The sequence below is a fragment of the Drosophila bipectinata genome, chromosome 2R (assembly GCF_030179905.1).
Source record: "Drosophila bipectinata strain 14024-0381.07 chromosome 2R, DbipHiC1v2, whole genome shotgun sequence".
NCBI lineage: Eukaryota > Metazoa > Arthropoda > Insecta > Diptera > Drosophilidae > Drosophila > Drosophila bipectinata.
This window is the reverse complement of record NC_091737.1, coordinates 6,754,364-7,845,623: the sequence shown is the minus strand read 5'-3', so window position 1 is coordinate 7,845,623 and position 1,091,260 is coordinate 6,754,364. Positions and strand designations below refer to the sequence as shown.

The window sequence follows — 1,091,260 nt, the reverse complement described above, 5'->3', positions numbered from 1 at the left end:
GAGCTCGAAGACAACTTTACTTTATTCGCATTTAAATGTTTCTGCCATTGTCTCTGGCTTTCTGGCCAAAGGAGGAGTGGAAGAAGGTGGCTAGCCAAGGAGGGACTAAGCCAGTCAATGGCATTACTGTCCCCAGCTTTGCTGGTACAGTAAATAATGCTTAAGCACTGATCCCTGTTTACGCATGCAAATCGTGAAAGTTTTCCCCCGATCGACCCCATTAAGTATGATGCGTCCAATATGCTTTTGGTTTCGATAGCTTCTGATTTCTGGGGCTCTTAGGTGGCGCCCACTGTGCCCTGTAATTGCTATGGAAAATTGAATTTCCACGGAGACAACGCCCTGACAACACTGTGGTCATCTAGAAGCCGGCTCTTATTCCTTCGTCCTTCGTCCTCTGCCTCCCAGCCTCCTTGTCCTGGCATTAGGATTAATCAGTAGACTTGACATTTAATTGTTGCTCTCAAAGGGCGGCCGTCGAAAAAGGGCAAAAGGGGGTCCTCGAGGGTCTGGCTAGGTAGTTCATCATTTTCACAGACCAGAGGCGTAGTCTTGAGTATACCTTGGCTGGTAGGAGTTACTAAAGAGTAAGCTGGCTAAGTGGTAATTTTTAATAATAAGTGTTAATGGTAAAAAATTGCTTACTTTGGGTTTATTGTGAAAAATGTTATTTAAAGTTTTGTAGGTTATGGTGTTAAAACGGTTGACGTAACTAAAGTCCAAGAAAAATAAAGTTCATTAATCAATAACATTTTTTTATAATTTTTAAACCTGGTAGCAATTGTGGAAGCTTTTTTCGCAATTTATATTAAAAACGGGTTTTTAAGTTAAGGGGAAACTAAAAGCTAGATGAGTTTCGGGTATGGTATAGTCTTTTTGATTATCATAAATAGTATATATACCATAAATAAGTTCAGTAATTATTGAAAATATTTAAAATTTTTTTATTTTGTAATTGTATACTTATTATTTAAATATTGTGACCTTTTAAAATATTTATAGAGAAATAGGTATTTACGTTTAAGTTTCTTACATTTTAGTTTCCAACCCATTGAAGCTTCTTATTGAAAAAGTTACCTTTATTAGGTCACATTTTTTTCCAGTGTATTTGTGGGTGTTTTGGGGAATTCGTTACTGAACGATGGCCTGTGCATTTGGCAGACTTGGGCTTTATGTGCATTCTGTGTGCGCATGTTAATTGCATGGGATCGAGGCAACGACAGCAGGCCCGCAGCAACATCTTTCAATTTGTCTTTTACAATGTGATTTATATGCTAACAGGGAGTGGCCAATTTGTTGTAGTAGAAGGAAGTTTTTCCATCCATTGTTCATGTTATCCTGGCTGCTGCCCGTGTCAACTTGAAGGCATTTTTTTAGGTGTTTGATTGTGTGAGTGTATGTACATATGAGTGTTGGGGTTTCCGGTTTTGTTTTCGTTTGCCGTAGTACGGGTATTTGTTCGACTGCTGCGTGTGCATGCAAATGACTTGTCAGCTGACAAGCAAAATTGCTGACCATGTAGCAGAGTGTATATGCGTACGTGTGTCTGTATGTGTTTCTGTGGGAATTGTGTATCTTGCCAAACCAAAATTTGCACATAAAGTATCTCTGACAGCAAAGTTTTCACTTGTAAACTTGCACGCAACACCCTCTATCTCCGACTCTGTGTCTTTCTGGTGTTTTTGCGGTTTTCCCTGCAAGTGCGTTGAAATAAATTTGACTTAGGAAACAACAGTAATAGCAATGACTCAATTAAACACGCACAGGCACACAGACACTTTAAGGACACGCCTCCCGACCCTCCCTACTCTGACATCTATTTTCTACATCCTTCAGGCATCATTTCTCACTCGGTTGTTGACAATTTAAATCGACTTTTCTTGCATTTAAGCCGCTCTACGGTGGCACACACGCCCCTTCCGAAGTTGTTTATTTGTTTATTGATTTCCATCAACCAGCCAACCATCCGCCGAACCAGCCCGATCATCTCACGGTATTTTTATCGACACTTTGCCAAGCAAAATAATCAACGTGGACGTTTTTTCTGCCATTTTCCCTGTCACTTGGCGCCGGCTCTTTCTGCGTGTGGCCTGCAATTGGAGGTGACACTGAAATTTGCATAATTCTGTTGTCACATGTCGCATACGCCAAATATGATAGCCACAAGGGGTAATCGAAAAAAAATAAAATACGAAAATATCAGCCACAGAGGCGATCCAATTGACAATTGGCAGCCCAATGCGTTGGGAAAGTCCTCGGAAGGGCTTTAAAAATCTGGAATTCAGTACTTTATTTCTTTTAAGATGCAAAAGCTTCAGGCTTCTATTAAATAAAGAAATATTGTCATTTCCTATTAAAAAAAATATACTATTTGCTTTATTTGAAAGTAAATGAGCTTGTTTTCTGGGAAAAATTGATGTCTCTCCTCGGGCAACTACTCCCAGCACCAGCCCTGACTTTAATGGCCTTTTAAATTCGTAGGCCGTTTTGGCAGGGCCATTATTAAATTGTACTTTATAGATACACGATACCCTTAACTTTTGCTGACTCAACAGTTCAATTGAATTTTATGTTGTTGCTTCAAGTTGGCCGCACTTGTCGCCTTCGCGGCCTTCATGGCTTTTGACTATGAAATCTAGATTACAACTTTTGGCAACAACTTGTGGCAAACATAATTACAAGCTGCCAAATGACAACCATAACATTAACAGCCAGCAACAACACAAGAAGCAAGGATGTCGACAAACGACTGACTGACTCAGGGACTGACTGGCAGGATGACTGACAGAAGAGTGGCAATGTCCTGGCAACGCTCGTCTTTGTTGTCCTGTTCCCATAATGAAGCCATAAATTTCAAAAGCAAAGGAGATTAGCGAAAGTGGTCGCCGTCTGTCAGCCAGTCCCGAATGTCAGCCAGTCTCAGCCAAGTATGTATTTATTTATATTGCCACCGAATTTAAGGCAATTATTTAGACGTCACTGGGCGTTGGCAATGGGAAACTATGGCAAAAGTTAATGCACTTTCGATGCTGACAGGACCTTGGTAGTTGGCTGGAATAGCACTTGCCAGCATTTATTATTTACTCTTGTAAATAAATATGGCTGTTTGGATGTGTGAGCATCGGAGGGGCTGGTCACTTGCCAGCGAGAATTGCACATACATTCGCATTTACACTCCAGTTAACACCCCAGGGACACTTTCCTGGCACTAGCAATTTTGCACAGAGAAAGAATAGCAGTCTGATCTCGAAATTTCATCTGAATTATAACAATTGAATTACAAATAAGATAATAAATTAATTTAAAAGTAATTAATATTTTCCAAAGGGTATAAAGAGATAGTTATAGGAATTAAAGTTAATTTAAATTATGTTTCATTATGTATAATAATCCCAACTTTCCCAAGTTTGGAAAGCATTGTAGTTGACTTTCGTCATTGCTCTCGATTACTCACTATAAAGACTGAAATTCGAAATACAAGTTTGGGAATATGAAATTCATAAAATGATTCAGTAGAAACATACATTTTATTCTTTTCAATAATTGACTAATAATTATCAATTATATTTATGGAACAAAAATCGTTCTTACTTTGGTATACTGGTATAAGAAAACCAGAAAGGCATTCACAAAAAGCTTTCATAAATAAAAAAACAGATTTAATCTTTTTTGAAAAATGAATCAGAGCCTAAGACGTATTTTATTTTAGAAATTAAGAATACTTAATTGTTTAATTGGCATCCAATGTACAATCTTTACTAAGAAAATAAAAACTCTAATCGTTTATAATGGATTAACTCTGCTCGGTTCGTCGTATTTCATTTTAAAACGATATACATTTAGAAAATGTTGTACTATTTGGTACTACTTACACTTTCTCTTTTATAATAAAACCCATTTAGATATATTTTCCGTGTACTTCTTTCTGGCAAAGCATCTACGCAATTTTACAAATGCCACGTTGCACTTTTCCGCCTCACACATGTAGATGTACTGGCACTCTTGTGCAGTTTATATAGATTATATACATGGATTTGTAAAGCAAATTTGTATTTATGTTGATGGCAAGGCACCCATGACATTCGCTCTGGCCCTGGGACTTGGGGCTTGGGACTCTCAGTTTTCCGATCTCCCGACTCCTTCCGACCACCGACTACTGGGTGTACTGCTGGGTAGTGACTCCTGACTCGCAGCACATTATGTGCCCCATTTAATGCCAGTGTGTGTGGCACACACAGTACAACACCCACTTGCACGCCCAGTGAACGTCAAGTGGCAATTTACATTAGTTTTATTGTATACGAAATTAGCAGCATTTAGCATTTAGCAGAAGATTCAGTTCCAGGCCCTGGCCTGGCAGAAGTTTTGCCTTTCGGCTTTTCGTGTGTGTGCGAGATTTGTTTGCTCCTTTGGCTGCACTGTCGCACTCGGCATATCAATTTTCCCCCCAGCCTGCCCATCAGGATGTGCCAAGGTGGGCGGCAGGCTGGCAACATCAAATCGATTTTGTTAATGAAAACGAAGGAAAACTTCAAGGGAAAACCAATCCAGCCCATGGGAGTGGCCGGCAAGACTGTATGGATTGTAGCAAAAGTTTGACGTTTGTTAGAGAGTGTAACAATGGCCAATCTGCATGGTAATGGCATTCCCGAAGGTTTATTATCCAACCAAAGAGATTTCTATTTATTCCAAGGTTATTTTTGCCAAAGAAGAAAGTCTTTAGTTTGTGTGTGTAGTTTTATTTTTATAATTCCCCTCCAAAAAGTTGTGGTTATGAAAAACTGGAAAATACAGAACATGAACATAAACATTTAACAATTTAAGCTCGACCTTGCCTAATATTACGCCCAGGGACCAAACAGAAAAACCTAAAAATTTAGAAAAACCTTTGATCGAAAAAAACTGCTCCATATACCAAGTACCCCATATAACCCATTCCTTAACCCTAACTTAGACCACATGACATTCGTTAACCAGAACCACCTCGTCGTCGACCATGTCTCCATCGCGGTTTGGATGAATTTCATGGTGAATGGGGCAGCTGACCAATAGCTCGTCCTGCACCTCGTTTGGGATGAACATGTCCTTCTTGTACTCCTCCTTCTTGGTTTTCTTTCCATTAAGTTTGTCCTTGGCATTTCTCTTAGGCTCCATCTCCTTCTCGTGCTCGAGCTCCAGGTGATCTCCCAGGAGGTGCTCCAGGACCAGGTCCTGGTTGTTGCGCAAGGCTACGTCCATTGCTCCGTCGAGGAACTGGTAAAGAGGCGAGTTCATCCTGTTGCGTGGTTCCTTTGGTGGCTCCACCACCATGTCGTTACCCTCAAGAGCAGGCTGCAAGAGCTGCTGCAGCATGTACAGCATTGGCGGCAGGGCCTGCGAAGACTTGTGCTTATGGTGATGCTTTGAGCCACCAGAGTGGGCGTGTGGTACGTTCTCCGCTGCATTCAGCAGGAGCACTCCGGCCAGCTCAGGCGGCAGCACCTCTGGTCCGTAGTTCATCTCCTGTTGCACACTCTCGATCACCATGTTGGGAGCCAGCAGCTCGAACTCTTTCACTTCGTGTTGGCCGTCCGGCGAGACCATCTTGTTGTAGTAGACAAAGGGCGATGGTGGCGGAGAGGGGGACATAGGCGCATCCAGGGGGACAGCAAGTGGAGTGCCATGGGCAACCGCGCCTGCGTCTGCCACACCCTGGTGGCGACGCTTGTGGTGGGGCTTGCGTGGCTCGTCCAGCTCCATGCGGCGCTTTGGGCGATGCAGCTCGACCTTTCCAGAGGCCCTGGTCTTGTTCACAGGGACGATTTTGATCGGCACCGCTGTGGCGATCTTTGGAGTAGTGGAGTTGTCATCCTTTGACATGATGGTAGTGGTTGAGTTGATAGCAACCGCTTGAATGGTCTCTACCTTCGGTGGCTCTGTGGTAAGAGCGGCAGTGGTAAGAGCGACAGTGGTCTGGTTGCATGTAGATGCGTTCTGAGAACGCTGCAATGTCAGGCACTGACCGGGAAAGGGGCTCATCGTTACCAAGACGATACCTGTTATGAAAATAAATCCAGCATTTGGGATGAATTATCGAGAATGTACTTACTAACTAATAACACCAGCATTTTATTAATATCAGCCATTGTTACAGGACTATTTGCGGTTTATTTGCTTCTTGAAAGGCTTTTGGAAGGCAGCAATCTGCAGGATCAAAAAGAATTGAAAAGGTTAACCGAAAGCTCACAAAAACTATTTTCACTTTCTTTTTTTTTTCACTTTTTTTTTATTTCATTTTTATGAAATTTTATTTTTTTTACTTATGAAATTTTACTTTTTTATATATTTTTTTTCATTTTTTTTTTGTTTTTTTTTTCAGATTTTTAAACTTACTTTTTTTTGGAGGGGGATGTGTGCTCGGCACAAGGTTTCTATTTCGAATGACTAGAAACGTTTCCGGCCTTAGGGCTATGCTTTGACAGACAGCTGGGAGTTGGCAAAAGGTTACTATGACCCGGGCTAAAAAAAATGGTATTTCAATATTTTTCTGATTGGAAATTTACCATGCACACAGTCACACTCACAGCTGTGGCGACCTTTTCAAGTGCTGCAAATGGCAGCCACAAAAAACCGCACACCAAACCAACGAAAAAAAAGTTTGTTTCGTGAGCCGCAAACAAAAGCAAACAGTGGAAAAAGTTTAGCTTATAAATTTCCAATCAATTTTTCGTGCAAAAATCAAGAGCTCCTGGTAGCGGCAACCCACCACCCACCAATAATAACGACACACACGCACACCCACATATCGGGCGGCAGGAGGAGACTCAAGTGTTCGATAGCTATTACTTGATTAATAAATATTAGCAGCAAAAATTGGAAAACTCTCAGCGAAGCGTAAAAGTGCAAACATTGAAACGGAAAACGGGAAACGGAAATGCGATACATTTGCGAAATGGCTGAAGAATTTTCCAAATAAACCCAGACACCGGGCCCACACTAACATATTCGTGCATACGCACTTGTAAACACTCTGGAATCCCCCATTACTCTGTCTAATTTTGATACCCAGTAGTGCTCAGGTGTGTGTTTGTTTTAAGAAAGTTAAAAAACTAAGCAGGCATTCTTTAAGGAAATACAAACATCTGCTTACTTTGATGGAATTTTAAAATATAATCAAGCTATTAGTCTATGCCTATATGGGATTAATATTTAATACTTTATTTTGAAAGACTTATTGTTATCAGAATTCTTCAACCCATTTTGTATTAAGTTTTTAGGATTTTCACCATTTAGTTGGTGATGGAAGCATTGTAACGAATTTTAATATTAACAATTATAATATAATATCAAGGAAAAATGAGTTAAACTCATCCCATCAATTAAGGGATACTTTACCTTCGAATCCCATTAAAATGTCTCTGATTTCGCTTTTCCAGCCGCCTTCGGCCTGGGGCATTAATAATGTAAAGTGCGTGCGTCAAATGTAAATTCCTGGCTGGCAGCTCACGCCATTTCATAAACTTGCGACATTTTGAACAAACAATTTTTTCTGCCGCACCACGCCGTTCTGTCGATACGTGTGGCATACTTCAAGGCGACTTAACGCTCAGGTGAGAGGCGCAGGCGGGAACTTAACCAGGACACGCTGCTGGAGGGGCGAGGGCACTTTTGCTTATCAGCTTAAATGTAAATGCCAAGCGAGTGCAGCAAGGAACGGGGCAAGGAATTGGAAGGGTCTAAGAGACTGGCGGCATGGGGCAGGGACAGCAGCTGTTGCTGCATTGGGGATTTGCACATTTATACTCGCATATTGCTGAAGCTCCCGCCCCCACACCCACTCCATTCTCTGACCATCCTCTTATCTCGATTCACGATTTTTTCGAGATGATTTTCCAAGTGTATTGAATAAAAGTCGATTTTCCCCCACTGGCTTTGCGCGCTCGACAAGCGGCTTAAATACGTTTGGGTAATATACTCACCCATGTCCTGTATCCTTTCTGCATATGTCTGGGTTATGACTCCGCAATGGGTGTGAGCGTGTCTCTTTTCGCCTTTGATGTACAGGTCGTGGCTTATAAAGGGTCCGAACCCTTCTCCGGAGTGCATCACCATCATCTCGATGGGATTTACACGCAGACACGGGGCTCCCCTGACGATCGACTACAATTCAACCCCAATCGCTTAGAATGCCACCCAATGAGCACTGTAACTAAAAATATTATGAATATTTTGTACTCTACACTATATTACTATAAGGTAGTAATATATAGAAGGCTCCTATAGTCTTTCCTAGTCTTAACCAAATAACACTTAGCAACAATACATGGTACTTCTCTTGACACAAAAAAGGCAAGGGACACGAAAGGCAATTCATTTTAAATTTTATATTATATTTATTTATATTTTAACTTTTTTGATTTTTAGTTTTTATTTAATAAATTCAGATAAGGGCTTTGAAAACATAAACTAAGTTTTCAGATTAGGGTTTTGAAACCATAAACTAAGTTTTCAGATTTTTCCCTGTGCACCTCAAGTAGTAGGAGGCTTCGAGTTCTCTAGTTTTGAATTTGATTTGCTTTGGCAGACTGGCTTTAGCCAGGACTGTTGGGCTTTGATCTTGGCCAAAATCAGAAACAAAGGCGTTTATTAAATGTTTCGCTTTCGATGCTGGGAATTTGGAGAAAGGTGGGAGTAGGTGGAACCGCGTGGTGGAGCGAGTGTCTTTGTAAAGTTTCATTAGTTGGCTCGTTAATATTCCAATTGTTGACACACAAAAGGAAGGCGATGGAGGTTACTGGCTTAACCTGTGTATAAAGGAATTTAATTAATAACGTCCTTGGTCCTTTTGCGTGTGCAGTGCGGCGTAAACTTAATTAAATGCGCGAGTGGCAAGTAGCGAGTGGCAAATGACAAGTGGCGATGCAGGAACAGGAGCCAAGTAGTCAGGGGAGCCAAGGAAACTCAGCTCAAAAAGTGGCAACACCTGGCCTGGTTCGGGCCAAGTTTCCAGAGTCGGTATGGTAGTTTCAATCGTAAAAAACTCCGTCCTGTGTCACATGTCAAAAATTTTATTGGCCCAAACGTTTGACTGCTGCTCTGGCACTTTTACGGGCCCAGTTAATAGTGAAAAATGATGCAACAAAAGTAGAAATGATGGCCGACGCTTAGACAAAACCAGATGGAAATGGGGGTCGGAGTTTCGAGAGTTTGCATAGTTTCCAGAAAGTCGAGTGGTGAAGGGCTTGAGCTTCCTTTTTGGCCATAAAACAACGAGTTGTGGTTCAGCGACTTTAATGCGTTTTCATGTTTACGAGTTTAGTGCGCCGGGTTTATAACCTGTAACCGGGAGTGCGGGTGTTTATTAAGTTCCAAGGGCCAAGTGCATCAAATATGCAAAACCTCTAGACTTAATCATATTTCTTAGATCAGCGAGAAGATGTACATATATATTTTTTAAGATTATAGTATACTTAAGCTAGTGCTATTAGGAGGATTAGTAATAATTTTTTGCGGTAAGTCTTGTCGGATTTTATGGATTTCACAAAAGACCTGTGTTTTTTCAGCTTGCCAGTAAAGTTTGTGAATTTTTTCAATAAGATTTCGTACTTTGAAGAACATGGCGACACATATGTAGCTTTAAGCTCACCCCAGTCTCTATGACTTTTTAAAAGGTATTGCATGCCCTGCATGTGAAATACCTAACTTACGGCTTCGGGCCCCAAACTTTACTCGAGGGACTGGGCAATCGATGAAATGCACTGACGTTTCAGACACTTTCCCCGGTACCCACTTGACAGACGACAAAAGGCAGCCACGCCCCGCTCAACCCGAAATTCTAAATCAATTTCAGTCGAACGCCTTTCGCCGTTCTCGGCCGCCTGCCCCAGTCATTGATTTATAGTCCACGTCCAAACAACATACAAGTGTAAGTGGAAAAGCCGAAATTCGGGCGAATTATATTTCAATTTGGCAGCGAAAATGAAACAGAGCAATACAAAAGGGGCTGCCCCGAAGAAGGAGGGGCCTGGCGGTGGCCGTGTTAAAAACTTTTTTGACAATTGACTTAAAAAGTTTTCTCAAGCTGGCAGAAATTGACTGCCTTTTGTATACAAATAGGCCGAAATCAGACACTCACACACATACACCTAGTGGACGGGAGGAGAGTCCTTGAGGGGTGGTGGATCGGAGGGCCATGGAGCGGAAGTAAACACATAAAACGGAAATGAAAATTCAATTATTTCGTTACGATTGTTCAACTTTTTGTTGTTTTCGGGACGAGAGTGTGCGAGTGTGTGTCTGTTCCCATTTCAGAGAAGGGCAGAAAAAGTTTAAAATTAAGTTAACGTGCAACTCGGTTCGTGGGTCAGCGCATGCAATTCGGCGCCCGTTTTGGCCAAATTCAATTTTTGCCGCCTGCCTGCTTGCCACATATATATTTTTTGTTCCTCTTTTTCCATTTTGACATATGACTGGAAGCGGAGCGGAAGCGCCGCACATTTAAATGCGATTCTCAACAGTTTTGGTTCACGCACAATTGGCCTGTCGAATCGATTTGGCCAAAAACTAGAGGGGGTGGAGAGGACTTAGTCGACTGTGTGATACCTGGTAGTTTGAGGGAAGGGGCCTTTATTCTGTATAATTTCGTTGTTAATCATTTAACGTATATGCCCCCGTACTGTCATACCCTGTAGCTACCGCTTAAAAAATGCCTTTACTCCAAATCCAGTTAGTTGGATGCCACCATGGCGAGAACAGAAACTGTATTTCTCGCCCTCATTGCCGGATTGGGAATTCTGGTAACTCTCGTCACATATTACAGCCTCTATCAGGACCTGGAAGCTATGCGTTGGCGCCTAAAGGTATTATCCCTGACGGTCAAGGACACTTTTGGACAGCCCATTAGCCTCAGCCAATTTGCGGGCCAAGTGCTGCTGGTCGTGAATATAGCTTCCAGGTGGATGCAATCATTAAATTTTAAACTCAAATAATAATAGTATTCTATCAGATGCGGATTAACCTCTTCACAATATGCTGGCCTACACGAACTTAGGGAAAAGTATGAGAAACGCGGCCTAACAATCCTGAACTTCCCTTGCAACCAATTCGGAGCACAGATGCCGGAGGCCGATGGCCAGGAAATGCTAGAACATCTCCGCCAAAAGGAAGCCAATATAGGACATATTTTTGCAAAAATCAAAGTAAACGGACGCAGTGCAGATCCTCTCTATAAGCTTCTAACCCGACAGGCACCGGCGATAGAGTGGAATTTTGTCAAGTTTCTGATCGATCGGAGGGGAAATATCCGGGGCCGCTATGGCGCGGAAAAGGAGCCAGCTTTCCTGGCAAATGACATTGAGAGGTTGCTGCTGGAAGCCAAATAAATATGAGAAACAGCAGCGTTTTTACCCCCACGCCCGCTGGCATAAATGTGACAACGTCATGCGTTATCGTTGGGGATTACTGGTGACGGTCGCCGGGCATGTCAGGCGATTTCTTTTCGAAACTCTTACCTGTGTTTCGCCTCTTCTGTTTCATCGCCTCACCTGTCACCTCGCCGCTGACTCCTGTCAGTTGCAAATGGCCAAATGACCTTTTGGTCTGCTGCACTTGTCACTTCGCTTTATCAAAATGCAGTTACCACTGCAGCTTGGCTCACGTCACATCAAACATCTACCCCGTGGCCCATGGCGGCCAACCAGCTCCTGAAAGCCAATCGAATGCTTTGTGTCCTTGGTTGGTCCCTCTGCAGGAATCTCTGAACGAGAGAAAGAACATTACAATTTCTTTGAAACGAAACTTCTTTTTTGTCTCCCAGCTGAACGTGATCTGAAAACCTGTTGAGAATCAGAAGAGTCTTCTTTTGTGAGAAAAGCTTCAAGACTTTGTTAATTTTAATAAATGGATTTCAAAAGTTGCAACAAAAGGAAATTTCTTATATCCTTCTACTTCTTTTGTTGTTAAAAATAATTAAATTATTGTGCCAGGCTCAGCTCTTGTCCCAAAAATGCCAAAAATTTATCAGAAAACATCGACACCACTGCGTATGAGTAATATTGTAATTATAACAAAGCATTATTTCACACAATATTATTTCAACTTAAACTCTTTCTCTAAAAAGTGGCTTTAATATCTAAAACCTAAATCCTTATCTCAAAAATGCAAAATATTTTCCAGAAAAAAAAAACCAAAAATACAGAAAATATGTGTGTTAAAATGCCAAAAAATTGTGGAAACTCGGAATGCAGTTAGGCCAGGTTGAAACGGAATTGGGCTGGCCAGGACAACTTCCTGCTGCATTCCCCTCGGCTCGACTCGGCTCGGCTCTGCTTCCCTCTATCCGTTTGCCAAAACCGCAAAGGATCCTGACTCCGGGCGAGTGGTGGCTTCTGTTTCTGGCTCGGTTCCTGCTATTCTCCGTTTTCTGTTTTGGTAGCCACTCCTTGTTGGCATGCAAACAAGCTTTCTGCCTCCACCGGCTCTTCCAGCTCCTCCAGATCCCCTGGCTGCTCTGGCTCCTCGGCCTGGCTGCTTGCAACATAAAAACGTGCCTGCACATTTGCCACATGCCTCTGCACGAGTTTGCGTGTATGTGTGAGGGCGTTCAACGTTGACAGTAACCGAAATTGCCACAATTTGCGGCTGTGTACAATTTGGCCACTCATCAATCTGTGCGCATGTTAAACAAAAAACCATTACAAACAAGTCTGACAATATCATGAAAAGAGTGGCAAGAAAGGGGGGCGGCACAAGGGGGTGTTCAGCATACACTTCCGGTTACGCACACATTTTCTTTCCGTTTTTTGCCCTCCACATAAAATAGTTTTTTTTTTCCCTGGTTTTTATTTAAGAGGCAGCATCAGTTGGGTAATTTTATTTGATGAGGACATTACTTTTGCATTTTGCATGCCGGCTGCGGCTGCCGACTGCCGACTAGCGTCTACTGGCTGCTGGCTGACAAGGCGTATGCGTAATAAGCTTCAAATGGAAAGCCCCTCGACCAATTTAATTTTTCAAGAGAAATGGGTTCCTCAACCCCGTCGCCGCTGTCGCCGAAGTCGAGGAGAACCCTTCGCGAAAAAGTTGGTTTGTTAGTTGGTTTGGCATTTCAGTTCGGTTGCCTGAGTTGAAACTTAATTAACATTTGATTGATAAAGGTAGCACACCCCCCGTGTGTGTGTGAGTGCGTGTTGTCTGCATGCAAATGAAAATTTTCAATGCCGACGGCGCATTCTCCATTCTCCGGTGATTATTTATGCCTGTGTGTGCGAGTGCGTGCTCCAAATTTTAATTAGTATTATAAATTATTGCCAACGGTGTAGTAATTAAATGTGTGCGGCACCGGGGCAGATAAAGCTAAATATTAGCCAATTAAACTTGTATGACAGGCAGGAGATCTGAACCCCTTTATCTCCGGCAAAGGGGTCTGATTTGGGGGAACTGGCAAAATATTTCGTTTAAATTTGCATGCTGAAATCACCGAAATTTAGTGGCATTTTCCATTGATTCGCTTTTGATTTGATTTGGTCAACGTCAATTGAATTTGGCGACTTGGTCCTTTTCTCCTCATCCTGGCTAAGCAGCTTAGACCCCCCCGCCCCTTTCTGTAGAGCCCTCTTTGTCGCATATGTGTCTGCTGTAGCTGCTGCTGTAGTGGGAATTGCAATTTTCTTATCGTTTCTGCAGTCTATTTTTCTCTTTTTTGCATGCCAGTCAAATGCAAATGGCAAATCGCAAATGGCAGATGGCAGAGAGCGTGCAAAAAAGGGAGCTCGGATGGCACAAAGGCCACAAGAAAGCCATGGAGAACTGAATTCAATTTGTGCACTGAAAATACTGCAAAATGAACAAAGTCTCGGCACGGAGTGGAGTGTAATGGTGAAAGTGAAAGTGGAGGACAAAAAAAGAGACAAAGGGACAAGCCAACCTGATCTGGATAAGCAATGTGAATTCAAGGCTCGATTTCAATCATCATTTGACTCACTTTATCATATTAAAAATTTATTGATATTCGCCCAAAAGACCCATAAAATACTTCAACACATTTTCCCCTCACAAGAAACAAAAAAAAAAAAAAAGCACAAGAAGACCCAAAATCGAAGCAGAAACGTAGAAGAAGAAAATTCAATAAATTGCTTGGCTCGACATAAAATAATGCTGCATTATAGACTTAGCCGCTCGCGGGCAAGTAACCGCCAAATGTTGCCCTGGAGAGCAACCAGCAAACACAACAATAATGACAACAGCAACACCAACAACAATGGCTACAACAACAGCGACAGGAAAGTACAGCGTAAAATCGTAAAACATACAACAACCTTGACTGTCTATATCCTTGAAAAGGATACATGCGAGCGCCCTTGACGTTGCTACCTATGGCATTGTGTTTTTCACTTTTTTTACATCAACCCTATGTTGAAATTGGAAAGAAAAATATATTTAATATTTTAAATAATTATTCTAAACATAAAATAATCGAATAGGGGAAAAAGAAAGTAAATAAACAGTTTAAATAATAAAATGATGCATGAAATATAAACATTTATTAAAAAACCTACAAATCATGGCTTCATTTAAAAAGCAAATATTTTTAGTAAATATATAAACACGTACATATGTACATGCATTTGTGTTTAGACTAATTTGTCTGCTGGGCAAAATTAGTTTATTTAAAAAAATTCTGGGAAATATCTATTCCAGTCTTTGTTTACTTTTCGTTGGGGGAATGCCCGCGTCTGAAATTCCAACGAGTCAGTAAGAGTATGCCAGAATCGTGTTAGAGACCTCGAGTTCGAATTCGGAGGCTTTATCTCTGCCAAGGGTAATTCAAATTGTCGCCGACGAAACAATGAGTGTGCGGGAAGGTAGGAAGCGCCCGGAGTGAAGCCGCCGACTTGAGGGACCCCTTCACGAATCGATTGCTATTTATGTTTTATGAGACGTAAAATGATTGAGCCAAACGGAAGGCGGCAATCCAAAAAATGCCAAATAAAAGGCGGCTGTGGCGGTGTGGGGCCGCGTGGCGGAGATAGGAGGCAGAACTGGGCCCGAGACAGCTGCAAAAGTTTATCGCCAAGGCAGACCGCATTAAATGCGGGACACACGCTCATTCACGCACTTTACGTTCGTCCGCATCTTGACGTAAGATAAAGGCGTATTGCGTATACGCCTAGTGTGCACTGCTCGGGGAGGATGTCCGCTATCAGGAAAAGCGTTTGTCTGACGTTGATGTGGGACAGGCGCAGGCGGAGGGGGACGAGGTGGCCTGGGTGGAGGGAAAAGCGTGTAAATTACAGCCGCCATACAGCCACCCAGTTCCCCGCTTTTTTGGGCCTGGGTTCTCTCCTTTTTTTCGGCTGCCTTTGTGTATCTTGAAAAGTTTGGCGTGTGTTGTTGTCATGACGGCTATCATCTTAACTTGATGTGGTGTTAAGCATTGTTGGTGTTGTTGTTGCACTTGAAATGATGAACTGACAGATTTCAGAGTGCCACTGCCCCCATGCTCCCTCTCTTATGTTTTGTGTACTTTCCTTTAAGTTTCTTTAAGACTGACCCGAGACCGAAATCGTAATTGAAAATTCCGTTTCACTAATTAATCTTAATTAGTAGACTCCGTCTTGTCCACTGCCATCGATCAAACAAATTCCACGCACACGCCTAGTGGGTTATTGTAACGCTAATGACTAAATAATTGATCGGAAAGTAATCCCGGCTGAGAAGCGTTTTAATTTTTTCTAGACCAAAAATTCCGCTAAGCGGCTTATGGTCTCGCATGCGAGTGTCCTTGTGTGTGTCCCTATGTGTGTCTGCCGGGCTAAGTGAATAAAAATCTTTTTGCACAATTCATTAAACGCAAATTATGCCCCAGAGATAGTCCCCACGGTGATGGTACTGCATTGTGGCTGTCTTTGTGCCTTTTTTCGCATTTGTTTCCCCAACACACGCGAGCCATGCGAAATTAATATCCACTCCACAGTCCCAAAAAGGATTCCCACACACACGCGCAGGAATACAATGTCCTTTGATAGACCGGGAGGGAGAGAAAAAGTGCTGCGGGATACAATGAACCTGAAGGGCAGCAAAAAAGCATGCCACCGCACCAAGGTAATAAAGCGGGCCTCCTTTTTTCGCCAACACCTGCCACTTTCCACTCGCCACTCACTACTCACACCCACCACACAACGTTGTTGTTGTAGCGGCGCCTAACAAAACTTTCACCCGCCGGGACAGGAAATGGTCACGATATAGATAAATACAAGTTGACGGCACAATTTATTGTCACACTTAGCGCCCAGGCGAAATGCTATTGTTATGTAAAAGAGCCGAATACCGGGCGGACTACTTTCTGACATTGCGTATACGCAACGTTGGCAGCCACATCGAAACGCATTCGCATTGACGTCACATGCACTGCGTGTTTGCACAAGTGTGAGTGAGTATGAGGGTGCGTGTTCCAGTGTATGTGAGTGGATTTTCCGACAGCAGGTGTACCTATTGCGTTGCAAGCTACACTTTAAAGTTTACCCAACAAGAAAAAAAGAAAATTCACTCTTGAAATACGCTTTTGAACTTTTCAAATGTAATATTTCAATATGTAAAAAATCCTACCTAAAATTAATGTAAAACATAAAAACTGGTTTGAATTTAAGTGTGGTTTTGAGAAATAATTGTTAAAACTTATTTTATATTATTATTTATTATTTAGGGTTTGAGATTCCAACTTCAGGTATTAAATTTAGCTTTTTTAGAGGATAAATATGTATATGTAACCTTAATATTATAAACGAATTTTTTGAAATTTTATAAAAATTTGGACCTTAAAAACGCAAAAAATTTTTTTCATCTTTTGACAGCGTTAGTCTTTTTTCGTTCTAAGAAGTAAAAAATTTACTTTATTTGTCTTGGTGGCGGTGGGCAAATCTCAACGTTATCGTCTTAAATCTTCATTATGCTTAAGCTTATATTGCAACAGTGCTTTTCGTTAAAAATATTCACAAGGTGTACTTATTTAGAATTTTAACTATGCTTAGGTATATTTTGTAGAAGCAAAAAGCTTAAACAAATAATTTACAAACTCTTTATTTTACTTTAATAAATCTAAGACTTTACTATTGTTTATTGTTCACTGTACAAACAATTTAAGACTATTAGAATTTTTCTAGGTGTTCCAGTTCTTTTGCCGAGCTGTCATTGTGCCCATCGTGCAGTGGGCACGTGCGAGGATAAGCAGTCCGGCGTCGTCTGAAGGACACGCAGCTCCTGCTACTGCTCCTGGTTCTGGTCTTGTTTGGTATGAGTGTGTGGGTAAGTGCGTTGGGAATGGAAATGGTTTTATTGCAGCCTGGCCATGCAATATGTATAAGCTGATTGCTGGCAAAAAAGAGCCGAGGAACAAACAACCGACACAATTACGGCGGCAATCTTAAACGATCATTGACAGCCTCCGGACTGCGGACTGTGGACCCCAAACTGTGGACTCCGGAACACTCCTATTGCCCGTGGGGTCAGAGCCGTAACTATTTTTCAACAGGTAGGACTACCCTTGCACCGCTCCTCGCCATTGTTGTCTTTGCATGTCAAAGGCCTGGCCCAAAGATAAAAGCTCAAATTGAAATTCCAATCGGGTGCTCTGCACTCTGGATATGGCCGTTCTATGGGTTCTTCGGTTTGCTTTTTATTCGCCTTTTGTTGCCCCAGTCGCCGGTCGTCAGTCGTTGTTCTTGTTTATTGAAACAACGGAGCAACAATAAATTTTGCAGCGCATACTTCAGATGTCAAATGCGGCAGCGATAAAAATTTCTTTATTGTGCCACAGCCAAGCGCACACACATGCCACATCTGCCACAAGTAGTCAGAGTGTGTGCGGCTATAGGAATTGCTTTGGCCCATTGCATTCCCCTTTTGGCCAGCTCGAGCTCGGACTTTTCAAACCGTTTTGGCTTTGACAGTTTTTTGCAATTTATATTTATTTCAAGGGCTGCACAAACCGCCCGATACGCATAAGTAATCCCTAGAACCCATCCCATCCCGTTCCTGACCCTGCATAAATTAAGATAATCGCGTTTACTCCTAGTTTCCTTACGTCCAAGTTTCGGTCTCAGTTTCGATTTCGGCTCCGGCTGTCAGATCCTCGAATGCATAATTTATGGTGCCACGAAGTGGCGGAACCTTTCAACCATCCGGGACTTTAATTTTGTGTAATTGAACTCCAGCTGCGGTATTCCCATAATCAATGTCGACAACTTCAATGGGTTGATGATGTCGAGCTGTCCGCTTAATGAGTTAATGGCCTAGCCGCCCGTTGGCCAAGCTGACTGCTACACTAAGCGAAATGGATTATTAAAAATTAAACGTATTTTCTAAGGGGGATAGTAGACTTAGAGATAAATTGATACATTTCAGGGAAAACAGACCCAGCTTTGCTTTTTTCCGTAAACTCTTGCAAAACTGGAAAGACAAACAATTTTTCGCTGGTGTCCTTCTAATCTGGGTCAGCGGTTGACAGGAAATTAAATCTGCTGGCCATTAAAACCCGTTGGCTCTTTGGAACTCCCTGGGAGGCCATGTTCGTTCGATCATTGAATTGCAATTCCAAAATGGAACTTCCCGACTAGAACCGGACAGGACCAGCAAGGGATTATTTGCATAAGTATGTTGCAGGGTCCTGGCGATGGAGTCTATTGGAGCACGTGCTGTCCATGCTTAAGCACACATTGTGGTCTCGGCCAGCCCCTCAGCCGAGCCTCTGACCTTTGGCCGAAACATGTCGGACCTTGGTCTGGACTGGTTATTATTTTAATGGCTATCCGAAGTGGCTGCTGCTGTTACTGCTATTGGCAATGACCAGGCCATGATTTTAATGCCAATTTAATATAATTTTTATGCTCGGCCCTTGGCCAATGGCCAATAGCCAGGCTCTAAATACGTGCCGACTTGAACCAAATCGAATGCCACCCAAATTGCCACAATGATTTGGCATATTTACTCGTGAGCCCCGGGAAAATGCCGGCATAATATGTCGGAGATATTAAACGGAAATCGATCGATGGGAGCTCAGAATGACAGGGAGCTGAGACTGCTTTTTCACATTTTCTTTTAGGCCACAAATAAAGCCGAATAATTTATGCCGGAAAATATATTTTCTTGCGACCACAAGGCTGGAATAATTATTGAAGTCGAATGTAAGTTGGACCTTTTTCCATGCTAATTAAAGGCGGATGAAAACAAAAAAAAGTAACATTGTCCCTCCTCAAGAAGCTGAGTGCAAATTGACAAACTTTTCCCAAAACTTTTCGAGTGGCAAGTGGCAACTGGTGGCAGCGGAGGCAACAACATGTGGATGGAGCATTTTTTAATTAAAAATTTCTCACATAAGAGTACAGCCAGTTTCCAGTTCCGTGAGCCAGTTCCACTTGTAGTTAGTTTCCACTGTAATTAGCCCAGTTGGTACTCGAATCCAGCCACAGTGTTCCCCCTCCACTAATTAACATATCCATTCCGCCAATTACCGCCTCGAACTTCATCCGTCTGAGGAGTTTATTTCAGCAAAAAGTTACTCACTTAGAAAGCCAGTAATTTTTCATCGGCTTTACCAATCCAACAGGTTCAGGGGAGAAACTTTAGTGGAAAAACTTATAAAATAGCAATAGAAATTTCTGATCTATATAGGACAATACAATACCTTTGATGATGGCGAACGGATAATCCATTTTCATCAAACAACAATTTGGTTAAGAATTTCAAGAAGCTTGATTTATTCATTTTATCGTTTATACTTCTTTCGTTAGGTTGGGAAATGATTTCTCACCTATCTGTTTGAGTAAATGACAAAGGTTATATTTTTAAACCATTTCCACTTTAAGGCTCTCGGCTACCTTAGGGGTTTCCCGTTCGTTATAAGGAGGTGGCTTGACACTTGTGACATCCTCTGAATGTTCTTCCACTTTGGTCAAGCTGACGTTAATACGATAAATCCACAACATCAGCCCAATGTGGAGAACACCTTAAGAAACATTACGATTAAAATAAATTTTTAAAAGAAAAGAATAAGTAAAACTAACCTGCGCATGCAAGTGGTAGCACGAGGTACGGAATGTAACTTCTGTAAAATTGATTATTAACCAGGTTGATCGTTGTGGCCAAAAAGACTACCGATGACAGTAGCCAAAAAATTTGAATCTTTATCCTGTGATCCTTTTTCGCCGCCACAGCGCCGAATACCAACAACGCAGAGGCAGATGCCATCAGAACTTTGCCAAATCTGGCCGAAGGTTCCTTATCTATAGGGATAAGGTCCTTAAAACTAAAACTAACAGCAAAAGATTCGTCTTACAGTCATCCAATATGAGACCACCACTAGCCGAAAAGACCAATAATACTAGGCCAATGGCCGCTTCTATTTTTTGTTCTTTGTCCAACATTACTCTGAAGCAGATCATTCCGAACTGAATCGATTCATAGAAGTTCCTTCTTCGCCAAAATCAAATTCTTAAAAGTAAACAAAAAATGGTTTTCTGTAAACAGAGACCCAGAGTACATACCCAAAAACACTTTAAAGAAGAGTTGATTCAGTTTGTGAACCGGAATGTCGTAGGGCAACTAAATGAATGAATAACTAATTTGAATACATATTCACATACACGCACTCAGAAACGCATTCATGTTTATTTGATGGATGAACTTTTCGACACTTTGTGCATTAGAAAGTTTTCCTAGTTTGGACTTTAGTGGCAATTATATTTACATTCAGCCAGCTTTCTGGCCCTGGCTCTCGTCCTGGCTCTAGCTCTGACTCTTTGGCTCGGAGCACTTAGGTAGTTCGGCTTTGACGCCTCGACCCGGCTTAAACAGGTGCCAAACAGGTTTGTGAAGATTCCCGGGCCAAAAACTTTTCCAACTTTGAGTTTTTAATTAGAATTTGTTTCCACCACCGGAAGGAATGCTCTAACATTGCCACGGGACATCCTTAAATGCAAGTTATCCATAAATAACGCACTTCCCAGCACATTCCTTCGAGCATTGAGTGGATAATTTATGAATATTTTCTAATTAACAGGCGAGAAATTTATCATAAATTTTCATCTAATTGCATTTTTATGGCATCAAGTTTTAGGCATCTCTCCTCAAAGCCATTATAAATAAACGTGACTTTTGGGAGGATGGGTGGACATATAACTCAGTTTGTTTTGTCAAGCAGTTGATTCTCTGAAACAAGTACTAATAGGTATCGCCCAGTCGATTTCCCGAAAATTCTCCAAGCTTGTTTATTTTTAGAGAGTGTATTTTCAGAGGGGATTTTTTCGGGGGCTCTCTGCTTGTCTGTGGCCTGATTGTATATTAATTTGGTAGTTTATTGGGCGTGAATATGAAAATTGCAATGAACTTTGGCCATTAGGTGCGCAGTTATTCGTCTTTCGGATGATTCATGTTGTCAGAAGTTGAGGCAACGCCCTTTTTTCGCGAAACTGATTCGAAAACTTGGCCTTGTGGCCCTGTTTCCCCGTGGCTCTGTGCTCTTGCGGGCCTTTGGCAATCAAAGCCATGAAAGTACAGTGTCAAGCTGAGTGCGGTGAAATGTTGCTCATTTATTTCATTTAAATGCGCATTTAAATCTATTTAAAACTCCACATGAGCCAGCCAGCCAGCCAGTCGCTCAGTTAGTCAGCCCCAAAAGCCGCACAGTATGGCCAAAAAAAAAAATGGGAACATAAAGGGCAAATAAAAGGCAACTGACAAGAGGACTGTCTCCAGTTGAGGGACTTTCTCTCGCTTGCCTCGTCCTTCGTCCTGTGTCCTTACCGCTCAGCATGATTTAACGATAATGAAGGTATTTACGAGTTTAGCCTTAGCCTGGGAACACCCAGCCAGTGAGTCCTGTGCAGAAGCCAAAGCCAAAGTGAAGGCAAAAGCAAAACTCATCATAATCCAAAGCCGGCAAAAGGTTATCCCGAAAAAAAAAAAACCACAGGCACACATTTGGGCTCTGACTCTGACTTGTTGTATCTACGTGTGTCCTGGCACTTGCGAGATGTTCCTGGCAAACTTTTTTGTTGACGCCGTTGATAAGGACACCAAAAACAACGACAACTACTCAAAGCCAGCTCAGATTCAAAGCCAAAGCCGGTGGCCCACTCCTAGCCTTAGCCAGAACCTGAATCCAAATCTGAGCCGTAGGCTCTATATACGTGTATTTATGGATACACGATATGAGGCATTCTGGCATGATGTATGAGCTGGCTAGGCAGGGCACATTGCTTGCCAATAAAACTCAATTTGCCATAAAATTGTTTCACAGTCAACATAATTACAACAGCAGCGGCATAAATTTGATTTTCCAATTTACGATTAGGCGTCGCACAATTTTCAGTGCCTTTTAATATTCGAGCTGCGAGTTACTGGCTTCTGAATACCAAAATATGCACAAAAATATTAATATCTAAGCCAGTCAAATTTAATCTTATTTCTGGAGGCAAACACCTTTCGTTCATCACCTCCTTGCAGCCTCGTTTCCACTCACTTACATGCAATTTTTATTACACTCCCGCTCCTGGCGTTGCTCCTGCTCCTTCCATCTACGGCACGGAGATCCACTTGCCAGTGCGCGGATTTTATTGTCCTGCCAAGGCTGAAGGACCAGGCCAATGCCACCTGGAAAGGGGGATGCTGTGCCACGGAGCTTACTGCTAGTTAGCGGGAACAAAAGCAACTTAACCTGGCCAAAATCGCCTTATGCGGTGGCCGACCTTCACTGCGAGGGGTTGTCTTTTACACAAAGAGAAATGGTCTGATATTTCAAATATAAATTGTCCATAAAAGCTTGTTTTATGTAAGTCTTTTAATAACTAAAAGCTTTTATTTATCGTTTGAATTTATTGGTTAAAACCTTAAAGGCCAAAACAAAATGTATGTCACAGTGTCCTTCCATTCACTGCCATCAAGTGCAATTCGTCACAAAATTTGTCGCTGGGGAAAAGTTTGGAATTATGAAAATGAACCAAAGTGGGTGGCAAGTTAATTGCACGTCCTTGGAATGCTCTCAGAATCGAAGTAGAGGGTAGGGGTTCGAAAAAGTGGAAAACAAATGAAATGGAAACACCAACCAGCCCTCAAAGACAATGGCTTACTTACGGTTCGTTTTAACGTGCCTGGGACGGTTCTTTCGGTTGGTATTTTGGCAGTTGGCCAGAATGCATCTGAGCCCAGGCAAGGAAATCCCCAGCTGATTGGCGCTTTGCTTTGAGGCGTTGCATTATTCGAATAATCGCAATCACCAGAAATGCACCGGCATACGTTGCGTATACGCAATGTTATCCAGAAATGGCTCCCAGGCATTGCTCAGTGCGTTTTCCCAGTTCGCCTCGTTTGTGTTGCACATTTTCAATTATAATTATTAACGGATTGTTGTTCGACTTTGTTTGAGTGGGATTCGGGGCGGGCAGGAGGGGATTGTTGGGTGTTGTGGGAATTGTTTGCATTTGCAGGCATTTGTTTTGTTTTTTGCTTCTGTTTGGCGAAATCACCTGAGTAATGCACTTGATGCTTGCGCAATTTCCCTTTCTGCATTCTGCATTGTCCTTGCGCGTTCTTCATTTATTTTTTTGATATTTCTGTATATTTTTTTTGTACTTTAGCAACCTGCCCCCTTGCTTGTCGATGGGTTTTTGTTGTTTTAAGTGGTTGTAGCCGAGGCTGGGCACTTGTAGTTGCGATTGCTGTTCTCCCTCCAGTCCGCCAGCGGCAACTTTTAACATTTAATGATGCTGCTTTGTATTTTAATACGCTTTGCTTGCTTGGCATGCTCATGCTCATGCTCTTCCTGCTGCCTCCTGCCACCCACCGAGCACCCTTTCTCCACCCAACCACCTCCTCCTGGCTCTCTGGCCAGCACGTGCCATAAGCAGCGCTTTGAAAACTTTTAAGTAGACAAGCAATGTCCCCATTCCCCCACGTCCTTTCTCCCTGTCTCTACCTTTCTTTACTACTTTCTCTCTTTCAACATCTTCTATTACTCGTCCTGCCTTTTGCGCTTTAAGCTGTCGGTTCAGTTCCAATCTTTCCACCAGCCTGCCAAGGTGTTTGAAGCAATTTGCGTCGCCCGTCTCATGTTGCACAGTTCTCCTCTTCCTCTTTGTCGCTCTCTCTCACTCCCGTGTCCGGTTGTCCTAGCCGCCACGTCCTTGACAACAAGTCCTACACCTCCTGGCATCCACAGGCAAGACTCTGCTCCTCTTCACCGGCTTTGATCCTTCGTGGCGTGCGGTGTGCAGATTGCGCCAATTTCAACCTGTTGCCAACAGCGGCAGCTGACAATACAAATGCATGGAAATTACTCGAAAAGCTATACTCAATATTATATTTCCCATTTTTCATCAATAGTTTGTGGTATACTGGGACATTCACTTGGTTTATGAGGAGTATTTGAAAGAATGTTCTAGATTTTATTATGTGTTTTAGTAGATAATATATTTTTTTAAACCTTTTATAATTTGTGATAGAACTGAATTTTTAAATATATTTTATCAAAACAATAACATGAAGTTTGCAATTTGAATCTTTGAACCCACAACTCTTATTAGAAAAATATTTTTGAGCTTAAAAAAACATTATATTTAAAGAAAAAGTAAACCTTACAGTTAACTTAAAAATGATTTATTTTTAATAAATTTTAATTTCTTTCAGTGCCATTAGAATCATATGGGAAAAGTTTCACGAAGGTTTCTGTGGTGGGGACCTTAATTTTTAGGAGGCCAGCCACCTTCTGGCCAAGTATTTTTCACTGAGCCACAAATGAACTGAATGTTGTGAGCCTGCCTGCTTTTAATGAATTTCCAATTTAACTTGGCCGCAGCTCAAATGCATTTTAAATCACACTCGCAACCCGCATCCAAACGTTGCAGAAATGAAATCAGTGGAAAGTTTGCACCATTTCCAAAATCACAAAGTAATTGCAATTCGAGCTGCAAGAATTTGCGAACAATTTACGAAATTAAGTTTCAGACAAAGTTCCCGAAAGGTTTAATACGCCCGCTGACTAGTGGGCGTTGAAGGCGTGATAGGGGTGGCCTTTGGTCCAAGCTCGACGGGCCACTAACAACTTTTTGGAAGAAGGCCCTTGGAAGTAAGGAACAAAGTTCCTGTTTTCCTGAACCGTTTAAACCGATTGCCATTTTCGTGCTGGGGTCAATCAGCATCACGCCGGAAAATGCAGCAAGCCCCGGAGACAGCAGGCGGGGGGCGAGAAGGGAAAATGCAAATGACAGTGCATGGAACACATAGTCATTACAAATTAATTTCACACGTGAGTAAGTCGCACTGGCAGCAGATGAAACATCAGCTCGGGCTGAGGAAAATCAGCCAAGACATTTCAGGCTGAACAGCAGGGAAGCGATGGGGGAAAGCTGGGAAATTGGGAGCTGCTATGGCAGCACATCGCACATCGCACATTGGGCATAATGTCAGTCATATGACATTCAATTAGGAAAGTTGTTGCATCTTGATGAGTAAATGTGCCATATAATGTGCGCCAAGCTACCCACCTAGCCATTCTCTCCCCAGGACATATCCACTTCGATCGACTACTTCAGGACGATGACGTGGATGCTGAGAGAATTACTTGCACTCGAAGGAAAATAGTAGTAGCAGTAGTAATTAAATAGGAACCTAGGTATTTCACCATTATTTTGTTCACTTTGTGTTTTAATGTGTTAATATGCAAGTATCAATCCCGTTAAGAAAAATATTTTTAAAACAAAATAAAAACAAAGGAAAACAAAGGATTTATTGAAGGAATCAGGACTTCCTTGCGTCCCTATTTGCGTCCATATTCCTTTGGGATACGATGCTTTTTTTATATTCTTATATTTTATCCGATGTCCTTATCATGATATCTAATTTTTATTAAATTATATAGCGATTCCTATTACTTTTTTTTTACTGACCTCGGGTCTTTCTCTTCTTGGACTTCTTTCTTCAGTTTTTCTATTCTTGTAGTACAAGTTGTACGTAATTTTCAATTTTGATTCTTCAGTTTCATTTTAAATTTTTCAAAATCTTCAATTTTACAAAGTAACTTCTTATTTTTATATTGTGTTTTACGTTTTTATGTATTATTATTTTTAGTTGCTTCACCTATAAAAGTTGATCATCTTGAAAGTCGATGGAATATTATACAAGCGGCGTTTGAAGATTAAAATAACATACATTTTTCATAAAATTTTATGTTTGAAATTCGCGCAACTTCAGTTATTTTCCAGAAGTCTTTAGTTTTTTTACACAAACTTTTGTCACTGCAATGTGATGCAAGAGGAAAGAATCCATAAATGTGACATAAGTCAGGGAGCCATATGGTTACACTTTGAGCCAGTTCCTAGAGGTGAGTTATCGCATCCCTGGTCGCACTTCCGCACCTGCTTTTGGCCTGGAGAGGTGGTGCTAGTAGTGGGTGAGGGAGTGTGGCTGTGAACAAAGGCACTGGCCAGCGGTAAATCTGCTTCACTCACCTAAATTGCAGCTGCAACAAAGCACCGATGTCCTCCTGCCCCATCCGCTTTGAGTTGCAAGCCATCACAATAGCAATGTGGATGTGCAAGTGGGAGTGGATGTGGTGGTCAGGATGGGTGTCCCTGCTGAAATTTAATTGTTGCATTTGGCCAGGGACATGGAGAAGTGCGTTAGTTGATGGCCAGACACCTGCTTAGCTGGCACTTCATTTATCCTGTGCGATATCCCATTGCTTTTCCTCAGCGTTTCGGCTCCTGGGCTTCTGGCTCAATCAACTGGCAATTTTTTGTGCACTGTGCTGATGCTGCTGAAGGACTGGGGATTTTCGGGCGAAATGAAAATGCCAAGACTATATCCACTCGTTAAATATTACACATCAGTACCAGCAGCAGCAGAAGCATCCCAGGCAAAAGCAGAAGCAGTTTCAGCTTCAGTTTCCTGTAGAAAATGGGCAAAAAAAATAAACAGGAGCCAGAGCAGCTTTCACAGCTATGAAAACAACGCGAATCGTTTTTATTAAAAATTTCATTTTCATTTGCAAAAGCGAAAATGTGGCAAATATGAAATATGAGCAATAAATGGGCGAACGTCCATCAAAGTCCTTGAGCCCGATCCGCTCATTCCATCCGCCATCCTCTATGTATATATTTTCCCGATTTCCCCGAGTGCGACTGGACAGCACTTGCAATAATGCTCTTTTCGCCGGCGGTCAGAAATAATAATACAAAAATAAACGAGCCAAATATTAAAAAACAAAAATATCCGAAAGAAAATGAAGACAAATAAGCGGCAGAGTTCGAGGAATTAAAATTACACAGAACAGTCGAAGGGGAAAAATATGCGAAAGTCAAGGCGAATGGAACGGAACGGAACCAAAAAAACTAAAGAAAATATAGAGCTGGAAAAATTATTATGGCCAGCAGGAAGTGCCAGCAGGATTGTATTGGAGTCCAAGGGCTATAAGGATTCGCACGTAATTAAATGAAAACCCGGTACCACCGAGAGAAGAAAGCAATGCTACCTTGCACTGTTCGTACATAAGTATGTAAGTATGTATGTACATATATACGAATTTATTATCATATAAATAAAAATAAAAACATTGTATACTCTTAAATACCATCTTTGAGAAAAAAAAACAAGAAAGGAAAGCTAACTTCGCGCAGAGCCGAAGTTTATATACCCTTGTAGCTAAAACCGGATATACATTGATCGCCAAAATTGGATACATTTGGGTCAATCTTTTTGAGATCATAATATAACCAATTTATTACAATGAAAAATATAAAAAAGAAGTCCCAAGCTTCTATCTTCAAAAATACCAAGTATATCTGAGGCAATTCCCGATCGTTTAGTTATATGGCAGCTATAAGATATAGTCGGTTGATCCCTATGAAATTTGGTAAGCCTTATTATTTTGGCAAAAATGCCATTAGTATGGCAGCTATAGGATATAGTCGGCCGATCCCTGCTGTTCCAACTTATATACAAGTACACCCTTCTTATTGCAAAGGAATGAAGGGTGTGTAAAGTTTTTAAGTCGATTTCTGAGAGACTAGTTCGCGTAGAAACAGAATATATGAATATACTTTATGGGTCGGAGATGTCTCCTTCACTGCGTTGCACACTTTTGAACAAAATTATAATACCCTCTGTAAGGGTATAAAAACCATATAATTTATATTTTAATTTTAACAATTTCTGTTATTCTTTCCCTAAAGTGCAGCTCGCCTTCAAAAATGTCTGCCAGCCAAGCAAAATGGAAGAAAAATTTTTGATTAATTTAGAGCCGCAGGCAAGGCTCAATTTCCGCTGCACCCTCAGTAGAACATACACACCCATACTAGGACACACTCAAGCACACCCACGCCAGCGTGGAAAAAGTGGCGGATGAAACTCGAGTGAGCTCGAAGCGCCAAGGACCGCATTCTGAGCGCAATTAGCCTCACAATGGCCAGCGCGTCGAGTGACTGACTGACTCTTTGGCAGCCTGGTTAACTGGCTGGCGGGACGTCGCCAACAGGTAGCAGCTGCATCAGCACCTGCGACACACCAGCCAGCGTACACCCCAACCCCGAGCCCGAACCCAGACCCAAAACCCACAGCACATACTCGGGCAGCACTTAAAATTTAAAGCGTTTCGAGTGTAATTGCGCGGTTGCCGTTAACGAGCCGCTTGTTAAAGTCCAGCGATGCCAAAAAAGGGGCAAGAAAAATCCCTGAGAAGGTGAAAAAATGGAGGGACACTAAGTACATGGAATTCGGAAATACTCTTAGGAGAGAAAAAGGATAAACAAATAAATCATGTATACATGACCTTAAGGACTTGCATTTATTTAGTTCTTAGGTAAAACTCTGATCGTTTTTTGTCAAAAAAATCTTTATTAACCTCAAATGTGGCTTGAAAATTTAAGCTCAAGGTAAAAATTTTTTTTTTTTTTTTTTTTTTTTAACTCTTCATTTATTTACAATCTGTTTTTATAAACAATAAGTAAATTTTATAATTAATATTAAATAACAGGAATAGCAGTTTTCCAGTGAACCCTGCTATTATATACAACATCGTTTCTGTTAATTGAATTTATCTATCTGGAAGATCTAGTATGTGGTATCTTTTTAGTCTTCTTAATGATAAGCTGTTATCTACTAAGCTTAAGGCTAAATTATTTTCATGATTATGGAGTCTGTCGATATATTTTTTACTAATTTTATTTATTTCTTCTCTTATGGTTGGGATATTGAGATCCTTGTGGATGTTTGCATTAGTTACATAAAAAGGAGCATTGACAATTTGTCGCAAAGTTTTTGACTGGTAGCGCTGTAGTATCTCAATATTTGAGTTGCTGGCAGTTCCCCAAAGCTGTATAGCGTAAGTCCAAACAGGCTTTAATATAGCTTTGTAGAGGCGAATTTTGTTTTCCAATGAGGTTCCCGATTTTCGACTTATCAACCAGGACATTTTTAGTGTTTTAAGTCTGAGCTGCTGACATTTGGCTTTTATGTGATTTTTCCACGTTAATCTGCGGTCGAGATGCAAGCCCAGATACTTGACACAGGTACTTTGTGGAATTGGCGAGCCGTAAAGTGACACATTTGGGCAATTACCTGGTCTCAATGAAAAGGTTATTTGGACAGATTTTAGGGAGTTAATTCTAATTTTCCATCGAAGGAACCAGTCTTCAATTAGGCTTAGCTCACGCTGCAGAAGTTCAGAAGCTTCATTTCTATAATAGCTTGTGGCCAAAACGGCTGTATCATCAGCGTATGTTGCAACAGTGCAGTTGTTTGTGACTGGCATATCCGCCGTATATAGAGTGTAGAGAATTGGTCCCAGTACACTTCCTTGTGGGACGCCTGCATTAATAAGAAGTAACGTAGATGAATCGTTTTTCTGCTGCACGTAAAAGCATCTTTTATTAAGATATGATTTAATTATTAAGTAATACGGAGCAGGTAGCAATTTTTTTATCTTGTACAATAATCCTTTGTGCCAGACTCGATCAAACGCTTGTTGAACGTCAAGAAATGCAGCTGTGCAGTATTTTTTGTTCTCAAATGCAGTAATTATATCATTAATGACCCTGTGGCACTGCTCGGGGGTCCCGTGGCCTCTCCTGAATCCGAATTGGTATTCAGGAATTATGGAAAGTTCGTCCAAAATTGGCAACATTCTCTTCAGGAGTATTTTTTCAAACACTTTCGAGAATATTGTCAGCAGACTAATGGGACGATATGATGTTAATTCTGTTTCCACTTTGTTTGGCTTTAGGATCATTATGATCTCTGCACATTTCCATTGACTTGGAAAGTGGTCTAATCTGAGAATCGCGTTGAATATAAGGGTGATAAACTGTATGCATTTTTTTGGTAAGCTTTTTAGGGTGATGCCGTTTATTTTATCAGGACCTGGTGCTTTTTTATTGTTCAATTCTTTGATTTCTGTTACGACTTCTTCATATTTGATGCTTTTTATAGGTAAACTCATTTGGCAGGGTGACTCAAGAAATTTTTCTACTTCGGTCTCTGTTATAGAATTATTAATATCGTTGGGCTGGAAGACAGATTGCAGATGTTGTGCAAATGCTTCCGCTTGTTCGGTATTAGACCTACACCAATTTCCATTGCTATTACGAATATTCGTGTTTCGTTTAGCTGGTCTCTTTAGGTATTTAGTCGCCCTCCATAGGTTGTGTTCGTTGTTGCAGGAATTAGGATCTAAATTTCTCAGATACGCAGCTAGAGATTCATTGCGTAAGTTCGACAAAAGTTGACTAAGCTCAGATGCAGCCTTGTTGTATAATCTTTTGTCAGGAGGGTAGTGAGTTTCTTGCCACCGTTTACGCAGTTTTCTTTTATTTTCTACTTTCTGTCGAATCTCGATAGACAGGTACAATTGGTTTGACGGTTGATGATTAAGAGCATGATCCGTATTTCTGTAGCTCGCTTTATGAATTGTGTTTGTGAAAAGCTCCACAGCATAGTCTATCTCCTCTCCTGTTTTTAACGAAATATCCAGGCTTATAACTGAGTCTAAATAGCTCTTGAATGCGTTAATGTCTGTAGAAGCTGAAATGACTGTGTAGGGCTTTTCCAACATATGGGCTATTGTGCTGTAAGTAGCTATTATTGGAGAATGATCTGAGTCAAGGTCAAAGCTTTCCATTACTCGCATATGTGATTGTGGAATTCCAGAGAATACAACGAAATCAATCAAGTCTGGGATTTTCTGACTATCAGATGGCCAGTATGTAGGCTTACCAGTTGACAAAGTGTGTATATTATTGTTTCGTATGCATTTGTATAACTCCGATCCCTTCGGGTTAGTCAGTCTGGAACCCCACCATGGATGTTTAGCATTGAAGTCTCCTGCTACAATAAACTTTGTGCCCAGTCTCTGGAAAAAGTTTTGAAAATCAAGCTCTTTTATTGTGAATCTGGGAGGGAGGTAAATCGCTGTTATTGATACATCCGCGTGCATACATTTTATCTTAATTGTGGCAGCCTGCATTGCGTTTTCCCTCGTACTGTCCATGATTTGAAACTTAAGGCCCTGCTTGACAATAATTGCAGCACCCCCATGAGCTCTATCTGACGGATGATCAGCTCTTACTGTATCATATCCAATAATTCTAAAATAAGATTTGCTAGTGAAGTGTGTTTCTGAGATAAGCATGACGTCAATTTCATTCGTTTTTAAAAATAAGGATATTTCATTTACATGGTTGGAAAGCCCATTGGCATTCCATATTCCTAAGTTTAGGTTTATTTGCATAGCTTGTTTACAAGTAACATTATCATATTAAGTAAATTATTCGTAAGTTCAAATTGTTTTTCCAGAAGCTGTTCTATTCTTTCTAGGGACGTGTTTGTGATACTTTTTCCTGCAGCAGCTTGAGCGTATGATTGATAATCCTTGGGTTGTTGAGTCGAATTATTAGACGGAGCAAATGATTGAGTTGTAGCATAGTCATTTCCTTTATTGTCATCTTTGGTGTTTTTTAGGTGGTTGCGTCCGCTTACTATTTTTTTAGATATAAGTTCCTGATAAACTTTACACCCTTTGTAGCTAGCAGCATGATCTTCATTGCAGTTGGCACATTTTGGTGGTTGTTCTTTGTCTTTTGGACAAATGTTACTGGGATGACTAAGAGAGCATTTTACACATTTGTGAGTTTTGGAACAGTATGACTTTGTGTGTCCAAATTCCTGGCAACGATAGCACTGTACGATTTCTTTGGTTTTATGGGGGGGTTCTATATTAACAACTGCGTTACCAATGTGTTTAACTTTGTATATATCTAAGTTCTTATTGTTGGGCTCAATATCTAAGAAGAACAAGTTCAATGGCTCTTTGGTTACACGACTTTTAATGTTACTAATGTTTCTAACAGTGTGGCCTTTGGACTCCACATCTTGTTTGATTAAGTCGATATCCGTTGAGAAGTGCAAATTCTTAATTACTACTCTAAATGCCCTCTCATGTTTGAGCTGATAAGTGTGAAATTTGACAAAATCTCCAGAAAGTGTTTTAACAAGTTTCCTGTATTCTTCAATAGACTTAACCATTAATCTTACTTGACCATCGCGTTGAACTTTATAAAAGAAAAGCTCTTTTTTGATTTTTGTCTCGAGATAAGCTAGCATTCCTTTTATATTATTGACTTCAGATAAGAATATAGGTGGCGGCTTGGCAGAATCATCTAAAGTGTCTTCAGTTATCAAGTCCAGTGCTTCGCTTTCGTCTTCAATTCCATTATTTGGCGTGTTGTCGCTTAGGAGGGCGTACTGATTGGAGCTCGTGCTGGGTGCATGGGCCAGGGCAATTTTTTTCTTGAGGAGGATCGGAGACACTTGGTTTTGCCTCTTGATTGCCTTCGGCTTCGGTTTTACTGTCTGCCAGCTCCAAACCGATGTGTCATCTTCGTCGTTGTTCATGTTAACAACAACGATTTTTTAGTGCTTATCAGCAACCACTGTTTTGTTACGTTTTTGTTGTAAATCGAATAATAATAACTTTAGCTTCCGCTTAACTTTTAGGCACGTCTTAACTCGGGGAGTGTTTGATCGCGACTCAAGGTAAAAATAATCTAAAAATAATATAATCTAAAACTAAAACTAATCTAAATAAACAAATTCTAAAACTTCCTCAACTTTATTTAAGCGATTTAACGACGCATTTTATTTCTTTCTATGGAAAGTTTCCTTAACCTCATATGAATCGACCTGGCAACTCTATTTTTGTGGCTATCGGAAATCCTGAGTTTCGATTTGTGGGAACTAGCCAACACTAAAACATTGTAAAACTCTATATAAGGCGAGTTCAAGCTAGTACCAATGGCTTAGTGTGATTCTAGGCTCCGTGGGACTTGTTTCTCTTAATTCCATATTATTTCATAATATCTTATTTTTTTCGAATAGCACCTGATTTTTTTTAATTGATCTCTTCTTATCGTTACGTTACCTTAGAGAGCTGGGGTATTTTTTTTGTTTTTTTACTTTTGAGAATAATTATATCTTTTATATATGTTTAATATTCTATGGAGTCTTTGAAGGCAACGGTCTATTATCATTCCATAAAAAAAAAATTCAATATCATATATTTTATTTAATTATTAATTTACTTATTACTTTCTTTTTTCAATTTACAAATCAACTAAAAAAAGTGGCACCTTATTGGTGTTGACATTGGCGCTGATTCTTGAACTTGATTTTTGTTTAAAGTTGGTTGCTAATATTTTTGTTCCTCAATTAATAATCGACAATACCAAGACATAGACATAAACATCGTACTGCCTAAATCGATAAAAAAAAAGAGCTAAACTTTTGTAAAAACTAATTTTAAAACCATCAAAATGTATTGAATAAAAAAATGATTTTTTTTTATTTACATTTTTGTAATTTAATTTTTATAATGTTTTATTATTATATTCGGGTTCTATTATTATTATTACATGTCGCTAATACTCGACGTATAAATAGCCAATTCCTTCTAAAGACTTTTTTTTTTTTTAAATCAAATCGGTTTTTTGTCGGATCGAGACATCTTGTGTTATTTTTATTTTCTTTTTATGATTGTTCAATGACGTTATTTATCAGCTTTTCTCAGCCACTCTTGTTCCATTGTTGAGGCTGATTAATGATACGCAGAATGATAACTGATCCTACTTTTAACTGCAAATTGTGAAATTATAATACAGGCAATAATACAGAATTTAAAAACTCCGTGGGAAAAATAAAAAATATAACAGAAAACAGGGAAAAATAACAGCGTTATCCTGGTTTATAACCAGGACTTGTCAACTGATTTAAAGGAAACTGTTCTGGAAGAAAGTTCTGAATGATCGCATTGAGAGCCTTGGTAATTTTATGGGTCTCAAAATCATTCTCATCTCTTTTTCCCCCTTTTAGTTAAATACTTATACTTTTTTTATGTATGGAACTTAGTATGAACAGAAAATTTTAAATTTGTAACTAGGCCCTGAAAGAGTATGAGGAAATCTGCTGAGCAAAGCCGTTCAGTAGAAGGCGGACCAGTAAAATTTTAAACGCACTGATGAAGATGAGGCTATAAACCGGATTGGAGCCGCAGTTGCGGAAGCTGTTGCTGCCCCGCTGCGTTGAATGCTGTGGCACAAAAACGCATCAAACAAGGACCTGCATCAGCATCAGCCGCCACATTCAGGTTCCACAACAGAATCCTTCGAAGCTTGCCAGTGACCAAGGCATTATTTGAGGCTCGTCCTGCTGGCTGCCTGAGCATTAATTAACATTTCAATGGGCCACCGAGGTGGAAGAATAATTTCATTGCATTTAACTGAACGACCTTAAAGTGCTCTGGGAAATGGCTGTGGCAGTGGCAGTTGCACATTTTTTTTTGTTTTCGTCTAGGGGATTTCGAGGGGCAGGTCTCGGCAGGGGCATGTGCAATTTCGACGGAAATTAAAGCAGGAAGCTGGCAGAAAAAAATCTGCATCTCGCGGTTTCCATGAACGGAAACCGCAGAATGTGTAGCCGTGTGTCTGGTCGCAGTTTGGCAGGCGTAAGAGACAACATCTGGGCAAATTATTCGCAAATTGGAGCGGCTAATTGACACCTGGCCACAGGGCCGAAAGCAATTGGGCCCAAAGCCATCGGTCAGTCAGCAAAATGGCCGCAGGACCGCAGCCTAAACAAACAGAAAGACGAGCCGCAGACATCCCAGAGATACAAGGACAGCTAGGGTAAGGGTTTCGTTAAGGACACAAAAAATGTGTACAAAAAAAGTATGTACGATGTGCAACTGGCTCAAAGGGGGCAAATGGAAAATAAACAAGGTTTATACTGAATCAACAAAGACTAAGGGCTGGCTTAAGTTCTGGGCCACAGCTTCGATCTGCCTTTTTTTGTTTGGAACTCCCTTTTTCCAGACCAAACTGATTGATAGCCTTATTGATAGATGGTCCAAGTGAAGTCATTTTATAGCCGGCCATTTCGAAGAAGTGTAATTAATATTTACCTCGCTGAGCGAATTGTTTCAAAGGCTTTTCCTTCCACTTAGCCGAGCGGCTTTCTTTTCTTTCTTCAACTTACAAATTACGCACTAATTAAGCAGCTTTCGTCCGTTGCCATTTTTCAAAGTCATTCGCGCACATTGCCGGACTTGGGTCACTCATTCAGGATCCTGGAATCGGTCCCGCCGAGTCCTTCGCTCACCTTCCCAGTCGGAGTCGGAGAGTTGGCAGCGCATTAAGCGGCAAAAGTTAATGTGCATAATTAATTCGCTTTTGCACTTTGCCGAGTCCTCATTTTGTTAGCGGTTGCCTTTGTTTGCTTCCCCCACTTTTGCATATAAATCAAGCCGAACCGTCAACTGCCACTCGACAGTATTCAAGGTCACGCCCATCCACCCAAGCACAAAAAAAAACACAGAAGCAACCAGAAGAGAAGAACCAAAAATATTCATCATACGACCCGTGTAATGTTTTTTAATTGCCTGCCAAAGGAAATTGTATTTTTGTGTTGTTCTGGCACCTTACACAGGGGAAAAGGATACCCGTCGAGGAGTTTGAGTTTCAAATTCAATTGGCATAGCATCAGGCACAATAAACAACTTCATTTGCAATATTTACTGCCAGATAATTGAATTGTTTTCTGCAAAGATGCCAAAAGATGCTTGCACTAAAAAAAGTATGAAGAACTTGCAGGTATTCTTGGTTTTCAAAACGCATTGCTCTAATAATACATGAATACATAGAACGAATCAAAATCATTAAGAATTTGAGACCGAAATTTAGAGCAAAATATTATTTACTTTTCTCAGTGTATGGATGCTGGCATATCATGTACTAGGGGGTTTATTCTGTTTGTCTAGAGGGGGGTTTCAGCGGGTATCATAGGCTCACATGCGCGACAGGACTCGTCTAACATGCAAATGCCAAATTCAATAAACCCAATGGCAGGCAACAAATAGACCAAATTATTACATAAGCGCACGCACAAACACACGTGGAAACGGGGATGGTATTTATGGGGAGGGGTTGGTTAAGCAGTATGGGCCCCATTGAGCCGCAACCGCTGAGCTACTTAGCCAGCCCCGAAAAAAGTAGAAAAAATGGCCCTGCCAAAGGGAAAACAAGAGCCTTTCGACCGAAATTGAACGACAAAAATGCGTGCAATTGGCAGCCATATTGCGCAACCACCCAGTCACACACTCAACCCACACAGATCCACCCACCCACCACTCACCCACTGAGTGGAATATACTTCCACTTATTTTGGCCATAAGTCGCCGGGTCGTATGCGTGATATGAGTGTAAGTTAAACAGAATTTCGGTCCCCCTGAAAAAAGGGAGCACCGGATACCACTCTTAAACTGCAGGGCTCTTGGGAATTCCGGACTCATTTCTTGGCCAACAAAAATTCATTTTGGCCTCAACGTGCATATACCAGGGCACTTGGACAACTTGAATTTCTGCATTTCAGACATGAATATTCCACAACTTGACTCTGTTTTTATTTCCAGATTGCTTTTGTTTGCTGTTTTTTTAGCTCGGACCTGGGGCTGTGCCTTGTCCCGGGCTATTAATAAATTTTTCATCTGGGAATTAACATTTACAGTTAGCTGACCGAACCGAACAACTTGGCCAAACAAACTTCAATTGCGTCGCATTTGTCAAATGGTGAGGCTGAGACCCTCGGATGTCGTCGGACGTTTAAGCGCCGCCTGGGGAATTGGTTATTTGGGAATTGGAAATGGGCCGCCTCTCCATCTCAGTTCTACTCTGTTATTGTTTTTGTTTTTATTTTTATGCCTCTTATTCTGGCTTATCTGCAAGTTTTGAGACTTTTTGACTTTCAAACCAAGTGATTTGTTTCATGGAGAATGATGTGATAAAATGGAACATTTGTGTGCACCATATTGACGTATGCATATCTAGAGTCTAGATACTTCTCTAGATTTTAATTCATACTACAAGGTAATAAAACATGTTTATGGAATAATATATATCTGAGCCTATATATAATTATTTTAGGGTTTCTACAAAGTATTTCAAAAAAAGCTATTTAAAAAAAGAGAATATTAAGAATATCTATTCATTCTTTTTTTCAAATAAAGGTTGTACCATAGGTAAAGATTTCTGATTCAATTTCACATTATAAGAAGTGATAAACGACTATTTTTCTTAGTGTTTTTTTAATGCTTTTATATTTCAAAAAAATAAGCATGATTGAAGTTATTCGACTAGACTTGTTTTGTCAAAGGAAATAATTAAAATTACAATATGCTACATTTAATACAAGCTTTGGCTTCATTTATTTAATATAATTACTATAATAAATGGAAAACTAAATCAAAACTTTAATTTATATTTCTAGGTCACTAGTTTGTTAGTTAAATTTTTGCATATTTAGAATGAAAGTGCCCAAATGAAGAGTTTTAAAACTTTAAGTTGCATGCCAGTTTCGGTGGCAACTCATAAATAATTCAAATAATTTACACTCTTACTAGGACGCTGCGTGCGTGTGTGTTTGTGCTTTGTTGTCCGTCTGTGTGCGTGGGTGTTTGTGCGAGGGTGAGCCGCATTATGTGGTTCATTGGTTTGGGCCAAAAAGTGCAGAAACTGCGAGCAGTAAGCAGCGCCAGAGCAATCAACTGCGTACGAGGGACTGCTGCTACTGCTGCTGCAGTTAACTAAACTGAACTCAACTAAACTTTTCACTGCACACACACACACACACTCACTTATGTGCAGCAGCCACACCAACACAAACAGCCATACAGGACTCTTGGTGGTTACTGCGGTTTGCATTTTCATATCGTTCCCTCTAATATTTCACAACAAAATTTCTGTTGTTGCTGCTGCTGCTGTGGCACATAAAAAGGCGAAGCTGCTGCATTTTATGTTGTCACGTTGGCTTCAAGTGCCCCAAAGGGGAGAGCTCTTCCACACACATCCACACACTCCCCAAAACACGCACCCCAGTGCAGCACATACAAGTTTATGGATTAAGTAAACACAAAGAGCGCAAATGAACTTTCTCGACTGGCTCGGGCACAAAATGTTTCAGTTTTAATTTTTGATTTCACTCGAAAGGCGATGTGAGGACTTCCATGCGCATTAGGGTGGCAATTTTGGATTTTATTTCTAAATATTTTTCGGGTCAACAAGTGATTTTTAATTTCATTCATATTTCATGCTATCGAGTCTTAAAGTTTAAGCTGGAATTCCAGTGACCTCTCTTTCAAAAGTGAGTTTCGGAAATAAATTGTGGTAGCTAGTCCACCTCAATGGCCTCACAACTTTTAGCTATGGGATTTCCTGGATCACTTCATATATAGTACATATAACGAACTGGTGATAACGATTTTCTCAATAAACTCGACTTTAGCCTCAATGGGCAGTCCGACGGAGGCGTTCAAACCAAATGGATGGAGCTTATTTGAGGTTCATGATGTGCCAGTGCCTGCTGAACCGAGCGGACTGGGGACTGGCCATCGGATGCACCAACTGTGTCCTGTCGTTCTGCCTGTTCCAGTTCTGGCTGGTGGAGTTCTTCAAGTCGATGGAGAGTACGCTGCAATTGTATTCAAATAATTAAGGATTGATTTTGAATAAATTCCAGCAGATTATCCTGCGAAATGGGTGGTGCTGTACGGCTGCTATGCCATGTTCAATGTGATAACCATGATGCGGATTGTGAAGAGGGAGAGCATCTCGGTGTTCTATTGGATTTGTGGGACAGTTGCTGTTTTGATTTTCCGGATTCATTACCTGTACGTTGAGGAAGACGATTTCTGGCTGGCCAAGAGGTGTATTTACAGAATCTCCAATATTGTGGCGGATGGTGAGTGAAGCCACTTACTTTCAAGTGTATTTTTTACTAATTTAAGTTCAGTGTACTTTTTTGTGTCCCTTCTGGTTATGGTTTATGTGATGTGGGGTCTGCACTTAGAGTCTGACTCCCATAGACTGTATCCCAAAGAAGAAAAGGTCAATAATTACAAATACGATCGGGAAGCCGCAACGAAAACTATGCAGAATCAGAATAATGACATGGAAGAGGATGAGGAACCAGAAATAAGGACCAGAGCTTATAAACACAATCCGGAGAAGGATCAAGAGGATACTTGTGTAGAAGAGGATCAAAAGCAGCTGAATAACGATCTGGAAATGGAGGAACTGAATGAGAGGGCCAACCAGAAATTGGCCAGCATTTTAGAGCAAGTGGAATCATTCCAAGACCGAGAGGTAATAGCCCCCACAGCTCCAGAAGACTTTGCTTCCCTGGAAATTTATGAGGCCTCCGCTCCCCCGGAAAGCAGTTACTCCTTCGAGATCGACTTTAATGATCAAATAGTCGACATTTCTTACGAGGAATAGATAGCTGTGAAGTTTAGTTTGTAAGCAGATTCCACTTGGCCGGCAACATAAACAATCTAAATGAAAGTAAATAACATTTTCACTTGACCCCCACAAGTCCGGCCGCAACTTTTTGGTAACAAAACCCCGAAACAGAGAAACAACAAACAAACAAATGGAGGAAAAACTTGACTTGACTTTGATATGGACATGGGCATGGGCCAAGGGGTACGGGGGATTAAAGGGGGTTGGTTTTGTTGGAAAAGGGATTACGATCAAAGCGTTCGATTGAGTGTGTCAATAAATTCCTGCCAGTCGACCGAGTGTAGAACATTTGTCCGGCATCGGCGATAAATAGTTGCCACACGCTCTTGCTCGCAAAATGGCCAAAAGCAGGCAAGAGGCCGAGAGAGATGGAGCGAGGGAGACGGAGAGAGATCCCTTTTGGCCGGAAAGTTTCGTGTGAATTTAGTGCGGCTCATTAAGCCGGCCAGTGTCAGTCATGTGTGCGAGTCCTGGCTACTGTCCTCAGTGCTTGCTCCAATGGCTTTTTGTTCAAACTTCATTAAGTTGGAAGTGATGAAGATTAGGCGACATGGCTGGCTCGGGGGTAGCGGAAATTGACAATGGGCCAACCATTGTCATTCGCACTGTCATTGCAGTATAATAATGGCCTGCCAGACATTTGTCAACTGGATGCTTTTTCCTCTTCAACCGGCAACTGGCGACTGGCAGCTACTAGGCTTTAAATGGGCGCGCTCATTAAGAAAATTAATGTTTGGGATTCATTAAAAGTGTCAAAGTGCGCACATTAAAAATATATAAAACGGCGAAAGGCAGCCGGCTGTTGGCTGTTGGCTGTTGGCTGCTAGCTGTTGGCTTCTAGCTGGGGAATAATGTTAGCCTGCCTGGTAACGAAGCCAACGTCTTGGTCCTCGCCAATTTTATTAACAAACAAAACATTAAAGGCGCATAAAATGTTGACACAGCAGAGAGCGTGGCTTCGGCGTTGGCTACGCGGCTTTGTTCTTGGCTGCTCATAAAACTGTCTCATATTGACGGCTCAGGAACTGCCACAAAATCCAGACATCACACACACACACACACGAGTTCTTGTGTACATATATACATATTGTTTATCTTGTCGGGGCATCTCATAAAACTAAACCGCAATTCATCAGTAAATTCCTTTCTGCTCTTTTCTCGTCATTTTTTTTTTTGCTCCCGTCTCTGCGCCTTGGAATATGCTACAATTTTATGCGCTCATAAAATGCGTAAAAATTGTTTTTATTATAATTATTATGTTATGCATGGTGACATGGCAAGTTTATTGCTCCGGCCCATAAAACTCGACTTCAAAACCGACCTCAATAGAGTACATATGAAGTGACGATGGCTTCGAACTTTAGCTTCCACTTTGGCTACTATTTGGTTTCCCCTCAAAAAACACGCTTATCTCCGTGCCATTTATAATAGCAAATTATTTGAGATTTTCGCTTAACTTTTAGCGTTTTTTTTGCCTTTTTGGGCCATTTGAAACAATGACACACGCATCGAGCCAAGTCAACAACCTTCCGGGCTTTAACTGCAGAGTGTCCTTGCATTATCCTGCCACAGATGCACAGAAAGAATATTTTATATCTCTAAGGACGGGAAAAAAGTGTTTTGAAGTCCTAGAAGCAGTTTCTTTTTATTAGATTCAAAACTTAAATATAGTTTCAATTCCTAGAACCACTCTTTTTCCCTCAGTGTGCTGATTCAGCTTCATGGGGCTGCATGTCACGCACTGGAAACTGCTCAACGCTCCCCAACGGAAGAGGGGACACACTCTAAGGTCCTTTTACGTGATGGCAGCTGCCAAGGACATCGCAGCGTTTTCAGTTAAAGTTTCTGGCTCATTAGTATGATGCTTAAAAATATTAAATGTGTGCGACTGGAGGGTCTGGTAAGCGCACAAAGATAGCTCCTTAAGCGCGCATAAAGATAGTTTATACTCAGAGATACTGCCACGTTGCACCCCTTGCGGTGATGCGGTTTCAGCAATCGAGGCGATGCGAATGTTTCAATCACAGCCCACACGTCGTATGCGCAATGCTGACCGAGAAATTGCTGGGCAATTGCAACAATCAATGTTTTATTGTCGGATGGGTGGCTTGGAAACCACAAGTTGAAAGACAATCGATGGGGAAAGCCAGTCAGTAGAAGCGTCGGCGAGGAACAACCGAGCCAAGCAGGCAAATAAATGAAGGCCGTAATTATTGTTGAGGCCAATGCTAGAACTCCGGAACGGGGCCAAAATGTCACGTACTGGCAATAAACCGCTGCTAATTTACGATGCCCCGGACTGGCCAGGGTCCGTGTCTTGGTCTAAGGTCCTGGTCTTAGTCCTGGTGCTGCTCCTTGGTCCTTGGTCCTGGCCAAGTTCTGATCCAGTAACAAAAGACGGCGGAAGTCAAAAGGCAAACGCCTAAGCAGTTTGACCAACTCGAAAAGTTGTTGGCCGGAATACTTCGCATTACGGCCGTTGCATAGAAATGGCCATCAAATTGACGGCCAGTGGCTGTGGTGGCGGGATCTATCGAAAATGCCAATGGCCAAAGGACCAAAGGACCGAGGCCTAATGCGCATTAGCCAGTCGGCCTGGTGGGACGTGCATTAGATATATTAAACCTGTTCCAGGTCCCGATTCTTGAATGCAGCATTGTCCCGCTGTTTGCATCCATTAGCCGCCGAAACCCACTGGGCCAGAACAAAATATTTCCCAAATTCCCCCCAAAAAACCCGTCTAAAGCAAACAATTAGGTTGAAAACTCAACAGGCAGGCGGAAGAGAGTGGCGTTCGAAAAGCGTACTTTTTTGTAGATTCGAGTTCGAAAAGGCTCTCTTAAATTGGCGGTGCTTGGAGACTTGCCACACGGAACCCGTATAAGAGAGCCGATGCAAGGCGCCTGCGTCGCTTTGGGGCAAGTCTACAAGAAAATCAGCTGGTGGCTCGGCGAGTCCACCTACTTGAAACGGCCACATTGAAGCAGTTTGTCAATAGTTACGCTCAAGACGCGACGCGTCTGCCGACCGATTAAAGCCAAATAATTGAGATATTTAAACTCGAGGCGAAGACTGACAGCCGCCGCAGAATCAAGTCGTAGCGCCGAACATTTAAGTGCATCAGCGGCTACTCTCGTGTGTAAATGACCTTTTTTTTGGCTTGAATAATTAATTAATTAACTGACAAAAAAGTGAGAGGATCCCGCATAATTAGACGGCAAACAAGACAAAAAGGCGAGGCTGGAAACAAAATCAAAAAAAGATAAACACAAATCACCCATCGACATCCTCACACACACACTAACCGAGCGGGGGGAGGCTGTCTGTGTATGCGCGAGTGTATGGAGTATTCGTGTGTGTGTGTGTGTGTGTAAGAGGTCCTGAGAAACATCATTATTATCATCGTAATCATCAGCAGGAGCAGCGTCCGACGCCGTTGTCACAGCGCGGCATAAATATTTATGTTGACGAATTTACCTGCGGCAGAGCGTCGCTAATGAAGCGAGAAAAATGAAAATGAAAGGACATAATTATGCTTATGTGTGAGTATAATGAATACGAATTTCATTTCAACCGCCAAGGTCAGGCGGGCTTCAAGCACTTCCCACCGGCAGCTGCACTTTTTTCAGGCTCGTTTTTTTGTTCCGTTTGTTTGTTGCATGCAACCCGCCAGAGAAATGCTTAATGTTTTTTTTATGCTTTTAAAGGGCAGTCGATACACTGTTGAATAATTGAGGTTTATTAAAGGTTTAAATAGGAAATTTTTGTAATACATATAAGATGACTTAAATATCATTTAGAGGCTTTTAGTAGCTTTTAAAAACTATTACTTCTTATAGTGTAGAAGGGAAGGTGGCAGCTCTCTCTTTAAAAGCAATTGCTTTCATTTATTGTATAATGATTTTTTTAATGATTTATTGCCTTTTTAACTGTAATATTTTTTATTCATTATTCTCATTACTTTTCTCAATGTGTAGCCTGCTTTTGTTGCTGACCAGGATGCCTTGCGGCATCGAGTTGTTTGGCTGCCATTGTGCACTCAACTAATGGAAAATTGCATTGCGACTGCCAGCAATCGGTCCGAGTCTTGGAGCAAGTTTTATTGGCTCGCCATGTGGCTGGCAACTTGATTAGTTCGATACCTGGCAGCCCAGGCTCCGTTGGGGCTGTGGCAAGTGCCCCGAATGGGCGAAGGGGCGCCATTGCTGGCACAACCTGTGCGAGTCGTGGCAATTAGGCGACTGCATTAGTGAAAAGTTTCAACGAGCTTCGACCTGAGTGCAAATTGCTGTCGTTCAATTATCTTCATAAACTGGCCCCAACAAGTAAAGACGTTAACTCGGTTATAAATCCTTTTGTACCTAGTATTCCGTATTCTATATTCATGCAGCCGGATCTGAGCCCGGCTAATTGGTATATTGTAGCACTGCGCTCGCCGGGCTAAATGGAATTAGAAAATGGGACTCTGAATCAAAACGAAAAGGCTGCTAAGAGATTACGCTGACACAGCACCAGAACGAGAACCAGAACCAGCACCAGCACCAGCACCAGCAGCAATAGCAACAGCAACAAAGAAAGCAATGCCAACAGCAGACATTCAACAGAACTTTTTGTATATTTATTAGAGTATGAATTATAATTCCAGCAACTGTATGGGTGTGTGTGGCAAGCTGGGAAAGAGTTAAGCCTTCGGGGCAGATTCTGATTCAGATTCATGAAAGCAGGGGCCAAGGGATGGGCGGTTCAGGAGCAACCGCAGACCAGCGCGATTCTCCTCCTTCTTGCCATTTTTTTCGACTATCCCCTAAGGCGAATTTTGTTGCAAACGTTAGCACATTTTTTTTTTCCACTCCACCCACTGCGTGTGGCGTGTGTAATTCATGTACACGGCCTTGGTACATAACGCAAAAAATACATGCATTCATGTGCCACAAACGAAGGCAACAACTCGCTTTTCGTAATTAAAAAGCTGCGAGACATGGCCCAGGGTAGGGACCTTAAGATACCCAGTTGAGTTCTCAAGAAGTGTGTGATTATTCACACAAAACGATTGATTTTCAAAAGGTTCGTTGATCTTGCAGTCACTCTGGGCTGAAATATTCAAGAGTACCGTGCCACAAGGACACGGAAAATGCGGTGGCATCCTTGAACTCCAACGACTTGAAACATTTTTAGTGCCTTTATTAATAGCAGCTTCCACTGGGACGGATGACGATTACCTTGACTATGAAAATATTTCTCACACATGAGCTGCTTGGCTTTGGTTCTAGCCACTCCTGCCTTCCATTTCCGGCGCCTCTCATTAGCATTTCAGGCAAAAGCCAAAACCAAAGGCAACGACGAGAAACTATTCACCGAGGGCCGCCACAGGACTTCCTGCCGTGCCGCCGGCGATGTGGAGCCCTGGGAGCTGCAGGCTGCCGGCAGGATGCATTTCATGTGGCAACCTTCGCGATGCCTCAGACTAGTTAACTGCCTGCACCTGGGGACACCTTGGCAAACACACACAGACAAAGGTCAGGCAGTGTGTCGGGCGCACAAAGGCCAAGTGGCAATACCACTCGCCAGGCGACACCCAGTCACCCCGCCACTAGCCACCCTGGCACTCTGGCACCTTGCCACTTTGCCACTCACAACGCCCTTTGTGAGTGAATTAAGCGAGAATGCAAATGTTCCAGCTTTTCGCTGCTTTATTGTTTCTGCCACTACATTCTCAACCGTAGATGGGCGGAGATCTCAGCTCTGATCGAAATTCCCTCGGCGACTCGTAGGGAAGGCGGCGAGAGTCCTCACGATAACCATACAGCTCAGAGTTTCCAGGATGCGGCAGCATCATCATCCACAGTAGCGAGGAAAGAAAAAGCGCGAGATGCATCTGAAAGCCAAGTGTTGGCAGCCACATTTCGAATGAAACTGAGGAAGCTTAGGTGACTGAGCTTATATAGCGAATAGACGACTTAAATTTTAAACGGAAAAGCAAACAAAGGCGACAGAGAGAAAAGTATTCTGTAATTATAGTATTAAATCAAATAATATCTTTTATATACTATATGATTACTAGAGAAACTACTTTGTAGACAATAGATCTTGAAGAGCTTTGTTGAATGAAACACTTTCTACAATAGTACCGGGTATAACTACATATATTGAATAGTATACATATTTTATTACTCATTTTTATAAATTTTGTTTCTAGGAAAGTCTTAGTTATATTATATTTTAAAATAACTATATATTTTGTTTACTGTTCGGGGACTTTCCTAGCCGAAAATCAGATAAGGTACTGGAGGTCGGTGGGGAGATTAGACCCACAGTGGGCTGGGGGCTCGTAAAAAACTTGTGAAAGAGTTCGCTCGATTGAAATGATTAATTAATTGGGGGATTCGAGGTAAACTGAGCCAGAGCCAGAGCCATAGCCAGATGAGATGACCATCATTTATCACGATGTGAACTTAATTTGAAGCACTTCAGCTTCACTGGAGGGGAATAAAAAGGGAAATTGTGTTATTTTGGGGCGCAACATTATGATACGAGTACTCGTCTAAACGGAGCAAGGCTTTTATTTCTTGTTTGTTTCATGGCACCTACTATACAGATTTTTTTGTGCAGATTTTGTGTTTTTTGCTTTTCTACATTTGCCTCTATGTGCTGAGAGCTGTGTGTGTGTTGTGTGTGTTTTGCCATTCATCTCTGACTCCCCATTGACTCTCGAACCGCCCTGTATTTTGCAGTTTACGTGTTAAGTGCTTGGCAAGCACGATTAAGGCGCTTTATCACCCGCAACAACGGCAGCAACACGAACGGCAGGCACGCCAGCAACAGCAACACCAGAAACGGCAGCAACGGCAACAGCAACAGCTGCGACAGCAACACAAGCAGCAACACCAAATGCTTTAGACTAACACACACACTCTGACACGCCCCAAAAAAAACCGAAAAGCATTTATACACACAATACCATACACACAGACATACAGTACATGCGACATGCTTAAAGCAGCAGCAACATTGTCCACCATGGCTGAGGGAAATGTGAATTTGGATGTGGATGTCGACGTCCCAGCGAGCATTTTGGAAATAGAACTGCCAGCCATTTTGCTCAACGACAGCCTCTTCATCGAGCTGAATGGCAATCTCACCCAGCTGGAGGACACCATCGGCACCAATCTCAGCCAAATCATCTGGAATAGCAGCAGCACCGGCAGCAACATCAACCCCAACAGCAGCATCTTCGATTTGGAAGCCGAGCAGCGGGCGGCCATGGAGTTCTGGCTGCTGGTCAAGATGATCGTCATGGCCGTCGTTCTGGGTCTCATGATACTCGTCACCATCATAGGCAAGTACTTAATCAAAATCAAATCCAAATTTAAATTACACCACTCCCTCTCTGACACAAAAAAAAAAAAAATAATAAAAAAAAAGGGGCGGAGGAAGTGCCAGCGGGTGGGTGCTGAGAACTGGGTACTGGGATAGGCATTAAATTATTCTCAAATTTATGCCGCCGGGATGTATAACCAGGACTGGGGACCGGGGACTGGGGATATGGAAAAAGTTTCCATATCGCCGCCAAACTGAACTGTAAATGAAGTAAAATTTATGATGCAGAAGATTTTTATTGCGCCCTCTTGGAAGATTTTATTGATTTTTGGGCTTACGAAGATGATTTGCTACCGCCGGCTCTAAGCGCTAAAAATGGAAAATTAGAAGTGCGAACTGGGGAGTGTGGCGCTTTGGGTGTCTGCTCCTTAGGGGTGGCTGATTGTTTTGCATGGCTGGATGATGTACGAGGAGTCCTTTGCGCTTAAACGCCGCAAAGGCGGCCAGAAGCAAGCAAAAGTTTCCAAAAATGTTTGCCGCGGCACGTGAAAAGCTATTAAAACCGCGCCAAGGCGTCAAATGCAAATTACGATAAACACACTGCCACACACACACATATCAGACACGATTTTTAGGTCCTACTACACGGGGAGAAATTGAAGAAACGATTTGTAATTGATTTCTGAAGTAAGCACACTAGGCGTATGCGCAATGTTTTTGTTTTTCTTCATAAAAGAAAGTTATTCCTTCAAGTCTTATTAAGCCTAATGGGGTTAAAATAAAAGTCTAAAATCTTTCACAAAGTATAATATTTTTGGTGCAATATCAGTTGGTGTGTGGTACCACACGTCGTATGCGCAACATTTCCCCGGCAAAGACATATGCAAATGCACTTTCTGGCCCCGGCCGAGCGACGACAAAACGTTTTGACAACCCTGTCCTCGCTGTCTCGGCAGCCGCCACTGCTGCGCTGTCCCCAGAGCAGAGACAGCCGAAAATGGGACGGCAGGAGGGTTGGGGAGTGTGGCAGGATGCTAGGATGGAGTGTAGGTGAGTCGAGGTGGCACTGCGGCAATTACAATTTGCCAAGTTGCATGCGCTTAATCAAAGCAAGCAACGACAATGATGATGGCTACGAGCTAGCTGCCAGCCAGTTCTCATTTGCATCCCACAGGGAGACAGAAAAGAAAGGAGAAAGCACCTTTGAGGGTGTGGGTGAGTGTGTGCTTGTAGAGAGTGGAAAGTAAGAGAGTAAGTGTGGGTGGTTGACTGAAAGGCACATGCACGATTGCCTGCAATTAGGCTGGAAAATGAAAACTCCTTTGACACGAAGCCTTTGCCACTGATTGATTTTGCACAACTTCATTCAAAGTTTGCCTTCTCAGTCCAAAAAGGACACTATCACACACACACTCTAACAGCTGCTTAATGGATGCCATTCCTGTTTCCAATTAACTGCCCTCGACAAACCACTTACCGATTCAATGGAAAATTAAATGACCCATCACATAATATAAAATTTGTCAATTTGCATTCATCATGGCTTTCCGTTGTTGCAGGCAACGTCTTTGTAATTGCCGCCATTATCCTGGAGAGGAACTTGCAGAACGTTGCCAATTACTTGGTTGCATCTCTGGCAGTGGCTGATTTATTTGTTGCCTGTCTTGTCATGCCACTTGGCGCCGTCTACGAGGTAAGTTTGTTAGTGTCTTTGCATCACTGAGAGATGGTAATGCTTAAATCAGGATAAGGATGAGTTACAAATCATTTCACATAAAAGCATTCATTCGATTGACAATCAAAGCCTGTTTGGGGGCAAGTGAAACGTGGCTTAAATATTTTGAGCAATAAAGTAGAGTTCGGTATTCAGTGAGCTATAAACACAATTTAAACTTCAACTGGCTGCCTTTTTCTCCGCCTGCTGTTATTGTCCTTGCCGTTGCTCAACTAACTCGATTACCCTAATGGAAACTTGAGCAGGAATGCCGGCAAATGAAATTAGGCGCCAAAGAGTTGACACTTTTGCCGAGGCCGAGCTGCCTCGTTGGGCCGTGCTAATTGTTTCAATTGCATCATCACTGGCAAACAATGTGTTGCTGAAGGTCCTTGGTCCTTTCCGCTGCTCATCGCCCGTGCCAATCCTTTTTCAGATAAGTAATGGCTGGATATTGGGCCCGGAACTGTGTGACATTTGGACGTCTTGCGATGTCCTCTGCTGCACGGCATCCATTCTGCACTTGGTGGCCATTGCGGCGGACAGGTGAGTGCAGTGCCGCCTGATGGCGACAAAAAACAAGGACTTCCTCTACTGCTTCCTTTCTGACAGATACTGGACGGTGACCAACATTGACTACAACAATCTGCGAACTCCGCGGCGCGTCTTCCTCATGATTTTCTGCGTCTGGTTTGCGGCACTGATTGTCTCCCTTGCCCCGCAGTTCGGCTGGAAGGATCCGGATTACATGAAGCGCATCGAGGAGCAGCACTGCATGGTGTCACAGGATGTGGCCTATCAGGTAACCAAGACGGATGCCCCAAGTCCAAGGACTCGGATCTGACTCTTACTCGCTCTCTATTCCTGTTCAATTGACAGATCTTTGCCACCTGTTGTACCTTCTACGTGCCGCTGCTGGTGATTCTGTTCCTGTACTGGAAAATTTATATAATTGCCAGAAAGCGCATTCAGCGGCGAGCCCAGAAGTCCTTCAACGTCACTCTCACCGAGACAGATGTAAGTAAATCAATAAAGTCAAGTGATAAATGCCAAGTGGCCACTTAGGCCCGACCTCCGACTTATCGCTCATACGCCCGGTTGAGCCATTAATGAAATTCCACAAGTATTCTAATATTCTATTCTTCTATTCTCCTATTTCCCTCACTTTCACTTTCACTTCCACATCCCACTTCCATTTCCCAGTGTTTGTATATTTTTTTTTCGGGGGCTCCATCGAGTGGATGTTGATGCTGCTCGAGAAGTGTATTTGCTTGCCTGCCATAATGAGTATGTCATTAACAGAAACAATAATGCGAATGGGTATGGCTATGGCTCTGGGAAGTGGCTATGACTATGGCTATGTGGTTTCTGCCCGTGCCGTTGCCGTTGCTGTAGGGAAGTCCTCGTCCCGGCTGCTCATTAGCATGCCCAAGTGAGCACTCGAAGCGAGCCGCTGCGGCGAAAGCCAAACAAATGCCAGCCGAGATTTATGATCGCCCCGATGTGTGGCCCTGTGTCAGGGGCAGATTGCTGCACTGAAAACAATCGGGTATTAGTTTGACATTAAAAAAGACATTTAGGAATTAAAAAGCATTTTAAAGGTTCCCAAAATAAAGTACAAAACTAAACTAATATGTAAAAAAGAGAAATATTGTTTCTCTCAGTGCTTCCATAGAATAATTAGAGCAATATGCGAAGGTCAGAGTCATTTCCATTTCGCATTTGATTTGTTTTTGTTCCGTTGACAAGACACAAGCCAAATGTGCTCTCCCGAACCGCTTTCATCAAGTTCATAAACAAGCCGTTTCCCATTAACAACTCAGCTAACACCTTTCGGCCACTTTCCGTTTTTTGTATCGACCGACAGTGTGATTCCACAGTGCGGGAGCTGAAGAAGGAGCGGGGCAAGCGGCGGGCCCTGCGGAAGCGCCAGGAGGCGGAGGAACAGCGCGGCATCGGTAAAGACGGAGAGGCCAACGATTCCCAGCTGCAGCGGCGACCTCGGAAAAGGATGCGCATCTGCTTCGGGCGCAACACAAACACGGCCAACATCTGCGCGGGATCGGAGGGGGCGGTGGCCAGGTCGGTGGCCGCCATCGCCGTGGACTTCGCCAGCCTGGCCATCACCCGCGAGGAGACGGAGTTCAGCACCAGCAACTACGACAACAAGAGCCACGCGGGCACCGAACTGACCACCGTGTCCAGCGATGCTGATGATGTAAGTTAAGTCTTTAATTCGGCCAAAAAGTTATCTCTGCCCCCAGACTCAAAGTATTACCTCATTATCATTGTTCGTTTGCCCTTTGTTCTGTGACTAATTAACCCTTGACCCGCCCTCCCATTAGTACCGAACCAGCAACGCGAACGAAATCATCACCCTGTCGCAGCAGGTGGCACATGCCACACAGCACCACCTGATAGCCTCGCATTTGAACGCCATCACGCCACTGGCCCAGTCCATCGCCATGGGCGGTGGCTGCTTGACACCGGCCACGCCCTCCGATGGCGGCGAGAGCGTGGGCGCTGACGGAGGACTCGAGAAGGGCGGCGGGGGAGGTCTGGAGGGCTGTAGTCCTGGCAAGAACGCCGGCGTGGGCATCGGCGGGGTGCTGGCCAGCATCGCCAATCCACATCAGAAACTGGCCAAAAGGCGGCAGCTCCTGGAGGCGAAACGGGAGCGGAAGGCAGCTCAGACCCTGGCCATAATCACCGGCGCCTTCGTCATCTGCTGGCTGCCATTCTTCGTCATGGCTCTGACAATGAGCCTGTGCAAGGAGTGCGAGATCCACACGGCGGTGGCCTCGCTTTTCCTCTGGCTGGGATATTTCAACTCGACCCTGAATCCGGTGGGTAAATCTATAAGCATTTTAATTAATATATCAAATAGTACAGAAAAAAATGATTCAATAATTTTAATTTTTAATCACAATTTTATTTCAAACAAAAGAAATTAAAAAATCATCATTAGCTCATCATAATGCGTAATTTATACGTAAATGAAAACAAAATAACAATGCTAATATAAAGTAGCTAATAAATGCTCAAAATTTGTTTCGTTAAGCTTAACAATAGCACGAAATAATTGTTTTGATAATCGAATATTAATATGTTAATTAATATTATTAGTTATGGGCCAAAAAATATCAATATATTCATAAGGGGTGAGGTATTTAGTCAAGAGTGGTGTTCTTTAGGAGTAGCTAATGCTATCGTCAATCAAAAGATAGGTTTTTTTCTCAAAAGAATTTATTGAATTTTACAAAATAAAAATCCAAAATATCTGCTTAAAATATTTGATAAAATATTATAAATATACATACATTTAAAAAAAACCTCTTGAATATTAACAAGGCTATTTATTTATTGACTTTTCATTTAGTTTAGTTTTCAAATATTTCTGTTTCAGTAACTCATGAATAAAAATATCTTTCACAGGTCATCTATACCATTTTCAATCCAGAATTTCGAAGAGCCTTCAAGAGGATCCTCTTCGGTCGGAAACATGCGGCCCGGGCCCGCAGTGCAAAGATTTGATTTCAACTGAAGGATAACGAGGACCAGTATCTGTAATAGCGGGCCAGGGCTTGAGGATCTGAGGCTGAAGTTATCCGCAACATACTGCTGGAATATGCTACGGAATTGGCAGTGCATTATGAGAGAAACTAGAAAGTAGAGGCGATGTTTTTAGCAGAGACAATCCTAACTAGTTTTAAAAAACTAACTACAACTCCTCACCACACACACGTGCCCCAAAAGACAACCGAAAAGATTAATATCGATGAACCCCAGAGATTTGTAAGCGCTTAAAAATACGGGAATACGGAATTAAATATCTGTTAGCTGATACTCATTAGGGCTAAGTTATGTATGTACGCCATTTATGATTAGATTTCTAAAGTCTTCCCTGTGTCTTAAAGAAAACCACGATAGTACGAGTAGATACCCTAGAGTCCTAAGAGTGTTGGATGAATTGCGATCGGAGATCGATACAAGAAGGCTGGGTCCAAGGAAATTCTTACGCTTTCATCTTCTGTGTTAGTTTCGTTTTTAGTAGCTTAGGCAGCGGAAAATGCTCAATTATTTCAACATAATCTGCATGCGAGTACCAACTAAAAGTTAAAAATTGAAAACAAAAAATAAACAAACAAGTCAATATATTAAAATTTAAACGAATTTACACCGAAACGCAAGAGAACGAGCAAATCCAAATCCAAAATGTTATTTCACGGCTAATTAGGCAAGTTAACCAAACTACGAGTACGTTCAGTAAAATTAGCATAAATTCAAAACGGAAAGTTGAACTTTTGTTGGCAATTTTGGGATCCAGGCTCCACCCTCTGACAGTAACTGCAAACCAGGAAACCGCAACAAAAAGTTTAAGCCATGAAATATGATATCCACACATGCATTCGTTATATATATACATATATGTGTGTCTATTTGGTATATTTATGGTTCAATTTTTGAAAAGTTTTCTTGTAAATAAATGGACTTACAGTTTTAGAAAATAGCAACCACCAAGCAGCAACAACTATAGCAATAACCACTCGAAAAAAAGAACTACTAAACTATACTATAGTGCATATTGGGTATACCGTGTTGGTTATACTCGTGTGCGTCAGGACCTTATGGCTATTAAGTCGAAATGCTGCAGTTGAAATCTAATACGCTTCAGTATGCACATCCATACATACAATGTGTATTTTTGTGTACAAGTGTGTGTCTGTGTTTATGCAACTTCTCGATGTGTACTTGATGTCAAAGTTATTAAAATTGTGTTTTATCAAAAGCATACGCCTGCACTCTATATTTTATTCATGGATGTGGGATGGGAGGATGTGGTGTGGGCCCTGTACTTTCCAGGGGGAGAGTGAGGTTTAGGGGGGCTATTTTGGCCCTCAACTCGAAATTGACAAACTTTTCAGGCCAATGCCGACCAACCAACCGACCGCACGCACGCTCCAATTGTATCTAGCTAAGCAAAATGTCAGCGCAATGAAATGTCAAAGTTCAAGTGCACTCACAACACGCACAAGGTGAAGTGGGCTGGCCGTGTTTTCGGGGCGTGGTCGACAGCAACAGAAAACAACAGAGGCAGAGGAGATGGATTACGCATCGGCATTATCAACGCCGGAACAGGCGAAAGCCGACAAATGGCCCAGAATGAACGGCTGCCTGCAAAAAATCAATACATCATGCAGGATCCGGGTCTATCGGCCGGGGAATTCGTGTAATACATTTGGGCTCTGCCTTCCCAGCCTCTACCCCCGTAAAGACCCCCCTTAAATTCTCCCAAATAGTCTCCGGCTGCAAGTTAGCTTATTAGAAGTACCACTACCTTCCGCAGATGAAAAATCAAATGTTGAGCACACGTTGCGTGTTCAAGAGGCGACAGTGTAGCCTCGAAAGTCTTCGGATTATGGTCTGGCTACAAACCTTGGCTAGAAATCTGTCATTAATAAATATGAACTAAAATCAACTTTGTTTAAAATTTGTTAATTCTTATAAAACAAATAATTCTGTTAAAAAAATAATCCAAATTAAAAGAAGAAGAAAAAAATATATATATATATTCAACATTTTAAATCACTTTCAATTTTGTGTAACCTTTCGCTCTAGTACAAAACAAATATTATTTCAAAATATGTATCGATTTTTAATTACAAACCTTAAACCTTAAGCAAAACCTTAAGCAAAACCATGTATTATAAAATTTAAAAAATTATTGATTTTTTTTAAATTGGTCTTAGTCTCTTCTACTGTTTCTATCTGGAAAAAAATTGCACTCGAACATCCTAGCATCTACTTCTGCTTACGCTTGTTTGTTGGACTTAGTTTTCTAAATTAGGATTTAATTTAAAAATAATTAGACAAATTAATCATAATATATAACAGAACATATTTTTTAATAGTGCACAAAATTCTATATAAAATAAAACATCATACATAAAACATAAGCATCATAAACATCATAATATAATTTAAGTCCCTCATAATCTTTACCAAAATTTTGCACGTTTCAAGTCCACTGTGCAGCCAAACACACTCACACACTCGCAGGCAAAATAATATTTACCAACACTTTTAATTTCCTGTTGGCCTCAAAGGAAATGCCCCTGCGGCCGATTCATAATAAAGGCAGCAAAGAATTACAAAATCGGCTCGCAATGAAGTTGAATTTTCAGCTCGGAGCCAGTTCCATGATAATGAAAAATTAAATAGCAAAAACTTGGCAGTCGGGCGGCCATGCAAATGCAAATAATAATAAAGCCACTCGACAAACTTTTCAATTTTCAATGTAAAAGGACAAATGAAGCGGGAGGGACGAGCCAAAGGACAAGTGTGCCCAAAAGTGTCACATCATCGATATCCATACACATATCCATTCTCGCACACACGCATATGCACTGTGTGGAGGTGCGTGCCTGTGTGCTCGTCCTTTATTAGCCTAGTAGCATTATTAATTTCCTCTCAGGCACACAGCAATGGCAATAGCTGCAGGATAATGCCAATAAAATTCGTTTTATTAAAAAATTCTTTTGCCAAAAAATTCCATAAATCGAATAAATATCGAGTGCCACTCCAGTACAAACGCAAGGGATGAGGCAGTCGACAGAGGACCAGGATCTGTGGCAGGAGCAGTTAATATGCCACATGAGGGGCGGAGTGGGCGAGCAGGACCCTTCCTCCCGGAAAAAAAAAAAAATATCCAGCTCTGTTTGCTTCGGCATCAATTTTTGAAGGCTCCTTGAGCCGCACGGAGCAAACTTTGTGGCAAGCAATTCAAAAGGTATTAAAAGTATTAAAACAGAAATGAGTGTGGACAAAGTATCTATCAGAGGTCCGTATTAGGGATTTGGAGCCTGGGGGAGGAGGTAACTTTTAATTGAATTGCATTGAGAGTGTGCAAATAGCTTGAAATGATTAAGGGCTTAGGGCAAGGTCCTGTGGCCAAGGGGCACACATCTTGGCTCAGACGAAAAAAAACTGGAAAGTGCATTTACCTTATTGATTTTTTTATACAATTAGGACTTTAAAGAAGAGTAGTTTCTATTTTTAAGGAGTTGGGTAAATAATTCATACAACTTTGATTTCTTTCCTTCTAAGACCCACAATCAAAGACCAATTTCTTGATTTATGTAACATCATTACTGTACTGTACCCTAATAGAGCTGCTGAAAGCTACTCCTCTATTCATTAAACAGAGGCCTGCAGGTGAGACAGCTCGTAAGATCGCGTTAGAATGAAGGAAGTAACCAGAATGGACGGAGCAAAATATTTACAGGTGCTGGCCGGAGGCAAACTCATTGCCAAGTTGTTGACACCACCGCGGTTCCGTGGTTAGGCGGTTCGGTGGCTGGCCATTCTATTTCCATTCAATGGCCCAAGTCCCGGACACAAAAGGACGAGAGTCCGAGTACACGGACCAAGCAACTTGGGGACTTGGCTTGGAAAACTTCGAGTTGCAGAGACTTTTTGCAAATTGCGGCCAAGTGCACTTTTCGTTGCCTTCGAATCTGATGCCGCATTGTGGTGGTGCCTGCTCTTTCAAATCCAGACAGTTGACAGAAGCAGTTAGGGGGGGCTCTGGCCAGGCGATTGTGAGGGTTTCTGGCAGCTAATAATACTTTCCTGAAAGGCCAGGTGAGCTCTGCATCTTCCTCGGCTGCAACCCGTCTGCACTAATTACAAAATAATTGAAATAATTACGCAGAACGAGTGCAAGTAAGTTAAAGTTCTCTGTCTAAGGTTTCAGTTAATGAAAGTCAGTGCCCCACCGGGTAGTCTCTCGATATTTCAGCAAATTGTGACGCGAAATATAAAAATAAGCGAGGAAGCTATAGTTTCAAGTAGTTGGTTTCCTTCGAGCAGCTGTCGTGACAGCAGTTGAGAGGAGATCCCAACAACAGCTCACTTAAGCTATTTCAGACAGTGATGGCTGTTTAAAACACATATTTTTTAAGGCTTAAAAATATTTGAACTAATTAACATGGCTGACAAACATTAAAAACTACTTGGTATTAGCACTTATATCTTAAAATTCGGAACACCAATTTATTCGGGCAATCAAAATCTTTCATACCGGATATCCTACTGTATAGAGGCGTGGCCAAAATAAGTTTCAAGTTCGCTATCGTGTCTGTGCAGCTTATTCTTTTGGCCAGCAGCTTTTGGCGCTGACAACTAGCACAAAATGCCAAAAAGGACACGTACGTAACGAACACAAACACGTACGCCGGAGCAGCAGGACTTGGCCCAGAGATAGGGCCGTGCAAGACTTGGCCGGGCTTAAAGTTTCAGCTAGCGAAAGTTGCAACAACGCTGCACAGCCAGCTGAGGCTGATGAGGCAGATGAGGCGAGTGGCAGCCCTCGGCTGAGCACGAACAGCGGAAGAAAAAACTCAAACTTGCTTGGCAAAAGTTTTGCACTTGCATTTGTTGCTATTGTTGTCCTCATCCGAAGGGTGTCCAGGATGGCTGGGGATTGGTTTAGGGTCCTCCCCCAGCAAGGGGGCATCGAGGATGTGCAGCCGGCGTGAAGCTCAACGCCCAGCGGAAGTTGCCGCTCGTCCTGTCGACTGTTGCATTTTGGGAAACTGCTAAAAGTTGCAACTAAGAGTCGCAAGTTGCACAGGAAAAATTTAATTTCTTATCCTTTTTTATTAAAAAATTTAGCTTTTGTCATTAAAGCTGAAAGATATGATGTCTGCCGTAGGCTACTTTAGCTGTATTCTCTACTCCATGAGCTTCATGACAATACTATTTGAAATACCAATAGCTCTTAATTTTTTCCAGTGTATAAGTTAGAAAACGGTGGTACTTGTTGTTGTTACTGTCTCTGTTGCCGCTGGCATTGTTGCTGTCCTTCTTGTTGCCAGTTACAAGTGCCGTTTGCTTAATTTTTATGCACTCGCAAGTGTGCGTGTGTATCTTGTGCGGAGCAGTTATTGCTCTTGTTGGTTTTCTGCATATTTACTAGGATCGTGGGGGATATACCCTTGCATATACATACGCTGTGTTACGGGAGAGAGCGAGGTGAGTGGAAGTGGAAGGACTTGCGTAAACGTGGCTGGGAACCGCCAAGTTTCGCACAGTTGAAGGGTAAACTTTTCGCCCTGCCGGGCTGCCTTGGCGGCCTTGGCTAAGTTCAGGCACTGACATTGTGACTTCCGTGCCAGCCGCCCACAGCCACGATAAATGAACCCGAAATTGAAATTTAATGTGTATGTAGCATCATCATCAGCTGCAACAAAAACAACACCACTCGCAACACATCTGCCTGCTCCACGATTTGCATATGGCAGCCGCTGGGACTTATTGCAATTTACCATCGCGCCGAATTTGATGATGTGGGAATTAACACTTTTATCGAACTGATTTTGCAACGGCTGAACTTTGACTTTTTACATCAGGAGACAGGTTATTGATGATGTATATTTAAAATTATTAAACAAATAATTGAATGGATTTTAATTGTTTTCTTGTTGGAAAATATTATTTTAATATTGCTTCAAGTATTACTTTAGTTTAAGACATCATGACTACCAGTTGGATGTAAAATTCGAGCAGTTTCAATATCGTATTTTAAACTTTAAGCCAATTTAAAACAATAACAAAAATATCAAAAACATGCAAAACGTCTACTTTAATTTCTACTTTTTAAAATGCCAAAATTAAATATGACCCAAGAACATTTAATGGGACGTTTTATTAAATTAAATTAACAGCCTTTCCGAGTAGTACTGTGAATGGAATAATGGAAAAAACTGAGAGATATTTTTAGAATTGGCATAGGTTCCAATTGTTTTTTATAATTTAAGTATCATGCAAAAAAAAATGCAATTGAAGCGGCACATTGCTACTACATTTTTCAAGTGGAAAGAATCCAACGTCCATCCATAAAATAAAAAAACTTTTTATAAATAAGAAATATAAATAACAAAACCTTCAGTTCCAACAATGTATGTATCATGTACCTTTAAATACCATGGAACCATGGTTAGCAAATAATTATTTTGCGACTTTCAAAAAAAAAATCCAGATACAGGATTTAAGTTCCAGCTAAGAGCTTAGAAGAAATAAAATAAATTAAATTTACCGAATTAATTTGTGTGAAATTTGAAAAGATGTGAAATTAATTGTGGTAAAAATGATAAAAACAGAACGAAAATATTTAAATATAAGTTGGTATACTATAGTAATAGGTGTTATAATATATATATAGTTGTAATATAACAAATTTATTGTATTTATTAAATTATCAAAAAATTTAGCAACTGACATTTTTAATGCCATTGTGAACGCAAATAAGATGCCATTTATATTTTAGTTTATTGGTAAACTGAAGAAAGAAAGTAATAAAAAATGTAATAATTTAATTAAATATCAATGATTGTCAATGGTTGTCAATGATAACATTTTTCACAGACCCCATAGAATAAAAAATATAAAAGATGTAATTATTCTCAAAAGTAAAAAAAAATACCCCATCTTTCTACATTCGAAAAAAAAATAAACAAATAAGAAAATATAAAATAATATAGAATTAAGAGAAACGAGTCCCACGGAGCCTAGAATCAGTCTAGGCCATTTGTACTAGCTTTAACTCGCCTTATATAGTATTTTACGACGTGTTAGTGTTGACTAAATTCCACAAATGAAACCAATGATTGTTGCCACAAAAGTAGAGTGGCCAGGTAATAATGTGTTTAATATCGATAAACACACATTTTAATATAATTAGTAATGATCCTGATCAAGAAAATGTATTCGACTGCGTGGCAAACTTTATTGGCGAATTCATTGCGCATTATAATGTCAAAATGTCGCAAATATAACTAATAAAATATGGTTTATGTATTTTTAATATGATTTTATTGTTAAGAGTTAAAAGTTAATTCCATTTTATTGCAATATAATATATGAAATACCAAGAAGTCCCCATTAAAACGAATATTAAAGTTACTATTTTACGAGTAAAATTATGTAAATCAATCATTTGCGAAAAAAAAAGTCCATATTAAATCAAAGCTAATTCCATTATGGCCGAGCCCTGTGAATCTGGGAATGATCTCATTGAGTAAGTAATTGTTTGCGTTAGTGGCCCTTATCGGATGGAACCTTGTTGGTGGACGTCCTGTTGGAGGTCCTTGCATGTTGTTGCCGCCACTGGCACTTGCCACCTCCATCCTACCACGCCTTTTTCGCACCTTTCTGGCTTTACGCGCCGTTTGCGTGTTTGTTACAGTTACCGTTTGTTTTTTGTTTTCGGTTTCGTCTCGATTTTGGTTTCGGCCGCCTTCTTGCCTTTTTTCCCAACTTGCCATTTCCCAAATGAAAGTCTACACGCGGCCGAAGAGAGCTCGTTTGTGGATTAAAGCGCTGATTTTCTGTTAGCCTTTGAAAGTGAAAACGCACGGGACTCTTATACGCCAGCGTCTCTTATACCTCGCGAACATCACGTATACGCAGCGTGGCCGTGTGGAATTGGACCAATCTTATCAGCCCTATTATGGGAAAATGGTTGAAAGGGTGGAGGAAGCAGGGTGGGGTATTGCATTTGCCGGTAACCTCGTGCTGTCACGTACCTTTTGGCAGCGACTGTAACCAGTTTCCCTCATTATTATGAACTCTTTTTCCTACGAACTTCCTCAGCTCGTTTATCTACACCCATTTCGCCCCTCGACACCCTGGAACTGGGTGCCACACCGTGGCAACAAACACTGTGGCAAATAAACAAAACCGAAATAACCGTTGCACTGAAACACTGAACACTTTAAGGCCTTCTGCTCGCACCGGCATCCGGCGAACCTTAATTAGCGGTTATCATATTTCTGGCCCAGTGCAACTTCCATTTAAGGTGCAACTGCCACGGCACTTGTTTTCAGTTTTTATTGGAATTTATGGCGTGCCACGCCAATCGAAATGGAAAGCCAGCTAGCACGCCAACTCCAAATTCAAGCTCTGCACTGGCATTTCCGGCCAGGTCCTGTCCGAAAAGGACCTCGCCCCTATTCCTAAGCCCCTTCCCAGCCAGCTGGGGCCTGGGCGTTGCGTGCCATTTAGCCGCAAGCTGTCATTTTATTGTTAGCCAAATACAAATCAAAGTGCGCTAATAACAGTCAACAGCAGCCACAGGACTCTTCCTTGGCAGTGGGCGTGGCAGCAGGCCACCACGCCTGTGCCACTGTGCCACTTGGCCATGGCATGCAAGGCGAAAGTTGACACCTACCGCCCACTCGAAAGCGGTGGGCGGATCTGGGGCTGCGGCCGACTCGGCCAACTGGATGGCGGCTAATTCCCACTGATTGCAGTGCAAAAGTGTGAAATTAAAATTCAGCGCGTGCGAATCCTTTTGTCCAAACAATAGTTTTCTATGAGAGGACCCACTGCAGAAAATGGGGGTACAGATTATTAAGATTTCAAGAAATATTTAGATAATTTAAATAATAAATTAATGGCATGCAAAACTACAGCTCGCGCCCCTGTTACATCAGTTTTAAGAAATAAGCTTTTGCTTTAATAAATTTATTTTTACAACTTTTTATTTTCTTTCTGTGCTTTTGTTTTTGTTTATGCTGCGCCGACGCTGTTGTTTGTGACCATTTTCGGGATTTTGTTAATTTCTGGCACGTCCCTGAGCTGGCTCGCTGGCTCGCTGCATTCATCTCTTCATTGGCAGAGAAGTGCTGGCCATGTTAATGAAGTGACTAATGGCCGGCACGAGCTGCTCAAAATGGCAAACAGCCAAAATGGAGAGATTTTGCAGCAACTCGACATCCGTGGCTTTAAGTGGCGAAACGGCCACAGTGCCACATGTGGCAGACCTCACCCTGAGGACTCAAAGGACTTGAACGCCGGCAATTACACATGCTGGAAAAGCACAGAAAGGAAACCAAATCCCCGCCGGAACAGCTAGAGTTACAAAGGAATCCGCATGTTGCAGCTGTCGAGAGGTCTCCATGCCAATATATCAAATGTCAGTCCGGCTTTGGCAGCATTTGAAATGTCCGGCGAGTCCTGTGCGTCCTGCTCTTCCAGACAGGCGAGCCGGAGAACATAAATTTTATCTGCAACTACACACCAGCTCACCCCCAGTCGATATCCCTGGGCTTGGTAGACGGGGGTCCTGTGTGATTGTGATGTATGCCAACAGCAGGTATCAAAGTACGGACAAACGGACACACGGACACGCGGACACAGGGGTATCATGTGTGCCAGTCAGGCGGGCAAAGGCAAAACAAATAGACGCAAAATCCCAAATTAATTTGCAGTGACCGAGCGGCCACAACAGGCACATTTCTTGCACAATCAGCAGGCATAACAAATGGCGGTGCATATATCAGAGCCACACTACAAGACCCGGCCATTACACGGCCAGAAACCCCAACGAGAGAAGGCCCAAACCTTCTCCCAAGCCAAGCAACTCTGGCTAATAAAATGCCCTCATTATGCAGGTAAACGAACCAGAGCCATTTGATGTTTTTATGCCAAAGCATTTAATATCAATTTTCAGCTCGGACATGCAACAGGACCCGGTACCTGAACATGAACCGGAACTGACCCACCAACTGACCTCATCTAGTCCCCCACTAACCAATCTGAGTTGGCTTTCGTGTGTCTAATCGCTAAATGGCCACAACAAACTAACAAAAACACGAGAAAAAAGCAGCACAAAATAATGTCTGCTCCAATTGTTGCACGCCACATGCAACTCCAGTTCTATATACACATTACACCAACTGGCCACGCCCCTAAATTGCATGCTCTCACGATAATAGCTTACTTTGCATACAAATTGTTGGCAGCGCCTCCACCACAAACCAGAGTCCTGCACTTGGGGAAAGGATTTAAGGATATTGTAATTCATGAAATGGGAGGAACAGAGAAAGTCTGTTATTAAATATAAGTAACAAGTTTTCAAAATTTATATTTGATGTCATATAGGATACCCGAAACAAGATACCCTATTTTCTAATAAATAATATTATAAAACAAGAAAGGAAAGCTAACTTCGGGCGGAGCCGAAGTTTATATACCCTTGCAGTTAAAACCGGATATATATCGCAAACATCGGATATAGTTGGCAGATCCTTATGATTACATCATAATAAAACCAATTTACTAAAATACAAAATCTAAAATAAGTCCCAAACTTCTATCTTCAAAAATACGAAAGTTGATATTTCTACCAAGTACCATTTCCGATCGTTCAGTTATATGGCAGCTATAGGATATAGTCGACCGATCCTAATGAAATTTGGTAGGTCGGATCAACTGGCCAATAATAGAATCTGTATTAAGTTTCAGCTTTCTATCTTTAAAAACACGAAAGTTAGGTCATTTCCGATCGTTCAGTTATATGGCAGCTATAAGATATAGTCGGCCGATCCTTATGAAATTTGGCATGTCACAAAAATTTGCCAAAAATAGCTCTCATGTCAAATTTGAACTCTCTAACTCTAAAAACACCAAAGTTATACCATTTCCGATCAATCAGTTATATGGCAGCTATAGGATATAGTCGGCCGATCCGGCTTATTCCGACTTATATACTGCGTGCAAAGAAAAGAAGGGTGTGTGCAAAGTTTCAAGACGATAGCTTCAAAACTGAGAGACTAGTTCGCGTAGAAACGGACAGACAGACAGACAGACAGACGGACAGACGGACAGACGGACAGACGGACAGACGGACATGCTCATATCAACTCAGGAGGTGATCCTGATCAAGAATATATATACTTTATAGGGTCGGAGATGTCTCCTTCACTGCGTTGCACACTTTTGGACAAAATTATAATACCCTCTGCAAGGGTATAAATATAATAAAAAATATATTTTAAATTCCTCCCGTTCTTTAGTTTTTGTATTTAAGACCTCTTTTCCCTCCGTGCATTACGGACGTGGCTCAAAATAGCAACGTCTCGTGTCAAAGTTGGCCATAAATTTGTTATACTTGCCAAAAGGCGAGCAAGCTGGGCGGTTTCGGCCAAGCCCCCATACACACCACCGAAACAGGACAACGGAGAACGAGTTAACAAAGCCACCACCTTGGAGAATTTATTGTGCTCGACCATAAATTATGTCTGCCGCACAAAATAAAATTCCTTTGGCCCTGATGCCCCATAACCGGCAAACCAAAATATTGACAAGAGCTCGAACTACTCGAACAAATTTTAATTGCCATGCAGCCACAGTCATGGAGGAGGCAAGTCCTGAGCCGTCAAGCAAAACCAATAGGATTTGCGTATGGCTAAAGAGGTCTTTAAGTTAGAGCCTTTTGGGCCGTGACCGCAGTGGGCCTGGCCGGGACTCGGCGTCGGAACACAATGGGGAATTTCAATTTAACACCAAAGGACGCTCTATGATAAATTGCGCCAGCGGTTGGCATCGATACAAAGAGTTATGAACACGAGGTGACCCCAATAGGCATTTAAATATAAATCAAATGGCCGCAATGAACCCCCCACAGCCAGACAAACGACCATTGTCAAGGTCAACAGATATCCAGATACCCAGAAAGCCAGAGCTAGGATGCCCCAGCGAGTCCTTCCTGTTGCCTGTTATTCTGCCCTTGTCTGTTTTTATTAACATACTTGCGAGGTGGGGCGTGTGATGCCGCTTTGATGAATCGGGCCTGAACCCAAATAGGAATAATATCAATGCGATTTCTCTGCTGATTTGCCACGTCTTTGTTTTTGTGCAACATCGCAGGGAATAAGGATTGGAAATGGGAATGAGGATGAGGATGGGGGATTCCTTGATAAATGGATTTCACGTGGCGCATGATAAATGTTAATTCGTCAACAAAAGCCAAGCAGCTGCTGATTCTGTTTCTGCTTTTATTTTCTGTCGGCCAGGCCGAGACATTGACCTTTGCCTGATGCCTGATGCCTGCTCCCACTTTCATGGGCCTAAGCACATATGGCTTATATCCAATATCCTTATAGCCTTTAGCATCCGAAGGACACAGGCAAAACAAACTTGACCCCAGGTAAGGGGTGGGCAAGCAATCAATGTAATTACTTAATGCAGGTCCTGAAAACACCGCCTTTGATTGTCCAACTGCAATTTAATTAACTTAACAAGCATCTGAAGCAATTGCCTAACAATTAAAAGACCTCTTCTTAAAAACATTAGCCAACGTTCGATTTCAACATGAAAGTTTAAACGAATAATGTTGCTCGATATTTCTTTGGAACTGGAACTACTCTTATAGAGTTTTTCCATTTAATCCGATCATTATGCATACACCTTTCGAAAGAAAACCCTCTTGCCTGAGCAAACATCCAGAAATAGTGCCATTGAATGTCAAAATCCATTAGGAGCCCCATGCAAGCTGTAAGCAGCTTTCGGCTTGAAGTTTAATTTTCTCTCACTTTGATTTACGAAAACTAAAAAGCACTTCACAATGTGCACCTAGGGCCTTTGGAATGGGTGGGGGGCGGTGCCTACTCTATTTATTCAGCCCTCTTCACAAAGTTTCTGGATGCGAGTGTGCCCTTCTATCAGTTGCAGTGGTATTTACACAGGTTTCCCACTGAGCCGGCTCAGAGTCCTTGCTCTGCAGACTTGGTCTACTCTTGTGCGATTAACACAAGTTTTTCATTCAATTTTCTATTAACTTGACGCAAATGAATTTTTCGTTTGCCATTCGGAAAACGGTTTCTCGGCAAATGGCTCCATCTGTGGCCACAGCCAGAGCTGACCATTTTATTTATTAAAATATTTATTTAAATGCAACCAACAGCTGTTGGCCCTCACCAGCCTGGCAGGCACTCTTTGTTTTTGTTTTTTTGCAAGCTAGCCATCATTCAGCAAGCTAGGAAAATATGAAAACAAAAGCCGGTTCAAAATGGAAATAATACGAGTAGAAGTGAAAAGTTTTCGCTGTTGCTGGATGCATATAAAAATGTCTGACACGTTGCCAAAACAACAACTACACAAAAAAAGGATGCGAGGCAAAAATGGCTAAAAAACACAAACTAAAATCTAAAAAACAACAAAAAATACGGGCAAAAACTAACAAACGGCGGACAAATGGCAAGGCTAAGTCCAAATGAACACAAAAACAAAACAAACCAACGAAATACCAGGCTCACACACACACACGCACGAAAGAGGGCCCCAACACACACATGAGTGCCCGCCTGGCCATAAAAAGTCACTCAAGTGGTATTAAATGTACCACCAAGTGCAGTCGGCATCGGGAAATGGCAAGTGGCAACTGAAACTGGAAACGGAAAACTGGGAAACTGGGCAACGGTAGATGGAAACTTCGAGGAGAGCACCTGCCACAAAAGGTTAAGGACATAGCCCCCACATACCCATCCACACATGCTGTGGCAATAGAGAAATCTGGCTTTCCTGAAATCGAATTTTTTCCGTTTGCGTGTAATTTTTGATTGAAACTGAGTGGTCCACTCGAAGAACACGCCCGCCCACTTATTTATTTGGTAACTTGTTGTGCGGCTGTCCGAGGCATTAGGCATGCTTTTACACTTAACTGCCAAAAAGGTGGCCAGCTGTTGCTTCTGGCCTCCGGCCAATCTCAAGGAGCCCGAATGGTTCCGGCTTTTTGCAAAAATTTTTATTGTGCACTGGTACGGAGACAAAAGCCCAAAAAAAAATGAAAAATTCTCGCTGCATCCCTCTCAAGACTAACTGAAAGAAAATAAGTCGTCTGTTCTCCGATTATATGATACCCGGTACAAGAGTACTTATAAGGGAAGTCTTGAAAGGTAAATAATTTCTTCCGATGCATACTTTTGGACATTCGGGATTAGAATAAAAATATTAGAGGATTTCAGTAAGGTATTTGATAGTGTTTTCTATATATTTATAAAAAAAACGAATACCGATTAAAAATTTATAATTTTGGAATCCCAAATGTTACATAAGCATCCTGAAACACAATATACCATTCATCTATCAAACTAACAGGTATAAAAAATGGACATAAAAAAGAAGAGCAGCACACAACGGCAACTCAAAATAAAAGTAATAAGCGAAAAGGGTTTTTCATTTTGACCAACATAACAGCTCACAGCTGGGGCCAGCAACAATGGAAATGTTTAGAGAAATTAAACCAGGACACGACTATTGCGGTGCACCGAAGCCTGCAATACCCTTGAAAAATAAAAACGAGAGAGGAGAAAGTGAGGCGAGCCGACTGAATGGATGAGGACATGAGGGAGAAAGTGGGAAGACGCACCTGGCCACGACAGCTCTTAACTGGGTCAATTCAAGTGGCCAATTTAAGAGGGTAAGCAAGTATTTTCAATTCTAAGCAGCCACTTATGTTCATAAAGTACTTAAGAACTGATTATGGAGTGAAAACTTTACGGTTTATCCGAAAAGAGGCTTTAAATTAAATGGAATGTGTTATGCTACAGATGCATCTGTAACTCAGGTAAAAAAACAAAAACCAAAAACTCTTACATTCATTTGGAAATTTAATTGATTATAAAAACTATGACAAATTGCATGGAATACTTTAATATTTATTTTAATAGAGGCTCGTTTATTTATTCATTTTGTTGTAAGGAAATACTATACCATTTATCAGTTGTAAGCCCTTGAAGCTCTATCATAAACAAAATTCATCAAAATTGACAGCGACTTTGTAAAAAGATACTGGAAACCAATTTAAGGATTTTCCATGTGAATGAATAGAATAACTAATTGATCCTTTTTGCGTTTTGTGAGGGACTTTACGTCAGAAAACATTGAATAACTAATTGATCCCTTTGCCACATTCCAGGCCACTGAGTATGTGTTGTTTGTAAACTTGTTGAACAAGCCAAAAATTGCTGCCAATATTTATATGTGGCACGTTGCCGTTGCATGTATAAATATATAACAGAAAAAAATCCATTTGCCATTCCATTTACCATAAATCTAAAACTATTTTGGCGCTGAAATGTAAGCCAAAAAACCGAAAGCCCGGCTGCCCAGTTGAACGGCTGCCCGGCTGCCTGGTTGCCTGCCAAATGAAAGCAAACAATGGAAATGAATTTCCACCATGAACAATTTTCACTTTTATGCAACTTTCCTTTAAAGCGAATATATATATGGATATGTGTGTGGGGAGAGCTGCATAAACTTTTACCAGCTCATAAAACGCTCAGAAACAAGCGAACAAAATCGAATGGCCATAAAAATTGCACAGCGGGGTCAGCTTCAGTTAAATGGCGATGGAAGCAGGGCGCTGTAGCCAGTTTGGCCTGTACGGAGCGACTCGAGATGGATTGGACTGATTTCCTATCGCCTTGGCCAGAGTCGTCGTGTTGCCAAAGTCCTGTTGCAAGTGCAAACAAATGAAAATCAAACGCCAGGCGTTGAAAATCAAAAGTAACGGCCACCTTGCCACTTGGCCAACTTGCCGCGGCGATAGTAAAAAGATTAAGCTTTCCTAAAAGTTGCTTAGAACCCCTGTTCCCCTTTTGTCTGTTGAAAGTTTTCAGTTTTCAGTTTTCCGTTTCGCCAACGCATACTTTACTGCGTTCAAAGTTGTTCTTGGCTTGGCGCTTTTTATGGCAACTCCCTGCCATTTGGCTGTCGTAAAATAGAAGCCCGATGGCAAACGTGTTCCAATTAAACGCTGCCACGCCCCGACCCAGCACGCCCAGTATAGTTAATTTAAATGAAATTTGTAAATTTCAGTTGAAGGCACGTGACACATGCAAATATGGCAAATAAAAATTACAACTCATAAAAATTGACTCCCCTCCCAGCCGTCATCATTTCGCTCATGAAACAGTGTAGTAAAATATGTGAGGGGAGTGGGTGGGGGTACTCTCATACAAAAGCTCCAAAAATGTCGCTACTTGTAGCTGCTACACAGCTGCCACGCCCATACGCGCCATAAAATTGCAGAAAACACCGAAAACATGAAATAAGGCTAGGCGAGGTGATGGCTGAGGAGGGTCATGGTTTGGGGCACGCTCATGAGGCATGGGGCACTTTAACAAATTGTTTCTGCCCTTTAAATTCAACAAACACACAGAAAGCATTTCGACTTTGTCCTTCAATGATGCGAAAAGTTGATTAAAATGTTGCAATCCCTATTCGCTAATTGAAAGGCAAAACTGTCACATTACACAAAACCAAATTGGCCAGGGGGGTGTGGCTGTGCATCTATGCGTGGGTATGTGTGTGCGGCATATCTAGGCCTCATCAAAGAATTTACGTGCCTCAATCAAAGGTTAATTGCAAATTGTTGCAAATCAAAGAATTTTATTGGCGAGGTGGGGGGAAAGCCAGCGGTGGAACTCGCTACTTGAAGGGTGCCATAAGTTGTAGTAAGTAAGCCATAAACTTTCATCGCAACTCGAACGCACTCGCTTTAACACACACAGGGGCACACCGGGGCACCCTCATTGCCGCCCACACACTCACATGCATTTTAATCACATAAAACTCACTTATCCCGGCAACATTTTGCGTCATTTGTATGAGGCAAGTGTGGATGTGATAGAAGCCAGCGACGGATGTGAGCACTTTTGAGGAGTCTGGCATATTAACTAGAGTATAATGCCTGGGAGATGAAGCTCAGCACTTAGGCATAAAAACTGTGAAAAAGAGTTTAAACTTTTAAAGTTAATATATTTCAATAATAAACAAAAGTTAACCAATGGATTCTCTTCCTATAATCTATTTTGTAATTATTACGTTATCGCTTGACAAATTAATGGAATTACCCTCATAAAATGCAATGTGGACACAGCATACATGGCGTATACGCAATGTGCCTCATACCTGGCGTATACGCAATATTAAATAAACAGACCAGGCATATACGAAAATAATACTTCAATAAAATTTGAATTCATGAATTGATTTTAATATAGGCGAACATTTGATTTAAACTTGTATTCAAACTATTTATTCTGAAGGATTGAATTTATTTTTAAATTTAAAGCACCTTTTGTATCCAAAAGGGTATAAGCTATTCCTGATTTGAAATTAGTTGACTTCCTTCCCGTTCCATACGTTTTTTTAGCGCCAGCACTTTTTTGGGAGGAGGACGAGTACATAAATACATGGCGTATGCGCAACATTTGTCGGCAAACAAATTTATGCGGCAGCATATAAATCGTGTAACTGTAACTGTAGCTGGCACAGTTGCCGCTACTACCGAACAGGACACAGTTGTTGTGTTTGCAACACAGTTACACACGCCACACGCATCTGGCAACGGCAGCAGCGGCAGTGGTAGTGGCAACTTGCGGAGGCAAATAGTTTATGCGAAAAGCTGAGGCAAAAAAAAGTTTCCAATTTGCTGGCACAGAACATCTTAATTTAATAAAGTGCCCGGGGCGGCAGCAAATTTGGAAATTGTTGGTCTGAAGGCAGATAAATCTCAATTAGGGAATACTTGAATGCAGCAATAAACAGTTGGGCGCTAGGCCTCTTATATACTGAAAAGCCCAATATAGAGAGAAAAGAGCAGGCATATTTCACTCAAACTCTGACGAGTTTTCGCTTTTTTTTATTTAAAGGTTTCTTTTTTTTCGCTTTAGTTTAACAAAAAGTTTTCGATTTTTTTCTCAGCTTTTCTCTTGGTTAATTGGCAGAATTTCTGGGCGCAGAAATAGAGACAATAATTGCCTTGGCACTTCCGAACAAATAATAATTAATGACAAAATGAGATAATGCAATTGTTTTCTGAAGACTCCCTGAATCAGAAGACTTGGACGCGGTGATTCTCGCGGTCGCACACCAAAATGTTGCCGTTCGACATGATGGCCACGCCCTCGAGTCCTTTGAACTCCGAGTCGCCGGAGCCCCAGGAGCCGAAGGTCTTCAGGAAGCTGCCATCCGGATTGAAGATCTGTATGCGATTGTTGCCCGAATCGGCCACGAAAATATATCCCAGATCGTCCACGGCCACTCCGCTGAAGGAAATATTATTTGTGAATTATATTCCCGGCAAGGATAATTCGATTTGCTTACCGTGGAAACTTGAACTGGCCATCGTCGGATCCCTCGCCGCCTACCGTGGACAGCACCTTGCCATTGACGTCGAAAATCTGCGGAAAGGAAAAGAAGACCGGGTCAGATAAATTGCGAACGAATCTCGGCGGTGAGCATATTTTAATTAAAATTGTTCACATGGCCAGACAGGCATGAAAAGTGGGTGGGGCAGTAGATAGGTAGATTGGTGGCTCACCTGAATCCTGTGGTTATTCGAATCGGAAACAATCACACGATTCGTGTTCGATACGGCTATATAATGCGGATGCTCAAGTTGTCCCTCGCCACGGCCGCAGGTACCGAATTTGCCAACGAAGGAGCCATCGGATTGGAAAACCTGACGAATGCGAATATTCACGATATATAAGTTTACAAATTGAAATGGGCACAGGAGCTCTCGAAAGGATGGACAAGGGACCGTCCTTGCCAATGCATATACATATACTCCAGTTAAGCTCATGAAAATTTGCTGTTCTGGCATTTGCCAGGTGCCAGTGGGAGGCAGGGGGTTGTGTGCGCGCAGCTCAAGTGTGACAAATTGGGCAGGACTCGAGCCTTGCACCCACCAGCCCAGCCCCCCACCCGATCCACTGAATATATAAATATTTGCATGCAAATCGAGATTGAAGATGGAGGCAAACTGGAAAAGGTTGTGAATAGTGAGAGAGATTGAAGGTGGGCGATGGGTGGCTGGCGGTGGGTTGTCGGCGATGGGTGGTGGCAGGTGGTCGATGGGTGAGAGTGGACTGGAAAGCTGAAATGGAGACAGAACACCCTCAACCCGCTTCTCACCTGCACTCTGTGGTTCTCCTTATCGCACACGTAAATGAAGCCGAGTGCATCGGTTGTTACGCCCCAAGGATAATTGAATTTGCCATCTGCGGTGCCCTGCGAACCGAAGGCGCGCAGGAATCGTCCTTGGGGATCGAGCACTTGTATGCGATGATTGTATCTGTAAAATAAAAAACAAAAAGAAGTCTCAGTGTCACAGAAAACCATTTCAATCCATATTACACCTTCGATGTATAATACTTTTCCGTCATTCAAGTGCAGCTTAAATAAATACAGATTTTTCTCAAAAGAACATTTGTCTTGTGTGTTTTAAAAAAAAGTCCTTATTTGGATATCCTTTCTAATTCTTAAAAGTGCCCAAGTATTTATTAGTTTTTCAACTGGGTTTTTTTATATTCATTGTCCAAACTGAAGCAGTAGCCAAGTATTTTTCCGACTTAAAGTCCTGTTGCCAATTTATAGGGCCATTGAATCGACGGATTCCCGGTTAATTGCGAGCCGTAACGAAGAGAGATCTTATTACGGGTTCCCGAAAATAAAATAAAAACCTGCGAGGGTTGTCAACCAGAGCGCGACGCCTTGGAATGCGAAAAGGTGTCGGCCGTGGGTTTTCAGCCCGTGGCTGTGCGGATGGGTGTTGGGCTTAGCTCTAAGCCGCTTAACGTGCAAAATCAAAGTTGACTCCTACAATGAGCTGGCGGCCCCCTCCAGATCCGGGTGCTTAACGAGATTTTGCGTCAAACAATGACAGCACTCGTAAAAAGGTTACAGATAACATGTGCAGGAGCGCCAGAAACTCTCCGAAAAGCCGTCCGCTGGATGCCCTGGCCCAGCCCAGCCCGGGCAAGCCAAGCCCTGCCAAGTCTGGCACATGTTTCTCATTAACGCGGCTATTATGCGCTTAGCCCTGCCAATTAGAAGCCCGAGAAGCCAGGCCGGGAATTAATCATGCGCCTTTGTTTGCGCTTAATTAAAACGCAGACTGACCGCTGCCAGGAGCTCAGCCACTTGGAGATAAAATATCATTCCCGAAAGTGAATGCAATATCAATTTTGTGCTCCTATGGGATCTACTTAGGGTCTTCTGGAAGTCCCTAAGTTGGTTATGGAAGAGTTGTATCGAGTTATAAAGAAACATCGTTAATTTTAATGTAAGAAATAAAGCGCCTTTTCATTTGTTTAAAGAAAATTGTAAGGCAATGCTATAAGAGCGATCTACGAGCCTTACTGTCGACATTACTATTTTTATGAAACATATAATCTAGTCCATTAATAAGTGCTTATAATTTTAATAAAATTATCTATTGCAGCCCCAGTTTTATTATAAATTCTAGAAATCTTGGCAGATTTGGGAAACATAATCGGATGGAATTTTAGTTTTTGGATGGAATTAGCCAACACTAAAACATTGTACATAACGCGAATTCATGCCAGTACTTCTATCTTACCATAGTCTGATTCTCTGATTCTAGAACCCATTGAACTTATTTCTTTTAATTTCATTTTATTTTCTTATTTCTTACTTGTATATTTTTTTAAATGTCGCATAAATTTTATCTGCTTCTTGGTATCCTAATCTCAATCGAGGTGTTATTTTCTTGATACTTGATATTAATTTTATGTTGCATTTAATATTTTAACGCTCAATGTGAATTCAAACAGTACAAACATTTATGCCTCCTCGCTACAAACCCTGATCTGTGCGCATAATAAATATTTTCAAAAATTAAACAATTCATTTAAATATTTTAGAATTTAGAAATAAACAATTAAGCAATTGGATGCCTAGGATCAAGGAAATTATACGGAATCAAATTGACTTTTTTGCAAATATCTGTTAACCGTTTCTACCAGTAAAAAAATAAATGGGAAAGTTTAAATTGAAAATGAAGGTAAAATTAAGCGACATATCATTATTCTATCTTTGGATTTTTTGGATATTTCACGTCGATGGATTTTAAATCCTTCAATTTAAATAATTATGCGTTTGGTTCGAATATTTCTGATCACTTTCATTACATCAATCTATTTTTGTTAAATTAAACAGACATTTGATACAAAAAAAAACTCATTTTAATCATGAAACTAATAAAATGAAGGATGCACTTTTTAAATAAAATTTGTGTAGCATACTTTTTTGGAAATCGATGTCGTTCGCCTCGTAAGTTAAAAATGGTTTGTTAACATGATTATCTTAAATTTTATAATATGTTATAGAAGGTCACTCACCTATCGGCAATGATGTACTGGCCGATGCGATTGACGGCCACCCCGGCCAGGCAGTCGAACTCGCCCTCGCCGTTGCCGTACTCGCCGAACTCCTTGACGAAGATGCCATTGGAGTCGAAGACCTGCACCCGGTGGTTGCTGGAATCAGCCACCACGATGCTGTTGTCCGGGCCGACGGCCAAGCCGCGCGGCCACGTGAAGGATCCGGGCTCGCTCCCCCGGCCCCCCAGCTGGAACAGCTGCTGACGCTTGCGAAGGTATATCTGTTTAGGGATAGTACCTGCCGCTCCGGTTATACCGGCTGCTGCTGCTACCGTAGGGGACGTAGGGGAGCCTAGCCCGTTTTTTGACCCGTCATCATCGGAGGAGGCCAGTTCGTTGGCCTGCCGCAGAGGGAGACCCAGACTGAGGCGCCGCGACACGTCGCTGGCGGTGCTGCGTCCACTCCCGCTGCCGGCGCCACTGCCGCTGGTACCGCTGCCGTAGCCGTGCGCATGCGACGACGTCGACGACGACGCTCCCGTCGAGGAGGTGCCGGCGTGCGTGTCGCGTGCGCTGCCACTGCTCCCGGCAGAGTCCTTGCTGCTCTTGTTGCCGTACTTGTTCTTGAGGTAGCGCGCCCAAGAGCTAAGGGCCTCGCCGTCCTTGCTGTCCGTCGCGGAACTGCCGGCGCTCAGGCCGCCGGAGCGGGAGGAACCCGCACCCCCGCGGTCCGTGATCGGGGAGTTGTCGCGCGACTTAAGGGCGTGCGAGGAGCGGCTGCGGGAGAGGTCGCTGCTACCGTAGCCGCTGTACCTGCAAAGGAAACCAGAGGATTAGCCGGCAGGACCCATGGGTCATTGTTGGGTGGGCAATGGGTGGATGGGGCTATGAAGTTCTGGCTGATTTCGAAAGTCATGAGGCGCTGGCAAGCGGAACAAAGTGGCTATTGATTTAAATTTTAAATAGTTTAGGATTGTTTTCAACCATCTTTAAGATTTCTAACCCAGCACTAGGTTTCTGATAAATTTTTTGGCTATATATAGCTTGTAATTCAATAGAAAACCTTAAGAAATATTAAAAATTTTCCAATTACATCTTTGAATATAAATTCTTGATTCTAGTTTCAAATCTAATAGCCACTTTCTTCGCTTTTCTGATTTAAATGAGACGTGTGACTGAAAACTAATAAGAGAAAAGGGGGAAACTTCTTGACATGATGTCCAGTTAATTTCGGTTAATTTAAAAAACGCGTATAGTTTTTTTCATCTTTTTACCACAATTAATTGACTAATAAGAACCAATAAGAAATACAAATTAAAATAACCAAAAAAATTAATTCCAAAAAAGTTGAATTAGTGTAGAGTGCAACATAAACGAGAACGAAACGTGGCGAGAACGTTGGACGTGGCACGCACAGAAACTCAACTAAAAAATAATTAAAAACTATAGAAATTAAATATAAATTAAAGTTAAATTCGATAATTTTGGTAAAAAATTTCGGTGGGGGACAGCACACGCACAATTAAAGCGCCCAGCGCACCAAAAAAAATAACACTTTTATTTTTTTCGACGGGATATATACAGCCGATAACCTTTGAGTATTTACAGGGCGGGGGCTTCAGATAAGGGGGGTCTGAGATCAGATGGCTCACTGAAGGGGGGCGCACCTTGAGGCCAGGTAAGCGGACGGCGAGACGGTGGTGGGGGACACCGGCTCATCCAGGTCGTCGTCGTCGTTGCCAAATTGGTGGGAGGAGCGACTGCGCGCCAGCCGGGTGCGGCGCTCCTTCATTGCCAGATAACGGGATCTGCCCGTGCCGTAGCGACCGTCCGAGTCGTCGCCCGTTCCGGTGGCGTCCTCATCAAAGGAGGCGGTGGGCGTGGATAGCGAGGGTTGCGTTACAATGGCGCTGCTCTTGCTTTTGTTTAGAAAGCGGCTTGTGTAGCTGCAAAAATGTTGATTCGGTTCGGTTTTCGGTTTGGTTTGGCTTCATTTCTTTACACTTTACATTTTTTTTTAATAATTGATGTGTTTTTTTCTGTTTTTCTGTAGGTTATTTTTTATATGCCTGTGCTGTAGCTGTTGCTTTGTGTGTCTCGTTTTTCAATTTTCAAGCTAATCCCTTGCCCTGTGGACGACCACCGCTTAATTAACTAACTTTTAACTAGCTTAGGTCCGGGTCGGGTGTCGGCGTGTCGGGGTGTCGGCGTGTGTGGGGGTGTCTCATTTATTAGCCATTAAATTATATTAAAATACAAGGCGTGGCACAAAATATATAAAATACAACAAAGTGCTGCCACCAAAGAGCTGAGCTGAAAGTTTCTAATTAAATTCACATTTCGCATTATCGAAAGTTACACAAAGTAGTTGGGAAAAGTTCGGTTAAGTACGTGAAATTATGGTGCCGATTGGCGTCCTTACTGCTGTATCTGTGTAAGTGTCTTTGTGTGTCTCGGTGGGTGGTTCAGTGGTTGGGCGGGTTAAGTAACACGAAAGAGGAGGCAGAAGCAACAACTACTACAAAAGCCTTCAAAATACATAAAAATACAAAAAGCTCAAAAAGGGCGTAAATTTAATTCTTAAATCTAGGTGAGTTCATAAGTGCAAGCAAAAAATTCTGAAATAAAATCCAGGGAAGCAAAAGCAACAGGCAGTGTGGCAGTGAGGCAGGCAACACTTATTGCTGCTCTTTGAACTTACAAAAAAAACTTTTTAAAAAGTGTAATTACAACAAAAGCACAAGGTCAGTGCATGTGTGTTGTTCTGCTTTAATTATTAAAAAAATAAGTCCTTAATCAGTGGCAGTGATACTTTCGTTTGAGGCCTCGCCACTGCGATTCCCAGAACTTGAGTTATAAAATCTATGTCATTTAACTCCAAACTGAATATAACTATTATGAGATTTTACTATAACCTTACGAGGTTTAAGTTCTATAAAAAAAAATGCAGTTTAATGAAAAATTTTGTTTAAAAGAACAAAATAATAAGTCTTCCTTTAATTTGTATGGCTTTTGATTTTAATATAATACAAAATAAAGTTTAAATCATGTAGTTGAAAAGTACAACCATTCGATACCCCACTTTCGTGGAAGATGACTAAATGAAAGCCCCGATTAAATTCAAACCAGCTCTTGATGGGCAAACTTTATCAATACGCCACCATTAAAGCGCCAATTAAATGAGGATTAAAATTGGCAATAAAAGTAGGTTTCAGTCAGTTTTGCTTTTCAAATAGTCTCATTCATTTTGAAAACTATATATCCCAATTCAGGAAACTCTTTTGATGCCTTTAAGCTACAGATAATTACTGGCTGCCACAATTTCTACAGGACTTGGCAAACTGATAAAATTCAACTGAAAATTTATGCAACTGAAAGTGCGAGCTGTCTCCGCAAAGCATAAATTCAGCTCACTAAACAAATACCTTTAGTAAATACTCCGCGATAAACCGACTGTCTGACTGACTGATGAACTCTGAAATCGGAACCGGGAAGACTGGATCTATGCCTCTGCCAGATGGCAAATTATATGCCGGGAAAGGGCCTGATAACAGATACCAATTTATAGCATTTTGGAACGAAGGTACAAATGCGAATAAAATGGGGAATGGAAGTAGGCGCTTTTGGGGGGAGACTGGGCCTGTGCTGTAATTACATTACACTAGATTTGTTGCAAAGTGGAAAGGGTTGTTCAAGTTGTTCGGCATTTGTTGTCGTGCAAAAGTAAAATTAAAGAACTTTTTGTCGCCAAAGCACAAAGGAAAGTGGGTACGGGAAGGGAAAGGACATCGCAGTGTATTGAGCCCAGAGCGAGCCGCATTGATCCCTTTGAAAAGGGTATTGACAGAAGGACATAAGGACAGTTGGAAAACAGACAGAAAGCGTAGAAGTAAAGTTAATTTCCAGCCCTTTGAGTGGCTCTCTCTTTTTTTTTATTTTGTGAACCATTCACCATCATCACGGTTCTATTTGCCCATTGAAGGTGACTCCAAGTACTCCGGAATACGGCCAACTTGTTCAATTTTATTTCCAGAGAACATTCAAATATTTAATCAATAGGGTTAAGCTGTTAGACGGTGGAACATTCAACGTTATGGGTTAACAAACACAAACTGAAACTGAACTATGAGTATGAAATTGAATTGGATTCGAGACGATTCGGCCTGGGCGACTTATAGAATATTGTATTTGATATTGTATAGATAGAGTCGGGCTAGACATCGGCAAGACGTTTCGTTCGGTAGCGAGCCCGGCCGGGTCTGCTGATGTACGGGATGCTATAGGGCAGTGCACTGCAAAGATCAACAAATAGAAAACATTGTGTTTGTGTGTTTACCTATTTTGTTCGTGTGTGAGTGTCTTGGTGCTGTGTCTTAGTAGGTGTGAGAGCACTGGGTGCTATGTAAAGGTTATGAACTTGACAATTAGACGCCACACGAGGCGCATGAGCAACAAAGTGGCCAGTGCCAGGTTAATGCCAGCGCGGAGCACTTGCACAAAGCTAAATAGTAAATAGTAAAAGAGAGTTTTGTGAATCTAAAGTAAGTCTAATACATCGGGGTGTAGAAACCAAACCAAACCAAACGCAATTATTCATTAGGCATATCGATTAAAGCCACTCGGCAGTATTCATTAGGCATATCGATTAAAGCCACTCTGCAGTTGTGTGTGCATATTGTGTTCCTAATTAAAAATTTAAATTAATTGCAGGCACTGTTTTTTGCATGTAACTCAATTAGTGTGTGTGGCACGCAAACGAGGAAAACAAATTACCCCGCAGCCATATTTGACACATAATTTATAAATCTATATCGTATGCCATGCTCATCAGATACATATGTGCTTTTAGGCCCGTATCTTTTACCAACTGTATCTAATAAGCCTATGCACAGAGAAAAAAGTTTTTATAAGCATAAAAAATCTTTTTTGGTCAGTTATCATATTGACTTTATTGCCAATTAAGATAAAATTAAAGACCATTAAACAATTTTTGTGTTTTTTTTTCGAATAAAAAATACTCTCAACTTCAGTTATAGGTGATCATACTCTTTGAATCACAACTAAAGTTGTTTTTGAATTACAAATAATTTGCAAGGCATTTTAAGGCTTTTCCTTACAATAATATATAATTTCTACTTTAATTTGAATTTTTAAGAAAATTTCATGAGTTTTTCTTAGTCAAAGTTATGTTTTTTTATATTTATGTACTTTGAATACAATTTAAATGTTAGTTTTGGTGGCATTTAAATATAGTTTTAGGGGAAAATTATGGAAACTTTGAATATTTTATACTTTTTCTCTGTGCAGATAATCTCTTATATTTATTTTTCTATTATACGCCTAATTAGCCATGCAAATTAGTTCGGTTATAGAGAACCAGAAAAAATACACTCAAAAACGCTAGACCAAAATTTTGGAGCTGCGGGAAGGAAGGTTTTGGAAATACCTGCTGCCTGCTCCGCTGCCATAGCGGTCTTCGCTCTCGCTGGTGTGGTGGGGGGCTGGTACCGCCCGGGTGCGGGTGGTACTGCTGCTGCCATAGCCGCTGCTCGAGGGCGTGGCATAGCTGCTGCGTCCCGCCGTCGTGGAGCTGTCGTCCCGAGAGGCGCGGCGGGCCTCCAGGCGATCCCTGTACGAGGAGCTGGAGGAACCACTGGCCGCGGTGGTGGAACTAGTGGCACTACTTGGCGTGGATTTGGTGTTTGTGCTGCTGCTAGCCGCACTCGTCTTGGGCTTGCTCTCCGTCTCGGACTCGGATTCAGACTCGGAGCTGGTCTCCTCTTCGCTGCTGGAGCTGGACTCGGCCTTTTTCTTGTCCGCCGAGCCGTTCGAGCTTCCGGCATTGTTGTGCTGCGGCAGGAAACGGCTAACAAAAGGCTTCTTTTCAGGGGCCGCAGTAGTTTCCTTGGCGGTTGAATAGCGGGCTGAGCTGCCGGCCTTCTGCTGTTGCTGCGAGGTTGCGGTGCTGCTGCCACTGGGCGTGGCATTTGCCGAGGCGGTTGCCGCAGCCGCCGTGGCTGCCGCCGAGCTGGCCGAACTCTCCGTGGAGGCGCTGCTGTCGCTGCTTCCGGATCGCTGGGTCTTCTTCACGGCCGCCACCTGAGCGGAAACGGGTGGTTTCGACTGTTGGTAAAGTGTGGGTAGAGCATTGGGAGTTGCATCAAAATCTGTGGCTGTGGCGATGGCCGTCTTAGTTAGTTGAGTTGGGGGTTTGCCTCGAAACATAACGCAACGAAACGAGCAAGGAACGCAATGCAAATGCAAGGATATACAGAGAAATGCTAAGATGTATGTGTGTGGAAATGACGGTGTGGCAAAGGTTAAAGGTTGCTGTGGTGGAGCTGGGCTTTGAAGTTGGGGTCTTGGCGAAAACGATTTCTTGCAGCGTCTTTGGGAACAGTAACTCTTTAAAAATTTCGTACTAAACTATTTTTGTATCCTTCTAGAGTGCAGTATTATACCCAACAAATATCCTCTTCTCTGTTATTCCCATTTTTTTACAATTAAATATTAATAAATTCTTTTTGGAAGCTATAAAATTTACTTTATGCATTTAAAAAAATGGTTCCACCTCAATAAACTAGCAAATAAAGAACGTCAAACAAAGAGAAGGCGTCAATTACATCCTCAAGTAAACTCTAAAAGGACATCATGCATATTCCCGACAATAATAACTCGGGTCTGGCAAAGGACCCTTTTCAAGTTTTATGATATTTCATCAAGTTGCTTTGATGTTGCCCTAATTGATCGAACAACCTTTTCCTATTTCCATTTTCTAAATGCCAGCAGCAGGACAAATATGCAGCGCCCGTGCATATGTCACTACCACACACACACTCTCACTCGCACACAACACTATCACCCACACAGACACACGGTCGATGGGAACTGGAAACATTGTTAAACTGACGGAAACAGCCGCATCGCTGACAGTCGCATGATGGTGAAATACTCGCCATTGAACCCGGCTCTGTCTGGTATTTTTCAGGGGCGTAGGTGGGCACGGGGGGGCGTGCAACAATGTGTGAATACATAAGAGTGGTGTGAAGGGAGGGGAGGCGGGATGAGGAGCCAAAAACGAAAGAAAAATATACACAACAGAAATATTTACAGCGGACATCAGAAATTGCAAAACAACAAAACGGGCAAAGAAAAAACACAACAAACAAAAGATTGACAGAAAAAAAAGTATTGGAAACGATGAAGGAAAGCGACAGAGATACAGAGCGAGATAGAGTGATAGAATCATAGAGAAAATGTCGTATAGTTGATCGGGTTTTGTGGTTTATTCATCTCGACAGCAATGACCAAACAAATTTAGTAAGATTTAAGCAAATTAACATCACTACCACATCGTTTGTCCACTTTCAGTATATAAATAGATGTAAAGATTGATAGAAAGAGACAGACAGAGACACGGAGAGATAGAGAGAGAGATATGTAGAGAGAAAGAGAAAAGGAGAAACAAAAAGAATCGAAAGAAAATACTTGTTATTTTAGAATTTAAATGCATTTTGTAGTTTTTGGTTGCTTTATTGGTTGTAACTTGTTTTTGCAGTCTCTAACTAACGATAAGGTAAAAGATGTTAAGCTACTACATTAGAAAGTATATATATATAGGTATATATATCCATATATCGGTATATAAGTAATGAATGTCTACAATATTGTACAATTCTGATTTCTGATGTCCGAGTTTTGGGCCGAAACTTTGCTTTCTGTATTGTATTGTTGTTTTTTGCGGCCGGAGGGGAAAAAGGTTTTGACCCAAAACAGCATTAGGTTAAAGGCGCTCACAAGACAATAAACGTAAGTAAATAAAAATGAAAGAATAAAGAAACAATCGGGATAAAATAAAACAAAGAGACACGAACTTACAAAAATAAATGACATAAAAAACAGGATGGTAAAAATAAATATAAAACAAAACGGGGAAAAAAAGGGACAAATTTCGGGAGAATGCTTATTTCATTTGTTGGTTAGGTAAGATTAACGGTAAAAGTAACGGTAAACGGTGAACGATAACAGTTAACGGTTATTGGTTGCTCTCGTTTTCGGCTGATTTGGTTCGACAAATACAAAGAAACACTTACGGAGCGGAGGGGAAGTGTGAACGATGGAGCACAAATAAGAACGAAGCACACATGGCGTATACGTAATTATATATTTCTTTCGGCGGGATATTTATTTCGGTTTAAGGCAAAACATGGGTAAAATACTGAGCCAGCTTAGAGTGACAGCGAGTGCTAACTAAAGTCTTCTAACAACTGTATATTCTGTAATATCTGTTTTCTGGAACACAAACTATCCTACTAGACAAACCACAATTTTTAAGGCATATTCTGAAGAGTAATATTGAATTTTTTAGTTTTCTTCTTTACTTTGGATTGGCCCTCTTGCCCTCAAACATTGGCATTGATCTGTCGTGTCCCTTTCCTTGACCTTAATCTTCTTCCTCCTCATCTTCATCATCATCCGTGACCTCTTCTTCTATATACTCGTACTCGCTGCTCGATTCTTCCGCAGCTTCTTCCCTGGGTGCTGCCAACTCTTCCTTGGATTTTTGAGCTTCTTCTTCACTTTTTTGACTATCTTCTTCGGGATTTTCGGATATATTCTCTGAAGGACTTTCATCTACTTTGTGGTTAAGGTCACTTTCAGGCGGAAGTACATTTATCTCTGGAGGCGTTATTCTTTGAAGAGATTCTTCTTCCTTTGGCTGCTCAGTTTGTGCTGTTTCTCCCGATTCTTCTTCCCCCTCCCCTTCTTCTTCGCTTTCGGTGGCTGTTTCTTCTTCGTATTCAGAAGAGGATTCTTCCTCCTCTGTAACCTCGGAAGCCGACGAGGCATCCTGGCTAGCTTCCGGCACATCAAGATGGTCCTGTGGCCTTAGACCTGCCTCCTGTTCTACTTCACTTTCTTCAGACTCATCTGTATCTTCTTCCTCTTCTTCGCTGTCACTGCTTTCGCTGGCTAGGGCTTCTTCTTCTGTATTTGTCTCATTCACACTTACCTCGGCCCGCGTCGCGGATGCTGCACTGTTACGCACTGGAGACGCCGCCTGATTGGAGCTGCCGTCGCTGTCCTCGCCGCCGCGGTTCTTCAAGGCTGCCACGCGCTGGTCACCGGCAGTCTCCGCACTTCCGGAGGCACCAGATCCTGCACCGGACCCGGAGCCCGCTGCGTTCTTTCGCTTCTGGCGGGCCAGTTCCTCCTCGTCGGCGGCTGCTTGCTGGTTCTTCTGCTGCTGCCTTTGCATGGCCGTCTTTTGGGCCTGAATGGCCGCCTGAATCGCTGCCTGGGCTGCTGCCGCGCCATCGGACTTCTTCTCGGGTTTCTCCTTGCCAATGTCCGCCAAGCGCTGGACAACGCGGGCGCAGTCGCTCAAGCGGATAATGCCGCTGAGCTGGCCGCGGGACACATCTTCGCTGTCGAGGACACGGTCCTTTCGCTCCTTCAGCTCCTGCTGGCGCTGCTGTTGCTGCTGCTCCGAGTCGGAGTCGTCGTTCTGATGGGATCGCACAAAGCGGGAGCGGAAGCGCGAGGACTTGCCAGCCCTGCCCGAGGAACCATCGTTCTCATAGTCGTTCTCGTAGTCGTAGTCTCCACCCCGACCGTAGCGATCGTTGTTGGCATGGGTGGCACTGCGCTGCGGGCGTTCTCCGAACTTTCGGCCACCGAGGACAGGCTCGTCGTTGTAGCCGCCCCGCTCCTCCTGCTGTCGGAACTGGGTGGCCAAGCGGTGGTCGCTCTTGGACCGCATCAGGCCCGGTTGAAGGGCACTGGGCGGAGCCAGGTGAGAGCTGCTCACCGAGCCACCGCTAGGCGTCGAGTGCGGGGCAATGTTCAGATCCCCGAAGGTGGCCAGGTTCATCACCAACTGGTTCGGGTCAATCGACACCAGGAACCTCACCCTCCTACTGTAGTCATTGTTCTCGTACTCGAAGTGACGCAGGAACTCCACCGTCTTTAGGAATATCTCCTTGGTGTCCATTAGCTCGCAATCGTCCCACTCGACGGTCTCGTTCATGTACTTGTCCACAATGTCACAGTTGCTGCTGATATTGGTGATTTCCAGATCGAGATTCTCCTTCAGGGTGGTGAGGTTGCGCAGTTCCACGGCCAAGTAGCGATCGATCTCGCCCTTCAGCTGATCAGAGCGGTCCTTGATGGCCTTGGTGATCCTGCGGTAGATCTCGTCGATCTCCTCCGTTACGCTAATGGCGTTGGTCTGCAGGCTCAGTGTGTTCTTCTCGATAATGGCCAAAGAGTCCTGGAGACGGTGCAAGCTGCGACGAATCTGTAAATAAATATTTTATTAATCTCGGTCGGGGTCACCAATTGTGGTTTCTTACCTGTGAGTTAAATCGCGTAATCTCTCGCCTTAGAATGTCCATGTGGGCACTCTTGCAGTCCTCGCAGATTTTCTTCTCGCAATGCGCACAATGGGACAAGTAGGCCTTTTCCGAGCAGACACCGCATCGTTCCATAATTTGACCTGCAACGATGTCAAGGGGGGAGAGGGGGCAATTACTAATCACTGCTGGCAGCCAAATATACACTTCCAAATGGGCCTCACAAACGACTTCCTGGCCGGGTCGAGTTGAACAATAAAATGCCAGCAATGCCGACACCAGCAGCTCATCAATTTGCACTTTTGGCAACAATGTCATGCCACATGCCAAGTGGAGTAGTTGGAGAATGTCTGTTGCATTCACTAATGCGATTTCAAGAGCACGAAATCAACTGCACCTAAGCGGCTGTTATGCAGCTATGCACTGAGAACAATAAGGAGATTTTGTATGAATATCTACGGGGTATGAAAACTTGTTCATTTAAGAAAGTGAAACCATATGAAATCTAATTATTTCAAGTGTTTTAATCTCGAGTGCTGACAGACTTCAAGTATTTCCAGTGTATGTGTGTCACATCCTTTTGACTCGAGATCCTTTGGCTCGTTGTCGACGGGATGCTGATGCCTGCGCTGTGGCAATGCAAATAACGAGCCTCAGCAATGGGGCAACAATGCAAACATGGAGAAGATGTTGTCGTTACTAGTGCCGCCTCGGCTTCGGCAGAAGAAGCAGGAGCAGCAGTCACAGCTTGAAAAAGTAAACTTTTCTGCATCAATTGCTGGCATTGGCAATGCCTGATGAACACTGCTCAGCTGCTTTCACCGCTTTCTCCGCCCCAGCCGCCTGAGCTTGGCAATAAACTGGCAGGGGCACGGGCAGGGGAAAATATGTTGTGTGTGCCAATAGTTGGCTTCTGTATTTTCTCGTGTAATCATATGGAAAAGTGAATTTGCAAATTCCACATGAAAGTTGTACGAGTGCTCGTTGTCCCTGCTATATCCATAACACAAAAAGGATTCCTTTGTTTCGCACATTTGCATAGCTAAGGAGAATTTGTGTAGCTAGAAAAATTGAAGAGGTGCACTTGGAGAAAAAAGACAAACACCTAATAAGAGGCCTCCTGAGAAATACTTAATATGTGGATCTATCTAGGAAGGACTAGGATTCTGCCGTATTCTGTGGCTAATGAGTATGTAAACAGCTAGGGAAGATATCCTCTCTGTGTCTGAGATTTCGGAACGCTTCGTCTGCCTTATTAACTCGCTCTCGAACCTGATTGCAGCTCGAAAGTTGCAAGCCATTTGCATACCGTCCCCCTGCCAGAATTCACCCCAAAATAATTGCGTAGTCATCGGAGCTCAGGAGCCGGGTCCTGGGACAGGCCAAATGCAAATTGCTCAAAGGAAATCAATTTGGTTTTGCTTAGTTTTAATTGCTATCAGCTGGGGTCGAGTGGGGCCGTGACTTTTTAATTGGAAAGCCAAACATAATGGAAAAATGCTAGTTTTTGTGTTGGCATCACTGCATTCCTAAAATGCTGTTCGGTCTCCGTTTTTAATGGAATTTAATTAAAGTTACAGAAATGATTACAGGGCAATATTTTTATAAATAACATTTTTGCTTGCCTTTTGGCTTTGTGCCCTCAAAGAGTTTCGTTTTAATTGCACCGAAAATGCAACTTATTTTTGGCATGAATCGGAAAACGAAAAGTGCAGATTGCGAGTTGGAATTCATGGCAAATATTTCACAAACACGCTCAAAGGAAAAATGGAAATCAAACGAAATTGTAATCATTTTTTTTACCTGAAGTGGGATCGGGCAGTTCTCCGGTTATTTCGATGTGCAGCTCCAGGAATCTCTGCAGGGTGACGTTGGTGGGGAAGGCCTGCACGCCGTTGTAGGGTATCCGGTGTTCGGCACGGCATTCCGGGCACTTGACCTGCAAATCAAACAATCATTAGTTTAACCAGAATTAGTTCTCCCCGGGCGCTGAATTAATAATAATACGATTGCAACCGCTCAAGGCTAGACAGTTGAAACGACTTTGTTTTTGACACTTTTCTTTTAATAACATTTTCCGGCTTAAGGCCATTAGCAGCCATTGGATTAGTAATTAAACGATAACTGTACAAACTGATTGGCACTTAACTTGATTATGGTTTTAGAAACTATTAGGATTTAAACTATTAAGCTGTTCGCAACTTTAAAAACCTTTCACGTCAGGAAGACATCATGGAAAGGCATCTTGAGTGCGATTGAGTTGTTCTCCTGTCGGTTCGCAAATATTTCCACAAAGATCTATTTCATTTTGAGGACTTTATTTTCTGCACGACAGGTAATGCAACTTTCCCTCCTCCTCCTTACTCCCCTACGTTTCTGTATATATCATTTTTATTTCCCTTTTTACCTTAGTTTGGCCAACACAATGAAAATGCTTACCAATTATTTGCGTGGCACTGGCTGAAAGCCAAAACAGAATTTATAAATACACGCAGACACAGGCGTTCTCCGCTTCTGAGACTATAAGTAGCCCACCACACAGATACACACCATCACCCTGACGGCACTCTGATGGGTCCATGTTAGCCCACATATATGCCTTTCTATATAATTTTTCAACACGATATCTACGCAAATGCGCCGCGAGCCTCAAGATACACAGATAAATACAGCATTTTCGGGGGCGTCTTGTTGGGCGCCTTTTTGTTTTTCCTCTCATTTTATTTGGTTTCATTTCCCAAGCGAGATTTTCCTCACAGAGGCTAAGCAGCTACTACACTCGACTCGCAATATTTTTAATCTCATACAGTTATTACTGAGTATGATCATTTATAAAGATTATTGAGTGGAGAAAATATTATCCAATTAATTTTTAAATATTATTAGAAATTTTTATTAATTATTTTTCACAAAAATGTTAAATAAGTTCTATAAGTTGGGTGCACTTTTTTCAACAAAATTTATAGGAATATCTTCGAAATCATTTATCGTAAAAGTAGTGGCCTTAATTTCATTTAAATTCTATAAGCATACATACGTAGCTTTAATACATACGTATATATTACGATTTTTGATTCAAAACTGTGCAAAAATTCTATAAACAAATTCTGTGTCAATATTTTCATAAAATGAAAGAAAATTTATTGGGAAAATAACAATTAAAGTGAAATATCAGAAAACCAATTTCTTTTCTTTTGAGTAAATTTTGGAAGCAATATGTGCAATGAATTATAATACAAAATTGAATCAAAAAGTATAAATAGTTACAGCTCAAGGATAACTGAATCCATTAACAGAAATAAGTATTTAACCAATTTCTTAAACGTTTATATCTAGAAAGGTTTTCAATAAAATAATCTTAAAGTTATTTAATAAAGCTTTAATTAATGCTTATCACAGGTAATAATTAACTTTAACTTGAAACATTGTTTTTTTTTTTGTAAATTTCAAATGCTAAGCCCGATAGTTCTTTCCAAATAATGTCTCATGAAGCCTTTTCATTGTTATTCCTTCAGGATCTTATTTTGCCGAGTGTTAACCTGCGATGCATGACGTCCGGGGGCATTAACCAAATTGCCACACGCACGCCGCACAAAGAAAACCGGCTCCCGCTCCTGACTCTGCCCCTGCTCCTTTCCCGGCTACTGCTACTAACTTATATTTGCTACATAGCCCTGGCTGGCGGGATGATTAATGATGATCGCCTCACCTGTCGCCGCACGTAGTCCACCAGACCCTCCATGCAGGGCTCCATGCAGAAGGAGTGCTGGCATGGCAGCAGCTTCGGGATGCGGTACCTGTCCAGGCAGACGCAGCACGTCAGCAGCTGCTCAAATTGCTCCATGGCTCACTGAAATGGGAAACAGAAAATTAGAAGCCCGAGAGTCAAACACAAATATAGAATTCGAATCAGATGCAAAACAATCATTAGGCCTGATTCGATTATACCGCAGAAGCGCTGTCAATTTGATATTCATATCATTATAAATTCCGCCCGATTCCCGCCCAGTGCCACCCACTCTTAAGCTCATCATAAGACGACAGACAGGCAGTAAGCTCCGCCAACCGAAAAAGCCAAAATAAAAAAGGAAGGAAAAATCCGATTGCCACGAAATTCTTTCATTTGAATGAACACACAGCCAAACACACACAGGGAGGGCACCCAAGGACCCAAGACGGCAAAAGTCATACAATAAATTGACCATTTCGTCGTCGTAAGTCGCGAGCCGACTTCATTTGGCCTGGGTAAATACACTAAGCCACAAATCTGCTTATGGCTGCTTCATTAAAAGCGGCTCTGACAAGTTTATTTGGACGAGCCCCGAACCGTATTTGATATGCCTTCGTAGCTCCTGCTCCGAATCATTGTTGTAACAGGGAGAATGTGACTCTTTGAGGCCAGAAATCCTATATGTTTAGATTTTGTAGTAGGAACTGCAGTTTATGGAGAAATGTGATATTAACTTGCGTTTATCAAGTTTCTCAAACCTTAAACCTCAACCTCAAATATTTATAAACTTGTTGCAACATCATTTGAGAAGTTGCAATATATTCTGGCATTAATGGCAAAGGGAGCGCTGTCGCAGTTGGGATTTTAATAATAAAAGTGACACACATTTCGTATGAAGAGTGCTGTGCTGGCCGAGAATATTTCGGCTGATGCCCGCATATACAAGTATGAAGTATAAATATAAATACGATTTTTGGCTGACTGGCTGGCCGGCTGACTAGCTGGCTGGCTGGCGATATGCATCGCGTATACGCCGCGTGTGCCGTACCAGTGCGCACTTCCTGCCCGTAAATAAACACGGAATGTGGGAGGATACAGCCATGGCAGCGACGGTGAAAGCGGTCCATGGCTAATTGTCGGGTGCCTGTTTGCCATTATTGTCCCGCCAGCTCGCATAAATTTAAGCCATCAATTTAATGCGGCCAAAAGTTCACAGTGCTATCGCAAAACCAACCAAAAAACCAACGAAAAAAGCAAAATAAAGTGGATATTCTCGATGTATGGTATGCGAGCATATGCGAGTGAAGTGCAATTAACTGGAAAATGCGCTTAAAATCAAATTGAATAGAAATTTTGTCGCTGGCTCAAATTGTGCGTGCTGAATAGGGACGTTCGGGTATGAGCTGGAGTGTGTCCTTTAAAGGACGCCCATGTGTGTGCCAGAGCCTGTGCCTGTGTCTGTGTGTTTGCTGAATCTAATTTAGCCATTGCATTTGTGAATCGCTGCTGAAAGGATTAAAGTGAATAGCACAGCTTGCTGGGCAGCATAATGAAAACCACGGAAACCCGAAAAGTACCCTTCCGCTCCTCTGCTTTCAGTTAAATGTTGGTCCGGCTTTTTGGCCATGCTGGTTGGCAGTGAATGGAAGAAAGCGAGTTAGTTGGTTTCCATCCTGTCCTTGAATGCGTTCTGCGGCATTCGGTGAATAAAATTGCGAAATACCAAACCAATAACCCGTGTGAATCTTAAATGCATTCCAAATGCATCGAATGGGCCAGAAAATTGCAAACTGGAGCTGAAAATGCCAATTTCTAGTGGTTGTGATCGTTTAAATATACTTGCGAAGGCGAAGGCTAGAGCGTCTGATTTTCGCCAATATATAAACAGCTCTTTGTTTTCTTTCGAAAGCTAGATTGATGGCGACAGTTGTTCAATGTTTTGTTTACAGACACGGCGAAACGGCCAGAAAATAATTAACCTTGAGGGGGTTAAAATTAAGTCGCGTTATGTGACCACACGCAAGCCGGAAGAGCTAGTAAATGGTGAACAGGAAACGGAAATGCCTGAAACACACACCCAAACACTTGACCCTGAGCAAATTGGCAAGCCGTGGCACACAATGAGCTGCCAAAAAAATCAAAAATAAGTGAAACCCAAAAATGGGTCAAACTTTTAGCTGGGTGACGGAAAATCGTCAACGCAAAGTACTGAAAATTGAAATCAACACAAATAAATTGAAATGAATGCGATGAAATTTGGGTCACTGGCTGTCGCCACTAAACCGCAACGCGGGGGAGAAGCCCAACTCACCAATAGAAATGGGAAACTGTTTGGCAATCGTAGCTAGAGCTGCTGCTGTCAAAGCGCCACTCAAAGGCAATCATAAAATGCAATTGGTTTTTGGCAATGCGAGAATCCTTAAAACTTCGAAACCGAAACGTTTACAACTCGAGAGCGACCCGGGCACTTTTTTCAATATTTTTCATTAAATATGTACGCTTACGCTGCGGACTCAATCGATTTCCGTTCGCTTTATTTTACTTTGTTTCTATAAATCTATATCTGTACAATTCTCTATATATATTATAATGATTTTTTTCTTCTTTTTTTCCTGGGGGGGATTTAATTTTTATTTTAGTGGGCAACGCGCCTCGTAGAATTCGATTGGAAATGTAAAAAGCGACTGAGGGCAAGTGAAAATTGCCAAGCACATGAGCCAATGAGCCAACAAGCAAAACAAGAGCAGTCCATATTATTTTAAATATATACAATCGCGGCAGACTTCTCACTTTTCGGGCCCGCTCTCTTTTTTCGCTGTGTATCTTGCAGATACTTATTATGTATATCGCTGGCAGGCGAGAGCGAAACAAAACAAAATGCGCGATCGCAAGACAAACGCAAAAAATATTCTTGTGTATATTCTTGGTCTCTTGGGACGGTTCTGTGTGTGTGTTGTATCTACGTAGCAGGGTGCAGGCTGCAGGCCATTAATGAGATACAAAGATACAAATACTTTACACAGCATGTGGCTTGCAAATGAAGTTCTCACAAGGCGAATCGACGGCAACTTATTTGCTCATACCGGAGTCTTACCAAAATTTGTATTTACGGGTTGTGAATAGGTATATATAGATGTATAGATACTTTTCTGTATGTACGCACACTCTTTGACGTCATCAAATGAGCTTGTATTCCCATTTGGACGTACATCGGCATTTTCCATCTATATCCCATTGCTGGGCTATTTGTGTGCGCTTTTGTGTATCTCGCTGTAACGGGCCCTAAAAATAAACTTCATTGAAAATTGGAGCGAGCATCGGTCCGATTCGCTGTTTTCTCCTTAGCACCCTTTCAGCCCCTCTCTTCCCCAGGTTTCCGATTCATCAGCAAACTAGTCAAACATTCCGCCGGGCTAATTGAAAAGTTTTCACTTCCATCAAGGGTTAAGCCCGGCACTTCAGACTCACACAATTTTTCGGGAGCCTTTTCAAAAATGTTGCAGTTTAAAAAATACATGGTTCTTTTGAAGTAATAATAAAGTTTTATGACTTATATTTAATTTTAAAATAGTTTACTTTAGTTTTTAATTTTAGAAAATAAATAAAAACAAACTATGTACATATTTCTTCAATAAATTTCCAAATACAATCGATAGGATCTCTCTTTCTCCCTATTGACTCTTCTCAAGGTCAGAACTCTGCATCTCCCTTATGGGAGTGGAATTGAAAATAGAACTTCACTTGCCCGGAATCCACAGACTGCTCTGCACTGGGCCAAAGATAGAACTGCAGAATATTCGAGGGCTATAAATAAGCGAAGCAGACAAAACAGCAGATGCAATCGAAACTTTTTCGGAAAACAAAAAATACGAAGGGAATATTTTAGCACCACTGTCTATGGCAAGAACCGAAAACTTTAAACTGAAAAGTATTTTGACGTTCGAATTACGTTGGTGATTGCTTACCGTTACTTCTGCTTTTCTTCCTTTTCCTCTTCCTCTGGCTCTGGGTGCCGACTTCCGGCTAACGGTATCCGAGGCGCCCTTGAGCGGGGCCTGTTTCTTGGCTGTTAACTGTTCTGGCTGAAAAGTAACGCAAAAAACGGGTTTATTTTTGAGATGTACTTTAAATTGTAAAGAAAACTAAAATTATTTATAGACAAAAAATATCAAAATATAAAAATAAATTTAATATAAATAGAAAACAATACAACATTTATGCAAAAAAAACCTACAAATTCATATAAATGGAAATATTTCAGAATATTCAAAAATATGCTACACAATGTAATATAAGGTAATGGTATTTAAGGAATTTCTGTATATAATATTCTTAATATTAATCAATTTTTGTCAACAAAAAAAAATAAAGAGAAGGACCTTGTCTATAAGTTTAAGGTTCAAAGTAATTTTCCGAGTGCAGCAATACAAGAGTCGATTGAAGCAATTGATGCTGCCAAATGCGATGATTAATCGATTGAGTTTTTGGCTGGCGAACAACAGGAAACAGGTCGAAAAAATTCGAATGCCATAGAGACAACCTGGCGAGCACCTTTACGGCAGATCGATTTCATGCAAAGTGGGGAGAGAGGGACAGTCATATCCGTTAACCTGGTCATTAACAACCAGCAAATGGCGAATAAGCCGCATGATGCCGACTTAATTACTTTCCCTCAAAGGCTCGGCCGGGCAAAACAATGACAAGTCCGCGCGGGTGGCAATGTCCTGGCAGGTGAGATATATATGGCAGTTAAGCACATACAGCGGGTAATGAAGTTCGAGTATTGTGCATTCGGACAGATAAGCTCCTTGGCTTCACACACTTGGCCGGCTTAATGAATAGATTGCGGGCTGGCTCCGGGGCCTTCGGAGGGCATATGCATTCCACCAATTGCCTCAAAGCTCATCAGTTTAATTAACTCGGACAGTTCGCGGCGAAATAATGTTCAATTAAACGAAACAATAAGACAATGGAGAAACAATTTCCGCGAAAACAAAGACATCATTACAGATAAAGTTTTATTATTCCAATACTATTAAGTTTTTGCCCAAAGTTTGTACTTTTTTCAGTTGTGAATTTATTTTTCCCACAAAAACTTAGTAAACAAACTATTTAAAGTTCTTCACAAAAAGCACCAGGGTTTTAAGGTAATTATGGACTTAAATTATGGTGAAAAAAAATACTTAAACTTTTGCAAAAAAACTTTGAATTCTTTCTACTACTACTTTGAAAATAAAGGTATTTTTTTAATACCTACCTATAAGTTATAATGGAAATTTATATACAAATCGAATCATAAAATCTTAATACTTAAAATACAGTTTTGCCTATATGTTCCCTATTATTAAGATCAACACAATATTTTTGGCTATAGATCTCAAACTTTAAGAACTTTAAGGTCTAGCTCTATAAATATATTCCTAACAAACTTATGTATGCCTCTGTTTGTTGCCAAAATATAGTACCAGTTCTAAATTCCAACTTTCAAAAGACCCTTCCTGTTCATATACTTAGTCCTTGGTATATTTCTATTTTGTTTTCTTCAAGGATAGTCCAATAAAAACCATTCATTAAGATTCCATGAAGATAAACCTCTACTTAGTTGGATTTTTGAAATATACTTGGTAGTTCTCTAGTTCCAATTATTTTCTAAAATGAAAACCAACACCAGTTGTTCCAAAGCAATAACTTTAAAAAGTAGTTCGAGTTCAACTTTATGTTAGACACTTCATGAGAACATTAATTCAAATACGAATCTGCGGCAAGGAAAGTGCAGTGTTGGCTTTCTATGCTGCCAGCGACCTTGAACTTCCACTGAAAACTGAAGCACTCGCCAATAAAGAGCGAAGGTTAGAGTGGGATAAACAAAGACTAGGAAAGTGGCAGCGGGGGAGGGCGAGAGGTCCGGTCCAATAAGGCTAAAAGGAAAAGTGGAAAAACTGTTGCCTACTTTCGGGCGGCTCATAAATTCAACCTCACAGCTTTCCCGTTTAATCTTTGGCATTATTTTTGCATTTTTCGGAAATGAAAAATTAAATGATATACAACACACAGTTTGCAGTACACGGCACTGTGCGTTTGTTTTGGGCGAGAGGTGTGAAAATTAAAATAAATATGAGAAAAGCACCGCAAACATTCGTGAAACAAGAGAGAAGCAGAAAGGGATGCTAGAAAGGGCAAAAATGGCAAATGGAAAATGAAGAATGGAAATCGGGGGAAAAAGTGGACAAAATAAAAAGGCGAAATCGAAACAAAATAAGAGCAAACAAAGCAATCAATGATAAGCAATGAGCAGCGGGCAAAAGACAAACACAAACAGCAAACAGCAACACGGAATGGAAATAGAAAATCTCTGAAAATGTCGCTGATTGAATCGAACTAAAAATAAGGCAGGCAACGCGGCGTATGAGCAATGTGCGTCGCCAAGTGTGTGTGTTTGCGTTCGCGTTTGTGTTTGTGTTTTGGGTGAACAAATTATTGTCATGCTTTTTGATGAGCTGACTACACACACACACATCGACACAACAAACGCACACTAAAATACATATCAATTCAAAAGCCTAAAGAAGATCCCCCCATCTACATATTTGAGATTCGAATACATGATTATGTCAAAATGTGTTAATAAATTTCAACGACCACAACAAGCAACGCTACGAAAGATGAAAATAATTTTTGACAGCTTTTCACGAATGTGGGGGCGTGATGGCGAGGGTGTTGATGGGAAACCAGGTGACATTTTCAGGCTCTCCCCCGCGACGTTTTCTTTTTTTTACATAATCAGCAGCCATTGAATGAGGCGAAGCTCATCTCCATTTGAATGCCCCGCCAAAAACGGGTTGAAAACGAGGCTTAAATCGAGGATATATCCCTCCACACCCACCCACACCGTCTTTCACTCACTTGGGTTGGACTCGGCAGTTCGCTGATGATTCACGTAACTTTTGCAAATTTATTCGCATGCCTTGGCGGCAAGTCCTTTCACTCTCTGGCTCTTTCTTCACAAAAACAGATTTCAAAACTGATTTTCGCTATTTTGTAGAATATTTTGGTGGCTTTGGGGGATTAATCAGGACACTCGCGCTGCGCTTACTGATGCTAAGCCTTCGGCACAACAAACTTTGCACCCTCACGCCCGGCGCGACAGGTGAAAGATCTTCGATCAGATCTTTTCACCTTTCTATATATATTATATATATGTGTGTATTATATATAGGTGTATATCGAACTGGGACTATGGCTATTATCGGGGTATCCGCACGTCCACTCGCGAGCGTGCCAGAAATGAAAATGAATGTTTTCCTCTCAGCCAGTTGATGATCAGCCGTTTCGTTCTTGAGGTGAAATTTTATAAATATAACCTGCTGAGCAGAGCCAGCAACAACAATCACAAATATTTCTGTGTCTTCTTGCCACTTTCACGTAGAACTTTTGTTGTTTCTCATCTTCACCCGACCCCAACGAACCTGTATGGAAATCATACCATATATACTCGCATACTATATAAAATATTTCTGCCATAATTATCTGAAAGAATTCCGCTTTTTACAATGTCGCCCAGAGAGTCCAAGAGCACATATACAGTATCCTTGGTGCACCCATGGAAACTAATTACCTGCTATTCCGCAGTTTCTTTGTTGCAGTTTCACTTTTCTCAGGTCCAGGAAAAAATGGAAAGCTAAGAAAAACACCTCCCACGCGATTATCCGCTGGCATGAATCATTTTAGCCATTTCCTAAATATTTATAGATTTAAAAAAGCCTTTAATGATGGCTTTATATGAGCTACGGGAATTTATGTGTCGGGCAATGTGGGGAGACTTTTTATGAAAATCGCATTAGACTCTAAATGAGTGTGGTAATGAGTGAAGCATCTGCATTTAATAATATTTATATATGGTATGTATTCTATGAATAGTCCTCTCTATCGCCTCTTTTAGTCTAATTGGTCGCCATTCTGCCTTTCTTGCCAGACAGTTGGTCTTTTGTCTGGCTTTTTGGCCATCTCCCATGACGGTCTCCCATGACAGTCTCCTGTCAATCGGCGACTGATGAATTGAGTTTACCACAGAGACATTTTCCGGCCAAAGAGTGCCACTGGCAGAACAAAGCCACAGCACCACAACAACGGACAAAACGAAAACAAAAACAAACCAAAATAATTGCGATTTATGAACGGGCCAAAACAAAGATGTCAACGCATTCGGAGAAGTTGTTGACGGTCTCTAGGTCAGTCCCCATTAACATCGCCATAGCCTTCAGAGCATATATCCTCGGGAACACTGTGGCAAAATATACATCGCAAAGGAATATTCCATTGTTGCTCAAAAAGCTTTATGCGTTTTCTTTTGAAATTTAAAATAAAACTATATTGGATCGGATGGTTTAAATAGCAAAAGTGCCTAAAAGTATGAAGTACTTCGAGCCATGTCTGCATGTTTTCTTCGACTGCATTAATGGCTTTCTGAGTTGGATTTTTGCGCAGTTTTTAGCTCGTGTTCGTGATATTGAAATTGAAATTGCGTAGTGCTGCAGAGTGCATTGTGGATGCAACAATACACACGCTATGCTACGTCTCCGGCTCCTGCTCCCGTTCCGGAGACAATTGTATCGCATGAACTGACAACCACTTCCATTAGAGCAGGGTCGCAATCCATTCACAGGATATTCGAGAGCGAGTCATTAGGCACGAGAGCATGATTAATTAGAATCGATGGATGGCCAATTGACAGATGGCATAACGAGCAAGGAGCCGGAATCCATTATTGATGGACGTGCATGCATCAGGAGAGCCCGAGGCTTACTGTGCGAATCCGTGCGCCCCGTGTGCCCCCGAAAACCAGGACACTTGGCTAATTGCTCAAGGAATGTGTTCAAGGTGGGAAACATAGCATTTCGGGCCGGGCCAATACAGGCAGCTAAAGTGGCAATAATAACGAATTAGCCAGCAATTTCAAGTATTGGGCTGGCCGAGGTAATAGAGAGGCTGGCCACGAGAGTTGCTAGAAAATCGATTGGAATTTCACAGTGCTTCCCAGACTTTAATTGAAGAATATTGCTCTTGGACTAAATTGAATTTAAATGCCGCGCGTCTTTCTTTTAGGCTTGTGTATGGACTCCTAATACTTTGTTTCCTTCGACAAAACTAACTAAACACACCTCCCAGAAGGATCATCAACAGGGGGGCCCCGAGAACAAACTATTTCCAGTCAGACAAATGGCGTTAAGCACATAATAACCAATTTCTCTAAATACGGCCATAATTATGAACGCCTACACCAACTCACCCACACTCTGGCCCACTTCAACATGCACAAACACATGTACACTTGTGCTCAAAGGATCCTTCCTAAGTATTGTTGTTTTTTCTCCTTATTTTTGTTTCTGTTGTTGCCTGCTTCATTTGGGCGCGCTTGTTCTCGCGAACTAAGTTTTGGCTAAAAAGAGAAGGCGGGATAGCAAGTGTGAGCGAAAGTTGGCAGGACGCGGTGGCAAGGGCAAGGATTTATCGTAATTAGGCATGCATGAGCATATGCTGTCGTCTAGGCTCAAGGATGACTCTCATCCTTTTCCATTTACTCCGCACTGAAAACATAATAAAGTTTTTAAGAAATATGCTTACAAAAGGGAGTCCTATTAAAGACACTTTTAGTCTATTTAGTTAAGCATCCACCTGTTTGCTTTGGTTTGGTAAATATTATTCAGAATAAACATTTGTTTTCTCTCAGTGTCGGCAAACACAGACTAAGGCAAACACTGAAGGAAGAGCACGAATGTATGAAAGGGCCGGAGGTGGGGTTGAGGCCGGGTAAGGGGCCAAGGAGCCCCCAATGTACATAATTAATTGTGCTGCTGTGTTGGCAAACACGCGGGCGCCGGAAAGTAGGCAACACGCTTTTTTCGGCAAACCGTCCGCCATAATTGATTGCCTCATGCACGTCACACAGAGCCGTTGCGAAGCCAAAGCGGTATGTCATTGTTTGTGTATTGGTGTGGGTGTGTAGATGTGTGTGTAATTTCCGTCAGAGCTACAAGTATTTTTAAACGAATATTTCTTTAATTAGTTCGCTGCTGGCAGAGCTATTTGCTGTGGCTCAAAAGGGGTTATAGCCTGGTCCCTGCTTGGCTATGTGTGGCTGTGTGTACTGGTGATATCCTTAAAAGGCCAAGCCACAAAAGACTTGACCGCAAATAATAATGCACAAATGTTGCCGCACCGCAAGTGTTTCCAGGCAACACATACACACACACTCCCACATGGCCGTTGCCGAAATATTTTCTTAAATTAACATTAGCAACATTTGGAGCTGCCATTAAGACGGTCGCCAGGCAGCCATTTCAAGAATCTCCTTCTAGGTTTGCGGACCCCAAAAAGGGCATTCCGGCCATACAGTCCAGACCCTCTAACTTCAACTTTTCAAGGTCATATTCCAAGAGTTTAAAGTTCCATATACCTCAGATATAAAGATATCTTTACTAAAGATTCTTTAGTCTATAACTTTTAGTCTAAATATATTTAAAAACATTTCAAATAACTAATGATTTTAATAAGTTTTAATAATTATTATAACTATTTAATGTTTCCCTATTAGACGTGGCTTTCCTTTTTGGGAATCTCAACTGTACCGCTTCGGGCCAACTCCATTTAGTGACCAAAACCAGTTAAGCGTCAACATTGTCGTTTTTGGCAGTGTTTAGTTTGGCTTCTTTAAATTATGGCCGGCAGCCTAAGCAAACTACCTTTTGGCAACATCCTGAGGAGGGGGTGGAGCATTATTACCTGCCGCCAGTCAAATTAGCAAGAGCATAAAAAATTACGTATACGCAGCAAGGACCTTTAGGTTGGTTTGCTTTCTCGGCTGCCGGCTGTCGGTTGTCGCACGTGTTCATAACCCGTTGCTTTGTAGCTTCTAAAACAAAACGTCAAATGTTTGCATAATGGCGAACATTAACATTTAACCTTGGAGCACAAATTACCGGATTCTTGTCACCTCCACACGCACCACTGTGTCCCAGAGTCCCGGCCAAAAAGGAGCGAGAAAAGTTTGTTGTTGTCCGCAACTTTTTTACCTCAGCAGGCGGCCTGCCGCTCTGGCACACCCATAAAAAATCCTGCGGAGAGACATCAACAGCTATGGAACATATGCGCCACCACTGCGGATGCCTTCGGGGGCGGCGGCACCCCCGCCCCGACCACTTCGATGATGATAAGAGTAGAGTGCTGTACATCGTGGTATCGCGGCTTTCTGCCGTTCTACCATGTTTCCATTCTGCCATTCCGGCATCTTGGCATCCAGATACCCCACTACAATGGTATCCCGGTGTCCTGGCATCCTGGCATGCTAGCATCCTAGCATCCCGGCCGCCACCGCAGCAGCATGACGTCGTCGTCCTCTCGTCGGCGGCGCCTCGTGATAAATAGCTTGATTTTAAGCGAAAGGCGCGGGAGTAGATTTATGACACACGCATTTTCCGCTCAGAAAGCTCGCAAAGTAAGTGGAAAGTCAGCTTGGATGTGAAGGCTTCCTTCAGGAAGGGAAAGCGCACGCAGATCGAATGTCACGCAACAGGCAAGAACACAAAGTAATGTATCGGAAAATCGGCCATTTGCGGTATAATCATGTTTATTTTGCCTTTAAATCCTTGACATTTTGAATGTTAAAGTTTTCCAGAAAATATCTGACTTGAATCGGAATCCATATAGAGTTGATTGATTGACTCAAGGCTTAAAAATAGATTTGTTTAAAACACTTTCATAAATCCATCAAGTTTGTAAATACTTGTATCTCTTTTGAACCACTGGAAGTGGCAACAGTTTCTGAAAAATTGAATCATGAATCCTTGAAGGAGAGTAGGAAAATGCAGAAGTTTTTGATTGAGCATTTAAAGAAATACCGCGATTGGGTTTCGTGTTCGCGTCCGGATTTGATTTGGAATCGCGTCGCGGTAGCCATGGCATTCAAGGCAATTTCCTCGCTACTGCCATCCTTCGAGGGACTCGGCTAAGCTGCTTACACCGGCACACCCACACACCCACACATCGCCAAACACGGCGAAGCAACCTCAACAATTTCAACATCCGGCTTCCGCTGCAATGTAATGGAAACTCGAGGAGGAAGCCCGCGCCTTCGAGCTGTGCCAACATATTAAAGTTGGCGAATGCCGAAAGGGGCAACGGCAGGACGACAGAATATACGAGAATATTACAAAAAAATATTAAAATATAAATAAGCTTTTGTAAAAGCTTAATCTTTAAGATTTATCACGAGTGTACATGATTTCATATTTTAAATTATAAATGGTCTATTTAAATTAATAAAATTTTAACTTTTGAAAAACGACAAGGGTAAAATCCCAAACCCCAATAATCTCAATACTTTTTTTCTTGTGCAGAAAGAGGATCCAAAGGATAAGGACTCCATACCCCCAAAAATAGTCCCGGAAAGTGTCGGGTCCGGAAATCTCAGTAACGGGCGCAAAAATAAACCGAAAGTGACACATTGCAGCTGGATATCGAGAGGGGTGATGAGCAGATTGTCGAGCCATTTGAGAGGGTTAAGGAGCTAAGGACATCGCGGAGAATGAAGGTAAAGGCCCAGAATGTGCCCCGTGGAGTATTCAGCGGGCGACAGGTGGCCCGGAATCCTCACATAAATCAGAACCAGAAAACCCGGCCCGAAACAAACCGCCCAAATGCGTGCTCATAACTCCCGGACCGCATATCAGTTTGGGGGGGGCGGTCTTGATTAATTGCTCGCTGCGGCGAATGTGGAAATTATTTTAATTTTGCAAAGCCACGCGCATAATTCGAGATATGCTCGGAAGTGAACACTTATGCGAGATAATTCGCTGGGGTCGGGAATCTCGACCCTAAACAGAGGTATATATAAATATTTTATGCAGATCGAGTCAGTCATTTTCATGAAATGCACATTAAACTCGCAGGATAAGAGGCGCCGACGAGCCAGCGGTGCGTATACGTGATATCTAAAACGTTTAATTCAAAACGTCGTCGGGGAGGAGGCGGCGTGGCGTAATTTGCAACTCAAACTTAAATCCGGGAAGGCAAACTACTCTCAAGCAGCCCAATATACCAAAATGCAATCCAAACTGGCTGGCTGGGCCGACTGCGGAGGTGGGAGAAAGTTTTGAATCGTCTCGCTTTTATTTCTTTGGCCTGGCTTTTGGGCCAAGTCAGCAAGTCAAATAAAAAGTTTTCCGTCAACATTACGCAAATTAGTTTGTCAGCCGACAAAACCCTAATGACATTTCAGACCGAGGAGCAACTTTTTCCACCAGGAAGACTAAGGCTAAGTCAAGCCAAAATCCAGGCGATGATAGAGTCCTCCAACTGCAGCATCCCACTTCGCTTCCAAAGGGGGCCCCTGGCAATTATGATGCGGGCCCGAAACTTAATTCGATTCGATTGAGTTCGGTTCGATTTCAAGACCTCATTCTATATGCATTAATGCTTCTTTCCGCCGACGAATCATAAAATCAAATATGCATTGAATTACCATGTACGGCCAGGACAATTATATTATACCATACCTTTTCAGCCGAGCGCCCACAGCCCAGAGCCCAAAGCCCAGAAAACAAAAGTATGATGAGGGCAAGCCAAGTAAGCCGTCGAACCAAAAGCACAAAAAAAGGAATATTTAACTCAATTTGCTGGCCGTAAATTTGGTACCACAAGCAGCTGTGTTGCCGAGGACGAACCAACGTAATTTTCCCCCCCAGACCCCATCCAGTAAAAACCCTAAATCGGCCGCATTTTTCACTCAACATTTTCCTGGGGAACATTTTTTGTTGCGTTCCGTTCGTTTTCATTTTTTGCTTTTGGTTTTTTTTTTATTTTATTATTTTAGCTCTCGTTTATGCGCAAAAGTGCGTGTAATTCAATTTTTCATGCGCTGCCAACCATCGGGGTCCGCAGCCATGTGACAGGGGATGGGGAGTGGGAAAGCGCAGGATATGGACCTGGCGGGGGATACGGCCACGACAGTAGCCGTGCTACCTTTTCTGACGAAATTAAGACAAAGGAAAGTATGCGCTAAAGGCATATTTGGCACGCAATTTCCACGGCATGTCCTTATTGATGGGCAATCCCTTTTCAGTTATCCAATACCATTGGCATTATCAATTTTTGATGTCTTTTTTGCATTGTTTTGAACCCTTTGGAGAGCATTACTCGGCTGCTGTATTATAAATGAGAACTTAAAAAGAATAAAGTCTTAGCTGGAAACAAATTATGGCCGAACGGTCCTGGTCCTAGAGGTTGGATTGGCGAGAGCGAATGGCGGCATTGCGACGACGACGAGCGGCACGCTGGGCTGCACTCGCCGATAGAATGTTTTGGATCAAAACCGACGAAGTGGCGGGTCTTCTTGACGATGTAAGAGGATTGGGCGGCACAACTCCGCCTCCGGATGCGGCTCCCGCTACGATTGACACACCGCGTGGCAACTGATTTGGCAACATAAAGGAACGCCCTCCGTGCAGTAAGCCAAGGTCCCTATTGGCACCACCTGTATCGAACAGGCTGCGCTCGATGGCCAATTCCAGGTCTAGGTCATTCCCTGGCACACTGTTTGCTGTTGCACGTGGTATCCAAGTTCTATCGCCATGCAAGGCCGGCAACGTAATAGGTGTCTGCCGAGCCTGTGAATTGGATTGCGGTGGCTGTGGTTGCTGTTGCTGTTCAGTAGATGGCTGCTGGGTCGCCGGCGGCGGTTCTAGTCGCGGAGATGATATTCCTGCTGGATTCGATACAGAGGTCTGATTTGTTCCTTCTGCTGGTGGCGTAGTTGGCGTAAGTGGTATTCCGCCAACAATGGTGTCTTCCATCTCTCCGAACAGCATACGATTAAAATAATCCATGAGCAATGCATCCAGTTCCCAGGCATCCTCGTCCTCCAACATAAGTTCCGCTCCAAAGATGGAGCAGTCGTCGGGATTAACGCAACGCGAAAATTCGACAAAGTTCAAAAAGGTCGGAGGCAGTTTCTGGCGCTCCTTCGCCGCTGCCGAGGTACTCGGGCCATCCTCATCCTCAGGAAGGAACTTGTACTGGACATTGCACTCGTAGGACATGAGGCTGTCGTACGGCGAGCGGGCAAAGTTGATCAGCTCGTGGATAAATTGATTGGTCTTGGGACCAAAGTAGCTCTCCAGAGCATTGTAGAATTCCGAGCTCTTGATGCTCACCCGCGTGATCAGACTCACAATGGTCTCGTAAATATTCAGCACGGAGCCCTTGCTGGCCCTCATCAAGATGGATATATCCCGATTGACAAAGTCCATGACCCTGTGCAGCTCAAAGGGATTGTGACTGCAAGAAAGAAACTTGTCTTACACAAAGCCATTCTTCACGGAAGACTCACCTGAAGTACCGCGGCGAGTACTCACGAAATCCGCGTGTTTCCAAACCGGGCAAGGAATACAAGCCATTGTTGTAGACATAGACCCGCCAGTGGATCATGTGACGGGGCACCATTGTTGTTCGTCGGGGGCTTACTACTAAATGAAGTATATTAATGCGAAAACTTTTCAGATCAGCAATAGGCAAGTGTCGATTCAAATGAAAATTCTTCGAAACGACAATTGACAGTTTCAAGCCTCATTTTCCAGGTAACTTCGTTGTTTTTTTTATCGTAACTTGTACCTTGCACTGAATCTTCTCAATCCAGATGTATGTATATATTTACCTTAAGAAAATGAAGCTAGGTTTACAATTTCACAGAACTTGCAAACTCACCAAGAATGTGTGGAAAGGGAAACAGAAAATATGGTGATGGACTGGTACACACGGTACTGTAAGGTAGCCATCTTTAGGGATGCATCACACGACGAGAGAAGAGTCAAGCTTATGAGTTTTATTATATTATTATATTATTATTGTTTAAAAAAATCAACTTGACTCTTTAATCAGCTTTATTGTTTATTAAAACTTTTATCTTACCTTTATTAAATAAAAAATATTTGCTTTTAATAATATACTGCCAACTGTACGAAGCCCTCGTAAGGGAAGCTCACACGACGAGGGAAGTATTAAGTTTATAGGTTTTAATTATTATTATTAATACATGAGATCAACATAACTCATCTATTACATTTTTTTATCCAAAACCCCTTTTCATACGTTCGAATAAACATGGATATTTACCAATAATTATTTTTGTTTATATATGCTGCTGCAAACCGTGATGAAGGAGTTTGGGAGCTTACAAACGTCGATATACTCAAGCCTACTTTAGGGATGATGCACACGACGGAAGACGAACAACCGGCCTTTTTTTTTAATTTCAACCAAAAATTACCACACAAAAAATAAAATTTAGACATTTTTACATTTAATCATTACATTTATTATGCATTTGATCTGTATTATGTATGTTTTTGTTTTCAAATTTCTTTGTATATATCGAGTACACTAAAATCTTAACTGGCCACGCCCTTCCATGCAAAAAACATTAACACTCGCCACAAAAATGATCGGTGTGCTATATCTATGGTTTATAAGCTACGAACTGTAAAGATACTTGCAGTTAAGTTTAGTTATTTCATATGTTTTAAATGGATAATCCTAAATAAATACATTTACAAATCGATGTGGGGATAGGGGCGATCTTCAGAGTTATAAATGGGTATTATTGGAAGGTGGGAGTAGGGGTTTATATGCAAGAACATGTTGCGGCTACATTTATATATGTATGTATGAATGCATATTAGAATAGACGTGAATATGTACAACTTAAAATGGCAATCCTAGCGCTAGGATACAACTACGACCTTAAGATTAGACCTTACTTACAAGCAACTTAAGTTACTTTTGAAACATATACAATCTATATGTACTTCCTTTTGTTTTTGGGTATGGTTTAGGATTCGGAACACGACAAGACGGAAACCAGTTAAAAAACGTTTACAAATAACTTTAAAAGAGGTTAGCCTATTCCAGAGACGCCAGGAGGGCGTACACACCGTCGGGATCAGAGTTCTCCGAGTTCTGATCCTCCTCTTCTTCATTATCATCGTCATCCTCGCCCTCGCCCTCGCCGTCGTCGTCGCCGTTGTCCTCCTCCTCCTCCTCCTCATCAGCTTCACCTGCATTGTCTTCTTTATCTTCATCTTCGTCACCGGTATTCTGCTTTTCGTCCTCATCTACATTTGTCTGCTGATCTTCTCCTGCATTCGGTTCTTCATTTTCCTCGTCGTCATCCTCATCTTGCTCTTCGTTGGCCGTTGCCGTATCCTCGGCGGTCTCAACTTCCGCTTCTCCTACCACGTCAATAGGTGCATCCAAGGGCATTGGTTCTTGGCTAACCTCCGTTTCAACTGCATCGTCAGAATAGAGCCCCAGAGGGGAATCTGCTCTTTCCAAATTGCTTTCTCCGCGCGGCAAGTCGTTGCTTAAGAAACTTATGGAATCTTCCGCGCCATCGGATTGAACGTTAAAAATTTCATCCATTTCCCGACGTGCCTCACTAGAGAGCGGAGCAAGCTCGATCAGCGAGTTGGCTATGTCGAGCTCCTCAACTGCCGCTCCACGAACCAGTGGATCCTTTCCATATTTCGATGGGGGCCAAATAAAGGAGTTTACTGGAGCCGAGCTGGTACTTTCCGTTGAGCTACTGTAACTGTAGTTGGACAGATTGCTATTGCTGCAGCTGCGTCGTCGCTTCGGTTCACTGCATCCTGGTTCGATGTCCTCCTGACGGGACAATGCCTGATGGGAAAAAGTCGGCTCTAGCTGCTGATTCTCCACCTCGTCCTCGGGAAGCTGCAGCTCTCGTTTGAGTGGTTTCCGATCTTCCAAAGTGGCCTCCGCTTTCAAAGTTGCTCTCAAGGCGCTGAGCTGCAGGTTCTCCGTGCTGTCGTCATCCGAATCGTCGCTACTGGAGGTGTCCTTGTTTGCGTTGCTGTTGCTAGGACCTGTAAAAAGTGAGAGAATGAGACAATTGCTCCAAAATGCTTGCAACTAATAAGGGCAAGTAATAACAAAAATTCAGAACTGCATGCGCCGAACATGAATCACAATAGCTGATAAATATTCTGACTCATGAATCACAACTGCAGGCATATACATTGTAGTTATTGGTAATTGTACGCTAGAAACAAGCGTACCTAATACCATACGTACGTGATTCTAAAAAATAAACATTGAAAACTGATGGGTTTCCACAAAGGATTAGTTTTCTTTCTTGGAACTTACGCAAGGTTCCGCTACTGTCGGCGGCGGACTCATCATCACTTGAGCTGCCCGAGTCACTGCTGCTCTCCAGCGGCATCTGCGGCTGCTCCGGGGGCAGATCCTGCTCATGCTCCTCCTGCTTTGGACTAAGTTTCCTTCTAGCCGTCTGACGGCGACTGCGCTTGCGGCGGGGTCTTTGTGCAGCTTTGGCAGGACGCTTTCTAGACGCCTTGGGCCGGCGGCGCTTTTTCTTTCTGCCCTCAGAGTCGGAACTGCTGGAGCTGGAGTCGTCACTGTCGCTGGAGAAGTTAAAACTAGAGCTGCTGTTGCTGCTGGGATTGCTGGCGCTTCTGGCTCCGAAGTAGTTTAGTTGGCGGACTCGAGTGGCCCGTCTCTGGTCTTTCCGGCGCACCTCTTCCAGCACCAGCTCCCAGTTTTTGCCACCCTTGGCCGCCGCACTCGTACTTGGTCCCATAAACAGGCCCTGATCCCTGGTAGCCGCTTCCGCTGTGGATGGCGCCTCAGGATTGGCGGTAGCTGGATTTTCTCGCTGCTCGTCAACGAAAACCACGTCGGAGTCGCTGTTGGAGTCCAGGCTCACTTGCTCCGGGGTGCGCAGGTGTGGGGGTTTCAGCTCCAGGACAAATACGCATTCATCTTCATCGCCGGAGCTGCTGCTGCTCTGGAGCTCAATGTGGGCGCTGACCGGCAGAGCTGCGCCTGCATTCCGCCGGCTGGAACTGCTACCATCCGTGATGGCAGCCACTTCGGCATTGGCGGCCGCATCGCCATCATCGATTTCGATAACCTCTGACTCCGCCTCCACCTGCTCTGCCGGACGCCGCATGCTGAGGTTGATGGCCACAGTCTGGGAGCCTACATTGGAAGTTGCGGTGCGGCGGATGGATATGCCTGGCAGCTCACTGCCATCACTGGCCATCGTCACACTGAAGGAATGTGTGGCACTGGGATTGGTCACAATCACGCTCGTGGAGGGGCGGCCGCTGGCAGCGCTCCAATCGTTCGATGACTCTGCATTTCCGGCCTCGCCGTCTCCGTCGCCATCGCCCACGTCCAGATGGAGTTCACTTCCATTAGAGGATTGGGTCTCCACCATGTCGAGGAGGTCGACTTCCACCTCCTCGGCTACGCGGGCAGAGTACTGAACCACATGGTCGTAGCCAATCATGTCGAAGGGCGAGCGAGCAAAGTTGAACAGCTCGTGGATGAAGTGACTGGTGCGGTCGCCCAGGTATGGCGTCAAGCGGCGCCGGAATGTGGGGCCGAGTATGTTCGTCATCGGCAGGATGTCGTTCATTAGCTGCATCACGGTACTGACGCTGTGCGCCGCATTCCTCAAGAGACAAATGATGTCGCGCTGGATCCACGGCATCAGACGATGCATCTGGGCGGGATTATTTCTGTAACATAGAAGCCATTAAAGAGATTGTATAGAAGTGGACCCAAAAACGTACCTGTAGAACCGGGCACTCCACTGGCGAAAGTGTCCCGTGCTGCTGTCGCTCACTGGCAGCGCGTAGAGCTTTCTGTCGTAGACATACCGTCGCCACAGCTGGCTGAGGGAGGTGTTCGGGGAGGCCGCTTCCTGGTCTTGTCGGTAAAAGTTCATCAGCTCCATGCGGTAGGGCTCGAACCGGCTGTAGGTGTGTCGGCTCCCAACTACCTCCTCTGCTACTGCCCGCAGTATCCCATCCTCTCCAGCAGCCACTCCGCCTGCAGCTACCAAGACGCCACCACCTATCTCCGCTCCAGCATCTATGTCGTTAGTCATCACGGCTTGATTTTGGACCAGTGGCACGTATCTGGGACGACGAACGATGTGGAAACGCAGGGAGGAGTGTTCCTGCATGGAGGGCGATGTGGTCTGCACCGGATATCGGTCATAATCATCCAGAGTCCGCACATTGTGGATGATGGTCTTGAAGGGCTGCTTGCACAGCGGGCACTCCGGTTTGATCTGTAATGCAAAAGGAATGTGTAAGCAGATGCATCTATCTGAAGATAGATCTAAAAGCCTTACCTTGCTCCACTCGCACAGGCACTTGAAGCAGAACTGGTGCATGCAGGAATCTGTGAAGCACTTGCGCCGGCAGCGCGACAGACAAATAGCGCAATTGGGCGGCGGTGAGGATCTGCCACTGGCCGATGCAGACACGGATGCGGAGGCGCTGGTCCCTGGTTGTCCGCCAGCTTCCCCGTCGCCCGACTCGCTACCACTCTCTGTTAGGTCTGCGAACTTCATGGCCGCCGCTGGCAGTGTCAGTGTTCCTGGGGTGGTCGGAGGTAAGGCTCCGGGTTCCACGATCACAGAGCCGCCCACGTCCTCCGCAAAGAATGTCGGAGCCGGAGCCACCTCCTCGGCAACCTCGGCCATGTTGGGAGCAATTCGATGGCAAACGAAATATGATTGGAAAATGTGGAAAAGTCGGAGTTTTGTGTCTACTCTGGCCTGCTCTTCTTCTCCTCTCTCTCTTCACCGTCTTCGTCGCCTCTCTTTGCCTCTCGCACGCTATATCATCTGGTTCGCAATTCGTTCTCGGGCTGTCTCATGCGTCGTTTTTGTGAGGCCTTTTCTGGGCCAGCGGCCACATATTCTGACTATTTTCCAATCCTCGACGATGGCCAAGAGTCTTAGCTTCCGGCCTGCACTATTTTCAGCCCTTAAAATACACAATAACACGTATATTTTCACGCCTGAAAATGCAGGAAACTCGATTTTTCTGCACTACTATGTTACCGTCCGTTGTATGCTGAAAAATACCAGACACAAATTTTTACCTGAATGAGAATTTTTTTAAATCAAAATTAGTTATTAGGTTAGCAAGCCTAGTCTAGCTATCAAGTTTCTTAGAGTTGCGAAATAGGCAATCGTCTTGTTTTCTTCTAGGAATGATAGGAAGTTTCTAGAATTTTTTCATGTAACCAACCCTAGGGTATATTTTGGTACATTTCAACAATGATAGAAAACACAAAACATTTTGTAAGCAAATACTAGTATTTAGTAATTAATTTACCTTTTATAATACTTTTAAATAAATTCCCTGTTCCATATTTGCAATTTTGATTACATATCTTGCAATGTCCCATGACAATTTTAAATGGGCCGCGCATTGTTTGCATCTTATTCTTTTTGTTGTTAGCGTCAAATCGAAAATGGTCACACTACTCGCATTATTGTTGGCGTCCCTTTTAACTTTGTTTGTTTTGTTTTCGGGTTCAAATTGTCGAAATCGCGATGAACCGGCGCAGCAAACGCACATCGTACTACCAGTATGAAGTCTTTCTTAACACCATGGAGGCCAATCCATTGCTGGCGGCCAACAAACTGACTCGAACCCAGGATTCTGCCAAGTGGAAGGAACTGAGCGATGAGCTGAACAAGTGCCCAAGTGGTCCTACCTTAGCTCCCGAAGAATGGCGAAAGGTGAATTTAAAAGACATTGTTTTCATGTCGCAACTTCATACCGATTCTATTTCCACAAAACAGCGTCTATACGACTGGAAGAATACCACCCGCTCCAAATATAAGCGAAGTCTACTTGCTACCGATAAAAGGATGTATTCGATCACGCTTTTAGAGAATCGAGCCCTGAAGATTTTCTACGCACAGCAATTGAAAGAAGAGCAATCCGCAGAGTACTTGGGAGATGACGGTCAGGAAGACGAGGATGTGAAGGAGCAGGAAGAGGAAGAGTATCAAGAGGTGGAGGAGGAAGAGGAGTTTGAGGAGCCGCAGGAGGTGTATCCCCAAACGGAGCCTATTGTTATAAATAGTGAATTGGCATCCACTCAACGATTGCACATCGATGGAATCGGAGCCATTCTGTATGAAGGTAAGAAGGTTATTATTGTAAGAATCAAATAACAATTTCCTCCTCATGTTTATCTTCTAGTGACGAACATTCCTCTCAGTGAAAAATCTCCCAAAGAAGAAGTTCCTGCCCCCGACTTCAATCAGCAAATTGAAATTCAGCTGAAAAGAATATGTGACATTCAGGAGGCCGCCTTGCAGTTCAAAATAGCTAGTTTTAAGTATAACAACCCCGGATTCGACTTCATTTCGGGGTTATAGTACCATATACCTGCAAAAGTATCTTTAAAAACTGTTAAAAATATTAACAATTTTAATATTAAAAGGTGCTTTTACTAAAGCATAGAAGAGAGGAATAGTTTATATGTAAAGAATATATGACCAATATACAAAACATTATTGAAAAAACAATCATATTTTAATGTAATTTAATTTTTTTAAATTTATATCATTACAATTTAATTAAAATTATAGCTTACAATATCTGCAACTAATTTCTTGTGTTAAGTTAAATGATGGCATTGTTTAAATATATTAAATTAAAACTATCGTTTGTCCAAACTATCGGCAACATCATGGACCAAAATGTTTATTGCCCACAGGGTGATTTGTGCATCTTTTAAGGGGTTGTTTCGATTAACAACACTAAAAAAACATCCACCACTTTACAATACTTGCGTATTTACCTGAACACTTCGCTTGGTGGCGTCGATTTGCTTTTTTTCGCTTTTGCCTGTACCCTATCTGAGAAAAGACTTCAAGAACGCCAACAGAGGCAACTAACGTGACCATCGCATGAACGGCAAGATGGACCGTCGCAAAAAGCGCACCTCCTCCGAGCAATACCAGATGTACATAGATATGATGGAGTCCGACCCTATTTTCGCCACCGGGCGGCTTCCACGCGATTGCGATGTCAGTTACTTGACCAAGAAGTGGAAGGAGCTCTCCGACAAGCTTAACAAATGCAGCTCCGGTCCCACACTCACGGCAGAGGAGTGGCGAAAGGTAAACAAATGCTGCAGACCCTTGAACGACAGCCCCAATTTCTCCCTCCAAAATATTTCCTTAGCGCCTGAATGACTGGAAGAACACCACCCGCTGCAAGTACAGACGCAGTCTTCAGTCAACGGACAAGGACATATCAATGACGACCCTAGAGATCCGGGCTCTGGACCTGTTTGGCAAAGTCCCCAGCACCACCGGCGATGCTCTGGTAAACCTAAAGTCCGAGAAGGATGAAAACGACGACGAAATGGAGGAACTGGGTCAACGCACATCGGCAGCCTTCCAAAAGGAGCTACAGGCAGCTGTAGAGGAGGCCATTAACGAGGAGGACGAGGATGAGATGGTAGAAGAGCACGTAGATCAGGAGGACATGCTGGACGATGGCCTGGCGGACAATGGCGGCGGCATCGAAGGTGCTGCAGGGGCCACCACAGCAGTGAACACAGGCGGCGGCACTTATCGTACCATTGTCGTGGACAACACCTCCTACGAATCCGTGGAAGACGAAGGGCAGGAGGTGATCCATCATCCCGTAGAGTTTGTTACCACGAGACGCCAAGCATCTGCGGTTATCAACGCCGGAACAGCCACCTCCGCTAGCAAGCTGATCAATGGAGAGCTGCCCGCAAAAAGGATGCGCACACAGGCCCGGGATCAGATCATCTACGAAGGTAACTCAACTATTTTCTCATCTAAAGAATCCTTTTAACTTTTGTTTATATTTAATTTTTCAGTTAAAAACGCGCCGCGTTGTATTTCGAACATGCAGGCGGTGCCGCCGTTGCACAACACAAAGCTGGATCGGGAACGAGAGCCCAGCTCGCTGACCTCCGCGCTAACCAGCAACGATGCCCAACAGATTGCGCAACAGCTGAAGCGGCTGGCCGATATCAATAACGAAACACTGCAGTTTGAGATAGCGCGCTTCAAGTTCAACAATCCCGGTTTCCAGTACAACGCGCCATCGTTATAGTGCTTTGGGCAGCAGGCCAGAAAGTCTCAACAGTCCGCAACGCTGCAGCAACAGCCGCAGGAGTAGTCGAAACGGATTCAGTAGCGAATAGAGCAGATCAGGAGGAGCTATATAAGACGGAATATCTCGAATTGTATTGTGTAGATGTGGAATAAAGGTCGCCGACAATGTGTATCCATCTCCTGCATGGTCTCTGCCGGAAGCAGAATCGTAATTTATAGTAGCCAGATTAGATTAAAATTTACAAATAGTCTTTTAAAAGTGTACTCGATTTATTATCCTTCACAACACATTGCATTACGATATCCATATGTGTAAGTTTGAAAATGAATTAAAAAAAGTAAATTGGACAAGTAATTTTAACACGTTTTATGTAAATGTAAAGAATAAAGTTTACCAATGATAAATATTCAGAGCAGGGGCGTCCTGCTCCACCTTTTCCTTGTTGCCTGTTGAATTTTTAGGCTTATTTATGACGCCACAGCGCCCAGACTTTGGAGCCATGGCCAACACGAAAAGTCCATTAATCAAAGATGCGAGATGGCGTCGACAACGCATATGCATTGTATTTTGCCGGCTTTGGCTTTGGCTTTGGCTCTGACTTTGGCTATAGCTGTGGCTCTGGGTTTGGTTGGGTCATTTAACCTGACCGCCAACTAGTGGGCGCACTTTGTAACTGTCAGGCAGGAGGGCCCAAGGCACCGATGCGAAAGAAATCACTTGTGGCTGTTACAAAGCTGATGCAACAAGTGCCGATCCAAGTCCTCCTCCACCTCCACCTCCACCTCTGCCTCCTACTCCTCCTCGTCCGGGATAACTGCAATGGGCAATAGATCATTTGCAGGCCGTGCGCTACGAATCATAAATTACCGAAGAGCCAGACCTCCGTCATGAAACTGCGACGACGACGCATGGCGTTCCGTTAGGAATCGTTGCCATCTCGATGATAACTGCACAACACGTCGTATACTTAATCGGTTCTGCTGGAGGTTCACTTGAAACTATAATGCTATTATTAAAGTGATAAATAATATTAATATGATTAGGTTTTAAAAAAAATGTATGTTTTAAAATGTACCTTTATGGACATTTATAAAAAAAACCTTTTTCAGCAAATATTTAAGCTTTTTCCTCTTCTTTTCGATGATTTCTAGATCCTAGGAAGAAACCTTTTCCATAAGAAAAATTCATATATTTTAGAGAGTTATATTTAAAATATATTTTTGGGTTTTTTGTCAGTGCCATCTCGTCGTGGGTGCCGCTTCACAATTTGATGAAAAGCTGGCTGGCAAAGCTGATTAACCCACACTCGCACACCAGCACCGGCACTCCATACATCGCGGGAAACGTGTGCCTGGGACCCAGATGTCTTCTTCTCACATGGCCGTGAAACCACGAGATGGGCTCCATCTGGGCCTGAAACCCAGTCCGAGGAACCCGACCTGGAGTGAGTGCATGGCCAGTCCATTAAACAGTTCGTGTTGCACTCGTTTCGCGGTGCCAGGCATAGGTGCATGTATATGCGTTCAGAATTTTGGTTTAAGGTTTGGGCTTGGGCTTGGACCAGGGCACACATGAAGGCAAGCGTGCAGAATTGACCCCGTGGGCCAGTGCTATAAAAATTCACAAAGAGAAACGGAACAAAATGAAACTAAATAGGCTTTTTTTGGACGCCACAGGGTCGAACTTTTAAATACCCATTACAGTACAGGAAACCCCTTTCTAGAAGGCTTGGGAGTTTCATTCCTATAGGCTAGTCTCTCCATATTGAACCTCCTTCATTAGTCGAAAAGGAACGCGTTAGGTACGAAATAAACATCAACAAAACACAGCATTTTCACAAAATTAGATTAAAAAAAATATTACAATTAATACAATCCTTGGAGCATGACCCGTATAGACTTAAGGGTTCGCTGTCCGAGCCAAAGACAAGTGGATTTTCATATCTCAGTCAAGATGCCGCTGCAGAAGATGATGAAGGCCTACACTGACTATTGTAAGATACCCTACGACCGTACTGTGTTTCGAGTTCGTGGTCTCCGGATCGAGGACACTGACACGGCTGAGGTCCTCAGTCTCCGGAACAATGATGTCGTTCATGTGACCGAGATGAAGAGACTCAGGTCAGCCAAAGGGAAACCAAAACTCGCTTAGAACTATTTGATGTTTCTTTTCGAAATTTAGAACAAACATGGGATCGGGTGTTTCAATTTATTTTCCTTGGGTAGTATTTATGGTATCGTATTAAATTTGTATTAACATTGTAAGGCTTTGCTTTAATCTCTAAAACACACTCTAGCAGAAATGGTCGTGTCCTTAGTGCTGGGAATCTCTAACTTGCAACTGTGACTACTTTTGCGAAAATCTCTATGCCCCACTCTGTGGCTGCGGTTGCCCTTGTGGGCGCAAATGTGAAAAGCGTTTTTATGCCGGCGATTATTACGCTTGATCCTGAAGCACCAAAGGGTCAATTGATGTTTGTGATGACGCTGACTTGTGTTGATGTTGATGTTGCTGTGGCCTCTGCTGATGCTGATGCTGTTCCTGTTTCTGTTGCTGTTGCTGTGGGTACCAGCGAGTACCAGCAACATGCAACAAAGTTTTGATCGCTTGCCCGCAATTTGCGTTGGAATTTTAAGCAGCACCGCAGCATTTCTTTATATTTTGTACTATTTTTTTTGTTGCGGCCGAAAATTGCATTTCTTGGCCCCAAGCAATAAAACGTCAGCAACAATATGTATATGTGTAGTAATAGTATATTGTCTACACGAGTAGTGTGTGGAGTCCCCAGAGATATATCACTGGGCTGAGAGCCGAGCTCTCCGATAGTGCCCCACGGCTGAATCTGGCCATCATCAAAGCCGGCTTTTGATATAGAAATTATTTATAGTCTTGTGCCGGGCGGCGGCAGCGGTTAGCAATCGTAAATCTAAAGATCCTTTTCTTAAAAGCTTAATTCTGAACAATTATTATGGGGCAGCTCGATCTCTTCCTCATATCAAATTTGATAGGTCCCAGTCCCAGTCGCAGTTCCAGTCCAAGTTGCAGTCTTAGTACAAGTCACAGTCTTGGCCATGTTGCGTCCAGCGTGTAATTATATTAGCATGATCTATGCCATTACCGCGCACACACATCGATATGCGGCAATTAGTGCTGCGGCAGAACAAGTAGAACTGAACTATCGGCTAAACAGTATGGCCAGCGGGCGTTTATGGCCAACGACAGGCCATTATTGACGCCACTCGATGGACTGGCCATCATCGATTGCTGCTGCTGCTGCTGGTGCTGGTGCTGCTGCTGCGGTTCCTCTATGTTGCTGCTTGTCCCTGGCGTTTCTGGCTGGACGTTGCAAGTTGCTGTCGCATGCAAATTGTCGGCATATCCCAAAAGTGACGGGGGTATTAAGTGGCCAAACTAAGCTGCAAAAAATATTGAGCGCTGAAATGGCGCCCTCTCAGCTGAAAGTCGTAAACACGCACTAATTGCAGCCATGATTTGTTGCACATTCCACTAATGGCGTTCGCAGGACCAACAGATGCACCATTTCCACCAGGAATAGGAGCAACAGCGACTCAAATCGATGCCTAATTGCCCATAAATGGTAGTTCTCGTTGGCGACATGTACAATAAGAAAAAATAAAACTAAGAAATATGTGAAGAGTCTTAAACTTCTTTTTAAAGAATGACTAGTTATTTTTAACCTTTTAAAAAATTATATAAAGTTTTTAAATTTTAGATAAACTATTTTTGTAAGTGTACAGCTTTCAGCAACAAGCAAAACAGGCATTTCTGATTTATAAACAAAATTTAACAACCGAACGGCGATTTAGGGCATTAAAAATGATGTAGTTGCTGCTGTTGCCATGTTGTTATTGCTCCTGTTGCGGCAGCAGCCCCCCGATGTGGCTCCTGGGCCTGCAATTAGGCGCCACTCCTGGCGGGGTGGTCCACCATGTCGCCATGAATCGATCGATCCCGTCGATATACAAATCGATTGCTTGATCTCTCACTTGCCACAGCCCCAGCAGCAGCAGCATCGGGAGCAACAGCAACTTCAAGATTCTACAGCAGCAACAAAATAACGAAAAGTTGCTCGCGTGGTCAGCGCCAATTACTTAGAGCATATCAATTATATTACGGCAATGCATTGTAAAATAAATGCCTCAGAATGATAGCCAGTTGCAGTGGTTGCTGCTGCTGCCGCCGCTCCACTGTTGCTGCCTCCACTGGTTGTAATTGTAATTGAACTGCGCGTATTGCGAAATTATTATTTTGTGCATTTGCGATTGCAAGTGCCTACTGCGGGGGTATACCATGCACATTGGTTCATCCTTTGGTTCACTTTGCTGCACTCCGCTTCAGTGGAGTGCACTCCAGGCCCAAAGCCAGAGCCAGAGCCACAGCCAGGTCCAGGGCCAGGGCCAGGGCCAGGGCCATCCTGCGTGTCTGTTCATATGTTTTCATTACTTTTGCCCATTATGCGTGTACGTGACGCACAATTTGAAATTGGCAGAGTCAGGCCAAAGGCAGAGAGCTCATAAGCCGGATACCCGGCGTCCAAATGCGCACAGTTCCAGCATTGGCTTGCACCTCATCGCTCCAGCGGTTCCAGCAGCTCCTATTCCGCCTCCTGACCCGCCGCCACTCCTCCAATCCGGCCCCGGATCGTCGTCTGTTTGTGGCTTTTGTTTGCTGTTCAAGTTTACAATTTTAATGCACTGCCACTTGACTGTTGACAGTGGTCAACAGTGGTTGTTGTGGCACACTTAAAAAAATGATATACTATAGGTGTGTAAATATTTATTTTATTGCAAAAATGTTGAAAAAAGTTTTTCTGAAATTTTAAAACAATCTGTTTTCCTTGGCGCTCTATAAACAGTTTTGGGTTTTAGTTTTCCGTGTGGCAGCGTGTTTGGTTTATTGATTTTATTCTGGGCATGTGAGTGCAACCTTGCCGGTAGTCGTCCATGTTGCTGCGGCTGCTGTTGCAGCGCTTGGCTCTCATCTCGCACATGCCCCAAAATGAAATGCATGTTTATGTTTCCGTTTCTGTGGAAGCCATCGTATGCTGATTCATAGTGTTGAGAGCACCGCTTGAGTCTTTAAGTCTCATTTTCCTCACCAGCCAAGGTTAGGTAAACATAAGAAGACTTTTAAGCAGATATTGCATAAGTTTTAAAAAAAAAATATATATTTTTTTTCTTTTTCTCTTTTTGGAATCTAGGTGACCCACGCCCCATTAAGGCCAACACAAATCGATGCAACAAAGGGCCAATAAAGGATGCCAGTTATTCCAGCTGACATCGTTAGGGTGCCACAATTGCCCGATATGATTGAAGTACTTCGGAGGTAACGAGGCAGCACCGAACATGGCCTCCATATCAAACTGCCATCAAACAATTTCAAATGGATCGAATGGGAAATCGGCAGAGCCAGCCAATTGCTCTGGCTCTTGCTGTTCCTGTTGCTGCTGCTGCTGCAGTTGCTGATGTTGCACTTACAGCTGCTGATGTTGCTGCTTTGTATGCATGCAATGAACGTGATCGGCTGCAATTTCAGCGACCTGAGAACAAAGTGGGCACAACCGGAGGAGTCAAGCCGATTGCGATTGGAGCGACAATGTTGCCATGTTGCAAGACGCACGGGAGCAACAGTTGCTGTTGCTTTTGTTGCTGCTGCTGCTTCTACTGCCACATTTCACCAGGTCCCGATCCGATGATTGAAATTCTAAGACCAGCAACTGAAACTGAATCCGATTCCGACTGAAAGACTGACCTTTTCGCATGAGAATCATCGACGGCAGCCGATGATGGATGCACTGCCGCAGCCAAGCTGAGATCTGGCCCTGGAGCCAGGGAGGGCGATATGGCTGCGATGGGTGCCATGTCAGTTGGAGTCAGCTGAAAGCTGTCAGTACGTGCAACTCCTCATGGGGAATGTGAGTGCAAGGAAAGTGGCTTTTTCTCATCGATACAAATGTACATACACTGTTTTTGGAATGAGAACATCAAATCGGGCATGTTAAAAAATGTTTAATCCTTAATTATTACTGCTATATACTGCAATATCTGGAAAGTTAGCTGTGTTAGATGTTCAGTTTATTGTTCTAAAAAGATATAATAATATTGTATAATATTGTATTTAATATTGTATTATTAAGTTTGGATCAAATTAGATAGATAGGGAAGTCTTGGTAATCGATGTTTACGATTATATGATACCCGATACTCTTGCTGCATACATTTATGATTCACGGTATGATTTTTTAATTTTATATTTTGAAAATTTCTTCCATGAAGATCAATTACAATTGTATTATAATATTTCTCTTTTAGAAATTAAAATACAATTTCAAACCTTTATTATTCTTCTCAGCCCGGATTAGATTACGTTTTAGATCGCTACTATCTTTGTGAAATATTTTCAAAGCTCTTAATAGTTTTTTATTTAAGAGGACGGTTATTACGAATATAAATATATTTTGACATTTTATTTGCTCACTTTATCCAAGTTCAATACATAAGAGTCTATAATGTAATCTAAGGGGTTTCACGTATTCCAAGCTCTCCCTGATAAGGATAAAGTATAAACTTATTTTGATGTAAGGTTTGTTTTTAAGATAATTGAAAAAAAGTATTACAATTTTAATAACGTTGAAATTTACAAAATATTTAATTTTTAATACTTTAAGAGTTTTAAAGTAAATTTAGCAGGGACAGTAATCATTATGAGTTTCATTTTAAAAATCACAAAATAATCATAATTTTCTGAGCGAAAAAAAAAAATCAGAAATAATCATTATTCATTATTCTATGATCGAAAAATAAAAATCATGAATAATCATTATTTTTAATTATTATTATAATTATAATTATTATTTATTGATTTTTTTCGCTCAAAAATGTCACTCAATTCATGATTTCTCGCTAGGTATTAGTTTTTTGTAAATATGACTGCATATCTCATTAGACAACATATACAGGTACCATTTAGTACCATGATTTTTTTTTAATAACAGCCTTCCGTACCATCAAAAATTGGGAAAAACTGAACATGAAGATTTTTTACATTGAAAGATACTTTATCCTAAAGCTTCAGATTTTGATTTTTCAATTAAAGTAGCATATTCGGCAAGGACTCGTTTTGAGGATTACACATTTGGATAATTTCCAAGTTAAAAACAAGTCTCTTTAAAAGCTCGGTTCAGAAAATCAGTCTGAATTTAATTTAGACTTAGGCCCTTTTCAATCAAATTAAAATATTTTCAGAATTACAAAATATTACTAATTAAGTTTTCGTGGTAAGCAAAAATTGCATAATGCGACGGATAATAACGCTGATCCATCGAAAAGAAAAAGCAGAAAGATCAGAGCCACAGGAGGGGGGCACACACTCATCTTGGCATCCCAACTTCTTTGAGTCGTCCCTGTCTTCGTCGTTCCAGCCATTCCATCGCGGAATTTCACAGCGAATCATGGAAATTTGTTCGACGGCCTGTCCTTCTTCCGCCCCCTCTCCATTCTGTGTTTGTTTGTTTGATTGGGATTTGGATTTGATTTGATTTTGCCAGCATAGCAGTTCTGTGTTAGCTTCTCCTCCGGCGTTCTTCACTCTCTCCTGGCCAGGCCAGCTGCCCCACCACTCCTCCCACGACTCTGTTGGAGCTATTCAAATGTTCTGTGAGCACAGTTTCTTGACCCCGTCGTGTGACGCAGGCGCTGTCGCTCGCAATTGTAACTGCACATGCGCGCGCCTTGTTCCTCTGCCTGGCCTGGCTGCTTGGATCCCCCACAGATCCCCCTTCTCCCACCGCCCCCAATTGGCCGTTTGGCAATTTTGCAACTCCTTCGCCGATGTTGCTGTTGCTGTTGTTGTTCTTTCTGCTGCTATTGCGGGAAATGCGATTGACGGTAATTGGTTGACGTTTGTCTTATTTAAATTTGTTTTCTTTGGGATTTTTTCTACTCGACTGCCTCTGTCGCCGCCGCCGTTGCTGCTGGTTCTGCTACTCCCGCCTGCACGCTTTCATGATCCCTGTATACTCTACCCAATGGGAGGTCATATGTGTTATACCAATTCCATTAAGAATAAGGCTTGTAAAAATAAATATTACTCATACGACCTGTATGACAATATCTTTTTGAAATTCATTTTTTATAAAACAAATATATTAAATTTAAACAAAAAATTTAGATTTATTTAATAAAATATTAAAAATACATATTAATGTTATATTTTATTAATTACCAATATTGGCAGCCCTGTGCGTAAGGGAAGAAAGTTCAGACCTACAGGGTGTTTAAAATTCGACCTATTGCCCACATTTCCATCTCTATTTTTCTTTTCCTTTATGGACTTTTCTCAAGCTGTTCCTACTCCACCTCCTACTCCCCAACCATGCCCCATCTGCCCCAATCCCTGCCACTTATAGTCCGTTCTATTCCATGGCGCGCGGCGTGCAACTTTAATTGAAATGAAATGAGTTTCGTCGATTTGTGTTCTAGGAATTTGTTTTTTGATTGTTTTCTTGTAAATTTGAATGATTATCGAGCCAGTTGCAGCAGTTGCAGTTGCTTGTGCCGCATTTGTTGCAGCAGTTGCGCAATTGCAGCAGACGAGCAGCAAAAGCAGAAAAAAAGGCAAAATAAACAAGCCGACGAGCGGAGCGTAATTGCAGATCACATGGATCAAAGACCTTAGCTTTCAGGATTTGCGTCTGTCTGTGGGTTAGTGTGTGTGTACAAGGGAAGTTTGCATTTTTCAGCTCCTCCTCCTCTGCCTCTTGCCCTGCTCCCCCCCGTCTTTTCTGATCGATAGCCAGGTAATTGAGCTGCGAGAACTTTTAATTGTGTGTTTGTGTCGCGGAAGCGTTTTTCAAACTGGGCCAGAATTTCCAAAGCAAAGCCAATTTGTTACCGCTATATCGCCACGTATCGCTTCCATCGCGATAAAGCTGCCACGCTAAACGCAGTCACTTCCTCGAGTAAATACTGCAGTGCAGGTAGAGAAATAGGGGTATGCTATTTAAATAAATTTGACCAATAATATAATAACTTGTAATAAATACTATTACATCATTCAATGGATTAAATAGTATAATTTCCGTACAAATTATATATAGCGAATTTTCTCTCAGTGCATAAGCATAAACAACAGGATGGGGAGTACAGCCTGAGATTGAAACCGAAACTGATGCGTAGTTTAGGGCGATTTACACACAGTTTAAACAGACATCCAGATACAAATCGCAGGTTCTGAGGATGGGGGCTAGTGTTTCAGGTAGGAACTATGGGTTGGGGGCGGCAGGGGGTAGAGCAGCTGGCCATCCAGTCTTCCTGGTGCCATAACTGTAGCAAATGGCCGGCCAACATGCAGGACCCAACCAGTCGCAGACGCAATCTCGGTTCTTGGTTTTCAAGCATCTAGGGCTTAACCTTCTAAATATTTCGGATTTATGTTTAGATTTTAAAATATTAGGATAATTTAGGAAAAATAAATAAAAATAAAAATACATACATGTATATTTTAATATTTAAGAAAATATGATATAATCAGAGAGATCAGTTGGGAATTTGCGATATTTAGGTATATATTTTAGTAAATAGAAGTCTAAGGTAAATAGTATTTTGGTAAAGAGTATAATTAAATGCTCCTTTTAAAAATTATATACACAGATAAATTTATACATATGCTATGCATATATGTCATAATTTAAAGAAAAATACCTTAAATGTGGCATAATATAAAGTCTTTAAAACTCAGCATTTAAAGGGTTAAACCTTTCGAGTCCCCAGTCTGATCCCCACTCGCAGCTCTAAAGATCTCCGGCGTGGGCGTCTGTTGTGGTTATAAATTGCACATTTGATGAGCAGAGAATCGTTTATGGTTCTCCCCGATTTACAGGCTCTATCCGCATCCCTGTGTGCCCCGGCCAGAGTTTCCCAGTCCCCGGAATCTCCTCTGGCTTTTAGCGCTTGCATGCGGCTGATTAATTGTGCCAACGTCATAAACGTGATGATATCGCAATGCAAGCGCATTTTTCATGTTATTCAATTCGTTGCCCCCAGCTCCAGCTCTATAGGTCCGAAGCTCCCAAGCTCCAGTTCCTGCCACAGCTGCAGCACCATGCAGAGAAAAAAACTATAGGGATATATATTACAAAATACGATAAAGACTTGACCGTATTTTTTTGGCAGTGCCTCTTCCGGCTACAATGTATTTGCATAGCGCTATCGAGCGGCAATACGAAAGACTCAAGCAGCGAACTCGCGTGGCAGTACCCCGATATTGCAACTAATTACCAGCATTAACGCAATTTCGTCTTCATAAAGACGCGGTTCCGCATTGCCTCCACCCACTCCACCCCCTGCCATCAGCCGTTCAGATTTAATTCGATTCTTTGCCCAAACACAGTCAGGTGTCTGTGGGGCAGGTGTTTCGGCCAGGAAGCATTCGGCGTGCGATCATTTATTTGAGCGAATTATTTCTCTGCGTTTTTCCTTCCTTCGATTTTAGAAAAACTGCGCAATTTTCACTTATTTTGGTCATAGCTGGTTTGTTGTTTCTGTTGTTATTGCCACCTTTTACGGAATGCTATGGTATTGGATTAAAACAAGTGAGATCACATCGCATTTTATAGGGGCTACGTGTCGGGAATCTATAATTTACATTGATTTCCTTTGATACTATGAGATTTTCTGTTGTTTATTCAGATTATAGAGATATTTTGTAATTATTCTGACTGAATCTTAATGAGTTACCTCATAATTGATGGGAAAAGCAAACCATTTCTATGATATTTTAAGTTCCATTCCCTTTCTTTCACTTTTCACCTGTTTACGAGTTCCATTAGTAAGATCGTTTTTGGCCAGATCAAGTAATTATCGAATGGATTTCCAGGCCGTCAAGCTTTCGATGGATAGTTTCCCGCCCACACACTGCAGAACCGATAGAGCCCCGACAACTTTCGACGCTTGATACTATTTTGCATATACATTTATTTTTCTGAGACATTTATTTAGACACAAATACAAGTTACATATATATCAGTATATAGTTAAATCATGTACGTATAGATACTCGCTATTTATAGGCTATGTAAGCTGGATAATACAACTAAAATGTACAGGCTAAACGACTAAGACAATGCAATTGCGAGCAAATTGTGGGACAAGCTGGGGATTCGGGCTGGGGTGGAGTGTCTTGCTCTGAGCAAACTAATTACTAATTACTTCGATTATGGATCAATTGCATTCAATCAACAGTTTGCACAACATCTAAATTATGAGGAGGAAATTCATTGCATTAATTTATAAATTCATTTTAGCTAGATTTAGTTGCTGGTGCTGCATAATGTGCGTTATGAGCTGCGTTGCATAACGTTCTCTAAATGATTGATATACGGTTGATTGATAATATTGCTTACACTTAGTTACAAGTTTTCCTTTCGATTTCGCTATCCTGTTTACATACAGTATGGTTTTACGGTTAACATATATATCAAGTATCATGTCTCTCTTTAATGGACAACTAATATTTCTCTGACATTTTTTAACATTTGAACGTGAAATTTTTTGACTGAATAGCATAAATGGCTTTTCATCTACATAGAAAATGATTTGCAATAATTATTTAAATTAAACATAAAATTAAAATCACAATTTTATAGACTTGATGTGTGTGTTTGTGTGTATGGTATGTGGCATGTGGGTTTGAGTTTCTCCAATGCTGTGTGTGTGGCAGCGTAGCTCCTTCTTAAATCCATCCATCCATCCATCCAATCATCCAGTAAAAATATTCTCGTCGAATATTTCAGTGGAATTAGTTGTTCGGTTTGTTGTTCGATTTGTTGAGATTTTTTGGGATGCAAAGCGTAATTCTGGGCATAGCAGGGAAAGGCACAATTCAATGTTAATTAAAATTGCTGCTGCAAGCTAAATGGTGAAAGCTGCAACACAGAGATGTACGGAGAGGGAAGAGCCATTAGTTGCCAGTTTGGAAAATTGGTTTAGTTTTGTTGCACGAATTTAATAAGCAAACGAACAAAAAATCATCAAAACGCAGCACGATTTGCATTTTTATTTTTGTATCTTTTTTTGTTTTTTTTTTTTTTGAGTAACTCACCTGCAGGAACACACACAGCGTGCCAAATGTTGTTGTTATTGTTTCGTAGTTATGTTTCTGTTGCTCTTCTTCTTGTTTTTGTTGTTGTGGGGTGTTGTTGTTGTTGTTGTTCTGTTTGTTGTGGGGGTCGATGGCAGCTAGAAACGAGTTGGCAACGAATCATCATCATCATCATTATCATCATCATCGTCGTGCTGCTACTTCCTCGTCATCGTCGTCGTCGTCGTCATCCTCGAGATACAGTGCATCCTACAGATACAGCGTAGCCTGCTGCCGCTGGTCGAAATGATGGATGTAGAGCTTCTTCTTCGACTTCTCCTTCGACGGCCGCAGGTCCCAGACCAAGTTCGAGAGGCTCCGGGGCCGGGACAGGCGGCGGGTCTTCTTCTCCGGCAGCTTGTTCGAGTCGCCGGATGTCCGTCCGCCACTCCGCGACGAGTCCAGGGTGCCCTCGCGCGGATTGTGGTGGTTGTTGCTGCTGGAGCTCCGGCTGTGGGACAGGGGCATGGGCAGGGGATGCGGACTGGACAGGTAGCCGTGCACGTTGAGGATGCTCCCGCACTTGAGCACCACGTCGGGCGGTGTGCCCGGGGTGCCAGGCGCGGCTCCACTTCCTGCGCCGCTCGCTCCACCCGCTACGGATGACTTGCCGTGGGCTGAGATCGTCGGCGGCGTCACCGAGGAGCAGTTGTTGTTGTCCGGCGTCAGTTGCAGGCTGCTGAGGCTCTTGTATCTAATTAGATTAAGGAATTAAGGAGGAGTATGAATTAGTTTACAAAAACATACTCCAACTCCAAGGCTCAAAAGGAAGAGGTCTTGGCCAGAAGCCGCTTACCTTATGTGAAACAGTGGCGATTGCGGCTCCAGCGCCTCCTTGGCCGGCAGATGGTTGTTCGGCGTGAGCACCTTGCCGTGATGGGGATGCGGAAGGGGATGCGGATGCGAGTGCTGATGAGGATGCGGATGCGAGCCGTGATGGGAGTGGGCATGGGCGTGGTTATGGGCTGCTGCCACTGCGGCAGCTGCTGCATTCGCCACCGCGTTCGCAGTATTCCCGTTCGGAGTGGGCGGCTGCTGCTGTGCCTGCTGCTGGCTGTGACTGTGACTGTGGGCATGACTGTGACTATGGCTGTGACTGTGACTCTGACTGTGACTGTGGCTCTGACTGTGACTGTTGCTGTGGGTGGTGCCCGTGGAGTTGCCGTTGCTGCTGCTCCCAGCACTGTGGGCATTCTTGATGTAAAGCTTTGGTAGAGTGGGACGCTGGCGCTTCTCCGCCGGCTTCTTGCCGGGTATGGTCTCGATGGGCGGCGGCACCGGCTTGATGTCCTCCTGAATATGGCCATGATGGTAGTGGTTCACCAGGTGGTGGTGGTGATGGTGCTGCTGCGACGACTGCTGCTGGGGCTGGGTGGCGTGATGGTTGCCGCCGTTGCTGCTGCTGTGCTTGTTGGACTCCAGGCTGCTGTAGTTGTTGTTGTTGTTGCCCGAAGTGGTGGCCTGCTGGTGCACTGGGGCACGGATGAGGCTGCAGTAGTTGCCGCTGCCGCTGTCTGTGTGATGGGACCGTAGCGTGGGCGACTCGCAGATAGGCTCGAAGCGCGCCAGTCCCTTCGAGAGCGGCGTCAGGCCCCGCACATAGTCGTATATATGATCGATCTCGTTATACTCCTCTGCTATTTCGCTGCTGCTCAGGATCTGCTGCTTGGACCACGAGTCGCAGCTGGCACTCTTCCGCAGTACGTAACCACTCTCCGCCAGCCCGCTGGCTACCCCCGCCGCCGACGGCAGCATCACCACCGGCAGCCTGCCATTCCGACTGCTGAACTTGGAGTCCTTTTTCTCCTTCTCGCTCAGCTTGAGATCCACGATCTGCAGCCGATCGCGTGCGTCCGCCAGCAGGCGCTGGGCCTTGTCCAGGAACCGCGTGTACTCGATGAAGTGCTCCAGCTGCTCCATGTTCTTGGCCCGCTGCAGCTTTATCTTCGCGTTCAGCGGCACCGGCACCAGGTCCGTGTCCTTCTGCAGGGGCAGGGCAAAGATCCTGTCGATCTCCACGCACCCCAGCAGCCGGAGCTCTGGGACGAATGGCTGCTTCAGGCCCTTGGGCGCACTCCCATGGACAAGTCTGTTAGGAAGAGTTAGGAAATAGGAATGGTTAGAGGAGGACTTGGGTGTATCTTTCTTAGACTTGTGAGATTTTTGAAGAATAGGTTCTTAAATAAGAAGACGTCAAGACTCACCTCACAATGACTGGCATCCGCTTGAGCAGCAGATTCTTGACGGTGTGCACACCGCTGATGCTGTCCTCCCGGGCGATCGGCGAGAACTTGGCTTTGGTATCGAGTGGCAGATTGATGATCTCGTCCTTGATGTTCCGGCACTGCAGGTACTTCCCATTGTCGTTCATCGTCGTGAGAAGTTCGCCGGCGTGGATGGTGCGGTTCATTTGCTGGCAACGGAACGTCTCCCGGACCAGAACCCGGGCGTTGCGGCGCCTGGACAGCTCCAGCACCGAGTCGATGCATCGCGTGGAGCGGCCATCTTCACTGAGTAGCTCGAAGTAGCCGCCGTAGGTTTCCGGGATGAGCACCTTGGCGCCCACATTGGTGGGCTTGCGACCCTCCTTGATCTTGATCGGCTGGGCCAGGATCTGGTACTTCTTGCCGGCGCTCAGAAACAGGGCCGTGCTCTGGAGCGAGGGGGCCGACAGGGTGGGCACTCCTAGCGCCTGGTGCTGGCCCTTGAGGATCTTGGCCACCGCCGGCAGGGGCTGTTTGGAGAAGTCGCGCAGGTAGACGGGCGTGGAGTCGCCGAAGCGGGAGGCGGCCAGAATGATTTGGCCATCGGTGGCGGCCATGTCGCGGTTAAAGAACGAAAGCAGTTTGCTGCGCGCCAGTTGCACATTAAATGAGAGTAAGTTTCATTGGACTGGCTGCTGCGGCAGATGCTCCCCGCCCACGGCACCCTGATCCGACTCTGGATCCTGCTCTTGCTCCTGTCCCTGGCTGTGCTCCGTCTCCTCCTCTTCCTCCTGCTCCTCGTTCTGCTGGTTGGCGTTGATCTGGTCCTCGAGAGCGCGCCGCTTGGCCAGCTCCCGTTGGCGCAGTCTCAGCAGCTGGGCGCCGCGGCTGCAGCAGGCGTGGGCGATCTCCTCCTCGTGGGCGGTGGCAGGCCGTCCGGCAGGATACAGGTCCTGGTTGCTCTGGTTGTGGTGGCCCTGGTACGTCAGCAGTCGCGTGGATGTCTGCAGCGCGTAGTTGAGATACTGCATTCGGTTCGATTTGGTTTTACCTTCCTGGCCACAGTGTGCGAATGGATTTTTCTATTTTTTCGTCCTTTTTCAGCTTTTGCTTTGCCAAAAGTCGTCCTGAAGCTGAGCTGCTAGTGTCCTCCAGATGACTTACAAGTCCTGCAAAATGCAGAGAAGAGAGAATTAATTAATGTTGGAATTACAAATAAAGGAATAAAAAGCTATTCATTTGTGGGATAAGCTTGCCGAAGTTTGAATTATGGGTTGTACATAGAATGTATAAAGATTTCGCGCATAATAAGCACTAATATCCTTCCAAGTATCTCTATCTCCCACTAACTGCAACTTGTAGTACCAGAACCACTTCGCTTTCAACCCAATGGACATTAGGAAAATGAAATGTTGGCTACAAACTGCACCTCCCTCTTTTCGGCTCAAAGTTGAAATATTCCAGTGTCCGCGGATCAGCTCTTCGAGTTCGCACACTCCGCAGATATATGTATGAATAGTAAGCCATAGAGCCCCGATACACACCGATACAGTGACAGGGTGTTATTTATGAGGGCCATAAAGTAGGAAGACGTCGCTGGCCAAGAAATGGCAAAGTGCACAGAATGAAAATGCAAGCAGCGTGCATATAGAATAGACAGGAGACGACTCTGCGACAATGGCCAGAAACATGCCATTAACAGCGAGGAGGGCCAGGGGCAGCGGCGGGGGAGGACTTGGCCGTGGGCCAACAGCCTGCGGGCCAACAAATGACAAGACATTAAAAGTACTTAAAGGATATTTGCATATTTTATGGCCAAACATAAATGCGGCTGATTACGAGCGACAGTTGGAGTCGGACGTCTGTGAAGTGGGAGGCTAGGAATGGCCTGTAGTGCTGTCGGCCGGAATATTAGGTTCAGGTAAGATAGGGTACATAATGGCTAAAGGTACATAACTCAAAAAGACAAGAACTCCAAGACAAACAGAAGACAAGTGTCTGGAAAGGTTCGACTTGCCGATACTAAAAGTCCAAAAGCTATTCCAAAAACGGGCTTCAAGCTGGCTTTAGGCCAAATAAGAAGCCAATCCAGCATTACCAACGACTACCCATGTAAATAGCCATTTGCATACATGTGCCAGGGGGGAGTCAATGATGGCGGAGAGTGTGTGGGATTCACTTCACTAAATTAGTTGGCAATTAGCAAAGTGACCGCACCTGCCACTCCAGCTGATTCCGAAGGCTAATGCCAGCTGCTCCTGGCCATTGTCCACAGCCTCCTCGGCCCGGAAGAGCATCCATCTCTAATTGCTTTCCTATGCCAATCGGAGCGTGGCTGGAAGTCAGTAGCCGCATCTGAATACCCGGCCCACAACAACAGCCGTTTGGGCCATAAAGAGTCGGGTCGTAAAGCATTTAACGAGTCCTGGGGGGAAGATCCCTACGGGCGGAGAGTGTCGGCCGCCTCCCCCTTAACGGGCCCGAAATAAAATGCATCTGCAGTTATTATTGGGTCATATATATTAGCCCGTAAATTCTGTTGGCCAGCAAAAGGTTATTAAATCTTTTTTAGCCCCGCGGCAAAGGCATGCGAAGATTTAATTGATTTTTTAGTGCAAAACGGAGGAAGAAACTTTTCCGGGATTATAACTGAGGGGCAACTATAGCTGTGCCTTTGGAATTCCTAGATATTTTGGGCCAACAGTAATGTGTTTGGCTTTGTCTAGCAAAACACCTTTGGAGTCGCTTTTGTTTAGGGGATCTGCTTTCCAATTAATTGCCAGACAAAAAGCCAGACTGCAACACGGCCGGCAATTAATTTTCACCATGGAAAGTACCTTTTCCTGGATCAGGAAAGCTCTGGAGGAAGGAGGCCCACTGCTCGCCGCTAGTGCCACTGCCAGTTGCCAATTCTCACGCTCAACGTGGCCGAAAGCCTTTGTAACTTATGTGGAAACGTGACATTTTCTCGGCTACTGGACAAAAATTGATGCCGCCGTCTTGAGTCTTCTCAGCTGAAGCTGGAAAACAGTAAAGCTGGATAGCTGGAGAGGATTGGTCCAGCATCTAGCAACTACAGCAACTGTCTTGTTTCCTGGCCCGTACGTGTCTGGACTTTTTTTCTTGGCTTTGCAGTATTGCTGCCCCTGTTGGCTGCTTTTTGTTGGCCTGTTGGCTCGGATGTCACACAATGACACAGTTTTTCACGTGCGGACCGCTCGTAATTTGTATTTGGCCCCGTCTCGCATTCAAGTTGATCTCATCGAAAATGTCTTAATTAATTTGCGCTGGAAAGTGGCACAAAAGCAGCTGCCCCAAGATCCAGAAAAAAGATCCATGTATGTTTGCACTGAGGCTGAACTGAAGAAGCTGGTGAAAAAAAAAACTTACTTAATTTATGACTGACACGACACAAGATGACTTGGCATGAAGCCACACAAAAGGTTTATGATTTTTTTCCTGTTCAGTTTCGGTTTTTTTCGCTTTTCGTTCGCCGAGTCCTTTTCAACATCCTGTCTGCCTGTTGCTATTTGTTGCTGCTGTTTCCTGCCCATCACCGCGACGCCACGCCCCCGGGGAAAGGAAGCGAGGAGCCAGCGCCCCCGGGGGCCTCAAAAAACACTTGAGCAAATGAAGCCCCCAAAGAGTCAATATGTGCCAGCAAGGGGAGTCGAGAGCTATGTGTGCTTATGAAAAATATGTAACCCAAGACGGAGCTCGAGCACATAATGAGATACAAAAAAACACAAAATAAGGGAAGCCCAAAGCACCGGGGAATGAAACGGAAAGCACCAAGAAAAAAAGGAAAGGCCTGGAATTTTCAAAAATGATGGACTTTAAGATACTCTGTTGGGAGGAACTACAAGCATGGCTAGCTTCTCAGGGTATAAGCTTTAGCTTTAAAATTAAATTCAAACAGGAAAGTATATAGGTTTTTAGAGTTAAAAGATCAACAAGAATCAATAGATTTCCCAGATTTCCTTTCCTAATTTTCGGAGGAAAATAATCCTGAATCCTTCTTGCTACCCTTTGGGCCAAAAGCTGCAGGCGAAACAAGCAGGCAAGTGCGATAAAAGCAACGTCAAAAGGATTAGGGCATTGCAGCTTGCAAAAACACGGGTCTCTGTGTTAGTGTGTATCTGTGTGAGCCCCGAGTATCTGGGTGTGTGAGTGTGAGCAAACAGAACATGTCTGCGTGTGAAGGTGTGGGTGGCTCGCTTTTGTTTGTCCCAACAAAAGCCCAGAACTAGCAGGGATACTAGAAAAAAACGAATAAAAAATAAAATAAAGTCGAAGGGGCAAGGAGCGCAGGAAAAAAGGAAAAGTGTAAGGAACACGACCTGCTTGAAAACCAAAGAGCTCATAAAAGGAAACGCACATATGCACGAGCGTGTGGCACATTAATCACACTAAAGAGTTCTACAAAATGCATCGCAGCTCGCCGCCCGACTCTGGCCAAAAGAGCCAAAGCCAAGAGTTGCTTTACTTGTAGCTGTGCTCCGGCTGGCAGTTGTTGTTGTCACCACTTTAAGCCATGGCTTAAAAATTGTAGCCGTCTCTCGCGGAAAGCGGCTTAAAAAATGGAGCTTAGGCGGCCAAGAATCCGCGTCGTCCGCCAACGCCAACACTTGATGCCACAGTACAGCTTTAAAACAACAACAAAATATAAAAAATGTATGAAGTTTGAATAATTCTTAAGTATATTTTTGTATCTAGAATCTTGTAGATATTTAATCTCAAAAATTAACAGACCATCTAACGAGTGTCTACTGTACTTTTCGAATATAAATGCAATATTCCTGCCTGGCGATGCTTTTTGTGAGCTTCGTTTTCTTTATTTGATTTCATTTTTTCTTTGTGAGGCGCTTTTCCTGTGAAAGAAACACCTTCAGCTCCAGTGCTTCCCCCTACCACCCCTCTGCCTACTTGGTCACCCCCTTCTTGGCCAAGTTCTTCCTCTTCTTATGGCTCTGAGTCGCCTTATTATGTCGTTCTTAGCACTTTTGATTACTTTTTATCCGCTTTGGCCGCGGGTTTCATAGCTCACAGCTTTTTGCTTTCCGTGTTTGCCATCGCCGGCTTATATCCTATCCGACTATATATTCATATATATATATCCTCCCCCCGTGCCTCGTCGCTGTCTGTCCAGCCCACCACTTGGTGTGACTAATGACATTGTGGAGCTCGGACAGCGTTTTCGTTTGTTTAGACCCTCTCAGCCAGATCCACATCCGAATCAGAAAGCGAATTCGAGTCCCCATCTCCGTGGATGTGATGTAAATAAATGAAATAATATTCCTCTGCTGTTGTGTCCCGGCATGAAAAATTAATGCTGACCACTCTTGACTTATTTTTTTGTGGATTATTGTTATCTTTGGATTTTATCCGCTGCGGACAGTTTTGGGCTGGTGCTTTCATTTGTCAAGTGGCCAAGGCTACAGACTTAGAACTCATTTTGCGGCTAATATTATACCAATAAGAGCTCTTACAACGCTATAATATATGCCTTTTTAAAATTATTTAATAAAAAAAAGCAATGGTAGTATTACGTAGTTCCAATTGTCTCAGAAGAGACTCTTCCCTGGAATTAATTTAATTTATCACAATGGAGAGGAAATGGAACCTTGTTGGCCAAGGGAAGTGGAAAAGTCGCTATTTGAAAAGCATTAATCACAAGCATCCATAAAATTCCAAGTGCTTGGCTGGAAAAAAGAAGATAAATGGCAGGTAAATAGATTTCCCCCATCGATGACGGCAATGGAATAAGAACAGAGACCGTCTGGCATGCCAAAAATAGTCAAATGATTAAGCAGTTTGCTTTTGCATTACACATGCCTGCGAAATGCCCTCGAAAGTCGTAAGCCCAGTGAATAAATTCCAGGGTCGAGTCATTCATACAGGAGCCATAAAATCGAAACTCTGGGAGAATACCTATGCGAAACTGGTATGTAAATAGTGCATTGTTTCCCCTAGCCGAGTGACAAATGTGGCTCAATGTAATGTAGTTTTCGTATGGGAAGTGCGTTGTGCGAATAAAGTAATAAGACCTCTAGACAACAGACGAATAGTATAAGCATGTTCCTTCTACGAATTTCAAACAAACATTATGAAGCCAAAATGTATACCTTTTTTCGCTTTGATGGCAAATCGAAGAGACGCGCCCAGTTCCCCGATTCATAATCATCGACAGCGGGGGCAGCCCATCAATATCAAAAGCAATTAAAATGCAAAGCCACAGATGCCGTCTCATAGGGTAGAAATGTGACGTTGATGAGGAGTTGCCCCCGCTGATGATTTTTATTTTATACTGCCTTTTTTTCGTGTGTGTCGTTTTGGATTTTTTTATTGAAATGTCGACATGCTTACTAATCAACGAAACGGTCAGAGAGGGGGAAAGACTCGAAAAGAATCAGTAGAACTTGTCATCCGCTGGTTCTCCTTTATTAATCATGCGCTGAATGCACAATCAAAAGATAGGTATCGTCAATACAAGGGGGTTCTTCCATCATATACACCGGTGTACCTATATGGGTGCCTGGGCACAGGAAATCGAATCCCCAGCATATTTGGTTCGATATTACCGCTCTTTTAATCGTCAAAGAACCGTTGGCTTGGGCCAAGTCGGATACAAAATGCTCATTGAGGCTTCAATGGCCAATGGACTTTAATTTATGCCCTACGAGTGTTTATTGTTCTGTCGACCTGACACTTTTCTTCGGCTTTCGGTTCTGTTCTGTAGTTCTGTATGGCAATGAAAGTTTTCCGTTGGATGGCTTATAAAATATAAAAGGGAAATCCCTTTTTTGGCATCTGATGCAGCTCCACGCCGTTTAGGGCTGGGCTGCGGCTCTTCGTGGGCTTGGCCATCCATCCATCCCGGCCATCCTCTCTATTGACCCAGAAAAATGAAATACAATGAGAAAATGTTGAGCCCGCCTTTTTCTATTTATTTTTTTCGTTTGTTTGTAAGTGAAATTTTTGAGGAAAAAAATAGAAAAATGAATAGACGCTAAACAGTCAAAATGTCTTTCGAAGATAGTTTCCACGCGTTGGCGTTGACTGATGGGAAAAGTCTGGGAAGTCTGAGAAGAGGTCCGAAGAAGGGACACATCTGCATTAAGTTGTCAGTTAATGAAACCGATAATGAATGGGTTAATAGATCTTTCTTAAGAAGGCGAGGCTTCAATGAAGGCCTCTTTACTAATTATGGGGTTACATGCGGTGTTACTTTTTTTAAGGTTTGATAAAGAGAGGATCTATGTATAAATGTAAAGTTTCAAGTGAAGAATTTTACTGTTTATCATACAGTACCTTTTATTGGAAAATAGTATTAAATACACTAATTTAACACTTATATTAAATAGGGTAGGCTTTAATGAAAACATCTTTACTAATTGAGTGATATTATCGAGGTAAGCAGAAAACCTTTTGTAAAGGAGACGAGCTATAAACGACTATTTTTAAAATAGTATTTTGAAACAAGGAACATAACTCAGTATATTGAGATATCAGATTATCAGATAATAAGTATTTTTTGCTTTTTTTTCTTGAAACAAACACTATTGAAATAATTGAAATATTTTATTTAAATTATTTATCCAATTTCTCTAATTTTCTTTAGCGATATTCTACAACAATATTATAAAATAAACAATTCAAATATTTCAGGTTATCATGATTCATGAATTTGCATAATTGATTAAAAGAAATGATTTTATTTATTAGTTGGTCAATAAATTGGTGTATAAACGTTTTCCCACAATCAAGGGCCTTTGAAATGCCCAGTTCCAATACCTTGATTCTCCAGTCCCCCGATCTGACCTCAATTCCGAGCCCTTAATTCGATTACATCTCCCACAAAACCAAATCTAATTTAGCGATCAGAAATGTGACATTCAATGGGAAACTGATTTCCGAGCTGGCCCAACCAACTGGCCAAAAACAAAATTACAAAAACACTTTATTAATATCCGATATTTAACCCAATTTCTAGAGCATGACGCTAATTGTATTTTAAATATTATGGTCAGCAAACACACACACGATGGATGGCTCACCTCTGGCTCCAAAAACGGGCGAAAAGAAGAAGAAATCCGACAGAAATCCACAATTTGCCGTTAAATTTAACAAATACAAAAATGTACACTTCCCAGTTGTGGTTGTTTTTGTTGTTGTTGTTGTTAATGGTTTTGGAAATTCGAATCAATTAACACGCACACACAAAAAGCAAAACTCTTTTCTATTTGCTCCTCAAACACTTTGTATTCTTATCTCTTTCCCTTGATGGCTCAGAGTAGCAACGTAAGTATTTCGTAATATCGGGGCAACTGGGGAAATTTCTATTTTTTTTGCACAAAGAACCTTTTTTTACTTTCACACTGTGACGAAACGCGATACGTATTTCTTCTCCATTTGCCAATTTGCATAAAAAACGAAACGAATTTCAGAGCTGGACGATCAAAGCCGCGCAGCATCAGCTCAGCAGCAGGCAGCCTAAGAAATATCTCGCGTGGGACGTTGCGCACGCGCACAGATCTAAGCTCGCTCGTGTTGTTGTCTGGGGCTTGTAATATGTATCGGATATATTATTCTATTGGATCGCGTAAGAGAGAAACCGAACCGGTCGGAGCGACGAGCTCCAAGCTAATGAAAAGTAGGGTTCTTGATGATATCCAACTTTTGTATTTCACATTTTGGGCGGTTTTTTTTCGAGTGTTTCGTGGTTTGTTCGTGCCTTCGGCTCGCATCGAACCTGTTCTGAGCCGAACTTAAGTGGCCAGAACCCCGCTTAAGCCAACATGTCGAATCTGCCGCAGTCGGCTTCGCTGTTAAGTAACAGGCCTCTGTTAAACCGGTTCACTGTGTGTGTGAGGCTTGTGTGTTTTTTGTTAAATCCATTTTTTGTCCACCTCCCGCTCTGGTTGGGGCTCTAATTTCTAAGCAAATGCTAAAAGATTCGTTTTTTGTTGGGATTCTACGAGAGATTCCCTAAGATAAACAACAAACAGTTGTTTAATAGTTTTCTTTGAATTTTGAGCATTTTTACGATGCCACTACGGGCGAGCGTTTGATTTGTTTGCTGAGAAAGGCGACTCTGCGTTTGTTAGCAGGTATTTAAGTTTCATTAACATTTCGCCCCTCGGAGGACAGTAGACGGAGGACTGAGGACGGAGGGCCGAAGAAAGGTCTGTGTCACCTTTATTCGGTGGCATCGTTATATTTTGTCGCTGCTTCTTTGTGCGTGTGAATTTTTTATGGTTCATTAAAATTAAAAGCAGAGTTTCTTCCCCTTCGTAGTTTATTTATAGCGGCAGATTGGCATTTAGAATGGGGAGGGGCAAATGGGGCGACTGGCCCGCTGGAAGACTGAAAGACTGTGGGAGACGAATTTGATTCTTGGTCCGAATCTTAGTCGCAAGGCAATGAACTCACTGGGCTTAAACCATTGGGCATCGCGATTTGCGTTGCAGGCCTTACGGCCTTAAGGCCTGGAGATTTCCGCGAGAGAAAGAGGCAGCAGAAACTGTCACAGGTATGATTTACGACAAGTAAACTTTAGAATATTCAATCACATAACACACATACACTCACTGACACACACTTCGTCGCGGACATGAAAACCTTTCAAAATGCCGCAAGGCCAAAGCCATCAAAAGACCCATAAAAAAAGGCAAAGCATGAAATATGAGCACAAATTATGAACAGACATCACGTCAAAGGATTAACAAGACCGAAAAGTCTGAAATGCTGAAATCTTGCAGATTTCAAGGAAGTCAGTCCGTCACTCCGCCAGTCTGCGGTCAATTTCTTCAGCTGCTTCTTCTTCATTCTCGAAGCGATAAAAATCTAACAAAGTTTCTCGTATACTATATGGTACGGCATGTATATGGTTGAGTTCTCAGCCGGGCGCGTTAAATGGTCAACACCCATTTTTGAGCAAAGGGCCTTTGAAGTCTGTGTTTAAAATGCAGATTATGTGCGTTGATTAAATATTGTTTTTTAATTTCTCTTCCTTCTGCCTCTGAGCTGTCTAAAATTAAAAATGCACAGGCGTGGGGAGAAATGCATAGGAAAAGATTTGATTTTTTACTGGCTGCCAGTATTTGTTGGATTGCATATGCCGACCACGTTGGCCTGCATAATAAAATGAAAACACACACTTACTTTATGTAGGGAGAATGAAAATTTCAAACAATAATGGTAAGGGAAGACGGGAAAATTCTGAAAGGCGTGGCCAGAAAGACAGCCAACACACATGCGTCGCTTATCAGCGCAAGTTCGTTGCCTGAGTCTTTCGTTTTGTGGGCCTTATCAGCTCTGTGGAAATCGCTTGGAACGAACGGTAAAAGGGATTTATCAGGAAACTGCTGATGCTGCTGCTGCAGATTTGCATAACACATACTGGGATGGGGATCGGACAGAAAAATAAATCTCTCCGGATTTTGTTCGCCTTTGTGCGTGCGCCAATTCGGAACACTTAAAAAAAACTTTGAATTTGAAACCTTTGAATGTTCTCGTGTACAAAGATTTTCTGAAACAGAGTTTCTTGCAGTGCAGACAACCCACACAGTCCTGATCATCTCGGAACCACTCTGCTCCCCACTCGCTCATGCAAATGAAGCAATCTAAAATTAGCTGCAACTTTTGTTAGGCTTCAGTGACTCTGCTTGCACTTTTTGTCGTTGCCTTGTTATTTTTTTGTTGTCTTATTTCAGTTTTTTTTTATACACATACTCTTTTTATTTCATTTTTGAGCGTTTTTTTCTTGCCGCTGCCTTTCTTTGGAAAGCTTGTCCGCCCGTTGATTGATTGCCGCTGCAGATGCGGGCTGGGTCTTCCCTGAATGGCGACTCCGGGATCTGGAGTCCGTAGCCTCCACTGCGGGCTTAACCTTTGTGCACTCTCTTCCTACTTCGTCTCGTTCTCTTCGCCCCCCTGTTCCAGTCGGACTCCATCTTTGCTTTACATTTGACTGCGGCTTGGCCTCAGCTCTTTGATTTTTACGCTTAATTTGGCTTTGATTGATGTTTTAGAGTTTGATTCGTACGAAAAGTTAGTTGGAGCGGCGGTTCACTGAACCTGCCAACTGCACTGGTCAAGCGAGGGGGGTTTTAAAAATTCTTATTGCCTATAACCGAATATATTTATGATGAAAAACAATTTTATGTGGTTTAAATGATTTATTTATTTAGGCTTTTCTTTGATTTTTTTCGAAAGAAAAATAAAAGTTGATATTTTAAATCAAAACTTTTAAATCCAACCTCGCTCTGCCCTCTATTTTCATAACTCATACGAAAGCTCCCCTGATGGCTGACAAGTCAACTTGCATTCTTTGGCTTCCTATCTCCATCGACACATCAGCCACTACCTGTGGAGGTAGAAACCACCGCACCACCAGACATATAAATAAGACACATTCATCAACCAAACAGCTGACCCACTTTGCTGCTGGAACTGTTGACTGCCCTTTTGTGATTTGGACACAGGTTGGAAAGCAATTAATTACATTACAACGTGGCCACCAGCAGCACCACTGCTGCCCCTGCCACCAATACCAGGAATACCAACACCACCACTGCCATTTCGGCCAAAACAACAACAGGCACTTTGAAAATTGTTAACAGCTGAAAAGGCGGCGTCAATCAATCAGCAAACATTTTGCCAGTCAATGGCCTCAGTCGGAGTCAAAAGCAAAATATATAGATGGGTGTACGTGGAGGTTCTATGCTGGGAGCAGGAATCGGAATCCCGACTTCACGCTCCGAGTGCCATTATCATTATTTATTTGGTGCGACAATCGTTTCGCCACCAATTAGGGCGAGAAACGCGAACATTTTTCATTCTCTACGGCAGCGCAGGAATGGCGGAAAGTTGCCAATTTGGCTTTCGTTTTCGGTTCACTTATGGCCATGTTCTGAGGCGACTTTCGGTTCTATGCACGTTAGATACAGTAAGCAATAGCTAAAGGAGAATGGATCTTCCTTTCATTTCATAGAGTTTTTAGGAAATCATTTTAAAGAGAAGGAGTTTCTTAAAATTGAAAATAAACTTTGTGCTTTTATTTGAGGCCTTTCATTTGAGTGATGCCTGTGGTTCTCCATTTCTATTTCCGCGCCTTAATGGGGCTGCAAGTTCAAATGGCTGCAAACTGAAACTGGCTAAAACAATGCCCTGTTATGGATCCGCTTAACAAGGATGATGGCTTCCAGCCAGCGGCAGTAAAGTCAACCGGCAGAGAGGCGGTGGATTCCATATTCAAATGCGAGCAAACATGCACAGCATCCGCACAGCATCCTGCAGCACCAAAAACCAAGGGCAGCTCCGCCAAATTCGACAAGAAAACAAAAAGAAAACTCCGCGAAACAGGAAAAAAATATAGCAAAAAAAAGAGAGACACGGGCGAAGAAACGACTTTCGGCATCACGTTTCACGAATTCGCAGCAGAACACGGCTCCGACTTCTGGCACATTAAAAGAAAACAAAAGCAGTGAAACACCCAGGCTAAAAACACAAAAAAGGGGCAACAACAAAGCCCCAAACCACACACAAAAAGATTGAAATAAGCCTGGCTTAGAGCCGGAGCAATAAGTAAAAGTTGGAGAACTGGCGAAGAAGCTGCTGCAGCTCCAGAAGCAATCTTTGTAATGTATGCTCCTCCTGGATGCGATTCATTGTTCGACTCCTCCGCTTCCGCCACCGCCCACACTTTTCTTGGTAGGCATAGTATATATATATAGATTTATATATATTTCCCCCGCTTTCATGATCGGCGGTTCTGCACGCGCTCACGTTTGGGAGCATCGGGAGCAGCGCAGTATTGAAAGAAAATTGCAAATAGAGGAAAATAAATCCAAGACTTGGTAAGAACCTTTAGTGACTGGCTAATGCTCTGGAAAATTGATTGAACTCAGTATGAAAAATTTGAAAAATAAAACTATTTGTATTTTTGAAAAAAATAATAATTTGATGACAAAAAACCAATTTTTAAACAATTTTAATTCAAATTGGAGAATATATGAGTTTTAAACAAAACGAATTTATAATAAAATTTACAAGAATATCTCCTATCTAAGAAGTTTGAATTTATTCCCTTTTTTTTATAAATATGTAATGTTTAAAATATTCAATTCTATTTTCCAACCTGCCCTGTAAAAATCGTACAAATTCCCAAAAGTATCAGAATCGGAAAATGCAATCAATTGAAACTTTGTATATAAATCCCATTGCAGGGCATTCAGCCAAGCAACCAATGCTCATGCATTTTCCTTTTTAATTTCTCCAACGGATAAAGTGAAAATTCCCCAGTCTGTTCTTGCGACTTTCCCCCGGAAAGCCTCTCATACCCGGGGCCAGCCCCCTTTCTCCCATTTCCCTGGCTCGGTGGGTTCACTTTTTCGTCGCCTCCAATTGACATTTGGGCAGTCATGCACTTCCTTTTCCTTTTTGCTAATTTATCGCAAGCATATGTGTGTGTGTGTGAGTGTGTGTGTTAGCCTTCTTTAAGCCTTCGACGGTGCTTCTTCTTTCAGTGAGGCTGCAGCTATAGAGCTACCGAGTGCAACTGCAGTTGCATTCTTATCGAAACCGCACAATCAGCAAAACGGGAGGGGAAAAAAGGGAAAAAGCCAATCACTGGTAATGATGACGACGACGATGATGATGATGATGATGATGTGAATGTGGCTGCCACGGAGGTGGCTGCTGCAGCTTCAGCAGCGAATGCGGGATGCGCGGTGCGGATGAGTGCAAAAGTTACAATTTCAAAACAAATAAATTCATGCTGCAGGCTAAAAAGGGCAGCCCCAAATGGACCGAGGATGGGGGACGATACAGCCCTTCTCAGCCCAAGGCAAACAAATCAAGGAGCGACAGGGACAACCACTCGGCGACCAGAGCTGCATCTGCAACTGCAACGGCAGCTTCAGCTTCAGTGGCGAGGCGACTCTCTTTTTGCCCGAAGTTAAGTGCAATGGGGCTTGACTTCAATTGTTCTGCTGAAGCCAGAAGGAGCTCAAATAATAAAAACAAAAGCTAAAACTAAAATAGTAATTACCCGACAGCGCTAAAGGTTCTTGAAAGGTTTAGGTTTCAAATTAAATTTCCCTTAAAATTAGAAACTTTAAAGTTTAAACACTTTTGGTTTTTAAGAAAGTTTTGAGGATGCACTTTTAGTGGATCATAAATACTTCTTTAGAAAAAAGTGTGTTTTTGTTTAAAGTTTTACGAATACTGTGATTTTTCTATACTTGATGGTATTTCTTTTAAGAAATAAAAAACATACAAAATAATTTAATTTCTAAATGGCATAAAGACTAAAAAGTTTTAATAAACATAGGTAATATTTTGAAGACCTAATTTAATTTTAAATAATAGAAACTAAGATGTTAGATATAAACCGAGCTGAAGGCTCTTGGATGCACTTTACTCTCAAGTTTTTCTTTAAGAAAAATTTGCTTTATTATCTATATTAAAAATAATAAAATAAAAAACTGTGCACATTTTAGAAATAAAAAGGAGCTCATTAAAAAAGCGTATTTGTAACATTTGTAAATTAAGCGACATGTTGCAATCTTTTGCAAATTTACTGAAATTAATTCAATATTTTCCAGTACTAAGATTCATAGACCAGAAATTCTATCTCTGCTCAAAGATGTCTTTTTTTTTACAGTGTACTACTCCTTGTGCTTTTCTTGTATAGCTTCTACAACAATAATCCATTCCCAACGCCCACATCTTGGCTGACTCTCTCATTTGACCCCCTCGGTCTTGCCATTTGTTTGCTCATTTGCTTATTTGCATGGAAGCTGGCAATGTCGTGCTTAGCCCCCTCCGGGCCCACCCATGTCCTGCCACCTCCCGCCCCTGGCTATCAGTCCTGGTGCTTATGTGAGGCTTCCTGGCCAAGACTCCTTTCGAACGCCCGGCATCCATATGCATGTTTTGATTTCGTTTTCAATTTCAGTTTCATTTGTGGGACTTCGGCAGGCTTTCTCAGCATGCAATTGTTCTGTGCCTGCCTGACAACTTTTGTTCTATTTATACAATACTAGTATTCGTATTTGTTTTCAGCCGTTGCCAAAGTCAGCACATTGAACTTGGCCAAAAGGCAACGGGGCACAAATATAAGTTCTAGCACGCTGACAGGGCATTCAAACAATATTTTGCCTTTTGACTTTGGTCTTTTTGTCCCCAGCTGGCTGGATGGTTGTTTGGTTATCGTTTGTTTTAGCCACGCCTATCCCCCACCCCTGGCGCCCTCTTTCACCTTAGGTTTTGTTGGCTAAGAGAAAGTTTTACGGCAATAGGGGCTTAAAAAAGGATGATATGCAAAATGGTATAAACAAAGAATATCTTATGGATAAAGTCAAGTTAATAGTTAAATTGAATAAATGCTATTGCCAATCAAAGTTCATTAAAGTCAACAGCTCCTAACCTTGAACTTGGACAATGTGAAGAAGAATCTGCGGTCTTACCACCTCGATTGGCAAGGTCAGCTAAGCAAATGCAGAAAAATAACTAAACCAAACCAGTCGGGCAACCCACTCCCTCCTCTAAGGGGCCACCCACTCCCTACCTGACCAAAGCTTAGACTAACGTAATTTAATAAAACGTTTAGCCGATTAGATACGTTCGGTGTATGCACTAAAATGTATCCATTAGATACGCTATCTGGACCCAGCGCCCAGACACCGCGATACAGATACAGATGCTGATATAGGCGGCATCCAGCATGCAGCAAGTGCAACGAACGTTGCCAAAGCGTCTGCGGCAGCAAAAGTGGTAACAAAAGTGGCAGCAAAAGCGGCAGCTGCACTTGCACCGAGGCCCAAAACCCAAAACGCTAACGAGACTTTGGCCACGCTCGCCACGGCCGTCTTGGCCAAAACAAAACCAAACAACAACAACCAAAGCCAATGCAACATGGTCTCTGGACGCTCCCTTTTACCACGAGACGTTTTTACTTTTGGCCGATCGTGGCTCTTACTCTCAGCTCTTGGCCGTTGGCTCTTGGCAGTTGGCTCTTGGCCATGGTAAATCTGCGCTGCCAATCGCTGAAATTATTGCGCTCAATCTTTGTTATTAGATTAACTTCTATTTTGTTTTCCTATTTGACTTTGCCATAAAAGCGAATCGGCTGAGGTTGGCCTGCCTGCCTGGCTGAAGTAACTACCAAAAAGGGTATTTATGACTTGGCCATAATGTTTGCCCAGCAGACCAAAGAAAAAAGGGAAAGGAACTGCAGAGGGCCGGGAAATTGGTTGCAGTTTGGGCATTCCAACTGATTGGACTATGACGGCGCACATTCGGGCCGGCAAGATGGGCCTAATGATGTTTACGTTTGAAATATGATAACAAATTTTGTTTGCCTTGAGATTCTGGCCATGGCAGGGGGATTCTTGCCAACAAGGAATCCTGAACAAAGAGATGGTCAGTCCATCTTGGCCAAGTGCGTTCTTCTTTATCATTTAAATCAGAATAATATTTGTTTTGGTGTCTTATAACATATGTGGGAAGAAAATTTCATTTAATTTTTAAGCACAATTCTTTACCCATAAATTTTTTAATTTTTAAAAAAGAGTATATAGAATGCGATGTTAGTTCTTGGCCAGATCAACTTTCTTGTTATATGCTGCCGCCGCATTGGCCATTTGAAAACTGAAAGTGCGCCCGGTCAGCGTCTAAGTCGGAACGTGGTCGGAACGAGAGGGTTATATGGCTATATCCATAGCCAGGGCCATTGAATTAGCCATGCCCAGACATGCTCTCTTCCTCAGTTTTGGCTTCATTTGTTTTTACTGCCTGGCATTTTGTAGTCATGTCCATTACAAAAGCGGCTGCGGTTTTTCGTAGCCTCCAAGCCACCGATCCTTTTGACCATCTTCTGCCTCTGGTTTATCAGTCTGGAGTGCAGTTTCGCCTGTTTTGGGCCTTTTAAATTGGTTTTGTGTACGCTGCCTCCCAACCTGACTGCCTGGCCTGCCAAACTTGTGGCTCATCAATTGCAATTGCATTGGCAATTCCAGTTGCCAGTCGCAAGTTGCAAGTTGCCAGTCTCTATTCTACATAACATTTGTGGCATTTAGAAAGGCCAACTTTCCTCGGTTACCCCTGGAGTCGGAACTGTGATGCAACTTTCGTTGTCAGCCAGCCAGCTTACGTCATTAGCAATTAGATTCTTCAATGATTTGAAAAGAAAGCTGTCTTTCAAGGGGCTAATAAATTGGGGAAGGTATTTCGCAACGTTTTTATTTCTCTCTCTGTATACGTGTGACAAGTGCGGCTTAATTGAAAGAAATTAAAGAAATAAAAAAAGACAAGTCCCCCGTCCAGACTGCAGCGACAACAATAATCATGATGCTCGGGCTGATGACGATAATGTGGCACGGAAGTGGGTTAAGCCGCTTAAATGTTCTGCCCCCGCCTGGCTGCTCCTCTTACCATTTCGCATTCTTACCAACTTTTTGTACGTGCACTGCCGTCGCCGAAATGTCTGAAAATCCGGCCAAAAAGTAAAGCAAAGGCAGGAGGGGAGGATTTCTTCTTTCCTGAATTTAAATTGCAGACGCATCAAAATTAAGCTGGTCGCAATTAAAAGCAGAGAAAGTGAATCCCGGCCCGGCCGGGTCTCTTCAGATTTATCTCTTAACCGCTCTTGATGGCCATTTCGAAGCTTTTACTCACGCGTGCCACGGTTCTACCAGTTTTTTGTTTTCGGGTTTATGGGGTCAGCTGCCCTTCCATAGCTACCTCGGTGGCTTTTTCAACTTACCTGCAAATAGATAGAAATCCCAGATAAGCATTAACAACATTTATGTGTAATTTGTTTTAACAACAGCCACAGAAAAAAGAAACTGATTTATAATGGCTGGACTAATGTTTAATGTTTTTATTAAGTGAAAATTATTAAAACCATTTTTATCTCTTACCAGCCCAGATGCTTGATGGCCCACAAAAATATAATTCAGGTTTAGTGGCTCAAAGTGGCACTTGGAAAGTGAACCATTTAAGCCAATTATTCTTTGCCTATTTAGGTTCTGAGGTTTGTAAATGTTCTTAGATGAGAGACTTTCCTCATTAGGTATTCCACTCACAGGCTTATCGACATGAAAATGGTATCAACAAATTATGGATTTTTCAAACAATTTCACTCGGTTCCCACATTTGAAGAGCAGGTGCCAGCCGGGTCTAAACAAGTTTTCAGTATTAATTCCTGGCCTAAACACACAAGTCCCAGTCCGGTCAGGTACGATCCGATGATCATCTTTTTCAGGTCTAGACGTCGCCAGTACCAGAGCCGATTCCTTAATGAAAACTTGGCGCCTGCTGCACCACCCATTTTCCAGCCACTTCCTAACATCTCATTGGAAGGCGTCAAGTGCTGTAAATTGGAAATTTAATTAAAGAACTTTCCTGCACTTGGCCTAATGCCTAGTCCCGGCTGTTATCTTGGCCAACGGCATTGCATAAATTAGCCAAACAAAAGCTTATCGAACCGCAGGCACCGAACCGCCTTCATGGCCAACAAATCAACGCAAATCGCTGTCAATAATAATACATCGAGCCGCCAAACCAGACCGTCACAAAAGCTTAATTTTGTAGACCACAAAATAACAAACAACAAAAACAAAATCAAATCAAATAATTTGGTTCTCTTTTTTATTCGTATTTTGTTTTGATTCACACGCTTTTTGATTTCAAACAATCGCCCAACGTGGACGTCAATGTCCCCCACAGTCCAGTTGGGTCTGTCATTTGTCGTTCACGCTTGTGGCCAGCAAATTTGTTAAGGAAAAAATGGCCAAAATAGACACAGCGTAATATTAGCCATAAGGTCAGAAAATGTAAATGTGGGGGAGTTGGGGACGCAGAGGACAGACTTGTAGATTAACATGGTTAACAGTTATGGGTCCCAGAGTTGAATGGCCTTTTTGGCGATTAGAGTGGTTATTCTTTTTGGGTTCTATAAGAACTCCTAACTTCATATCTTTTAGAGGAATATGTCTAGATCAATAATTTTATTGCCTGTTTTGATTTAAGCCCATAAAGCCATCAACAGTTGTCAGGCAGAAATCGAAAGCCCATAACTATTGGGAGCCAAATAATTGGCTATTCCCATTAAACTAGATGACATAGGCACAAAGATTTACGCACTGGCATAGAAACCAGAAATCAAAAGTTGTCAGCCAAAGCGTCAAATTCGTAATGAGACACAAGTTGGCCCACACACTTGGCCAACAGGCGGGGAGGGCTTAGGGGGTGAGGGGGCATAAGTTGATGACCACGCCCAGGTCGCTTTGAAAACGTTTTCGATTAAAGAAGTTGTCACAGTTGTTTAAAGCGAAAAAAAAAGCTGTCGGCGAACAAAAGCGGTTGGATAATTGCGCGTGGGCGCCCTCTGCCCGCCCACCCCTGCCCTTGCCCCCCAGCACCCCCGTGTCGCAGTTCCCATTTATTGGGTTTGCCAGCCATCGTCTATTTGCATAGCTCTCCTCCGTTTAAGCCTTGAATCAAATTGTGCGCCCTGACTTCGTGCCCGTGTATTATTGTAAAGACTTATATTCCACGGATACAGATACAGATTCAGATACTGCCGTATAGATACAGATACAAAGAGTATCTGAGACGACCGTTAAGTTTAAAGCTCACAGCAGTGACCTTGCCTTGGCTCATAGAGAAATCTCTTTGAATGCAGCGAACAATGGGGACGAGGCGCCGAAATCTGAGCGTCGAACGCCGAGCGCCGCCGAGATTGCAGCAATAAATAATTAATAAATTTCTCTTGTCAATTCGCCGAAAAAAGCAACAAAATTTAACAAAAGAGCGTACGAAATAGGCGAGGGAGTAGTGGGTGGGCAAAGGGGGTTGTGGCTGGGGGAGTGGGGTGTAGGCCAACCCACGTGCAGCTTCAATTATTTTCAACCGGGAAGCAATTACCGTTATGTCGTCGAAAAGCCATCAAGATATTTACCCATACATATGATGTGAGCAAATGAGCTACAGTGCGTATCCTAAATACAAGAACTTCAAGTCTTTTTATTTAAATATTAAATTTATTAAACAAGTAATACCTATTTTATTTATTCGGAGTCTTAAATATTATATACATTTAGATATACATTTATGTAAAGTGGTGTAGTAATTCTAGTCCCCACTGTATTTGCTTATGCACTTCCAATTAATAAGAGCGAGAGCAACTAAGAGCAAAAAAAGGCAGCAGGAGTGCAAGTGAGACAGCGGTGTGGGAGCAGGAAGCACTGAGCGTGGGCGCCGAGGATATAACTTTCATTGGCCGCCTTCACTCAGAATAATCAAAAGCTTAAATAAAATGCAATCGCAATCAGGTAAGAGTAATGACCTGGCTTTTGTTTTTATTTTTTTCACAACCACTCTTTAAGAGCACACTGATTAAGAATTTATATAAACTCTTAAATAAATTTATTATAAAAACCATAAAATTATACTTTTCCTGGGGCCTTGATTTTAAAAGTTCGTACGATAACAGTTTTTAAAAATTAGTTTATATTCTTAAAATTTGTATTCGAAAATTTTTTGTATATATTAAAAAACTACTAAATTTGTCTTCATTTTTTTAAATGGCATCCATTTGATAACTCTATACATACATATGTATATCGCTCTAACACATTTTCAACGATTTTTTTGTAACAAACAGAATACGATTTTAGTGAATTTGGTTGTTGTAATTCATAGATCATAGAACTAAAAAACATCTATTTGTTGTCAATAAAAGTCATGATATTATATTAATAATACAAAGAAGAATCATCTTCGTTACTAAACCCTTCAAAAGGCAAAGATTTATGATAATAGAAATATAAATTTTAATTGTCTTGACTGACTCCTTAAAAATCTACAAAATTAAATAGTATTCTAAAAAAGTATTTCCTTGGATAACATTTATGATCAGTAGTATTAACCAGTACCACATTCCGACCCGGAAGAATCAAAAACAAAGGGTCCTAAAAAGAGAGGAGTACCGGATATTGTGTAGTCAAGAAACTATACACCTATATTCCTTAGTCCTCAAAAAAAGGAAAAAAATAAATATGCATTAAAAAAAAGATTATATAAGACCTAAACCAAATACTTTTAAGTTTGCCATGCAGCTTGTGTTTCTTAGAAACGTGGGCTTGGTGGCGGCAACTTTTGATGCCCTTTGCCAAAAGTGTCGGCGTAGGTGTTGTCGCCTGTCTGGGGCTTGAATTAGGGTTTTAGGGTCTTGGGAGCTCCCAGGCTGCGCCCCTTGGCACCTTGGCCCCCTGGCCCTCCAACGGCCACGCCTTCGATTGCCCGACTGCGATGGGAGGGGGCCGGGATTTCCGCTCGTTTGGGCGGCCGATTAAGTGTGTTGGCAAATGAAGAAGACAAATAATGCTAAGTGTGCGAGACATTTTTGTCGGGCAATTAGCGGATCTCTGGCTTTTGTTTTTGTTCTGTTCTGGGAGGCTGTTGCTGCTGCTGTTGCTGCTGCTGTTGCTGATGCGCTCTCTCCGCTGACAGTTAAATAATAGAAACGTGCCAAGTTGCAACTGCTTGTTGCAATTGCTGCTGGCTGTTGTTGTGCCGCCGAGCACGTAACTCAATAATGCGCACATTCTAACAGCCAGAACAACAACAACAATTAAGCTAACAATGTACCACACGCTACCAGAAATGGCGGCGGGCAAGTAAAAGTTGTTGTTAGTGTCGACTCGACATAATGAAAATCTGCAGCTTCTGCTTCTGCCTCTGCCTCGGCTCTGGCTTAGCTGGCTTTGGCTGATTCGGATTCTGCCAACTGCTTCTGCCTGCATTTTCCACTTCCTCCCCCCTTGGGAAATTGTCTAATGAAAAGCTGCTGTCGACACAAGCGAAGCGTGGAGAAGAAGTGTAAAAACGAGCACTGAGAATTGCGATTGCAGCGATTTTAGAGTGCGACTGATGGAGTGGAAGGGACGGGGCGGGGTAAGTGGTATCGATTAAGCCTTAAACTTGATGCATCGCCGCCAACATGCGAGTATGTTGTCAACTTTTTAGCGGCCAGCGGGCCAGCGAGACAGTTGGGATGAAAAGCCTTTCATCAATTTGGCGCTCTTCGGGGATTGCGCCATTATAGCCCAAAAAGAGGACTTTAATAAGCCATCAAGCACATACTCTGTCAATCAAAAGGGCGGCTGCGGCATTAAACACACCCACTGGCGATTAAAGGGGCAGTTAAAACCGTTATTTGAGAGGCGAACGACAGTCATTTTCAGTACATACAGGACTTGGCCTTAAAGGATGTTTAAACTAATGGAAAGTATGAGTTCATTTGTCATAAAACGGTTTAAAAAGAGTTTTATTTTTTCGATGGTCTAAATATTTGTTTTATTATTTTCAATTTTTAAAATAATAATAATTTCCCAAAATGTACAAATATTGGCACTTTATTTATACTTTTGATTTTAAGTTATATTATATATTTTTGATTTTTTATAACTATCTTCATAGTATTTCATAGTACTTTTTTTTATATAATAGTATTATAACATTATGGCATATTAACTATCGTATATCCATTAAATTATCTTAACATTCTCTTATCTTGTAAGGATTAAAAAAATTGTATATGGTTTTAAACAATATGTTGCATTTAATAAAAACTATTAAATTTATCCATTTATTAAAAACCATGTCAGATTCTTAGGTCTTTTGTATTTAATTTTAACATTTTGTAATTTTTGTATGAAAGCACTTTGACGTACATACATATATAGTAAGTATTCAAGAAGTTCCTCTTATTCAACTACCATTTTATTTGTAAATAAAAAAAAACAAATTGTATCTTTCGTCACCTTTATAACTTAACATTAGTTGTTTCCAATAAGGGTTTAGCTTTTTTAAAGCTTGAAAATCCACCTATCAAAGATTTAGCTTGACTTCGCCTTTTTTTTAGAAAAAAAGAAACAATTGTGGGCTGCCAATTGATAATGGGCCAAAGAAAAAAAAACTGAAATCCAGCTGGAAGGCCAAAAGTATTAAGAGGTCGTGCTGGAATTGCCGCTGTGTCAGCTGCCAAGTGTTAATTACATGGTCTGGCACTTCAATTGCCAATTTTCCTAGGCCGCTCCCTTTAAATGGCTGCCAATTCTTGGTATTTTTGCATTCAGCTCAGAACTGCAAGCTACCAACTGCAACCGGCAAACGGCTGTCTTGGCCATCATAATAGAATAGAGAAATTATTATTTTGGCCAAATGAAATTGGCTTTTTTAGCCCGCATTTAAGCTGGATTTCTCTCTCTCCGCCAACGGTGGCTGACTTATGTCCATGTTTTTCATTTCGGCTAAACTTTTTTCTCATTTCGCAGCCGCAATGAATTATAGAACATTACGAGGCAAGTTCCATTTAACTGCAGAGACAGCATATTACAGTTGGCCCAAAAGCGGCGGGGAGGTAGCCCAGAGATTTGCTTGGGTTATTTGTGGCAAAGCTGCATTCTTCTGGGGCGGCGGGGCAACTTCTGGGGCGATGTCTTTGGCGTATGCAAACAAGCTTTTTCTTGCGGGGGAGAGCTGCCGGCAACTGGCAACTTGCAACCTGGAGTGAGTTCGTTGCACCCACTAGCCCAGAGATTGCCCCAAACTCCAGTTCCACTACCACCATCCACTGCCCCTTCTGCCACACCACCAAGTTGTGGGATGACTAGGAAGTGGCAGTATTCTTCTTTAACTCCCGCGGACGATAAATTGATTGATTTATGCCTCAGACTCGCCGACTGCTTTGAGATTGTAGCCCCTCTTGCCCTAAGTTTGGGATACTCTTTTTGGGGATACATGTATTTTCTTGAAAAGTTTAGAAGACAGGGGATCTATTTTGATTTTATACGGAAAAAGAAAAAGATAAAAATTCCATTTCCAAATAACTAATTTTTTGAACCTAAGTCTGTAAGTCTAGCCTAGTACCGGGTATCACAAATCCCTTGTTGCAAGAGTATCCTCCACTTCGTTCTTCAAACCGTATAGAACCTTTCTGGTTCCCCTTGAGCTGGTCATGGTTTTATTGTGCTTTTTTGGCGTTGTACTTCTTGTTGCTTTTAATTATGGGCGTTGCAACGGGGAAGAGTAGAACTCTGTGGCCGCAAGCCATTAGCAATTTTAATTTATTTATGTATGCGACCAACTAACTCGAAGTCTAACTCGCGGTTCCGATGGAGAGTCTGGGAGTCGCAGAGTCTCCCAGCAAGGAGGAGTCGAAGTTCTTGCAACTTGTGCTCGTCATGTCTCGGAACGAATGCTGGCATAAATTAATTTCAAATGCACACAAAACATGGTCTAGAACACAAGTTGGCTAACAACCGAGACACTCGAATGCTACGACGAGGGCATATTGAAGCAATTTTAATTACGATTTACATTGCATTATCATCGTGATTATCGGGCCCCGACTTGCTGGTGGTCCGTCCTAAACAAATTTCATGCACTTGACCCTCAAGCGACTAAGTTTTTTGTTTGTTTGTTATATATTTTGTATTAGGCTTTAGTTTTTTTTTGGCAAATCATCGAACATAAGCGGGGAGACTCTGCAAATATTACGCATTCGCTTAATTATGGCGTTCAAGCGTGATGAAAGTGAAAAATCCACAACAACGGGTTATTTAACTTTGACTTGTACCGCTTTGTCCGCAGCTTCTTCACAGTTTGGTTTAGGCCACAGACACTGGCTCGGTCTTAGCCTCAGCCTCCGCCAAAAACAAACAAAAAGCATCATTCAACCTTGGCTTAGAGCTCTCAGGTTTATGTTCTTGCCAAACATGGGATAAGCTGATAATTATCTGAGCGATCATTATCGTATATTCTGACCGTGGACCATGGCTTTTTGTGCTGGGCTTTATTAGCTAATTTACATGTTGATTGCACTAGCCACGTCAGTAGATATGTATGTTTATTTGGCCAATCGATTTGATTGGGGCACGTGTTGCATTCTTTTCCAGACAATTACTCAATTACTCCCGACTTTCTTTTGTTTCCACACACTCGGTTCGGAAAGTGGAAACTCTCGCGTTGCAATCAATTATAATATTGAATGCTCAATCTTGGCTGCATTTCCCTGACAGATATTCCGGCACGCCCCCACACCTTCCGGGCCACGACGTGCAATTGAAATGTCCATTAACTGTCTGCCCCTCCACCGCAGCCACAGCTTCAGCGATAAAAATCAACGGGAAAAGAGAAACTTACGGGCATATTGGTGGAATTCTTTATGGACCATTAAGGTCTCAGATGGAGAAGCTTTTGAGAACTGGAGATGACTTCACTGACCTTGGAGCTCGCTCGGCGTTCTTCCAAATCATCAATACACCGCACAGTATGCGTATATCGTGTAGCCTTCAACTTGATCCGACATGAGCCTAAGCTGCAGAGCGGGGCTTAAAAACATATCTACGTATTCGACTGCCAGCCAAAATTTATGATTTCGGATTTAATGGCAAACACAGAAGAGTCCGGCGGGCCGATCATAAAGCAGATGGCTCCCAAGTCCCAGGCAAATGCTCTGCTTTGCTATGGCAGCGAGGTAATAATTAGAATTTAATTAAATTTTTTCTCCGATTACATTTATTGGATCATTAACATGTCTAGAGTCGTGTCCACCTGGCAATAGCTACACGATGACTTCACTGACCTTGTCGACCTTCTAACAACAGTGCTCGAGCCCTGACACTGGCCTTTCCTGCTCCCCAGATAAATTCTCCAACTCCGAGCCGCTTTTATTGTTTAATAGTTACATCAATCCGGCAAAAGTATGCGGCAATTCCAGCTCTTCGGATTGGCAATTAAGAGCCAAGTGCCCACCAGACAATTAACGATTAAGACCCAACATGTTTGCCTTTTGTTCTTGATGCTGTTCTCGGATTCCTCTTCGTTTTGTTTATATTATTATTTATTTATTTTTAGACATGCGCTAGACACCGGGCCAACAGCACACACCAAAAAGCCACAAATCGCACCTGAGTGGCTGGCTGCATGATTAACTATTTGCAAGCTGGCCGAGGTAAGCACGGTGGTTGCTTAAAAGGTAATTAATTTATTTAAAATACTAAGCATTGCGGGAGGAGGTGTGTGCGGTCGTGCCAGGAAGTACATTTGTTTATCAGCCAACGGACATGGGGTGTGAGTGGAATTTATGTTTCTAATATTGTTTTTACGAGTAAGTTCTTCCCCTGGTAATTAAGAGATTCAAAAGCACTGCGTTCAGTTAGTCATTTATTTTAGGATTATTATCAAGCTTTGGAGTTTTATTTAGGAATTTGCAAAACTACTAATTGATATTTTTTTCAATTATTTTTTTTTAAGAGGCATGAGGCTCTTTATTACTATAAGACTTGGGTCTCTATTTGTTCATCATATAAAGGAATTAAAATTGAATAGTTTGCATTCTGCTTTTTGTACAATGTTCAAATATTATAATGATTTAGTTTTTTCAACATTTTAACCCTTTTATTTATTATATAAATATATTTTAAATATATTCTAGTTTATTTACTATTGTTATCTTTTTTTGGAGAACTCTATTCATTTAATTAGGCCTATGTTTGGTTTTTATGGTTTTCAGGAATTATAATTCGTATGCCTTTTACATTGTTGCCTACCGGAAGAGTTGTTTTGTCTCTGTCCCCCCTACTCCCATCTCTTTCAAGCCTTGTCATCAAAGCTTTGACCCGTTAACCATAATTGAGCGTAATAACCAAAAGTTAAGAGGGAATGGCATTTCTTTTTTGTATTTTTCAGTCATTGTTGTGGCTTGCAGTGTGTCTGTGTTTTGGCCCCATCTCTCTTCATGTTAACCCACCGGCCCCCAACGACCCACTGCTCCCCCTCTATTGTCAACCCGCCCCGCATAACTCTCTCACGTCGCGAGCCGCAAATAAAACGTACGAAAAATTTAATTCAATTTAATAAGCGAATATGTTGCGTGCCTCGGATGCAGAGACATATCTGCGTCCATCTGTGTGAGTGGCTTGGTGGCTTCGGTGGGTAATGCGACGCATTCGTGCATGCTCCACCTCAACCTCAACCTTCTTGGCTTACTTGGCTCAGCTGGCTAGAAAGAGAGCCTAGGTGCACAACGAGAAAAAATGTAACTTTTACAAAAAGAATTCTACTCCTTTTCTACTACTTATTTTACTACTTCTTCTAATCCCTGTAATCGTAAAAATTATATCCCATATTTTCTCTCCCTGTAGTCATGCGTGCCTATAAGTACTGCGGGCCTGCAGGAAGAGCATCAAGCTCTCCGGCCCAAAGATCAGGGAGTGTGGATTAATGGGAGTAAAGTGGGGCGGGGAGAGGTTAGGCCAGGTTACACGAGGAGACCAACTTGGCTCAGTCCATGAGTTGGCCAAATGTGAAAATAATCATAAAAGGCAATTAGCGCAAAATAGCTTTGACACTCATTCAAGGCAGTTGGCCATGTAGGTTACTCTGCTTTGCCGCCTTCAAATCGTTGCTCTTGATTTTTCGTGTTTTTTTTTATTATTATTTTTGTGGCTCCATGTGTGCTTCTTTCTGGCCAATTTTCCTTGATTTAGTAGATTGTTTTATTAATCAAATGTGGGTCAGGTTGCCAGTGGCCTGAGGCTGAGAAGTCCCATGGTGGGTGCATATTTTAAATGTGTTCTACATATATTGGCCTGTAATTTAGCTTTATTTGTTATTTAATCGGCTTGATTAACTTAATTTTACATTTTATTATTTTTCTTTATTGGATTCCAATTTTTGGTATAAAGTGGGATGCCTAGAATTTTTAACCAACCAACAAAAAACCTATTTAATGGAACCCCCTCTGCGATTTTACTCTCCGACGAATCTTTTGCATATTTCAGGTGAGCAGAATATGGCCCAGAGGAGCTGAAACTGGCTGAAACGGGTGGCTGACAGCCCGACCGACAGACAGACTTTGGGGCAATTTTGATTGTGCGGCAACTTGAACCTGAGTCATGCGCGGCTGTTTCTCGTTTCGTTTGGGGCTATGGCGGCTGCTGGGGCACCTTCAACAGTGTCATAGTCATGCAACAAAATTGGGTCTGTTCCGTTTTGTATCGAGTGTTGCAGCACACCTGGGCAGCACCCCCAGAAACAACAAAAACAGAAACCACACAAAGCACACACGAAGTAAACAAAAAATTGAAATAAAAAACAAAACTGGCTGGCAATGACATGGTCGATGGCAGAGCCTGGATAACCGATTACTCAATCCGCCCCAAGCCCCTCTTTAAAACAAAAACAAAGCCTTATAAAAATTGATAGCGTCCGGCGAATGATTTCAGATTTTTGGATTTTTTTTGTATCTCTACCTATTGATTTTGATTTTTATTGAAATGTTTTCGTTGTTCTCGGTTATTGCTACGGCTGTTGTCGTACTGTTTATATTGACATATTTATGGGTCGGCTGCCATATGGATCGGCCTACCATAGCCACCCCGAAAAAATTGCATTTGAATGCATAGCATAAATCACGAGGTGCGCCACAGTCGTACAAAAAAAAGATACAAAACTTCAAACTTCGAAGTTCGAACACACCTTTTAACACATTTTGTTGCTCTTGTTTTTTTTTTTTTGGTTAATAAATGGATGTCAAGAACCTTAGTCCTGAATGGCTAAAATAAATTAAACAAACAAATACCCGTTGCCTTTTCGGGAACCCCAATTAATTACATAGAAGCAGGAAGGAAATAAAACAAACTTTTGTTTATATATTTCACTTTGTATGACGTCTTAGGCCAATTCCGTATAAATCAATGGCAATGTCAACGGGTGTCGAGTGGAAATGGAAAATATTGCCTACCTCTGGGTTGACAGTTCCACGTGAAAACTAGCGAAAATATGCTCCAGCCAAGCGTGGCAACCAATTTATGTTTTGCAGTCATAAATTTTCCAAAAAACCGAAAACACACAGCAATTCCCATAACCCAGCTGGGCTGGCGGTGCAGCTTGTTTATGGGCCACATTGTAGGCCAGGTTGGCGAATAATGAAAATGTTTTCCATTTCGATAGCCAATTTCCGCAATTTCTAAACGGTGCCACACAGCAGTCGTTACTGCGGTGGCATTTTCCACAAATTATTGAAATTGACTTCTCAAATGTGGCGTTCAGGGTTTTTTGTCTCGGCCGTTTTGCCGAGTTCCGAGTCATTTCCATTTTCCTGGCATTTCCTCCCTTCAAGCCCATTAGCGGTCTTTAATGGTGGAAACTCAACGGAAGATGCGCTTTGGAATTTGTGGAATGCTTTGAGCTTTTATGGTCAGAATAATTTTTGAGGTAATTGGGATGGGTTAACCGGAATGAAGCACAAGTAAATAATTTTTGAATTTAAATGCTATGCTGAGGCCTTATTTTCCAAATACCGGCAGTAATTAGGATATTTCTCACACCAACATTTTCACAAGAATGGATCCTATGTCATTTTATATTATTGCGGTGTAGAGTCCCCTCCTTAAATTAAAAAAAGCGCCACATATGTAACAAGTCAAGGAGATATTAAGTAAAAAATTTAAAACTCCAGGCCAGCCAACTCGGACTAGAAAGCCTAAAAAACCGCAGAGAAAGAAGAGGTGGGGGAGGCAACACAAGGGGCAAAAGGGGCATGCTACAAAAGGCTTATATTGTAGGGGAAAATGGCCGCAAGGCTTGTGAAATTTCTTAGTTGTCTGGATGGTTGGCTAGATGGCTGGCTGGATGGCTGGGGATATTGCCGTTGTTGTTATTGCTTTGGCTGTCTGCAGCTAAATTGAACAATGCCACTCAAAAAGTTAAAGTTCTGTGGGTCAGTAGAATTTTCTCAAGCCGCAATCAGCGCAAGCCAGCCAGCAAAGCGGGCCAGCCAGCAGACATGGCCAGCACAACACACACAGGCCAATGGAGTTGACTACGCATGCCCAGGCCACTGGAGTCAAGACTCGAGAGATTCTTCTTCAGGCCAGAAGAATCACAAGAAGAATCGGCAGAAGGGGCAAAAGACCCATGTGTGTGTGTGAGCCACTAATGAAACCATAAAAATCAACCACAGACCGAGAAAAGCAAAGATGAGCATCTTCAACTTACAGCCCCTACATGTCTTACATTGAGAAAAAAGTCTCGGTTTAATTTTAAAAATAAAATTATGTATTTTAAAAATTGTGAGATTTTGTCACTAGATTTTATATAAAATAATAAATTTGTATGTCTTCGAAATCTTCGAGTAGTATTTCAATTTTAAAACAAGAAAAGGCTTGGATAGAAAACAAGTAAATTCTTATTATTTGTTGTTTTAAATAACCCTTTTAAAAAACATAAAAAATTTATTTTAATTCTTTTTTCTTTGATATAGGATCTATGCAAGTGCCTTCGTCACTAAAACTAGTCCTTGCCAAAATAAAACACTTAAGATAATAGTATCAAGTCGTTTCAAATACCAACATATTTATTACAATAGATTTTAAGAAATTCTAAAAGGTGTTGAAATAAATAATTAGTTTACATTTTAGGGTGTAATGTTCGAAGCTTTTTTTTCTTTCAGTGCCCTTGTGTTATTAACGTGCCTTTGGCTTGGATCGGATCGGGTCAGAAAGTACATATATTTTTATATATGGGTAATTTGAGTGCGGGACTAGACCAGGGCTTAATGCTGACCACAAAATGGCCTGCACGAGTAGAGTTGCATGCAAATAATTACCAAAAGGAAACAGACTCTGAAGTCTGATGTCTGGGCCAGAAACAGAAAAAGAAACTGAAACAGAAACAGATGAGGGCACCACACATGGCTGGGAGTGGGCCCATGTGGAGTGGCCCAGAGATTGAATATTTCCTGCGTGCCCATCAGGTGAAATCCGTCAAAATCATCTTGCTCTCTGCTGTTGACACAGGTAATTAAGCTTAATTACAGCCTGAGAACTATGCTTCGTTGACAGCGTAACAAAAGTACATACAGAAAACTGAAAACAGTGTCGAAAAAAAACAAAACCCAAGTGTGTGAGCGACCTCCTACAAAAAATAAATATATGGGCCTCCATAGAGGCCCCCCGTAAAACGAGGCTAATATGCGTATTTATGATACACACTGTACACACCATACACACTCCACACTTTCTCACACCGAACGGCAATAATGTGTCATCATTTTCACTTTTTTTCACAGATTTATTTTTTTGTCTTTATTGTCGGTCGGGTGCTGTCACCGTTCTTTGGTTTAACTTTTCCTTTCTTCGGGTGGATTTTTTATTCATTTTCAGTTTTTTTTGCCTTTTTTTCTGGCTGGCGTTCATGACATAATTTTGTGGCTGCTGCATTTTCAGTCTGAAGTTTATCTTACTTCCAGCAGTTCACTTTCCTCGTGTTTCCTGCCTCACTTGAAAGTTTTCAGACACTTTTTGCGTTATGCAGAAAATTGCTTTATTTGGAATACTCTAAAAAGTGAGAGAAATTGAAATATTCGCTGAAATTTATAACAAATATTTTATGCGTTGAAAATGCGTTCTAGAACTCGGCAAGAGTCACTTTAAATTAAGAAGATAAAGAAATAAATACGAAATAGATTGTAAAGGTAACTGATTTCATCCTCAAAATGTTAAGGAACTATTAAGAAGTATTTTTTTCTATTTCATACGAGAAAAAACTAGGAATTAGGATTTTTAAAGTATAAATAGCTTGCTGTTATTTATTAACTAAAAATGGTGAATATTTTTCAGTATAACAAATGATTTGGCAAATGGAATTCAAGCATCTCTGACAGTCCCATTTCCTTTGCAATTTTTCTACAACATTTTCAAGGGCATCCGAGACTGGCATTCGAGTTCGAGTTCGTTTTATATTATTTTCTTTGTCGCCAGAAGGAATTATCATTGTGGCAAGAAGATCTGGCAAATCTTTGGACCGTGTCTGGGTCTGAGGTGCCTCCCGATGCGAAATTCCTCATGCCTTTATTTATTTTCTTTTTGCACCCATTGCTTTTGCCACATCAATGGATAATTTACAAGTCACGTGTGTGTATGAAATTGAAACAAAATGCGCATAAATTTTGTAACGAAGGCAAGTCCAGGGACAGGGACTGGGGCAGGGACTGGCATCTCCTCTATCCTGAGGCATCTGTCTGCCTGTCTCGCCACGATATTCCCTTTTTTCTGGCTGAGGGGCTTGTCTTCTTGGCACAGGCATTTAATATTAATGAGTTATAGCACATAGCCTGGTCTATATGTTTGACGATGCGTTTCTGCTGATGTTGCAGATGTTGCGGTGTTGCTGTTGTGTCCCTGGTCCTTTGCCCCGTTGAGAGTTGCATTTAGTCAGGGCTCTGCACTGCATTTTCAAGTGGCAACATCAACAACAACCGACTTACTGACTAACTTGGCCATTAAAGGATGTGGATGTCTTCTGTGGCTGGAGGCAGCTAGCCAGGCCTCTGCGCTTCGATTTCTATTTGCTTTATTAATGCAGATACATTTATGGATGTCGATGTCGATGGATATTCATACTCGCATTCGTATCTCCACACCCCGGAGCCAACAACTCGTGCACGCGTTTTAACCAAGTCATTTCCGTGACATACTTTGTTCGGGCCCCTTTAACTTTTACTCTTTTCGGCCTGGTTCTGTGTTGGTTTTGGCCTCAAGCAGCGGATGACATTAACCCCGGTCTGGTGTTTATGACACGGCATCAAGCTGCGATATCTGGAAACTCGATTAGGCCAAAAAGGATGCCTCGGGGCATACAAACACGTAGGTGAGTTATAAAGTGACTTAATTCCCGATCAACCCTCTGGCTAGAATAAAGCCAACTCTCCCCCTCTTGCCGCACAACCAGTGACATGGCGACAACTTGCAGACATGTCAGGCACTGTTTGCAATCGCAGTCGTTTTGGCCAAATGGCTAAAAGTTACCTGGCTCACCGCAGGTTTGTCAAACCGCAGTGCAGCGAACTCCGTTCAAGTCCAACTGCAGCTCAGCAGTTTGTCAGCCAGTCCGACAATCCGACAATCTGACAGTCGGACAAACGGACACCCGGACAGACGGACAAAGTCTCCGACTCTCCGACTGGCATGTGGAAACGATAAGCGACAGGCAGCGGCAGAGACGTAATTGACACAATTTGAATTTATATATTTTCAATGCGACAAAACGCCGGCAAGGTGACTAAGCCACGAACGATCCTGGCCGGGCCGGGCCGAGCCTCTGAAAGGCACTTGAAAAAAATTATAAACTTTTGTATAAAAAATATAAGTTTTTAAAGAGAAATAGACCTTCTTTAAGAAGCTTCATATTAAACAAGCAAATAAAATCAAAATCATGAAAATAGTTTATTGTATACTTTTAAAGGCCCTATTCTTCATAGTTATATAGTTTAAAATCTTTACATCAATCTTCTGAATATGTAAAATATTTTATAATTTTTACAAATTCTTTTGGGTATAATTTTTTAAAGTGCCATTTACTGGGCCTGTCCTTGGTGGTTGTCGCGGTCCATTAATCATCCATTGGCCAAAAAGGGTGTGTGTGTGTGTGCTGGGTTTTTGTTTTAGGCCAATTGCTGTTACCAAACACGTGGCATCCCCCTGGTCCCCTCATCCTAAATCTTGTAATTTACCCGTGAAATAACAAATTGAAATTGCAAACCTTTCTCTTTAGCCAAGCCAAGAAGACAATGAGGAAGTAAATGAGCCAAAACTAACAGCCCAGAAGATGAGCCAAAGGGCAGTGTGTCAGATACACTTATAGATTACGGATCATAGATAATAGATCTCGGATATCGATGCGGCGTGAAACATTAAGTGGTGCAAGCTAATTTTTTCATTTCATCGTCCAAACAATTGAATTGTAACGCCGAGACGCGTGAGCCGAGTAAGAGGCAAAAACGTAGAATAGAAAGGTGTTAACTTGGCCGAGAGTCCGGCAGTGGGCGTGGAGTTTGAAGGCTTGGGGAGGAGAAAATGTTTTGCCCAAAAGGTCGTTCACTTGTGGTCATGGTTCACTTTTCCCCAGTTCAAAGTCAAACAAATAAATCGATTTAGAGTTTGGATTCTCGTGACCTCTCTCGTTTGTATGCACTTTAGATATATCTTATCTGTCACTCGGAAATATCTATAAGCCATGTATCTCTCGTTTTGTCTCTGCTTCCGTTTCATATTTTGAGATATATTTCCCTGTCTGCCAGTGACAGATTTAAGATAAAAGTTTCCGTTTGTTTATTTTCTTTGGGCTTATACGTGAAGTGGAGTTTGATGTATGTACTTGACTTTATAGGGCCAACAACCTGTGTATCGCTCTAATTTTTAATCAGAACATCAAATAAATAAACAATATATTCAGTCAACTGTTTAATTGATGGGCTTCCATTTCATAGCAAGTGGCATTTAATTGATTTTTTCTCGGGTTTCTGTGAATATTTCATGTCACACCGAACACCCGACAAATGAAGAGGTATTTTATTTCAATTTAGGAGATAATAAATTGTTTTTGTCCCTTGCTTTGTGTTTATTTTGTTATTAAAATATTAAAATATTTGAAAATAGCGAACAAAAAGCTGTAAGCCAATATTAAGCCAAATCGTTTGGGGTTTTTACTACCGACTTTGTCCGCCCACCTGGTGGCGGGGCTTTGGGCATTGTAATGTTTTTTCAATTGTTCAATATATCTTTTTTTTGTCTTACACCGATTGTTATTTATGCGCATTTAAAGCTTGTTATTTTTTAATCACACGCCTACTTTTTTGCCGCCTGTGGAATTGCTTCATTCCCATTTTTTAGAGGCACAGTTTTTTGTCCGACTGCCCGCCAATTTTCCCATTGTTGTGCGAATTTTTAATGAATATCTTTTCAACACATTGCAATGTTTATGGGTCCTCCACGATTGTTACAGTTGGGCCCGGGCCCTGGTCCGGCAATCACCAATCATTGCGAATGGGAATCGCATATGTATTAATCAACATTGGTTCGATCTCGGTACGACCCAGTTAACAATTAAAATTATGACAGGTATGTTTGATGTTTCCGCTGCCAGTTGTCGGCTATCGTCGGTTTTTGGTTTTGGGTTTTTGGGTTTCTGGTCGGTGGGTCGGCCAATGAAGCGTAATTAAAATTAATATTTAATATCGCAACGAGCTGTGGCATGGGGCGTTGCCCCTTGACTATTTCATTTAGGTAAGCCCTGGCCTAATTGTATACACTTCCCTATTGATTAATGTTTTTTTTGTTCAGCTTACTGGGTCAATCCGACAGTGCCCCGTCTCCGACAATTGAGTCCCCGACAGCTGAGCTCTTTAGCATATAAATCGAGGAACTCCTTAGTCAATCAGCAGCCTCTGCCTCCGGCTGATTGTAATAAAGACATGGCAATCGAGTAACGCCCGCGCCATGTCAGCGATGTCAACGTTTTTGACGTCTCTAAAAACCAATCAGCTCTCAAACTAAATCAAAAATCATAAAATATTCCGGGCCTAGAGGAGGGGGAGGCATACAGACACCCCAGATGGTTGAATGGCTGGATGGATGGATGCACACATGAGGCGTAGGATGGCAACTGCAGCTGACAACATGAGGAGGAGTTACTCCCAAGGAGGAGGCACTGTATCGATGGGAGTTGGGGCTGGTTAGCCGACTGGCTTGCTGGCTGGCTGGCTCAGTGCCTTTTATAAATAAAATTTGCATAAATTTAATAAACCCTCGTAGCGCAGAGGCTACGTTTTGGCCACAAAAGGCAGCCAAGGCAGCACTTGTTGGGGGCCAAGGAGATTTTGTGATTTACCGATATAAGCCAGACCGTTGAAGCGGTTTGTCTCGGCAAACAAAACCCAAAAAGCCAAAAAATCTGAAAATCTGAAAATTCTGCAAAATGCAACATTGGTAGAAAAGAAAAACGCCGTTGTCTCACCCAGAGACCCATAAATAACCCGAGAACCCAAAAACTCCAACTCAGTGGCACAAATAATGATATGACATGGTCCGACGGCAGGAAAATGGACTTGGATTCGATTGGTTTGGATTGGATTGGATTGGCCTGGACGTGGAGATCCACGCATAAATCGATTGCAGCTTGTTAGTTGGCCCAATGACAATAACCAATACCCAGTGTCCAGTACCCAGTGCCCATCTCCTTTCCCAGTGGATTTGCATATGGAAAAATGAATGATGAATGCTCTTTCTATCGGAGCAGCACTTCCTGGTTTTTGGCCAACTGGCAGCCACACAAATTAATGTCAAAGTCAAAATGAAAATGGCATTTGGCAAGCATACAACGTGCTATGTGTAGCTTGCAACTTGCTGCCTTTGCCTTTGGCCAACTTGCTGCACACAAATCGCGCCATAAATTTCAGCCGCAAAAATGACAGAAATGCGTTTATTGACCAAATGTGCAGCGTACTCATCGATTACGAGGCCGAGACTTGCCTTGACCATAGCGCATGCGTTGCGGGCTCATTGCCTTTTGGGAATAGCAGGCTGGCAGAGAAAAATAAACACAAACGCATGACAAGATGCTGCTGTCCTCGTGGCGTATACGTAATATGTTGTAGTCTTTCTGCCTTTGTTGTTACTGCGTGTGTCGAACACAAATGTATCTCGCTGGCAATTTATTTATAAACATTTCCCCTGTTAAATGTCACAAAAAAGCAGGAAAATGCGATGCCACAATTGGTTTTTTGTTCATCAGTGATGGTGCATTGGAAAAACGCTGGATATTAGCTCTAGCCAGTAATAGGCTTTACTTTTTCACCATCAATAATTCCATTTGGAAAGAAAACAATTATTAATTCAAAATTGCCTATTTATAAAAATGTGATAATTAAAATTTTATTAAAATATGATACATTCAAATATTCTTATATGAGTTTTTCATTAGCCAGCCTTTCCCCAAAATGATTCCCTCAAAATCATTAAAAAATTCCTTGTATATCTTCGCGGCTTAGATTCTCTTTAGCCAGGCCTAATAACATTCTAGCCGTTTGGCGGTGGACTGGGCTGCGGCTGTCTGTTTTAGCCAGCATTGCCGGCACTTGGCCAATGGCATTTGGCCGGCTGGCTCTCCGTCTGACTGTCTGGCTGGTAGTGCCAAAAACGGGTATCTCTTAGCCATGCCAATCCGCGGGCTCCATGTCCAGGCTATTTCTGTGACTGCCAAGCGCTAAATGTGTGTTACTTCCGAGCCATGTCGTGAGTCGCAGCCTCAGACACACGGCCAAGCATGTGGCAGGGAGCAGGGAGCATGGGGCAAGGGGCCAGGGACCAGGCGGTCCAAAGGGGGTCCTAGCGGTATGAGGCAGAGCCAGCAGGCGACTCTAATGCATGATTTATAGTAAAATATTTATTTTTACTGTTAAGTACAGCCTCAAACAGTCCAGTGCGAGAAAAGTTTGCTTAGATTTAAAAAACGAGTGAAGAGCTGTGAGGTTCAAGGGACTAGAGGCTATAAATTCCAGTTTTCTTTCAGTGTGGCAAGACATGAGTTGTCGCATCTCTTGGGGTGGGTGCCCAGCCACATACGGACTGGGGACATGGAATGGGACTCGGAATGGGACTGGGACAGGTTGCCACTGATGCTGCCACTGCCACTAATGTTTTTGTTGTTGTTGTTGCTGTTGTTGCTGTGGTTGCAACTGCTGGCTGTCATTGTTTGTGGCCTTATCAGCGGGCATGCAAAGGCAAGAAGAGTTAGATGAAGTCTAACTGTTATTCCTCTCTGAAGATGGCAGCTTGTTAGCTGGGGGATTCAACGCTAATGTCACTCATACGACACGTTGCACAGAGGCAACTGCCAGAGCAGCACGGAGGCACGAAGCCACTAAGGCACACAGCAAGTGGCAAGAAGCAACGCTGCCAGATAAAATATGAATGTCAAATGCTGGGGCATATAAATCAGAATGCTATCAGCTGATGACCCCATTCAGCGCAAAAGAGGAGCTTTTCAATAAACCGTGTCAAGCATAAATCATTCAAGTTATCTCAATCAGCAAAAGGGAGAAAATCCAGCCAGAAGGGGGCACAAGGGGGCAGAGTACATGGCTAATATATCTCGAAGCTGGCTGGGAAAATTAAGCCAGAGAGGGTGGGGTTTGACAAGCGATAGGCATCAGAGCCATTGATTTTGCATTGAGGTTTCGTTGGATTTCGGCCAAGACAAAAGTGTCATAAATCTCCCAGCCCCGAGAAATGGTGGCAAGTGCATTGTGGCCGTGTGCGACAAAGGGATACTAATGCACGTAATACGTGCCACTTGAATTGGCTAGAAATTGCTGTGTTAACCGGGCCAGAAGGCAAGTTCGAGTACCCGTACGTGAGCCGGCCAAAAGGAACGATGTGACCTGAGAATAAGAAGCCGTTCGCACCCAAAAGATCCTCAATCTGTATCTGCGCCAACCCTTCACCAAATTGATTGTCTGACAAGCGACTTCCTGCCACATTCTCCTGTTAATCACAAAGCCCAAAATCAAAAACCAAGCTTGCGGCTGGAAAGGAAGATTAATGACAAACAGCAAATTGCGCCCAATGTCGCATTAATTGAGGCAATGAGCGCATGAATCAATTCATGAATTTACACGGCAAACAAAAAGCCAAAACAATGACAGAGCTCCGGCATCTAAGCCACAAAAATGCGCTTCGAGCCAAGGTCGCTGGCAACTTATGAGGCGTCTGATTGCGTGATAAAGATTTTCCAGCCATTGAGGCTGAAGCCAAAGCGATGAAAATCGCAAAGAATTACTCAAGCCATTCTCCAGTTAATTGTCTAAATGTTTTATTTATATGGAAAGTAATTAAGATCATTAAATGCTAATAAATGAATGGCGTACGACTGAAAAAAATATGCATTGACACTCTTGGTTTTTGAGGCTCTGAAAAAAGGGGCTTAAAGTGTTAAAAAGTAATTAGGTTTTTTTTTAAATATGTATTTTGAAAAATGCATTTAAATGCATCTCATGCACTTCCAGTATTTTAAATAATAACATACAAGCATCAGATTCCTTTTGAGCCAAATGCTTGCTCAGAAAATTTTTAACATTTTTTTGTAAACCATTATAGTACCCGTTTGTTTATGTAATATTTTACCCTAATAGCCACACATAGGTCACAGTCGATTTACTTAACACTTGCTTTTGGCCAACTCGAAGCTCTTCCGCCCGTATTTTCGGCTGGCGCGTGTTTCGAGGCGTTGGCCACCATTAAGTGTGGCCAAAAACAAAAATAAATCGGTTAACGGCTGAAAACCATCCATCCGAACAATCAGCCAACAGGCAGCGGCTAAATGCTGGCGGTGCAACGTGGCAACACACTGTGGCAACACACCCAATTTGGCTTTCGGGCCTCTTGGCTTTGACGCTGTCTATTAGCCGGGTTATGAGCAAATTACGGGAGCGCCGCAACCATAACCAATGCCATGCCCCACAGAAATCCGAAATCCGTGGTTTGGAAAACTAAAGGCGAACAAAAAAATACCAAAAACTAATTGCACCACAAACACACACGGTGGTTGTGCAGATGGTGGTGCTGATGGCGGTGGTGCTTTTTGGAGTGCGGCGGCCTACGCAGCCTGCGGTGGTTGTTTAATATGCATCAAATCAACGCGCCAATTGTGGCATAAAATATTTACATTGCAGCTCGCCGAGGGGTCTTTGAGCCTCCCCATCCTCGAAGCCACCGTTATTTTTTTTTTTTCAAATATAGCCTATTTGTTTTAACTTCCTGATTTTAAAACTGATATTATTAGGATGCATTTAAATCCTAATGGTCAGCTATAAAGTTTTAAATAATATCCACAGTGTTTCAAAATTTTTCAATCGACCCACATATATTAGCAATTCCCCCCTGTTTAATCCCCTGATTTGGTTTATTGCGTTTAATTTGTGAATTGTTTGTTTGGCTCTTTGGGGATAATTGCGGGAATCAGTTGCAGCGGCAGCCACAGTGGCAATCAAATTGCCATCGCAACCTCCAGTGGACAGTGGCAATCAGATTGCCACAGACTGGCTACTGACTACTGGCTGCTGGCTACTAGCACCCACATGGAGTGGCGGATAGGTTTTGGCTAAAACCACAAACTGTTCCGTTTGGCTCTCATTAAGTTTTCAGGCACAGCTACGTTGGTTTTTTATGCTCTATAATCAGCGTTCATTTCGTGGCAGCTCCCCCTGCCCACTGCCCCCTGACCCACCTAACCTTTTGGCCATTTGTTTGCTGTTTGTTTTTCGTTGGCCAACATGGATGGATGTGTGTTTGCATTTCACGCCCCAGTCCGAGTGTGTGTGTGCTTGTGATTAATCCCCGACATAGAACCAATCAAACATGAAACTCCAGAGTGAGGGGAAAAAACAAGAATTACACGAATAATACTGAAATGATGCCCCACTGTTATTGATGATGTGTTGATTAGGTTCTGACAAACCAATCGCGGTCATGTGAACAACAATCAAAGTACAGAATTTCACTTTGAACTCATGCCGCATGGTGTGAGGGGGCCAGCACTGGACGCCCTGCTGAGGGGGTGGTGCCACCTGGAATCGGATGCCTGGACCCCAATGCAGCGCCCGGCTATCTGGGTCATGTTTGCTCGCCCATATTGCCAAACTCAAACTCAACAAAAATGTGGGGAAACAAAACCCTAAGCCAAAATCATGCAAATGAATTGCCACCCATATATGGCCAAAGTGTACATACGTGTGTGCGGCAGTCTTTGGCCTATTGTAGTGGACCGAGTGGTCAAGATTTGAGGCTGCAACGCGGCGGCAGTTGCATACGCCGCCAGAACAACGCCAACTGTCTGTCAATTGTTCGATATTTATGGAACATAAATCCAAGCTGAAGGGTCATTCGCTAATTGGATTTTTCTTTTTTGGCCTAACGGGTGGCCTGCGGCTAAGAAATGGGAGAGTCCAATGCTCAGCAAAGATTTATGAGACGGTTTGGTAAGTACTACAGGAAACTTTAAGAAAAGCCACTTAGTTTAGCTCAATCTGGTTGAAGTTGAATATATGAGGAGATATTAGAGGTTATTTGGGGTGTATATGTGTAACTGGAAAGGGTATTCCCTGGAGGCTATAATGGAGTATCGGATATCATATATTTGAGAAGATTGTCTATTTTTGTTGATTCTTGGCTTATTTAGGAGATACATTGCACAGATAAGTACCGAGTATCATATTCATTAAAGAAACTTAGCTTTTTTTCCAGTAAACAAGAAAGCAAAGCTAACTTCGGGCGGAGCCGAAGTTTATATACCCTTGCAGCTATAACCGGATATATATCGCAAACATCGGATATAGTTGGCCGATCCTTATGATTACATCATAATAAAACCAATTAATTACAATAAAGAATCTAAAAAAAAGTCCCAAGCTTCTATCTTCAAAAATTCGAAAGTTGATATTTCTACCAAATACCATTTCCGATCGTTCAGTTATATGTCAGCTATAAGATATAGTCAACCGATCGTTATGAAATTTGGTAGATCGGATTGACTGACCAAAAATAGAATGTGTACCAAGTGCCAGCTTTCTATCTTCAAAAACACGAATGTTGGGTCATTTCCGATCGTTCAGTTATATGGCAGCTATAGGATATAGTCGGCCGATCCTAATGAAATTTTGTAGGTCGGATTAACTGGCCAAAAATATAATCTGTACCAAGTTCCAGCTTTCTATCTTCAAAAACACGAAAGTTGGGTCATTTCCGATCGTTCAGTTATATGGCAGCTATAAGATATAGTCGGCCGATCCTTATGAAATTTGGCATGTCGTATTATTTTGCCAAAAATAGCTCTCATGTCAAATTTGAACTCTCTAACTCTAAAAACACCAAAGTTATACCATTTCCGATCAATCAGTTATATGGCAGCTATAGGATATAGTCGGCCGATCCCGGCCGTTCCGACTTATATACTGCGTGCAAAGGAAAGAAGGGTGTGTGCAAAGTTTCAAGACGATAGCTTTAAAACTGAGAGACTAGTTTGCGTAGAAACAGACAGACGGACAGACGGACAGACGGACAGACGGACAGACGGACAGACGGACAGACGGACATGCTCATATCAACTCAGGAGGTGATCCTGATCAAGAATATATATACTTTATAGGGTCGGAGATGTCTCCTTCACTGCGTTGCACACTTTTGGACAAAATTATAATACCCTCTGCAAGGGTATAAAAAAAAGAATAAAAGAAAACTTGAGAGTCTATCTAAACACCTAAAAGAAAACAAAATCAAATATCCGGACTCAGACACTCAAAAACATAATGGTCCTTTTTATTATTATTTTTGATTTATATCATGGAGTTATGGACTTTAAATGTTGATTGATTTTTGTTAACCTTGTTTTATGCCATCAAGACAGATGTTTCCAATAAAAATGTTAAAGCCAATTTTATTACCAAGTTTCTATTACCAATCATTAAAATGGAGATTTCTACGATGAATGATATGGTTCCAATAATATGGTAGCTGCTAGATGCAAATTTTAATTTCTTTTGGTACATATGCATGTCAATAATGCTATGATCTAGAAAAAATAATGGTAAGGAAAAGATGAAATTATCCGTGAAGTTAAACCAAATCGTGTTTATAGGCCTGTAAAATCATTTAAAAAATAAATTGTTTATTTGTTATTGTTATTATTATTAAATAATTTGATTAAAATTTGGCAAAACCCATTACAGTTCGTAATTAAAAGTCAAATTTTAATTAAAACCATTAAGAAGGCCGTGATCTACAATTATATAATTTAATTTAAACCAAAACATCACCATGTAACCTTCTACATGTCAGATTTTCACAGCCCATCATTGACCTTTGATTTCTTTGAATTCGCACATAATTATTTCCTCCCATAAATAAAAATAAAAATCGCTTGCAATTAGCCAGAATTCAAATGAACTTCCGTAACAGCCCCCGATGCGGACAGTGCCCTTTTAGGAAAAAGACAACACAAGAGGAAAGATCTTTGCATTTATAATTTCATGGCAGAATTCCTCGATAAATTGATATATGTCTGTGTGCTTCGCTGGCCAGAGCCACGCCCCCTCCCGGCCCACCGAGAGCCCGGCTAATGGCCTGGCCAATTGTCGCAAATTAGTGGAGGCCAGCCCAACACGCACCAATACCGAAGAGAGCAAGAGGAAGGTAGAGACCAGGCCCAGACCAGACCAGACCTGCCAACACACATGCAAACAGGTGAAGTGGAGTCAAGACAAGACAAACACCTAAGGCCAATCCGTCCGTATGGGCAACCCGGCTAACGGTACCACCGCAAACAGTAGACCAAGACGCAGACCCGGCCGAAGGGGCGCAAGAACGGGAAGAAGGCTAAGAAGAGAGAAAGAACAGCTATAAAGAAGTTTACTGCTACAATTGGCAAATTGAAAATTGCTCGCTGGTGGCGGCGGCGTTGGAGTTCGTTTCGAGCCAAGGCGGAAGCTTTAGACCAGACCGGGTCTTGGCCAGACCCTGAGCGGGCCCAAAGCCACAGACCCCGTGCCACCCCAACCCCCCGCTATGCGTTTGTCTGGCCGGGATAAGCTGACATCCACAACGTGCCACAGACGATGATGCATTTGCCAAGGTTCTTGTACCCACCAGCGGTTGCACACTCTTCTCATACAACTGCCTCGGCCTCTAAGCTTGCCGCACCAGACAGAGACGTTTCAATTTCAAACGACCAAGTCTAGTCGAGGCGGCTTGGGAACAAGGAGATACCTCTTACAGATTTATAAGTTTAGGAGTCTTTAGTTTTAGTTTTATGTTTCTTTCGTCATTTAATCTAATATCATTTCCTTAAAAGTTACGTTTTATCGGAAAGAGATAAAACTAATTGGTAAAAAAAGTTTCAGCTTTGATACTATGTATTTTAGTATTTAGCCTTTAATTGCTCAACTTAATCCTATAACTTTTAAAATCTAGAACCTTAAATTTCATTATAAAAAAAAGATTCCGAAAACTTTACATAAGTTATACTTCTAAAAAATATTTTAGATTAATAAAATAATAATATATGTACTTTACAAAATATACCCCTAAAAAATGTGATCCTCGAAAAAGTCATAAGCATACCCCCTCCTTTATCGCAAAAATAGTAGGTTCTTTTTGAAAAGCAACAAAACGGTCTTGGCCAGGCTAATCTGCCAGGCAGACGTTTTAATGAAGCCGCCGTCAGGCAGCATTTGCGGCAGACACTTGCGGTCGTCTTCGTCTGGCTGGTAACGGTGCCAAGTCCACGGGTCCATCAAACTCTAAATGCGTATAGAATACTACAAATCCACGCACCGGTGTCTGAGAGCAAAACGAATGACTTAAGCGAAGAACTTGACGGGCTTAGCAAAATGTGTAAGACACGGCTAAGGGATTACCCAAGACGCTGACTTTATTAAACCGCCAGAAATATGCGTAATAGCTGGGCCCAAATAAAAGTGTCACTTTCAACTTTCGCTGCCAGCTACTGGCGTTTTCCCCACCAAACTTGACCCAATTCTGCGTCGGAGGGGGAACACCCACGCCAACTGGGCGATCTCTGACGGCATGGTTCTCTATAATTAAAAAATGAAATGTTAGCTTCAAAGTCCACTTGATTTGGGAGCCACGCACTTGATTGGCACTACGTCTGTTGGCAGTATGGGCTCTCAAGGGGGAGATGGAATATGCTCGTAAAATAACAAAACAACTGAAAAGAACTGGGCCCGCGGTCTGTTTAGGCGTTAATTGCGGGTTCTGGCAAATTACAGAGTTGGCCAAGACCGATAGTAACATGAAATGCACTTTCTCTTTGCCGCCCAGTGAAAAGTGAATGAGTCCAAATGGATTGTTGTTTTGAATTGGATTTGGATTTGGAATTGAGTCTGGGTATGTGTGGGAGGGCGTAATACAATCGATGGCAGCTGCTGCTTACCTTTTGTTTAGTCGTCTAATTGCTGCCGAAGATTGCCGATCACACTGCAAAAAATAAGAGGAAAGAGAGGCACACATGAGTAAGCAAAAGAGAAATGCAAATTAGTTTATGAAAATACTTGATCAGACAATGAACTCCCCCCGTTATGGACATGGCTCTTCAAAAGGCCCCTCGAACTCTCAGACCCGTCAGCTACAAATTGACATTGTTTTTGAGACACATACCCTCCTTACATTCATTTGGCTAAGAGAAACACGTGTTGGCCGCTTTGTTGGCCGATTTGGCAGTTCTTTAAACGACTTTGATTGCCATTTGATTTATTGCCTGCAATTGTCGCACTCGTTTCGGGAAAGTGAAAACTTTCTGGCTCAGTCCGGCTCTTTCATTCGAAACTTTCAGTTTGGTGACTTAATTTCTTTCCAGAGGGCTAATGAAATCGAACTGCCGGCTAACAATGGCCCAGGCACTCTTATTGTCAGGCTTTGCCAAAGAAATTATCAAGTGCAGTTCGGCGTCGCTGGCACTTTTACTTTCATTGTGCCAGCAACTCGAACAAAACGAACATTTTATGGCCAAAAGCAGTCTTGGCCACTCTGCTCCGAAAAACAATTTTCACTTGAGTGAGTGATGCCCATTTTCCTCTTAGCATCGGCTAATGAGCCGAAAAGTCTGTCTCAAAGGGCCAAAGAGTCGAAGAGCCCGAAATTACCAAACAATTTTAAAGTCTTTGAATTTGGATTCGATTTGTATGGGAAATTGAAACTCTCACTGAGTGTGACAAACAGGGGGTTTCATTTCGGGTTTATGTAAGAAAATTTATAACCAAAGCAGAAACAATAGCGCCACAGATGTCCAACTAAAACAAATGCTTTGTTTTTAAAACACGATTTTAAAACAAAAAGTAAATAGTAATTTATATAATATTCGTAAGATAATAAAACTACCGACTCTTGAGTTTATTTAAATTTATTCCCAAATTTCTGGCCTAATCTTCGCCATAAAACTAAATGGTCATAAAGTGATGCCGTAAATATTTATGCCTTTCTGTTGAATGTCAACAGAGTTTCTTTTCTTTGTTCCCTTAAGACCAATTTATGGCCTTGTTTTGGCCAAAACAAAACGGTTTGCCTTTGAGACCTCTAACTTGTTTGTATGATTTACTATTAATGCCAATTATCTGCAGTTCTAGGCATTCCACGTAATTGAAGTGAGAATTTCGTTATAAAAAGCCACTGAAGCATGAAATATTCTTGGTAATAAAATGATAATTTGTGGGAATTCCCACGTCTTCCAAGAGCTTCCCAGCCGCAGAAGACAAGGGCATAAATTGCAGTTGACCACTTTTCCACAGTTCACTGTAGCGTGGCAGCGGGGGCGGCGGCTGTGCTCGTTGTGGCATGGGCGTGGCGGAATGGTAACTGCAACAGCAACTAGTTTGCATGCAAGGCATGAAATTATCTTCAGTTGATCTCGAGCTGGGGCGCTTGGACCTGGACATGTTTGCTACTCGAATTAAATAAACAAAAAGCCAGAAGAAACCAAACAATAGGAGAGGCAGACAAACGTATCAATTAGCAGCAGACCAATACCCGAACAAAGTAAAAACTAAATAAAGTGGTTCGAGAAATTAGATACTTTGTTGGCTTGCCCAACCAAATGGCTTTAATTTGGCTTAAAATTAAATTGAGCAAGAAGTGATACTTATCGGAAGAAAAGCTGAAGTACCGGGTATCACACAGTCTAGATGTTCAGACTATGGTATCTTTCCAAACTTTGCTTTCTTCCTGGAGGACCGATTATTATGTAGCGCAGATTTTTCAACTAACGTTCCAAATAAAACGCTTTCTAGCTGGAATAAAGGGTGTAGATTTTGTGACTTAATTTCCAATCAGCCTGTAAATTTAGTAACTCATTTTTCAGAGTAGTTAGCTGGAGTACCAGTACCAGTATAGGTATCATATGGCCAGATTTTCAAACTAATATTCAGAGTAAATATAATGGTACTTAGTGGGAGTGCCAGCCTTTTCAGAAGACTTTAAAGAATTTCTGTATTTTTATTTTCTGTATTTTATTTATCAAGAGTTACAAATCTAGTGTTCCAAACAGAAGTCTTCATAGCTATATTCCGTGTCCTTAGCATGGTCTACACTAGCCTTCTTAGCTGAAATATTTAGTTTTTAAGTGTCAATATGCTGAGGTAAAATTATATAGTCTAGATTTCAGAATTCTTTTCCCAACACACCCCTTTATAGCTGTAGTAATATATCATATATATCTTATATTCAAGGCTTTCACACTAATTTTCAAATATAAGTCTTTTTAGCGTGAGTACCGGGTATCACATTTCCGAAAAAGTATCGTATGTTGAAAAGTCGAAAATTCCAGTATAAGCTTTTCTTGACAGAAGTTTGTTAGAATCTTTATTTTAACACAATTTTTGAATCTTTATTTTTAACACAACTTTAGCAATATTTTGTTAATGTTTGGCACATATAAAAGTTTTTTATAATAATTTGGTGTTTTGATAAAAAGCGACATGCTATACTTTCGTGCAAAGTAAGTTTCCAAACAGAAGCCTTCACAATACTGTCAAAAATCTTGGCTTTGGTTTTTATCCAACCAACAACACACTCTTCCGCATATATAAATAAAATCGGTCGATATATTTTTTAGTAGATAGCCTTATATATTGATTAACAGTGCCCACGAGTGACTGGTATAATGTTTGCCAAGAAACCAAATAAGTCAGAAACCCTTATCACCGTGAAGGAGCCGGATAACAAAAACAGAAAACCCGCAGACGAAGATGCTCCAGATGGTTCTACAACAAAGAAAAGGGGCAAGTCCCCCCAGAAGAAAGAACCTAAGAAGCCCAAGAAGCCGAAAAAATTTCGCACTATGAAGTCCTTCTTCCGCAGCGAGGACATGGAACTGTGCCAGCTACTGCTCCACGTGGACAACGCATTCGACTGCATCATGGAGCTGGGACACCAGGGCAAGGTGCAGTTCAACAACATCTACGACGAGGACAGGCTTCTGAACAACCTCTACTCACGGAAGATGACATCCTGCTACGAGCAGCTACGGCTGGTGGACAACCTACACCAGCAGATCATCCAGATGCAGGTCAAGGAGATCTTCTACCCGGCCGTCGACAAGGAGGAACGCCTCCTGGAGAAGGAGCTGGCCATGTACGGGGACCGCCTGCGTCGGTTGTACGTGGAGAGTGCCGCCCTGGTGGAGCACTCCCACCGTTTGGAGCAGCGACGCAACAAGATGATCGAGCAACGGTACGCCATCACCAAGGCCAACAAGTTCCTGGCCTCGGACATGGGCAGTGAATTGCTCTACTCGGAGAGCACCATGATTAGTCTGGTGCAGGACGCCACCGTGGCTCCGGTGAACACGCAGCTGAACTATGTGATTGGCACCATCCGGGCGGACAAGTTCTACAGCTTTGAGCTGCTGCTCTACAGAATGTGCGGCTTCAATCTGATCATCCGGTTTGCCGAGATACCCACCCCCGTCACGGAGCACCACCGCGAGAAGCGGTCGGAGAAGGTGCGCAAGTTTACGATTCTCATGATGGCCACCTCGGCGATCATCTGGACAAAGGTGCTAAAAATCTGCACCCACTACCATGTCAACATCTACGACTGTCCCCGTTCGTCTCGCTTGCGGGAGGAAAAGGTCCGGGAGCTGGCCAGCGAGGTCTCCAACATTGAAAAGGTGCTGGCCGAGGCGATGGCTATGCGCCGCCAGATCCTCGAGATGGCGGCCCAAGATCTCTTTATTGTGCGGGTGAATCTCCGGAAGGCCGCCAAGGTCTACGATGTCATGAATCGTCTGAGAATGATGGGTGGCTTGGAGGCGCCCAGGTAAGGCTACGACCGGATAGCACCAGTTGCCGTATAGCTCAGACCTTCATGTTTCTCTCCCTTCTTAGCTTCCTCTTAGCTGAATGCTATGTCCCAGCTTCAGATGTCCAGGTGGTCCGGAAATCTCTGCGCCAGGCCTCCCGACTAAGCGGCGGTGCTGATAAGAATGACCAGAAGGAAAACCCGCCCGCCAAGTCAGATCCGGATCAGCAAGGCGCACCATCGTCAGCTAAGGAGGATCCTGACGACGATGAGACCGAGACCGAACTGGGCAGCGTCAACTATAACGGAAAAACGGAAGACGATAGTGAAAACGAGACTGAATTGAAGGAGGACGCCAAGATGACACCCCATTGGGACCACGAAGACGTCGAGCGCGATTACTTCAACTTTGAGATGATAACTACCGAGGAGGTATCGTCGCGCCCCATCCTGATGAAGAAGCACCGCATGGTGAATCACATGCCGCCGACCTACTTTCGGGTCAACAAGTTCACCCGGGGCTTCCAGAACCTGATCGACGCTTACGGGATTGCGGATTACAAGGAGCTGAATCCGGCTCCGTACACCATCATCACGTTTCCCTTCCTGTTCGCCGTCATGTTCGGAGACGTCGGACATGGCATTCTGCTAGTCGTCTTTGCCGTGATTCTGATCTGGAACGAAGAGGCGATCGAGATCAACCAGATAAGCGCCGTGTCGGAGAACGAGATCCTCAACATCCTGTTTGCCGGCAGGTACATCGTCCTCCTCATGGGCTTCTTCTCCATCTACATGGGCTTCATATATAACGACTGCATGTCCAAGGCGATCAATCTGTTCGGCTCCAGCTGGAGCTGTCGCTACAACCAGGAGACCGTCTCGGATGCCATGAGCCAGTTGACCTTGGATCCCTCGGACAAGACTTTTTACACCGGGAATCCGTATCCCTTTGGACTGGACCCTGTGTGGCGCTATTGTGGCCAGGACTCCATCACCACCACCAACTCCCTGAAGATGAAGATGGCCATCATCATGGGCGTGACGCAAATGATGTTCGGCCTGTTCCTCTCAGCTGCCAACTGCGTTCTGATGCGCAAGAACGCGGATCTCTTCCTCGTGGTCATCCCGCAAATCATCTTCATGACCTGCCTCTTCGGCTACCTGGTGTTCCTTATCTTCTTCAAGTGGCTGACTTTCGGGGGCCACAAGGGAGCTCCCTACAACTCCAGCTGCGCCCCCTCGGTGCTCATCCGCTTCATCAACATGATGCTGATGAAGAAGGCCGAGGGGGTGGACGAGCATTGCCTGCCCGACATGTTCCCTGGCGAGCGTATGGTGGAGTATGTCCTGGTGGGTGTGGCTCTGTCGGCTGTTCCCATCCTCTTGGCCGGCAAGCCACTATTCCTCATGCGTCGCCGCAAGGTGCAGGCTGCCGAAGTCCGAGGATCCCATCGATCCCGAGATCAGCGCCGGCAGACCATCAAGGAGATGCGCTCCACCATGCACTACACCAACGACCTGGACGAGTCGATCAGCGAGTCTAGTCGGGCCCGGGTCGTAGTCACAGAGGAGGAGTTCGACATGTCTGAGATCTGGATTCACTCGGCCATTCACACGATCGAAACGGTCCTGGGCTCCATATCGCACACCGCCTCCTACCTCCGGCTCTGGGCGCTCTCCCTGGCCCACGACCAGCTGAGCGAGGTCCTGTGGCACATGATCCTGGACGAGGGCCTTGCTCACAAGGGCTCTCTTATCGCTTCGGTGCCCGTTCTCACCGCCGCCTTCTTCTTCTGGGCCATTCTTACTGTGGCCATTCTGGTGATGATGGAGGGCCTTAGTGCCTTCCTCCACACTCTCCGCCTGCACTGGGTGGAGTTTCAGTCCAAGTTCTTTGGCGGCGCCGGCGAGAACTTCAAGCCCTTCGCCTTTCCCCCGTCGAACCACCGCAGCTAGCTTTTACTTTTGTTTTTTTGGTAAAAGCGAGCCGAGTGCCTTGCAATTTTAAAATTTGTATATTGCTTACTAATATACGAGTATGGATAATGATTAACTAGAACGGCTTTATCTTCTAGGCTCTGGTAGATAGGATGGGCTTTGTCTAATAGACCTCTTCAGACCAGGAATTCATCTTCAAAAGGCTTAGCACTGAAACATGTCTTAAGCCTCCTCGAGAGGCGCTTTAAAAGAGCCTCAACTCTTCTTAATTTCTGGTCTTTTTCGGATGAACCCTTGGCTTTGGCTCCCCCCGTATCTTTTTGGCAATTAACTTTGGCCAACAGCCGGACAAGGTCTACCCACGCCCGCTACTGCGGGCTTGGACGCGGACATTCCTTTGCAATTAGCATTGGCCCGGCTCCATGCAAAAGGCCATAAACCAAAGCTGGCTTTAAACAATTTCCATTTGTTTGCTTTATGCCATTGCCAGCTGCTAAAGCTGTTGCAGTTACGACTGTGGCAGTTGTTGGTGTTGCAGTTGCCGTTGTTGTTGCAGTTGCCGTGGCTGCCGCTTTGCCAGGCTAACTTCCTTCGATGCGGGCGCTGGAAGTCGTCGACCCTTTTGTTGCCGGATTTCTCAGTTCTATTCCAGCCTTATGTTCTTTTTGCAATACCCTGTATTTTCCCAGGGAATGAGGGTAGATTATAGAGTGATGAGTTTTGTAGGATCTTTATTAGAAAACATAAGTAAATGCAAAAAGAAACAAAGCTGAAGTCCTCTCTTAAACAGGTATTGAGTTTTATCTAGAAAAAAACCAGCTTTAAAGTGATATTAAGTATTTCTTCTATCCTTTGGTCTTATCCTTTGGCATTCTTTTATCCTTTGGCATTCTTTCAAATACACTGGTATTTGATGGACACTTCAATTTAAATCTAAAGGACTTCCAAACTATTCAAGATAACTTTCTAGAAGATAAAGCAAGTTTTATTTGGATTTGCTATAATTTATATTAATTATTCCTGGATATTTTCCAATTCGAATAACAATTGTCTTCTTGTCTTGTCTGTTTTCCTCATACACCTCGGAGCACTTTTTTGTGAATATGCCGCTGTGGTTGCCGCTTGGCCTGCCATTAACACCCACGCCAGCAACTTTGGTTACTATTGTCGTTGCCGATGCAGTTGCTAGTTGGTTGTTGGCTGTGTCTTGTTGCTGGCTGGTGGCTGAGGAACAAGAGTTGGCATAAATTATGAACAGCAACCGATGACGCATGCAGGCCGGCCTAAGTAGACTGGCTCGTGCATAAATAACTTTCGTTGGCCACATGGCCCCGGTTGACTCGGCCTGGCTTTATTAGATCTCTGGTAAGCCGAGGCAAGGTACAATTGTGTGGTATGGAAACAAAGGCAGAACTAACTCAGTGCCCGTAATGTGCAGTAAGTTTCATGACCAGAGCAGGTTTTCTACGCAATTGCTGGCCCAAAACAGGCTTTGACTCTCTTTGGCTTTGGCTATAACTTTAAACCGCAGCACGCGCCATTGTTTAGGTGGTGCAGCAGCTTCAGCTTCAGCACCAGCAGCAGCATTAACAACAAAAACAATAGCAATAACAACGGGTGGGTCAAGTTTGTTGCCTAAGTCTTTTGTTTTTGCTTATACTTTCGTTGGATGAGGCCAATGTGCGTGGCTCTAATGCTGGGCCCAATGGCCAACTGCTTAGCACTTTTATGGCCAACAATTGTCAAGTCTCTAAGGGTCTGCTAGCCAGATTGCATTCATTGCAGCCTAACATTGATACAGTTAACAAAAGAGGTTGTTTTTGGTTAGTGTTATTGTTATATTATTAAACAAACAGGCAACAAAGTTTGTTAAAATAATGTATATTTAATAATTTCTTTAGTACTTCAGATTTGTTTTTATAATTTTATTAATCTAATTTTCAATATACTTTAGTAGTAGAAAACATTATTTCCATAAACAAAAATCGAAAGCCCTTCTAAGTTTGTTAAACCCTTATATAAGGAATAAAATCCTAGTTATCCAATCATTTTTTTCTGTGTACACCGCGAGAAAAGCAAGGTCGCATTGTTGTCTGGGGAGAATCAATTTGAGACTTAAATGCGGATGGCTGTCCGTTTGGTTTTCTGCTCGTCAGTCGCATCACGTCACGTCACAATACGCTCATGGGTCGTCAGTTTTTTTTCGAGGGCCCTGCCGCTGTCCTTTAAAGGGCCCTGCCGCTGTCCAGAGTCCCCTGCTAACTTAGTTGCTGCTCCCATGTTGCTGTTGTCATTGTTGCAGCAACATCAGCAGCTGCACTAGCAACAGCAAGAGCCACTGCAACTGCAACAGAAAAGAGCCATTGTTGGCTAGTTCTGCTTTTGGGCCTTTACATGCGCGGCCATAACAAAAAAGGTGTTAAATTCAGCCCATGCCTGGCCAAAGCCCAGGTAAAAAGCCTGGCCAAAAGCCAGGGCCCAGAAGAAAAGTCAATGTACGCTCAAGAATTTGTTGGTTCAGCAGAAGGACATTTCCAGCTCCAAACTTGGACACTGAAGCACCTCAAGTGCTGGCACACACTGCGAAAAAGTTCAGGGAATACGTTATTGCTAAATTAATGAAATACTTTATATTCGTTAAGATGTATTAGTAAGCAATGATTAGATCACCTTAATCTTTTAAATGAAATCATGACGAAATGTCAGCCACAATTTTAGCCAAAATAACAACTCAGACAACAACAATCAAGAAGTAGAAACAATAACAATCAGATACAACTGTAAACATCTGTGAACTGCCAAGGAAATTAATTAGCTGGCAACACAATTTGTTGGCTTTTGCACATTTTGGCCCATTCCGTTTGGCAAACGGGCTGTCAACTGGAAAAATGCCATTTAATTTGCTACAAATTGTGCATTGTTTTCGACTTTAATTAAAATTGTCTTTTGTTGATCTTCATCTTCTTTAGCTCTTGAATTTGCTTCTTTTTTTTGGAGAACGGAAGCTGACAATTGACCATTAAAAAATGAAGAAAAAACAGACAAGATCTTGCTAATGCGTAGGGGAAAAACTTTCACCCGGGCCACAAATGTTTTAATTAAAATTGGCTAAAAATAAACAGAGACAGGGCTGGAATGGCAAGGAAAAGAAATTAATTTAAACTAGGTATTTTTTGTGTAACCGGTTGGGATTTCGGAATTCGCAATGCTCGGCGGGAAAAGTGAAATTTCTCAGGCGAGTGTGGGGAGCTTGAGAACCCAATTTTGGCATTTAGCAGTTCATTAGCAGAATAGCAACAAAATATGCATAAAATTTAATCAGATAATGCCAAATACAGGCCATCAGTCGGAAAGTGAAAGACCACCTGACAAAAATAAAGCACGTACAAGTGGCCATAAATATTGAAAGAAATTTGGAAACATGAATAAATTCGAATGGAATTCGTGGGTCAAAAGGTAAAATTTCACAAGCAAGCGTTAGGTAAACAAACGAATTAAAAATGAATATTAATTAAAACAAACTACCTTGCTTAACAGTAGCTGGCTTTGTGTCGCACTGCCAAGATAAAATCTAAAAATTACAAGAAAAGCCCTTAGAATGCGACCCTCATTAAAAGTAAGTTCGTGTTTTAATTCTTTTGATCTTGAGGCGGCGACCACCGGAGAACTTTTTCTCAGCCAGTTTCCCGCTTTCTTATTCCTTTGTCTTTCTGGCCAAGAGTCATGCATAATGAGAACCTGATGTATGGATGGGGGATGTATAGTATATCCCCCGTATATATGTCAATTACGGCACGATCTTTTGGCAAATCGAGGGCCGCCGTCTGACACATTTCCAGTTCCACAGCCACTGCCAGAAGCCTGATACCGATATTTATGTCACCGGCGACAATAAATTTGTCAGCTTTTGTTAACCGTTAAGTAAACGCAATGCATGATTTGTGTTTTGTAATGAGGGCGAGCGAGCCAGCTCAGAAAACGCCAAAAAGCCAAAAACCGAGAATCGAAACGAAAATAACAAAACCAAGTCTGTCGGCGAAGATGAAGTCGAATTCGAGTGGGGGGAGTGAGGGCGAAATACAAACAAAACGGGTTTGCGTTCAGTTCATAAAATATTCATGATATGCCAAATGTTTTAGTTTTATTTGACTTTTTTTTTGGCATTTTTTTGCAAAGTAAAATTGCTAAAGATTGAGTCATGGAACTTTCAATGGGGACATCAATATTTACTGTCAATCCTGGCAAACAATTAATAAAAGATTAACAAAACTCATATTTTTTTTAATATTTACCAATATATTGATGTTTATCGTTACCCAATTGTTTAATTATTAACAAAACATTCGGAAGTGTAACCATTTAAGCGACATTGACCACTCGAGTGCTTTAACTCGAGGGCCCTTCAAAAACAATGTTTCGACTTGGACTTTTTGAATGCAATGGCAGCAGCAGCACCATTGGCCTGACCTTCAGTGGGCCACTTGCCACTTGAGGCGGATTGAACTGCCGCACAGCTTCTGCAACAAAAACATCAACAACTCCGTCTCGAATTCGAACACGAAGTTCGTTGGCTGTCAGCCAGCTGAGTGACTGACATGCAACACCAACAACTGCAACATCAGCAGCAGCACTAACAACAATAGCAATGCCAGCAACAATGGACAATAGCGTGCCACAAACACCCGAAAAACACCAATTGGTGTCAAAGCAACAAAATGCTACCGGATTGCAAACTGCAACTGCCAGCCAGCCCCTGCTTAGGGAATTTCTCGCTGTTGAAATTAGCAATAAATCAAAGATTGCTATTCGGAAGGCCCGGAAAGCCCCGGAAAGCGGGTAACTAATTTCACTAAAGAGGAACACGCGGCACTGGCGGAAATATTTGTTTAACTAGGTTTCACTGAAGAATTTATTCCATAAAATATTTAAAAGGCATTTGAAACATTCAACATTTTATATAAAGATTTTTTGAAAGTATATTTATTTATTGTAAAGTTGATTATATAAAATAATTAATACTAGATGTTTACGCTGCCTTAAAATTTTTCCGAAGTAAATAATATTTTTCTCGTTTCATTTATATAAGATATTTTATAAGTAGTATTTGCCTTTGTCACTGGATCATTACCTACCTTTTAAATATTATTAAAAATATTATTAAAAAATTAAAAAAATAAATAAAATTTGTACATATAATATTTTTTAATTATCTATATTTATTTATTAATTAATGCACATTGCTGTCGGCGTTAGTCCAAGTAGGTGACGAGTCGTATGTCTTAGCAGGGCGCGAGAATGCAACTTTATAGTTAGTTAGTTAGTTTATACAGTAAAGGATACAAACTACATTTTAATTAAAAATTCCTTTAGTTTTTTTTTTTGTAGCTTTTTTCTTTGTTTATCAAAAATACCATCATCGAACGAATAATTTTTATCCGTGTGTCCCAAGCCACTTTGCAACCGTTTTGGGCAAAATACAAAAAATCGCAGAAAAGGCAGCGAAATCCACTTGGATTGTCGTCGCTGGGAGCTGCCCACGCCACTTGAGAGTAACAAAAGACCAAAACAGAAACAGAAACTGAAACAGCAACAGCCAAATCTAAAGCTACAGCAGCCCGCCAGTCACATAAATAAGTCACCATCAGAGTCAGATTCAGATTTAGATTGAGAATGAGCGACGCAGACGCCGAGCGCACACTTGGCCATAAATCTCGAGAAGCGTGGGCAGGTCTCAGCCCCTGCAGCCGCTCCAGCCGCTCCTGACCCCTGGGCCACCACCCCAGTTCATCTACCAAAAAAGGCGTCAACGGCAAATGGGGCCACGCCTCGCCAAGTTGGCCAAGACTGAGGCTGAGGTGGCCACAAGTGCGTATTAAATGGTCTGTCAGAGCAATAATCAAGCTAATGCCATCTTATGACTCAACTAGGAGAGATTTCCCAAAAAAAAACCAAAGAAATAGAAAAAAAGTGAGCGCTAGTTGATAATCTGTTTATGGTCAACAGAACTAGGCCTCATTACCATATGAGCTGCAGACACAAATATGCCACAAAGTTTGCCGTTAAGCCAACGCACTTAGCACCAATCGAGCGAGATAGATATATCAAGAGCAGAAAGAGACAGCCAGAGAGAGCGAAGGGGGAATCTCCTCAATTGACACATTTGGCACAGAGTTGGTTTCTGGCTTTTGGTTTTGATTTGCATTTATTTTTAATAAATCGCCATGGAATGGAAATTCCAGAGAAATTGTGCCAACATACACTTTAGTGGGCAACATAAACTCAAAAACACTTAAAAATATTTACTTGAAATGGGAAAAGATTTAATTAAAATTTGAAATAATTGAATAATCTGAAAATCATGAAAAGTCTTGGCAGTTTAAGACCAATATAGCAAAATAATAACATAATCTTTTAGCAAAACTATCCCATAAAATTAACCATAATTTAAAATAAAAGCCTGGCCAAGTGACAGGCCATAAGAGTTTATCCATAACTTACCCAAAAAAACACGTTTAAATACAGCAAGTCGGGCCAATTCAAAGCTTCTGTAATGATGTGTTTCTGTAATGATTTAAGCATAACAAAAAATTTTGTTTTTAGTAATTTGAAAAGCATTCAATCAAAATTTTTACGCTAATGTGACACTAGTTATGAGAGGTAACAAAAACTAGGCATAACATTGATTTATACTTAAAGTCACGTCTGGTGTTGGACTCAAATTATCACTCGACTATCAGATGTACGACGAGTTGTTAGAGCAACACTTTCTATGACAAATTCGAGCTGGCCAGAACACTCCGACAACAATAAGCAACAACAGCAGCAGCAGCCACCTCATGTACGAGTCCGAGTACTCGTACTGTGGCTAGCTTGTTAACTCATCCAAAAAGTAAACCACATTCTTGAGAGCATTAGAAAAAAAAATGGCAACAAAAAGCGAATAAAAAAAGATGTATAAACTAGAGCCATGAATAGCAGAGCACAAAAAACATGCTCAGCGCGTGTACCAGCAGCAGCAGCAGCAGCAACATCAACACAGCAACACAGCAGCAGCAGCAACTTAAATAACAACAACGGCTGCCGCAACAGCAACATTAAAGGGGGGCGTTAGGCGTGGCCCGAGTGCAAAATGCAAAACAACATTGAAGACGAGAAAATCTGGCTACTGTAATTTGTCTGCCCACCAAAGACACGACCAGCCCTCCCCTGCCTCTCTATATGTGTATATGTGTGTGTGTAAGTATCTGCATGCCCCTAAACTTGGTTGCAATATGTAAGCTTGTTCGTTGCTGATCGCGTTTGGCCAGCTAGTTGTTGTTTTTGGTCGTTACTTCGACTTGGTCCGGGGCCAGTTTGCAATTGCTGCTCTACTTTTGAGTGTGCTCGCCCCCTCCAAGCCACTATGCCTCTGACTCTGACTCTGCCTCTGCCCCAGCCTCTGCCTCAGTGTGTTGTACTATTTGCTTCCTAAAGTTGCCGGCATCGTTGGCCGCCTTTTGTCGTTGAGGTCAATTTTTATGTTGCAGCCATTTTTCAGCGACACAGTAACAAAGAAACCCCACAGAAAAATTCATTATTTGTTGCACAAAAAGAAAATATTTCTGAAATAGATAAGAAGACCCTTTATAAAAGAACAAGCATAAAAATAGTTTTGTATCAAATATTTTTGAAAGACGGTTGAAGGAATTGCTCCCATTCATAATATTTTTTTGAGTCCTTAAATATTTATTTCACTGTATCTCCTTTGCTTTGGGTGATATCATACATTTTTAATATCTTACTTCTACATTTTTTCTACTATTTCTTCTTATTTCCAGAGGGTTACATTTTTTCAAACGCCCTACATGGCATCAAGGGGTGACTCTACTTAAATCTGAAAATATTCCTATTATTTCACAGGATGTTTCAGAACCCGTTCTTGGAAAAAACAAATCGAACCAAAGCTCTTTAGAGCTCCTCTTGAAAGTACATATTTGTATTTAATTTTGTGAACACTTTTTGCGACTCTTTTTCGGAATTGTGAGCACTCCACAGTGTCTACTGCACTTGGAGCTACGTACGAGTGTGTTTTGGATTGCAGACCAACTTTTTCCACTCGCCCCTCGAAAGAAGAGGACTCCAGAACAGAATGGCCTGACACTTACAGTTGGTAATTAGTTTTGTGGCCATGCATGTAAATTGCAATTTCGAGCTCAAGAAGACAAGAGCCATCCGTGAACACTCATTCATCTCTGTTTTGGTTAAAAATGCAGTCTAGACAATCGATAATCTAGCATTGAATTAAGTTGCTGCATGTTGTTTACTGGCAACCTTGAACTGTTGCAAGTTGCTAGCTGCGACTTCGGAAAGTGACTGGCAAATTATTTGGGGGCGACTTTCGAGTGTCTGTCAATCAAGTCGAATTTGTATTAAATCATTGACAAATAACAATAATCAGTAACAAGGCTGCAACCTGTGATGTCTGCTGTTTACTGCCTGCTGTTGCTTCTGTTTCTTTGTATTGCATGTTGCATGCAATGCTGCAACTGCAACTGCGGCAGCAATGAAAAGTGAAAATTCTTGGCTGAGTGAAATGCTGAAAGTTTTTCACCCAACCTGGCATACACATATGTATACTTTCGGCAAACAAATATGAAGAGTTGCCCTTTCCGCTGGCAATTTCTCCCTTTGTTGATTGCAAACTGTGCCGTCGTCATGTGCCACATTTGCACCCGAAAGCTGAAAGTAAAAATAACTGAAACAGAAACAGAAACTGAAACTGAGCATGCGGCTGTGGCATGGAGCATAAATATGCGAATAATGCATAAGCAACTAGAACACATTTCAGCAGCAACAGTTGCATGTTCACGAAACAAATATGAAAAAAGTCCATACAGTCGCTGAGAAAAGTTATTGCACAGGTAATTAGACTGCAAGTTTCGTTCTATTTGGGCAAAAAAAAAACGGACTTTAATTAAATTCTTTTCCCCCACAAGCTCGAATCAAACGCTCTTTGAGGCAAGTTGCAATTCATAATTTGAATGCCATGCCACAAAGCTGTTGGAGCCTCAAAAGGAAAGCCAAAGATAGCCAGCGAGTGGAAAATGCACTTGAAGTAAATAGAGGAAAAAATGATAGTAATAGTTAAACAAAAAAATCTGCAAGTTGCACAGAGGCGAGATAACTTTCTCAATTTCCCCGAGTAACCCATATACCTCGATATCTAGTTGCAACTCGGGTCATAGGGCAGGCCAAGGTATTGGGTAATAGGGCCAAACAGAAGGAATTTCACAGTTCCAACAAAGTTCATCAAAACAGCATAACTGCAGTTGCAGTTGCAGTTGCCTTTGCCACATTCAAAGCCAAAAGCCCAGAGCCACCCACTCGCCACTGAAGCGGGTAAATAGGCCAACCCAGGAGGGGCTGGCAGCGGGACAGAGCATGCGGGGACTTGGCCCAAGGGGCTCTTGGCTAACAATGCATATGACAAACTTTTGTCAATTTATTAAGAAGCGAAGAAATATAGCTTCCCATCCGGGCTAACCTGATTCCCAGGGGCCGAGTAACATGGTCAGCCGAAGGAAGAGTTTCCTGCTGGAGTTTCCCACTTGGAGCCTCCATCGATACTCATCATTATCTCCAACATAAAGCTCATCATCATCTCCAGTTGCAGTTGCAGTTGCACAAACACTCCACTCGCAATTCAAACAACTTTCGTCGCATAAACGGATGATAACAAAGGCCGGCAATCTCAGTTTTGTTACCAAAACTGGTTGCATTGACCGTTTATGGCACAGGGGAAAATAAAATTAAATTGTGGAAATAAAAAAGAGATTTTAATACGGCAGGAAGTCAAAATATTGGTCACAAAAATATATAAACAATAATAATTGGTTTTCTCAAAGAATGAGTTATAAAGCCGAAATAAATCCTAAAAGGAAATGCTTTAAAATTACTGACTTTTATGGTACTTTTGAAAATAAAATAAAATTGTGGATATAAAAAATATTATAGTTGGTACAATTATAAAAAAAATATATATGGTGACTTTCAAATTTAACGTTAAGATAATATACTTAAAAGAATAGATTTCTTATATAATTATATTTCTTGAGAATATTATATGGATATCGTAGCATATTACTTGTGGTTTAAAAAACAAACATTTACAAACAATATTATTGTTACTTTTTCACATATTATTATTTGAAATTATTTACTATAAATATAACATGATTTTTTATTATGTAACTTATAGAAATTTCCATTATTTCCATTATTACAAATCATATTTTCTTTCTGTGTAGTTTTTCCTCGGCAGTTATGAATTATGTCAAATGGCATAATTGCCAGTCCTGGCCAAGCTCCACAGCCAGCACATCGAACAGCTGCTGCCTGGAAAGTCGTTGGCGGTTTTTAAGTTTTTAGTTTTCTGTTTTCAGTTTTCGGTTTTGGCATCGCGCTAGCACCGGCAGGAAGCAATAAATTCTATGCATTGCACCCGATACAATTTGTAACTGATAGGATGAGATGTTGGCCATGGTACCTCGCGGATAGATAGATGGTAGTTGGCTGACTAGATGGCTACCTGGCTGACTGGCTGGCATAGAGGCGGAAATGCAAGAAGATGGCTAATGAAGCTTTTTGCTACCTTAACGGTTCTCGTTAAATTGTTGGTAATTTAGTTTTTTTTTTCAACTGGCCATGGCCGATCATCAATTCGTGCATTTATCTATGATACAGTTACGGCACGCATCTGGTTGGCCATCTATTTGCCTAACAATCTGTATCTTTCGAGCCAGGTCCAGAGCCGACTTTCCCTTGCTCGCTGGAGCTTTGCAAGCAGATTTGTACTGGCTTTAATTATGAGCTGGTCTACACACATGTTGGCTAGCATTTCACACCGCCCCCCGCTTAGCCCTCCCGCCACTTTAAGCCATTTTCCCCCGTCATGCATCCGAGGTGGAATCTGAGAACTCACATGGCGAAAAGTGAAACCGAAAAGGGAAAACTCTCCGAGCCAGAGAAACATGAGAAGCCCCGGAGACTTTTACCCTTTTAAGAGATTTTACAACAAAAACATCTGCCAGATGGCTAACACACACATACTCTCTGTGTATGTTTATGTGTGTGTGTAATTCATATTGAGGTTATTAGTAACAAGGCCAGATGCAAGCAACCCACACCCAACATGCCACATGGGGGGAAGTAGGAAGTTTGTTTTGTTTTTTGTTGCATTTGTTGATGGCTTCGCATGCACTCGGAATCACAAAATGATAATTTATGTTTGTTGGCGATATTTGAATACAATTGAAACTGCCAGAAGCCAGCCAGCCCGCCAGCCCGGCAACTGGTGAAGGCGAATTTCAAATTTTCAATTTCCCTTTTTCAGTAAACAATCGGAAAATTCACCAAATGTATGAATGTGGCATTTGAATTTGAATTTCAATTTGCAACAATAACTGTATAGCTGTCGGAGGAGAAAAACAAAAAATAATGGAAACCAAAATAAAACAAGGAAATCCATGGATTTACAAAACATTTTTGGAATTATCTGTCAAGCTGGGCCGAAACATTTATGTTTACTTTTTAAAAAATCTTTGTTTTCCGTTCCATGACTTCACGTTATGACATCAGAAGGCAAACACTGGGGAGGGGGATTCTTTGATACGGAGAATGACAATCAAAAACCCATAATTAAGAAAAATTAGCGTATAACAAAAGAAGCCCGATGGCTTAACAATAAATAACAACAAAATATGTATAGAACCAAACAAAAGCATAAATTTCGCGTTCGAGGGGACTATTAGTCGTGGGCTAAAAAATAAAATCAAAATTGTACTTAATTTGCATGTTTCCAGGGCGTTTTCGGAAGAAACTCAGCTCGAAGAGCCGCAACAAAAAGCCCAACAACAAAGCAAATAAATTATGCTGAGCATTTCGAAAGAACTTTTTGCAACAGAAAGGGGCTGGCCCCACAGACACGCCCACCATCAAGGCCAAATACCTTTATATTGTATTTAAGTTTTTTGTGTTTTGTTTTTGTTTTAATTCTGTTGTATTCTTGGCTCTGAGAATTTATTACGAAATTGATGCGGCCCAGCTTGTTGCAATTTTGGTTTTTAGCCATCTCTTTAGTTGTCGAGACATTGTTATTTGCGAACTGGAAGCACAGGCACTGAACGGGGCAACAATAAAAAATAAAACTCAAGTTGGCTCACTGACCAAACATTTAATTACAAAAAACGTCGCGACCTGCAATAAATTTCATTCCGCAGTTGCAATCGCCTTTTTTTCGGTTTGGTTTGGCTTGCCTCGGGGTACGGAGGCAAATAAATACATAAAAATTGCCACTTTGCCCGCAGACTCAATGGATGCTCCCCTACCCCGCCCACTCTCCAGTTGCCCCTTTGTTCTTGCGGCAAAAGTTGCTGCAACACTTATCCAGCCAGCCTCGAAAAGGATCATCCTTATCCTTGGTCTTAGCCTTGCATAAATATGTTTTTATTTATAAGATGGGCGGCAGGCCGGCCGGGACCGGCCTGAAACAAAAAGCCAACTTACTCAAAGCCAACAAAATTTGTAGCCCTGGTCGGGCTTTTGTTCCTGTCTTCCACACCACCCCTTCGCCCTTCTTTACCCTTTCGCACAAAAAAGAATTATTTTTATACAAAAAGAAGGCAAAAAAAAGATGAAACTGAAACTTTGTTGCCGCTCCGTTGCGCCTTTTTGCCGGACTTGGTAGCCCCTTTTTTCATTTCCCCTTTCTGTTAACAGAATTTTCCCCCAGCTTAGCCCTCAGCCCCTCCCGGACAATCTAAGTTACTGCACTGCAAGGATATCCATGTCGGTGGGAGGAATAACTAACTGATAAGAGTTTTAATCGGATCATCATCAACTTGCCCCGCGCATTCCCCAGCACTTGCAGCACGAATAAAGGATTTGTTTTTCCCGGAATCAGATGGCAATACGCTGCAAGTAGATATTTGTGAATGGTGTTGAAAACAGGGCTTGCCACACTTTGGAAGATAAGAGATTAAGTTAAAAGTTTATCGAATTCATTTTCGATAGATTCTACACAATTTTCAAATAAAATTTAGCAAATAGCTTGATTAAAAAATGAAAATAAAATCCTAAGTGTTGAAATTTGTATTATGTTTGAAAGCCATAAACCAACACTCAAACCACCATTGAGCAATAAAATACAGGATACAAATATGGCAGAAAAATATTACAAACTTTGCCTTGTCCCGAAAAGAAGAACCTATTATCGAAGAATCAATGCTTTTACAAAAAAAAAAAGGTTATGTTCGACATAAGTAAATGCCACGAATATTTAACATCCAAAAACTTGGAATAACCACTAAACCATTACTAAGTAATAAATAATTTATTCAAATGACTTGGGAGTCACTTGGAAATAGGCGTGTAATCAAGGACTCCGTTGAAAAAAAACTAAAAAGTGCCACTAAGTAAATAAATAAAAATTTAAATGCCCTTGGATCAGGAATATAAACGAACACACTGCGCTTTACCAGATTGGCGCCCCCAGTCTTTTTATTTTTTTCCTATTCGTATATAATTTTTATATACGACGTATACCCAATCCACATGTCGTGGAACATGATTCATAAGCTTCCAGGACTCCCTACACAAAATGTGTAAGGGAGTTACAAAATTTCAAATAAGATAACATTTTCGAAGGATCTTTTTCCTATGATTGGTAGGACGAAACGCAACGATCTAAATAAAAAAATATCATACAAAAATAAGCAAAGCAGATCCCAATCCGCATTGCGTGGAACATATCCCAAGAGCTTCCAGGACTCCCTATACAAAATGTGTAAGGGAGTTACAAAATTTCAAATAAGACAACATTTTCGAAGGATCTTTTTCCTATGGTTGGTAGGACGAAGGGCAACGATCAAAATAAAAAAATATTAAACAAAAAAAAAGCAAAGCAGATCCCAATCCACATGTCGTGGAACATGGTCCATGAACTTCCAGGAATCCCTATACAAAATGTGTAAGGGAGTTACAAAATTTAAAATAAGATAATATTTTCGAAGGATCTTTTTCCTATGGTTGGTAGGACGAAGGGCAACGATCAAAATAAAAAAATATCAAACAAAAAATAAGCAAAGCAGATCCCAATCCACATGTTGTGGAACATATCCCATGAGCTTCCAGGACTCCCTATACAAAATGTGTAAGGGAGTTACAAAATTTAAAATAAGACCAAATTTTCTAAGGATCTTTTTCCTATGGTTGGTAAAACGAAGGGCAACGATCAAAATAAAAAAATTTCAAACAAAAAAAAAGCAAAGCAGATCCCAATCCACATGTTGTGGAACATATCCCATGAGCTTCCAGGACTCCCTATACAAAATGTGTAAGGGAGTTACAAAATTTAAAATAAGACCAAATTTTCTAAGGATCTTTTTCCTATGGTTGGTAAAACGAAGGGCAACGATCAAAATAAAAAAATATCAAACAAAAAATAAGCAAAGCAGATCCCAATCCACATGTCGTGGAACATGGTCCATGAATTTCCAGGAATCCCTATACAAAATGTGTAAGGGAGTTACAAAATTTAAAATAAGACATCATTTTCGAAGGATCTTTTTCCTATGGTTGGTAGGACGAAGGGCAATGATCAAAATAAAAAAATATCAAACAAAAAATAAGCAAAGCAGATCCCAATCCACATGTCGTGGAACATATCCCATGAGCTTCCAGGTCTCCAAATACAAAATGTGTAAGGGAGTTACAAAATTTAAAATAAGACCAAATTTTCTAAGGATCTTTTTCCTATGATCGGTAAAACGAAGGGCAACGATCAAAATAAAAAAAATATCAAACAAAAAATAAGCAAAGCAGATCCCAATCCACATGTTGTGGAACATATCCCATGAGCTTCCAGGACTCCCTATACAAAATGTGTAAGGTTGTTACAAAATTTAAAATAAGACCAAATTTGCAAAGGATCTTTTTCCTATGGTTGGTAAAACGAAGAGCAACGATCAAAATAAAAAAATATCAAACAAAAAATAAGCAAAGCAGATCCCAATCCACATGTTGTGGAACATATCCCATGAGCTTCCAGGACTCCCTATACAAAATGTGTAAGGGAGTTACAAAATTTAAAATAAGACCAAATTTGCAAAGGATCTTTTTCCTATGGTTGGTAAAACGAAGGGCAACGATCAAAATAAAAAAATATCAAACAAAAAATAAGCAAAGCAGATCCCAATCCACATGTCGTGGAACATGGTCCATGAACTTCCAGGAATCCCTATACAAAATGTGTAAGGGAGTTACAAAATTTAAAAAAAGACATCATTTTCGAAGGATCTTTTTCCTATGGTTGGTAGGACGAAGGGCAACGATCAAAATAAAAAAATATCAAACAAAAAAAAAGCAAAGCAGATCCCAATCCACATGTCGTGGAACATGGTCCATGAACTTCCAGGAATCCCTATACAAAATGTGTAAGGGAGTTACAAAATTTAAAATAAGATAACATTTTCGAAGGATCTTTTTCCTATGGTTGGTAGGACGAAGGGCAACGATCAAAATAAAAAAATATCAAACAAAAAATAAGCAAAGCAGATCCCAATCCACATGTTGTGGAACATATCCCATGAGCTTCCAGGACTCCCTATACAAAATGTGTAAGGGAGTTACAAAATTTAAAATAAGACCAAATTTTCTAAGGATCTTTTTCCTATGGTTGGTAAAACGAAGGGCAACGATCAAAATAAAAAAATATCAAACAAAAAATAAGCAAAGCAGATCCCAATCCACATGTTGTGGAACATATCCCATGAGCTTCCAGGACTCCCTATACAAAATGTGTAAGGGAGTTACAAAATTTAAAATAAGACATCATTTTCGAAGGATCTTTTTCCTATGGTTGGTAGGACGAAGGGCAATGATCAAAATAAAAAAATATCAAACAAAAAATAAGCAAAGCAGATCCCAATCCACATGTCGTGGAACATATCCCATGAGCTTCCAGGTCTCCAAATACAAAATGTGTAAGGGAGTTACAAAATTTAAAATAATACCAAATTTTCTAAGGATCTTTTTCCTATGGTCGGTAAAACGAAGGGCAACGATCAAAATAAAAAAAATATCAAACAAAAAATAAGCAAAGCAGATCCCAATCCACATGTTGTGGAACATATCCCATGAGCTTCCAGGACTCCCTATACAAAATGTGTAAGGGAGTTACAAAATTTAAAATAAGACCAAATTTTCTAAGGATCTTTTTCCTATGGTTGGTAAAACGAAGGGCAACGATCAAAATAAAAAAATATCAAACAAAAAATAAGCAAAGCAGATCCCAATCCACATGTCGTGGAACATGGTCCATGAACTTCCAGGAATCCCTATACAAAATGTGTAAGGGAGTTACAAAATTTAAAATAAGACATCATTTTCGAAGGATCTTTTTCCTATGGTTGGTAGGACGAAGGGCAATGATCAAAATAAAAAAATATCAAACAAAAAATAAGCAAAGCAGATCCCAATCCACATGTCGTGGAACATATCCCATGAGCTTCCAGGTCTCCAAATACAAAATGTGTAAGGGAGTTACAAAATTTAAAATAATACCAAATTTTCTAAGGATCTTTTTCCTATGGTCGGTAAAACGAAGGGCAACGATCAAAATAAAAAAAATATCAAACAAAAAATAAGCAAAGCAGATCCCAATCCACATGTTGTGGAACATATCCCATGAGCTTCCAGGTCTCCAAATACAAAATGTGTAAGGGAGTTACAAAATTTAAAATAATACCAAATTTTCTAAGGATCTTTTTCCTATGGTCGGTAAAACGAAGGGCAACGATCAAAATAAAAAAAATATCAAACAAAAAATAAGCAAAGCAGATCCCAATCCACATGTCGTGGAACATATCCCATGAGCTTCCAGGTCTCCAAATACAAAATGTGTAAGGGAGTTACAAAATTTAAAATAAGACAACATTTTCTAAGGATCTTTTTCCTATGGTTGGTAGGACGAAGGGCAACGATCAAAATAAAAAAATATCAAACAAAAAAAAAGCAAAGCAGATCCCAATCCACATGTCGTGGAACATGGTCCATGAACTTCCAGGAATCCCTATACAAAATGTGTAAGGGAGTTACAAAATTTAAAATAAGATAACATTTTCGAAGGATCTTTTTCCTATGGTTGGTAGGACGAAGGGCAACGATCAAAATAAAAAAATATCAAACAAAAAATAAGCAAAGCAGATCCCAATCCACATGTTGTGGAACATATCCCATGAGCTTCCAGGACTCCCTATACAAAATGTGTAAGGGAGTTACAAAATTTAAAATAAGACCAAATTTTCTAAGGATCTTTTTCCTATGGTTGGTAAAACGAAGGGCAACGATCAAAATAAAAAAATATCAAACAAAAAATAAGCAAAGCAGATCCCAATCCACATGTTGTGGAACATATCCCATGAGCTTCCAGGACTCCCTATACAAAATGTGTAAGGGAGTTACAAAATTTAAAATAAGACCAAATTTTCTAAGGATCTTTTTCCTATGGTTGGTAAAACGAAGGGCAACGATCAAAATAAAAAAATATCAAACAAAAAATAAGCAAAGCAGATCCCAATCCACATGTCGTGGAACATGGTCCATGAACTTCCAGGAATCCCTATACAAAATGTGTAAGGGAGTTACAAAATTTAAAATAAGACATCATTTTCGAAGGATCTTTTTCCTATGGTTGGTAGGACGAAGGGCAATGATCAAAATAAAAAAATATCAAACAAAAAATAAGCAAAGCAGATCCCAATCCACATGTCGTGGAACATATCCCATGAGCTTCCAGGTCTCCAAATACAAAATGTGTAAGGGAGTTACAAAATTTAAAATAATACCAAATTTTCTAAGGATCTTTTTCCTATGGTCGGTAAAACGAAGAGCAACGATCAAAATAAAAAAATATCAAACAAAAAATAAGCAAAGCAGATCCCAATCCACATGTTGTGGAACATATCCCATGAGCTTCCAGGACTCCCTATACAAAATGTGTAAGGTTGTTACAAAATTTAAAATAAGACCAAATTTGCAAAGGATCTTTTTCCTATGGTTGGTAAAACGAAGAGCAACGATCAAAATAAAAAAATATCAAACAAAAAATAAGCAAAGCAGATCCCAATCCACATGTCGTGGAACATATCCCATGAGCTTCCAGGTCTCCAAATACAAAATGTGTAAGGGAGTTACAAAATTTAAAATAAGACAACATTTTCTAAGGATCTTTTTCCTATGGTTGGTAGAACGAAGGGCAACGATCAAAATAAAAAAATATCAAACAAAAAATAAGCAAAGCAGATCCCAATCCACATGTTGTGGAACATATCCCATGAGCTTCCAGGACTCCCTATACAAAATGTGTCAGGAAGTTACAAAATTTAAAATAAGACCAAATTTGCAATGGATCTTTTTCCTATGGTTGGTAAAACGAAGAGCAACGATCACAATAAAAAAATATCAAACAAAAAATAAGCAAAGCAGATCCCAATCCACATGTCGTGGAACATGGTCCATGAACTTCCAGGAATCCCTATACAAAATGTGTAAGGGAGTTACAAAATTTAAAATATAATAACATTTTCGAAGGATCTTTTTCCTATGGTTGGTAGGACGAAGGGCAACGATCAAAATAAAAAAATATCAAACAAAAAATAAGCAAAGCAGATCCCAATCCACATGTTGTGGAACATATCCCATGAGCTTCCAGGACTCCCTATACAAAATGTGTAAGGGAGTTACAAAATTTAAAATAAGACCAAATTTTCTAAGGATCTTTTTCCTATGGTTGGTAAAACGAAGGGCAACGATCAAAATAAAAAAATATCAAACAAAAAATAAGCAAAGCAGATCCCAATCCACATGTTGTGGAACATATCCCATGAGCTTCCAGGACTCCCTATACAAAATGTGTAAGGGAGTTACAAAATTTAAAATAAGACCAAATTTTCTAAGGATCTTTTTCCTATGGTTGGTAAAACGAAGGGCAACGATCAAAATAAAAAAATATCAAACAAAAAATAAGCAAAGCAGATCCCAATCCACATGTCGTGGAACATGGTCCATGAACTTCCAGGAATCCCTATACAAAATGTGTAAGGGAGTTACAAAATTTAAAATAAGACATCATTTTCGAAGGATCTTTTTCCTATGGTTGGTAGGACGAAGGGCAACGATCAAAATAAAAAAATATCAAACAAAAAATAAGCAAAGCAGATCCCAATCCACATGTTGTGGAACATATCCCATGAGCTTCCAGGACTCCCTATACAAAATGTGTAAGGGAGTTACAAAATTTAAAATAAGACCAAATTTTCTAAGGATCTTTTTCCTATGATCGGTAAAACGAAGGGCAACGATCAAAATAAAAAAAATATCAAACAAAAAATAAGCAAAGCAGATCCCAATCCACATGTTGTGGAACATATCCCATGAGCTTCCAGGACTCCCTATACAAAATGTGTAAGGTTGTTACAAAATTTAAAATAAGACCAAATTTGCAAAGGATCTTTTTCCTATGGTTGGTAAAACGAAGAGCAACGATCAAAATAAAAAAATATCAAACAAAAAATAAGCAAAGCAGATCCCAATCCACATGTTGTGGAACATATCCCATGAGCTTCCAGGAATCCCTATACAAAATGTGTAAGGGAGTTACAAAATTTAAAATATAATAACATTTTCGAAGGATCTTTTTCCTATGGTTGGTAAAACGAAGGGCAACGATCAAAATAAAAAAATATCAAACAAAAAATAAGCAAAGCAGATCCCAATCCACATGTCGTGGAACATGGTCCATGAACTTCCAGGAATCCCTATACAAAATGTGTAAGGGAGTTACAAAATTTAAAATAAGACATCATTTTCGAAGGATCTTTTTCCTATGGTTGGTAGGACGAAGGGCAACGATCAAAATAAAAAAATATCAAACAAAAAATAAGCAAAGCAGATCCCAATCCACATGTTGTGGAACATATCCCATGAGCTTCCAGGACTCCCTATACAAAATGTGTAAGGGAGTTACAAAATTTAAAATAAGACCAAATTTTCTAAGGATCTTTTTCCTATGGTTGGTAAAACGAAGGGCAACGATCAAAATAAAAAAATATCAAACAAAAAATAAGCAAAGCAGATCCCAATCCACATGTTGTGGAACATATCCCATGAGCTTCCAGGACTCCCTATACAAAATGTGTAAGGGAGTTACAAAATTTAAAATAAGACCAAATTTTCTAAGGATCTTTTTCCTATGGTTGGTAAAACGAAGGGCAACGATCAAAATAAAAAAATATCAAACAAAAAATAAGCAAAGCAGATCCCAATCCACATGTCGTGGAACATGGTCCATGAACTTCCAGGAATCCCTATACAAAATGTGTAAGGGAGTTACAAAATTTAAAATAAGACATCATTTTCGAAGGATCTTTTTCCTATGGTTGGTAGGACGAAGGGCAACGATCAAAATAAAAAAATATCAAACAAAAAATAAGCAAAGCAGATCCCAATCCACATGTTGTGGAACATATCCCATGAGCTTCCAGGACTCCCTATACAAAATGTGTAAGGGAGTTACAAAATTTAAAATAAGACCAAATTTTCTAAGGATCTTTTTCCTATGGTTGGTAAAACGAAGGGCAACGATCAAAATAAAAAAATATCAAACAAAAAATAAGCAAAGCAGATCCCAATCCACATGTTGTGGAACATATCCCATGAGCTTCCAGGACTCCCTATACAAAATGTGTAAGGGAGTTACAAAATTTAAAATAAGACCAAATTTTCTAAGGATCTTTTTCCTATGGTTGGTAAAACGAAGGGCAACGATCAAAATAAAAAAATATCAAACAAAAAATAAGCAAAGCAGATCCCAATCCACATGTCGTGGAACATGGTCCATGAACTTCCAGGAATCCCTATACAAAATGTGTAAGGGAGTTACAAAATTTAAAATAAGACATCATTTTCGAAGGATCTTTTTCCTATGGTCGGTAAAACGAAGGGCAACGATCAAAATAAAAAAAATATCAAACAAAAAATAAGCAAAGCAGATCCCAATCCACATGTTGTGGAACATATCCCATGAGCTTCCAGGACTCCCTATACAAAATGTGTAAGGTTGTTACAAAATTTAAAATAAGACCAAATTTGCAAAGGATCTTTTTCCTATGGTTGGTAAAACGAAGAGCAACGATCAAAATAAAAAAATATCAAACAAAAAATAAGCAAAGCAGATCCCAATCCACATGTCGTGGAACATATCCCATGAGCTTCCAGGTCTCCAAATACAAAATGTGTAAGGGAGTTACAAAATTTAAAATAAGACAACATTTTCTAAGGATCTTTTTCCTATGGTTGGTAAAACGAAGGGCAACGATCAAAATAAAAAAATATCAAACAAAAAATAAGCAAAGCAGATCCCAATCCACATGTTGTGGAACATATCCCATGAGCTTCCAGGACTCCCTATACAAAATGTGTCAGGAAGTTACAAAATTTAAAATATGGTTGGTAAAACGAAGGGCAACGATCAAAATAAAAAAATATCAAACAAAAAATAAGCAAAGCAGATCCCAATCCACATGTCGTGGAACATGGTCCATGAACTTCCAGGAATCCCTATACAAAATGTGTAAGGGAGTTACAAAATTTAAAATAAGACATCATTTTCGAAGGATCTTTTTCCTATGGTTGGTAGGACGAAGGGCAACGATCAAAATAAAAAAATATCAAACAAATAATAAGCAAAGCAGATCCCAATCCACATGTTGTGGAACATATCCCATGAGCTTCCAGGACTCCCTATACAAAATGTGTAAGGGAGTTACAAAATTTAAAATAAGACCAAATTTGCAAAGGATCTTTTTCCTATGGTTGGTAAAACGAAGGGCAACGATCAAAATAAAAAAATATCAAACAAAAAATAAGCAAAGCAGATCCCAATCCACATGTCGTGGAACATGGTCCATGAACTTCCAGGAATCCCTATACAAAATGTGTAAGGGAGTTACAAAATTTAAAATAAGACCAAATTTGCAAAGGATCTTTTTCCTATGGTTGGTAAAACGAAGGGCAACGATCAAAATAAAAAAATATCAAACAAAAAATAAGCAAAGCAGATCCCAATCCACATGTCGTAAAACATGGTCCATGAACTTCCATGAATCCCTACACAAAATGTGTAAGGGAGTTACAAAATTTAAAATAAGACCAAATCTGCAAAGGATCTTTTTCCTATGGTTGGTAAAACGAAGGGCAACGATCAAAATAAAAAAATATCAAACAAAAAATAAGCAAAGCAGATCCCAATCCACATGTCGTAAAACATGGTCCATGAACTTCCATGAATCCCTATACAAAATGTGTAAGGGAGTTACAAAATTTAAAATAAGACCAAATTTGCAAAGGATCTTTTTCCTATGGTTGGTAAAACGAAGGGCAACGATCAAAATAAAAAAATATCAAACAAAAAATAAGCAAAGCAGATCCCAATCCACATGTCGTAAAACATGGTCCATGAACTTCCATGAATCCCTATACAAAATGTGTAAGGGAGTTACAAAATTTAAATTAAGACCAAATTTGCAAAGGATCTTTTTCCTATGGTTGGTAAAACGAAGGGCAACAATCAAAATAAAATATCAAACAAAAAATAAGCAAAGCAGATCCCAATCCACATGTCGTGGAACATATCCCATGAGCTTCCAGGTCTCCATATACAAAATATGTAAGGGAGTTAAATTTTCTAAGGAACTTTGTCCTATGGTTGGTAAGACAGAGCGAAGCGTTCGAAATAAAAAAATATCAAACAAATAATAAGCATTACAGATCTGATTTAAACAAAAAAAAAAAACAAATAAATAAAATAATAAAATTCAAAATAAAAATTCAATAAATGAAAGCACTCCTTTCGGAATGGGCCTAAAATCAGACTGGCAAGTAGTAGTTGGCCGAACTCGCCTTTTATACAATTTTCTAGTGTTGACTAATTTCATAAAACGATACCTCTGTTACAGTGTTGCCAGGTATTGAGCTCGCAAATAGGCTAGATTTTGGGTAAAAATAGGCTAGAATGGGCTAAAATTCAGAAAAATATCTGAAAAATAAGCTATATATTCAAATCTAATAATATCTACCACATTAAAGTAATTTTCATGTTTTTATTATATTAAACACGTTAACAAACTTTCAATATCGTCATTCAAATAGCCTGCCCGTCAGGCTATTTACAAATTTTATAGGCTACATCATTAAAAAATAGGCTAGATCTAGCCTGAAATAGGCTAAAATGGCAACACTGCTCTGTTATTTGTAGGATTGCCGTGAATCTTAGGGCTGTCAGGTTTTGAATAGTTATGTTAATAGGGTTTTTGCAATTACTTGCATAGATTTTCAATTAAAATATAAAATTTTTTAATTTAAAGAATGAGTTGCAAATGTCAACTCAGACATGCCCTCAGAATTGTTTACCTCAAGACTTGTATATATTTTTATTTGAAATTCATTTATTTTCTGTCTTTCCGCAATCTTCCGGCCCTTAATTGCATTTCATCCACAACGCAATTTTAACTTATTACAATTTATATTAAAAATGTGGCTTACATCACCAAGGTGCTGGGCAGATTGGTGGCCAGAGTGGTCGGTTGGTTGGATTACCGCAAATATGCACGCCCCTTCTCGGCCACTTGCCACAAGTTAATTTCGTTTTAATTAAAACACCAAATGTGCAATGACAATGACAACATCAGGTCTCAAGGGAAGAGAGTTGTCCTTCGACTTGGGTGCTTTTCTTTTCCGCCACATGCCGCTTGCCACTTGGCCCGTGGCTCCTGGCAAGTTTCTGCTGACGACGCCCATGTGGCGTACACGTAATGTGTCTGCTGGCCATTAACGTTTTGTGGCTGCCACAGAATTACTTTACCTATGAACTTCGTGTTCGTGACCAAGCCCCCGAAAATGCCTCTTAGCCCCTTCCGAGCCCCTTTTCACCTACTTTTGGCATTAAAATCCCCAATCGCCGGTTCTTAGTCACTTTAATCAAGTGCACGGTGAGTTCTGTTCGCTGCTTACTGCTCACTCTGCTCTGCTCGCTTTATCGGGCCATGTTGTGTGCATGTTTATGGCAAAAACTGATGGGTAGGGGTAGAGAGGGCCAAAACAAAGGCCAAAAGCCAGCGAGAAAAAAGATGAAAAGGCGGAGAAAAAAACAGACAGCTTTGCATGCTGCCTTTTCGCCCGAGCTTAGCCTGATGTCAGCCAAAGTTTCATATGTCATAATTTTATCAGCCAACTCCGCACACGGCTCCTCACATATGGCTGTGTGGTGTGTCTCCATATGTGTGTGACTTTGTGTGTTCGGGCCAAGAGCCCTAAAGTGGAAACATTGCGATGCCATTCATGACACGCAGGCATTAAAGTCTGCCTCAGACAGCACAGGTGAGTGAGGAAGTCCAGGAAGGAAGACATGCCAGTCTTTTGTTAACCGAGGCAAGAAATGCCCTTGCAGCTCAGAGCCTCTTGATCTTTGGGAGTATAAAATTTGGATGATTCGGTTAGAAACCTTATAAAAGCTTAATATATCCTAGACTTCTCAAAAGACATTGTTAGGACTTATTGGACTAAACAGATCTCTTCAAAAAATAAAGTAATTATTTTTAAATTACCAAAGAACCATAATATAAGATCCTACTAAACAGATTCCAAAATATACCCTCAAGAAGCGGCACAAGTGACTCCTTGTGGCCGAAATGATAATACCCTTGGTTAGAGCAGAGTGACAGGCGGCAAAGTCAACTCGACTCAACCTCAAGACAGGTAAGTCTCGGGCAGGTGTACCTGTATCTGCGGGTATTTGTACACACGTGTGTGTGTCAGTGTGTGGCGGGACTAAGCATGCTAACAGGTACATTTGTGCTGTTGACTTTGATTATGGCCAAGGGAAACCCGAGGGGTAAGACGACGGGCTGGGGAGTACCTTTTAAAGCTCTAGCATTTTATTACCTATTAGCTTGAAGCGCCCCAAACCGCCTTAGACGCCTGCCCGCCCCTGGCGACACGCAAACTTGCAACATATTTCTTCAATTTAAGCGCAAAGTGCAACAGCAACAGCTCTAAGAAGTATGAAAAATATTATGTTATTTTTAACACACTGAAAGCGTGTGGAAAAGCTATTTTTAGATGAATCGCCATCGCCATGCCACAAATAAAAAGGAAAATGTGCAAAAAAAAGCGGAGAAGAAACAAGAAGTTAAAAGAAGAAGTTGCAGAAGGGGCAGCGCCAACAACACCAGCAAATTGTGGCAACTTGAGCAGCACAACCGCATCAGCCAGACTTTGGCTTTTTGATATTTTTCTCCAGCGGACATTTTCTTAGCATTTTTACCGCGCTGCCCCCTTTTTTTGTGTGGTTCATGTTTTATAATAAATATGGCCAATAAATTGCGCTTTCAAGTGTGTCCCTGGCTCGAATCAATAGCTTTAAGAAGCAAATTGCATTTTCGTTGGAAAAGGACTTTGATATTTATTTAACATATGCTTTTGGACCGGAAGCTAAAGCAAACAAGATATTATTTTTTGACCGAAATGGAAAATAAACTTCGGCATGGCCAAAGCTTGGCAAACACTGCCGCAAACACGTTGCACAAACAACAGTGCCACCAGAGGCACAAGCACCAGCAGCACCACCACCACTAACTTGTGACAAATGCAACTGCAAAAGAGCACAAAAAATTCAGAAAAGCAACGGAAAAAAAATCAACTTCCACCGCAAATGCATTTTGGTGAAGTTTTTAGTGCAACGCGTGGTGGCAAGAGGGAAAATCTAAATCGAAGTGTGGCATGTTTGGAAAACAACAGCAGCAGCCACGCTTAACGCATATTAAAACAAACACAGAATTGCACTGCGAGAAGCTTTGGCCCATAAAACAGCTGGCTACAAATTCGTAGAACCGTATCTGGTAGATAGATTTTTCGCAGTGCAACCCCTCGTGAATGCAATTTCATCGATGGATTAGAAAGAGACGGCGTGCCAGCGGGAGTAAGAGTGAGAGGTTGAAAGCCAAAGACATTGATTTGTTTCCCCGAGTTTCTTCGGGGCAGACAACTCACGTAACACGCCAAGATAAAGGTGCAAGAAACACACAAAATCGCACATACTGCCAGCCAGAAACAAAAACAAATAAGATTGAAAAATACACACTGTGATTTGAGTGCCAAAAACTTTTGAATAGAATTTACGACTCTGCATATTAAATCATTTGGAATACAGCTGTAAAAAACAAATCGGGAAAAAATCGAAATAAAAGAAGTTTTGGGGCCCGGAGAATGTGAAATTTATGGGCTGATAGGGGAGACAGCGGCAACAATTGCCAGTAAAATATTCATTGAAGGCAACGAAAGGAAATAAAATCGAGGGACAGGCAAACAGTGCAGCTACAGAATAAGTGAATAGTTTTTTTTTTTATTGCTTAGAAACCGTAATCAGAGTGATACATAAATAAGTAAATCAATATAAAAGGTTTGGACTTGAGATAAGTCATTAAAAATGAAACACAAATATTGCAGGAATAGGCTTTGCTAAATATACAGAATTAATAAACGAAGAAATTATTTCAGAATAATTTTTATTTAATTTCTTAAGTTTTATTTGCAAAATTCAATAATAACGTGTATGATTATGATTAAAGGATTATTAAATCCACCGAAATTGAAATTAAAGGTATTAAATACCATTGCTGTCTGGCAATCAATGAACACAATGCCTAGTAAAATATTTATATTAAAATTTCTTAGCAGGCCGCAAGGAATTCCGAGCTCATAAATTTTGTTAATTAATCTGGGCATAGCACAACCTTCGTTACGGCTTAAATTTCGTCGCTCCCTCAGCCTCAGCCCACAACCCCGGATCCGCCTTAATATTTCACTTTCCTTTCACTTAAATCCCTCTCCGGGAATCAGTCGGCTTGGCCCATACCCCACACCTCTCTGCCATTATCGGCCCGGTACTTCCGCAGACGCCTTTAAGCCATTTTTCATTGTAATCCAAAACCGAAACAACTCGCTTCTGCGGTTGCCACTTGGCTCAATGTGACAGTAACTGTTGCTGGCACCGTGGCAAGGCCGCAAGTCACAGAAAAAAGTGAAAAAGGTTTTTCACACTTAATTGGTAGCCCAGAAAAGCACAGCGTTATACATACACTTTACAAAAAAAATCAGTGTCTATATACCGAGTTACCCAACCCGCTGCCGAGGTGATAAATTAATGAATATGAACTGCAGCCGAGTGGGAGAGAACCGCAGTTGCCCAACTGCCTTTCTGGTTATGAAAACTCGTTTCTCGTTCCTACTCCCCAAAAGTGTATCGCTTAGATACAAAACAGCAAAAAACCGAAATGAAGCCAAAACAAAATATTTCAGTAATTTAAAACAGAATATCTAAGCCCAGTGACGTTCACGTTAGCTGAATAAATTTTCGGTTTTTTTTTTGATTTTTTTTTTGTAAAAATAAAGTCAAGTTGAGGCAGGTCAGTTGGTTTGGTTTACTTTTCGAGTGCTGAAAACTGAAATTATTTTGGAATGCAAGCTGCCGTCGAATAAATAATGTAATTTGTATTCTAAATAGACAAATTATTGACTAATAGTTAAGATGGAGTTTATATAGTAACTTCGTTAAAATAAATGTTGAATAGTATTAGGTAAATAGTATCTTTGAAAACTATTGTTAAAAGGCGCATATTGATGGGCAATCTATTAATAATTGTTTAATATTATATACTATACTATATATATTTTTGTCTACAAAAATTGTAAATGTAACTAATTTTAACTAAATAATTACGAGTAGAATAAAATATTTATTACTATGTTTATGCGATGGAAATCACGATTTCTTGAAAGCTCGATATAGAAATAACCCCTGTTTCTGCAAGACATATCATTTTTAGATTTTATTTTAGTACAAAAATAGCCAAAAAACTGTCATTTAAAGGCATACAATAATAAACCATTATTATATAATTGTTAATTTATAATACTATAATATAATATTTAAAATATTTCTGAAATTATTTTGAACCCAAAATAATATCTCAAAAATCTCAAAGAATTTTTTTAAGAACTTTCGACTAACAAATACTGTGATTGTTACCCCAAACTACCAAACTAATTCCTAATTTCAACTAATTCGCATTTAAGCCTCTAAACTGATTAACTAAAATGCCACTATTTGAAGGCAGCCTGATTTAATTGATTGTCTGATTAAATTTTCATTCAAATTAAGCAGATATTTTATAAGCTCTTAATGTCTTTAGACCATTTAACTAGAATTTCCACTTAGTAGAGGAGTAGAGTAGTAGTAGAGGAGAACCAAGGGTTCAAAGCCTGTTGACACTTCTACTCCTTGTCAGTCGTCTCGTTCTTTCCCTCTATCCTCTTACCCAGCACCCAAACAGATGGACAACAAATTGCATAATGGCATTTAAATGGCCCAGACGCATAAATGTCACAAAATGCTACAAATTGCCTTACCAAATGAACATCAATAAAAGCACTTTATGTCGCAAGTCACTTCCACAAACAAATACAAAGGCAGAGATGCCCGCAGATACACAGATACACACGCACACTGCCTCGGAGATAAGTAGCTGGCGGAAAGGGACACTGTTGGCTCTCGGACTGGTCAACAAACATGGCCAACATGTCCATTCAGCAGAAGAAAAAACTCAAGCTTGCCATCGGGAGTCAGCAGTCGCGCATCGGAATCGGGGCTAGTCAAATGGGAATGTGAACAAACCTGGTCTGCGGAGTCCTAACACAACCCAACGAATCGAAACGAAACTCAATCAATGATCAATGAAAAGACTCTGACAGGGGGTTGCAAAAAGGGTGGCCAAGGGGATGGATGTGGGGGCCGGGGGGTGCTGGCCCTGTTGCCTCTTGGCGGCATTTAACATTTCCGTTGTTCGGTCTTCGGGGAGGCCCCGAGCCACATTGAACAGAACCAAACAGACATCAACAGATACAGTTGCTGCACTGGAAAAAAATGCTTTACACACGTCATAACGGTATTAGCCTTAGTAGTACCTAGTACTACTTATTTAGTTAGTGTTTATAGCTTTATTCCTTTCCTTTTCTCTTTGAGACTAAGAGGAAAGTTTTATAATAAATGCCCCCTTTTTTTCGCAAAGTGCACCTGTTACCCTGCGGAAGCTGACGAGCAACGGATGTCACTTGCCACTTCCACCTCCCTCTGCCAATCACCACCCAACCCCCAACCCCCGCTGGAGGCATCCCCCTCCCTTGATTAATTCAGTTTTGTTTCAGCTGCATTGCTGCAATGGCAAATATTTTTATTGCTCTCGAATGCTCTTGCTGCTCGACACGAACTAATCGCTTTGGCAAATGCAAATTTGCATTTTATGCAGAGAGAGAGACGGGGCGACAATGAGGGACAGGGACAGCGGATGGGACGGTGGCGAGCTCTGTTGGCTTTTATAAATGGCTATATCCATGGCTGATTAGACTCATCTGGTCTGGTCTAGTCGATTATGAGCGGCAGTAACTTGTGCAGCATGCAGCGAGTATCGGCGTGTCTGCCACCGTATCCTGCCACTGCCATATATGATAAGTAATTAAGGGGATCTTCTGGCAGCCCCTGGGCCCCTTCTGCCGGGTCTGTCGGGTCTGCCGGCCAATTGCCAATTGCCAACTTCCTGCCGGCGAATTATGAGCCAGCTGCCAAACTGACGGCCTGAAACAGAAGACCAGGAGCCCCAGAAACGCGCCTCTTCCTCCAAACAAGTCCCATGGGATGTGTTTCGTTCCGATTCGTTTTGGCTGACTCTTTTTTTTTGTTTTTGTTGGCCTGGTTCAATGGGGAGCAATTTGTTGCGGCGACAGAAAAATATTTGCAAATTAAGCCGCTTGGGAGCCGATCAAATAGCAAATAGGCAACGTATGCTCTCCCATGGCGGCTAGTGATTAAATCTCATTTACGTTGAGTGCTCGGATTTTGGACAAAAGCATTTCGGAAGTGGAATTAAATGTTGTTGGAGGATTGCACAAATTTGGCTAAAAATGTTTTGGACGTACGATAATTTCATTAAAATGCCAAGTGTGTTTTATTTCATTTAAAACCCAGAAAACACTTCCTCTGATATCAACAGAATTGTCTCCATTTTCTAACGCTCTTTTCCAGAAAACCAAGCAATTTAATGTCTAGCCCAGCTGCTGTTTGTTTTCATGGAAAATCATAAGTATATATACCTCTTTCCTGATATCGAAACTGTCAAGCTGTAAACATATATCCGCTTACGAGTGGAAACCCTTTGCGAACGGAGGGAATCAATTTCGCTCGAGGTATTCTCCATAGAAATGCTTTTTCGATTGAACTCGCACAAGTGACAGCGAAGAAAAAAGTGCGCTGGAACACAAAATTTTCATCAGCGCCAGATGACAGCTGCTCGTCTGGGCTTAAGCTGATTTTGCCATCAACGGGCACTGGAGGCCAGTAAATAAATCACAAAAATAAAGGAGAAGTATATGTATATGTGTATCAAGGTATAGAGGGAGTATATCGCAAGTGGTCTTGTCGGGCTGGTCTTGAACTTGAAGCGAAAACTGCGAGTTGCGAGCTGCGAGTCTTAGCCATGTTGACAGCGCGAGTATCTCTGCCTCTCTTTGACCTTAAACTTCAACTTTAAAAAAGCGGAGAAGACACGCAAAGCCGGAGTAAAAAATGGTAAGAAAAAACAAATAGCCGGCAGCTTCAGCCAAGCTTGATGCGATCGTTGGCTGCCTCGCCAAACGACATGAGCAATTAAAAATTTGCAAAATTAATTTCTTCTCCTCTTCTTTTTTTTGCCCCTCTTATTTTTTTATTTTTTTGCTCAAACTTTAAATAATTTTTCATTCGTTGCGCTCTCCCGCATTTTGTTGTAATTCATTAGAAACGCTTCTTTGGCTTTTTGTTCCTTTCTAGTTGTGGTACGTTTTTTGGTTTTCGGGACAGATAGGAAGCTCTTGCCGTTTATTGCTACACTTGACATTTTGTCAGCCGAGTTGTGGAATATTTAATTTCATTTCGTTTTTATTAAATGCGGGCTTAGCTGCAGAACTCGACTAAAAGGATAAAGGGGCAGGGTACGGAGACGGGACGGGCCAGGCGAGGGGGCAGGCGCATCTAAGTTGACATTTATTTGTGCATATTGCGTATACGCCATGCATGCCAGCAGAACATGGAGCACGGAACATGGTACATGGAAACTCCAGCCATGGCGGTTAGCCAAGTTTGTCACAAGTTCTGGCAACCAAAGCCACACCCCCTGACCACCCACAACGCCCATGTGTGTAAACGTCGAGTGTTTATCTTCATTTCGGACTTCTGGCTTATGGGGTTTTTCAGAAAGTTTTCAGTCGGATTTCGTACGAGATTGGATTTCGGGCACTGCCAGTGCACAGATTCAATTAGAAGGCTGTCGAATTTATAATTAATTTAAGAAAATCATAAGCCCACTCCTCGTTGGCTGCCAGAAATGTTAATGACCAGGAAATGGCCCGAAGATGGAACGACGGCCGGCAAATTAAATAAGTTTCATTTGCTCGATTAGGCCCCTGAAGTGCAATTAGAACTTGGGACACGATCAAGAACCATGGAACCATGGGAAACCTGACAGCACGATTTAGTGACAGCAGAAAGGGCCAAAAGCTGGGCCAAATTATAGCCAATATTTTGTGGTTGCAGCAGCTGCAGTCGGACTGCGGATTGCGGATTGCGGCTCGTTGACAGTTGGCCCGGTCAAAATCGAAGCCGATTTCTAGCCCCAAGCAGCGGTCGCATTCCATGGAGAACAATAACAAAACCCGATGAAAATTGTGAGCATCGATCACGATCTGACAGACTGACAGACTAACTGACTGACTGACTGACTAACTGGCATCACCCGCGGCATGTTTATGAAGGGAAAAATCCGATTTTACGATTTTCTGATTTTCCGATTTTCCGATTTTGGCTAAGGTCGCTTGCATAAGTTTACCGCAAAATGTTTCAGCTTTTATCCTCCGGAATCCATAGATTCTCATCACACATAATCCGGCCTAAGCTTTCTTTTATTCGCCCAGTGGCGCAATTAAAACTCTGGAGATTGTTTCGGAAATTAATTCAGCTCATGCTGGCAAACAATTGACAATAATTTCCAAGAGCAGATAGTCAAAAAATGGGAAAAACGGAAAACAAACACCCAACAATTGCCACATGCAAGCCCAAAAGTTGAGTCACTTTTAAACCGATTATCAGGCTCCGAAACAAAAATGCTTTCAAGCCAAGTCCAGTTTCGGTCTAGACCGAACCCGAGTACGGGCCAGCAAACAATTAAACAATTGCAGCACCAACAGACAAATTTATGAGCAACTTACTCTCTTATTCTCGGTTTCCCCTATTTTTCCAGATAAGACCCAAACTTGCCATATGGAGAGGCCACAATGCCGGCCACAATTAAGCCTTATTTTGTGTTTGGGCCACATAACATGTCAAATGTCATTTGTCTGGCAATCACGATCCGTACATATTAGATAACTCGGAGAGTTGCAGAAACCGCATTAGAGGCATTCGAGATACACAAGTATTGGAGACACTGGAGTCAGACGGAGCTGAGAGGCGATTTGGCCGATCTAACGACTGCTTGTCAGCCAGCTGGCGTTGGCCTGGGTTTTGGGGCCTTAATTTGTTAATACGAAATCAATCAGCCAGACGACATGAATCAATTAAAGACTTATGCAAATCGAATGCCTGTATTGAATGGAGTAAGAGATTCAAATTTATGAAATGATAAAACGGATAAGATTTCATCTTTACTTTGAGATAATAGCCTGTTTATATAGATATTTTCGTGGTATTAATTCAGGGAAATATTTGAAGAGAAATGCAGACTTACTAAAGGTTTTTGTCTTTTTTATTAAAAGTTTCCAGTTTTTTTTTTATTTGTTGATTAATATTTTTAACCTAAAGGAAATAATGGCCATAGGTAAATTTCGTTTCTAACATTTAACCTACATAACTTTTAGTTACAGTTCCTAAAAAGTAATCAAATAAAGTAATAACCGAAAATACTGATGAACAAGCCAAATATTTAATCCAAATCTGCAGTATTACGTATACGCCCTGTTAGGCCTTGAGCAATATTCTTCCCCCTTTGATGAGCTTCATCATTGAGAAGCTCTCTGACTTTTCAGTTCCTGGCCCATTGAATGGCTTTGTAGAGCAGTGCACTCTGCAACCCTTTAACCCCCCACTATCGCAACCCCCTGGTAGCAATTGCTGACAAATCATTTGGCATTTGACTGCGCTGTAGGTTTCTTTTTCTGAGCCATTTTTTTGTGTCCTATTTGGTTGCTGTGGCATTTTTACGCTGCGGTTGCCATTTTGGCATGTGCCATGTGCCAAGCAGCATTTTTTGAGACCCATACGTCTGCCAGAGTCTGCAGTGTCGAGTATCTAACTGTCTGGCCATCTGTCTATAGACTCTTGTTGGATTTGTTGCCTTTGTTGCGCAACAACAATGCCAACAGGGCGAAGAATGGAAAACTTTACCTGTCGGTCCTGTATCGAGAGTATTTGTCACTTTTTGGGCCAATTTGATTGCACATTGTTGGTGTCGCTGCCAATGCAGTTGGCCATTTTTCACACATATCAATATGCATTTGCATGTGCCCCCACCTTCCTCTCACCCTCCCCCCTTTGGCCACCTCCACCTCCTTGCCCTCGTTTTGTGTCAGTTTGTATCTTTTTTTTATTTGTCCTCTCTGTGGGCGCGTGCCCCAAATTGCACGGCCATGTCCGGTGCAAAAACGCAAGAAAAAAAGTAATAAACTGGATTTATGCATAAAAATGCAGCTCATTTTTTTATAGCTTTTTTGCTAGCCAGCTAATGAAATTATTTACTTAGCAGCTGAGTAAAGTTTTTATATCCCGACATTTAAAAATTCACAAATTTTAGCAAGCTGTTGCCATGTGGCGCCTCCGGTGTCAATAAAGTATGTCAGAAACATTGCTCATACGCCATGTAGTACGTTGAAATTTGCAAAAAAATAGTTAGGAGAAGCGTACGGGCATCATTGGATAGAAAAATAATTGAATTTGTCGAAAACTTCTATGCAGCCCCGAGAGGCCTGTCCAAAAGCCATTTGTAATGTTTACATTGGCCGGCAGCTGCAGTCTGTTATTGGAAAACCAAAATCAGAGACGAAATGGCCACGATTTGGGCCTAAATTGTGCATTGCAAATATTACAACATAATTTCGCTGAATTTCTGCATTCGATTGTGAGTGAATGAAGCAATTCGGAATTGAGTTGTCTGGGTTTGTCAATAGAAGAAAAAATTATGTAAAATTTAGCAAAAAAAAAACTGATGATTTCAGTTCGTGCCCGAGTCATTGAAGCTCCTCGCTCGGAAATAGTTTGAAGTTTTTTACAAGTTTTTTCATTTGGTGCCAGCACTCCACTCCCTCTCCAGACTTGTCACCAATTGGTTTTTTGTTTTCATGACTTTATTATTATATTTTCTCCGCACAGTCTATTTCATAACTTAAAGACCAATTTCGGCAAGTTGGAAACTTTGGAGAGCAGCTTGCCAGAAAATTTGAAAATAATTGTCAAAGAATCAAGGTTTTCCGCACCATTAGGCCACAGTTTGTGGAATTTAAGGTTGGATAGTGGCTTATGTCTGGATTTTAGTTACATAACGCACTGTAGGCCCTGGATTCCGTAATTACAAAGTATCTTCATCCGTGTATCAGTGTGTCTGCATTTCTGAATTCAGTTCTTTCTTGGCAATTTGTTGGCCATAATTGATTTGGCAAAATCGCGATATGGCAGCTGGTAATTGAATATAATTTGTGGGCATCGATTGCGCTGACCTGGATCTAATCCCCGAGTGAATTTCGCCGGGCAACCGAATCCCTTAATTTGTGCCTGTTGTCTCCGGGATTTCTGTTCTTTTTTTTCGCCATATTCTTGAAGTTATTTCCTGGCGGAGCTAAAAATTCATTATCATTGCCGCGGGCCACTGATGGGGCGGGCAGACGGGTGGCCGGGTTGAAGGAAGTTGAAGAAGAACTTCACGATCTTTTGCAACCACAACAACAACGACATACTTGCCACATGCAACATGTTATTTAAGCGTAAATCATTTCTCAACGTTACTCGGTCTCGGGGCAGCAGCCAGCAACGTTGCAACTCGGAATTGGAATTTCGATTTTTCACAAGTTCACATGTTGCACCCCGCGCTCCAGTATCCAGTATCCACTATCCAGTCTCCATAAGATGCGTTGTTGTGTCTTGACCGTGGCAGAGCCAGTGGAGCGAGTTGCAAGATGATGATGAAGCCGCCAACGCCGCCGACTACAAGAAAACAGAAAACCCCAACACCAGAAAACCAGAAGAAGCACATTTTCCATTTTCATTTTCACACGCGGTCATTAGAGTTGAACCCACTTAAGAAGAGAGTGAGACTCGGCCCGGTGGAACTCGTCTTTATTTTTCTGTTTTCTGTTTTTTTCCCCCATTTTTCACACAACTATCCACCAACAATAGCAAAAAATAAACGAGCAAGTACTCTGGAGTACTAGGAGCGAGAAAAAATCAAGGGGGATACAAAATAAAGAACTCCTCTTGAAGCTCAGCAATCGCCGGAGAAATAAATTAAATTTAACTTGCATTTTTTCCACTTGCAGAAAGGGCCAAAGTCGTTCTCATTCGCATGTATCTTGCAGATACTTTGGTTCTAGCCCCGACTCGCCACGGCAGCTCCGCTCGAGCGCCTTCTGCCATATGCAAATTAAAATTAAAAGCCTTTTTGTACTGCTTAACTTTATTTTTTTGCCCGCCTGCCTGCTAGCCTGCCATTGCCTCAGAGCCCCACTCGAAAAGGAGTTGGAGTTGGTCATGGACTTGGACTTGGAGTTGGTCTTGGACTTGGTCTTGGTCTTTGGTCTGCACTATTGGAGTTGGTATTGGAGTTGCTCTTGGACTTGGCTCTGTGGCTTTGTGGCAATGTGGCTCTGCGGCCGGTCGCTTCTTTGCCTATGACTTTACAATTTGTTTGGCCTGCTGCGGCCGCCGATAGGCTCTCTGAAGTGTGAAACATGGCTTCACACAAATGCACAGTGAGAAACACTACTAGGTCCTATCTAAAAAATTTTATAAAAAAATATTTTAGATCCTTTTTGCTACATTCTACTCCTTTTCGTTAAACATACAAAATTCTATTATATTTTTAATAAACTATTTTTCAAACCAAATATGTAGATAATTTTTTACTTAAAGAGTTACATCTTCGGGATACAAAATAATGCTAATTGTTGAAGCTAGTTTAAGTTAAAACGAACAACCTTTAAACACAAAAAATTATTTTGTAAATACCGTCAGTTATAAAGTTTTAAAACTGGACAAAACAGGATTTAAAAATGAAAAACTGAGCTTGATTATTTTTTTAAACTCAATATTTAGGCTATAAATTAATAATTTTAAATTGTATAATATGTTCAAATTTATAATTGTTTTTATATTATATTTGTTTGTTTACTTTATAAATCGACCTATTTATAAAGTAGGTAAAGTAAAAATTGTAAAGCTTGATTATTTTTTTAAACTCAATATTTAGGCTATAAATTAATAATTTTAAATTGTATAATATGTTCAAATTTATAATTGTTTTTATATTATATTTGTTTGTTTACTTTATAAATCGACCTACGCTGTTAATTCTAACTGAAAAAATAGAAGATCTTTATTCTTTTTTAGCCCTTATTTCATAGTATCATATCATTTATTTTCTCTCCGTGTAACCCCATAAATGAAGATTCAGACTCACAGATACAACTCAGCACAAAATGACTGTGGACGAGTCTTCGTCTTCGTCTACGTCTTGGCTTGTCATTCCTCCACCTCCACCTCCCCCAACAGCTCCTCGCCCTCCCCGCCTCGCCAGGGCTTCTTCTTGGCCAAGAAAGCTAGCTAGCCAACTCTGACTTCATTGGTTCGGTCGGCGCTCTGAACTGAGCTGAACTTCTCGAAGCGGAAGTTCAAGGCGTTCACTCAATTGTATCGTGTAATGAAATGTTTTATAACACCAGATACCAAAACACCAGAGCTCTTTCGGGCCGTTTCTGATCTTGGCCCTCTCGGCGTTCTATCAATTCTGGCCGGTTGTGGGTCATTGGCTTCTGTCATTTGTCTGCGGCCCTTAATCGTTGATGCCTCATTAGCATTAATACGTATAAACAGATGTAATATTTATGCAAATATTTACAAATACATGCAGTCAGTGGAGCTGAAGTTCACATCATTTGTCATAGGAAAACCAATCAGTTTATAGTGGCTAATTATGCCTCAATAATTAAACTGAGGCAGTGAGTCTTGGGAGGCCGACTAGATGGATTCCCTTCAAACTCTGGGGCTCGATGTTCTTCGTTCTACATCAATGAAGTTCAAGTGACAGACAGCTCCAGTAAAACTGACTTAACCAAGGTTGTAGACCTCGTAGACGAAATACACAAAAAATAAACAAGAACTCATGATGGAGGGGCAGGAAGAACAAAAACGAAATGATAAAGTATTCCAAAGACCCAGGCAGGCGTACTCGTACACCAAAATTGACGTAACTTATTCGCATTTATATCACTCGGCTCATCGGGAGACCCTCTCAGATACACAATACCACAACATCGGACATGGCCGCATCGGACATGGCAGATCTCGGATACAGATACCATCATCAGTGTCGGCTCAGGCAACACACGCAACATCTGAGGCTGTTTCTGGCCAAAAACAACAACAGGGCCGGCCCGGCGCGTCAAAATTAATACGTTTTTAAATGCCAGAGCCACGCAGCTTCCTGCAGAGGAAAAGAGAGGCCACCAGCCGGGAGCATATGGGAGGGGGGCTACCTCCAAGTATGTACTTCGCAGCTCAAAGTCCCAAAGATCTTCGGGTCTCGAGTTGTGGGCCATCTACGAAGCTGGCCAAGAGTTGCCAAAGCTTTACGCACATGCGTGTAATTGTTTTTCATTCTTGCTCCACTCTGGTTTCCAGGTCGCGTTCAAAGTCATCTGATTTTGGCGAGGGTGGATCGAGGAGTTTATTTTAAGTCAATAACAAAATTAAAAATATTATTCTTTGAGATACTTTGAGATTGTTTCAACTTTAATATTGTTTTGTTATCTGCCTACATCTTTAATGAAAAACACTACATATTTTTTAAACATTTTTTAGCAGTTCATTAGCACAAATTTGTTTCGTATTCCAGATTATAATCGCTTTGAAGTTTTAAGTTAAAATACTGAATTCGAAACACCTCTTAAATTTAAAAAAAAAACGTGCAAAACCAAGAAACAAAAATCCATGACATGGGTTTGTGTCGAAAGACTAGTTAAAAAAATAAGTAAATTATACATGGTTATTCAAAGAGACTAAAAAACGCACAAAATTTATATAAAATATTTTTTAAAAACCTTATATGACACCTATTTTCTTAGTTTTGATTTCAAAACTTTTTCTAAAACCCTCGCCAGTTAATGATGCCGCTCCAAACTGGCCACCAAGCCGTAGTGAACCCTTTACGGAAAAGTAAAACCAAAATGTAAATTGAATTTTAAAAGGCAATTTAACGTGCGCGCTTGGCCCGACTGCGGCCATAATTAAAAATTATCTTCAATTTAACACTCGACAGGGCAGAAATGCTTCAATTTGTGTGATCTACGCAATTTATTCATTATTTTTCCCCAGCCTCTTGCTTTGTTGTGAGGGGTACTTTAAACGATTTTTTTCTTTAATTAAGCAAAGGCCGGATACAAATATGAGTTATGCACTGAATTTCGGATATGGGATTTACTGGCAACCGTTTTTCGTGTTGATTTATTGGCATTTGAGATAAGCCAGCAAATTGCATTAAAATTAATGCCAAATTAATTAGCTTCAAAAGGGAAAAGTATTCAGAGGATGAGAACTGGGTGGGTGGACCGATTGCAATGCCATTTGGACCGCCAACTGCTGCATTTAGTGGATTTTAATTGCATTTCTGGGCTGGCATTCAAGTGGAAAATGTTTTCGGTCCCCTTGGCTTGGGTTTGGGGTCTCCATTTTGTGGGGATTATGGAGGGATTATTTTGGCAAGCCAAAGTTTTCGGGAGAAACTAACTATTACCCCAAAATATATTCAAATTAGATATTTATAAGCCTCTATTTTTATTTTATTGTTGTTTTTCTAGACAAACAAATACAGAGGATTGAAAAATGCATTTTAATCTCGTCGCTCAATTATAACTTTGTTTTGCTATTCGGACGGTTTTCAATTTACATAAATCAAGTTGATTCCGACCTAAGCCAAGCGAAACCCACGTGAATCATTTGTAGGTGCTACAGTGTCGGGCAAAACTATAAGTCAATGGAAATACAAACTAAAAAGACTTGATTATTGGTATGTAAATGACTTCTGGTCCTACCATTTCCCCTTGATTTACATTCATGAATCGCACCTTTTGTGTCATATCGACAGCTGCCATATAAATGTTGTGCATAAAACTGTACGCCTTGTTTATGATTAATTCGCTGTCGTTTAATTGCCACAAAATGCGACAAAAACAGATAAAATGGCAACAAAAATTGTCAAATGAAAATATTTTCCGTTGCCGTATATTTGCATATTTTGCAAACCAAACAAAAACAAAACCCAAAAACGAAGAAAAAACTTTGCCCAATTGGCTTTTGAATATTCGGGAGTTCGGACGAAACATAAAACAATGAAAACACCGACAAACAAACAAACAAACAGCCAACGAACAATAAAGAGTGGCGCGAGTTTATGCAAATGTTGCACGCGTTTGTTTATATTGGCGTTTGTTGGTGGGAGTTATGGGGGGCGGGGCCCCTGAGATGGGCTTAAAGCGCCAGCCATCAGTTAGTTAGTGCGGCCAAGTCGTAAAATCCAAAGGCTTTAATTGATTTGGCCCGCTCCAGCATGGCGAGCACGTTCCGGCGGGCCAACGTGTCGTATGGGTGATATTTATGGGAGCTGCACTTTCAGTTTACGGGGTGCGAGAGTGTAAATATTATAGCTATTAAATAATGGAAAGATGCTGATTAGATAGCATGTGAGGTGCAAGGAGGGGGGAAACAGATGGCAAACAATTCCATTTAATTGCAAATTGAAATTGAAATTTTTGGAATTACTGAAAAGGCTCTCAAGGGTATTGAGACAGGAATTTAATTAACACTCTGTCCAAATATGTAATATATATTTGTCTATTGACTCACTTTGTTTGTCTGCGCCTCCTTCGTCACTAAATTGTCTTTTAATTGCCTGTCTTCACTTTTCAATTAGTAATGAAAACTACACAAAACGAAAACACTTTTTCCATATTTTCTGGTTAGACACTTTCATTCAAAAAACACAAAACACAAATATTTATGGAAATTATAAACCAAACAAGGTAAGCTAAGATTTTAATCCTTAATTTTTAGTGACTTTTCCGGTAAGAGTATGAGGAGTATACTGAAATGAAGAGAAAAACGAAAAGTGAATTAAAATTTAATGAAATGAAAAATGTAGAAGCCTGGCCGGCAAACAAAAATATGAGTTTTTTTTTGGGGGTACCATGGGGATTACAGCTGTATCTAGGGCTGGGGGTTCATAGGCTTAAACAAAAGGGACGCAGGGGGGGACAGTGGCTACTAAAACTGTCTCAAGTTAATCGCTTTTATTTATTTTCGCCCTGTGCTGAGTAAAAAAAATAAAAAACACACGCACACACACAAATAAAAGGAACCTTAACTGCAACCGGTTTTTCCACTCGCACACACACTCGCACATGAATAGGGATTTTTTGCGCGCTTTTAGCTATTTTCTTCTTCTTTTTAATATAAACTTTTTTTGTTTGTTTGCTTTTAAAGAATTTATGAAAATCATAAAACAAAAGCGAATTTCATTCCACACATGTGTGAGTTTGGGCCCCAGACTAAGGCCTGCAGTTTCTGTTTAGTTAGTGTATCTTGCTTTTTTTCGAGTGTGCCTGTATTAGTGTGTGGCGAGTGTGTGCTAGTGCTAGTATGTGCCTTGGCTGCAGCTTAGGTTGCAGTTGCAACAGATAGACACCACAAGCTTTCATGTCTAGCCAGGTAGCTGCTCTTGGCCAGGTTAACACGCCAAACCTGGCGACGTCATAAAGTCAGCTGCCGCTTCTGTTTTCTTTTGTTGTGACTTGCGATGCTTTTGTTGCAGCAGCATTAGTACTTGCTGTTGTTGTTGTTTTTGTTGATGTTGCTGCTGGTGCAGCAGCAACTATTCGGTTGACAGCAGAGGAGGCTTTCCAGCTTTCAAGGCTGTTCAGAAGGCAGCCATCTCAGACACATACTACATACGTTTATGCTATGCATTTCATGAATTATTTGGATGGAGAGAAATTTCACAAAAAGATCTATAGTTTTTAGAAAATATTGGTATCTTTCCCCTACGCTTCAAGGCTTGTTTTGGTTTTTGTTTAAAATTTCTTTCAATTTATTCCCAAAACAGGCTTTTGTTTAACGTCTGTATTTTTTTAATTAATTTAACTAATTTGAAGCATTCTGTTTTGGTTGTGTATTTTGCATTTTGTATATTTTTTTTATATCTTTTCTGTTTTGTTTTTGGGTTCAAATTACCGTTTTCAATGTGCGGGAGTAAAACGTGTTTTTTGAATTTTTTTTTGCTGCTGCTGCGATTGCTACTGCTGCTGCTACTTTTGCTGCTGATGCCGCTGCTGCTGTTGCTGATGTTTTTTTTCGGTTTCAGTACCGCGGACACGAACTAAGAGATTCGATTCGACTTGAAAGAAATCAACACGCTAACAAACGCAGCTTCGTATTCGACTTTATCGTTCGGCTGGCAAAGCTCAACTGAAAGGCCAAAACAGTCGCCAGCGCTGATGGCTAAAACGAGGAGGCAGAAGAAGAGCCAGCTGCCACGAACTGGTTTCGCCGGCATTTGCCGAAGTCTATGGCCTCCCCGCCCCCCAACACAACCGACCAAGAAATAGTAGTAGAAAATAGTAGTAGACGAGGTACAACCGAAAATTACAATCCCAAGGCAGTTCTTTTTTGGCCAAATCCAAACAAATGAAGACTGTTAGTTATTGGCCATGCGGGAGTTGCTTTTTTTGAAAATTTCAAAAACCCTTTTATGCGTTCAAGCCTCTCTTCGGCGCTCTCTTAAGGCCACATTACTGCTCTCTTGGACGGAAGTAAAACTGCAACAGCCGGTTTGTTTACCTTTTTTCTATGCTCTCAGCTGTTATACTGTTATACCCGCAAAACAGCTGTAGCTTGGCTAACACAGGCACGGACACACACACACCCATGCACTTACCAGAGCCACAAAACTTCCGTGGGCCGGTGGCTTGTCTTTTTTCCAGTTAGTGGGTGGTTGCCATGGCGTGTTGATAAATAAGCAAATAAATAAATAAACAGTTTCAAGTGTTTGCCCAAATTGAGTCAAATTTTCACTCTCTTCGACTGGCAGGGATCCTTTGTTGTTGGTTAGGTTGTTGGCTCTTTGGACTGTTGGCTTGCAGCGGATAAATTGAAATAGTTTCGCCCGATTGATGACTTCATTAAGTGCAAATGCAACAATTAGCCCAACTTTTGGCCACTTGGGTAGCTTCGCTTGATTGGCTTGCAGGTTTTCAGTTGGAGGAATGGTAATACAATATTGATTTGCTATTTTTCAAGTTGCCGAAGGAGTTTTACAAACTTATTTGGGGGTAAGGCTTCCAATATTACCATTTAAAGGGGAGCAATTTATTATAAAAGTTTGTATTTTAATAGAAAATGTTTATATTATTTCTATTTAAAACCTATAATTCCAGTGACGAAAGATCTTTCGCTTTATCTTTTCAAATATTTTTTTACACACACAAAATTTAATTGCTTGAAAGTTAATTGCTTACCATCCAACCAAGCTATTGAAAATTTATTGTTTTCATTTTTAAAAAAGATGGATTACCTGTGCAGTTTTTTTTTTATATCCATAAATTCCACTATATATGTATACATAAACATAATTCCATTATAAATGATAATTTCATATATTTTCTAAACTTTTCTAGGGTACATTATTTTTATGCTTAGTTTCAAAAATGGCTGAACAATGGATAACAAAATACATAATTCAACGCTTACATTTTTTTAAAGGAACTTGATAACATATCATTAAGCTTCCATAATTATAAAAATAAAAAACTAAACAATCAATCTATGTACTTTTTGCATTTGTATGAGTTATGAGGTTAAGTAATGTGGTTTACTAAAAATAGCTCCAAAACCCAATTGAATAAAATACAATATTAAATCACAAGATCCAAGACCAAGACAAATCTTGTCTTGACCCATTGAAATGGTAACAGTTAAACACACATAACGATTTCTCAAATGCCTGGCCTCAATTATTTTCACAAATTGTAATTACTTCATCGAAACAATTGAATTGTTTTCCGGCTACTGTTCACTACAAAGATATTTATGAAAAAACTAACCTCCACACCCAAAAATTGCACACAAAAAATGGTATTGAACATGGTTCGATCGCTCCTTCACCCCTGCCCCCAGCCTTTAGCCAATGAATCAATTGTGAACCTTTTTCTTAGCCATTTTTGGCGGTTTCATAACTTTATTAATTCATTTGTTTCATTGTTTCCTTTGATGGCTTTTCCCTGTTGTCTTTGCCTAGCCTTACGGGTGGCAATTCAAGCGCGACAAAAGACAAGAAGCCGAAGGAGGACCAGAAACTAGTTGCCACAAAGACCGGGGATTGAAGTTGGACCGAAGAAATTCCAATTAATGAAAATGAGAACGACGGAGGGGATTAAAGACCGGAGGGAGGAGAGGGTGATGGCCCCAAACAAGCTATAACATTATGCAAACAGCAGGTGTTGGCCATTAGCTTTTCCAGTATTTTGCTGCAGTCACCAATTTGGGTCATTAGCAGGTGTTGTCATCTCGACCAATTTCCATTTTTATTGCCATAAAAACCACCAACTTTTGCCTCGGGCTGTGCGCAACCAATCAAAGTTATTAAAACAAAAGGGGAACACAAGAATTTTTTCATGTTTTTTGGGGCGGAGGCATTCAAAGTGTAGAAAATTTAATTAACTGCTAAATTAAATACACTTTTCGACTCTCCCGACGGTACGCTTTTCGGTTGTTCTAACCTTCTTCAGTTGTTCACTTTTTTGGCCTTCCAATTTTGTGGTTCCCTCAAGAACTCGGAACTCAAAACTCAAAGCCAGAACGGGAACGAACCTCTTGACTAGAGCCAAGGGGCAGCGCCTTACACTGGAAGAAAATGCTTAAGAAATTGAATAGCAATTTATAAAAAAGAATTTAAATTTTGTTTTATATCTTTAAACAAGGTTTGTGTACAATGTTATATTATTTATGAAATCATTTATTTAATAAGGTAAAGAGTCCTCGTCCACCTTTTAATACATATTTGTACATATGTATTTTTATTCAGCATGCATAGCCAAGTCCATATAGCACTATTTTGTATGTCCATCTGTCTATAATATAGACTCTATATGACAAAGTGGATCTATGAGGGTAGTACTTATGACGGCAGACCACGTAGGTGACGAACCGCTTGATAAGATATTAGATATTGCTTGTGGACTTATAATCCTACTTTTCTAATACCCCTTATTCCTACATTAGGTTTTTAATAGAATTGCTGTACCCTTAAAAAATTCCAGCTCAAACCTTATCTCTATAAATAAAAATCGTGTAAAATTAGTTGAAAATGTCGTCATACAAAACTTACAAAAATAGGAAAAATATTATTGTGGTTGTTATATGTACACATGATTTAAGGTTACAAAGTCCGGTAAATATAGACCATTTTCTTAAAGCTTTTAGCCCTATTAAACAGTTAGTTAAAACTCAATATATTATATTACAATTAATTTAAAAATGATTTCTTTCTGTGCATTTCACCCGCAATGGAGCGTCCACTTTTGGGTGGTTCTTTCAATGTAGTTGCCGCTGTTGCTGCGATGTTGCTGCTGCTGTCGCTGTGTTGCTGGTGCTACTGTTGCTGGGTTTGTTACTTTTGTTTTTGTTGGTGTTGCCGCAGTGCGTCGGAAGTTGTCGCCGGCAATCAACAAACCATAACGCACAACAAACACCAAACACAGGCAACAACGGTACTATGGTCGCAGTGCCGAACTGCCAGGGAAGCATTTAACGCCGCTTTGATGGCGGCTCGTTCTTTCTCCAGCGCCCCTCTTTTTCCCACTCATTGTTTACTTATTTAACAGAAAGAAAGAGAGGGCTATGGAACCAAAAAAAATTTAAAGAAATTCATTAAAAATTTATTCAACTCGGCGTAGAACAAATTAGCTCGAGCTTGATAAGTGGCTGCCGAGAAATGGAAATGGAAAATAATTAGAACCACAAATGGGTGGGGAGTTGCCCAAGAATTGTGTTCTAAATGCATAAATTATAAATTAAAGAAGGTAAAAATATATTAATTGGAGGGAAATAAACCCACAAAGATAAAAATAAGTTTTAAATAATATATTACATTTATATTTTCATGTCAGTGACCATTTCTTGAATACTATTCCAACTTAAATATTTCTTATTATCTCCATTTAACCCAAATACGCCGGACGCTTCATACGTGCTCACAAATTTATCTCTCTGCCATTAAACAATCCACCTATTTACTGGAACCACTAATTTGTTTAATATAAACAACCGTTCTCATATTGCATCCAATATCAAAATTATCGATCATAATGAATAGGTTTAGTTCTGTTTAAATTGCCCATTGTATTTTATTCTTATCAATTTCCTAGCCATAAGCTGTCAATTTAATGGCCAAAAACGGCGCTTCTCTTTATGAGTTTCAACACCCATTCCACACACAAAGTCCCCTTCCTGCCACCAAAACCTACACCGCACACAGTTCCCTCCCCATTTTTTCCCCGACGCACTAAAACTAAATTTATGTTGATGATTTTGTGTACGACGGCCTATTGCCATAGTCAGAAACTCTTTTTTGTTATACCCTACAAGAGGGTATTATACATTTTTGAAGGAGAACGTCACACAGTAGAGGATGCATCTTTGAAAATATAAAGTTTTCTTCACTGAGTTTTCTTACTAAAACGATACTCTTAATTTTTAAGTTGGTTTCCTAAATCGGAATATACTCTTAGGAATATACATACATTGATCCATGTCTGTATTACAGTACAACTATTTCTACTCAGGGCAATCTCTTATTTTTACGAACATCCTTACCTCTACCTGTATAATACAAGTTTTATACAAATATATCTTGAAATATTACTATAATTAATTATTATCTTTTAACACTTTGGTACTTATAATAACGAAGCTCCTTAAATGAAGAGCATTCACAGGTCGATAATATCCGTTGCTAGCCTTCCTATTTTATTTTTTCGGCTTTTTTTTTTTGTAGCCAAAGTCATGGACGCGGACTATTGCTGGCGGCTCACGCAGACCGGGAGACTCAAATTGGAGTTTGGTTTGGAGTCGGGAGCTGATTTCTGATGGGGAGCTTCATTGGAGAAGGATGCGAGGCAGGGGGAGATCTGCAGACAATGCTGCTCGGACCGCGGTCATTGGACCTCTGCCCACCCAAAAAGGCGGCACTAAATTGCTTTGAAATGCCGTTAGAACAATAATTGCGCGCACACCACCACGAACAGCCAGCCAACATATGATTGGAGCTTATAGATAGAAGAGCCTTTGCCAATTTATTGAGTTGTAAAATTTAGCAGATGGCCATTAGGGAGGGGGCTGTATGGGCAGGGGGAAACGAGTCTACAACATATTAAAAATAAATAAATTCCGAGATGTAAGCCAGACGGAGGCTGGGCTCATTAGAAGCCAGTGGAAGGAGTCGGTACTAGGAACCAAAAAAGATGAAAACCCATGTTTCGGGCCAGGCTCCCGACTAATTACAAAACATAAATGGGCAGAAGAGTTCACACGAGATCTTTGGTAAGTGCACCTTAAGAAAATGTGTATATGATATGGAAATTTCAATCATAAGTTTATAATAAGAACCATGTACTTTTTAAATTTCAACCAAAAATTAAAAAAAAAATTTGTTATGAAACTATGCAATTTTTTATTATATATCTATAATCCAACAATTTTCTTCTCACTTTTTGAGTCCTTGTTAACACTTTAAAGCTAACTTTTAAACTGTCCAAGTTCTCGTTTGATTTATGAACCTCCCTTATATTTTTCCAGTGCATTTCCTTTGCTGGAACTTCTGCTGCGGACAGTGACGAATGCCACTTCCTTATTGCAAGGTCAGTTGGCAGCCAGCCATTGCAACTGCCACTGACCTCCAACCCTCCACCCGCGCCCACAGGCGGCAAGATGCAACTGCAACTGCAGCATCATTGATTGATGCTCTGCCAGCTGCCGTTAGTGGAGGCCGTGGCCGCCAAAGGAGCAAATGCAAAATTTCACACCGAATTGGAAATGGGAAAAGCCTAATCTGTCCCAGACCCACGATCCTGGTCCAAAAATAGTCAGCCAGGCCAATTGCGAATGTTTCTCTTTTTCTTTCCAACAATAAACATAAATTAATGAAATGCTAAAGCAGTCGCCGCAAAAAACCAGCATACGAGCAAATTGTTAGGGGACATATTTATGGGAAGCTTCCTGCGCCCCCCCAGTTGCCGCACCCAGTGCCCACAGTACAGGTCGGCGAGTTTTTCTCACCTTGTTCGGTACCATTTTGTGTGGCCATTTTGGGGGTAATTTGTTGCATCTCCCAATTTAATGTCAGCGAGTTTGCGGCTGTGTGTTGGCCATTTTTTGTTTGGTTTCTTGATTTCTGGGACCCAGCATTTAAATAATTAAAATATCCCGAGAAAGGAGGGAAACAAAAAATAAAACTGGAAATGAATGGAATTTTAACGACTCAATAAAGAGATTCAACCAAATGACACCTGTGGCAGAGGAAGATGCCCAAGTTGAGAAGAAACAATAAATTTACACGGAGAAATGTTTATTAACTAAATAGCTTATTATTAACTAAAATTAATAGGTTACTAGAAATTGTGGAAAAAACTGAAACATTGAAATAGTTTAATCAAATGTAAGTTGATTTAAAACCTTTCAGTCAATATTAAAAGTAAAAGTATTAGAAACACTAATTCTAAAAAATTTTTAATTATTCGGCTATATATAGGCTATATATATAGTATGCCTCTTCGCACCTACCGTCTATAGCAATATTTTCCCAAACTGCTTTAAGAACATACATATTATAAGGGTAAACTGCCAAGGATGTTACAATTGTTCTTTAAAATCAATAATGAATGAATGCATTTTTTTTTTTAATTTACGGACAAATTTTAATGTACTACCATTAACATTTGTAAAATTTAAAAAAAAAATACATAAAAGAATTAAATTGCACGAGCCGCTATTATAATTCCAAAGTGCAAAACCCATGACCTTGCTCGTCTTATAGACCTTAAAGATTTATTATTTTCGCAAAAGTACTTCATTGATCGTAAACATTTAAAATAAGCATTAAGCAAACCATTCATTACATAACATAACATGATGCTATTTAGCCTGCCCAAAAACTAGTTTGTTAAATACCTTATAAAATTCAGTAATTATGTCATACAAATCTTAAAAAGATACCTGCATTTTTTCACAGTACCGACTAGTACCCCTATGCTCCTCCTTGGGATGGCCAATGGCCATGCAAATCATTAGAATGTTTCAGCAGCCTCCGAGAAAAAAGATAAGCCACAGCACAGTAGTTGAAGCTCATCACTCGGATGTGATTAACTTAAATACACAAGACATAAATATTTAAACGCTTGAAGCCATGGAAAGCCTCGTCCCAGAGCCGACCATCCAACATTCAACAGCCTGGCCAAATGAAGCGTGTTAAGTGCGGTCAGGAATGAGGCCAAGAGGGACGAAGAGGCGGCATTAAATTGCTTTTAGCCGACAAAACGGTTAAACAGCTTTATGCAAATGCTTTGGCCAAGAAGACCAAGAGAAATTAACAGCAAAAAAAGTGCCACAAACCGAAGGAACAAAAATAAGGAATTAGAAGCCAGCGAGGATGCGGAGGAAGCCCTCCACTGTCCAACAGTATCCACCAGTACCCACCGGCCAATGGCCATGGCCATGGCCGATTGTGGCACCTTGTTGATCAATAATTGCCACACGACAGCTAAATGGGCTTTAATGCCACGTTGCAGCAACGCGTTGGAAGCCAAGGAGGCAGCAGTAAAAAAAATCAGCCGCAGCAGCCGCATCCCAAGGAAACGCAAATCAAATTCTAATGATGTTGTAACGCAGACACCCCTTAAATAATGGCTGAGCTCAAGAGTAGGGGGGCAGCCTTCTCAGACAATGGCCAGGCACGCAAATATTTCCGAAGCAGTGCAAAATAAAGGCCGGGGCTGGAGGAAGATTATATTATTATAACTTAACATGCAATCTGACAAGTGTTTTTGTGAAGGAACCAAAAGATGGAAAGCGTTTTTAATGAAGGTGGACTTGGCCAAAACGAATATGCAAATATACTTACTTATAAATTATAAATATTTTATTTCATACGATGTCCAATACATTAAAATAGCTGTCATGTATCGAAAGAATAAGTCATCTTGTTCCCTGATATAGTTTTTAAAGTCTACAAACTTAAAGTTTTATAAAAAAGTCTAGATAATGATAAATTATTTAACATTTAAAATTAAGAAACTTTTAAAAATTATTATACCACAGTTCTTGCATCAATTAAATTTTTTATTTATGTTATTGCAGGTGTTCATATCCTTTATTTTAAATAAAACAACCAGAAAGCATTTTCTGGCGTATATTATATTCTAATATATATACACTAACTTTTTAATAACATAATAATTAATCTTCACCTTATAACAAAAATATCATCATTCTAACTTTCACCAACCGTGCGTCAAAATTAGAATACCCCGTCTATGAAGCCCCAAAGAACAATCGCTTCCTGGTTGTGCCCAGATCTTAGCCCGGCTAATTGCCAAGCCATGAGCATAAACCTCCACCGATGGCGGAGGGATTGAGAATGGAAGTGGGAATGGGACAGGGCCTACTATGCGCCATGGCGATTTATGATTGCATTTCCTGTGACTGCTGGGCGCAGGCCGAAAACGCCAGAAACGCGAATTGATCAGTCACCGTTGGTTTGTCGCCCATGGTGGCACCATGGGACCAACCGGTGGTCCAACGGAAACGCCGCCGCGGTTTCGTTCTCATTGATATTCCATAGAGACGGATTCTGTTTGTCCGCATGTCCGTCAGTCCGCTCAACGACAACGACCCTTGTCTAATAAGGTATTAATAAGTTTTTGCCTTGGCCAAGAACCAGACAATTGCCGTTGCATTCTTGGGCATTCTTTGTTGGTTGTTAGACGATTGCCAGGTTTTCTTTTTTTTTTTTTATTTGATCGTGCTGCTGAATTTTAAATGCATGATTAACAGTCGACACTAGGCAGCAGCAATTTTTATGATTCTAGGAATGTTTGAAAATAAATCTCTGCCAATTAGCTTCTCAATTGTACATAGCTTTCTGGTATATGGGTTTCAGATATATTGTCCATAAATTTAAGTAATCAATAAACAAGTTGTAGGAGGTACGACAATGATTTTTATATTCTTAATTAACCATTTTTTATCTTGTTCTAAGATTTGTGACTATAGTTAATTGTATATGCTTTTATGTATGGGTTTATGTTTTAAGCTAAAATCCTCTTACTTGTTAACGATTTAATATTGTAGCTTGGCCAACTTTTGCAGTCAAGTGTAAACCAAAGACAATGACACATGCACTTTGACTGATGCAACAAGCTAAAATTAACGTATGAATGTCAGATTGCTGTTGTTGCTGCAAAGGTCAGCCAGCGCGTGCTGTTGCAGCTGCAGCTTTCAGTTGCAGTTGACCTCTTCGGATGGGTTGTCGGATCTGAGGGATGATTAATAGGACATGACAAGGATGCGTCAGGCTGTGGGAATCGAATGGAGACGACGACCTTAGCTGGAGGCTGCAAAGGCTGCGGGCCTTCAGATTCTCCATCGATTGGCAGCCACTTGCCGGAGTGGTCGGGCTTTCCGGACTCGCAGTGGTCATTTGTGACAAGCTGGGGAGAAATTGGGGAGAGAGTGGAGTGGCCGGAGACCAGAACTTAGCCTGCTGGAGATGCCAATCGGGAGATACCGACACACACAGCCACAATTTCAATAGAATATTCGAGATAATTGGCTACAAATCGTCATTGCAATGTTGGTGCTGCAGTTGCAGTTGCAGTGGCTGTTGCTGTTGCAGTTGCTGTGGCTGTGGCTGCGACTGCAGTTGCTGCCGATGTTGCTTCTAGGCCGCAAATTGTAGTTGGCTTGGGCTGACCTACGACACCATCCGCCATCTCCTCCATCTCCGCCCCCAAGAGGCCGCCTCAAATTACTATTGATACCGATAGCTGCAACTGCAACTGCATCACAAGTTGCAACAACATCAGTATCGTAGCTTTGTTCTTGTTCTCTTAATGCGTTACGGTAAATATTTTTGTCTTCATTTTTACTGTTAAGATCGAGATGAAGTTGAGGCATCATTCCTTGTTTCTGGCCAGGTTTTTGCAACTTGCTGCTGGACTCCAATTAGCCAACCACTCTAACAGCAACACATGCGGGCCTTGATGGGTTACAACAAAAAAAAGAATATTATGGGGGACTCGATGGGGTCTCTGGGGTCCTGGGGGAGCTAAGGGCCGTGGGGGCTTGGCCAGGTGCCAAGAACTCAATCATTGCATTTGCCGAAACAATTGACGGTTGCTTAATGCGCAAAACGTGAGTCCAATTTGCATGACAACAGCAACATCAATGGCACAGCAGCAACAACCACCATCTGCAACCTTCATTAGGGGGCCAACCAAATGGTGTTCTACGTTGAAAGATTTGTGCAGCTTTTGATGTCGATTTATTTTAAATCGAAGTCAAACAATTTATTAAACTATTGCCCATCGCAAGCTTGACGAAATCTTTAGTGGTGGCAGCGTGACTAAATAGAGGTTGCCAATTAACAGTATTTTGGAAAACGTTACTAAAGGTACTTATTCCTGTTAAAAATTTAGGAATTTTATGCTCAATATGTAACTACATATATTAAAAACCAATTTAAGCAACATATTTATAAATCATAATTGTCTATGATTGAGGAACAGAAAAATCTGGCATTAAATGAACAATGTGTTGGAGACCTTGAGGAGACCTTTGTACTCACATTTTTACATTTACTTTAATTTAGTTTATAAAAATATGTACTGTATAATAATGTATAATATTACTATATTCCTGTATAATATTGTATTAAAAGAAGAAATTGAGACACCAAATGTATATAAAAAAGAATTAATAATAGTTGCCTTACTTATATATGTCCGTTTAATTGAATTGAATTAAATATATGTCCGTTTAAAGTTTAAACTAAAAAAGACCTTGAAAAGCATAATAATATAACTTTTATATATAAAACTTTTATAAGAAAATAAGAAATTATTATAATTTTAGACAGTTATTTTATCAAATACAAAATACTTCTCGCACACGCCAATAAGCCTATATCTCAATTTTTCCTGCCCTGGTGACCCCGATTCCGCTCCTCTTTTCGTGTCACGCAACCATCGTCTGCTGCTTTGTTGCATAGGTCACGTGTTTCGTCGTGTGTCTGGCCAAAATATCAGCAATTGAACTATAGACATTTTGGCCAAATGCAGTAAGCAGGCCAAAATGCCGCGATCCCGCTTTTTTTCGTTTCGGCTAGACTCTTGAGGGAGTCACTGCATTTGCAGATTGCAACTTGCAACTTACAGTTTTCGGGGTTTCGGTTTGGCGCATCTTGGCAAATGTCAAATGCAAATGCGAAAAGCCAAAAGCCCGCCTGGCACCTGCTAACTTTTGCACTTTTCCACTCTGGCTCCAGCCCGGTCTCTGGCCATTTCTCTTCCATCCGCCCACTAACTACACAAATCCCTGCGGCTTAGTTTTCCACACCCAAGTCGCCAGTCATAATTAATTCGCTTAATTTGAGTTACTTAGTCTCACTTGAGGCTGACAAAATTGCCAAGTTCTGCCAAGTAGCGGCCTTCATTAAAAAGCCATTAGTGGCGGTGGATGGATTTTTAGTGCCCCTGTCAGCCGCCATCCGCCATCCGCCAACTGTCGACTGCCGACTTTCTTTAACCCACACACCCACTTGGGCTCATTAGAAACTTGGCTTATGGAGAGCATAAATTTTTGGCCATGTTTGTTCGGTTTCCGATACAATCAAAGACAAGAGCCGAGAGCCGAGTGTTGAGTGTGTCAAACAATTTAACTTGCTGCAATCTGAGCCAAGTCCACAAGGCAAGTTTGCGTGGGAAATGCCGTCGATCGTCACGATCAAACGGCAACGGGGAAAACTTCGCCGATTCGCCGGGAAAACTTCAAGTACATGGTAAATGCAAAGTAGATTTTATCGTCAACTCAGTCTTTTCTGGCTCTCCATCGCTGCATTCTGGCTATTCGGCTATATGGCTATATGGCTCTTTGGCCGCTTGGCTTTGGCCTAAACTGATTTGCCACTTGACAAATGAGTTGCATGCCACATGTGCAATTTGGAAAACAATCCACCCACCGTCATTCAATCCGTCTACCCCTCCTTCCAACGACGATGCTACAATTTTCGGAGCGGGGCCAATTTTCCCGCAAAGAAAAGCCAGACTGAAGCCAAACAAAAGAAGTTCCCTCGCTTTTGACTTTGACAATTTGCGCATTGATTTAGAAAATAGCTCTTCCACTCAAATTGGAGCACTCTCCATATGAAAATGACATGAAAAACAGAGGAGGAAAGCGCAGCAGCACCCTCTGAAGAAAAAGGGTTACTTTTGGAGTATATACTTCCAAGAAATACTCTTTAAATAGTTATTTTTTTAAGTCTTGCTATTTGCTAAGTTTTTGCTATTTAAGTTCGAAGCAAATGCTTTCTGATATTTTAATATTTTTTTGAAGAACCTGATAAAACAGTTTTTTATTTAAATTTTAAAGTAAATGAAACATTACAAATCTTTGCAGTTTACCTAAGACATCTCTAAATCCTTAATAAATTCCTTAAAAAACACTTAACCACTTACATAACTATACCCCATGAGCAGAGTATTAAAAGGAAAATTGGCCAGAAATTGAAGCTATCAGACAGCAACTTGCCCAGTTAAGCCAAGACAACACGGGTCAGGCTCGAAAAAAATGAATAAAAAAAAACAAAAACGGAGGCAAAAGCGCAACGAAATTTCTTGTTGGTTTCGGCTTTTTGCAGATATTTTCAGTTTTTTTTTCAGGATGGGGGGAAAAGTCATCATAGCCTGACCTTCATTGTTGTGTTGCTTCTAACATTTAAATTTGTTTTTCATTTATTTTTTCATTGGTGCTGTTATTGTTTGGATTCGTTGTGCTGGTTTTGTTTTGGCTTCTTTTCGATTTCAACAGAAAACGTGCCAAATTTGACTGCCAATTGCACGTTCCCCAAATTTAATACAGTTCATCTGGGTTTGGCACTCTGTCTGTTTTAGCTTTGACCTGGTCTCGGGTTTCAGCTCGGATCGGGCCTGGCCTGGTCTAGTCTTGGCTCTTGACACACATCCACTCGCCACCTTATCGGCCTCTTATCAGGTTTTGAAACTCAGGGTCATAGGCTTTTCGGTTTCAAAACGTGAATTCAGTCGGTCAGAGCATCTCCGGGCGGAATGTTGGGTCTACTGAGTGTCTGGTTTATTCTCTACATCTTTGACCTCATCCAAGGTCGATCTGTGGGCGGCTTGGATGACTTGGAAGGGGTGAGTTTTTAGTGATATCCCCATCCACTTGCTTTATCTTATTTGTTTGTTTCTAACTTTTTAGGTTTCAGTTCCCCGTCCCGATTCCACAATCTTTGTCTTCAATCAGACTGATAAGGAATTTAATTTTGATTATGCTTGGAACTAAATAAACAGTGACTTTCGGTTGAATATTTAATTTTTTCTTTCTTCAAACAATAAATAGTATTAAATTAGGGAAACACTTTCTAGAACCTGAAGGTATAGACTCCGCCAGCGCCCCATTGAGGGCGACTGTTGCCATAAGGACCGCCCAGATGCTGGCCGTACTGGCCCGTGGCGTCGAAGGAGTGGCGACCATTGTTGCTCTGCCAGACGGGGACCCGGGTGTTGAGGTTCAAGTCGAATCCCTGCTTGGGGCTGCCACCGCCGCCGCCGTTCAACTGAATCTGGCGGCGCACTCGGGGCATGGCCACGTTGTCAAAATCGGGGGAATACTGTACAATGAAATTCAAATAAAAATCTTACTCCATATATGTCTGTGCCCATGAACTTACCGCCAAGGGTTGAGGCTGCAGATCAATAGGTCCTTGAGGTTCCGGGTAAGGATAAGCCAGAGCACTGGAGATGAGGCAGACACAGGCCAGGCCAAGGAACAGGAAAGCGGTAGAGGAATGCATTTTGCTTCGATTTGACTTTGTCAGCTGAATGTGGCTGGAACCGCGGAGAGAGCTCTTTTATAGCAAGATTCGGTAGCTTATCAATATTGGCAGATGAATCCCCAACAGGGAATCCCGGCCGGTCTAGCTTAGACCTCAGAGGTCCAGTGGTTCACCCGTGGATCCCCTCATCTATTTGATAAGAGAACACACATCGTCCGTCTCAAATGATCTACAAATCTCAAGTCGGCAAAGTAAATCCCACACGAGAACAATGAATGAGGTGGAGTGACATTTTAAAGGTAATTTAAGACAAGGAATCATTCAAGCTTTTCTGTAATATCCATAAATTCTTGTAAACTAGCTAAGGGGAAGCCCACTTTTCGTCATAGCAGGTTAAATTTTTCATGACTTGTTAGCGAAATCCAAATATAAAGCTTTTTCCTTTGTTTTTTAATTTGTATAAATATTTAAAGTCTTTGTTAATAAGATCTGTTTTGTTATTTACTTTTGAGTTTTAAGTTTTAATTGAATATTGTTAATCTCGTCATTATTTTTTTAACTTTTTTTTTTAATTTATATATCTTTTTATAGCAAGATACCTAAAAATAATATCAATTATACAATATCAATCATTTTAACACAACATTTTTATTTTAATAAATGTGATAACCAAGTGTGGCAACCTACAGGTGTTTTTTTGAAATTCCATTTCCAAATATAAATATATAAATATGTAGATAGATATTTTAATATAATATTTTATATTTATTCCTTAATATATATTATGTAATATTAATAATATTTTATTCCTTAATTAATAATAAAAAAGAGTAGGGAGGCATTTGCCTCAATTATTAAAGCATACGGCTTTAAAAAATCTAGTAATCAGCATCTTACAAATTAAAGTATTTATATTATAAAAATTATAGTACATAGTTTATTTTTAATTTAATCAGTGCGACAAACACTTTCTTTGTTCATAATTTTATTAAATATATCTTCCGCTCTTCTACCTGTTGGTAAACTTTTTTGGCTTTTATCTGTTTCTTTTGGAAGATGTCTCTTCCAGAAAACCAAACAAGAAAACAACCTACAGGTTCCGGCTACTCAGGCAAAAATAGAGAACTTCAAACCCAAATCAATTCATCATCTTACAAGGTCAATCCAATTCGGATTTCCTTAGGGCAAATTAATGATGTGAAAAACTTTTGGTAATCCCCAAATATGACCAAAAAAAGTTTAGAACTCTGACCTCTTCATGAATCATTTTTTGGCAAACCTATTCGCTTTCGTTAGAGACATGGCGTAATAATTTGTATTTTTTTCGGGTTAGGCATGATAAATTTCCATCGAAGGTTCTTTCGACAGTTTACGCAATAAATCCAATTAGCAAAAAACACACTTTGTCTTGGCAGGTTTCATTAAGACCGCCTGTCATCGTAATTTGTTATTACCCAACGGAGATGGCCAAACAAGATGTATCCGACAATTAGCCAAAATGCAAGATCATCTGTGACCCGACCTGAGTTTCTGAGCAAAAAATACCTAATCGCATGTTCCGGGGTAAACAAACAACGTCAAGGACTCCGATGGCATTTCAGATAGGGAAACTATGGTCAGGCACACGTTATATTTGATAATGGTTATATTTCACATTCAATCAGATAATACAATGTGGACTTTATGGCCTAGAACCTGAAGCGGTAGTTGGCTCCAAACTGGTAGCTGGGGTCAGAATTTCCATAAGGTCCTCCCAGATGCTGGCCGTATTTTCCGTTCAAGTCGATCTCGTGGCGCCCATTGTCGCTCCTCCAGACATTCTCACTTCCGGAAACATGGAAGCCGAATCCATCACCCCTCTGACCACCACCCCCTCCCTCGAGATTGAGGGGATACTTGGGCGGTGGTGTGGCTTCCTCGGGCATCGGATAGGCCAGGATAGAGCCAATGATGCCGCAGAACAGGACAAGTATGATGGTAAACTGCATCTTGGTTGATTTTGTTTGGAGCGCTTCAGGTTTTTGACTGATATAGAAACCAGAAACTAGAGCCTCCTTTATAGGTAGACCAGGACGGTAGGTCGATCGAAAGAATCCCCAGTTAGGGTATCCCCTGTCATAAGTCATGAAGATGCATCTTTATCTGCAGTTCGAATCGGGGGATCCGAGAATCTTGATAGATGTCTATAGAGAAATGGATTTCATATTTTAAACATTCTATATATACTTACAAAAATTAATAAATTTACCTAATACATTTTTTAAATGTGTCGAATACTAAATATTTTCCCTTAAACAGGCGTTGAATGCTGCAACTGAGGTACATTGAATAATGTTCACCGGTACAGATAAGGCCGAGGGTTTGTAAATAAACACAAATAATACAAATATAAATATTAAATGAACTTTAATTGATTAAAAACAGAGCAGCCACGTAAACAGGAAAACAGTCGGCAAACAAAAGTCGAACGGCGAGGAAGTACAGAAAAATGCTGTTGAAATCAATATTTGTGACAATATTGGCCATTATTTTGGTCTGCTGGGTGAGTGTCCATACAAAATTATTTAAATGAGAGAAAAATGCCAAGAAAATGAATTCAATTTGCAGCTGGGACACGTCACCTGCCAGGCTGACGCAGAAACAATCGAATTTGAAATTGGACAAGCTGGCAATGATGAGCCTTCGAAAAATGAGTTTCCAGTGTGGGATGATGCCCAAGGAGAATGGACCGGCGTTGGGGATAATTTTAGCTAAGACTTAAACTTTGTTTAAGCATTTTAATGGGTTTAAAAAATTAATAAAATTTATTTGAAAACTAGGTTTTACTTATAAATAATAATCGACAAACGTGGCATATTTTTAGGCTGAAGAGAAACTCATATGAAACTTGGAAGAATTGCAACTCATATAACTAAAAATGTTTAGAAAAAATTACGAAAATACTATTTAAAGAATAGTTTTAGGAAATTTTTAATTTTAAGAAATAATGTTACTATTCAAAATCATTTTAGAATCAAAGAAAACATATGACAATCTTTTAGGCATTGAAAAAAATACATTTATTAAAAAAAAAACATAGAATTTTTTCCATTTTGTCAGCTAAAATAGAAACTCAGGGTCATCAGAGCCAGAGAAACATGAGTGACTATTGAAGAAAAAATAAAATAAATATATTGATATTAAATTATATTGAAAACTCACCAGCTATTGGCCATACAGGCAGGCTTGAAAAGGCAAAAGGTAAACAGAAAACTATTCCATAGATCAGAAACATATTCCTTGACTAATAAATAAATTAAATACATAAATTATACTATTTAGTCCTAAGAATATACCTCATCAAATGCAAAAACCAGAAACACAGTTGATAGTATCTGACAAAGCATTACCACTGATATTCCAATCACAACTTCATCGTTAATTCGCCCCTCAAATAAGTGATATTTGAACCGACGTCTTTCGTGGTTTTCGGGATAATTTACTAAAGTGAAATATTCTTAATACTTATCAAGAATTTCCTCTTCCGTTCCATTTCAACTTGACGAACCATAGGAGTCCAGGACATAGGCGTAGAACCCAAAGCCCCCCAAAATATTCCATGTCGCCAAAATACTGATGACCACCCGGCGAATATTTAGTTTAATTGGCAATGGCATACTTTTTCGTACGATTTCTTATAGAGCAATGAAGGTATAGATTAAATATTATTATTTTTTGTAGTTACAACTGTATTACTTTTGCCCGGCCTGCCCAAACGAAAATCAATTTGGACCAGGTTCAATGGACTTTACGACAAGTGCGTGTTGACTGAATGAAAAGCTAATTGCGGACATTAAGGCCACGCCCCCTAGACAGGTATAGCCTGGTGGGGGGCGGTTGCCACGGCACCAAAAATCCCAAACTTTAACCTGAAGTGTAACTGGAACAGTCGAGTTTTATTCCCGAGCACTCAATAAAATGGGAATTAGCCAGCCAGAAAGGGCATTAATGGCCACCGATTGGGATCCGGGCTAGGAACCTTTATATTTTATTTTTCCCCTCCCTGGAGGTGGCAGCTTTGACACGCTTCCAGGTATCAATGCGATTTGTTTGCGGCACGCGAGCAAACTTTTTTTATTTTTTGTTTGGTTTTTTGGTGCATCGGCGGAGTATACGGAATCGGAAGTGAATCAAGTCCTTTGGCTGCGGCACAGTAATTGCGTTAATTTCACTCGAATTACATTTCTCATCCTATTGTTTAAATTGTTTTTGCCACGAGACTACGCCCCCTTTTTTTAGGGTTTTGTCTTGCATGTTTGGCGGCACTTTTGTGGATTTTTTGAGGCCTTCTTTTCCCTCCAAGGGGTTCTGTGCAGAGAAAAAAACAATATTCTTGAAAGTTTATTTCTTATTACAAGAAATTAAAAAACTAAAATTATTTAAAAATATTTTATTAATGTTGAATCCTTGTCATACATTTACCACAGATCATCTTAAATGAAGATAAAACTTCATAAATATTATAACAGGTATGTTAATGAAATTTGGATTGATTCCTATAATAATTTCTTTAATAATAATATCCGGAACGAAAATTTAATTTCCAAAAATTACCAGAAGGGAAATTAGTTTGAAGATCAAGCTTTGATCCTATTCTTCTTTAATTATTATTATTATTTCTATCCTTCTTAGATTCTAATCCGAATATCTAAAAATAACTCTTCAGATTTTAGGTATGTCGAAAATCCCCTATAGAAATCATGCAAAGAAGTAAAAAAATAAATTTAATACATACCTATATTGTTGAAATTCTTTAAATCTCATTTTTGTACAGAGCCCTATCGTTCAAAGAGCCCTTTGAACTTAAATTTTATAATTACTTCATACTTATATTTTATCGTGTACTTGCATGTCGACAACATAATTGTTTTGCCTCACAATTTATACAAATTATCCGTGGTAGCGGCGACTTGGCTTTGATATGATGACAAGTGCATGGCGCCTGCCAAACCACAAAGGATTTCCTGCAACCACCCACTGACCAGCCAACAACCCAACCACCCACCACATGGCTACCCCAAAGCCCAACCACTTGGCCAAGTTCGTTGACTCAGTTCTACCATTTATCAAAAAACGTTACAAAAATTTATGCCCATCTGGTCACTTGGGGCCATCGCCGTAGCGGGTAATGTGAACGTGTACGAGATCGTCGTCCACCATGCCTAGGGAGTTGCAGGTGTCCCACTCCATGATCTGCTGCCCATCGAAGGTGAGCTTCATGCGGCCGCTCCATCGTCCCCTGCTCTTGCGGTATGTGTCCTTGAGCATGGTGGCCAGGGGTTGAAATCGATCCACTTTGCACGGCAGACGATATCCGTCCATGGATTGCATCCAAAGTTTAATTTTCTGGGTACAAGTTGCTCCAAACATGATGTGTGTAGTCTGGGGATTTTTGAAAAAGTATATGCTGAGTCTGAGGGTTTTTCCAAATTATTGTTTGAAGTATCCACGTGGCCTACTGATCTTTCATTCAGTTTTATTTTTTTGCAGCCACATCATCAGAGTAGCTGAAGGGCTGAGATTTACAATCGGTTGCCGGTGAAGCGGTTTCCCATAAATAAGTGCGCCCCGATAAGATAATGCTTACTTTTAAGTCGTCCGGGCTACTCCCCGGAGAATGGAGTCCCTCTCACGAATACTCGCAAAGGTTCCTCCAATGTGTGGGTCAGCGTATCTTGATTCAAATCAATAAGCCATTTGAGGTGCAGACGTAGGCTTGATTAAAGGCAGACGAACCTCGATGGGCACCTTGGGAGAAAGGGGTTTATAACATGCATTATTTAAAGCTTACTTGATACCATTTTTGAATTTAAATTTTAAATACATTAAAAAAGTTAGATATGATTGATTGGCTATTTTCCAAAATAAGCTGTTTACAAATTTCAATAATTAACTAATTTAAACCTCATGCATTTCATTTCTATGCTTCAGTTCATGATACAATTATATAATATAATATATATATATAATATATATATAATATAAGTATATTCAAAGTCTAAATTTCAAACCTTTTGAATCCAAAATTATATAATTGTATCATGCTTCAGTTAAATTTCTCATAAACATATTTGAAAAAAATGATTAATTTTCAAATAAATATGTAAAATAGCCTTAAGCAAAATACTCTTATATAATTTTGGATTCAAAAGGTTTGAAATTTAGACTTTGAATATACTTTAAAAAAAATGGTAAGTCTCCTAAAATGAAACCGAATTTTAAATTCTCGGAAGTTGTGTAAAATATCAATGTAAATGTTAAATATAAAAAAACAAATTGCTAAATAGCATCGGACTTTGTACACCCCATACCTCTACATACTAAGTATATTATGATGGTTTAGATACTATTTAATATTTCTGATCTAATAAAAAAATGTTATGTTCGAATAATATCTCATTTGTAGGTTTAATTTAAATATCATTTACATACTTATATTAAACATATACATATGTAAGTCGTTACTTTATATATAAATTATATTTACCTTGAAACATGATTCATAAAAATTAATTTAAGAATGTATTATTATATCACATTTTCATTAAAAAAAGCAATTACTCTTGATTGTTGAACAAATTTTCGCATGCCCCCGAAAAAAGTTCACAGATCAAAGTTTACTCATGACTCGACAAATTTGGACACACTGTACCTGATAGCCAGCGCCCCGTAGTGCTATCTAAACTGAATTTATAAATACTACAAAAAATACTTATACTATGAACTGGTGACAGTGAATTTTGATAGAGCTTTGCAACGATTTTACGGGTTTTCGGACCGTCAGTTCGTTAGCGGCATTTCGATCGAGTGGTTGCTTCTGCTCGTCTTCATTTGGATTCGGGCTCGGATCGGGAAAAGCATATGGGACTTGCTTATCGGCGTGGGAGAGCTCATTGAAATTCTAGACGCGAGAACTAATTGTGGTTGCGGCCAAGATGAAGTGCCTGATAGTCTTTGGACTGATTGTGGCCGCGTTTGCGGCGTTCGGTGGCTACGGCTACCTGGTGTTCACGGATCTCGTCAAGCCCCTGCCCAAGCCGGATTTTAATGACAAAACCTACTGGGGACCCGGAGAAGAGAAGGATTACAAGCCCGACACGAAGATCTACGAGTTCAAGCTGGACGTTCCCCAGTCCGAGATCGACGATCTCCGCCAGCAATTAAACCGCACCCTGAAACTGACGGAGCCCTTGGATGGCATCGCCTTCGAGTACGGATTCAACACCTACGCCCTGGAGCAGTTTGTGGATTACTGGCGGGACAAGTACCTGACCAAGTGGGACGAACGCCAGGAGCTCTTTAACTCCCTGAAGCAGTACACCACCGAGATTCAGGGGTATGTTTTTTATTTCTCACAACTCATTTGTTTTTTTTTAACATTAGTCATTAAAAATAAAGCAGATGGTTTTTTAATGACTTTTAAAACTAATATTAAACTAAAAATTTAGCTCATTATTGACTATTTCTTCAAAAAAGTTAATAATATCCATAGAACTTTTTAAAGCTAATATTTTTAGGAAAACATATTAAGTTTAAGATTTAAGAACATGGAATTTTCAAGATTTTTTAATAACATTTTAATGGAAATTTATTTACAAATTTAAAAACTTTGTTTCAGATTAAACATCCACTACATCTATGAAAAAGCCAGTGAGGAAGCAGCTGCCAGAAAGCATGTTTACCCAGTTCTCCTGCTCCACGGCTGGCCCGGATCGGTGAGGGAGTTCTACGACTTCATCCCCATGCTGACCAAGGATCAAAACATTTCCGACTATGCCTTCGACGTGGTGGCTCCCTCCCTAGTGGGCTATGGATGGTCTGATGTAAGCATTAAATGGTCATAATGTCCATCAAATATTTTAAAATACTTTCTCTTCCAGCCTGCCACACGTCCCGGATTCAATGCGGCAGAAATGGCTACCGTGATGCGCAACTTGATGCTCCGCTTGGGACACAAACAGTTCTTCATTCAGGGTGGCGATTGGGGCAGCATCATTGGCAGCAACCTGGCGACTCTCTATCCGGAGAACGTGATCGGTTACCACTCCAATATGTGTGTTCTTCACTCTCCCCTGGCCATCCTGAAAGGAATCTACGCAAGTTTCTACCCGGAAAAGTATCTGCCTTCGCGATTCTTCGTTGACCATCATTTCCCGGTGTGGGAGAAATATCAGGAGCTTCTGAAGGAGAGCGGTTACTTCCACATTCAGGCCACCAAGCCCGATACCATTGGAGCGGCGCTTACCTCCAGCCCGGTGGGCCTGGCCTCGTACATACTGGAGAAGTTCCAGACCTGCACCAATCCCGGCCTGCAGCAGGACTTTGGAGCCATTGTCACGGTATTCGGTCTGGAGGCTGTGCTGGATAACCTGATGGTCTACTATTTGACCAATTCCGCCACCACGGCGGCCCGTTTCTACCTGGAGAACGTGTCCAAGACCTACAGGGATCTGCAACTAGACCGAGTGCAGTCCCCGGTGCCAATGGGCTGTGCCCGTTTCCGGTTCGATCTGCCCTCCGTTACGGACTGGCAGCTGAGGGACAAGTTCCCCAACCTGAAGCACTCCATGTACTTCCAGCAGGGCAGCCACTTTGCTGCTCTGGAAATGCCGGCCATGTTGTACAATGACTTTACCACTTTTGCGAGGAAAGTAGGTCTGCATGGCGAAGAGAATATATAAATTGTTTTTATAAAATATTCTTAAACCAACCAAGTTTATTTTCTTTTCGGGTAGGGGTAATTACTATCAAAACAAGGGGAAATTTTAGAGATGTTATTGTAAGATGCATTTGAGTGTTAATTATTATTAATTGAGCAATTACTCCCAAGTCATGAATTCAGAGCATCTTTAATACTTCTCAGTCTAATTTTCTACTGATTGAATAATATCCATATTCAAACAATAAAAAGTATATGAGAAGGAGAAATATTTGCAAAATACGAATTTCATAAAAAGTCCCATTTTAATTCTATCCGTACAATGGTTTTGGTATATCCGATTGGTCCGTTTAACGGTTTCTATAAAGATATTTATTCTGTACTTATGATATTTTTAGATCAAATAAAAAATATTCCCATAGAAAGCACCTTTTAACTTATACAATAAAACATTTCGGATCGTTAAATACATTGTCGTGTGTTTGGGTTTAACAAACTTGTTTCTTAGTAGAAATAAAATCAAACATTTCTGCGATCTTATAATATATTATTTAATTTTAAAGCTTTGATCTCATCAAACCTTTCTATTATTTAATTTAAAAAGCTTTCTAACGTCGGTTTTCGTCTGATCATGCTTGCATTGCTGTGGATCGTGTATTTTAAGATCCACATTGTTTACAAACTTTGCGAGCCGGCTAAGCTTTCTTGTGCCGGTGGTTTGCAAACTCAAATCATTTGTATTTGGCTAACTAACTTTAACAGTTATAAAGGCTAATTATGGGTAAGATTGTAATAGGATTCATGGTGGGAGGCCCAGCATTGCTGGCAGCCATAGGCTCTAAGAAATTCAGCGATCTTCAGGCTCCAGGCGAACGCCCCTTGCTGGACATTAAAGCCTACTGGGGTCCAAAACTAAAAGAACCATATCGGGAGAATCAATCCATTCTACCTTTTGATATAAGTGTAAAACCAGAGGTAAGAAATACTAAAAAAATATATAATTTAGATATTAAATAAATTGTCTTATTGACAGATTATTGGGGATTTAAGGGCCCAACTAAGTCGTCCATTGAGGGCTCAGGAACCCCTAGAGGACGTAGGTTTTCAGTATGGTTTCAATGCCAAGGAACTGGGTAAAATGGTCAAATACTGGCGGGATATCTATCTAACCAAGTGGAGCGAACGGGAGGAGTACTTGAAAAAATTTGATCACTTCCAAACCGAAATTCAAGGGTAAGTTAATATAATATATGTATGTCCCTGTGGTGAATGATATCATCCTTTCCTTTTTTTGGCAGCTTAAAAATTCACTTTATCCATGCCAAGCCGAATCTGGACAAGAACCAAAATCCAAAGAAGGTCCTTCCGTTGCTCCTGATGCACGGTTGGCCCGGAACCGTTCGGGAGTTCTACGATTTCATACCTCTATTGACCACCCCTAGTGATAAAAGCGACTACGTCTTTGAAGTGATAGCTCCCAGTCTGCCGGGCTACGGATGGTCTCAGGTAAGCTTAAATATTTATCAGCTGAGTATATAATATACCCTGTATGTAATATACCTTCTATCTAAAATAGGGCTCTTCCAAAACAGGATTCGGTGTGGTCCAGATGGCTGTTGTGATGCGAAACCTAATGGTTCGTTTGGGATTTGAAAAGTTCCTGGTTCAGGGTGGCGATGCAGGCTCCGCCATTGGATCCAATTTAGCAGCCCTATTTCCCGAAAACGTTCTCGGTTACCACTCCAACATGTGTATGAATTCTAGTCCCTTGGGGTCCCTGAAGTTGGTGTTGTCCTCATTCTTCCCAAGTTGGTTTGTGGACACTGAGTACGCTGATTTTTACAAGGGACTGGGACACTTTTTCGGAGTCATACTGGAGGAGATGGGGTACTTTCACATCCAGGCCTCCAAGCCAGACACCATTGGCAACGCCCTGATCGACAATCCCGTTGGCTTGGCCTCCTACATCCTGGAAAAGTTCTCCACTTGGACCAATACGGAGTTCAAAATCCGGCCAGATGGGGGCCTTACCCAGAGATACACCTACGACCAGCTCCTGGACAACGTGATGATCTATTATGTGACCAACTCCATAACCACCTCCATGCGACTATACGCGGAATACGCGAGCAAGGATCAGTTTTCGACAAAGGTCGACTCGATCCCTATACTGGCCAAGGCTGGCTGCACCCGATTCCGCCACGAAATCAACCACTTCCCGGACTCGGTATTGGCCAACAAGTTCCCCAACCTGGTTCATAGTACCCACCACGCAGAGGGAGGACACTTCCCGGCCTTCGAGGTGCCCCAGAAGCTCTACGATGATTTTATTACCTTTTTTAAAAAAGCTAACTTTTAAACTTTTATTATTCGAATGAAAGTCTACAAATATTTTTCTTTATTTTAAAAACTAGACTAATTTTATAATGAAATTTTGTATTTTTGTAAAAAACATTATTAAAATCTTAAAAGAAAATATTATAAAAAAAAATAGTTTTACTCATGTTTACTCAACGAAAAATGAAAATAAACGCCACTATTATTTATTATTTAATCAAAGCTGTTTCTAAGCATCTGCTAAGCATGATTCTGAATAAAGTCTACCTGAAATACATCGCTGATAAATAAACAAACCAACTGATCATCTTCCCCTTCCTAATTTCAAAGCTCGTTTCGTATTCTAAGCATGAATTGGCGGCAAAATATTTCGATGGGAAAGCTTTCGTTTTGTGCCTCATCATGCTCGCACTGCAGTGCAGCTGTAGCGAAGATCCACATGCGATCCAAAAGCCGGCAAAGCTTTCTTTCGGCGGATCGTTCACAAAATAAAATTATTTCCATCAAGTTAACGAAACCGAGCAGTTGGCGTTAGGAATTAAGATTTGAAATGGCAAACATTTGGGTGCGGTTCCTGGTCGGAGGACTCGCCATGTTGGCGGCCATCGGTTACAAAAACTATCGGGATCTGCAGGCTCCGGGCAAGAGGCCCGATCTGGACAACAAGGCCTTCTGGGGTCCAAAGTCAAGGGAATCGGTGAAGGAGGCCACGGTTATTCTGCCCTTTGACATCAGCGTGAAGCCAGAGGTAATATATTGACAAAAATTAATAAATAAGTAATGTATTTATTAGACATTTGAGACAAAATATTTTTATTGTTTAAAACCTAAAGCTCAAGTGAACAAAAAAAGTATTTGAATTTTAATTGATTTTTATGATTGATAGCCACATAACAATCATGATATATTTTTGTGAAATTGATAAGATTAGAAAAGTGTACATTCCTATAATTCCAGATAATTGAAGATCTGAAGAATCAGCTAAGCCGTCCCCTGAAAGCCCAGGAGCCCCTGGAAGGAGTCGGATTTGAATATGGCTTCAACTCCAAGGAGCTGGCCAAGGTGGTGAAATACTGGAAGGATACCTATCTGGCCAACTGGGATAAAAGGGAGCAGTACCTCAAGAAGTTCGACCACTTCCGAACCGAAATCCAAGGGTAAGTTTTCGGTGACCCTTTCGATTAACCCTACATACTGACCTCATGTTCTAATTTGCAAAACAGCTTGCAAATTCACTTTATTCATGCCAAGCCCACCCAAGTGAAGGGCCAGGCCCCCAAGAAGGTTATTCCCCTGCTCCTCATGCACGGATGGCCCGGAACTGTCCGGGAGTTCTACGACTTCATTCCTCTGTTGACCACTCCTAGTGACAAGAGCGACTACGTCTTTGAGGTGATTGCTCCCAGTCTGCCGGGCTACGGATGGTCTCAGGTAAGATAGAACGTGCCTCCGAATCACATGATACCTAACTCAAAAAATCATCCATTTCAGGGCTCTTCAAAAACAGGATTCGGAGTGGCCCAAGTGGCGGTGGTCATGCGCAACCTGATGCTTCGACTGGGCTTTGAGAAGTTCCTGGTTCAGGGCGGCGATTGGGGATCCATTATTGGTTCCAATGTGGCTTCATTGTTCCCGGAGAACGTGCTGGGCTACCACTCCAACATGTGCACGAACAACAGCCCCTTGGCGAGCATCAAGTTAGTGTTGGCCTCGGTCTTCCCCAGCTGGTTTGTAGACCCCCAGTACAGCGATTTCTACAAGGGATTGGGTGATTTATTCGGCACCATACTGGAGGAGATGGGCTACGCCCACATTCAGGCCTCCAAGCCCGATACTATTGGCAACGCCCTGATCGACAATCCAGTGGGCTTGGCCTCCTACATACTCGAGAAGTTCTCCACCTGGACAAACACCGAGTACCGGAAGCTTCCCGATGGCGGCCTCACCAAGCGGTTCACCTACGACCAGCTCTTGGACAACGTGATGATCTACTATGTGACCAACTCAATCACCACCTCCATGCGTCTGTACTCCGAGTCGATGTACTCCAAGCAGTTTGCCTTAAACGTGGATTCGGTGCCCATTCAGGCCAAGGCCGGCTGCACCCACTTCATCAACGAAATCACCCACGTCCCGGAGGCCGCACTGACCAACAAGTTCCCGAATCTGGTGCACAACACCCACCACCGGGACGGAGGACACTTCCCGGCCTTTGAACTGCCCGAGCTCCTGTACGAAGACTTTGTTGCCTTTGTGAAGAAGGCGAACTTGTAAAAAAACCCATTATTTTCTAACCATTAGTTTTAGGAATTCAAAATCATTTTCGATTTAAAGAATGGTAATGTCTGTTAAAAATAAAATAAAATAAAAAAATTAACTTTTGATGTTCTGAGATAAGAAATCTCATTTAGAAACCGAAAGTTGAGGAGGTTTGTGATCAAAAAATAATAATTGATAAGCGTGATAGGGGAGAAAGAAAGGATAGGGTTTATTTACTTTCTTATGGGTTTGTTTGTCTCCATTCACATAAATATTTAAATAAAATCAAGCTTGCAATAAGCTTACGTAATAAAAAAAAGTTGTTTAATGGCTATTTTTGTATGCCCTATGTTTTATATAATTTTGAAAAATGTATATAGTAAGGAGCTATTTTTCTAAAAATCATTTTTAATATTTTGATATTTTTTATTTTAATAAGCATTTTGGGCTTTAAACTAGAATTGCAAATCTAAAATAAATTATTTATTATTTATCTATACACAGATACTATATAACTTATATTATAATTTTCCTGGGTATTATGATACTACCCTCATTCATAATAGGGTATTAAGGTATATGGAGCTACCTGAGTTTGAAACCCCAGATGCGTCGCAAAATATCAATAAACACCGGCGTTTCTTTTTTTTGCCTATGTATACTATATACCATCCTACATATATACATGCATATTGTATACATAGTATTATAGTAGAAATATAGATCCACAAATCTCCAAAAGCTCCAAACACAAAAAGCTCGCCGGGTAAATAAACAAACAGATCGCCAAGTTGAGCTCGTCATCTCTGACTTAAGAAGCCTCTACTAAGTGACTTGACGATCTGGGGAAACCAGAGCGGAATCTCAACCCGGCGATAAGCCATAACTGATCAACTGTAGAGCCGTCCGGAGACCGATCACTCAAAGTCGCTTATCATCGTGAGTGTGAACTTCGGAGCAGCCAAACTAAAGCCGTGCGGGCTGCCTACCCAGCCAGTTCGAGTGGAACCGCTGATACGGAAAGATGGGTGTGATTGTGAAAATTCTGGTGCTCCTGCTGGCCATCGGCGGGGGAATGGTGTACAAGAACGTGAGGCAACTGTGGGCGGACTTGCCGGCACCCCAACTAGATCCCCAACAGTGGTGGGGCGACGAGGCAGAGCCGGAGGACTATGCCGCCTATCTGGCGAATAGCTCGGAGGTTGTCGGCAATCGCCTGTCTTATCCGGAGCAGGTGAGAGGGGGCATATACTGGACATATACACACGTATGTGCATATAATAATTTAAATTTCCCCACCCAGACCATTGACGACTTAAAGAGCCGACTGAGCCGCCCCCTGAAGCTTACTCCTCCGCTGGAGGGTGTGGCCTTCGAGTACGGTTTCAATACGGATTACCTCAAGAAAGTGGTGGAATACTGGCGCGATGACTACCTGCCGCGTTGGCGCGAACGCGAGGTGTTCCTCTGGCAATTCAATCACTTCACCACCGATATTCAGGGGTGAGATAACGGGCACCCGCCACCCGGACCACTTATCATATCCATAGATAGTCCAGATAGTAACCGTATGGATTTCTAGGCTACGCATACACTTCCTCCATTTGATGGTCTACGACGAAAACAAGGTGGGCAAGCAGCACTACCCGGTGCTGCTGCTCCACGGCTGGCCGGGATCGGTTCGGGAGTTCTACGACTTTATCCATCTGCTGCACCAGAGCAATCTGGACAAGAACAACAAGTACATATTCAATGTCATTGTGCCTAGTTTGCCAGGCTACGGATGGTCACAGGTGGGTGTCCTTAAATCGACGTATGGATGAGACTGTTTATCAAAACCTCCATTTTCAGGGCACTTCTCGTCAGGGTCTGGGACCCGCCCAGGTGGCCGTGATCATGAGGAATCTCATGGTGCGCTTGGGTTACAACAAATTCTTCATCCAGGGCGGTGACTGGGGCAGTGTCATTGGCAGCAACATTGCCACCCTGTACCCCGATAGTGTCCTGGGCTACCACTCGAATATGTGCAATAACCTAAGCCCCAAATCCATGGTGAAGGGCTTCCTGGCAGGACTCTGGCCCAGTTTCTTTGCGCCCAAGGGCTTCGAGGACTTCTTCTTCCCGAAGTCTAATGAACTGAAATACCTCATGGAGGAGAGTGGCTACTTCCATATTCAGGCCACCAAGCCGGACACCATCGGCGCTGCTCTCACCGACAATCCTGTGGGCCTTGCTGCCTACATCCTGGAGAAGTTCTCTACGTGGACGAATGCCAGCTACCGATCTCTGCCGGACGGAGGACTCACCCAGCGCTACAAAATGGACGCCCTGCTGGACAATGTCATGATCTACTACCTGACCAATTCGATCACCACCTCGCAGCGTCTCTACGCGGAGCAGTATACCCAAGAGCAACGTGATCTGAAACTGGAGCGGGTTCCTACAGTGGTGCCCACGGGATGTGCCCGTTTCAAGAGCGACATCATGCAGTTTTTGGACACCCAGCTGCAGGATAAGTTCAAGAACCTGGTCCACAGCACCTACTACAAGAAGGGTGGCCACTTTGCGGCCCTCGAGGTGCCCAAAGTCCTCTACAAGGATTTCATCGATTTCGTCAAGACGGTGGAACGCAAGTTTAGAATTAAGACCCTGTAGATATTGCACTTGAATAAAAGCTCGTCCGCTGATATCGATAACAGAATACAATCCTGGGCTAGTGATGGAAAGGGATTCAATAGATAAGGGCTCATACCTAAAGGTACATGATGTCCTTTTGAGAGTAGAATGTACCTAGCTAGTTTTAGATACTTATACATTAAATAAAATTTAAAAAAAAATCAATTGTTTTTAGTTTTAAAATTTAATATCATAAATTTTTTAAAAGTTCACATTTACTCTTTTAAAAATATTTATAGCTTTAGGTACTTTATGGCTTACCATATCGGCTAGATAAAGGTAGGTATATATTTAGGTACAAAACGTATAAACCTCCCATCACTGATCCTGGAAACAATGGAACGCGAGCTGGGTTGCCGGCAGTGTGAAAGAAGAAGAGGACAAAGAAAGAAGTTTAAAAAATATTCAAGGCTTCAGAATTTACACTCCATTTATATTCTTCGTTTTGTAAGCCGCCGGCCGGTCTACCGAATCACAAATTCAAATAAAAAAACTGCCATAGATCGCATACATATTTAAAACTTGGATTTAAAAAAAAACGCAAGGGTTTTAAAAAAGAAAACGTAACAGTAAAGGGAGGACATTTTCTAGGGCATCATGACTGACCTCAAGCTAACTGTGGCCTTGACCAGCGTGAATGGAGAGAACATGTCGCGCCACGACATGCTCCAGTGGGTCAACGACATGGTCCAGGGTCAGTTCAAGAAGATCGAGGAGCTCTGTTCAGGTGGGTTGCGCAGCCAAGAAGATTGTTCCTGTTCACTTGAAAACTGGGTGCCTTTTCAGGATCCGCCTACTGTCAGATGATGGAGATGATCTTCCCCAACTGCATCAACTTAAAACGCGTCAAGATGAGCGCCAAGCTGGAGCACGAGTATCTGCACAACCTGAAACTGTTCCAGGGAGCCTTTAACCGCCTGAAACTGGACAAAACCGTGCCCATAGACCGCCTGATCAAGGGACGCTTCCAGGACAACTTTGAGTTTCTGCAGTGGTTCAAGAAGTTCTTCGACTCCCAAGCTCCTGGTCTCGAGAACATCAAGTCCATGGCCAATGCGCCCGTGGCAAAGCCCATCAAGCCACGAGTCTTTGCCAAGGCGGAGGAGCCACTGGCTGTTAAGGAACCAACCACCCCAGAGCACGAGGCAGAGGACGACAACAACAAGGCACTCAAGGAGCTCATGGAGGAGCGGCAGACAATGAACCTAAAGAGTGATAGAATGGTAGAGGAGCGCGATCAGTGCTACAACAAGCTGCGTCTGATCGAGGACCTTTTAGACGACATGATCAACAACAACCAGGAGGTGGAGTTCTGCAAGCGTGTCCAGGTTGTCCTCTACAAGACAATGGATAGTCAGAACCAGGAGGAAGTTGGCGAGCCTAAAGAGGAGGTCCCCAATGAGGGATTGTATTAGGATTTTCGTCCCAAGCATGTTGTTTGTTATTCTTAATTTATTGTCTAAAAAATAAATAAATCTATGGCGAATTCAATTAAGTTTCTTTCAAAGACAAGAGTGAGGACCAGAAGTCCTCCATAAAACTACGATTCTTCTGAGGACGAGGAGGAGGAATAGTCTCCAACTAAACTATGGGTGGCTGATTTTACTGTGGATGTTTCGGGCTGTGATTCTTTTAATTTTTTACGCCTTATTCCCAAATCTTCCAAGTGAAGGTGATTGTTTAGCGCTTTCTGCCGCTTGAGGCCGCCAAAAGTGGTGGCCGTGGCTCCTGGAAGGGCTGGTCGCATGAGCAGCTCCAGCCGCTGCTCTGATTGCTTTTCCAACGCCGACTTTGTTTGCAGCTTCATGAGAGCGGCCATCTCCCGGTCCTGACTCGTCTCCGGAAGAAGTTGAATGTCCAGACTGCTTTTGGCCAGCAGTTGACGATCCAGTTCCTGCTGACCCTTGATCTCCTGCTTTTGTTGCCGGAATTCGGCCCGCAGACGGCAGTTAGCCTCGTAGCTGTCGTCCCACACGCCCAAGTTACGCTCCACGAGCTTCTGCAGCACAGGTTTGGAGTCGGCGGCCACCTGGGCATCCTTAGCCTTGTGCTCAAGCTTGTACATGGCATCGTCAAACAGCCGCTTCTGCACCTCTTTGGTTTCGGGCACAACCTGCTCGTTTTGCAGCGGGTCCCATCGGTTTTCTTGCCGTCGAGCTCCGGATAGAATCACATAGTCCAGGTTGCCGGGATCCGTCTGGATCTCGAAGTGATTGTCACACAGGTGGCATTTCATCCGGAACTTGAAGATGGGCGTGGTGTAGTACATTCCTACTTTGGTCTTCTCGGCATTATAGCGCACCCCCATACCGATGTGGTTCTTGCAACCGTCGCACCAGATATTGTAAGGCATCTCAAATCTGATGATGATTATTCCAAGGTGGATCTTCCGGGCGCGTTCCCTCAAGGCATGGGTGCCCTGGAACTTGTTGAGACCACCCTTCTTCGGATCATAGTCCGGCGGATAGTACTTGTTTTGGCCTTTACGTTCACCCATTTTCAAGTATTATTTTTCCTTAAATTACGAGAAAAAACAAAAATAAGGCACAATTTGTTTTCTCTTCCAAATTGTAAATAAAGACAGTAGTGTTTCTCAAACTGTACGTCAAACAGCTGTTGCCGTTTTAAGACAGCTGCCAATAAGTGTTGACAAGCGCTGAACTTCTGGAAAAACTGGCAGCCACCAATACTATATATTTAAAAAAACCCAAATGCAAATTCCGAAAAAAACAATGTTTTAAGGTAAACTTGTAGTACGTAAAAAAATCATTTAAAATTTTCCATACAGGATGTGGCAATTTGTGGCAACGACAATAAAACGGTAGATCAAAAATCTGGCAGCCTCCTTGCAGACAGTGTTACAGGTCGCGGATGCGATGTATCGAGCGAGTTTTGCCATCACTAGCAAAATAAAGTTCTCGCGCGGCCGTAGATTTTTGTTAGGTTCTACCCCTTTTTGCCACGTAAATTGAATTAAAATTAGCCCCAAACGCCGGCACGATGATCATTTACACAAACGAGGGCAATCCGCTGGGGCTGCAGCTGCTGATGCTGGCGAAGTTTGCCAAGCAGGCGGTGAAGGTGCAGCTGGTTAACCTAAATGGTGAGTGGAATCTGCAAAATGTGTTTCCCCAACTGGAAACGCATTTTAGTGACTCATTTCTGATGCAATAACGGGTGGAAATTTCAGATGCCAAGTATAAGGACCTGCTGGTACTGCCCACCCTGGAACTGGACAATGGTCTTCGTCTATTCTCGCCCTCGGCCATTGCCAAGTATTTCTTGGTGGATGAGGGACAACTGCGGGACGAGGTGGGTAATGATGCCCAATTGGGGTGATGACCCCTGAAGGTTAAACTAATATCCATTCCCTTTGACTCTTCTCAGTGGCTCGAGTGGTCGGCCACGTTGCTGGCTCCAGCTCTGGCTCATCACATGGCCGTAGGACACAAGGCGGACGCCAACGCTCTGCCCGTTCTGAATGCCCTGGTAAAGAAACTGGACGACAGCCTGAAAGCCACTCCCTACCTCGCTGGCGACAAGCTCACCGCCGCCGACATTGCCGTGTGGTCGCTCCTGGCCCCCGATGGCACCTTGAAGGGCGCCCAGAACGTGGAGAGCCTGAGGGATTGGTATGGCCGCGTCAAAGCGCTACCGGAGGTCCAAGAGGTGCTTTCGGAACAGCCACTAAAGGATCTCAGCTTCAATGCCCTGCAGCAGTCGAACCGCTATGGCGGTTTGCATCACGTTCCTCTCAAGCGCCTCAGTCTGGCCGATGCGGGCAAGCTGCTGGTGGACACCACACTGGTGGACACCACAGTTGCCGATACGGTTACTGATGAGGAAATTAGCGCCGCCCAGGCTGCCTTCACTTACACAGCTCCCAAAGAGGTTAAGGAGGAGCGCACAATCCTCCCCAAGGCTGGCCAACGCAATGTGCTCATCACCTCTGCTCTGCCTTATGTCAACAACGTTCCTCACCTTGGCAACATTATCGGCTGCGTTCTGTCTGCGGACATCTTTGCCCGCTACTCCCGGTCGGCTGGCTACAACACCCTGCTGATCTGCGGCACGGATGAGTATGGCACGGCCACGGAAAACAAAGCTTTGGCCGAGAACCTAACTCCCCGCGAGATCTGCGACAAGTACTTTGAGCTGCACAACTCCATCTACCGCTGGTTTGGTATTGGCTTCGATTACTTTGGACGCACCACCACCCAGGAGCAAACAGAGTGAGTTCAGTGCTTGGAATCAGTGGAGTAATCGGTGACTAACTATCAATCTTTTATAGCATTGTACAAGAGGCTTTCAAGGACGTCCTGAGTGCTGGCTACATCATCACAGAGAGCGTGGAGCAGCTGCTTTGCCAAAAGTGTGATCGTTTCCTAGCTGATCGGTGGGTATTTCTTGTCTTATTTTATGAACTATATTTTAATAATCTTCTGATTAGATTTGTGGAGGGTACTTGCCCGCATCCTGGCTGCGGCTATGAAGATGCCCGCGGGGATCAGTGCGACAAGTGCGGCAAACTTGTGAACGCCACCGAACTGATCCGCCCGCGCTGCAAAGTGTGCAATAGCGCTCCCGTGCTTCGTTCCTCCGACCAGCTGTTCATCGATCTGCCCAAGGCTGAACCGCAACTGAAGGATTGGGTGGACAAGTCGGAGGGCGGCTGGACCAACAACGCTAAAGTCATCACAAGGGCGTGGCTGAAGGAGGGCCTGAAGCCACGTTGCATCACCCGTGACCTGAAATGGGGCATCCCAGTGCCCCACAAGGGCTTCGAAAAGAAGGTGTTCTACGTCTGGTTCGACGCTCCCTTCGGCTACGTCTCCATGACCAAGCGCTACACTAAGGAGTACCAGCAGTGGTGGCAGCCCGCAAAGGGAACCGATGTGGAGCTGTTCCAGTTCATGGCCAAGGACAACGTGCCCTTCCACTCCGTGGTGTGGCCCAGTGTGCTGCTGGCCATCAACAAAGGACACACCTTGGTCTCCCACATCATGGCCACGGAGTACTTGAACTACGAGGATGGCAAGTTCAGCAAGAGTCGAGGCATTGGAGTTTTCGGCAACGACGCTCAAGAAACAGGCATTCCGGCTGATGTCTGGCGTTTCTATCTCGCCTCCGCCCGCCCTGAAGGTCAGGATTCGAGCTTCAGTTGGAACGACCTGGCTGCTCGCAACAACTCGGAGCTGCTCAACAACCTAGGAAACTTTGTGAATCGCGCCTTGGTCTTCTGCGAAAAGAACTTCAACAGCACTGTTCCCGAAGTGGCGCTTACCCAGGACGAACTGATTCTGTTGGCCCTGATCAACCGTGAGCTCAAGGGTTACATTAACTCCCTGGAGAAGGCCAAGCTCCGCGACGGTATTCGTCACTTGTTGGCCATTTCGCGACACGGAAATGGTTACATGCAAACCCAGCAGCCGTGGGTGCTCCTCAAGGGCAGCGATGAGCAGAAGAAGCGCGCCGCGACCATCATCGGTCTGTCGGCCAACATAGCCTGCCTGCTGGCCAATCTCCTCTTCCCCTACATGCCGACCACAGCCAGGACGCTGTTCAGCCAGCTAAACGCCAAACAGACGCCACTCAATGCAGAGTAAGTGAATTACCAAGCCATTAATAGATTCATTCTAATCTTTGTTCACCACAGGAAACCTCTTGCCACTCTGCTGCTTCCTGCCGGCCACAAAATCGGCAAACCGGCTCCGCTTTTTGCCAAGCTGGAGCAGGCTTTCATCGATGAACTGAAGGGGAAATATGGAGGAGCCCAGGAGACCAAGGCTAGCCCGAAGACGCAGGCAAGTGCCGCTGACTTGGAACAGGCTGTGGCAGCTCAGGCGGACAAAGTGCGCCAGCTGAAGGCGAGCACCAAGGACAAGGCTCAGTGGCAGCCAGAGGTGAACAAGCTTCTCGACCTGAAGAAGCAACTGGAGGAGGCCAAAAAGACTGCACCAGCATCCACAGCTACTCCCGCTTCCGCTCCTACGAGCGGCTCTCAATCCGTGAAGGATCTGGAGAAGGCCATCCAAGAACAGGGCGACAAGGTGCGCAAACTCAAAGGCAGCACAAAAGACAAGTCCGTGTGGCAGCCGGAGGTGGATATTCTACTGAGTCTGAAGAAACAACTGGAGGCGGCACAAAAAGCTGCCAAGGCGGCACCTGCTCCCCCAGCTCCTGCTCCATCATCCGCGGCCAATCCTGCCCAAGTAAAAGCATTGGAAGACAAAATTGCTCAGCAGGGGGAAAAAGTGCGAACCCTGAAAGCCTCCGGCGATGCGTCCGTGTGGAAGCCTGAAGTTGATATACTCCTTGGCCTCAAGAATGAACTGGCGGCGCTGACTGGTGCACCGGCCGCCGGTGGACAAGGCAAAGGCAAAAAGAAGAAGTAGATCCGAGGCTCACGAACTATGATTCTATAGCTATACTGGACATTTTTACCTCAAACCTTCTAATCACCCATTCGATGGCGAATTCTTAGTCACGAACTGGCACAGTTCTATTAATTTCGTTTAATTTATTGCGTTTGCATTTAACGGATTTTGTATTTATTTGAAGTGGCAAAATATTCAGTTAGTAATTTATTGAAAGTTTGTGAAGGAAATATAAAATCTTTTGACCTTAAATAGATATTTGTATTTTAATTTAATACATTTCTGGTTCAGAACTGTCTTGGCTTCAGAACAATTTTGAAAAGAGCGGCAAAAACCAGTGCTGCCAGACCGATTAACATAGAGATGGAATGTAAGATAAGTCTTTGCAGGCACGACACGCAGATTAAAATTAAATTTGTCGTGATTGCAGCGAGTCACTAGCCCATCTCTAATACCATTGCAACTCTGCGAACAGCCAGTGCTACTCCTGGCGAAACAATAACAAATTTCGTTAATTAAGAAGATATTTTCGTCAAATCAACGCGAATTATACAAAAACGATGCTCTGGTAGACGTGGGATACGGTGAGCATTGGAGGATGTGAACAGAAAAGCCGGGACTTCGAGTTCAAAGCGCTGGAAAAAGTTTGTCTGCCCCCGTCACGCGCCTCCCACCCCCCCTGGTCTATACCAGTGCAAAATATTCGTCATCAGCTGGTCGAGCGCTCTCTATTTGCTCTCTTTTCTTGTTTGCTGCACTCGAGAGAAACGCGAAATGAATAAATATTCTGATTCCGAGTGCTATTCTTCTGCTCCTGCCACGCGACGATATAGTTTCAGTTCGATTTAAAAATTAAATACACACACAAGGGTCACGAGAGGTGATTTGTGCTTTGAATTGAATTGAAAATTCCTCCAATTAATGGGAAGAACGCGAGAGTGTGTGTGAAAGTGGCTGGAAACAAAGACTTCTGTCCGACCGATTCCCATTCCCATTTCTATTTTCAATTCCCAGTAACAAGCAGGTGCTCCGCAAGCCACACTTTTCAAATATGCAGCCCATATTGAAGCTGAGACACGAACGGTTTCAAGGACACCGACATCAACAAGTGTTTGCTCGCCTCTTTGCGTTCGCTAATTGCTATTGATTTTGTTTTCGCAGAGCCCACCCACCGAACCAAGTCAATATCGGATACCTTAGCCAGCCGGACAGCCAGGGGAGATCCACACACTACCATCATGGAGTCGGCGGACGCACTCGTCGAGGAGCAGAAGCTGATGGCCGAGGCCAAGTACCGGACCTACATGACCAACATCGACAAGGCGCTGCGCAGTTTCGAGTACTCCAGCGAGTGGGCGGATTTGATATCGGCCCTCGGAAAGCTTAGCAAGGTACGGAAACGGCTGGGATCGGTGCATGTGTGCTGTACTCCAGAGTAGTATTCATTTAATTCGCTCAATCGACTACTTTTATGGGCCAATGTAATAATGTTCATGCAGAAACCGACACGACCCATTAATTTTAAAACGCTTTGTGTGTTACATTGCCTATTACAAGGTTAAAATGATTTTTGTAAGGTATTAAATCGTTAGCGTTAGAATAGCTCTTTATTGCGAGAATGAATGTATATATGGCAAAATCACTAGGCTAAATAGGGTAGAATAGGTGCTAATGTGAGGGGCTCTAATTAATAATATTTATTATAGTATTTAGTCGAGTATATATTTCGTTTTATGCGCCAACGGAATATATTGTTTAAAAATGTACATTTCATTAGCTCTTGCCCCCAAAGGCAACGTTCTGGGAATATAGCTTCCCCCCAAGGACAAAAATGAACTAAATATTTAAGAACTGTTTCAGATTATTTTAATCAGAAAAAACTTAATGCGAATTCAAAAAATTATCATTAAAAAAATGTGGATAAATTCACTTAAGTATGAAGTGCGATAACAACCGCAAAAATATTAATTTTTGTCTGCTCATATTATTTCTGGTTATCACAAATAATATGTGGCAAAGGAGATAAGAGTTTGTTGAATTTGACTCACCGTAGGAGCCCTTATCGGTCCATTGTTTGTTTTCTGCTCTTGTAATGTGTCACTTCCCGTTTTCGACAGGCTATATTGAGCAATACGCAATACCAGGTCATTCCCAGGCGGCTGAAGATAGCGAAGCGTCTGGCCCAATGCATGCATCCCGCCCTGCCCTCCGGGGTGCATCTCAAGGCCCTGGAGACCTATTCGGTGATATTCAGTAAAACAGGACCAGAACGTCTGGCCACGGAATTTATCTATAGGTAAGTTATCACACCATGCATATTATGACTACTAATCGGATCTCGTACCTCCCTTAGCGCTGGTCTGTTTCCACTTCTGGGCTACGCTGCTATGAATGTTCGCCCACAGCTACTCACCATTTACGAGGACTATTTTGTACCCCTGGGCGACAAGCTGCGACCGGCTTTGAGCGGCTTCCTGAACGGAGTTCTTCCTGGCTACGACTGCGGCCTGGACCACTTCGAAAGAATAAGCATTCTGCTTAAGAATGTCTGCAACGCCGTCAACCCCATGCACTTTTATACGGTTCTCTGGGAATCGGTTGCCAAAAATGCGGCGATTCGCCTGCCCGCGATCACATACCTCCTGGAGCACTTCAACAAGCGGCTGGACATGCAGGAGCAAATATACATCATGGGCCACAACAGGGAGATCATGATGTCAGCCCTGTGCGCTTGCCTGAATGATTCTCTGATTCTGGTCCAGCGGAACACACTCGAGTTCCTGTTGCTTGGGTTTCCCATGCACACAGCGCTGCTTTCCGAAGATGAGCTGGTCAAGCTGGTCACCAACGGACTGAACACCATCCTTCGCAGGGATATGTCTCTAAACCGCCGGCTCTTCAGTTGGCTGCTTGGCAGCGAGGTAGCCAAGAACTCGCCCACATACGACACCCTATCATTGGACGCCTCAAACGCTCCCCCCGACGAGGAACCAGAGCCGTACTTCATAAAGCACTCAAGGCACATTCTAATAAGAGCTTTAATCACCACCCTCCGGCTTAGCCTGGAGTGTGCTCCCATGGACCTGAAGCCCTACAGGATTATGCTGTCCCTGCTCGACAAGGCGGATATTGGCAGCGCCGTGCTCGACTACGTACTCCATGACATAATGCGGGCCATGTACATCTCCAGTGGAAACGCGGAGGCCCTCAAGTCCGCCAATCTTCTGTTTGCCACCTTTGACCCGGCCTACATTTGGAGCTACATGACCAATATGTTCGAACGAGCCTGCCAGCAAGCGAACTCCTCCCAGGAGAAGCCCCTACCAACTACAGACCCTACTGCAAAATATCCCTGCGAGGTGGGATCCGGGGACCCCAGTGTGATGGAAATCTGCGTGCTAACCGAATTCCTGCTGGAGACGGTGTCGCTGGAAATGTATACGGAAACCACCCGGGTCTACCTTCCAAAGGTTTTCCTGGCCATCACCCAGCTGCTCTCCCTCCATATGGATCGCGTGAACAGCAACGAGATCACCGCCTCGCTCAAGCTGTGCATGAAGATCGTCTCCAGGGTGCAGCCCATGATAACGTAACTACAAACAAAAGAAGAATCATCCGATCGTCGGTTAATCTCTTTCTTATCCCACAGAAGCCCCATAAAGCTGAACAAGCTGATAGAACAAAGCGGGGGATCCTCTTCGGACGAAAAAATCACCGTGAACACTGCGACGAGCGATATCGGCAAAGTCGAGGGCGCTGGTTCGCTGGAGAAGAGCAAGTCCGACTCGCGGCTGAATCAGTTTGCGGAGAACTCACTGCACAGCTCGGACCCCAACGACGAGGATCTTATCCGACGCTCGGCATCCAATCAAAGCGTTGGCCGTCAGAGTCCCAGCAAGAAGAAGGCCAAGTCCGTATCCCGACTCTCAGAGCTAGACAAAGATGTAAGCGACTCATCCCCTTCTAAGATAAACCCTAATTATTCAATTTTAAACACAGATAAGCGCCTCGGATACCGGCCAGCAATCATCCTCTGACCTGGATACCCCCAGAAGCATAAAAAAGCTCAAGGCCAAGGCGAAGGTGCCCTTCATACGTAGCCCCAAAAAGCAAAGACCCAAGGACATCGTTCTAGTGCAATCGAACACCGCAGCTGACGTGAATGATGCCCCAAGTGAGGAGGAGCCCAAAAGTGCACCGCCGGATCAAACGGCGCAATTTCAACTGGACGAGGAGAGCCGGGCCACGCAGCAGCGGGGATTCTCCATCCTGGAGAAGTGCATCCGCCAGTATGAGATATTCTTCGAGGTGTACCTGGCCCGCAAACTGCTGCAGATTAAGTCTGAGCCGAAGGAGTGTGCCGTGCGGGTCCAACTGCAACGCACTATCAGCAACAGCACCAGCAATAGTCACGCCTCCAACCTATTCATGGTCGAGCAGGTGTTGGAGCACGAGTGTTCCGAGAGGGAGTCACAAATAGAGCGACTTTTCAATCTGCTTCGCGTGGATATCGTGCCGCGGTCCAAGCAGTTGCAGCGCCTGCTCAACAAGTCCCTGCCGCTGCCTGCCAGTGCCAGCGAGTTGAGCAGCGACAGCGAGGCCCAGGAGGACAAGCAGCAGAGCCTGCTCATCGACAATCAGACGCAGCGCAGTGTCCAACAGCTGTCCGAGCTCCAGCTGAGCCTGGCACTGCGCGGAGCCGTCAAACTGGCGGCTACCCTGTTAGTGGAGATGTCCACATTCCCCAACTGCAACAAGCACATAGTGCTGGACAAGAATGGTTTGTGAATTGAATATAACCTTGTATATCCCACCTGGTATTGAATCAGTTACCGTTTTAGAACCGGAGCTTCCCAACTGGCTGAAGGTTCTGTGCCTGGTGACTTGTTTTGCCCAAAGCGACAAGGAGCTGCAGGTGTCGGCCATCACCACGTTGTTTGATCTAATCAGGTAAGCTACTGTTGCTATCCAAATCCTGCCTCAACTTACCCTAACCTCCTGTGCAGCCTACTCCGTTCCCAAATCGAGCACACAACCAGCCCCGGAGTTACCTTTGTGGTGATGCTGCCGCTGCTAAAGTTCGGTCATGTCAGCTACATGGAGCAGCACACTCGCGTCTTTCAGCTTGTGAGCTCTATTCTGTGGGATTACCTGGGCGCTCCTGGCACGGATCCAGCTCAGATTGCTGCTCTGCTCCACCAACTGCATAGCTGTTTGGAGAGCGGCCTGGTGGAGACAGTGGTTGGAAACCGGATGCAGGCCCAGCACCTGCTGCAAATACAGTCCTCACCCCAGGCAGTGACCGGAAGGACAGCCCTGCGCCATTTCCAGATGGAACGTCTGGCGGATGCCCAACTGCTTTGTCCCACAGAGTCCACCGAAAGACTGCGAGAGAGTCAGGCCCGCAGCTTCAAGAAGTTCGAGCTGCTGTGGCACCTCGGTCGGGACAAGCAGTCGACGAGAGGATTCGAGAAGACCCTGCTCAAGGTGCTGGACACACTGGCTTTGCCGCACTACATGTCGGAGCGCACCTTTGTGACCAACTGGCTGCAGGCCTCGCTTCTTCGCGGGGACCTCGCCCGCTTGACCAAGCCCCTCTACAAAATCCTCCTGTCGGCCAACTCCAAGCGGGTGGGCATCGTCCACATGCAGCAGCTTTACCGGGAGGCGGACCACGAGTCGGCTCCAGTTTTCGAGCGGGATGTATACGCCATCAGCTCGGAGCAGGGAAATGTGAAGTACCACCACATGGAGACTACCAGCAGCGGCAAGAAGAAGAGCCCGATCCGGAACTTTCCCAAGAAAATCTTTGGGGTCACGCTAAGTGGCGGCAAGGCTAACAAGGTTTCAAACTTCGTGAGCGACAAAGCTGCAGTGGCGGCCGAGGCCTCCCAGGATGTGAATACCATTGGCCTGATCATCAATCCGTTGGAGAACGCCAATGATTTCGATGATGAAACGGATATGGAGGAGCCGCGCATTGAGGTGCCACACAAGGAGACGCCCCTGGAGCAAAAGCTGGCTAGCGCCATGGACGAAAGTGAGCAGCTGTCGCCGGAGAAACCAGAGCAGGCGGCCCAGGAGGATCAGAGCCAGCACTTTGATCAGGACATCACCGACAACTCGGAAAGCAGCGACTTCGAGTCGGATTCCGAGATGCGCGAGACGAGTTTGGAGAAGGAGGACAGCCTAACGGTGAGTTCCAGTGCCGGGGTCAGCGACGATGTGAAGCGCTTTGTGGGCGCATGCGAGCGTGTTACGGAGGCACTGACGCAGCACGAGAAGATCAAGAGCCGCAAGACTTACCGCCTAACCAGAGAGAAGACCCCCGGCGAGGTAAGCCTCAACTCCCTGGAGTCCAAGGACCAGGAGCAGGCTGTTCCTGACCTTCAGGCAGATGTCTTGCCGGCGGATGAGTATTTCGGGCACGACAAGAAGGTTGGGAAGCGCAAGAAACTACTGAATGCGGCGGACAAAAAGCGACTCAGTTGCATCTCGAAGACCTCCACGGACAGCAATATTAGTGGGTCCCATGCGGAGAATGCGGAGCAGGAAGAGGAGACGGAAGCGGGCACCGAGTCCACCATCAATGTCGAGGACAAGCGACGCAATCTCAGCCTGGAAACCAGCAAACTCCAGCCGGACATGCAGAAAACCCTCGAGAAGGGCAAACAGAATGTCGAGATCCTGCGGCAGAACGCCGCAGCTGCGGCTGCAGCGGCAGCAGCTGAGGAGCAGAGCAGCCTACGGAGCTCGGTAAAGAGCGGCGCATCCCTGACAGAGGCGGCACACCTCTACCACAACCACCTGCTGCTCTACCTGGCCATCTACGACACCCGCCAAACGCTGTACGCCCTGCAAACCCTGCGAAACATCATCTGCTGCGACCGCCGCACCTTCCTCTGCCTCTCCATCACTACATCCTTCTCCAGCGCCAGTCTGAAGCAGCTCCTGGTGCGCCACCGCAAGAGCATCTCCGGCAAGGGATTCGACGGAGGCGTCGGCAACTCCGAGTACGCCCAGGGATATCGCGGTTGCATGCAGCTGGAGTTGCTGGTCACCCTCTGCCTGTTCTACGCCCGGGGCTACTTCCAGAGAGAATCGCTGGATGCCCAGCGCCAGCCGCCCACGTTGCAGGACATCGTGAACAACCGACGAATACAGCTGGAGAGCATTGAGTTGCTCACCCTCATCTGCTCCGAACTGATTGAGATCGTCAAGGGCATGGGCCGGGGACTGGCTTGCTACATCGCAGACCTGTTGGCCCGCGCCAAGCTGCAGAAGGTGATGCTGCACTGCCTCAACAGCTCGGTGTGCAGCTACGGCCGGAAGGCCAACCCGAGCTCCACCAGCTATGCGGATCAGGTGCTCAGCTTTAATGATCCGCAGGACGATCAACTGCATGCGGACTGCTTCCAGCTGCAACTGTTGCGCCTGCTGCTGGCCGTGATCCGGCTGGAGCACGAGGTACACCAGCTGCGCCAGGACACGCCGCCCTCCGCCGGCGAGGAGCCGGCTGGGAACGCTTCTCCCACTAGATTGGCCGAGGGAGCGGCTGCCAATGTGAAGTACCTGCCTAACTGCCTCATCAGTCAACAGCCCATGTTCCTGGCCGCCGTTCTGGGTGCACTGCAGCAGGAGCGGTTGAGGCATCTCCACCGTAACTGGACGGATCTGGTGACCTCTTCCCTGAACTGTTTCTCCTTCGGATCCCTTACAAACATTGTGATCAGCGTGGTGCACCAACTGTGCAGCAATCTGGATCGCCTGGCCAAGATGCCGCTTCCCCAGCAGCGACACTTTCCGCCCGACTACGTGGTTTCCCAGCTGGAGGCACTGACCATCCTGTGCCATTACTGCCTCCTGGACAACACCCAGCAGACGGCGCTGTCGCACTTGTTTAACCAGGCCTATCCGCAGACCAGCTCCGCGGTGCAGAGCTCCAGCACTGGTCAGCTGCTCAATAGCATCGTGCACTCCTTCCTTTCGGCAAGCGAGTCCTCGACTTCGGCCCCAGCCCCTCGGAATCCTCAGCTGCAAGCGGCCAGGAATGCAGTGCTGTCGCATCTCCCGAGGATCATGAGCAGCGTGGCTGCCATATGGGACAGCGAACTGGGCCAACTGCGACCGGTGCGCTTGCAGCTGCTGGAGTTCCTATCGCCGGTGTCGCTGCATCATGGCTGCAACTTCCTGGCTGCCGTGGCAGTCACGTGGCAGCAGCGCGGCGTTTCCAACAACATGAGTGGCTTGAGTATTCCGGAGCAGTTCCAACGGAACTCCACCCTCCAGGCCTGTCCTGCCCAGCTCTCGTTGGTTTCGCTGGTCTCCAGCATCCGGGTGATGCCAATGGATTCGTTTGTGCTCACTCTCCACCAGGTGGTGCGATCTCCTCCACCGATTCATCGACCGCCGGCTCAACTCAGTATTGAGGTTAGCTCCCTGGAGCTCTTCTACTTCTACATGAAACAGGCGCCGGCTCCACACTTGGCGGACGCCTGGAGCTCGTTACTGGCCCTCATCCGCGATGGCTTGAACCTGACACCGCCGGCGCAGTTTGCTCTGCTGATGCTCCTGAACGAATTCGTGCAGAGGTGCCCCCAGATGCCGTTCCAGGACAAGAAGGAGGTGCGCGAGTTGCACGACGTTACCTCCCGATTGGTGGATTCGCTGTCCAGCGTGGCGGGATCCTGCCTGGAGCAGACAACCTGGCTGCGACGAAACCTGGCCGTCAAAGAGGACACCGATGGCCTCGCCAAGGACAACAGCGTCGGCGGCGGCGGAGCCCAGCAGTACTCCCTGCAGGCGCAGAGCGTCCTGGCAGCCATACTCTCCAACCTGCTGGACGTTGCCTACGGCTCGCAAGAGAAAGACAAGGTGGTCAACATTGTGACCCCGCTTCTGTACAACATAACCCCGTATCTGAAGAATCACACGGCGCGCAACGTCCCCTTCTTCTATGCCTGCTCGGCCCTCCTGGCCAGCCTCAGCGGCTACCAGTACACGAGGAAGGCGTGGCGCAAGGACATGCTCGACCTGCTGCTGGACAACGCCTTCTTCCAGATGCACCTGTCCTGCCTGCCCTTCTGGCGCATGATCATGGACAGCCTGATGACCTACGACAATACCACCTTCCGGGAGCTGATGACCCGGGTGTCGCTCTCCCAGGCGGGTAGCTTGAACATCTTCACCTCGCGAGACCAGGAGTACGAGCAGAGAGCCATGCTCCTCAAGCGCTTGGCCTTTGTTATCTACTGCAGTGAGTTCGACCAGCACAACAAGTACATGCCGGATATACAGGGTGAGTTGTTGAGTCTTTAGCTTCCGGAATTTCGGAAGGAAATAGCTCTTTCCCTTCATTCCTCTAAGACAGCTTAAGATTAAAACGGGGGTTGGTAAAGCCATTTCCTCGTTTCTGTGAAATTCCAAAGATAACTCCAAGGCTAAAGCCCTTTTAATCTGCATGAATCCAGACTCAGGCCCAGATAATCATTTTTCAAGCTTGACAACTATTTGCATTGTTTGCAAAAATACTTTAAGCGCGCTATTATGACGAAATAGTTCCCATTTCATAACAATGCATCGAACTATATTTAAGTGACATATTCTTTAAAATGCAACCATTGCTTTGTATGATCCCCAGAACAACTGGCCAACAGCTTGAGACTAGTACCCATGGGTCCTTCCGTCCAGGCGGCTGTGTTCCTGTGTTTCCGCGTGCTGCTCCTGCGCATGTCGCCCGACCACGTCACCTCGTTGTGGCCCATCATCATTGCGGAGATGGTGCAGGTGTTCCTTCAGATGGAGCAGGAGCTCAAGTCGGAGAGCGAGGAGAGGAGGTAAGTGCCAAATCCTCAAGCCTATGCAAGAGTTTATAAACAGTGTGTCCTGCAGCCAACAAATGCGCATGCCAACCGGCATTGATGTCTCCTGGACCTCCAACTCGGGAGCAATTAATGGCTACAACTCCCAGACACCCATGCAGCACTGGCGATCCGTGCAGCTGGAGGCCTGTAAACTGCTGGAGCTGGGGTGCGTGCTGCCAGCCACCAAGCTACCCCATTTCCAGATGTACCGCTGGGCCTTCGTGGGCACGGAGTTCGATGTGCACGAGGAGGAGGTGCGTCTGCCCAACGGCAGCACTGAGAACCTGGCCACGCTGCCCAGTGCTTTGTACGTGCCGCATGTGAGGCGCGTGGCCAGGCTGATGGACATGAAGTACACCAGCCACTCTCCTGTAAGTAGAAACGGGATGTCACTGTCTCCTCGGAATGAGCTAATCTCTTACCCTAGGTTCTCCAGCGCCCCAGCAACCGGCACTTGATGCTGAACTTCCAGCAGCTGCAGTCGCTGCAGGAGCTGTATGCTTTCTTCAGCACTTTGGGTATCAGTTGCCCGCAGCCAAGGAACTTTGCGGATACGGAACAGGATGTGGCAAACTGCCTGCAAGAGATCGAGGAGGTGCTGGCCAACGACTTCCTGGAGAAGCTGCCCAGCATCACTACGCCCAGATGAAGGCCGGTACTGCCCCAAAGGCAAGCGCAGTCAGAGATCCAAGCAAGTGGGTCTCAGTTTGAGCTCAAGTTGAATCTAAGTCTGAATCTGGGCGAGTCTGTCCTGGAGCCGGTTGGCAGTGCTGGACAAGCGGTTCGCATCCTAGCCGCCGTGCAGGCCAAGTTCACCAGCCAGAGTGCTGAGACGAGCTTCTCGCAGAGTCACAACATTAGCCACAAAAGCTCGAGCAGCTCCACCAGCAGCAACAGCAACAGCAACAATAATAAGAAGACCAACTTTCCATTTTATGTCTAAGTGAAGGAGGAGATGAAAATGCCGAGTATGATAGCTAGCTATATGCATAGATAGATAGAAATGTACGGGGTCCGAATGTGATCGATCGTTTTGACTGTTGAATGTTTAGAGGACCGCGGTAGCCCCATAGCCAATAGCAGCCTGTATGTAATGTAATCTGTAACCATTGTATTTAAAGTGTTAATAGTGTTGCCCCGATATCGATGTGAATAAGAGACGTGTTTAACGACAAAAGCTCATTTTATTGCAACAACTAGAGTACAAATGCTAAAAATCTCGACGGGACATCCATAATTTAAGGGACTATTGACTAAACCACGTTGGTGGGACGCGGTGCGCTGGATTCTCTGTTTTTCAGCTGGACGTAGTACGAGTAGATGAGGCGTGCGCAGAACGCCGCGATTACTGCAAGAAACATGGGGGAAAATATTGAACATGAACAAAGTCATGACCTGGTTAAAGAAAACACTTACAAATTGATATAATGTAGACGAGCAAGGCCCCGAAAATGTTATTGAATCCAGTGGCTTCCCGGTAGCCTCCATAGTGGAAGATTACTCCAAAAATAGCGAAGGGAAAGCCGATGGCCTGGATCAGGGCATAGATGAGCCAGCCAAGGAGTAGCAATCGTTTTTCCTGTAAAAAAAAAATATTGTATCGTGATTCAAACAAAACATTGACGGGTTTTGAACCTGAAATACTGAGAAAAGATAACACCTTTCTGATGGATTCATGTTTTTACCCAGAAATTTCATTTCTAAACAAGAAGTGCAAAATTGTTTGATTAATAAATAGGAAATGGATAACTTTATTATCCGTTTCCTGTTCTTTAATGAAAATTCTCAGTTTTTATTAAAAGAAAATACTTTTTGTTTTTCTATAAGATTTTTTCGTAAACGTATCTGTGAAAAAAGGTCATGCAGCTCCTAATAAAAGGACTATACTAAGGTGTCGTCCTTTATTCCTACGTCCTACGTTATATTCAAAGGTAAACAGGAATAGTTCTTCAAGAAATACATATTTTATCACTTAGTTTCGGAATTCATGAGATCATAAACAATCATAATATTTTAGTATATTCCAAATCTAAAAATATTTGATTATCTCAGTAAATAGCCATGAGGCTTAAATACTTAATCCCGCCAAAAGATGAGAAGGCTTGGTGTGTACATATACTCGTATCAACTTATGTGTATGTATGTATTTTTGATTATTTACCTTTAGGGTTCCGATCAGCAACAGAACATTGGCTACCACAGCAATCGTAAATCCCACAAAATTCACAACTGCAAATATACAAAACGAAAACATCAGTTTGCATATGTCATCGATGTCGTCACCGTGTCAAACTCAAAATGGAACGTGTTTTGCTCGAGGGGATTAGCTCATGGTTTTAATTTATACTTGGCGTATACACATAGGTTTGTTTTTTGAGACAATAGCCATAAAAGAACACAAACATAAACGGCTGGGGAAATGGATAAATGCCACGCCTAAATGCCACAGCACAGAAAAAAAAGATATTCGGAAAATTATTTTTTAAATGTGAAACAAAAGCGTGGCTAACGAATTCTCAAGCATATCAAATTTTTAGTTTTTCCAGAACGAAAATATTTAAGAAACCCGATGCAGTGTGAAGTTTTTAGCGGAAACTGCATGTGTATTTGGATAATTTTTCTGTATGTATGTACCCGTCGGAGCGAAGAGTACTCCGAATGTCATGGAGATGAGGGAGTAGACAGCGATGCCCAAACACCAGCTCCTTAGATCGGTGTTGCATGGTCCCTGGTCCACGACGAGATCGACTTTCATTGTGTATTCCTAGGTTTGGCGGCCAAAGATGTAAATTAGAATTTTCCCTAAAAACCGGTTTTAGAAGCGTCTAGATTCTAGAGCACGGCTAAGCTAAACACGACCGAAGCGGGCAAGAGTTAGATTTCAATTGAATGGATACGAAGAGCAACAGTTGGTTACAACCTGGCGAATGTATGCGTGCTCAGCGCTCAATCGAGTGAGTGGAGAGAGTACGAATGTTTGCGGTCGTTCTTTTAATTAAAAATAAATACAATTTGTAAAGATGCTCACATGAAATTTTTTTGAAATTTAATATGCATGCAGAATTAATATAATTAATTACATTTTTTCTTACATTTTTTGTTGTTTCTTTTTGCTTTTACTTGTTTTTAATTACCTTTTAATTACCTGTTAACTAACCTTTTACTAACTAAAAACAAAAATTTGAAACAAATGTTTTAAAAGGATTCCCCCTTTTCAGCTACTCAATTCAAAAAGTATGGAATATCCTCATTCCCTCAACAAATGAAAGCTTTTAACATGAAGTAACGGATTTTTTTTTATCAAAAATTTAACTTTAAACAGTGTGGCCAGCCCAATAAGAAAAAATCTATACCAGCCTTAGCTTTTTCAGCTAACTTGTGCCGCCAAACATTTTTTTAAGTTTGGAAATTATAAGTTAATAAAAAATGACTAAGCTATAAATTATACGTGTTTTTGGTATTTATAAGATTAATAGCTTATAAATAAAATTTATATGAAATAAAATAAATGTATTATAAATAAATGTTGTATCCCTGTAGAAGGTATTATAATTTAAAGTGAAGGAGACTTTCCCGACCCTATAAACAATGCTAATATTCTTGATTGATTTATCTCCCAATTTTTCTCGAATAGTTATCTGACCCCTATTTTTTAAGATTTCGATTTTATATTCTGTACGCGAACTTCTCTCCTTTGCACGCAGTTTGATGGTATTATTTCCATAAGGGTCGGTAAACTTCGGAAAAAAGAAAGGTTTTTTAACTAATCTCTCTCTATTGAAATATATTTTTTAAACTCATTTTTTTTATTTTACAGAATATTTTAAGGTATTTTTTATTTAATTTTCATTTTAATTTTTTTTTATTACAATTTTACATCCAGAAGATTCCAAGAATTATATTTATACATAAACCCTTAAGTATAATTTAAATTCCAGGTAACTTAGGTGTTAATTTAATTCATTGTTTACTTCTGACTCAAGATAAGAAAAGCTTTTTATTTATGATTGACAAGTTGACTTGTGTTGACACTTTTCATTCAGTTCTTCATCAAATAGCACAGCGCAACAAAGGCAATCTGAAAAAATGGGGGACAGAAAAGGACGTGTATTGTTTATCGGCCGTGTGGATATAATATTATCCTGTATTTTCATAATCCTCTCGGCTGTGGGCTTGCGGTTGGCAGGCGTGATCGGATCTCAAATAGCACAGTTTCTGAATTGCTCAAGTAGGAGTGCAGAGTCTGGTAAAGTTTTCTTTTATATGTATTTCACATATATCGTATAAAAATAAATCTTTTCTTTTAGATTTTCGATTTTTGATAACTCTTTTTTTTATCACAAAGGCAATAAATTTGGCAGCTTCGATTTTGTTGGTTCTTGGCACTGTTAAGGTAATAAAAGAATATTCAGATTATATTAGAAATGTTCAAAAAATTCTTCCTACAGGAAAAAATTAAATATATAGCGCCCTGGGTTGGCTTCAATATTTCATTCCTTATCATGGCCAGTATGATAGCTCTTTTGCAGTGGTCAAAAGTTCTTGATTCCACCGTTCCCTTATTTAGGGCTTTCGGGATAATTCTGATTTCAATAGTATTGCTGGGTAAGTTGAGTATGAATCAAAAACTAAAAACCCCGTACATTTATTTGCTCACCTTTTATTGACTTTCGTTAAACGATATCGACTTATCTGTGCATTCTTTCAGTCATCAGGGGTTATTTATGTTACGAAGTTTATTCCCTGGTGAGAGAAATGCGACAGTCGATGGAAGTCCTTCACACACTTATAGCGACGGCACCAGAGGTCCGGGAGGTTCGCGTAAACGCAGTTTTTGTACATGTGGAGGAACAATCAGAAACAGAAAGAAAATAATAACATATATATGTATGTTTTTTTGAATAGCTACTATATTATACCAATTGGCATACAGTTTCCATTCTTCAACGACTTTTTTTAAAAATGAACCAAAAATTTTCAAATTTTTCGGGAAACATTATTTAAAAAAAAAAGAAACTTTAACATTATGAACTGCTACATCTACGCAACATCTATGAATTTAATAAAAAAAATTTGTTTTAAGTCAATATCAACAAAAAATTTACTAAGTACTTAACAAATCATTACAAAAGAAACTTATATTAAAGCGTGTAAAATGTGTGTTTTCTTTTCAATAAACATTATTCTTAAAAAAAATTATTATTTGAAGGTTTAATTATTTTTATTTTTTCGAGTTTTAGCAAATTTAAATATTTAATAAATTTAAATTCTAACGGCTTAAAATTTAAGTGCAATTTTAAATTCATTTGAATCCAGGCCGCAGCCTGGCCACACTGCAGGAATAAAAGACAAGACAATATATATCGTTTTTAGTCAAGTATCGATATATTGATAATGTGACATATTGTCAACCCTAATTGCGACTTACTTTCAATTGCATTTCAATTGCAAAAAACTTGCTTTGCCGGCTAGACGTATTATTTCCAGAAAGCGAACAGAACAAAGCCCAGTGAAAATGCTACGAAGCGTCTTCTGCATGCGCCTCAACACCTATGGCATGGTGATTGGTTGGTTGGGAGCGATCTTCTCCTTCCTGGCCACCATTATCTTGGCCGTTGCTCTAGGATTCTCGAAGCAGATCGCTGAGGAGATCGTCAAACAACAAACGGATAAGGAAATGACAGTTGACCAAGTTCATTCCGGTAAGTAATTAAGTCAACCAGTAGGGAAAATCCCTTAAGCAGTTTTATTTTAATTTTTGTGTTTTGCGGTTTTTACGGCAGTACTTGTGATTCTTTTGAGCGTTTATTTGGCCTTCAAAGTGATTAATCTGCTGGCTTCTGTCATGTTGGTCGTTGGAACTGTAAAGGTAATTATATAACATGAAAATTTAAAGGATCTTTATAACAAGTGCTCCTGTTTTCTGCAGGAACGTCATCTTTTACTGCTGCCCTGGTTGATCAACAACGGAGCTCTCCTGGCCTTTGCCGTTGTCGCCCACATTGGACTCTGGGTCTCGGTGATCGCCGCCAAGCCTCCCTTCATGCAGGCGCTGCCAGTGATCCTGCTATCGGTGGCTCTGTTTGGTGAGTTGCATATGAGTCACCACTGCTCTCTGCCTTGTGCAAATATAGACAGCGTGCACTCGGTAATGGGATACATACACATTGCTCGCACTTGGTGTTTATTTATTGTGAAATTACTCGGTGTGGGGAACCACACTGTTCTTATCGCTCAACAATTAATCTGTTTTTTTTTTCGCTTTCCGCAGTTCTGGGATGGTATTTGTACTATGGCATCTACTCGCTTTTCAAGCAAATTCAGGCTTCCAGCGAACTCCAGCGCCCACTGATCCCCCCGCAGCCCGCACAGCAGGGCAACTCTTATCCCAGCTACACCAAAATCTAAAAGATCTGGTCAATCAAATGCGAAATTTTTCGAATCTTCCCATTGGAGCTTCCCGAATAATCATTTACATATATTAATCAAATACTTTATTATTTTATCTTTAAATTCGCATTAAACCCCAACATATTGAGGAGTCTAATGCTGGATTCGTATATAAGAAACGACTTTCCCAACTGAAAAGGAAACATTATTTCGATTCTATTTTTGCTCTATATACTTAGTAATACAATTATTCGGGCCCTTTGAAATATATATTTTGCTTACATACACACAATCGTTGATTTATTTTTGCAAAAAGTGTTATTCATACTACTTATCCGGTTTATGGTGTTTCATCTGGTATTTAAAATTACTAGGCTCTATTATTTCATCATAAAACGCGATTGTCGATTTTTAATTCGAATTATTTAATTAATACAAGTGAAAAAATTGTTAACAGGGCCCGGGAGAATTTGTTGCAGGTAGGTAGTTAGAGATCGATTAGGGGCGTTGAATATTCAGTGGGGGAGTGGGATTATTGACATTTTCCCATATGATGATTAGGGCCGTCGAGAGCCATGTCGGGTCCCGGGGCATAGATTCCTCACGTGCCCTTTTTCGTTTTCGACTCTCATTTAAATTACACTGAAGCGTTGCACATTACAGGCTAGTTGGATGATAAAGATAAAAATGACATTTTGAGACCGTTCCTTTCTCAATTTTGGCCATCTAAATTTACGAAAAAAAATTAGATCCCGCTGCCGGGGCCCTGTCCATTGCGGGCCCCGGGACAATTACCCGGCTGACCTCCCCTCTCATCGGGCCTGATTATGACATGATAACACATCATCAAAATGTTTAGGTAAGGATCCTCAAAATAAAGTTATAAAATTTCTTGGTAGCTCAGTTCCATTTGATTGCTTTTTATAATTAAATGCCAGAATATATTTTTAACAATATCCACCTTAACATACCTAAGTACATAAAAACATTTACTTTTTACAAGCACAAAATGCTAAAAAATTCTTTGAAATTAACTTTTTTTTTCATATTTAACTTATTTAAGTCCTCATACTGAAACATTTTTCAAAGTTTCAAACTCATTGCATTTTGGTTCCAAGCCCGATGAACCAGTTCCAAATACAGTTTAAATTGGCGGAAAATTTGATTTAAATGTTAAGTTGTTGAGCATATTGTACCATCTTTAAAATCCTTAAAATATTGTAATAATTTACTTTTACTAGGATTACAAAATATGCTCTGCAATGATATACAAATTATAAATGATTTCCTACATTTTGGAATGTAAATTACTAAAATTAAAGTTCTAATCCACTTTGAGGCGGATCTTAAGTTTTTTTGAAGCATCAGTTAACATTCTTCTAGTGGTTCTTGAACACAAAAGTTTCATTTAAACGCAATATGTAAGAAATAATTCTTTCGGTGGTCTTCGTTTATTAGATTTCTGAATCTTTCGGCTCCGTCCAAGAATCCTGCTGCCTTACAAAACGAGATGAAAGACGAATGCGCAGCTGTCTGTTATCCAATCGTAAAACCCCTGATCAGGGGCTCTGTTAGATGAAAGACATCAAAATGGCCGAGAGGTCAAAACCTCTCAGTATCAAAAAAAAGTACATTATAAACATTTGGGAGCTCAGATTAGGTATTCGGACTTGCAGAATAGATCATTTGAAATTACAAAACAAAGAAAGATCCAAAACTTAAGAATCTAGAAACTCAGATAATACAACCAAATATGTAAATTAGTCTATTAAAAGTCCTGTTGGTGTTCTGTAATTATCGGATGTACTATACTAATAACTAACAAAACTGTTCAGTAAAGAATTTTGAAAAGTAACAAGGCATACTAAAAAGTGGAGAGCTGTTCAAAAATCAATTATGTATCAAGTATTAAAACTACAATTTAAATCGAAATTTAAATAATAAAAAAAACATTCAACTGCTAATGTCCACGTGAAAGGCTGTTTTTTCTGGTGATTTTACCCTCAGATGTTTGTTCTTATATAATTTATTTGTTAATGCCTATAATAAAAAAGAAAGTGAAAACAATTTTTTAATAATTTATACGAATGTATATTATAGGAAAGTTCAATACTTACCAATTAAAATCAGAATACATTTTTGAAGTCCGATGAAGAAACCTCCGGTCTCTCCGCGACCATCCGTATACTCTATACGCAAAGGAAAAAATGTATTAAAAAAACAGAATGTTTATCAAAAACATATTCCGCCTAAATATCAGCTTACCTGAGTAACATGGCTCCTTCAAAGGAGCTGCTCCTGCGAGTCAGATTCCTTGAAGAGTTCTAATTTCGGGTGAAACTGATTTATTCGTTGTAGTTCGGTTCTTGAGCAACTCGCCTATCATTACACATTATGGCTCGTTTCCTTTCAAAATCTTTACTAAAAAGATTTGAGAGGTTTCCTAAGGACTTCGATATTTGCAAGACAACAATTTGATCGGTTAATTAAATCGTTTCCACAATTTTTCGTATTATATGAGCTTTTAGATTCGTATATTGCTGATCGATCCTTTGGTTGCAAAAAACGTTGAAAATATCCTTTGAAGCCGATTATTTATCCTGAACTTCCGATTTTTTATTCAAAATTTTTGAATGGCAAGTTTATCTGGCAAGTTTGAAACTATCTGAGCGATGGTTTCACTTTAGGATAGCAAACGGCTCCACATTCGTCTTCCATCTCTTTTAAAAGAGAGAAAATTCTGACGAATTAGAATATGTTTAATTTAATTTTCTATTTAAATATGTATATACACTTTATGTACTCTACCTCTAGGTTAGATCCAAAAGATACAAAATCAACTAAAGGAAGACCACCGAAAAAATCATTTTTAAGTTTTTGCGTTTAAAAGAAACATTCGTGTTCAAGATCCACTAGAAGAATTAAAACTGATGCTTCAATAGCTTTGGTTTCTGCTATATAATTCACTTCAACGGCTATGAGATGTTCTTATCAGCCCATTTGAGGTGACATTTAATATGTAGACTACATGAACATATTTATGTATGTATATTTATATGAAGAAATATTTATATTTAAAATATGGTCAACATGTTCCATAGGCACTGCGTACTAATGCGGATGCTCAAGTCAAAAGTCAAAAAAATTTGATTAGTAACAGGAAATTATATATAAATTTATTCATTTTTACCAAGTGCAAGTGGAAAGGGAATATTCTTTGACTTCAAATGTTTATCATGTATGTATTTATGTTCTGGATTACGTTCGTCAACCGAGTCGGTTTAATCCAGTTCTTTGTCTGTTTCTATACAAATGTGGTTCATGTTGCAATTCCTCGGAATATCGGATTGGACAACTATATACTTATATACTTACTTATATACAACCGTTTTTATTCCTGATAAATTGTAAATCGAACAGTATATATGTACATATAGGGATATATATATAGGGATCCTATACTTATGTATATATATGTATGTATTTCCGGCATTTCGAGCCCTAGTAAGTAAGCTCAGAACTAAAAAGTTATATTTTAGGTTCACAATTCAATGCTAGATTCGCAGATTTGCAAAGAATAAATAAATTAAATTAAATCAATAAATAAATTAAATCCAATATTTTTAATAACTAATCTTAAAAATTATTAAGATTAGTTTAGAACTTTTAGTTCCTATTAAGGGACCGTTAATTTCCACACGAAAGCAGTTATGGCGTCAAAAAAGCTCTCCCTATACTCGCAGTGTGGGCACACTCGCAGTCCGGACGAATAATCTCAAATTGCGATTATTTCAATTTGCCTTACGGTTCAGACGATTCGGTTTTGAAGAGCGCATTTAAAAAAAAACTATTTAAAATGTTGCAAGGCGTTTGTTGCATGAACCTGAACACCTATGGTATGGTGATTGGATGGCTGGGCGCGATCTCGTCCTTGATCGGAACGATTATCCTGTCCGTTGCTTTAGGATTCACAGATCATTTGATCCATCGACCTATATATGATCCCTATGATCCCTATGATTCATATAGTTCGAAGGAAACTGCTTGTGAGTACTCGAGTCAACAAAAAAGGGGAATCCCTTAATTTATTTGGGTTGCGTGTGTTTTTAATAGTGGCTGTGCTGCCTGTGGCTGCTCTAAGTGTTTTGTTGGTCTTCAAAGTGATCAACCTGCTGTCTTCGGTCTTGTTGATCGTCGGAACTGTTAAGGTAAATATACAATTAAAAAGAAAATTTAAGTGTTTAACAAGTTGAGCCCATCCTCCCGTAGCAACGTCATCTTCTGCTGCTGCCATGGATGATCAACTCTTCTGTGTTTTTGGTCATTGCATCCTTCGCTCACATGGCGATGTTCATCGGATTGATGAACACAAATGGTGCCTTTCCTCAAGCGCTGCTCCCGATCATGCTAATAGGGTCTTTTCTGGGTAAGTTGCAGATGAGTCAACACTGCACTCTGCGATATGAAAATATTCCAGTGGCCGGCAAAGACCAGACTCTCGAGTCTTCCCACGTACAGTATAAACGAAATAAACAACACACACGTATCCAAATTTTGCATATTTGGTACCCACACCAGGGCATTGCAAAAATGTTTAATTCGTGTGGTGCGGGCTATTGAAATATGGGGATTCGCATAAAGCTTATCGCTCTGGAAGTAATCTGTTTTTTTGTGTTCTTTACTTTCGACAGCTCTGGGATGGTATTTGTACTACGGCATATACTCGCTCTTCAAGCAAATTCAGGCTTCCAGCAAGATTGAGCGCCCGCTTAACCCTCCGCAGACCTTAATGCTCGAAAAAACTTCTCCCATCTACACCCAGTTCTGATAGGTCTGGACATCAAAATATGAAACATTTTTCGAATCTTCGAATCTTCTAAATATGATAACTATATTTCTTATATTTTAATAACTTACCCTTACGTGGTATTCAAACTCTATTTTTGAAATGTATATGGTTTGTATATTTGATACTTATTAAAGGAATATACAATATTAAAAATATATGTGCATTGATGATGTGTATTTAAAGCAATATGTGTATGCAAGATTTAAACCGGGGTTTTTCCGCGGTAAGCGTTCATTATACATATAATGAAATGTCAAATACTCTTAGAATTCTTTATAAATTAAAATGAATGGGCGAATTGTCTCCATCAAAATCTGCCCACCCTAATGTATGTAGTGTATAATTGTATTATATACTCATATACTTATGTACATATCAAGTCTTCAACCGCACTATCAGCGATTTCTTCGTAGAAAAATGTAATTGTGATCCGACTTGGGGGAATTTCACATAATTCTTAAAAGTTGTTAGTGCAGATTTAAACTGAGAGTCGTTTTTGACGGATGATTCTGATAAAGAATAGAATAGTAAATGTAGGGTCGGAGAAGACTCCTTTGTTGCGTCGGACCCTCAAAGTTAAAAGGGTATAAAATACAAATTATAAATAAACTCCTGTTGCAAATCCAATGTTAGTATCGGTGCCTAAGTGTTTTTGCCTTAGAATTTTGAAACTGTTTCTTAAATAAATGCAAAGTTACAGTTCCAATCTCCTAGCTCTTAGCCTCTATAAAGGGCTTAAGCCGAAGGTCAAATTTGTCAAGTGACTTACAAATATTAGTAAAAAAACATAATTTTTCTGATAGTTTGATTGCATTTTAATAATATTTTCTACACACACAAATATACACAAAAGGATTAAATTCTAAACGGGGCCAGAGCGTTCGTTGCAGCTACTCAGGTAGTGTTGGATGGAGGGTTGCGTTGAGTGTTTGGTGATTGGGATTACTGTCATTTGCCCAGACCCAGCCACATGTAGCTGGGATCGATGAACTGGGAGCCACGATAGCCTTGCGGGTTGCGCGACACCAGTGATCGAATCTTCTGCGAGGGCCTATAGGAGCGCAGGGCGTGCAACAGCTTGGATGTCTTGAGGTCCTGCTCCTCCTGCTGGGCGGCATCGATGGGGGCCTTGGTTGGCAGCACCTGCAGGACCATAGGATGCGGATGTTTGCCCTCCAGAAGGCGGGTCTCCGACTCGCCTAGTTGCGACTGCTCCGCAAAGCGCACGTTCGCCTCCAGTTGGTTGAAGAAGTCGCCCAGATTGGTCATGGCTCCTAGAAGAAGCAGCAATGGGCACTAACTATGGTGTTCAGGATTTAAATACAGGACAACATAGAAGCACATTAAAAGCTGTTGGAGGAAGGAAACCTAGGACCAGGTGGAGTGGAATCAGGGATATACTATTGCCTTACCATTACCCAATCCATATACCCACCAGCACTGATCGATGGCTTGTATCGGAGCTTCTGCGGTTGCGAGACCTGTTTACGTTTCCAGGGCAAAGTGTGGGCGTAGGCGAAAGGATATCGCGGTTCTCCCTCCGGAGGCTGCTGCTCCTCAGAGTCCTCCGGTGGAGGCCATTGAATAGGGGCTCGCTTGCCCAACGCTGCCGGCGGAGATTGCCACTTCTGCTGGACTTGCAGTTGCTTGAGATTCTGCAAATGCCATTGTCTATCGAGCAGCTCCGGATACGGCGGGAAATAGTCAGCGTCCAATTGGTTGTTTATTTCCGGGCCACTCGATTTCGGCAGGGGACTTCCGTCGGCGTCCGGGTAAAGGTCATCGAATTCGCGTGACGTCGTCTGCGGCGGCGGCTGAATCACCTTGGATTCCCACGCGGGATCCCACTCCCAGTAACGCCGCCACTCCGTCGGATTTTGGCGGTCACGGCTTGTCTGCTTTGGGTTTTGTGCTATCGCCACCTGTGCTCCTCTGAAAGGTGCGTTTCCCAGTGGACCTGGGAATGGAAAGAGTGTACATATCGGACGAATGGCCCATTAATTGTGGGTTCCCCAAGGATTTCGAGAGAGCGGGCGAGGAGGCACGGGGACGAAAACAAACATCCCAAAAAGGGTATGACATCCAATTTCCGCCACCGCCCTACAGATTTTAATTAGTGATAGGCGCAATGACTCCTGATCAAGGGTCAACTTTCAATTGGAAACAAATGTCGTGCCTTGTAATTGAAGGGAATAACTCATCTCATGTTGAACAGTTTGCCCGGAATGTGTCAGAAACTATTTTTAAATTTTATACAAAATGTTTGATAAGAAAACTTAGTAAAGGGTGGGGCATGATATTATTGTACTTCTATCTTGCCTTGGAGTCTGCTAGATTGGACTAATTCTCAATTCTCTCTTAATTCTCTTAAGTCTCTATAAATAAAATATATATGTATGAATTAAGTTTGCTTCTTTTATCTCTTAAATGACTTGAATAAAAAATAATAAACACGGCTTCTTTTGTAGTATGTTAGAAAGACGAATAATAAATTTGAAAACACAATATTCTCGAGATAAGACTGAGTGAATTAGAGATTATTCAACATCCACATTCGGAATTAAACTAAAAACCAATTAATTTTCGTTAAATATTGATGTAATGACTGAAGAGACTTTACTAATTTATCTAAACTACTACTACTACTACTACTACTAAAAAAGAACCCGACCGTATGCTTTCTGTATTTAAGTTATTTTAAACTTTGACAAAAAATGGATAGCGCATGTTTTACACCTTCGATTATTAAAACATTTCCTAATTTATATTTTTTATACAAGCATATTATAATATTTATTTCATATTACAATTTTATATAAAAATAAATAAATAGAACTATACATTTCTTATATTGAAATACTTTTCTTATAACTATTTTTTCATGGGTTGATGTTGATGATGTAAAAAAAATTACTCCAAATTTTAAATAGACTTTTTAATGGCTTTCAATGTTAATGGTAGTAGAAATAAAATACGCCACTGGTTATTGCTAAGAAATTTTAAAACTTTCTTAATTACTAAAAACTTACCCGAAAAAAGCAACACCAGCAGCAGGATACGTCGCTTTATCGAAAATAGCGACATTTTGTGTCTATTTTTTATGCGAATGCCGTCTTCGGGGTGTTGTTACATTTTATAGAAGGACACCAGCGCGGGCTAAATAGTTTTCAAACACATCTCAACCGAAAGTTACACAATTTCAAAGAATGGCCTTTGTTCCTGTTACTTTGCTCCCACGGCGGAGATCGAATTCCACGCCGGAGTCCGTGGCGAACGACTAACGTCCGGGCAGCTAGACCCGACTGCTTTTATAGGACCGCGATGGACGCGAACCCAGCCCAGGTCGACGGCAATCCTTTCGGACCACCCAACCGCCGGGAACCCACCTCATCCTCCGCCCACCTGCGAGCACCTGTTGCCCGACCGACGACGAAGAAACACAATGAAGGCAACTGCGGCACTGGGGACATGCGCACCTGTCCTCTGCTGGGTCTTGGCCCTGCTTGGGGTCCCGGTCTTGGTCTTGGCTTTTCAAGTGCGACTTGAGCTGCGAAAATGTTCTAATATGCACAGAAATGACGCTCGGCAGCACTGGAAATAGGAGTCAAGTATCCAAATCAGAGCACCACACCGCTTTGAATCCGATTCAGCTATTTACTCGCTAACGGGCCAATAAGGCTCAGGTGTGCCAAAGGACATGTGGATGCAATTATCCTGTCATATTGCGCAATTTCCCAGGCAACTGATATTGCCCGCTCGGATGCGCCATCCCTAGCCTTAGCTCCATCCTTAGACATCCATCCATCCGATGTGACGTCAAAGGATTATTTGCTTTGGAGTTTTGCCACTGAATTAGCATAATTGGGTCAGTGGATGGCTGGCTGGCTTTTGGTGGTTTTATCCTCACAATGGCCGGGATGGACATCCATTTGGCAGTAGCCGCGCGGACCTTGGCCTGCTCCAAACACTGCCGGCCAGTGTGCTCCTGCTTTTTTCCCCTAATTAGATTTGTGTACTGTGAGTGCCGGTGGCAGCATCTTTGTGGCACGCTGGGCGTCTAATGGCCCCTCGGTTCGATTCCCAACAACCTGCAACTGCAAAGGCAAAGGCATCTCCAGCGTGCAGCATCACCTCTTAGTCTTCAACGTTTTAAAAGTTTCCTGCACAAACTGTTTGTTAATTAGTCGGGAATTACAAGTTAGTTGACGTAAAGTTACGCACATCTGCATATTTATGAAGCGCCTTTGAGGACATCTAAGCACCTTACAGTCGAAACAATAAGGAATTTATACCATTTATTTTAGCACCGCAATATATGTTGAAATCTTAAGGAAGTATTTTTAACCATCAGACCCACAAGAAGACACCAAAATGTGTGAAAGAATAAGGCAAAGGTCCGATATTGAAACTCAAATATTAGTTTTGCCGAATACTTCTAATAGTTTCCATAAATCACACTTGTCTTTTGAACTTTTCAAGAAACTCGAATAAAAAGGAAAAAATAGTACTCCTTCATGGATTTAAAATATGTATATAAAATATTTAATTTACTCATATACCCTCGGGATTACGACATCATTTGTCACAAATTCCCAGTTCGATCGTTTGTGTGGGAGTTGAAATCGGTTTAGGAAGTTGAAGTCGATAATACTCAGTGTCGGGCGAATTCTGGAACCAACAGTATTTATACATATACACATATGATTCTTATCCGCCATGACGAGGCGGCTTGAGTGGTAATATCCCTTAGTTCTCCTGTGGACCTCATTGTGGGGTTGAATTGTGACATCCTATGAATCTCACTCTGATTACAGAGCTCGAATGCAGTTTAGAATGCTCCTTCATGCAGCTCACAAAAATCACAGAAATAATATTCTTGAACAGGATCACCTCCTGTGTTGATATGAGCATGTCCGTCCGTCTGTCTGTTTCTACTCAAACTAGTCTCTCAGTTTTAAAGCTATTGACTTGAAACTTGGCACACACCCTAATTTTTCTTTGCACGCAGTATATATATCGGAACACCGGAATCGGCTGACTATATCCTATAGCTGCCATATAACTGATTGATCGAAAATGCTGTAGCTTCGGTGTTTTTAGAGTTTGGATTTTGAATGCTATTTGGCAAAATAATACGACATACCAAATTTTATAAGGATCGGCTGTCATAAATGTTTATATCGGATATATCCTATAGCTGCCATATAACTGAACAATCGGAAATGACCCAACTTTCGTGTTTTTGAAGACAAATTGGAAATTCGTACAGATTATATCAAATTTCATAACAATCGGCCGACTATATCATATAGCTGTCATATAAGTGAACGATCGGAAATTTCGTTAGGTTTATTTGGTAAAAATACCAACATTGGTATTCTTGACGATAGAAACATGGGAATTTTTTTTTTTAGATTTTTTATTATAATATATAGTTATAAAATGATATTCTCGTAAGGATCGGTCGGATCGGATGTATACGGTTTTAACAGCAAGGGTATAATAATTAGACTTCGCGCAAAATTAGCTTTCCTTTTTTTTTTTTATTTATCTTAACGATTTTCAAACTACTAACAGATATCTCGTTTTATCTCATATACCTTACTTTAGGAGAGCAAATAAATAAATAAAAAAAATCAAAAGTATGTTTCAAGTTTCCATTATGTTCACTTTCATCTCTTTCAAATATTTCCTGCTGGAGCCAGCAGATTCCATTGAAAATCCATAAAAAAATGATAAAAACAAAGCAAATAAAAAAAATTACAGCACCAAAAGCGACAGCACCAAGAGATTCAAAAAACGATGTTAAGTCACTATAAATAAATCAGCATCAGTATATAATAAAAAAAAAAAATCAGTTGTTTTTAGATTCAGGTGTAAATATGTACGTCGGTAATAGAGTTCATAAAGGGTGATTTGGCGATCAAAATTAGGAGACCAATGATGATCACATTGAATAAATTTAATAATAAATAAGCAAAATTTAAAATAAAATCCTTTAATATAAATAAAAGTCAGAATTAGGAATGAAAGACGACCTTCCATATCCAGAAATCTATAGCAAATTTCATAAAAATTAATATGAACCATTATATAAATAAACAAAAAATCAGTTTCCAAAGATCATAATGAATATGCAAAATTTAAAATAAAATAAGAGAACTAAACCCAAACCAACAAAGGATAAGATCCCAGTAGTGCAGAGTAAAAAAACTAAATCTGATCAGAAAAAAAAATTAAAATTGGGTTTATTGCAGCAAATGTTTTTTAAAAATAGAGTAGCAACAAAGAAAACCAAACCCAAACCAACAAAGGATAAGATCCCAGTAGTAATTTAATAATAAATTAGCAAAATTTAAAATAAAATAATAATACCACACTTTAATACAAAATACAGCACCAAAGGCGACAGCACCAAGAGATTTAAAAAACGATGTTAAGTCACTATAAATAAATCAGCATCAGTATATAATAAAAAAAAAATCAGTTTTTAGATTCAGGTGTAAATATGTACGTCGGTAATAGAGTTCATAAAGAGTGATTTGGCGATCAAAATTAGGAGACCAATGATGATCACATTGAATAAATTTAATAATAAATAAGCAAAATTTAAAATAAAATCCACTCTTTAATATAAAATAAAAGTCAGAATTTGGAATAAAAGACGACCTTTCATATCCAGAAATCTATAGAAAATTTCATAAAAATTAATATGAACCACTATATAAATAAACAAAAAATCAGTTTCCAAAGATCATAATGAATATGCAAAATTTAAAATAAAATAAGAAAACTAAACCCAAACCAACAAAGGATAAGATCCCAGTAGTGCAGAGTAAAAAGACTAAATCTGATCAGAAAAAAAAAATTAAAATTGGGTTTATTGCAGCAAATGTTTTTTAAAAATAGAGTAGCAACAAAGAAAACCAAACCCAAACCAACAAAGGATAAGGTCCCAGTAGTAATTTAATAATAAATTAGCAAAATTTAAAATAAAATAATAATACCACACTTTAATACAAAATAAAAGTCAGAAATGAAAGACGACCTTCCATATCCAGAAATCTATAGCAAATTTAATAAAAATTAATATGAACCTCTATATAAAGTATCAAAAAATCAGTTTCCAAATTTCATAATGAATATGCAAAATTTAAAATAAAATAAGAAAATCAAACCCAAACTCAGACCCAATCCGAAACCCAATATAAAAGACTGAATCTGAACAGAAAAAAAATAAAATTGGCTTTATTGCAGCAAAGGTTTTTTAAAATTCGACTGTAACATCCGAATGTGAAATAAAATAAAAATATATAAATAAAATCAGAATAAATATCAGAAGGGGTCTAGAATCGAACTGGACCATAGCACTAGCCCGAACTCGCCTTATATACCATATATGGTCCAGTGTTGAGTAATTTCCGTTAACCAAAACTTTCAGTGTTCCTAGGATTGCTATCGATACTAGGGTTACCAGGTACTTTTATATTTATGTGAGGCATAAAACGAGAAAAGTGTTTTTTTTTTTTTAAATGAATATTTGTATAGATTTTCAAATAAAAACAAAATAACACACTGTATTGTTCTCTGTCTGTCACCCATACTTCTAGTTTCTATAATGGATATTTAGATTCTCAAACAAACATTTTGTTGCATACTTTTGTATGTTTTTAAAAAAAAGTCAAAAACTCTAAAAAGAATGACTGCGTATATTATATGTTCACCCGATGGCAATCACAATTTTTTGAAAGCGTGATATAGAAATAACGTCTGGTTTTGCGCCACATATCATAATTTGATTTTAGTAGAGAAGCCAGCCGAAAAATGGGGTATTTGGCTTCGCATCACTAATTCATGCTTGGGGCTGAAATCGTAGTCAACTTTCATGAGCTGCCAAATTCATAAACTGGCGTTTATGCATCACGAATCGGCTGATATCGTGAAATGAGTGTTTCAACTACATATTTGACATCTGATATTCATCACTTCCACTATGACTTTAGTGACTTCCACTATGAAAAATAAAAACAACATCAAAGAACTAAAACAATAAAATGTATGCGCCGACTTTATCCTATAGCTGCCAGATAACTGTTTGATCAAAAATGTTAGGATTTTGCATGCTATTTTTGGAAAAATAATACGACATACCAAATTTTATAAGGATCGGCTGTCATATATATTTATATCGGATATATCCTATAGCATTCGTGTTTTTAAAGACAGACAGTCGTACAGAAAGTCGTACTTGGAAAGTCCGAGCTACCGAATTTCATAACGATCGGCTTACAGTATCTTATAGCTGCCCATATACATGCCATGTAACTTATCGATCGGAAATGGTATTTGGTAAAAATTCAAACTTTTGTACTTCTGAAGATAGAAGCTTGGGACTTTTGTTCAGATATTGTATAGTAATAAATATGTTTTATTAAGACATCCGGTTTTTGGCTCCGCCCGAAAATAGCTTTCGTTTCTTGTTTTGTATTAAAATACAGTATTTATTTATTTTATTTCTAAAATATTGATGAAAGCTTAATTTTAAAACTAAGATTAATAAAGAAGTGTGTGCGAAACTAGATAAATTCTTTTAAGACAAAAGTATCTATTTATGTTCATATAATATATGGGACATTTTTTTGAGTTTTTTAGTTTGAATATATTTGCTAACGAATCGGTAATATCTGCCTACAAACTAATAATACTAATTTGATCCAAATCTGATGCTCGTAGACGGGAGTTTAAGAGCTAACGAACCTCATGCCAAGGAAGCTACTATATTTAGCAGAGGAGTTATTAATTTATGTTTGAATAAATGAATAAATCAAATACCAATCGAAAGGTATTGATGATGGGTAATGATAGTTATATTTAGAGGCCACTTTTTGATTCAACGTATGCTTATAAACTATAAAACTATCAAATGTACACATAGATTAAGAAGGTGTAAAACATAAGGCTTTAAAAATTTTGCCGGATGTTTGGGGTTAAAAATGAAATAACACACTCATATATATTTATATAAATATACCTTTATAAATTTAGCGCATCTGCCTGTCGCCCAAGCCGAACGAGCTTTTTCAACGTTTAACACCCCAGAGTTGCGCTCCACGTTTTGAAAGCTTTGGTCTTTGGAGCCCCACTTGGTTTTCAGTCAGTCGCTCTCGAGCTTTCGTGCCGCGAAGTTGACCACCGCCGGACTGTAGTGTCACTTGCGACCCCCCAATTGGCCACACAGCAGTTGAAATTCGTAGTGAAAAGTAGTGGAACTCCGCTCGCACCAAAGGGACTCACCTGGGAGCCATTAAAGTGATGAAGTGCAATTAAAATAATCAAAATATAAAGAAACCAAAGCAAAGGACCAGCCCAAGGAAGAAAACGCTAACAGAGGTGCGGAAACTCAAAAGTTGTCTATATTTTTCGAATTTTCTGGGGTGGAGGTTGTGCACACACATGCCGTTGCATCCTGCCAACTCCTTTGGGACCACCCCAGTGGAGTTTCGAAGCCAGTGCGCCGGCGCCATGGGGGAAAACGGCTGTTTTTCACATTTCCCGCGCTGGCTGGCAGGTTGAACGACCCGTTTTCCTCCCACACCCAAAAAATTGGAAAATGCCCGAAAATGCCGGTAGGCCGAGTGGCATTTTCCGGGCTTTCCACGCTCACTTTCGTTCAATGAGTCTCCCAAACTGTTCTCCACGTTCTGTTACCTTATTACGGCTTTTCCGCCGCTCTAATGTAACACATGGCTTATTGAATAAACCAATCTGTCGGCTTACGAGGCGTATACTCAATATGGGACCATTGACAACTGCCCAATGCTGGCTTTGGGCCGATTGTGTTTACTTGGCCCACATCCAGATGTAACCCTCGGCCAAATTCGGCGATGGGAACCTCTTCACCCGGCACGCACTGGCACTTGAATTTCGGTTTTTGGGCGCGGGCGTCTTCGAGAGGTTTTTGCTCTTTTGGGCCGAAGCTGAAAAAATGTGCTAAACATTTGATTCAATACCTCGATAAGCAAAATAATGGCCATTGGATGCTCTTTAGAAAAGTATGCAAAATTAAAATGATATTCAGGTGAATCACCTTACTAAAGTCACCTTAAGTTCTGAGAAAAAATGGACAAACGTTTAGACTAATTGACTTGGCACCGTCAGCTTCCATGAACCAACAAATGTGTGTCTCTTCTCGCTGGGAATAACCCATACTCTCCTCCTATAATTTGCATCTTATTCACCGATTTTTAGCTGTAACTAAAACTCGACTCTAATGCTCGATTTTCGCTTGATTGCAAAAGTAGTTGGCCTTGACGGGGCACAGAATATTGCATTGCACCAGCACGAAGCAGCAACAATAGCAGGTTAATCATCAATGAAGCGTGCAAGAAGAATGAATCCGAGATCTTAGCCATTTTAAGTTCTTTATTAAGCCAAGTCACGTGGAGGTCTATGCTCCAACAACAATCGAGCGAGTGTTCTTTTTGGCCTAAACAACCGGTTCAATGTTTGCACAATTTTCGTATGGAGCTCCGTGTGTTTTGGTTTTTTGTTGGCTTTTTTACTTTTTCTGCTTTGTCGCCAAAAGCATTAAATATTACTGAATGACTGCGGTCTGGCGGTAGCTTTACCCATTTTTTCTGGCTCTACGGGCTACGTGCGGAGCATGCTGGCCGCACAAGCTCATTTCGGGGGGCTGGCTTGTTAATTTGAATTTCACACTCAAACACTCGCCGGGAGCAGATGTTGCCAGGGGCCATGCAGCTTCTCTTTGGCTCTTTCGTTCCTTCTCTCGGTGCCCCTTTGATAATCATATTTTGTGTAAAGTTTGTTTTATATTTAGTGCCACCCCTTTTTCATATTGAGTCACCGTCGCCCCTGCTCTTTGTGTCCACATGGCAAGGTCAGCCGGAGTTACACCTTTCGTTAAAGCCCGCTTCCTGCTCCACCCTCGCCACTTCCGGTTCCTGCACCTTCGCGGCCTTCTCTAATTTTGTTCACTTGCGGTGTTGCGTGTTCAGAACACGCTGACATGCTTTCCCCCTAAGTTGCACACACAAGTCAACAATATATCTAAATTGACATGGTATTTTTTCAGGTTCATGTTTTTTTTTAAAGGATACTTTATAGTATACAAATTAAGGCGTTCGATGATTTTTTAAATATAAACTATTATTTTTAACACATGTTTATTGTTTATTTATCCACATTCTAATGGATAGTTTCCATTATTGATGGATATCCTGATCCTTTTTTCATTTCCTGGTGTTAAAACATATAAGTAACTGTAGTTTGTATTCTTAAAAAAAGGATGTAAATAAAACTAATTTTTAGAAAAAATTCAAAATAAAAATCTTTATTTTTATTGACATCTCAAGATTGTACACAGACTGTGGATACAATATACCCATTTAATCAGCAAGTACTGGGTAACAGAATTTCATACAAATTCTCTCCACCAGCATGCTCTCTCTGCCTTGCTAGTTCCCGCTACTAACTGGCAAATTAAGTTCACTTTTTTTAGCATAATTCCGTTGTTTCTCGTTGGCCACAAAACCGTTAGCTCAGTTACTGAAGCAACCGCAATGCATTCTGACCCTGGCTGGCTGCCTTTAGTTACTCATACGCCGTGTGTGACGAGGGAGGTGAGTGCTGAGTGCCGGCGCCGCCCAAAAAGAAGAGCCCAGGGGACTAGGCTGGCTGCCTCCACTTGGGGCAAGTGCATAATGCAGTGCGAAATGAGGGCTGTCCCACGATGGCAAACGAAAAAAAAGTGGCCTGCTCTGCTTTTGATTTGGCGGGGCAGTAAACATTTAGCCCGTTGGGGCTTCTTTTCCGAAGGGTGAGAGTTTTGCGTCGAGTACTCTCGGTGTCCGCCGCGGACGTTGCCCTCCAGCACAATTGCGCCCTCAAGCATGGCAAGCCAAGTCGCATATAAAAAAAAAAAAAACAAAACAAAACTAAAACCTACAACTAAACAAGAAGTAAAAAACAACAAAAAAAAACTAAAAACACAATCCGAAATTGTCGTTAATTCGTTTTGTGTGCAAAGTGAAATTTTGTATGTTTTAAGCTTAAGCTGTAACTGTTTTTATTTTTGTATTTTGTTTCGTATTTTTATTTTTCGCCGCCTCGTTTTGTTAATGCAGCGATAAATTCGTGACGTTAATTTTACACACATGAGCCAGGAGAGACACGTTTTGTTGACCCCAAAGAGAACTTTCCAAGCGTGATACGAAAGCTCCACTTTAGATACCCTTTTATAATCGTGGAGTACAAGGGTATATAGTGTTAGATCTTAATGTATGTGAGATTCAGGCATGTATACGGAATATATAGATTCTTGCTTTTAAGCACCCAAAATAATTTGTCTAAATGTAGTTGGAGAGAAGTGTATCGTGTATAACCTAGTCAGAAAGCTTAGCCATATCCTTCCCTTCCTGCTTTTTTTTACACAGAAAGAAAACCTCCTAATCATACCTTACCATTGTTTTTTTTTTCATGCCAACTCCCATAAATCGGTTGGCAAAATGCGCAAGTTGCATGCGACAAGCAATTTGGCGAGGCCACATCCTGCCCCATTTACAGGTCCTTCAGATCCTTCCAACCATTTCCACATCCTGACATCAAACAATGCTCTCTGATGTCGAGCCAACAATGGGCTATGACGACGTTGGCGGAGGCACTTAACCCAGTTTTTAGTTTCATTCGGATGCTTCCTTCACTTTGACATGCCAAAAAGCCGGAATGATATCATCCCCTAAAGCCCCGCCCCCAAACGACCTAAATTTCGTAGAACTCTCGTATATTCCATTCCAAGCCATGCGGGTGGCCACATCAATTGTCCCAGGTATTGATTTTCGGTCTTCATTACAGCCGGAGTTGGAGCTGGAGCTGAACTGCCAATGAATGACAGACAGGAACTGAAGACTGAACTCAACTAGAGACATCACCATCAACATCAACCAAGGACCAAAGGACGAGGAAATGTTTTAGGAGCCAGCAGCTGCAGGACTGCGATAAGGGAAGAAGCCGTACAAGCCCCACATCATTAACGAAAAAATAAACATTCTGCCAGACAGCGTCGCAATGTTTTTGCCCGTGAAACCCAACCAGTGAGTACACAGAAAGAAGAACTTTGACTTTAAGCTTATGATTGGTACCTTAAATATCTTCCAAAATGGTTTGGATATCCAATACCACCTGTATTTGTTTTCTGTGCATCAACCAAATCGCCATTTGAGTGGCGACTTGATGCTCCACGTTCGCTCCATTCAACCCCCAAAGCTGCGGGTTCCTTAGCATAACATAAACATGAAAACATGAGCACGAAGCATAAACAACCCCCGGATTTGGTATCCCGGAAAATTTTTTGATTCAATTTTGCCGACACGTTGTCGCCATCATTATCATTATGTTTACAAAGATTTGATTCGCCTTTTGCCGCCGAGAGTCGTGCGAGGTTCATTCACATTTTATGTCTACCGTTGCAGTTCTGGCGAGGCGAGTGGCAACAACGAGGATGTCACCACCACCAGCAACAATTCCACACAAACGCCCAGCGATCTGAGCCCACCGGGACCTAATGAGGAGGTCCTGCCGCAGGCGCATCATCAAAATCCGGGCCACTGCATCGCCTCATTTGCCGCCATTAACCAGATGAGAAACAACGCCCAGGTGAGTTGAAGGTGTTTTAATTTGGATTTGAGTTCTTAATTGGGGCGGTGTCTAGAACATTTTGTTTGTCATTTTACCTACCTTAATTATTTTAATAATTGTTGAAAAAAGAGTAAGGTACATATTATAACATTTCTCTCGAAATTTTGGCAATAAAAATTCCCTTTTCCAGCCGCAACTAATTAGTAACATTTCATGTTTTTCTGAATTTTTAAAATATTTTGCCACGTTAGGTAACAAAATAAACACTATAAACTTATCCAAGACATGCAATTGCCGAGTGATTTTAGGGTAAATATTTCAACTCTTTCATCCGCCTGAAAAGATCTGGGAATCTTTATTAAAAGATAAGTTAATTACGTTGATCATTAATTAATAATGATTCAAAATTAGAATTATTTTGTGAAGAAATAAAAAATAATACAATAGATTTGGGGTTTATATCAATATATTCATTATTTTTGCAATCTATCTGATTACATACGACAAATATTTAAAATACAAAATACATCCATCAAATATTTAAATTGCATTTCTAACAATATTTTGTTGCAAAATATACAATAAATTATCAAAATATACAAAAGAAAATCTGAAATTCTGATAAGTTTTAGAACCCCTTAGTTTCAAGGTGAAATTGCTTAATGAAACTGATATCATCTAACAAAAAAAAATCATATTTGGCAATTTGTTTCAAAGAACACATATTCTCCGCCAAATTAGGGAAATCTTTCGGGCAATTGACAGATCTTGATAGTGTCGTACTAATTGCATTAGGCGTGAGCATAATTAAAATATATTTATTTAGAATGGGCGCGTGATTGAGGTCGTGGCAAGTCCGCGGGCCCACATGGCGCATACTTAATGTCTTTCGTTCATTTCTCTTTTTTTTTTTTTGGGCGGCTAGTCGGCAACATTAATTGCGCCCCAGGTCCGCCTCCTCACCCCTAACCCCTTTATGGAGGCGGGTGCCTCCCGGAGAACCCGATAAGTTCAGCCGGGTGAGGCTATTAGAGCAAATTGCCGACCAGCGGGTGGGTGTCCGGGTTGAGCGACGATGAGTTGGCCTTAACCAGAAGCCAGCCATGATGTAAGCGACACTTTGCCATTTTTAAATGGCTCCTTTTCCTGTATCGAGGTCATTGACATCCTGGGCTCTGTCAAAAGTTATTGATGAAGGGCCCTTCTAAGGATTCGAGTGGGGTGTGCGGGATTTGGAGTGCAAATTGAGCACGTAGCCGGGTAGCCGGGCATTAATCGGATTTGTAAAGCGACACTTTGTCACCATCCGCCCCCCTCTCCGGTCCGGAGCAAGTCGACAAGTCTCAACAGCTTTTCTGGCTCCTTTCCTCTCTTCCAGCTCTGCGATGTTCGCCTGGAGGTGGGCGGAGACACCATCAACGCCCATCGAGTGGTCCTGGCCTCCGTGTCGCCCTATTTCTATGCGATGTTCAATGGTGAGTAAAGGGTCTTTGAAGAGGAGGGGCTTTTACCTTCTTTCAAAACCCTCCTTATACCAAGAGGATGGCTTTCAAAATTATTTTTTGTGCAGAATGTGATTCATTTGTTTTCCATTTAAAATTACAATGCGTTTTGATTAATATCTTAATAAATATACATATATAAATATGTATAAGGACAATATTTATCTTTTACAAATTTTCTTTATAGATTTTTTATAAATTAAAAATAAAATAAAATTGTAGATTGAAATAAAAATAAAAAAAATCCTAAGTATTAAAATTTTCAAATTTTTTTCTGAAATGGCTTGATGAATATAAACGTCCATAAATTATGAAAAATGGATATATTTTGTTTGATTTATTTTAGCGTATTTGTATATATATATAGAACCTACCTATTTGGTAGTTGTCTTATTTTGTTATACCCTTGCAGAGGGTATTATAATTTTGGTCAAAAGTGTGCAACGCAATGAAGGAGACATCTCCGACCCTATAAAGTATATATATTCTTGATCAGGATCACCTCCTGAGTTGATATGAGCATGTCCGTCTGTCCGTCTGTCTGTTTCTACGCGAACTAGTCTCCCAGTTTTAAAGCTATCGTCTTGAAACTTTGCACACACCCTTCTTTCCTTTGCACGCAGTATATAAGTCGGAACGGCCCGGATCGGCCGACTATATCCTATAGCTGCCATATAACTGAACGATCGGAAATGGTACTTGGTAGAAATATCAACTTTCGTATTTTCGAAGATAGAAGTTTGGGACTTTTTTTTTAGATTTTGTATTGTAATAAATTGGATTATATATTCCTATTCAGATAAGGATCGGCCAACTATATCCGATGTTTGCGATATATATCCGGTTTTAACTGCAAGGGTATATAAACTTCGGCTCCGCCCGAAGATAGCTTTCCTTTCTTGTTTTTGTTTTAACTTTTGGCTATTAAAATAAAATATATTCATGTTTGTTTTCAACACTTATATAACATCTGTAATACCCATAATACTTATCAAATATTATACCTTAACAATGGACTTCATTTGAAGGTTCTGCATAATTGATTTCGATTATTCAACTTATACCTTATTCTTCTTATAATATAAATATTTAATTTATAACTGATCCAATTACCATTCACATTCCATAACTAGACGACATGCTGGAGCGCACTCAGGGATTGGTGAGACTCCACGACGTGGACAGCATGGCTCTCAGGCAGCTTATCGATTACACCTACACCGGGGAGATCACCATCACCGAGCAGAACGTTCAGGTGCTGCTGCCCGCCTCCGGATTGCTGCAGATGCACTCGGTACGGGATGCGTGCTGCAAGTTCCTGCTCCGCCAGCTGCACCCCTCCAACTGCCTGGGCATAAGGAGCTTTGCCGATGCCCACTCCTGCAAGGAGCTGCACACCAGGTCCCACAAGTACGCGCTGCAGAACTTCCAGCAGGTGGTCGGCACGGAGGAGTTCCTGCTGCTGCCCTTCGAGGAGGTGCGCGAGCTGATCTCCAACAGCCAGCTGAACATCAGCTCGGAGGAGCGTGTCTTTGGCGCCGTCTTGAACTGGGTAAAGCACGACCTTCCGGCGCGTCGCATCCACACGGCGGAACTGATGTCTCACGTCCGACTACCGCTGGTCAGCAGGGATTTCCTCATGAGCTGCGTGGAGGCGGAGACCCTCATGCGAGATGACTCCGAGTGCAAGGAGCTCCTACTGGAGGCTATGAAGTACCACCTGCTGCCGGAGCAGCGCTCGCTGATGGGCAGCCAACGGACTCAGGAACGTCGGCCGGAGGGCATGAAGCCGTACGTGTTCGCCGTGGGCGGTGGAAGCCTCTTCGCCATCCACAACGAGTGCGAGGTCTACAACCCGCGGACCAACTGCTGGAGTCCAGTAGCACCGATGCTGTGGCGCCGGTCCCGCTCCGGAGTTACAGCCCTGCACAAGCAGCTGTATGTGGTGGGCGGATACGATGGCGTCAGCGATCTGGCCACGGCAGAGAGCTATAATCCCCTGACCAACAAGTGGAGCAACATTACCCCGATGGGCACCAAGCGCAGCTGCCTGGGCATATGCTCTTATGATGCTTTGATCTACGTTTGCGGCGGCTACGATGGAGCCTCCTGCCTGAGCAGCATGGAGCGCTATGATCCACTGACCGGAATCTGGAGCTCCTGTCCGGCGATGAGCACGCGACGCAGGTACTGCCGTCTGGCGGTGCTGGAGAACTGCATCTACAGCTTGGGCGGCTTTGATTCCACCAACTACCAGTCGAGTGTGGAGCGGTTCGACCCAAGAGTGGGTCGCTGGCAGCCGGTTCCGAGCATGACGGCTCGCCGCAGCAGCTGCGGGGTAGCCTCCACTGATGGCCATCTGTACTGCATTGGCGGCAATGACGGCACCATGTGCATGTCCAGCGGCGAACGTTTCAATCTGCGCAGGAACAGCTGGGAGCCCATCGCAGCCATGCACTCCAGGAGGTACGTTCGGATTACTTTTTGATTTTCTTCCTTGTACTGTAATCCATGTTTGTCTTTATAGATCCACCCACGAAGTGGTCGAGGTGGAGGGCGCCCTGTTTGCTCTGGGCGGCAACGATGGCAGCTCCTCCCTGAACTCCGTGGAGCGCTATGACCCGCGGCTGAATAAGTGGAACGTTGTGAACGCCATGGTGGCGCGACGCAGTTCCGTGGGAGCTGCCGTGCTGGAGTGCTTTCACCTTGAGCGGGGACTGGTCCAGACGACGAACTTATGACCCTTGGCCAGCATAACCGAGTCCTTCGCCGCAGCTGCAGCGAGCGGCGCTAGTAACGGCACCAGTGGGTCAGGACCTCCTCCCACGGGGTCCACAGCTGGAACCCTAACCGTGCCCAGCCGGGCAGAGGCGGCTGCCTTTACGGCCAACATTGCCCTGAGTAGTTCGGCTCCCTCGGCCAGCTCCACTTTGCGTCGCCATCGACGGGAGACTCCGGGCCTGGCCGAGAGCCGGCGGGCCAACAGCAACGCCAGCAGCAGCGGCAGCGAGAGCGGTGGCAGCACCAGCAGTGCCAGTACCGGAGGAGGCAAACCACCGGCGACAGCCTGATCCTGGTCCATGTCGCGTCGCTTTTGAGCAACCAAACAAAAACATTCAATAACAAAACAAAACACTTACAAAGCTAACCCCACGCGCCTAATGCAGGAATTTGATTGTTCGAGTTCGTTATTATGGATAGAAATAGGATAGATATATGACTACTAACTGAAGGAAGGAAGCCCCTGCGGACATTCGATTGCTCAACCAGGAGTCAACACCGCAGCTTTGAAGTGGAAGCAAGCCCATAACACACACGTACACACATTTCTAGTCAAGATCCTTCACACATTACATGGGATGCCGCTCGCGGGGCTGGGAGACAAAAGCAACCTAATCTGCCTACAATTTACATACATATATAAACCTCTATACACTTAAATTATATACTGTACACTCTTATGTACTATTCTTATGTATTTTATACAAGCAATTAAAACTATAAGTCAATGTTTCGTACTCGTATTCGGCGACGAATGCCAGCGTCAGATTCCTCGTTCTGTTCATTGCTTGGTGGATTTGTACTACGACTAGGATCTTGATCTTGAGGATGGCGGTGGCAGTGCGGGGCGACTCACATCATCCGTTGGGCCAAGTTGCTTGCCACCTTGCCCACGTTCTTCTCATCCTCCGGCGCGGCGACCATCTTACGGGCATTCAGCCAGTCCTTCGGCAGACCAGTGCCAACTGCAAAGACGGGTGGGGATTGGGATTAGTTGGAGTGGATCGCAGATGCGACGGCCCTTCGTTTTTTCACGCTAAAATCAATCTGCGAGATGGGAATGTAGAAACGGACAAAAAACGACGATCGACGTAGACAGTTATCAGTACGCATTTATTTCTTTATGACTCTCGATGATGGGACAGGGAAAGTTAAATGCTATGCGGCCATCTGCCCGCGCCGACTCATCGGTTCACGGTCTACGCCGCCGACCGCTTGCCGCCCGGAGAGCGGATGTGGGATGAAGCTGTCCCCAGCCGGCAAGGTCTCATATCGGAGCAGATCGTGAAAAAATGAAGCCGTCGCGCCGCTTGAGGGTGGTGTAAAACTAAACGGTACTTAGGCTCTAGCTCAAGGTGTTTTCTTTTCTTATATTTTGCCGTTTTCAGTGCAATACGAATTAATTAACAACGAATGTGGCTCGCCTCCTAGTCCAAGTCGTCGGGTACTGGGTGGCGCGATGGAATAGAGAAACGTTAACAAAACCAAATACGGTAGCAAAAAGAGAGTGAGAGAGATGGTTGAAGGAAAACGCGTTAGAAATTACTCAATTATTAAAGGCTATGTCTAAGTTTTGGCCAATGTGGGAATCGAACCAAAAGCACAATGGGTGTTTGTTTTCAACTTAAAAGTAAACTCTTTTTGTGTATCAAAACGAGAGCTATTTACTTTTGTAAACCTTCTCGGTCATGTCATCGAAGCCAGAGTCCTGGATGTTCAACATCAAGCTATCCGCCGACAGGTAGACCTTGTTCTGTGAGCTGGCGATCTGTTTAGGAATAAAAGTTTGTGGTTATTTGATAGAACTTTTGTATTGGAGAACTTTGGTCCTACCGTTCGGGCAATGCTTTGAGCGGCACGCAACTTGCGCAGCTTGAGGTAGGCAGGGTTCTGCTTCACGGCCAGACCTAAGTAAACATATCTATTAAGGAGAACCATTGCGGGGCAAAAAATAATGGCAAACTAATAAAGAAATATGGAAGTCTCTGAAAAGTGTTTGTTTGTAAAAGGATATCATTTTGGCAGCCTCGGCTTCTCCCTCGGCCTGGACAATCTTCTGCTGTTTCTCCTGCTTGGCGCGCTCCACGAAGAACACAGCACGCTGGGCCTCCTGCTGGGCCACCTGTTTGGCTTCAATAGCAGCGGTGTACTCCTTGCCAAAGCTCAACTCGGTAAGGGACACATCGTCCAGGATGATGTTGAAGTCACGGGCACGCTCCACCAATTCCTTGCGAATCAACAGGGAGACCTAATAGGTGAAGCAATAAAAGTTCATGAAATTCATTGAAGATAAATCCCCTAAGATGAGGCTCACCTGCTGACGCTGGGTAATCAGCTGCGAGGCATTGAACTTGGCAATCACACTCTTGAGCACTTCGTTGCAAATGGAGGGCAGCACCTTCTCGTCGTAGTCAACGCCCAACTGCTTATGCAGGAAGGGAAGGTTGAGGGAATCCGGACGCGACAGGACACGGAGCGAGATGTTGATCATCTGCAGATCCTTCGAGCCGGTGGGCGAGGAAATTTTGCGGGGACGCGAGCGAATGTCATAGATGATGGGGTACTGGAACCAGGGGATGCGCACATGCAGACCCTCGGAGTAAATGTCGTTCTGGATGCCACCAAGGCGGCTGAAGATGATGGCCCGGTGACCACCCTCGACTGTAAAAACAGAAATGGAGTTTGTTATGCAATCGTTGGGAGATGAAATCAAATAAACTCGGTTTCAGGGGATTTTAAATGAAAATATATGTAAAAGAAGATTATGTTGCAATAAAATCTAATCGATTTCATAAATAAAGTATTCCCTCTAGCATCGTGCAAGCCGGAATATTAGTTATGAAATCCGGAGACACCGCATACACCGTTTGAGGTTATGTAAGCTCGCCGCTTGATATTCCATGTTTTTGGTCATTTTTTGATTAATAAACGATATTTAAATATAATTATGTATTTACCGGTATACAAGGACTGGCTGACACCATAGGCAGCTGCTCCAACTGCGGCCAGGAGCTTCAATCCAATTCCCAGTCCCGGCGGACCACCTTTGCCCAGCTTGCCAGCCAAGTCATTCAATTTGCTCTGTGCCATTTTGCGCGTGTGCTATTCCGGAAAATTTGATACAAGTTCAATTAAACAATTAATTCAGAGTCGACTACGATAAATCCGGCAGAAATTGGCTTATTATTAATTTGTAAAATTGGGAAATAAGAGAAGCAGAAACGCACGTTCTATTTACCTGCAGATAAGTGTGACCGTTCGAGAAACCCTTCAAAAACCTCGACTTTTCTTTTAGTGTTGGTAAATGACCGGAGCTCAATGACAGTCTGGCAGCTCTTGGCGCGCTCTTCAAATTAAAATGTTATCACTGGGGTGAACCACTCTAATTACTTGCAACTGAACGGATAAGCTATAAATAAACCCACAAAAGCTAATGACGAAACCTGTCTGGTACTTTTTTTTTTAGTCAACACCTTTGAATTTGCGTGCAAAATTGCGACAATTACTAATTTTCAGTGCATAACTCTAGTTTGCTGGAGCGTAAAGGAATTTAAATCGGCGATGAGCGGGCTGTTTGCTAGAATTTATGCCCCTGCCATTATCTTATCGCTTCAGTTATTGGGAGTCGGTTTTATGTTTTCCCAATCTGATTTCTGGATTTACGCCCGGCGCTAATATTTATTGCTTAGCCCTGATACGGAAGTGGCCGATTTGCGGGTTATTGGTTTATGACTCCTTGTCGCAAATCGCTAACTGATGGATTTGTAATTAATTTTTTCGGCAGCATCGATTAGATAAGGGATGTGAAAGACTCTGTTTTGTGGCTGTCAACAGGCGTGGAAAATTCCTCGAATTAGTCGCGCTAAAAGCCGGAATTAGGATGCCTTCCAATGACGCATTTTTATCACCACCCGCCCACCTGCTCACCTGCCCACCAGTCACCTCATTTCATCTCACATATCACATTGCGTTAAGATGTTAACGAGTCCAAGTGCCCAAATAAATAACAATAGTTGCGAAATCTGGCTCATAGCTCTCGAAAACGGTGCCAATGGGTCTAAGACAACATATACCGGATCAATGGAAGCATTTTAATTCTTAATTCCCGGCTCCAAAGTGATAAAAAGCCAAAGCCGTTGACGTACGATTTCGCAATCGTAGGAATCCCCAAGGAAATTTGCATAGTGAGCTTCTTTACACTGAGAGAAAATTGGGATTATGATAAGATAGGAAATTAATAATTTACCATAGGTAGTTTATAGGGTTTTAATGGTGAATTGTTTATAAGAGATATAATAAAAGAACTCCTCTCTATCATAAAATCCGTGTTTGAAAAAATAGCAGCTTAAATGTTAATTATAATTTTAAGTCTCTATAGCAGTGTTAATTTTGAGTATAATTACAGACTTGAAGATACAGATTATATGGTTTGATATGGACTTTATGGTATTTATTATTTTTATTAAAGCTCATTAAATGGTCGTGCTTAAATTTAGTATTTATGGTGGGACTTTACGCTTAATAAAGGAATAAAATAATGATAATATTAATTTTAAGATGTAAGTATGTATACCTAAAATATATGATATTGAAAAACTTATATAAATAAAGGTAACTTTTTAGAATTTTTTTATCGAATCTGATGTCCAAATATAAGAGGCTTTGGAAAGCCTTTAAAAGTCAACCCATCGATGCTGCAATTTTTCCGTGTATCTGTATATTTAATGAGTTTGGTTGAAAGACCGCAAAAGTTCACCATTGGCATACCGAACTAATCCACAGAGCGGGCTGGGGGGTGGTTTGGCAGTGGGTGGAAGTACCCCAATCAATGTCATCTGTCCGCGTTAATCGCACAACCGAAATCGGCTATCAGGGGGCAATTAACATGCGCAACGGGCCGCTCAAAAGCGACCGACTATGTATGGCCCACAACAGCCGGCGGGTACTTAACTTGGCTTTAATATCGGCTTTGCCAATTTGGCCGGAGTTTGTTCGATTTCCATTTCCATTTCCACTGGCGCGAAGCGTCAGGCACTTGAACTTGAACATCCATGTGACCAGGAAAAGGGGCACTCGGGGCTGGGGCTGACTCACGCATCCGACTTGTCTGTGGCCAAGTTCAAGCCAGGCAGCACGTTTTGCATATTAAGAACCGCTGGCTCAGGGGGCACTGGGAGGCGCTTATGCAACTCATAGCCTCACAGCACTCGTGTTTGGCGAATCTAAAATGCATTACAAGCTGGGATGTTTATTTAGCTGGGATGTGTAACGGAATGTAATTGCCGGAATGTAATTTTATCCACTGTAATAAAATCCAGTGGAGGATGGGTAATTGCATTGACTGGCAATTATAGTTGAACCAATTCTCCGTCCCTTTGCCGCACCAAAAACTAAAACAATACAAAAAACATCATCGGAGTGTCTATCCAGTGGAGCATGGCGTGATCGGGCGGGATTTTCAGGCGGGGGATTTTCGGGGAGATGGGTTACTCGGAAAATGCCGCATCATCCGACGGCGGAAGAGTTGCCCTAGAGTTGACAGCGACCGGCACTGGGTAGACCTTTCCAATTTACATAAACCAATAATCGATTTGCATCCGACATGAAGAGTTATTTTAGTCACTGAGTGATCTATTAACAGGTATGCTCCGGGCTCTGTTTAAAACCTTTTGTGCCAAGCACGAGATCCGACGTCCGGCCATAGCCACACTACTGATTCGGTACCAGTCGATGAGGTATTAATAATTTATAAGGCGAAATAAAAGGTTTAATAAGCCATTACATAAGCCCGGCAAGTCAGTTAACAAAATAACAATATTATTTTTAAAAACGGCCTGGCTTTGACAGTAATGTGAGGCCTAAAATAATCATTTTGAATTCCCTCTGGGTTTTTATAATCTTTCACTAGTTTTATAATTGGCATTCGGTAATTGATTAAAAGGTTAGAAAGGTGATGTGTGGTTTGGGTTTTCAAGCCCCTAGAAGTATGCCCCGCACCAGGTAGCGTATTGAAGTTAAAGCTATACTAGATACAGCCCGATTGTCACTAAACAGCGGCATCATGACAAATGGATTAACTCCCCGACCAAATAGGATTTAAAATCGTTTAGCGGATCGGTTCTGGGGCATGCGTTCGTATTTATTTATTAGGTTTACTGTTCAAATCGATTGTTTAGCGTCTTTCTGTGGAGTCAAGATTAATCAGTTTGTTTTCATTTGGAGTGACATGAGACGGGCGTGTGTCGAAAAGTATCTCCAAGATACTTTACGTCAACTGTCGCCGAGCTATCTAAGGCACTTGTTAGCTCTTCAGCTCGGTGAATCGAACTTTCATTCGACGGGGGCCGTAAATTCGGCAAAAGTGCCAAGTGCCAGAGATTCAAGGCAATGCGATGTGTGTGTTTCTCTGTACCTACGTGGCTACGTCGGATAATTGCAAGAAATTCCAGTTATTGTCTCAAAAATAGCTACGATAAAACAACAATAAAAAATGCTCACAAAACACAATCGAATCGAGAGAGATCCGAGGCGAATTCCGTTGGGGCACTCGGCCATAAACTATGCATAACTAAGAATTCCAATCCCAACTGACTTTCAGGCGAGAACAATTGTAATTATGGGGCTGGGCTGGGCCGGGCTGGGTGAAAGTGAAAGTAATTCTTACGCTGCACTAATGTCAAGTGCTTGCCACTCACTCCTGGGCTTTTCTACAGATACTTTCAGATAGTTAGACAGATACTTGGTTCGGTCGCATCCACGAGTACGGCAAGTGATCGCTTAACCAGTTTTTTTGTCTGTTACCTCCACGAAGCTACGGAGCTACGCAGCTTTTTTCTCTTTTTAGTTTTGTTTTTTTTTTTTTATTTTGAATATATTTGTATGTACGTATCTATATGTTTTTGTTTTGGGTCGGGGTTTCCCTAGTCGGCCAATAACTCAATCTCCGATGTTTACCAAAAAGGTTTCATTCACATTCGTGGAAGCAAAGACCCCCATCGGGCAGTAAATTTTCCACTGGCCCATTTCGGACTTTACGGACTTTGCGGCCTGATATAGTATATATCATTATGTCAAGAGCATCATATGAATCTACTTTGCCACTTGTAGTACTACGGCCCTGACAAGACCCCGTGGTAATCTAGAGATGCGTACGCCTCCGATAAGATTCGATTTCACGGATATCTGTTGCCGCTACCACCCACCGCCCCACGGGCTGTTCACGGGCCGGGCAAGTGGTCTGGGTCGGGAATTCCTCCTCCTTTCGGCAGCCGTTGTCCGAGTGGATTTCTGGTTAGAGTGGAGTGGAGTGGAGACAAGTGCCGTGCCGCTCGGTGCCCTGGTGACGTACTACCGGTGGAGGCAGAGCGTCGGCGTGCGAGCATGGAGCTCGGAGTGTGGATCGTGGAGCACGGCGACCGGTGATCGGCCATCGGCGATCGCCGTATGGAATACGGAGCGTGTTTGAGTGGCGTTTAAAAAACGATCGGACGGCGTTCGAACAGCGTATAAATGGAGTCCCCAGACCAACTCAGCGTTCAGTCGTTTTCAAATCGCAACGGCGGCGAGAGCGTTTGAAAAAATACAATAGTTTCGATCTAACGACCCAACAGAAACGAAATCGGGCAGAAACGAAAGCGTTTGCAACAGTTGTGAATATGTATATGATAATTACCACGCCGCATTAAGAACGGCCACCCGTAAAGTTCAACCTACAACCTCTCTCCCGCAATCAGATCGAAAGGAGTTCTCCCCAACACCCTAAAAAATAAATATAATTAGCTAAATTAATAATAAAACCAAAAAAGAAACAACAAACCCGAAGATGAAGATCTTGTGCTGCGGTGGAAACAACGGATCCATGGAAATGGACTCCAAGAACCCCAAAAAGGGGGAGGAGGCAGTGGGCGAACGTAAGTGGAGCAGTGCGATAACAAAATACTGTCAACAGTGGTTAGATAACCCTCGAAAGTCCGGCCTCAAGTAACTATAGTCGATGGGAAATTACACAACCCCTTGAATGGTTTAGACAAATAGATTAGACACTCTCCAAAAAACACAGAATGATTAAATAGATAGAACGCTTGAAAGGAATTACCAGTCAGGACATAAATTTCCCTGAATGATTAGACCCAAACCTTGATCAACTTCACAAGTGCCTCGCCCATAAGAGCCCTAAAGCAATTAATTTTCGAGTGCCTCAAACCGCTAATTTTGTCAAAATATGATTAACTTTTGAATTGCTCGACGGTACATTATTTTTTGTGAGTAAATCTCAAGTGGAAGTGACGGTTCACTAAATAGTGGTGTGTTCTGTTTTTTGCGACTTATACAGGTGTTTGGCAGGTGCCGAAAATTAGTTTACGGCTTTAATGGCTGACGGAAGTGAGTGCAGGCTAATTACGCTTCAGGCCTGGGGAAATTATTAATACAAGCACTCGGGAGCTGACTCGGAAAATGGAAAATGATGGCGGGCAGACAGGAAGCTGCGGTCCACAAGTATAAATCATCAAAGTTCGTATGCAAATCGGGTCCCAGAACAAAACAAACCAACTATAATATCCGATTCACGTTTGTTTGGGTGGCCGACAACCGGGCGTATGTGGAATATATATCAACATACGGGTATTTTGTAGACAGAACACAACAAAGAGTGCTCCAATACTCGACTGACTGACTGTCTGACGTGAATCCAGTTTAGTACCGGCGGCTAATGAGCAACTAAAACAGCACAAAAATCTCAGATACTCGCTAGCCGACAGATACGTAGATACGTTCTTTGAACAATTAGAGTCAGGTCGGATAGCCGGTGGCGTATATGGCGAAAACATAAATCTCGCATATTTCCTATTATGTTCCTGCTTTGACAAAAAGTGGAGAACTCAGCTTTGATCTTTCCAATCTCCGCTAGAATGTCTGGCCCTTTGCCCTGGAAATAAAGGGATAAAGAGCCTTGCTAATTCCAAATGCAAACACGCCTTTAATATGTTTATTATCCATAAATCGCAAATCTTTATTTAGAGCCCGAATTCATTAGCACTCGATAAAGCTCTTCCGTCAGAGCATAAATTACACAAGTGCGCTCGAAATAAACAGACCAAGTTTGGATTACTTGTAATTGTATATTTAAATAATTTCACTAAATATTCAAATTGGCAAGGCAGGCGCCATGGCGCCCGCTAAAATATACAAAATACTGAAAACGAGACGCGAGGCTGACACGGAAAGTCAGGTCACAAATCACAGGTTGATCGGAAGGTTGACTCGCCAGGCCTATAGGCTCCAAAATGCACTTGGAGAAATTTTTTATAAAATAATCAATTTAAAGTTTTAGGATATTTTAGATAAAAAAGGAGTTCTAGAGGTGAAAAAGATACAATTCACTTAGATCACAAAAATTAAGAATAAATACTTTAGTATAAAGTAATTAAGGTAAAGATTTAATTAAGATACTTCATCTTTAAAGTATCTTTTTTTAAAATACTTTATTTATTATTTTAAACATTTAAACTTGACTTGAGACTAGAAAGCTAAATTACAAATTTTATATAATATTTCTTTGGCTCTTGAAATTTGTTAAGAAATAACAAAAAAAAAATATAATATTTCAATTCTGTAAGAAAACTGGTTTGTTCATAAGCAGATTGGTTTTTTTTTAGCTTATCAAGATAATGGATTGTGTGTTTCGTTTGGTACTTAAAATTGTACTTTATAGCTCATTACATTTTAGGTGCATTCTTTCTGAGTTTAATATTAAAATTCTTTAAACTGAAAGTTTACAAATTTCTTATTTGACAACTTTTATATGAAAGTATTTTTTTTGTAATTCAATGTGATCTTCAATTACTCTTCAATAATCAGTTTAAAAACCATTATTTTTAAACAAGAATGAGTATTTACTTTAGAAAATCTATTTAGTGTAGTATCACTTTGTTCCTTGAACTGATAACGGCCTATAAGTCGGCCAAAAAGCTGGCTTATCAGCTGTCGATCCGTCCATCCATCCATCCATCTACCCAGCGTTAACAAGGTTGGAAGGGTGGTGACGGGTGACTGGGCCGTTTCCGAGGCAGTTGTGACACCGCTGTCGAATTCGGAGCCACTTGACAAGCCACCCAGTGCCGCCCCTTCTGACAAAACTGTCATCAAGTGGCGCTCGCTATCTCAAAAAAAAGTGAAACAAAAAGATGGAAACCTTTCTGAAGTGCGTCCTGGACGTTTGAAAGTCATTGGTATTAACCTGTTGAGTGAAGGAAACTCCGCCTGCCTGAAATGGGCAATACCACTATCAGTCACGATAAGACCCATAATTCCCATAGGCCCTGATGTATTTACACTTAAAGCGTGTCAAGTCGTCGGCTGGCCCATTCATCAATGTGGGAACTCAAGAATCCAATTACAACCTGAAGTTGAGCTCAGAATTAGATGGTTGACTGATAATTGCTCCGCTAATTGCGTGACTTGTGGTTGGCGCTGGGTTGGGCTCTTCTTAGCGACTGTCCACCGTAGTAAACAATAACATTGCAGCTTTTTGGAAGCTTTCGAATGAAAAGCTTTCCGTTGCAAAGTGATCCAATTTCAAACCGCTTTCAAGTTCAAAGCTGCGGGCCAAACGATTTAAAATCAAAGATAGGAAATCGGATTTCTACCCCTTACATGACTTGGTCAAGTGATCGACCCGTAATACATTCCGGTCCCAAATTGGTTACATCAAGGGGAGCAGCAGATGACTTACGACTGATAAGCCAGCCCACCCCCCTGGGGGCACAAAAATATGCAAGGGGCCAGTGGGGGCTGCCAGTGGGTGGCCGACTCGTTTGCATTGGAGGGGCAACTGCCACGCGCTTTTACAACACAGTCAACAAATCACTCTAGCTAGCGGGACAACTAACGTCACTGCTACAGATACAGATACAATTACACATGCAGATAGAGATACAGATACTGCCACTCGGCGCTCGGATTAGGGGACGATGCTGCTGGTTAGGTGATCTGGCTGTTTGCGAAAAGCACCTGCGGATGCTCGGCCAAGAATCCATCAGTTAGTGAACAGGCTCCAAGCCGAACGGTAGTGATTTCTAATCAAGTCCTCTAGCTAATAATCTCTGTTGTTATTTCTCAAGAAGTGGAAGTTTAATTATGGTTACCACTGTGAAGAATCGTCGTTATGAAGATGAAGGTATGGTGTTCTTAAGGATTACTTTATTTTAAATGTCTCAAGTCTTGGTTTTTATTAAGCTCTTTAAAGAACCATAAATAATCATAAAAATATAAACCTTTTAGAGTGAGAATTAACTAATCAAGTTATTTTTATTTCTAAACATTCACTGATAAAGTTTATTTTTAAAATGTCGCTTACAAATTTTTTGAAAATCAAGAAAATAGAAAAATTAAAAATGTATAATCTATAGGTTTACCAAATGATATTCTAGAGGAAATTATCCTCCTTTGTGATTAATTTAATTTCTAATTTTCTAAAAAATTAAAAAATATAAAAAGGGTTAGATTTTTAAATTTATCCCCAAAAGCAGTTAGAAAATTCGAAGTTTTTCTGACCCCAAAATATTCCCAACCTGACCTCAGTTTTCTCCCAGAGCTCTGAAGGTCAAGCTAAAAATAAGTAGAGCACGAGACGATTTTCTCACCTGACCGCCAAGAAGAGTCATACAAAATCTCTTATCAGTCTTGATAAGAAAATATCCATAAAGACGAGCCCCCATTTCCAAAGTGCCTGAAGTGCAAAAACAAAGCAATGGGTGTGTTCCGGGCATAGAAATGCAAAAACACTTGTATTTTACAAGGACTGTAAAGTCATTTGAGTAAGCCCCTGTAACTGGCCTTTATGGTCTAGTTCACAGCTAGTTAATCACTGTCACTAAGAACGAGAATAAACAAACGAGGGATATTAGTTGTGAGAGACATACATATCTGACGAAATAGAGGGTTAAACGGGTTAGGCTAGTGGGTGGTTGGGAGCCAGACATCGGGAATGAAGTGTGGCCGGCACTTTGGCGCCATATCTATGAATGGAATTTTTTTAGCCGAAGCCCCGCGTCGGTAATCCAGGAACCAGAAACAGAAGCTGCCTCCCAAAATATATGTACTCGCAAATGGTTTGGCAAATAATTATATCTCCAGAGCTTGTCTGCCAGATGATAAGGGATGATAAATTCGGGGCGTAAATCGGGGTAAACATAGGAGAAAGATCCGCCACAGCTTGTACAGTGTCAGTCATAAATCCATTTCCAGTTATTTCTAGCCCACTTCTCTCAGGGGGCGCGTTATAGTCATTTTTTTTGTGGAAAACGCAAAATCTTAGCCACAAGCGACCTACAGGTGACCTACAGACATTACTAAAATATAGCTTCTCAACCAGGTATACGTATATTTTCTACGGACTTGTACCAATTCGAGCAGCTATTGATAACACGGCTGATAGCTGATAACCGTAACTAATCGATAGTGTCCGACCGCCCATTGATTGGGCTGAAGATCAAAACGGGATTCTGATTACACGGACTTACCTAATCGATTACGTTCTATTTTCAGATTCCGGGCTGGGCGTCCGTCACTTCCAGGTCTTCCTGCTCTTCTTCGCCCTCACGGTGGCCTATGCCCTCCGGGTGAATCTCTCCGTGGCCGTAGTGGCCATGACTGATGCTGCCTCCGCGAATCCCGATTTTCCCGTAAGTATACCAAAAGGCAGTTAGTATACGAGCATCTGAACTCCGATAATATTTTAATAATCCTTTATTTCTAAATTTAAATAAATTATTATTCGTCTAACATATTTTTTACATAAACATACAAAATTTTCAAAAAGTATCTCACAGATGACAGACCTTTTAAACACTCTATTATAAATTAAGAAAAGATAATTTTGTTAATAAAATAAATGTTAATAAATTATATAATTTTTTGTATTCAGGAGTACAATTGGTCGGAACAGACGAAATCCCTGCTACTGAGTAGTTTCTTCTGGGGCTATGTGATCACCCAAGTGCCAGCCGGTCAGTTGGCCCGCAAGTTCGGCGGCAAGATCATGATCCTCACCGGACTAACCATCTGCTCCGTCCTGACTGTTCTCACGCCTCTCTGCGCCAAGTGGGGTGGCTGGCAGCTGGTGTGCGCCCTCCGAGTGGTGGAGGGCCTGTGCCAGGGAGTGGTCTTCCCCTCGACCCACACGATCCTCTCGAAATGGGCGCCGCCCAAGGAGCGTGCCACTCTGGGAACTTGCGCCTACTCAGGAAACCAGTTCGGAACGATCATTATGCTGGCCACCAGTGGAGTGATTGCAGCCTCTCCTATCGGCTGGCCTAGCATCTTCTACATCTCGGGAGGAATCGGCTGTGTGTGGTCGGTGGTGTACTTCTTCTTTGGGGCCGGCTCGCCAGAGGAGTCCAAGAGCATTTCGGCGGAGGAGAAGAAGCTCATCGAGATGTCCCACGCCAGCGAGGTGAGCAACACCCCGGAGGTGCCCAAGGAGCAGCTGCCGACGCCATGGCTTGCGTTCTTCACCTCTCCCGCCTTCCTGGTGCTCATTGTGGCCCACTCCGTCCACAACTGGGGCTTCTGGACCCTGCTCACCGAGATTCCCAGCTACATGAAGAACATCCTCGGCAAGGACATCAAGTCCAATGCCCTGCTATCCTCGCTGCCTTACATCTGCATGTTCGCCATGTCCTTTGTGTTCTCGGCCATCTCCCAGCAGCTGAACAACCGCAACTGCATCTCCACCGTGACTAGCCGGAAGCTCTTCAACTCCATTGGCCTCTGGATCCCCATGGTCACCCTCATCGGCCTGGCCTACGTCGACCCCGAGCAGTCCGAGTTGGCGGTGGTGCTGCTCTGCTTCACCGTGGGCATGAACGGCGCCACGTACCTGGGCTACAACATGAACCACATCGACCTGTCGCCCAACTTTGCCGGCATTCTGATGGGCATCACCAACTGCGTGGCCAACATCATGAGCATCATTGCCCCACTTATCGTAGGATTCATTGTCACAAATGAGGTAGGATTAGTCAAGCCTTCCCTGATCGTTCAAATACTAAAAGCAATCCTCTCTTATTCCAGCATGATCCTTCGCAGTGGCGAATTGTGTTCTTCATCGCCTCCGGCTTCTACCTGGTGGGTAACACGCTCTATGTGCTCTTCGGCAAGGCGAATATCCAGCCCTGGAACGATCCCCCGGCCAAGCCCCGTCGCAACTCCACTCCCCAGATCGAGTCGCAGCATTAAATGCCTGCTCAGTGGGTTGCATTTAGTGATGACTGGGACAAGAAACTCCAAGTCCAAGTCCAAAACCAAGTCCAAATCCAAGTCCAAACTGTCAATCCTATACTATCCAGTGGCGATGCATTCTCGCATCGCCCGCGTGTATATTTGTAAATTGTATTTCTTTAAATGTAATCTTTGCATTCCCCCTAAGTGTTAAGTTTTAGTTAGTACCGAAATATATATATAAGGTCAACCAACCGAGAGAAGAACAATAAAAAGATATTCATGTTCAACATGTGGAAATGAAACCGCAGAACTTTTTTATTCCCACGTCAGATGGGAGATATTTTGTGGGTGGTTGTCATTCATCATTGATTCAAGTTTTAAAGGTTAAATCATTTCATTCAACAAATAAATATTCACTTAACTGGAACTATTTCAATTCATTATGATTTTAGCAATTACACTGTATTTCTGGTCTATTCAGAATTATATTTCTCAATAAAGGATTACCTAAAAATGAAATATGAATACTTTTTCTAAATTTCTAGGTAAGTTTTTGAATTAACTTATTTATTTTAAAATTTAAATCATAAAATTGGGAGAGTTTCATTCCTATTTTCCATTTTATTTAAATGAGTTAATCGTACGCCATATTTATATTCTAAAACTATTTATTTTTAATGCAGGTATTAATTAATTAATAAAGTTTTTTCATTCTTAAAAATAACCTACCACAAGAATCTATGAATGAAAACAATTAATCAATGAAATATTTAGCCTCTGAAACGCAAAAAAGTATGCTAACAAAAACGGTCGCACCCCGCCAATTCTACACTGTTCATTTTACACTGTAAAAACGAAGGGTAAAATACAATAGATGTCACGTAGAAAGATGTAGAAAACTTAAAAAGATACAATTCAAGCGAGACACGTGCGGAATCCAGAGATCTCTGAGATTGCTGATGTAGCAGAAAGGGTAGTAGACTCGAACTAGACACTTTTCCAACGGCTCCGCCTGCCAGATAAAGTTGGATCACCGAAATAAGTAGCGCTGGCAAATCAATTCTGCAATCATTTAATCCCCATTTCGAGCGTATCTCGTAGCGTAAGGAGGGTGCCGTGCACATTTTATAGCTTCGAACTCGGCGGTGAATCGAGGGCCTTGTGGAGGGCCGTGTGGGGGAGGGGGAAGGCCATGGAAAGACGCACATGGCAGTGGCGGGGCAAGCTTGTTGATAAGCGGAATTTGAATAAATGTGGGTTTATTTTTTTTCTTCTTTCCAGCACGCGATATGAACAAAGGCAGTATTATATGGCGCTGGGACTTAAAGTCATATGTATATAAATAAAATACATATGTATTTATAGTTGTCTGACTGGAATGCGAGAGTGTTTGACTCAACAACCTACATAGTTTGAATTCGATCCCCAGAAAAAGTGACATTTTAAATCGAATCTCGTTCGGGGTAAGTTCAGATTTTTATAACTTTCGACCACCACCCGTTTCATTCCCCAGCCACATGCTCTGATATCCCCAGAAGCCCCGTGATAACGGAATCCATTAAATGCCCATTTAAAAAGAGTTATTTGGAATCTGGCGAGATCTTATCGGGTCTCTATAAAACCATAAACCGTTGCTGTGTCCAGGGCCTGGGCACTTGTCCTATCGGTCTGCCACTTTCCTATAAATACAATATTTTTCTTTCACAGTAAATATTCTTTGTTTTTGCGAGAAGTACGGTTTTGAAAGCGATTTGCGTTCTTTAAATTAGAGGACTATAAATAAATGCCGTTAGTAGTAAATTAAAACATAAAACTTGGCGATATAACAAAACAAATTAAATTCCTCTTATATTAGTCATTAGTACACTAGTATTTATGGTATTTGCCTATTTTATTAAAGTGTTAAAATAATGAAATGGCAAAAAAATGAAATATTTTTCCCTCTAAATCTCTCGCTGTTGGAGTTCGTTTTGGCCCGGCCTCGGATTTCGGCCATCATCGTAAACTGGTTGACTGGGGGCCCAAAATATCGCACAAAGTAAAGTGTGCAAATCTCGGACGGAATGGGCAATGGGCAATGGGGGGTATGAGAAATGCGTGATAGTCGGCCGACTCAATGTGAGTCGGCAGTTTTCTGAGCACATCTCTCAACTGGCTCTCTTCGAAATGGTGAAATCATATAATGGGTGTGTGAGGCCCCAACTCCCCCCTGTTGCCACTATTTACGTCACACAACAAAAACAAAAATGGCAAACTCATTTTGTGACTCGTTTTCGAAGTGGAAGATGGAAGATAGCGGACGCAGCGGGAAGCAGGAGAGCGATACACATGGTTATCACGTGAACGGGGCGCCGAGCGTTCGACTCGGGTGCCTTCGTCGTGTGCGGGAAACGTGATCAAAGATCAACCGAGAGCGCGAGAGAGACTTGGGGCTCTTCACGCCTCTTCATGTGTGCAAAGTGTCCGTGTGGGCGAGTGTGTGTGTGTGAATTGGATTGGGGCCTGTGCGAAATGACAAAAACAATTAGCACAGTGTGGCGCTCTCTATCTGCTCTTCTCTATGCGATCGCATTCTTTGTCCCCTCAACCAGTGCCACCCCCAGCCCGCCCGCTCATAAGGTTATCGCTTGATCATTTTTGCACTGTTAACGCAAATACCCAGTGGTATACCGTATTCGTTGTTGTTTTTCCACAAATTATATTCGTTTTCGTTATTTTTGTATTTCGGAGCCGACTCTCCGCCTCGATAATGAATATAGTTAATTTTCATTTCACAACAAAATGCGAAAAGTCGTTTCCATTAAACCCAAACGCCTTTTTGCAAGTCACAATCCCAGGCCTAGTGCTCCGCCAGATAGATCTTAACGACCTTATGATGTCACTAAAGCTGCGATAAATCACCGCTACTGGCACTACGCTGCAAATGATAAGACAATAGAACGGGGTGTGCTCTGTTTTATAACCATCTTGAAATCTTCCATCTAGATAAGGTTTTAGGTGCTGCAGTGCGGACACGGGATTTGCCGAATGACTCAAGGCAAGCTTTTGGCCACCTCCGGCGGAAATAACTGCTCCGTGCCCGATTCCGTAGGATCTATTTTTAACGCCAAGCGACGCCAATTAAATTGAATCAAAATGAAAACGTTGTGTGCCGAAATAATAATATTTTCCGCAAATACTGCCGCGTCTTTGAGTGTTTGCCAAATGGCTGACCCAGAGACAGCTTCCTCCGCCGCTGCCTGACAGGGTGTTAATATTCCACCACGCCACGCCACGCCCACCTGTGCCACACCCACACAAATAATCCATAATCCCAGGCCCAGTCCGATAAAAGTTTCCAGGCCCGGACCCGCGCTAATTGAGACTGGCGGGTGGCAGGCCCATTCGCCGGACAATGGACAATTGGGTCTGATTGGACACAATTCAATTAGACCGCCAGTTGGTAACGCCAATATGCCCAAGGAATTCACACACTGGCCGCACAATGGACCTCCGCGGCGGTGTAATGAGCCATTTGCCCAAACATTTAGATGCCCCAGAGTTATAAATTCCTATATTGTGGATTATTCTGACTTATTTGCATGCAAAGCAATCAAAAGGCGCCACAAACCGATCTCCCATCGACCCGGGGATACTCTCTTCCAATTGCCCGGCCAATTGTGGGGCCTTTCAAACGGTAACCGATATTGATCAAAATTAATTACCGCTATCTCCGCCAACGGAAACTTTTGAAACGCTTTTCAAATGAGCGCCTCACGATTTTCGCACATGTCTTGATTGGATTCTATTAATAGCTGGAAGAATTCCTTTTCAAAGAGCTTGTAACGCCAACAGGCATTTTGTCTTTATCTTGTTGGTTTTGGAGGGCCAGATAATAATTGCTTACAAAGTTTCTATTACCTACAATATAAAATGATAATAAAGTTGTCTTTGAAATTCCAAGAATGGTTATGAGGCCTTTCAGATTTTTTTTTTTATAATTTGTACATCCTTTTTTAAGTGATGATTCCATTTTTATTACTCGTTGCGAAATTAATTTCGAAAGGTTCTTAAGTTCGAAGGTTAAAAACTGATCATGGTGGTCTCATCAAACTCATCACTCATCATAAGATGTTTATATTTTCCTTATATTTGCATTTGCTTTAATTTGCCAATTTATTTTCAAGGAGTATACAAAAAAAACAAAAATTAAATAAGCTCCTGTCTGGGTTGACAGAATTTAGACTCTTGAGTCACCTGAAAAAATTAAACTAAGATGAGTTCTCAATCTTGATTATCTTAATTACTTAATATTAAAAATGTTATATTTTTAATTCATTATAATATTCATACCAAATTTTAAGCAATTCATCTGGTTAGATTTGAGATATGGTCTCAAACGTATCGCAGGAAGTAATTTCGAGAAAAACGCTTTTATAGTTCCAGCTCAGCCGGTCTATTTCCACAAAACTCAAATAAAAATCATAAGGGATCAAATCATATCTAATAAATTATGAAAAAATTCGTTTCATTTCCTTAAATTTCTAGACTTAACTTGTATTATACTGATACTGATACTGATTTTAAACTAATAATATGTAAAAATTAATATTATTACTAATATAATTATATTTCAATAATCTGGGACTTATCCTTATATTACCTAATCCTTGTTATTTTTAATAAAAAATTTTTAATCTGGGACACACCCCAAAAATCGAATCGAATTAAATGCTATCGAATAAGCTCCCAAAATGTATATACCCTCCCCGAAGAGCATCAACAAAGAAAGAATCCAAATTTCCATAGACCAACATTGGCGATGGGAAAAAATAAAATAAGTGGCGGCGCCAACGCCTCAAACAATGTCCATTTGTCCGGGGACATTCGGATTAGCAGTGGAAAAAAACTCCCGGCAAACACCGGAGGAAAGGAGCCGAACCAGTACTCTCATCTGATACAGACCAGCACCTGATCAATGATCACAATTAGCCCCCCGTTTAGAGGGTTTTTGTTTGGTTACACCTGGCGTATACGTAATGCTGCGCAAATAATTTTCCACTCACAGATCGTACACTCTGTGTTTGAACAATTTGTGTAAGAACAAGGTTGCATATTAATTAGTCTGAGCCTCTGAGGGGGTGCGCCATAGAATGGGCTATACCATGCGTCTGGCATAGCCCCCAGTCATCCCCATAATTGCTCCTCATCCTGGTGATGACTGGACTGACGTCAAGCGGACAGACTGTTTGCCATTTGTCAAGTGATAAGCCACGGGTTCGCCGGTGCTGTAACACTCGCATCCATCAGTGCCACTGCCTGCTGGAGTGGGCGTGTCATCTGATTAGATTGCCATCAATGGGATTTTACGGTGGCCACTAAATATAGCCGGCCATTAATCCGAAATTCGGCCAAATCAATTCCCAAATATGTCCCATTAGAGGCGATGGTCAATACGTTTTGGTTTGGCAGATCCGGGCCTGATAAGCGGGTTGTGGATCGGCCCGGGGGCCGGCCTAAATATATAACTGCTCCCCGAAATCTGAAGATAAGCCCTCGATCGAACGTCTCGAGATCCGCCAACTTTCGCCATAGAATCGAACGTGCCTGCAAACGTGTCTGCCATGTGCCAGAATTGATTTGCCTTCGATGAAAATGCACTGTAATTAAATATTCCAAAGTGGCAAAGTTTCTAATTTATTGCATTTTTATGGGCAATAAAACTTAAGTAAGCTTCCCTGTATATATTGTTAAGTAATAAAGTTTGTTATTCAGAAAACACTTTTACTATTAGGAGGCGCTGCCCTGCAACGTACGGTTTTAAGAGAGAGATCCAAGTATATGGAAACTTGGCAGAGTTACGACAGAGAGTTTTTGTCAAAAAAGGATTGGTAGTCTTCCTTTTTTAAACTAGCTATATCTTATTTTCTATTATCTTTATTATTTGGGTTTCCCAACATTTTAATTATTTTTTTTTTTAAAGAAAACGACTACTTATGACTTGATTAAATATGAAGCGATGATTATGTTAAGTATGTTTGTATGATAGCTATTGTGAGTTTTATTCCATTCATTACATAAATAAATATCATGAATATCATTTATATTGATGTACTCATTTCTGAAAAATGGAAATTTTTTAAACGTGTGTTTATGGTCCTTAAAATTTCTCATAAAGTATCTTTATGTACTGGTTATATATTATTAGAACATACCTAATAATAGCTTATAAAAATTTTAATTTGTAGTAGAACACTTAAGAATTAAAAATTATACATATTTAGAATTTAGAATACATCAAATACCTTATAATAAAATTTAAAACAAATTATTTAAACAACATAAAAAGATGTATTAATTTTTTTCCATGTACAATTCGAAATAGAAATAGAAATGTGAATCGTTATCAGAGTTCGAACGGCTGTCGTCAGTGGCCTCCTGACACTTGCCCCTCTCCAGCCGCCCTGCCACCCCACCGCCCCACCAGTTCCCCGCTCCTCCCTCGGATGTTTGTCAAAATCAGAATGAATTTGCAGAGCGCTTCCTGGGGAAAAGCGGACGGGAGGAGCGGCGGAAGGGGGCTCGCCGTGCGATCGCCTGGTTGGCTCATTTAGTCGAGAAGCAAAGTCTGAAGTGTCGCCCGCTGATAAGCATAAATAATTTGTTTAAAACATTTCATTTTCAGCAATTATATTCTGATAAGCCGATGAGTGGGGGAAAAACAAGGAGGAAAGGAAGCCAAATAAACAAGTGAAGTAATTAAAGCCCAGTCCAAGTGGGGGAAGGGCTGGCGGGAGGGGATAACTCATGTCATCTTGAAATTGAAATTGCATTGATCAAAGGTCTCTGAATTGTTTTTCGTGTGCTATTCTTATGTAAGTGAGCAATCGATCAATCCAGAGCCTTGTTGCGGCCCTCCCGAGGCTTTGTTATGTCATTGCCCAGAGAGGTTCTACAAGGTGTCGGAGGGGGTGGGCAGGGAGCAGCGTCGGGGAGAAGAATCTCAAAGATGAGGTTGTGCTAGGCTGGTTATCAGGGGAAAACAACGACCTCGTCAGGGGTTTCATTATCTCGGAATACATTATTACAAAAATGCAACAAAATGAAAAATCGGTTTTCCACAGAATCCATTGGATTCGTATTCATGCCGTTATTTGTATCTGGAAGATACCAGAGTGCATTTCGCCAGCGAGTAGGAGGGAGCACGCATATCGGAGCCGTGGAGAGAGCGAGAACGCGTACTGTGACTAATTTTACAGCCTGCAACAACAACAACAACAACAACAACAGCAACAACGAAAAAAAAACAAGAGGACTAACGGGTGCAGGCAAAGCGGAGAAGGAGGAGAGTCGGCGATGAGGCGAGGAGAGTCGGAGGACGAGGAGGTAACCACTTGGCCCGAACTGATAACCATGTGCTGGCTGTGTTGGTGTTGTTTACTTACTCCCGTTCGCTGGTTCGGAGAGAGATCCGCACCCACACCAGTGCACTGCACAGAAAAAAAAGGGTATCTGTGTGTGCGGCGGAGTGCCAGCGTGTTCGGTTTGACTGATAGCGGCATTCACGCGATACACATGCTCTTGCTTTTATTTTTATTTTTTTTCCATTCGTTTTTGTTTTTGTTTTTGGCTCGAAGGTGCGCCAGTATTTGTGAGAGCGTTCGGGCAGCCGCTGCTGAGCACTCGAGCGGCCGAGTTCGATCTTATTTATAAAAGAATCGACCGCCGCCAGTTACTCAAGCAGTCGCAGTCGTTCGCCAGAACGTTCAAAACGTTACAGTCGCCGCTTAAATTTTCTGAAAATTAGTCAGTCAGTCTGCCAGTTCAGCCAGTCAGTCAGTCCTACGCCCATCAGATATCTCGGGATCTCTTGGACCGAGACCCGCGTGTCGATAATATCCCGAAAAAGAGAAAAGTCGCGTAGCAGGCACATGTTTCACAAAACTTCATAACGGAACCGGAACACGTTGCGCGATATATTCGGAAAATCGTATCCAGCAGAGATATATAACATTTTTCGAGAGACTCTCCAAAGTAAATACACACGTACCCGCGCCGCACACATGACCACCACATTGACCATGGTAAAGACGGGTGGAAAATACGCCAACGGTAAGTCACCAGGTGATCTCCCCATCCAACCCACTCAGTGGACCCCACCCTCCTCAGGCCTCTAGTCCGGTCCAGTCAATCCGTACAGCACGTGTCTTATGTAAGCGCCACGAGCGTCCGACTTGATCCGAGCTCTGAAAGCCAGAAACCGCCTAATTGACTCTCCAGCGTTAGCACGCCAGCACTCCCATATTTCTATCTGAATCTTGATCTCGACCGCCGCTCCATTTGTAGATACTTTTGTTATCCATTCGACTGGAAGCGATGCTTCAGCGGTTCAGAAATATAATTGCATTCTACGGCCATACATCAGCCAGTGTCTATAGCCTATAGAGTCTACAGTGTGTATAGAGTCTATAGACGACCTCCACTGCATCTGCATCCTTCGGACTCGGTTCGCTCTCCACGGCGAGATACAATTTAATTTTTCCTCAATTTATTTACGTTTTTTTCGACTTTTTTTTTTGGTTACGCTGACAAACAAAATAAAATCACATTTTAGCACTTTTCAACGTGATAAAAATAAACAAAAAGGAGGGAATCAAAGCGGAAATAGCGAGGAAAAGCGTGTGGGGCAGTGTTTCTGCGCCAATGAAATGAAAAACTTTAAATAGATCCCGTCGTCCCACTTGGGTGGGGGGTGGTTAATGGATGATGGTGGCTAGTGGATGGTGGAGGTGGCGGAGAACTGACAATTTAGTCAGCTGATAAGCTAATCCCAAAAACAAATTCGCCGCCGTTAATCACCACGTCCAAGAAGTCAACTATTTACACGTTCTAAATGCATGTGGGTGCCGCTCCTAACATTCGGTAAACAGTGGGATAGTGGGTGGTATACTAGTGCCCGCCTGGGTTGCTGTAACGCCCGATTATCTTATCGAATACAGAATGAGAATAATAACAAAGTGCGGGGACTTCTGTCCGCCGCGCCTGGAAAGCTCCAGCCGGGCAACCGAGGCAGCCGGGGCAGGCGGTGTTCCAGTTTTATCGGCAATCGGTTATCAATACGGCACACTTGACTCAGTTTTATGTGTGTGTCCTTCGCTTGTCCCGTTACCGGACAAAAGTACAGTCACCACTCGCAATCGGGATCCCTCCCTGCGTCCCCCCCCCCCCCCAACGGTGAGGTGCAATCAATCAAAATCTACGAAAATATACTATAAATGGCATCCAATAAACACTCCAAGCTCTGGTTTTATGGCGGCTCATAATTGCTGATTGATTCGGTACGATCAAGTCGGTGTATTCCGCAGAAAATTAGTTGGCAATCGCTATTTCGATATTCGGGCGGAGAACTGAGAACTCTCGGTTGCGAGACAAAAAGTTCTATATCTTGGCCATAAATTTCGGGCTGATACGCTACGCCCGCGGGGAAGACATTGCGCAAATAAATTTAAAAACGTGTCAGATAAAGCGTTCTCACACGACCACCAGTCATCGCGTTAAAAACCCGATAAACGCGGGCGGAGCAGAGACTGGGGAGGCCGCTGAGGCACCGAGAGAGTGGGGGCCAGAGGAAATGGAAGTGGAAGTGGGAGAGAGTGAGCTCAAAGTTCGAAACTCAAATGTGGGTTTCGACAAGGCATTTTTTTTATTTAAATTTAAAACTTAGGTGGAAAATGTGAAACCAAAAAAGAATTTCTCTGAGTCACACGTAACAATATTCGATATGCCTTTTAGTTCCTAACACTTAAGTATAGTTTCAAGAAGTCGAAGTGTAATTATAATTATGGGCTTTAGATTGAAACTCTGGCTTGGGGAGTTCAATAGACCCCAACGCCTTGTAAGGCCGCGTTGCAAGGTTGCCGGTGGTGAGGCGGTGTTGCAATATCTACCGTCTACCCTCCTCCGTCCACCATCCACCTCTGCGCACTCCTATTTATAAAGCCTAAGCCATTTATGGCCAGCCAAAGTCGGGTTTAAAAATAGCCAAACGCACAAATAACCGCCACAAATCCGCAAAAGGCCGCCAGCGGCCTAAAGAGAAGAGTAATGGGTCCACGACTACCAAACCATTAGCCAAGAAAGAGAGAGCTCACGTCACGTGAGGATCGGCCGAGCGCTTGATCGGCGAACAGGTAGTGTGGGCCACGGGAGGTACCTTACACTTTGTGGCCCGTGCATATTGGTGTAGTACAGCCCCGTCTTGTCACTGCTGTATTGCATTTTACACAATTGCAGTTGCAGTGGCCGATGCAGATGCAGATGTAGATGCAGATACAGATACAGATACAGCACCTGCAGCCGCCACAGATACATTTACATCAAGTCTCTCGATATTCGCTCGGGCGATGCTTGCGTCTCTGTCGCACGCATGTGCGTGAACAAGATTTTGACATAGTCACAGTGTTTTATAAATAAACGCGCCCCACATACTTACATGGCTACCAGTTTGGGCCTAGTCAGATCAGAGAGGGCCAGCCAGAGAGAGAGAGCCAGAAAGAGAGCTGATAAGACAGCGAATGAGAGGGGGCGCGAGAGTGGCGCATTCCGCCGGCGGTGTCTTACCAATTCACTAACCCGATCTCTTCCATTGCACTTCCAGAAAAATTCTTCGGAGTGCGGCATGTCCAGTGCGTCCTGTGCTTCTTCTGCCTGGCGATGAGCTACGCCTGGCGGGTGAACCTCAGTGTGGCACTGGTGGCCATGGCGCCGCCCAAATCGGACAACAGCACCACCGACTCGTTGGCTGATAATGGAACGCATAACTCAGCAGGACTCTTGGACGCCGACGTAAGTAACTTTCCATAATTTACAAAATTTTTAATTGGAATTTGACTGATATTTAAAGTTGGTTTCTTGAATAGAGAAAATATTAATTTTTAAAACATTTAAATAGTGCCTCAACTTGAAAATTAATTTACAATATTTTTGCGGTTTTTGGGGTTTTGAATGAACTTGGAGAAACCGCTAGTTTTAACCAGAAACCTCAAAACAACAGTTTCACGATGATTCCAGTTATTATCGAAATGAAAAAACAAATATTAAACAATTTATTAATATTATTATTTAACCCCACAGCAATACTACAACTTCACCGAAACGCAGAGTTCCACCATGCTGAGCAGCTTCTTCTTCGGCTACATCGTCACCCAGGTCCCTGGAGGATACATCGCCCAGCGCTACGGAGCCAAGATCCTGCTGATGTGGGGACTGGGAATCGCCGCCGTGATGACGATGATCTCGCCGTTCGCTCTGAAGTTCGGAGGATGGTTTGCTCTATGTGGTGTGCGATTCGCCATGGGCCTCAGCCAGGGTGCAGTGCATCCAGCCACTCACTCGCTGCTCTCGAAATGGTCGCCAGCGGAGGAACGAGGAATTCTGGGAACCATTTGCTACTCTGGTGCTCAGTTCGGAACTGTGGTGATGCTGGCCACTAGTGGATTCATTGCCGACTCCTTCCTGGGCTGGCCAAGCATCTTCTATTTGGGTGGAGCTTGCGGATTCATCTGGATATTGTTCTGGCACTTCTTCTCGGCGAGCACGCCCGAGGAGCACAAAATGATTTCCGAGGGAGAACTGAAGTTCATCACGGAGTCCCGCAGCGACGGAAAGATGCAGTCTGCCGAGAAACTAGCGCCCACTCCCTGGCTGGCCATCTTCAGCTCTATGCCCTTCATCTCGCTCTTGGTGGTGCACTGCACCCACATGTTCGGCTTCTGGCTGCTGCTCACCCAGATTCCCAGCTACATGAAGAACATCTACGACGTGAACATCAAAGAGAGTGCTCTACTGTCGTCTTTGCCCTACATGGTGATGCTGCTCATGAGCTTCTTCTTCGTGTGGCTGTCCAAGGTCCTGCAGCGCAAGGAGGGAGTATCCTTGTCCCTGAACCGGAAACTGTTCAACAGCATTGGCCACTGGATTCCGGTGTTCTCGTTGATCGCCCTGGGCTATGTGCCGCAGGAAGATGCCCCTCTGGCGGTGACTCTTCTCTGCCTGACGGTGGGCATTAGTGCAGCCACCTATCTGGGCTTCCAAGTGAACCACATTGATCTGTCCCCGAACTACGCCGGCACTCTGATGGGTCTCACGAACGGAGCTGCCAATGTGATGAGCGGTATTGCTCCTCTGGCTGTGGGCCAGATTGTCCAGGATAGGGTGAGTTTTATTACCGAAATACCGAAAGGAACTTTCTGTTTATTTTCGTCCTTCTATTTTTTAGTCGAGCGTCAGTGACTGGCGATTGGTATTCTTCCTGGCCGCCGCGTTCTATTTCGTGGGGAACTTGCTGTTCATCATCTTTGGACGCACGGAAGTCCAGTGGTGGGATTCTCCACGGGATCGGGAAAACCGCGAAGATGCCGAGCAGGGAACACCACTGGCTCCCAATGGCCACAACAAGTAGAAGGGCCTTCGGCCTCCAGGCATCCCAAATCCTGAAGAATCCATCATCGGGGCTGTTGTTTCGTAGTTTCTTAAGATTTAGTTAGTTAGTCACTAGATAAAAGCTGAAAGGTTAAATTTAGTGAGAATCGCGTGCTTCCATTAGCGATATTATACGGTAATTGATTAGTCGTAAGGCAGCGTAAATTATTATTGTTTGCAGTATTTTCCATTACATGTACATAAACAAAAAAATTAAACTTGCAACTCGAGAAAGCGTTCAGTGTAAATAGGCTGCTAAACAACACACCTCTAGTAATTGTTATGTTTTAGTTTTAAGCTAGGAGCTACGTTAACCAATCTTGTGATGAAACAAAGTAAACTAAAAAAGGCAAAAAGAAAACAAAATCAAAATATCAAGACAAGCCATGAATAAAACAGCTCATATGGTAGCTGAATTTAGTCAAACTGTAACAAAATCGTTCCTTGTTTTATTTCACTGGGATTTGAATTTGATAAAATGGCGCGCATATTATCGATATTCGATAGCTATCGTGTTTGTGTATCGGAGCCTATGTGGATTGATTTTGTTCAGTCACTTGGGAACATGACTTTTAAGATTATTATTTCATAAGAAATGCTCGCCATGTATATGTAAGAGAGATTTTGCAGTTTTTATAGGAAAAAAGATTTAAATATAATATACTGAATGAATGATTATAGTCTGAAACATAGCTATCTTAATCAAATAACATTGGTTAGATTAAAATTAGCAAAATGTGTTGTAAATCTAAATATTTTTTTAAAGAATATTAAATTGTTTTTGTTTAAAAATTTGGTTTGCTTAGCTTAAAAAGTTTTTTTAGTGTAAGCATTGCGTTCTCTAACAAACTATCGGTAACAAGCACTTGCTCCGATAGTTTTAATAGTTGTGGGAGTTATCTTAACTGGTACGATTCCATCAGCTGTGTTATGTTTGGGCGCTTGGGCGAACCCGTCAACCTCCTCCCCTCCGTGAACGCCCACTCCAGTCCGCTACGTGGAAGAGATCGACTTAAACTGCACCTGGAATATGGTGCTGGGATGTCTGCCCTGTTGCAACCGCAATGGCTACCAGCAGATTGGAAATACTGGTGTGTACCCCATGGGATATAAGGCCGTGGCCTTGCGTGGTCTTTGTTTCCGCTTTCTACATATTGCGTTGCATTTTTTGCAGGGCCTCGCTTTGGAGTGCGTCATCTCCAGTGCATCCTGGTTTTCTTTGGACTGGCAGTGGCCTTGTTTTATTTCACTGGGATTTGAATTTGATAAAATGGCGCGCATATTATCGATATTCGATAGCTATCGTGTTTGTGTATCGGAGCCTATGTGGATACATTGATTTTGTTCAGTTACTTGGGAACTTGACTTTTAAGATTATTATTTCATAAGAAATGCTCACCATGTATATGTAAGAGAGATTTTGCAGTTTTTATAGGAAAAAGGATTTAAATATAATATACTGAATGAATGATTATAGTCTGAAACATAGCTATCTTAATCAAATAACATTGGTTAGATTAAAATTAGCAAAGTGGCTTGTAATCTACATATTTTTTAAAGAATATTAAATTGTTTTTGTTTGAAAATTTGGTTTGCTTAGCTTAAAAAGTTTTTTCAGTGTAAGCATTGCGTTCTCTAACAAACTATCGGTAACAAGCACTTGCTACGATAGTTTTAATAGTTGTGGGAGTTATCTTAACTGGTACGATTCCATCAGCTGTGTTATGTTTGGGCGCTTGTTGGACCCGTCAGCCTCCTCCCCTCCGTGAACGCCCACTCCAGTCCGCTACGTGGAAGAGATCGACTTAAACTGCACCTGGAATATGGTGCTGGGATGTCTGCCCTGTTGCAACCGCAATGGCTACCAGCAGATTGGAAACACTGGTGTGTACCCATGGGATATAAGGCCGTGGCCTTGCGTGGTCTTTGTTTCCGCTTTCTACATATTGCGTTGCATTTATTGCAGGGCCTCGCTTTGGAGTGCGTCATCTGCAGTGCATCCTGGTTTTCTTTGGACTGGCAGTGGCCTATGCCCTGCGTGTAAATCTCTCAGTGGCCATTGTGGCCATGACGGATCGAAATGCCAGCAATCCCGATTTCCCGGTTAGTAACTTTAAGTGGTTACTTAATACGAAGTAATTGACTTTTGACATTTTTAGGAGTTTGACTGGAACGAGAGCACAAAGTCGTACCTGCTAAGCAGCTTCTTTTGGGGCTACGTGGTCACCCAGATTCCCGGAGGCTACCTGTCTGCAATTTACGGCGCCAAGTATATGCTCTTCTATGGCATTCTGATCTGCTCGTTTCTGGCTCTTCTGACACCCTTTTGTGCCATGACTGGAGGCTGGAAACTGGTGGTAGTGCTTCGTGCCGTTCAGGGTCTCTGCCAGGGCGTCATCTTTCCTTCAACGCATACATTCCTCTCAAAATGGGCTCCGGCAGAGGAGCGTGGTCGCCTCGTGGGCTACAGCTACTCGGGCTCACAGTTTGGCACTGTGGTGATGCTGTCAGTGAGTGGCTATATAGCCTCCTCCTCGTTGGGCTGGCCCAGCACCTTCTATGCGCCTGGTTGCGCCGGCATCCTGTGGGCTTTTGTGTGGTTCTACTACTGTTCCAGCACTCCGGCCCAGCATCCCACTATAACGCCTAGTGAAAGACGGTATATTGAATCCTCCGGACAGACAAGGAGACCCTCGGATGCGGGACGCGAGGAGCAGCAACCGAGGCCAAAGACACCCTGGTGTCGCATCTTGACGTCTGGCCCGTTCCTGGTCCTCGTTTTGTCCCATTGTGCAAATAATTGGGGCTTTTGGACGCTTCTAACAGAGATTCCCACCTTCATGAAGAATGTCCTGGGCATGGATATCAAGAGCAATGGCCCATTGTCGGCGCTGCCCTACTTTGCCATGATTCTGTTGACCTGCGTCTTCATCTGGCTATCGGATGCAATGAAGCGGAGGGGCACTGTGCTTCCCCTTGGATTCTCCCGCAAGTTTTTCAACACGCTGGGCATGTGGTTGCCAATGCTGGCATTGATCGGCTTGGGCTACATCACCGAGGGCGAAGCCAACGTCCGGCTGGCCATAGTGCTCTTAACCATGGCGGTGGCCACCAATGCGGCCACCTATCTGGGCTTCCATGTCAATCATATCGATTTGGCACCCAATTTCGCGGGCACTCTGATGGGGATAACCAATTGTGCTGCGAATTTCATGAGCATACTGGCACCTTTGATCGTGGGTCTTATTGTTTGGGATGAGGTAAGCTAACCCTCTTAAATATATTTAATCTTATTCTTAATTTCGTCCATCTTTTCAGACCAATCCGGCTCAATGGCGAATAGTTTTTTTCTTTACTGCTTTTGTTTACTTTATGGGCAACCTGCTTTTTATGCTTTTCGGAAGAACCAGTGTCCAATCCTGGAACACCCCCGCTGGAGCAAGGAATGGTTCGTCGGGATCTGTACCAGAAGCCGAGGCTGGGGAGGATCGAGAGCCGCTGATGGGTGCCTAGAGGCAAATATGTGAAAAGGTTGTTTGATAAATGTGAAACTTTTGTACCTAAAAGACGAAGCACATTCCATGGAATTGATTGATCGCAAATAGCTTCGTAGTGCTATTATTTATGTCTATTATATACCGAATATATATGTATATGTGTGTAACTATAGTGTATTTCAATTATTTATGTACAAATACAGCAAGCCAACTCGTTTTGAGTGTATTTTACGTTTCGTTTTATTGGTATTTGTATTTGTTAGTACATAGAGATGCACGTATGGTACAAGACTTAAGGTTGGCTATGTGGTATCCTGACATAAGGCTAATTCTAACGCCTATTCACTAAATTCTCTAAACGGAAATATCAAGGTTTATGCCGGGGAAGATCCTTGACAGGATTTCGTTCTCTCTTCACTTAATATTTAGGTATTTTCGTTACATCAAACCAGAAGTTCCCGGATAGGATCTTCGATATTTGTCCATCCTATCGAAGAACTTCCAGACTCTTAACATATTTGTAGTTAAAGCTAGGTAATTACAAGTGGATACGGCGGATTCCCACCACTATCCCCTCTGCCCCTATGTACATGGAAATGCTCCCCGTCATCGTCCTGCGCTGGAGGACTCTGCTCAGTGCAGCTTGTGGTTGGCGGGCAGATCCTCAGAGCGGATACAGCGTCCGCGGTAGCAGATCTCCGTCTCGGAGGTGACTTTGGTCGACGTCGAGGTGGCGTACACCACATGCTCCATCAGGTCCTTGTGGAAGCTATCCTTTTTGCTCTCCGCCACGGTTGCCTCCGTGGTGGTAGCAGCCTCCTCCTCCGCTGGTGCCTCAGTTGTCTTCTCCTCCGTCGGCGTGGCAGGGCTGGTGCGACGGATGCTTGTGTACTCCTGCCGGCGCTTGCCTACCGCTGCCAGGGCGGCGGTCACAGCCTCGTCCTCACTCTCCTCGATGGCGAAAAGATCATGCAGCTGCTTCTTAACTTCCGAGAAGATGCTGGGCTGCGATTCCAAGTCGTCCACATCCGCTGCCGTGTCCATCCGGCGCGTGGCACTCTCCTGGCTCATCGGGAACGTGGAGGTAATGGTGGCCTCTTCAGTGGCACGGGATGTGGTCACCTCGTACTCCTCCGGAGTGGTGGGCGAGGCCACTGTGGTGGTAATCGCCAGGGTTTCCGTCTGGGCTTCTGTGGATGGAGTCAAAGGCGTGGTTGTCTTGGGCAGCTCCTCCTTTTCGCCGGCTGCCTGAATTGCGTTCAACAACTGGGGACCCAGGTTCTGGGACTCGGCAGTCTCGAAGTTTTCGGAGTTGTCCGATGCTCCGGACACGCGCTTCTTACTCCACTTGCCACGGCGGCTGAGGCGACCCAGAGTGGTACTGCTGGGAGAGTCAGTGGACTGCTCCTCAGGAGCCTTTCCCATTACCTCCTCCAGGAGCTCGGCAAAGGACTTCTCGGGTCTGAAAAGAGTTCGTATTTAATAGGAGTTCGTCATGGAAGTGAGACCTCAGACTTACTTCAGATTTGGTGCCTTCAAGGTGGTGCGTTGACCCGAGGCGCCACTTAGGTCAGCTGCCACATTGAACTCGTAGGTCTCGGGCTGCTCCGTGGGTCCCATGGTCACAATTTCGGGTTCGTTCTCAAAATTGTGCGTCTCGGTTTTGGATTTGGGATTCAGAGGCTTGAAGCTGTTGGAGTTGGCATTGCTGTTAGCTGTTTCCGACGAAGGGGACCACTGGGACTCCTGGCCATCCAGCTGGAAGGGCTGTTTGTAGCGGCGTCGGTGGATGATGGGCGAAGTCTTCAGGAAGGTTCATGTGAATAAAAGTCAATAAAAACTCCCTCTCTAGCTTACCTCCTTTTCCCTGTTCTCCTGATTGCTGAAGCGACTCAGCTTACGAAGACTGGGCTTCTGGGTCACGGGTTCCGATTCCTCTTCAGGGGCCACAGTAGAAGACGAGGCTGGGTGGACAGGACGACGCTGGCGTTGGCGCACCTTTACAACTCGACGGGGTGGCAGACGAGAACGGATCTTTGGGGTATCAAAAGTATTAGAAATCTATCAGGGTAAAGGATATCAATTAACCTACCGAAGGCCTCTCCTCCGATGGCGTGGTGGTGGTCACGGGAGACTCTGTGGTCGTTGTGGTCCTTAACCTTGGATAGTTCCTCCTTACAAACGGTGATCGTCGCGTGGTTGTGGTGGTGGTTAATGGGGCCTCGGTGGTCGTGGTGGATGTGGTCGTCGAGGGCGTGGTCGTGGCCAGGGTGGTGAAAATGGGACTGATCTCGTTCCGGACAATAGCCTCTGTGGGATTCAGGTCCTCTTGGTTGGGGAAGTAGCCGGGACCGTAGTTGTCCTTGGAAAACTCCTGGTAGTGCTGAGCAATCTGCATAGGTTCCAAAAGATTCGCCGGGAAACCTCCTTGGTCAACGCTGCTTCCGTCGATGCTGTTGCTTGGAGTGACCGTGTAAACCTGCTGCGACTCGGAGGCTGGTCCTTCAGTGGTACCCTGGACATCGTAGCTGCTAGGAATGGCCGTTGGACTGGTGGGTCGCCTGGAGGAGGCCTTGAACACCGGGTAGTTCTGCTTCAACACATCCCGCTGGTAGTCCAAGTCCTGATCTTCGCTTGGCTTTCCGTTCTTTGAACCCTTCCTGGGCTTGGTCTTCAGGGTCTGGCGCTCCTCGGTGGTGGGCCTGTAGCGAATGCGATTGGGATTGCGGATCAGAGGATTCCTGGCGCTGGTGGGGCGACGAGTGGGGGTCGCAGCAGATTCCTCCCCTTCGGCAGCGGGGGCGGTGGTTCCTCGACTGCTGTACGGCCTCCTAATCCTGGTTGGGACCTTTGAGCCAGTCGACTCAGACTCGGAATATGACACGGCAGAAGAAACCTTGGTCACAGCCGGTTTCCTTGTGCGCAGAATAGGCCTCCTGGTGGGTCGGGTCTCCGGTTCCGGCTCAGCCAATGGCGTGGTGGTGGCCAGAGCCGGCTGGAGCTTGTCCTTCTCCTGCAGGTTGTTTACCAGTCCGGGAATATCCGGAGTCAGAGGAGGGAGCTCCGAGGGCACATGGTATGGGTTGGGTTCGTAATCCACGTTGCTGTTGTCCAGAATCTCATTTTGCACTTGATTGTAGCTGGGGCGGTGGTTCAGGGGGGCGTCCACATTGTTGTAGCCCACATCCGAGGTGGTCACTGGCACGGCGGCCGGGGTGTAGAGATTCAGCCTCTGCTTGGTCTTAATCCTCTGCGTGGTAGTTGTGGGAATAGCAGCAGCCTCGAAATCCAGGGAGCTGGGAGTATATTCGAAAGGCGGGTTGGTGGTGTGTGGCCTCTGCCGGAAGGCATCCTGCTGGCGGAAGTACTGCTTCATCCTTTGCTCCTCCTCCGCAGTGGTACTGGTGGGGGGTCGCGTCGTCAAACGGGGCAGCGGATCTTGAACAGGCTCCTGCACATACTGGGGATACAGTTGGCCACTGGAGCCAGGGAACTCCACCTGGGGTCGAGTGCTGTACGTGAACAGGGATTGCGGGGCAGCGGTAGTCGAAGTGGTGGACGACGTGGTGCTCGTCGTGGTGGTGGAGGTCGAGGTGCTGCTAGGCTTACTGATCAGAGACTTGAAGAAGTCGTCGCCTCCGATCTGGTTGAGGTTGTCGAACGGGCTTTGTGACTGGGGCTTGGTGGGACTGGGCCTGTAGACAGACTGATCCACCTGGACGCTCTGCGGCCGCTTCTTCTTGTGCCTTTCCTGCTTGGCGGGCACCTTCGGGGAGCTCACCTCCTGGATGCCGTCCTGGACGTAGTAATAGCTGAACTTGTTGCCCCTTCCAGGAACGCCGCCCTGAGATTGCGTGGTGGTCTCGAAGGGGTTCCGGGTGCTGCTAACCGTGGCATATGGCCGCTGGGCAGGTCGCTGGGGTGCCAGAGAGGCGCCACTGTCCTTGGCCCTGTTCACCACAATGGAGCCCACATGGGGCTCTGGCAGCAGGATCTTGTTGAAGCCATTCGGTGTTCGGTAACTCAGAGGAGCCACGAAGAAGGACACATCGCTGAGGTCTCGATTCTGTGTCAGCTGTGACAAATAGGGGAGGTCGAACTTGACATAGCCATCGGGAATTGGCATACCAGCCGGGCCCACAAAGATCTCGGGTGTCTGCTTGGTGGGTGAGTCAATCACGGAGATGCTGTGGGCATTCCTGAGGGCAGCCACCACATCGGAATGCGAGGGGCGGGAGCTGGACCGGAGCAGGAACATGGCCAGCGGAGGCTGGTGGGCCTTCGGTTTGGGCTTGGCGGTGGTGAACTGCGTCTGTGCCTGGGGCTGCGGCTGTCCGAAGCTCTGGAAGATGCTCTGGGGCTGACTGGTGGTGGTGCTTGGCCGGGTGGTGGTTCCCGTACTGAAAAAGTCACTGCCCACACTAGGATCCTGCGTGTAGAACTGGTTGATCTGGTAAGGATTCACGGCTGGCAGTCCGGGATTTACGTTGAACTTGTTAACCTCAAAGTTGGAGCTGCCTGATGATCCCGCTTGTTGGCGCTGCTGGTTGTACAGAGTGTCGTAGGGCACGTAGAGGAGCTGCACTTCCTGATCCCTGTTGGAGGAGGGAGCCGCCGAAGGAGCTGCCTTGTTCAGTCCGAAGAGCGACTCCGGCTCGGGGTCGACGGGAAAAACTTGTGGGGTCACGCTCTGCAATGAGGGCTGAGTGGGCAAGGGCTTCCCCAGGGTCTTCGGAGGCAGTATATCCTGCACATAGTTCTGCTGGTGGAGAGGCTTGTTCAGAGCCTGGGCCAAGGGCTTCTGGGAGCCCAGAAACTCGGACCCAAAGGACGGAGGTGACTGCTGTCCGAAGAGGGAGGGGGGACTAAACAGCGAAGAAGGAGCAGGGATTCCGCCAGCTCCTGCTCCGAAGGTGTGTTGGATTTGGTAGCCAGTTTGGAGAGTGGGTGGCGCCTGGGCCTGGCCCTCGTTGTTGCCGTTGTGGAAGGGCATCTCGAACTTGAAGAAGGACTGCGAAGTGGGCTCCTGACCTCCCTTGGGCGGCGGTGGCGGAGGAGGTCCCTGTCGCAGAGGCAACGCCTGGCCGGCTCCATTGGGGAACCGCTGGAACTGGTAGGGATAGTCGAACTGAGCGCCTCCGGCCTTGGTCAGATCTCCGAACCGAGCACTGGGAGGGAAGGTCTGGGAATAGGTCAGCACTCGTCCATTGCCAGAGCGGTCCTTGCTTCCGTCCAAGGGCTGGGCCAAGGGCACCCAATCTAGAGAGTCCGTATCGGCGGTGGCAACACTCTCCAGTTGGCGCGACCACTTGGCCGAGGACTCTTGGTTTTGGGCGAGACTAGCTGTGGCCAGGAGGCACAGCCAGGCGGCGGTAAGTTGCATGCCTCGCATTATAGCTGAAGTGCCTGTAAGGAAGCAATATTAATGAAGTTGATTAGATTTTTTGCGAGAAATTGAGGAAGCCAGGTGGCAAGGAGTGTCTGCATTAAAGTAAAACTTAATTTTTTATGATCCCCATAATTTCAAAATCAATTTCGCACCCATTTTTCGGAGCAAAGTATTTCCAACTACAATTAAAAATGTTGCAATAAAAATACTCCCCGCAACCAACCAAACGCTCATTATTTTTTTGGCCAATTAAAATTGAAAGAAAGGTCACCAGAGTTAGCCTTTGTTTTGGCCAAAAAATTAAAAACTGCCAGAACGCCAAGAAGTACCTAAACCAGAACACCCAGAACCGGTACTCGATTGTCAGTTGTAATTATAAGAAAATGCAAATGTTGGGAGTATCTTAAGGTATTAACTTGGCTTGAATGACTGCCAATGGGAGGCTTTGGCCAAGGTCGCTGCTGGCTCTGAATTGAATTCTGAGCCATTTGCATTTTTCATGATCGGCCACGACCGAGGGGCAAGTGAAAGGTTTCTCCCCGTAAATCAACGGATAATTGCCGGGTCTCGGGTCTCGGCTTGCTATTTTGGTCTCTGAGGTGGATGATAATTTAAATGGTGGTTTGCTGGCTGGCTGTTTGTTGGTATCTGGCGGTGTGGCAAGTGTAACTGTAAGTAACTGGTCGGGAGCGGGCCATAACTGCCAGCCAAGTGGCCATAATTGTGCGCTTGTTTTCATTTGGCCAATGCGAGAAATTGCAATACTTAAGGCGAAACCGACTCTGGGACTGCCGCTTGGTAATGCACCATTGAGTAGCCATGATCCATGAACCACGATCAATGATCGACGACAGATTTCCTCATTGCAGAAACGGTTTTGCATATGTCTGGGCAGCTCCACCTCTCCAAATTGCATCATCTGCGATTGCGGCTTGGACTTCGACTTGGAACTGGTAATCGCAATAATCATCCAGTTGGGCCTTATTTTCATTTATTTTTTCTTCGGAGCAAGTAGCAGCACCAGCAGCAGCCAGGGGCAGCCAGAAGATTCGCTTTATGAATATGAAAACGAAAGTGAAGCTGGCAAGTGACCAAACCTGAACCTGACCGACCACTGACCAAGCAACTTGCCACTGCAGCTTGCCCCGCCGATCCCCAATCGCCCATCTCCCATCTCCGACCGGAGCGGAGCGGAGCACTTTCGTTTTCACTTTTTCACTGAATTAATCGCACATATGCCTGCCTGGTTGGCCCCCTCCGAACGGATGCCGCATTAAATGGGTTAAACGAAAGCAAAAGTCCGCGAAAAAAATCGTAAAATAATGCGAAATATCGTAACAGCGAAAAACGGAACTTGCAGCGGTGCAACAAGTCGGGAGAGCACTGTCTACAGGTGGCACAGTGAAAGAAGAAAGTTCATTCAGCGGTCTCGCCGTTCAGTGGGCTATTAAAAGTGACACTGCGATAAATTGGACTGTAATTTGTTAAATGAGAGATAATTTGAACTTCTTATGTAATAAAAATTTACATTCATTCAGTTACCAAAAATTGAAATTATGGTGATATTACAAGTATAGATTTTGTGAAGACGTTTCTGATTTGTATTATTTTTATATTTTAATCTAAAGTAGTCAAAAAGATACAAAAGGTATTATAAATAATAGAAATACGAATTTTAACTAAAAATGATGCAAATTCAAAGAAGGTATGAGGTAAAATAAGAAGGTATAGGTACGATTCTTTGAATGGAACTTTCAATAGAATGATCTATAACTATTTTCAATAAATCGGAAATTTGGGAATATTTTTAAAATAAAAAGAGATGATAAAGACAACTCAAGCCACTTAAACCTTAATTATCCTAAAGTTGTGTTATCATTCCATCGAACTAGAGCTCTTTCATACCCCAAACCTTTACGATTAATTGCTTTACTTTTTCTCACTGTACTATAAAAAGAGATGGCTTGAAAATAATAGAAATTAGACACACTTGCGGTCAATATTTCGGACCGCCAATCCAAACCAGTTGTCTCGAAAAAACGAAAACGAAAAACCAAAAACCAACAGCACAACCCATTGTCACACCTCAGTGAATAGAGCAAAAAAAAAAAAATAAGACAAAAAAACTGAATAGAAATGGAGAAAGAGGTAATGGACATGGCAGTGCACTTGAAATCTCCGGCGATCACTGAAAGTGAAATGTGACAATGCCCTCAGAAAAGTCGGGAAGAGGTGGCGACTCGAGGGGAGGAGATGTCTGGGCCAGGTAACAGGCAATTTCCCTTTCATTTCGAACCAAAAACTGAAAGACATGCACACACATCTGGCGGAATCGAAGCGGACTTTCCTTGCTGGCGGGGGCGTGTATCTGTGTATCTTACAGATTAATTGCATGGCAGCCTGGGTCGTTGGACGTTGGTCGCTTGTTTTGGCCTGGCCGAAGCCACAGAGCCGGATGTAAACAACAGAGGGCTGAGTCGGCTTTCAATTAACCGCCAGATCTTGGCTGAAATCCATGAAGGGATTATGTTGTTTGGCATTGACATTGTTTCACCGCTTTGCTGATCATTTGGGTGCGAGGTTTAATTGGATTACCCGCGTCCACACCCAGGTGCGTACAGGCCGCGCCGACACACCCACCACGGACTCAGTTCGGTCTTGGGGGCGGCAAGGTTACCTCATTGTGCCCCAGACTCACCATAAACAGCGGCAGCAGATGACAGCAGACTGCTAACTCGGAATGGGCCCGAAAGATCGCTGAGGCAACAAGACTGCAAAGATACGTGTAGAGAAACAATGTGGCATTAGTTGGCGAGCAATTAAAAGGAATGCAAATACTGGGGATTACAAGATCTGGGGCTCTTGAGACGCTGTTTGCTTGCGATGTGGCAATGCCACCTGCAGATACATTTGTATCTCGTTATTTCTAGATCTCCAACGGCTCTGGCATTAATTGCATCTGGAGGCTGCAATGGCCACGCTCAGCTGGCCAAAACACACCCACTCCCCGCTCACTTTTGCTGTCTGCATTTGTTTTTATTGCTATTTTTGTATTTTTTTTGGTAACGCCTGCGGATCCGTGAGATACTCGTACTTGGGGCTGCAACTGAGTTATTAGAGCGCAGAGCCAGAAAAGAAACCCAAGACCCAGCGCCGTAGGAATGTGCGTGACCCGAACGGATCAATTTGGTGACTCACTTCACTCACTACTCACTATTGGTAATACATTTCGATTTCGGCAATCTGGCCAATCCACGCACTACCAAACTATGTCAAAGCGTGACACACACGACCCATGCGATACTTGCCCAATTCGCACATTAAATTATTAACTGATTGTGAGGCCAAATAGCCAAAAGACTGCCTTGCCAGCTGCACACACTAATTCAAAAACCATAACTTTAAATCGCTTTGAAAATTTCCAAGAAATTTGTCAATGGTATTGCCACAAAAAGTGATTTTAGATTTTCAGATTAATGAAATATAATAATCGGCAAATTTTTGTAAATAATAACTAATGTTTTTGTTAATTTTTGTTTAGTTTATAATTTATTTATCTTATTATTTATCTTATAATTCAGAATCTTATCTAAAATTAAAAGATTATTTCAACAATAGAAAGTGAGTTTTTACAATCACACACAACTCCCAAGACTTCCCTTTAGGAATTTATGGATTTCAAATAACTTAATTAATGGAAAATGTATCCAACTAATTCAAAGGTAAAAAACTATGTGTAAACATTAATACATAACATACTCGCAAACATTTTTTTTTTTAATATTAAACTGACAGTCATTTCATGTAACTTTTTTCTGGTGCAGTCCTCTTTGAATCACAGTTAAGGCCAATTAGCGTGACTGGCTAACAACTAAGCCTAGATTGATGACATCCGTAAATAATAAAAACATAAACACACAGAAAGAAAACAGGTACTTTAAGCAAAAAAAAAAGACATGATAACGACAGAGTAATTGAAAAGCTGAATGAAAATTAAAAGGTTTGAAAAATGAAAACAATTATTTTGATGCAAGTTATTTATGATTTTTTAATGATTTTTTACCCTTATCCAAATGCCAGTGGGCTGGCAACGCATAAATTATTCAAAGCCATTGAACTCGTCGTCCAAAACAAAAGCGATAAAAAAATAAAAACGAAAGCGACAATGAAATGCACTCTCGTGGGCCTGGCATTCAAAATTGGCTCGAACCTGTAGTATTCGGTTTCAGATTCAAGGGGCGTTCCTGCCCCCATGATGGCCATGGCTTGAAAGCTACCGGAAAGAGTCAACCTAACCAGAAGGAAAACAAGACACAAGGCAAGGAAAATGCCCATTTCTTGTTCGACTAATTCCTCAAATTTTATGCCACAGCGACCCCGAAGAAATGTTCGAAATTATTAAACGAAATGTAAATTTCACGCAACGAAGCTAAAAAACAAAAACTTTCATTTCTCGCTGCTTTCCAAATGAGGTAAGTGGCTGAGGTGGTGGAGGTGGCATAGCTATTGGCTTCGGTATTGGTGCCTCACCTGTTCAGCAAACCAAAACATGCCCCGGGGCCGTAGCCGTAGCTTGCGCAATCTCAAGAATTTATGCTCGAGCCTCGAGCATTTGAAAGCGAAAGCATTTCTCCAACGCTTCGATTTGGCATGCGGGGGAGCTAAGGTTGCGTAAGCTTTATGTTTCTTTTGTCTTTTGATTACCAACAAACTGCCAACAAACAAAAACCGGATGCTCTGGGCCGTTTGACGAACGGAATTCACAGTTAAATTGTTTTAAATGTTTAAACGCTTATCACACAGCTCATCGCAAATCGAAAGGCGACAATAATAATAATAGGAATAATAAAAATAATAATAATAATGAGGGAAAATTGCACAGCTCGGGCTAATTACAAAACTCCTAGGTTGCCAAATGTTTTTCTTAACTGGCCCAAAACAATGTGACAATTGCAACAGAGCGATACTTAAGCTACCTACTCCGTATACACTCCATATACAATGTATAAAGTATATGAAAAACCATAAACCAGGCTCTGACAAAACAAAGCAGCCGGCGAAGAAGAAAGCAAGAGTTGCTGGCAAAAGACTGAACACCCAAGTGCTACAAATAGTGGCTTATTCTGGTGGCCCAGAGTCAGAGCCACAGCCGGAGACAGACGACTTGTGCAAGAGGGTATCCACATAAATGCCCAGATGAACATTAGCAATCAATCCACATCCGTGACCAAGACAAGAGTGTGAGAAAAAATTCAGTAGGCCAAGACACTTCAACTTGTCGGGGTCTAGAAAACCAGCAAAAAAAATCAGACAAAAACAATGGCTAAACGGAGCAAAAAGGCTGAAATTGGTTGCCAGCCAGTCAGCCGGGTGCTGACTAATCAACTGTGTGGGTTTCAAGGGGAGACTGCCATGAGGGGGCCGAACATGCAACTGCAACTCACGATTTTGAGGCAGCAGACCAGCAATAAAAGGCCGGCCTGGAAGGCATTTCAATTGAATTTGTGGCTCAAATGTACTTTGGATCAGATATTGCCGAAGTCTGGCCGGGTAATTATTCACATTTAGAATTCAGTGCGTGTCACAAGTGCTGCGAGATAATTATTGTTTTGAAAGATCGCTGAGTCGATTTCAGATCGATTAGATGCATAAAAGTATTGATTTTTTAATGTTCTTATGGGTGCGGGTTTTTGTCTTGTTTATACATTTAATGTAGGACTGTAACAAATGGTTGTCTGGAATATTTATTACCATATTAAAGTGAATAATTTGCCATGGAGGTTAAAATTTAACACCATTCATTATTAATATTCATACCAAGAAGTTACCAGCTACAAATTCCTTGTAGAAACATTTTTTCAAGTCACACTAACTTTTAATAACTCAATTTCACAACTAATTTAGTGTTTAAGCTCCTAGAAAATGTCTTCTTACATTCTGCCCGCCATTTCACCGAACAAGACCAACTAATGAGGCAAGTTCGCGTCTTAAGTCTTTTGTTTTCGTCGGCCGCGCTGAGAAAGTCGTAATCGCCAGCTGAAAAAACTTGACAAATTGAACATTTTGCGGTTGAGTAATTGAAAGCCGCGAAAGAGGAGAGACCACTCTGGGGCTATATACATAGGCTTTATGGCGATATGGCTATGAGGCAGGGCACGTGCTGAAATGTTGGAAGCTTCTGCAACTACGCAGAGCCATTGGCACGTTTCACTTTCATTTGAGAAGGAGGAGGAGGATGAGGATGAGAAGGCCGCGGAGTTGGTGGCAAATAAACACATCAGGCGCCGCATTAAGACATGACAATAAAGAAAAAGTGAGTCTGAGCGGTATTATATTTTCTTGACACTTTCGCGAGTTTTGTCTTCTCGCTCTCACCCCCTCTTTGCCATTTGCGATATCTAGCCATCTCTCTGGCATCGGTTTATTGGCTGGCATTGGCCGACGCGGCGGCTACGTGATTTCAGCTTGCTGCCAAAGGCTACGAAGTGTATTTATAAATACATATACAGGTCTGGACATTGGCCGGCCGGCGGCCATCGCCTGCGTTTATTGTAATTAGAAAGTATTTAATTTCGAAAACGCTGACCGTTTTGTACGTACGAGCATAAAAATAAATAAAACCAAATCCAAGAAAAACATCAAACCGAATCGCGTAGGTTATGTATTTATCTTCCTCCCAGTGGCTGGCTTTCGACAAAGTCTTCTCGACAAACAAACGAATAAGTGCAGACATTAGTTCCGTTAAGATCAAGAGCCAGATCTCAGATAAGGCCAAAAGCGATTATGTCTGGCCCAGGGCGGAGAGCTCCGCGACTTACGTATGTAAATTGGCCCGATAAACAAGATTTTTCATGTTGGCCGAAACCAAGAAACCAAAAGTTTCTCCCGGTGAAAATTGGGTTAATGAAGTGCGGAGTGGAAAACCGAGCAAAGAATAGAGATGGACCAGTTTGGTCAGGGGTCTGCCCGTCCAGTGGTCAGTGGCCACCTTAACTTATCGTTCGTTTAATGAGGAAGTCTGCCCATAAAGCTTGACTTGGCCCGACTCTCTAGACTCCCGAGGATGGTTAGATGGATGAATGGTCGGTTGGTCGGTTGGGTTCGCTTGGTTAGGTGGATGGATGTGGTGGACCACAGCTCTTTGGGCAAACAAATTGCATGCCAGTTAACGACGAGCAAAAAAAAAAAACAAAATGAAATTTCCAAATAATTAGAGCATGAAAAAATAAATAGCAACCGCACATTGCCACACACATGCGTTTTTCTTATTTTTGTAGCGAAAAAAATTTCTATTCGCCTTTTTTGGCAAAAAACAGAAACCCCCACTTACCACTCTCGTCTTTCTCTTTCACTTGGCTTGAATTAATTCCAGCTAACAGCAATCCAATGCAACAATTTGTTTCTAACTGATTTGTTTCTTTTCTATGTTTTCTTAAAATTTCACTTGCAACACAATAATGGCAGGAAGCGCTAGCACTTTTGCACGGGAACACTGTGCGTATACTCGATATTCAGTTACTGATCAGGTCGGCCACAGTCTTGTGGGCCACAATCAAGAGTAAACAGTTAATAGTTAACAGTTAGCCGGAGCTGGAGCTGCGCCGCGTCTGCATCGTTGGCGTGCCGTTAACAGACTGAAGAAATGAAAAGCGTCTCGGCCCAAAGTAAGTAAGAGTGGTTCGCTCGTGGTTTTCTTCCAGACGTCGGCGCCGACGCTGCGGTTGCCGTTGCCGTTGCCGCCGCAGTCGCAGCTCGCAGAGGCAGAGACAGAAGCAGTGCAGTCAGCGCCCAAAGCTGAATGTGGCTTAAATATGAAAAAAACCACAAGTTGTTTGTAAAGCTTTTGTAACTATTTCAGGCCAACCAATGAGTGGTATGGCTTCCAGTCAAAAGATCCTCCATTGATCTCTTACGGCTAATTGAAATTAGCGGACAAAGGAGTGGGGGGGTGGGGAGGGGGATCTCAGCCATGTCCACAAGAATGCACTAAATGCAAATCAACTTGGCCATAAATGCTAACATGTTTTAGCATTAGTTGCGGCTATGGATGCTGTTCCAGTTTTGCAATCTGTGGGGGACAAGTTTTTTTTTTCATCGAGCTGCAGTGGGAAAATCTTTATGTTCGTGCAACACTCCACTCCCAACGGTTATGTACACCCGATCCAGCCTTAATTCTGACTCATTGCCAAGTGTTATTAGATCAGCTTTTAATTGGCTTTTTTAAGGCTTTCCGGAGACAAGGTCGCTGCCAGCTGATATTGTTACAGAAACTCCATAACGAGTTCAATTGAATTGTTTGTTTCCCCCTTTTCTTCGAGGTATTTCGAGTTAAGAAACCCGAAAATTGATTTACCAATTATAAGCATGCGTCTTAAAAACTGACCTTTTTCCAAATTAGTCAGGGCCCCAATTAAAACATTGGCAAGTTCGGTGTGTGATAAGCTTAAACGGTTAAATGTCTATGGTTAAGGTTTTAGCCATAATAAGCGGATGGCCAATACTGTTGGCAAACAGTTCGTGGCAAGCCGCGGCCTTAAAAGCGGCCTTTTCAATTCCCAAATGGCCACTAAAACATTCTCAGGCCAGGCGGCAAAGAATTTCCGCCAAGACACACAATTGTCTAACAATAAGTGAGACGTTTATGGATCGTGGAAATTGAGTTAATTAGCATATCCCCCATTATCCATTATCCACCATGCATTGGGTAACCCAGACAGACGATTTTCTTTCAACTGTATCTATAATACATACATATTTTTTTCAATTTTCCATCGGCAGTGGGGAGAGTGCATTGACAGGAGTAGGCATCGGCAGCCTCACCGCAAATCCAATCAGTCAACTTGTCATAACGCCTGCCCACCTGTCTAACCCGAAGGGGTCTCCTCTCCTGACAGGTGGGCGTGAGTTATGTGCCAACTGATGACGTACGAGGAAGGTTTCCACCTTACAACCTAAGTTATGCGATAGAGTTTTCAGTTTTTTTTGGAGGCGAAGCTTGAGGAGATCATTCAACCGTGAACACTCGGTACTTCCGCTGGCCACGACTGCCGGCCCCTAGAACAAAGCACTTTCACCTGCCGCAGAATCGAACGATTGAATTGCAATTGAATTCCAAGCCTCGCGCGCAATTAGGGCTGACCTTTTCACAGGTGTCTCGCCCAAGGCGGCCCCGGGCTAAATGGCAAATGGCAATAGACTAGACCACACCGTCCAGCACCAAATACCACTCGACCTTCAGGCCCGTTTATGAATGGCTTTTCCCAAGCCTCTAACCTCCGCTCCTCCAACATTTTCCACGACGTATGCGGAAAAGAGTCACCATATTTGCATAAAATTCAAGCCAATAGCTTGAGAGTTCCCACCAGATCCAGATAGATCAACTTAATTGATTGCGAGTCTGGCATAATTCAGTTTAATTACCTGTAGAATCTTTTTGACCCGCCTAGAGTGGCCAAGAGGCCCAGACTGTAGCCCAGACGGTAGCCCAGACGGGGGGACGAAGTCAACAGCGAGGCTGATGCAACATCGACAAGAAGACATAAATATCTCGGCCATTATGCAATGCACTCACCTGGCGGGATTTGGCCCGCTGGCGAGAGTTGGCCAAAACGCCAGAGCCTCAAATTGGAGGAGACATTTGTCGATGCGTCGACGCAATTTTTAGCTCACGAAAAGTAAGACAACTTTTTTCGCAGCCAAAGCCACTGGCGATGGCCAAAATCGCTTTGGCTTTCTGCGCTACCATATAGCACACAAAACGCTTCCTGCTCCATCGCCTGCTGCATCTCTGCCGACCACTGCAATGGTCGAAATGTGGTCGAAATCTAAACTGGATTGCCAGGGGAGAGCCTCTCCAGTTTGGCTCTGCCACTCGGATTCCTTCCTAGTGCTCGGATTTGGGTTAACCAAACATTTATCCGCCGCTGCAACTGTCGGCCGATGGCAGGCCGAGATTAGAGGCCCAAAAAAGAGGCGGAGTAGTGTATGCCGGACTAGTGGGTGAAAACCCCGGGAGCCTGGTCCAAACAATAGAGGTTTAATCAGTTCATTTACAGCTCTCTTTGGGAGTTTTTTCTGCAGCTATTTTTATTGAATTTAAATTAATTTATTTTCACTTCCTGTTGGTTTATGGCTTGATTTGAATTTTGTGTTGAAAAAGTAGTGTGTTGCATTTAAATAAATTATAATACGATTATTACAAGCACTAATACTATATTAGTTAGACCATAATTTAACTTAAAGTATAATGGTTGAACTTATTTTAAAACTTTTTTTAAAACGATCTTAAAGACACCTTTGTGATCTGTATTTTATTTTTTTAGAGTACATTTTTAAGTTAAGTATCATAATTTTATTGAAACATTTTTTTTCCCCCAAAAGAGTATCCATTCTGCGCTCTCCACTTTCGTCAACTCCACTTCTTTGGCTTTACTCCGCCGACTGCAATTAAAATTTTGTAATACGGTGACCAAAGAAACACATACAGACTACTTATAACCAAAAAACTGCTCAAAAAACATGGAACAACAACAACTCGATGAAGGAAAATTACGAGAAAAAAAACATTCGCTTTAAACGGTCATCTGGAATGTGTGTTTTGTCGGGCAGCGAATAACTCGCCACTTTCAAAAATGATTTTCAATTTCACTGAAACTATAGGCCATGGTGCCGACTAAGTGAGGTCTACGTAGTCGTACACCTCAAATGTGTGTTTCCATAATAATTATGCATGCGGCGTATTAAAAAGCGCGAACCTTAGAAACGATTCAAAAATCGAATGAAATCGAAATCGAAATTCGAATTGAATTGAAACACTCCAGTGACGCGGGGTGGGGCGGTGATGAATAATTTCACTTTCCTTTCCCAAATCAAACCTGATGCAGTGACTCCGTCGACTGCATTACAATTTTCCGTGTTTGTCTTGGCCAGTTTTTCATTTTCATATCGTTTTTGGAGTGGTCTCTTCAATCTGGCATGTTAATGTAGGTCCGAAAGTGTTATCGCGGCGAGTGGGGAGTGTGGAGAGTCGAGAGCGAAAGTCTGGAGGAAATACTTATAACATAATTAAAACCCCATGAATGTGATTATCGAACGCAATTTCACTGCCAAATTTTTCTGGCCAAATGTAATTTCAATTACGTGCTAGCCGGAAACGAAATCGAACACCGGCTAACTGACTGACTGCCTGACTGCCGGGACTGCCTGAAAATGTCAGTAGTCGCTCACGATGTCAAAGCCCATGGCTGGCGAATTGTACGTAAATTGTAAAGTGTTCCTCCGATCCGGTGAGTCACGGATCTACGCTCCGGCATGCAGATATTCAGACATATCCCATTAAACTTGTCTCATTCATCAAATTGCGTGCAAAGAGTTCAGGGCGGGTCAAGAAACCAGGCACGAAGCCACATACTTGCATTGCTGTTTGCGGGAAAAATTGCTTTACTTACAATGTTGGCTGAAAAGTTTTAAATAAGTTTCTACATAAATCTGAAATATACATAAATTTATTGGTTAAAGGTTTAATATTGAATACGTAATTTTATAAAATACATTTATAATATTACGGGGAATTTTGTTTCGTTTTTATACTCCATAGAAGGGTAGAGTCATCTCAACGGTCAAAATATTATTCTGTTGACTGTTTCTATAAAATAAACTAACAATTTTATAAACAATATGTTTTTTGAAATTATTTTTCAGAATTTTGAAATTAAATTAAATATACCCAGTGCTAAAAAATTAAATTTATGTTAAGTTTCACTTTTTGTACAAGTATTGAAATAATTACGATTTAAGGAACACATTTTTGTAAAAAGTCTATTCCCTGATTTCTATTCCATACGGTGTTCATTATTTTAGATTTCCAGAAGTTCTCTAAGATAGTAGGCTTTTTTCTCTTAATTTTTCCTTTGTATTAAAATCTAACCAATGAAGTGATAGTAATCTATCGGTACTACAAAACTTAAATATTTTATATTTAATCAGCCGGTATCGGTTTTTAATTTCCATTTTCAAAAGATGCCAATTTTTTTAACACGATGAAGACCTTACCTAGCACTTTTGTAAACACCTTATAGGAAGAATTAAATACACTGGTAGAAAACTTCTCAATAATTTTCATCCAACCAGATTCCTCGTTTTTTTAATGTTTTTTTGAAAATGTGTAGAACAGTTTATAAAGTTTAATATGAAAGTAACTATACAAACTGTAACTTAAAATATTTGGAAGAACTATAGTGTTGCTATTTTTTTATGTTACCTTTTTGAAAAGTTTCCAAAACCTTTCCGAGCTGTGTAAATGCGTGCTTATATTTCAATGATTTGCAAACAAAATTGAATCTTGAATTATTTCCCGGCACTGCAAAGGTGGGTGCGTTGCGAGTTGCTGTTGACTGACTCTGAGTGAAATTTCGTAGTCCGTCTGTTTGACATGGAAATTAGTGGCAACAACAAAGCCTGCGCTGTAGAGAAATGTTATAATGCCGGCCTAATGAGCTTGGCACACCGCTGCGTATACTTGATGTTTATGTCCACATGTATGGGAGTACAGTATGTACAAATGCCATGGACAAGCCCAAAAAGACGCACACTTCATGCTCGTAGTTTTTGCGCTTTAATGCTTCACTTGGTTGTGTCTTCTTTTTGGTGCCTGTGGCTTTTTGGGTTTTGGTATTTGGTTTTTTTTTGCTTGTAAATTGTAAATTGTTTCAAAGAGACGAGCTCTCCGCCATGAGTTTGTTGTGCTTCATATTGGTGTTAATCATTCGCTGAATTGCACTTTATGACGTTAGATAAGGTATTAGTCGCCGTGTGAGTGTGTGTTTGTGGATTTTGGACAATTGACAACCGATTATGTAACCCCTTGATGTCCCCTATTTTGATTTTTGCGCCTTTGTTGTCATCGCGATTCGTCGATTCGCTCCACTCCCCAAATTGAAATGCACTTAACCGACCGTCGTCACAATTTCACGTTGGCGGATGCTGCCGACTCACTGACACACATAAATCACCAAAAATATCAAAAAGAAAATCAAAGAAACCGAGAGATTGAATCCACTATAAGGCAGATATATTAACGTACCTCTTTTTACTGGTTCTCTTGGGCGAAATCGGGTTTAGTTAGGTGGTCGGCAAGGCACTAAGAAAAATGGATGGCTTTTATGTGAAAATAAATATACTTCATTTTAAAATTATTTACAAATCAAAGAGATCAAGTTCACGAAAAATTTTATCTTGAAAAAGTCACATACATACATAGTACATGTATGTTCAATAAAAAAATATTTCACCTAAGAAACCAAACCTTGGTTCTAAGTATCCACGTATGTATCTTTTTATTTCAAAACATTGTGATTTAAAAGCAATACCACCCCGACCCTAATAGCTGACTTTAGTTGATCTTTTTTTACTTCAAGTGTACTTCTGGTCTGTTTTCTTTTGATAAACCATAACCAGGTTGACGCCGAAACTGCGCTGACAGCCAGGTCCTGACTCCGGAGTCCGGATTGCGTAAGTTTCGGGCCACGACAGGCGGGTCGTAAATTGGCCGAGATTTTGCGAAACGCAGCAGTTCCAGCAGTTGCAATTTCATGCATGCCGATTTTAATGCGAACAGCAACAACATTAAGACAGCAACCACGATGGCAACAAACCTTATGACCATTGTAAACTGTTTGGGTGCAAAAACTATCTCCTTCAATTGAAGTTCGTATAGTATTGCTAAAAATAGCAAAAATAAACGTAAACAAAGAAGTAGAGACAATAACAGAAATCGCGAAAAGTCGCGAAACATCAAACTGTTTATTGTGGGATCAGATATTGGCAAAGCTCCAATGCAAGAAAGGTGCAAAAGAAAGGAATACGTTCCAAAAAAAACTTTAAAATAAACGAATTTTAAATGCTTTATTTTTAAGTAAAATATTTAATATTTAAGGTTGAACATTTTTAAGTACATGTTATCTTAAGAAATGTTATTTTAATATTTTAATATAACATAAACTTAACATAATTTTAATTTTAAATAACATATATTATAAATAACTTATAATATGAATTTAATTTCTTTTTTTAAATACCATTTGAATTTTCCAAATATTCAATAAATACCCTTTCTTCAAGTCCAAAATTAAACATTAGTTGAGAAATAATGCGTGCGAACTTAGTTATGCACGAAATTTAACGAAATTGAAGATAACCCTTAACTGTCATTCAAGCAACCAAATATTTCGTGAATTAAAAAAGCCAACAAAAATACAAAAATTAACTCTTTCAATTGAAATCAAAATCTAAAAGTCGGAAAGAATCTTGGAAAGCTTACAGTTTGGGAGCCACTGTCTGCCTCTTGACAGCAAGCTGACACACCCACAATTTTGTGGGCATTCTACAAACACAAGCCCCCAATTGGTTGAAGGTCAAGGAAAGTAAGTGAAATGAAATCGAAAGTTTTATATTCCCCCATTGATAAGCGAAACAACAACAAGGCGGCACGTGTATGCCAATTAGAACGTAAATAAAAAAAAAAGCATTGGAAATGACCAGAAGAGCTTTAGCGGCGGCACTGGAATATAATACACAGATATATGTACATAGCGAGATATACATATGTATATATACATGGGCATATGTACAATATTTATCAGGAGAGCCGAAAGAGAATGAGAGAGTAGTTTGCTTGGGAACTTGTTTTGATCAGACAGAGACGTTCGTTTAAGTACACTGAAAAAAATAAAATGGGTAATTGATTTGTAAATTAATTTAGTTCTTTAAGAGTATTTAATCCTATCCTTTTTTTAAGATATACAAATTAAAAAAGTTGGAAAAGATTTTGCCATTTTTTTAAAAACATTTTTCCCAGTGTACTTAGGCGCTCTCTGAAAAGCGTCGACAAGTGTTTTGGCCTCCCTGGAAGCAAATGAAATTACGTGACTCTGCGACTAGTGGAGCACTGTGCTTTTGGCTTCTGGTCCGATCAGAACTTTCAGATTCCCTCCGACGATTTCCTGCTCTACAGGTGGGTGAGATCGAGTGCCTTACATAACACGTTGGGTCAATAAGATATATTATTTTCCATTCAGCCATGTCGCTACGCTTGATGTCCCCCGCCCTCCTTAATGCCTGGAGCCAGACCCTCGTCCGGGCCATGTCCACCCAGGGCGGCTCCAAGAACATCGGCTTCGTGGGCCTGGGCAACATGGGCGCCAACATGGCCAACAACCTGATCAAGGCCGGACACAAGCTCCACGTCTTCGACATCTCCAAGCCGGCCTGCGACGGCCTGGCCGCCAAGGGAGCCACCGTCTACAGCAAGACCGCTGAGCTGGCCAAGAACTCGGACTTCGTCATCACCATGCTGCCCAACAACGCCATTGTGGAGTCCTCGTACGAGGAGATGACTGCCGACGGCGTCAACAAGAACACCATCTTCATCGACTCCTCGACGATCTCCCCCGAACTGGTGCAGAGCCTGCAGAAGAAGATCAGCGCCAAGGGAGCCCGCTTCATCGATGCCCCCGTCTCCGGAGGAGTTCCCGGCGCGGAGCAGGCCACCCTCACCTTCATGGTGGGCGGCACTGAAGCGGAATACAACGCCGTCAAGGCTGTCCTGGAGTGCATGGGAAAGAAGATCACCCACTGCGGTGTCTACGGCATGGGCCAGGCCGCCAAGCTGTGCAACAACATGATGCTGGGCATCGCCATGATCGGGGTCTCCGAGGCCATGAACCTGGCCATCCGCCAGGGCCTGGACGCCCAGGTGTTCGCCGACATCATCAACTCCTCCACCGGCCGCTGCTGGTCCTCGGAGGTGTACAACCCGGTGCCCGGCATCTGCCCCACTGCCCCCGCCAACAAGGACTACGCCGGCGGCTTCTCCTCGGCCCTGATCAACAAGGATCTTGGTCTGGCCGCCGGAGTGGCCAAGTCCACCAACACCCCGATCCCCCTGGGCTCCCTGGCCGGCAAGGTGTACACCAAGCTGGTGGAGGAGGGACTGGGCAACAAGGACTTCTCCGTGGTCTACGACCTCATGAAGAAGGAGAAGTTCAGCCTGTAAGGACCCACTCGACCAGAGCCAAACCAGTCTTGCATTTATAAATTAGGAAGTGACTGTGCAATTACCATGTTCTTGTATTTGTTTAAAATAGTATGCAAAAACCTTAAAAATATATGTATAAATACGTATTGTATAGAAAAAGTTCCATATGAGTGGCGTTGCATAATCGAGGGCTGGTCTGGCGATCGTCTGACAACCGAAGCCCGTCAAGTGATAAGCCCCACAGATGTTGGATTTGTTTTTAATAGCCACTTTTGCGACCCCAGCGAATTAGAATTATGACTGGGGCTTATCTCTCCCGCACTCGTGGCGGGTCGGGCTCCACATGGGTTTTTGTATATATTTTTTATTAACTCACAAAGCTTCCCAGGTAAACACAGTGAAATGAGCAAAACAAAGAGCATCGAAAGACACGGGCATGGAAATTCTTATGGCGTGTTCGCCGAAAGCTCACAGTTGAGGAGCTACTGGGAAGTATCAGTATTTAAAGGGCAAAACCTCTATACTTCAGGAGAAATATCTATAATAAATATAAATGCAAAGATTTCAATCAACAAGTAACAAGTGAATAATAAAACATGCTTTCCAGGTGTTTTAAAATAATACAACTAAAAACTTAGAATTTAGTGTCCTTTCCATGACTTCCAAAGTATTTTGAGATAGCCAGTCACAAAACTGACTGACCAAAGATCAGTCCTGTTTTCGAACCAAGCAAACTATTTTAAATAAATAGCAAACCAACCCGTATCTTAGTAAATTCTATTTCAATAATCAAGTAAAATATTTTAAACATTTTTCGGTTCAATTCCCATTATTCTGCCTCAAATATTTATCACAATTTAGCACAAATAAATGGTTTATAGAATAAAAATTACAAGATAAACTATTTAATTAACCCCAATTTTGATGTTTTTGAAAATAAAACAAAATATTCGATACAATTTCATTAGCTCAACCGAAAAAAAATCATAATTAAACAAATCAAAGTGAGTAAACAAAAGTGATACCCGAGATAAACATATACTATCAAATAATAAATAGTGCTGTGATTCAGAAAAATTCTGATAACTTTTTGATTTATTCATTATCTGTAAATGTTACCGCTACTGCAACTATAATTATATTTCAGATATAATGCAATCGATATATATTACAGAACCACTGGTATACAAATGAATCGACTTCTGCATCTCCCCGCCTGGCAGCCTACTCGGAATATGGCGAAAATCGGTTTTATAGGACTTGGCAATATGGGAGCACCTATGGACATAAATCTTCTAAAGGCAGGACATCGGCTTAATGTCTTTGACATTTCAAAGAAAGTCTGCAGAGATCTTCAGGAAAAAGGAGCTACAACTTGCACAGATGTAGCAGAGCTAGTGAGGAACTCGGAATATGTGATTTCTATGCTACCCAATAGTTCTACAGTGAAGACTGTCTATGAGGAAATAAGTAAGGATGATCTTAAAGAAAACATTACCTTCATTGATTGCTCTACCATTTCTCCGGACCTTGTTAGACAGCTGCAGGAAAAACTCGCCAAGAAAGGTATCCGTTTTATTGAGGCTCCCGTTTCCGGAGGAGTTCCAGCAGCGGAGAGGGCCACCCTCACATTTATGGTTGGAGCTTCCAAAGAAGATTTCAAGAAATCGGTAAATACCCTGAAGTGCATGGGTAAAAGGATAATACACTGTGGCGACCATGGAATGGCACAAACCGCCAAGCTTTGCAACAACATGATGCTGGCCATTTCAATGATCGGGGTGTCAGAATCCATGAACTTGGCCATCAACCAGGGCCTAAGTCCCAAACTATTTGCAGAAATTCTTAACTCCTCTACAGGATGTTCCTGGACCTCGGAATTCTATAATCCCGTCCCGGGTATTTCCGCCACAACTCAGATGCACAAAGTGCCCATTTCCCTGATCAACAAGGTCTGGATCTGGCTATCGGCTTGGCCAAGGATTCTAACTCAGTAATACCTATGGGTTCATTGACACACAAGATCTATAGTTCCCTGATTTCTCAGGGTCTTGGAGATAGGGATTTTTCAGATTTTTATGATTTAATGAAGAATAAAAGGTTTGTTTACTAAAATTAACCTTAACAACTATTTTTTTATCGCTTTGGGTGGAAAAGTTGGTTGACTTTGTATAATTCCATTGGGAACTGATAAGCAGTGCCAAAAAGTTTTGGTGTATTTTTAGTGACTAGTTAGAGCTTCATGACAAGATAATATTTTATACATTTCTTAAAAGCTTGATAAAAACAAACAATTTTAAAAATAAACGAAAATCCAAGAAAACTTTTAGTTTCGTAAAGCTTTTAAATAAAATAGCCATCTATAAAAGCTAAAAGTAAAAGGTACAATTAAACCTAAATAAAAATAAATATATAATATTTGAATTTTAGTAAAATTTAAGTAAAAACACAAGAACTATAACTTCGAATTTAATTCTAAATATATTTATATGGCAACTTCAATGGCCGCTTTTTTATACAAGAATTAATTAAATTTTTAAAAAATAAATTCTTAAAAATACACAAAAACTTGAACATAAGAGAGGTAAAATAAAATAATTATGTACTATTCCCCAGCATACTGTTTGAAAGCAGGCCTAGTTGCCACAGTTTCACAATTACCCTCCTAACAGTTTGACAATCACTCAAAGGTATATATTTTGAGCGAAATCCAAAAATATGTTTTTATTTTTGCCGCAATATATGTATACATATACATTTATATAAGTATATTGAAAAATAACAAACTTAACTTAGGTGCTAATTAGTTAATTGAGTTCGGTATGTATATAAAAACTTTGTTGTTGCTCATCTGTGGGGTACAAAATAGTTGAACTATCTAAATTTTATCAAATGGATCGATCGGAGAGGGTTTACAGTAGCAATTTAGTTTAATTGATTTAGTTATACATAAGTATGGCTGGGCCTGGGCCTCGACGAGCTGATTATCCTAGACATAGTTAATAAATATATGTATATATATAGACTTTAGCAAAAAATGTTTTGAACAATTCTCTTCTCTTTTTGGTTTTTGCCGAATGAAATAATTACAATAAATTAGATTTATTAAATTTAGTTAGAGGCTGGTTTAGGTATAACTATAGGTGTATATATAAACGTTATAAAGAAGCATCCTTAAACAATTCGAGTGCAATCGAGAGGTAAATGTTACAAATGTAAATGGAGTTTAGGGAAACTTCGGTGCGGTTGTGGAGCTTCCGTGGATTCGTAAGTCACATAAGTAGTTGTAAGCCTAGTTGCAAAATTCTTTGAAAATATCACAAATCGAAATATACAATACAAACAATTGGATCGCATTTGGAATCTGCATTTGGAGCTTAGCAATTTGACGTTTGGTAGATATTTGAATAGTTAAGAGATAGTTTTGAGAGATGGGGGTTAACCTTAGGTACATGCAATGTTTCAATTAGAGTCCTATATGCGGGCCATATCCTCGTGTATGTACAGTAGCTTTTTGTTGAGTGTAAATAGTTGGATCTCTCCATACATATATAGTACATTTATATTCTCTGGTATAGCTCTATATATATAGTTTTTAGGAAAATAAGTTAAGCAAACTTTGTGCTGCATAATTGAGTCGAGTTGGGTGGAGTTTGATGTTGAATGTGGTGTGTTGCCCTAATATCCTTAATTAACATTGGTGTCTAATTGAATTCGCTATGGCTCAGACTGAGGCTCTTGGCCTGGCCAAATTTGTGCTTCAGCTGGCTGGTATTGGCCCGGAAGCGTTGTATCAGCTGTTGGCCGCTCCCCCCTCCACTGGTGGCGCTGGACTGCGGCAAGGAGGCCGCATCCGCGCCGGTTATAGACTATGATCCTTTCAGTTTCTTTTTGGGATTGTTGCGAGTCTGATCGGTGGGCGCCGAAGGAGGCAGCTCTCGATATTGGTTCTACAAAACAGTCATTATTAGAAATCTTCAAGAATCTTTTGAAGAAAACTCACAATTTCCTCGTTGTCAGGCACCCTGGACAGAAAGTCCAATAGCTCGTTGTTGGGTATGGTGTTGGGTCGCAGCAGGCGCCTCGAAAACTTCATTAGGCCCCAAAAGAGCAGGAGCCAGCGGAGTGGCACGAAATGCAGGACCAGAATGGCACCCAAGAGTAAAACCACAGCCAGCCAGGTCAGTTCGGGGACGGAAAAGTTGAATGTGCTAATTGGAAACATTTTAATTTTTTATCAAAACTATTTGTTAACAAAACTCACTTGATGGTGCTCTCTCCCAGGGAGGCCAAATACCCAATGGTATTCTGCACTGTCTGAGAGACTTCCTGGATGGCCTGTAACCGCTCCTTGATGGACTTTTTCTCCTCCTTCTCCTTGTCATCGTCGTCGTCCTCATCGTACTCGTAGTCATAATGACCCGCAGAGGCATCTGTTGTTCCAGTTATCAGGCGAACAAGCCAGTTTCTAATTTAAAAATAAAATATTAATAGCTTTCTTTACATGACTAGTTAGGTCACTTGACTCACTTGAGTATGATGAGTAATAGTACTAGAGGAACTGTCTCCAAGTCGCCGTACACACAGGCCACTATCCACAGAACGAAAGCTATGCTAGAACGCACTGGGGATTCCCATTCAAAGCAGCTCCTGGAAGGGATACAAGTATGGATTATGTTAACGGATGAAGTCCTGGCTATAAAAATAAAAGCAACTCACTGAACATATCGGGCGGCATCTAGTATATCCATGATGATCTCCTTCAAGCGGTTGACGTTCCGCAAGAAGAGCTGTCTCTTGAACTTTGCCTCCTGCTGGATGAGTTTCTCCTCCTTGGGCTGCAGGGCTCTGCAAACAGCCCGTATCTCGTTCCAAACTACAGTCAATTCCAGTTGAATTTGCGGCGAGTTTCCCTTGGCTCGGACACACAGATTCTTGTCCTTGAGGGTGTACCATCTCTTGGCCCCGCTCTTGATCCTCAGCAGAGGAATTACAAGCTTGCCGAGAAACTCTACACGATGGTCGCGATCCTCATCGTAGACGGTGATCTCCAGCACCTGTGTGATGTCCTTGACATTGCTAGGAAGGGATTTCATTAAAAGATCTTTCAAAAAGGATCATCTATAAGCTCACAAAGTAAAAATCTTGTTCCAGTTTGGAGTCAGGGTCTTGTACTCGGTTTGGGTTTGCAGACGGGCGTTACCCAGTTCCAGGACACAAAAAGGATCCGATTTTCCGCCTATGTCTGCCGCCGCCAACCCTGTGGCTCCAAAGACCTTGACGGTTAAGTGGCCCACATCCCGCAGATTCTGCAGGCAGCGGATGAATTTGTATCGATCCTTCAGTTGCTGTGCCTCTCGGGGATCCTCCTTGAATGCCTTCAGGTCGCTGATTGTCTCCAGGGCCGTAGTGCCACTAATGGTGAGCATCAGGTGGACTTCACCTGGACAATCTTCGAGCGGTTTCCAGATGCCGTGCGTGGTTTCGCGCTGGAACACGCTCAAGTCGATGATGGCCCTGCCGTAGAGAGTGTTGCGGTTCCAGAGGGCCAGCTCCAGGTTCTGATCCTCATCGAAGAGGTGTAGGTCGAACTGCTCCAGCCAGCGCTCCGTCCAGGAGGTCTTGCTCTTGTACTTTTCGTTGCCCAATCTGAGGAGATGGTGGCTGTTTTCAAAACAAGAAATCAAAATCGATGAGCTACAAACCTGAATTTAAAATGTGTATCGTTCAGCTTGCTGCCATCCTCCGCCAGGGGCAGGTCCTTCGCCTTCACCAGGAGAATGGTGACCACCGAACTCCAGATCTGCGACTTCAAGCGCTTCGATGACTCAGCCAGCTTCGAGTTGCGCTGAAAGTGCTGCATCAATTCCGGAAAATGAGTCTCGGCCACATCTCTCAGGTCATCACAGCCCTGTTCCAACTGGTCCTTAAACTCCCCGTGCTGGCGCCGCACATGTTTCAAAACCATGCGAGGAGCCTTCTTATAACCAGGCCAATTGGTGCCCAACATGACCCGGTACAAAAAAAAACACCAAAAAAAAAATCGTAAACAAACAAAACTCAAGCCCGCACTTTGCTTTCGAAGACGCGATCGCCGACTAAAATCAGTCACAGAGGTCTTGTCTGGAGTCACAGTGAGATTGCGAGAAACATAAAGCTAACTATATATAGGGTATTGAGGTATGATGGGCTGGACTTTTAATTCATGATTATTACAGATTGGTTTAAAGCTCTATATATTTGGATCATAAAATGGAAGCTAACTTATTTTTGAGAATCTTCTTTAGTAAAATATTATGTATATATTTTCTGTTTTGGGTATAATATGAGCGATTCAAAAAGTTTCACATAAGTCATCATGTATTTCATGTATCATGTAAAACATTTATATTAAAAATTGTGTAAAACGATTCTCCAAGTGTTTTTATGATCTAGATTTTTATGTTTATAAGATTTCAACTAGGTGCAATTCTTTATTAAAATGAATATTTATTAAAATGACCACTATTTTATTCACTGACCAGATTAAAAGTAGTTTCACCTTTTTCAAATTATTTAAAGTTTTTATTAGCCTTTACTTTTAAAAATATTTAGTTATTATTTGCAAGGTATGAGACTGTGCGACTATCATCCCATTTCCACTTTCTCCCATTGTGTTTTCATGGAGTGTGTGTTTTGGTGCCGCCACCGTCCAGAGATAACATGTAATGAGAGCTTTTGAGCTTTTTTTGAGTCGCTACGATCATGCTAATCGTTGGGTTACTCACTCGCTCTAAAAAACCCTCGTAGTCACGATGAGTGCAACGTTAAAAAGCGGTCAACATTTTTCCGGTCAGACCCAACCACCCCCTCGAAAATAATACCCAGGGAAGTTAACAAGCTCTGTTGGGCCGTAAATAAAGATTTGGGGGCAAGCAATCGCTTATAAATAGGTGTATTCATGGAAAAGGTTCGACAATAGGCCGACCAGGGGTGGGAGGGTGCCGAAAGGCAATTAAGAGGCCCAGACAATGGGTCTGTCGGATTGGGAAGGGGCTGATTGATGGCCCAGACCGGCGGCTTCCGTCTTATGCCACCCCGCAAATCAGACACACAATAGACTCTATGGATTTATGAACGCCACTTACCATTTCCTTGTCCTCTTGGCTGCGCGGCCATAGCGTCAAATTGATGAGAATCTCGCCCATGCCACCCTCGCCGTTTCCGCCGGTATCGCACAGCCGCAGGTGGATGTCCTCGGCCTTGCCCAATTCCAATTGGGTTAAGTCCAGCTTGGCCGAGCCCATGAAATCGTCCTGCAGGCCCCAGTCGTAGTCGAAGACCTGTCGAGAGGGGCAGAGGACCAGGATAGAACGGAAATTCATTTTGATTCGTTTGCGGAGTGGAGATTTGAAGAGGTCCTTCTCAGTTTTCTGTCAGCCAGGGATTTTCATATTCAATGACTTTTCTTTAAATTGATTTTCAAATTGAATCTTTGAGCAGAAATCCAAAAGGAGCACCAAATAAAGGACCTGCGACTTATACTTGATGAATAATTTTAGTTCAATTTCATGCCTTTGGGTGGTATTTTTGATTTCGGGAATTGGGAAAAAAAAATACTCCCTTTATGGCAGCGGTGGGATTCGAACCCACGCCTCCGAGGAGACTGGTGCCTTAAACCAGCGCCTTAGACCGCTCGGCCACGCTACCAGCCAGTTTACAGTTAGCCTATTTTTTTCCGCTTATCATTGTTTTTTTTTTTTATCAAAATGGAAACTATTTTTGGAGGCCTACAAATTATGACCAAGCTTGGTATGAACAGAACTTTTTTAATTGAATTTACGCAATATATCCATTTATCTATCCATTTATATCAACTTAAAAAAAAATTTTTTTTTTATTAGACTATAGGTACAACTATTATATTATATGTACGTTCATTTATTGCTGCTATCCTTCTGATGATTAGTAACAAAAATAAGTACTTATTCATGTTTAAAATACTTTCAGTTATAAAGCAAAAAACCATTTTTAAAAGTCTCAAATTATTTAGAAGCCTAAATGTTTTTTTTTTTTCATAAACGCTAATAAACTAGTTATTTTTTTTTATTTTATTAAAACCTAATAAAAAATTGAACAGAGTTCTTAATAATGTGTTCTGTTAGGACTTAGATAGGAATTTCTATAGATATATGTATATTTTCTATTTTTGATCCACCGCTCTGATATATGCCTCAGCTGCCTATAGAAGCATGGTCCTTTATGGTATAAGGTAAGTAAACTAATAAATTATTTTGATAATGAGATTCTCATAGGAATTGGGCAACTATATGTTATATTTTCCATATATGTATGCCCTATCCTATATAAAAGTAGACAGAAAAGTGTAGTTTAGAAACAAAAAAAAACCAGTTTTTGCTGCTTTCCCTTTTTTTTTATTTAAGATTTATAAAAAGCTCTATATTTTTCCTTATATATACCATGTTTGGCTCACCTCAAATATACACAAGTGTTTTGTAAATGTAACCCCCACCCACCCATAACCCTCATAAATATGCAAAACTTACCTTAACAATAATCGGCTGAAAGGGGTCCTCAATGGGCACTATGAAGACCTCGTCCCACACAGGATTCAGGTCCCTGTGAATGGTGCGCGACTTGTGGAGGAGCCTGCCGCCGACCTTGAACTTTACATAAGGATCACTCAGACCTGCGGCATTGGGGTGGCAAGACAAAGGAAATTTCTCACTGCAGTGGCAAGTACTTGATTAGACACAAAGGGCCATGTGACGAGGGGATGCTGGGGCGGGCATGGGACTTCTTTTTGGGGCAAATAATGTGGTTTCTTTCTTACCATTCTTGTCCATGGCCACCAGGTCGCTGCCGGACTTGAGATGGACGCGCAGCTGAAAGAAGACGAATTGACGTAATTGGGCTTCGCGCTTGCGACGCTGTTCGTCGGCCTGATCAGTTGCAGTTGCAAGTTGCAATGTTGCATTGTTGCATAGTTGCATGGTTGCATTTTCATTTTCAGTTAGTTGTGCAGCACAGCAAGTCGTTGACAAAAGCGTAAAATGGAGATTTTTAGAATTTACCAAGTTAGTGCCATTGAAGGAAATAAAAAATTGCCGGTATTTTCTATTAAGGAAGCCAATGTTTAAGTTTAAAAGCTTGGCAACTAAAAAGCAGACAATTGGTATTATTTTAGTTTCCATTTTGAACCAAAATTGCCAGGGATTACGTAGCATAAGTAATATTTATTCTATGAGCAAAAAATCAATAAGAATTACCACGTATTATCGGTACTTCATGTATCATTAGTCCCCAAAATACTATTTGTAAACACATCCTGTGGCAATTTTTCAAAATGGAATCCCCAAACCCACATCCAAGCACCTAGAAACCACACCCACCTGCAAAGCCTCCAACTGCTGTTGGGTGGTTAGTTCCGGCGGAGGGCTGGCGGCGCCATTCTCCGGATGCTCATCAATCCGCCCCTCCATGGAGCCCCCGAACCGCTGGATGACCTGGGCCATTTTGGCCGTGGCCCGGAATTCTCGGGCCAGAGGTGAGCCACCGATGGTGGTGCTGCGATGGCGAGGACTCTGGGTTACGGAACTGCTCTCCGAGCTGTAGTCCGCCGCATAATCGGTGCTTTCCTCGAGGAAATCGCTGGGCGACTTGCGGCCCAAGCGGTCTTTGCTCTTCGCCCGACTCCACCGATGCCGGAGGTTGTTGAAGAATCCGTGCGTCTTCTGCAGCACGCCCACCCCGCTGGCCACGCCCCCCGCTCCGGGGGCACCGACTCCCTGGCCGGCTAGCTGCTGGGCCACGGCACTCTTGGCCCGCTTGGGTGATATGTGCGGCGATTCGTTGTGATGGCAATCGTGACCATTCAGCTCCGAGGCGGATTTGCTGAGGTGCTTGCCCAGGCGCTGCGACTGCTGCAGCTGGGGGGAGCCGTGCGGCGAGATCCGCGACGGGGGTGTGGAAACGCCGGAGTGCAGGTGCCGCAGGTCCTGGACCTCCTCCTCCGCCAACTCTCCGTGGTATTCCACCTGGTCAACGTAGTGGATGCGTGCTTCAAGAAAACAACCGAAAAAATCACAAATAAGCGAAAATGTGGAGGTGTTGCCGGTACTTTCCGGCAGACACGCAACTCCCCCAATCGATTTAACAACCTCGCCGATGATAAGCCATTCCACACTACATGCCACATCCATTTGCCAGTTGCCACCACCCGCCGACAATTCGCCACCCATGACATCACTTTAGTGATTGTCTTAATTATAAAAAATTTACGAAAAGCAAGAGCCATAATAAGCTGTCCGAGTGATTCTTGCCATTTGTCGATGTGGTCAGCAGAGCCAGAACAGTATAGGGGAAAATAAATATTTCAGCCGCAATAGGGGGCGACACGTAATTGCAATCTGGATTATATTTGTTGTCAGGCATGGAATCTTAATTTTTGCCAACCGTTTTCTGTCATATATCTTAGAAAATTAAAATATCAGAACAGGCCTAAATAAATGTGATTTTTGTAGCGGGATAAGATATTAAAATATATGGGCATATTAAAATAAATGGTCAACCAGGATCGAAAAAAAAAATATTGAATGCTTTGTAATCTTATAAAATAATATCCAAAACATTTAAAACACTCCCTATATTATTAAAAACCATTAAATTTTTCGCATGGAACACATATTATATGTTTGCAATCTTTATAACAAATCTCTTTATTTGCTGTCTTAAATTTAAAATAAAAGGCTTCTATTTTGTGTACCGATAGCGAAGCTTTGCTTTCCACAAATTACTTAAAAGGAATAAGCCCCCACATTTTGCCTTTTAGAATACAACTAGTACTGGAAACTGATATTATTTGAATGAATGTAATGTTTACGATCCTGGAAATGCCCATATATGTAGATAATACCCACTGATATTTTATTTTCATAAACATAATTGCCTAAACCAACCGTTGACATAAATGATATAACTAGAAATTCATTTAATAAATTAATAATGGGCATTATATTCTTAATCATTGTTTTCATGTCTTCAGAATTATCCATTAACTATGATACGTGTTCGTCTAAAACATTTCTTTTAATTCCTTTTCAAGAAAAACTAAAACTTCACAAACTCACAAACACTTTCTTTTCTTTCTTAATTTTCCCAAATGCTTTAATAAATTATTTATAGATAATCCTCCTTCATTTGTCTTGTCCCAAGCACTGAAAAACTGACAACCACTTGGACTATCTCAAGCGTTATGCATAATAAATATCCAACGGATTGTGGCTTGGTTCTTGCCACAATTTTTAACCTACATCACGTGCTTTTTGGCCCCTCGGGGATCCTGGACTGCTGCAACTGCCTTTACCTGTGGCTGGGAATATTCTATTAATTTTGTGGCACAACGCAAAGGTCGGTGGCTTCCTTGAGGAGCAGGAGGACTGCCTGGACGTGGCCCGGAGATGCAGCGGTTGCATGTCATGGCCAACGCCCGCGAATCCGTTTAAATTGAAACAAATAATTGATTACAGCACTTCTCGATTACAAGTCCAAGTTGGAAGTGAAAGTCTAAGCTTGTTTTGCTCTCGGCACGCGAAAAACAATGTAGATAAATATTTTTGGCAACTTGGTAGTTTCTTCCTTTCCCTTTATTGGTTTATGGCCATAAATCACTGGCTGGATGTTTTCCGCGAATTATTCGCCGAGCGGAGCGACCGAGCTGGCTGAACTGCACGCTGGCAGGGCCCCTAGAAGACTGCTTCGGATCCGGATCCGGACTCGCACTCGCTGTCTGTCGTTACAGTTTCGCCTCCCACCCCCTCGACCTTAGGAGCACCTACCCCGACCCACTCTTAGTGCTCTCTTTTGGCATTTTGTTATGGTTAACGGTACCGCACACCATTACGGAGGTGCACTTTGAAAAAAAGAGGGTTATAAAATGTGGGCATATCTTAATAATAATTTTGTTATTTTTTTATTTAATTAGATCTTTACAGATATAGTCTAAATTAAAGCTTTAATATTTAATATTTCCTCATTTAAATAGACTATTTTTGTTGAATGAAATTCATCAATAGGTATGCCTGGTACTTGGAGATGACAAAGTATACTAGTAGAGTAGTATAGGAAATATTTTAATAAATGAGGCTATAGACATCCTCAATATATCTTTTAATAAGCAAATCGATAAAATATTATTTTTTAATTTGCATGAAATTTAATACTATAGGTATTTTTAATGAATACATGAAAAAGGTAACTATTTGACTTAAAAATTAACAGAAACTTTAAAAAACTTGCATATTAAAACAAAATACATATTTATTTCCAAAAAAAAAAATTAAAACTATAAAACTCTATAAGCCAAACATAATTGTTTCGAGTGCACTGACACTGTTACAGTGCGTGTCATGAATAAAAAAATGCCAAAATTTGTGTTTGTGTGGTTGGTACTTGGCATTGAGTGGGTGGCTGTGGGTGGGTGGTTGTCTGGTGGGTGGCTGACTGCGGCTGTGCCGGTTTTTTACCCCTTTGCATTATTAATGCTCTGCGATGCTGCAGCTGGCCTTTATTTTCCTCTGATGCCGCGAAAATTGGAAAAGCATCCAACGATGGCGTCATAAAATCACATTCCCCCGACCGAGTCAGAGTGTTGTGGATAAACTACAAAGCTTTACGCAGCCCGAAACCGAGAGCTTTATTTTTTTAGGGGTACGATGTATTTTCTTCACTCCAGAGACGCTCTGCTTTAATGAATGAAAGCCCAGCCAGAGGGGGTGGGGGTATCCTATTGGGGCAAGGACGCGATTGCTGTAACAACAGTGGCTGCCAGTCAGACAGACAGGCTCTGACTTTCCACTCTTGCCTCGAATTTTAATTAATTTAATGCAAGTCCGACTCGGACCGGAAACTGCTGCAGATTCCACCAGGCGAGGTGTGCCACTATCCCCCACCACCTCTACCCTCCTACCCGCCGCACCCAAGTAATTCCGATTATTCCATGACTGGCAAAATATTCCCAGGGGGGCACTTTGTGGCATATTCGCCCCACACCACGCCCCCAAGTGGCGCATATGTTTCATCAACTTTTCCCTGTTTGCTTGCCTCTGCGAGCTGAACAGGAAAAGTTGTGTCCAATAGTTTGGACACCACTGTGTTCTGGCTTTTGCTTTCGGACTTTCGGTAGTTGCTGCCTACTTTTGGGCGGAGGAGTGCTTCCTGGCAGGTTTTTGGAAAGTAAATTGACTTGAGCCTTGGATGCGTTGCAATTAGCCAAGTTTTCGTTTAAGCCGTAAAGTTTCCACTGCTCCCCATAAACCTTGAATGTGGCTGGGCAGGAAAGTGCCTCCGAATTGTCGCTCATACGCCATGTGGGCCGCCTCATTTAATGCCATTAACGATGTCGAGTCGCATTTCGTTAGCCTAATGATCGCATCAGATGGCACGTGCTCTCCGTGTGCGTAAAAAAGGGAATGTTTTACCGCCGCTTTTACGGCCAAAATAATGAAATTTTATGCGGCAGACATATCCCTTTTTTATGCACCGATCAAAGAGGTTAATGAAAGGGCAAGTCATTATATCGTTTCGGCTCCGTTTCCATATCGGATGGCCTGCGTAATCGGGTAACATGAACAGCAACATCGGGTATTAATAATTCGATGGCCGCGCACGACACGGGCCTTTTATCGCAACTTTTTTCAATAAATCAAGCCCAGGGTCAGCCATCAATTATTTAGACATGGGTCAGCAAGTGTCATATGTCACTAATAGCTCCGTCTCTCTTTCACTTTCCTTTTGGCATTCGCCCGTCTGTCTGTCCTGCCTCGCGCTCACCTGTTGACTTTTTAGCTGACATTTGGCCAGTTCTATTTCCAGGTGACAGCACCGGAAAAAAAGAGTAGGGTTTGATATTAAATAATATATATAATAGATAGATATAATATATAATAATAATATAAATAATAAAATGTGCAACACAATTAAGTATATAAAGATATATGTAATTTATTGTATTTTTAAAAATAACGAATATAGTAATTTTGGTAATGCAGTTTGAGTTTACAGTTGCGTACAGTTACGCAGTTTTGAGCTTAGTGGTCCAATAATAATTAAAAAAAGTTGCTAGGAATCAGAAATTATAATAAATAAAGCATTGAATATTAATTTCCGGATAACAACAAAGCATACATTAAAATAATCATAAAATAATAACCCAACGTACATTTTTATGTTATCTTAGAACCTTGTTTTTGATAAATTCCTAACAAATCACTTACAATTTTTGAACAGTATCTTTGATTCTATGAACAATGAGATTGTAAAATCCTTGTATTCAAGATAAGATTGTATTCAAAACATAATAAACTAAGAAAACTATTTTAGAAAAATAAAAATAATATTTATAATAATAATATAAATAATAATAATAATTCAAAAAAAAACCTTAAAAAATCTAAATTAAATCAATATGTATTTTATAAATATTTTAAAAATTTTTTACTAACTACTACTACCCTGCAGTACTATCTTTCATACTTATTATCATCAAAAACCTGCAAGAAGTATAGAAAAGCAATTCTCCCACCAATTTCTCTCAGTGTGGCAAAAGTTTATTTTCCTACACGGGCGCTTTGAACTATTTTCGCCTTCTTTTGTTTGCGACAAGACTTTTTATGCCCTTTGGCGTGTTTGTCCATACATTTGTGTATATCTCCCCCCACATACACTATAGTATACCGCTGTTAGAAGTGACGTCACACATTCATGCGAAATTGGCTCCATGTAGCGGCTGTCTGGGAGCCCCGCTGTTCCCCAATTTAGCCGGTTGACGTTGCTGTTGGCGCTCTTAGGGACAGGCCACTGTAGGGGGGGGAACAGTGAGCTGGTTTGCTGTTTGTTGTGGTCTTGATTATCATGTTTACCGAACACGCAACGAACCGCAACTGAGCTTATCACAGGCCTAGGGTCTAATCGCTTGTCGCGGCTTTGGCGGGGAGCTACTTTTGGATTTCCAGGTGGGCGGCCAGGTGAGCGACAGAACGAATCAATGGAATCTATTGTGCCCCCTTGACAGCCTCCATATGGAGCGAAGAACTCATAATTAGCACACTGCCGTGCTGTCTGAAAAATAATATAAAAATTCAACATCTGCTTTCAGTTACTCGAATTTCGATGGGAAATTCCTCAACTTTGATTTGCATTTTGCGGGCCTCGCTGCACAGCTCTCGACTGCTCGAGTGCTTGGGGTCTTGGATAAATGATTTTTCCCCAATTCGTTGGCAACTTTGAATTATTCATGGGCCCTCTCTTTACATATAAAACACACAATATTTCCTTGGTCACCATCATACCCAGAAAACACCCAGCCCCCCAGCTGGCGATTTATTTGTTTTTTTATTTTGTTGCGTTCGGGGCTCAAGTGCTGAATTATGCATGGATTGTTTATGCGAATTTTGTCCTTATTTGAAGACCACACTCTTGAAAATGCACACAAAATTGCAGGGTCTTAGCCAGGAGACTGTAGACCGGGCGTATACTTTATGTAGATTGCGTATCCGCACTGTGGGCCGCTGATGGACAGCTCATAAATGCCGTCGAATGGCCAAACTGCGGCTTAATTAACTGCCAGGATAATGACGAAATTAAACGGGATTACGCCAGTCTTTTTTGATGGCCCGGCTTACACCATGATGCCACATAAGAGACTGTCTCTAAAGCGGGGATTATTCACCTCGCCAGTGCGGACGTGCGTTTCCATGTGTTTGCTCACGTGTGCGCGCCCCGGGGAGAGGGAATCAGAGAATCGGAGAGGCGACAGGAGAATCCAGGAGACAGGCTGGCATACCGGGAGTCACAATACTGGCCCGAAGCTGCCCTGAAGCTTTCATTTTAATTAACTGGGTTACCTGTGCGGGCCAACCATTTCGGAGCCAAGTAATTACAATTTGCCAACATAAACAGGGAGGGAGGGCTAGATACACAGGGATAATTATCCACTAATGAAAACACAATAAAGAGTGTTTAAGGCTGGAGGTTATTTCATTTAAAAAGCTCCTAAATCATGAACAATATTTATTTTGTATTTATTTTCAGAAATAATGAATAAAATACAAACTTTATAATAATTTATCTCTTGTTAGCTCTCGTCTAAAGACCTGAATTATTTCTCACAGTGCATCTTCTAAGAGATGCAATAAAAACAACTTGTCACTGCAGCGTGAAGTGCTCTCTGCGTTCTGCTCCTGCTGGCGCCTTGTTTTCCCAGACATCTGAGTGGAACTCGCCAAAATGTCCTCATTGGAAACTCTACACTGACTTTCTTCCTCCAGCTCCCAGCAGCAGGGGAACCCTACACTGACTTTCTTCCTTTGAGCCCGTCTGTCTGTTAGCCATCAATTTATGCGTTTATACTCGAATTGCTTTGTTCAATTTAACATTTTCTCGTTCCCATTCGCAGATGGCAGCTGCAATTTCAATCGAGAAACACACAAGCCGGGGGGCCCTAAAACAGCGGGGCATGAGGAGGACATAAAAGGGCAGACACCTCGAGGTCGCCACCAAGGGCGACAGATCCGCCCAGCCTCTTCTCGGCCCGGCCAAGATGTTGATTTGTCAAATGGCCGCATAAACAGAACAAAAATTAATCACGAGAAAGCCGAGCAACTGGCAAACGGGCGCCGGGCGATAATTAAAAACTATATCAAGCGAATAGCACGCGACATCTAGACAGAACGAGTACAGTCCGAATGGTTAAGCAATGGGTCGGCCATTCATCTGGCCGCGCCAAGTGCCATCGAGGGTACTTGCGTGTTTTTGTGAGTATCTGTGTGAGGCATTTGCATATGTGTGTTTGTGTGTCCACACCGGAAGCGCAGCGGCATGCAAAGACGCCATAACCGACATGACGAACAGCAGCAAGAAGTCGGAACATCCGCGTCGCGAACCTGTGCGTGCGATTCCCCCAGGGGTCTACTGGGGTTATCGGTCCTAACCCCTTTGCTGACATGGCGCCAAAATCATAGCGAGGGCTGGCCATCCAGTACTGACTAACTGAATATCTATTGAGGTCTTGTTACTATCTATTACTATCTCTTTTGGAAAAAAGGGAGTGGTATTATCATTTAAATTTTAATTATGAATAAGATGAACTTTTAGAATTTTTAACAATTTTTGAGATAGTGATATGTTAATCGGTACTTTTGAAGTTAATTTAAATTTTATTACAATCATAAAACTTTTTCGATTATATATTACTTATTTTTGAAACATACATAGTAAGAAATATAATAATACGCTATATGGGCATTTCCAGAAACACGTCCACAGTACCAAAAATTTTAAGTTTTAAGAAAATCAAGGAATAAAGAGTTGTCAAAATTCTTTTAATAGCATTATATAAAGTAGGGTTTAATAAAATACCTTAGTTGGTTTCATGGAAATATTGGCTCTTAAAAAGCCCAAAAAATTGAAACGAATTTTAAATATTTTTTGAAAAAATTTGAAATTTTTTTTGAAATTTTTTGAAAATTTTGTATTTATAAAACTGAACAAGACTATTTTTATACCCTTGCAGAGGGTATTATAATTTTGGTCAAAAGTGTGCAACGCAGTGAAGGAGACATCTCCGACCCTATAAAGTATATATATTCTTGATCAGGATCACCTCCTGAGTTGATATGAGCATGTCCGTCTGTCCGTCTGTCCGTCTGTCCGTCTGTCCGTCTGTCCGTCTGTCCGTCTGTCTGTCCGTCTGTCTGTTTCTACGCGAACTAGTCTCTCAGTTTTAAAGCTATCGTCTTGAAACTTTGCACACACCCTTCTTTCCTTTGCACGCAGTATATAAGTCGGAACGGCCCGGATCGGCCGACTATATCCTATAGCTGCCATATAACTGATTGATCGGAAATGGTATAACTTTGGTGTTTTTAGAGTTAGAGAGTTCAAATTTGACATGTGAGCTATTTTTGGCAAAACATTACGTCATGCCAAATTTCATAAGGATCGGCCGACTATATCCTATAGCTGCCATATAACTGAACGATCGGAAATGACCCAACTTTCGTGTTTTTGAAGATAGAAAGCTGGAACTTAGTACAGATTTAATTCTTGGTCAGTTGATCCAACCTACCAAATTTCATTAGGATCGGCCGACTATATCCCATAGCTGCCATATAACTGAACGATCGGAAATGGTATTTGGTAGAAATATCAACTTTCGTATTTTTGAAGATAGAAGTTTGGGACTTTTTTTAGATTTTGTATTGTAATAAATTGGATTATATATTCCTATTCCCATAAGGATCGGCCAACTATATCCGATGTTTGCGATATATATCCGGTTTTAACTGCAAGGGTATATAAACTTCGGCTCCGCCCGAAGTTAGCTTTCCTTTCTTGTTTTTTATAAATAACTCTTCTCTTTGAAGAATATTTACTATAAAACCGTAAAAATATAATATTCGTTACTTAGTATTCGTTGCTTCAAAACATAACAAATTAACACTGTGGATGTCAGTCTACGTAGGTGACGAAAAGAATGTATTCTTTAGTATTCGCAGAGTATTATTGAAAAAATATAATAATGGAGATTCAATTCAAAACTAAAGTGTAGTATATCATTAAATAATAATATATAATATATATTATACATAATAATATACCATATATGTTTATAAAATATTATCCATGTAACTTACTAATTTAAAATAAACTTTACTTAGTAAGCACATTCTTTTAATGACTTAAGGTACTATACTCCGAAAACTAAAACCAATAGCCTTAAAAATAATAAAACATTAGGATTTTACGTTTTAGTTTTATCCTTTGATAGCAGTCAAGTCTAAAATTAAAGCTTAAGTTACGGTATAGGTTCCTAATTAGAGTAAGTTTATTAGTGTAGTCTTCAAGACCTTATTCCTGAAGTAATTCCAGAAACTGGTCTTAATCAACCCAGATAACAAAACAATAGTTGACATCTAGCTTGGATTAATATTTAAACAGCTGACATGGAGAAAATTCTGCCAGTCATCATTTGACTTAAAGACGTTTCTAAACGACATGCTTTTCTTGCCATTTCACCCGGATCTCGTTGTAGGCTGCCACAGACTTGCCAATCCGCCCCGTCCGAGGGCTGTGGCAGATTTATGCGCCAACTAATTTGGCCAGAGCCGCACTCCACCCGCATAAAAATAGCAGGCCAAATTGTGCGGCGTCGTGGGCTTTTCAGAAACGGCTCGGCTTTTCGAGTGGCGGTGGAAGTGGTAATGGCGGGGCCTACCACCAGCCAGCATCAAAGGGAGTCGGCCTAGGACCCAAAGGATACAGGATAACGGATTTAAAAATACAAAAATGCAAAATACACGGAGAGAGCAGCTGTCGCTGGTGGAAACGAGTGGAGTTTATGGCGGCCAGGTGGATGGATGGTAACGTGGCTTATCATTGGCAACCGTGGAGGCCAAACATTTTTATTTCGGGCCAGGCACTTACACATCCTGAAAGCTAGCTGGGTCGCTGGTGTTTGTGTGTCGGCCTGTGTGTGTGTGGTGTGAGGTCACCAAGACAAGTGCATGGATATTCCGCGACTACATCCTCCTCGCAGCTCCTGTTACTCCTGGAGCTCGTTTTCCCACGTACTGGCTATGATTTCAATTGGAAAACACATTCAGCCTTTGCCCTGCTGCCTGCATTTGCATTCCTTTTATTTTATTTTCCGCACAAAACACACTACACACGGTTAAACACGCTTTCTATTTTATTTATTTATTTTTATTTTTATTTTTTGGTAGCACACACACACACACACGCGAGATGAATGGGTAAAAGTCGGGGAAATGGTTGTAGTTGTTCCAGAAATTGACGAAGAGGGCGGCGGGGGCGGTGCGGGCGGGAAAATCCACAGAATTTACAGAACGCGCGTGCCAGCGAGAGCAAAATGGAGGAACACGCGCTTCCGGATGTGTCCGTGTGCCGCCGTGGAGACAGAACCGTGGAGTGAACACTTTTTGGACAATATTTAATTCGACTCGAACTTTGCTTCGGTTCCTCTCCGCAACACACATCCGCTCTGAGCATTGGACAAAATTCAAGTTTCGTTCATTCGTACCTGTCTTCCCGGAAAACGAGAGCGCGAGCGTTTTCGCGCAACTGAGAGAGCTTTATAGCCGTGACAGGGCGAGAAAGCTTTCGCCTGAGCGAAATGCGAAAATTGAGTGGAACACGGTCGAGTGGCTCGTCAAAACTGCAGAAGGACCGGAGGACACTTCAAAACAGGATAAACAAACCAGGTAAACACGAATGTCATTGGCGATTGACTTTAAAACCAATAACGGGAGGCTTTAATGTGTTGATGTTTTCATTTGGGCTTCTGTTTTATTTTAATAATCGATGAAGGGCACCCTTTTAGCATTCCCTAATCCAATTACGGCCCTACTGTGCCCAGGGCTCTCTGAAGAGGCTCCAGAGCTTTTAAAGGACTCTTTAATTCGAATTAATTCACTTGCCGGAGTGATTTCACACTTGAAATACGATTATGTACATGTCTAATTACATTTTTAATTTTATTTTAATGAAAAGTTAGTTCGTAATGAATTTGGCAATCGAAACAAAATAAAAAGTTATTTTATGAATAAGAAATTTACAATTTTAAATGTGGGATATATGCTTTTAATAGCAAATTAATATACATTAATTGGGTTAATATTATGTAGTTATTATAATCAAAATTGTATTTGTATTCAAAAAGTAAGCTCAATTTGGGTCAATTTTTAAAGTAAGAACCATATTATCTTAGAATAAAGTAAGAATATCTTTCGGATATTGGAGAAACTATGGTATTGCTATAACTCCGAAGGTTTTATAGTAGTTATTATTTAAAGACATTTCATATAACTACGTTTTCATACATAATTACTCTGCATTCGTTTGTTTTCAGTTATATTTATTTTGTCAAAGTTATTAAACAAAATAAAATTTATTAAATGATGCAAATTTAGCAGAATATACGCGATTTTCTATATTTGGGTTATTTATCGTAAAAGTATTACCACCCTTTTAATGCTTTGCTTTTTTTATAATCCCTGCAGAAGAAACCCTATCTTTGGAGATTAGAGAGAGATTCTGGAAAGAGCGAGAGAATGACAGATGGAAAGATTGCTCGGATTGGTTGCCGATCATGTTCGGCTTCGGATGAGCGGCTCAGAAACCCGGACACCCAAAAGACTCGATCAGTCGCTCGGGAATTGTTTGTGAAGAAGAAAGCTTGAAGCTTGGAGCCGGATATTGTTGGCCTGGATTTTGGGAAAAGTGATTCTCCAAAGGGATTTTCAGTTTTGAAAACAACTTAGGACTAATTCGAAACTAGCGGCCGGAACGAGAGTTTCAAAAGTCGAATCAATAAAAAACCTTCAAAGTTACTGCAAAAGGAAATCCAAAAAAACACCGGTAAGTGGTCATGCTTGTTCCACTGCTCGGCGAGCGCCATTGCAGAAAAAGCGAAAACTACCGTTATCAGCCAGGGTTCCAGTGCCTTGCACTTTACACTTTCGTTCGCTGGCCACTGGCCTCTTTCCCCACATCTCGTCGCTGCATCCATCCATCCATCCCCTTCTTCGCAGGTCCACTCGCCGAGAACTTCTGCATTTCCATTTCTCGCTACAGTGATCCGTCCGTAGTGTGGACTCGTACTCGTGTGTATATTTTACTTCTGCTGCGCTATGTGCGAATTTTATGGGCGATACACTTTGATCCCGCCAACAAATTTTTTTGATAATTTTATTATGCTTTTTTCTTGTTGTTTAATTGAGGTTTTCGCGTATTTTGCTGGCCGATGCAATAAGCGCTATAAATATAAAATAAATAAATGTGATGCTTGTGTAACTTTATATTATATGCCAGATTTCTTTCATCCTTATGGATCGCAATGAATGGCTATCATCAAATTAAATTTATGCGAAATAACACAATAAAAAGCAAAATAGCTGTATTTTATTCGATTCGGTGATAGAGAATAATCGCCAACGAACTGTAAAAATCACTAATAACCCCAGCCGAATAACCTCACCCACACCACGCCTGCACGGAGAATTCCGAGACGGAGATCTCCCGTAATCACTCCCGAACACCGAGCAGAACTATTCCATCTCCTCCCGACGGAATCGAGCAAAGTTCATATGGTCTAATTTTATAATACTTAATTTGTTTTGATTTTTGTTGGTGCATCGCTTCTTAATTTTTTGCCGTTAGTCATTGTAGCTATATAGCGACTATAAGTTTTGCCAGACGGCAGCAACAAAAAACAAAAGCGTTCCTCCGTCCCGGGCTCGAATAAGTGCGAAGTGCCGATCTGTCCAGATAAGCGATCCACTTTCGGTTCCACTGGCAGACGACCTCGCCTCGTCAGGTTTATTAATATGGTATTACCGTGCTTCTCGTATTCCCGTGTTCCGGTACTCGGGTTGTTCAGCCGGTAATCACGCGCCTCATCCGCACGGATACCTTTACGGCGGAACTAACAATTTTCGACAATTAATTCGCAATAAACAATCGCAATAATTCGCAAAGATAGCATATGCCGACATTCGGTTTAAAAATCACGTTTGGTTAAGTATTAAATAAAAAGTATTAAAATGTTTATACATAGTTACTCGTTTAATTATGTATATGAATTAAAAAATTATACACTTTTAAATGGTAAATGATAAAAGTTAAGATTTTTAATATCTATTTTTTTGTTGGAAATATTTTTTTAGGAGGAATACCACTGACTTAGGCATTTCTAAATATCTTTCAGTTGTGTCGTTTATTTACATTGGAATCTTTTCTCTATTTTGAGTTATTATGGATTTTTTTAGGTTAATATTAGGCTAATATTACTTATTAAAAATTAAATTGTAAATTAGTTAAAAAAGTTAATAATTTGATGAGTTCAAAATTCTCAGGGGGGTTTTTACTTTCAAAATAAAATAGAATCGAGGGGGTGTTCAAATCTTTAAAGAAAAGATAAAAAATCGTATAGGCGACTAAATTTTAGACTAAAGTTAGGATACAAAATCCACCAGCTATTTTTATGGAAGCTGACTATCAATGGTATGATTATTGGAATATAGAGATTATTATATTATTATTTAATGTTATACATATTGAATAATTCTTAAATCCAAGCATTAATTAGTCATTTCTAGCTTTGTCTATTTTGTTTAAAATTTAACACTAAATATTATATTTATAAGAGAGTTTTTTTGTTTGCTTTCTTATCTAATTATCTTTTTTTTTTGTACTAAACTAAACTTTGTAAAGAAACTTAAAAAAATACAATAAAATCCAATAAAAACCGATTTATTTCAATCAGCAAGATGGCTCAGGAGACAAAGACGGTGGCGGGCGCCAAAGATAAGCATCAGATGCAGCTCCAGCAGCAGCAGCAGCCGCCGCAGCCCCAGAGGCAGCAGCGCACCGACCACATCGACGAGGATGAAGTCAGCGAACTGCAGATGCCGCGCAATTTCTACGACCGAGTCCGGGAGCAGGCGGAGCGGTTCGCCAGCACGTGGATTGGTCAGTTCGTGATCGAGCGCACCGACCGCGCCCTGCGGATGATCGAGGACACGGCCAAGTGGAGTCTGCCGCAGGGTGAGCTTAAGCGCCTCCAGCCAAAAAACATATATCCTCTATATCTATATCCAGAGAAAACATCCGCTCCCCTGGAACGCCCCCTGCCCTGGGGTCCCTTCCTGATGCTCATCATCTTGCTGCGTCTCACCCGGGTGTGGTTGTCGGTGGGCGCCCTGATGATCGGCAACGGTCCCATTGCGCCCTCGGACATGGTCTACTTCATCCAGACCAGGCGGCGTAAGCTGCGGGCCATCCGGGTGCACGGGTTGAAGGTTATGCGACAGCGCCAACAGGAACTGGCCTACAGCAGTGGCAAAGGACTCACCCAGAAGCTTACCCAGTGGCTGTCGAAGGCCATGTGTCGCCCTGGGGTCCAGCGGGCCAATAGTGGACGTCTCTTCGCCGTGAGGAATATGGAGCAGGTAGGTCTAGGGTATCTGTACTTTATGAGAAGGATTATTAATTATTATCCTTCTTTTTTGATTACCCAGACTACCCAAACCAGTCCGGCTGTCATGAAGCGCCCACGGGAAGAGGATCCTTGTGCCGATCCAGACCACAACCTGACCATCGACCAAATGCTGGCCAAGTACGCCAACGAGAACTCCGACAACGACTCCGACTTTGTGCCCAATCTGGAGGAGGAGGACTCCAGCAGCAATACCAGCAGCGATGAGAGCAGCTCGGAGTCGCACTCCAGCGATGAGATCAGCAGCGGCGAGCGCGAGGAGATGGCCAATCAGGTAAGTGGACTATCAGCCAGACAAGTAACCAGAAAGTAACCTTTATCTCCCAGGTGAAGCCAGTAAAGCCCGGAGTGGTGATGGAGAACGGAGTTCACAACAAGGCCGAGGAGAAGGAGAACGATAAGGGAAAACTGAACACCATCCCAGCACCCAATACCAATGGCAGCAACGACAAGGAGCAGGCGGAAGTTGGTAATGGACATTGAACTTGAACATTATTAGACTCTCGTGCATAGCCCCCTAAGATTAGGTTAATCCCAAGTATCGATTACCGATTTAAGCGTAGATGAAACACTGAACTTGAAACCTTGTCATGAAATACAATACAATACACTATGGTTACCACAAAACTCGAATGTATGCTCAGTAGTAGGAATTCAGATACTCTCTTGTGCCTTTTGGCCCCTGACCTCGAATCTCTCTCTGTTTCCCCCCCAAAGCCCCGGATCAAGCCCTTTCCGAGAAAGCAAAGCTAAGCCAGTTCATTGTTTCCGATGGATTTTCATCTTGTGAGTTTCGAACCCTGATCTTGCATCTGAACCGCCTGTATTTGCCCCTCTGGTTTCTTTCAGTGCCCATTGCCAAGCCGGAGAGTCAGTGGAAGTCGTCGCCAGGACCTGTGTGTGCCGCCAAACCGAATCCTGGCCACCTCAACAGCACCGCGGCTGCAGGTAACTCGAGAGAGATCGCTCCGCTCGGTCCTAATTAATATTTTAACGTTAGTATTCTGTCTCTGTTTCTGTTACTCCGTGCATGTCTTCAAACACAACAGCCTCCACTGATCCCGACCCAGATCCTGAAACCGAATCTGACCCCGAAACCGAAACCAAACCCGAATCCAGCGTTACCCCGATCCCAGATCCCCAGGTTCAACAAATCCTCGAACTTGCTGCTACACTAACCGCCCAACAAATGTCCAACTATCCCACAGTGGATACCCTCACTCCTGCCACCTCCTCGGAGGATATATTCTATAGCCCAATCGGTGGGTGTTACTATCCATGAATTCTTAAAAATTTTACATCATAAGTACTAGATCTAACTATAATTTTAAGAAATGTTTCAAATTCCTTAAAAAACAGGCTCCCCAACTTACTTCAATAGCAACCTAGGAACACAGGCTCCTCCGAAGACCAGCCTTCCATCTGCTCTGGGCAAGTAAATGCTTTAATTGGAAACTTATCTTCCAGAAGTAATAACTATTAAGAGTTCTTTGTAATGTAGCTCATTCCACCCCCGATTCGAAGCCCAATGACGGAGCCGACATCGAGTCAAGTGAGAACCAAAAGCATACCCACCAGCAGAAACAGAATCACCAGAACCATCAGCGACAGAATCATTCCCACCAACGCCATCGTGGCGGACGCAATCGGCGCTAGGAAATCGATACTCCAACTGTTCGATTTTCCCTTCCAATAATCCCCTTTTTTTTACAAAACTCCTTTTTACGTAATCCCATATTGTTAGTGAATACTGCGAGTAAAGCTCTGAATTCAATCGGTTGTCTGTACTTGAGCGTAGGATAAGTGTATCACATTTAGGAAATATAATGTTTTGAAACTCTGTAGCTAAGAATCCTGCACAGGTTCCAGCTTGAAGCGAATGTCGCCGCACGGCGCCAGGATAATAGTGCTCTCGTATTGCATTGGACTTTCTGGCAGCCAGCTGATCTTGTAGCTCCTCAGTAGGCGAACCAGGAGGGTCTCGATTTCCAGCTCGGCGATCCGCTTACCGATGCAGGTTCTTGGTCCAAAGCCGAAGGGCAGGTACACGAACGGATTCCGGGATCGGGCCTCGGGACAGGCCTGGACTCCGGGCGCTGAATCCGCTTTTAGCCAGCGTTCCGGCAGAAAGTCAGCGCTCTTTGCGAAGTACTCATCGCTATTGGACAGCTCCAGGACACCCATTAGTACACCGGTTCCGCGAGGCACTTGGTAACCCGACAGCACCAGGTCTTTTGTGGTTATGCGGAAGTTTCCAGGCGTAATAGAGGTGATGCGCAGACCCTCCTTGATGCAGGCCCTTAAGTATGGCATGTTCTTGGTGCTATCTTCGGAGAGAGATCCTTGGGGATCGGGTAGAACCCTTCGCAGTTCCCGACGCAGTTGCTCTTGCTTTTCGGGATTCCGGGAGAGGTGGTAGAGGATGGTGAGCAAGGACGAAGAGGTCTGAAGAATGGATTCAAGAGGGTTAAGATTCATGGAATTATTAGGGTATATTCCTCACCGTATCAATTCCAGCCATCAGCATGTCCATGACCATCACCACAGCTACTTGCTTGTTAAGACCCAAGAGCTGTTGGAGGACGCAATTGGTTTGACCCTCTTCCTGGCTCTGAAATCGTTTGATGGCCTCCTCTATGTAGTTGGTGGTAATCTCTGTAATATCGTCGTAGGTTTTCAGGAACTTCTTAAAGCCCGGTGTCTTGTAGTAGGGCCAGATGGAGGGCTGAACATCGTACTTGAAGCTGTAGTTGAAAAATTCACCCATATGGTGGGCCAGTCGGGAGGCATTCGGATCAGGTTGATCGGTCAGTAGGCCCATTCGAGTGTTCAAGGCCACAAAACTAATGCTTTCGAAGGCCCACATTTTCAGCTGATCATGGAAGTTATTATCGAGGTGATGGGTCTCGGGATTTCTTTGGGCTTCCAATCTATTTCAAGAGAAGGTGTTTTTGAAATATTTATAATTTGTGGTTTTAAGACAACTTACTTATCCACAAATTCCTTGGCTATCAGATCAAGTTGTGGCAGATTCTGCCTTACATTTTGAACCTTCATCAAAACGGGATTCACCTTGTTTCGAATATCTGCCCAGGCTTGGCCTTGTCTGAAAATTTAATTAATTATTTCTGAAGACATTCTGAATAGAAACAAATATACTTACTCTGAGACCAAACCTCCTATGCCTCCGAAAACGTCTGGTCTTTGGACTTTTCGGTAATAGCTGAAACTCTCCAGGCCAATTCGAATAGGCCAAAGGCCCTCGTTGCGATAGGTCACCTCAAAGTCCTCTGGATTGTAGGTGAAGACCACATTGGGTCTACCCATCAAGCCCGGCATACTATATATATCTCCGTACATCTCCCGCATACGTCGGTTCATTTGAATCAGATTCGTATTGTAAAGAACACCTGTGGATTCAAGAAAAGGAAAAAGGATTTAAAGTAAAAAAAAATTTGTCTATGTAGGTGACGAACTATTCACAAAATTAAATATAAAGAGAAAAGTGTAACAAGCACAAAAAAAAAATTTATTTAAATTCCGTATTAAAGTTATATTAAGATTTCAACACCAAAAATTCAAGGCAATTAAGGCAATTAATAGGCAATTAGAAGGAAATTAAATACTGAAATTAAAATTGGATTTTTTCTGATTCTTTGTTTTAAAAATCACTGCTAAGGATTCTAAAAACTGAGACTAACCTCCCGGCATAAAATAGGAAATCATACGCAAGCTACTAGGTCCTGGAATATCCTTATAGAGCTTAGCTTGCTGCCATTTTTCATCAGCTCGTGGTGCACTGGCTTCTGCATAGTCCAAATGGGTCTGATCAAAAAGAAAACACAAAAAAAATTTAAAATGTTTTTTGTTTGTAAACAATCGACATATACAACCGCGAATTTTATTGAAAGCTTTTCTTTTCTTCTCTCTCACTCACACACTCACCTGCTGATTGAAAATCCCACCCACCGAAAAATCCCTAACAAAACACAGCTGATAAGCAAACTGCCCTGGACCTTTGATAGTTTTTCCAGTGTTTTTCCACATCATGACCCTTGATACACGTAGTATCGATTTAAGAAACCTGAAACTAGTATATATTATAAATTATACTATAAACACTATTATAATTAGAAAATAATGAAAACCCACTGAAGCTTGTCAACCGATTGCGCGAAACGACAAATTGCAACTGGAATAGTGTCGAGCTATAGCAATAGTGAGCTTTTTTGATTTGAAAGCTTTTAATAGCCGGTGGTTGTCTTAACAATAACTTGTTTGAATAAAAATAAATACATTTTTTCATTTACTTGTCGATTTATTTGATAAATTCAAAAAATCATTCCTCTTCTAAAATGATAATTTAAAAGACTATCTGAAAAATTAAAGACACCTTTTCAGAAATGGTTCGTGTCAAAGCTAGCAATGGACTGTTATACCTATTGACTGTTAAATGTATGTAACATAGTTTCTACATGTATGTTACATCCCAAAAAATGCCACCCAATAAAAACCTCGAATTATTTTCGTTTTTTAATTACATTTATTTATTGCATGCGTAAAATTTCCATAGCTTAAAATGTTGATTTAGTTTCTTTGGTTTTATTACAATTTGTTGAATTTCTATTCGAATTTTTTTTTCGCTTTTCTTGTCCTTTTTGGGGATTGTTTTTAAATACACTTTTGTTATGTACATTGAAAGTTTTGAGTAAGTTGCAAGATTTGAGTTATCCGTAGAGTTAGAGTTAAAGAAATAGAGAGTTGATTTAAGGTACATTATAGTTGTTGAGTTTTGCACGTTCAATTTAATAAGTAGACAATACATCAATAATATCAATATCTCAATATCAATGAAGGATCTAGAGTCGAGTTAAACTTTTGATATGTATTTTGTATGCAATTGGCGTAGTTCGAGTTTCGAGTTCGAGTTTGAGGACAAAATGCAACTACAAATTGCTCTTTTGGATATATATTCATAATAATTATATAATTTCGCGTTACTTTAGTGTAATCTTCTTACTTTTCCATTCTGGATATCGGCTAATATTTAATTTAGTTTTTGTATAAAAATATAAACAAATTAAAAATGTTCGTTGTCTTCTGCTACAATATTCTTGTGGTTTCTGTTCGGTTTTCTAAATTAGAGTCACTGTTAAAAAATTTTGGAATTAAGGAAAAACAATTTGCGGAGGACCTTCAGTCTTGCTTTGACTTTATATTGCTTGGTTAGTTTCAATTCTTATATGGTTCCATTGTCGTTGAGAGATCATCTTGGTGTTCTTGTATATGAGGAGATTCACTGTAAAAATTAGGTTTATACACATTCCATAGTCTATTTTCTGTTTCATAGTTTCTGCGCTGAAGATCCCTAACAAAGGGGGGGAGGTATATGTCATGTATTTATCGAGTGGTAAACCGAAATTGGATGGATCGTCTCGGGGAGCATTAGCCTAGATTAAGTCTGATATGCATACGAAATATTTAAACTTTAGCCAAACAGCTGATAAGTATATACGTGTATATTCAATATTTATCTATAGGTAGAGTTTCCGTAATTGATTAGGGCTTAAAAAACAATCTCGCTTAAAAATGCTTTAAAAAAGTATCTCTGATAAAATTATGATCTAGGGGGTGCAGTATAATTATCTAATAGATATCTCATCTTTGAGTTTAGTTTAGGCAGTGCAGGATTAACCTAGGATATGGCTATATATGTATATTCAACTATAAGTTTGTCTATGACGATTCAGTGACACATCGCGCCCTACAAACTAGGTCAAAATCAAAGTCATTTACAACAAGTTTGATGCTCGACTTAGGCTCTAACAATGGGGCTTAGGTTTTAGGTCCTTGTATATATAATATATAGATATGCTTGTGTATAATTATGAGTTTTTGCCGACATTGCAGCTGATATGTTTCGATTTCATGTTGGTTGGTTGGTTTAGCGCCACCGGATATGTAACGTAAGTTTGAAATATTCGATTCTCGATATTCGAGTTGTATAATTGTGTATATTCTGGAGTAGATATTTATCTGATATGTTTAGTTTCCATGCACACTTTTTATTCAGCCGACTGTTAGTCTAAATACATTTTTAATTGCCTCCAAGTTTAGTATACTTCCCCTCTCCTCTCGACTCTCTCTCTCTCTCTCTGTCGATGAGCATCGCAATCATTTTCAATTTCTCCTAAGCTTACATGCTATAAAATCACATTTAGTTGCTTAATTAATTTTTATGCTCACAGACACTCGAGTTCAACAACACTCACATACACACACACACACACCCACGCATGGAGAGAGAGGAAATAAACATATGTAGAAAAGGTGTAACCTTCGAACATCGTGTAGATATTGCTTTCATTTCGCCCTATATACATATGTCCTGTTCAAACGATATATATATATAAGCGATTTTTGTGTCGCACACACACACACTTTCATGGCCTGCTGCACAGCGAAATGCGTGCAGTTTATTTCACTATTTATTTGTTTGTTTTTTATGCTTTTGTATCCTGCTCCTTGTTCTTGCTTTCCAGCTTCGGCTCCTGCTGGTGTAAAGGCAAATTTACATGTGGCCAGGAGGGGGTAGGGCGGCAGGGCGGGGCGCGGGCAAATAGGAATGCAATTTTTCAATACGCGCGCATAATTGAACTGTCAGACCTGCTCGACTCCGGCCAGGCAGAAATATTGCGCGCCGCCCTGAAAAGTATGCAACGCAAAATGGCTGCCCAGGTCCTGCCCAGGAAAAACTTTCTCACTTTTCCATTTTGCTCTCCCGGTTTCGCCTTGTAATTAAATCGGCTAGCGATTGACCACCATCAGATTTATTGGCTGCCCGCCTGCAGAGGCGTTTCCATTTTTCCGCTTCCTCCGCTTGTAAAGGTCCTGCTTCTTACTCCTCCGGCCAGCCCAGATCCTCGCCCACCAGCTCGTAGAAGCGCTGGTTGTACTCGGCGAAGAACTTGCGCAGCCTGGACACCACCACGGGGTCCACGTGCGGGTGCTTCCGGCCCTTGGTCTCTCTCAGGCACCGATCGCCGTTGTCGTAGCGCAGACAGTAGAACCCCTTCGTCTCGTTAAAGTAAAAGTGCTCGCTCTTTACACGGTGTTCGATACCTGGAAAGGAGTCATTTAAAAATATTAAAATTTATTAATATAAGCTACATATATATACATTCTACATTCTACATCATTCTAGATAAAAGCTTATTCATGAGTCTTATTTATGTAAGACTTCCGTCCACACTGATTTAAAACGGATATTAAATATGTAAAGATATAAGATTTGTTCTATAAAAAGCCCTATCACTTTTCTACTTATATTTCATTATAGGAATTAAATGTAATGTCCCTTAATGGCTTGTAAGCTATTATACAACTAACGCACATACTTTAGCTGCCAAGAGTGTTTAAAACATAAACTACCTATTGTGAAATGAAAAAAATAATACTATAAATGAAAAAAATAATATTGAAATCAATAAATAAATGCATACCCAGAAAAGCCTCGATGCGTTTTAGTTGCGAGACCGGGTCTTCGATCAGGCGATCCCCGTTGACGACCAGGAGCTGCTCGCGCGGAAAGACCTCCAGCCAGCGATGGAGGTGGACGTGGTACATGGAGATGCTGAGCGGTCGATAAGCCTCGTTAACAGTGCCGTTGGGAAATATGGCCAGCTCCTCGAAGGACCTGCAAACGAGGGAGTGAGTGGGTGTGAGTAGAAACAAAGGGTAAGTCCCGTATCGTGAGGGATGGCAAATTGAATGGCCAACAGCTGCAAATGAGCAGCTCCTCCTGGCAGCCCTTCACGACCATGTCAAGCCTTCAGGTCCTTGGCTCCTTTTCGCTCCTTTTCGCTCTGTCAACAAGTGATGCTGCCCCATCGGAGAGAGAGCAGGGTTGACAGAGCGAGAAGGAGTCGCATTTTGGGCAACTTTCATTTGCAGTTTGCATTTCATTTGCATGTCAAGCACTAAAGGATGGTCATGGTGATGGTGGTGTCCTTAACTTACTTGGCTGCCATTTGGGCGGCGCTTGCCAAGGGCGACAGAGTCGTCGTGGTCATGGCAGCTGTCCCTCCTGCTCCTCCTGCTGGCCGCCTGGCCACTGGTCCTGTCTTGGCTTTTGTCTCCTTGGCTCCGGCTCCGCTGCCCCCCAGGAGGGCATTGTCGTACCCACGGGCCGACTGCAGTTTCCCATAAAGCAGCGATTGCGATTGCAATGGCGATGGCATCTTGGCAGCTGCCGCTCCACTGGCGCCAGTGGCTCCTCCTCCGGAGCTCTCCCTGGGACTGGGGTTGGGACTCGCATTCTGGGGCTCGGCCAGGGGCAGGATGGCGGTGGCGGCATGGCTACGCAGCTGCGTGTAGTCGGAAATGGCCCGGGTCACCGGCTCCCGGACAATCAGCAGCAGTTTGATGCTCGCGTTCATGGCCCGCACTCTTTCCGGCACCTGCGAAATGGTACAAGTGGTTGGGTAAAGACTCTCCGAAAGATTATGAAGTGACATTTATGGGCTGTCTTGAAGTAAAATTCTTCCAAGACCGCAAAAGTCTTGAAACTTTGATTGAAAAGATGGAAAGGATAAAGGAGTCTGATAAATAGGTATATATGTTAAAGGACTTTTTAATTAAAAAAGAGCGTTTACTTTAAATATCTTTTAAAAGTTCATTAAATTGTTAAATTTTAAACAGATTTTTAAAAATTTTTCAACTAGAACCTTTTTTAAAATATCCCCCAAATAAATATCGGAATCGGAATAAATCAATGGCCTTTGTTGTCAAATACATTATCGCACTTGCGGCTTCGGTAATAAATTTACCTTTCTATAGCCTTAATAATTTTTAAAGATTTAATCACCTTCATAAAAGAGAAAAAACCAGTAAATAATGAAATGTAAAAATAATAAAAACACAAACTGCAAAAAGGTTGCAACGACAGCTGCAATAACAAAGACGTGGCTTCCATCTAATACAATGCAAATAATAAAATAATAAAACCCGGAATTTTAATTAACTTTTTTAAAGTTTTCACAGATATTTAAATTTCTGATAAATAAAGGTAGTTTTTTTTAACAAAGGAGCGTAAAGTAATATTTTTGTGGTAAACAGAAGCCGAGGGCTCGCAGACTTGGCCATCCAATTAATGGATTTATGCTTCTGGCCGACAATCGATAATAATTGCAAACTCTTGCCACTGCCACATTTTGAGGCAGCTCGAGTCTCCCTTTGTTGGCTTTAATTTACCGTGCTCCGTGCCACGCCCCCTAGCCACCCCACCTCCTCTAGCCTATCCGCCTATCTGCCCCCTGCTGTTGCACTTCCGCAGCAAGTGTGCTGTGAACAATTTAATTAAGCCGGAAAATATTGCCATACAATGTTGGCTGACACCCCGTGACCCCCCTGCTGCCCCCTTGGTGGATGGTGGTGGTGGCGCCTCCGACGGGGTCCTTGAATTTGCCACGTTGTATAAATAGCCTCGCAAATGGGCGAAACGAGCCGAGTAAATAAACTTAATCAATTTCAATAAGAGCCACCAGGCCGTGCAACAAGTTTAAAAGTTTTTCATTCTTATCTTGCTTTTTTATGAATATTATATTATTGGTTTTTTTTTTTGGCTGGCTGGTTGTGCCACCGTGTACTCAACCGTTTCAGAATTATTCACGTTGATGAACCATTTTCAGTTGAAGCGTGCCCCGGGGAGTATGCATTCCGCTGCATATTTAATGCGGCCAAAATGCATTTGAAGCAAATGAAAAGGAGCCCGGAAAATGTCATATCAGAATCAGAATCAGCATCAGAATATATCACAGGCGGGCAGAGGTCCCCGGGGGGCGGAGGAAATTGGGGCTTTAGGTTGAGGCCAAAAGTACGCCGTGGGGAGCTGCATTATTTATGGCCAAAATGGCAGTGGCAGAGGCGAGCTGGCTAATTTGACATTTTGCCGGCGAGTGGGATCCGCCTGAACAGCATTAGTTGATGTTGCATCTGCCACTTGCCACTGCCACTCTGCCCCCCCTGTCACGTCAATAAATATTAATAACAACATTAATGAAGATTTATCTTTCTGGTGCCGGTTGCAGGCTAGACCCCTTTTTTGTGGCATCCTTTTCCATTTGCCGGCTGCGACTCCTCCAAGTGGCTGACAAATTGAAACGCTGCATCAACTGCAGGCAGTTAAAATTGAAATGAAACTGGATAAAATATGAGTCTGTCAGCCAGGAAGCTGCACTCGAAAAAGTTACCTGCAAAATTCTGGGAAAGGACGTTTACGTTTGGGGCTAAAAATGGGGGAAGAACACATTTTACAATATTATTTCTTACATTTTTATTTACATACATATGTAAGTAAAATGTATCGTATTTATACCCGGTACTTTTGTGATTGTCGTAACATCATTTTATAAATTATTCTTAAAGGACGTATCCGAGCTTTAGGTTAAAGGTTAAAATTTAAGAAAACCAACAAAGAAAATATTATTTTTCTTTAATTTGTATATTCATATGTATGTAATGTGTATCGTATTTATACCCAGTACTTGTCGAATTGTAAAAACTACGTAAAAGGAGTAACGGGTATCGTATATATTTTTTATTTCTTTCGTTAATATGATGTTTAAACGAAGCAACTATTTATTTAAACTAAGATTTAAGGCAAGTAAGGTATATTTCTTGTATATTTCAATGAAAAATGTCCATAAGAACTTCAACCATAACCGGAAAACAGCTGATTAATAATATTAGAAACCTATCCAATATATATATTTCTCTCAGAAACAAATCTATACTTAAGAACTCATTTCTCCAATTTCAAAACCATATTTCACAGGGAAAGCCCCAATAACCCCATTTCTCATTTGAATGTTTTTTCTTACATCATTCTTTTTTTGTAATGAAGGATGTCAGGACCAGCCCAACGAGATGCTACAAACTCCCACCTCCCCACCCACATCACTCTGCCGTGTGACACATGCAACTTCCGGCTCGCAGCGAAATTGCATCAGCCCGAAAACCCAATTTTGTGACACTCTGCGGGCAAAGGCAACAACATTCGGCCGGAATGTAGAAACAATAATAAAACCCGGACCCAGAAAGGCAATTCAGTTGGGTGTTAGACGTAGCCGTTTGGCAAATGAATTTGCAAACATTTCCGCTACGGTTCCGACATGGTTACGGAAATTGGCTAGGACATGCTGGCCGGGCTAACGTTTCACTTTAATTTGATAGACGACGGATGGGCATTCATTGGGGAGGGAGGATGAAGGATGGAGTATAGAGCTTGGTGGCTGGAGGATGGACAGTTAATTAATAATTACTATGCCCAAGCAGAATGTGTGTGGAAAAGGCGCAATCTTAATTGCCAATTAGTGATCAAAGGTGAAGTCGAACAGGATGGGAGACTCACCTCCGGGGACACAAAGTAGCTGGGACTCTTCTCGATGGTGATTTGGCCGCGGAAGGAGTGAGGCATCTTCTTGCGGTACCACTCCAGGCCCTTCAGATAGTTCTCGTCGCGATCGAAGAAGTGCACCTCGCCGCCTGCTTTCTGAATCCTGGGATGCAGGTAGAGCATCTCCAGGAGGGCGCGGGTTCCGCACTTTCGCACTCCGATGATGAGAGCCTGTGGTCGGACATAAAACCATTTTTAATCAAATAAATTAAATCCTATTATCTTAAGTGTATGATTTACTCAATAATCGATTGGGAAACCCACTCACCTGTGGCAGCCGACGACTGGTTTTCGGGAAATGCACTCGACTCGAGGGAAAGACCATGGGATGGCTGAGCTGATTCGAACTCTGGACTGGCTTTACGAAAACGGGCTGATGATTGGAAGAGGATGACAGGGGGGATGCGGCAGCTGAGCCGGAGGAGGTCATTATTCCGGCGGACTGCGAGGAGGAGGGAAGGGCCGATGAGGAGGCGGCCAGGGAGAGGCGGTGCCGTTCGTGAACCGCCTGGGCAGCCTGGATGTTGTACACGGCACTGTCGTAGAGGACGTGGAAGGTGAGGAACAGAGAGATCAGCATGACCGTGAGGAAGACAACGGCCAGCTTTGGACGGGACACGCCCACCACCAGGATGCAGTCGGTGGGCGAGGTATCTGGTCCAGCCGGTCGCATGGCCGATTTCGGCAACCATCTGTGAAGAAACGGAAAGAAGAGACAATGACATCGATTAGATTTAGTAGAGAGTGTCCTGTTCCTAAGCTACGGCTTCCGTTTCGGCTAATTAGATTGCCATTTCGACTGTGTCGAGTAATTAACGATATCCTGCTACTCCTGTTCGGCTCCCGCTCCTGCTTCTGCCTCTACTCCTGCGAAATTAGCCAGACGACATGCTCAGGTTCCAGGCCCGCTCAGCCAGCCCCTCGCTTAAGCGAATTCCATTATAAACGCTTCCGTTTAGAACCCAACAAACACGGCCCGAATGGCAGCAGAAGAGCGGCATTATTATGAGCCACCACATTGCAGTGCATGGGTGCCGGCCCCACTAGGCGTATACGTAATATGGCGTATACGTAACGCTGCCTAATGGATGACTTCATTTGCAGCATGCCACAACGGTAGGCGTGGCACAGGTGACAGAGAGAGGCACCTGCCTGCCTCCTGGCACTGGCTAAGTGCATTTTCATAGAGCAGGCAAGGGGTGGGGGCAGCATGGTACGTAGCACAAGATGACTAGGACAGCTGGCAGCAAAGTGTGGCAACTGGTGGCTTACCCTGTCCCTGTCCCAGGCCCCGCCCCTCCCGCCACTTGTGCGAGCTTCGCATGCGACACCTCGTTAAAAGTAACGACACACTGGGCCGCAGGCCCGCAAGGAGTCGAGCACTTCAGTCGACGGCGCCGTTTGTGGCGCACAGTGCAACCTCAAACCAGGACCAGCCGACCGACTTCCTGACATCCTTGCTAGGACCCCCGGCCCTACACCCCTTACCCCCTACCCACTCCTCTAAGTTCCGCATTCCACTTTCCGCCAGTTGTCGACACGCTTTAAGTTCTTTTTATATTCCCAGCTGTTGTTTTTTTCATCGAGTTCCCCCTTAACCTATCCTATGTAGTAAGTCCTACTATATAGGAGGCGGTAGCTGCAGTAAAGGCAGTTTGAAAAATAAAGTGACGAGGTTTTTTTAATATTTACATTTATAAACTATTCTTCAATTCTCAAAACTAGTTTATAAAGTTAAAATCAACAAGTTTACTAAGAACTACAAAGCTTGTTGAATCTTTTGTGAAAAATTGTTTTAAAAAAATCTATAATTAAAAAATAAGTATTTAAAAAACCCTCTTATGTATATAAACCAGATATCTGAAAACTTATATCAAGAGCTAGATTGAAAGTTAATTATAAACGTTAAAAAACAATAAATATTAACAATAAATATTACCAATAAATAACTCTAAAAGACCTATAAAACATGTAATACATAGGATTTGAAATAAATATCAATATCATTTAAATATTTTGTGATTTTACAAATGGGGTTTGAGCTTAAAAGTACAATCTGTACTAAATAAATAATCAAAGCAACTAAAATAAGAAAAAAGCAAACGATATAAATATAAAAATAAATATAATAAATATAAAATAATATAGGAATAAAAATATGGATATTTTCAGAGAAAACAAAAGATTCCTGAAATTAGCTTTAAGAATGGGCACATATCTCTTGGCTTAAAAGTAATTTTATATAAAAGTCTGAATAGAAGAGTTATAAAGCCGATGTATTGCTTATTTGTTAATATTTTCTTGCTCTTAATAACATCTTAAATGTCAAGAAAGAAACCCTATTTCTCAGTGTAAAAGCCGGGCTGCGACTGGCCTCGTTTCACGGCCCACAGGACGACGGGTTGCCACTTGACTGCGATCTGCATAAACGCAGTGCCTGCTCCCCCCTCTTGATTTCCTCAAAGCCCCATACCAACACTCCACTCCACTACACTCCTGTCTGAGACCCTCTCAATACCACCCCCCTCCCGGCTGATACTTTCTAGTCCTTCTGGCCCGACTTAAAGCCAAATCCCCGCCGAGCGCAAAGCTTTAAAGACAGGCTCAGGCTCGCTAATCCTGACAAAACTGGAATAAGTTTCTTTTCCCAGCGCTAAGCATTTGAAACGCTTCATTTGTCCCTGTCTGCGGATTCATTTTTCGCACTTTTCCCACAGATCCTTATCCTCTATACCTTATGCCCTTATCCCTGCCATCCCCAGGACTACGCCTGGGCAAATATTTATAATTTTCTGATTCATTTTCCCCCTGTGCTGCTCCGTTCGAGTATCGAATCGACGAAATGTTGTGTCGTTAAAGTTAATGCAATTTTCATTTGCGTTGTTAAAATGTAAATTTTATTAAACCAGCTAGACGTGCCGGCAATCTCCCAGTCCTGACAGAGTATGACTTGACCTTTTTGCCGGCTGCTGTGTGCTATTGGCCTTCTTATGGGCCACGTGTAGAAGCCATATTGAAGCCAGAGATGGCAAAATAATTTGAATCAACGGGGATGCCTTTTTTATTTAAATAGGATTTGTTTAAAGTAAACTAATCAAACAGTATGTACTAGAGCTGGAGAAGACATCGACGATGTATCGATACATCGATGTTTTCTGAAACTCGAGAAACATCGAAGTTTTAAAACATCGATGTTCGATGTTTCCTCTTTACTCATCACTTCTTGGCTGGTATTTGGTAAGTGCACGAAAAATTATTATCAATTAAATGAAACAAACTTAACAATAAAATTGTTAAGTAATAAACAATAAAAGACTAATCTATAATTAGTCATAAAAAATGACTGGATTTAAATTAATTTTAATTTACTTTTTTATCTTTTTTTTTGTTGAGTAGAACCACTAACCATACAGTTATGGTTAGTGGTAGAACTCGTAGCTGCTTATTATTTTCGTTTCAATTGTTTTTTCATTTTAAGTTTTGCTTTCTATGAAAGACTAGCTTTAAGTTTCATTTTTAATATAAGAGTAGTATTTAAGAGTCATTTTGAATTTTGAAATATTATTAAAGAAAACTATGGATCTCACACAAAGCGTAATTTTTTATAAATAATTTACACTTTCTATTTATTTATTTTTAATAAATAAAAATATTTTAATATGATATGGTGTGAGAACAATTTTTTTAAGTGCACTCTAAGAAAGTTCGATGTATCGCGATACATCGATGTTTTTTTCTGAAAAACATCGAAACATCGATGTAGGTGAACATCGATGATTTTCCAGCTCTAGTATGTACACCTAAGACATGGATATTATTTACATTTTAAATACTTTTAGAGATGAGCAACGCTGTCTAATTAGCTTCAGTACGATCTATCGATAAAAGCTTTAAAGCGATAACAGCTAGATCTGCCTATCGCCATTATTAGAAATAAAGAACTGTTGTGGTAAGACAGTGCAAGATCGTATACTAAAGTTGTATTGTTTTATTCTGAGCTATAAACATCCCCATAGCCCAGGTCCTGGCCGACCTGTTTGCCATACTCACAGGATATCCAGTGGCAATTTGACAGAGCAATCGCGCAATGTCGCCTGATGCTGCTGGTGGTGGTGGTGCTGCTGCTGATGTTGCTGCTGTCTCTGGTGGTATTGCTGTGGGTGGCTGTTGGCCGAGTGGTTGTGCTGACCGTTGCTGCTGTAGTGCTGGTGGTAGTGGTGGTGCGGATGCTGCAGCAACTGCTGGTACTCCGGGTGGTGTTGGTGGGCCTGGTGTTGATGCTGCAGCTGGTGATGTTGCTGCTGGGACTGCTGGTCGTTGCTGCCATTGCTTCCACTGTTGCTGCCGCTGCTGCTTCCACTGCTGCTGCCACTGCTCCCCGCTCTTCTTTTGGCGGCAGTCATCAGTGTGGAGGCGGCTGTACGTTCAATGGGGCCCAAACGATTGCCGCTCTTGGCTGTTGCAGCAACTAATTGGCCAGTGGACGTGGGCCAGCTCGTTGGCAACGCGCAACGTGCAACTGCTGCCGCATGGGGGAGTGGATTTATGGTCCACCCGCCACCCCCGCCGCTGGGACTGGCACTCTTTTGTGCTTTAACCCTTCCCTGGCAACTCTTGAATTTTTGGTCTTTCTGGCTTTAATTAAATTCCAGGCAATACCTTTTGGGGCAATACCTATTCACGTGCTGCCGTCCAGCGGCTGGGTGAGTTATTAAGCCAAACAAAAAGCTGGTTTACCAGCAACAGCTCGGCCTTATTGTAGCTCTTTAATTGGATTTTTGGATCGGGTGGCTCCTGATCTGCCACAGCAACCTATGTTGTTGCCACAAGTTTCGTTAGCCAGCTCCATTCCGACGTGTTTGTAAAAAGTCCGCATCAGACACCTGTAATTGAAAAAGAACACAATTCGTGGTCAAGTTAGTCAAGACTGAGCAGTCGACGGCAATGATTAATTCAAAAAAATTACATCTAATTTGCCTAATGGTTGGCGAAACTTGAATTAAATACAAAACAATTAGTTGGTCTTTAGTTGGCGATAAAAAGAAACAGCAACCACGCGCTAGAATAGTTCATAAGTCAATGGATTGTAATAGAATGTACAACTAAACAAGTGTTCACACTTTGAGCGTTATGGTACTTTTTAAAGAACGGAAACCCAACGTGAAACACTCTTAAACATTGCAGTGCACATTCATTGTATCCCCGAAGTGACCCCTGATCATTCCGAATTTGAATTTCAAACCTACGCACCTCTCTGCCGGAAAAGCTATAACAACAGCATAGCTAATCAGGTGTCCGACGCAAATGGAATACTCGGCAAACGAATTCGAAAATAAAAAGCCGGCCACCAGCCCTGTGAGCAGTAGTAGCATATGGTCTCCGGAATAGCCACCATGAACTCGACAATATTGGATGTGTTTCAACGACAGCCAGCAGGTGGAATCTACATATCGACTTTAATACCCGAAATCTATAGTTTTTTGTTGCTCTCCCTGTAAAGATCCTGTACGACTGCCACTGTTGAGACCTTTGCCGGCCACTCTGATTGTTGCGGTCTATCTGCTGGTGGTGCTGAAGTGGGGCCCCCAATTTATGGCCAGCCGGAAGCCCTACAACGTGAGGAAGGCCATGCTGGTCTACAACTTATTCCAGGTTCTGATGAACCTAACTTTGTTTGTACTGGTAAGTTGGCGCACTCTCTCTTAAGTCATCTTTTGAAACCATACATCTTTAAGGCCTTCTACTACATGTTTGTGAAACAATCGTACGACCTTCGGTGTATGATCCTACCATCGGATCATCCGGACAAGGGAGTCGAACGATTGCTGTCCTACTCCTATTTCATCAATAAGATCCTGGACCTGATGGACACACTGTTCTTCGTGCTGAGAAAGAGCTACAAGCAGATCACCGTGCTCCACGTGTACCACCACGCCCTGATGGTTATGGCCACACCGATCGTGGTTCACTTCTACGGTCCCGGTGGGCAGTACAGCACGATGGGCATCCTCAATGTGTTTGTGCACGCGGTCATGTACGCTTACTACTTCGTGGCCGCCCTCCACCCCCAGATGAAGAACAAGCTGTGGTGGAAGAAGTACATCACCAAGCTGCAGATCGTCCAGTTCGTGATACTCTTCTGTCAGGCCATCCTGACCGTGTGGCTGAATCCCACTTGCAACGTGCCCATGCCCCTGCAGTATCTCCAGGTGGCGGTGTCGTCCTCTATGATGGCCATGTTTGGCAACTTCTACTACCAGACCTATGTGAAAGTCAAGAGCAAGCCGGAATGAGCAATAAACTGTAGACGATTCTCTTAATTTCGTTTAGAATTTAGAACGCGATCGCGGTTTCTCTTTGGGCGATCGCTAAAAAACTGGGTCAGACACTGCGGTTCAAAAAACTGAATAATACATTACTCGGATCGGACTTTTTAATTGCAGTGCCGTGGGCTACTTTCCCAAAAACAGTCGTAACGGATCCCTTGGACGACACACACCCCGACGCCAGCAGACATGCTCAACTTTTTACATATTCCCCAGGCCGATCCCGACCCGATACCCCTGGCGGGCTCACCCTGGCCCATCGTGACCATCGTCGTGGGGTACCTGCTGTTCGTCTTCAAGCTGGGGAGGGTGTTCATGAAGAACCGCCAGCCCTACGACTTGAGAAAGGTCCTGCTGGTCTACAACCTCTTTCAGGTGGCCTACAACGCGATATACTTCATTGTGGTAAGTAGGACAACCTCATTGGAGCTGACCGAGTGGAGTTATTTGTATTTTTTGTGTCAAACCAGATAGCCTACTACCTGGGCTACCGGGGCATCTGCAACCTGAAGTGCATCGAGAGCTTCCCCCAAGGCCACGAACACAAGACCCTGGAGCGGACCATGCACTTTGCCTACATCTTCAACAAGGTCATCGATCTGATGGACACCGTGTTCTTCGTCCTGCGGAAGAGCTACAAGCAGATCACCTTCCTGCACGTCTACCACCACGTCTTCATGGTCATGGGCGGCTATGTCCTGAGCAGGCTCTACGGCACCGGGGGCCACTTCAACGCCCTGGCGTTCCTCAACACCTTCGTCCACGTGGTTATGTACTTCTACTACTTCCTGTCCTCGCAGTACCCCGGCGTGAAGGCGAGCATCTGGTGGAAGAAGTACATAACCCTGGTCCAGCTGGCCCAGTTCGTGATCCTGCTGACCTACACAGCCTACGTGCGGTTCTTCTCACCGAACTGCGGTGTCCCGCGCCCCATTCTCTACATAAACATGCTCCAAGGACTCGTCTTCATCTACCTGTTCGGAAAGTTTTATGTTCGGGCGTACATGCGGCCAGCAAAGCCCCAATCCAAGGCCCAGTAATTGCCTATTTTTCTCTATTTTAAATTGAAATTGTTCGTTTTTCTAGCCAAATTAAAATGCGCATTCGTAATCACCCGGTCTGCGCATGCAACTCGGGTGTCGAGTGGAAAAAAGTGAAATAGTTGGACCTTGTACTCTAATACTCGTTAAATAAACCGAATAAGTAAAAGCTAAAAGCTCGTAGTATTATTTCCCATTTCAGACATAAATTTATTCCCAAGCATAGTAATCATATTCTCGATTCAAAGTCAAGGCCTTTGCGGACTGACCCTCCGAAAAATTCCACCCTGCGGAGAATAAAAGCAGCTCCAACAAAGCAAATCAATAGAATAGAATAAAATTATAGTATGTATCGCAAAGAAAGACGGGTAAGTAGACACCCTAATTTGTGTGAGTTTTTCAAAAAGTGTCATTAGGTAGATAGCACCAGTCTTGCCCAGAACTCGGGTGTATCGGATCGAGTACAAAAATTCAATTAGTATAATTAGACATCCTGCGACCGATATCTATATTCTCCTCACATCCATTTAGTGACTTTGTACAAAAACTGCTAATCAACTCCGAAGGACGCAGAACCTGTGACTATACCTCCAAAAAAAACACAGCTTAAAGAGTGTGGAAACTGCACGCCGGAAAAACATCTCCGAGCAATCAAGTGCACTCTCCGCTTTTATCCTTTTGGTTTTGCAACCGTTTTTGCTCGTTTGTCCTGGAAAGGCTCAGCTTTGCTTTGATAAGCATAAGAAATCGAGGCAGGCGGAGGAAACTAACCATGTGAGTATGTTTTTCTTCCTCCCGCCACGAAAGACTGCACATAACAAGCTTCTATCCTATCCCGTTTATGCTATTCCTTGCCAACTGATAGGAAAACCGGAGGCACTGCAGCCGTGGCCAAAGTCTGTTGCTCGAGTCAACCCGAAGACGTTTACGTGCAACAAGACTACACAGAGACCAAACTATTTCACAGAACGAGGTAAAAGGAACACTTTGCAAGTGGATAGAGTAAATTGTAGCCATTTAAAATTTGTATAAAGTCTTTCATAGGTTGTTTCTGGTAGGTGAAGCATACGTAGCCTTTCTCAAAGTGATTTGATTGCTTTGGCTCTCTCTGGGGTAATTAAATGTTTTCCTATAATGGGTTAAAAATGTTTTGAGAAACGCCTCTAGTTGTTAAAGACTCTTAGATCGATATGTTGTTAAATACTGATGAAATACTAAGGACATACTGGGAACCAACGGACGGACAACCGGACAAGAAGACCTACAGACACACAAGCGGACAGTCATACAACGAAAAGGACACCATTTTCTTTTAAATAAAAATTAAAAACAATATTATTCGTTTCAAACTTAGCCCCAATTTTTTGCAGTTCTTTCTGTATCCTGGTATACTGCATATAATACCTTCAAGATTCAGTTGCTGCAATTGTATTTACTGGCATGGAGGGATATAACGAAAACGAAAAACAATTGCCGCAAATATGGCAAATGGCAATTGAAAAACAAAAGTCCCTGGTGATACATACGAGACCAGAAATCCGGTCTCTCCAGCTACTTTCACACTTTCTTTTCACGCAGCCAAACACAAAAGGCTAAAATGGCAACAAGGACGTGGCAAAATGAAAGAAGTGGCAGGACGCAGGATGCAGGACGAAAAAATGCACTAAATTGGCTGTGAAATGAACGAGGCACAAGGAAAGCAAAGGCAAGACAAGGCGATGTCCTTTAGCGCCATTGAAAGGATAAACTCACACACAGGCCAATCTGAGGTCAACACTTTGCTTTGTGTGTGCGACAAAGTCAAATGGAAATCTGCATAAGACCCTCCAGTTGCAATGGCACACAAAGCCAAAGGATTGACAGGGTCCTTGAGATGTTTCCAGTCAAATTCACAGGGACACGCGATTAAAAAGATACTCAATACCGGATTCAATAGCATAAATTAAAGGCACTGGAAATAATGCCATACATTGTAAGTTTAAATTTCAATCATATTTAATTTTTTAGATTTTGTTTAATAAAAATATGAGTTTGAAGGACTTCATAAATTTTATAAGTAATGATTTTCTTTTTTAGTTTTAAATCTTACATTTTCTTCTGTTTTATATTTAGATGAATATTCTTCAGATTAATAATCTTATGTGGTAAAGTCTTAGAATGCGTTAAAAAAAAACAACTGATAATAATCATTTCAATGTTACAAATATTTCTTTTGTTACATGAAATAAAAAGGGAGAAGTATCTGTGTATTGAGTAAACGAGAAGTCAACAAAGGCCTATCCAAAATCAAGTGACTAGACTCTAATCACTGGAGTAACCATCCTTAGACTAAAAATACTTTTTAAAAATAATTTGTATCCTCCAATAGTTTTTTAGTCTTTGTTTTATTAAATTTTTTCCTCCCCGCGCATTCATTTTGTTGCCAATGTAGGTGGACTAAACTGAAACAAAAGAAGTACCTAAAATTTCCATATGTATAAATTATCATTTATTTTATGGTATGTTTCCTGAAACATAAGTTTGGGTTTGTTCTATTCTTAACTTAGTAATCTTTGAGTCTTTTTTAAGTCTTAGTGTTCCTGTGCAAACCAACAGAGAATCAAACCACTAACATTTTTTACGTTACCAAAATAAAAGTATCGGCAGAGGTATCGGGTATCTTATATTATCCGGAAGCACAATATTAACCTTTTCTGACCAAGAGCCTACACCGCCCTTAGATCAAAAATATGTAATTGTATATAGATAAGAAATATATGTCCTTTTAGACGTTTTAGTTTTCCTTTTACCCCTTTATATTTCTGCTTTGCCGTGCATATTACGAATGTCAGTATGCAAATGCAATTTGTTCAATTAACAATGCAAACTTCAAGCCCAGTGAGCACACAACGCACAAAAGACACATATTAAAGATATCAGAAATTATATGGCAAAAAGTAATTGGGTTAGGGATAGGTCGAGGGCGAGGGCTAGGGGGAGAGAGAAGGGACAGTGAAATTCCACAGGGAGCTGACCTGACCGGCCCGGCCCGGCCCGGCTTGCCAGTCTAGCTGTGTAGCCTGGCAACTTTCCCATAATTTACACTTTATCGAACGATAACAAACAACCTGCATAATGTATGGCTCGCTCGGTTGGCCCAACCCCACCCGGACTACCCGGCACACCTGGTGGGAGGGTGGAGATCCTGGGATGCAAAGCTTTGGCATTGACTGGCGTTTGAGGTCACAGGAGGGCCCTGCGTACAGAGCTACCATCCCCGACCCTCTCTTCAGTTTCAAACGCTTCTGGTATGCAAAATGCCCGTCAATCAGAAATGCCACAACTGCAACTCGTCGGTGCACACCTTTTGGCCAAAAGCAAAATCAGCAGTGTATGTGGTAGTGTGTGTGTTAACCCACATTTGGCCAGGTTACTTGGAAGTAAGAGCCACGACGATGACTCCGAGGATGAGGACGAAGATGACGACAAACCATTTGCATTCGAAACCCATAAAGGATACGACCCGTTCAAGATCGTTTGGGGAATATGGTATAATAAAATTTTAATTCGTTGCGATTGATGAAGATGGAGAAAGACTTTCACCCTCGCCGGCTGATATTCCAATACATTACATTTTACAAGCCCCCAACCGACCCGGCTAATTTACATAAACCATATCCTATGTAGAATGTGTGTTTGAATATGCCATTGATTGGATTTGTTTGACTTTTGCACTGGCTGATGGCATCAAGGATGGGCGGCAGGATGGGATTTTTTTGGAGTGGGAGCCAGAAGGGGGCTGTGGCCTAAGTGCCCGACATTTGCTAAATGGCAAAGGGCTACGTTTCACAGGCTTGTGCCGGGCTATATTCTCCCCATTTGCCCGACCGAAAATTGCACTTGGCTCGTTAGTCTGAATGGTCGGGTAATTACGAGCCATGGCCCCCCCACAACTCATCATCATCGGGCCTTTATAACCTTCAAAGTTCGGCCAACAAAAAATAAGGCAGCGAACTGTTGCCGCTTTAATGCCCATGATTTTGAACCAAAAACACCACTCCAAACGGGCGGCTTTAAATCCTCAATTAAATTATATGGCCAGCCCCAGATCAATCAGCAAACTGCAAATTAGTTTCAGTTCATTTGGTCTGTGTCAATTGTAAACCCACTACCCACTGTCCACTCTCCACATAAATACACAAATATCAGTGTGTGGCCAGTACAAATATGTACTGGGACATAAATAAATTAGCAATCAGAGTGTGCGGATAAATACACGGAAAAGTATAATTAATATGCCAGGATTAAATGGCGTAAACATCCACAATGAAGCTAAATCCTTTGTTTCGTTGACTCTTGAAATGGATCTTGACGAAGTCGCTCTGGGGCCCACCTGCCGTCAAATAGGCATAGCCACCTAGGCCTTCCCTCACCTGATCAGTAATCACAATTTGTGTGATGGTTCTGGCCAGCTTTGGCTTTAAAATAAATTTTAAAATTATTATTAAATATGACTTTTAAAAGAGTCAACCTACGTTTTGGGAAAACACAAAGTCCCTGGTAACCACTCGCAAGAACTTTGACTTCTCCGTGATAATCTCGCGTCGCACGTGCATGTCCCGGAAGGCTCGGGCTCCCCAAGTAACACTGTGGCTGGGACCTCGCCCATCTGCCTTCACGTAGGCGGCTAGTGATACCACTGCCAATACTATCCACAATTTCATTTTGGAAAATAGGTCCGTAAACGAAAAAATAAAGCTTTTATACCTAGAACCCCAGAAACATGTCTTTTGTTCAGAGACAGCTGCAAACTCAATAGTGAGTGAATCACTGCGGCTTTCAATATTTAATAATAGGATTTAGTAAAAAGAATAAATGTGATTTTTTAGCGATTTTAAAGGGGGTTTTATTTCAGTTAAATATGCTAGTTTCCCGTTGAAGACCAACATTAACAAAGTGTCTTCAAAGGGTAACTACTCTTGAACATAAAATGAGATTTCCGATACTTTTTAAAGTATCTTTTTCTTTAAAATATATTGAAGCTTAAGCCAGGATGGCTATAAAATATCCATACACATAGTTAATGCATAGTTAATATCCAAGCTGTTAAGTTAGTGTAATGCTTATATAATCCACTGAACACTAATTCCGTTTAATAAAATATTGTTTGATTGTCACACAAACCATTTAGAGAAACAAAAAAAATATAAATAAAAAAGTCATAATTAAGTGAATAATTGACTTCCTAACGACCAATACTAATTAAATTAAATATTCAGCGCTCTCATAAAAAACGATTGTGGGTAGTCATTAACCTAGAAGTCTCTATTATTCCCATTCCAATTGTAGTTTTGTGTTTATCTGCTTTAATTATTACCACAACTATTTATAATTAAAAAATAAATTATACAGGATTAGAGGTTTGCCGGATGGTTGCAAAAAATTAACTAAAATAAAGTGTTTTAATTGTCAATTTTAATTACAAGGACAACCAACTATTTCTATATTTTTTTATGGAAATAGAAAGCCATAAAGAATTCTCTACTCTTTATTTATAATGAAGGAGCTTTGAAAAAATGGCCAAACATAAATTCAGAATTTTATGGCCTGACAATAAAGCAAAGAAGAACCCTTTTTGGGGAAAGGCACCCCACCTTTCAACGCCCCCCGAAAAGCATCTGAGAGAGCTCCCCGAGCGGAAATACTTTTGCAAAGATTTCTGAGGGCCCCGTGGATACCAGAGACTTGAGACTCGAAGACTCGAGACTTTTGTTTCTGGCCCGGTTTCTGTTTCTGTTGTTGTGGTTGGCTGCTTTAAATACCGCTGTGTGGGTGTCTGGTTTCGCTTTTTTTGTAAGCCGCACCAGCAGCAGCGGCGGAGCTTTAAGGCAAATATTTATTTAATTTTAACATCAGCACCCCCTCATCCCATCCGCCGTGCCTTGTGGTCCGCTGCACAGATCCAATTTACTCAAGTACAAAGACCCTGTCGCGTATATTGTTGAAATTTTATTGTGCAAACATGAGAATGTCTCTATGCCGGGCCGGTTGTGGGCTGTGGGTTGCTGGGTGGGTGGGCGAGTGTGTTTTATGGTTGCCACGTTGGTTTTTCTCATTTATGCGAACAAACAAACAAACGCATAACGGCACACCACACCACACCAACACCAACAACAAAAACAAACGGCAAATGGCAGTAACACAAACAAAATGGCCGAGGAAACCGTTGTTAAGTGTCTCTTATAGCTGCGTTTGATATTGCCTTTATATCTATGTATTGGTAAGTGTGAGTCGGTGTGTGCTAGGTGGCTCTGCATTAGTGTGTGTGCTAGGGGTCCATGTGCTTACCGCAAAAAATGCAAATAAAAACCGATTCGTTGGCAAACAAATCAGCAAAACGAAATTTAGGTGGACAATAAAGTTCAGCAGCTGCGGGGCTCCATGCGGTGTGATGTGGTATGTTGTGGTACGGTGTGGCATGGTGCGGCACAAAAAAGAGGATCACAAATAGGCAAAAACCATAAGTATTTCTAACATTTCTAACGAAATGAAGTTGAAATACAAGTTGAAATGAAAATACAGTTGCTACCAAAATATAAAATATTATACGAATTTGTCTTTAAAAACTAGACATACGGCGCTAGAATAAGTCTAGATTATTTCCTAGATTTCCTAGAACGAGCTCTACTTTATCAATTTAATAATAGTTTCCATTAAGCTCTTTTATGATAAAAGTTTTATCACATGAAAATTTTTTTGGTAACAAACCTATTTTTAATCATTTTCTGTCGATTGCTAGATATGAACAATCGATAATATCGATGGATGCTGCACCATAAACTTTATAACTAAGATTTCAGGCGGTAACTAGTATATAAAAAAATAAACAAGTAGTTAAAGATATATTTAGATGTCAATGTTTAGCGACTTGATATTTTTTTTTGATCTTAAATATATAATGTTTTGATATGTTTCCTAAATGTTTAAGACCGAAATGTTAAAGGACTTTTTAACATTAGTAAAAATTTTCGTCACAATTTGTTTGTCACAAAAGACTACAATCTTCATAAGAATCATTCAAAGACTTAACTATTTGAAAGAGTTTTTTAGGATGGGATCCTTAAATAGAATTAAGTCTAAAAGCCTAAAAGCCTTTTCTGCTCATATCCCTGGTAACAAGTAGGGATGCAAAAACATCGATGTCACTATCGATAGTATCGAGGTTTTTTAAAAAGTCGATATATCGATGTATTTTTCAGAACATCGATGTTTTAGCATCTCTAACTTCACTAAGAAAAAAGACACCGAAAGTTAGAGAGGTAAGTAACTAAATGTTACAATTTTACAATTAAATTAATTAATTGAATTAATAATATGCATTGCCTTCATCATATTTACAGGTAATTTAAGATTTAACATAGTTGGGCGGTTCCTCTGCGAGGAAATTCTTAGTAAATATGGAAAGGTTCTTGCAAAAAACAAGTAAGTACACCGCACCGCAGTTGTTACTTTAGGCTTTGACTACGATTTTACTTTGCAGAATATGATCCTTCGTCTGCTCCCTCGTCTGCTGCTCCTGCGTCTGCTGCTACTGCGTCTGCTGCTCCTGCGTCTGCTGCTCCTGCGTCTGCTGCTCCAGCATCTGCTGCTCCTGCCTCTGCTGCTCCTGCGTCTGCTGCTTCGATCGCTGACCCTTTTGAATGTGAAATAGACTGTGAACCTCCAGGTAACAAAAAACCCAAAAAAAACGGATCAGACGTCTGGAAACATTTTGATAGATGCAAGAACAAATTGTTTGCGAAATGCCGTTTGTGTGGAAAGGAATACAAAACTTCCGGAAACACAACAAATTTGTATGATCATCTGAGGCGCCTTCACCCAATTAAAATAGATGAAAAAATAGCTAAAGTAGCGCCAATGGATGCATTTATACTCCGATCTCAATTGTACGATACCGCTTCAGCAAAAAAGATCCAATTGGATAGGGCCCTTACAAAAATGGTTTCATCTGATATACAACCTTTCAGTATTGTTGAAGATGAAGGTTTCAGAAATTTTGTAAAGTTACTTGACCCCAAATATGCTTTGCCCAGCCGCACTACTTTACAAAATGTACATGCAACAAAAATGTATGAAGAAACTATGGCAAAGTTAAAAAATAAGCTTCTCACGATTCCGTTTTGCTCTTTAACTACTGACTGTTGGACATCTAAGGCAAATGCCTGTTATCTTACATTGACATGTCACTTTATAGAAAATTTTGAGCTGAAAACAGTAGTACTGGCAACTCAGCCTCTCTTAGATGAGACAAATCATTGTAGCAACAATATTGCAGAAACCATCAAAGCAATATGTATTGATTTTGATATATTTAACAAAGTAAGCACTATTGTAACTGACAATGCAGCAGCCATGATAAAGGCTTGCGAAATTTTGAAAAAAAAACACCTTGGTTGTTTTGCCCATTCCATAAATTTAATTGTTCAGAGCTGTTTGGCTTTGAAAGATGTTCAAAGCGTTCTAAAGTCAGTAAAAAATATTGTTACCTTCTTTAAAAGCAGCGCAATTGCCTATGCAAAACTACGTTCCGCGCAAGGCGTTGAAAAGCCTTTAAATCTTGTACAAGAGGTTCCAACGCGTTGGAACAGCGCATTCTATATGCTGAAGCGGATTTTGGTCGTTCGAGAAGCAGTTTGCGGAGTTTTGCTGAAAACCTTAAAGGCTCCAACTCCTTTAACGGAGGAACAATTTTCTGTTATTGAAGATTTGTGTTGTCTCTTAGAGCCATTTGAAACGGCGACAGTTAATACATCAGCAGCAAAAAATGTGACAGTATCGTTGATAATTCCGACTGTTCTCGGCCTTATACTTAAAATGGACCAGTTTAAGTATCAAATGAAAACTGAAGTAGGCGTTGATACGTGCCTTTTTTTACAAACCCAACTACAGAGCAGATTACAAACCTATGAAACAAGAACTGTTCCTAGAATAACAACAATCCTTGATCCAAGGTTCAAGCGAGAAGGATTCCACAACCAAAAAAATGCAGAGCAAGCAGTCGCAGCTGTGGAAAACGAATTGAGCTTAGTTAAAGATTTGCAGAACATTTGTCCCAACGAGGAACCGCCCCTAGAAGTAGACAACCCGTCCGACTTATATGGATTTGTAGCAGAAAAAATAAAGAACAAACCCAGAACAAATAGATCAGATTCTATTGTAGAAATTAGGCAGTACTTAACCTACCAAAATGCCCCACAAAAAATGGACCCTCTGGAATATTGGAAGGTAAGATTGATGTATTTTTAATATTTTTTGATTAATAACTTTATATTGCTATAGATTAATTATCTCCAATGCGGTTCCCTTGCGCAATGCGCATTAAAGTACCTCTGTGTGCCGGCCACCTCAACCGAATCAGAGAGAACGTTTAGCAAAGCGGGCCAAATCGCAAATGAACGAAGATCTCGCCTTCAACCAAAGGCCATTAACAAATTACTATTTCTAAAACAAAATCAATGGCTTATTGATTAAGTCATAATTGTTACTATTTTTTAAGCAAAATGTTCCTTATAAATATTCTTTAAGCAAAAATTCCTTAATAAATATAAAAAAATTAAAATATAGATGTTATTCCTTTTTATTCAACTATGAAATAACTATTTTGCGCAAAAAATAGAAAAAACTAAAAAAAAATTTTAAAAATTTAAAAATTGTTCGATGTTTTCAGCGATATATCGATGTTTTCAGTAAAACATCGATGTTTTTAACATCGATGTTTGAAAACATCGATGTTGGAAAACATCGATGTACTCACTATCGATGTTTTTGCATCTCTAGTAACAAGCTATATGATAATAAATCTATAAATGCTAACTAATTATGGAAGCAAGTATAACAATTTATATTATTTTAAATAAGCATACCTATGAGAAACCAAAATAGTTTCATAAATCAGACTAAAAACGTTTAAAAGTTTAAACAAAAAGAGGCAAAGCCTCTCAAAACAAATAAACAAAGCACACATAAATTGTGCACCAAAAAGTTTCATAATTTATGGCCCCACAACAATGTTCCTTGAGTAATTAGAATTTATATGAAAAAAACATTTTCCATGCCATTCGACAAACATTTGGAATGCCAACAAAAATGCTTAGTTTTGAATATTTTCATCCAACTGAGAGAGCCATGACAGAGGCAATCATTTTACCTTTTCCCTTGAGTGACAAACTAATTGGATTAATTGGATAAACCTATCCACTATTACTCTCAAAGCGACAAATTCCCAAAACCTGACGCTTGATGGATGGCCCACCGAACTTGTGGCTTCCTTGAACCGAAATGTGTCATCCGGTTTCGGCCAAAATTCTTAGGTAGGCCAGACTCGAAAACTTAAACTGGTGCCTTGTCGCCACGTCGAACGACGCTCTTGAAGCTGAAAATGCTTTAAATAATTTTAATTAAAACAAATGACACTCGAAATAAAACACGCACATCAAATGGGAGGGCTGGGCTGGGTCTAGGAGCCTAGGTGGGTGTGGGTGTGGGTTTGGGTGCTGGTGGATGGCCCCTGAATGAAACAGACATGGCGTGTAATTACGCTTGACATAGCGACTAGAAAGAGACAGAAGGGCGGATGATGGAGAGAGACAGGACGAAGCTTGTATGTGCATTGAATCAAGTGGTTGTTGTTGTTGCTGTTGACAATGCACGGCAGTAACATCAGAGGCCATGACACCAACACCAACATTAAGCCCAACAACAACATTAACTCTAGAATTACATTGAAAAAATATTTTACAATGAAATAATGGTATTTTTATGAAGAGCTTGTTTATATTGGTATTTAAGTATTTATATAGAATTAAGAGAATTTATATACCCAATCTAAAGTATCTTTTTTTATATTTAAAAGTATATTGTTCTCTACGATCTGTGTCTTTATAAAAACAAATTAACGGACACACGGACTAACTTACGTGATTAAAATATGACAACCATTTCCCTTTAGAGTGACCAACTTTAAAAAACATGAAAATAGTAACCTTTAGTTAAAACGGATTATACTTTTGACGCGCTTTTGTTTCTTTTGATTTGATCTTTAATTAGCTTAGTTATCTTTATTTCGATAATACCTCCTACCTAAGGTAGGTTTCCCTTCTTGACAATAGTTTAAAAATAATTTCATCAGGCTGTTGATTTTATAAGAAAAGATTTTATTTGGAAAATACAAACATTTGATATTTTTTGTCAGTGCACCCATCCTTTTTCAGGAAGAGCTCCGGGACGCACTTTGTTCGTGACAAGTTCAGACAAAGAGCAAACATGAAGCGGACAACTAGCAAACAACTTCACTTTGGGGCGATACTGTTGGCGGAGTTCTCGCGGCACTTTTCACGCCTCCCGATGGCACCAGCTTGCACACAATCAAACGGGCCCAGAAAATTGGCCAACTCCTACGCACCCCATGGCAGGAAGCGACCAGGAAAGCCATCTAAGCCCCCAGCAAACTCCGGGGACAAAAAACACAAACCCAATTGTAATTAGAGTTGAGAGCTGCCCCCTGGGAGGAGGTGAACTTCCTAAAATTACATTTAATCATTGTTATTTTAGGCAATGCCTCTCTTTCCCACTCCCTGTCTCGTTCTCCCTCTCTCTTTTTGGGGCTTAAGTGCCCCCGATGACCACGCCCTCAGCCCCTGCACGTAGATGTCACAAAATCCAAACAAATGTAGGTCCATATATACATACTTTCGTATCCGGGAGACTAAGGACATTTGATAAAAAGCCACTTAGTGTGGCATTTTGGGCCTCCTGCTCGTGGGAGACCAGACTGGATGTGCTGGAAAATCTCGGGAAGCTCCGGAAACTTCTGCAGAACCTCATCTCATCCATAACCCATTTGGTTGGCCGACGGGATTGGGGAGGCAGATCGGGCTGGGAGATTTTATGCCAAAGCATTTAACACTTTGGGCGTGCTACAGCTTGACAATATCAAAGTTGAGTGGCACAAGTGACAGGACGAGGACGAGGAGCCAGGGCGAAGGGATATCCTGCAGACTGGCAGCTCGAGCGGCAAATAAATAACGTTTAAAGCGTAAATATGGTAAACGAAAACGACGTTAACGGGCGCCTCAAGTGTCGGTTGTCGGCTGTCAAAGCCACAAAGAGGCATTGGCTCTTGGCCCATGGCTTTCGGATTTCTGATTTCAGCTTATGGCCGTTCACCCCACATCCTACGGTTGGCCCAAAGCCAAGCCAAATGCCAAATAATTATAATCAAAGTCATGCCCATAAATAATCAAGTTTTTGGCAGTGTATGTGAGTGTCCTCACTCTGAATGATTTTCACAGCCAATTACGTTGCACAAATTTTTTTTGTAGCATCATTAAAGCGACACTTGTTGATGGGAGGGAGCAGGAGCAGCTCGGAAGACGCTGTCAACATCCATTTAAGTTCCATTCTCAGCTTCTCCCAGCTGCCAAAGACACTTTCAATGAAAAAGCCAAGTCAGTGCGGGTGGCACTCTGCTCTGAAATTATTTCTTGGCATGCAAATTGCATTCGGGATTTTCTTTTCTGTTCAGCTGTTCAGCTGTCATCGCAGAATGGCGGCTATGCCGGCCAGTTTCTCGTTTCAGTTTTTTGGCAAACATTGAAAATTACTTTTCATATTTAATTGCGGGGGCCCGAGGCCCGGAACATGTGGCCAAATAGCAGAGCCGGAGTGCAAGCCAAATGCCACATTAAATTACATCAAAGTCAAAGCGAAATTCCGACCAACTTGCAATTGAAATTTGTTTGCCAACTCAAACACGAACATGGTTGGGTCCTTAGTCCTTAGCCTGGGCCCCCGAGAAGTTGAAAGTCGGAATTAGACGTGGCAAGCAAGTAATGGAGACACCCGAAAGGAAATGCTTATTATTTGCATAAATTCCAAAAGCCATGCTGAGTGACAGGAGGGCGAGGCAGGCATGGAGGGCTTTCTTGAAAGAAAGAAATGCAAATTTTGTTGCCAAATTTAAATGTCAGTCAACAATTCAGTTGTTAAACTCGCATTATACACAAAGCCAGGGCCCTGGCTATGCAGCGTGCATATAAAAAACTTGTTACTTTCCACTTTTTATTGGGAACTGGGTACTGCCTGGGTAACTTGTTACTCATACGCCCTGTGGTGCGTGGCGACCGGAAAGCCATTCCGCTTGGACTTTTGTCTCTTCTTAATCGAAAATCGTGCGTGACTTCTTAGCTGGGCGGCCAGCTTATCATTTTCCTCAGCTGGCTTTTTATTTTCTTCGGAAAGTGCAAAAAGTGGAAACTTTTTCGGCAACTTTTCACTTTTGTTCGGTGTATTGGCGCTCAGCTTTCGGTTTTGCCATTGGATGTCAATTTAAAGTTTCCTACGCTCCTGCCTTTTCATCTAACATTTTCCTGCACACATTCCTGGGCTTCTTTTTTGCCATTCTGCCATTTTTATGCCTTTTGTGTGTGTCCCGAAATAAAAGTTTTGCGGCAAAGTTCTCGCAATTGTGCGATAGTTTGCCTGAATCCTGGCTTTCTCCTAGCTGGCTGCTGGCTGCTGCATCCGACATAATCGATTCGCTCTTGCCTCTTCCATTTTAATAACTTTTTCAGGAACGGCGGCGGGAAAATAACAAGCACTGCAACAATTACGTGCTGCAAGTGCAAGAGCAGCAAACAACCGGCAAACAACAAAGCAACAAACCAGCAGAGCAACAAAACAACAAAACCATCCAGCAAACCAACCAACCAACGCCAATCGACAACAATGGCAACAAAGGAAGCCACTAAAGCTGGATCAGGAGCTGTGCGCCAAACTGCGAACTGGGTTAAACACTTGGCCGGAGTTTCCACCTGGTCTCCTGCCCTCCAAGCCCTACACCCTACCTCCCAGCCACAGCCCCAGTCCCAATCCTAGCCCATCTCCCTTGACATTTGGCTGGGGCAACTATGTTGCCATTGGCGCGCTGCTTTCGCGGTGAACTCAAGTGGATGTTACCTTGGTCATAATTGAGGCACGCGCTAACCGAAACAAATAACAGGGGGTTCTGGGGCACCCGGGGCAGCAGTGGCAGAAGTGATTGCTGCCCGAGTTAGGAATCCCCATAACCCTTTAAAAGAAGTCTTATACTGTGAGGAAATATTGTGGGAAATAAAACTTGATTTCGTAAAACAATGTAGGTTTAATAGGATATTGATTAGGAAAAGGGGATTTAAAGAATGAATTGCTAAAGAATATCCCAAACTTGTTCCTTCCTAATTGGATTATAGTATAATTTTTATTGAAATCCTAAACCAAAACTATAAAGTTTATTTTACATAAAATATAAAATTTGAAACTTGCTTATAAAATAGACGGTTTTTATAAAATAAAGTTTTTTTAACTTTCAAATTCGAATGTTTATAAAATTTCCCATAAACGCTTTAGTTCTTCGTAATCCTCAAATATATAAAATATAGGGAGTAATTCTAAATATTTGTTTATGTAAACATTTTAGGATACACTTTTTGAATAAAACCCTTTATTTTATTCTATACTCTCATGAGATCATTTTTTTATCGATGGCATGTTATTCGGTACTTCGCCAATTCTCGGCACAGGTTACTTGTCAAGATTTATACTAATATATACATATGTTGTTTAATATAATATTTTTATGAATTATAAATAAGAAACAATCCTAAACTTTTCTAAAAATCGTCAGTTGAATTGTAAAACTTAGAATTCTTTCTTTTTTTAAACTTCAACTTCAATAATCAATATTTTTGCTTAGAATATTTAACCTTAAATATTTTTTCCTGTGTTAAAAATCCTATTAAAGGGCCTGGAAAAGCCCCACCCCTCATATCCAGAGTAAACACGTAACCAACTCATAAGCTAACACAACACATAGGTGGATATGGCATAGCACCAACACTTATTCCGGCAGTTCTACTCACCCAAAGTTAATTTCCGCTTGGGCATCGCATCTGCAACGAAAATGGAATGAATGGAACATGATTTATAATTAATATTAACGCATTTTCGATTCAATAATAAATGAGGCTAATTTATTTACGACACCACCGCCGCAGGACTATCGTCCTTCAGTTTTTGGGGGGCGGTGAGTGTTGGGAGGAAATCATAAGCCATAAGCCCGGCGAGGCAAAAAGTTTCCATTTTGCGAGCTGTCGCAGTCAACGCATTTTAATTCAATTGGAGTTGATTAAAAATTAATTTCAAATTAAATGTGAACTCAATGTGGAGTTGTAGTTAAAAATAGTGAGCCAGAGAAAGCGAAACCACGGGCGGGAAAAAGTGGAGAACTTGGCATTTGACAGACTGTGACATTTTAGCGGAGCTGTGGAGGGAATCGGAAAAGTTGATTGGATGGAAAATTGCGAAACTTGAACCTACAAGACACATATGTGTATGTGGGAGTGTGCGGGCGGATTACCAATACGTAGGCAGGTGAAGCGGAAACGGAAGTTGTTACAAAGTCCGTTGAAATCAATTTTAAAAGTAAACTTGTTACGTGGAAAACCGAAACAAAGAGGAGGTTTGAGGGACCCGTACAAGAAAAGGAAAACTAATTGCAGAGCTCATTTTTCTGTTTTTTTTTTTACTTGTTAATGGGCCTGCAAACGAGCTTCCAGTTGCCTGTTGGCGGCCTCCTTCTATCGATTTCCACTCCCCAGCAAGTGGAATCTGGCCCGGAACACGTAGTGCCCTCACATGCGTTCTGCTTGTGCCATCAAAAAACTTTTCCCCCAATTTTATTTGCCTCATTTTGCTGGCATTGTTGCTGTTTTTGTGGCGCCTGCGAAATCTGCGTGCCACAAGTAACAACGTTTTACAGCTGCAATTAAAGTTAGTGCAACGGGCTTGCCTCCACCTTCAGCCCTCACTCCGCAAACCGCTCTCTTCCTGCACCGCCTAATGCACTGCACTTTAATTAACCCAACACCCGGAGAACAAACCAGGAATTACACCCCACGAGCTCCTTGCGTCCTTCCGCCCCACTAATGGCAATTTATGTGCGATAATTTGCGGTATGAAAAATACAAAAACAAGTGCCACGATCCAGCATAACAATCAACTAAATAGCGAGACTTGCTGCCCCTCAAGTAACATTTAATGTTTGCTTTTTGAAGTATTTTTAGAGAAATTAATGGGGTTCTCTATTACATTTGCTTTTTTAGGTGTAAAAAAATTTAAATTGTTCATTAGAGTCTTTACTCGAATGATCTTAAAGAACTTATAAAGCATTTGAAAGTGCCTAACACAATAGTTCACAATGTGAACTATTTGAAGCATTTTGGGCATTTAGAGCTGAATTTATTATATAAATATATCTAATACAAATATTGAACTATTTTGAAACCGGTGTTGATTGTTATTCATCTATTATCTAGCGTTACCTAGGGCATTTATCTGAAAATCTTAAATAGATTCCCAGAACTGTGGAACTATTGTAGAACTCGAGTTATCATATTCTCGATGTTTATGATATAGTCATGACATACAAAAACTAAGAAATTCTCTCTTTAAGCTAAAGTTTTTGGTGCTAAATAAAGAATAAAGATAAAAAATCACTTCTCAAAAGAAACTCGTACACGAAATTATTTTTGTTCGAGGTTCGAAACTAGACATCAGACTGTTCTTTAGAACCAGAATAATTCCGCTCGATTAGCGTTTCCTAAAATGCAAAACATGTTCACGATTTAATAATTCTACATATCTGCTTACTGTGTTCATATACTGCATTTTATATTATAATAAATTTGTATTTTTTTCTTCACTTTTTTCTGATATTTTTAACGCTGTATGTGCATTTGTCACCAAAGTTATCATACAATGGGACTATGTTTTTAAAACGAGCAGACTCGTCACCTACATGCGAAACCTTCCGAACTGCTTCTATGCTATTATTACTATTATGTTGTATACTATAATGTGTTTATACCTAAAACGTACTATAGAAGTATTTTTTTTTTAAGATGAATATAAAAAGTATCTAAAAATGAGTAGTATCTAGTATCTCTACAGGAGTACCTTAAATTAGCCTTGTTCTCCCCGATCAATTACCCTATATAGTCTTATTCAGATCTCTTTATAAACTTTTCCAAAAATTCCACAGCACAAATCCCCTATTTTGTAATGATAAAGGGGGCATTCATTTGCATGGAAGTCAATTACCCCTGATTGCAAATGGCAATGGCAATTGCAATGGAAACGACGGGATGCGCCCACGCGTTCGGGCAGCCGGCGGCAATCAGCATTATCAAAGGCTTTTAATTGCCATAAATCAGGAAAAGTTGTTAAAAACCCATTTAAAATTGTCACCGTAATAGCGCACTCAGTTGGCTCAGTGGCATTTGCCCGACTATCAGCCACTTTCTTACTTTGGCAGAAGGACACAAGCCCAGACCCGGACCCGCACCCGAACTGGAGCCACCCTTTCTTGGGCAACTTCAGCTGGCAGTTGCGCTTTTCCGTTGCTGCAACTTGATGCCTGGCTGGGAGATGTTAATTAGAAAACTCTGGAAAATTATTAAAAACTTTGCCAAGCTGCCAGACAGACAGCCGGACCAGCAGATAGAAGGGGTGATATTGGAGTTAAGAGAGTTGCGAACTTACTGCAAAATGTTTTATGAAATTTTCCAGATTCCTCCTTTTGATGGCTTTTCAAAAATATCCCTCATCCACCGCCGTGGATGGAAACTTTCTGCGGAAGAGTTGCTGATTGAAAACCCCCACCCCTTCTATTTACATGTTTGGACTTTTATTTTACTTAATTGTGTAATGAATTCCTAATTTCACAATTTGTAACATTTCGTAGTCAATGACACTCAGTCTCTAATGGATCTCTGTTTTTCTGGCTGTGCATCCCACTTAGCACCTTCTATTAGTGCCAATTAAGAGCGATTTCATGCCACTTGTGTCGAGATTACAGATCCGAAACCGCCGTAAACCAGAATGCCTATGTATAGCTTGTGTGTCTGACATTGAATCGGATTGGAGGTCTACGAGGAAACCTAATATCTAGACTTGCGGTTAGTTAGAATCGCGGCCCCCAAGTGCACAGTTCCCGAAATGAAGCCGAAGCAAGCAGTACTAGAGATCTCCAGTCAGTCGGAAAAGCCGCCAGAAAAGTGGGGCAATGGACTGGAGTTCCTCTTCTCCTGCATCTCCCTCTCGGTGGGCCTGGGCAACATCTGGCGATTCCCCTACATAGCCTTCCAGAACGGGGGCGGCACCTTCGTCATTCCGTATCTGATTGCCCTTCTGGTGATTGGGCGTCCTGTCTACTACCTGGAGATATCCCTGGGCCAGTTTGTCGGTAGCGGCGTGGTCAAGGCTTTCGATATGGCTCCCATACTCAAGGGAGTGGCTGCGGGCCAGGTCCTGGCCACGGCTGCCTCCATCACCTACTACTCCAGCATCATGGCCCTGACTCTGCGCTTCCTGCTGGCCTCCTTCGGGGCCGAGCTGCCCTGGAGCCGTTGCTGGGAGAGCTGGGGCAGCGACTGCTACGACGGAGGCTCTAATCGGACCAGCGTGGGCAAGATGTCTCCAGCCCAGCTCTACTTCGAGTGAGTATTTCCAGCCCTAGAAGGTGACTTATTTTTATAAAAATATCCTTTATGTCCTGCAGACGCGAAGTCCTCCACGAGGTGCCCAACATAGACAATGGCCTGGGCATGCCAAATTGGCAGTTGGTGGCCTGCCTGGCGGTGGCCTGGCTCATAATCGGAGGAGTCCTGATCCGGGGCATCAAGAGCAGCGGCAAGGTGGCCTACTTCCTCGGCGTGTTCCCCTACGTGGTCCTGATCATCCTGCTAATCAGAGCCCTAACCCTGCCCGGTGCCATGGACGGGATTGTTTACTTCTTCAAGCCCCAGTGGCGGGAACTTTTCAACCCCTTGGTGTGGTACGCGGCCGTGACCCAGGTGTTCTTCTCGCTGGCCATTTGCTTCGGGACCCTGATCACCTATGCCAGCTACAACAACTTTAACCGGAATGTGTACAAGTAAGTTAAGAAACTAAGAGCTAAGAGATAAAAGTAAAAGGCACAGGAAAGGTACAACTCTGCTAATGACTTCCTGGAAGCCAGTGCCCCGAAAGTGTCCTTGAACCTCCTCCAGAGAAATCAAGCCTCTGCCAAAAATTCTCATCCGCCACCTCATTAACCTCGACTCCCGGAATACTCTCCCCCAGTGACATCGTGATAATCACCACCATGGACTCGTGCTCCTCCATCATCGCCGGGTGCATCACCTTCGGCATTCTGGGGAATCTGGCCCGCGAGACGGGCGTCTCGGACATTGGCAGCGTAGTGAAGGGTGGGGCGGGACTGGCCTTCATCTCCTACCCGGAGGCCATTGCCAAGTTCGAGTTTGTGCCACAGGTAAGGTATCGCGAACTGCGAGCGCCCTGGGCGCCCTAAAGCACAACTACCTAAAGATGTTCGCGGTCCTTTTCTTCCTCATGCTCTTCGTCCTAGGCATCGGCAGCACCGTGGGCATGGGCTCCTGCATCCTGCGCGTCATCCGGGATCAATTCGGACCTCGTTCGCCGCCCATCTGGAAGCTGGCCAGTGGCCTGGCCATTCTCGGCTTCAGCGTGAGCATCGTGTACATGACCCCGGGTGGTCAGTTTATCCTGAATCTGGTGGACTTTTACGGCGTGTCCTTTACCGCCTTGATCCTGGCCATTGGCGAGCTGCTGGCCGTGGCTTGGATTTATGGTAAGAGTTTTAAGAATTTCCTGTTCTTCCATGCCCAACTATGTTTCCAACTCACAGGTGTTCATCGCTTCTGTGCGGACATCAAGCTGATGATGGGCATTGAGACGGGCTGGTACTGGCGCCTTTGCTGGCGGTTCGTCACTCCTGGCCTGATGTTCGCCGTGCTCATCTACATGCTCCTGGACATGTCTGCCCTGACCTACAAGGGAGTGGCCTATCCTGGCCTAGCACACGGTAGGTTTTGTCCCATATGATGGTTATATCCCTAGTCCCCGACATTTATTCACGGATTTCCGTGCTCTATTTCCGCATTTAGCTTTCGGCTGTGTCCTGGCCGCCTTGGGACTCCTCCAACTGCCCGGCTGGGCCTGGTATGCCGTCTACAAGCAGCGTGGCCAACACGGCAGCTTCTGGCAGGTTAGTCTCCCTCCTGCTTCTCCCTGTTTTCAAGTCTGATTCCTGAACTGAACTTTTCCAGAGAGTACGTGCTGCCTGCAAGCCTGGAGACTCCTGGGGACCGGCCAACGTTCAGCTGGATGCCGCCATCTAGAAAATTAGCGTAGTCCCCACACTGCGTATACGTAATGGCCTAAGTCGGGGGCATTATTATTTGATATGGGCCAGGGATGGCCCGAGACGGACTAGCGACGGCCCAGAGAATGGGTGGAGAACAAAGTGTAATATATTAGAAGCCGAAAACATGCTGGCTTATTCCAGCGAAACAGTTTAATAGCCCGAAGGAGCTGGCTGGAAGTTGCAACTCCTGCTGCTGCAAGGACTTTTAATTACCCCGGAGCAGGGGAGCCAGTTGGGCGTGGCAGTTGCACTCTTTAGTTGCCTGAGTGCGTGAGTTTGTTTCTGTGTTTGTGTTTCTGTTTCTGTATTTGTGTTTGTTTTTTGTTTTCGTGTTTGTGTGGCAGTCTGCTTGGCATGTCAGACATGTCAGCAATGCGGAAATGCGCAAATACCTAATGAAAATGCTAGAAAATGAGGTTTCCAATAAGCATAACGACATGGGGATATCCTCCTTTTTAGAGAATATTATTTTTAATCAAGTTATTGCCTTAATTATTAGTTTAACTTTTAACAAAGTCTATTTTTCGGTCTCATAACAACTTGCTTGCCAAGAAACTGCTTTTGGAAATACACATTTTGTTAAAGAAGCTTCCATCTTCTTGATAAAAACAAACATATATAAAAACATGTTATAGACATAAGAACTAGTTTTTTAAGAACAATTTTGTTTTTTTATTTAGATTTTTATTATCTAGATATTTTAAAAACACCCTAGTAATCCTAAAACGAGGCATTGTTAAGGAAAACAAAGTGTAGTTTAGTACTAACAACAAATATTCTTATACAGTTTTTCTTAGATGTAACTTCAGTTTCTATTTTTAGCTTAAAACCCGTTTTAAAAATGACATATTTTGACACACAAATGTTATGTTCTTTAATACAAAACGAGCACATTTTAAAGTTTCAATAAATATTATTTCATAGGCCACAAGCTATATTTTAAAATGACAAGTTTCTAAACAATTAAGATGTTAACTTTTCATCGCAAAATATTTCCAAAAAACCCTTTCACGAGGATAGAGTCAACTGCAATACAGCAATATAGTACAGACCCCAACAAAAAGGTCGACTGGGAAGCAACATAAAGGGGTCCTGAGCGCAGCAGGGAGGGCACTGGCACTCTAAATAAAACATTCGGTTAGCTGCTGTGTTCGACATATTCATTTGGCGGGAATGTTGGCCCAAAAAAAGGGGCGAACGGGGGAGTGGCAGGAGCGAGGGGGTCTTCCAAATCAGAATCGCTGTGGCATGTGACAAAGTTGAAAAGTAAATATGCAAAAGCGCAGAAAAAAAGACAGAGTGCCGGGAATGGGTGGGGGAACAAGGTCTCCAGTCCCCAATTCGCTTTTGACTTTTTTCTCCGTCTGTTGCAGTGGCTCACACACATATGACAGCGCATTTATTTACCACACACACTATCACACTCGCAGGACGAAAAAAAGTGACAGTGTTAAATTTTTGGTTCATCCCCCGCAGCAGCTGAAATTGAAGTGTGTGTTGACTTTGACTGACGTGTCGTTAGTGCCGAAAAAACTGAAGAGCTGGCTAAAGTCCCGATTGCGTGCGCCACGCCTCCTAGGCAAGCCCACCAAGACTACCGCCCACCTAACACCCACATACACGTACTATCCAACACGGCAAACAACTTTCTTTCATTTCTTTCGTGCCTGCCATTGTTGTTTGTGTGGTTGTTGTTCTTGCTGTTGTTGTTGTTCGTTGCTCTAACGATGCGCGTAAATCTTGACATACTTTCACTGCCACAGGACGAGGAGGAGGACCTGGAGACAGGATAGCGGGCGGGCTCTCCAGCTCTCTTTAGGAGAGCTCTCCAGCCGCTCACACATTCCAGCCCATTATTAGTAATGGCCAGACGTCGCATCCGCCAAAAAAGGAGGGCATAGCGAAAAAAGTGTTAAATTATTAAAAATGCAAAACAAGCAAATTTATCCGGAAATAAATGGGGCTTGCACAAGAGAGGCTAATTTATCTTGAGAACGAATTTGTTGCTCAACTTGGCATTTAAAAACAAGTAAGGAAGAATATTGCTGATTGCTGGGTACTCTTCTCTTTGCCTTGAAAAAAAATTAAAAATACAAATATTAAAAAATAAAGTTTTTAGAAAATAGATTCTCAAATCTTATTGCATACTTTTTAATCCTTTAGGGAAACTTCTTGGCCTTTAGGAGAAAGGAGAAGGCAAGAGAAACCAGAGAAAGGATCGGTTCTAAGAAATTGTGATTTTTAAATAGATTTTTTGTATTTCGTTTTTTAAATATTCATTAATTTTTAAAACGATTTGGCATCAAAATTTAAAAAAATTAAACTCTTTTGTACCGTCCGACATATAAAAATATACATTTTAAACCTTTCTTCCTTCAAAGGGAATCCTATTCTTGCGATCCATGGATATAGACTCCATATAGCTATGTATAAGCTATATAGCTATTGTATTTTTAATGAAGACAGTTACTGAACTTTTCCCCAAAACTGAGCTTTTCCCCAAAATTTTCACTTAACTTAATAAATTAGTTTTTAAGTTTTCATTCCATTTCTTCATACAAGAAATTCCAATAAATGTTTTTTTTTTACTAATAACAGTACATTTTTACTTTAAATTAACTTTAAATTAAAGGGCCTATATATACAGTAAAATAAAAAGTTTAAATGAAATCAAAAAACAAAATTTTAAAAAGGTTCCCTCAAGAAAAAATTATCAAAAAGTAGTCTCCATGAAGAGTAGTCTCCATAAATATCTCAAAACCGCCCTAATTTAATCTGTAATTTTTCCTAATAAAAAGGATAATTTAATTTCAAACAAAGCCAAACCGAAAAAGTCCTTTTTTCCTTTTTGGTGACTAAAAAATACTGTTGGTAGCCAAGAAAACTTTTTCAACCGCCCACTCGTAGAATTCAAGTCCCACTTAGGTGACTGACTCCAGCCGGACATGGAAATCTCGACGAGTTGAGGGCTGGCACAGAATCCTCATCAGTCGCAACTCCGCCAGACTACATAACGTCATCATTATTTTCATTATTATAGTGCCCAACATGGGATGCAGGTGGAGCCTGTACCTGGAAGCTATTTTCATGCTCCGAATCCGGATTCCGGCACTAGAGAAGGCAAACACACACACTGCCACACCGAGGTACTTTGGGAGCGCACTCTTGAGTGACGGAAGCAGCTGCCAGCTGGTCTCTCTTGTCAAGGAGTAGAGTATCCTGGCAGGATACCCTCCGATGATTATAAATATGAGAAAGGAGGGGGCAGGGACTTGAAGAATCCGTTCCAACTTGCATGTCTGAGCTGTCAGCAGCGGCAACTAAGCGAATTTATAGCGATAGTTTATTTATGCTTTTTGATTTTTTTGTGCCTGTCTTTTTGCCGGGGAAACAACTTGATTCGATGACTTAAAACGTTTATCGTGTTTATGCCGAGTATCTGTCACAGCATTATGTCCTGGCGAGGGCCACCTGGCGTATACTTAACGTGTGTGCTCCTGGCTCCTGTGCACTTTCCCAGGACACTCCCGGGCGTTGCCAATAAATTGAAATTTAATTGTATCCTACAAGGGTTCGACTCCGGGAAAAAGGGTCTAAAAAAGGGAATTTGTTTCTAATGTTTAACTTTCTGTATGTATTTGGGTTACTGAGGGACAATTACTTAATGAATCGAATCGATACATTTTTGGGGGCCACCTCCTCCACCGCCTTCCCTCGTCAGAGTCTAGACGGCATAATTTTATTTATTCAGGCCACTGAGCGAGGGGGCGGGAAAATTTACTGATTCATCTTGAGGCATTGTCTTGGGTAATTTATGTCATTTACGAGCATTTGCTGCTTATCAAAGTCACAATAAATTAAAATTGAAATGATCTACCCCCGCACACAGTCCTCATCCCCGTCCCCGTCCGCGTCCGTGTCGGGCGAAGCCAATTACGCTTATTACATAATTCAGCAGCTGCCCACGCATCCAACAGATGAGATGAAAATGCCAGGACTGGGGCAGGTTTGGGGCAGAATGCCCCGAGATACAGATAACCTGGCAGGATAAACAGCAACAGCGGCATCAGCAAAAAAAAAAAGAATGCGAAAGCTGAAAAAACCGCGGTGGCCACAAGAAGACAAAGCGACTCGGTCTCAGGACTAAGGACTCACGACTCGGGCGGAAGGGAGAAAGGTGAAAAGCTGCGGGGGAGAAAGTCAAGTCAAACAATTAAGAAAGCGCCGGACGATGGACTAAAAGCCTTAAGAGTATGCCTTAGTATTTTTTTCCCCACCCTTTGGCGGAGCCACTCCCACTTGACTAGGGTTGGGTCCTGCATGGTTCTGGTAAGAGCCTGGAAATAGGCTCGAAATTCGAGTTTCATTAGCAGGCGGAAAGGAGTTCGCCTTCCGCCACCTGACAACATAATGCGAATGTCGAAACAATATTTTCCATGTCTGCTAATGTGTGTGTCCTTTTGTGAGTTCTGGTGTGTCTCCTGGTGCGTGAGAGAAAGTGGCGACAAGGTGCAGGGGAAATGTGAAAGCTGCGAGACAGTGAAATCCTATTAAGAAGTTTCTATCGCAAATTAAAATCTAAATACGCAAACAAAATGATGGTGACGTCTGCTCCCCGGGAAGCCAGACAGTCGAAAAAACGAAAAAGCGATGCACTGGCAGAAAATACTATATGTTTCAAAGATAAAAAAAGGCGAAGATAAGGATTTAGCACATTTTCATGATTTAGCACAAAAGGTATAAACATAAAGTAATGAAAAGGTATAATGAACATAAAGTAATGAGTATTGCTGATTTTTACTCAGAGAATAATGATTTTTTTGTGATTTTTAAATAAAAAAACTTATTATAAATAATTACGGTTCCTGGTAAAAATAAATATAATGAAATAAATGACTATTTTCTGAGTTTATAAATGTGGAACACTTAAGAAAAGTTTATAAAACAAAACCTAAATTATTTTTAATTGAGTAAACTTATTTTAAATTGATTGATGAAATGTTTAATACATATTAATTCAATACGCCATAAGTACGATTAAATTTAAATAAACAAAAATAGAGTTAGAGGTATTTCAATATTCATTTAGCTTCAAAGTATTTTTCTGACTAACTAATTTCTCTCAGTGCCTGCCAAAGACGCCAGGACAAAGGTAACCGCTCGCCAAGGCAGACAACCATGGCCACGCCCCGTATTTCCCTTTTATTTTTGCTGTCTGCTTACAGTTTGAATTATAAGCTAGCGAAAATTTAATAAAGCTTCCCCCCACCCCCGAAAAAGGACGCCAAAGGACGACCCGACTAGAGGAGTATTGGTGAGGCAGGACACGCTTGGCAAGGACATGAAACTCCGCCGCAGAAAAAGACTGACTATGACAATGTCAAAGAGTTTCGCTGCACGCAATGTGGGCGTGGCATTTGGCGACTGATGGCAGCCCCGAGGGGAGGACGCCGGGACGGGGGCGGGTCACCACCTGGGACAGCAATGCCAGAAACAAAAACAACAATGACAACAATTGACGGTAAAGTTTTTGGCCTGGAAATGGCCAAAGTTTTGTGCTGCCATCTCGGTGTTCTATATTCCTGGTGCTACCTTTTAACATTTATATTGAACCCTTTTTTTTTAATATAAAAAATATTAAGATATAACTTTAAACTTTGAACTAAAAAACTAAAGCTTAAGTATTCCATAACCCTTATACTTACCTCTTAATGCTAAGCCCCCAATCACTATTAACCCCCATAGGTATATCGTAGTCGTAAGTCCCAATGGCCCTTCCTTTTTCGTCCTTGCCACAACTTTAAGCCTTTATTAAATTGTGTGTCCAAAGTCAACAGGAACGGCAGCAGGCAGCAGGCAGCTGACAAAAGCAGAAGCGACAGGCAACAACAATTGACAGCAAAACAAACGATTGTCATTGCCAAGTGTGTGCGTCAACCTTTGAACCCGTCCCTGGGCCTCGATTCTGTGTCACAGTCCGCCCGCTCCCCAATCGGGCTCCTGGAAAATAGATGTCAAGCGGTTTTCCCTCTTCATTCGCTGGCCCCCAGTCCGTTTAAATTGAATTGTTAATTCGGCACAAAACCTTTTCCCTTTTCTTTTTTTACTTTTTTGCCTTTTGTGTGCCGTTTTCTATGAGAGTGTGTGCGTGTTGGCCATGTTTGGCATCAATGCGATTTGCTTGGCTCGTTCCGGGCGAAAATATTTATGTTGAACCCTTTTTGTGGCGGCTTTTGTTTTGGCTTTTGTTGCGTTATGCAAACATTCGACTGCCAGTGACAACAGAAGACCCAGGAAGAGAGCATCCCCCGCCCCACAGGTCCCAAACTAAAGCCAGTGGGGAATAGGTATAGCCAGGATATCTATATTTGTTACCTGCACTAGATGGCTCTGTTTCGAGAGTCGAGTTCTACGGTTCTGGCAGTCGATTCTATTATCTTTATGCCCCTGCCCCGTGCCACAGTCCCCGTCCTTGCCACCACCCCTGGCCAACCACCAACCAACATAATTTGCATAAAGCAACCGCAAGAGTCCAGCTTTCAGTTCGACTCCCGACAATCCGCCATTTCCATTCTCCCAGCACCCGCATTGTTTGCCATTTTCTATTTGCTTTTTGCCATTTGCTGCACCCCCTCCCCCCACCTGCCACCACCTCCTCGCCCGCTGCCCTGACTAAAGCATAAATCAAGCGCAAAGCACAAATATTTTTCAAGTGACAACAAATATATAATGACGACGGCTCCACGGCATTTCCCCGGCTCCTGGCCGGGAGCGGGACCGGGTCCGGGGCACCTGAACAGGACACCAGAATGGATGGACGCTGGCTAGAGCACCCCCACCACCACCCGAGGTATAACCTAGCATGTTGACTCGGGATGGAAAACAGTGAGCCCTCCCAGGTACTATACCCTATCGTATTTATGGGATATCCTCTCAGTAATTGGGAGAGAATGTAGTATATTATAGCCTCCAATTAACCATTGCTCATTCATCTCATGTATTTTCTTTTTAAAGAGTACCAGTTGCTTTTAATTAAATATGAAGTACTATAATGTATGATGTTTTAAAAGACGTTCATTGGAAAAATAATAAGGACAAAAAACAATTTAAAAGATGTATCCATTTATTAGGAATATTAGGAAACTATGATTCCCTTCTCCTTATCATAGGTATTTAATGCCCATAGATGGTACAAAAATAAAAACAAAGTGAAGAGAACTAAGTAGAAAATAAATAAATAAAAGATTAAAAGTGTATTTTAAGTTTCCATTTATATTTTTTTTATATTCATTTTTATTTTTTTTATATTTTTATTCCATTTTTAGTTTAAAAGAGATGGAACTTTCAAGTATTTCTTCCTGGAGCCGTAGATTCCAATGAGGATCAAACAAACCAAAAAACAAAAAATACCAAAAAAAAATAAAAATAAAAAAAATGTCAGAGAATCTATACGAAGTCAGGAGTAAATAAATAAAACGACGTTAAATAAAAAAAAATCAATATAAGTAAATCAGTGTCAGTATAAAATAAATAAAAAATCAGTTGTCTTTAGGTTCAGGTATATCCGAAACATTTTAAAGGATATATTCATTTATTACGATCCTTATCATGGGTATTTAAATGCCCATAGATAGCATAAAAATTTAAGAGAACTAAGTAGCATATCGAGCCAGCAGATTCCAATGAGGATCAAACAAAATAAAATAAAGTGCAAAAGAAATTCCGCAGACTTCCACGAAAACGATGTTAAATCAGTATAAATAAATCAGTATCAGTATAAAATATAAATAAAAAACAGTTGTCTTTAGATTCAGGGGAAAATATGTCGGTACAAAAAACAAGCGACCAAAAAGAAGAATGATGATGATTAATGACCAATGATGATCACTTTACATAAATTTAATAATAAATAAGCAAAATTTAAAATAAAATAATAATACCACACTTTAATATAAAATAAAAATCAGAATCAAGAATGAAAGACGAGCTTCTACAATAAGAAATCTATAGCAAATTTAATTAAAATGAATATGAACCGCTATTTAAATAAACAAAAAATCAGTTTCAAAATTTCATAATAAATATGAAAAAAATTAAAATAAAATAAGAAAACCCAAACCATCAATAAATTAGATCCCCTTCGAATGAAAATGTATGTATTATGTATTTAACATCCGAATGTAAAATAGAAAAAAAAATATATAAATTAAAAATAATTTTAAATAAAAACAGAATAAATATCAGAAGGGGTCTAGAATCGGACTGGACCATAGCACTAGCCCGAACTCGCCTTATATACCCTTTTGTGTCCAGTGCTGAGTAATTTCCGTTAACCGAAACTTTCAGTGTTTCTAGGATTGCCATAAAAACTAGGGTTACCAGGTACTTTTATATTTATTTGAGTTATGTATTTATGTGTATTTTATTTTTTAAATGAAAATATTTGTATAGATTCTCAAATAAAAACAAGTAACTGTATTTTTCTCTGTCTGTCATCCATACTTCTAGTTTCTATAATGGATATTTAGATTCCCAAACAAACATTTTGTTTCATACTTTTCTATGTTTTTAAAAAAAGTCTTCAACTCTAAAAAGAATGAGTGCGTATATTATATGTTTATGCGATTACAATCCCGATTTTTTGAAAGCCTGATTTAGAAATAACCTCTGGAAATAGAAAATGATTTAGAAATAACGTCAAATATCGCGATTTAGTGATTTCATTTTAGTAGAGATGCCAGGCGTCTAAAATGACGTATTTTAGTCTGGTCAGACTTTTACAAAAAATAAACAAACCCAGCAACGGGATGGATAAAAACAAATTCTTCTTTTACAATCAGCTTATAAGAACCGGGAAATTAATTTCCAAAGTCGCTAAGTGGCGGCAGGTTAATATTTTTTTTAATTTCAACTTTTATGCACGGCGCTGCCACCTGATTTGTATAGCGTTAAGTTGGTTGCGACTACATATATGATATCCGGTATTCATCACTTTTAAAGAATATCTCTAAATGTAACTAAATACAACTATAAAAACAGAAATACAAGAATAAAATCATGCGGTTTTAGATGTTTTATTTATATACGATTTGAAGATTTTTATACCCTTGCAGAGGTTATTATAATGCAGTAGGTCAAACGCAGTGAAGAAGACATCTCCGACCCTATAAAGTATATACATTCTGGATCAGGATCACCTCCTGAGTTAATATGAGCATGTCTGTCTGTCTGTTTCTACGCAAACTAGTCTCTCATTTTTAAAGCTATCGTCTTGATACTTTGCAAACCTCTTTCTTTCCTTTGAACGCAGTTCGGAACGCCGGAATCGGACTACTATATCCTATAGCTGCTATCCTATAGCTGAGTGATCGAAAATGCTATAGCTTCGGGGTTTTTTAGAGTTAGAGAGTTTGGAATTTGCATGCTATTTTTGGCAAAATAATACGACATACCAAATTTCATAAGGATCGGCTGTCATAGTTATTTCTATCGGCTATATCCAATAGCTGCCATAGAACTGAACAATCGGAAATGACCCAACTTTCGTGTTTTTGAAGCTAGAAAGTTGGAACTTCGTAGAGATTCTATGGTCAGATGAACCGAGCTACCAAATTTCATAACGATCGGCCGAGTTATATAGTATCTACTTAGCGATCGGAAATATCGTTAGGTATTTGGTAAAAATACCTACTTTAGTATTTTTGAAGATAGAAGCTTGAGACTTTTTTGGATTTTGTGTTGTAATAAATTGGTTATATTATAATATTCTCATAAGGATCGGCCAACTGTATCCGATTTTTGCGATTTATATCCGGTTTTAGCTGCAAGGGTATATAAACTTCGTCTCCGCCCAAAGTTAGTTTTTTTTTTATTTTTTATTGATCTTAACGATTTTTAAACTTTTAACAGATATTTAGTATTAGCAGAGATACCTTACTTTAGGAGAACATCTAAGGGTCGCTGTTTTCTAGAGACCTGCCCAGGAGTCCCCCACCCACAGTGGCCCACTTTCCGTTTTCCACTTTCCGCTGCGACGCTGCGGCCTGCGCTTTGCTGATTTCGTTTTGATTACGGAAAATTGTTTTTAGTTGGCCCGGTCGGCGTCCTATTCCTTTCTGCGATTTGTTTCGTGGCCAAGTTTGTATTGCGGCGTTTGTGCAGTTTGTGCCCAGTTCAGTGCTCAGGTTGCCCGGTTGCCTTGATTTGCATTTATAGCTGCGGTAATCACAGGTCAAGTCCCAAATTACATTTGGCCACTCGCACCCCATCAATGGGTACGATTCCCTAGCAGCTATACGATTCCTGACCTTAACTTCCATCAGAATAATTGACAGAGTCCCAGTCCGAAAGGGAGTTGCGTGTTGGCCCCATTAACAATTGATAAATGCTGCTGTTTGCTGAGTAATTTCTGGCCAACTTTGTGCAATACAAATGGCTCCATTTAAGCTCCAATATTTGTAAATTTATATATAGTTTATGAATTTGGTAAATACCAAATATTTGTACCTTGTTTTTCGTATATTTCGGGGCTGGTTTTTGTAATTTGCTGAAGGCGGCAATTAGCAAGTTTTTCGATGCACAACTTTTTAATGAAATTAACGTTCCCGCAGGACCTGCTGCCTCCGTGCACCAAATGTTAAGTGCAACTTCAACGCCCGACCGCAGACGTGCCACTGAGACGCGCTCCTAATGAGATGGTCTATGGCACAAATACTAAAAAAAAACTGTGGCTAAAAGGAGGAATTAATTCGCTGGGGAAGATGGATATTTCCGTTCTAGACTCGCATAACCGATTAGGTTGTGGGCGCGTCTTCGGGGGCGATCCTTCGCGATTACAGTAATAAGGCGTAACAGCTCTGCACTTATGTCATATCCCAGGGCCAGTAACAGTCGGAGGTTAACACGCACATGTGCCACGCCTACAGACCCCAGACAGCCGCCCACAAGCCCACACACGCTCCCACACTCGGAGTTGGCCGCGTTTCGATTAAACAAACCTTCTCAAATATGCAGTGACATTGAGGCAAAGGCAAGGGGAAGCCTAATGGGGCGAAATGGTACAGGGGGTGTGGGGGGTTACATATATGTAGGATTAGTGTATCCGTGTGTCATATATAGACAATAATGTATTGCATTTTATGGGGAGTTCGCGAGCTGCTTTGCATACAGGAGTACAGTAAAGCCCTTGCTGTTGCGACTGATTGAACTTTGAACTCTGAAAAAGGTTTCATATTTATTTAGGCTATCAAAAGCCCGTTTATAAATCCTTCAATTGTCCAAGGATATGGCGAGAGCAATAAATAAATGAATATCCAATGTAGGGGACTATGAAACATAAATTAATTAAAAGGATGACCCTGCCATCTCTCGTGAAATATTTGCAGATGAGAGAGGATTTGATTAATTTATTCAGCCATGAAGAGTAATTGACGTATCCAAAGGTTAAAGTACTCAGGATTAAATGGCTTGGCCAGCTAAATTTCCAACAGGACTAAAGCTTTGGCTGCGATTGCACAACCCCATTGCCAGGACTCACGAGTAGCTCGACTAATTAGGGAAAAACAGAGCGAAGGAAGTCGAGGAGAAGGAAACTAAAGGATTGCTAACGATTGCATAAGTCAGGCAAACACGAAAAAACTGTAAAAAATATATAGAGAGAGAGTGGGGAGTATGTGCGAGTGTGTGGGTATTGAGGGGCAACAGGACTTCAGCAGGCAGGGAAGAAAAATGTCAACGCGTCAACGACAACTCATGCAACATGCCCGGCGCCCAACTGACGCTCAAGGATACGCAAACACACACACTCTGCCTCATAAATGTGTGTGTGTGTGTGTCCTGTGTCTCTGTATGTGAGTGTGTTTGCAGTTGCTTGCGTAACGTAAAAATAGCCTTGAACTGCAACCGTGCGCTTTCAATGGATTTGCATGCCACCCACTGGGGCCACCCTCCCCGGCCCACGTCCAGTGCTCCCAGGCCCACGGCCCACTCCCGCCCACAGTCGTTCTCAAGGTCACGCGATGCCTACCACAAATGGAACAGTTGCAGCCACAAAGCTGACACAGGCATTATATAAGCCGGCGACAAATGCACCGAAAGCACAAATGCACAAAACTCAAGATCCTAGATCCTATATAATATGGATGGGAGTTTTTTGTGAGTCTGCTGGATGTTGCAACATCTAAAGAATTAAGAATTTCAACCCCAAGGACTCTAGAGGCCTTCCCTTTCAGAACTATTAAAGAATACCTTCGAATTTTTACTAATTCTCCCGAAAAACAAAGCTTAACCCCAGGATAACGTCATTAATTCCAATTTTTGGAAAATTTGGTGAAAAGCGAACGACTAGAAAAGCTAAATCTGAATGGCGACCCTAATGAATATTTATTTGTATTTGTTTGGCTTAATGTTTGGAGCTGCCCTCGCTGCCCCGGCTGCCACCGCTGGCCATTTAATGTCCCTATTCTGCAACTTCCCCTGGCTTCCTGGCCAACACTTTGCTCCATTCTGGTTTATTCCCGCCATATCCTTGCCATTTGCTTATGCTGGAAGCTCTTTCATTTCGCTTTTTGCTTTTGCCTTTCGCTCTGACCGAACGCCATCGTCGTGTGCAAGTTGGCCATAAAAATGGAGTAACATTTATGACCCACATCAGGGGCACACACAAACAGCTAGAAGGACTCGCGACGCAGAGCCGGCACCACAACAAAAATTACTTTATTTTTGGTACATTTTGAATTTAAATTAAAAATTTAAAGTTCCCTTCTTTTGCAAGTTTGGTTCTTTATGGGAACTGTAGGAATTTAAATAAAAATCTTACTTTTATAAGCATTTTAACGCTTTTTTTTGTCAGTGTGGCTTAAACCGAATTTCTGTGCGGGTGGGGGAGTGTGTGGGTGTGGATGAACATTAGGGAACTCCAGGGAAAGAGAGTATTGGAGCGACGCCTGCAAGCGCAACATTCACAAGGATATTTTATTTTACTGTTATTCCATTTCCCGCTTCTTGTTGCTGCTGCTGCTGTCCTTTTGTTATTGCTCCTTTCGGCATTTCGACATTTACTTTTCGACTGGCGGCGCGTATCCTTGAGCATTTTTGAACCACCGTCTAAGCCCGCCCCCTCTTGGTTTCACTTTCCCCTTACTCTCAGATAAAACAGAAACCAGGAACGAACCGCTTTCAAGGTTAAAGATGCGTGGCACATCTACAGTATATACAGGGGTTTTCACGGGCTGTGCGACATGGACACTTACCTCATGCGCTGGAAAGTATGCTAAACATTGGGTTGCAACACATGCAACATGGCGCCTCCTGGCCGCCCTCCTCGCTGCCTTGCTTACTGACCCAGTTTGCTTTGTTTTGCGTGTTTATCTTGCTCAGGTTGCTGCTGCGTTGGCGGCTGCTACTGCCGCCTGTTTTTGTTGCATGTTTTTATTTATTTTTGAGACCTGTTTTTGTTTCAACTATGACCGACTTTGGCACGCACACACACACACACACAAGCCACACGTGCCGAGAAGACGAAGAAGAAGCGGAGGAAGCGAAGAGCAAGAGCCAGAGAGCATTAAGAATTTAGCGCCCAGCTGAAAAGTGGGCAATGCAATATTTATATCGGCTACTTTTGACCCAAAACCCGAGTGCTACAGCTACCTCATCTGCCTTCTAAGCCTGTTTCTGTAAGTTTTTATCCCGTTGCTTGGGCACTCAACTTTCACTCACAATTGTGCTGCTAATTCCGTTACTTTCACTTGGTTAGACCTCCTGTATGCGTGTGTCCGTGCGCGAGTGTTGGTGTGTTTTGGCTTCGAGACACACGTGTGCGTTTGTGTGTATCTGTGCGTCAGTTAGCAGTTAACGGCATTGATTTTTCCTTAAACTCCACTCCAGTTTCACTGTCACTCGGTTTCGTTTTGATTTGTTTTCGTTAGTCGATTTTTGTGAACCGTTAATCGTGGATTTTTAACTAATTTTCGATTCGCCTGGCTTCATTCCTCGATTTGCGCGCGCGTGCTCAACATTTTTGCCCGCTCGAACCTTGCGACAGTGTTGGTGTGTACAGGTGTGCGTGTCTGGCTGTGTGTGTCAGTGTGTAGCTGTACTGGTAGTGGTATTAGCTGTCGACAGCGTATATTCTGCAGGAGCAGCGGCGCACGTCTGCTCGCCTCGACGCTTCACACAGTTCTAACGGTACCGAGACGCAAGTTAGTCGCACTAACTTATGCTAGTGGCTCTCCACGGCTCGACTAGAGAGCCACAAGGCTCTCCGCTCGAGCACAGGACCTTCACTCATATGTAGTCGCGTCCTCTCATTTCTTTACAAGCCTCTTCTCTTTCTCTCCTACAGTTCCTCCCCCCAGCGCTTTCTTTCCACACGTTCTTCTCGCTCTCGCAGCCAGCGGCGCCACAATGTCTACGCATAAATAATACGCACGTTGTGAATTAAGTGGAGCCGGAAGAGCACGGAGGAGAGCCAGTTGGAACTCATCTCCATGCAAACTCCAGCAGGCAGGTGCCAAGTGTGGAGTAGAGGGTATCCCAAGTTGGAACAGTATAATGTATACCCTTCATAAGTAATATTAATTATAAAAAGTTTTCTAAAATCTTGAAAGTCTCCAATCCACGCTTTGATACATCATTTGAAACCAAAATCCTTTCTTATTTTAATAAATTCGGCTATGCCTAGCATACCCTTTATTAAAAGCATACGTCATCATAGCGGTAAACAAAATTCGCTCGAGAGAAATTCCCATACAGCTAACAAATTATGGTGCTTTCCGCACTCTCTCTCTTTCTTTCTGTTTCTCATTGTCCTGCGCAGGCTCCACATTTCACTGGCGCTCCCGCGCAGCCTCTTGGGGTCGTCCTCTTTCTTTTTAGCCTACTCTCTCCTTTTCCCACTTACTGCTGTTATGCATGCGGAGCACGTGAATTTTTGTGTTTACTTTTTAATTTTCTTCCAGCTCTCAGCCTCTCGGTTAGGCGTCGGGTTCTGTTTTGTTGTTATTCCTACTAGTGATAGTTGTTGTTTTTACAGCTACATACCACCACCCACCTACCTCCTCCCGGCTTTTGTTTTTCTTTATAGCATGTGGGCCTTTGTTTTTCTTCTGGGCTTTGCCTAGCTTTGTTTTGTTTTGTTTTGTTTCATTCATACGAAGTTTCGTGGGACCAGGACGCCTTTCACATTTACGATCGACAGTTGGCCGAGAGTTGCGCTGGTGTGCGTGTGTGTGTGTGTGTAGAAAAAGGGGAAAATTTGTATGGAAATTGGCGCACAATATGCCCCAAAACTGAGAATTCAAGTCCCCAGTTAGTTATGTGCAGCGGTTTTCCGTTTTTCCATTCACATTTTGGGCGAAATGCATTCTGTATGGCAAAACAGCAGTGTTCTTGATTTCAAAATCGCCAAAAAATTAAAGCGTTTTGGGAACCGCATTCAATTATACGTGTATTTGACCAAAAACCCTTAAACTTCAGTTGGTAATTAGCGTATCACTTCTTAAAAATCTGTGAGAATAGTTAATCGTAAAAGCACCAATATAGTTTTTGAAGATTTCGCACACTGGAACACCCCTAATACGTATGCAATAGCATTTTTCATGTTTTCCGTTTTTCCATTCACATTTTGGGAGAAATGCATTCTGTATGGCAAAACACTAGCATTCATGATTTCAAAATCGCCAAAAAGGAAAACTGTTTTGGGAAAAGCATTTAATTATACGGGACTTTGCCTAAAATCCCTAAACTTCAGTTAGTAATTATATAATCATTCCTTAAAATTCTCTGAGAATAGTTAATCATAAAAGAACCAATATAGTTTTTAAAGATTTCACACACTGGAACACCCCTAATACGTATGCAATGGCATTTTTCATGTTCGCATTGGGGAAATGTTAAATCATGCATGCTGATTGTCCTGTGGCCTCAAGGATGCCAAATACACCAAAAGTGCACAGCATAAAACAGCAGCATAAGCACAGGCACACAATCGCAATCTGAATGGGAATCATATTCGATTCCGTTTACATTTTTAGTCCTGTTTTGAATTGCTGCCATGTTCAAAAGTGACGAGTGCAGAATGGGAGATAGAAAGTTGCAAATTATGTAGATGTACACTGAAAGAAAATCAAAGGGATTTTAATCCATCTTAACCAAACAACTTAAGGTGTTTGTAGTTACTCTGAAGAAACAATCCTCAACAAAGGACTCCACATAAACAGTTTGTTTATTATTTTCCCTTCAGTGTGTCATTGATAACGACCATTTTCCCCGATTTCCCTACTAACGGCTCCCTTTTGGCCTGGCTTGAAAATCAACAACTGAACAACGGCTGCAGCAACAGGAATCCTGATTTTGAGCAAACCGAGTGCAGGATAAACAAATAAACAAAGGGCTCCGAAGGGGGTGGAGCCGGGTTAGGAGATCCGTGGGGGCGGTTGGGAAGCGTTTCCCCAGCAACGGAAATCCTATCCGTAACTCATTCCCCCCCCCTCTCGATCTCCCCGCTCCCCTGGCTTTCCAAACTATTTTCATGAGTAATTGCCGTTGTGCATGCGCCTCTGTCTGGAAAATGGCAGGCCTCCTCCCCACACCCCTTCCAACACTTTCAGCCCCTGGCCTCATCATCGCCATCACCATCAGCTGTATTTGTTGTCAGTTTTGGTCGGGGTTTAAGCCATTTAGCCAGACCAACCTGCGGGCCAAAAGCAAAAGCACCCAACCAGGTAAACTGTTGATTCCATGTGGCGACGCGACTGCCAGGAATCTCTCACAGGACCTCCCCAACGCCATCCTCATGGCCCTGCCCAGGCCCCTCCCCAAACAGGATCCACGTGAGAACTTTGGCCTATTCCACCCATCTGCTATATGTCCACGTCGCATTATATGTTTGTACTCCGCTTACAGTGGAGCTTCTCCAAGGCGATAGGGTTTAATGGAAAATAAGATTTATATAAAAATAATTAAGTATAATTAAAACTAGAATACTACTCATTAGATAGATATTTAGAGATTATATTCGATATTTCCCTTAGTCAAGCCTCACTGTATATGTGAAACGTGCATACATTTTCCAGGACTTTGCTTTCAGCAGCATTACAGTCCTAATGGCATTTACCTTTATTAGCATGGAGACGGACACAAAAGATCCTTATCCATTCACAGCGAGAAGGATAATATTTTTTCTTGCCAAGCATTGCACTGAGTTTATCTACCCTTTGACCTCTGGCCGGACAAACGGCACACAGACCGTAGACTTTCTTTCAGTGGACAGGACATTTTTCGACTTTGAACGCAAATGGCAAGGATGCGAGTGCGAGTGTGAGTGTGAGTGCGAGGAGCCAGAAAAGTAAAGTGTAAACCAAATCGGGTCCCCAGATGGCAATAATTTCCAAGCGGACAAGTATAAAGCAATTCGCTCGAAAGTATGCTATAAAAATGCGGGACACGCGAACGGAGAAAGCAAATGGCGGGCAGGGTGACGAAAGACAGGACGACAGATACACACAAGCAGAGACATCGGGCTATCAATTCCGGCCTCTTAAGCTATTTTGGTCCGGCAGTCTGTAGCCTAATGCACCTAGAATTTGGCCCAACAACCCTTTATGTCGCCCCCAAAAATGTGGACGGCACAACCCTTCTAAATATAGCCATCAAATGCTGATTATCAGACCATAAAAGTTTTCATTTCGTTTCATTGCACTGGACTCCAAAATCCAAACTGTGGTCAGCAGTTGGCCAGCCGTGGGGTCTGCGGCTTGATTAGTTAGTTATTTTTGCAAAACCGCACAATTGTTATAAACATACTTTGGGGGCAATTTTAATTGCATAATGCGTGAAAATCATGGAACGCCCGGGATGCGAAATATGAAATGTAAATTTCCCAAAAAAGACCAACAAAACCGCAAAACTAATGCACAAACGTATCCGATTAAATTCATTCAAATTTTTTCATTTTCGCTTAGATGAGCACAACGACAGGAAAATGAGGTGGAGTTAGGAGGTGGAGATTGGAGAGGTAGAGATTTGAAAGGTGGAGATGGAGATGGAAATGGAAAAGCGCTGAAAAACCGGGATGAGTTCGGTTGATTGTCACTTGAATATTCCAAGCGTGATCGATGCGCAGCGCTTTCGCTTCCCTGAATTGAATTCGCCAAGCTCCCCACGTAAGCGGCTTGCCCTCTCTTTCTTTGGGGATGCCTCCATCTCTTTTCTCCTCTCGCGGGCAAAATTAATGTCAATTTTTATGCTTGATTTATGGCATCGCATTTATTCTGCTGGGGCATCTCCGCCTTTTTGGCCCCGGCTTCATTTGAATTCAATTGCTGGCGAAGATGCCACAGCGCTGATTTTGTCGCAGCAGAATGTGGCAAATGTTGGAGGAGCAGGTCGAGAGCGGCACGTGACCCGCTAACCTCGAAAGCGGCATCCGAATCCTCCCAGAGCTCGAAAACACACACAGCTGCCAAAGGGCAATAAAAAATTGACAACGCCAACGCCAACTGACAGAGGCAGAAAATGTGGGTGAGGGGATTCTTGATACACTGCACAAAAATAGTCTAGATCTAATCAGTTTATATATATTTAATAAATAGCTTAAAGCTTAAAGCTTGGACTATTTAACAGATTAATGTATTTTATTTAACATTAATTGTAATATCTATTATTACTCTGAATTTTTTTCAGTTTTAAGGACATCGTGTAACCTCGATTTTACAGCCATCCCTCACTTGCTAGGGAATAGTAGCCACATTACGCTGTGACCGCCTATCAGTTGCCACTGCCGCAAGATGCGGGTCATCCACAAAGTGGCACAGCCGCAATTCTTTTGCCTTGCGGCGGCCGTACCAGAGGCAGTTGCATTTGCATTGGCTGGCCCAGGATGCTTGCAGGCCCTTATTTGTGTCCCAACCCACAGGTAAACACCTGCGGCCGGCCCTTTAGCGATATTAAAGGGCCCCAGGACGAAGTGGAGCTACCAGGAGCTAGGAGGCAGCTGCGGTGGCGGAAGAGAAGCGTCAGCCATTTTGGGCTGGTAGGCCGGAAGCACTTTGCGTGCAGATTTATGGGAATTCTCCAAGCCCCCAATCCTCCGCTGGGACTGGCATACATCTGCATGCATTCCCGATTGTTTGCGCAAGTGTGTGGGTGTGTGGGCACACATCCTTTGGCTTACCACGCCACTCCGCGGTGCTTTTATTTTGTGAATGCATTTAAATTGCGTTTCTTTGGCGGCTGATAAACCTGTCAGCGCCTGACAACCTTATCGCGGCGCAGAAAGTGGAAAAAGCAATGCATCACAAAGGAGATGCACTTTTTTGGGGGATCCTTTCAGTACGAATTATCCTGCCAATATGTTTTTTCCCGAATTTATCAATACTCAGCAATATTATGCCTGAAAACACTCCTTAATACTAGTCCTTGTTTAACTTTAAACGCTGTTAGATTGCCTTTAAACAATTATCATTGAATATTCAGCTTTAAATGAAACCTATCAGTTTCCCATTTTGTGAATTTTCGTTCCATAAGAAGGACTTTCAAGTGTTAGCTGAAGCTTTAAGTGAAATCAGGCATGCCATTTGAGCCTCCCACCCACACCCACGCTCCAATCGCTTTGAGCCAACTGGCCACTACGTCCTGTTTCCTCTCTGACTTGGCTTTAAGTTGTGTGTGTTATGGCATTCGCCTTGTTTGCCATTCATTTGCTGTCCACTCACGCAGCCTCACTTCTCTTTGCGCGGCACTTGCCAGTAATCTCTGCCGCGGAAGCCAAAGCAGCTACCCCTGACCCATGGAACTTCCTTTTTTAAATCAGCCAACACCCATCTGCCATCACACTGAGAGAAATAAACAATATTTTATAGATAAGATACCGAATTTACAGAAGCAAGACTATCAAAAAATAATCACTCATACGCAGTGTTGCCACAAATTTTGCAATAAAATATATAAATAAATAGTGTTAAAATTTATATCTAAATATTAAGATAGAATCTAACTAATATGGAAATAGACCCTATTAAACATTTATGTATATGTTTAAATGGAACTAAATGGTTTTTTAGCTTTGATCTCTGATTACTCATACGCACTGGAGGCTCAGTCCTGATATTCGATTTGCAAGGAGTGAATGTTAAACTAAATAAAGTGTAAAAAACGCTTTAAAGTCTGAATATAAAATTTTAATAATATTTTGTATGAGCCAAATGGTTAAGGAGCTAAAAAATGTTCAACATATTACTCATTCGCAGCGTTAACCTCACTAGGATTAAAAAAAAAAACTCCTTCAAAAAAATGATTGATTTATTGATTAAAAAATGATTTTCCTAAAAATTTCCTTATTTTTCATTGTTTTAAACAGTCCAACTTACATTTTAATTTGCAACAAAAAGCGTTGTCTTGTATGTATTTTAAATATTTCATATATTTTCATATTAAAATATGGTAATAATTTAACCCGTTTATATTATTGTACCAATCATCTTAAATAAGTATACTCTATGAAATAAAAAAAATGGTTCCAAATATTTTTTAAAAAAATGTCATGAATACTTATAATTTTTTATGTATAATTGAAAAGAACTTAAGATTAGTTTATTTAATATTTTTACAGTGTACCCCCATCAATGCCGTGCACATAATCCGTTTAAAATGAGCGCTAGCTGTGCTCCAGTTTCCGCTGCTCCTGTCTTCTGAGTGCACTGAAATTAATTTAACGACTTGGCGCACTTCAAACTGCACAAGCACAAGCACATGAGGCGGAAGTGGAAGTGTGAAGGAGTAGGGGGTGGTGGGTGGTGGGTGGTGGAGAGTGGCATGTAGCGTCCCTGTTGCTCACACAATATGGAGCAGGACGGGAAAAATTGGAGGTGGGTGGTTGGGGGATGAAGGGATATACGGACAGAGACGACAATGGCAACTTGACTTGACCTTGACACGTTCGACGCTTGACGGTGCCTTCGTTCCCGTTTTTCAGTTTTCCTCACAATTTTTTTGTGACTTTCTCTCGGCTTACGTAAATTCAATTTTCAGTTTGATGAAAGCAAAGTTTGTGGCACACACCTGTGTGGGTGTGAGTCCTGTGTGCTTGGATTGCTATGGAATCCTCTGCCTGCAGGTATGCAACGACATATTCATACCCAGAACAGTACCTATATACAGAGCTAGGAATTTAGATCCCTATGAAATACCATAAAAATCCATTTTTAGAAATTCTTTCAAAATATACGAGTATATTGTGTACATAGTACACGCGTAAAGATGACCGGATGTACATATACTTCCACTGTCAAGGTGAATGGGAGATAAGAAGAGCAGCGTGTGATTTGCACAATCTGCACACAACTCGAAATTAAATTTGGCCCGGCGAGCAGCTCGAACTTTTTGCAAAAGGTCAAAATGTTAATGTATTTGAAATGAGCCGCCGCAAAGAAGGCAAAAACGAGTGTAGGGCTAAGGGAAAGTGTGGCCACAGCAGCCGAACAAGGCAAGGCTTCGGGGCGAGGCCCAACAGAGAAACTTTCTCCCCTCGGTAAGTGGCAAAAACTTGTCCATGTTCATTCAACTTGACACGGTCGCCAGCGGGCAGACAAACTCCCTCCAAAAAAGTTCCCTTCAAAAAAAAAATAAAAGAAATATGTCGATGGTAGTCGGGTGACCCGTGACGAGAGCGAAATGCCCTAGAAATAACATACATATAGGATAATAAATTTTGAAGAAAAAAAGTTATTCCGAAATATATTTTAAAATCAGGATACAAAGATTGACAATTTTGAAGGCCAAAAAGTTAGCTTTTAGTATAATATCCATTTCGAGGGTATCAAAATCAAAACAAATGGAATCCAAAAATTCCATCGTGAGCCTCTTACAACCAGGGGGCGTGGAATGTTTAATGCGATTTGCCACACGTTGCCAGGGCGGCCCCCTGTTGAATTACTTAGTATAAAGAAACTCACATCATGGTCCACTTTTGTACGTTATTGGCAAGATATACACGCGCTTATTTCCCCTGATTTGGATCCAATATGCACAGCATTGTCAGGGGGTCTGTCACACAATCTGTAAAATGACTAAATAATTACACAAATGTATCAATGAGAGTGATTTCAAGCAAGTACCTCCGGCGGCCACAGAATTCCAGAGAGCAATTATCAAGATTAAAATCAAACCAAAAAACTGCATGCTGTGAACGCTTTGAAGAACCTTTTGAAACTGATTTCCGAATCGAATTATAAATAAACAAGTTCCTCCTTCTTATCAGTCGAAAGTTTCAACCTTCGAATAAGCTGATATGAATGTTGCACTAAACCACATTTGTATAAATTAATTGAATACTTATAAAAACTTACAATAGAGTTTCCTTTAAAAACTACACATATATTTTACTGAATATTATTTAAAAGTAAATATTGTAACTTTTAGTGCTTAATTTTATGAAATCGAAAATATTATTACAAGGACAATTTCAAATAATGCGCCCATTTATCGATAGATCCCACGTAATCTGGCAGCATAATTTCTTACAGTGTTGAAAATCGAAGTAAATTTAAAATTTCAATTTGGCCAATAAAAATATTAGAATAAGGATAAAACGAAGAAAAGAATAGAGAAAACTAACAGTATTAATTTCATAAAACATTTTTCCAATTTACAAAAATGTTCTTTGTTTTTAACCATACTTAAATATCGATATGTGGACCTAAATATAATCAGCTGATGATTTGTTTTAAAATATCGATATTTTGATATATCAATTTTATATCAACAACCTAACCGAAACGGAGGATTTTTACTTATAATTTATTTTCTTAGGCTTAAGAGCTAGAACTGTGCAATGGGTGAAGCCAACGAGAATCCCTACGACATGGACAGCTCCAGCTTCGATTCGGAAATGTACCTGGAGAGGCTGCTAAAGGTATACGTGTTGGTGACCCAACCCAAGAACCCACCTTATGTTTCGTTTCTCTATTTATTTTTTTCAAGGACTGTTCGCTGAAACAAATTATGGACACGGAGGCAGCTGTGGTAAAGGATACCCAAACCCTTCACTCGGACATGCAAACCCTGGTCTACGAGAACTACAACAAGTTCATCTCCGCCACGGACACTATTCGCCGAATGAAGGACGATTTTAAGCAGATGGAGACGGATGTGAATCTTCTGATGACCAAAATGCAGTCCATCACCACCTTTAGTGAGCAGATCACGGGAACTCTCCAGGGAACCCGATCGCAGCTCTGTCGTCTGTCCGAGAAGCACTCTCTCCTCAAGCGGCTGCAGTTCCTCTCCACCCTCCCCGCCAAGCTGAAATCCCTCATCGAGGAACAGAACTACTCGCAAGCAGTGCAGGATTACCTCCACGCCCAGAAGGTGTTCGCTCAATATGGACGGCAACCCTCGTTCGACGGCATCCAAAAGGATTGCGATGCCATAATGGCGGATTTGAAGGAGCGCCTGCGGAAGGATTTTCAGAGGGCTGGGAATACGGCCCAATCGCTAACCGAAATCGGAGAGCTGCTCCTGCAGTTGGACGAGAAGACTTCGGACCTGGCCAGCGAGATGCTCACCTGCGCCGGAAAACGACTCCACGAGCAGATTGTCATGCTGCAGGACCAAACGGAGCGGGATATGCTGGAGTTTGTGGACATGGGCATCGACGGTTTCCTCAACGATTTGGCCTTGGTGGTGACCTCCTACTTTGACATGTTTGTTGCCAAGCACTACGAGCATGAGAGGTAAGGTTTCCTACCATGATTCCCAAAGACCATATATAGCTTCCTTTATCTTCAACAGAGATGACTTTCAGGAGAACGCCCTGCAGGAGCTGAATGTATTCCTCAACCAGAACATTGACAAGTATCTGACCCTCGTCCAGGACCGTGTTGAGTCTGATATTGGCTACGGCGACACCCAGGTGATGCTCCGCGCTCTGGATCGCCTTCACCGACGTCTGCAGGCCATGCGAAATATCTGCCGCGGCCTCGAGGTCCAACGCAACACTGTTTCCATCATTATTGGAGCTGCCCACCAGTTGTGCGATGCTCATTCGAAAAATCTCAAGGACCACTTTGCCGACAGCTTGAGTGCCGTGAGGTTGTCCTTGGTTTCGGCCAAGAGCGATACCGGTAGCCTGAATCTGAGCGATCTGATTAGCAATCTATACGTGGCCATGGTGGAAAAGATCAAGGGTGTGCTGCAGGATCTACTGATCTTTCTGCGCACCGATTGGTCCTTCAACATCAAGGCCGAGCACAAAGGCGCCCTGTGTGTGGAGGGCATACGGGAGAACCTGCTGATCGGCTTCCTGCGTCACATAGCCAAGGTTATGTGCGGTTTCGGTGACGCCTCCAGCTCCAGTCCCCCAAATCTACTGCTGGTTCTCTCCAAGACATGCCTGGAACTGGAGCAGCAAGGCGTTCACATTTTGGTGAGGATCTTCATCTTCATCGTCTTTAAATTTCCCTCCTTATTATTTTATAATCCAGATTGCTCTGGTGGATGACCTCTACGAGATCGACTCTGAGAACAGTGCCACTCTGACCCACGAAACCGAAATCTGTGCCGAGATGCGGGAAACGGCTCAGGCTCTCTTAGACGCCTATGTTCGGCTGCAGGGCACAAACATCTCACAGATGCTGCGGAAAAGCGTCGAAACGAGGGATTGGCTGAACTGCCTGGAGCCCAGATCCGTGCGCGCTGTGATGAAGCGGGTGGTCGAGGAGCTGGGCAGCATTGAGACCGTGGTGGCCAGTCTGTATGAGTCCACGGGCACCACAGCTTCCGGGTTCCGCACTACAGCCAGCAGTGATTCCAGCCGGAAGACCTACTTCAGCAACTTTGCCTCGGCATCGAAGCCGCAATATCGCTCCAATTGGTCCAACTACACGCCGTCGCAGCTGGAATCCAGTTACGTGTCCAACATACATCGACTGTTCTCCGAACGAGTGGAGATCTTCACGTCAGTGGACTTCACCAAGGCGTCCATTGTGATGGGCATTATCAAAATTGGTCTAAAGGTGGGTCTTTGGTTTCCTATGTTCCATCGCGATGTTTAAGTATCCTTTATTACAGACCCTCTTGGAGTGCGTGCGCCTGAGGACGTTTAGCAAGTTTGGACTTCAGCAAATCCAAGTGGATGCCCACTACCTGCAAATGAACCTCTGGCGGTTCGTGAGCGATGAAAAGTGAGTCAGCCATGAAACTAAAAGCTAGTTTGAATTTTAAGGACAGTCCTTGCAGCTTGGTGAACTTCCTCCTCGACGAAATCCTCGGCTCTGCTGTCCAGCGCTGCCTGGAGTCCGTTTTAATGGAGCCCAATGCTGTGGAAATAATTTGCGAAAGGGGTTAGTATTTGAAAACAAAAATCCACATTCCACTAAATACATGTATCCGTCTATTTTGTTGAACTCTGCTAGCTTAAGGATCTTTACAATAAATAGTTCTATTGACAAACCGATTTATTAATTTCGTCAGCTTGATATTCGAATTCTAAGGAATTATGTACATTGTACATACTTTGCATTAGATGCCACAAAATCTTCACCTTTCTTCAAAATCCAATTCCCAGATCCAAACACAATATTAATATTTAATCTGTCGCTTCTGGACTAAGACACAGAGTGAACTCGATACTGTCCGACTTGAGGTCCTCGTCGGTTTGGGTCAACAGAATGCTATGCGTTTCGCCACCCTCGCCAGCCGTCGTCGAAATGGTCAGGATACTGGTAGTCTCGTCCTCGGGGGCTTTTCTTTTTTCGGAGCGCGCTTGGCGCGCCTCTTCGAACTCCTTGGGATGGCACTTCCGTCTGTGGGTGTGCTGGTTGGCATTCGAGTTGAAGGTCTTTGGGCAGTGCGGGCACTTGTACAGAACCTCGCCCGTGTGCATGGTCATGTGTTCGCGCAGGGATATGCCCTTCTTGAAGCCCTTCCCGCACACACTGCACTCGTGCTTGCGATCCGTGAGGTGAACGTACCGCTGATGGCTCAACATTGCGCTCCGATTTGGCGACACTTTGCCGCATAGGTCGCAGGTGGCAGCGGTGCCATTGTGGCGGCGCACATGCTTCTTTAGACTGTGTTTGTTCTTGTGCCAGGACCCGCAGATGTCGCACTGCACCTTGGGCTCCGTCACGCCGGCGTGCTCCAGCTGATGCCGCTGGAAGGCGGCTCGACCACGGATGACCTGCGCGCAGATGTCGCACATAGTGCCATAGTTCCCGTGGACCAGTTTCACATGCGTACACAGCATCGATTCGTTGGGAAATCTGTAGAGATACAAATTTTAATATCTAGTACTAGAGGTATTGGAGTATCACCCACCTCCTTTCGCAAATATCGCAGACCACGTTGCGCTCCTTGTGTATGACACGATGCTGATCCAGCAAATACTGTTTGGTATATCTCTTTGGGCACTGCTCGCACATGAAGATCTTCTCCTCCTCCGGTTGGTGCTTCAGCAGCTCGTGGTTCCTCAGGCACTGCTTGTCCGCGAACCTCTTGTCGCACTGATTGCATCTACGAATATACAGTGTTAGTAAAGAAACTCCCACAAGTGCTGTTTTGTCAGATTGGTGGCCTCCACTTTACCACTCACTTGAACTTCTCGGGATCGGCGTGCCGATCGATATGGTCCGTCAGAAAGGAGCGCTTGTAAAACTTCTTATTGCAGCAGACGGCATAGCCCTTCCGATGGTGCGCCTGCATCATGTGCTTGCAAAGGAGCAGAAAGGTCTCCTGTCCCTCGTGACAAACGTCGCATGTTAGCCGCATGTGCGCCGCGATTTTGGCGTCAATGGCCAGCATGGACTGCTTGTAGTCCACATAGCGCTTGTTTTTGGTGAGGGTGGCCTCTGGTTTGCTGGAATTCTTCTTGGTTCTTTTTTTGGAAACTGGAACTTTGGTGACTGCAGGTGGAGGAAGTTCTTCCGGGACTTGAGATTTAATTTTGCTGGAGGATCGGGTCTCCCGGCGTTCCCCTGTAGCTATAGAAGCCACTTCCTTAGCCTCTGACTGGGTAGTTTCCTTCACTTCCTCCTGCTGAGTGATAACTTCGTTCAAGAACTGCTCGTTGCTAAAGGATTCCGTGCTCTCATCGTCACTAGGTAGTCCCCCCGCATGCTGGTCATCCTCGTCATCCTCATCCGCATCCTCGTCTGCCTCTTCCTGTTCCAGCAAAAGCTGCTCCTCCGGTGCCTCTGTTTTCGGCTGATCCTGTTCGGACTTCAGAGAGAACCGTTCCGTGAGCAGGCGATGCGCTTTCTCCACAGACTGGTAGAACTCGTGAAAGTTGCTCACTTTGTTCCAGCAGTTCACACAAATAACCGTCGATATCGGATCGTCGCTTTTTGGCTGGAATTCAACAAAACAAAGCCTTAAATTAAACTCAAACTGAGGATAAACAACCTTACCTCAAACCAGAAATATTTGGCCAATATATTGGCCACATTCAGGGATACCCCCATTGCCTCAAAAATGTCGATCGTATCAAAATCCGGAACGTTGTTACTTAGGCACAAACGGCAAATCATGATTTGTAATCAATGCATTTAAACTTTTAAACCAAAAAATGTTTGTTGATTTATTTTAATGCGCGTCAAGATAGCGGCGACTTTCACAACAGAAACATTGGATGAGGAACATGCGGTCTCTTTCGGTTATCATTGATTAGTTATCAATTAAAACAGTGTTATTTATTAAAAATAGCAAGTGCTTCCTTTTTGGATTACAATAAAATGCTGATAAGAATAAAAACTATTACCAAACCAAGTTTAAGTTCATTTTTATAATTGTAGGTGTAATATCTGGTTTGCCAGCCCTGAAAAGAGATTGATGTTGAAAAGTTTTTTACTTTATGGAGTATAATATAAAGATCTAGACGTAAATATTGTAAAAATAAACATCATAAATGATATTTTTTTTTTTAGTACTGTAGAAATACTCTGAAATTGAAATTGGCGCTCGATCTCTGTGATGGTTTGGCGTAAAAATAGTTCGATATAATTTCGCAGGTAAATATCGATATGTCGCGTAAATAAACATTTTTCACATCTCTACTTAATGGTCAGTGTTAAGAAACACCATTTCATACATAAAACAGAAATTTCGTAGCTTAAACGACGCATAGCAACTGCTCAAAGGTAATTATCTCGCCAAATCAAATCGCAGTCACTCAGTTCAGCAGCATTAAATGCAAATCAAAGCAAATTCATCTGCCAGAACGTCCCCAGAATCAAATTCATGGCCCCAGCTAAAAATTTTCTTCTCTGTGCGTCCGTGTATGCGTGCGACGTGTGTGTGCGTGCAGTTTCATGCATGTGTGCGAGAGGGAGAGAGAGAGAGTGCTGTGTTTGTGTATGTGGACAGTGACTCTTTGGTTAGAGGGAAAACAAAGAAAACTTCAGAAATGAACGACGTAAAAGGCATTTTCAATGAAAACATTGTTTAATTCCAAAAGCAAGAGTGCAGAAAACGTTGGCTAATTTTGATTGGTTATCGATTTTCCTTTTGCCTGCATGCAGTTTTGTAGCTGTAGTTGTTCCCGTTTGCTCTGGTTGTTCTTGTTGTTCTTGTTGTTTTTTTGGGGCTGCAGCTGCGCGTCGCAACTGTAAACTACACAGATGTTGTTGTTTTGCGTTGTACTTGTTGTTGTCGTTGTTGTTGTTTTATTTCCATGAATTGTTGCTGATGCATTTTGGGTCAGTGAGCGTGTGAGAAAGGTGAGAGTGCAGTAGAGAAAGAGAGTGAGAGAGAGAGTTGGACAGTGTAACGGACAAAGGACATTGCATCTTGGAGGTTGTTTGTGTTTCTGTGTGCTGGGCCGCCACCCCCGTCCTCTACCCCACTCCTCCCCCAGCGTCCTCATGTATACACAGCATCCGTGCGCTCACATTTCGCTCATCTGCTCAAAAATCGCTGCAGCCTCACTCACCCAATAGCGCTGCTCTCTAATCGTTCGCCTGACTCTTTCTCTCAGTCTCCTGTTTGCAACAAGAACGAAATAGCATCCAGAACAACAGCAACAACAACAAGAGCATCCATGGAGAACATCGAGGGCAGTGACAACAATTTTGAGCCTCCGCAGCTCTCCTCGGAGAGCAATAGCAACAACAGCAGCGCCAGCAGCAGCTCCCACCAGCTCTCCCAGTCGGGGGCCGCTGGAGCCCCCTCACCGTCGCACTCCCCCCATTCGCACTCGCACTCTCCCACTCCCTCCCCCTCGCCACCTGCCCTCTCGCCCGCCCCAGTTCCCGACCCATTCAATGCACCGTCTGATCTCGAGGGTCGCGACCAGCAACAATCATCATCGCATGATCACTCACCCACTCCTACTTTCCACCAGACTGCACCGCCACCCACGACTCCATCGACGGCACCTCAGCAGCAGCAGCAGCAGGAGCATGAGCAGCAGCTAGAGCAGTTGCCGTTTCCGCAGGATCAGCGAGATCAACCGGAACCAGTACAGGATCGAGAGCCGGACCTGCAGTTGGAGGAGCAGCAACAGCAACAGCCGCATCCGGAAGGCGAACAGCAGCCCCAACCAGAGGACGAACCGGAAGCTGAGCCACCGCCACCGCTGCTTCTGGAGGAGGAAGCGGAAGATCCGGACTCGGAGTCGCAGGAGCATCGGGAGGTTATAGACGCCAACGCCATTGCCGATACCATAGACGCCAACGCCGTGGAGCGCATCGACGACTACGAGGACGAAGAAGGCGAGGCGGAGGAGGAAGGAGGCGTCCGCGCAGGCGAAGGCGACGGAGAGGAGCAACCCCTCGCACCTGGCGTCCACCGGCTGCATTCTGTGGCCGTTCTGCCCCGCTACTCCACTACACCACTGCCCCAACAGCTGCGTGCTTCGCGCCACCACAACAACAACAACAATAACAATATAAACAACAACAACAGCAGCGGCAGCAGCAGCAGCAGCCGACGCACTCGCCACTTCTACAGCAACAACGGCAGTCACTTCAGCAACGACATGTTCCCGAGCCACTCGTCCCGCAGCAACGCCCAGGGCTCGCCCCGGGTCGGCAGTCGCCGCCAGCACTCGGCCCCGGCCGCCGCCTCCAATTCCCCGCAGCACCCGGGCGTGGATCCCCTGAGGGTGCTCTATCCCAATGTCAACGAGAATGAGACGCCGCTGCCGCGCTGCTGGAGTCCCCACGACAAGTGTCTGTCGATTGGATTGTCCCAAAACAATCTTCGAGTGACCTACAAGGGTGAGTCTTCAAGTTAATATTATTTCTAGTCTAGGAGGGAAGAGTATTTCTGTCGGTCTGGAAGTTTGGATTTTATTTCGTTGCTGGTGTCGGATGACCGACCAGACAGGTGACTAATATTTTCCTTCGAAACTGAGAGCTTTAACTGTTTAATCATCTGTTTCACAATAACTGTATACTGACTTAACCCTTAACCTAGTTTCGTTTTGGATACACAAAATGGAGGGAAACTGGAATGTAACTTTATCTTTAGTTGGAATTAAAACCTATTATCTGAAAGTCCAAAATTTGCCAAAAAAAAAAGAATGAATTTTTTATCAAAAGTTAAAATAGGATAGCTTAGAATTCTTAAAATAAATACCCTACAACGAAGGAGGGAAATAAATGGAGCAGGAGAAAGCAGTGGATGGGGAGTAGTGAGTGCACTTTGGGGGCCACTGGGTGTAGCTGCAGTTGTCCCGCTCTCTCCCCCACACATCTGCTCTCTCAGCTGTGGTCTGGTGGTTTTTGTTTTTCAGCGCTCATGCCTCCCACGCTCATTCGCGTGGCTGTTAACCATTTAACAGAGACTGCTTCCAGCACTGTTATACTGCTGACAAAATGTTAGGCACTTTGGAATTAAAAATTAAAACATTATTTAAAATATTTTCCGACCTTTGTAGGCGTTGGAAAGCAACACAGTGATGCCGCCTCGGTGCGCACCGCCTACCCGATACCGTCCTCCTGTGGACTCTACTACTTCGAAGTACGGATCATCTCCAGGGGTCGGAATGGCTACATGGGCATCGGACTGACTGCCCAGCAGTTCCGGATGAACCGCCTCCCAGGTTTGTTTTGCGTTGACGCTCGGCGAGATGCCTCCATGCTTCCTAATGACCACACACCCCTCAAGTAGGTTGGGACAAGCAATCATACGGCTATCATGGCGACGACGGCAACTCGTTCAGCTCGTCCGGCAACGGACAGACCTATGGGCCCACCTTCACCACCGGCGATGTCATCGGATGTTGCGTCAACTTTGTGAACAACACTTGCTTCTATACCAAGAACGGCGTGGATCTAGGCATAGCATTTAGGGACTTGCCGGTGGGTAATCCAAGAAATCCTTATTTTGTTCGAATCTATAACCTTTACCTTTATATTTCAGACCAAACTATATCCAACTGTGGGCTTGCAGACTCCCGGCGAGGAGGTGGACGCCAACTTCGGCCAGGAGCCGTTCAAGTTCGATAAGATAGTGGACATGATGAAGGAGATGCGCTCCAATGTGCTCCGCAAAATCGACAGATACCCTCATCTGCTGGAGACACCAGAGAACTTGATGAATCGGTGGGTCTCCCAAGCTAACACTTCTTTTAAATATATTTTAACTTCCCTTTGATTGCAGCCTGGTCTCCACGTATTTGGTGCATAATGGCTACAGCAAGACTGCCGAGGCCTTCAACGGCTATACAAACCAGTCCTTCGACGAAGATCTAAAGTCCATAAAGACACGCCAAAGTAAGTGAGAGACTCTTCGCTTGAAGGTGAAACAAGTAAATATTTGGTGCTTGCAGAGATCATTAAGCTAATACTGACGGGCAAAATGAGCCAGGCCATCGAACACACCCTACACTCATACCCCGGATTGCTAGAGAATAACAAGAACCTTTGGTTCGCCCTGAAGTGTCGTCAGTTCATCGAGATGGTCAACGGAGCTGATATTGAGGTGGGTTCTTCCCTCGGAAGTGAGCTTAGAGAGCTGCTATTTAATTCCTTTGTTATACAGCAAGCCAACAATAAAGTCACCGCCACCACCCAGACCATGCCCACAAACCAAACGTCCGTGATACAGTCGACCAAGGCGTTTAAGCACAGCAAGGGCAATGGCAACGCCAATAGCAACCAGCCACAACAACAGAACAACACTGCGACTCCAGCTGTGATAAAGCCACAAGGCGGCGATAAGCCCGATTTGAAAAAGTAATTCCTTGGGCGCCAATGGGGAGGATAATGTTCTAACAGTTTGGCTCTCTTGCAGCATGATAGTGGATGACAATTCCAACAAGTGCGTCGAGCACGACAGCAACAGCATGGACGTGGAGATGGAGCCCTGCCAAAGTCACTCCAACGGCGGAGGCGATTCCTGCTCCAATGGCAATGCCAGCGCAGTGCGCAACTCTCTAGATGCCATCGACGAGGAAATGGGTAGCTATAATTGGTTTATATTTCAAGAGATGTTTTAGAACAAATTCTATCTCGTTTCCAAGACGTAGATGTGTCCCCCTCGTCTCGCAACTGTGGCCGTGTCATTGAAAAGATCCTAGAGTTTGGAAAGGAGCTCTCCAGCATGGGCCAACAGCTGGAGAAGGAGAACCTCATGACTGAAGAGGAGCGTCAAATGTTGGAGGTTTGTGCTTCAATTTCTTAAACTGTTCAAGAGTCTAGCCCTTTTTGTGTCTTGTAGGATGCATTTAGCTTGATTGCCTACTCAAACCCGTGGTCCAGTCCGCTTGGGTGGCTGCTGTGTCCTTCGCGACGTGAGAACGTTTCCTCCACGCTCAACTCGGCCATATTAGGTGAGTCTCCAAGATAATCCTCTCTTTATGTCTTTTTCTAATGCGATGTGATTGCAGAGTCACTGAGCTTCGAGCGGCGCCCGCCGCTGGAGTATCTCGTGGCACACGCCTCCGAGCTAATCAAAATCATTGGACAGCACTCGCTGGGCGAGGACGCTTTCATCACCATCGACGATGTGTTCCCGCAAAATTGACCCAGTTCGCCGACGCTGCTGAAGATGTTCGAGACCACGCTGACTCTGCCGCGCACCAGTGTGGCCCTCACCGAAACGCTGGGCAGCGCCGGCGGCGGAGCCTCCACATCGACGGCTGCGGTCGCCGTGCAGACGAGCAAGCGTCGTCGCCGGCGGCGCAACAAGAGGCGACGCAAGTCCTCGCTCTCGAGCAGCACCGAGGCGCCCTCCTCCCGCACCTACGATCCAGTGATGACGGGGAGCGGCTTGCGTTCATCCGGTGTCTCAGCGGCTGGATCGGGATCAGTGCGTCGGGGACGGCATCGCAGCGGAGTCAGTTCATCTTCATCGGCGGCGGCGGCGGCGGCAGTGGCAGCAGCAGCAGCAGCAGCTGCAGCGGCGGAAGCAGAAGCAGACGCGGGTCCTCTGAGCGGCGGAAGTAGTCCCTCAATGTTCGTGGATCCGCAGGACTTCGTGGAGACGCTCGACTAAATCTAGATTATTTACAATTCGAAGTAGGTTAAATTTTGTTGTTACTTCCGTTCTGATTTTACCTGCGCTGGCCCTTCTTTTAACTGTTCGATTTTGCTTGAGATGCGACGACGTTTGGCGGCCTTTGATTTAGCGTGATTTTAATACCGTTTAACAAATATTTTATCTAGCCTCTGTAAGCATTCAAGTGTGTAATATTATGATGCAAAATTAAACTGCTAACTGTGCTGCGACACAAACCTTTCAACTGAATTCCCCCCCGCCTCGATTGTCTTATGTCTTCTGCGTATTGTTTCCACCCACAACACCCACAACGTCAGAATATAACCAACCCGCGCTTGTGAAGGGGATAGTTAAGTGAGAAACCGTTCAATCATCTAATTAGAATGTTAATAGCTAACTCCATAGTTAATTGGTATCAACGTACGTACGTAGCTCTCCGCGTTCAAGTTTCCAGTGTTTCTGCGATTTTCAATCGATTTCTCCAATTACGTGTTTGTGGCAAGACTAAGCAAATGGCAAATGAACATTTTAAGTGTAATATTCGCTATAGTGATTAAGCATATTAAATCTACCCTATATATACATACAAGATTGGTCATACACACCTACTGCAAGCATGAATTCAATTAACTGAATAACCGTTTAAATATATAGTATGGATGTGTATTTAAGGAAAGAATTGGTGTTTTTAATTGTTTGGGAAGCTGTTGGGTCTACCGGTCCCTTGAAGAATTTTGTCCAGGGATTTAAAAACTACATTATTTGGCTCAGGAATATAACATACAAATTATTTAATTAACTCTTCACATAAATATATACAATTTGATCATCTTCTTGGCCTACAGATCCGGCTGACGTATACGCTGCACTTTCTCCGCATTCTTAACGTGTTCCTTGAGCAACCGCATTATTTCCGTGTCGTATTCCGGGGGCGTGGGTTTGGTTTCAGTGGCCCAGTAGAAGATATCCCAGTCGTTGCTGACCCCATTAATCAGATCATCATATTGGGCGGTCTGGTCTGCCGTGAAATCCTTCAGGTGTTTGGCCACAAAGGTGCTCAGGAGCAGGTCGTTCTCCAGCATTCCGCGTTTACGGCTCTGGTACAAGAGGCTATAAGATATTTATGAATTATATTAAAGTTTGCTAAAATTTCGAGGAAGACCCACCGTTGCTTGCGCGTTTCAAGAGGTTCGTCGGGTCGGGAAGGGTATTCCGGCACTGGGATATGAGGTGGATCGTCGTAATCCACAATTTCCCCGGGTGTTGTGTATTCAGATTTATCAAGATTGCTGGCGCTACGAGTTTGGGCCATCGAAGGCACCACAAGTCGCCGCACAGCCGAGGACGCCTGTAGATTTTTGTATTAGCAGAAGTTTCTGATTGTTTAAATAGTAATAATTTACCAGAAATTGCCGCAACATGGTTTGGTAAACAATAATGCTTTTGGTAAATGATATAACTCGCTATCATAAATATCGATGTTTTAAATAAGATACTAAACGATATTGGTATCGATAATTTTTGTTCAAAATCGATTCCCTTATAAATTTTCCCGTTACAGATTTTTAAATTCAGATTTAGCGCCAAAAGTGTAATTCTTATAAGCTATAATTTTAAAAATGTTATTTATGAAATAAACTAATTGTTAATAAACCTAAGTGTATTCCCGCTACGTCTTGTATTGTTTCCAAAATAGAAAAGGCAATATGTTGATATATTCTGTAAAGGATTCTGGTCTTATTCAGAATACTGAATAATATCCTGATTTATTCGATTTCTTTCTAGCAAATAAAATAAAAATCGACATATTTATTTGAAAAAAATATATAATATATTTTTATTGATAACACTAAATCTTGGTATCCACCTTTTTACCCGTTTCGAAGAGCAAGAGTGCGAGATTCTCTCTCGAGAGAGCAAAAGAGCCATTGCGGACCGTGTCCAACACTGAATACCCACCATTTCTTCACAACACTGAAACTCCTAATATTTACCAGGCCGATTTTTCGCACACAGAAAAAAGTGCAATTTTCCATTTCCCTGCGGCCAAATTACAAGTGCAAGTGCTCGGCAAGTGCAACGGTAAATAGCTCGCGATCGGTGCGGATGCGGGATAGTGCGGAAAAAGGCGTGAAAACGGCGTTTGGGTGGGAAAAGCGAAAAGCAAACCAAAAAAGGAGAGAGCCAGGCCAGAGCCTCCTCCTGCACACGCATACAGGCGCAGGCGAAGAGACAGGGACACACACACAGTGGCAAGGCGCGGTGTGTATACGGCGCTGGGTGGGTGGGTGGTTGGTGGGTGGCCGAGTGGGCGGGGGTGGCGCCCGAGAGTGCGTAGTGTGTGCGTGAGTATCTGCGAGTGAGTGTGCGAGTGAAATAAGTGAAAATTTATACGAGAAACCCGAGAAAAGCCACGCACTGTTTGCATAAAAGGCGCATAAAAACTGCAATATTCTTTGCATAATTGAATTGGTAGAAGCATCGTCCCGCCGCCAGCCCCACTCGCCAGAGGCCACCATCCTCCTTGGCAGGCCGTTTTGCCGGCACTTTGCGCCTACGCCCACGCTTAATACATACACACGGGAAAAGCAACAAAAACGAAACGAAACGGCAATAAGTCACCCACCGAGGAGCGAAAGCAACGGCAGCAGGATCAGGCCGAAGGACCTTGTTGGGTTTTCACCAACTGCCTAATTCACTTACATGATAAATTACCAGTCGAGACCAGCCTTATCGAGATCGAGATAGTCGCCCCGATAAGATACGGCCGATTGATGAATTCGGTTTCCTATCAAAAGTACGCTCCATATGCAAATTAGCAGCTATCAATGCCTTTTCCCTGCCTTTGCTTTTTCCCTCAGCGACTGCGGCTGCTGCTGCTGCTGCTACTGATAACAAGAACAACAACAAATGAGAATATCTTTGGGGATGACCGAAGTCCGAATACCCTAGCCTAGTGTTCAGTGTGTCTAGTCCTTGTCCTGGTAGTAGTTTTCATAATTTAATGCACCACTTCCTCTGCCAGGGCCCAGCAGCAGCAGCAGCAGCATAATTGGGCGCAGACAGTGGCGGCCATAAAAGTGTACCCACCCACGTTCTGTGATACTGTTGTCCTTGTCCGTCTTGTCGCGTGAGTCACCCTCTGACCCCTGTGTGCATTTGTTATTGTTTATGGGCCTCTGTATCGTTTCAGTTTAAACCGTAAAACTGTACATAAACAAAAAAAAAAAGCAAGAAACCAGAAACAAAAGCGAGAAAATACGAAAATCCCAAAAACCGGATAGTCCCCGTGTAAAGTACCCCAAGTCCACTCAGTCACAAATCCAACAAAATCCGAACCCACAATGGGCTGCACCACCTCCGCCGAAGAACGCGCCGCCATACAGCGCTCCAAACAGATCGAGAAGAATCTCAAGGAGGACGGCATCCAGGCGGCCAAGGACATCAAGCTCCTGCTGCTAGGTAAGTGCACGCATCCCCCAACCCAACCCAAGCCAACCCCCAACCGGAAGCGGAAACACTCGCCGCCTACCTTTCCGTCCTGCGAGCGGTTTCTATTGTTCTATTTTGGAGGAAAATTGATGGTTTATCGCCGGCCAGATTCCCGGGCCACTTGAGTGCGTTGGAAAATTGTGTTTTTTGGGTTTTATGTGGCGATAGATAGGGGAATATTTATTGCGCACACTTTCCCCCGGGCCTGGAGCGGACTTTGCTCCCCACGCTGCACTTTAAATTGGTTTTTTGATTAATTCAAGGGCTGTTGTTTGCTACGGATTAAAAATATCAACGTGTTACGAAGTACTGGACCCCAGGTTCCGGGATTACAGATGCTTACGGATTTCCTATTGCGACCTTATGAGGGTTAAGGGGACTATTATGATATACTTTCCTATATATTCTTTCTTTTAGCGACCTGCGATCCATTCCGATAAGCTAGTTTACGTTTATTTTTACGACTCGGCCCAGAAAAACCCTGGCAAGGTCACTCCACTCGACCCGACTGACGGATGAGGCATCGCCGGCCTGACAAACCTATTCTTGGCGTGCCTTGTGGCCAAGGCGAGCCCCATCGAAAGCAATCACCAGCCACCGCAATTGGGTCATGTTTTCGGGTTGCATGTCGAGTTCCGAACAGAAGCCCCCAAAAATAAAGTCTCTCGAACCAATGTGCCACGACAATGGAACGCCCAAGTGCCACAGCAACAGTTGCATCTGCCTCTGCCTCTGCGGCTGAGTGTGAAAACTAAACACTTTAGTCGGGGGGTGGGGGTGGAGGAGCCATGTGGCGTGCATCTCGAGTGGCAACCAGCCTTATCCGCAGCGGCAGCCTTAGCCTTAGCCTCCGATTTGGCCAAGTGCGTCTGCATCCGCCGCAATCGACGCCACTTGGCATTGAAACAGTCGCACGTGTGTCACTGGGTGGGTGCCAGTGGTTGGGTGGTTGGTTGGGTGGTTTGGTTAGTGGGTGGTTTAGTGGCCTGGGCCCCTGACATTGAAATGTCAGTTAATCCTATTGACTTTGTCCTGCCAAAAAAAAGGATTCAAGCTGCAACATAGTCCCATGTTTCTGCTACACTTTGTCGTGCCACAGAGGCATGTAGAGGTAGCCTCATATATTATGTAGGGAACACTGAAAGAAAATACGGTAGCTTTAAATAAATTAGTACAAGACTATCTTGAGAATTATAAACTTCATTAAATGTATATATTATCCTTAATTTTATTTTTGATTAAATTTTAAAAATAATACCCCCAACAAACCCCCCTTTTTGGCTCAGTGCATTGACATTACTTCCCCCACAGTTCCTCGCTGTTGTCCTGTGCAATCAGGCACAACTTTTAAACGCCCCAACAAGCAACACGGAGCAGCGATTGCAGCTCATGTTGCCACAAGGCTCAAAGTGGTAGCAGGTCTGGCAGTGGGCTTGGACCAGGGTGGGGAGTGGCAGGCGGAAGCATCGAATGGCGGCCAGGAAACACTAACGAAACAATGGACGGCACAGGACGGAAGGCGGTGGAATAAAGCGACATGTACAAGTCCTGCTCGGGTGGACTTGTGGGTGTTGCAGGGCGGTGGCAAGTTGCAACATCGCAACAATTCCGTGCCGCCGTTGAGTGGCGCCTCCTGGCGGAAGTTTGAAGAAAACTGAACCACTTGAAGCATTCTTTCCCAGCCGTGAGGTTATTGAGGAAGTGTTCGAGGCTCGATTGTTGGTTTTCCCATTTTCCAGATTGTTTGCCTGTTTTGCAGGGCACTTGGGGGCGATCGGGAAAATTGATAGGAAAACTATCACAACGGGCAACTTTCTTGAGGAGCGTAAGAAAAATATCTCTTCTTTTAGTTGAAATATAAAATCCGATAATAAAAGTTTGAAATATGACTGGTTACAGCTGGTTACGTGGCGGAAGTCAGCATATTCGCGGAACTTTTCAAGTTTGCAAGATTTATCTTTAATGTAAAATATTTCTTAGGAGCCTTTGAGCCTAATTCTAAAAAATAAAACCTTTTTTAATGGATGAAATTAAAAATTAAAAACCTTAGCCTAAAACTAAAAAATAACACCTTTTTTTAATGATTGAAATTAAAAATTCCAATATAAAAATTATATTTCAGTTTGATTGTCAACCACTTAATTGACAATCGCATCGCTTATTCTAAGCTTTTATCTGCTATTTGGATTAATATTCATAAGATTGGATTCGATTAGATTTAATGGTTTAACATCATCATCAATATGTTCGATTGCCTTGTTAATTTTTAGATAATCTCTAGAATTATAGCCACAAATGTTACGTTATTCCGAGTATTATCTCCGAATAATAAGTATAAGTTCTCCGTAAAAACAAGTATTGTTATAAAACCTTTAAAGGCATTTTTCGGTTTCATTTCGATTGTTTCTATTCTATTTATCGTAAACTACTTAACCGATTTTGATAAAATTTTAAACCGACCTTTTAAACACAATGAGAGAATATATATATAGAACATAAGAGAGAATATATATATAGAACATAAGAGAGAATATATACATTTTTTTTAATTAAGCTACTTAAAAACTAATATTTGCGAATAAGGCCGATTTCTGTATTTTTTATTGAGAAGGTCTGCGAAAGATACAAAAGTTTTATACCCTCTTTGTTTCTTTTCTCCAAATACAGATTTAAGGTTTTTACTTAATACGATTTTTTTATTTAAAATAGGTTTTCGATTATACTACTCGAAGATATGCTTTCAAAGTTAAAGTATCTTATTTCCCGTAGAAATGATTCCAATTTGGCAGACTTCGAAATGTGTATTCCCAAAAATTTACTAAATCTATCATTAAATATATATCTTTCAAAATAAGTGTTTTAACTATATGTTTAACTTTTTTTTTATTAATTACTAGAAAAAGTGTGTTAGTATAAAGTTTGTTAATGAAACTTAAGCTCTTAAAAGAGGCCGATTTCAAAGCTCAATATCTCTAGATTTAAGATCTAATACCTCCAACTATTTGGATAATGTATCTTATAAGTCGCTCAAAATCCTTAGATTACAACCCAAAATGTCTAGAAACCGAAACTATTTTCTGAAACAAAGCCTGGAAGGTCAGACCCGCTTCTCGGAGATCGCAATCCTTTGGATTCTCGAGTCTCGAGATTCGAGAGGCAATTGCCGGGGAAATAAACATGCTCGTTAAGCGAACCATAAAAGATGCCAAACACAGCACAAATCGAACTTAATTGAGCAGAGTCAAATGTCGTCCAAGTGGCGAGAGGGCCGGGCCGCGACCTGTGCAACCCGTACAACGAAAACGTAAAACGGCACGCCAAATGGCAATGGACGGACGGATAGACAGGCACCCGGCTGTAGGGAGAACCGGAGAACCGGGAGGCATGAGGTGCAGATTGTTTCAGGAGGGCGACAAGTGCACAAGTGCTCCACTTTGCCGCTGTCTGTCATTCAAAGAGCGAAGAGTTCGCGTGATAAAAAAAAAAAAAAGTCAATTTGTTTGCCGTTTGTCGTTGAATGCGGTTTTGTGGTTGGGAGGTGGGAGCTGGGAGCTGGGGCCCCTCTTCGTGATGGCTGATGGCTCCCAATTCATTCAATAATTTCATTGCCTCATTCATTGTTTTCAGGTTTTTGTTTTCGGTCTGGACCGGAGACCTGGGACCTGGTCCATATTCGCACAGCGATAATTTAATAAAGCTCGTTAGGGGTCGGGTTGGGGTCCGGGTACGGGTCCGGGTACCCCTTTCGCATTCGAAATTGTGTCCAAAGGCCGTCAAACAAAATGATGAAAATGTGGAATGTCACCTATTTATGGATTTCACTGTAATACAGTGTTTAATTCACTCTAGAACAGGCACGCCATTCGCTCGTTGGAAGGCCAATTACCGTTCCGATGTGAACCCTTTCTTGCAACGGTAATTATGGCTGGAAATAGGAAAACGGCGAGATTTCTCAGAAAACCCTCGTTTGCATAGAACTCCTGACGGCCTGGCCCATGTCTGTGTCAGGATGTAATCTATTAGGGCTTTATTTATAAAACAAGCAAACGGGACATTTCAATATACCGTACAATGAACTATAATGGAAGTCCTCAAGACTGACTCCTCTGGAACTAGTTCCATTACCTCATATAATAAATGAGAACTATTACCGTGATTACAACCACGGCATCTGTAATTGAGGCTCAATGGAACCGTTAATTGATTTGGCCATTGGCCATAACCAATCGAGTCCTGCGGATGGATGAAGAGTCAATCAGAGCCCCACTGACGGAATCCTGGCAATCGAATCAATGCGATTGTTTTATCTTATGGCCGTTCCCCCCATTTTCCGCTGTCCCGTTACGTGAACGATGGCGATGGCTTTGAATGGCGGGAGTCCGTGTGCAGGGGGAAGGGGTTAGAACGATCCTGCTCTCGCTGCTGCTGGCCAACTGTTTTGTGCTAATGTGCTCTGGCTTGGCCCATAAACGTGGCAAAGTTCTAAAGCCGCTGACTTAATTGTGTGCGCGGGGGGAGCGCATGGGAGTCTCCATTTAAACTGCAAAGCCACTTTAAGTTGCCTCAAAAAGGGGCGAAAAGAAAGCAAAAGGAAAGCAGCTGGGAAGTGGGGAGAGTGAGGCCCCGCGTGGGCGCACTCGCCGATTCGTTTGTCCTTGTCTCACTGCCACTCGCCCAGTGCCTGCGCAGGCTCGTCGTCCCTCTCTGACTTTTGAACTTTCCAGTGGCGCGTGCGCATGCTCCCACTCTCTGCACTCCCGCTGGCTCTCTTTTTTCCTGGAGAGCTTTTCGTCGAGCACCGAGGAATGTGTGTGTACTGAAAACAGTGGCGTTGTCGAAGGATTCGGGCGGGGGGTTTTTTCCAGCCACCCCCTGCGGCAGGTGACGAGAGGTGCCATGGCGATGGAAAGCGTTTAACCCCCAAAGTCTACGCCACTGGTGGCGAAAGCTTCCGTGGTGTGCGTGGTGCGTTTTGGGCGGCTCCGTTCTAGAGAGAAACTGCTTCGAGAACATCCAGGCAAACGGTAGTTCAGTCGAGTTCCGTTAGTTCTTCAGCCAACTCGCACCGAATCGGTGTTGCAAAATGCAAATAATCGCTTAATTACAGTTTAGTGACGCCAATCGAAAACGTAGCAGTCTGTGTGTGAAAAAGATTTTCTGTAAAATGTAGAAAATTGCTGTGAAAATCATTTGCCATTTGTTGATGAACGAAAAGTATCTGGAGGCGCATCATTAACATGAAAATTCTATTCTATTTTCATTTTTACGGACTACGCATGAATCATTTAGCGTGCTGGAATATACACTGCCAGCAACAACAACAACAACTGAAGCAACAAAAACAAATAGGCCCCCCCTCCCTCCGAAAAGTGTACAAAAGAAAAGTTTTGTTTGTGCTTTTCTTATTTGGCTAAAACAACAATCGCCTCCTTTTGGCTGCTTTTTTGCGTCAGCATGTGCCCATTTTCCAGCTCTTCCCTACTCTGCTACTCCGCTGTCTTTCGTGCCCCTCGCGCTCTCTTGTTTATGGCCACTTGTAAGACAGCTAGCGAAAAAGGGGGCGCCCCAGTGGGAGTTGCAAACAATAGAGCTCTTAATCATATATCCACACAGATATTACCTATATATGCCATAAACGCGAACACCAACTGCTGGAGTTCCCGCAAAAAGGCAAAAAAAAAGAGTATATTGCCATAATTTATTGATTTTTCGCCTTGTTTATGGCCGCACATGCACAGGTGTTAGTGTGAGTGTTTGTGTGTTGATGTGTGTGTTTGTGGCCAAGGATTTTGGGCTGCATTGCCACGACTTGCCACGAATTTTGGTTAATGAAAAACAAGAATCTTGTGCAAGCTCCTTAATTACATTTTTTTTCCACGACTGTGAGTGGAAAAGCTCTTCCACTCGCTTCTTTCTACTATTTCTCTACTATCTCTCCGTCCCGTTCTCTTTCTCTCTCCATTTCCCCAATCCCGAATCCCCCTTTTCCATTTTCCCCATTTCCCTGAAGCGTTTCAGTTCGTTTCAGTTGGGCAAAGACAACAAAATTTCCCAGCGACGAGTAACGAATTTCCCCGCTCTCGGACACGCGGAACTTTTCAGTTTACAGTTGGACTTTACCGTTAGCGGTCAAAAGGCTGGCAGCGGTCCTCCAGCATCCTCCAGATGTTTATCAACAAAATGCGCAAATAAAAACAAAATCGATTTTGTGGCTTACTCTCATACGGTTTTTCAGTTAAAAAAATATTTCAAAATTAAGAAAAAGTAAACAATATCCTTTAAAAGCAAATCCCTGAAGAACCAAAGCAAGAGATCCAATAAAAACTGATTGTGAATCAAGAGGCCAAGTGCTGGATAAGTGATACCCTCGGATACCTCGATTTAAGTTAAGCCCCCTGATTTGTCCCTACGGAACGCGGTGCAGCACCTGTTATCCTGTTAGCCCGTTATACTGTTTTCGTTTTTCTTCGCTGGCAACGTAGTCGGCCATTGAGTTGGCCGATACCAAACGACCTTCAAAACGTTTTGCGTCGAGGCAATACGCACCATGGGCTGCGCACAGTCTGCCGAGGAGCGAGCCGCAGCCGCCCGGAGTCGCCTCATCGAGCGCAATCTCAAGGAGGACGGCATACAGGCGGCAAAGGACATCAAGCTCCTGCTGTTGGGTGAGTTCGCTTCGGAGTTGGAGCCGCAGTAGGCCCGTAAAACGGTGGCCCGGTGGCCATAAATATTTAATTCGAGCCTCTGCTAAAATTAGTGTAGCATACTTAGCGGCTGCCCGGTCCGAATTAATGCTCATTAATGCCCGGCATAGATGTCAGGGGTGGTGGCGGCACATTCTCCCTTATCGCCATCGAGTGAATTAGTTCCTGTCAGCTGCAGCCTTGGCATTTGACCGATGCTATTTGTGGTGGTTGGGAATCCTTTCTATTTTGTTCCTTCGAGCCACGAAAAGGCCATTTTTTTTAGAGCTTGCTGCCGGTTGTAGAACCTTTTAAACTGTTTTATTCGGATCTTATATTGGTTTTTTATTTGTTTATTAAAGTAAAAATAAATATAAAATAAACAAATCGTGCTCTAGGCTTACGTCACTTGAAAGAGGAAGGCAGTGATTTAAGACCTTTAGGAAATGGTTGGATTCCAAACTCTCTAAAGTCTAAACCACTTCTAAACCGCACTTATAATCACCTTAAAAAGTAGTTCAAGTTCTAAACTAAACTGTAACCGAACTTATCACAACAATCGTATCCAATCGAAACGGGTTATAGCTACTATCCTGATTAAAATCATGAATCATTCAGCCATTGATTACCTAATGGCATTTGGTTTGTAGACCCTCCTCGCCAAGAATAGCCCGCTTGGCGCAGTGCTCTCTCCAAGAGGGCTAAGTGCGAATGCAAATGGCCATAAATTTAATAATCAGAATAATATTTTTTGCAGCAGACGGCAAAGTTCAAGGTCAGTGGGTTGAATATTAGTGTGCGGTGGGTGGGTGGTTGATTGTAATTGCAATTGGATTCCAGTTCTGATAAGCAGACACAATAAACATGCCTGTCATGGATGGTAGATGGAAGTCATGTCTGGGGCTGATACACTCCCTACAGATGTACCTACTGCCCAAATTTGGCCTGTTAATCACTGCATTCAGTCGGAATTTGTACTTTTTCCGTTTACTAAATGAGAAATTTCATATTTTGGGCTCTCATCTCCGGCTGGCGGTGCATGTGCCTCCTACTGTACGGCCCCCCGAGCACCCGCCTCTGTGTAAACTGTTTACATTCCGGGTATTTCATTTAATTTCCTCTTTGCTGGCCCGAAAATGTTTGGCAAGGGGAGAGATTTCTGTTCAGATTTCAATTTCTGACAGTTTTGCGTGTATTTCGGTATAAAAATGTTAATTTTTTTCCACGGCTGCTACTCGGGCAACACCCACTGCTCGTGTTTGAATTGCGCGGCCGTGTGGGTTCGAGTGTGCTGGAAATGTTTATTTAAAAAAATTGTACTTTTTTTCGTTGCTTTTCAGAAGAGTGCTGTGCGCATCCAAGAATTCATAATAATAATCAGAGCAACACGTTCTACCAACTACGTATACCCGTGTACTCTGTGGCTGTGTATCTATTGTTTTCCTGCAATCCGTGAAGACATTAAATTTAAGCACTTTTCCTTCGATTTCCACACAAACAAAACATTAATCTCAGGTGCCCCCCGATCACTGCTCCTCTTGAGTTTTCGGGGCAATCTAAACATTTCTGTATAGGATTCTGGGTGGAGTTTTCCTTTTCCACTCAGTAGCACCTCAAGTGGTGGACAATGAACTCTTTGAGGATTTAATGTCTTCCAGGGACTGGAGGATGATTCAATGATTACATTGGGAGTGTAAACAGTAGCTTCTCCTTCAAGAGTTTCCAGAACTTTCACCCTGGATGCCATGACACAGTGTGGCTTCTCGGGAACCCATTTGTTTACCTCTATCGCCCGTCTATTAAGTCATTGCAGCTGTAATGGACTGGCTAAGCAGGTGAATGCCATTTCCATTCATCAATTATTAGCAATTCTATATCGCCAGCCTTCGAGGATGCCTGAGACTAGCAATTTTCCACTCGGAAGTCGCTCAATTAACAAATTGCATTCAATTGGATGGAAATCCTGCTGAAACTGCAGCAGGACTCGGGGCGGGGTCATCGAGGGGCTGGGCCAGGAGACACCCGCTGACCAGGGCCGAACAATTAATCCTTTGTTTGCCTTTTCTAGTGGCCCCCCTGCCACGGCCTCTTGGGCTCTGAGTTTCTCATTTCTTTTGGCCGACGGCATCTCGAGATGATGATGCACCGACGATGGTGCTGGGACGGCGATGGGATGATTATCGTAATGCCGACGATGATGGGCCTGGGCGGGGCTGTGTTCAAAGGCCATTAAGCTCTACTTGAGAAATACAAAGCACAGACATTTAGTGCTCGGCCACTACTACACCCACATATCGCAGCATAAATATTTGCGACCCCTCGGGCTCTTCTGTCCATGATGTCCATGTTCTCCCATCCCAGATAACCAAATAACCAAACCAGACCAGATCTATACGCGTCACTAACTTTTCTGTTATCCCCTTCTAGGTGCCGGTGAATCGGGCAAGAGCACAATAGTCAAACAGATGAAAATCATTCACGAGAGCGGCTTCACTGCGGAGGACTTTAAACAATATCGACCGGTTGTCTACAGCAACACAATACAATCATTAGTTGCAATACTGCGCGCGATGCCAAACCTAAGTATTCAGTACAGCAATAACGAGCGGGAGGTAAGCCCCAATGAGAGCTCCATTCAGTCTGATACACAGTGCGATATCAGGGGATTCCTACTTGGTTTTGAGTTGATTTTTTTTTTAATTTTTCATTTAGAGAACAGCGAGATTGTTAGGGATAGTACAGGCCATGGTAGAAACCTTTTTCTTGAAGAAAAATAGATGAAAATAATATTTATATTTTAAGGATTTACAGTAAATGGGAATTACTTACTTAAAGTTGAAAAACTAGTCCTTCTTTGTTCATTTTCTTCTAAGATACCGAAATATACCAATCTTCATAGCTAATTCAAGTTAAAGCAAAGTTGAAATAAATTGAAACAAATATTAATATATTTATTCATTTTTCAGAAATTTCATTTCTAAAATCTTCTTCTTGAAATCTTTAAATCAGTCTTTAATTCCTAGTTATTTAAATCCCTGAGTAAGAAATGAGTAATCAACTACATGACTTTGAAAGTACTGATTAGAAGCTTATTTGCTACATATTTCTTATACACTTTCCTTAAAAAACATGACTTAAAAACTTTATCTAAAGAACCAACATGATGTGTTTTCTGAAACCAAAACCATATGTTTTATAAAAAATATAATTTAAGACCAATATTCATTAATCAAATAGCTTATTGAAATGAAACTCTTTCTAACAAACTTTAAAAATAAATATTGCAAATAAAGATTATTATTTATATGTCCATTATTAATACCTATAGCCAAAGTACATATTACCATTAACTTATAGTATTTATAAAAGACCCTTAAGTGTACCATTTTCTTCTTGAGAGATCATTATAATAATTATTCATAATTATAATTATTATTTTTCGTCAATAAAATGAAACACCAGATTATTTCATCAATTAATGATTATTTCATGGTTTTAATTATGAACCTCATAATGACAATAGACTCTTATGAAATCAAAAAAAAAAAAACCTAAAAAGGAATCCCTTTCTCTCTGTGTAACAACCTGAATTTTATGCCCATTTGAACCTCAAACTCATCCAACTCCCCGTCTATCCGCAGAGCGATGCCAAGATGGTGTTCGACGTGTGCCAGCGAATGCACGACACCGAGCCCTTCTCGGAGGAGCTGCTGGCCGCCATGAAACGACTTTGGCAGGATGCCGGTGTCCAGGAGTGCTTCTCGCGCAGCAACGAATACCAACTGAACGATTCCGCTAAATAGTGAGTACAATCCGAGTATCTTTCAGCATATCCGAGTATCCGGCGAACGAAGTGCGATGTGATTCAGATGACAGACAGATGATGTGCGAATGGATGTGAATTAGTTTAAATAGTGTTGTTTGGATGAGTTGGCAAACAAGTGGTTAGCAGGGGAGGATTGTATTAAATGGAATAATAAAGGTTACGATTTGTTTGGGCCAAGTTCAAGCCTAAAGTAGGCAAGGATTCTCTGCCCACTTAGATGCATTCCTTCAAAAAAATGCTGCAGTAGGAGCGAGTAGACTACAATTACAGCCAAACTAATGGTACCCTCCATAAAGGCAATTAATCATGCGAGGATTGGCGTTCGCTTGACCTTAGCCATCACTTGCTGACCCCAAGCCCAGCCGCCTTTTGATGATTAATGATAATCCAAACCAAGTCAAACAAACAGGGCTTTATTAGGTACAATTATTCTTGGGAAAAACACCTACATCTAGCTATGGGATAACATAATGGGGCTATATACACATGGACAGTAGGAATATACACGATTATTCAGTGGCTAGTGCTCCGCTGCCGGGCTGCTCTGCTTCTGGGTACATTTGCTTAATTAAAAAGAGAAACATCGCAGCAGAACCGGCAGCTGGGCTCTGACTATAAATATCACACATCCGCCGTGTGTCGCTGCAGCTTGGAGCTCTCAGCGCTGAGGACTGAGTCCCGAGTCCCGAGTCTCGAGTCCCTCTGGTGAAATTATACACACATCTTGCCGGCGGATTACTCGTCCCTGAGCTTCAGCCTGAAATTCAGCGGCGACTGTGGAATGTACGTGGAGTTGACTCGGTACGAGAACTCCTCGGCGTCGTAGGAGACCTCGTACTTGCGGAAGATCTGTTCCAAAAAAAGAGAAACATTCTAAATTAGTAAAGTACCCAGCGGAGCAGGGGATTGTGGGATTGGGCTTTGGTTTTGGGTTCAGGGGCTTGTGCCCTCTGTTGCCAATTCCTGTTACCTTGGCCAGCAGCGTGTGCAACTCTATTTCTGCGAAGCGCCGGCCCACGCACATGCGACGCCCGAAGCCAAAGGGCAGACTGACAAACGGGTGTATCTTCTGGCCGGCATGGGGGCAGCCACCTGAAAAGGCAAAGGGAAACGTGGGTGAGGATGAGGCAGTCACTGAGTGGGGTGCACAGAAAAAAATTAAAGTTATTTGTTTAAGTAAGTTAAAGTTAGTAAGTTAAATTGTTTAAGTAAGTTTTAAAGCCGGAACCTGATACCCGGTACTCTTCTCTTTTACTTTCTTTCTAAAAATGGTGCATACTTTTGGGTCCTTTGGAACAATCAAATAGGCAAGAGGAAAAAATAGCCTTTAACTCTATTCTAAATGGTCTATTCTGAATTTTTGCTGGATTTCTGGATCAAAATTACGATTGAAAATAAAGAGGAATACCAAATTTAAGAAAAAATACTTTTCTATCCGGAATGTCTTACGAAAAGATTTTTTTTTTGAGCTAGGTAGTGTTGATATGAGTGTTGAGTTATTGGAGGACAGACTTTGCAAAATCTTATGGCTTAGATTCCTGTGCCTGTAGCTTCTAGTCCCTAAATAGTCATCTGTATAGTTACTGATAGACAGACAGACGGACATGGCTATATCGACAAGATACTTTATGAGGTCGGTGATGAGTTCTTCTCCCTGCTCTATAAACTTCTATACTCTATAACTACAAACTATAAAAATCACTGTAAATTCTTTAAAAATCCCAAATATTTTATCATTTAAGAACTGTAGTTTCAAGCCAATTTTTCTCCAAGTGTCCCCCAACTCACCGGCATCCGTGGCACTTGTCTGCTTCAGCCACCGCTCGGGCATAAAGCGTTTGGGTTCTGGGAAGTATGCGGGATCGTTTGACACCACCAGGTGTGGGAAGATAACATGAGTCTGAAAGGAGAAGCAAAAAAATGACCGTAAATTGGCTGTTCCAGGTACTGGGAAATGGGCACCGGGTACCGAGTCCCGGGTCACGCCCATTCCCGTGCGACAGACTTACGCCCTTGGGCACGTGGTAGCCGTTGATGACAGCGTCCGACTGAAGGCTTCGCCCGTTGGCAATCACCACAGGTCGCATCCTGAAACAAGGGTCAACACAGGGGGAGGAGGGGGAGAGGGGCACTCATTAAATACAAAAGGGTCGCCAATCAAAGAGAGTGCCGGGCTCACCGAAGGGTCTCCTTGACGCAGGCTCGCAGGAAGGGCATCTGCTCCAGGACACTCTGGTTGATCTCGGCCTCGCGGCTGGGAAACACCTTCTTGAGCTCCTCCAGGAGCTTCTGCTGCTTGTCGGGGTTCTTGGCCAGCTGGTAGATGGTGGAGGAGGCCGCCACGGATGTCTAAGTGGAAAGGAATTACAAAGTTACTCAAAAAACAGAAAAAAATATAAAATATTGACAGCTACCGTATCGACTCCCACCAGAAACAGGTCCAGGGCCAAGATGGCGGCCAACTTGCGGTTGCCGGTCTTGCGGACAATCCTCTCCACGATGGATATGTCCGCCTCGGATTTGGACAAGCCACTGGCCTCGTCGGCCTCAGCCTTGTCCATGGTCTTGCCAATATTCTTCATGCAAATGCTGCGGGAATAATGGGTCATAATTATACAGTCTTGAGAATCTCAATCCAGGGACTCACGCTGTGAACTGATCCAGGGCCTTGACGAAGCTGCGGTAGGCCTTGGTGGGATAGAAGCGCCACAGGGGCATTCGCAGCTCCAGCTCTGGAACGGCCCAGAAGAACGTGTTGATGGCCTCGATGATCTGCTGGGCCTCCTCGCTGCCCTCCGGCGAAAGGCAGCCCAGCCTGGTGTCCAGGGAAACGCGGCCCACAGCTGCAATTATTGGAGATTCAAAAGGCTAATAAGTCCCAATGTCACAGTCTCCGACTCAATAATGGAAATTGTCAAGCAAAGTGACTGGCACTGGCACTTGCCCCCACCCCAACCCGACTCACATTCCAAGGCCCATTTGTAGAGCTCGTGCAGGAAATTATCTGGCAGCTCGTCCTTTTCGTTGCGCATCAGCTCAATACTGCAGATGGATAAATGCATCTATAGTACACAGTTCAGATTGCATAACCCGCTTAGATGCTCCAACTTACCGGCCCATAAATTCGCTGGCAATGTCGTTCAGCGGCGGAATGTACTTCTTGGCTGTTTGCGGCTGCAGCAGGATGTGCTGCACCTCCTGTCTGAAGGCCTCCCACTTGGGACCGTGTCTGGGGGAAGGACAAATATGTATACTGTGTGCTGTGCATGCCTCCATAATATCCGTTATATAAGGACATTACTTACACGCCAATTAGGCCGGCCACGTCGCCGAAGAAGTCGCGTCGCAGGTCGCCCTTGTAGTGGCGCAGGGAGGGCATCGACGGCCTGCCCGGTTTGAAGAGCAAACAGAGAGGCACGAGGGTGAAGGGTTTCAATTAAATTATTGCACAGAGAGAAATAAATAAATAATTTAATTGAAAATAAAATTAAGGCATGTTTTTAATTTCATTTCTTTGAAAGAAAGGAGGCACTTGTCTCCCTTAAACCTTAAAGATGGAATATCTTATAATGTAGTTTGGCTATTTTGGCCAAGACTTTTTCTCTGCCTAGAGGTGGCCTGAGTTGGCCAAAAACCCCCGAATCCCTTCCACCTTGCCCCCCTTTTGAGGTCGCTTGCCCTCGCGTGCAGACAAACCGGCGACAACGACATCAAGCCCAACTTCAAAGCCCAAAACCCAAAGCCCAGAGCCACACACACTCTAAATATGAGGCGATTTCTCTTAATATTTTCCCCTCGCCACTCAGGCATTCAGTTAGGCAGTCGGTCCCCACATAATACAAACAAACTGGTATTTGCATTATACTTGTCTACTCGCATGTCACAGAATAAATAGAAGAAGCGTATTTATTGGCTTTTGTTTCAGGCAGTCCTCCTCCAGCCATGTCACAGAAAGCGGCTGCCACACAGAGGCATAGCTTCTCAGAGGCAGTTAACTAACTAGAATCTTATTGTTAATTTTTAAATGCCACCTTGAAACTCTATTTGCTTTGGTAAATAAATGTCTTAATATTTTCGCACAATTATGCAAAATACCTGCCACACCTTGGAGATTCTAACTCTTACCAGCTCCAAAGGAGGAGTTCCCTTAAAGTCCCAACTTGTTTGGTAATTTATTCACTTTTCGGAGATCTTCAAATGCATTCGTTTGGTCACAGCATTGACCTTGGAGTTGTGGATGAAACTGCATTTTATTTAAATAACTTGAATATCTTTAATTAGTATTTCCAAAAATAGATTCCAAATTCCGACCTTTTTGCTCCACTGACGTCATTGGAAACCGTCTAGAAACTTGTCCGAAACTCTCCAAGTGGGCCAAGATGGTCACGATCCGATCTCTGGCCTAACCCCACTGCTGTCCCCCACCACCAACTGGATTAGTTTTTCCCACACGCCGGAGACATTTCTCGGCGCTTTTTATGGGCCTCGTAAACAGCCAGAAAGCCAACGCCTCGGGCATATTTTGGCCAGACTTGCTCGGTCTTTCGGCCAAGATATCTTCATCAATCAGCAGGCGAGTTGGGCAGTCGGTCAGTCTGTCAGTCTTGACACTGCCTCGCTTCGTTCATTCATCAATCTGTTTAAGGGCGGAACGACTGACTGACTTACTGACTGGGCCAACATTACGTTAATGTTGTCTCATAGCCAATCTATTAGCGATTCTTTTCAGTCGTTTTAATGATGACTTGCCAAATGTGTTCGCCAAACACAAACAACGAGTGTTTGGCTTTGTTTTTTTGCCAAAGTCTGAGCCCTGGTACTGGAAACGTAACTTGTTAAATTTGGTTCATGGCCATGGCTCTGGGATGGGGAAAGGCGGCGAAAAGAAAGCTTATAAAAGTTATGAACACCGAGATCCGAGATCTGTGTGACTTTCGTTTTGTTTGCCTATTTTATTTCTCGTTTCTCGATTTTATTTATTTCTGTGATGCAAAAACCAAAATAAAAATACTCCCCGCTTGTCAGACGCTGAATAGATCGGACTGTCTTGTTTTCGAATCGTATCGGATGGATCTCTGGTTGCTAGGCCTATGAGAGGCCCTCGAAGAAGTGAAAGTTTCCACTAATATCGGTTTAATGGCAAAAAACGTATCTCTATTCAGTTGAATAATTTAGTTATCTATGCAGAAATTTAATTAAGGCCGTAAAGGATTATTTATTCAGAATTTTAATTAGAAATGGCGGTGGATCCGAGTCCTGACAGGAATCTGTCACAATATTTTCACACATTTTCACTACAAATCCCCACTCGATGCCAGCATCGCCAGTCGCTGCCTTCGATGGTTAATAATTTAATTTACGGGTCGAGTTCAATATGCGCATAAATAAACCGGAATTGCACTGCAATCGTGCATGCCAGGGGAGGAGGAGGAGGAGGTGGCCAGGACCGTGGGTGGATGTATCCATGCATGACTGATTCGCTGCGGATATTGTGTGTATATGTGCGAGGAGCTACTGCCAGTGCAGACCAAGTGCATCCAAGCACAACTCGGGCACTCAGATGGCTTCAAAGTGGATTTAATGAACACGTTTAGGCCTTCAATGACTAGTAAATTACCAAGTTAACGCAGTTGCATAAGAAACGACGGCATTTGGGATTATTTTTAAGTGTCTCTAGTCTATCACAGGGCTTGTTTGCCCAAAATTTGAGGGTTTAATGAGCCAGGGGTTGTATTATAACGATAGAGTACTTGTTTCCTTGTTTTGGAAGGGTGTTTATGTATTTTTGAAATGGTATTTAGGTATTTTACATTGTACATATTTATGCAGTTCAACAAATTACTCCAAAATGTCTTAAATACATATATAAAAGATGTGAAATATTTCTTGTTCAAACGTAGACAATTCAGAAAACATGTCGTATACGTAATATGCACTTAAAAAAGAAGTTCTAGAAGAATGGTAATATCCTTAGAAAGGTAACAAGTTATTAAAACTTTTGCAAGAAGTTTTCTCCAAATTGTTCCAAAATTCTTTAAAATATAGGAAAATTGTAATATTTTATGACCCAACATCTAGAAAATTCGGAACTCTTGTCGTATGCGTAATATTTTTAATAAATATAAGACCGAGCTTATGGAAGGCCTGTTAGAGTGCAAGAAGGGCAAAAATTGAAATATTATAAAGCTTTTTTTAGCAAAATTTAATTTCAAATACAAATACTTTAAAATGTACTGAAAATACTCTGAACAAATACTCTCTGAACCAGAAGTAGTACTACTACTATTACTACAATTCACTCGCAATACTCCGAATATACTTATAATACTTTGAAATACTAAGCATTCCAATGACGGTAACAAACAAATTATTAGAAATTTTGCAAAAAAATGCAATCAATTATTCGGAATTTATTTAAACAACAAGAAGCCTTACTTATGTCCCAACATGCAACCTATTCAGAACTCGTGTCGTATACGCAATATTTTTAATAAATACTTGAGCCCTTATGATAAAGTCCTTATGAAAGACTGGCTGAATTAGACTTACCGATGGGGCATGGTCTCCTCCTTCTTGAATATGTTGCGGATCTCGTCACCGTCGAAGACGAACAGCAGGTCCGGATGCCCGATGAGGCCCCCCACCTTGGCCATCTTGCCGTAGTTGACGTGCAGCTCGTTCATAACCTTGTCCAAATCGCTAATTTTATACTGTCCTGCGGAGGAAGGCTATTGAGTGACCAGGACTACGTCCAGAGGAATGGGAATCTCTTACCAATTAGTGGGGCGAAGCGCCAGGAGTTGCCAATCAGCGGCAGAGGATATGGACCGGGAACCTCCGAGTAAGGACGCACTGCAGTCGTCGAGGTGCAAGTGGTTGTTGTGGCTGCCACTGCAGTGGCACTCAGTGTTGTTGTTGTTGTTTGTGTGGCAGCTGCTTTCACGGCTTGTTGGCTGCCAATTAGTGAAAATGATGCAGAGAAAAAAATAAGTAGGAGATTTTAATTAAAAATCTTAGAAATTCAAGAAAGAAATTGAGTTAAAGAGTAGGCAAAGGTTTTAATTTTAGTATTATTATAAAATATTAATATAAGAGCATTATTTTTTCTCAGTGCCTTTGGGAGGGGGGTGTGGGAAAATCACTAACCTGACATTTAATTTCTTCATATTTGCCGGCTCTTCCTGCCGCAGTCGCTGCCTTGCAATTGATTTTTCAATTTCCGTGGCCACGCCCACTCCGCTGGTGGGCGGCGAGACCACCGGCCCGGCACCCCCCGCCCCGCCGTGAGGCAAGATGGCGGCAGAGCTGGGGGCCGACGAGTAAGTGGAGCGTCTCATCAGCGCCATGGAGGTTTTGCGTAATCCCGACGACATCTTCTGAGTTCCGAGTCGGTTCTGCTGGGAGCTGGGGAGGAAAAGCGAGGCTCTCAGTCCAAGTATTATGTAAAAGTTGCCCGGCCCCTGAATCTGGTCAGAACTTTTAATGCAATTGGAAGTTGGCCCGCCCGGAGGGACAAATCAATCAATACATGTGTATGGCCGCAGGATGGGCCACTAACTCGGTTATGCCGGCATGGAATTGCTGAAAGGTGTTTGCTTGGAGTGCAAATATTATTCACATTTATTGATCTGCCGCTGGGATCTGCCGCATTGTTTTTCCTTTCAACTCGGCGCCCTCCCACGAGAAACAGCACTTAGTTCGAGTTAGTTTGCAAAACAAAAGCCGAGCAAACACCAGCGACTATTGTCTCTGGCTGCCCTCGAGGGCAGTGGGGTTTGGGGCCTTGCTCGTTCCATTTTATGATCCATCCCGCCAGTCGATAATCGAGTCGGAGTTACAATACAAGTACTCGTCGCACTCGTAAAACGCGAATCCAAACAAAGAAACACAAATTGAAGAGTTATCGAAGTAGCCCCAGTGATGGCCAAGTGAGCCCTCGTAAGGCCAACAGCTTGCCAGCTTATTGAAAAACTATTAAACTAAACACATTGGAGTTTAGTTTCTAACAAGACATTACTGGAGGAATGCCAAGCAGGGCCAACCTTTGAGCCAAAAACTCAATATTAAAACCAATATCAAAAGGCAGGATGGAATAACTTCTCCCTTGATTGAATGGCTTTCTCCCCCCAGACCATTCCTCAGACCAAGACGCACGCACAATATGAGCATTCCAGCTCCCGCAGGCCCAGCCACTGGGGGGAGATTGCTCATACGCCGCGTACGCCACCGAACAATGGCACTCTGGCGACTCCTTGGGATGCTTGTGCGCCTGCTCCCCAAGGACAATATAATTTAAATGCCGAAAATTTGATGGAACAGAAATCTGGGCATACATCGCTGCTACATACAGAGCCTGCTGCTTGTTTTTTGTGTACACTCTGGCTACAATGCCAGAGCACAGCCGAGGAGCTTATCCTTGCCCTTGTCGCTAAAGCGGCGACCTTGAGCTTTTTAAGGAGCCCCACTACAGTGACTGGGGAAAATAAGAAAATGGAAAAGTGAAAAGGAAAACAGAACTATCCTTGTGGCGGATGCGAGCGCGGCTTTATCGCAAGTCGGTTATAATGAACTTGAGTGATAATCCTAGCGCCTGCGAGTAATGCTGCAGAAATGTCAAGCAGCCACTTGTCGTTGACTTTTATGGCCATTGTTCAAAATAGAAGCCAACCAGGCCCTAATGGGCCAAGACCGAGACTAAGAGGGGCCTGGCTGGCTGCCTTCACACTCGACTGGATGCGAAATTGAAACTGAAATTGAGTTTCAGGCGGGTTCTATTAGCATTTGGCTGCTAAATGAACAGCAACGGAAGGCCCAAACAGTTGGCCGACAACACAAATCTCGTCGTGCCGCGTTATGTCATAATTTTGGCCAAATCTTTGCTTTTATCGGCCCTCCGAACAAGGTGTGCCTGCCCTGCTTCGGAATTTGCAAATCAATCCATATTTTAAATGGGATTTCGCAGAGGCGAGTCACAGTTTCTGCATAATTATGCCTTTCTTAAATAAAACTATTCAATTACCAAATACCACTTGTTTCAGTTTCACTTGAATGGCATTTTTAATTTCCTTTTTTAGCTGCCATCAGCGACTTTCTTTGACAGGTGTTTTTGAAATGCAGCTCACTAGTTAGTCGTAACTAGTTTAACTCGTAACTTGGCTAAAAATAAGTAAAGCGAGTTTTAAAATGAATCTTTAAATGAAAATTTAAAAGCCATAAGTACTTAGGGTCTTTGGAAAACTCTCAAAGCCTTTCGAACAAATATTGATTTTTTCGAAAAGCATTTAAATCATTCGAAAATTTTGCCTTTCACACTTTTGGCCAACAGGCCACCTCTTTGACAGCCGTGTTAACTGAATGACGTTTTTGGGGCGCAACTAGTTTACCTGCCCCGCCCAAATTGTCTTCAAAACCTCACTTAGACGTTTGTTTTTCCCCCCTTTTTTTTAAACTATTTTTTCCGATTGGGTTTTCCTCGGCCTGCCACACCGGGTTTTCTGGAGAGTTTCAATCAACTTGCTGGCGATTTAGTTTTGGCTTTAATTTATTCGCGGTCTTGCTTTTCTTTCATGCCGACTTTCAAGCCGATCTTTTGTGCACAATTAAAACCGCTTTGGATGCCTTTTGTTGGGCATTTTGGATTTCTATTGTGTTTGGGCCAATTTCCCACCGAAACACTCACTCGCACACTCACTGGCTGTCGTTGCACGGATTTCGTGGTCGGAGATTCGCAAAATCTTTTGTCACGCAACGCGGAGCGTTGTGGGCTGTTTTCGTATTGTTTTAGTTGTTGTTGTTGTTGTTGCGGCAACTGCTGGTGTTGCCTCCAAGCGAAACAGAAACCGAAAGCTATGGAACTGGCGAGCTCTGGAGCTCTGTAAAGCTGCTGTCTCGTAGACCAACCGCGACGCACTAAACGCGATCGCCGGGCTTCTTACTCTACTTATACACCACACGTGTACACTGAGAGAAAAATAGATCTGCTTTCGTTGCGATTTGATGAGAAAAATGTAAAATGGTGGAGGTATTGATTGACAAACAGGGATACTTGTACTAGATCTGTCTGTACCAAATCGTGTTGTTTTTATAACAAATTAATGTTTTTTCAAAACATTGATTGATTGTTTTAACAAACATAAAACATTACTTAAATAATAAAATTTATAATTCTTTTGAAGTATTTTATAGAGCATCTCTAGTTTCTTTCAGATATAATATTTAATTTTTTTTCGTAGTTTATAAGGGAGTTATAACCCCTGATCACTGTGGGAGGCAGTCCACGTAGGTGACGAAATACTCAACAAAGTGTGCGAATAGGCTAATTTATGCATGTAGTCGGAGAATGAAAAAGATTCAGGGGTAATCCGCTTCAAATTAAATAACAGTTTAAAAACAATTAGGAAAAACAATTAACATAAATAATATCTACTTAAAAGTAAAACCTACTTATGGCCACTATCTTGACCTCCTTTGCTTTCCACCATTTTATGTTAGGCTTATTAAAAAGTTCTGGGCTAGTTCATATTTTGGTTATAACCATAATCTCTATATCTATACGGCAATCAACTTAGGTGACGAAACACTTGGCGTAGTGTGCGTGTTTACTAAGTATACATAGTATACAAACAATCAATGAATATTAAGCAAGTTTAAAAATAGTTTTGCAAACAATTAAACAAAATCATTGAATTTAATCATAACATAAAAATAAAATGGTTTGATAATATCAAATTGATATTACCTTATATTACCAAAAATAATACCTTATAGAGAATATGTATAAGAAATATTCCACCTACTATTATCACCTACTGTAGATTTTTCCTTCTCCAAAATACATTCCTGCTAAAAACTCTGCCCTAGTCACAATTCCTCTTCAAATCTCTAGATACAAGTGTAAGATACTGCACAGAAACCAGCTAATAAAATCATGTAAATATTTATTTCAAGTGTAAAGCCAAACAGCTGAAATTTGTCGGCTGTTGGCGCGCTATTGTTGGCTCTGTAGTTTAAGATCTTTCTGCTAATTTTTCTACTGCTGGCGCTCCACAGCAGTGGGTCTCTGTGTCGTGATTTGATCTAGACACGAAGTATACCACATATGAGACGAGATATGTTGGCCAAATGAAACCGAAAGTCCCATTGCTAATCAAAAAGCAAAAGTTTGTGTTAATATATAACGGATTATTCCATTGATTGACATTAATGAGGAAATTGGTGGGTTGGGGTGGTGGGCAGGAAAGGAGCTTTGCGGTACGTTTGCGGCTAAGGTTGGAGGTTATGTAAAGAAAATAAATTATTATAAAACGCTGGCGAACTCAACGAGGCATTTGTTGGCCAAATTGCACGCAAATGGCTTAATTGAAAAGGCCATAAGCTGGCTTGATGGCTCATCGCAGATTGCTCTGCAGATTGTAGTTATTTTGGGGATTTGGCCAAGCTGTGGGGATCAGGTTTTCAATTCACTGCCATTCTAACCTTGTCTTTGAAAAAAGATGCCCTATGATCCACATTCATTGTGGAGCTTGTGGAAAACCACAAGTTAGTGGTGGTTAGCCACTTGCCACTCATTGCAACACACATTTTCCGGACTCACAAATTACAGCTGCATGTGTGTCTGCGGTTTCTGGATCAGTCAACAAAAAAGAAAACTTTTATGACGGACGTGTTAAATAATAAGATCTCGGCATGCGAAGTGCTAACCAAACTGTTGCCCAATCGCTCCCAGTCCGGGCCATGCAACCAAATCCGCCTGCAGGGGCGTTGAAAACTGAACTTTTAAACAAACAATTGTATTACAAATATCGGGAGTTAGTTTCGATTACCGGCGAGTGCAAAATTTCTGGTTAAGGGCCCTTTCTGGTTGGGCAATTGTGCGTGTAATTTGGGTGAAAACCAGTTGGCCAATGAGTAAGATTTCCGACCAGAGATTGATGCGATAACCAGCAGCAGCAGGCAGTCAGCCGCAGATTCCTCCGAACAACAGAGGAAACCCTTAAGAAACTATTTATGACAGCGCGCCTGAAATAAAATTAGCTGGCCAGCAGCTCTTGGACACGGCCCTTTATTTTCAAAACCATTGCGTGCCTCAGGTTAATTACGGTCCAAAAAACGACAAAAAACCGAGGGGAATGGGGTAGGGGTATGGGGCATGTACGCCAGCAAAAAATTAACCAACGAGCTGGACACTTTGGTGCCACAATTTGATGACCTACTTGTTGACTCTCTTACGCGGACTCGCACGAGTATCTTTGCAACTTTGTATCTGGCCGATGGCGGGGTGTTGCACTTATACAACCGAACCGGAAAATAAAACTAATTACCAGCCACCGTGGACGGAAACTAGAACCAGAACCAGAGTGGCAGGACAGCTAGATGGTCACGGAAATGGGAATCATTTTGAATAGATAGTTTCCTCAGCAAAGGAGGGACGCTGGAGGCCGCTTGGCTTGAATAACCAAGTAATGTGTGTCCTTTTATGTGTGTCCTGTGCAAGCAGTCCTGTTCTCGGTTTGGACACACGCGCCTGCTTTTTTGTTTTTAATTGTTTGCTTAGTGCTCTGGCCTGCTTCTTAATTGTTTGCACAAGTCTCTGGATGATACATGCCCGGGGCGAGAGCGTGGGTGGGTGGGCCGGTTGGGCAAACATTGGTCTGGTCAAGCGAAATGAAACCCCCCCAGTACTATCTGCCCGGTTAGTAACAGCGGTCTTTGTTCTCTCTCCTTGCAGTTTCCTGGACGACTTGGATCGGTTAGGCGCCAAGGACTACCAGCCAACTGAACAGGACATCTTGCGCACTCGCGTCAAGACCACTGGCATCGTGGAGGTGCACTTCTCCTTCAAAAATCTCAACTTTAAGTGAGTGGATCATAGTCTCTCTCTATGATTGGTAATACTAATGCGACTATCCAACAGATTGTTCGACGTGGGCGGCCAGCGCTCGGAGCGTAAGAAGTGGATACACTGCTTCGAGGATGTCACAGCGATCATTTTCTGCGTGGCCATGTCCGAGTACGACCAGGTCTTGCATGAGGATGAAACCACGGTAGGTCTAGTCTTAAAGGTCACTACTTTTCATATAGTAATTCCATTTAATCTCCCTGCAGAACCGCATGCAAGAGTCGCTGAAGCTGTTCGATTCAATCTGTAACAATAAGTGGTTCACGGATACCTCGATCATTCTGTTCTTGAACAAGAAGGACTTGTTCGAGGAGAAGATCCGCAAGAGTCCTCTGACAATTTGCTTCCCCGAGTACACAGGTGAGTAGTGTATGGCTGGCTTTGCCCGAAGATTGTCCTTCAATCCACTCTCCTCTTGACGTTCCAGGCGGACAGGAGTACGGCGAGGCGGCTGCTTATATTCAGGCTCAATTTGAAGCGAAAAACAAATCAACCTCAAAAGAAATCTACTGCCACATGACGTGTGCCACAGATACCAACAACATTCAGTTTGTATTCGATGCTGTCACCGATGTCATCATTGCAAACAATCTGCGCGGCTGTGGACTGTACTAAGCTACTACTGGGACGGGAGTATACACGCCGACGATCCGCTTAATCGGAGCGGAGCGGAGCGGGATGGATGGATGGATGGATGGAATAGGGGCGTTAGCAGGGAACACCGTAACGGTATTAAAGAGCAGCGCGGGAGCACAACAACCCACCAGCATTGATCAAAACAAAACCAAACAATTTAAGAGCAAAACGATGATAGAACCAACAATCGCAACACAAAGGACACACAACACAGACTCTCACAGCACACACCATACACCCACGATGATTAAGCAAAGCCCAAAGAACTTTTATTTGTTTAACAAACGGCGAATGGCGGACGGCATGCGGCATGCGGCCGGGAATGCCCCAAAGTAACGACATGTCGAATAAGCCAGGCAGTACATAACATATTACATATTAAATATTGAAGCAGATACAATGCTAACGATGATCAGGATGAGATTAACACGAAAGGACACGCGAGGCAGTCGCATGAGAGCGATGGAAACAGCAGGCATTTTTGAGAAGCAGTTGATTGAAAAAGCATTTCCTATATACATACACATATACATGACACATACATATGCATAATGCAAAGCCACATGTACGACATGCCACAACCAACACACACACTCACACATGACAAGACACAGGCGCCAGGAGCATTGCATCCAGTTGTTGTTTGGTCTGAATAATTTTTGATAGAATTTCATAATTTACTTGTAGCTTAGTTTCCTCGTGTATTTATTAAACGAAAAGATAAAACAAAAGAGCGTATATATATATATACATATAGTTCTACACATATATATATATATATATAAATATATTAAATGTTTCCTGTTGCAATCTCTCTTTGAAATTATTCAAGCCATCAACGCTCTGCATTTGTCATCGCTTGTTTAGACCTAAGTTTGAAAGTTTCAATAGCATCCAACATCCGCAAACATCACAATTTAATATTGACTTGATTGCGTGTCAGCGTGTGGGCTAAAGTAAATATTACATAACATAAACATGAACAAACCAAAAACCAAATAACACACAAAACATAATGAAAGCAAATCCCTAATGTCTAAGTCTAATTTAAAGATAAACAACAAAGTGAAACGGATATAAAACTCTATCTATTGTATTTACAAGAACGAAACAAAAACAAAAACAACAAACAAAACCTAACTAAACAAAACCAATTTAAAAGTAAAGAGAGTATAAATTAAACGCATATGTGGCCACGTAACTAACTTGTGTAAAGAGCAGCATTGGTCGATTGGAACATTTCAATGTAAATTGTAATTTGTTGAACTTACGTGTATAGATGAAGTTTAGCTGGCAACACACACACGTACACAAACAATTGATAAAACACTGTAACATTCATTTATTTCAATTTGTAAGCTGAGTTGTAATTATTAATGATTTATTGCATTTATACGATGCTGCGCACAAAAGCATGCTATATATTTTTGCCATATCTCTGCGCACAGATATACACACACACGCACACAAGGAGGACGAGTTACCGAAACTAGTTTCGATTTTGGAAAATATTCTGAATGGAAATTGAAACGAGTTTCGGGAAACTCCAGCTCCACCATTTACAAATCAAAATTAACAAAAGTATGAACTTAACAAACGGGAACGCAGAACTCAAATCTACCACACTGAAAGCTATAAGGATTGTATGTATTAATATTTATAAATTGTACTTTAATGGTATCAACAAACTGTATTTAGTGAATGGCATTTAATCCCCCAAGTATGTTGAACTGTTTGGTTAGACTTATTATTATTATTATTATTATTATAATTATTACAATTGAGTGTATGTATTTGTATATGCTTTGTATGTGCGGCCTCCTGTGCATTTTGATTTTACACAAAACCGTTTTGCAATGAATTTATATTGTTATTTTTAAATAGTAATTTTTCCTATTTTTTGTATCTGCTCAGTCATATCCCCCCTTTTACCACCCTCCTCCCACTCCACTTTCACTGGAAATCTCTTTTATTGTGCTCTGGCTCGAGTTGGAAGGAATCCATTTATGTTTTATAGTTTTTAAGTCTAATTTATGTAAACGCACACGAAACACACAAAAACTTAAGCATCAACTAAGTAAGTTTATTAGCGAAATAAATATTATTTGACATTCGGTTCGCACAAAGCCCAACGAAATAATTTCGTTGGGAAGATTTTTGGGAAATCAAATCAGAATCCAGTGAATAAACTTTTCAAAAGTTGTTTTGTGTTGGCTATATCCCACAACAGATCCGTACAGTTTCTGAATCCCCAGCAAACCTCTCATTTCCAGGCATTTATTTAGGTCAGCCAACATGCCCTTTAACCCACACCCAACCCTCTCCTCTCTCTCTATCTCTACTATATCCTAGCCCAATAAAATACTGTAATATTTAATATGTATTTTCCATTCAACTTGTAAAATTCTACCAAAATGAAAAACAACAAAAAAAAAAACAAAAACAAACGCAAAAACCATTTTCAAATAAAACTATTTATTCAAAAACAAAACTATGATGATTTTGTTATTTTTATATTTTTAGTTGTTTGATTTTCTTACAGCCAGAATAAGGTTTTGTTGGCCATGTTGCACGAAATAGAGAAACAAAAAATTAAAAACAATGTTGCTGGAGTTGCTGATGGCTTCTTCGCATTTCGGGGTAACAGCATCCGGTCACAGAAAAGATAATGCTAACGATAATTGAATAATTGAATGATATTGATATGAAAAGTACAGTAGTCTCTCGACCAGTAGCAATGCAGAAATGAAATCAAGAACAAGAGAGTTTAATAATTGTATGTAATTATAAATAAATACAAATTCGATATATTTATTGACAATTTAATTAAGCCACAAATCAGAAAAACCGATAAAGATACAGAAACAGAAACAGAAAGTTATTCATTTACCCTCGTGACAATGGTCGGTCTACAAATATACAGATCTATACAGAATATATGAATTTAAATATATATGTATATTTAGTGAATGATGAATCAACAAATGGCTACATACAGACATACATATGTACTATATTTTTCTCGTAAATTATTATTAATCGAAGTAATCATACGGAAGCGACTATAATTTTCCTCCTCGTCGTAGCTCAACTTTTTGAATCAAGAATCAAGAGAATCGATCACAAAACTAAAGTAAATAAAGTAAAAAAAATTATGAAAGCAGTAAACATTCGTTCATATAGTACAGCATAGCATTAACCGCATTATAAAATATCGACTAAACACTTTGCATATTTTCAATAATTGAATATTTGACTTGAGTAGAGTGCAGAGTGGAATGGAAGGGAATGGAATCAAACATAATTCATATTTTTCTAAGCTCATACACCTCTTTGCTCCACACCAGTCACACCCAGAACCATTTAAGTCGTAAATCGTAAATCGTAAATCGTAAACAAAAGCATAAAGTCGCACCACTACTAAAAATTACTTTAATAGCAGTTAAAACATTTATGAAAGTCGATGAGTCGCTAAGAAGGGTAATGTTAATTAATTCAAATCAAATGTCGCCACAGACACTCAGACAGACAGGCACACGAATCCCCAGAATACAGAATGTATAAGGATACGAGGTATCGAGGCAGCGGAGACGAGGATTGGAGGACGTGGAAAGCGGAACCAAGTATATAGGTTAGACAAAGTTTTTGACATTGTATCTAATCTAATTTGTAGCCTAATTCAAATTGCTTTGGTTGTCCCATGCAGCAGCAGATTCGATTTGTTTAACTTGTATATGGCAAAAAAAAAGAAATAATAATAATAAAACAAAAGTATATTTATAAACTTATAGTGACGTACGAGTATGTGGAAATACAATTTTCCCAAGTCTTGAGCTCCTTTTCTCTCTCTAATGGCCCATGGAAAAGTTTTAGAACGAGCCAATAAAAACTCAGAAACTTACTAAGCTCGAGATCGAAGAAAGAAATTGAATCGTTGAATTGAAAATTTAATATAAAATATATATATATATATGAAAAATAAAACAGATACTAATGATATAATACGGAGGCATAAACAAAACGAAAATAAAACCAAAATGTTTGTATGTAAAAGAAACTCAAAACGTTAGAGATCATCTACAATTTAAATAAATATAAATAAAACAAAACTCAGTCGTTAATTTATTCATTGCACAACTTTTTCAGGCAATTGCATATTTCATTATCGTATCTGCTTAGTTTTTTTCGCTCTAGAAGGTCCCTATAGCTTCCCTGTTTTACCACTAATTGCTCTACAAATATGGTATGTGATAGGGAGAAGCAAATGGTTGCTTCGCAAACATCGCCTTCTTTAATAAACTCTCCAACTGTTTGCAGATCGAGGCTTTGCCAGGTCTCCTCTCCATTGAAAGGAATACAGCCCACCAGCCTTATGTCCAAGGCCGTAGGGGGAAGATTTTTAAGGTCCTCAGGTAGCTGTACCAGCTCCTGGGGCTTCACATGATATATGGCTGTATTGGAATCTAAATTTTTAACCCGAATGTCGGAATCTCTCGAGTTGTGGGGCAAAAATGTTATGGAAACTCTTTCAAATCTGCCATCAGAGCATTTGTAAGCACAGATATCCTGAAGAAGGGGTTCTCTTAATTCTTCGATGTTCTCCGGTTTGGAGTAATGCTTTTCTAATAGTTCTTGAACTTCCTTTTGTGGATATTTAACACAGACTGTACTTTCATCTGCTTTTAGGGTTAATAACCGACTTGCAAAGTGGGTTGGTGTGCAGATCTGAAAGAAACCCAAATTCCATTAAAAACTTCGACAAGGTAAAAGACCGCCCACCTTGAGCACTTTGAATTGAATTCGTCCTTCCTTTGGTACAGTCGAGAGTACACTTCTGTCAACTTCGCCCAACAAATGACGGTATTGGCAGGTAAGAGTCCTGCAGCGGCCGTAGAGTAGCAGAACTGGGCATATGACACATTGACGGCTGGCGCTCGATATTTCCCGATCCTGTCGCAACTGTACATGTTCGGCGGCGATTTTCTCGCTTATGACACCACCGTGTCTCTGCTGGAACTCTACGAGATGAGGTAAAAAATGTCTGGTTTCCTTGTCCAGCACAACTAGAGACTGAAGGGGCGGGTCCTCCTTAAAAACACCAAAGCGTTCCCTGAATTGGTTCCATGTCTTGGGCATGTCGAAGTGAACATTGCTTTCTATTTGGTCCAACTTGAGTTCGGGTGAGTGCTTTTCCAGCACCAGAACTTGGCCCTTGGTCTGAAAATATATGTTTTACTTTCACTTCACTTGAAAATAATAATCTTAAATTAATATACCTCCTCTTGCCAATTTTTAATCGCATTTTTACTCGCTCTACCTTGATGCTCAAGGGTTCTAATATTTGGCATTTTATTTGCCAATTCATTTGCATTCGCAGCATAAATTAGGGTGCGATATTGGGCCGGTCTGAAGGACTCCAGGTAGGAGTGCAGTAGCTGTACCTTTTCTGCTGAATCATTGGCCCACTCAATTGTCATGGCCAAGTCGGAATAGACAGCTGCTTCCAAAGCATCCTTTAAAATTACAAAATTCTGGTTGGAACGCTCTAGAAGACCACCCAAGAGGTTTCGATTCCAGCAGCCAGTGGTGACTATGAGTTGGGGATGACTAAGTGCGCTGAAAAGTTCCTGTTTTAATTCCTCAAATGTAGCGTCATTATATTCCACAAGTTTATCCAATTCGTGGAACACAAGGCTTCCAAAGCTATTTATATTGAGGGGTATTTGGTTCGGTCCTGTTTGGAGTTGGTCTTGTAACTGGGCCGGCGTTTCTATTAAAAGTTTTCTCTCTAAGAAGTTACTGGAACCTTTTTCCCTAAGCTCCTTGCAGATCAGTTCCCTCAGTTTAAGCTTCTGCTCCCGCGTAGCTACCAATATAAGAACTCCACTTTCCTTTTTCTCTAAAAGCTGAACAATTTCTGGAAATGGAAAATAATCCAGACTCCTTTTGCTTCCATAAATCACAAATACAGACTCGCCGGACAGTATTTTGTCGCCCAACAATGCCATTTCAATCTGAAAAAGTTAAGATATATAATACTTAAAGTAATATTATCTAAGTAAGATAAAAGTGTACTTTCTAAAACCTTGTCTTGTATTTTATTTTTGATATTTATAATTTGACTAATCTATAGGTTCCAGTCTACTCTAACAATTTCTTTTTTGATTTCGGTGTGGAAATTGTGCGCAAGGAGACGCGTCGCGGAGTTTTGTTGTTGGGCGAGGACGGCTTCGAGGCGGTGGGCTTGGATGGCGTGCTGGCCGCCTGCTCCTCCTGCGTATCCTCGTAGACGAGGCGAATGTCCTCGGTGCGTTCACACGTCGCCTCGCTGACCTCCAAAGGCACTGACTTCGACTCTTTCTTCTCCTTGACCTCTGGCTGAGGTGGATCCTGGGAGTCCTTTTGCGAAGACGGCAGCGGAGAGACGCCATCCTCTAAGGGCCAAGCGTCCATGGCCTCCTCTACGGGAACCACGGGCGAGTTGACCGGCATCTCCACGAGAACCCGTGGAGTTCTCCTCACAGCAATGGGCGTGGCTTGTTTGGCAGATTGGCTTTTCGGTGTGAGGTTGAAGCTGCTTGCGCTGCCGGGTGTGCGTGGCTGGCGACGCACCTGAATGGGTGTGGCCGGGCGGCATTTCTTCTCCGGCGACTCGAACTTCTCCTCCGAGCTGATGATCTCCTTGTCCAGCACCACAATGACTCCCCCTGCCAGCGGTGAAGGCTCCGCCTCCGTGCTGATCTTGCGCTTGAGGGTAGCAGGTGATGATGGAACAACAGCAGGCGCATCCTCTACCTTGCGAGGCGACCGACGAATTGCAATAGGCGTGGGCTTTTGACCATTGCCTTTGACTTCTTCCGGTTCCGTCTTCCGTGGGGAACGGCGTGTGGCAATTGGTGTGGGTGTCACTTTTCGGGGCGACCGCCGGAAGGCGATGGGCGTGGGCTTGATCTGAGTTTTCTCAGTTTTCGGACTGTTAGAGCTGGATCCAGAGCTGGCGCTGTGCATTGACGAGTCATTTTCAGCATCCAGATCTGTCTCACCCTCCTCCTTGAGCTCCGAGCCGGCGGCTGTCTTTCTGTCCTTTTGATTCGACTTGGTCTTGTCCTGCAGTGGCCGTCGTGGCAGTTCGTCAGATGACGGTTTCCGGACCTTTTGCTTCTTTTTCTTTGTCGGAGGCGCCACGTTCTCCGAAGACTTTAGAGTAGCACTCAGCACTGCCTCCATCTCCTCGTACTGCTCGCCCAGTTCATCCGGTTCGAAGGTCAACAGCGAACAAAAACCGTCGGTGCTGGAGACAATCAACACGTTCCCGTCACTTGACCAGGTGAGATCTGTTAGACGCGTATAGTGGATATTGGAGACAATAGCAAACGGCACCGATTGCTGGGTGTCGTAAAAGAACACGGAGTTCTTGGTGGCCACGGCATAGATCATTCGGTAGGGCAGGGAGATGACAGGAGGGTTCTTCTCGGCGTTGTACGGTCTCAGACGGTACAGAACCGGCGAACAGCGCACGGCCACGGCATACTCGTTGGGAAAGGGCAGCACAAAAGCGGGATGGGACAGATCGTAGCGACTAAATCCGTATGTGGTGTTCAGCGGTTTCATCACTCCGTCGTAGTCGGTGATGCCGGCGGGCGTGAGCAGGATCTTGCCATCAGGAGTAAAGCACAATCGGCGGAAAAAGGTCTGCAGGGTTCCGTCGTGGTACAGCCGGATGCCCCTGCCGTGCATCTCGTGATCCTCCTTCACAGGAAATGCACACTTGCTGACCCGGTGCAGTACCCGCTTGGTATTGACATCGAAGATGCGCATTTGCCTGCCAGGATAATAAATATTTAGAAAAATTTCGGTGTCAAATCTTAAAACAACAAATTCTTACCTATCTGTGCTCATGGTGGCAATGTATTGATTGCACGGATCCCAGGCGACGCCCTGCACATAGCCCTTATGATCGTCCAGAATGGCCAACGACTTGCCCTTGTACACGTCCCACATCATAGCCGTGTTGTCCACCGATCCGGTAACCAAGAACAGCGAATTGGGCGACCAGCTAAGATCATAGATATCCTCGCGGTGGCCGCGTAGCACCTTCAGAGTCGTCCACACCTCCTTATCCTGTTCGCTCTGCCCGTCCTCATCCACAATATTGATCACTTCATGGTCAGCCTTCTGTTTCCAAATAAAGACCACACTTTCGTCGTCGCCGGAGGCCAGCAGTTCGCCGTTTGGCGACCAGCGCACTGTGTTGACCGCCCGCTGATGCCGAGAAAGATCGACGGCCAGCTCCAGGTCCACCCCCTCACCCCCATCGTCCTTGGCTCGGTTCACATACCAGATGAGGACGTGAGCATCGGTCCCGCCCGAGGCCAGTCGACAGATGGTGGGATCCCGCAGACCTTGGCCGTTCTGCTGAATGTCCACGCTTAGAACAGGATCGCGGTTGTGCCACGAGATCTCAGGTATCTTGCACTTCATCCTTATTCACTTACTTTTCTACTGTTTGGGTGATCGTTGGGCTGGGAGGAATTATGCGGTAGATTTCCCGCGAAATTTTACAGTGTTGCAGAAAATTTCGAATCATACGTTGACCAACATTGGACATTATTCCCTCACAGTTTGAAAGCCACTGTAAGAAATGGCGCTGCCACATATTTAAACTCTTTCTCTGCTTAAAATTTTAAATTATATCTTACGTTTTCTTTACGTCCGAAACGTTTATCCGCCCGGAACCCTATTTTATTCGCAGTTTTCGTTTATGTTTATTGTTTTTCTCCTGATTTTTAAGGAGTTTTTTACTGAAATTGTATTTGTGACCCACAGATGGCGCTGAGATCACGATATTTAGGGAAAATTATATACCGATATAAACAATTATTTTCATAACAAGAATATCGATATATTAATACTTTGACAACCCTTTTTAATATTTACAAGAGCCCCACTAGAGGTGCAAAAACATCGATGTATGGAGACATCGATGTTTTTCGATGTTTTTCCCAAAACATCGATGAAACATCGATGTTTTTAAAAATTAAAAAAATATTTTTTAAATAAGTTAAATAGATAAATAGACATACGGTTGTAATAAAATTTTAAAATTTAAAATTAAAATTTTTAAATCTTTAAAATTTTTAAATTTAAAATTTAAAATTTACGTACCTCTTCTTTGCTTGTTCTCTTGATAGTGACGGCACAAAAACATCGATGGTCAAAAAAAAACATCGATGTTTTGGAAAATTCAAAAAACATCGATGCATCGATGTTTTCATCGATGTTTTTTGCACCTCTAAGCCCCACACTAAGGAAATGGTAAACAAAAGTCGGCGAATTTGTTATTTTACTGTTTAATAAGGAATTCCATCCAATTTTCAGTCTGTTACGTTGCATACTGACGTGGGCGACCTTAAGATCGAGCTCTTCTGCGACGCCTGCCCCAAGGCCTGCGAGAACTTCCTCGCCTTGTGCGCCAGCGACTACTACAGCGGATGTGTGTTTATCCGCAATATCAAAGGATTCATAGTCCAGACTGGTGATCCCACCAACACCGGAAAGAACGGACAGTCCATTTGGGGACAGAAGTTTGATGACGAGTTCAAAGAAACCATAAAGGTACGACTTGGAATACTTGAGGATTAAGAATCATCCAGGGCTGGAAAACTTAATTTTCTACCTAGCATTCAAAATCTCCAAATAATTATTAAATATTAATAGTATGAATAATGTTTTCCAGCACACGGATCGGGGAATGGTGTCCATGGCCAACAATGGTCCCAACGCCAATGCCAGCCAGTTCTTCATCACGTATGCAGCCCAACCGAATCTTGACCTGAAGTACACCCTCTTCGGCCGTGTTATAGATGGATTCGACGCCTTGGACGAGCTGGAAAAGCTGCCCGTGAATCCCAAAAACTACCGGCCCCATGTGGACAAAAAGATCAACGGCGTCACGATCCATGCGAATCCACTGGCTGCGTGATAAAGTACAAAACACAAACTATTTTTTTACGCTTAAATTGAAATATATATTTATAGCACTTAACTTACACGATTTCTTCGATTAAAAACTAATTGCTTGAGAAACATCAAATATTGTGCAAAAGTTTCTAACGACTACATCTTAAAATCAGCCAAGTCACAATAGTTTTTATAAAAAATTGCATTGTTTTTGCATAACTCTCTCAACGACTTTTGCACTTAATTTGGAACTTACAATCGACGGATGTATATGATGTGTTTGTTTGTTTGTTTGTTTAAAACGATCAACTAGAGAAGAGGAAAACAAATGCTAACAAGAATCTCGACTACATGGACTAAATAATATGGACTATGTGGATTATGTGGAGCCGTTTGTGAGTTTTTTGGCGGGCTTCGGATGGTCCTTCATATGCTGTTCGAACATGGTGCGGATATCGGCCAGAGCCTGTGAGATGTTCTGGGAGAATCGGTGGACATCCTAAAAATATATAATGTTGATCATCTTTAATTATTTTAAAATATATTTTTGGATACGCACCGTTTGCTGGCACGTTGTCTTCGCCGAGATGTGGAAGAAGATGAGGTTCTCGCCGGCAATGATGTACGACACACCATAGCCATCATCAGCCACTGGCCCGAAGCCACCGCCGGCACTGATGCAGTTCGGGTGCTTCTTCAGGTCCATCTTCGGCGTCTGGCCGTGCGGGGTCTGACTAGTGGACAGGCGCCAGGGTTCGCTGAGCACCTCGTTGAGGAAGGGAGAGTCCACCTCCAGGTACTTGGACACCACATACAGGCAGAAGAGATGCCTATCAATGCCACGACCGCACATGGCATCCTGGTAGCCCAGCTGGTGGCGATCACAAGCAGCCTGCATCATCTTCACACGCTCATCGTTCTGCAAAAACGAAAATATGAAAAATCAGACTTGAACATTGTTTTCACTTTAAATCGTAACTTACACTAGTGTTTGGATTCTGCATAGCCTTAACCCAGGCAGATGATTCAATGGTGCAGGGACGCACTGTCTCCGTTCGGCCTTCGCGGAAGAGACGCGTCATGGAAGCCTCATAGGTCAGCGAGAAGCGTCCCGCATCGCGGTAGTAGGCCAACTGCAGGGCCATTTGGATATAGGCGTCTGGGGAAATGCGGCACTTCTTCATGAAGCCCTTGCCGTACTCCTGGTGGACCAGGATGCGCAGGTTGACCTCGTTGATCAGCTTGGTCACGTCGATGGTGGCCTCCTCGATTTGGGTCAGACAGGGCGTCAGATCCCAGTTGAGGCGAGTTGGAGTGGGAGGCTGGAATTCAGGGGTGCCCTTCGTGTTACCAGACTCGTCATATCTACAGAAGTTTTAGGAATAAATTCATTAGCACCCATGATTAAGATTAATTGTTAGAAAAAAAAATTAAGGCAAGCAACGTAAACAAAAGGCTTTGGTTAATGTTGAGTCTAGTGAGTTAGTGACGGTGTAAAAAATAATAATGAATTTTGATGTGTCGTTTTTTTGGGTTGATCAGGAAAGACTTTTTTAATGTAATAATGATTAACTTTTTATATTATTTTTTTTTCTTAAATTTTGTATAAGTTTTCTTTGAGTCACACACAACCTATTAGTTTTAAAAACGATTTGTAAGCACTTTTCAAATATTTACAGAGACATCTTTAGAGACCCTCACTTTCAACCCAAAATCGACCGAATGAATTGCTTTGCTTTGTGCTTGTGTGCTTTGGAATAAGTGTTTACCCATATATATCATCACCAAATATATATTCCCATAGATGGCCCAAAACCGGTGCATCGGCCCTATAAAAAACGTGTATAGAATGGTGTAAATAAATCGTGAGGCCACAACCAAGTTAACAAATCAATAAGGGACAAAATAAATGGGAGGAATGGATAATCGAGAGAAGCAGCCAACCGACACCGTCGGGCAGTAGAATCGAAAATCATTACCCATCCGACTGGAGGTCATCGATGATCAGGTTTTCCCACATGTGAGAGGCAATGGCAGCGTCTGACCTTTTTTTGCAAATTAGTTTAGAATTTTGTTTAGATATATATTGATATAAAGTTTAAAATTTTAACAACTTTGCTTAATCGGGACTTTGAAACTGAAATATTTTCTTAATGGGTTTGGGTTCAGAGATCACACTTACCAGGTGTGCTCGGCGTTGAAGCCAACGCGTCCGTTGGTGCCCACGCATACGGTGAAGCACTTGTCGAACCAACGATTGTAGCCGTTGCCGTGGAGCAGTTTCTTGCCAAAGTTGTCCAACAGCTCTGGACGGGCCAGGTCGAACTCGAAGGGTTCGTCGTCCAGGGAGAGCACAAAGGCGGCGGACTCAATGGTGCGCAGGGACACATGATTGGCGCCCCTCGAGAAGAAGGTGTTGCGGGCCTCGGCCCATTTGGATCGGTTCCAGGCGGTCAGGGCAGCCAGGTGCTCCTCACCCGACAATGGAGTGGCCTTTGCCTTCAGAATCTCCTCGATTTGACTGGAATTAGGAGTTATTATTAAAAATTGTTGTTAGTTATAAATTTTGTTAATACTCACACTTGCAGCTCACAGGGACGGAGGGTGCGACCCTTGTAGTAGATGAGCATCTTGTAGTAGCAACCCTTGTGGAGGACAACAATGTGATTGGAGTCACGGTAGTGGACAATGCGATCGGTTTCCAGACCAGGAACACGGGCAGTGTTGAAGGTGCGCTCGTATTGCCAGGAGCAGAGGGGGATCATGCCCTGGACCATGATCTAAAAAAAAGGATTAAAAAAAGTTATAAAATACTTCATAAGTTTATTTTGATTACTTACTGGCTGAAGTTCTTGATGTTCAATTAATTTCCGGAAGTTAAGGAGAAGAGATACCACGTTGGCCGCACGAGCCGCCTGGATGCTGGTGAGGTTCATGAAAATAGCATCCGTGCCATAGAAGTTACTATTGACGCAGAGGGGACTGCGACCGCGCAGATAGACGTACTCCTCCCACCAATCGGACACGTAGTTGGTGGACCACCAGCTCTTGAGGATGAGGTACCACTGCAGCTTCTTGCCGATGGTCTGCTCGAACTCCTTGGCCAGGCGCTCCATTCGCGTGTAGTTATCATCGTCCAAAAGAGGTCGGACACTGCGCAAATACCGCGACATCGTGTCCTTCACCGAGGGCAGTGGCAGTCTAGGCAGGGAGCCCTGGAAACTGTACAATCCTGGCTTGTTCCAGCTGGAGAGTACCCGCACCACGGCCACCCACAACATAGTGGGCAACGAGACACGGCTTCCGGGAGCTCTGGACTCGTACATCCAGCCCTTGTACATAAGCAGGAGCTTCAGGGTGTACCGCATGGTGAAGCAAATGGAGAGCCAGACCACCAAGGCGGCCAGGAAAGAGGCGGTCACCTGCCAGTTGACCGTGTTGGAGGGCAGGTGTTCCAGTATCCGGTTGGTGAGATTGAAGGGTGCCTGATAGCCGGCGAAGTGCAGGCCCAGGGCAATGGCCGTAATCAGCCAAAGGCTCTGAATGTGGGCCGGATAGACACCATTGCGCACGCCGTTCTGGATAAATGAAACGAAGTGCGTGAGTCATCATTTGGGTTATTTCTTTGAATTAGACTCACCCGTGCGCGGGCCACACGCTTTTTCCAGGAGCGCACACCCGAGTTCCACACCAAGTTGAGCACCTCGTGGTCATAGTTGATGTCGAAGCCCTCGTGGGTGATGGCAAAGGAGAAGGCGACGGCGGCATGGGCTTCAGCCATACCTGCAGGCTACTGATGGTATCCGGGCCAATGGAAAAATTCTGTTAATAGAAAGGATGGAAGGTTAATCCGCAGTTGCTTATATAAGCACTTTCATCAAGATCGTAGCAGTTGTAAACCCTCTAATGATACAAAAACAACAGGTTAACGCCCACATTCGCCGTGATAATGGCCTTTGTGGTCTAGTGGCATTTAGACATAATATTCCCGAAACGATAAGATTTCTTTTAAAACATCCAGACACATTTAAGGCCGTGACTAATAATAAACGGGTATTATCTTGGTCAGTTAGCCCCTCGTATTTCGGGCTTATTGCGTTTTTGGACTAGCTGGAATCTACATACCACTTCACACTTAATATCTGTATCAAAAGGGGTTTGTTTGGACCTGGGCAATGTTCAATAATGCTGCCTTTTCTTCCATATATGAATTAAAATCACTCAGGGTAGTGTATTCGATGTCATAACATTGTACATGCAATTGACGTCACTGAGAGCGGTTTCATTCCGCGGCGATAACCCCAGGCGGGGGCTGCAGATAGATGGAGCAGAGTCTGGCTGGAAGATGCTGGATTCTAGGTCTAGGCAGCGGTTTCTAGAATGGGTTTGCAGTAAGCAGGCAAGTCAAAGTCCACTGTAGGACTTTTGAATTCCGCATTCGATCTGCGGATCGGATAAACCTACAGAGACAGCCTAAAACGGGGTTCTATAGATTCTCTGGAAATGCTTGGGCAATTGAGGCGCACAATTATTCGATTACTATTGTTTATTATTTTTATTTTTCTATTAAATGGCAGCTCGGCAGTCCGGTATATTAATTTCCATTGCATGCATAGACACACATGTGCACATACATATAAGTATTTTGTCTATCCAATTGGTTATTTATAGTCGGAACAGAGTAGTTCCAAAATAAAACTTCCGCAGCCACGAAGCTGGACAAGACAAAGTTATAAAAGCCTTGGTTTAATGCTTAAACACTATTGCCGAAGGTCGGCGCAGCTCCAACTCGAAATAGCCACAACAAGATACAATAAATTCAAGATACAGATTCGTTTTCGTTTGACCCAGTTCGAGGCGACGACTATGCGGCGTATGCCTAATAATTTTGAGCACCGACCGCCCTGCCGGCTTTTATTTGTTTGCGTACATATCGGCGAGAAGTCTAACAACAAATCGAAAAACTTGAACCGTAGACAAAAACAAGAAATACAAAAAATTAATATGTATGAGCGATTTGTTTGCCTCTTTTTTTTATACACAAGTTAGTCGCCGAACGATCTTTTTTTTTCGCTGGGCCCGAAGGTGCAAAGTCCACCAATGATGTTTTCCACTTTTTGCTCCTCTCTCTCTCTCGGTGTCTAGCCCCCACCAGTTCCTTCTATCGCATTAATTATATTGCAGAAAATATAAATTGATGTGTTTCTAGATTGAGCGGGCCTGACCTTGCGGTGTGTTGTGCAGGGGGGCGGGTCCACTGCCGGGTTTTATGTAACGACCACGAATTCGTCCCGGCTGATAACAGCCCAGCTATCTGAGAGTTAGTGGGGCCTATTATTTTAGTCAACTATCAAAAACATGTGCCCGAATTTGGGTCACTCGGCAAGTGTGGCGGCGATAAGGGGGGGCGGCCAGAAGGCAGAAGATCAGAGCGGACAAACAAGCCAAATGTGACAACGTAAGCCGCAAAAATGCAACCTTTGCAGTAGCATTTTCATTTATTTGCGGCGTTGTTTACGGTTTCCCCCTTTACACGACCTTCTGTGAAAACAAGAATAGAAGAACCGCAGAACGGAAAGACTAAACAAACCTTCGGTGAAAACTCTTTCCTCAATCGAAAATAAACGACGAATTAATTGCACTTTGGTGTGACGCAGGTGTATTTATAAAACTCTTGATGACAATTTCGAAATCCTAGCCAGCGATGCACACACACGAGTTACTTTCAGTCTTCGGGGGGCTTTGTGCCGGGGGTCTTTTTCAATTCTTTTTATATATTTTTTTGATCACAAAACGACTTGATCGCTTGAACGTCGAGCGCCAACTGAATCAATGTGGACAGAGCGAGTTCCCTTGGGTCTTAAAAACACCGAGCGCCGAGACTATGGGGCTTTTGCCTCTTCGTTTCTTCTCTTTTCTTTTTTTTTTTTTAGTTTCTTGTTTTATTTTGCTTTTGAGTGGGTGCGTCACGAGTCGAGGGGCTCGTTGCCCGAGTGGAAGGGGTGCCTGTGGAGTGTGTTGACCGTAGTACGGCTAATAATTCGCCCCCCTCCAGCCCCACGGACTCAGATCGATAGAGGGCTTATCACTCGCCCCGAGCCAAATGGATATACGATTGGACCCCACATAATACCAATATCAGCGAATGGCTAGACTGAATTCTGAGAAAGGGTAACCCCTTCAACCAAGTAGGTGAACGCAGGAGTACTCTTTTTAGGAATTGATAGAACTATTTCATGTTGTTTCGTAAACATGTTTTTTGAAAATCACTCGGTAGAGTCAAGTACGAGCTCTTCAATCAATCATTTAGTCCACTTTAGGAAGATTATACTAAATGTAATCGATAATCCAACAATGATTGAGATTTAAATATATCGAATTCGAATTCCTCTTAAAAATTAAATTATTTCAGTTAATTGAAGGTATAGTCGCAAAACTAGAAAGTATCAATTACCCCCTTTCGTATAATAAAATAAAAATGTACCATACATGATATGCCTGTCCCATATATCTTTCATCCTGCTATAAATATAGCATAAATTAGCGATAGCACACCCCATTTCGTAACATCGTATCGGGGGGGACGGCACAGTGGTCCGGCTTGTATGAAGAGAGCGGCCAAAAATACTTCTAGTTGAGGTAGGGACTGGAAACTTGGCACAAAATATTTATATTTTTATTCTAAAATAATATATTAAAATCAGCCAGATCGGGCAACTATATCATATAGCTGCCATATAACTGATTGATCGAAAATGCTATAACTTGGGTGTTTTTACAGTTAGAGAGTTCAATTTTTGTAAGAATGCTATATTTGACAAAATAACACGACCTACCAAATTTCATAAGGATCAGCCGACTATATCCTATAGCTGCCATATAACTGAAAAAACGGAAATTACCCAACTTTCATGTTAAGATGGTGTTAGTATTTTTACGATATTAGACACATAGGCAAATTTTGGCAAAAAATTTTTTCACATTTGTTACCCTTGGAGACCGACAAACACATTGGTATATAAACGAATTGTAGAATTTTGTGGTATCACTACTAAAACTTCAGCTAAACATGAAAAATACGTTCAAAATATAGGAAAAAAACATGCATTAGTTCATAGTAATATAATAATAACAATAATTATTATTAATATATCAAATTGTATCTCATTTTATAGAAAATACCTTCAACTTCAAAATCCATTACAAATAATTTGAATTTGAACACGTAAATAATGATCTGACCACTTCAAAGTGCGGTATAGTTGTGAAATATTCGTGATGCGCGCAGCCGCGCTTTACAAATGAGCATCTTCAAATCATTTTTTAGAAAATCCAGTTCGATTTTTAGAAAAATCTGGTTTGTCATGAAGAAGCTTGGACATTTTAGAGGCGATTTGTTTACTTTTCGATTATTTTTGTCGTTATCAATTTTTTTATTTTTGGCCTATGGGAGCAACCACTGTGGACGGGTGTCATAAAGATAGGAACATGAATGAACTTTAAATTCGGCAGATTGGGACTTTGACCTTTTCGCAGATTTCGGCAACACGGCGTCCCCGAGGCTTATGTAAGCCTCTTAGATTTTAAGAATCTGGCTCTCCAGAGCGTATCTTATCGGCGTTACACGGCTAGTTAGTCTGTTTACTTGTTGCGGTTGGCTAATATGAGAACACACACATGATAAATTAAAGTGAAAAACAAGTCTTATGTATATTATTTGATTTTATAACAGCCAGTGACCAATCACAGAGGAGCAGATAAGCAGCAATTGAGAGGTTCGGTTTTATCGCTCACTATTATTTATAGTTGAAAGTCCAACAAGTGCCAGGGGGGGCCTGCGAAATTTTCGTAGTACGCAATTTCGGGGAATTTATCAAGAGGGCTGGAGAGCCCCCGCTCCGATTAGATGGCACAAGTGCCTGCCAAAAAAATAATAACCTAGTGCAATCGGTGACGCGTCAAAAGTGTCTACTTGGCATAAATAAACCCGCTTATCGCCTCGCACCTGGCTTCGATCTGTACTCCCTGCCCAACAGAAGAGAGTCTGTCTAAGACATCCAGCCCCTTGTTTGGGTGGAGGGCAGGCGGGCTGCAGCCAGCTAACAGAGTTGCTCCGACTGCGTTCGTTTCGGTTGTATCTGTATCTTCGAGTTGGACTTTGAACCGCAGCAAACTTGAAATGTGCGACGTCGAGCGCGGCAGCGGATCGGCAGCGACGCATGTCTAACGAGAGCGAGACGCGGGACCCGAGACAAAGACTGCGTGCTGGGAGCAGGGAGCTGGGAACTGGCAACTGGCAACCAGTTGTATGTATGGGACCCCTCGCAAATCATTCACAGCTGCCAGAAAAATAAAAAAAATAGTGAATAAAATGAAGAGGAGAAGGTAGTGTGAGTAGCTCGACTTTGAGATACCTGTGATACGCAAAGCTCCATATCTTTATATTTAAAGATAATATGAAAGATACATATATAAAAATAATTTAAATTTAAGCAGCAAAGGTTTGTAGTTTTTTGATTTTTTAGGCAATAAAAGCTAACATTTAAGTACAAAACAAGTAATTTTTTTTTGGGAGCTTACTAAAGAAAACCACTTTTAATAATATATTTATAAGCGATGTTATATTTAAAGAAAATTACCTTAAAACTATTTTAGTTTATGCCGTTTATGTGGTTATATTATTAAAGTTTATTTTCATTAAAAAGCACAATAGAAAGTTGATTATTTTATTTAATTTATTATAATTTAATGGTTTTCTTTTCTTAAAATCACGAGTGCATCCATATTCATAAATGAAATTACTCTGAATTAAAATACTGTTTGTTACAAAATAATGAGAAAAACAATTTCTATGAGTGTATGGTACTATATGAAGCTAGTCATTTTCCTAATCGCTTGCAATTACACACCTTAAAACGGGTCACAAATATCAATAACTTAGCTATATTTATATTTAAATAAGCACCCATTATAGCTCAGAAACTGGTACGAATAGACTCATTGACTCGGTACCGTAAACAAGTCAAAGTAAGCCGTAAACAGTATCTTAAAAAATGGACGAGCACAAACTCCAAGTAAATAAAAAAAGTGCTTAGGATAAAGAATGCGATTTGCGAAAATCTTAGAGCGCATTTAACTATTTATTCAAATGTATCCGTTGCTATTGTAAACTTCAGGGGGTTCCGATACGCCTTATCTTGATTGCTTTGGCAACGCTTGTTACTCTTACATCGAATAGCTGCATAACAAGGCATAATATTGATAGTACTCGGTATACCCCTTCCATATACGATTGCCGGGTATGAAAACAAAACAATCAATGGAGAGGTCAATAGCTAGGGGTTCCGATGGATTCCTCTGCAGTTTTAGAGTGTTTGAAGTCTGGCTTGTTTTGTTTTTGCTTCGAGTTTGTTTTAAGCTTTTCTTTGGCATTTTTCCTACGAGTAGCGAGAGAAACAGGGTAGGGGGGACGACCACCTGCCCCAGTGTGGGTGTGTGTTTTTGGTTTACAGATGTTTACCAACGAAGCTCTCTCAGCTTTTGCGCAGCTTTGAGGGACGGAGAGAGAGAGAGCTGTGAGAGAGCGCCTCCGTTAAGCCCCAAGCACAGAAACCCGTTTCGGACTTTGAACCGCGGCGAGCCAAGCGTGTTTTGAAAAAAATGAAAACAACAACCAAATCATGGCACAAAAAATAAAACAAACAAACAACAACTAGCCCAAGTCACTTGGTTAGTGTTGTAACAAAATGCATTATCATTTGACTTTTTAGTGTCTAATTCAGGCAACAAGTTTTCACAAGATTTGTCGTTAGGCTAGTGACCCAATTATTGCAAACAGGTTCTGTGGTGACCTGTGCAACTGCCAACGGTGGGTGGGTGGTCGTTGGGGCAGTGTAATCACATACGTACTTCCTGCTAATATTAGAAAGGCTCGCAATTTCACACAGCTTCTTAGTACGAAATATAATTGACGAACGGAAATTACACTCGGGGAAAACAACTCAAAATGACGGTACGACCACGACGACGACGACGACAAACGGACAACGACAAAGACGCGCGCGCAAAGAGAGACTGATCGGAGCAACAGCAGCAGCCGTTCGCAGGCCTGGAACGCGGTGGTGGTTAAACCTCTTTTAGAGGGTTAAAGCTTGCCTGCACACAGACACAGCCCGAACGAAGTAAGCACAATTGTTGCGCCGAGTTAACGTCAAAACCGAAACGGGAATAAACTCATACTCGGCTACACTTTTCAAGATTTGTAATAACACCCACTGTAAATTGATTAGGTAATCTCTTAAAAAATTACTTTTACGGGTAATAAATTCAAGTTTTAAACGTTGCCCCAAATGCATTTGTAATTCCCAGGTGAAGAGTCAAGTTGCGTCTTCGAAGTGCATTTGCCTTGCATAATGAAATATTACCATAAAATATAGGTCAGTAATTTGGTTTATAAAGACTACCACAATGGAATGAAAGATATTATTATTGAGATATATTTTTACGAATATAAACATCTGCATTGAATGGAACTCATACTTCATTTACCAAAACTCGTTTCTTAAATAAATGGTCGCCTTATTCTACGTACAAAACGTTACTATTCAGATGCCGGCACTGCCGGTTCATCCTGTGTCTCCTTCTCCTTACTAGACAGACCGCGAATGCTCACATCGTATACAACTTCCTCGATCTTTTTGACGTCGTACTTCAAGGCATCGAAACGCTTGCGCAGGCCGTCGTTCTTCAGATTCAACAGGCGAAAGCCCGTGTTCAGGTCCCCAATAAAGTGGGAAATGTTAAGAGGGCGCTCGTAGTCACCCATGGTCACCGAATTGGTCGCGAACCGAGAGAGCTCAGAAGCCAGCTGCAATATGCCCAGCAAATAGTCCTCGACATCCAGGTGGAAGCCATCCGCGTGGTTAGTTTTTACTGTTGACAAAACTCAGTTAATAAATACTACAAAAGAAGTCTACTCTCTACTTACAACCAAGCACTTCGGCGACAGTTTCGCGCGTAACCAAAAATCCCGCCTCCAAGTAAATAACCAAAGCAATGATGAATATCAAGCGTTGGGTGATGTACGTCCAGTGGTCGGAATATCTATAGAAAGTGGAGCATTAGGCACCCACAAGGGTAACTATTGTAAATGGTTTCTGACTCACCGGTAGTACTGACCAGGTGGCACCAAATCGGCCAATTTCTTGTACTTTTCGGCACAGGCCTCGAAATGTTTGCGGGCAGAACCACATGCGCCACTAACTGCGTTTAAAGTATTTTCATTTAATAAAGACTATATACAGTTACTTTGACATACAACCACTTACTTTGACTCAAATCGCTGTGGATAACCTGTAGTTTGATTTGCGCTTCCTTGGCAAGTTGTTCGATTTCGCGCACTACAATGCGAATGTTCTGAAAGAACTCGATTAAGAAAGTTTACCATTAATTTTGGGTTTCACATACCTCCCGCAGCTCCTGCTCATTGTCTATGTACTTTTGGTAGTTCGAAAAAATGTCCATATTCACGAAATTCGACATGATGATAAATAAATAATGTTTTTAGTTTCTGCTTGTTTATGCCGGTCTAGAGATGCGCGCGAAGCGATTACTGTCAAAATACTTCGCAGTCGGCGTAAAATCAGTGTTGGCTAATGCTGTACAGGAGACAGCAAACATTTCGTGTCACGATCCAGCTGCCAGCTCTAGTCAATTCCCATCACTAACTGTATTAATTTTGTTTAGTCAATCAGTCTCCAATTAGAAATAATCAAACTCGTGACGAAATGTCGTATGTGAGTAATAAAATGTACAAAACTGAGTCCTACATGAGTCTAACATATTTCTCCTTCAGGGACAAGGTTATAATCCGTATGCCCAACCCGGAGGCTATGCCGCTCCGCCCGGAGCATTTCCGCCACAGAACGCCCAGGTGTCTCCCCAGGCGCAGCAATGGTTTGCCATGGTGGATCGCGATCGATCCGGAAAAATCAACTCCTCGGAGCTGCAAGCTGCTCTCGTCAATGGGCGCGGGGACCATTTCTCGGACAACGCCTGCAAACTTATGATAAGTAAGCGAAGCAACTGTGACGTCAATGGGCAGGGACTTTTCATGACTTCCGTGTTGCCTGTTTTTGGGTACACATTTAAATATTTAAATGGCTCACACATGGGTATTTGTTTAAAACACCTGGGGTGCACTATCTCTGCTATGTTTACCCTAAGTTTATGTGATGTGTTTATCGCTCCCTATGATTAATTTTTTCTTTGGATTTACTCAGGTATGTTTGACAGCGATGCCAGCGGCACCATTGATGTTTATGAGTTCGAGAAGCTCTACAACTATATCAACCAGTGGCTGCAGGTCTTCAAGACCTATGACCAGGACAACTCGGGACACATCGAAGAGCAGGAGCTGACCCAGGGTAACTAACCAGTTGATCACGTTGGATACCTTGTATTAATATTCGTTATATATCCCATTTCTCCATAGCCTTCACCCAAATGGGTTTCCGGTTCACTCCAGAATTTATTGGTTTCTTGGTAAAGAAGAGCGATCCGCAGACCCACAAGGAGATATCCGTGGATCAGTTCATAGTGCTTTGCGTGCAGATCCAGCGCTTTACGGAGGCCTTCAGGCAGCGCGACACCCAGCAAAATGGAACCATTACCATTGGCTTCGAGGACTTCTTGACCGTGGCCATTGGCTGCTCTTACTAAACTGAACCTACTGTTGGATAGCTACTCCAAGGGAAATCCACACTCTTGCACAGAACAGAGCTCTTAAAAGAATTACTCATAATTCCGTTGGTGGAGCATTTTAAAAATTTTACGGTGTTTGATAGCTTTTACGAAATGCATACTTCTTTAAACAGTCAAATGGCAATCTCCTCTCACTATCAGAATCCAATTTCAAAAGTATTTGTTAACGCAGTTCGACTTCATCATATAGTACAAAGTGTCTTGCGCCTAAAAATAAAGTATACACTCATATTTGTAATTTAAAAGTAAAATATAATCGTGTTTTATTTAAAGATTAAACATTGTAAAAGAAATATTAATAGTACAAATCGTGTCTTGTTTCAGCAGTCACACTGCCCTACAGAGTTCCTGGTAATCGTTGCGCTCCTTCCATCGGGAAGTGAGCTTGTGATATGCAGATATATAGGAATTATAATCATCTTAAGTATACAATCGTAAATTCATGGTGGGCGATACACATGTGACGGCACAAAAGCTTATCAGCTAAGATACAAACATCAATATCATAATAAACATTAGTCGTAATAAGTGTTTTGGTTTTTGGTTTGGGAATCGTATGGTGTTCCAGTATTTTTGGTCATAGGTGTATAATTTGTAAGATACATAAGTCAGTCTTAAGGTCCATAAGTATATGAAACGAATGTCTTCAGGGGAGGAATATTTTGTTTCTTTTCCAAATAATAATATCGAAAATAATCTCAACCTAAACTAAAATTCAGTCGTAAAAATCGATAGAGGAGATCGAAAAAGGGGTGGATGTCCGCCTTTGAGAGCTTGTTCAAGCCAAGTTAAGAGATCGTAAGATTGGCGGAAAAGCGCTTTCTGGGGCAAGAAGCTGGAAAATGTATCGGCGTTGGCCAGGAGTGCTAACCTAATACTTTTCTGGACACAATGATTTGAATCTCTTAGTTTTTAGATAACTTAAAAAAACAATATTCGAGTCTTTCTCAAGATTGCGGCATAAAAGTCCTATAATAATCATAAAATCGTGTATAAAAAATATATAATTGTCTGGCTCACAATATCAAGGTCGATCGAGGTCGACGAAAAAATGCTTTTGCTTTCGATTGTAAAATAAATTCCACGTTAGCTGCTCTCGCTCGAGGCCTTAAAAACTAGTTTGATTGATTGCTTGATTAGATTGGTTTACAATTGCTTAGAATACATAAATTACTACAAAGTAAACATTAAATATTTGGGATGACACATGAATGACAAGAAATAATAATTAGAAATTGACAAATTAAAAATCTCTCCAGTTCTTCGTCTTTCCTTTTTTTTGAGAATTTAAAATTAAATGGAAGCTTCACACGGTCGCCATAAAAAGTTTATGATATTTGGTATCGAGTCCAGAGTGCCATGTTGTCCGGCTCTCACTTATTGCAGTCGATGATCAGCTTGCCCTGGGAGTCGTCCGACAAGGATCCGCCGCTCATGGTAGTATCGCACTTCATCGAGTACTTGGAGCGCCTCTTGCTGGGCAACTGCGGTAGATCGGTGTGGTGCTTGCGGACATGCACCCCCAGGTTGCCCCTCTGCTTGGACTTGTACGGGCAGTAGGGGCACTGGTGGGACGGCTCCTTGCCGCCGCACTCCACGTTCTCGTGCCGGCGCAGGGTCGACTTCCAGCGGTACTTCTTGCCGCAGTGACGGCACTCGTACACCGGCTCTCCGTCCAGTCCGATGCCGTTGGGACTGGTAGTGCTGCCATTGCTGCTGCTGCCTCCGTAGTCGCTAAGAGAGAACTCCAGGTTACGGAAGGCCTGGGCCTGCGCCTCCAGAATCGAGTTGGCCGATCCGCCATGGTTACTGGCACTGAACATGCCGCCCAGTGAGTTATGGCCGAATTTGGCGCCACCGCCGGCGCCCTGATCCATCAGGTGTATGTCATCGAAGGCATGGAAGCGGCCCTCATCCTCGTCCTCTGTCGAGGAACCCGGCTCGTTCTCGCACTCAGAATTGCGGAGATCGCGCTCCTGTTGTTTTCTTAGCAGGTTCTCTAGTATTTTCGTGGGTGTTATATCGCTGGCCACTCCGACGTCGCGCTCCTCCTTGATGCGACGATGTGGGGTCTGCTGGCGGAGGATCTCCTGGACGCGCAACTGCTGCTGGAAGCTGTGCAGGCCGTTACGCATCAATGCCTCGGCAATGACGGCCGCCTGAGGCTTTTGGGCAGGCGCCACCGGGGGTTGGCCCGCTGCCACAGCACTATTGGCCACCAGCACCGAGGTGGGTATGGCCGTTATCCCGGTACCGGGAGATGCCGTCGCCGCCGCTGCGTTGATCGGGTATTTGAGCCTTGGATGAAATGAGGCGGCGGTGCCAGCGGCTGCACCCTGTGACCGCATCATTTCATCAGCATTCAAGTTTTTTGAGGCCGTCTCGGAGGCGGAGCCATAAACGGCAATGGCAGCCACGGCGGAGGGCTCCAGAATTTCGCCGGAAGTAGGCGACACCTGGCCGTACTTACCGCCGCCGCCGCCCATCTCGGCCTGATCTGGCTTGGGCACCTTGGCCGACTTGGACTTGTAGAACTCGAAGAGCATGTCGGACACCTCGGATACGGACAAGCGCTTGCGCCGGGACCCAGGCAACTGGATCTTCGGCTCATCCCGCTGCTTGCCGTTGAGGATGCTGCGCTGGAAAGTGGCCACATCGGGGGCGGTGTTCTCCTTCCTGCTTAGATCTGGAAAATGAAACATAGTCGTTGATTAATTTTAGTTACTTAAATTGGTTGCTTTTTTCAAGAATCTTTTCAAGAAGTTCCTTCGGTCTGAGCTTTGTCGAACGTTTTGATGGATCTGTGAGCAAATGAAAAAGCAAGTGAAAGTTCTCGGGTTGCTGGGGTAAAAATCAAAAAAATAATGTTAGAAAATATTAAGGTGAGGCATGCAATTAACTAAAGTTCCAAAAATACTAAAAATAAGCAACAAAATAATTTTCAAATAAAACACAATCCAATGTATATATTTTTAAATTAAGCAAACAAAAAAAAACACATAAATATAAGTTTTATTAATTTGGTAATCACACTGTTTTTTATTTATTCATTATTGAATTCTTTTCTTTTCTTGCATAAAAAAAAAACTCTTTTTTTGTGGTGATGATGGATGATGATGTGGTGGCATGATGTGTTGGTGGTTTTTTGTATGTGGTGAGTGGGTTTGTGGGAAACCGAAACCATTTTTAAATTGTAACTCATTACCTGAAGAATCTAGAAAACAGAGAAGAATAGGTTAGCGGGTTGCTTTTCGATCAGTAATGGTTATAATATTCTAGATGTTTCTTCAGGCACCTGTAAATTACAAAAAAAAAAGATTAATTATGTGATTTTATAATTTTTTTAGGGCAGGTTCTTGGTTGCCGTGTTTTGGCTTTGCTTTGCTGGCTTTTCTCAGCTTTTTAGTCACTCTTTAGGCTTTTAGTTTATTTGTTATTTAATTAAAGCACCTTTGAAGCTTATTCAGCTTTCTGTGGCTTTTTAATTTGCATTTTCACCCACGCACTGCACCAGCCAAGAAAAGCGTCCACACGGCAACACAATCGAAACTGCACTACTAGTCCCAGCTTACGGATATTCAATTTTTCAATTTCCAATCCAAGCCCGAAGCCGAGTCCTAAATCCGTCGAGTCCCTAACGCAGCTGCAGTGGAAATTTTCAGCCATCTCTCTCTAACTTAGATAAATCTAGCAGTTCGTGTGTATCTGTATCTGTAAATGTAAATGCATCTGTATCTGTTGCGCAGCAAGTGTAGAGCCTGCCTGCTTTTCGTTCGTACCGGATCCTTGATTTATTTTTGGGTTTTTCTACCTAACTCAACAGTTGTTGTTGCTGGTCTCCTTTTTCATTTTCCGAGCGGAGAAAACTTTCTCCCACTTAGAGAGAAAGAGAGTGAGGGCCGAAGAGAGCGGGGGATTTCCAAAGCGTAGATACATATAACCTAATGATCGTGTTTATGTTTACGCCCAGCTTCCGGTGGTGTGTTCATGTTTGGATTATGGGGACTGCCACGACACACCAGATGCATCTGTTCGATGTTCAAGGTCAGCAAAGTGGAAAAGTTAAGGGCGGCTAGTCGGCGCTCGAATCTCCAAAATGTATATACTAAGCAAGCAGAGCGCTGCTCATTCTCAGCATTTCCAGAATTCTCTCTAAATACACAAAATTATCCGACGAATTTCCCGGAATGGCCAGACAACAGCTTGAATACCAGGCCTAGGAACTTGTGTGTTTTGTGTCCTTTTCGGGCCAGGCTTTGCGAAGGTAAAGCCCAAAAGAGAGACCGATTGGCAGGCAGGCAAAAAAGGAAAATTCGGGAAAGATCACGTGGGAAGCCCGACTGCAAAAGCCGCTGTCTGGCAGACACAGATACAGATACAGGATACGGCAGGACTGCCCAGACACTGGATACACAAAGCAGGCAGCCAGGCAAAAGGGTCGTGGAAAGATGAAAACTTATTTTTAGAAAAACTCAGCGATCCTGATTTATGTGTGCGCAAATGTTTTCCGAAAACGCATTTGTGTGGGCGAGATACAATCGTTGCGGAGAGCGTATCCGAGAGATACAGCCCGACAAAAGGAGCCGTGAGTACAGTTAGCTTGTGGCTGGCCGAATCCCTACGGAATGGTTGTATCCTTTTCGCACTCCCGGCGCACTTTGCTCTTGAATTCGACCAACAACCATTGTTATCAAAACCTGTTTGGTTAAAGGATTATTATGAGTCCTTTTTGGCATCCTCTGATTGCTATCTACTCGTTGGAAATCCCAAATCCAAATGCAATTTCTCCAAGGATAACGATGTACTTGCCTGCTTTTGTATCTCCCAGACATTCTTTTGTTTAAAATATGTTTGCCAATTACGATTAACTGAGAATGAAATAAAAGAAACAGAAAAGAAAAATGTTAAATAAATAAAAAGTTAATAAACACAAAAATACTAACCTTATCAAGGTTTTAAATTCTCCAAAGATCACTTTAAATTAACTAAAAATTTAAAATAAATTAAACAGAATATTAAATACTCCTTATTACCAAAAAACAATCTAAATGGTTTAATATTTAGTATCCATTTATTAGAAATACGTATAAAAAGTTCTTAGATTGGACCATGTAGTATCTGTTAGACCTCCTAAAGTATTTAATCTATCATAGCTATCAAAAATATTTTGAAAGACTATTTCAAGGCAACTAAATGCTTTGCTGAATTATTATTTTAAGTTCTTAATATTCTCTCTTTAAAGCCCTCTTTGCGATTCCTACCTACAAGTGTATTTTTGGGTTAATATTTGTAAACCTATTATCTAAATGGTAATTTTAGAAAGAATTCTATGATTTTTGGTCTCTTCATTTCAATTTGGTAATATTTCTTTTATGGTAGTTCCAGAATTATTTTTGATGGAATCGTAGAAAAATAGTTTAATTAAACAAACTTGTGCTGCTTATCAAAAATATTTTAAAAAAGGTGTTTTAAGGCGCATGGTGAGCTAACTATTTGGCATTATTTCATAGAATTTGTATCTTTAAAGTTTAAATATTCAAAGGCTATTAAGATTCCATCAAACTAATCTAACATGATTTTGAAGATAGGCATTTGTATCCTAGTCATGGGCTTAAATGAGCACCGAGTGCTCCTTGCGCATGTGCTCGTTTAGGAAGGCCTGGGATCGATAGACCCTGGCGCACAAGGGACATCGGTTGGACTCGTAGGTCGGCGATCTCTTCGAGCTCTGACGCGGCAGCTTCGGGCCAATAATGAGGCTGTTGGTGTCCATGATGCCGCCCATGTTCTGGACGAGGTGCTGCAGCGAACGGGCCGTTGAAATGGACGCCAGCTGCTGGAGGGCAATCATGGCGTCCGACGTGGGCGGGGCGGTGCTCTTCTTGGAGCCTTTGGCGCTACCGTTGTCCGCCGCAGGCTCCTCGTTCTCGCTCTTTGGCTCGGAACTTTCGCCGGACTTTCGGGTCCTTGGCCTGGAAATGCTAGGATACTCCGATGCAGAGTCCTGCGTGCGCAGATTGTACTTTCTTGGAGCGGAGGGGCTGGCAGCTGCAATGAGAGAAAAAATCATGGAAAATCAAAATAAAAATTCAAAATCATAAAGGACAAAACAAAAAGCAGAATGAAATGAAATTTAAGACTAAACATTCAGCAAAGCACATTCACGTCCATACATTCGCACATTATTTACAAATTGAAACTTAGACTTAACGAAAAAAAAAGGGGAAATATTAATAGATTTTAATAAAAGTCTATGACTTCAGGATTTGAATAGGACAAGAGTCTCTCTTGCTTTTTTCTATTTATTTACAAAATCAATATCTTTTTGGCATTATTTGTTTTTTTGCTTGTTTTTCTTTTTTTGGCATCAACGAGAACTGGTCTAAGAATAAATATATCGTGTATTCTTCCAATAACAAAACTTAAATGAATTCAGATTCTTCGTGCTCCACTTTGATCTCCGACGTGTACAGAAACAGGGGCTCGAGATCGGTTTCTGACGCGACGGTGGGCTCCACCGGCAAGTGCTTTTCCGCCACCGATGCCGAGTGGCTCCTCTTCCGCTTCGATGACTTCGATGTCTGCTTGAGCACCGGCTCCAGGAGCAGCTCGGCGTCGTGGAGCTTCTTGTGGCGGTTGAGGTGGGAGCGCCGCTTGAACCACTTGAGGCAGAAGTCGCACTGGAAGCGCTTGAAGTCCTGGCACTCCTCCCGCTGGTGCAGCATCAGGCGGCTCATGGTGTTGTAGTAGCGTCCGCACTGGCACAGCAGCTGGTTCTTGGGGCCGTGGCGCACAAAATCTGGAGACAGACGGAGAAACAGAAACGAAAACAGCTTTGGTTTAGGCCATTCCATACAGAGAGGCTAGTCACACAAACAATACAAGTTATTCGCGAGTGGGTCTAGTTTGGTCTGAGGTGAGAGCATGGCGGATGAAATACAACAGATTCGTTTCAGTTTGACATTTTTATTGGCTGATAATGATTGGACTACTTAAGTGCTAGGCGAGTGCAATGCAAATGTATAGACCTTTTTCTTGGCGCCGGTCCAGGGCTCTCATCTTCTGCATCAAGTCCTTCCGTCATCCAGTGGGTTTCCTAGAAAAAGAAAAGCATATTAGTTCTTGTCTTTCCTCGGTTTGGGCCAAAACGACTCAATAACTCTCCCCTTTCGTTTCAATTGTAAACATTTATTTATTCGTAATTATAGTACTCGTTTCATATACATGGTAAGATACGCAATGATTGGGCTGTAGGTCTTTTAAAACGTCTCTAGGTAATGGTTGAGTTTAAAATACTTAATCTTACACTTGACTTTGAGCTGATTCAAAAATTTGATTCTACTGTTTACTAGTTTTTATATTGTAATTATATATTTTTGAGCAATTCAACTAGAACTTGACTTGACGGTTTGTGTTTCGAAATTCTTAGCCTAATGGGTTTTAGATTACACTTTGAGATCATAACTTTGGCTATATTACAAACAGTTTACGGACTATCCCGAGGGTTGCCCAGAGAATCCCAGAGATCTTAAAAAATACAAGATATACAAGATTTCATTTTGGTCTATAATAATTTTAACTAAACAACTTTTCAGGGAGCTTGGAATCTTTTTATAAATACCTCAAATATTGAGACTTGAATACTCCAAAGGTTGTTGATATTTAGGGCCGTTTTCTTAGATGGTTTAGGACGGTTTAGGTATTTTTTAAATTATCATAAATTGTCATAAGTTCTACATTCAATTATCAACTAATTTCTTACTATTAACGAAGATAAATAATAGAGAGAATTTTAATAATTCCTTGATTTCTCGAAACTCAATTTATCTTTCTAAATTTTTTTTTTAATATAAAGAAAATTGATTTTAAAGGCCCTTGACATAATGTTGGTTTAATTTTCTAAAATAATAGACTAGTTTCCCTGCATAAATTTGGTAAAAAATAGTGTATTTTGAAAATAGGATTCTAAATTGAAAAAATCAGTTGGAACTATAGCATTTATCTTAATAGTTTTTTCAAGACTTTTAGGATTATTAATGTTTAGAAAAATTAGTGGTTTGCACTTTGAAAAGCACTCTTTTTCAAATACATTTGAAAGCCTCTGGAAAACTCCGAGATCACCCTTGGCAATTGAATACATCAAGTAAGATTTGAGGTCATCACACATTATGGTAACTCACAACAACAAGTGTTTAGATGAGAATACTATCGCTACTCCATGCTAGGCCTAGTGGCTAAGGATGGAGTCCCCGGAGTCGGCGTGCTTCTGGTTCATGTGCTTCCGCAGATCCGACTTGTACTTGCACTTGTGCGGACAATGGGGACACTTCAGGTTGGGCTCCACGCCGCACTCGTAGTTCTTGTGGCGCTTCAGAGAGCCCTTGATCTTGTACGTCTTGCCGCAGACGTTGCAGGCGTACTTGCTCTCGTCCAGCGGATAGTCGCCAGAGACATGCTGCAGGGTCATGGTGGTGGTGCTGGCCGAGCTTATGGTGGTTGTGTGGTGCAGGTTGTGGCCCTCCAGAGCGTACAGCTTGTCCGGCTGTAGCTTCTCCACCACGTAGCCTTCATCGTCGAGCAGCTGGTCCTCCTCCTCCTCCTGCTGGTGGTGGTGATGCTGGTGAGGGTCATCGTCACCCTTCATGGCCGCCAGTTCCAGTTCCCGCTCAGCCTCGTCCGCATCGGTGAGGAGCAAGCCCGTCCCGTGGTGGTGATTGGTGACCACTGTGGCGGTGGTGGCACTTGTGACTACATTGTTGCTGTTGTTACTGTGCGGCGCCATCGTAATACTGGATGTCCCGTATTGCATTACGTCGCGGAGCAGCATCTTGTCCTCCAGCCGGGAAGTGTCTATCTTGATATATTCCTGTCTGGCCGGAGGATGCTGCTGGGGCTGGGTGTGCTGAATGGTCAGCTGCTGGCGTGGTGCCGCCGGATGCTGTTGCTGCTTCACAATCTGAATGGTGGTGGCCTGAGGCTTGTGCAGCAGGCTGGTGGTGTTCGTGTTCGTTGTGGCGTTCTTGGTCAGGGCAGGAATTGTGTACTGTATGTTGCCCACAGGGTTGCCCAAATCGTCGGGCGGGAGTTCGACCACCACGGTGGCGCCTGTTAGCAGCCCGGAGCCACCATTGCTCAGAGCTGGCGCAGAGCTGAGGGACTGATTCGGAGTAGCGTTGGCAATGGAGTAGGGCACCGTTTCCAGGATGGTCCAGTAGCCATCTGAAATTTCAGATTGGAAAAAAGTAACATTTTTTAATTAATCTTATACTTTATAGTTATGTTTTAATATTTACTTTTTAAGCATTAAGTGTGGGTTTGTGTGTGTAACTGCAGGGCCATCCAATTTGAGGGTTCTGGGTGTATATGGGGTTTGAACTGATATAATTTGGCTGAGATTGTAGACTGGTATTTTATGATTCGTACGCTTTATTCTTAAATCCTTGCGTTTACAATAGGTATGTATAAAAAATGTACACAAATTCTAGCATTGCTCTTGCTCTGCTTCGTAGAACACCAATAACTATAACTATTTTATGGGCGTATTATATTATCGTACTCGCACTCGTACTCTTCTTGTTTCTCTATGCAGATTTTAAAAATTATAACTGAGGAATATATATGCATGTAGTGTAGTGTACACTGTACAATATAGTATAGTATGTGTGCTTGAAATCGTGGCAAACTAATGGCGCTTTAAGTCTTTGATTGCTTTGCTTTGCTTGGCGAAGCCCTAAACGTTGGCAAGAATATTTGAGTTTTGAGAACACCAACCACAGGTAGTACAGGTATTACGGGTAGTACCAGTAGTACCACTAAGACTAAACAATTAAGTTTCTCTTTAAATCTTTATGTACGTATAAATAAGATGGTCTTGGACCAAGGCTTCTAAATTATGTATATTTTAAAGTAAAACTCAAACATCAAATACAAAAGAATTCAAAAAAACGAAGATAATATTTCAAAACGGAATGCGCTCATAGACAAATAGACAAATTTAAAATGAAAATTTATAAAAAAAAAACAAATGTTTTTTAAGTAATTTGTGCAGGAATGTGGACCAGCTATTGCCACAGAAGTTGCTAGGATCGGTAGGATTCGGTTGGTGGATAGATTGACTTATTGGTTGATGGTTTGATTGGTCGCTAGACTGATTGGAGGTAGCTACTATTTTGGACAAGCAACTATTGTCATTATTCATTTGGTAAACATTTCACATTACGCCTCTCGAATATATTTCTCTCTTCCCGCCTGATTGATTCCCGGACCTCCGGACCCCTAGCCATCCTCGTCGTACTCGTCGTCGTCGTCGTCGCTCTCCTTGTAGACCGGCACCGCCGTGATGGTCAGGTCCGGCGGCGGCCACATCTCGGACCATGCCACCGAGGCCCGTTCCTCGGCGTCGTCCGGGTCGACGTCCTCCTCGTCGTTGCTCAGGTTATCCTCGTTGCGTATCACATACAGGCTCTCCTCGTCGTCCTTGGACTGCTCGTACAGCATGCAGTGCTTGCGCTTGGCGTGCCGCAGGACGTGGTCCTTGCGCCGGGAGCGGTACTCGCACGACACGCACTTGTACTTCTTCTGCTTGAGGCAGTACTTGCGCACGTGCTCCTGCAGCTTTTGGTGCGACTTGTAGTAGCGACTGCAGTGCTTGCACTGCATGAACGAGTCCCGGGAGAGCCCTCCTCCTGCACTGGAATTCGGGCCGCCACGGGCGTGGTTGCTCTGCTGGCCGCTCCCGGACGTGGTGGTGTTCACCTGGCCAGTGCTGTTACTACCACTGCTGTTGTTATTGTTGTTGTTGTTGTTGGTGAGATTGTAGCCATAGAACTCGTCGCTGGCATTGGCACTGGCGTTGCCGCCGCTCGTCGTCGAGGTGTCCACCCCCAGGAGGCTTCCCAGGATGGGGTAGATGTCTGCTGGTCAACACACCCACAAGGACACAACAAGAACGGAAACAAAAAAGAGAGGGGGGGAGATAAAAACCAAAGGATAAATTAATAGTAATTCAATAACTAAGCAGACACTAACTTAATATAAAATAAAATGTATTTCAAAGGAAGAATGTATAAAACTTAGTGTGTTTGTTTCTAATACCCAAGAAACGCTGATGATGGATGTTGTTGTTGAATTGGTGAGCGTGGGTTGTTGAGTGGCGAGTTTGGAGTTTGATTCTTGTTGGTGAAGTTTTTAGCAGCGGTTGATGAGGTGTTTTTTGGTTTATGGTGATGAGTTGGTTTGGATGACACAATCCCCAGAAGAGTTACATTTATGCACCACACAAACAAAAGCCACTCAAGCAATCTCTAGACAAGAGCCTCGGTAAACATATATAATGTATATACAACGAAAAGAATGATGAGTTACGGATAATAAATCACAATTTGAGTGTGGTGTTGGTGTGAATTTCAGAAACTACAACAATACAGCAAATTAAATTACGTATGTTTATCATTTATATATATTTTGTTTCTTGTTTCGCATTTAAAACTAAGCTCAAATCACTTTTGGTACAAAAACATCGATTGATGACAAGGTCTCTCTCCGCTCAGGGATTCTTCCGTCTTCCCACTTGAATCTTCCATTTCCATTCCACCTAGAAAAAGAGAAAAATATATATTAGTTTGAGGTTTTTAAAGCAAATCGAAATCAATACTACTGGGAGCTCGGGAATTCCTGCAAAGAGAAAGATGATGAGGATGAGGTGTCGGGTGAATATTTCAAAACAGCATTGAAATCCTTTGACTTTTTTTCTGTATATATATTTTTAATATATATTTAATTTTAGTTTTTATTTGTTGGTTTTTGTTTTGCCTGTTTACTTATAACAATTAAATCGTTTTAATCTTTTAACATTTAAAATAGTTTTACAAATTGTTGTTTAAGGCGTTTTCTCGGCTTTATACACAAATTACATAATTAGATTTACTCTGAATTCGTTCTAACATTTCGTCGTTTCATTTGAAATCGGTTTAAGCACACTTTTCATAGTCTAACTGGCATTTTGAATGTCGTTTGTTTGTTAGATGTTTGTTTACTCATCGCTTTCATCATAAACATCGATGTCTATGTTCAATTTGTTAATCTAGATTGCAGTGCAAAAAGCAATGTGATTCATATATAATTTTATATAAATATAAATGGTTTTCAATTTTTAAACATTTTTTTTTGTTGTATCGCAACCTATGGTACAAACATTTCAACTCGAATCGGTTTCTATAATTATTTTTCGGCGCTTGCATTCATTTTTTAAACATTTTTAATTAGCTATTCGTGAAGCGTGCGTTAACAGCAATCAACATTCATATCTCACTTTCTTAAATGTTTTTCATTTTTTTTATTTTGTGTTAACTTAGGTCTAGGATTTACTTTTGTTTTTATTGTGTAGGCGTGTGTGTATTTAATTCCCCATTTGAATTATGATTAGTTCTTGCAGCTATTTTTAACGGAAATAATATTGAAACAAAAACGAAACAAAAATCAAACATAAATATCAGATTTCCCTAAAAAACATATTATTTTTTTTTTTAATTTTTATTGTTTGTGTTTGTGTATGTGTGTTGTGTGTGTGCTTGTGTTTGAAAAGAAAGCCTTTCTCACGTCCAAAACCCAACCTATTGCCCACCCACTTCTGCTCCGATCTACTCGTTTTTCAATCCGATCCGATCTGATCTGCGCTTCATTTCATTTCAATCACAATTAATCACATCGATTCCTTTATATGTTTGTATGCTTGTTTGTATCTATATATTAGATATTTTTCGTTACATATAATTTTACATTCACAGCTCCTTGTTTACAACTTTTTTTTTTGTTTAATGTTTTGTGTATTTTGTGTGTTTTTTGGGGTGTGTTATAAATCTTTGATATTGTTTATTTAACAGAATTAATAAGGATACATGTTAGTAGAAATAGAGTTATCATCTGTGTTAGTACAATTTCTCGAAAAATATTTCTTTATATTTTATTTTAAGCTTGGGTTGCCAAAAAACAAATTCAAACTCACATATATATCTATTTTTTCCCATATATGTAAATTCTCAATTGTTTTCTTTTGTGTTTGTGGGGGGTGTGGGCTAAATTGTTTTTTTTTTGTTTTGTTAGTAAATTTGTTTGTTAATCAAATTATATTGAAATTTATCACATGCTTTCCTTTAAATTTTAACTATACGACTCGAAAGTTTCGCCATTTTTGGACCAAAGAAATTGCTGGTATCGTGTCTTGAATTTTCAAACAATTTTCGTTTAGATTTTTGGTTCATTTCGAGTCCATCACATGCGCTGTTGATAAATTATAAAATAGGCATAGTTTTTTCTCTTGTTGTAACAAAAAATCAAATGTGTTTCACTTAGTCACTTAGAAAGGTAGTTAAAATTAATATTTGTATAGATAAATAAGAACCACAACCTTAGAAAAAAAACGGTTAAATAAATCGCGTTTAGATTATTACAGATTACAGATTACAGATTATATAAAAAAAAACGGATACACAAATATGTGAATTTCGTGTAGTGCACTTTGTTATTTTATATTTAAGGCCTAACAAAATGATAAGCAAACTTTCTACAGACTGACTAGCGCAAGAAAGCGATTATAAAATATACTTTATTATAAAATGTATGGATCAAAAAGCAGTTAGCCAATCGAGTTATTGTTTCCTCTACAAATGTACAACAAATTTAAAATTTTTTTAAATTTAAAATTTCCTCACCTAATTCGAATACTGACCGATAAGAATTTTGTTTTTTGTTTTCTTTGCAAAATTGAAACAATTTTTATTCGTACATATTTTGTGTGGATTTGTGCCAATTTGTTGCCTGTTGTTTAAATATTTTTTTTATCACATTTTTTGTGTGGCACAAACTTGAAAACTGACAACAAATAACGGTATGTTGCGCCCCATTATGTGGTTTTTTATGATTTTTTTAGTTGTCAACAATTGATTTTTTTTTTATGAAGTACCTAAGCAAGTTTGTTATACATTTAAGCTCTTTTTTCATTTTTCCTTTTTTTTTGTATACCAACAATTATCAAAACGTTAATTCGTGTTTTGTGTGTTCGTGTGTCTGAATGTGGGTTAAACAAAAGCTCATCAATATTATATATCTCCTATATATATACCATATATAATCGTTTCATAACTAGACTTCTTCTTCGTGTAACATTTCATGTTGCTTCTTCAATTTTGACAAGTGTTGTAAATTATTTTTAACAAGAAAAAATATACAATTAGGATTACGATTAATTACAATGAGGACTATATTCTTTATATCACATACCAATTTATTTTTCTGACTGTGACTCGATGCGAGTTCCCCCAACCCGTTAACATTGCCAATTCCTCCGAAACTCTACCATCCTACCTCTCCGCCTCACGCACTCACTTTAGTTTACGATTAATGTTATTTAAAAATAATTAATAACTGATTTAGTTTTCCTTTGTTTTGTTGTGGTCTATCCTCGCAACTGTTTGCCTTGTGTAGGGGCGCCTGAACCCAAAGCCACGCTAATTTTGATTCTCCTTGGTTTTTTTGGTCAAATTAAAATTCCCGCTATCACATATCGTGGTTCGTAATTAACAAATAATTTAAATTTAAAAAAAAACGTTCATGGAATGAGCACAAGATAAATTAATAAATTGTTTTGCTTTTTGTCGTTTTTGTTTTTAGAAAAAAGAGTAGACAGAGATCGTTGAGTTGTAACTACTAACTATAATTGGTTAAACATATGGATAATCCTTTATCATGCATTCCGGTGGCCTTTGGGGGTGCGTTCCTAAGCAAACTTGTAGCAACCTTCACTTTCAAACGGTGTGAGTTTGTGAATATCTCTATATATACCATATTACATAAAAAACGAACGAAATTAGAAATTAGAAACGTGAAATGGTAAAGAACGACGCTTGATTTCTTTCTATTTGTTTTGCTGTGGTGCCCGTTTCATATTGCACATGCTCTGCCAATTCCGATTTGGGGTCTTAACTTAAGCTCTATATACACATATATTATATAACTCTGACTCTTGACTCTAGACTGCTGACTTCTGACTTCTGACACCTCACTCCTGACTCCTTACTCCTGACTGTATTATATCATATTCTTTTATTTTTTTTTTATTTATCCTTGAAGAACGCGCGAGAGTGACCTGCACTAGAAATTACACTATAATTATGTGAATGTTACTTTTTTTTTTGTTTTGTTGCTGTTGCTGTTTGTTGGCTCTGCTGCTACAATAAAATGCATTTCTTTTCCCCATCATATTCCCCATACATTTTCACCACAATCAAGAAAAAAATTCGTTGAGATCATTGAGTTTGCCTAAGGATCTACCCACAGATATCATGCAACATGCGGTGGCGCCTCAACTCTCGCGCGCCCCTCCTCCACCTCCTGACTCTGACTGACGCTGACTTTGCCAATTTCCAAACAATGTTTTTTAGTTTTTACTTTAAGGGAGCCAAAAAAAAAAAACTAAATGTTAAATTTGAATTTGTTAGATTTCCCGCTTGTATATACAAATAGTTACGCGTTAGTATTACTTTTAGGCTGATACTTCTATATAGATAACTGTATGTGGGTGTTAAAAAAACGACTATATGTTTCAAGATCATTTGGAAAAGATTACATAAAACCACGCTCTGGACTGGACTGAACTGACTCGCTATTTCTTCTGGATTCTTGTTTAGGACTTGGGACTCTGACCTGGCGCTACACTCCGATTCTCAAACCTCATTCAAGCCCGCTTCTCGCTCGGATTGGTCGGATGCTCCTGGAGTGCCTGGCGTCGCCGTCGTCGTCTCGGTTGTTGATGGCCTTCGTCGGTGCAGCATTTGTTGTATCATCGATGTTGGTGGGTGCGCATGTGCAGCACGAGATTGTGTTTGTGCTTCGACTTCTTGTGACAAATGGGGCACTCGAACTTCGGCTCCACCCCGCACTCGAAGCGCACATGCCGGTTGAGGCTGTGGGGCCGGGCATAGGTGTTGCCGCATCTATCGCAGGCATAGGCTCCTCCGCCGCCGCCGCCGCCGCCACCGCCGGAGGAGGTGTTTCCTCCCACTCCGCCACTGGACACTCCTCCACCGGTGCCAGTCCAGCTGGTAGGTGCTGCTGCTGCTGCCATTGCTGCTGCAGCCGCCGCTGCCGCCGAGGTGGATGCCCCGCTTGCAGCGCCTCCTACGACCACGCTTCCGGCACCTCCAGCCGCTCCGACCACCGAGGCACTTGTATTGTTGACTGTCAGACCGGCTGCCGCTGCTGCAGCCGCAATCACCGCGGCGGCACTGCTCGTGGGGTCCTGGCCAGCGGCGGCTCCGGTCCCGGAAAAGATCAGATGCGGCCGGGCGCGGCTGGGGGGGTGATGCGTCCCGTGCTGCGACGACTGCTGCTGCTGGTGATGATGTTGGGCTTGGGAAAGGTGGTGGGGATGATGACCCAGGGCCAGGGCAACGGCCCCGTCTTGGCTGGCCGCGGCCAGCAGAGCCTTGGTCAGGTCTATGCGCAGGTCGCAGGGCTCCATGCTGTCCTCGTCGTTGCTGTCGTCGTCGTTGTCCCCGTTCCCGTGGCGCGGCTGGGCCTTGGGGACCATCAGGTGGCCGGTGCCGTAGGTCGGAGTGGTCCGGCCACTGTCCATCCGCTCGTGCTCGTTGTGGTCCTCCAGGCCGCCGGTGCCCGGCTCGAACTTGATGACTCCCGGCCCGGGAGTACCGATGGGACTCGTGTGGGGACTCGTCTTGATGCCCAGCAGGTGGTAGCTGCGGTGGACTGGGGACAGGCGGCCAAAGTCTGTGGAGATCAGGTCAGAGTGCGAGAGAAACAAACAAAAAATAAATTATTTTAAATCACTTTTTAAGGTTTTTTTCGAGAGGTTCTCTCTTTGGTTATCACTTTTTTTAATAGAAATTATAATGTTCCTAATACTAACTGGAAATAAATGAAATATATAAGTTTTTACCGTAGACGTTTATGGTTTAAATATTTTGTTTACTTCTTTCGAGTCTTTGAGTTAAAAATGTTGCTTAGTGATAGATGGTGCTATGGAGTGGACTGATCTGGAGTGGTGTGTGTCTGATGTGTGTGTCTGGAGTGTGTATCAGGTGTGTTTGTGGGGTGTGTGTGTGTGTGTGTGTTTGGTTGTGAGCTTGTGTAAGTAGGCTGCAAAAGTAAACTTTTCGATTAATTATTAAATTAAAAACACAATGAGTACATCATAGAATGCCATTTAGGACACTTTCTGGGGGCTATTTGTAAGCAAAAATAAACAATAATTTTCGATCAAGCTACAAGTGACAGATGATATAAATATACTCTTTTTTTTTAAATATAAAAAATGTGTTCTCGTAGTGGTTAGTGACAAAAAACACTTAAAAGTACGAAAAAAGTGGTTTGGAGGGGCAGGACACATTACTATTGGCACAAGGATACCCATAAGAAAATCACTTCCTGGTTTCCAAAGCCCAAAAAGGTATTATTTCTTCTTTTTTTTTGTAATAATACGCATGCAATTATTAAAATGTAAGAGAAATTATAGCATTAAGAAATAAGGATGTGTTTGGTTTCAAAATATAATTCTATACAAACTAAGTTTTTGGTTTTCGTTTTCATATTCATTTGTAATTAAAATTAAGACTAGGTTGTAGAGGTTCACAATCGCTAAGGAGGAGACAGGTATTCGTATATAGGGAGGAAAAGAAACTTAAAGATAAACCTTCGGCAATACAAACGAAACGCAAGAATGGAAATCAGAAAAAAAAAATCAGAACAAACTACAAATCTAATCGGTTTCATATATAGTTATAGTTACTTTTGTCTAACAAATACATAGATATATAGTTCATATAAAGTCTAGATAGAGGAATACATAGTTATGCATATTTATATCGTATAAATTGTAATTGATATGTTGAAGTAGTTAAGCATGCAAAACAACAATAAGAGAGGGAGAGGCAACACCGTGAACGCGCTGTTTCCGTCAGGACATCAGATACATCATCTGTACATCATCTCCATCATCATCATCATCATCATCACCATCACATCACATCCATCCACCTGAAATAGAAATCTGATTAGTATGGATTCTCAGCAAAATCAAACTCGTTTCTTGTAGTGTATCTGAAGGGGGGGAGCGGAAATAATAGGGATATGGATACGGATACGGATGTCGAGGTGGATGTGAGTTGGGATGATCGAGTGAGTTCTTCTGTAAAATGGAATGGATGACAATTGCTCCGGGGAGCAATCTGGAAAATAAGTACAACTGCTGGTTTTTGGTATTCGGTTTTTGACATTTGCTTTTAATTGTATTTCGAATTTTCTCTTTGGGTTTGGGTTTTTTTCTCAGTGTTTTCGGTTACCTCTTGGTTTTTAATACATTTAGCCGGCAATAATTTAATTACGATTTACGGTTTGTCAGTTTATGTGAGTTACATAGATCATAATCATAATAATGGTAATCTCTCTTGCAACTTCATAGAGGTATTTGTTATAATTTGTTGTATTTTTTTTTTTTTTGTGTATGTTTACATTACAAATCGCATTCAGTGCCGGTGTATCGTGGTTTGTGATTCTGTCTTTTTTTTTTCATTAAATCTAACAATTTTCAAAGCATATATGCACTGATGATATTTCAAATTGAAAATTTTTGCCTCGATTTTATAAACATTTTTTGTTTTTTGTTTTTTTTTAGGTTTTTCATTATTAATTATAATTATAATTTTTGTCTAAAATTGAAAATATTATCTCATTATCGATTTCTTTTTGACTAGATAATCATTCATAGTTAATAATTATTATATAAGCATAACTTAATGACCAGAAATAAATCGTTAATAATGTTTCTAACAAATTAAGGAATAGTTTATATTGCGAACCAAAATCATTATCATAATTATTATATTAAGTATCATTGGAGGGGCATTTGCTTTATGTTCATGCCATGCATATAGTTAGGGTTTATTTAATTATTACAAAAGTATCGTTTTGTCCTTGCAGTGTATTAATAGCACACTTAAAACAATTCTTTTTTTTTTGTTTGGTTTCTTTCTTTTAGCTGTGACTAGCGTTGTGTTTTCTCTGGGAAAAAAATGTACACATATTTATATGAAGATTAATTTTAGGGTTTCTTTTTTTTTTTAGATTTTTTCGGTTTTTTTTTTTGTTTTTTGTGAGAATTTGCTAAAGCATTACATTAATTTGTTTAATGCCTTTTTTCAGTGTATTGCCAACTACTCCCAGGCTTGCTCGTCCTTCTTTTTTCGGCTCCTGGCTTCGTTCAACGAAATCGAATATATTCGCGAAATGGATTCCCCTCCAAAACTTGAAGGATTAAAAAAAAAAAACATGGTGCAGCCACAGGATTCAAGCACATTTTTGGATTTTGTACAGGTCCAAGTCCAAGTCTCTCCTTACTCCGCACTCCGCCGCGCTTAGGCGCTCTCCTTCTGGAACACCAAGGTGTAGGTGCTGCTGCCAGTGCTGCTGCTGCTGTTGTTGTTGTTATTGCTGCTGGATGTGGTGACCACTGCGTTGGCGGAGGCACTGCCCCCGCTGGACACCACTGGCAAGGTGGGCAGCTGGCCGCCCGTTGACGGCTTCTTCTCCTCCTCGGCGTCCTTCTCGCGGTCCCGACACTTGGTGTTCAGGTGGCGCTTCAGATTGCTGTGGACATTGGTGGCGTAGCCGCACATCTTGCTGCAGAAGTAGCGCGGCGGCAGGCCGCACTCGTTCTTCAGGTGACACTTGAGGCTGTTCTTCCACTTGTAGGTGCGGTTGCAGTTGCGGCACACCCACGGCTTCTCGATGTCCGCGTTGTAGATCATGTCGGCTGAGTGCTCCAGCGACTCCTTGCGTGTGCGCTTGTTCTGGACCAGGATGCGGTAGCGGTTGTCGTCCGAGTGGGCCCAGTGCATGTTCAGGTTCTGGGCGTCCATTTGGCCGAGGCTCAGCTTGCTGCCCAGGATGCTGGAGGAGCCGCTGGTTCCCGGCTGACCACCGCTCAGTTGCTTGGGCGCCGAAATGGTGGTTATGGTGGCCGGAATCGCTGGCAGCTTGATTTGCAGCGACTGGCTGGTGGGTTGCAGTTGCAGGTGTTGCAGGTGCTGCTGCTGCTCCAGCAACTGCTGCTGCTGCTGGGCGCTCAGCACGATCTTCTTCACCGGCAGCGATCCGGCTCCGGATCCCGCCACCTGCTGCTTGTTGCCGGACTGCTTGGCGTGCTTCTGGCTGGCCGCGGCCGTGGTCAGCAGATCATCGTCGTCGTCGTCGTTGTCCATCAGATAGCTATCCTCAAACTCCTCGTTCTCGATCTTGACGGCGTCGTAGGTCCAGGACAGCGGGCTGGCCAGCTTCAGGTCGTAGTCGAAGGTGTTCTCGTCGTCGATGGCCTCGTTGCACACCGCCTCGCCGTCGTCCCCGTTCAGGGACATGTTGTCCGGGTTCTCGATCTTCACAATCACCTCCGTCATCGTGTCGTCGATGCTGTCCAGCTCCACCCCTGCAGCCGCCAGAGCAGCCGCCGAGGCGGCATCCACATTGCAGTTGCTGGCCGCGTTCTTGTTGCCGTTGTTCGCCGGCGTGATGCAGGCGATTGTTGTGCGTCCGATGCTGCCGATCCGGGTCACCGTTTGGGTCATCGTCTGGGTCACTCCGCCCTTGTTGCCGTTGGTGGTGCTGTTGTTGTTGTTCATATGGCCACTGGCCACGGCGGCGGCTGCCTGTTTGGCGGCAATGGTGGCCGACGCTACTGCCGAGGCTGATGCGGATGCGGATGCGGACACGGCGGCTGCTGCGGCGGCCTTCATCGACGACGATGTCTTGTTAGTGGTTTTAGCATCGCTTATGAGTGACTTTTTGGACTGAGTAGTTAGTTTGTCTGGAGGTTAGTTTGCATTCGTATCGATTGGTTAGTCATGAAATAGAAATTTGGAATGGTAAGTTAGTTGACTTTGTCAAATTGTATGGCATATTTCTATAAGAAACAATAATAAGCATAATAAAAATAAGATACTGGTGGTGTGTGCTCAGCAACATCACAAAATGTACGACTGTAAGGAGACAAAAGTATAAGAGAAGTTCAAAAACATGGAAAATAAATCGAGTATAAAATGCAATTTAAAAATGGACGAAAACAGAAGCTCGATAATAAAAAAACTCAAGAGTCAGAGACAGTGCAACCGAAATACCTGAGGTTTCCTCCGAGCTCTTGTCGATCCTCGACTGGTCGGCCAACATCAGCCAGTTTCGAACTCGAATCCTGGACTCGCCGCCCTCGAGCTGAGCATTATCATCTGAAAAATTGGAAGCAATTGGATTTTCAGTTAGTAAGTGGTATAGGTATTCATTTGAGAAAATCTATCAACTAGATGTGTACCTATGGATGACTCCCTACACCTTTTTAAATTTTTGATTTTTTTTTTCGATAATTTGTGTTGGTTTTTGGGCCTAAAATTGGGTCCAAAGATGAAATCAAAAGGTCGAGCTTATAATCATAATATTTAAAATAAAAATCAATACTTACAAGCAGAAATGAAAACGCTACAAAATCTGTGTGTAAAAAATAAAGTGTTTTTCTTTTTAGAACATAAAACATAAGCGGGTATATATAAAAATAAAATTACTTTCAAACGCTTCAGAGCAAACAACTTTTGTTTCTTTTGCGTTTTATTACATGGAATTGTATATTTTTCACATTGAAATTGGGGGTTTTATATATATCAATATATCAATTTACAAAAAGAGTTTTACAAACAATTCATAGAAAAATTAAATATATATATTATATATATAAGGGTATGCTAATTCTGTTTGTTTAATGAGTATTTGTTGTCTTATTAAGTGTTTTATTTAAAATTATTCTCTATGTGTAAATATTTTTACGTTTTCCTATTGTTCAACAATATTGTTTTAAGAAAATTTGAAATTTTCCAATTTTGCCATCATGTTTCGAAATAGAGCTTTTGAATTGTTTCGTTTATTCTTCATTTTATAAAGAGTTTGCTAATTTTAGCCCAACACCGTAATTTTAGAACCAATGTTTAATTTTTTTGTAATTTTTGCTTCTTAAAGAATTATTTAATATATAATAGATAAGCATTCGAGATTTCCTTCCTCCTCATCCTCCTCTGATGTGTTTTTTTTTTTTAGTTTTGTGATATAGTTCTAATCATATCTCTAAACATAGATTAGAAATAGTTTTTCTTGTTGCACAGTTACACTGGCCGCACATTTCTGTTGGGGTCTTGTCTTCTACTTTTCTGTTGTGAATGTTTGTCGTCGTTTTAATTAAAGCTTAATAAAATCATCTATGGAATGTATTTCGTTGTAGTGGAAAGCAAAGAAATAAAAATAAATTACACTTGACTACTTAAAGATGTGCAGCGTATAAATATAAAAAAATATATAATATAATAAGCACATACACATTCGTATCGATATTTATAAATTATTACAAAAATAATAAATAAAGTGCATGTGACGTATTTGTGGCGGTGTTTTGTTGGTTGTTGGTTTTTAATAGTTTTCCCTTTTTTTTCATTAATTTCTGTTGTGCTTTCTGTAGTAGCTCAGCTACTAAACTATCTTGCAATTTGGGTTTCGCCCTCACTAAGTACCTGAGTTTAAATGTCTAGAAAAGCATTTAAATCCGACCTCCTCGTCCGCTCCGACCTTGACTTTTGACTTAAATTCACTTCTTAACCTACTTCATATGGCTGTAAACAGTTACGAATATTTATAATCATGATTGGTTTTTAAAAATAAAAATGATAGCGAATTGCTTTCCGTTTTTCTACAATTTTCAAGGCACTTGCTCCCACCGTTGACTACCGAAAGGTACTGCCTCGCCTATACATTAAATTCTATAAAGATTGTTGGATTTGTCGCGTTCGTTCCTAGCCTAAGACATCATAGTAATAGCAAAATATTTCCACTTGAGGTAAAATGTTGTTTGAAGAGGCTGGTTGACTGACTTGCTGACTGACTGGCTATTTGGGAACCTAAATTGAATCTGTTTGGCACTCTGCACTGAATATCTGTCGATTAAATATCCCTTCCGGTTCTATAGAGTAATATCTTAATATGGTCTGAGTGTGTTTGTGTTTTCAACTGTTGCATCTTACATATCCACTGAGTTTGCTACTGTTACTGATTCTTTGTTATATCATTATATATATATTTCATACTATATATATTCTTTCAAAATTAAAACTAGACTACTATATAAACTATAAACCATTAAAAATTGTACAGTTTGTCTTTCATTTTGTTTGCATTTTGTGGAATGTTGCAATATCTAAAATGGTGTTTTTGCGTAAAATCATTTTACTGATCACTTTGCTGTTTGTTTCAAAAAATTAAAGAATCGGTCTCGTATAAACAATTAATAACAATAACAAAAAATATTATTTTATGTGAAATGGCGTTAAATTTCGTGCTTTGCAACAAATTGTTTTCGTTTTTGTTTTCATCTTCGTTTTGTTTCGAAACATCCAGGCATCTTAAAACACTATTTCATATATATTTTTTTATGTTTTTTATCCTTTTTTTTTTAGTTTTTTAGATGTTTGTTTAAAACTTAATTTGGCACACTGATTCCGTTTTCCCGAGAGCTTGGTGTGTGATTATCTTAATGTTTTTTTTTTTACTTTTTTATGTCATTTCCTTTCGTTTTAATAATCAATCCCTGATTCAGTTTTTAACTTTAGTTGCGTCACCTCCTGAACATTAATAATAACTTTTCAACGTCAACGTTTCATTTTTATACAACGGCTGGGCCTCCGTCCGCGGATCACCATATCCGTTCATATCATAGTTCTTTCATGAGAAGTGGGGATGCAGCTCAGCTGCCACTCCGCTGGCCAGGGCGGCTGCCGCCGCTGCCGCTGCCACAGAGGCCGCCGCCGACGAGGTCAGCGACACCCCTGCCAGGCCGGAACCTGCATCACCGTCCAGGGCTCCTTGGCCCGCAAACACCTTGACGTCCTCCTGCTCTAGCTTGAACTTCTCCTTGTGCATGCGCTCCATGTGGCGGCCGATGTGCATCTTTTGCTTGGCCCGGTAGACACAGAAGGGGCACTGGAACTGCGGCTCCTTGCCGCACTCCCACTTCTGGTGGTTGCGCAGCGAGGACTTCAGCTTGTAGACTCGTCCGCAGACAGGACACGGGTGTCCAGCACCATTGTCGCCTCCTCCGACACCTCCGAGGGCGTTGTTCAAGCTACTGTTCTGGCTCTGGGACGGGGACTGGCCCGAGGAGGAGCCCCCGTTGCCACCGCCACTGTTGCTGCCACTGATCAGGTTGTTCATGGCGCTGATGCTGTTCAGGATGTTGATGTGGCAGAGACCAGCTGCGCCGCCAACATCCGCGAAGGTCACGGCGCCGCTCAGCGTGGCGGGATAGTCGCTGCTGTTGCCATTTCCGCCTGAGCCCACCGGGTCGTCCGGGTAGCTCAGTTCCGATCCAGCGGCGGCTTTCTCGGCAACAGCTTTCATCATCAGGGCGGTGGCCTCCTCCTCGGTCAGGTGCTTCAGCTTGCCGCCACTGTTTGTCTTTGAGGATTTACTGCCATTACCTCCAGCACCGGAACTGGGTCCGTTGGATCCCCCGTTGCTGTTGCTGGCACTGCCACTGCTGTGGTTCCGAACATGGAGCGGCGTGGAGGCGGCCCGGGGTTCCGTTTTCACGCCCCCGATGCCGTCGATGGGTGTTTTCCTGCCGCCGGCTGCTGCGTCCTTGGCTGCTGCTATCGCCGCTTGCTGCTTGTCCACCGAGAGGTCGGTGGGGAAGACCAGGGGCGCCACTCCCTCCCGGAGGGTCACCAGGGGCATGGCCAGGCGGGCGTTCCACTCGTTCCAGGTGAGTCCGGCGATTCGCGTAATACTCAGATCTACTTGTTACATTTTTGTTCGATTTTGTTTGATTGGTTTTCGATTTAATTGGTGTTTGATTAACATTCGATTTGTTTGGGTGGTTTTTGGGGGTTTGTTGGTTTGTTTTTGTTTTGGGTGATGTGTCGTAGCAGCGCACAACATATGAAAATAAAACAAGAAAAGAAAAACAAAAGAAAAAAGAACGAAAAATGAATAGAATTACTTTTGACTGGACACAGGAGAACTGCAAAAGAACAAACTCGCTATTTATAATTCGAACTAAAAAAACGGCTAATTAAAAAATAAAGGTTGTAAGAATAAATTTAACACTTAGGGACTGAAGTGCTGTTAGGTCACACACACAAAATAATGAGAGTTTGGAGCTGGGGATTCTTTGGAGTCTGATGGAGGTGAGATTCTGGATGGATTGTGGAGTCTGGAGGTGGATGAGATGCTCACACTTATAGCGAAATTTTACAAAATTAGTCAAAGCAATGAGGGGGTGTACCAAATGTGTGTTTAGAAAGCATTAGTGGCATTGTGGAGGCATGGTTCCAAATTAAAATACAAATAATAAACATATATACAGTAAGGCAAATGAAAACTCTCTGCGTCGCCGTCGTCTCTTTGAGCAAAATTAAGGCCAATTAGTGCAGGGTGTAAACATATTTATTTAAAGAATAAATTCCAAAAACTAAAAAGAGGATAACTAAATTAATTGAACTGTAGCTGGAGTGCTGCTGGGTGGTGGGGGTTCATTTTGTTTCTTTCATTGTGGAATATAATATTATTTTTTGGTTTTGTTGAAACACATCGATAGACACGGCTGGGAGTTTGGTGGATAATCAGGTTCAGGTTCGGGTTCTGGTTACTTTTTAGTGGCATACAGAAACGAACGTTTAGATTTTGGGCTCTTAGTTATAATAAAATATATATATATGCATAGGAATGTCAATTGTTTCCTTTTACAATTCTACTTAAGGTTAGCGATGGAGCAGCTGTCCGAGGATTCTCAGGGCCTCTCCTTCAGATCTCTCTTCAGACTGGTGTCCCGGGCGGATCTAAAAGAAAAGAGAAATACATTAGGTGTGCTCGGACTAGGTATGATCGGGGGTCTCTTCGGGGGTCAATCGCGGTTCGAAGCCACATCAGTCACCTGGAAAGAGAAATATATTAGTGGGAATTCTTCGAAGCAACTTAATCTACCGATTAAGAAAAATAACAAAATACGTTTTTAGGTTTTTATTTTATTTTGACATCTTGTTTTTACAATTATTGTTCAAAATATAATTTCTATGTTTAAGTATACATAATAAATGTTTAATTTCAATCAAGTGAATGATTTACACACAAAACTGCAAAAGATATATATATATATATATATAGTTCATCTAATACATATTTATAAATGGTTTTTGTCGTTTTTTTTTTTTATTAAAGTTTATATGCGAAAATATGCTTCAAGTTCACGATTTATCCAAAGATGTACAATTTTACTAAGTGGGTAAGAATAAAACTTTCTTATTTTTTTCGTAATTTACAATTAACTTCCTCTCTTCAATTTTTTCGCACTTTTTGTAAAAAAAAATCTTTTTGAAAAGACACGTCTACAAAGTTGGGTTTGTAAGCCTCCAATACAGTTTACAATTCTTCTTCAATTTATTACAATTATTTTTATGGATTACTTTCGACTTAACTGGTTACTACGCCGAACATATTTGTGATATTTTTAAGGTAAAGTTTATGTGCATTCGTCTCCATTAATTCTCATTTAAGATTTTGCTAGTTGAAGTCTAGTTTTAATATTTTTTTTTTTGTGTTTTTTTGTTTTTTGAGAGCACGCACACATGTACAGATAATAAAGTTCTAATTAAAATTAGTTTATTCTTATTTTGCTTTAGAGGTTGTATGTATTCTTTTAGTTATTTCCAAGAAAATACTTGCACATTGATCATTTTCCGTCTGTTCTCGATGAAACTTTGTTGGGTAATTTTGGAAATTACTCTGAACCGAAAACAATATACACTTTCAATTATATTAGGTGTGAAGACATGTAAACTAAGCCTAATCAAGATAATTTGCTGCTTGAAGTGGCGAGCTTCGTGGAAACAAGGTAATAAAGTCAACTTAAAACTTAATAAAAATAATCAACAAATAAGAAGTTATAGCTTAAACGAGGATGCAAATTAAGAGTAGGGTCTCTCGAAAAGATAGAGCCATACGACTACCCTCAAGTGCTCATCTGATGGGGAACTGGTCCAAAACGTCTGTGTACTCACGCCTGCCCACTTCTGATCTCGTGTTTCCTAAAAGTTCTGCTCTGTCCTTAGATCTTGCGTCCGCGCTTGCTCTCCAGCTGCGGCTTCTCCGGATGATGCTTGCGGACGTGCACCCCGAGGTTGCCCCGCTGCTTGGCCTTGTAGGTGCAGTAGGGGCACGGGTGGCACGGTTCCTTGCCGCCGCACTCGACGTTCTCGTGGCGGCGCAGCGTCGACTTCCAGCGGTACTTCTTGCCACAGTGCCGGCACACGTACCGCGACTCCGGGTCGTCGCAGGGCCCCAGCGAGGAGTCGCTCAGCGAGAGTTCGTAGGTCATGCCGGAGTGGTCGCCGCCGGCATCAGACTCCTCCTTCATCGGCCGCGTCGTCAGGATGGTGTAGCTCTTGCTAGAGTCGTGCACGGCCAGCTCCTCGGGCATAATGGTCTCCACTCCGTCGTCCTCCTGCAGCTCGATCCTCTGGTGGTGGTGCTGCTGCTGATCGCTGGTGGTCTGCACCACCGTCTGGATGTGGTGCGTCTGCAGCTGGGTGGCGTGGATCGTGTGCTGTGACTGCGGCACCACCTGCAGCTCCTGCGGCTCGTGCTCAATGGTTGTGATGTGCGTCTCCCCGCCCGTGGTCTGCATGTGCTCCGTGATCTCCGAGGGAGCGAATCCGATGCCGATCTTGGTGCCGTCCGGCAGTTCGATGTCATCGATCTCGGCATACTTCACCAGGTCGCTGATGATCGCCGCCGAGTTGTTCGGGTTGTTCAGATCGATCTCGCTAATCTCGTACTTGGTGCCGTCGGCCAGCTCGTGGTGCTGGTGCTGGAGCGGCTCGTGCGTCTCCACGATCTGCAGGTTCTGCACCGTCGGGCCGATGATCTTGCCACGGGAATACCGGATCCGCGAGGTCATCGGCTTCTGCTCAGTGAGCTGCACATTCCGCAGACCCACCAGATTGATCGTCTGGCCGGGATGGGCGGTAATGATGCTTTGTACTTGAGTGTGCGTCGGTTGTGCGGTCTGCAACTGGTGGTGCTGCGGCTGGTGGTGGTGGTGCTGCTGCTGGTGGGACGTATGGGGCACCTCCTCGATGTGAATGGTCTGGTGCTGCTGCTGCTGGTGCTCCTGGTGGTGTGTTTCTTGCGGCACATGCTGGATGATGTGGTGTGGGTGGATAATGGTCGGGTGCGTGGCAATCGTGGTGGTGGCCGGGATAATCTTTTTGATGTTGATGAGCTCTGAAATAAGGAGAGGAATCCAAGAAAAGGTTTATTAGTGGAGGGGTTTTATTGGTGGCCTTTCTTAAGGTCTTTATTTATTTAAAATTAATTTATTTTAAATTTAAAACGTTTCTGCATACCTTTTGTTAAAAAAGACTTCTAAATTTCATTCAAAAATAAAAAAAACATCCCAAACAATTTAAAATATTCCTAATTAATTTTTTCTGATAAATTTAATCACAAATGAATATAAATATACTTTTTTGGCAAAAAATCCCTCCAGCTTGTAATAGTTTAACACTAAATCTAAAGTTAATAAAAATTTTAATTATTTTTACAAAGTATTTGTTCTGATTTTTCAAGATTTTGTTGAATCATATTATATGTTAGTTAGCTATGTACATAATTATTTATCTTTCTGGTTATTTTTCTCGTTATTTTTTAACCATTACTCATTTTTTTGATAAATCGTTACTTTGTAAATATAGTTAAATTCCCCCTGATATCATTCACTTGAAATCGTATATCAATTAAAGAATCAGAGCTTCAAATCATTATTTTTTATTTATAGACTTAATAGACTCCCAGTTACTATGAATTACTAAGTTGTTACTAGAATATTATTTGATTCTTTCATTTAGTTTCTGCTAGTGTAATTTAGTCATTTTATGACTTAAGAAGATCGGATGAATCCTCAAAATCCTTCCACTTTTCGCTACTCATTTATTTAAAGATACATTTTTATCTCAAAATAAATATTTAACCACATTTCATGCTATATTTTTTATATAATTTATTTTCTATAACTTTCCTATCAATAATTTTTTTTAAAAAAATTGACTGCGAGAATTTGTTTACTAACATGTCTCCCATAATTAAACCCCTATTTAGACACCTAGTGTATCTTGTATCTAAAAATTTAAGAATATATTCTATTTTTTTTTAGGAACTCACCGCATTCCGAAGAGGGCAACTTGATGGGCGTACTGCTGGTGAGGGGCGTCAGGGTGGCCTTGGGCTCCGAGTGGGAGGCGGCGGCGTTCAGGAGTTCGGTGATGGTGGGGGTGGGCTGACCGGCCGGGCCGGTGACGGTGACTGCCGCCGTGGTCTGGCCACTCACACCGGGCTGATCCTCGTCGGCGCTCAGCTTGGCGGCCGTGATGTTGCCCAGCTTCTTGACGTGCAGGACGAAACCGTCCTTGTTCTGGGTGATGACGATGTCGTTGCTCTCCAGGAGGCAGTCGTCCAGCTCGAACTCGTCCGGAGTGCCCTCGGTCTGTTCGCCCTTGTCCTGCTTGGAGGCTGCGGAAGTGAATGAGATCGGGGGTTAGTCAAGGCTCGGCGGGAAGCGAGTAAATTACCGGAGAAATTTACTGCAAGGATAAGCTCAGCTCTCTAAACGTGATGTATCCTTTCAACTCTTCTTCTTCTTCTTCTTCAATATTTCTTCTTCTTCTCTTATTTCGTCAAAAACAAGCAAACAACTTCCGCTTTTGTTTAGTTCTTAGATTAGGCTCTTAATGCGTACTTTTGGGATAATCTTAATGGGTGAGTGTGGGGGGGTTGTGTGTTGTTGTGGTGGCTGTACAGCACAGTAGATGAGAACCAAGGACAAAACAAAACACCACAGCCAAAAAAAGTATACATAGGATTTAGAAATAATAACCGTGCCCCTAATCGCAGCTTAACTAACTTACAACTAGGATAGAATTCAATAATGACACGTTTCAATTTTGGTTACAAAAAGGCATTTTTATTAAGGCTCGGTAAGGTTTCGGTCTGACTCGCTATTCTCTTCCGGCTTGCGACTTACCTGCCCGCAGAGATCAGTGTGGAAAGTAAGCTAATTAGATCAAGTGTCTTTGCCCCCCGAGGACGAGTCGAACAGAACCCGGTTGAAGCCCACGCCCTGACTCCCCTGCCTGCCCTCCACCATGGCCGGTCCCTGGCTGGGACCTTCGCTGAAGTGCTCCGGATGCTGGGTCTTGGTGTGCATGTTCAGGCTGTGCTTGTAGCGGGCCACGTAGGGGCAGTGCTGGCACTTCTCGGTGGGCAGGCGACCGCACTCGTAGCGCAGGTGCCGGGACAGGTTCTTCTTGTAGGTGTAGGCCTTCTCGCAGCGCGGGCAGATGTGCGAGCTGTTCGGGGTCACCACGTTGTTCAGCGAGGTCACCGACTTCACGGACAGCGTCCAGTTCTCTAAAAGAGTGGCGAAAAAGAAACAGAATAGGTTAGAGAATTGGTCACTTAAAGGCGATCGGGAAAACGAAACAAAAGGTTAACAAAATCAGTTATCGGGGTGATCGGGAGGTGATGGATGATGTATGATTTTAAGTATAACCGACTACCAGTTCGATTGAAGAGCGATAGATAGTTGATAGATTATTGTAGCGGAAAGTTACACATCGGTGGCTAAAAGAGAAGGACACAGTCTAGACTAGTCTAGTAGATACACAAATCTTACCGCTTTACACAAACACTGGCACTGGTTTTTTTTACAAAGTTTATAATAACAGAGGTATAAGTTTTGAGGCGAAAACTTGGCCCACAGTTGCAGGTAGTACCGTCTACTATGGCGTAACGGTAGCAATGGGTGGTAGCCATTGACCTGACTCTAGGGATCGTCCACCTGTAAGAGGAAAGTCTGATTATTTGCCCACAGCCCCCTTCCAGTAAATCAAGTTCAAGAGGATGATTTTCTTTTTTTTGGGGTTTCAACATTTCAATATCAATCTTTATTATTCTTGTTGTTTGCTGTTTTTTTTTTCTGTTACCACTTTCTTCAAACAATGTGTATATAAACGATTCCATATATAATGCCATTTGATCAGTTTTCTTTCGCAAAAATAACAATTTCTGGGTTAAATGGTTCCTCGAAAAATTAAAACATAATTCCAAATGGTCTTGGTTGGGTTACATAATTTCTCTGTCATTGTTCATTTTTTAAACCTACCGCTTGTTATTACAGTTATTAATAATTATTAATTGGTTTTTTTATCATTCATTATTTTCATGTGTTTTTAAGGTACTAACAATATCAGCTTCTTCGTCAATGAAAGTTTTCTTGCGTTACTTTAATTTTAGTTTTCATTCATTAATCTTCTTTTTGTATAAATTTGTTTCATAATTTCGCCTTTTCCGTGGTTTCGTTAACAATAAATATATGTATATATCATTTATCAATTTTTACTCGCTTTCATTGTTTTCTTGTTAAATATTACACTACAAAAAATAAACAACTTTCGTTACAATTAAACATTCCTCGCGGCTGCTCCTGCTCTATGTTCTTGGTTGTTCTTGGTAATTATTGTTTTGGTTTGATTATATATATAATATAATATATATATATATATCCTTCAATCCTTTTCGACTTTAGACTTTTATGGCAATTTCTTTGTTCCAAATACACTTTACTAAAACTCGATTTCTTGACTGGTTGTTCTTTTTCTTGTTCTTGTTTTTGCTTTGTTCAGTTTTTTTTTTGTCTAAAATATATATATATATAAGTATATATATATATATCGGTATATGTATATGTCCTTGTATATATGTGTGTATATATATATATATTTGGTTGGTTTCTTTGGAGTATATTTTGTTCATTATTTTGTAACTTACATAGTTAACACTAATCATATTTTTTTTTGTTGTTTTGTTTTTTTCGCAAACGGTTTTCTGCTCATCTCTTAGTGATAAATATTAATTAACAATATAACAAAAGTTAAAACATAAAAAGTTCTGTGGTTAAATTAGCGTGAAACAATATATATTTGTATGTGTAATAATATAGTAATAGTAATATTAAAGGTTAAAACTAATTAAAAGAAAAACGATTCAACAAAAAAGTGTTTTGAAAACATTTCATGTTTCATTCCTTTTCCCTAAACTTTAACAGCAAAAATAATAATAATTTAGCTACTCGCAACAAGGTCTTAGTGAATTAGTTTAACAAAAACATAAATTATACAAGAGTATATATATCGGATAATTCTCTGAATAAATTTCAACTAATTTAAAAGCGATTTCTATCTTCCTCCGCAGGGACCAACAATTTGTCTTGTTTGCTTCTTTTTTTTCTGGGGTTACAAAAGTGCGATTATTGTTTAAATATATATATAATTTTTTTTTTTAGCTTTTTTAGACTATTCATTTCAAAAATTGACTTTGGCAAATAGCCGCACAAGACAGATTGCTGAGAGGCCCGCGGAGACTATTTATTGCACTTGGTAGCAAAATTTAAAACAAAAATTGAAGTGAATCAATTAAAAATTTGCCTTTGGTATTGGTTATTTGCGGGCGGGGAGGGGAGGGGCGTGGCGTCGCAAGAACTATTTCGACCGATATAGCCAGTCTTGCCAGCCAGTAGTATTGGTTAGTATTTCGCTATAATTGATTCTTATTCGTTTCTCATTCCGCTCTCTGGTTTTTTTTTCTGTGTATAATTTGTCTAGTTCATTCGAGTTCATACAGTTTGCTCTATTGCTGTTTGGTTTCCGTATCTATATTTAATATTTGTTTATTGTACTGTCATATACATGTATGCATATATGCGTAGGTTTATTATCTGCAACCCAAAGATTAACAATCAACAAGCAACAAACAATATATATCCTTCTGTCGGTCCTTCTTTCGTTACTGCCTTTCTAACTAGAAATTATTTTAGTTGCCTCCAGCTTAGGTTAATATATATATCTATATATGTATTCTCGTACTCGTACTCGTATAATTTCAATAATTTATCATTTATATATATATATATATGTTTAAAAATTTGTTTGATAATGGCACTCTCATAGCATTTAGTTGTCACTTTTGCCGTTTGAAAAAATTTCGCTAAACAATCCTTCGAACTAACAACGAAATCTAACAGAATCTTGGTTCCGCCTCCTCGAATGCAACAACAAATCATATCGGTTTCCGTATATATCCTTCTCTATATTTCTGAGTATATTGTTCGATCTCGTTCTATGGCTTCCTCTAAGCAGAATTTTCCTTATTCAGTTTGGTGGAGAATTTCTAATGGCACAAAATGTTCTATTTTTTTTTGTTTTCTGTTTCTGGTACAAAAATCCTTCTTTTTTAACCGATTATTGGCACACACACACACATGGCATACTGACACACACACTCGCCCACGCACACACACACTGTTATATTATAGGGTATGTGAGTATAAGTTACAAACATCCTTCGGCCCTCCTCTAGCTTCCCAACAACTTGCCTAATATCCTTTCCTTTTTTTTTTAACAGACAACATTTTTGCTAATATAGCATTATATATAGATCTATATGTGTATATACTTTACTGCATGTATATGTAGATGTGGTTGTTCTTTAATTCTTCCTCATATGTATATGTTTTGTATATATGTATATAAACTCTTTTTTCTCTATTTTTTTTTGTTGTTCTTGGAACCATGTAACAAATCTTCCTGCAATCCCCAGCCACTCCAGACTGTCGAGCCTGCCTGTCCTGGTAACAACTTAGAAGTTACATAACATATTTAGTTATACTTTTTTGATAATCTGCCAACTCTGATCTCTGCTATTATTGTTGTTATTATTATTATTATCTCATCCACTCCTCAGGTCATACACTTCTATAGTCCTCGTGTGGTGTTTGGTGTTGTGTGGCATAACAAGAATCGCTTTAGTTATATATTATATATTAGAAATATATATAATAGATATATATTTGGCAACAAATAAACACAGTACGTTTTGTTATATGCATTTCTGTTTCTGTTTCTGCTTCTGTTATTATGCACTTTCTCTCATTTGTTAATTTCACTAAGTTTTGCTTGGTTTAGTTTCTATATTATATTATTAATATATATATTTTAACTAAAATTACGTAGTTTTGGTTAGTTTGACTAAAATTGTTTTGCTCTTAGCTTCCTTGCGTGTATGTTTTCTGGTTTTTTTTTGTTTTCTGTTCAACATGTGTTTTGTTATTTTGCCTCTGGGTTCTACTACTCCTTACTTATATTTTTTTTCTTTAGTTTTTTGTTTTTTTTTTGCTGGTTTTACATTTTACTAAAATCCTATAAAATGTTCACTGACTGCTTTCAATATATACTATATATATATTATGTGGTGTATATATTGTTGTTGTTTCTCTAGCTTGTTTAATATTTCGTTTTCACTTGCTTTCAGTTTTTTAACTAAGTATTCTGGTTTGTTTCTTTAATGCTCAGTTTCAACAATAATTCTCATCGTATATATATCTCTATATAGATTGGTTGGTTGTTTTTCCTCTTTATAAATGATGTGGCATCCAATAAATTCGTTTTGTTGTTTGTTATTTGTAATTGTTCTTGGTTTTGTTTTTTTTTTTTTTTTTTACTTTTTTTCTCATTTTTTTTTTGTTCTTTAACTAATTGTTCTATATATCATTTTGTTCATCATTGTTTGTGTGTTTTGGTGTGGTGTATATAATCGTGTTCATGTTTCTGGTACATAACTCGATGACCAATCAATCAGTTGATCATCGGCTGCTGCCTATGGGGATAACGCTTATTCTATTTGATTTTAAAGAAAACATTATCTCATAAGTAATATTTGACACAGACACCGGACTCAAGGTGTCGCTTTAGGTGGGAGCTTTGTGAAAATGCTTTGCCGCACATCAGACAGCGAAATTTTTTCTGTCCACCACATTCATATCTAAGAGTTGTAAAGAGTGGTAGAGAGTTATATATAGTATCAGTCATCAGACAGACGAACAAAAAATCAATCTCTCAGATTAAAAGAAACTGAATATTCAAAGAAGGGCGAACTCACCTGATATGTCGTTGCAACGAGCTGGCATCTTTGTAGCTCTTCAGGCAATTGAATCTCGGGCACTGGTAGCGTCCATCCGGATTGATGAACTTGAACAAGTCGGAGAACTTCAGCTCGTACCAGTAGTCCCGGATGAGGGAGTGGGCCGAGGAGTTGGCGGAGCTTCCGGTCGGCGGCGGTGTCTGGCTCGAGTTGGAGGCGTAGCTGCTTGGAGCTGCAAGTTAGTGGATCACATTCATATATAGAAGGAGAAGAAAACAGAGACATCCATGAGTATCGTATTGTTCAGGAGGCAAGGGCTTACTATAGCCTATGACCATTATTTTGAATTTGATTTTTGAAAAAGTAACAAGTTTTCAGAGATTTCAAGTGGAAAACATTAATTTTTTCTTTTTTTTTGAGTATTTTGAGTAAAAAAATTATAAAAAATAGTAATAAAAAATTGTGATATTTACAGTTAGTGTGTGTTGCGGGGTGTTTTTTTTTTTATTTGATTTGTTTGCTTGACTTAATTTTTGGTTTTGTGTGGGCGTGGCATGGTGAAGCGTGAGCAGAGCTAGCAGCAGTTGCAGAATTGGCTTTGGTTGGTTGGTTTGTCTTTTTATAGATTTTTAAATTAATGAGCGCTGTGGGATGATTGACTGATTGACTGACTGACTGACTGATTGACTGACTGAAGATGATGCGTATGATGATGAGGCTTGATATGGGTCTGCAATGAAACATGTTTAGTAATTCTGGACAGCAGAGAACAGTGAAGATGGCCGGTCGAAAAAATCGAGAATATACAAAACACTTGCTGGTTCAATACAATTTTATTCGAGTTACAAAAATATTTTTTGGAATTTTATGTTTTATGTATAATGGCGTATAAAAAATACTTAGTAGTGGCTCTGGCTCTGGCGTACAAAAATAGTTGATTTCTTGCGATTATATATAATATATATTTAGAAGATAAAATGCCTTACAATACTAGCTTATAGATCGTTATCCGTTCATTCACAAAATACGTGTTTCCTTGTAACTGCTGAGTTTTGGCTGCTTTTTGTTTTTGTTAATCTTTACTTTTTAGTGTAAATACATCTTTAAATATATCTTTATCTGTCTGAGGATTTAATATTTGAACTATTTGTTGGCGACTGCTTTGTAATTGTTGTTTAACTTGTACTGTTGGTTGCGCTTGTCTACTCGGTTAGTCGTAATCCTAGCTAGCAAAGGAACTTAGATTAAACCACAAAGGTGTTGGAGTTAGTTGGTTTTTGTTTTTTTTTTTTGGAAATTTCGCTGTTTTCGGCATTGCCTGGGTTCACTAATAACTAGATTAAATCGAAAGAGATTATGATTTTTGGTTTTTGTTTCTTAGGAATGCAAAGTGTGTGTCGGGTCGACGACCCTCGTAAACCTACTCTCAGTAGTTTAACCCTCCCTGACTTAGTTTCGTTTTTGGACTTTCAATTTGTTTTGGCTTATGATCTACTAATTTAAAACTTAAATTAACTTAGGAAATGACTAGCACTGAAGCATAAGTTATAATTGGGGAAAATTTCTGCGCTTAACTTAAGTCTAAAATACGAATCTGAAATACCAAATGAGGCCCGACTGCAATGATTGGAATTCCTAAGCAGGCCAGCCCGCTTTCGCATACCATTTACATGAATTAATCAAATTTATGCAAATCACACACAAAATAATCCAAAGTGAAAGCTGGACGGGAGCTGAGAGATGGGCGATGGGAGCTGGAGACCCAATCCCCCGCCTCTCCACTCAGTAGATCATTGCAGTCTGTCCTGGCTGGCTGGCTGGCCGGTTGGCTTCGCGAACGGAATGTAATACATAATACGTGCAAAAATGTCTAAAAACTAAATTCCAACAAAAGACTGGAGGAGACTGGACTGGATTTAATGGCGGTGGAGTTATGCGGTGGCCTCCCATTTGGTGGGCAGGCTGGAGGTCTGCATCTGGAAGGCCAGCGGCAGGAAGTCCTTTTTCATTTTGGCAAAGTGGGTCTTGATGTGCTTGGTGAGGTTGTCGCTCCGCTTGGCCGCGTAATTGCAGCTGGGGCACTGGAAGATGGGCCGTTCGGTGGTGAAGCGGCACTCGAACCTCCGGTGGCGGCTCAGACTCTTGCGGGTCTTGTACGACTTGCCGCACTGATCGCAGGCGTGCTGATACCAGGTTAGTACGAAATCTGAAAATGCAGAATGTGTGTGCACAGAAGGGTGGGGGGCGGGGATAGACAGAGATAGATAGAGAGAGAGAGAAGAAAGAAAGGGGGAGACACACAGGCGGATGGGTGGTGAGTGAGTGGGTGAAAGTGAGTAGGAATGAGATTTTACAATGATTTCTTCGCTTCCTGATCGTGTATGAGACTGACTGTATATATCTTCTTGTATTTTTTGTTTTTGTATATCTTTGAACAAGTCAAATTTGCAAAGCTACAAAAAATTTAATAAAAACATAATTAATTAAAAAATATACATATTTTTAAATATATAACTTTAAAGCATTCCAACAGAAAAAAAAATTGACGGGTAAAATAAAAAAAAAGAGTATTTGTAAAACATTTAGATTTCTTAGAATTAGAAAATAATGTCATCCCAGTTAAGAGTACAGTTTGTGATAAGAACCCAAGGTCGAACGACCTTCTTAAAAACTATGCATAGTCTGTGTAAGAATAAAAACATCGAGTGTTAAAAAATTTATTTAGGCACAAGTACATTATCAAATAGAGAAATAGAGCTAAAATATTAAATATTAAGAGTTTTAAGAAAAAGCTCTGCGAACGAGACACACAAAAGCACAAAGGACATTCGCGCGCACACACTCTCGTCGCTCACACACACACACTCGCATTCGCACACTCGCTCCACAATAAGCAGACACAAGGATAACCCAAGCAAAGAAGCTCGAAAAGGACATGAATTTTGTAGAGAACATGCTTTTCTTTAAGGACGATCCAGTGCGTAGAGGAGCTTTGGCTTAAAGTCCTTCACGCACTCTATCGCTTCGAGAAAACCCAGAGAGACAAAAACAATTCGAGGCGAGAGTTTACACAGAACAAGGATATATATCATAGTATAGTATAGTATAGATATATATATATATGTATTAAGTATATAAAAGAAGTATGTAAAATACGGTAAGCGACAGACTTTTCTTGTTAGGCAGATCGCTGCGTCCAGAGAGAGAGAGTCTTCCAGGAGAGGCCGGTCACAGAGTGGTGGATAGTGTGTGATAGTAGGTACTAGTAGATGGAGTAGTGGGAGTAACGGTAACACAAACTTTTTGATTGTTGAGATTGATCTAAAAGAAATTTAGTAATAAAATAGGTTAGTGAAAAGTTCGCACAATTTCCACAGAGCGTGAAAGTGAGGGTGTGGGTGAGGGGGAGAAAAAGAAAATCCAAATGGGGGGGATAATGGACAACGAACAGAAACAAAGGCGAAATGAAAAACAGTGATGATAATGGCGGAGGATAACGGATGAAGTGACAAAAAGCGAAATAAAATAAAACTTTCGATTTGGCTGCAATTGAATACATAAATATAATATATTTCCTTTTTTTAAATTGTATTTTTTTTTGTATTTGTATTTTTTTTTTTGTAATTTATTTAAATATAATTTTTGTCGTTCTTGCTTGGTTTGGACTTTGGATAAATTAGGCATTAATATTAGGTGTTACATGCTAGAGAATGTAATTTCTAGAAAAATAACTTAACTAGTCGTACAATTTGGTGGCATGTCATTTGGAATAAGTGCATTACAGTTCTAAGATCTACCTTCACTTCCTCCCACTCCCACTCGGGCTCGAGAGCGGGGACTAGGCTTGCCGATGAGTATTTCTTTCTTAATTCTCGTCTTTTTTTTTAAATCAAATGGAAATTACTCAGCTGGTAGTAAGATGATTTGATTCCTCTTTAAAAAAACATTATAGTTTTCTCTCGTTTTTGGTATCAACTTATATGGCTAACAATGATTTAGTTCGTAGTGCGGGACATTTCTGTCATGCAAATAAAATTCTTATACAAATACAAATTCGTGACGGTTCGAAATGATATTCCTCCATGGTTTCTTGGGGGTTTCTTTAGGATAGAGTCGGTTCAACATTGAAATAATATTGACAAATATTCTTTAAGACACATTTTGTCCATCTGGGGGGAGAGACTCACAAAAGTAGTACACAAAATAAGGTGTGGAATGTCTACGTTGAGATTCATACGGTTCAGATACGTATAGATACAAGTACGCATATACATGGATAAATAAAACACCAGCTCTGGCGCACAAATTAAAATAAATTAAGAGATTCAAGTTGCAATAAATAATTAAGTATAGTATGCAGGAGGATGGCTCCTTAGTTATTGTTGTAGGCGAAGGGCATCGTGTTCATCAGGCGCTCCTTGAGCAATGAATTCGATATGATCTGCAGGCCCAGCTTCATGTTCCACTCCTCGTTCAGCAGGTGCTGCACCTTGCCGGGCGTCACCGGCTCCGGCTTGATGCTCAGCTCTCCGGCAGCCTCGGCGGCCGCCTCCTCCTCGTCGTGTCCCGTAGACTTGCCTTCGCCACCAGCGGCCGCAGCTGCTGCGGCTGCGGCTGCCTGCTCCTCCACCACCGCTGCTGCTGCCGAGATGGCCGTGATGGCACCTGTCAGCCCGTAGGTGGGGATCGGCATGATGTGCGGCGGCAGTGGCGAGTTGCAGCGCGATCTCGGCTCGTTCTCGTAGTTCTCCTTGCGCAGCGACAGGTTCTCCGGGATGGGGCTCTCGCAGCCGTTGTGGGAGCTGCCCACACTGGCGCCGCAATCGCCGCCGCTGGAGCCGCCGCCGCCACCGCCTCCGCCGCCCAAGGACTGAAGACCCCCGAGACCGCCGCCCTTCATGTCCAGCGAGCTGCTGCCGCTGGAGGTGCGAGAGCCACTGCCGGTGGTCATCTGGGCAATGGCCGGAGGTATTCCGTGCTTGGAGACCAGGTGGCGCACCATGTGGTACTTGCGCCGGAAGCGGGAGCTGCAGAACTCGCAGTTGAAGCGCGGCGGAATGCCGATGCACTCGTCGCGCATGTGGCGCTGCAGGTGGCGCTTCCGGAGGTAGCTCTTGTTGCAAACGGCGCAGTGGAAGCGCTCCTTGTAGTCCTCCTTCCCGGCCATGTCCGCGTCGTCGCAGCTGCCAAAGACGCTGTGATTGAAGTCGTACCTCATGTCTATTTTTTTTTTTGATTAATTCGAGTCCCCGTGGTGATGGTTAGTGGGTGGTGTGGTGTGCGGTGGTTGTGTGTGTGATTGATCGATTGATTGTTTGATTGATTGATTGATCAAAATGGTTTTGGGGGAAGATTTTTCGAATTTCGATTTTTGATTTTGATGTTTTTGTTTGTTTGTGGTTTGTATGAAATGAAAATGAAAAGAAAATAAAAAGAACTGTGTGAAAAATCATAAACACAAGGTCCAGAATTAGGCTTAAACCTAAAATACGTAAACCCATTGAAGGAGCTTCAATTCTTCATCATAAACTTAACTTAAACTTAACTTTCAATATAAATCTTTCTTTTTTTTTGTTCTTTTGAGAAGTTGAAGGAAAACTAAAACAAATTATACAATTCCAAGTTCTAAACTAAACTAAATTAATTCTCATAAATAACAAAGGCTACAATAAGGAGGCTACAATAAACAAATACACTTTAAATACTTTCGCTAACAAAAATTACATTTTAAGGAAACTAATTAACAACAAATCGTAAATACTTCAAAAACAATAAGAGGTTAAATAAAATAAAACTTAAAACTCTTAAAATAAATCGTTTTTAGTACAAATCGTTTGGAGTTTCTTGTGAGTTTCTTTCTGGCGTGAGAAGGATTCTAAAAGAAGTCATTAGTTGGGATTCCTAAAACAAAAAAAAAGGTATGCTTTCTTTTCAATAAATATTCGTACACATATATTTAACTTCGGGTAGTGACTTAGCAGACTGACACACACAGAACAATAGAGCAACGGTGCTTAACTACGAAAACGGATGCGGATAACAGCCAGTGGTTGTGGTTGCGGTCGCGGGAATTCGATTCCCCCGAGCCCTCCTCCTCCTCCTAGTCCTAGTCCTAGAGCTTCTTCAGCTGGTGGATGCCGTGCTTCTGCCGGAGGTGCAGCTTCAGGTCGTACCGCCAGGAGCAGCTGAAGTTGCAGAACTCGCAGTGGAACTGCACGCTGGGCTTCTTCGGCGTCGAGTTGCTGCTGCTGTTGTTGCTGCCACTCGTGCTGTTGTTCCCAGTGGCGGCGGCCCGTTGCGGCTTGCGGATGCTGTTGTTGAGGAGGCTGGCTAGCTGGAAGGAGGCTGCTGCCGCGGACATTTGACAGCCACCGCAGTTTCTGGTGGTGCAGTGCAGCTGCTGGTGCGGTTGCTGCTTCCCGGTGACCACCGCCGTCGGTTGCAGGTGATTCACGATGGCCTCCGCCTGGCCGGCACTGCCGCACTTGTACATTCTCCGTATCGTGACCTCCGGCTCCGAAACGTCCGTCAACTGGCAGTTGTTGCCGCTGCTGTGGTGGTTCTGCTGGTGGCCGCCACTCTCCATCGGTGGCTTCTTGCTGGCCGCACTGGCCGCCGCTATAACTGCCGTGGCATAATTACAGTAAAGCGTCCTTAAATCTGTAAGAATTGTGATTGGGTTTGTCTAAGATTTGCTGAGACTGAGCGATTTCAGAGTAGGAGAGTTCAAGTTCAGAGATAGAGAGAGATGAGGGTGTGACTGTTTCTGTGGTTTCTTTCTGTCTGGTTTTCTGGTATTTTTTTACAGTGTACTGTTGGCTTAAATCTATAGTTGAGAGTCTGGTAGGTATATGCAGTATAAGTGTGGATTAGGTTAACCGACGCCGCCATTACATGGATATAAACATCTCGCCTGAGTTATTCAACTTAGGGCTAACTTAGAGGTAAACACAAAAGTCAACTTGGTCACCAAAACAAAAGGGTTCGCCGCCATCGACGCAAATCTTTCGCATAAATTAAGGTTATTTACCAAAAATAGTACAACTAAGATATCGTAAATTAATGTGAAAAGATTGCTGCCAGCGGCGGGTCTGGTCGTCATGCAGGGTCGAGAATTGAAAAACGCATTTTGTGGGTTTGGTTTGTAAAAACGTGGCTTTATTTTAGTTAGCATTCCTCCTCCTGGTTCTCTTCTTCTTTCCCTTCTTTCTCTTCTCTATTTTGTACAAAATATATTATATACTTTTGCTTCAGATTATTAGATTAGTTCTCAACTTTTGATTTGCGCTGGAAAAGAAATACTTATGACAGCCACACACCACCTCGGGGGGGGGCCTCTATATAGTAAATGCAGAACAGAAAAAATACATATAGAAAATGCAGGCCAGGGTGACCCCCAGCCACGGATCGCTCTTTGGTTAATTGATTAGTAAGTGATTGGTTCCCGGGCGCGTCTTTTACTCGATTCGGAGGTAGAGAGGGGAGCTGTGAGCGAAAGGGACTGGCTTGGCTTGGCTTGGCTTACAACCCCTCCCCCTTGAGCAGCTCCGCGGAGGAGCAGGACGAGCCGCTGGCCACCACGGCCGCCGCGGCTGCCACTTGTTGCAGGGCCTGCTGGAGCAGAGCCTGCTGCCGCAGCTGCTGGCGGTAGGAGGCCTCCATGAGATGCTGCTGCTGGTGCTCCTCTTCGTCGTCGTCCTCGACTAGGAAGGCGTTCTGGTGCTCCTCATCCTCCGCCCCGGCCTCGTCCATCATGTCCACCAGGTCCACGATCTCGGGCTCTGTCGCCGGGCCCTCCTCCGCGGTGCCCCCGCCTCGGGCTGCCCCTGCCGCCGCCGCTGCCCGCTGCTGGCGCTTGAAGAGCGACCTCATGGCTATCTCGGGGTGCTTTTTCCTCACGTGCTGGCGCAGGTGGTCCGCCCGCTTGGTGCGATGGCCGCACACGGAGCACACCATGCTCTTGCCCTTGCCGCACTCCTGCCTCAGGTGGCGCCTCAAGGTGCCGTGCCGGCGATAGGTGCGGTAGCACTGCGGACATGTGAAGCTCTCCTCCTGGCCACCAACTCCTGCGCCTCCTCCCACTCCCACACCCGCTGCCGAGGCCAGGATGCCGTGAAAGTGATCAAAGTGCGGTGGCTGAAAGTGCTGCAGTCCCTGCGGGTAGTCGTCGCTGCCGTCCGCCAGGTCCGGCTTGCAGCCATTCAGGTGGTTCTGGGCCTGGGTCTGGTTCTGGAGCGGATTCAGGGTCGGCTGGCTGGACGAGGAGTCGTCGATCGTGTGCAGCTGCAGGCCTGAAATTTGTTTTTGTTTTTCGTTGGGTTGATTGTGTCTCAGAATTTGAATGGCAAGCTTCAGTAAGGTTTAGTTCTCATCTCAGACCTCAGATCTTAGATCTCAGATCTCGGTTCTCAAATCGTTAATGGTTCTGTTGGTCAATCATGCGTTTGTGGGCAGTTTTGGGTTTAATTTTGTTTAGTTTTCGGTTTACTTCGTCAAGGCAGTGGCAAGCAGTGGTTATTGGAGTTCTCAAAATGCCGGATTAGTCGCGTTCTCGTTTAGGAAAGCATTAATTTTGGTTTAAAATTAATAAATTAATTCGGGTTTAATCGGGTGGCTCGCTTCTCAATCGCTTCTCAATCATCGTTTGTTTCAAACAAAAACAAATTTCAAACAGGCAAGTAGAAATCAGTATCAGTGGCACGGCAGCATGGCAGGGTGAGGAGAGCGGGTTAGGGTTAATCTTGGAAGGAAAGACACATAGCTGGGGGGGGAACTAGAGAGATCTGGTGGTCGAGTGTGACTGGGGGGAGGTGCAATGGGATGGATGTGGGGGGGCGTGTGTGTGTATCTCAGAGATATAGTTTCGGGATTTGGGTTTCTGGCAAGCACTATATACAGATATTCATTCATGGCTTAATATGATGGTTGATTGGGACTCTGGCACCGAACGTATTCCGCCGAAAACAACAAAGATATTGGTAGTAAGGTAGCCCTATATTTCATTTCTTAATCGTGTTCTTAATGGCTCTTCAGTATCAGTATCAGTATCAGCAGTAATCAGTCTAAAACATGTATTTGGTAATGTGCTTCTTGACCTTGCAGTGCCGGTTCAGCGAGTCCTTGCGCTTGAATCCCGCATCGCACACCTGGCACCGGAAGTTCTCCAGCATCCCGCACTCGAACTCCAGGTGCCGCTTCAGCGCCGACAGTCGCGTGTACGCGTTCGGGCACTGCGGGCACTGCAGCTTCCCGTCGTCCCGCAGCTCCGCGTTCCGCGCCAGCGTCGCCGCCGAGCTGCTCTGGACCGTCGGCGGTGGAATGCTTCGCTTCTTCGAAGCGCCGGACGAGGACGTGGAGGTTGTGGACTTCTTCTTGCGCGATCGCAGCTTACCGCGCCGCAACTGCACCACTGGAGCCATCGGCAGGAGCAGCTCCTCCTCCGCCTCCGCCTCCTCGGCCGGTGGCGACAGTGGCGGCGATTCCGGTGCGGAAGCGTGGGCCGCCGGCGGCGGGGGCGGCGGCATTTCGGCCTCATAGTAAAATATTTGGTTCAAGCTCAGCTCGAGACCTGCAATTAGATGTTTGAGCAAAGAGAGCAACAGATAGAGAATCGGGAAACACACAGGGAAACAGAGCATCGCAGAAACTGGCAGTCTGAGAATCTGAGAATCTAAGAGAGTGCAGCGAGCAAGCAACCAAAAGACCAAACTTTTCAAATGAATTCTTTTCTAAAATCCTAGCTTTGTTGCCAACTATTAAAAATACGGTGTCCTTGACCGTTGTCCTTTGATATAAAATATATTCGTGCAAAATCATTCATGACAAATATTCAAAGAATTCAAATACAATTCCAAAAACTTCAAATTAGGCTTTCAAACTATAAGTTTTTGAAAAATTCAAAAAGGTTTTTAAAAAACTCAAATTTTGAAAAATTCAAATAAAATATGAGGTTTGAATACATTTTCGAATAGTTTAAATAAGTTTTTGAATAACTAAAATAAAAGTTGAAAAACTTTCAAAATATTCAAATACTTTTCAGAACAATTTGAATTTAGGTTTGAAAACTCAAATATATTTTCGAAAAATTCAAAAAATATTTAAGAATTTAAAATCAATTTTTGATAAATTCAAAACAGTTTCAACAAATTTATATAGTTTTTGAAAAACTAAAACATAAATTTAAAAAGTTCAAAAACCTTCGAAAAATTTGAATATGGGGTTCAAAAAACTCAAATATAATTTCGAAAAAATCAATACGCTTTTAATCAATCCCAATCATTTATTGAAAAATTAAACTACGTTTTTGAAAAGCTCAAGTAAATTTTTTAAAAATTCAAATAAACTTCCAAAAATTTCAAATAATTTAAAAATGGGATTGAAATAAAATAGAACCTCAACTGGAAGTTCTCAAATACATTTTTTAGGTATTCGAATATTTTAACGAAAAAAACGCCAAGAACTTGAATAAATTGAAGTAAAAAGTACTTAGTTTTGAAAATTGAAATACAAGCACTACCAAAAAGACAATTTATTAAAAGGATGAATTACGGAAAAACTATCGAAAAATCGAAGAAGACTTGGAAAAAAAATACTATAAGAAAAGAGATTAGTTAAGTACGTATTTTGGAGTAAACCAATGTTAATCGTGTACTAAGAAAATTACTAATATATTTTCAACAAAATAGCTGGCAACACTCGATTAGCTACTCAAGCACACCCTAAAGAACCATCTGGCCTCTCTTGGCCACCTTGACGGCAGAAACCTTCACTTAAACCTTCACTGCAGCTCCTCCTCCGACCGAGAAGAACACAAAATGGAATTCTAGCCCAACTTTATTGTGGATTTCAAGTCACTTGACTCGGTTTAGTGGTTGGTGTGTGGGTAGATGATGATCGGGTATGGTGAGTGGGTCGTTTTTACATCGATTACGCTTATATCCTACGGAAACTCAGACATGGTCCTATCCGGACGCATCAGTCCCTCTTGACGGCGCCCTTGTGCACATAGTAGTAGTGATCTTGGAGCTTGAAATTGTAGTGGAAGCCGCGGCCGCACATGCGGCACACGTACTTCTTCGGCTGGTTGCACTCTTTGCGCAGGTGGCGCGTCAGGGTGCCCAGGACCTGGTAGCTGCGTCCGCACGTCTGGCACACATACGGACCACTACTCGCCGCCGCCGTTGCTTTGGACTTGGCCCTGGCCTTGGGTGGGGCTGACGTGGAGGCCGAGCCCGTCACTAGGGTGCCATCTCCTCCTGAACCACTGCTGGCTAGTCTGCAGAAAAGGGAAAGGAGGTTGGTGGGTATTGGCTTGGAAGACAGAGGACATATCCGAGAAGGACGAGGCGAAGCCCGTCATCTAGGTTTACCTGCGCGCCAGGGACGAGGACGTGGCCGAGGTGGAGGCCGCCACCACCTTGCGTTTGCGCCGGGCCGTCGTGAGCGTTGCCGGGGCGGAGGAGGAGGCGACGGCCGTTGGGAGGACCTTTCTTCTGGCCAAACGCTTAGAGCCGCCAACCGAGAGGGCTGCAACCAGGAGGATCAGGTTGTCAGTTGAGGAAAAGGGTCAGAAAAATAAGAAGAGCAACAACAAATGAAAAACCAAGTGTCCTAAAGACTCTTTTTAAAGTCTTTCTAAGTTCATCCTAAGTCATCATTCCTTATAAGGACTCTCTCTCTAAGAAACAAACTGTTGACCTTGAAAAAAGCTCTTAAAACCCTAAATAATAATCAACAATTATCCAAAAAATACTCTCTAAATGCAAGTTGATAAATTTTAAAGAAAAATAGACAAGAAAAGTGACGAAAGACCACTTAAAAGCAAATACCAACTACGGAATACGGGGGGGAATGGTGTGGAGGAGGAGCTCTGCATACCAACACTACATATAGAAAGCTTAAACTTTATTCCAAAAGGACACAGGTATTTAAATTTATGAACACACACACACACAAGCACACAAAGGACAGTGGGGCACCAGGACCTGCAAGTCAAGCTTGCGGCTGAAGGCTCTTTTTATCGAAAAAGCTTTTGACACATTTCTGTGAAAAAAAAACAACATTATCTTTCGCTGTTCTGGGTGTGTGTTGTTGTTCCTGCGTGTCGGTGGTGTGTGTGTGTGTGTTTGTGTGGCAGGGCTTTGAGCCAATTGTACGGTGAATTGGGTCAAGGCCATGCCAACAGCTTTCAACAGGGCCATAACCAGGAATAGGCAGTGGGCGGTGGGCTGGTAGGGTGGTGAGGTGTAGGGGTGGAATATAAATCATAGAACCACAATTTCAATACATTTTTGAAGAGGAAAATAATACAAAAGTGTAGGGAGAAAGGGCGAGCAACCGCATCTAGTTCCCACATCATCGTATTCCAAACCTCCATATCATTGTGGTTTCTTGAGAAGAATTCTATCTCCTATATCGTGGCTCTAAAAACACGTTCCATTATGCAAACCAATCGCCATTTCATCTAGTAGTGCAACTTTCTGCGACTGTACGATCGAAATTCCCATCAAAAATTCAAAGAAAAAAATCCCCAAAACCAGATTCTTTATGCAACCATAAAAAACAGACGTATTGTCTCGCTGGCATCATCATCGTCATGAGCTTACACGGATGCAGTGCGAATTTTTAAAAATAGCAAAGCGAGAAGCGATACATTCACAGAGATATGAACATTAATATTATTGCTTCACTCGCCGTGTGAATAATGCTGATTGAGGAGAGAAGAAGCGAAGAAAAAACTCACAATCGCACACATAGATACTCATTATATTTTTTTAGCCGACCTTGAACTTGAACGAACGAGCGAACGAATGACTGCCTGGGGGCTTCTTGTTATTGTTTTTATTTTTGTTTCTGCTGATTAACAATTAACAGAACGGGCATAGATAGCGACCGCACCAGGGAGGAGGAGGAGGAGCGTTTATGGAAATTAAAACAAGACATTTAAGACGCACCTGCCTCTCACCTGGCCAGCCGAAATCAAATCTCAAACGGGAAACTAATCCTAATTGTAGTTCTTTGTAGAATGTGTGTGACTTGGGGGGGTTCTTCTTGATTTCGGGATGTGTTTCAGAGTTTGGCAACGCTCCAAGCAACTTTGAGAAACAAACGCCAAACGCAAATGAAATTTTAAGTAAAATATATATTGAGAGAGAGGTGTGTGGGTGGGTGTGTGTATGTACAATGTCGAGTTCAAGGCGTACACACTTAGAGATAAAATGGAAAAAGAATAGAACTGGTGCATTACACTATAGCTTACCCAGGAGGCGGCGCATCGGACCGGACCGGGGGTTCGTTCAAGTCCTTTTCAGGAGAAAACGAACCACACACGCAGCTTCATTTTTTAGCGAGCCTTAAGCTTTGCTCGTTTTTTAAACATTACCTGATCTTTGCTGAAAGTTAGAAGGTTTCTTTGGTAGATGTGGGGATGATTTCGAGGGTTGGTAGGAATAATGAGGATTCGGGATTGGGGCGGGATTCAAACAAAAATGAACTTAAAATACAAAATTTATTTCATTTTTGTGCGGCACTCCGCCCAACCGATACCGTCGAGCGGAGCATACTCACCTGGAACACCTGGCCTCTCGTTTTGGTAGATCGTGGGGTCGACGTTACAGATGGGGTCTCGTCCAAGTGCCCAAAGCTGCGACTGTACCTCGCCATCCTTCGGATGACTACGTGCTTTGTTCTTGGCACTGACTCGACCTCTGGCGCTGCAGCTGCTGATCCTCTCCCAAGACGATGATCCTCGGCGTTCACGGGTGACCTCTTGGTTACACTTTGCACTTAACTTGATTTTATTTATTTTTTTTAATTTTCACACAAATACGCAGCTCCTTGCCAGGGAAGACTCGCTCCCCTGTCTTGGAGACTCAAAGCCCGAAAGTCGCGAACGAAAACGCCCGAAATTTTGGCTCAAAACTGACCAAATCGGAACCGGATACGCTTAGGAACTAGTTCTATGACTAAAAACAAAGTTCATAAGGAAAATAAAGATGGAAAAAAAAAGTCCCGTCAACCAAAATAAAGCAAAATATATATGTATATATAGGTATAGTACTAAAATACAATTTAAAAAACTGCATGCGTATTTCGTAATAATATATGTTTGGTAAAGAATAAAAAACTGTGTAAAAAACATTAGCACGCGCTGAGAGTTCTAAGAGACAATCAAAATGGATCGGCAGAATGGAAATGAAAATACGTGTGGGTGGGTGGGTGTGTGGGTGGTGGTATTGCCAAGGTCGTGGTGGAAAAATGCGAAAAAAGAAGGTTATGCGAAAAAACATAATTCCGCTTATGATCGCTCATTAAAAATTGCTGGAAGTGTGGCCAAACTTTTGACGCGACTGTACTGAGAGAGAGAGAGAGCTTTCTTTTTACGGGGGTGGTTTTGGGGGGTCTGGGGGGAAATCATTGCCAGAGCCCTGCACACATACACACAATGACAGCACACACGTACACAAACAGCAGCTTAGAGAGAGCGCAAGAGAGTGAGTGAAGGGGAGAGCGCTTTCCGGAAGTAAACACACTTGACACTCTTGATACGTAATTTTAATAACTAACTTAAGTGATAAGGGGGAGTGGTTGCTTTTGATTAGTTCCTAATCGACTGCCTAGGTGAAGCCGCAGTGTCTCTTGGAGATGTTTGTGTGTGTGTGTGTGTGATTGTGGGTGGGTGGGTGCTTGAACTATCATGAATGCATCTTTGCTCTGCAGCTGGCGGCTTAATGTCGGAAAGAGACAGGCTGAGTGGGGCGGAGGTGGACAGGTGGAAAGAGCAGGACAGTGGGGATAGAGCGAGCAACTTAAGAATGTGGGGATGTAGATCTATGCGATATATATATACAAAGTAAATAAGGCAAATCAAGAGTTAATCAAACACCAATTGTAAAAACATATTACGAATTCAACAACAAATGATCATACATTGAATCATACATATATATAGATAATGGTACAATGAGTATGTTAGAGGTGGGAGTGGTGGATGGGGTTGATATCTTTTTGTTTCGTTGGTGGAGGTGGTGGTGGTGGGGGTTGTATAGCAATTATAATGTTGTGTGTGAGTGGGTGGTGGTTGGGTAATGTTTCTTCTTGTGTTTTTTGGAAGTGTGTTAAAAATTAATAATAATAATTGATATGTACAAAAAAAATATTACTAGTGGTACGAATTATGTGTGTCGTAATTAAAAAATGATTAGTTTTTAAAAAATCATATTAAGTAAAGAAAGAGTTTAAGTAATACTTTCAACTTGCACAAATTATTCTTGTTCGGGTTAATTATTCTGTTTCTTTTCTCTCCGCTGCGAGAGCCCAGGCGCCGAGAGAAGGACAACCATATCTCGCATTCAAGTTCGAGTTCGAAATCATTACTTTCTTCTTTTTCTATTTTTTTTTTCGGTTGGTTTCTTCTTCTTCTCTGCACTGGCTCTCGCTCACAGATCTTGTTATTTTTGGTATTGTTTGTATTTGTACTTTTTCTTGTTGCTTGCTTTTTTTTTCTGCTATCTTGTTGAAAATTATATTCCAAAAAATTCTCTATGCAATGTTTCTTTCTTTTTTTTATCAACGTTTAAGAGCTTTTTTCGGAGCACGACTTTGGTTCACATTTAAATTTTTTAAAAATATAAGCATGTATGTATTTAAGTTTTAAGCTCTGTTTTTGAATGTATTGGTATTGGTATTGGTGTGGTAAAAAATGAAGTTGTGACCTTGAAGAGTTTAGATTCTTTAAGTGCTTTGGAATTTCAAATACAATCTTGTCGTCGTGCTCGCTGCTTTTGAAAAAAATCTCTCTTAAGCTTTCTTCTTTCTGTTTCTGATTCTGATTCTTTTTCTGTTTCAGTTTCTGTTTCTGTTTCAGTCTAACTTCTAGCTAAGCTGTACTTTTTGCTTTTTCATTTGTTCGTAGCTCATATTATCGAGTTTAGAGGCAACAAACACTCACCTTGGGGATCCCGTTGCTGTGCATCCTGTGCCATGAGTCCGAGTTCGTCCTGAGATCTGTCGTGCTGCCATGTTGCATATGCTACAAAAAAAATAAAGAAAAAAAATTAATAGACGCCCCATGGAAGGAGAGTATAGATTAACCTACTTTGACTAGATCCTTCGCCACCCTGGCTTGTGCCGGCCGTCTGGTCCAGCTCCTCCATTGTCATATCCTCCTCGTCCAAAGTCAAGTCCTCAACGTTCTCGTCGTGCGCATCATCATCGTACTCGGCCTTGGGTTCGATCACCATCTCGGAGCCCACGGACGACACGCTGTTGTCTTTGATCTTCTGTTTGTGATTCGACGACTTGTCCACGACGCTGGCCAGCTGCTTGACGACCACGCCAGTGTGAACGGCAGCAGCACCGGAAGCGGGAGCGGATCCACTGACGGCACCAACGCCGCCAGCACCGCTCGCCGAATCCATATCCTCGTCATCGCCTTGGACGCCTTGGGCGCCGCCTTGGCTCTGGGCTTGTACGTTCTCGGTGTTGATGGCATCGCTTGGGTTCTGCGCCTGGCCCTGTTGCCCGGAGCCCGCCGATGTGGCGGATCCGGTGGCAGGTGCGGCTGTCGAGGATGTTAGTTTAGCGCTTTCAGTCTTTTTGGTAACGTTGGTGCTGGTCAATGGCTGCTGCTGGGTCGACGAGGTTTGGCTGCTGGATCCGGCGGACGGTCCGCTGGCCAGCTGGGTGCTGACCAGAGCGGAGACGGCCAAACCGGCGCCTGACTGCTGGAGGATTGACTGATTCGAGGCGGCTTGCAACACGGACGAGTTGGAGTTGTCGTGGACATCTAAAACAAGAGACGATTTAGTTTTGTGGTTCTTTCAGAGGCCAATGTAGTGGATTACTCACCATTCTCCATGCTACGACGTCTGACTTTTCGACGACGACGCGACGGACTGGAGGAGCCCTCGCGAGATCCGGACACATCCCCAGAGACGTCCATCCCACTGGCGGTGCCAAGGCGGGCGCGCTTGGTCTGCTCCAGTGTGTAGGCGCCGCCCAGCTTGCCGCGATGGTGCTGCTGCGTGGCCTCTGGCTTGGGGGCTGAACCGCCGCCGGTGCGGTTATCCGACAGACCCTTGATCTGCAGCGACTCTGCGGCCTTGAGCAGAGCGGCCAGCTGGTCCTGCGAGATGTTCACCTCGCCGCGGTACATGTAGTCCATCATGGCGCGCAGCTCCTGGTACTTGACATCCTTGAGTATGAAGATGGGATGCTTGTCGTACTGTTCTTGTAGTAAGGTCTGATCGGGGAGAACGACACTGATTAGAGGAGGGCCCTGGACGGGAAGTTAGGGAGTGGGAATACTTACAGCAAAGTAGGGACTGCATGCTGATAACACCACCTTGTGGGCCTTGAGAAACTTGCCCTCGGCGGCTAGCGTGCAATCGACTAGAGTCTCGTTCTCCAGCAACGTGTCGAACACGCTGATCAGTGTGCTCTGGTGGTTGTTCCACCGCAGACAGAACTGCTGATCGTCATCCATGTTCGGGTTTGGACCTTGGGGGGGGCTGGGGGCTGGAAATGGAGGTTGGGTGGCCCACGTCCTAGACGTGGCTCGTCCCGATGGTTGTGCTCCCTCTCTGGTAATCTGTTTTTTGCTCCGCTCACTCGCTGATGGTCCAAATGGCAACTTAGGGGGTGTGGTGGTGGTACAGTAAGGTCAGAAACTACGAGCCCGCCTTCTTTTCACTTCTAGTTCTTTGCGTCAGCAGTTATGCTGTAAATGAAACAAAAAAGAAACACACAAAAAATTAGTAATGCTTGTGGAAAGAGTCTGAATAATGCATATTATATCGTTCCAAGGTCAAGTTCATGTTCATGTCAGCGCGGTAATAACAATATCTTTCATCTCTTTTGCGCGCACGCACACACACTCTCATACTCGCAGCACCAGCATGACAACTTGAAATTTAAGATTATTATTGTTGTTTGCATTCCACACACACATACACATACATATAAACATACACAGAATATGCAAATTTGCACAGAAAAGCGCCCTCTATGACGCCCAAACACAATTGCAAATGCAATTTTTTCGAGCGAGTTCTGGTTCTGCTTTTTGTTAATTTTTCAACTTTGCTCTTTCCAACGGAACACTCGCTCCCTCTCACTCTCTTGCTTTCGGACAATCGCTCGCTGGGAGAGCTAACGGATTTGTGTTACAGTTGCTGTTGCTGCTTCTACTTCTGCTTCCCGAATGGAGATCGATGGATACGATAAACGACGAAGAGGCTTCGCTGCGGCCGAAAAAAACGAAGCATGAAACATAAAGAGGGGAAGTTCGCAGTTGGCGTCGCTGCAGGCACACACACACACACACTCGAACGTATCTTTGCTTGTATGTGCGCCTTGAATTTTTTTTTTTTTGTATTTCCTTCGTTGTGGAAAATTTCACAAGTAGACACACTCACGCTCCACCAGACGAATATTTATGATGATTTTCTGTTTTTCCCCCCCCCGTCCGACACACACATCAGCGAGCTGATAATTTTTAAAGTTGAAGTGTGGAGCAATCGCCGCCACACATTACCGTTTCCATTTTTTATGGTGTGGTGCAGTTAAAAATAGAACGTTTTTCATTAGAATCACACACACACATGTACAAACACACAGGGTTTCGTCGCAGTTCGTTATGAACAAAAAATATATATGTACATAGATATGGACTATTTCACAATCGGCCGATTATGCTCCACTCCGCAGCACTTACTTTTTCTTTTCTTTTTTTTTTTTGGAAATAAATTAGCACTAGAGCACTGAAAGGTTTTCTATTCTAGCGTCGACTCCGTTCGCTGGTGTAGATGTGTTGTAGTATGTAGCAGTATCAGTGGATGTATTGTGGCCGTGTAGTCAGCAAACCGCACGCGTTGTCGCGATCTGCCGCACAACGCACGAAAACCAAACAAAAGCTCCAAGCGCACGAAATGAAATGAAACGACGAAGCGGACGAAGGCGACGAAGACGGTTTAGTTGGGAGAGACATAGAAACGCTGGCAGAGAGAGCGGCCAGGTAACGATATTTTCCGATTTTTCTCTGCTCACACAGTGGTGTTTTTTCCCGAACCGCCCTATGTGCATTCGCTTGCCAGTGCTCTCTCGCTGCGAAAAATGAGCGTAAAACGGAGCACGATAACCGTAACATAGCCTTTCTGCCGACGTCGGCAGAGCGAGAGAAGCTCTGCCAGCTCGATGCTCTCTCTCTCTTTGTGCGAGGATTTTCTCACCAATGGCCGCCCGCCCTGCAAACGAAGTTGCTGAAGGCAGAGGAAAAGCGAGAGGGAGACGGAGCTAGGGCGAGAGAGAGGAACAGCAAACGCTCGCTTTTGGGGGCACGTTATGAAATTGCCAAGTAGGCAGAGGCAGGTAGGCGGCGGCAGCGCTGCGACAGAGGCGTCGGCGTCGGCATCGACATCGGCATCAGCAAAAAGGAGCCTCAGCGAAAAGAAATGCAGCGCCGCAATCGTGCCAAGAGCAGAGCAAATATAACGGTAAATACACACTAAACACAGGTAGCAACTCTGCAATTCGGCGAATCGCAAATGCAAGGAAAACCTTGAAAAAGGGAATGGGGGAAAGGGAAACTTTTCCTAACGACTTTCCAGGAAATAGCTAGCTTAGTAACAAGATGCCACAGATCCAGTCTAACTGGAAATGTCTAACCCCCCGGGCGACCCTTCCGAGTACCGTTAGGCGAGGGATCAGTTTTAATGCTCTGCTCCGATTCTGTTATACACACACACATGGTCCATGGAAGGTGCAAGTCAAGACATGCGCACAACTAGAAGCACAACAACTCATACCCCAACCAACGATGATGCATTGGAGGGGTTTTCCACACTCACTCTACTCTCCAGTGCGACACAAAAGGGGATTTATTTAGTAGTTGAGCGCACACGCACACAGTGGCACGTACGCACGTACACAAACACAAAGAACAGTAGGTAGCAACTGCAGGGAGGCCGAGGAAAAGGATCTCTCTCGCGCGCTCTTTGCACATTGCAAGGTTTTATTTTTGCGCAGATGGTGGAGGATTATGAATTGGGATCCTGTGACCGACCGACCGACCGTCCGTCCGACAGACAGCGAACCCAAAAGAGAGTTTCGTGTGTGCGTGCGGAAAAGTACAGTTGGGTCCAAAGGCCCGCCGCCTGCTGGGCAACTTCTTTGGGGTTCGTTTTTCCCGCTGCCCCTGGGGCGGTCCTGGGTAGGGGAGGGGGCGGAGTAATTACTAATTAGAGACTGTGTTGAGGTCTACTATCAAACGATGTCCCAAGTGGTTCGGGGAGCATTGTTAGCGAAAATCTCAACTGGCTTATCATCTGGCAACGGCATGGGAGAGTGTCTGGCAAGGTGTTGATCCAAAGCACTGTTATAACTGCCGTTGCATAGAAGATGGAGGATGAAGGGGGCGCTTTTCGATGGATGATCCTGCCATGTAGTACTAGAAGTGTCCTTAAGGGTCCTGTGTTGAGATCTACTATCAAACTACGTTGAAAATTTTGAGATTACCAAACGTTGTTAGCGAAAAACTCAACTGGAAGTTGTTCTAAGCATCCTGGGGATTATATGGAGGTGTAAGAGCTTCCATACCTTATAAACAAGATGCTATAGATCGAATGATATAATACCCAAGAAGATAATGAGGTGACTGTATTGAGATCTACTATCAAACTACGTTCAAAGATGTCATTTTACGAACGTTGTTAGCGAAAAACCCAACTTGAGGTTGTTCTAAGCATCCTGGATGGCATGGAAGTACAAGAGCTTCCACACCTTATAAACAAGATGCTATAGATCTAATGTCTGCTGATATAATGCCTGCTGATATAATACCTGCTTTATGATTTATAACGATTGTATTGAGATCTACTATCAAACTACGTTCAAAATTAATATTTTAAGAAACGTTGTTAGCGAAAAACCCAACTGGAAGATGTTCTAAGCATCCTGAGGGCTGTATGGAGTTGCAAGAGCCTCCATACCTTATAAACAAGATGCTATAGATCCTAATCTATAATGAGATGACTGTGCTGAGATCTACTATCAAACTACGTCCAAAGATGTCATTTTACGAACGTTGTTAGCGAAAAACTCAGCTGTGGATTAGTTTTGGCAACCGCCTGGAAGTGCAGAAATACGAGATACCTTTCGCACTTGGAAGGGCGAATTGCCGCCCTGGAAACGCGCCAAGTCCCCGGTGTACAAAGTTAGTTACCCGCCACATCAGAAAACTCATTAATCCGACGTTGAATGGAGAGTGGCAGATGATGGAAATGGGGTAGTGGGATGCAGTCGACAGGATGGGGATGGAGGGCAGAGGACGGATAATAATGAAGGATGTCGGCGGTCCCTTTTCCCTAAGCACGCGCCAGACGGTGGCGGTAACCCCGGTAACCGGTTTCCAGAATAGTAAGTAGGAGGGCCTGTTTTTTGGGGTTGCAAGCAACCCCTAAACCTACCGAGATCCCCCCTCTCTCTAAACTCGGTCTTGCTGGCAGATGTTGGATCACAACTGTCGCCCTTGCCGCCATCGAGTCCTTTTCTCCCTTCGGGGCTCTCGACGCACAGGAAGTGGCCTCCAAAGTCTGGAAATTGGAAACGATAGCGACATCGGAGGAGAGTGAGAGCGGGAGCGGGAGAGACCCCCTGAGTGAAAATTCAGAGAGAGCTGAACTTGGGAATATTAATGGGGCTGGTTTGCTGGTTTTCTGTTCTGCAAAAGTCAAAAGAAAAACCGGTTCCGCAGAATACAAGAACTGTGCCATTTCGAAAATCAAATGGAGGAGCGGGTGGTCGGTTGGCTGGCTGGCTGGCAAGTCGGGTTTATAGTATATTTGTTGTTTTTGGGTTTTTAGAGAGATCCGAGATCAGAGATTCGAGATCCGATCGGACCGACTGGCAGAAAAACCAGTTTGAGAAACTCATTTCATTTCATTTCACATCGCAGCCAGAAAAATCGCCATGACACACACACACACACACACGCGCTGAAAAAAGCGAAAAAATTTAAAATGGAAATAACTCAACGAGGGGCAGAGGGGGGGAGTGGTGTGGAGGCCAAGAACCAAATATAAAACTTCCCCCACAACATTTGCATAAAGTGGAATCTTTTTCTGCTCGAACATCTGTGTCGATGTGTGAATGCGTGTGCCAGACATAAAATTTGTATATTTACGACGTAAAAATAAACTCGGCTCTGCTCGGTACGGTACGGTATGGCACGGTACGACTCTCCTCCTCTCGCACTGACTTTCAATAATTTAATTTCTGGCATCAGCAGCCAGCCAGCAGCCCCCTAGCTGAAAATGTTGCTGAATAGCAACAGACACCCAAGTCCGAAGCCGAAAAACAAAAAAAAAACACCTATTCCTCATGCCACTTACCTCTCCACCTATACCTATACCACCGCCTCTGAAAACCCACGTAGGCGGCGTCTGTCGCTCATTTATTTATTTTTACACCCTTTCTGGTTGTCGAAATACAGGGTATAGAGTGGCGGATTGGGAAAAGTTTTGATCACCAGAAACATCCAGACATCTGAGTCAATAATAGCTCAAAGTCCTCTAGATATAGGGGTTGCTATGGGGAGTAACTGGAAGAATTTGAAGATTTTTTTAAAATCTTTCTTAGGAGAGGTCTTTTAAGGTAGTTCTTTACTTTAGGACTAGGGTTCTTCATAATTTATCAAAATATTAAATATATTTCCTTTATTTTGTTTTATATATCATGATTTATACATCCTTTATGAGGACTTTCGAGTTCTAGAATTAGATCAGTATCTATTAGTAGAGTGGGATCTTATAGTCATATAGTTGAGTCTACTATAATATCTAGTAGTGTAGATCTCATATATAAATGAGATCCAGTACCATAAATGTGAGCCTTTAATAGCTGAAACTTTGCTGAAGTCCCCCAAAAATAGGGGTTCCTATAGGGTAGTTGCAATAAAAATAGAATAGCTCTTCTTGATAAGCGTTCTACTTTATTATTTTTTCTCAGGTTCTATAACTAAGGACTTAAGATCACTATAATATATTAAAATATGGATCATTTTTTCTATTTTTGTTATAAAACATTTTAATCTATTCATCCTTATTAGGACTTAAGCTTGATCAAGTTAGTTAGATCAAGAAAATAGTATTATAAAACCCCCTATCTGAGTCATTACAACCTGATATTTGGGTAAAGTCCCTTAAATTTTAGGGGGTTTTTAAGTGTAATTATCACAACAATTTAACAGTTTTCTTACAAAAAATTCCTAAAAATAGTTATATTTCGTAGTTCTTCTCATTTTTCTATACACAAGATCCAAGATTATTTACAATATAATAAAATATTGAATATAATCCCGATATTTTGAATAAATTAAGTTTTTTTTTTAAATCTACATACTTGTTTTCTATACTTCGAGACTAATGATGTAAATTATATACACTTTATTGATATTTTTCAAAAATTTTCGAAAATGTGTTCTCCTTGGTTAGTTTTTCTCTGGTTATAGAACCAGGTATAGACCTAAGCACTTGAATTCCTGATAATATATAAAGAATGATCATTATCCCTTTATTTTGTATCAAACATTTACACCCTTTATAAGGACTCTAATTTTTAAAGAGTATCGAACAGTTCGTTTTCCATTTCCATGCTTCTTTTCCTTTTCCGCTTCGCTTTTCTGTTCTGTTCGGTTCGGTTCGGTTTCTGGCCGCAGAAAATGTCGTTTTGCCATTAAAAGCAGCGAAAAATACAAAAACAAAGCCAGAAACGTCAACCACAAAACTTGTTTTCTCGAAAAGCTATTTAAAGTGAATGTTAAGGGCTTGTTATGCGCGGCGAGCGTATGTATCTGCGGTGGTGTGAGTGTATCTGCGATTGGGCGGCCCCGCTGGTGTTGGTGTAGTGTAGCAGTGGGAGCGGAGGAAGTGGCGGCTTTGGTGAGGTTATCTATATCTATCTATAGTGGGTACCGCTGGAGATTTGACTGTCAGTCAGGATGATGATACGATGATGTCGCCTTTTGGGGAATGTAGTTATAGATCTTTAACATCTAAGGGATGACCATACCATAACCAAGTTCCAACTTGGCCCATATCTGCAACTAATTCCAACCCAAGTGAAAGTGAAAAAGCCAAGCCGCCGAAAACAATCAGCAGAGGCACAATAAAACGCACAAGTTCAATGAACTTTTTCGCTAATGGGAATAGCCAAAGCCAAAGCGAAAAAGTAAATAAAAACTAACAAAAATAAAAGTCGAACAAAGCGGGCGGTGATAACGGCCAGAAAAGAGGTAGCAGTAGAGCTCTGCCCCACTCACCTTGTTCATTATATTTATTTTTTGCCATTTTTTTTTACCGAAAAAAGCTAAAAAGAAGTAGAATAAAGTGCGACATTTTGGCACACTGTGCGTGTGTAGGTCAGAAAACAGTGGCAAGGTCATCGGGTGGGCGGCGGGCGAAGCGTGCTTGGAAAGAAACAAAAAATTTGACGAGTCGAAATATAAATGGTAAACAAAGCATTCGAGAAACTTGCGGCCCAAAGAGGAGACTGAAAAGAACCGTGTTTCTGCGCTTTTGCGTTTTCCCTCTATTTCCGATTTCTACACTTGTTGCGCAAAAGCTTTTTTTTTCAGCGATTCTTTATTGTCGTCGTCGTCGCATTATTATTGTTATTATTCTGCACATGTGCGTAGAATGTAAACAAATGAAACTTTTCAAAGTTGCAGGTGAAATTTGGCAACGTCGCTCGCCCATCACTCACTCACCCCCTCACAATAGCCTGGCGTTGCCAGTACCAACAACACACATGTGTCAGCATGCAAAAGATTAAAGCAGAAATCGTATTTCTACGCGAGAGACACGAAAATATGAAAAATGAAAATGTAAACGTGTCTCTAGAGCAGACCAACAAAAAAAAAAAAAACACAAAAAGCAAAAAAACAAATACAACAACGACAGAAGTAGAAGTGTAGCACAAAGTGGAAACAAAAATATGTGGCGGGCGTGTGAAAGAGTGAGAGGGAGCAAGCGAGAGGGCTGACGGAGCGCCAACTTGGCGACTCTCTCGCCCGCTTTTTTCCATGTGTGTGTGAAAAGTGCAGAGAAAATTTCACGCTTTTTTTCTCGAACAAACATAAAACGAAAAGCAAACAGGCCACCAGTGAGAGGGAGTGTGGAGAGAGCGAACCAGCGAGAGCAGCATTGAACAAAATATTTTATGTGCGACTCGTTGGGGGGAAAAACCAAGATGGCGGCCACAGACTCTGGGGGGAATCTGTCCGAGGGAAAAACGTGCTTTTAAACAGGAGTTGAAAGCCAATTATGATATTTCAGCGTTTCCGTTACAATTTCAAGCCCCTTTGTTTACCCTGCATCCGAGCTTTCGGCTCCAGCGTTTTCCGACCCCCTCGAGTTAATTGGGGGAAAAAGCTTATGTAACGCAGCCAGACACTCACACTCGCACCAGTACCAGCACCAGGCAGGCATTTCCCACTGCAACACTTGACCTCATTTGCATGGAAAGTGAGGCAGTGTCGCTGTGTGCGTGCGTGGAAATTAATGAAAATGGCTCGTCATTTGACTTCGTCGATGCATTTGTAACGATGCGGGAAAGTGGCGGAAAGCTCTCACCGCACTCTCCCTCATTCTCGTGCCCAGGGAGCTTTCCACATAGAAAAATCGATAGGAGCAGCACTGGAAGTATTGATTCGATATGCAAAAACACCAAAAAACACACAGGCACACAGACACAAAGCTAACTAACAACAATTGCAAAGTACAGTTCGTTGCAGTGTCGCAGATATTTTAATAATATTACTATTTTACTAATTAGAGGTTTTCAGTTCTTTTTTTTTATTAATTTAATATACACACCGAAATAGAATCACAGGCAGCACGTAGTCGTCAAACTTTGCACATATCAAATTTTGGTGTTGCTTTTCCAAGGCATATATATATATACACACATGTACAACACACACACACACACGATAACGCGACGGGGAAAAGCAATAAAGTTGAATTTATTTTTACTGTATGGACGTCGATGTGTATGTGTATGTATTTTCCTTTCCTGCTGCGGAGAGCTAAGCAGAAAGAGCAGCAGCGACGCACCACAGAAATGTCGGACGCGCGGAGCCACTGAAGAAAAACTGACGACTGAACGATGGCGCACGGAAAGCGCACGCTGAAGCGAAAAATGGAAGGCGAAGCGACTGCCGAACGGAAAACACAAAATGAAACGAGCGAGCGAGTTCGAAGAGTGTGAGTGCGAGTTGACGTCGTCTGTTTGTCTCTCCCTCTTCATCGGGTGCTTTCGTCTCAATGTGTGTGTGTGTGTGTGTTGTGCTTTGTATGCTTGCCGCGCAGAGTTGCCAGCCAGGGTTGGCAACTGGGGCCAGATCGACCATTGCCAAGCTCAATTGGGGAGGCAATTTATTTCAGGCAAATGCTATTTAAATAATACAAACTAACCCCTATATCAACCCCTGCGATCGCAAACAAACGTGTTTTAAAAAACTTGCAACATCAACTATTATGCTTCGGCACTATGTTGGCAACTCTGTTTTCTGTGTGGCGGAGTTCGAAAATATCACTCGCAGTTGTTGTTGTGGTTTTCGTTTCCCATCGAGTGTTGTTGCTTTTTCTTGCTCGATTTTTATTTCTCAGGCGAAGCCATAATGTTCGCCAAAGCCGAACGCCGAATGGTAAAAACTACCGTTGCCGAGCAAGCTCTCCCGCTCACCCTCCATCCCGCTCTTTGGCGCTCCCTCCCACCCGCGCTAGCTGCATTGGTGTGTGCGAGCGTGAGGGGGATAGTGCATTTTCTACTAAAAAGCGCAAATTATTTTGTGCACTCTCCAACGCTTTTATGATCGCTGCTGATTTATTTTTGGCTTCCAGCATGACTTCATCGCGGCACACGGCGTTTTCCCCACCCCACACTCGCACTCACACTCGCACTCTCTAATTTTGTAAAATTATGTACCTTAATTTTTAACGGTTTAGCACACGGCTGGGAATTAACATTCCTGTGCGAAATTCTACACACCAAACGACTCTAACCAGCACTAATTGATCCAGAGGAGACGATTCTAGGAGTGCCCCTCAGAACATAAATTCAGCCCATCACAGATCTATTGACGGAGATATCCGTCAATGTCCCGGACATAGCGTCACGTACTCACCTGGCTTTCCAGCGGAGTTTTCATTGCAACTCGGTCACGTAGAAGCTTTTCCTTTCTCCCTCTGTCGCCTAGGAGGAGAGGCGGCAGCAGCCCCACACATACACAGCAGCAACACGAGTGAAACCCACTATTATCTATTTTGTCTCTCGGCAGTTGGACTTTAATTACAATAAATTATAGTTATGCATTTTTCACTCAAAACAGAATGTCAGGCGCTGCACTCCACTTGACTGTTTTTGTTTCGGTTTTCGGCAAGTGTTTCACATTCGGTTTTCTTTCTCATATTCCGCACTGTAATTTATGTAATGCGCGCTGCCTTAAAATTACTAACAAATTGTTTGTTTGGTTTTTTGCGCTGTGGGTGGGTGGGTTGGTGTTTGGTTGGAAGGTTGGAAACAACGAAACCGAAATCGTAACGAACGGAGCGACGACGATTTTATTCCTGAGAGTTGCCGTTTGTTTCTGAAAAATCGCTGCAAAAAAGTTTAGCGCGAGGCGCAAAGAATAAAAGTCAACGAAAAAAAAAAAGCAAAAACCTGCAAGTGTGTGCGTGTGTTTGTGTGAGAACACGAAGTTTCTGCTTTTGTTGTTCTTTCTGCTGCATTCGAAAGCCCGAAGATCGCTCGGGCGCTAGAACAAGTGAGTGCGAGCGGGCGAGCGCAATGGCTGCGAGAAACGATACAGTTGATTGCTTTTTGCAACTGCCATGGCAGAGTGAGAGAGAGGGCGAGAGAGTTGGGGCAGAAGAAACTGCGAACCGGGAAAGGGTTGTGGCGAAAGGAAGTCGTGCTAAATGAAAAGGCAAAGAAAATGTGGCGGCTGGTGGCACTCAACAAAAATATGTATGGAGTTTTGTGTACAAGATCGCAAAAATTATTAAAAGTTTGTCTTCTTACAGGTTCTGGTCACTGCTTGTTAGTTTAGGGGGTTTCCCTTCGGTGTTTTAGGGTGTTAGGGTGTTTTCAACACAAGTGCTTTTCTTCGGTTCTTCTTAGGGGAGTATCCTTCAAAATTTTATTTAAAATAAGTGTTGAAGCTTATTGAATGGGAAATTTGGGAATTAGCAGGAAAGGAGGATTTTTTAGTGGGTTTTTGGGCCTAATCGATAGGATTAAGAATTTACCAACACTGGCTTCCGGTCAAGTTGCGACGAGAAAGACGAAAGTTTAAAAAATCATATGCTGTTGTTCTTAAAATCCCAAACTTTTCAGAATAAGTACCCGTATTATATCCTAAATCTCTTTATTATATAATGCTATAATATATCATTACATCACTTAATCGCAACTTATACTTTCCATAAATTTAGTTAATGATTAAGAACATAATTCACAAGACACCACCTGTCATGTCATTACTAAACAAATATTTTTAGCATGGCAATTAAAATTCCCGGGAGGTGTGCTAGAAAGGTGTCAGTGGAGATTAACTTTCAATTTATGGATCCACTCTTTTTTTGCATATCTATTTGTTTTTGGCAATTGCTACTTTCTAATAAAATCGTCATTGTACAGGCACACAGACATACCGAGTGTTCATATAAATCTTTCCCATTTTTATACTCTTTTAGGGTATGTTCAATATGTATTGAAGTTTGTAGCGGATAATAGAATTTCTGATTCTAAAAGGTTTGGATTTCTTAAAACAGGACGACTTGGGAAATAAAATGAAGCATGTTCCTTTATGGATCTCTCTCTATGCTTTTTATGCTTTTTACTTGCAGATTTCTGATGGGACTAATGTATTTTATAGCTAGCATAGGAGTGATCGTAAAAATATTCCTATTTTTCAAAAATTAAAAGTTTAAAGATAATTTCTTAAATAAGAAAAATAATTTTCGATAAGAAAATCTCGATATTTTTCGATATTTTTGGTGGGTCTTGGAGTCGAACCTGCGTGTAATGTATATCGTAGTGTTGTAAGTCGCTGTTTGAAACTCTTCAAAAAAATACAGCAAGGGTATTAAACCATCATCTGAGTTCAAAATTAGCTTTTCTTTCTCGCATTTTTTTTCTGGCTTGCATTAGCAAATGCCAAAACTTGATTTTGATGCTTAAATATAAATGATTACCTGATTTGAGAAAAAAAAAGCAACCACAAGACCATAATTACACAAAAAGTCAAGAACAACAATAAAGCTGCGCTCGAAGAAATTAACAATAAGAGTTGGAAATTTTTTTTATCGTCTTATTTTCTGGCATGACGATGAAAATACTCACCGAAAGCCAGAAGAAGAAGCGGAGAACCAGAGTCCCAAAACTCGTTTGGCATTCGAAATATTAAGAGTGTGTGTGTGTTTGGATTTTTGGCAACACTTCTACGCCAGTCCAGCCACTGCTATTGTTGTTGTTGTTTTTGGCAAAGTGAAAATTTATGCCGCACCCCTCCAACAACAACCAAGTTGGAGTCCGTGATTTCACACAACACCACGGACACCAGAAATTCCAATCCATTTCAAAGCCGCCAACAATAAACAAAAGTCAATATGTAATTGAATTTTTTTTCCCCGTTTCTTTTGCCCAACAATTTTCGTGTCGAAGTGAACACATTTTTGTGGCTTTTCTTCGCACACACTTCGTTAGAGTTGCGTGGGTATTGGTGTTTGAGTTTCTTGAGTTGCTATTTTTGATTTCCATTATGATTTTGCGCCGCTCTTTTCACAGCTCCAGCAGCTCCCCAATTCTGGAACCGATTTTTGAGCTTCGTTTTCATTCGAACTCGAATTGGAATTAGCATGCTCTCTCTCTCTTGTTTGTTACTCTCTTCAAGTTGGCGAGTGTCGTCTGCTGGTATGGCTGTGTGTGGGTTTGAGTGATTGATGGGCTGTGCTTTTCAAAGAATGCTCGCTCGCAATCGCCAATTCCCCCCTGGCCAGCTTCCCCCAGCCCTTCCATCGTTTTCTTCACAACAATAACAGCAACAACAACAAAAGAAGAGAACACAAAAATTGAGGCTGCCAAAAATATTTGTTGTTAATGGAACTTTCTGGTTTTCTTTCGCTTGCAAATTTATGCTTATTTCTTTTCTTTTTTTCTGTAATTCTTTTCTTCTTTTGCTCATTACTTTTTGGGTCACCAATGGCCCAAGATAGAGACGACGAGAGAAAGAGGCAGGAAGAGCCCAAAATTGGTAACAAAAGCCAGTTAATCCAAGTGAAAGGAAACCTTGGACAGCAAACTCCCCCTTTTTGGAAACATCCAACATCATCATTATTATCGTCATCATCCAACATCATGAGCGACGGCGTCGAATTGCCAACTGCGCACATTTCCATTTCCGATCCGGCCGTGATTATCGATTTTCCTACCCTATCCGAAAATTGCATTCAAAATCACTCACAAGGGGTCACGTAGCCTTCCATACCTCCCGTTGAAGAATTACCCTACTGTTTGCTTAGAGTGAGATGATAATGTCACATTTAAGGGTTAAAGTTGCTTCATAGTGTTTAATGCACTGTTTTATTGGGAAAAAGGGTTATTTTGTAGTTTATGTCACGGCCTAATTTTCTTTTATCTATTTATGACCATGTCAAATTTTTTTTATAAAAAAATAGGTAATAACTTCATTAATTATTCCCCGTGTCTGGTTACAGTTCTGAATTTTAATATCTATCGTCAGAATCATCAAGTTTCCTTGATGAAAAGAACATAATTAAGATTTCATAAAAAACCACAATATCTTTATGATAATTAGGTTTTCAAAAATTTAAATATTAAAAAAAATGTAATAAAAGCGTGTTTCGACTTTCAATGAGATTTTAAAAAAATCCGTTTTGTGTAATTTTTTGAATGCCGTTTTCTCGAAACCATGATTTTTATGAAATGAATTTATTGATGAATTTGTTATTAAATTTTTTATAAAAAAAGCGATTAAATACCTTTTTGTTTATAAAATAATAATTTTTGTTCTACTAATTTTTGTTTTATTTGCTGGTCAAAAATATATTTTAAAGATAAAATATATAAATTTATGAATATATGAAACATGAAAAAATTTTCATTGTAATGTGACATAGAAAACTGGAGTATTTTTCTTTTTAGTTGAATCACATTAAACCTAAAACCTGTAGAGTTGCGAAAATATCGATAAAAACATCGATATATTTCAAATTTTCGAAATCATTGATGTTTCTCTTTGAACATCGATGTTTTTGTAATGTCACTTTCAAGAGGAAAACCTAAGGAAAGGTACCTTTCTGCGAGTCAAAAAGGGCCTTTAGCAAAGCTGGGCAAAGAATTTCCTAATTTCTTTCTTAATTTCTATAATTTCTTACCAAAAAAAAAATAAATTAATTTCTTCAGGACTTGCCTGAAGCCCAATATTGATGATAAGCTTGTGTTTATTAACAAAAACCACCATTTTTTGACTGTTGCACAATAACAATAAATATTTTGTTTTTCATTTTTAATACAACCATGAATTTGTATCTCAATAATTTTAAAAATTTTTACTTAAATTTTTATAAACATCGATGTTTTATCATCGATGATTGAAAAACATCTATGTGTCCAAACATCGATGTTTCTGCACCTCTAAAAACCTGTTGTTATTTTAATAAAATTAAAATTCGTAGTTATTCCTATAATACAAACTTAAAAACCTGCGTTTTTATATTTTGAATATCTGCTTTAGTTGAAAAGTTATTCTCACTTAAATTTGAATATACGAGATGGGTCAAATAAGCTGTAAGACACTGTATAAGACCTGATCCAAGTTTCAAACTTTTTTGGTTTAAAAATTCTGTAATTTTCTTAAATTTTTCGAATCTTATTTGATAGATTTTAGAATTACTTTATGGCTTTATTCAGCAAACATTTGGAACATTCATTCATTCATATGCATTCATTGTTCATTTGGTTGAAAAAATTTTTAAAATGGATTTTTAATAGTGTCGTGTTTCTTGATACGTTCGTATGTCTGTATGTCCATATGTTCACTTTTGTCGGTATTTTATTTTTAGTTTATTGCTTATTACTTTTAAAGTTTATGTTAAATTATTAAATCGTTTAACCGTTTATTGTTTAATAAGAACATTTCAATCAATATTGAATCTTTACTTTTCTATTAAAAGCTATAGAATTGGGTAAAATCATAAAAATGCGATCGTATGTGGACGTATCTAGATTTAGTTCTCTAGAAGGTTTCTAAACGACTTATGATGTAATAATGTAAAGTTTCTCTTACAGGTATCTCTCCCCTCAAAGAGGCTATTAATAAAGGATCTAATCAAACTCCATTAATTTTCTAATAATAATAAATTTTCCAAGTAAATGAGTAACAATGGCAGGGAAATACCTTTGAACGAAAGTCTTAAAGGATTTTCTTCGTATTTTCAATATTCCATTCAATATTTTTGCAATATTTAGAAGGGACATTGTAATCCCAGTTCCTGTGACCGCCTGAGATTAATGCGAATAAATGGCGTAGTTATTGGAACTTGGATTGGGAAAGTGGAAGTAGAGCCGAAATTCGCTCCCCTGTGTCCTGCTTTCGGTCCTGGGAAAGTTCACTAATGCCCTCTGAGCCCTCGAGAACAAGGACTCGCTGCGAGGGGTGGCGGGCAGAGGGCAGAGGGCGGCGGGTGGCTGGGGAGGGAGCAGATACAACAGATGCCGCGGGGGGTGGGAGGAGACCGTGTCCGACGTCCTGGGAGGGTGGCGGTCGGTCGTCTGGCAACGACAGGCTCTGAGCGGCAGCCAAGCATGATCCCCTCTGACCGCACAGTTGCAACCCTCCATCGTCCTCCCACCCCCCTCCTTTGCCATTTTCATTTCCATCGGCCGGATGTGGCCCTGCCCCCTCCTCCACCCTGCCGCTGTGCCCTGCCTTTTCCACTGGGGGGTTGCTCGCAGCTCGCATGGTCGGAGCAGCCGACAGAGCTTTTGCCGCTCTTGCCGATGACAAGGACGAAAACCAACCCCTAAACCCTAGCTGGGAGCGTGGAGCGACAGCCAGATCACGAACAGACGGCGGCGGGTGGTCGCATACTCGGATATTCCGGCTAGGTGGGCTGGAGGGTGTGAGGGTGGTGCCGCGGTGCCAGTTCTCGGGGTGGAATTGGACACACACACACATACAGACGCACTCGACATGTACTCGGAGATCCTGCCAAGGGTTGGTCCCAGGTCCTCGTAGCCCGAGCAGTCCCCCCATTTGGGTTTCCATGCAAACGCCAGCTGCGATCTCACAGGGGACTTTGCACTTTGCAAAAAAAAAAATACGAAAAAAAAAAAACAAGAAACACAAAAAGGAGTTTTCAAATGCAACCCCTGCACTGAGAAACTGAACTCTAGCCTTTGTCCTTGAAATGGATAGCGAAATGATGAGAGAGTTTTCAACTTCCAACATCAAGAGGGAGTGGGTTCTGCAAATCACTAGATGGACTTTGATAAAATTTGCATTGTTTGGGTTTCCGATTCTCAAATTTTGGCAACAATTTCATTTCGAAATTTCTAATCAAGATTTCACATTTTTTTGTAACATAGTTTTTAGAATGTATTCTGAAATTAAAAAGAGGGTTCTTGGATAAGATCTAAAGGGGAATAGATTGGAATTTCCAAATATTTATTGCAGAATAACTTCCTTGCAAATAAAAATACACAATAACATCCAACAAATGTTTAGTTTTTCCCATTTCCATTGCAGATTTCCTTAATATAATTTGTTAAATCCACAGAGTGATAACATTTCCAACATTAAAAGTTTTGTAAGTCCTAATAAATGCTTTATAATGCAAATATCATTAAAAGTTTTGTAAGTCCTAATAAATGCTTTATAATTTATCCATTGAATAAGGATATATTTTCGACATGAGACATGAAAATCTCTTTTGCTGCTTTAACCTGATATGCACATATGTAACTATATTCTTCTGTCCTGAAGGATCTGTTTTAAGAAACCTTATTATTTATCATCATTTTTTGAAAGCTTCAGTTGCATTATACATATATATATTTGTATGGAACCTTTTTCTGGTTGAAAATGGGGACCATATTTTATATTTTTAAAAGTTTATTAAGTAGATGTATGAAAATGCCTGTAAATAAAAGCTTAATAAGTATATTAATTTGTAATATATTAATATTATTTGTACTGGTACATTTAGTACAAATAATATTAATATATACAAATAATAATAATACAATACAATAATAATAATACAATAATACAAATACAATTAATACAAATAATAATATATATACTCACACAGTATTTTTACACCAAACATGTGGAACATTTTTGTACGCATATGTACTTATTGTGGCAAGTGTATAAGTCGTAAGAAATAAATATTGGAAGGTTATCAATATCGGTAGACTCAATATATGTTTGTTTTATGTACCTTCCCCCATAAAATATCCATAAAAAAAGTTGGGTTTTTTTTTCTTGAATATTTTTAAAATTTAAAGCATTTGTTTTTAATTCGATTTTATTTAAAAAGAACTGCTCCATTTTAGCAATTCTGTGAAGGATCTCAAGAATATACGTGTTTTGTTTTTTAAAATAGTAATTTGAGCCTTTTTGCTTAAATTTTGAGATTACGGGTTGTATGCTTTTATAAGATGAGTTGTTTTTTAATTCTTTTTCATTTAAATTTTAAAAGGTTCATCATTTTAATAAGGTAATTTTCATAAACCCTTTTCATAAGACATGAGCCCATCTACAAGGTCAAAAAGGGTTATAAGCATCCATGTATACACCCCCAAAAGGTTTCATTTTGACCTTCTTAAGTGAATAATAGGGATTTCATAGAAAGTGTAACAAAATATTGTTTATGCATAATAATAGACCAATTAGATATTAAAACTAAAGCTCCTTATGCATATGGCTCGTGCCTTTTTTTAAACCTTTGTATTTTAACCCTCTCTAACCATCTTACAATTGTAGAATTTTAAATATTTCCAGTCCAAGGAACAAATACACAGTGCACTATGGAAGTATGGAAAGAGGTGCATTGTCCCGAGCGAGTGAATTTTGGATCCAGCTGGTAAGATCAGGATCCGGATCAGGGATCCCCAAGGGTTGCTCGTGCTGCATTCAGGATTTTTCCTCCCCTCCCAGACCGACTGAAAAACACAACAGCTGCAGATCCAAGTTGGAAAAAAAATAAGTAAGGATGGGATCATGGGCTCCGACGAGGAAAACTACCCCTAACCGAGGAGGGCCGTTTATTATGCACACGAGATCGTTGCACGCTTCCCTGATCAACTTGATCGATCAATTCTGTTCCACCCTTGGAATACATACATATGCTCACATTTACGGTACACACTCTCTCACCCATACAGGCCGCCACTGGAAAGCAGTCCGCCACTCAACTCCATTAAATTCAATTGACAAAAGGAAATGAACATGAGCATGCAAAAAAAACACAACAAAAAACCAAAAAAAAATGTATGTTTGTATGTGTAGAGCACACACGAAAAACAGATTAATGGAGAACAAAAACAGAAACAGAACTGGAGGGGCGCATAAAATGGGAAAACCCAAGGCGAAGGGTTGGGGGAATGGGGTGGAGATCGGGCGAGGGAGCCCAACGCCGCACATCTGCTCTTCTGGGCCATAAATGCTCGTTTTCTCGTTTTTGGATGGAACGGAGGTACTTGTATGTATTCATGGATGGGTTTGGATGTATGGGATGGATGTCGGATGTATGGATATGCCACTGAGTGCATACTACGTGGTCTTGTGGGTTCTCTATAGAATTCGTGGCCATGTTGCCCGCTGGCTTTGCATTTCCCATTTGCATTCGCGTTCGTGTTTATTTTGCCGGAGGGGAGCCCCAGGGGTGTGCGAAACCCGAACATGGTGGGAATTTTCGAAAACGGATCGATACTAAGATACCCAAAAAAATGGATCTACAGAACTATAGTTATAATGATCTGTAAAATGAGATGGAGATTATTTTTAAACTAAGAGGTCATAAGAACTCGATAGATCTATAGGTTCTAACCTGTTGATCATCATAATAAGATTACTCTCTAACTAATTCATTTAAATAATTATTTAGAAAACACGGAGCAGTAAATTTTCAAAATACATGCTTAATTATGTTTATATATGTAATCCTTTAATTGACATCTTCATTACCAATCAGTGTTGAGTTACCTAAAATTTACAAAATATCCATGTAACAAGTTAGTTAAAGACCAAACGGTATTTTAATAACTATTCTGTTTTAGAAATAAAATAAGTTGCAGTTTTAGAATAATAACTTATGAAAAAAGCAGATTTAAGTTCAACCAAGGCTATTTATATGTACATATGTAGATCCTATGAGTTACTTTACCAAACTTCCATATTTAAAATTTTAAATGATTTTATTAAAAAACCAACATAAAGTACAAGTTTTTATGATATTTTTGAGGAGTAAGACTTAGGAGAAACCATAAGTCGCACCAGGAACACCAGGGCTTTCAAAGTTGGGGTTGTTCTGACCACTAATTACTAGAAAAAACAACCAAATATTAAAAAAAAATCAAAAATTTTGAAGGTACATATTTGTAAGGATTTTAGGACTAAGTCTTATTGCTTGTACAACTCATATACAACTGAAGAAAATAAATTTTCCTTTATTTGCTGTTTGTAACCACAAGATAACCATCTATCTGATCCGATCATAAAGATTTAACTCTTATTTATTTTACTAACAATTAAATCACTTTTTAATCACCTTTAAACATATAAAGATAGGATTCCTTATTTTAATAAATATGGTTTTAACATTTCCTTAGATGTTATTCCCCTAGAACTACCCTTAGATGTAATTAAACTTAAAATCATGGAAACTCTTTTATCTTAATTTGTCTTTACTTTTAGTTATAATAACCTAGAATAACAGATCATTGTTAATAATAATAATAAATAATAAATATTCCATATGTATATATACAGATTGTACATACATACATATGTTACTATCTAATTAAAGTATGTAATTTTTTGGTAATTCCATGTTTTATTGTGGTTTTTCCATGTTTAAATATGGCGAATTCATGTTTCATTTTAATTTCAAAAATATAGGAATAGAAAAGTGCTGATCTTATCTTGCAGTTGAGAGCTGAAGCAAAATCATTTATTTTGACTGAAAAACAAATATTTCAAGTTGAGCTCCCAGTGTACTGATACTCCCCACTCGCACGTCGTATGCTGGGAAGTAGCTCCATCAAGGTTAGTCCTACGAAAGTGCCCAGGGGTGTAGAGTTGGCGTCCCACGCATTTTGCCCGCTTCCTTTTAGGCTCTTCTTCGCTGCTTCTTGTCCTGTTTGGCGCTCTCAGGTTGCAAGTGTATGGGTATTGCACGTCAGTGTGTGTCTGTGTGAGTTTGGATGTAAATGAGTTTCGAGCACAATACAAAAATAAACATTTTTTGTTCTTGCACATTTCTTTTTGTTGTTTTCCTTCTTTTTTTTTTGTTTTCCTCGTGCAATTTCTGAGGCTAAAATTAAACGCGAAAAAAGGAATTTTTATGGAACAGCTGTGTTCGCCATTCTGTCGAAGGAGAAAACGGAGAAGGGATAGGCGGCGGCGGGGCAGGCAGGAGACGGTGAGCAGCGGGGGGGCAAGGTAAAAACCCATCAAAATCAACAACAAAAACATACTCATGCATCATTTATCGCTGTCCCGCTCGCACAGGTGACTCATTCGCATGTTAACTTGGCTAATTTCGCGAAAACTTCCAGGGGAAACTCAAACTTAAGTTGCGGTTACTCATATGGAATTTGCTCAAAAATTTCGGTAACTTTCCAGACTCGAATCTCAGCTCAAGCGGGTGCGGCTTTAATTTTCACTTTATCTCGGGGAAAAAGGTTTTAAAACGAGTTTTGGGCCTTTGATCTTTCAAAAGGTTATTTGTCAGATCTCAGCCAATATTTTCTTGCCCAAAAAAGCAACAATTTGCTCAAAATGTAAAAAAAATGTAGTATATTTTGTTTGTTCGTTTTTTAAATTAGAGGGTCAAAATGCTTTAAAATCCTAAAAGTTAATTCTTAGCTTATATTTCTTGTTTTATGGATGATTAATAAGAGATTCATACCATTTTTGTATAAAAATATTAGAAACGCTGTGACACGCTTCTTGACATTTTCTTTGACAATATGACATTGTGACGTCATTTCCGGCAAACATTGTCAAAAAAAAGTACTGTCCTCCTTGACAGATTTTATTAGGAACATTAAATATATTGAATAAAAATGTATTGTGTGTATTGTTAGGATATTAAACACGAATTTGGAGAAAAATTTGGATAGTAATAATTTTCGAAATGTACTTTCTTCAAGTAGTGGTAAATTTTATCTCGATAAACTATGAAAGACCAAGATAGGTCTAAGATAAGTTCGCGAAACTCGAAAAATCTTTTCAACCTATTTTTCACTTTTGAGAACTGTATCTCAGAAACAAAGATTCCTATCTTGATAACTTTCTGTGGTTTAACCTTTGAGCTACAAAGGATCCTACCTTTGGGGTTATTAGGATAATATTCTAAGGATGGTGTATAATTTAATAAGGCAATACATAAGAAAATGTATAAAATCCAATATGCATTCTAATAAATCATAACCCATTCTAATTTTATAATAAAACTTTGTTATTTTCTTACAAAAAAACTTTATTAAAGGTAGTTTGCTATCTAAATGTAATCACTTCTAATTAAATATACCCCCTGAGTTTTTTGCGATGACGTTTTCTACCTAATAATGTGCAGATTATTAAGAAGCGCAATTATAGTTTCCAAATGGCGAGTGGAGTCGGTCGGGTAATGCTTTGCTGCTGCGGTTGTTTGATGAAACACAGTTATCGTAAGCACTTATTTTCGTACAAGCCGAAAATCAAGTTTTTTGCAATTGTTATGGCAGCAAAAAAAATGAGAGAAAAAAAACAAAGCTACGAATAAAAGTTAATTACATTTAAAAAAGATTTATACACACATAGAAAGTTGCATGCGAAAAACAACAAAAAAAAAGGCAATGTTTTAAAAATCATTTTGATGTTGAGCTTTTTGACGATCCCATGACGGGATACAAAGGTAGCCATATACAGTGGGGTTTCCATAGCGTAAGCTTTGAGAACCCGAATCGGAAAAGGTGTAGAATAAACTCGGAAAGTATTAGATGTATTAAGAATCCTAGATCCTAGACTGGAAATCTCTTCTCTTTTAGGTTAATTTTTCTAAAAAACATTGAGTATTGAAAGAGGGGTTATCTTAGGAAAGTTGGACTGTATGGTCATAAGTATGTGTGGGGTGCTCATACATTTATGGAGATGGGTGTGGGCGCTTCACCGATTCGCCCCGAGGGCGCATCAGCGAAAAGTAATGCTTTGAAATGGAATACACGGACAGACAATAAAGTAAATTTCACGTTGTCATGTCGGCCCACAGCAACAACACCAAAACCAACAACAACAACAGCTAAGCAATAGCAAAATGGTGAAACCCTAAACAACAAAAAAAACCTAAAAGTTCGTCTGGTTTGGTTTATTTCGGTTCACAGTACACCGATGATGATGATGTAGCTGTATTAGTAGTAGTTGATGATGATCCCCGCCGATGCCGACACAATTTCCACCCTAAGCATATATGTATGTACACATTTCCACAGGGGGTGGTAGGTAGGCGGCTGTCTAGGGCGGTACGGGCCGCCTGGGGGGGGAGGGAAGGCGACATCGATTGAGGCAAATAGAGCTTCAGGGCCAAAGTGCTACACAGAAAAACTACCCTAATAACATTAAACGAGAGCGCCTCGTCGTTCCCGTTTTTCCACATTCCACACAAGAACAACGGAACAAGGCAACAACAAAAGCAACAGCAACAAAAAAAAAAAAACTGGGCCCAGATCGAAGGGATAAATGCATGTAGCGGCCCTCGCTCCCTCCCCCAGCCGTTTTGTGGGAGTGACACGAGAGAGAGCACGAGATCCACACGAGCCGAAATCGTGCCAAGGAGAGCCGGAAAGCCCGAGAACACAATACAGAGGGAGAGAAAGAACGGGTGCTTTGCGATGAGAGAGCGCAGGCGAAAGACCACGGAAGAGCGCCATGAAGTAGGCTTGGATTTTTTTTTGTTCCTTCTTTCAACATATTTCGCGTTGTCTTTTACTTTTACTTTGCGTGTTGCCAAGTGAGCTTTTCTTGGCGGGATGAGAGTTGGCGGTCGAATGAGGGGTTCCAAGGGGGAGTACGTAAAACCGACATATGTACATATGCTTGTAACAAGGATTTTGGAAGGATTTAGAGCTGCTTATGAGCTTAATATTCAACATGGCTATAAATGGCTTAATTTTACTGCCAAGCAAAGGTTTTTATTGGTCAAAAGGCAAATCAGTTTGTTGCAATTATTTTGTAAACAAAAGAATTAATCACTTTTAATTTCAAAAGAAACATAAAAGCCAGCTCTGAAGCAATTTAATTAAATCCACAATTAAATTTCAAGTGCAATTTGGCCAACTCTCTTCAGCTTGGCCAAGCACTGTCATAGCCAAGGTAGGAAGGCACAAAAAAAGAGTGAAGAAAAATATGGGGAAAGCAGGTAGGGGCGGCGAAGTGAGGGGTGCGGCGACACCTGCATGACACATCTGCCCGCATATGGTAATGGAATTCGGAGATTTGCTTTAGCAACTGAACTTTTTTGTTAAAAATGAGATGCTAACCATAGTCCACAGCACAGTGACTGCTATTATTATGACACCATTTGTTAAATATTCAAAAAAAAGAGGGAAAAAAATAAAACAAAAGATTTTTCATTGTTCTTAAAAGTAATTCTTGAAGATTGCATTCTAAACTTAGTAAATCAAGGATACCAATTTAAAAAATTGTTTCTGAAACTTTCGTAGGAAAATGTCCATTACTAATCCAAATATTTAGACCTAAGCTACGGAGATTGTTTCTATAGAACTCCTCGGGCATTCCAAATCATGCGGTTCGTCACCTACAGTTATTTTATTCCCTTGCAGATGTAGTATATGACAGCTTTTTCAACTTAGGCCCCAATGGTTCTGATCTAGGCTAAATCACTTGATATTCTGTGGCAGGACGAACACTTTTCAGTGATTTGAAATTATGTACATCTAGTGTTATCATTAGTGAAAACTAGTGTTTTCTGCAGCACCTCTGATTATTTTGAACCCAACCTCTTCGACCCTATAAAGTATACATATATATTTTCTTGATCAGCATCACCTCGATATTAGCATGTCCTTCTCTTTGTCCTATCCTTGTCCTAAACTATAGACTTCAAAAATTCGATTTTTGGTCAACTTAAAAAATGTCATATGGAACAACCGACTTTATCCAATAGCTGCCATTGAAAATAGTTGTCAAAAGTCCCAAATCTAGTGATTCTTATAGTGATCTATAGCTTTTTTTCATAGATTCTTAACTCTTTTTTCCGAAAATTTATTTTAGATACACATATATTCGATCTTAACTTTGATTAGTTAGCTTTTATTTCGTTTTTAAGGCGGATCTTTGAGCCAAATTTGAAATGTGCTATTTAGCTCTGTTGTTTTATTCTGAAAATCTTTCCGTTTTTTAAAAAAAAGTCAAAGTCGCCGATAGGTCCGCGATACTAAAATCCCGATAGGAATTATCGATAAGATAATCAAACATGAAAAGTCGTAACACACCATAAATTAATGTGGCCATTATGTAATTAAATTTTGGTATTATAGACTTGAGAACATGCAACCCATCTTTTTATTTCGGGGAACAGTATAAAAAGCCTCATTTCGATTTCGAACTTTCACTCTTCACTGAGCGTCAACAGTGAACAGTCATAATTTTCGGTTCAAGTTCTATTTTATTATATTTATTTTTTTATTTTATTCACATATGAATAAAATTGTTATTTTCTTGAATGGATCCTGATTTTCTTTTTATTTTCCAGTATAATTATTTTTTTTCTGAAACAGTTGACTCCGCATGCATGGATCCATAATACGAGGAGTTATATATGAATAATTTATAAAATATGAATAAAATTGTCATTTTCTTCGAATGGATCATGATTTTCTTTTTATTTCCCAATTTAATATTTGGTTGGAGGAAAATATTTGGAGGAGGTGGGTAATTAAATTAAATTATTCACATATGAATAAAATTGTCATTTTGTAATTTTTTCTTTTTAATGGAACCTGATTTTCTTTTTATTTTCCAATTCAATATTTTTTTTTCTGAAGCAATCGACGTAAAGTCTCAGGAATCACTTCACTTTTTTTCACTTCTCATATCAAATTATACACATATGAATAAAATTGTCATTTTGTCATTTTCTTCGAATGGAGCCTGATTTTCTTTTTATTTTCCAATTCAATATTTTTTTTTTTTTTGAAGTATTCGTCATTTTTATCATTTTCTTCGAATGGAGCCTGATTTTCTTTTTATTTTCCAATTCAATATTTTTTTTTTTTTCTGAAGCAATCGACTTAAAGTATTAGGATTGACTTGAGGTTTTCAGGGTGAACTCGCAATATTATAAAATGTATTATTAGAAAAACTTGATTACTTAGAAATCGTAGAATTTGATGGAAAATATGAACAAAATTCACATATAAAATTATACACATACGAATAAAATTGTCATTTTGTCATTTTCTTCGAATGGAGCCTGATTTTCTTTTTATTTTCGAATTTAATATTTTTTTTTCTGAAGCAATTGACTCGGTATTTTTTTGAAATTATATTTTGGGGACAAAATTATTCATATAATATGAATGGTTTATAAAATATGAACAAAACTGTCGTTTTCTTCGAATGGATCCTGGTTTTCTTTTTATTTTCCAATTTAATATTTTTTTTTCTGAAGCAATTGACTTAAGGTTTCAAGGTAAAACCCGGCCTGTGGTGGAAAATATGAATAAAATTCACAAATAAAACTTTTCACATATTAATAAAATTGTCATTTTGTAATTTTTTTTCGAATGGATCCTGATTTTGTTTTTTATTTTCCAATATAATAATTTTGTTCTGAAGCAGTTGACTCGGCATCCATGGATTATATTAGAAATTGTATTTTGGGGAACAAATTAGTCATATAATATGAATAATAACTAAAATATGAATAAAATTGTCATTTTCTTCGAATGAACCTGATTTTCTTTTTATTTTCCAATTCAATATTTCTTTTTCTGAAGCAATCGACTTTAAGTTTCAGGATTGACTTCAGTTTTCATATAATATGAATTGTTCATATAATATGAATAATTTATAAAATACGAATAAAATTGTCATTTTCTTCGAATGGACCTGATTTTCTTTTTATTTTCCAATTTAATATTTTATTGGAGGAGTATATTTGTGGATAATTGAATAAAATTATTCACATATGTGTAAAATTGTCATTTTGTAATTTTTTTTCGAATGAATCCTGATTTTTTTTTTATTTTCCAATATAATTATTTTTTATATTTTTTCATCTTCTTAATTTTTGACGTCATTATCTTTATCGAAGGCATTATAAAATCAAAAACATCTTAAGGCACATTTTCTGCAAAATTGGTTATTGGTTAACTAACTAATATTTGTTACAAATATTAGTTCCCACTTTATTTTTTTGAACAACAACAAAAAATGTTATTATTCTTAACAGTTTTAAACCCGTATTGAAGAATAGTTTTAATTCTGTAGACTTGAAGAATATAGTTCCACCATATTAGTGTCTAATCTGAATTTTTGTTATTAGACGTTTGTTAATTCAACTATTTGGTACGTTTGTATAATTTAATTATTTATATAGAATGTGTCTGAATCGCGTGCCTCTTAATTATAATTAGAAAACAAATGCATTCAACCTAATGATTGGGATTATCAATCAATCGACACATCAAATTTGGAAGGTGTGCCGCCTGCCTCCTTAATAGAGGTCTTACTCCTAATAGTGCTAATTTGTGGGCAATCGGTACTACAATTACTGATTAATCGTTCGATTTTTGATAGAGTTTGACGCTGGGAGGCGGTTTAGTCGAGGCGAATGTCAACGCATTCCATGACTCGTCTGAAAGGGCGGTGCAGGTTGTAAAAATCCAACACCTGTCGCTGGTTATGTACTTAGAAATGCATGTATATACATTTATAATATAATATATACAAGTGCCTACATGGACATATGCACGTGGATAATTCTAGGGGCTAGCTCTCTCTACCTTTGAGTTGCTTGATGGGTGTGTACTTGTGTGAGTGGGCATCCATTGAAGGGCTTCGTTGTGAAATTACACGTCAACCAAAACTGCAACTAGAACTGCAACTGAGATAGCCAATGCTAGTTACATAGCTACAACAGCGGCTAAAATAGTAGGTCTACTAAGGGTGAAGGCTCTAGGAAAAAAAGGAAGCTATTCTGTAGAAGATTCTTGAGGAATTGCAAGCTCAAGGTTCAAAACTCAAAGACTGTAAAAAAATGTATAATATATAATAAATAATAAATAAAAATAATAATATTCAAATGAATAATTTCAAATAATAGAAATATTACCCAAGTGATTACTAATAGTTTAATTGAAGACTATAAAGTTAATGTTAAATTAATTATAAAAAAAAATCTCTTTCCCTATAAAAAATTTCCAATTAAAATAAAGAATTCAATGGAAATAAAGCTAAAAATTCTCCATCTTAATATTTCGGGTGAACTCATAATATTATAAAATGTATTATTAGAAAAACTTGATTACTTAGAAATCTTAGAATTTGATGGAAAATATGAATAAATCTCACATATAAAATTATAAAAATATGAACAAAATTGTCATTTTGTCATTTTCTTCGAATGGAGCCTGATTTTCTTTTTATTTTCCAATTCAATATTTATTTTTTTTTCTGAAGCAATCGACGTAAAGTCTCCGGAATCACTTCACTTTTTTTCACTTCACATATCAAATTATACACATATGAATAAAATTGTCATTTTCTTCGAATGGAGCCTGATTTTCTTTTTATTTTCCAATTCAATATTTTTTTTTTTTCTGAAGCAATCGTCATTTTTATCATTTTCTTCGAATGGAGCCCGATTTTCTTTTTATTTTCCAATTCAATATTTTTTTTTTTTGAAGCAATCGTCATTTTTATCATTTTCTTCGAATGGAGCCTGATGTTCTTTTTATTTTCCAATTCAATATTTTTTTTTTTTTGAAGCAATCGTCATTTTTATCATTTTCTTCGAATGGAGCCTGATTTTCTTTTTATTTTCCAATTCAATATTTTTTTTTTTCTGAAGCAATCGACTTTAAGATTTAGGATTGACTTGAGGTTTTTAGGGTGAACTCGCAATATTATAAAATGTATTATTAGAAAACCTTGATTACTTAGAAATCGTAGAATTTGATGCAAAATATGAATAAAATTCACATATCAAATTATACACATATGAATAAAATTGTCATTTTGTCTTTTTCTTCGAATGGAGCCTGATTTTCTTTTTATTTTCCAATTCAATATTTTTTTTTTTCTGAAGCAATCGACCTTTCGTTTTGGGGTTGACTTCCCTTTTTATACCCTTGCAGAGGGTATTATAATTTTGTCCAAAAGTGTGCAACGCAGTGAAAGAGACATCTCCGACCCTATAAAGTATATATATTCTTCATCAGGATCACCTCCTGAGTTGATATGAGCATGTCCGTCTGTCCGTCTGTCCGTCTGTCTGTCTGTCTGTCTGTCCGTCTGTCTGCTTCTACGCAAACTAGTCTCTCAGTTTTAAAGCTATCGACTTGAAACTTTGCACACACCCTTCTTTCCTTTGCACGCAGTATATAAGTCGGAACGGCCGGGATCGGCCGACTATATCCTATAGCTGCCATATAACTGATTGATCGGAAATGGTATAACTTTGGTGTTTTTAGAGTTAGAGGGCTAAAAATTGACATGAGAGCTATTTTTGGCAAAATAATACGACATGCCAAATTTCATATGGATCGGCCGACTATATCTTATAGCTACCATATAACTGAACGATCGGAAATGTCCCAACTTTCGTGTTTTTTAAGATAGAAAGCTGGAACTTGGTACACATTCTATTTTTGGTCAGTTAATCCGACCTACAAAATTTCATTAGGATCGGCCGACTATATCCTATAGCTGTCATATAACTGAACGATCGGAAATGGTATTTGGTAGAAATATCAACTTTTGTATTTTTGAAGATAGAAGCTTGGGACTTTTTTTTTCGATTTTTTATTGTAATTGATTGGTTTTATTATGATGTAATCATAAGGATCGGCCAACTATATCCGATGTTTGCAATATATATCCGGTTTGAGCTGCAAGGGTATATCAACTTCGGCTCCGCCCGAAGTTAGCTTTGCTTTCTTGTTTCATGGTGATCTCGCAATATTATAAAATGTATTAATAGAAAAACTTGATTAGAAGGGCCATAAAATCATAACTGATAGCAGTTTATGGACCCATTTTTTGCAATAAAATAATAAAGAGATGTCTTGATTTCGTTAGCCATTGGGGGGCCGTACAGCGTGACTATTATTTTGACCGCAGGTGTGCTTACAACTGACTTTATCTACGCGTGTGTGCATAAGTTAGTGTGTAAAAAAAAAGTTCTAGGGCAGGTTATATTTATACCCTTGCAGAGGGTATTATAATTTTGTCCAAAAGTGTGCAACGCAGTGAAGGAGACATCTCCGACCCTATAAAGTATATATATTCTTGATCAGGATCACCTCCTGAGTTGATATGAGCATGTCCGTCTGTCCGTCTGTCCGTCTGTCTGTTTCTACGCAAACTAGTCTCTCAGTTTTAAAGCTATCGTCTTGAAACTTTGCACAAACCATTTTTTCCTTTGCACGCAGTATATAAGTCGGAACGGCCGGGATCGGCCGACTATATCCTATAGCTGCCATATAACTGATCGATCGGAAATGGTATAACTTTCGTGTTTTTAGAGTTAAAGAGTTCAAATTTGACATGAGAGCTACTTTTGGCAAAATAATACGACATGCCAAATTTTATAAGGATCAGCCGACTATATCCTATAGCTGCCATATAACTGAACGATCGGAAATGACCCAACTTTTGTGTTTTTGAAGATAGAAAGCTGGAACATGGTACAGATTATATTTTTGGTCAGTTGATCCAACCTACCAAATTTCATAAGGATCGGCCAACTATATCCGATGTTTGCTATATATATCCGGTTTTTTTTTAGCTGCAAGGGTATATAAACTTCGGCTCCGCCCGAAGTTAGCTTTCCTTTCTTGTTTATATTTTTTTTTGCAAAAAAAACCTCCAAAGTGAACATTAGATAATGAGTGGGTGGGGGTGTGGAGGGCAGTGGGAAGTGGAGATAGGCCAGTGAGAGGGGCATGGTGACAGCTCGCTAGCTTGACTGATAAATCTAATGTTTGCCTGGCTATCATGTGAAGCGAACCGCTTTTCAGGGCCTTGCAATTTTTATGCACTTATGACATGAAATTGCTGTGCACACAGCCGCAATTTCGCACACACACTCACACACTTACACTCATAAAAGCTTTCCGACTCCCTCGCTCTCTCTGTGGGGGAGGTGTGGTGGGGGGGTGGCTGAGTGCATGCGCACCATTCAAGAAATGCATTGCACTTGTCGCCCAGCACGCGCACTAATACCACCACCACACACACACACACATGCTGCCCACGGACTTACATAAACTTTTCCATAGAAAAAAAAAAAACAAAAACAATAACAAAAACAAAAAACCTTCCAATGACGTCAATCGCTCTGTAAATTGTGGCTTTTGTTAACTGGTTGTTGTTGTTGTTGTTGCTTTTCCATGCCAAAAACAGAAGTTTTTCGGGTCTGTGAGTGGGCCGGCTGAACGGCGATGTTCATTAGCATTTTTTGGGAATCGAGTTGCGGATCATTGGCTGTGAAATCAGCTCCGAAACGTACAGTTGACCTTCCAGCACCAACAATTTTCCAATTTCAAATATAATACTTCCACTCCGACCTTCCAGGGGTCCAAAGGTTTACATAGTTTCAAATGGAATAATAATGAAATAAAAGTGCTTAAATAGACAATATAAGATTATTATTTTAAAAGTACCTATAATAAATAATAAAACCTTGATATCCAAAAATCCTCATTTGTTCTCATTTCAAAAATAGGACTAATGGCGCCATCTAGCGGCCTCGTTTTCCAAAAAGAATGGAAAAAGGGAGCAGCAGTAGGGCAGCGTCGCTGGCTGACCTTAATATGCATTAATTGTTGCAGAAGTCTTGCTATTCTAATGCGCTCGCTCTCATTTTCCCCACACATTGGGGCTCTGCTCTCTTTTTCTTTCTCTCTCTCTCTTCGTTTCCCCCATGCGCTGCTTTACATTTTTTTGTGGAGCTGCCCGCTGCTTCCATTTCGATCCCAAAAATATTTCATTTCCGAACGAGAAACCCGAGCATAACCGAGCGTCGACGTCGACGCTGGCAGCGCTGCTTCTAAGCCGTTTTTTTTGTTTTTGTTTTTGTGTGTGTTTGCTTTGTGTTTTGCTTTTGCGGGGGAGGGGGATCTTTTGCTTTTGTTTGGTCTGTTTGCCCGTCTCTAATTGTGGAAGCGTGTGTGTTTGCCTTAGTGATGGCACGGCAAATAAAATCTAATAATCAGAGGAGTGTGAAATCAATATTAATTAGGTGGGATGAGGTGCTGGGATAGGATTTACCTTCTCTAAGGGGATATATATTAAGGAAAATGCTGATAAGTTTTCGTAGAATGTCTTAATCCAAATTCAAGGTCATCTAAAATCAAATACAATACTTTTAATTAATAAACGATAGGTGGCTCTGTTATCGTGACACGAAAAAGTTCTGGCTCACCACCGGCAGGGGCGCAAGTACCCAAATAATACTGGTCCGTGTACCATATATTATACGCAAACATACATACATACGTAACTGGCAACATGTGGGGTTGGGCCGAGTGGAGTAGGGCGGCCTATGTGCGCCTATAATTACATGTCTGTATGTACCTAGATATGTATGCTATTGTGGGAAGCACTGGGATACATACAGACATGCCAAGGTACGGAGCATACTGTGTGCTTCGGAGGGTAAATAGGTGCACACGTCAATTGCTGGAACGACCTCGCCGAGTTCTCCTCCGCCCCCTACCGCCCCCTAGGTGGCTCCCATCCGATCGATTTTTCCGAGCTGTTCATGCGCTGGAAAGTTGGAAAACGTCGAGATTAATTGCCGAGCGTGGAAATAACGAAACTCGATCATGCTACAATTATGTCCAGTGTGTGATGTGGGCTTTGTTTTCTACTCGCTCTTCGCTACGGAGCTAGAACATGCAATTATTTTAATGTATTCGGCCTTGGGACTCATGAATGTCAATTGGCGGCTCCGCTGGCACGTAAGCTCGCTATTAGCAGCTAGCTTTTACCCGCTCCACGCATCCGAATGCAAATGTATCTATGTATCTGGCGGATACGAGGGCTGCAAATCAGTCGCTTTGTATGCCGGGCGATCGATGGAGCCAATTTTTTATGGTGGCACCCCCACTCGCAGGTTGCTCCGCCACCCGCCCACGAACGATGGCAGAGGAAAAGTGCAACTCATTTGAATGGTTTCGCCTTCATTATGCAAATGCCGCGTCTTTGGTGGCGAATATTTATTTGCTCATTATAAATACATAAAGCGCTGACTTTTGCCAGATCGCCACCCAGCCATTTGAATTAATTTTCACCTGTTTTTTAGTTGAACGTTTGTGTTTGTGGCGCCTTTGAATTTGAATTTCGATAACTCATTCATTAGAGATGACACTTTCATCAGTTTCATAGCTGTTAGCTTTTGTCTAGGCACAATTTGAACCCAGGTGGCATTTTGTACATTTTTTTTAAAAGAGAATACATTTAATATATGTACTACTTTAAAGAATGAAATGGGTCTACAATTAGTTAAAGAATATAACAAAAAAATGATTTTAAACGCCTTAGCTTACTAAGAGATTGACTACATTTATGAGGGCTTACCAATTAGTACTTTTATAATAGTTTGTTAATAATAACCAAAATTCAAAAACTTTAAAATCTCTTTTGATTACATCAGCTTGATTACAATTATGTGAATTCTTTTCACTAAAAACGTTTCAAAATAAAATGGCAGCCCAGAAAATTTCCGTGCATAAGGCAACGCTAGCGATAAAAATCGATCTGGCAGCACCGGGCACAAAATGGCGAAATGGAATGATGGAAGTGAAGAGTGGAACGACGAGAATGTGGAACGAAGAGCTGAAAAAATAATTATTATTTTAAATTCCGTTTTGCCAGCGAAATTCCTCTCGCCTCTGCGTCCGTGTGCGGTGCGTGAAAAAGTGTGAAAAAGCGTGGCGAAACCCTGCCAACTATCGCCGAATGTGACAATGGAGCGGGCAAAGTGCAACGGAGGCAATAGTGCAGATGCAAAGAGCATGGCATGTCGTCAAATAGAATAAATTAAGTTTTTGCGAATTATGAAAAACCAATCGCTGTACTCTGGGGTGCGCGCGTATGCGTGTGTGTGCGCCCGTGCGCGTGTGTGTGAGCGAGCGTAAACGAGCCGAGCGGAGATAGAAACCGAAAAGCAAAAGCAAAAGCAGAACGAGGCGCAAGAATCTGGCAAAATAAAAATAAGAATTCGCCAAAAAAAAAAGAAAAACGGCCAACAAATTAATTAACCAAAATATACAGGGCACAAACCGTTAAATCTGGCGGCAAATACGCATGTTTTCGCATTCTTTTTGGGGCCCAGCAGTGTGTATAAGTGCAGTAAGTGCAGTGCAAACAACAACAACAACAACAAAACTAGAAAAACAACAACGCAACGTAATACGTAAGGCGGCAAAAGTCTCCTTACTTTTATTATTTTTTCTTGTATCTGCTGTTGACGTATTTGAGATATATGCTGTTGCGTGAGCTCTTTCGGATCGGAATCGGCTGGGAATTATGCAAAAGAGCAACAAATCGAAGGCGGGCGGCAAACTGCAGCAGCACCACTCAAATATAAATAGCGAAAAGGTAAAGCAAAAGCAACAACTAAAAATAAGAGCGGTTTAGCTTGCGGTTCGAGGGTGTAGGGGACCTAAACTTGGATATATCTACAAATAAAAAATACTGCTGAAAACCTTTCAATTGGTTTCAATTGGCAAATGCAATTGTTCAGCATTACATTTGCATTACATTGCCCGAGAGGGGAGTGCAGCAGGGGGGGGGAGTGCACCCCACTTGCACTTTTGCTGCCCTCTCCCAAGCGCCCACACTCTCGCTGCCTCTCCTCGCCCATTCCGCTTTACAAACTTTTGCGACGAACAAGAACAATAATAATCAAAACAAAAATGTTTAAAATCCATTTTCTTTCGCTTCTCCTTCACCCACCACTCATTTCGCACAGCGCCGCTGTCATTTGTCTTGCGCCTCCTCCTCTTCTTCGTACATCGGCTGCCCGCCTGGCTGCCTGTCCCCCCTTCTGCCCAGCCGCCCACAGCAACGTGAGCCAAACAGCTGTCTCGCTTCCTCGTGCACACAGGGCCAGAAGCCAGCCAAGAAGAGACGCAACGGAAACGAAGTTGCCTGGAACGCAACAGTGGGCTGAAATGGCTATGCCAAGGGCAAAAAAGAGAGGGTGTCTGGTGATTTCAACTGTTGCTCGGAGGCAGTCTCAGAGGCAAAGGCAGTTTAATTTTCATTACTGTTATTTTATGAGATGCTTTTATTTAAAGCCCTTAATTTATTTAATCGTTATGTTTTTTTCAAACATTTGTCATGGAAACCATTACTGATTAGTGACACCACAGAGAGCATAGTGATAACCTGTTGAATCATTTTTGTTTTTCAAAACCAGAATATCATAAAATAATACTTGAAACTTATTCTGAATATTAAACAATACATTTAAAATCTAAAAAAATTAGTAAGTGAAAAATTTTTTTTTTTTTTTTTAATAATTTTTGTGTTTAAAATAACCCTCTCTAAAAACTATTAGAGTGAAAAGTAAGTCTCCAATTGGAAGTTCCTGATGCGACCATGTGTGTGAAAGGGAAAGCACTGTGGGCCTAAAAATAAAAACCAACAACAAATACGCCGCTTTAAGTGCGATTGATGATAAGCTTTGCACCGAGAGAGCACCGATTCGGAGAGAGAGAGCAGAGCGTGCGAGAGAGAGCCTAATTTTTGAGTGGGCGGCCGACCTTTGCCAATTTCTTTTTATTTGTTTTTCTTCATGCCGTTTTGTTTTGATTTCGAATTTCTTATGCGGGCGCCTAAAATCCAAGACATTTCTGATTGAAATTTGGTATTTTTGTTTTGAAACCAAAGATTGTCTGAAAAAAAGGTAAAGTTTTCAATTAAAGATCTCTGTGGCTCTGTGGTTTGACCTTTGAACTGTAATCCCTCAGAAGTGCCACATTCTCATGCCTAAGCGGTTGTTGTTTGGAACTAAAGTTGTGGCTGCAGCTCTGGAAGTTGCAAGACCACCGACTCCCAAGTCTTCTTCCACCCCTTCTCCCTCCCTGTTCTATTTGCAGGGCAACTCGCCATCCTTTCAGCATTCCTCTGCTTGTTGTTGTTGTTGTTTTTTGGACAATACTTGCAAAAACTTGCAAAAAACAACTCGCAGGCACTAAAGGCTCTCCTCCAGCTCCAATACGTGCCATTGAAAAAAGACGTTTCCCTGGAACTGGTTTGGCTTTTAGGTTTCGGTTTGGTTTGGTTTGGTTTCCTTCCTCCGGGACGGACGCGGCCTTTACAAGAAAATGCCAACCAAATTAAACCCTTTCGGTATTGCCGGGTTTTGCCAACAAAAGTAATAAAAAAAAAACTGCACCACCCAAGGTTAAATGATAGTTTTGAAGATGCATTTTGAGTTGTGAATGAATCGAGTCCACGGAAGAAATTTAATAATAGGGATTCTGTAGAGAAAATACAAAAATAAGTGACATTATATAAAAGGTTTAGGTTTGAAAATTATAAAAAAGCTTAAACGAATAGCTTAATAGCTTTAAAATAATAAAGTTAAATATTAATTGATCTAAAACCATGTTTTAACGAGGAATTCTTAAGGATTCTCTTATAAAAAATACCTTTTATTAAAGGGGCCTACGGTTAGTGTGAAAAAATGCATATTAATGTAAAAGCCTTTTAATAGATACAGAAAAAAGAGTATTTTTAATAGTATTATCTTAATAAACTTAATTACTTTTTCACCTGAGTTTATAAAATATTAAAATTAAATATCAGTATCTATAAAATTAAATATCAGTCTATAAACAAGTTTCAAAAAAGCATATCCAAATGTTATCTTATTTCTTGAAAACCCATTCAAAGATATTTTTTTATTTAAGGTGAAACCCATCTTATTTGTAAAAAAAGTTCCCCTTATAGAACTATAGATAGTTTTTTATAGAACTTATAGAACTCTCTTTGTAGATAGTAATATAATATTTATAAACAATATACTATCTGAACCAAATAGGATTTTGAAACTAAAAGGTTCAACAAAAATCTTAAAAACCCTAAATCCTTAAAAGAAACCGCTAAAACCCCTATGAAAAAGGGTTAATAAGTTATTTCAGAAACATACTTTAATAATAAATATGTAGTCATTTATAACTATCATAACTAGTTATAATATTAATTATAACTAGTCAGTCACTATTAGATATATGTACATATATAACTCTCAGATAGTCAGTTATAAGGATCATATCCAAATATTATTATAATTATTCCAAACATTTTTAATTACCATAACTATGAACCCTGTTCCATTGGATAATTTTACCATAAACTCAAATAATTTTTTTGTTTTTAATTTTTAATTCTATTATACTTAGAGATACACTTATACGCTGTCTTATACGATGTGGGGCGCTGTCATATAATGTACGGCTTGAATTGCATGTACATAGATCCAAAGTAGAGAAATGTATAGAAGATTACGAGGAAGAAGACTAGAGTGTGGCTTATATAAGGCGTAAAAATAGAAGCTTAAGAACAGAAGCCACTAAAATGTAATTTATATAAAAGTGCTTAGGGAATATGTTACAAAATAAAGTGGACTATTAAACCCATATAAAATTAATTAAAATCAAGAAAAATGTTAAAATCTGTGACTAGAGGCACGCTTAGGTATGATGGATGTACCTGCAGGCTATTGGATACGACCATACGACCCACCTCCCAACGCCCCTACCCCCAGCGGCATAGTTTCTGCCTGGTGTCCCCACTCCTGCCACCTCCCCATTCTGCCAATTCCCTGCAATTCCCTCCAAACAATGGAGCGACTGGCTGGGACTCCTTTTTATTGCATCTCCAACATGTGGTTGGTGGTTAGCTTGTGGGCTGGTGGTGTTGGCGGCTTCGGGCCCCGTTTAGTTGCATCGGGAACCAAGACCAGGCTGGGGAGCGACGACAAGGAGCCTGGAAAACGGGGACCTGGGGCCCTGGGGACCGCAGAATGCAGCGGCATTACTTTTCTGTATTGATTGGCTCTCCGGGCCTAAGCCGACCACTGACCACTGACCGCATTCGACTAACGATTTTCACGCTTCTTTCCAGCAGGACACGCAACTTGGCTCCAAGCCTCTGACGCGTTGAACACGTCACTCCAGCAACAACAACAACAATAACAACGAAGACCTCATACACACATACTAAAGGTGTAGAATCTAAAAAAAAAACAGGAATTCCAACTCGTGAATAAAAAAATTAATATTATAAAAATGGCTGCCGTGCGAGGACATCAGTACTTCAGCCTGCGCTGGAACAACTACCAGAACACGATGACGTCGGTGTTCCAGCAACTGCGCGAGGATCTCTCCTTCGTGGACGTCACCCTGTCCTGCGAGCACGGATCCCTCAAGGCTCACAAGGTGAGTACTTGAGTACTATAATCGTTCTTTGGTACTAATGCTCTTGGTTCTTCCTCCCAAGGTCGTCCTCTCCGCCTGCTCCACGTACTTCCAGAAGCTCCTGCTGGAGAATCCCTGCAAGCACCCCACCATCATCCTGCCCGCCGACATCATCTTCACCGACCTCAAGACCATCATCGACTTTGTCTACCGCGGCGAGATCGACGTCACCGAATCGGAACTACAGGTGAGTCGGTGCCCACAAGGTGCTAATGCGGGAGACGCAGGAGTGGGTGGGGAATCAATATATAAGGAATATAGACTATATAGAATATAGTTCTAAGAAGCTGTACCAAGAGGGTTATTGTACAAACTGTTAGCGATGAGGTGCTTAGAAACATTCATGCATCTGTGTAGAGGTGCTGTGATCTTTTAGTATATAACCTATTAGATCTATAAATATTGGAAAATCTAGTAACACTATCATGGAATTTTTAAGGGCAAAGTAGGAAAAGATTTTGAAAACTGAATGGTAACCAAAAACCAGGCCTAAAGCGACCTGGTTATAAGCTTATTAAATTGAGGATAATGATTAATGGGGACAAGTATAATCTGAATAAGTATCACAGCCCTGCTTGCTGCTTGAATAAGTATCACAGCCCTGCTTGCAGGACACTGTAGAAAGAGGGCTCATCAGATGAAACTATGAACTAGGAAACTGCAGACTGATTCTGGGACATGAGAGCTTAGATGACTGTGCTCCGAAAGCATCTTCTACATATGAGTTCACGAGACATGGTAGACCCATCTAGAAGGCATTAGAAAGACGTCTTGCAAAGGAACTAAAAGCTATGATGAGGCGACAATGGGTCTGTTAAGTCGCTTGCAATAAAATCTCAGACATCTAAATGTTCTCTGCCAGTCAATAACTTTTAAAAATATGAGATATAGGGCCTCTCATAGAGAATCTAAGTAGAAAGTGTATATAATTGGCTAAGATTCATATAATTTCCTACATCTTATACCTGATTTTCATAAATTTCATCAATGAACTTAAAAACAATTTGGGAAAAATTAGAGAGATTCTCAAGTAGAGACTATTTTGAGGTTGCCTTGTTTTATAAACATAAAGGAACTTCCCCTTTAGAAAGTTTTGGATGTTCTCTTAAAAGGTTTATTGTAAATCTTTAAGGAACTTTACAAATAAATGTGTACGGAATTGATATAAAACGTTAGAATAGTGGATTTAAAAAGATGGATATATTTACAGAAACAGAACCGAAAGTAGACTTATAGAAAATTTTAAGAATAAATTAATAGGAAGGACTTTTATTAGAATTATTTGTTAGAAAAGAGTATTGGAAGAAGGGCAATTGCGCCTTTAAAGAAATGGTACACTTTCAGCTTAGTGCATTTTAATTGGTTCCATTTTAGAGCTAAGAAATATTTAGAAAACTAAGCTTATCTACCAATTATAGTCTCCATTTTCAAAGTAATGATATAGATCAAGATAGAGAAGATATAGACAGAGATATAGGAAACGCAATCAAAATGTTTATAGTAACATGTCATAAACCATGGAGACACAGAATTACAACATAAAAGCTAAAAAAAAACAAAAACTAATATTCTTGTCCGAGGGATATTTGGAGTAATGTTTTTTCCCTTCCCTACAATAGACTATCATATGAATCTATACCTAAACTCTATAATATGATAAATAATATAATGTTTTATTATAATATTACTACCACTCAATTTAATATTTACTATTATTTGAATACCTCTTTTAAAAAAAAAAACTCTATTTTTAAATATTGGTTTAACAATAGTATCTATCAAACTTCTTATCTAAGACCCATTTAAATCTATTTTTATTACCGGGTGGAGTAAACAATTTTGTACTTAAAAAAACAACCAGATATTATTATTACCAGGGTTCTGATTTTTCGATAAGATATCTTCAAATAGACACTATTTTTAGAATGTTTACTTTTCAAAATGAAGTGCATCTGCATCTTATAGAATATCAAATGATTTTTATCAAATATCAAGGTCAAATATCAACTTTGTGTTATAGTATCATATTTATTAATCTAAAGCTAACAAATAGTTTTAAACCAAGAGCTAACTTAGGGCCAAGAGTCATAGCAGCCAAGGCCTTCGGCTCGCAGTTCATCTTGGTTTATGGGTTATAGGTTTATACAATGAACCATATTTTTCAATGGATTGAGATTTACAATAACTGTTTGTGCATTTATAATTACTAGATAGATAATTAGTTACTAGATAATTACTAGATAATTACTAGATTTGTTAGCATTCATATTTTGTAAGAGATTTGGCAGCTGTCTAGAAACTTGAGAAAGTTTTCTGATTTTTTATTTGTGGGGTTGGCTATTGTGGTAATAGGGCTATGGAGGAGTACTGAACGTTGTATGGTAAGGGCGGGACAGGTACAGATTATATGTCGGATATTCACCTGTGCATTGTGCTATAATATATCCCATTATATATTAAAATAAATCATAGTTTGGTTTAAAAAAATATCAAAAACCAATAGTTTCTCTTCTAAAAGTCAAAGTCAAATCGTTTACTCTTTGCAATCTGGCTCTTTATTACCATATCTAGTATCATTATTTGACATCATTGATTCACAACTGGTAGTTCGCAAGTGCCTTCCAATTATGAAACACACTGTAGCCGCAATTACCACCTCCTAATCTCCTAATCGGTATGTCAACAAACAAAACATCCAGCCAGCTAGACCACGAATATGGTTCTTTTTTAAATTGGACCTCAAATATAAAGGCGTGTGTGTGGATACATAAATAGAGATTGGTTCGGACACAATTACTGTCAGGGTCGTCGGTTTATCTGGGCGCCGCCCCGCCCGATCTTTCCGCGGGCCACCCTGCCTCCCATATCTATTCGAATTCCACCCACTAAAAACCTGCCAGATACACCCAGAAAATGTGGGGCAGTTTTTGTAACGTGAATACTTTTTAAAGACACTATAACGATTTATATTGTCTTTCATGGAATTTTCTTGTCTAAAACAATATAATTAAATATAATATAGCATAGTGTAATGTTATATTAAGCTTTAATTTAAAATATGCTCTTGAACTGGGGATGAATTGATATTTTCTATAGTTTTGCTTTAATTACTTGCTTTAAATTATAAAAGGTCAATAAATACTGATTATCATAAATCATAACAAGATATAAAAACTCGATATATTTTAAATCTTTAAGAGAGTTTAAAAAAATCTATTTTTTGACTTTCTAGTAGTTATTTGTTTTATAATTACAAATATTATATACATATACACATTTATATCTTCGCCATCACAAACAAATTTTATAATTTTTGGTCGAAATCTTTCAAAAACTAGTCTTTAATTGGATTATTTAGTCATTTTCTAAGAAACTCACCTTTTGCGGTATACTTTTATATATTTTAATTCTTGATATTGATTTTATTTATTTTAAAATAAATCTTATATATAAGATTATATATAGTATATAAAGATTCTTGAATTTAAGACAATATGATCCAAGCTATATGACATGCTAAAAAGCAACATAATTGATATATTTTTATTAAATTAAAAGTTATTAATTATGTATAAATTAAAATGAAATATGAAATTAAAATAAATTGAACTCTACGACTGAATGTCATATATTATATATATGTATTCTTTATCAGAGTCGCAGTCCGAGGCAATATAATCATGTCGTTGGGTCCATGTTTAAGGTCCCTAAAACCATAAATAGCCAATCTAATTTATATCCTATACCTTTCATAAAAATAATCATACATAGTCTAAGTAAATCTAAGAAATACGCTAAATTGATTTAATAAATAGTTTTAATATCCTAAAGAAGGATATTATTAGAAGGACTATCCTAAAGAATCCTAAAAAGCATATTTCTGTACCAGAGGAGAGTATTTCTAACCTAATTGTCTCCCTAAAAGTATTTCTAGCTCTGGAGAGATGGAAATGGGTCTTTTTAGATCACCGAGAAAGAAGACACTATCGGGAAAGAACTCTATAAACTGACATCCTGCTAATTTTTGATATTACAAAAGCCTTAAATTTTTGCCAGTGCATCATTGTGCCTCCCAGCTTGTTGCCGGTGGCTTGCATTTGATGACAACGCCCCATTGTAATTGTCATTTGTGGGCTTCATTAACTCTCGTTGTCGCCGATTGCTCTGGGGCATTGGGCATCAGGCATTGGGCACTGGAATACCTCCAATAATGCACATACACCTCCATATACTTATCGGGGAGATGTCGCCAAGCCATTGATACGGAATTCCCTCCACGAATGCCATGGTTGTTGGTAATTATTATTGATTTGCCAGCTCGGCACTCGCAGCTTTTGCAAGTATATCGATTCAGTTGAATAATTAGCTATAGATAAGGTAAGGGGTGGAATGGGGTTTATTTTTGGTTGGAAATTGGGTTATATTTTCTAAATTATTGCGTGATTTTTAAAGAAATTCAATTATGAATTTAATTAATTATGTAATTTAGAATTCTTTACATTATTCAAATTATTATCGATTTTTTTGCGTTGAAATAATTTGGTTTTGAACTTAAAAAAAGTGTTTTTGAAAAACATGTTTGATTCTGAAACATTTTTCAAGCAAATTTTAAAGTTAAAAAAAAATCCAAAATTAAAAAAATATATTTTAAAATTAGAGAACATAATTATACATTGTTTTAATCACTAGAGTTTATTAAAACCTGTATGATATTTCAATTAATTTCCAAATAGCAGTAAACAGCATAAATCAGCAACACTGTTAGGGGTTAACATTAACATATTTAAGCAGGAACCGTTCCTAGCCGAGACAGCCACCACATTACAGCCGCGTCCGCGATTAACAGTGGTGGCCATTGGCAATGCCCCAGCTTGAGTCGCTTTCCCTTTCCTCCCACTTGCTGTGCTCCCTTCTTGGCACCAACGAGCAAATAAATGCTCAACTTGGTTCGCGCTCAAGTCGCTGCTGCTTTTCCTCAGCATATGAGGGAAAAAAATGGCTCAAGCTGACGCAACGCTCAAACGGCGGTCCAGGTCCACCCCCCCAGGCCCCAACCTCTTCTTCCGGTGGCACACACACACACGCGTACCTCTCTTTCCGCTTCTTCTTCTTCTTGCGGCGACTGGCAGACGACGACTTCCCATTCATGCTGCCGCTCTCAGCCCCCCATTCTGCACTCCCCATTCCCCCACCTCCCTCGCTCTTTCTCTTTCATTGCGCTTGTTGTTTTTGTCACAGACGTGCGCTCCATTTTTATATTTTCGCTGCAAAAGTTTTGCCGGCCATCTGTGATATCCAGCCAGCCGCCCACTGGCCCCCTCTTCGGTTTCCACAAGTTGCCGATTTTTTTTTCCGCTCCTATTTGGCGACTATGTTTGTGGGTGTTTGCTGGTGTGTGTGTGTGCGTGTTTGGTTGGCAGAGGGGGGATGGACGGGGGCCAGCTACAACTACAACGGTACGTGTTTGTTGTATCTCTTTCGTTGTCGCCGTTGTTTCTGCACATGTTCTTGGAGTTTCCTCCTGCTCCATCTCCACCTCCGTCTCCGTCTCCGGCCCCCTCCACCACTTTATGTATTAAAACTTTTTTCGCCCATTTTTATTTTGTGCTTCGCAGCCGCCGTTCTTGTTCTTGCTTTTGTTGTATTTGCCCTTGTACTTTTGTATGTTTTTGCGTCGTCGTCGCCGTCGACCGCAACTTCGCTGTCACTGTACTGCTTGTATGCATGTGTGTGTGTGTGTGAGTTGGAGCTTTGACGTTGACGTCGTCTTTGGCTTGGTGCGTATTTTGGCTTTACTTTTGTTCGCGCGTGTGTGTGTGAATGGGGATATTTTGTATTTTTTTTTGTCAGTGTGGTGGCCCCCTTTTTTTTTGGCGCGTCCGAGTCGCCTTGAAAAATTTGTATGGCTGCGACGGCGAGTGGACTTCAGATTGGCAATGCCAGTGGAAACGGGATTTGGGAATGGAAGTTCCCGATGGGCGGGCAACTTTCCGAACTGGCCGGCCATGTGCAGTGAAGTGTTCCCCCGAAAAAAAATTTGTTTTCAAAAAGTTACTCTTTGTCAGTGGGGAGGGGGGGGCTGCCGTCCAAGAAAATGAGTTCTTATTGAAACTTTTTAAAAACTATGTACTATACATAAATAAATTACAAAGTCAGCTTAATTAGTGAAATTAAAGCCGTACTTTAAGAATTTTTAGTTGAAAACTTTTGTGACGAAAGCTGTTTGTTGTTCTTTTCAAAAAAAAAAAAAAAGTGACTAGTTAGAGACTAAAAATTAAATTAGTCTGAAAGTCTTTTTAAAATTTAATTCCACAATTGGGATTGCTTACTGGGCGGGTTGGGTCCACCCCAAAAGTGCCACACCAAGAAAGCATATCTTGCACTTGTATGCAGGTCTCCAACGGTGCGCCGTCCCTTTCGCACAAACGCCCGCTGACCCCAGGGTTGCCACTCTTCCTTCGCTTATGCTCTCCGCTTCGTTTTTTGGGGTTAAGCTCAGATTCGATTTTCGCTAAGCGTTAATTAATGCTGGCGCTGCTTTAATGCTTTTAGCAAACGTGGTCAGCACATCACACGCACACCCGTGTGTGTGGGGGCATCACACAGGCACAGATGATTTAGTGTTGGGGCAGCCCCCACCCCACCACACCCCACCCCTTTGAATGCATGTGTCTGCCACGCCATGTGCTTTGGTTATATTTATTGCTATGTATTTTTTTCTTCTTCCTTTTTTTTGTTTTTTGCTGCATGCCAACACTTGAGGGTCTTCCCAATGCGTCGTGCCCCCAGCCCCACCCCCGCGTTGGCCTCATTGCATGTGTTACACCTCGCTGCCCCCGTTGCCTCTTCACCTTTATCTTTGGCCAACTATGTGAGCAGCTGAAACTGACACAAACACAAGTACAAACACAAGACAGAGACAGAGACGGAGGCGGAGGCGGAGACGGAGACAGCGAGAGGAGGCAAGGTGGACATCAGTTAATGGGGTGGCCCACCCGCCCGCACTCTCTCTTTCTCTCACCCCCCCCTGCGATGTTCGCCTGTATGTGTCGTTGCCTCTCTGTCTGAACCACTTGGCTTGCATTTTTTCCGATTTTTTCTTTCGTTCTTTCTTGCAAACAATTTTTATTTTTCTGTGCAGAATTACTTTTTTCTTTTCTCCGCCGCTCTCTGAGCATTTTTTTGCGCCCCACGGCACGTCGCCAATGTGTCTCAGTATGGGTGAACGGGGAGTATGGGCGGGTGTATGAGTGTGTGAGTGAGAGAGCGCGCTGGGCTTTGGGCTTGCAACTTTGAACTTTTCGAAGGAAACGGACCAACGGTGGATGTCGAAGGGGAGGCGAAGAAATAAAAGAAAAAATCGAAATTGAGTGAAGCGCAAAGAAAAAATTTTTTTGCTCGCCCTCGTTTGTGTGTGTGTGTGTGTGAGTACCCCCAACAATGGCCGCTACTCACACAGACACACTGAGGTATCCCCATACACTTTCGTTCTCAGTCCAAGTCGTAGCCTCGCCACCTCGCCTGCCCTCCACCCCCTCCCCGCCCTCGAAGCCAACCATTTCGTGGGGACGACGCTGCGTCTGTCCAGTTCCATCACGATTTTTTTCCTGTTCAACTTTTCGTCCTGCTTCTTGTCTTCGGATTCGCCTGCTAGGTGGAGCTCCTCTGGTTTCCTTCTCCTTCTCCTCCTCCTCCTGCTCGTGCTTGCTTCATTGTTGTTGCTGCTGTTTTGGCCAGAGAGCACCATTTTTTTCTGCGGCCTCACGAAACGTGCATTGTTTTTTCTGCACAGTGGGATGGAGTGGGTTTTTTTTTTCGATTAAGCATGGATGATGGAAAATTATTTAAAATCATAGATAAGTAAAGAAAATAAAATTATTTGATATATTTATAAATACTTATAGTTTATATCAGTAATATTAAATAATTAAAATAAAGAAGCTTTAATTAAAAATTAGATTTAATTAAAATGTCTAGTAATTATTTTTTGTTGTTTAGATTATTCAGAACTCCAAACCATTCAAGTTCTTGAAACAAAAGTCTTTATGATTGCTTTGATGTTTTCCGGAAATTATAAAGTCAACGGAAACGAAATCAAAAACAATTTCCCAGCTTTCGGTTGGCTTAGAATGTTAACCCTGGTCCAGGAACTGTTTCCAATTAGAAGGACCTCGCCAGATTCCGGGCCGAGGCTACCACCGAGCTGACCAGTTCGAATTTCCAATTCATTCGCGAAATGTCCACACCCATTTTTACATCCATGTTCCTTGTTCTCGCTTATGGCCATCCTCATCTAACAACAACAACAACCTGGACCCTGGACCGTTCATCAATTGCTGCACTATTTTTTTTATTCGGTGCTCATCTGTTTCATTGTTTTTGCTACTGGCAGCCACTGCTGCTGGTTCTTGGAGCTCCAAGTGGGGAGTATGTCTACGCGACAAACAAACACAAATCATGGCCAAGAGAATGGGAATTCATCTCCAGTTAATGGGCGTCGCGAGTCGGAAGTCTGAGTTTGAGTTTGAGCCGGATTCTAGTAGGATTCTAGTAGGGTGTGGGAGGGGGGGCATGGGAATTCTGTAGATTCGGTGTGTTGGTCAGTTTGCTGGTCATTTTCTAAGGGTGCTATGTACTGCGGCCGCCCCTATGTATTTGCTCGCGCGCTTTCTTCTTCTGTCGGTGTCGCCCTCCCTCTTTCGCACACACAAGTTTGTTAAGAAATGTGCTCTCATCAATAATGCAAATTGTTTTCGAGCGCTTTTTTTGCCGCTGCACCCCACTGTGCGCGTGCTGAGCCGCAATTTTTTTCCACCGCTTTCTTGCCCCCAGTTGGTGTTGTTGTTGTTGTCAGTTGGCGCTCAGGCTCAAAGTTTCTTCTCATTTTTTTCAGCCTCGCCTGCTGCTTGAGCACTTTTCTGAGCTGGTGAGTGTGTGTGTGTGAGTTGCGGCTTGTGCTTATGTTTTATTTTTTTTTCGTCTTCTTTTTACTTTTTTTTTTTTTATTTTTATGTGCAGAGAGCGTCGCTGCTCAGCCGCTCTGCCGGCTGGCTCTGCTCTGCATTTTTTTCCGATGGCGACCGATTTTTTCGCCACCGCTGTTCGCCTGCCTGTGTAGGTGAGTGTGTGTGAGTGCTTTTGCTCCTTGCTTTTGCTAATCGCTGGCGTTGTCGTCTTTTGGCATCATTCTTTTTATTTGTAATTCGGTTCATCATCATCGTTCATCGTTCTGTCGCATGTATGTAACTGTCTCCTCGCTAGCTCTCTCTCTTTCTGCGGATGTGTGTGTGTGTGTGATGTGGCGTCGCTGCTGCTGGCTTTCTTGTGTTGTTGTTGCTGTTGCTTTATATTTTTTTTTTTTTTGCCTGCCTCCTCCACCCATCTTCTTCCTTCGCCTTCTGCTGCTTCTTCTTCTTCTTGCTCTGCAGCGGCGGTGGCGGCGGCGGCGGCGGCAGCAGCGGCTACGGTCAATGCTGCCTGCGCTGCCTTGCCAGCCATCAGACAACATTTGTATTTGTGCTCGGTGGGTCTCGCGCTTTCGATCTCCCGGACTCGGACTCGGACACTCGACCGCCGCCGTAATTATTTCGCTGGCCATAGCCCTAGCCATAGCCATTCGCCGCGCAATCATCGAAAAACGCTGGCTGGCCCTGGCCACCACTGGCCTCCTTTAATTACCCAACAACACAGAGTCATACGATAATCGGAAAAACGGAAAATAGTGATTTCGCAAACCACCGACAACCGACAATCGAAAAATTAATCAAAAACTCACATGTGCTTAAAATAAAACCCGCCGTGTCAGTAGTCTCCCCACCTGATCCCGTTATTTGTGTGCTGCCGCTCTCGCGCGCTCTCTCCTCGCCCTCCTCTCCTCGTTGGCGCCTTGTTCGAAAATCAGAGTCAGACAGCCGGCTGCAGACGCATAAAAAATTCAAGCTGGCAAAAAGAAGAACAAAAAATACAAATAAAAACGAAAAGAAAAGCTTTACGCTTTGCATTACGTAGTAAAAGGCATTCCCTCGCACACACACACACACTAGCACACATATCCAAACAGGCGTCAAACACATGTCGCTGTGCTCTTGAGTGCCGGAAGAAAGTGTGCGTATGTGTGTGTAAAGGGTGCGGGGGGAGATTCGTATTTATGATTATTTTTTTTTATACAATATTTCGCGTGTATTTACTTTATGTGCATTCGCCTTTGGTCGCGCTATTCGCGTGTTTCGCTTCTCGCTTCTCCTCCACTTCTCCTTCGGTTTATTGAACTAGCCAGATTAATGTCGCGTTCTATTTGTTTACGCTTCTCTCTCGCTCTCTCTTTGCCTGCTTATTCCAATGCACTGATATCAGTTTCCTTTTTAGCGATTCTCCAAACATTCGAATTGTGGAAACTAATTAACAAAGTCACGTGTTGACAAACGACATTCAAAGACAACAAACACGAGAAGGAGACAGCAACAGCACTGTTGCCTATTCCCCTCTCTGTCCAACGATTGCGTCCTATTCGAAAAAAAAAAATAATACAAATAATTCATTTCGCGTGCTCCACTTAGCCCACTCTCATTATTGTTTGTGCCCCACACTCATCACACCACCTTGCACACAAACACACACACACACACGCAAACACCGAAAAAATATCTATAATTTTCACTAATTTGTTTTGGGTAAAAAAATAAACAGTTTTTTGTATGAAATTGATTCCGTCACGTCGTCTACTACAATTTGTCAACTGGAAAGACCGGTGAAACTGCAGCTAACGGCTCTCTTCCTCCCGCAAGGAATATCATCCAAAACTCTCCAATCAAGGTATGGAAAATCGAAAAAAGAATATCATTGCCTACCCGTAGGCGCATTTGGTTCGCCCTCCCTCCTGTGTGGCTTACCTCTTGAACTTTTGTATTTCTCTTTTAGGGCTAGGCCACATAAAATAATACCATTAATTAGATATACCTAACCCTCGAGTCTCGAGAACACACCCTCGCACGCACACTGACACGCTCGCAATTAGCGGCCATCAGAATAACGGCAAAACTGAGACGGCAACAAAAATCTACAAAAGCCCAAAGCCAAAGCTGTAGTTGTTGAAATTTTTCGCGATTCTTTCGCATGGGCGCACCCAGAATTGGTTTCGTCTTTTGCGTAGCTTTGTTTTCGGAGGATATATTGAATCGATAAGGTGTTATTTTAGGATATATTTTATCGATAAGGTATCGGGACTAGAAGGAGCTCTAGAGTTGTACAGGATTGCAAGGTTCTTTTGGGAAAGGGAAATACAATGTGTGTTATTTTAGTGTTGGCTAGTAGTGTGTGTGCAATTCTAGCCTTCAACTTGATTTAATCTTTTGGATTACTAATTATAAAATAATTTTACTTTCTTTTTTGCTAATTTCAAAGCTTAAATTGCAATTACAAAGACAAGAGTTGCAAAGACAAGAAAGAAATAAGGTTAAAATCTCTTATTTTACCGATAAATACTATTTTTATAGGTATACCTGACAATTAAAAACTTGAATATTCATTCCAGTATGTATATATTTGGTTTGAATTTCTTTTAAATAACTATTATAAAGCAGGATTTAACTTAAGGCCAACTCTTAAGAAAGATTTAAGGTTAAAATGTTATTTTTATTTCAAAAACTAATGATATAGGTATTCCTAACATTTACTTAAATATACTTGAGATTTGAATATTATTCTTATAGTCTTGTTGAGACTCTTAGACTTGAATCTTAATTATTATTTTGTTCTTAAGCTTTGAATAGCTTTTTTTCGAGTATTTTTTATTAACAATGAACTGTTATTTCTATATTATTATAACTAAGAGTAAGGATAAATTAAGTTAAAAGATATTCCATAATTTTGGATTTAATTACAACTAGGGATAGTTCAGGGGACATTAAATGGGATAACGAGTTATAATTTTTACAAATAACGCGGAATGGATCGTGTTCCGCAAAATTAGATCTATAAATTGGTAACCAAAGGGGTCGGAATGATCTAGTTACTATACATACATACATACATATTATGCATTTTTTTTAACTTTCTTGTATGTTAATTTTAACATTCTTCAACAAAAGTCTCATTTTCGTCATATCTGGTCATATAGCCCAATATCTGGTAACGATTCTAAGACATTTAGTTATCAAAATTAGACTTTAAGTAATATTTTAAACAAATTTGAGCAAACTTTTCATAGAATTGGAAATCTCAAGTCCTAAAAAATGAGGAAATACTTAAAATGTATGCCTTAAAAATGGGAGAATGGCTTTAGAACAGTGGTCGGCACGGCCCTATCCCACTGGCATAGCCTACTTTCGGCTATTTGTTACTAATACTAATGCGTTAAAGTCATATCAATGTATTGAGTGCCGACCACTGCTTTAGGAACTTAACTTGCCAAATTTTTTTTTAAAGAAAGATGGGTTAAAATAAAAGTTTTATATAATATTAAAAAGATAGATCGGGCTGTTTTATGTATATGATGTATAATATTAAAAGGATGTATAATATTATTATACATAAAAGTGAAAATAGTGACCTTTTCGCCACTGTTATTAACTAGAATTTATTAAAATTTGTAATACTTTCGTCTCTGTAATATTACCCCGTCAAGGTTTGTTTGTTGCCCGATCCATTAAAGCCAAGGATTTCCAGGCCCACTAAAAGCATGACCTGAAGAATGGGCACCTTTGATGCTGTTGGCCGTACTTGAAGTGCATAGTTGCATAGTTGCACTCGAGAACCAACTGCTGGCCAGCTCCGGAAGCCTCTACCAAAGTTTCTCCGGGCAACCAATCAATACCAATGGCCGTAGTGGCCAAGAGCCAAGAGCCGTCCGGCAAAAAGTTCACACATCAAGCAGTCCACAGAGCCCAAAGTTCGTCAAGTGGCTAAAACGGAATGGAGCTGCGTGGACAAAAGCACCTCATATTGGGCTGGGCAGCGATCGCGGAAAAAAGTAACGATGACGATGAGTAGGTCGATATAAGAACAAAAGCCTTTCAAATGATAAAGTCCGAGCTGGTGCCATTAGTGATTCTGGGGTGTAGTCGTCGTGGCAGTCGCAGATGTGCACTCGCAACCAGCAACATGGCTGGGCAGGGCCAACTATGACCCAAAACCCCTTTTCCTGGCTCTCGGCTCTTGGCCCTACTGTCATCTTTCCCCTCTTCCCCGCCGAGGAAGAAATCGGTGGAGAGCCACAACCGTCGACGGCGACGATTATGCGCCGGCTTGGCCTCACTTGTGTACAATGGCGGGTTATCAAGTCCAAACAGCGGGCCCCGACTGCTGGGCCCGGGCCCTTCTGGAGCCTCCACGTCTTCCTTTTGACCCCCCCGCTCTCTATAGGGCACTGCAAAAAATAGTCAATGAACTTTAATTGAAGGAGATGAGCATAGCAGGAAAGATAGTGTGGTTTCTCAGGGTATAATTTGGTAGAATATTGTTTCATAAATATAAATGATTTCTATAAATCTCAGCTAAGAATTTATTTTTATTTTTTTAGAATCTTAAATTAAAAAGTGGAAACAAATTAATGAATATTATAAGGTATGATTAAAATAATGAAAAAAGCTTCAATATTTCAATTCCTAAAAGAATTGATTTTTGATAAAAAGTCATATTCTGTTTAAAGAGCTATTTATTTCTGATGAAATTTAGTCAATATCTTGAAAATACGATGCATTTTCGAGCAGGTGGCAATAAATTCGAGATATTTTACATTTTTTGTTTAAAATGCTTCATTTTAGCTCTAATTAGTTAGACTTAAAATTGAAACAAGATCGTTTAGATACTAATATTGTGATGGCAAAGAACGATCTCATTCAAGTGTGAATTAAGGTTTCATTTTATTTGACCTTTTTTTAAATAACCAGTGTTGCTAGAACTTGAACTTAAAAAGAGAAGGTGTTTTAAAAACCTTTCTTTACTTAAGTAGTTTGATTTTGGATAGGTATTTCAATGGAATAACTGAAGTATTTTTACTGATTACTAATTTTAAAGACTTTGTGATGATACTTTTTTTTAAATACTATACTTATTTGTAGTTTTCGTTAGAACAATTTTGATTTCAATTATGGATCAAGATCTAATAAGGCTCCAAAAAAACCCGAAAGTCGATAAAATAATCTAATTTGTCGAATCTGAGCGATATCTAGGTTTCTTGGAATATTTAGGATTAAAAAAAAAAATCAGTTGGAAAATAAATACTTTATATTAGCAATAAAATTCTTTATATATAACAAAAAATGTAGTAGTTGTTTTAAAATGCTAGTGTTAAACTTGAATTCATTTGTAGGACATTTTACTTGTACTATTACTTTTTAAAGAAAATGTGATTTAATATATTTGGTCGAAAGGTATTTTATTACTATTTCTTTTGAATATTTATTGTTTTAACTTAAATATTGAAATACTTAAAACCTTCCTGCAGGAAAGAACAATAATGTAGTGTATAACTTTCGTAGAATTTCTCCAGAATTTAGAGTCCTCGAGTCTATTAACGTTATGTTGGGAGAACGAACTCGAATTGTAGGAGACCTTTGTGGGATTTTTGCAGTGTGGGTCGGGTCGGGTCCGAGTGTAGCCAAGTGTGGTTCAGCGGTGGTGCGGCGGTGGCTGTGGGTTGTGTGTGGAGCGGAGAAGTGGCAAGTTGGGTGCGGGTATGGGCAAGGGTGTGGTTGGTGGTGGGGGGTAGTGGGTGCATTGTGGACGGGAGGCTGAGAGGCTGAGCTCGCTCAAGCATTGCTTGCTTATCACAAGCCTATTGAGCGAGCGGCTCTTGCTGCTGCTGCTGTTGTTGCTGTAGTTGTCATGGTGGCAGAGGCAACCCTACTTCACCCCTCCCCCTGCCCGTCACACTCGCACAGTCACAGATAGCACTGTAATCAGGGTATTTCCGTGCTGTGATTTTTATATTTTTCAATTTGTTTCCTTTTTTTTTTTTTATTTTTCTGCCCCACGCTCCGTCCCATTTGCACCGCCAGTCTCTACATTTTCTCTTGCATTCATTTGCCACTTCTTAATTTCTTTTTAGTGCTCAAATGAGTCGCCAACCCGGCCCGTGGTGGGTGGAAAAAAAAATACAAAAAAAAAGGAGTGGAGTGGGGGGCGGGAAAGACCACCCCCTCGAGAAAAAGGCGAAAATTTACTGAAGAAAATCAGAAGAAAATGTAAAACAACTGGACAAGCATTTTCATTTCATTGCTCTCCTTTGGCCCGGGCCTGGTGCTTGTTTTTTAAGGGTGCCACTGCCACGTCTCCCTCTGTCTGTCTCCCTCTGACTGGCTTTTTTTTCTTAATCGATCGATTGTGACTCTGCCGGGCGACGTTAGCTCGCAATCCGCCGTCCAGGCACATCAATCACAGTCAGCGGCAGGTCAGCGAAAAGTATCCGAAAGATTCTCCTGCCGCGGCAGTCCTCCGCTCCAATCAGATAATAGAAATAAATAAACTTCTAAGCCGAAATGATGGTCGCAAATGCCTTCTGAGCAGCTTAAAGTTACCTCCGGCAGGTGTGTCTCTGACTTTTCCACTTTTTTTGGTCAAATGTGAAGAGTAAATGGTGGAAAAAATGCAAATTCTCGATTTATTTGCTGACTAAAGCGAATATTTTCGGAATTAGGCTGTGGGGAGTGGATGTTGTCGGTGGGGTGTGATTTTCAGGTAGTTTTTGAGCTCAATTATCTGTTAGTCTTGTTTTAATTAATCTATGTCTTTAAATATCTTCTTGAAATCACTTTAAATTTAATTTTCAAAATAGCTGTTTTCTTATTCATCTAGTATTTATTTATTTAAAGTTTTAGACTGAATATAGAGTGAATAGTGGATAATTTTAGGAAGAAGTTTGTTTTTTGCTCAATTTTGTTAGAGGAAATTTGAAAAAGGAGGGTTAGTTTGTGTGAAGAATTTCTTTATAAAACTGTTGGAATATATTTATGGTATAATGGGATATTAAAGCGCTAAGTTAAAAGAATCAATCAAGTAATTAAAAGAATCAAAAGTTAAAAAAGCCAAATTTTTTTACAAAAAAGTACGTAAATCATTGAAAACATTTTCCGGGTTTTAAGCCTCTGAAAAATAAGTGAAAGTCTGCGCCTTTTATAACTCAATGTTGTATTTTTTAAAAGTAATAAATTAAAACTTTATCGTATCTATTTTTATAGAATAACTTTTGTGAATCTAATGCATCTAAAATGGGTAAATACCCAGATAATACTGGAAATATATATTTCAATTTCAACTTTTAGAAACTCTAGAAAATAGAGCAAAAATAGAAAAAGCAAAAAGTAGGTTTATTTCTTATTTATAAGCTAAACCCAGTTTTCATTTGATAATAATCCAGTAAGGATAAACTGTAAAACCCCCTCTGAAGCTTAAGCTTGTTAATTATATTCATAGATTGTACTTAAAATTTATAAAATTATGTTTACAAACTCGATACTATGCTTAAAATTATGTTTGCTATTCGAAGCTATGGTGGCCTCGGCACTGAATTTGAAAAACATAAATTGTGGGAAGAAAGCCTTAAAGTTTCGAGTACTTACCATTACCAGTTCTTAGAATATTAAAAAATGTTATACAAAACATGAATAGTTTGAGTAACTTTACATACAAAATTCTTGAGATATCAATTTATTTGAAAATGAAAAAGAATATAAAATTCTGGTAGTTTTTGAGTTATGATGGGTTGGGTACTGACTTTGACAACCTTAATTGTGGGAAGAACCCTTAAAAGTTTCGAACAATTACCAAAAGAAACCCTTAAAAAATCCAATATAAAAATGGTGACAACTGCCTCAATTTAGAACCCAACTTTCTAGAGCTATTAGGAATTAATTTGAAATTAAAACATTTTCCAAATTAACAAAAATTTGAAACTCACCCCTCAAAGTTAAAAAAGAGTTCCTTTAATTAAAGACCAATAACCATGTATCTTTTTGGAAATGGCACATAATCTAAAGTTTAAGAGACTCTTCCGCCAATCGGATATTGGAATAACTTTATCCGATTGTTCTCTCCGAAAAGGTGGAGTGGGGGTGGGGAGTAGTCGGGCTTACTTTGTACATATCTCCGGGAAACAGAGCAGCAGCAGTGGTCGCCTCATCCCATGCATTACACAATTCCCACTTGGAATTCAAATTTCAAACGATTGCATTTATTTTTTCCCATCACGGAGGCAGAGACGGGCTATGGGAGATGGTTGCTGGTTGATGGGAGGAAGTATGGAACAACCACCCACCCCAATCACCCACCACCCCCTTCTCCCTTCAAAAACCTTCACCTACACCATTCATTGAACAATGCTATATAATTACATAAAAGTCAGCAGCTTGCTTGGTAGAAGAGCCAAATGGAAGGAAACAGAAGAACTCTCATCCTCCTCCATACCCCCCCAACACCCCCTTCATCAGCACTAGTGCCAAATGGAAAAAATGGAAAAATCCCTTGTTTTAATTTCTCTTTTTCCTTTCGTTTGTTTTTTTTTTTGTTTTTTCAAAGCACACCCAAAAAACAAAAAAAAAAAAAGTAAAATCCGCAAGGAGAAAAATATTCGCCCAGTACCGCCCACACAACTACTAAATAACCGATTCTTTTTTTTTCGGAACGTTTCCAACTCATCAGCAGTTTTTTTTTTTCGTCGATTTTTCCAGTTGCCTTGTTGTTGTTGTTGCCTTTTTTGGGTTGGCTTCGGGTTTTTATTTCTCAACTAATCCCACACCTCTCGGAACCACGGGGCACACCCAGTGATTTCGTGATGCCATTCCCACTCCCACTTCCCTCCCCAAAAAGTATCCCCTTTCTCTTCTTTTTTTTCTGACCGAACCTCTTCGTCTTCGTCCTTTCCTCGATAGAAGTTTCCTTTTTTTTTTTTTGTTGTTTTTGTCAAAAAGATATAGATTACAATTGGTGGTGTTGTTGTTGTTGGCGCACAGGACTACTGTTCAGAATGGTATATAGTTGTGTTTGTTGTTGGTGTGTCTGTATGTGTCAAGCCAGCGGCATATTATATAAAAGGAAAGGTTTAAGTTTTTGTTGTTTTTGTTTTTTTTTTTTTTATAAAATTTGTTGTTGGGTCTGTCCCATTTTCGCCGCGCTTCATTGGACCTGAAATCCTTCGCCCACAATCGCTGTGAAATTCTAGCAGACCTCCTCCTCCTCCCCCTGGCTATCCCTTTATTGAGACGAGTCCTTGAATCCTACCAGCAGATTCTTAGCTCTGGCACTAAATAAACTGAAATATTTCTACAAAATTAGTCATTTATTTAAAGGACATTATTTTAAAAAGCAAGTTATAGTAGAAGAACATCCTCTAAGAAGTGTAGCCCTCCAAGTTCCCCTTGTGGGTGGAGTTTGGATTTTATTTTCCATTCCGACCATGTTAGTCCATCAATCTATCCGTTTTTGTCCTTGTGGGTGTGGCCTGGTGCTTCATTTGCATTCCAAACACGCCCTGTCCTTGTTGGCCAAGTGAGGAATTGGCCAAAGGATTCGCCTTTTGAAAAGTGGCCGAAAAGTAGGCAATAGAAAGCCATCCAAACCGAAATTATGAAAAACGAAAGCAGCGGACGGACGACCAGCGACGACCTGCGCCAATGTTTGAAGTTCTTGAATCAAAATAAAAGCCACGAAAATAAAAGCGAAAAAGTCAAAGAATCAAAACACACACACACATTCAGGGCCAGATGGGATAAGGGAAAGCATAAGGGAGAAGAAAAGAAGAAGGAAAAGTAAAAGACAAAGTCGGATGCCGGCAGCGGAGAAAACTCCTCATGTGACCGAGCGACCGAGTAATAAAATGCGATGCCGTAGCATCTCTGCCAGCGCCGACGTTAGCGTCAGCAGCAGCTTCAACGTCAACATTGCGCACAATGTAAATAAAAGTAAAGCGTGAAAGGCAAAAGCTGCGGAAAAAGCAAAAGAGCCAAGAACCAAGGCCACATAACATAACATAAAATAATAATAAAAATGCCGGCCGCTTCAAGCGGCTGATTTCTGTTTCTTTCTATCCCATCCGTATCCGTATCCCCATCTCCATCTCCACCTCCACCTCCATCTATCCCCCTTTGTCGTAGCCCCTCCTCACACACACGCGCGAAAATTCGACTCTTTGCTTTGCTTTCTATCGCCGCTGCCGTCGCCGCGTACTATTTTCGTCAGTCAGCTGGGCTGCTACTTCTTCTACTTTTCCTTCTGCTTCTACTTCTGGTTTGAGCACCTCGTGCACGCCGTTCTCATATGTTTTTCGTCGTTGTCTGCTTCTCGCCCTCCGCCAGCCTTGCCTCCCCCCTTTTATTATGTATTTTGATAATGCCCCCCCAACAGCTCAACAAACTCCTTGAAAAGCCGGCAACGGCGACAGCTGCGCTTTTATTTTTTGTGCTTTCCTTGTCCTCGTCTTCCTTTTTCTTCACCTATGCCAATTTTTTACTGCAAGTTTAAGTAGAGGAAGAAGAGAATATGATCTTAAAGCTGAAAGGGTTTTCTATAAAGAGCAGTTCTAAGAAATATTAAGGTGCTAGTACGAACGTGTGATTCAACGTGTGAGGGTTTATGAAGCTTAAATATGTAGCTTCATACTATAGCTTCATGTTCAAAAGTTTGAAGGTTTAAGCCGAAGAAGGTTTAAGCCTTTATTATCCTTTTATGAAAGCATATTGTCTTAGTTAGACTGTATTCTATAAAGATAAGTTCTAAAAATATTAGGATGTTAGCTAGTAGTTGTGCCTGCATTTTATTACAGCCTATTAGGTTATAATAAGAGGTTTCAGAAAATAACCTACAATTTTCGTATAAAAATCATGTTTAATCATACAACATGATTTTTATACGAAAATTGTAGGTTATTTTTTTCGTCGTTGTTTAATCATACAACATGATTTTTATACGAAATTAAACTTAAATCATATAGAAATCTAAAAAGAAGATTAGACTTATAATTATTCTATCATTATACTAATATGGTTTAAGTTAGAACTACACCTGTATTCTACTAAGGTTTAATAAGCTTTAATACGAGAAAAAGGTTTTAGAAAATAACTCGTTCTACTATTGAAATATTAAGGTTTTTGTTAGTAACTACATGTATTTTAAGCATTCTATTTATTAATTTTTCAATAGTGGTTTTTATTAGAGGTTTCAGAAAATACATTTACATTTTCTAATAATCCTAATAACTATTAGAAATTGTCTGTTATTGTCTTTTTTGTTATTTATGTATTAATTTTAATTATCTTACATGTTTCAATGCATGATTTATCATGTTCTAATACAAAGATGTGTGTCAAAAATGTGTTCAAAAACATGTTCAATCATGCAAAAGACTGAGAAGCTTAAAGCCTATATTCCATTCCCCGCAAATCCCAGTAAAGAATGCTTAAGAAAAGTAATTAAATTATAATCATTTAAGAAAAGAATGTCAAACAATTAGCCAAAGAGAAGAGACAAACCTTATTATAGCAAACTTTCCTTTTTGGGTATGCACAGGTATTTTTTTTTTGGAGGTCCACCGCAACATTTTCTCATTTATCCTTGCTCTGCAGTCAAATTAAAAATATGTGGTCTACTTTTGGGTGGCATGCAGCTGAAGCAGCAAAATGGCAAACAACAAGAGTATTATTATTGGTTGGTTGGCAGTAGCAGTAGTAGCAGTTGCTGCGAAAAAAAAACAAAAGCACAGACAGATCCAAAAACGAAATGAAGCAGCAGAAGAGGAATGAAGAGAAACTGGGAAATTCACGAAGCAAGCACAAAGCGAATTTTGAAGAATTTTTAATTAAAATGCAAGGCAGCTCGGGCATCAAGCTTTCTTTCCTCCTGTTGTTGCCGTTGTTGTAGTTTTGTAAACTAAACTAACGGAATAGAGTGGCGAGCGGAGGGGCAAACTCTGCGGTTTCGGCCAAGAGCTGAGCGCGTAAAAGTAGTTAGTAAATTGCAAAAAATAGAGGTGAAAAAAAGCATAAAGAAAGATGCACATATGGACACCTGCAAAATACAGATGTGAAGTATGTGTCTGTGTGTGTGTGTGGAAACCCCAAGCACGTAGCCGGAAGTTCACGCAGCCAAAAGTCCACCACGGAAACGGACCACCACCCCACCATAGAAGAGAGCGAGAGAGTGGAAAGATGCCTATGCTGGTCCTGGACTGGGCCCTGGACCCTGGACCCTGGCATTTAAGCTAACATCATTCACAAACATCGGATCCTAGTCCCATAAGGGACACAATTCTCCAGGCTTCATTTCTTTTTTCCCTCCATGTTCATTCTTCTTCACTGTCTGCTGCTCCTCCTCCTCCGCCTCCTGACATTTCATTTCCGTAACTCAAATGCTGCTACCCCACGTCGCCCCATGTGCATCTGGATGTGGAGACAGTTTATAGCCCAAGCGAATCTTCATTTACTTCCGCGCCGCAGCATTCTCCGGCTGCTCCTTCGGCGTTTTTTGTTCGCCGTTGCCGTTGCCGTCGCCAACCAACAGATACTACTACTAGCTGGAAACAGCAACATGCAAAGTGCAATTTTCCCGCTCTGGACCTTGGCTGGGGAATGCCATCAGCATCATCAGCACACGAGGCAGCTGGGCCACTTTCAATTCTATGTCCTCAGTACACAGAGACACTTTTGGCTAATCATTTCTGGGGTTTCTTAGTTTTTTTGTTATTTAGGAATTAGCGGAAATTATTTCTGATGGTAATAAGGTTATATTTATGGCGACCGTGACTCGAGGCGACATCTAAAGACTAAAATTATATTTATTTAATCAATATTTTGTGTTAAATTCTTTATTTTAACGAGGAATCATTTAGGCAAAGATTTTACACTTTTTAATCGTTCCTTAATGGCCTAAGATTAGTTTATGGCGACCGTGACTCGAAATTTCAGGTATAGAGTTAAATAGAGTGAAAAGAGTATTCTACACTTATTATAATATAATTATAATATAATATAATATAATTTTACTCCATATACTGAGTAAAATACCAATTATTCAACTAATTTGTTACCTTACATGCTTTATGGAAGGAATCTTTAAACCTAAGATGGTTTTTGCATGATTTTTGCACTTTTAAACCTTTATATATGACGTATGCGACCTTGAATATTTATGGCGACCGTGACATAATGAGTATATATAGGCTAGTCTATTACAGACTAGAGTAGTCTATTCTAAGGGAGTATAGATAGTAGAGTACAGACCATTATAGAGTAGTATATTACTTTGCTTCCTGCTTTATCTGAACGAGTCCTTAATCGTTTACTTCATTTTTAAATAAAATTCCCCTTCTAACAGTGTAATCCTTGTACACTTTTACAAACACGCACACACCAACTGACAATCAATGTTTGGTTTAGCAGAAATTTTTCCTTTGCAATTTTTGTTGCACCAAACTTGAGGGTAAAACAAAACATTGCCAAAGCAACAAAGACAAAAAAAAAGCAAGAAAGCAACAAAAAAAAAAAAAGAGGGGGAAAGAAAAAGCAATGGAAATAGGAAGAATAAAAGAAAGGCAAAATGGAGCGGGCGAAAAAAAATGAAATTAATTTCTTTTGTGCTCCGACGTCGTGGTAGTCAGTCGTCGTCCCATAGAAACCGCCCAGGATTTCCCAGCAGCTCCCAGTAGTAGTTGCTAGCAGCTCTCTTGGATACCAGATCCTGGTCTGAAACTGAAACAGAAACAGAAACAGAACCAAAACCATAACCCAACTCCAATGTTCATTTCCGGCAGTCAAACTGCTCGTCCTGCCTGAACTCCCTATCCAATCCTTCGTCCGGGTCATTCTGTGCTGTCCTGGTCTCCTCCCAGGAACTCCACTCCTCTTTCTTCTGTTCGGCTGTGTGCTTTATCCTGCCATCCAGCCACACTTGTCATTTTAACAGTACAGGAAAAGGGGCAATTTTACTTATAAATCTAGTTACTACTATCGATAATTATCGATAAATGTAATTTAAGCTAAAAATGATGGAAATTATATATTTCTTGTTAAGAGCAAGGATCTTAGGGCCTTATTAGTGTCATATTAATGCAATTAAAGTGATTAGGAGCTCTAGGAACTTCTCAAAAAACCGATAACTTATTATAGATATATAAAATTATAATCAATTTTGTTGAATTTTCCTCAGTGTCTTTGCAAGTTGTTGCAGGTTGCTCAGGTGGCTTTTTCTGCCGTTTTTGGTGCCTGAAGTTGCGAGTTTGAGTTAGTGGCATCTTGCGCCCCCCAGAGGATACTCTATGCCGCCCCGCCTCCTTCTCCGTTTCCTGCCGCTTCCCGTATTTTTTTCTCTATCCGCAATATCCTTTCTTTTTTATTTCTGTATGCGCCAGCATCAGGACTAGAAGGCAACAGGAGCGTGAGGTGCATTCTTCTTGGCGTTTGTTCATTTGCCGCAACTGTAGCGAGGTGGTGGTAGTGGCAGCTGTTGGGATGGGGGTAGAGGGGGTTGCAGGGTGGTAGTGTGGTGAGCCTAGGAGGGGGATACATAAGCCGCACATGCAACGTCGCTCTACTTCGACTTGGCTTTGTTTTTTCTAACTATCTCCCATACCCTGTCAATATTTTAAAGAGTGGGGTATGACAAGTCTCTTGTAGAAGTGAGAACTTATCGGTAAATAAATCGATATTAATCGACTGGGGATCGTGAGTTTAAAGTGGGCATTTCATACAAAAGTATGTGAATATAGTTGGGGCTTTAAAGTTGTTTCAATACTTTAAAGATGAATAATCAGTTTTTGTTTGAAAATGTTGACTTGTAGATGGTCGAAAAAAAGAAAAAGTATATATAGATAGTAGTAGATAAGTAGATATATCCAAAATATAGACCTTTTCTTGTTAGAATGAAAAGTGGTTGAGGTACAAAAGGAGGAAATACAAGATTTATGAATAATTGGATTATAGTGTTTTAATATTAATTAATCTCTATTTTAATCTCTAATATTAAAAAAATTTAAATAATACTTAATATACTTAAAGTGATTTAAAAACGGAATTAAGACTTTATAAGTCAGATCCTAACTTTCTACACCTGGAAGACCTTTCTTTACTTCTATATCTCTCCCTACTTCAAACTTCCCGGGCCATAATCTCCAAGTTAAGATCTCCCTTATGACAAATATCACAAATTAAAGGGTATATCCGAGTCTGTGATCCCAAAACCACCGCATTTCCGCAGCTTTTTTTTCGCTCTTCCCCAGTTCTTTTCTCACCCGGGCGGCGCCCTCCTCCCCTGTCTTCTATGCTAATGAAGCCTCTTCTTTGGCCTCTGTATGCATAGATGTGTGCTGGTGTGTGGCTGGCAGTGCCATCATCATGGTTTCAATGGCTGGCCGAGAGCCTAAGCTCATGCCATTTGGCTCCGCTGTTAATCCCTGCCACTAAAGACCACTACCCCGGACCCAGACCCGGAATCGGACTCGGACTCAGACCCCGACGTGGATGTGGACGTGGACCCAGAGCCAAACCCAATCCAAAGTCTTAGTCCAGGCACCCGGCGAATCCTGCGCAGGCCCAGCTGAGCACCTCACCTCCCTTGGATCCACCACCACCACCTGCCCCCACTGGCGGACCCCTCCTGGAATTCCTTCTTGTTCTTCCAGTGCAATCTGCACGCCTTGTTGCGGTATTAGTTTGCTTTACGTGATTTCGTTGCATTTTTTTACTGCCCCCCTCTCTTCTTGCCCCTCCCTCGAGTGAGGAGGTGGTCCGCCTTCCGCCTTAGTCCTTTCCCTCCTTTGGCGTCCTGTGTGGAAAACCCCATAGATTTAATTACAGTTTTCCTCTCGCAGATAATCGAATTTTTTTCTGACTTTGCTTGCTTTCTACGCAATCCTCCCCCCGTCCTCCTCCTCCTTGTTATCCCTGCAACGCCCTTTTGGCCTGTCCATTTGGTTTGTGCAACTTCCTTTTAATCTGCATGTCGATTTCCTTTGCCGAGATTCCTTTTTTTTCACTCACATCCAACACCATCATCTGGCAGCTCCCCTGGCATTCCGTTTCCTTGGTTTTTCCACTTTTCTTTCACAGTTCTATGATTTTTTTTTCTTCTCAAACCCGACCCAGAGCTCCCACATAAATTTCAGCTCTTCTGTAATTAAAAATTGCTTTGAATCAGGCTTTGAAGGAGATTCTTACTCAAAATTAGTTTCTCCGGAGTTGTTGCAACCAGAAACCTTTAGGCTAAATTGTATTTGTGATGTGACTCGATTCTCCCCCAAAGAAAGGAAGCTTTATCCTTCAATCTTCAGAGCCAGGGCCAGAGCCCCGGGCCACGTAAACTCATTTAAGACCTATAAACGTTTGCACTAATTAGCCATAAGCATTTCGTAAGCCCCAGAGACCTGGAAACAAAACAACCTTTTACTAATGACCCCAATTCTATCTTTCTCTTTGCAGGTAAGCACCAAGCACCAAGAGCACCCCGCAAGTCGTGACAATGTAAAGTGCCCAGCAAAGTATTCCAAAAACAAAAGTAAAGCTGTAAGTTTCACTCATCGATGGCCGGCAGCGGATACGGCCAAAAATTGAATCCAATATCCAAAATGCTGAGCTGCTGAGCCAGACCCCGAATATTTTCGATAAATGCGCAAAAATGCAAGCTGAATCACAATGCAGTAAGAGCGGAGACTATATATATGTCTCTGATCGACTGCAAGAAGGTCGAATTGGGGATACTCTAAGACTGATGATAAGGAGAAGAAACCAGGATACTCTAACCAACTTTTCAAGTCAAAGTAGCAAGAAACTGGGAGTTCTAATCTTCAAGAATGTATCTTTAGCTTTTAGGGTTTTAAGAAGTGTATATCCATAATCACAATTGATACTCCAATTCCGTGTCAGAAATAAAAATCGCAGACGTTCGAAAAAAAATAAAAACGAAAGCAGCTGGACAGTTGGACAGCTGGACACTCCACAGCCATACACTCCCAAAAAAAGCACAAACCGATACACAAACTTATCTCGCAAATGTGTATACAATATATAGGGGCATGCGAGTTACCTGTTGAGCGGAGTGGACCACTTCCAAGGCATTCACTTCATGGGCGTGTCACCTCGAATCGCCCAAAAACCAAGCCCAAGCCCTTGCCTTTCGGTGGCTTGATATTTGTTGTTTGCATGATCAGTTTGGCGTTTTCCAGGAACCGGCGATTGCATTTGGCTCCCGAACATGTGTACTTGGGTTCTGGTGTTCTGGTCTTCTGGTGTTTGTCTGCCAGCCAAACTAAACTGTGGCAAGGTCCCAGAGGCAGGCAGGCAGGCGCCGCTGGGAGACGCTGCTCGGTCGGTGTGTTCCCACATCACGTTTACACGACGTGCTAATTGAGTTAGTGTGCATGATGCCAAACAGTCAGACAGATACATTTACAGATACAGATACAGAACTCATGCTTGCGAGTTTCGAAACAACGATCCAGAGCAGGTTAAAATTTGTGTCTCGTTAGCAACATCGGGTGGAATATAACACCATTATCCAAAACATAGGGCTGCTACGAACGGTACGATTCAGGGTTCCCAAATGCCATTTTTATGCAAAAATTCGGTTTAAAATTTCTTCTGGTGGCCGGCATATGGCATCGAAAACCGATAATTACCAGCGTATCTGTATCTGAGCCACTGACAGTATCTGTGTGTCTGGCGTTCTGGGCGAGTGTGAGTGCCTACCTGCAGCAGAAGCCTCTCAAGAGACACAACTGGACAACTGCCTCGCCGCGCCTCGATTATCCTCACTCCAATACACTTTGCAGCACAACACTCAATACTCAATACCCAATAGTCAACAAATTACTCACGCGCAAAAATCGCCATTCGTTATTATTTTTTTTTTGCCGCTTTGTTTGTTTGCTTGTTGTTGTTGTTGTCGCCTTGTATTTTTCCACATACAATTTCACTGTATGACGTATGCTTTCTTGCTGCTTATGTGTGGCTCTGCCTCTGCTTCTGGCTCTGCCTCTGTCTGCGTTCCATATGCATAAACGGTTGTTGTTGTTGCCCGTATGCGGGCAGGGGACATTAGGGTTACCCTATTCAGGTGTAAAGAATAGTGTTCTTTAAGTAGGTGATTTGAACCCTTTTAGTGTTGGCAAAATAGGGATGCTTATAGGGTTCTTAGAAACTTATTCGAATTTTAGGATCAATCTCTAAATTTTTGATAAATTCTTTTATTTAGAAATATTTACAATATTAAGTATTTTTTAATAAAGAATATATGTACGAATATACGAAGAATATATACATATGTTGTTGAATTATCAAAAACATGGATATTTTCGACAACTTTTCTGTGTTAGTATATTTTTTACCAGTAAATACTTTAAAATTCTTTATTATTTATTCTTTTTATTTCTCTTACTATTCTCTTATTTATTCTCTACTTATATTCTTTATTAAATTCTTTATACAGTATTACCATTAATACTTATAATTGAAATACATTTAAAAAAAATCGATTATATCGATAACTTTTAAAAATGATAGGAATTTGGACTTTGGAAAATGATAGGAAGTTATTTAAATACTAAGTTAATTTGCAAATCTGATCATTTTAAGTAGAAATGTATGCTTTTGTGCGTATTAATATTTGTAAACTTATAGAAAACACATTCATAATTGCGATTTTTTCTTTGAATGTTTTTTTTTTTTCAGAAATTCTTTAAACTTTGGGATATTCTTGGCTAATCTAAAGACCTTAAATAAAACTACCAGTCTTTTGAGTGGTATTCAAGGATTTTAACTTTCTAAAAATATTGATAATTTTAATTACTTTTTCAAATTTTAAACAAATTTGACCAGTCATTCTTAAATTACTAAAATATTTTTACAATTGTATCACTTGGGAGTTCATACTTTTTAAATTTTTTTTAAATTTAAACTGGTTACTCTTGAAAAATAAGTGGAAAATAATACTCTGGTTACTCTTGAGAAATAAGTAAGAAAAGTGTCTTCGACCTTCGACCTATTTACGTAAAAATATATCACTTATGACTCTCAATATGTTTTTTTTTTATATTTTTATAATGTTAAATAACTTTACTACTTAAAATAAGACTTATTACTCACGAATATTATGTAACAGATTAATAATATTATTTCTTCGAGTGTTAATCCCCACTTGGGACCTCCTCTCAAGATCCTAATTCTTCTACGCCATGTGCCCAGTGTTATCCTATTAACAAGGATTGTAAAATCCACACTTGCATTGTCTGGTAATCGCCGCATTATCCAGAAAGTCAATTTATTTGCAATAAGGTCTGAGGAGGAGAGTCACCCTAATGGCCTGACTTTTCGCTCGCTAGTGTCTTGTGAGTGTGTGAGTGAGGGTATGAATGTGTGAGCATTTAAGCCGCAAAAACGAAGTCGACGCCGCCGCTTGGTCGCTTCTGCCGGCGGTAAGCAGCGACCGGCATGTGAGCGGCAACGGCGACGGCGGCGGCGGCGGTCTACCTGTTCGCCGAAGTTGGACACATTTTCTTTTCTTACCTAAGGGACACACACACATGCGCACGAGCGGAGAAGAGGATCGAAGTGATGGCGCGCTCTCACTCGCACCTGTATCTCAAGCCAAGCTGAACGGACCACGCTAAGCTGAGCTGAGAGTGCACTGGAAAAAATGGGTGTTAATAAAAAAAATATATAATTTATTAAATGATAATTATTCTATTCTATTATTAAAAATTCTTTTTAATTTTTATGTATTATTTTGTTCTTCAAATTTTAATTTTTTGTTGTGTGATTTGTTGTTGTTGTTACCGCTTCGCCGGCGGCGTTAACCATACACCGACGACGCCGGCGTCGGCTTCTCCGTTGGCTTCGGCGTCGTCGTCGGCAGCAGAAAAGAAACCAAGCCGAGCCGAGCGCCGCCGTTGAAAGTCTTCGGTCTTCAGAGCGGCGGTCTACAGGTAAAAAAAAAATAGCAGCAGCACTAACAACAACAATAAGAAGAAGAAGAGCGGGGAGCACCGGCGACAGCGGCAGCAGCGGCGACGACGACGACAGCGACGGCGCGACAGGCAGCAGCGTCAAAACTTGGGTTTTGGAATTTTTTTCTTGCTCTTCTTTGGTTTCAGTTCAGTTCGATTTTTATGCACAGTCGCAACGTTACCTTACCTGTGTGTTACCTGTGCGCTTCGCTTTGCTTCTCTGCGTTTTCCCATTCGCTTCGTTTCGCCTCCGTTTTCGTCTCCTTCGCGGTCTTCTGACACATGTGGGTTCCGTTTTCCGAATTTTCGTAATCTCAAAAAAAAAAAAATAATCAAAAAAAGAAACAAAAACCCTAATTTTCGAAACGTCGCGAAAAAGCAACTAAAAAGTGCACCGAAAAGCGGAAGAATTGCTCAAAGTAAAAGTAGGAGAAGAAGATCCCAAAGAGGGAATCGAGAATTACTAACATATGACGAAATAATGCAAATTTGGATAAATTTTGGATAAAAATCAGAAAGAAAAGCAAAAGTTCCCCAAGAAAGCAAAGAAAAGAAACGGAAAGAGAGCGAAGAAAGTAAGTTGATCGATTGGTTTCTTTTTCGGGTCTTATTGCCAGATAATCGAGACTTATTGAGAGCATTGAGATTCTTCTGGGTATATTAGCCCGCTGAGGTTAAATCGGACCTTTCTCCTCCCCCTCGCCCCGTCGCCCGGCCCTCGACCCTTGGCCAGCACTGGTCACCGGATGTCTGTTTGTTCGGACTTAATGGGCTTATGTGTCGGCCATTTTGTATGCCCTGTCATTAGTTGAACGTTTCTCTCACTCGCCGTCTGGATTTGTCTTTCTGTCAATGTATTGGTGTATGCCGTATACATATACAGACACACATATACGCTATTGGAAGTGTGTGAGTGCCTGGGCTGCCTCAATTATTGATTGATTAATTATTGCTGACGCGTATGCGACTTCGCCGCGACGACTACCACGACCACGACTACGACGACCCTTTGCAAACCGGTTCGTTGACGCCTCTGTTTTTGTGCCTGCGTGTGGCACTCTCTCTTTTTGTTGCCCTCCTCCTCCCAGCCCACCGTCCCTGGGGCACCTCCTCCCCGGTCATCCTCCGCCATAATCCAATTGCCGATCATCGATTTATGGCCAGAGACCAGAGACCCGGTTCAAAGTTCATCATCAGTGGCACTAGAAGCCGAAGCCTCAACTGGCGCATGCGTTGGAAAGCTAAAGTGATCTGGAAATGTTCTTGGGCTTAGAAAAGGGGTTTTTAGTGGAGATTCCTTAGCTACCTCTCTTGAGAGGACAAGGTCTTAGATTTATGGGCCAGAGACACGGTTTAAAGTTCATAACTGGCATTAGAAGCTTGAACTAAGGGATGCATTGGAAATTTCAAACGTTTTGGAGGTGTTTTCAAACCCAGATATGGGGTTTATTTAGATACTCCCTCTCTTGGGCGGAAAAGGTTTTCCGATCATCGATTCATGACTAAAAGTACATCAGAAACCTCAACTGGGGCAAGTTTTAAACATTTGAAAAGATCTAGAAATGTTCTTAAACTCACATGTAGGGTTTATTTAGTTACTCCCTCTCTTAAGCGGACAAGATCTTTCAAACATTGATGTTATGATAAAAGTTCTTCATTATTGGCACTAGAAACCTCAACTGGAGAATTGGTTAGGCCTTTAAATAGATCTTGAAAGGTTCTTCACACCAGATATATGGCTAGTAAGTAACTTAGTAACTTCTTACTTCTTACTAACTTAACTTAGTAATAATTTAGTTACTTCCTCTCTGTAGAGGACAAGATGTAAGATTTATGGGTAGAAACACGGGTAACGGTTCATCATTGATGTTAAAAACCTATTGGGGCTTGGGTTGAAAAGCTTTTATACGATCTAGACATATTCTTAAACTCAAATACAAGATTTATTAAGTCACTCCCTCTCTTGAGCGGACAAGGCTTGCAAATGCATCAATTGCTTCCAATTTGACGGACTGACTGGACGATCGTTTAGCGGTAGTGTGTAGCATGCCCCACACGTATCTTTGCAACACCATAGAGCCCCCTTGCCACACCCCCCTCCCCACTGCACCACTTTGTTGGCCCCGTCACTGGCTTCTTGGTACATTTGCAATTAACACTTTTGTGTACGTGCTTGGCTTGATTTCGGTTTCGGTTTCGCTTTGCTGCCACTGCCACTGATGCCTAATCAGCATCCGTCCCGGGGATACAGATACTCTGTATCTTGTATCTACTGGCGACTAAAAACTACAAAACTCCTTAAGCTGCAGCCTCCTCGTTCGGCGGCAGCCACAAAGCTAATCAGCGTGCAACGACTTTCTCGTTATTTCCCATCTCGGCCTCAGTCTCAGTTCGGTTTGTAATTATTATTTTATAATAAACTTATTAGCGCAGTGGAGCTCCCCTCCGGTCGCCACTTTGTGGGCCGTTCGTGCTTTGGTCCAAATTCAATTAAGAAATCGAGTGCAGATGTGTCCGTGCCGCAGATGCACGGCCACAGCTACGGCTCTGGTATGTTGTGCCCCGCACGCACTGCCAGTGTCTTCACATTCTATTTCTCATCGGGGTCTGCAACTGCATCTCGAAACTAATAACAAAGATGCTCTTTTAGCTTCGCTTGTGGAGAGTATCTGTGAGATAGTTCTAGTATCTTTTCCCTATTTCGAAATGTCCCCATCCAAGAAACCATTAAGCAATTCAGTTCAAAGAACTCTGCCAGTTGAGGAAACCTAATGATGACACCGCCTGCCTGTCTGCCCCTATATTATATTTCAATATTTCAATATTCATATTATTTCAGTTTCGCCTCAAAACAAAAGTGAGCTCATCTCGGTCTTCGTCTTCAGTTCGGGTCCCCCGAAATATTCATTCACATTAAAGGGGCTTATGTAATCGGCTTACAATTTGCGATTTTCGTTGAATAAGCCAAGTCGGTTGTATAAGCCTTTCAAGCTTCATACATAGGTTTGTGAAACGCTCGCCGGGCGACATTGTAATTAACACTAATTAATCACAAATCGCAGAAAGCTTGCAAAAACGATCCAAAACCGAAAGCAAAATCACTTGCCAAATACCAGAGAGCCAAGTTATATCAAAGACCTTGAACTTTGGGTTGAACCGGATGGGAAGCCCATGGAGTTGATTGTTCCTGACAATTATTATAATGGGCCTAGAAGACAATTATGTTTGCTATAAGAACCAGAAATAAATCTACAAGGTGTCTAGGTTTTTAATATTATATTAGATTCCTACTCAAAACAAATCCTAGCAACTAGCCCTTAATCTAGTAGTTCTAATTATATTATTATAAAATTAGTTCTGTAATAATCGTTAGAGCTAAGTTTATGAAACGTACTGTTCTGTTGTTTCGGCAATTTAATCATTTATTTCAATGATGATTATAATTTTTCTTCGGCCAGGCTGCGGCCATTATAGCCCGGCTTGGTTGGTGGCAACAAACTCATTAGACCTTGAAAGCCCAGTGCGTGGATTCGGCTGGAAATTATGGCCATTGCGACATTGTTGGGCAAGTGCGTAGAATTAATTACCAAAAAATAAAACACAATTTCGGTATAAATCCAGAAACCGAACCGAACGGAACCGAAACCGAACCCGAAACCCCCCAGAAAGAACAGGGAAGTGACTGTGGAAGAGAATGCTTTCTGAGCTACGCTCCCATGACAATCAAGAATGTTGTGGTTTCTTCTGGGGAGAGGGCTCTAGGAAAATAAATAGACTCTCTATTCCCTATGGTCAGTAGTATACCCCCTGAGGATTACATCACAGACACCTTACCTTTGGAGGGGTGACTCGAGATATTTCAGCTCATTGACTTAACAATCTTCTTATGGGCAGGTGAGAGAGAGAGAGAGGAAGAGTTCTTCCAGATCGAACTTAGGGTTGGAGGGTCAAGCCAGGGTGACTTTTGGGTTAAGGCTGCAACAGGTAGCAGGCAGGTAGATGGCCAGCCATAAGAACCTGTTTCTCAGAGGTCCTTTGTCTAGAACCTTCAAGATTTGTATTCGAAAGATTAAAGATAATACACATTTTTGTGGCTATATGGCTTTAACAGGAAAGAGATGGCGATGGAGACCTTGACCTTGTCTTTGACTTTCACAGTCTGCTGGCTGGCTGGCTGGCGCTCTTCCTATTTTCTGTTCGGTGGCTCCTTTTTCTTTCGCTTCTCGGTGTCCTCCTTTGCCAGCGATTCGCGCTGTCTGCTCCATTTCTTGCATAATTTATGTCCGTAAATCTAGGCTAGACAATATGCACACACACACACACACACACACACACTTAACGGCGAGAGACAGGCACACGTGCACACTAGACAGAGACGACTGCAGACATAAGGAGGAGATAGCCATAGCCATAGCCCGTTATCAAACTGGCTTTACTCCACATTACGCGCACGTCGTCGTCGTCGTCTGCTCCTTCTCTCCTTTCTACTCCTTCTTTGGCACATTTTCAAACGTTTGCCTTTTGATTAAATTTTATGTTGTCCTCCCTCCCTCTCCCGCTCGAGCTAGCGAGCGAGAGTGAGTGAGAAGCAGGCGAAGAAGCAGGGAAGGAATAAAACTTACCTACATTTTGTTACTCGAGTTATTCCTGATTGCCGCCGCTCCACCTCCTCCTCCTCCTCCTCCTCCTCCATCTCCTTAACATTACCCTGTTTTGAAACGAGTTTTTCCTACACTTGCTTTTCACATCTCCTTTTCTGTGCTTATGTGTGTGTGTGTTGGTGTGTGTGTGCTGCCATCAAACAGGTCGCGTTTTCTTTGCCGTCTTGCTTCTTCTACTTTTACTTATTTTTTGTGCTTCGCTCTCCCCCATCTCCATCTTTGGCGGCATATGTGTGTCTGTTTACCTTGGCATACGTCCTTGAAGATTTGTCTTATATTTTGTTGGCTTTTTCTTGTTTTTGTTGTTGCAGCTCGCTGGCTGGTTGCTTTTATAGGTTTTTGTGCCTCTTGTGTCGTCACTTTCTTATTGCCATTTGCGCTTTTCATCTCGTTTTTGACATTTCCCAGCTGGATTTCCCCGCCGCTTCCACAGCTCAGCTGCTTTGTTTTCTTCTCTCTTTTTGGGAGGAAGTCCTTCTGGCCGTTTGCTTTGGCCGCTTTCTTGGCTTTATGTGTCGCCCCCCTTATGTGTTCATTCACTCCGACTTTACGCTTGATTACTCAATTGTGGCTCATAGAATTAAACAACAAATAATGCTATAAATAGCCACTTGCCGGCAAGTCTTGGGAGTTGCTTCCGACCGGGAGTATTATGGCCGAAACTTGAAGTGTCTCGAAGTGCTTTGGGCAGAAGATTAGGTTTTTTTCGGTAGCCCAACATGGCCAGAAGAGCTAGGAAATCTTTCTTGAAAAAAAAGTATTCAAAGTTTTAAGAGAAGAGTTCCAAAGATATGAAACTTAAGTTGTCTTCTTTTATTGCACATTGAAGTCTTTTGAATTTTAATATTTCTTCTTAGAACTTTAATAAAACACAACACAGAAAAATAAGACACTAGCCTTGACATTTGGTTATGTTTTTACTCCTTTAACGTCCAGTGTTGCGTAATGTAGACTACTCCTTACTCCTTTAACATCCAGGGTTGCAAAGTGTAAACTGATATGACATACAAATTGTAAAATATATTTAACCATTACTGTGTGTAAAAAATATTCACTTTTTCAAATTTTATATTGAATATATACAGTTTGGCTTAGATAAAGTTTTTTTTTAGCATTTTATACAGTTTCTCTTAAATGAACCATAGATTATAATGAAAATATTTCAGCAGATATTCCTAGAATAAATCAATATAGAAACATTTTATTTTTCTCCATTTAATAAATCAATATAGAAATATTTTATTTTTCTCCCTTCCAAAATTTATAAAAAATACAATTTATTTAGGATTCTAAATTTTCTGTACTAAAATAAAAACTGCGAATACTTTCAAATATAAACTAATTAAAAATGAAATTTTAGAAACATGTGGAGATAAATTTTGGAGAACTTTAGGTGTCATTATTAAAAAAGCCCATTTAATCCCTAGTCACCATTGAAGGGTTAACAACACTCGTGTTAGTCAACACTGTTTCACTCACAATCTGTCATTTTGTTAAAAGAATACTCAATTCTTGACAAGAATACCTTATAGTTCTTGTTTCAAGATCTATACATCTTAACACTAACCATAGAACAAAAAATCTAACAATGAAAAGCCTTTTTTTAAGCCAATTTTCCTCTGGCTTTCAGAGCACACCTCGTGTAAGCCATCGCTTGTTAGATGCCCTCTCTTTCCTGCGACTGACAGCCGTCTCTTTCGTCTCGCCCCTTTGGCAGAACCAGTATCGTTCTGGTTATTTTGCTGCCGGCATCTGATTCCGATTCCGATTCTGGCCGCTTGGCTTTAGCTTGTCTATTATTAACTTGGCTACCCGGCTTGCCTGCCCTGCTCCTCGTTTATGGCCCGGTACGACTTGGCCTGGCCATATAACCATGACTTGGCCCGTCTCCTCGCTTTGGCTTTAACTTTGGCTTTGACTCTGGCTTTGAGGTCAACAAACAGCTGGGAAAACGGCGCGTCAAAGTGTTTTTTGTGGTTCGCTGCTGAAGTCATGCGTGCTAGTAGCCCCCCTGGGCCTCCTCGCTCCTCTCCTTGTACCTCGTTTTTTATATCATTTTTTTCAGTTTTTTTTTTTACCGGCAATTGGAAACCAGTTTCTTGTCTCACCAACTCGTCGTCAGTCAGCCAAAAATTAAGTTTCTCAGCTCATGTCCGACCTGAGCCGGCATTTTCTGGTTGTTGTTGTTTGTAACTTTGGTTCGCACGTTTTTATTTTTACTTTTTTCTTATTTTTTTTTAGCTTTTGTTTCTCACACAAAATGCTTCCGCTCAGCTTGTTAGAGGCTTATTGAAAAATCTTCCAGAAGTAAGATTTTATTTTAGTTTCTGATAGAAAAATAAAAGTATTTTCGAAAACGGATGTTCGCATATCCATGTATGTGGCGATGGTTGTGCGTTTTTTGATCTTTTTTTAAATACATCTCTTGGGCAACGAAAATGATTCAGCTTGCCAAGTGGCCTGGCCCGGCCCGGCCCTCTCGTTGGCTTCTGTCGCACCCGAAATGAATTTCAATTTGTTTCATTTCGATTCGCATATGTACACCCATACATACATACATATGTATATCTTCGGGCAGGTCTGTACATAGTCCCCCAAACATACAATTGTTCAGAACTTGTAGAGCGAAGAGTGTAGTGTTTGTTTTATAATTTCATTTGAATACACTGGCCCCAAAAATCGGATCAAGAGTCTATTGAGGGGATTTAAAGGGAATACTACGGTATTATGTTTCTGCCACGAAATGAAGGTATAAACCTTACTAGCCTCCTCATAAGTGTGTCGCCATTTCGGCTTGCCAATATCGTTGTTGCTTTTATTTGCGAATTTGTCTGGGATTCGGGCCTGCTGGAGTGCTCCGGGACCGAGACCTGATACGGTGACAGTCGAAGAATACAATTAACATAATTTACTTACAAAGACATGCAAAGCCACCCCACTCACACTCGGGGGGACAGACACTGAAATTTCTACAGAAAATACCCATCACGACACGGCCATCAGCTTGTAAGTTTTGGCAAATTTGGCAAATCGTCTTGGCTGCCACTTCCCAGGCAAGGGGGGGCTGAAGGGTGGAGACGGTAGAGGTGTCGTTTCTACACACAAACACACACACAGTATTATAATACATCCCATTGTTGTTGGTTTGGGATTGCGAAATCGATTTCGATTATAGGGTTCGCCACTTTAGATTTTTTTTTTAGTTTGGGGTTCGTTTGGTTGGTTTGTTCTCATGCCGGCTACAAAGTTTCTTTTTATTTTTATTTATTTTTTTGTTAGTTATTTCTGGGATGTTGAATTGCAGCTGCCCCCCAAATACAAGCCACAAACTCTTCTGAAAACGATAAGAAAATAAGTCAAGTTGGCAACAAAAGTTATCAGCGGAGGAGACTCGCCGCAAAGTGCCCTGGCCCGGCCCTCATATCTCTCGCTGCCCGCCATATTGATGGATATTCTCTATATATGCTTTTTGCATAAAAATATTCCACTGACTCGGCCGGTCGGGCTGTTATCGCTTATAAATCGGACGGAAAAAGTTCCAATCACTTTTATTTTTATTCACTTTCAAAAAAAAAACCCCAGGAAAGAAAGAAAGTTTCACGGAATGGAGAGCTTTAAACTGGTGTGTGTGTGTATGTGTGTTTATGTGTTTTATGCATGCGTTTGGGTCCGAGTCCTAAAAACAAAAATAAAAATAAAATCAAACGAATTTGCATTGCAAAAAGCTGGAAAAGGGCGAGCGGGGGAGAGGCGTGGGCGGCGCTTGGCCCTGATACCGTCCAGTTATTTATATTTTATTCTTAAATTTTTTGCATATCTAAGTCTGAATGGGCACAGTGTGGTTCATGAATGTAAGATTGAGGTAAAAATACACGTTTAAAGGAGGAACTATAAGATATTATAATAATATTAAAATATTATACACATTATTTTAAAACTTTCTTAGCTACTAAAGATTTAAAATTACTTTAAGCTTCCTAGACCCTATGACACCAACTGTATCCAGTATATGCTTGTTCTGGGTTCTCCCTGTGGGTTTCCAGATAGGAGACAAATCACATACAGTCTCTCCCAAAAAAAAGACCCCCACCCCTGGAAAAAAACAGTCGCTATCAGTGCCTCGAAATCTGCATAAATGATGATGATTTTTGTGTGTGGCTGCGGGTGCCTCTTCCACCTCTTGGCTTTCGTCATCCAGAGTGTCTCTTTTTTTGGTTTCCCAAGTTTTGCATATAGAGGAGTCATCCTCACACACACACAGACATGAGCCAGCTGCCCAACTGCCCAAGGGAGAGCTCTGCCTTTGGATTTTGAAATTGAAATTTGGTAATTTTTTCCTCCGAATTCTTGCTTTCCGGCGAGAGGTAAAGTTTTGATTTGTACATAAAAAGCAAACACGTCTGGATGAGCATATAAATGCGGTATATGTCTTCTGGCTGGTATGTGTCTTTGTGCGGGTCTGCTGGCCATAATCTGTATTAAGTTTGCCTTATGAAAGTTCTCGGGACGGGACCAGGGAGGCGGGATGTGGGGGCTCTGGTTCGGTTTCTGTGTTTAGACTGTCCAGGCCAGGCCAAAGGCATGAAACCATAAAAATGGCAAATTAACCGTGTATTTCACTGCTATCAGTGTGTGTGTGTCAGCAGGGTGTGTGTGTGTGTGCAAGGGCTGGCGAAACCTTTGCCCGAGAGAAGCCACAAACAAAGCACTGGGCTGCAGAAAGCATACATTTATACGTAAGCATGCTTTTGAATTAGGGTGGACCTAGTATTTAAAAAAAATATAAAATATTTAAAAAAAAAAAATGAAAATTTTATTTCTTAGAAAGGCTTATACAATTTAGGACATTTTTAGTAAAATTTTTAATATTTTCCAACAAGAATTCCAGTTTTTATAGAGTGTAGGGCTCTACCAAGCTAGAATCTTATAAAATACCCTCTTAAATCCAAAAAAAATCTATATCTTTGGAATTTTATAATACTTCAAGCCTTATAACCTTACTCTCCCCATAGGTCCCCCCTTTACACTATTTACACCCCTTTACCTAAACCCTAGCCATCTCTTAGATTTCCCACGGCTTCCAGGGCCACCCTAATGTGCATATATCCAAGCTGGGAATCGGCACGTTTCGAGGTCCGTCCGAGTCCAATCAAGCAGACTCGCTGAGTGACTGACTGCCAGAGTCGCCATCGCCATCGTCGTCGCTGTCGTCTGAGACTGAGACTGGGACTGGGACTGGCACTGAGACTCAGACCGAGTCTGAAGCCGCCCCATGGCATGTTGTTCAATAACGGACAGCAGGGCTCAGCCCCTACACCAAGCCACCGGAGAAGCAACCCCCCTTTTTCGCCGCCCCATACCCTTGCAGAGTTCCGTTGAGCTGACGACTGCGACTGCGACTGGGACGACGACGACGACTGCCTTCAATCAGCAATGTTGGCGACGACTCCGGGCAGCCAGCAATTTATCCAGCCATGCATATTAAGCCTCACGATTTGTATTTGTGTTTTGGGTATACACCACCAGAGTGTGTGCGATGTGTGTGTGAGTCAGCCAGAAGGTGGAACCTATCTGCTGCCATCGCAATCCGAAATCCGAAATCCATACCCCCATCCCCAGACCCATCCCCAGACCCAGTCCAGATGCCTCTGCTCCCTTCAGCGTCGAGTTCAATTTCGTTTTAGGTTCCGTTTGATTCGATTTTATAAGTTTTCAATTTCAGCTGCAAGCCCCCCACCTCGTGTCCGTCCCCACCTGCCACTGGCCCTGGATGGATACCGCCGTATGTCCAATCAATATGCCGGCTCTCTGGTTCTGTCTCTGACCAAATGACCGACACTTCCTGTTCTGTCCGGCTGTCCGCTGTCCACTGTCCGGTGTCCGTCCTCCCCTCATTATGCTTAGTCTATTGTTTGCTGCTTTGTATCTGCCGATTTGTATCTGGATAATTCCACACTACCAGGCAGTTTGCAGGCAATTTGGAGGAGTGTATCCAAGGCGGAGTCGCCAATAGAAGATGGGAGTGGAATCGTTTAGCGGAGAAGTTGTGTCTGGACACAGATATTAGGCTTTCAGATTTGTTCTTAAGACTTTATAAGACTAATAATTCGTACTTAAATAATTTTCGTACTTTTTTTAAAATAAAAACGCTTTTGGAATTAAATTGTAATTAAGGCCTGTTTGCATGCCTGATCCCTGATAGATACATATGTATCTTTCCTAAGGAGTTAAAGTGTTAAATGAATTTGGTTCTTAAAGAAACACAATCGATAATAAAGTTATAGATAGAATCTCAATTTCTAGCTCGAAAATATGCCCGTAATACAGCAGGCATTAGTTAAGAAATCCTTTAGATTTTGGTAAGGAACATTCGTCACTGCAATTTTATGAAATAACCGATGCTTTCCAAATGCAAACTTACTGGCCAGAATACTGCAAAATCTACAGTTTTTTAATTCAATAAAAAATAATAAATTAAATATAAAATAAATACAAATTTTTGTCATGTAATCACACTATACTGATTAGGTCAGTTACAATAACTTACACAAAACTCACATTTTTATAATATATGTCGATTTTGACAAGAAATACGTTTTTGTATGATTTTTGGTTAAATCATTAATTAAAATTAAATATAATCATTAAATCGTTTACAAAAAAGAATTTTTAATTAAATTAAGGTCGATTTCATACAATTTTTAATTGTATTTGATGAATTGTAATAGATTTCTAAGAAGTGGTGTGATAATTTTGTTAAATTTTTTCATCATTACCAAATAAAATACATAATTATTCATTATTTCGGTTAAAAATCTTTTGTTTTTAGATACAATTTTGTTTTTTATTATTATATTTTGTTTAGTTTTAACAAAGTATTTGAGCTATATTTAAAAGCTATCTTGAGAATATAAAAGTCTTTAAGAAAACATCTTGGTCTACGTAAGCCAATAGAAAAATATCCTGCTATGTTTAGTAAATTGTAGTACCCAAAGACTATTACTATTACTCCACCAATGAAGGGTATTGTCCTTCGTCACCAACATTTCTTCATTGCTCCCTCGCATGTAAGCTCTGATTTCTTATCGCGGTTCATTGCCAGCTGTATCTGCTGCTGCATGTGGCCTCGATTCTTTGATATCTCACTTCCTGCTCTGTCGAGACTGTCTTCGCGAGGGGAGTGCATTCCCCAAAACGCGCAAGACACTTATCCCACCAGATTGCCGTTATTTCACCTGATTTCCAGGACCTCTCCCACGCCATGCAGATGCCAGCTGGTGGCTTGCGAGAACAGCTGCTTACATTTCTTCATCTCCTACTTGTAATAAGCCCCACTCTAGGCTACTCCGGTGGGGCATGTGGTGGAGTGGTGGTGTGTGTGTGTCGGCACTTGTGCAACTTCTTGGCTCACATGTTTCGTTGGCCAGGAGTGGTGGAGGGGGGCAGGACTCCCCCCTTTTTTTCATGGCTTTTGACTGAAAGTTGCTTCCTTTTTCCTTCGCTTTTTCCGTCTGAGACGTTTTCTATACTTCTTGTGCTGGTTTGTTGGTTTGTTGCCTTTCTTCCCTGGTCGTCGCGTAGACAGGGCCATAAAATGGCTGCTGCTGCTGCGCTGCTTCTGCTTCTGCTTCTGCTGCGTCTGCTTGTCTGACGCGTACTTGCGTCACACCTTCCCTTCCCTCCCGCCCTGTCCTGGCGATGGCGATGGCCCCCCTTTTTCTTGTCATATATTTTTCACCGACTCTACTTACTCTCCCACACGTTATTTGTTTTGTGTCTGCCCTCCGCTATTCCCCAATTCTCCTTTGCCCTCTCTCGCTCCCCCTCCCTCTCGCCTTGGTATTTTTATTATTATTATTTTTCGCGCAATTCTCTGTTTTGCTCTGCAGTTTCTTTGGAAAAATTCAACTTTTACTTTTTTGTTGTTTTCGTTGTCGTTTTCTTTTATTTGGTCTCCCTTCTCCTTCTATGTGTGTGCCTGTGTGTGTGTGTTAAGTATTTTTATGATTATTTTTTGTTACTTTGTGTTTCTGTTTTGCTCATGGAATTTAGCATTTACTTTGCTTTGCTCTGGCTCTTTACGTTCTGGGTCTATCAATTTATGTTGTTTTTTTTTTTTTTGTATGTTTTCATGCTTTTCCTTTGCACTCCTTTCCCCGTATTCCGTACTCACTCACTCACTACTCATTCATTCATTCGGTCTATTTCAATATCAAAAGTCGCGCCCCTAAGCACACATTGCGAGCGAGTGGGATGGCGAGTGTAAGAGCGGTTACCGTTCATTCATGCATTTTTCTGTTTTTACTTTGATGACGTGTGGGAGCATGTTCTCCCCTTGCATTTGTTTTGCTGAGATCTAGCCTGGATTTTTGTTACCGTTAAGTGAGTACTTTGGATTATCTCCCGATATTTGGCTGAGCTTTGAGTTTTTCTTTCCACCTCATTTCCAATAGGTTTTTTTTTGGCATTTTTTGTTGCCTCCGTTAATTGGCTATGAACATACCTTCCACACGCGCACTCACACAGTCGCGTCGCTTGCAAAGCTCATTAATATGCGTCAGTACGGTAGTTGTTGTTGTTGTTGTTAGCCGATTTTATAACTTTGGCGCACACCTTACCCAACCAAAAACAACAATACAATAACGACAAAAACAACATCTCTATAATGGAGCCATAATAAGAGCCAACGAAACGTCGAAAAAAGTTCAATAAACCTTTGTAGCTAGCGAATATTTGATTTTGTTTCTCTTTCTTTTCTTTGGACCTTATTGCTGGTCACTCACTCCCCGGGTCGCTGTCTCTCTTTAACACCTTTGTGTCAGTGTATTCCAATCAGCAATTTCGTAATTTACTTGCTCACCAATTTTCCTTTATTTCCACTCATCCTCCTCCTCCTCCGTTTTTGTTTTTCTGTGATTGAAGTTGCTCTTAAAAATCGCAAATCTCAGCGAAATTCTAGTTTATGTTTGATTTTACATTGACTTCTCAGCAAACATGCCGTAATTATTGGCAATTTGTTTGCTTTGTGGCAAGTATCTTTGGATGTCTATTGGCGGCCGAGGCAATTAGTCAAAGTTGTTAACTCCGAGTGGCTCTGGCATGGCCCGACTCCATTTTGTTTCCATATTGATGATCAGGCAGCAACTCAACCAACCATCAGATGAAGCGGCCCCAACTGGTTTGGTTCCGCTTTCGAAAAGTTTCCCCTTCCTAGTCTTCTTCATCGATTTCCCCTTTTCGCCTCCGGGGATCCATCCGTGTGCTATTCGTATTCTTTAAATATTATTACTGTCTTTTTCCCCCATCTTATCTGCTTTATAAATATTTTATAATTTTTACGAACCTAATTATACATTTGTACTAATTTGCAAATTTTCTCTTTTTTTCGTTGCAGGTAAATATCGAACGATTCGAAGCGAAATGGTTATTGGTAGTGAGTGGTCATCTTTGGTGTTGGGGGTTTGAGATTATACTGTAATGATTGGGATTTCGAATTGAAAAATAATAGGCGAACTATAGAAATAAACATAGGTTTTTCCATAAAAAGTCTTTCAAAATTAACATCATTGATCAAACAACTCGATTATCCTTATCTTTTCTTCAAATAGTACCTCACTTTACTATTAATTCCGAAAAATAATTGGTCGTGGTGGTAAGAATTATTATTCTTATTTTAATTGATTTACTCCCTAAAAAAATGTTTTCATGTATAAAAACTGAAGTCTATATTCCATTATTTTTTCTAATTATTGAGTGGGTTTCTCAATGGTTCCTACCGTATTACTCTTTATCAGTGGTGCCCACTCGATCCTATGGGGTTGGATTTTTCTGCCCAGCCTCTTTATGTACACCGACACATTTAGCACTGTAAAACGACTGAAAATGTTAGTTTACGGGAGAATTCTACCTTATCGAACAAAAAGGCAACTTTAACATGGGACTGTTTGTGTGAGCACCACTGTTCTATATCCTGATCCATATCGGTCTGAATATCCTATCCATATTCAGATCCATTCCATCCATTCCTTCCATTCAGATCTATAACTCTAACGATTTTAGCCGTATATAATAGAGCAGCGTCTATTAGTTTAGGGTGATTCCTGATTCAAACAAAGTTATAGCTTGGATAAGGTGTGTTGGAGTAAAGACAGTAAATCTTTGGTTCTTCAAGGACTTTAAGAAGTCTTTTTAGTTTAAAGAAGGAAAAAAAACACAACTTCTCTAAAATTTCTTGGTAACATTGAGGTTTATATGAAACAACTAGTACCAATGGTACCAAGTACCAATGGTAGACATATCAGAATGTCAATCATATAAATCCTTCATGAAATCAAGAGTTTCTATGGAATCAATTATACATACTATTTAACATGACCTATTTAAAATGATACTATTTAACATTATACTTTTGTTACAAAATCCCTAATATTAACTTCTAAAAAATGGGAACCAATTTAAGGGTAAATATTGCTATTAATCACCTAAGAAGGTTGAACTTTCCTGCCCTTATTGACTCATCGATGTGGACACAAATCCTACTTTGTAGCAGGAAACGTGTCAAAATGCAAATCCATGCAAGATTTCTGTATATCCCGGGATGCTTCTTCCCAGATACCGCACCCTCGTACCGCCACCTCTATCGGCATTGGTGGGATTATGTAGATGCCCGGGCAGCACGTCAGTGGCTCATTTGCATGCAATTATTTTGCTTCTCGACGCTTCAAAAACTTCAACCCTTGGGCGTGGGCGGCTGGGTCTGGGTCTCGATATAGACAAATGGTGACATGTACTTCAGATTCAGTTACAATCCTGCTGAGATGCCTCCTTGGCGTGTAATCTGCCTCTTGCCAGATCCAGCAAAGGCGACCAAAATCGTTCATCTTCAATGGGCATTTAATCAAGCTGCGATTCGACTCCCAAAAATTATACTTCACTCCAGTGACAAATGCAGCCAAAAAATGGGAAAAAAATGGGGAAGGGAAAAAATAATAAGGACCCAGATAAGGATAGAAATAAAAAATGGTAAATGAAATGAAATTACTGGGCGGCAGAGTGTGGACTGGGCCTGGGTTTGTACAGGATTCGAGGCGAAAAAAAAAATGCAAATGGTGAAATTTTAAACCCTTGAATGGGCCCGCCATTGTCTTTGATGGCAGTGGCTCGGGGTGTGGCCGGCCAGGGGCAGAAGCACGGGAAGAAGGTCCCTGGTATGGGTAGCATCCTGGGTTGCCCATTTGCCAACTGGGCTGTAAGTAAGCGCATTTTTTTCCGATTTTTTCCCTTGTACTTTTCACTCCCAGCGCCCACCGCCATCGTCATCCTCGATGTTGTTCTTCCTTCCGCTCATTTGTCTCTGTATGAGGCAGCCGCGATTTTCCCTTTTGTGTGCCATTTTTTTTTTGGGTTGTGCTTTTAATTGTATTTAGTTACATTAGTAATTATCGATTTTCCTGTTGGCTTTTTTTTTCCCGTTTTTGTGTTGTCCTGGCAGGCCCATGTTTGGCTAGAATCTCTGCCTGAGACTGTACCTGAGACATCCTGAGACCGAGGCTGGGCTCGGAAGCAAGGGCTTAAGTGTCCCATCGAGATTATTTGACGGCCGAATACGGGGATGCATAATAGAAAGGCGTTGTTCCAAGAAAGAGTCTCTTTCTTCAAAGAAAAAAACTGGAAAAGCTGATTACAGGGGTAACTAGTCCGAAGGATTTTAAATGGTTCGAAATGGTGTGGGGGGAGTATTTTTAGATGTTTTTCATTCATTTTTTGTAACAGTATTACATCACACTAAAAATCAATTAGATTTCGACATTTTTAAATGAGTTGATGATAGATAGAACAAAACAATCCTAAAGTTCTGGCCCAAAAATGTTGAAGGGGAGCAGAGGAGTACCGGGTGTCGTACAGTCAAGACGAAATAGTTTTAACTTTAAAGGATATATTGTTTTTTTAGGAAAGAGATTATATCAGAGGCCTAGAGATACTAGAGATATAGCCATTACAATAAAATTATAAGTTAAGATAAAAGGAGTCAATTTCAAGGATATAGTGAAGCTCCTTAAATGCATTCAAAGAAGGCAGAATCTGGAACTTAGCTTGCCGTAATTTGGGGAATCGTAACAGAGGAGTACCGGGTATTATATAGTTAATATTAAAAGGTGTACATTGAAGGGAAGTGTTGAAACTTTAAATACATACGTTATGGAACTCTAGAGGGGAGACTTTCTAAAGGGAATAAGGGAAGTAGCCGGTATTGAATAGTCAAATTTGAGACAAAAGGAATAATTTTTCTAGGAATTCTAGGTCAATAACGAAAAGTAACAAACAGGAACAAAATATTATAGTACCGGGTTTCTTGATAGTTAAAAATCGTTCAATTCAATTTTCAAAAAAAGCCAATAAAGTATATGGAAAAGCAAAATATACAAAATACATAGTTATAGAAAATAATAATGCATAAAAAAATATAATGTAATAGTAAAAAACGTAGGCCTTTATAATAGTAAAAAAAACGGCCTTTAGGCCCTAAATGTGCTCTTGAGGATGCCAGACCCTAGACCCTTGGTTAATTTGAAAAAATAAAAGTAAACTTTAACTCTTTAAAATTTAAACCTTAAAAAAGGCCTCCAAGGCCCTTGAAAAAGGTGCAAAATCTTGGAATCTATCATAAAATTTGTACTAAACTAGAAAGCGTAATGCCATTGATGCCAGCTTTTAATTGATTCTTAGGCAACGTCTTTTGTGCATTCATGGTCGCATTGATGCCTATCGGAGCCCGTTCGTTTATGGTTCAGACAGATTTTGCCTCTTTGATCAGCGTGGCTTGTGCCTTTTTGCATTTTGCCCCCTGCCCATGCCCCTTCCTCTGCTCCTGCCACTGGGGGGCAGTGGGTGTGCGATTTTTCTTTACCAACCATTTGATGGCTCATTTTTTTAGCTTTCATCTAGTTTTTGTTGTCGCTGTTGCCACTGTTGTTGTCAGCCTGAGACCAGCTTTTCAATTATGCCCGACTGGACTCTGTTTTAGCCAAGAGACAGGGTCCTGAGACCTGAGACCTGAACTGAGACTCCATTGTGGCTCTTAAGCTATATATCACTCATACGCAGCATTGGCGCTTTAGTTTCATGCACTAATTGCGTTAGAATTTCAATAGGAATGGGAATTGGCTGGCGGAGAAGCTTCTCTGGACTCTCTTCTCCTCCTGTTCTCCATCTCTCTGATTTGACTTTAGCACATGAAGAGTTTTTAATTGGAATCTGCAGTGGGGGATTATCAAAACCAGTCCAGAGTGGGTGGCGGTGGCGGTGGCTGTGATTTTTCTTCTGCCGTTTCCTTGGATCCTTTTTCCAGAGCTTGTTTTTTCGGCTTCATATATATGTATACCTGGTTGTGTGTGTGCTGGAGTGTGTGTGCACAGCCCAATGCCAATTTTTTTCTTCAACTTCCTTGGCAGGACTTGGCCACGCAGCCTTTTTTCCGGCGTACTCCTATATGTATTGCTTTACATAAGACCCGGACAGAGTCCGAAGTCCAAAGTCCGAAGTCCGGGTGAGCCCCTCACGGCCATTAGAGCGTCCTGTGTTCTCTCTCGTTGTCGTAATTAAAAACAAGGAAAAATTCTGCTTCGAAGATGAGAAAAAAAAAATGGAAACCCAGAGGCTGGAGAGGCAGTGGGAGTGGCAGTGGCAGTGGAAGGAAAAAAAAAATGTGCCAACAAGGATTGGGATCGGGATCGGGTCGCCTTGGGTTCGTGCCCCTGCCCCGCCCACTTCTGCCCACAATTTATTTAAATTTCTGAGCCGAACTCTTTGGCGCTGCTTCTTAATTTCTTGGGCCCTTCTACCCCCTTTCCTTCCTTTCTTTTTTTTTTTTTTTATTCCATTTCGCTTTTTGTTCTTGTTGTTTTTAATAAAGTGTGCGGCAAGGGCCAAGAAACGCTGCGAAAAAAGTTGCGTAAATTTGTTATGTACTTTTTTTCCTTCTTTTGAACTTAAATAAATAAATAGGAAGGGGGAGGAGGAGGTGGAGGTAGAGGAGGCGGTGGAGGGCAGGGGACGAAGGACGAAAGTCTTGGCGGCGTTGATGAGCAGAGCAAGTGGCGTTGGCGACCACAGCCCATGGTCCATGGTCCGAAATCCTCGCACACACACACTCCCATAGCCAAGCAATCATGCATCCTTTCCTGGCACACCCCCTCCTCGGCCCTCTCCGCCCTCGCCTTTGCAGTTCCGTTTCCGGCGCCTGCCATTTGCATCTACAGGAGGAAAAATTTTTCTTTCATTTATTCGAAGGATTCTTCATCTGCTGGACCTCCTCCCTCCTGTCGAAGAAGGAAAGATTTCTTTTCTTTTTTTTTTTTCTTTTTTTCTTTTCTTTTTTTTTACAACTGTAGGTGGACCCAAGGGGGAGTGGGCGGGGCGAGGGGTGACATTTCTTTGCGGCTTGAGCGAACCGAAGGAACGGGTACACAAATTTCAACCTACTCAATTTTTGCCTTAATTTCTTTTCTGTTTCGCCAGGAGACCTCGTCCGCCACCCAACCCCCACCCATCCCATCCCATCCCCCGCCCAACCCCCTTTCCATTTGCCAGCCAGGCGGTAATAAGAATTTTTTCTTCAGCAGCCTCCTCCTCCTCCTCCTCCGGAGACTGCTCTGCAGCTCCAGCGGAGTGTGCGTGAGCCGTAGTGTTTTTTCCGTATTTTTAATTTAAAATGCGAAGCATGGAAAAAAATATATATATGTATATGCATGGGGAGAGGGAGAGGGCGGTGGAGGGGAGGGCTGGGGCACTGCTTAAAAGAAAGAAGAACTTCTGAAGTAAATATTTGTCTGTCCAATTGCTGCGGCGACTGCCAACTGCAGTGGGGAGTGAGAGGAGAGGGTGCACTGTGAGAAAAATGTAATCAAAAAATGTATAAAAACTAGGTAGTTCGAGGAAGACACTCCTCAACCATCTCCCTAGTTAGGTTAAAAAAAAAAACTAGTTTTAATATCCGAAGGAAACCCCCGTTTTTCCACCGTGTACCAGTGGGCGGAGTCGCTGCTGCCGGCGGCGAAAGTGTTGCTGGCCGGGAAGGGTTGGCCAGCAGCTCTCCGGACACCAGTGGACACTGGTGGCCATGCCAAGACAAGCGACGCCGTAATGACTGTCACACAGCCCCACGGACAAACAGTCGCCCCGAAAAAAAGCACACACACTCCATGGTGTCCACCTAAGCTCTGCTTTGTATTCCCCTGGGTGTCTGGACATGGGCGTGGTCCTTGGAACTCTTTCATCTCTCCGAGAAATAGGCAATTTTTCAATCAAACCGATTGAAGCTCGATTCTATATTGAAAACGTGTGAATTGTCCAGGGAGATGACCACCGAATCTTATGTGAAAAGCTTACAAATTAGACTAATCGTGATCTTCTCCTTGGAATCCTTGCAGGGCCTCTTGCGCACCGCCGAGCAGCTGAAAATCAAAGGACTTTGCGAGACTGCGGAGAACGCGGATGACCTGAACGACGCAGCCACAGCGACGATAACCGTGTCGGAGAACATCCAGCAGGCGGTTGTTGGCAACATAGTGAATGCCACCATTGTTCCCGGGGCACCCTCGCCATCCCTCGAACAGCAGCAGCAACAGCAGCAGCAGCAGGCTCAGCTTCAGGAGCAACATCAGCAGCAGCAGCAGCAACAGCAGGTGCATGCCCAGCAGCAACTGAGTGGCGGCCTGTTGACGCAACACGGAGTGAGCAGCGGAGGCGCCATCCCCCTAGCCGGACAGCTACTGAGCTCCACGGCCAGCAGTGGCAGCTCTGCCGGCGGACAGTCAGCATCGGGCCTGCAGCCCACGCCTCGCAAGTCGCGGCTCAAGCGATCCAAGTCGCCCGACTTGCAGCTACCCCCCGGCGGATCTAGTTCCGGAGCGGGATCGAGCGGCTCGTCGCAACAGCAACCCCAGCCGGCGCACCACCACTCCCAAACGATTCTCATCCAGGGCCAGAACCAGGCATCCATTGTAAGCCTGCAGCAGACGGCCGACGGCAACTACATACCAGTGTCCGGGAACGGTGACGAATCGGACACCGAGAACGATCACGAGCACGGCGGACAAGGACAAGGACACGGACACGGCGGACACCAGCAGCACGGCGGACACGACCACGAACACTCGCACTCGCATTCGCATCCACACTCGCACGACCACGAGCACGAGAACAAGCCGAACAAGATCTGCAAGACGGAGCAGTCGGTGGCCTCGCCGGCATCCAATTCATCCGGCGCCTCGAACAATGCTGCGGGCGTGAGCGGCGTCACATCCTCCGGCCAAGCCATCGTCACACAAATTGTAGTAGCGCGCGACGGAAAAGATACAAAAAATATGACTAGTTTAGGCATGGGCATGGTAAGTTGGCTTCGTTAGTTGGATGCGAGAGCATCATATCCCAGTTACTCTCTCAGTTAGTTAGTCAGAGACCTCATCCCTCCTCCCCCCTATGTGGGGGGGAGGGCTCTAATCACTTGCTAACCAAACATTCCGCTTCTCTCTTTCCTTGAAATGCATTTCCATCCGTCTGCAGAACGGCGGCCTGTTGGGCGTGTCCATGGGATTCCTGGACTTCACACCCGAGCCACCAGCACCATCCGCCACCCCAGTCACCGTCACGGAACATGTCGATCTGTCCTGCAATCCTAGTACGGACACACGCGATCTATCAAGTGAGTAATTGGTAGTGTAGCCATTGGGTTTTTATACTATTGGGTTTCATGGATGTATGTATATTGGGTTTGGCTTTATAAAGGTTAAGGTTATATGGTAACAATACGGGAAGGAACTAGTAAGAAGAATAGTTGATTATTTTTGTTTTTTTATGAACTATTTTTTACTCCAATGAACATAATACATACAGAAGATAATGAAGGATAATATTAAATGAAGAAAAAATAGGGCTTGAAACTATAGTAAGATGTTCAGATTTTTGATTAGGGAACTATAAACGTTATTACGTTTAAACTTTCTTTTTACGTATGTTTTAACTTTCTTTATTAAAAGAACGCAACAAATAGACAAGATAATAAAAAAATACTCCATATATAAAGAAGGTCTTTTATGAGATTTAATTTCTTAGTTTTGGATAAAATATCATCATATTTTGGTAGAACTTTTTGTTTTTAAAAATGTATTTAAAGGTTTATGTTTGAGAGGATGTTCTTATAACTCCTGTAAGATAGATGATATGTCATAACCCATATTAGACCTGAAATCCATTATTTGTAAGTAAATTTGGTATAAAACAAGGTAGTGTGACCTTAGCTGAGTTTTTCGACTAAATAAATCCAGACACTAGTCCCGGGATAATATACAAAAACAATATTATTAGCCATATCGGTATAAGACTCGGGCTTTTTTATTTGTTAGTTTAGCTTGTTAATTGGCAAATATGTTAGTTTTATTATTTTTGTTAAAAAGCGAGAAAGTGTGACCTTAGTTGAGTTTTTCGACTAAAGATACCCGATACTTGCGCACGTATCCAAGTACCGGGCATGAATATAACAGTTTCATCCTGAAAAAGGGGGTTATTTTAAAAATAAAAGTATTTTATCTTCATCTTAACTATCTTTTAACAAATTTTATTAAATTTAAAGTCTTTAACTAATATATTTTATGAATTTTTCCCCTTAGACCCCACCGAACCGCTCGACATAGACAATCACCTGGCCCATCAGATCCACCGGCTCGACCAGTCCCCCATGCACTCCATTTCGCATCACCACGGCGACGAAAGCAACTCCAATCTGGTGCACATCAAGAGCGAGGTGATCGAGGCCAAGCACCTGGCCGCTGCCCAGCAGCATGCCCTCAACCAGGCCCAGCAGCAACACGCCCATCACCAGGCCCAGCAGCAGCAGCAACAGCAGCAGCAGCAACAACAACAGCAGCAGCAACACCTGCATGCCCAGCAGTTGTTGGCCCAGAGCCAGTTGCAGCAACAGCAGCAGCAGCACCACCAGCAACAGCAGCAGGCAGCAGCGGCGGCCGCAGCGGCAGCAGCAGCAGCGGCCGGAGTGCACGGCCAGCATGGGGGACATGTGTCGCACGCCGATATCGGAGGCGCCACCGTCATGGAGATCGACCCGAGCCAGATCAAGCACGAGCCGGGCATGATCATAACGCCAGAGATTGTCAACATGATGTCCACGGGGCACATGGGTGAGTGTTCGATATGAGGTTCTAATGATAGTGATGATTCTAACTATACCATCTTGATTGGCAGACATGTACAACTCGGACACGAGCGAGGACTCTATGATGATCGCCAACGGCTCGCCGCACGATCAAAAGGAGCCGCACTACACGAATTTGGATCAGCAGCACGGTGGTCTGGGGGGCAGCGTGTGCGGGCCGGGGCCCGGCGGTGCTGGTGGCGGTGGGGGCATGGGTGGTGGTGCTGGCTCTGGCTCTGGCGAGAAAGGTCAGTTTAATGGTCCCAAAGCTTGGACACAAGATGATATGAATTCAGCTTTAGATGCATTAAAGAACCAAAACATGAGCCTGACGAAAGCGTCCGCCATTTATGGCATCCCATCGACCACTTTGTGGCAACGCGCTCATCGGCTGGGCATCGAAACGCCCAAGAAGGAGGGCGGCACCAAGTCCTGGAACGAGGATGCTCTCCAGAATGCTTTGGAGGCGCTGCGTTCGGGTCAGATATCCGCGAACAAAGCGTCCAAGGCCTTCGGCATCCCCTCCTCGACGCTCTACAAGATCGCCCGGCGGGAGGGCATCCGCCTGGCGGCTCCCTTCAACGCCGCCCCAACCACGTGGACGCCCGATGATCTGGAGCGCGCCTTGGAGGCGATACGGGCGGGCAATACATCGGTCCAGAAAGCCAGTGCTGAGTTTGGCATACCTACAGGTGAGTCGCCCGGAAATCCAATCGTTGGATGTCGAAATCCAATCGTTGGATTCCCTTTCGTAACTTCCATTGCTTCTTCATCGTTGAATTGTTATCTACTCGGTGGGGGTTTTATTAACATTTTCCAGATGCTAAGAACTTTTAAGGATCTATGTATCTTTAAAAGAATTAATATTTAGGATAAACCTGCTTGCTTAAAAACATAGTTTAAAAATAGTAACTTGTCCTTATAAATTCAGTTCAATTCCTTATAGTTTTAAACAGCTTTTTGGGAAACTTTTGGATATTTTTAGTTGTAATCCAACTAAGATTATGTATTGTTGAGTTAAGACGGCAGCCAGGTTTCATCTAGAAACCGCCACATACTTAGAATGTGTTTTTATGTTACTGTATTTGTGCGTCTTTCCTAATAGACTAATCCTTAGGGGTCTTCCCTAGGTGGAGGCGAAGAAACCTAACAGACTAGCTCTGTTTCCTGTTTTGATCTGAGGCGGACACCTCCGAGATGTCGATAAAGAGTCTATTTTCTACTCTATATCCTAATCCAACTAATGCATATAATTATTTCTATAAGCTATTAGAGCAAGAGCCTTTAAAAAACTACCAATTTTATATACCTGAGATCCTAGCTCATGGCAAAAGACTTTTGATTAAAGGAGATGATCTTAAACTGAAACAACAAAAATAGCTATTATTTGTTTCCATGTATTCTTTTTAAATAAAATATCACTTAGTTTTATATTAATTCTCCTCTAATTTTGGTTAAATTGTTTAAATTTAATACAAAAACATTTAAACAGTCTATTTAAAATATTTGAAATTCTATAAAAAAAAATAATGTAAAATAATATGATTATTTGGCCTTTATAAGCATTGCTATGCAAAGGCCTCTTCATTTTGGCATCAATGGAGAGCCTTTTGTGTAAACTTTTAAGGCTATACCACTAATACATTGTTTTCACTCCAATCCCGAACAAAAGGAACACTTTACGGACGCTGCAAGCGGGAGGGCATCGAGCTATCGCGCTCGAATCCAACACCCTGGTCCGAGGATGCCATGAACGAGGCCCTGAACTCAGTGCGGTGAGTGTTTGTTTGACCTTTTGTGTGTGTGGAGTCTTTAACCGAAAGTGACCAACCCCCCGCAGCGTCGGCCAAATGTCCATCAACCAGGCGGCCATTCACTACAACCTGCCCTACAGCTCGCTATATGGACGCTTCAAGCGCGGCAAGTACGACGTGGTGGCCAACACGAGTGGCGTGGCGCTGCTCAACACCTCGGGCAACACCACCGGCAGCATTGAGATTATCGAGCACAGCCAGGAGAATTCGGTACGTATTCCAGCCAGAAGCTAAAGCCCAGCTGAAAGACCAAACACAAGCACAGACTTCAAACGCAGTCACACACTTGCTTTGTCTAAACACACAAGAACACACACAAATGCCAGCTTTGACTAACCTAGATAACCAATTTATTTATGCAAAGTTGCATATGTTGCAGCAACAGTTCCCGTACAGTCCCTCGCCGCATCCGCCAACGCCGCAGCATCACAGTACGCCGCAGCACCACAGCACGCCCCAGGGACCACCGACGCCGCAGCACATGCAGCAGCAGCACGTGGTCCACATGCAACAGCAGCAGCAGCAGTCTCCCCATCCGGGACACCATCCGCAACACATGCAACAGGACGTGGTTACATCGAGCAGTCAGGTGGTGCACAGCCAGCAGCAGCAGCTCCAGCAGATCTATCAGCACCACGGAACGCCGGAGCGTAGTTGAGAATCACTGCATGCTGCAGCACTAATGGGCAGCACTGCGGGCGGTGGTGGAGCAGGGGGAGGAGGTGGTCCTAGTACCAGTGGCAGCACGCCCTTTGCCAGCATCTCGGCGCTGGTGAGCGGGCCGTCCAGCAACGTTGCCCCACCACCGGCGGTGTCTGCCCCGACGGCGGCCACCGGCACCAGCAAGCGCAAGAAAGCCGGCAAGCAGAAGCGTTGAGAGCAGGTCCACCACGAGGAGCAGGCCGGGCCCAAGGACATCAAGTTTAGATTTAATTGCAAGCACTGGAAGCGGCAGCTGCGCCGATTCCATTTGCTGTTGTCCAAGCAGGAGTAGTAGTCAGTCAGTTAGAGGAGAGTTATCGACCCCCGAAGGGCAAGAGAAGATATAGTTTGCGATATAGAGAAGAAACCAACCAATCACAAAGGTTAAACTAGAGAAAAGGACATTACTTACACAGTCGAGATGTGTATAAAATGTAAATATTTAAACCGAGAGAAATATGCTTTATCTACATTATACGAAACTTAGATGTACTAGGTATAGGTTTTCAAAGTCCTTTGTTTTAGCCACGTAAGCGAAAAGATCAGTAAGTAGGAGAGAAGGATACACACACCCACACACACAACACACACACATACACATACCTTAGATCTGTAGGAGAAAAATGAATTTTGCTTTGCCTAGGCTCGAAAGATTTTGAATTAAGTTTTGGGCTCGCACTTTTGAGCAGCACCTTGTTATCGATGGACATACATATATAAATTATAAATGTATATTTAAATAGTTGTAATCCTCTGACTTGCGATTTTCGCCGAACATTGAATTCTAGTTTTCCTCCACCGCCCGCCCGCACGCCCGCCCCTCTTCTAATCAAGTTTTAGTGTCGTTTAGTGTGAGACTGAGAGTGCGCCTAAAACTGTCCAATGCCCAAGCCCGATGACATGAATCAAATGCTTTATAACCACCACACACTGTTTGAACATAGAGGAGGAGACAGGATAGAGGATAGAGGAGAGGAACAGGAGAATACCTTAAAAGTAGAATTAAACCAAATTATCAAGGTCGTAGCTATTAAAACCATTAGAAAGTAGGCAGAACCGACGGAGAGTTCGAGAAGAAGAGTTATTTGAATTTCACTGAAAGCGCCCTGAAGCAACCAACTATCGTTTGATTTGATTTCAACTGAATTAAGGAATAAATGTAGCCAATGCTAAGTGTAGATCTGAAGGAAAAGAAACAACACATGGAATGAAATGTATTTTTGATAAAACCAGAGCGACAACCAGGAACAGAAGCAGCCCAAGTTAGCCGCAATCGTTGTTAATGTTAAGCACTAAATATTGTCCTTTCGAAATCGCATTCAAAACAAAGATTTAGAACATATGTAAGAAAGCAAGCCCAATAAATACACACACGTATATAGATGGATACATAAAACCTGTACAATTTTCTTATAAATTAGTAAATTACAAAAAAAGGGGAAAATCAAATTAAAGTAATTACGATATTTGCGAAACACTTTCAAGCGGTTATAGATTCCCAAAAAAAAAAAAACAATTTAAAAACTGTATCAATGTCGAGAGAAGAAATTAAATATTTTGAATTTTGAAATATTGGAAATAAAAACGAAATTATGAAAAACATGTATAATAGCTTCCACTAGCGTAGCGAATATATATCTTTAGGATCCCCCATCTGAAGTAACTTCAACTAGTTTTGGTTTCATCTCCACGCCGAACACGTGTCCGAAGAAATAATATAAATTTGTTGTAAATACATTTGAATAGTTTCTTTATTGTTAGCCGAGGTAGCAGGGGACGAAAAGTATCTGAAATTTAAAAAATCAAATGTTTCAAATTAATTTATTTTAGCGTTATAGACCCGTAGAACTGAATGCAATATGCTTACCTTAAACTCAACATAATTTAATTCTATTCCTATTATTTTTAGTTGGATTCATTATGTTTTATAGCGAAACTGTATATCATTGTAAATTAATTAAAACCTACGAATTAGCATCTACAAGAGTTAAATCAACAACAAAACAAAATATCATAATAACTTTGTTAAAATTGTCGCCAGAGCAATTAAAAAATGAACCCAACCAGCTTAGAGTGGAAACTATGAGGAACGGAACGATGCGAAAAATGAAGGCAATTTCACAGAAGCGTAAAAATAATAAAATATTACATTTAAAATTTTAAGCTAAACTAAACGTGTAAGAGTAACCTTTAACCACACAATATTATAGCACATTTTGGATTATCAAATATGCGTATACTGCAAAAATATCTATTATAAACCGTAAATGTAAAACCCAAGACGATGAAGTACACCATACACACTGAGAAAAAATCCATGTAACATCCGGCAAATAGCGAAAACCCATGTAATAAACAAACATTTAATGTAATATTGGTATAACATAATTTTTAAAGTGAGGTACTATAAATAAAAATTATTAAATAATATAAAGCCATCATTGTTTTTATTGTGTCATTTCTTGCTCTGGCATTAAATCAAACAAATATTGTTCAATTATTATTTTGACAAATGAGCGCTCTCTACCTTCAGTGTACGCACTGCAAATTAAGGAAAATTAACTGAAAACAAGAATGGACGGCTATAGTAAAGTTTCCTGGCTATATTATACCCGGTACTCATCTCTTCCACCCTTAAATTAACAAAAATTAGCAATAGGAGTCTCCATGCGAAATCCTATAGCTCTATCTCTTTTAGTTTTTGAGATGCACTCGTTCATACGAAAAGACGGACATGGCTATATCGACTCGACTGTCGATACTGATCGAAAATATACATACATATATACTTCATTGGGTTGGAGCTTAGCGCTGGTCCCTTTTAAATATGTAACATACATTCTCTCGAGGACAATGTACCCTTGCACTCTACAAGAACCTGGTATACAAATGCAGAACGATTTAAACACATAATTAGATATGCATTTGAAAATATTGCATTTGCTCGGAATATTATATACAAATTAACCACAACATTTCTAATTAGAGTATTTTACTATAAAATTAAATGATTTCTTCCATTTTTTCATGAAGAAGAAATGAAGTACTTCGGTAAGTGGAAAACTAGTGTGATCCTTCGTTAGATATTCATTTATAGCTGGACCATTCTTCTCAGTTTTTCTATTTTTGGCCACGTCAGTGTCGGCTCGTTTTACCGACGATGTTTACCAGATCCTGGCCAAGGAGGATGCGGACAAAAACATAATATCCTCCCCTCTCTCCCTCGAAATTGTTATGGCCATGGTGTATATGGGAGCCAAAGGGAATACGGCTAAGGAAATGCAAACTGTTCTGAAACTGCCTGAAGATAGGAAAGAAGTAGCGAAGAAATACAGAGATTTCTTCACAAATCTTCATAATCGTGAGAGGGTTGCAATTCTTGAGCTGGCGAATCGCATTTATGTCAACGATAACAAGAAGTTATTGCCAGAGTTTAATAAGATCGTGGCTGACTCCTTCAAAGCCAAGGCAGTGCCCATTAGTGTAGTTAATCCCAAATCTGCGGCAGCGACTATTAACTCTTGGGTCTCTGAGCATACGCGGAAAAAAATAACTAAAATTATCGACCCTGACGATATAGATAGTGGTTTAGTAGCGGTTCTTATAAATGCCATTTACTTTAAAGGCGAATGGAAGTATGCATTTAACAAAACTTATACAAAGAAGAAAATTTTCCGTACTTCTAACCAAGAACTTCAGGTGGACATGATGTCTCTAAAAGGCAAGTTCAAGGCCAATACATTCGCCGACTTAGATGCCAAGGTTCTTGAACTTCCATATCGAAATTCAAGCCTCTCCATGCAAATATTCTTGCCAAACTCTATTAGCGGTCTCAGTAAATTGGAAAGCCAGATCGAAGGCTTCGACCGAGCTCTCCGTGAACAAGACGTGTACGTAGAAATTCCAAAATTTAAAATTGAGTTTGAAAAAAAACTCGTCAAGGTACTTCAAAAGGTTGGTAGTTACCTATGTGATTAATCATTTTTATGACATAGTTTCTTTTATTAGTTGGGAATTAAATCAGTATTTGACGGAACTGCTGACTTGAGTGACACGGTGTCAGAAGGTGCAAGAGTCAGTAAAGTTCTACAAAAAGCATTTCTGGAAGTGAACGAGGAAGGTGCCGAAGCATCTGCTGCAACTGGTAAATATTTAAAAAAAATATACAATGACAATAATTCATTTCCAACATTTATTGCAAGCTGTTATTGAAGGGACTCTTGCTGCCTGTGTGAGCTGTGAGAAAATGAGATTTACAGCCGATCATCCCTTTGCCTTTTTAATTCGCGATGAGAAGACTATTTATTTCCAAGGACATTTTGTTAAGCCTTAAAATATAATGTTAACATTATATGGAATGATGCAAAAATTAATTACTGTAAAAATTTCGATTTCTACAATAAATCTGTAAATTGGTTTTCAATGGTTTATTTTATGGTCCTCAATTAGGGCCCTATTCCAGGGGCATAGGAAATTACTCTGCCCGAGCTCTGAAACTACATTTTCTCAGCCTACTTTCGGCTATTAATGTATTTAGCTATTTCAGCTAAGACGTTCATCAACGTAATCATTTACTTTATCCTCCATTTAAGGTCAATTTAAAATAACCTTCAAAAAATAACAAGTTGAAGTTTCGGAAAAACAGTGACGATACCCATATTTTTGCCAATATTTACCCGATTCTTGAGCGGAGTATCTTAATGGATTTTTATATCGATTCTCCATCGATCTGCATCAAAATGAACAATCGATTACCATTTCCGATCGTTCAGTTATAAGGCAGCTGTAATATATAGTCGGCTTGCATAGCAAAAGAACTGGCTCGTATAGGCACCACTACACCACTCCAGCCCGAAATGAAGGGTGTTGATATTACCTTAGCCTCAAAAAAATTCGACTCTTATCTCAAATAAAAGAACATCCCAACTACTTAGCATGGATAGGACTCCAATCAGCACGGCAAACAGAGTCATCACGGGGCACTGGCTTGTGGGAACACATGCTAGGCAAATGAATTCATCCCATAATGACTACTGCCGCAGCTGCAGGAACGATCCAGTAAAACATCTTATTTTCCACTGCCCAGCAATTCAATCACTTAGACAGAAAACAGACTGTCTGTCTGTCTTTTTCATCTGGGAAACAGACTCCTCATACACCTATATCCCAACAGGGTGAGCAAACTACTAACCTAGAAATCTTCAAAACACGGCAAGGGAAGACACTATATCGCAAGGGACCGAATAGGGCCTAAGTGTGTTAAGCCTGACCAAACCTAAAGTGTGGGTGAAACAAATGAGTAACGGGTATAATATAGTCGGAAAACTCGACTAGAGCCATGCTTTCTTTTTTTATTTGATAATTGAACGATCGAAAATGATAAAATGTAGGATTTTGCGGACGTAGAAGCTTGGGACTTAAAACTGGTCTTGAGTTAAAGTTTTATTATATAAAAAATTATTTTCATAATGAAATTCTCACTAGAATTGTCTAATTACATACGATATTTGCGATATATATCTAATCCGATTTATGTATGTATATCTTATATTATAAGATCTTATAATATAAACTGCCACTTCACTATAAAGATTTATCAATTTCGGCTGCGCTAAAAAAAATTAATTTTTACTTTCCTTTCTCGTAGTTTATGAGCCTGATCTTTGAGTCAAATATAAAAAATTAAACTATTAAAATTTTTACATAATCCATAAAATTAATGTGGCCACTTTGAAATAATATTTTGGTATTTTGGACTTCGGAAAAAGCAACCAATTTTTTTTATGTGGAACAGTATAAAAAGGCCTCACTCTGAATACAATTTTCACTTGTCACTGAACTTTGACAAGGACAAGTCATCTCCTCTTTTTATTTTATTTATTTTTTTACCTTTTTAATTTTATTTTTTTCTTGTATTCATTTATTTTTAAAAATTTTAACTTAATATAAAACTCGATGGTGTTTTGCATTTTTGTGGAATTTTACATCCCAATTACGTTCTTCTTTGTCCTAATTTTTAAACAAATTTTGTTTTGTGATTTTTTCTTTTTTACGCGATATTTATTTTATTTTTGGCGTGTCTCATATTATTCATTATTGAATATTAACATTTAAATTAAAATTTTTTTTTTCAAAATCCTGAAAAAATTTGGAACATATTCGTCACTTGTGAACTTTTTTAATCATTTCGATCATTTTATTCATGTTGGACAATTTAATTCTATCAAGTTTCACCATTAAAGATTCCCAGCAAGTTTTTATTTTTATTTTTTTTAACATTTGAAAGTTTTATTTAAAATCTGTCCTCAGTTAGGGACAATAATTAAATTTTTTAAGTGAACCTTGACAATAGGAGTTTGATAAATACAAGCTATGAATCTAAAAAGTTAATTTAGTAAATCCAGTGGATGCTTCCACTTGAGTCTTCTGATGGTGGTGCTCCCGTCCAGCAAATTGGTGGCACATGTGTTGGGATGTTGTGTTAGTCTGTCCTTGTACTTAGCGGCGAATCTTCTAATTTCAGCGCTGACTGTAGGGATGCCCAGTTGAGCATGAATAGTCAAATTGTTAAGTTTACCATTAAAGATTCCCAGCAAGTGTCATAGTAGAAATTCATATGTCTTGTCATTTAAAATATTTGTGGTCTTTATACGTTATCTTATATAATATTAATCACAAAATGTTAAAGCATAAAGAACAAACATTCATAATTAAAATGAACCTGAAAAATTTTTTTAAGTGCAATATTATTTTATGTTTTACTTTCTATTTTTTTAATAGTCTGCTCTCTTTCATTTAAAAACATTATAATGTTCCGAGGTGTTATTGGGCTCACAGACACAACGAAGAAATTTAGATTAACTATTTCGTCAAATCCTTCACTTTTTGAAAATAAAAATGGCTTCCCATTCTTCGTTAAATGGGAATCCTTCTGCGATGGAATACTTAATGAATACGTGCAAGGGTTTTGGAGAAATTTGAATAGGGGCTTTGTAACTATAAAATAGCAGGTACAACCTTTTTTGATTGGTCGAATCGGAAAATTATCTCTCAAATTTGGGCTGAAAATATTCATAACGCCTAAATTTATATCAAAGCAGGGAACAGCTATATATATATAAAATGATTGTGATATGTCAAATGTATGTTATCCAACTCATAAATTGCTTCACTAAATAGGCAATGTAAACATTATTTGCAAAACGCAGTAGCCCCTGCTGAATGCGTCATGCCATTTCTTATCTTGTCTCCTAATTTCCCCTCACTCGTTTTTGATGACCCCCAAAAGATTATCCAGACTAAACATCAAGCTCTTCTTGTAAACATTCCCATAAATTTTCCATGGCCCAAGCCAGACATAAACATTAGAGCCGACTCGCCGTCACCAGTCCGAATTGGTTCGATCTTCCGATCTTATCACTCTTCACAAATGACTCAACTACTGCATCAGCAAATTGTCCCTTTCTCTTAGAATCTCTTAGGGCAATTTTTTATTCTCTCCAAGTACCCTTTTGGGTTATTTCTCTCAAGCCGAGGTTTGTTGGCTATCTGGAAATTAAAAATTGGCAGTCTTATTCCGGGAGCAAGCCTTTCACCTACAATCGGTCTAGCCTTAAGCGTTTAAATAAAGTTTGTAAAGTAAAAAAAAATACAAAAAAATAAAAAAGTTTTTTAAAATAAAAATTAAAAAATAAAAAAATTATTTTTTTAAAAAGTGAACTTTGGGATTAATTTAATTAGCGCCTAACGTGGGGCCATGTAAATAAAGGTGATTCTAAAAATTAATTAGAAAGAAAGCACCAGCGTGGCTCAAAAACTGATAAATATCCCAATTTATTCGCGATGAAAAGGCAAACCGAAGACCACTAGTCTTGGCAAAGACTCCAATAAAAATATATAAAAATCATTAAAAGAACCTTCTGTGTTCAAAAATTAAAAACCGTGGTCACTGAAAAACAAATTAACAAATGGAAAACAATCGTGGATACTGAAAAACAACACAAACAAAAACGAATCTAATAACACAGTGCGACCGTGATTTGGAACTTTTGAAGAGACCTGAATAAGCAAAAAAAAACAATAAAACAAAAAAAGTTTTATAAATAAATAAATAAAAAATAAATAAATAAATAAAGAAAAACAAAGAAAAAAATTTAATTAAATTCACAAGCTGATTAACTGATCCAACGGAAGAAGGAAGGAAGAAACCCAACAGGACATCTAACTAAGGAGAACTGGATACAGATAGCAGGAAGGAAGAAACCCAACAGGACATCTAATTAAGGACGACAGGATCATCGTGAGAAATTAAAGAAAAGCTTATCCTTAGTTACACATTAAATTTACATTACATTTAAAAAATACTAACATAATATCTCTTGAAAAATTAAAAACTTAACGATTAAACAATCTGGAAGATATAATAAATAATTTTTAAAAATTAAACATGGCAACCGGTAGTGGACCAAACATGGTAGGTAGTGGAATTGGATCCAGTTCTATTACAACAGAATTAAAAATAGATTGATAAACGTCCAGATAAATGAATTGACAACAAAAATTAATGAATTATCGGCAAAATTAGAAAGTGAGGAAAAAACGGTAGAAGATTATAAAATTCAGATAATTGATCCAAATATAAGTTGTGATACAACATTAGAAGTGATTAAAGCTCTGCCAAAATTTAATGGGGAACAAACTCAGTATGTAGGCTGGATGGAGGCTGCAGAGACAGCAATGAGTTTATACAAAATAAATAGTGAACCATATTTTATAGCATTAACCATACTTCCCAATAAAATCATGGGAGCGGCACATGACGCCCTGACCAACCATGGAACAGTTCTTAATTTCAATGCGATTTTGTCTAGATTTTTGTCATAGAAAAATGTTGTTATCTGCGTAAAATACATCAATATGAAAATTTTCACCTTCACTAGTTGGAATTGGTGCTTCACCTATCGAAATTTCTACTGGATGTCTGCAATATTTATTTTGGTTACAAATGACGCAATTTTTTATGTATTCTTTCAATTTTATAAATAATTTTGGCCAATAATAATGTCAAGATATTTGTTTGTAATTTTCGTCTAATCTACTATGGGCGCGACAATGAGTCTCTTCAATAATAATTGCCTTATCTTCCTCATTTTCTACGTCTTGTACAAAAATTCTTGTAAATAGGAATTTGTTTCCTTAATTTTATTTTAGTGATTTTTGCAATCAGTAAAGGTCTTCTAGGGTACAGTGCAGGCCTATGGTTATAGTTGGTGAAATATATTCCTTTAAATTCTCTGGAGTATCATACTCAATAATATGTCTAACATTATTGAGGACATTTATTGATTCGTGGACTGTTAATCTGCCAGTAGTGATTAAGAGTTGAATTTTGAATTGGTTAAGTGGTTTATTAGTTTCTTCGATTACATTTTCAAAGCTGCTTTCTGCAGAATGAATTGTATTTTCATCTGAACTATCCTCTGATATATCTGCGTCTGACAAATTGTTAATGGTTGTACCTGGTTTGTATTGAATTTTTGGTGTAAAACTTTGTATGAATGAATACCAACTTTTCATGTCAATATTTGGGTTTTTGTCAGATATTGAATACGCTAATGGTTAATGATCGGTGTAAATTTCCATTCCTACCACTCCAAATAAGTAGTTTCTTAGTTTTTTAATTCTTTTTTGTTTGTGGCGTATGCTTGTTCTGTTTTATTGAGGGTTTTTGATATAAAGGTTATAGGTTTACCCTCTTGTGACAGAACCGCTCCAAATGCTCCTATTTGAAGCGTCTGTTGTAAGAATGAATTTTTTACTATAATCTGGTTGTACTAACTCAAGTTGCTTAGCAAGGTTTTGCTTAAGTTCATTGAATGCTTTCACAGCTGGTTAGTTCAACTGTACCGACATTTTTTTCGACATATTTTTAGATATTTTACCATTATGACCTCCTAGATATGAGGTAAGTGGTTTTGCTATGTAAGCATAATTACGGACAAACTTTCTATAATAACCTGTTAGGCTCAGAAAGCTCCTAAGCTCTCTGATATTTTTTGGAATAGGGTGATTTTGTATTGTTGCGATTTTAACTGGGTCTGTTTTGATTGTATTATAAGAGACTACGTATCCAAGAAAGTTGGTTTCTTGCGAAAAAAATTTGGATTTTTCTAAAGAAATTTTCATATTTGCCTCTAAAATGATATTTATTATTCTATTTATTTACTATTCGATATTTATTTACCGTTATTTATTTAAAAATACGTTTTTTGAATGTCGAATTCTCTCATTAATATTTGATGAAAACCTGATTCCATGTCAATTGTGGAAAAAAATTTTGCTTTTCCCAGATTAGCTAATATAACAGATGGATCCTGCATAGGGTATCTATCGGGAATTGTATTTTCATTTAATTTTTTAAAATCAATGACAAGTCTTAGTTTTGAACTGCCATATTCATTGTATCCTTTTTTCGGAACTACAACAACTGGAGAATTATACGGACTCCTGCTGCGAACATTCTTTTAATTTCTTTATAAACAAATTCTGCTATGGATTGGGAATATGGGTACTGTTTACCATATATGGGTCTATCATGTTCTAAGTTTATTTCCCCTCTAATATCAGTGCGGAAAGGAATTTGCATATTTATTTTAGAGCTCTCATCTTTGATATGGTTTATTATTATATTTCTTAATTCTTCCATATAATTTTCTGATTTCAATTTTATGTTGTTTAGGCAATGTTTTTTATTTTTTTTGTTGCCTAAAGTAGATTGTGAGGTTATTGACCTTAGATCCTCATTTTTGGATTGGAAAGATTTTATTGAACTTAAATCTTTTGAACGCTCTGATTCGGAGCTGTAGTCATAGTCGCTTGTTTCGACGCAGACTGAATTTGATTTAAATGGTTTTAAGTTGTTAAAATATTTGTTTATTAAGAATTCGTTCAGAGGGTGACTACATTTTTCCTCGATGTGCCATAGATTTTCTTTACACACTTTATTGTGAAAAAGTAATTTTTCCTATTTCCCATGATGTTGTATCACTCCCTTTTTTGTGTCGATTATAGCCCCAATTTTTTAGTAGATTATAACCGACTAACAAGTCAGTTTCTAAACCCTCGATTTCATCAAAAGATATATTTAATATTGAAAATTGTTATCGTGTGATAATGTTTTATTATCGAATATCCGTTTACGGTTGAAGCCCTTTTATAAATAGGGAGTTCATTTTTATTTAAATATACTCCCTTTTTAATATAACAAGCGGTTGCGTCTGTATCAATTAGTACCTTGAATTCTCTATTTTCTTTTTTGTCAAATCGTATTAAGTAAGGTAATCCTACTTTTGCCCTTCCCCTAAAAAATGGTCCTTCTGAATATTTTTAATTTTTATGGTTTTATTTTGTGGTTGATTTACTGTGTTCTCATGCTCTCGCTTTACTGGAAAATTACTTGGGCCAGCTGCTTGATTTGCAAAGTTTTGTGGATTATTATTAGAAGGACGTCTATAATTTTGTTGATAATAGTTTGGTTGACCTGAATACGGACGATCTTGGTTTTGGTTTGTGCTAAAATTTTGGGTATATCCCTGACGATAATTATTATATTGCCCTTTTGGTCGGTTTACGAACTATAGGGAAGGATCGACTTCCATTGGTTCCGGGGTTTGCTGTCCCTGAACGTTATTCTGGTCGAAATTAGTCTGTTGGGCCAACTTTGGTTTTGGCCGTTTCCCCACTGATTTTTAGGTTCATTAAAATTTTGTTTTGGTTGGACCGAATTAAACCTTAGGTAATTATTTTGCCTTCGGTTTTCATTTTGAAAGCCGTAATATCTATTGGCGAATTGTGCTCTAAAATTATTAGATTCTAGTTCTTGCACTTTTGCTAAGGCGTTTGGAAGGTCGGGTGGATTTAGCGAGAAAAGCGTCTCTGCTATTGATCCGTTTAGACCAGAAATAAAGATTTTTAGAGCATTGCTCCTAATTACTTTATTAGTTTCTTTTGTAATTTCACTTTCTTTACCATATGTCATTATGGTTTTATTGATCCGTAATAGACAATTTACCTTGTCTAAGAATATTTAGTTCAGCTTCTAGAACGTGGATTGGTCTTCTATCATTATAGATAAAATCTAATCTAGACAAAATCGCATTGAAATTAAGAACTGTTCCATGGTTGGTCAGGGCGGCATGTGCCGCTCCCATGATTTTATTGCGAAGTATGATTAACGCTATAAAATATTGTTAACTGTTTATTTTATATAAACTCATTGCTTTCTCTGCAGCCTCCCTCCAGCCTACATGTTATCCAACTCATTAATTGCCTCACCAAATAGGCAATGTAAACATTATTTGCAAAACGCATTAGCCCCTGCTGAATGCGTCATGCCATTTCTTATCTTGTCTCCTAAGTTGGATCATTTCCGATCGTTCAGTTCTACGGCAGCTATAGGATATATTCGGCCGATCCTTACGAAATTGTGCATGTCGTATTATTTATGCCAAAAATAGACCTCATGTAAAATTTGAACTCTCTAACTCTAAAAACACCAAAGTTATACCATTTCCGATCAATCGGTTATATGGCAGCTATAGGATATAGTCGGCCGATCCCGGCCGTTCCGACTTACATATATACTGCGTGCAAAGGAAAGAAGGGTGTGTGCAATGTTTCAAGTCGATAGCTTTAAAACTGAGAGACTAGTTTGCGTAGAAACAGACAAAAGGACAGACGGACATGCTCATATCAACTCAGGAGGTGATCCTGATGAAGAATATATACATATACGTTATAGGGTCGGAGATGTCTCATTCACTGCGTTGCAAACTTTTGGACAAAATTATAATACCGTCTGCAAGGGTATAAAAATATTTGAATAAATTACAGCCGACAATTGTAATAATTTTGAAATATCCGAATATATAATATCCAACAATTCGGAACTATCATTTATAAAATAAATACCCTACATCGTTTTATTCAAATTAAACACACTAGAATACCACTAACATTAATTGTAATCACATTAATTTCAACATATATAATTTGTTTACTAATTTCTAAATTAAGAAAATATTGTGAAACCATTAAACCACGGCTTAGCCACATTTTAAAAACAAGTAATTTGTCCGATCAAGAAATCCCGCATGAAGAAATAATCAGAGCAGAATTAACAGCTCAATTAAACTCCATGACTGCACCACCATTTGAATCGGGACGCTTCAATTTAGAAAGGGGGGTGTTATCAAACTCATAAATTGCCTCACCAAATAGGCAATGTAAACATTATTTGCAAAACGCAGTAACCCCTGCTGAATGCGTCATGCCATTTCTTATCTTGTCTCCTAATTTCCCCTAACTCGTTTCTGATGATCCCCAAAAGATTATCCAGACTAAACATCAAGCTCTTCTTGTAAACATTCCCATAAATTTTCCATGGCCCAAGCCAGACCCAGACATAAACATTAGAGCCGACTCGCCGTCATCAGTCCGAATTTGATTGAGCTTCTGATCTTATCATTCTTCACCAATGACTCAACTATTGCATCAGCAAATTGTCCCTTTCTCTTAGAATTTCTTAGGGCAATTTTTTATTCTCTCCAAGTACCCTTTTGGGTTATTTCTCTTAAGCCGAGGTTTGTTGGTTATCTGGAAATTAAAAATTGGCAGTCTTATTCCGGGAGCAAGACTTTCACCTACAATCGGTCTAGCCGTAAGCGTTTAAATAAAGTTTGTGAAACAAATAAGAAATAATAAAAAAGTTTTTTAAAATAAAAATTAAAAAATAAAATAATTTTTTTTTTAAAAAGTGAACTTTGGGGTAATTTAATTTGTATTATTGTGATATAAAAATATATAAAATGATTGTGAATTTAATATAAAATTATGTTCTTAATATGCACAATAAACCATTGTTTTCAATTTTATTAAAAAGACGTCACTGAAGTATTTATAACAAGCTCGGCTGGTACACATCGTCTGCTCCAGCGTCTGATTTTTCACTTCTATGTACCTTTTGTACCTCTCATGTAAAATTTGGAAGTCAGGAAGGCGGTGCTGTCCGCGTAGGTGCCTGCCTTTATATTGGGGCTCCGCAGGACTGTGAGGTCGGCCTTGTAGGCGTTCCGAAAGAAGCCTCTCAGCATCTGATTGCAAACATGCTGTTCTTTAGAAATGATTCCAAGAAAAGGTAGAATGATCGGCAGTATTGTCTTGAGCTTAGGGAGACCGGTGTTGTCTTGAGCTATGGAGATCCGGTAAAAATTTTCCCTCGAATCTCGAATTGAAGACTTAACTTTTACATTTCCAGGTGCACCACGTTTTCCCCTTTTTGTGGGGACGAGAATAGCGTAAATGATGGGCGTCCTGTGCGTCCTTTTTTATCTGTGAACAAATCACGTCCATCAATATTGCAACATAAATATTTCAATATAATATTTCATGGTAAATAAGAAAAAAAGAAATTATTGCCTTCGCTTTGATAAGGTTAAGTCTTCCTTTACTTTTAAAGAAATGAGAGGAAGAGCGTCAGCTTTAAATTTTTGCCATTTTTCAGCGAATTATTCGAATAAATTCCGACGTAGTCTGCCACAATCTAAAAATTTATTCTATAAATGCATTAAATAAAACAAATTTAATGTATAAAAAACATTACCAATCTTTGCGCAAAAGTCAGCTCAAGAATGGGCAATTCCTCGAAAATGGAGCTAAGTGTAGCGTCCGAGGAAAAAAAACTTTTGCGCCTCTCAAAAGTAAGATCCAAAAGTAAGTTTGCCTCTTTACGAGGCTCAATATTGAACATCAGCCATATTTTGTTGGCCTCAAAATTTTAGTCTTGAAAAGTAAACGGTTTGGTAAGCGTATAACATTTTGCGATGGCCCTTGGAAAATCCAAAAATGGATTTTCAATTTTTAAGTAAAGCTTAAATACAAAATAAAGTTTTTCGTTTGTAAACTTCCAAATTGCAGTAGCTTCTGCAAGAATAAAAAAGTTTTTTTTAAAAAGTAGAGTTTTGAAAAAAATCGAAAATTTTTTTTTTCGCCTAAAAAATTCTTTAGGGTCTTAAAAATAACATATCAAAAGATAGAGTCCGGCCAAAGTGTCTAAGTGTCCAAATTTTCCATTCTGCGGCGATGTCTCACAGGTATATCCCACAGTACTTGAAACTTTAAACGCGTTTTTCTCGAAACCGCTTTTTTTGAGTCCGAACACATAACTCAAACAACTCTTAACCTATCGATCTAAAATTTTGACAGTATACTCAGAATACCTATGGCTATCGACACACGTAAGATTTTTTTTTTTTATTGCTTACTTTTTTTTATCAACAATTTTGTGACGTTTTTTGTTCGTGAAAATTGAAAATTTTGTTCAATCACTCACCATTTTGGGAAAAATCAATATATCGAAAAAATCCTACGTGTGTCGATAGCCGTTGATGTACAGAAACTAACCAAACTTGATTTTTTGTTTTAGATTAAAAATTAAGGACGTTAGGTGTTCGGCCATGGACCCCCTTTTAAAAAATAGGGCCTACGAATAAAGACGCAGAGCCGCCATTTTGTTTTCGATTTATTAAAAAAAAAATTTATTTTATACTTTAAATATAATATAATAAAACCTAATTTACAAATTTTCGATTGGCTTTTTCATTTGGCCAAAAAAAATTCCAGAAAATCCGTTTATTTCGCCTGTTACTCAGATGTCCCCCCTTAAATGATATGAATGAATGCATTTCTTTCTTAGTTTCCTTCTTACCTGAAATTTATTTGAGCAATTATTTTCAACGTTTGAAGTGGGGCGTAATTTACCTCCTGATAACTTTTTGTCCTTAGCCTTAAAATTATAAAATTTTCATTACAGCGAACCTCCTGCCTTTTTTCGGTGTTCTGCATATAATAGGTTTACTATAAATTAATATCTTTATTAATACCTTAATTTCTGTGTCAAACATCAGCTGATTTCCTCGGCTATTGCTGATAACAATTCATGCTTTGGTTGCACATTGTATAATAGAAAATATTCAGAACTCAACTATTTACTCAATACTTTGCGAAGCTCGTCTGATAATGTTTTAGTTTCCATAAAATATTTAATACCAGTCGCTTGTCCGGTGCTGTGAGGCAAGATTCTTGGTAAATCAATCTATTTATTATCAGATTAAAGTTACAAATTAAGATAAACGGAATTTGCAAATTATTCTTACATCATAATTGATGTAATCTGTGTTTATGCGAGGCTAAATTCACGCTTTCATTTCACGATTTCAGCCGATAAGCACGTGTGTGCATAACGCCATTCCGTGAAGTCGGCAACACACGAAACAGGGTTAGGGTTTTGAAAAACTATGGTAACGGCACAAAATATTAAAACTGAATACATTTTATGGTAAATTTTGCTAAACTTGTAAATTTAGAGAAGGATTAGTCATTTCGTTTCTATTTTTATTTCCAGGTCAAAAACATAAAATTTTACTTTAGTTTAATTTTTTAGCTAAATGAATAAAGCTATATGGATTTCTGTTTTCTAGTATGTACGATAGATGTATATATATTAAAGAAAAATTACAATTTTTACTCATTACCACGTTTTCTAATAAAAATACGTATTTGAACCCAAAGGAAAAATTCGTTTATATTATTTTTTCCATCACTGTATATACTTCATTGTGTTGGAGTTGAGTGCTTCTCCCTTTTACATATGTCTCTCGAGGACAATGTTTCCTTGTACTCTAGGAAAGCCTGGTATACGAATACAAAACGAATCTTAGTTTGATTGTTTCATTCCATTTAAACACATAATTAGATATGCATTTGAAAAGATTGTATTTACTCGGAATATTATCTACAAATTAAGCACAGCATTTCTAATTAGGGTATTTTGCTATAAAATTAAATGATTCTTTCAATTTGTAATTTTTTTTCAAAAAGAAGAAATGAAGTACTTCGGTAAGTGGAAAACTAGTGTGCTCCTTCGTTGGATATTCATTTATAGCTTGACCATTCTTCTCAGTTTTTCTATTTTTGGCCACGTCAGTGTCGGCTCGTTTTACCGACGATGTTTACCAGATCCTGGCCAAGGAGGATGCGGACAAAAACATAATATCCTCCCCTCTCTCCCTCGAAATTGTTATGGCCATGGTGTATATGGGAGCCAAAGGGAATACGGCTAAGGAAATGCAAACTGTTCTGAAACTGCCTGAAGATAGGAAAGAAGTGGCGAAGAAATACAGAGATTTCTTCACAAATCTTCATAATCGTGAGAGGGTTGCAATTCTTGAGCTGGCGAATCGCATTTATGTCAACGATAACAAGAAGTTATTGCCAGAGTTTAATAAGATCGTGGCTGACTCCTTCAAAGCCGAGGCAGTGCCCATTAGTGTACTTAATCCCAAATCTGCGGCAGCGACTATTAACTCTTGGGTCTCTGAGAATACGCGGAAAAAAATAACTGAAATTATCAATCCTGGCGATATAGATATGTATTTAATAGCGGTTCTTATAAATGCCATTTACTTTAAAGGCGAATGGAAGTATGCATTTAACAAAACTTATACTAAGAAGAAAATTTTCCGTACTTCTAACCAAGAACTTCAGGTGGATATGATGTCTCTAAAAGGCAAGTTCAAGGCCAATGCATTCGCCGACTTAGATGCCAAGGTTCTTGAACTTCCATATCGAAATTCAAGCCTCTCCATGCAAATATTCTTGCCAAACTCTATTAGCGGTCTCAGTAAATTGGAAAGCCAGATCGGAGGCTTCGACCGAGCTCTCCGTGAACAAGACGTGTACGTAGAAATTCCAAAATTTAAAATTGAGTTTGAAAAACAACTCGTCAAGGTACTTCAAAAGGTTGGTAGTTACCTATGTGATTAATCATTTTTATGACATAGTTTCTTTTATTAGTTGGGAATTAAATCAGTATTTGAAGAAACTGCTGACTTGAGTGGCATGGTGTCAGAAGGTGCAAGAGTCAGTAAAGTTCTACAAAAAGCATTTCTGGAAGTGAACGAGGAAGGTGCCGAAGCATCTGCTGCAACTGGTAAATATTTAAAAAAAATATACAATGACAATAATTCATTTTCAACATTTATTGCAAGCTGGTATTGTAAAGGGTCTTTCTTTGTGTGTGGGCTGTGAGACCACAATGAGATTTACAGCCGATCATCCCTTTGCCTTTTTAATTCGCGATGAGAAGACTATTTATTTCCAAGGACATTTTGTTAAGCCATAAAATATAAATAATGTTAACATTATATGGAATGATGCAAAAAGTAATTACTGTAAAAATTTCGATTTCTACAATAAATCTGTAAATTGGTTTTCAATGGTTTATTTTATGGTCCTCAATTAGGGCCCTATTCCAGGGGCATAGGAAATTACTCTGCCCGAGCTCTGAAACTACATTTTCTCAGCCTACTTTCGGCTATTAATGTATTTAGCTATTTCAGCTAAGACGTTCATCAACGTAATCATTTACTTTATCCTCCATTTAAGGTCAATTTAAAATAACCTTCAAAAAATAACAAGTTGAAGTTTCGGAAAAACAGTGACGATACCCATATTTTTGCCAATATTTACCCGATTCTTGAGCGGAGTATCTTAATGGATTTTTATATCGATTCTCCATCGATCTGCATCAAAATGAACAATCGATTACCATTTCCGATCGTTCAGTTATAAGGCAGCTGTAATATATAGTCGGCTTGCATAGCAAAAGAACTGGCTCGTATAGGCACCACTACACCACTCCAGCCCGAAATGAAGGGTGTTGATATTACCTTAGCCTCAAAAAAATTCGACTCTTATCTCAAATAAAAGAACATCCCAACTACTTAGCATGGATAGGACTCCAATCAGCACGGCAAACAGAGTCATCACGGGGCACTGGCTTGTGGGAACACATGCTAGGCAAATGAATTCATCCCATAATGACTACTGCCGCAGCTGCAGGAACGATCCAGTAAAACATCTTATTTTCCACTGCCCAGCAATTCAATCACTTAGACAGAAAACAGACTGTCTGTCTGTCTTTTTCATCTGGGAAACAGACTCCTCATACACCTATATCCCAACAGGGTGAGCAAACTACTAACCTAGAAATCTTCAAAACACGGCAAGGGAAGACACTATATCGCAAGGGACCGAATAGGGCCTAAGTGTGTTAAGCCTGACCAAACCTAAAGTGTGGGTGAAACAAATGAGTAACGGGTATAATATAGTCGGAAAACTCGACTAGAGCCATGCTTTCTTTTTTTATTTGATAATTGAACGATCGAAAATGATAAAATGTAGGATTTTGCGGACGTAGAAGCTTGGGACTTAAAACTGGTCTTGAGTTAAAGTTTTATTATATAAAAAATTATTTTCATAATGAAATTCTCACTAGAATTGTCTAATTACATACGATATTTGCGATATATATCTAATCCGATTTATGTATGTATATCTTATATTATAAGATCTTATAATATAAACTGCCACTTCACTATAAAGATTTATCAATTTCGGCTGCGCTAAAAAAAATTAATTTTTACTTTCCTTTCTCGTAGTTTATGAGCCTGATCTTTGAGTCAAATATAAAAAATTAAACTATTAAAATTTTTACATAATCCATAAAATTAATGTGGCCACTTTGAAATAATATTTTGGTATTTTGGACTTCGGAAAAAGCAACCAATTTTTTTTATGTGGAACAGTATAAAAAGGCCTCACTCTGAATACAATTTTCACTTGTCACTGAACTTTGACAAGGACAAGTCATCTCCTCTTTTTATTTTATTTATTTTTTTACCTTTTTAATTTTATTTTTTTCTTGTATTCATTTATTTTTAAAAATTTTAACTTAATATAAAACTCGATGGTTTTTTGCATTTTTGTGGAATTTTACATCCCAATAACGTTCTTCTTTGTCCTAATTTTTAAACAAATTTTTTTTTGTGATTTTATTTTTTCACACGATATTTATTTTATTTTTGGCGTGTGTCATTTAAACATTATTGAATAATAACATTTAAATTTAAATTTTTTTCAAATAAAGATTCCCAGCAAGTGTCAAGAAAGAAAGAAATTCATATGTCTTGTCATTTAAAATATTTGTGGTCTTTACACATTATCTTATATAATATTAATCACAAAATTATGAAGCATACAGAACAAACATTCATCATTTTAGTTTTTTTTTTTTTTTTAGCTTAATGGAATATTGAGTAATATGTTATAGTGTACTAATATTTTTTTGTGCTTGTCCTACGAACTACTTTTAACTTTAATTTTTGTTTAAGCCTTGACGTTTCAATTTGAATTTTATGGTGAACCCTTTAGTGGGCGTGGATAAATCTAGAAATGCAGCTCAGTCCCATTCGTTCGAGTGGCAAAGGTCCAGTGGGTGAGTCCGTTTCAGCCTCCTAGTGGTGTAGCTGTTGTCTAACAGGTTGATGGCCTCATGGTTGGGATGTCGATCCAGTCTCTCCACGTATCTGTTGGCGAATCGCTGAACTTCTGCTTTCACGGATGGGACTCGCAGTTGGGCGTGGATTGTTGCGTTATCGTGGTAGAGGTGAGCTCCGGTTATAGCTCTTAAAGCTTTGTTTTGGGCGATCTGGATGATATTTTGGCTGCTTAGACACGCCGTTCCCCATAGCTGGATACCATAGGTCCATACCATAGGCTTTACAATGGCTTTATATATAAGAAGCTTGACCCTTTGCTTCAGCCTGGACCTCCTTCCAATGAGCCAGTTGAGCTGACGTAGCTTGATCCGGATTTGCGTCCGTTTGCGCAGCAAGTGAGTTTTCCAGGTGAGCCCAGATATTTGGGTGTAGGGCTGGCTGGAATTGGGGTGCCTCCGAGACTGACTCCAGGACAGTCGCCTCTCCTCATTGTAAACGTCGTTTGGCCTGACTTCTCATGGTTGACGGCGATGTTCCACCTTCGAAGCCACGGGTCGAGGATGTCCAGCTGGCGTTGGAGTCGTGCAGAAGCCTCCTCTGGCAAGACTGAAGAGGCCAAAAATGCCGTGTCGTCGGCATATGTAGCCACTAGAAGGCCCTCCTCTTCAGCGACAGGCATGTCGGCTGTGTACATGGTGTACAGGATGGGACCAAGTACACTGCCCTGCGGAACTCCAGCTTCAATGGGCCTGTACTCCGATGTCGCATTTCCGCTTCTGACCCTGAACTTCCTGTCGGTCAAGTACGAGTTAAGGAAATCGTAATACTGTTGTGGCAGGTTCCTCTTGAGCTTCGCTTTTAGACCAGGGTGCCAGACCCTGTCAAACGCCTGCTTGACATCCAGGAAAACAGCACAGCAGTAATGTTTTCTTTCGAGGCTGTCCAGGATTTTTACCACGATCCTGTGGCATTGCTCGGGGGTGGAGTGGGAGCGCCTGAAACCAAACTGGTGATCTGGGATCAAACCAGCCTCGACCAGTACTGTCTGCAATCTGCGCAAAAATATTCTCTCGAGTATTTTGGAGATTACAGACAGTAAACTAATCGGCCTATGAGGCGAGATTAGTTTCAGGCTTTCCAGGCTTAGGGACCAGAATGACTTCCGCCTGTTTCCAGCAAGTGGGGAAGTGTCCACTCTCTAAGCACGCATTATAGATCCTTGTGAGCCTCCTTATTCCTGAAGGTGGGAGAAGCTTGACCGCGAGTGCCTCTATCCCATCTGCACCCGGAGATTTTTTGGCGTTGAGGCCTGACACCTCCTCCTTGACCTCTTCCTCCGATACGGGCTAAACTAACTTTTAGTAACTAAATTTTATCTGAAATATGTTTTTAAGTGTTCCCAGATGGTTTTCAAATGTTCAAATGTTTAAATGTTTTTAAATGTTCCGAGATGTTATTGGGCTCATAGACACAGCGAAGAAAATTAGATTAGCTATTTCGTCAAATCCTTCACTTTTTATACCCTTGCAGAGGGTATTATAATTTTGTTCAAAAGTGTGCAACGTAGTGAAGGAGACATCTCCGACCCTATAAAGTATATATAATATATAATATATATTATATATTCTTGATCAGGATCACCTCCTGAGTTGATATGAGCATGTCCGTCCGTCCGTCTGTCTGTCCGTTTCTACGCGAAGTAGTCTCTCAGTTTTGAAGCTATCGTCTTGAAACTTTGCACACACCCTTCTTTCCTTTGCACGCAGTATATAAGTCGGAACGGCCCGGATCGGCCGACTATATCTTATAGCTGCCATATAACTGAACGATCGAAAATGACCCAACTTTCGTGTTTTTGAAGATAGAAACTTAATACAGATTCTACTTTTGGCCAGTTGGTCCAACCTACCAAATTTCATTAGGATCGGCCGACTATATCCTATAGCTGCCATATAACTGAACGATCGGAAATGGTATTTAGTAGAAATATCAACTTTTGTGTTTTTGAAGATAGAAGCTTGGGACATTTTTTTAGATTTTTTATTTTAGTTAATTGGTTTTATTATGATGTAATCATAAGGATCGGCCAACTATATCCGATGTCTGCGATATATATCCGGTTTTAACTGCAAGGGTATATCAACTTCGGCTCCGCCCGAAGTTAGCTTTCCTTTCTTGTTTAAAATAAAAATGGCTTCCCATTCTTCGTTAAATGGGAATCCTTCTGCGATGGAATACTTAATGAATACGTGCAAGGGTTTTGAAGAAATTGGAATAGGGGCTTTGTAACTATAAAATAGCAGGTACTACCTTTTTTGATTGGTCGAATCGGAATAATAAATTTATATCACAGCAGCTAACAGATACACTACTGGCCAAAGTAATAAGTACACTCGTGTACGGTTTCTTTAACTTCTCGTAAAAGTCTTTTATTGATCATAAAGAAAAACTCTAATTTACATATAGCTTCTTTATATATATTAGATTATAAAAATAGTTAACATAGGCATTTTTCAATTCATTTATAAAGTTTGTGGTTGATTATATCTAAAAAACCTAAAAAAGGGTTGGTCAAAATAATAAGTACACCAATTCTACAAACTCAAAACTTAACAAACATTTTTTAACATTTTCTTGATTTCCTTAATCTATAACTAGTATCCAGTATATCCACCCTTATTTTGTACATCCTTGGCGATTCGTTTTGGCATACTAGCAATAAGCTTGCGACAAGTATCCACTGGAATGTCATACCAGGTTTTTTGGACCAATGTCCACAATTCTTCGGCATTTTGAAAAGTATTTGTTCCGATACGACGTTTTAAGTGCTTCCATAGGTTCTCTATCGGATTTAAGTCCGGAGACTGGCTTGGTCAACTCATAAGATTTCCTCCTATTTCGGTAAACCAAGCCTTGACCAGCTTTAAGACGTGTTTTGGGTCGTTGTCTTGTTGAAAGACCCATCTCAAAGGCATGTTTTCCTCAGAATATGGTAGCATAACGTCAGCGAGTATGCTTTTATACCCAAATCGGGTCATTATATCAGTTATGCGATGTATAGGACCAACGCCATGCCAAGAAGAACAGCCCCAAACCATTATGCATCCGCCTCCGTGCATAACGGTCTTCTTCGTGTACCTGGGGTCGAATTTTTTACCTTTTGGGGGTCGTACATAACGTCTAGAGTCGTTACCAAAAAGGTTTATTTTTGTTTTGTCGCTCCATAACACATTGTTCCATTTTTTAGAACCTTCTGGTCCAGACCATGCCAAATGATTTTGTGCAAGCTGGCGCCTCATCTGTGAATTTTTTTTCCGAAGTAAAGGAACTTTTCTGGCTATATGTCCTGTTAGGCCAGCACCTTTAAGTCTACGCCGAACCGTTCGAGATGATATTTCATTGCCGATTTCAGCGGCAAAGGACTTGGAAGACATAAAGGGATAATTTTTTGCCAGACTGACGATGCGGGTGTCCGTCGTTTGGGAAGATTTCTTCTTTCTTCCTCGTTTTTCGGTAGGATCTTTCGATTTTAAGGCATTCTGAACCAAACACACCGAGCGTCCAAGGCTTGTCGCAATTTCTCGTAGACTTTTTCCTTCTTGTTAAAGATTCAAGGCAATCTTCTTTTCTTCCAGGGTACAATGCTTTTTTCGGCCCATCTAAAGAATTTTTTGTAACCCAAATTTACTTAAAATGCAACAAATCATTAAAAATCAACATACCGTAGTCCAATTCTAAACTTAATCCTTTCAAATTTCTGAACAATGGAAGTGTACTTATTATTTTGACCAGACCAAAAACGACCATCCAGAACAAATTTGGGCTTAGCACTGGATAAAAAGGGTTCCCCATTTTCATTTTTGATTTAAATTTTTTACAAGACTATAACCTTTTAAAATATAATCAACTAGCAGCCCTGCATTCGATAGCTTTCATGCTATGGCTCAAGAAATGATAAATATACCTATGTACTTATTATTTTGGCCAGTAGTGTACATACAAGGGGTCGCAGCTTATTTCGTGCAGGTGATTAAAAAATGTTTAAGTCGTTATTGCCGCTAAACGAATAGGGATATTTCAAAAATTTAAACGCAATATTAACATATTTAATAACTAAAAAAAAACTTCATAAACATAAAAAAAAAGAATAACGTAACAAAAACAAAATCACAGTCATTTTCAAGGCCGCAGCTTATTTCGTGCACTTAATTAGACTTAACATAAAACTCTTATTTTTTAACTTAATATTTAGTGTGTCCTCCCTTCTGGTTCTGGACAGCCGTCAGTCGGGTTCGCATTGAAGAAACCAATTTCGTATAATATTATGTATATAAAACGATTGTGACATGTCAAATATATGATTGTGATATAAAAATATATAAAATTTTATGAAAATACTTACAATATCATTTTCTGGGCCGTCAACAAAACTGTTGATTCCATTGACCGAGAATTGTGTTTCATACAGAAAAGACATGTCACTGAAGTACTACAAGCTCGGCTGGTGCACATCGTCCGCTCCAGCGCCTGATTTTTCACTTCTATGTACCTCTCATGTAAAATTTTGAAGTCAGGAAGGCGGTGCTGTCCGTGTAGGTGGCTGCCTTTATATTGGGGCTCCGCAGGACTGGGAGGTCGGCCCTGTAGGCGCTCCGGAAGAAGCCTCTCAGCATCTGACCGCAAACATGTTGTCCTTTAGAAATGATTCCAAGAAAAGGTAGAATGATCGGCAGTATTGTCTTGAGCTTAGGGACACCAGTGTTGTCTTGAGCTAGGGAGACCCGGTAAAAATTTTCCCTCGAATTGTAGACATAACTTTTACATTTCCAAAAGCCTCACATTTTACCCTTTTGGTGGGGACAAGAATAGCGTAAATGATGTGCAAAATTGATGCGTCCTTTTTATCTGTAAACAAATTACGTCCATCAATATTGCGACATAAATACAATATCAATATAATATTTGATGGTAAATGAGAAAAAATGAAATTATTGCCTTTGTCTTCCTTTACTTTTAAACAAATGAGAGGAAGAGCGTAGGCTTTAAATTTTTGTCATTTTTTTCGGATTAAATTCCGACGTAGTCTGCCATAGTCTAAAAAATTTATTCTATAAATGCATTAAATAAAACAAAATTAATGTATAACAAACATTACCAATCTTTGTCCAAAAGTCAGCTTAAGAATGGGCAATTCCTCGAAAATTGAGTTACGTGTAGCGTCCGAGGAAAAAAAACTTTTGCGCCTCTCAAAAGTAAGATCCAAAAGTAAGTTTGCCTCTTTACGAGGCTCAATATTGAACATCAGCCATATTTTGTTGGTTTGGTAAGCGTATAACATTTTGCGATGACCCTTGGAATTTAAATCAAATCCAAAAAATGGATTTTCAATAAATAGATAAATAGATTTTCAAAATAATTTCAAATAATTTCAAAATAAAGTTTTTCGTTTGTCAACTTCCAAATTGCAATAGCTTCTGCAAGAATACAAAATATTTCATATACTTTCTTAAATGATATGAATGAATGAATTTCTTTCCTTATTTCTTTCTTAGTTTCCTTCTTACCTGAAATATATTTGGGCAATTATTTTCAACGTTTGAAGTGGGGTGTAATTTACCACCTGATAACTTTTTGTCCTTAGCCTTAAAATTATAAACTTTTCATTACAACAGACGTCCCGGCTTTTTGTTGTTGTTCTGCATATAATAGGTTTACTATAAACATATACTTAATTAATCTCAACATATTTTTTTGGTGTCTTTATTAATACCTTTATTTCTGTGTCAAACATCAGCTGAATTTCCCCGGCTATTGCTGATAAAATTTCTTGCTTTGGTTGCACATTGTACCATACAAAATATTGCGAAATAATATTACTTAATACTTTGCGAAGCTCCTATGATAACGTTTTAGTTTCCATAAAATATTTAATAACAGTGGCAGCTCCGATGCTGTCAGCCAAGGTTCTTGGTAACTCAATCTAATTATTATAAGACTAAAGTTACAGATGAAGCTAAACGCAATTTGCAAATTATTCTTACATCAATTACTGTATTCTATATCACGCTTTCAAGAATTCGTGATTGCCATCGCATAAAAATAGTAAATGTTACATACATCAGTAGTTGAAGTTGAAAAACTACAAAATGAATAATATAACAAAAGATTGTATGAAATAAAATAAGTTCAAAATTGGTTTATCTATTCATAAAAATGTAGGCAATAAAAAATAAATAATTTAGTTTTGTGTAAAATTTATTTGTGTAAGAGATATTAGAAATCGATCGCTACGTACGACAGTTAAAATTAAAATATTGATAGTTGCTTTTGCGAATTGGGCTAAGTGAAACAATTAGCATGTAGCCGTTATTAATGTACATATGTGTATACGTGTGTATTTCTTATTGAGTTACGGAATTACATTGGTCAATAGAGCAAGCTTTACGTTTTCTACATGTTCTTTACTTCATTTTTGAAATTACAGCACGGAATAAATACAATTCCTTGTAATGTGCAACTTACTCACTTGGCGTTTCCAAGTTTGAAGCTCTGATAAGAAAACTACTGCTTTCCCTAGTAATTCTTTGGGAATTTCTATTCTCAATCGCTCCCACGTTAAGTAGTTTAGGGTTTCTTCTCCAAAATTAAAATCTCCACAATTAACTCTAGTTAAATTAGATTATCGTTTTTAGTAACTTACCAGCGGCTAAGGAAGCAAACGCTTCTCCTTTTACCATTTTCAGCAAGGAATCTATTACCAATTGTTAAATAAACTTTTCCACCAAAAGAACGCAAATACGGCAGGTCTTAGAGATGGAAGACTCCGTTGCTTGTGCGATATTTGACAGCTCACGCAGGCAGAGATCGATAACACCAATGATAGAGATCGATATTTGGAAATATCTAGATATACATAAGGAAAAACACATTTATGACACATATTATTTATCCTAAATGACCAATTTCATAAAAAAAATTATGAAAATTGTAGGGTTGTTGGTTTTTGAAAAAATATTGTATTGATGATATTTGCTGTGAAAAAAATATCAATCGATAATATTAAGAAATATCACCAAAAAAAATCGATATATCGAGTATTTTTGATATTTTTTATGGTCAGCTAAAATTGAAAAAGGTCGTTTGTAAATTTAAAAAAAGGTTTTAATATGTGTTTTCATCCGCCATGAACTCCAAATAAGAGCTATTTTTTATTTAAAAAGTGAATTGAAAAACAACAAATATTTATACCCACTCTCAAGCAACTTTTATTTACGTTCTTTGAAATAAAAAATAACAAAATTATTAAGGACATAGTCTTCAAATTTATTTATAAAAAACATAATATAAAAAAAAAAGTTTTAAAAAAATTAATTCATGAAATATGTACTAAATAATGCTAATTACTTAATTCTCGTATTTAATGCTCCTAATTACTCTAAATTACAAAACAAATCTTTCTTCAATGATTTTAAAAAAACTCTTTCGGTTATATGCTGGTATGTCATTCGACTACGGGAGTCACAGACAACACATTTAATGGCAGAAGCCAACCGTTCAGATGGAACCGAACTTCCAGGCGTGATAAGATAACTTAATGCCAATTTCTGGCTTAAGAGTGACCAAACATAAAATATCGGAAATACCAACTCAAAAATATTATTATCGACTATTTTTGCCCAAAAAATATTCCGATAATAATATTTTTTTAAGAGAAAATATATCGATATATTGATATTTTGATATATTTCCGACATCCCTAGAAAATTGTTAAAGTTATAACGCTTTTCCCAAATCAAGTCAATTCAATCTTTTGCAACTTTTAACATATCAATAGAGGAAAAACATAGTAAAAAACCTAGGATTAGGTTTTTACTATGGATTATCTAGTAAGAAGATTTATCCGTTTGTTGTTTTTTTTTTTTTTTCAGAAATATGAAGTTGAAAATAACTTCGATTTTCATTTTTTACTTCACAGGCTTTTGAGTATGACCAGTTAAGTTTAGCTTCAAATTTCGCAAATATGGCCAAATCTTTGAAAGTTTTTGGTATGCAACATTATTGGTCAGTCATTTTTTAATAAAATGCGATCAAAATCACTTCGTTATTTTAACTTTTTAAAAATTGAATATTGCAACAATAGGGTTTGTCTGGATCATAGTACGTTAGCTGCGGCAATTTTTTCTTAAGAATGATATAAAACTGGCCATCGTTTTCTGATTACCCCTTTTAATGTGACCATTACGCAAGAATTTTTGGTATTTGAGATTGACATCTATGCTCTGACGGTATAAAAGGCAGACATCCAGAATCAAAAATCAGACGCTGCAAGCGTCCGACCTGAGCAGACTGCAGCTCTCACTCCTGATTTTCTGATTTTATTTTTAATTTTATCTATTTCTTCATTTAATTAAAATAGTTGAGGCCTGATTGTGTGCTTCTTAAATACAATTTTATTTGTTTTTTTATTTCTGACCCGAGGACCTACCTTTTTTGTTTATTTTTTTTGGTATTTGTTGTACCGGGGTTCCAAAACATAAGTTGGTTGTGTGGATCGTCTTCGCTTGTTGTCCTGCGTAGCCTTCGCTTTTTAACGGTTTAACTTGGAATGTGAATCAAATCCCAAAAATGGATTTTCTATTTTTAAGTAAAGCTTAAATACAAAATAAAGTTTTTCGTTTGTCAACTTCCAAATTGCAATGGCTTCTTCAAGAATACAAAATATTTCATACAATTTCTTAAATGAAATGAATGTTTCCTTCTTACCTGTAACGTATTTGTCTGGATCATAGTGCGTTGTTTAGAAAGAAAGATATAAAACTGGCCATCCTTTTCTGATTACCTCTTGTAATGTGACCATTACGCATAAATTTTTGGTATTTGAGATTGACATCTATGCTCTGGTCGTCCGCCCTGAGCAGACTGCAGCTCTCACACCTGATTTTCTGATTTTATTTTTAATTTTATCTATTTCTTCATGTAATGGTGAGGGCCTGATTGTGTGCTTCTTATATACAATTTTATTTTTTTTTATTTCTGACCCGAGGACCTACCTTTTTTGTTCATTTTTTTTTGTATTTGTCGTACCAGGGTTTTAACACATATTTTGGTTTCTTTTTGGGTTTTCTACTCTACCCTTCGTACCCCACCTAATCAATGGATTCTCCACTACTGGTGTCTCTCCCTTACACTTTCTACTCCTATCTTACGAAGTGGTTCTTATTAACAAAAAATCGTATTCTCCAACGTTTAAATTGATTGCCCTGGTTCCTTAAATTGTTTACCCTCATAGTACACCTATAATGGATAAAGAAATATCAATACATTTCAGATTCTTGCTTTTATTACTTATTTTAACTTTATTTTCACGGCGGTTATGTTTTTTTTTAGGACCATGTCGGTTAAGTGGCCAATCGATACATGAATCTGAGGTCAAACTCGCCTTTTTTCGGTATCGTTTCTAATGTGCTATCCTAATCCTAGGATAATCTAATTCTGCCAAAAGTGTGAAACGTAGTGAAGGAGATACTACGTTCCTATGGCAGCTATATGATATAGTCGTACGATATGGCCAATTTTTTTACTATGCATTTCAAATATTTTTTTTAGAATTTTGGTGTAAATTTCGTTACAATATGTGAACTAGAAGTACTTATGGCCGCGGCGCAATACAAGCCCAACCACTGTGCACAGTGGACCCCATATGGGAAAACCCCATTTTCAAGGGATCCCATTACGAAAAATGGACAAAAAATGTAAAAAATATTTAGTATGAGCAAGCCAATGACGCAATAAATTAGTGGTAAAAAAAATTCATACAGACGACAAGCAAAAAATATTGCTGCAAAAAAAACTGTGCAAGTTCTTTGTTTGCAGCAAAATGTTTTCACTCGTGTTTATACGAGCAAATTTGGTTGCAGCAATCAACTTGCTGCAAATTGTTTGCATCGTGTGTACCTAGCTTAAGGGGTTATATACCTTCTTTTTCGAAGAAAAAGAGGAAAGTTTGAATTTTTTTTTAGGTATGTAGCAATTATTTAATTACACGGATGTTTTAATATTTTAATAGTATACTTTATTAAGAATGTTTTTACAAAATTTGGTAAAAAAATATTGAATAGTTTTTAAGGGGTGGCTGTTTTCCTTAGAGGCCTTTTTTTTTTAGAGCCTTGCGGTGACAGTTCCCCAGGTCAAACAGGTCAACTTAAATCATAAAAGTAAAAAAATTTCATTAGTTTAGAGTAATCTCTTGTGCTTGAACGATCGATTTTAAAATTTTTTGTTTTTGCTTGGATATGGCAGCGTTTTATGCTAAAAATGAACGTTTTGGTCTCTAGAAATTTCACTGAAAAATTTATTTCGCCGAAAAAAATCGTTCAAGCACAAGAGAATTTCATTACGAACATTTTAAAAAAAATTTGAAGTAAATCGGTTCAGTAGTTTTCCGTCAATCATTGTCACCGCAAAGTCATTTTTCAAGAAACACCATTTCGAGATATTCGCGTTTAAAGTTTCAAGTTCAGTTCAAGGCCGCAATGAGGCGCGCGGTTAGGAGCGCTGTAACTTTTTTTCTACTGCTCCAATCTCTATGAAAATTTGGGAAAATGTTCTCAAGGAATTGTTCTTTAAGATAAAGCAATAAAAAAATTTTCGATTTTTTGAAAATAAAAAAGGTATATAACCCCTTAAGACTGCTTCCCTACTGAATCGGTAGTATGACCGTAGCGCTATGGGGAATTTGACCAGTTTTTGTCACATAACTCAATATCGGAGCAAGATATTTGACTTCTCTTTTTCGCATGGGGTTATATTGATCTTTTACCTTTTACCAATAGAAAAATAGAGGGGGTGGCACCGCCCCTTTTTTGTTAGCTAATGTAACTTTCTGCAGGTATGTACAAATAAACAAGTTATGTGACAGTATATGGTTTTATTTCATAGAAAATAGTGGGCGCGGCACGCCTTAAACAATGTATTATAGTTTTAAGAAGAAAGTCCATCTAAAGCATCGTGATGTTCAAAATGCACAATATCAAAAGAGCTTTCATCCTCACCCGCCGTGGTGTCATCGGGATTTGATGAGCCCTCTAATTCATAGGTTCAAAACCTCTAATGGAAGACACATTTTATTTTTGTCGCTGTATTCTTCTATCCAATTTCACTGACAAAGGATCGGATCAGAAGTATCTGTAGCTCGCTGAAATACGTCTGGACTACAAGACTCTGCAGCGTGCCTACTGCGAGATATTGTATGTATGGCCCTTCGCATGAAAATTTATAACAATTTTTGAATTCAGCCAAACTGCATGACAGATACAGATAATAAAATAAAAGTTTCTCCGAAAAAGCTGCCCACCCACCGAAAAAGCTGCCTTTTTATTTTTTTCATATCTGCTTTAGTTAAAAAGTTACAGCCACTTAAATTTTTTTTTACAAGGTGGGTCAAATAAACTGTGAGTTACTGTACCTCTTTCATATTTGCGTCAAGCGGTAGCAATATTTTTTACTCGCTTGGTCTACGATATTGCTGTACTTTTCAAAATTCACTCCTGAGAGTGAATTCAATTTAATAAAATGAAAGACAGCATTCTCCTTTGCGACTTTTCCCTTTGCTTCGAACCACTTCGCAAACAAATCTGTGTTTGCCAAATTGAGGTTATGTCTTAAAAATGAAAAATTCTCGTAAAATCGGAAAAAGTGGTATTTTAAATTACGTTCATTCGAACAAGAATTTAATATTCTACAACATACAATATGTTTCATTGATAGACTCTTCTAGACTCACATTAAATCCCTTATGGAACATGAGACTTTATCCAAAATATGCATTGAGAAGGCTACCTTCATTTTTGCTCGATTACGGGGACCACACGATTTTATTCTACAAATGACGATCACATACATATAAAACAAGACAAAAAGATTGGAATTCATTTCAAAAAATGTTGTATAAATCTAAACAATATATCTGTTTACTTCTGCCCGCTCAAACTTTGTAAACAAAACTTTATATTTCAGTCGCCTGCGCTTTGCAAATGCAACAGCTGTGTTTGTCAGCTGATTTCCTTGTTGTGGTGCCCTCTATCAAAATTTCTGTTATGCACCACTGAAGATTGGTGAATTTTCCAAATTCACGTTACGTTGAAACTTATTTTTATTCAGAAAATGGATTTTTGTCACAAAAACTGGTCGAATTCCCAATAGTGCGTAGGTTTGTTGTTGTTTTTTTCCCAAGCGCAAAAGTATGCAACAAGCATTTTTTCTTAGAATCCATACCTTTAAACTTTAAACTTTAAAGTTTAAACTATATGATTATTTGAATTGTGGATGGAAGAGATGAGTGTCGGGTATAATATAGTCGGGAAACTTGACTATAGCCGTCCTTTCTTATTTTGTGGCGGTGCTCTTGGCCATTGCACTATGGGCGATTAGTTGATTTTGGCGGCATAAAGTCCACACATAGAGCTAGGAGCTTAATTTTTTTTTTAAGGTTACTAATATTTTAGTTTGTTTTCGGATTTTTTTTTTTTTTTTAATTTGACCATGCCTTTATTTTCCGCCCCTTTATAGCCCCGGCACTTGTACAAAAATTTAAATTTTTATTATAAAGCAAAGCATAAAAATAGAAAAAATAATATTTTACCATGTTTTAACAATATTCTAAACTTAAAAAAACAAAAAGTTAATAATCTTCTTCATCTAAAATAAAAGAATTCTCATGTTTGTCATCGCTTTCGTTGTCTGATTCGGTGTCTTCATCATTAAAAAAATTGTATGAACTCAGCTCTGATGTTGGATGTTCAAGTGCATTTTTCTTTTAAAGGAACAAAAAAGAGCAAAAAACATGATTACTACAATAAACTAGACACTTTCGTTAGTAACTTGCCATTTTTAGTTGGATGTTTTGATATGCACTTTTCAAGAAATACTCCACGGAACACAATTAAAATTGTTAGATTTTTGCTAAAAATACAATCAACAATAACACTGGAAATTAAAAACACCACGAACATTTATACACATTTATCGTAAATAAAAGATTCTAAATACGTTGAGCTTTGCTATCCATATTACACTTATTAATTGAAACGAAGCCAATAATAATTTAGGTACTTTCAACAGCATGAAATTTTTTGTGCCAATTTATATAATTCGAGCATCAACAGATCATCTGGTTTTGAAGGGCTGCCACAAAAAGAGAGTTGCTACCCGATAAAAAAAAAAATTGTTTTTCAGCTAACTGAATTGTTTACTATTAATAAAAAAAAACATTTCCTTAATATTTCACCATAAATTTTATGACTTTATGCCGCCCATTATGAAAAATCGCCCATAGTGCATTGAGCGAAACACTTACAGCATCCAAAGGAGAGGGCATAGCGACATATCTCGGCTGGGCCAATAGCGACGTAACTCCGCGCGGAGATATGTCGTTTCAACCGCGACATTCACATTGTACTTCAGAGAGTGTGAGAGTGGCAGGAAAAACTTTTAAAGAGAGAGACAAATATAAAAGCTTCCTTCATATGAGCGAAAATCGAAAAATTAGTGGTGGGCAAAATTATGGTGATATCGATATGTAAAAAACTACTTTGACAGTGGCCAGCCGATCGCAACACAATGCCCCATTTTAATATAGCCAAAAGCGTTCTCAAAACACACATCTGCACACCCGTCGTTGTTGAACTCGAAGAAGGTTTCGGAGGCCAAGAAACTAACGAAAGTTAAATCTAAACATCACCTGGAGAATATTCGTATGTATTTCTTCAATAATTTTTAATCCAAATTTTAAAAGATATTCTCCTTTAGTCTTTCTTCTTAAATTCTTGTATCATTTTATGTAAATAATATTAGGAATTTTAAATATTAATGGTATTTCTATTTTTCGGCCGGAGTGTCATTTACCTGTTTTTTAATCAAAACTTTATGAATTATGTGAATTATTTAAATCACATATATTGTTTTTACATGGCGTAAAATGTAGATATCGTACATGAGAGGTAAAAGTTGTTGGGTTTTTATTCGGTAGCCCGTTATTTTCTCACGGCTTTCGGCTCTCAGCTAGCGCATGCTCTCCCACATGTTGGATTTATTTGGCTCCCCTAGAAGCGGAATATGATGCCATTCAGAGTTCTGCTCCCCGTTCAAACGGTGCTGTTTGGCATTTTCCGCGTTCCTATACTCTGCACTGCTGTCTCGTTTCGCTACGCAGAAGATTTTTTACCAACACACCACAAAAAAGGAGTAGCAGGCAGCGTTTTTCCAGAAAAGTAAACGTTCGAATTGCTTAATTTGCGAAACAAGGAACAATCAGGGAGGATTGCTGTTGAAGCGAGTTTGTAAGTTTAGCAAGTAAACAAGAGGCGTTAAAGTGGGGAATGGTGGGGAGCCTTCGTTATCAGTTTAATTGATTAATCAGCCCTATTTGGTCTACATTATCGGTTCAATTGCAAGTGAAAGTGATTCGGACGTGTGAATAATGTGCAAATCTGGTTTCACCCCTAGTAGGAAAAAATTAAATAATTTGTGTGTACTAATTCTACGGGTTCAACGGATGTGGCAATTGAAAATTTTATTAGAATTTGCAAAAATGAAATTTACCGTTTTGAATTATTAATTCGCAACCCCTAGGAATACACACATACATACATATACACATGTATGAGACAGGGGGTCAGATCGAAATCGGGACTCCGGGCACGAGAGCACGGCCCACAGTTAACTGCATAAACAGTTTATTTTTATATGCCAGAGGATAGCTGCAAGTTCAAGTGTACAAAACTCGTAACCCTCGTGAAATTACATTACGCATGATACACACACACAAACGCAACAAACACTTACACACACAAAACTCTTGTGTACATGGACGTGGTGTGCAAAACCCCAGCTAACGCTCGTCGCTCAACACGTTTTAAGATATTAACTTAAAAGATAACAACAAAAATAGCAAAAACACGGCCAGGAGAAGCAAACAACAAAAAATACGCAACAATAATAACAGCCATCAAACAACGTGCTTGTTAGGAGAGGAGCAGCGGGAGAGAGAACTAGCCAGCGGAGAGCCTAGAAACTGAGAGGGCGCCAAAAACCAGCCCCATTTCCGTGAGAGAAAGCTTTCTAGCTCTTCCGCTCTCTGCCACAGCTGATTGCCAGAAATTTTGTTGTGTTGGAATTCACACACACACCCATACATAAACACATTTTACAACAAGTGCGAAAATGTTTGCTGCTGTTTGCTCTGTTTTGCGCCATTTGAACTTGTCTTCAGATAAGTAGGTCTAGGGTACAGAGTGTGACCGAATTTCGCTATTCTTTTTTTAGTTTGACCTTGGGAGTTTTCGAATTTATTTCAATTTGTGGCAACTTAAAATAAACACGCAAAATGACACATTTTGATGAACCTTGTTAGCATAAAAACTTGAAGCAGCAAACAGCAATTGTAAAGTTATTTACCTTGAAAAAGTCGAGAAACGTAGAAACCTGACTGTCATGTAGTTACCTCCTCATCAGTTACTTTTTGGGAAGAAGATCTTTTGTATATAATATATTCATCAATTAAATACATATACACAAATGTATTTACTTTAAGGCCATTTTTTCATTATAACCATAATACTTGTCAAAAAGTCTCTCAATTTTAAACAGACAATACTCACTCGTACGCAAAATATTCGAATACCGACCTTAACACGAATAAAAACAGAGACAGCCACCCACAACAAGTGGGATCGAATCTTTGACTTTGAAATTTCAGTCACGGTCTGAAGTGGAAACCTCAGCAGCTGGTTTATTGCCTTTAACTAATAATATAAAAGCCAGTCAAGTGAAGGTGCGTGTATGGCTGCCATCCCGTGTGGCAGTGTGCGTGTAAAGTTGATACGAACTTGGTTTCCACAAAGAAAACTCAACTGGGTGGTGTGGGTGGCGCTGTGCCCCATAAAAATAGACTATCAATGGTGTTTTTGGGATAACATTCGAGCCAAATGAAGGATTGTGAAAACCTTTTAGCAGTAATCCACTGAATACAGTGGTATTTGTGGCTTTTACAAGTTTGCAAATAAGCATCTTTATTATAATTTCCTAAAAAAAATGGTCCTAAAGGAGGAGAAAACCTTTTAAGTTTTTCTTTTCAGTTTTAAAAGTTTGAAGTTAAAAAGTTTTCTTTGAGTGCAATAATGTATTATTTAGTGATGTTTTTTCTTTTTGCAGTGCACTTGCAGCTCCCGAAACGCAGTAACGGTTGCTAACGGTAACGGCTCTCCACTCAACACAAAAAAAAAGACAGCAGAGACAGGAGAGAGAGGAGGCGAAGCAACAGCGACGGGGAGTGTGGGCGAACCTTACACGCAAGTGAGTAAATAACGGTAACTGGCAGCCATTTGGGCGGCATTATCAATTATGCAATTAAAAGGGGTGGGAACTGTCCAAACCAAGTCGGGAGTCGGGAAAACTTTTGCCCTCGGCCAAGCCAAATGCCAAGGCTGAAGCCCGGTGGCTTTAAATAGTTTACAAACTGCGGCTAGAAAGTTAATTTCGATGTGAGGGAATTTATACTTAACCTTTCGAGTGAATGTTGAGGAGTGGGGTCCTTAATAATTTATTCCTGATTTGCTGTGTTTGTGTTTCCGTTTTTCTCATTACACTTTTCATTTCCGTTTTGGCCGAAACGAGCCAGTTTCGACGTATACGTAATATGCCAAAGGACTCTGCCGCAAATCCCGCCAACTGTTGCAAAAGTTGCCACCAAGTTCCCCCAGCATGTGTGAGTTCTTGTGTACACCAGTACGTATACCATATACAGTATACTGTATATGGAAATTTGTGTGCCTGGTCCCTTAACAACGGTTTGTCCTTAGGTTGTCGAAAAACAAGTCAGCCATGAGGTTGCTCACTTCATCGGCAGGCCCTGGGCAACTTGACCCCTAACCCTTCCTTGGGTTGTCTCTCAGGTGGCCAAGGCGGCCAGCCCTTGCCTTGTCGGCGAGTCAAGGACGCCCGCCAGCCCCTACAAATGGCATGCCTGATTTCACCAATTGATTGCATGCAATTGTTTCCCTCCTGGCCAACTTTCACCTGTCTGCCTGGGAGTGGGCGGGCGGTTGGTAGGCCCCTGGAAATGCTTAAAAATTATTCAAGAGCACACTGCCAGAGTTGTTGGCGGCGATGCCCCCTTGGAAATATCACTCGCATTTAGCTCCTGACAGCTCCGGACCCACTTCAACTGTTGCACGTGCCATGCATATTTCATGCCACTCATGTCAAATATTTATACCCTTACCGTGCAATCGAATAAGCTCATTACCGACGAAGTGGTTGCATCGATCAACCCACTAATTAAAAACTTTACCCATAAACTGCTCGGCGGAAGAGTAAACAATTCCCCGAAAGGATATTAGCAAGTTGGCTCTCTGCAGTTGGCATAATGTTTATGGTTTTTATTTCCCCCTTTTTGTGCTCGGTCTGTGCAAATACCGAAATGAGAATTTGCGGTTGCCACTTTGTATTCCGTTGCATGAGCCTGAATGCCACTGAAATGCCATTCCATTGAAAGACCACTTGGCTGAAATATGAAATTAATTAAGTTCCCGTAAACAAATGAGAATAAAGCGCGATATTTGCATAGCATGAGTATATTAGCCAGACTGGCATTGAAATCATCGAGTGCGTGCTTTCACGCAGCGTGGGATAATAAAATGTTGTGGCTGTAACCCAATTATTCTCACACAGAGCTCTGCGGCCAATTAAGCCAATAATTAATTTGATAGACTCATGATTGGCGCCAATTGTCGGCAAACAAACTGAGTCCAGTTCAAGCCGGGACTGGTCCAACCTGGTCACGTCCTAACAAATTGGGGCCATCGCAAATGGAAGCCATCTCTCAGGTCTTTCCGCTTCCTGTGCATTTCCTGCACAAATGCAACTCATTTCCTGTGTGTCCTGTCAGAATCCGCAGCTTAACTTTTTATGTCCTCCAGCTGACGCAGCTAAGTATGCAACTCCAAGAGGCTTAAATGCCACTGGCAGAAAATGGTTCAACTCTATTGTTCGTTTAGCATTTATTGTGCATATCATTCGTGCAAATAAATAATCTTATCAATTATACTATTAAAGACGCAATCTTGATTCAGTTCCGCAAAACTATACATTAAGATACCCCATGAATAAACCCTCTGGCATGTTTAAGAAAAATATTAACCTTATTGGAACAAATCCCTTTCTGGTTTTACCTCAATATTCCATCTTTTATACTCATATTTGTATATATCGTTAAGCCCTAAACGTGTCTGTTTGCGGCATAAAAGTGGTTCAGCCGACCAGCTATTGGGTGACTGACAAATTCTTATAGCCAGAGTCTTCATTAAAAAATACTAAATGTATTTAAAATTTGTAACGACTATAATTACCCTGTGACTGTGTGTGATAGGTAGATTTCCATTTGTGAGTAATAGGATCATAAATATAAATGTATTCGATACCGCTCCTTTTGCTTTTCAGCTAGCTTTATCGTAATATTTTATATTTCTTATATGTATGTATTACATATTTGTGAAAAAAGGAGAATGGAAGAATAAGTCATGGTATGATAAGTACCGGAACAAGTACCTGGTATGATATAGATTCGAATTCGAATTAGTAAGTAAATTTCGATTTTGATTTTATAAAAAAATAAAATTGTCTTATTGGGTGAATGAGTCCTTATTTACTCTCTTACTCTTCTTTACTGAGTAATACTGTTTTGACAATTATTGGCATAAAAATTCACCTTGGGCACGTATTTCGCTGAAGCAAGAAAATTAATCAATTGAAATATATTTCCACAGAAAAAACAATATCCTGACATAAGGTTAGTCTAGTTTCGTCTAGTGTAGTCACTAGTGACCAGCCTCAAACAAATCTGACCTTGCTCTTCTCGGCCAACGCTGCGTATGAGTGCTTTGTCGAGCTTGCTTGTTGCTTTCATTATCAATGTCAATGTGCCCGAACCGGGGACGCTCTCAGGAACCCCATCGCAGTCTACCTCAGAGATGCTTTAGAACACTAGTGTCGGCGCTCTCAATCGGACTTTATCTCCGATTGTGTTCTAGTCTAGCGTTCACCCTGAGTCAGGTTATTGGGGCATAGCCGAAGAAATGAGAAATTGCATTAAATGGGAAGAAATGGAGGTCGCGAAGGCGTCTACTTTGTTGCGATATTGCGATGAGCCAATAACACAAAATTGATTTCCTTTCGGGTTTTGTTTACTTTGTTATTTGTTCACCGCTCCGACCACTTTCACGCTCTCAGCCTTATCATTGTTTGTATATTTTTATATATTTTGCATCGCAGATGAAAATGTTTTCATTTCACTTAGGCAATTATTTGCATTCGCATTCGTTATTTGCAGTTCGAGCTGAGCGCGCGCCTTGTGTTTTTCTGTTATTTTTAGCGCCAAATTGTGATAAATTTTCTCGCCTTTTTATTTGGTTATTAATTGGTTGAAAATTGAAAATGCGTCTAAGTCGGGTTCGCAGTTTCCAAGGCATTTTGTAAGTCAAAAGCAAACTTTTCGCGATCTGAGAGGGGGTCTTCACAATACTTATTTTCTTTTTTTCAAGTGTTTATTTATGTTAATATTGGAAAGATAAGATTTTAGAAGTTGGAAATAATACCTGAGATCTAAAATAATTCTTTGGGTTTATTTAAAAGTACTTTGTTTCTGTTTATTGCTGAAAATGCAGTTGTGTAACTTGTTTGCATCTTTTGTTTTACATATTATTCATACTTATTTTAAAAACACCTAAAGGTACCTCATAGTTCTATTTTATTGTTTGAAATTTGAATCTTAATATTTATGCTTATCAACAAACTAAAGTTTTGTAGGCCAGCTATGATGCTATTTTTTGTAATTTATGAACTATACCATTATATAAAATATTAATTTAAAATTTAAATCAAAAAGCAATTACCTTAGTTAGTAGGCGCATTTTCAATAAAAAATCTCAATAATCAGATCGTGAAAACTATGCTCACTTTCATATCTCAAGTGGTGTACCATACGTCTACCAAAACTATCTTGTGTGCCATTTCCATTTCGATTTCTTGTCCATTAACAACCAAGCAGCGTCTGTAGGATGAGCAATGCGGGAACCGACGGAGGAGGAGGAGGCGGCGGAGGAACAGGAGCCGGAGTACCGCCCACAACGCCACCGCCCACTGGTCATGGATCCACTCGCCGACTGAGCCACCTATCCGGCAGCACTCGATCGGGAGGAGCCGCCGCCATGGGCAACGTGGTGGGCTGGCTGAAGCAGGTTCTGTCCAAACACAGTATTGATGTGAATTATCCACCCAGCACAAAAACAAAGTGTATTACAAAAACCCTAGAAACACCTGCACCCCCACCTTCTATATGTTTTTGTGATTTTGTGTTGCATCTCCCCGCCTGAATCTTCAGTTGCCCCTGGTTGTCCCCTGGATGTGGTTGTGCCGGAAATTGAAAAGACTCTTATTGGACGTTTTGTGTGTCTACTTTTAGGCTTCCATCGAAGTGCGTGACGCAGGCACCAGGACCCTGTCGATGCTGCAGAGCAGCAACCCCAACTTCCGGTCTCTGGACTTGTCCCTGGGCACGCCCACTTCCCTAACGCCCACCTCGAGCGACGCTCCCGTGACCACGGCCAGTGCCACCGCTTCCTTGAGCGGATCCACGTTGCAATTCGGTCCGGACGAAGTCGAGGACTCTAAGGGCAGTCAGTCTCTGACACCGCTGGACGCCCGTGAACTACTGACCCGGCCAACGCGAGCATACGCCTCCGTCAGCCAGCCACAAAGTCCGCGGCATCGCGGATCCGGTTCTGGTTCCCTATCCGGTATCGGCTTGAGAGGCACCACCCACGGCCTGACCGGACGCTCCACATCGATATCCTCGCAGCTGGAGAAGACCAAGAAGCTGCTGAAAATGACAGAGGGCGAGGACAAGCCCCTGACCATTCTGCACTATAACGATGTCTACAACATCGAGTCCATGGCGGAGACGGAGCCCGTTGGCGGAGCGGCAAGGTTCGCCACCGCCATCAAGAGCTACGCCCACCTGAATCCTCTGGTGCTCTTCAGCGGAGACGCCTTCTCGCCCAGCATGTGTGAGTATCCTAGGATGGGAGATGATAGAGAATGGCTATCCTTTCCTTATTTGCAGTGAGCACCTTCACCCAGGGCGAACAGATGATTCCAGTCCTCAACTCGGTGGGCACGCACTGCGCCGTCTTTGGAAACCACGATTTTGGTAAGTTAAGGATTAAGCTTTAATCTATGGACTTGGCATTATCCGGATAATTCTAGATCATGGTCTGGATGTGCTGGTTAAACTCATCAAACAGACAGAGTTCCCCTGGCTCATGTCCAACGTGGTGGACAACGAAACTGGACGTCCTCTGGGTGGCGGCAAAATCTCCCACTTCATCCTCCACAACCAGATCTCCATCGGTCTGATCGGGCTGGTGGAGCGCGAGTGGCTGGAAACGTTGCCCACCATCGACCCCAACGAGGTGACCTACATCGACTACGTGGAGGCGGGCAATCGGCTGGCCCGAGAGCTAAGGAACGAGGGCTGCGACCTGATCATAGCCCTCACCCACATGCGCACTCCCAACGACATAAATCTGGCCAAGAAGTGCATCGGCATCGACATCATCCTTGGTGGACACGACCATGTCCGGGAGGTAACCGAGATCAATGGCAAGATGATCGTGAAGTCGGGCACGGACTTCCAACAGTTCTCTGTGATCACCATGGAAAGGGACCCCGCCAACCGGGAGAAGTTCACCACGGACGTCAAGTGCGTGGATGTGACGGCCAAGATTCCCGAAGATCCGGACCTCAAACAGGAGCTGTCAAAATATGCCAGTGAGTGCCAGTACAGCTGGAAGCCAGAGTATTCATTATTATACTTTAATCCTTGGTTGCAGAGTTCATCGAAAGTAAGCTGTCGGATGTGATGGGAGTCTTCAGTGTGGAGCTGGACGGACGCTTCTCGCGGGTTCGCACCCAGGAAACGAATCTGGGCAACTGGGTGTGCGACGTGGTGCTGGCTGCCGTTGGCGCCGATGTGGTCATCCTGAATGGCGGCACCTTCCGGTCGGATCGCGTCCATCCAGTGGGAGCCTTTACCATGGGCGATCTGGTCAACGTTATTCCCATGCGGGATCCCCTGATCCTGCTCGAGGTGAGCGGCCGAGTCCTGTGGCAGGCGCTGGAGAATGGCGTGTCAGCGTATCCCAAGCTGGAGGGTCGCTTCCCCCAGGTGGCTGGTATCAGTTTCGCGTTCGATCCGCAGGCGGATCCTGGAAAGCGCATAGATCCGCAGTTGATCCAGGTGGGCGACGAGTACCTCAACCTGGACCAGACCTACAAGCTGTGCGTCAAGAGCTACATCTTCATGGGCTGCGATGGATACACCATGTTCAAGGATGCCACTGTGCTGGTAAGACTTACCTTTTCGCTGACAATTCTGTAGAATTACAAAGTAAACCCAATAATTTCCAGATGGATGACGATGCCTGTCCTGAGCTGGGCATCACGCTGCAGAATCACTTCAAGGCCATTAACTCCCGGAAGTGTGGCCAAAACACCAAGCATCGTCAGTCCTTGGTGACCCTGTCCCGGAGGCACAGTCTGGTGCAGTGCCTGGACAGCATGGATCTGGACGGACCTTCGCCCATTCGCAAGCTGTCGGTGGGTCATCACAACAAGTCCATGGATCTGACGCATGGCAATTCCCAAAAGGTAAGATTCCCATTGAAGGATTACATTGGGAAACAGTGTCATATTAATCCATTCTCAGATGCTTCGACGCGCCTCCCTGGACGACCTGGAGCAGTCCACCTGCGAATTGGCGCCCCAACTGGAGCACCGCATCATTATGATCCAAAACGAAGAGGTAGGTGGGCTGCATCTTTGGTCTAAACACGTAACACTCCATTCGCTATCCTCCCTGCAGCACCATCGCCAGTTGCTGTTCAAGAAGGAGACGCACATCATGAACTCCACAATCACCGAGGCGGAGGACGAGTAAAGACCTTATTGAAGACATTCGAGTCACGATTTGCATTTAATTTCCGTATTTTTCGTTTGTTTTTTCCTTTTCGTTTTCTAGTTACAAGAGAGTAAGACAACTTGATTGTAGGGCGGCAGGGTCCGATGAGGAGAGGAAGATTTGATCATGTCTTGAGCGACGTGAAGATATAGCAGTTAGATAGTTAGGTAGTTGCTCTATTTATTGCCGTTGTTGTTAGCCCTTTTTGTTCTGTTTGGCCATAAGTTTTGAACTCGCTATTCGGATATTGTAAGTACCGTAAGTGTATGTGTAGTGAGGACGTGTACCTAAGCCTACCACTAGTTTAATTTACCTTTAATTAGATAAATGATTTACACCGCCAACTGATTATAGTAATTACTGAATCGCCCATATGTTTTGTGATCTAGATAAACGAGTTTGAGCCGAGCTTTGAGGTTCCTTAGATACTTCGATCGAATAGCCGATTTTAATTACCCGAGTCCAGAGTTAGCCTAAGACCGCAGTCCAGCACTAAAGGTTGTACGGATAGGGACGCAACTGGGCCTCACTCAGCAAATGTAAAGTGAATGTAAAGCAATATTTTAGAGAATGCACCTGCAAAAGTTAAATCCCTGCCAAAGTGCGGGAGAACATGTATATTTTTATGGACACTTTTGGAGCGCTTGAACCACAGCAGAGCAGACATTATTTTTAGAGAAGAACCACTCATGGATACAATGGCTTTAATTCATAGAGTTCCTCGAACTTGAACCTCGTACCACACCCAGTACAGCCAGCACGCGAGCCGGAGGGAACGTGTTTGTCCAGTGAAGCAATCTGATTGATGACTGGAAGGCGGAAGCCAGGCAGAAGCCACCCATCTCAATTAAACAAAAGTTAAACAATAAGTAGAGGAAGCCTACCTATGTGTACTCCATGCTTAGACCGATTGTCCATGCTTAGAACGTATAGTTAACTAAAGTGAACAATATACAGGCTCAACTTGCACCTGATTATTAACAGAAACACACTAAAATTATAGAGGACACATGCGTATAAATATAGACACAAATATATATATAGATATCGTACATCTTTTCAATCTTCTCTCACAAGAACGCTTGCCAACTACGAAGACAAGAACTTCTAAACTTTCGTCTTTCAAACTATTTTGCAATGGAAAAAACGCATTTGTGTATATTGAACGAAGTACATTGTTTTATGTAAACATTTATTAAAATACATAAACTATATGTAACGGGACATTTAAGAATTGTTTCTTTCGGCGGAAGCACTGTGTTAGTCAGACGGGGGCACTAAGTCGGTTGGTTAATACTTTAATGAGGGAGTCAAGGGGTAAGCTTCTAGATTGTTTGTCCTCTTCAGTAGAACTGCAACACCAAGGTCTTTATGGCACTGGCGATGTGGAAGGCGCAGTCGCGCACCTCCAAGGTGTTTTTCTGGATGGCCTGCTTGTCGTCCGCCTCGATGGCCTTCTGCAAGCTCTCGCACTCGTGCTGGATCATTATGTTTTGGCGGGTGAGCTGCTTCAGGGTTTCTCGTGTGGTCTCGCTAGCATTGGGGGGCTACAAATAGTAAAGGACATTATAGTTAATTTAATTCTAAAGAACCTTTAACAATGAGGTATCAATTCCACTAATCTTACCAAGTTGGCATAGAGAGCAATTAAGTCAGTTACGGCGCTGCGTATGAGTTCGCCATGTGGAGCAATCGATTGCTTCTGATCCTCTGGCACTGGCTGCATGGCCCGAATGAGTTCCTTGAGGCAGCGAGTGACCAAGTCGGATCGCACCTTCACCTCCTCTCCGAAGGGCTTGCCATCGCCCGCCATTTGGTACATGCTCGTGGTGTTCCGGACATCTGTCTGGCCCTTGGCCACGACTGGTGCCAGCCTGCGTTCGTACATGCTGGCTGGCCGTTTGATAGTCGACTGGTTGGACGAGCCATTGGATGAGCCGCTCTCCTTGTTGGTAGTGCCACCTTCGGGTAGCGATAGGGGCTCGTGCTCAGTTTCCGGACTGCTCAAGCTCAGATCAATGCGACTAAATAACAAAATAATAAGATAAATAAAAATAAAAGTAACTAAAGTGTAAAGGAAAGTCTCACAGTGGCTCATCGTAGACGCTGTTGTTGGAGGCGCTGGAGAACTTGGACTTGAGCAGGGAGTTCTCGCTGGACAGCTTTTGGACCACGTTCTTCAGTTGGCTTATCTCGGACTGAGCTGAGCTGAGTTGTTTCCGCAGTGTTTCCATTTCATTCTGCGAGTTGGCACTGCGAGGTGGCGTGTGCACAACAGCCTATTTGAACAACATAAAAATAATGAAATTAAATTAAAAAACTAAAATGAAACAATACAAATCAACTAATTTAACATATACAAGAAAAGTATAGAAGGGACTCCACAAAACTACATTTAGTTAAACTACAATGTGACAGATAGTGGCTAACTTTATTTTAGCTTATAGTCTACATTTGGATCTCTACCATCTGAGGGTACATTGACTAAAAACAGGGACTATAGTGCCCTGGACTAAGGATGAACACAACGGGTAACTCATTCAGTCTTCGCTTACGCTGCTAGCCAAAGCTATTGTTCAGCTTGAGAATCTTTTGGCGCATAAGGTTTACCTGCTGGGCCATTGGCGGCACTGGTGCATAGTCATCATCGCTGGCCACCGGGTCGTAGATGGGTTCATCGTCCGACAGATTCGGATCGTGGCCGCCCTGCTCGAACAGCGAATTGTTTACGTATGGTAGCGATTGCAGCGAAGGCAGTTGATTGCCGCCCGCCAGCGGGGCGTCCAGTGGACGCAAGTTGGCCATGTTCTGACGCCGCATGGCATCCACAAGCACGTCGGTCAGCAGACCGGCAAACTCGGCGCGATTGAAGCGTGCCAGTTTCTGGCGGCCCTGCAAAACGAAACGATGTCAATAAATGAGGGTTTGGCGTTTACTCATTCAAAAATTGTCACAATGCCAACCTGATTGCGCGTTGCGCTCAAAAAGGGGTTAGCCGGAAGAAATGGCACAGTTGCATGATCAGCATTCAAGGTGCTCGTTGACCAGACTGCAAAGAATTAAACATTAGCTTATTATGAATAATAACAGCAGTTGCTGGAGTGCTTACTGGCTTCGCACTCTCGTCGGTCAACTTCGTCGTACAGATCCATTACCAGCTCCTCGAACATCTTGTTTGGAACAAGTTGCAACTTTCCACGAGCTATTTTCAGCTGTTCACTGATGTCGGCTCCACTGGCATCTGGTATGGTCAAGTGGCGGCCACTCTGAAAATAAAAAAACAAATTTAGAGGAAAATCATGAAAACAAATCACAGCAAGAAGCTGCATCTTATAGATACAAAAATGGCTCCCACTCCCCGGGGAGCTTCCGATGGCTTAAATTTAGAACTTACTGCATGGTCTGGCTTCTTGCCGCCCAAGAACATAATGATTCTGTCCGTGACATCATACATGGCATCCAGCAGACGCTCCGCTATGGTATTATGGTTGTTGGCCCTGGCCAACTCCAAGGGAGTCATGCCATTGCCATCCAAGGCGTTCACATCGGCCCCATAGATCAGCAGCATCTCGATCTGCGAGGCCTGGCCAAACTTGGCGGCCATGTGCAGTGGCGTCGACAGCTTGTCCTCGTGGTAATAGTTGGGATCGGCGCCCTGCACCACGAGGCGCAACGATGTCTCCAGATTGCTTGTACGCACGCTGGCATGGAGCTGCCTGCTCAGCTCCTGCTCCAGATTGCCACCATTACCACCGGCATCGTCGTCGTCCTGAAGACTGGGCTTCAAGACGAACGATAGATTGACGTGCTTGGCCTTGATGAAGTCCGACTTGGTGGGGTGCAGGGCATCTTTGGGAGAGGGCTTGCGCCAGCGGGGCAAGTGCTTTCCGCCCGATGAGTTGGAGCTGCCGTCCAGAAGATGATGTTCCCACACGCTATTTGCACCATGGGCGTTCAGGGAGTTGACAAAATTCAACACAGACGGTTCCCAGTTACCCTGGCGTAGGGACTTCACTATGGAGATGTGCCTTCCCAGGCTGCGGTGAACGGAGCAGCAGTCGGCGCAGAGAAGGATGCCTCGGTTGATGCTGGCCCAAGAGGGATCACTGGCCCCGCAATCCCCGCACACCTCCGTCTGGAGTCGCGACTTGCCCCTCGACATCTTGCTCCCACGAGTCGATTGCGTGGGCGGGGTCGTCGCGTTCTGATTTGAATGCTCCGGCGGCGCTATAAATAACTTCTTATGCGCTTCGATTATGCTGCTGGCGAAACACATTCAGCATTCCCGTCTGTGGTACCTGGGCGATAAAAAAAAAAAAATGGAATAAAGTAATTGCACGGGAGGTCGGAGCTAAATCCGTGTGAGTCAGTCGCGCAATCAGTTGCTACTGATTGGGAATAGACATATCGCAGGGTGGGGTGTTCCACGACCTGTTCCACCCTTGCAATCAATTATGTGAATTACTTTTAATTAAACGCTGCTGACTGCACTGCTAAACATTTTTTCTTTCGCTTTGTTTACAAGGTGTGACCATAGGACTTACGAGACAATTGGTCATACTAAGGGGTGGAAGTAATATGAGCAAAATATAAATAGTTTTCTAATATTTATTTCTACCATTAAAAAAACATAAACTATATAGTCCAAAAACTGTTATCAGAAAATCATGTCTGAATTTTTAAAAATATTTATACCTACAAAGTAATTAATCAAAAATTAAGCACCTCATTTACTGTACTTCCAGTAAGTGACCAAAATTCAAAAATTAAAAAAATTAAAAAATCATAGTTTTTTTTGAAGATTCAGAAAATTAAAAACAAAGTATCTTAACCATCAAGTGTTGCCAGAAATCGTACTCTATTTTTCAACCCTGTGGCAACTCTGTGCTTGCAGTCATATGTTTATCAACAGAGAGCAGCTGTTGAAAGCACACGTGCAAAACAATAACAAATAGAGTGCCGACTTCCAATTGGGTGTTTTTTTGTTTTTAATAAATTAAAGAATCTGTTAAAGTAATAGCATGAAAGTTGCCAACCTTTACACGTCGGTGGCCTGCAATCGCTGCATGGAATGTGCTGATTGGGGTCCAAGCGGCTTGATTGCTTATGGAGCCTGCAATGCTGTCGCTGTAATGAATCCAAAGGTAAGAATAATGTTTCTTAAGACATCCTCTATCATGTTTTTATTTTAGTACACGGGTAATTCGGCCAAGATAATTTACACTCTGGTGGAGCACACAAAACGAGTAAACACTGTCAAGTGGCTGGATACAAAGAAACTGCTCTCGGGTGCCGATGATTCAAATGCCATTTTATGGGAGCTGGATGAAACGGGGGCCACAAAGCAGATCCTATTAAAAGGACACAAGAGTGGAGTCAATGCAGTGGATGGTGTGCTAAGGAAGAATGGGTCCTGGCTACTGGCCACCGCGGCTGCCGATAACACCGTGAAGTTGTGGAACTACCAGGACGACACTGCCACCTGTTTCCAAACCATAGAACTAGCTGGAGGATTTTGCTTCTCCCTGCGACTCACACTTCTGCCCAACAGTGAAAATGTTTTGATGGCCTTCAGTGGCGACGATGAGACCATCTCATTGTGGGGAGAAAAGGCGCAAATCCTGGGAGGCGGGGATTCCCTAAGTCAGCAATTCCAGCAAGTACATAAACTTTCGGGCCACGAAGACTGGGTGAGGGGCCTCGACTTTGTGAAGGATGGCGAGGATCTTCTTCTGGCCAGTGGCTCGCAGGACAATTTTATACGTCTCTGGAGGATTGCGCCGCGCAGCGAAGACCAAATGAAAGAAAATCACGTCGATCTTCTTCAGATAAGCAAGATCGAGGATGACATTAAGGTGGAGGAGAAGATCCTACAGTTGGGGGAGCAGGCTTGGTTTGCAGTGAGCTTGGAGTCGGTTCTATATGGCCATGAAGGTTGGGTATACGGCGTTCACTGGCATAAAAACAAGGAGCAGGGTAAGTTATTGAGATATTACTTCTTATTTCTTCTAGTTAACTTTATTATTCTTACATTATCATTATTAGAGCTTCGTCTACTTTCTGCCTCCATTGACAAGACCCTGGTTGTGTGGGCCCAGACCGCGCAAGGAGTTTGGATGGAGAACGTGCGTGTCGGTGAGGTGGGCGGCAACTCCATGGGCTTCTTTGGCGGCAAGTTCTCTGCCGGTGGACATTCCATAATGGCCCATAGCTATCAGGGCGGCTTTCACATTTGGAATCAAGATCGCGAACGCCCACAGCTCTGGACGTCCAATGTCATAGTTGGCGGCCACTATGGCGAAGCTAGGGATCTGGCCTGGGAGCACGAAGGCGCCTATCTCATGACTGTCTCAGCGGATCAGACCACTCGTTTGCATGCTCCTTGGCTGCAAGATGCTGTCCAGGATTCCACATGGCATGAACTGGCGCGCCCGCAAGTCCATGGCTACGACATGCAAGCCTTGGCTCTGCTTTCTCGCTATAAATTCGCCAGCGGGGCGGAGGAGAAGATTGTACGAACTTTCCAGGCAACAGCGAACTTCATAGAGAACTTCCGTCATATCAGCAAAGTGGAGAATGATGTGGCGGGTGATGCCTTATTGGAGTGTAAGATATCTTTTGTTATAAATATTTGTCCCTTATAATCTAATGATTTTCTTTATTTTTAGCTCTGCCGAAAGGCGCTTCTGTGCCTTCCCTGGGACTGTCAAACAAAGCTGTTTACAAAGAGGAATCGCGCAGTGAGGAGTCTGGGAAGGCAAAAGATGACTATCCGGAAAACTACTTTGTTCCAATTACACTGGAAACTCCGCCGCAAGAGGAGACCTTGATGCAGAACACTTTGTGGCCGGAGCTGCAAAAGCTCTACGGGCATGGCTATGAAATCTTTGCCTTGGCAGCCACTAGAGATGGTTCCGTATTGGCCTCCTCCTGCAAGGCCAGCAACGCTGAGCATGCCCAAATAATACTCTGGTGAGGATAAAGAATGCTCTTAAACGGTAAAAAGCTAATAATAGTCTTTGCTTCTGCAGGAATCCTACCAATTGGAAGCAATTGCAAAAACTAAGTGGCCACCAGTTGACTGTTACCCAGATGAGTTTCTCTCCGGATGCTCGTTTCTTGCTGTCTGTTTCCAGAGATCGGCGTTGGTGTCTATACGAGAAGAAGGACGCTACTGTTGGCTACCAACTGGTGGCTAGCACGGACAAGACAAATGGAGTGCACACGCGCATCATTTGGTCCTGCGACTGGTCGCACGATGGCCAGCACTTTGTGACCAGTTCGCGGGATGGCAAGGTAGTGGTCTGGAAAAAGAGCGAGGAGGCAAAGGACTCATCTTCACTGAACGGCTGGCAGTCGGCGGGAGTTTTGGAGCTGAAAAATGAGTCAATCACAGCGGTGGCTTTTTCCAGAGATTACTTGAAGGGTACGGATGACACATACGTTATCGCTCTGGGCACGGAAAGTGGGCTCATCAAACTGTATCAGTTGGCGAGAGGAGAGTGGAAGGTGCTCAGCGAACTGAACAAGAGGTGGGTTTTTGTGTGTTTTGGAAGTTCCCAGCCTAAGATATCTTTCTTCAACAGCCAAGCCCACCATCTCACTGTTCGAAGGCTACAGTTTCGGCCTGGACAGCGCCGACTCCAGCTGGCAAGCTGTGGAGAGGATCATTTGGTGCGCATCTACGACATCGAGGAGACATGATTTTGACCATAATTCGAATAAAGTAGCCTTATTAACCCCAAACGTCTGAGTTTAATTATAAATCTGTAATATCGGCAGACAGCTTGGAAAGGGGATGGGTCCCGGCTCGACTGTTCTATCTGAAATATTGCTATCTAATCTGGGGCAATTACCCATGTTCTGGGTTTCCCGCGCCTCAAGTCTGCTTCTGTTTGCGATAACAAGTTATTGGCTCCTAATTAGGTGCGAATAATTCTCGACGAAGGAAACTTTGATTCCGGGTATTTAAGTCGGATCTCTCTAGTGGTTGGCATTCAGTATTCTGTAAGCGTTTCGAGATGAAGGCAGCTATTGTTTTGGCACTGATTAGCTCGGTTTTGGCCGCTCCGCCGGTTCGAGTGCAGCCCAGGCCAGGGTACGCAGCAAATGTTGACCAGTACGCTCACATTTTTGCCCAAGTTCGTCCGTCCGGGAATCACAAGGTGGAAGTGGAAGTGAAACCTGAGGAGTACCAGCCTCTAGCTAACTCTGCCAGCCATCTGGTGGAACTGGAAGTCCGGCCCGTGGACCAGAAGCCCCCTCAGTTGTTGGAGATTGAGATTAAGCAGGAACACCAGCCGCAGCACCAGAATCCCGCCCAAGGACATTTTGTGGAACTGGAGTTCCAACAGCAGTCCCCGCAGACGGAGGTGAAGTCTCCCAACCACTTGGTTGAGCTGGAAATCAAGCCTGTGGAGCCGAAGCCCACCCACTTGGAGATCGAGATTAAGCAGCAGCCGCAGCAGGAGAAGGAGCACCACCACCAGGATCAAAACCTTGCCCAAGGACACCTGGTGCCACTGAAATCGCACGTGCCTAAGGTGGAATTCGAGGCAGCCCATGATATGAGGCCCATGTCTTAACACTTCAGCAGCAGCACTACAATAGCAGTGGAAAACTGAAAAATGTAATACAAAAGTGCATTAAATATGTATAATTACAAAGAGAGCTTTTCACTGGCGGGTCCTCCCAAGGTGCTTGTAAAATGCGAAATAAATAAAAACTCCGGGCTTTGGAGGGGTTAGCCGCGGGAGAGCCGCAGTTTGCAATTTCCGTTTAGCTGCATAGTTACAGTTTTTTTGGAGGGGGCCACGTGACCAGGAGTCGAGAGCAAGGCCCAAGGAGGAGGAAGGAGCTGGAGCAAGGAGCTGAATTATGGCCAGAGCGTGCCACCTTTTCAACCGCAACTTGCAATTTCCGTGCGCCAACTGACTTTATGATTGCCATTGGCTTCTGGCTGCACAGCTTTTAGCTTCCAGCTTCAGTTTCAGCTCCAACGCCATTGTTGTCCAAAATTATAAGGGGGAGGAGGAGGCAGCAGGATCAGGGCAGGAACAGGAGCAGGAGCCAGAGCACGGTGTGGAGTAAATCTGGCAATGCGGTTAATTGGCTGGCGGCCATCTTTCTCTGGCGCTTTAATTATGTTTTCGTGCTGTCCACAACTGCACTTCTAGGGCCTCTATCTCGACATCTATTTCTATATCCTCGGAGTCCTGCTGTGTCGTTGAACCAAGGATACTCCCCGGATAGATAAGCGCATAAATCTGCATTGTTCCGAGTGGCACAATGGGGCAGAAAGTTAACTATTGAATTGCATTTAGGCCACGTCGGAGGTCGATTGTTCTCGCACCTATTCAGAGCCACCCGATATCCCGATGGGACTCGTCCGGGGGGCCGTTCACCATCCCGACTCTTCACTGTACTGAGCTGATGGCAAAAGCGAGTTAAAAATTCGCGATTCATGGTGTATTCATTCTTGAGATTACACTTGGAAAAGTGTATTGTCATGGGAGTTTGATAGACTTATTGGTGTCATAGAAAAAATTATTATTAATTCAAGTTTTTTAGTTAATTTATTATATTGTAAAACTTCTTATATTGTAAAACAAATAGATTGCTTTTTAAATAAAGCAATACACCTGTTTGTTCCTTAAAAAAAAATAAAACCATTAAAATAATATTAATTTAAACAATTTAATTATTTTTTAAAACATTTTTTCCTCAGCGTGCTCCTCGCAAAGCGTTTTATTTTTGAGCCAAATATTGGCAAACAAAGCGGCCATTGCAATGGCGCTACATGCGTTTCCGCTTCCGCCCAAAAGTTTCACAAAAACCCATATATTCATACATTTGTGCCGAAACTTTTGTTCAACTTGCATTGTGTTGTGGCACGATTCCGCGCGCACTCTTTATTTATTTTCTTAGTGCCCCAGCCATTTGTTATTGTTGCAACAATTTTGCATTTTGCGGAAAAAGTTTAAGTTTCAATTGCAGCGAACGTGCCCAAGAGTTGCTGACAGCCACTGCTCTGTTGCAACTGAAACTGAAGCCATTCTAGCCATAACATGTGTAAACATATTCAGTCCCTGCTCCCTTTACCACTTCTCCCACCGTCCCTTATGCAGGATCCGGCAGGCAACGTCCCAGCATCCGGCATCTCCCCGGAGGAGCCCGGCATTCCCGTGCATTTCCATATGTATGTCAGTAGTGGATTTCGCTTTGGTTGCGCTTTCTGTTTGCCTGCCATGGTTTTTTTCCTCTTTGTCTGACTTGGCGGTTGGCGGCCAATCATTCCTAAACTGGCAAAAAATTGCCATCATATTTTGTCTCAAGATTTCTCCTACTAGTAGGCGGCTCCTTCTCAACTCTTTTTCTTTAAGTAATTTATTTATAACTTTTTTTTCTTTTAATTAGGAATGGATAAAACTTGTACTTAAAAATATTTGATGATTATTTAAAATATTTCTTGAAACTAATTTAATTTTTTTGAAAGTAAGATAGGCACACTTAATAGGTTAAAATTAAATTTTCACACTATTCTTAATGAACTCTATATAATTCCTTTAAGTGGATATATCCAGAAATCCATTTCACCATATTTATGAGTATTTTTGTTTCATTTGTTATTGTTTGATATGATGAATACTTTGTTTTCAAACAGAACATAAAGGTTGACCATTTTTGAAAACCTTAAAAAAATATGTCACATACATATGGTACGTTTTGTGTTTTCAGTAAAATGCTTGCATAACATTGATGTGGAGTCCTTGATTTAATATGTTTTGTATTTTTAAAGTAAAGACTTGTTTATAAAAACTAACCATATATAAATTAAAACCTTCTGAAACTAGGAAAATTAAATAAATTATGGAAAATGTTAGAAACTAACCCATAAACCCAACTGCAAATTACAGTGTTCTGTCTGCCGGGAGTAGCCTTTGAACCAAAGTCTTCATAGAAGTCTGCGAAGGGCTTGATGGGATTGCACCCTCATACCGCCCTCATGGTGGCCATCTTGCCACAAAGTCCTTTGGAAATTAATTATTCCAGTGCTGGTGGGAGTGCGCCACGCCATGACCATACTTTTGCCCTGCTTTTCGCTGTCATAATTCTGCCCCCGGTTGCATGCACCATCATAAAGTAACACACATATTTGCCTGTGTATTGAAACCCGCACACAAACACCCACTGGTGCACACAGCTCATCCATGCATATGTTTCGCTCGCATTTCCGTTTTCTCTGGGACACTGTGGCAACAACATCAGCTATAGAAACAGCAACAAAGGCGTTCATGATTTGTGCATTTCCGTTTTTTGGCAGCACGCACACGCGGCGTATGAGCAATATGTGAGCGGGCGGCCGAACCGGATACTTGGTCGAGAGCTGCCAAAGCCGGAGCTGAAGTTGACCATTGCAACAAAGCCAATTGATGCACATTGAACAGCTGGCCTAGTTCGGCCATGTTGCTACAATTTTAAATCGTCAATTGATTCGCAGTGGCCCTCGCACTGGTTTTTTGGCGCATTTGCCCTAACAAGCCAAAGTTCGGATCGAAAACTTTCGGTTTGCGCCGGCTAAGCCCAAAAGCTGAAGCGTTCAAAGTTTTTCAATTACCTGACCATGGCCGGTTTGGCTCCACCAGTTCCGCTCAATTGCTTCGACTCGTGTCTCCTGTCTCGGGTTTCCCGTTTCTTCTTTCCAGGATCCCTGAGTCCTGTTTCTACAACAAATTTCATGTTGCCATAGTTATGTTTGTATTGCTGCACACCAAAAAAAAATATATATCGTTTTTTAAATTATAAATGGTTTTTATTAATATTTAATGAATATTTAATTATTTATGATTTTTTCCCATTTTGTGTAGGTTTTTTTTTTAAATCTCTGTGATATGTTGAGCTGTGCCTCAGGTGGTGTGTATACTAGTCTGGCTTAAAACCCACTCTTAAAAAATAACCTTTTAATTTATATGTACATCGTACCTGTCGTCACTTTGTGACGACTTATTTCGTAGGGATTTGATCCTGTTTTCATAACAAATAGATCCGAATCGTTATAAAAAAATTATAAAACCGTTCTCAATAATTTAATTAAAAACGAAACATCTCAGTAAATTTTGAAGTATTATAAAGCATTTCTTGCCTTATATTATTAAAAGGTAAGACGTAACCATTTTTTAAATTTATGTTTATATTAAAATACACTATCCTGTTAATTAATTAATTATTTAAAAATTTGTCTTTATCGCGCTGATAATATTGTGAGTTGTATTTTGGAATGATAACTTAAATGAGTTTTAGGGAGAGTTTCCCAAGAAAGATATATTTTCCCGAGTGCTGAAAAATAATCGAGAAAGGGCAAGAAAATTATAAAAACGACTCGATGCAGAGCGTTCCAACTTTAACAAGACAACGGGAAAAACTAGGGAAAAGTAGCACAAGTTGGGAGGGGAAAAATAGGGGGAGGGAGTGTGCATTTTGATTATAAATATTGTAATATAAACTTGGGTCCCAGACTCGGGGCTGCGGCGGCTCAATTTAGTGGGCCGGACTGGCCCGGCGCTTGATTCCGTTTTCATTCGTCTAGCACGCCTTTGAAAGTTGGTAAACCTTAATTGTTTTCCAATTAGTTTTGCAGCAAAAAGTTTGAAGTTCATTTAGCCTCCGAGTGAGCGATGTTTTTGCCTTGTACCCGCTTTATCTTCCTTCCCTGGCACTATTTTGTGTTTTATGTTGGTGGCAGTCAACGTGGCGTATGATGAATTTTTAATTACGTGTGCTGCAAGCAAACCAGACAGCGCAAAAAACGAGCTCGCCGAAAAAAACATTGGTAACAACTGTTTGCCACTTGCAAATTGCAGCTACTCCCAAAAAGTAATAAAACAAAAAACCAAATGAAAAAACGTGGCAAAGCCAAACGAATCGCTTTTCCGGACTTTTATTTTGGGGGGAGGTGGAGGTGCAACAAGGACCATCCTTCCGCTTCGGCACTCGAGAGGCGTTGCATGTCCATAAACGCCGCTTGGCCAAATGCCAAACGGCCAGGATAATTACACAGGCCGAGATCAAATGGGCGGGCCGGGGGCTTTGTTTAGTGTCCTGGTCTTGACAATGAAACTGCCAGCCATGAATTTGAATTTTCAGTGCGGATTTAAGGGTTTAACTTTCACACGATTTATGACACATGGAGAGCACGGTGTTTGGTGTGATGTTTCGGCCGCAGCTTTAAGCCTTAAATGGCCATTATATGGCTAGGTTGTTGTTTGCCAAATGACTTTGTCCTGTGGTAGCCGAAAACAATTTGACGGCTTTAAGGCCGAAACAGTGTTGGCCATTTTCGACACTTGGCCATTTTTGTTATTGCAGTCTACGCCTCTGATTGCAGTTGTAAATTCACAAAAAATGAAAAATCAAGCCATTTGTGTACTGTCAACAGAGCTGCATTGCCATCATCACCTCTGGTTTCCCCCCAGGCCACAGCTATCTCTGCCCCTCCCCCTGGAGTGCAATTGGAATTGTTGCAAGTGGAATCCCACCGAGCATTTTTGCAACATTTACGATTTCCCTTATTGCTTGCGCTTTCATTTTGGTTTCAGACACTTTTCCCATCCGTTGAAAATTTTATTTAAATATACATACATACATATATATCTTTATTTTTATATTTTTCCCCTTTTTTATATCAATATGTCTGGTTTCGAGGGCCATTCGGCTGGACAGCTGTAATGCATTGCTGCCATAACTTTCGTTTTGTTTTGGCACCACACTATTTACCAGCTGTGGTGATCCGTCCAGGGTTGTGCATTTTAATGGCTTGAAAAGGATCCATTTAATATTTAACAATTTAATAATACTTGCGGTTGAAATTTCATTTAATAATAAATGTATCCAAGTGTTATAACAAAATGATGTTTCTTAAAAATATTCCTTCAAGGTATACATAGTTTTATAATCGAATAGTTCTTTAATCTTTAACTTTTCTATACAAGTTATGCTAAAATATTTAAGTAAAAGGCACATTTTTATTAAATTTAAATACATATTAATCTAAAACATAATTATCAGTGTTACATTTAAATAAAATTATTAGTTAAATTTTATTTAAATTTTAATAATTTGACAGTACATATTCTATGTTTTATATACAATATATTTAGTTACTTTTATAACGTAGAAATTAGCCTCCTAATCCAACTCCCCTTTGCAGACGTCCAGGACCATTTTCTTGCGAAAGTAGCTCATGTTCTCTTGAGAAAAGGAGATCTCCTGATCCCGCGATATGTACTCCGCATACATGCAACAGAAAACGCCGCAATCGTCCAGATTTCTCTGTTGGGGCAGCTTTTCCGCGGGAACACTCTCAATACGGAAGCACTCAGTGTCGAAAGGTTGCTTACGCTTGTCTAGGGACTCGCTTTTCAGGTAACTCTCCAGAATATTCAGGACTGGTTGGTTGGGATTGCCCATGGAATCGTAATATTTTAAGGTCCGATCCCTAAGATGTATAATGGCTAGGCACCAATGGATGCTTCCACAGTGAACCGGCACTAGGACGATATCGTTGCTGAAGAGGTCCACTTTGCGGGTCCAGCGTTGAACCGCTGAGTAGCCATCATGCTGCAAGCGTTGCAAGAAGAAGGAATTCATGGCATATACACTAGGAATTAGGCCGGATTGCCGTTTCGAGCGATCCATCAGCAGATTCATGTAGAAGTTGATGATCTTGTCATTTAACCAGCAACCGCCCACCAGAGTAGAGATGTCGTAGCGATGAATTTGCATAGAAAACTTCTCAACAAGGACCTTAGGAAGGGAAAACCACAATACAAGAAGTACATACAATAAAGACAAAATATAAAGCACCTCATTCCTTGGACCATTTATTAATTTGTTAAATTTCTGGCAATCATGCTCCTCTAGATCGAGAATTGCCGGCCGTGTCTTCTTAAAGTTGGGTTGGAGAGATCTAATGACTATGCGTTTTGTAACGACGAATAGTTTATTCTCCATGGCCAACCGTTCTTCATGAGATTTGGCAAATTCCAGGTAGGCCAATTGGCGCCGGCGATCGATCTCCTCGCTAGATCGTGCTATTTGCTCTATGATTTTATTAACAAAATCGTTGTTGTAATACGGGGACTTCATTAATTTAAGCTCTAGGGAGTTTGTTGGCCTATTGAGTGGACTTGCACCTTGACGAAAGAGCTGATCCTCCTTCTCCTCCTCCTCCTCATCCACATCCATCATCCTTTCCTCGGGCTCCGGAGAGCTGGTGATGTCTATGACCGAGGGCTCCGGAGAGCTGGTAAGGTCTACAACTAAGGGCTCCGCCGAGCTGGTAATGGCTACTTGCCTGTTTACGGATACTTGGATTGCCCTGGGAGATATTATTATTTTACAGGATTATAAGAAATATCTTAAAGGAAGAATTTGAAATATTCACGTGTTGTTGCGACTCTAACCTTTTGCTCGCCCTCTCCAAGAGTTCAGCATAAGATTTCTGCTCGGAAGAAGCCGGAGATATGACTGGCGCTCCTCGCGGTATCGTTGAAAAAGTTTGCAATAAACTCGCACTGGTGCCAACTTGTTGTTTCTTTGCCGAGGAAGCCAGTTTCTCTGCGCGGCTTACCAAAGAACTCGGGGGAACATCTGCAGCTTTTCCGCAAGAGTTCTCAATCAGCTTCAAATATGCGTCATGCTGCGATCTCAGCTCCTCGTGCTGGAGGATGGAAATATTGGTGCCGTCTTTGTCCCGGATCTTCAGGCTGGAACGCTTTGCGCACGATCCTTCGGAGTTCTGCGAGAGAAGACGACCCCCAGCGTTGGTACGCGATGCCTCCATGGGTTTTTTTTATTTAACTTCCGACAAACTTTATTTATAATTGATAATTTGTTTGTAGAAACTTCTCCTACATTAAAGTCTCAGTCCACTTTGTTCGTCGTTTTCAGATTTTTACTTTTGGTACACCAAATAACATTGCGTCTTACAGGATTCAAGTTGCATTACTAATTTTATGACATTAATTTTTGTGTGGCTACCTTCTTACAAAACAACACTAGGAATTGTTCAACACTATTCGTTTCGAAGCTCGGCAACTCTGCAAAAGTTATTGCGCCAAAAGCGTGTAAATACAGTTGAAATAAACTGGCATATTGAGAGAATTGCTACAAAATAGTTTTTGCATTGACTTCATTTTCTGCTGTCAGATTTTTTCCGGATTTTTTCGTTTTTTTTGTTGCTGCTGGAGTTGTTGCAACTGCTGGGCGTTAAAGTTAATTTGTTTTCGTTGATGTGTCAATACGGAGCCCAGTTTTTTGCGACCACGCTGCAAATAGATTTGTCGAAATAAAACAAATTTTCAGCATTTCACGAGGGCTTATAAATTCAATATGCGTTAAGCCTGGCCCAGGAAAAAGCTCTTCCCGCCTATTGATGTGGTCATAGCGACTCGGTTAAGAGCTGGGCTGGGACAAAAGCCAAATCGGTTTAAGCCAAGGAAATCAACTTTGACTTAACAACATTAAGAGCGCAGTGCTTTAAGGGACTTTAAGTTAATTTTGAGAGCTCCAGCTTGCCCCTGCCAATGGCTGAGAAGATGATAAATTTTTATGCCGAAGAACTCTGAAGGCAAGTTTATAAGCGAACTTGGGAGGTGTGTGCTTGAAGCCCGAGGATAGGAAACTTTGAGGCAACACAGCCGCAACTTTAGCGGCGACATCTCCTCTGGGCATTGCCGCAAATTATGCGGTCGGGGATGTCTTGCCACCAAAGGGAGCTGTCTACAGACACTCGAAGAAAAGTGTGCAAAATTAAACGGAGGACATATTTTAAAAAGATGGAACCTATTTTATAAAGTTAACAATAAGTCTCTAGCTGTAATTATTGAAATACTGTTTCAGTTTCCCTAAAGTAAATTTAAAATTATTTAAGCTTATTTAATTTTCTGAGGCAAAGTAAATTAGTTATAATTAAAGTAAATTTAAAATTATTTAAGCTTATTTAATTTTCTAATTAAATAATTTTCTGAATTTTGCAGCGCTACTCCAAAACTATCGATTGTGATGTTTCATCTCTCATCTCTATTTAATCGCACTCATATCATTACCAACACCAAGGCTAAAGTAATAATAAATCAATAATTAATAATATTAATAACAAAGAAATAATAATTTGCAATATTTTTTTTTTTATTAATATTTTTAAGTAATATTGTAATTGAATAATTATGAATTAACAATAACAGTTTATATTTAAAAATATTTTTCTATATTAATAACTAAAAAATAATGTATTTTTAAAATGGCAGATATTACTTTATTTGTATCAAATAATATTTAAAAAAACAAAAAATTTAATTACATCCATTAGTTAATGAAAAGCTTATAAAATGAAAAAAAATTCGGAATCGATAATATTATTGTTTTTTTTCCAAAACAAGTCTGCTGCTTGGACGCAGGGCCCTGAAATGTAGGCAAGAAAAAAGATATCTTGGCGAAAATAGAAATATGTTGAACTTAAAGTACTAACTAAATTTGAAAAACGATTGAAACCTTTGATTAGAAGGGTCTGGGATATAACATATATATTATTTTTGCGAGTGAAGATGTCTTGAAGGCGAAATATCTGTAGACAGCAAGTGGCAACTGGCAGCACCTGCTGCTGTCAGATCGAATGGGATGCCTCAGTACTCATCCCGCGGCCATACCCCTTCCCCTTCGATCCCCACGGGACTCCCTAACATCCCCCTGAAACCAACCCAATGGAACCCCACCGCAGCCCCGCAACTCCACATTCTTCAAAAGCCAAGAGTGAGCGATGGCTCTTTGAACAGTGTCGGCTGTCATATTACACGCTGAGCGTAATTTGTACAGAGCAGTAGCAGGAACCGGCACAGGAGCAGCGGCAGAAGTGCTCGTGCCGTGTAATTTATGCATCCATCAATCGCATGAGTGGCGCTAATTGATATTACTCGGCATTCCCGACCAGGCAGAGTAGAAATTTAGCATTTGGCTTTCGCGAGGGGGGTATTGTTTGCGGACAGCATTAAATTCGGTGGCCACTTATTTGGCCAACAAATTGCAATTATGCACAAAAATGTTTTTCAAACGGGATTTCATCTTATTTGGCTCTCTTGGCCTTACGTCGCTTTCCCAATTAATACTCTCTGCCGGGCTTGTGCGCTTCCATTAACAAATATTTGCACTCGGCTGCAGTATTGATTTTTTTCCCAACTCGCATGTATTGTGCAGCTTGGCTTTGCATGCCTCGCTGGTGTCAGAGTTCAAATTATGAGTTCATCGCAAGTCGCGGGCACAAAGAAACACTTGCCAACAAAGCTCGGAATACACTCAACGGCAGACAACAACAACAGCGTCAAAAGCAACATCAACAGCGACAGAAACAACAACTGAAACAACTACAACAACGACGACTGGAGTGTCATTGTCTGAATATGAGTTTGATGTGTGGGTGAGTGTGTGGGGCTGGGAGTTGGTGTGGGTGGGTGGGTGTTGCTGCTAGGGGGGGTATCATTTTTGCCAGCCCCGACAAAAGCCTGTCAGTGGTGCCACAATGCCAGCGCTTAAAACAAACTAGTACTCACCATTAAATCTGACAAAAGTCACGACATTTGACAAACCATGCTTTCGCTCTGCACATTTTAGTTCAAGTAACGAGTGGGAAACACTTGAAGTTAGTAATTAGCATATCATATGAGTGAAGATTTACAATGACATTAAAATAACAGCACAACATAATGAACAGGCAATAACTGACTTTCAGATAATATGGTGTGATTTTTATTTGGATATAGTTCCAACCTTTCATTAAAGTAACAAGAATATTTCCCAATAATGGGCTTTGTTTGTAGATATAATTATTCCATCACTATGATTATGTTTTCAAAAGCCACCTAATTTAATTTAAAGCTTTTTATCCATAGATTAATTGAAACTTAAATTTTCAAAAAAATAAAAAAAGCATGTTAGGCGAGTCTGTGACTTGAAAGTCATCACTGCCGGCACTCCCCGGGGATTAACCTGGACTTATTCACACATAAGGGGTTCAGCCAGTGGACCCCGAGGGCCTGGACTTGGGGGCCGGCTAGTTGACCATAAACTAGCTTTGGCTGCCAACCCCGTGGACCTTGTGACCTCGGCCCCTCCCGGAGTCGACTTCGTCCCTCTTTGTGTCCTCTGTCTGACTTCCTCTGTCAAACGTGAGAGGATGGAATGGAAATGGGATGAATTGTAGGGGAGCTTGGGGCGAGGTATTTGCTTTTGTCATTTCACCTGCAGATGCATCTCTGCCGTGTTGTCTGTTGCCGGCTGATGTCGTTCAACAACGGCATGGGGCAGGCACAGGAGCAGGGTTAGGTGCGACGTGCTACGTTGCACGTTGAAAGCCGGGCTTAGCCCCAAACTGAATTGAGCTGAGCTGTTTGGCCGTGTTAATGACAGCGGAAGTGCACTTTATTTAATTAATATGTTATAATTATAAAGAGCTTATGTATGTCTGCTCATGTGTGAGGAGGGTGTGGGGCTGAAATTCCTTCTGGTCAAGGCATCGGATTAATGAGTAGAAAGGTCGGTGATTAAAGTTGTGCAAAGTCAATAGATAATATTTGAATAGGCTTTTAGGGATTAGCCCCATATTTGTCTCAAATTTTTAAAGTATTTAAAAAAATAAATAATTGTTTGGTTATGCACAACTATTGACGGAACGGATTTAAAAGTTTTATTTTAAGAGTTAAATATTTCGGTTGGCAACTAGAATTATAATTTAAAAAATCATAAGATCCGAAAAAGATATTTGCTTATTATTTGATTAGATACTATACATTTATTATAAGATTTAATTTTTCACTATTTCCTCTTCCTAGTTTTTAAAAGAAAACATTATTCATACCTCATTTTTAAACTTTATTCCCTAAAACGTGTATAGTAGAACGTCCTTGCAAGGTCTAATTTAATCATTTGTTTCTCTATGGTATTTGCAATTGTCGGTTTTTTTGGTGGTTATAATATTCACTTCATATAATTATTCAATTTTTATAAAAATCTAAAAATAAATGTCTTAAAAAAATCTAAGTCTCATCGGTTAATCAAAGATTAAAGTTTAAGTTTAAGTATAAGTAAAAGTACAAACTCAAATGTTTCAGATCGATTAGCTTTTGTAAAACTGCTATATAATTAAACTTCTGTAATAACCATCAATGATTTTGACATTTGCTTCATTCAGCATATACATGTGTAAGCATGTGTATGTACATATAATTCTATAAAAAATAGAAAAAAGAAAACTATTTTGTCGGTTTGATGGTGCCATGATCGAGCGCATCTTATAATGCATGGTCACGCGTTAAGTATTATGAATTGACTTCAGTAAAATTGTATAATTTCATGCAGAAAGATGACTAGGGTTCACTCTGTAATTAACGAAAATGCATTTGACATGCATTTGCAGAGTAAAGTTCCTTAAAAAAAATTAAATGCCAAGGAATAAAATATTCACGCCAATATTCTAATTGGCATTAAAAATGAATGCGTAGTAATTGTTTCAAGTAGTTTCCACCCCACCCTCAAAAGCTCTCAATTTCCAGTCTTGAAGAGCGGAAGACCCCTCGAATTAAACTAAACTTTATTGGCGCTAAAAATTGATTATGAATTTTATAGTTGCCCCGAATGCCTCGAGTGATTGAAGTCTTGACGGGTCCCCCGTCAATTGGCCTAATTGGCAAGTTTTTGTGAGATTGCCTCTACGGAGCAGGGCTTTTCGGAGTCTGGAGTCCGGACCCGGAGTTGTTTAGCTTTTGTGTGTGGGAATAATGAAATTAATTAGATGGCAGAGTACATCAAGCAAAGCTCCCGAGCAACCAGTTAACATTAGGAACTTTGCCACATGCGGTGTAAAATGTCAATTATTTCAATTAAAAAGGTTTCTGGCTGGCGATGGGTTGCCATTGGCAACAATATTAAACCGGCAGCCATCACCATCAATTTCAATGCACTTAGTACAAATATGCCATATTTTTCAGGGCTGCCTGTCAGAGCCATTAAAAGTTGGTCGCCTCCCCTTCTAATAACCAATTAAAGTGCAAAAATAAACATTAATTATGCGCCCTGGTGGCCCCGTGCCCCGCCTCGAAATATGTTGCAACTTTCTCCTCTTGTGTGTGCGAGTGTGCCACTTTACATTGTTAGTGGCAAGTTGCAACTACCTAGCAGTGGGGGCCTGGCAGGCGAAATGCCATTTTAAAGTTTTTGGCCAAATTTATGCACATTGTTGCATTCCTTCGGCATTTTCCTTCGGCAAGTGTCTGCGAATATGTGGAGTGGCATAAGTAATCAAGCAACCAGAAAAGTGGCAAATGTGAAGTATTTGCCGGCAATGTTTTGGCCAAGCTTAGAACGATTTTAGCCACTACTCTCCCCCCTCACCTTTGTCCCTGTCACTGTGAAATTTATGCGCATTATTTGCATAAGCTGCCCCTCGAGGGCATTAAATAACAGCATTTGAATATAACTTTTAGGTACTCGTACGTATGCTTCTGTGTATCTGCATTCAGCAAAACATTTTAATAATTAAACGGAATCCTGTTTAAACAGTTTCTAGTTTAACTTTTTTAATTAAGCATAATTAAGTGTGTGGACTCCTTTTTAAGGTATTTGTGTTGGAGTTTCGTTCAAAGTTGGATTTTTTAGTACAACTTTTCGAATAATATATACAATATTGTGCAAATTAATGTCATTTAAAATGATTTATAATTTTGACTAATTAGTTCTTAGTTGCAATTATTATTTATTTGGTTTAACAATTAAAAAAGTGTATTAATTTAATATTTAATAATAATAAATATTATAGTAATAAAAATTGTATAACATGTAAACTATGTATTTATGTATCTACACCCCTAAATAATACATGTTATGAACATGCAAATTAAATTCGCCAATAATTTTCCAAGTGTTTATATTAACACTCAAGAGTTCACGTGCACAGTCCTTGATCCTTGAGTAGAAGCTGCACTTTGCTGGAGTGACACTTCACATTGAACTGAAAACTGAAGACTAAAGACTTGGCCGGAGCATCCATCTATTGGCCTCTTTACAACAAGATGCAATTATTACAGGGCCAGCAGGGAAGCTGTTCCTTGCCTTTTTGGCCAAAGCGGAATAAGTGCCTTCGAGTAGTAGTTTTTAGCAAAAGTCCGAACACGGCCAACTTTTCGACGGCAAAGTTAAACAGCAGGAGCTGAATAAATTGTCAAGGCTGCTTCATCAAAGATACCGAAAAACGAGGAAATTGGAGGAGGGCTCTGCCCGGGGTAGATTTGCCAAAAAATAAAGAAAAACTTCTCTAACGATGAGTTTCAAAGTTCAAATAAGCAGAGTTCAGCAAAAAAGATCGAGTGAGTAAGACGTTATTATTAGGTTTGTTAAGTGTTTATTCACGCTTTTGTTTTCAGCCTCCTGAGGAAAGGACATGACTTACTTTTATATTCTTGTCATATCTATATCATCATCTTTGATAGGTAAATAAAGTCATTTTCTCGGAACAAGCACACACAACCATGAGAATGTATGTATGTCCCTTTGAAATGTCCTGTCCTTCCGTTTTATTGAGATGTCAACAAGTGTGTCGGGTCTTAAATTTACACGAAACATGTGTTTAAAATAAGATTTAATGGATTACATTTCATTGAAAGCCCTGTCCATTCATCTATCCAGTTTCGGCTTAATTGTTGACAACATCTGGCAGTGCTTGTGGTTAATTAGCCGTCCGTATGATTAATCAATCAGCGAAAGTTCTTCCGCTGCACTCCCATTTGGCGGAAAGCACGGCCGGCGAGGCTGGCAAGTGCATCTTCTGCTCCGTGCCCACAATGAATACCAAAAATTCAATTAATTTGTGAATAAACGTTAAATTGAATTGCGTTTGCGGGATGCCTGGTGCAGCCAGGCGCTGCATAATTGCCAGTGACATGGTTGCAGCATCCGATGCTGGAGTGCCGGCGAGCTGGTGAGCTGGAGAGCTCGTGCCAGCGCCATCTTTGACGGCTTCTTAATTAAAAGACTGTCAATCTGTGTATATGTATGCGTGTGCAATGCGTGAGTCGGCACAGGAACCGACATCCCGACCAGCCGACAACTCGACAAGCCGACAACTCGACAAACCGTGATGCCATGATGCCTCTTAGCTCCCATGGAACCACGTTGCCAGAAGAACTCATGCCCAGGCTCCGGGTACGGATATGGGTACGGGTACGGGTACGGATCCGCTGCAACCCATTCCCGGAGTGCTATTGTTAGCATCAAGTCATGCGCGCGGCAGGCAGTATTGCCGCCGAGAGCACCACCGGCTCCGGCATCACCAGGGAAAACGGCTGCAAAAAGAAAATATAGAAGAAAAAAATGAAAAAGAAAATGGAAATTGCAAAAAAAGGAAAAAATGAAGGGAAATCGTTCACACTGAAGCTAGGACTCGTCTGAGGTGACGGCTTTCAGCGGTTAATGATTTCTGATGTCATACTAATATAATACTTTTGAATTGCTGAAAAAATGATTTATTTATTCGCATGTCTGATTCGAACTCGGTTCAATAAAATTTTTAGGTCCAATTCCTAGAATTCCTGATAGAATGGAACTGATTGTTAGCTCTTATAAGGTAAAGAACCTAAATGTTTGAAAAAAAGGATTTAATCAAAAAGTTAAATAGTTTTCGAAGGAATGAGCTATGAGCTTAAGTATTAATCTATGTAAGAAGAAAATGATTTTGCCAAAAATGGGGTGATTTATAATAATATTTTTTACCTATTATTTAACTATATTAAATATATATTAATATATTAGTGTTAAAAAACCCTGTTTCTCAAATATTTTTTAAAGCCTTTATTTCATTCTCTATATAAGTTGCTATATTTGAGCTTCGTCTGATTTCTAACCACGAATTTAATACTAAAGAAAAAGTGCGGATCTATTGCATTTCACAAAGTCCTTAAAACTATCTTTAACCCCCAGAAGTATTTCTAACTCAATGGTTTGAATGATAGTGCATTAGGAAAAGTAAATGAACATCTTTATAGAGTATATTTTTGGATTAACTAACAAAGAATTCATGAATTCTAAAATTCACTATTCCAAGTAAAGGAAATATCTTTTATGAAACAAAAACCCTCTTTTCATCCCCTAGCTTCAAAGCTTAGTCTGAATATACCCATTTGCTCATCGCTGACACAAACTGGCACTCCACTTACGAGCAGGAAAAAGCAAAGGGGAAAAAGTAAAACAAGGAAATTCTCATACAGGAAAAAATGCATAAAATGACTTATAAAACATTTGTGAGCGTGCGAAGAAGCCGGCGGATTGCCAGCCGGGCTGCCACATGGATCCTGCCACACGGCTCGATGCAGGAACTGTATCCTTTGCCGCCGTTCAAGTGCTGCTCATTGACAGCGCGCTGACGTGATGTGTTTAAGCCGGCCTCCTGCCGTTGTCCTTCGTCCTGCAGAGTTAAGTGGGGGGGACGTCGTCTGGCCTCTTTAGGCTGCATTCTGCTGCTGCTGCTGCCACTGCCGCTGTCGTTTCTGCAGCCTTGAGATTGTGGCATCCCGATATCCGTGCACGGGAATGCGTTCCCGGACAACGTGATGACTCCGACTGTGACGTGCCACAAATATCAATACAGGCCGAAGGATGTCGGATGGCTGGCTGGATGTCCTGGCTCAACTGCTCGTCTTGAACACGTTTCGCACGTCCTCAAGTGTTGTTAGTTTTCCCAGCTTCCCCCTTAACAGAAACCCGTTTTTTGGGGGGATACCCATTCGTCCGCCTCTCAGAGTGTCAGCAACTTTGTTTTTCGCATGATTTACCGCACGGATCCGTTCTGTTCCGTATATTTGTCGTTTCGACGTAATTTGCATATAATTTACAGCTCCTGGAAAAGCAGGAGGCAACTTTTAAAGTATTTCTCACACCTGGCGGCGGTGGCTGGAGTCCAGGACGGCAGGACAAGCTCCTTCGAACCGCCGACAAACATCCTGTTCCTAAGACACAAGCGCTGGCAGCTCTCGGAACAACAAACATTTTAGCGCCACTCGCGGAGCAAGTGAATATTTTTAAAGTTTTTGACATAGTTTTCCGCGCGGCTTGCACCTGGGCACGCCCACTTGAGCACGACGCCTTCTTCCAACTCCCCTCACTAGCACGCACTTACAAATTTCACAGTTCGAAGTTGCCAGAGGTGGATGGGGGAGGCAAGGTACCGGGGTGGCTGGGTGGTGCAGATGTCTGGCTAATGAGCAGGAATCCCTTCAACCAGGTGGAGTAGAAAGTGGCAGCGTAATGCACTCGGCATGCATTTTTTATATCAACTTATAAGTGCTTCCGCCAAAATAGAAATATAAAGGTGTTTGTGTGCAGAAAGCAGGTCCTGGGCAGGACTCTCCCAGGACCCAGGTGGAGAACGCGCCGCGGTGTGCACTAATTTACGGAATGAAGGTGTGAAGCCGCGAAGACCAGGTGAGAGGTCGGGGGTCGCGCCTGGGGATAGTGCCTGGGGGCAACCCTCTTGCTGGTTCAGGTGGTCGAGGTGGTTCAGGTGGTTAGTTAGTTGGCGATGCGAACACGCCAAGAGCTTCCCAGGAAATATATAAATAAACATCAACCAAAGAGTCGAGGGGAAATTGCGCAAAATAATAGCTGGTAGGACACAAAATTAACAGGAATCCGCGGTTCTAGAAAAATGAGTCAAGTTGCCATAACAATTATAGTGTTTTTGGAAAATTAAATGCAGCTTCATTTGAATGCTTAATTTTAATCAGTTTGAAAGATAATAAGTCCACAAATAGCTTATTATTTTTATAAACATTTTAGTGGGTATTTGTAATTATATTATTTGTTTAAATGGAATTATGTTTCCATAGCGAGGCAATTAAATGGGAAAACTATTGCGGACTCATATTCACATTCATTAATTGATGGTCTTCTTACTCACTATTATAAAGCTTTGTTTTTAATTATTATAAAATTAAACTTGAGCCTTTAAATTTCACTGCAGGAAGTCAGTTTTTGTATTTGACAATTACTATCTGTGTCCATATTTAAAAATAATATCAAAATCACCAAAAGGACATCTCCTTACGAGTTTCTCCGTTGCTTTAAGTTCTTAAATTTAAGTAATTTAAGAGTCAGTTTTCACTTACATTTCTTCCAAGTCATCAAAAAAGGTAAATTAAAGGCCGAATGTAAAATAAATTGGATTTTATTCCACATTTGAATCACCACATTTCACTTCCCCATGTCCCTGAATGTTTTCATAGAATCCTCGCCCAACAAGTGAAGTCATTTGTGACAGAACAGACTTTCCCTGAATCCATTCAGTTCGATTTCCTGGGAATACTTGTGGAGTTCCTTGGAATCTCCAGGCGTTTAAATTTGAATTTAATTTTTTTGGCTAAATTGTTTGGCGTTCTCGTGATCAATAGGCCACTCATATTCGCGGCTTTTCATTCATTATTCATTTACTTTGGCAACAAGGACTCCTTCTCCGCTTCTGAGCTTCCCCCAATCGCTTTCCTCTTTTCGGTTTTCCTCTTTTCCCTTTTTATTTTCTCAGAGTTTTCATCGCCGGTTTCCCCCGGCGAGTCCTTTCTCGGTTTGCTCGTTTAGCTGTCCTGGCGAACAAAATTAACTGCTTTGGCCATTGCATAAAATTTAAATTTTATTTGCCTTTATTGTCGCTGTTTTATTTTATTTCGCCGGAACCTACTTTGCTTTATTTTTGCAAAGTTTGCTTGTTTTTCCCAAGCATTTTTCCGTTTGCCAGTTTTACTTTTCGCTTTTCGGTTTTTTTATTTTTAGATTTTTTTGGTTGTGCGCATCATTTCCATATCAATAACAGCTGGACTGCCGATCCGCGGGGTCACTCCCAGAAATCGTTTGACACAAGTCCCCGAAAGCTCTGGACTGGAAACCCAAGAAGTGCACGGAGAACAATACGAGGGAGTATATTTATTGATAAATATTGAAAGAAATCATCAAGGACTGGAAATCTTTATACAAATAAGATTAAAATCATGATTAAATTACATCTTTTTTGAAAATACCTCTTTTAGTTTAATTTTTTGGAATCTCAACTTTAGATAATATATATACTGATTAAATTATAAAATCCTTCGATTTAATTCCTTATTAAATGGAAACCATTTGCTTTGAAGGACATCGTTAAAGCCTTGGTTTAATTTATTTGCACACTTTTTGTATTCCTATTAGTTATTCTTGGATGGTCATCGCCATATATTATTATTGATACTATTTATTCTCTCTGTGATAACTCCTGGCATCACTAAAATCGCATTTGCCTTCGGGGATTATTTGCTATAATTCATGCTGTCAATGCAAATTGAAATTGTGTCACGCAGTCAAGTCGGGCAGTCATCTAGTCAGCCGTCGGACGTTCGCATTTTCCACTTTCGAGCTGCCACTCTCCCCCCCCCCCTCGCGCACTTTTTGGCTTGAATTTTCCTGGCATTTCGCTTTTTCCTGTTTTTTTCCCGCAGCTCACCGCAATTGTTGGCCAACAGGGCGCTGCTCTTGTTCGCTGGATGTCTCTGGCAGCGAAATCTCAAAACACAAATGGATTTTTAAATTACCCTCGTGGCGCTTTTCGACTGAGCAGGGGCGGGGGAGGACTCAGAGGGGGGAGTCACAGGACCCGCAGGAAGAGGCGCCACAGCAGCAGGAGCAAGCATGGAGGATAGAGGATGGAAGATGCGGGCTATAAAAATGTTCTGTGTAGGTGCATTGAATTATCTGCGACATTCTGTGCAGTTAGTTTAATTCAGCAAAATGCATAGATATGAGTTTGCGGGGGTTCTGCGGGGGCTCTGCGAGGGGAGATCATAAACTATGCATGGGCAGCGTTTGTCGAGCGTAAGAACGCTTAAATTGCTCTGCCGAAGGAGGACTAGCAGCAGGACTAGCAGCCTGTGGCTCCTTTGCTTGCGCTTTTTGCTCGCTCGCTCGTAGCTCGAGTCCTTTGCATTGTTGAGTTATGTTTCTTGGCTGGAGCAACACTACCGCCCTGCCTCGCCTCGCCCCTAGGCGGCCATTGAGGTTCAGTGAAGCGGCAGCATCGCCACCTCCACATCCACATCCTCAGCGTTCTGCGTCCTGTGTCCTGTGAGTCCTTCCGCCTTCTTCTGGTTTTTATATCGCTTGCAGGCGGCACTTGCATAAACCAAATGTAGGAACAAGTGTCTCCGACCTGCACTTAAAAATAATATCTTATGATACCTATGCATAACAAAATAGCCCATGGAATCTTGCGAGGTTAAAAAAGGGTTATGAAAGTATTTAGAGAAATGCGTACCAAACAAGGGGTTTTAGTAGGATAATTCCAAAGGACGAATACTTACACTAAGTAGTTTTATAGAAATTTTAAAACCACCACCAATTATTATATCTTTCAATAAAGGTACCTATTAAAGTTTCGATTTGCAAAACTACTTTATTTTTGCAGTGCTTGACCTGCAGGATGTGCTCCTTCAACTTCAGTTCCATATCAAACTGCTCTGCTCCCGAATTCCGATTTCCGTTTGCCGAAAAGGACTCGCAACTCTCGACGTGTGTCAAGTGAATTGCATTTGTTTAATGCCAGCGCCCAGTAATTGGAAAGCATGTCGAACATGCCGAATTTATTGCTCCGCAAAAAGCACACAGATACAAATTGAAATCGTTACAGTTGCGGATGCAGATACACATGGCCCTACAGCCACATAGCCGCATTGTTACATAGTTACACAGATGCATAGGATAGATACACAGATACGTAGATACGTAGATACGTGGCTACAGATCAATGAGCAAGATTCAGAGCATTCCGAGTCAATGGCTTGGAAGGGCCCCAACCAAACGCAATTAATCAAACGCAAGGGGCCAATGTCAATTACATGCAAGGCGTAGTCCTTCGGTGGCGTTCGACTCGGATTCGGGTTACGTCAGGACACGGGCTGTTGTCTTGGCCAACACCTGGCTGCAGCCCACCTGAACACCTGCCCTTCCACCAACATTAGCATCTCCTGTTGTCCTTGCTCCAGCTCCTTGGGCGCACAACATATGGCTCTAACTGTGCCAACCTCGGTTGCTAAATTGCTCTAAATATATTTTACATAATTTGATAAATTGAAATCTAATCGAACGTCCGAGCCGACCAGGACGAGGGCATTCCTGGGAAGTTCTGGCAGGGCTTAAACGGATGCATTGTGTCCGGTAATGTGCCCGTAATTGAATCTATTAAGTTAACGTGTCCCCACTAATGAATGCATTTAACCCAATAAGGACATGAGGCTTGCACAACCTGCCTGCTCTCATTACGTCGTCCTTGGAAGTCCTTGGGAACTTTGCATTTTCTTGCATGGTTAAGACAAGCTGAAGCTGGTTAATATAAAAGGATTAGAGCTGTGGGCGAAATTTCCTAAATGTATTGGGGTACTCTTGAAGTATATTGGTTTAACTAAATAAATATTTATTAAATAAGCATACAAATTAAGCATATAAACATACATACTCAGGGTTTAATAAGAATATACATCGAACAGTTATAAGTAAAGTTTATAAGAACACGTACATAGGTTCATTTATCGTTCATTTATTGGAAAATTCTATAAAATACCTTGAAGTTTCAATCCTAGAAGCTTATTCCTACTTCCTTTTTCTGCAGTACTAAATAGAAACTTATAGCTGGCATAAAACTAATAAATATAACATTTTGTAACTATTGTGTTTTAAAAGATATAGTTTTAGTATATTTTTAAACGTTTTTTCTTAGGAACTGATCTAAAAAAACTTTTATAAGGACATTACGTTATAAATCATATCGTTTGTTTTGTTACGATATTCGCTGTTGCCGCAACACTCACTGTTTCATGGCGGTGTTATCAACATGTTGCCGCAACATGGCTACTACCCCCGCCAGCTCCTCTGCCGAACTCACCACCAACATGAACTCGCTGCCACAGTGAAAACTCCCCTTGCAACCTTCGGATGCGAGTCGGAAACTTCGTAGATACATTTCGGTTTCAGTTTCAGCCTCGGCTTCAGATTCAGATTCCCACTCAGGTTCAGGTTTGGCTTGGTCTGCCTTGGTTTGGTCTGGCCAGTTGACGCTCTGACTCCGAACCGATTGGACGCGTTGTCCAATACCCCCGAAGCAAAGTTCTTTTCCGCTTGGGGCTACGCGTGCGCGTCGAACCAAAAGCAAAGGCAAAAGCAAAAGCAAAAGCAAAGCCAGAAGCAAAGCCAAAGCCAAGTTATTGGGCAAAGGCAGAGTAACAGCAACAACTTCGACGGTCGAAATTACCGGTTTTATTCGCCAGCAATAGCGCTCTCTGTGAATTTTTTGCCGCGCGTTTCGAGTACGAAAAGTGCGTTGGCTTTTCCTGGCCTGGCCTGGCCTGGCCCCCGACCTGCCGCCGCCCTGCCCCGCTGCAGAGTGTATGGTTTATAGATTTAACGGAATACCCCTTATAAATTAGTCAGAGTGCAACAGTGAAAATAGAGTGGAAAAGTGTGCTTAAATCATAGTATTGCCGCATTTAATAATACAAAAATAGGCGCAAAAATAGTAAAACACGAGTGTGCGAATTTAAATGCCATATTATAAATATTTAACAATGCCGCCGTGCCGAGGATAAAGCGGATTATTGGCCACCGACGCGTGGAGATACAAAAACAGCGAGAGCAAATAAAAAGCCTGTAAGTTTACCGTTACCACCAGGACATGCCGTGTGGGCGTGTGTGTGTGTGTGTGGGTGGGTGTCTGTGTGGTGCATTCTAATGGGGATTGTGCGCCACATGACACCTGACGTATGGCATATGACAGGTGTCGTTCCGGCCGGAAGCTGCCTGCAGGATAGCGCGGTTATCCTGCCATTTGTTGTTTCCATTTGGGCCACAACCCCGTTTGGGTTAAAGCGACTGAGCCAACTTCCACTCTACGGCTTCGATCCCATTGTGTTTGGGGCCTAAGACCCGAGCTGGTTGTTCTTGTTCCAGCAATTAGCAGTTGGCCAGTACTCGGAGTTGCTGCTGCAACAGCCGAAAGTTCAGAGTCGCCACAAAACAGACACAACACGAAGCGCTAAGCAAACAAACATAAAACTGAATACGAAATGAGACACAAAAGGAGGAAGCACAATAAAAGTCACATTAAAACGTGGGCCCCGAGGACAGAGACGGCGAAGGTGAGGCCGCAAGGGAGGGCGACCCAAACACCAACGGATTCGAGTTCGGATACGGAGTCAAGCGCCTGCACGAGATACAAATGTATCTCAAAGCGTTGCAAGTGCTTTGTTTTCCCTGCATTCACACTTTTCCCCATCAGCTTGTGTATCTGTGAGATGTGCTTTTGTCTGTGTATCGGCTTGGCCCTTTGTCTGGGCGGCATAAATATTTCAGCGGTGCCGGGACCAAACTTATCTGCCAGATACATTATTCACTCGACGATTTTGTCGGATTGCCAATTTATTAAGATATTTTTCGGGCCCCGTTAACTGCGCTCGCTTCGAAGAGATAGTACCCCATAATTGCCAGCCATCCTGTCCGGGGGAAGAAGACACTTGCCCCCGAACGCTGCAACATTTATGTTTTATGATTCTCTAGTTGGAATGCGGTGTGTGGTGGAAGAGGCAAGTCCAATTGGAGCCTGCCTGCTTGCCTGCCGGTGGCAAGTAGCTGAAAAATTGTTGTAAGACTGGTTTTCAGCTACTGCTCGCCTCTCTCTTTCTCTGGGTCTTTCTCCTTTTCCCTCTGTCTTTCTCACTCTTCCGTGCTCTTGATGTTTCCATTCTTTTTCTCAAAAAGATTGTTGCACTAAAAAAGATACATTCTTCGGGGGAATTAAAAAGACTCAGTGTTTGTGTCAGTATTTTTGGTTAAAAGTTTATATTTTTAAAGGTAAACAAAGTTTCAATATACAACTTTCCTATATAGAATACTAAATATTTTTTTTTGTGTAGAAAATGAGGTTCTTAGCACCCGGCTCTCGTGCTGGCTTTTGCAGCTGTCTCGACGAGGCCGAAAACCCATCTACCACCAGCAGAAGCAGCTCATCCTGGCTGTAACGCAACCTGTCCATCGAGCCGGTTTCTCCTGCATTTTTGTTAACAATTTTATAGCCTGCGAGCGAGGTGAACGCAGAGCAGATCAGTGTTGGCCAATGGCCAGTGGGCCTAGTCAAGGAGCCAAGCCAAGGAGCCTTGCTCTCTTTTCTGGCTTCGGCAGACTGTCAACTCACCTAACTAACCTCAGTCAATCGAAAGCCGGCCAAGAAGCCAGAAGAGCAGGGGAAACCCGTTCTGGCCGTTGATTAATTAACATTTGAATGGCTTGTCTCGTGCCAGCTAATGTTGCTGATTTGTGGCCAGAGCCTCCATCAAAACATCAACAGTTCATTGTGGAATCCAATGCTCTGCCAATATATATTTGCCTAAGCCAGTCTTGACTTTATTTGCTCAGATGCCAGGCCGCCCAAGGACTGGGAGATTTTTGGCCCAAATGTGAGAAGTCACTGCTCGGCCCCCGCCTGAGTTTGTTTACTTTGCCCAGCTCGCCCGGTATCCATGAGATACTTGGGTGAGTGGACGCCGCCGCGTAGGCTTGGGCTCTCAAACTGGTTTTGGCCACATTCAAAATTGTTATGTTAGAATAAGAGCTTAATTGATGCATGCTCTCGTACACACACACTCTCGCTAATAACAGATACAGATTCAGGTACAAATTCAGACCTAGAAGCAGACGCAGCTGGAGCGGTTATGTCATGTGGCGCGTCAGTCGCATGATTGATGGCCTCTTGGCCGCGTCTCCCGAATTGTATATTCGATTTGATTTTGGCCGATAATTACAGTTCGGAATTGTTCACCTGGAAAGCCAACAACAGGTGAACAAACGAGCAAGAGAGCCCCAATAAGCAGAGTGAAATATTGCTGCAGAATACCTACCTTTTATGCCGAAAGCAACGAATAAAAGAAGTTATTAAATATTCTCGATTATTTTTGCAGCTATTATTGCTTCTTTGAGCCAAGTTTTATTTGCAAACTTGCCCCAAATATTTGCTGACTGGGCTTTGTTTATTGGAAGTATCTCGAGCAATAAATGTGAATTTTCTCCGAGGGTCGGAGGGTCAATCAAATCCAGGCACATGGAATGCCACTGCAGGCCACTGCCTTTGAAATATTCACTCACCGAAAAAAGTTGAATTTGCCACATTTTTGTAGCAATTAGAATCCGACCGAGGAATTTAAGTGCCTTGGCTCACAGGATTCGCAAATCGATTCGATTTGCTTTCTGCCAAAAACTGAAATCACATGTTCCAGCCAACCGAGGCGAGGCGAGGCGAGGCGATGCGGTGGGGTGTGGTGGCAGTCCTGTCCACGGCTCACTGCCTAAATTGATTGATTGGCAGCCCTACAAGCCACCCAGCCACCCAGCCACACAGCCCCCCAACCACCTATCCACCCATCATGTCCCATTTGACGTTTTAGTTTTTGTGTTTAATTTACCAAGCAGAGTGGCAGGACCTGAGTGCATGAATAATGTAGTCTAAAAAGGATGTTCTCCTTTCTGCCGATAAGCATTTCGCACCTCGTTCTCAAAGCCGGCCAAAGTGTGTGTGAGCCACGCCCTCCTCATTAGTGTTAATTCAATTAGACGAGCCAAGTTTATGGCACTTTGGCTAATGAGGCATGTCCGAGCATCCACAGGCTGCCCCAAAACCAGAACCAGAGCGAGGTTCATTTGCATTCCGGAATTTGTTTCAATTGCATTAATTAGGCTTATCATGTTGGAAGCCCAGGAGGGGCATGCTGGGTTGCACTTTCCCTTTAGAGAAAGACATTATACACATGATATCCCTTGATACATATTCATGGCAATGATGCATCCGCAAGATACATAGTTTCTGGGCTTTTGTTTTCCAAAACTATTGATTTCAATAAAATATTTAACGAGTTACTTATTTCCAAAGAATTCCAAAGTGACTCTGCAAACTGCAAATAATGAGCATTAATTATTTAGTTTCTGGAAAGGAAGCACTGCTTTTCAATTAAAACTGATTAATTTTGCATAAAAATAAATTCCACACAAGGATATCGTTGTTTTAAGGCCCTGAATTGCAACAATTGAGCTGCGAGGGTCGCTCGAACACCTTGCCTCCGATTTGTTTTGTGTTGGCTGGACACTTGACTCCCGGCTGGGGGCGCGGGACCTGTGACCCGGGACATTTGATTGCATAATTGGCGGGCAGCAAAAGCCGTCGCCGCACTTCATTTCATTAAGGCAGCTCGTCGCATACGTCGTTGTGTGGCAATCAAGTTTATAATGCAGAAACGGCATCAATTACGCTTCATTAGAGTTCAAAATGAATGCATAAGTAGGAGGCGGCCGCAGCGAGAGAGCCATGGTCCATGCGTATAATTCATTGGCTTAATTAAGCTGACCGACTGATGTGCACACTATCCCCGCCGCCCCTCCCCATCTCCATGGGTAATAACTTGATCAAAGTGCTGCAGCAGCTCAGAGAAATCAGTCAAGACTACTTCGTCGCCTGGCCAGCCGGCGAGTCGGGGGGTAAGTTGGCCACCAAACTTGGCTCAGACGCCCCATGAAAGGGTGGATGAAAGGCTCCCAGAGCTCTCCCCTCTAATTTATCACAATTTGCATGTCAGTCACGCTTGTATATATAAATTGCAAGCAATTTGTTAGCCTTTCCCCGCCTCCACTCCCACTCACCCCCGAAACGTCAAGAAAAACTTCCAGAAGCTGCCAGTGACTATATCTTTCGTCCAGCATGTCCAGCTGACCCATATTGGTGGGACTCCATTTTGGTTTATTTTTTGTGGGAGTTTTTTGTGTTCCGGAGCGTAACGCAATTATGCGGGCCTTTGTCATTAGTTTGCAGTCCCAGCCCCCTGGGGCCTCCCCCGGAAAGTATGCTACGACTGTGTATCGATGTCAATCCGGAGTATCCTGGCTGGAGTATTATCATAATGCCGGGACTCTGCCCCCACGCCATCAAGGCTATCAAATTGCGTCGGAAATGCACATCCTTGACGGCAACCTGGAGGTGGCTGCGTGTGAGCCTGTGGGGAAAAGTTTTATATTCCGGGCCAGGCCAGGTCCCGTGCCTTTTGTCTATCCGAGCAAATAGTTTCATATTGCAATTTATTTTGATTATACCAGGTCCTTGACTCATATATGTGTTCGACTACAAGGATATTGTGTGTGTAGGTGTGCCGGCTGTAGAACAAGAGAATTTGAATAAACTGACAGCGCTGACAACGTGCCAGAAAGTGGAATTAAATTTAAATGAAATTGCCAGTCCTCAGCCAGGAGACAATTCGCCAGCAGATTGTCGAGGGCTGGCATAGTGGGCGGTTGGGGGGGAGTGATGCTGGGCGCCCTTCTCCATCCGACAAAACAAATGGAAAGCCGCGACGAGAGCAAACAAGGATACAAGCAAAGCAACAAGGAGCCATCGCCATGACGATGGGGATAGCAGGATGCCTTCATTCAAGGGTGGGGCCGCTACGACGGGGCATAAATAAGTTGTTAAGCCATCAGCGAACGTGATGGCAACTCTGGCGGCATGAGGGCCCCAACACGCACCGCGTCCTGCCATCAATACGGAAGTGGAACTTCGCACCACATTTTCGATTTGAGAAAATTGAATTTGCACCAGAGTTGCCACCGCGCCTGCTTCGTCCTGTTTATCGCCTTCGATGCGATTAGCCTGAAGCTTAACTCGTTGCCAGATAAAACTTTTCATTCAATTTATTTTCGGGGGGTTCCCCCAACCCTAGAATGCGTATCCCTAACAGCACATATTTCTCGACTCGCACAGTTTATTGTTTGGTGTATTCCGTGTGAGTGTGTGGTTTTGCATGTCTTTTAGTACACTGAGAGAAACTTGCAGACCAAATCCCATTTATTTAACGCTTATCCGGCATGACATAGTCGCCTGATCCCCCCCAGGTGAGAGGCCAGAGGCCAGATGCGAACGACTTTAAAAGACACACTTTTCGGCTCACTGCCTCTCACTGTGCGAGTGTCTTCGGGCCAAGATACAGTCTCTTATCCGGCTGGATACACGTGCGTACGTGCCTGTGTCTCCGGGTTTTCGGGTTTCCGGACAAACCAAGAGCGGAGTGTCGTCTGTCTGTCTGTGTGTCTGTTTGTCTTTTATCGGATATTTATTGCCGACAACAATTATGAGCAAGGGGTGCAATGAAATGGTTTGCCATTCGGAGCGAGTTATGGCCCGGGTCGTAAGTATCTCAGATGGTTATCCTGTTGATGGCCATCCATAAAGTTGGCTTAGTTGCGGTTAAGGAAACACTCGCCGAGAGTGAATGGAATTGCAATTAATTTGGCAAATATGAAGCGGCTTTCCCAGCTTCAGAAACTCATTTGAAGCTCTGGCTCGTGTTTCGCTTTCGAATGTCCTCTTTGTACAATTATAGTTTCCTTTTTCGAGCAAACAAATTGCCATGTAGACATTTGAAAAGGAGTTGCAGTCGAACAGGGCCTCGTCTCCCTCGCGCCCTATAGTCGGCCAATAAAGAAGCCCCGACGAGCGGCGCCACAGGGTCGAGACATTTTCAAGCAGACGGGGCGAGCTCTGATTCCCAGGACACCCCCACACTCGCAGCTACAGGACCCGACTCGTTTTGCGGTCGATTTCAATCAGAGCTGCTTGAAAATGGCCTGACATTTCCCAGGACTAATGAGCTGCAGTCACAGGATCTCGTCTGCAGGATCTCGAGCCATTTCCACCGTCCTCTCTGCTTTCTGCGGCTGATTGATGCAATCAAATCGCTCTCTTGTCCTGCTGCAGCTTCTATATGTATTTTTAAAGAGCCTGCATCTTTGCATCATCTGCTGCTGCTTCCGATGCTTCTGCCCCATGATGCAGCCAGCCGTGCGACAGAAATTGTGTTTGTTCATCGTATTTGCGGCAAGGTGGTTGCAGGTCCGAAACACCACCGCCGGTGGTTGATTTTTCCACTGCACCCCACAAGGGTAGGTTTTCCATTTCTAGCAGCCAGGACTCGGGATTGCCGGCTGACTCACGTGCCGCCTGACTTTCCTCCGCAGTGTTCATTATATTAAACAAGTTTACGCCATAAATGCCGCTGCCAGAGGCACAAGCAAAAGCAAAACCCAAAGCAAAGGCACCAGACGACAGACGGTTGTTGGCCGAAAGGAGCCAGGACTCGGGATGCAAAGGGAAGGTCATAATACTTGGAAAAAAATATATAATTGAATCATAAATAGTTTAGAATAGTTCATTAACAGCATACTAGTTCTAAACTTTTTCAAAATTTAATTCAAAAAGTAATTATAAATCCTTATATTTTTCCAAAAAGGGGCCCTTCTCTGGAAATCTGCAAAATGTAAATCTATCTCTTGCTTTTTTTAAAGTTCCTTATATTTTTTTTTGTGTACTAGGCAGGGTTGTTTGGCTGTCTGTTGTCCTTAATGTTCCTGCTGCTGTTTTCCGTAATAAACTCTCCGTGCAACATAAACAGAAAATCCAAAATGCTGTGGCCTGGGGCAGCATGACTCATGCAGGTGTGCTCAACGTGCAACGGGGCGTGGCAGGCAGTTGCCAGTTGCCAGTTAGCAGTCACTACTACGACTGCCTTTTTGACTGAAGGGCATATCCCCATATACTTGGCAAAGGCATTTTTATTTTGTGTTTCCTTGGCTTTTGCCGATTTTCCTCTGTACGTCCATTCATGTGTGCCTTCTCTGGATCTGGTCCCCTCCTCGGCCCAGCCCACTCCCCCTGTAGCGCTTCTCCCTCGGCTTTTTGCTCGTAATTTGTCGAGTTTCCTTTGCATATAATGCTTTGGTTGGATCTAGCCGTAGTCCCCTCTCCCAGCCGTGGTCCCTCACCAGTGTCCTCCTCCGGTTATCATCATCTCGCCCGTAATGGGCTTGCATTTGTCTGGAACAGAATCCCGGACCCGGCAACTCAAACACTTGTAGCCCGTTATTGTTGTTTTTACCCTGCCAGATGTGCGGGCATTGGCTTTTGGTCACGCGGTTTGCTGGAGGATTAATCGAGGGGGTGTGCGCCTACTAATGCTCTGAAATTTGGCTTTATATTCTGTATCTAATTCGAGTTATTAGCGATAGGAAAGGAATTGGTCTAAAAGATAAACTAATTACTTAAGTTTTATTTAACGAGATTCTTTAAATTCCTTACTCTTGTTTTAATATAAGCACACATTTACTAGCTTCCCAGCTTTCTTCTATATATCATAAGCCATTTTAATCAATAAATTAACCTTTAAGTTAATGACTTTCACTAGCATGTATTAAAATCCTAAACATTTTTTCATAGAATCTTTTCCATTTCTCATTATACAAGTATTTTCCTATCCATGAACCATTTTTATCCTTCATTACGAGAAATTTAAGCCATTAATTAAGCTAAAATTAATCTTAAATCACTTTTAAATGAATATTAATTCTTTTATAAATCTTAAAAGACTTTGCTGAAAACTCAATTGCCCTATAAAGGCGAATATATTCCGAGGATTAGGAAATTTAGCAGAACAATTGCCGGCAATATGCGAAGGACATTAATGCGTCACTTTTCTCTCGCTCCGAGAGTGTCCTGTTGGCAATTGCTTCCTTCCTTCTTCCCTCTGGTCGCTCCGTCTCTGTCTGTCTGACAGCCAGGCTGCTGATGTTATGTCTTGGCGTACACTGCGCGAAAATGACGCCTTTGTTGGGCTCGGGCAAATATTTGCATATCATAAGGAAAATCATCAGTGGGGCTGGCTCGGCGTGTCCTGCTCGCCATTGTCCTCGAAAAGTGGCGAACAGCTGTTGGACTGGATGTCCTTGTTGTATCCTTGTTGTTTCTTGTTGTTGCTGATGATTGCATTTCCATTTATTGTTATTGTTCTTGTTGTTGCCTTTCCCCCGTTGTCATGAAAAACTAACGAAACCACCCCACGCATTTCAGCATTTCAGCGGCGCTTTTCGGTGGTGGTTGTTCGTCGATCGCCTCGTAAATTGGGGAGGATATACCCACACACATACACTCATAGCACATAGACGCACAGATACCCATGTGTGTGTGAGTGTGGGTTTCATTCAGGATGCGGCGGCAACAAAAATCAATAAATTCGGCATGAGCCGAGTCCTTTTTTCGGCAAAATGCCGGCTGTTGTTGCTTGTTCTCTGTTGTTGCGGCTTTGGCACATAGAATTTTCTATGCAATTCGGTTAAGGGAAGTTCCATGTCCTGGCCATGTTCTGGTCCTGGTCCTGGTCCCCTCCCGCAGCAGTGTTCGCTCTGCTCTGTTTGTCTCTCTTTGGAAAAGGCCCTTGCCAGCCAGAGAGTGCCAGCCTGCCGCAAAAGTTGCATTAAACTCTATTACGGAAACGCAAGGGGGTGGTGACACACGGACTGGGAACAGAGAGGGAAAGTAAAATAGGGGGAAACAGTACGCGATAGAGGGCCTCAAAGCACGGCGAGGGTGGCGTTCAACGCCTCGGCGAACTGCATCAAAGGCTTCCATTGCGAGGCGGCACAAACGAATGTTTGACATTTAGTCCTTGCAGTTGGCCAGCTTTATTTATGTTTCTAAAATATATAAATTTTCCAGTTTGAGGGCTTTTCACGGCTCTCCCTTGCCGATGGGGGGCTCAGTCTATTTTATTTCATTGCTATGTTTTTATTTGTTTATGCAAAGCTTGTAAATCCAATGATTCATTCCGCTCGCCACTCACCACTCACCACCCACCCACTCGCCCCAGAGCCGAGCGAAATAAAACAAAAATGAAAACGAATGACAGAAACACTCCGGAAATTATTCCAATAAATAAAAATGGACTGTGACATTCCTTTTTTCATGTGGCCAACCAAGAGCCCCCCGTATATCCCTTTTATGAAGCCACCCGGCCCCGGGGAGGTCCTTGCGTGCCTTCGGCCCCGAGGCGCTAATGAAAAAATAATCAACCAAAGGAGCTAACAAGGAGCAGCGCGCAGCTCATTTTGTATGGATTTTGATTGTGTTCTAAAATGTCCTTAGCAGCCGGGAAGGGGCGGCATAAGTCGACCGGGGTGGTCCTGCCCCAGCCAAAGGGGATGATTCATCCGCCCATCATTTGTCAAGTCAGAGTCGCTTGTCGGCTGTCGAGGCTCATCAACTATGCAGGGTCCACTCCCGATGATTAAAATTTACAATTTGCAATTAATACGCCGTTAGAGTCGTTGCATCTGTTCGGATTCGATTAAAGTTAAGTTATAACCATTGCTTGGCTATAAATTCCTTCAAGGAGGGGCCCAAAATCTTTCAGATAAAGTTGAGCAGGAAAAGTTTGGCCATAATACAGGTAGCGATTGTTTATGCTTTTTGGTTAAACTTTCCTGGGTCCTGGGCGACACACGAAGGGAGCTCTATGCAGTGACAGAAAAATATACAAGTCGCAGTCTGCCGAACACAAGTTCCAATAGTCCTCATCAACTACTTATCTTTTGAAAGACTAAAGTGCCAGATCCAGTAGAGAGAAGAGCAAACTACATATCTTCACTTATAATTTATCGAGATATTGTTCTATCCTAAATTTCAATCTTCAAGCCTTTCATCCTCTCCAAACCGGAAATACTGGCAATCGCATCGGGGAGACATAATTTTTTTCATTGTGTGGGCTTGCCACATGTGCGGCTCCTTCCGCCCCTTTGGCAGCCTGCCCCGACTCAGTGGCAGACAGGCATGCAGTATTTATGGTATTGAAACACGCAAAAGTTCAGTTCGAGTCAAATCGAGACTTGAAGTGGTAAGTCTCGCACACACACACTCGCCGACTTTGGGGCACACACAGTTGCATGTGGGAGAGCGCCATTTTGCAAAAAGCTCGAAGGGGCTGCCGGGGGTGGCAAGAAGTGGCAGGCCCACCCTTGGCAAGTCGTGTCCTTAACTCCAACTTCTGGCCAAGTCTCGCATCGAATCCCATTCACAAACACACACGCGCCCACACAAAGGCAACTATGGGGCCAATGTATGCGAGTGTGCGTGTGTTGCATGCCCTGCAGGGGTGATTAACCTTTGATTCTGCCACCCCCAACCGGCCCAGCCCCTTCAGTGGCCTGCCCGGCCACTTTTCAACTTCCCTCTTGGCATTCGATGCTATCGCCGACTGATTTAACATATGCCCCAGACCTCGGGGCGATGAAATGGCGGGACACCCCGGCCACTTGCGAGGACGACTCTTGCACTTTTTCTTCCACACACTTACGATTCTCCATTTCCATTCCTACTGATTGGCCATTTGCTTTCGGCCACTGTCGCTGTGGTCATGACAACTAAATCTAGACAATAATGGGCCTGATTGATTTCCGTGTAAGTGGATTTGCCTAACGGGTAATGCGATTATTGGCCTTTATAGACCCGGGCTTCCATCGGCCTCCGATTGATGCTAGTGAGTATTTGGCACGCACGACTGCGGTTATCGGAGAAGCGTTTAGCTGGAAAGCTGGAGGCGGGAGGTGCAAGGTGGAAGGTCAATTGGCACAAGGAAAAGAATTAATATTGGCCTCTGGCTCAGGGATGGCTTACCATAAATGCTTCTGCTTCCCGCCAAAGATTCCAGAGACATCAAGCAAAAACAAACTAGCTTTTCCCAGGAGTTGCAGAGGTTTATGAATGACAAGATATAGACTAGTAACTTGAGTGTACCATTTTTAACCAGTTAACCAAGGTTAGCCAGGGTTATTCGGAAACAGGAAAATCATACACAATTACTGAGGTTATCCATAAAAGTGTTTCGTTAATGAAAGTCGGGGCTTAAACCTATCAAAGATTAACTCATTAGATATATAGGATGATATACACGAAGGAAGATCTTTAACAAAATTTTACATTGTGGGCGAAATAATGTTGGCTAAAATGTGTGGCGTTAATCCTTATACGGTGATATTATATTTTGCATGTTTGTATAATTTAGTTTTTTATTAATTGGAATATAAAGGTACTCACGACTTTTGTTTTTGTGTAATTCTGTATCTGAAACAAATTTTATTTTAAAATTTTGTTACCTGCTGCAATGTTTTTATTATAATCTATTTCAAAGCCAGGATTTTTTGCTATGTTGCATTACTTTCATTTATAAATTTTAGTAAAGATATAAGCTTGCAACAAGAATGGAAAGTCATTTTCATTGTCATGTACTAACCTGTAGGTATTGTACCATGGTTGAGGACCTAAAAGGCTAAAAAATCTAATTTAAATATAACAAATACCTAAAAATAGAACTAGCCCTAATTCATCAAATTCTTTTTCTGCAATCCTATAGTTTTCCTTTAAAAAATGTTGTACCTCACATTGTAGGAATCTATCAAACAACTTTATTAAATGTTCTCTTGAGCCACTTAATTAAATTACCCAAGCCCTGTTCATAATTTCTATTTTTCCATTAACTTCCCCGTAAACTCATTTAAATTTCAGCTTATTCAACACTTTCCCGGCCTCCATCCGGCTCTAAAATAAAAAACACTTTCATTTGAATCCTTGCCACATTCCACACGGCGTGGCAGCAATGCCCGAACAAGTGGCGTTGTCATCATCTATCTGGCTTTCTGATAGTTGTGCAAACAGTGTAAAATTGCAATTAATTCATGGCCAAATATTTGTGTGGAATTATTTACTTTTTGTTCTGGTTATTTTTAGGTTTTTTGCGAGGCAGCCGTTAGAGGGCATGGCTTATTTGCATATCGATTTAATTCGTGCACTTGCTCCATTGATGGCCGCAGTATCTAGGGGCATCAGCGGAGCCTTTACGGGGGATTTTCTCATAATTGCAAATTAATTTGCATTTTAATTAATTTCTGGTCAAGTCCCAGGCGAATCAAATTGATTGCAAACACGGAGCGAGTAGCTAGAAGGGGGCAGAGCCGGCCTTCTCCGGACAGAGAATGAAAGCAATTATCAAAGAATATGAAGAGTGGAAAGTGGCACGGAGAGTGAGATCGGTGGCAGCTGCTGCAAAAATCAACAAAAGCATCCGATGGAAACTTTACAATTGAATACGTTCCAGGGGCGGAGTTGGAGCTGGGGCACTATACAGAGTGAAACACAAAAGAGCCTGCCACAGCAATTAATGTAATTCGTCTTTGCTGCCAAGGCCGCCTTGTGGCACACAAATTACGCATACGCCGCGTGTGCAAGTCGCCCAAACGGCAGCCGGGTCGGGCCGTGTGGCAGGGGCAGATTGCTTTACGCTCCATTTAATTTTCGGTAAATATGCCAATAAAAATTGTGAAACATGATGCCGCCCCCGACGAGCACCCGGGCGAGATGAATATTTGCTTTTAGGCGTCCGACAAAGCAGGACGATGACCGACCCAATCGTTTCGTCCTTTCTATTTGCTCTGAAATCGAGCTTCTTTCTCGAATTTTAAATTCTGGGTCCAGACCGGGCAGAGTACGAGTGGGCAGAGCTATAACTGCCTTTCTGGGCCGACAAAATGTGAATACTCGGTTTAATTAAAGCAAACCTGGGGCCCATCGGGCCGAGGTAATTGTCCTGCGACGAGAGCACATTAGACGGCAGGAGTTTGTCATGTCCTGGCCGGGCCGGGACATGACGGGAGAGTGCCGCATAAAAGTCGATTCTAATGTGAGTTTCGTGTCGCCCACACCAAATAAATTTCAATAAATATGTATCTCGGGCGAGGTGGGGGATGTGTCTAATAACTTTTAATTAGTTAACCATGTGGAAGTTTTGCAAAGGCAAACTAAACTCGAATCTGCTGTCAACACAATTTAAGTTGCGCCGCAGCAGTGAATTATTAACATCTGGCAGGTATACGAATATGTACGTTTGGCCCCCCAGTCCTGCCGATTTTCCGCATTTTCGGATGCCAGCTTAGGCGTCATAATTAACTGCGACACAAGCATTTTGTGGCACCAAGTTTGCCGCCTCCGAGGAGGCGCGTATCTGTGCGAGGATATTTTTGCGGCTCAGGCTAAACCAATTTGCCAGGACTTAAATTTTAAGCATTATTAATGGCCTTGCCAAGGTGGGGTGCTCCGCATTAGGGGTGGATGGCGAGGCACGTGGGGTGGGGATGGAACTCAGGCCTCGTGGGTCAACCCGCCGTAATGCGAGCAGGAGCTACTATTTGAGTTTCATTATTTCTCCATCCGTGGGATTTAAGAGATATAGTTTGAAATGCTTTCATTTGAAACCTACATTTTATTTTTCCCAAATCGATTCTCTCGGTGACATCACACCGGAGAACACAAATCCCTTTCGAGGCGATGAGCCCGTGACATGGGCCACGATCAAGGGATATAAATAAAAATATTTGACATTTACCAGTTGAGCTGCGCACATCCCTGACGGCGTCCTTTCGCCTCCCGCCTCCCCGGCTCGTTATCCTTTAAACTAATTGTTTGCTTTGGGCCAGGGTCCGGCGAAGTTTTTCGATTACAAAATTGTTTCGTTACTGGGCTGGGGGCTAGACGAATACAATTTTTAGAAATTTCCATTATCCTTTCGCCTACCCGTCCCAGTCACGTCTCCGTATGCAAACATTTGCAATTTTCCGACCGAGTGCGAGAGGCCAAAAAAAAGAGAAAAGCAGGAGGGGTTATGGTCGGGGCTGCTGGATGGCCAGAACTATTCAACAGTCGGTCAGCGTTTTAGTTTCATTTGTAGCGGCTAAAGCAAAGCGAAAGCAATTTACACGCATTTCGGCGCAAAATGAAACGTGCCCGTCCACTAAAATGTTTATGAGCGCGGACTACGAAATGTGAGCTGCCGGGAAAATCGGATTTCGGGGTCAGAAGGAGCCGGGGGAGCAGCGACTAGGGGAAAATGGCAAAATGCCTGGCTCTAAGCTGATGCTGATGAAATAGGACAGGCACTGCGAAAAAGATAATTCCTATAATTATGAGAGTATCGGCTTAAATATTGAAAAGATTATAATTCTAGCAAGGCATGATTGCATAAATTTTTTTGTTTACTTTGTTAATTCATTTCAATCATTTATATTTAAGAAACATATATTTTCTTAAAAAATATTTTTTTTTTCTATCTGCACTCGTAAAGCGGGAGCTTGCTTCATTTTTTTCTGGTCAGCACAAGTCGGTCAAGAAGGGTTGGGCTTCGGAGGACGGGGCAGTCCTGTCTTAGCCCAGAACCCTTAAAATTGTATCTCCTTCACGCCTGAGGAAGCTGAATGGGTTGCCTGTTTAGATAGTGTTGCAATTGTTCTGCTGTTGCAGCAGTTACGACCGACTTTATTCGTCCTTTATGGGCCATCCGGCGGATGGTTCATCCTGGTCGCAGGGCCGAGAAGTCGAAGCACTGAAGAGTGCCTATTTACCAGATTGCGCTGCTTCTCAGGATTAGTTTTGCGATTCCCCCTCGAACAATTTGCACTCGCTGGCAGCTTAGTGAAAAATTCATGCCTGAAATCAATAAACTATAGAGTCAAGCATTTTGCAGCACTATTTTTAAGGTAGTCTGTACTTTGCGAAATAATCAAATAGTTTAGTCGACAACAATCGTCGATTCAAACTTGCTCGAAGTTTCAGCTTTCGTCCTGAGTCCTCTGTCCCCCTTCCTGGCATTGTAAATTGAAATACTTTTCCCGGGCGAAAAGTTGCCAGTTAACAAGTTGTGAACTGCTCTCATATCTGCTCATAATATTTGCCATTAATGGCGAAAAATTTAATTTATGTCACGTTCCAGACGTCGAGGAAAATGTGTTTTATTTTATTCGCGTTTTATGGCACCAGGCGACCTAGTAAAAATATTTTGAAAAGTATTTGGCCAGCTACGTGATGTTCGTCTTAAACTGCAGGATCAACTGGCAGTCACGTGGGCCTCGTCTAAATGCTTTTCGAGGGGGATTCCAAGGGAGTGACGCCAGGGTTAAGGGTCAAGTAAGTTAATCAAACCGGCAACGTTTATGCGCCACTTTCTCAATCTTATTTTAATTAACATTCTTCAGTTGGGCTTCAACACTGAAATATTGAAATTGTATTTAAAAACCTTCATGTAGAGCCTTTTCTCTGGAATATAAAACATAATTAAAAAATAATTTTTATCCTGACCGTTGATCTCGGGCTATTTGAGGGCAAATACGGGAGTGCAACATTCCGGTAAGGTGAAATTAAATAAAAAATGTTTAACGATTGCCAGAGCTCTCGGGGCCATAATAACGAAACGACCTCAACCGCAGCTCTCATTTATAATGTAAACATAAATAACTCTTGTGCCAGATCCTTTAACTATGAGCCGTATGCGTGACCCGGGATAAAGGATTCAATTGAAATTGTAAATGAAAACTTCCCCGCGCACTGGCTCACTTGGTGGCTATTTCGCTTCAGCAATTTATAAATACAAATATGCAAAGCCATAATACGCTGGACGAGATGAGGAAACATTTCGCATTTCATGGAAAATTAAATTGCCAACGGACGCTCTCAAGCCTTTTTCCGTAGAGAGTCCGGAAAAGCCCGAGGGGACTGCCACACACACGGCTCGGGGCGGGACTTCGAATGGGGAGTGTGATGGGATAGAAGGGAATATTGATGGAAAATAAATTCAATTCTTTTTTGGTTTTGGGTACTCGAATTCCCATCATCCTGTCGTGTCCTGCGGAGCCTGTTTGTGTAATCGATTCCGGCAGAGGCCAGGGCGATGGGCCCGGGCTGATAATTGATAAACTATGCCAGCAGCAGCTCCAGATCCACAAAATCTGTCTGTGGCAGGACCCGAAGCTGGAAAAGCTGCCCTGGAATTCCTTGATTTAATGTGATTTACACTTCTGGTAGCCTACGTAGGGCGTACATGTGCGTGTGTGTATGGCCCGAGGCAATAAAAATTCCAGCATTTCCACTTACGAGTTCTTGGCCCAGGTTTTATAGAGATTTTCCCCCTTAGTAGTTTCCCCACTATCCAAACTGAAAAAACTCGAATAGCCAAAGAGGCATATGCCCCGGCCTGTTAGTGGCTTAAACGAAGTGTTTCTCCCCCATCGCCTCGAATTAATTGTCGGAGGAGTATAACCTTGACACATGTCTGGCCCTGGCCCAGGGCTTCGGCTTGGGAAACTTCAACGCTTGGCTAACCACCCCCAGCGCTTATACCCCGACCTGCAGGGAGGGAAACCACTTCTTAGGGGAGCCTGGAAGTGTTCTTTTCGCTTTACGCTCCAAGACATTTTCCCACAGTAGCGCTTAATTTAATTTCGCCGCCGCCTCGCCTCTTAGTTTTAGTTCCTAGTTTCAGTAAAAGTTTTCGACTCAGTCTGGCTTAATTAGCGCTTGATATATTGTGGGACACGGGATATGGGATGCAGATACGGGATGGCCTTTGATCCGCTCTTCGGCCACTTTAAATGGAACCTGAAGCTCCGGCATTAATTTTAAATTCCGAAAGCTTCGCCCACTCCGGACCTGAGTGCATTTTTATCCTTCCGCATCCTGCCAGCCAAGTGCCGGAAAAATCTGATTAAGGGGGGATTGCTCGATGCCTTCATGGATTATTTTTGATGGGGATGGTAGCATGGTGATGTGTAATTGTGTCTTTTTGTATTAAGCTCCTCTTTTCTCTTTTCTTTCCAGCTCAGCGCCGGGCAACTCAAAGGAATCTCAGACTGAGCAAGGTAAGTGAATATAATTTCATAATTTCTGTGGGAGCCGCGTTGACTTCACACGCATAAGTAAATGTCTGAATAATTTTCAACCGCCCTAGGCTTAGGAGAGAGTATTTGAATTAATTTCGGTAGTCTTTCTAATGGCGCGACCGATCTCGAGATCTCAAGATCTCGGGAAACAAAAGACTCAAGCAGCGAACTCGACGATCGGCAGAAGTTAATTGCGATCCGCGTTTGAGGCTCTCAAATTATAGTTTATGTGCTCGGTTCTGTGTGCGTTCAGCGATCATTCCGACTTTATGGCATTCGGCACGCAAACACTCCACCTCCGAACCCCTCCCTGCCCCCTGACCAGCTGCTAACGAGCGATCTTGGCCATGATGTTCTGACCAGAGTTAATGTGTTTCTTTTCTCTGGGTTTTCCGCCCCTTCTGCCACTTTGCTTCCCAAGGAGAGCACATCTCCGGGGTTTCTTTTCCCCAAGTGCCTTTTTCTGTTTTTGTTGCCTTAAAACATGTTTGTTTTGCCGGTTGGGCCCCGCCTTAGAGCCAAGTCTCTGCGCAGTGGCTTTGGGTCACTGACCATAGACAAATTCGAACAACAGTTAGTGTCTGCCTCATACTAGCATGCCACTAAAACAACCGCGCCAGCCTCATGTGGCACACACGTTTTTCCAGCTCCAAACACTCGATAAACTGTTTTCTGTTTGTGCGATCAGTTAGCGCCGAACATTCCCCGGCATTCGAAATTCGAATAAGCTAGTGTGTGGAGTGAGTGTCGCTTATTCACAAAGTGATTGTCCAAGAACTACGAGATTATACTCTGAGAACTGACATAACATTAGAATCCTCTAATAAAACGAGCTAATACCAAATTTTACAGAATATTTCTCTTAATTACCCAACAAAAGCATTTTAATTAACTGGCTCTGACCGGCCTGCTCTCCCACTGGACAGTAATTACGACAGATTTTGGCTTCTATTGTCGGGCCTAATCCATTGGTATTTGGCCAAAACAATTGATAAATTAAATGTGATTAATTGTAGGGCCAGCTGACAGAGGCCAGTCTGGCAAGTTAAGTTATCAACATGACAGCGGGTGGCGAATGGGGCTCCGTCCGGCCAATGCATTAAACTGGGCTGGTTGTGTTTGGCAAATGTTTTAATTTGCTTCTGTGGTCCAAACCGCCCCTCCCCTCTCTGCGGCTGGGATGTTGCGGCGACGAGTGCGAAAACGTTTGCAATTGCCCGAGAGAAACTGAAATCGAGAACGAGTTTATTCCATTTTTTGCTGGCGGATGAATGGAATCTCTATCAAATTGTCGGAGGTCCCGGCTGCCGACTGAACTGGGCTGGCAAAATGTGTTTTATATTCCCGCAATTTAGGAGAAATATTCGCCAAGTGCTCGTCCGAAAGGGCCATCAACGCTGCCAGGGTTTCTCATTTTAAAGAGGTCCTGGCCGTTACAACTTTATGTACGAGTCCTTATCCGGCATCTATCCCTCACTTATCTGGGTGTACGTGCGAGGAGCCTCGACCCGGTACGTGCTCGCAAAATGGAGTGAGTGATGCGGCAACAAGTCCGACATTAAACAAACCATTTATTCGACCATTTCATGCAATTCCCAATCCTCGACCCGAAGCGACAGCCACTTCTAATCAAAATGGCGAAAATGATTCTCGTTGCATCTCGTCTAGGGTTTTGTGGGTCAAACTTTTGGCCAGCTAGTGAAAAGTTGATTAAACTTTCCTCGGTCAATACGGCATATTAATACGGACAAACCTCTATTAACGAAAAAGTTGGCAGTGGCTATTTGGGAAACTAGTTTCCCGGATTACATAAGCCTCGGGTAGTGGCCAATGGTCGGTATTCAATTTGGGCGTGAACGGCACGATGGGAGATAAAATTAGATATTTTTAGTGTTTTCCATTCACCGCAGCCGAGTTTTCCAGCTTCTGGCCTTCAAGGGCGCCCAGAACTCTTCGAGGGGTTCTGGGGGTACTAGGGGGTTCGGACCAAGGTTCAAGGCATAAATGGCAAAAATAAAGGCTGCATTTTTTTAGAAACCAAACCAGCAAACGGTAAACCCCAAGCCCAGAGCTCTTTCAATCAATTGCTGGTGGCGGCGGTGGCGGAGCTGCTTTCGGTGTTGCAGTTGCAGCTGGGAGAGCAATCAGCATTTGCAGTCCACCAGGAGCAACTAGTTTGACTGGTTGACACGCTCGGTGGCCAGTGGCACGGTCGGGGGGGCCTGGCCAAAAGTAGTTTATGGGCCCACAGTTTTTTGCATTCTCCGTGTTTTCGCGTCCACTCTTCCACTTTTTAGAGCTGGAATCGCCAAGGAAAGGCGATGAAAAGGCAAAACGAAAGTCAAAGACAAGAATGCAAATTTTCCCCAACACTTTGGTGGCAATGACGGTGATGCTGCTGCTGATGTTGCACTTTGACTTTTGCAGCTGCAACTGCAGTTGCGGAAACTATTGCCACTTTGGCTGCGACTTTGTTCCACCTTTACGATTGGTCATTACGAATGCCGGGCGGCCACCCTGCCACGCCTGCCTATTTTGGCCTCGTCATGCCGCACTGCTGGCCCTGTTGCCCAATTACGGCCACTTTCCCCGGGCGGCTAATTGTCGGTCTTGTCATGCCCGGCAGTGCAAAATTCATCAATGCCGTCCCAGCATCTTGCAACCCAGGAAGCTTAAAGCGACCTTCCAGACCTGTCCCGACCTCCTGGCACTCTCGTTCATAATGAGAGCCGGAGCTCTGCTTGACATTTTCGCGTTCTGGTCTGCTAAGCTTTCAATTTCCCAACAGAGAGAAATAATTTTTAAACCAAGATTGCAAGTAAAGGGGATAAACATACGAGATCTGTTTGGAGTGCACTTTGTGGCAAGTAAGTGTTGTTTATCCTTATTTAATCCAAAGACAAAGGGGCATTTGGCTTGAACTAAATTCATAATTTAGGGCAGCAAAAATAGTTGCATTCTAAGCCAACTGTCAGTTAGACCTTGTTCTTTCCGTGCAGCCTTTCGTTCCGCCCCAGTTTGGCCTGCAGACGTTGCTAATTGGTCAGCAGAGTAGGCACTTTGCTGGCGGATCCATAAAAAATTGAGTTCACTTAAAGTGTTGATTAGACGGAATTATATTCACAGAGTTTGCGAAAGACGTTGGCAGCGTTGAAGGCCTCACGCCCGAGCAGAGTAATTGCAAAATAAATGCAAGTGCTTGCTGCTGCCTGCCCCATGCACACGGATGCCACAACAAGAGAAGCCGGCAGCCTGGCCGCCAGGAGTGAGAAATCCTGTGCAAAGAGCCTCTTCATGCACACATGCCCGTGCACTTGAAAGTGCCAAAGGCAGTCGAATAACTGCATATAAGCAACCCCATTTGCAGCGAGTCCTTGTCCCGGAGGAGCATCTCCATCGCCTCCATTAATACAAATGCAGACAGAGGCGGCAGCCATTTTGGCCCGCAGCGCTTTGACAGCTCGCGCCCAGCTCTTCAACAAGTCCGCTCCCCAGGGACTCCATCGGGCCATACATCCATCCATCCGTCCATGCATCCCTCCATACATCCATCCATGCATCCATTCATCCGCCATCGCCCGGAGTCATGTCTGAAGTGGAGTTTCGCCCACAAAGGAGGTTTGCCAGCGATGTTGGCAAATGTTCTTGCATTAATTAAATGCGAAATTCGTATATTGTTGGCCATGTTTGCCGGAGTTATTTTTTTAAATTATCATTATCAGGATATCCTGAGAGAGCGGAGTACGTGTGCGAGGTTGGGGTGTGCACTGGGAAGACCTTTAATTTCGGATGCTTTCAGGCTTTACATTCTGATTTTCCAGTAGGGCGAAGTCTGCCCAAAATAATCCGAGTTTACAATAATATCCTCTTGATATTTGGATACCGTAGTGTACAGTGAACACTCCCTGAAACTCCTGGCTTTGTCTGTTTCGTTTCACGGTGCACTGCCCCCGGAATCGGCTTAGAGAAATGCAGAGCTTACTGAAGTGCATAAGGACATTTGCATGAGCCTTTAATTTTCGGCCAGCTGGTTTAGCCAAATATTTGGGGCTTTTTCTAGGCAGGAGGGGAGGAGGGGAGCCGGCAGGGCACTGAACTGGAAGAGAATAGTTTAGTGCCTTCTGATTCCCTTCAATATTTTGCCTTACAAAATCTCCCAATCGAACATCATCATATTTTGCTTTCAATTTCCTCACAGTGTTTGCTTATGCAGTCGCAGGACGACTCAGGCAAGGACTGGCAAGGACGAGTGAAAGGGAAGGAGCCGGAATATTTTCATATTCATGGGGCTTGCTCGCATGGCAAAGGCAGAATTCGCATACAAATTGTTTATTTCCCGCACACAGCCACACAGGAGCAGCTCGGACTGGCGGGGACTGCCGGGGAGTGGCACTCCGTGGAGCTACTGCATCGGCATCTGAATTTACATCTCCAGCTGGGGCGAGACTCAGACTCGACTGCACCCAACTCGACTCTATTTGCCCTTCGACGAGCGCTCGGCGAGCCAAGTGTGGTGCTACAGCTCCAAATTGAGACAATATTTGCACACGGTTACGTATACGCCCCGTTGCACGGCATGGCATCTATAAACGAGCATTTTCATGTTATTGGCTTTGCATCGCTGCCATGAACCAAAGGGGGTGTCGGGCCGTGGGAGGGGATGCCAGGGGTGGGGCTTAGTGCCGAAAGGGGATGGGGGGGGGCAACCGCTGCAATAAAACCACGTAACAAAATGATTGCATTTGCTAACAAATTCGTGAAAATTTTTGCCAGCGTTGACAGTTTCCAAGAACAGATCGACAAAGTTGTGGCGACCGGGGCTGGGGCTTGGAGGTCCTGAAAGAGAGCCAGGAAGTTTAGTTATCTGTCTGTGTGTGCGTGTGTGTGGGGTAGTGGGTGTGCACCGTACAGTGGAAGCTAGTGCCGGAAAATCCAATTTACCGAAATCCTCTGCTGCCCATCACCGTTTTTCGCTCGGCAATGAATTTTCTCTTTCACAAAAGAAAGTTAATGAAAAAGTTTATGAATAAAATACAAAATTCAAACCTAGTGTGTATAGTTTGTAGGCAGGATTGAATATTTGCTTTGATCACTGGGGCTTGGTAGATATTAGTTTTGGATGGTTTTCCAAAAAATTGATTTCACAGATTTCGTAGAATATGGTGGCACAAAAAAAAAATCCTAAAAATAAATTAAATGGTTTATATTATTGTTTGAAAATGTTAAATATTTATTTATTGCACCATTTATTTATTACAAACCATATGATAAATACTACATTTTGAGGTCTTAAGTGAAACCAATTAGGACAACAATTATGTTATTTATAAGAAAACTTTATAGCACCGCCCATTAAAGGATCAAAGTTTATTGTAATGTTGTAATTTTCCAAACCCATTTAACTTTAAACTATGCAAGCTTGAATGTACATGGCCCTGCCTAATGTCCTTCCTTCCCACCCATTTGTCATTCTCTTTAGCCATTATTTACTGTAGCCCGTATGTGTGTCTCGGCTTGTGTGTATTTGGTTGTTAGGGAGTATTTGCCGATGACTCATTTGCTGCAACTGCGCGTAACGGTTTAATGACATTTTGGCCACTCTTGAGTGGCCCCTCCGCCCTCTGACCCGCCACCACCCCTCGCATCCTCGCCCAGTGTCACCACGCGGATGTATGCCAATTGATTTAAGGCGAAGCTCTTCTCGCTTTTTCGGCCATAAGTGAAGTGGGCTGGAAAAGCGGGTGGTGGGAGGACCTGCCAGCAGGCAGCAGGCGGCAGGAGGCAGGATAACGCCATCGCACCGAGGTTTAATTGCGCAGTCTGGTTTGAGAGCATGCCCCATTGAAGCATTGAAAGTCATATTGACATTTCAATGAGACTCATTTACATTAATGCCAACACTCCCGCCCACCCACACCCGCACACCCACACTCGCACACAGGCGCTAGGATACTGAGGAGAGTAGGGAGGACGGGCGGTAAGTGTGGCAACTGTGGCTGCTTTATGGAAAAACCATACGCCCTGTGGTCCCGGGCCCATTGTTGTTGCCTTTGGTTGTTCTTGTTGTTTGTCAGCATCGTTATTCGCGCCATTATTCCACAGCAAGTTATCTCGCACAGCGTGACTTAAAAGTTAAGCGTATTCATTATGTCCTTTGTGCCTGACGACAACACCTTCCAGCTTCCTTGCTGGATGCCAGCCCCTCCGCCTGGCCATGCTCCGTGCGTCCTTCGCCTGTTGCCTTTGTTTTATTTACTTTTCCAATTTGTTTGCCTCCGCGCTGGAACAATAAAAATCCATTTCATTGTAGGCCCTTCCGGCAGGGGCTGCATCCTTTATCCCCGCAGGCCTTATCCTTTAACTTGTGTGCTGCTGGGGAACCGCTGTTGCACTTAATGCTGATTAAAAAGCTGTCATTCAAGCTGTTCTTTAAGTGCGGCCCGATTTAAAGCCTATCCTCCGAGTAAAGTGTCCTCCGAGTGAGTTTCGCTTTGTGTCCTGTTTGGGGATTGCCGCAGTTATCGTAGCCAACTTGCGACTCTGCCACAAACTTTTTAGCCAACTGTCGATGCTGATTACCGGCAGAAACTTGCCTCCCCCGGCGTCAACAGATGGCTGGGCAAAAAATTAAAAGGAGATCCCGGGCTCCGCACTTCGTGTAGGAGAGCTTCAAGTGGCAGCCACTCGTATTAATAATGCCTGAAGGGGTCCCGCCCCGATCTCCGGCCAACGCACAAAAGTATGCACCACAAGTTGTAACTTCCAGAGAGCACTCACCCACCCATACCAACACATACATACACACTCGCAGAGATATGTATAAAGTCCTTGTACGGCACAAAGTTGGTTTAATGTGGACTTTGCTATCTTTGTTGCCTGGCAATTCATATGCCAACTGTGTGTTTATTTATGCTTACGATTTCTTTTATGTAATCAAGGAGCTAGGGCCCTTCGAATACCCTTTAAAGTCGGCGCAGTGGAGGGCTCTCCTGGCTGGATACAAATTGTTGAAAGGACTTCCCACTCTCGCATGCGAAAACACATAGAACGGATGGATGGCTCTGATTGCGGCACAAAAAAGCCAACGCAACATATGCTAATTACGCGCATTTAATTAATTATTTTACCGACCTGGAAGCCATTTTCCTACAGAATCCTTGTGTCAATACAAGGACGAAGCAACCTCTCAGCCAGGCACAACACTATCAATGGCACTCTGCCAAACTGTTTGCAAAAATAACATCTTATCGGAGCCAGGGAAAATATTCATTTACCAAAATTACACAAAGCATCCTGGCATAGTTGGAATCCCATTTGAAATGCGATAAGGCACAGACTTGTGGCATGTGTGCTTGATGTTTGGCAAAGCAACTTTTCTCTGATTTACTTGTGGTTGACCCTTGCAGCCCGCCCTGTCTTGCATAACGCATCATTTTCCGGTTTTGACTTTTGATTCTCGGCAGTAAAAACAAATGCGAAGATGAGCCCTTTGGCCAAATAATAGTTCTGTTTGTGCAAGTTATGGGTTGCCTGCACACTCGAGTGTGCCAGTATTGCGCAATCACAAGCAATTGTGTTTGTTTTAATCGCAGTCAACAGTCAACAGAGAACAGTAAACCGACAACAAAGTTTCAAATGGAAATGGTAATGGAAATGGAGATAATTCGGGCCTGGCCGAGGGCTAATTACCAGATACTCTTGGGCTGTCTGTTGTGGGCCAGCTTGGTTTGTTTGTTTGCCGGCAAATTATTTGTCATTGCTGCTAATTAGGCGTTGTCTTCAGCCTGCAATTGAATGGTAATCACTCCGTAGTCCCCCACCATGATTGCTGTAATGCCAGACGGAAAGGTGAGCCGGTCGGAACTAGAGCCGGAGAGCCAGAGTCTTTGATTAATGGATTAGGTGTGGATGGCTCATGCGCCAGATGATATGGCAGATGGGGAGTCAAAGTCATTACACATAGATAATGCCCAGCTATTGTCTTGTCAGTGACCCACTTTTCCTCCATATCGCCATTGTCTGCTCTGCTTCTGGTCCTGTTTCTGTAGCTGTTGCTGGTGCCGAGTTCTAAAAGCCAGTATCCTCCTCCCGGTCGCTGGCTAAAATCGCATTTAGTGCTTTCATGCTCCTTGTTTGTCTTAGTCATTAGCCGAGCTGATGGATCCTGCTCCTTCCATCCTGCTCCTTCGACACCCCTGTGTGAATGCATGTGCATTCGAATGATCCGTTTCATTGACGGCACTCTGCTCTCCCATCCATTTGACAGGATTATCCATTATCCCCCTTGCTGCCTTGGGCCCTTTTTTCAATTTACTTAAATCGCTCCAGCTTCAGCTCCATCCCGGATCGGATGGATAAATCACTGGCAATATTTCATAGGCAGAGGACTGCATAAATTCCCCATAAAACTGCGACTCCAATGCGAATTAAATCGCATTAACATAATCAACTTTACAACAACTATAAAAATAAATTCAATGGGATTTTCGCTTGACTGCTGACGATGAGCTCGGGTCGGGTCCGTGCTGGCTCGGTCCTCGCTCCGCTCCTGCCTTCTGCCTCCTGGCTCCTAGCTGGGAGCCAACTTGTCATTGTTCAAGCCAGGGACACACGCGCTCAAGGATAGGGATGTGCCTGAGTAGGAGCCTTTTGCGACTTGAATAGATGGACTTGACTCGACTGGCTTGAAACAACTGACTGACTAAATGGGCTAAAAGCTCCACCAGCCAGCAGGAATCTCACATGGTGGCAGCACATTTCCGGCAGAAGTAACAGCAGCCATTGTTTTCCTGATTAAGCCCGACCATATCTCGCCTCACCTTCTTCTCCCTAACGTTCAGTAGTACACTCGAAAAACTCCACTTGAGTTACGGTTGTAAATATTTGTATTTTCGTGTGACTGTCTGTGGATTTTAAAATATTACTTTTTAAGTTTAATGTGACCATCGGTCAGTTCTTTGTGGTATTTTAGAGTAGGCCTTTACTTCTAGGTTTTGGCCAGAATTTGGACTGACGGTATAAAAGGCCGACTTCCTCAAACAAAAATCAGACGCTTCGAGCGTCCGACCAGAGCAGACTTAAGCTCTTACTTTTCCTTATTTTATTATTTTGTTGTATTTTTTATTTTAAATGAAAAATCATTTTTTTTTATTCTTTTTCCCGTTTAATGTTTGCGATCCGTCTCAAATCGCTTATTTATTTTATTTTCTTTTTATTTATATTTATATTTTTTTTTGTCTGTGAATGCGGGCTGTTTACTATCAACAACAACAACAGAAGCAAAACAGCAATATGTGAGCCACAAACACACAAAACTTAATTGCAAGCTGCGCTGCAACCGCGTCGGGCAGGATGACAATGCCACCACAAAAGAGAGGAAAGGAAAAGCTTGTCAACTCGGATCTGCGAGTGCAACTGCTACTCCTCTGCCTGGGCCTGCTTTCCTCCTTTTCGGTATTCATCATGGGATTTCCCCCAAGTGCTCTAACGCTTAACCGTCTCTACTTTTGAGTTAACTTGACGGCAGAAGTTAAACGGGGAATCCATCTTACCCTTCTTTTGATTTAAGTTCTTGAATTTCTTCTCATTGATTTATTTCATCACAACAGTTCGGGCCTTTCGTTATCACAGTTAGCTACAAAAAGCTTCTTAAAATATTTTTTTTTTTATTTTTTGTTTAATTTTCGTTTTTGACACGACGATTTAACTTTTTTGAGAAATTTTTGTTTATGGGTTGTTTTTATTTTGTTTTCATTTTTTGAACCTTAAACCTGAATTTGCAGTGGCGGAGCTAGAGTTAAGAGTCTAGACTCTACTTTTGAGTTAACTTGACGGCAGAAGTTAAACGGGGAATCCATCTTACCCTTCTTTTTATTTAAGTTCTTGAATTTCTTCTCATTGATTTATATCATCACAACAGTTCGGGCCTTTCGTTATCACAGTTAGCTACAAAAAGCTTCTTAAAATATTTTTTTTTTTATTTTTTGTTTAATTTTCGTTTTTGACACGACGATTTAACTTTTTTGAGAAATTTTTGTTCATTGGTATAACTTTTCTGTGGGGTTGTATAACTTTTCTTAATACTTAATAATACTTTCTTAATACTTTTTCTTATAATTTAACTGTGGGGTTGTACCTTCCGAGAGTCTTATTGATCTCTGATTCCAAATTTATTTTTATTTTTTTTTATTAAAAATTTTCAATTTTTTTTTCTTGAAATTTGTTTTTAATTTTTATTTATTTTTGTTTATACGTTGGTATCTTTGAACCTTATTATTGTCCTGACTTTGTTTGCAAAAGTATATATGTATTTTATTTTTTATTTTATTTTTTTTATTTTTTATTTTATTTTTTTATTTTTTATAATGGCTAATTTTTATTTCTCCTTACTGGACAACCATTAAATTGTATTGATATTAAATTGTGTAAATTTTCTGTATAGTGATTTGCAAAGGGTAGCCATCATCTGGGTCATTTGGTTCATGATCTTCTCTATCATGCGCTCAAACATGGCCTCCATACTAGCCATCACTGCGTTCAGTGCAATGCCTGACAGGATTGGGTTAAGGTTGGGATTGGTCTCGGCTTACGTTGCGGTCGATCCTGCTGAAGTGGGGCGGCAGGTATATATGAATCCTGAAAAAGTATATGCATCAATTAGTTTCTGATTCTCAAAAATATTTAATTTTACATTGTAAGCTTAATAAAAGTTAAAAGAACTCTAAATCTCAAAAAAGATTCTCTCCATTTAAATATTTTAGTTGCCCTGACTCTTCAAGCATTGGATATAGAAAGATCAATCCTTTTCTGAATCTAGATTTTATTTCCTGTTTTAATTTTTTTTTAAATTAATCTTTTTTTTACATTTTTTTTATGTAACTACAGGCCGTAAGAAAAGGGTTATTTTGAAACAAAATTCTTCCCAATTATACAACTTATGTGCCCTGTTCCATGTTCCTTGAATTGTCTCATTTGGTAAAATCTCTGATTCCACCACCTGTTCTGATTCCTCCGGCTCTTCTTTATCTAGGTCTCCTCACGTTCTGTTGTTTCTCCGCCTTTTCTGGGCGGATTGTGCAATTAATGAGAACTGTAAGGACACCGGGTCGTGACATCCGCTTGCTGCGTTGTCATCTGCTTGAAACTTCCACGTCGGTTAAGTGGGCAATCGATACAGGAAACGGAGTTGGCCTGAATTATGGATACTCGGGCTTGAAGCTCAAGTTAAAGCTGAAGATTCGTGCGAATTAAGCCTGTCAAAAGGTACTGTTACAAGCTCCTATTTTAGAACTTTCGCACTAACTCGACGATTCTTTGGCCATTAATTAAGGCATTCCGCAAGTAGGAAGGAAGGAAGGCAACTCTTGCGAATCCATTGATTTTGTGTCAGCCCGGAAAACTTGGCTCTGCTTGGTTTTACAATTAAGTGGAAATGTCAAGTGGCTGCTGCCACTGCAAGGACATAAATCTCTACCCGCGATTCGCGCTAATGGAGCGCGAGCAGATCGCCGGTGGCAGCCACTTTCTGATTTGCATTTAAATGCGAGTCCTGCGGAATTTACAATGGCCCATCTAATTCATTTTCCGACTATACGGCTCTGATTTCCACTCGTTGTTCAACTGCAGCTCCCGTACAATTCCTTGTTCCTTGTACTTGTTTCGCCGCTGCACTATGGGCGATTTTTCATAATGGGCGGCATAAAGTCATAAAATTTATGGTGAAATATTAAGGAAATGTTTTTTTTTATTAATAGTAAACAATTCTGTTAGCTGAAAAACAATTTTTTTTTTTATCGGGTAGCAACTCTCTTTTTGTGGCAGCCCTTCAAAACCAGATGATCTGTTGATGCTCGAATTATATAAATTGGCACAAAAAATTTCATGCTGTTGAAAGTGCCTAAATTATTATTGGCTTCGTTTAAATTAATAAGTGTAATATGGATAGCAAAGCTCAACGTATTTAGAATCTTTTATTTACGATAAATGTGTATAAATGTTCGTGGTGTTTTTAATTTCCAGTGTTATTGTTGATTGTATTTTTAGCAAAAATCTAACAATTTTAATTGTGTTCCGTGGAGTATTTCTTGAAAAGTGCATATCAAAACATCCAACTAAAAATGGCAAGTTACTAACGAAAGTGTCTAGTTTATTGTAGTAATCATGTTTTTTGCTCTTTTTTGTTCCTTTAAAAGAAAAATGCACTTGAACATCCAACATCAGAGCTGAGTTCATACAATTTTTTTAATGATGAAGACACCGAATCAGACAACGAAAGCGATGACAAACATGAGAATTCTTTTGTTTTAGATGAAGAAGATTATTAACTTTTTGTTTTTTTAAGTTTAGAATATTGTTAAAACATGGTAAAATATTATTTTTTCTATTTTTATGCTTTGCTTTATAATAAAAATTTAAGTTTTTGTACAAGTGCCGGGGCTATAAAGGGGCGGAAAATAAAGGCATGGTCAAATTAAATAAAAATAAAAAAATACGAAAACAAACTAAAATATTAGTAACCTTAAAAAAAAAATTAAGCTCCTAGCTCTATGTGTGGACTTTATGCCGCCAAAATCAACTAATCGCCCATAGTGCGCTGGCACACTTTTAATTTGTTCACCATGTTGCAGTCAAGTTTCCCCTTTCCCGTGTTCTTGGTATGGATAACACTCTACAAAAATATGAATACGAAATGAACTCGTCGGGGGTTTTGTTTTCATTCATTGCGGCATGATTTCAAATAAATTCGGAAGCGCCTCAAAACTTTTAAAGTGACCATTTATTATTTTTCTTTGTTTTGGAAATCCTATTGTCCTTAAAATCTGGTCACACCAACATAGCTTTCTCACTCATTTTTAAGGCACTATATTCTTAATTATTTTCTTTGAATTTTTGTCTGTCTTTGATTTCTTAATAATTCTATCTAAAAACCTGTGAAGTTAAAGGGTTAAATATTTATGTTTCATTTTAATTAATAAAATAATTTTAACTTTTTGGTTTCTGCCAATTTTTAATGTTCCAGATTTTGATAGGAAATCCTTAGAGCTATAAGAGGTATTTTCTAATTAATGTATTTTGAATGTGTCCTTGTTTTTTATTCGCCAAATAAACATACATACATACATAACATACATACATACGAAATATATTCGTTTCTACTCGTCATCGAGGAAATTTAAATATATTTATTTGTAATAAAAATTAATCTCATGGTTGTTTTATCTTTTTTTAGGGGACATTTACTGTACACGTACACGTTCTACGACAGGGTATCCTTAAAGTTTGATTCTTTTTTCTGCATTCTTCGTATGCGTTGCTGTGGACAACGTTATCGTTTAAGCTCAATTGCATTTGCTTGGCTTGTTTCAGCCACGTCCTTGGTCCCGGGTCCTGGGTCCCGGCATCATTCCTGCATGTTTGCTTTTGTTTGAAAGGGGGGTTTTTCGGTCATAGGATTGCAAGCGGTTTGCATTTGTAGCTGCTTGTTGCTTTTCTGCCGTTGGCAAAGTATGGTTCAGCAAAAGCGGAGGAAACTTCCTTCGATTGTTCAACATTGCTTTCTCCTCGCTGCTTTCACTATTTCAATGTGTGCGTGTTTTTGTTGTCCTGTCATGTTGCTTTTTCTATTTGTATTGTCGATTCGGGAGCAGAGTAATGGGTGTGATGTGTTCTTGGGAGTGTTGGGAACAGATTTCTCTTCAAGTACATATACTGTCCATAATTTTCCTCAGTCAGTTTAATATATTTAATAACCTATTCCTACCGTACATACCGAAATATGTCTGTAAAGGATTTATTTTTAACAGTACCGGGTATCGTGTAGTCGACTGTGTTCTTCCTTTCGCTTGTTTTGAAAGAGTTTTTGTCCCGAGTTCTCTGTTTTCTGTTTCCGCTGCAGTGCAATGGCGCTTTGTTGCATTGGCAGCTTCCTTTTGTCGTCCTCGATTGCATTTTGTATGCTCACAAAAGCCCCGGCAACTGCTTTTCTTTGGTCCCTACAAATTTAATTGTTGCTCAGGGGAGTGGAAATTAATTTCCCGCCAGCCAGCCAGGTCCAGAATCACTTTCACTCTCCGGTCTGGCATTTGCCATCTGAAGTACTCCAGGAGGCTTCCATTATAAGTACAATATGCGACCGTAATGCAGTTAGCCACTCACACATTCCAGCCAGGTGGTGTTACTCCATTATTATTTGCAAGTCCTGGTGTTGTTCTTCTGCAAATTCGTTTAGTTCTTGCAGCCTGTCTAGACCGGAGACAGGCGCATTTCCGGCACGCAACACGCCAGAGTCCTGGTCCTTGGCAGACAATGTATTTTATTGCATTTCGTGTCCTCAAGAATTGGCTAATGCCCGCCCGGCACGCAACCGCCTTATCCTGGCCCCGAATTTATGGTAATCCCGCAGACAGCAGTGAGTCACTCAGTCGGTCCCCTGGTTGTTTGCCACTTCATTAAAACAAAACAAGCAATAATATTAATTTTCCCCAAAAGAGAAATCACTCAGCCGAGCCAGCGCAGACAAGATTCAATTAAGTTTTTCCCGTCGAGCGACAGGGGACAATCATTTTCCAGCCATAATGTAGATCAATTTCCATTAGCCTCAAGCTCCGAGCCAGGACTCCTTGCTCCTTCGAGGGGGAATCGCAAAAAAATCTGCAAAATCAGCAACTCTCATTAGGAGACGCTAAGAAGCCGGCCACGCCCACTGGCCACAGAAATACCAGAGTACCAGCCTGGGCGGAGAGTGTGGGCCGTATCCGTGATAAATTTCCATCAAGCTTAAAGTTGACACGTTTCGTGTTCTCTTTATTTTTCCACCGCCCCATCTGCCAACCCGTTTTCCTTCTGTTTGCACAGTCTTTGTGGAGGCGAAAAGAAATCCGGGGAATGCGAGAACTTTGGGGCGGGATAATATTTCAGGTACACCTTCCCAGGATGGTGCTACTTAAAAAGTTTCCAGCTGCTGCTGCTTTTACTTCTCGGGGGTTGTCATAAAACGCGAGTGTTTATGGTTCTCAGCCTCAGTCTGAACCCTTCTTCTGGACAGTCCCGTTTCGGGGTGTTTGCTTCTTGTGGGAAATATTTGCCGGGCTTCCCGAAAAACACTCCCACCCGGCGGAAGCCCCACACATGGCTCCAATATCGAGTCATAACTTTGAATTACGACTTCGACTGATGTGCGGTGGGTGGAGGGTGAAGGCCGGAGGACGCAGTGCTGGCAAAGTGGCAACTTGTAATTGCGAGCCGACACAGTGACGCATTCTTAATTAGCTTCCAAAACTTAAATTATGCAGAGGATTTGGCAGGAGGAGTGCGATTGCAACTGCAGCACTGGAGGCCTCCAAAAATATTAATTAGTTGGCGGCAAAAACTATGCAGAGCTCACCTGGCTCACCTGTTTTGTCGGCGGGTATTCCGCCTTTCATTCTCCCCCGATTGTTTTGCACCGCACAATGTGTGAAAATTTAATAATTTCATGTTTGCTGGCAGCGAGCGCGCCTGTTTCAGGCTTGACGAACCATGAAAACAGTTTCCCCGGCCCAGGTGCAACGGGGGAAATGCGCAGGAAAAGCGGAAAAGTGTAAAGCGGGGTGTGCCTGGAAGTGGGGAGTGCACTGCTGGGCCGGGTGGCCAAAACAATAACAATAACATAACAGTGTCTGGGCCTGGCTCTGGGTCTGGCACACGTCTGCCGCGAAAGCGTCCAAGCTGAAATTTTAATTAAACATTTTAACACTGCAATTAACAAGGCGACACTGCTTTGCGTGTTTGCAGGATTCTTCTCCATTTGAAAGGGTTTCTCTTACTAGGATCCGACGCTACTACATTAAAGCTCTCTTTTTTGTTACTTTAAGAAAAGAAAAACGTATCTTTTTGAACATAAAATGTACAGAAGTTTCTATACGATATTTTCTATACGTGACAAAACTTCAACAGAAGCTTCTATTCGATATTTTTCAAGCTCCACTTGAATGGCTTGGTGAAATTTATTCTCATTCTTTTATCCATTTCTTTGGTGTGTAAACTTCTTCAAATAAATATATATATCCGCTTTAGTAACGTACTTACATACATAGCCACAAATTATCCCATATTTTCTGAAATAACCAAAAAATTGTCTAAATAGAGTTTTCTTCATTCAATCCTTTTCTTTTCCTTTTTTTCATCTACATGAGTTCTTTTTTTTGTTTTTTAATCGTATATTGTGGATTGGTATCCTATACAAACTATGTAAGTTCTACCATATGATTTCTCATTCCCCTTTTTTAATTAATTTATGATTTTCATGAAGTGGTTTTGAGTTAAATTCGGGTGCATTTCGGGTTTCATTTTATTTATTTTTATTTGACTGTATATTAATCCTCTTATTTTTTAAAACTTTGACTCTTTTTGAAATCCTATTTTACGAAATAAATATTATTTTTTTCATATCTATTGAAAGTACGAATGATTTCTTTTCAGTTTTTTTTTTAGTCTTCAATACCATTATAAACAGATTTTTTGTGTACATCAACACTTGAAAATGGTTGTACTACTAGTAGTAGTAGAATTTCGCAGATTTTTTAAAACCTCAAAGTAAAAAGGTGAAACAAATATTAGTAAGACACCCATATTAGGCATTTTGTAGGCATATATTACCGACAAATCATATTATAAATTCAAGTAGATGTATTTTAAGAGTGTAATAAACACAAAAAACACATTAGCACCAGAGTCACAAAAATGCAGCTCCAACACTGCCTGTACGCAATGCCAAAAAGGACTCGAAATGAGGACTTGGCAGGACGTGCCTTTCGTAGGGCGAACGTGCGAATTATCTGCATCGAAACGAGCAACACAAGGGACAAACAGTTTAGTTGCACCATGAACTCGGAATGGAATGCGACACGACCCAGGGTTCTCCCTGCCAGTCGCACCTGCATTTGGGGCTGGGAACCCTTCCGTAATTTTAGCACGGTGCGATCCAAATCCCAGTACGTGTTCGGCTGACTTGAGTTAATTAACGAACCCAAAACGCTTGCGAAGTGGCCATTAGAGGGACATCAAATCGAATTTCATTAAATTTTCAACTCGAGCGGCGACGGTCATCGCCAGCGTCATCCGAGAGCTGGACAATGTGGACAGTGTCACAATGTGGCATTTTGTTGGCTGCCGCCCTCGCTTTCCACTGAGGCCCTACTCCCATTTTGGCCCTGGATATCCATCCACTCGCATATCATGGTTTGGGCCGCTGTCTGATTAAGCCGTATACTTCATTTTGCTGAAAATGTCAAAAGGGGGCTGCGAAATATCGTTCAAAGAAGCCCCAGCGAAAAAAAGGACAAAGATTAAATTTCATTTTATCTAGCTCCATATTAGCTGGTCTTCGTGGAGCAGGAAAATGAAATTAAAAATGCTTCCCGCTGGTCTGGCAGCTTGCGTTTGGCGCAGAGAGTGCTTTTTTGTAAAGAGTTTTTAATTAAGTCAAAGGCAGCATTAAAACTGTCAAAACATCATAAGTGGTTCCATTTCCTCGAAAATTATGGGTAGAATCCTTTAAGGGCCAAATTGTTGTTTTTCACTTTAAAAATATTGGGTTTTCGGGTTGCTTTACACGAAAATAACTCTGTTAAAGCCCACACGATCTAACTTTTTCCCTTTTCGTTTTCAACTTTTGCAGACAAATGGCCATTCCCGCTCCACCGCCCACCGATGACAATTGAATAGGGCCTTAATTGCGTTGTGGTTACACACTCACACACACCACAGACCCACCCGGGCCACACCCACACACATCGAAAGTAATCAGCCCAGCGGTTGAGCCATGGAGACGAGGGAGCTCCCAAGAAAGCCCCTGACCCTCGGGCTGCTCCTGCTCCTCCTGCAGTTGTGCCAGCTGGCCAGTGGCTACCTGATCGTCGTGCACGAGGACACTCCCCCTGGCACTGTGATCTTCAACGCCTCCGTGTACAAGCTGGGCTCCGAGCGCCACTACAAGATCAATGCCCACAAGTCTGCCAACTTCGTGCACCACCTGGTGTCCGTCAGCCACAAGGACGGCCAGATTCAGCTGCGGAAGTCGCTCAAATGCGACGGCATCTACTACCCCAACCTCTTCACCTTCTATGTGGACTCCACATCAAACCAGCTGCGCAGCATAGACTACTACAGCCTGCCAGTGAGGATATTTGTCTCGGGCCACAGCTGCAACGAGGACCGAAGGCTGGAGCAGGAACTGCACCTCCACCACTACGAGGAGGAGGACAACACAGGGTACTCCAAGCGCAGGAGGAGGAGATCCACCCAGGAGGTTATCCAGCTCAATGGAAACCAGCTGGAGGAGATGTTTATCCGAAACAGCACGGAGTTCCGGGCTGGGGATCTAATCTTCGGAGACAGCTTCGACAATGAAATGCGACACAGAATTCTGAACAGGAAGAGAAGGTCTCTTCCTTCGGCGGATCCACTGCATCTGCAGCCAGTCTTGCACCGCAGGATCTCCGACGCTAAGCAGTGGATATCGGAGACCTACGCCTCATACGCCATTCATACTACGGACAAATGGAACCAGATCTGTCTGCGGAAGTCCCAGTTGGTCAACAGCCTCAACGCCTTTCTGCCACGCTCCGTCTGCCAGCACTGCCGGGTCAGTTTCCTGGACGTCAACGACGAACGTTTCTCCATCGAGCACAAGAACCGCGACCTGGTGGCCAGTAGAGATGTCTGCATCCCAGAGTCCATGTGGAAGGTGAGCATTACCTTCAGCATTCGCTGCGACCGCCGGGACATCGTGGACTCGGACCACAGGCTGAAGATCGTGTACCACCACCAGGAGTTCAATGACACAGACATTGCCAAGAGGGTGCGGAGGGAGTTGCGCAATCAGTCCCCGTATTTCGAGCAGGCTCTGTATGTGGCCTCCGTGCTCGAGGAGCAGCCAGCGGGAGCGGCAGTGACCACAGTGCGCGCTAGAGATCCTGAGGACTCACCTGTCGTGTACTCAATGGTCTCTTTGCTAGATTCGCGCTCTCAGTCCCTTTTCAAAGTCGATTCTCGAACGGGTGTGGTTACCACCTCGGCTAGTCTTGATCGAGAACTGATGGACGTGCACTACTTCCGGGTGGTGGCCACCGACGACAGTTTTCCTCCGCGCTCCGGTACCACTACGCTGCAAGTTAATGTCCTGGACTGCAACGACCATAGCCCCACCTTCGAGGCGGAGCAGTTCGAGGCGAGTATCCGGGAGGGAGCTACCGTGGGTTCTACCGTCATTACCCTAAGAGCCACTGACCAGGATATTGGCAAAAATGCGGAGATTGAGTATGGAATTGAGGCAGTAACGGGTAAGTACTCTTGTAAGCAAAGCAGATCCAAAATATGATTCCTTGTCTGTTCACTAACATATCCATTTATTTCTATATTGTTGCCAGACGGAGCAGGCCAGGCTCAGGACCAGGAGCTGCCTATCTTCCGCATCGACTCCCGTTCGGGAGTGATCTCAACCAGGAGCAGCCTGGACCGTGAGACCTCAGACAGCTATCACCTTCTAGTCACAGCAGCGGACATGGCAGCGGCCCAGAGCGAAAGACGCACAGCCACCGCGAGTGTCCTGGTGAAAGTACTCGACGACAACGACAATTACCCGCAGTTCAGTGAAAGAACGTACACAGTCCAAGTCCCGGAGGATCAGTGGGGAGGCACTGAGGACAACACGGTGGCTCATATCCGAGCCACGGATGCCGATCAGGGCAACAATGCGGCCATAAGATACGCCATAATTGGCGGCAACACCCAGTCACAGTTCTCCATTGACTCCATGTCGGGAGACGTGAGTCTGGTGAAGCCCCTAGACTACGAGAGCGTTCGCAGCTATCGGCTGGTTATCCGAGCCCAGGATGGAGGCAGTCCCTCAAGGAGCAATACAACCCAGCTGCTAGTGAACGTTATCGATGCCAATGACAATGCACCCCGATTTTACACCTCGCAGTTCCAGGAAAGCGTCCTTGAGAACGTTCCCGTCGGCTACAACATCATCCGGGTGCAGGCGTACGACTCGGACGAGGGTGCCAATGCGGAGATCACCTACAGCATATCGGAGCGGGATGACAACTTCCCTCTGGCTGTGGATCCTCGAACTGGATGGGTTCAGACCATCAAGCCCCTGGACCGCGAGGAACAGGCTCGCTTTGCATTCCAGGTGGTGGCCAAGGATGGTGGAGTGCCACCCAAGTCCGCCAGCTCCTCGGTGGTAATAACGGTACAGGATGTGAACGACAACGATCCGGCTTTCAACCCCAAGTACTACGAAGCCAATGTGGGGGAGGACCAACCACCAGGCACTCCAGTAACTACCGTAACTGCCACCGATCCCGATGAAGATTCCCGTCTCCACTACGAGATCACCACGGGCAACACCAGAGGTCGGTTCGCCATCACATCCCAGAATGGTCGAGGTCTTATTACCATTGCCCAATCCTTGGACTACAAGCAGGAGAAGCGTTTCGTGCTCACCGTGGCAGCCACCGATTCCGGAGGTCGTTCCGACACTGCCACCGTACATATCAACATTACGGATGCCAACAATTTCGCCCCCATCTTCGAGAACGCTCCCTACAGCGCTTCGGTCTTTGAGGATGCTCCTGTGGGCACTACTGTCTTGGTGGTTTCCGCCACGGATAGCGACGTGGGGGTGAATGCGCAGATCACTTACTCCCTGAACGAAGAGAGCATCAACGGACTGGGCAGCCCGGATCCGTTCTCAATCAACCCACAGACAGGAGCTATTGTGACGAGTGCCCCGCTGGATCGGGAGACCACAAGTGGCTACCTGCTCACAGTGACTGCCAAAGATGGTGGAAACCCCTCGCTGAGCGACACCACCGACGTGGAGATCGGAGTCACGGACGTGAACGACAATGCTCCGGCCTTCAAGAGTCCTCTGTACCAGGCGTCGATTTTAGAGGATGCTCTGGTGGGCACTTCCGTCATCCAGGTGGCGGCCAGTGATCCCGATGTGGGTCTCAACGGACGAATCAAGTACCTGCTGAGCGACCGGGATGTGGAGGATGGCTCCTTTGTAATTGATCCCACTTCTGGAACCATTCGAACGAACAAGGGATTGGACAGAGAGAGCGTGGCTGTCTATCACCTGACGGCTATTGCCGTGGACAAGGGATCTCCACCACTTTCTAGTACGGTGGAGGTCCAAATCCGCCTGGAGGACGTCAATGATTCGCCCCCAACTTTTCCCTCCGATAAAATTACTCTCTATGTTCCCGAAAACTCTCCTGTGGGATCGGTGGTGGGCGAGATTCATGCCCACGATCCCGACGAGGGAGTCAATGCAGTGGTTCACTATTCGATTATCGGCGGCGAAGACTCCAACGCCTTCTCCCTGGTCACAAGACCTGGCTCCGAGAGGGCCCAACTTCTTACCATGACGGAGCTGGACTACGAATCGTCCCGGAAACGTTTCGAGTTGGTGGTGCGCGCCGCCAGTCCTCCCCTACGTAACGATGCCCACATCGAAATCCTAGTCACGGATGTGAACGACAATGCCCCCGTGCTGCGGGACTTTCAGGTAATCTTCAATAACTTCCGGGACCACTTCCCCAGCGGCGAAATCGGACGTATTCCCGCTTTTGATGCGGACGTAAGCGATAAGCTCCACTACCGAATTTTATCCGGAAACAACGCCAATCTCTTGCGCTTGAACAGCAGCTCGGGGGGACTCGTGCTCAGCCCTCAGTTGAACACCAACGTGCCCAAGTTTGCCACCATGGAGGTGTCGGTGTCCGACGGCATCAACGAGGCCAAAGCCATTATGCAGCTGTCGGTTCGCCTTATAACCGAGGACATGCTCTTCAATTCGGTAACAGTGCGCCTAAACGAAATGACGGAGGAAGCTTTCCTGTCGCCGCTTCTGAACTTCTTCCTAGATGGTCTGGCGGCCATAATTCCATGCCCGAAGGAGAATATCTTCGTGTTCAGCATCCAGGATGACACGGATGTGAGCTCTCGAATCCTGAATGTAAGCTTCTCAGCTCGGCGACCTGATGTTTCCCACGAGGAGTTCTACACCCCGCAATACCTCCAGGAGAGGGTGTATCTCAACAGAGCGATCCTAGCACGACTGGCCACTGTTGAGGTGCTGCCCTTCGATGATAACCTTTGTGTGCGAGAGCCTTGCCTGAACTTTGAGGAGTGCTTGACGGTTCTGAAGTTCGGTAATGCCTCCGAATTCATTCATAGTGACACGGTTCTGTTCAGACCTATCTATCCTGTCAATACCTTTGCCTGCTCTTGCCCGGAGGGGTTCACGGGCAGCAAGGAGCACTACTTGTGCGACACGGAGGTGGATTTGTGTTACTCCGATCCGTGCCAGAATGGAGGTTCTTGTGTGAGACGTGAGGGTGGCTACACCTGCGTTTGCCCCGCCACCCATACGGGATCTAGCTGCGAAACTGAGGTGGGTCAGCTGCGACCCTGTCCATCGGATACCTGCGAGGGAGGATTGTCCTGTTTGAGCAACTTCCCCAGCTCCCAGCCACCCCCATACACAGCCGCATGTGAGCTGCGGGCTCGATCCTTTGGACGCAACTCTTTCCTTACCTTCGAGAGCCTCAAGCAAAGGCATCGCTTCAACCTCAAGCTTCGGTTTGCCACTGTCCAGGAGAACGGGTTGCTACTCTACAATGGGCGCTACAACGAGCTCCATGACTTTGTGGCCCTGGAGATCCTCGAGGGCCATGTGAGCTTCTCCTTCTCCCTGGGCGATCACAGTGAACGAGTGTCCGTCATACAGGATTCTAAGGTCTCCGACGGAAAATGGCACGAGGTGGAGGTGGTCTACTTGAATCGCAGCGTCACCTTGGTGCTGGATAACTGCGACACTGCAATCGCTCTCTCAGGACGACTTGGTGACCGGTGGAGCTGCGCCAATCGCACTACCTTGAAGTTGGACAAAAGATGCTCACTACTAACTGAGACTTGCCACCGATTTTTGGACCTGACAGGACCCCTGCAGGTGGGTGGACTCCCGCGAATCCCCGCCCACTTTCCGGTGGCCAACCGGGACTTTGTCGGCTGCATTTCTGACCTACGCATCGATGACCGATTCGTCGATCTCAACTCGTACGTGGCCGACAATGGAACTCTGGCGGGATGCCCACAGAAGGCGCCACTTTGTCCATCTGAGCCCTGCTTCAATGGAGGAACTTGTCGTGAAGGCTGGGGCACCTACTCCTGCGAGTGCCCCGAAGGATATGCGGGAAACAACTGCCAAGACAACATTCCCGCTCCGTGGCGCTTCTCCGGTGATGGCAGCCTCAGCTTTAACCCTCTTCTGCGACCAATTCAACTGCCCTGGACCACGTCTTTCTCGCTGCGGACTCGACAGCGGGAGGCCTTTCTGCTGCAAATCCAGATCGGCCAGAATAGCTCAGCAGCTGTGTGCTTGCGGCAAGGAGTGCTCTACTACATCTTTGATGGAGAGCCGATGTTTTTGGCCGGCGCCTTCCTTTCGGACGGGGAATGGCACCGCGTGGAGATCCGCTGGCAGCAGGGCTCGGAGATTTTCTTCTCCGTGGACTATGGCCAGCGGACGGGCTCAGTACCCATGTCCCAGAAGGTCCAGGGCCTCTATGTTGGAAAAATAGTGATGGGTAGTCCCGACGGCAGCATTGGCACCGTCCCAGAGGCCTCTCCTTTCGAGGGCTGTATTCAGGATGTGCGCATTGGAGCAGGTCAGTCTGTGCTCTCCCGACCCACCATCCGAGAGAATGTGGAAGACGGCTGCGAGTCGAGAGCCCAGTGCCCGGATCACTGCCCCGTCCACTCCTCCTGCTCCAGCACCTGGGACCTGGCCACTTGCGAGTGCGACTCCGGGTACGTGGGCTCCGAATGTGCCCCCATCTGCACGGTTCGCCCCTGTGCCTCAGGAGTGTGTCGTGCAAATGTGAGCTTGGCCCGTGGCTATGGCTGCGAGTGCAACAGCAGCTCCCGACACGGGGATTACTGCGAACGGGAACTGCAGCAACCATGCCCAGGGGGCTGGTGGGGCGAGCGAGTGTGCGGACCCTGTAGATGCGACCTGGCCCAGGGATACCATCCGGACTGCAACAAGACCACGGGACAGTGCTACTGCAAAACAAATCACTACCAGCCGCCCAATGAGACTGCCTGCCTTTCCTGCGATTGCTACTCCATTGGAAGCTTCAGTGGAGCCTGTAATCCGTTGACCGGGCAGTGCGAGTGCCGCGAAGGTGTCATTGGTCGGAGGTGCGACTCCTGCTCAAATCCTTATGCCGAGGTCACGCTCAGTGGCTGTGAAGTGGTCTACGATGCCTGTCCGCGCTCCTTTGCCGCTGGGGTCTGGTGGCCCCGAACTCCTCTCGGTGGAGTCGCCATCGAGGGATGCCCTCTGCCAGCTCGGGGAAAAGGACAACGCAGCTGCGATGCCCAGACCGGCAGCTGGAGTCTGCCGGACATGTACAACTGCACTTCGGAGCCATTTGTAGAGCTGCGCAGACAGCTTTCGCAACTAGAGAAACTGGAGCTAGAACTCAACTCCTTTGTGGCCATCAAGATGGCAGAGCAGCTGCGCAAAGCCTGTGAGACCGTAGACCGGAGGGGTTCCAGTAAGGATAGCAAGGCTCCGGGGTCAGGACGCCCCAACAGGCGCTACAAGATGGAGTCCTCCTTCCTCCTCAGCAATGGTGAGAACGTGTGGTCCCACGAGCTCGAGATGGACTACCTATCCGACGAACTGAAGTTCAGCCACGATCGCCTCTATGGAGCGGATCTGCTCGTGACTGAAGGCCTGCTCCAGGAGCTTATCAATTACGAGCTGATGCAAAGTGGCCTCAATTTATCGCACAGCCAGGACAAGTACTTTATCAAGAACTTGGTGGATGCAGCTAGCGTGATCCTGGACCGAAAGTACGAGGCGGAGTGGCGACGAGCTACAGAACTGATTCAACGTGGACCGGAGGACCTGGTGGACGCTTTCAATAAATACCTGGTGGTCCTAGCCAGATCTCAGCACGACACTTACACCAGTCCCTTCGAGATTGTCCAGCCCAACATGGCCCTCGGCCTGGATATTGTGACCACGGAGTCCCTGTTTGGTTACGAGCCGGAGCAGCTGAGCGAGTACCATCGGAGCAAGTACCTCAAGCCCAACGCCTTCACCACGGAAAGTGTGATCCTGCCGGACACCAGTGGCTTCCTTCAGCACTCGGCTCGCCAGCGACCAGTGATCAGCTTCCCCAAGTACAACAACTACATCTTGGACCGTCGTAAGTTTGATCAGCACACCAAAGTTCTGGTACCGCTCGAGATGCTGGGAATTACTCCGCCGGAAAGTGACGAAGTTTCGCAGAGCGGCCGCCGAGGAGGTAGCCACGACCATCGTGCCATTGTGGCGTATGCTCAGTACAAGGATGTGGGACAGCTTCTGCCGGATCTGTATGATGACACCATAACCAGGCGATGGGGCGTCGATGTGGAACTGGCTACTCCCATTCTCTCGCTGCAGATTCTGGTGCCTTCGAGGGATCGCGAACAGGAGACACAGCGACTGGAGATTCCCACGAGAAAGATCTCCGCCACTTCGTCATCCTCTTCCTCAACTGGCAGTTCGGAACAGCAGTTTGTGGAGGTCTTCGATGTGCCCAAGGCACCGACGAGCAGTAGCGAACAGCAGATCGAGGACATTCGGATCACGGCCCACGAGATCCCACCACCCCCCGGGAACTCTGGCGAACAGCTGGAGGCTTCTAGCAATGAGGATGGTGAGGTGAGGGAACCCCATATTCGCTTGAACCTTGACGACATTGAATTCCATGGAAACTCTGGCGAGGAGAGCATATCCCCTGACTCCCCGGAAGTCCTTAATCCAAATTACGAGGGTGTCAGCTCCACGGGAAGCGATGAACAGCCAAAGGGCGAGAACGAGGCCGTATACCGGGATCGTCGGTTGGTGAAGAGGCAGGTGGAGATTACCTATCCCTCCGACCAGACGGATCAACAAGAGCAAGTGGTCTACAGATCCCTGGGGTCGCCACACCTCGCCCAACCCATCAAGCTTCAAATGTGGCTGGACGTGGACCCGGCTCGCTTCGGGCCTCGCTCGAATCCTCAGTGTGTGCGCTGGAACTCCTTCACGAACCAGTGGACCCGTCTGGGCTGCCAAACGGAGATTCCCGACTTCGATGGCGACTTCAGCCCGACAACCCAGCAACCCATACTTGTCAACTGCAGCTGCACACACATTTCCAGCTACGCCGTGATCGTTGATGTAATTGATCCAGAGGACATCCCAGAGCCCTCGCTCCTGGTGCAGATCACTTCGTATTCGGCGTTCTTGGTTTCGTTGCCCTTGTTGTTGGGTGTGCTGCTGGCCTTGGCGCTTCTCCGCGGACAACAGACAAACTCGAACACCATCCACCAGAACATCGTCCTCTGCGTCTTCTTCGCCGAGCTTCTGTTCTTTGTGGGAATGCAGTCGCGCCGGCAGCTCCTGGAGAGCGAGTTCCCCTGCAAGCTGACGGCCATCTGCCTGCACTACTTCTGGCTGGCCGCCTTCGCCTGGACTACGGTGGACTGCGTCCATCTATACCGAATGCTGACCGAGATGCGGGACATCAATCACGGACCCATGGGCTTCTACTTTGCCATGGGCTACGGAGCTCCGGCTATCGTCGTGGGACTGTCGGTGGGAGTTCGGGCCCATGAGTATGGAAATAGCTTGTTGTAAGTAATCCACCTTTTTCGTCTTAATGTTCATGTTATCACTTCCCTGATCCAAACTGTTGTAACTTTGAATCTCTCTTTCAGCTGCTGGCTTTCCGTGTACGAGCCCGTGGTCTGGTGGCTTGTGGGTCCTATAGCGGGCATGTCCGTGGTGAACCTACTGATCCTGTTCGTGTCGGTGAAGGCCGCCTTCACCCTAAAGGACCACGTTCTCGGCTTTGGGAACCTGCGCACCCTGCTGTGGCTCTCGGTGGTCTCCCTGCCCTTGATGGGAGTGATGTGGGTGCTGGCTGTGCTTGCTGCCTCGGAGCACTCGCAGCTGCTGAGTCTGCTGCTGTCCGGAGTGGTGCTCCTCCACGCACTTTTCTGTCTGATCGGATACTGCATCATCAACAAGCGGGTGAGGGAGAATCTTCAGCGCACGTGCTTGCGCTGCATGGGCCGGAAGGTGCCGCTCCTGGACTCCTCAATGGTGGTTTCTAACAGCTCCCACAATGTGAACGGAACAACGCGGCCGAGCAACTTCCTCGCCGGAGGCTACGACACAACCACTCGGAGGAATATAGGCATCAGTGCCAGCAGCACCACTTCCAGGAGCACGGCCAAGACGAGCTCGAGTCCCTACAGTGATGGACAACTAAGACAAACCTCCACGTCCACCTCAAACTATAATTCGGCCAGCGACGCGCCCAGCTTCCTTCGGGGCTTTGAGTCCTCCACAACAGGACGCAGTCGTGGGGGCGAGGAGAAGCCGCGGCGCCAGAGAAAGGACTCCGACTCCGGATCCGAAACAGATGGCCGATCTTTGGAATTGGCCTCCAGTCACTCCAGTGACGACGACGAGTCCCGTACGGCGAGGTCGTCGGGCACTCACCGCAGCACCGCCGTGAGTTCAACTCCCGCCTACTTGCCCAACATCACAGAGCACGTGCAGGCCACCACTCCGCCGGAACTGAATGTGGTGCAGAGCCCGCAACTCTTTCCGAGTGTCAGCAAGCCCGTTTACGCTCCGAGGTGGTCAAGCCAGTTGCCAGACGCGTACCTGCAGTCGCCTCCCAATATTGGGCGCTGGTCGCAAGACACGGGATCGGACAACGAGCACGTGCATGGCCAGGCCAAGATGACCATTTCTCCCAACCCTTTGCCCAATCCTGATCTCACGGACACTAGCTACCTGCAGCAGCACCACAACAAGATCAACATGCCGCCCTCTATTCTGGAGAACATCCGGGATGCCCGCGACGGCTACGAGGACAGCCTCTACGGACGCCGGGGTGAATATCCGGACAAGTATGGCTCCTACAAGCCACCCAGTCACTATGGCAGCGAGAAGGACTACCCGGGAGGGGGAAGTGGCTCCCAGACGATTGGCCATATGAGAAGCTTCCACCCGGATGCGGCCTATTTGAGTGACAACATCTACGACAAGCAGAGGACTCTTGGCAGCGGATACCTGGGCGCTAAATCGGAGTCCCCTTACCTGTCCAAGGATCGCATCACACCGGACATTTACGGATCACGAGATGGCCACTACAGCCTGAAGCGGCAGCCAGCCTACACCACGGACTCGTTGCATTCTGTGCACTCCTTGCTAAAGACCGACTACCAGCAACAGCAGCAGCACCTGCAGCAGCAGCAACTGCAACACCAGCAGCAGCAGCACCAGTTGCAGGACCGCCTCTCGGAGGGCTCGGACAAGAACGGCTACCACTTCCCGTACACCGCAGAGGAGGACCACCTGCCCGCCAGGAAGCTGAGTCACACCCAGCCGCCCTCGCTGCACGGATCCCAGCTGATGCAGCCGCCGGGTCTGGGCATGGTGAACGACGTGAACAACCCGGGTCTCCTGGCGAGGCACACCCTGAATGGGGGATCCCGACACAGTTCCCGGGCCAATTCGCCGCCCTCGAGCATGGTGGCTCCCATGCAGCCACTCGGGCCACTGGCCAGCATCACGGATACAGAGTAAGTCCTCCGTCCTTTGGAGGGGCTCATCCTTGCTTTCAGTTTTTGTTACGGTTACGGTTATGGTTTTGGTTTTGGTTTCGTTTACTGATTCCGATTCTATTGTTTTTTGTGGCCAGTGGCCTGTTAATGCTTCTTGTACTGGATGTACATACATTTGAATTCCTGTGCCGTTGATTTCATTTTGAGTTGGGCTAGAAGATTAGTTTTGCTGTTTGGGAGCTCCGCTTGTTGGCCGTTCTCCGTTTTGATTCCAGCAATTAATCTGCGGTCCTTTGTTGCCGATTCAGTTCTTTTTCTTTTGCTTTCGAATCAACTACAATGACATAAACCTTTTGTACCACTCTCGATTTTCCCGCAACAATGAAAACTGAAAACAATGAAGATGAATATGGAACACACACTGCTTATACACACACACACCATACACCATACAAGCCCCACAAACCCCAAACCCACACCCCATACCCCATACTCATACACATCATGTACTCATATATCCTTTCAGCTGGTCCTGGGAACGTTTGAAGCAAATCTAATTTGACTATCTTTCACTTCTGCTCTCCCTCTCTCTCTCTTGAACTTTCGCCCTTTATCTTTTTTACTCTCGATAAATGAAATTCACACACAAAACACACACTCCTGTCCACAAATGAAAAAAAAAAAAAATCGAAAAATGAATTCGACGTAATACAAAATGGTATGACGGCTCGTGTTCCATCTGAACCCAAAAAAACCCGACTAAATCAAACAACTACAACAACCACAAAACCTACAACAACATCATCATCTACTACAACAACAACTACAACTACAGCTCAGAGGTAAACCACAAGGAAAATGCATTTTCAAGTCGCACATCACATTTCCCATTTTCCACCTTCATCGTACAAGTTTAACGTCTTCCGTTCCTTTTGTTCGAATTGAGTAGTTTGAGTGGCGAGTGAATCAGTTTGATTTGATCTGCCGGCTTAAAGCCAAAAGTGCACCACTTTTAATTTGATTTGACCATTTCGATTCAAAATTGAATGTAAATATTGAGTATTGATTTTCGTATTATTTACCGTGAATGTTGGTTCGTTCATTAGTTTGATTAATCGAGTCCGTTTTGATTTGTTATCCGATGAATTGTGTTTATTTATTCTTTCGCTGCATTTAATTGGAACGTGTAATACATTGAATTGAAACATTTATGGCATCACCATTACCATTACCATTTACCATTTACCATTTGCCACTTACCATTGTAAATAACATGCCTCATGCCACAAAAGCCCACAGAAACCACACCAACAGACTCGCTAAACTCTACATCCTGAAAACATCTCCACAGTTTGACATTATTTGGCTGCATCGCCGGCAACAGAGGCAACAGTATCCCTGGTCGCTAACAATATGGTACTCGTATTTGGAATACAGATAGGATAACTAAGTTAGCCACCCCTAGCCAGAGTTAGTCATAGATTAAACCAAAGTGGTCCAAAGCCATCACATTAAACCCCAAAAAGTGACAAAGTGACTAGCCAATCGTTGAAATACTAAACTGTATTGAATAAATAATTAGTTGAAAATAAAAACGAAGCTGAAACGTTGAGTTCTCATAATAATAACGATTAACCAATAAAACAAACCCCAGAATCCATTAGCGCTTGTCTAACTAGGCCCATAGGTTCAGACCTGGCCAAAAAAACCCATTATACACCTAACACACGCCATACACACTACACACTACCAATAATACTCAAATAGCACCACAACTCACACTCTCCTACAACACCCAACATAGAGTTATGTTTTGGTTTTTTCACTTGGTAATTCAGTTGCATTAATTATGTTGTCGCTTGAATCGAAATGCGAATTGAACACGTACTGCATGGAATTTATGACAGCCCCCACCCCCACTTACCACCTACCTCCTACCACTTACTGCATGCCACAAATTCGAAAACTATCTATGCACGACCAGCACGTAAATTAGAGCAGAGCACCTAATGAAATGTTTAGAAATAAATAGAATTTTTGCCTATCGATGTGCGTTGCATTCAGTCCGCTAATAAGGTGTCTCTTCCTCCATGCAACAACAGGCGGAATATTGATGACGACGAGACCACGGTGTGACGACAGCCACTAAAGCAGCAGCAACACCTGCGGCAGCAGCAGCAGAAGCAGCAGCAGCAACGCAACATACACCAAACGCAATATTTTGCAACCATTAGACGCAAACCGCAGTACAGGATTAAACCGGAAGCGGAAACTCCATCGAAAAAGCAACCCTAGACACCACATCACAAAACTTGTACATAACCAACACACACGCCACTCTATTTCTACGTAAATACCGCTTAGATTAAACTCGTACGCGAGCATAATTATTTATACGCATTTCTATAGAATATAATTAATTTAATTGTGTAACCAGAATACTCAGCCCGCGCTTTGTGTATGTATTATAATATCCGATAACGTATTTGGAACAAAAGTCAGACTGATTTAAAGCATTTCTTTCCGAGCAACTCACATGCAAGCATACTCGTATTAGGTCCAATATGGGAGGATTCGAATCAACTTTTTCGTTTAGTTAGGGAATCGGAAGGTAAACAAAGTGTCGATAGAAGGGAACGCCGTGTGCCTCAGGAGATGATAGTACAGAGCTTATTATGCCAAATTAGTTGAAGTCGAACTGTATAACCGGGGATCTGGGATCGGGGATCGGGGAAGGAGAGCTGTAAATGAGAAATAATCGGCGAAAGTTTGCAATTCATTTGCCTAGCATCCGCACACGTTGCCATTTAGTTTGAAAGTTTCGGGGGAGTTTCATAGTTTTAATTTAATGCATTTACTAGCCTAGACCGAATCTCTCGAACACGCACGTTCGTTGCTAATGTAAAATAAACCCTCAAATGGTCCAGAGCCATTTCAATTTACCAAGAACAATATTGCAATGCAGGTCACATGGATGGGAGGATTTAAGAAAAAACACAAGCGCAGCATAAACATATCCAGCAATATATACACACATATACGAGATATAGAAACACATATTTGTCTATAATATCGAAATCTAGCTAGAAGAAGAAGCTTGCTCAACTGTTTGATCCCTCAGCCAGCAATAGCCCTCAACCACGCCCACGCCACGCCCATGTAAACTGTGTACAATTTATAAATAATTCATATGCGGTAGCCACTGTACTGCCACTCATTGTGACCCTTAGCTCCCGCTTTGCCATCGGACATGTACGATTGCATTCGATGGCGCACATTATATGATATTTATGTGAATTGACTTATTTAATTGTAAATGATACAAGTATATCGATACGAATAAAACCTGTACAATATATAATGCAAAAAAAATGGTGTTTTATTTTGATGTAAGGCCTCAGAAAGGTTTGTATAATTCTTTATTAGGTTTAATGAAAGTGTTTTGAGAAAAAAGCGATGGACTGTTTGAGTTTGTTTAATTAAGTCAATACATTTTCCACATTTTTTCTTTTGCATTCTTTTATGGTTTAATTGAAGAAGTCATTTAAGAAATCATATTATACAACAAATATTACTACGAATCATATGCCATACGATACCCGTATTCCTATTACCCATAAGGACACTTTCCAGTCAAAATTGTAAAATAAACTCGACAATGTCCAAAACTTGTAATCTATAAATTTTTAAGATTTTGAGCTTTTGAAAAAAGTCGTCTTTAATTTTTGGAGCAAAAAAAACTCGAGTTCAAAATGCGTCTTAATGTAAATTGACGTCATTTACTTCATTAGAATCGCGGTCCTTTCTATTATTAATACAAAAGTGAAAAGCAGCCGAGGCATCAGTGACTTTGTGTCTTTGGCAGCCGTCCAAAGTCCTACACAATTAGCGAATTAAAATACATTTTCAAGTAATTTTCGTTCTTGTCAAATTTAGATTGACAGACAAACTTTGTTGCTTCAATGTTTGTTATCCTTTTTAAGAGGTAGAAGTTTTCATTACTTTTTCATTGATAAAGGTAGACCAAAGTTCTAAGAAATAAATTTTTTCGATTTTTATACCCTTGCAGAGGGTATTATAATTTTGTTCAAAAGTGTGCAACGCAGTGAAGGAGACATCTCCGACCCTATAAAGTATATATATTCTTGATCAGGATCACCTCCTGAGTTGATATGAGCATGTCCGTCTGTCCGTCTGTCTGTTTCTACGCAAACTAGTCTCTCATTTTTAAAGCTATCGTCTTGAAACTTTGCACACACCCTTCTTTCCTTTGCACGCAGTATATAAGTCGTATAATGGCCGGGATCGGCCGACTATATCCTATAGCTGCCATATAACTGATTGATCGGAAATGGTATAACTTTGGTGTTTTTAGAGTTAGAGAGTTCAAATTTGACATGAGAGCCATTTTTATAATAGGGCAAAATAATACGACATGCCAAATTTCATAAGGATCGGCCGACTATATCCTATAGCTGCCATATAACTGAACGATCGGAAATGACCCAACTTTCGTGTTTTTGAAGATAGAAAGCTGGAATTTAGTACAGACTCTATTTTTGGTCAGTTGATGCAACCTACCAAATTTCATTAGGATCGGCCGACTATATCCTATAGCTGCCATATAACTGAACGATCGGAAATTACCCAACTTTTGTGTTTTTGAAGATAGAAAGCTGGAACTTGGTACAGATTCTATTTTTGGTCAGTTGATCCAACCTACCAAATTTCAGATCGGCTAACTATATCCGATGTTTGCGATATATATCCGGTTTTAGCTGCAAGGGTATATAAACTTCGGCTGCGCCCGAAGTTAGCTTTCCTTTCTTGTTTTAAATTCAAATATTTATGAAAAAGAAAGTGCCACCTTGGAAAAAACGTTATTTTTTTTAATAATAATGCTTTAATAAGCTTTCATCAAAACTTAATGGCAACCTCTTTAAAGAGCTTGGCTTCCCAAAATCAACTTCGATCGTCTTATCGAACATCGATGTTTTCCACCTCTTTCCAAAAAGAACTTATAGAAAAGTAATGCTTAGGATGATTATTCTTTGTTATTTTAAGGATTTTAAAGAAAATTTTCATTTAAGTCCATTTACCTCAATTTTACACATACTGGAAGATTATAAAAAATGCGAATTAAAATATGCCTTGTGATACTGCAGAAAGAAGCCTGGAATGTTTTTCAAAATTCACATTATGAGGAACAATGGTATAGCAAAGTCTTATACGTATTGACGCCATCCCTTGAATATATATATCTACTTCTATAAATGTTTTTCTATAAAGTTTTTTTTTTTAATTTTTCGTAATCGATCTTTCTCTTGTTGTCCACTTATCTAATGGTTTAACTACGTCTCCACGGGCAGAACCATTATCAGTGGTCCTGGATTAGCAGAGCACTAGCATTATCCCAATCTTAAACGGAGGTTACATCGTTTTCGGGATAACAGACATGTAGCAAAATATAAAATATTCCTTAATCCTCAAAGAAATGTTTGTGGGCGAGTTTCCTTAGATTAGCTCTGAGATAGAATGCGTCTTTTACCGAGAAACCGAGATACGACGAGCTTCTAATCAGTTTCAGCATGAAGAGTTTCAGCTAAATTTAATTACTTACCCAGGATGATATTGCTGAAATAATGAGAGATCCAGATACAAAACACGAAAGCCGTTTCTTAGTTTTACCATACACCTTTTGCATATATTTTATTATGGGAATACAATAATTTCAATACCATTATGTGTATATTATGTATATATGTGTGTATCTGTATATCTATGTTAGTATTCTCATAAGTACGGGTATGCAGAGATGTGTTAGTGTTAAAACCATCATTGAATAATATATTGAAATACTTTGCTTTTATTTTGACGCTTCTGTATACAGGTCCTAGTGGGGTTAGGTTATCCTTGTTGCAATTCAAATGGAATACAAATAATGTCATTGTTTTGTTGAGTTGGAATTGGAATTGTTTTCAAAGGGTTTACAAATATTTTTTCGTTTTCGTTTAGCTGACTACACAATGCAATAATCAATATATATGTTATGCTAAGTATTTGCTTAAATGACAACAATGTAGCGCAAAAATGTTTGCATTATGCTTATGCAATGCCTGAACATCATCAACAATTAATTGTTTCTCGTTATTTTTGAGTTATTTGATTTGATTTTATTGTTAGTTGTTAGTGGCTTTAGTTAGACCGGTTGGATTATTTGATTAGGGAGGCTGACTAAAAGCGAATCCACATACGAATACAAAGATAAATACCTGAAGAGGTGGCTATGCAAGTTGTATGATTATGTTGTTATTTTACAAAACAGTTCGAATGCCAAAAGACCGAAGTGTGTTAAGGCATTTTCGTATAGAATTTTCACTATTATCGTTAACTCTTCCACATTCCTTCCATATATGTATCTCTGGTAAGACTCTCCCATCCCCGCCCTCACTCTTTCTAGCTTTATATTCTGGCGCTAAGCAACTCGTTGTGCATTTTTCTCAGTGGATGTGAACGTGGTGTGGGTGTTCGATTGGTTATCTTTATTCCTGCCTTTTGGGTATTTATAATACAGCGATATGCCTTTAATTTAATCATTAATTCAAGTGAAACTCTGCTTGTACACATATTTAACATTAACGAGCATTTGAAAATACAATATTCAGTTACATATTCGGATTCAGCAGTTTCAGCCTGGTTCAGCTATACAAGTCCTCGTTCCCGCCTGATCCTCCCGAGAATTTAGCCGCGGCAGCAGTTTGTTTTCAAGTTCTCAAGCGTCCAAATCAAAGGAAAGCCTTGGTTCAAAAGGGGTGGGACAGAGGGTCAGGAGTCAGGGCTGTGCATATAAAAGAAGCTGGCAAATTAAATGCACCGATCTCTCAGCTGGCTCGGTGGGTTCAAGTAACTCACATTCCGGATTCAGTTCGCAATATTCTCTTAGTTGATTTGAAACAAAAATCGTGAAAAGTGTGCAAAAGTCAATTGGTTTGGGGCCTGTCCTTGGGGCTGGGGGACTCGGGTATGATAACTATAAACCTCCTGCGGATTATTGTCACACTTGTCCTCGGATTAGGTCCAGGGACGCGTGAGGCGGAGACCGGAGATCGAAAGGGAACCGAACGGAACAGAAAACTGCAATAACCTCTACATATGCCTATAGGGTCGGTTAGTAGTCTATGCGGTACTTGTATATTTGATGTATATATATATATATTTCATTTACCATTTGCAACACATTAAAATTTTCCATTTCACTACATAAATACATACGTACATAATAATAATAATATAATCATAATATTTAATAATAATGTCTTACTTACTTGAATTTCAAGAGGTGTGTCTTTGTGTGTAGACTGCCCTGTGTTCGAGGACTGCAAGGACTCTACTACATATCTGTGTGTAGACTGTGTGTGTGTGTGGGGGACTAAGTACGGCAAGCCATGTACATGGTTTTGAGTGGGGATCGTGTAGCTATATAGTTTCACCGATTCGCTAGCTTTTGTGCGTTTCGTCAAGCATCGCAAACTGTACAGTTCTTAGCCAGCGTATTTACATTTGGAGAACGACTCGACTCGATTCGATTCGATTAAAAAATACTGACTGACCACCTGGATAACCTCAAATCAAATAATCAGCACTATCTGGGTGCACGATTAATTAGTGCCGGACTGCTCGGACTTTAGTTAAATTCTTTGCTCTTGTTCATGTTTCATAGTTTTCATTTTGCAATTCAATTCACACATTTCATCAAATGTTTGTCGGTGGCGCGCTGAGACCAGCCGATTCATCTTACCAGGTTACCAATTACAAATTACAAATTACAGATTACAAATTACAAATTACCAATTACCAATTACAATTGAAAAACAGCGGATTAAATAACATTTTGACATTTACACTGAGGCGACCGAACGAAAGGATATACATACACATATCGTTACAAATTTGGTAGTGCCCCCCGCCTACGGGATGGGGAGGAAGCACTTATATATCATCGTTTTCGTTTTCCGACGGCTACTGGCGAATTAGCTGCAAGTCCCCCGATCCAATGCTGACTAATTAGCTAGTTTTTAGTTTTCAAATTCTGTGTCTATGGTTGTTGCAGTTGCTGTTGCTGTTGTTACTGTGGTGCACTTGCTCCGCAGGACATGACTCTAACAGTTGCAGTTGGCGTTGGGCGTGCCCTGGGGCTGATCCGTCAGCCTCTGGCCCTTCTGGGCCCCGCCCACTAACGTTGGATCGGCGTCCAGGCTCTCGGACATCTTGTCGCAGATGATGTCCACCAGCCGCTCGAACACAGCCTGAAAAGGGGCCACATTACTCCAGGACCTCTTGTTATGGTAATTCTCCAGATACTTACCTTGACATTGACGTTCTCCTTGGCGGATGTCTCGAAGAACTCGACTCCCAGTTGGTCGGCCAGTTGGCGGCCACGCTCGAAGCTAATCACTCGCTGGTCCTCCATGTCGCACTTGTTGCCCACCAGGATCACCTGGGCATTGTCCCAGGAGTAAGTCTTGATTTGTGTGACCCTGGAAAAGCGAATCTCAGTTAATCGAAAGACAATCGAGGTGTTTCCCCCAAGCTCTTACCAATCCTGCACTGAGTTGAAACTGTCCTCGTTGGTGACATCATACATCAGGATGAAGCCCATGGCCCCGCGGTAGTAGGCTGTGGTGATGGTGCGGTACCGCTCCTGCCCAGCCGTGTCCTGAAAGAAACGAACAATCCGTTTTAGTAACAAACCATAAATGCAATTTTAACAAGGAAAATGAAAAGACTCTTATCGGGACCAACAGCCACGTTGCTTGAGCTTCCAAAGTGCTCCAGAGTGCGCTCACCTGCACTGGCCAATCAATAAATCAATGACTCAGGCTTCCGGTTTAGTGCCCTCCGTGGGATGAATTGAATCATCGCCCCCCAGGCCACCTAATAAAACTAATCGGGGTCAAACAGTCAAACAGTCGGTCCCACACCTGAAACGCCCCATAAAAGTAGGCTACACTTTGTGTGAGCACTCACCCAGATCTGGAGCTTCACGCGCTTGTCATGCCGAAAGACGGTCTTCACCTTGAAGTCAATGCCCACCGTGGAGACGAAGGCGGATGTGAAGCTATCGTCGGCGTAGCGGAAGAGGAAGCTGGTCTTGCCCACGCTGGAGTTTCCAATGATGAGCAGCTTGAACATGTAGTCGAAGTTCTGGTCGGCAGCATCCTTTTGCCACTTTGGATCTCCACCACTAGCCATTATATCTGTCTACGGTTTTTTTTTCTGTTGAAAATATATAACCAAAATTCAACGATTAGTAAGAAAGAGTATAAGTTATAATGCAATCCTTAAAATTCGAAATATATCATTTTTATTTTATTCTACAGCTTGTGTTTTGTGCCTAATGTATCCATTCACATATACAGACCACTATCCTTAGCAGAAAATCCCATAGCTTTTTTAGTCTTTGCTTTAGCAAACTTACATATTATGAAGATATTCTTCCTACTAGTTAGATTTAAGGAAAAGTACATGGAACCTTTGTTAAAAGTAGTTTTTGCAAAATGGTGCCCCATTTTATAGTTCATATGATGTTGCAAAATCTTTACAAGGTCTTTACTAAAATAGTTTGTATTTTGTTCCATTATTCCGATTCAACAGCAAAACAAGTAATCAAATTTCTAAGATATGCTTTCTGGGTATCAACATTTCCCAGTGATATTTAAAGTTAAATAAGGTGCCTTGCCCCCAATGTCAACTCGTATCCCTGAGCAGAGAACTCGTTAGACCCCATTCACATAAACACATTCGCCTGAGTAACAGTGATAGACTTCGAATCGGAAACTGGAAAAAAATAAGCGGAAAATTTAAAGGGATCGCAACGTTGCATTGATCGAGTTTGTTTTTGGTACGTTTCTACCTTTTCATTCCGTTTCTGTCCCATGTTCCTTGGATCCTGATCCGCGATTCCGAGATCCCAAGATCACAAGAAAGATGTTCGACACCACACTCGGAACAGTACTGGCCCTACTGGCCCAGCTTATCTGGCTGGTGGTGACCCAAGTCTTAGGGCTAGTACTCCAGCATCCGCTGGTCACTACTATATTTTGTCTGGCCGTGGGCGTGGCATGCCAGGCTGATCAGGAGGCGCTCAGGGAGGGCTACCAGCGAATGCTGCTCTGGATGAAGGCTCCATTCCGCTTCACTTGTGGGATTAGTTCCCGCTCTGATTGTCTATCTGTGGGCTATGGCTACGACATGGATCATGGACCACACACCTGGATGGGCAAGTCGACAGGACCTGGATGCCAGTCCCTGGAGCAAGAGCCGTCCTTCCAGAGCCCGGTGAACATAGACGAGAGCCAGATCCAGCGCCTGGCCATCCGGGAGCTGCTCAACTGGAACCACTATGACGACCTACCGGCCAGCATCCAGCTGGAGAATACTGGACAGACCCTAGTGCTGCGCGCCCAGTTCCATGGCAATGCTCCGACCATCAGTGGAGCCGATCTCCTGGCCAGCTACACCTTTCTGGAGCTGCGCTTCCACTGGGGCTGGTGCAACAGTGAGGGATCCGAGCACACTATCAACCACCGCAAGTTCCCGCTGGAAATGCAGGTGATGCACCGGGCGGGATCCGGAGTGCCCCGGGCCTGCACCAGCAGCTACGACCTTCTGATGATTGGCTATGTATTCGAGCTGTCGGCCCATAATCCGTTCCTGGACCCGCTGGTCCAGAATCTGCGCCTGGTGCAGCAACCGGGAAAGCGAGTGGACATCCCGCCCTTCCCACTCTCCTATTTGATGTACGCTTTCCGCACAGGATTCTACTCTTACGGTGGCTCTCTTACCCACCCGCCCTGCTACCAGGGCACCGAATGGTTCATCTTTCCAGAATCCCTCGCCATCAGTGACTTTCAGCTTCGCCACTTCCGCCTGCTGCTGGGCTCGGATGGAATATCGCCCATTACCCGTAACTGCCGCCCAGTCCAGCACATGGGCAACCGGGTGGTCAACCTAAACTGCTTCTGCCCCTACGATGCCGCCCAACTGGCCCGACTGCACGTGGAGCTCTGCCAGCAGCAGGCTCAGGAGGAACAGGAGGAGCGCCTAGAGCAGGAGCGCCAGGTGCTACTGGAGCGGGAGAGGCAACTACAGCGGGAGCGGGAGGCGGCTGCCATCGCCATCGCTTCCGAGGACGAGGGCCAGCTGGTGGAAACCATCGACACTACTACCATCATTACGAGCAGCAGCAATACTAGCCTCTGTATGACCACATTGATGCGCAAGGACATGCCGCAAATCAAGGAACAGGAACAGCCACAGAACCTGGCAAACATGGCTCCTTCCGTGCCGCCGCAGATGCACCATCGAGCGCCTGGAATTGTGATTTTTAGCGGTAGCAACGAGGCCAAATGCTTGCCCGGAAAGTGCGGCCTCCAGCTGGACTCGCAGGAGGAGCTGATAAACAGGGAGGCACGAGGACCGGGCTTGGGGGTGAACGCCAGCCAGAACGGCTGCAAGGCCGATGCCATTTGTGGCGTTGGCGATGGCGTCAACATTGGACTACGCATTGAACTCTGCGAATAGGACTGCCTCCCGCCCTAGCCCGGGATGCAAAAGACACTCCATTAGTTGTCCTAGCTGCACGCGGAACAAGAGCTCTCCAAGGGGAACTGAAAGTGGACATGGAGCAGACTCGTCAAGGCCGAATGGGGGCCAGCTGCTGCTCTCCATGCAGGGAACTAATTGAATCGCGTGCGCGTGGATTAAACAAGTTGCGTTTATATTTTCTGAAGCATAACCCAGCCCTTTTGACATGTGACCCAAAAGGGATGGGACATGATGGCTAGGATGGGGTGGGCGCTATCCTCCCTACTTGATTATCCATGGCTGTCACGTCACTGGGAAAGCTCAAAGAGAAACTGCTGCCGGGGAGCGGGCCGAGAGCAGGAGGTGGAGGGTTGTTGTGCGGCCTTGAAAACTTTCAGCCTTGACTTGGCCAAAGTGACAACGGTCTCGGCTTACTGTTTGCTGTTCTCGGTCTGCCAACTACCAACTAGCGAGTTGCTGGGTCGCTTGCCTTCCATATGCAAACCAGCGACATTGTGTCGATAATTTGTGTGTATAGGCAACTCCAGCTTCCGCCTCCCGTTCCAGCAAATCAAAAGTTGCGCAGCAGCGAAATGCTGTCAGATTGCTGATGAACGACATCGTCAAGGCTTTTGCCTGCCACGGCGTAAGGCAGCCCGGAGGAGGCCCAAGGAGCTGCCACTGGACCGGGCTGGGTGGGTTGGATTCTGTGCAGGCTCCGGAATCTCGGGGAGGGCAGCCAGGACGCCCTGCCACTGACAACTGACGGGCCCGAGTCAATAAGCGCCCGACTCTTATCAGAGGCGGTGGGGAAGTGTTTTTATCTGCTCGCCTGCGTGTAATTATCGATTTTTTCTGTTGTTTTTCCCACTGTGCGGGGGTGGCTCTCCACGCTCCCCCACCTCCCCCTGGTTACTGCTCTTTCATGTTTCAAATTTCCAATGATTAAGCAGCTGTTGAGCGGGCAGCAGCTGCGGGCTAGTTTAATTATTGATAAGAAACCCAATATTGGCCGAGAGCTGGGCTCAATTTCGGGACTAATGGTTTCCGTGGGAGCACATTTTTCGCGAGGAGATCCCTCGACCCGTTTAGGGGGTCATTGCTTGGCTTTGATTGCACTTTCGGCAGTCTAGGAGGTCACCACAAATCAAACTATGGTGGCTCTTCCTAAAAGGCTCTATATGAAATGCTTCGATAGATACAACAACAAATCTACAATGACCTGAAAAAAGCAGTGTGTTCTGCGTAAATATTTGCTATCTGTATGGTTTCTGTATCACAAACCAGTAAACAGGAATAAATTAAACAGCTAAACCACCCGCATATGCCAAAGGCATACCACACGAAGGCTACATGGAACTCAGCTACGCACACAAGTAAGTGGAGAGGACCCACAATTCCCAGCTTTTGGTCACTCATGGCGTATACTTATTGTGTCAGATGCACTTACTCTGTCTTGAGGTTTGTGTGGTTTTTCTGCGCTATTCCTGCTGCTGTTGCAGTTGTGGATCCTTTTGTTGTTGCTGCTCTCCTGTCCAAAGATCCTGCTGTTGTTGACGTGGGCGAATCCCCTCAAGGAAGTGTGGGCGCTCTGTTGTTGTTGCCCGCACACATACACATACACACCAATCGATAATCGCAAAGAAAGCAGCTCCTTTCGACTCGAATCAGCCTTGGCACTGGACTGGCATACGCCGCGCTGCCTTTTGTTTACGATTACCCAATCAATTATTCACGCCCCCGCTCGTCCCGCTCGGCTATCCAATGTGTGAGTGCCTGGGTGTGTGGCTGGTGGGTGTCTCAATTATTCAGCGGATGCAATGCGACGCCTGCAACTGTTTCACCTCTTTTTTCACCGTTCGTTCGCTTCGACACGTCGACTCCAAAGGACACACACAGAATTTTTCCTCGGGCGGCGAATTGGCTGCTGCGGCGAAGTTAACGGGAAAGTTTTGTATACGTTTTCATAATTTAACTGTTTCAACCTGACTGACTACTGCCCACACAGTTTCCCTGCTAACTTCTGCTGCTGCTGCTGCTTCTGCTGGTGAAAATCGATGGGGTCCCCGTGCCTGGGTTGCCTGTTCAAAAAACGAGTGTGGGCGTAGCTTTCGCGGCGAATCCCCGTCGAGCTTTCCATTCATGGCCAAGACATGCGCACTGGTTTTGTCCAGACGTTTTCCAACACTCCCAAGCCGAGCAGTTTGAAATTACCTCGAAGCTCATAAATGCAAGGACATAAACAGCCGATAAGTAATCTCGGCAAATCGTTTAAGTACGTCCCATATACCAAAGGCAAGAAAGGGGCAAAGATCCAACTCATATGGGTATAACAAAATTTAATGGCCAACAATTAACAATTAATTTATCACCTCTACAGCTTGCTATTCCCGGCTAGGAGATCGCGAACCAAGCCCACTGCGTACTTGGCCGTGCCGGGCGCAGTGGTCACGCCGTAGCCGCCGTGTCCGTAGTTGTGAACCACCTTGAGGCGCCGCCCCTCCGAGTTTGTAAGCAACTCTGGCTCCACGCGCACCACCGAACGATGAGGACGTAAGCCAACGCACTCCCGAACAATCTCCGCCTTTCGCAGGCTGGGCAGAAGGTCATAGCAACGCTCCCGGATGGCCATGCTATCGTACTTGCACCATTCTGTGTTATAGCTATCGAACTGCCGACATCCGCCCAGGGTGACCGTCTCGAAGCCGGGCAGGATATAGGTGTCATAGTCTCCATAGAAGGCGGTCTTCACCCACGGCGCCCGCACCTTTAGCACCTGACCACGAATGGGCACCAGGTGCTGGTCGCTACACAGTTCCTTGGCGCCCATACCAGTGCAGTTGAGCAGGACATCGTAGCCTTTGGGCACCTCAAAAAAGTTGCTAACATGCTGACGGACTACTTCACCTCCGTTTTCAAGGAACCTGCGAAGAGAATAAATAAAATTTAAATAAAATTAATAAACCTAGTAATCAACTCACTTTTGAGTGGCATAAGGCAGGAACAATCGACTCTCCGTTAGGCAGGTGGTGAAGAATGAGCCGTACTTCCAGCCGCCCTGGCACAGCTTAAGCTCTTCCTCCGTGGCACGTCGGTAAACAGGCAACAGCTTCTCAATAAAGTGATTCTGAAGCAGTAAACAAAAGTCGTTCAATTAATCGAATTAAGCTGCCAGAGATAAGAATCACTGATTAGGTCTCGCTAGGCAACTATTGCTTACCCGCACGATTGAGGGGGAAGTACGGGAGTAAATGTATCCAGAAAGCTGGCACACGCCTGCCAATGGAGCTTCCTTGGAGCGTCGCAGGTCGTCCCAGTAGTTGAAGGCATCTGTCATCCACTGCCTGCAAAGAGCAATCAAGTTTTATGGACCACGAAATATGAGAACAATCTCCAAGCGATTCTTACTGCGTAATTTCCTGGGTGGGGCCCATGAAGCTAGTGCCCGGCCGGAAGATCCCCGCAGCCACATAGCTCACGGTATCCTCATTGAACCGATCTGCTATCACAGAAACCCTTGCGGTGGGAAACTCCTTCTGCAGCTCTAGGGCTGTGGTAAGGCCAATGATGCCACTTCCCAATACTCCGAAATGCATGATAGACCTGTTGTGCTAAAGGTAATTTTCCAGTCTTAATCCAAACGAGGCCGGTGCGATACTGAGAGCGGAGAACTGCAGCGCTCGGTTTTAAAGGTGCCTCCTAGATAGTACCTCGCTGCAGCTTATCACCGGTTTCGCTGCTCTCCTCTCCCATGGCGTCTTGATACCGTAATCTAAGGTGGTAAAGTAAAAACTGATAGGTCTTGTATTAGTATGCCATCCATACCAACAAACTCTAAACACAAATGTAATCTAATTAGACTTTGTTTTGATTTTGACCATCAGGATTGATAAGAAGAAATCAGCTGTTTCAAGACTGGAATGTGACCGTTTAATTTCAAAAACTTCCAGTAGGAATCAAAACAAGGGGAAAAAATCAAAAACAAACTATACTGTTTAAGGTTTAAATTCTGAAGTATTTCTTTTAATTTGAATTTTAATTTACAAATATTATCGACAAAGTCCTCTTATGGTTAAAAATCAATCGATGTAATCTCACGCCAATAGTTGGCTATGTTCATTCGGAAAAAAACCTTGTCAAACGAGACAGTTAAGTCGAATAGGCACTAATTTTGTCAATATATTTCAATACAAAAATAAAATTTTTAGTGTCCTGCGGTTATTGAAAATCGAAAAACTGCAAAATCCGAACCAACAGAACAGCTGCTCGGTGCAAGTGCGGTATTTTCGTGCGCAGTTGGTGAGTGGGCGTTTCGCAACACTGCCTTCTCAGAGGGTCACACTGTCGGCTCTCTCGACGATATTTATTTTTCTAATAACATTTGGCACTGCTTAACAACATAATCCCCTATCCCCCCCACGTACTCAATTAGCAACGATAACGCCCTCGCAAGAGAAGCTACTGGCAGGACCGGACCAAAACGGAGTAGGAGCCGCATCGACGTCAGCACGGAGCTTCCCAGGAGCAGCATGTCATCGATGTCGCCCAGTGAGGTGAGGAGCTGGGGGCTGGCTTATTGGGTTTCATGGGGAAGAGGGTGCAGGGTGGGGCTTACACAGGGGGCGGGACAGCTGTGCCAATGTTTGCGATCTGCGATCTTTCACTGTTTCTCTTCCGCCTTGTCTGGTCTGGCTGGCCTGGCCTGCCGTGGTTCAACGTCATCTTATCGTTTCAGCAAGCGAGTCTCTGACGCAGCTTTCCGATAAGAAAGTCCAGCTCGGCTTCCTTGAGAACTGATATTTATTATATAATGCAGCTGAAAGAGGCGGTTCTTTGTGACGGCGCCGGACCTGGAGGTCATCGGTTCCGAGCTGCTAATTGCCACCCACGACAGGTATCAGATGCACATACCAGGGGCCTCTTCCGCGCAACCGACTGGTAATTGTTTACACGGCATCCATTGCACCTTGTTTATGCCAAGTAAACAATGCAGGGACAGGCGAACCATCCATCCTAGCTGGCGGGCCACTCTTGCTCTCTCTAGCGAAGACACTTCACTGCCTCCACCCGTATCTCTTTTATATCGCTCACTCACCGAACCTCTGAAAATAGAAGCTCATCGCCGGCGACCGACCTCTCATTCAGTTCTCGATGCCACGCGAATTCGCACGCGCCGCTCCGCCGAATCCGCGAAAATTAATACATAATCCGAAACTCGATTTGTGCAGGTTCAGCATTGCCGAAACCAAACATTGATCACCGTCAGTCTGCTTTTCCCAGGGTTCCTCTGGGCGATTACCAAACCGCCGCCTCTTGGCGAATTTTGGCACGCGCTCCACATATTAATTGGCCGGCGCTCCCAGGCCATAGTGGCGCAGGAAGGGATGGGCGGCGGTGGCTCTATAAATACGCGCGACGAGAACCTGTCTAAGAACATCTAGTTGACAGTGGCGCTGGTCCCAGGCATCATGAAATATGCATGGGCACATTCTGCGCGTCGATCACAAAGAGTCTGCCACCACAAAACAATGTGGGGCCATAAGGAAGTGATTTGCCTTCCGAGACCCTCCCACGTGCATCAGAAGGCAATCAAAGGGGGAGTTTAAGCCTTAATGGCAGCTTTTACAGCCATATGGGTGCAATCCATCTCTGTTTGCCGACACGAGCTCGTGTTCCCTTTATATTGTCGCCAAACTAGGCGCAATGGGGTTATCGTACTTGGTGACCTGTGGAACGTGATCGTTAAGATTTCGCTGACAATAGGTATTCCTAAACGAGTACCTGCGCAATTATATTTGCGTTGAGAGGCGGCTACTATACTATGCTAATATATTTTGTTTAATCGTCCATATCAATGTTGTTTTTAAAAATTCATAAGCTTATTCTATGGTATATCAGTCTATCAGCTGTTAAAAGACAAACTAGTTTGTAGAAGATTTTATTAGTTTATCTAGATTTGCATAAATTGAGGGCACCACTTGCTCAGGCACAGCCAGCCATCTGATTTCCTCCGCCGCCTTTCAATCTTTTATATTGATTTCGCTCGTAAATGGCGACATGTTCCATTGAAGTTTAATTAAATAGCCATTGCCTCTCTGACATGCTATTGTAATTGCACGCCCCTTTCCCGTGTGAGCGGCAGCAGCACGTCCTCGGTTCGATGGATTGCGCTGCGACTTGATTAAAAAAGAACACACTCGTAGTGTCTGTATCAGCCGCAATCAGTCCAAGAAGACGATGCTCTGGAAGCGGCCTGGAACTTGTTGCTCATCCGCCGCGAACGTGACACATACCGCTGCTACCTGCCCAGATGATAAACCCCAAACTGGCGCATCAGGTTTTCGTTCTTATTTTCATCAGCGGCAGAAAGCACGATCTCTGACGTCACTACTGACTGGCTAACGAACTGATGACGTAGGGGATGGTGTATCGATTCCGGCAACGTCGGCGAAGGGCACACGTTGCTTATTTGGCAAGTTTAAGGCTACAGTGCACACATAATCAACGGCCCTCCCCTCTTAGTGTTCTTCCGCTTCTGGCCGTTGTTTTTCCTTGTAATGCGCTTAGCATTTCTCCGGTTCAGGAAATCGCTTTATATGGCTTTGGGGGCTGGGTCTGGGTCTGGGTCTGGGTCTGGGTCTGGGACTGGGCCTGGGCCTGGGCCTGGGCCTCGCAGTTGCATAATTTGGCCAGAGTGGGGCTTTCGCCGGGTAGTTTGATTTGTTTGCTTTGGCCTGGCATGATTCAGAGTCGAAGGTTGGCCAGCAAATACAATTTCCAAACCGTTTTCGAGGGCGTGATTCACGTCCGCCCCCATTTCACCTGTTTATATCGACGCTAATCGTCCTTCACCCTCTTGGCCGAGAAATTTGTGGGTTTATCAGATGCCCACAAGCACAAGCTGTAGCGTTTATCAGCCACAAGGTATTTCGGCTTTGGCACGCTTTTTCATCAGCCACCTCTGGATCTGTTTACTCAAAAAATATTCTCGGAAATTAAAAAAAGAATAACAAAAACAAGCAGTCGTCCCCCTAGGCCCGCCCATCTGTCTGTCAGCCTGGGTGGTTTATTTGTTTACACTTTGCGCTGCGGCTGTTGGGCTTTATTGGCGAAGAATTGGCCGGGCCATTGTTGGCCTGTAGGCTGGTGCCACAAAATTCCCTATAACTTCTCCTCGCAGACTTTGGCATTCGATTGCATTTTATTTATTTATTGCTCTCGGTCTCGGTCGTTCTGGGTGATTCAAGCAGCTTTTGTTTGGCTCTCCGCGCTTGATAGAGTCTAAAATAAACGCATGTAACCCCCGCAGAGCTGGCAGTGTGTTTAATGGCCTGGCCCAGTTCGGAATCTGGGCATTTGGGAACCACAACACACATTACTCACTGTCTACCAGCTATACCAACTATGTATCTAGTGGCGCTCTGGCTAGACCAGTTTTTCTGTAAGCTTACATAATCGATCATATGGGCCACTGCTTTATTGGCTCTAATCATGGGTCGTCGGTCTTCATTTCATCGAAAGATCCCATTGTGGCATCAATTGAAATGCATGATCCATTGACGTAGGCTTCCCAGAGCCCACTTGACCACTTGCTTCCCTTTTGTGCTGAGAACCGTGCACTGTGGGAAAAGATTGATGGAATTGTTGTTGAAACATCATCATCAGCAGACAAGACCCCCATCTTGGCATGAGTGTATAATAGTTTTTAATTAAAAGACAAAGCGCAAATATTTATCTCTCTTAAAGTTTCCTGAGGGGAAATTTATACCGAAAACCTGTTGACAAACTTCGATTTGTTTGTTGTTTACACTTTTTTGCACTGTGCTGGGATGAGTATGTAGGTACCAGTGCGTATCTGCATGGCTATCGCCGCAATCTAATCGCCCTGCTTATCAGGTAATGGCTGCGTGCCAGGGCTGTGGTCCGATAAGCGATGTTACCTACAGCTCCCCGAGTCGGGGCGACGGCGGAGAGCCCACATCTCGTGATACGGGAGACAACAGAACCCAGTCAGAGCCCAGCTCAAGCCCAAACCAGCTACCAGCTGTGAGCCACTTGCCCGTTTTATAAACTAGTTTGGGCTGTTGCACTTTGCGAATTCTCATTTTTCGATAGTGCAAAATGTGTATTTCGCAGGACGGCCGAGGGGGTGGTGTGGCAGCGGGTGGGGGCCAGTGCAGCCCCGTCGACGGGCTACGCACACCAAAACACGTCGCGACGTCGGGCTTCGTCACTTGGCTCACCCGGCCGCGGCAGTAGTCTCTCCCACAAATTTCTCGGCGCTTTCCTGCAGTCGTCCCACGAACGTTGGCGCAAGAGCAGCTACCAGCTCGCGAATAAGTGATGTGCCTGCCACGCCCCTTCTAGTCACCGCCCCGGTCCTTGGGAGAAGCAGTAGCATATTGAGGAAAAGTGTCGAAAATAAATAACTCACAAACTTTAGGTTTTCGCAGCCGTCTAGTAACATTTGCTTTGTGAATCATTTGTGCTATAAACAAAGTGAAACAGTGCCCAGTGACATAATTTGGTGACAGTAACTACTAGTTATTAAAAATGCTGAAGCTATTCAAAAAGTCCAAAGACAAGATCCCCAAGTCGGAGATCATAACCGAGCCGAAGGAGCCCAAAACACCACCAGTCTCCAAGTGCGGAAAACCCCTCCAGCTGGACAACTGTCGATGGGAGGCAAGTAACCTAGAGCGTATCTGTGGGAACCCACTGAACTTTGGCCAGGTATTAGCCACTCAGCTGGCGATCGGTCATGCTGAACTTCTCCAAACAGTAATCCCCGGGGGTAGTCCGACTGCGAATTCCGGGGCCCCTTATGTGGTCGTCCTTTAATCACCAGCTCATTGTTTTTTGTGAGGAACGGGGCCACAATGTCCCCCAAAGCGATACGCGGGGGAGAAGGAAACCGCAAGACGGAACACAATCGACAGTTCTATAAATTTCAGTGACATTTGGTTTTATCTTATCGGGGACTGTCTGTATGTATTTGCGGCATTATGTACCCGTCATGTAGAGTATATTGGCGCTTGTAAGCCAAAGGAGAAATCGCGAGCCGATAAGATGGGCGGAAAAAATAATTTTTAAGCACTCCAATAAGAGAAAAGCGAAAAACAAAAGGCCCATTTGGCCCGGCTTTGTGTTGGTCCAAGATAAGATACTCCCGTCTCCCGTCTTCCGACTCCCGACATGCCAAGTCATTCACTAATTTGAGCTCTCCCTTTTTTGTTTCCCACCCACAGCGCCGGCTGCACAAAGAGTTGATGTCCCTGATCAAGGAGCCGCCACCGGGCGTTACCGTTGACACTGAGAGCGTACAGCAAAATTTATCCGAGTGAGTAGAGTGGGCCAAGTTCAGCGAAAACTGAAACCGAAACTGGTTTACATTAAGCGCGCTTAAAATAAAAAATAAAACATGCCGAAAACAATGCCTGCAATTGTGCTCATAAGTCTCTTTGGTGCCTCTCGATTACAGATGGAAAATAAATATTAAAGGTTTCGAGGGCACACTTTACGAGGGCGAGGACTTCCAGCTGCTGTTCAAATTCAACAACAAATATCCCTTCGATTCGCCCGAGGTGAGTGCAACAAAGGAGGCTGCCCACAGTGCTTGTTTAAACATTCAACTCTTTTTTTTCCATATTAAGGTGACCTTCATTGGCAGCAACATACCAGTGCATCCCCATGTGTACAGCAATGGGCACATCTGCCTATCCATTCTGACCGAGGACTGGTCGCCGGCGCTGTCGGTGCAGTCGGTGTGCCTTAGCATAGCCTCCATGTTGAGCAGCTGTCGCGAGAAGAAGCGTCCGCCGGATAACACGCTCTACGTAAAGACCTGCAATAAAAATCCCAAAAAGACTAAATGGTGGTATCACGGTGCGTATGCGTGATTTTGTCTGCACTCCCCGAAAGCAAACAAACAAATAACTCATTCATTTTCTTGTGTTTATTGCAGACGACTCTGTTTAGTTAGAAATGCAATTTATGACTACTGCCTGCTGATTTTTGCTTTGCGCATCCAAATACACACCCACACGTATTTGAACACCAATTGAAACACAGGAGGAGAACAAGTCGAGAGCGAACGCCAATGCATCAGGATTTCGAAGCAATGGATAGTTCTCAGGGCGCCAACGCCCAATTCCAGACCCAAGTGAACTCGGATGCGGATGCAACCCGCTGCCGTTGCAGCAAAGCAAATCATGTCAACAAAGAAACTATCAGTAGTGTATCGCAAACAATCATAGCTCCGCCGGGCACTAGCATGTGGTTGCACGGCCCGCAGCCATTTCTAATACTAGCTGTATGTTCAATCATCCAAGGCGTGTGCGAAAAACTATATTTAAATGTTAACATTTTAATTAGATTGTTAAGACCAAATTTACGTCTAAATTAAACGTTATGCTACCTACTATTAGGCGCTATCGCTATCGGCCACCACTGTTCGTCCTGGCTATAGGTAGTTTCCGCCAGCCGCTGCCTCCACATTCCAAGAGCAAGCGACTCCGGCTCGAGAAGCGTGATCCACCCGAGTTTATGTTAAATGTGTATATTGATCATCTATATATGAAAGCATAGTTTTGAATTGTATTAAAGCACTCATTGTCATCTGTCCCGCACTCTGTAATCTTCCCCCATCGATCACCCATAGGCCTTAAGTTAACCAGTTCATATGTACTTGGCTAGGATAATCCATCTGTGGCCAAATCTCGCATCTGGCACGAGCGCAGAACATATTTACCTCTTACTGTGCAAGTAGTAATTAGAAAGCGGCGAGCTACTCGTCCGAAGTACCATATAATTTAACTATAACTCTGTGTACTGTATAAAGAGCCCGATAAAATCCATTGTATGTTTATCTAGCATATGTACTATGCCTATAATTATTTACTGTTAAAAGTATTTAAAAAATAAACAAAGTCTGTAATCAAGCAACGCCTGACCATTGTACTCTTCAAGCCCAAGGCCTCCCGACTGATGAATGATGACCCAATGAACTAGAAACGAGGCGTGCAAGTTGAACTCGCACAGCTGCCTCGTTTGATGGGTCAGCGAAAAACGTGTCTCGTATAAACGGTATTTTATTTCATAATAATAGGTTAATTAAGTAGTAGAGTTAACTTGATGGATTCGTATAGGACACATTTGTTCAACAAAGTAAGCGTTATGTGCTCGGGGCGCTATTGACCTGTTTCCTGCTCTGGCTTATCTAAGTGAGCAGCGACAGTCCCGCCGTGGGCGTGTAGTAGAGTCCTTGCAGGGCTTCCTGGAGGGCCCGTTCGCAAGCGATGGTAGAGGTAAAGCCACCGGCGTTCTCCTGCGGCGTATCTGCGCGAATATGCTGTATGTAGCCCTTGGCCTCGATTTCATCAAGCGGCGGGGGCGCAGGTCCTTCGGTCATGACCAACAACGGCTCATAGACAAACAGCGGTCCCTCCTCAGACTTGGGAACGGGCAGCAGCGAAGGATCTGCAGTCTGTCCGAACTTAATGCCCGTGGAGAACCCTGTTGCCGGCTTGGGTGGTGGCAGTTGCTTTTCCTCCTCGCGTTGTTTTTCCGCCTTTTCGGCAAACTCGTTGACGATCTGGGCGGCGTCTTTGCCGCTGTGCATGAGCTCTTCGATCAGAGCCTGCTTGTCGCGGGCCTTCTTTTTCTTGTGTTCGATCTCCAACTCCTCGAGTTCCTTCTTTCGGGACTCCTCCTGCACGCGTTCCATCTCGAGCATCTCCTCCAAGGCGTACTCATCGCGTCCGACACGCGTCTTGTTGCGCTGGATCACTTCGCGGTTGTCCCGCTTGTAGGCCTCGATGCGCTTGTTCGTCTCAAAGATGTCGATGTTGTTGCACAGGTTGAACACGATGTTTTCGATCTCTTCCAGATAGTCGTTGTACTCCTCCAGCGTGGCAAAGTCTTCCTCGCGCTTGTTGTAGTCGCGTAGTATCCGCCGCCTTATGTCCACCTCCTTCTCCACCATGGGATCCTCGAAGAGCTGCACGCGGAAGTTGTTTCGGCGCAGGGGCACCATGCACTCCGGGCAGGCGCCAGATCCTTTGAGGAAAAGCAAATCTACACAAGATTCGCAAAGGGTGTGTCCGCAAACGTTGACCATCAACTTTAGCGATGGGTTGCGGTACTTGGTGGTCTTGCACCGCGGGCAAGCCTGGTCATCCATGGCAGTTGGCTTTATTTATGTCCTATCTGCCAAAAACCAAAATAAAGCCGCCGGCAAAGAAAACAAAACAAACGATAGTCGATGATAGTTTGCGCGCTTTCGAGCACTAAAAAGGGGGCGGGCGGCGTTACCAGCCTGGTCATACCAAACACCCAAATAAATAGTCAGGCAGCCCTGCCGATGGTCGGTGTTGAAAAATATGCCATTGTTTGGCGGCCAATTTGAATTTAAAGCTGCTGTTACAACTTTAAAATAAGTACAATTCTGCAGTCCTTTTACCTTATAAGCCATTTCGAATTCTTAATAGTTAGTAGTAAAATCCCATTAGACATTCTTTTAACATTTTTATTTCAAACAGCATACGCGGTAGTTGTTCACATTAAGAGTAGAGTTTAAATATGTTTCTTTAAATGTACACGTATTTTTATGACATACGTATTTTGATATATGTTTTGAGTGTATTCATTAAATAATTCAATAATTTACATTAATCAAACCCAGTAGCAGCCTTCGCAGGACACCCCATCGGGCGCCCAGCAAGGAGCTTCGGCTTGTGTTACATTTGTTTTAGCTGCTTATTAACATTTACATTAAATACATTCAATAAACAGTAGTAGTGACAACGTCGTGTACCCCACTATAGGTGCAGGTGTACTCGAAGGTGTATGCTGGTGTGTAGATAAAAGCATTGCCAAGCAGTTGATCGAGGGGCCAGGACTCGGCGCCATGCCCGGTCCCGGATCCCGGGCCTGTTAGTTGCGTGTGTAATACTTGAGAGAAAGATTGTGGTGAGTGTGGTTGTGGGTGGGGTGCGATATAAAAGCACTGTTGAATACAAGGCGTACACCTAATATATTTAGACTAGCTTACGGGCTAAAAAGATGACCTAATCGATTTTACACAGATTGAATTAGTCGAATATATCGTTACTCTCGTTAATGTATACATATATATCTCGTATATATCTATATAGGGGTGGAGGAAAGAATATATGCAGAGACCGAACCTAAACAGAATCGAAGGCGTCTGGTTTTTGTATAGGTTCTCAACAAATTTGTCGATTCAATTGGAAATTGAACCACTGTAAATATCACAATTTAGTTAACACATATACAATTATAATAATAATAACTAAAATCAATGTACGTAAGCTGCTGTCGTCGTCAGCGGTAACAATAGATTCTACCAGTAATTACAGCAGCTGCATTTACAGGCTGCAGCTGTCTAGCCTAGTGTCGTCCTTAAAAGAGGGTGTGTCCCGAAGGTCCACTCCTAGCCCTGCAAGGCGGTGACCTCCTCCTCCAGGTCGCCGTCCACCTCATCGATCTTGGAGCCACTGCATCCTCGGCACTTGCAGCAGATGATGCACGGCGCGGCCAGGAGCAGCAGGGGCGAGGCCACCAGCAGCAGGATGCCGAAGCCGGCGAAGATCCCGATCACCTGGGCGCGATGCCACACCACGGAGGCCCGCGAGTGGCCCAGCTTGTTCTTGCAAGGACCCTTGTCGTAGTGGCGCAACAGGAAATCGTCCTGAAACATAAACAGAAATTAGGTATCTACATTTTTGGTAAAATATTCGTGAACTCACATCCAAACTGGCCAGGCAGTACCAGCAGAAGACGTGCTTGCACCGCTTGCACATCATCTGGGCACAGCCCTCGTCCTTCTCGATGGGCACCGCGCACATGGGGCAGCACTTGATGAGCTCGTTGTCGAATGGGATTCCGATGTCGTCCTGGCCATCGGCAATCAGCCGGCGGCCGAACTCGTCGCAGCTAATGTTCGGATGATACTGCAGGGAATATCCAAAAAAGAAAGGATTAGAATTGTTTCAAAATGCAATGATTAGTTGGACCTACCGCTTTCTTGCAGAGGGCGCAGAACTCGTCCTTGCAGGAGGGGCAGTGCACAGCAATGGAGAGCACTGCTGCCACCGAGCCCTGTTCACCGGCTCCTCCGCTGCCGCTGCCGCCGCCGCCTCCTCCACTCTCCTGCTGCGGCGTGTAGCTCTGCGAGGTGGACGGCGACTCGTCCATTTGGCAAATGGCGCTGGCTTGTCCCGGCTGGGCCCCCACCATGCAGATGGTCTCGCAGCCAGCCCGCGGACACCAGGTGCGCGTCTTGTCCAATTCGATTTCTGGCAAAGACCGAAAGAGGTTAGTAAGCCCGCTCGAAAGGGGGTGCATGGCTCTGGAGGCTTACCTCGATTCAGACGGTAGCGATGGTGCTTCTTCAGCAGGTTCGTTGTGGTCAGGTTGGCGATCTCGGGCAGCGAAATGGCGCCCTGGGCCGGGCACTTGGCGTCCGGGCAGGAGATTTCGTAGGCCCCCTCGGAGATCTCAAACTCCACGTAGGCGCGCATGCACTGCAAGAAAAGGGTGGAGGTTAGCATGGCGACGAATTAGCTAAACAATTTGCACGTTCTTGGGGCTAATCCGAGTTAGGCTAAGGATATAACTCACTCACGGAGGACGAAGTTTGTCGGGGCATTTAGCAAGTTTGGCTGGCATAGTTTGGGCCAGCCGCAAAGCTGTGGCTGTCAGAATTATTTCATTTTCCCCCCCACACACCTCTCCCGCACACACATAGTGGCCCACAAAAGTTGGCCCACCGCCCGCCTGTGCGGAAGCTTTTATAAATAAAGATTTAAAAAGTTTTCCCTTTCCTTCCTTTGCGGCTGGCACATTAAAGTAATGGAATTGCCAACGGAACTGCTGGAAACTCTCAAATGCTTCGACACCGACAATATTTTCCCTTTTTGCCACTACGCCCAATCCCCCCAAACCCACCTCCCTGATGAATTAAGGGGCAAGCGGAGGGGCAGCTGTTTGGGCAGCCAAAGCAAACGGCATTTGGTGAAAACTTTCTACGTCCGTTCTATAAAAAGTGTCTCCTGCGGCCATCCCGCCCACAGCCCACAGCCCTCCTCTCCTGCCTCCTTTGGCCAACTCCCTGCTTAGCCCTCCTCTCCTGCCCCCTTTGGCCAACTCCCTGTTTAGCCGTAAATAATTAAAAGTGAATTCTCTCCTTTCTCTCGGGCGGGCGCCTTTTTTGGATGAATTTCAGCATCCTGGAAACTTTCTGTTTGCCTTTTGCAGGAATATCCAAACTAGGTATTGTGTTCTAATGAAACTTTCCATTTAAAGCAGCTGCACTCTGTGTACTCAAAGAAATTGGGTTTCCAAAGTACCACTATGAGTGCAGTATTTTTGGTAGAAAGTGCATCTCACTTAGAAATCATAAACAAGATACATCCTCGTCCTAATCACTGACCATCTCTAGAACTATATACAACAATAGAATATTTTCCCAGGTGTATCCTGTGCTTAATCCTGCGTTGAAGGCTTCACCTGGCCATCAGTCAGCTAGCCCGGCCGCAGCCACAGCCTCCGGATTACAATGCGCGGCAAAGGCTTCAGCCGGGATCCGGCATGGGGCAGGCTGGCAGGCAGATAGTGGCTGGCCAGATGGCTGCCAGCCAGTTGGTGCCACAATTTAGTGGCCTGCAGCCCGGATTGCGGTGCATCGGATGCGATGTCGGCCTTTCCTGACGGCACCTCCTTTGTGGCAGCCACCAGCGCTCCGGCGCACATACTTTTCGATTTATCGATGCTGCCGATACGGGCTGGCGGGGATTATGGTTTTGGCACACAAATTTATTGGCAGTATCGGGTGGCTGAACCCTGCAGTACTGCCGCCCTCCGAAAAGGTTTAATTAAATTCCCAAAAATCAATACCAAAGCATTCCAGTTGGCAAGTGGTTCTCCCGGCTGGGTCCTGGGTGACAGATGTGTAAATTTGTCAACCGAATAAATGTCGAATATCACCACATAAAACATTTATGAGGCAAACACACAAGCGGAGCTGGGGGCAGGGCAGAGGCCCTGACAATTGAAAAGACAAATCTTCTCCATTACGGAAGGGCCATGGCAACCTTTGTGGTCCCTGGCCCGACGATTGTAGAGGCCATTTAAAAAGCCAACTGCCACAACAAGATTACGAGTGTGTTGTCTCTGTGTGTGTAAATTAGTATTAATAATGCCAGTCCTGGACATGAAATATGCGCCACTCCGCTCGCCGGGACAGGAAGAGAAAGTTTGCGTTTAATGCATGAATTTATTTGTACTTTATCAGCTGCAGTGCTCGTCCTCGCAAGGAGACATCTCCGCAGTTATTGCCGAATAATTCTGATATATGGCTGTATATGTACTTCTGCTTCCGTCCCTGGGGGGAGTGGGTTCTGTTTATGTTTGCTTATGCTCAAGGACTTGCCTTTGAATGTAAAAGTTTCCTCAATTTAAATTATTCACGCTAGAAAGCAACTCAATCAAAGAGAAGACATTTGAGAGCGTGATGGTCGCCAACTTTTCTGGGCGGAGTATCCGAAGCATAGTACTTAAATATTATGTTTATAATTTTATTAAAAAGTTGGTACTTTGCTTTAAAAATGCATGTCATTTTCTGTATTCCACAAGGACATAAGCTCGTGATTCATTTGGTATAATTTTGTCGGAAGAAAGGATCTAATCAGCGTGAATTGTAGCATACTTTCCAGCGAGCCACCTGTTCGGGGCCAGCAGAGTGCGAAAAATATCAAAGATGCATTAAGCGGCCACGTTCATAAAAAGCTTAATGAATGCCAGACAGAACCACATATAGACACTGCTACACAGAGAGAAATACTTCTAGAGATTTGTAGAATTTTTAAGATCATAAGCTTGATACTTTATCCTTAGCTTGGCTTTAAAATAAGGGTCCAAGATGGGTTCCTTAAAGAAGACCTTCCCTGATAGTACTTCCCAACTTGCAACCACTTCTTTTCTCACCGTGTAGCTGTAAGCCCGGCCAGCAGATATTGCCAATTACACGCACGCTCGCCCCAAATAAAAGCCACTGAAGGCGAGACACGCGCATTCTGGCATCCCGGCATCCCGACATCCTGGACGCTGTAATCTAACTCATTAGCGGCGACACTTTAATTAATATGCCACCTCATCGTTGTCGGGCTCCGTGTCCTTGCCCCGGACTCTCCGCTGGGTCCTGCGAGGTGACAGGCTCCCTGGCTGACCGGCAAATGAATTGCCATGCCAACGTGGCAAGACGCGTCATAAATGCAAATTTATGGCAAATGATTACATTAATGTCTGTTGCTGCCCGCCGCCATAAACTTTTAATGCCGCATTCTGATTTAATTAGCCTGATTTACACGGGACATCAGTGCTCCGGGACTTCGGGACCACAGGACTCCGGGCGGAGTGCGTTGAATGCCAATTGGCGGCTGACGGAGCCCTGGACAGATGCCAGTTGGCGGTGACAAGAGCCATGCGGTGACACCACTGATCTATTTATAGTTGGCGGCACTAACCCCATTCCCCTTCCAAGGAGCAACAATGTCCAGGAGGCGGAATCCGCTTAGCAGATGTCGGGGGTATTGTTGTTCCCGTGACTTGTTTGCGATATAATGCGATTGTGGGTCAGGACTGGAGGAGGAAGGACTGTTTTTAGAATTCCGCATGCGAGCCAAGGATAAAAACTGCGACTTAATGATGATGGCTTCAATTGAAATTCAAGCGCGACTCGCAACAAAGGAAGCAACAAATGTTGCAGAATAGAGGGATTGCCGTTAAAAGGATACTCTCAGAGAAAGTGATAGAATGTCAGAGTGCCTTCCTCAGGAGGAAAAGTATGGTAGTACAGTTCTCCAGCTAGACATATAGTTCGACCTTTAATCTGACAAAGCGCGAGGAATAAAGGCGATTGTTGACAAGGATTCCCATAAATAATGGCATTATCCTGCGAGTGTGCTACTCCCCTGACCCTGACATCCTGGCCGAGCCGAATGGAGCCCATTTGTGTGTGGAAATCTTCATAAGAGCCCCACAGCAACGACAACTATGGTATATGGCCCCACCTGACCCTCTCCTGGCAGCCCACCCCCGCTGTTTTTGTGTAAAATCGAATTTAAATTGCATGTCCAAAGTTCCACTTCCGTTTCCGCTTCCCGGTGCCCTGCCCTCGTCCTGTCCTTCTGCTCCGGAGCATTGAATTTCAATTGATTGGAAACGCTCGGACCATGACAGAGAACCCAGTTCTAATGCCAGTCCCCCTCCCGATAACGCCAACTATTTTGATAAAAAGGACAGGGGGGCGAGGGTATGAATTCAAGCCGGCATCTCTGCTAAGAGGATTTCGTTAAGTCGACTTTGCTCCTTTCTCCTCGGCGCTGAGCGGTATTTTTTGTGGCTCAGAGAATTATTTAAATTATGCCAAGTTCGGGCGAGTTTACGTTTCATTTTCAAACGACATTTCTGCGAGTTACTGGAGCGGCATTATTGGAGTGGAAGCTCCATTAAAAGCCCAGGTGGACAGGCATCCACCAGTGGGGATGAGCCAGCACTTTTCATTTCCGGTCTAGACGCAAAAATCCGAATCAATCTGCTGGTTTATTCAAATGCAATTGCGACCGGCCTGTGTTGGTCCAAATTAAAAGCAGGCTCTTAATGGAAATACATATTACCAGGCACTATATGAAATTTAACACATTTTTCAGGGCAAAATCCATTCTTTGAAAGTTATATCATTAAAGTAGAGAGTATTCATAATCAATCTTCAATGTTTCGTTCAAGAATTTCAATAGATGGTGCCAAAGTTATCAGCTACCAAAGACAGTCATCCCGATAGCAAAATCATGATTGTGTGTATTCATAAATTATATAATAAAATTATAGGCATAATTTCTAAGCATTTTTAAATGGGTTTAAGTAAGTGTGGTTTATATTATGTGTTTTTGACAATTAAATGTTGAAATCACTTGTTCTACCACCGAAATAAAGTGAAATGGTTCGAAAGAATTAGTTTCTAATAGAAACCTATTAAACAACAACATGATTTTCAAAAAGGGATATAAAGTGAGTCCAGAAGGGTCCCATCTATGAAATTCCTTGTCTGTTAAGGATAATATAATGGTTGTTCAAATAAGTGTAGTGCCCTTTTATGTACCATACTTTTAAAGAAGTTCATATTTGAAGGATGCATCCTCGGATACAACCTTTTAATGTAAATGACTAATGGAAGCTGTGGCACTAATGGAAAACTAATCTCTGTAACCTTTTTTGGTACTCTATCGATTTTCTATGGCTTTCGAAGAAAACCAACCTATATTAAAGAATAAACTCGTCTTTTATTTGCTGAATTTATATGCAAAGTGTAAAGAAAGACACTTTTGTGTAAAACTTTGTAAGATTTCCATAAAAATAGCGATATACAAGATAAAAAATAGTTCTTTTAAGTTAATGTTGACTAATATAACATAATTAAAATAAATAGACATACAATTACATTTTTTTCCAAGTTTTACCAAAAGAAGTGCCACGCTTTTAAAGAGGACTCTGGCTTATAAAGGACTTTAACTTATGAAAGGACTATGTTGAGGACTACAGAGTTATGAGAGACTATACTTTGTTCCTGAGATATGAGTTTTGGCTATAAAACTGGTCAAATTTCCCACAGTGCAGTATTTTTAGTTAAACAATTGCATTTGGAGGCTAAAAGGAAGTGCTTATTGGAGTTCTCTGGCTGTTGTTTTTGGCTTTAAAACACAGCAGCTATTTACACTTTTTGATGGCTAAAATAATTCAACAAGTACAACCCTTTTAAGGGTTTTTTGCTGCGAAGATTAATGTTTGCGAAAGTAACAACCAAACCAACCCGCAAATTTTACCCAGAAATGGAGGGAAAATCCTAAAATGTCCCGTGTCAGCTTTACAATAACCGTAAATAATTCAAATTCACAGGCGAACGCGCTTTTTTCGCACCTTGCCTGAATGGCGAAAATATGCAACAGAAACGGCAGCCGTGCGTAAAATGTGCAAATGCAATTTGCAGCGTTGACAGGGCGCTGATGCCTTCGCAAATTGAATCAAAATTCAATTTGACGGCGGAGGAGCGTGTGCTCCTCCAGCCACTGCTCCTGGTGCAATTTTGCGACAAAGTTCGACACCTCCCATGGCCAAAACTCTTTAGCCAAGTTAGTCAATTAAAAATAAAGGAAAAGATGCTGCCAAACGCAGTCCACACTACAGCATGGGCATGGGCATGGGGGTGGAGTGTAAAGCTCTCACAAAGCCCGGAAACTTTTTCAATTTTGGCCAACATAGAGGGAAAGTCAAATATGTGACTCGTGTAAATAATATACACATCTATGCAGTTCAGTTACACTGTAACCTTGGCAGCTACACCGAGAGAATATTTGTGAATAAGCCAGCCACCCCCCACCCCGCTTAGAGCCGACTTTCGACGGGCTCTAAACTTTCGGCCAAGTCCTTGAGTTGTCTCCGCACCACAAAACACCGAATCGCATCCAACACAAAGTATAAATATTAAAGAAGTCCTAAAGAAACCAAGTGGCGGTTGCCATTCGTTGGAAAAGTTCTGCTGCGGATTCCGCCGCCGAGGGGCAAAGTTTTGCGCTTGTTTGCAACTTGTTTCTGCCCCCGCCCCGCCCCCAGTGGCAGAAAGCAAACTGTGTTGCTGCATGTCATCAAATATGAGTGGCGGAGAAGTATGAATATATCCCGGCCCGACTAACTTTGCTCGCCAGTCGAATATCGTTTTCAGTTTCCCCAAATTCAGGCTGATAAACCGACGAGCTCTGGAGGCACAAAGGCTGTGGCATGCTGCTGATTCAGCCGCAAGTCAGTGGCAGGCACTTCCATTCAAGCTTGGTCAGCTTGAAACTCTGCTTTGGACCGAGTCTGGGGTTAATTGGAGCAGGAAATAATATTTCCCTATTACCTGAAAATCCTAATGAGATGCCGAGTTAATGCCGCAATTGCTGCAAGAACTTCCAGGACATCTCGAACTTGGTTTGGGCGGCGACCACATGCCACTCGTTTAGTCCTGCCCCTGACCGGGCTATTATCCTGTTCATGTTCGAGTCGGCAGGTCGGAAATCGTAAACAGCCGGACAGTTAGAGGAGGAAGACCCAGCATCTAGGCACAGCTGACCACTGCAGCTGTCCACTTCCGCTGCGATAAACCCAACACTTCCGCTGTGCGCCGGACAGAAGGCCAAACACACCGCATGTGAATGGGGCAGAGGACATGCCGGAGGGCCTGGGGATGCCTCTGGCTCCTGAACGAGCCGCAATTTCACTGCCAATTTGCTGCATTAATCGCTCTGGAAGCCAAACAAAGAACAAGCAAACAACAAGCATTTGCCAGGCAATTGGCTACGCGGCCCAAATTTCAATTTCTTTCCTCGACAGCATCCCGAGGAGACCAGAAGAACAGAAGCCATCCATTATTGACGCACATTTGCATACCAAATGAGCAAAAAAACAAAAAAAGCCCCAAAACAAAATTAAGCAGCAAGTGGCTGGGCTCTGGTGGGAGTGGAGGACACAGCCTCAAACGGATTTGGCCAATTTTCCACACGTTAGCCCAGGAGCGGCAAAGGCTTTAAGCGGCCGGTGCCCAGTGGCCGGTGGTCAGGGCAAGTAACAGACCCGGTCTAGGAAGCAACAACTGCTAAAAAACAGCGCCGAAAAACCGGAAATGACGCGCAGTGCGGGCTGCCCGAATGGCTGCCCCTGCCGGAAATTGCTTTCCTCCGCGCCCCGGTCCCCGGGCCACTCTCCGCGAAAGTGCTTTTGCATGTCGGCGGAGATCGGATTCGGAACGTCAACAAGTTCATAACTAAAGGCCGGAGGGAAGCAGCCCCAAGGACACTGAGAGAAAATTCAGACCTTCAGTAAAGGGGGGGTATGGTCAGCTGTTTTGCTGGTTAATACCCCAATCAAGGAATACCTCTACCAATACATGATTCAATAACTATGATTCAATAATAAATGACGTTGCCATTTGGTTCCATTTTTAGTCCGTTGACATCCAGTGTTGCATAGTGATTTGACATACAGAATTGTATAATATTTTTTACCTTTACTGTGTGTAAAAAAAAAGTACTTTTAATACCATAATGAAGCAACAATGATTAGCTTCAATGTACCATAATAAAAATATTGCATTGAAATATTGAACTATTTAGTGTTATCTGACTGCTATCTGATCTACTATCTACTACTATTTTCTGGACCCAAACAAAAACAGAAAATACTTTGAAATTCAAAATAAGAAATAATTAAATATATATATAATAATATAAACAAATAGTAACCAATTATAGAGACATTGAGATTGTTGTTATGTGTGTTTCAGTATTAGAGGCAATCTCAATCCCAGTCACCGTTTAGGGGTTAAGAACGGACTCAGTCAAGAACGTTAGCCAACACTGTTTGACTCGCAACCCTTCATCTTGTCAACGGTCTTTAGTTATATACCTATATAATACCTATAAGCTTTTATTCTTACAAGCTTTCTTCATCATTAATAGTTATAGAGAACAAGACTAGTTTATTGCCTCATGTGCCAATACAGAACCAAATACGAGCCATTTTCTCTCAGTGCCCCACTTATTTCATCCATAGTTAAAGGCCATTCCAAAAGCTCTTTTCCCGCGCCTTCCCAGCCATAAACATTCACATTTTACAAGTATTTTTTGCACTTTATGGGGGATACACAAAGTCAAGCGGCGGCGATAAGGGAATAGGGTCTAGCGCTATGCAGATGGGGGATAGGGGTTAAAGGTCACCCTCCCAATTGTATCTATGCCAGTCACGTGCCCGGCTCCCTATGCCTTTTTCATTTTTATTTTTATTTGTTTTCCGGCTCTGCTTGAAAATGCTAAAATGTGTTGCCTGCAATTACGAGGCAGCATTCCCGCGGCGGGATGTCTTGCTTTTGAGCCAGTCCCTGGGCCCGGGCCTTGGAGCTTCCTAGATGGTAGTCATAAATTTTCGCCGCTTTAAGCGGCCGGATCGGAGTTGAGGCGGCACCGTGTGGCGCCAATTCCAGTTCGCAGTGAATCTAAATAAAATCATTTGAGCTCTTCGTCCTGCATAAATTCCCGAATCAGCTACAGTCCAAGGATGACAGCAAACGGTGGGGAGTGTGGAGCTTGGTTCTGACCATCCAAGGACTTTGGTTTAAAGGACATCCTGGCCGCCCCGTTTAATCAAGTTTCGCTGTAAACCGAGTCTCCTTTTATTTGTTTATGTTTGCATCCTGGACGCATATGCATAAGTCCCGCGCCACTTGCAACATCCCAGTCCCCAGTCCCATGGGGGATCCTGTCTCGTCCTTTTTGAGTTTTGAGTACTTGATAGCAATTTGTTGTTGAGCATTTTAATTGCTCGCGTGTTGTTTCGCTTGGCTTTTCCCTTTGAATCCGCCATCGCACACACAACCACCGCAGACGCGAGTCCTTGCCCCTCCGCCCAGCATCCCCCCTCCCGCGTGTGTAAATGCCATTCACACATATCCCATTCAGTGGAGGCACTGAGCGAAATTCCACTCCAGACTTGTGAGGAGTTCCCAGTAATATCCTTCCTGCAAAAGTTACAGGCTACAGGGTCTTGGAGGTCCTTGTTTGAGCCCCTCATTTCTTCGAGTGCACGGGTGAATGGTGGCAGCATTTATGGTGCATCCAGGTGGCTGGTCGAGTTTCAGAGCAGTTCTTTCCGTGTTAATTTACTTTTCAGCTTGTGGCCAGCAGCTGCAGAAGCGCCAGCAACGGCAGGAGCGGCACTGCAGCTCAATTAACACAAAAAAGGAAACCAAAACCGGGAAAGGAGAATCCTGCAATGAAAGGAGCCTGCTCGCAGAAACAAACAAATTGCAAAATGAGTCTGCCACTGCCGCTGCCGGCCAGAGAGTCGAAATGTGAGCTAAACAAATACAGAGGAGTAGTCACCGCATCCAAAGGAGAGGTCCTTTCAGGCAGAGCCTCCTCTTCGGCGGGAGGCCATCAAATTATTTCAGAAATCGGAGCAAAGCACATGGGGAGGTAGTGACCAGCCCGTAAGGCATGTTTTTAAAAAGTATTTAAAGCAAACAAGGGGAGGGGTAGTCCACCAGCACACATTCCTTCCAGAAGCCCACTTTGAAGCGCCAAGCTCGGGAAGACCCGGAAATCGGGGTCAGGCTACGGCGACAGCTCCTATTGTCTGGCTTCTGACCCACTGTCGCTGGAGCTCTTGTTTTTCTCTTAATTTATGGCTCACACTCACAAGCCCACACCCTAATGAGGGCTAGTGGGCTTCGCCCAGCCCTTAACCGCTTGAACCCCCGCCTCCCCGGGTCTCGCATCAAATGGCAGAGTTTAAACCTCATCGCTGGTGCATAAATTGCTGCCAGTTTAGTGCTCTTCCCCGGGATGCGTTGCTGTCCATTGGAGCATGTTTAATAAGCGTCGCCATTTTTCATGCGCAGTCACCAGAGGAGCAGGTCTCCTCCGGCCTGGCCCTCTCTCTCCGTGTGGTAACATGCAGATGGATGACGATGGCGGAGCAACCACTACGGGAACTACAAGTGCCCTGCCACGTGAAGAGCCCGACCCCGGCCAAGAGCAAGCCAGTTGCAAAATATTTGAGCATTCGAGGCAGGGAAGCATTCGTATCTAAATATGGTGTATTATTACAAAATAAAGTTGTATCTTTTGTGGTTGATCTCTTGGAGATTAGTTGGAGTTGGAGATATCTCTAGTATCTCTAGCTTATTTTTATCTAAATTGTATGACGATTCAGATGAAAACTTTTTAAAGAAATATTCTGAAGGGGACAGATATTCCCGTATGATTTCTTTCTATCAAATATTATTACTCTTTTTTAAGACTTTTATTTTTTGTTCTAAGAAGACATACCACAATTATCTCATAAGGATCTTGCAACTACATATACATATATAAGCTATAACCTCCAAGAGAAAAGGCATTAAACTTCGTATTTTTGAGTTTAAGGTTTCTTAAGAAGAAATACATTTGTGTTTTTGATTAAAACTTGAGTAAAAGAGGGTGATTAAACATTGAACACGATTTTAGATACAAAAATATTGATTGAGATTGAGTTTCAAGGGATCGGACCAATGGAAATACGAGATGAACAACATGGGTTAAAACCGATCCCCTGCAGCCTAAAAAGCGCATCCACTGCGGTCATCGCACTTAAGATAGGGTCGCATATAATGACAGAGTGCAGTGCGTTAAAAAGTAGTTTTGAATAGATTTAAGATTCTTATATATCTTTTTTGTAAGAGAATTTTACAAAATAAAAACAGTTTCCAAAAGGAACTCATTGGAGTAAGACCTATTATTTGGGGCTCCTTTTAACAGAGGGTATTTCTTAAGAGATGGTAAGTAACTAGGATGGGCTACTAATAACTGCTAATTTTCTATTTTATTACATCCCTAAACATCAATCTTTAAGAACCAGTCAGAAACCCAGAGTCATATAGCTTCCGTAATGGTTTCATTTGAATCAGAGCCACCTCTACTACCCCTGCACTTTTCCGCTCCACTCCCGCAATCCTGATGAGAATTAATGGCGAAACAAGGAATTCCAGACTGATATGGAAGCCCCATAAAGATATTAATCTCCGAAACTTTCCACACATCAGCAGAAAAGAAAGGAAACACGTGAGAGTGACGGCGACTTCAACTCGATTTATACAGCATTTATCAACCATTTGCGTTGGGTGTGTGGTGCTCCTAGCAGGGTACTGGTTGGGAGTGGGTGCCCGGACTAAATGTGAATTATGATGATGCTGCACAAGAGTGACATACCATTTCATACTGGAGAATATCATTTTGCTGGCATTCTGCTGTTCTGGCTATTTCGTTGATGTCTGACTAGGAATCCCCAACTCTTTATTTTATTTTTTCACTTTTTGTCCTTGGAGCCAGGAGCTGGAAGCCAGGAGCCGGGGGCCAGGAGCCAGGAGCCAGGAGCTGGGAAATTTGTCAACCCAGTGAGTCGTAAATGTTATATGGAGCGAGACAGGCAGCCCCGCATCCAGCCATGGCCCAGAGTAAACAAATGAAATGCTGTTTGCTCTGAAATTTCGTTCGTTTGGTTTTCAATTAGGCGAGTGCGGCCAACGCGGCGTATGAGCAATGTTTGGCCATAATTTGTGCGGCAAACAGTCGAAGAAGCACAAAAAATGAGCAAACAGACTCGCAGGTGGGCGCCTGTGGCAGCAGCTTGGCTTAAGGTTGACAAATGGCCCGGTCGAGGGACACGAAGACACGCCAGTACATCTGTAGCCATTAGACACGTAGTCGGAAGTCCATGAGCCGTGAGCTGTGAGCTGAGGGGAGGGGCCCGAGGCGAGGCGTGGTCCTCACGTGCTTGATGCCGGCGGACATGCTTCCACCTGGACCTGAATATCCTGTACAAGGTATCCTTGTGCCAGGATTTGTGAGCGTGCGTGTAATAAATTCCAGCTGCACACCAGAAGTTCGGCAACAAGAGCGGCGCACAAAAAATTGCGAATGAAGCTGGCTTATTTAGTGGCAAGTCTAGATCTGCCGGAAGGCAGGTTTCTATGAAGTCTCCGCCACTGAGGGAAGACTGCGCCCCTCCAGCCCAACTCCCTCTGCCCGTCCAATTCCCTTCCTATTCTCAGCCGCTACGTGTGAATTTTGTTAATTTACTTTCGCTCGACCGAGAATTATTCCCGGCATTAGACTCGTGGAATTGGATTTCGGAGGCAACACCCTGCAGAACCCTATCCTTGCCGATCATTTACTTAATTATTTAGAATGCTGCATGCAATTTGCCTCCGTCGCTTCCGAGACAAATGCAATTTGTTGACGCCAAAGAAATGTTGCAACTGCAACTCCTGGAGAGCCTCTCCCTCCGAGTCACTGAGACACCGGGCCCCGGGTGGAGAAAATGTCGAGGCAGCAGCCCTGATGAGTCACCACCTTGCCGGAGCCTTACAACCTGCCCCTCCTTGAGCAAATTGCTATGCAAATTGAGAGAATAAATGATGCTGATGCTGAAGCTGATGATGCTGATGCCGATGCCGATGCAGATGCAGAAGCAGATGATTATGAGGATTAGCTTTGCAAATGTTGCAGGATAGTTGCTTTTAGCGCTTCCTGCTGTGATTTTTATTTTGCCAAAGCAGCAAGGAATATATAATCCAAAGAACATTTAAATCTCTTCCTTATAATACTCCCTGATTAATTTTAAAGACTTCTGTGAGTAGGTCGGTTATGTAGAGAAATCCCTTAATAATAATAGTGGAGGTGCTACAGAATTATGAATGATGGGATATAGATGTGGTAAGTGCTCCCACCAATGCCATTTAGATTTTCAAAGTCGGGGGAGTTTCACAATTTTTTAAGGAAAATACGATATAGAAGAATTAAGAAACATATTCATGCAATATAGTGCAATGCAATTAGTGAACAAATTCGTGGAAGATTAAAGTTTTGTCAAAAGCCATCCAGGTTTCCAGCCAGGTCACAAAAGTATTTGGTTGGTTGTCAAGTAACTTGCTTTGTGTTCCGGTAGTTAATTTAGAATATCTTATTGCTTAAAATAGGTCAGTTTATTCAACAAATAAAATAATTTATAAAATTAATGACGATTGGAAGGCTTACTGGAAAAGGGGGAATATACATTTAAACGGTTGAGATTGGGGTTAACGTTATCTCGTTAAACTGCGAATGTATTTAAAGGCAGTACAAAATATACTACAAAAAAATTTGCAAATCAAATTTACAAAATGACGAATTGCACCAAAGCGTCTCGATCTTTAAGTTCGTAATTGGTGCCAGAAATACAAAAATATTTATTTTTTATTACAATATTATTTTCTATTTGAAACTAAAACCGCAGAAAGATAGGATGGCATAAAATTTAAATATTGTTTTTAACAAAAAGTGGTGCTTTAAGGAAAGAAGATTTCATTGCGTACCCCTTAAAAAAATAATACAAAAATACGACTATTTGTTCTAATTCTTCGATCTACAACTATATCCCTTCTTAATCTTACAAGGTGTCAGCTCGGAGCAGAGGCCGAAAAGGCCATTTTGTAAAAGGGCTAATATCTTCAAAACTTCTAGTATTCAGTAACAATTCTAGTAAAAATTCAGTATAACTTTTGAAAATTCTCTATCAGAATTGATTTTAAGAAAATAAAGCCATTTCTTTAGCACCCCTGAAAATATAGTTTTATTTAAAAAGCAGTCCCCAGGCCTCGGAAACGACTAGCCACCGAAAGAGCTCTCCAGCCCGAGCCCAATCTTCTTCAGAATGTTTCGCATTTCCCAACAGCACCGCAACACGAACAAAATGCTGACTTCTGAAGAGCAGGCCCGCCGCAATGTGTGTAAACATAATCTGCCAAAGCAAAAGTTATCAAATAGCAGGGAATTCAGTATATCTGCTTGTTTATGCCCAGCTCTCGGGTGGAGCTCCTAGACCCGAACCCGCTCCTAAAACTTGCAAAATATTGCGTCTGTCGGGCGTAATTTTTCAATTTTCCCCGCCCGTGCACCTGGCAGAGCCTGTGCTGCTGGGGAGCCCAGCCGTGGCCTCCTAATAGGAAAGCTAACATATGCAGCTGTGTCTGGGGCCGGCGCCTTTCCAATCGATAGTGGGAGGATGCCTTTCGCATCATCTTTATGGCTGGCGGCGCAGCAGAATAAAATCACAATTTTATCTTAAGCCCAAGTCGAATATCGCAGATAGAACCACTCTCGATGGCTTATTCATGGCCAGAGTTCGCTTCAATGACGAGGCAGGAAACTTTGCGATTGTGAATAATGGGATCTGGGGCGAAAACCCAAGGAACACTGCCATTAAGGCCACAACTCGGGTGTTTTTTAATCAGCATTGTTAGACTCAGACACTTGTTCAAATATTTCAGCTACTGGTCCAGTTCGAGGGTGTTCCAGTTGGGTGTAAGGTTTCCCGCAAGGCTGAGCATGTGACTCCAAGACCGTTTAGTTTATAATTTGTTTTGGTTTTATGGCTTTTATGCAAATCCCCGATATCACATCTCCCTCAAGTTGCTATAACTAATTTGCTTATTAATAACACGACCCGATGGCCAATAAAAACCGAGATAAGTGGAGAGCGGTCAGGGCCTAATGAGCCAGATAAGTCAAGGTCACACATGGCCTTGATTAATCTTTGAATTAAATGGGATTAGTTAGTATAGCCCCTCCCTAGTTAGCTTTAGATATATAAACCCCCGACTTACCTCCACGCAGAACTGACATCCACACTGCTGCAGCGACATCGCCTCGCCCGCGTCCTCCACGTCGAGGAGGCACAGCTTGCAGGTGAACGGCTGGAAGTTGGCCGAGGGCGTGGCCGGGGTGCCGGCCGAGGGCGTCACCTCCGCCGAGGCGAGCATTTCGCGCCGCTTCAGCGCGATCCCGTCCCGGACGCAGCAGGCCTGGGCCGCCTGGTTGGCACTGGCCATGGACAGGAGCGAGGTGACGGTGAGCGGATAGGCGTGGTCGGTGCCGAAGGGACCCAGCTCGTCCGGCCCGGCTGTGGGCGAGGTCGCGGGAGTGCCGGCCGACGTCGCCGGCTGCTCGTCGAGGGTCAGGTTGTGGGCCGAGCTGGAGTGCAGCGTGGCGGTTGTGACGTTGGACGGCGGACTGGGACTGGCGGCGGTGCCACTGCCGCTGCCCCCGCTGAGTCGGATCTGGGCGTTCACGTTGATATGCGGCTCGTGGATCTCGGGCGTTCCCAGGGCAGAGCCCGGCCGGGGCACGAAGCCGTTGGCCAGGGAGTACCGCGACCCGGAGGCGGCCAGGGACAGGAGGCTGGAGCAGCGCGAGCAGGTGCCCACGCCGTTCATGCTGCTGATGCTGTTCCTCAGGCGGTTGAGCGGCCGGATCATCTCGACGCCGCTGGAGCTGAAGACGCCACTGCCGCCGTGCACCGCCAGCGAGTGGCCCTGGCTGCGGCTCTGACTCATGCCAAGGCCCTGGCCCTGACCATGACCCTGACTCTGGCGGGTCAGGGCCAGGACCGTCTCGCACTTGCGCAGGCCCGTGTACTGGACAATCGACTGCGACTTCTCCTGGTGCAGGCTGCTGGCGCTGCCCTCGCGCCGCATCACGTGCCACAGCTTCTGCTGCACCACGTTCAGGGAGCTGCTCGACCCGCTGATGCTCAGGCTGCTCCTTCCCTGGCGCCCGTTGGCTAGCTGCTGCTTCTGGTGGTTGAGTTGCCGACCGGCGGGGTCCCGGAGCACCACATCCTGCTCGGACGGCGTCCGTGTGATCCGTATTTCCGGAGAGGCAGGACGCTCCCGCTGCTCCCGTTCCCGCTCGGGCGCGGCACTCGTACTGCTGCGGTTGCTGGCGCCGCTCGCCTTGAGGCCCACCAGCGACTTGAGGAAGTTCTCGAAGCGCCGCCGGCGGGGCATTTGGCCAGCGCCTGACAGGCCCAGGGAGCTCTCCAGTTCCCCTGCTCCCCCTCCGCTGCCGCCGCCGCCGCCACCACCTCCTCCTCCTCCTCCGGTGGTGGTTGAGCCAGATCCAGTGCCGCCGCCCGCCACACCGCCAGTTCCGCCGCCACCTGCGTCGCCATTTGACGGGGAAATGATGACCTTGCTGCGCACCTGCGGGTCCAGCAGCGCAACCGTCTCCGCGTCGCCGGAATCGTGGCCGTGGGCGTGGCGGGGCGTGGCATGCAGGGCGGTGGAGGCGGCACTGGCGGCCCTCTGGCTGGCGGAGCGCTGGTGCTGCTTTGAGTTGGCCAGATTGTGGATGGGCGAGGAGTCCTGCAAAGAGATTAGGGGGGTCATGTTAGTGGAGGAAGCTCCAGGCTGGCAGGAACTCTGGACACTCACCCGTGAATCCTGCTCCAGCTCCTCCTCGAGGGCGCTGTAGACAGGAGCGTACCAGGAGTAGGAGAGCTGCTTCCGAGCGGACGGAGCCGCGACACTGACGGCACCTCCACCTCCGTTCGCCGTGGGTGGCGCCGTGTGGCCAGCGGTTCCGTGGTGCTGCTTCAGCGGGACTAGCTTACCGCCGCCTCCAGCAGCCGCAGCTGCCCCTGCTACGCCGCCGCCGCCTCCTCCTGAGCCGCCGGTGGTCACCAGATTGTTGTTGTTGTAGCTGAGCGGTAGACTCCGCCGCTGGTGGTGTCCCCGGGTGGGCGGTAGGTGCTTGGTGGGCTTTCTGCCCCCTCCGTACAGGCTGCTGTGGTGCTGCCTTCGCTGGCCGGGATGGTGGTGGTGGTTGTGGTTGTGGGGGTGGTTATTCTGGGACAGCTCCTTCTTGGTGAAGATCAGGGAGGCGCTGTTCTTGTTCAGCCGGATGGAGCGCTGCTTGTCCACCACCGTGGCCTCGATGTGGGTGAGCAGGGGCACCGTCTCCGACAGGGGCAGCAGTTGCTGAGCTGTGCTGGACTCCGAGGGGAAGTTGATCACGAAGTTCTCGGCGGCGTCATCAAAGATGCTCGCCCGAGTGACGCTCCCACAGAGCTCGTCGGGGGAGGGACTCCTCTGGCTGGTCTTGATCTCCGACTGGTAGCTGCTGCTGTAGCTTATCTTGTTCTCCACCAGCAGTTCCAGCGGGGGCAGCTTGGCGTGGCTGTGCGAGCTCCGGTCCTGCTGACTCGCCTGCGTGGCATGCACCTGGTGCGGATGCGAGTGGGAGTGGGAGTGCGGATGGTGCGAGTGGACTTCAGTCGGCTGCAGTCCCGTCGAGGCTGGCATCGATGGCATCGCCATTGGTGGCCGCATTCTGGCCCAGGCTGCTCGCGGCTCTCAAGGATCGAAGGATGCTCTGCTTACCCGTGGCTGCCAGCGGCAGCGACTTGTGGAAGAAGGCCTGCAGATTCAGAAGAATAGTGGTTACTGGCAAGTTTCAACCGCAATTTAATATTTTTAATATTATTATGGGTATAATATTAAGGGTGATTCTTCTATGGATATTAAAACTGAACAAGTAAACAAATCATAGTTTCTTGAAAAAAAAAAAAAAACAAAGTATGAGACTGGGAATGTGAGTTTCGACGGTTGGGGCACAGCAGACTTTGGATTCAAAGGACACGAACACACCCCCTTAAAAAGGGGTACTCCCCTTTTTTAATTGAAGCCTAAAGATATGTTCAAAGTATGTCAAAGTACAAGTTATTACTTTAAAATTGAAAAGGGTATTCCCTCCTTTATGAAGTAGATATGGACATAATAATCTCGTCGCACATTCAGAAAGATTCTACATTCTCCAAAAGACATTAGCGAATCTCGTTCATAGTTCAAATTAAAAAGTACTGAAGGAATCTCGATTTAAAGTCCCAAGAAAGTGATAGCGATAGCGACAAGGATAGTAGAAAGATCATTTATACCTTAATAAAAATTGTATAACACATTTCCTATAGAGTAGATAGTGCAGTGATAGGGTACAGATAAGACATACCAGTATATAGTACATATATACTGTTAAATTAGATGCTAGACTTGGTCATAATACAAATTTAAATTCGTTTAGAGATGAACATAATGCTATGTATATTAGATGAAGAACAATGTGTAGATAAATGCTTGACGTCATGAGTTCATCTAAATATGCCCATCGTGAGCAAGAGATAATGAAGACCAGTTCTGGCAAGACCGAGCAAGAGAACGTACTAAAATAGGGACTCTATTCATCTCGATTTTAGTAGGAAGTGACAATAGGGATAGTACAGATTCCTTTAAACTAATTCTACGTTTATAGAGGAAATTGGATAAGGAGAGCAGAAATATCGTTCATAGTAGAAGTTATACAGGGACAGAAGTAGCAAGAACATCTCGTTTGTAATAGAAAATGGACACGAGCATTAGGATTCTTGTTTATGGTAGAAATTAGGATTGTGGTAGAATTAGGTAAGAATATATATAAGGATTAAAAGGACTCCTAATCTAAAATTTTTTAGTTAGGAACTCGTTTATACATTCATAAAGATTCAAAATTATCTAGAAAATAAATAGGCGCATTAGGAGTTTCGTTTGTAGAAGAAAGAAGATAGGGACAGGAGGAATCTCGTTTAAAAATTCAGAACAATTATTCATTTTGTTATATCTTACAAGGACAGTAAAAATATCTTGAAGGAATTAACTTTACTAAAGGAGGCCAAGCACTGCCAAGCCCCCTAAGAATCAATGGTAGAATTCTACATTAGGGACATAAGGAATCTCATTAATACATAATACATTCAGAAAGATTGTACATTATTTGGATAGGGATATAGGGATGAATTGTCTTCTACAATGTAGGATCTACATAAAATCAATGGGGACAGTAGGAATCCCAGGAATCAGTAGGGAGAAAGTGGATCCGGACAGTAACTCCTGCTACTCCTACTACTCGTAATATAGTAGAAATATACGTTCATAAGACTTTTACTTCATAAACTATCATAGAAAAGGATTTGGCTGGATTTTCTACTCAGAATAAGAAATATCCAAATTTCTGAAAGCAAACCAAAGATATTTTTATGAAATCTAATCTTTTAAAAAAAAAAAAAAAAAACATCCATAGACCAAACCCAAAACAGACAGAAAGTAAACCTTTGTTTCCAGACCCATTGGATCAAATCTTAATTAGAAAACCTCGTAGAAATTCAAATACCGAAATATGCATCATCTCAAAAAAGGAAAAAGCAAATAATTCCACAGGAGCGTTGCCTAAAAAGCCACAACTTAGCTACCTCAACAATATTCATCCGGCGAATGCCAGAATGCCTCCGCAATCTGCCTCACAACGGAGCTTCCCCTGTCCGGGCTTGCATTTGCATTTACGGTTACGGTTTTATTGGATTTATGGCAATTGGCCGGAAGGGAATTGCAGAGCAAAGTAGGGCCGTGCATTTCGAATTCCGATTAGAATTCGGCTCTGAGCTCACAGGGCGAGTTTCATATGCAGGGCAGCAACAGATGGGAGCCCTCCCCGGCCTCCTGACTTCGAATGAAAGGAGGAGCCTTGCCAGCACCTGGAGGGGGGGATCTCTTATTAATGTGACGGAATCTGATTTGATTACTCGATTATGCGGTGCTTGAATGATGCATGACGTGGCTTAAAGTGGCTTTCAATGTCAGCCGTGTGGAAACTTGATGGACTTTCCGATCCATCATCGGAGCTAGTCCCATGGGCTCCAATCGCTGGTTTTCCAACAGGGCGCTTGTACATTCGAACAGGCACTAATCCCTCCAATGTTCGGCAGCACAATGCCCGGCCAATTTAGAGGTAATTAAATGGGGGGAGCCCCGCAAACTATGCACCAGCATCCCGCTTTTCCTGCAAACCAATTTCAATTTGCAAACTCCCCTGCAGAAAATAAAAAGGCAACTCCATGGAGGAGGGTGGCAATAGGTCTCTGGGGTGGATGCCTCCCCATCCAGCATCCCGTCAATTAAGGTATTTTCCAGTTGGAGCCCGGCCAGGTGCCAGAGTCCCGGTGGGGCAGCCAAATGGATAAATAATAAAGCGAAAAATGCTAAATTCGGTGAATTAGCTTCATAATTTAACGGCCATTCGGCAGATGGTCTGAAATGAGTGGAAATCGAACCAAATAGAGGCACTTTAAGCCTTGAATCGGTTCTCCATGAAATAAATACTGTTTCCCACCAGACACTGCCTGGAAACCTAGTTGTTCCGCCGTATCATGGCCACAATGTACGGGAGAACTACGGCCAACCTGCAGGAATTTTCCATTAATTTCAACTTAATTACGGCGCCAGCAGAAACCGAAGCCGCAGCTGGCTCAAGTTGCACATGCCACTCTGCCACGCCGCCCCTCGCTGCTCAAGGAATGTGGGTATATTAATTTTTGGCATTCCACCGTATACGAATACCCACTGCCACGCCCCCTCCCCTAGCTCTGCTGCGCCCTCAGCTCTGCCAAAGGTACGACCCACTGAAGTATGCAACGAAAAAATGCGCATTACGCATAATTGCCGAGCTCAACGGAGATACTGCGAAGTACACTGCGAGAATAAAGGGGGAGCTTTGTAGAAATATAATGTATAATATAGGAAATTCAACTATTTTAAAAGTATTAGTATTTTTGGTAATTTTGTTATAAAACTAGTGGTAGAATCTGAGAAACTAATCTTGGAAACTAAATTCTGAAGTCTACGCTTTTAGTCTAAATTGTATAATTTATGTTAAGATAATTAATTAATGTTGAAGTTACAGTTGTTTAGTTTTGAGCTCAAAAACTGGATCTTTAAAGGCGTTTTCATCGAAACTAGTTGTTACGATAAGTTTGACACCATATCTCAAGTTCTAACCAGTCTAATTTGAAATGGAAATACAAATTTGGTATAATTATACCATGAATATTTCTATATATGAGACAAACCAACAAATATTAAATATTTACACTGTCTTATGTTTTTAAAAAATTTACAAACTTAAAAAATTTGTGAAAAATCAACATAAATTATTAAAAGCCACTATTTTATAGAAAAACTAAAGATAGGTTAGGTTAGGTAAAAACTAAAGATATGTATTTTATGTTTTGTCAAATCATTCATTGAAATATAAAATTCACCCTTGTTTCAGATGACACCAAGAATCTAAATCGAGTGACTAAGACTTGACCTTTACCGCCACTCTGTACTCCCTAATTATACCAATATACTCCTTAATTGAACTAAACAAATTTAAACAAAATGTGTAAAAATGTTCTAGCAATTCTGGATTCTAAGTTAGAACCCCCTTAAGTTCCATCGCATTATACTGACAACCTCATAATCACAATAATTATCTAACCACAAATATTATTTTTTCTGACGCTGCGACTCCCAATTAAAAATCTCCATAACGCGTTGAATATTTATGACATGTTTGGACATGTTAGGACAAGTCAGAAATGGCTAATCATGAGCTGTATGAATAATAGATTATCCAATTCTTTTCACAACGAAGCTCAGTCACATATTCATGTTTAATATTCAAGAGTTTCCCTGCTTTTAGGTAAGAAATTCTTAAGGTTTTTGGAAATTTTCCAAAGTGCAGGGCTGGCTGGAAGGGAAAAAAACAAAGCCACAAGCCGCAGCGCTGGAAAAAGTGAAAGATAAATTGCTTGCACACGCCCACGTAAGCGTCGTTACAAGGCCGAGTCAAAGGGCGGCTGGGCGGTGGAGCTGGGGGGCGGACGGCTACAAGACACATTTGCCGCCAAGCTGACAGTGACTGTTGGGCTCTGTTCTGCGGCGTGTGGCATGCCTCGAGCAAAATTAATCGTCCTCGGGGCACATTGTGAAATTCCGAAATTTGTCTTTTTCGCATTTACATCCAACGCCGTTTAAGCCAAAAAGACACGAAAACAGGTAGCAGGTAGCATCCCAGGCTGGTCTAATTGTACGAGAATTCATATGAAATCCATCAAATCATTAGTGACATGCCTCCCCTCCCTCCCTCAAAAGCAATCAAGTCACAAAATCCCCAAACACAAATAATACAGCACTTTTTGCTTTATCACCGCCACTGTAGGCCAACTAATTGGCATACGTCAATTGGCCAAAACGGAATTAATGAAGAGTCCCGGCCCGACCCGGCCCGGCTGAGTGAAATGGCAAAAACACTGAATTATTTCTGCCAATTACCGGCAGGGCTCCGCTGCCAATTCATCGAACAACTCACCATGTTTCAAAAGGCCAGTGAGAGCACTAAAAAGCCAGAATTCCTCGGTGCACCTGCAAAAAATACAAATTCAATGAGTTATTGATAAAAAACAGACTTTAAGTGATAATATCAGGTGTTGTTAGTGCTGTATGGAAGTGTTTTGTTTCTCTTTTATTTATTAAACTAACATATTTAATTTTAAACTTAAATGGCCAACTATTGGACAGTGGTTAAAATAGCTACTTTTTTTTAGCAAAAATATTGTATTGTATTATTAATAACAAACAATACAATAAATATAATAACACTATTTTTAAAAGAAATTACTAATAACCAAGTATTTTCCTTTAAGTAAGTAACTCCTTTCTACACTTTAAAACAGAAATCATCATTATTCTCAGAGCAAAAAAATAGAAATCATAAAAAAACATTTTTTTTTTTCCGCTCAAAAATATCACTCAACTTATGACTTCTCTCTATGTATTAGATACAGATAGAAACCACATATACAGATACTATGTACTATGATTTTTTCACTAACGCCTTTGGTACTATTAAAAACTGAATATAACGATTTTTTAGGTTAAAACGTACGAAGCTTAAAGATTCAGACGTACATTTTTCATTTAAAATAGAATATTCGGCAAGAATTCACTTTAAGGATTTAAAGCGAATTTTTATTTTTTTTATTTATTTATTTATTCAAAATATATATTTTGTATTTTGTACTATTTTTTTGTACTAGCGGATTAAGCTTTCTTCCTCTTTATTAATTGTAATACCCTCATTTATGTCTTGTTATTTAGTCCCCGAAAATATAAAAAAAAATCTCATTTTTACAACTACTACTAGTATTAGTATTAGTTTTAACATATGACTTTTCATCCTTACGATAGATTGTTTCGCGCCTTCGAAAGAGACTTAAAAACCCTACACCTTGAACCAAAGCTTGTAGTTGGAATAGGTTGGACTTATACAATATGTACGTCTTATATCTCTATTTAAACATAGAAAACGATACAAAGTGTATCCCGATTCTAGAACACATATTCTAGTGACATTCACATTTAATATCTAAGATATCTAAGACATATTAAAAACCAATATTTTAGGACTGCAACAAAAAAATTGATGTTTTAGGATTTCAAATTCGATTTTCTTAATATTTAAAAATGCTTTAATATGGTATTTTCTATTTCATATAAAAATACCTTGATCATATCAGTACTTGACCTTACAGGCCTTTATCTCAAAAAGCGCTATTCTATTATAAGTTTTGTACTTTTTTTTTTTAAATAACTGATACATTAGTGATTAATAATTTAGCATAAGTCCAAAATTTTTTAAAATTGCAATTTTGGGAAATCCCATTTCCAAAAATGGCCAAAAATGAAGGCTTATCTTAACCAGGTTGACCAGTTTAGACTTCAATTGGCAATTGTTTTGGGCCCCAATTCAAGTCAGCTTTGGCGGCTGGCTGAAAGGGCATTTTAATTGCTTGCCTGTTACCATGGTATGTGTGTTTAAGCGCGTATGTTTAAGAGGCTAATTAGAATGGCGCCTCCCACCGCCCCCCAGCAAAGGCCCGAGGCAGAGGGGCACTTCATTCGGGGTTAAGCGTGGCCAAGTGGTCACGGTTTCGTGTGGCAAGTGCGGAATGCATATATGGCCGGAAGGCTGCCCTCAAAATTGTGCTACGTTTTATTTATGGCAGCACGGCAGCACCCCTCCCCCCGCACTAAACACACACAATGGCCAACAACACACCGGAAAATTGAGTTAATTATAATTGCAGGCTGCTCATGACACGACTACAGCTCCTCCTTGGGCCCGCCATCGATTCAGGGGCAAGTCCGACCATTTATCAAGTTCCCCGACGATGCCCCCTCACTCGGATGACAGTGGAAAGTTGTGTAATCACAGCCGCAAAAAATTGGAAAGCAAACAGCCAACGGAACACGCAGTTGCTGACGTCAGGAGATGAATCTGCTGGCTGGTAGCTTCTGCCGGCAGCCAACGGGGCGTATGTGTGATATTCGTCGAGACATGGACCTGTCTAATTGGCTTCGCAAAGGGTTGGCTGTGCGTGGCAGCCAAAAGACGGAGTCCGGCAGGATGGCAGCCAGCGGATTAGCAGCCACACTGCATAAGCGGCTTATGTCCCGGGCTGCCAAGGACACTAAGGCGACGAATTAATCGGAATTGCAGCAGGAGATGGAGTCTCCAGCTTAGAGCTTCCCTAGTTGCTGTTTATTAGGACTGACTTATCTAATTAGTGACTAAATACGGGAGATTGCAATGCTTTTTGGAGAAACTGCGAACCTTGTTTACCCATTAGTCACACTTTCACGGGCCGCTGGTCCAATTAACCCCAGGGCTGGGGACCTATCGACCCTGGCCGGGAAATAACAAAGTTCCACCTTGGCGGCGAAAGAAGGCAAGGCCGGGGCCAAAGCTCACCTCGCCGCTCATCAATAATCAATGGCTGTGCAATAGAATCCCAATCAAGTACGTGACTACTGGAAGGGTTGCAGCTGCAGTTGCATCTTCCCGCTGGAATCGGGCCTCGAAAATGCGATTTTCAAGCCTTTTCATCCGCCACGCCCCTCGCACTCGTGGGAGGCGCAGCATGGAGGGCCCTCGAGAGTCTAGACAAGACAGACGATTGTAAAATGCTAAAATAAACAGGTAGTGAGTGGGAGGCAGGTGACAGCCACTTGTCAGGGCAGCGGAATCCTCTCGCATTACGTATACGCCCCTTGGGTCTTTAAGCTCCACAGCCAGAGAGTGGAAGCTCTTTAAGGACATGGCTGGAGGAAATTTGTGAAATTAAAGCTTACCGCAAGGCTTATTAGGATTGCCGAGAATCCCCACTCCGATTATTGTGCTTCAGAGGAAAAGGAAGCTGGTGCTGGCGCAGCTGACGCCATTTTCATGTCGACGTTGGAAGCCGCAAACAACACAAAAGCAACATCTTGCAACCGACTCTTGCCTCTTGCAGGAGCCTTGCAGCAGCTGCTCCTTCCTCCAGGGAGGCCCCGCTTCCAGCTTCCTTTCATGTGCATCCATTAAAGTGCCAATAGCAGGAGCGCCTGCCACTAGCTGTGAAAATTCCGAAAATTATGCTTCCTGACAAGCTCAAGAGCTGCTGCTTTTTGGGAATAACTTAATATCTTTACATGGCTTTTGGCATTACGCTCCCCGACACTAAGCACTCTCGGCAGAGGCTCTCAAAGTTGTTTACAATCGATTACCGAGCAGAACAACAAAGGGGGAAGTTACCTAAAAGCAAGTCTCCGATTAGTGCCGCCTCGGGGCTGTGTATTCCCCAGACTCTGGACGCAAATAAAGCGAATATGAAATGGGAAACAAACACATTGTTTCGGGAAAGGGCACAGCAAGGCCGTTTGTCTGTTTACTCGGAGACTTCCGCGGGAGTGCAGTGGCCAGAAGCGGGAGTGCAGTGGCCAGAAGCTCAGGTAAAAAAAGAATAGTCTTTGGTAGTCATTTGGGTAATAATTCCTCAATTAATATAAGCACAAAAAAGCACCTTATTATTCTTAAAATGGACATACTTTCGACCCTACTCTACATTTTGTACAGCAGAAATGTTCGTTATACCAGAAGGCATCGCGATAAGTCGTTCAAGGAGGGGACTAATTGGAAGTTGGTGCGACTCACTGTGTGCTTTAATGTTAACTCAATTAAGTTTAAGTTTATGTTTAACTCAATAAAAAAACACAGACAAATCATTAATTTGCGGATTACTAATAAATCCTATATCCAAAAAAAAAAAAATGCTGTGAAATCCATGCCATGTGTGAATGTTGAGAAATTATCACTATTATCACTACTGTTAGCCTGAAACAGACCGATATAATTAGATAAACAAAATATAGTTATTTAATAACTCCCTAAAATATAAAAACAAATAAACTTAATAATATTAAGTTAATATCAAAGATTACTCTAAGGTTTAAACACAAGGAAACCACTAGTCTATCAAAACTGGGTCACATGAAGCTCCATAGATTAAATTTAGACTAAGACTAAGGCTCACTCATCAGTGTAAACCACTGAAGGCAGCATCTAACACCTGCCAATTTTGCAACTAAGAGTCTACGAGTGTCTATTATTTAATCCAGCCCGTATCTACTTCCCCTATGTAAGCCCCAACTCTTCCCTTACCAATCCTGCAACCACCAACGTCCATAAAATTCTAGATTCTCCCATAAGAAACCAATGTAATTAATATTCTACAATAATTAGGCGTAATAATTAGACAATTACATTAGTAGACTTTAAGAATACGAAACACACAGATGTCTCAAAATTAGATACGAAATTCACAGATGTCTCAAAATTAGAAAACAAAGTGGGAGGAGGTGTCTACTCCGAAGAACTAGGCGTCTTCCAGGCTGAAGTTATATCTATAAGGGAAGCATTCAAGCACCTCAATTCATGCAACCTCGATCGCAGCTCGATCACCAGCCAAACAGCCAATGGAAAACATCCCCAGACTGTAGATAATCTCTTCAAGAGATGGCCCATCAGCATTGCATCAGCCTCATCTGGGCCCTTGGTCACAAGGACATCTCAGGCAACTGCATAGCAGAGGAATTGGCTCACGTAGGTACCACCACACCACTCCAGGATGAAGTGGACGCTATATGCACACCAATAGCCTCTTAAAAACTCTAGCCTATGGAAGACAATTGAAGAAAAATCCAGCTTAATTGGAAACCTGCCCCAAATTGCCGGTTGGCTCGAGAACTCTCACCCATCATTCCAGAGAAATCCAACATCCCTATTATTAAGGATCAACACGAAGAGTCATTACGGGGCACTAGCTAGTAATCCGCAGATGTAAAGACGAAGAGGATTGGAACTGCCAGCTCTGCAGTCTCTCAGACTATCACATCTAGGTGATAGATTCCTAACCGCCATCTCGCAGTGTCAGGTATATGTAGATCCAACTGGGATACAAAAATTTTCCAAAGCCTCATAGTGGGAAAATTTTTATGGGTCCCTCAAACGGGAAAGGGAAGTAGATCCACATACGGTATCACAAGGAACCGAACGCGGTCTAGGTGTGTCGGAGCTTCTTTAAGGAAGACCGACAGCCGCCTAAGCTAAATAATATTGGTTTATTGACGGTTTAATCAAGTTAAGCAAAAATTATTTGAATTTCGCCTTGAATTATGCAAAGACATAGATATTAAGAATATGCAACTGGCCAAATTCGATTATTAAAATGAAACAAACAAAAAATCCATCTCCTGATGCTCTAGTGTCTAACTTGAAGCAAAACGAATGTAAATAAATTAAATGCCATTATCATAACCATGTACTATTCAACTAGTCCTGGCTAAAAAACGCCAGACTTTAAACTCGCAGCCTGGGCAGACAAAGGAAGCCAGATAGCAGGGCCAGGAGACTGGCAGTCGTTGTCCTTGTCATAGACGGGCGCGCATGATTTCCGTGCTTAACATTTCCTGTTCGAAACTGCCATAAAAAGGCAAAGGACGACAGACAGGGCTGGCAGGACGGCTGCTGGCTCCTGAATGCAGAGCGGCAGGCGGACAGATGAAACAACAGCCGGGCGAGTGATAGACACGACCGGAAGCGAAACTATTCCAACAAAACAAACTTTTGCCAGCGGCGAGAAGTGAACGAGAAAAGTTCCCCAACTGGCAACTGGCAACTGGGATGGCAACTTTAAGAGCCTTTTTGTTTCTTTTATTCTCCAGCATCCTGGCAGTTGCAGGTCCTTGAATCAAAGGCAGCCCTGCCACTTGTGGTTGGGTTCCAGCCGCAAGACCAATTCAATTGCTTCCTTGGAAGCGCCATTAGAGATATGAGGGACATTTGCGCCTCAAAGGACATCCAAATTGAAGCTCTCGGCCTTTAAAGCCCCTCGCCCTGTCGCCACTGCCGGCTGATTTATGGCCGAATTAATTGAAAATAAAAGTCGCCGGCAAAAAGTGAACTGAAATCGAGCTCTGGGCCGCGAGTAATAAAAACACCAAGCCGAAATAAAATAAACCAAAAAGCCAGCGACTCACATACCAAAATTAATTGCACTCGTGAACTTTTGACGCTGTTGTTTGGTTTGGTTGGGGTTCGGGGGATGGGTTGCCTTTGGCCTCTCATTTGTTACTGCAGATTCAATTAAACAATGCAATCGCATAAACAAATCCTCCGTCCCCCAGCCCGCCACCACAGGGCACCCGCTCCCAGCTCCCAGCATCCAGCTCCCAGTTCGTAGTTCGCATAGTTTTTAATTGAAATTGTGCAATTAAAACTCTCGAAAAGCGCAGCGCGACGGGGCGTATGAGCAATGGCCCGGCATCGGCATCGACATGGGCATGGGGCGTGTATAAATTACAAGTCAGAGGCAAATTAATTAAAGCTCTTAATTCAGCCATAGATTCAATTACATTACACGGCATTCAATTAAGCGCATAAATGCCTTATTTTATCTCCTGCAGCCGGCCGTTCAAACAAATCGAATAAATTGCGACGGGATAATCAAACAAATTGAAAGGACTCCGGGCCGGGTCGGAGCCTCCCCCGGACGTCTCGCAGGACCATAATTTGGCACACGACTTTATAAAATATTGACAGCAGCCCACAGACTGAGCCAAACACAAATGTCAAACGGGCAGGACCTGCTGTTAAAAGTCACAAAGCACATATTTGCCATTCTTGTTGGCTTATGCGGGTGTGTCACCGAATGTCCTTGTCCGCATGTCCTTGTGTGTGTGCGAATCTATGTATCTTTGGCACATATGCGGTTAGTGTGTGTCATGCGACTCCTCCTCTGTGTTCCTGCGGCTGCCATTCTTGTCAGGAAGCTGCTCCACACACACGAGCACATGAGGTGTGGTTCCCCAATCCTGACCACATCACAAAGTACTCTCCCGGCATATTCCTTGCACAAATACGCATAAACACTCCATTTTCGAATCTCCATCTGTTTGCCTGGGATTTTCTATTGAAATGTATGCTATATCGATTTATATTTCTAATTAAGGGGATTTCTAGACTTTGGAAGCTTGAACTGGTTATTGTATTTCAAATCTTGCAGGGGGGACATACTTAAGAAATAATCATACTTTCTATCAAAACTTGCCTTGCAAAATGATAGCTGAGCATCTCTTTAGTAACTTTGAGGTAAAATAATATAACATAATACATAATAATAATATAAACATGTATTAAATCTCAATATCGCTGCCAGTGCTATACCCACTAAGTTAGTTTAGTTATGTAAACTGCTAACTTTACTAATAATTAATACTTTAATAATAATAATAATAATAATATAATATAATAATTATATTTAAAATGATATTTTCCCAAGGATACCCCAATTCGGCACATCTTTCTAGAGTTAGAGCATCGTCGAACTATAAACTTTAAACGCGTTTTCCCATCAATCATGTTTGTTTTATATCCTGTCAACAATATTTCTTATTCTATAGAATCCTTGGAGCAAAAAAGTTGGCAAATATTTACTTTTTTGTGAGTTATACCTCAAACTGAACCACAGGTATATTTTTTATAATTTTGCAACGAGAATGTAGTGAACATCTTTAAAAAATTTTAATTTTTTACTCAAAAGTCTATGAAGATAACGGTTTTCATATAAATTCAATAAATTGAGTATAAACTTCTTGAAAATTAATCTTTTTGATGACATGAATATCCATTTCCCAGTTTCATTTACCATGAGCGGTCCTACATTTGACGAAGTTGCAAAACTACTTCTCTATTTTCGGCCAATCAATGAAAGTTCTCTTTAAGCTGACTTTGACTTTATACATTTTTAAGGGAATACCCATCTTCACAAGTCCATAAACTTTACAAATTTCAGCTTCAACGTCAATCCTTATATCACTGTTAAACAATCCAACTTTAGGAAACGTACTCGTTATTTTAACTTTCCGCAAAGAGGTTAAAATGAATACACCTTTAATGAAGAATGTTCCTGGAAACTTGAAGCCAAGGATATGAAAATAGCAAGAATTTTCCTAAAACTTTTAATGCCACATAAGCTTGTACTGTATCCTTACGTTGCTTGAGTTTTATAATTAGGATTAGGATTTTCCAACTTGTGTAGAAGTTTATTGTTTTAGGAAGGTTTTATTATTTCATTTCCTTGAAAGATCAGAAAAAAAGATTAATCTTTGGTACATTTTGGTAGATATCATTATTTCATTTCATTCAATATCATTTTGGTAGATATTTGGTTTTCATTTTTAAGAACCTCGAATTCCCTAAGGCTCTTAATATTATATTTTAATATCTTCCATGGCGTGGCGAGTGTTACATCCTTACGTCTTTGTTGAACGAAACAACTATGTTTTCGGACATTTAGAAATTAAAATTATAAATAAATTATAATTTCCTGTAACATTTTGTGAAATAATTTTTTATAAAGTGTCGTGTCGGCACTCTCTTTCAATTTCGTTTGCAATATTCTGCTAATTTTACATATTTAATGAAGTACACATAAGTACCTAATATAATAAATAAATGAAATATTAAAATATTAGAATTAAGAGGCAAGTTATTTGAAGTCGAAAATAGTTAAGGTTTTTTTAAAAAAGGCCTAGCACACTAGGCGTATGCTCAATTTTCCCACCGCATTTATATAAAACATGATAAGTATATCCTTGCAGAATTTTGGTCAAAAGTTTAAACACAGTAAAATAGACATCTTTGACTTTACAAAATAGTCGTTTGTGGAATGTTTCTGAGAATTGCCCATATTTCAATGAAAGAATCTATTAAATACAATACAAATTCCTTTGCTACTCCTAATGCTTATAATATCATGACTATTGTAGAAAAATAACAAAAGTATCAAAATAGTTTCTTAAATTCTTTTTTTTTTGCAGTCAACTCTCAAACAAAACACAACCCTAAATTTAAAGGCCTGAAAATGAGAAATATAACTATGGAAACCCACTAACTACCGTCCCCCATAACCCCCTTGTTTGTTTTGGCCATGTAAGTCGGCAAACAGATTTGAAGCAAATTGAAACATTTCAACCGAATGCCTGGCAAGTGCCTGGGAACCCCAAGCTCGGACCCTTTGAGGTTAAGACTCTGGGACTAGGTGAGGTTTTTGATTCAAAGTCCCAATATTTGCACTTGGGGAAGCATGAATATTAACTAAAATATCAATTATAAGCCATACCAGGCAGGCAGGCGGGGGCTGCCCATGAATTAGCCAGACAATGGAGGCATTGTTCGGGTCAGCCCGGCCATGTAAAGCCCGGCACGCAAATCAATACTTAAAATGGTCATGAGAAATGCCAAAACGCAAATCAATTTCGGGCAGTTCAAGTGGAAAATTTCATCGGATATTGTTATTAATTTGCATGAGGGGGCTTTCGTGTAAATAGTTGTCAGTTGACTTTCCGAAATAATGGTCATTGCCCGAATTAGAGAGATTTCGGCCCGAGCACATCATGCGGAAAATGTTCACTTTCAGAGCTGGATTATAGGATCCAGCACTGGGAGAATCGATGGCCTGCAGGGGATATTTAAACTGGGACTTGCCAGCGTGGCTCAGAACCTCATACCTGAAAGGTGAGAGTAACAAGTGTGGGTTGGGCTAGGGACTATCCGTACTATCTAACGGATGTTGCACAAACTGCAGCTAAATGGCGACTGATTACTGGCTTTGAGAGCAGTTGCACCTGCCAGCATCGGGAGTAAGTGCCCTGGCTGGAAATATAAAAAATAAATGTCTTCCCCAAAAGCCAAATATCGAACACGAATGGACATCCTCCGGCCTTTCATTTTCGATAATCAAGCCAAATATTGATCCATAACCTCGCCGCAAAAGTTGAAAAAACATCCAAACTGAAACTGAAACAAAGAGATGTTTTCCCAATAAACACAAAAGTCAGTGCGAGCGGAAATGTCAACATGTTCTGCCAAAGAAAATAATTTCCATGTTTTATATTGGAACACTGTGTATTTCATATTGGAATATTGTATATTTTATACATTTTTTATCTCCAAACAGAAACAGCAACGAGCCAGAGCCAGAGGCGCTGACATTAAACACAAATTGGCGGGTTTTAAGGACGGATTTAAAGTGTCCTGGCGCACTTTTTCAGGCACGCTGACTTTTAATGTTTGCTAATTACTGGCGGGTTAATCTTTTGGAAATATCAGTTCTGTTTGGCAAAGGACAGTTTTTTAATAAAACTTTTTATTAAAGTCACTGTCAATTAATGATGTTGTTTATTTTAATCTTGTATCGCAACATCTTTTGACAGTTAACTGGTGGGGTTTTGGGGAGCATTTTAATACATTCTTTAAAAGGAACTCTTTGGGGCGTATTGAGTATCTTTTAAAAATTTAATTTTGGTAAATTTGCATTAATCTTAAGTGCTTTTGTGCTAAGATCATATTTTCAATTCATAACAAAATGGCATAATTATTTTAAATATTACAGAATTTAGAAGATATAATTACAAATCAGTAAAGAACGCTTGTATTATTGTATTGTATAGTATCAGAACGCCTTGTATTATTAATTTGTATTCCTTTGTGCACAAGATGCTCTCTTAGCAAGTTTAAAGCGTAAGGTAAGACCAGATAAGATCTTAGTAAGATCTTAGTAAGGTAACTTTTAGTTAGATTACTCTTTAATTTACTCTTTAATAATATAGCTATTTTGTTTGCTGGAAAATGAGGAAATATCTCCTCAATAGAAAATGTATCGTAAAAGTATTAATTATTGAAATTTATCTTTTAGCTTAATTTATCTTTACTTTTAATTATAATAATCTAGATTCTTGAATAACATATCATTGTTAATGATAATAATAATTGCTAAAATATCTAGGAGACTTACTTTCTTTGTAAGTTCTTGAGAGAAATACCAAATATATTCGGAAATGGCTGCTTAATTTTTTCTGAAGGGTCTGGAACTTCATAAGGTGGAAGTGAAGGAGGATCGGAACTTAAAATATCCCAATTGTTCAAGCATTGAACACTATTTTTTATAGAAATTCTTAAGTTAGAGTTTCAAGGGATCGGACCCATGAAAATATGAGATAAACAGCATAATCTAAAACCGATCCCCGACAGCCTACAAAAATATGTACTCAAGTGGTGCGCTTATCGTACTGGAGAAAGGGTCGCATAGCAGGTCAGCGTGCAGTGCGTTGACAAGTAGTTTTAAATAGTTTTAAGATTCTCATATATCGTACTTATAAGAGAACTTTACCAAATAAAATCAGTTTCCAAAAGGAGCTCATTGGAGTAAGACCTATTTATTTAGGGCTCCTCGTAACACCAATTGTATTGTTATACATATACACCTGTATATGTATGGTTGAAATATGTATAACCACATGGAGAACTACTCCCATGTAACACACATACATATAAATACTCTATACTTTTGGGAACTTTTTCCAATTTCCGAAAAAGTATTTTGTTTTTTTGTGCAAAAATGACCTTAGTATGGCAATTATAAAGTACAAAATATTCAACAATTAATCTCCAGCGTTGCCTCATAAATTAAATACACAAAAGGTGTTAATAATTGTAAAACAATCGGTGTTGTAATTCTGGAGGCATCGACCCTAAAATAATAAGTTGCGAGGAAAAAAACCACAGAGTTCAAGTATAAACGCCCTAAAAACGTGTATGGGGATATTAGTCACTCGAAATATAAACAAAAATGTAATCCCCTAGCCTAGATTCTCGACTGAATGATACCCGGTACTCTTATATTGCACTCCAATGCTTCAGGTTTAGGGCTCTAAGGCTTTCCTCTTAATTAATCAATAGATTTCCATATATATTTAACATTCATAAAATAGTATCCTAGAAAAGAAATTCATAGATTTAATTTCATACTTCTAGGTGCCTCATAACAAGCCAGGATGAGAGAAAAAGCCAGTAACTCGTTTAGAAATCTACCTATTTGTCTGAATTTGGGTTTGTAGATACAAATAGACCTTTGAACTAGGCTGGGGAGGAGATGATATTGGTGGGAGGTGATTTCTTTAGCGAGTTGGACACTTACACACAAAAACCATATACCTTATAACTCTTCTAGTGCCGGGTATGATGACGAATGCTTCCTTCTCCAATACCTCCTCTTTAGAAGCTCCCTCGAATTCCGTATTTTCAACAAATTCCAATTCCAATAATTGAGATGAGTGCACTTGGCATAAATATTTCAGCGAATTGCATTTATTTGGGTCCCCGACTCGTGCGGAGTGCGTCCGGCCAGGCACCTCCTCGATTTAAGAATTTACTTCTGGCCGCTGGGAACTGGCTGCTGGCCAAAGCGGAAAGACTTTGTTTGGCTTTTGATTACGCCGAATAGGAATCTATATATTCCGGAGCAGACCATATGCGAGGTGGCACGCATGAGCGGAATTGCGAGCAAAAATAAGTGAGGCACTCGCAGCTGACCGGCCAGACGCATTCCGGCGAAGCGGACTCAGGGTCTCTTCTGGCTTTGTCTCCGGCCTGGTTTGTCAATCACTTCAGCTTTGGCCAAGTTGATATTGCAGTTGCAGTGCCCGATATGGCGGGCATATAATATACCGATCGAATATAAGCAGCATAAGCAGAACAGCGACGAGCTGCGACTCGGTAATTGTGCAATTGACGCCCCGGCAGGCGTTCGCTGCAGTTGCACATTTATTCTGTTTTCTTAATTATTCCTCTGCTCCTAATTGAGTTATTGTCTACTCGAGACTGCCGACCGGCATTGAATTAATAATTGTCCGATGGCTTGCACAACTGGCGTTGCAGTGGGCCCTCGAGCTCAGCAATCGGTTCTGATTGGCCAACAAAGGATGTGGTGATTCAGCCACTGGGCGAACAAAGACCCCAAATAGGAATGAATCATTTGAAGAACTCAGATATAGATTACTTGGACTCTAAGACTCTGAGTCTCCCAACCACCTGCCAGCCTAATTGGCCCCCACCTGCTTCCCCCTCCCAGCCAGTGACTCGACCAAAAAGTCGAATGTCTGTTTACGTCGAGCGTGGAGTGGTGAGTGGCCTTCCCTCCCACCCACTCCGTGTCTGGACTTACGCAATTCTACGATTCGCCTCGATGACTTCATTAGCGCTGGCTTGTAAAATAAATTCAAATTACACACGAAAATGGGTAAAATCGAGACCCAAACAGAAACAATCGACAGCTACAGAGTCGGGCTGGCTGGCACACAAATAAAATATTAATTTATGCCGCCGTTCAAGTTCAAAGTCAGGGCCAGGCAGCCTCTCTCCCGCGAAGACCCTGGGCATCGAGTACTGAGATTAATTGTCATATCTTCTGACTTTTGACTAAAATGGCATTAAAGGAGAGGGCATTTAGGCTCAAATAGATGGGAGAATGTGGTACAATAAGAGGTATTTGTTGGCCTTTATTCGAGGCTTGTCTGAGTGCCGTTCAACCCACAACAGCAGGTGCAGCTACCCCAGCGGAAGGCCTGTTCTTTGTGGCCCAGAGTTCTTATCAAGAAGTCGACCTGCCACCCAGACACTGGCGCTTTCCTGGCCGGGCCAGAAACCTGTTAATGTCAGTCGCTGGCGGGAGCAGGTGATTATGCAAAAATGCAAAAAATTGTTAATTGAAAAAGCTAGCAAGGCGCAGAAGCGGCGACTTAAACACAAGCCTTCTCTATTTAATTAATTATTAATTATTCAAAACTAAAAAATGAAGTAATTTTTATAGGAGGGTAGTATACTTGACCAAAGCAGAGGTAGTGGAAGCCGGTACTAACTGCCACCATGGCGTATGCGTAATATTCGGCATGGCAGGCACGCGCTAGAGCCCCGATCCCCCCTCAACCATCCACTCGCCATGCAAATCTGCTGCGCCGCGAAATTGCATTGTATTTGCGCCTCGAGAACTGTCAACAGATTTGTAAAATTTTTGTACTGGCCCGACGGTGAGGGGGCTGCGGGTGGCCGGCCGTTGAGTGGCTGGGGTCAGCGCGAGTGGCTGTCGTTGCACTCGAGGCCCTGAATTGTTTATGAAACGGCACTGCACCCCTGCCACCCACGACCCAGACGACCACGGACCACTCCCCACCTCGGCCCCTCCCAGGCCACCGACTTCCGCACAAAAATCGTTACAGTTCCGCCTGATTGGGGGGCGCAGGTGCTGGCGCGCATCTTAACGATCGCCGCGGCTAACCGCGAAAATTGCGTTAAATGCGTTGTGGGTTGTGTTGCACAACCAGAGCCGAAGGTCAGTCGGGGAGAGGCTCAGACACTCGAAAACAGTGGGTTGTAGCTAGGAGTATCAATAGTCTTGCAGGAATTTGGATAAAAAGATATGTAGAGTGAGGGGCAATGCTTTGAATTCAATAGTTATTGGTTTTGTTATTTACCTACTTTTGTTTCTGATGATTTATTGTATTTAATAATTTATTTTTAAGTCTTTAGATCTTTAAACCTTTAACCCAATCATTCCAATCGCTCTGTTGGATTACCCTCACACCTTAAGCTACAAAGTAACCCGTAAATCTATCGAATCCAATACTCAAAACCTTCAAAATGGAATGTGAATTGGCAGGCTACTTTCTTAAAATACAAAGTTAAGGTTTATTCAGAAAACAATTTTTTGTTAAATAACAATTAGCTTTTAGCTTAAAACCTTAAATGAATTTGAATTTTTTTTTATTTCAATAAAAGGTTGAAAAAGCCGTTTACTTTGAACGGGAGCCGTTGTTTTATAAAATTAAGATGAAGTATGAAAGTAAAAACGGGAGCACGTTACTTTTAAATTTTGTCAAAAAAAAAAGTAATTAACTTTTAAGAGTGAATATATGACCTTGAATGAAATTAACATATGACATTATTAGCATATCAGCATATCCATTTTCTATTGAATATATCTAATTTAGACCTCGCTACAAGTGCTATATCCACTAAGATGGTTTAGTTTTGTAAACTGCTCTACCTTTAATAATATTAATAATAATAATATGAACTGTAACACTAAATATCCCACTTTAAAAAAATTCATATCTATGTTTTAAAATTTAAATGATTCCTAATTATACTCAGGATTCTAATTCTAATTCTAAACGTATTTAATATCTAGGTTTTAAAATAACAAGTTTTTTGTGAAGCACTGGGTATGGATAGCTTTGAAAACCAATCAGAGGTATGGATATATTTTAAAACTAATCTGAGGACCTAAACCCACTAATGAAAGAAACTGAAATATTATTTTGTGGAATTTATCAGTACCTACACTCACAAAATAATCAACTTTATTTATAGATTATAAAATAATCACATAATAAGAATTTATTATAAGAATCCGGAGAATTATAATAATAAATAATAAGAATTATTAGAATCCAAAGACTAAATATCTGGATATAGCTCATTGGAAAGCCATATTATTAGTATATATTAGTATTATTATTAGTAGATACAACTAACCATCTCTCTAAGGGGAGAAACTAGCTCTAGGAGAAACTAACATCGAAGGTTCAAGCCTCCAAGGTCCATAGCTTCAAGCAAGTTATTATTTGGGGATTAAACAAGATCTGGTCTTGACATAAAAATGAATTGAAACAATTTAGTTACTTTCGGAAATCTCAAGGTGGATTCAATATTGTTGCCGAGTGGAGAGAGATAATCATTAGATGGGAGTAGTGCCTTTCTCTCCTTCAGATATGTGGGGAATTTATTCATAATTTATTTCATAATTGTCTAAAAGAGGGAAGTGGTTGTTTCTTGAGGAAGTGCATGTTTCATGTCGAATCCTAAGGAGTAATACTATTATTTTTAGCGAGATCTTGTTTTGATTCTTTGAGCTTTGATGACTTAGATTATTTTAATATATTCTTGGAGAGTTCTAGAGTCTTATTCCACATTTATTTAAGAAGCAGCTATTTATTAAATAGATAGAAGATAGTCTTTGGGATTATTGTTAATTTTATATAACTAATATGTAAATATGTATGTATATAAAATATACCCTTTTATAAAAATATATATAAATATTTACAGAATTTTTAAGATCCTAGAGCGATTTAAAATGTATGCTTTTCGTAAAAGTGTTTCCCCAAAAGATGTTTTTCGCGCCGCACCCCAATGTTTGGTTTTTATGAGCACGCGCCTGCCATTTGGGCGTTGGGGCATTCCCTCATCTGCTCACTTGCTCCAGCAGTCAGTCACTCAGTCCCTCAGTCAGTCATTCAGTCATTCAGTCACTCAGCCATTGAAGCATCCAGAGAGGCAGCCACGAGTCAAAGTACTCGGCGGACCCAGCTGGGACCCTCTTCCTTGTTCGGCTCAGAAATAATAAAAACGCGGCAGCGCGGGGCAACTGCAACAATAACGGACACCGCAAGCCCCGTAAAGTGCATTCACCCAAGCAGGGCAAGGAGCTCCGAACAGGTGGAGGGCGTGGCGGGAGGCTGCAGCAAGGAGCGAGACCCGCAGAAGCATGCTTACGTGCGGAGACCAAAACAAAGGAGTCCGAGGAAACAAAGAAATGGGAGGGAAAGGCGTTTTGTTTTTCGGTTTGTCTCACTTCATTGCACTCTCTCAAGGAGGGCGAGTGAGAGAGAGCGAGAGGCCGCGAAGAAAGGCGAAAGCAATGGCGAAACGGGCAAAGAGAAGGGAAGAGTTTATTTTTTTTTTTTTTTTTTTTTTTTTTTTTTTTTTTTCGCGGTCTTTCAGAATTTGGAAATGGCTTGTGCATCAATAAGAGCATCAGCTAGCATTCCTGTATTCATCATAAAGCTTAGAGGCCCAGACGACCGAGGGGCGCTCAAGAAACGATTTGTTAGAGTATATTAAGTTATTTGTTAATTATTAAGCTAAGAGGAGTTAGTAAGGAAATTTAAAATTCTATATTTTAAATTAGATGGACAGGAAAGAGATGTAATAGAGTAGAGACCATTGTAGTTCGAACATAATACCCTAAAAGGGTCATGCAGTGCATATGTCGAACTACAACGGCTAAGGAACAGAGGACTAAAGTTTCGAGTCCTTCTATTAGGAATGTTGAAATTTAAGCGTGTTAGTAAATGCTGGCTATCTACATCCCCGTTGATAAGGTTTTGCAGAAAAACTACACCGAGCATTGTCCTACGATTTGTTAAGCTAGGTAAGTTAATAAGTAAAAGTCTGCTACTGTAGGATGGAAGCTGAAGATTTGCATCCCAGTATAGACCTCTAAGTGCAAATATTAAAAAGTTCTTTTGTACGGATTCTATGCGGTCCTTATGTACTCCATATTGGGGACTCCAGACACATGAACCGTACTCTAGTATCGGACGGACCAAAGAAATGAATAAAGTTTTGGTTATATAGGGGTCATTAAATTCTTTTGACCACCTTTTAATAAAACCAAGGACTCCTTTAGCCTTATTAACCATTAAGGAAATATGGTCGGCAAATTTAAGTTTTATGTCTAATAGGATGCCGAGATCATTAACCTGGGTTAATTTTTCTAAGGCAATCCCATTAATGGAATACGTAGCTTGCAGAGGGCAAGAACGATAAAAAGACATATGCTTGCATTTTGATCCATTAAGTATTAAATCATTAGCCAAACACCATTTTTGAAAGTTATCAAGGTCAGACTGAAGACTGCATTGGGCAGAGATGGATTTATACTGAAGACAAAGCTTTACATCATCTGCATACATAAGAACTAGAGAGTTCGTTAAAGCAGGGGGCAAGTCGTTTATAAAAAGCGTAAATAATAACGGGCCAAGATGACTTCCTTGAGGGACGCCGGATGTAGCACGGACCAGACGGGACTGTATGTTTTTAAATAAGACTCTTTGTGTCCTTCCATCTAGGTAGCTGGAGATCCACGTTAAGAGGTCTTTAGGAAAACCCAGCATATTCAGTTTACTCAACAAAAGTGAGTGATTAACTGAATCAAATGCTTTGCTGAAGTCTGTGTAAATTACATCGGTTTGATATCCCTTACAAAAGCCGTCTATGACAAAGGATGTCAACTCCAATAAGTTTGTGGTGGTGGAGCGACGCTTAATAAAGCCATGCTGACAAGGAGTGATGATCGAAGAGCAAAGGTGTTGCAAATGAGGGGTAATTAATTTTTCAAATAACTTTGGAATTGCCGACAACTTAGAGATGCCTCTGTAGTTGGCAGCCTCGGACTTTTTCCCCTTTTTATGTAGGGGAATTATAAATGATTCCTTCCACTTAAGGGGAAAAATCGAGGTTTCCAAAGATAAGTTGAAAAGTCTTAGAAGAGGTTTGCACAGAGCCCTGGCGCAGTATTTTAGCACACAGCCTGGTACTCCGTCGGGGCCTGGCGAATAAATGGGTTTTACCCTTAAAAGACCAGATAATAAGTTGCTCTCAGAAAAAGACGGACAGAAAATAAGATTTGCTGCTTGAATGTTATATGCATAAGGCTGATCAGTCAATTTAGGAGGAGAATAAGTTGTTTGAAAAAATTCTGCGAATAGATCGGCAATGGCCTGATCCGAAGTCGCAGAGGAATTTTCAAACATAAGCAGAGGTGAAAAAGATACGTGTTTACGCTTAGTGTTTACAAAATTATAAAACTGCTTTGGATCCTGAGTAAATTGAATCCGGCAGCGGTCAATATAATTCCTATAACATTCAGCGTTATGCACGGTAAAATTCGACCGAGCTAGTAGGTATCTTGAGAAATCAACACTACTGCAGGTTTTTTTATATTTAAGTAAAAGCTTATTTTTTTTATTTTTTAGGTTAGTGAGGGACCTTGTATACCAAGGAGGATTTGTTGAAGCGGACGGATGTTTCCAAGGTAGCAATTGAAGTCATGGCCAAAGGGGACGGGCATATGCGAAGTGTGAATACCCTACGCGCAGTTTCTTGAAGATTTATTAATATTCGAATTAAAATTACTATCTGTCTTAAATTACTCCATTAACTCTCTTAATCATTTACTAAATAATTTAAATGTATAATTAAATGTAATTCCTTTTGGAATAATAATTTTTAAAATTATAAAGCAACATAGCACCCAAACAAAATAAAAATTCCAGCCAGACAAAGGATAAAGTTGTGTATGGAAATGGCAGGGACACTGCAGGCAAGCAGGAGAGCGGCGCTGGAAGGTCCTATTTTCGCCATGTGGCAGTTTGGCAAAACTTTATGGCCAAATTTGTTAAGCAAACAGAAGCCGCTCTCCAAACCCCGCTCCACCCCCTCCAAGATAAGAGCGTTAAAAAGTTCGCTGCTGCGGGGCGAGAGAGCGGATGCGATTCTGGCTGCCAGCTGTTTAATTAGTTGCATCACCCGGCCCGCGCTGCAGGCTCCAATGGCCCAATGCCTAATAAACTTCTCCGTTCGCAGCCTTAAAGGCCTTCACCCCCTTCGTCAGCCACCCACTTCCGCCGCCCCTTCCAGCGGCGAGGGGCTGCCATTCCACTCGCTGCATTTTACGAGCGCATCCATGAAATATTTAAAAAGCTTTGTGTAACAAGATTTGTTTATGCCGGCCGCGATCTCGGCAGGGGAGGAGCAGGAGGCGGAGGGAGCCGCCTAAAGAGTGCACTGAGAGAAAGTCTAGGGGGTTATGAACATATAAGAGGCTCTAAGGAGTATGGAGCTAGAATACCATAAGATGGAGCATGTAGGTTTTATTCTAGAGGTCCAATTATTTTATTTAAATTATTCTAAAAATCAACAAATTCAGGTTGCAACTAAGTAGTCTTTATAAGTAGAGTATAGTGGTAGAAGCTTAAAGACTAAAGAAGTACCGGGTACCATATAGCCGTCATTTATGGTTTCATTCTTAAGAAAAAATCGAAAAATTGCGTCAAGGTTACAATGAATAGGAAGAAAATTTGAGAACATTTTCCTCAGAGATCTATATCTATTATTATTGAATATATAAGAATCGGGAATGATATAAATTCCGGATATCATACTATATTTATAATGTATAAATTCAATACTAAACCCATTCTTATATTTATTCAAATGAACAAAAATGTATCATCTATAAGATAAAGATCAACGAATATGACCAAATTATGAGCCAATTTTGTTCAGATATCTACTATATGTACATATAAGAATCGGGGAGGAGAAGACTACCGGCAGGGTTATAATATAGTTAATATTATTTATATGCATAAATGCATACATTACCCTTATAAGTTACTGCAATAAATATGTACATATAAAGATTCGTGTGGGGAAATGGTAGCTTTTCTTATTTTAGTTCAAGGGAAGAACAATACATAGTTCTATAGAGTAACTTCAACTAATTAGCTTATATTTAATAACAATATACAATGTAGCTTTTTTTTCATGTTCTTATTTGAGAGGGAAAGGATAACTATAATGAAAATTATGATACTAGTTTGATCAACATATAAATACTCGTATATTAGGATTGGGAATAGCCATTTTTAGACCCAGTACTCGTAGATTACAAGGATATATTCTTTTAATTTGAAGAAAGAACAGTTTTAATAATGTTACTGCAATGGAGAACCTTTTTTATAACCTAATTTCATCCAGAAATCTATAAAATATGGGAGGATATGAAAGCCCCATATCATGTTGTCAACACTATATCCGACATTCCCTTTTTTCAGTTCAAAGGAAAATTGTAAAGACAATGAAAATGTTGTTTAGAGATCTATAAAATTATAAGAATCGGGAAATAGACAAAATATTACTTAATAAATTATTATTAAATAATAATATATTTATAATATTAATAAATCTACATATTATAGTATACATTTTTTGCCTTTGATTCGAGGGACGAGGAATTTATCAATTCCTATACGGTATGGTACTTGTAGGATTATTGGAATAATATTCAATATGAACTGTATATATTAATACATACAAATATAATGGTTCATATGCATATATAATGACACTTATGGAGTACTTTTATAGAGATCTATGAACTCTGTGAGCTTTAAAATGCATGGTTTTTGTGAAAGTGCAGCTGAAGACGGAATCTTGAGACCGGGATGGGGCTTAGGCTGATGGCTGGTGGCTGGGGGCCGGAAGGCAGCGAAAAGTTTCTTCTTTGGGGTATGTCGAGCACAATGTTGTTTGGGCCGGGCACATAATTGCATATTTATAACTCCGACAAGGCGACGTCGCAGTGGCATGGATGGGAGGCTGAAGGTTGGGGGCGGGGAGGTTGGGCAGCAAATTAAGCGCAGCCCGGGGAGCCCTGCTCCGCTGCTCCATTGTGAGGGGCAATTAATGAAGCATTTCTGTTGACTCCGGCTCGGGCCTGGCTGGCAGGGGATGAGCTCGTCGTTGACTTTCGGCGGGCCCATTGAATAACCATGACAGGGCCCTTTGGAACAGGTCTTTCTTGCAAATTGATTTAAAGTGGCTAGCTGTGAGGTAGCTCTAAGGTTGAACGTGTGGCTGGCTCTCTAAATAAATAAATTTTAATCCAAATCCCAGCACATTTTCAGGAAAAAATAGCCCTTTTAATTCCGCTGTTCATCCGCTGTTTACATTCAATATTTTTCGCAAATCAATTTAGCATTTCCCCCGCGGACCTGCCACGCCCCGCTCGCCCCCACAAGCACTGCAATTAAATATTTTATCGGGGAAACCGAAAATGAATTAACTTTTTGCGCCGCCCGTGATTTGCATGTCCAATTGTGTCAATGAGAGCCCGGGCTGTAAGCGCTTCAATAAATCACGAATTAATGATTTTCCAGCCAAATTGTAAATAATGGAGAGGCGAAAAAAAAACACAGTGTTTGTAAGCGAATAAATTAAAATTATTCAGAATACATGACCAATAAATAGAAGCACTAAAAAGGCCATAGTGGCACGAGGTGGGGGAGTGGAAAATTTATTGAAGGATGCGAGTACTGTAGTCGTTTGCATAATGACTCGATTCGGTAAGAGCAGTTCATTAGAGTCGCAAACCAGTTGCAGCACTCGCCGCTGAATAATTAATGCCAGAAACGACTGAATTCGACTCAGAATTCCGCGTAATCACCCCAGAAAATATTAATAGCCCAAGTGCTTCCGACGCTGACCCTGGTCCGGTCAGCTCCTCCCGGGCTATCGGGCCCGCGCCTCTTATCAGCCCGGTTTCATTGCCAAAGGCTGAGAGCAGCCCTACTTTGTGGCGCGGCGAGACTCGAATTCAATTACCAAGAGCACTCGGTGGGATGATCGAGGCGAGGGACTTGAACTTGCCCCCCGAGGGGATCAGAGGTCGGTGCGTGACGCACTTCCTTGTTTTCGCAACAAATTGCAGCTTTTAAGGTAAGCCTGCCTGGCTGACCACGCCCTTTAAGTGCATCCAAGGGGCTGGAGAATATTCGTGAGCACATCTGTGCTATAAGTGCGTGCTTATGAAAACATTTACGGCGTTGGGCAGCAGCGGAGGGGCCTCCGAGGGGCGAGGAACTGCAACCGGCCCGGTCGGGAAAAACGTGATGCGAGTGAAAGCCAAGTGAGCCAAGGAAACGGCTTTCTTTTCGCCAGCAGTTACAGCTTACAAGTTACAAGCTCGCAAGACACCAGATACAAGATACAAGATACTCACGCACACATTCACTTTCGGCCACAAACAAAAGTTGGCCAAGTGCCGCAGAAATGCATTTGTTTGAATTTGCGGCAAGAAAGTGGGTCATAGTGGTGGGGGCATTATGATAAATGAAAGGCAGTTGCCCCTCCAGAGGGACTCTGCAACAAGGTCGGTCTCCCGAAGGCATCCTACTGATTAGATACTGTATCTGCAGACTGGAAAGTCCACAGCGATAAGGCCGTCTATCTCGATAAAGTTTATTATCCCAGCCCTCGATATGCAGTTCTGGGTTCGAGCCAAGAAGCTGGCAGATGGCCAATAAGGAAGCGGAACAAGTTAATGAAACCCGGTGATATATGGGAGAACCAGCCGCTCAGAACAGAACAGGTCTAGTCGGTACTTGAGGTGGTAATTGTTGTGGAAGAGGAAGTGAGTGCTTATCGCCGGAGATTAAAACGCGAAATATGCCGAAAATACAATCTGCTGGTAATCTCAGAGCTCAGAGTTACAAAATAGCCGGCGACCTTGGGCTTGTAACTGATAACTGCGAGCATTACAGCCCACTGCCATTATCAGCCAGGCCGGGCAGGGCAGGGCAGTGCAACACCCACACGGGGTTAACGATCAGGGGGGCGACTCGGCAATTATACAATTAACCTAACAAGGGTGTCGGCTAGGCGGGGGCGGTTGGCGGTTGGCGACAGTGGAATTTATTTGCAATAACGATAATAATTAGAAATTCAAATTCGATAAACGCTAAAAGGCAAAACAATAAATAAGAGGCGGCTGGGCAGGGGGAGGGGGGTGGCGAATAGAAAAACTCATAAATAACCCGCAGATCTGGGAGCCATTTGCATAGATTAGTCCCAGCAGAAACCAGCTGCCAGGTACTGGATCCAGGGAGTGGATCGCGAAGAATCTAATAGAACAACTACTGGCTGCTGGCTGCTGGAGGAGGAGGGAGTGTACTCGAGTTGGACTCCCCCCCTCCCAAGAGAGACTGGCCGCCTGTTTGCCTTCTCGCAGTGGACTCTCTTGGCCTGGCCAAAACCAGTTTCTCTCTGGCTCACGCATTTCGGCCTGGCCATAAAGCCCCGAAAACAAGCGGCGCATAGAGAACAGCTCTGCGGTTACAAATTCTGTTTTTTTGCGTTTCTGTTTCTGCCTCTGCCTCTACCTCTGCTTCTGGCCATTTCTGGCCGTTTCTTGCCGTGTTAGCTGAAAAACAGAAATCGCAATCGCAAAACAACAGTAGAGAGCTCTCGAGAGCTGGAGAAGGGGGCTCTTATCTGCACGGGTGACTTGCTTTCTGGCCAAGATGCCCGTCACTTTTGCGACTCTACCTGTTGACTTCTAGAAGCTCCCACAACAATGGCAATTGCGAACTTACAGTACAGGTGGGAATATGGTGGGACTACAGTGGAGATTGGGCTCATGGTCCAGCAGCGACGATCGAATCAACCCACTGCCGTGGGCTACAAGATACATATGCTAATGGACCGATGCTCGGGTCAGGGGATGGCTCGAAATCGGGGGCGGTTGCCTCAGTATCTCAGCCATTATCTGTGGCTTTGATCCCAATTTTGTATCTTTTTCGAGCTCAAGTGCACTGCAGAGTTACGTAAGCCGCCGAAACTAGTATTTATTTTATGGCCTGATATTAATAGACTCTCTGACTAGCTGGGAGTGTTTACTTGCGGTGCTAATTGTTATGCTTGGATCGAAAAACAGCCGAAATTAGCATTAAATTGGTTCCGGCCATTCGGTTAGTAGTGCCAGACCCTCCATTCCCCGCCAAGGTAAACAAAATTTAAATACCCTACTTTACATAAACAGACATAGGCTCGGAGTGACATCTTTCATGAATATTAAAACCCAACAAGGTATGAGTTCTCTATAAGGGCTTGGACTGTACTAACTGGTTGGGGTTCAGTTCGGTTTCGTTGGCTGATTAATGGCTCTGGCCAGGCACGTTCTACTCAGAACCGGACGATCCTAGGCTCAGGTCTAATAGCTGGATTTGCCTGCTATTATGGCAGGTCGTGACTCCAAGCCTCTATGCAAATGTGGCGCACTTGGAAGCCCTGCCCCAGTGAGTCACAGCTGGCCGGGGTCTAATCTTTGGAAACTTTTCAGGCCGGGGATGGGTGGCCCTCGATTAGATAAGCAAATTTTATAGTGCCTTCGGGCGGCATCCACTGCCAACTCCGTCCGCCAGTGATAATGCTGCTAATTGTGGCCCGGACTGGGTCTAGGGCCTGGGTCTCCGAATCCGACTGGCCAATCAATCAATGAATGGGCTTTGTTTTTATTCGCGGAATACATAATTTGGCCAGGCACGAGTCCATTGTTTCGGGGGAATGGAATATTTCAAGTAGTGCTAATATATTTAGACTATATAGCAGACTTACATGCGAGCTTACATCGATATTACCTGTTAAAAGTTAAAAGTTAATAACAATTCATAGAGACAATCGCTTTTACGGCCGAGCAGTCGCTAAAAATAGGACCCCGCACCATAAAAACCAGCGACCGAGCCCACAACTCACCGATTCCGATCAAGGTGTTCATATATCGGCTATATCGGCTACATCGGCGCGCCGCCAATTAATTATGATCGAGAACACATGGTTTATGGGCCGGGGAACCAGTTTCCAGCGGAGTGTGTCTGTCAGCCCCGGGCCCTCTCGGTCCCGGGAAAGCAATTGTTAACAATGGATCCGGGGAGTACTCCCCCTCCCGAAATATGGCCAGAATAGTCAGTCATCTTTCGTGAAAATCGAATCAGATCAGCGTTTGGGTTTAATTATAGCCTTACTGGCGGCAATCGATTAACGAATTAAATATAGAAACCGCACTGGGGGCGGGCCAGATCAACAGGGGGACTGACTGACTGACTGCCTGCGACTGGGGGTTCAAGTGGATTTATTGCACTTTGCAGCCCTGATACAGTGCATCAGCAATTAAGCACACGCGTCGCGCCTGAAAACCATTCAATGTCAGCCAGCGAAATCAATGGGGATCAGAGGGCGCGCCGAGCTCCACATTCCCAAATTCGAGTCAGAGCATTACCTATTCCAACTTGTTAGAAAAGCCACTTTTCAGAATCCGAATTTCGGCCTGGCAACGCCGCCTGGCCTGGCCGGAGAGCGCCTGCAGTGGGTTTGTTTGGAAACAGTATTGTTTACGATTTGGGCAGCGAGCACTGGCAGCACTGCCAACAGTGCCAGGCCTGGGCTGGCAAATGCGAAAGGCTGTTGGATTCAATTAGCGGCTGGCAAGGCCCTAAAACCGAGTTATAACTGTTTTCCTTGTTTTTTTTCGCCTTTTGTTAGAACCAGAGTGCTAAGCAACTGGCGCGGCACAGCTGACGGCGCGCTCTCTCCGCCGCGCTCTCGGGCCTCTCACCAACACAGCTGGAGCTTTGCGGCCATTGAGAAAATAAAAGCAAATAACAAAAAACAGGCAAAATAAAAAAGAAGAAACAAATTTCGCAACGCCCCGAGATTTTAGTGCTGTCTCGTTTTTCTCACAAAAATAATAATAATAAAGTTAACGCTGACGACATTGTGCGCCCATTAACACGATTTGTCGTATGTTTTCGACTCTTTTTCTTGGTGGCTCTTACCTCTCTATTCTATTATTGTTGCAGTGGGGACGGATGAGAAGGAGAAGCGAGAGTGGGGAACGAAGTGCACAAGACTTTCACAAAAATAAACTCGAAGCGAGCGAAAAAAAAAAACGAAAACATTTATTTGCATTTGCTTTTCACTTGATTTCTTTCGCTCTGCACTTTCACCGCACTTTTCACGTGTTTTCCTTTCCGCTGCGCTGGAAAATTGTTTTCTTTTCGTACGCTGTTTTATCTTCTATCTGCTTTCAGCTACTTGCTATTTCTCGTATGGCTGTTTCTGTTTTTCTTCATTTTTTGGGCCATTGAGCAATATTTTTTTGTTGAGCACTAAACACACGCACACACCCGCGACGTAGGCGCACACACACACACGAACGGGCCAGTGCGCTTCTTTTTCAGCTGGCTGCACTTTTAGCCTTATTCTGCATTCTGCATTTTTCGATGGCTCATTCTCGCTGGCCTCTGCGAAATTCGCCACTTTTCGCGAACGATGTGGCCCGAAAACAAGGCAGAAATGTGATTTGGCTGCTGTTTACACACTCTGCGCTGCGCTTCTTTCTTTTCCGCCCGCTCTCCGATTGCCGATTGGAACTGAGCTGGGGCTGAGTGTTGGGCCCCCAGTGAGAGCGGGGCAGGAGAGCGTCGGCGCAGTGTTGCTTCGGTCCCAGCTGTGGGGATTATTCGAGTCGCGGCGTGCGGTCACACTGCTCCAACCAGCTGACTGCCTAGCGGTCCAACTTATTTGTATATATTATTTATGTTTTTTCGATTTTGTGTGGGTATACCGTAAACAAATTATTCTGCTGAGCACATAGTAATTGCATGACTAATGCCGAAAAAATATCATTTGATTGCGGCATGAAAACGGTTCTGCGCCACCAGAATTGATCTTGGCAGGGACACTGGGTAGCAAAAGTATCCATCCAGTGATCTTGCCTAGGATGACTTGACTTCTACATACCTTAAAAATGTTTTTATAATTATAGTTAGAAATACCAAGTGTCGTAAAATAATTTTAAAATATTCTTTCGATGCTTTTCACTAAAAATTTCACTTTAAAAATTAATATGAAGCGACGATCTTCGCAACTTGAACTTCTTAAATATTACATATACACCTTTTATTAAACTTTCATTTAGATATTATTAAAAAAAATGATAATTAAAATGTCTATTAAGAAAAGTAGTTCAATGCTTGATGATTAAATTGACAATAAAACCATCTTAAATAATTTTAAACCTTCTTCAAATGACTCTTAAATTTAAAAACCTATTTAAATAAAGTCCCTCCTCCCGAAAACTTTGAAAAATTCTGAAAAAGCTTCCCAACTCGGCAATAAGTTTAAATTATGGCCATTAAAAATGCAAGAAGCTCCTAACTGGTCCTGGCCGAGTCAGGCTTTCCAGTTGGCAAATCCGCCGTGGAACTCATTAGGCGCTCATTAAGTGCAGTCGACTGTGAATTTGGTTATTGCTCGCGAAGAGTCCTGCTCGGACTGCTTTATCCTTGCGGTGATTACTCAGGGTATTAACAGGCCTAGGAATTTAATTACTCGCCACAAGAAGCCAGCAACTGAAACAGAACCAGAAACAGGACCAACTCTGAAGGGGATGCCCGAAACCGAGGCATAAATTGGACCCTTTTCATGTTGCGTTTGCCGAATGAAAGATAACTGAAAAGCGGGTGGGGTGGGGTGGGGGGCAGGCTGGAAAATCACAGGCTGCGATTCGAAACAATGTCTTCATCCGGAGAGGTCCTGCCGGCAAATGGCAGCAATAAAATTGAAGAAATGTCCGATGGGACTGTGCAAGCGAACTCTGCCGCCTGTTTGTTCCTGTCAACTTTCATTTGTTGCCGGCCGTTGATTACATGACCTCCCTCCCCCTCCAGAATTGTACCCTGGACATGGGTATTTAAATTTTGTTTCAAATTTAAGGCAGCATTGCCCTAACTTTTCAGTGTCTGTTGGTTTTATAGCAGGGATAAAGCTAAAAAGACTTATGTATAACTGATCTTATAGTGAGTCCTTTTTAAGAAAGCTTAGTTTTCTAGTAATCTTCTGACACTGGATTCTAGATTTATGAACTCCAGAGGCTATTTCTGATAGATACTATGGAACTCTTTAGTCCCAAAGACTCAAACTGAAATATTTATAACCTCCAATTAGAGCGAAAAAGTGTCCTTTTTATTTAATTATTCCCAAATACAAGGGTATTAACAAGACTGACTCCCAAAATAAAATGATTTTTTCTTGGTTTCTCCCCTCGGTCCTCCCCTGGCAGCAGAAGTCAAGCGGAATAACAACAACATCAACACTTGGCACTGGCAGGAGCATGGGAGACATTGCAGCAGGGTCCTCTTGTTTTTGATGATGATGACAGGAGCAGCAGGAGCAGCGCCGCCGTCAACGATAATGATGCCCCCTTTCATTATTCGCAGCAAAGTGTTGCCGAGTCTATAATGAGCGCCAGAAATTCGCGGGGCACGACGAGTGGGCCAGCGGGGAGAAGAAAGCGTGGGCGGCACAGTATCCGGAGTATCAGGAGTGACACCGGGAACCATTTGGCCAAAGAGGAGCCACGTCTCAGCTTGGCCAAATGGCAAATAATTAGAAGTTTTCCAATAAAGTTTGGATTATTAAAGTGCAAACCTAGATGAAGCGGAAAATGGTTCGGTAATCGGTATTAGTTTTCCTAGCATACTTTTCAGATAAAATCCTGGAAATTGACCCTCGACCAGGTTAAGCCTCTTTCTCGCATTTTCCATAAAGTCGAGCCTTTAAGTCATCGTGTGCCCTTTCATGGATGCACCTCAGCTGCCTGTAAGCGGGCTAAGCAATCAAAGGACCAAAGATGACAAAGGAAAGGTCCGGGATGAGGTCCGGGACGTTGGACATCGGCCATACTATCAACACAACTAATCCCCGGCGCTCACAAAATGATGGACACATCTGATGGACACCCACATCTTCGCAAGGCTTCCCTCCGCACTTCATTTCCTCGCCCATCCTCGGCCTCTGTTGTTTCATTTTTTCCATTTCTGATTACAGCCTAAGGCGTACACTGTGAGAAATGGAGGTGTTTTCTAGAGATTGTCTTTTATTGCAAATTATTGTGGACATTAAGGAGGAGTACTGGGTGTCACATAGTCAAGATTCGCCATAAACTTCTCTCTTTTTTTAAAAATGCCGTTGAAATTTCTCTCCATGATCCAGCCTGTAGTCCTGATGCTCCTGCTACCAGCCACCGGAACTCCCCCATCCTTGGCAAAGGCTCTGTTTATCCCTGACAAAAAGGACGACGCACTGGCTGCTGATTGCAGCCGTTGCCATTGAAAGATGCTTTGACGCTTAGCTCTGCTCCTCGTGTTTATCTTCCGAGCTATTCCAGCTGCCCGCTCTTGGAGAGCAACGCAAACAAGCTGTCAGGACTGCCATGCCATGGTAGGACCAAGAATTAAGGACTAGGCAGGGAGCTGGCGAAAGGGGTCGTCATTTAAAGAAATATCAACTTGACCACCGGCCACTCCACTTGAGAAGCCAATGAATCATTCATTTGCCCGACGAATCCAATTATTGCTCATACGCCCTGTTGGACGAGGCTTTAAGGCTTAAGCCCCTCAAACTAGGCAACAAAAACGCAGTGCAGCTGACCAAATGGCCAAAAATACTTGCCATCCGAACTGGAACTGGAATCTGGCACTGATTTATCATCCCAGCAACGAAATGCGATATAGATAATGACCTGAAAGCCCCAGCACGAATGCCGAATGTCCTCTGGCCAGCGACAAAGGATATTGGCAGAGGACTTTTCCAAATCGAGCGCATGTGTGTCCTTAATTATCGAATTCAGTTGTTGGCAGCTGTTTACTTTTCAAAGGTGATTAGTCCATGATAAATGATTAGGCCGAGCCAAGCCCCGTGTTAGAGCTTAATTTTCGAAATTTAATAATTAATTTATCGAATTATTATTTTAATTTTTGCAGCCCACTTTATACTTTCATAATTTATTCTCGCACTAGTATCTGGGTCACAATTATTTCCAAAACCAGACAAATCAGCTTTAAAATTCATCGGCTAATCCAATGTTTGCACTCAATGCTGCGCAGTTTTAAAATTTAATGCAAGTTAATTGAATTTTAGCCAGTTTCCCATGCAAAATTCATAAGCCAAGCCAACTTCAGGGCCGCAGCATTAAAGCTGGCATATTAGTTTGCGAAAAGTTGGGTGTTTGTCGCGAACTAGGGATTTTGTCGCAGGACTCCACCGGGTGGTGTGGTCTGAGTGGATGAGGAGGTGGACTGAGATCAATAACATGCTATTACATGTAACAAAGTATGCGCTCGTCACGCGCGCTACGTAAAATCCTGATAAAAAAAAAAACAATAAATCGATTCGCCTTCAAAATGCAAACAAAAAATAAAGAGAAAAAAACGTGCCAGGAGGAAATATGGAGGGGTTTGAGGTCGCCTGCCACGGCAATAAAGCCAGAAATCACGCTGGGAGCAGGCAAATCCCAAAAAGATTTCAACACGCCTCCCCACTGAAAAGTCCTCCCCCTGAAAAATTCCATTCCGGCCCCGAGAGCAGCGACAAACAATGGCGAAAAAAGCGTTCACTGCTCGACAAAGAAAACAAGTTAACTAAGACAACGCAGTCGTGGAAACAAAAGGCAAGTGGCTTAAGGGGGTGGCTAGCTGCCACAACGATAAATTCATATAAATCGCGTTAATTTAACCGCAAGCGCAGTTTAAATAACTCAAATGGCTCGGAAAGCTGCTCCGCTCCTTTCCGACTGGACCCGCACCTAAGCCTGATAAAATGTCGCACCAGAGCTCAAGACAAATAATACCCGATCAGGGGCGTAGACCATCAGAGGGGGGTCAGGTAGAAGGTTGGTGAAGGCACAAGGCACAAAAACACATGACACAATATCCTTATAGTCTCCTTGAAATATCCTTATTATCCTTATCCTTATAGTCTGATGTTAAGAAATGGCAGATTGTGAATGAAGCAGTGTTGGCTAACTAATCTTTTGTTAACCCTTCAGCGGTGAAAGAAAGTCATGATGTTCTCCATAATTATTCTCCATATGTTTATAGAATTTAATTTTAACTATTTTGAATTTAAAAGTATTATTCGTTTTTGATTTTGTACAGAAATCGTGGAATCTTAAAAAACTTTTTCTATAAACATTTCTTTTTTTGGTATATGGTATCTGCTGTAATGTTTTTTATTATAATACATGGTGAAGCTAGGCTCATTTGCTTTGTTGCTCCTCTTTAATTTAATTGAACTCTTCAAATAAGTTTGCCACAAAAATTAAAAGTACATCATCTACACACAGTAAAGGTTAAAGTATGAAAAAAATGAATATCTCAAATCACTTTATGCTTTACAACACTGGATGTTAACGGACTAGAAATCTAAAAAAAATCGAACGAGGATACTACTTTATAGTTATTGTAATATGCAGAAACAGAAAGAATTAAGGTTAGTAAATACATTTTTAATTGGCTTTTGTATTGATATCAAAAGAATCATCATAAACTAAGCTTTATTTTCATTTACATTCTATCTATAATTACCAACTGGTTCCAGCACAAAGAGCTTTGAAGTATAGTAACATAGAACCATGAGATTCTATGATAAAAGTATTTCACTTTTTGAAACAAGAGTCACTACCTTTGTGGCCTTACCTTTTGTTTGTATTGTCAGGAACCCCAGGAACAAAAAAGCTCCCTCTTAGAAACCCCTACCTACGCCACTGACACCCTATCCCCTGGAATCGTTGCCAAGGCTGCTGAAAAACGATTGGAATCTAGAGAAATTACGTTCTGAAATGTTTGCCACAATTTGTTTTGCTTTATAATGAGTTATTTTGTATGCAAGGACAGACGTGCCCGCGCTGCCCTCAGACTGGGTGGGTGGGCGATCCAAGTCGAGAGCCGTCATCCAGGGGGTGGGGCCCGGAGTGGCAGCCAAGAGGCCATTTAAACCTATCCGCCCGGCGATGCCCGCACTCGAGTTTACATTTCGCCCCAATAATGCGGCCGAGTGTTGGCTGGAAATTTTAATTGTTTGCAATTAATACGTCAGTTAATTGCTTTTAATTGGGCCATCTATAATTAGTTTCTAATACAAAGCGATCAGTAGAAGATTTAAAAACATTAGGTGGCTTAATAGAATTTATATCAAGTCATGAAGATGAAGTAATTTTACGAGAAAATAATGTGTTTAAATTCAATATTTTACCCATTTGTAACCTTAAGTTCCGAATAGGAAAATAGGAAGCCAAGGGCATGGATATTTGGCCTTAGAAGGAAGAACATGTCGAGCCCTGTGACTTGGCATTGGCTGGGACTGGGCCTGGGACTTGGCCTGTTATTTTGGCGGACAAACGACTATCGAGGCCAGAATGCGAATTGGCCTTAACTTTCTTTGATGGCTCATTTGAAGCTGCACGAGGCAAAAAGGATTATTGTGTCCTTGCTCATTAAAGTTTTCGTTTAAAACTTTTCCCTTTACGCTCCGACATTGCTGCTTCATTTGCGTCAAAAAACAAAAAAGTTGAAAAAATAAACTTTTCTAAGGCTTCCTTTCTTGTCCCCCTCCCTCTCCGTCTTCCTCTTTCGTTATCCTGTTTTCTCCGTTTCCTTTTTTGAGGTGCGTCCCAACAACCCTCGGGAAAGGGGGAAAATGTATAAAACAAAAAAATCCCAGAGGCAAAGCCAAGAAGCGCCATAAACGTTAATTGTTGTTGGTCATGACATAAGAGCCACCATGAAATGGCCAGCAGAGCACAGTGACATTGCCACCAAATGCCGTTTTCGTTATGCAAAGAGTGCGGAAGGACCTCCCTAATGAAGCGGCAAGGATGTGCCACAGAATTGAACGTCAAGTGGCCTCAGCCCGGGCGTAAAGGATTTGGCCACGTTTCTGCCAAAAGGCCTAACGAAAGCGACAGCTGAAATCCGCCGACACACACTCGCTCACACACACTTGGCCAGAAACAAGGTCAATTCGGCATTCGTTGTTGGCCAACACACTGCATTCTGCTGCGGAACTCAAATCCAATCAATAGAAAATAATGCTCACTCTTGCGAACTGAAAAATAGACATCTCTTGAAGCCTTTTCTCTGCTTTGGAAACTTAATTTAAACTGATGCTTTCCTGATTGTTTTGTTAAATTCATTAAAATGGCCTAAACCGAATTTTCTTTTAATCAAGGCAAATAATTGATTGTTTCTGAAAGAAAGGAACTTTTAATTTGTGACTAAAAGCTTTTTCTTTAAGGGGTTACGTGGGTATCACAGCCTCAGAAAAATATTATTTATTAATTTATTATTGTCTACATGATCTCTAGAATATTGAAATCTAATAATGTACTTAAAAGTGAAATTTGTATTTATGTACCTTAGCTTAAGACCACAGTCGCTACAGCTATGTACATTTAAAACTGCATAGGTATTTGGCAATTTTCTATTACCATATAACCTAAGAATAAATAAATAAATCTAACAAATATGTAAAAATATTCATTCTATTAAACTAGACTATAAACTAAATCAAACCTCCAAATTGAAAAACTATATTTTGAAATAGTTGGACTCGATTTCTCGAAAACTACTTAACCGATATTCATATAATATTTGAGATCGAATAAACCTAATTCAACGAGGTGTTTTTTTTTAATTATAATAATTAATTTCGATTTTCTTTTACATTTTTCTACCAAAACCCCAAAGTTTATATCTGTTTTTTTAAGTCCTTATTTAATTATTGCCTAAAAGTCTTACCTAAATACGCATTTATTATTTTGAACTAATATTACTACTTCTACTTATTATTATATAAAGTTTTATTTTGTTCAAATTTTTGTGTTTCGAATCAAAAAATAATTCCAGAAAAGGTTTTTAAAATGTCATTCTTATGCAATCAAAAAATGTTTGAGGAAAAACTAATATTTCTCAAACTAATAATAAAAAAAGTTTTTAAAAAAAGACATTTTTTTTTTTGCTATTAAAACCCATTTAACCCCTTAAACCTTAACATGATTTGATTGCAACTTGAAATTTCTGGTTTATTTAATTTAAGCAGCAAGGACCTCTACTTCTCTAAAATGTTTTTGAATTCCATTTACTTTTGCTTGAATTTGTTCCGGAATTTTGTCTGTTATCTTTGGAATATGTTTTTGAATATTTTATTTTGCATTTTTTATGCTCGTTTCTGAACCGACAATTCGGCATTCTTTTTTCTTTGGCCATGCAAATGAAATGCGAACCGACATGCGGAAAACCTCATCTTTCTGCATCACAAAATCATGCGTTTGCATAATCAAGAAGACAGCCAGCCAGCCAAACACAAAATGTGGCAAATCATTCTAAAAATCAGCTAGGAGGCGGCCTGGGCTGGGCTGGGCTGAGCTGGTGAAGCATAAACCGAAACAAAACCGAATCAATGACAAAAGTAAACAAATGAAAGCTAGGTAACTGAAGCCTTACATGAAACCCATTAATCTTGGCTGTGACGTCACTCGCACACACGCGTAAGGCGGGTAAGCTCCGGAGAGGTAGATTAGCAGTGTTGTGCAATAACCAATCAAAATCCGACTGGGAGCACATGCCCATGTCCCACCTGTAGCTCTTCCCGCCCCTCCCCATCTGAACAGGACTGGCCATGGAAAAGGGAATCAAAACGTTGCGTAACACACGTCACAATTGAATGACATGGGTACATTTTCTTTATTACGACTCCTGATTTAGGCTTTGCTGTCATAAGTGGGCTGTCTTTCACAGTCCTCGGTAGGCCACGGAGTTATTTTTAAGCAAAGAAAAATTGTTATAAATAAGCTTCCGAAAATACTTTTATAAATTTTGTCTTTTCATTAAATTGAAGAGTCATTATGTGAGATTAGCGAAGAACCAATTACCTAAAGCGTTTTCCAACATTAGATGTTATCGATAGGAATGAGTTATCAAAGAAATATCACCTCTCTTACAAATAACTGTTTATCTTTAAAGAAATTAATGGCGTCGATCCCCACTCCATAGAAGCAGGATAAAATTTTATGATAAAATAAATCATAATTTGAGCAAATTGTAAATGATGCCACTTAGCGTTATTCCGATAAGCGGAATAACCACACATTTTTTATATATCGAAAGCGACAAAAGGACGCAAGTATCCGGTGTCCCCGCCCGGCTGAAAGTGTCATTTGTATTACTTTGTAACGGCCCTACCCCTCTTCTGGGCCACCTCCTCAACTTATTTGCTTTTGCCTTTTCACCGCCGGAGCGACAGACGAGTGACAAAACACTCCCATGTTGGCTGAAATTTAAAACTGAAGCGCCTTTTTAATGCCTTTGTTGCTGGTCGCCCGCCCGTCGCATGTGTACTGTGTGTACGTCTTCCTTACAGGAATTAAATTAATGACAAACAATTCCTCATTGTCTCTTCACTGGTGCGTACTTAGCACGCGCCGGAAATGTATCCATATCCGTTTGAAATTTTTCCATTGTTTTCCCGGCGCACACACAAAGTCGCTTTAGCGCGATAAAGAGGTCCTGTGCACTGGCAGAACAAAGGCTTCGCTCCGAGCCGGCTCCCGGATAATTGATTATGATTTAATCCTGATTGTCGAGCCGTTTTTTGTAGTGCAGAAGCCCCAGCAAGGGCCTGGAAAAGGAGGCCTGGGGCACTAACAAATTACTGCTAAGTGGCGGCAGCCAGAGCTCTGCCGTCGAAGGACATTAAGCCTACCACTCGCCAGGAATCGCACATTAACGGAGTCGTAAAACTCATGACCCGCCCAGCGCCAACTATTGGCCATCACTGGCAGCTGTGTCCCTGCATGGCCATCGAGTGCCTTGGTCCTCCGACCACCTCTCTCGATTGCAAATGCCTTTGCCTTTGGCCAAGGACCACTGCCACCGCACGACAGTGTAGTAGCAACTATTTGCGGTGGACTGCACTTCTTAGCCTTCACTTCGATGGCTTCCCGGCATGTTGTGATTAATCAAAATTTCGGTCTAAGCTCAGGATTACTGTTTTAGTTGTGTAGATGCCTTAAATTCCAATCCAAGAACCTGGCAAGCTATTTCGCTTAAAAGTAAAGTGAAGCATGTCCGGTTCAGGACTTGTGGCAGAGACGGCAATATTGCTCAATGATAGTCGGAGTCCTTTGGCATTTAAGCCCCTCGAGGGGCAGGGCGCAGGTGCCGCTTTTCCCTCGCCCGCTACATATGCCCGGGCTATAAAGCAATTGAAAGCAATTTCACTTTTATTAATATCGAAAAAGCAAAAAAAGGAAAGCCCGGCCCGAACGCAGTGTCATTTATTCTGGTCGAACGGAACACACTAACCGATGATAAATGCGAGTTTCTTGCCTCGCTTTCTCCTGCATTGAACTGGAAACATTTTTTGACAGCGGAACTGGCATGCGGACCGCAAGCTGTATAAATTACTGGCGGAATACATTTTTGAGAAAGTCAGGCTCGACTACTCACCTGGCCATGTTGCTGTGTCCTTGAGAGTCCCTTCCGGGCATCCGCGTGTGTGTGTGCTTGTGTTTGTTTGTCCTTTTTAGGCTGTGTGTGCTGGCGTGTTTACAATGAGCTCGGCAAACGAAATCAGCATTCAGAACGATGATGATGATGAGGGCGCCAGCTCCTATTCCAGCTCCTGCTCCTTGCTCCTGATTTTCTCTCAATATCCAGATGAGCTGCAGGAGCCACTTACATCGTTTGTCTCTGTCTCGCCTCCTCGTCCTTGGACGGCTGGCTGATTGAGTTTGAGATTTATGCCTTAAGTGCTGCTGGGGGATTTGTTATCTTGTCCCTTTTGGCCAGGACTCTTGGCCCATACGCACTCCTCGCAGCGCACAGTTGTCAGTGTTTATGTTGTTTACTCGGCCCTCCTTGGCCAACTCCTCCTTGGCTTTGATTCCGCTGAAAATGGCAAAAAAGGAAAACTGTTTTATAGTGGATGTTGATGATGATGGTGATTATGAGGACGATGCTCTGCGGTTTCCTTCTGCTTTCAATTTACATAAGCAGCCGGCATCATTAATATTGCAAATGTATGTATTTGTGTTCGTTTCTTGGCACTGCCACTCTTGTAATTTCATTTCCATCCTTAACAAATTTAGCTTGTTGCAGACATTTATCATACGCCCTGTGTGCCCCGCGTCCCGGCCACCATAAATCACTCATGCCCCAGTCCTCGGGTCGTGTTGTTCTTTCCCGGTTTTTGATAGCCCGCCCCCCCCTCTTGCCGCAATAGCACTCCCGTAAATAAAAACGAACAAATGCAATTATAAGTCGCCATTCAAACAACTTTTAATGCCAACTGACAGCAGCTGCCCGGTGGATGCGATTTTGTTGTGTTTTTGTCGAATTTTATGGATTGGCGGTATGATTGATTGTTTAGGCCGCTCAGATTCCCCCAAGTGGGGGCTACATTCGCTATTCTATGGGCCTCACTCGGCCACCATTACAATAAACATTATTCTGCATACATGTGTGCGAATTTTCAGCCAATATTTTGCCATATTAGAGGGAGAATATTCATGGAAATAAAACAAAGCCTTTTCACGTCCCATTGAATTAAAGCAAAGATTATACAGTACATAGATGGGACATCTCATACAAAGAAAAATTTTCTATGGCGGGTTCCAGCCGTGGAACCCGCTGGAACGAGCGGGTTCCATTGCGCGACAAGTTAAGTTTGAGAAATTTTTCGCGAGACAACGAATGAGGAATAGCCGAGTGGTAGAGTGCTTGGCTGATGTGCAAAGTAAAATGAGTTCAAACCAGGCTCGGGACATCCATTTTTTTAAATTTTAAATCTATTTATATTATTGTTTTATTATTTTAATGTGTTTTCCTAAATTTATAATCCAATAAAAAAAATACAAAATTGTAAAATCACCTTAACATCGTCTCAGTTCGTAGTGGAACCCGCTGTAAAAATGTCTATAAGTGCGGGTTCTACGGCATTTTGGCAGGCCGCGTCGTGGAACCCGCTCTCAAATGTTTTCATTTTTTCCGTCGTGGAACCCGCTGTATAATGAAAACATTTGAGAGCGGGTTCCACGACAAACGCCTGGCAGATGAGATAGGGAGAGAGAGAATTCTATTTTTAGATCGTAACATCTTTGGAACGATGAAAGTTTGAAACGATGTAATCGAACCAATGTAAGAGTAAAGAGATCAGAAATATCTTTTACTATCCTTACTCGTCAACTCTGTTTTTGGTATAGATTCTAGCGCCTCCTTTAACACCAATTTTAAGTATCATAAAATCAACTTCGAGGGTAGCCTAGATGGATAGTGCGCGATCCTTATTCATGGGGTCCTGGGTTCGACTTCATTAGCGGGCGGTTGTTTCAATTTTGATAAAGTTTTAGTTTTATGATTCTTTTTATATTTACTTTTATTTTATTATTTTTTTTTTTACTTTTAACTTTTACGTTATTATTATTATTTTTAATTGCATTCTATTACAATGGTTGTAAAAATAAGTGACGGACGTGTCGGATGACAAAATACCGGAAGGACTCCCTTGAAATTTTATTAGCCGTACATAATGAAGAATTAAACAATTTTACAATTGTAAAATTAAAGAAAAATATTACAATTAAAGAAAAAAAAATAATAATAATTATTAAAGAAAGAAAAAGTTCAAAGTCCTTACGAGGATTTGAACACATAAAAATTACACATAGAGTAGCTACTCTATGCATTACGCTACCATCCTGTCTAGATCTGCCGCGATCAAAAATACTATTTCTTCTACCAACTACCACATCGGCGCATCGAAAACAGAAACGAGAAATCGAAATTGAAATTTGTAAGCCAAAACATTTTTACTCCGTCGTGCGAGCAGTCACACATACACACATAGGTTCACATTTTTGTTGACGGATACATGGAAAGAGTTCTAAAAATAGAATCGTATGCATGTGCGTTCCCCCCTCACCAACAAGCTCGACGCAAAAAGTTGACCGTTTTGGGCCCTGATGTCCCATCTATGTACTTTATAATCTTTGATTAAAGGTAAACTAACTGAGGGCTTTATTTGTTTGCTTTTTAATGGTGGTTGTGTTTATTTTATAAAAAGGAATTAGAATTTAGTCCGAAATTTGGTTTAAATCCTAAACAGTTCTAAGAGTGTTTATTTTTTATATTCTTTAAAGATAAAACAAGAACTTCCCCCGTATCAGTACATGGGGCTAGAACCAAAGAACACGGCCATTACCAGAGACCTCCCAGAGGACCAAGGAAGGGGCGTGTATTATCAGCTGTTCCCCATTATGACTTCCACGGAAGTATATCTACAAGCCGGCGGAGAAGGAAGAAAGTGTTCGAGCCACAGTAGCACACATTGAGACACAAGCCCAGGCAGACCGATAAAAATAAAAACAAAGCCCTGGGAGCGGAGAACCAAAAATTGGAACTAAACTGCGTATACGTAATGTGATAGAAACACGCCCACCCACCCACAACAACGGGGCAAGTGGGTGGAGCAGAGTGCCATGGCGATGGAGGACGGGGCAGAACAATGGCGACGTTGGCACTTCCCAAACAAACCCGAAAAAAGCGGAAAACTGGAAACGATTAACTGGGCCTTCTAATACTTCTACTGGAAACTTCTAAAGCCTTGGCCTTGTCATGTTTTGGGGAATAGGTTTCGAGATTTTCAACTAAATATGAAAGGGGATTTAAGGTTCTTTTTCTTTGTGGTTTTTTAGATCATTTTTTGAAAAGGGAGTAAAACTTAATAAGAAGTACATATCATTTTGACATATATAATTTTTTATTTAAACGGAAATCTTCAGTTTTTATCCAATATAAAGTACTTTTTTTGTTGTTTTGGGAAGATCATTAGATAAATTTTAAATAAAACCAAAAATAAAAATAAAATAATACCATTTTGAATACTTAAGAGCGCATTTATCATATAAATTTACATATACGATTATGCGATGGAGCCACTGTACATAACCTGATAAAGTTTTAGGTTTTTTAGACATAAAATACTCATGATATACTTGGTAAAGTTATACAATACATATTTTCTTCTTCAAAAAATGCTTGCCTTTTTAACTTTTAAAAAATTAACCTACAAAGGCTTAAATAAAATAAAAGATATGTATATGAAGTAGAACTCATTCTATAAGCCCAATTTTTACACTTTCTCTTGCCCTCTTCCGGCGAGAATTATAATACCCCAATGAGGCTAAAAAATCACAGAAAAGGGCAGAAAGAAAGGGAAAAAACAACGCATTTGGAGGGGGGAGGGGGCGGCGTGAAAATCGAAAAGCAAGAAGAAAGGAAAACAGAAACAGAAATACTAGACCCAAGCACACAGAATGAGAGCTACTTAAAGCCGCACTCACACACACACGTCCAAACACACACTCACACACAGGAGCGGGCAAAACCTCAATGGCAGCTGCCATGGCAAACGGCAGAGCGAGAGGGCGGTCGGAGGTCGGAGCGAGAGGGACGGAGACAAACAAACAGAGCACTATAGGAAATTTGACCACTTTTTCTGGCCAAAAACCATTTTTTGAAAGTTAAAGGATTTAAATAATTTTAACTGCATATCATTCACAATAGATTAATTTTTAATGTTGCATACCAGAAATTTTCATAGATGGCGCCACTGCGAAGAAAACAGCTGTTAAAAACAGCTGTTGATGTTAACATTTACATGAGCTTAGAATTTACGATTTTTTGGTGCGATTTTAAAAACACGAATACTTAAAATTTTATGGACAAAATAAAAAGTTTTGAAATGAATACTTTTTTAAGTGGTTTGTATTGTGTGTTTGTGTATGTGAAGTGTCCAAAAAACTTGTGTTGTCCTTTTAATAAAGTGAAAATGTAAGCAGCCTAGCATAAGAAATTTTTAGAAATAAATCACATTTTTAAAAAGAGATTTAAACCAAGTCTGGCGGAGTCGGACAATGTAATTTAGTCCATGTTGTAGATTGTTTAATTTTCTTCAAATGAGTGAAATATGAATATGCATAAAAATGCACTTTCGAAGAAATTCATAATTTAAGGAGGCAACCTCAACACCTTGAATGTGAATCTGTTAGCTGTGAGACTAGTGCAAAACCGAACAGTTAGAATGTTATTTTTAAATAGGGGGCGGTGCCACGCCCACAATTTTTTCATTTATGAGTTCTTTTGACCATATAAACTCAAATCCAAAATCAAAATTTAAATATCTTGCTTAGTTTTTGAGTTAGAATGTGTTTCTTAAAAAGTGGGCGGTGCCACGCCCACATTTTTTAAAAATATTGAATCTATTGACCATGTGAACTCAAATCAAAAATCAGAACTTAAATATCTTGTTTCGTTCTTGAGATACTATTTTTGGCCAGAAAAAGTGGTCATATTTCCTATAGTGCAGAGGGACGAACCGACGGCGCTTGTCACTTTGTTTGGGTCGGTTTCAATACACTGCACTGCCTGCCTGCCGACTGGGGCATATTAGTATGCAAAACTGATAATCAATAGGAGACGACTACGACTCAGTGGAGATTATGGCGCAATTTGCATACGGGTATGTGCCAGCCAAGGATATCTCCGCGCCACCTCCCCCCGCCGTTGGCAGGCGAAGCGGTAAGCCGCCGATAAACTGCGCCCGACAAAGGACCAACAGCATCCAGTGTCAGTTAATTGCGTCAAAGGGAAGGACCTCGTCCGCTAACTGGCTGCCAACTAATGTGAGCCCTGCAACTTTTTTGCACTTAATTGAAATTCGCGGAACGACATTGAAAAGCTTTCAGCCCCTGGACATTAGATGGCAGATCAAAGCACAGGAATTGGGAGTTCAGGGTCCTGTCCCAGAACCGAAAACATTCAAGGAGAGTTCCCTTTAAAAATACCCGGAAATATATAATTTTGTTAAGTGATGTAATACTTTATTGCTTCAATTCAATATTTAATGTAGCATCTCGGCCGGAAAAGGTCTTCATATTTATGAAATGTGCAGGAAAAATATAAATATGAAAGGCTGTACCTTTTTCATGGCTACCCTACGACCTCCGGCGTGCAAATTTTCAATAACTCTCCTGGGTTTTATGGTCGCAATTTGCAATTTATCATCCATTTGATGGGCAAGGGGCAGAGCATAAACGTGGTCCAAATGGAGATTGCAACAAAGGCAATAAAAGTGGCGATGGCTGGAACAGGAGACTGCTATGGAGCCCCTCTCCACACATCCTCAAGTGTAATGCTTGATTTCCGATTGATTTGTGGCCCAGGACTTACCTGAGATCCTGCCTCGAATGCACCTGCTGCTTGTGCACAGAGGAAATCGAATCTTAAAATAAAAATACCTCAAATATTTGTTAGTTTCCCAAAAACATAACTTTAATTATTAGTTTGTTAGTATCAGGTCCTTAAGTGATTCAAACCCTAAAAAGCTCCTAATAGATTTCTTCCGGTGTTTGGCTGGCAGTCTCTTCGGGGAAATAACAAAAACTATAGCATACTTATGGGCCGCTTGGAGAGTTGCCATAAGACGCTTAATAACTGTGAGTAGTGCCGGGCGCAAGGACACGAGGGGTCGGCTCCTCCGGCCGATGTACGTGCCAATGGCCCGAGTCGCAGTAATAAACACACGCACAGCCCAGTTAACACAGAAATATGCCCCAAGTGTCAGGGCGGGCAAAACATGCAATGAATGCCCCAGCCCCAGTCCCAGTCCCTTCGCGGGGAAAGTCCAAGGAAATGGGAAATGGATTTTCAGTTGTCGTTGCTTTTGTTTTCATTCCACTTTTTTGTGTTTTTTTTTTTGTTTTATAATTACTCTGATAGCGCTGATGTATGTGTGTCTGTGTTTTGGTAAGCACACATAACGGTAATTTAATTAACATGCATAAACACACACAGCAACACAAAGGGAATGTGGCACACAATGAAAGCCGTTGGGAGGGGGGGAGGTGTGGCTCGGGGCACTTACAAAGCGTTTCGGCAAACTGACTTTCCTTAATCGATATTCAAATGTTTACTTAAGCGCGTTCAAAACTTTTTCAATCAATCACACTCCGCCAAGCACTTAATATTTTAAATTATTTTTAATAATTTTTAATAATTTTGATTCTTGATTTTATCAACACTAGCTTTAATCTACTTAAATATTTATATATTTCTAATAATTGTATTTTTTGTAATTTAACTACTTCTGTTGGGCTGTCAACCGCGTTTACTTCATCAAAAAAGCCGCACAACTACGTTTGTGTGTGGGAGTGTTTGTTTTTATTCGGTTTGCCGCCGGAAGTTGCACGTTGCTACCGTTAGACCGCTGGCGGCTTCCGCTTCCTGCGATGCGAGCGACCCAACCGACGAAAAGCATTTGAATTTGAATCGACCGCCGCTCTGTGGAGCAGTTTATCCGTGAGCACACTCTCACCTTATCCGTTATCCGGTTACCCGGTTCGTGCTTGTCCCTGCGCACTACGCCACTGAGAACGAAAGCCTCCGAGGACGGAAGGAAAAGTCTCTCTCTCTCTCTCGCTCTCTTAAAGCAACCTGCTGACGGAACATCTGTGTTTTTGTTATTATGTTATTGTTATTGTTATTATTGTTGTTTCAACGAAACCTCTGGAACACCAACACAAACAACTGCAACAATTCGATTGTGGTCACTGAACAAACAGTTATTTCAATTATATGTGGGGGGGGTCCCCGAAATAACTCTCGACTAATTGATGGCACACAAAGAGTTAACGGTACTCTGATTGCCATCAACTGTACTTCGAATGCAGACACTGAAAATAAAATTAAGGCGGTTACAGGCCATTTAATACTTCATGTTAAATAAATATTGATCTAAAATGCAAAATGCCCTAAATATTCAATTAAATTATTTAAAAATAGTAAACTCTTAATAATTTACCTGTAGGGCAACCCTAGACATCCAAATCCCTATTTAATTGTTTACAGTTGGAAAAACTGCAACAGTGCTGATATCATCAAATCAAGGACCCATTGTGGTGAAACGGAAACCGTAGTTTTTTTCCCCTAAGAGGCCCTAAGTATTGGCAGGACAGCTCCTCCGTTCGACCGGAAGGGCTGCTCGCCCAGTACATGGGAATCCAGGCCAGAGTGTCTGTGTGCGTTTAGTTCACCATGACTAGTCCACGGCAGGCTACTAATGTCAAGGTTTTTTGGCTGCTGTTCAAAATGCACCAGCGGCAGAAGCAGAAGCAGCACGGCACGTGGCCATGCCACAAAAGCCATGCCCAGGACCCGAGGGGCGAGGGGACGATTATGCCATTACCAGGCCAATCCTGCACCTTGCAACCCACCCTACCGCCCCCCAGGCCCAGACTTCCGGTGCTCCTCGCGCCTCGCATGAATGAGCAAAAATGTCGCGGCAAACCCGATTCGAAAGCCAATGTCAAGTGCACGAGGCAACAAGGATGGCGGATGGAGGAAGAGAGACAAGCACTCTACATGAACCATGATACCCCACAAGACTGCCGCCCATTTTCGACCCCTTTTGGTAACGGAATTCACAGTGAAAACTTGGCAGAGAAGATAGTTTGGGTTTCACCAATTGGTAAAAGAAAACCCGAATTAAAAAAATTATATAAATTAAATGTCTAATTAAATAATAGTACTAGTTTTGGGAATACTCCAATCCAAAGAATGGTTATTTCCCACAGTAAAATGTGGTTTGCAAACAGAAATATGATTTTCTGTACAGTGTGTCAAAATATCGTATCTTACAGGGTGGGCGCCATCTTAAAAAATATCTGTTACAGAACACTAACCTTTGAACATTTCTTAACACAGAAATCAAACTGTTTTTAATTTTCAAACTTTTACAAATGGATTTTTGCCCCCAAAAGGTGTGTTGGAGAAATAATAAAAAATGTTAACTTTTTCTGTAAGATGAAAATTAACCAAAATACCAAAAACATATGTAAATAAGATAGTTGTTCTATTATATTCTATCCCCCAAAAATTTACGCGGGAAATTATTATAATTGCCTTCTGAACACAGATACTTGGACCTAAAATAATGAATAGCGACTGGGGATAGTTGGTTCACCAGTTTTATATGGTTTTATATGCGGCTAACGACAATCCATTTATATTTATGACAAAATTGGATTCTTAATAAAACCTCTTCCCAATCAAGTTTATAAGGTGTGTTATAAACAACGATAGGCAACCTACAAGTAATTTTTTTTAATTTAATTTAATTGTTTAAATTTAATTGTTAAATTATAAACATGTTTTATAAAAAAGGAATCGAAATAAATATTTCCTGCAAATATTTTTTATAAATTTTGATTTTATTTTTATAAAAAAGTTTAAAATGTTCAACTGTTTACATTTTCTTCACATTCGGAATATTTATCAACTTCTATGAAAAAAAAATTATAATTTAAATCATACATCCAGCTTATATTATATTTACTACAAATGATCAGAATATCTGGCGACTTCCAGTGCATTTTTAATGCAATTAAATAATAATAATAATTGAATATAATTAAATAATAATAATAAACTCTTACGAAACTTACGATGCCAGCGCTTACATATTAAGTACTATGAGTAACATACATTTTTATAATAATTTTATAATATTTTTTATAACTTTTTTATAATAATTTTTTTATAATACATTTTTATAAATCATAAATAAGTCTTTGGTATGACAAGTTTAGAGTAAAAAACATAAACCTTTAAAAAAATAATTAAATTAATTGAAAAAAAAACTGAATAGTAATTTAAATTAAGAAGGCATCACCGTACACTCCCTGAGGAGCATTAGGGTCGTCGGAAAGTGACCTCCAAATTGGAAGGCCACCTCACGTAATGGGCGTGCATCCATCCATATTTTATGTGCCATCGATTGCAGGCCCCAGCCCCTTGAAAGGTCAAGAACTGTGAAGTCCTGGGGAGACATGGCATGCATAATGACCCGGGCAGAGCATAATGCAAATACCTCTGGCGAATTCCACTTATGCGCCAATTAGATGAGCCACTTTTCCAATGTTTGCTCACCTTGAGTGGGAGGGCATTTGCAATTAGTGGACTTGGCTTCGGGCTGGGCATTGGTTTGTTTTCGGCAATCGATGTTTGATGTTTATGCTTCAATAGCTAGGAGTTTTGCAATCTAGTTCCTGATTCTGTTCCTTCCGTTAATGGACAAATAGAAACAAGGGAGTTTATGGTCTGTTTGTACGTTTAAAACTTCCCGCATTAAATGTTTATTTCAGTGATGGTATTATTTCATATATGTGTATAGCCTAGTTATGTATTACTGTCGTCCCATTGGGACGACGACTACTATCGGCTTGTGGATGTAGTCTGACTCAGCCGTGTGGGGTTTGCTGCTTGGCGTAGTGATTCGTTAAAATGTTTCAGTTAAAATCTCAACGAAACTTAATAATTAACTCAGAATTCGACTAATTTCGAGAAATAAACTAACGGAGCAAACCAACGGTAGCTTCAAAGGAAGCTGAAATGCTGTTATAATAAATTATATGTGGCCTGGTTTGCCTAGGGACTAATACTAATACTAGAGCTACTCCTTTAGGACCATGTCTTGGGCAGGCTGAACGCTCCGAAGCGCTGGTGATCGTCCACCCCTCGCACAGCGAAGTAGTACCGTTGGTTTTCTTGGAACTGGTTCAGCGTGACGGCCATCGGCAGCAGCATCGCCTTGACGTCGCCCACATGGCGCCAGCTATCGGTGCTCGGCTCGTGGATCGTCTCCTGGTACGCGTATATTTGGTACGTCACACAATCGGCGTACCGCTGACTGGTGTCCTCCAGAGTCCACGAAATGACGATACCAGTGTCCAGCAGACTGATCCGTATAACTGGTCGCGACGGGGGGAGCCTCCAGGCGGGACTGAAGGGCTGCAGAGGCGATGACGGCAGTGGTGCTGGGTGGGAGTATCGCAGCCGCCCGGAAGCCGGCGGAGTGTTCTCCGAACGAATCTGCATGGAAACATTCGATCCCACAGAGTTGCGCTGACCTGTCACTGTTTCAGAGGAGATGGTTAGGAAAATATTTCAATGGCAGGTGGGAAACCTGGACACCTACCTCCTGGAGGGTTTTGAACCATCTGCCGAGCATTCGTACGCGCCAATTGCATTGGCGAGGCTCGCACGACATTTCCATTTCCGTGGCGGCCGGCAGCTGCTCCTGGTCCTGCTGACGCCATGGCTGCCGCTGCAGCTGCTTGTGCGTTCCTCTTGACCGCGAGGTTGGCCGTCTGACGCATACGAGCATTGGCCTCGATGGCCGCCTTGGCTGCTGCGTTCGCGTCATCCTCGTCCGTCAGATCGATGACCGCCTTGTCCTTCGGCTTGGCCGGCGTTAAGCTAGTTTGTGGATGCAGGGCGTATCCAGCAGGTACCTCAGGGGCAGCGGCAGATGAAGTGGGCCCGGAAACGGTGCCTCCCGAGTTTGGCGGGGCCATCGGACGCACTTTGGTGGTGCACTTGGGAATTGCCTTGGCGGGTCCGGGAGCGGGTCCCGCACGAGACCTACAACAAATCAAATGGTTATTCTTCCACCGCCAAAAAAAAAAAAAAAAACACTTACGGTTGGTATTGCTGCGGCTGCAGCTGCGCCTTCTGAGGCACAAAGTTCTGACCCGAGTTCCGCTGTCGCATGGCCGCCGCCTTTGCCGCCGCCTTTGCCGCCGCGGCTGCTGCAATGGAGAGCGTGTTGCCGGCGGCTTTGGATGCTTGGAGAGCTCTCTGAGGCGATGGGGGCAGACGATGGATGTTGGGCTGGTTGTTGATCTGCGGAATGGGCAGAACATTGCCGGCAGACGGACGCTGGGGAGTGACCTTTTGCATGCAGCCGCGGCGCACCGGAAGCACAGCGTTGGGTGGCGATGCCGGTGGAGGTTGGCCAATGGAAGTGGTGGCTCGCTGCTGTAGCTGCTCCGGCTGATTGTGTTGCGGGCTGGTGTTGGGACTGGGAACGGGAGGTCTGGGCCTCATGGGCGAACGCATAGGAGAGGTGCTGGCCTTGGGCGGGGTGCTGCTGGGGGGCGCCAACATTCCACTGCCTGCAGATGACGTTGACGGCTGGTCCGGTGCAGCTACCGAGGGCTTCATCGCTTTGAACGGAATGCCCACTTGGAGGCCCACAGCCCGCGTAATTCGCACCGGTGCAGTGAAATGCGAGTTCTTCGACTCTAGATCCTTGAGGACCCGCTTGTGTACCGTGTCGAGGTCGAGGAACTGTTTGGACACCTCGGCCATCTTGCGCCGGTATGCGGCCAAGGTGGTTTCATATTTCTCCATTTGCGCTATCGCATCCGCGAACTCGCTCTTGACCAGCATGGCCTCGACTACCTTTTGAAGGACTAGTTCCTCCAAGTCGTTGCGGGTCATTCGGTCGAAGCTCTTGCGGAAATTCTTGACAAACTCCATTTTGAATGGCTTTACATCCGTCTTGATCTCCGGCTCGGGCTTCAGGTCGAGCTCCAACTCCGTCTCCTCCTGAACTTTGACTTCCTCCTCCTTGCTCTGATCCTTGTCTGCATGGTCATCCAAGTCGATTTGCAAGTTGCCCTCGCAGGAGCTCGAGTCCGAGTCGTCAGTCTTGAGTTTTTTGTTGGCGCCCTCCTGCTTTCCATGCGTATCCACTTCCACATCCAAATGATCGTGGCTTCTCTTAGGCACCGCCATTTTTCCCTCCCCAGGGGCGGTCTTCTGGGCCACAAATGACTCCAGATCGGATGCTGGCTTCTCATCGGTGCTAAGGCGAGCCCGCTTGGTTACCGGTTCTTGGACATCCTCGGCAGGTCGCAAGAGGTTGCTGCTCGAATTGCTGTTCCCATTCTCCATGCATTCGGGTTTTTCCTTCGCCAGTGGCTTGACCTTCTCGAACTGATCGCATGCATTGTCCGAGTTGTCCACATGAAGGGACTTGTCGGCGGTTGAACTGTTGAGAGCATCTGTGGATACGGATTTCTTAACAATAGTCTCAGGCGACTCCTCGACAGTTTTGGGCGCCGGTGGTTCCTCGTCCTCGTCTTCGGAAACCAAAACCACTTCATCGTCCTTGTTCGACTCAGCCGGCTTGGGTGCCTCCGGTTCCTGGACCTTTTCTCCGTTTGGCGCCTCTTCCGCATCAGCCTTTTTGGACTTCTCAATGGACTCGAAAAAAATGACCTCATCATCGGATTCGGGTTCCTTAGCCGCTTCTTTGTTCTCCACCTCTGTTTCTTGATCCTTGCCATTGGCTTCCAAGATCGAAGCTTCTTTGGAGACCCCATTCACCTTGGGGGTCCTTTGCTCGCCATTCTGCTCGGTCTTCTGGTTCTCCTTCCCGGAGCCCTGAGAATTGGCCTCCATGAGCAAATCATCGATGTTGGTATCGTTCATCTCCTGACTTTCAGTTATTTTTTTAGCTTCTCCCTTGGGGTCCGGCTTTTCTGCCGCGTCTTCGGACTTTTTATTATCAACCCACATGGCTTCCTCTGGATCTTTCACAGCCTTTTCTTCCTCGACTTCAGCTGCCTTTTCTTCAGTTTCTTCGACCAACTCAGGGGTCTCTTCCTCTAGTTCCTTCGTTTCTGATTCTTCAACTGCTTTCACCAGCTCTGCTGAGGCAGCTTCTCCAGTACCCTCCTTCTCTTTCTCGTCTTCTTTTTCTTCGGGAATCTCAGATTCCTTCACCTCCGTTGACTCGTCCGAGGAGTCTAGCTCTATGACGTCTGTGGATGACTTCCTAAGTGGCTTGGTTTTATCAGAGTTAAAGTCATTAAGGATATCGTCATCATCCGACGATATGTCCTCCAGATCGTTGTCAATGGATTTTTTAACGTCTCCTGTTTTGGCTTTTTTTGACTTTTTCGAACCAACTGCCTCAAACTCGTCCGCACTGGAAATATTGTCTAAAGCATCCTCGAACACGTCGTCCGAGGTGTTTATTTTTGACGATGTTTTATCCTCACCCTCTTCTGCTGCAGAGCTCAAATTTTCCGGATCTTTCTCCTTCTCTTCTTCTTTCTTCTTTTCAAGCGCGTCTGTAGAGCTCTCAAGTGCTGGTTTGTCTTTGGTAGGATCTCCGGTGTCTTTGATATCCTTACCCTCACTTTTGTCCACGGTGTCAAGCTCCGACTCAGTCTCCACGTTGCTGCATGCACTTTTTATATTCGAAGTTTCCGAAGGCTCTTTTTCTTCCGGCTTCGCTGCTCCTAGCTCTTCTTCTTTCCCTTCGAACTGATTTTCGACTGACTCCGCGGCCGAGTTATCGTTTTCCAGCATCGGTTTGGATTTATCGGAAAGCTTATCGATATTTTCCAACTCGTCCGAATCTTTAGGACTGCGATCCACAATGGAGCTTATCTTGTCCAGCAAGGCGTCCAAATCTCTGCCGGCGTTTTGTTCCTTTACTGCGTTCTCAGGCACAGTATCGGCCGCATCATCGCCATTGGCTATTTTTTCACCCGCAACCTCTTTATCCCCAGTACCACCGATGGATGTCTTGCCATTGGCTAAATTTTCAAATATACGATATTTCAAAAACTATCGGGTGATTCGGAGAAAAGCTATGCTTACCAGTGGTGGGCACATCACTGACGAGTTCAGTGGACCGAACTAAAGCGCCCTCTGTCGACATCTCCTTTAGGTTTACTGTTTCGCTTACTTCCATCATTTGTTCAATTCTTTTTTTTTTTTTGTTTTGGTATTTCAACACATTGAAATCTAAAAGAGAAAGGGACAATGCTTTTAGTGAAGTACTGCGACAACCCTACAACTACTTCGAGAAACTTCGAAACAAAACAACCAACACCAAGCATGACAAGCGATATTACCATCAAGGTTTTTTTTTTTTGGTCGTTCAACTTAGGTATATCGAACACATTGAAAAGAAGAGAAAGAGAAAGGGACAATGCTTTTAATGAAGTACTGCGACAACCCTATAACTACTTCGAGAAACTTCGAACCAAAACGACCAACACCAAGCATGACAAGCGATATTACAATCAAGGGATTACCCAAGACTATTTTTAGAAGAATTGAATCGAAAATGAAAATTAACGTTTCCGAAATATTTATTGCCTGGCAGCATAAAAGCTTCCGAAAAAGCTTACCAAGCTTTAACAACAATTGTAACGAATAAGAAACCACTAATAAACGAGGTTGGGAATTATATTTACATTAATGGGTATTACTAGCTATTATTCCTAACCCGCATTAACCACACCCCTATCGCTTACAACTCGTAGGCCTTTGCAGAGAATCTAGGGGTATCGTACTATCGTATGGTGGTGTTTATAAATACACCTAGATAATGGTATAATCAGCAACGCCGATCCCGAAACTCCAAAACCTGAAACATCTCAAGACGCACAGCTTTTGTGTTTCGAGTCGGGTAAAAAGATGATTTGTGTGTATCTACCTATAGAGTAACCATGTGTTATTATGGTTCGTGTTGGTCGTTCCAAGCGTTCGTCGGTTCACGAGCGCAACAAAAACAACTGCGTTGCAGAAACCAAAACGGAACGACGATAAATGGCGATACAAGAGAAAAGGTGCGATAGATGAAAAATCGCGAAATCGGAAGTTCCTTGGCACTACCTAAACTTTTTATTTTTGATGAAATCTTTGAAAAAAATGCATTTACTATTTTTTCTTCGAACCGATAAAAAGTGAGGTTATGTTCATTTATTTGTTTGCCTATTTAGATGTATAAATAAATAGTACATATAGACGTGCACATAGTTCCTATTTAGGGTTCCTAAGAAGACAAAGACGAGGAGTTAAGTAAAAAGGACTTACCGGTTATCGGAGATGGTTATATTTTGTTAAATATAAGTTTCGAATCAGCTACACTTGGAGAAATCAAAATGACTTGAAGTTCTCGCCGCGTTCGGAGCACCACTGAACCAAACGAGCGCCGCGAAAACCAGCTGACGGCAAACGAAAGAGAGCGACTAAGGCAGAGAAGAAGGGGGCAAGCGGAAGAGCAAGCGAGAGAGCAGAAGTGGGCGTGGCGTAGGATGATAAGATTCGATAATGTCAGTCCAAGTGAAAGGAAATGTGATTACTTTCACATCCCGACCTTTGACTTTGCACCCTACACTCAATGGGCATGACGTCATCCTAGGGTAACAGTTTCTTCCCCTATACCCGGTCGCAAGTTCCCTATGTCTCGTCTTCGCTGCAGCAAGTGGACAGTCCTGTTACTGCGACATTAATTGTTGCGAAAAAGACAAAAGGGGTGGGTAAGGGTTAATGAGGTGGGATGAGAGGCCATGACGAGTGGGTAAGGACTCGTCATGAAGCAGCTAAGGGATCTTCGTGAAACCAAAATCTACTTTTGATAACGTGGCAGAGACGAATCGTGTAATAGTAGCAAAAATAGAACGCGTTTTCACACATCAAACAAACGTATATATGCGTGCGAGCGGGAGGGCGAGATGCAGTCGCAAGTGGTTAGAGCGGGACAACTATACGTCACCCAATGGTGATTACTTAGGACGGAAAAAGTAGGGTATTTAAATATAGGAAAATCTGTGTATATTCATTTTAACTAAAAAAAAACAATCTGTGCTCAGGTGGTTTTTATGCATTTGTACTAAAAATAAACCGGGAGGTTCAGGAGAGAGGGGGGAGGTGGGGTGTTGGGGTTTGACAAAACTCCTCTTCAAAAATCATTCCAAACTTTCAGAACTCGGAGTTAGAACCTAAGACTTGGTCGGGACTTTCGAAGTTCATCTTAGGACCTTGGCAGGATACCGGTTTGGGATAGACGGAGAACGCCAGAGAGTCAGTGCGGGAGAGTAAGAGCAAGAGGCCAGACGCACAAAGGTGTGTGTGTGTGTGTGTGTGCAATTGGACAAAGTTCGCGTAGCACCGAATACCACACGACAAAAGTGTTGTTGGCGTCGTACAACGAAACAAACCGAAAGATACAATAGCAGAGAAAAATAAAAAGCCAAGAAAACAAGAATGAAAGCATCATTAGGTTTACCTGTTGGTCAAAAGTTGAACCATAGGTAACCATTTCGTTGGGAAACTTGGACTTACAAGAGTTACTGGATCAACTTTTTTGAGTCAATTATTAAACCCATATTATCTACTGCTTTAGTTTAGAACTTGTATGTACTTTTACATGCAAAAGCATCCGAAAATACATTACTTTTCGGATTTATTTTTTGGGGTCCAACCAACTCCTATGTTTACAAACGGACCTAAACTTTGGAGTGGACATCTCAAGTTGTAAAGTCTATTATAGCCGTCTCACTCACTCATGCTCTTACAGTGTGTGTGTGAGTTTGTATGTATATCAGAATGTATATGTGTGCAAGTTTGCGCCGCGTTCACATTCTTTTTAGGTTACGTATCGATTTTGCTGCAAAGTGAGGTTAGGTCAGAAAACATCCATGGATCCGGGAGTTATAGAGATCCCGTAACGCCTGCCTAGGCCCTAGAGCGCCGCCTATTAAGATCTGCTACCAGACCCGGAATCCGGTGCAACCCCAAAATAAGGTCAAAATGCTAAGCCGCAGCCCAGGAAAAAAAAAAAAAAAACAAAACGGGCCAACATTTTCATTTACCTAATGTACAATTTTATGTTTTCAGGGTTGCCAGGCTAGCAGCATGACCCCTCTAGGTATTATATAAAACGAAATAAACCCAATTAGAGGCATCGTTGACGCAACAAAACATACATTGCATTGCTGCCGGGTAGGGTTGTCACCGGCATGACATGTGTATTTTCGTTGCTATAGTTATAGACAAGACCCAATCAAATGCGTAAATCACTGATTATCCACCATCCTTTAAAATAAAACCCAAAAATACAGATCAGATTTCAAAATACATATCTTCAACACCAGCACTTGACAACCCTAAAAACAAAAATGTCTTAAAGAGAGTCTGAACATATCTTTTGACGTATGGAGCCTTTCCAAAACTATAATCCATTATAAAACCCCTCACACTAAACCCCCGATCAAGCATTACATGCATGTTATAAAATAAAGAATAAATTTCATTCAATAGGGTTTTGCATATCTTATAAATAAAACGATGTATAAAAAAATGTATGTATTTTACTAACCTTCCAGCAGCACAAAAACTCAATAATTAACTATACAATCACCAGTTAAGTCAAACTATATCATGTCCTTATTGCGGACCGGCTGTTTTCAATATTTTGAACGTTTAAAACTGTTTTTCGGCGATTTGTTTATAGAATCAAATCACATCACATCTGCGTCCGATGCCCTTTGACGATGGTGAAAAACAGACTGCGGCAGACAAAAACAAAAGGGGCGAAAAGAACCAGTCCGGGCACAACTAGTTCCTGACCAGATCAGAAACAACTGGTATGTGGGATACAGATGGGCTAGTGACTGGTAATGACTAACATTTTACCATCAAAGTTCAAAAAAATACATCGATTTCTTAGGTTTTAGGCACAAAACCGATTGTTTAAATATTATTACCAAAAATTTAAACACAACCAAACTTTTCTTTCCCCAAATTGTGAAAAAGCATTATTTTAATTCTGAAAATCATTGCCTTTTTATTAAATTCGCTTAAAACTATTTTAAATTATACGAATACTAGTCAAAAAAATTAAAAATACGCCGCGTGAATCCCAGACACATCTCTAAAATTGAACCAGATACGAACTCAGGGGTGGATGAATGAACCACTAATTCAAGAGAGCGGAATATGTTTTTAATAACACCTGATCGTATTGAGAAAATAACGATAAATATAAAAATATCCTTAGATAATATGTTGAAAAAATATTTTGAATTACAATATTCAATATTTAATAAGATTCTGCCCCAAATCGCATATAATTTTGACGAAAGATGTTATGTATTCGAACCGGCAAAAGGAACTGCCGTCTGCCATCCCTGAAGGCAGTGCTTTAAATCAGTTCCGTCTCGAAACCCGCGAATGAGTGGGAAGTGGAACAAAACATAAACATCTGTAGATTATAGGTTATTTGTTTTATAATAACAAATGCAGAAACTTTTCAATTAAAATGAGCAACCTTGTGAATTTTGCCCTGAGGCAAGGTGCCAATTTTCTTAAGAGACACACTCTTCAAAGTCTGCGCCTGGCGGTACCAAGTGTTGTCTCAAAATCGCCGGTAGCAGCTCCCACTCTAAAAAGGTTTGCCACCCAAACTGCCCCTTTCGATGTCAACACCACTCTACCCAAAGACGTTATACTCTTTAAATATGAGAACCCGCGTTTCTACAATATGCTGAATTTCTTCGGCGTTTGCCAATTTGTGTTCTGGACATATTTGTCCCATTTCGCGTTTACCACGTTGAAAGATGCGCCCGTGGTGGAGAATCCCGACGAGGAGCTGAAGTGGTACCAACGAATTAATCTCGGAGACAACAAGTACCGCAATGGGATAACCATTTGTAGTTTCCTGATAGGTGAGACTATACAAGCCACTACTTTTCCGGTTTAAAAATTCGTTATCTAGGCTACGGAATCCTGTTTGCCGTCTGGATGTTTACCCTTCGATCTGTACGATTCCTCATCCTGCGCAAGGGCGGCCAAAGCGTGTCCTTTGTGACCTATGGACCTTTCAATCGGAACCGTATTACAACTGTACCCCTAAAATGCGTTTCCGCCGAGGAGTCCCGCAATATGGCCCGCGTGCACCTTCCAATCAAAGTCAAAGGCAAGACCCTCTACTACGTCCTGGACATGCGAGGCGAGTTTCGAAATCCCCAGCTATTTGATTACACGGCGGGCCTGAAGCGCCGCATTTAAAGTCCGGTTAGTTAGGAATTGTTACTTATTATTTGTAAATAAAGATTGTACACTAATTAACTTAAATGCCGTCTTAGTAGATGGGCTCCGGTTTCTGTGTCAGCAGCAGACCAAAACGCTTCTTGATGGTGATCCTTTGACGAGAGTACTTGTCCTCCGGCGAGAAACGGGCAGGGTGAGCGGACAAGGTTGGACGGCCATCCTCAGTGCATTTCTGCGTATTGAAAAAGCAATCAGTTTAGTGCATATCCAGGCTGCGAGTTGTGTGAAATTACCTTCAGAGTGTAGACACGGTCTCCGTTTTCGTTAATTGTGTACATCAGATACATTTTGGCTTGTGTTTTAACAAAATATATTGGCTTGAAATGTAAGTAAATAAAAACACGTGTGGCGTGCGTAGATTCTTTGTCGGATTTACCAACCTTTTATTCAGATGTTTCTAACACTGATTTCCTTTGTGTGTTTTCCAGCACCATATATACATTTGACATGCTTACATTTGGTTGCTGTACAGGGTTATTCCTTTACAGTTCAGTGTTGTAAAGTAATCAAACACTTTCAAAATCACATCTTTATTCTCATATGTATTCTTTGGATTAATAATCAAAACCGAACCGCGGATTATACCCTGCTTATAAAAATAACAACAACTCTGGATTCCCAATGTCGGACAAAGTTGAGAAGTTGCGGAAACAGGCTCTTCGGGAGCAGCAAAAGCGCATTAAGCCAGGAGAATGCCTCAAATACGTGCGGATGATTTTGGACGCAGGATTTGTGGGCGAGGAGATCCTCCAACAACTGGCGTCCACCGATCTTAAGTACGAAATCCGATGTTTGCCCTTGAGCCACTGCATCTTTTGGGAGCGCAACGTGGGTCAGCAAACGCTAGCCACCGGAACCACCAACACTGGACTGGAGGACGCCTGGCAGCGGGAGAACCAGGTGGTCCAATGGCTACCCGAATCCAGTTTCCTTCAGGCGGTGAAACGGCAGAACCTGGCCTGCATTGGACCGAAATTGCGGGATGCTTTCCCAGATTGTCAGTACACCGTGGTCCTTCCTAAGCTCCGCCACGGCAAGAATAGCAGTTCCGCCAACCAGGACGCCCTAATCGAGCTGCAGTTGCTGCAAGAACTGCATGTGGAGCAGGTGGATCGTCCCGAATCCCAGAATCTCTTGGCTTTTCTCCAAAGGTACACCAAGTCCATTGCAGAGGCTCCATACAAAAAACAGCGCAATGAGTCTCTGGGATGCTTCAAGAAGTACCTGGCCAACGACAAGAAGCAGTGCGTCCGCGTGGACCAGGGCAATGGGTTTGGGCGCCTATGGCAGCAACACCTGAATCGGCTGCCGCTGGTCACCCTGGAGGTGGCCGAGTCCATTATAGCCCAGTATCCTTGTCCAAAGAAGCTGCTGGACCACTTTTCCGACGACCCGGATGCCGTGCAAACCCTAGCCGACATGAAAATACGTCGCTGCAACGGACCCCAGCCGCTTCAGACGGAACGGCGCATAGGAAACGTCCTGAGCAACAAACTCCACACGCTGTACAACGCCCGGGATCCGAATACGCTAATCTGAAACTACTGTCCACGGTTACCACTGTTACCACTGCTCATATATTTGGCTCCTAGGTGTACATTTGTACAATTATATTTAGAATTTTTGTCGTAGTATAGGTATTTTTAAAAATCACATTATCCTTATAAACTTAGCTATGGATTGAAATAATTGTTTCCCTTCCCATGCACACATGAAGGATAGATGGCATTGCAGGTTCTTGGATTCTAAAAGATGATTGGTAGTGGATTGTGAAATGCGGCCACGACGTGGCTTCTATAGCGTGGCCAGGATGCGGGTGAAGCCAAGGCAGGCCGAGACGATAGTTTGGCCAAGGCCCCAGACCATCGCATAGATGGGCGACATGGGCAGGCTGGAGGCGCGATGGACGAACGAGATTACCGCGCTGCTGATGATGCCGCTCGACGCCGGCGACAGGAAGCCCATTACCAGGATGAGAATCGAAAAGAAGCGGCCGAACTTGTGCTTACGCAGAGTGAAGAAGGCCACCACGGCGGCGCAGGTGTGAATGAAGATCGACGAGAAGAGGGCCCACAGGAACACATGGTACCACATCTCGCGGAAGGTGTTCAGCCGTGCCTGCGACCGCAGACCCATTACATCGGCGATGGTGTCCAGCTCATCGGTGTCGTCGGGGTCGTAAGAGAACATGATTGGGACCTGGCTTTCCTGGAAGATAACGACCTCTACTTGATTACGTTGCTAGTTATTGCTTTTCCGTTGCTCTGGGTTGGTCTGCTGCATCGCTCTGTCCAGCTTCCCTCGCTTGGCAGCTAAAGCCTATCCTGAACTGCAAGGAATTTGGTTTCAGTGCAGGGATGACCTTTGGGGTTTTATTTAGACTTACGCCCACACCTGCTTGAGTATGGCACCTTCTGGAACCTAAGTTCAAAAATTCTCGATCCTTGCTATAACATCCTTGCAATTATGTTTTATTTTTTAATAGGCCCACAGCCGATGTAACACGGCTCCGATACAGTGACACTGCCACCGTGACTCTAAAGGTTTAGTCCAGATCGTGGTAGTGTGGAGCCACTGCTATGCACGATTATTGAAATGTTTCGACTGTTTTTTCACCAAAAAACTTTAATTATTGGAAGTTTTTGTCTGCAAATCATCTGTTCGCTTTGTTGTTTAACTTTTTTTCCTACAGGTGGCGCTTTATTGATACTCATCGCCACAACTGAGCAGTGCTGCCAGATAGGTAAATTAGTTAAATAAGAAAATAAATAACTTTTAAAGCTAAAAAATTTGTCAAATTTGTAATAAACTATGCTTTTGGTAATATAAAAAAAACCTCGACAAAAAGTGTTTCAACTAGAATTGATAAATAATAGCCAAGTAAAAAAAAGCCGAATATAGCGGAAAAATGGCCATGCTGGCAGCACTAACTGCAACTCTACAGACCAATGACAACTCTACAAACCAATCCATAAACAAAAAAATTTTGTGTAAACTGAAAACAAAAGCGGAAGTCGAAAAGCTACGTTTTAGAATATAATTTGGACCCTATGATTTGTTAAATTTTTGTTTGGAGCATGGGATGCTGAGAGTCCTTTAACAGGTTGCAAGGTGTAAGTTCTCCGTCCTATGACACATTTCTTCGAAAGTAGTGTATATACAAACGTACATACATATTTACCCACAGTCTGTCAAGTAAATCTTTGCGAACCAAAGGGACTTGAAAATAAATGAAACAAAAGTGTAATTCTTTACACACCTTCCGACGATATAAAAAAAATATAGGTTTGACTTAAATATTGGCTATAACCTTTTATAATTTTATCATTTAAAAAAAACCACAAAAAGTAAAAAATCTTTCGGCATCTGGCAGTTAATTCTTGGAGAAATGCAAACGTTTAACTGACTGACTGCCGACCATTAAAACCGCAGCCCAGCAAAGCATATGCTCGATTAATTAATGGTGTCTCCCCCACTCCAGACTTTATATACAGTTCGAGCCCCGCTGAAGCAACAACGCATTTAATCAATGTTCTCCAACGGACTGCCGTGCAATCTCTCGTTCCCAAGCTGTCTCAGTGTGCCGAAAGACGAGATTGGTAATGAAGAGCTCCTGCCCTCCAACATGGGTACCCGCGAGCCAGTAATCCTCAACGTCTACGATATGGTAGCTTATCCCGCCCTAGTCCCTGATTGAATCAACCCGGAGTAAGATAATGTGTTTTTGCAGTACTGGATCAACGAGTACACCACCTCGATTGGCCTCGGCGTATTCCACTCGGGCGTAGAGGCCTTTGGAACGGAGTTCGCCTACGGAGGTCACCCCTTCCCCTTTACGGGCGTCTTCGAAATTTCGCCCCGCGATCACGACGAGCTGGGCGACCAGTTCCAGTTCCGCCAGAGCATCCAGATCGGCTGCACGGACTTCACCTACGAGGAGGTACGCCGCATAGTCGAGGAGCTAGGCAACCAGTTTCGCGGCGACCGCTACCATCTGATGAACAACAACTGCAATCACTTCTCGGGCAACTTGACCCAGGTGAGTTGGTGGTCTCCACCTCGTCTTTCGGGAGTGTCACGAACATCTTGACACCCAAAAATATTTGGGGCGGGAGCTACGCGCCAATGAATCATCGAACCAAGGGCCGTTGGGTTGCACCCAACATTTGTAACGCTCCTTAATGATGATTTAATCTATTTTCAAGCAATAATTAGAATTGACGCAAAATTATTCGATGAATTGGTTATGTTATCTATAAAGTCCAGGGAAGGAAGACATTTGAGCCAAGAAACTGAACTACCCCGACGAGCTTCTGGAACTTTGCCCATTCCGTTCATGGACACTCCATAAACATTTACATCATATTACAATGAAATTTGAGCTTTAAAGCCGAAGAACACTTTGTTCTGTAAACAAAGTTCGTGCCCGGCGCCGATTCGCGTTCAAATTACAAAAATTTAGACCTGTGGAGTTTCGACTTTGGTCATCATGGCTTTCTTTTTCCATTCCAGATACTTTGTGGCCAAGAAATACCCAGCTGGGTCAACCGTTTAGCGCATTTTAGCTCCTGTGTGCCATTTCTACAAAGATGTTTGCCAAAGTGAGTGCATCCTGTAGTGCTTTACTGTAATCGGTTTTGAAATTTGGAAAATTGAAACATTTTCAGAGAGTGGCTGACCCCAAACGCCTTGCAGCAGAGCATAACCACAATCCAAGAGCGCGAAGACTCCGACACCAGTCCACTTTGAGACATTACCTGACCGAAAACATGTCACTTGCAGACACGGACACAGACACCCAAGGAATCATAGTTCACATCCAGGAGGCAGCCCCCGGACTGCCGACACTGTTAAGTTACACTGGACGAAATGCCGGGATACTCACGTCTAAAACAATTTCCAAGCCAATAATGCCCAAAACCGAAACAGAAACAGAAAACCGAAATACGAAAAACAAAAGCAAAAAGCAACAACTATTATTAATAGACTTGAATTAGGCGAGAGATACATACATACGTACATAGAGAACATCAACATACATACATGCAAAGTGACTAAATTATTGGCTATTGTAATTCGTATTTGTAATATGACTATTCAGAATTAAGATATTATTAAGTGGCCGATAAATTTAAGTAGCAGGCTAGCAGGCAGTGTCATTTATAGAATTTTAAATTAAATTCGAAAGACATCGATAAACCATCATTAGGCACTTGCTAAATTGTACTAACAATACCACAGACATATTGGTGAAACGATATCAAAATGTTGCCCAATTTACTTGTTTACCTTTTTTGTCAGCGGCTGTCAGGGGGTTCTTATTACCTTTTTTTTAGGGACTCCCCGCCCGTCCTGAAACCATCTGGACTCGTTTATTGAGCTAATTTACTAGTTGATTTCGTTTACACCATTATTATACCTAGCAGAGTTCATGAGCCGCATGTCTATCAAAACACCAAATTGATCTGTTATCAAGAATAATATGTACTTGACATTCTGATATTTACACATGCATAAATACTATTATTAAACATTTTTAAAGAAAAATATATTTTGATCGAAAACAATTGTGTGTGTCTTGTTTGGGGTCTGGTTTTGGGATGGGAGATCTTTCAGGGAAATAAGTGGACGAGGCACCCCTCTTAGCAAAACATCTACTGAGGGGTTATAGGCATTTTCGGTATCCTTACCAAGAGGACCCTTATTGTTAACTTATATAGAAGCTACTTTTAAGCTGATTATAGCATGTCGAACATGTAGAAATATTTTTTTATTCAACTTCATGGAGCTTTGCGGGGATCTCGTTTTTATCGGTTTGAAGAATCTAAAATCGAAAAATTTGATTGATTCTTTCAAAGAATACATCAAAGCTAGAAATAAAAGATGGATTTAAAAAAATTCCCATTTTTGACCAAATGGCTTAACTTTAAAACCAATATTTATTTTTTTTTGAATAAATTGTAGTTAATAGTTTTGAAAAATAAATTATTCATTATCTGGGTAATATATCCAAGAATGTATAAAAATTTTAGACCAAACAGTTAATCCTTTTTTGAGAAATCAAGATCACCGACTTCAGAAACGATTTCAAATATATCCGACTCCCTTTAAGGATTTAGTTAAAATTTTGAGAGGATATGTACATACTTATGTAGGTTAGAATAAAATAACAAAATGTATATCTTTTAAAAATCCCAACTGCGTATAACCTCTTAAATGATAATCTCTAAAACCCCTTAAATGTCTTCAAAATTAAAGGTAAGTTTTAAGTTCATTAAACTTATTTAATTTTTAAGTAAAAACAACTTTTATAATTGGTTGTAATATATATTCTTCAAACCCTCAAGATTAGATTTTGCCATTGGAAATAAATTAATTTTTGATTTAGTTTATAACTCTGTAAGATTAGGATAAATATATTAAGAGCTACATAGCTATGTACAAGGGAACTCTGGGTAGGATGTCTTGGCTCAAACCAAGCTGGAGACATTGTTGTAGATGCCGACGCCCGAAACTTCGTCCAAGTCGATGTCGGCGGGCGGCAAATGGGGATGGGGCCAGTTCCTGGCTTGGGGATGCGGATGGGAGTGTGGCGGGATGATGTTCTGGAAGGAGGGCATCTGGTGGGGCCGGAAGGGGACGCCCGGCCTCAAAGGAGCTGCCGCGGCCGGAGCATGCCCCGCATAGAAGTCATCGTTGCGACAGAAACCGGCATTTGGTGCATAGGCGGAGGAGAGTCTCCGCTGGGTGACGGGCGGGTTCTGCGGTCGGTGGGGCAGCTCGTGGAAGTAAGCGTCTTTGGGTATGTGCCTCTCGGGCAGACCGAACTGCGGGGCCACACTACTGCGGTGGGGAATGCTGTAGGTGGGCGAGGGGTTTGAGGAGGTGGTCTCCACGTGCAGGAAGTGGTTGTTCAGACGGGAGTGGGGTCTCGTCCCTATCAGCTCCTGCCGGTTAGTGTCAATGGTACTCTGCAGCTGCGCAACCATGTCTCGGACTTGACCGGCATTGGGTTTCTTCAGGCACTTGATCTCGCTGTTCCGGATCTCTACCTTGTTCACCTGCTCGTTTCCGTTTTGCCGGATTTCTGGTTCTTCAACGTATTCCATGATGGGATTCGAGTAGAAGAGGTTCGACATGACGGGGTAGTTGTCCTCCAAGCACAGGGGCTGCCGCTTCATCAGGTTGGAGATGCCAGCCGCCTCGCTGGCCTGCTCCTTGTAGAGCAGCTTGTCGCCACCGATTCTCTCGGCACTCTCGTTCACGGCCGCCTCTTCCTTTCCCAGGTCGGCGAAGGAGGCATCCTTGCGAAGTGCTTTGATCACGGAGTTCAGCATGTTTTCCCCTCTTCCGATTCGGGAATAGTACTTGTGGTAGTCCGGCGGAGGGTTGCTGCCCGTCGGCGAAGCCTCCCAGTCCCAGCTGTTGGAGTTCTGGGACGGATTGGACGTCTCGCTCGAGTTGGGATACCTCCGCATAACGTGGGTGTACTCATCGAAGTTGGGGCTGTCCTTGTCTTCCCGGAGTTGTGCCGACTCGGGCCTGGTGTTTGGTTTATAGGGCGGGGAAAGCGAGGACAGCTGGTGCTTGTTCTCCTGCTCGCTGTCCCGCTCCATGATCAGAGTGGTCTTCTCCAGCAGCACACCCAACCGTTCAGACACCTTGAGGAAGTCCAGTTTCAATTCATCCAGCTTCGAATGCTCCAATTGTTCCACCTGCTCATCAAGCTCCTCGTCGTCCTGTGCCAGCTCCACTCCACCCTCCTCCTCGTCTTCCTCCTCCACCTCCTCTTCCTCGGCCTCCTCTGCATCCTCTCCAGCTTCGTGAGAGTCCTCGTCACTGTCGCTTTCGAGTGGACCTTCTGCCGATCTGTGGACAATAGCCTGCACTGCCTGATCCTCGAGTAAGTCCACACTTCTGGAGTTGGTGAGCCTTCCGTTTTCGTGGTTGCTTTCCAACAGCTCCAAGCTGCGACACCTCGACAGCGTCCTTTCGATCCTGGAACTCCTATTTTGCTGATCAAAGGTGGAGCGCATGGGCTCTCCTCTCCGCAGGAACTCACTGAGATGCTGCCGTTTGCTCTCACACCGCAGCCGGTCCTCTATCATGGTCCTGGTGAGTTGCTCGATCTGGTCGTTGGTTTTGATAGCCAGTGCCTGGACCTTATGGCCCAAACGCTCCTTGGTCTTGTGGACGTACTTCTTGAGGCTCTTCCGGTTGCAGTTCAGCTTGTTTTCGATGTGCCGGAAGAACGGCCCGCAGTAACAAGTGTTGCCCACACTCACAGGCCCCTTGTGGATGTGGCCGGCCAGGTCGAGGAAGTACTGCTCCCCCGGCTTAAGCGGGTCCTTGGGCAGGGTCTCTAGTTTTGGGGAAGGAAAGGCTCTGGGATCGGGAAAGTAATGACATCCATACGGCGACCAATTGATTCCCTTGTCCACGACATCCCTTTCCCTATCCCGATCCTTGTCCGAGCGACTTCCCCCCTCCCTAGACCTCTCCTTGCGGTTGCGTATCTTCTTCGGCGTATTCAGGATCTCGATGATCTCGCGGTAGTTCTTTCTGATTGCGATGTGCATGGGGCAGTCTCCTTGGGCATTCTTGATGCCCAGTCGCGCATCTGCCTCTAGCAGAATCCTGGTTAGCTTCCTTCGGCCCATGGCACAGGTGATGTGCAGTGCGGTGTCACCGTTCAGGTTGGTCTTGTTGGGATCGCACAGTGCGGAGAGCAGTATCCGGGTGACGCCCGCATGCCCGTATCTGCATGCTGTGTGAAGTGGTGTGTCTCCATACTATGGAGGATAGAAAAAATACATAAGATTTAGGAATAACAACACTTATAATCAGCCACTCACATTATTTTGAACGTCGGGGTCGGCGCCGGCCAGCAAAAGTTCCCTGGAGCTCTGATTGTGCCCGTTTTGGGCTGCCAGGTGCAGAGCCGATAGCCCTTCATTATTGGCTATGCTCAGGGAGCTGTTGTGGAGGGCTTCGGTGGTCTGGTGAGTTCCCTTCGCCTTGGCTTTGTTTTTCTCCTTGTCCTTTTGTTGTCCTTTTGGCCCCTTTCCAGGCTTTCCCCCGGCCGCACCAGGCGCAGGAGGTGGGGGGGCACAGATAAGTTTCACGCACCGACTGAACCCCCGACTGGCCGCCTCGTGAAGCGGGGTGTTGCCTTGGATGGATTCCCTGGCCAGGCGGTCGGCATTGCTGAACAAGAGCCCCTCCACCCGTCGATCATCCCCGGCGGCCACTGCCTCGTGCAGCGAAGTCCAGTTGCTAGAATCGGGCTGAAATGGGGGTTAATTAAGGGTTAAATCAGAGGTGGTAATGGATAACTTCAGAACTTACCCCAGAAATGGCGTTGGGCAGAGCTTCCTGTTTCGGAATGCGGGAGGATCCATGCTGCATTTTCTGCGGAAATGAAATTCAAAGGCGTTAAAAATATTATTCGAAAGGTGAAATATATTCAAGTAGATTAAACTAGAATATATAGATTAATCTTTAAATTTAAAATTAAAACTATTATTATCTCAAAGCAAGTTGAAACTATAAGAAGGGGGAGATTATTATATTATTAATTTAATGTTTTATTACAGTTTAATTATATTAAAGTTTTAGTTATAAAATTTTATTACAATTTTGTTTTCATTATAAAAAATTATTTAAAACCTAATTTTTAGAATGTATCTTTCTATTTTTTTCAGTGTTTCTACAGCTGTGCGCATGTATGGGTGCCCTATGAAATGGCGTACCACGTAGTAATTGCAATTACAAATATACGATTAAGAGACTTTTTAAATCAAAAACATAACAGATTTTAACGACTTTTAGCATAGAAGGTATACATTTGTTGTCAAATAAACTAGTTTATTGGTTAAACTGGCTAGATTTGGCAAAAGCTTAAAAATTCCTAGGCTAAAATCCTGCTTTGAACTGCACCTTGGTACCGTTTTGGCCAACTTACATTTCACTTAATTCGTTACACGCATGCGCGCCTTATTTGCTCTTTAACATAGCTTTTTCCACTCCCACGTATTTACACATGCTGTTTGAGCTGAATTGTTTTTTATGTTCGATTTTGCACTGTTTTGCAAATGCTAGGTGAAACGCCCAGAGTTAATTTGTCTTTAAGCCTGGCCTAAAAGAAACTCGACAATTGGCAACAGGTTTTAAGAAATGCGATACCAGATCGCCCAAATCTATCGATAACAAATGAGGCACGACTGTTCGAGCTGGTCACATCAGATCACATAGGTGTCGAACTATCTGGCAATACCCAGCCGAATTTTGTTTGTCATCCGCATTTAGCATCCGAGTTTTTCAATTCTGAATTTACAATTTAACAATGGCACTGGCAGAAATTTGCAAGATTAACAATGCGCCATACATGAGGCGTACAGCTTGGGACCTAAGTGAGGTGGAGGAGGACCTTAAAGCCCATACCAGCAACTTGGCCAACCCCTATGCACTCGCAGCTCCTCCATTCGAGAACGTAAGTTGTTAAAACACTTTTTTGGCCGAGATTTTCAATATTGGTTCTTGTTTTTGCAGCCCATGCACAACCTGAACCTCATCCAAGCCAACGCTGACAAGACCGGCATCAAAATCGACTTCGACCACGGTACCACAACACTTGGATTCAAATACAAGGGTGGAGTTATCCTGGCTGTGGACTCCCGAGCCACCGGTGGTCAGTACATTGGCTCGCAGACGATGAAGAAGATTGTTGAGATCAACCAATTCCTACTGGGAACTTTGGCCGGTGGAGCCGCCGACTGTGTCTACTGGGACCGAGTTCTGTCCAAGGAATGTCGCCTGCACGAGTTGCGCAACAAGGAGCGTATTTCTGTGGCCGCCGCTAGCAAGATCATGGCTAATATTGCTCACGAGTATAAGGGCATGGGCCTGAGCATGGGTATGATGCTGGCAGGCTATGACAAGCGTGGTCCTGGATTGTACTACGTAGATTCCGAAGGCTCCCGCACTCCAGGTAATCTGTTTTCCGTGGGAAGCGGTTCGCTCTTTGCCTATGGTGTCTTGGACTCTGGATACCACTGGGATCTGGAGGATGATGTCGCTCAGGAGCTGGGACGACGTGCTATCTACCATGCCACCTTCAGGGATGCTTACTCGGGAGGCATCATTCGTGTCTACCACATGACTCCGAATGGGTGGATTAAAATCTCCGAGACCGATTGCATGGAGTTGCATTACAAGTACGAGGAGCAGAAAGCCAAAGCTGTTGCTGCTCAATAGGGTGTGGATTTAATTATTACTGGATATAAGATATGCAATCAAACTAAGTTTGTATTTCCCTGAAAAAATAAAGATGTGCTTTTGTGGTATATGCAGATAGGTTTATTTCTCTGGTTCCTTTTTGTCCGCATCCCTTTGCTGCGAGATCATCTGGAGGGTTTCCTTGTGTCGCATCTCCGCTCGTTTCTGCTTAAAGGTTCGCTTTCCGCTCTTTGGCTTCACTCGTTCTTTCCGAAGGACTCCCCGTTCCATGGCTTGTCGCAATTCTTGCTCCACGTCAATGTGTGTGGGAATGTGAATTTGGCGGATCATTCGGTTGCGCACCATGAAGTGATCGAAGGGATGCTGACCTCCATTGCGATCGATGAAAACGGCGTTGGAAAGCTCGCAGGTCATGTGCCCGTCCGCTACGTCGATTACTCCTGCCACCGAGGTTTCATTGTGGAGATCTATCAGGACTGAGTGGCCTTGGAGCATCACTGGCCAGCAGTTGAGGGTGTTGCAGATTAAGTACTTTTCCCGCGAACTGAATTGCTGCATTATTCCCGCAGGTTTGAACCATTTTTGTGGCAGAACTGCCAACTTGCTTTAATAGAAAATGTACGCACATAAAGAAAATTAGGTACACTGCAAAACTTAAAATTACATGGTATGGGAATATTATAACTAAGACGTCTAGATGGCTGTTCCGCGCTCCAGATTTTGCTTGATCTCCGCCGTGTGCTCGCTGTAGAACCGATCGAGCTTCTTGTTGAACTTCGAGTTGCGTTCGTTGATGAAATCCACATCGGCATCGTCGTTGTAGATGCGTCGTCGAGAGTACTTCTTGCGTCGCTCGATTTGCTGCTCCAGGTCTTTAACCATGTTGTTGATAGCGCCTGGCGTGTCCTTTGTCCGGGAATGCAATGATGTGTTTGGGCCGCCATAGAAGGAGTTCCCGAGCTCGGCTTTCTGCTTCTCGTATTTGTTCATGTCGCGGGCAGGCATGTTCTTAACAAGTCGGCTGTATTGTCTGGCTGTCTGGGCTTCGTAGGTGGAGAATCCCAGATCGGGATTGTCTTTTCGCTTCTTTTTCCTCTCAATACGATCTGCATCTACAGCCGACACCTCGAGGAGCTTGAGGCGCTCATAGTCCTTTCCCGCTGCCTGTGCCTCCGCTCGCGCCTTATCGTCCGCCAGCAGCCACTCAGCCTGTCTCTTGCGGGCCTCCCAGTTGTTTGGCAGTTTCTTGCGGGCGTCTTCTGCCACAACTTCCTGGTGATTATCCGTACGCGCTTCCTGGCGCTTCTTGTGCAGATCGAGGAGGCGCGCCTTGCGCTCCGCTAGCTTCTCCGCGGCGGATTTGCTTTTCTCCATTTTTCGAATAGTTTATTCAATTAATTTTCTTATTAAATTCCTGAATTGTGCTTTGTTTATGTTTCTTGTCTTATTTTATTAGAGAAAAAGTTGGCAGCTCCAACAGAAACAGCTGTTTGATGGCATTACAGTGAATACAAACTATGAAAAATATAATCTTAATTAAGTTTTAGCATATACATTTAAATTTAAGAGGAAAGGCATTTATATATTTCTTAGGTTAGGTGAATAAGTATTTAATCTGTATTTTAATAAATTATTCTTTTTAATTTCCACTTCATTTTGTTTGCTACTATCTAGGGCTCTCTGTTTACAGTATATACCAAAAGAAACGCGGTGCTGTTTACTTCAACACGTGCAGCAGACGTTGTTTATATTTCTTGTTGAGGTTTTTATTTGAAACCGCTGCAAAATGAAGTTTTCCTACAAAGTAAGTGGTTTCCTTTGACAAATGCTTACAAATACTCAATTTCTGTTATCATAGTTCTCCAATTTGCTGGGCACCATCTACCGGAACGGAAATTTGGTCTTCACACCGGATGGAAATTCAGTCATCAGCCCAGTTGGAAATCGAATAACCGTTTACGATTTGAAAAAGTGAGTGATTGTCCTTTTTATTAAATAAATCAACTAAATTGACGCAAATTCTTTTTATAAAAAGCAACAAATCGCGAACTCTGTCCTTGGAATCGCGCTACAACTACACAAACTTGGCCCTTTCTCCAGATGGAAGTCTTCTGCTGGCTGTCAATGAACAGGGCGAGGCCCAGCTCATCAGTATGATGTCCTGTACGGTAATCCATCGCCACAAGTTCCAAACTGGCATTCGATGCCTTTCCTTCAGCCCCAATGGACAATATTTCGCTGTGGCGATAGAGAACTTGGTACTCATATTCCTTTCTCCTGGCGAAATCACCGGAGAATACAACCCATTTGTCCTGAAGCGGCGATTTTTGGGCGGCTTTGACGATGTCACCTGGCTGGACTGGTCCTCTGATTCGAGGTTTCTGGCTATTGGGTGCCGGGATAGCTCTACAAAGATATGCGCGGTAAACTTTACGAAGAACTTTAGGACCTACAACCTGAGTGGCCACACGGATGCCATTGTGGCGTGCTTTTTCGAGGCAAACAGTCTGGATCTCAACACCATCAGTAGGAATGGTCAGCTATGTCTGTGGGAGTGCAGCCTGTCTCCTTCAGACTTGGAGGATGCGACAAAGCCGGAAAATGCTCCGACCCAGAGCAAAAAAGTAAAATCAGAAGACAGTGACAACGAATCGGAGGATGACGTGGAGGATGTGGTCGAAAAGCAGTCGCCGAACGAGGAAGGTACGGCAGCCACTGAGGACCAGAACGAACTCAAAGACGAAGCTGAGAGGCAAAGACATCCCTTCTTCTACAAAAAACTGTCCCGCCACTACCTCGCCGACGAGCCACGCAAGGAGCAGCGAGATGTGCAGCTCACAGCTGCCAACTACAACCAACGGACCAAGGTTTTGGTGGTGGCCTTCAGCACGGGTGCTTTTTACCTTTATGAGCTACCCGACGTGAACATGATCCACTCGCTGAGCATCTCCGACTATCCCATCTCGGCAGCTTTGTTCAATTGCACAGGCGATTGGGTAGCGCTGGCCTCACGGGAGATTGGACAGTTGCTGGTTTGGGAATGGCAGAGCGAACAGTACATCATGAAACAGCAGGGCCACAGCAGCGAAATGACCTGCATTGCCTACTCGTCGGATGGCCAGTTCATAGCTACCGGCGGCGAGGACTCCAAGGTCAAGTTGTGGAACACCCAGAGCAGTTTCTGTTTCGTTACTTTTAGCGAACACACAAGCGGAGTGACTGGGATCCAGTTCAGCCGAAACAAGAAGTTTCTGGTCAGCAGTTCTTTGGATGGCACAGTGCGTGCCTTTGATGTGAATAGGTTTGTTATTTTTCCTCTTATTCCTAAAATTTGGCTAATCTTGAACATGTTTTGTAGGTACCGAAACTTTAGGACCTTCACGTCACCAAACCCGGCTCAGTTTTCCTGCGTGGCCGTCGACTACTCTGGAGAGTTGGTTGTGGCTGGAGGTCAGGATGTATTTGATATATTCCTTTGGTCAGTTAAGACCGGAAAACTTCTGGAGATAATCAGTGGCCACGAGGGGCCTGTGGTCTCGCTGGCATTCTCCCCAGTGGCCACATCCTCTACTCTGGTGTCCGGTTCATGGGACAAGACTGTGAAGATTTGGAACTGCCTGGAGAGCAACAGCGAGCACGAAACCATCGATGCTGTTTCGGATGTAACCAATGTGACGTTTAGTCCCAATGGCGAAGAGGTGCGCAAGCTAGGCTTTATATTGGAAATCTTCTATAAACTCTTATTTTTCAGGTTGCTGTAGCCACTCTCAGCGGAAATATAACCATTTTCGACATCAAGTCCTCCAGCCAAGTAACCACCATAGAGGGTCGCAATGACTTAAGCAGTGGCCGCCTGGAAGGTGATATGATAACAGCTAAAAAGAACACACAAGCCAAGTGAGTAGATAATTTGATTTTATTGTAATAATAATACCTAACGTGCTTATAATTTAGTTACTTCTCTACCATTGAGTACTCTGCGGATGGAGAGTGCATACTGGCTGCCGGAAAGTCGCAAAACATTTGCATCTATCATGTGAGAGAGGCGATACTACTGAAGAAATTCCAAATAACACAGAACCACAGTCTAGATGGCTTAAATGTAAGCTCAAACAAGACAGCTATATACTTTATTGGGCTTTTAATTACTTAAATGTATTACTAGGACTTTATTAATCGAAAACACATCAGTGAGTTCGGCAACATGGCTTTGGTGGAGGAGCGCGAAGAGTTGGAAGGCGGAAAGGTGGCTCTGCGACTACCAGGAGTGCGCAGTGGAGACATGTCCTCCAGGCGCTTCCAGCAAGAGGTGCGAGTGTTTTGCGTAAAATTCTCGCCCACTGGCCAGGCTTTCGCCGCCGCAGGAACTGAAGGACTCTGCATATACGCACTGGACAAGGGTATGAGCTGTAAAATACCTATACTACTCAGAGAGATATTAATGTAAAAATTTGAAAAAACAGGCGTTGTCTTCGATCCCTTTGACCTGTCGCTTGAAGTTACCCCGAAAGCCGTCCATGAGGCGCTTAAAAAGCTGGAGTACACCAAAGCGCTGGTCATGTCCTTGAAGCTAAATGAACCCAATTTGATTGCCCTAGTGCTGGAAAGAGTGCCGTATAGGGACAGTGAGTATGCAAATTAAAAAAAAGAGCCTACTGCATTCAGGGGCCAGGCCTTGTCGGTTTCGGCAGCCTTCACTGTCGGCAGGATCTAAAAATAGCACTGGCAAGGGGCGGGCTCCACTGCCCTGACTCCGTTTTCCGATCGAATGTGCAAATTTGCACTTTTGCCGTGTTAATAAACAGTTTCAAGGTCCTCGCCCCAGTGCTGCCTTGGTTAATAACCCCTTCCAATACCAAACTGCATATAAATGGCTGGCCATAAACCACTTTGCCAGCACGTGTCTGCATTGCATGCACACTGACTCCTTTTACCCTTCCTCCTCCTTGCAGTTGACTTGGTCTGCGCGGATCTGTCTCCGGAGTTCGCCCAGCGACTGCTGCAACAATTGGCCCGCCAGTTGCAGGCCACGCCGCACATTGAGTTCTATCTCCAGTGGAGCTGCTGCTTGCTGACCAAGCACGGAAACCTGGACGGGGTCTTCCAGCACACCGGTCTGCTGGCTCTACACGAGGTGCTTTCCAGGAAGTACGAAATGCTCAACAAGATGTGAGTACTCCCGCTGTTTCAATCGAATATCTTTAAACTGTTTGCGTCATTTTATAGCTGCGACTTTAACAAATACACCATGAAGGTGCTGCTGGACAGAGCCGACAAATTGGAGCAGGAAAATAGCGAGAGCAAGAAGACCCTAAACGAGGACAGCGACGAGGAGATGCTGCTCATCCGGGTGCCAGACAATGAGGCTTCTCAGTCGCAGTTCAGCGACGAGGAGGAGAGTGACAGTGGCTCCGAATAAGGAGCTCATAAATTGTTGAAAATGTTGAAGGATGAAAACAACCAAGTTTGATAGATGTACGCGCCTTGTCTTTTATTAAGAATAAATTTAAAGCTTTTTCAATAACATTACTTGGGTGCTCACTGTTCCACGAGTAGTCGAGTGAACGCCAGAACATAGGAGATGGAAAGAATATAGATATTTATATAAACTTAACTTCGTATAGCAGATACAATCCTAGATAAATATATGCAAGTAGTACATTGGTTGTGATGTAATGTATTTACATTGTGTCGCTATTTTTATATCAAATATAAACTCGATTTAACTTAACAAATATATATTATATATATAGGTATATATTCATTGTTTTCCAAAATATCCCATCTGCCTGACGTGCGCTGTTTGAACTACAGGTCAAAGGTCGATTTTAGTTGGTTTCTCGATTCTCAATTAGATGTAAAAGCCACAGCTCTAATGTTTTGCATAAAATGCGCTATAATGATTAAATAATTCTAAATATTTATGTAAAAATCTCTAAAAGCATTCTCGGTTCTTTTCAGTATTTACAATCCCAATATCCTTAGAGGCCACATAGTTTATTATCTCCGTAAAGCACCAGATCCATTCCTTGGCTGATTTGCTTAAGCCTAATACAAAAATTCAATTAAAACCTTGCCTTGCCTTGCCTTGAGAGTGGTGTATGTACCGCGTGTAGCTTGTGGTTCTAGTAGGTAGTGGTGTATACTTTCGAAGTAGGGACAACCCGTCGACCGTGGGGTATTGTCACTAGCACAGTGATGTACATTTATTCAATGACCAGCTTGGACTCGATTGACAAATGCAGTGGTAGTAAGGCGAAATAATTAGCTGCTGAATAAAATTAAGGTCTATGTGGGATCCTGAGCACCATTGCCTAGAGCAGCTGAAGCCGTGTCAGAGAATATCCTATAGGTAGATTGGAAAAAAACCATGGGGCTAAGCAACACTCATGTGAACTATACTCTCGTTCGTCGTGAGCAAATATTCGATATCTGAGTTCTGTAATCCGTACACCTGGGCTGTGCACACACTTATGTAGGTAACTGTAGGCTTTTCTGGTTGTTGTATTTGTTGTACTTCGATGGCGGAGAGCGAGCCGCTCTTCGCAGATTTAAGAATTGCACTTGGGGCCTTTTAGATCCAGTCCAGTAGCAGGTATTGTTCCATCAACAGATCCGCAATTGTTCGGTTTTTTAACGGAGTCCAGAAATGTGTATTCTGGAACTCCCCAAATCCTAGGACGACTTCATCAGCAGAATCGGCCAGTACAGGAGGACGAACACGAAGAACAGGATGGGGAACACGGCCCGGGACACCTTGTCGATCTCCCGCCACATGATCTTCTCGACTCCCGTGTCGGTGTCCGTCCAGGCCACCGAGAGGAGACTCTGTCTCCTCGCAGGCTTCGGAGGACCTCCATTGCCCTGCAGAGACGTCTGCCGGGTGGAATGAAAATAAAACAAGGTATTTTTATGTAATTAGAGGGGTTAGAGGGAAAAGCTTTCCAAAGCACAAGTTTGAATGCAACCTAGGATTTATGTTTGTTTCCACTATTTGTGCGCGAATCTTTGACAGGTGCAACGGTTCCCCCACCCAACAGTTAATCACTCACCTGTCCGGGCGTCGTGGGCGTCTGCGTGGCTTTCCTGGAGCGCACCGCTCCACCCTCCCAGCTGGCCACCGTCGCACATTGGCCCTTCTCCATGTTGCTGATGCGCTACGCGAATTCGGAACGACAAGAGGGTGGCATTACTTATTAAAGCGACATCCTCATAGCTGCCTTACCATTGGCAGTACCTTGGGTATACGGTTCACCTGGTACTGGTACTGCACGTCCAGAACTTTCACCACCACGAACTCGGCCAGGGCGGCGAACACGGACAGCATACAGCCGGCCATCCAAAGGTCCAGGGCCTGGAATTATGTTGGAATCGATACTGGATGAATTCGACCAACTGGGAAATATGGGTTATAGTTGGTCACCTTAACGTACGCCACGGGGGGAATGTCCGCCCCCGTGAACATGGTCACCAGTGTCAGCATGCAGGTGACCAGTAACGTAACCCGTCCCGGGATCGCATCCAGGCCCAGCCAGAAACTGAACCAGGATAACATCACCACCAGCGACGAGGGGGCGAAGGTCTGGATGAGGTGGTGGCCAATCTGGCGCTCGAAGCGGAAGTACACGGTGAGGCGCGAGAAGTTGCCGACCTTCTCAGGCATATAGCCATCTGATTCCTCCAGCTCCAGGGGCTGGCCCAGGTTGTACTGGAGAAGCTTCAGCTCCGGATTGAGGGTGACTCCGGAGTCGGACCAACGAAGCTTCACCTTCTGGTTGTTCGACGAGACTTAAAGAGGGGTGGTGGGCAGGAATTCCATCAGATATTCACAAAACAAAGCATCAAACACTCACAGCTCTCTATGTAAATGGGACACACTTGGATGTCCATGGGGTACAGCTGGAACTCCATCTGGCAGGCGATGATCGCGTGCATCCGGGCGGCATAGCGCACCGTCTTGTTCTTGTAGAGCGTCACCGACGTAAACTTGTGGGTCAGTGTCGCTATTTCTACAACGAGAAGACATCGAGAAGACGTTGCAGAGATGCGGAACAAATGGGTTTCGATTAGAACTATGGCATTGGCATCGATAGACTCAGTTCTTTGCTCATTTCGGTGGGGGTGTATCAGTGAGTCGACTTATGGAGGGGGTGCCGTGGTCGTGATCGTGATCACTGATCGCTTTGGGTTCAGGTTGAAGCGCGACTTTCTACAGACGATGTGTGAATCTTTATTTTTACTTTGATGGTACATGATGATTGTCTTGGCAATTAAAAGAAAACTACCAACCCACCATAAATTATAATTTCATTTTTTTGCTTTTAATGATATTGTTTAAAACTGTTTAATGTTTAAAACTAGAATTTTTTTTACTAGAAAACATACGGTGGGACGAGAACAAGAAAGATGCTCAGTAATCTGGGAGTACCGGGTATAAATACAAGAACTTCTGACAAGAAAAATCTATAAGATTAAAAAACTTAAAAATCTATAAGAAGTACGAAATAAAATAATACAAAAATAATACAAAAAAATACATATAATGCGATGAAATTTAACACAAATAAAGTTTTTACTGAAAACACAAAAATTGTACCCAAAATAAATTATTAAGAGTTCTACAAGTAAAATATGGTACAGTAGGTATATAAGTTATGCATTTCTACTTTAATAACGTAAAACTAAATAAATATGATTTTATTCACGACTCATTTCCATAGTGAAATGCTTACTAAAAAATAATTATTTTTCATTTATTTACACCATTCAGTCAACTACTTACTGGAATTACATTTATTTATCTGTCAGAATAGTATGATAATGATCTACGAACGGGAATCGTGCCAAGAACAGATAAATAAAACCTCTCCGATCTGCAATCGATTCTGGTTTTGTAAATGTTGACAATGGAAGCAAATAAACTGGAAATAAAAACGAAAATCCCAACAAGGTGGCCCCTGATTCAAGGCAAGATCTTATCACGATTCCCGTGTGCAACTGCAAATTTTCGTTTTTGGTTCTCGTAATTTTAGCTTTTTTTCTGGGCGAAGCGTGGGCGATGGTCATGTGGGAAGGGAGAGTGGGAGCTGGGTGCAGGGAGTAGGGATGGAGTGTCCTGGCTGGCCGTGGCATTGGATTCCGGCATGGATTCCGTGCGTGTAATGAGGGCCTCGAGTGGGCGGATTGGGTATCAGGTGGAGAAATAATAAAAAACAGAAATGGCTACTAGGCTACTAGGAGTATGTTTAATGGTTGTATTTACACACAAGGCACTCTATGGGTTTCGATTCTCGAAACAGCCCAGTACAAAGTCGAAACAGAAAGAAAGGTTTCGGCGAATGCTGAATATACAGGATACATTGGATGATATCGATTCTGAGTACTGAGTTCTGAATTCTGAATACTGAATACTGATTTCGATGGATTTTTGATTTTCGATGGTCTGATTTTGGCAAAACACAAAAGTGGCAAACACAGATCTAGAGTCAGTTGATATACTTATATCTTTGCTCAGGTGAAAGTTTTTCGAATCTCTTTCACCCTTATTGCGTAGCAGGGACGTGGACGCCACGTAAGGACTTCCGTATCCTGTTGTTAGTTTTCAGGAATCGTTAGTCAGGGAAAAAAAGTAACGAAACAAACGAAAACGAAATAAATCGTTACTATATACAAACGGTCCAGGTTAGCAGAGAGAGAGATTTTAATTTTAGGACACATATAGTAGAGGTGATGATGCTCATCTGGACAAGGTGCATTTTGGGTTCGACATTCAAGAACACAGATCGACAACCATACACATAAGGACATTCATGGCTACTGTAAGGGCTACATATGGAAGAGATCACTACATACCGGCAATCTTGGAATTGAGAAAGTACGGATCCGGCTGCCAAAAATTCTCAAAGACCTCTGGAAGCAGTGTCACGTAGTCGTCGCCCTCCTCGAAGATGTCGTCGGGGATCTCCAGCCGGGACTCCAGCCAGCGCTGATGTATAAACATGTCTACTCTGAAAATGTAGACAGTATTGCTAGATGCTCCGTTTAGATCCCGGATCCCGGCTGATCATCTATCGCGGCACTTACCTAAAGTCCATATCCTCTACGTTAATTGAGTTAATATCTACAACGAATATGCTAAAGTCTACTATCACTGGGGAGCCCTTCTTCGAGGGCGGTCGTATCTCTGAAACGAATCAAGACGTCCAGGTGTGAACATTTATTCGAGAAATATTTTCGCAAACTGTGCAAGTCCATAGGTGTCGGGTGTTTCGGTTTTACTTTTTGGGAAAGCCGGCTTTCGTGCGCGAATTCATTTCGATGGGCCTCCGTCTGGACGGCTTGGAGTGGGCTCCTTAAAAAAGGAAACACACATCACATCCTCGGCGACCTTCACGACCTCCCCTCCCTCGGCTTCGCCAAGTTCAGGGACAGGCTGTGGTCCTAATGCGTATTACACAACAGAACCGGCGAAAATCGATAGAAATAAAGGTGTTGATTAGCTCCAGCAATTGCCATCGCCTCAAATGAAGAGTACACGCCTCTGGGTAATTTTGGTGAATTATTCATACTTGTTCCAAGGTGGGTTTACGGAAAGAAATGCAAGTTGTTGCGTAATGTCTGGCATTTGGATTATTATTTTGTAATATTAATATTACATTTTATTCTGACTAATGTTGATAGACATTTAAGCAAAGCCATTCATTAAAAAATCAATTAAAATTTAATAGAGGTTCGAGGCTCCCAATTAACTTGACAACTTTTCCAGTTTTATAACAATAATTCATCATTAAATTTAACATTTGAAAGATTAATGACTTTTGAATTAGTTGAAGTGCAAGTTATTTAACATTTTATTTTAAATATATTGATTAACCACAAACCAACATGGCTGTCGTTATAGAAAGTTTAATGAACTCTAAGATTAATTGTCAGATATTTCCACAAATATGTGAGATGTTCTGGAAGTCACCTTCCTGAACTCGTAATTTTTATACATAATGGATCCTGGCAAGCAACATAGTTTAATGTAACTTTAATCTGTAACTTCCCCTGCCAGATTGGAGGATTGGTGAAATTCTTTTGTACTTCAGGTGGCCAATTGTCGCCGGTAAATGTTGTTTGGATTTTAATCGATCGTAATTGCGGATGACGTCAAAGTGCCATCTGGGGGAGACTGGCTACCACCGTAGCCGTAACCCATATGCAATAGACGGAGGCCCTGAAATTCGCCGCGTCACGAAATAAACCAAAAGGATACAAAAAGTGTACAAAGGAGAAGCCGAACACGCATATCCATATCCATGGTTGGCGGTTTCATGGTGCAAACAAATCAGAAATCACAAAAACGGACCTGGGGGGCAATTCGGAGCAATTAAAAACAAAAGGAGACCGCATCGAACGGCGCGAGACTCCGTCTCCGGCTGGAAAAGGACACCTCCGAGGAGGACTACAATTGTAATTTTCTCGCGGTCGGTGCTTTCGGACGGGGTGCTTCCATGGGTGGACCTCTGGGGGCGGGGCCTCTGTTTAACTTACCCTTGACATAATTAGGCGGAAGAACTACTCGCGGCTTGGCTGTGTAGTTCACATGGGCTTCCGTGGCTTCGCTCAGCCTGCAAAATGAGCAACAGAAACAATACAGAGGCGCAATTCAAATGCAATTCTTATTCTTGGGCGGATGGGGCAGACAGTGGTGCCAGGTTGGAGCTATTTTCTTGTCTCTTTTACTATGAACTTTATTGTTTTCAAATAATTTCAAATCATTTTTATTTATTAAGCTTAATAATTTAAATGCCTAGATACGTTTTCAGAATAAGTTTAAATTATTAATTCACAACTTAAACTTTAATTTGAAGTGTATTTTGTAATTATTAGTGAAATACTCTCATTTAAGGCAATTATTCTATAAAAAAAACTCTAAAACTCTCTAATACTTTCAAAGATAACTTTTAAACTGGCAACACTGGTTGGGAAATCTAATATATAGTTATAGGCTGGGATGGGGCTGTGGCAACGGTGCAAGGGTCTGATGTCTGCCACATGCAACTATAGAAAACTTTGTCAATTTAAGTCTGAATTTGAAATTAACTTCCTTCGTGCCTGCCGTAGCTTCCATTCGATTCGATTCGTTTGGATTCCTTGCTGCTCCGTCCCAGACACAACTGCCTGCCTGAGAGGCAATATTAGTTGCTCCTTTTCCAATCGAATGCCGTGCAGGATTCTCATTTGACTGTGATCCAATTGACCTTGCCTGGGAGCCCCCAAACCGAAACCGAAGCGAATTGAACCGATTTTGCATTTGGCAGTACGAAGGTTCCCCTTGAACTGGAAAACGATTCTAGGTCTGGGATTTGGTGGCAGGGGGTGTAGGTTAGGGATTGGGATGGATAGGGAAGCAGTTGTGGCGGAGGAGGTAACTCGATCTTACCACATCAGTATGAATCCCAGTCCAAACGATATGAATGCGTTTGTGTTGAATTTGTCGAGCATGATGTTGGGGCGACGGCACGGGACAGGATTTGTAACTCAGACCTCAAATCATCTCACTTTACACCGACGTGGGAATTTCATAATTCGGTTTCTGTAACACAATATTTTCGATCATTTGCATTTGTTGGCTCTGCTTTTGTTTCCCATTATTATTATTTTAATTTCTTAAGGGGAAGGTTCTTTTATTTCGTTTTTATTATTAAAATCAATTTTCTTAACACTTCACACCTTCTCACACACGAGGGGCACTGAACAAAAGAATCGGATCAGATCGGAGTCCTTGATCGAAAGTATTTTTTGGCTGGGTTATCCGCAAGATTGTGCCTCCGGCTCGGCTGGTGTTCGGAACTCGAATAAACCGAAAGACGAGCTCTGGGGCGATAAAAGAGTGCTCATCTAGATACGAGTATCTGTATCCGCATCTGCGATATGTAGATTCCACACCCGGTGGGGATTTGTGGGTATAGGTGTGAGTGGGCGGCCGATTACGACCGTAAACTTGTATCCCCAGCTACAGGGAAGCTTCTTGTTTACGTCGGTTTTAATTTCTTATTTTTTAGAGAGGTTTACAAATAATTATTCCATATAGACTCTATATTTCAGAGAAAAAATGAAATCCTTTCTTGAAAGTTTCTATATGTTTTTGAAGAAGCTCCACTGTAGATCTGGTCACGGAAGGTGGAGCGGATGAGCAGCACTACGCCGGCGGTCAAGGCACGGCGGTGTAATTGCCCCCGGCACAGGGCAGAGCACACTTCTCGCCAAGATTCAATTGAATCGCGTGCCTATTTTACTTAAGCCGCTGCACAAAACCGACAGTTTACGGTTCGCGGTGTAACAGCTCAATCTATGCGGCTGATATTTTGCAGATACTTTCGCAGATACAGATACAGATTGCGATAGAGATAGAGATGTTGACGGCGATAGTGGTCCGGAAAGAGATACCCTGATGGAAAGTTTCAATTGCAAGCTTCCTGGCCGGAGCAGCACACACATAATTGCCTGGGCTTCCACTTCCTATATAAATTACTTTCTGCCCGGACTGACATTGACAATGGCATCGCACGTAGTATTCGACGGGTATTTTTGCGCAAATTAAAAAATCCACTTCCAGATCGTGCTCAGATACTGAAACAGAGGCGAATACAGAAGGTATCTGCATATGCGAATGTAGATCGCAGATCGCCAGATGAACAGTATCCGGCTAGGCCCGAGCCTCAAGTGGTGGCGACACTTTGCGTTCACACAGATCTTGGATCTTGGACGGGAATGCCCTAGTCCCACTGGCACTAACACACACGTGCCATACAGTTAGCTAATCCGTCAGATACTTTTCCCCCGACTTTGATTGGAAAACACGCACTAATTAAACCGGGCCGTAGCTCATTAATATTCATTCCGGGGATCCTGCCGGGCGGCGGATTACAAAGACTCCGGCCGGATTAAAACAAATGCTCTTTAAATAACGGTAATTTAGTTTTTATTTTTTCCGATTACATAAATCCATCAAGTCCGGGAAGGGGGCTTTCGATCATAGAGACTCGAGACAGCAGGAACCCGGCAATTACATTAATTATGTATTTGGCAGAAAATGTTTTGGGTGGCGGCCTAAAATTACGCGACTTTAACGCTTGCCTCACGCGACACCGAGTCAGAGCCAGAGTCAGCAGAGCCCGAGGCCCAGGACCCATGGTGCCATCTAACCAACTAACCAAATCAACCATACGGTTCAGATATTATGGAAATTACCGAGCTGCGGGTACGACGAAGCGCGCCCGAATCCGTTCGCCTTCTCTCAGGAACTGAACTGAAACTGAAACCGAAACTCTGAACTGAACCCAACGGAACTGAGCTGTGCGAATTTCTTGGCCGCTTGCCTTGCCAACTTTAATACGAACTACGACAAAAAAAATGAACTGGAAAAAGTAGAAAAATTCCCAACGTTGAGGCTCAGGCACGACAACCAACTGTAACGGGTTTCCACTTACAGGGAGTTTTTGGTGGGGGCTACGGTCGGAACGGACTGAGGACTGGAAGGACGATTGCATGGCACGAGCCTCGCAAATTGGTGTTGGGTTCCCCTGGAATGTGTGTTTGGGATTTTCTAATGGCCGCCCCATCCTTCCTCCCCTCGGCCAGTACGATCAAATGGCCAGCCAAGCTGTTTCCAATAACTGTCATACACATCCATCTGCTGAATTTCTTCTCCTCCACATAGGCTGCCAATGGTGGGATTTTCCAAGCCGTTGCAGTGCATGCAAGTTGACTTGAAATTTCCACAAAATAACCAAAACACACCGCGCGCCACCTGCTACTGCTAGCCCTTTAGCCACCAAGGGCTGGAAACGAGGCCTGAATGGCCCCCAGGCCTCTGCCCTCGGCCCTCGTGGGAAATTTCTATATGGGGCTGTTTAAATACGAATCGCGTTTGTCGAGCAGCAATATAGCATATATATGGATAGTACACTGACACAGGCAGAGCATGCATATATATAGAGTACATATGGTGTCTTTTGGAAGAGGTAAGAGGCATTTTGTTATGACATTCTCCGCCAACTGACAATGAAATGAAGTTTATTTTATTTTCGTTTCGATTGTCGCTCTGTTGATTCCGTTTTATGTCCGCCCGTCGAGCCAGAGTCATGTAGTTAGCAACTCGCGAATCGCTAGACCAAACTTGTTGTCAGCCAGTCAGTTAGGGCTAATTGCCGCCAGGCAGTTCGCTGGCAGGCAGGATACCTCTACCAGGATATCTCTCTGCGTTTGTGGCTTTATGGCTTAGGCGCGTGTGGCGCAGTCAGGCACTTTGATTAATGGCCAACCACTGACAACTGACGATGACGCCAACAAAACGTGACATCTCCGGGCCGGCTTTTGTGGAAGCCCATTATTGGATGACCGATTCCCGTAATCACGGCACCTGATTAAAGGCAACAGTTATCGAATCCTTTGTTATAGAATATCACTATATTTATGTAGTATATACGCCTGCTTATACAAATCGGTGTAAGCCTAGGAATTGGAGCCGGAAACTTATTCTAAACAATGGGGGCTCCCTGCTGGTTGGTGCGCTGGTTAATCTTCACGTGCGTCTGCCGCTTCTTCTCCTCCTTGAAGGCCTCCGTGTTGGCCTTCTTTTCGACGCGACGGTCGTTGCGATACTCCTTCAGCAGGCGTTTCCGCTCCTTCTTCTCTTCCGGGGTCTCGTCCTTGGGACGGATGGATAGGACACTTAGGGTAGAAAGCACCGATTTGGCACAAAGTGATTTGGGACCTGCAGCGGCGGGCGAATCATCAGCAAGGTTGGCCAGGGCCTTGGCAGTGAGCTGACCATCCACACCCCCTCGCAGAACATTTGTGGGCAGACCTGTCTTGGGATCTATCTGAATGGGGGCCGGATTTGTGCTGGCACTGGAGCGTCGACTGCGCCGTGGCTCGTCGATCAGTTTTGGATGGTTGTAGATATTCGAATAGGTGGACAGAATGGACTCGCAGTCCCATTTCTTTTGCTTGGGATCCTCCACTTCGTATTCCACCAGCTCCTCAGTGGGATCCTGCTCGCCATCGACCACATTTCGGTATTTTTCGATGCGCTCGCGATCCCACTCTTTGTTATACTCGATCGTCTTGTCCTTCTTCTTGAATTCCTGGAAGCACTGCATTACGACAGGGTGCTTTTGATGCCAGTTTCCCTCGATGTCCTCGAGTGAAAGATCTCCCAGCTCAGGATCATCGTAACTGGCATAGAATTTCTCGAAGCGATCGTCCAGCAGGGTGAGTTGTTCGTTTCGCCTGATAACACTGGACGACATGGAGTACTCGGTGAAGCGCGACTTTACCTCTTCGTCGTCAAAGCGGCGCTCCCGCATGAGTGGAGCTAAGCGGTCCATCAGCTCATCATCGTTCTCTTCATCATCCTCCTCATTTAAATCGTCCGAATCAAAGTCCATTTCCTCATCCTCCTCTTCGTCACCGTCCCACTCCTCGTCGTCGGAGTCGCCCTCACCCATGGCCTGCATCACGAAGTCATCGTCCAGCTCCTCGTTTTCACAGTCGCTGTCCAGAGCGGCCACCACATCCGGATCCCAGTCAAGGCGCAGACTTTGTGGAGCAGCCTTGTTAAGCATACCCTCTTTTTCCTCAAACTCACTGGCAAACACTGAACTGGGCAAAACCAGCTTTGGTTTTTCTTCTTCTGGGCGCTTACGCGCCTGGTTGGGGTTCTCCATATATTCCCAGACGACGTCATTCTCCCTCTTCTTCAGATGCTGCATGTAGTCGTAGTCATCGTCGAAATGAATGCCGAACTTCTTCTGCTCCTCCTGGCGCTTGGCGGGATCTATAGGTGTTTCATCCTGTGGCTTTCCCTTTTGCTGTCTGCTGGCAGCCTCCAGTAGCACCCGTTGCGGCGCATTTTCATCGGTGACAAGTGGATCGTGCTGACTACGGTGCACCAGGTGAAAGGTGACGGCTTTCTTGCGGTCAATATAGGGTTTTTTGCCTTTGCCCTTAAATAAAATCAGAATTACAGTGGGTGCTTGCCAAAATGTGTCGTTTTCTTACCATTATTGGATTGTTTTTGTTAAATCTCTTGTAAATACGGAGAAACACATGCGCCTGCTGGAGTTGCCACCTGAAAAGGGCTTATTTTTTACGATTTGGTCACATCCACAGCTTAGGTGCTGGTAAATGTCCAAAATGGAGACAGTGTTGGGTAGTTCCAAAATGAAATGGCGCCAATAAACAACTACATGTTGCTACTTTTAAATTTATCCGAACTTGGGATTGCTCTAAAACAGGAAAAACTGGATTAAATAATGTTTTACAATATCTCATAAACTAATTTTAAACAAGGAAAACCATAGATGTGGCTAGCTGCCTAACTAATAGTATGTTAGTTTTTAATAGATATTTTTAATGGAGAAGATATTTAATGTGAAGCAGCAGAGAATTGTACTGGTTTTAACTCCTGAGAACTGGAAATTATTAATTAATGCTAATTATTAATTAATGATTTAATTAAAAACTGTGTATATACAGGGATACAATTAAAACTCGGCTTGTTAAGGCTGATCTGAATACAACATACAATATACGTATATTTAGACTAGGTGCCACAGAACTAAAGGAAATCAATTTTAATCGCTTTCCTATTTTCGGAGATAACAATTTAATATCCAACAATTTTTTATAGGGATTTCGTTTTTGTAGATATATGCTTGTATGATGCGTTAATTTCATTCAGGGCGTATTTTCTTAAACAATGTACTTAAAAAACAAAACCTAAAATTATACTGAAACCCTTTAAAGAAACTAAAAAAAGGGTTTAAGCTTTAATAAGAAAGCCAATGGAACTACAGAAGAATTTATTATATATCCATTGACACATTTTGTGTTCAATTATGTAGTTTTTAATTTTAAACAAATAAAATATATAGAATAAAAAAAAGAAAAGAATAAAAATGCGGACTTTTGCATACTGAATATTTATTAGTTTGATTTCACTTGATGTATGTACATTTACAAACTTGTCACTTGGATAACAATTGTACACTTCTCATATTATGGTTAAGTATTCTTAATGTTACTGATTCGCAATCTTAGCTCGCGACATCGGGGATTACACATAACAAAGTAATTTGAAATTATATTGATACGACACTAAAGATTAACAATAAGCTGGTCTAACCTAGATAGTAAAATCATTCTCTTCTACCGAATTCAAACTTAAATCAGAGGCTTCAGAATTTCCATTTTAATAAAATACTCACAGTCCTTAATGGTTTGTTTCGTTTTAAAGTTCTAAAGTTAGTTTAGATTTTGTTTATTTTTATAACATTTCTCGACATGCACGAAACGATTTCGGAAACGAAGCTTAATTTTCATAATTTCTGTTGTAAACGATAAGTGTCGGACTACAAAATAATAAGTCAAGTCGCTATTTTTGAAGATCGGTATATAGTTATTGCCTATTAGAGGGTTGCGGGATTCGGGCTACGAGGCTACGGATCGGGACTTGCCAGGCCGCTACTTTCTTTGGATGGCCAGAGTCCTGTCCCTCAACATATTTTACATTATTTTTTTTGGGTGATATATAATGATTATTTTGATTGTTTCCCTTTTTTCAATTTAGATTTTGGTTTTTGTTTTTAGTGGTGCTCCTTCTACTTGAGTGCCTCCTTCGCCCGCTGCTCCCACTCGGCCCGTCTCTGGTGGATGCCTTTGAACTCGCCCACGGTGGCAGATCTCTCAATGGGCTTGCTGGGTGCGATTGCTCCAGATCCTGCTCCTGTTGCCGGTGGGGTTGTTGGAGAGGGGGTGGCCACTGTGGGCGTGGCCTGCTTGAGCTGCAGGGAGAACCTTTCGCCCACAGGCTTGGTAGCTGCTCCGTTGTGGTTGTTGTTGTTCAGACTATTGCGTCCAGCGTTGCTGACCTTGATGGGCGGCAGGTAGGACACCACCTTCTGCTGCTGCTGCGTCTGTGGCTGACCCGAAGTCACCCTCGATCTCTGGTTGTTGTTGTTGTTGAGATTGCGGAAATCGGCCACAGAGTTGCGGTTGCTGCTGGGGTGGTGTTGGTGGTTGTGGGACACCTTGCCGGATTCCACGCCATTGCTTTGTGGAGCCCCCGCCAGCTTGTCCAGTTTTTCCTCGCTGTTCGACTGATTTTCCTTGTCACTGTCCACGCTCTGGGTCGGTGGCATCTTCTTGATGGGGACCGGCTGCTGCTGCGTCACGTTGACCACCACCTCCTCGTCCTTCACCTTTAGGGACCGGCGGGCAAAGACTTTCATCAGCTCCGGCGTGGGATCGTCTTTCGAGGTTGGGTTTCCATTGCTGCTAGCAAAGGACTTCTTGCGGAGGACCACTGGATTGGATGTGGTGGGTGAGGTGTTGCCATTGATCTCTGGCTGTTCCACGGGGCTGATGGGAAGGGCAGGCGAGGCAGGGATCACCGAGGGAGTGGGTGGCGCTACCACTGCTGTTGTATCCACCTTGGGTATGGATTTTCGACGGGTCTCTGTCACCTTTGTTTTCTCCAACTTTTCTTCGTTAAGGAATAAGCGCTTGCGATCCTCGAGAGAAAGTCGATTATTCTTTACAGATTCCCTGGGACTGCCAGCCGGCTCTTTGGCTTCCTTGGCTACGACCCTGTTTTTGGGTATTCCCGGCGTTCCTGGAGTACTTGGTGTAGACGGTGTTACAGGTGTGACTGGCGTGGCTAATCTCTCGCAGCTGCTGCCGTAGCTCGTCCTAACGCTGTTGGCACTCACAGACCGCAGCTGCCTGCCGAGATTCGGAACCGGCACCACCGAATTTAGTGGCTTTTCCACAATCTCAATTCCAGTCAGACTCTCCCCACTGTTCCGCCGGAAGCTCAGGTCATCGCTGCTTTGGCTGCGGTCCTCGGGAGACTTGAGGTTCTTGGCCAAGACCAGGTGATTGGTCTTCTGATGCAGACGCGCCTGATCCACTCGGTTCAGCTGAATCTTCATAAACTCAGGCTCACCAGTGGACTCTACATTGCTGGAATTGCGGCGGCTGTTGTGACCGGAGGAGCTGCCTTGACTCTTTGCAGGCGTGGTGGGGGGACTGTTGGATAGCTTGGCACTCTTGGTCAGAGGACTAGCAGGACTGGGACTGGGTCCCGGTGCAGCTGTCGCCACCTTGGCAACGCCCAATTCCAGGACCCTGGGCCGCTGTTTGGGTGGGGGAGATGGCTCTTTCTCGGTAGTGGTTATCACCGTAGACTTCCGCAGAACACTGACCAGCGGTGACTTGACAATCATATCGATATTCTGCTCGATCTGCGAGATGTTCGTGGAGGGTCCACTGCCCACCAGTAGCTTGGTGGAGCCAGGGCTCTTGGGGGTAACCAACTGTCCTGTGGACTCCGCCCGGGCCTGGAGCAGCTTGTTGTCGTTGATCTCGAATCCCAGGGACACACACTTGGCGTTCGGTGAGATTGGCGAACAAGGCGACTGCGGAGACTGCTTGTAAAAGGTAGACGGCACACGGAAGCTGAGCGACAAGTCTGGCAGACTGGGCATGTTATTGTGCACCACGCCCGATGCCGATCCCTGACTATCCACTCCGTCCTCCTGGTAGTTCCGGAAGCTGCGTGACTTCTCCACCGTCTTGCGTTGCTTCTCCTCGTAGTACAATGGCGAGGGCTCATCAGTGCTGGTCTCCAGGGAGTTTGAGGAGCTGGAGTGCTGGCCCACGGAGTCGGTGGACCGGGACAGCTTCTGCTGGAAGGCACTCAGACCCACGATTCGCGGTTTCCGGGGCTCGAAGTGACCACTAGAATGTGTCTCCACCTTCGTCTGCTGTTCCCTGACCAAAGTGGTGGACTGGAAGGTGTCGTTGCCACGGGAACTCTTCGACAACAGATTTGTGACGTCGTTTCCGGGTGAGATCTTCTCCTGAACTAGAGTTCCTGCACCCAGCTCCTGTGGCACATAGCGCTGCCGGGCAGCTGGCCCGGATTTGGGCTTCAAGGCCGTCGGCGGCTGGGGATGGACCCCGTAGTTGCTGACCATGGCGTTCAGTCCGTGCTTGCCCTCGTTGTGGATCTCCCGCTTGATGGTCTGGCGCGTCTCCTGGATGTGCTGATCGTGGGAGGTGGCGCTGCGCGACTTGTCCGGCACGAGGAGTGGCTCCCGAGCGGCGGCTTCCAAGCAGCTGGTCGAGATCTGCAGCTTCTTGGCGACACTCTGGCTGGAGTCGGTGTCCTCCAGGCCGTCGTTGGCCCTGGCGATAGAACGCTTCGAGTTGCGGTGGATTAGGCGGCGCAGGAAGCCGCTTTCGTTGGCGTCCCTCTCCAGAATGTCATCCCCGTCGGTCGAGGATTCCCCGCGGTTCTCCAGCAAAGTGTTGGTGGTCTTCAAGGTCCGTCGTCCGAAGACCTGCGAAGTACTCGAACTGGACGAGCTGCTGGTCACTGTGGTTTGGGTCTGCTCGATGGTCTTAGTCCGCTTGGTGGTGGTCAGGGCGTTGCCGGCGGGAATTGAAATGGCTGTCAATGACTTGGGAGGCAACGAGCGTGTTTTGGTCTTGAGTTCCGTTTCTGTTCCAGATGAGAAAATAATTGTTATCATACGTTTCTGCTTGGAGGTGAAATACTTCTTACCATGAACTCCACGTAAACCAGGACTAATCTTCAGCATATCCTCATTGGCTTCGGGTATGGAAGTCTATCGGAGAAATCATTTTCGTGTTAGTACGGTACGTTTACCTTTAGATTCAAAAACTCACCTCCAAAGTCATGCGATGCTGCCGGGTTGGACCCTTCTTTTTGGCCGGCCTGATGGCCATCTTGTGCTTGGCCGCCGCGTGGGAGAGCCTGTGCCGTTCCCCGCCCACGGCATCCACGTCGTCCTCGTTATGGGAGCGCAATATGTCCGAGCTGACCGATATGGAGGAGCTGGTGGACACACGGGAGTGGTGCCTCTGATGCATGGAGCTCTGACTGTCCTCCGTTTCCGCCTCGTTGCTGTTTACGCTCAGCATGCTCACGGAGGATGTCTGATGGTGACTGACTCCAGAGTTGTTCCGGCTGCTAGTGCCACCAGCAGCCCGTCTCTGCGGAGAGGCAGGACTCCGGGGCAAGCCCAGATCTTCGTCCGAGGCATCCGGTCGATTGCGTCGTTTTCGCAAAACATCGGTGAGTTCAGCCTGCAAATAAAAATGAAAAGTATCGATTTAATTGGGTCCTTTCGGGTGTTTTAATTCTCTAGAGGATCATGCTTTAGTACCCAGCTCTTCCAGCGAAACACAAAGCGAGCCTTTAAACAACTCCGGCCCAGGCGGCTCTCGCCCATGGACGAGCCACTGCCCAGTTTCATCTTGAAGGGGTTCTGCTTGAAGTCGATCATTTCGAGAGTCTCTTCATCCGACAAAGAGGCTACAAAAGACTGACTATTCAGCTTACTTGGGCAACTATCTGACGGATCTTGTTCTAGATTTCTGCAATTCCTGACCCCAATATTGGTCTCAATTCTTACCGCAAAGGAGAGCTGAAAGGGATTGGAACCAATACTCCCAGCCACCATCTTCGAAGTAAAAAATCTTTAGAAAGATAGATGATTTCACTTTTCCAACGAAGCAACAACCAGCGACACCCAAGTGCAATGTGCAACTGAAATCTGTGGCAGATGCCACAAACGAGAGCGAAATGAAAATGAAAATGGGAAATGGGAATGGGCCTGAGCATGAAAATGGAAATGGCGGCAGTTTTTACCTAGACGAACATAATTGTCTGCGAGGCAGGCACACTGGGCGAAGACCATGGATCTGTTTATTGTCAGCTCTCGCCTCAGTTTCAAGGGCGAGGCCTCGGATCCGGGTCTGAAGCCAAGACACCAAGAAGTAAACAACCGAAATTCGGAGCAACACTCTCATCCATCTATCAGTGGCTGTGGCGCGTGACGTTGCCATCTGTTTTCCCGGATAGTTCTAGCGGGGATGCTATTTTCGTAGCTCGTTTTCACGAGGATTAAGTACCGGGCTGTTTCAGGTTAAAGACCTCGCCCATCAATTCCCCATAAACAAAACAGAAATGGGGACTTGGGGGTGGGTTCAACGTTCTGGGCGCCAGCGAAACAAATTCTTGGACCCTCGGAAGTACGCTTCTAGTGGGATTATGAGTAATTGTAAGATTCCTCTTTTTTCAAAACATTTTTAAGAAATCTAAAAATATCCCCTGAAGTTTATCATCTTTCCAAGTTAATGAAAATGTTTTCAAAGACCTTATCGAAAAGACTTTAAAGGAAACTAAGTTTCTTTCCCATTACCTACTTCGAGGAGAAAAGATCAGATTTTACATAATCGCGGACGGCTGTCCGTTCGGGGAATTTTCCATGGCCAGGTAGGGAGCACGTCCTGTGACCTCTAACCCGTTTATCCGCCGGCCGGAGAACTACCTGTCGGGAGTTGGCAGGCTCGGACAAGATGCAGTTTGGTGCCGTCACGTTCAGTGATTTATTGGCCCACTTGCGAGCGGGCCAGAAGCCGCCAATCGCCGGCGGCCAGTTGGCTCACACTCCCAACTTGGCCACACACCAGCCCACTCAGACACACACATTGATTACCCAAACAGCCGCTCGGAGAGCGGACAGCAGTTGGCCAAGTGGGAGGCAAGGCAATCGCTCGAATTAAATGCAATTGCATCACTTTGCGGCTGTCCGAGTTGCATTTTACGTCCAGCCAATGCCCGCCATCTGCAAAGTGGGATAATCTGCGGCGATCTAAAGCGTTGGCCGACTTGCCGGGCGGTTAACTCGGTGTGACCCTGACTTGGCCATTATCTGCATCGGGATATAATGTGGAGCGATTCGAATCGCCTGCCAGATCAATGGCACAACTCGAAAGTAGGTCGAAATCGAATGGATTGAATTATAAAGAAAAGGAAATTTATTAAACCTTTTTTATGAGAAAATGGTTCTAGTCAAATTTTGAAGATTATTTTTGAAATTTGGATGATTATTTATCTAAATAACTGTTTTAAATTTTAAGCTTTAAAAACACTACTTAGATACCCCAATCTCCTTCAAACCGCATTTCGATTTTTCATAAATACTAAGTTTTGGCATTTGAAAAGTATTAGTTTTTTCAAGCTTTCCCAGTTTCGGAAGAGTATTAGGACTAACTAAGTTCCACAAATTTTTTAAAAGCTTACCTGCAGCTTAAACTAAATATTTAACAACTTATTCTTTTGCTTTGGATTTAAAACAAGTATTGGATTAAGTTAAAAAAAATTCTTTTTAAAATTATGTGTTGCGAAGAAATTACAAATTTTGCATTATTTCTCCACATTTCCGTGGCAGAATACACCACAGCTTTCTCTAGAACAGATATGAAGCCATGTGAAACCCACAGAGAGAACCCTTCTCATGGACCACTTGGCACTTGGACCACATGGTTTTCACTGGACTCGCTCATTTCTGGGGCCTTGAAAGCCAATCGAATCGGAATCCATTCAGTTTCTCCCCGACTATGTACGTGTCACCCAAGTGGGCCATCGATGCGCATATATGGACTGAACATGGACCTGGGCTGCATTTCTGTTGAACTCCAGAATGCCAGGCTGACAGCGCCCATCGGCGTGCGAAGAAATGCAATTAAAATCCTAATGCGGATGCTGCGATGATTGGTTGATTGGATGACTAGATGGCCAGATGACCAGATGAGTGGACCAGTGGTCCACTGACATGGCGGCTCCTCTAATGGATGCGGAAATCTACGAGATAGGCAAATGCGAACGATTGCATAACATTTAAACCAGACGGGAAGTGTCACACAGATCTCATGTTCGGGCCAGCGAATGTGGGCCGAAAATTGTGAATTTCGAGTGGCTTGTTGGGAAGCTGGTAGTACTGCCTGCCCCCTCCCTCCCCCTAAAAGCTGGTCAATTAGAGAGCAGCGTGTGAAATCTGATGACGGCTCTGCCTGCTCCCAGGCAACTTGAATGCGTGTTACCGTGTTACCATATCACAGCCATTCCAAGTTGTCCGGGCTAAATGGACTCCCCCCTCCATCTGGCTGAGTTCCGTGCAAATTGCTCCACTGCATTGTCATTTAGTTTTTCCATTATGGCCATCGTGCAGATGTTTTTCTCTTTCTATTTCTCTGCAATTAATTTATCAAACTGGAAACTTGTCGCTGGCCCCCAGACTTTGACTCTGACTCTGGGATCACATCTTCTGCGGCCTGGCCTGCTAAATATTTATAGACCCATGCTCGTTTCTCGACCTGTTCTTCAGCTTTTCAAAGGAAAATGTCAAGTCTACTTCATAGGGGATTAATAGGCGTCGCAGGACAGAGTAATCTTGAAAAATGCGACAGGAAAAGGGGCTGCAGATACTTTATAGCTCTAGTATTTCTATGCTAAGGGGGTTTCTGTGAAATTAATGGTCAAATTAGAGTGGGGCCTTTAAAAATATGTAAGGAAACACTTTACAAAGTTGATTTGCTTTTGGTTAAGTTATACAAAAGGTATCAGAAGGTATAACTTTATAGATGTCATATAAAATCCACTTAGCTTATATCTACTTATCTATTCTATGTGGATTAGTCTATGTCTCCAATATAAACATAAACCCTAAAGATATTCAAAGTTTTTCTTTAACCACACTTTAATCTACACTCCTTAATTTAGGGGTTATACGCAGTTGCTCTTTGTTGGTAAAGTCTCCACCTTTTAAAATTAAAGCCAATAAATTCTTCTATTACTAATTAATCTTTCAGGAATTGCAGAAATCACAAATCGTCAGCACAGTTACCCAATTAAACCGTTAAACTTGAAAGCCGTAGATTATTTTTTTCACTTGGCTAAAATCCAGATATCCCGAGGATGGTGGACATAGCACCTATGGTATACGGAATCGGATTCGAAATCGGATTGGAAGACGTCGAGGTGGACGTTGCCCGATGGCCGAACCGAGCTGTCTTCACTGGCTAAAGTCTCGATGCAAACTGATTTAGCGGAAAACTTCCAGGAGTTCAATAGCATAGAAACAGAAAGAAATGCGATTTATTTGCTAACCAGGTTGGCAAATAAGCCGCCACAAGGGGGCGGATGGAGGAGCAGTGCTGGAGGCACTGGGAGAGCTGGCCTGCCAAGTGGAAAAAAGTGGAATAACAAGAAGCGGCCAAGCGGCGGCCATCGGCTGGATGGCTGACTGGATGGCTGGCAACTCGTTTGTCCAGAAACCGAAGAAGCAATAGAAGTTGCCTCTGTCCTCCACACCCCCGGGAGAAGCCGCAAATGGCCACGCGCGACCAAGGCGGAGAGGGAGTGGCAGTTGCCGTGGCTTACTGCCTTCGGTCTGCAGTTTGCAGTTTGCAGTTTTTGTATCTAACATTGGTTTCGGTTTCCAGTTGCAAGACGCGTGCTCGGGCCACAGTTTGTGTTGCTTCTTCTACTCAAAAAGAGGCAAGAAAAACGAAAATTCACTCGGCCAACTTATGCAGTAATGTTGATAATGCAGTCTATTAGATAACTCCCGAAGACCAACTTTCTCGCATTTCACCCACAAACTGACAAAAACGGATAAAAAACCAAAGTAAACGCATTAATAACGATTTATTCCTGATTTCCCGATCAAAGACGTCTTAATAAATCTCCACCAATTAGTGCTTGTTCTTTTGGCCCCATAAAGCAGCTAATTAAAGCCATCGCAGAGTTAAGGCTTTTCGGAAAACAAAACAAAAACAAGTCAACAACCTCCACCGTAGATTCGGTCGTCACCAATGCAGATATGCCAACAAAGGCAGCCAATTGAATTTGATTAAAATCAATTTAGATTGATTGCAACACAAAAACGCAGATTACACGAAAAACAACAACTGCACAAGAGTGACCTGGAGCGGCTTCCCCACTCGACCCCAAGGTCGTGAACTTATCAAAGTTGCATGGAAAGTGAAAGCAGGGTGTTAATGGAAATCAAACTTGTGCGATAAACCAATGTTTGGCTTCATTTAAATGCAATGTTTAAAAAAAAGATTAAAATATAGATATGCTTTCAGGCCTATACTATAGATAGACTATTGTATGAACATATTTTATAATAAAACTAGATAAAGAATTAAACTTTTATATTGTAGAGAATCATTTAACCAACAAGTTACCTTATTGAACTATTTTAAAATACAATTTTCAAAGGCTAAACTAGCATATATTGTAAAGTAAACAAAAGCTAAACCCGTAGTCCTATTTTTGGAAATAAACAAAATACCATCGCAAATCCTTTTAATCCTTTGTTCTTACTATTATTTATTTTATAAGACAATTAAAAAATTGTATTAGGAATTCCCAAAAATCTATTTGTGAAAGGGTTAGAACTAAGTTTCTCTATTGGTTAACACCTGAAATTTATTGGTTTTGTAAAAGGTTACCTTTTCCTCATTTATGTACATTGTAAATGTAAATCATACATTGTAATACATTGTAAATCATTTATGTATTTATATAAAAAAAAGTATATTATATATACATTAACAAAACTATCAAAATAAAAATATAGAATTACCTTTAATATAATCGATAGACTGCTGGCTGTAGCCGATTCAGAAAAGACGCTATCATGGGATTGAGAAAGGTGATCCCGTGAATAGTCCCTGCAAAGAAACAATTTTTATAATATTTTAAATATAAAATAGAAAATATTCGTAACTTACCCATCGACATCCAGAAGTCGACCTTCGCTGAGGCTGCGTTGGCTGTCGGATATGTCGGCTGCTCCCCCTGCAGATCCACCAGATCCCGTGACGCCCTCTCGCTCGGCGTGAATCAGTTCCTGGGAGGAGTCGCCCACGCTGCGGAGATGCCGCTGCTGGTAGTGCTCCCCAGGGGGAAAGTAACTGCTCCGGCTCAAGGCTATTACGTCCGGGAATATGGCCACACCCCTGGGCTGCCGTTGCTGTGCTTGAAACATGGCTTCGGGCTGGGATTGGGACTGGGATGGCTGGGAGTGCTGTTGTACCTGGCTGTCCAAGCTGTGCTGCTGCGCCTGCTTGGTGGCCCGCTTCTTGCCGAGAAGCACGCTCAGCAGCTCATCACGGTGGGAGCCGTAGGACTTGGACTTGGGCAGTGACTGGGTCTGGTAGCTGCCCTCCGGCAGCTGCTGGGACTTATTCCGGGGCGATCCCGGCGGAGAGGCTAGCACGTTGCGAAGGTTCTTCTCGCTGCTGCTGCTCGTCGGCGGTGGCAATGTGTTGCAGGATCCGGGTCCGGTTCCTTGTCCGGGCGACTGGCAGATGCTGTTGGCCGGACTGTCGGCGGAACTGTTGATCGTGCGGCGTCGGAAGATACGACGGAGGTTTCGGAGCGGATGGAAACGTCGTCGCTTCTGCTGTTGTTGGTGCTGTTGTTGTTGTTGCTCTGGAAGGACCAAGGCACAGGATGAGGCACTTGACTCAATGCGAAAACATTTTTTATGTTGGCTGTTTTAATTTAAAATTTAAGGCTGGGTTTCGGAAACCGAATTGTGGCACAGGGCTTGCTGCAATACCGAGCGTCATTTTTAAGATTTTTCTTGATAAATATTCAAATATTTATACTTATCATTTACCGACAAAAATACTAATGTTCTCTTTATTTATTAAGAAAAAATAAAAGACAAATTTTATGTTTGTTACTAATTTTCTAAGAGTTGAAATTCGATAAAATATTTACTCTTAAGCTTTAAAAGCAATAATAAGGGTTTCTCAACTATTAAATTTGTTTAATAAAAAATATTTTATTAAAATGCAGATCTATAGTATAGATTCTATACATGACAGTGTTACATATCCGCCCCATGTGACGACTTGTCTCATGTGACGCTACAAGCCCAATAATGTCAAGACATTACCAGACGACCCAGGAGAGCCTCTTTGACTGACAGACAACATAAGTACTGCCAAGAAATGAATGAAAAATCTTGAAGGGATTATGTATTCACACTCTTGCAGGAAATTCAAATTGTAGTCGTTCCTGAAGATTACTTTATCGCTTCATCGTATCTGCTATACTTTTCATTCAGGTTTCATTGGGTCCATGGGAATGATTTTAAGAAACAATAATTATCGAACTTCCGCGGAAGTGGCTCTGAGCCATGTAGCTACCACTTAACTTCCTCAGTTACTCAGCAGTTGAGCCAATCGAATTGGTAATAGAACTTTTCCGTCATCTAAGAGCCAAACGCCGATAAGAAGTAAACAATAAATGGTTGAAATCGAAACGAAGCCGAAAACATGACCATAAATAGGCAAAAAGGTGCTGAAGAGCCCACGAAAGAAAGAGAGGGCCAATGGCCGTAGGAGAGAGATAGCAAATCGGGGGAAGTATCGAATGGATTCGATTTGAAAACCACGTGCGAACAAGCGTTAAATTAGGGCGACAAGGTCATGTCTTATCACCTGCATGGTGATTTTTTTTAGCAAATATTAATATATAAATGTTTATATATAATCTGAAGCCCAGGACAAAGAATTCTACAACAAAACCTTTGGGTTTCAGCCGTTTTATGGGCGGTGCAATAAGCAAATAACATAAATTATAATCAACGAATACCAATTGCTGCATTTATGGTCGTAGACCTCAATTTTAGTGGCCGATAAGGGAGTTACGGAAAAAAGAACACAATGTATACTAAAGTTCGTTATACCTTATCGATCAATGGGGAATTTCTTATAGAAGACGTATGAAGGCGAACAAATAAACCTATATCTACCCCCTAGTAGGCCCATTAGGCCTACGTCGTGGAATTAGTACAAGTGCCTGACAGTTTAATTATAAAAATCTTGATTGAGATGGTGTTTTATTTATATTTTCATTACGATGATTTCATAAACCCGTTGTTAGTCAGCCTTTTAGTTTAAGGACTCTCTCAAATCGAACATCTTCAAGGTGACTCATTGCTCTCACTTGGTGTGTCATTAACACGAATGAAAGTTTACTTAACCAACTTTAGTTGGCCGACTCTTCAGGGAAAGTCAGCATTGTTAGCACTTGACAGTTTGTCGATATATTAATTAGAGGGAAGAATCCGACTGGACGGAAGTACTTGCTTTTCTAAAAACCAAACAAATCAAAGAACCCTGCCAAGAAAGCCGCGACCTCCAATGAGAAACGCAATGGCCCATGCCGGTCACGTTTTGGGGGCACAGTCGTTCCCCAACCGTTCCCCAAAAGGTACTACGAACATGGACACACATTCTGGTATACAAAGCCCAAGACATGCTCGTGTATATTCCGCTTATGTTTTCGGTGATGGCTTGATTTTAATGATTAATTTCACCTGCGTTGGGGCTGGTCATCGTCGTTGATTAGTCACGAAGACGCCGTAATATGCAGAGGCAAGTCTATACTATGGAGTATATATAAAAAATATCAAGCAAGGGGTTGGGAACGTCATTCTATTTATTGCCCTCCGGGGTGTCTGCCAGTCTCGAAATTGTTCGGGGACCTTGCTAATGGAATTTCAACCGCTGGGGAGTAGGAGCAGGAGGAGTACCTCCCTGCTTCAAGCCCCGTGCCTCCTCCAGGCAAGTGACAATTGTTTATTTATGGAATGCCTAATTGGGTCAGTTGTCAGACACTTTTTGCCGCCAGCAGGCTTTTGGGCGGGAATTGAATTCCTCCTTGCCTCGAAAAAAGTGAAAAGTAATTAGAGAAGATTTAGCTCAGCACCAAGTTGGTAATTGAAAAGTTGGAGTTCATTAAACCTAACAAAGTCATCTCATCTCGTGGATCCCGTCTCCTCCAAACGTGACTCACTTCATGAGGCCATCCCGATTACATCAGCATTATGGACACATTATTTCTAATTCATCTAAAGTCTATTGAGCAAGATTTGTTATTACTGAGGTCCCATTTCGAGTCGTATTGTTTTCTTTGCTATATTGTAAGCTTTTGTGTGCTGTCATCAGTTGGCAGTGTTTCTTTGCGATTTCCGCGAATGTGGGCGAAATACTCGTCTTTGACGGTTTTGGTTGGCTTTGGTTTTGGTAATTCATCAAAAGTGATTTAAGTCTCTTTGCAGTTCGGTAACATGATGCGATGGGATTAAAAGTCTGTTTTATTAAACGCCTCAAGTGCTCAGGGATGTTGGAGTAATGGGCAAAACCCAAAATTGGGTTGGGTTCAAAAAACACAATACATTTTAGTTTAAATTTTAAAACATTTCACGAAATAGGAAATCAATTCGTTATGTTTAAGTTTAATTCGCTTTGGTTTTTATAAAAAAATAAAACCAATAAGGGCTACAAATAGTAAATACTTCTTCATTAAAAATGACTAATTATAGAAATTGTATTTATTTTCAGATATAAATATTCAAAATAAGGGGAGAGAGACCTCCATAGCGTTTTTCAGTCGTTAAAAAAAAAATCAAATAAATCTTATTGGGGCGGAGCAAGTGGATTCGTCACCAACTTTTTTTCTCACTTAGATGCATTCTTTTAGTAATAATAAGTATATTTTGTGCCAATAGTTATGACAAAAAATATGTAATTATATGTATATTTTTATACCTTTTTTTATATAATAATATTCATGGGATAAAACATTTTTTATTAGACTTTCGATAATAAACAAATTCTCCAGAAATTGAAAAACTTCTGAAATAAAAGAGACCATAACTCTTATAAGGCGAAAAAGCGTAGAAATCAAGCCAACTAAATTGAAAAATATTTTATTAACATTTATATTATGTTTTTAGATTTAAACATATACGTATGTATGTATATATGTTTATTAGATCTCCCCTTTCAGATCTCACTTTACTTAATAAAAGTGCGTGGGTTTCGGAGGTGTTGCCGTCGACAGTTTAATTGACACCAATTCCAATTGCCATTCGGCTGAGAATTGCAATTCCAAAAAGGTTCGGCTGATGGCAAGTGGGTTCACTTATTAATTAATCACTGGCGAGGAAAAAGAAATAAATGTTGCCTCACTCGACATGCAAATTGGCAACATACTAGCCAATATTGTGAAAATCAAATGGCAAATGGCTTGGCAACTTTGCAGCTTTTCAGTTTCTTTTAGTAATTGGAGACCTTTGCGAGCGGATGTGAGCTCGGCCACTCTTTGCTTTTGGATTGTTGCACCGCTCGATTGGGGAAGGTCAAGTGAGCCACGCCCCCCGCCCGGCGCCCACTTGGGGATACCGTGTGGGCAGGGCAGCTTATCCGCTTAGCAAGTGCTGAGTTCACTTGCGTGGAATAAAAATAGAGAAGCCAGAACCCAAACAAAGCCCCGAGAATTGCACAATTCTGTCTGCGTTGGCTGCTTTTCAGAGGCAACTTTTTTAGCGAACCGAACAGGTCTCTCTAGGCCTTCAGATGTTGTGCATACTAGATGTCTAATAGTCACTTGCAATGCAGTAAACCTCGGGCATTCGACTGGCCAAGGTCCCCCGATTCCGTTGGTCAAAGAGTTCAGACTGGCGCTTTAATTATTTTTCAAACTTGCGGCGTAATTTTTTCAAAAAGGGTGTGATGTCAATAGATACCGCTCACGTTTTGACCCGGCTAGTAGTGCCGGTGCATTGGGCCTGTATAGATTAGAAGTGATACCCAATGCTTATTAATAGCAAACACAGCTATCAGCGAACTATTAGAGATTACTCAAGAAAAGTGTCAGGCACTTGACGTTTTCATACGTAATCTAAATGGTTTTTAGAATAGGCATTTTCGGGCCAAGTAAATAATACTAAGAAACTATGAAGAGGGGGACTTGTTTGATTAATTCTGGCATATATATAAATAGAAAAGGTTTCATGCAAAGCTACTTCTACCCTACATACTACACAGTAAGCCTATATAGTATACTTTTTCACAATGGCTTTATAAAAAACTCAATTGACTGCTAAAAGTTCTACAAATAACCAGAGTAAACAGACCTATGCAGTGATATTGCTTAGCAAGTCAAAACCTGGCCACTTTCTTAGCCCTGTTAGCTAAGCCACTTTATATAAGATCAGTCCTTATCAGGCCTATCCCGGGGGAAACCTGTCATTGTACAATCTTCGGCCAGAAGCAATCAGACGTCTGCGTGTCGATGGCCACGCGCTTATCAGTCCCGGCCTGGCCAAAACGTATTGGTTATAGAGCCAAATAACAACAAAAGAGAACAAGCTGGGAGGCGCAAAATTGATTACACAATTCATGGTACTCCAATTAGAGGCGTCTGGCCAATTGGCTCGATTGGGTCTCCGGCTCCTCGTAACCAGTCGGGGCCCAAGCCGGGGATGGAGCCCAAACATCATATCATCACCGCTCGATAAGCCACTTACATAATGAAGTATCATTTGGGCCAGGAGAGTGGCTAATTGGCGGGGTCAGCTTTGTTTTGGTTCACTCAACTGTATGATCGGGTTACAGCCTGCTCTCAGGCCCCGAAAAGTTTCGATAATGTCTGTTTCGTTCTAGTTCCAAAAAATAAACAATGAGTTTTATTACCTGCTTAAATGTGTTTGCTTTTTAGCCGAAAATAGCAGCAGATGTTTTATTCAAAGGCGAAATTCCCCGAACTGTTTACGCTGGTGATCGACAAGATACAATCTTGCAGATGTGTTTTTTAAGTACGTATACTATATGTATCCCTTGTACTTGTTCTACCTTTAACAATTAGTCGAACTTCACTCCACCACACACCACTTTGCACTCTGTCTGATGACTGACTTTTCCGATATTATTGATTAAACTTTTCTGAACGAGAGTAATAAAAACTTTGGTGTATCTGACGTATTCGGATTCGGAGTCGGAGTCGGTTCGAGCGCGTGTTGTTTGGGCCAGAACCGATTTGAATGCGACTCGATTGCGACTGCAATTCGCGACAACAGCGACAATTCAATTAGTGCAGCGACCGTTCGGCGCGTTCGGCAGCGAAATAATCTCACCTGTACAGGTGGAGCGGAGCGAACAGAATGAATTGAATCAATGGGACAACGGCGGCGTGGAAATCGAAAAGTACCCACACTCAGGCACTCGCACACTCATACTCAGATACTCGCATACTCGGATAGTGGGATAGTCGTATAGTCGGGAACTGAAATTGAAATCTACGAAAACGAAACGAAGCGAAAAAAAGCCGAAGAGACCCCACAAAACAAAAAAGTAATGAAAACACACAAAATACGTTATATACAAAACAGCCGAACGGCTAACTGAACTGAGGGAATTGCGTTTGAGCCAGGCCAACACACAATCATCGACAACCGAGGCAGAGAAGGCGACTGCGGCGCTGTTTTGGCCAATTGGTTGCGTCGCCGTGTCGTACTTAGCCGGGTTCTGTTGCCAAATCGGGCTGATTAGCGTATTTCTTGGCCCACTGCAGGTGTCGCCCCGGGGGGCTAACAGAGCGCTGTTGGGTGGCTAACAGTACAGTGGGTGCTACAAGGCAGGATGCGGTCAAGCTGGTTGATGTCACCTCAGGGGTCACCATGACGTATGAGTAATCTCGCTCTGACACAGAACTGTATAAAAACAGTTCTCAAATCTTAAACATAAAAACGCAAATCTTATGAATAAAAGTGATACTAAATCACTTAATAACTAAATAAATAACTAATAAAAATTTATGTTTTTAAAAAACAAAATTAAGAAGGATAAATTATAGAAGGAAAGAAAGGATAGAAAAAAGGCACCTTAATGAGCAAAATTAAGAAAGATAAGGGAGCAATAGCCTTGTTCACTTCTGTAACCTACTTGGAAGACTATCCATATAGACTGATTTTTATGGAATTTAATGCAAAGTTATTAAAAAACCATATATATTTTATTTTATAATAATTCTTTATAAATATTGCTAACAGTTGCTGTTATTTATCATTTTTAAAATATCAAAAATTCACAGTTTATGAATGAGACATTTAATCCCAATCCAAAGAATATAAATATTCTGGATTAATCCAATATTCTGGCTAAAAGGTGATAAATAACACAATGAAATAAGCTCCACACCATTATTTTGAAATTAATATTTAGTACGATTTCACCCACAGTCCACCCAACTCGAACACATTTCTTTCATGCAGATATATCCATTATGTTAAAATTTATGTATACCTGAGCCATTATTGTTGGTGGCACTTCTTTGTGGGTGTTGTCATAACAACAATAGTTTATGTGCCCCAAAATGGTAACCGTTTCCATTCCAATTCCCCATTCCAAGCCAGAGAACTCGCAAAAAGAACGCCTGTGGTCGATTTTCGACATGCATTTGCATTGGCAGTAGAAAGTCGAGGGCGTTAATTAGCACGTGTAGTCGGCATTACCCACAATTATATAAACATTATCCAGTTATTCAGTTGTCGGCGGTGGTCGTATGAGGGCGAGCCCATCCAAAAACAAAACCAAAAGGCCAAACAAAACAAAGGCCGGTTCACATGTTGTTACTAATGTTGGTTCGAGTCTGTGGCTGTGGCTGTGGCCCAATCTGAATATACATATGTATTATGGCCACTTTTATCTCTGGCTCATTGTATCTGCATCGGTGTTTGAATCACCTGTGGGTGGGGGCGAAACCGAAAGCTAGCCGGGAGACCCATCTAATTATGCACATACGAACTAAAAATCATTAAGCAAACGAACTCTTTCTAACGGTCTTTTTTTCCCCACTTTGTGAATGGAGTTTGTGAGTCGTACGACCCTAGGCCCTGTAGGGTATCTACTTACAATTGCGCGGCTTTGTCTTCCCAACAAATCGCAGAGTTGGCTGCACAGATCTCCGCAAAAACAAACCCTTTAGTTTTCCTAGGAAGAGCCACTGTATCATTCCATATGATCTATTATATGGCTAGGAGGAAGTGATGTAAGCGAAGGTGTAACGACTTTTGGTCAAGGTTGTTACGAATCAAATTGTTTGGTTTTAAAGTCTAATACATAGTTTTTTTTTAGCAGGAAGACCCTTTATATTTCTAAAATATCTTTAGCAACCTTTGGGGAAGGCAATCAAACCAATCCCCAAGCCTTTTGTGTTCGTGTCCTGGGGGACTCCATAAAATGATGAACACATGAAGGAGAAAACAGGAGTATTGAAGGCGATTCCCAGAAAAACAGGAGCAAAGCCCCCAGGCAATTTCATAATCCGAGCCAACATCCGTGCTTGAATGATTTAATATGGGAAACATGTTTGGGAAAATAATAACGAAGGAATTTCTTTTGGGCCCAAATATTTTGTTATTTTTCAACAGAGCTTGATATATGATTCTAATAAAAAATTATCTAAATAAAAAGTAGCACATTTATAAGCTCATATATTCATATTTTTTATTTAAGGTGTAAACAGTTTTAATTTTCTTTTATTTATCTTTTATGGTATACTTTTACGAAGGCCCATAAATGTTTATCAAAAACTTAAAGCCACCAAATGATTTTCTTGGTTTTTATTGTCCCTACAGGACACACTTATGTGTTCCTTGATTATTTGTTTGGCAATTAGTCAACTTACCGGCTGTGGTTGCCTCGTGGCCATCGTTCCCCGGACTGGAGATGGGCGTGGAGGTGACGGCACCGCCGTGCGACCGTCCGCCCTCCGTGGGCAGCGACATGGGCCCCCCGGCTCCGTGTCCTGCTCCGCCGTCAGTGACATCCAGCTCAGGCTCCAGCGGCGGAGAGTTTTCCCTCACACACGACATCAGGCCGGAAGACATGCTGCAACGAAAATGAAGAGTGAAAAATGAAAACTATTTGTAATTGCCGTCAGCAAATATGTGCGGAATTAATGCAATAAAAGTATGTGGCCGTCGTCTGGGGGAGTGCCGGGGTCGCACCGCTTCCGTGTTGAAGTTTCTGTGGCAAGGAGAGCACTAGTCCATCACTCACTGGCCCTGCCAGGACAGGGACATGGACATCCTGCCACAGTGCACTAATGGATCTCCATTATGTCGGTGTTCTGGGGGAAATTAAATGTCATATTGCATTTTGCGATGGAAGCCAAGCTGACGGGAGAAACTAACCGGGAAATTGGGCTGCCAAGTCGGATATGTAGTTGTTTAGTTTGGAGTGTGGGCTTAAAGATGATTTATCAGAATTGCGGCTAGAAACTTTGGAAGCAAACATAAATGGGAAAGGCATGTTTCTAAGTTGCCACTTATTTTACTTATGCATGTGGAAGGGTGATTCAGATGCATTCTAATGCCATTGCCTATTTGTTTTCGCAGTTCAGTCAACCCACTCGATCATCCCATATCAACCAATAAATAAATGTCATGGCCCGAGGAGCAGAATGCACTTCCATTTGCACAATGGACTCGCCTGCATCCAAAGGCATTTCAAGGAAAACTATTTTCAACTAGGAATTCGCATTTCTGGCTGAACTTTGTGGCCTGCCCGCTCTGACGCTGATGCTGAGACGCTGAGAAGATGTTGATGCCACCACGCCATGGGCTCATGCCCCGTCTTATGCTGGCTCCTCGTGCTAATGCGGCGGCGGCCACCATGCCGCTGGGTTGTTGTTTTTGGCGCCACAGAGCACGGGTGAGTAATGGTCTCCCCGGTCGGGTGATTCATGCCAAGTTCGGGGATGCCGAACAGACACAGACATTGTGAGATTTACGAGTGTCTTACATCAGCTTATGACGGTACAGGGCTAAGAAAGGGGTCTCGGCACATAAACATGATTTACAAGATACTTGAGGAACTTTAAACTGCTGCGCTTGTCCTCTTTCAAATATCAGATAATATTTTATTTTGGAATTAAATACAAAATAATAGCTATTCTAAGTACAAGCGTGATTGGAACAGATATATCCATTACCATATATATGGTACTGTAATATCCATTAAACCTACTTGGAGGTTTAATAAGGTCTGATAAATCATCAACCAAAAGAAGCCCTACTTGGAGAGTTGGTATTTATTTATAAATAAAATAATATTTAAGAATTAAAAGCAAAAAAATATTTTTAATAAAATGACACTTTATTAAATATATACGAGTTATTTATTAATGGCTACATCCGAGTTTTTTAGATCATTTTTCAAATTTGTCTGAGACACTGAATAAGATTCAAACTAGTACAAGATTTCCACCATTTTAGTGCATACTTTTGGGCTGTTTGGCAAATTGCAGATGTAGAGAAGGCTAGCAATTAGTGCGTCGGGAAATAAACGCTTCAGAAAACCGCAAAGTTAACCCAGTTAGTAGAGCTGTCCAAATAACGCGTCAAGCTGACATTTGACCCCTTTTAGTCAACAAGTCCCCGCCCAGTTTCCTTGTGTGTGAATGCCGTGTGTGCCCTGAGAATTTGATGTGCTAATTAGTGGGCCGAGCACCTCCCACCCACCATCCACCATCCGGCACACCCAACCACCCACTCACCCACTCATTTTCCAACCTCCCCCTGGCCCCACAAAAGAGTGCAAATTGCAGTTTAAGCATTTTTGCGCATTGAAATGGAAACTACAGCCGCCACTCGAGGGGGCAGTGCAGCCAGCCTGGTTGTTGCCACAGTGTTGATGAAATGATGAAGCACCATCATGATGATAATTACGATGACGATAACGCTGACTGACGCGGAGAAAAGAGCAACACAGAGCACACAACTGGAAAATATTCATCACGTTTCGGGATCGGGATTGATTAATTAAACGGAATGAGTGCCACTATTGGGGGATTGTGTGGGATTGAATCATATATGGTGGGGTATAGTTCGTAGAACCGATGGAGAACAGACCCCTAAGTACACATTAACATTGAACTTGGGGGAATGCCAAGGCGAAATTCATTAAGCCTGCCAATTTAAATGGTCAGGCGAGATGAATTGTTGCACTAAATACTCTTTTTGTGAGTCAAGGGTTAAGGAAGGGGATTATTTTATTGGGGTAACAGATGGGTAGAATCATGTAGTGATTTAAATTTTTTTATTTCAAATGGTAGAAGGTATAATAATTTATCAAAAATATGTTAACCCTTTATATATTTTATATATTAAAATTGTATTAAACGAGAACTGATTTATTAAAAAATATGTTTGATTAAATAAGAGTTTTTTTTCTGCTTCAATTACTTTCTTTTTCCACTTTCCTTTAAAAATTCAAAAACCCCAAAACTTAAAAATTTATGATTCAGCCTTTTCGTAAGTGCCCGAAAGTATACCACAAACTTTTGGATTTTTCAACCGCTACCTGAGATCTTGCGCAGCTTTGGCGCGCTTCTTTGAAAACCGAGACGTGGCCGGGCACTTGGCCAGAAACCCTGAAAGCCACAAGCCGCAAATGTAACTCATCGCCGCCTCGCTGACTGCCGACACGCAGTTTTCTCGACGCAAATATCTCGACGTGGAAATCTAACAAATTAACTTTGACTTTCATTTGCATTTCGCAGATGAGCACACAATCACTCGCACAGCTCACTTGGCAAAGTGGGCAAACATCGCTGGGGAAAAGGAAAACCTGGCCGAAAACAACACAGGCAGGCCCAGGGGCCCACAACAAGAGTGTAATATTCAGCAGCCACAAACTATAATTATGTGTGGCATTTGCATAGGGCCAAGCTCGATGGATGTACCTACGACTCTGCCGTATAATTGCACTTGCTCATTACACAAATTTGCCAACTTAATTACGAAGACCCGCAGACAATGGCCCCAGGAAGCTGGTACGGGTAGGGGTACTGGCACTGATACTGGCTTTAACTCCAGCTCGAGGTAAGCTGCGTTATTCTGGAGTTTGCTTAGGTTATTAGCTACACAGTGATACAAATCTGTAGCTATATCTGTTAAATTATCTATATGTGGGAAGTTTATGAAGAAGTACGAGTATTTTTTATCGGGATCAGATTGGTATGAGGCTATTTGCAAATTATAGTACTTTAATCCCTTGTTATCCTTTCAATCCATAATATAAATATAACCCTACCTATATTACTTTTAAACCTTTTAAAAGTATTTAATTTAAAAGTAAGTTATATAGTACTTATATACTAATACTATTAAATGGGCTCATATTTTTAAGTAAAAGCTTTTCCCTCAGTGTAGCCACTTGTTACCGACACTTTAGCACAATTCCAATGGCAAACCGACTAGCTGAGCAGTCAGCTCCATTGCAAAACGGCCAAGTGGCATAATGGCCAAGCTAAAGAGCTGGACAAATTGAAAAGGAAAGTGCCCCTGACCGGAAAGCTCGCGCAGCACAATGGCAAAGCCAGCTCCGAACCCCGAATCCAAGCCCGAGTCAAGGTGGAAAAACAAACACAATTCAAAGGCGGAGGAGAGGAGGTCGAAACTGCATGCTCATCGCTCATTACAAGATGCAAAAACCTCCGGGTCCGGGTGGCGGAGTATTACCGTGTTACCGCACTCCATTCGCCACCTCGGCCGACTGGATGACCATTAATTTTAATGACCTGGCTTCGACTTTGGGACAATAAGCCAAATGGGGCGACGACTTGAAGGTCAGCGGAGCTGTGAAAACTGGAAGCTCGAATTGCGACGGAAAAGTGCAAATACAATTAATTTTGTCAAAATGTAAATCGAATTTAAGAAATGCTACTCAAAGCAAATTATTCGTTTTATTAAAGAAAAATTTGCAACACTTTCATTTTAATTATTTTTTTGTTATTGGTCAAATTCCAGTAATTTGATTGAGGGGCTTAATTGAAAATGCCAAATGAAATATTTGTTTATTAACGACTGCACCGATGTGTGTGTATTGCTTAAAGATAGTTTTGTTTGCTCCGCAAACATATGTAAATTTTGTATACCTATAGTACTCCTACATCCACAAAGTCAAGATAACATTTTGTGGCCAGAAGAGCATCGGAATTGTAGGAAAATGTATTACTTGTGATGATAAGGAAAATATAGTGGTATGCTTTTAACTCATTAGCCAGAAAATTAACAGCATTATACATTTTAAATTAAAACTTTATTCCAAAAATTTCAAGTAAATATAAAAAAAGTATGGAATCTAATCCTAAGATGTTTTTGTAGGATTTGGGAAAAATTATTGTATTATAAACCATTAAGGACGTTACAGTCGAGCTTAGCGGCTCTATGATACCCGGAGCCATGATACCCATGGTATTTTTGATACCCAAAACAACATTTTTAAAAACCCCACTTGCTTTTTTGCCTTCTTTTGAATTTTTTTTTTTAGTTTAGCCAAAAATTAGCAATAAGAAAAGTTAGCATCAAATATTTTTCAAAATTATTTTCTGTACTGATGCTACAAAAATATGCCACAAGTGGGCGGTAGGAGGCGTGGCAAAAATTTGAAAAAAGGTTGAACTTAGACCTCCTATGGGGGTTGTATAGGGGGCTTTCAAGAATATAGAAATTTAAAACTCATTGATGATGTCATTCCTATTAAAATGCATCATATAGCTTATAACCAATGCTAAGAACTCTTATATGAATACAATAAATACTGAACAATATATGCAATATTTCTGTTTTTATTTATGAAGCCAATTGAAATTCAATACCATCGCCATCAAGCTAAAGTTCCAAAAACTCAATAGACGGCCCCCTTTTCTAGTTCTAGGACAGCACGTTCCTTCCCCCATCCATGGACCCGTAGACCTATGTAATCGCATCTCGTTCTGTTTGATTGGGCCCCTCAGAGGCACTTGTGTTTATATAGTCCCTATTTTCACTCCATTTGACAAATACCGCCCTATTTTTCCGCTTTGAGTGCGAACTTTGAACCCGAAAGCTATTTGGCCCCCACTTTCCGCTTTCCACGGTCTTATCAATCAATCTGGGCATGATAGATGGAAATCGATGGAAATCAATAGGCGGCCATGGGGTACGGGCAGGGGAGGCTAAAATTTTGATAAGTAGGGCCTGGCACCCATAACCCATAATAAAGATGACGCAGCAATTGCTGATTCAGAGATTCTGGAACCGATGATGCTGTTGTTGATTTATTTGTTGTTTACTTTTTGGCCGAGCCACTGCGTCGTTTTAATTGACTGACACATGGGTTGGGGGACTGCTCCCCGTGGCACCTCCCTACCCCTACGTACGGCGGATCCAGTTCCATGTCGGCGGGATTGGCAGACCTTGCGGGGGATCTTCGTGGCTGGCATGGAAGCAACTTTTCGCCTTCAATGTTTTTATTTTCACACTTTTTGTCTTTTTTTTGTTGCGATTTTTATGCGTTTTCCGTCCGATTCTGGCCGTTGCCACAACTTGTGGCTGCTGGCGAAGTGAGCGACTGAATCTCCGTCCGGATTCGAGCCATGGATTCCCAGCAGCCACGCAGTTTATGTTTCGCAAAGGGCAACATATTGCCTGGTCCGGGGGTGGGACGGGGACACGACGAGGGCTCGTTCCCAAGGTCAAGGAGCGCAACTGCGAGATGGCTCTCTCGGCCCCAGCTGCTCACTCTCTCTCCTACGTTGTCCTTTTGGCGTGGGCGGCATCAATGGTCTCAATAAGAGGTTTGGAAGCCACTATCGGCTTGAAAGGAATTCGAAATGTTTTGCCCCAAATATTGAATGTAAATTATAATTAAAATTATATTTGACTAACTGAAGATAAAAAAAACTCTTGATATAAAAAAACTAATATGGTAAGTTATTTATGTTAACTTTTACTTTTTTATAATTTTTCTCTCATTTCAAACTTTGACCATCCATAATATTAGAAAATCTTAATCTTAAAAGAGTATAATGAAGAAAAAATTAAAAAAAATAACTCAACACACATTTTTTACAAAAATTTTTTTTATGAACTTAATAATTTAGATTTTAACATTAATAATTTAAATTTTTTAATATTTTATGTATACTTCAATTAAAATATCAAACGAAAAATTAAACTAGATAAAGTAATATTAGATATTAGATCTTTTTAAGAAATATGAATAAATTGAATTTTATTGATGGAATTTTTTAAATATATCACTTTAAAGTTACATTTTACGAGCACTAGAAATCATCAAAATACAATATTTAAGTTTCAGCTATATTGTATCGATAAACATTATAAACATTTGCATTCTAGACTTGTCCTAAAAATCAGGTTGGGGAACTTGAGAATCAACCAAAAATTAGTAGCCACGTTCTTGGCCCCGATATTAGATCATGTTTAAAAACACCCAAGACCAATTCCAAATTCCGCCGAAAGCCCGCTCATAAATTATGAAAGTAACAAACATGTTGCCTGCATAATGTTGCCAGGACCACATCCTCCTCTCTCCGCGCCGGCGCACTTCCTGCCGTCGAAACCAAAAGTGAAAAGCCTTCGAGTGCGATTTCGTGTGAAAGTTGGCCGGAGAGAGCCTGACCTAGTCAACGAATTCGTCAGGAGCCCGTCACAGGATAACCAAATAAGGCAAAAAGCAATATATACTTCCTTCCGCTCTCTTGGGCCAGAATCCTTGGGGTTCTGTTTCGGGAGGGTGGCCCGGTCGGCGGAAAATTTCCACCTTCTTGAAAATTAGTCAAGGAAATCGCCCGTCTTTTCCTTTTTTCCTTCTAGCCAACAGGACAAGGCCAGGTTGGCCAGCTTATTGGCTCGTAAACACGTGTTCAAATATGGGCTAATCAGACCGGTTGTAAGGGGCTTGGATTACCCCAGTCTCAAGGTCGATCTGCCACCAAGGTCGCCAAACCATGAAGGCAAAAACGGCATTGTAATCAGAATGAAAACCCCAAAACGAAGCTCACATTACCATAACAACAGCAGAGCTAGCGCCCCAGAAATCTCTCCAGGTGCGAATTTATTTATGGTCCATCGCTTATACACTTGGGGTGTGACTTTCGAAGGGCTCCCCCTCTACATGAACAATATTTTGTTTACAAAAACCAAAAATGTTCTGGTTCTCATAAAGGAATTGGGCAAAAGCCCTGTAGAGTATTGCTCTCATTAGGGGTAATAATTTGAACAGCCTCTTTGGCAAGTATTTTAAAAAACAGGCCGACTAGAAGATCAAAGCAAATTATGAATATTATTCACTACCCAGACCTCCACTTATTGCCCAACTCACCTGATTCGCTAAAGTTCCTCTGGTTTTCAGTATTTGAAGGCAAAACAAAGATTTTCCGCCTTTCGATTCTGTTTTCTGATGGTCGCTGATGGTCGTTACATTGTTCGAACCGTCTTTTGTTGATGATCTATAAAAAAAAAGAAGAAACAGACATCGGATTGAGTAAATTGTTTTCGTTTTCGAGTAGTCGCTCCCAAGGTTGGATCAGCTGGTTTGAGTGCCACATGTGTGGGGCATGTGTATCCCCCAAGTTCTATGAGCTATTTATGAACCCATCAAGTTCACTGAAACAGACAACGAATGATCTATGACCGAGGGGGATAAGTACTACAATTAACGATTACTAATATGGTGAGTAAAGCCAGTTAATATATTATATTAACGGTTCAAACCTGTCCAAAACTATTGGAAAGCCCCCATGTGTTGACTCCTGCACGGAAATCAATCAACACATTAGCCGGTCAGTGACCCCAAAACACGGGCGTGAACCCGGGCCAAATCTGCCATCCATTCACAGCTCCGGATAAGGGCGAAAATCGTCCGTAAATCTTGATTATCCCCCGGCTGGAACACTACAATGGCTCAAAAGGACTAAGGACCGGCGCATTACGTAAGGTTGAATACCAAAAAGTGGATTCATTTTGTCACGTTTCAGCCAAGCCCGTGACCAAAGGAATTTCCCTCATTTTCCACATTGGGCTAGGCTTTCCATCCCCCCCGGCCCTGGTGTCCCCTCGCCCGCCTTAACCCCTTTGAATTTGCATATCCATATCGCATATCATGCGCCGTATTGAAAGCTGGTGCCCCATTATGAGTATATGAGGCCATCCGACACGGGCTTACTGGCCACCCACCGCCGACACCCCACTGTGGTGTGCGTGTCTTCAGCTGATTTGCATACAAATGGCCCGGCAAAAATGCCGACGAGCCTGAAAAGGGGGAAGTCTAAGGATCGAGGTCCTTTTTGGCGAAAGTTTTACTTTCCTGCAGCCAGTCTGCAATTAAATAAAGTTCACATAACAGAGTTAAAGGATGCAGGAAGCCAACTTGAAGGAGTTCTCAATAGCTTCAACTTTCCGAAAATAAATTAAATCTTCCCAAAAAAGTAAAAAAAGTTTAAGAGTTTAAACCTTCAAACTTAAAAATGATCTTTACAGAACCCGGAAAGAAGTATTTGAGATATTGATGATTTAATAATGAACTAAAAAATACTTTATTTTCATAAAAAATGTTCAATGATTGTAATTTATGTGAAAATAATCTTAAATTGAAGAAAATAGTTTGGATGAATTATTTAAGCCTCAAAGCAAAATCTCATATATTAGCATTCGAAAGATATATTAAAACATAAAAAATAAATATAAATATATCAAAATATAAAAATATAAGAAACATTTAAAAGAAACCCGTTTTACGGTTCCTAACAGGATAACGAATCTTTTATTTCTTTTAAATCTGAAGCTACAAAAATGTTTATAAATTCGGTCAAAAATCTTTCTAGTTGAATGAATGCCTAATATGTTATTATTTTGTGTAGTGTCGATAAATAAGATTCATATCAGGATTTCCGAAAAAAGTCACTAGTCTTTAGTGCATAACCATTCCCTATATTTTCTAGGTATTGTTTGGCCCATTTCAAGGGGTTGTGTTGCAACCAATTAGAGCCATTACCGTAAGCCAGGGCCAAAACATAAATATAAAAGCCTGGCAGTTGCAGCAGCTTGGAAACAAATGCTGATCTGATTTTCTACGATTTCCAAACGTAATTCCAAGTAAATAAAGCCTAAGATACCAATCGGGCCATCGAGCAGCTGCTGCCCACTGCACTGGGCTTTCAGTCCCAGATGTTTATGCAAATGGCCATCGACTGCGTCCCCGGCTCCCTGCCCATCCCCCGACCTGGCCAGTGGCTTAGAACGAGCCGTAAACTTTCACTGCCCACACGCCCGAGATGGCCCTTCGGTTATCTAATTGGAGTGCACGCCGGAGAAGATTAATTGCAGGGAGAGATTTCTTCGAGGGCCAAGATGAGCACCTACAATGGGCCTCCAAGAAACAAATGATGAAAAGTAAAAGTTTGTGTTCAAACAATCGAACAATGCACTGAGCGATGAATCCATGAATAAATTATACGATCTCGAATTCTGAACGGGTTTTGGCCGTTTTTTATCGCCAACCGTTCGGCATTAATTTTATGCTTTTGCTTTTCTGGCTGAAAAGTCTGTTTCTATAAAACTTAATTGAATTTCGTTTGTTTTAGTTTTCTCCAAATTAGTTTCGTTTTTGGCCACAAAGGGGTCTTTCGACTAATGTATGCAGTGGGTCTGTGGAATCCGCAAGTGAATCGGATTTTTAAAGAATGTGGAGTGTTGGGCGCCAGAAAACGGCCAGGAAATGCACTCACTCGTCGAGGCAACTAAATATTGTCCGCCAACACCAAAAATAACCAAAAGTTGGCAAATATCACATTTTTGACAAAGCCATAAATGTCTTTATACAATAGTTGGAGTCGCATATGGAATGGGTATTAAATGTGTATATTTTAAATGCACGTATTCCTCATCTTCCATTTGAGAATTTTCTTTTTTCGCTCGGCAATTGCCGCAAATAGGTCATTGGGAAGGCGGGTCGCTGAACCCTCTTGGCCGCCGTCAACCGAATTTATTTATGGAAAATTTTGTCGCATAACTTCTCGGGGCGGTGGCGAAGCCAACTGGGGCGGATTCGGCCAAGTCTAGTCGCTGGTAATGCAAAACTTCAATGCCAGGCGAATAAAAGTAAAACCAAGAAACCGAAAACTTTAAAACTGAAAACTGGATAACCGCATGACCACATCGGGGGCCGACAAAAGCCAGCTCGGAGCCAACAATAAGAGCCAAAACTTAATAATAACACATCCACTTAATGGCTGCCATATAAGAGCGGTGTTACCCAACGAACGTTTGTCCCAAATGGAGTTCTCGATTTTATTTCCCTCGTTGGGCCCAGAGGTTCCTTGTCTGCGCCCAAATTATTCCCAAGCTGCTCTCCACGAGACTTTCGAATGGAAAATCGAAGTCATCATCGATGTGGCACTAAATTAACATTTTCTACTCCGCACTTCTGCTCTTCTGGGCTCTCCCCCTTTTCCGTGTGTATTTCGCTTGGCTGGCTTTTCGTATCCCCTTCTTTACTCATTTTTTGTTGAAAATTAAACCAACCGATCCGATCTGAACAGAACTTGCCACTTCAGCGGGGGTCCGGCAGATGAGAAGCTGAAGTGCCCGGGGCTTTGGCTATTCGATAAAAAGACTCCATCTTTAACTCTTTTTCTTACCCCTTTTTTTATCCCCCATTTGTTGTTATAAAGAAAGATCATCCACGACCAGATTCCTCACTTCATTTTATTTGCTCCCCCCTCAGTTCAGAAACTCGTTTCTGTTAATTGTTGCGTTAATTTATATTCTCTTGGGACTTGAGCCAAAAACAGTAACAAGAGGATGCCACACTTAATATGCTCTAATTGCGTGGTGTAATAAATATAAGTTACTCCTATTTCTCAAAAATATTTAATTAAGATTTGGACTTAAAATCTCCACAAATGGTAAACCACAAGATTTAAAAATGACTAAACTTCTCTTAAAAATGAAGCACGATCAGCTAAACTTCCTTATTAGTCTAACTCTTTGAACTACCCATGATGAGACCCAGTTAGTCATAGTTTTCTGGCCGTTAGTCACCCCTGGCACTGCACCGAGCTGGAAACAAAGGCGAATCACTGCCTTGAGGGCACGATTCGATCCAGGGGCGATCTCAGTTTCAATATGAGGCCATCAAATGGGGAATCGTAGCCCGGAACCACGCCCAGTCCCAGTCCAGTTTTTTTTTTTCATTTTTTAGAGCCTCAAGTCAATGAGGCTTGACCATGGGTGGTGGGGACCAAGCGATAAAACTCTGTTTACAAAAGCAGAGAGGGGTTCAAGAAACCCCTTATCATTATGCGTTTTTCTGGGTTATCTAACAAGAGACTTTATGAACTTTTCTTACTTGGAAAGCATTATCTGAGAGTTATTCAAAGTCTAGACTATAGACTAAAGCTAAGAAATATAAGCCCATTTGTGGGCATAATATTAAATAATTCAAGACAATTATTATTTCTTTAGTTAAACAGAAATTGAAATATTTCCGAAACTGCCAGCTGCCAAACAAACACAAAAATCAAATATATCAGATTTATTTGAAACCTCCATAAACAGAAGCAATTAAAACCCAATTAAGAAGCCACAAGCTTGAAAGTAAACAGCAATAAATAAATCAGGAATAAGTATAATTAATGCTTATGGTGATTATATATTCCGGTACCCAGAAGATAATAGTGTGTGAAGGGAAAGTAATTATTATTTCACCAGATTCTAGTTCGGTTCAGACCCTAAAACCTACTAAAGCCCTTTAGTCTAGTAGGTGGGGTGTCCGGGAAAAAGTGAGTGGAAACCGCTTCCAGAAAACAAACAGGCACGGTCGAGTAATTTGCAAACACGCTGAAAATGAAAATGAAATTCAATTGCGAAATTAAATTTCATTGAATTTAATTGCTGCAATGATCGGATCGAACAAACAAAACAAGCCGCGTCGAATCGAACCCGTCTAATCAAAGCCAGCGGAGCGCGAAATCCGCCAATGACTTCTGAACACATTCCTTTCGCCGACTGCAGATGGGATCTGGTTTCGCTATAGCTTTTTATATATGTTATAATACTATATATTCAGTTCTAATCAGTGGGTGTGGTGCGGATTCCGGATGCTGACCGAGGGGGAAGCTTTTGGAAACAATCTCAAGCTCATTATCTGGTTTGAGTTTGAATTTTTGTAAAAAATCAGACCAGAGACATCGCTTCCTTGTATGTATTTCCAAAAGGGAAAGTCATGGGTATAACAAATTACAAATTTCTAAACGAAACCTATGAAGTCAATCCGGGCAAAAAATTAATATTTTATCTTCTATAATTTATTGACCTTTTAGAGCAGCAGAGGTCATTAGCTCGAAAGTGGCAAAAACCTGTGCTTAATATTCCTTTGTCTGTCTTTGATTTATTAAAAAACGCTTTACAAAAAACCTGAAAAGAATTGGGAAATTATCAGCCACAATTTCAAGGTACATATCACAAAAAAAGTATTATTTTTTGTCCCAAAATCCGTACATCGCCAAGCCGCTTTTTATTGCGGGCCTGACCTTAGTCTCCACACAACACCCATCTGCAGACCTAATGGACGTGGCCCAAAAAGAAAAACTAAAAAAGAGTACTTAAAATTAAAGTACGCTAATAGCACGCAAATTATAAAAGAAAAGCATCAAAAAGATTGGCCAACATTAATGGCTTATCGTTTTAACCTTTTGCGGGGCTCTTGTGCATAAAAAGTGAAATTACAAACACGGTTTGTGTGTTCCATCTCTTTCCGCTCCCGGACACTGGGCCGGACACGAGACCTGATCTTGGCCAAGAAGAGGCGCAGATTAGAGCGGCCGAAAGCCCCCTTCTCTGCCCCAACGAAAGTGGCCCGCTGGAGCGACAGAGACGCAGCAACGACAATTTCTTAGCATTAACCTAAATAAAAGTAAAGCAGCCAAAAAATAAAAATAAAAATAAACAAAACCACACACACACACTGGCCGAAACAAAGCGCGGGGAGAATAGAGGTCGAATGTGGGCCATTGTGTCGATTGTCGATTGAATATTTGATGCGACCGGAGAGGCCATGTAATTATGCGCAAGAAAGAACGGTTCAGAAACCGCCACAGCCACACGCCCACCAGCTCACCTTTGCGGCCCTACACTGGGAGAAAATGTTTGGAAAAAATTGATCTTTTTATTTGCATAGCAGCTGAGATGCATGTTTCTTATTTATATTGTTGTACCACTAGGTTTAAAGGTTCTCAGTTTAGGGACTTATTTTCTTCCTTATATGTATATTTTTCATCTGTAACTAATAATAGTGGGGTCCTAATTTGCTTTTCCATGAAAAATCGCTGAAAATTCTTTTATATATTCTTATATGCATGTCTTTATGAAGTTTATTTGACTTATCAAACTATCAAGCATTTTCTTAAACTTTTCAGACTTTCTTTAATATAATGTTATGTGATTCTACTTTTCTCAGAATTTTTATAGGAAATGTATTAATCAAACCCATTTTAATCCAATAAACATTTATTAAACTAAAACCATACACATTAATCAGAGAAAGAAAGAAAAATAGTTTCTTTAAAAGTTTGAGATGGATATTCGAAATGTAATCCTAGGTGATTCATTTTTGTTCGTTATTTTAAACTAAAATAAATATTTGTTTAAATAAACAATGAGCTTAGATATCGTTAGCTGACATCACATTTTTGAGAACATTTTTCACCGTACACCTGTAGGAATGAAACCTGTTGCCCTAAGCCTGAAGCTGAAGCATTTTTCCGACTCGCTGTCGATTGTAAAGTGAGTTGCGTACTTGTGTTCTTGTTATTTAGTAATTTGCCATGCAAAGCACGTGCAATTGTCTGGTAGCAGCCCAGTTCTCTACCCAACTCCCAACCCCCCTTTGGATGACGTAAAACCCAGAATAGACGTATTCTTTAGTCACTACACTGATGCACTCGTCGCGTTCTTGGCCAAGTCTCTGCCCGCCACCGTGAAGGTCTCCGCTGGATTGTCTCGTCATCGTTCTGGCGTTCTGGTTTGGGCATTAGACGCCCGTCTGAGATACAGATACAAAAGTATCTGAGTATCTGAGCCCTGTATGTGTGTCATTGTGGCAATTGATTTGAGTCGCGTGCATGCAACCTGATAAACCATTGTGAGCGGCGTGAATATGAATGTCTTCCCCTCTAGGCCTTGTTACTGTTTCTGGCATGTGCCGAGAATAACTAATGAGATGGCCAAAACGGGCAGAAGTACTTGTCAAAGGCAATCGTAACGATTTTATTGGCTTTATAGCGAAATTCAATAATGCAAAGAGCTTCGGGATGATATTTGCCCCGAAACCTATGAAGTAATTAGATTCCATCCCACCCGTTAACAAGGCTTTTAATTACGCCCATTACGGCCAACAAAATTGGCGAAAAGCGACAGCTAACTGTTTGGCACAACGCAATTCGAATTAATTAGACTTTGTGGGGAGTGTATGGACCACGCCCTGAAATTTCAGAGACTATGCCATGAAATCACTAGATGCCTAAAAGGCCAACCTCCGACGAGAGTGATCGCATTCTGTTCGCGAATGGCGGATGACTCATCCCGGCAATATCTGATGTTTTCAGAGACAAGGCAGGGGGCACTCAATAAATTTTAATTAACACTTGTTGGCCATGTTTCAGGAACATCTTTTGGCCAAGTGGCTGCCGTTCTTCAACTCGCTTTTGCCGCTCGGCTAATACCACTTTTTCCGCCAGAGGAGAAGCTCGTCTTGGCTGTTTTCATTGCTCCTCTTTGGGCCGATTTGTGTGATTAATGGGTGCGTTACCGTTGGGATTTAGTGCGCGACTGACTCCGACTTGAGCCGGGCTCTGAGCCACTAATATTCCACACCCTCCCACTGCCGCCCAGCACCGCCCATGATGCAGTTTCATGCCTTTTCAATTACGCTTCACTGTTTGAATTTTGCGCCACATTTTTTTAATGCTGAAACCATAAAAGTGGGTATGTGTGCGCGAATATAAAAATATACTATAATACGAGTATATATGTATGTGCGAGGAAAATAAAAAACAAAATTGACTAAAATACGAGCCAGGCTGGAAGACTCGCCTCGTTAGCAGCACAATAATATTAAGCCACAGACGAGAGTACGAGCCAGCTCTGAAATTAGTTTCGAATTTTGAAAAACTCACTTCGCCGTGGCGGAGTGGCGGAATGTCTTAGTCACGCCACCTGCTGCAATCCATCGCGGAGCATGGGGCACAAGTGCGGGTAAGTATGTTAGGTAGGAAGGTACTAAGCGCTCTCCAAAACAATTGTATTTTCGGTAAGCATTGGCCAACAAAAGCGCGTTTGTTGCCAAACAGCCAAACACAGTAACTGTGCCAAGTGCTCGCAGCCAAGAGACTGTCAAGGTCGTCTGCAGGTGTTCTTTTCGATGCGAGCATCCATACTTTTATTATCTTTTATTATTTGATTATTTTTATTTAATCAAGGCCTAGAAATCAAGAATCATTCCAATAAATTATTGGTATTTGTATCTATTAGAACACATTAAATCACATATTAAAACACATAACTAATTCATGGGACTCCAATCTATTGTTCTTTGCCTATTAGGGTCTGTTGAAAGTTAAAAAAGTATTTTTAACTATTTTCCTTGCTTTTAATTTTGAAATTAAACTTAAGCCTTCGTAACTGGAAGGACTAGGTTGTCAAGAATAGATGACACCCCTAAAGAAGAAGCTCTATTAGAACAAACTAACCAGAAATAAAGTATTAGGGCCTATATTTACTGTAGCTATGATTTCTACACTTTCTAACTTGATAAAAACTTCTTTATTTCTTATATATTCCCCAGTAACTTAATTAGTATAAATTAATTTGTATTTCCTGTAAAAGAAATTACTCAAAAAACTCTTCGGTTAAAAACCCCCTTAAAAACAACACTCGATAAGGCTTCATCCACAAAATGTATCTTAAAGGCTGGCTTATCGGAAATTACCCATTGAACGCATTCAGAGTGGCCCCATGCAACGCCGGGAAGGGAAATGCAGACAAATGGGAGAAAAACAAAGCAGCCCGAACACATACGATAACTCCATGTCCCGGGTAATATGAGACATAGCTGAGGGAACAAAACATAACAAAATAATCAAAACCGTCGGCGGATAAACGCTTGAGTGCAGGTCAAAAAGGAAGAAGGACCCCGCTCTCCGACACATGTGATGTCCTCGCAAACACTCGAGTTCGTATCCGTCGGGATTGGAGTCGGGGTCGGGGTCGGGGTCGGGGTCGGCGTTGGTGTCGGGGCACTCGAATTGTATCTCATGGATGCGAACCCCCAGCTGACTCATTCCTTGAGATACGAACAGGTTGGCCAACCGCACACACAACCATATCCACACACACACACACCAGCCCACACAACTGAGCAAACATTGCAAATAACACAAACTACGCCCAAGCTCTGAAAATGCATGGAAATTAACAAAACGAAATGGAATAAATGCAAAAAATTAAAAGGTTCGGGATTTCATGGCTTGTTCGACTAAGCGATACCTTTTTTAAATCGATAATATCGCTTTCAAATCCCTATATAGATCTCAGATAGCTACACATAGATTAAAGAAGCTTTTAAAAAACACACTTTTCTTTTCTCCGACCTTATAAGTTAGCCCTTAATTTTTTTTAAGGTTTTTATAGTGGGTGGGAGGGTTTTTATTTGGGTTTAATTTTTACTATAAATATACATATGTAATAACTGACTATATGAGAAATTTTTTTATACCTTTAAAGAAACCTATGAACTGTAGTGTAGTCCAATTTTTCTAATTTCGAAATTTAGGTACAAAATCTGTTTTCCTCTCACTTTATAGTTGAAAAGTTGAGAAATACATTAAAGAATGAATATTTCCATTTTAAGGTACTAGCTATTGATAGCTATTTTCCAGAGCGTTAGTACCATCCAATTAAAAACTATCTCTGCCTAACCAATTAAGCGCAAGGCCTCCCTGCACCTTTATAGGGTACTCCCTGCCAGGCAAAGGCGCACTGAGAAACACAAGACGATGACGACAAAATTTACTTTAGACCAAGCTCAAGCTCAAGCGTTTCTGTCTCCGTCTGGGTCTCCGGCTCCTTGGTCCCTACTCGGCCAGTGCAATCGGCCAGTGAATTCGAACGAAGGGTACTTGAAAAAGTGCATGCGGGTTCATTTCCTGTTTGCTCTTGCCATTTCATCTGGCCCATGGACCTGACCAGGGCGCAACAGGGACGGAAGAGGCTTCGAGCTTCTCTTCTTGCCATTTCTTACCATTTCTTGCCATTTTGCGCCGTCAGCCGAACTCGACGACAAACAACATGCCCAGCATGCTTTTCGCAGACTCGAAGGTTTTTGCCCGAGTATTTTTCATGTTTTCCACCATTTTCTTGTGGGCCGCCTCGACTGGCTTGAGCCAACTTTTGCCTTCTTTTCTGCACTTTGCCCGCTTAGCCGCTCTCTAATTTGCCTTCAGCATTTAACGATCATCGCGTATCGGGCCTCGGCTTTACGTCAGTGCAAATTATATCCACATAGGTTACGATTTTTGACACTTTTCCACTGCCCGGCTTCGGGGCTAACGGTATCCCAAAGCTTGGCATTGTGTTTGTGTGACTTTTGACTACAGTTATTAATGATCGGCTCGGTCCCAGAGCTGGGGGCCAGGAAAGTGTTTATCGGCGGTTCGATTATCAATTACATATCTGCGTATTTTTGGGCTTTTTGCCACATTTACATTTTCATTCGCGGCCTGCTTGATTGATTGACCGTTAGCAGGTTGTCATTTTGATTGCGTTTTAATGCCGACTTATGAACTTTCAATTATTAGGTAAACGAAATTGCCCGTAAGTGTCCCAGGTAATCGACAGGTGAGGTAATGCTCCCGCAGGCTACATCTTACAAAACACTAAACTTTGCAAATACTTTCGTGAGATTGTTTCCCACGTTCTCAAGAACTTGAATTCTGCATGAATAATGAAAGTGATTGTTTTTTTTTGATAATCTAACAGGTTCGGATAACATCTTGTTCAAATCAATTAACTCAGAACATGGATTTTAGCAAAAACATCAATTAAAGATTCAAAAAGTTTTATTTTTAAAAAAGACAATAAAGATAGTACGAGAAAACCTATTTTTTCTTTAATAAAATACTAGATTATCAGACTGTTTCCCCGCTTACCTTTCAGATTTATTCGTTGAATGAATGACGGAGCTGCTAGACACTTTTGGGCCTACTGGAACGGGCCAACATTCAAATTGGTCCAATTGGGCCCGGTTACTCCAACTGCTGGCGTGCTGATCTCGTTAGAATCTAAGCTCGTTTTTTCGTTTTTCGCTTTTTGGCTTCTCTTCGATTGGGCTGGCTGGCTGGTGGGCACTTGGCCGGGGTACTTGTTGCTCTGCTGGACCTCAAACACCAACTCCAAACCCCAGACCTGGACGGCGGCCAGAAAATGGAAACGCGATTAGGGGGGAAAACGGCGGCAACAGCGGCTACAGCGGTGGCGGCGGTGGAAAAACGGGCGAAAAGGGTACACAAAAAAGATGCAGAGCCAGCAGCTCACAAAACGAAAACAATGCCAGAAAAAATCAACATGCACACACTGACACCAAGAATATGTATCTTAAAACTGGTTTAAGATTTGTTGGGGATTTGTTGGCTCGGCCGCATCGAGTGGAGTGTGTGTCTATGTGTGCTGGCCGTTGCTGGAGTGCTTGTACTTTCCAATAACAAACCCAACTTCTTGTTTAACTCTTTGAAAACACACGGATATCAAATCCATACAGATTCTTTGGCTCTGCTCGCCGGCCCCGGCCCTTCGAAGACAACTGTTGCGCGCCTCAGTGGGAGGCGAATTCTGAGGGGGGCAGATAAACGAACGCAGAATCCGACACTCACAATGAAGAGCACTAACTACACTTGATATTTGCTGGATTTGAGTATTTCAAGTTTAATTTATTTGAACTTTTCAAAAAAACACCGGCGAGCACTGGAGTCGATCGCTGTTTCAAACACACTCAATTCAAAAACCGACAGCGGTGCGAACCCACGAATCTCCCGTGACAACCGTCATTCACTGCTACCCGTCAGATACAACTAAAAGTATCCGTCCAATACATTTGAAACTTTTTCGATATGCAATATACATCGCATAAAATCGAGCTGGTAGAAAAATCGATAGTTTTAACATTTTCAAAAAAATCATCACTGACGCTGCATCGTGTCATACCCTAAACACCCTGTGTTGATTCAAAAATGAATATTTACAATATTATCAAAAAACAATTGCACATAAATTAATAATTTTTCAAAGTCAATGAATGTATTTCAAAATCACAATATGGACAAATTTATTTTCAAAAATATAATTTCAGGTGCCGCGATATGTAGAGTAGCCAAAAGGATTCAGCAATAAGGGAATATGATAGTTCAGATTTTCACTACAATCCACCATTATGTCAATTGCCGGATAAATGGTTCTCGTATTATGCTCTGCGAAATAGGCCCCCACGTGAAAAGTCAGCTTGTAAATTCCATGCTGAAACTGGCCAGGCTCCAAAAGTTGGCAACGGCCGTCTTCATTGGTTTGGGCCGCCCGAAGAGGTCTCCACTCATGGATTTCGTCCAGCCTGGAGACGGTAATCCGAACATTTGCAGCAGCCTTTCCAAGCGAAGTGTCCAATACGTGGGTTGAAAATTTGCGTGTATCCATTGCAGCAGAACCAACAACTGGAGATCCGATTGGCTCAAAACACACAATTATATCAAAGATAAGATGCTTTGTCGATAATAAAATCTGTCTAAATAAAATATGGCAGGGATCAGCTGTAAAAGATAGCGAAATGCACGGATAAAAGATAAGAGGCCTTCTCAGGAACTGTTTTTACTCTCCAACAATTATTTTTTTAAAATATATTCAAGGTTTGAAAAGAAATTGCACAGAAATGAAAAATTCTTTTCAATATTAATCCTAAATTTAACATTTAGATTTATACTGTTTACTTTTTACTAGAGGAATATGCTTCAAAATGTTAATGATACTGTAACTGTAATGTCAATTTTAGCTTTTTCCCGCTAATTCATCGGCTGTTTTTATAGAGATGACACTTTTCTGGCCCCTCTGAGACCGACTTGCACGTGTTGTCATTTCAAATTCCATCAGAAAACTTCAAATATTGTTTTCCGAAGAATATGGCTGAAGAAGGTCCCCCTGAAGCGAACATTGACTTTGTGCCCGCCCTGTGCTTCGTGCCCCGTGGCGTGGCCAAGGATCGCCCTGACAAGATTGTGCTGACCCAGGAGGAGTTGGCCAGGATTATCGGAGACACACGGCAGCAGCTGGATGACGAAAGCGACGACGAGGATGGTGAGGGAAATGAGGCGGCTGACGACATGGACGTGGACGACAATGAGGACGCGAACAGCGAGAACCGGAATCCCCAAGATGAGTTCCAATTCAACGAGTATGACAACGAGGAGAATGCAAATGTTACCAGTCTGGCCAATATTGTGACTGCCAGCGAGCAAGTGCCCGATGAAGACGAGGACTCCGAAGCCGAGGATGAGGTGATAAAGCCAAGTGACAATCTGATCCTGGTAGGTCACGTCCAGGACGACGCCGCCTCGATGGAGGTTTGGGTATTCAACCAAGAAGAGGAGGCGCTCTACACACACCACGACTTTCTACTTCCCAGTTTCCCGCTTTGCATCGAGTGGATGAACCACGATGCTGGAAGCGAAAGGGCCGGTAATATGTGCGCCATTGGCTGCATGGACCCGATCATAACCATTTGGGACTTGGATATCCAGGACTCTATTGAACCCACCTTTAAGCTGGGCTCTAAAGGCAGTCGCAAGCAGAACAAGGAGCAATATGGACACAAAGACGCCGTGTTGGATCTTTCCTGGAACCGCAACTTCGAGCATATTCTGGCCAGTGGCTCGGTCGACCAAACTCTGATCCTCTGGGATATGGATGAAGGACAGCCGCACACCGTCATCACTGCCTTCGACGAGAAAGTCCAATCGCTGGAATTCCATTCCACAGAGGCCCAAAGCATCCTTACCGGCTGTGCCGACGGATTTGTGCGACTTTTCGACTGCCGTGACGCCGAAGCAGTGAACTCCTCGAGCATCCAGTGGAAGGTGGCGGCTGGAGAAGTGGAGAAGGTTCTGTGGCACCCCACCCAAGGCGACTACTTTGTTGTGGGCACCAGTGACGGGAGCTTGCACTACGCCGATAAGCGGAAACCCGACGAATGGCTCTGGTCAGTTAAGGCACACAACGAGGAAATCTCAGGGGTGTGCTTCAACAGCCAAGTGCCCAACCTACTGACCTCCACTTCCACGGAAGGCACGCTCAAGGTGTGGAACTTCGATACAACCGAGGCCAAGCACGTCTACGAGCACGAGTTCAATATGGGTCGCCTTCAGTGTATGCGACAGTGTCCCGAGGATCCCTTCACGCTGGCCTTTGGCGGGGAGAAGCCCCCGCGCTGCGCCATCTACAACATCAAGAATTCGGTCGCCGTGCGCCGAACCTTCGGCATACCGGACGCGGATTAGTTGATACTTTCTGTATGTTATGCACTTGTGTATATCCAATTCTTTAAAAATAAATACGATTTAGGTGTAAGGACCCAACACTATAGACTTCTCAATGTACATTTATGAATTTATTTTTTACAAACTCTAATCCAAGATGTGTGATATAAAACATTAATCTTAGATGTTTCGTGCGCTGCTTACAATTAGATTACGTATAGCGACTAATCCTAACTCTGATCCTAGCTCTTAAAGAGACCCACGCACATGAGCAGGTTGCGGCGGGTGAAGTGCAGGTTGATAAACGGAGAGTTCTTACTCGGAAACGTGCGCAGCAGGTATACATCCTCGTCGTTCTCGTCCTGGTGGTTCGACACAGTTATGTGGTTGCTGATATAGTCATCGGTTACCTTATGGAAGTCCCACAGGGTCAAGTTGTTATCCAAACCGGCGGCTGCCAAAATAGTTCCATCGCGACTGAACGTGATTGTGGAGACGGTGCTGGTGTGGCGCAGCAGAGTGGTGACCAGTGAACCGCTAGACAGATCCCAGACTATGATGTTGTGGTCCACAGATCCGGAGGCCAGGTACCGCCCACAGGCCGAAAAAGCAAGCGAACTTACAGATCCCTTATGACCCGTCATCAAGCGCACCGACTGGCCCGTCAGGTTGTCCCACAGGCGCACAGTGCGATCACTGGACCCGGTGGCCACGTAGTTAGAATTAGGATGAAACTGCACGCAATCCACGTCGGATAAGTGGCCGACGAAGACCCGCAGAGCCTGATTCGAGTCGGTGGCCCACAGACGAGCTGTCTTGTCGTACGAGCAGGACACGAAGTAATATCCGTGTGGTGCGAAACGGACATCCCACACGGGATAAACGTGACCTCGGTAGGTGACCACGCAGGACCACGTAAGCAGAGACCAAAGCCTAATCGTGGTATCCTCAGAGCACGACAGCAAAAGGTTCATTTCTGGAGCAAAGGCACAGCGATAGACGGGCCCGGTGTGACCCAGAAATGACCTGGTCGTCTCCCCGCTCCGATCGTCCAGCATGCGGGCACTTATGTCGGCAGATTCTTTGTCCAACTCCCTCAAGGCATCCGCATCCTTGAGCGCACGCAGCTTAGCAGGTGTCAGGGACCAAATCCTCACGCTTGAGTCGCCAAAGCCGCACGCCAGCAACGTGGAGTCGTCTGAGATCTCGGCGCATGTCACGCCCTGATGCGAATTTAGGACCGTGTAGAAGACGGCGGAGGGAAGTTGATCCTTACTTAGGGCCAGTCGCTTGCCGGCCTCCCTCAGAGCTTTTAACTTAATCAGCTTATCCGAATCCTTGAGCTCGGGTAAGGGAATTCTATCGATGGAGGGAGCATTTGGATCCGACTTGGACTTTTTCGACAAGAGGGGATCTTTTTTAGGCTTTTTCTTCTTTGGACGATCGGGGGCATCCGGGTCGTCGTCCTCCTCCTCCGGCGCCGGAGCTGGTGTGGTCAGCGTCTGAAAGTCTACCTCCTTGAGCAGGCCGTAGTAGACCCGCATTTTATTGTCTTGCCGCTTGGCTTCTCCGATGTGGGACCCAGCCGTGGCTACGCACTGAAGCTTGTTGCGAGCCATTCCTTCGTAGGTGTCGAAATGCAGGTATTTCGACACAATATCGGCCACCACCTCCTGTCGGCGATCCTGGATATGACGCTTGAACAGTGAATGGGAGTCCCTGGACATTCGGATAACGAACTTATCCTGTTCCATGGCGACTACCAAGTCGTTATCCAGCAATTCCTCTGGCTTTGAGAGAAGAAGCAGGTTAAAAAGGCCCTCCGTGTAGTAGCCATCCAGATCGCACTTGTACTTTTCAATAAAGTTCTTTGCCTTATCCCTCAGACCGCTGGCGAGCATCTTGAAATATATCTGAACCAGAATGGGGTACAGCACCATGGACAGCTCGTGCTTGTATATGTCTAACGAGTCTTCCACGAAGGCGCGCAGCTCCTCATAGGCCTGCTCATATTGTTGCGCGTCGAAGCCTTCGTCGCCAATGAATTTTGCCAGTGCCTCTGTCGCATTCGCCTCTGTAACCGCCGACAGCTTCGCCTTCTGCGGAAGGTCATGCTCTCGATCCTGATCTCCATCTGCAGGTCGCAGAGCAGAGTTGAGCACCTGCTGTACTTCGGCTTCACTTATAGAACCCAAATCCTCGGGCCTCAAGTTGGCCTCCTGGCACAGTAGTTCCTCCGTATTCTTGAAGTTGTATTTCTTCAAAATGTTGCACAGGGCGATTATATCCTTTGGCTTCGGCTGTAGGGTGCCGTTCCCGCCATTAATATTGCTCATTTCTAAACTCATTTGCGGCGAAAATAAAGTTTTATGCTCCTCCCGTATTTTGTTTTTCTTGTGGTGTGCCCAGACAACTAAAAACGATGGCACACCGCGGAGATTTTTTAATGGGGAAAATACCAAAAATACTGCACAAATTTAACAGAGCTATGCTGTTAAAACGGGCCAGAAAGAAAATCATTGTTGACCCTTCTTTGAATATTATTATTTCTAAAAAATGTATTTAAAATAAATATATAAAATAAGTTTCAGATTAAATTTAATTGATAAGATAATATTTTGAAAATAGGTTTTCTCGTGTCACGTCCCTGCACGCACATCCCAATTTGGGCATACCATCTCTTACCTAAACCATAACATTCGTAAGAGATGAAGAAGAGATTAATTATAAAAAAGGTAAAATATATCTTAATGGGGGAATTAACGCAATAAAATGCATTATTATGTCAATGCGCTTAACTGTATAAACGGTATTAATCTTGCCATTGCTTATTTCAGTGTAATTCAGTGCCACCCCTTCCAACTCCTTGAACTTTGACTTTCCGTGTCTCAAAACTAACCCTTGTACTTGTGCTTTTTGTTGTGATCGTCGCTCTTTTGTGTAATAATGAATGAAAATGATAACATGGTAGGTCAGATGCGGCTGTATTTTCCCTATATGTTAATAATCCATTGAATCCCAACAGAAAAAGATATCCAGCAAGCGGAATTCGCTGGCATTGGATCAACAGGATCCCAACCAGCCGAGGTACAGCTTCTCCGGACGCGTGCAGGAGCTGATTGAGGGCTATAACTCTGCCGTACAACTGCTGGCGCCAAAATGGCCCTGGTTCTTCTACCCCGGATATCTGACATATGCCGTATACTGGCGTTACGCCAAATATTACAAGGGCAAGTTGATGCTGACGCCCATTCCGAATCGCTTATACGATTTGCTAATTAAAAACGAACTCATAAAGTCGGAGCACCTGGTTTTCGCCAGTCAGGAGGTGTACGATAATTATGCAGAATCCCCAGACGTCAACTTTGTTAACATCGTCATTCGTGGAGGAAATAGAAAAGCTGAGAAACTGACCAATGGAACATCAACGCCTCAAACAGTTATTAAGCAAATGCTGCAGGAGGCTCCACATACCATAGTGGCCCAGATACTCCCTGTGGCTCAGTGCCAACCCAACTGCCTTTATATCCAGGTGAGTACCTTTGCATATACTGAGCTATTAATGTTAATAGTATATTGTTCCCCTTAGGAAAACTTTTATGGCAACATCCTGGAGCGCTTTCGCATCCGCTCCAACTGTTGGGTGCAGCTAGAGCACTTTAGTGAAGAGCAAGCCATACCGAGTATTGCCACCAAAGCACATGTCTACATGCTGGCGGATCCACATGAGTTGCCCGCCGAAGTGACTGAACTGATACTGAGCAACTACTTTAACACCCCACGTCTCCTACATCGGGGACACACCTATCGTATAGAGGTGAATGCCGATCTAGTGGGAACTTCTGCCTATGCCCATTACTACCTGATATTCGCCTATCTACGCCATGTGTTCATAAAGTGCATACATCTAGAGACGAAAGGCAGCGAGTTTGAGCTCCAGGCAGTGGTTGCCAAGAACTTTAGCAATCTGGTCCAGGTGCCCCACGCACACAGTTTCCTACCTCGCCAAGTGCTGGATAAGGTAGCCATCGTGGAGAACTTCCCAACTGGCCTACGAAGGCCTTACCAGCTGCTGCGTTCTTCGGTGGACGCCTTCCTGCCTAAGAAGTCAGCATGTCTCTCTTCAAAACATATTTTTCCTGTGTTCCTGCTGCAGGGCGAGCGCGGAGCCGGCAAAACCAAGCTCATTAACGCTGTTTCCCAGGAGTTGGGCATGCACCTTTATGGAGTAGATTGCGCCGAGATTGTTTCTCAGGTTCCCTCGCATACCGAAATGAAACTAAAAGCTGTCTTTGCCAAGAGTTTAGTCAGTGAACCGCTCATAATATGCTTTCATAACTTTGAGGTCCGTAAAAACTTCCATTTTTTTCTATAAATTAATTCAAACAGTATTTTTTTAGATTTTTGGCATTGATAACGAAGGAAATGAGGATCTGAGGTTGCTTTCGGCCTTTCATGTGCAGGTGCAGGAACTCTTTACGAAGGATCGCAAGCACCCTGTTGTTGTGGTGGCTTTGACGAGTGACCGACACCTGAAACCCATGATCCAAAGCCTCTTTCTAGAGATCATCAGCATTGAAATGCCGAGCAAAGAGGAGCGCTTCGAGATTCTTCGGTGGATGCATGTTCGCGAGACCTTTAACGACATAATCCATAACCAGAAGGCTATCGATCGGCTGCCCCTGTTCTCACGCGAAAACCAGTCCCAGTTCATGTCGCGAGTAAGACCCAATTGGCGCAAGACTCTGGACGTGCTGCAAGAGGTGGCCTCAAAGTCTCAAGGATTCCTTCTGGGCGATCTACAACTGTTATACGATAATGCTGTGCGGCTGAAGAGCCGGCAGCGTTTGGGCAGGAGTACCTTAGATCTCTCGCACTTTGCCAAAAACTTGAGCGACATGCAGAGCTCGTTTGCAGACAGTTTGGGAGCTCCAAAAGTGCCGAAGGTCTACTGGTCGGACATCGGCGGTCTGGCCAAGCTAAAGGATGAGATCCAAAGCAGCATCGGACTGCCGCTGAAGCACGTCCATTTGATGGGCAAGAACCTACGTCGCTCGGGCATACTGCTCTACGGACCTCCGGGAACGGGAAAAACACTTGTCGCCAAGGCAGTGGCTACGGAGTGCAATTTAAGCTTTCTTTCTGTTCAGGGCCCGGAGCTCCTCAACATGTACGTGGGTCAAAGTGAGCAGAATGTGCGCGAGGTATTTTCTCGTGCCCGGTCGGCAGCTCCTTGTGTTCTTTTCTTGGACGAGTTGGATTCCCTGGCCCCGAATCGAGGAGTAGCTGGGGACTCTGGAGGTGTCATGGATCGCGTGGTGTCGCAGCTTCTAGCAGAAATGGACGGCATGAGCGATGGGGATACGAGCAAGCCCATATTCATACTGGCAGCCACCAACCGTCCGGATCTGATAGACCCTGCCCTGCTACGTCCGGGTCGTTTTGACAAACTCTTCTACGTGGGACCCTGTTCCACTGCTGAAGACAAGGCAGCCGTGCTGCGCGCTCAAACCCAGCGATTTGCTTTTGCTACTGGGGTAGACATGGACCAGATTGCGGAGAGCCTAAAGAGCGAGATGAGCGGGGCGGACCTGTATTCCATCTGCTCGAATGCCTGGCTTTCGGCAGTGAGGCGAACTATTGATAGACACTTGGGTGGCTCTCTCTCGGAGAAGGAGCTTCTGCCGGAGAATGTGATCGTGGAGTCGGAAGACTTCACCAAGTCCTTCAATAAGTTCGTGCCCTCGATCAGCAAGACAGATCTGGAGTACTTTAATAACCTTAAGGCATCGTACAGTGTTTGAATTCACAATCGGATGGTTAACTAGTTCTAAGAATGAGTTTTTATAAACAATTTTCTTTGTTTTTCAATAAACCTGTTAATAGTTCACAAACCGCAACGACGGAACCACCTGTAAGTGCAACCCACCCATGAAATCGAAAACCAATGAGTAAGTCTTTTGTGTAAATGGCACATTAGTCGTTCGGGAAAGAAGGAAGAAGGTACGTGTTGTCCATTAACCTTGATCTTGCCAAAAAAAAAAGCGAGAGTCAGCACTTATCACCTCAAACTTGATCGGCTACCCCCCATGTAGAGCAGGGAATCTGCGTCGTCCCGTTTTGGGGTGATCTCTGCAAGACCTGTCTGCCTCTCTGCTGGGATTAGGTGAGAGCTCCCTTATCAGTTGCAGCCGGCAGACAGCCTGCTTGCTTATCGGTTTATGGACCCAGCTAAGGCAAAGCTCTAGATGCTGGAACGTAATCTCCGTGGGTTTAGTTCTAGTTTGGGCGGTGCGGCGAAAGGTGTCGACAAATATTGTATATTTCCATTGCCTAGATTACGTAACAGATATGGCTTTGGTGTGTGTGGAGGATTTCGAGAAGAAGGCAGAGGCTCATTTGGAGAAGAATGCCCTGGACTACTACAGAAGCGGTGCCGGAGAACAGTTCACTCTCGGGTTAAACCGGGAGGCGTTCCGTCGTCTACGTCTACGACCGCGCTGCTTGAGGGATGTCTCTCGCCTGGACATTAGCTGTGAAATCTTTGGGGAGCGGATGAAGTGGCCCCTGGGCATTGCTCCTACTGCCATGCAAAAGATGGCTCATCCGGATGGTGAGGTTGGCAACGCCAGAGCCGCCGGAAAGGCCGGCTCCATTTTTATACTAAGCACGCTGTCTACCACTTCGCTGGAGGATTTAGCAGTCGGTGCTCCAGAAACCATTAAGTGGTTCCAGCTGTACATCTACAAGGATCGGTAGGAGACTTGTCTTGTTACTTTTTTCAACCAATTTATGTTTGCAAATTTTAAAATTTTAGTACGATTACCGAAAAACTTGTACGTCGTGCCGAGAAAGCAAACTTCCGGGCTCTTGTGTTGACCATTGATGCACCGATCTTTGGACATCGTCGCGCGGATGTGCGCAACAACTTCAGCTTGCCCTCGCACTTAACCCTTGCCAACTTCCAGGGCATTAAAGCCACTGGCGTCGCCAGTGCCAACATGGGTGCCTCGGGGATCAACGAGTACGTGTCCAGCCAGTTCGATCCCACTATCTCCTGGAAGGATATTGCATGGCTGAAGAGCATCACGCACCTCCCCATTGTAGTGAAGGGTGTATTGACAGCCGAGGATGCAGTTTTGGCCCGTGAATTCGGATGTGCCGGCGTAATCGTATCTAACCACGGAGCACGTCAAATCGATACGGTTCCAGCTTCGATTGAGGCTTTGCCAGAGGTTGTTCGAGCCGTCGGCGACGATTTGGTTGTCATGCTGGATGGAGGCATCATTCAGGGCAACGATATCTTCAAAGCCTTGGCCCTCGGAGCTAAAACTGTCTTTGTAGGCCGCCCAGCCGTATGGGGGTTAGCTTACAATGGTCAGAAGGGTGTGGAAGAAATGCTTAGCATCCTGAGAAAGGACTTTGAAATCACCATGGCTCTGATTGGCAGCCAAACTCTAAAAGACATCCAACCCTCTATGGTGGTGCATGAATCGCAATATGCTAAACTTTGACTTGTAAATAAAACCCCTTTTATATTTTTATCTTTCATGAATATCCAATAAACAAAATAAAGTAATCTTAGTATCTTACAATTGGATTAATTTTAAAAATATCCAAGCCGCCACCAAAGAAATTATTTCATATTACAAACTTTAAATTCTTTGGAGTTTGGCGCTAACATATAAAACACGTGGCAACGCTGACCGCGGATAATGTTTTCGATATGTTATCGATAATACCTTATCGTTTTCGGCGTTTTCTTATATGTTCCTCCACCTTCAGTAAATAAAATAAAAAGCATTTTTTCAAAAACATGTTGGAAGGGTGGTATTGTCGGTCCCTAGCCAACCAGGAGGGCGTCGTGAAAGAGGAGCCCCAGCCGCCGGACAGCGACGAGGAGCCAGCAGCGCCGGTAGGGGGCCGTTCACAGGTGGCTGTTCGAGGAGGAGTAGCCGCCAGCTCGTCCTCGGCTTCTGCGGGGACAGGAACAGTGGCAGTGGATTATAAGGAGCGCTACAAAAACCTGAAAAAGAAACTTAAGTTTCTTATCTACGTAAGGGACTCTGTTTTTACATTGACGGAAAGAAACTCAAAACTTTTCATGTTGCAGGAAAACGAGTACTTCCAGGATCTGCTGCACACCAATCAACGTCGACTTCTTAAGGTCTCGAGAGATCGCACTTTTCTTTTGGACAGACTTTTGCTGTACGAGAAGCCCGCCAAGGACTCTAGCGACAGCGATGCCACCGACAGCTCAGACTCTGAGCCAGCTTCCACTTCCGGGGCGGCTGGAAGCTCCCAAACACCCAAAGAAGCCATTCGCAAGAAACACAAGGACAAGGGAGGACCTGGAACGCCAGGAATGTCCCCGCACATGACCACAGTGGGTGCCACGCGAGGCAGGAGACGCAAAGTTTTGACTGGAATGCATCCCTCCAACCAGGGAATGCAGGCTGCACCCAAGAGACAGCTTACTGCCACAGTTTCCCCATCTCAGCAACAGCAACTAATGCAAATGAGCACGGTGCCGAAGGATGTCTCTCCTGGGCTAAGTACAGCGGAAATTGCACGACAGCTGCAGGAGCGACGTCCAACTCCAATCGAGCTAATGAGTCAAGAGTGCACCTCGGCCACTGTCCCCACGACCATGCTCAGCGATGAAAGCCCCTCCAAATGGTAATAAAATTTATTTTTTTTGTGAAATTTGTTTATTCTATACTATTTTAATATTTCAGCTATTCGAATGAGACACTGCACCACCTGATGGGAGAACATTCGCCGTCGCATGAGGTTGCTGCCGAGGAGTGCGTGCCGATGGAGTACACAAGTTAATATAAAAACAACTATCATTTACAATTATTATTAGAAATTAAACTAACAAGAACCACATTTTCGCCGCGTATTAAAACCTGTGGCAGATCTCGCTTAATTTCGACGTTTTTTCTGTTCAGGCTCTTCACATTTAGCTTCGGAAGCGAGATGCCTAGCTCCTTGAACCTCTCGCTACAATCTACGGATTCGTCGCAGATATTCTGGTGTCCATAGTTATGTTTTCTTCTCCTCCAAGTCTCGGTGGCATTTCGCAGAAGTAGATTCCATTGCTTGTCGAAGGCCACCAACTCCCCTTCCACGCTTCCACCAACTTTTCCTTGCTTCCGAACAACCACTCGAATTCGTGTTGCCTCAGTTGGCTGCGTTTTGTCCGAGGATGGCACACAGCTTTTTAAAAGGGCTAGAGGTCCCGAGGATGCCTCCATGTATGTGAAAATATTCCGCCTATGTTTTTTGTTTAAAGTTCTCAACGTGGGCATCTGATGAAGCTCAAAACGGCGTTCTGGCACTTCGAAATTCGCTAATTTCGGAATAGATTTGGGCTTTTTCTCGACCGTTTGAGGCGAACTGGTTGCCGGTGTTGAATCTGATCCTGTGCTTGGTGGAGGTGCGGATTTTTGCCGCTTGTTTAATTGCCAAATTCCAAACTTTTTAAAGGCACTATCGAAGGCGGCCAAGTTCTGGTATAGAACTTTAGGCGCTGTCTCCGTAATCTTGTAGCTGGGTTCATAGAGGGCACGTAGCGGATTAAACTGCTCGCTGCCCACATCCAAATCAGGATCGGGATGTGATTCTCTGCGAGTTGAATCTGATTTTTCCAAAGTTTCATCCTGAAGTTGTTGATCAGACATTTTGGGAAGGATCATGAATTGGCGAAGATCATGAATTGGCGGTTACCTTAGAAATCCATATAATATAAACAGAACATTTTTAATTCTTTAATTCTAAGGCTTGCAGTTTGGCCCCATGTGCACTACCGTGCACAGTGAAATAAACAAAAGAATACCGGCTCGTTTTTAACAATAATTTCAAGAAGAAGAAGAAAGTCAGCAAACATCCAAATTAACTCAGGGTTGCAACGACGAGAGCTTGGCGGTTTTTTCAAATTAACATTAAAAGCTTGCGTATAAAAAGGCTTGTAGTTTGAACTATTTAATTTCTTTCAGTAAAAAATGTTATTTTAGAAAAGGCCTTTAATTAAGATAACAATTAAAATGAATTACCAGACTTGTATTAACAAAACAAAACGACTTTTAAAGAGTTCATCACAAATTGTAAAAAAGAATGTGATACATACTTTAAAGTTTAAGACCGCCACTTTAAAATTAAATCTGTTTAAAATCGGGATCAAGTCCAGCCTTAATTTATGTACACACAGTTACAAAGCAATTTAAAGAAAGCTTTCTGCGATCCGCCACCAATCTAATCAGTGGAGCTTTTAACGCGGAGAAAGCAACAAGTGATCAGCAAGCAACAAGGAGATGGCAGGTGTGGGGAATCAGAAAAAGGGTACTGAAATCGTAGTAATTCCAAATATTCATTAGCAAGCGCGAATAATGCGTCCTTTGACCTAAGCCCCAAGACCCTCATTGGCGTGGGTGTTGGACTGGTGGCCGTTGGCGGAGCAGGCTTCCTGCTGTACCGCCACCTAACCCGCGATGTGATGCCCCAAAAGTGGAAGCGCGTGGGCACCGTCGAACGGATTCACTTCTTTCCGGTCAAGTCGTGTGCACCCATGCAGATCTCAAAGTCCGACCAGGCGTTCGATTGTGATGTGCTCAGTCTGTCTTTCGAGGGCGTCAGGGATCGCACCCTGATGGTAGTCAACGACAACAACGAGATGATAACAGCGCGCGTTTATCCCCACATGACTCAGATCCATTCAAAGAAGATAGGGGATACTAAGATCCTGTTCAGCGCCGCTGAGCTGCCTGATCTGGAGCTGGACTTTGAGAACCTGGAGAGTCCTGGCAAGGATGTGCACACCTCGGTGTGGGGTGTGCCCATAGATGTGATGGTCTGTGGAGATCGCTTCAACAAGTGGTTCTCGCAGGCCATCCTCAAGAAGGAGAGTGGCTTGAAACTGGTGCATTATCCTTATCCCATGCCTGTGAGGACAACCAATCCCCGATTGAAGAGCATGCCTTACCTCAGGCAGGAGGACTCGGTTGGCTAAAAGTTGTATTCCATAAAATGTTCCATAAAAGCTAAATATTTCTCACCCAGGGCACCTTCAACGATGCCACCAGTTATATGCTTATGAACCTGGCGTCCGTGGCCGATTTAAACACTCGGCTGAAGAATCCTGTTGACCCGCTGCAGTTTCGAGGTAATTTCGAGCTGAAGATGGACAAGGACTTACCTTACGCAGAGGACAACTGGAAGTGGGTGCGCATTGGGGAAAATGCAGTTTTTCGATCGGTTGCGCCTTGCACCAGATGCATCTTTCCGAACATTGACGTAAATACGGCCCAGCGCGATAGCGATGGAGAGCCGCTCAAGACGCTGAGAAGGTGAGTCACCCAAAGCAAATACAAAACAATGAAATTCTTCTTATCACTGGCTTTCCCTCCTTCAACAGCTATCGTTTGTTCAACTATAGCTCGCCGGCTCTTGGCATTCATTTGGGATTGCGAATGCCGGGCAAGGTTAAGACAAACGACGTGGTGTATGTGGAGGACAATTGAACGCTTTGCTGGCATTTCGAACATAATCCTGTATACTTTCGCATTTATTAAATATAACATATATAGTGAGGGTACCGTAGAGTTTGTATGCAAATATACATGTGTTATGGGCCTATAACAATACATAAACAATAAGAGAGGGGTTCAAACGCACGACTGCCAGAGGAGGCCGCCACAGGCCATGCTCACGATCACATAAATGATGAAGGTTATCACCAGTCCAACCACCACATAGATGCGAATGTTCTTCCAAAACATTTGTCTCGCCAAATTTCGCGAGGCCTTGCGGAATGCAACGGACTGCCAAAGATAAATAAATAAATATCTTTCCCAACCAAGTTGGTTTCAACTTACATTATTGCTCAAATTTTCGGTCTTGTTGACAAGCAGCTCCAGCTTCTCACCGCGGTCCCGCAGACTGTCTGCAAAAAACGAAAAATCGGTGCTTGGTATCGTGTTTCAAATTCAGACTGTATTAGTAACCAACCAATATTTTTAATCATAATGTCTTTAAGCTCCTCAATCTGGCCATGAGCCCTCGAAATGGTGTCAACTTCTCGAGAAGAGCTGAAGTAGACCATTTGCTGCGCCAGGACTTTCGAAAACTCTGTATTCATGGCATAGGCGATGGCCGTCGCCACCTGCAGCCCATACGTCTGGATGAACCGGTGCTTTATATCCGCAAGAAAGAGAAAAGACCGCGACCGGTCAAACTCCTAAAAAGAAACCATTATTGATTAAGCAGCGCGGCAAGTGGGTCGCCGGTTCGTTCACCCACATTGTCAGTGATGCACATGTAGACCAGCTTGTTCTCGCAAGTGTAGTGGATCAGGTAGTCGCCGTGAGTGTAGGTGGTCTTGCTGTTACGCAGGTCAATCCGCTCGATGATGTGCTCCGTAACTTCTCCAAAGTTTCCGACGCAATCGGCGAACTTTGCCAGGGGGGTCGTGCCCCGCGAGATGACGCTGTACAAAATCGGCATTATGCAGCGGGTTCTTCTTTGTCTGAGGTGGGGGTGCGGTCGTCCAGCTTTTTAACTCTTGGGCTAGCTGTTTATCGGGAAAACCAACAAAGATGCGTCACGTCACTGGTTCCTGCTGGCGATCCGAACAGAATCTGTGAAGTACTCTTAAGATAAGGGATGCAACTACTTATTTATAGCGAGCTAATTCCACGAATAAAGGCGTTTGTTTAAATAAAAAGTGCTACGCATAACAAAAATAAGCGACAAAGCGTTGTACCTGTTTTACTCAATTTTATTGCTTAGTCTTTTAGTGGAAAGCTTCAGATCACATTTTTGTTTGGCAGCACTTTTGTATAGTTTGGTCGCACACTTTAAACCATCACGATCCTCTATTTGCAATTATTCTTCACTTTTGTAGCATAATAAATATTGGCGACAAATATTGAGATGCACTTTTACATAAGTGTGGCCAAGTCGTCATAGGCATAAATCGCACAAAAAATACCTTTTACACACTATTTAGTGTTGGAAAATGTATACATTCTTTAATTTGAATTTTGTTTTTCAAAAACAAGCTCACCCGGGAAAGTCGTATTTTTTAAACTCCTAAGAGACCTAATTTAAGACATAATCCTTTGATTATATGTATATAAACAATAATAATTAAACAATTTTCTTACAAATCCATCGTATTTAAAAAAGAATTAATGGAGAATTAGTGTAAATGGCAACGAATATTGGGTTGTACTTTTAAATTTTAACAGTCCTTATTCTTATTAAACTTATTTGCTTTGCGTTAAAGCGACTAAATAAGTCAATGGTTCAGTTAGAGCGGGTCGAGCCAATGTTTGGGTAAGTAACAGTTTTTATTACTTGATACATATACTTAAATCGGATTGAAATATGTAATTTGTTAATGAAATATTGAAATATTTGTAATAGAAATAATTATATGCTGTTATAGCTAACTATAACCACTAACCAGGTTAGCTGACCTTTAAGTTAATTACAGTATCATGTTAAACCATTTTGAATTAAAAATTCCATGCTTTTATCTTCAACAACAAAGTTTCCCGGAAACTGTAGAACATATTACAGACGGACAAGCTTATATAGGAGTTGATCCTGATCCTGACCAAAAATAATACCCTCTGCCAGGGTATAAAAAGTTATGTATACATGTAAGTACGAGTACTCTAGGGATGCCTGATGGGCGACAAAGTTTTATAATACACGCATTCTAATTGCAACGAAGGCCTCGTTCCTATGGATTTTTGTCTTCTAATAACCTCTTCATACTCCGAATTTTCCCATCACGTCGGATGCAATTGTTATTCTTTTTTGGCCCATGTGACCAACTTTTTTGCAAAACACTGAACCAATAAAACATTTTTTCTTCGTGCAACGCATTTATTTCATGATTTTGGTGGACCTTAAAGAACAAACGACTTAACTGCAAACTATACCAATTAAGTAAACTTACAAGCAGTAACAAAAAATGAATTATAAACTATTTTTGGGCTTACTCTTAACAATAGTGTACGTATACAAACGAGGATATCTTGAAAATAGTTGTGGCAGATATGTGTGGGTTGCATTCGATTGGTAGTGGCGATTCATTCAGATGTAAATTGGCTGTTTTAAATGGATTAATTTAAGTAAGATTCAGATTTCTGGCCATTTCAATATATATCCTTAGTGTAGCTTAAAATGTAGGGATAAAGCAAGCATACGGCTTAAACGAGCTATGACTATTTAGTTCAAAACGCTTTCAATGGCAAAACTATAATATATGTTTATATTATAAGAGGTGACTTAAAGGAACTGGTGTATGATTTCATAGAGAAGCAAACTAAACCTAAATAAATAATGTAGGACAAAACGTGGACATTGGGCAGGGCCCGATTATTCAAATAAGTATATACAAAATAACCTTACGGGCTGCAAGCACTTGAGTCCACCTACGATATGGTACAAAAATACTTAATAGCTATAGCCTACTTTTTACATAGTCTGCACAGGTTTAAAAGCCTTATCTTAGTTATTGACTTCTCATCTCCTTCATAAGGCACACATACTATGTACACCTGACAGTGATGGGGGGAATGGGGACACGTTATGAGGCAGGCGGTTTGCCGTGCACTCGAAACCTATATAGGCAGGTGTAGGTGGGCTGGCCATGGTTCGTTTCGATCCGCAGCTCGACGACCTCGTATGGCCTTTTAATGTCCAGGTTCTGGATGGCAAAGTACTGCAAGGAAGCTCCGTTGTCCTGGTACTCGTACTCTCCGAACAACACGGGCTCAAAGTCCTTTTCGTGCTCCAACCCCTAGAGAATGACCATGATCTTAATATGTCTACAATACAGCGCTTCGGGAAAATCTTACCCAAACAGTAAAGTTGCGGGGAGCGGAGTCTATCCGCCCAGTCGGCGAAAGGCTCTTGGGTATGTGCTCCAAGGTAAATCCTGTCACATACACCAGCGAGTTCAGCTTAAGCACTGTACAAAGGGATATTTTAAGTAAGTTCATTTTTGAGTACATTATGTGGAGACTTGCCTAGGAATCCGGGGAAGCCCTGGAAGGCCCAGCACTCGCCCGGCTGCACATTTGGGGATATGGCGACCCGAGGCGTGTTGGACGGATACCACAGGGGAATGCCGAACACCGATATCTGCGCCGACTTGGTCTGGTAGCTCTCGGTGCAACGCGTAGACAAAATCTGACCACCCGCCGACTCCAGGGCAAAGTCTACAAGGCCAGTCTTGTCAGCATCATAGATAGCCAGGACGGTTTTAACGATCTGGCGTACTTCCTCCTCGCGGATGTGGCCCTTAAGTGCCCCGGCGCTCTCGTTGTTTTTGGCCTCGACCACCAAAAGCATTTCACGTTTGAGCCGCTCGCTAATATCGCTCATCAGCAGAATGCTGGAGCGGTCTATTTCGTCCCGAATGTGGTTGTTGGTGCGCTCGTTAAGCTCCAGAAGCTGCTGCTCCAGGAAGTCCTTGGCCACGAACATGCTGCGGACCCAGTTCTGCAAGTCTACGTCGTCCAGCTGGCTCCCAGCACCGCCGGCGGTAGCTTGCTTAAAGCCCAGAATCTCTACCAGAGACAGTTTCACCTGCTTGTTGAGCAGCGCGAATTGTGAATCGTTGAGAGCGGCCAACTTGGCATCGATTTCGGCCAGCAGACCACTGAAGCGCTGGTCCTGGGACAGTTCGTGCTGTTGCATGCGTTCTATTAGGTCCTCCTGACTGAGCCGCAGGCTGCTGAGCGACTGTTGGAGATCGGCGTTTTCGGCCTGTTTGTCGGAGAGGGCCAGTTTAATGAAGGCTACCTCTCGGTTCAACTGTTCTATCTTCTCTTCGGCAGCGATGGTTCCGGAGCCCTCTTTGGTCTCCAGCTGGTGTACACGTAGGTTGATGCGGGCATCCACAAAATCGGCCAGCTCAGGAGCCCCTAGAATGCGCTCCAGCAGCGCCCCAAAGTCCAGTTGCTCCAACTGGATGGTGTAATGGGACTGATGTAAGTTTACTTCTGTTTTAATGAGTTTGGTAATTTCTTCCAAGTTGGCGGGGGTGAGTTTCACTTCCGATTGCCACACGCCCGAGTTCTGCAACTCAAGCTTAACCTTAAGGGCCAAGTCAGCCAGATCCTTCTCGCTGAGCTGTGTTTTGGTGGCGGCGAATTGTTGGAGATTCTCCTTCATCAGCTGGACAATAATCTGCACCTGCTGCGGGGACAGTTGTTGCTGCTTCTCTGCGTGCTGCTGCAGCTTGAGGTCTACCAGTTGCTGCATGTAGCTGTTAACGTGGTTTAGGATGTTCTCGTACTCCTCCGCGGTCAAGGCCTTCTGTATGTTCTTCTCAATGCCGGCTATGTTGAGCTTTATGTTTTCCGGTTCTTGTTGAGGAATCTTAACGGCGGGCAGCCAATTCTTCACGGTGGATCCAGCGCTCAGAAGATGTCCTTGGAGGGAAGCCAAAAGGGTAAAGGGCAGAGGAAGCAACAGTTCAGCCCGCTGCACGTAGCCCACACGCTGGTCCTCCTGCAAAAGCGACCAGCCTGGCCGAAAGAGGGCAGAACATAGCTCTATTAGTTGGCGATCCTTCTACATTGCAATGGCATATGGACTAAGGTTAGGGAAAGTTCGTTTCGAAGGGGTAATTCCAACACACAAATGCAGAAGGATAGAGTTCATGACTGGCCAACTAATATGCTTGTTCTACATTTCACTTACCATTTCGCAGATTCCAACAAATGGCAAATAAAACGAGCTATTCTGTGTACTGTTTGGTGTTAAATTGTTTGCATTTATTTTTTGTATAGACTGTTACAAAGCAAACACTAAACGAACTACAAAAACGTTGTTTGACAACAATTACGATTGCAAATCAATGATTGCAAAAACTCTTGATTCTTGACTCTGAACAGCGGCGAGCTCTATCCTTCTCCCATCAGCCTGTGATGTTGCATTTTGTGGGGAATTGTGTGGGTTAGTAATATGGGTAGATGGGTGGTGTGTGTATGAGAGGAGGTCAATGTGGAATCAAAAACTACATATATAATGGGTGGGCCGAATTGTGGACACAACAGACAGACGACAATCGGACGAAATGCTTTAGTTTGTACTTGAATTGTTCATAAAGAAGGTTCCACGTGCTCGTGGATGCGGACAGAGGCGGTTTCTCTCAAGATCCTATCATATAAGCAACTGCTGCAGCAGTTCGACAATAAAACGATAGCCTCCTTGCTCCAATTGCTCCCTAAACACGCTCATAATAGACCTGATCGTCGGCCTGAAATATTTGGCGCCCCTTGTTGACCACGTTCTGGCCGATTGTCCTGAGGTACAACAAATAGTCGTCCGCCCAGTCCCGCACGCGCACCGCATGCTCGGCAGCCTGTGTTCGCAGCGCCTCGTACTGGGCCTGGTTCAGGTAGTCGCCCACGTTGACTTTGGGCAACTCAGGTAGGGTGAAAGTGTACTCGGTTATGGACTTGGGTGGGAAGGATTCGTTGGGGTGTAGGTAATAGAACAGACCTGCAAAGGTGAATCGAATTAGGTATTGCTCTACGGCAGATGGCGGAGACAAAGTGAAATATGTAATCTCGTGGCCCTCCGTGTAGTTTCCACAACTGTCTAATGACGTCATAATGGCGTCGACGATTAGACGACATTATAAATAAATCCGATGGAGGTGAACGAAATACGGACGACATTGGGTGGCGATCCGCTTGAAGGTCAGGGCCTCACGCTCAAACATATTTCACTTTGCATCGGCAAGTGTGTTGACAATGGTTCTCGGGAGGCCACTCACCTGTCAGCAGTAGAAGGGGCAGCAGCAACAGCAACAAGATGAGGAAACGCTTTTTGGACTTGTTTTCCGCATTCGAAGATCGCAGCAGCCACGTGTCCAGACTCAGCACCGATCCAATAAAAATGTAAACATAGCGAAGCAGACTCGCCACCCCGCCTCCAACGAACTGGGCCGCTCGGGCCAGAACGCCGCCTTGCTGTTTGGTCTGACGCCTAGCGTAGTAGGTGTGATATGCGTTCGATTCCGTGGCCGAGGCGTTCGTAATGCGAGTCCACACGGTGGTGATGCTGGTTACCACCAACTGAATCAGTCGCACGAGCCACCAGCTCTGCTTCTGCTTCTGTCCAAGGGTAGCGTCCAGCTCGTCGGCGGAGTCGTAGTTTAAGTGCTGGGTGTACTTGGCCTGGTAGCGCCGGCGAATAAACTCCTCCTGCTCCGGGTTCTGTTGGACCATATAGTTGACGCGCTCGTCATGGTTTCCAAGGCTCTTGCGAGACATGTTAGGCATTGCCACAATTCCTGGCGCCAGTTGGCGTCGGTGGGGGGATAGCTCCGAATAGGTGTAATCCGTCTTGGGAGTTTTGCTTTGAGAGGAATAACGAGCATTAATTTAATGATCTTTGGCAGCAATGGCATTACTCACTTCCAGTATTCACCCGCATCCCGGTACTCAATGTAGGCCAGGTAGTCGCTCACATTGTTCGAGCTAAGGTTGCCGTTCGACTGGTTCAGCTTTTCCTGCACGGAGTTCAGTGTATTTTGAGTAGTCTCTAGCTGACTCCTGTTCCGCGGCGTAGAAGTAGCGCCTCCTGACCGCTTGGTGAAGGCTGTGGTGACCGTGGTCTTGGTCGTGGCCACCTTACGCTTTGCCCCCGGCGTCATGTCGTCGCTGGAATAGTCCGAGGTCAGCTGAGCGAAGGCCTTGTTGTAGGCCTTCAGGTTGAGGCTCGACTCGATCACATGCTCCTCTACGATCGTTCTACGATAAAAGAGATCAGGCGCATTAGTGAGAACCAGGCCCTGGCAATGAGAAGCTGCCCAAAGCAACATATCAAAACAAAAATACAAAAATGTGCTCATAAACCTAGGTGACCTTCAATTCCACAGCTATCGCCCGCCCCAACCAGGTCGTTTTTGTGGCTAACGTGAATAAAATCTATGATGGCCAACGGCGGACCCCCGCATGTCGTCATCAACGAATCCAAAACGAAGTTCGGTCGATTCACCAGTCGCTCGGGTAGATCTGAATTGCGCGCCAAAAGCAAACGAAGCTCGTCGACGAAGCCCGCACCCTGTATAGCCCCAAACACATTGGCAGCCGTTTCGAAATTAAAATTTGAGGCGAGCGTGAATAACAAGGAGGTGACGTCATGGGTGCAAACAATCGCACATGCATTGGTATGGAGTCTTCGCATGGGGTTATTGTTTTCGGTATAGTTGTGACGCGGCCCGCCGCCTTCTTAATTTAACGGATCGGAATCGCGTGCCAGGAGCTGGAATCCCTATATGCCACCGGATGCTCCTATTTTTGATAGCTCTGGCATGTGAAGCGATAAGCAAAGTAGCTGTTTCTATTTTAGGGGTACTTACTGTACATTGGGGGCCGCAGAAGACTTCTTCTTGTGGTGGTGCACATGCCCCTCCTCGCCGGCGTGCTCGCAGTTTTCGTGGTCGCAGCTGGAGCGAAGGAAGGGGGTCTTGGAGCGGGACCGCCGTCGCGTCTCTATCTGGTAGGTATCTTCACTCATGATCCGACTCTCTCCGTGATTCAGGGCCCGCTAAAGGTCGCTCGGCTGCAAGTGGCGAAGAGAAGGCAAGCATAAACGTTAATATGGGCAGCGATTCATTTGGAATAAACATTTAGCGCCGTCTGCGAGGGCCTGTGTGCGTGAACAAGGCGTGGGTTGTTTACAATTAGGCAGATGGGCTATGTTGTACCTCCCCGGGTTTTTCTTAAGGAGGCCAATGACGAAACGTCTGGCATACTTAAATCGTAGCTTTCCGATTAACGCTCGAGTGCTTTTTGGAAGACACACATAATAGCTTTGAGCATACATTAATGCCCAATTATGCAATACGCTGCTTGTGGAAATGAGCGCAGTGCCCGGTTTTTATTAGAATGCAATGAGGGATGAGTCGGCGAGCTAGAAAGAGCGCTTCTATAAATAAGACGAAGCATATTTAGCTCGCGAATTGCTTGCCAGTGACCGTGGAGTGCGGCGAGAATTATGGCTTTATTTTGCCTTGGAGATTCCTCAACGGCAATCGCCGAACTAACGCTCCGGCTTTTGAGCATACATTTGAACGATGGGTGGTGGAATGGGGGTGGGGGTGTCTCGGGAGTCCATACCAACCACGCCATCAACAAACAACACGCGATAATCAATACGAACGAGCTGCCCAAAAATGGGTTCGCAACAAAGCCAACTCGCTTTCGGTGAAATGGAAACCCAAACAAGTTTTCCGCAGCTGCGTCATAGCGGCGACTAACATGTTGGTGAACGGGGCACGCACACACACACAAACACTCAAAATCACAATCACGATGAGGCAATTTTCTAAGCAGTTCACACAAAAAATATGCATACTTTTATTTCATTCAGGTTCTTCAGCACTTAATAAATTCTGTTGACTTTGGTGAGCGCAAAATATTGTGTATTTCCTGGCGTCGCGGCGGTTTTAAAAATAGTTTTAACTGAAGCAAAGGTGCCGTTTCGTAGAGCTGGTAACAGAAGCGATTATTGTATCGAAACATCGACTGTCTAACATTTGTTGATTTATCGATTAATCAAAATTTTATCAATTTTTTTGAATATTTATGAATTCTTTTCGTAAAAAATTTACAAGAACCCTTAATATTTCTGCACAAATATAATGAATTTATTGCAAGTATGTTTACAGTAAATACAATGCACGTTTTCAATACAATTTTAGAAAAGGTTCACCCCAAATACTGCTAACATAATAAAACCAATCGATCTGGCTACATCGCTCGTATCCACAACAAAACACACTTCTGATTTCAACTGCATATCTGTAAAAATGATAGAAATTACGTGCAACGACCGTCTTGGCAAAAAGGTAATTGAAACGTTGTAGATATGAAATGGGTATGGACTGTTTGACTGACTTTTGTTATTCTTCAGGTGCGCGTCAAGTGCAATCCAGACGACACAATCGGCGACCTGAAGAAACTCATTGCGGCACAAACAGGCACTAAGCATGAAAAGATTGTGTTGAAGAAATGGTACACAATCTACAAGGACCCCATTCGCCTATCCGACTGTATGTCTTTGTAATCTTTGAAAAATATCTGACACTATATTTTCAAAAACTTTTCCGCAGATGAAATCCACGATGGCATGAACTTGGAGCTATATTACCAGTAAATCGGCGGCGTCCTCTCAACTACAGTGTTCTTGTGTTTAATACTTTTTTAGATATTTTTTAATAAACAATTTGTCAATAAATAAGAATAACAAAATGAAAATTAATTTCTTTAATAAGCGATGTGAGTTATTGAGATACCTATTAGAGATGGACATGTGCAACATCTGGCAACGCTGTTATTCTTCGCCATCGACGGCGAAAAAGGCGTCTGCAAACAATAACAAATAACGAACAATTGTTTCCCAACGCCATGTCCATGATTCCGTTTTTTCCTTCGCTTAAAGTTTCCGTAGCGAACCGCTACTGGCTTGATATGGCTCCGGCATCGGTTAGCGAGGAGGCGCAGACTCGGCGGTACGAGGACGAGCGCAGCAACTGGGTGAGCTCTTAGTCCTGCAATTACGATTGTAGTTGGTTACCATTTGTGACTTTTTAGCGCGAATCGCTCAAGACAGCCGGAACTGACCTGCAGCCTCTAGGGAAGATGCTAACTATACCGGGCATAGAAACCGACGACGAAGATGGTTAGTTTTCGGACCCTTTTTTTTTTAAACTTTTTACTTCATTAGCTTGGTGTTTCAGCAAATGACGATAGCGAAGACACAGACAGTCACGACGAGGAGGACGACGAAACAAACGACCGCGTCATCCCAGTCACACAGGACTTTTACTCTGCAGATGATATTCAGATGAACGACGAAACTTCCCCCACGGCACCATGAACCGCTTCAAAAGTCTCTGAATCTAGTGGATACACAATACGTTTTTATTTCCGCGCCCTTTACTAACTGCAATAACAATGCCGTTTACTTTAAGCTTAAATAAATTAAAACATAATCAGCAGGGAGGTCGTAGGTCCTGTCTATACAGCTTTGCGAACGCGAAGCGAACTGGTTAAGAACAAAAAAGGGGTTCGGTCAGATTACTTGTGCAGCGCCGCCGTCTCCAGCTTGGGCTCTGGTTTTGAGGCCAATCCCGAGAGCAGCTTCTTAATCTCGGCGATGGCGCGACCGGGGTTGAGGCCTTTCGGGCAGGTGCGCGTGCAATTCATAATGGTATGACAACGGTACACACTGAAAGGATCCTTTAGCTTGCTCAACCTCTCGACGGAGTTCTCGTCTCGCGAGTCGATGATCCACCGGTAGGCCTGCATGAGGACGGCAGGTCCCAAGTATTTCTCGGCGTTCCACCAGTACGAGGGGCACGAGGTGGAGCAGCAAGCGCAAAGGATGCACTCGTAAAGACCGTCTAGCTTGGATCGGTCCTCCACGGATTGCAAGTACTGGGCCTTGCCCTTCTGCTCGGTGGCTTCGTTTCTGAAAGAGAAGGAAAAATAATAGTAACATGGGTCTAAGTTTGGAAGAGGTCTACTCACTTGCGTTGAAGCCAGGGCTGGATGTTGCGGTACTGCTCATAGAAGTTGTTCATGTCGGGCACCAGATCACGAACCACGTACATGTGTGGCAAAGGGTACACTTTCAGCGACTTGGAGGTGTTGGTGTCTATCTTACTGATGCAGGCCAGCGTGTTGGTTCCACCAATGTTCATGGCGCAGGAGCCACAGATGCCTTCACGGCAAGAGCGACGGAAGGTCAGAGTGGGGTCCATCTCGTTCTTGATCTTGATGAGAGCATCCAGCACCATTGGGCCGCACTCGCGCAGATCGACATCGTAGGTCTGCATGTAGGGTTTCTCACCGGCATTATCCGGGTTCCAGCGGTAGATCTCGAACTTCTTGATTTGGGGCTCCTTGGCCTCCTTGGGCTGCGCCTGTTGATCCAGTTGGGCGGTACCATTGGTAATAGTCCGCAGCTATGGGGAAACGAGAGAGAACGTAATGTCAGTTGGATCACGCAATGCCAAGTGCAAAACGTTTACATAACCACGACGTTCGTGGATAAATTAGTTTACTGTGATAGATTTTCTGCGATGTTTAAAGCAGAAACCTTCCACCTGATCTCCTTTTATCAATCTTATATAACTGCACTGGCCAAAAGAAAAAGACCGCACAAAACACGCCCCCGCCCAGCCCCCAAGAATTATGGCCAAGATTGTGGTGCCACTCGCTCACCTGCTGGCGTGCCGTCAAGGAGCCGACACGGCTCAGGATCTGCCTGGCTTCGTTGACCAACATTTTCGTTGCTGTTTCTGTTGCAATTGAAACGGCACTGCGTTTGCAATTATCGATTTGTTGGGAAAATAAATTCCTGTTTTGCTTATTTTCGTACAATGGTTGCACGAACTGTGGAAGCGGTGTGACCGAAAATCGGGCAAGATAAAAACACTTATCCAACGGACGCCTGGTCACATTGTTTAACGAATAATGTTTTAAAAATTTAAAATATAATTTTTGGATAAAAGTTTTTGCAAAAAACTTTAAAGGCTTAATCCTAGAAACATTTTCATTTTTGGTAAGGATTAAAAAAGACTTTATTACATATTTTTTATCGTATTAGCTGGCTGCAAGTGCAAAATAAAAAAAAACATTACACAGAGGGGTGACTCGCGGTCCATTCTTTTAGTGGCCTTTAATTATCCCTTAAGACAAATTTAAGACAAATTTTTCGTTTCAAATATGTGAAACTTTGTCATGGGGGACTGTAGCCCACGTATGTAAATGACGAATAATTCGCAGTAGAAATAGCCAAGATTATTATACAAGGTATAAGATATTGTATAATTAAACATTTTCAATGTGTTTCAGATGTGTCCGAAACATTTTCAATATGTGTTAATAATATAATAACAATTAATAAATAACAATAATAATTCAATATACATATATATTTGAAAATGTTTTTTAATAAAGTGCTAAATTTAATATTATTAATATTAAATAATTTAAATTGTTAAAGTGAGATATTTTAGGAACATTCCTAATGGCTAGTTTCTGAAGGTTTCTGAAGGGGTTGCTGAAGGGGGGGGGCCCCTGGTTAAGGGGAGGTTCTCTGGTTCATCAGAACCTAAAAAATTTAAATTAACTTAAATAATTTATTTATTTATTTGACTTAATTTAATTATGTCAATTTTCCAAACCAATCCCAAATTTGAAACCGACGCGTCGCTTTCGAAATTTAAATTTTTAAAAAATACTTTAACTTAAAAGTTAATACATTTTATACTTGAAGGGAAATAGTACTGTCATTTTTAAACACATTTTCTGATCAACTTCATATGTAACTTAGAAGTTGTGTTAAAAATTGTTAAAATATAAATTCTTTGAAACGGATTTAATGATTATGATTATTTATGTTAACTATTTATATTCTATGAAGTATAAAATTTCCCCTATTTACTAAAAAGCATAAAAATGATAATACTAGACAGTGCTTTTCTAAATTCGTTACTTTACTAATATAAAATTATAGAAATTTAGAACCTGCCAGTCTGAGACTCCTGCTCCTGCCGCTCCCAGTATGATAATAGGAGTTCCACATTGAAACTTTTAATTGAGCGTACATCGATTGAATTTGGGCTTGAAACGCCCACCTGGTTGCCTTTTCTTTCAGATTTTTCCTGGGTTAGGATGGCGCAAGGCGTCATTGTTTTGGCATCGGTGGAATCCCTACCTTTACGGGCACTTAAAGGTAGGCAAGTGCCTGGGCCAACTATTATGTAAAACTTTTTTAAATGGCGTTTGCCGAACCCCGAGACAGTGGCAACGGTAAGACGACTTTGTCAATTGTTCAGTGACCTTTTGTTGGGAAACTTTTGCGGACTGGCTTCGTGCCACTCCCCTGATTTGCACCTGGGTGGAAGGAATCCTCAGGCTCAGGATTCCTGAGAATCTGGGCCCGGCCCCTTGGTTTATGAGCCGCTGCCTCCGAAGAAAGCGTCGGAAAAAACTTTTTCAATGTGAAAGCAAACACAGGCGGCCCCCGAAGTTGCCACCATGAGGCGGGTTGGTGGCAGACGAGGACTTCCATCGTCCGCCTATTAAAGGCAAATAAAAACAAAGCGCGAAACTTAAATAAAACCAGTTGAGGAGGTGGCGGTTGATGGGCTTTGTTTGAGTAAACGGCCTTCAAGGAACAAGGGGGAAGTTAGCTCGTTACAGAGGACTTTGGATTTATCTCCTCGACAGTGGACTGTTTTGATTTCAATTTACAGGCTGCTAATGCATGCAAATGACGGCAGGCGCCGGGTAATTAATCAGGCATGGCCAAAAGCTCTTCCCACAAACTGTTGCCTACTTCTGGGGGCCACGGCTGGCAAATAGGCCGGCGAGGACCTGTCAGTCCTTGGACAGCCACTTGATAAATGTTCGCCAGGGCCAGTCTTGTGTGACGCAGGACCTCCGCGGATACACACCGCATCCATTTGGCTGAAATCTTAATGATGGCCTAAGTGAAGCCAGTCAATGATTTCAGCTTTAGTGCGGAAAAATGATCGATTTGCTGATATAACAGCCATTTATTTGCCATTCGTCCGCGGGCATGTGGGTGTACTGGGGTGTACAACCATGGCCTGTACTCCGTGCTAACAATAGACGCAAGCGGCACAAAAATAGCAATTTATTCGCACATTTGTCTGGTTACATGTCTGTTGCCCGGCTCCGATGTATTGGTGCGGACCAGGGCGCGTGTGGGAGTGCATGTGTATCCGTCGTAGTGTCCGTGTTAACTGTGCGGCAATATTGTCAAAGTTTTGTGTATTAAACTGGCATTCATAGTACGTCATTTCCCCGGGGTGCCATAAAAAGTAGACTCCCATTCTATCGGAGTGCGACAGACGCGTCCCCTCATGTAATTCAATACTGCCAGGCGGTGGCGGGTGGGAGGCAGTGGGCGCGGGCTCTTGACGCACTTTTGTTACATTATTCGATGAATTATTTATGGACAAATCCTCGCCGTAAACATCGATGGGTGCTCGTTACACACTTGACACCGAATGTGCCATTTAAACTCCACCCGAAAACCAATGAAAATAGACCCTGATTGTCGGGAATATTACGCATACGCCCTGTATGATAGCACCACTTCTTTGATGTATTACATATTTTGGATTATTAGGAATTACTGGAATGATGATGGCTTTAAGGGAAAAGCCTTTCAAGTGCTTAAATTTTTGAGAAAAACTATTCAAATTTAATCAGAACAACCTTCATCAAGAATTTCCGCCTTCAAACAATATTGCTGTTTCCGCTCTATTAGTTGTAAAGCTCACCACATTTTAAAGTTGCAGTTTCTGCAAAATTGAATAAAGTGTAAACACAAAAAGGCGAACCTTGGGAACTGCAACAGCTGCATGCGAAATAAAAGTGAGGAAACACAGCGCTGGGTCGCCTTTGGCAGTCCAACGCGGTCCGACTTGCATCTCGAAAGGTAAAAAAATCGGTTGGCAGACGCTTTTTAATTTAAATCCTCTCAAGGGCTCTCGTAACTCAAGGAGGCTGCTCACCAAGGGCCCCGAGATGCTTGGGATGCCAGCACAACTATTTATCAACCTGATAGCAGCCGGATCGGGCGTCAAGTCACGCGGCATGTCCTCCGCTGGCAGCTACAAAGATGTCAGCCGGCTCAGACCAAACTCAAACAAGTTATCAAAAGCGCATCAAACGCGACAGTTCGAGAGGCGCCCATTGTTGTAGTTTTTTTCGAGAGTTTTGCAGGGTATATCGTGTTTCTGGTGAGAATACACGCCCGGGAATTCACTCTACAAACTTTTAAGGACTACATCTTGGGTAAAACATTTCTGCAAGTTTCTACATCTTCACTTTGCAACTCTACATGAACTTAACGCTAATCATTTAAGCTAATTAAAGTCTTTTTAAGAAGAGCCCTAATTAAAGCTTTTTTATTTAGTTTAATACAAGTACCTTATTCTGATTCAAATTATATATTTAGAAGAAGAACTTTCTAATCAAAATATAGTCATAGATAATGTATATCAAGCTTAAGTTGTCAAAACTTAACGAATATTAATAGAGTGTTTGGTTTCATGATATAATATTAAATTATTAAATATATCAAAAACAATAAAGCTTAATATGCTAAAATCCACACAATCAAGCACTTAGTGGGTATCAAAGGACTATCGCTTCCTCCAGCTTTCCTTCTTGTTTTCTTTTCAGAAGGTCCTTGAGGCACGCACATCTTGGCGATATTCTGGATGGCGGCACGTAGCACGGGCTCCTTTATTGCTCCTGCTCCGGTTTCTTCGTCGTCTTGGTTGTTGTAGTTTTGGGGCACTCGGCACGGGAGGCATAAATGAAGCCGTTGACAGTCCACAAAACCAAATGGTCCGAAACTTTAATGCCAAGGCCAAAGCTACCAGCCCAAATGTGCTGGCAGTAGGCCCGAGGATGTGTGCTCTCTAGCTAATAGGTTGCTGCCAGCTCGTCCTTGATGAGCTGCCCAGGCAGGGCGTGAATAATTCACAATGATTTGCATGGCTGCGGAGAAAGCACTTATAAAGACGCTAGTGAAGTTGCCAGTGGACCCGGACCCGGACGCGTGGCCACTTGGCCTTGGTCGGACAACCGACTCCTGTTCTGGGCCAATATTTGTACATTTAACGGCAGCCGGGATGCCTTGATTAAATAAGCAAACATTGGGCAGGCCAACTGCGATATTTGCACATTATTTGTTTGTCCTCCAAGGTCCGGGCTAATCAAACAGACTTGGAATGGGCTGCGGGCGAAGGATGTGGGTTGTGGGCTGTGAGCGTAGGCCCAAGGACGCGTGGTCCTCTCCTTAAACGATGTTAATGCGATTTTCATGCGATAAGCGTCGCATTAGCGCAATAAGCTACAAATAATCAGCCGCCTGACAGGCATCGCGTCACACCTGGGTGCCATCCGCAATCAGATTCCACAGCCATAAAACCTGAGCACCCCAGGACGAGCGCCGGCCCACGTTCAAGTTTCCCCAAGAAGGCTTTAATGGCGTCTCCGGCTGTCGGCTGCGACGCCTCCCTTTAAAGGCGCCTGCCTAGGCAAGGACGGCAAGGAGTGCGCTGCCAGTTTATTAACTCGCCCGGACAGGTTGCCCAAGTTGCCAGGCGCTTATGCAAATCTATGTAAAGTGTTTTACTCGCCTTTTTACAACAAAAGTGAAAGCAAAAGCGAGACCTAGAACGAAAGCGAAAGCAGAACCCTCCAAATGAAGTGAGAAAATAAAATTAAAACTTACACACTCAGTCTCAACGTTTCAGTTTTTCCTATCTCATTTCCCATTTCCACTACCTCTGCTATGTGGAGTTAAGCGATTAATTCCAGCCAGTCAAAGCCAGAATAAAGTGGCTGAGACCGAAGGCGAGGTACACATCAAAAATATACTAGTCCCACTCTTTCCAAATTTTTATAGACTTTCAACCTGAAAACTTTCAAGTAAGACTTTGTGTGAGTTTGACTTTTTTTATCCGATAGAAAGTCATACGAAGCAATATATCATTATGTTAAGAATTTTAATGACTTATTTTAAAATTTTTTCTCTTAAAAAACATGTTAGTGGTCTTTTAATCCATACTATCGGCACGTTATTCCCTGATTAGAGGAATTCCCCGATTATTTCAGTTTATTACATTTGGAAACATTTGTTTTGTTTAAAAATAAGAGATGAGTTTTCAGTAAGTTCCGTGATGAAGTTTGATCAAGCTTTTCCCGAAGGAGTCCTCTGAACTAATAAATATTTCAAAATATATAAATAAAGAAGATTATAACAAATAATAGGCATAAGGACTCAAAGTTATTTAAACGTGACATCCAATAAATATTCTAAAAAAGATTCAAGAAAGTCGAAAAAAATGCTAAAATCATCCTAATCCTAATCCGGGCATCGTATAGGTATGAAAAAATATCGTCTTATAAACATACATTATTAATATGGCGCTTGGTCTGGAATATTTTCGGAATAAAGAGCTTTAACTTATTCGCACTATTTGGACTACTCGGAAAGTATGGAAATCTTTTTGCCAGTGTAGCCACAAAGGTGTGCAGCAAAAAGGTAAACAAAATGTAAATTGGTTTCGGTTTTCCAATTCCGTTTTTTGTGCTCTGCCCAATGCCAGTAGCCAGCAACCAGTAACCAGTAGTAGACAGATAGAGCAGATGGTGCTCCCCGTTCAATGCACCCGATCCGTGCGATTCGATTCTATTGGCAGAGCAGTCGAAGAACCCATTAAGCTCCTACGGAACGAACGCCATTGAACCTGCCACCTCAAGGTGGCATCCAAAACCTATTTAGGAATGGACAAAGGCAGGTGGCCGGAAAAAGGGTGAGCTGGGGTGGGGCCAAATAAAGGCATTAATGCTCGGCAGCCAGAAGCCCGAACATTAATTAATCCAATTATAGAGCGATTAAAGTCGAAATTGACCGTCGAGCAATCGCCATGTGACGTCGTCTGGTGGCGGATAGGACGCATTTTAATTGCATCCAGATGCCCATAAAAGCGCACTGCAATCGATTAATTGGACTCTGCCCAGACTTTGATGACCTCCAGTTCTTCCGCCTTCCAGGCAGCAGCAAAATGGGGGCCAAAATGCTAATTCGCTTTCAAAGTGGCACTCATAATGCGGGTCCTCCTCCTGATAGCCGGCCATCCAGCCTTCCAGCCGGTTTTCATTTCGAAATTCAATCTCAAAACAATTGCATAAAATTATGCTCAACAAAGCGAGAAATTAGTTTTTTAGTGTCCCAGGACTTTCTCTTTGCGAGTGGCAATACTGCAGTCTCTGGACGTTTCAATGCAAATGCCAACATTTCTCAGTTCTCGGATATACTAGTAAAGGATACAGATAGTTGTGTACTTTTTAAGAGGGATAACAGTTTGCTTTTCCATCTAAAATATATGAGAGGAACATATAAAATTTAAGTTGTGTTATTATAATATTAAAAGAAATGTACTAAAATAGAATAGCTTATTCATAATATTAAATATATGGTGCAGAATATTGGTTCTTTTAAAGAGAGATAACTGGTGGATCCTTCCTTTTAAAAAAAATCAGATCAGTTTATACAATCTTTTCTTTTAAAAAAATCAGAGCAGTTTATACAATTAAAGTTATATTTAATATTAAACTACAAACGCACTATAAAAAGTAGCTTATTTTTAATATTAGCTAAAGGAGTAAAAGAAAAATGAATTCAATTAACATTGCATTTAATATTAAACGAAAAGTACTAGAAATGAGGTGCTTATTCTTAGTATTAACTATTAAAATTTTAAGTAGTAAGTTGAATTTTAGATACACCCAACAATCTTATCTTCTTTAACAACATTTGCTCTGGCTAATCTATTGTATCTCTAGAATCTCATATTTATATTTGTGAAGCTTGTCCTTTTCGGTTGAAATAATGTTTGTCAGCACTGTTGACAGGACAGGTCCTGGCCCTGTATCCCCACTTGTCCTGGGACCTTTGCAGCTCGACACGATGCCTTGATTTTCAAGAGCCTTAATTATTAAAGCAGTCCCGGGCAGTGGAGAAACCCTTCTGCGACTCGACTGGCTTAAGCTGCTTGCCAAATTGTATGCGTAATTATGAGCCATGTCTGGCTGAGCAACAGCTGCCAGGAGCGACTGCGGACTGACGACTGAGGACATCAGGACTTCAGGGACAATTTGCAGCTACGACAGACGCAGTCTGCCCGACAGTTTGTGTAGCTCGCTAAAAGTTAATTTTAAGCACACATTTCACTGAGCTCATTAAGCACACAGTTTGCCCCATTCCGCGCCCGCACATCCTGTAGCGCCCCGATGGTCCTTGCCCGCCGCCTCCTGTGTCCGCCCACAATTGCGCTTCGTAAATCGCGCGGATAATCAAGTTTTTGGTTGAATGCAAATGACAGAGACTTCATTGCGTCTATTAACTTTTGATTTGCAGGATTTGCCAGATAGCGGATATCGACTGGGATTTGGTTGGTAATAGCTGGGAAATTACGTTTGGCTGGGAAGCGTTTGGGAGCTGGAAACCCACACATAAGCTCGGATTATGGTTGGTATTATAATGAAAATGAATTGCAAACTCGCCGTTTTAATCCGGTATGTTTGTGTGGGAAAAGTTGTATATTCATATTCATTATTTCATTTATTAAAGTCATTTAGTCATTAGTCATTATATTTCAATAAAATTCAACAAATAAATATAATAATAAATGAAATAAGTTTGGCAGCCCAGAGTCTACATTTCTGACAGCTCTTACAATTATCGATAGTTGCATTCTAAAAGTCACGATTGATTCCAGGACTCACCATCAATCCAGTCAAGATGGACTCCGATACAGGAAGAAGAACATACCATGTATTTTTTTTTATTACTTTTCTAATCGATTAATAAACTCTTTATAAAAGCACATCAACTCCTTCACTTTACCGGACTGTCCATTTTAAACTGGTTATGGAGGTCCTTTTAGCTTGAGCAAATTTAATTGCCTGTCCAGCAAGTTGTGAACATGTATTGGACACAGATCCCTAGACACCCATTTTGGGGGCCAAAGCCCTGCCAAGTCCACCCAAGCCCCCTAAAGTGTGCTACATAATACTAGCCAAGCGGCAATGTACGGGAGAACGAGGTATTGAAGGTCGGGTGGGTGCTTCATTATCTAGTCACTACATGAATGTGGTCGCGCCATAAGCCAAGTTAGTGGCGGGCACGTGTGTTGGTTACCTCGTTTATCAGCTAATCAAATTACACGAGTATATTACACACACAAACACTCGCAATTTTGTGCGAAAGGGGCAGCTTTAATAGGCAATTTACGTTAAACGTTGATTGAATAACCGTTAATGCAGGTACAGGACCAGGTGCCTCGTCACACACCAATGACATCAGAAGCAAGTGCAATCAGGACATAAACACGTATCAGAGCTCCAGTGACTGGCAGGTGGACAGACGGCCCGGACAGTGACTTTGAAAACATCCTTGTCGGGTCGATCAACGTGCAACAGCATGTGGGTCCTAATGGCCAAGTCGGGTACGGGAAATGCCATTAGAACACTGCTCTCTTAGAGGAAGGAAAATGCATTAGGCCCGCACCAGAGCCCCGGTCTTTAACACCAGCTGGGTTTATTAAGAACGCATTTATCATAATTACGGCTGACGGAATATGGAGTCCTGACGGGCCGGCTCAGCGTGTGATGACAAATTCAACAGGCAAAGCCGCCGTAAAATGCCCGGAATTTCATTGCCAGGCGGCCAGCCCGAAAAAATGCCTATGATGGCCGCCCCGACGACATGGGGAGAGCTCATAAAAAATGCTACACGAACAGCACCCCCCCGACTACGTCCCGGGAAAACGAAAAACGGAAAAAGAAAGGCAACCAGGAACAGCAAGGAATTTATACGCGTTCTGGTCTGGATCTGGGAATGATTCATGCGGAAATAAAGGCACTCGAGAGTGCCGTAAATATTGTGCCAGCGACCACAACAACGCCATGAAACGGTTAGCCCGAGGAAAAGTGCGAAAAACAGGAGGAAAACAAAGGAAACCCATAGCATTTTCGCACCTTTTCAGTTTCCCACACGAGTGAATCGGTTGATTCATTTGCTGCTGGTGACAGCCAGCCGTCCAGTCCAGTCCGATTGTCCCCCATGTCCGCGATGTCCGTGCAGTGTCCTGTCCGACACGTGGCTTGCGCCGCGTGCATTATTTAATTGACAAGTTGATTGTTTCGCATTGCGATTTCACTTTATGTGCAATTCCGGGCAAGTGTGTGGCGGTCGGAGCAGAGGACGACCGCCGACAGTTGCCTGTTGAAGTCTCCGCCCACTGCGACGACTCACCAAAATAACGCTCAACAGTTTGTTTCGAAGGGAACGCCAGAGAGGAGCCCCAGCAGGCAACAAATGTTGCAGCCACATGTTCTGTTTTGATGGCTTTCCTTTCATAACTAAGGCATTAAATTTAGATAACGCCATCTAGATAATCAGGATTTGTTTTAGTTTGTAAATGTATTTATTATATATGCTATTTGGCGCGTAATTCTTCATAATTTTACAAAAATAAATAGTAAAATAATAAAAATGATTGACTTTCTTAAAAAAACCAATACATATCAACTTCTCTAATATAATATTAAAAATAATATTAAAAATAAGAAAATGTAAATACTAAGCTGAAGGCCTTCGCTGCCATTGATTTACCAATAGTGTTAGTATTTATTTTAATTATAACTAACTTTTTAAAACAGAATAATAATAAATAGGACATTAGCGTTTACAAGTATCATATACCTGTGGGCTTTCCTTTATACATCGTAATGTAACTTTGAAACCTTGGCATGACTTCCATTTTATATTTAGATTAAGCTCTGCATAATTATTTTTTGTTTATTTGCTTATATTTTCTCCTAATTTAAAAATACTCGAACTAGCTATAGCTTCTATGTCTGAAGGTGTCCTTGTAAATTGGAAATAAAAGTAGGAATTTTCAGTTAAATATTGTTTATTCGGATTAAGATTTTGATGATAGTGCATGTTCATTATTTCAGTTAAATTTTTATCAAAATCTTAAAAATAATAAATGATTTTGTAGTCTTTTTCCCTGTCTTTCTGGAATAGAATAGTATTAAAATAATAAAGCAGATATGTAAGTATATGTATATACATTTAGAATGTTTTCCTTATCATTCATTCTACATATATTTACTTTTGTACATAACATAACTAACATAACATACTAAATTTTTAAAAAAATGAAAAAAAAAAATTTTTTTTTTTAAATTTAGTATGAAATAAGGCTTAGATGTGTAGTATTTGAATTATATATATTTGAGAGCTATGATAGAGCTAATTCAAGGAGCATTACATTAAAATATCAAAAATTGCTCTTAAATTAATGCATTATAATTTATAATCCTTTTATTTAACCCAGTTATCACATCTAGGTATCTTGAAATCCTCTTGAAAGTCAGAAAATATGAGTCATAAGGATTTTCCATTCACTCCTGACAGTATTCCACCCACTGTTGGAAGGACTTGCCAAACTTGTTGCTAAAAACGCGCCAAAATATAAGAATTGGGGGTGGAGTGTGGGGCTTTTGGGGAGCGGAGGGGCGGGAAAAACAACAAGGCCAAAAATACCGCACCGCAGCCGTCAACACTGCAGTCAGCGGCGATGAGTAATTTCAACAGACCGCCCCCGAATTGGGGACAAACAACAAAACAGAACCGAACCGAACCGACTGGGGGCTGGGAACCCACCATACCACCTCACCAGCCACCTGCACCCTCGACGGCCACCCACCCGCACGGAAACTCACCTGTTAGGCGCAGGACAGAAGTGTGGTGAAGAGCGCAGTGCGGACCTTAGGAGCTCGCCACTCGGAAGTTGGCATTCGGCACTCGGCCAAACAGTTGCGACGCGACTAAGATGTGAATCGGACGTGCGAGCTGGGAGCCTCAGAGGAAGTTCAGAACTGAAATGCCTTCTCAAAAACTGTATCTACAAAGTGGTTAGGACATTTTTCAAAGTAACCGATTCCCATAGCCGGTTCTAAGATTGGAATTGATCCGAAAGTGACCTAAAAGTGATCGATATTTTAAAATTTCGAGTGTAAATCGTAAAAAATAAATACTGACTTTTGTTTTCAAGTTTGGTGGCAAATAGATTCGAGATTTCTTAATCTCAAGAGATCTGATTTAGTTTTCTAGTTTTCGTCTTCCTCTGAAGATTCTGTAAGTTGAACGATTTAATCCCCCAACAATGTCGGTTTGGCTTGGAGGACTCCTTGGTGGGGCAGCCCGGGTGCAGCGGAAACGGGAATTACATCAATTGCATTTGAAAGTTGCGCCTTCGGCTTGCGGTTTAATTAAAAACTAAGTCGGATATTACCTGAAAGCAGCTGTTTCCTGAACGATTTCTAAGCTTCGGCGACCCCCCGCCCGACACTAATTGCATTTTGTGGCCCGATAGTCGGTGACAGAAACTGGGAACACCATTTACGGAACACCGTCGATAGCGCGCTCTTATCGAGTCCTGCCCACGCAGGCATCGACATCACCGATATCGACAATATTCGACTTATCTCGATGGGGGAGAGACGTCAGGCAGCCTGGCTGGGCTGGCCAAGGTGGCGTATACTCAACGGGCAGGCTGCCTGGCTGGCTTAATTATTCATGAGCCAGAGCTGGGGACTCTTCAGGCTGAGGTCCCATCAAGCCGACAGCTGTAATTGTCCGCCCTGCAGTTCCACTTTTCGTGACAATGCAGTGGCATTGCGCGCATTCGTGGTCGCGAAGTATAAATTATGTTTTTCCCATTGACGCAGAAGTGAAGTGCGCAACAGATATAGATATAGATAATGCAGCGGGCGGGTAAACAACAGCCAGATCCTGGTTCTGACCACGGTGCGATCTGGCTTTGGCCGTTCTGGGAAATCTGTTTGCCTATTGACAGGCCGTTAAGTATACGCAGTGTGTGCGCGTATGGGTAATCTATTGTTATCTGGAGAACTATTGTTAGATTAGTTCCCGGCCAGTTTGCTGGCATCAAAGCTTACTCATAACATTTGCCTTTGTTAAGGGACCCAGATACCGCACCCACACAGGCACAGGCACCAGGCACCGGGCACCAGGGCCTCTGGGCAGCTGTCAGCAGTTGGCAACACACACACGGCCCGGAACCCGCAGGGCCTGGGCACGGTGGAGGGGCGGCATTGAAAACCCCTTTTCGGAAAGACGGACAATAACAGTCCACATTAGTTGGTAGCTGGAAAAAATACATGTATAGAGGAGGAAAACTTTTACATCTGCTGTTGGCATTTCATATAAATTATATTAGATTCCATTTGCTGGCCCGCCCAGGCGCCTCGGGCTGCTCGGCACTCACTTTGCCGGGAGTTTAAACTAATTCCTGGCCAACACTAAGCCAACTGTGTTTCACATTTGCCCAATTTAACTTTCCAGATGCACGGGATCTCCAGCAACCAAAAGCAACTAACTGAAAACTCGAATTAAAATCTATTTGGTAAATTTTGCGTAATCAACAAGTTACAGTCTCTTACCCCTTCCGAGGCCCGGCCAAAAGCGGATTGGGGCCAAGCTCGGCAAAGTGGCAACTGAAACGACTGCCAATCTGCGGCATGCTACCTTCAAAGGGAATCGCAAATTGAGGACTACAGCGCGACTCCAGGTGGCGACAAACAAAGTGCGTGGGCGCAGTTTTCCGGTGTTTTGATTTCGCTTTTCTGGCCCCGAAAGTTGCCATTAATTTCCAGAACTTTAAACTCTTCCTCCGCCTCCGAACCATAAATCGTTCAAGTTGTGTCCCGACTTCACATTTCGGTTTGCGGTTCTTAAAAGTGCTTTCCGATTTTGAATTTGTTTAAAAACGACTGAAAGTTTGAGAGAAAAGTTAACTTTAACGAAATCCATCAACATGGCGATGGAATGGATAACCGCGATGGACAAACGGTGAGTAAATATTAATTATCCTGTACGACCATTAGAATATTTGTTGGAAATCATAATTAGTCTGCAATTACAATATAATTAGGCGCCGAGTTTTGGGAAAAATGTTTCCTAATTTAACTTGAAATGTTCTTAACTTGAACTTTGGGACAAACTTTTTCGCAATTTAATTGCAGGCTGCCTTGAATTTTTCACGATTCTTTAAATTTTCAGACACATTTTCCCGTCGAGTGCACACGCCCTTCCCCACAGAGTCCTGTCCCTTGTTTGTCCTGGAAACACACACGAACACACGCTCACACACATCGACGTGGATGCACGTCGGATGAAAAGCTCGAGGAGTACAAACAGAGCAAGAACAACCGAACAGCGAAACATTTTAAAATGTTCCCGTCATGCTCAACATTCATTTGTCAAGAGGCAACATCTGCGCTCGCCTCCATCATCCTGCCATCGTCCTGGCGGCCCACTCCCGGCCCCGTCCTGGCAAAAGGCAAGCCTTGTTGTGGACACAGCTTGCCGCGAATTATTCGCTTTATTAAATCGCAATATCAATTCAATTTGAGTCAGTGAACCGCCATTGGCAATGCAATTAGACCATTAGGCTTAACAAGGACCTCAACTTTTGATGGAAGGACCAAGGACGTTGGGAATTCTTTGAGGTTTTGCTCAACAGGACATAAATTTCAAAGTTTTCATGTCCATTTTACATATTCCATTTCATAATCGTCCTGATCTAAGAGCTTCCGTAAATATTCAACTTTTCGGGGATGTCCATGTGTCCGCATGTTTGTCTTTCGAAAGTTTACGAATTTTTAAGAGATTGTTTGAGATTATAGAATCCTTTCTTATTTACATAACCTTCTATCTCTGAGACTCGGATGCTATAGAAAGCTTTCCGCTCCTGCCGTTTATCCCTGTATCTGATAACCATTTAAAGGATTCAGATAAAGCTCTGGTACATCGTGTGCAGCAACCCCTTGATAAGTGCCACAATTGCAACAATTGTCAAGTGTCAGTGCAAGCTCCACATGACCCAACGACTGCTCAATTCGCCGTCAGTATTACGTCTATTGTATGAGGTACTTATATTTCATTGCTGATATCCGAGGGGCGTTGTCCTCTGGCACCCGCACCATCAATCACAGGACAATCTCGTCGAATTTCATGCTCTGTCAACGCTTAAACGTTTTCCCACACAGGGATCAGAGGGTCGGGGGGGGGGGGTTGGGTGTTAGGAGGTTGAGGGTCAGTGGGATGGCAGGCCCTTGTGTGAATGCGCGCAGTGGCGTCGAAAAAGGGAAGGTCAAGTGGCAAAGGCTTAAAGCTAACTGTTTGGTTTGTGCGCGGGGCAAATATTTGCAATTTTCTGCACTCTGTTTGTCCTGCTCAAACACAGGACCCAGAGCCAGGCTGCAGGATGCACGCTGCAGGACGCCAAAGCAATAATCAGAGCTGCGAATTCCATCTCCTAATGGAGAGGCACTTTGCCAAGTGGCAAGTCATTTCGCATTTAATACAAATTGCCCCGCATTCGGGCTAACCTCCCGAAATAAATGATTTAATTTGGGCGTAATAAATGGCACCCAGTCCTTCCCCTCGCCACCCCCGCCAAGGATACGTCAGGCAGCGGGATTGGCTGACTTGCTGGCTGGTAATTCGGCTTATCGAGAGCGATCTGGGCTTAAGCACACCTGCAGGACAAGGCCAAACGCTGTGTGCATACAAACGAAATTTCGAGTCCTGCGAGTCCTTGCCAGAGCACGGCTGCCGGGAACCGCTGTAAGCAGCCAGGCCAGCCAAAGTCAAAGTGGCAGAGCCAGACAGAAATTGATATTGATGGCCTCCCGGCAAGAAGTCGTCTTACTTACAAGTGCCACAAGACATTTATCATGCGAGTGTGCCATGTAGCATGCACCTTGCTTCTAGTACCGACAAGTGCTTAAGAAGGGGTGGGATTTTCTCTAAATTTTTACCTCAAAACTCTCAATGAAATTTAAAGTTTAATACATGAAATAATTCGGGTTACACAGTCAGTTGAAAGCAACTGGATCGATTTAATTCAGGTTCTCAACAAACATATCCATCTACTGAAAAAATATGCGCTTTAATGCTTTTTGTGGTTATTTTAAACTTTGTTTGAAGTTGAAAGGAAAAAAGCTATTACAAAAAACATTAAAGCATATTTCATTTAATTTTGCAAATTCACTTCCGATAGGAAACAGAAACTGGCCGGTAGGAAGTGTTTAATTCCAATAATAAGATAAAGTATTGAGATGTATAATATATTTTAATACATTTTGAATAATATTTTACGAATAATACGAAGTCTAGAAAGATATTTATGATATTATTTTAAGCACCTGAGTATTATATACAAATATTACAAATATAATACAAATAATATTCATTTTAAATCATACACATCTGAATCATGATCCTGTCCGTGTTTATATCAACAGCTTCAGAGCTTACTAGACCTCAAGACACTTTTGTTACTACATTTCTGAACTCTACCATCTAGACTTGTAAACAAAGAATAAAAATGCGAGTCCATAAATTGTACATTTAATACTCGGGAATCGTGGCTTTAAAGTGTATTCGTACGGCAATTATAAAATTCCGAAACTAAACTTTTGGGCGTGTGCCTAAAAACCGCAAAAACCATTATAATAAACAACGAGCTGCGGGCCGGGTGGGTAGCGGCGGCGGCGGCCTAGGAATCGCCTGAACGCGCTTCCGGCTCTGCGCGCTGCCCTCTCCCCCGACCCGACCCGGAGCACTTAGGACCCGACTGTTTGGTTAACGACAAACCCAGAACAGTAGGCGGATCTGGTACATCATCATCCCCGCCGTGGCGTGCCTCGGTTGCCCGAAATTGCCGCTTCTACTGGCGAATGAATTATGTATGAACTTGGCAAGGCAGCCAGCCAGGACAACAGACAGCCAGGACAGACAACCGCTCACCTCCATCCTCCCACCACCCACCTCCACCTCTCTTTAAAAGAGGTGGAAAGTTTTTCAACGGCTGCGCCGAAAATGAGACGGCTCGCTGCGAGAGTAGCCCCTCAATGCAGATGATGTCCTGGCGAAGGACGACTTATGTTTTATTTTTGATTTGCAAGCAGCCTTTGTCTGCAGCTTGGCCCCAGCTTGCCACCCAGCCGCCTCATCCTCGTCCTCTCCTCCGGTTCTTGCAGTGCGGAATTTTATGGAATTTTTAATTAGACGGAAGCTCGCCAAGGAGTCTTGGACGTGGGCGGTCCTCCTAATGGCTCTTGCTGCGGCCCAGAATCCGCACCCGTTCTCTTTACCTGAAAGTTTCAGAACAACAACTTGAATGTGTTGTTTCTATTTATTTAAACGTTCAAGTCTTACTTTTTCTATATTATTAATGAAAAATCTCAATTAAACTCTCTGATAAACTTGTTTAAGCCATAAAACATCAAAGAAAGCTTTTGTGAAAACTAGTTTAATAAATAATCGTATAGCCTGAAACTACTCGACCTTAAAGTTTAAGAAAATCAAGAACTTCACCTAAACTTTCAGTTGAAACAATTAGTTTCTAAGGCCTTTCTTTATCCACCTTAGTTTCATCTTTTATTATCAAATTTTTTCCTTCCTGGAGAGGACCACCATTTCCGGTGAGGCTCTGGTCCGGACACTCTTTTATTTATTTATTCGCTTTTCAATTGACTCCCTCGCAGAACACAAACAGAAATAAAAAAAATTGAATTTGCATATTTAATGCGAGCACAAACCATGCACAAATGACACTGGAATTTTTAATTTGAGTTTCTTGTTGCACGAATACTTTTCCTGTTTTCCATAGCTCTTTTTTTACGGTCTGGCCTTGTCCAGTGACAGAAATAGAACAAAGCCGAGTGCAGTACTTTGCATAGACTTGGAGAATTATAAATGGAAAATACTCGTTATGGTCCCTCTTCAAAGGCCCCCCGCTCTATTGGGGCCTATTGTTCGAGCGGCTAGAATTGTGTAATAAGCTGGTCCGTCCGTGCCACAGGATTTATTTCAGTTCAATGCAGGGCCCTTTGTCAATTAAGAAAATGAAAATGCTTCGGCATGCTTTTGTTGCTTGAATTTTAGTAATTTTACACTCTCATTGTGAGATAATTGTGTAAATAGGAATGCATGGTATGCTAATCTTTGGCGTTTATTTATTAATGAGGAATTATGCAAGTATTGCAAGTGAGGAGTTTGGAAATTAAGTCATTCTTTATTTAACCTCGATTGCAATTACATTCAGGAAGGGTATAATAGAGTTACCTGGCTATACGACATCCGGTAGACATCGCTTCCACCCAAAACAAATTTTAACTGCATGGGTCGTACTAATCGTACTAATCGTACTAAAATAGTAATACTATACTAAAATAGTAACGTAAACCCTATTAAGTGTGCTGCTTATATATGTTTATTAAAACTTATATAAACAAGAAAGCAAAGCTAACTTCGGGCGGAGCCGAAGTTTATATACCCTTGCAGCTATAACCGGATATATATCGCAAACATCGGATATAGTTGGCCGATCCTTATGATTACATCATAATAAAACCAATTAATTACAATAAAGAATCTAAAAAAAAGTCCCAAGCTTCTATCTTCAAAAATTCGAAAGTTGATATTTCTACCAAATACCATTTCCGATCGTTCAGTTATATGTCAGCTATAAGATATAGTCAACCGATCGTTATGAAATTTGGTAGATCGGATTGACTGACCAAAAATAGAATGTGTACCAAGTGCCAGCTTTCTATCTTCAAAAACACGAATGTTGGGTCATTTCCGATCGTTCAGTTATATGGCAGCTATAGGATATAGTCGGCCGATCCTAATGAAATTTTGTAGGTCGGATTAACTGGCCAAAAATATAATCTGTACCAAGTTCCAGCTTTCTATCTTCAAAAACACGAAAGTTGGGTCATTTCCGATCGTTCAGTTATATGGCAGCTATAAGATATAGTCGGCCGATCCTTATGAAATTTGGCATGTCGTATTATTTTGCCAAAAATAGCTCTCATGTCAAATTTGAACTCTCTAACTCTAAAAACACCAAAGTTATACCATTTCCGATCAATCAGTTATATGGCAGCTATAGGATATAGTCGGCCGATCCCGGCCGTTCCGACTTATATACTGCGTGCAAAGGAAAGAAGGGTGTGTGCAAAGTTTCAAGACGATAGCTTTAAAACTGAGAGACTAGTTTGCGTAGAAACAGACAGACGGACAGACGGACAGACGGACAGACGGACAGACGGACAGACGGACATGCTCATATCAACTCAGGAGGTGATCCTGATCAAGAATATATATACTTTATAGGGTCGGAGATGTCTCCTTCACTGCGTTGCACACTTTTGGACAAAATTATAATACCCTCTGCAAGGGTATAAAAAGTAGTAAATTAAAGAAATGTGTGGAATTTAAGCTGCTTTGCTTGCCATCTATGGCTTTAGACTTTCCCTATTAGGTCCCTATACCTATGAAGCATTTTTCCCTATACCAATTTTTATAAAATTCTTTAAAAAATAACTAAAACGGTCATGGTAAAAGCTATCATGAAATGCTATCATCCAAACACATTTAAGATACATACACTACAAGAAGTTATTCTTAACTTATAAAACTCAACTTATGAATTTTTTGAAAACCTAATAGATTTGAATTAAAAAAAAAAGAAGTAGCTTTGCAACTTAAATAATACCAAACTAAAGGATTTCATCTGCTTCATTGAACTATTTTTAGAGTATTTATTTTAGATGTTTTCATTTAGTTCTACATATAAGAAAAACGACACCCATGAGGAGAGAATCCAGTAAGTTGGACTGCTATTTTAGCAAAAATGTTTCATTTCCAATTTGAATAAAAAAAATATTACATAATTTAAATGTAAATATTTGCAGTATTGTGCAAATTCCTTGCAACCGTGAAGTGTAATACAAACTCGGAGAAACAAAAAGCTTTTCATAACAAATGTTGTGAAGCTCAATAGAGCAGAAATTGTTTGAAGAGCTTCAAATATGGTTTATTTAAAAGTTTAATATTGCTTTTATTTCCGGGGGAAAACTCTATATTATACCAGATGTTCGGGGGAATTTATATATTACATTAAATATACTCTTTAAGATGTTCATTAATTTAGAATATTCTTAAACACACTCATATGAGCAAAAAATCAATATTTTTTCAGTCCCTGCGACCGGAACCTGCGTGATGTGGAGCTGATCTCGTGCCGCTTGCGTCGCGTGGAGCCGCTGTGTCGCCTCCCCGGCTCCGCCCTCCAGCAGCTGGCCATGTGTGGATTCTACGAGGACCTGGAGAAGGGCGTGACACGTGAGTGGTTGCTGTGGCTCCCATTTAATATGCAGTGTTGGTGGCTGACAAACACCCTTGCCTTTCTCCGCTTTTTTGCAGTTTTTCGGGCCGGGGAGCAGGGTCGCTTCTGGTATGCGGTGCTCGGCGGGTCGCTGGAGGTCCGGTATCACGCCCATGCCGATGCCGATGGCAAGGTAAGTCCTCCTTGTGGCACTTTGACGCCGGAACAGTGCCCGGGCTGAACAATATAATTGATGGCGATTATATAGGGTCCCCGTGCTGCATATCCGATGCTTCGAGCATGTTCAATATTCGCCGGATTCCAGGGTGGGGTGGCCGGGTGGTGGCTGCGGCTAAGCCGGCCTTTTATCCGTCGAAACGAACAGCGCCGAAAGAGGAACTGCTGACAACAGCGAATTGTGTGGCATGCCCCGTCCTGCAGCCCCTTTGGCATCGAATCGGTTTGTGGTATTCCATTTTTTCCGTTCCATTCGGGCGCAGTGCTTGCCACAGCAACATTAATTTCCGCACGGATATTGGCTCCCAGTCCCTCCGTCCCCGCCACCTCTTCGATTGTGCCACAAAACAAGGATGTCGGACACTGTTCAGCCGTACCGTTCGGCATCATATTCAGGCTCATTTTCCGTTCCGGGAGGTGTCTGCTAATTGAAATGGTTCGAATTGGGTCCGAGGCGCCTCGGCGGAGGGCTCTCTTGCACTGCCTGACTGGCCGACTGCCCGAGTGGCAGCAATGGAAATTCGAGTATTTATGGTTAAGTGGGGCATGACAGTGGCAGTGGCAGCATGCATGACCTCAGCGTACTAATATGGCCACCGGGGCCGGGCAGTGAGTGGCTGCGGCAAATGCAGGGCCAGTGTTGGGGCAAGTGGCACTGAATGGGTTGTGCAGCTTAATTGAGGGGCGGAATCCTTTACGCCTCGTGATTAAATTAGAAGGCCAGCCATAGGTGGGTTTTCCCTCTTAGGTTCGGTTTAGTGGGTTTTGATCTACCATACAGCATTCAACTAAATTTTAATAACTACTTTAAGACTGATTTATTAACATATAAACATATATTGCAATTATATCCTTCGCATTCACTCCGATGACCCCATTATGCACTGCACGCGTCGGTAAATCCTGTTTTCGCATTATTTTTCCGCCTGATTGGCACTCCGGACTCCAGAGTCCAAACACCGAAATGAAATGGAATTTAAACCGCAGACCGGCGGCAATTATGGCCTGATAAATTATTCAAACGAATCCGCACTGTTTTGGGTCTATGGAACTGTTTTTGACACTTCGCCGTTCCATGGCGGGCGATGTAGAGTCGGTGTCGTGCGACACGCAAAGCCCCAATCCCAGGTCCGGATAAATATAAACCCGCCGAAGAGCCGGCTGCAGCCTCAGCCGCGTGAAAACAAAGACGAGGCCTATCAATAGCCACACAATTAATTTTGAGTGGTGCGGGAAGAGCCCACTTCGGGAGTCGGAAAATAGAAGATCCGAGAGGTACGTGAGTGTGCACACACGGGCGCTACCAAAATTTATGTGAGAATGCCATTTGGTGTGAGTTCCGTTTTGATTTGTTTGGATTTCCCCCTTTCGGAGAGGTCTGGGATCCGCTGGCCTCTGCCCCTGCACCTCCCTCCGCTCACGTGATGAAGCTAATTTGGCTCTAATGAAATACGAGCAGGCAGCTTAAGTAGCGAAATCTTCTGAGCAGATACAAATTGAAACTAATTTATAAATGTCTCGCTCGGCGACTCTTCTCTACTCTAAAAAGCTCCTCAAGGCAAAGTCAAAGGCGAGCTGTTCTAGGCGGCTGGTGGGCGGGGCTTCTGCAGAAGCACCTCCTTCACTCTGCTGGGGAATCTGCATTCTGACCTTTACAGCGTGCACGTAGGTAGGAAAGTATCTGCCAGATACTTGTACTTACGCTTGTCTAGCCCCGCCCGCCTCTAGAGTTCTGGGCCGCCGACATGAGCGCGATTAATCTTTGTTATGTGTCGAGGCTGGCGCGTCGCGGCCGCAAACATCGCCGGATCCAATTAAAATGATTATATAATTATAGCCGGAACGCCCGGCCCCCTCGGCGGCCAGGAGGAGCCATCAAACTAATGAAAATGCTTTGGAAACTGAAACTTAACCCACATATAATTAGCCATCATTAGGTGCAGGTGTAGTGGCTTCCTCCCAGCCGGCCTCGGGCCAGACCAGTTCGGGGCACGGCCACCCAAAGCGGCGCGAACCGCATCAGTAGTCGGGTGAAGACACGTCGTAGGTGTTGGATCAGAGATACTTGACCACAGCTCGGGGAAAGCACCTCCCCATTGTCGGGACTCTGACAATAAATAATTGGGGGCTCAGAGAAATCATTCTGGATGCCAACTTGCTCGTAACTATGGGCCCAGAAGCCACAAGCCACATGCCGAACCATTTGATTTGAAGAACGATTTCCGCCTGGGCATTTGGAAGCGGAAGCATTCGGGTTTTGGCCAAGAGCCGCATGCCGCAATGACCAAATACATACATCTCTGAGATAGTCAGAGTCTGGCCTCATTCGGACTGCTTGTGGCCCCGTTGGACGAAACATTTAATTAGCCATCACAACAACTTTGGAGCAATCTTGTCCAATTTTGATGAGAATGATTTGCATACGACGGCTGGCAAAAACCAAACAAAGCGCCAAAGCAGCCCACAGACAGAGTTTACAGTTTACTGGCTGTCGCTTTTCAGTAGAATCTAATCAATTTGGTAATTAAACAGGAAAGATAGCCGAACCAAGGGCCAGTATCTCAATAAAACAAGTTTGCTCTATAAGTAGCGGATGGCTTTACACAGATGCAGTTACTTTTTAATGAATTTGAAGCAAAGTTAACACACATCATAGATAACGAGAGTGAGACTTGTAAGTTATTACAGTACCAATTATATATTTAAAATATTTCACATGGCCATGAAACCTGAGAGGTTAGCTCACTATTTGGCGGACAGAAAGACGGACAAACGGACAAGGGCAATTGTATGACTACATAATACATGTATCAGATGTCCCTTTGACTTTGTTCTGTACTGAAGGTAGAAGTAGGGATTTTATTCAGTCTAAGCGAACGGACATCTTGAGAAAACTTGGATCATTATTATTATGGTTATTCGGATTTGGTTCTAAATTATAAAAAAAATTAGAGCTTACTTCGTGATTATTATTGACAAATATTCTTATTGTTACAGGTGGCATTATTTCCTTCACTTTCGTTATAAACGGAAAGTAAAAGTAGGGATTAAGTACCATACGTTTAACCGAATGGATAAACGGACAAATGGTGAAGACGACTAGACTAGAAGAATGTTTATTAAATTAAGATTGTTGAGTAAAATCCTAATCCTGAATCTCCCTAATACAATACATATCCAAATTGAAATGTTAGAATTTGTGATTGCTTTGGCTTTCCAGAGAAATGCAGACAAACGAACTGACAGACAAGTAGATCTTATAGGATAGTTTTAAGGATCTTTGATAGTTATCTTTTAATTCAGTAAGCTAGTCTTACTTATAGTATTTAGACTTTTAATAAAGCAAATGGGCATGAAAGGGATTATAGATCATGAAGATTGGAGCTATATCCTGCAGTTTCCTTATAACCGAAAGTCAAGGAGGGAATACCATTCTTTTAAGCAGGACGAAAGGGCTAGGAGACTCTTGTAATTGGATCTCACTGAATGGAGGACGTTTAATGGAGATAAATATTTATATATGTATTACATTGCTTTGTCAGACAGATATAGTGACTTCCACGTCTCATGTATAGGATGTGATATATCTCCCTCACTGTGTTCCCTACTGAATGAAGAACTAGGGATACCCCCTGACAGCGTATGACCAAGATGTTTTGGCTGTTCAAAACAAATAATCTGAGTACGTCGAGGTCGGGAGATGAACGAGGGCTCAGCCACTTGAGACAGCGATGACAACAATTTGTCGCTTTTCATTACGATCCCCCTGGGTCCCCTGAGCCCCTGCTCCGCTCCGCTCGCGCCCCCGTCCCCGGTGACGTTGACCCTTTGCGATCGGCGGACCCCCTCCAGATTTGGGGAAATGTAAATATAAACAGAGGAACGACTCTGCTCTCGTTTGTGTTTCTTACTTTCTGTCAAACAAGTTGGGCCGCTAATCTCGGCAGCGACGTCGACCGAGGCAGAGGTAGAGACAGAGGTAGAGGCAGAGGCGGCGAAGTTGCCCACATATGCGCTTGTGCGCGACCAAACGGAATGTATCTTTCGGATACTTTTGCGCTGCCACAGAAATTAATACGTGCTGAACACTTCACCGGCGCACAACTCGATCGCAGCTCCACTCTGCTCGGTTCGGTTTGGTTCGCTACCTTCGCATCGATATCGGAGTACCCCAGTGCCTTTCTATCTGTGTATCTGCGACTCCCAGTATCTGTGTCCGCGGTGTGCAAACTATCTTCTGGACAGCCGGCGGAGATGCCAGCCCACGTCCCGATCGACTCGCGCGGGGGTGTTAGCCGACGAGTGTAAACATCTTATGGATACTCGCGAATAGCCAAATAAACCAGTTAAATTACGAGATTCGGCCTCCAGTGTAATCGAGCCAGGCCGAAATGCCAGCCCCGAGTGCCAGTGCAAGTGGTGCAATTGTTTATGCAATGCAATTGTGTTAAAATTTATCATTGCCTCCGAGACCGAAACAAAGCAAAATAAATACTTTTCTTGTTTCGTTGGTCCGAAACGCGATTCGTGATTCAACAGCTGCGGCGTGTGTGTAAACAAGAGCCATTATGGGCGTAATGTGGTGGAATGCTAATTCAAGCTGATTTCATTCATTAAATCTTGCCGGAAGGTTGCCGCCCGCGTCTCTGGTTCGTATTCTTGTTTGCACAGCCATGTACGCTTAAGGTTCTTATCTCCGCTATGGGTCTTATCTGCTGAGGAGCCAGAAAAGGCAAGGGAACGTTTATTGGTGACTGTGTAAGTGGGCTTACTTGGGGAAAGCACTTCGAGTGGGCGCCCAGGTACTTCCGGAACAACGAACACGGGCCTCCCCTGTGCCTCCAGCCGATAACCAGGTTCATCTCTTCATTTGACCAAGCTCGTCATAAATATTCACACATTCTGAAATCGCATAAATCATGGCTCAATAAATGCGATTTGCATAATTGATTAAAATTATTTGCGAACGGGAGTCGGCCAGCCGGCAGGTGAAACACTTTTGACGGCCGGTCCATCGGGGCCAGGTGGAAAGCAAACAAACCCACTAGACCCAAAACAAAAGGCCGGGCAGATCCACTCTGAATGGCTGTTTGGATGATTGATGGTGCTCCAGGTTAGCCAAGAGCCAATAAAATGCACAAATGAATACCAACCGTTCGGGGGAGGGGTGCATCATTATAATAAATGCAGATGAAGACGAAAGATTGATGTGGTCCGGTCGGGCGGAGGGCAGCGGAGCCACTAGTGATGAAGACATTGCCCACAACCCTAAGCCACACTGCCTATTGGGAAATAATGTTTTGATTTATGTTGATCGGCTCTGCAAGAAAGTTGGGTGCAACATAATTGGGTCCTCCCCGGGCCTGGAGTGGGGTGGGCTGGCTTCAGCCTTGCCAAGGGCGTCGAGCACTCGAATTCCCAAACGATGAAAAATGGTCTTGGCCGGCGCTCTTCAAGATAAATATGCAGGTATTCATCAGCTCGGTAGTGTCCCAACCAAAAACGAAAGTGGCTTCTGCAATGGAATTTAAGCAGTCCATTGATTTGATTTCAAAATCTAATATTTTAATGCCGAGTATAAGTTTATGACACATTATAAACAATTAGAATTTAGATTCTATATATATTCAAAGTGTGTTCAAAGAAGAAGATTAACAAATTCCAAAAGAGACACCTTTTAAATTTTCAAATCCAATTGCCTATAAACTAAGTCCTCCACTAAAACTATGTAATCATGTCAGACTGTCTGACTCTGTTGATTAGAATAGTTTGAAATTTGTTAAAAGCTTTTCTCTTTGTTGGGTGAGACGAAGTATGGTAGTTGGGTTCAGTAAAGTAAATTCAAAATCTGAGACATTTCTTAGATAGTTTGTTAAGATCCGTCGATGAAGTTTATTCAAATCATTTATAGAGATCTATGAATCCTATTGCTTCGACCCTTTTTCTGAAGAACTTAAAATAGCCATCCTCTTTACTTATGAATTGTTTGCTTCATAGAACTGAAGTACATCTGTGTTGAATTTATTTCAACTAGAAACGTTTAACCTTTACTTTGACTTTACTGTTTGAAACTGATAACGATATAATTACCTTTCTATTTTGGTTAGAGGAAAATTTTAAATCTTGAAGTACAAATAATATATGATAAGGAATTTGTTTGATCTGAGGCGTCTTAAGAGTTCTTGATAGATAATTTTGTTTAATCAGTTTAATGTTGAAGAAATCGAGTAGATGGAATATTTATCCATATTGTTAATAATTTTCCTATAAAAATTTACTTTTCATGTTTATTTTTCTAATACTTTCTAGTACTTTCCTTTATTCATGAAAATCCTTCGGCAGAAATTTCATAAAGTGACAAATAAAATGAATTAATTTTTCTGAAATAAATTCATTTTTTAATAATTTTTGTTAGTTGAGTATATGTATATCTCAAAAATATTTTTACCGTTTAGTTCAAAGTTTTTTAAAGTGCTCCCACTATTTTAAAGGTTATTGTGGCGTGCCCGTGTAGGCAGTATCTTCTCCATGATTGCATTCTCGATATTGCCCTGCAGCTCCATTCCCTGCCGCATCCCCAGCCACTTCCCATCAAATACTAATATTTCTCGTGTTTTTATATTTTTTATGGATCAATAACTCCGGTGTGCGTGTCGGGGCACCTGAGGGAACCCCGTCAGGGCACTCCACCTCCCGAGGTGGATCGAGGTGCTTTTAATAATCTTTAATGACTCGAACGAGGGTGTAGGTGCGTGGGAGGTTAAAAGTCACTCTTCCCGGGCTGTAAACAAACACACGCATAAAGCTCTTAAAAATATATACCCGCCATGATCGCCTTTTAAATTTTATTCATAAAGGGCTGGAAACAGATGGAAAAAAGTTTTCAACTTAAAGTTGTATTATTTCAGGTATCAGCGCTCTATTTTTGCAAAAGTTTTGCCATCTGGCTGGAAAGCGGAGGTTTTCCGTTTGCACACAAAAAGTTTGTAATTAAATAAGTTGAGAGCGGCAAATGAAGCCAAAAACCCAATAAATCACATGAGTTAACAATGAATTTAACATTACAATGAATTTAAAATAATTTAATTAGCGTCTTGAAGCTTATTGAACGAGAGTGTGAAGGTCTTTTTGGAGTGCTCGTGATTCGGAGAATATTTTTAAATTATGCAAATTGTCTGCTGATAAGGTAGTAAGTAGCGGGCCCCGTAAAATCAAGCTCCATCTCAGGCAAATTAGGGGGTTTGGGCCCGAGAACGTGCTCCTCGCAAATTCGATTCATAACTGGAGAGAAGCCAAATATGAACAATCGCCCACACATTGCTTTTTTGGACGATGTGTCCTTATCAGAAATCGCAGAAATATAAATATCATGTTTCGAGCTCTTTATGGAAACCTCTTGAATGCTCTATCTGGCCTGGCCTTCTGACTATCTCATGGGGAGCAAAGATACTAAGACTCCTAGGGTATTTAAAAACTCGGTTTTGCTCGGAAATGTATCGAGTTTGCACTTGTGGATGCTTAGTATTTTTAGAAAAAGTAAGAAATCGTTTTTGCTTCCACCGCTTGCCATGGCAATGAGCTTAATGGCAGCATTTGATGTCGATTACCATAAATAATATGCCGGGGAGCGAATAAAACACGACAGACAGACAGTCAGAGAGACAGACAGACGGGCAGGCAGAAGGCGATGAATTAGCCGAGACACAGCCTTATTCGACCTTGCCCCAGACACTTGTGGCAGGCTCTGGGCTGAGAAATCGCTGCTGCCAACTTTTTGCTTATCCTAGTGGAAATTAGAAAAGCAAATTTTCGCTGCCGCCCTCCTTGGGCGACGCGCCGCATAAAAGTTTATGCAGCGAGCAAAATCAATATTTGCACAATGGAGAATTTTCAATTTGATTGCGAGTGGGCGGGCCGAAAGGGGAGCCGACTCCTGATGCTCTTGTTTGTTGCCTTTTCGGTTTTTACTTTCGCTTTTTATCGAAGAATAAAAATCTGGTGGGGTTCTGATTCGCGTGCCGAATTGAGTTAAGCAATATTCTTTTTGGCTTTTCGCCCTGCCTTGGCCTGGCTCGGCATGCCAATTTACATTTTGTTTGGTGGCTCGGGCAAGAAGCCAAGTGACAACTTCAAAAGGTTTCTTATTCAAGACCGAAAGTTTGAGCATGATTTGGCATTTCATGGCCAACAATGAATGGAATATTTGTGGCAGCTTGTCGGCAGTTGAATGGAATTCATTTCCCTGTTGAACAAGCTCTATATTAATTTTTATTATTGATTTTCGATGTATGCGATTTAATCCATTTTAAATTGCATCGTAAGAACATATACTTTACTCCATGAACCGTGAAGTGGAGTTGCATGTGTGTCGGGGATGTATCGATTTTTTCTCCAGCCTTCAGTCTCCAGCATCCAGCATCCAGCATCCAACCTCCAAATTCCAATCTCCATCCTCCGGGCCATGTGCCCCGTTCTAAATGCCCCATGCCGCATCATGTTTATGCGCCGTGTGTCCAATAAAATTTGTGTTTACGCCCGGGGCTGGCATACACGAGTCCGTATAGGAATACTTTTAGGAATAGGAATACGCCTACGCCTAGACCAGCGGCATAATGAATAAGTATTATGCTGATGTTTTCTAGCCCATTTCCCGCTGTGACTGCCCTCCGTCCCACAGCCCTTCCTTTTTATTGTCGGCTTTAATATTTCATTACAAATGGCTTTGTCATTTATTTGCCCAAAGCTCTGCTGGCCCGGCCCGGTTGCTCGGCTTCTGTATTCCGAGCACAATGGCAATTTTGGTTTAAAGTGCGTAAAAGCCACGTGGTGCCTCCGGAGCATGCCGGGGCGGAAGGAGGAGGGGGAACATATTTCCGACGTTTCTGAGCGGGCTTTTTATCACCTCCCGTAAAAAATAAAACTCACTTGGCAGGCTGCAACATAAATCAACAATTTTGCAACTTGGTCACTGGGCTGTCTGGCTGGGCATTTCTCTTTTGACACATTGACCCAGCACTTGTCACTGAATGCATCTCGCCTGAGCGCTTTTTATGGCTTCGCAGCCAAGATGTGGAGCCCCGGCAGACGGGTAGCCCGGGAGCTCCAGAGACAAAGCCCTTGACGCACAATCAGTCCGGAATCGATATAAAACAGCAGCGGCAGCAGATGCCACACATGCCAGACAATCACGGCTTCGAATCTGTCAAACCAGAAATTCAATCAGGATTCCTCCTTGTCACTGATTGTGATTGCAATGGACTTGTCAGCCAGCGAACTGAGAAACCCGCCCAAGGAATTGTCATCCTGTGACAATGCTGGATCCTGCCAGCTAATTATTCGCGCTCCCTTGGGCGGCTTTAATTGTTGCGTTGTCTGTCAGGCGAATCTCTTTTCTTGAAGAGACCTACCACCTACACGCCCTCTCGGCTTAAAGGTTATTATAATTTTATCATCGATGCTATGATGACTGGCAGAGGAAGGTCGGGTTCTGTCTGGGACGGAAGCCAAGGGGAAGTCGTTGATGCTCTGGCTTGGGTCCTTCGATTTCATCAAGACTTTAAATGGGCTGTGAAGGAGATAAATTTAGGATTCTGAAAAACATCATTCACTCCTTACTCAATGGGGTATAAATACTCAAGGAGAATTGCATTAGGTATTAGGGATGGTCGTCAATAGGGAATAATCAGAGTTATAATCGAAAGCCCAACATTATTGAAACTATAGAACATCGATGCTCAACGAACATCCCAAATTTTAAAATAGAGTATTTAAGCTGCGACTAAGCCCCACATTTATTTAGTCGCCTTGTATTGATATAAACGATTTGGCTTGCTCCGAGCTGTGCCACCCCTTCCGCTCCAGCCTCCGTTCCAGCCGATTTCGGGTAGACCCGTTTTCCGATTTAGCTTCTTATTGCGATTTACATAATGTATCTTCAGACGCGCACACGTCGGGGAGACATCATTTTGTCGCCTTACAGGAAATGCACAAGCCCGGCTCTGCCACACGATTTGTTTAGATTGCCCGACATCCAGACACAAATAAAACTAATTTATTCGAGGCACACGCACATCCATCCAGCGACATGAACAAAGTACACATTCCCCAGGGGCGGTGTTTCCTCCGTTCGCAGGGCATTTGCATTTGAAAGAGTCGTCTTCGTCGGGACCCAGCACCTCGGCAGCCCCGCACCCGGGCAGGGCAAACAATTAGCCGACTGTTTACATGCAATTCTCCAGATTCAGCAGCATCTGTAATTAGCCGAGCTGTCTCCTCTGAGACAGCAACACCAGCAGCAGCAGCAGCTCAGAATCAGCAACAACATTAACAGCTTTGGGCATCATCCGAGCCAAGTCAGATGTCGGCTTAGAAAACCCTCGAGCGGATTCTTGAAGAATCTTTTGTGAGTGCGCGGTTTCTCCTGGGCCGCTTTTTTGCTCTTTAGCCGCATTTAGATTTGCATTCTTATTCAGCGCATAAGTGCAGCGAGTGGGGGCAATCTAGTTTTTGTTGCCATCCGTCTCCTCGATGCATTCCGTGCTTCTTTCTGTGTTCTGTGCACTTCATTATGTCGAGAACGCCTCGTTCCAAGACGCTCATTGTTCCAAGCCGCCTGCATTCCCAGCGACACTTATGCCTGATGCGAGGGCTTGGAGAACAATGTGACACATGTGGGACGAGGTTGTCGGGGCGACGTCTCAAGGTCAGACTGGGAGGACTTTAAATTTGAGCAGCGGATAAAATGTAGTCCAGACATCCATTGGTCCCCAGCCTCCCGTCCTCTGCACATATGCAGGTCTAAGCCAGGAGCTCGGGCACTAAAAGACAATGACAGCTGAGGACACTCCACGACAAGGACTCTTCGGAGCTCTCCAGGACAAGCAATGCCAATAATTCTTGCAACTTGTGATAAGTGATGCGCAAGGTCAACAGTGCTTCCTGCCGGGCATCCGCTTCCGTCAATTGGAGCGAAGAAATCCGCTATAATCGTGTTAGCCTCCCACTCCGGGGGGCGCTGGAAAGGGGACTAAACCAGGCAAATGCACATCCTAATCGGCTTACTGTATGTCCGCCAAAGAGGCGACTTTCCCGCCGGTTAACCAAGAGCGTAATCAGGCTGTCGACCAAAGAGGTTGTGTTAACGTGGCGCTGATTCCCCAGACTGCGGGCTCTACAAATCCCACCCAGCCACTATCGTTCAGATAGCTCGCACATATATAAGTCCAAGATATGTAAATCACTATCAGCATAACGCCATTAGCTCATATTCAAACATAGGTAACTAACTGGCAGTTTGTTTAATAACAAAAACCTGTTGTCGGTTGTTTATATTTTGATCAGGAACGGTTGCGTAGAAACGCGGCCAGAGAACTGGGGAGGCACTGCTGGACGTGCTCTTAGAACTCGCGTTTTGTGCTTACAAGTTGTGCCAGGCTTCCCCGGGCCAGTGGGCCGCGTTATCGGGCCCAGCTACTTGGTAATCATGAGAGCTGCTAAAAATTCGCGCAGTCATGCTGATGACTCCAAACACCCGCCAAGCACTTGTCTCTCTGGTCCGCTGTTCTAATAAAAAGCCTGAAAAGAGCTGGTCACAAATTAGTCGCTGTTGGAGCGCGACGAGGTCCAAACACAAAAGTTTAAAATGTTTGTTCTAATCTACTTGGTTATCGCGATCGTGTCGCTCCTAGCGTTTGTCGTGCACCGCAATTTCACCTACTGGAAGCGCCGCGGAGTGCCCCACGATGCCCCTAATTTGTTTTACGGGAACATGATCGGGTTCCGCAAGGACCGCGTGATGCACAACATCTTCATTGACTACTACAACAAATACAGGAAGACTGGAAACCCGTTCGTGGGCTTCTACTTCCTGCACAAGCCGGCGGCCTTCATCGTGGACCCCCAGCTGGCCAAGAACATTCTCATCAAGGACTTCTCGAACTTCATGGACAGGGGGCAGTTCCACAACGAGCGGGACGACCCGCTCACCCAGCACCTGTTCAACCTGGACGGCAAGAAGTGGAAAGACATGCGCCAGAGGCTCTCGCCGACCTTCACCTCCGGCAAGATGAAGTTCATGTTCCCCACCGTGATCAAGGTGTCCGAGGAGTTTGTCAAGGTGATGACCAGCCAGGTGCCCGCCACGCAGGGAGGAGCTGTCCTGGAGATCAAAGACCTGATGGCCAGGTTCACCACCGACGTGATCGGTAACTGCGCCTTCGGCATCGAGTGCAGCACCCTGAGCAACCCCGTCTCCGACTTCCGCACCATGGGCCAGAAGACGTTCACCGAGCTGAGGCACGGCCAGCTGCTGACCATGTTCCAGTTCAGCTTCCCCAAGATGGCCAAGCGGCTGCGGATGCGGATGATGCCCGAGGACGTGCACCAGTTCTTCATGCGCCTGGTCAATGAGACGATTGCCCTAAGGGAGAAGGAGAACTTCAAGCGCAACGACTTCATGAACCTGCTGATCGAGCTGAAGCAGAAGGGCAAGGTCACTTTGGAGAACGGCGAGGTCATCGAGGGCATGAACATCGGAGAGCTGGCCGCCCAGGTGTTTGTCTTCTACCTGGCCGGATTCGAGACCTCCTCCTCGACCATGAGCTACTGCTTGTACGAGCTCGCCCAGAACCAGGACATCCAGGACAGGCTGCGAAACGAGGTCCAGTCGGTGCTCGAGCAGCACGATGGCCAGTTGACCTACGAGGCCATCAAGGACATGCGCTACTTGGACCAGGTCATCTCAGGTTTGTGCTCAGGCTTCCCAAAGTGGACTTGTAACTAACCATCAGCCCTCTGAACAGAAACCCTGAGGTTGTACACCCTCGTGCCCCACCTCGAGCGAAAGGCGCTCAACGACTACCAGGTGCCCGGACACCCCAACCTGGTGATCCAGAGCGGCACCCAGATCGTGATTCCGGCTTGCGCCTACCACCGCGACGAGGACCTCTATCCGGAGCCGATGACCTTCGATCCGGATAGGTTCTCGGCGGAGAAAGTGGCCGCCCGTGACTCCGTGGAGTGGCTGCCCTTCGGAGACGGGCCACGCAACTGCATTGGAATGCGCTTCGGTCAGATGCAGACTCGCATCGGCCTGGCCCAGCTGATCAACAGGTTCAGGTTGTCCATCTGCGACGAGACCGAGATCCCCCTCAAGTACACGCCCATGTCCATTGTCCTGGGCACCATTGGCGGCATCAACTTGAGAGTGGAACGCGTCTAATTGGGCTACTTGCTACTATGAGGTTATGCCATACGATACTCCCTATAAGATCTTGTTAAGCTATTTTGTGAATGCCATATTCGTAAATATAATGTAGGAATGTTAATTTTTGGTAATTAGTTATCTGAAAGCAGTTTCCCTTTTCTTTATGAAAGTGCAATGGCTCTTTCGTGGTTACATCTTCGGTGTTACCTGCCTAGTCATCGACTCTTCAAAGTCAACGACTCTGTCCCGAGCACGCCGAGGCAAATTAATTAATATCCCCAGACGACCGAACGCCCGGATGATTTGCGTACCACATGCCGCACTCGTTAGGGTTGCTCAACCATAACAATGGAAACCCCAAATTAAAATATGGCGGTGGAGCATGCAACTCGAGTTGGCTAATTGTGTTTGCCTAAACAGTGTGTGTGTTTGGCAACAAAATAATGACAAAAGCGTGTTTGACAGTCCAGAGAGTCCGACATGGTGTTATGACTTAATGTATGACTTAAAGATACTTTATTGTGGCCTGAACAGTTGTTAGTGATACCAATATTTATACTCGGTACTCTAAGAGTAAGGGAAAACTTTAGGAATTGAGAATGCTAAGCTTTTCAAACTAAGACGGCAATGAGCTCCCTTCTACACCCTTCTCATGGTTTCAAGCTTAGCTTATTTACATTATTAGTTGTTAATATATATTATGAACGATTTAAAAAACAAATGATATAATACTATTATTTATAAAAGAAAGAACAAGAAGTACTTTCTTAGAAGCTACTCTGAGTTCTTACATATACTTCCATGTACCGGGTACCACACAGTCGAGAAAGTCGACAAAAGCCTTAACCCATTTTGTGTGCTTTTAGCAGACATCCAGACTGATTGAAAGATTGAAGTCTTGCATCTGGAATGTTTCTGCGAAACTATTTTATCTGCTTACCTCCTGGCGAAATTCTTGGCTGGCTGCATCCTTTGGAACGTCGAATTGCCTGTCAATGGCAGGCGGGCGAGGACTCTGCTGTTGGCATGTCAAGGATTTTCGGAATTCGAACAACCAAACATGCCATTCATATGCATTTTTCTTAAATTTTTATTGGAAATAGAATCTTTCTTTAAAGGTTGTACTGTAAGGCCTTACCCTGACAGATTTTAATCCGAGATCACATGCGCTTTTTAATTATGCGCGTAGGAAAATGTTTGTTGAATGCCACCGGCCCATGCAACGCGTGGAAAGTGAGGCAAGTGCACCTGGGGAGTGCCCGGAAAAGCCGCGTCTAATTGGAGAGCAACTCTAACGGTTATGCGAATATGACTTTACGTAATTATATGCAATTTTATTAAAATAACAGTCGCCCTGAGCCTCTCACGCTGCAGCTTTAATGACCTTAAACTTGGTCTCTTTTTTGTATTTTTAATTTAATTTTAATCGCGGCCCTTTTGCAGTTTTTTATGGTAATTACCGACCACAAAACAATGCAGTTATGTCTATTAATAAACTATAACCTAATTAGCATAATTAATTAGACAAACAAACGGGCCGCCTGCTCGTGATTTGCGATTTGTTTGTGCACCTTAACGCGCCGAAAACAAATAGTTTGTGGATTAATGGGGAATGTACAGACGTTTTTTTGCTTTCTGCGAGCAGTCATTGACTTGGCCCGAACTGGGGAGCTCTTGGCGCTTTGCCTCGCAATGGGAGGGCGAAACACATTTAATTACCTGACTGGTGCGGCAACCGCACAACAATTCGAAACAAAAGCGAAAAAGTGTCAAGGTTATTCAACCTGAACAATGGACTATTCGGCTATTTACAGCCCCAACCTCTCCGGAATTCGGTTCAAAACTTTCAAATCCCTTCCCGGACGGCATCTCATCCGAAATTCCATTAGCACCGAGCGCCATCAAAACAAGTGACTCGCACGGCCAGCCCCCTAAGCTAAGTCCACATCCTTGTTTGCCCAACGGAATTGGCCAGGGCCCCCGCTGCAATGCGATACTAACTGCAACATATCCCCAGCAGCTGCAACAACTGCAACAAATGCATGTACAACACTTGCAACGGACGGAAGCGTGCTCATATGTGCGTTAAAAGTTTTCCAAGCGCAGCGGCGAACAAAAAGTCGACAATCCGACCATTTGGCCAACAAGCATGATGCATGTGGGTTTGAGTTTGGGTTTGGGTTTCACTATCGCTATCACAATGCGCCTTTGGACATGGATACAATCATGGACATGGACGCGGACGCGGACGTGGCCATGAGCTGGTCTTGGCCGCGGATTAATTGCATACGTCAGTCGAGAGCAAAAACTGTCAGGGCCCCCAAAAATATGAGAGAAGAGCTTTTTACCTTCACTTCAAGTTTCAAATGCTATTACCCGCTTCCCAGAGGAGTGCTCTCATATGGGGATTTCAAAATGCTGTTTCCAGCAGGGAGCTAGTGCTCCACAAATTTTTAATGCCTTTAAAGGATTTTCGCTTAAAAAAATTGCCATGATATAACTTGTACATTTTTGGCCTCTTAGAAAAACTAGACTCAATGGAACCTTTCTTTTAATAAATATTTAAACTTCAAATAGATAATATCTTAGCTTACTCTTCGTAAAGTTTGAGATTACTACTTGAAATTCAAAAACTTGTAATTGAATAAAACATACTTTAAATGATGTATAATATTTAGTTTTGTTAACAAATGCATTTGTTTATTTGTTATTCATTTTAGTTGTTTGTCTACAAATATCGCTTTTGGGTATAAACTTTTTATTAATTTAATAATTAAAAATGAATTCAAAATGTAATATTAAACGTTGCATTATTTGTGTTGCAATCATAAACAGGCAGTTGGCTAACTGAAAACTAAACACATTTTTGGATAACAAATTTCTCACAAAAAAAATTATAAAATGGGCAAATAACATGTACCAGCTATGTAATACATTTATAGAGAAATAATCCATATTAAAAACAAGGGAAAAATAATAGAGGAACAGTTTGTGTGTTTAAAAGTTTAATCTGTGTATTGAGACTTTACGAAAAATAAATAAAACCAATGGTCTTCAAATCGGTTATATGTTGTAACATTTTTACTAAATTTTCAAAACTTTTTTAAAGAATTTCATATTTATTTTCTAAACGCGATGTATTTGCCCTAACAAAAGCCTTTAGACATTTTTCTCATTTACTTTTAATCATTATATTAAAAAATCCTACTCTAGGATTACTCTAGATATTCAATTATTGAATTATTCGATACAAAACATAACAATTGTATTGTTTTTCTTTCTTTTTAATTGTTTGTCCTACCAGAGCCGTAATTCTCTTCGAAAGTATTAACAATCTATAAGCATTATACATATATTTTAAAAGTACCTGAATATGCCATTGGCTAACAAATTGATATTTTTTATAGCAACTAAAGGGGATAAGAAAGCGCCTAACATGGTGACTTCAAAATATAATTTATTATCTGGTGGGAAATGCTGGTCTTTAGCACTGTGTCCCCGAATTTAAACCAACAGCTCAATTGGGTTGTCATCCGCAGAATGCAAAACTCTTTGCACCTCCCTGACTGGCAGATATTGTGGCCTTTGTTCACACTCCAGCAGCTTTCAACAGAGAGTTGCAAAAACCCCGGAATGTTGGCTGCGGAACATGCAACCGGCTCTGCTGATTTTTTCGCGGTGGCAGCCCCAACTTGGGTTTTAGTTCGACTCGCGACTCGGCGGCGAACGGCGGCTAGTGCGGTGGTTCCAGCCCAGAAGTATCTGACGGATGCAAGTGACCAAATCAGAGTGGTACGCGGTCAGAACCAAAAAGAATTCCTAATTGAAGTCGGGGACGACACGCCGCCAAGTCGTTTATCACTGGCAGCGGGAGAGCGAGTGCTGGGCCATATTTTTGGCAACGCGTGCTGTTAACTTGGTTACCGCGGTCTCCGGCGGGGGTCTCTGCGACCTCACGCCCCGACCCCACTGGCAATCAGACTCTGGTGTCGCAAAAAAAACGCTAAGACTGGCACGCATTTCGGGCCCTGTCTCTGATGTCTTTTCAAATGCCGCCTGGCAATCTGACAGCCCGAATATGCAAAATCGCTGCCAAAATCGGCAAAAAACAAACCCATTCAAGTGCGGCAAGCAGTGAGTGAGTGAGTGAGTGGAGGACAAAGAGGGAAAATGCTATTTCGTCGCAGTTGTACGTACAACGTGGAGCAATCAACGCGACATTATGCAAAGGTAAAGCATTGCACTGCACTGCCCCTCGCCGCGTTTATGTAAAAGATCCGGTGGCAGGCGAAGTGTACGTGACGGTTATGAATTCCGAAACCCATCCGGGGAAACAAGTTGGCCATAAAATAGTGCGACAATAGCTCCAGGCAAACGCTTTCACTGCCGCCTCTTGGAGACGACCATCCGAAGAACAATCAGATCCCGGATCAAAGGGATGAATGCCCAATTTACGACACAATTTATTCATATGACACAACAACTTTGGCTCACGATAGAGTCTAAGATTTGAATTGGTATAAGCATTGGATAGACTTCGTATTAGTCTTTATCTGTTATCTAATCATATCTGAGGTTGTAATTAACTTTATAAGTACAATAGACTCTAGTCTTGCAAATCTAAAGCCACTAAGCTTCTTGGTTTCAAACAAACTCTGTTCATATCTCCCATAAAGATGGCGCGGCCTATCATCCAAATCCGATGGAAGATTCTTCCACCAACTTCTTTGCACTTCCTACTAATTTCGAATTTAAAGACCCACTCCGCTCCGTAGCGTTTGTTTGGCCAACTGGCAGGCTCCCACGACTGGCCAGAGCCCCCAAAATATTATTCTTTCGGCAAATTGAATTCAATTCTGGCCCGCTTAAGGAAATCACAAAAGGGAAGTGCTCGTGGACAAATCTGAGCCCTCCGGCCGACTCCACTTCCCCACCATTCGTGTCCCTCTTTCTGGGTCTGTGGGTCAACTGTTAATGCTGCAATAAATTAGAAAGCAATCAAATTTAATGTGGCCCGGGCCGAGGGGGGCGACTCTTTTTGACGCTTGTCAAGAAACAAAAGTCGCAATAAATCAGCGGAGAGGAAAGCGATGAAGCTTCCGACTTGGCCGAAAACTGTTGCTGGCCAAACAGCCATCGTAATTACAAAGCGGGAATTAATTAAAGTATATTTTACGGGCTTTGTGAAGTGTAATAACTGTGAATGCACACACATGCCCAAGTACAAGTGCGAGAAAGCCGTCACGGCTAATACGAGTTTAACAATTTCTGCGGTCGCCGGCATTTCTCGTTAAGCCAATTACACGGCAGGGCTCGCTTCTCGGGGCCCACTGGAATGAGGCTGGTAGCCCCCTAGGGCCAAGAACCCAGAACTCTGGCTGGGAATACAAACACCGAACAACAAACAATAAACACTGAACTACAAACAAGAGGCGGCGGCAGATGAGACGCCGGACGGACTTTGCAATTGGAAATGTCACTGCGATGTTGCAGTTGGGACACTTTGGCCCAGGGCCTCGCTTATTGCAATCGGGGACAGTGGATGGAGCTTCATTTCCGACTTTCTCGAACTATATACTCAGGAAGGGTATTTCTACAAAGTGCTTTTCAAGCAAGTTATAGGTCATTATTCGGAAAATTCTAGTAATGCTGCAGACATAGTTCGTATGAGTAGATGTTCCTCTTACTGTGTTCAAAGACAATAATAGAGGAAAACAATACCACAATGTTATAAAAATACCTTGTGTTAAGGGTATAGGAAGTACGATTTCTATTTTAAAGAAGGGTTTCCCTGATGTTCTGTTTTCTTCTAGCTTGCACTCATGTTTCCCGGTCGGCGGTTTTGTGGGCAACGCGCTGCATCTTCCGTCCCAAACAAATTGCAGCGATTTGCGTCAACTGTGGCAACCGCCACCACAGCTAAAGATGCCACAAAGATGAGGAAGTTGCACAAACGAATCAGCTCCAAGCTTAGTCTGGTTTCCCATACGAAGCAAAGAGTCATTTGCTAATTAAATTGGTTTACTCAAGGTTTTCTGAGGGGAGGTCAAAATGAAGAATATAGAGAATATGTTTGATGAATCGGACTTAAAAATCTGGCCAGGTTTTCAAAACATTTTCTGGCAAATCATGTAGAGGTTGTAAGAAAGTTTCAGTTGATTTGACGGATAAATGGACATACGGACAAGACTAGGAACTTACCATTTAATTTGAAACTTAAGCTAGTTACCATTTAACTAATTTGATATTATTTCTATACTATTTGCAGAGCTCAGTTACCTTGTGCAACCTGGGAGTGGGTGCCACTTTCGGGGAGTCCGTACTTCACGACTTGCCACGCGACAGCACCGTGGTGACGAAGACGACCTGCGAGCTGCTGCGGGTGGAGCAACAGGACTTTCGACTCATATGGGAGGTAAGTGCCCCGGCGATGACTCAAGGTTTTCAGCTCCACCTCAAATCAATCGCACTCCAAGGACTCATCTCCAAGGAAGGAGAGCATCTCCGCCCCCTGACCGCTTCAATGACGAAAATGACATGCAGAAATGTGGGGTTCTCGCGGAATGCTCGCATCATTGTCGAAAATATTTAATTAAAATTTCAATTAACCTTTAATGATGCTAGCCAGGATATACAAGGATGTCCCCCTGCCCGGCAGAGGGCTTTTCGCTAATGAAGTTCCAGGAATGAGCCAGAGCACATGCCTCTTCGGGCCCTCTGTGTTAAGTGCTTTGGCTTTGCCGGAGAGTGGGGAATTAGGCCAGGTCTTACGATGGGCTAAGTAGGCGGCCCTTTGTCTATGTTTATGGCCGGAAAGCGGCATTAGAGGGTAACGACGGGCTCATGGCAGTGCATCATTTATGTCCGGGTTGCATGTTTTCAGCCAGTTCCGAGCGCATGCCCCGGGGAGGGGGTAAGTAATTGGATCCTCCAGCAGATACTTCGATTAGTTTATGCAGCTGCCTACAATATGATTAATTTTGATTGAAAACAGCCCAGGAGGAGCCCCGGGCGGGAAAGTATTTGCTTGGCAGGCCGCAAGGCAGGTCCTTGGCAGCAGAAAACCCCAACTTGGCTTACATATGCCACACAGTAAATATTTGAGCCCCGCACACAATCGGCCGAGAGTGCACTCGGGGAATAGTATGTTAGTCCCGGAATTAAATCATCCCCAATCAGTCAGCCATCGCAATTCGTTTAGAGGTTCAGCCCGCACTTTATTTCTGTCAGTGGGAAACGAATACGAATGCAAACGAGGAATTTATGTGTTAAATTCGGAGACCCCACTAACAATGCCATTCAGCATATAGCATTCAGCCGGGACCGGGACCGGGGCCGGGGCAAAGTCGTCCCTGCGGCAGCCACAAAAGGTATAAGCCCCGGGCCCCTGCCCCCAAAAACCCACACGCACAAACTGGAGCGGGTAGGAATGAATGGATGGATGGAATGGATGTGTGTTTACCTTGTCGGCTAGGAGGGAGGGAGGTAGGATGTCAAGCCAAGCCACAAATTGGGGCATATACTATTTTGCAACATTATGCCAACATTGGCTAACCCGAAAGGCAGTACCAGAAAGGGGAGCTGGGAACTGAACGATAACAAAGTAGCTGCGACAGCGGGGCACCACATGTCACGTATACGCACTGTGCAACAATGGAGGAAAGTGGATGCTACCACTGCTGCAGCCACCGGAGCTCCAGCAGCAGGCATGCCATAAAAATGCGAACTGGGGAATATTGTCAGCAGTGGCACTGCGTAAATGCGATAAAATCAGGAAAGAAAATTGAAAAAAGGAGTAAAGAAGACACTCCTTGCTGGAGTTCAGGAGGTTGTCCTCGACGGGGTTTGATTTGTGCGAAAATATTTACTCTGACGGGGCAAATTGAAAATGTCAGAGGAAGCATTTTTGGCCCAAAGAGGGAAGGGCATTCAAGGCTAATTGCCGGTCTCATTTCCCCGATATTGGATGTGGCACAAGAGAAGTTGCAAACTAGCCTGCAACTGGTAACTGGCAGCCACTTATGTTGCAATTGAATCGCTGCCAATTACCAGGCAAGAATTCTAAATTGCGAGTTCATTCCAGGGGACCACTCAATTAGGTGGGATTATGCCCCGAATGCCTTTACTGCCTTGACTGCCTCTCAATCCAGACTGATGGCCAAACATTTGCATTTAATTTTTGGCCGCTGATGCAACAAAATCGTTGCTAAACATGTGGTATTCGCAATAAATTCTCCAGCCAGCTCTGCGGAAAGCCCTGTGGCATGCACAGTTGCATGTTCAGGGTCGTGGCTTTATTTATTTATGCACAAACACAAGTTGCACATGTGAGCCCACCAGGGGCCCCACACTCCAATAGGTTGATACTACCAATAGGTACTGAACACAGATGGGGCATGTGAGGCTCCTAAGGCCCCAGCTTTGGCTTGGGCTTAGTCGACTCATCAAAGTGCATCATCAACTGTGCATTGATCAACTTGAATTTCATTGAGCACACTTCTAAAAACATGGGATTTACTTCTCAATTTCAGCGAGAAGCTCCCACCCAGTTCCTCCTTTTGATTGAAACGATTTCCCCTTGGCTGAGTTGGCAAGAAATGGAAAGAAACTTAATACTTTCCACAAGACAATTTCACTTTGATTTGTATTTCCTTTTCGAGGAGAACTTATTTTCTTCCAAGCATTTAAACAAATATAATAACGAATAGCTTCAGTTCCCAGGTGTCGGGCTCATAAGCTCTCGGGAAGACCTTGAAATTGAAGAGATTTAAATTAATTCGCGGAAACAGAGTTGGTTTTATTCGCATGCCGTCTTGATCAAAGTGCCTCTGAGGGACTCGCATCATTAAACATTGAAAACCAATGCAAACTGGCTCGGCATGGGAACAAACATCACGGTTCAATTACTGTGCCTCGCCTCCAAGGCGAAGGTCTTTCGAAGCTCCCGCCCCCCACCTGCTCCACCCACGCACCCGCCCAGTGGGTGGCTCTCGATTCGACCCGCTGTGCGATTGATAAGCAAAGTGAGTTTAATTAGCCTCGAAGACGACGCCAGCTCGACGATTGTCGCTTATCAGCCAGCAGAGTTTCGAGAGTTGTCAGGCTCTTTTCGGTGGCACTTAACCCATCTTCGGCCACTTACTTTCAGGTGTTTGAAAGGGGGGTTAAATTAAAACTTAAGGGGTTAAATTAAGTATGTGGAATCAAAAAATATTTGTTTCTGTTATTATATATGTATAAATAGTCAGTGAAGTTAGCTAAGAATAGTTTGAAAGTTTATTTTTTAAAGAAGCATCATTAAACTTTAATATCGTAAAAGTTCTAACAATTAAAATCCCTTAAAAAAGATAACTTATAAGGCACATGACAAAAGCACTTCAAGAACCATATAAAATTGTGGTTTAAGTTGTAGTTAGATATAAAAATTTCCTTCAGACAGTTATATTTTTAATAAAAAAAAATAGTACAATTTTATATGAAATGGGGATGCCAAGCTTACATCAATTTTGTGACTCACAAATAAGCTTGAACTAGACCTGCTGTGTATCTGGTACTTCCTGTACTTAAGATCAATACTTATTGTTTTTGTTTTTAATGTTTTTTAAACCTTGTGGCCTCAAGGGGTTAACTGTTTGGCTATGAAGTAAAAACAGAATTGAGGGCTTCGACAACCCTCGAGGCTGATAAGAAACGGCAAATAGCTGAAGGCGACAGAGGCATTCGAGCATTTGTCAACGCCAAACAGTTTTTATCAGTTTGCGAAGAAACGCCTGACAGTAATTACACCAGAAGACTCCAGTAACGTGTCGGGAACTCGGGTCGGGCGAGAGCAACCCATGTCCGCTGGCCGGCAGCGCTGGTCCGCCCAGTTTGTGGCCAGCGATGACCTCACGCCCCACGTCCTCCTGCTCCGCTATCGTCGCCGCAGCACCGACCTTGGCAAGCTGGCACCGAGACTAGGAGAGGGCGAGAGGCTGGAGCAGGGGCAGCAACAGGAAGCCACTGGGATGGGAGCCGCAGTGGCCACAGCCGGAGCCGGAGCCACTTCCGCCGCCGTCAAGCTGCGACGTCAGCTGGAGCGGGGGCGAGTGCGTCCGCAGTCGACGGCCTTTGAAATGAGCAACGTAATTGGAATCCACCACCCATTGCACCATTGCACTCATCACACGCACACGAGGCGCACCAACAAAACAAAACAAAGCCATACCAAAACCAGAACAAGACCCTGAACCTGACTAACGACCATTAACACTTTTAATTGCAGAAAAACAAGGAGTTGATGAATGACATTTTCACCAATTGCAAGCTAAAGAACGGTAAGTGTCTCATCAGAGGAAACCCCCTGTTAATTGTTTAGTTGAATGAACTAAGGTTTATAGTTTTACGTTGCTAAAGCATTTGAAAAGTTAAAACAAAGACTATGTTGCTCAGATGATTGTTTTGCCATAAAGTGACTCAATATTGCACAAACACTTGCAAATATTGTATTTTTTTTATTATTAAGGCCTTAGATTGATGCAGTTTTAATATACACATGATACAGGTAAAACTAATCATTCAAGTCTCATATAATTTTTATTAAAATATAGACATTATATACATACTTTTCATTTAACAAATTATGCGTAACCTAAATTTGCATTTTAATTATTGCCTCTGAAAAAGTTAATGTTATAGTTCATCACACTTAATATATTATACGATTTTGTGATCTAATTTCGAACTGAGCCAAAAATAGTTCACCATGATTATTCCGCATTGGTTTTTAATCGGAGTAACTATTTTCTTTCTTCATCATCAATCGTAATTTTTTTCCAATTGTTACTTTTCATACATATGTCAACAATGCGTTTTTTCTTGACAATTTATTTATTCATTTATTTATTTTATTTTTTTCAATTTCTTTATTTAAATAAATTCCTGTGAATGACATGACTTTTCAGTAATTTTTTTGCAAACACATTTATTGACTTTAATGGTTTTTTCTATCAAAGTTTTTCTATAAAAATATCCTTAAACATACTGAAAGTTGTGCAAAGCCCATAAATGAATAGAGATTTTGCATTAGAACATATGAACATCGATAAACATATTTCGACATATTTACCTTTTTTAGACAGAATCATTTAACAAACAAGAAAGGAAAGCTAACTTCGGGCGGAGCCGAAGTTGATATACCCTTGCAGTTAAAACCGGATATATATCGCAAACATCGGATAAAGTTGGCCGATCCTTATGATTACATCATAATAAAACTAATTAACTAAAATAAAAAATCTAAAAAATAGTCCCAAACTTCTATCTTCAAAAATACGAAAGTTGATATTTCTACCAAATACCATTTCCGATCGTTCAGTTATTTGGCAGCTATAGGATATAGTCGGCCGATCCTAATGAAATTTGGTAGGTCAGATCAACTGACCAAATATATAATCTGTACCAAGTTCCAGCTCTCTATCTTCAAAAACACGAAAGTTGCGTCAGTTAAACGGCAGCTATAGGATATAGTCGGACGATTTATATGAAATTTGATAAGTAGTATTATTTTGCCAAAAATAGAATCCATAGAAAATCCCAACTTTCTAAAACAAAAACACCAGCTCGAAAAACACCAAAGTTATGCCATTTCCAATCAATCAGTTATATGGCAGCTATAGGATATAGTCGGCCGATCCTAATGAAATTTGGTAGGTTAGATCAACTGACCAAAAATAGAATTTGTACTAAATTCCAGCTTTCTATCTTCAAAAACACGAAAGTTGGGTCATTTCCGATCGATCAGTTATATGGCAGCTATAAGATATAGTCGACCGATCTTTATGAAATTTGGCATGTCGTAATGTTTTGCCAAAAATAGCACTCATGTCAAATTTGAACTCTCTAACTCTAAAAACACCAAAGTTATACCATTTCCGATCAATCCGTTATATGGCAGCTATAGGATATAGTCGGCCGATCCGGGCCGTTCCGACTTATATACTGCGTGCAAAGGAAAGAAGGGTGTGTGCAAAGTTTTAAGACGATAGCTTTAAAACTGAGAGACTAGTTCGCGTAGAAACGGACAGACAGACAGACAGACAGACGGACAGACGGACAGACGGACAGACGGACAGACGGACAGACGGACATGCTCATATCAACTCAGGAGGTGATCCTGATCAAGAATATATATACTTTATAGGGTCGGAGATGTCTCCTTCACTGCGTTGCACACTTTTGGACAAAATTATAATACCCTCTGCAAGGGTATAAAAATCAAAATTTGAATAACTTTTGTACCATAAAGTGCCTGCAAAAGAAAATCTTTAAATTTTTGAACTCCAAGCCCAGAATAAATTGATAGATTTCTAAAAATATTATGGACTTTATTGCAAAAACCTCAACAGTAAGCAAACCCCAGATCTTGTAGATAGATTTTCAAATAAAAGCCTGAATAGGGATTTGTAATAAATAACAAAATCAATATGAATAGTTCCACAAACGACCGCACATGAACAAATATGTTTGTGTTCTTAAGATGAAGCCACAATATCCTTTATACATTCCCCGGCACTGAAGCACACATTCCGTGCACCATCAATCACAAATGGTATTTAAGCAATTAAATGTCGGAATATGCTGCCAAAGACGCCCATTGATTGAATATGAAATGCAATCGCTCGGAATAATATTAATTAAAAAACAACTGCTCCGGGGCGTCCGGGTGTCCTTGCAGGTTTTGGTCCTGGCGTGCAAACAGCTGCCGCAGCCACATCGCCCACCAAGCGCCCCCTCAGCCCGGACCACCCCAACCCGGCACTGCCCATCACAGAGGTAAGCTGTTTGCAAAAACTCGCCATGAAACTCACATAAATATTATAAATGTAATGTCCTGACATTGACGACGACAAATGAGTTAATTTGCTGCTCTAGGAGCCGTCAAGGGAATTACAAAATATTTATGTGTTATTCATGAGTGCGTCCTGGCGGAGGACTTTGTTCTCCGGCATCTTTCATACGCTCTCTGGGTTCTGGCTTTGACGCTTGGGCAAGCTTTAAAGAACGAATCTAAAATATTCGTCACCTTCCAGACGCCGAGTCCTGCTATGAGCCGCATGGGCTGGGCCCTTCGCACCCTACTCGTCGCCGACAACTCCAGCTGTCTGAAGGATCGCAAGGTGAGTGCCAGCAAAATACAGGTCCTTTACGATGCTAATTACTCGCTACTCCCGCCACAGGTCTCTGGAAAGTTAATACGGAAGTGCGCCCCCGGCACCGAGCTCGTTGACTGGCTGGTCAACCTCTCGCCCATCGTTCACACCCGCGCCCAGGCGGCGGGCATGTGGCAGGCCCTCGTCGAGGAGGGAGTACTCTCACACGGTAAGCTGAATGCTCCTTCCGCTTTCCACATACTAACTTGCCTAACTTGCTGATTTTTCAGTCAACAAGGAGCAGCCTTTCAAGGACAAGTGCTTTCTGTACCGCTTCCGTCTAGACGAGGAGGGCGGAGCAGCAGCCGCAGGCGCCCCCCAAACGGAGGACATTGGAGCAGCCAACGAGCACATCCGCGAGGCTTTGAGCGCCCTATTCCAGCGCGGCCCGGATGCTACGCTGCGCATGATATTGCGAAAGCCGTGAGTACTATCCTAAATCCAGGGAATGAGGTTTGAGCTGGAGCTTGGGGCGTGTATCTAACATAGGATTTGGCATTAGTTGTCAGGGATTTTTCGGCAGCTATACCTTCCGTTATATTATCCATTTGAAAAACTTTTCTATACTATCGGTTTTATGCCACTTATACCAGTGTCTTTCCTAAGGATTTCTTCTAAAATGTACAGCTTGATAGAATTTTGAAATTTAGAACTGTTGATACATTTTGAATCTAAATAGTCTTCAAAAAGATGAATGTTTTAAGAACCTATATTGAGGCCTATTAAATAGGCAAGTAGCTTTAGAAGGAAAGCTTATCGCGTTTTGTTTTCCGAATGCTTATATTTCCTTGATAAAACAAAACATGTTTGGTTATTTAAAAAAATATTCAAAGTTTTATTTCCAAATAATACGATTTTAACGAATTATTTGTAAGCCAAAGGTATATTTATGTGTATGATGAAAGAGCTTAAAAATCACACAATATTATGTGTGATGACTGTATATATATAAATACTTTTACTGACACAACGACAAAGAGATAAATAATGACTTAATATTGATGTATTTTATATAATCCCATAGGTCACACGAACGAACTTCTGAGGAGCTGGAACTGGTCTTCGAAGAGCTGGTCCACATCGCCGCCCTCTCGCACCTCTCGACCAGTATCAAGAGGGAGTTGTCCTCGATATTTGTGTTCGAGGCTCACGCCCAGGCGGGCACAATATGTAAGTATCCTGCCACAGGCGCCTCGGATTGGGATATGAAGATTTCAGCCGGCGAAGAAAAGTTTGTGTTCGGAAAACTTTTTAATTAAGCCCGAACTAATTATGTCTCAATAAACGGGGCTGCCAGTGAAGATTACCCGGGCCAGCGGCGGTTAGAGCTATAAGTACTAATAAAGACTTTTTTCTCCCTCCACGCCTAACCCATTGCGTCTATTAAAAATCCTAAAAAACGACCACCTCCTCCACGGCAGTATTCAATCAAGGGGACGAGGGTCGTTCCTGGTACATCTTACTCAAGGGATCAGTGGACGTTGTGATACACGGCAAGGGGACGGTGGCCACCCTCAAGACCGGCGACGATTTCGGGAAATTGGCCCTGATAAACGACGCCCCCAGGTAAGTGCTAATTGGGCAAGGGTTTCCACTTAAAAGCCAGTCGGAAAGTTAAATACTTAACGATTATTGGCAAACTCCTAGGAAATAGTAGCTTACAGGCCTTTGCCAGAGTCCTTTCCTTCTATTATTGTTATTACTCGACAATACAATGGACTCGACAATGACCCCGGCCCTCAATGGGCCAGCCAGTCGGAGGGCCACTTGGCCAGACGACGAGATAACGGACGGCAGCCTCGCAGATAACAAGGCCATTGTGTGGCGTTTACAGCAAACAATTGAAAATTGAAACAAAATATTAGCCGACATGTCCAATTTGTAAGCCATTTGTCGAGCAGTCTGAATGGAGAGCCTCAAAGGCTTGTCGGAGAATAGACAGTGATTGCTTCGTCCAGCTCCAGAGGAGGATCAGGTGTTTGAATGGCGGCCAATAAGGCCAGGTCCGTGTGTCCGTACAAATAGCAGGGGATTTATTAAATTTTAAATGATAGTGTCCAGGCTTTTGGTTAATTAAAAACGTTAACACAGAGAGCCTGTTTGCCTTTGACAAATACAATAAATCGAAAAGCCGTGAATGGCGCTACATCAGAGTCCTACTGAATTATTCCGGATATCGATTGGGTTGCCGGGCGAGGCAGGTGCAGTTTCGACTGCTGCAGTTGAAATCCAATTTAAAATACTTTTAGCTTCTGTGGTGGAAGGCCGAAAGCGCTCCGGGCCATCCAGCCCAGCCACTTTCCATATTTATGGCTATTTATGCGGCAACACATATAATGCCGCTCTAGGCGGAGCCTGCAATTTGTTAATAAACGGACTTTTATGGGCCCGGCCGCCATAAACCGCCAATCGAAAGCTGGCCAGAACCAGGACCCGACTAATGATTTTCCCAATTTTCCGGCAGAGCGGCCACCATTGTGCTGAAGGAGAACAATTGCCACTTGCTGCGCGTGGACAAGGAGCACTTCAACCGGATCCTGCGTGATGTCGAGGCCAACACTCTGAGACTGCAGGAGCACGGCAAGGATGTTTTAGTGCTGGAGCGCGTGGCAAAGCAGCGAGGACAGCATTCGGCATTCAAGTGAGTCCCTCAGTTTTTATCGGGCCTGCAAATGAAATTAAAAGTCTGACTTCTGATTTGATGGCTTGGTCCTGTCTGGGGTTTTATGGTCCTGCTGTTCCGTGACTGAGCTTATCCGTTGCTTCCAGATACACCGTCATGTCGGGCACGCCGGCCAAGATGCTGGAGCACCTGCTGGAGACGCGACTGGGCCAGTCGGTCGGCGGAATGGACCCCTTCCTGGACGACTTTCTGCTCACGCACATTGTCTTCATGCCCGTCGTCCAGCTCGTTGATGAACTGGCCAATTAATATCCTTTTCAAACACACAAGAAAAACCGTATGAGTTCTAGTCTTAAACCCTTTCGATTCCAGCCACGTCCCACAGCTTAGGTGCAGTACCCTTTAAAGTCTTCGAGGGTTTCTAGCTGTTCCGAGGTATTAGGTTTTGGGATTTAGGTTGCCAGGTTGCCAGCCTTCCAGGTTGCACTTTCGAAATGCAAAACGCCTCTTGACTCGTCCATCTCGCGCCCCAGTCACGTTTCTTCGGGCGGACTCACAGCTCCAGCTCAAGTGCCGCCAGCACGCAGGTCGCAACACATGACCCCGATCCGGTTGGGGGTTGGTTTTTGGGCTGGGGGACTCTAACAAGCGGAACTTCCGTGCGACTTAACTTCAGTGGAAACAAAAGCCACAATGATGACTGGGGCGAGTTGGGTCAGCATTTTCGAAAGACTCCGTTTCGAGGAGAAATGGAACTGGGTGGCGGGGGCCGTCCAATGATGCCTGAAACTAATCTCACAATCTGCATCCCAGTACGTGACGTGTTTAATAAGCGGGCCACACTGAGCAACAGGGTCGGGCGCTGAGCGGCCCACAAATCAATAGTCAGCCAGCTCCAGCTGCCCAATCCTGTTGGGAAGTGTAGGCAGAGTTTGGACAGGCAGACCCCAAATCACACTACAAATCCGATTTGAAATCCCAAACGAAATTGGTTCCCCCTTAACCACCGTGCACCTTCCATTGCGACGCCCACGAGGAGGCCCAGACACCCGAGGATCGGGAGTACATAATCAACTTCAAGAAGCGCGTCATCCTGTTCATGCAGAAGTGGGTCATGGCCGTGCGCCACGCCGCCTTCGAGGAGCCCAGCGTCTGCGACTTCATCGAGGACCTGGCCGCCGAGGTGGAGGCCGACCCAGACCTCAACGAGGAAACCAGCATTGTGCACAACGTGCTCACCCAGATGGCGCGCTACCAGGAGGACCGCAACCAGAACGCCGGCCAGAAGTGGAAGCTGCCGCCCAACGGACAGCCGATCTGTCTCTTCAGCGGCAATGCGACGCCCTCGAAGACAGTAATTCGACCGGACGATGACAGTAAGTACATGGATACTTGCAGGATGTGATAACCAGCAATGATAACCATTTTCCCCGTCCAGTCATCTTCCGGGTCTACTGCGCCGACCACACCTACTGCACCCTGCGATTCCCCATGCACACCACTGCGGAGCTAATCAAGGCCTGTGCCGCCGACAAGCTGCAGCTGAACCGCGGCCCGGAGGACCTCGTTCTCGTGGAGGTCAAGTCAAACGGAGAGCGGTCCGTGTTCAAGGACAACGACGTCAGCATACCCACGGGTCTGACGCTCAACGGGCGGTTGTTTGTCTCCGTCAAGGATCACCTGGATGCCCTGGTAAGCCCATTGCCATCTAATAGCCCACATTGACCCCTCTCACCTGTCTCCTGGTTCGCCTATGTAGACCCCCCTGCAGGAGCAGGAAGGCCCCACCGAGGGCGTGGACATCGACCTGGAGATCCTGAGCACCAAGGAGCTGGCCTACCACATCACCCTGTTCGAGTGGGACCTCTTCTGGGCCGTTCACGAGTACGAACTGCTCTACCACACCTTCGGACGACACCACTTTGGCAAGGTAAGGCCCTGCCAAGTTGGCCAAATGTCTTCAAAGTCTCGTTTGGCCAATTAGCCTGCCAGACACTGGCCGCAAACTGTTGCCATTTGTCATCTGCTTGCAAATCGAGTTAGCCCCGAGTTTCGCCACTCGAAGTAATTAAAGATGGCCCGAAACTATTTGGGCTAACTTCTGCCGCTTGGGCCTCGAATTGATCAAATTTCACTTCTTACTACCCCTCATACAGATCACGGCCAACCTGGACGTCTTCCTGCGTCGCTTCAACGAGGTGCAGTACTGGATTGTCACCGAGCTGGTCTCCACGCCCAGCCTGAGCAAGCGTGTGGGTCTGGTCCGGAAGTTTATCAAGCTGGCGGCCTAGTAAGTTGACTTTGTAACTGGTATTAACTGGTATTGGATTCCTTATAAACGCTTTCAACAAAAGCACTAAGCCTTAAAGAGTCCTTACTTGTGTACCATAAATATTCCTAAAAAAAATCATATTTAAACCTTTTCTAGCTGCAAGGAGTACCAGAACCTTAACGCCTTCTTCGCCGTGGTAATGGGTCTGTCGAACATGGCAGTGTCCCGCCTCCAGCAGACCTGGGAGAAGATCCCGTCAAAGTTCAGGAAGATCTTCCAAGAGTTTGAGGCCCTGATCGACCCCAGCCGCAACCACCGGGCCTACAGGGTCTTCGTGGGCAAGCTGCAGCCGCCACTGATCCCGTTCATGCCGCTGCTGCTCAAAGACATGACCTTCGCCCACGAGGGCAACAAGACCAGCCTAGACGGGCTGGTGAACTTCGAGAAGATGCACATGATGGCCCAAACGATGCGCACAATTCGCTTCTGCCGCTCCAGGAGTCTGGGTGAGTAGTGGGGCTAGTCCCCAATTCTTGGCCCTGAATTGTTGCTAATTGAATCCCGTTTCGGACAGGCCTGGAGCCACCGTCGCCGAAGAGCGAGGGAGAGGTGCGGTCGTACATCAGCAGCTTCCGAGTCATCGACAACCAGCGGGTGCTCACCGCGATGTCGCAGAAGGTGGAGCCCACCCGGAAACTCTAAGCACCCATTATCGGATTAGCCCGTAGCTTACCAAGTGTCTAGCCCCGTGTGTGTGTTTGTGTGTTAATCAAACTGCAATTAGCTGCACAGTTATGAGCTTAGCCGGGTTGTCTTGGCTGGTTGGCTGGTCCCGACGGGATGCCACTTGGCGGCCCTCAACCCGAGCAAACTTTCATCCGCATCCGCATCGGCATCCGCATTAGACTAAGGCTACTATGTTTCCAACAGACGACCCAACCTTCTAATGAACTGAAACCCAATCGCGTTTCGATGCAAACGAGAAACTTTTGCTTTAGTACAAAAACGAATGATGGAAAACCAACTTGACTTGACGAAACTTGGACGAGTGTGATACTAAACATTTAGAGGAGGCAACATCAAAACAAACCCCCAATCTGTAAAATTTCCCAAAAACTATACTATCTATATACAAACACACATTAAAATACCCTTCGCAGCCTAGTTGATAGTTTGGAATATCGTACAACGTAGCCGAGAGCGTCTATTTTTTTAAAGCCCCTAAATTAGAAGCAACTACTAATCGGTCTAGTTGACACTAGTTATACCTTGTAAACTACCTAGAGTAAGTAATTTAATGCATATTTTATTTCAAATATGGGTATCCATTCAGTTATTGAGTTATCTTAAGCAACGCTAATAAACACACCTATTAATATTTATTTAAACACTTTTTTGTTTCATTTTGTACAAAATTCAGGTATTGTTTCTGTTTTGGTTTCCAAGAATATGCATATGCTAGTGCATTCTAAGCATTAAAACTGGAGAGGGACCTTATTAGTTGTAGTTCTGTATACATATGTGCATACAAGTTAGATCACATGTATATATTTGGTGTAATTATGTACCTTAATATGAATATTTGGCCAACTAGGCCATCGTAGATACCCTAGGATTGTAGTTACCGAGCTAAACCAACTCCTCTCCCAAGTAAAGGTCTCTCAAACAACGATGTATCACTAAAACCGAAAACCGTAGATGTAACCAAAACTCTCAGCAACTAAAACTTAGAATATAAACGTCGTTTTAAATACTATGATTTCCTTGCGTGACCAAGTCAAGTAATAAGCAGAATGCCCAATGTTGGTTGAGTTTTATGGACTCTCGACAGAATCCTTGGACGGTTCCAATTAGTATTTCCATTCCACGATGTATCTATCCTAAAATATTCAAATATCTTTGCAGACGCAATCAAAATAGTCCCACATTCCCTGAGGATACTGCTTAGAATCGTCCAGTGATTGAGGTCTTGAGCGTTTAGATTAACCATCCTTAACAATCAGTCATAATCCAAGACAAGTATCCAGTGGTTTCTACTGCAGCAAAATAAACAAAACAAAGGCAAACGAATTTTCAATGCAACTTTTGATAGATATAGAGAACCGATTCAAACGAAGTACATATGTATATTGTTTAGTTTAAAATTTATAAGTGTTATGTGAAAATTTCGTATTGATTTACATGTAATGGAACACCAATTTTAGTACCGAACCGATGCGAGTCGAGTTATAGCGCCTTTAAATACTTTATCTACACAAAATGCTACGATTACGGGTAGATCCTATCTCAATCATCCTCCCAGAGCTCTGCAGAGTGGGAAGGACAAGACCCCAAGAGGCAAATTACCCGGAGAGTCCTTCGAGAACACTGGTAGCACAGCTCTTTTCTAGATGTGAAGCGAAGACTAGAATTATACACGAAATATATTTGCCAAAGGGAGACACAATTTGAATATTTAGACTAGTTGTAGACCTACCAATATAGGAGAAGGCAGTTCTCCTGTGTCAAATACCCAGATTGTATCTGTGTTTTCGAGTACTGCTAGCATTGATTGTTAGGCTCGTTCTATAGTACCGATTATAATACTACCAATATATAAATATTCAAGTATTCCTTAATGCGAAAATTACAAATTTTACTTGTGATTCGATTTGACAATCTCCAAACTCTACAAGTCCTTAATCTCTTACATACCAAATATTTACACCTAGGCACTTTGCATAAATTTAACGACCGGGTGCGACGCGTATGCACCCCCAGATATATCCATGCTACACTGTACGTATATACCTCCGTTAAGAGAATATATAGCTAAAGCCAATCATAAATAGTCAGTAAACAAGCCGATATTTCAAATAAACGTTCAAATCAATGTTTTTACATGTCTAAAAGAAGCAATCTCGAAGTACCGTACCTACCACATAGAGAACTACAATAAAGTTCCACATAGATCATAGTCGGAGGGATCGTAGACGGCTCCACGGAGCTCACAGCAAGAAGACAACACCAACCTTAGAAGTAACCAGACCCGTAACGTAACAATACACAAATCTTTTAACCGTACTACCGATTATAATAGTCACTTGTATACCCCCATGATACGAACCAAGTGAGATTTATGCAAAGCAAACCACATATTTTAACGTTGCTACTACATAGGTGTAAGCCAGCATGTATCTTTGAATGTCTAACATTTTGAACTCTACTAATATTCAAATAAAGATTTATGTGTTAGCGAAACATTTGGTATTTTTAATTCGTAGCAGGATTTTTGCATTTGGATGCATTGGGAAAATCTCATTATGGACATGGTTATGGAAGACCTTTTTCACTGATTTATTCATGTAAGAAAAGTTACAAAATTATTAATTTTTAGGTTTTCAATTTCAACAGCGGTGATTTTATTACTTTATAAAAGCATCCGTACGTTTCATGACAATAAGTGAATTTTTTTTTCAGTTTTTTAAATTACTAAGGAATTTTTACTTCCCTTAACATTTCAACAGAGGTACAAATACTTCAAAACGCCAAAAACGAACGTTGACTTGAATTTAAATTGAGCGCTTAAAAGCTTCGAAAAGTGCTGCCAATTCAGTTTTTTTGTAGGGCTTTATTTAAGAGTTGCCACATGTGTCGCCTCATGAGTAATATTTATCGATTCTTATCAATAACATCCCTACATCTATATTAAAAATATCGGCGCTCGTTAAATAATCAAACAAAATAAAAAAATTTGTGTGGTCTAGATTTTTAATAAGCAACGAGTTTATGGACTACCTGGATAAGAGCGCCTAAAAGGAATACACGAAAAAATTACTTAAAAGCTCAAAATTATTTTTAAAATGGTTCTTAATATAAAATAAACTTATTCAGATTACCCGTTAGATTTCAAAGAAGCGCTGTATCTGCGGCTCGTCACCAATTCACAAATTTATAATTTAAAATATACAATTTATACAACTAACTAATATCAATAGTTCGTGGCCGAAAAATTAAAATATAAATATACAGAAAAGAAATCAATTTTAAATATGTATATTTATATTTAATATTATGTATAATATACATAATATTAAAAAAATAACTTTATGTGTTTATTTACATATATATGTACATAAGAGCTTCTGCCACCGACGCTGCCGGCGCAGCTCCGCGATCTTTAGTATTAATTCAAATAATTAAAAGAACCAAAAATATAAAATAAAGAAAAAACAAAGGAAAAGGTTGCACAGTCCTACCGCTTAATATTATATCTTTGAGGCGGAGATTTGGTGACCTCTCATTATTATATTAAATAAAATAATTAAAATCTCATAATAAAATGATCCTAAATCCGAAACTCTGGGATCAACTGTGCGTGTGTGATGAATAGTTTAAAATGGATCTAAAACTGTTGTATTTATTTATATCCTAAGCTAACTATATGAAAACCATTAAAGATATAAATAGTTTCCATACAAGATTTATCATTGATGGAAAAAATAATAGAAACGAATATTTCTACACTATTCGGCATAATTATTTTGACGAAAAACAAATGGTTCTAGTTTGTATGTAATGTAAAGGCGTGTATCTGATGGATTGGTAATGCGGTTTGGAAGCGACTGGCTCTAAAACTGTCGTGAAGAAAACGGGTAGGCTTAGGGACTGTTAGTGGCAGCGCTCTTACTCAGCGGGAGAAATGGGTGGAGAAATTTTTAACCGGGTACACTCTGCAAAAGGAAAAAAAAAAGAACTCCCGAATAGCTGGTCCTGGGTTCCTCGTATCACTCGCCTGGAGGTTCTTTCTTTTCTCATCGAGACTCAGACCAGTGCAGTTGAAAGTGGTAAAACTTAAATCGGAAAAATTTGAAGCAGAGAAAAAAAAAAAGTGAAAATTTGGAATTTAGTCAGTTGGCACTGACTCTGGAGGTAAGCGTTTGGGGGACCATTAGTTATTATAAGAGAGGAGATTTCCTAAGTCCGCGTAATTTATTTTGGCTAGGCCTGCAACAACATCGCTCCCAAGTGCAGAACAACCAAGCGAAAGAGGCAAAGCTCTGGGACCAGATCAGTCCGCGGTTCACAACCATCGAAGACGCGACGGAAATTGGCGAATCCCCTGGTGCGGTTGCAGGGAGGTCCTCGGCGGAAGGAGACTCCAGTGTCGGATTTTTTTTAAAGAATTTAAATTAAGCTAAGTCAGTTAAAAAAGGGATCATGGGAAATTTTAAAGTTATACGGAAAAACCATGATCAAGGAAGGGTGGGCCTCGTTACCTCCTAGAACATCAAGGAGTGGTACATTGTCCGATCGCACAAATTTGTCTTCTTCTTTTTCTATCCTTTCTGGTCCTAATTTTCTCAGTTTTCGGTCATAGCTCCTCCGGTAGCTTATTTCGTCATCTCTTCTCGCACGATTATTGTAATTAAATAATAATAAGTCCTAAAAAGGCACCCGTGATTGGCCAAACATCCTAACACCACGCCACCGACGAGCCAGAGCCGGAACCATCGAACGTGCGGGCCAAAAGCGGGAGTTCAACATCTAGCCTGATATTCGTTACCCATTACAGTAATGAATAATTATTAGAAAGATCTTATTAATTATTTTGGCGCCCAACGGTGAAGCTAGATTTTATTTGAAATTTTTGAAAGGATATTAAGTCTAGGAAACTCACTACAATTTATACCGTACTGTTTCTTTCTATAACCTAAATTTATTTAGTTTTCTCCTGATCGATTAATTGGGTCAGGTGTCAGTAAAGTAAGCATCACTTACTTCATCGGCAACTATCTAGTTTCTTGGTCGTCGTTTGTCATTTTTGTTTCTGGATCGTCATTTGGAACACAGGATGCTCAGCCTTAGGCGGATATCCTGACCGGTGAGATGTGGGTTCGAAAGTGACAATTGGTGGAGAAAGAAAAGTGGTGGGCTACCTGAGACATAAGAATTGGAATCAGTCGCTTAGCTGCTAGCAGCTGGCTATTGACCACTTAGCCTCAGTAATAGCTCCCCATTAATTTTTATTTCAGTTTTCTTTTCCTCTTTTCATCCTAAATGTTTTGGTTATTCTTCAAGAGCTTAAGACGCTTGGAATGCGCGTTGACTCTACGTTTAGGTGGAGCTCGCGACCACGGATAAAGTTCTGATGAGAACCATTTCCTTGAGTAAATCGAGCAATAGATTTGCATGGAGAACATGAAGATTCATATTTACACATAAGGCCTCATGTCCACAAATCATTGCTTGATTCAAGTCCATTTTTTTTATTTTTATCAACAATTTTGTGAAGACGGTCGTAAATAGGCAGCGTTGCTAAGTGCGTGGTGGAAATCAAAACTACTTTTAATTTGGGAAAAAAAAAAAAAAAAAAAAATAATAACAAAATTTTTTATTATATATTTTAAAAAGTTATCCTTTTAGTATTACCTCATTCATCCTTAGTAAAAGAAAAAAAAAAATAATAATAATAATAGTAATAGGTAATAATTATACTTAGACATTTATGGGTCTGGATCGATCACCTCAAAAAGAGGGACCTCCTCCTAGTTCTGAGTGTAGCTTATGTAGCTCTGAGATTAGGGCAGTCGATAGCTATAAAACCAAGTGTCAGCATGTCTTCCATAAAGCGTGCTTAAGGACACATTTGGCAGTCAAGAGAACTTGTCCGATTTGTGATTCGATCTGTATCGATCAACGAATTTCACAACCTCCGACGTCAGCAATTCAAACCAGGCAGCGGACAAGGCTCGAAACTATTTCGCGTAGTGGAAGCGAGGTGGACTTGTCAGCTTCAACCAGTCAGGAGCGGTCAAGGCAGGATCAGAACACAGATGCTAATACACCAGCAGAAGAAATGAGCCAAATAACTACAGAAATTTCTGCAGCCGTAAAGGCAATGCAAAACGAGCTACTAACTCAGCTCACGGAGAGGATGGCAAACCTAATACAGACAAATGTAGAAGCGCAAATAAGCAATATAGACCAACAAAGGGCAACAGTAAATCCTAATACAAGTAGGAATTCCTCCCTAGAGCAGGTTTTGGGAATTAACATGCCACACGAAGAACGGTATACAGTTCCACAGAGACCCAATAGCTCCAGATCCCTAAGCTCGGATTTAGCACAAAGACCCGACAAAGTGGGTCACATTTTATCAAACTGGAAATTAAGGTTTTCGGGAGCGGGCGACACTATAGGGGTAGATAGTTTCATCTACAGAGTCGAGGCTCTGACACATCAGACATTAGAGGGGAATTTCTCACTTTTATGCGGGAATGCAAATATGCTATTTGAAGGAAAGGCCTCTGATTTTTTTTGGCGTCATCATAAGACCGTAGGAGTGGTGAGATGGCAGGAGCTTTGTGCAGCCTTAAGGAAGCAATTCCGGGATTCAAGGACCGATGTAGATATCCGTCAGATGATAAGGGACAGAAAACAGAGAGATAAGGAATCGTTTGAAAGCTTTTATGATTCCATTTTAAAGCTTACTGACCGACTTAGCCAGCCCATATCCGACGAAACACTGGTGGAAATAGTACGGCGCAATTTACGTCCAGAAATCCAGCATGAGATTCTGAATTTAAATTTCGAGTCCATGGAGAATTTGAGGGATACGGTTAGAAAAAGGGAATTCTTTATAGAAGAGATGCGTAAACACCATGGTTACCAAAAACCACTCCCTTTAAGAAAGCCGATAAGTGAACTTTGCGAAGAGGTGGAAGGCGACGATGCATTAGAATTTGGGGAAGATGAACTTCAAGAAGAGATAGGAGCATTTTCCTTGGTATGTTGGAACTGCAGAAAGGAAGGGCATAGATACCAAGACTGCGCATCAAAAAGGAAAATCTTTTGTTATGGTTGTGGTCTTCCTAACGCGTATAAACCCTCTTGTGAGAGATGTACAAAAAACTCCCACAGGAACACTGCAACACCGCGTTCCAAAGCCAGTGTTCCCAACCGACAGTCAGGCTTGGAGGACCAGCATTAGTTAAAGGAGAGGGAGCGCTTAGTGTAGAAAATTCACCTTCCGGAGATTTAGGATTGCAAGTCTGGCATACTAAGCTGGAAAAGTTCCGAACATTAAACTTGCCAACACTGAAGCCCGAGGCTAGGTCTGTCTCGCGAAACAGTCGGCGACAAAAAAATTACTGGAAAACAATAAAAGAAATTGCTAGTATTAGAAAAAATTTAGGCGACAATAGGCCGTACGCAGAAGTTATTTTACTAGAAAAGAAGAGAAGAGGGTTGCTAGATACAGGCGCTGCTATATCGTGTATAGGTGGGCATCTGGCTGAGGAGTATATATGCAGTAGAAAGCCTTTTAAAAAGGTTTTAGCTGGTGCGTGTACTGCCGATGGAAACAAGCAACAAATAATAGGTAAATTTAAGACAGAGATAGAATATAAAGGAATAAAAAGAGAATTAGAATTTCATATAATCCCCTCTCTAAGGCAAGATATTTACTTAGGAATAGATTTTTGGACAGCTTACGAACTGTTGCCGCCGACCCTAGCTATCTCAGAGATCTCAGGAGATGCGGAGCAGCACTCGTTATCGAAATGGCAGCAACTTAAACTAGAAAAAGTTATTAAAAGCTTTCCATCATTTGCGTTATCGGGACTGGGTAGGACCTCCGTTTTAATGCATACAATAGACACGGGGTCAGCGAAGCCTATTAAGCAACGGCATTTCCCAGTATCGCCGGCCATTGAAAAATTGCTATATGCCGAGGTTGATAGGATGCTAAAACTTGGGGTTATTGAGGAGTCAGATAGTCCGTGGTCCTCGCCAGTAGTACTGGTCCAAAAGCCAGGCAAAGTAAGATTGTGCCTCGATAGCCGTAAGGTTAACGCCGTAACGGAAAAGGATGCATATCCGCTTCCCCAGATCGATGGCATACTTAGCCGGTTACCTAAGGCAAATTTTATAAGCAGCCTTGATTTAAAGGACGCGTTTTGGCAAATCCCTTTGGATCCTCTAGCAAAAGCGAAAACTGCATTTACTATACCAGGGCGGCCTTTGTATCATTATAAAGTTATGCCTTTTGGCATCTGCAACGCTCCTCAAACTATGACGAGGTTAATGGATAAGGTAATACCTGCATCACTTAAAAACGAAGTTTTTGTATACCTGGATGATTTATTGGTTATCTCAGATACGTTTGAGAAGCATTTAGAAGTTTTGGAGACTGTAGCTAAACGGATCCAAGAAGCTAACTTAACCTTGAATGTGGAAAAGAGCAAATTTTGTAGGCGAACCGTAAAATATTTGGGCCACATAATAGGTGAGGGTGGTATTCGAACAGACCCCGACAAAGTCTCGGCGATCTCAAATTTTCCATTACCAACGTCACTCAAAGCGTTAAGAAGCTTTTTGGGATTAGCCGGGTGGTATCGGAAATTTATAAACAATTTTGCGTCAGTATCGGCTCCTTTGACCGATCTCTTGCAAAACAAGCGAAAATTTGTGATGACCCAAGAAGGTAAAGAGGCTTTTGAGAAGTTGAAGGCTATGTTAGGAAGTGCGCCGGTATTACAGACACCAGACTTTGAGAGACCGTTTTATATACACTGTGACGCTAGTAAAACTGGAGTAGGAGGAGTCCTAGTGCAGAAGTCTATCACCGGGGATGAATTACCTATAGCTTTTGTTTCTAAAAAATTAAATAAAGCCCAAAGGAACTACACAGTGACAGAGCAGGAGTGCCTTGCGGCTTTAGTCAGTATAAAAAAATTCCGGTCATATGTCGAAGGACTGGAATTTACCGTCATCACGGATCACGCATCCTTGAAGTGGCTGATGTCGCAGGGTGATCTAAATACTAGATTGGCACGGTGGGCGTTAAAATTACAAGGGTTTCGATTCGCAATCCAGCATCGAAAGGGGAAGTTAAATGTGGTTCCCGACGTTTTGTCTAGAGTCGAACAGGAACAGATAGCGGCAATAGATTTTAATAACGGGTTGCTGGTGGATATCGACTCAGAACATTTTAAGTCTTCTGACTATATTCAGTTAATAGAGGGAATTAAAAGTAATTTAGCTAACTTTCCGGATCTGAGAATCGTGGATTCCTTGGTGTATCGACGCACCGAACATTCGAAAGGCGAACTACTCAATGATGCGTACGCATGGAAATTGTGGATACCGAAGGCATTGATTCAGGAGGTGTTAAAGAAATCGCATGACGATCCATTGGCGTCTCACGGGGGTGTCCACAAGACTTTGGAGAGAATTCGGCGATATTATTTCTGGCCAGGAATGGTGAATGATGTGAAGGACTACATTTCAGCCTGTGAAACCTGTAGGATGACTAAAGCACCGAATAGGGCATTGAGGCCACCTATGGGAAAGGCAGTCGAGACGCAGAGGTTTTTCCAGCGTCTCTACATAGACTTTTTAGGCCCTTATCCTAGGTCTCGTAGTGGGAATATAGGGATTTTCATTGTGCTTGACCACTATTCGAAATTTGTTTTCCTTAGAGCCGTAAAGAAGCTTACAGCGGACGTTGTTCTAAAATACTTAGAAGAGGATCTGTTTCACACATTTGGTGTTCCTGAAGGCATTGTTTCCGATAACGGGTCGCAGTTTAGATCCGATAAATTTCAAAGTATGCTTCGGAGTCATCGTATCACGCACACTTTAACGGCGGTGCACGCTCCTCAGGCTAATGCTTCGGAGCGGGTAAATCGATCGGTGATTGCTGGCATTCGTGCTTACATTCGCAGTGACCAAAAGGACTGGGATGAAAATCTCAGTAAGATCAGCTGTGCGCTGAGGTCAGCCACTCATTCCGGTTTGGGATCCACACCTTACTTTATGGTTTTTGGGCAGCAGATGATTACCTCTGGTGCCACGTACTCCTTATTGAGGAAGTTGGCGATGCTAGAGGACAAAGCAGCTACTTTTAGCCGAGAGGACTCGCTAGAGATAATTAGAAAGAAGGCAGCTGAAACATTGGAAAAACAACATGTGAGGAATGAACGAAATTACAACCTTCGGGCGCGTGAAGTATCTTACAAGGTTGGGCAGGAAGTATATAGGAGGAACTTTAAACAGAGCTGTTTTCAGGCAGGTTACAATGCTAAGCTAGCTCCCCTATTTGTAAAGGCTAGAGTGAGAAAGAAGATAGGAAGCTCAATATATGAACTAGAGGATCTGAGTGGAAAGCTTGTCGGCCGGTACCATGGGAAAGATATTCGCCAGGCTTAGCTACAAGTGGTCAGCCTTGTGGGTTGAGAAGATTAAATGCACCCCCAAGCCTGATTTTGGTCGGGTGGGATTTTGTAAAGGCGTGTATCTGATGGATTGGTAATGCGGTTTGGAAGCGACTGGCTCTAAAACTGTCGTGAAGAAAACGGGTAGGCTTAGGGACTGTTAGTGGCAGCGCTCTTACTCAGCGGGAGAAATGGGTGGAGAAATTTTTAACCGGGTACACTCTGCAAAAGGAAAAAAAAAAGAACTCCCGAATAGCTGGTCCTGGGTTCCTCGTATCACTCGCCTGGAGGTTCTTTCTTTTCTCATCGAGACTCAGACCAGTGCAGTTGAAAGTGGTAAAACTTAAATCGGAAAAATTTGAAGCAGAGAAAAAAAAAAAGTGAAAATTTGGAATTTAGTCAGTTGGCACTGACTCTGGAGGTAAGCGTTTGGGGGACCATTAGTTATTATAAGAGAGGAGATTTCCTAAGTCCGCGTAATTTATTTTGGCTAGGCCTGCAACAACATCGCTCCCAAGTGCAGAACAACCAAGCGAAAGAGGCAAAGCTCTGGGACCAGATCAGTCCGCGGTTCACAACCATCGAAGACGCGACGGAAATTGGCGAATCCCCTGGTGCGGTTGCAGGGAGGTCCTCGGCGGAAGGAGACTCCAGTGTCGGATTTTTTTTAAAGAATTTAAATTAAGCTAAGTCAGTTAAAAAAGGGATCATGGGAAATTTTAAAGTTATACGGAAAAACCATGATCAAGGAAGGGTGGGCCTCGTTACCTCCTAGAACATCAAGGAGTGGTACATTGTCCGATCGCACAAATTTGTCTTCTTCTTTTTCTATCCTTTCTGGTCCTAATTTTCTCAGTTTTCGGTCATAGCTCCTCCGGTAGCTTATTTCGTCATCTCTTCTCGCACGATTATTGTAATTAAATAATAATAAGTCCTAAAAAGGCACCCGTGATTGGCCAAACATCCTAACACCACGCCACCGACGAGCCAGAGCCGGAACCATCGAACGTGCGGGCCAAAAGCGGGAGTTCAACATCTAGCCTGATATTCGTTACCCATTACAGTAACTTTGCAATGGTTTAATATAACTCAATGATTCTTTTTTCTGTATTACTTAGTGCTAATATAAACTTTAAAATAATGAATTCAACATTTTGTCATATGAACTTGCAAAAATATAAGCTAAAGTAATTTTTATGTCGTGGCATAAGTATTTTGACAAGTACCTTTTAATGTGAGTAACAAAGTTTAAACTCAAAAAAACTAAGGAAAAAATAGGAATTTAGTAAAATATATAATTTCCTTTAATTTTAATAACTTTTTCCAGGCGTCCCGGTACTGAATCGATTAAATTTTGGATGATCTCTGGAGATATCTGTTCCCAAAGGGAACTGACCTCAAAAATTGTCTCCTCTCTGGTTTTATTCAACGATACTGTTCTTTTACGTTTAATAAGAGACCAGACGTTTTCAATTATATTTAAATCTGGACTTTGAGGTGGCCAGTCCAAAGTGGTAACACCAACATCCTTCAAATATGATGTAATCATCTTGGCTTTGTGGCATGGGGCGTTATCCTGTTGCAGAATGAAGGATTGACCAATAAGCCTGTCTCCAGAAGTAAATGCGTTATCATTTAGAATCCGTAAATATTGGCCTTGGTTCATTGAGCCAGTGACAGGAACGAAGTCACCCAGTCCATTATACGCAACACATCCCCAGAACATCACACAGCCTCCACCATGGCTTACTTTTTCGCAAACGGGCCGCCTTTTCTGCCTTTGTTCCATTGGTCTTAATCTTACAACAAACTTATTTTTTGATGAGTTATACTCAAAGGAGCTTTCATCTGTCCATAGAACGCTCCTCCAAAACTCCTTTGGCTTTTGGACATATTCCTTTGCGAAAGCCAGTCTTTTGAGCTTGTTTGCTTTTGTTATGTATGGTACTTCCTTGACTTTATAAGTCTTGAAATCACTTTCTTTTAAACGTCGACGGACTGTGCGCTCACTAATTGGTGTTTTAGCTGTCAAATTAAATTGATCTGCTGCGGATTGGGGCTTTAGAAAAATATTTTTTTTAAATTCCCGTACAAGAACTCGGTCTTCACTAAGATCTGTTTTGCGCTTTGGACCTGATCTTCTTAAATTACGCAGGTCATTATGCTTTTTACATTTTTTAATTTGGTAGTGCACAGTTTGGCGCGACACCTTAAACTCATCGGCAATGTCTTTGACTGCTATTCCAGCGTTAAACTTTGCTACCATTAAGGATCTGGTAACCAAACTTAGTTCAGCAGTTTTACCCATGTTATTTAATAATTCTTAATAACTTTTTATTTAAATAACAAAGTTTAATATTGCTCAAAGTTAAACACAGAAGTTCTTTAATTGTCGCGTGCTTAAATGTGAGAAAATATTTCCATAACGATGCTGTCAAAATACTTATGCCATGCAAAAAGCCATTGTCTGCATGCATTCTTATCAGTAGAAAGAGAATGCAAAAGGTAAACGAAATAAAATTTGGCATGCACAAAGCTAAAAATAGATTCTTTGCTTTGCGCCTCATTTTGGCACCTCTATTTAACGGTATTAAGGATAGCAAAGTCTGATAGTCAAAAGTAGGGTTCGTCAAAATATTTATGCCGACTAGTGTATTTCACTTAAAGGCTTTTTTTTTAAGTTTAGGCTTCAGAAATATTTATGAAATCCACTGAGTTAGTAACGTGGATAACGATACTTGGTCACGATCTTCTTTTTGAACGCTTTTCGTCCGCAATTTTGGTTTTTCATGGAAATTCGTCAGAAGACCCCGTGTTTGGGTTGGAAAAAATAATAGATACGCGGTCGTATTTTGTCAAAATCTGTGGTTATTGTTCGTTTAAATTAAAATAAAAGGTATTGTTTTGAATATTTTTATTACAAGGAGTGTTATTATAGCAATTTTTTGTAGAATTTATAATTTAATTTGGTTAAAAGCTTCAAAACGGGTCGTGGAGCACATTGCACCGCAGTAGATAGGAATCTAATCCTCACATTAAAAGCAGAAGTCCAATCCATGGGACAAATTGTCAAAATGTTGGAATGCTCCAAAAAAAAAGTGTTTTCTGCTATCCACTATTCAGATAAACATTAAAAACGTGGCACAAAGGGAGCAACTTCTACAAAATTTGACACGTCCCTTATTAGGAAGTCGAAAGACTATGTAAACATAATGAAGGACGTTATGTTACCATATGCCGAAGAGGAAATGTTTTAAAAGTGGGAATTTATGCAGGATAACGATCCCAAACCCACATCTAAGATTGCGAAAAAGTGGTTCCAGGATAATAAAGTCGACGTTATGGATTGGTCAACTCAGTCACCCGATTTAAACCCTATTGAGCATTTGTGGAGCATCCTAAAAAAGCTAGCAATATGCTCCAATCTGGTGGAGTCTATGCCTCGTAGGTGTTCTGCAGTTTTGAAAAATTATGGTAACGGCACCAAATATTAAAGCTGAATACGTTTTGCTAAACTAGTAAATTTAAAGTCATTTCGTTTCTATTTTTATTTCCAGGTCAAAAACATAAAATATAACTTTAGTTTATTTTTTTAGCTAAATGAATAAAACTAAATGGATTTCTGTTCTCTAGTATGTAAGATAGATGTATACATATTAAAGAAAAATTAAAATTTTCACTCAGTACCACGTTTTCTATTAAAAATACGTATTAGAACCCAAAGGGAAAATTCGTTTCTATTATTTTTTCCATCACTGTATATATAGCCGAAGAATTTAAAATTTTCTGTGCGATCTGACCGAGTGATAAAACAAACAAGAAAGGAAAGCTAACTTCGGGCGGAGCCGAAGTTGATATACCCTTGCAGTTAAAACCGGATATATATCGCAAACATCGGATATAGTTGGCCGATCCTTATGATTACATCATAATAAAACCAATTAACTAAAAAAAAAAAATCTAAAAAAATGTCCCAAGCTTCTATCTTCAAAAACACAAAAGTTGATATTTCTACCAAATACCATTTCCGATCGTTCAGTTATATGGCAGCTATAAGACATAGTCGGCTGATCCTAATGAAATTCGGTAGGATGGATCAACTGGCCAAAAATAGAATCTGTATTAAGTTTCAGCTTTCTATCTTCAAAAACACGAAAGTTGGGTCATTTCCGATCGTTCAGTTATATGGCAGCTATAAGATATAGTCGGCCGATCCTTATGAAATTTGGCATGTCGTAATGTTTTGCCAAAAATAGCTTTCCTGTAAAATTTGAAATTTTGATATAATAAAAGGTATTGTTCTTCTTTTTATACCCTTGCAGAGGGTATTATTATTTTGTCCAAAAGTGTGCAACGCAGTGAAGGAGACATCTCCGACCAGATAAAGTATATATATTCTTGATCAGGATCACCTTCGGAGTTGATATGAGCATGTCCGTCTGTCCGTCTGTCTGTTTCTACGCGAACTAGTCTCTCAGTTTTAAAGCTATCGACTTGAAACTTTGCACACACCCTTTTTTCCTTTGCACGCAGTATATAAGTCGGAACGACCGGGATCGGCCGACTATATCCTATAGCTGCCATATAACTGATTGATCGGAAATGGTATAACTTTGGTGTTTTTAGAGTTACAGAGTTCAAATTTGACATGAGTGTTATTTTTGGCCAAACATTACGACATGCCAAATTTCATAAGGATCGGCCGACTATATTCTATAGCTGCCATATAACTGAACGATCGGAAATGACCCAACTTTTGTGTTTTTGAAGATAGAAAGCTGGAATTTAATACAGATTCTATTTTTGGTCAGTTGATCCAACCTACCAAATTTCATAAGGATCGGCCGACTATATCCTATAGCTGCCATATAACTGAACGATCGGAAATGACCCAACTTTCGTGTTTTTGAAGATAGAAAGCTGGAACTTGGTACAGATTCTATTCTATATTCCGGTTTTAACTGCAAGGGTATATCAACTTCGGCTCCGCCCGAAGTTAGCTTTCCTTTCTTGTTTCTAATAAGTCGTTTGGTTTGGAAGTAACATGATTTTCTTTCACTAAACTTGGGCTAGGGGCGAGATTGGATTTTAAACACGCGTCGATTGACACCTCAATCATCCCAAAACGACAATCCGTTCAAAAGTTATACAAAAAAAGAATTTCTTCACGTTCCCACAAAAAAAAGACTGTCCATCTGCTTGTGCGTTTGTCTAATTGTTCAGACCCTTTTTTTGCCAAAAATATCTAAAAAAAAATCAATCAAAAATATATATATACTTTTTTCGGTCGGAGAAGTCTCCTTCACTGCGTTGTACACTTTTGACCGAAATTGTAATAACCTCTACAAGGGTATTAAAACCTCTGACGAGAAAATTGGCGTGCGAAGACAGTTTTTCTTTGTATGACTCTTTTTGCTTCTGGATTAAGTCTTTCACTGCGAGGATGCCCAGATCCCGGTGGATGTTTTCGTTGCGAACATACCAAGGTGCCCCTGTGATAGTTCTCAAGATTTTTGATTGTGCGCGCTGTATGATGTCTATGTTGCTGCTGCTCGCGTTCCCCCACAGCCGGGAGCCATACGTCCAGATTGGCTTTAGGACTGAATTGTACAGTAGTAACTTGTAGTCCAGGCACAGTGGCGATCGTGAGTTTATGATCCAGCGGAGGCTGCTGGCTTTCAGTTTTAGGTGCATCTTTTTGCATTCGATGTGCTTACGCCAGGTAAGTCGTCTATCAAGGTGAACGCCAAGGTACGTTACGTCGTTAGCTTGAGGGATCTGCATACCGTTTAGTAAAAGCGGAGGGCATGTTTGTCTATTAAGAGTAAACGTTATATGTTTACACTTTTTTTCGTTTATTTTAATGCGCCAGTCGGACAGCCACTATTGTGAGATTATTAGCCAGTTGGGTTGTTGCCTGCGTTGGGCACCTGGAGCGACTAAGGATAGCGGTATCGTCGGCGAACGTTGAGGTTGTTAGTTGTGCGCTCGTAGGAATATCCGCAGTATACAAAACATATAGACACGGCCCGAGTGCGCTTCCCTGTGGAACTCCAGCTTCGATGGTGTAGTCGCCCGAAGTAGCTGCGTTGCATCTCACTGAGAATACCCTATTGAAGAGGTATGATTCCAGTAGCTTGTGGGTGTATGTTGGCAAATACGTTTTAATTTTGTGCATGAGTCCGATGAGCCAAACTCGGTCGAAAGCTTGAGATACGTCGAGGAAAATAGCGCTGCAGTATTCTCGTTGTTCGAAGGCTGAGCGTATTTCGGATGTTAATCTGTTCACTTGTTCGATGGTTCCATGGTTTCTTCGAAAGCCAAATTGGTGTGCCGGGATGATATTGCAAGCTTCCAGATGTGGTATTATGCGAGTTAACAAGCATTTTTCAAACAGTTTAGACAAACAAGATAGAAGGCTTATTGGTCTGTATAATGACGGAATTGTGTGGTCTTTTCCAGGCTTCGGTATCATTATAATAATGGATTTCTTCCACTTTTTTGGGAAATAGCCAAGATTAATGATTCCATTAAATAGTTTGCAGACGACCTCTATAGCGCATTTTGGAAGTTCGATCAGCATCTTTGGGGTCAATAGGTCACCACCGGGAGCCTTTTTTGGTTTTAGCCCTCTTATGACTTTTTCGATTTCGTTCGGCCGGAATGGAGGTGCGGCTGGCTGAGGGGAGGACTCTGGCTGAATTACTGGCAGGAGGAATAAATTTGAGGCTGGGTTTGGCTGGAAGACACTTTGGAGATGTGTGGCGAATGTTTCAGCTCGGTCTTCGTTGCTGCGAGCCCAGCATCCCGAAGAGTTTCTTATCGGGGTGGTCGTTTCAATTGGGGCACTAAGATTTGGGTGGGCCCTCCACAGGGGGTACTTTGTGCTTGTTGGCGAGAGATTCTGGATGTACCTCAGCTGTGCATTTTCTTCCTGTTGGTGAAGAGCCTGGTCGAGTGATCGGGTTGCTTCCTTAAGGCGTTGTTTTGAAGCTGGTGATCTGCTGTTTTGCCAATCACGACGCGTGCGCCTCTTTTCTCGCACGAGCTGTTCGATTTGCTGATTAGATTTGAAGTGTTTGTTTCGGTCTACTTCTTTCCTATGAGGAGTAGAGATTTTAGCTGCCGCAACGAGTACTTCTTCCAGGGCGCTCGTAGTGTAGTCGATGTCCGATTCCATGTTAAATTCTGGGGCGAGTTCTATGTGGGCACTCACGTACTTTTTGTATTTTAGCCAGTTCGTTTTTGGCGTCGTCAGGCTGAAGGGGTGTTCGGTTATTTCTGGGCTTTGAAGAAGCGTTAGAAGCACAGGCGAGTGGTCTGATGATAAGTCCGAGACTGCTTTGGCACTTATTAGATTGCGAGGTATTTTTTTTGTCACTGCAAAATCAATAAGGTCTGGGAGCTTTCGTGAGTCTGTTGGCCAGTATGTGGGACTTCCAGGGGAAACGTAGTCCAGTTTATTTTTCACATTTATAATTGCATTGTACAATTGTCTTCCTTTGGGAGTCACTAGACGTGATCCCCAGTGCGTATATTTGGCGTTGTAGTCTCCTGCGGCTATAAATCGGTCCCCAAGTGAATTGTAGAAGTCCATAAATTGTCCTTCCGAGATTGAGAAACGAGGAGGGCAGTAAACGGCAGCGATTGAAAGGATTCCGTTGCTTGACTGGATTTGTATCGATGTGGCCTGCAGGAAGTTTGTTGCAAACCTTTTGTGAAAGTGGTGTTTAATGCGTTCTCTGATTAGAACTCCAGTTCTGCCGTGGGCTTTCCCATCTGGATGATCTGTGCGGTAGATTGTGTAGCCTCTTATATGAAAGTTGTATTTGCTTGTAAGATGCGTTTCCACCAGTAGCATAACGTCAATATGGTTTTCGGTCAAGAATTGTGACAATTCTAGTTTATGCCGTGAGACACCATTGGCGTTCCACATTAATATTCGTAGCGCCTGCATAGATTATTTAGACTGTTGTGCTACGAGCATCTGTATCACCATGTTCTGGTTTTGAACAAGCGTTTGCATGGTCGTTTTCATGAATGACATAAGCAAGGCCGTAGCTAGAGCCTCGGGGGCCCTGGGGCAACAAGTAAATTTGGGGCCCCCCATACGGAAGTCTTTTGCCCCGGCGGGGCCCTTTCCCTTCGGGGGCCCTGGGGCACCGCCCCACCTGCCCCATGCTAGCTACGGCCCTGGACATAAGCTCCATCATACTTTGTTGGAGGTAAGCATCATAGTTTCCATTTTGCTGTGTGGCTGTTCTGGGGCCTGTTGAGCGCTTTGAGAGTTAGGCTGAATTGGAATTTCCCTTCCAGATCGTAGAGCATCGGCATAGGAGAAGCCGTGGGTGGATGTACGCATTCTGTATAGCTTGGTTGCGCGTTGCGGACGCTTGACGAATGCGACTCTTTAACTCCTTATACACCATACATCCTCTATAGTTTGCCGTATGGCTGCCTCCGGAGTTTCCACATTTCTTCACGGTACTGTCCTTGTTTGTAGTGCAGCAAGCGGACTTGTGGGCGTCCCCGCAGACTACACAGACAGCCCGAAGTGTGCAGTAAGACCTTGTGTGTCCATACTCTTGACAATTAGTGCATTGCACTGGACCGTTACGTTTATGTGGCTCTTCAACAGTGATTTTCCGATGCAAAAGATATTGCAGGTTGTAGATTGGGTGGACTTCGTGCTTCTTCAGCGACCTGCTTTCAGGCTCGAGCTCGACCTTGAAGAGGGGTTGTGGCTTTTTATCTTTATTTAGAATGTTAATAACATTCTTGGCGGCAAAGCCCTTTTCTTTAAGGGCGGTTTTTATTTCCTCGGCGGTAACATCAGGTTCTATTCCCTTTACTACCACTTGTAGGCCCTTACTGCTTTTCAGCTGGTTCGTGTAATAGTTTTTGTGTACAGTGTCCAGATATTTGGACACGATTCGGAAGTGCTCTTCAGTCTTGGTTTGCACTTTTGTTTCATGGATGTTCCCTTTGATAAGCGGAACAACATGAAAGTTGTCATCGTTCCCGATCAACGACGCAATTTTGTTGACCAGGGCACTCGAGCTGTTTTCCCTAATATAGATTGGAGGGGGCTTGGGTTTTTTTGCGGTGTCTTGGGCTGGTTGGTTTTCCTCAGCCTCCGCCAGTAGCGCAAATCTGTTAGTAGTGGATCTGTCTGGTTCTTTATCGATATTCAGGATACGGTTAATTTTTGTTTTGTTGCCTGCGGGATTACTCTGCGGGCTAAGCTTGCGCTTAATTTGGATGTAGCGATCCATTCCAGTCTGTGTGGCCGTTACCGCTTTGGCACTTTCCGAGGTTGTTGTTTTTGTACTCGCTGCAGTCGTTGACGTCGCGGTACTTTGAGTTGCAGAGGTTTTCGCTGTTGTTGCAGAAGTTGTAGCGCTGCTAGTTGTTGGTGCGAAATGGGTTTCCGATATTGGAGGGGGGGTTTTACACTGCGAACTCCATGACGCGGGAGTCGGAGTGAGCAGAGCGGGTGAGCAAGACCGAGCCCTTTGGGTTTCAGCGGTCAGTAAAGACGGGTTGCTTATAATCGCCGATTTTTCCACTTCGGTATCGCGGGTTGAAAAGTAAGAGTAGAAGCCGTTTCTTTGGTTCACTGAACTTCTACGCTCGTTCTTTTGGTCGTTGCTCAATGAGCTCATTGCGTGGCTCTTTACTGTTATAAAAAGCTTGTTTGTCGCTTTTAATAAATTGTAGTTCAGCGTCTTTTCGCTTATATTGGGTTACCCCAGTTTTTTGATTAGCTATATTATGGTGCAGTTTTCCCGGAGTTCAGTAGTTAAACTTAACTCAATATAGGTAAACTACATAAAAGCAACATGCTCTCCCAGAAGTAATGTCCACTACTGCCGAGTCTAATGGAGAGGGATTGGGGGAAGTTACTTCCGTCCCGGCATCTCGTCCCGTTCCTACAATCGTGGCCGATGCCATTGTGAAGACAGCGGCCGTAATAAGCAGAACAGTCTCTCCAAGCTCAACAATTGGCGCCTCTCCTGCCATGTACACTCCCGGCCAATCATTCAGGCCCCCTGGGGGAAATGAGGATGGAAAAATTAGTGTGAAGGATTTAAGCCAGGCCCTGCAACATTTCGGCACTGTGGATTACTTGGTATTCGTGGTAATGTTGGCGGTATGCGCCGTTATTGGCGTCTATTTCGGTTTCATCGAAAAGAAGCAGAAGAAGCAGGTGCTGGTCGGCAAGGATGGGGCTGGAGCGGCGGGCATCGAGGAGCGACTCGGCTCCGAGGCGCTGGACTACCTGGTGGGCGGTCGCCAGATGAAAGTGTTTCCGGTGGCGATGTCACTTGTGGCCAGGTGAGTTTCCGTTACGCCTATATATGCATGTTTTAAAACGTGGCATTGCTTTTGACCCAATCAAGAAGGCGATTCACCTTTGGAAATTGAAATCTCGAGTCCCTTTGAGCCAGGATTTATTCCTTTAAGCCCTAAACACAACTCGAATTCAACTAACTCACTTCAATTCAGGCCTTAGATTGTCTTCACCAACCCCTCGAGCTTCACCTGCGAGTCAATCAAAACTTTTCAGTCATTTCATATAATTTCAGGTAGTGCTCTCAGCAATGTGCGTATACGTAATCTGAACAAAAAATAATCTTTTGTCTTCTTAGTCTCTCTTCTTTTTCGTAACCTATAAGGCAATTAATGACGAGGCGAGGTCCTGTTCCCTACAATCCTAGAATTCTAAAGTCCTGACTTGGTCATTTTCCTTGACTGCTGACAACTGTTTCGTAACCTTTTATTATTCAGGCATTCTATTTTTTTGTTTACCCACATTTTTTTGCAGCTACGTGTCAGCTATCTCGCTTCTGGGAACGTCGACGGAGATTTACGTCTACGGCACCCAGTACGCCCTCTTTCTGGTGACACTAGCATTATCGGGAGCCATTTCGTGGTACATCTTCTTGCCTGTTTTCTGCAACCTGCAGCTGACATCCACCTATGAGGTAAGCAAAATCGTGTCCAACTATATGCTTGATTTAGGGTATTACTTATTGGACTAAATATTCCTCTGAATATTAATGCAAAATATATGGGATACATGGGGGTATGGCGAAAGGCATTCAGCAATAGGTACGAGTGTTTTTTACTGCTAGTTTAATTGCATATCACAGAAATAAGATGCCTGTGGTTGCCGGTGCTTGTGTGCTCGATCATAGACACCCACGAGGTTTAGGCGCACAGTCCCAGCTCGAACAATGCCTTGCATTGAAGTTGGCACACGGAAAGTTTTAGTTTAAAAGTGCAGGCAACATGTCCTAGGAGTAATGTTCGATTATGCATATGAGACCACCCTTATTGTGTTAACCAAGAGCCAACAAACCCATTGACAACAAATACTTGCAGTACTTCGAGCTGCGCTTCAACAAATCGGTTCGCCTTCTGGGATCTGCCTTCTTCACCGGCGCAAACGTAAGTACAATTTCATTTAAAGATATAGAACTCCTGTCGATGTCCATCTGGAAGTGTTAAGCTAAGAACTGTTAATAATGTAATTACTCCGTTTTTTGATAGCTTATCTGGCTGTCTATCGTTACCTATGTGCCTGCGTTGGCCTTCAATCAGGGTAAGAGGTCGAAAGTCTCCAAACTAAGTGTATACATTTAATATTTCTTAAAAATATAATGAAATCTTTCAGTTACTGGCATAAACGTTCATATTATCACTCCGATTGTCTGCCTCGTCTGCATTTTCTACACCACTGCCGGCGGCATAAAGGCCGTTGTCTGGACAGATCTTATCCAAACCATGGTCATGGTGGGAGCCATTTTACTAGTCATCATCAAAGGCACCATCGATGTGGGTGGGGTGGATGTAGTTATCCAGCGCAACCTGGACAGCGGGCGCCTCGAGTGGCCGGAGTAGGTGGACCCACAAGAACAATCATAAAATTCTTGTATAATTTTTTTCATTTCTAAAACAGATTTACCCTTGACCCCAAAGTGCGGATGTCCGTGTTGGCCTTGCTCGTGGGCTCTGTGGGTCACAACACCTACCAATTTGGCTGCAATCAGTTGATGACACAACGTTACCTCTCGTTGCCAAGTGTCAAAAAAATGGGCCACACTTCCTTCATTTTTATCGCGGGCCTAATTACCGTGTATTCGCTATGTATCTACAATGGGCTTCTACTCTTCGCCACTTACTATGACTGCGATCCTCTGACCACAAAGGTGCGACTAAAAAATCCAAAATTTATTAAAATGTGAGTGATTCAGACAAAATTTTGCAGTTGGCGGTGGCCAAGGATCAATTGGTACCCCTTCTGGTGGTGCAGTCCCTCAGCTCATTCCCCGGAGTCCCGGGAATGTTTGTGGCCGGCGTGTTCAGTGCCGCCCTCAGTTCGCTCTCCACTGGACTGAATTCCCTCGCCGCCGTGTTTCTGGAGGACTACATCAGGCCGCTGGCAAAGAAGCCCCTCACGGAGCACCAGATCGCCATTACCATGAGAACTTGTACAGTCATCATTGGAGTATTGAGTGTGGCATTGGTCTTTGTGGTGGAACGAATGGACTCCCATATGATGCAGTTGGGCATCACCTTGGGCTCAATGGTCCAAGGGCCCCTACTAGGGTTATTCGTTATGGGCCTACTATGTCCTAGCATCAATTCAAAAGTAAGTAACCCCGAAACCCCAGTTGATGATATCGATTTTAAATTTAAGCTGACTTTCTCTTTTCTTTTAAGAGCGCCATAGCAGGATCTATTTTATCGTTTATCTTCATGGCCTGGCTAAGCTTTTCAGCTCAATTGGCCATAAACTCGGGGGAAATTAATCACGAGACCAAGCCGGTAAGCATCGAGGGCTGTGATTATGAATTCGAGCTTCCCCCAGTGTCCCCGGCAAATGCCACACTTCTGGAGGCAGGGCCAGCGTAAGTTTTCTGGAAAACACCACAAAGCAAATGCCTCTCAACTCATCTCGTCTTCCTAATCACAACACCACAGGTCCCTCAGTTTTGCCGAGCAGCTCTACCACATATCCTTCCTGTGGTACACCGTCATTGGGGGCGCAGTGGCCGTGGCAGCCGGCTATATAGCCGGATTTTTCGTTGGCCGAAACAAAGCCGGCGAAGTGGACTTAAAGTTGCTATCGCCGTGCATTCGCCGATTCCAGAAACAGAAACATCCCAGCAAATAGATAGATGAGGAAAAAATTAAAAATTAATATTATAAATTATACTTCAATTTGTTACAATAAACTTTACTTCTGATTCCTGAGTTAATTTCAATCATAGTTTTATAATATCATATTTCATGATCGGTTAATCTTGCAACCTGAACCTCAAACATTTTTCAGTTGGCATAATTACTAACATAACATATATTATATACATATTATATTATATAGTGACGTTATATGTCAGATATATACGTTATATACCGAAATAATAAAGCCAATCCCTTATCCCGTATGTCTAATAGACTTCTGCATGAATGTATCCAAAATGACAAATGAATCATTTATTCTAAAAGTGGGCACACTTTTTTTTCAGCACAGTATATTTGGGTATGAATGAGTAGGGTAGTATTTTTTGTTTTATTTGACAGTTTTCACACTCATTCCATAGTTGTACAGCTATTAATGAGTACAGGTAAATTAGTGTGCCGTAGTCAACTTACTGTACAGTATTTTGGTGTTCAGTTGACTTACTGTACAGTGAGAGAAACTTCATGACTGGAACATACACATAAATATTTCTCGTGTTTATGTAATGTCTGATTAAAAAATTTATTTGTATTTTCGTTTCAAATGTATTTATTATAAAAATAAATATCCGAAGTAATACTATATCCGTATTGTTTATGCTCGTTAATTTCGATTTTCACTTCATTAAAGTGAAAATCATAAAGCGCACAAATGTTTCGCGATATAGTTGTGGGATGCGGCAATAAGAAGTCAATATTGACGTTTTCTCCTATTTTCGCACCGACAGAAATAAAAAACTGTGCCAAAGTTTTTAAACCAGAATCCGAAATTAAATTAAACGGTCGACCATTCTTTATTGTCCACTCCGTTGCCAGATTTGTGCACTTCTTTTTGGTGTCTGTGGGTACATCAACGACTGGATTACTGCGCTTTCGGCTATTGGCCATAATGTAGCACTTGTGTTTTACTAAATTTGATGTGCTTTTTTCAAATTTGTAAATGTTTTTGCATATGTTGCACACTACTGCATCAGTCGCCTCTATGCCGTTTGTATTGACCAGTCTAGAAAATGTGTCCCACACTTTGCTCCGACCACGTGAACCAATAGGCTTAAGCTCACCAGCTAATAATTTGGATTTTAGCGTGGCAGCGTACTCTTTAAAAGAGGATTCCGTTGTTTTGTCCTGATTGCAAATAATTTGGTTTTAATACATGTGTTAAAACCTGGTTCTCTGGCACTAAATAGCCACAAACATACAAAAGACAAACACAAACAAATAAAACAACACATAGACTATGTTACAAAACATATATATTTGGACAAAAACTTACGCTATCTTGAGAGTTCATTGCATGAGCGTCGTTCTCCTTAAAATCCATATTTATGAACTTTTGAAAAAATATTTGTACACGTCAAATAGTTGTACACGTCAACAGACAAACTGTACAGTGTGTTGGAAAAGGCACAAATTTAGTACTCACTAACGACAAGTACAACGATATACTGTACTCACTCGAAGTGAGTACACTGAAAATGTTGTGCTACTTTGTTCCGACCTATAGAGTACACTGTACAGTATAGAATGAGTGCAGTGTTTTTAAAACACTACACTACTGTACAGATCTGTTATGTCACAAATGAGTACATTCATGCAGAAGACATTGTCTATGCTGGCCATGCTGATTAGAAATCTGACCCAAAGTTTATACAATTTGGGCTGAAACCACATAATGACTCAGCGCTATATGTGCCAGCCCTCTTGATCATTGAATTGGATGTTTTAATGGTGATCTGTATACACAATGGACTTTTGCTTTATGCTACCTACTACGACTGCGAACTCCTGACCACCAAGGTTTCTGATTTGCTTTTCTAGACATGACCAGGAAACTAATACACTAATATAATATTAATGGGCGGTGGTGAAGGACCACTTAGTTTCTCTTCTGGTGGTGCAGTCCTAAGCTAAAGTCCCGGTGTTCCAGGCATGTTCCCTCTCTACGTGACTTAATTCGCTGGCAGTCGACTTTTTCAAGATTACATAAAGCCCCTGATGAAAAATTGTGCCTGATCCAGAACTAATTCCATGGTTAGGTTACGTTAAAAAGAATCTCTTTATTTTCGGCACTTTGATTTTTAAACGGATTATTACTAACCAAACTTTTTTAAAAGTTCCTTATTTCGGGCCGTTTTTTTGTGTATTATTATTATTATTAAAGAATTTACACCTCATTTAAATTTACAATTTAGCTACAGCAACTAAAAGGCCTTAAGGGGAGGTTCTTTTGGATTTTTTTGAAAAAATCGATTTTTTTTTAATAAAATGAAAGTTACATACAGCTGCGGCAAAAAAAATAGCACTGAGATGCACAATTTTCTTTTTTGAAATATTTTTTAAAAACTATTTGTTTTTTTGGCTTCTTAATGGAGTTTTTATAAACATTAGGTTATAATTAAACAATATAGAGCGAATTCGACCTCAATTTTAACAAACTTTAGAAAATTTTTAAGTAAGAATGATAAATTTGAACATTTGGGGCGGCAACAAAAATAGCACTATTTTTTTGAAAACATAAAAAAATTAAAAAAAAACATGGAAACAACCGGAAAGTTTTCAAATTTCTATTTTAGATTGTAATCTTTATCTAAAAAATGCATTAATAATTTGTTTTCAAGCCTTTGGCTGAAATGACAGCTTCACAATGTCTCGGCATTGAATTTACCAATCTTTGGCCCCTTTCCAGTGGGATATTGCTCCAAGACTCCTTGACAGAAAGCTCAAAGCTCCTTATTATTTTTTGGATTTGTATTTGAATCCAATTTTTTCACATCAGACCACAGATTTTCTATAGGATTTAGGTCTGGGGACTGATCTGGCCAATCCATTACATGGAGAGATCTGTCTTCTTACCACTTTCGAGCTTTATTGCTGGTATGCTTTGGGTCATTATCCTGTTGGAAGACCCTTAACAATTGCATTTCATCCTTAGCATAAGGCAGCATGACGTTTTTCGAGATTTCTGAGTATACGAGTCGATCCATTATACCATATTGGGACCAACTCCGTAATACGAGAAGCATGCCCAAACCATAATACTGGTTCCACCGGGTTTAATGGTATTGTACGTAAAGCTGGGACGGTATTTCGAATTTTGGGGTCGCCTTACATATGAACGAGATCCTTTTCCTCAAAATTGAACGATTTTGCTTTCATCGGACCAAAAAATATTTCTCCATTTTTCTGCCGGCCAATTCGGATGTTCTTTGGCAAACGAAATCCAACTTGCCCCATGCTTCACACTCCAAAGGGAAACTTTTCTGGGGCTGTGGGGACTTAAATCGTTTTTTTTAAAGCAATTTCGAACAGTTCTAATTGATGCCGAAATATTTAGCTCCATTTTTAGCTTAGTAGCCGGATTAAAGGGCGACTCCTTGCTCTCACGAACCAGTCGGTTGACCTGCAATTTTGACATGGCGACCTTTCTACCGCGGCTTTCTGCCTTAGAAACATATTTTAATGCGTTGCTAATCATTTTATTTGAGAAACCGACAATTCTCGCCACCTGAGCATACGTTTTGCCTTCCTCAATAAGTTTTTAAAAGATTATCCTTTGGTTATCACTACAGTGCCTTTAGTGACCCATATTTATTTTTTTTCCGATCTAATTCGTAAGAACTCTGTTACTGCAATGCTCTCTAATGTAATCAGTAACTAAAAACATCAAAAAACTTCCAAAAATTTGAATCTTTGATCAAAATCATTATTAGTGCTATTTTTGTTGCCGCTCTCTTTTGCATCTTACTTGATAAAATGCCCAATATATAACAAACCGATGGCTAATTGAGATTTAATTCACTTGTCTCATAGAGATAACATGTAAGCCTACATTGTAAAATAAAATAATCAAAACAATTTCAAAGTAAAACATAATTTGTAATGCATTATAGAAAATTGTGCATCTCAGTGCTATTTTTTTTGCCGCAACTGTATGTGTAGAATATTCGATAGGGTTGTTCATTCAAGGGTTGTTTCGATACGACACGTATTTCTTGAGCTAGAGCGTGTCACACATACCCATGATAACAAGAAAGCTATCGAAAGGCAAAGTTTCTAAAAACTTAAAACGCGTTTTTCTCGGAACCATTTTTTCAAACCTCTTTTCGCGCACAGTTCTCGTTCTATTGATCCGATTTCCTTCATTCAAAAAATGTTTAAAAGTACATACTCTTTTGTATGCCTTATACCTAAAATTGGCATAAAAAATTGTTTATTTATAATTTTTAAACGAAATCGAAGTAAAAAAATAAATGAAAAAATGTCGTTTTTTTTTTAAACTTCCATGAAATTGGTTTATTTTTACCAAAATTAATTGTCGTTAGGTATAAGGAATAGGAAATTCCATCAATTTTAATAAATTATATACATTTCTAATTTCCGTTCACTACCAGCGGCCCGACACTAGACAAAGCAGAAAAATAGAGGTCGACGAGATCCGCCATTTTGAAGCCGCCATTTAGAATTTCCCGAATATTGAATATTTTTTTTAATCGTTAATAAAGCATAAGTTCGTATGTCTTTTCATTTTCCCGCAACCCATTCTCAAAGTTTGCTTAATTTTCGGAAAAATCCAAAAGAACCTCCCCTTAAGCTAGTTATTTTTTTTTATTAATTGGCGAGGAACTCCGGGGTTTGGGAAATGCCGTTTGGGAGATTTCCAGCTTGGTAAACACCAACTTTGCTTCCGATGAAACCTGCGTATCCCACCGTGAAAAGCTCTCAGCGTTCAAGACAATTCCCACAGATCTTTCACTTTAGTCCAGCACAGCTACCACTTATGTTTTAAATCAAAGGTGTTTTTTGCGGGAATTTGATTTTTATAGTTTTTATTTGGGAGAGTATTTTCCTCATTTTATGGGAATAACTTTAATTTTTGAATACCTTTTGTACCAAGCACTTAGTCACTTTGGCTAAGCTGAGTTTATTTGATATACTGAGTTCAATAATAAGTTACGATTCATAACATTGGTCGGAAAACCGCAGGCTTTGGAGCAGCCATTTTTTTATCCGTATGAAGTTTTGTCCATACCGATTATAATTATATGGAATTTGATAAATTTAAAAACGCTTTACCAAGCTCAACGAAGTTCTATGCTAAATATCTATTTTACAAATTTAAAAATGAAGGTTTAAAACGAAATTATAATTTTTACCTTTAATTTTGATTACAAACCAACATGCCTTCCCTTTTCTTTTGAATTGTGCGCGCAAAAGCTTCGATTTAATAAAGAGCTTTCCGAACCACTGGGAATAACCTGAATCTAACCATGCCGTCATCGGATGACACAGCAGCTGCTAGTCTGTTGAAAATCAACACCAGTTGCTCGCGAAGACTTCGAACTGCCGGATCAGACCGCTCCGAACACTCGAAAACCATAGAAACATAGCGTTTAATTTACACTGCACTAATTATCAGTTCCACCGAACCGAGATGACAAATTTAGCTCCCACTATCAAGCTGAGCAACGGCCGCGAGATGCCGATCTTCGGCCTGGGCACCTGGAAGTCGTTTGAGTCGGACGCCTACCACTCCACGCGTCATGCCCTCGACGTGGGCTACCGGCACCTCGACACCGCCTTCGTCTACGAGAACGAGGCGGAGGTCGGCCAAGCCATCGCCGAGAAAATCCAGGAGGGAGTTGTATCTCGCGGCGACGTCTTTGTGACCACCAAGCTAGGAGGCATCCACCACGACCCCACGCTGGTGGAGCGCGCCTGCCGTCTCAGCTTGAGCAACCTGGGCCTGGACTACGTCGATCTCTACCTGATGCACATGCCCGTCGGACAGAAGTTCCACAACGACAGCAATGTCCACGGCACCCTCGAGCTGACAGACGTCGACTACCTGGATACCTGGCGGGAGATGGAGAAGCTGGTGGACCTGGGCCTGGCGCGCAGTATCGGCCTCTCCAACTTTAACGCCGCGCAGACAGAGCGGGTGCTGGCCAACTGCCGCATTCGCCCAGTCGTTAACCAAGTGGAGTGCCATCCTGGCTTCCAGCAGAGGCAGTTGCGCGAGCACGCAAAGAAGCACGGCCTGGTCATCTGCGCCTACTGCCCGCTGGCCCGCCCTCAACCCGCCCGCCAATGGCCTCCTTTCCTCTACGATGATCACGCCCAGAAGCTGGCCAAGAAGTACGGACGCACAACAGCCCAGATTTGCCTTCGATATCTAGTTCAACTGGGCGTCATTCCACTGCCCAAGTCCTCCAACAAGGCACGCATCGAGGAGAACTTCCGGGTCTTCGACTTTGAGCTGGAGCCAGAGGACTTCCAGAGCATGGAGCAGTACCACACGGGACAGCGCACGGTACCATTTTCTGGAATGTCGGGACACAAGTACTATCCCTTCAACGACGAGTTCTAGTTCTCCGCACCCAAACCCCTAGTATTTGTAAAATAAAGCGTATTACGTAGAGAAATCTTTAGGCGGTGGGACTAATCAGCTTGTCTAACGGGGCCGCTTGATAAATCGTCTTATCTGGAGTATCTTGCGGGTGTCTGCCAGTCATTACGGTTCAGAATTCAGAGTTTTCACTCAGATCAGGGGAGGCGATTGCCGAAGGTATGTGGCTACCTGCGGGCACGAATGAAGCTTCCAGGCGCATCCGAGTCTTATCTCTTTCCTTATCGGAGGAGCAGATTTCGGAATGGCGAAATAGCATTTCAAAAAAGTCGACCTTGGACTGCGATAGTTGAAGCAAAGCGGTAGCGCCGATCGATGCCTATCGAACTATCAATTTAAAGCTTTTGAAATATATATCGATATACCGATAGAGGTAGCAAGAAACAGCTGTAGGAGGTCAAACTAGAAAAACATCTAAAACATGTCAATAATATTGAGACAAAACTTACGGTCGTGCTGGCTCATCAAGGTAAATACGAAACCGGATAACGTACAATTCGAGCATTTACTGAAATTTAAGTTGCATTCAAGCAAGCATGCCCCAGCTTAGCCTACAGCTCCAGTGCTCAGTCCGGAGACGCTGCCGCAAAGACAATTCCCAAGAATCTATTAGAAGATAAGCAAACCGCCGTTTTGCAAAAGGAGAACGGAGCCATCTTCGACAAGCGTCCATTCAAAATTCATTTGGACAAAGGTAAGTTTCCCATTCTAATCCAGTCAGGGGCAACCGGCAATTGTTTACATAACCACAACTTGCTTCACACAGACAAGACCTACAGCTGGTGCCTGTGCGGCAAGTCCAAATCCCAGCCACTGTGTGACGGAATGCACAAGAACGAATTCCTTAAAATAAAACAGAGGTATGTTCAGTTGACAAATTATTCATACATTCGAAGGTAAATATTTCGAGTATTTTTCAGGCCTATCCGGTTCAAGGTAGAGAAGTCGGGCGACTACTGGCTGTGTAACTGCAAACAAACCACCCACCGGCCGTTCTGCGACGGGACCCACAAACAACCGCACATCCAGGCGGCCGTTAAATAGTTTCATGCTTCGGCAAATTATGTGAAAATGATAAATGCATTAATTTTGAATCAAGCAACACGTGGTTTTTATTCTAGATTATAGAACGTTAATTATAATCTCGATTATTGAATGAGCCATGAGCGTACATCTAGTGTAAGTCTGTGCATAGTGTTTTGCTTATATTTTTGAATGAATATACAAGCTTTAACAAAATATTTACAGCGATCAAAAGCGGGGATGGGGGTAGATAAATCCAAAATAATAAAAGTGTTGGGGTGTTTATAAATAAAAGAGATGTTCGTTTTTATTTAAACTTTTAACGTGTTCTACCTGATTTTACATATAAATACAGAACTTAATCGAGTTGAGAGCAAAGTCACTTATCATATGTGTGTATAATTTTGTTATGCAGCCAATTTTTCAAGAATCGAAAGTAAAAATATACGTTAGTCGAATGTCATCTCATTGCTAAATATTTTCACATTACAAAAATTCGGGGCATTTGATCCGCTACATACACTCAAAACGATTAAAGCCAGCATCCTAAGTGACGATTACTAATTAATTGGTTTTAACTGTGTATAGCGTATAATACAGAAAAAAGAAAATGAAACTTTATTTTTAATTATAGGCCTTTTGAACAATTTGTCAGAGGATTTGTAAGAATGCCTTCGGCTCGAGCAACGGACTCAGCATTCCATAAGGTGTGTACAAATTATTTTATTCCGCTAAAATACAAACAATTTAATTATGAAATATTGATGCCCGTTCGCTTTTCGCTCGACATCAGCAGCGATGGTGAAATTTTGAATCCAAAGTTCTGTATGATATTAAAGTGGTACCCGTATAGGAGCGATCGTGCAGCGGCCTCTTCGAATCAAAATATAGTTCGTCATATATCTGATCGACTGGCGCTAAAGCTCTTTTCTAGATATTCGGGAATCATACTCTATACGCGGTTGCACATCGTCTCATATACTGTACATCTTCGTTCCAGACTAACTAACTATAACTTGTTTACTCCCATCTCTTGCTCGTGACTTATGTTTTGAATATGTATGTAGCAAATTAATTTCGTGGGCTGTTTTGTTTTTACTGTTTTAATTAATACTCTTCATCCTCTGGTGGTGCATCGTCGGGCGGTGCAAATCCATCCTGAAAGTACACGAGGATTTAAGAACTGCTATCGTGGCAGATTTAGAAGCATCTTACCTCGGTTGCATACAGGATGTCTAGTATCTTCTGAATGAGAGGATGTGCTTCGCCATCATCAGCTTCTTGGCAACTAAAAAATATTGGTGGGTCAGACTAAGCAAACAGGTTAGCAAGGCATATCCAACTCACAGTATTTCTATGTCGCGTAACTTCGAGAAGTAGAAATCGCGCTCCTTTTCTAGTCCCTCCAGATTAATGCGCATGTCCATTACCTGACGCGGAAAATAAGTTTCTGAACTCTTGATACATTCTTGATCTTCACCCACCTGGTTAGACATTTCTTCGATCTGTTGGTTGCTGACCGAGTTGCCGGCGTCGTTCTTCTTCACCGTGCCCGTGCTGTTCCCGGCCGCCATTCTGCTCGGGGGCGCCACATTGTTCGTGCGAGGCACCACCTTGGAGACTGCTTGAATGGGCGAGAAGATAGCGATGTTAGTATTTGACGGGCACCGTTAGCATCCGCAAGCTCGGAGACTAGACAAACGTGAAGCACGCTCGAGCAGCCAGTGCAGCTGTTCGTGTTCAGTGTCTGTATTCTAGTTTTTGGACATGCATTAGGCTACATAACAGAAAGGAGCGTGTGTATGTTTGTATGTACATTGTCTGACCAGGAGGACTGAGTGTATGATGAGCGGTTAGGGAGGAGCGATAGAGCGATAGTAGGGATAAGCTGAAGGAGAGATCGGGGAAAACCAAACCAATACGACATACTGGGCTTCACTGCAGACGTCGTTGCCGGGCGTGTCGTCGTCGGTGCAGCCCGTCGGTAGCTGCCGGCCACGCCGCTGGTGCCCGCGCCGGGCAGGGGCTTCGCGGCACCCGATCCAAAGCCCATGGGGGCGCCCTCGCGCACAGCGCTCGCATCGTAGTCCCTGCCGTCGTAGTTGGCGTCGAAGAACTTTTTGAACCATTGCAAAAACTCGAAATTATCTTGGAACCGCCCCTTGATCAACTTGTCAATGGGTATAATCTAAAAGAAAATGGTTAAGAAATATGAAGAGACAGGTGAGAGAGTGTGGGGTGAAACCAAATGCAATGGGAACAAACTAAAGGTAAACAATCAACATAAACGCAAACAAAAACCCTTTTTCCACCCCAATTGTCAGAGCAACAAGTTCCGGGCGGCTCTGGATCTCAGATTAGTGGTTGGATTGAGCCCCAATCGCGTGCTGTGTGCTGGGATGCAACTGAATGCGTGTGCGGCAAGTGGTGCTCTGGAACAGTACGAGTACAGTGTGCGGTGATGGAGTGGTAGGTACAGTGGTGTGCATGGTGTGTCATCTCGACTCGGCATAGCCCCACTGCGTGCTTCACGTTCGTTCGATTCAGGAACCCAATGAGATGGCGCGCACCCAATACCGAGGGACAATGGAATTCGATGCAACAAATCCCCGTCCTTTCCCATACCCGTGTTCGTGGTGACGCGAGGTGCCATGCGGCTACTGGTGGTGGGTGCCTGCAGAGGCCGGCGGTGTGCTATGTGGAGATCGTTGCTGCTGCTGCCCACGCCGCTGCCGCCGTTGCTGCCATGCCCATTGCCGTTGCCCAGCTTAAGTCCGCCCCGCTGCGCCACGGGATCGTACTCTCGGCCGTCATAGTTTGCGTCGAAGAACTTTTTGAACCACTGGAGGAACTCGAAGTTGTCTTGGAAACGGCCCTTAATCAGTTTGTCAACTGGTATGATCTGTTTCGGTTGGGGTGTGGCGGTCGCGACGATGATTTGTAACGGAAATTCCAGTTAGTTACTACACATAAGTTTCGAGCGGTGCAGTCGAAACCCTCCTACTGCGGCTGCCAAGTGCCCGCCACCCGCAGCAAGAGTTTCCACTGCACCACCGGCCCCTTTACATAAAATCATTCTTGGATCGGTTGGTGTGTGCGAGTCAACAAAAGAAAAGTCTAAGAGCACCAAGCTGACGTTACCTTATCCACAGACATCTTTTTGAAGCCCGCCTGAAGAATCTTAAAGTTCTGTATGTACTCGTGCTCCAGATTCGTACGGAATTTGACACGCTTCACGGGCACTGAATTGGGGAACAGCATGTCCATAAACTGACAGTATGCGGCGCCTAAAACGGGAAGAGGGCGGATATAAATGGGCACTTCCCTGATGACTCCATCATCGCACGCTCACTTACCCGTGCACAGTTCCTCGATTTTGGAGAACTGCGACTGGAGGCAATCGTTGACCCAGGCCAGCATGTCGTGGCGCGAAAGATTCTCCGACGTCACGTTTGTAGAGTAAACGTTAACAGCCATGATGTGGGTGTCCTCTGGTTTCTTGTGCGGCGCTGAAAGGAAAATTGGGGAACCTGTAGTACCGCTGCAGTGGTCAATCCATTACCGCGTCTCTGGGGGAGGGCCACCGGCACGAACAGCATTTAATTGCCCGAGTATGTAATTGCTGTGGCTCTGAGTGCATTCAAGCGTGTGCCATGTGCGTGCTCAATATCAAGATCATGATAATCATCGCCAAAAGGCAAGCGGCCACCGTAGTCATTATTGTTGCCGTTGCAGTGTACGAATCTGTGGTACATTATTGCTAGTCGAATGAAAGTTGTTTGGCCGGTTGCGCTGTCGCGAAGATGTTCGATTGTTGGAATGGACTAGAGAACACCACGAACGCCTTTCGAATCCAACATAACTCTATGCATTTTCCCCGAGCCAATATCCACTTACCAAACCCTTGCTCTTTCTCTGTAAATATGCCTTCTGCCTTCCTTCTAGCCTTAAACTTAAATTCTCTCAATGATTTAGTTTTCCTGTGGGCTTCGTTTGTACATATGGTACGTCTGCCCCTAAAGGAATGCTCTGATCTGAAATACTTCTACTGCCTGCTTGTTGCCTATGAATTTTGGCAGCTTTCCTGCCTACTCTTTGACTTTTAAAAAGGGCTGTGATTTTTTACATTTTATAAGGGTAATTCTAGTCATGTTTTAGTAAAAAAGTGTGGCTTTGGAGCATTCAGTGTTAGGCTAAAATGCTTTTTTATGAAAACTATACCCATTGAAGTATAAAACTAATCACTAAGGGCTCAAGAAGCAGCTGGATATCCTCAATATCGAGTTTCCCAGCTGCTCTACCCTTCCTGTTTGTTTTCTTCAAGAAAAGGTATTGTTGATTTTCTTGGTTAACACAATAATCACCCGATTCTAATAGCGATTTAAATTCCGTTAACGACCAGCTGAATAAACAAATAGTTGGATTGACTCATCGTGACTAATATTGCTTACCAAGCCTAATAAATTTGTATTAATTGGATATTGGTTTTGAAATAGTCAGTTTTCAACGAAACGCAGCTTTTTTTAATTTGTAACTTGAGGCTTCTTCCACTAAATTAGTTCAAATTTGCATTATTATTTCCTTAAAGTTGTATCCTAAACGGAAACAATTCAACATTGTTTTATTTAAATTCTGGTTGAGATAATTGTATAATTTCTTTGATATTGGTTTAATGAATTTTAAAATTTCTCCAAAATTTGCACGCCACACATTTTAAAAAGTTTATATTTGGCATGAAAGCAGTCTTGCCTATTTAAAGCACCCGAATAAAAAAACAAAGTCCCTTTCTATTCGATAAACCGGATTGGATTGTTGCCGCAAAACAATCTTGGAAACTTACAAGAACGTAAGCAAGAAGAGCCCGGAGAAATGGGAGGCGCGAAGAGCTCGATCCGGAGACTGGAGCGCGCGAACAATGAACTTGGACTGTGGGGCGACGGCTACGCGTTTTCGTTGCGCCGCTTCGCTGCCCGCGTCGCTGTCGCTGCCGTTGCCGCTGTCGCCGCATCTTTCTCGAAGAAACCCACCGAGATTAGTCATTGGGATTGGGGCTGCGTCACTGGCATTATCAGTTTCAGCCTGGCCAGCAGAGTCAAAGACGACAGTGCATCGTGGGCCTCCGAGATAAAGAATTGGCCGGTATTTGAGAGTCAGCCTATAAATACCCCGACTGGCTCCGGCGTGTGTTCCCGAGTTTGAGTGTTCCCGTAGTTCTGCCATGCTACCTTTTGCCAGTGCGATTGCCCTGTTTCTGTGTGTTTGTGTGAGTGTGCGAGTGCATTGACCCGAAAGGGCGGAACTCCAACTCAATTGCGAGCGGGTCGCTGCTAGTTTATCGATTTAAGAGCTCCCTCCGCCAGCAGGAGGCACAATAGCCCTGCCCCAAATACAACAAGTTGAACTGGTAGTTTGTTGTGGCTGTCGATTTCGGAGTGTGTGGGAGGTTAAGCGGAAGTTGCCAGCGAACTAATTAGGCAGAACCAGGAAGACCGAGGCTGGAAAGGGGGACCAGTTCCCCAAATGGGCGTCCATTTAACCCACTTCGCCGGCGGAACATTCGGCGTCCTCTAGCCATATTTGAAAGCATCAAACGCGAGGCATGTTGCCCCCACTGGAAGTGTGTCAACAGCCACGGTACGGCAGTAAGCCGCTTGGGTTGAGTGAAGAGTAAATATGCCAATATTAGCGACCAAATCCCCATCAGCGCTGTGATGGCTGGGCGCTCGAAAAGGAAGGCTAAGCGAAACCGGCAAGTCGTCGGAACAACACAAACAAACCAAGAAGGCTGCGTCGGCGTCGCCGATTTTATTGAAGCCAATAAAAATAGTAACTCGATCTAAGACAGAAACAAACAAAACAAGTCCACCAATTGTTGGTAGCTGGACACACACAGGCACGGGCACCAGCCACCAAACACATACACCTACGTGCAGCTCTGTGGGTATTTAAGAACCAAGCGCGGGGGCTAGACGGATAACCCATAAAAGAGTTGACACATTCGGTGACGTCATCGGATTGGAAGCCAGAGCTCAAAACAAACCGCACCTGAACGGAATGGGACTAGGAAATATGGTTTCCTTGCGTGGCGAGAGCCAGCGGGTAGCCGACTCGAGGGCGGGGCGGGGAAGATTAGCCTCTGCAGTGGAATTTTTGCGGCCTCTGCTGCGGCTGTGGCACTTACCCACACCAGCGCACCGGGACTGACAAGCGAACACACACGCACCACACAAACACAGTCGCGGCAGGACGCACTCTCTAAATTTTATTTTTGGAGGAGGGAACAGCAGCAGGCGACATTTAACGCACACAGATGCATCCGCATAGCCGTCGGACTCCGCCGAGTACAGCTATTTCCCAAACCTCTCCCTGCACGCTCCCGCTCCGCCTGCGACGGATCAAGTGCGCACTTGAAGTTTTCGGCAGGTTATTTTAAAATCGCCACATCCACTCCACTCGGCTCCCAGTGAACTTTCTTTTCTGCTGACGCTACTTCTAGACTTTGCCATTTCTTCTCTTGCTCTTTTTTCTTCTTTTTTTGCGAAAAAGCCGCCACACACACGCACACTAAAGTCGCAGCCGCACGGACGCTGATACCACAAACGCTTTCCTGGATGCGGAATGCCGCCCGGTCTAGCGCCCACTCACCTGGTCGGCTGTTGAATTGTTTAGCTCCTGTTTAAGTCAGTTTAGTTGATTGGATTCCTCCTGTATGTATAAAATTTAAAACAAAGAAATGCGGATTCTGCGACAAGCGTTTTTTCTGGCGAACGAGGCGAGCTAGAGGTGGAGAATGTTATGGGGAAACACCGATGTATCGATATTTATAAATTGAAAACACATCTCTGAAGCGGCTCTCTGACGCTCGGTTAAGGAATTCGCTTTTGTGCAAGTGCATGTGCGAATCGGAAATAAATATACACTTAGAAAAAATGACCAAGAATTAAGTTTGTAAAACTCTAGAACCTAGATCATTCTAGAACCTAGATTGTATTAACTTTTATTTAAATTTGACTTTATTTATGTTTCTGTTAGAACAAAAAATGCTTTGGGCTAAATTGGTTAGATAATCACAATTGCTCTCGCCTGTTCAATGATTTATAAAATCTACAAAAATATTGGGTAGCCGTTAACAATCCTAGCACTTACAAATACGTTGGGTGACGATTTTTTTTTTGTTTCCTTCAAATAGCCTCTGATCTAACTGGAATGCTCTGGAATAGGAGAAACCATATATTTGTAAAAATATAGGTATCGATTTTATATCAGTGTACGAATCGGGTAATAGAGATGTAAGAATTTTGAAACGTTTTATAGCAAATTTCGATTTTTATAGCGTAATTCTACACATCACTAGCGCATTCCATTTAGAAGGCGCGAAAACAGTCTTTTTGAATTTGAACTCTAACGGATAAAATATAATATATTGGATGTGTTCTTTTTCAGTAATAATAAGTTCTATCCCTTTTAGAATTGCTTAAAAATTAGTATTATCGCTTTATTAGTTCGTGCGCAAGTTTCGATTTCAGATCGTATCACACCAATCTAGGGTCTAACAACTAAATAAACACCCAATAATTTAGACCATGGATTCATTCATTTTTTTAATCTCAATTTATATATTTTAAAAACAAATTTTTCCTTGTTGGGACTTACAAGAAAAATAATATTGTGCTTAGCTTACATACATTGCCGTTCTTTATCATTCAGCACGAGACATTTTGGCATTTTTAGAGTCTAAAAACACAATAAAATATAAAATCAACCATTTACCTAAAGCTAATAAATGCAATCGTTTCAATTTAAAGGTTGGCATTAAATGCCCGTAAATGCACTTGCTCCCCGAGCTTTCGTCACGCTGTTGTGTATCTATCACATGCGGAAAACTCCAAACTTGGTTTCGTGACCGGAGTTGTTCAAGGCTGCCTTCAGGCTTAGTCCCAGGACCTGGCGTGTATTGGCTGGATCGATGATGCCATCGTCCCACAAGCGAGCCGTGCTATAGTAGGGAGAGCCCTCTGCCTCAAACATCTCCACGATGGGCGCCTTTAGCTTCTGGGCCTCTTCCTCGGTGAACTCCTTGCCTGCACGTTTTCGCTGATCCTGAGTAATCTGGGCCAGGACATTGGCGGCCTGGGTGCCGCCCATTACGGAAATACGTGAGTTTGGCCACATATAGAGGAATCTCGGCGAGTAGGCTCGTCCACACATTCCGTAGTTCCCTGCGCCATAGGAGCCTCCGATGATAACCGTGAACTTTGGCACATTTGCACAAGCCACGGCAGTGACCATTTTGGCTCCGTTTTTGGCAATTCCGTTGGCTTCAGCGTCACGTCCCACCATGAAACCTAAAGCGACCAAACAAAATGCTATTAAAAATGCTATTTGAATAAATTTTCCGCTAACTTACCTGTAATGTTTTGCAGGAACACTAGGGGTATTTTTCGCTGGGCACACAGTTGGATGAAGTGCGCGCCCTTGAGGGCGCTCTCGGAGAATAGGACTCCGTTGTTTCCGACAATGCCCACGCTGGTTCCATATAGCTTCGCGAATCCGCATACTAGAGTTTCTCCGTAGAGTTTTTTGAACTCAGTGAATCGGCTGCCGTCCACGATGCGAGCAATAACCTCGCGTACATCAAAACTCTTCGTAAGATTGGGGCCCACAATACCGTACAACTCACGGGGGTCATATCGAGGCTCTTCCACCAGGTTCTGTGCACTAGTATCTTGGAAATTCAGCTGGCTAGAGTGCAGCAATCTGTCGTTGTACCGGTTAGTCGACGGCAAGTTCAGATTACTGACGATCTGCCGGGCTAGATGTAAGGCGTGCTCGTCATCCACCGCGTAGTGATCCGTTACTCCTGAAGTCTTGCAGTGCAGGTCGGCACCGCCCAAGTCCTCGGCGGACACCTCCTCTCCGGTAGCTGCCTTCACTAGCGGTGGACCAGCCAGGAAAATGGTTCCCTGCTTCTTCACAATGACGCTCTCATCGGCCATTGCCGGAACATAGGCTCCTCCAGCTGTGCAGCTGCCCATTACCACAGCGATTTGCGGGATCCCTTGAGCTGACATGTTAGCTTGGTTGTAGAAGATGCGTCCAAAGTGCAGTTTGTCCGGAAAGACATCCGCCTGCCGCGGCAAGTTGGCTCCGCCGGAATCCACAAGGTAAATGCAGGGCAGACGGTTTTCCTGAGCGATTTCCTGGGCTCGAAGATGTTTCTTCACAGTAATGGGATAGTAACTGCCTCCCTTCACAGTAGCGTCATTGGCAACCACCACGCACTCTGTCCTAAAATAAGTATATTAAGGTTATTAATAAAAGGCTTAGTGAATACTTAAATACTAATTAAAAGTTAAATCCAACTTTGCTACGAAACTACATAACTATTTAAAGTTTTAAATTATTAAAAAGTGTTCCCCCAGCTCGCCATATTGGGAAAAATATCACAACTCGTGAAGCAACAGGTGGGTACCTACCCACACACACGTCCTATTCCGGTTACGATTCCACCAGAGTTGACTACTTCCTCTCCATACAGCTCATGTCCGGCTAGAGCAGATAATTCCAAGAATGGAGAGCCTTTGTCCAGCAAAAGGTTAATGCGATCTCTGGCCAGTAGCTTTCCCCTCGCCGTGTGCCGATCTATGGCCTTCTGGCCACCTCCCGTCAACACCTGGCTGGTGAAGTTTCGCAGCTCTGATACTAATTTTCCCATTTCAGTGGCATTTTCCTGAAGGGGAGGGGGGAATCAGTATGTTAGATCTTTGGTGCCAGTATATATGTATACAGGTGCTATACCTTGTACTCGGCAGACTGCTTGTCCACCTCACTGGGCAAGACATTTGCCTCGCCCACGTGGAGCAACCTGGTCTGGCTGCGAAGCAGGTTAGAGGCCACCGGGAACCGCAGCAGCGCACTCAGCCTGATCATTTTGGTGGGGGAATTTGGGAGTTAGAAGCCGAATTAACCACGCGAGTGGGGGTGTTACGTCAATTTTCTGTTTTGGTGGCTGGTGGTTGATACCGATAACCGCAACTCAACAGCTGATCGATCGTGCAATAATCTATCGATCAATCGATTGCTTTTCAAAATTTTGAATATACAAAAATCACTTTTGTTGCATAAAAACCTAATAAATTGAAATATACAGGGACAATAAAGAAAGAAATAGGCATCTTGCACCATTATATAAGAAGCATAAAATTATTGGCCTAAAAAATTGCACATTTATAAATAAATATAAAAGGGAATACATAAATAATAATTATTAATTTTAATTATGATTATAATTATGAGCATTATCAATTAAATAGAATAAGCCTATTGGTTAACCAAATCAAATAATTTTTCAATGAATCAATAATGAATTTTGTTTAAGTACTTACTGACATATATACAACCTTCAATGAAATGATATATTTATCATTTTCCATCGGATATCTTGCGAAGAAATTATGATTACTAAGCATACCTATAATGTTTGTAGACTTTTGGACTTTGATACTTATCCTTTATTTTTTTGTAACCTCCCGACTTCACCTGTTAAAGCAATAACTTGTTTAATAACACATTTGTATGGGTTGATATTATTTATTAATTGCAACTCACTAGCTTTGACCATTTAGGAATTAAACTTGAGACCTTTTAACAAAATAATTAGGCAACTACGAAGGGTGCACTTCATTATGCTAAAAGTTCTATGAACTTTAATACGATTCGTTACACAATTATAGTTAACATGATCTGTGATTGTGCAGGTCGCTCTAGAAGGTAAGTGGTAAATACTAATAATATTGATTTACGTAGTCATTAGTAGGCTTGTGTACACTGCTGAACAATCACTTGACAAAAATAAACATTGGCTTGCTTAAATTTATTCATTAACTAATCAAAGATAGGTCTAATTGTAGATTTCTCTTAAAGCGTTTCGAAAAATTGTACTACAAAATGTGTTGGGTCCGGAGCCCAGCAAGATTCACTTGATCTTGATTTTGTGCAGCTTCAGCTTGAAGCCCAAAACCTCGCTAAGCACTCCCGAAAGGGCTGACAGAATGACCACCTTGATGGTTGTGAATAGATATGGGTTGGCGCTGAGGCCAGAGATCTTGAACGGTGTTTCGAGCTCCTTCAGCAGATCGGCCGCCAACTTAAGCACGCTATTGGACACCATCAGCTCCTCTTTCTTCTTGGGTTTTTGCTCGATCTGCAGATATAGATTAATTTGTTCGGTGATTAGCACTGAAACGCTGCGGTACTTGTGCTGGATTTTTTGCCCAAGGGTCATGAAGCGCAGCAAATAGATTCCGATAGTGATCGACCACATCAGAGCCTCCAGAGTGAGGTGGGTGTGCAAGTGTACGGAATCCTTTAGCCACTCGACACTCAGAAAGGCCAGTAGGAGTAACGTGACTATGAATGCGGCGGACACAATGATATCCACAGACCTCTGGGGCCCTCGTTTCTGTAAACAATTTCAAGATTTGTACTGTAGTGGATTATTTGGACGTGCCTTTGGGACGACTTACCTTTAGATACGATCGAACACTTAGCCAGGTCTTGATGTTGCGCACCTTATTGAGGCGGAAGTGTGGCAAGTTTGATTTGCGGGCTCGCCGAGACGATGTCAGGTGGGAAAAGAGTTTGGCATAGAGGAATCGCTGTTTGAAGGTGCGCTCAGCAACGGCGAATATAACGAATAGGATAAGGGTCAGGCAGAGGCGCTGCACGAATCCCAGGGCCAACACAGTTCGTTCCCAGCGAGCTTCACCGAAGGCAAAGCCCAATAGGGTGCTGGGCGAAGCCAAGGACTTTTCCCACAAAAGTTGCGGCACGTAAAAGTAGCTAATCTCAGCGGCCTTCTCCGAGTCGCTTCCCAGAGTCATTTCGCAGAGCCGGCAGAAAACTGGGATGAGCGAGAGAAGAAAGGAGAATACCACGCCTATGTAGATGTAATCGTTAGTTTCCCCCATTGAGTCGACACGCTCAATGATGCACGAAGCGATTTCCAGCACTGACAGCTGCGCCTTCTTGGCATCTCGTTGGTCCCAAATGGTGCAACTAACTGGGGAGAGATTATTGAGTTAGATTGAAGATCATCTTAGAATACGGATTCTGTTGAACTCACTTCGATCCAAGCTGCTGTGGGGATTCAGTATGGTGGTGGGCGTGATGTCCAGCTCGCAGGGATCCTCATCGCTGCACGCCGCGTGCTTAAAAGTTCCGTCCGAGTGATCCATATCCGAGGTGTAGCTGCAGTCCTCGCTGTTGGTGGTAACACCCAGCCAGTCGGTTGCCGAGGTGGTGCAATCCTGATTGCAGGTGGAGGGCGTGCCGGACGCGTGATCTGCATCGTCACATTCGTCTGATTCTGCACAGCTTGTGGTTGACTCATTGCCACGCGTCGGAACCTTCTTTTCTTCGCCAGTGGTAGCGTTCAATCGCAGTCGAAGCTGACTGCTTTGAGTAGTCACTGGTGGCACAGCCGAAGGCGCGTTGGGCAGAGGCGAATGGTTGTTGTCCTCGCCGCTGGAGCTCTTTCCATTCAGGCTCTCGAAGCCGTCGTCCTCGCCAATGCTGCGCCGCGTCTGATATGCAGGTTTAGGTGTCTCTATTCGATTACCAATCTCGTGATCCGCAGGTTCATCCACTATTATATGGCTCGACGAAGGCTGATCGCCGGGCTCATATGTGGCGCAGATCTGGATAGGGGTGTGCCAATTCACGTTTCGTTTCTTTGGACTTTCTGGAGCAGCTCCCCCTTCCTGTCTGTTGAGATCAATGTCCGCTTCGTCGGCCTGAGGAAGGGAGCTAATGGCAGTGGTGGTCAGGTAGGTCTCCTCTGCGGGCGTTCGCTTGATGACGACAGGCGGTGGCGTTGCAGGAAGGATGGGATCGGGTACTATGGCACAGGTTGTTGTAATAGAAGAAATTATTGGCGTTGGGGTGACAGGCCGGGAGATCACATCGATTACACTGGCTACGTTGCGACGGCCTGGTAGGGAGGTATTACTGCTGGGCTGCGACAACTCCACTTCCGGCTGGCGAATGCTGAAAAAATATTTCATAAATAAAAATTAGAAAAGAAATTCCTAAAAAATTTCCAAAGGTACCTACCGGAAGAACTTCTTTCGGCGACGTACTCTGTGCTCGCGGGTTGAGTTCTTGTCGCTAACATTGGTCATTGAAATGCGCCGTAGCTTGCTTTTGCTATTTCCACTCGCGCTTCCCGTCGCCGTGTTGGTAGCCACGATCTGAGAGTGGATCAGACTAATTAGCAGGCTTAAGGCGCACGGGATTAGCAAAGCACTGAGCAGGTCGGCATGTTCTTCCGCCTGCTTGTCCGCAGTCCTGTCGCCATCTAGTCCTTCACCATCCCTAGCTGGCCGGCCTGCAAAAATGGACCCGTTCGACGCGTTGTCGTAACCCAGCGGCACAAGGCGACTGGTGTGTAACACGAAGATGGCCCAGTTAAGAAGCTGGGTGAGATAGAGAACCAGGATGAAGCCAAAGGCATTCGGCGTGGTCTGCTTGACCCACCACTGGGCGTAAAGCGGCAGCAACACATAACGTAGTATGGCCAAACGGATCACAGTGAGAAGAGACTGCTTGGGCTTCGCCTTTGGAAAAGTGGAACCTGAAATTTCCATTATCGTTTTCCATCAATAGTTCTAACAGTTATAGCCTGACCTACTCACCGCGCACCAGATCAACATCGATTAACTCCGTTTTCAGCTTTGTGTTCTTTAAGTTGACGTTATTGAAGCCATCTAAGATCCGCTGTTCGACGGTCTTTTCCCATTCTTGCTTGTCATAAGTGCCGATTTTCTTCTGGTACCTACAAAGCAAATATTAGGTAAGCGGGGGGTCAGCCAACCAATGTACGTACTTACCATTCAACAATTTCATCCAATTTCATAGTAATAATCACATAAAAGCCTTCAATTTGCCGTGCACCCTGCGAACGAACAAAGAAATCTTCAATTAGAGTTGACGAGCTTCTAAATTACGAAAGCCACTTCAGCTGGGTGCGACTATCCGGATGTAACTGCAGAATTGGCACGAGCCCAGACTGCCTTAAGTACCCGACACCAAATGTGGACAAAGCTGTGTCGGAGCACTTGGCGCTTCTGGCCCACTTAGTGGGAAAGACTTAAAACAGCTGCTCTGCATAACGGGTTTTACACTAGCCAGCCAACGGCGGCGTCCGGTTGCAGCAGATGACTTTCACCTTCGCCTTGCCCCGTTGGTGGCTCCCACCCGCATCTGGCTTGCCCCAGCTGGATAAAACCAAGAATTCCCGATAAGCGAATAGGAACTGCGCAGTGAAACACGATGCGCCACATTGGGAACAGAGCTCTTTGGTCGGTTTGGAGCAGGCAGAGCAGGCGGGCTGAACAGCTGTTATCAAGGGGGCGGCAAAATGTTTATGTACTCGCACACATACACATGCAGACGGGCCCAAGCGTACTCACACACGGGGCTTTCAGGCAAATTTTGGGTGCGGGCGGATATTCTGACCTTCTGCAGTGTTTGGGGTTCAAGGTGAACCGCCAACATCTGCAGCCTCTCACAGTTATTGGGAATAAACGGCCCTGAAAGGCTGGTCTCATTCATGGCGGTTACCTTGAGTTAAATCACGTCCGCTATTGATTTTTGGAGGAAGTTTCTTGCTGGCCGGCCGACTCCCTTTACATTGAGCGGGCTGGGCGGGCGGCTAGGATGACTTTCTCCGGATTTCCCGGCTTTTCACAGGTAATTTAGAATGCACTACACGCACCGCGGAGCGATTTGCACTTGCATGGGGTCCAAAAAAGATTTGATGCGAAGCACCTAACGAGAAGGAAAAAGTTTGTTGATCAGTGTTGCCAGATGCCGATATGGATTTTCCCCAAAACCAATCGGCTGTTCCTGAAAATCCACTAAAAAATCCTTATTTCCCGCCGAATTTGAAATTGTACCTGTATGAAGTTTCAACCGAGCCATTTTTTCTTATTTTTGTTCTTCTTATTTCACTATAAAATACTTTTTGAAGCTGGATTTGTTGAGGGAAATTTTATTATTTTCTCTGCCACTAGCTCAAGGCGTTTGTTGCTTCACAGTCCGATATCTCAGTAAATTATGAATTTATTGTTTGTTATTTTGGGAGCAAACGGTAATTACACAGGCCGACTATTTCCAATTTTTCTTTTTCTTCCCGCATAATTTATAGTCCAAAACAGACATAGGTTCCATGACCCACAGTTTCTGCGGTACACCTAAGTAATAAAATGGATCAAATTTTATCATATACATACATATATGCCATATAATGTGTAATTGCGTTTGGTATTGGTACTTGGTACTTGGATTTTGGATTTCATTTTTAAAATTTATGAATGGAAAGCTAACTTCGGGCGGAGACCTTTTAGTTAAAACCGGGTATACATATATTGCAAACATCGGATATAGTTGGCCGATCCTTATGAGAATAACACAATAAAACCAATTAATTACAATAAAATATCTAAACAAAAAGTCTCAAACTTCTATCTTCAAAAATACCAAAGTTGGTATTTCTACCAAAAACCATTTTCGATCGTTCAGTTATCATATAGGTCATATAGTCGGCCGATCCTTAAATTTGGTGGGTCGTAGTATTTTGCCAAAAATAGCTCTCATCTGAATCAAAGTTATACCATTTCCGATCAATCAGTTATTGATCTGCGTAGATTATTGATCCCACAAGTAGACAATCCCAAGTACCTGGGATTCACCCTAGACAGGAGGCTGATTAAGAAGAGGAAACAAGCTAATCAAAGACTTCGATCCTTCTACTGGCTTATGGGTAGGAGATCGAAGCTGAGAACTTCCACTAAACTCCTCATGTACAAGGCAATTATACGCCCAATCTGGACGTACGGCATACAGCTCTGGGGCACTGCGAGCAAGACGAATGTCCGAACTATGCAAGCTTTTGAAAATAGAGCCCTTCGAATCGCCACTGGGGCCCACGTCTATCATGACAATCGCACCATCCACGAGGTTCTCAATTTCCCTTGGGTCAAGGACGAGATACAAAGAAGCAGCGCACGTTACATGCAGAGGCTTCATAATCACCCGAACCGGTTGACCAGCTCCCTGCTGGACAACAGCGAGCAGCCCAGAAGACTAAAAAGGACACACCCGCTGGACCTCCCTTACTACTCTAATTTATTTCTACCATATTAATATTTAAAATTATCTATAAGTGAAGTTTACGTGATAACATTTAATGGTTGTCCCTAATGGACAGTTTTAAATAAACATTACCCTGCTATTACAAAAAAAAAAAAAAAAAATTGATCTGTGTGCAAAGGAAGGAAGGGTGTGTGCAAAGTTTCAAGTCGATAGCTTTAAAACTGAGAGACTAGTTTGCGTAGAAACAGACAGAAGGACATGCTTATATCAACTCAGAAGGTGATCCTCATCAAGAATATATATACTTTGTAGGGTCGGAGATATCTCCTTCACTGCAAGCTTTTGACCAAAATATAAATACACTATAAAAAAATACTACTATAAATACTACTTTAAATATGCAAGGGTAGAACAACCTAGCAGTTACCAAATCTTTAAAATACTTATCCAAAGTTGAATTCTCCAATTTTATACAGTTATTTTTGTGCTTCTATGATTTTTCCCCAAACATTTTGCAATGAAAGACATTTTTTCTTATTTGAATACTATTTCTTATTGATAGCCAATGTACTCTTGAAATAAGAAGTATACAATTCACTACAACAAAAGCTATAAATAAATATAAAGTTATATTATCAAGCACCAATGTTACTTTACACGAACCAATACCAATTGTAAAACTTAAGGAATCACTAATTAATCAACAAAAACTAGATATTTTCTACAAATGGATTGTATTTATAAGCTTAATAATTATAGTTATAAGCATAACCGTTTATGTAATATTCATCTATAGGCGCCAAGCCAGCTTACTGTAGGAATACGCCTTTATCGACGACATATATCTACTGTCCAGTGTCTAACTTCGAACCCCTTTAATTTCATAAACAAGGACCCATCCTGGAAACCTGCATGTGAGCATCAAATTTTGGCGAATAATAAGTGAAAAATATTCTGACCAGTTAATTAATACAAATACTTGGATACAGGAAACTATAAGAAAAGGAATACAAATTGTATAATACAATTCTTGGAAGTAATAAAATTTTTTTAATGTTTATGGAACCATTTTTTTTAACATTTAAATTTTTCATAAAAAACGTCAACGTTTAAAAGTTTAAAAGAAATAAAAAATTGTATTATATTTACAAATTATTATAAATTATTATTATTAATTGGAAGATTTTGCTCCAACAGGCAGCATCCAATTTTAAAAGAAAATTAACAAATAGTGTATTACCGAATAATAATAAAAAAATATTGCAAATAAAATTAAGGTAATTTTCTGAGACAAGTGGCATTGAAAAAATGTAATCCGCTGTGGAAACCAGTGGTTCGGTGGTATACGACCTCCACGATTTTGCCGAACTGTAGTGAGACTGGGTCACATCGATGAGCTTGCCACAAATCTCTATACGAACCCGTAGCGGCCAGTTAGAAAAAGGGAAAAATGTCGGTCACTTTTACTAAAGAATATGCTTATCATCTTATCTGCATATTATTGGTGTAGAGAATTGTAATTTAAATCTCGCGCGCATCGGCTGTAATCGATGAGTTTACGACAGCACCATCACTATCACAAAAAAGTGTTAGAAACGATCCCCATCATAAAGTACGAAGTGGAGGTTACGTTTAAAACACTGATCATAAGCTTGGTTTGTTTTTATAGCGGAGACGAACACAAAACTTTATCAAATTATATCGTGGAATTGGAAGTGGAATAGTGGAAAGGTAAAAAGCATGTTCGTTCCCACTCCCCCTGCCGGACGACAGCGAAAAGGAGTCTACGATTTCTTGACCCTATCGGACTTTAGGCAACTACCTGTATCCAAACAGCATCCCTAAAGCAAATTTAACTGTTCTTGAAGTTTTCCTGATATCCTGAAATTCGTGTGCCAACATCCCTTTTAAGATTCGGAATTCGCAACGCTAATGTTAAAAAGACATCTCTTTGGAAAACTCAAGAAAGAACATACATCTGAAATTACAGGGTACAATTAAAACTGTATTCAGCCTCCGCAGCCCCATTGTCGAGTGATTTCAAACAAAACATTTTGTTTTAAAATGGTTTTCATTCTTCTTTGTTTTTATAGGGCGATTCGTAATACCACCGACCGTATCTCTGGCCATTGCATATACACCATTGTATACGTAAGAACACAATCGTAAAAATGCATAAACAGAGAGAAATGCAACGGAGAACGTAAAGAAAACTTCGGAAAATCTCTCCTGCCAACACACTTTTCACCACACTCTTCACATGATCATGCGTCGGTCCGTGCGGCTGTCGGTTTTCGAAGCTTTTTGGAAGGGGGGGATTGGACGGATTTTGAAAAGCTCGAAACTCAAGATCCCTAAAGCTCGGGTAAGGCCTCTCGAATGGCAGCGGATTTCCACGGAATACCGTCAGTTGCGAGCGGACCTCTGCACGGAGTGGAACAAAATCTGAAAACCTAGAGTACAGTCCGCGGAAAACGTTCAATTCACAGAAAGCAAGAATAAATATATACATATATTCTAATTTTCTCATATATATCCTATATATATTTTTCGCCCGTATAAATACGAACAACGCATATATGTATCAGTGTACCAAAAGTTGTTATACATAAAATAAATTGCGAAAGAAGAAATACCATTATCAACTAAAAATAGTGCCCGATTCTGAAAGGAATATAATTTTTAATAACGAAAGTACCAAACGACGAGAACGACTTATAAAGTATATAGCTAACCAAATAGCAGACACACGCCCGCATGTTCGAGTTAAGGGTTTAGGAACCGTAGTGAAGAACCGTACCGAAGGCAGAGAACCGTAACTGAGTGGGTCGAAATCGAAAGATGACTTTCACTCGCCTCAAGACTCTGACGCTGCTCGTGTGTGCTCTGCTGGCACTGAGTTTTCCCGGATATGTAAATGGCGCTAACAACAAGAAAGGATCGCAGCCAGCTGCCCCGCCGGAGCCGGAGGCCGTCATCGAGGAGGTCAATGCCAAGCAGTTGGAAAAGCTCCTGGCTGACAAGGATTACGTTGCCGTCTTCTGGTGTAAGTAGTCGGTGCTCGGCAGCGCCCGAGAGTGTGTTCTAGGAGCGGTGCTAGGGCTAGCCGGAGCAAGTAACGGTCCGGTCCGGTGCGGTGCGGTGCGGTCCGGGCATCAAGCCTTTAATGCGGACGACGGACCGGACTCGAAATAGTAACAGAAGCCATATTATATAAATTTTCGCTAGTGAAAATTCTAAAAATTCACATACAAATGAAAATATGTGAAAAATTCGTTGCTCGAAATGTCCGAGATTTTCATTGGGTTAATTTTTTCTCTTTTCTTTTTTAATTTCCTCGCCATGCTGCCAGTAGTCTGCGTTGCCTTCCTCTTTCCCCGTGTATTTTTGGTTAGTGTCCTATCTTTGTGTTCTTTTAATACCCGGCACCATGGGTATTTGGGGGCGTATTGGGCTGATTCGATTTATATGTTTAAAAATTATAGTTTTTTTTATATATTGATTTGTTGAGCCCCAAAAAGTAGGCCACAAACTAGTACCTTTAGATCGTTAAATTATCTTTACTTTAAGTGCCGGGTATGTATAGTCGAGATACACGACTATATCTATTTTTGTTCAATATGAATCGAGAAATCTCTCTTGACATTGAGAAATTTTCGTCGTATATTCGGTGGCAGCGCTGACTTTCTATGGTTTTCGCCGTGTCGCCACATTTTTGGCACCAAACTTTCACCGTTAGGCCCCTTCCTTCAACTCCAGGTGGTAATATGTGACTGATTTCTACCCATTTCAATCATATAGTTATTTGCGAATCATGTGATCTGTCTTTTTATAGGACACCACTTAGCCTGTTTTCTTGAGAAATATTTAATCTAATTAAAATATTTAGCCCAAAAAATGTAGAAAATCTCGTAAATTGGCTGCTAATGGTACAATTAACAATTTTGGCAATTGCCATGAATTTTTTGTGACTCCGATGCATCGTTAATTGATGCCCCAATGCCAAAGTTAATAAACAAGACAAAAATCTTGACAAATATCTTCCAAGTCTTCTCTATACGAAAACCGACCCATACACTCGCGGCGGGCTATATGTACAGCTTGTTCTGTGGCGGCAAATCCAAAAATAATTGTTGACAATGAAAATATTTTAAATCCAAAGGCCTCAGACCCAATGCTCGGAAAATAGCCTAGAATAATCATGGAACGTCTACGCAAATGTCAGCTCGTTTTATTCCCAAGGTAATCAAATGAAAGATAATGCAGCATCCTAATTGATTTTTATCGCTCAGCGGGGTGATTGGGGCGATTGTTTGTTGTTTCAACAAATTGCTATTTATGTTATTGCAACGTATTGCGAAAATACTTGCCAAAATTACCCAGTTTCCTGCCGAAGTTACAAATCGAATCGAGCGATTCATTATTTTGCGTAACGCCTATATCTGTTCCGTGTATTTGGCTGCCTATTCGGGAAAGATAAATAAAGACCTCAAGAGTTTTCGATTTATTCTCGAGCATTGATTACAAACTAATTGTGTTTATTCGGGGGCATTGTGCAATGCCCAGGGGATTCCACTGAATTTTTCACGGAGGCTTCTTCGCGGGGACGGGGACTAATGGCCCAGAGAGCCAGAGGAAACGTTGGCCAAGGCAGGTCTTTTGTCTGGTATATCGTTCTTTTTCCTAATAGTGGCCGCAGCCGAATTTTATGAATTAATTCAGCAGTTTTAGCAAATTTGTTGGCAGTTGCTGCTGCATTAATAGCGCCGAATTGGCCTGCCTTTGCTGTCATTTCATTCATTCATTCAGCCATAATTCGCCCTGGGCTCTGGGCAGACGATGATGCATCCTGCGTCTAATATAGGAATGAATAATCTTTGTGGCATTTGGTTCTGCCGCGGCTGCGATGTGGATGTGAATGTGGTTCCGCTCTGGCGTCACTCGCAGCAGTTGCTGGTTGTCAATTGATGTCGGTATCTCTATAAGATCTGGTTGCCCGTCCAACATATAGTACGTACTTACCGCTCCTCTCCTTGGTCCTACCACTCTAGATGCGCGCAGCTGTGTGACCTGTGATAAGGTTTTAGCGGAACTCGAAAAAATCGACGATGACACAGACTCCTTCGGAGTGGACTTTGTGAAAATCAACGACAAACGACTCGCCAAGCAGTATGGCATCAAGAACTTCCCCGCGCTCACCTATTTCAGGTAAGTAACTCCCTCTTCTGACGAGCCTAGCTAATGCTGAGCTCGATTGCAGGGAGAAGGAGCCCATCATCTACGACGGAGACCTCATGGACGAGGAGGGCGTGCTCGACTTCCTCACGTCGCTGGAGGCCATGGACCTGCCCGACCGCATCGAGGAGGTGAACGCCAAGATTCTTCAGAAGATCATCGAGGACACCGACTTCGTAGCCGTGCTATTCTGTAAGTCAGCTGGCCCTACTCTAACTCCTTCTAACGTTTAAACCACACTCCGCCCGGTTCTATTGGCGGAGGATGTCTTGACGATGTTCTATTTCAAGCAGTTGCAGTTTTTAGCGAACACAAACAGTTTAGCTCTCTTGTGACTAAAATCATACGATCTAGGTATAGCCACCAGTGATATCTATCTTTACTGTATAATCTGCCAATCTAGTGCTTATACTCGTACGTCTATATCTCTCACTATTTAAGTATGTCTATTTCTTGTGACTAACCCAAGCGAACTATGGAGAACCTAACTTATTATCTCTCTATCGATATCTTCCGGCGGTATCTCGTCCCCTGTCTGAGACCAATATCTGTATACGCGAATTTATCAAAGCATTGTATATTTTATCAAACGACTACAGGTCCAGATCATGAAACATGCCCGCCCAGGGTAATGGGTAAGTTCTTTTTCGGACCCTCCGCCTTGCCTCCCGCCCTTTGTCCAGTTTGGAACCCTGTTTCTCCATAATAATCACTTCTTCAACAATAATACCTACTCCAACATAATCTTCCTAATTCCAGTAATCCATAAATGCACTCGAAAGATTCCGCCCCCATGCCCATGGTTCGATATGTAAATATCTATCAAGTGTGTGTCTGTGTGTGTATACATATATAACCCATAAAACTAAAAAGTTGCTCTGGTGCTTGGGTGTACATAGAGGGGATCTTTACCAGAAAGGGGATCTTTACCAGGTCTTAGAGTCGGCGAATGTCTAGGAGCGAGGAATGCAATTATCCCGAACGCAGTAATTCTTAGTAATCTTTTGGTAACAAACAAGATTCCACATTTTCGCTGTCACTATTTACTAAGGCGGGCGCACATATTACGTATACGTATAATAATAAACATTACAACAACGGGGCGAAGCCAGCAAATGTCTGGGCTCGGCGCCAGAATATGTTTTGTCCCATGTCGCCCTCCCCCCAAGTCACGGGCCCCATCTTGGACAAGCAGAGGTTAATCTTCCCTCGGATGGGTCCATCTGTGAACCATCTACAGCTCGAAGAAGAATGCCCAAGATCAAAATACTGATTCTGGCCTTGGACGAGTTATGGAACAAAGGAGGGAGCCTACCTATTCAAAATCATAAATTTAATGCCGTATTATAACGCTCACGATATATACATATGATCTGGCGACTACACACACGATAATATCGTGCCCAACAACAAAGTATAGAGATTTTATTTATTTATTTATTTGCCGTTAGCCGTTAGCCGTTGGCCATCTCCTTCCCACACAGCCACCTACAATTTTTGGGCTAAAAATAGGAAACTCAAGCAGTTGGTCGGCCAAGAAAATGAAAATGATTTTCTTCGCTTTTCGCTTCTCTCGACGCTGTTATTTTTGCTTAATTCTGAAACAACTAACTATAGAGTGGGCAACGCAGCCCATGTACCATAGATCGGGGATCGTAGATGTGTGTATCTATCCATCATATGTGTATCTGTAGTATCTGTAGCTCTGCCGCACTATCCGTTCGTATTTTTATCAAAGGCAGACGGCATGCGAAAAGGTTTTTTATTGCAGGCACGCAAAACAGCATGTAGGTGAGACAAAACAAGAGATTTTGGCCCATTGTTGGCCCCCGCTGCCCGCGCCCCCGCCAATCGAGTTCCTGTCCATCAAGGGGCGGGCGGGGGCGTGGCGACGGGCGGGGGCCGCAGACAGACAGCACTTTTAATTGCTTTTGCATACAGCAATGCATCAACGCTGCACACTCTAGCGCGAGCCGGCAAGACATGGTTATGGGCAGCTCCTCCGATGCCGCGGCCAAATGCACTTTTATATAATATACGAGTGCCCGATGTCCGACCCATTCCGATGTGTGCGTGTGTGCGGCTCTTCCCCGACTGACTTGCACTATTTTTAGTTAAGTGCAGCATCGCCGTGCCTGCGGCGGAGAGAACGGTCTTCAAGCCGCAAGAGTCGGGATCCCAGCCCCAAAAGTCGTTCGATTGGCACAGTGGGCGGTAAATTATGGGCAAATGTGGGCATTGGCCTTGTCGCCGGGGCGACACCCCCATAGAACCCACCCCCAGAAGAGCTTTCAAAGGTGTCGCCAAAAACGTAACACCTTACGTACCTACTCTCGAAATAATTACTCTTTTCTTAACCTCTATGTATCTAACGGTATCACACGTCGAAATATTACGTATACGCCACGGCCGAGAGCCAGGCAAAAGCTCGCCCAGAGAGCAGAAAGCTAGAACAAGAAATGGGAGGTCGGAAGGAGAGAGCTTTCGATCAGTAATTTTCTTTTCTTTCGCCGACCGAGAGGGGCTCTCACCAAGACAAGCACCTTGCAACAGGTTGGAAGCAGACCGATCGGGATGCCGTAAACAAATCGTGTAAATAGACGAATCGCCTGGGAAATGATTGGGTAACACTGCTGTCGCAAGCACTCCATGGCTCTTGCATGCACTCTGCCTCCCTCTGACCCCGACTAAGATGTCCCTAAATCAGCTAACCCCCTGCAGCATGCAGCATCCGCCGTGACCGTACTACCGTCCGTGTTCTAGTCCCTTGTTTACCCCTAACTGTACAGTTGTTTGTCTCCCCTCGCTATCCAAGAGGTCTCGATACGTAGAGCCTCCCAGATCCAGTCGAGCCTAATGATATATTGTTTGCCTGATTCTATGCCGCCGACGTGCCGCAATCGCCAGACAAGCAGCAATGCCGCAAGTGTGCCAAGGCCTTGCAGGAACTGGAGAACATCGACGACGAGGCCGACCAGCTGGGCATCGGATTCGTGAAGATACACGACGAGGCGCTGGCCGACGAGTACAATCTGGGCAATCTGCCAGCACTGGTCTACTACCGCCACCAGACTCCGATCATATACGAAGGTACTGCCGTAGACCCAGTAGACCACACCCATTCCACACCCACACCACATTCATATCGACATAATCGACATATGTAGACATAATCCCTTGCACCACGCGATTCTTCAGTGGCTAATATCGAAACTGTGTCTCCAGGTGAACTGCAGCGGGAGGAGGACGTCTTGGAGTGGTTGGTGCAGAACAAGTCGACGGGGGACGAGGACGACGTGATTGAGGACGTCACCTCCAAGACGCTTTCGACTCTGATTAGCAATATCGACAACCTGGTGGTGCTCTTTTGTATGTAGACGTGACCTTTGCTGCGGCAGGGCTGTGGTGTAATGGTGGTAACGGGGCTATTCATCTGCAGATGATCATGGCAACGACGACTCGATGACCGTGCTGGAGGAGCTGGAGCAGATAGACGACGACTGCGACAAGCATGGCATTCAGTTTGTGAAGATTGATGATGCCAAGGCGGCAGGTGATTACGGAATCGACTCGGTACGACTAGGGCGCGATCGCGAATCCCCAAAACGAATCGAAACGTCATTCACGCATATTATTCGATCTGCAGATTCCGGCCATTGTTTACTTTGAAAAAGAAATTCCAAACGTCTACGACGGCGATCTCATGGACGAGGAGCAGATTCTCAAGTGGCTGTTGGGACAGTTGGAACGAGATGAGATCGAGGATGTCACCGACGAAATGCTCGACACAATGATCAAAGAGGGACGCGTTATTGCGGTGTTGTTCTGTAAATATTACCTTGTTACCCGTAGAGCCTAAGCAGTCGCCTCCATTTTGCTCACCCGCTGTTTTCCAGACGACAACAACGACAAGAAGTCTCAGAAAGTGCTCGAAGAGCTCGAGAACATTGACGACGAGTGCGATGCCCTGGGCATTACCTTCGTGAAAATCGATAATCCCGAGGAGGCCGTCGAATACGGCATCAATAAAGTTCCTAAACTGATATACTTTGAAAAAGGCATTCCAACTATATACGAGGGCAATCTGGAGGACGAGGAGAAGCTTCTCAAGTGGCTCACAGACCAAACCAGTTCCGATCAGATCGAGGACATTACCGACGAAATGTTGGATTTGATCATTGAAAAAATGCCCCACGTTGCTGTTCTTTTCTGTAAGTGATTTCAGGCCCCTCATCTGGAGCCTTGTGCCGGGACCCGTGGGCACAGTTTTCTCAGTTTCTGTAGATATTGTATTATTGACTTTCTGTTGTATCTCTGGGATGTTGTATCTAAAGTTGTAACAATCTGCCGGCTGCTCCATATGCTTTCAAGAATTAATTTTCAAATGCGCTTCATAAACTAATCAACCTAAACTAAACCCAGAAGAAGTAGATCCCGGTGAAGATAGAGTAGTTCTTGAAGTATAGTCCTTAGGTTTGAAGTTCCAGTAGAGCGATAGTACCTATAGTCTGAGTTTTGAATAGTTTAACACTAATTCTTTCAAACTCTATAATAATATCCAAAAAAACTCTCCACAGACGACAAAGACCAAAAGAAATCACAGAAAATCCTCGCAGAATTGGAAAACATTGACGACGAGTGCGATCAGAACGATATTGCCTTTGTCAAGATCGATGATGACAAAGAGGCCAAAGAATGGGGTATCGATGAGATACCGTCGATTGTACTCTTTGAACGTGGCATTCCACACATCTACGAGGGTGATCTGATGAAAGAGGATGAGCTGCTCGGCTGGCTGGTGCATCAGAAGCGGTACTCCGAGATTCCCGAGGTGACCGATGAGATGAAGGACAAGTTGGTTGAGAACACCGAGCACTTGGCGGTTATCTTCTGTGAGTCATTAGTGCCTTAAGATTCTGCTTTCTGACCGAAATAATGGTTCCCTTTTGACCGCAGACGACAAGGACGATAAGCAGGACATGCGCATTCTCAACGAACTGGAGAACATTGACGATGAGTTGGAGAAGGAAGGTATCGTCATTGTGCGTATCGATAACGCCGCCGAGGCCAAGGAGTACGGTCTGGACCACTTGCCCGCCCTCATCTACTTCGAGAACAAGATACCAGCCCTTTACGAAGGTGATCTGATGAACGAGGACGAGGTGCTCGAGTGGCTGCTGGTCCAGAAGAAGACGGCTACCATCGAGGAGGTCACCGACGAAATCCTGGTCAACCTGATCAATGAGCACGAGTATGTTGTTGTCTTTTTCACTGGCCCGTGCGAGCCCGGTGAGACCTGCGATCACACCCTTAACGCCCTGGAAAGCATCGACGACGAGTTGGACGAGGCTGGAATCATTTTTGTCACCACTGAGGACACTGGCGTCGCCAAGAAGTACAACGTCAAGACCTATCCTCGCCTGGTGTTCTTCAGGAACCGAGACCCCCTGCACTTCACCGGAGATCTCGACGACGAGGACGAAGTGTTGGCCTGGATCACCGATGACGAAACCCTCGAAATTCCCGGCAAGATCGAGGAGGTCAACGTTAAGATGCTGGACAAGATTTTGGCCGAAAACGATCACGTTGTCGTGTTCTTCTGTAAGATAAGAAAAATATTCTAAATTCAATTAATAATATTTCAACATCTTCGCATCCCCACAGATGCCGAGGGCGACAAGAAGGCCCAGAAGATTCTCAACGAGCTGGAGAACATCGACGACGAGTGCGAGGAAAAAGACATTGACTTCGTAAAGACATCCGACGACGATATTGATAAGGAATACGACCTGCCCGGCCTGCCGGCGCTTGCATTTTATAGACATAAGTTTAGGACAATTTACACCGGTAATGCTGGAAAGGATTGGCTTCCAATATGCCTACTAACCGATCTCTCCTGCTTCTCCAGGTGACCTGATGAAGGAAGAGGAAATCCTAGAGTGGGTTATTGATTTGCACGAGTCCACTGCTGATGTTATTGAGTCGGTCGACAGGAAGACCCTCCAAGTGCTGATCAACGACGTGGAACACCTGGCCGTCTTCTTCTGTAAGAGAATCGTTAGCTCTGGTTCATTAAAGAGCCCTAACTAATGGCTTTTGGCCTCCCACAGACGATGACGAGTGCGAATCTTGCTCCGACATTTTGGAGGAACTGGAGAACATCGATGACGACACCGACAAGCATGGAATCCAATTCGTGAAGTCGAATGATGTGAAACTAGCCCACGAAATTGGTATTTTCGCATTCCCAGCTTTGGTCTACTACGAGACTGGCGTCCCGATCATGTATGACGGTGAGTTGGATGCCGAAATTCCTGGTTGCAAGCACCTATGTATTACTTTTCTGGTCCTCTAGGTAATCTCAAAAACGAAAACCGTGTGCTGCAGTGGTTGATCAATCAAAAGAGTAAGCGTTCTTGTTTCCAATGTGTTTCTGCTTTCTAACTCACGCTCATTAGCCAAACTCTCGCTACCAATAAGTTGAGCCAAAAAAAAAAAATAGATAATGTGGTTTCATTACTCCCAAAACGTGGATGCACCCGATTCCATCTTCTCGTTTATTGCGAATCGTTAAAATTCAAAACATAATGCAACTTTCCAATGTAGGCAATGATGACGATGATGATGAAAAAATTGTTAAATTGCGGTATCCAAAAGAAAGCGACGAAGATAAGAGAGACAGATTAAAGCGTCTGCAGAGCTCGATACGAAGAGAGAGACTGCAGAAGAGAAGACGAGACATCGAAGATGACGAGGACGAAGATAATGATGATGACGGGGATGGGGATGACGAAGGGGATGAGGATGAGGACAATGAAGAAGATGATGATGAGGATATTGTAAATGAAGAAGATGAAGATGATGAGGAAGATGAGGATGGGGATGGGGATAATGATGACGAGGAAGATGAGGATAATGAAGACGATGATGAAGAAGATAATGGCAATGATGACGAAGACGAAGATGATAACGATGGGGACGAAGATAACGAGGATGACGATGAAGATCAGGACGACAATAATGACGACGAGAACGATGAGGACGGGGATGAGGAAGACGATGAAGGCGACGAAGATGAAGATAATGAAGATGAAGATGAAGATGATAAGGATAATGAAGATGAAGATGAAGATGACAATGATAAGGATAATGAAGATGAGGATGATGATGAAAATCAAGATGAAGATGATGAAAATGAAGATGAAAATGAAGATGGTGATGATGAAAATGAAGATGAGGATGAAGATGAAGATAATGGTAATGACAATGATGATGACGAGGAGAACGGAAATGAAGATGAAGATGAGGATAATGAAGATGACAATGAAGACGAAGATGAAGATGAAGGTAATGGAAATGATGAGGAGGACGACGAAGAAAATGGGGACGATGACGAAGATGAAGATGATGAAAACGATGGGGATAACGGTAAAGATGATGAGGACGAGGATGAGGATGAGGGAATTGAAGATGATGAAGAAGATGACGATAATAATGCTAGGGATGACAATGACGATGACGATAACGATGACAATGACAACGATGATGACAATGACGACGACAACGACGACGAGAATGATAACGACGACGATGAGGAAGACGAAGAAGATCCAAAAAGCAAACCAAAATATAGGCACACAGCCAAAGGTCGAACGATACATCGCTTGGCTGACCTTTGCTCGGGTCGGCTTATAGATGAAATAGGTAAATCCTGAATGTGAGTTGCCATTGACGCACTAACTGAAACAGTTGATTGTTGTGTCCTCCCAACTTGAATCCCTCCCAAGCGTTCCTCCTCCCCTCACGCACACTTGCCAAAGCGCGAAACACTCGATACATTCGATTATAGTAATCTCATTGTCTATCTACAGACTTGGGGAGAAGGAGTTCAGACAGAAATGCATTTAACCAAGGTAACCACTCGATTTTCCCTAGTACTCTATGTCGTAGTCGGTGCTTTCGCATAGCTTCTGTGTTAAAGCCGTTCTCATGTCAGGAACACACGCAATTGGGAAGACAGTCGCCCCGAAAAACCCATCCAATCCTCGTCTATATTAATACCCCGAACCCGAAGCTTTCACCGAATCAGTTCTTAGTTTCAAAGTCTATGGTACCTAAAAAAGACAGAATCGATGAATAAAAATTCAAATCATAGCTGACACAATGTTTGAAATTATTTAATAAAAGAATTGCGATTTTTTTTGTATTCCGGAAGTTATATTTAAATTTCGATATTGATTCGAAAAATGTGTTAATACCTATTTTGTTTGATTTATTATTATTTTCTCATAATACTTTAAGTAATCGTTATGTTTGTTAATTTATAATAATTAATATCGATCCCGCTGTGCCCTAGAAAATATTTAAGTATACGAACAACAACAAAAACTTAAATTTAGAAATGTGAATAAACAGTGAACGTGAATCGTGATCGTCAAGAATATCAAAATCTGAAACTTGTACAGTCAGCATCAAAAGCATTTTGTCAGTTATTAGTTTTGATATACAACCTAAATTAAATACGAAGTAATGTTACAAAATCTTCCATTCATAAAGCACGCTTTTACTTTAGAACAAAGAATCTTTCAAGTCTGAAATAATGAAAACCGAATCGAATCGAATCCGAAAATCGTACTAACTGCTCTTTATCTTTCTTTATGGTCTTTGCCAGAGGGGCCTTGAAGCCAAGTATTAAAAGCCTCCTAGGGACTTTTAATCCTTCTTCTCGCCTTCTACGATGCACTCTTGTTTAGTTTTTTTTTAGTTTTTTGTTTTTGATACTTATCGTAATGAACCTTCTGTTGTTATTGAACCAAAAATAAAACATCAATTCTTATAAAACTAAACAATCTGACAAAATGTTTTTGTTTGTTTGCTCACACAGATGACGAATGTTTCTATGTTGGATTGGGTCATGACGGCCATTCGGCTAAGCGCGGTAACAATTATGTGCCCAACGATTACAAACCATTCCAATGCTGTCCAACCAAATTGGAGAAGTCAACGAAAGTTCCTAAGATGACCGCCCAGCGCATCGGACACAGCGAGGGCGAGCAGGGCAAGCGCTCCCAGGGCGGTAACTTCCAGTTCGCCTCGGCCTCCTCCTCGTCGGCGGGCAAGGCTAGCGGCACCAAGCCGGTGGTCGGCAAGAAGCAGGCGAAGCGCCCCCAGGAAAACGACGACGATGACGACGACGACGAGGAGGGCGAGGACAAGCCCCTGGTGAAGGTCTCGTACGCCAACAAGCGCGGAGGAAGCAACAAGCCGCAGGCTGGCAAGAAGCCCCTCAACAAGGTCCAGGACAACGACGACGAGGGAGAGGTCAAGCAGAAGTCGTCGAAGAAGTCCGGCAAGCTGAATGTCAAAACCGGTACGTAGTTGGTGTTCCAGCCAAGTATCCGTAGAAACAAGCCAAGACACAGATCCGACACATCCGAAAGCCAGCCAAATTCATTGTCCTGTCCCACGCTCATTGTCCTAATTGCTAATGTCGTGCCCACAATCAGACACTAAACGACACTCTCACAATTTGGTCGATACTTTGTTTGTTCATTTCTCTTCTCTTTTCTTTCTCTTTGTGTCTTGCAGGCATTAATTTTTTCCAAAATCGACTAAAAAATTTGTATGACCTCGTTTTTCAGGATATCTCTCTGTGGGAGTAAGGCAACAGTTTAACTGAGTGTGGCGCCAAGCCACAGCCAGTTAGATAGTGATTGTATGATTGAATGATATGCCATACTAAGTACTCGTAGCACGCATACGCACTGTTGTCAACCGATAAACTACCAAAATACCAAAACAAACAAACCAAAACCAACCCAAGCCTGTAAAACCATCTTAAAAGAACCTTCAATGACAGGTCTCTATTACTAGATGTACAACATCTCTGTGTGACTGCAAAAGACAACATCTATGACAAGAACCAACTGAATAACCGAACTTGTATGGCTGTGTGTATATAAGTATGAGGTCCGTCCTCCCTCACTAACCTCGAAAAGTCTGGCAGGGGGGCCTGAGCCCTGCTGCAATTCCCGATACTTGTACTTATACATCCTCGGTGCCCGATCATTGTCCACCACCCTTTCTTAGCCACAAAACTAGACCAGATCGTTGTTCCACGTTGAGAAGATCAACCGATAGCAGAAGAATCACACGCAACTCAATAACATAAAAAAAAAATCACAAAAACATCTAAATAATTTATAATTTATAATTAATCAAGCCAAGAGAGAAAAGCATACTATACTAACTTAAAATTGTTGATATTTTCGCCTAAACTATTACGATTTTCGAGAGGGATCTATAACTAAACTAAACTAATTCTTAGTTGCATTTGCCAACGGATTTCAACAAACTTTGTTCAAACTAAAAGCAATTACTTCAACAACAAACTATCAACTTCTGAGAACTTTCACTTGTATATTTACTGTTAGCCAGCTGTTAGCCATTTTGTTATTAACAAATCGATCAGCCCCTGTCTGTTGTCAATAACAAGAGCGTACACTTTTTGATACTACTTCTTTTTGTCGAAATATACAATTATATTATGTAGTTAGTCTAATTTACACAAGAGCCAAGGAAGCCGACCGACACGAACCAACGGATAAAATATTTTTTGAAACAATTTACACTTGGCAGTGCAATAACTGTTAACTATTTTAACGAGATCGTTATCGTTATCGATTAAACGATGAGAGCTTTGAACTGTTTTCTTGCCACCACCACTAGCAACCAGGAGCCCATAGTCAATATACATATTTTGTAAAAAGAGCCTTTTGTCAATACGCCGCCAGGTTGCCACACACCCTGGGAATTTGTTGTAAGTTTAAGAAAACTCAAACTATAGATTTCTCGCTGAACAATGGCCTCGCATACAATGTATCTCGCCATGTTGTTTCATTTGTTTTCTTTTGGGAGCGGCATCCGGTGTCGCTCGCCGTTGTTTTTGTTATCGGTATTTTCAAAGTATCGAATTTATCGAATATATATCTTTATCGCCTATGTTTCCTAAGCTAAAACTATTACTCCGCACTCAACTGTAACTAAATCCAACATTTATGTAACAATTTTTTGTTGAACAGCAGCTGTTAAGTCAAGATCATCGAATGTATTTTTGTCAAACGATTTTCAACCTGAATATTGTCAGAATTTAAGCAACAAACTCATATATAAACGAATCAACTTTTGTAAAACTAAAACCCGACAAATAATTTGTAAAAATATGCAATAAAACCGGAAAAATCAAACAAAATAGGTTCTATTATTTAATATATAGTCAAAGCAAAGCCATACATGCTTTAATAATTTCAAACAAATAAAACTGAAAAAAACGATAGTTTCTAAGAAAATACATAGGGATCCCCAATGACAATTGTAGATTTTGGGTGCTTGGGTCTCAATAAAAAGTCCTCTTTTACTCTAGCATTTAACTTGATTGATTGACAAACTGCAGCCACCAGGTATGTGCCAGATAATGGATTAAATCTTAAGATTTGAAAGGTAAAACTTTTTTTAATGGGCTTCCATGCTTGTCATTTAAAACCAGGAAACATCGCCAGCAACGAGGACGTCTTCAACTGGATCCTGGAACAAAAGGCCGACCAAAGCATTCAACTTATCGATCGGGATCAACTCTTCGAGTATATAGGCACCAAAGACTTTTTAGCGGTTGTGTTTTGTAAGTATATTGGCCGCCACACTCTTAGTAGGTAAAGGCTAAGGATTCTAGGAGCTATACATTTATCTATATCTATAATTCGCGCCCACTAAAAACTGTAACTGCCCAAACAACTCCAGCCAAATGAGCTAAAGCCTACATAACTGCAGAGTATTAATGCGGAGGAGACCTCCAATTCATTTTCAGACAAGGAGGACGACCCCGACTCGCCACGAGTGCTGCGGCACATCGAACTAATCGACGATGAGGCTGCCGAATATGGCATTTATATTGTGAAGATGCACGACAAGCTGATGGCCAAGAAGTACGGATTCAGGAACCCGCCCGGCCTGACCTACTTCCGCAAGGGCAAGTACATTAACTACGACGGGGACATAGACGACGAGGAGGAGGTCCTCGACTGGCTGACCAGTCCTGCCAACATGGAGATGACCGACCACATCGAGCAGGTCAACCGCAAGATGTTCGAGAAGATTCGCAAGAACTCTGACTACGTGGCGGTGATATTCTGTAGGTTCTGCTTGGTGGACTTCTCACAGACTTATCATAATCCTTGTGTCGCCTCTCTACCCCCCAGACAGCGACGAGTGCAAACAGTGTCCTCGGGTCCTGGCCGAGGTGGAGCACATTGACGACGAGGCCGACAAGGCTGGCATTGACTTTGTGAAAATCGACGACAAGCAAATGGCCAAGGAGTACGGCGTCTTTGCCCTGCCGGCCATTGTCTTCTTCAAACCCACATCCAAGGAGCCTGTTATCTACGCCGGTATGGCTGCCAAGGCATCCTAAAAAGTGCGGTTTCTAATTGAGGTTCCAATTCCAGGTGATCTTTACGAAGAAGAACAGATCCTCACTTGGTTGATCACGCAAAAGGATCCAAGTGGAGATGTCATCGAAGATCTCGAAGGCGAGAGGCTCGTTCAATTGATTGAAGAGTCTGGCTCCATAGCCGTGTACTTCTGTAAGTTTCCAGCAAGGCGAGGTTTCCGACGATAACTAACCTAACCGACGATATTCTATATAAACTATGCGAGGTTTAAGGTATTCAATGCTGCAAGCGGTTTGGTGACATCAATCCATGCAAAGTACCATGTCCATGTTGAAAGTATCTTTAAGATTTTTGTTTTAAAATTCATTTTCCAAGTATTACCATATGTTTCTCTAAGAATATTGGAAGTTTTATATTTGTTTTGTATTTGTATATATTTGTTTAAGAAGATACGAAGGAAACACCGCCGGGATAAACGGGCTTGTCTCCTATTCTCCCTTTTCAGTATGGCTAGCTTTGTCTATCTCACCTTGTCCGTCTGTCCGTGTGTCCACAAAAAGTATATCCATGTATCCTTTTATATCCATATCAGACTATAGTGTACTCAGATGTTTGTGATATAAAAAAATTATAAAATAGTATGTTTTTCATGTTAATATTTCATTGAAATTGATAGTCTAACACTGTGTCCCATTTGTCGAGGAGGTACTGTATGGCATTGAAGGTCACGCTTTTGCGCAAAAAGTTTGCAGCAGTCTGTGTGTAACTGTAGTTAACCAGTGAGACGTCACTCTAGTCTAAGCCTAATTAGCGCTCTGTGTATCTAACCAATCAAGACTTTATTTATATTTCTATCTGCGACTCTGCTCTCTGAAATACGAAACCGAACCGAACACAAATCGAAACCCAAACATAGGGAACAAGACTAAGTGCGACATTTGCAATTCGAAAGCGGCGCGCAAGGCGCGGATGAAAAAGGAGCGGGAGCAGCACCAGCAGGAGGGCGGAGCCGCCGGTGCGGCTGCCGCCTTCGGCAGCGAGGTAGATCCTTCCGAGGCGGCCGCTGGCGGGGCGCTGGACGGGTCGCCGGGCGCTGGGGAGGCGCCAGCTGCTGCAGACGCAGCTGCACCACCGGAGGCATCGGCTGGCAAACACGAAGATGGTAGCGCACCTTTCTGCATTGAGCTCGTCAACCTGGAATGAGTCCGAGAATGTTTAACCATGTAACCCAGCACCACCAGAATCCACAAGCACACGCATCACCACCCCACCAAAAACTCTACCGAATATACATTTTGTACCCACTGTAGCGCCATCTTGAATCAGAACCGAAACTCTCTATCTGTCTCTTTCTCACTGTCGCTCTTTCTGGCTCTTTCTATCTTCTATATGTCTCGCACCGAAACCCCGAAACCCCATTTGTGATTTCAAATTAAGCTGTGATCCCCTAGATATTACCCCTTCTACTCATTTTAATGAGGTTATGAGATCGGATTTATGAATCAGCAGCATTATCCTTTGTCTCTACAGACAATAATGATAAGCCGCGAATTCATGAATTGGACATCGCATAAGCCCAGTGTTTGTTTAGTATGCTTTGTATGTGTATTGCGTAAGTTTAGTTCTTGGATAGTGCTTGCCGTAGTTCCCCGACATGCCCCCTGTACAGTGCCCATTCAGTAAAGTGTGCTCTCCCCCACCCCATCTCGACATCCAGATGCGGACGGATGCGAGCAGTGCACCAAGGTCCTGGAGGAGCTGGAGAACATAGACGACGACTGCGACAAGCACGGCATAACCTTCGTGAAGACCAGGGACTTCTCGGTGGCCGACGGCTACGGCGTCCACGAGTACCCGGCGCTGGTTTACTTTGAGGGAGGAATACCCAACGTGTTCGAGGGTACGACAAGGTCCTTAAACCCTTCTATCCAGGTGTCTCACGCAGGTTGTCTCTTTCAGGCGAGCTCAGCGAGGAGGAGGAGGTGCTGCAGTGGCTGATCACCCAAAAGACCGAGGACCGCATCGAGCTCATCACGCGTCAAATGCTGGAGACCATGGTAGAGGAGACCCAGTACCTGGCCGTGTACTTCTGTGAGTAGCCTTATGCCAGTCGAAGATCGACCTTACCACTGTATCCCTCACATAATCACATTGTTTCCCCGCCTTAAAACTGCATTGAACACAATCCACTCATACGTGACTCGAACCGAATCCGAATCCGCAATCCCCATTGAACCGCCCTCAGTGCCGCCTGAGCGGAAGGGAAAGCCAGCCAGCCAGCCAGCTTTCTGCCGCAGTTTCTGCTCCCCCTCCAGTCTCAAAGAAAGCAACCTGACCGCCACCACAAAACACCCATCCAGCCAATTCGTTCAAAGCTACATCTCACGTAAAAGAAAACGTATCGAAAAACAAGGTATTCCTTCCGTATTCCGTGTGCGCAAACTTACCAGCTCCAGGCTCAGGCTGCGCATGTTCGACTGAGCTCTAACCCGAACTGCACTAAACCAGGCTTACACCGTATTACGACCAAACTAAATTTGGCCACTTGGGCTCTGTTCTTCGCCGTTTAATCCGCGCTATGCAGTTTAATTTAGTTTGGACGCGAATACCTTATTTTACGGCGTTTTCTTGGCCTCTCACACAACCGCTATCCAGTTGTCTAGCTTACCACTAAATCCGTAGACCTCCACTGGCGCTCTGGCTAACCAAGTTCTTGTTCCCGGCAGACAAAATCAACTGCAACATCTGCGACCAGATCCTCGAGGGCCTCGAGCTGATCGACGACGAATGCGATGTATTCGGCATCCACATGGTCAAAATCCAGGACCCGCAGCTGGCGAAACGATACTCGATAAAGACCTTCCCAGCTCTGGTTTATTTCCGGTGGGTATCTGGTCTCTGGAAAGTAGTGCCTTTCATAAACTGTTTCCTTCCGCAGCAATGGCAATCCTTTGCTCTTTGAGGGCGACCTCCAGAATGAACAGTCCGTCCTGGAGTGGCTCATCGATGACGACAACCGGGAGCTGGCCGATGAAATCGAGGAGGTCAACGAGCGGATGCTGGACAGGCTGATGGCCGAGTCCACCCTGTTGGTGGTGTTCTTCTGTAAGTCCTAAATCATCACTGGGATGGAAAACCTTTTATGACTAACTAATTAATGACATCCTTTAGACGACGATGACTGCGCGGAATGCGAGGAGATTTTGGAGGAGCTGGAGGAGATCGATGGCGAAGCCGACATGTTTGGCATAGACTTTGTGAAGATAGCCAGCATCGAGGCGGCCAAGAAATACGAAATTGTCAATATACCGTCCCTGGTATACTTCCGGTAATGGGTTCACGTAGGAGTTCCTAAACAGTTTTCAATATGTTGGTGTTTTTTAGAAAACAAGTTCCCGTCCTTTATGACGGAGACATGCACCAACACGACAAGGTTATCACATGGCTGACCTCCCAGGACGTTTTCGAAATCAAAAACGAAATCGAAGAAGTCAACCGTAAAATGCTCGACAAACTGCTCGAGGAGAACGAGTTCCTTTCCGTGTTTTTCTGTAAGTCGGGTACACTTCCTATTGAAAGTCTATTATTCGGGAATTACTCACCTTTCGCCAGATGAACACAACCAGCCCGACAGCACTGCAGCCCTGGAGAAGCTTGAGAACATTGACAGCGAGACTGATAATCTGGACATAACCTTCGTGAAGATGGCCGACTCCCGCTACGCCAAGAAATGGGGAGTCACCAAGCTGCCAGCAATGGTCTACTTCCGACGTCGCTTCCCGAGCATATACAGAGGTAGGTCGACGATCAGTGGAGGTGCTAACTATACTAACATTCCAACTCGACATTTTTAGGTGATCTCCTCTCCGAGGACGAGGTGCTCGAGTGGCTGCGCAAGAACCGATTCAGGCAGCCGGAGCTGAACATCTTCATGTACGCCCTGATCGCCCTGGCGGTGGCCTTCGTCATCTACACGGCGTTCCTGCTGCAGTGCTTCAAGCCGGCGCCTCCGCCGCCCGTCCAGCACCCGAAGCAGTCGTGAACGGCCCAGCCCTGAGAGCACTGAGGAGGATGCTGGAAGCCAGTAGCCAATGTGGTGAACTGCCATCAACTACCATGGAGGGGTTTTGTGGAGAGAGCAAGGCAACCGAGCGAACCGAACTAGAACCGATCATCGAAATCACCACCTCATACGCATCACACTGTACATCGACCAATCTCGCAATCGTCTAAATTAGACGCCGACTCAAACGACTGCACTTGGGCCTCCGAGGTGGCTCCGAAGTCCTCGGACTCCCGGCTGCCCCAAGTCAATGACGACCCGTTGTTTTGAAAGATCTTCTGAGCTTGACAAACTCTATACTTCCATATATATCCATACTCGTGTTCATATCCACATCACAACTGAATTCATTTGTCTTCGCACCCGTACTCCGTGAAAAATCAAATAAAACAAAAACTCTCAAGTCATAGTAATTACTTTAAAGTTACATTTAAATGCCATAATATTGTGTAATAAATGCCAATAATAATTTTTACAGTACATGTTGGTTAGCTTCTTGTGGGGATTATTAGGACACCTTGCGAATCCTCCACTAAGGTGCGTAGGCTCCAACCGTTCGCGGTGCAAAGCATTTGGTAATGACAACTCAATTCCAAAGATATCAGGGAGAAATACGACCGCCCACGGATAGCGCTTTAATTAGCCAGAAACGGGGCTGGCAACAAAAATTGATTTGCACTGAATTTTCAGGCCGAAAACTTCCACTGACAGCCTAATTCGCGAAAACAAAGTGTTGCTAGCGGCAGGAATGCGATAAGGCTGACCGATTTGGCCAGTAGGAATGTTGTCTAGACCTGGGGGAGATATCGCCCTGAAATTTTGCCCTAAAACTTAACTGTAAACAACGGAGGAGCCCCTAATACGAGTTAAGACGAGTTCGTATTTGCTAAGTAGCTGATATCTACAACCAGATATGAGGGCCTACTATAAAAGGTCAAAAATATCCGAGGGGCAGCTAGTTTGCTCGCCATGGAACCCCACCGGCTAATGGTGGCCAAAATAGTGGCCATCGTGGTGCTGCTGCTGGTCACCCTGATCTTTTGCTTCATCCCCTACCTCCTGGACCGCTTCTACAAGTGGACGCAGCGCCCCAGCAGCAACGCCCGCGAGTTCAAGGTGGTGCTGTGCCTGCTCAACTTCGGCGGTGGTGTGCTGATAGCCACCACCTTCATCCACATGCTGCCGGAGGTGGTGTCGGTGGTGGGTGCCCTGCAGGACTGCCGGATGCTGGCCCCCACTCCTTTTGGACTCCCCGAGGTGCTGCTCTGCACCGGCTTCTACCTGATGTACTGCATCGAGGAGACGATGCACTTTGTGATTCGGCGACGTCAGCGGAGGAAGCGGGAGGAGGCCTTGGAGAGCGGGGAGGAGGATGTCGAGGAACCGGAGGATCCCAACTGGCTCAGGGGCTTGGGCATCATAGTGGCCCTGTCGCTGCATGAACTGTTCGGCGGCATGGCCATCGGCCTGGAGATGACCGTGAGCACAGTCTGGTTCATGACAGGCGCCATTTCGGTGCACAAGCTCGTGCTGGCCTTCTGCATTGGCATGGAGATCATGATGGCCCACACCCAATGGATTCTGGCAATCGTCTACCTGTTGGTTTTTTCCATAGTTACCCCGATTGGTGTGGGAATCGGGATCGCCGTCAGCGAGTCCTCGGCGGCGAATCAACCGAGTACTGTTTCTGGAATCCTCCAGGGCCTGGCCTGCGGCACCTTGATCTACGTGGTGTTCTTCGAGATTGTGGCCAAGGGTCACGCCGGCTTGCGGGTGCTTTTCTCCTCACTGGCTGGATTTGTCCTTATGTTTGGCCTTCAAATAGCAAGTAAGACCTTTGAATGTCAAAAACTTCAGTTCTGTAATCTCTCGATATCTCAATTTCAGTTGGAGAAGCCAAGGGAAAGAGCCACTTTGTGTGTCCCCAGTAGATCAATCAAGACATTATATTTTCCCGTTTATCCTGAAAAAGTCTGCTACGTTTTAGGAGTCCGTTAAATAAGCTTCTTAGGATATAAACCCTCATTGTTGTTGGTTAATGGAAATAATTTAGAAATATATTTATTAAACCAAAATAACCTGTCCGCTTTTAAAAAATATAATAATTTTTAAAAATAAGTATTATTATAAAGGTTATATTAAGTAAAAGCAGAGTTTTCTAAACTTAATATTCGGTTGATCCCTTTTAAAAATAAAGATATTAAATGGTCCGATTCCAAAGCCCACAACATTACTTCCGAAATCCCCATCCCACATCTTTTCAATCAATGAATAATTCGCGGGGACCCTTTATTATGGTTCCGTTATCAGGCAAGGTGACAGCCACCTGTCCATCGGAGATAACTGAATCTATTTTTTGACGGAGCTCGACAACCGGCGGCCTGGGGCTCTCCTACCCGTCTACCGGCGTATCAATCAGCGATCCGATTTCAATCAGACCCCTTTGATATATAGCCTGCAATGTCGAGTCGATGGGCCAGTCGTTGGGTAGCTCAGTCGCCGGTCGTAGGTCTGGAAGGAAGCATGGACGTCGTACAGAATTTCGCTAGAGAGCAGTCTTCGGGCTCCGAGCACCAGGCGCTTCTCGTGGCCAAAATTGTCGCCATGGTGGTGCTCCTTGTGATCACAGTGCTCTGCGGAAGCCTGCCCTACGTCCTAAACCGCTGCTTCGAGTGGACCAAGAAGAGTCCGGAGGAGACCCGTGCCTCGACGGCCGTGCGCTGCATGCTCTTCTTTGGCGGCGGGGTGCTCATCTGCACCACGTTCGTCCACATGCTGCCCGAGGTGATCGAGGTGGTTGGACAGTTGCAGCAATGCAAGTCTCTTGCCCAGACGCCCTTTGCCCTGCCCGAGATGCTGCTCTGCACAGGATTCTTTTTGATGTACGCTCTCGACGTGACGATGTCGGGCTTTGTGCACCGCCAGCAGCAGAAGCTCAGCCGAAAGGAGTCCCTGGTCAGCGTTGCCTTCGAGAGGGGACGCAGCCCGCGGCAAAGCATCCTGCTCCGGGCCAAGTGCGAGACTCCGGCTGAAGCAATTCCAGAGCACAAGCCGGAGGATCATCACGGCCACTCTCATATGCCGCCGCTTGCGGAAGAGGGATCTTCGGCACGAGGTCTGGGCATCATCCTGGCCCTCTCCCTGCACGAGCTCTTTGAGGGCATGGCCATTGGACTAGAGGGCTCCGTGAGCACAGTCTGGTTCATGTTCGGGGCTGTGGCAGCCCACAAATTAGTGCTGGCCTTCTGCGTGGGAATGGAGCTCCTGGTGGCCCGCACCCGAGGCTCCCTGGCCGTCGTCTACCTGGTAACCTTTTCAATAGTGACGCCCATCGGCATCGGCGTGGGTCTGGGCATCAGTCACCAAGTGGCACCCGGCCACCCCAGTCTGCCCTCGGGTATCCTGCAGGGAAACGCCTGTGGGACCCTTTTGTACGTGGTCTTCTTCGAGATACTCACGGAAAACCACACCAGATGGCTGTCGCTGCTTGCCACTGTGGCGGGATTCGCCCTGATGTTCGGATTGCAAATACTGTGTAAGTACAAAGACGAATTCCTGCTGCAGCTTATCCTTCCGTGACTTTGACTCTTACATCGTTGTTTTGATTTTTGCAGCTGACGAGGCAGAGGGCGATGACAGTCTGACTTGTTCCTAGCACCTTGCATTGGCTCCACCCCTAGACACCTGCCAGCCCCAGTATTATCTATTATTACTTGTTAATACCTTGATAAATTTATTAGTTGTACGACTGAATAAAATGATAACAATGTTTAAATACCATTTGATATTTAAAAAGGCTTTTTCCACCAACATAGCTATAAAGCTTCTCCCCACGTTTACATTTTGGGAAGAAGTGTCAAAAAGAGGCGACAACAACTAACGTTCCGTTGTACGATTCGAATAAAAAATATAATTGGATTCCGAAAAATCATTAATTTTGACTCAAGTTCTCCGGGGGCAACATCCAGAAGAGGAGCAGGATGACGACCCCAAGAACGGTGGCTCGAAAAAGTTAAATTACCTCTATATATTTTATAACCTTAAATATAAAATAACAGTAAAAAATCGACAAAAAATGACAAAGACAATAAAGTGTCCTTATTGTCTTATAATTTCGATCAGCATCAACAACCGAGTCGATATAGCCATGTCCGTCTGTTTTATCTCAAAGACTATATGAGATAGAGCTATAGGATATACCCATATACATATGTATATGTATACATATATATATATATACATATATATATATACCATTATATATATACACTATATAAACGGGCAAAAATTTTGAACGCGTGGATCTTGAAGACTATAAGAGATTGAACTATCCGATTTGGACCTTGAATCTACTATACGATGATTGCGCAGATCAAGTTTGTGTCAAAATTTTCCCACGTCCACTCCCGCCCCCAAAACCGAAATCTCGTTGTAGTGTTGTTGTTTTTGGAAAATCCTTGGATGTCAACAAAATAACACTACAAAACGAAATTGAACCAAATAGGACAATTTGAAAATTTGGACAACTAATAGGACTACCCCTCAGAAGCGCACAAGTATGCAATAAAAATTGTTTGCTGAAAATCCATAACTTTTAAACTTAATGTTTTAATTTTCATCTTAAAAAGTTGGTTATAGCTATACTGTAAGTAGCTATACTGGCGACTGAGAAGTATGTCGAAATGGTTGTTTTAGCACTTGATTATATTCTACCCAGGAACTGTTAAAAATTTCTAAAAATAATTCTTCTTATTTTGTCTTGGCTATCCGTTATAAATAGGGTTATTAAAATGACTGATCCATCAAATTTGTATGTAATTATGTTTGACAGGGCTTACATATCATGGTATTAATACCAATAAACAAATCAATAAATGTTATTACTTAAAATTTCAATTTATTATGTTTAAAAAGGTTATTTTCCACAAAATAAGCATAAATGGTACAAATTTTAGATTTGGAATTTCAAAAATATTGAACGGTAATGAAAATAAAATAAAATGAACGAAAACTGAAAACATTACGTTACAATAACGATGTTTTTAACGATAAGTTTGAAATTTCAAATATCTTAACGAAGCTTAACATTGGCTGCGCCAACAGCACTGTATTACAGCACTTGTTTGTCATATAGCGCTACCAGAGTTTTTAAGAAAATATTGAACAATATTTAGAACGATTGTCGAAAAATGTTTCTTTGTTTTTTTGGATCTATTCTTTGTAGACCCTGCAAACATATTAATTAATATGTTCTTTTGTTTAGTTTCAAAACCTTAACAGAACTAAACTAACCAAGTCTGGCAGCGCTGGCGACAGCCGTTAACCTAACAGCGCTGCTGTAGCGACGTTCCAATTGGGTTCCAATTGATGTTCCGATTGGAGTGCGGATGGTAGTGCAGTGTTAGCGGTGTGCGTGGTGGAAAATTCGATTTTTCTGAATATTTAACCCTTCTTGGTAGCCGAGTCGTTGTTCATTCGCGTCAATTAAACCCAAAGCGGGCGCATCCAGAGAGCTCCTCCGTTTCCTGAACAAGCACTGTTTTGGAAACTCTTTGTTTCCGGATTGGATTTATCCGACCGTGTGTGGAACGCTCCCCATTTGTTTACTCCGACCTCCGGCCGCCCCACATTTTCAGCTGAACTTGTGCCGTTGGGTGGTGTTGTCATTGCCCCGCTCCCCCCGAAAGTTTGGTGCGGAAAAAATCGAAACTCGCGCACAGTGGGCGCTACCGAGGAATAATTTTGAGAAGATAATAACTTTCCGGCGGAGACCCGCAGTTGTGCAATCGCCGTGCCAGCCCAGCCCACCCCCAGCCATCAGACCGCCCCATTTGAGCTTTAGCCAGCAGTGCATTGAAATTCAGAGGCCGTACGCTCGTTCCACTGTGCGAGTGCTTCCATCGGACGGATTATTCAAATTCGAGCACCAGCGGCAAACAAATTGAAGCAGAGCGCTGCCCCGCATCGCCGCAGAAGACTAGAAGACAGCTGGTCTGGTTTGGAAGAGCCGCCTCCGATCTGCCGAGCCTACGATGTAAGCTGCTAACACGCCAAGGGACCAAGAGCACAGTTACAGCGCGAGTTGTAACTCAACCACGAATTCGAAGTTCTGAAATTTCAGGTGAGAGCCCGATCGACTTTTGTTGGCCTTGTTGGGTTTATGAAAATTATTTATAAACTGGCCTGGTCTGGCATGGCACGGCCTGGCCCGGCCTGGCCCACGAGAAATGCGTAGTTCCCACACAGTCGAAACAAACGCTATGATAAGTACATATATTGTTTGTTTTGGGATTTATTTTGGGCTGCAATGAGTTAACATATTTCTCGAACTGTCCTCTCCTATGAAGAATGGCTGCTATTTATAGATCGAAGCTTTAGCCATTGACGTGATCGCCGAATCGAATGTTGCGACTTATGCTGGCCAATAGTCTGTTTATTGTTCGAATTATTTGTTCATGCAGTTGGCATTACGTGTGAGTGACTCAACGGGGGACTGATAAGTCAGACAAAGACCATATCGCGGCATTATGCAGAGTCTACACTGGAATACTGAATGGGTTTAAACGGGCATTCGGGCGAGGCGCCCTCAAGTTCAAGCGCTGCCTTGCGCGACTGCCCCATTTACGTAATTGGGTCGGAAAGGGGGCAGGGTGGAGCTGAAGGACACTGGAGCTCAAGCTGAGCCTGGAGCTAAAGCGAGATGAGATGCCGCAGAGGATGTGCCATTTCGCTTGCCACACACGCGCCGCCATTTTGCTGTGCGAGTCATTTCGGTTTTATTGCCTTTGTCCTGGCAGGTCCTGGCGACCCAGTAGTTGCGGCTGCACGGGGAGAAACAACTGCTCCGTTTTGGGGGGAAATTTCCATGGCCGAGCAGGGCCGCCAAACCCTTATGAGTGAAACCCAACTCGAAAATAAACGCCTGTTGCCCCTCCCATCGGCGAAACTTTCTAAAGACCCGCATACACACACAGTCGAACTCTGTCGCAAAATATTTTCCACTGTGTACGTACGTATGTTTGAATGTTATTTCAATGATTTTCGGCTTTGGGCCTCGGCTCTTGAATCGCTGTGCAAATTTGATTTGCTGTAACCGAGAACCGTTCTCTTAAACGTCGTCCTTGGGCCCAAACTGGCTACATATCTACGGCCCCCCGAGCCGCCAAGTGCTTAGACACTCGGCGGCAAGCCATTGACCTCAAACTGCTCGAAAAGTTCGCGATTGGTGTTGCAATCGAAAACAACTGCCGAGCAGCTGATGGAACCGGTAAGACCTTTGCTCTTTTATTATTATTCCATTTATCCGATCCGGCGGATAATGTGTGTCAGCAGCGAGCTCCGCCGCTACAACAGCTGATGGCTGCGTTCCGGGAACAGGTTTTCACACCGCAGCGCATGTTTGCTCGCACAATTGTGCTAATAATGGTAATTGCTATAAAGACGCTTCATTATCGGGCCTTCCACATTAGCACGGAACGACTTTATTAAATTTATAAATTGGTCTAGGGCCAAGGGTCGCAGCACATCAAGCTCATTCCTCGAGAGAATAAATCTGCAGTCACGTGAACTCTTCGGAATCAGAAATTCTTATCTTATCCGAAGCCAAACCGTCTCTACGCGGAAAGAAATGCAAATATTAATTTAGTTACCTCTCATCAAGCGGTATAACGCTATTATTTGGTCTGGAAGTAGTATAAATTATGGCTTTTAAATATCACCATTAATAAAATTCAGACATGCAAAAAGTGACGCTTGAAGTATTAGCTCAGTTGCAAAAAAGGCAATATTTCACAGAACTGATTAGAAACCCATTTGCATACCGTTGAGGTGCCACCCCTTCACATTCAGCATGCAAAAACGGAATTAATAAAAGTTGGTTAAATCTTCAACTTGGCACTAATTATTCCCCTTCTAATGTCAAATATTTCTACTTCAAAAAAGCCATTTTTCAAAAATACCTTTAAGCTATGATTCCCTGTAGTGACTAGATGATTATTCATAAATAAGTCGGTAATATAATAAATATAAAAAAATTATATATAAAATAAAATATATTTTATATAAATATATAAAATATAAAATATATTTTATATAAATATATAAAATATAAAATATATTTAAATAGACGTAAAACCTTTGTTATGGACAGAAAATAAACAGCATCTTTATAGGAACCTACAATATTGTGTCGAAAATTACACTTAAACTCTAAGATAGTCTTGGTAGTTATAATCTGGTTTTATTAAAAGGAATCACGAGATTTTATGAATGCCCATACATTTAAATAATTACAGTAAGTGTTACTATTTTATTTTATTTAATTATTTTAATGTTTTCTTTAGTTTGTTCAACACTGCACTCTTTAAACTATAGTTTTAATGTGTTCCACCTCCAATCAGTTTGGCTTCATACGTAGAGAGGAATTAATGCAACAAAACCCTAAAAAGTAAAAACACTTTAGTAAAAACTCTGTTACACATGAATAGATTGTTTTGAATAAATACCTAACAAATGTCATCGATATGAACAGATTTACAGATAGATTTCCGAATTCGGTTTATTTTAAACGGAAATAAACTTTATATTTCAAACACTTATCCAAAATTAACTTACTCTTTTGTTTTATTTAAATAATAGGAGAAATAGTGATAGTAAATAAGTATGATATTGGGAATTGATATGAAACTTACCACGTGGGGAGCAATTTTTACAAAATCTTTTCCAAATATTTTAATAAAATATTTCTTAGTTTCAGGAACCTGACATACTTAAATGTCCGCTTCTTAGAACTCAAAATATTGTTTCTAAAGCATTTCAGAAATGTATAAATTGTCGCATTTTACATTATAAGGTAATGTTTTTAAGAAGAATTATTAGGAATTATTTTTTTTATTGTAATGTATTATATTTATTTGGTTAAGAATTATTTCAGATATTGGTTAACATCCGGTTTTTAGACATCAAAATATTTTTTTGTAAACATTAATTGGTACAAAATTCAAACTTCCCAAAATTTTATGTCCGTCAGACTTTGTGGAGTTCATCCAAGACCCAATTTTTATTGAAAAATTGTTTCAATGGTTTCTTTTTCCGAGTAATTAAAAACGATAAGTCGGATTGTTTATTCTAGGCAGCTTACCCTCCAAAGAGCTCTTTATTCATGGATCTTCTGGATCGGAAAGATGAATCACCACCTCCCTTCCGATACCCTCTGCAACATGCGACGGAATCTATTATGTCAACTGGAAATTTTCCATTCTAAGCAGCGGAGTGGTGGGAACTCCACTCGCTCTGAAATTTCAAGTCGAGCTGCACCAACAGCCAGAAGAGCGAGCGGGAGAGGAAGTGTGTGCGAGGGAGACGGGGGATATAGCAGGGTATAGGAGGGTTGCATCACTCTTTCGAGGCCCGTCTTGAGGCAGTTTATTTTGAGACGCAAAAGGAGAAGCAACAGACCAGCTCCAGGAAGTGCAAGTGTTGGCAGAATTGTGTTAAATTGATTATTGGGCAGCCTTTCGAAGCGTAAACAACTAAACAAAGAGCCCACCAACCCGAGCTATCGTCGGCGGATACATTGGCGCGTAAGTGGAGCAATTACGGGCAGCCAAAGTCCACTTACTTGCAACTGTCACATGATCGGCCCTCCCTCGAGGTCGCAGACTGCGTGCCGAGCTGCTAAATGCCAAATTTTCCTCGGCCCTCGTGCTCGCATGAAAGCCTTGTGGAGTCCTTGCCAGAGGTGACCTTTAGCCGCACTCCAGAATTTGATTTGCAGCTGGCATCTGAATTATAATTCAGGTTATTCCAAAGTACTGTGGGAATAGTGTCATTCATCCAGATGCCCTTAATTATTCTCCAACTAATGCTCAGTTAGAACCAGCTCCTCAATTTCCATTCTGAATGCATTACTCTCTGGCTTCTACATCCGACACTTGGCTGCGCTATTTAATTTCCTAATTTGCATTCTCGAATATTGCATTTCACATCCAACTGTTTGGGGCCACTGGGGGAGTCCATACGGAGAGTTGGGAGCACGAACTACAAAAGCAAAAAGGCTCAAAAGGCTTCAGCCTTGAAGTTGTTTACACGCACAGCGGCATGTCCGTCCTGAGCCAAATTGCCCTTTTCAAAGCCCCCGAAAAGGGAGGGGTGACCCCTCGCCAAGAGGAGTAAACAAAGCTCTTGTCTTCATCCGGTTTTTGTGTTTTTTTTCCATTCAAAGCCACAACTAATGTGCCAAAGAATGCGATCCAGAAATGGCGTTTTATAATTGGTTTTTTTCTACTTACTATTAGTTCTGCCAGAAGATTTTTAAAAATCAGTGTGTCCTGTTAGTTATATTAGTCACTATTTATCAAAGTGTGATGTATTTAGTATGAGTATTTAATAGTATTATATTAATTTATTATTATTACACTACTAGTATTATATTTAAATGCTTGTTACGTGCAATATAAACCGTCAATACTGGGAATAGTTGGGAATAGTTTTTAACTGGACCTATCATTAGAATATTAAGAATAGTAATACATTTTATGAGGACCTGGGACATGTAAGATATCCCTTTGCTGCCCTATAACTATAAAAAAAAGACCTACTCCTTGGGGAGCTTCTTGTAACCCTCCTTATATAAAAATAAAAACTCCTTTGTTTTCATTGAAAAATTTTAATAAAAACTACCTCATAACTTGAATGCGCCGGGGAGCAGCTAATCATAAAACCGTGGGACAAAAAATCGATACGATACCCCAAAGCCAGCCAGGTTTAATGCACAAAACCTCCACCGAAAAGAAACGACCATTTTGCATACTAGTATAGTTTATGGGGAAAGTGCAACCGCCATTTGGTTTTTGTGCAAATGCGCCTCATAACTTTTGAGATCCGGACAGTTTTTTGTTGCCTTTCTGCCGTGGGTTCAGGTCCGGCGGAAAGGTAAATATAAAACATGAAAGAAGCCCGAATATGGCGACAACTAGAGTGACACCTCTTTGTGTTTGTGCACTTGGAAGTGCAGCTGGGAAGGACCTCTTTGTAACACTTTCCTTGAAAGACTTGAAGGTTTTTTTTTGATAATTTGTAGTGCTTGTACTTAAAGACTGGGCATGCCTTTAAAAGCTTAAACCATTTAATAGCAAGAATTTTATATAAACTACTCTATTACGATACCTTTAAAGCATTATGGCTTTACAAAACGTTAAAACCACATATCAATTAACCACTGACATAAATCTCTTGCCTCAGTGGCGGCCTAGAGCGCCCACTATTAATTTCAAAAAGTAATAAAGTAATTGATGGCGATGGCCCTAGGCAGTGACATCAATTGAAATATGAGGAATAAAGCTCATATTTTGAACTAAATTAAGCCATCTTTGCTCTGTCCGATTTCTCCTTTTATTAATATAATATTTTGAAAGATAAAAGCATCTGACAGACCCCTTTTAAAGACCCAGAACAATGGGGAATATTGGGGACGCTCAGAACCAATTCGGTTCAAGGTGAGTGACTTGTCCTTGCCTCCTCCCCCTCCATATGGCTTTATTGATTTGCTCAACTCTTTCAATTAAAACATGATAGCCGCAAGCGGGGCTGCACTACGTCAATCCCCGCGTTGGCTTTAACTTTTTGACAATCCGTCTATGACGACCTTGGCCCCCAGCCAATGCGCACTTCCCCAAAGGTTTTCCCGGTTTCTATTTAGGTTTTAGAACCGGCCATATAGCAATCAGACTAAAACCCCCTATTGTCTAGCCTAGGTCAGCATCAAACGAAGCCCCTCGCCCTCGTAGTAGAAGACGATCGTAAAAGTTATCGCGCAACTCCAAGAGCCCACAAAACAATTACCTCACAATTAGGTGCAAGAATTTATGGGCCCCAGGAACGACGTGGAAAGTATTCACTTATCTGCATGATTGGCCATAGAAGTATTGGCTTAGAAAGTGCTAATTATTCATAGATTATTTCGAGTAATCATAAAGTGACAACAGGGTTTTTATACGATTATCTTAGATACTATGTTTTATAGATTATAGTATAGTATCCGGTACGCGACTTACCCATTGGCTTTTGTGTCTTGCGATCAATATATTTTGTTTATTTTCCCTATACTTCGGAGCTCTATTGGGAGATATTCCAAGAATTTAAAAAAAAATGCATAAACATAAGCATTTGATATTTTGATCACCAATTTCGCTTGAATTTGTTTATTTATATTTGAAGAGTAGGCATAATACGTTTAGAAATATAATATATAAATCTAATATGAATTTTCAATTATTCAAGGGGTGTAGCTATGGCACATTTTTTTTATTAGTAGAAATAGTAATTTCAGTTTTCAATTTCAGTGAGTTTATTTTAAGAAGAAATTTGAGGAACATTCATGCCAAGTTTAAAGCAGGCATCGGAAAAAAATAATTTCAGTAAAAAGTTCCGGTCGTCCATAACTTCGAAAATAATTTAAAATCTTCTTGAACATAGAGTTATATTATGTATATGAACATCCAAACTATAAAATTATGAAAAATTAATAGGTTTTCTCAAATTTCTAGACTCGAAGACCATCTCAATTCTTATTATTATTTTCCTTTTTTCTGCTCTGCTTGCCACAAAAGACTTTCTGACTGAAATCGACTGTTAAATCAAAGTTAACCATGACTGATAACGATAGAACATTTCCATAGCCAATCGGGTTGAAATATGGTCAGTAGTCTTTTTTTAGATGCGTTATCAGCACTCGAGGGGCTCTTAAATATTTTAGGTGCGGTGGGTTAAAGTTTGCTTTAAAACAAATTTTCCAACTTACTTGGGCATTTAAATTAAAGTAAAATTATACCTAAAACGTTCTAAAAGTAACATAAATTGTGACTAATTAGGAAATTTTGATGAAAATATCCTCTGAATATAAGAAACAATTCTTAAACCGATCTTGGTCTGATCCTGAATATCATATCTCAGTTAGTTTGTTACTATCTCCCAGGCCTTGTGGTCTAGATAACTATGAGCACTTAGCGTACTAACCATGTTTGGGATCAGTTCCTCGAATCGATAGAGCCATGACCGACCGTCCGCTTCCACGCCAACTAATCTATAAAGCTTTATGGCTCGATATTGTGCGACAATATCATGTAGATGTCGTATAACTGAGGGCCTTTTTGGAAACAAATAGTGCGCCCCGAGGAGGGGCCTTGGGAAGGGCTTTCGGAGTGTACTACTAATGGGCGTATCAATCGTCGGCAGTACAGAAAGTTTGAAGTACACGTCTTTACCAATACTGGGCTCTAATCCAATTATACTGCTGGCCAAGAGTGGCAGTATATTGGGTATATGGTAGTGTAAGAGTGTCCGAATTTAAATCTGACCACTGCCAGTAGCGCCGGGAGGGCGAGCAGGGTAGATGGCGTCACAAAACATTGGCAAGCTGACAGCCGCCAGCGCGTGGGGAGCGTGCGTGAGGGCCCCTCCCCACACAGATGCAGTAATGAGTACTGTGGGCAACGACGCTCTTTGATAAGAAATTTATTAGATTAAGGCAGCGATTGCCGCGATTACAGACGCCACGCCGAGCAGCCTTGTCGTGTTCCATCCCACTCTGGTCGGCTCCGTTCCATTCCGTTCCCCAGAGGCAGCGTGCGAGGCTTAGTCGGGCTTTCGACGGCCTGCGGGACTGTTCTTCAAATCCGAGTACGAGTTTGAGTCCGCGACCGAGTCCGAATCCGAGCCCCATCCTCGTTCGCATCGCAGTCCGGAAATCGTGAACCCTCGAGACGAGATGTTTACAAGTCGGGGCCCACGAGTTTCTTTGTCTTTCTGGCCTGTTGGGTAAACACGGACTGAGGAGATGTAGCCCAAAGTTTGCAGTCAGATTTGTTCAAGAAAGTGAAAGTGCGGGAAGTACGAGAACAAGTGCCTAGAAACAGGCGCAGAGTGCGGACTTGGACTTTGATTAAGCGTGTCTATGTTTATGATTTATTTAATTCTGAAGACCACACGATTCCCGGCCGACATCCACTGAAGAGTGGAGCACCGTCACGCCAACTTGTGGCCCCAGGGAGGTCGAGGTCAGACACAAGTGAGTGATGGGAAGGGCGAGCGGATCACGTGAGCGGGGCGTTTTCGGGCATCTCAACAATGTAAACCCTATTGCGAGCTTATCGCGGACATAAAAGCATTTTCTGCCAATTATACTGTAAAGATAAGTCGGAAATCGCCTCCCATATACTCGTCGTGCCAGATAATCGCGATCCGAATTTGATTTCTGATAAGCGACAGTTTCGTTGTCTAGCCCTAGCTCCGGCGGAGACCAGACAGTGCCGAGGTGGAAGTGGAATCTCAGTGCCTTGTTTACTTGGTTCTCCGCCGGAGAGCTGCAGTGCACGAGGTTTCTAATCGCGTGGTCGGCCTATCGAGCAATAAACTTGGCCATTTGGGCAGAACAATGCAATAGGAACTCTGTATTTCACATTCAGGAACAGCACCTGGTACGGGGCCCGGTACTGCTTCACCTGCAGACTCCCCTTTCATTCTGAATAAACGTCTCGGCTTAGGCCTCTTGCAAAACTTGTAAAGCGAAACACAAGCCACACACGTGTCCCAAACACACTTGTTTTTAAATGTGAATCCACGTTCAGCCGTGAAGCAAAGAAGACCCATAATAATTAGCTTAAAACCAGGCCAAATGGATTTGAAATACTTCAGAGCAAGTCTGAGAAACACGTTCGGGGGCTTAAGATTAGCAATGGTTTAACTATGGGTAGTTACATTTTATTGGCTTGGAGGTGATACTTTGAGCATCGGCAGTATTTGATAAGGAAGGCATTTAACTTGGGTCATTAAGGCTTGTTTATTCACAGACTCCGGCGGCCTCTGCGGGCGGTTGGAACCGGTCTCTCAAAATAAATCACTCGGACATCTCGCACACTGGGCCCGTGTGTGTGGTTTGCATTGTTTGACAATCAAGCGGCTGAAAGGTATTCGATGCTGCGCTTTGTGGGGCTTTTCAGAGCGAAATTGTGTCTCGAATTCCATGCCATGTTTAGGCTAGCCCCCTGCCCTCCAGCTCTGCTTACTGGCCAGTTTATGTCATTTATCAAGCGAATCTCTATTTCTGTCTCCATTGCAGAGCTCGCACCGACGCCCCCTAAGCGAGGACAGAGGCCATAAATCATTATCCAGCCGGGAGCGACGAGCAGCGATTGAGTTGCACCACCGGAGAGCCCCGAATCAATCATACGCCACGTTGGCCGGCCCGTTTCCTCCGTCGATATGTTTGCCCGTCCGCCGCCGCACCACGCGCCGCGCACTTGACACGCGTTGAAGCGAGTCAGTGGTCAGGGAGAAGCAGCTGAGCGTCTCCCGGAAGAGCTAGCTCCACTTGGAATCCGACGACCGTCGCGTCCGAGGTGTCCGCTCCGGTTTGTTTTCGTTATTTTTCGTTGAAAGTCGCGTTCGTGGGACGCCGTGTGGGCAAGCGAGAAGCCGCCGCGACTCATTGGCATCAAAAGTGATCGGTCACCGCGACGACAGACTACCGCATGTGGCTGCCAAGGTGTAAACCCCTCTCCGGCAGCATCTACTGCTACAACACCAACTGCATTAGCAACAGCAACAGCAACTACAACTGCCTCCAGTTGTCAACGACCATCGCTCAACATATTCTCCGTTGGCCTGTGATACTCCCCCTAGCGTTCTTAATGAATGACTCTCGGTGCAAGTCATCCTACCGTGCCAGCAAACCGACCGCCTCGTTCGACAACAGCCAGAACAACAATCCCCGTACTTACAACAACAGCGGCAAGTCCGACAAGGTGTTCCTGCACTACACGCCCCGCGACCCCCGCCTAAGAATTCTCAACAAGACCGCCACGCTGAATAAACCCTTGAATCGCACTCTGAGCGAGCTAAATATAACTGAAGATCTGTGCAATTATGGTGAATTAATTGGCGGCGGCAGTGCTCAAATTGTGAAAAGTGTGCAAGTGAAATCCTAAGCGGTAGCAGGTCGGTTCGGTTTTTTTTCCAATCTGTTGTCGGACGGGCGGGTGACCCCGACTGGATGGTAGACGGAAAGGTAAGTTCCAACTGGGCGAGGGATGGTGGAGCTTCAACTTCTACAAGCCCCGAGATGACCCATTTCCCAGGGGGACATTTCGGTTTGCGTCAGTTGGTAATTGGCTTTGAAGCGACTGATGGAAAATTACCACTCGGTCGGCCATGTACGCCCCAATACAGCATATATGGCTTTCTAATTTTAACCACAGACTTTCGGTTGCACACAAATATTATTATTTTGTCGATTCCCAGTATTATTAGGACATCAGCTGGTCAGCTGCCTAGCGGCCGACTGCTCGGCACGGCGCTCGTTTGACGCACTTTGCTTGCCACCAAAATGAAAACAAGTCTCGCGCTCCCAGAGTGCTCTCAGAGATTTGGGATCTCAGGCGGATTCCCGAGGTCAAGTTGAAGGCGATTCGAGAGTCAAATGGGGGAAGCGCCAACCGACAAAGACAGTTTCTGCGCGATTTTATAAACGGAATGTTTACCAACAGTTCTTGTTGTTGCCACTGAAGTGACCAATCGGACAACTGGGTGGGGTGGTGGTGGATGCAACACACCAGTAGTTATAGACTTGGAACAAAGTTAGACTAACTTTTCTTATT

The 1,091,260-nt window shown here is 42.5% G+C and overlaps 117 protein-coding genes, 9 long non-coding RNA genes and 1 other non-coding gene across 228 annotated transcripts in view; 68 read left to right on the top strand and 59 right to left on the bottom strand.

Annotated features, from left to right (window-relative positions):
• Positions 1 to 4,718: 4,718 nt before the first annotated feature.
• On the bottom strand, positions 4,719 to 6,512 carry LOC108132039 (uncharacterized). The gene is made up of 3 exons (XM_017251249.3): positions 6,373 to 6,512; positions 6,089 to 6,183; positions 4,719 to 6,035 (listed from the first exon to the last, which is right to left on the bottom strand). The coding sequence occupies exons 2-3, from the start codon at positions 6,123 to 6,125 to the stop codon at positions 4,951 to 4,953; spliced, it is 1,122 nt and encodes a 373-aa protein (XP_017106738.2). The 5' UTR covers positions 6,126 to 6,183; positions 6,373 to 6,512; the 3' UTR covers positions 4,719 to 4,950.
• A 4,189-nt stretch (positions 6,513 to 10,701) lies between these two features.
• On the top strand, positions 10,702 to 11,414 carry Gpxl (Glutathione peroxidase-like). Its single transcript, XM_017251257.3, has 2 exons — positions 10,702 to 10,933; positions 10,985 to 11,414. Exons 1-2 carry the CDS (start codon positions 10,722 to 10,724, stop codon positions 11,358 to 11,360), a joined length of 588 nt encoding a protein of 195 aa, XP_017106746.1. The 5' UTR covers positions 10,702 to 10,721; the 3' UTR covers positions 11,361 to 11,414.
• An 8,287-nt stretch (positions 11,415 to 19,701) lies between these two features.
• LOC108132053 (uncharacterized) lies at positions 19,702 to 20,429 on the bottom strand. The gene is made up of 3 exons (XM_070278783.1): positions 20,309 to 20,429; positions 20,037 to 20,255; positions 19,702 to 19,978 (listed from the first exon to the last, which is right to left on the bottom strand). Exons 1-3 carry the CDS (start codon positions 20,412 to 20,414, stop codon positions 19,818 to 19,820), a joined length of 486 nt encoding a protein of 161 aa, XP_070134884.1. The 5' UTR covers positions 20,415 to 20,429; the 3' UTR covers positions 19,702 to 19,817.
• Positions 20,430 to 38,875: 18,446 nt separating this feature from the next.
• LOC108131967 (uncharacterized) lies at positions 38,876 to 39,836 on the top strand. The gene is made up of 3 exons (XM_070278322.1): positions 38,876 to 39,025; positions 39,082 to 39,300; positions 39,352 to 39,836. Exons 1-3 carry the CDS (start codon positions 38,881 to 38,883, stop codon positions 39,834 to 39,836), a joined length of 849 nt encoding a protein of 282 aa, XP_070134423.1. The 5' UTR covers positions 38,876 to 38,880.
• Positions 39,837 to 42,859: 3,023 nt separating this feature from the next.
• On the top strand, positions 42,860 to 53,683 carry 5-HT1B (5-hydroxytryptamine (serotonin) receptor 1B). The gene is made up of 9 exons (XM_043210817.2): positions 42,860 to 43,402; positions 46,592 to 47,196; positions 48,737 to 48,870; positions 49,328 to 49,437; positions 49,504 to 49,693; positions 49,771 to 49,908; positions 50,759 to 51,109; positions 51,237 to 51,737; positions 52,327 to 53,683. Exons 2-9 carry the CDS (start codon positions 46,848 to 46,850, stop codon positions 52,423 to 52,425), a joined length of 1,872 nt encoding a protein of 623 aa, XP_043066752.2. The 5' UTR covers positions 42,860 to 43,402; positions 46,592 to 46,847; the 3' UTR covers positions 52,426 to 53,683.
• Positions 53,684 to 70,350: 16,667 nt separating this feature from the next.
• Positions 70,351 to 88,070, bottom strand: tn (tripartite motif containing protein thin). 7 transcript variants are annotated; one of them, XM_017251347.3, is made up of 11 exons: positions 87,936 to 88,070; positions 86,030 to 86,165; positions 84,227 to 84,369; positions 82,354 to 84,171; positions 79,318 to 79,994; positions 75,539 to 75,817; positions 73,890 to 74,684; positions 71,662 to 71,821; positions 71,066 to 71,206; positions 70,849 to 70,925; positions 70,351 to 70,790 (listed from the first exon to the last, which is right to left on the bottom strand). In XM_017251347.3, the coding sequence occupies exons 1-11, from the start codon at positions 88,068 to 88,070 to the stop codon at positions 70,577 to 70,579; spliced, it is 4,575 nt and encodes a 1,524-aa protein (XP_017106836.2). In that variant the 3' UTR covers positions 70,351 to 70,576. The 7 variants fall into 7 exon arrangements, with proteins under 7 accessions (XP_017106836.2, XP_017106831.2, XP_017106832.2 ...); XM_017251342.3 differs by having other exon boundaries at positions 82,885 to 84,171; XM_017251343.3 differs by having other exon boundaries at positions 82,921 to 84,171.
• On the top strand, positions 78,156 to 89,612 carry LOC138926172 (uncharacterized). 2 transcript variants are annotated; one of them, XR_011442545.1, is made up of 2 exons: positions 78,156 to 78,412; positions 87,742 to 89,612. It is a non-coding gene; the product is annotated as an uncharacterized lncRNA (long non-coding RNA). The 2 variants fall into 2 exon arrangements; XR_011442546.1 differs by lacking the exon at positions 87,742 to 89,612 and adding an exon at positions 78,582 to 82,060.
• A 12,191-nt stretch (positions 89,613 to 101,803) lies between these two features.
• Positions 101,804 to 103,739, bottom strand: LOC108132034 (uncharacterized). 2 transcript variants are annotated; one of them, XM_017251241.3, is made up of 3 exons: positions 103,663 to 103,739; positions 103,339 to 103,474; positions 101,804 to 103,286 (listed from the first exon to the last, which is right to left on the bottom strand). In XM_017251241.3, the coding sequence occupies exons 2-3, from the start codon at positions 103,449 to 103,451 to the stop codon at positions 102,227 to 102,229; spliced, it is 1,173 nt and encodes a 390-aa protein (XP_017106730.2). In that variant the 5' UTR covers positions 103,452 to 103,474; positions 103,663 to 103,739; the 3' UTR covers positions 101,804 to 102,226. The 2 variants fall into 2 exon arrangements, with proteins under 2 accessions (XP_017106730.2, XP_070135019.1); XM_070278918.1 differs by lacking the exon at positions 103,663 to 103,739 and having other exon boundaries at positions 103,339 to 103,564.
• Positions 103,740 to 104,645: 906 nt separating this feature from the next.
• Topors (Topoisomerase I-interacting protein) lies at positions 104,646 to 109,102 on the bottom strand. Its single transcript, XM_017251392.3, has 4 exons — positions 108,190 to 109,102; positions 107,624 to 108,126; positions 106,170 to 107,569; positions 104,646 to 105,889 (listed from the first exon to the last, which is right to left on the bottom strand). The coding sequence occupies exons 1-4, from the start codon at positions 108,541 to 108,543 to the stop codon at positions 104,907 to 104,909; spliced, it is 3,240 nt and encodes a 1,079-aa protein (XP_017106881.2). The 5' UTR covers positions 108,544 to 109,102; the 3' UTR covers positions 104,646 to 104,906.
• Positions 109,103 to 109,178: 76 nt separating this feature from the next.
• Positions 109,179 to 110,363, top strand: LOC108132121 (uncharacterized). Its single transcript, XM_017251394.3, has 3 exons — positions 109,179 to 109,593; positions 109,657 to 110,002; positions 110,063 to 110,363. The coding sequence occupies exons 1-3, from the start codon at positions 109,405 to 109,407 to the stop codon at positions 110,239 to 110,241; spliced, it is 714 nt and encodes a 237-aa protein (XP_017106883.2). The 5' UTR covers positions 109,179 to 109,404; the 3' UTR covers positions 110,242 to 110,363.
• A 273-nt stretch (positions 110,364 to 110,636) lies between these two features.
• prod (proliferation disrupter) lies at positions 110,637 to 112,370 on the top strand. Its single transcript, XM_017251393.3, has 3 exons — positions 110,637 to 110,988; positions 111,053 to 111,659; positions 111,723 to 112,370. The coding sequence occupies exons 1-3, from the start codon at positions 110,776 to 110,778 to the stop codon at positions 111,959 to 111,961; spliced, it is 1,059 nt and encodes a 352-aa protein (XP_017106882.1). The 5' UTR covers positions 110,637 to 110,775; the 3' UTR covers positions 111,962 to 112,370.
• Positions 112,371 to 113,664: 1,294 nt separating this feature from the next.
• LOC138926152 (uncharacterized) lies at positions 113,665 to 114,701 on the top strand. Of its 2 annotated transcripts, none has more exons than XM_070279061.1 (3): positions 113,665 to 114,084; positions 114,146 to 114,197; positions 114,261 to 114,701. In XM_070279061.1, exons 1-3 carry the CDS (start codon positions 113,849 to 113,851, stop codon positions 114,279 to 114,281), a joined length of 309 nt encoding a protein of 102 aa, XP_070135162.1. In that variant the 5' UTR covers positions 113,665 to 113,848; the 3' UTR covers positions 114,282 to 114,701. The 2 variants fall into 2 exon arrangements, with proteins under 2 accessions (XP_070135162.1, XP_070135163.1); XM_070279062.1 differs by having other exon boundaries at positions 113,666 to 114,084; positions 114,264 to 114,701.
• Positions 114,702 to 122,938: 8,237 nt separating this feature from the next.
• Positions 122,939 to 126,944, bottom strand: LOC108132106 (uncharacterized). The gene is made up of 4 exons (XM_017251363.2): positions 126,328 to 126,944; positions 124,920 to 126,212; positions 124,085 to 124,817; positions 122,939 to 123,908 (listed from the first exon to the last, which is right to left on the bottom strand). The coding sequence occupies exons 1-3, from the start codon at positions 126,942 to 126,944 to the stop codon at positions 124,334 to 124,336; spliced, it is 2,394 nt and encodes a 797-aa protein (XP_017106852.2). The 3' UTR covers positions 122,939 to 123,908; positions 124,085 to 124,333.
• Positions 126,945 to 127,007: 63 nt separating this feature from the next.
• LOC108132108 (nuclear receptor coactivator 2-like) lies at positions 127,008 to 218,952 on the bottom strand. The gene is made up of 5 exons (XM_017251364.3): positions 218,710 to 218,952; positions 217,327 to 217,564; positions 183,486 to 183,548; positions 171,190 to 171,233; positions 127,008 to 127,496 (listed from the first exon to the last, which is right to left on the bottom strand). Exon 5 carries the CDS (start codon positions 127,356 to 127,358, stop codon positions 127,008 to 127,010), a length of 351 nt encoding a protein of 116 aa, XP_017106853.2. The 5' UTR covers positions 127,359 to 127,496; positions 171,190 to 171,233; positions 183,486 to 183,548; positions 217,327 to 217,564; positions 218,710 to 218,952.
• On the top strand, positions 173,740 to 177,102 carry Vha100-3 (Vacuolar H[+] ATPase 100kD subunit 3). The gene is made up of 2 exons (XM_017251362.3): positions 173,740 to 175,067; positions 175,136 to 177,102. The coding sequence occupies exons 1-2, from the start codon at positions 173,911 to 173,913 to the stop codon at positions 177,003 to 177,005; spliced, it is 3,027 nt and encodes a 1,008-aa protein (XP_017106851.2). The 5' UTR covers positions 173,740 to 173,910; the 3' UTR covers positions 177,006 to 177,102.
• A 12,864-nt stretch (positions 218,953 to 231,816) lies between the features above and the next one.
• Positions 231,817 to 232,130, top strand: LOC108132045 (uncharacterized). The gene is made up of 2 exons (XM_017251254.3): positions 231,817 to 231,959; positions 232,024 to 232,130. The coding sequence occupies exons 1-2, from the start codon at positions 231,870 to 231,872 to the stop codon at positions 232,105 to 232,107; spliced, it is 174 nt and encodes a 57-aa protein (XP_017106743.1). The 5' UTR covers positions 231,817 to 231,869; the 3' UTR covers positions 232,108 to 232,130.
• DptB (Diptericin B) lies at positions 232,120 to 232,660 on the bottom strand. The gene is made up of 2 exons (XM_017251253.3): positions 232,496 to 232,660; positions 232,120 to 232,435 (listed from the first exon to the last, which is right to left on the bottom strand). The coding sequence occupies exons 1-2, from the start codon at positions 232,616 to 232,618 to the stop codon at positions 232,187 to 232,189; spliced, it is 372 nt and encodes a 123-aa protein (XP_017106742.2). The 5' UTR covers positions 232,619 to 232,660; the 3' UTR covers positions 232,120 to 232,186.
• A 1,551-nt stretch (positions 232,661 to 234,211) lies between these two features.
• DptA (Diptericin A) lies at positions 234,212 to 234,665 on the bottom strand. Its single transcript, XM_017251255.3, has one exon. The coding sequence runs from the start codon at positions 234,586 to 234,588 to the stop codon at positions 234,289 to 234,291; it is 300 nt and encodes a 99-aa protein (XP_017106744.2). The 5' UTR covers positions 234,589 to 234,665; the 3' UTR covers positions 234,212 to 234,288.
• Positions 234,666 to 235,024: 359 nt separating this feature from the next.
• Positions 235,025 to 235,418, top strand: LOC108132043 (uncharacterized). The gene is made up of 2 exons (XM_017251252.3): positions 235,025 to 235,142; positions 235,208 to 235,418. The coding sequence occupies exons 1-2, from the start codon at positions 235,089 to 235,091 to the stop codon at positions 235,352 to 235,354; spliced, it is 201 nt and encodes a 66-aa protein (XP_017106741.2). The 5' UTR covers positions 235,025 to 235,088; the 3' UTR covers positions 235,355 to 235,418.
• Positions 235,419 to 235,638: 220 nt separating this feature from the next.
• Positions 235,639 to 236,374, bottom strand: LOC108132042 (uncharacterized). 2 transcript variants are annotated; one of them, XM_017251251.3, is made up of 4 exons: positions 236,148 to 236,374; positions 235,936 to 236,081; positions 235,802 to 235,883; positions 235,639 to 235,745 (listed from the first exon to the last, which is right to left on the bottom strand). In XM_017251251.3, exons 1-4 carry the CDS (start codon positions 236,254 to 236,256, stop codon positions 235,696 to 235,698), a joined length of 387 nt encoding a protein of 128 aa, XP_017106740.2. In that variant the 5' UTR covers positions 236,257 to 236,374; the 3' UTR covers positions 235,639 to 235,695. The 2 variants fall into 2 exon arrangements, 1 of the variants encoding a protein (XP_017106740.2); XR_011442476.1 differs by having other exon boundaries at positions 235,695 to 235,745; positions 235,806 to 235,883; positions 235,936 to 236,364.
• Positions 236,375 to 237,680: 1,306 nt separating this feature from the next.
• On the bottom strand, positions 237,681 to 238,088 carry LOC108132057 (small ubiquitin-related modifier 3). The gene has a single exon (XM_017251269.3). The coding sequence runs from the start codon at positions 238,007 to 238,009 to the stop codon at positions 237,740 to 237,742; it is 270 nt and encodes an 89-aa protein (XP_017106758.1). The 5' UTR covers positions 238,010 to 238,088; the 3' UTR covers positions 237,681 to 237,739.
• Positions 238,089 to 239,353: 1,265 nt separating this feature from the next.
• Jheh3 (Juvenile hormone epoxide hydrolase 3) lies at positions 239,354 to 241,349 on the top strand. Its single transcript, XM_017251234.3, has 3 exons — positions 239,354 to 239,975; positions 240,258 to 240,462; positions 240,520 to 241,349. The coding sequence occupies exons 1-3, from the start codon at positions 239,575 to 239,577 to the stop codon at positions 241,318 to 241,320; spliced, it is 1,407 nt and encodes a 468-aa protein (XP_017106723.2). The 5' UTR covers positions 239,354 to 239,574; the 3' UTR covers positions 241,321 to 241,349.
• A 679-nt stretch (positions 241,350 to 242,028) lies between these two features.
• Positions 242,029 to 243,701, top strand: LOC108132173 (juvenile hormone epoxide hydrolase 1-like). The gene is made up of 4 exons (XM_017251492.3): positions 242,029 to 242,273; positions 242,332 to 242,531; positions 242,597 to 242,804; positions 242,875 to 243,701. Exons 1-4 carry the CDS (start codon positions 242,076 to 242,078, stop codon positions 243,655 to 243,657), a joined length of 1,389 nt encoding a protein of 462 aa, XP_017106981.2. The 5' UTR covers positions 242,029 to 242,075; the 3' UTR covers positions 243,658 to 243,701.
• A 423-nt stretch (positions 243,702 to 244,124) lies between these two features.
• Positions 244,125 to 246,236, top strand: Jheh2 (Juvenile hormone epoxide hydrolase 2). The gene is made up of 4 exons (XM_017251491.3): positions 244,125 to 244,383; positions 244,593 to 244,792; positions 244,859 to 245,066; positions 245,127 to 246,236. Exons 1-4 carry the CDS (start codon positions 244,186 to 244,188, stop codon positions 245,907 to 245,909), a joined length of 1,389 nt encoding a protein of 462 aa, XP_017106980.2. The 5' UTR covers positions 244,125 to 244,185; the 3' UTR covers positions 245,910 to 246,236.
• A 452-nt stretch (positions 246,237 to 246,688) lies between these two features.
• Jheh1 (Juvenile hormone epoxide hydrolase 1) lies at positions 246,689 to 248,581 on the top strand. The gene is made up of 4 exons (XM_017251232.3): positions 246,689 to 247,128; positions 247,198 to 247,397; positions 247,477 to 247,687; positions 247,746 to 248,581. Exons 1-4 carry the CDS (start codon positions 246,919 to 246,921, stop codon positions 248,547 to 248,549), a joined length of 1,425 nt encoding a protein of 474 aa, XP_017106721.2. The 5' UTR covers positions 246,689 to 246,918; the 3' UTR covers positions 248,550 to 248,581.
• A 335-nt stretch (positions 248,582 to 248,916) lies between these two features.
• On the top strand, positions 248,917 to 250,061 carry LOC108132141 (microtubule-associated protein RP/EB family member 1). Its single transcript, XM_017251435.3, has 2 exons — positions 248,917 to 249,297; positions 249,357 to 250,061. The coding sequence occupies exons 1-2, from the start codon at positions 249,168 to 249,170 to the stop codon at positions 249,983 to 249,985; spliced, it is 759 nt and encodes a 252-aa protein (XP_017106924.2). The 5' UTR covers positions 248,917 to 249,167; the 3' UTR covers positions 249,986 to 250,061.
• LOC108132140 (coiled-coil domain-containing protein 130 homolog) lies at positions 250,011 to 251,176 on the bottom strand. The gene has a single exon (XM_017251434.3). It carries the CDS (start codon positions 251,065 to 251,067, stop codon positions 250,111 to 250,113), a length of 957 nt encoding a protein of 318 aa, XP_017106923.2. The 5' UTR covers positions 251,068 to 251,176; the 3' UTR covers positions 250,011 to 250,110.
• A 267-nt stretch (positions 251,177 to 251,443) lies between these two features.
• On the top strand, positions 251,444 to 255,199 carry MetRS (methionyl-tRNA synthetase 1). The gene is made up of 6 exons (XM_017251433.3): positions 251,444 to 251,673; positions 251,761 to 251,882; positions 251,958 to 252,802; positions 252,862 to 252,966; positions 253,021 to 254,172; positions 254,227 to 255,199. The coding sequence occupies exons 1-6, from the start codon at positions 251,571 to 251,573 to the stop codon at positions 254,963 to 254,965; spliced, it is 3,066 nt and encodes a 1,021-aa protein (XP_017106922.2). The 5' UTR covers positions 251,444 to 251,570; the 3' UTR covers positions 254,966 to 255,199.
• Positions 255,200 to 255,380: 181 nt separating this feature from the next.
• LOC108132093 (protein DOP1 homolog) lies at positions 255,381 to 265,987 on the top strand. Its single transcript, XM_043211096.2, has 11 exons — positions 255,381 to 255,531; positions 256,109 to 256,338; positions 257,065 to 257,243; positions 257,301 to 258,536; positions 258,597 to 258,891; positions 258,947 to 259,727; positions 259,789 to 259,897; positions 259,954 to 264,245; positions 264,588 to 264,783; positions 264,839 to 265,181; positions 265,238 to 265,987. The coding sequence occupies exons 2-11, from the start codon at positions 256,186 to 256,188 to the stop codon at positions 265,457 to 265,459; spliced, it is 7,806 nt and encodes a 2,601-aa protein (XP_043067031.1). The 5' UTR covers positions 255,381 to 255,531; positions 256,109 to 256,185; the 3' UTR covers positions 265,460 to 265,987.
• On the bottom strand, positions 265,975 to 267,586 carry LOC108132096 (uncharacterized). The gene is made up of 4 exons (XM_017251350.3): positions 267,445 to 267,586; positions 266,972 to 267,039; positions 266,227 to 266,389; positions 265,975 to 266,158 (listed from the first exon to the last, which is right to left on the bottom strand). Exons 1-4 carry the CDS (start codon positions 267,563 to 267,565, stop codon positions 266,064 to 266,066), a joined length of 447 nt encoding a protein of 148 aa, XP_017106839.1. The 5' UTR covers positions 267,566 to 267,586; the 3' UTR covers positions 265,975 to 266,063.
• Positions 267,587 to 267,658: 72 nt separating this feature from the next.
• Positions 267,659 to 269,834, top strand: LOC108132094 (uncharacterized). 2 transcript variants are annotated; one of them, XM_070278702.1, is made up of 5 exons: positions 267,659 to 267,764; positions 268,869 to 269,056; positions 269,118 to 269,203; positions 269,259 to 269,415; positions 269,519 to 269,829. In XM_070278702.1, the coding sequence occupies exons 1-5, from the start codon at positions 267,700 to 267,702 to the stop codon at positions 269,683 to 269,685; spliced, it is 663 nt and encodes a 220-aa protein (XP_070134803.1). In that variant the 5' UTR covers positions 267,659 to 267,699; the 3' UTR covers positions 269,686 to 269,829. The 2 variants fall into 2 exon arrangements, with proteins under 2 accessions (XP_070134803.1, XP_017106838.3); XM_017251349.3 differs by having other exon boundaries at positions 267,663 to 267,764; positions 268,854 to 269,056; positions 269,519 to 269,834.
• Positions 269,835 to 270,233: 399 nt separating this feature from the next.
• LOC108132178 (uncharacterized) lies at positions 270,234 to 271,492 on the top strand. Its single transcript, XM_017251500.3, has 4 exons — positions 270,234 to 270,512; positions 270,594 to 270,679; positions 270,740 to 270,896; positions 271,082 to 271,492. Exons 1-4 carry the CDS (start codon positions 270,326 to 270,328, stop codon positions 271,216 to 271,218), a joined length of 567 nt encoding a protein of 188 aa, XP_017106989.1. The 5' UTR covers positions 270,234 to 270,325; the 3' UTR covers positions 271,219 to 271,492.
• A 177-nt stretch (positions 271,493 to 271,669) lies between these two features.
• Positions 271,670 to 274,165, bottom strand: LOC108132179 (uncharacterized). 2 transcript variants are annotated; one of them, XR_006246031.2, is made up of 4 exons: positions 274,009 to 274,165; positions 273,466 to 273,940; positions 273,318 to 273,389; positions 271,670 to 273,240 (listed from the first exon to the last, which is right to left on the bottom strand). It is a non-coding gene; the product is annotated as an uncharacterized lncRNA (long non-coding RNA). The 2 variants fall into 2 exon arrangements; XR_011442437.1 differs by having other exon boundaries at positions 273,466 to 273,524; positions 274,009 to 274,155.
• A 792-nt stretch (positions 274,166 to 274,957) lies between these two features.
• LOC108132048 (uncharacterized) lies at positions 274,958 to 276,231 on the top strand. The gene is made up of 4 exons (XM_017251256.3): positions 274,958 to 275,246; positions 275,314 to 275,408; positions 275,470 to 275,626; positions 275,892 to 276,231. Exons 1-4 carry the CDS (start codon positions 275,057 to 275,059, stop codon positions 276,026 to 276,028), a joined length of 579 nt encoding a protein of 192 aa, XP_017106745.2. The 5' UTR covers positions 274,958 to 275,056; the 3' UTR covers positions 276,029 to 276,231.
• Positions 276,232 to 276,964: 733 nt separating this feature from the next.
• LOC108132038 (uncharacterized) lies at positions 276,965 to 279,312 on the bottom strand. Its single transcript, XM_017251246.3, has 3 exons — positions 279,079 to 279,312; positions 277,485 to 278,006; positions 276,965 to 277,323 (listed from the first exon to the last, which is right to left on the bottom strand). The coding sequence occupies exons 1-3, from the start codon at positions 279,131 to 279,133 to the stop codon at positions 276,998 to 277,000; spliced, it is 903 nt and encodes a 300-aa protein (XP_017106735.2). The 5' UTR covers positions 279,134 to 279,312; the 3' UTR covers positions 276,965 to 276,997.
• A 5,908-nt stretch (positions 279,313 to 285,220) lies between these two features.
• LOC108132129 (kelch-like protein 17) lies at positions 285,221 to 294,754 on the top strand. The gene is made up of 6 exons (XM_017251407.2): positions 285,221 to 285,439; positions 288,923 to 289,161; positions 289,540 to 289,723; positions 291,084 to 291,180; positions 292,341 to 293,673; positions 293,735 to 294,754. Exons 2-6 carry the CDS (start codon positions 289,136 to 289,138, stop codon positions 293,946 to 293,948), a joined length of 1,854 nt encoding a protein of 617 aa, XP_017106896.2. The 5' UTR covers positions 285,221 to 285,439; positions 288,923 to 289,135; the 3' UTR covers positions 293,949 to 294,754.
• On the bottom strand, positions 294,644 to 297,295 carry Phb2 (prohibitin 2). The gene is made up of 7 exons (XM_017251409.3): positions 297,216 to 297,295; positions 296,946 to 297,090; positions 296,303 to 296,649; positions 296,003 to 296,236; positions 295,822 to 295,899; positions 295,657 to 295,756; positions 294,644 to 294,953 (listed from the first exon to the last, which is right to left on the bottom strand). The coding sequence occupies exons 2-7, from the start codon at positions 297,076 to 297,078 to the stop codon at positions 294,841 to 294,843; spliced, it is 1,005 nt and encodes a 334-aa protein (XP_017106898.2). The 5' UTR covers positions 297,079 to 297,090; positions 297,216 to 297,295; the 3' UTR covers positions 294,644 to 294,840.
• A 4,237-nt stretch (positions 297,296 to 301,532) lies between these two features.
• Positions 301,533 to 308,513, top strand: LOC108132155 (putative inorganic phosphate cotransporter). 2 transcript variants are annotated; one of them, XM_017251459.3, is made up of 4 exons: positions 301,533 to 301,898; positions 306,535 to 306,671; positions 306,914 to 307,999; positions 308,062 to 308,513. In XM_017251459.3, the coding sequence occupies exons 1-4, from the start codon at positions 301,811 to 301,813 to the stop codon at positions 308,224 to 308,226; spliced, it is 1,476 nt and encodes a 491-aa protein (XP_017106948.2). In that variant the 5' UTR covers positions 301,533 to 301,810; the 3' UTR covers positions 308,227 to 308,513. The 2 variants fall into 2 exon arrangements, with proteins under 2 accessions (XP_017106948.2, XP_017106949.2); XM_017251460.3 differs by lacking the exon at positions 301,533 to 301,898 and adding an exon at positions 305,017 to 305,164.
• A 7,401-nt stretch (positions 308,514 to 315,914) lies between these two features.
• On the top strand, positions 315,915 to 320,935 carry MFS14 (Major Facilitator Superfamily Transporter 14). Its single transcript, XM_017251469.3, has 4 exons — positions 315,915 to 316,302; positions 318,848 to 319,035; positions 319,324 to 320,403; positions 320,468 to 320,935. Exons 1-4 carry the CDS (start codon positions 316,254 to 316,256, stop codon positions 320,648 to 320,650), a joined length of 1,500 nt encoding a protein of 499 aa, XP_017106958.2. The 5' UTR covers positions 315,915 to 316,253; the 3' UTR covers positions 320,651 to 320,935.
• A 1,423-nt stretch (positions 320,936 to 322,358) lies between these two features.
• On the top strand, positions 322,359 to 324,393 carry MFS15 (Major Facilitator Superfamily Transporter 15). The gene is made up of 4 exons (XM_017251414.3): positions 322,359 to 322,554; positions 322,637 to 322,773; positions 322,830 to 323,930; positions 323,989 to 324,393. The coding sequence occupies exons 1-4, from the start codon at positions 322,494 to 322,496 to the stop codon at positions 324,181 to 324,183; spliced, it is 1,494 nt and encodes a 497-aa protein (XP_017106903.2). The 5' UTR covers positions 322,359 to 322,493; the 3' UTR covers positions 324,184 to 324,393.
• Positions 324,383 to 337,202, bottom strand: LOC108132132 (mucin-2). Of its 2 annotated transcripts, XM_017251412.2 has the most exons (6): positions 336,887 to 337,202; positions 332,255 to 332,327; positions 326,260 to 329,573; positions 326,025 to 326,201; positions 325,687 to 325,970; positions 324,383 to 325,629 (listed from the first exon to the last, which is right to left on the bottom strand). In XM_017251412.2, exons 3-6 carry the CDS (start codon positions 329,557 to 329,559, stop codon positions 324,801 to 324,803), a joined length of 4,590 nt encoding a protein of 1,529 aa, XP_017106901.2. In that variant the 5' UTR covers positions 329,560 to 329,573; positions 332,255 to 332,327; positions 336,887 to 337,202; the 3' UTR covers positions 324,383 to 324,800. The 2 variants fall into 2 exon arrangements, with proteins under 2 accessions (XP_017106901.2, XP_017106902.2); XM_017251413.2 differs by lacking the exon at positions 332,255 to 332,327.
• Positions 334,639 to 344,076, top strand: LOC138926009 (uncharacterized). The gene is made up of 3 exons (XR_011442296.1): positions 334,639 to 335,106; positions 343,675 to 343,976; positions 344,037 to 344,076. It is a non-coding gene; the product is annotated as an uncharacterized lncRNA (long non-coding RNA).
• A 332-nt stretch (positions 344,077 to 344,408) lies between these two features.
• LOC108132196 (probable 3-hydroxyisobutyrate dehydrogenase, mitochondrial) lies at positions 344,409 to 345,748 on the top strand. Its single transcript, XM_017251523.3, has 2 exons — positions 344,409 to 344,566; positions 344,631 to 345,748. The coding sequence occupies exon 2, from the start codon at positions 344,633 to 344,635 to the stop codon at positions 345,605 to 345,607; it is 975 nt and encodes a 324-aa protein (XP_017107012.2). The 5' UTR covers positions 344,409 to 344,566; positions 344,631 to 344,632; the 3' UTR covers positions 345,608 to 345,748.
• Positions 345,749 to 346,487: 739 nt separating this feature from the next.
• Positions 346,488 to 347,600, top strand: LOC108131969 (probable 3-hydroxyisobutyrate dehydrogenase, mitochondrial). Its single transcript, XM_070278980.1, has 2 exons — positions 346,488 to 346,593; positions 346,764 to 347,600. The coding sequence occupies exon 2, from the start codon at positions 346,780 to 346,782 to the stop codon at positions 347,584 to 347,586; it is 807 nt and encodes a 268-aa protein (XP_070135081.1). The 5' UTR covers positions 346,488 to 346,593; positions 346,764 to 346,779; the 3' UTR covers positions 347,587 to 347,600.
• A 682-nt stretch (positions 347,601 to 348,282) lies between these two features.
• On the bottom strand, positions 348,283 to 365,575 carry Mctp (multiple C2 domain and transmembrane region protein). Of its 2 annotated transcripts, none has more exons than XM_017251369.3 (12): positions 365,072 to 365,575; positions 354,982 to 355,649; positions 354,423 to 354,531; positions 354,136 to 354,278; positions 352,717 to 352,911; positions 351,295 to 351,446; positions 350,723 to 351,238; positions 350,309 to 350,668; positions 350,120 to 350,239; positions 349,854 to 350,057; positions 349,593 to 349,800; positions 348,283 to 349,539 (listed from the first exon to the last, which is right to left on the bottom strand). In XM_017251369.3, exons 1-12 carry the CDS (start codon positions 365,073 to 365,075, stop codon positions 349,459 to 349,461), a joined length of 2,760 nt encoding a protein of 919 aa, XP_017106858.2. In that variant the 5' UTR covers positions 365,076 to 365,575; the 3' UTR covers positions 348,283 to 349,458. The 2 variants fall into 2 exon arrangements, with proteins under 2 accessions (XP_017106858.2, XP_017106859.2); XM_017251370.3 differs by having other exon boundaries at positions 354,423 to 354,474.
• Positions 353,197 to 353,278, bottom strand: TRNAL-AAG (transfer RNA leucine (anticodon AAG)). The gene has a single exon. It is a non-coding gene; the product is annotated as a tRNA-Leu (tRNA).
• A 1,219-nt stretch (positions 365,576 to 366,794) lies between the features above and the next one.
• Jabba (jabba) lies at positions 366,795 to 371,436 on the top strand. Of its 7 annotated transcripts, none has more exons than XM_043210864.2 (10): positions 366,795 to 367,024; positions 368,935 to 369,211; positions 369,266 to 369,615; positions 369,685 to 369,936; positions 369,990 to 370,131; positions 370,380 to 370,448; positions 370,512 to 370,610; positions 370,712 to 370,924; positions 371,022 to 371,093; positions 371,164 to 371,436. In XM_043210864.2, exons 2-10 carry the CDS (start codon positions 368,935 to 368,937, stop codon positions 371,316 to 371,318), a joined length of 1,629 nt encoding a protein of 542 aa, XP_043066799.1. In that variant the 5' UTR covers positions 366,795 to 367,024; the 3' UTR covers positions 371,319 to 371,436. The 7 variants fall into 7 exon arrangements, with proteins under 7 accessions (XP_043066799.1, XP_017106860.2, XP_017106862.2 ...); XM_017251371.3 differs by having other exon boundaries at positions 366,798 to 367,024; positions 368,931 to 369,211; XM_017251373.3 differs by having other exon boundaries at positions 366,798 to 367,024; positions 368,931 to 369,211; positions 371,022 to 371,097.
• Positions 371,425 to 373,830, bottom strand: Cyp12b2 (Cytochrome P450 12b2). Its single transcript, XM_017251381.3, has 7 exons — positions 373,815 to 373,830; positions 373,608 to 373,746; positions 373,364 to 373,487; positions 372,826 to 373,072; positions 372,652 to 372,768; positions 372,166 to 372,592; positions 371,425 to 372,107 (listed from the first exon to the last, which is right to left on the bottom strand). The coding sequence occupies exons 2-7, from the start codon at positions 373,710 to 373,712 to the stop codon at positions 371,508 to 371,510; spliced, it is 1,620 nt and encodes a 539-aa protein (XP_017106870.2). The 5' UTR covers positions 373,713 to 373,746; positions 373,815 to 373,830; the 3' UTR covers positions 371,425 to 371,507.
• A 375-nt stretch (positions 373,831 to 374,205) lies between these two features.
• Hs3st-A (Heparan sulfate 3-O sulfotransferase-A) lies at positions 374,206 to 403,451 on the bottom strand. 4 transcript variants are annotated; one of them, XM_017251355.3, is made up of 7 exons: positions 403,420 to 403,451; positions 385,168 to 386,000; positions 381,386 to 381,809; positions 381,073 to 381,288; positions 377,682 to 378,121; positions 377,165 to 377,358; positions 374,206 to 376,784 (listed from the first exon to the last, which is right to left on the bottom strand). In XM_017251355.3, the coding sequence occupies exons 2-7, from the start codon at positions 385,518 to 385,520 to the stop codon at positions 376,561 to 376,563; spliced, it is 1,851 nt and encodes a 616-aa protein (XP_017106844.2). In that variant the 5' UTR covers positions 385,521 to 386,000; positions 403,420 to 403,451; the 3' UTR covers positions 374,206 to 376,560. The 4 variants fall into 4 exon arrangements, with proteins under 4 accessions (XP_017106844.2, XP_070134598.1, XP_070134597.1 ...); XM_070278497.1 differs by lacking the exon at positions 403,420 to 403,451 and adding an exon at positions 387,726 to 387,862; XM_070278496.1 differs by lacking the exon at positions 403,420 to 403,451 and adding an exon at positions 386,368 to 386,507.
• LOC108132103 (very long chain fatty acid elongase F) lies at positions 385,996 to 387,437 on the top strand. Its single transcript, XM_017251360.3, has 3 exons — positions 385,996 to 386,553; positions 386,618 to 386,799; positions 386,853 to 387,437. Exons 1-3 carry the CDS (start codon positions 386,490 to 386,492, stop codon positions 387,408 to 387,410), a joined length of 804 nt encoding a protein of 267 aa, XP_017106849.2. The 5' UTR covers positions 385,996 to 386,489; the 3' UTR covers positions 387,411 to 387,437.
• On the top strand, positions 387,554 to 388,642 carry LOC108132104 (very long chain fatty acid elongase F). The gene is made up of 2 exons (XM_017251361.3): positions 387,554 to 387,848; positions 387,914 to 388,642. The coding sequence occupies exons 1-2, from the start codon at positions 387,633 to 387,635 to the stop codon at positions 388,481 to 388,483; spliced, it is 786 nt and encodes a 261-aa protein (XP_017106850.2). The 5' UTR covers positions 387,554 to 387,632; the 3' UTR covers positions 388,484 to 388,642.
• On the bottom strand, positions 392,726 to 393,186 carry LOC108131970 (probable salivary secreted peptide). Its single transcript, XM_017251094.3, has 2 exons — positions 392,998 to 393,186; positions 392,726 to 392,940 (listed from the first exon to the last, which is right to left on the bottom strand). The coding sequence occupies exons 1-2, from the start codon at positions 393,184 to 393,186 to the stop codon at positions 392,767 to 392,769; spliced, it is 363 nt and encodes a 120-aa protein (XP_017106583.2). The 3' UTR covers positions 392,726 to 392,766.
• LOC138926069 (uncharacterized) lies at positions 395,861 to 398,057 on the top strand. Its single transcript, XR_011442402.1, has 3 exons — positions 395,861 to 395,944; positions 396,003 to 397,747; positions 397,802 to 398,057. It is a non-coding gene; the product is annotated as an uncharacterized lncRNA (long non-coding RNA).
• Positions 403,452 to 406,505: 3,054 nt separating the features above from the next.
• On the top strand, positions 406,506 to 409,330 carry List (Lithium-inducible SLC6 transporter). Of its 2 annotated transcripts, XM_017251358.3 has the most exons (7): positions 406,506 to 407,055; positions 407,118 to 407,492; positions 407,681 to 407,870; positions 407,927 to 408,209; positions 408,267 to 408,443; positions 408,526 to 408,626; positions 408,688 to 409,330. In XM_017251358.3, exons 1-7 carry the CDS (start codon positions 406,556 to 406,558, stop codon positions 408,757 to 408,759), a joined length of 1,698 nt encoding a protein of 565 aa, XP_017106847.2. In that variant the 5' UTR covers positions 406,506 to 406,555; the 3' UTR covers positions 408,760 to 409,330. The 2 variants fall into 2 exon arrangements, with proteins under 2 accessions (XP_017106847.2, XP_017106848.2); XM_017251359.3 differs by lacking the exons at positions 408,267 to 408,443; positions 408,526 to 408,626; positions 408,688 to 409,330 and having other exon boundaries at positions 407,967 to 408,170.
• A 21,155-nt stretch (positions 409,331 to 430,485) lies between these two features.
• Positions 430,486 to 431,027, bottom strand: LOC108132056 (uncharacterized). The gene is made up of 2 exons (XR_001773675.3): positions 430,898 to 431,027; positions 430,486 to 430,838 (listed from the first exon to the last, which is right to left on the bottom strand). It is a non-coding gene; the product is annotated as an uncharacterized lncRNA (long non-coding RNA).
• A 509-nt stretch (positions 431,028 to 431,536) lies between these two features.
• Vps51 (vacuolar protein sorting 51) lies at positions 431,537 to 434,235 on the top strand. The gene is made up of 6 exons (XM_017251462.3): positions 431,537 to 431,694; positions 431,763 to 432,514; positions 432,573 to 433,206; positions 433,265 to 433,795; positions 433,851 to 433,963; positions 434,019 to 434,235. Exons 1-6 carry the CDS (start codon positions 431,614 to 431,616, stop codon positions 434,125 to 434,127), a joined length of 2,220 nt encoding a protein of 739 aa, XP_017106951.2. The 5' UTR covers positions 431,537 to 431,613; the 3' UTR covers positions 434,128 to 434,235.
• Positions 434,150 to 436,388, bottom strand: LOC108132158 (transcription factor grauzone). The gene is made up of 4 exons (XM_017251464.3): positions 436,187 to 436,388; positions 435,373 to 436,127; positions 435,099 to 435,293; positions 434,150 to 435,043 (listed from the first exon to the last, which is right to left on the bottom strand). The coding sequence occupies exons 1-4, from the start codon at positions 436,304 to 436,306 to the stop codon at positions 434,368 to 434,370; spliced, it is 1,746 nt and encodes a 581-aa protein (XP_017106953.2). The 5' UTR covers positions 436,307 to 436,388; the 3' UTR covers positions 434,150 to 434,367.
• Positions 436,389 to 436,837: 449 nt separating this feature from the next.
• On the top strand, positions 436,838 to 441,746 carry LOC108131971 (ran-binding proteins 9/10 homolog). The gene is made up of 12 exons (XM_070278321.1): positions 436,838 to 436,915; positions 437,752 to 438,994; positions 439,657 to 439,821; positions 439,890 to 440,080; positions 440,142 to 440,323; positions 440,382 to 440,494; positions 440,551 to 440,702; positions 440,763 to 440,956; positions 441,015 to 441,181; positions 441,244 to 441,383; positions 441,441 to 441,552; positions 441,610 to 441,746. Exons 2-12 carry the CDS (start codon positions 437,815 to 437,817, stop codon positions 441,744 to 441,746), a joined length of 2,733 nt encoding a protein of 910 aa, XP_070134422.1. The 5' UTR covers positions 436,838 to 436,915; positions 437,752 to 437,814.
• Positions 441,747 to 441,770: 24 nt separating this feature from the next.
• On the top strand, positions 441,771 to 442,469 carry LOC108132138 (sex determination protein fruitless-like). Its single transcript, XM_017251432.3, has one exon. It carries the CDS (start codon positions 441,771 to 441,773, stop codon positions 442,215 to 442,217), a length of 447 nt encoding a protein of 148 aa, XP_017106921.2. The 3' UTR covers positions 442,218 to 442,469.
• A 518-nt stretch (positions 442,470 to 442,987) lies between these two features.
• Positions 442,988 to 443,694, bottom strand: LOC108132137 (succinate dehydrogenase assembly factor 2-A, mitochondrial). Its single transcript, XM_017251430.3, has 3 exons — positions 443,624 to 443,694; positions 443,387 to 443,568; positions 442,988 to 443,330 (listed from the first exon to the last, which is right to left on the bottom strand). The coding sequence occupies exons 1-3, from the start codon at positions 443,639 to 443,641 to the stop codon at positions 443,060 to 443,062; spliced, it is 471 nt and encodes a 156-aa protein (XP_017106919.2). The 5' UTR covers positions 443,642 to 443,694; the 3' UTR covers positions 442,988 to 443,059.
• A 463-nt stretch (positions 443,695 to 444,157) lies between these two features.
• Positions 444,158 to 473,138, top strand: Galphao (G protein alpha o subunit). Of its 4 annotated transcripts, none has more exons than XM_017251296.3 (9): positions 444,158 to 444,302; positions 445,414 to 445,682; positions 454,823 to 455,007; positions 456,037 to 456,197; positions 468,949 to 469,077; positions 469,135 to 469,264; positions 469,326 to 469,479; positions 469,547 to 470,200; positions 470,231 to 473,138. In XM_017251296.3, exons 2-8 carry the CDS (start codon positions 445,565 to 445,567, stop codon positions 469,732 to 469,734), a joined length of 1,065 nt encoding a protein of 354 aa, XP_017106785.1. In that variant the 5' UTR covers positions 444,158 to 444,302; positions 445,414 to 445,564; the 3' UTR covers positions 469,735 to 470,200; positions 470,231 to 473,138. The 4 variants fall into 4 exon arrangements, with proteins under 4 accessions (XP_017106785.1, XP_070135232.1, XP_017106786.1 ...); XM_070279131.1 differs by having other exon boundaries at positions 444,276 to 444,290; XM_017251297.3 differs by lacking the exons at positions 444,158 to 444,302; positions 445,414 to 445,682 and adding an exon at positions 451,975 to 452,377.
• On the bottom strand, positions 456,614 to 466,122 carry Cyp49a1 (Cytochrome P450 49a1). Of its 2 annotated transcripts, none has more exons than XM_043210863.2 (14): positions 465,901 to 466,122; positions 463,368 to 463,625; positions 462,996 to 463,174; positions 462,771 to 462,936; positions 459,527 to 459,607; positions 459,334 to 459,450; positions 459,187 to 459,263; positions 458,869 to 459,064; positions 458,636 to 458,810; positions 458,401 to 458,570; positions 458,231 to 458,309; positions 458,010 to 458,121; positions 457,192 to 457,313; positions 456,614 to 457,070 (listed from the first exon to the last, which is right to left on the bottom strand). In XM_043210863.2, the coding sequence occupies exons 2-14, from the start codon at positions 463,592 to 463,594 to the stop codon at positions 456,957 to 456,959; spliced, it is 1,815 nt and encodes a 604-aa protein (XP_043066798.2). In that variant the 5' UTR covers positions 463,595 to 463,625; positions 465,901 to 466,122; the 3' UTR covers positions 456,614 to 456,956. The 2 variants fall into 2 exon arrangements, with proteins under 2 accessions (XP_043066798.2, XP_017106784.2); XM_017251295.3 differs by having other exon boundaries at positions 465,913 to 466,122.
• A 633-nt stretch (positions 473,139 to 473,771) lies between the features above and the next one.
• Positions 473,772 to 475,920, bottom strand: LOC138926166 (putative ATP-dependent RNA helicase BoYb). The gene is made up of 4 exons (XM_070279130.1): positions 475,831 to 475,920; positions 475,032 to 475,769; positions 474,535 to 474,972; positions 473,772 to 474,480 (listed from the first exon to the last, which is right to left on the bottom strand). The coding sequence occupies exons 2-4, from the start codon at positions 475,761 to 475,763 to the stop codon at positions 473,878 to 473,880; spliced, it is 1,773 nt and encodes a 590-aa protein (XP_070135231.1). The 5' UTR covers positions 475,764 to 475,769; positions 475,831 to 475,920; the 3' UTR covers positions 473,772 to 473,877.
• Caf1-105 (chromatin assembly factor 1, p105 subunit) lies at positions 475,828 to 478,368 on the bottom strand. Its single transcript, XM_017251512.3, has 2 exons — positions 477,641 to 478,368; positions 475,828 to 477,577 (listed from the first exon to the last, which is right to left on the bottom strand). Exons 1-2 carry the CDS (start codon positions 478,234 to 478,236, stop codon positions 475,897 to 475,899), a joined length of 2,277 nt encoding a protein of 758 aa, XP_017107001.2. The 5' UTR covers positions 478,237 to 478,368; the 3' UTR covers positions 475,828 to 475,896.
• Positions 478,369 to 479,048: 680 nt separating this feature from the next.
• Positions 479,049 to 479,848, top strand: LOC108132024 (peptidyl-prolyl cis-trans isomerase-like 3). Its single transcript, XM_070279132.1, has 3 exons — positions 479,049 to 479,070; positions 479,134 to 479,370; positions 479,492 to 479,848. Exons 1-3 carry the CDS (start codon positions 479,068 to 479,070, stop codon positions 479,735 to 479,737), a joined length of 486 nt encoding a protein of 161 aa, XP_070135233.1. The 5' UTR covers positions 479,049 to 479,067; the 3' UTR covers positions 479,738 to 479,848.
• Positions 479,849 to 480,024: 176 nt separating this feature from the next.
• Positions 480,025 to 489,781, bottom strand: whd (carnitine O-palmitoyltransferase whd). Of its 3 annotated transcripts, none has more exons than XM_070279129.1 (9): positions 489,625 to 489,781; positions 483,356 to 483,537; positions 482,556 to 483,293; positions 482,296 to 482,495; positions 481,898 to 482,236; positions 481,695 to 481,760; positions 480,699 to 481,080; positions 480,275 to 480,634; positions 480,025 to 480,214 (listed from the first exon to the last, which is right to left on the bottom strand). In XM_070279129.1, exons 2-9 carry the CDS (start codon positions 483,494 to 483,496, stop codon positions 480,095 to 480,097), a joined length of 2,346 nt encoding a protein of 781 aa, XP_070135230.1. In that variant the 5' UTR covers positions 483,497 to 483,537; positions 489,625 to 489,781; the 3' UTR covers positions 480,025 to 480,094. The 3 variants fall into 3 exon arrangements, with proteins under 3 accessions (XP_070135230.1, XP_043067035.1, XP_043067036.1); XM_043211100.2 differs by lacking the exon at positions 489,625 to 489,781 and adding an exon at positions 485,306 to 485,549; XM_043211101.2 differs by lacking the exons at positions 481,695 to 481,760; positions 489,625 to 489,781 and adding exons at positions 481,485 to 481,544; positions 485,306 to 485,549.
• A 451-nt stretch (positions 489,782 to 490,232) lies between these two features.
• trsn (translin) lies at positions 490,233 to 491,339 on the bottom strand. The gene is made up of 5 exons (XM_017251229.3): positions 491,182 to 491,339; positions 491,043 to 491,130; positions 490,881 to 490,977; positions 490,703 to 490,818; positions 490,233 to 490,647 (listed from the first exon to the last, which is right to left on the bottom strand). The coding sequence occupies exons 1-5, from the start codon at positions 491,254 to 491,256 to the stop codon at positions 490,316 to 490,318; spliced, it is 708 nt and encodes a 235-aa protein (XP_017106718.2). The 5' UTR covers positions 491,257 to 491,339; the 3' UTR covers positions 490,233 to 490,315.
• A 19-nt stretch (positions 491,340 to 491,358) lies between these two features.
• Positions 491,359 to 492,733, top strand: Pef (penta-EF-hand domain containing protein peflin). The gene is made up of 4 exons (XM_017251230.3): positions 491,359 to 491,510; positions 491,570 to 491,786; positions 491,997 to 492,140; positions 492,209 to 492,733. The coding sequence occupies exons 1-4, from the start codon at positions 491,502 to 491,504 to the stop codon at positions 492,433 to 492,435; spliced, it is 597 nt and encodes a 198-aa protein (XP_017106719.1). The 5' UTR covers positions 491,359 to 491,501; the 3' UTR covers positions 492,436 to 492,733.
• lola (longitudinals lacking) lies at positions 492,709 to 555,236 on the bottom strand. Of its 21 annotated transcripts, none has more exons than XM_017251202.3 (7): positions 554,777 to 555,236; positions 544,904 to 545,311; positions 544,441 to 544,834; positions 543,689 to 544,378; positions 543,542 to 543,622; positions 513,657 to 513,761; positions 510,738 to 513,346 (listed from the first exon to the last, which is right to left on the bottom strand). In XM_017251202.3, exons 2-7 carry the CDS (start codon positions 545,075 to 545,077, stop codon positions 511,902 to 511,904), a joined length of 2,889 nt encoding a protein of 962 aa, XP_017106691.2. In that variant the 5' UTR covers positions 545,078 to 545,311; positions 554,777 to 555,236; the 3' UTR covers positions 510,738 to 511,901. The 21 variants fall into 21 exon arrangements, with proteins under 21 accessions (XP_017106694.2, XP_017106706.1, XP_017106707.1 ...); XM_017251200.3 differs by lacking the exon at positions 554,777 to 555,236 and adding an exon at positions 553,464 to 553,766; XM_017251201.3 differs by lacking the exon at positions 554,777 to 555,236 and adding an exon at positions 546,308 to 546,530.
• A 22,697-nt stretch (positions 555,237 to 577,933) lies between these two features.
• psq (pipsqueak) lies at positions 577,934 to 639,361 on the top strand. 3 transcript variants are annotated; one of them, XM_017251288.3, is made up of 11 exons: positions 577,935 to 578,734; positions 582,272 to 582,585; positions 582,647 to 582,811; positions 631,632 to 632,591; positions 632,767 to 632,905; positions 633,870 to 634,397; positions 634,462 to 634,659; positions 634,714 to 635,103; positions 636,084 to 636,186; positions 636,252 to 636,435; positions 636,590 to 639,361. In XM_017251288.3, the coding sequence occupies exons 2-11, from the start codon at positions 582,436 to 582,438 to the stop codon at positions 636,881 to 636,883; spliced, it is 3,111 nt and encodes a 1,036-aa protein (XP_017106777.2). In that variant the 5' UTR covers positions 577,935 to 578,734; positions 582,272 to 582,435; the 3' UTR covers positions 636,884 to 639,361. The 3 variants fall into 3 exon arrangements, with proteins under 3 accessions (XP_017106776.2, XP_017106777.2, XP_017106775.2); XM_017251287.3 differs by having other exon boundaries at positions 577,934 to 578,734; positions 634,462 to 635,103; positions 636,605 to 639,361; XM_017251286.3 differs by having other exon boundaries at positions 634,462 to 635,103.
• Positions 589,623 to 592,983, bottom strand: LOC138925987 (uncharacterized). The gene is made up of 3 exons (XR_011442262.1): positions 592,812 to 592,983; positions 592,400 to 592,563; positions 589,623 to 590,408 (listed from the first exon to the last, which is right to left on the bottom strand). It is a non-coding gene; the product is annotated as an uncharacterized lncRNA (long non-coding RNA).
• A 461-nt stretch (positions 639,362 to 639,822) lies between the features above and the next one.
• On the top strand, positions 639,823 to 641,350 carry LOC138925984 (serine protease inhibitor 42Dd-like). Its single transcript, XM_070277949.1, has 4 exons — positions 639,823 to 639,978; positions 640,043 to 640,881; positions 640,936 to 641,071; positions 641,130 to 641,350. Exons 1-4 carry the CDS (start codon positions 639,966 to 639,968, stop codon positions 641,258 to 641,260), a joined length of 1,119 nt encoding a protein of 372 aa, XP_070134050.1. The 5' UTR covers positions 639,823 to 639,965; the 3' UTR covers positions 641,261 to 641,350.
• Positions 641,351 to 650,738: 9,388 nt separating this feature from the next.
• On the bottom strand, positions 650,739 to 662,703 carry LOC138925986 (uncharacterized). Of its 2 annotated transcripts, none has more exons than XR_011442260.1 (3): positions 662,479 to 662,703; positions 651,403 to 651,526; positions 650,739 to 651,315 (listed from the first exon to the last, which is right to left on the bottom strand). It is a non-coding gene; the product is annotated as an uncharacterized lncRNA (long non-coding RNA). The 2 variants fall into 2 exon arrangements; XR_011442261.1 differs by lacking the exon at positions 662,479 to 662,703 and adding an exon at positions 651,587 to 651,765.
• Positions 652,425 to 653,645, bottom strand: LOC138925985 (uncharacterized). Of its 3 annotated transcripts, none has more exons than XR_011442259.1 (3): positions 653,139 to 653,645; positions 652,866 to 653,077; positions 652,425 to 652,768 (listed from the first exon to the last, which is right to left on the bottom strand). It is a non-coding gene; the product is annotated as an uncharacterized lncRNA (long non-coding RNA). The 3 variants fall into 3 exon arrangements; XR_011442258.1 differs by having other exon boundaries at positions 652,427 to 652,643; positions 652,691 to 653,077; XR_011442257.1 differs by having other exon boundaries at positions 652,431 to 652,807.
• LOC108131972 (serine protease inhibitor 42Dd-like) lies at positions 653,745 to 655,259 on the top strand. Its single transcript, XM_070277948.1, has 4 exons — positions 653,745 to 653,880; positions 653,945 to 654,783; positions 654,838 to 654,973; positions 655,032 to 655,259. Exons 1-4 carry the CDS (start codon positions 653,868 to 653,870, stop codon positions 655,163 to 655,165), a joined length of 1,122 nt encoding a protein of 373 aa, XP_070134049.1. The 5' UTR covers positions 653,745 to 653,867; the 3' UTR covers positions 655,166 to 655,259.
• On the top strand, positions 655,401 to 681,618 carry LOC108131999 (mannosylglucosyl-3-phosphoglycerate phosphatase). Of its 4 annotated transcripts, none has more exons than XM_070277947.1 (11): positions 655,401 to 656,010; positions 673,533 to 673,673; positions 677,425 to 677,614; positions 677,839 to 678,442; positions 678,499 to 678,585; positions 678,642 to 679,205; positions 679,268 to 679,782; positions 679,845 to 680,084; positions 680,143 to 680,238; positions 680,299 to 680,369; positions 680,455 to 681,618. In XM_070277947.1, the coding sequence occupies exons 3-11, from the start codon at positions 677,435 to 677,437 to the stop codon at positions 680,516 to 680,518; spliced, it is 2,421 nt and encodes an 806-aa protein (XP_070134048.1). In that variant the 5' UTR covers positions 655,401 to 656,010; positions 673,533 to 673,673; positions 677,425 to 677,434; the 3' UTR covers positions 680,519 to 681,618. The 4 variants fall into 4 exon arrangements, with proteins under 4 accessions (XP_070134048.1, XP_070134047.1, XP_070134045.1 ...); XM_070277946.1 differs by lacking the exon at positions 655,401 to 656,010 and adding an exon at positions 671,437 to 671,659; XM_070277944.1 differs by lacking the exons at positions 655,401 to 656,010; positions 677,425 to 677,614.
• On the bottom strand, positions 681,616 to 684,960 carry Git (ARF GTPase-activating protein GIT1). Its single transcript, XM_017251179.3, has 8 exons — positions 684,860 to 684,960; positions 683,789 to 684,692; positions 683,504 to 683,660; positions 683,358 to 683,443; positions 683,005 to 683,286; positions 682,483 to 682,673; positions 682,022 to 682,418; positions 681,616 to 681,941 (listed from the first exon to the last, which is right to left on the bottom strand). The coding sequence occupies exons 2-8, from the start codon at positions 684,668 to 684,670 to the stop codon at positions 681,738 to 681,740; spliced, it is 2,199 nt and encodes a 732-aa protein (XP_017106668.2). The 5' UTR covers positions 684,671 to 684,692; positions 684,860 to 684,960; the 3' UTR covers positions 681,616 to 681,737.
• Positions 684,961 to 685,315: 355 nt separating this feature from the next.
• Elp2 (elongator complex protein 2) lies at positions 685,316 to 688,134 on the top strand. The gene is made up of 6 exons (XM_017251177.3): positions 685,316 to 685,538; positions 685,587 to 686,370; positions 686,440 to 687,000; positions 687,063 to 687,366; positions 687,426 to 687,926; positions 687,981 to 688,134. The coding sequence occupies exons 1-6, from the start codon at positions 685,416 to 685,418 to the stop codon at positions 688,096 to 688,098; spliced, it is 2,391 nt and encodes a 796-aa protein (XP_017106666.2). The 5' UTR covers positions 685,316 to 685,415; the 3' UTR covers positions 688,099 to 688,134.
• Positions 688,135 to 688,188: 54 nt separating this feature from the next.
• On the top strand, positions 688,189 to 689,021 carry LOC108132014 (uncharacterized). The gene has a single exon (XM_017251194.3). It carries the CDS (start codon positions 688,416 to 688,418, stop codon positions 688,977 to 688,979), a length of 564 nt encoding a protein of 187 aa, XP_017106683.2. The 5' UTR covers positions 688,189 to 688,415; the 3' UTR covers positions 688,980 to 689,021.
• Positions 689,022 to 694,497: 5,476 nt separating this feature from the next.
• Positions 694,498 to 699,137, bottom strand: LOC108131973 (sentrin-specific protease 1-like). Its single transcript, XM_017251098.3, has 4 exons — positions 698,997 to 699,137; positions 695,856 to 696,719; positions 695,257 to 695,770; positions 694,498 to 695,196 (listed from the first exon to the last, which is right to left on the bottom strand). The coding sequence occupies exons 2-4, from the start codon at positions 696,233 to 696,235 to the stop codon at positions 694,579 to 694,581; spliced, it is 1,512 nt and encodes a 503-aa protein (XP_017106587.2). The 5' UTR covers positions 696,236 to 696,719; positions 698,997 to 699,137; the 3' UTR covers positions 694,498 to 694,578.
• Positions 699,138 to 710,510: 11,373 nt separating this feature from the next.
• Positions 710,511 to 760,157, top strand: stan (Protocadherin-like wing polarity protein stan). 2 transcript variants are annotated; one of them, XR_011442556.1, is made up of 7 exons: positions 710,511 to 711,147; positions 728,048 to 728,088; positions 745,766 to 747,428; positions 747,516 to 754,839; positions 754,924 to 756,804; positions 757,313 to 757,628; positions 758,889 to 760,157. XR_011442556.1 is itself a non-coding variant. In XM_017251164.3 (6 exons), the coding sequence occupies exons 3-6, from the start codon at positions 745,910 to 745,912 to the stop codon at positions 758,920 to 758,922; spliced, it is 10,758 nt and encodes a 3,585-aa protein (XP_017106653.2). In that variant the 5' UTR covers positions 710,511 to 711,147; positions 728,048 to 728,088; positions 745,766 to 745,909; the 3' UTR covers positions 758,923 to 760,157. The 2 variants fall into 2 exon arrangements, 1 of the variants encoding a protein (XP_017106653.2); XM_017251164.3 differs by lacking the exon at positions 757,313 to 757,628.
• LOC138926176 (uncharacterized) lies at positions 711,158 to 725,114 on the bottom strand. Its single transcript, XR_011442557.1, has 3 exons — positions 723,115 to 725,114; positions 722,027 to 723,045; positions 711,158 to 721,943 (listed from the first exon to the last, which is right to left on the bottom strand). It is a non-coding gene; the product is annotated as an uncharacterized lncRNA (long non-coding RNA).
• Positions 760,158 to 762,460: 2,303 nt separating the features above from the next.
• On the bottom strand, positions 762,461 to 770,440 carry Rab3 (RAS oncogene family member Rab3). The gene is made up of 5 exons (XM_017251188.3): positions 769,823 to 770,440; positions 765,814 to 766,062; positions 765,384 to 765,502; positions 765,152 to 765,323; positions 762,461 to 765,092 (listed from the first exon to the last, which is right to left on the bottom strand). Exons 2-5 carry the CDS (start codon positions 766,036 to 766,038, stop codon positions 764,946 to 764,948), a joined length of 663 nt encoding a protein of 220 aa, XP_017106677.1. The 5' UTR covers positions 766,039 to 766,062; positions 769,823 to 770,440; the 3' UTR covers positions 762,461 to 764,945.
• On the top strand, positions 766,551 to 768,583 carry CAH13 (Carbonic anhydrase 13). Its single transcript, XM_017251180.3, has one exon. It carries the CDS (start codon positions 766,774 to 766,776, stop codon positions 768,367 to 768,369), a length of 1,596 nt encoding a protein of 531 aa, XP_017106669.2. The 5' UTR covers positions 766,551 to 766,773; the 3' UTR covers positions 768,370 to 768,583.
• A 254-nt stretch (positions 770,441 to 770,694) lies between the features above and the next one.
• On the bottom strand, positions 770,695 to 772,349 carry Daao1 (D-amino acid oxidase 1). The gene is made up of 5 exons (XM_070278111.1): positions 772,198 to 772,349; positions 771,781 to 772,144; positions 771,593 to 771,716; positions 771,354 to 771,499; positions 770,695 to 771,296 (listed from the first exon to the last, which is right to left on the bottom strand). Exons 2-5 carry the CDS (start codon positions 771,966 to 771,968, stop codon positions 770,747 to 770,749), a joined length of 1,008 nt encoding a protein of 335 aa, XP_070134212.1. The 5' UTR covers positions 771,969 to 772,144; positions 772,198 to 772,349; the 3' UTR covers positions 770,695 to 770,746.
• Positions 772,350 to 772,493: 144 nt separating this feature from the next.
• On the top strand, positions 772,494 to 779,316 carry LOC108132012 (ubiquitin-conjugating enzyme E2 W). Of its 3 annotated transcripts, XM_017251193.3 has the most exons (6): positions 772,494 to 772,671; positions 772,805 to 772,925; positions 777,621 to 777,712; positions 777,854 to 777,956; positions 778,026 to 778,257; positions 778,337 to 779,316. In XM_017251193.3, exons 2-6 carry the CDS (start codon positions 772,902 to 772,904, stop codon positions 778,348 to 778,350), a joined length of 465 nt encoding a protein of 154 aa, XP_017106682.1. In that variant the 5' UTR covers positions 772,494 to 772,671; positions 772,805 to 772,901; the 3' UTR covers positions 778,351 to 779,316. The 3 variants fall into 3 exon arrangements, with proteins under 3 accessions (XP_017106682.1, XP_043066693.1, XP_017106680.1); XM_043210758.2 differs by lacking the exons at positions 772,494 to 772,671; positions 772,805 to 772,925 and adding an exon at positions 776,691 to 777,105; XM_017251191.3 differs by lacking the exons at positions 772,494 to 772,671; positions 772,805 to 772,925 and adding an exon at positions 776,696 to 777,057.
• A 130-nt stretch (positions 779,317 to 779,446) lies between these two features.
• Mat1 (CDK-activating kinase assembly factor) lies at positions 779,447 to 780,638 on the bottom strand. Its single transcript, XM_017251182.3, has one exon. It carries the CDS (start codon positions 780,551 to 780,553, stop codon positions 779,591 to 779,593), a length of 963 nt encoding a protein of 320 aa, XP_017106671.2. The 5' UTR covers positions 780,554 to 780,638; the 3' UTR covers positions 779,447 to 779,590.
• Positions 780,639 to 780,884: 246 nt separating this feature from the next.
• LOC108131997 (homeotic protein female sterile) lies at positions 780,885 to 848,279 on the bottom strand. 3 transcript variants are annotated; one of them, XM_017251171.3, is made up of 9 exons: positions 848,187 to 848,279; positions 841,712 to 842,152; positions 805,056 to 805,108; positions 799,271 to 800,255; positions 797,663 to 799,201; positions 782,756 to 782,918; positions 782,413 to 782,690; positions 782,142 to 782,345; positions 780,885 to 782,083 (listed from the first exon to the last, which is right to left on the bottom strand). In XM_017251171.3, exons 4-9 carry the CDS (start codon positions 800,165 to 800,167, stop codon positions 781,826 to 781,828), a joined length of 3,339 nt encoding a protein of 1,112 aa, XP_017106660.2. In that variant the 5' UTR covers positions 800,168 to 800,255; positions 805,056 to 805,108; positions 841,712 to 842,152; positions 848,187 to 848,279; the 3' UTR covers positions 780,885 to 781,825. The 3 variants fall into 3 exon arrangements, with proteins under 3 accessions (XP_017106660.2, XP_017106658.2, XP_070134098.1); XM_017251169.3 differs by lacking the exons at positions 841,712 to 842,152; positions 848,187 to 848,279 and adding an exon at positions 831,200 to 831,795; XM_070277997.1 differs by lacking the exons at positions 780,885 to 782,083; positions 782,142 to 782,345; positions 782,413 to 782,690; ... (1 more) ...; positions 841,712 to 842,152; positions 848,187 to 848,279 and adding exons at positions 797,281 to 797,590; positions 831,200 to 831,796.
• Positions 848,280 to 851,411: 3,132 nt separating this feature from the next.
• On the bottom strand, positions 851,412 to 859,492 carry wde (Fibronectin-III type domain-containing protein windei). The gene is made up of 5 exons (XM_043210487.2): positions 859,290 to 859,492; positions 855,779 to 855,925; positions 852,801 to 855,714; positions 852,297 to 852,742; positions 851,412 to 852,234 (listed from the first exon to the last, which is right to left on the bottom strand). Exons 2-5 carry the CDS (start codon positions 855,873 to 855,875, stop codon positions 851,780 to 851,782), a joined length of 3,912 nt encoding a protein of 1,303 aa, XP_043066422.1. The 5' UTR covers positions 855,876 to 855,925; positions 859,290 to 859,492; the 3' UTR covers positions 851,412 to 851,779.
• Positions 859,493 to 860,117: 625 nt separating this feature from the next.
• LOC108132008 (transmembrane protein 223) lies at positions 860,118 to 861,036 on the top strand. The gene is made up of 2 exons (XM_017251186.3): positions 860,118 to 860,637; positions 860,688 to 861,036. Exons 1-2 carry the CDS (start codon positions 860,232 to 860,234, stop codon positions 860,978 to 860,980), a joined length of 699 nt encoding a protein of 232 aa, XP_017106675.2. The 5' UTR covers positions 860,118 to 860,231; the 3' UTR covers positions 860,981 to 861,036.
• On the bottom strand, positions 860,992 to 861,456 carry Nop10 (Nop10 ribonucleoprotein). Its single transcript, XM_017251199.3, has 2 exons — positions 861,256 to 861,456; positions 860,992 to 861,194 (listed from the first exon to the last, which is right to left on the bottom strand). Exons 1-2 carry the CDS (start codon positions 861,307 to 861,309, stop codon positions 861,054 to 861,056), a joined length of 195 nt encoding a protein of 64 aa, XP_017106688.2. The 5' UTR covers positions 861,310 to 861,456; the 3' UTR covers positions 860,992 to 861,053.
• A 21-nt stretch (positions 861,457 to 861,477) lies between these two features.
• On the top strand, positions 861,478 to 862,711 carry mms4 (Methyl methanesulfonate sensitivity 4). Its single transcript, XM_017251184.3, has one exon. The coding sequence runs from the start codon at positions 861,644 to 861,646 to the stop codon at positions 862,559 to 862,561; it is 918 nt and encodes a 305-aa protein (XP_017106673.2). The 5' UTR covers positions 861,478 to 861,643; the 3' UTR covers positions 862,562 to 862,711.
• On the bottom strand, positions 862,603 to 863,716 carry LOC108132016 (transmembrane protein 170A). 2 transcript variants are annotated; one of them, XM_017251197.3, is made up of 2 exons: positions 863,409 to 863,716; positions 862,603 to 863,351 (listed from the first exon to the last, which is right to left on the bottom strand). In XM_017251197.3, exon 2 carries the CDS (start codon positions 863,210 to 863,212, stop codon positions 862,817 to 862,819), a length of 396 nt encoding a protein of 131 aa, XP_017106686.1. In that variant the 5' UTR covers positions 863,213 to 863,351; positions 863,409 to 863,716; the 3' UTR covers positions 862,603 to 862,816. The 2 variants fall into 2 exon arrangements, with proteins under 2 accessions (XP_017106686.1, XP_070134311.1); XM_070278210.1 differs by having other exon boundaries at positions 863,417 to 863,716.
• A 241-nt stretch (positions 863,717 to 863,957) lies between these two features.
• Positions 863,958 to 866,589, top strand: LOC108132011 (deubiquitinase DESI2). Its single transcript, XM_017251189.3, has 5 exons — positions 863,958 to 864,135; positions 864,504 to 864,689; positions 864,753 to 865,061; positions 865,535 to 865,623; positions 865,690 to 866,589. Exons 2-5 carry the CDS (start codon positions 864,552 to 864,554, stop codon positions 865,769 to 865,771), a joined length of 618 nt encoding a protein of 205 aa, XP_017106678.1. The 5' UTR covers positions 863,958 to 864,135; positions 864,504 to 864,551; the 3' UTR covers positions 865,772 to 866,589.
• Positions 866,590 to 867,347: 758 nt separating this feature from the next.
• On the bottom strand, positions 867,348 to 871,186 carry dgo (ankyrin repeat domain containing protein 6 diego). The gene is made up of 4 exons (XM_017251172.3): positions 870,987 to 871,186; positions 870,371 to 870,433; positions 869,878 to 870,309; positions 867,348 to 869,814 (listed from the first exon to the last, which is right to left on the bottom strand). The coding sequence occupies exons 2-4, from the start codon at positions 870,428 to 870,430 to the stop codon at positions 867,493 to 867,495; spliced, it is 2,814 nt and encodes a 937-aa protein (XP_017106661.2). The 5' UTR covers positions 870,431 to 870,433; positions 870,987 to 871,186; the 3' UTR covers positions 867,348 to 867,492.
• A 76-nt stretch (positions 871,187 to 871,262) lies between these two features.
• Positions 871,263 to 872,367, top strand: Prosbeta5 (Proteasome beta5 subunit). Its single transcript, XM_017251185.3, has 2 exons — positions 871,263 to 871,514; positions 871,574 to 872,367. Exons 1-2 carry the CDS (start codon positions 871,368 to 871,370, stop codon positions 872,276 to 872,278), a joined length of 852 nt encoding a protein of 283 aa, XP_017106674.2. The 5' UTR covers positions 871,263 to 871,367; the 3' UTR covers positions 872,279 to 872,367.
• Lsm10 (U7 small nuclear RNA associated Lsm10) lies at positions 872,358 to 872,818 on the bottom strand. The gene has a single exon (XM_017251196.2). The coding sequence runs from the start codon at positions 872,816 to 872,818 to the stop codon at positions 872,381 to 872,383; it is 438 nt and encodes a 145-aa protein (XP_017106685.1). The 3' UTR covers positions 872,358 to 872,380.
• An 8-nt stretch (positions 872,819 to 872,826) lies between these two features.
• Positions 872,827 to 873,723, bottom strand: LOC108132009 (pre-mRNA-splicing factor Syf2). The gene has a single exon (XM_017251187.3). It carries the CDS (start codon positions 873,632 to 873,634, stop codon positions 872,954 to 872,956), a length of 681 nt encoding a protein of 226 aa, XP_017106676.2. The 5' UTR covers positions 873,635 to 873,723; the 3' UTR covers positions 872,827 to 872,953.
• Positions 873,724 to 873,934: 211 nt separating this feature from the next.
• Positions 873,935 to 877,995, top strand: LOC108132123 (periodic tryptophan protein 2 homolog). The gene is made up of 10 exons (XM_017251395.3): positions 873,935 to 874,064; positions 874,119 to 874,231; positions 874,296 to 875,561; positions 875,619 to 875,958; positions 876,012 to 876,157; positions 876,215 to 876,362; positions 876,426 to 876,660; positions 876,724 to 876,885; positions 877,213 to 877,429; positions 877,487 to 877,995. Exons 1-10 carry the CDS (start codon positions 874,047 to 874,049, stop codon positions 877,677 to 877,679), a joined length of 2,838 nt encoding a protein of 945 aa, XP_017106884.2. The 5' UTR covers positions 873,935 to 874,046; the 3' UTR covers positions 877,680 to 877,995.
• Positions 877,996 to 878,035: 40 nt separating this feature from the next.
• Positions 878,036 to 887,556, bottom strand: alka (glycine receptor subunit alpha alkaliphile). Of its 2 annotated transcripts, none has more exons than XM_070279066.1 (10): positions 886,462 to 887,556; positions 884,688 to 884,840; positions 883,796 to 883,872; positions 882,344 to 882,443; positions 882,113 to 882,267; positions 880,114 to 880,269; positions 879,684 to 880,048; positions 879,486 to 879,614; positions 879,313 to 879,417; positions 878,036 to 879,136 (listed from the first exon to the last, which is right to left on the bottom strand). In XM_070279066.1, exons 2-10 carry the CDS (start codon positions 884,747 to 884,749, stop codon positions 878,936 to 878,938), a joined length of 1,350 nt encoding a protein of 449 aa, XP_070135167.1. In that variant the 5' UTR covers positions 884,750 to 884,840; positions 886,462 to 887,556; the 3' UTR covers positions 878,036 to 878,935. The 2 variants fall into 2 exon arrangements, with proteins under 2 accessions (XP_070135167.1, XP_070135168.1); XM_070279067.1 differs by having other exon boundaries at positions 879,498 to 879,614.
• A 138-nt stretch (positions 887,557 to 887,694) lies between these two features.
• Positions 887,695 to 889,471, bottom strand: LTV1 (LTV1 ribosome biogenesis factor). Its single transcript, XM_017251396.3, has 2 exons — positions 889,313 to 889,471; positions 887,695 to 889,257 (listed from the first exon to the last, which is right to left on the bottom strand). Exons 1-2 carry the CDS (start codon positions 889,313 to 889,315, stop codon positions 887,788 to 887,790), a joined length of 1,473 nt encoding a protein of 490 aa, XP_017106885.2. The 5' UTR covers positions 889,316 to 889,471; the 3' UTR covers positions 887,695 to 887,787.
• Positions 889,472 to 890,219: 748 nt separating this feature from the next.
• LOC108132109 (serine-rich adhesin for platelets) lies at positions 890,220 to 927,969 on the bottom strand. Its single transcript, XM_017251367.2, has 8 exons — positions 927,057 to 927,969; positions 916,175 to 916,301; positions 908,688 to 908,890; positions 899,930 to 900,632; positions 899,782 to 899,869; positions 894,008 to 894,427; positions 893,883 to 893,946; positions 890,220 to 893,819 (listed from the first exon to the last, which is right to left on the bottom strand). The coding sequence occupies exons 3-8, from the start codon at positions 908,887 to 908,889 to the stop codon at positions 890,914 to 890,916; spliced, it is 4,383 nt and encodes a 1,460-aa protein (XP_017106856.2). The 5' UTR covers position 908,890; positions 916,175 to 916,301; positions 927,057 to 927,969; the 3' UTR covers positions 890,220 to 890,913.
• A 209-nt stretch (positions 927,970 to 928,178) lies between these two features.
• Positions 928,179 to 928,860, bottom strand: LOC108132154 (5-hydroxyisourate hydrolase). The gene has a single exon (XM_017251458.3). It carries the CDS (start codon positions 928,588 to 928,590, stop codon positions 928,249 to 928,251), a length of 342 nt encoding a protein of 113 aa, XP_017106947.1. The 5' UTR covers positions 928,591 to 928,860; the 3' UTR covers positions 928,179 to 928,248.
• Positions 928,861 to 928,971: 111 nt separating this feature from the next.
• Positions 928,972 to 930,521, top strand: nclb (no child left behind). The gene has a single exon (XM_017251457.3). The coding sequence runs from the start codon at positions 929,070 to 929,072 to the stop codon at positions 930,441 to 930,443; it is 1,374 nt and encodes a 457-aa protein (XP_017106946.2). The 5' UTR covers positions 928,972 to 929,069; the 3' UTR covers positions 930,444 to 930,521.
• A 10-nt stretch (positions 930,522 to 930,531) lies between these two features.
• On the bottom strand, positions 930,532 to 932,823 carry Taf5 (TATA-box binding protein associated factor 5). Its single transcript, XM_017251456.3, has one exon. It carries the CDS (start codon positions 932,768 to 932,770, stop codon positions 930,665 to 930,667), a length of 2,106 nt encoding a protein of 701 aa, XP_017106945.2. The 5' UTR covers positions 932,771 to 932,823; the 3' UTR covers positions 930,532 to 930,664.
• A 181-nt stretch (positions 932,824 to 933,004) lies between these two features.
• Positions 933,005 to 936,360, top strand: Pex6 (peroxin 6). Of its 2 annotated transcripts, XM_017251511.3 has the most exons (5): positions 933,005 to 933,157; positions 933,260 to 933,389; positions 933,448 to 933,954; positions 934,012 to 934,767; positions 934,823 to 936,360. In XM_017251511.3, exons 2-5 carry the CDS (start codon positions 933,369 to 933,371, stop codon positions 936,224 to 936,226), a joined length of 2,688 nt encoding a protein of 895 aa, XP_017107000.2. In that variant the 5' UTR covers positions 933,005 to 933,157; positions 933,260 to 933,368; the 3' UTR covers positions 936,227 to 936,360. The 2 variants fall into 2 exon arrangements, with proteins under 2 accessions (XP_017107000.2, XP_017106999.2); XM_017251510.3 differs by lacking the exon at positions 933,260 to 933,389 and having other exon boundaries at positions 933,091 to 933,157.
• Positions 936,361 to 936,462: 102 nt separating this feature from the next.
• Hao (Hydroxyacid oxidase) lies at positions 936,463 to 938,017 on the top strand. 2 transcript variants are annotated; one of them, XM_070278524.1, is made up of 3 exons: positions 936,463 to 936,588; positions 936,760 to 937,177; positions 937,240 to 938,017. In XM_070278524.1, exons 2-3 carry the CDS (start codon positions 936,774 to 936,776, stop codon positions 937,934 to 937,936), a joined length of 1,101 nt encoding a protein of 366 aa, XP_070134625.1. In that variant the 5' UTR covers positions 936,463 to 936,588; positions 936,760 to 936,773; the 3' UTR covers positions 937,937 to 938,017. The 2 variants fall into 2 exon arrangements, with proteins under 2 accessions (XP_070134625.1, XP_017106728.2); XM_017251239.3 differs by lacking the exon at positions 936,463 to 936,588 and having other exon boundaries at positions 936,702 to 937,177.
• A 145-nt stretch (positions 938,018 to 938,162) lies between these two features.
• LOC108132192 (uncharacterized) lies at positions 938,163 to 939,354 on the top strand. Its single transcript, XM_017251515.3, has 3 exons — positions 938,163 to 938,478; positions 938,536 to 939,101; positions 939,161 to 939,354. The coding sequence occupies exons 1-3, from the start codon at positions 938,239 to 938,241 to the stop codon at positions 939,255 to 939,257; spliced, it is 903 nt and encodes a 300-aa protein (XP_017107004.2). The 5' UTR covers positions 938,163 to 938,238; the 3' UTR covers positions 939,258 to 939,354.
• On the bottom strand, positions 939,272 to 940,292 carry Lsm11 (U6 snRNA-associated Sm-like protein LSm11). The gene has a single exon (XM_017251518.3). It carries the CDS (start codon positions 940,121 to 940,123, stop codon positions 939,272 to 939,274), a length of 852 nt encoding a protein of 283 aa, XP_017107007.2. The 5' UTR covers positions 940,124 to 940,292.
• A 357-nt stretch (positions 940,293 to 940,649) lies between these two features.
• On the top strand, positions 940,650 to 942,018 carry Marc (Mitochondrial amidoxime reducing component). The gene is made up of 4 exons (XM_017251519.3): positions 940,650 to 940,745; positions 940,802 to 941,424; positions 941,484 to 941,770; positions 941,839 to 942,018. The coding sequence occupies exons 1-4, from the start codon at positions 940,739 to 940,741 to the stop codon at positions 941,942 to 941,944; spliced, it is 1,023 nt and encodes a 340-aa protein (XP_017107008.2). The 5' UTR covers positions 940,650 to 940,738; the 3' UTR covers positions 941,945 to 942,018.
• On the bottom strand, positions 941,968 to 943,389 carry Vamp7 (Vesicle-associated membrane protein 7). 4 transcript variants are annotated; one of them, XM_043210891.2, is made up of 5 exons: positions 943,186 to 943,389; positions 942,723 to 943,091; positions 942,432 to 942,660; positions 942,299 to 942,366; positions 941,968 to 942,244 (listed from the first exon to the last, which is right to left on the bottom strand). In XM_043210891.2, exons 2-5 carry the CDS (start codon positions 942,924 to 942,926, stop codon positions 942,089 to 942,091), a joined length of 657 nt encoding a protein of 218 aa, XP_043066826.1. In that variant the 5' UTR covers positions 942,927 to 943,091; positions 943,186 to 943,389; the 3' UTR covers positions 941,968 to 942,088. The 4 variants fall into 4 exon arrangements, with proteins under 4 accessions (XP_043066826.1, XP_017107009.1, XP_017107011.1 ...); XM_017251520.3 differs by having other exon boundaries at positions 942,723 to 943,072; XM_017251522.3 differs by having other exon boundaries at positions 942,723 to 943,041.
• Positions 943,390 to 944,314: 925 nt separating this feature from the next.
• On the bottom strand, positions 944,315 to 951,730 carry koi (klaroid). 3 transcript variants are annotated; one of them, XM_070278025.1, is made up of 7 exons: positions 951,612 to 951,730; positions 949,819 to 950,021; positions 948,872 to 949,207; positions 948,229 to 948,812; positions 945,467 to 946,972; positions 945,296 to 945,408; positions 944,315 to 945,237 (listed from the first exon to the last, which is right to left on the bottom strand). In XM_070278025.1, the coding sequence occupies exons 2-7, from the start codon at positions 949,974 to 949,976 to the stop codon at positions 945,025 to 945,027; spliced, it is 2,910 nt and encodes a 969-aa protein (XP_070134126.1). In that variant the 5' UTR covers positions 949,977 to 950,021; positions 951,612 to 951,730; the 3' UTR covers positions 944,315 to 945,024. The 3 variants fall into 3 exon arrangements, with proteins under 3 accessions (XP_070134126.1, XP_017106871.2, XP_017106873.1); XM_017251382.3 differs by lacking the exon at positions 951,612 to 951,730 and adding an exon at positions 950,817 to 950,976 and having other exon boundaries at positions 944,316 to 945,237; XM_017251384.3 differs by lacking the exons at positions 944,315 to 945,237; positions 945,296 to 945,408; positions 945,467 to 946,972; positions 951,612 to 951,730 and adding exons at positions 947,188 to 947,951; positions 950,817 to 950,975.
• ubl (Ubiquitin-like protein 5) lies at positions 951,155 to 951,734 on the top strand. The gene is made up of 3 exons (XM_017251388.3): positions 951,155 to 951,309; positions 951,375 to 951,513; positions 951,574 to 951,734. The coding sequence occupies exons 1-3, from the start codon at positions 951,271 to 951,273 to the stop codon at positions 951,615 to 951,617; spliced, it is 222 nt and encodes a 73-aa protein (XP_017106877.1). The 5' UTR covers positions 951,155 to 951,270; the 3' UTR covers positions 951,618 to 951,734.
• A 46-nt stretch (positions 951,735 to 951,780) lies between these two features.
• On the top strand, positions 951,781 to 952,461 carry LOC108132116 (anaphase-promoting complex subunit 15A). The gene is made up of 3 exons (XM_017251387.3): positions 951,781 to 951,997; positions 952,055 to 952,142; positions 952,201 to 952,461. The coding sequence occupies exons 1-3, from the start codon at positions 951,869 to 951,871 to the stop codon at positions 952,338 to 952,340; spliced, it is 357 nt and encodes a 118-aa protein (XP_017106876.1). The 5' UTR covers positions 951,781 to 951,868; the 3' UTR covers positions 952,341 to 952,461.
• Positions 952,364 to 953,882, bottom strand: SdhB (Succinate dehydrogenase, subunit B (iron-sulfur)). The gene is made up of 3 exons (XM_017251385.3): positions 953,690 to 953,882; positions 952,994 to 953,430; positions 952,364 to 952,934 (listed from the first exon to the last, which is right to left on the bottom strand). The coding sequence occupies exons 1-3, from the start codon at positions 953,750 to 953,752 to the stop codon at positions 952,541 to 952,543; spliced, it is 894 nt and encodes a 297-aa protein (XP_017106874.1). The 5' UTR covers positions 953,753 to 953,882; the 3' UTR covers positions 952,364 to 952,540.
• Positions 953,883 to 964,909: 11,027 nt separating this feature from the next.
• Positions 964,910 to 1,006,219, top strand: Epac (Exchange protein directly activated by cAMP). 4 transcript variants are annotated; one of them, XM_017251318.3, is made up of 20 exons: positions 964,910 to 965,234; positions 966,465 to 966,971; positions 973,180 to 973,322; positions 973,404 to 973,498; positions 993,015 to 993,161; positions 997,011 to 997,062; positions 999,462 to 999,559; positions 999,817 to 999,903; positions 999,964 to 1,000,105; positions 1,000,167 to 1,000,359; positions 1,000,961 to 1,001,106; positions 1,001,358 to 1,001,502; positions 1,002,401 to 1,002,577; positions 1,002,706 to 1,002,867; positions 1,003,574 to 1,003,935; positions 1,003,998 to 1,004,251; positions 1,004,319 to 1,004,489; positions 1,004,716 to 1,004,849; positions 1,004,988 to 1,005,337; positions 1,005,406 to 1,006,219. In XM_017251318.3, exons 2-20 carry the CDS (start codon positions 966,937 to 966,939, stop codon positions 1,005,531 to 1,005,533), a joined length of 3,021 nt encoding a protein of 1,006 aa, XP_017106807.2. In that variant the 5' UTR covers positions 964,910 to 965,234; positions 966,465 to 966,936; the 3' UTR covers positions 1,005,534 to 1,006,219. The 4 variants fall into 4 exon arrangements, with proteins under 4 accessions (XP_017106807.2, XP_017106810.2, XP_017106809.2 ...); XM_017251321.3 differs by lacking the exons at positions 964,910 to 965,234; positions 966,465 to 966,971; positions 973,180 to 973,322; positions 973,404 to 973,498 and adding an exon at positions 977,575 to 978,191; XM_017251320.3 differs by lacking the exons at positions 964,910 to 965,234; positions 966,465 to 966,971; positions 973,180 to 973,322; positions 973,404 to 973,498 and adding an exon at positions 990,902 to 990,976.
• Positions 985,122 to 986,891, top strand: Cyp6a2 (Cytochrome P450 6a2). The gene is made up of 2 exons (XM_017251322.3): positions 985,122 to 986,285; positions 986,343 to 986,891. The coding sequence occupies exons 1-2, from the start codon at positions 985,184 to 985,186 to the stop codon at positions 986,759 to 986,761; spliced, it is 1,521 nt and encodes a 506-aa protein (XP_017106811.2). The 5' UTR covers positions 985,122 to 985,183; the 3' UTR covers positions 986,762 to 986,891.
• Positions 1,006,220 to 1,025,823: 19,604 nt separating the features above from the next.
• Positions 1,025,824 to 1,029,297, top strand: LOC108132033 (sodium-coupled monocarboxylate transporter 1-like). The gene is made up of 9 exons (XM_070279088.1): positions 1,025,824 to 1,026,367; positions 1,026,858 to 1,027,017; positions 1,027,418 to 1,027,483; positions 1,027,586 to 1,027,637; positions 1,027,710 to 1,027,932; positions 1,027,995 to 1,028,244; positions 1,028,304 to 1,028,687; positions 1,028,759 to 1,028,946; positions 1,029,020 to 1,029,297. The coding sequence occupies exons 1-9, from the start codon at positions 1,025,889 to 1,025,891 to the stop codon at positions 1,029,210 to 1,029,212; spliced, it is 1,995 nt and encodes a 664-aa protein (XP_070135189.1). The 5' UTR covers positions 1,025,824 to 1,025,888; the 3' UTR covers positions 1,029,213 to 1,029,297.
• A 5,287-nt stretch (positions 1,029,298 to 1,034,584) lies between these two features.
• LOC108132028 (aldo-keto reductase family 1 member B1) lies at positions 1,034,585 to 1,035,702 on the top strand. Its single transcript, XM_017251235.3, has one exon. It carries the CDS (start codon positions 1,034,712 to 1,034,714, stop codon positions 1,035,645 to 1,035,647), a length of 936 nt encoding a protein of 311 aa, XP_017106724.2. The 5' UTR covers positions 1,034,585 to 1,034,711; the 3' UTR covers positions 1,035,648 to 1,035,702.
• A 299-nt stretch (positions 1,035,703 to 1,036,001) lies between these two features.
• LOC108132147 (CDGSH iron-sulfur domain-containing protein 3, mitochondrial) lies at positions 1,036,002 to 1,036,784 on the top strand. Its single transcript, XM_017251446.3, has 4 exons — positions 1,036,002 to 1,036,155; positions 1,036,218 to 1,036,380; positions 1,036,453 to 1,036,546; positions 1,036,607 to 1,036,784. The coding sequence occupies exons 1-4, from the start codon at positions 1,036,108 to 1,036,110 to the stop codon at positions 1,036,728 to 1,036,730; spliced, it is 429 nt and encodes a 142-aa protein (XP_017106935.1). The 5' UTR covers positions 1,036,002 to 1,036,107; the 3' UTR covers positions 1,036,731 to 1,036,784.
• Positions 1,036,785 to 1,037,277: 493 nt separating this feature from the next.
• On the bottom strand, positions 1,037,278 to 1,043,512 carry Eb1 (microtubule-associated protein RP/EB family member 1). Of its 9 annotated transcripts, none has more exons than XM_070277956.1 (8): positions 1,040,607 to 1,040,766; positions 1,040,066 to 1,040,218; positions 1,039,851 to 1,039,996; positions 1,039,335 to 1,039,611; positions 1,038,194 to 1,038,333; positions 1,038,057 to 1,038,139; positions 1,037,925 to 1,037,997; positions 1,037,278 to 1,037,867 (listed from the first exon to the last, which is right to left on the bottom strand). In XM_070277956.1, the coding sequence occupies exons 2-8, from the start codon at positions 1,040,184 to 1,040,186 to the stop codon at positions 1,037,817 to 1,037,819; spliced, it is 891 nt and encodes a 296-aa protein (XP_070134057.1). In that variant the 5' UTR covers positions 1,040,187 to 1,040,218; positions 1,040,607 to 1,040,766; the 3' UTR covers positions 1,037,278 to 1,037,816. The 9 variants fall into 9 exon arrangements, with proteins under 9 accessions (XP_070134057.1, XP_070134058.1, XP_070134059.1 ...); XM_070277957.1 differs by lacking the exon at positions 1,039,335 to 1,039,611 and adding an exon at positions 1,038,639 to 1,038,897 and having other exon boundaries at positions 1,040,607 to 1,040,765; XM_070277958.1 differs by lacking the exon at positions 1,039,335 to 1,039,611 and adding an exon at positions 1,038,639 to 1,038,897 and having other exon boundaries at positions 1,038,194 to 1,038,330; positions 1,040,607 to 1,040,765.
• An 833-nt stretch (positions 1,043,513 to 1,044,345) lies between these two features.
• Mccc2 (methylcrotonyl-CoA carboxylase subunit 2) lies at positions 1,044,346 to 1,046,743 on the bottom strand. The gene is made up of 4 exons (XM_017251233.3): positions 1,046,508 to 1,046,743; positions 1,046,186 to 1,046,439; positions 1,045,117 to 1,045,997; positions 1,044,346 to 1,045,054 (listed from the first exon to the last, which is right to left on the bottom strand). Exons 1-4 carry the CDS (start codon positions 1,046,637 to 1,046,639, stop codon positions 1,044,579 to 1,044,581), a joined length of 1,743 nt encoding a protein of 580 aa, XP_017106722.2. The 5' UTR covers positions 1,046,640 to 1,046,743; the 3' UTR covers positions 1,044,346 to 1,044,578.
• Positions 1,046,744 to 1,047,551: 808 nt separating this feature from the next.
• Positions 1,047,552 to 1,051,685, bottom strand: phtf (putative homeodomain transcription factor). 2 transcript variants are annotated; one of them, XM_043210746.2, is made up of 8 exons: positions 1,051,667 to 1,051,685; positions 1,051,332 to 1,051,538; positions 1,050,599 to 1,050,663; positions 1,050,404 to 1,050,543; positions 1,049,823 to 1,050,342; positions 1,048,834 to 1,049,756; positions 1,048,235 to 1,048,770; positions 1,047,552 to 1,048,170 (listed from the first exon to the last, which is right to left on the bottom strand). In XM_043210746.2, the coding sequence occupies exons 3-8, from the start codon at positions 1,050,622 to 1,050,624 to the stop codon at positions 1,047,685 to 1,047,687; spliced, it is 2,631 nt and encodes an 876-aa protein (XP_043066681.1). In that variant the 5' UTR covers positions 1,050,625 to 1,050,663; positions 1,051,332 to 1,051,538; positions 1,051,667 to 1,051,685; the 3' UTR covers positions 1,047,552 to 1,047,684. The 2 variants fall into 2 exon arrangements, with proteins under 2 accessions (XP_043066681.1, XP_017106977.2); XM_017251488.3 differs by lacking the exon at positions 1,051,667 to 1,051,685 and having other exon boundaries at positions 1,051,332 to 1,051,582.
• A 3,576-nt stretch (positions 1,051,686 to 1,055,261) lies between these two features.
• On the top strand, positions 1,055,262 to 1,075,088 carry hlk (hulk). Of its 13 annotated transcripts, XM_017251300.3 has the most exons (28): positions 1,055,263 to 1,055,910; positions 1,057,916 to 1,058,072; positions 1,058,125 to 1,058,291; positions 1,058,699 to 1,058,734; positions 1,061,007 to 1,061,189; positions 1,061,325 to 1,061,468; positions 1,061,539 to 1,061,672; positions 1,061,746 to 1,061,926; positions 1,061,996 to 1,062,310; positions 1,062,677 to 1,062,991; positions 1,063,056 to 1,063,700; positions 1,063,764 to 1,063,946; positions 1,064,008 to 1,064,145; positions 1,064,210 to 1,064,392; positions 1,069,645 to 1,069,776; positions 1,069,963 to 1,070,286; positions 1,070,354 to 1,070,542; positions 1,070,600 to 1,070,737; positions 1,071,462 to 1,071,707; positions 1,072,263 to 1,072,445; positions 1,072,505 to 1,072,636; positions 1,072,791 to 1,072,958; positions 1,073,272 to 1,073,428; positions 1,073,484 to 1,073,650; positions 1,073,717 to 1,073,873; positions 1,073,930 to 1,074,096; positions 1,074,158 to 1,074,340; positions 1,074,400 to 1,075,088. In XM_017251300.3, the coding sequence occupies exons 1-28, from the start codon at positions 1,055,706 to 1,055,708 to the stop codon at positions 1,074,585 to 1,074,587; spliced, it is 5,517 nt and encodes a 1,838-aa protein (XP_017106789.2). In that variant the 5' UTR covers positions 1,055,263 to 1,055,705; the 3' UTR covers positions 1,074,588 to 1,075,088. The 13 variants fall into 13 exon arrangements, with proteins under 13 accessions (XP_017106800.2, XP_017106789.2, XP_017106790.2 ...); XM_017251301.3 differs by lacking the exon at positions 1,058,699 to 1,058,734; XM_017251303.3 differs by lacking the exon at positions 1,071,462 to 1,071,707.
• Positions 1,075,089 to 1,075,520: 432 nt separating this feature from the next.
• Zip42C.2 (Zinc/iron regulated transporter-related protein 42C.2) lies at positions 1,075,521 to 1,076,539 on the top strand. The gene is made up of 2 exons (XM_017251316.3): positions 1,075,521 to 1,076,436; positions 1,076,496 to 1,076,539. Exons 1-2 carry the CDS (start codon positions 1,075,578 to 1,075,580, stop codon positions 1,076,537 to 1,076,539), a joined length of 903 nt encoding a protein of 300 aa, XP_017106805.2. The 5' UTR covers positions 1,075,521 to 1,075,577.
• Positions 1,076,540 to 1,077,111: 572 nt separating this feature from the next.
• Zip42C.1 (Zinc/iron regulated transporter-related protein 42C.1) lies at positions 1,077,112 to 1,078,383 on the top strand. Its single transcript, XM_017251250.3, has 2 exons — positions 1,077,112 to 1,078,143; positions 1,078,223 to 1,078,383. Exons 1-2 carry the CDS (start codon positions 1,077,132 to 1,077,134, stop codon positions 1,078,261 to 1,078,263), a joined length of 1,053 nt encoding a protein of 350 aa, XP_017106739.3. The 5' UTR covers positions 1,077,112 to 1,077,131; the 3' UTR covers positions 1,078,264 to 1,078,383.
• A 1,585-nt stretch (positions 1,078,384 to 1,079,968) lies between these two features.
• Positions 1,079,969 to 1,091,260, top strand: part of LOC108132086 (uncharacterized) — an 11,504-nt gene continuing 212 nt past the window's right edge. The window contains exons 1-3 of one of the 5 annotated variants that reach the window (XM_070278504.1): positions 1,089,382 to 1,089,397; positions 1,089,455 to 1,089,571; positions 1,089,724 to 1,090,671. In XM_070278504.1, coding sequence (XP_070134605.1) covers positions 1,090,136 to 1,090,591 — 456 coding nt within the window. In that variant the 5' untranslated portion in view covers positions 1,089,382 to 1,089,397; positions 1,089,455 to 1,089,571; positions 1,089,724 to 1,090,135 and the 3' untranslated portion in view covers positions 1,090,592 to 1,090,671. Of the gene's footprint in view, positions 1,080,730 to 1,084,024; positions 1,084,190 to 1,088,538; positions 1,088,674 to 1,089,381; positions 1,089,572 to 1,089,723; positions 1,090,672 to 1,091,260 lie in introns of those variants that run through there. The other 4 variants (XM_017251325.3, XM_017251329.3, XM_017251327.3 and 1 more) reach the window with 4 other exon arrangements.

Excerpts from the sequence above, each read along its gene's own strand:
- Elp2 (XM_017251177.3), top strand. The coding sequence starts at position 685,416 with ATGAAAGTTGCCAACCTTTACACGTCGGTGGCCTGCAATCGCTGCATG. Across the intron at positions 687,367-687,425 it reads CATGCCCAAATAATACTCTG|GAATCCTACCAATTGGAAGC; the intron begins GTGAGGATAAAG and ends TTGCTTCTGCAG. Across the intron at positions 687,927-687,980 it reads CTCAGCGAACTGAACAAGAG|CCAAGCCCACCATCTCACTG; the intron begins GTGGGTTTTTGT and ends TTTCTTCAACAG.
- alka (XM_070279066.1), bottom strand. The coding sequence starts at position 884,749 with ATGCTCGACAAATTCAACACAAACGCATTCATATCGTTTGGACTGGGA. Across the intron at positions 882,268-882,343 it reads GTAGAGGATATGGACTTTAG|AGTAGACATGTTTATACATC; the intron begins GTAAGTGCCGCG and ends CTACATTTTCAG. Across the intron at positions 879,615-879,683 it reads CCCCCGTGGCGTACGTTAAG|GCCCTGGACCTTTGGATGGC; the intron begins GTGACCAACTAT and ends ACATAATTCCAG.
- Marc (XM_017251519.3), top strand. Across the intron at positions 941,425-941,483 it reads ACCTCAGGCAGGAGGACTCG|GGCACCTTCAACGATGCCAC; the intron begins GTTGGCTAAAAG and ends TTTCTCACCCAG. Across the intron at positions 941,771-941,838 it reads CCGCTCAAGACGCTGAGAAG|CTATCGTTTGTTCAACTATA; the intron begins GTGAGTCACCCA and ends CTCCTTCAACAG.
- LOC138925984 (XM_070277949.1), top strand. Across the intron at positions 640,882-640,935 it reads TCGTCAAGGTACTTCAAAAG|TTGGGAATTAAATCAGTATT; the intron begins GTTGGTAGTTAC and ends TTCTTTTATTAG. Across the intron at positions 641,072-641,129 it reads CGAAGCATCTGCTGCAACTG|CTGTTATTGAAGGGACTCTT; the intron begins GTAAATATTTAA and ends ATTTATTGCAAG.
- wde (XM_043210487.2), bottom strand. The coding sequence starts at position 855,875 with ATGATGGAAGTAAGCGAAACAGTAAACCTAAAGGAGATGTCGACAGAG. Across the intron at positions 855,715-855,778 it reads CAGTGATGTGCCCACCACTG|CCAATGGCAAGACATCCATC; the intron begins GTAAGCATAGCT and ends TTGAAAATTTAG. Across the intron at positions 852,235-852,296 it reads GGTTCAAAACCCTCCAGGAG|TGACAGGTCAGCGCAACTCT; the intron begins GTAGGTGTCCAG and ends CCTCTGAAACAG.
- LOC108132038 (XM_017251246.3), bottom strand. The coding sequence starts at position 279,133 with ATGTCGCTATTTTCGATAAAGCGACGTATCCTGCTGCTGGTGTTGCTT. Across the intron at positions 278,007-279,078 it reads GCTGGTGTTGCTTTTTTCGG|GTCCACTGGGAAACGCACCT; the intron begins GTAAGTTTTTAG and ends TTCCATTCCCAG. Across the intron at positions 277,324-277,484 it reads CAAGCCATCGATCAGTGCTG|GAGCCATGACCAATCTGGGC; the intron begins GTGGGTATATGG and ends TGCTTCTTCTAG.
- tn (XM_017251347.3), bottom strand. The coding sequence starts at position 88,070 with ATGGAGCAATTTGAGCAGCTGCTGACGTGCTGCGTCTGCCTGGACAGG. Across the intron at positions 84,370-86,029 it reads ACTGCCCGATCCCACTTCAG|GTCAAATTATGGAACGATGC; the intron begins GTAAAAAAAATG and ends ACATCGTTGCAG. Across the intron at positions 84,172-84,226 it reads TTACGCGATTTAACTCACAG|ATTCGTCGCAGCTTGCACCG; the intron begins GTAAGAAACCAC and ends ATTTATTTACAG.
- Pex6 (XM_017251510.3), top strand. The coding sequence starts at position 933,131 with ATGAAGAAGAGATTAATTATAAAAAAG. Across the intron at positions 933,158-933,447 it reads AGAGATTAATTATAAAAAAG|AAAAAGATATCCAGCAAGCG; the intron begins GTAAAATATATC and ends GAATCCCAACAG. Across the intron at positions 933,955-934,011 it reads CCAACTGCCTTTATATCCAG|GAAAACTTTTATGGCAACAT; the intron begins GTGAGTACCTTT and ends TGTTCCCCTTAG.
- hlk (XM_017251300.3), top strand. The coding sequence starts at position 1,055,706 with ATGACTTTCACTCGCCTCAAGACTCTGACGCTGCTCGTGTGTGCTCTG. Across the intron at positions 1,063,947-1,064,007 it reads GTTTAGGACAATTTACACCG|GTGACCTGATGAAGGAAGAG; the intron begins GTAATGCTGGAA and ends CTGCTTCTCCAG. Across the intron at positions 1,064,146-1,064,209 it reads ACACCTGGCCGTCTTCTTCT|ACGATGACGAGTGCGAATCT; the intron begins GTAAGAGAATCG and ends GGCCTCCCACAG.
- LOC108132140 (XM_017251434.3), bottom strand. The coding sequence starts at position 251,067 with ATGGGTGAACGTAAAGGCCAAAACAAGTACTATCCGCCGGACTATGAT.
- LOC108132141 (XM_017251435.3), top strand. The coding sequence starts at position 249,168 with ATGACTGACCTCAAGCTAACTGTGGCCTTGACCAGCGTGAATGGAGAG. Across the intron at positions 249,298-249,356 it reads GATCGAGGAGCTCTGTTCAG|GATCCGCCTACTGTCAGATG; the intron begins GTGGGTTGCGCA and ends GTGCCTTTTCAG.
- LOC108132192 (XM_017251515.3), top strand. The coding sequence starts at position 938,239 with ATGTTGGAAGGGTGGTATTGTCGGTCCCTAGCCAACCAGGAGGGCGTC. Across the intron at positions 938,479-938,535 it reads AACTTAAGTTTCTTATCTAC|GAAAACGAGTACTTCCAGGA; the intron begins GTAAGGGACTCT and ends TTCATGTTGCAG. Across the intron at positions 939,102-939,160 it reads GATGAAAGCCCCTCCAAATG|CTATTCGAATGAGACACTGC; the intron begins GTAATAAAATTT and ends TTAATATTTCAG.
- Prosbeta5 (XM_017251185.3), top strand. The coding sequence starts at position 871,368 with ATGGCACTGGCAGAAATTTGCAAGATTAACAATGCGCCATACATGAGG. Across the intron at positions 871,515-871,573 it reads CAGCTCCTCCATTCGAGAAC|CCCATGCACAACCTGAACCT; the intron begins GTAAGTTGTTAA and ends TTGTTTTTGCAG.
- MetRS (XM_017251433.3), top strand. The coding sequence starts at position 251,571 with ATGATCATTTACACAAACGAGGGCAATCCGCTGGGGCTGCAGCTGCTG. Across the intron at positions 251,674-251,760 it reads GCAGCTGGTTAACCTAAATG|ATGCCAAGTATAAGGACCTG; the intron begins GTGAGTGGAATC and ends TGGAAATTTCAG. Across the intron at positions 252,803-252,861 it reads ACCACCCAGGAGCAAACAGA|CATTGTACAAGAGGCTTTCA; the intron begins GTGAGTTCAGTG and ends AATCTTTTATAG.
- LOC108131972 (XM_070277948.1), top strand. Across the intron at positions 654,784-654,837 it reads TCGTCAAGGTACTTCAAAAG|TTGGGAATTAAATCAGTATT; the intron begins GTTGGTAGTTAC and ends TTCTTTTATTAG. Across the intron at positions 654,974-655,031 it reads CGAAGCATCTGCTGCAACTG|CTGGTATTGTAAAGGGTCTT; the intron begins GTAAATATTTAA and ends ATTTATTGCAAG.
- LOC108132008 (XM_017251186.3), top strand. The coding sequence starts at position 860,232 with ATGAGCAACCTTGTGAATTTTGCCCTGAGGCAAGGTGCCAATTTTCTT. Across the intron at positions 860,638-860,687 it reads CATTTGTAGTTTCCTGATAG|GCTACGGAATCCTGTTTGCC; the intron begins GTGAGACTATAC and ends TTCGTTATCTAG.
- List (XM_017251358.3), top strand. The coding sequence starts at position 406,556 with ATGAAGCCGAAGCAAGCAGTACTAGAGATCTCCAGTCAGTCGGAAAAG. Across the intron at positions 407,493-407,680 it reads TTTAACCGGAATGTGTACAA|TGACATCGTGATAATCACCA; the intron begins GTAAGTTAAGAA and ends ACTCTCCCCCAG. Across the intron at positions 408,444-408,525 it reads CTATCCTGGCCTAGCACACG|CTTTCGGCTGTGTCCTGGCC; the intron begins GTAGGTTTTGTC and ends TTCCGCATTTAG.
- Zip42C.1 (XM_017251250.3), top strand. The coding sequence starts at position 1,077,132 with ATGGACGTCGTACAGAATTTCGCTAGAGAGCAGTCTTCGGGCTCCGAG. Across the intron at positions 1,078,144-1,078,222 it reads GTTCGGATTGCAAATACTGT|CTGACGAGGCAGAGGGCGAT; the intron begins GTAAGTACAAAG and ends TGATTTTTGCAG.
- 5-HT1B (XM_043210817.2), top strand. The coding sequence starts at position 46,848 with ATGCTTAAAGCAGCAGCAACATTGTCCACCATGGCTGAGGGAAATGTG. Across the intron at positions 47,197-48,736 it reads GATACTCGTCACCATCATAG|GCAACGTCTTTGTAATTGCC; the intron begins GCAAGTACTTAA and ends CCGTTGTTGCAG. Across the intron at positions 51,738-52,326 it reads TCAACTCGACCCTGAATCCG|GTCATCTATACCATTTTCAA; the intron begins GTGGGTAAATCT and ends TATCTTTCACAG.
- Cyp6a2 (XM_017251322.3), top strand. The coding sequence starts at position 985,184 with ATGTTTGTTCTAATCTACTTGGTTATCGCGATCGTGTCGCTCCTAGCG. Across the intron at positions 986,286-986,342 it reads CTTGGACCAGGTCATCTCAG|AAACCCTGAGGTTGTACACC; the intron begins GTTTGTGCTCAG and ends CCCTCTGAACAG.
- LOC108132104 (XM_017251361.3), top strand. The coding sequence starts at position 387,633 with ATGCTCAACTTTTTACATATTCCCCAGGCCGATCCCGACCCGATACCC. Across the intron at positions 387,849-387,913 it reads ACGCGATATACTTCATTGTG|ATAGCCTACTACCTGGGCTA; the intron begins GTAAGTAGGACA and ends GTGTCAAACCAG.
- Caf1-105 (XM_017251512.3), bottom strand. The coding sequence starts at position 478,236 with ATGAAGTGCAAGATACCTGAGATCTCGTGGCACAACCGCGATCCTGTT. Across the intron at positions 477,578-477,640 it reads GCCACCATGAGCACAGATAG|GCAAATGCGCATCTTCGATG; the intron begins GTAAGAATTTGT and ends TTATCCTGGCAG.
- LOC108132103 (XM_017251360.3), top strand. The coding sequence starts at position 386,490 with ATGGTCTCCGGAATAGCCACCATGAACTCGACAATATTGGATGTGTTT. Across the intron at positions 386,554-386,617 it reads GTTTCAACGACAGCCAGCAG|ATCCTGTACGACTGCCACTG; the intron begins GTGGAATCTACA and ends CTCCCTGTAAAG. Across the intron at positions 386,800-386,852 it reads ACCTAACTTTGTTTGTACTG|GCCTTCTACTACATGTTTGT; the intron begins GTAAGTTGGCGC and ends TACATCTTTAAG.
- LOC108132009 (XM_017251187.3), bottom strand. The coding sequence starts at position 873,634 with ATGGAGAAAAGCAAATCCGCCGCGGAGAAGCTAGCGGAGCGCAAGGCG.
- LOC108132137 (XM_017251430.3), bottom strand. Across the intron at positions 443,331-443,386 it reads CTTGAAACGCGCAAGCAACG|CCTCTTGTACCAGAGCCGTA; the intron begins GTGGGTCTTCCT and ends AATATCTTATAG.
- Vha100-3 (XM_017251362.3), top strand. The coding sequence starts at position 173,911 with ATGTTTGCCAAGAAACCAAATAAGTCAGAAACCCTTATCACCGTGAAG. Across the intron at positions 175,068-175,135 it reads GGTGGCTTGGAGGCGCCCAG|CTTCCTCTTAGCTGAATGCT; the intron begins GTAAGGCTACGA and ends CTCCCTTCTTAG.
- LOC108131971 (XM_070278321.1), top strand. The coding sequence starts at position 437,815 with ATGGAGAACATCGAGGGCAGTGACAACAATTTTGAGCCTCCGCAGCTC. Across the intron at positions 440,703-440,762 it reads TCAACGGAGCTGATATTGAG|CAAGCCAACAATAAAGTCAC; the intron begins GTGGGTTCTTCC and ends TTTGTTATACAG. Across the intron at positions 440,957-441,014 it reads GATAAGCCCGATTTGAAAAA|CATGATAGTGGATGACAATT; the intron begins GTAATTCCTTGG and ends GCTCTCTTGCAG.
- Zip42C.2 (XM_017251316.3), top strand. The coding sequence starts at position 1,075,578 with ATGGAACCCCACCGGCTAATGGTGGCCAAAATAGTGGCCATCGTGGTG. Across the intron at positions 1,076,437-1,076,495 it reads GTTTGGCCTTCAAATAGCAA|TTGGAGAAGCCAAGGGAAAG; the intron begins GTAAGACCTTTG and ends TCTCAATTTCAG.
- LOC108132108 (XM_017251364.3), bottom strand. The coding sequence starts at position 127,358 with ATGCAGTATCTCAACTACGCGCTGCAGACATCCACGCGACTGCTGACG.
- MFS14 (XM_017251469.3), top strand. The coding sequence starts at position 316,254 with ATGACCACCACATTGACCATGGTAAAGACGGGTGGAAAATACGCCAAC. Across the intron at positions 316,303-318,847 it reads GGGTGGAAAATACGCCAACG|AAAAATTCTTCGGAGTGCGG; the intron begins GTAAGTCACCAG and ends TTGCACTTCCAG. Across the intron at positions 319,036-319,323 it reads CAGGACTCTTGGACGCCGAC|CAATACTACAACTTCACCGA; the intron begins GTAAGTAACTTT and ends TTAACCCCACAG.
- Lsm11 (XM_017251518.3), bottom strand. The coding sequence starts at position 940,123 with ATGATCCTTCCCAAAATGTCTGATCAACAACTTCAGGATGAAACTTTG.
- dgo (XM_017251172.3), bottom strand. The coding sequence starts at position 870,430 with ATGCAGCATGGATCCTCCCGCATTCCGAAACAGGAAGCTCTGCCCAAC. Across the intron at positions 870,310-870,370 it reads TGCCCAACGCCATTTCTGGG|CCCGATTCTAGCAACTGGAC; the intron begins GTAAGTTCTGAA and ends CCCCCATTTCAG. Across the intron at positions 869,815-869,877 it reads ACCCCGACGTTCAAAATAAT|TATGGAGACACACCACTTCA; the intron begins GTGAGTGGCTGA and ends TATCCTCCATAG.
- Gpxl (XM_017251257.3), top strand. The coding sequence starts at position 10,722 with ATGGCGAGAACAGAAACTGTATTTCTCGCCCTCATTGCCGGATTGGGA. Across the intron at positions 10,934-10,984 it reads GTCGTGAATATAGCTTCCAG|ATGCGGATTAACCTCTTCAC; the intron begins GTGGATGCAATC and ends GTATTCTATCAG.
- LOC108132012 (XM_043210758.2), top strand. The coding sequence starts at position 776,926 with ATGCTGAAGCTATTCAAAAAGTCCAAAGACAAGATCCCCAAGTCGGAG. Across the intron at positions 777,713-777,853 it reads GTACAGCAAAATTTATCCGA|ATGGAAAATAAATATTAAAG; the intron begins GTGAGTAGAGTG and ends TCTCGATTACAG. Across the intron at positions 777,957-778,025 it reads ATCCCTTCGATTCGCCCGAG|GTGACCTTCATTGGCAGCAA; the intron begins GTGAGTGCAACA and ends TTCCATATTAAG.
- LOC108132014 (XM_017251194.3), top strand. The coding sequence starts at position 688,416 with ATGAAGGCAGCTATTGTTTTGGCACTGATTAGCTCGGTTTTGGCCGCT.
- Daao1 (XM_070278111.1), bottom strand. The coding sequence starts at position 771,968 with ATGCATTTCGGAGTATTGGGAAGTGGCATCATTGGCCTTACCACAGCC. Across the intron at positions 771,717-771,780 it reads CCCACCCAGGAAATTACGCA|GCAGTGGATGACAGATGCCT; the intron begins GTAAGAATCGCT and ends TGCTCTTTGCAG. Across the intron at positions 771,297-771,353 it reads CTGCCTTATGCCACTCAAAA|GTTCCTTGAAAACGGAGGTG; the intron begins GTGAGTTGATTA and ends TTCTCTTCGCAG.
- LOC108132116 (XM_017251387.3), top strand. The coding sequence starts at position 951,869 with ATGTCCATGATTCCGTTTTTTCCTTCGCTTAAAGTTTCCGTAGCGAAC. Across the intron at positions 951,998-952,054 it reads AGGACGAGCGCAGCAACTGG|CGCGAATCGCTCAAGACAGC; the intron begins GTGAGCTCTTAG and ends GTGACTTTTTAG. Across the intron at positions 952,143-952,200 it reads AGAAACCGACGACGAAGATG|CAAATGACGATAGCGAAGAC; the intron begins GTTAGTTTTCGG and ends TTGGTGTTTCAG.
- LOC108131967 (XM_070278322.1), top strand. The coding sequence starts at position 38,881 with ATGGATGGAGCTTATTTGAGGTTCATGATGTGCCAGTGCCTGCTGAAC. Across the intron at positions 39,026-39,081 it reads GTTCTTCAAGTCGATGGAGA|ATTATCCTGCGAAATGGGTG; the intron begins GTACGCTGCAAT and ends AAATTCCAGCAG. Across the intron at positions 39,301-39,351 it reads CTCCAATATTGTGGCGGATG|TGTACTTTTTTGTGTCCCTT; the intron begins GTGAGTGAAGCC and ends ATTTAAGTTCAG.
- LOC108132121 (XM_017251394.3), top strand. The coding sequence starts at position 109,405 with ATGAACCGGCGCAGCAAACGCACATCGTACTACCAGTATGAAGTCTTT. Across the intron at positions 109,594-109,656 it reads CTCCCGAAGAATGGCGAAAG|CGTCTATACGACTGGAAGAA; the intron begins GTGAATTTAAAA and ends TCCACAAAACAG. Across the intron at positions 110,003-110,062 it reads CGGAGCCATTCTGTATGAAG|TGACGAACATTCCTCTCAGT; the intron begins GTAAGAAGGTTA and ends TTTATCTTCTAG.
- phtf (XM_043210746.2), bottom strand. The coding sequence starts at position 1,050,624 with ATGAAATTGGATGAAATTGTTGAATG. Across the intron at positions 1,050,544-1,050,598 it reads TTGGATGAAATTGTTGAATG|GTACCAGAAGAAAATCGGCA; the intron begins GTAAGTACGTAC and ends TTTGCTTTGTAG. Across the intron at positions 1,048,171-1,048,234 it reads GTGTTCGATCGTATCTAAAG|AAACGAGGGCCCCAGAGGTC; the intron begins GTAAGTCGTCCC and ends AATTGTTTACAG.
- LOC108131969 (XM_070278980.1), top strand. The coding sequence starts at position 346,780 with ATGAATCGACTTCTGCATCTCCCCGCCTGGCAGCCTACTCGGAATATG.
- Vamp7 (XM_043210891.2), bottom strand. The coding sequence starts at position 942,926 with ATGCCGATTTTGTACAGCGTCATCTCGCGGGGCACGACCCCCCTGGCA. Across the intron at positions 942,661-942,722 it reads ACATGTGCATCACTGACAAT|GAGTTTGACCGGTCGCGGTC; the intron begins GTGGGTGAACGA and ends GTTTCTTTTTAG. Across the intron at positions 942,245-942,298 it reads CCGAAAATTTGAGCAATAAT|TCCGTTGCATTCCGCAAGGC; the intron begins GTAAGTTGAAAC and ends TATCTTTGGCAG.
- Nop10 (XM_017251199.3), bottom strand. The coding sequence starts at position 861,309 with ATGTATCTGATGTACACAATTAACGAAAACGGAGACCGTGTCTACACT. Across the intron at positions 861,195-861,255 it reads ACCGTGTCTACACTCTGAAG|AAATGCACTGAGGATGGCCG; the intron begins GTAATTTCACAC and ends TTCAATACGCAG.
- psq (XM_017251286.3), top strand. The coding sequence starts at position 582,436 with ATGGCTGCCGTGCGAGGACATCAGTACTTCAGCCTGCGCTGGAACAAC. Across the intron at positions 582,812-631,631 it reads TCACCGAATCGGAACTACAG|GGCCTCTTGCGCACCGCCGA; the intron begins GTGAGTCGGTGC and ends GAATCCTTGCAG. Across the intron at positions 635,104-636,083 it reads TGAGTTTGGCATACCTACAG|GAACACTTTACGGACGCTGC; the intron begins GTGAGTCGCCCG and ends CCCGAACAAAAG.
- koi (XM_070278025.1), bottom strand. The coding sequence starts at position 949,976 with ATGAGTGAAGATACCTACCAGATAGAGACGCGACGGCGGTCCCGCTCC. Across the intron at positions 945,409-945,466 it reads GGGCTTCCCCGGATTCCTAG|TGCTTAAGCTGAACTCGCTG; the intron begins GCAAGTCTCCAC and ends CCCTTTGTACAG. Across the intron at positions 945,238-945,295 it reads CCCGCAACTTTACTGTTTGG|GGGTTGGAGCACGAAAAGGA; the intron begins GTAAGATTTTCC and ends GTCATTCTCTAG.
- LOC108132138 (XM_017251432.3), top strand. The coding sequence starts at position 441,771 with ATGTTCGAGACCACGCTGACTCTGCCGCGCACCAGTGTGGCCCTCACC.
- Eb1 (XM_070277951.1), bottom strand. The coding sequence starts at position 1,040,186 with ATGGCTGTTAACGTTTACTCTACAAACGTGACGTCGGAGAATCTTTCG. Across the intron at positions 1,039,997-1,040,065 it reads AATCGAGGAACTGTGCACGG|GCGCCGCATACTGTCAGTTT; the intron begins GTAAGTGAGCGT and ends TTCCCGTTTTAG. Across the intron at positions 1,038,334-1,039,334 it reads TCGCGTCACCACGAACACGG|CAGTCTCCAAGGTGGTGCCT; the intron begins GTATGGGAAAGG and ends CGCCCATTCAAG.
- Jheh3 (XM_017251234.3), top strand. The coding sequence starts at position 239,575 with ATGAAGTGCCTGATAGTCTTTGGACTGATTGTGGCCGCGTTTGCGGCG. Across the intron at positions 239,976-240,257 it reads TACACCACCGAGATTCAGGG|ATTAAACATCCACTACATCT; the intron begins GTATGTTTTTTA and ends ACTTTGTTTCAG. Across the intron at positions 240,463-240,519 it reads TGGGCTATGGATGGTCTGAT|CCTGCCACACGTCCCGGATT; the intron begins GTAAGCATTAAA and ends TTTCTCTTCCAG.
- Taf5 (XM_017251456.3), bottom strand. The coding sequence starts at position 932,770 with ATGAGTTTAGAAATGAGCAATATTAATGGCGGGAACGGCACCCTACAG.
- LOC108132045 (XM_017251254.3), top strand. The coding sequence starts at position 231,870 with ATGTTGGGTCTACTGAGTGTCTGGTTTATTCTCTACATCTTTGACCTC. Across the intron at positions 231,960-232,023 it reads GCTTGGATGACTTGGAAGGG|GTTTCAGTTCCCCGTCCCGA; the intron begins GTGAGTTTTTAG and ends CTAACTTTTTAG.
- Vps51 (XM_017251462.3), top strand. The coding sequence starts at position 431,614 with ATGGGTGAAGCCAACGAGAATCCCTACGACATGGACAGCTCCAGCTTC. Across the intron at positions 431,695-431,762 it reads ACCTGGAGAGGCTGCTAAAG|GACTGTTCGCTGAAACAAAT; the intron begins GTATACGTGTTG and ends ATTTTTTTCAAG. Across the intron at positions 433,964-434,018 it reads CGGTTCGTGAGCGATGAAAA|CTTGGTGAACTTCCTCCTCG; the intron begins GTGAGTCAGCCA and ends CAGTCCTTGCAG.
- LOC108132042 (XM_017251251.3), bottom strand. The coding sequence starts at position 236,256 with ATGCCATTGCCAATTAAACTAAATATTCGCCGGGTGGTCATCAGTATT. Across the intron at positions 236,082-236,147 it reads CTATGTCCTGGACTCCTATG|TAAATTATCCCGAAAACCAC; the intron begins GTTCGTCAAGTT and ends ATTTCACTTTAG. Across the intron at positions 235,746-235,801 it reads GCCTGTATGGCCAATAGCTG|TCACTCATGTTTCTCTGGCT; the intron begins GTGAGTTTTCAA and ends TTTCTTCAATAG.
- LOC108132106 (XM_017251363.2), bottom strand. The coding sequence starts at position 126,944 with ATGGCCGCCACCGATGGCCAAATCATTCTGGCCGCCTCCCGCTTCGGC. Across the intron at positions 126,213-126,327 it reads CGGATGCCAGTCATTGTGAG|ACTTGTCCATGGGAGTGCGC; the intron begins GTGAGTCTTGAC and ends TCTTCCTAACAG. Across the intron at positions 124,818-124,919 it reads TCGCCACTGTTTCACATAAG|ATACAAGAGCCTCAGCAGCC; the intron begins GTAAGCGGCTTC and ends TAATCTAATTAG.
- CAH13 (XM_017251180.3), top strand. The coding sequence starts at position 766,774 with ATGTTCGACACCACACTCGGAACAGTACTGGCCCTACTGGCCCAGCTT.
- Hs3st-A (XM_017251355.3), bottom strand. The coding sequence starts at position 385,520 with ATGACTGCCGCCAAAAGAAGAGCGGGGAGCAGTGGCAGCAGCAGTGGA. Across the intron at positions 381,289-381,385 it reads CCAGTCGTCGGCTGCCACAG|GCTCTCATCATCGGAGTGCG; the intron begins GTGAGTGGGTTT and ends GTCCGACCACAG. Across the intron at positions 377,359-377,681 it reads GCCGCCCAAATGGCAGCCAA|GTCCTTCGAGGAGCTGGCCA; the intron begins GTAAGTTAAGGA and ends CCTCGTTTGCAG.
- LOC108131999 (XM_070277947.1), top strand. The coding sequence starts at position 677,435 with ATGAGCAATGCGGGAACCGACGGAGGAGGAGGAGGCGGCGGAGGAACA. Across the intron at positions 678,586-678,641 it reads CTTTGGAAACCACGATTTTG|ATCATGGTCTGGATGTGCTG; the intron begins GTAAGTTAAGGA and ends GGATAATTCTAG. Across the intron at positions 679,783-679,844 it reads TCAAGGATGCCACTGTGCTG|ATGGATGACGATGCCTGTCC; the intron begins GTAAGACTTACC and ends AATAATTTCCAG.
- Pef (XM_017251230.3), top strand. Across the intron at positions 491,787-491,996 it reads CGCCTGCAAACTTATGATAA|GTATGTTTGACAGCGATGCC; the intron begins GTAAGCGAAGCA and ends GGATTTACTCAG. Across the intron at positions 492,141-492,208 it reads AGAGCAGGAGCTGACCCAGG|CCTTCACCCAAATGGGTTTC; the intron begins GTAACTAACCAG and ends ATTTCTCCATAG.
- nclb (XM_017251457.3), top strand. The coding sequence starts at position 929,070 with ATGGCTGAAGAAGGTCCCCCTGAAGCGAACATTGACTTTGTGCCCGCC.
- LOC108132057 (XM_017251269.3), bottom strand. The coding sequence starts at position 238,009 with ATGTTTGGAGCAACTTGTACCCAGAAAATTAAACTTTGGATGCAATCC.
- LOC108132123 (XM_017251395.3), top strand. Across the intron at positions 875,959-876,011 it reads TTAGTCCCAATGGCGAAGAG|GTTGCTGTAGCCACTCTCAG; the intron begins GTGCGCAAGCTA and ends CTTATTTTTCAG. Across the intron at positions 876,661-876,723 it reads CATATACGCACTGGACAAGG|GCGTTGTCTTCGATCCCTTT; the intron begins GTATGAGCTGTA and ends TTGAAAAAACAG.
- LOC108132093 (XM_043211096.2), top strand. The coding sequence starts at position 256,186 with ATGGAGTCGGCGGACGCACTCGTCGAGGAGCAGAAGCTGATGGCCGAG. Across the intron at positions 258,537-258,596 it reads AGGGTGCAGCCCATGATAAC|AAGCCCCATAAAGCTGAACA; the intron begins GTAACTACAAAC and ends CTTATCCCACAG. Across the intron at positions 264,784-264,838 it reads TCGGAGAGCGAGGAGAGGAG|CCAACAAATGCGCATGCCAA; the intron begins GTAAGTGCCAAA and ends TGTGTCCTGCAG.
- LOC108131970 (XM_017251094.3), bottom strand. The coding sequence starts at position 393,186 with ATGAAATTGTGGATAGTATTGGCAGTGGTATCACTAGCCGCCTACGTG. Across the intron at positions 392,941-392,997 it reads ACTTTGTGTTTTCCCAAAAC|CCAAAGCTGGCCAGAACCAT; the intron begins GTAGGTTGACTC and ends TTTATTTTAAAG.
- DptB (XM_017251253.3), bottom strand. The coding sequence starts at position 232,618 with ATGCATTCCTCTACCGCTTTCCTGTTCCTTGGCCTGGCCTGTGTCTGC. Across the intron at positions 232,436-232,495 it reads TGCAGCCTCAACCCTTGGCG|TATTCCCCCGATTTTGACAA; the intron begins GTAAGTTCATGG and ends TTCATTGTACAG.
- LOC108132196 (XM_017251523.3), top strand. The coding sequence starts at position 344,633 with ATGTCGCTACGCTTGATGTCCCCCGCCCTCCTTAATGCCTGGAGCCAG.
- SdhB (XM_017251385.3), bottom strand. The coding sequence starts at position 953,752 with ATGTTGGTCAACGAAGCCAGGCAGATCCTGAGCCGTGTCGGCTCCTTG. Across the intron at positions 953,431-953,689 it reads CCTTGACGGCACGCCAGCAG|CTGCGGACTATTACCAATGG; the intron begins GTGAGCGAGTGG and ends GTTTCCCCATAG. Across the intron at positions 952,935-952,993 it reads CAGCCCTGGCTTCAACGCAA|AAACGAAGCCACCGAGCAGA; the intron begins GTGAGTAGACCT and ends CTTCTCTTTCAG.
- LOC108132016 (XM_017251197.3), bottom strand. The coding sequence starts at position 863,212 with ATGTTCTCTTACGACCCCGACGACACCGATGAGCTGGACACCATCGCC.
- LOC108132132 (XM_017251412.2), bottom strand. The coding sequence starts at position 329,559 with ATGCGAGGCATGCAACTTACCGCCGCCTGGCTGTGCCTCCTGGCCACA. Across the intron at positions 325,971-326,024 it reads AGGAGAACAGGGAAAAGGAG|ACTTCGCCCATCATCCACCG; the intron begins GTAAGCTAGAGA and ends ACCTTCCTGAAG. Across the intron at positions 325,630-325,686 it reads TTGAAGGCACCAAATCTGAA|ACCCGAGAAGTCCTTTGCCG; the intron begins GTAAGTCTGAGG and ends AACTCTTTTCAG.
- LOC108132147 (XM_017251446.3), top strand. The coding sequence starts at position 1,036,108 with ATGTCAATAATATTGAGACAAAACTTACGGTCGTGCTGGCTCATCAAG. Across the intron at positions 1,036,156-1,036,217 it reads GGTCGTGCTGGCTCATCAAG|CAAGCATGCCCCAGCTTAGC; the intron begins GTAAATACGAAA and ends GTTGCATTCAAG. Across the intron at positions 1,036,381-1,036,452 it reads CAAAATTCATTTGGACAAAG|ACAAGACCTACAGCTGGTGC; the intron begins GTAAGTTTCCCA and ends TGCTTCACACAG.
- Mctp (XM_017251369.3), bottom strand. Across the intron at positions 350,669-350,722 it reads TGGAACAAGATTTTTACTTT|CAATGTCAAGGACATCACAC; the intron begins GTGAGCTTATAG and ends ATCCCTTCCTAG. Across the intron at positions 350,240-350,308 it reads GATGCCGCCCGATATGTTCA|GAGCTGCTTTGAATGGGAAT; the intron begins GTGAGTTGCTTT and ends TATCCCTTCCAG.
- ubl (XM_017251388.3), top strand. The coding sequence starts at position 951,271 with ATGATAGAAATTACGTGCAACGACCGTCTTGGCAAAAAG. Across the intron at positions 951,310-951,374 it reads ACGACCGTCTTGGCAAAAAG|GTGCGCGTCAAGTGCAATCC; the intron begins GTAATTGAAACG and ends GTTATTCTTCAG. Across the intron at positions 951,514-951,573 it reads CCCCATTCGCCTATCCGACT|ATGAAATCCACGATGGCATG; the intron begins GTATGTCTTTGT and ends ACTTTTCCGCAG.
- Epac (XM_017251318.3), top strand. The coding sequence starts at position 966,937 with ATGGCGATGGAATGGATAACCGCGATGGACAAACG. Across the intron at positions 973,323-973,403 it reads CCTGGAGAAGGGCGTGACAC|TTTTTCGGGCCGGGGAGCAG; the intron begins GTGAGTGGTTGC and ends GCTTTTTTGCAG. Across the intron at positions 999,560-999,816 it reads CGGCACTGCCCATCACAGAG|ACGCCGAGTCCTGCTATGAG; the intron begins GTAAGCTGTTTG and ends GTCACCTTCCAG.
- LOC108132043 (XM_017251252.3), top strand. The coding sequence starts at position 235,089 with ATGCTGTTGAAATCAATATTTGTGACAATATTGGCCATTATTTTGGTC. Across the intron at positions 235,143-235,207 it reads CCATTATTTTGGTCTGCTGG|CTGGGACACGTCACCTGCCA; the intron begins GTGAGTGTCCAT and ends TTCAATTTGCAG.
- Hao (XM_070278524.1), top strand. The coding sequence starts at position 936,774 with ATGGCTTTGGTGTGTGTGGAGGATTTCGAGAAGAAGGCAGAGGCTCAT. Across the intron at positions 937,178-937,239 it reads CTGTACATCTACAAGGATCG|TACGATTACCGAAAAACTTG; the intron begins GTAGGAGACTTG and ends TTAAAATTTTAG.
- lola (XM_017251202.3), bottom strand. The coding sequence starts at position 545,077 with ATGGATGACGATCAGCAGTTCTGTCTGCGGTGGAACAACCACCAGAGC. Across the intron at positions 544,379-544,440 it reads ACGTCGTAGCATGGAGAATG|ATGTCCACGACAACTCCAAC; the intron begins GTGAGTAATCCA and ends CTCTTGTTTTAG. Across the intron at positions 543,623-543,688 it reads TGGCGAAGGATCTAGTCAAA|CATATGCAACATGGCAGCAC; the intron begins GTAGGTTAATCT and ends TTTTTTTTGTAG.
- LOC108132173 (XM_017251492.3), top strand. The coding sequence starts at position 242,076 with ATGGGTAAGATTGTAATAGGATTCATGGTGGGAGGCCCAGCATTGCTG. Across the intron at positions 242,274-242,331 it reads ATATAAGTGTAAAACCAGAG|ATTATTGGGGATTTAAGGGC; the intron begins GTAAGAAATACT and ends TCTTATTGACAG. Across the intron at positions 242,805-242,874 it reads CGGGCTACGGATGGTCTCAG|GGCTCTTCCAAAACAGGATT; the intron begins GTAAGCTTAAAT and ends TATCTAAAATAG.
- LOC108131997 (XM_017251171.3), bottom strand. The coding sequence starts at position 800,167 with ATGCGGCCACCAATGGCGATGCCATCGATGCCAGCCTCGACGGGACTG. Across the intron at positions 799,202-799,270 it reads AGCTGGAGCAGGATTCACGG|GACTCCTCGCCCATCCACAA; the intron begins GTGAGTGTCCAG and ends ATCTCTTTGCAG. Across the intron at positions 782,084-782,141 it reads ACTGCCTGGCCAGTTTGGAT|GACGATTTCCTGTTGCGCCA; the intron begins GTGAGTTCACGA and ends TTTATGTTTCAG.
- MFS15 (XM_017251414.3), top strand. The coding sequence starts at position 322,494 with ATGGTGCTGGGATGTCTGCCCTGTTGCAACCGCAATGGCTACCAGCAG. Across the intron at positions 322,555-322,636 it reads CCAGCAGATTGGAAACACTG|GGCCTCGCTTTGGAGTGCGT; the intron begins GTGTGTACCCAT and ends CATTTATTGCAG. Across the intron at positions 322,774-322,829 it reads CCAGCAATCCCGATTTCCCG|GAGTTTGACTGGAACGAGAG; the intron begins GTTAGTAACTTT and ends TGACATTTTTAG.
- DptA (XM_017251255.3), bottom strand. The coding sequence starts at position 234,588 with ATGCAGTTTACCATCATACTTGTCCTGTTCTGCGGCATCATTGGCTCT.
- Jheh1 (XM_017251232.3), top strand. The coding sequence starts at position 246,919 with ATGGGTGTGATTGTGAAAATTCTGGTGCTCCTGCTGGCCATCGGCGGG. Across the intron at positions 247,129-247,197 it reads GCCTGTCTTATCCGGAGCAG|ACCATTGACGACTTAAAGAG; the intron begins GTGAGAGGGGGC and ends TTCCCCACCCAG. Across the intron at positions 247,398-247,476 it reads TTCACCACCGATATTCAGGG|GCTACGCATACACTTCCTCC; the intron begins GTGAGATAACGG and ends ATGGATTTCTAG.
- Galphao (XM_017251296.3), top strand. The coding sequence starts at position 445,565 with ATGGGCTGCACCACCTCCGCCGAAGAACGCGCCGCCATACAGCGCTCC. Across the intron at positions 456,198-468,948 it reads CTGAACGATTCCGCTAAATA|TTTCCTGGACGACTTGGATC; the intron begins GTGAGTACAATC and ends CTCTCCTTGCAG. Across the intron at positions 469,265-469,325 it reads TGCATGAGGATGAAACCACG|AACCGCATGCAAGAGTCGCT; the intron begins GTAGGTCTAGTC and ends ATCTCCCTGCAG.
- mms4 (XM_017251184.3), top strand. The coding sequence starts at position 861,644 with ATGTCGGACAAAGTTGAGAAGTTGCGGAAACAGGCTCTTCGGGAGCAG.
- LOC108132034 (XM_017251241.3), bottom strand. The coding sequence starts at position 103,451 with ATGGTGCCCCGTCACATGATCCACTGGCGGGTCTATGTCTACAACAAT. Across the intron at positions 103,287-103,338 it reads TACTCGCCGCGGTACTTCAG|TCACAATCCCTTTGAGCTGC; the intron begins GTGAGTCTTCCG and ends TCTTTCTTGCAG.
- Jabba (XM_043210864.2), top strand. The coding sequence starts at position 368,935 with ATGGCTCAGGAGACAAAGACGGTGGCGGGCGCCAAAGATAAGCATCAG. Across the intron at positions 370,132-370,379 it reads CAAGGAGCAGGCGGAAGTTG|CCCCGGATCAAGCCCTTTCC; the intron begins GTAATGGACATT and ends TCCCCCCCAAAG. Across the intron at positions 371,094-371,163 it reads CAGCCTTCCATCTGCTCTGG|CTCATTCCACCCCCGATTCG; the intron begins GCAAGTAAATGC and ends TTTGTAATGTAG.
- LOC108132096 (XM_017251350.3), bottom strand. The coding sequence starts at position 267,565 with ATGAAAGTCGATCTCGTCGTGGACCAGGGACCATGCAACACCGATCTA. Across the intron at positions 267,040-267,444 it reads AGTACTCTTCGCTCCGACGG|TTGTGAATTTTGTGGGATTT; the intron begins GTACATACATAC and ends GTATATTTGCAG. Across the intron at positions 266,390-266,971 it reads TGCTGATCGGAACCCTAAAG|GAAAAACGATTGCTACTCCT; the intron begins GTAAATAATCAA and ends TTTTTTTTACAG.
- LOC138926166 (XM_070279130.1), bottom strand. The coding sequence starts at position 475,763 with ATGGCATTGTTGGGCGACAAAATACTGTCCGGCGAGTCTGTATTTGTG. Across the intron at positions 474,973-475,031 it reads TTAAAAATTGGCAAGAGGAG|ACCAAGGGCCAAGTTCTGGT; the intron begins GTATATTAATTT and ends ATATATTTTCAG. Across the intron at positions 474,481-474,534 it reads TTCAATTCAAAGTGCTCAAG|ATCTGCACACCAACCCACTT; the intron begins GTGGGCGGTCTT and ends GGTTTCTTTCAG.
- stan (XM_017251164.3), top strand. The coding sequence starts at position 745,910 with ATGGAGACGAGGGAGCTCCCAAGAAAGCCCCTGACCCTCGGGCTGCTC. Across the intron at positions 754,840-754,923 it reads GAGTATGGAAATAGCTTGTT|CTGCTGGCTTTCCGTGTACG; the intron begins GTAAGTAATCCA and ends TCTCTCTTTCAG. Across the intron at positions 756,805-758,888 it reads GCCAGCATCACGGATACAGA|GCGGAATATTGATGACGACG; the intron begins GTAAGTCCTCCG and ends ATGCAACAACAG.
- Mat1 (XM_017251182.3), bottom strand. The coding sequence starts at position 780,553 with ATGGATGACCAGGCTTGCCCGCGGTGCAAGACCACCAAGTACCGCAAC.
- Topors (XM_017251392.3), bottom strand. The coding sequence starts at position 108,543 with ATGGCCGAGGTTGCCGAGGAGGTGGCTCCGGCTCCGACATTCTTTGCG. Across the intron at positions 108,127-108,189 it reads GCCTGTGCGAGTGGAGCAAG|ATCAAACCGGAGTGCCCGCT; the intron begins GTAAGGCTTTTA and ends TTTGCATTACAG. Across the intron at positions 105,890-106,169 it reads CGACAGTAGCGGAACCTTGC|GTCCTAGCAACAGCAACGCA; the intron begins GTAAGTTCCAAG and ends CACTTTTTACAG.
- LOC108131973 (XM_017251098.3), bottom strand. The coding sequence starts at position 696,235 with ATGGAGGCATCGCGTACCAACGCTGGGGGTCGTCTTCTCTCGCAGAAC. Across the intron at positions 695,771-695,855 it reads TTGGAGAGGGCGAGCAAAAG|GGCAATCCAAGTATCCGTAA; the intron begins GTTAGAGTCGCA and ends AATATCTCCCAG. Across the intron at positions 695,197-695,256 it reads TAAATGGTCCAAGGAATGAG|GTCCTTGTTGAGAAGTTTTC; the intron begins GTGCTTTATATT and ends TCCCTTCCTAAG.
- Rab3 (XM_017251188.3), bottom strand. The coding sequence starts at position 766,038 with ATGGCTAGTGGTGGAGATCCAAAGTGGCAAAAGGATGCTGCCGACCAG. Across the intron at positions 765,324-765,383 it reads TTCAACTCAGTGCAGGATTG|GGTCACACAAATCAAGACTT; the intron begins GTAAGAGCTTGG and ends TCGCTTTTCCAG. Across the intron at positions 765,093-765,151 it reads AGGAGAACGTCAATGTCAAG|GCTGTGTTCGAGCGGCTGGT; the intron begins GTAAGTATCTGG and ends GCCCCTTTTCAG.
- Cyp49a1 (XM_043210863.2), bottom strand. The coding sequence starts at position 463,594 with ATGTCGTCGGGATTACGCAAAACCTCCATGGCGCTGATGAGACGCTCC. Across the intron at positions 463,175-463,367 it reads ATGAAGAAATTAAATGTCAG|CCAACAAGCCGTGAAAGCAG; the intron begins GTTAGTGATTTT and ends ACTAATTGGCAG. Across the intron at positions 459,451-459,526 it reads GTGGCCGGCCTAATTGGCGT|ACACGGTCCCAAGTGGGAGG; the intron begins GTAAGTAATGTC and ends TCCTTCCCCCAG.
- LOC108132048 (XM_017251256.3), top strand. The coding sequence starts at position 275,057 with ATGTTGCAAGGCGTTTGTTGCATGAACCTGAACACCTATGGTATGGTG. Across the intron at positions 275,409-275,469 it reads TGATCGTCGGAACTGTTAAG|CAACGTCATCTTCTGCTGCT; the intron begins GTAAATATACAA and ends ATCCTCCCGTAG. Across the intron at positions 275,627-275,891 it reads GCTAATAGGGTCTTTTCTGG|CTCTGGGATGGTATTTGTAC; the intron begins GTAAGTTGCAGA and ends TACTTTCGACAG.
- whd (XM_070279129.1), bottom strand. The coding sequence starts at position 483,496 with ATGGCTGAAGCCCATGCCGCCGTCGCCTTCTCCTTTGCCATCACCCAC. Across the intron at positions 481,761-481,897 it reads TTCAACGCCGAGCACACCTG|GTCAGACGCTGCCATTGCCT; the intron begins GTAAGTGTGATC and ends TTGCAAAAAAAG. Across the intron at positions 480,215-480,274 it reads AGACAACGTGCCAGCAAACG|GATGTCCACCGATTCTCCCA; the intron begins GTGCGTATCCAA and ends ATATATTTTTAG.
- LOC108132039 (XM_017251249.3), bottom strand. The coding sequence starts at position 6,125 with ATGGCTGATATTAATAAAATGCTGGTGTTATTAGTTA. Across the intron at positions 6,036-6,088 it reads AATGCTGGTGTTATTAGTTA|GTATCGTCTTGGTAACGATG; the intron begins GTAAGTACATTC and ends TTTTCATAACAG.
- LOC108132158 (XM_017251464.3), bottom strand. The coding sequence starts at position 436,306 with ATGATTTGCCGTTTGTGCCTAAGTAACAACGTTCCGGATTTTGATACG. Across the intron at positions 435,294-435,372 it reads GCCGATCCCGAGAAGTTCAA|ATGCAATCAGTGCGACAAGA; the intron begins GTGAGTGGTAAA and ends GTATATTCGTAG. Across the intron at positions 435,044-435,098 it reads TGCGATATTTGCGAAAGGAG|ATTTCCCAACGAATCGATGC; the intron begins GTGGGTGATACT and ends GTATCTCTACAG.
- LOC108132109 (XM_017251367.2), bottom strand. The coding sequence starts at position 908,889 with ATGTCTTCCGGCCTGATGTCGTGTGTGAGGGAAAACTCTCCGCCGCTG. Across the intron at positions 900,633-908,687 it reads CCACGAGGCAACCACAGCCG|AGCAACAACAACAACAGCAC; the intron begins GTAAGTTGACTA and ends TGGTCCTTCCAG. Across the intron at positions 893,947-894,007 it reads AGCATCGCATGACTTTGGAG|ACTTCCATACCCGAAGCCAA; the intron begins GTGAGTTTTTGA and ends TTTCTCCGATAG.
- trsn (XM_017251229.3), bottom strand. The coding sequence starts at position 491,256 with ATGTCGAATTTCGTGAATATGGACATTTTTTCGAACTACCAAAAGTAC. Across the intron at positions 491,131-491,181 it reads ATGAGCAGGAGCTGCGGGAG|AACATTCGCATTGTAGTGCG; the intron begins GTATGTGAAACC and ends GAGTTCTTTCAG. Across the intron at positions 490,648-490,702 it reads TGTCGCCGAAGTGCTTGGTT|TAAAAACTAACCACGCGGAT; the intron begins GTAAGTAGAGAG and ends TTTTGTCAACAG.
- LOC108132053 (XM_070278783.1), bottom strand. The coding sequence starts at position 20,414 with ATGATCTGCTTCAGAGTAATGTTGGACAAAGAACAAAAAATAGAAGCG. Across the intron at positions 20,256-20,308 it reads TGGTCTCATATTGGATGACT|ATAAGGAACCTTCGGCCAGA; the intron begins GTAAGACGAATC and ends TTATCCCTATAG. Across the intron at positions 19,979-20,036 it reads GCTACCACTTGCATGCGCAG|GTGTTCTCCACATTGGGCTG; the intron begins GTTAGTTTTACT and ends ATGTTTCTTAAG.
- LOC108132024 (XM_070279132.1), top strand. Across the intron at positions 479,371-479,491 it reads AGTTCAAAGAAACCATAAAG|CACACGGATCGGGGAATGGT; the intron begins GTACGACTTGGA and ends AATGTTTTCCAG.
- LOC108132094 (XM_017251349.3), top strand. The coding sequence starts at position 267,700 with ATGGATACGAAGAGCAACAGTTGGTTACAACCTGGCGAATGTATGCGT. Across the intron at positions 267,765-268,853 it reads CGTGCTCAGCGCTCAATCGA|TTCTTCATCAAATAGCACAG; the intron begins GTGAGTGGAGAG and ends CTTTTCATTCAG. Across the intron at positions 269,416-269,518 it reads GATTTCAATAGTATTGCTGG|TCATCAGGGGTTATTTATGT; the intron begins GTAAGTTGAGTA and ends GCATTCTTTCAG.
- Git (XM_017251179.3), bottom strand. The coding sequence starts at position 684,670 with ATGTGTTTCGCCAGCAGCATAATCGAAGCGCATAAGAAGTTATTTATA. Across the intron at positions 683,661-683,788 it reads GCAAGAAGCCAGACCATGCA|AGTGGCCGCCACTTGACCAT; the intron begins GTAAGTTCTAAA and ends TTTTATTTTCAG. Across the intron at positions 681,942-682,021 it reads TTGCTCTCTATGCCAACTTG|CCCCCCAATGCTAGCGAGAC; the intron begins GTAAGATTAGTG and ends TACTATTTGTAG.
- LOC108132178 (XM_017251500.3), top strand. The coding sequence starts at position 270,326 with ATGCTACGAAGCGTCTTCTGCATGCGCCTCAACACCTATGGCATGGTG. Across the intron at positions 270,680-270,739 it reads TGGTCGTTGGAACTGTAAAG|GAACGTCATCTTTTACTGCT; the intron begins GTAATTATATAA and ends TGTTTTCTGCAG. Across the intron at positions 270,897-271,081 it reads GCTATCGGTGGCTCTGTTTG|TTCTGGGATGGTATTTGTAC; the intron begins GTGAGTTGCATA and ends CGCTTTCCGCAG.
- Jheh2 (XM_017251491.3), top strand. The coding sequence starts at position 244,186 with ATGGCAAACATTTGGGTGCGGTTCCTGGTCGGAGGACTCGCCATGTTG. Across the intron at positions 244,384-244,592 it reads ACATCAGCGTGAAGCCAGAG|ATAATTGAAGATCTGAAGAA; the intron begins GTAATATATTGA and ends CTATAATTCCAG. Across the intron at positions 244,793-244,858 it reads TTCCGAACCGAAATCCAAGG|CTTGCAAATTCACTTTATTC; the intron begins GTAAGTTTTCGG and ends TTTGCAAAACAG.
- prod (XM_017251393.3), top strand. The coding sequence starts at position 110,776 with ATGAACGGCAAGATGGACCGTCGCAAAAAGCGCACCTCCTCCGAGCAA. Across the intron at positions 110,989-111,052 it reads CGGCAGAGGAGTGGCGAAAG|CGCCTGAATGACTGGAAGAA; the intron begins GTAAACAAATGC and ends ATATTTCCTTAG. Across the intron at positions 111,660-111,722 it reads GGATCAGATCATCTACGAAG|TTAAAAACGCGCCGCGTTGT; the intron begins GTAACTCAACTA and ends TTAATTTTTCAG.
- LOC108132154 (XM_017251458.3), bottom strand. The coding sequence starts at position 928,590 with ATGGATACACGCAAATTTTCAACCCACGTATTGGACACTTCGCTTGGA.
- Cyp12b2 (XM_017251381.3), bottom strand. The coding sequence starts at position 373,712 with ATGATGTGGAAAAACACTGGAAAAACTATCAAAGGTCCAGGGCAGTTT. Across the intron at positions 372,593-372,651 it reads GCCAAGGAATTTGTGGATAA|ATTGGAAGCCCAAAGAAATC; the intron begins GTAAGTTGTCTT and ends CTCTTGAAATAG. Across the intron at positions 372,108-372,165 it reads TGATGGCTGGAATTGATACG|ACCTCTTCGTCCTTGCTCAC; the intron begins GTGAGGAATATA and ends TCCATTCTTCAG.
- LOC108132028 (XM_017251235.3), top strand. The coding sequence starts at position 1,034,712 with ATGACAAATTTAGCTCCCACTATCAAGCTGAGCAACGGCCGCGAGATG.
- Phb2 (XM_017251409.3), bottom strand. The coding sequence starts at position 297,078 with ATGGCACAGAGCAAATTGAATGACTTGGCTGGCAAGCTGGGCAAAGGT. Across the intron at positions 296,650-296,945 it reads CAGCCAGTCCTTGTATACCG|TCGAGGGTGGTCACCGGGCC; the intron begins GTAAATACATAA and ends CTGTTTTTACAG. Across the intron at positions 295,757-295,821 it reads CTCAAAGCATTGCCCGAACG|ATCGCCAGCTCACAGAACAA; the intron begins GTAGGACCAAAG and ends ATTCCTAAACAG.
- Mccc2 (XM_017251233.3), bottom strand. The coding sequence starts at position 1,046,639 with ATGATCAGGCTGAGTGCGCTGCTGCGGTTCCCGGTGGCCTCTAACCTG. Across the intron at positions 1,045,998-1,046,185 it reads GGAATAGGACGTGTGTGTGG|GACAGAGTGCGTGGTGGTTG; the intron begins GTAGGTACCCAC and ends TACTTATTTTAG. Across the intron at positions 1,045,055-1,045,116 it reads GTTCCTGCAAAACATTACAG|GTTTCATGGTGGGACGTGAC; the intron begins GTAAGTTAGCGG and ends TGGTCGCTTTAG.
- Lsm10 (XM_017251196.2), bottom strand. The coding sequence starts at position 872,818 with ATGCAGCAATTCAGTTCGCGGGAAAAGTACTTAATCTGCAACACCCTC.
- LOC108132129 (XM_017251407.2), top strand. The coding sequence starts at position 289,136 with ATGTTTTTGCCCGTGAAACCCAACCA. Across the intron at positions 289,724-291,083 it reads AGATGAGAAACAACGCCCAG|CTCTGCGATGTTCGCCTGGA; the intron begins GTGAGTTGAAGG and ends CCTCTCTTCCAG. Across the intron at positions 293,674-293,734 it reads GCAGCCATGCACTCCAGGAG|ATCCACCCACGAAGTGGTCG; the intron begins GTACGTTCGGAT and ends TTGTCTTTATAG.
- LOC108132011 (XM_017251189.3), top strand. The coding sequence starts at position 864,552 with ATGTTCTCCAACGGACTGCCGTGCAATCTCTCGTTCCCAAGCTGTCTC. Across the intron at positions 864,690-864,752 it reads TCCTCAACGTCTACGATATG|TACTGGATCAACGAGTACAC; the intron begins GTAGCTTATCCC and ends GTGTTTTTGCAG. Across the intron at positions 865,624-865,689 it reads CTACAAAGATGTTTGCCAAA|AGAGTGGCTGACCCCAAACG; the intron begins GTGAGTGCATCC and ends AAACATTTTCAG.
- LOC138926152 (XM_070279061.1), top strand. The coding sequence starts at position 113,849 with ATGACCCGTATAGACTTAAGGGTTCGCTGTCCGAGCCAAAGACAAGTG. Across the intron at positions 114,085-114,145 it reads ACCGAGATGAAGAGACTCAG|AACAAACATGGGATCGGGTG; the intron begins GTCAGCCAAAGG and ends TTCGAAATTTAG. Across the intron at positions 114,198-114,260 it reads TTCCTTGGGTAGTATTTATG|CAGAAATGGTCGTGTCCTTA; the intron begins GTATCGTATTAA and ends AACACACTCTAG.
- LOC108132155 (XM_017251459.3), top strand. The coding sequence starts at position 301,811 with ATGAAGATCTTGTGCTGCGGTGGAAACAACGGATCCATGGAAATGGAC. Across the intron at positions 301,899-306,534 it reads GGAGGAGGCAGTGGGCGAAC|ATTCCGGGCTGGGCGTCCGT; the intron begins GTAAGTGGAGCA and ends TTCTATTTTCAG. Across the intron at positions 308,000-308,061 it reads GATTCATTGTCACAAATGAG|CATGATCCTTCGCAGTGGCG; the intron begins GTAGGATTAGTC and ends CTCTTATTCCAG.
- LOC108132033 (XM_070279088.1), top strand. The coding sequence starts at position 1,025,889 with ATGTCCACTACTGCCGAGTCTAATGGAGAGGGATTGGGGGAAGTTACT. Across the intron at positions 1,026,368-1,026,857 it reads GCGATGTCACTTGTGGCCAG|CTACGTGTCAGCTATCTCGC; the intron begins GTGAGTTTCCGT and ends ATTTTTTTGCAG. Across the intron at positions 1,028,688-1,028,758 it reads GTCCTAGCATCAATTCAAAA|AGCGCCATAGCAGGATCTAT; the intron begins GTAAGTAACCCC and ends TTTTCTTTTAAG.